This window comes from Canis lupus, chromosome 12 (genome assembly GCF_011100685.1).
Source record: "Canis lupus familiaris isolate Mischka breed German Shepherd chromosome 12, alternate assembly UU_Cfam_GSD_1.0, whole genome shotgun sequence".
In the NCBI taxonomy this organism is placed as follows: Eukaryota; Metazoa; Chordata; class Mammalia; order Carnivora; family Canidae; genus Canis; species Canis lupus.
The window spans coordinates 23,556,356-24,654,106 of NC_049233.1; the positions used below are offsets into that span (position 1 = coordinate 23,556,356).

Here is a 1,097,751-nt window from a genome sequence, read left to right on the forward strand (position 1 = left end):
CTAACAAAATACTCCAGATGTGATGGAATATCATTTCCACAATTAGGTTAGATAAGATTATAACTTTCATCTTGTTAAAAAAAAAAAAAAAAGAAACTTTCACCTTGTTAACAGACTCTCTATATTGCCCTCTTGGCTTGTACACTGTGATGAAGCAAGATACCATGTTGGAGAGATCCACATGGCAAGTTATAGTTAACAGCCAGCTAGGAACTGAGACTTTCAATCTAACAGCTCTTTTAGAAAATAAGTCGTGTCAGTTTTCCCATCTGGATGTAAGTCCTCCCTCACTCAAGCTTTCAGATGAGACCCCAGCCCTGACCAACAACTTGATTGCAGCTTCATGAGAGAGCCTAAAGCAGAGAAGCCAGAGAAGCTATGCCCAGACTCTTCAGTCAAAGAAACTGTTTAAGCCACTAAATTTGTAACAACTTATTACATAGCAAAAGATATAATAAATACTATTATGAGGAAATAATCAATGTACACTAACTCATTCTTTTCTGAGAATGACTTTTGCATACAAGTGTAGGTGCTTGGGCCAAAAGATCAGTCACTATGGCCACTAGGTAATTTCCTATCCTGAACTGGGTCATTTGGAATCTGTCTTCCAAGAATTAAACACTTGGAGAAGAGAGATTAATGGGGTAGAGGTAAGTCATATTACTAATGCCACTCTATAAAAAAGGTTGAAGGCATAATTCAAAAAGCCATATTTATGCCAATGGCAAAATAAGTAGATTTCAAAGAATCTCCTGTAGAATTAGATTTTTAAAAACTAGAATTTTTCTACACAACCTTTTAAGATCATAATGCAGGTGTGAGAAAATAAGTTCAACAATTTATAGTCCTATTGCCATAGCCCTTCATTTTATATTATGGGAAGAACTGAGTTCAATTTGTGAACAATAATTTCTTTTGCCTGTCAACAATTTTCATTGTGGACAATGAAATTCGGGATACAATATGTACATCCCTAATCATGGCACTGTGGTTAAAAAAGTAATCAGTGATAAGGGTTTGAGCTGAAAGTGGAGAATGGTTGAAATTGTTTATAATTCTGAAAGGATAATATGCAAAATACAGAAGTATCTTTTTTCTTTCAGGATATGGAAAATAAGGGAGGGATAAGATGCGATTAAAAAAACCACCACTCTATTCATTATACAGAATGTATCATAACCTCCCTTAAAGTCATAAATTTTTATAAACCTATGAAGAACTCCATATAAGACGGGAAAAAGGGGAGACAATTCCCTTATCTATACTGCTGCCATTCCAACCTCTTCCAGAAGAGGGCAGCGCTAAGGAAGAGATGGAAGACACAACACAGTAAGCCTTTAAGCTATTGGGTCACAGTTACATCGAATATCATAAATAAACCAACTTAAAAGAAAGATATGCTTTGATGCAAGAAAAACTCAGATAAAACATTTATAAATCTGGGGAAGGGGAGTGGTGGCATAACACGAAGGTATAAGCTTTAATTATTATTTACTACAATTGCTAATCCTACATCATCAACACAATTACTAATACACAAATATCACCAACAATCTAATGGGGACTTAAATTAATATCAGTTTCCTTTATAAAAGAAGCAATATTCTTCCTTCATAGGTATAAAATGAGAACTCAAAATGTCAATGTTAATTCAAGGCATCAAGAGGCAGCAGTCACTCTGAATCTAGAAACTATAATCCAATTAGTATGTCATTCCTCATTGGGTGGTGAGTGCATGGAAATTTGAATAGCTACTTTCCTTGTCTTAAATGTGTATGCATGATCACAAGAGATGGAGAAACTGACTTGTAAAGTTTGAATAAGATGCAAGATTGTTTTTCTGTGTGGTCTTTCATCCTGAAGTCTAATTTAAACTATTTACAAAGTCTACCAAAACATAGCAAAGGACATTGGTGGAACTCTGTCTTATTCCAAACCCCTTCTTTTTTCACCCCTCAGGCTGTACACAGACATAACCACTGAGATCTAAATTGTGCCCTTAACTGCAGAGAGGATGCCTTACACAAAGTCTCATGTGTGGATTCATGATAGAATTTGCCCCAATATCCTGTGTTATGCAGATCGTTTTGTCACACTCATTTGGTTCAATAGCCATTGCTTTAACTGTTATTTGTTAGTGTGTCTATTGGTATGTTCTGAAAAAGACTACAATTATGTAAAGCATTTTGAAATAGGAGATATTAAGAATCTATTCAGTTTGGGGACATTTTTCTATTGTGTACAGGTATATGCATATTTTAACCATCAGTATCTCATGTTATAGAAATACATTTTACCTGTAGGTAAATGTTTCAGGATATCCACTTATTTAAAGGATAAATAAATAAATATTGCTAAATAACCCAAGAAGAGAAAAATAGTTGAAGAACAAAATAATTCGAGTGCAATAAAATTGAAGTAATAAAAAGTATGGAGCAGAATTCTGAACTTTATGATTACTACTAAAGGAAAAAATGAAAATGTTTACCAGTGAAATAACTGTGCTTTGGAAAAGTATGAATTGTAGGCTAAATGGATATAACAAAAGCAGTTTAATTTCATGTAAAAATTCATTAGGTATTCTCTAAAATAAAATATCTAAATCACTGGTGTAATAATGAAAATTGCAGCGTAGTAAATATAAAGATACTAGACTAGAATTCAAGAGAAAAGAATTAGACTAGGGCTGGCAAATAATTTCAACTCAAGCTTGGTTGGTACCAATTCCAAATTATAGCACTTGCTTAAAATATTTCGTTGAGGGTGAGTTATGGACCACAGCTGGGTTCAGCAGGAAAAATGCTGATTAGTTTTTAGTACAGGTAGGTACAGAAGGAAGCATGTTTGGGGGTGGAGAGAATGGCAAACTGTGGAATCCCTGTCCTCAGAAATATTGCTGAAATTATGACTCCAATTTAAGCCCCAAACTATTCCTAGAATGGGGCTGAGGGGATGGGTGTGCCTCTATCACTTTGATCTTTTTTTTTTTCCTCCTAGTTCTTTTATCTCTAGTTCTTTTATCTCTAAAAAGAGAAGAGTATGTGGAAATGCCACATTTTTCTTCTTAAAAACTGTCTTATTCAAAAATGGTTTTAATATTCAGAGAGATGACCACAAATATTGAAAGAGAAAATCTGTGCAGAACAAACTAATTTGTAGAACAGCTGGAATTCTGCTTCAGCGAACCATTGCCTTTATTTAAGCATGGACAGGAGTCGGGATTAGTTAGTGTAGAGAATAATTTAGACCCACTGTTACTATGGCAACCTTTCCTTACTTTGAAGAAGATCTTCACAAGTTCTAACAAATACAAAGGAAATCATTTTCTTCTCAATCTTTGTTATGAAAAGACAAGTGAGAACATGTAATGGAAAGGTGAATTCAAAACCAAGCCAAGCAAACAAAAAACATAACAAAACCAAGCCAAGCAGAGCAGAGAAGGCACTTGTGCAGCAGACTGCAAAGTTTCCTCCTGGAGAGGTTTGGTCAATGATGGCAAGAGATCCAATGAAGAGACTTATGAAAGCTCTTAATCCTTTTCCTTTTAAGTTGACTGTTACTCACATGAAGTCCTTAAGCTCACTAAGAACCAGACATGGCATATTCTTTGGAGTTGTTCTCAGATGCAGAAAAATCCCTCTGAGGTAAGATTAAATGGTAACCGATAATATTTGTAGATTTGTGACAGGAGAGAAAACTGCACATAGGCCTTATTAAATTGTATTTTTTGTACCCAGTTTTCCTAAAGGCCCTCTGGAAGAGCCTGCTAGTTTTCATCAAAATACATTCATCCTTTCCTTCACAGCAAGAAAGTTGCAGCTGGGCACATCATTCGGCTGGGAAGTGCCTGCAGCCTGGTCCGACCAGAGACCTCAGTTCTTTCTACCACAAAGTTAGTAGAGGTGACGTGAGCCACTTCCTGGTCTTGGCCTTGTTTTAATCTGGAACATTTGTGATCTTTGCTCCCTTCCTATGAGCTGGCACACTCTCACACCTGTGACCCAGTTTTTACCAGGAAAATGAGGATAATGCTCTAGGGAAAAGATGGAGTAATAGGGCAGAAGGAATTTGAGTCACTGAATGACAATGTGGAGCAGAGCTACTCTCAAAACTTGGATTGTTTCTCTAAAGATTCTTATATGAGAGAGAAATAAATCAGTATTTTTCTTGGAGCTAGACTATTTGGGAAGCTCTGTTGTAGCAGGTTAAGTGAGCACTAAAAGATTTTCTGTAGGGTGATGCCTGGGTGGCTCAGTGGTTGAGCATTGGCCTTTGGCTCAGGTCATGATCCCAGGCTCCCAGGATCAATTCCCACATCGGGATCCCACAAGGAGTCTGCTTTTCCCTCTGTCTATATCTCTGCTTCTCTCTGTGTCTCTCACGAATAAATTCATGAATAAATAAAATCTTAAAGAAAAGATTTTCTGTAGGTATTTTTACACTTATGCAATGTCATATATATATGTACATATGTATATGTATACACACATATATACATAATAAAACAGTGACTATACCTCTCAGTCATGACAAATAAAACATTGTCAGTATGGCTATCATCCTGTGTGCTCCTTACCAATCAAAATTCTTCCTCTCCCCAACCTCTGAAGCAAATATTAGGTAATCTTAAATTTGATGTTTTTTATTCCTCAACCTGTTTTTATATTTTACTAAATATGTATGTTTCCTTAAATATATAGTTTTATCTGCATGTTTTATGAGAAAATGCTCTGCATCTTGCCATCAGGGAAATACAAATCAAAACCACAATGAGATACCACCTCACACCAGTGAGAATGGGGCAAATTAACAAGGCAGGAAACAACAAATGTTGGAGAGGATGCGGAGAAAAGGGAACCCTCTTACACTGTTGGTGGGAATGTGAACTGGTGCAGCCACTCTGGAAAACTGTGTGGAGGTTCCTCAAAGAGTTAAAAATAGACCTGCCCTACGACCCAGCAATTGCACTGTTGGGGATTTACCCCAAAGATACAGATGCAATGAAATGCCGGGACACCTGCACCCCGATGTTTATAGCAGCAATGTCCACAATAGCCAAACTGACATTATATAAACTTGATCTTTAGCGGCTGGGAATCTTAGTTGCAGATACAAAAGAATCTACTTTGGTTAATTTAAACCAAAAAGGATTTTGTTATAGAATATTAAACAGTTCATAGAATCTCCAGGATTTTCAAAAAGGCAGTCTGAAGCTACATAGTCCAACTACATCAAAGAAGTTTCTCTAATGAAAACACCAAGGCTTCTAATCAGCAACTGTGATGCTGTGGGATGTAGAGAAAATAGTTTTGTGTTTCTGTACTGTCTGGGCTTTCTAGATGAATTTTTTGCTGAAAACTTAGGATCCTGGGATAAGATGCTTAGAGAATTCCAGAGAGATTTACCTAATTCTAAAGGTATGTGTTTATATTTCAAAAGAAAATGAAGCCCAGGCCTTCGGAGACATCTGTAGGTCCTAAAAACCCAGAGAGCTACAGGAGGCTTATATGGCTCCTGGAGACATGGATGTATATTCCAAAAGGCTCACGCCAGAACCCAGGATCCTTTCCATTTCATCCCCACAGAGCAGAGGTTTTTCTTCTTCCTTTCAGAGGAGGAGAAGGAAGGCAGCTGTCCTGTGGATAAAGAGAGAATCCATTTCCTCCTTGTCCCCTGTCCCACATCAGTGCAATGTCCAGCTATGTATGTAGGAGCTTTCTCTACCTGGCTTTCTTCACCTCACCTCACCGGTAAGAACTCAGGTGAGAGGGAATCACATGCTTATTAATTATAAAGTAATAAATATATCTGATCCAGATCACCTCATGTTCACATTCAGAATAAAATTAATAAAGATGCATATTAAATCCCAACCAGTACCTGGGATTAGAGGTCAGAAAGTCTAACACACTGCTTCCCCCCAAAAACACTGCACAACACTACTGTACTAACTAGAGGCCTTGGTCAGGGTGTTGGGGAAACGCTCTGAGGCAGAGATTTCTGTGCAGTATATTTATTGGGAGTAGTCTTAGGAACAATGCCTTTAAGAATCAGTGAGGGGGGATCCCTGGGTGGCGCAGCGGTTTAGTGCCTGCCTTTGGCCCAGGGCGCGATCCTGGAGACCCGGGATCGAATCCCACATCAGGCTCCCGGTGCATGGAGCCTGCTTCTCCCTCTGCCTGTGTCTCTGCCTCTCTGTCTCTGTGTGACTATCATAAATAAATAAAAAATTTAAAAAAAAATCAGTGAGGGAAGTAACATGAGGTAGAGGGAGAAATTGAACTATAATAAAATTGTAACAAGGCTTCAGTCAATGCTTTAGAAAGCTCTGACCATTTAGTTGTCCTAAATTTAGATCAAGAGTTTAGGCCTCTAGAACTGACCAGTCATTGCATAAGAGCTCTCTCTGGGGGAAGGGTTACCCTTCAAGAGCAATTCCTGGAAACAGATTCAGCTGACAGCTATCAGTAGCCACATCCTGGCAACTTCAAGATGACTCCTTTAACCTTAAAGAGATCTGAGCAGGGCACTACAGCACTAGATCACTTCTTCTGAATATAACCATCTCTTCATGGTGCTCACTTCTGGATTCAAGGCTTGCATGGATGTATCTGATGGGAGAAAATGTTCAGAGGTATGGTGGTCAGGAAAGACATCCTGATACATCCAAGTGTGTATCCCATTAAGGACAAAGAGCTTCCTGTCCATGATAGAAGGTGTCCATTACACTCAACCTGACATCAGTTGGCTGCCAGTTCTTTATGGTATGCAATTGCATTTTCACAGGGCAGAGGTGGGGGAGCGAGTAAGGGGTGGGGGCAGTTATGTCATGGTTGGGTGTTGCTGCTAGAAACCTAACACTTAGCAATACCAATAGCCTGGTCAGCTTTCATGAAGGGACATACACGTTAAGCTATGAAACCACCATATTAGCAATTATCAATAGTCATTTCAGACAGAAGCACGGCATAGGTATATAAAACAAACATTGAAATAAGGATTACTTATCTTATTCACTTATCTTACTATTGAAAGAAGTTAGTGCAATCAGAAGGTAGCATTCAGAATATTGAAAAGATTAGCAACATTATCCTTTAACAGATTTTCATGAGTTTTCATGTTCTTCTGAAAAAGGGAACAATTGCAGGGGAAAATCTTATTGAAAGTTATATCAGGGATGCTTGAGTGACTCAGGGGTTGAGTGTCTGCCTTCGGCTCTGGTCGTGATCCCCAGGTCCTAGGATGGAGTACTGCATCAGGCTCCCCACAGGGAGCCTCCTTCTCCCTCTGCCTGTGTCTCTGCCTCTCTCCCTGTCTCTCATAAATAAATAAATAAATCTTTAAAACAAAAAAAGAAGAAAGTTTATCAAACTTTCTGGAAGCTCAAATGCCCCCCACCCCTTACAGCCCAATATAATATATTTAAACCTGGAAAAGTTCTTCAGACAGGCTCATCTGGCCTGTGCCAGAGGCAGCATCATATAAGGCTGACCATCAATCTAGGTGTTACACGGTATAAAATATAATAATACAGTTCAAACAGAGGATCCATCATTAAGAGTTCATTTATTACCCCTGGCCCCCCTGGTCTAAGTGCTCCCCTGAAATGAGGGCTAAGAAACTGGAGTAATGATTATATTTGGAAGTCTTGCTAACAGATCCTCCTCCTGTTGACCCTGGACGTGTACTGCCATCCCTACATGGCAAACCCAACTCCTTAAAATCCAGTTATTGAAATGAAGGGGAGGGAGACATATTTTCCAGATCAATAGCTTTGGATCAGGTACCAGAGACTGTATTGATTTTCTCTAGTAAAAAAATACCCTACATTTTCAACAGAGTCATCACTTTATTAAGCTCACATTCATAATCCTTATTCTCCAAAGCCCTGTACAACAGTTATTGTAAGTGAACCTATATACAGATAACCACATCTGTGTCTTTCAAGTTTTTGATTTCTTAGGGATATAGTATTTCTTTGGCAGGGAACTAGTATTCCAATATCTACCATTTAACTCTTCTTCCATGACAGTCTTCATACCATTCTGGAAATTGCTGAGTATGTCTAATCCAATAATATACTTAGAAAATAGGACAAATAATAGGAAAGCTGTGTTTTCACATCTAATAGGCCCACTGGGACAAGGTCTTGAGCCAAAATTCCAAGTATCACCTGACTTCAACTCTCCTCAAGCCCACCATAACTAGTGAACCACAAAAATGTTCTGGGTGGCAGCATCAGTTTTTTCTTGGTGATGTAACAAAATGCCACATATTTAGAGGTTTAAAACAATGCCATTTATTATCTCATGATCAGTAGGTTAGAATTCTAAAGGTCTCACCAGGCTAAAATCAAGATGTTGCCTCAAGGGTCAATCCAGTCGTTGACAGATTTTAGTTCCATATGTTTGCGGACTGAGGTCCCCATTTCTTTACTGGCTTTCATTCAGGGGCCATTCTTAGCTTCTAGTGGCCACCTGTGTGCTTTGGCTCATGACCTCCTTTATCTTCAAACCCAGCAATGGTTGATCATCTCCTTATGCTTTGAATCTCTCTGACTTCCCCTTTGGATACATCTCTGTCTTCCTTTTGTGGTGGCACTCAGTATACTTTCTCAAGGATTCCTCACCTTTTTTCATTCAACATGCTCTGAGTTTGTAATCTATGGGTGAGGAAATTGATAAGATGCCTTATGGGGACAAAAAGAAGCAAGACTATAAGAAAGTGGCTTCATATAAATTTGGTTAAAACAAATCTCTAATCCTAATGAAGTTTTCAAACACCAGTTTTCTGTAATAAAACAATATATCAAATAATGTCTATAATTTGTAGTAATTTAAGTGCACTTCAATTGTCTTAAATGGGTTTGTATGGCATTAAGTAGAGATAAGACTATTTTGTGCATGTGTATATGAAGTGTGTTAATATATAAATACAAGCTATAGGTATGACAATGGACACAGAAAATGTGTTTAGTATCATGCAAAATAAATAATGACCTATATTTACAATATGCACATGGATTATTATACTTCATATAGAAAATATGGTTCACATAAAACAATAATTAGTATTATTTGTATATTGACAAACCAAATACTTTGGTACTTAATTTGATGTTTATTAGATAGAATATAGATTTAGTAGTATATATCAGATTTTTAAACTAAGCTAGAAATTTCTCTTAATAACAGTCTAGTCATGAATGGTCCAGGGTTACTATGGAGAACCTGCTCCACCCAGTCATCTTATCTGAACTCCCTAGGAATCTACCCTTCTCTACATGGTCTGAGAGGACTTGCTACTGTGACCACATTCCAAGAGGCAGGAGAGAGGAAACAAGGGAGTACAGTTTCCCTCCTTTTATAGCACAAACCATAAATAGCCCACATCATTCTGACCACATCCCATGGGGCAGAACTGAGTCACAGGACCACACGGAGCTGCAAGACAGATGTGAAATATAATCAACAGTGAGATATATTACATTTATTAAGCACCTACTTAGTTACCATACTAAGCCTTTGATGTAGAGCTTTGTTTATTCTCAATCTTCACAACTAACATAAGGCCTATATTATATTATAACTGACTTGTCTGAAGTTACAAACTTGGAAAATTAGGACCAGAACTCAAGTTTCACAATCCCTAGTTCTTTTCTCTTTTCACTCCATCATGCATTAGTGACAGCCTGCTGACTTTTGCAGCCTAGGGCAGAAGGGCCATATATATGTAATATGATGTAGTCTTAAATACCAGGAAAGCCAAAAAGAAATCATGTCTTTTCACCAAGGCTTTAGGCAGAACATCATATTAGATGTTTTTAGACTCTTGGAGAAATTAAAATGGGAGGACTTTTTTTTTAAATGTTTCCCACAGAGGTGTAGGTTAACAATTCTGATACCACTGCACACATTTTTTAAAAATATTTTATTTATTTATTTATTTATTTATTTATTCATTCATTCATTCATTCATTCATTCATTCATTCATTCATAGAGATGCATAGAGAGAGAGAGAGAGAGAGAGGCAGAGACACAGGCAGAGGGAGAAGCAGGCTCCATGCAGAGAGCCTGACATGGGACTCGATCCCAGGTCTCCAGGATCACGCCCTGAGCTGCAGGCAGCGCTAAACCTGCTGCGCCACCGGGACTGCCCAAAATGGGAGGACTTTTGATGGGAGGCCATCTATAAATGATTCTCAGTCTGAAAATTTTTGCAATTAAATCCCAGGAGAATGAGCATCTCTAAATTTAATGACCTGATGTAGACATGACGCCAACTGTAATTGTTACTTTTCAGGCTCTGGGGCTTCCTATCCAGCACAAATCCCTGTGGCAAAACAGGTACCATTTACTCCAACAATTTCCCTCCTCAGTGTAAAACAAGCTCCACTTAATTAATCAGCTCCATTTCAGTGGCTGGTTAGTGAAACCTTTAACAACAATAAAATACAGGTATATCATAATATAGAAAGAACTGTAGTACAGAAAGATACATAGTTTATGGGAAGAACAGTATAGTTGAGTTAAAATAGAGATGACAGTTTATAAAAATGATCATAGATTTTAAGTAGAACAAAAATACTGGGTGCCTCAGTGGCTTAGTTGGTTAAGTGTCAGACTCTTGATCTCAGCTCAGGTCTTGATCTTATGGTCATGGGTTCAAGCCCTATGTTGGGCTTCAGGCTGGGCATGGAGTCTGCCTTAAATTTTTTTAAAAAAAAAAACAAACAAAAACACACCTCGAGCAGCAGCAGTTTACCAAGTTTGTTTCTTTTATGATAGGAACAGAAAGTATATCTAAACATCAAAAGCTCACCTGGTAAAATGGAAATGGAAAACTCATGGCTCTGTGTAGGGAGCTAATGTTAGAATTATATTAAAAAGCAAAGCCTCTTGCTAACAGAGCTCTATCATCTTAGATGCCTTTAGCTATAGAAATGATTCCACATTTCTGAGTGGTCCCTTCTCCACTTTTAAAAAGAGAAGACAGAAAGGAATAGCAGACTGCTATGCAAGCTGGGGCAAATTATTTTCTGTTGCCACATGACATATCATTGTACTTTGGTGGTTCTCAACTCTCATGGCAGAAGGAAACATAACTAGAAGCAAAGGCAAAATCTCTCCTAACTCCATTTCATGGGAGCAGTTCCTTCTTTTACAACACCTTACCCTCAAGTAGTAATTATCAAAAGTGGTGAATGGGGTTAAAAATTCATCCGGGGACACAAAACTCTTCTAGAATGAAATAGAAGATGGAACATTTCATGCGCCTGGCTTCTCAGAGTTTATTGGCTTCTTGTGTTAGACACAGAAACAGACTAAAGAGATTTTGTGGTCTCTAAAACAAGGTCCAAAAGTGTTTGTAAGAGAGAAAGAGAAAAATGGATGATTCTGTCATGAGTAGAACATGCTGGAAATCTTAAGATACACAAAAGGCTACTCAAAAGTCTTGCGTATTCTGGTTTTACATTCTGAATTAAAATGTAAGCTCAGAATTCATCTTCAGAGGACTGACATGGTCTTCATCCCCTATATCTTTCCATGCCAAAGGCTCTTTAATGGAGAGCAGCTGTATGAACAAATGGTAAAGTGGTAGAAACCAAGATGCTGTGACATTATCATTATCTCTAGTGACTCCTTCTAAGAAAATAGATCCTGTTTTCTCCATGAACCATCTCCCCTCTAGAGCAAACACAGAAGAGGGAGAAGGGAAATAGGAATGGGGCTTGAGGAGACAGGGAGAGTGCCCAGGGGAACACATCAGTGTAGTCTCTGCAGTTTTGCCCAGGTGGGGACAGAGCTGGGCAATGGGCAGCTAGAGCCAGACAGCCCCTCCTCTTGGCTTGAGGCCACTCCTGGCAGCCTTATAAATTCTTGGTTATTTTGGAGGTAATGCCTATGAAGTTTGTAGTGATGGAAATACTCACTTGAACTGAACTGGGTTGAGAGAACTCCATGGTAGTTTGCACCTCTGTCTCTCACCGCTGAGGTCATCTCGGGCCTGCCAGCCACACCTGTTCTTGTTTCAAGCTCACACAGGCCAATCTCCTGCATCATCTCCTTGCATCCCATGATATAGTGATCACCATATTCCATGTAGGGTGTGGTGAGCAGAGCTAGCCTCTGCAAATCCATCCATCCACCCATCCATTCATCTTTCTAACTTTTTCCTTCCTTCCCCCCTGCCTTTCATTACTGTCTTGGCTGCCCACCACATGAGGTTGGAGCATCTCCAATTAATCTATGCTTTCAGGATCATTTAGATTCATTCCTTCTGGCAAGCCTGAAACACATATTTCTGTATTTAAACTTGAAGCTGCGGTTGTTGAAGCAGCGCCCGAAGGTCCCTTGTTGGCCATTGTTGTTGCCAGAGAGAGAGAGGTGGGGGTCACACACAGGGTAAATCCCACTGGTCATGCACCTATCCCAGCTGCCAAGCATGGACAAAATTTCCTTTGGAAATTCCCACGTGGAAGTTGCTTCCATATGGGCCTCTATCACTGCTGCTGATACTAGAGGTAGAAGATGAGGTATTAGGGCCACTCTAGGGACTGCAGCACCTCACAGTTTCTCTGTGGGGACCAGGCCTCCGTACCATATGGGGTTGACTTGGGTTCCTGGTGCAGGGGTCTGGGCCTGTAGGACTGTGGTAAAGCAGAAGCCCTAGAAACTTCTGACCCTGGCACAGTTAGGTTCTCTTGCTGAGATTGAGGATAAGAAACTTCTTGAGGTTTTAAGACTCTATGGATATGTAAAATGGAAATGGTATTTTCTGTTCACTACTGGCTCTTGCAGTTTCTGCCAATTCCGTCCATCAAAATGCAGAAAACAGTTAACCAGTGTGTATACGGTAACTCCCAAGCAACACATAATTACCAGGGGTGCATCCTACATTTAGCCCTGGAAGAGTTCTGGGGAAGCATACGAGGACTGCCACGGAAAGGGTTCAGCTTCCTGCCAAATTTCGTGCTGCAGACTAAGTCTGCAATCTTGATGTTCATGTCAGCATCCAAGAGCAGGTTTTCTGTCTCTAAGTCTTTATGGACAATAAACTTCCAGTGACAGTACTGCATAGTTAGATGCTAGATGGTGGCATTTGGCTCAGGCTTCTTTCTTTCCTACTCCCTGGGCTACCAGGTACTCAGATACCTCTCATCCACTAGTCCACCCCATGAGAAGATAGGGTATTTCCTCGGTCTCTATCCCTTCAAAAAATTTCACTACGTTGGGTTGATTCAAAGCCTTTGTGATTCCAACTTCATTAAACCATTTCCAGAAGCTGAGTTCTGTTGAGTTTTGTCAGTGATCTTCACAGCTATCTCTTTCTGAGTCAGAATGTTCTGGGTCAGTTTTTCACCTTGGTGAAGTTATCCTTGGTGAGGTAGCCCTTGGTGATGTTCTTGAGAGATCAGGAGCTGCCAACACAGGCTACCTGCTCAGCAGAGGTGACTGAGAGGCACTGCAGTGTGTTGGACTTACTATTGGGGTTGGAGTCAAGGTGTCCCAAGGGCAGCTTAAAATTTGGAAAAGCTGGTGAGAAACTTGGTCAAAATCACTTTAAAAGAAAATCATTTCCAAAGCATATCTGATAACTGATCTTTATAATTAAATCAAAATATAATTGCTAGACCAAAACAAAAATAAACAAAAAAACCCTAACAAGATAAATTTTAAAAATTAAAAAAAAAAGATAAAGGAAAATTGAGAAAAATAACAAAAAGAGAAAAAATTAAAGAGTAAAGAAAAACAAAAATATAATAAATAAAATAGACAAAGGATTCATAATGCCAAAGAGCAATCTATCTTTAATCAAGATTTCTCAGGTTTCTGAAAACCAGCTTCCTGAGCTAGAAGGACCACAGGCCCAGGCCTAACCAAGGACTCAATTGCAGGCTTGGAATTTCAGAACAATGACATAACAATGAGCAAGGAATGGGGATAATCCATAGTGGTTTTCATATCTCCTCTTGTAAAAAATTAGTAAGGCCCCATGGGGCTCCTGACTGGTTCAGTCAGTAGAGCATGTGACTCTTGATCTGAGGGTCATGAGTTCAAGCCCCACATTAGGCCTAGAGCTTACTTTAAAAAAAACAATCAAAAAATTATCAAGGACCCCACAGAGTTTTCTGTTTATGCAGATTATAGCTACCAGTATTTACTTAATTGAGAATTAAAATTTGTAAAATGCTTCAGTAGATTTCCATTTCTAATTCAAAAAGCTGTAATAATTTTTGGCTTTCAAAGAGCCTGTAATGTCTACATTTAAATATTCTTTTTCTGTAAACTCTAATTGGTATTAAAATGATGCCAATACTTGGCATCATGATGCTATATAAAATGTTCTGTTGCATAACACAAAATAAGGAACATTATTACCATCCATAAAGCTGACAAGAAAATATGTCTCATCATATTTTCATTTTTTATTTACAGTTCGGCCCACTTGCTTTGGAACAGATGTCTCCTTTCCAAGAGCAAGAGAACTCACTATGTATGTATGTTTCAGTATCTTTAACTCTAGAGGTTACAGCTGTGGGTTGGGAAAGCAAGTCTTCTACTTTTTTTTTTTTTTTTTAAACCAACAATCCATCATGTCCTATGTCCCTTTTCTTCAGCATGGGTAGTGGAGTCCAAGTACTGGATGTGGCAAGATACTCCTACATGATTAAATTGTTTATTGATGCAAGGGATGCCTAGGTGGCTCAGCGGTTAAGTGTCTGCCTTTGGCTCAGGCCGTGATCCTGGAGTCGGGATCGAGTCCCACATCGGGCTCCCTGCATGGAGCCTGCTTCTCCCTCTGCCTGTGTCTCTGCCTCTCTCTGTGTGTGTCTCTCATGAATACATAAATAAAATCTTTAAAAATAAATAAATAAATAGTTTATTGATGCATTGTCTGGAAGCAGAAAGGTGCATAAATCATCAGTGTACAGGTTGGTGGCTATTCAGAAACTGAACTCCCTGTTAAACTAACATCCAGACCAAGAAGCAGAACATTACCAGCTCCCCAAAATCCACCATCCTCCTTTCCAGGAACTTTTTCCCTAAGAGTAGGCACTGTTCATTACTATTTGTGTGAACCTTACATAAATAGAATCACACAACATTAAGTCTTTTGTGTCTGCATCCTTTGTTCAATATTTTTGTGACATTTATCTATACTGTTTACTTTGTCATTCTAAATGCCATTCAGTATACATTTTGTGAATATAAAACTATTTATCTATTTAACTATGGCTGGGCATTTGGGTAGTTCTGTTCTGGGATATTAAGAACAGTGCTGCAGTAAACATTCTTGTTCAGCTCTTTCAGTGAGCACACATATGCTTTTATTGCTGGAGATGTACCTAGAAATAGAATTGCTAGTCTATAAGGTATATATATTTTCAATTTTAATAGATATTGCAGTTTATACCAATTTAGACACTCAACACCAGCATATTAGTTTTATATCCTCTGTTCTAACACTAATGTATGAGAACGCTCTTTCCTCTCTACTACCTAGTATTCCCTACCTTTTACATTTTTTTTTTTCCTACCTTTTACATTTTAACCTTTCTGTGAGTATGTAGTGGTGTAGCATTGTGGTTTTAATTTGCATTTCTCTGATGCCTAATGAAGTAGAGCACCTTTTCATATTCTTACAGTTCACTTCCTTTCTCTAAAGTGCCTGTTATAGTCTTTTGTATATATATTTTTTTTATTGAATTGCCTTTTTTCTTATTGGCTGGAAGGTATTCTTTATATATTTTGGATATGAACTCTTTGTTGGATCCTGTCCCGCATACCTCTCACCTATCCTGTTAACTGACACCACCTCCTACTATTTTACCCATTATTCATTCCTTTTCAGCCACTGGATTTCTTGTTTCTCATATTCAAATCTTTGCTCTACTGTCACCCTCTTAGTAAGGCCTCCCTGGTCTCCCTAATTGTCTTGGAACACCTCCTACAAATCGTATCTATTACCTTCATTTATCGGTTCCTATTTTTAAAAAAAGCTTTGCATTATGGAAATTTTAAATCTACACAAAATTAGAATAGTATAAAGACTCTCCCTCACATATCTAATATCTACAATCAATAATTATCAGCATTGTTATAATCCATTTTATCCATATACATGTCAGTCTGCATCTTTAAGTAAGTGCTATCTTAAAAACACAGATGTCGCACTGTCATCAAAATTAACAAATTAACAATATCATATAGTACCAATCCATATTCAAATTTCCCAGTTGCCCCAAAGATATTTTGTTTGAGCCCATATGTCTGAACAAAGGTCCAAACAAATTTTGAAAAAGTAATAGATTATTAGTGTTTTACCTTTTATTCTACCCTTTAAGCTCCACTCATAGTATCTTTTTATTTTAAAAACCTAATGAATTATGAGAATTTCAGAGAAATTATGAATGCATGTTCTATGGAAGCAGAAGCTGAAGTAAAATTAGTTCCAAATACGATCTTCTTTCAGTATCATGATTATTCAGACTATTTATTGGAATACAGAAATACAGATGATGTGCCAAGATTCTCATATCTTGAAAATCCAAGTAAAAAAAATAAAATACTTGTAATCCCCAGACTGGAGAGCTTCACAGTTTATACAAATGTGTTACATTATCAAAAAATATGTCAATAAAAGATAATCAAATATGTTCTAATTCTCATTTTAAAAAAATAACATAATGAAGTTCACAATTGAGAAACATGATTATTTCAACAAACCAATTCACATAACAATCCATTAAAATAAATGATTACATTCTTACTTTTCAAATCCAGTGTCTCCAATATGTGCTGCAGGTATTCAAAGGCTATTAAAATGACCATGTTTCTTGACACTACTTCAGCCTCCAACATCTATAAAGATTTAAGCAGGATTTGTTGGTATTGTGCATGAGTACAGAGTGAGGCAGGAAACTTGAGAAGAAAATATAATGCCTGAGGAATTAAGAGAGAAATGTTCTGGTGTATTTTGTGTTTTTAACTAGATTCTTGATATTAGGGAAGCCAATAATTATTTGCCTCCATATTTTTCTCTAAAATGGAACAAAACTACTTGTTCTACTTATTCTATTTAGTTCTTGTGAGCTGTCTTTGTAAACTGAGACTTTTCTAAAGATACCAATAATATTTTCCTCCCAAATATACCATCTTTTTTACAGGCTGCTTTTAAACAAATTAAGTGTCTTATAACTTAACTCCCTTCCTTTCTTTAGTAAAAATTACAGGCAGACACATTTAATTTTGAACTTAAAATAAAACAGTTGTATTCTGAAGCTCATATGGTCAAATTTCTAATACATAATGAGTTTGGTGGCTATAAACATTGAGGGAACCATGGCCTTCTACAATGGACTAAGGTCATTCTTTCCAGTCACAGCCACATCCAAGTGGATTTCACCACTCTCTCCACACACTGATTGAAATACAGTGGTGCAGCGCTTGCAGCAACTTTAGAGACACCCACTGTCCTTGTTTCAAAGTTCAGCCAACTTCTCTGTTCCTTACCGAAGTCCACAAATAGGACGGTACTTAACTTGACTTTTGAAAGTACTTACACATAAATGTTACTCTCTTCCCTTTTACAGTCACCTTTCTTTCCTCTCTTCTCCCTTCCTCTCCCCTCCCTTCCTCTCCCTCCTCTCCACTTATCTCAAAATATCTTTTAAAAAAACGAAACAGCTGCTTCTTCTACAACTCTCTTAGAAGTTGCCCAGAAGGACACTACAGGATGAGATGACAGTATCTGACAATTCCAGTGTCCCTTTACAAATCAAAGTTTCTCCGAAATTTTATTTTAATCATGCACCATCATCTAGGATAATAACTTTTGTACATTTATAACCTGTTAGACAAGGTGGTATTGCATTTGCCTTCATTCAGTTCGAAACCATCTCTTTTCAACATGACCAGATGAGATTTGCTGGAAGTAAATACAAAGGCTATCAGAATATAGCAAGGCTTTAATTTGGGGAAGCTGAACCAGATGCTGGGCTAGAATAAGATGCATATTCAAGGGAAGGAAGGCAATTAAAAATTCAGCTTCCACAGCTGGCTAATTTGGCATGAGGCTATAACTTGCTCATACAACAGATCCAGGGATTCTTTCAAAAGAAAATCCGAGGGGTGCCTGGGTGGCTCAGTCAGTTAGGCATCTGCCTTCAGCTCAGGAAGGACCCTGGGATTAAGACCTCCATTGGGGGCTCCCTGTTTAGCACAGGGCCTGCTTCTCTCTCTCCCTCTGCTGCTCTCCTGGCTTGTGCTCTTTCTCCCTCTCTGTCAAATGAATAAGTAAAATCTTTGAAAGAAAAATTTAAAAAAAGAACATCTGAGAGCTTTCTTCATATTGTTCAAATGAACATATTGTTCAAAATGTCATACACAAAGACTCAACTGAGTCTCTCTGGTAGTTTTGTTTTATTCCTGACTTCCAATTTTACAAATGTGATCACGAGTCTTACTGGGTTTGGTATCATAGTTCTCATTTTGATATGTATAGGTAAAGTTTCCATGAGACTTATAAGATCTATAATTAAATAAGAGAATCTTCTTCCTCATTTCATTAATTTAGGATTGCAACAGCCTTATATTTTGTGGGATCCTCTAGCTCTTACTAATATAATCTATTAGTCATTTAGAGATTTTTTTCATTGTTTTTTCATTGTTGTTTTGTTATGTATAAGATTTTGGGATCAATTATATTTGCTAGGGGATCCCTGGGTAGCTCAGTGGTTTGGCGCCTGCCTTTGGCCCAGGGCGCGATCCTGGAGCCTCGGGGTGGAGTCCCACGTCCGGCTCCCGGCATGGAGCCTGCTTCTCCCTCTGCCTGCTTCTCCCTCTGCCTCTCTCTCTATGTCTATCATGAATAAATAAATAAATCTTTAAAAATATATATATTTGCTAAATATCCAATAACATATTTTCAAATATTCTATAAGTTTGCTGTAGGTTGGGCTTTTTTCCAAATAATTACTTTTTAAGTTTTCTAAAATCAAATAACTATAAAATGAATTTGGCATTTTTTCTTACTTTAAATAAGCCAAGAATATCAATTTTTTAAAAGAGGTAATGCATGGGATCCCTGGGTGGCGCAGCGGTTTGGCGCCTGCCTTTGGCCCAGGGCGCGATCCTGGAGACCCAGGATCGAATCCCACATCAGGCTCCCGGTGCATGGAGCCTGCTTCTCCCTCTGCCTGTGTCTCTGCCTCTCTCTCTCTCTCTCTCTGTGACTATCATAAATAAATAAAAAAAAAAAAAAAAAGAGGTAATGCATATGCAGAACAAATATATTCTTTATGAAGTACAGATGATAAAGAATGTAGGCTTTTCTTTGGCATAACAAAAGAGAAATATAGATAAATACATGTTGTAAAACCTAGAGATACTACTACAATAATAAAAAACATAAGTATTGCCAGTAACTCAATAACGGAGATAATATAGAACATCAAAATATACTACATCCATTAGAAGAATAAAGAAAAATGTAGGGCAGCCCAGGTGGCTCAGCGGTTTAGCATCACCTTCAGCCCAGGGCGTGATCCTGGAGACCCGGGATGGAGTCCCACGTCCGGCTCCCTGCATGGAGCCTGCTTCTCCCTCTGCCTGTGTCTCTGCCTCTCTCTCTCTCTCTCTCTCTCTGTGTGTGTGTGTCTCTCATGAATAAATAAAGTCTTTAAAAAAAAAAAGAAAAAGAAAAATGTAATGAAGAATAGATGGAACAGGCTGAAAACAAATAGAAAGATGGTAACTATACACCCAACCAGATTAATAATTACTTTAAATTGAAATGGTCAAAATCAGGGGTCAGCAAACTAGGGCCTATGTACTAAAATCAGTCTGCTACCTGTTTTTGTAAAAAAGTTTTATTGGAACACAGTGATCCTCATTTATTTATATATTGTCTATGTATTCTTTTGCACTGGAATGATAAAGTTGAGTAGATGTAAGGAGAGACTGTATGACCTGCAAAACTTAAAATATTTACTACCTGGCTCTTTATAAATAAGGTTTGCTGAAGGTGGCTCAGCACCTCAACCTGGGTGGCTCAGTTGGTTAAGCTTTTAGCTTAACTTTGGCTCAGGTCAGGATCTCAGGGTCCGGTACCCAGCCCTGAGTGTCTCAGGCTCCTGACTCATCAGGGAGTCTGCTTTTCCCTCTCCCTCTGCTCATGCTCTCTCTGTCTCTCTTGAATGAATGAGTGAATGAATGAATGAATGAATGAAAGTTTGCTGACCTCTGACCTAAACAATCTAACTGAACACAGACCAATACAAAGCAAGACCAACTATAACTGCCTACAAGAAATCTTTACACTTTTGATGTAAAGATGTAGATAAAAGTCAAAAGATGGAAAAAATATTATTATGTAAATTATTTTCCAAAGAACGCTGAGTGTCTATATTAACATCAAAGCATAGTTCATAACAAGGACTACTACCATGAATAAAGAGGAGAATTTATAACCAAAAAGGAATCAATTCATCAAGAAAACATAACATTCCTAAATGTGTATGCACTATGTAAGAGAGCTACAAAATACATAAGGAAAAAACTAACAGAACTAGAAGGGAAAAAATTCCACAACTTTGTTGGAAATTTCTATACTCCTCTTTTAGCATTGGGAGAACAAGTATACAGAAAATCATTAAGAATAGAGAAAACTTGAACAATGCTATTACCCAATATGATTTAATTTATGGACTATTCCATAAATGGAGTATAGATAGTATATTTCCAGAATAGACCATAATTTGATAAGACCATAAAATAAGTCTTATTAAATTTAAAAGAATTGATACTTTTTTCTGACAATGAAATTCAACTAGAAATCAGTAACAGAAAGAAATCTGAAAAATACCCACATATGTGGAAACTAAATAACACAATTTTAAATACTCTATATATCAAACAAGGAATCACAAGGGGAATTAGAAAATGTTTTGAACTTAATGAAAATGAAAAACAGCAAATCAAAATTTTAGGATGAAGTTAAAGCAATGCTTAGAAAGAAACTGATAGCTTTTAATGCTTATGGTAGAAAATAAGAAAGGTCTAATATTGATTGTCTGCTTTAAGAAACTAGAAAACAAAAAGCAAAATTAGATCAAAGTAAGTCAGGGCAAGAAACAAAGAGCAGAAATTAATGAAGTATAAAAAGGGGGAAATACAAAAATTTATGTAACCTACATCTGTTTTTTTGAAATTCTAACAAATCTAAAAAAAAGCTACTTGAACTAATAATAACAGGTACATTTAGTAAGGTCCCAGAGTAAAAGGTCAATATAAAAAAAAAAAAAACAACAACAACAGTATTTCTACAAACTGTATCAGGAAGGAACAAAGAAAATTGAAGTTTAAAACAATCCAGTTACAAAAGCATTCAAAAACATGAATTACTTAAGGATAAATTTTGCTAAATAACGTATAATGAAAACTACAAAAAAGTACTGAGAGACATAAAATGAAGAAATATACCATGCTCAGGGATGGGAAGATGAACTATTTTTAAATGTCAATTTTCCCCAAAATAGCCAATAGTTCATTGCAATCCCAATCAAATTCCAGCAGGCTGCTTTTGTAGAAGTTAATAAGTTGTTTCAAAAATCTTAATGGAAATGCAAAGCACTTAAAATAGCCAAAACAACTTTGGAAAAGAAAAATAAAGCTAGCTCATACTACCTGATCTCAAGTTCTCTCTCAGGAGTAATAAAGGTAGTGTGGTATTGGCCTAAGGATAAACTTACGTCAATAGAATAGAAACATACCCTATAGCTACAATCAATTGATTTTTGACAAAAGTGCCAAAGTAATTCATTGGGAAAATGACAGTCTTTTCAACAGTGCTTATAGCCTTTTTGGTGAAAAATATATCTTGAACCTTACTTTCCAATTTATACAAAACTTAACTCAAAATAGATTGTAGACCTGCCTGAACACAAAAGCTTTTAAAAATATAAAAATTTCTAGACCTATGTTGGCCAATACAGTAGCCATTAGATACATGTGGCTATTCGAATTTAAGTAAATTCAAATTAAATTGAAAATTCAATTCCTCAGTTGCACTAGGCATGTTTTCAATGCTCAGTTGCCATGTGTGGTTAGTGGCTACAGTTATGAAAAGTTTTCCATCATTGCAGAAATATCTATCAGACAGTGCTATTCTAGCTTGAAAACAAAGAAAAAAGTCTTCATGATCTCAGGATACACAAAGATTTCTTAGAGGAAGCACAAAAATTGGAAACTATAAAAGAAAAATTGTACATCATAAAATTTTAAAGTACTTTTTGAAGGATATGTTAAAATAAAAATGCAAGCCATACACTTGAAGAAAATATGTGCACTAGAGAACAAAGGATTCTATCCAGAAAATACAGTTGCTTACAAAGAATACACTTACAATTCAGTAATGCTATGCCTAACACTCAAGAAAAATGAAAGTGTATCTCCACATAGACTTGCAAATGGGTGTCCATTGCACTGTTAATTCACAGTTGTCTCACACCAGAAATAACTCAACTTTCCATAAACAGATGAATGAATAATTAAAATGAAATATAATCATATAAAGAAATACTATTCAGCAACAAAAAAAGTATAAACTATTGACAGACATAGAAAAGCACAGATGAATCTCAAAGACATGCTGAATGTAAGAAGCCAGAAACCAAGGATTATTTAATGTATGATTCTATTTATACAGATCTCTAGAAAAGAAAATTTTAATCTTATAGTGACAGAAAGCAGATCAAGGACTTCCTAGGACTGGAAGAGAAGTAAATTGTTGGGGGAAAAAACACAAGAAAACTTTTCAGGGATGATAGAAATGTTCTATATTTTAACTGTAGTGATAGTTTCATGAGCATATTCATTTGTCAAAATGTATCAAAATATACACTTAAAAATAGATGCATTATATGATATACAATTTACATTTCCATAGTGTTTTTTAAAAGCCTATTATATTTATTTAATATACATGTTAAAAATCAAATTTTAGATTATATTTTGGGCTTATCTAAGCAAAAAGGAACAAAAGGAGAAAAAAGAAAGGCAGAAGATAGAAAAATAAAATACAGATCAATTTTAGGCAATTTCAAAATTGTAAAAAGAGAAGATGGTAATGGTTACTTGATTTATTTACTTTCATTTGAACTATCTTTTATGTAATCAGCAAACAAAACCATTGCTATTATTTTTGCCCTCAGAATATTCTTTCCCCTGAGTAACATTATGTACAAATTTCATTTCATAGGCGTTTATACAGATTTTCATATAAATAACATTGGGAAAGAATGTTTCCTTGCCAATTTCCAATGTAAAAATTAGATAATTCTAGGCATAAAAAGTTATGTGGTTGAATATTTTTCTTTAATTTCCACCCCAACAGGCCATGATCTCTAATATTCAACAAGCTCTTCTAATTTCATCGGCAGTTAGCCCTGTGGAATGTAGAATTTGGCACCAAAAAAACACATTATTCCACTGGCAATTGGATAATGTGGTCATGTCCTTAGAAAGCACCAATATTAAATTAGTGCAACATTAGAAAAAAATGAAACTGTGAATTATGATTTTCCTTAGCAACATATGTATTTTTTTCCTATTGTCTCTTCTCCCACTTTCCCCCAAACTAATTTTCTATCTAGTGTTCAATAATTTCAAAGCATTAAATTAGACTCAATGCTTAAAATTCTTCAAAGCCTCATTTTCTTATTGCCATATAACAACAAGGGATTTGGGGATGTTAAAAAAGAAAACACAGTGCTTGTTTTTCACATACTTTAAATGGAATGTTTGAGTACATTTTTTGTTATGTAGATACAGTAAAATTCGTTCAAATAATAAAAGTCAGTTTTGCCAGAATCACAGAAGAAAGTAAGTATGTTCATTTACTTCCAAGGAGTTATTTAATGAGTGAATAGATGAAATAGGAGCAATAATTTACAACATATACCTAAATAGGTCCTGAAAATTCACAATTAGTTGCAATTCTCAGCAACAATGAGATCTGATTCCTCAGTATCTTAGGTCAGATGGATTTTTTCAGGGAAATAATGTCATCACATTTCAGGAAGCAGAGGAACTGTGTGCCACTGCCTTTCAGCACTGTCAGTACCAACTAGAGGGGCTGCAATCTGGATGGCAGCCTACCTGTTAAGTTACTGCAAAAAGAGCAGTTCTCTAGCTGAGCTAGAGTTAACGGTGTTACTACCAATGACGATGGAGGGAATTAAGCCAGCAAAGGTGAAAAAATGAATTCTGTTTTACACACTCACAGTTAAGTGATGGTAGGATATTCCAATGAAGGGGCTTCACTAATTCTACTAAATAGGAGATTAGAGAAAGAGTTAGGATCAAAGTCTGAGGTGAGATCTGGTAACTAATTGCATGGGCCAAATTTGTTAGTACATTTTACTGATTAGCCACACACGACAAGGTGGTGCCTAGCCTGAGAAAACCAGCCCCACTAGCCTGAGAAAATCATTAGTAACAGCTCTCCTCCATTGGGTGCCTACTATGTGTCAGGTACTTGTTCTATATTTTAAAATTAATTATCACATTTAAAAACAAACCTCTGAGATGTCATTGCCCTTCTCTTTTCAAAGATGAGAATGCTGGTGCTTATCATAACTAGATTCAAGGCCACACAGCCAGGAAATGACAGCTCTGTCCAAAACCTACACTGCTAAAAAACTTCCTGGTTCCCCTGTGTTCTTGTCATCATTGCAGAGGTTTAAAAGAATATGCCAATCACCAGAAAGTTGTTATGATAACCAGTAGTTATCAAGTACTCTGTCCCAGGTGTTCTTCTGAGAATTTTACTCAACTCACCAACATCCTAGGCTTATAGATACCACCATTACCCTCCCTTATATGATCTTTAAAAAAAAAAAAAAAAAAAAAAAAGATTTTATTTATTTATTTATTTATTTATTCATTCATTCATTCATTCATTCATTCATTCATGAGAGGCAGAAACATAGGCAGAGGGAGAAGTAGGTTCCCTGCGAGAGCCTGATGCAGGACTGCATCCCAAGACTCCATCCCAGGGCCATGACCTGAGCCAAAGGCAGTCAGTCACTCAACCACAGAGAGCCATCCAGGCATCCCTGTATGATCTTGATACTATCAAATATGGTTGAAAAAGAATTTTAAGTCTTGGCAAGAGGTGTACTTGAAAACATATTTTGAAATAATGCAGGAAACTTGCCTTTAACAAGCTCACAGACTCATTTCACAGGAGGAGAGTGATAAAGAAATAATGTAGGAAACTTGCCTTTAACAAGCTCACAGACTCCTTTCACAGGAGGAGAGTGAAAAAGAAAAATAGAAACAAGGCTAAAAACAAAAATGCCGTCATGAACAAATTGCACAGAAAATTAGTAGAACACTTGAGAGAGGTCCCAAAATTGATGTAGGAGAGTCACTCTGAAAGAAACCTGCAAACAACAATCCCAAGGACAGAACAAAAGCAGTGCAACATCTTCCAATTGAACTGGATAAATTGGAAGGCAGTGAAAAACTGTGCCAGACACAGTCATAGAACAATTAGATGGCCTATAGTCGCCAACGAAACACTGTATTGCCACATGGACTATATAGAGAACACATTTTAGTTGTACTTACACTGAAAACGAGCTTTGGAGCCTGGCAGATCTGGATTGAATCTTGGATTCATCACTATCTAGTCATATAAAGCTCAGCGTTTTCATTTATAAACTGAAAATCATATTACCTAGTCCTAAGGAAGCTATAAATACTAAAGGAGGGATTTTTTGAAGTCAATTAATCAATAGTAGCTGTTGTTATTAATGTCTCTCTTTTGGCGTTCTAATGTAACTGTTCTTGACAGAACCCAAGAACTCAACAGATCCATGTTTCTTCCCCCTTTGGCTTCCAAAACTCTAAAACCTGCCTGGGGCCATTAACATTTCATAGAGACAGACAACAGCATTCATCTTTTACTCTCTGGGTGTTATTAGAGACAGTGATCATTTCTTATGTGAGCTAATACCTCTAGAATTTTAACTAGTTTGCCTTAAAAATGAACAATGGAATTATGGTATGATGTGATATAAAACTAATCAGAGCCAACTGTCTTTTTCCCCTCTTTTTTCTTATATGGGTACAAGTTATTCCTATGAAGGCTTAAAAAGATCTACCCCACTTTCCATTTCTTGGTAAGGTGTGGAGTGTCTGTCAGTTAAATGAAAGCCAGTACAGCTGCTGATACTTAAATTTAGAGAAGCTAGAAAGGAAAAATTTTCTTAAATGTAGTTAAATATATTATTATCAAAGAGATCCGTGGGCAGATAGATAAAGAATCTGAGATCTAGTTTCTGAAATTTTAAAGAAGATAAATTCAGAAAATGTCTGCTTGCTTCTTAACATTCTTTCCTTTTATCCTCACAGACACCATCTTTAACCATAGACTTTTTCTTCCACTTCGTTTGCTTAAACAAAGTGCTAATTAGCATTAACATTTTGCATCTAAATATGGTAAGTTAACTCACAAGGTCTATGATCAAAGCAATCCTCCAACATTATACTCTGTTCTTTGCCCTTCTCTATTCACCCTTTTTTTTTTTTTTTTTTAACTAGGCCTTTTGTTTCCCTGGACCCATACAGAAGGGGGAATATTAACTATCTATCTTTCAATCTTTTCACTTAATGTGGCATAAAGGGGAATGAATACATGTGCACCCACTGCTTTGATGAAAACTTAGTCTCCATGGCAAGGCTATCTCAGCCTGAATCACTAACATTCTGCATCCTCACAGTTCCTTTCTGAATAATATTTGAAGTGTATATTTCCTGATTATGGTTGATCCTTGCCCAAGTAACCCAGGAGGATAAGCTCTTTCCATTGAGCTACTTCCTATCCTTTCCATATTGCTCTCAGTTGTATGAGGACCAATCCTTTTTTTTTCCAAAGTCCTAAGCGATCCTCAAAGGTTCAACTGTCCAATAAATCCTTTCTAGTACAAAACTTAATGAGTCTTGAGAAAAGAAAATACATCTCTGACAGCATTTTTGAATTACATCTAATACTCCTGATTTTCTTAGTTTCTATCACTTCTTCATTTGTAATTTAAAATGAGTTATTAAGTTCATTCATTAATCTCTGGATCTGGAAATATTTGTTTGGTTAAATCACCAGAGAAAGAAGTTCCCATTAGGAGCCTTATAGGGTAACCACTGTTAAATTAATCAAACAAAGAGACCATTAGATTGAGGTGGCTCTAATGCCTTCATAGCCTGCATAAGGAAACCAAAACCTAAAAGTGAAATGCCTTAAGATTAAGAAATTGAAACCAATCATAAATAGCCAATCACAAACAGCCAACTAACCTTTCCCAAATAAGGTACCTGTGTAAGCTATAGCCAATCAAATACTTTTCTTGCTTTGCTTCCACCTCTGTCTGTAAGTCTTCCCCCAGCTCCTATCCAGTGGAACAACTTCCAGTTGGGTTCTACTTGATTACAGTCTTTTTTTTTTTTTTTTTAAGATTTTATTCATTTATTCATGAGAGACACACAGAGACAGAAAGAGGCAGAGACACAGGCAGAGGGAGAAGCAAGCTCCATGCAAGAAGCCCAATGTGGGACTTGATCCCGGGACTCCAGGATCATGCCCTGGGCCGAAGACAGGTGCCAAACTGCTGAGCCACCCAGGGATCCCCTGATCACAATCTATTTTTATGCAAGTCTTATACTTTTTATAATGCCTCAGTTTACCTTTTAATATACCAAAACTGGCATGAATTAGGCACCATTTCCCTAGGTCCTCCCTTTTTAATAATTCTTAAGGAAATATAGAGATTTAAGATTTCTGTTACCGTTCAATTCATCATGAGGAGAAATAGGGAAAATCAGTTAAAATTAACAATAAAGTAAAACACATAATTTATGTAGTTTTTAATTCTCACAGGAGTGAGCAATATGCTGGAGCATGGCCTCATCTCTGGGGACAGGATTTAGGTTTGAATCCTTACTGTTCTCCTCAATTCTATGTAACTGTGAAAAATCTGCACCTGAGTTTAATATGTAAATGTATAAAATTCATAGTTCATACAGTTAATTCCAAGATTAGTAAAGGTATTATTCAAGTTTACAGAATTCAAGTTTGTTTCTGGAAAGTCCCTAAGAGAGGTCAAAGATGGAAAAATCAAAAACCAACACGGTTTCAAATTGATTTCCCTCTAAATCCAACCCACATGCTCAGATACTCCTTTTGGTCTCCCCAGCTCCCTTAACCTCACCACTTCAGCCCAAGGCAAGGAAAATCACAGCTAAATTAGATTTTGCTTTCCTCCAGGCAATCATTAACGATTGCTGGGATTTGGCTCTAAAAACTTCTCTTTCCCATTTCTGGTTTCAGGGCTTTTTCTTCTGCAAGGTGTTTTCCTCCTAGAATTCAGGCTGACTGCAGATGACCTGGGGAGACTGGAGTGCATCCTTTCATCTACTCAGCTAGGTTGATTTATGGAGCTTTTCCAGACAAGATGACACCCATTTCATAGACTTTCAGCTCCTCATCAAACAGTCTGCTTGACCTTAGCATCCACATGTTTTGCTTTGGGGTGGCAAATTAAATGCTCAGAGACTGAGTTCATCTTAGCCAGTGATTTATTTAGTACAAGTTCACTGCAGGAATTTCACAACCCAGGGCATATAGGGTAATATCTCTTCAAAAGCCAGTGAAGAAATAACCTACTTCAAACAAATGATAATCACGCAGTTGTTCCAGGCAAGGGGAGGTGAAAAAAATAGAGCCCACATTTAGTTGAGGTGTACTCTTATACGAGTTGTACTTGAGTGAGATGGCTTAGCCAACTGATAGTTTATGTCTGGCTGCCAGTCCAACAATTGCTAGAGCACATTGCTAAGGAAGGAGGACACCACTGTTGATGGGCAAAAGAAGTGCTGCATGGTTTTCTGCACCCCTGTTAAGAGAGTTGTGTTTACTGCAGCAATAGCTAATTGCCCCAAGGTCTTGGGAGAGCTATTTAGATCAGCAGTCACCTTGTCTGGACCAAATACTCTTAGATAGTCCTTACAAACACTCACCTTCTATAATCTACATGTCATTTTGCACCAGTGCATCTTCATGGGTTTCTATTGGTAAGCCACAGCAGGGTCCTTCAGCAACTGCACTCCTGAATGTTTATCAATGACAAAGATGAGATGAGACACTATGGAAAAGCTTACTTCATCAAAACTTTACTTCTAAAATCAATGTTTTTTGGTCTTCGTCATAAACGAGTGGACGTGAAATTATTTCAAACCAATATACACCATGTTATAAAAATAAAAAAGCTTACCCATCATCTACTTACACTTGTGCAGATGACCAATGCCACAGCATTTATATCATTAGATGTTCCTAAAGGGTCACAACATGAGTACAATCACCTTCTCTTAAATCCTGAGGCATCAGACAAAAGAAAAGATACATTTTACTGTTATCAGTGAAAGGCTGGTGTGAATAAGACCTTAAGCGTGGAGACTTGTCACAATCAGAGCCAACATCAGAGACAGGCTGGCATGTTTTGCCCCAGCAGAAGCCAGAAGTTAATACCTTTCCATTCACATCCCAGACCACAGTTCAGTTGATGACCCTGCCAACATTTTCAAGACAGGTCCCTAGAAGATGCAGCCCTGAGCCTTGCAAACATGCTTGTTCTATGTCAACTGCCAGGTGGAAGTCTAAAATGTTTGGTTCATACCCTAACTCATGCTATACCAGCGCAAGCCTTCTCCTTCCTGGTGTCACTAGGGTACATTCTGGAAGTTCTCCACAATTTCAGGAGAATAAATAGATGGCCTTTTATTTTCCCATTCCCTCTGCTTCTATCTTATCCTTTTATCTTCTCCTTTATCTTCAGTGCCCTGGCATTAGCATTTAATTAACTTCTCCACTTCTAATCCTGCCTGGTTTCATCTACTCCCACAGCAGCTAGAGTCATCTATTTGCAATGCAAATCTCTTCCAGCTAGTTCCTTCTTAAAATCCTGCAGGATTCTTTCACATCTTCTCCTTCCCTCCGCCTACCTTTTCCCACTCCCAGGATCTCCACCCTCATCTTTTGCCATCTCCTACCATCAGCTTCCTGAAACCTACAAATACAGAATTCTGCTTCAATTGAGCTGTATTCTCTGGCCCAAAGCCTTTGCACAGAGACTACCTCTGCATGGAAAGCAAACCAATTACACCAGAATCTCTTGGTAGAGCCCAAGCGAGGGAATTTCTTTTAAAGCTCCCTTGGTGGCAGCCCGCGTGGCTCAGCGATTTAGCGCCGCCTTCAGCCCAGGGAGCCATCCTGGAGACCCGGGATCTAGTCCCGCGACGGGCTCCCTGCATGGAGCCTGCTTCTCCCTCTGCCTGTGTCTCTGCCTCTCTCTCTCTCTCTCTCATGAATAAATAAAATCTTTTAAAAAAAATAAAGCTCCCTTGGTGATTGTAATGTACAGCCTAAGTTGAAAAAACACAGTAATTTAAACCCTTTGTTTCGGAGATAAGAAAACAAATTCAGGGAAATTATCAGCTTCATCCAGTATCACACCACAGGACTCTTTTGTCCTTTTTGTTATCGAAATAATTTATTTCAAAATTTCACTTTGAATTTCACTCTGTAAGAGCCATAGACACTTTTACATTTGATTTTTTTAATATGATTTCAGAATGGCAACTGAATTGAGGAGATGATGGAAAAGCACTGTCACTGTGTTTCAGTTCTCTGTTATGCATAATGATACTCCAGTCAGGGATTTCAAAAGGTCATTTTCATCTAGAATGTCAATCTGGGACTTTTAAAATCTATTATCCAAAGTTCCTCTGTGAAAACCGCCTTTTAGAAAGGCACAATCTAGAAATGATTTAGTTAGAAACAGCAATGCTCTTTATTTCAAATACGTTATTTGGAGCAAGATACAATTTTTCTACATACCTTTTAAGATAAAATTTTGTTAGGACAGTCTGGAGAAACATTCACAGTTCAATTTAACTAAATTGTGGGACTATTTTTGGTCTTTTCCCTTAAAATTATGGGCAGACATTTAATTGGAGTTTCCCTCTGTGCTCCCCATCATACCCCACACTCCTTGGGGACTACTCCCGTAGGCTCTTAATGCTTTACCCACAGAACCGCTAACCTCTTGTGCTGACATTTTAAACAATCCTCTGTGCCAGGATTATAGGATATCTGATTTACTCACTTGTAAACTCTAGATAGTGATAAGGGCAGCTTTCTGCCTGCCCTGGGCATAACAAAGCTAAAAAAAAACAAAAAAAAAAACAACAGCCAACTGGCCAGATCTGTAACTGAGGAATACCAGGTCTGAGCTTCAAGCCTCTCCGTTGACAACAGAGTTATCAATCTGAAGATATAATCAAAGCTCCTAGCCAGAGCACTTTAATTAGATGAATGAATCATACAAAGATAAAATAGCCAAGACATCAAAACATAAACAGCTTCATTAACTGTGGTTTAGGTGTCCAACTTACAAAGACGTTACAATTTTTTTTTCTTCTTTGGAATAACATTTTAAGGATATAAATCTGACCATGCTTGAAAACTGAGAAAATTTTTGCATTAAATATGAATAGTGATAGTTTATATGATTACTATAAGGAGAAAAAGATTATCATAGCTTGGTTCTATGTGAGTGGATATATGTATTTTGCTGCCCTCTACTGGGGATCAAAGAGTGATTTTTCAGTTAATCTCAAATGTGTCCAAGGTACAAATAGATTAGGACATAACAATATGCCATGATAAATTACAGAAATATTTCACCTTGAGATACCAATTTTAAAAGTAGGGATACTAAAAGTAATACGGCTTATATTCCACAGGTTTTATTCTCAGAATTCTCCATGCTTTTTCTAGTCCCCCAGGCTTTGCTCATTTTCATTATCTTGACGACTTGGTTATGCTAATGCCTCCTACTCTTTCAAATATGTTTATAATCTTTGCTTTAGATAAGTTTTCCCTATCGTCACATCTGTTCTATAAGCTTGGGCTGCAAATAACAAAATACCACTTTGGCAGTATACACTTATGTGTATACTTACAAAATACACTTATGGCAGTATAAGACTGATGGGCTTAAACAACAGAAATTAGTTTTTGCACAATTCCAGAGGCTAGGCGTTCAAGATCAAGGTAGTCTACCTTCCTGACTTGTTGATAAAGCCCTGTGTGATCACAGGACCTTTCCTCCATGCATGTAGAAAGATTTCTCTCTTCCTTTTCTTTACAAGGTCATCAGTCCTATAGGATTTGTTCCCTATCTTTATGGTCTCATTTAACCTACATTACCACCCATATGCCCTGTCTCAAAATATGGTCACATGGGGGTTAGGGCTTCCACATATGACTTTGGGAGGGACACAATTTAGTCCATAGCATTTTCCCCTTTCTTAGAATGTATTGGAATCACCTGTTTACTTACCTGCACCTCATTACATATACACCTCTATGTTTATTGCAGCATTATTTACAACCATCAAATTATGGAAGTAACTCAAGCATCCACTGATAGATGAATGTATAAACAAGATGTGATGTACATATATACAATGGACTATTACCCAGCCATAAAAAAGAATGAAATCTTGTCATTTGCAACAACAATGGATAGACCTAGAGAATATTATGCTAAGTGAAGTCAGAGAAAGAAAAATACTGTATGATTTCACATATATGTGGAATCTAAAGAAACAAAATGAACAAACAGAAAGCAGAAACATACCCATAGATAGAACAAACAGATAGTTGCCATAGGGGAGATGAATGGTAAGATAGGAAAAATGGGTTAAGGGAAGTAGGAGATACAGGTTTCCAGTTACAGAATGAGTAAATCACAGGGATAAAAGGCACAGCATAAGGAATATAGTCAATGGTATTTTATTTTTAAATATTTTATTATTATTATTATTTATTCATAGAGACAGAGAGAGAGGCAGAGACACAGGCAGAGGGAGAAGCAGACACCATGCAGAGAGCCTGGGACTCGACTCAGGGTCTCCAGGATCATGCCCTAGGCTGCAGGCGGTGCTAAACGGCTGCACCACCGGGGCTACCAGTCAGTGGTATTTTAATAGCATTGTATGTGACAGATAGGAGCTACACTTGTGGTGAGCACAGTATAATATATAGATCTGCTCAAACACTATGCTGTACACCAGAAACTAATATAACACTGTGTGCCAACTACACTTCAATTAAAAAAAGCAAAAACAATAAAAAACAAGCGTTGGGCTGACTCTGCTCTGCTACTGAATGACTTCAGTCCCCTCTAGGGTCCACATCAAAGTTGTAGAATGACATGTCAGTTAAGCTAGAAATTGATCAATAGCCACTCCTGGGCCAGGAAGCAGGTGCTGCACCTATCTATGTGAGTAGCATACTACTGGAATTTCTAAGTTTTTATTTCAGATGGACATGTTTTTAAAGAATAGGGTAAATAATTTAATAAAGTATACCCATTTTATAAATGACCATGTGTTGTGGATATAGTACTCAACAGTTACTATTATGTATAAAAAAGAAACCACTGCAAACAAGCCTGTTGTACAAAACTTTATTGAACTTTGAATAACAAGCATGTAACAAAATTTAGAGCATGATTAGGATGAAATATCTCAAATATGTTCCTTACAAAAGCAGTAAGTACAGTACACAAAGACTGTTCATAATATTTTAAAGTATCTAAAGTGCTAAAAATATCAAGACATACTAGGATCTGTGGAGTTACCTTTCCTTTCAACTAGAGCATTTATTCCCATAAGCTTTGCTACAATAAAAGTTAACATAATAGGAACATACACATATAATAAGTGAAATGGAAAATGAAGGCATACAACAAACATTCCAATTACAAAGCTAATGTGAAGAATGGAGTCTTTTTAGTATTCCTGAACCTGCATTTCCTTTGAACATATTGATGGGGTACAATGAAACTTTCTTCTAACATGTTTTTAATGTTACACAATTATGACCACTCCCAATGTAATCAATACTTTCTTAGCATAATCATTAACCGAATTTGAGAATTTGCTAATGTACTTTAAGAAACACATTCATCTCATTCAGAGGTGATATTCAAAACACTGAACGACCAGCAGTCCACTGTCCCTACCCAATAAGCAGACAATGGAGTAAATGACTGGTATGACAACACTGTCTGTCCCAGCTGAGTATCAACCCTGATGTTATTTCCAACAACACCAGACACATGTTTTGGCTAATGTACAAGCATGTGCTATGAGATATGAAACATGAAATTCACAAAGACATGAAATTGAACTCAAATACTCTGCTGCATGGAGGCTGAATGTGAAATATTTCACAGTGACTGGAATTGACTGGCTAACAGGCAATGGTGGGGTTTTTTTTATATTCAACTTTGATTAAAATAAATGGACTTAGAAGAAACCCTTGAGATTTAGTTAATGCTACTAATCTAAAGGCTCTGAATTACTGCAGAGCCTTTAAAATCAGTATATGTGAACTTTTATATATTTTTCCTTAAGAAAAAAATAATAATAAAAACACCGAGGTACTTTAGTTTCTTTTCAAGGGATTACTGTTGTTATCTTCCTGAGATGCAAAAGACCATAAAAGAAAAGCACCATGCCTAGATTGCTGAATGAGGCATCAGACACTAATAGTTTGGTCCTTTTCTAAATGGATCTCTTCCAACAATTACACTAAAACATAGTGAGGGATCACAGATGCCAGGGGGTCCTGGTTGCCCTTGGATTCCGGGTTTTCCATGATCTCCATCTTTGCCTGGGAGACCTGGATCTCCTGGAGGACCTTCTTTGCTTATTCCAGGAGGGCCCTCTGGACCTAAAATGGGACATGAGCAATATATGAACAGAGGAGTTTGGTTTTTTTTTGATATAGCTGATTCTGTAAGAAACTTAAACTGAAAAAAAATTTTTTTAACATATTTGCACAAATGTGAAAAGAGGAGAGAATCTCTTGCTAATTCTATATACCTTCCACTTGGAAAAAAACTATGCAAAAATAATCCATAATTTTCATAAAGCTGGGCTAAGCTATATCAATACAGCAATCACCATGCTGATGAAGACACTGAGCTAGCATCCTAATATTTTAATTGGTATTGCCTAAATTTCCAGCATATCTTCTGCCAATATTTTTATAAATTAGCAAGTGAATAGATCAGTAAGCTAAAACTCAATTAACATCACTGTTGTGCCATATTTACAGTAAGATGACTATTTTTATTATACACATTTTTAAAGTTTCCACATTTAAATATATAGTCATTACCATGATATAATTGTGATTAATATATACACACAGGTGTTATAGCACTAATTTGTGAACCATTGACTAATTAGTCTAATTAGTTCAATTAGTATGCTCAAAGGAAGGACAGTTAACTTAGGATACTGGTCTTTTAAAGTTGATTAAACAAAATAACAAAATATTCAGGTTTTGAAATGGAGCAGAGCAGTCTGAGGAACTTTCTACTACTAATTATTCCGGTTACTACTACTCAGAAACATTTATTTAACACTTAACTACAACTGTAGATATTGTCTCAAGTATTTTACATAAAAACTGTTGAATTCTTTGATCTACCCAAAAGCTTCATGAGGTAATAACATCTAAAATAATAACAGGGAGTGCCTGAGTGGCTCAGTCAGTTGAGTGTTTCACTTCGGCTCAGGTCATGATCTCAGGGTCCTGGGAGAGAGCCAAAATGGGGCTTCCTGCTTAGTGGGAAGTCTGCTTGTCCCTTTGCCCCCCTCCCCTCATGCTTTCTCTCCCTCTCACATGCTCTTTCTCTCTCTCCCTCAAATAAAATATTTAAAATAAATAAATAATAAATAAAATAATAATAGTACACATTTATTAAAAACATGATTGTTATTTATTCACTGTTCCAAAAGCACTATGTATTAACTCATATCATTTTCTAATAATGTCATGATCCAGGTAATATCTCATCACCATTTCATAACAGAAATGCTGGCATAACCAAGTTAAATAATACAGCTAGCAGGGGGTGACTTAAGAGTCTACCATTACAGTTATTCTGCTTCCTTGAGAATCATAAGACTGAACAGTGATACACGCTAGATAAGCATGGGTCACTAAAACCATTCAATAACTAGTCTACAGAGTAGTCTTCTAAAGCATCTAAATGATAAACAAGAGAAAATCTTGAGTGATTCATGAATATGATAGAGGAAGAAAATTCTAGGAGTTAGAGCTTAATGTGTTGAATGCAACTCATTCAAAAAAGTAAACAAATGTCTTGATTTCAAATTTCTTGACATAGATTTGTGATGATTTTCTTAAAGCCAAATGTGCAGCAACATTTACAAGCATATAGCAAGTCTTACCTGGGGGACCAGGGGGACCCTGTTCTCCGGGGTACCCAAACCCTTGGCTTCCCTTTGCCCCATTTCTTCCTGGTAGGCCTACAGAGTGTCAAAGATGAGAGTAAGCTTACTTTTCCTATAAAATCACTTCCTCCTAGATTGTTTCTTTCAAAGCTGTTAATACACACATTGAAAGAAAAAATAAATCTTTTAAAAATAGCTTGCCATTTATTATTATAATTTTTGAAGCAAAGATTACCAAAATTATCAGTGATCTGGAAATATGTAACAAGATCTAATATTAAAAAGGAAAATGGTTTGGGATTATTAGCCCTTTCTGTTTATTACTTTGAACATCTAAACTGCTCACATAATAGTAAATAAAAAGGAAAGAATTATCAACTGACATTTCACATAAACATTCTAAGAGAAGTAAGTTGTGGGCTATTAGGAAGTTTGGTTGCAAAACATGATTTTTCCTGTAAGAGAAAAAATCTTTCCGATAACACAACACAAGTTACTAAAGTCAAAATAAAGGAAATAGTGTTTGGACTTTCTATTTAAAGACCTTCTTATTAAAGACTCAGGCAAAATCTCCAAGTGCATAGTCAAAATTTCTAACTTATAATTTCACAAGCTTCAAACTTTAACCTTTCTCTACTTTAGAATATTGCTTTAAGAAAATAAAACAATTGCTTTTTAACTAGTTGACAAAGTTTAAAGACTTTGGAAGACAAAAGCTTTTTTTGTCATCATAAAAACAAAGATGAGCTCTTGCCTAATTAAATCAGTTTAGAGTGTAGGTACAAAAAAACTACCCTTTCTTGTTCATTTGCTTATGTATATGAAGTTAAGTACCTTTTAATCCTCTGGCACCTGGACGTCCAGGAGCACCAACTAATCCAGGAACACCATCTCTTCCTGGTAAACCAGGAAATCCTCTAGGACCTTCTGGGCCTATGGGACCAGGTGGCCCAGGTATACCAGGGGAACCATGTTGGGACTGGCAATGATCACAACTTTGAATTCTTCCACTCTGAAGTAAGACTGGTAGCTGAGCTTAAAAACAAATAAGTCCCACCCCTTACGTTTAAATGGTGAATGGGCATTACTAACATTTCTAATCATTTTTCACAATTTACAGAGGCTTATCTGTTGACCAATAATTTCACTTCTAGGAATTTAACTCTGGAAATACTCATTGTTCTGTGTAATCATTTTATTGTAGCAATTGCTTAAAATGGGAGGGAGAGTGAAAGCACCCCCCAAAAAGAAATTGGCAAATTATAGACATCCATATTTATGAATTTAATGACCAGAATTATGTCAGAGAAGAAAATTTAATTCCATGGTGAAATAACGATAAATTGTTTTATTGAAAAGATTATAAAAGAGACATATCATTTCCATCTTCATAAACTACCCATCTAGAGAAAAAACAGATTATAAATGTCCTTTATGTTCTTATCTTAATTATATCTTTTATTATTTCTACCAAGAATCTGTATGATTTTAGTAATTTTAAAAAGTTATAAAATCTGTTTGAGACTTACCTCTTAATACATCGGTGCAAACTTGTCGAATAAACTGTTCCGAAAATTCTCTCCCCTGCATCAAATTATTAGGGGTTATAACATGTACATACTAAGTAAAAAGCAATGAAAACATAAGAACTGAGAAAGAAGCAGAATACGTACGGGCTTCCCATCTAGTCCTGGAGGTCCCTGTGGACCTGCTTCCCCAGGCTGCCCCTGGGGGCCCACAGGCCCCATTAGGCCGTCCACCCCAGACTCTCCTTTTGGTCCAGTGGCACCTCTGACACCAGGCTCCCCCTTCTCACCTCTCTAAAATCAGAATAAATCTTTAAAAGTTCTATTTAAATATTTCAGAAGGTATAATTGCATTGCAAAATTCCTTAAGGATATGAGCATATGAATATATACATGTATATATATAATGTACATTATCCAGGGAACAGCTGCGAAATGCTACTATTGATCAGAAGGGAAATTTCACATCATATTAAACTGTCATTTATTCACCCATCCACCCAACTCCACAAATATCCTCTATTTATTGAGTGTATTGTGTAGGCAATACATTTAATGTGACACAAGCCTGTTCCCAAAGAGCTTAAATTCTAGAGAGACAAATACAGAAACACGATATTCTCTGATGAAATATATGCAGGACAAAGAGGAAAAAACTTAGCTCCTAATCTAGAAGAAGAACCATTAATATTCACAGATATGTAACATTTCATAACTAATTGAATGAATCTACATATTAAGAAAATCACTAAGAAATGAACTTGAAAGGCATTTTCTGTTTGTGATGTCAATAGCTAGATTTATACAGTACTGAAAATGCAAGCAATAAGGACTGAAATAGAGCATAAGACACAAAGAAACATACCTCTCCTTTCATACCATGATGGCCTTGAATTCCCTTAGAAAATTAATAGAAAAAAAAACTACAATCAATGTGCGAGGTACAGTACTAGAAACATGGCATGCACCTTTTACCTGACATTTTATCAAACTTTAGTTTTCAATTTGAAAAGTACTGATAGAATTTTTTTTTAAGATTTTATTTATTTAAAAAAAAAAGATTTTATTTATTTATTCATGATAGTCACAGAGAGAGAGAGAGGCAGAGACATAGGCAGAGGGAGAAGCTGGCCTCCATGCACTGGGAGCCCGACGTGGGATTCGATCCCAGGTCTCCAGGATCGTGCCCTGGGCCAAAGGCAGGCGCCAAACCGCTGCGCCACCCAGGGATCCCTGAAAAGTACTGACAGAATTAGTGAGAGAATTACATGTGATACTGTTTTTGCCTTTTTAAAGGAAACTAATGACAAAGCAATATGCTAACTGGATAATATAAAAATGTTCATTTACATAACTGTTTCATTCCTGAGTACTACTTATAAAAGATGAGTTAAAGCAAAAGATGCCATCAAAAGTGATTAATAGGGAAGAAAATACCTATGTGTCCTATGCCTAAACCACTCATTGCTGATAATTCAGAGGTTAGAAAAGCAGTGTGAGATATGCTCTGGAATTCTTCCCAAGTAATATAGACACTGATGAGCCCACACAGGAAACTCGCTCACTGTTACAAGCACTGAATGCATCTGGATGGCTCTATTAAATTATTTCCTACTCATCTCTCACATATTCATTCATTCATATTCAATGACAAATTACAGAGATAAGGAAGAAATTAAAATTTCAGGAAAGGCATTAAAATTCCCATTTTTGAAATTCATTCACTCAGGCTATAAAGTTACCCAATATCAGTTGAGGGACAAGGGTAGAGCTTGCACATTCACAGATAGGATTTCATTATTCAACTTTATAATTAAAAATTGGTGTTCCTACAATTCAATATAAAATTTAGTGTATAACATTTCACACAATGAATTTTGAGTTTGAATATTTAATTTGCTGCATCTCTAGGTTCCTTGAACATGTTTACCCTGATGAGACCAAAGAGAAGACAAATTAGGTCTGGCAACAGACAGAGGCAGATTCTCAAATTAAAATGAGAGCAAGGGCAGCCCAGGTGGCTCAGCGGTTTAGCACCACCTTCAGCCCAGGGAGTGATCCTGGAGACCTGGGGTCGAGTCCCACGTGGGGTTCCCAGCATGGAGCCTTGCTTCTCCCTCTGCCTGTGTCTCTGCCTCTCTCTCTCTGTCTCTCATGAGTAAATAAATAAAATCTTTAAAAAGTAAAAATATAATAAAATGAAAGCAAAAAAACCCCACTAAGTTTTCATATAAAAATAGTGAGTAAAACCCTGCAAGACTATTCTTTAAATATCGAGGTTTCTGAAAAAAAAAACACAGGGGTTTTCCCTACCAGATGTAACCTTAGAACTGGAGCTCATGTAAGAGAAAAGACAGAAGAGATGAGTTCTCAGGACTAGAAATGAATTAGAGTCATCTGAGAATTCACTAGGATGATTTCATGAGCGAAAAACAAAACAGAGGCCAAGAAAGCACACACTGGCAGCACTTGGTAGGAGGACAGGTAACTAGTACTGATTATTTAAAGAGCCTGGGCCAACTATTCACTTGCTGAAAAGCAATAGTTGCTCTGACTCCCAGGTACTCCAGCAGGGCTCAGAGTTCCTGGTGGTGAGAAATGCACCATCCAACAAATTTAGGGCAGAAGCTTTCAGGGGAACTTGATTCCTGCCGAGGGATCAGACCGCTATTTTTCTTGAAAAGTGAGAGAAAAAAAAAAAAAACATGTTAAGGAAAATGTGGAGAGAGTGTCTTCTGAAAGCCAGGGACCTAGCTAAGTTGTGAGCTCAGACTCCACAGGAAATAGCCTTCTTTTCAGACAGTTATTTTAAGAATTTTTGGTGAAAGGCCTAGATTACAGAGGTTGAATGGAAGAAGAGGTGAAGATTCTCTTTTGAGAACAGCTGTTTATACATATTGTGTGATTAATTTAGGGCAACCAAGGGGATCAGCCTGCATTGCCAATGAGGGGAATGGGGACGTAGATGGTTGTGTCATCAAGAGGATCTGAGTCAAGTGGAGGAGCACTAAAATTAAAAGACACATTTTATTGAACATAGTTGCATGCAGGCAAACTTAGTCCATTCTCCATTTCTCCTCTTAGTTATTTTTGCTCTTGTTAGTTTCTCAATTCTCAACTCTTCTGATTATTAGCACTCACCTTCCATCCTATATTGCAGACAACCTTGTGACCATATGCTTTCAGACCTCTCCCCCATGGTTTCTCAAATTTCTCCAGGTGAGGGACACAGAGACCCCTGTCTTTGAAGACATTACTCAGTTTTATCCTCCTATCTCCAGAACCAGATTAATTAGTGAATCTTTCTGTAATGTCACATTTGAAAGAGGTCTATCCCATGAGGGGACTCATATGTGCAGTTTTCCCTTCCAAGTGTGGCCCAAGTTGGATCTGAACTAAACTACTGGCAGTTCGGCAGCACACAAGCAACATGAAGTACAAATCACTTTTATGTGTCTTTTGGTGCAATTTAAATTGCACTGACTGAACTTGCAGGCCATATGGCAATCTCCCTGAAGCTCTACTTAATGAGGAGAGTTTAGTCAGGGAAGAAGCAAGACAATCTTACTATGTATCTATTCTATAACACAGTCCCTCAAGATAGCATTTTAATACATCTCTAGTGTAGTAAATTATCTCTCTGAGCACACAAGCAGGAAACAAGTACATTTCTCCACTACTTATAGGCTTCAACTACTCACATTGCAAGAAAGAAAATCAAGACTGAACAGTAGCTATATGGAGATACTACCACTGTATGGCAGTATCCATTGTTTCCATTTGCAAGTAACCCTCTCCCAACACCATCCAGTTATGTGATGTCATTTCATTGTCTATCAGAGAAAACAAAAATACCTGTTGCCCTGGAATTCCCTGTCTTCCATTTTCTCCCTTTTGGCCCTTTAAAATGTAATAAAAATTATTTATTAGCTTGCACACATACAATGCAATAACATATAAGACACAACTATGTATTAAACTGTAGTCAAGAAGAAAGGTCACAAAAGCAGTGATGCAAATATGTAAGATGATGTAAGAGACAGAGGTTAGTCTCTCAGAGGAAGGAAAAAGAGTCAAACCTAACATTAACAACATGAAAATAATTTAAAAATCCAATGGCTGTGGACATTTGATTAATTTCTATGACATAATTATATTCAGTGTTGACTATACACATGCAAAGACAAGAAGACATCTTTAAAATAATTTTTAAAAATTAAAAATACACTACAAGAGTGGACTACTACTCATACATTTTAAAAAATGGAATCTTGCCATTTGTGACAACATGGATGAAACTTGAGGGCATAATGCTAAGTGAAATAAGTCAGACAGAGAAAGACAAATATAGTATGATTTCACTTATATGTCAAATCTAACAAAATAAAACCACCAAACCAAACCAAATCACCCAACCTCATAGATACAGAGAACAGAATAATGATTGCCAGAAGGAAGGGGGGAGGTGAAATAGGTGAAGAGGGTGAAAAGATACAAACTTCCTGTTATAAAACAAAGCTGTCCCGGGGATGGGTGTACAGCATGGTTACTACAGTTAATACCACCAAATTGTATATTTGAAAGTTGCTAAAAGAGTAATTCTTAAGAATTCTCATCAAAAGAAAAAAAATTTCTAATTCTGTATGCCAATAGATGGTAACTCGACTACTGTGATGATGTTTCACAGTGTATCCACATTTTGAATCATTATGTTGTACATCTGCAATATAACTGACCCTTGAACAATGCAGAGGTTGAGGACACCAACCTCCCTCAAAGTTAAAAATTTGTGTATAACTTTTGACTCTCCCTAGATTTAACTACTAATAGTCCACAATTGATGAGAACCCTAACAATAGAATCCAATTAACACATATTTTGTATATGTATTATATTCTATATTCTTATAATTAAGTTAGAGAAAAGCAAATGTTAAGAAAAATCATAAAAGAAATACATTTACGATACTGTACTGTATTTATTGAAAAAAACCTGCATATAAGTGGAAATGGGGATTCAAACCCACATTGTTCAAGGGTCAACTATATACTGTTAAATGTCAGTCATACTTCAACAGAAAAAGTATGTAAAAAACATTTTAAATAAAGGTCTTTAAATCAGGACAAATAAGAAAAGAGGAAAATTAATAGAAACATAAACACATTTGTGCATGTAATAAATACATGGATATCCATTATATACAATGCAGGGTCCTAGCCCAGAAAGTACTACATCATCCTTATGTTAGACAAGATAATCAGCAATTTCTAGGAAAACAAGTACCAAGATAATATCCATCAATGATCTAGTGATTTCAATTTAAAACACTCTTGAATCATGATTTATTCATTTATTTACTTAAGTGAATTCCCAATATTTATCGAATGACACCAATTTGCTGGCCCACAGGGACACCAAAACAAAGATACTATTACCTTCAAGATGCTTACTGTGATGGGAAAGATAAGCCAATATTTCAAGAATGATAAAAAGGCATACTTAAACACGTGGGTTGGATACTCCTGGAACACAGAAGGGCCATCTGACAGAAGGGGCTTTCTACAGGGTAGGGGAAACAACTCAACCCTAAGAGGCCAAAAAGAGTTATTAGTCAAGGAGGTAGCACCCTATGGGACAGACTTTATCCTGAAATGTGTGAGGCACCACAGAAGGATTCTTGAGCAGTGGATGTGTAGCTTAGTTACACATGCTGGTCGGAGCACGGGAGGAAGGAAGGCAACTGCACTCCAGGGGTCCAGTGAGGAGGACATCTTACTTAGATGACAGCAGTCATCTAAGACCCATGACAAGAAAGGATTAGGACAGTGTGGATGGGGAGAAGGGGCTGAGTTCCAAGTAGATTTAGATGTGAAACTGCAGGTGAAGAGAGAGGAGTCTGAGTTTTAAGATAACTTTCAAGATTTCTTCCTTCAGACCATTACCTAGTGCTTCCAATTACCAAGACAAAATACAGAGTAAGAGATGTTTTATGGGGAAAGGTGACAGGTTCTGTTTTGGACATAGTCATGTGCTTGTGAGACATCCAAACTCAGTACCAACAGGGAAAATTGGAATGTGTGTCTAGAGCTCACAGACACTTCCTTAAAATTCACCTAACTCCTAATTTCAAAAGTAACTTAAAGAAATCATAGTACTTGAATATCTCCAGTTAAAGATACTGAATCAACAGTTGAATAACAATTGTTGAGAATGTGACCTTAGTAGATTCTAACTCTACTATTACTTTAATTTGTAATTTCCCTTTATGCCTCCAGAAATTCTAGAGACACCCAAATGAAACATCCTTCTAAATCACTAGATCTCCCCAGCCTGATTTAATTTTTTCATATGATTCTCCTTCCATCTGTTAGTTTGAACTAATGTATTTGTGCCATAAGCCATTTCAAATCATTTCTGGAAACATACATACTTTCTGTAAATAAAGATATTAGAAATATGGAATAAAATCTGTATCTGTTCCGTTGAATCATTTGGCTCCCAAGTTTTCTTCAACAGTGAAGTGGAGATGAATCGTAAAATGAAATCTGATGTTGACAAGTTTAGAATACAAGCAGAAAGCTGGGACTGAATGCTTAGATGCTGATGGTGAAACAGGAAGGAGCTGGAAAAGCTACATAAGAACTAAAAAAACAAAGTCCTGCTTTTATTGCCAAGCAAAAATAAAGTCAGCAACATACCTGAATGCCTTTTTCACCTTGACTTCCTTTGTCCCCCTGAAAAAAGGCAGTTTAATGTCTATCATAATCTAGGATTTTCAGCATCCTTTCAAGTAAACATATTTTTTCCACAGGAAAGAAAAATATATGGCTTCACACAAATTCTGAAAGTGCCTTACATGCAGAAGCTGATTCCAAAACAATATTTGGGAAGAGAGTAAAACCCCATTATGTCAAAATGATGCTCTAAATAAACACTGGCTTGTGCTCTTACATTTGGAAGGAAAATTTACTACAATTTCTATTTTACCAGGTATAAGACAACTTTTCTATGTTGATCACCATCTGAGGTTAAACAAACATAAGACAATTCATTTTGACAATTGTTGTTTTATGAAATCAAATGAAAATCTTCATTAGGCCAGTCATAGCCACACATTATAGGACACAATGAAGTAACACATAATGCTGAAATGGTATTTTAGAAAACATAGGCTTCAAAAATGAATTTTGGGGGGAAAATCCATATTCCAGAATAGAAACACTCCTAGGATTTTTCAGCTAGAGGAGGCATTTGAGACCAGTTAGTTCATTGTCCATGTTCTTACAAGGACATGAATAGGAATGTAATGAATCCACATATCAAGAAAGATAAACACTTGCCCTAAGATGTACTTGGGCACTGTTTCCAAATTTCTCTTCTACCTTACCATGCTTTCTAGAGAGTTTTGTGTTTATAGCAAACAAAATATAGGCAATCTTTTAAAACATAAGTTTTGAACAAGAAATTTCTCTAAACATATATTCATAGTAGGTTTACTTAATATTCACTAAGTTTCTAACATTTAATCACTGTCAGGAGGGTCATCCCTGTCTCCGCAAGTATTGCCAGCTGCTCAGTGGAACAAAAAAGTCAAGGATCATACTGGTTCTAATAACCTAGGGGCCAAGTATATAATACATGAAAAACAGAAAAAATGAAATGGAGAAAAACTAAAACAGGAAGGGATATAAAGATGAAGACATAAGTTTGTATCCTTTCCAAAATAAAAGCCAATATATTTACTTTAAGCCTGAAACATCTACATTCGCAGTGGCATTGACTTTTTGACAAATGGGCAGTCAGTGGTGACTTAAAACTCCCAAATATTATGTATACAGATATAGCTTCAGGGTTCCTTTACTTGAGGAGAAAGAGAGAGAGAGACTATGAATCTAAAGTGTTGCTCTCTTATCTCACCAAAACATTTTCTATCAGCATACATGATTTGTAGTTTAAACTCCTTGAATTAATTTTAAGTGAAATTCTATGTAGTGTAATCATTCATAAATAGGAACTTCATGGTCAAACATTAGGGCTGTAATTTTTTTTTAACATTTTTATTTATTTATGATAGTCACAGAGAGAGAGAGAGAGAGAGAGAGGCAGAGACACAGGCAGAGGGAGAAGCAGGCTCCATGCACCGGGAGCCCGACGTGGGATTCGATCCCGGGTCTCCAGGATCGCGCCCTGGGCCAAAGGCAGGCGCTAAACCGCTGCGCCACCCAGGGATCCCTAGGGCTGTGATTTTTATCTTTGTAGACTTTGCCCCAGTTTTGGTAAGAGTAATATTCACATTTTGGTAAGAGCCCCTGACATGGAATACTTGTCCTATAAAATTCTTGACTCACCCGGACAGACTGCAAAACCACCTAAATTTATAGGATATTACTTACGGATATGTTTACATTTTCTGACCTATGCGCTGCATCCAAAGCCTTCATCTAAGAGACAACACCTTTGTAGAGACATGAAAGATGCCCCAGCTATGGTCATAGGGTGGATTATATCATACGTATACCAAATATAAAGGTCAGCTTATCATTAAAAGTATGATCACAAAAGGAAGACTTCTATGTTAAAAGGTGATTAAAGTTAATTATATCTCCTAAATAACACATACCTTTTTTCCTTGAATTCCAGGTAAACCCAGGTATCCTGGTTCTCCTGGGGGACCTACTGCTCCTTGTTCTCCCTAGGTAACAGAAATTACATAAAGATTGCAGACCTACTGCTTATGAAAAACCCTATTGTTTTTATCTCTACATATATCTCAAATGTATAATTGATGGTTACAATTTAGATTTATTTACTACATTTAGAGTTATTACTACAGACATAGTAAAGAATGAAAAGTTGTTTTTTTTTAATTATTTTTTTTTAAAGATTTTATTTATTTATTCATGATAGTTACACAGAGAGAGACAGAGAGGCAGATACACAGGCAGAGGGAGAAGCAGGCTCCATGCAGGGAGCCCGACGTGGGATTCGATCCCAGGCCTCCAGGATCGTGCCCCGAGCCAAAGGCAGGCGCCAAACCGCTGCGCCACCCAGGGATCCCAAGTTGTTTTTTTTTTTAAAGACTTATTTATTCATAAGAGACACAGGGAGAGACAGAAACACAGGGAGAGGGAGAAGCAGGCTTCCTGCAGGGAGCCCAATGTGGGACTTGATCCCAGGATCACGCTGTGAACCAAAGGCAGATGCTCAACCACTGAGCCACCCAGGCGTCCCTGCCACTGTTTTTAAAACGTAATTTTATTTATTTTTATTATTTTTTTTTTTGGAGAGAAATGGGTAGGAAATATCAGAAAGGGAGACGAACATAAGGACTCCTAACTCTGGGAAACGAACTAGGGGTGGTGGAAGGGAGGAGGGGTGGGGGGTGGGGGTGAATGGGTGACGGGCACTGAGGGGAGCACTTGACGGGATGAGCACTGGGTGTTATTCTGTATGTTGGCAAATTGAATACCAATAAAAAATAAATTTATTATTAAAAAAATAAAATAAAATAAAATAAAACGTAATTTTAATTCTTATTTTTTTTTTTTTATGATAGTCTCACAGAGAGAAAGAGAGAGGCAGAGACACAGGCAGAGGGAGAAGCAGGCTCCATGCACCGGGAGCCCGACGTGGGACTCGATTCCGGGTCTCCAGGACCGTGCCCTGGGCCCAAAGGCAGGCGCTAAACCACCACGCCACCCAGGGATCCCTAAAACGTAATTTTAAATTATAAAATAGTACTTACTGTATTGATTTACCATATTTGTTTAATAAAATGCTAATCATTAAACATTAGTTTTCACAATTTTTATTTTCATAAATATTGATGTGAACATCTTTGTAGCTAAATTGTATATATACTTCTTTTTTTAATTCATACATGTGTAATATTATTTTCTTAGAAGTAAATTCTTGAGCTGTTTCTAGTGTAGATAATGTTCCACAACTTAATTCCTCCATTCTTCATCATCTCATAGGGATTATTTCCTTTATGAAATAAAGATTTCTTAAAAGTCTTACATAAGGAAATTTTCTGAAAGTTAGAATGATGATGCATCAGTGACATTTAGGTAATATCTGTAAGATATGGGATGGATCCTGTACTGGCTTCATGGTTTTTTGGTTTGAGTTTTACCAATAGATTTACCAATAATTCTATCACATTGACAAAGCCTACTCTCTCTTTTGTAGAAACAGTTTTGCCGTCTTTACTTACTATGCCCATTCCTGAGCTGCTGAATATTACTGTAGATTGTTTAAGGCTTGAAGAGAATTGAAAATCCTATTGAAATAAACATTAACCCTTTGGTTTGGAGGAAACTGGTATAAAGCGAGGTGAGTCCCCACTCTAAAGTCCCATCAATCAGCAAACAAAGGAATAGCACCACTTGTGGGAGCCAGACACACTTTCTTTCAGTTGTAGATGAAAGTAATATTCTCTGGACCAAAGAGGAAGTTCACATTAGTATATGGCCTTTACCGTTTCTAGAAAAATGAAGCCAAAGGGTATTTTATGTCTTTATTACCCAAACCATGACAAAGTATCCAAAAGACAAATGAAACTTCACATTGGCCATTTTCTTTCACATTTGTTAATTCTGTAATAAAGATAATCCTTCATATAGTGTAACTTTTCTTAAGGGATACAAAATGGTAATCTCATCAAATAATGAAGGGGATTTATAATTCTTTGAATATATTTCCAAAAGCATCAAATGATAATTACCTTTAGTCCAGAAGCCCCAGGCATCCCTTGAAGTCCAGGTTCACCTTTATTTCCCTGTCAATGCATCAAACCATTTGAATTTTTTTAAAATGTAGTCACAATATACCTGATATAGACACTTAAGGGAATATACTTAAAATAATTTTTACATTTTCAATTCTCTAACTGTTTGAAACATAGACTATGTTAAGCCTACTTATTTTTTTTAAGCCTACTTATTAAGAAAATTTCTTTTAGGCAAGGAATGAGTCCCCATATTTATAAAGCTTCTAAAAGCATGTTTTAAAGCTAGCAGCTCCAAGTAGTGGACAAGAGTCAAATCCTTAGTGACCAGTGCTAATTAGCTGGATCTCCATACTCCAGAAGCCAGAGCCATGTATTTTAATAACATCCTATACATTGAGAATCTTCATCTTTTCCCTGTTTCAATTTCTCAGGATGACTCACCTTTCAGTATGCAACTGACAGAATATTAGCTTCAACTGTACAGTGGCTTTTTTGAAAAAATATGAACCAGAAAACATTTGCTTTGTGCTCTTTTTCAGGATTTGAGTGTAGTCCTTTCTAACAGAAGCTCAGAAGGCAAGACCAACTTGACAAGGCAGTGAATATAAAAGTATTAAAAAAGAGGCTGGATATATATATATATAGAGAGAACATGTCTGCTGGTTAAGAAGGAGAGACTGTCAAAGATAGTGCTGGTTTTCAAAAATACTTTGAAAGCTAAAATCTCTACCTTGTCAATGTCTGGCAAAAGCAAAAGCCAAACAGTATACTAATAAGTAAAGGTAACCAACTTCATTTTCAGCTTTTGAAAATTTTCCCAGGTTCCTCAGGTTGAGAAACATATAAACACAATATTTGACTTAATTAAATACATTAATTAAGCCATAGAACATTTCTACCTAAACAACACACAACAGCATTAATTTAGCCATAGAACATTTCTACCTAAACAAGTGATTATGTGGAAATTCACAGAGGTGACAAGACTTGCTGCAAGTTACAGGGTTTGATTGTTAGCATATCCTAATGTCATTTAGATAATAATATTCAAAACTAGAATATAGTATGGTTTAATGGCTTTTAAAAAATAAGATATTATAAACCAAATGAGTTTTCTAAATTTCTACCACAGAGTTTCAGCCTCATCCTTGCCCCATTTAATACAGCTTTTTTTGTGCCACTCTAAAATTCATACTAATTGACACTGAAGGCATAGTCTACAAACATGTTAGTTGACAAAACAAACAGAAATAAACTAACACAGAGGTAAGTCAACTATGGTCCATACGCTAAATCCAGCCCAGTGCATGGTTTTGTAAATCAAGGTTTGCCAGAACACATAGTAAGCCATGGCTGCTTTTGCAGTACAATAGCAGAGCTGAGTAGCTGTAACAGAAGCTATAAGGCCCTGAAAGACTAAAATATTTACCATCTTGCTATTTGCGGAACACCTGAGCTAACATACTACACGAAAAATAGCTGAAGTATCTCACTGAAAAGATTACATTTAAGAGGTATAATTTTAAGACTCTGAATCTCTTTTTAACAAAATAATTGCATAAGTACAAGATGAGAGAGAAAAGACTTTATAGTAATTCATATAAAAATAAACAAACTGATCCTGGAAAGAGCCACCTGCTTTCCCAGCCTTATCAGCAGAATCTACTCAAGTGGTGGATGCCATAGAGTATTGTTCTAAAATCTTTTATTGAAATTCCAGCAGATTTAATTGTTATCCAGCTCAGTGTGTGTTAACAATGTGAAGTGGCTGATAAAAATAAGCTGATGAAATCCTAGGCTGAATTCTTAAGAATTAGAGCATCCAGAACACCCTGGGGAGTCCACTGTACCCCAGTTACTGAAGAGTATATAACTACTCTGTATCTTCTTAGAAAATGACTTTGAGAAATTATGGATAATCTTCACTTGGCAAGGTTTTTATACCAATTCTGTGCACACTACTGCTAGGACACACAATACTCCAAGGATTCATGAGGGTCCACCACTGGTGAAAGGGCAGCTACTTTCCCCTGATCATTGGGGTCCTATGATATTTTATCCTATTGTATTCTCTAAATAGTTTTAAAATTAAAAGTAGACTAGATTAGCTCATCTACTCATCTTGTTTTATATGCCAGGGTCTATTCCCCGGGACAATGTCTAGTTAAAGGTTTAATTCTTCCAAAAAGCAATTCCATCATTTCCTTTTGGAAGGCTGTCCTACGTTCTACTCACTGAATAGTTGAGAATAGTCTGAGTCTAGCCAAATGTACTTGACTTGACCCTTTAATAAACCAAGGGGAAAAAAAAGCTCTCTTAGCACAGGATTCCATATACCTAGAAAATGGTCAAACCATGGTATTCAATTTCAGTTCTATTTTGAGAATAAACCTGACATCCTAAACATATTTGTCAGGTGTGCCTGACATTTTTTATAAAGATGAAAAGTAAAGATAATATACTACCCTACACACGGTCCTGAAGGAGAGAATGCCTAATAAAATGCACAAATCATTTTACAATAAAAATTCCATAAACATTCTACTAAATATAAATATCAAGAAGACAACCTAGAAACTGGTAAAAGGCTATGCTCAATCATAATTTCTAATTGTCTACATTGGTAGGGTTTGGCACCGAATTCCCTGGAACTCCATCTACATAATCCTCACCACCCTTGGGATGACAATAAGAAGAGGAGGAGGTCAAGTGGTGAGAGATTCTGGGCTCTTTCCAGCTTAAACCAGACCTGTTTTACATTAACCTGTTTTAATATGCTTAGTTTTTGTCTAAGATTTCATTTTTACAAATGACTGTTCTAGAATTAAAACCACATTTAAAATAAAATCAGTAAAATTACAAGTTTTAGTGAGTACATAAATGGTCATTTTCCACTAAGTTTTCTGTCTTATTTAGTTTTATTTTATTTACCTTAGATCCTGGTGTTCCAGGCTGACCTGGTGAGCCATCACGTCCCATTAAACCCTATATTTTTAAGTGGAAGATTTGAGAGTAATTTAGGAAACAATATTAAAAAATATTAAATCCATTTCCAAGGTGCACATTCTCATCATATTTAATCTGTTACAATATAATACAATATGGGGAAAATTTCCCCACATATATCCAAATGAAGGATAATAAAAAATCTATACAAGCTAGCATGGAGACCAGCAAAGCCCTCCTACAGCGGTTGCTCAAATAACCTATAAATAGCAAAAATTCCTGGAAAGCTAGTAAAAAAACAAATGTTTATTTTTTTTCCCTACATTCTCACTTTCTTCCTTTTGTCAAGATAGCTAATAATTAGGTTTCTTCATAGATTCATCCTGGTCAATTTTACATTCAATTTCTATTTTCATAAATAATATTTTGAGTTACCATCCAATAAATTCTCTGAATATAACAATCTCTCTTCAAGTTACAAAATGGTCATATTTTAACTAACTATATGATTCAAAATATGACAACAATGATCACTCTAGCAACAAGGAACTAATTTAATTTAGATTCTACTCAAATACCACTACATACATTAAAAATATTTGCTTTCTCTTAAACATAGCCAAGGAAATGTGATGAGCAAAAAACATGCAATTAGTATCATCAGAAAACATAATCTCAATATGATCAAATTGAAAATACCATGTCATCACTACTATGCTTTGCCATCAATTTAGGATATTACTACAACTATAAAATGTAAAATATACTGGTTCATAGCATCGTGTATAAAACATTAGATATGTTATATATACATATTCTCAAAGTTCAGTGAAGTTCTAGCCAATACCTTCACTTTCTGGAAGCTAACTTAGAGACTGGTAAATAACCAAGTTTATTATTTCGATGAACAAATGACTAGGTAGTGATGTTGAAGATAGAGAATTACATTCTAAAGGGAAGAATCTTCTTTTAAACCTCCTAAAAGTTGAATTCACATCTAACACACAGTATTTTTATTTACTCTTATATGCAAAATTCACCAAAGCAATGGACAAAATATCTGTGTTTTTAACTTACATAAAGTCATAAACTGTTAAACACAGAAGAGATCTGTTTTACTTAAACAAAAAGCTATTATAGGCAATTTAATTCATAGGTTAAAATCAACATCGCTTCTTGTAATTTTTATGCAATCCTGCACACGAACAATAGGATTTTCATAATTTCTAATATCAAATGCATATTGCCCTTTCCACTCTCAAAACTGCCAAAATTATTTATTTACTAACTTAGGATATTCCTGTTACCTCTTCTGAACATATTCTCCCTCATTAGTTTAATAAATGTGTAATTTAAAAAAAAATGAAAAGAGAACATTTATTAAGTTTTAGAATTTTCATGGTACTTAGTCTTTTAATGAATAGATAGAATATTTGTTTTCTGGCTTATCTATATTAAGAGTTCTTGATCTTTATTTGGGGGACCAAATTTGAGAATCTGAGAATTTCTAGAAAAATGGACATAATCATTTTCATACAAAGGGATTTGTGGACTCCTAAAATGTCATTGTTACCCCCCACCCAGCCCCCAGTTTTACAAACTCCAAAAAAATAACTCCTGATACATAGTAACTGTATTTCAAACACCCTGATCACAATGACATTAACATACAGGAATCCCCGGAGCTCCTTTTTTTCCTAGTGGTCCTGGAGGCCCAATTTCTCCCTAAAATCAAATACAGATCAAATTTAAAATTGTAAATTATCAAATCATTTCTAGGAATTTCCTACCAAATCATTATGGAATGAAAGTTCAATACCAATCACCCCAATCAGTCTGCTTCCCCTTTCTCTACTGTAAAACAGAAGCTTACATAGGGTAGAAAATCAGGAACATAACACCTTAAAGATTTGGGCCTAAGGTCTGTGGAATCACGAAGTCAAATATTTTTATGAGAAAATCAGGAGGGATGATGTCATTGTCTCAAAGGAAGACCTGAAAGTTCAACAAATAGTTGGTGAGGTAAGATAACGGGAAAAAAAAGCATGTGAAAAACTATCTTTTCTGTTACAGATTAAGAAACATGATACAAATATAAATTAAGAAAATATAGGATACAGAACAATAGCATTTATACTTTAGTTTCTTGGGTTGTGGCTAACTAGATACTCTAAGGGAGTCTTCAAATCATGAACAAGAATAACAACAAAAACCTGGAAAGAACATCCTTTGTGAGAGAGTAGGAATCTTATAAGAAGTTGGAGAGGTCTTCAAAGATACCTTATTTTAATAAAATATATTCTGGGTTGAGACTATGATAATGAGGATTTGGAACTATGCAGAAATCTTGCCAGAGGTGGAGATGCAAAAGTCAAGAGGGCTGGAGGTGTCTAGAGCACATGGGAAACTGAATGGTGGGCTACACCTTGGGAAGAGGGCAGGAATCTTTAATACCTAAGACCACTCAGGACTCTTAAAGGGGGCTGATGTGATATCCATGACTAGCAGCAGGAGGCAGCTCTCCATGCCCCAGTTAAGCTAACATAGCTCGCATCAATTAACATGAAGCAATGAGCTCATATTCATCAAGAAAGAAAAAGGCGGCAGCAAGCCACAAGACTGAGGGTTAACAGAAATAAAAAAACTGCAGATACTGGAATTGTTAGAAACAGAATTTAAAACAATATATTAGATCTTTACAAAATAAAGAATGGAATCATAAAAGACTATTAGGACTGTAAATGGACTATGAGGCTATCAAGAATAAAAAGATGTTATTACAAAGTTGTACTTCTGGAAATGAAAAGTATGATTGTTTTGTTTTAAATCATTGATGGTTTAAACAGCAGAGTAGACACAGTAAAGGGAGAATAAGTACAGTAGGAAATATATCCAAAAAAATTTATCAAAATACAAGAATCAAGGGTATGAAAATAAGAAGCTCTTCAGAAACATGGAGGATGAAATTAGAAGGAATAAAATTCATGTAACTGTAATTCCAAAAAGAGGGAACAAAGATTGGAAGAGATGTCATTTGGAGATCTAATGAGTGATGTCTTCCACAGAGCTAGGAAACAAACTGAATTATCCCTTGGGATGAATAAAAAGAAATGCATATCTAGATAGATTGTAATGAGTTTTAGACCATGAAAGACAAATAAAATATCCTAATGAATCCCAAAGAAAGAGATCACTTACAAAAGAACAATAATTAGAATGAGAGTAGATGTTTCATAGTTAATAATGGAAGCCTGGAGACAACAGAAGAAAATTCTCAATGTGTTAATGCAAAAATAACTGTCAAACTTGAGTCGTATACCCTACAAAATTATTCTTCAAAACCAGGAGTAAAATAAAGATACCTAGATAAAATCTGAAAGCTGGTTCCCAAATATCTGTACTAAAAGAACCGCTAAAGGTATGGTTCAGGAAGTAGTAAAATTATCCTAAAAGGATGGTCTAAGAGCACAAGATATGAAAGTAAACAAAGTAAAATAGACAGCACATGTATAAATCCAAATTATATTTATTATATATATATAATATATATATTATCTGTATAAAACAACAAAAAAGTAGTTAAAAAGACAAAATAACTTCTGAAATTATATCATATTTGAACAATTAACTGCTGCCATGATGGTGGTAAGAATGTATTCTATGTGAAGACATCGCCACTTTACCCTTTTAATAAACAGATCCAGCCCCAAATCGTTCAACTTCCATTAGTGCTCACCTTTTGTCCCATTAATCCTTGGTTTCCAGGAAATCCTGGTATTCCCTAAAAAGTAATAAAGTAGAATTTTATTTTAAAAATGTATAGATTATATCATTAAAGATGAGTAAGTCCTAGTTGGATTTTTAATTTGTAAATAATGCATAATTTTAAACTTATATCATCCACTCACATACAGTAGAACACTGTTATTAATAAAAAATCCAATTTTGGAAAAGAGAACATTTATGAGAGTATTATATGAACATCTACTGATATTTAAAGTTTTAAATAAAGGTTTTCAAAAAGAAAAGCTTAAGAGAATATTAATCTTGGCTCTTCTTTTAGATCAACATAAGTGATAAAGTAAGAAAGATACTTCATTTGAACATATTTCTATATTATTTTAAATGAATAATTCAAGAAAAACCATCCAGTCATAGGAATTCAGATTCAGTAACAACAGTTTTAAAGGCCCCCACTGCCTCACAACCATAATTAAAAACTAGTAAGACTAACCAATATCCTCCAAACTGAGCCATTAAACACCCAGGAACTTAATTCCTTGTATAGAATACACCAATCTTTCTCCTAATGATTCCCTTATTGATAAAATCATGAAGAATATGCAGATCACAGTTTGAGGAGAGACAGAAGCATAGAGAACCTAGATGTAAAAGTTCTCCAACAAGATTCAGAGAAAATTAATGTTTATTGTATAAATTTAAGAATAACATTAGCACATTCATTAATGGGAAAGCCAATTCTCATGGTCAGTCATTCAATGCAGTTACCAAAATAATTTTTCACTAAAGGAAACAGCAATAGTATTAATCAGTTTTTATTTTTTTTTCATTTTTCTTAGCTCCTTTCACAATGACACTTCAGTTAAAATAGGTAACATCTGAAATAAGTAACATAGAGGGTAGAAAAAGGAATTTGAAAGACAAAGAAATTGGGTCCCATCAGTATTTCTTTGAAAGCCCTCTGCATTATCCAGGCTTTCAAAAAAAAAAAAAAAAAAAGGTAAAAAAAAAAAAAATTAGTACTCCTCAGTAAACCAAGGGAGATGGTAGACAGGCCGTTGCCAATGAGATCAAGTTATCTTCTATTACAGAGAGAGAATCAACCGTTATTTTGATTTTCACATCTTGACTTTATTAACACAATATTGGTCAATGTATTAGCCACAATTATAATGCAAGACACATGCATATAGTTCTGGTTTTAAAATCTGAACTTGATAAATAAAAAGTATAAGGAAACAAATAAAATCTGAACTTGAATCATAAATTGGAATCCATGTTGATTTTACTTGATTATCCATTCATTTTGCCAGGGCACTACACCCTTTGCAGAAAACACAAGTTGTATGTGAGCAATGACTATAAACAAAGGGCTTATAGTCTACTTGAAAACACAACCTTTTATAAACATACTAACTAGAAAATAACATAAAGCCATATAAATTTTATAGTAACATTATAAAACATAAGCATACTCTAAAACATAAAACAAAATGAAAATAACTTAGTTCTATGTAGAAAGAACATAGAATAATATTAATTATATCCTTCCAAAGCAGAAAATGCATATTTTAAATGCAATCAATTAAGATCCTATTGTTCCAAATAAAGGCTTCCATTTCAATAGACCACAGTTTGGCATGAAACCATCTGTAATCAACTCCCATTCCAATACACATATGTACAAATTCACTATAGGTTTAGATTAAGTTCTGAATTTAAATAAAACCTATCTGTAAAATCTTATCAGATACAAGACGGCCATATATTGTTCTATGCTGAAGCTGTACAGCTGTGGCCATGCAGTGTCCTTTGGCCCCAAGAATCTCTAACAGGGTCATACAATTGCCCATGATACTATCAGACCTGAGATGCTGAATTTCTTGCTGCACACTGTCCTTTATTGCTCAGAGTTTCATCACTATTCAAGTCTCTATGCCCTCAAACAATCTATGATATTAGTACAAATCAGTTACAGATATGCTGCCTCTACTCCTATTTCTGAAGCCAATTCCAGTGCCAGAAAAGCTACATCCTCACTGTGTGGGCAAATGGAGTTATGCCCAGGCACCCAAATCTCCACTTACCAGAAGCCCTTAGGAGAGCCCTCCTCCCCAACCCCAGTTCATTCCCTGGATCTGATCTGACACTCTATTACCTAAATAATACTGATACTGAGCTTGGTCTCTATTAGGACATAGCCCCAAATCTTGTTATTTCAGCATATCACATAAAGTATTTGGGGGAAGATTCTAGATTTGGGAAAAAAAAATCCTTTCCTATTGCCGTAACATGTTAGTAAAACATTAAAATATATTTCAGAAATATGAAGTCATATATTCTATGTCTAATTATGCCAAAAACTATTGCTTATTTTAAAAATGTCAACCACAAACACATAAAACTACATAATATAAAAAAAAGATGCAAAGCTGATTTATAAAAGTATATCTCGGCAAAACTAATATAATACCATGGGCATGCATGGAATAAAAGACTGTTGATAAAGAAATTAACCAGAACTGAAATCACTGAGAGCTATATTAATTAATAAAATTCTCCTAGATTTTATTTTCCTGGGCTCCCATTTATGAAAGTTTTCATAAACTTTGCTAATTTTACTCTAGCAGAAGTATTATTCAAAACCATTTGAAATTTACCAGTTTGTCAATCCGAAGTATTTAGTGACAATTACTTCATACAGCAAATGTTTTCCAAGCAAACTATTTTATATTTCACTTTTGGTCTGTGTGGTTTTGGATTCAGGCAACTGTGAAAATGTATAAATAAAGACAGTAACAAGCCTTTTATTGGTAAGAGTAAAGGGGTATATTTCCCTCGCTTCTGTGATTTCAGTTTGGATTTGAGAAAGAGCAGAAAGTCAACTGGAAAATCCTGCATAATATTGTGGTGAAAAAAACGTTGACATAAAAAATGTTCTATAATCTTCTCTGTAACCATTAACCATTGATGTGTAACAAAAAGTCATTAAGAATAGAAATACATAATTTAGACTAAAGGGTTTGGCCCCTATTTCCTAAAGACCACGTTGTAATGAAGGAAATGTGTCCAAAGATAAAAAATATCACTTGAAAAAAAAATCACTTGATACTTTCTCACATCCAATGAATTCAGTTATCTCACCCCTGAAATCAGAGCAACTTTGATCCAATCTGCTTGTAATGCAATATTTTCGACATTCTAAAGACAAATCTAACCCATTAATTGTATTTTTATATCAACATTTTTAACATTTCCATACAGTGGTAGAGATATTTAATATGCAGTTATCAAAATATCAGATATCAAATATCAGAAGGTTATGTTTTCTATCATATCAGGAAGTGGTTTGTTTGTTCCTAAAGATTCATGAAGAAAAAGCACTGATATGTTGATAGCACTGTTCTTATTAGCTACAAAAATTAAACTATTATTATAATGATCATTAATAAAAAGCCCAGTGGAAGCAGTTACAAATTTAGACACTGAAGTCAGTCAGCCCATATCCAGTGGCTGATGGACTCCAGGCCTGTTATTTAAACTAGAATCTCAGTATCCCCATTTTACGCATGGCAAAATAATAGAATCTACCTCACAGAGCTGGTACATTATATCAATTAATTCATAAGTGCATAGCTCAGTGCTGGCACTCTAATGAACAACTTTTCATGACTGTCTTTTCACAGCTCCTCCCTGACCTTTGAAAGTTGTGAAATAGATGAAGTCAATTCTCCCCCATGTCTCAAAACTTGTTCTCTTTCTCCATTTTAAGGATATCTTGAAGGGGTGTGGGGGGGGGCAGGGTCTTTTCCACCTTGTCTTTTTCTATCTACCCTTGTTTTCAAAATTTCCCATTGTACCCAAGGGCACTCCAGCAATCCAAGGCTTCCTACTAGGCGGTGCCAAGTTAGCAGTACCCCTCATCTTTTACACCTTTGTCTCTTCATGTTTGGCAAACTTTGACTACAATGACTTTTGCTTTTTAAACATTTAAACGTATTTCATCACAATTCTTTAAGAAAAATATAACCCAAAGTTTCAAATATATTTTCAGTTGAATCCAATGTTTTTCAATCCTTTTTAAAAATTCCACACTAAACTGACAGATCATTATGAATGATGTGTAAAAGATTACTGTGGTAAGAGAACACTAAAGAGAAGTAACTCACAACCATAGCTGCCAAACCTAAAACAAACTAATATATAAGTACTTGCAATAAACCCATAATATGGAAATCACCAGCTTTACTATTCTTTTTAATACTTTAACACAGTTTTACTACTCTCTTTAATCTTTAAGAGGGAAAAAGTAATCTGAGTAACATTGGATGAATTTATTTTCTCTAGCCTACAGATCAGTATCCACATGGCCTGGACCCAAACAAAGTACCAAAAGGTAAGTAATTTCAATAGAAAATGCTTTGGTAAATATTTCTGGACTACTCATGTTTGTACACAACATAAAATATTATGTCAGACATCATAAATTACAGAAAGAGACCAGGAATATCATCAGAAGGAAAAGCTGTCTTGAAGCCCTTACAAATTTGCTTCATGTTACTGGCATTTCTCTTCAGCATCTAAAAGCATTTCAACATTTTTAAAGGCCAAAAGATATTCTAAACAATTTTACCATGGTAAAAGTATTATTTTTCAAGACAAAACAAAAAAAGACAAATGTTTAGCAAATTAAAATAACATACCTGAAAACCCAGAAGAGGAGAGGGGAGGACAAAGTTTAGTGACCCAGGGATGGTCTCTGCACTACCACATGATGGGAAAGTCATGGAATCATCCTGAACCCAGGAATCCAGACAATAATCTGCCCCTTTCCGTTGGCAAGTGACATCATGCTTGTGAAATATATTAGGGAGTTAAAAGGAATGTATGCATATAGTCACATGTAAAACTGAAAACCAACTCCATTTGAAAGAAGTCCTAAAATGACAACCCTAGGGCTACTCTAAAATGAAGTTCTGATCCTCTGAGAACCTAAAAAATACAGACTATACTTTTTGGTGCATAGAATGTCACTGTATAACTCAAAAAAAGCTGTGATGAATTTCTCATGAAAGAGAAAAATGAAAATGAATTTTTCCAAAGACCTTTACAATCAACTGAGTTGATGAGTATAATTTATACACCATTTTCCAGAGAAATCTGAATTACTTTTTAAAAAAATTTTATCTATGATAGAAGTCACCAAAATTTTTTTTTTAAACACCAAATCAAAGGTGAAACCAGTCTGATGAAGAAAGCAATGAATTTCTAACCTTAATTACACTGAAAACTAAACTGATTATTTGAAAATTATACCTAATTTGTTATCTATGTGTCTTTTATTTATAACCTATTTTTTAAACACGTATATACTGTTATATCTAAATCATATTTATTGTGCAACTCAGCCCATTGTGAATTTTTCTGTTTATATAATGTATATCCCCCTTTTCCTATTGAAAACTGATATGATATACTAATAAGCATTCACTAAAAGAAAAAAACTTAAAACCTATGGGGAGCCTGAATGGCTCAGCTGGGTAGGCATCTCTTAATTTTGTCTCAGGTCATGATCTCAGGGTCCTGAGACTGAGCTCCACATCAGGATCCCCCACTCAGTAAGGGGTATGCTTGAGATTCTCTCACTCTGCCCCTACCCCCATTCTCACACACTTGCTCTCTAAAATAAATTTTAAAATCTTTATAAAAATACAAAAAAAAACTAAAACAAAAAGAAGTATACTGCAACCTCACAGCTATGACCTCAAAGGGTAACACATTTGCTTAATTTTCATGCCTTGTAGGTTAATCTCACAGATAATTTTTCACACATTGTTAAAGATATCCTGTTAGATGAAGGCATCAAGTCGTCCCATTAGGGAAGAACAATACTGTGTTTAAGAAGCAATTTCTTTGATAAGAAAAAGCACAGGTAGGGGCACGTGAGTGGCTCAGTAGTTGATCAAAATAGAATATGAAGGTAGTAGACAAAAGTTACCTACTTGAAAACAATTGATTTTAGTGACATTGATAAATGAAAATGGAATTATCATCTTAATAGCTACCTTATTATTCTTTAAGGCTATATGTGCTTTAATATCTTTCTCTGGCTAAATCAACTAACTTCAATATTGCCACGAGTGATAATAAAAGTTATATTTCCAATTAGATTCAATGTTCTTGGTGTTTTAAAATATTTTATTATTTTTTGACAAATTCGGAAGCAAATCTATCCTGGAAAACTAAAGTACATCTACAAACATTTGAACAAGTTGTTTTATGAAGATTGGTAAGTCCTCACTAACATAGGAATTTGAGCACTTAAACTTGTTTTGTTACATCTAAAATGAAATTTTTAGTTTATTGATTTTCCTAGAAATTTCTTTGAAAATGTATGTATATAGTATTTTAAAAAACAATTTTTAGATGTGATGTATTACTGTTTTTATTTTAGAAAACTTATCTTCTATTACTTCCGTTAAGGAAATGGTAAGGTTAATCTCATCAAATGCCAAATTCCTGGAATTTTTTTTAAGATTTTATTTATTGATTCATGACAGAGGGACAGAGACATAGGCAGATGGAGAAGCAGTCTTCCTGCAAGGAGCCTGATGCAGTACTTGATACCAGGTCCTCAGGATCATGCCCTGATCCAAAGGCAGATAGATGCTCAACTATTGAGCCACCCAGGCATCCCAGGAAAATGAATTTTAATAATCATCTCTGGTGATTATGGTTAAGGTACTCTGGATCAGAGTTGAAGAAATACTGCTCTTTATATAGTAAAAACAAAAATTCTTGAACATTACTTATACTGGGGTGCAAAGCTACGAAAGTCATCAAGAAGCTTTTTATTTATGATTATCTACCAATTAAATTTTCATATAATCCATTTTATGTCTCTTTGCTCTAAAACAACTATACATCATTTTCCCACCAATTTTTAACCCTTCATCAAAAGTCTTAATACTCAGGTTTTTATGATTAACTTCACTTTAATGGCATTTGAGAGTCTTGATCTACCACAGGTTTTTTTTATATAAACCTTTGTAGAGTATGTTTATTGAGTAAATTTTCTACTTCTCCTACCTACAGAGAAACTATTGTATATAAAACCACCTGGTACAATATTGTACCTTCTATGATTGCTCAGCAAATATTAGCACCTAAATCCACATCGCAATAAGAATCTGCAACAATCCTAAAGCTCTCTAATGGTGGTTTCTCTTTTGTGATTAGTCATTCCATCTTAAAATACATTGTTCCGAAGTTCTTCATATTTCACCAAACTCCATCGATTAAGTGTACTCTTTTTATGTAGAATGCAGAAGGAAGAAAATTCTACCACAACAAATAAATTATTCATGGTTTTTATAACCAAATCATCATAAAACTCCTTTGCCCTGATTTAATTTTATTATTAGTTCATCAAATCACTTTTTATACTTCACTTGCAAGAAAGAGACTATCACTGAAAATGCCTAGTCCCTATGTCCTAATAAAACTATTAAAGGAAATTTATATTCCAATCTTATTCGATCATTTCCAGTGGATTGAATTCATCATGAACCATTAGAATTACACATGACTTCTAGAATGTATTCATAAATACTAGTCTCTCGATTCATACTCTCTTTCGTTAAAACATACTTGAGTTTTTTTTTCCCCCTATGACCAAGAAATGTGTATCTATGCCAAAAGATTTTCAAAGCCAGAATCTTTTAAAGAACCAAAATTAAAACAGCAAAGCAGCTATGACTTAACTAAGCATATCTGTTTGAAACAATAGAATACTTCAGTATTCAAAATTATGAAAATCATTTTTATAAACCATCTGAAAATATTGGCAATCAGTTACGTACTTATTAGGTGTTTAACTGATTATCAAAAATAAAAATGCACATTGGTATAAACAAATATTTTTGAGCACTCTTTCTCAGATATCTCCCATATGTATTTTAACAACACCCTAACATATTAAGAACATAAACAGTTTTCTGATGTTCTCAGAGGCATGAAACATTTTTCTAGTGTTCAGTGTGGTAACCACACTCAAGTATTTTTAAAATATTTCTCAAAAATATTAAAAAAAAATAAGAGCTCGTTAGAATGAAATAATCTAGTTACCAAAGTGTGCTTTTCCAGATCACATAAAAAATATACTAGTTTCCACACTTGTGAAAATAGAACAAATGGAAAACGTTCTCATTTCATCTGCTAAAAAAATAGCATTTATATGGTGCATGAATCCAGTATTAAAATAAATATGCCTTGTCTTGAATAACACTGTTAATTCTGTATTTTCATGCTTTGCAAATGGAGAATGTATTTGGACTAATTCAAAAGTATCATCTGATACCTTACAACAATGATAAAAAGTACACAAAACAACCCCAGTCCCTGTATGACTAAAGAACATAATTTTAAAGTCAAAGTCTTGGAAGCTTTGAAATCTAGACTAAATATCCTGTATAGATGGTGATGTAAGTTTCCTTTCACCCATTCTCTTCAAAAGAAAGGTGCATGTAATCAATCCCCATGTCAGTGAGAATACTGAGCCTATGTAAGCAACATGAGATTTTATTTACCCACAGATTACGTTACCCATTCTGAGAACTAACCATGCATCATTTCATATGTTGAATTACATTCATCACTCTTGTCATTTCAGAGTTCAATAAAGTCCTTTTTTGAGTTATAAGGACATGAATAAATGAGAAAGACTGAAATAAATGCATTTTAATGCTTATCAATAATTTTACAATGAATATATTCAAGAGATTTCTTCAAAACAACCAGAAAAAAATGATCAGTACCATAGACACAGAGCCTCCAAATATAAAATCTGCAATGTTGTTTTATGAAGTTTTTTGATGGTGGTCTCTTTTACTCTGCCAATGAAATCATTTGTATGGAAAGAATTAAATGGATCCTTTGATAAATCTGGTGGGATTTTATTAACTTATACAGATAATGGGCCAACATTTGCCTTTTATGTTTAAACAAAAAGATATAATAGTTTCATAGTCATTACAAGGCCAAAAGTCATATTTTGGGAAATCAAAATGTTGCAGATATTGCTTACAAATTCAATCATTTCTGCAGACAAATCAGATATGTATATGATTTAATTTAGATAAAACCTATTTCAAAATGCATTCTAAGAGTTACCCTCAACCAAGTTTTAAAACATAACCCTGGAGTTAGCAGGGAATTATTTAAATAATAAATACAAGTGAATTTCTCAAACATTCTAAGTTGTTTTATGTGAGCTGCCTTCACACTAAGAAATGCCAAGTGAAATTCTTAGGAGACATCAGGTTAAGGTTGTTTCACTCAACACATACCAAGGGTGTGCCACTCCTTGTGCCTGAAAGAAGAGTGGGGGAAAAAATGTCACAAATCTGTAGAAAAGATCTCAAAAAGTTTGCCACTCAATTGCAAATCAAAGAGGAACAATGACAGAATTTGGTTTTTTCCCCCTCTTAACCTTTCTTCTCAATGTAAGTAAAAAGTACAGTCAAGTAGGTAAATAAGGTTACTTCCCCATTACTAGTAAAATAAAGTGAATTATTCCACATGGGAAACCACCATAGTCTTTCAACATTAGCTTTCCTCAAGAATTTCATGGATATCTTTGGCATATAAGCATACAAATGACATGTCAAATAATGACGCCAGAGAGATTGATTAAACAATAGACCTACTTGTCTCTTAAGTACATGATGACTTGGACCAGTTCAGCAGCTAACATTATACCATAGACACAAGCAAAACATGTGGTTTAGCAAGAATTTGAAAGACATGAGGAAAGGAAACAAAAGCCTCTATAAGCCAATGTCCTCAAATATAGTACAGTGATCCCCACATCTTCATTCCTACAAAAATGATACCTCAAACATTTCCAGAATACAAAGGCTTAACACATCCTTATTTAAGAACATGTGCTCACCTCCATAGGTCCAGAAAATGTATCATCCTTTCTCTCATCCTCATGGAGCTTCAGGGATCTTGGCTCAAAGAATGGAATCCAGGCTCTGCCTACACTATCTTCACCATGAGCCAGCTGGGGCTGGCTGATCAGGAGAGAACTAGCAACCAAGTGGCTCAGACTGAGCAAAAATGTTACGCTAAATACAGCATGTCATCAGGATTGAGCACCAGGACAAGAATAGCTATGAAGAAGAAGCAGTGGAAACACTGATACTGCAGATAATTTGGCCAGCAATAACTGGCTATGGCAAAATAGCTGGTCAACATGGTAATCTGACCTAAAAGCTCACTTGACCAAATATGCATGCTTCCAGTTTTTATCTTTCAACAAATGGTGAATTTTGGTGTGCTACTGCCCTGTCACCATCCACCTAACTGCTCAAGACAAAATCAGTTATGAGACGTTAGAAAAACATATTTCCAACAACTGAGGATTCCTTGAAGTAATCTGATTGTTCTTTATTCCTTGGCACAAAAACAAAAATATAGTCTGACAAGCTCAAGATCTTTTTTAAAAAAGAAACACTATAAAACAGTCAAATCCACGCCTTAATTTTTTTAAAATGTGTTACAAAAACAATGGCATGCTCAGGGGAGAAAATAAAATACAGATAAGCAAAAATAGAACATAACAGACATCAGAAACCCACCTGGGGATAAAATAAGCAAAGTAACCAAAAGATGATTAAACCATATGTTTACCATGTAGATTATTCCTTTAGATATACACATCCATAAAGTATCACATTTTAAAACAATGTTTAAATATGTACACATTTTATACAGTTTATATACATAATACATTTAGTACAGACATTAAAATTGTTTCAAATTTGCATGATGATGAAGAGTACAGAGAAGACATATGGGCTAGAAGTTACTAAACAGAATGACCCAAAAATGCAGAAAAACGAGAAGTGGAAGAAGTGAGTTTTTAAATACACATGAGAGGATAACAAAATTTATGAATCAGAAAATAGTGGTGGCAGAGGAGCTTGCTTTTAGCCAAATCATCATTTAAACTTATTTACGGGCTTTAATCCCAAATGTTTTTGATCAATACAGGTGCTGCCAAGTGTTTGCTAGGTATCAGTATGTGCTCACATGCCTTTTTACGTGGGTCCATTTCACAAATGATTGTTAAAGGTTATACCAGATGAAAACCCCAGTGTACTAGTTTCCTGTGGCTTCTGTAAAAAATCACCACAAACTTGGTTGTTTAAAAAACCACCATTTTATTATCTTCGCGGTTCTGGAGGCCAGAAGTCTGAGGTCTGGATCTTGATAGGGTTGCACTCCCCCATAGAGGCTCCAAGGGAGAATCCATTCCTTGTCTCTTCCAACTCGTAGCTGCTAGCACTCCTTCACTCGGGGCTGCATCGCTCCAATATTGGCCACCATGTTCTCACCACTGCCTCTGAGTAACTTCAGATCTGTTCTTAGGGCCACCCCTCCGATAACCCAGGATAATTTCCTCATTAAAATACCCTAATTTAATCACATCTGCAAAGACCCTTTATTAAAATAGGATAACATTTACAGGTTTCAGGCATTAGAGTCTGATGATCTTGAAGGGGGGGGGGGGAGTATTTTTCAACCTACTAGCCCTAGTATTCACAAAATTCTCTTAAAATTTCCTTGAATCTGACCCACTATTTCTTATGAGAATTTTATTAGTCTCCATTTTTATGTGTCTATTCTTCACTAATAACCCAAAGCATAGGCCACCTATATAAATGCCTTTGTTATTAGCTAGTTACGTTCCATTTGAAAATATCTTAGGATCACCCCCAGCCTAAACGGATTCTTCTTGCTCTCTTTCCTGCTTATTGCATGGTTTTCCTGTGTCATCATTCACACGATAGGTCTTTGAAAATCAACTTCTTTCATCTTAAGTGCCACATCCAATTAATCCTCAAGTTCTGCTGGTCCCCCTTCAGTTCATTTCAAATCAGTCCTACTCACCACCACCCCCCTCCACCCCCAACTAATGCTCCTGGCCTCATTGTAACTGCAGGGGATAGAGTTCAGCTAGACGCTGCCAGGCTCTGTTCTCTACCTTGGGCTCACCTTTACCCATTCTCTATTCTGCAGTCACAGTGATCTTTGTAAAACTTTCTGAATCTGATCAACTCACTCACCTACTTGAAACCTTTGTAAAGGTCCATTATTCTCAGATTTAAATTTCAGTGGCCCAGACAGGTGAGGCCCTTTTGAATGTGGTGCTACCTACGCCCACAACCTCATCTTATATTTCTATTCCATTTCTTCCGTGTCTCCTAGGCAGCCTGAACTTGTGTCAGCTTTTTCTAAAGTATCATGATTTCTTTTAATTCTACATTTTGGAACATACTACAGGTTCCTGCCTTGCCAGGCCAAACAACCAGCCAACTCCTATTGATACTCCAGAATTTAGCTAAGAGGGCACCTTGTTTAGGAATGTATCCTTACACACTTTAAACAAGTGAACTGTGCAGTATTTGTACTATATCTCAATAATGCTATCATTAAAAAGTAAAGAAGAGGGATGCCAGGGTGGCTCAGCAGTTGAGCGTCTGCCTTAGGTTCAGGGCATGATCCCAGGTCAGGAGATCAAGTCCCACATCAGGCTCCCCACAGGGAGCCTGTTTCTCTTTCTGCCTATGTCTCTGCCTGTGTGTGTGTGTGTGTGTGTGTGTCTTGAATGAATGAATGAATGAATGAATGAATGAAATCTTAAAAAAAAAAAAAAAGGAAAAGAATGAATGGGGCTCAGTGATGGTCCCAAACTCATTTAGTATTATACACATATTCTACAACTTCACCAGATCCCCTGTGCCCACCTCCCTAATACTTCTACTACACGGTAATGTCCTGGCTCATGTGACTGACTGACTGAAGGCAAGACGATGACAAATTCACCTTCACATTCTCCTTGAGTAGTAGCATGTCTGGTGCAGTGCAGACACTCAGTCAAGGTTTGTTGAGTGAATGACAAGATTACATAATCCTTCAACACAGTATTACATGGTTGAAAGCAATTATAGTAAGTCCAGCAAGTGTGGGTTTAAAGTCACCTGGATTGAAGTTAGGTATATATAATTTGAGGCTTAGAAAGTAAATTACTTTTGGGACTAAATTACTATTGGATTGACCAATACTTGCCTTTAAAATTCAAAGTATAGGCACTGGAATACAATTGCACTTTAGACAATATAATCATTTCCCAGTGAAATACAGTGGTTGTCCTCAATTTGAGTTCCAGCAGTTTGTGTTCATATTTATCAATCTGCTTACAGGGATGAATCATCATCCAGCTGTTATAAGCTGTGTTTAGTTAGCTTTAAAGCATTTTTCTAAGAGCTTCTGTCCTTCTAATTTAAGCTCCATTAATTTTTTTGGCTGCCACATTATAGAACAAATAAAGTGAACATGTCCTTTTTAGTGGGGCCAACTCATTCATTATAAATGCTTATAAACAGCATCCACATGCAATGGAAGAGTATTCATTTCTTTGTGTCACTAAATACATAGACTTTCTCTTTTCCTGTTTTCAAAGCTCTTCCACAAATAGTAAAGATCAATCTTCACAGGATGTTACTTCTGACAACCAAGTTTTCACTAATGGCCGAAAGAAGAGAATAATTTGTAATTCTGTTCCTTATTGTAAAAGAATACAGATCAGAAGAACTCTATCCAGATAATGTGGGCCAATTTTAGATGCTCAATCTGTTAAATGCTTTCCTAAGAGAGTATGTCTTCTGGCAGAGGAAACCTGGCTTCCCCTCCAGCGGTTGGCAGGAAAGAGAAACAGGGAGAGAAGAGGCAAGGGTCCCATTCTTGCCTTCCTTGATCTAGTGGGATGGAGTAGGAAAGAGTCTGAAGAGTTTCTCTTGGTAACTCCCAGTTTACTACCTGACTGGTTCAAAAGAGATTATATTCTAAATACCTCCACCATCCCACTACAGTTCTTTGCCCCCCTACCTTGCTTGCCTTTTTTAGAACTCTTGTGATTTAGCTTTTGTTTCTTTATCCTTTTACTGTCTCTCTCCCCGGCGAGGGTTATAAGCCTCCATGGGCAGTCCCTGGTGTTTCTCTCTCATCAAACCCAAAGACTTACACATTCTGGGAATGCAGTGAATGTTGGAAGGGAGCAAAGACAGAAAAGGTTGAAACTGGAAGGGTCACACTGCCTGAGATGGAAATTTATGCTAGAACAAAAGCTCTAGATAGGTCAATCTCGAGTAAAGTGGGAGCAGGAAGAGTAGGAGAAAACACAAATCAGCATCTGCTTCTAGCTGTGGTAAGGAATAGGCAGCCTTAGGAGAGCTAAACAAACCCTGAAGTGGTCCTAATTCACTACTTATTCTATTTGGTTTAATTAACAGGATCGCAAAAATATTATTTTTAAAGTAAATATATGCTGCTCATGTTGCATTATGATGGTTCATGTAGACTTGCTGGTCAGTCTGCCCTTTCTAACATTGTTTCTGTGAGAGAATGAGTCACAAACTCCAAATAACTGACTCACCAAGATTTAGAACATAATCAACTCAAATTATAACCTGGTTTTCATTTCAATTGCCTCTTATTTCCCTCTTCTTTACCTTTTTAACTTCCTCGTTCTCTCACTTCTCCATCTTCCCTCCCTGTCCCTGTGTTCATGTACGTGCACGCACATGTGCTTGCATGCACACACACACCTTATATTCTCTCTGAAGAACATAAACAAACATACCCAGTCTCATATCCAGTAACCAAGTCTTATAATTCTTCCTTAATAATAAAATTTGTGAGTCAGATATACTGAGCTCACACTCCAGTCCAATTCACATCTGAGCTGAGGCCTGATTTGCCCCATCTGTCAAAATAGCCAGCTCATTAGTGTCCTGATTCCAGTCTCTTCTCCTTTCAATCTATCCTGCATATACCAGAAGTTCAAAACTGCCTCTAAAGCACTACTCGGCATCACGTTAATCGTTTTTTTTTTTTTTTTTCTCATATCACTTCCATGGCAAGTGAATAAAGTAATTTCTGAAAAAATTCCTGAATTCACAGTCCAGGATCTCCATCTTCCCAACTTCACTTCCTATCACTGCAGACTCAGGGCCGCATTCTAATCATTTCAATTATTTCTTAGGCATACACTTAACCATCTGAACCTGTGTATCTTCACTCATATTCCTTTTCCGTCTAGTCTTCCTTTCTTTCCCAGTCACTTTTATGATCAAATCTAGCCCCAAGTCCTTGGTAAAAATTTCTCCATCACCTCATGATACAAGATTCCCTTTCTATATTCCTTCAGTACTTAGGATACCTCCATGCATTTGTGCAATATTTTAACAATTGTTTTTCATATATTTCCTATGTAAGCCTCATAACAACATAGTGAAATGGGTATTATAAGTATGTACACTTTAGAGACCAGGAAAAGGTTTCCAGAGATGTAAATACCCCATTTGGCATTTACCATAAATTGGCTCAGGTTCGTAATTATTTCCATCATTTTTCTGCTGTCTTCCAAACTAGATTATAAACTCCGGGAAGGCACTGGCTATGTAGAGAACTTGCCTCAGTGCATTATAATACACAAAATGAGAACTCAATAAACATTTGATTGAACAATTCTAAGAGTATTTCAAGCTATGCACCCCATTTAAGAAGCTTCAGTGCTTTCTCTCCTTCCTCTTCTGTTCAGTATTTAGATTCTGAATACATACCTGAACACTCTGTGATAAGATGCAATATATCCTGGCTATTTTTAAATTTCTTAACCTAGTCATCCCCCAAACTGAAAATTCCCCTAAAAATAAGTTACTTTGATGACTAAAATGGGACTAGCTGGTATTTCAATGTTGACTAATGTTGGCCAATGTTAGCCATGAGTGGTAGGAATAAAAGGTGGAGAACTCTGTAAGTGAAGTTGAGTCATCTGGCACACTTGTTAAAAACACTTATATCCAGGATTCAGATCCAGTGCTTTCTCAATCATGTTTCCTTACTCCAATTTTTATTGAACACATGACCCCAGAGAGCATACTACAAAACAATGAACCAGTGACAAAGTAACACTGACTGTAGGCTCAGCAACTGACCATACTGTCCATATTAACCATTTGTTTGTGTGGCCATGAGTACTCGTGATTGTAATCCATACTGTATATGACTTTTCCTGCTAGTGACATTCTTCCTGCTTTGTCAACAAAAGGATTAAATAAATATCTCATCGTTTTACAATGTTCCATAAAGAACTGTTACAACATCTAAGTCTGGAAGTCACTGAACAAGAACAGGGCACCTGACAGGAGTATTTAAATAGAGGATTCCAGCACAGGAAAAGAACATCATATTTTAGAACTGAATTCAGAAGGTACTCACAGGCTCTCCCCGTGATCCATCCTGACCTGGAGCACCTGGAGGTCCTACTTCTCCCTTTTAAAGGTTAAGAAAAGGGGGGGGAGAGAGAAAGAGTTCCACTTTCAGGCATGCTTATAAAATAATAACATATAACATTAAATACTAAAGCACATTAGATATAAACATTATTTCTAGATTATTAGTAATGATGTTAAACAGTTACAGGTGGAAACTGTACTTGTGAGTACAGCATAACATACAGAATTGTTGAATCACTATGCTGTACACCTGAAATCATCTATAACACTTCAATTAAAAAAATATAACATGTTATGCCAACTATACTTTAATAAAAAATAAATATTAAGTAAATAATAGAAAATAAAATTTTGAGTATCTATGAAAAATTCTAACAAGAGCACAGGATTTTTTTAGGTACAATTATAGATTTCTATTAACCAGTTAGGTTAAAGGCCTAAATAAAAGGAGATCTATATCCTGTTTATGGATAGAAAAACTCAATCATAGTCTTGTAGCTATAAAGTCTTCATAGCACAAAGATGTTAGATGTCACCAAGGTAATCAAAGTTTCAAAAGAAATCCCAAGAAGATTTTTGTTGTTATTTGGCAAAATGATTACAGGATTTAAGTAGAAAAACAAATTACCCAATAGCCAAGATGATCTAAGAGAAAGCCAGGAAGGTGAAATCAATTTGTTCCTAAACACATATGCCTCTGTGAGAGTGAAAGGTGTACACCACCAACCCCGGGGAGAGAGAAAAGATCAGTGGAATATAAAAGGGAACCCAAAATTGCCTTCAATATATTCAGTATCTGGAAATGAGCTGTAACTGCAGCAAATGGTACTTGGACAATTAAATGTCATTTAAAAAAAAAAAAAAAACTAATAATCACACACGTGCATGCATAGAGGAAATGAAGACCAAGGCATGAAAAAGAAAACTTAAAATATTTTAGAAGAAGATATACAAACCATATTTATAATCTGGGAGCAGAGAAAAATTTTTAAAATAAAATGTAATAAAACAAACCATATTTTGGTTATCTGATTACACTAAAAATATAGTGCTTATCAAAAAATACTTTAAAAGTCTAAAGCAGACTGCAGGTTAGAATAATAAACTTGCAGGTGATAACAAAGGGTTAGCAAATTAGTATCTAGAATTTAAAAGCCTTCTAATATTCATAAAAGAAATAAAATATAAAAACAGATTACATTAAATATATATGAAATTTAAAAATTCCTTCTGGATTATTGATTTTAACCCGTCCTGACATCAAGTAACTTATTATAAAATTCATAAAGTGACTATGTCAATATCAAATCTATATATGGCAGCAAATAACTGAGTTAATTCATAAAGTAACTCTGGTACTATGCACTTGGCGGCAGATAACTGAGTTAATTCATAAAGTAACTCTGGTACTATGCACTCACTCTTATGAGAGTAAGACATTACTTATCAACAAAGTAAATGTGACCAAGGTTTATATCAACTCTTTCATATTTATTTTTATTTTCCTTTTTACTTTAAAGTTGATCATTCTGTTGGAATGGAGCCAATAGATTGGATCATTCTTTTGGATCTATTAGAATTGATCATTCTAATTTGACCTTGCCTCCCAACAGTTGCATTTTATTTATTTATTTTTTAAGATTTTACTTTTTTATTTCAGAGAGAGAGAAAGACAGTGAGAGTGAGAGAGAGAGAGAGAGAGATCAGGAGCAGTGGGGAGGGGTAGAAGGAGAAACAGACCCCCTGCTGAGCAGAGAGCCAGCAAGACTCTGGGATCGTGACCTGAGCAAAAGGCAGATGTTTGACTGAGCCACCAAGGTGCCCAAAACAGTTGTATTTTATTTTATCTTATTTTTTTAATATTTTATTTATTTATTTATTCATAGAGACAGAGAGAGAGAGAGAGAGGCAGAGACACAGGCAGAGGGAGAAGTAGGCTCCATGCAGGGAACCCGACGTGGGACTCGATCCAGGGTCTCCAGGATCACACCCCGGGCTGCAGGCAGCGACAAACCGCTGCGCCACCAGGGCTGCCCCAAAATCAAAATAGGGATGCTGGGGTCCTTCAGATCAGGTCGTGATCCTGGAGTCCCAGGATCGAGTCCCAGGTCAGGCTCCCTGCACGGAGCCTGCTTCTCCCTCTGCGTCTCTGCCTCTGTGTCTCTCGTGAATAAATAAATAAAATCTTTTAAAGAATACAATAAAGCTTTCATTAAAAACTGAGTTATTTATGTTATTAAATTATTTGGAATTTTAATTTAGTATCCACCTATTTAAAATAAACACCTAAAGTGCTTATTTTTAGATGGCTATAAAAACTAGCATAGTTTTTAGTTACATGCCTTTCAATTACAATGCTCAAATTATTTAAGCATATTATTTTAAATCCACTCTTAGCATCCTCAAAGCTTTTCTCAAATTGCCAGTGTATATAAAACCATCTGACACTATACTTAATAAATATTAGCTGAATTTATTCCTAAAATATATAATATAGAGTCAACACAGGAGGGCAGGAGGGAGAAGCCTCTTAAGATACACAAATAGGCACATCCTCAGACATTTAGGCTTTTTGAAGCCTAACAGTCATTAGGAGCCATGATTTTGTTTTCTGTTCCGCGAAGTTCATTGCATCACAACAGGTAATGTTCTCTTCAATTATGCCACACTTTGTTTCATACAAGAGAAAACATTTCAGTCTACATGAGAGCAAGAAAGTAAAGCAAAAGCATTTTTCTTGTAAATACTTCAAATGCCTGAGTTGAAATAGGTCTAATGGGTGAAAGAGTCTCAGAATACATATGTACTGATGCATATGCCAACAATGTTTTCCATAGTTTCATATTCTTTTTTTTTTTTTAATTTTTATTTATTTATGATAGTCACACAGAGAGAGAGAGAGAGGCAGAGACATAGGCAGAGGGAGAAGCAGGCTCCATGCACCGGGAGCCCGACGTGGGATTCGATCCAGGGTCTCCCGGATCGCGCCCTGGGCCAAAGGCAGGCGCCAAACCGTGGCGCCACCCAGGGATCCCCATAGTTTCATATTCTAATGAATTTCCCAAAACTGTGGAAAATGAATCACAGAAGTTAGAACCAATACAACCTGCCTAACATAATCAGTATTTAGAAAAAAATTCAGCCATATTACATTATGGAATATGGATATTACATTATGGAAACACGGATTCTCCCATTTTCATGAATTCTTACATTTCATAAGCACAGTGAAATACCAATTCCAGCCAAATAGTTCATCTGTTCCAATTTTATTTACAAACACTAGCTGACAGCTGACAACAGAGGGAGTAAAGAATAACGTTTCTTTAAATTAACCAAATTGGGAAGGGAGGTGCTGCTGGCCTAATGGTTCTACAGAAAAGCTTATGAAAATACCAAAGAGAAACAAAGATATTTTTAGGATCCACTAAGCTTAAAAGCTCTAGGTCAAAAAGTCTGAAAAATTAAAGAAACAGGATATGCTGGGACCTAATAAAGCAAGGAAATACTGCAATGACTATATATATTAACAGTCAGGAGGATTCATCCAAGCCATTGGTTCTCATGTATGGCCCTCACATCAGCCAGCAGAGCTTCACTTCATGTGGGAACTTCAAAGTGCAAAATTCCAGGCTCTCCTGCAAACCTAATCAATCAGAAACTCTGGATGGTGGAGCACAGAAATTAGTTTTAACAGATGATTCTGATGATCTGAGGACCACAGCATATCTAAGTCTTTCGGCCACTTACCTTCCCATACCTCCATGTACTGTCATATGTGACTTGCTAAGCACATGTAGTTTAGCTCTTCTGTATATAAAGGGAAAAGGGCAGTTGTCAAATAGTAAAATCAAATCTGGGATTACATAACTATTTTGGCTGGTAAAAAATTCTCCTTTTACTTCTCCAATGACCCAATCTTTGTTTTTTTTTTTTTTTTTCAATTGGCATGAAGCTTTTTGAAAAGTAACTAATCCTCATCAAGGATTAGCAATAACCAAGTCCCCAAATTATTTGAGGATTTATTTTTATTGCTACTTCTTGTACATAATGATACATAGTTATATGAACAAAGTATCACTTATTCTTTATCATCTACAGCATTGATTCTTATACTAGCTGCATCAAAACTTCCTGGAGAGGGCAGCCTGAGTGGCTCAGCAGTTTGGCACTGCCTTTGGCCCAGGGCATGAATCTGGAGTCCCAGGACTGAGTCCCATGTCGGGCTCCCTGCATGGAGCCTGCTTCTCCCTTTGCCTGTGTCTCTGCGCCTCGCTCTCTCTCTCTCATGAATAAATAAAATCTTAAAAAAAAAAAAACTTCCTGGAGAAATTGTGGACTCCACTCCAGAGTTTCTGATTCAACAGGTGTGGGGCAGATGCCAGGAATTAGCATTTCCAACAGGTTCCCAAAAAGTGCTGATATGGTAGCCTTTGCGACCACTGCTCTAGACCATGTCTCAAGATACTTACATAGCCCTTCTTCTCTTGCAACACCTCTCTACAATGACACTGTATAGTTTTACACCTGGCACTGAGTTTTACAACAGCCAGGCTATTCAACAGGTATCTTGTATATATAGGTGTTTTCTGACTTGCACATTCTTTAAAGGCAAGAAATATATACATGAGTTTTCTTTTATTACCTAGAATGCTTAGAATTGTGCTAAACAGAATGTAAAACTATATATAAGGGTATACGTCCCCTTCTTTAAAAACACTAAAGCATATCAAAGGAGGAGGAACGCGATGTTTATTGTTTAATGCTGAATATCAAGGGGATAAAGGAAATGGGGGAAAATACTTATACAGCATTTGCTGTTGTAAAATCATGCATACCAGTTATCACAAGATAGAGGTGAATAATCTCTACCGAGAAAGTCTCCTTTTGACTGACTGAATGATGTTTCATTGGGAGATGAAGGATGATTTCTTTGGGGCTATTTACCAAAAAATAATTAAATGCAAAATACAACTAACCTGTGAAATTCATTATTGTGACCAGAACCTAATATGATCATTTGATTGCTTTCATAACATGGAGAACCTGGTAAATGTCGATTTGTTTAGCTGGTGGAAAAAGGCATATAGCATGCCCCTAACTCTAATTTACCATTTTTGTAATTTATCCTATTATTAATTTCTTTCTTGATATAAAGGAATTGAAAAAATGTCATGCTAAAACATTATTTCTAAATCCAGTTTCTACAGCTAATGTCAAAGATGATTTATTCCACAAAAAGCAGCTATTTTTAAGAAGGAAATTTAACCAAAAACAGACGTGTAAAACTTGCATTGCATGTGTATTTCCTTTCATGCTATGGTCTCTAGTACTCACCCACAAAAAATTAAAAGAATGGAGAGTAATTTAGGTTGTGGTCATAGCAACCCTCAAAATCAGGTGGCTGACCATTAAAATATAACTTAATTTTGAGGAGTTTCCTTACTTTGTCGTTTAATACTTTATTTTGACTTTGAACTTACTACACAGTTTATTCTTAGTTCGTAAACAAATCTTTAGCATGCCAAGGGATATACAGAAAAATGTAAGACTTAGGGAACCTTTTGCCAGCTTACCAAATAAACAGACAAGAAGTTTGGGAGGAATCATACAGAGAGTGGAATCATACAAACTAGGCCTGGAATTCTAGCTCTGCCATGTAACTGACTGCATTTCTGGGTAAATTAATTCACCTGTCTTAATGTGACCTCACTGTCTAAGTGACATTAATACTCCCAACATGACGGATTTTTTTTTTTTTTAAGAAAATCAACTAAGAGGCTTTGTGAAAATGCCTTGCCATCTCTCTAGGCACAGAAGGGATGATTCATAAAAGTTAACTGCTCCACTGCCACCAAATTTTGGAGTCTAGGGGCACCTGGGTGGCTGAGCCTCTGCCTTCAGCTCAGGGTGTGATCCCAGGGTCCTAGGATGGAGTCCTGAATTGGGCTCCCTGCAGGGAGCCTGCTTCTCCCTTTGCCTATGCCTTTGCCTATGTGTGTGTCTCTCTCTCTGTGTCTCTCATGAATAAATAAATAAAATCTTCAAAAACAAGTTTAGGTCTTAACAATCCTATGTCTTATGATTTGTTTTAGCCTGCATGATTTTCAAATAATATGGCATTTTTATATATCTACTGCTAGGGCTTAGCATTATTATTTTTAAAAATGAGTATCAAAATGTTACTAAACCTATCAGTGAATTTTATTATAGACTCAATCTTTTAAAAGAGAAAAATTTCAGATTTCTTTTAAAAGAAAAGACTAACTCTATGTCTGAGATAAGAGAAACAGCTAAAAATTACTGAAAAAGAAAGCAAACAATAGAAGAATGTGCAAAAGTTTAGCAAGCAAGTAAGAATAATCAAAAAGAAAAAATGCAATTCTGATACATAAAAAGTAGATTTCCAGCTAAAATTATTAGGGGAGACAAAAAAGTGATAGTTGATAATGTCAAAAGCCACAATCCAAAATTAAGATGTAACATTACAAATATCTATGCAACAGATAAAGATTACATTCATGAAACAGATAGAAGAATAGATGAAAATGACTAGAGGACACAAATACCTCACTTTCTGTCCCAAAAAGGTAAAACAAAACAAAAATTAAGTATGCAGAATATTTAAAGAATATATTCAATAAAGAAAATTTTACAAAAGAATATTGAGTTTCACATTCTCAAAATAGAGATTTACCTTCGTATATGACAGGAAACATTTCTGACAATTGACCATTTATAATAAATCCAAGAAAAATTGTAACAAATCCAATTAAGAAGAAATGATACATAACACTGATATAGTACAGTAAAACCAGAAATTGACAACAGAATCAAAATAAAAGGATTTTAAACCTAAAATTTTTTAGACTTTTAAACAATTTCTAAGAGAAAATCAATATTATAGAATTTCTAAAAAATAATGTTAATGAAAACATTGCACATTAAAATAAAGGGAATAGGGATCCCTGGGTGGCTCAGTGGTTTAGCGCCTGCCTTTGGCCCAGGGCCTGATCCTGGAGACCCGGGATCGAGTGCCGCGTCGGGTTCCTGGCAGGAGCCTGCTTCTTCCTCTGCCTGTGTCTCTGCTCCTCTCTCTCTCTCTCTCTCTCTCTCTCTCTCTCTATGTCTATCATGAATGAATGAATGAATAAATAAATAAATAAATAAATAAATAAATCTTTAAAAAAATAAAAAATAAAGGGACTACAGTTGAAGCAATAATCAAAAAATATGTATAATTTAAATACTAAAAGCAAAAATTAGGCAAGAAAATAAATGAATTCAATAATCAATTGTAAAATCTAGAAAAAACATGAGAAAAAAGTAGTATAGACAAAAATAAACACACCAAAAGTGGAAAATTAATGATTAAATTACAGTGTTGGATCTTTCAAAAAAAAAAAAAAAACATAATAGAGAAGCCAAAATTTCATTTATAATCAAGCAAAAAACAAAAACAAAAAAAAAACTAGAATGCAAAAGCATAAATATCCTAAGAAACAACAAAGGGGGATTACTGAAACCAAGAAAACTTCTTAAAAACCAGAAAGGAATTTGCATAATTCTGTACAAGTCATTTGAAAAATCTAGATGAAATGGCTAATTTCCTAAGAGAATGAAAATTTACTATTATGAGAGATAGAGTGCTTAAGCCAATCAATTTCCACGTAAGAAATAAGAGAAAGTTACCAAGAAACTATTCAACATAAAGAGCATAAGGCCCAGATGACAACGGAGAAGATGACGGAAAACTCTGCAGTGCGATGAATTCAATCATAACCACCAGTAATACATGATTATTACAAAATATATAATATCAAGAGTGAAAGAACATTAAAAATTCTACATTAAGAGGACAAGAATATGGCACAAAAATAGGCAAATAGATCAATGTAACAGAACAGAAAGCCCAGAAATAAACCCATGTATATAGGGTCAATTAATCTTTGACAAGGCAGAAAAGAATATCCAATGGGAAAAAGACAGTCTCTTCAACAAATGGTGTTGGGAAAACTGGACAGCTACTAGCAAAGAATGAAACTAGACTGCTGACTTATACCAAACACAAAGATAAATTCAAAATGTGATAACTGAAACTATAAAAATCCTAGAAAAGAGCACAGGCAGTAATTTCTCCAACATCAGCCATAAAAACTATTTTTTAGATATGCCTCCTGAGGCAAGGGAAACAAAAGTAAAATAAACTATTGGGACTACATCAAAGTAAAAGGCTTCTGCACAACGAAAAAAACAATCAACAAAACTAAAAGACAACCTCCAAAATGGGAGAATATATTTGCAAGTAATGTTTCTAACAAAGGGTTAGTATCCAAAAAATGTAAAGAATGTATACAACTCCACAACCAAAAAAACCAAGTAATCGAATTTAAAAATGGGCAGAAGACATGAACAGACATTTTCCCAGGAAGACTTACAGACAGCCAACAGATCCATGAAAAGATGCTCATCATCACTTATCATCAGGGAATGCAAATCAAAACTACAATTAGATATCTTCTCATACCTGTCAGAATGGTTAAAATATAAAACACAAGAAACAAGTGTTGGAGAGGATGTGGATAAAAAGGAATCCTTATGCACTTTTGGTGGGAGCACAAACTGGTACAGCCACGGTGGAAAACAGTATGGAGGTTCCTCAAAAGTTTAAAAATGGAACTATCCTATGATCCATAATTGCATTACTAGGTATTTACCCCAAGAATACAAAAACACTAATTAAAAGGGATACATGTACCCCTTTTTATTGTAACATTATTTACAATAGACAAATTAAGAAAGTAGCCCAAGTATCCATCAATAGATGAATGGATAAAGAAGTGATATACACCCCCTACTCACAAAAAATATTATTCAGCCATAAAAAATAATTAAATTTTGCCATTTTCAACAACATGGATGGAGCTACAAAGTACAATGCTAAGTGAAATAGACAAATACCATGTGATTTTACTCATATGTGTAATTTAACAAAGCAAATGAGCAAAGAGAAATAAAAGGGAGAGAAAAACCAAGAAAAAAGACTCTTAACTATAGAGAACTTATGGTTACCAGAGGGAAGGCCCATGAGGGGATGGATGAAATAGGTGATGAGGATTAAAGAGTACACTTTTCATGATGAACACTGAGTAAAGATAGAATTGTTGAATCACTGTACTGTACACCTGAAACTAATGTAACACTGTATGATAACTACACTGGAATTAAAAATTTGAACATAACAAAATAAATAATTTTAAAAGGACAAGAATATTGCAGTGTTATACATAAAATATGCAAACAAACTGAAAATGAAATGAAATTAACTAATTTCTTGAAAGGTACAAATTACCAAAACTTACTCAAGAAGAGAAACTTAAAAAGCCCAATATTTAGTAAAGGGATTTCATCAGTAATTAGAATCTTCTTTACACTTACAAAGCTCAAATCCAGATGATTTCATTGGGAAATTCTACCAAACAAGGAAACGATGATACCATTTCTACACAAACTCTTTCAGAAAGAAAAGCTAGTATTATCCTGATACCAAAGCCATACAAAAAAATCACAAGAAAACTACTGACCACTATCTCATGAAGACAGACATAAAAGTCCATAATAAAGTATTTCCTAATTGAATCCAGTAGTATATAATAATATAAAATAGCCAATTGGCATTTATCCCACTAATGCAAGATTAGTGTAACAAACAAAAATCAATGTTATACATATTAATGAAAAAAGGGAGAAAAATAATACAAATCAATAAATGCAGAAAAATGTTTTTGACAAAATTCAACACCTAATCATAACTAAAGAGAAAAACTCTTAAAAGACTACAAATAAAAAGGAACTTCCTCAAGCTGGTGAAGGGTTTCTACATAAAACCAACCACTAACAGTTACTGGTAAAAGACTACCTAATGAAAAAAAAAAAAAAAAAGACTACCTAACATCAGAAAAAGGCAAAAATGTCCACGCTCAGTCCTTCAATACTGTATTGGAGGGCCTGTAGAGTGAAATAAAATTACTAAAATAATTTTAAGTCATATAGATTAGAAGAAGAAAACTGTTTTTATTTCTAAACAATATTATCATTTATCTATGTAAAAAAAATCTAAGGAATTTACAAAATAAGTTGCAGGAATCAATGAGTTTAGCAATATATTGTAAGATATATGATCAACATACCCAACTAATTCTATTTTCATATGCTGGCAACAAAAAATAAATAAATCTTGAAAAATCTATTCACAAGAGTATTTTAAAAATAAAATATTGGGGTGCAAATTTAAAAGATACTTAAGATCTGTACACTGAAAACTACAAAACATTGCTGAGATAAATTAAAGAAAAATTATAATTGTAATGACATACCAGTCATGGATTGGAAGACTTACTGTTACAACCATAACTCTCCTCAAATAAGTGTAAAGATATGTATATACTGTCTTCTAAGAGAGCCTTGCTGCCCCATCTTGAGTAGGAGCTGGACTTGGTAACCCAATTCCAAAAAATGAATGTGGAAGGGAAAAAGCAGTATCTTCATAGTGAAGAAACATGACAAATACTACCATAGCCAAATGATCAAAGTTAATATAATCAATGACTAATCATGTGGATAACAATACCCCCTCATATGAAATGGGCACTTAACCTTTGTGTTATCCTTCTCTCCCCACCAAAACAAAATAAAACAAAAACAAAACCTGTAATTCCAGCCTAACATGAGGAAAACATCTGAAATACCCACATTGAGTAACATTGTACAAAATACCTAACCAAAGCTCTTCAAAACTGTCAAAGTCATGAAAAACACAAAACTGAAATTATCATAGATTGGAAGAGACTAAAGAGGCATAACAAAATAATGCTTTATGGTATATCCTCAATTAGATCATGCAACAGACATTAGTGAAAAACTAATAAAATTCAAATAAACTATGGAGTTCAATTTACAGCAATGTGTTGATACTGATTTCTTGGTTTTAACAAATGTGCCATAGTAATGTAAGGTGTTAACATCAGGAGAAACTGGGTAAACTATGTACAGGAACTCTGTGTACTCTATCTGCAACTTTCCTGTAAATCTAAAATTATTTCAAACAAAAAAGTATACTTCATAGAACTCAGAAGACTTTTCTGTAAAATTTTTCAGGCTGACACTTCGGCTTATGTGGAATTTACATACACCTAGTATATTCATTACAATTTTAAAAAGAAAAACAAATTTAGATACCTACACTGTCAGATTTCAAGACTCTAAAGCTATGATAATCAAGACAGCGTGTTGTTGACAAAAGAAGTACAGATTAGTGGAGAGTCCAAAAATAGTTTCACATGCATCAATCAAATCTTATTTGGCAAAAATGCTCATGTAATTCAATGGGAAATGATAGTCTTTTTAACAAATGATCCTGAAAGAAGTGGGTCTACTAATGAAAAAAAAAAAATCAATCTTGACTTTTTCCTCATGTTATACATAGAAATTAAAATCATCAAAATGAATCCTAGGCCTAAATTTAAAGGCTAAGATGATAAAATTTTAGAAAATATAATTTTCTAAGTGTTCAGAAAAATCCAATTCTTTTTCTTTTAGAAGAAAAGAGAAAATCTTGTAACTTTAGGTTAGGTAAATATTCTTAAATATGACACAAAAGGCATGAACCACAAAAAAACAAGAAATTGGACTTCATCCAGATTAAAAACTTTCCCCTATCCAAAGACACAACTAAGAAAGTGAAAAAACAATCCAAAGATGTCAAGGAAGTATTTTCAAACATATATCTGATAAAGGAGTTATATCCAAAATACATAAGGAAGTCTTACAGCTCATTAATAAGAAAATAAAACCCCAAATTTTAATAAATGGTCAAATGTTTATTGAATAGACATCTCACAAAATAAGATCAGACCAACGGGCCAACCAGCCCATAAAAAGATTGCCAGTCATAATGGAAATGTCAACTAAAACTCCACATTCAGAATGGGCTAGTCCACAGATAGAAAGTAGCCAGAATTGATGTTTCAAAAAGATCTAAAATATAGACAAATCCTTAGTTAACTAGACTAAGAAAAAAGAGAGAAGACATTAAAATTGATGCCACAGAAATAAAAAAGATCACATGGGGCTGTTATGAATAACTATATGCCAACAACAGTAAAACAACAGTAAATAAAACATTTTATATTTATTTATTTATTTATTATTAATTTTATTTATTATTTTATACCAATGTCATAATTTTTAAAAATGTCAAAGATCAGCACATTTTTTCCAACATTCACTCACAAGTACAGAAATCTTTCGGTTTTTTTATGTAAATACCTTATAACCAGGGCTACCCATTAATCCATCCTTGCCATGTCTTCCTGGTTCTCCCTAAAAAATAAATACATGAATTTTAATACATTTTTGCACTAATTTTTCTTTCTAAAGGAAGACAGTATAAGGCAATTTTTATTTAAAGTAAAATACTCAAGAACTTTTTCTATCGAACTCACAGCACGTCCAGGGAGGCCAGGAAAACCAGAATTCCCCTTTTCACCTTTTGCACCCTGTATTAAAAACACACACTTAGAAACCAAAAATTTTATGTTTAATTTTTGTTTTTATTACTCAGAGAAGCTTCATTTTTTGTTTGTTTAGCTGACTTTGTGCTTATGCATTCAACACTTCGCACAATGATTTTCTGCTCTTCAATAAAGAAAGCATGTTTGACCTTGGCCTGGCCACATGTAGCACATATGGAACCACCATAGCCCTGCTGACATGTTTTTTCATTTTAGGCAAATTCCTAAGACTTTAGGTCTCACAGCACAAATTCTTTGAAGTTGGCTTGGGCATACATATGCGGATCTTGGTGGTTTCTCAACTTTCTTTGTATAAAGGTAAACAACTCTTTTACCAAGAGTTCTGGACAGCCTAGTTTTGCTTGAGACTGTACTGTAGGTTAGCCTGGGATGGTAGCTGAACTATTCGGAATGCCTCTAGACACCATTTCCCCAGAGGAGGAACAACAGGATTCAAAAAATCCAATACAGGAAAAATGAGAGAGGAAGGCAAACCATGAGAGACTCCTGACTCTGGGAAACAAAGGGCTGCAGAAGGGAAGGTGGGTGGGGGAATGGAGTAACTGGGTGACTGGCATTAAGGAGGGCACCTGATATGATGAGCACTGGGTATTATGCTATATGTTGGCAAATTAATTTAAATTTTTAAAAAATTTTAAAAATAAAAACAAAAATTCCAACTCAAACTTAAGTTAAAAGTAAGTTAACCTCTTTATGTAATGACAGAATTCATAAACTACAGCTTGTGTTAGCTCTACAACTTCTGGCAAAGCATTATTTTACCAGGCCAGTGGACACAACAACATTAAAAATATTGGTGAATTAAAATATATATATATTAGTGAATGCAGGATTATTACAAGCATCTAAACATAGAAACCATATCTTGGCAAAATTAAAAACCAGTGAGTATTTTAAATATAATATACAGAAAATATAATATTCTTTTAATGTGAAGAAATCAGAAGCCCCTAACAGTGATTCTCCATGGACATGCTGTTAAGCAGCTACCATTTACTTCCTCCTAAGGAATCTCTCTCCATAAATTCTTTAAAAACTCAGAATGATCAATAACACAACATAGTCTTATAAAATACCATATACCAGGTATTTTTCTATTTTTTCATTATTTCCAATAAATTTCCTGAGAAAGGTGAACAAAGCTAATTGCTATAATGGTGAGCTGAGACAGGAATACAAGTTTTCTACTTCCATGACATTCCAAAGTTCATTACAGATTCTTTATGTTATAATCCATACTTTCCTTTTTGCCATAAAATCCAGTTGATCCTTTATCTCCTTTGGGGCCCATTTCACCCTAAAAAATAAAATATAAATACTGAATTTTATTTTTATTTAAGTTTTTTATTTTAATTCCAATATTTGTTATGTCTCTCTTTATGTGATTTAACCAGGGGATTTTTTTGTGTGTACTTGAAGAAAATGTGTATTCTATTATTTGTTCTATATATATCTTTTCAAATGATGTATTCTGAAGTATGCTTCAAGTAAAAAATGTTCTTGCTTAAAAAAAAAGTAACTTTAAGGGTACTCGTTTAAAATAAAGCATATCAGAGGAGAGGTGGAGGGTGGGAAAATAGGTGAAGGGGATTAAGAGTAATTAAGAGTAAACTTATGAAGAATACTGAATAATAAGGTATACAGTTGTTGGATCACTCATCACACACATGAAAGTAAGATAACACTGTATGTTTACTAACTGGAATTAAAATACTGAATTTTAGAGAAATATGAAAATGTCTCTTAAAGGATAAAGAAAAAAACATCAATTATAAACAAGGTTTAATATGCCAACATAAAATAAAATAGAAATAAAATAATTTAAGTTTTGTTTACAAAAGCCCTATTTTTGAGGCTTTCTGAAGAAAAACAAGGAAAAATAAGGATGGTTGGTACCATAACAGGGCCTGAAGTACAGGGCTTATAGTTTTTTTTTTTTCTTTCAGGGCTTATAGTTAAAAGAATTTCCATATATTAAAACTTACTCATCAATGTCTAAATACCATAAACTTTGTGACCAGAAATTTTAAAGAAAATTTGTAAAGAGCTTTATGTAAACTATGATAGTAATCCAATCATTTACTTTAATACACCTTATATTTGAGCATTTATCCGTAACACATTTGTAACATAAAATACTTTTAATTTGAAATAAAATGCAATATTGTAGAATATGAGAAGACTAGATTTTTTTCAACCTTTAATCCTGGGATTCCATGAAGCCCTGGAAAACCAGGAAGTCCACGGTCACCCTGAAAATAAAACTAAAATTAATCAAAGGAAATACATTTCAGCCTAAAAAATATCATATACACAACTTCACCCTTGTCAAAATCCACTGGAAAAAAATCTTTGAACAGTTAAACACGTATCTACATCAAAACCCTATCTCTATGAAAAATCAATCCTCATTTATCAGAGTTTCCTTTATAATTAGAAAAGGAAAGTATTTTGAGACTTAGGCGAACTTGTTCCAGTTCTGTGAAAAATGCTGTTGTTTTATATAACATATATATTTTATGGGAGTGTGAGCGGGGGGGAGGGGCTAAAGGAGGTCTGGGAGAGAGAGACAGAGACAGAGACAGAGAGAGAAAGAATCTTAAGCAGGCTCTATGATCAGCCCAATGCAGGGCTCCATCTCATGAGCCTGATCTGAGCCAAAATCAAGATTAGTTACTTAACCAGTTGAGACACCCAGGCATCCCAAATGGTGTTGGTATTCTTATAGGGATTGCACTAAATCTGTAGACTGTTTCAGGTAGTGCGGACATCTTAATTCTTCTAATCCCTGGGTATAAATATCTTTCCATTCTGTCATTTTAAATTTCTTTCATTAGTGTTTTAGTTTTCAGAATAAAGGTCTTTTACCTCCTTGGTTAAATCAAAAAACATGGAGACAAATGAAAATGAAAACACAATGATCCAAAATTTTGGAGATGCAGCAAAAACAAAAACAAAAACAAAAAACTGTTAGTAGTACATGAACACCGTGAAGTTGAAGGATACAAAATTAATACCCAGAAATGAGTAGCATTTCTATGCACTAATAATGAAACAGCAGAAAGAAAAAAAATAAGGAAAGAATCACGTTCACAACTGCATCAAAAAAGAATGAAATACCTAGGGATAAACTTAATCAAGGAAGTAAAAAAAACCTATACTTTGAAAACTTAAATTCAATGTAATCCCTATCACAGCACCATCAGTATTTTTTTCATAACTGGAACAAATAATGTTAAAATTTGTATGGAACCACAAAAGATCTCAAGTAGTCAAAGGAATCTTGAGAAAGAAGAAAAAAGCTGGAGGTATCATACTTCCAGACTTCAAGATACAAAGCTATAGTAATCGAAACTGTATGGTATTTCACAAAGATAAACACAAAGATCAATAAAATAAAATAGAAAGCCCAGAAATAAACCCATGCTTATATGCTCAATTAATCTATAACAGAAAACAAGGACATACAATGGGGAAAAGACAGTTTCTTCAATAAATGGTGCTGGAGAAACTGGACAACTATATGCAAAAAAATGAAACAAACACTTCCTAATACCACACACAAAAATAAGCTCAAGGGGATTAAAGACCTAACTGAGACCTGAAGCCAGAAAAATTCTAGAAGGGAGCACAAGCAAAAATTCTCTGACACTGGCTGTCAAAACATTTTTCTGGATATGTCTGCTAAAGCAAAGGAAACAAAAGCAAAAATAAATTCTTGGGACTGCATACAAATAAAAAGGTTTTGAACAGCAAAGGAATTATCAATAAAACAAAAAGGCAACCTACTGAAGGGGAGAAGATATTTGCAAATGATATATCCAATAAAAGGTTAATATTTTTAAAATATGAAGAACTTATACAACCCAATATTTAAAAATATGATTTTAAAATGAGTAGAGGATGTGAACATACATTTTTCCAAAGACATACTGATAGCCAACATACAATGAAAAGATGCTCAACATCACTCATCATCAGGGAAATTCAAATCAAAACCACAATGAGGTATCACCTCACGCCTGTCAAAATGGCTAAAATCAAAAAGATAAGAAATAACAAGTATTGGCAAGGATATGAAGAAAAAGGAAACTGGTACAGCCACCAGGAAAAACAGTATTGGGTTTCCTCAAAAAATTAAAAATAGAAATATCATATGTTCCAAAATTCCATTACTAGGTATTTGCACAAAGAAAATAAAAATGTTAATTTAAAAAGATATATGAACCCCTACATTTACTGCAGCATTATTTATAATAGCCAAGATAGGGAAACACCCCAAATGTCCATTAATTGATGAACAGATAAAAGAAAATGTGATATGTATACATGTATATATATGATGGAATATTATGCAGCCATAAAAAGAGTATCTTGCCATTACAATAATACAGATAGACCTAGATAGCATTATACTAACTGAAATAAGTCAGACTGAGAAAAACAAATGCCATATGATTTCATTCTTATGTGGAATCTAAAAACAAAACAAATAAACCAAAAGGAGAAGCAGACTTATAAATTACAGAGAAAAAACTGAATGCTGCCAGAAAGAAGAGGAGTGGAAGGATGATCAAAGTGGGTGAAGGGCAGTAGGAGATACAAGCTTCCAGTTATGGAATGAATAAGTCAAAGGTATAAAAGGCACAGCATAGGGAATATAATCAATGATATTGTAGTAACACTATATGGTGACAGATGGGAGCTACACTTGTGGTGACATATAACATAATGTATAGAGACACTAAGTCACTATATTGTACACCTGAAGTTAAAGTAGCATTATGTCAGCTACACTTAAGAAAAATTTTAAACTTAAATCCCTTTTATTTTTTTAAAGATTTATTTATTTATTTATTCATGAGCGACAGACAGAGAGAGGCAGAGACATAGACAGAAAAGCAGGCTCCTCCCACGAGCCTGATATGGGACTCAATTCCCCAGACCTGGGATCATGCCCTGAGCCAAAGGCAGATGCTCAACCACAGAGCCACCCAGGCATCTCACACTTAAATCTTAATTTTTAAAAAAATTATTCACATAAAGAGTGACATAGTTCTTGAAGGGATAAAATTCTCCAAAAGCAGCTTTTTTCATTTTAAGCTTCCATATCTCTATCAGCTCAAATCACCAGACCACACGGTTACACTGCTACTGCATTTTCAGTTTCCAGCATTGTCTACTGACCTCCGACTATGAAAGAGGAGGATCAACTTCTGAAACCACCTAACAACCCTCTCGCCATCTCCACCTCTAGGAAGCACAAATCCCCTTAGCTTTCTATCACAACTTTGATCATCGTTTCTGATATTAAGATTCACAACTAAGCCATAAATATGCTGATTGCTTGCCTCTTCTTGCCCTACAGTTAAAAATTGCCTGTTTTGGTACAGGGCAGGGGGCTGGCTACTTAGTTTCCTAATTAACTTATTACAGAATTGAACTGCAATCTCCAATTGTCAAAACCATTTTAAAATATACTCGTATACATTGAAACTTTGATATCCTTTGTCTTTTCTAGAGCCTTCTCACTTATTTCAGTATATATTTGTTCTCTTCTTTATATGTGTTTATTCCCTTGTTAGGGGAATATATCATCCCATAGTTTCCTGAAGAATTCATGAGAGACAAATTTCTGAAAATATCTTTATTCTATTCACTTACATAATTAATAATTCACATATAGAGATATAATAGTTTAGAATTTTTTTTTCTTTCAGAACTTTGAACACTCTGATCCATTCCCTTCTTGACTTCAGTGTCACCAGTGAGGTGTTTGAAGCCTTTTTGATTCTGATCATTTGTATATGACATATATTTTTTGGTAGTTGTAGGGTTTGTCCCTCTCGGAAAGCTTGTAGGAACTTCTGTTTGCTTATAGAGTCTTACAATGTAAAATTGTACAATAGGCATGGATATGGTCTATAATCATCCATTATGCTAAGCGCTATGGGAGACTTTTCATCTATAATGACCCCATGCTTACTCATGTGCTCTGAGACCACACATCCAAACTCCATCCACATTTCACATAATCAACTTTCCCTTGGCTACATCTAAGCATACTGTATTAGAAGGCACCTAGCAGGACAGAGACAGGAAATAGGCCTGCAGATCCTGGGAATGGAACTGGGGTGTTATATGAAAGGAATGTCAGGATCCAGGATCTGGAATGTGTTCTAAAAGGGAGTCATGTGTTACAAGAGTGCCTCTACACTGGCCCTGAAGACCCATCACTTCCTACCAAGGAACACAGCTGAAGCAGGATCTATCAGGGGTGCTCCCTCCCTAAGGGCACTAATGACAGTTTTTCAAATCTTTTCCTTAGGTCTTTTATCAGTTCTTCTAAGATTTTTTGCTGATCTTTAATTTTCCTAAGATATTCTCTAGTTCCTAATGGTCAGTTTACATGTAAATTGATGATAATCTCTCAGTGAGTACTGTCCATTGACTGAGAATTTCCATCTATGGTGTAGTTGGGACATTTAACTAAACAGCTCTATCGGTGGATTCCCCACAGAAGAATCTTTGCCAACTCCACCTTTTCTTTCCAGTATAGAGATCTTCAGTTTTGTTTCCAGATAATAAATTTATATATCCTGCCAGGGTAGAAGAAGGGAGATTCACTTAACTATACAGAGGTTAGGAAAGGAAAGCAGGATCTCCCTGTTCTTAAAGGAATATTCATGCTTCCATTTTTATCTCTACTTTCAATTCACCTCCATTTTCAGAAATACTTTGTATTATCATTTCCTAAGCTTTTGGGGTATCTGCATGCATGCATACATGTGCACACACACACACACACACACATACGCACAAAAGTGATTTTCTCTCACATGACTATTACTTTTTAATCTTAAGATTGAGCTTCCTTGGGTCTTTTCAGATTCCAAAAATGTAGAGCATCTTCTTTTTTCTGTGTGTCATATTAGGTTTTATTACCATAATTATTATTCCAAGGTTGTTGTTTTACGGGAGTTTAGATCTACCTGTATTATGTTTGGTTACTTTATCTATAAGTGTATCTTATATAAAAAGAATGCTAGGCTCATGGTTATAAACAAAAATCTATTCACCTTTTACTACCACAGAGAAGATTTTTATCTGGGCACACAGCTTCCTAAGTAGAGACTATATTTCCTAGGCTCTTTTGCAGTTAAGCATGGCCACTAACAAAGTTCTTGCTAGCAGAATGTGTAAAGGATATGGCCCACAACTTCCACAGAATTTATTAAAAGGGGAGTTACTGCTATGCTTCTCTTTCCCCTTTCCCATCAGATTAGAATGCAGGTCAGTGAATAATGATGTAGCCTAGTCTATGTAGAGGAGAACAACACTCTTAGGGAGACTAGACCAAGAAGAAGGAAAAACATGAGTCTTTGTAGAATATATAATCAACTGTCTACATGAGAAAAATCTTTCTCAATTACACCACTGTATTTTGGGGTTTGTTTCTGGTCTAAAGAGGAATAGTATTTTTTGGCTTGTAAAGGACGTCCTTCTTGTGAGTAATAGCTTTCCCTTGACTGTCTTAATTTTCCACTAAAGATTAAAAACAATCTGTGTATGAGAGAGAGAGAGTGAGAAAGAGAGGAAGACAGAAGATCCACTAAAAGCCCACACATTCTAGAGCTTATTAATCCTAAAATACAACAATTTAATCAAAGAATAAAAGAAAAAGCTAGGATTTAGGGGGAGACCAAGAGCACAACAAGAAAATTAGATAATATTCTGTCCCCTCCATGCAGACTCCTAATGGGAGAACCAAAACTACTTTCTGATTTTTTTTTTCCTTTTTGCTTGGGGCAGGAAGGAGTGGTAACAATTTCTACACAGAGAAAAGATTAAATTAAGAAGTCTACCTGTGCTAACTCTTCAGAAGCTGCATTGAAGTAACCTGTTGATGGCCAGACTAGACTAAGATACACTCTTGATAAAATGGAATTTAGCTGGACAATAAATACTTGATAAAAATACAGAAGAAAGAGGACAAGCCAGGATTCACTATTCAGGCTGAACAAAGTCCCAACTAAGACTTCCGCTCTCTGACTACAAGTTATAGAAGACATAATCTTCATATTTTTATTTACCAGAGGTAACAAACAAATCTCAGATGAAGTGCAGAGACTAGGAGCATTCACCCACATTGAAAAATAAAAATAAAAATCTGTACAAAGTTACCGTCAGGTGCATAAGCAAGATTTTTAAATAGAATAAAAAGCCACAGCATACATGTTAACATAAAGCAGTTAAGCAGGGCAAGGCAAGGAGAGAAACAGAGGAGAGAAATTTAGTGAGCAAATTGTTGAGGAATATTGAAACAATATCTACAAAATACAGAATACAAGAAACTGTTACCCAAACATATTACAGTAAGCCTTTGAACAATGCAGGGATTGAGGGGCTGACCCCCATACAGTTGAAAATCCACATATAACTTCTGACTCTTCAAAAACTTAACTATAGTCTAATAGTCTACTGTTAATTAGAAAACAAAATGTTGGTATCCATAAATTGACCGGTATTGGCTGTTTACAAAAGGCACCGTAAAAGAAAGAAGCTCAGAAAAGAATCAGCTGACTTGCAAGAAGTAATTAAAAGGAATAGACCAAGTCCAAAAATACTGGAATTGGAAGATACAACTTGTTTCTTATCTCTAACAGGTAAATGATGAAACTGGAGAAGACCTTTAAAAGAATTTCAATTAAAGCAGTCTCTGGAAAGAAGCAAACCAAGGATGTAACCATAAAAATTATTCTTAAATCCTCTGAATCAATGAAGATGGGTCCAATAAATCCTTTCAAGGTGGACAGAATGGCTCAAGAAAAACAACTAGTGTAAAGGATGTCTGATAAATTTAAGTCACTTATCATTGATTCTTAGTAGTTAATAAATTAATGTGGAGGGCCATGATTAAAGGACTGTAGTTTCTGCCATTGGCTGAAATCAAAAGGCAAAGATACAAAATCACAAATATGCATCTGCTGTTGAAAGATTTGTACTATCAAGGAAGCCACAAACAAGAACTAAAAGAGACTAAGTTTGAAACTTAAAAGTCACCCAACATCACCACTATTTTTAATGTTTTTCTAGTCAGTCTTGACTAGCCAATAAATTTAGACAAAATAGAAAAATAAGAGGTTAAAAAGCTAGAAGGAAGCAAATTATTTTATGTATGATCATATATCTAATATACCAATATACCTAATACCCTAAATAACTGAATATGCAATTAATTCCTACTTTAAAAAGGTAATATATGGAGCACCTGGGTGGCTCAGTGGTTGAGTGTCTACTCTTGGCTTAGGTCATGATGTCGGGGTCCTGGGATCAAGTCCTGCATCAGGCTCCCCAGAGGGAGCCTGCTTCTCCCTCTGTCTATGTCTCTGCCTCCCTGTGTTTCTCATGTATAAATAAAAACTTTTTAAAAAATAAAAATACACAAGAAGTTTTTATATATAAAAAATAAGCAATATGAAAATATATTAAAGGTTCCATTTATAATAGGAACAAAGAAGATAAAAATGCCAAGATATAGTCTTCAATAATGTTGGAGACCAATATGAAAAAAATTTCAGGGTTATTTCACTGAGTTTCAAGACTAAAATAAAAAGGTGAATAAATCATAATCTTAAAAGAGAAAACTCAGTATTGAAGTTATGTCAATGATTCTATAATTAATATATAAATTCAAAGGAATCCTGGTTAAAATAAGAATAGGAATTTCTAAGAAATTGAAGAAAAGATACTGAGCTTATCTGGAAAAATAAGCACACAAGAATAGCCAGGAAAATTTTGATTATAAAGAATAATGAGGAAGTACTAGGCCTGCCAAGATTAAATCATATTATGAAGTGACAACAATTAAGAACAATTTGGTGTTGGAGAGAATGTAGACAGATAAATGGAACAGAATGGAAAGCCAAAAGCACAGACCCATATGAAAATGGAAATTTAGCAATAGTGAGCAGTTTTCAAATAAATGGAGAAAAAAGTGATATTCCATAAATATTGTTGTGGCAACTGGCTATCCATTTAGGAAAAAAGAGGGAAAAATATGAATGTTCACCTAACTATAAATACCAAAACTACAAAGATTAAAATATAAAATAACAAAAGTCTAAAGATAATAAGTTATCATCACAATGTTGGAATGTGGAATCCTTCTATATAGAAACAAACAACAGAAAAAAGGAAAAAAATCTACATATATATAAAAATTTTAATTTTATGTATGATTAAAATTCCAAAAGCCAAGTCAAATACACAATATAAACTGGGAAAAAATGTTTTCATACAATCTATGGAATTTCTATAAAAATCAATTTTCAGGGACACCTGTGGCTCAGAGGTTGGGCACCTGCCTTTGGCTCAGGGCATGATCCTGGAGTCCCGGGATCCAGTCCCGCATCGGGCTCCCTGTGAGGAGCCTGCTTTTTCCTCTGCCTATGTCTCTGCCTCTCTCTCTGTGTCTCTCATGAATAAATAAATCTTCAAAAAAATCAATTTTCAAAAAGACCAGCAGCCCAATACAAAGCAAAAAATATAAATATATATGATTAAAAAGCAAATGAAAGAGAATTAACAAAATGCCCAAAAATCATATGACCAGGTACTTTACCTTACTAAGAAATGCAAATCAAACCAATACCATTTTTAACTTGCACTAGTGAAAATTAGAAACTTTAATGAAACTCAGTGCTGATAAGAGTGTGAGGAAAGATATTTTTGCACAGTTGCTGGGTGAATACAAGCTTATTGAAAGTTACATAGGCAATTTGCATCACAGTTTAATTATGCATTGAACTATTTGGCCCTGTAATCAGTTCTAATTCCAGGAAATTTTCCTATGGATATACTCAGAAAAATTTACTGAGAAATACATACACACACAGTGCAAAGCATTAAGAACTACAGCATCCCTAATTTAAAGATTTCTTAAATTGGATAGGGACAGCCCATATAGTATATAGCTGTGATTAACCTGTTTACAGTTTCTATCATGAAGTCTCTGAATTTTCCACTTTCCTATACCGCTTAGAGAATTTTATTCAACTCTCTTTCTTGGCACTTAACAACTGACTTTCTTGACACTTTGTGTTATGTGCTTTATTAGATCCCAACCTCTTGGAGGAAAAACCCATTCTGATTCATTCCAATTTTTCTTTAGTAGATATGACCACCATTTATCAACATCCAGATTCTTGCCACTTGTAAGCATAAGGGAGAATCATACTTTCCTGACTCTTGGAGCTTGGTGTGGTTTTCAAAATTTGCTCTGGCTAATTAAAGATGAACAGAAGTAGAAGTAGTTTAAGAGCCACTCTGATTCTCCACACATCTGCTGCTATAAGTAATTATAATCTAGACAGTGAAACTCCTATCAGCCTAAGTCTCCATGTGAGGGAAAGAGGGACCCCTCACTGCTGCTAATAAATGTGTAGTCTGATGAGCAATAAACTTTTTTTTTAAGCCATTGGCATTTGGGATTTATTTGCTACTGCAGCATATACTACTCTATCCTCAGCTGGTTACTTACTTGTGATTAATGATAATTTGCTGAATATGCAAAATATTTTCATTTTCTAAAATACAGTAAATGCATTTGAGTCTTCCAAAATATTCCAACAGAACAAGTATTTTGAAGAGTCACACTCTTGGTTCCATCTGAGCTTACAAGAGATTAGAACCAAAGGGAATCCAAGATTTAGAGTGAGATGGTTCCATTTCCACAGGATGCCTCCAAAGCTTTCATGACTGATGAGCTTATCCATCCCATTATTTGGTCTAGAATCATAGTCTCTAAAGTAAGGTCAAGTTGGGACACCTGAGTGGATCAGTTTGTTAAGAGACTGACTCTTGGTTTCAGCTCAGGTCATGTTCTCACAGTCATGAGACTGAGCCCCAAGTTGGCCTCCCCACTAAGAAGGGAGTCTGCTTGAAATTCCCCTTCTCCCCCTCCCTTTGCCTCTGCCTGCAACTTACACATGTGCACACACACTCTCTCTCTCTCTCATTAAATCTTTTAAGAAAGAAAAGGGTCAACATTATATATGTGCACAGTAAGAGAATATGAAAACTATTAAAAACTCATTCTTTAAAAATTTCTCAGTGTATGCATGTTTTAAATGCATAAAATGTGTTGTTCAGTAGCACAGGCATATAATTCATACATAAATATGGGACTACATACCTAAAAGTCTTTTACTATAAGATTTTACAATTTAAATTCACCAAACACATCTTGATTGTTCTTTCTCCTCTCAAATAGCAACAAATGTTAAGTCTTTGAGGCTCAGGCAATAATGATTTACTGGGAATTTTTTAAATCTACTAAAACGTTTCCTCTCTTTAACACCAAGATGGGCAATCTCCTTGGGTTTGGAGATCATCGCTGAACTAGTCAGGCCTAGAAAATGCAGATTCCTGAGCTTCCATGATAAGGTTACTCCCATAGATTCTTAATGATCATAGAGAGAGTAACTGAAAGTGAAGATGAGAAACGGGGTTTAGAACCAGTGAAATATGAAGCACTCTGTAAAAATTCAATGAAAGTTTTAAGTTTCTCAGTGATGCCAAGAGAGAAAAAGAAAACAGGCCAGGAAAATGTATAACAGCCAACAAATGAGGCAGGACATGGAATAAATGATTCTTTATAATAAACTGAGATGCCGAATCCATCACTAAGCCTTAAAAGAATTTTAAAGATCAGAAAATGATTAAGACATTGTAAAAGTATTCGCAGAAGTAATAAACACTTGGGCACACATAGGTCAACACCCGATGTACAGAAGAGACACTTAACAATACCTGACTTCAGAGACTATATGTGACTATTTAGGCACATATAGTGCTGCTATGGAAAAAGAGCCTCTGAGAAAAGGGTATGGGAAAGAAGGAAAATGTGGCCACACCCCATCCATAAAAAGTAGAAAGTTCTGAAAATTTCTGGTTTTAACAATTCCGTAGTTTCTTCAGGTTCAGATGAAGCAAGACATTTCATTAGAAAATAGAATGTATATATATGTATGTATATATTTAATATTTTTATTTTATTAACTAACATATTAATATTTTTAAAGATTTATTTATTTGAGAGAGAGCATGTGTGTGCACAAGTATGTGCACAAGCCAGCATAAGGGGAGGGAGGGGCAGAGAGAGAGGATCCCAAGCAGACTCCACGCTGAGCATGAGCCTGACAAGGAGCTAGAAGCAGGGCTCTATCTCAAGACTCTGAGATCATGACCTGAGCTGAAATCAAGAGTCTGATGCTTCACTGACTGAGTCACCCAGGCACTCCTCAATATATTAATATTGATAGTCTTATCAATGATATGTATATTTACATATTCAACATATAAACTTATATTCATTTAAGTTTATATTTTATGATATTTTAATAAAGAGACTCTATTGAGGAAGGAAAAGAAGGGCATACAACTAAACCCTGGACCACTCTGACATTTAGAGAATAGAGAAGATAAGTAAATGGTGAATTCAGAGCCCAGCCAATAACATGTAACTTCATTAAGACTCCTGCCTTGTCCCCCTCAAACCCCAAGCACACCCACACCGGTGTTTGGGCCTTTCAGCTGTGGTGTTATCAAAAACTATACAGGTAGATTACCCTCCCTTTTTGAGAATGAAGAAAAAAGTAATCACTTTACTAAGTCAATTGTAACTATTTCTCCTCATGTCATTCTGGGCTTTAATTTTTTTAAACTTTTTTTTTTTATCTTCAAACACTGCAAGAAGTAAAACCACTAACATACTAAGTTTTAGCATATTCCCTAATAACCTTTTTAGCTTGGTCCTTTATTACTGTTCTCTCAACATATACACTGGAGTTCTCTAATTGTAACTCACTACATAAATCACTGTAATACCACTTAATTTTTTGACTTTGGAAGTAAAATTATGAAAGTAAGGGATTTATTTAAGCAAGGAAGCCTCATTCATCACACCTTACTCTTGTATGGATACTAAGGACAATGGGAAACTGAGGTCTGAAAGGGACAATTTAAATGTTAAATGATCTAATGAGGAAATTAAACAAAATGTATAATTTGCTCCATAATGAGACCTTAGATAATATTTAATATATTTTACTTCTTAACCCCAGAAAAACCAAGTGATGAATTTGTACGAAGTCTGGATAGGTTAAAAAAATAAATTACTGCCTCCATGTGTTCGAAATTGAATTTGCTATAAAAAAAAAGTTTCATGGGCAGCCACCTTCAGTCCAGGGCCTGATCCTGGAGACCTGGGATCAAGTCCCACGTCGGGCTCCCTGCATGGAGCCTGCTTCTCCCTCTGCCTGTGTCTCTGCCTCTCTCCCTCTCTCTGTGTCTCTCATGAATAAATAAATAAAATATTTAAAAAGAAAGTTTCATAATCAACTCAAAAACCCATAAATACATACCAGTTAATCAACAGAAACTACCCTAAGTTTTAACAAAATATATTTCTCTCAATGATTTAAATACGAGTTTCCTTAAAGTTGAAGAAATGTTTGAAGTACTTTTTCTTAAAATCCCAATAGCTTTAAAGCATATTATAAAATGAATTACCAGTTGAAGACCATTTGGTGAATAAGTGCTCCTTTTAATTCTGTAAATTCAGGGAGTGTGGGAAAGAACCCTGCAAAATCTATACACATTTTATTGCCTGATATGTAGGAACAAATGTTGAAGTCAGCAAGAAAGTGCATGTAGTTTTAATTATCTTAAGTGGAAACTCCTACAATGGGAGTTTTCAGAAGAAATCCACAAAATGGAAATGATTCTGGGAAAATATCCTAATGGGAGAACAGTGTCGTGTGGAACAATCTCTGAGAGGCCACTGTGTGATGCCTGGAAAAAATGTCCTGAACAGCCACAAGTCAAAGTCATCTCTGGGGTCTATTTTTCAACCTTCCCATTTCTGAAAATTAAGGAAATATATTCTAGAGGAAGAATTGAGGAGAAGTCTCTTATTCAATTATTACAAATCTAGATAAGGAATGTTCTAAAGACACATAGGATATGAGGAGGAAATTTAGATGGCACAGCACATGGTGATTTCAGGCTCACAGTCACTGTCAAATCAGACTTTATGCCAGACAACAGATTTCAGAAAACAAGCAACTCTGAAATTATTTCTGGACTGAAAACAGAGACCTTCACAGAAACATACATCTTATTTTATTGAGCAAAATGTATGACTTTGTAAATGCATTTCTATTTTGAAGAGAGTAAAATGTCCCCAAACAACAGGGCAGTTAAGGATGTGAGTCATCGAGTTATTGATATTCCTTTATTTTCAAATAGACACTTTACTCCAATTATTTTTAAGATGAATAAAAACCCTCCATCTCTTTTTACATCTGGTCTCTAAAACCCACGTAAAAGGGGAAAATAAATTTATTCATTTATCCATTCATAGATACATTCATTCATATATGCATACTTTTATTAAATCCCTGCCATCCCAAAATCAGGCTGATTGTGAGAAAGTTAAAGAAACAGCACTGATTCTGTAGACTAGTATGTAGGTGAGGCGTCTGACACATGGTCTCCTCAGAACAAATATCTGAACAGATATCCTCATGCTCCCAGTGAAATCCCCAGTTCACCTGGCAGAGGGCAGGCAATCTCTCTCAATGTCCCCACAGCATGAAAATATAAGACCTCTGCCATTTCCTACAAGTATAGCATGCTCCCCATTACCTCTTAAGATATATCTCCATCATTTAAAATAGCCAGAGATTTCTCCATGGCTAAAAAGACCCATTACACAGTAGACAAGAGGAGCTTATACTATTCTTCGAGAATTATATCGACTGGTGCTATTGCTCTACATCCTTTAACTCTCCCCCAGGTTATAAAGCTGCCCTGATTCAGTCATATTTTCTGCCTCTTTTCTGATCACTAAATTTCCAATTTGCTCTGGGGACTGCTTTGACCCATGTCATGCCCATGATATATGCCAGCCCATCCCATGCTACATCCCAACTGCAGCCATGATACTTGAACAAAACAATCACTACTTATTTAAGAGAGATTCTGTACCAGGAACCATACTAAATATTTTTCGTATATTATTTCACTTAATCCTCACAGTAAACTTATGAAGGAATCACACCATTGCGTCAATGAAAAAAAAATAAGACTCAAAGACATTAAGTAAAATGCCCAAGATCAAATAGTTTGAGTGGCAGAAGCATCATTAGATCTGCCAGAGATCCATCCAGAGATGGTATTTTACCAGCTACAATTTTCTGCAACCAACATGAGCAACTATGAAAACATAAAATGGATACAGGTTAGGATCAGAATTTCTCTGATGTGAATGCAGCACACATTTTAAAAAGGTAATATTTTGCAAGGATTGTAGTTAGAAAACTAGTAGAGGCTTTTATCAGAAGCAAATACCAGAATGCCTCCACAGACCTTAAAATACAACCGTGCTTTTAGCTAACAAATCAACATGGGACCTGAGCAAACACAAATGGGCTTCTTGGACATGGACCAGCTACCAGAGCCAGTAGGCCTTGATGGATTCAGATCCATGGGGAGGTACTAACATAGAGAACATACTTAAAGAACAGGTACTTCAATAGGAAGCTTACCAAATCTCAGAGTTGTAAAAAAAAAAAAAAAAAGAGAGTCAGCAGTACAAATGTACTCACTGAAGCCCTAAGGCAGAAGTCCATTAAGACTAAGCCAACAGACCACCTGCCAGATGGGTATCCATTATGGAGAGGGACACGTGAGTATGGGGCTACCTGTGGCTAACACCCATTCCATCCACATAGCTCTCTCCCCTCTAAGAAGATACCGCCCCCCCCCCCCCCGCCATTGCGTAACCACAGGGAGAGAACACAGCATCAGAGCAATGCCAATACCTGTTCCATCTGACAGTGATCATCCAGGGACAACCAATTTTATCTAGTGATAAAAGCACCTTCCATGAACTTTATTAGCCAATGACCACTGACAAATTTCTGAGCCCACAAATCTTGGAATTCACCAAGGTGAACACTATTGAATAAGAGGCATCATAGGTAACATCCTTGGTCTTTGAATGACTAAAGTAACTGGACACATTTTTGTTTATGTGCATTTACCTTTTCACCATCTCTCCCTGGTTCTCCTTTGTAACCTGGTAGTCCTTGAACTCCCTAAATGAAGCACAGAATAAAATTCTGTTAATTATGTTTTTTGATTCACTAGAAATGGTAATTCTACAATGTGTATTTATAAATCACATACTTGTATTCCCGGGGATCCTGGGACACCTGGTGATCCTGCAATTCCCTGATATCCCTAAAGAAAAATAAACACAAAATAATTAGCATTTCATCATACTCAAAAAGAACAGTCCTCCATTTCAAGATTCACTTTTTGAGTGTCTCACACTTAAGACTTCACTTGGTTACTGTTTAAGAAACAAAAATAACAAAGCTTCAAATGCTGAATATGGAATTAATATCCTTCAGTCTTTAGGGAAAAGGTCTTAAATATCTCTAGATTCATAAGAATATCCAGATATTTCAATTAAAAGGGAGGCTTTGGGATGCAAATACAGAGCCAATGTTCACAGCTCCTAAAAAAATGTTTCGCACAAAGAAACATATCCAATATATTCAAAAGAAAAACACCTAAGACTTGGGGATTACACAAATGTAATACATTTTTAAACAACCTGATTAATGGCCTTTTGAGTTAATCTCTGGAATAAATTAAAACTTGATAAATGCTCTTCTTCAGAGTAAGTCTGTAACAGCTTTTGTTTTGCCCATTTTAGAAAGCTGCTGATGTTAACCCCATGACCATGGCTGTGACATGACTCCCCCACCTCCCAAGGCTGAGCTGTCTGCAGAGGAGAGCGTCTCTTTCATGTCCACGGCTTCTTACACATCCTTCTAGATACTGGACCTTTGGTAAAACAGCCCAACTTCTACAGACAAGGCAAACTATTCTTCACATAGCATATGGCAGTTAAACTCCAAAACAAGCTTGCAGGCCCTGAACTTTTGTCTAGGTTTCTCTAGATCAATGTCAAGTTGACTCGGATACCTGGCACCTGAAAATGCATTTCTCCCTCTTATTTAGATTCCATCTCTCTCGCAATCTTACTGTTTGGATACAGCTTTCTGTTTTCAACAGTATTAAAACAGATCTCATTAGTGTTTCCAATTACATCTTCATTGTTAAATCCAAAAGCTTCATTTCCATGTGGCTATTTATGGCTGGTTTTTGTATTCACCACTTACTTGTCAGCACATTTTAGCTGTAATTTTAGAGAGAGCATAACTCCCTGCTTTCCCACTCCCATTTTCAAATATTCCTTTTACTATTATTTGCTAGCTTTAATAATACCAACAATAATAATGGTTGTCTCAGCAACATCACTCCTAGATTATTGTTTTTCCCCTTTTATATGCACTTGTATTTCTTATTCTATAAAATGCTCTGTTAGTCTCCAAATGATAGACTATGTAATTTCTATCACCAACCACGATCATTTCCTTCATACCCCATTCAGCTCTTAAGAGTGTATCACTCCTCCAGGATATCCCACACAAATTCTGCTACTGAGTTCCTGTTGTCCAATCCTTAAACATTTTGCTTCACAGTGAATGAGTATCATAATGAATTGCTCCACAATCCATACACAACAACCTGTTTCTGGGCAGCCAGTTTCTATGTCCTGGGATGATGTGCCTCCTTGATATGAGAAACCCAGTCCAATCCATTTCTGTATTCCATCATTGAACAGAGCATTCGGCAATTTTTTGTTAACTAAACTTTGGAGAAATTAACCTTCAAGTTATCACACCACAAAGTATGAAAAATCTCTTTCCCTAAGGAATATTGTTATGCTTGTGCTGCTACCAGTAGCAAACTGAAGCTTTTAGTAATGCCATGTGGCTCCTGTTCTTAAGACCAGTCAGAAGAAAGAGGAAAGTCAATCTACACAGTCTAAGTCTTGTATCTCTACTACTCTAATTATCCCTGAATCTCTTTCCTTCAACCACTTTGCAGTCAGATAGGTCTGGAATTAGATTTCAACTCTGTTACCACCGGCACATGCCCAAATGGAGTTAAGTTACTTATAACTGCCACCGCTTAGTATGCCTCCAGGTCCTTCAAAACCTTGTATGCACTCTCTGGATGGTCTGAAAGGATATACAAAAAGGCTACTGTAATTGGGAGAAATAGTAACAGCAATGATTTATACAGTATTTTTCATGTTCCAGACTGAGTGCTTCATATATATTAATTCACTTTACCCTCACAACCACCCTTTAACATAGGTTCTACATTATCCCTATCTGCAGATGAGGAAACCAAGACACATAACATTAAGTAACTTGCCCAAAGATAAATATATATATATATAGCTAGTAAGTTGATAAAGCCAGTGGAAATACCCTCTCTCAGAAAATGCTTTATGGTAGAGCAGATCTTATGATTCTAGAATAATTAATCAGATTCAAAAAAGCACATTTTGCCAGGCTACTTTTAAATTCGGAGTGCCCAAAGAAAAGGAATGTTCATATAATTCCTCAAAAGAAAGTTATCATGGAGATTGGCTATTTATCAAAATGGACGGACATCTACAAAGTTTACTATAATGAATTTTTTTTCACATTTTTTCAAAAGTTAAGCCAAATGTTGTATCTGCTTTACTACTTTTTTCACAAAATGAAATATTTTATAGAGCATCAAAAGCTGTTCTCCTCTTCGAAGAAGTTAATATGATCCATTTGTTAGAGGACACATTGCATTTTAATGGATTAAAGCAATGTGGAGATGCCCCAGACTGTGTTCCCAGCTCACCTCTGACTCATAATGTGACCTCAGGCAGAGTGATCAAATCACCAAATCCTGGGAGGCAATTCAATAAAGTGGAAAGACAATGAATTTTGAAATTGGAAGACCTTGGGCTGAATTTTGCTCCTCCCTCTACTTTCTACAGAATTTTAGCTAAGTAATTTTGCTTAGCTAAGCCTCAGTTTCTTACCATAAACCAGGATAACAGTGCCCACTTCACTTCTGAAAAGAAATAAATGGAGTCCTAGGTCAAAATGCCTGGCAGATGGTAGGAACTCAATGTGAGTTCGTTTTTTTTTTTTCCTTTTCAGATTCAGTGACTTCTGTACAGAACCATGGAAACACTTCTGCAAAGTGTTATTCTGTAGCCTTAATGGGCACCATTAGCACATGAAGAATGGCAGATCCAGTCATCATCATTTCGATTTAACCCTTTTTCAACATTCATATAGATCTAATGGTAAACATATGAACAAGGTCTCAGTGTATTTTACAATGGCCATGTTTGTTTTGTCTTTGGAGAACTGCTATACAGAAATAATAAACGTTTACCATATGAGAACAAGTTTGATGTGTTTTTTTTAACTTACAATGAGATGCATTCTTAAAAACTTAGTTTTATCAAGAAATTCAAAGATGATTTTAGAAGCTAGTAATTAGTAACAAAATAAATAAAAACCAAAACCACATCCAAGCTGGGGGATCCCAGGGCAAATCACCAGGAGAAATTGGATGAAATTCAGAAAAATTTTGAACTAAAAATCAGGAAAATAAAGGTTAATAGGGAGGAATATTACAGCACAGAACAACTTCCAAGAGGTACAAAAACTAAACACTAGTTGATTCATAGCAGGATACAGTTAAACAAACAAACAAAAAAATGCACTGAAACTGTTAAAATGATAAGCTTTCCATATAGCTGAGTTTTTATTTTTCTGAATACACAAGCTTTATTCTTCTGAATACACAAGCTGGTAGGAGTGTCATTTTCATATGATCTTTGACCAATACTGACATTAATTTTGCCATTTTGCAATTATTAGCAGGTCCAAATACCCACCCTACCCCCATGTGCAAGATTTCTGACAGTAAAGTCTTTTCCATGTTCACAGAAAGTCTCTTTGTAAATGAGTCACTTTTTAGGAAAAAAATATTCTCACTGCCAAATTGTAGGGTTGAAGAATACAGAATCAATTTAATTTTCTTCCATGATTCATAGTTATAATGCTCCAGGAAAGATGTATAGCACTGAAATGAAAATTAAGGAAATAAAATCATCAAATGCACAAGGGCCACAATCTCTTCTGAGCCCAATTCTAATCAGACCACAAATTATACTGCCAATCTCAATATGCAGTGCTTAAGTAGTGAGGAGGATAAAGTAATAGATTTCCTTTATGTACTCTAAACTCTAAAAATGACAATAAAAACCAGAGAAATCATTTTAGGTATCACTCTTCTTTTTGAAATGTAAGATTCTGATTCAAAGTTTATTCTATTACATAATTTTCTTCAAAGTTTTCCAAAATCCCCACAGATACCCTTCAGTACACAGCCAGGGTAACTAAGTAACCAAAATCAAATGTATATTTTTAATGTCCACTGGGGATTCTTCTTGCCATCGGCACATTATATAGCTCCATACAATTAAATCCCAAAAATATTCATAAATCTCTGTCTTTTCATGTATAGCTAATATAGAAATCAGTTTGTTTGCCACCTAATTCAACTGCTAGTCAAGTAGTTTACATGCCTGAACTGACTACTCAAATTACTTGACTAACAGATCCCATTAATATATGTAAAATTACACCTGAGCTAAGTTCCAAGAATGGGGATCCTATGGGAGGTAAAAAGTAGACAATCAGGGAAGCTTTCTGAAGCAATAAGCTCCAGGGAACACTAAAGGAAGCATAGTGCAGAAGAGGAAGCCCTTCACTGTGCCATGAAGCATAACAGGATGAGCCACATCCACAGAGACAAAAAAAAAAAAAAAAAAAAATAGAGACAGCACAAGGGAAAGCATGCCGTTAAACAAGACTGGAATGGTAGACAACTGGAGACTGTGTGCACAGTTCGTGGGTCTTGTGAAGGATTTTGATCTTTATCCAAACTACTACTACATCAGAGGGCCACACAAGTGACTTGAGAAGCTCACTTGCTACACTGTGGAGATAAATTAGAAGGGGGCAAGAAGAAGCAGGAAGACCATGTGGGAGGTTCCTGCAAAGGATAGATAACGGTAGGTAGAACCCAAATCTGTTCAAGGTGTATTAAATCCAATCTGATGAGTTACAGGATGTGAGGAATCTGAGATAGTAGAACATGCCTGGGTTTCTAGTTGGCAGGTGGTGGCTAACAGATCACTGACAGAGAGGGACTCTAGAAGACAGTATTGTGTATTTGATTGCAAAATATGTAGTAGCACAAAATTTTTTAATGTATTTTTATGGACTAAGATAAACAATTACATTTGACAATGGGAAGCTATATGCTTCTGCAGGGGGATAAACAGAATTCCTACTCAAATTAAAGCCAACTACATTTAATACAAATGAAATTTAATCTAGATCTAATTCTCCCTCCCTAAAGTAAAAGTGGACCAATATCATCTGCTTTCCTATGATAATTCACCTTGAGCCAAGCACATGAAAGAAAACCACTGCTTACCTCTGACAAGCAATCTCTACAGATAGAGCTTGGTTCTCAGACTCACAGAATTAAATTAAATTTAGGTAAATTACTTCATTCCCTGAGTAATGCTGCACTTAAAGTTATACTAAGCTTATTTCAAAAGGAGAATGTACAACTTTTTAAGGTAACCAATAGCATTTCTTACTTTTCAACTTAAATCTCTAGTCATTATGCTTTCTGTTCAATGGAAGTGACCAATACCAGCAAACCTCAATCCCTATATCTCACTGTTCTGCTATATTTTTTTCCACAGTACTTTCATAATCTATTATTATTGTCTCTCCCTAGTGGAGTGAGACCTTCAAAATGGCAGTGTTTGTCTCTTTTATTTATTGCTATATTTCCTTAACCTAGAACAGTGGCAGGAACATGATAAATACCCAATCAATACCCGGTATACAAATGTATGAAAGAATGAATAAATCAGCAAACAAACATTTAAATGTTTATGGAGTTGAACCAATCACCACTACTGAGGGCTCTAAAAACTACAGTAGAAACCACCCTACATTCACTCAGATTACAATCAAAACAAGACACAATATAAGCATAAACTTTAAAATCACACATACTAGATGTGTCACCAATTTCTTGAAGAATTGAATATACAAATAATATTACTCTATGTCTACACACTTATGATTGTATATACTACCCATAAGATATAAAAGTAAGTAATCTATTTAAGAGGCCCATGAGGAAAACAGGGAGAGATCCATACATGAGATTTACATAAAGGGAGCACTGGAGAAACATGAATTAGCTAGCTGACTGAGCTTTGTGTAGGAAAGCATTACAGAAAACTTTTAAATCACATTTTGTTAGAGAAAAGGAAGATAAACTGGCCAAGTAGAAGATGATTCATCTGAGGCAAATGGTCCATATTTTAGTCTACTGGTGAGACTCTCATGAGGGATGCGTGTGTGCATTTGTGTGTGTTTTATGGTACTGGGAGACAGACAATAAACGTTTTTGCTAAAGGAATCCAAACTGAGGTGAAGTGAGAGCTCAGGTAGAAGCTGTTTTCTCTAGACAAATGTTTCATACACTTCATCATTAAGCCATCTCTTATAATTCTCTTTTCCAAGCTAAATAACAGCCATTCTTTTGGCTTATAACCTCATGTACCCCATTTTCCAGGTCTTAATCTTCATGGCACTCAGCCCCGAATTCCCCACAGCTCTTAAACTGTTGAGTCCACAACCAGCACCATATCCAGTTCAGAGTCTGAAGGAGGAAAACATAAAAACTTGTCTCATGGGTCCTATTGCTCTACCATTAATTATTCACCTCCTGTCAAGCTGACTCTGCAAGCCTGCTAGATTTCTTCCCTTTCTTCCTATTCTCCACCATCATTCTCAACCATTTTATAACAGCATCTCTTGTTCAGGATTACACCTGAGGTTCAATCAGTTCTCCCCCACAGACCTTCTTATGAGTTCTTACTCTCTCCCCCATTTCTCTCTTCTAAATGAAATCCAAATCCTACAAATCCCTAAAGTATAGTATGCTAAACCAAATCTAACACTTCAGAAGTGGGACTGTCATCTTTCTTAATATAATTGTTATATATTTACTAACAATGCCAAAAATTGCATCAGCTTTTCAGATAGCGCCATTTACAAATGCTGGTCCCTTTTCACCAAAGTTAAATTTAAATAACATGTCCCAGACAACTATGAGCCATACGCTTTGTTGGATTGAATTTCCCTATTTTAGGATAGCCATTCTCCAAGTTCACTAAATCTTTTTGGATCTCCATGCACCCCAAGTGCCAAAATAAATTCCAACAGTGAAATCAAGAATTAAAAATTCTTAAAAATTATAATAAAGTAAATGAACAGAGTAGTGCTAAAAAAAAAAGAACACTGGAAGAAATAACAAAACATTTAATTGTGAAAAAATTTTACATTGCTAAAAATTAAAAACAAAACTATACACCAAATAAATAACTAGAAGAAACATTTGTAACATATGTGTCAAAAGATTAATTCTCTTAATGCATAGGAAGCTCTTACTAATCATCAACCTGCAAAATACTACCACTCCTAGAGAAAACGCATAAAGGAAAAGAAAGGACACTTTACAAAAAGGGAACTCACTCTGGATGTCGGATTTCTGTATTCAACTATCACTTAAACTTTCTACTTGAACAGGGGCCCCTGACTGGCTCAGTCAGTGAAGTATGTGACCCTTGATCTTGAGGTTGTGGATTCAAGCCCCATATAGGGTGCAGAGATTACTTAAAAATAAAAAGAATCTTTTAAAAAATTCTACTTTTCATCTGACAAAAATTTAACATATATCCTAAAGCAAACTTTTGATTTCCCTTGCCCAAGTTTTTCTTTCCATCCTTTCACATCTCACTAGAGTCTCCTTTGACTTCTCTCCTACAAACTCATGTAGTATATATCATCAAATCCTGTCAGCGATAATTTCAAGATACCCCACCCCCACCCCGAAAGTCAGTAAGCTCTCTTCACCTCACTACTTACCATCCTGATATTAGCTGCCATCATTTTGCTCCTAGGTTATTATTCCAAGAGCCTCCAGACTGATCTTGGTTTTTGCCCTCACTGACCTAAACTCTATTCTAAACTCAGAAGTTAAATTTTTAATTTTTAAAAAAATAAGTTATATCACATTAATCCTTTACTCAAGACCCCTCAGTGGCTCCTGAGTTCACTCCAACTAAAAGCCAAAGTCATCACAATGGCCTAAAGAACTCTACTCAATCTCCCCTCTTTTCTCCCTCCTATCTACACAGCTTCATCTCCTACTAACATGCTCCACCCTCTCTGTTTGTGGTTTGATAAAATCATGTAACTTTGAAATTCCCCATCTGTGCTATCACTTCTGTAAGATTTAACCCTCCTAAGAAGTCTAGGCATGCTCTGGAATCTCTAGACTAGACAGGGGTACACTGAGGAGGGCAGGGACAAAGAGGAGTACTGCATCATGGACTATGGCCCATTGACCAATCTACTCTTCTCTCTATGGGTAGCAGTGTGGTATCAGTCTCCCTAGGTCAACTAAGGCCAATGATACAGAAAACCACCTCCAAAATCTGACAGGTTTAATCTAGCCTATCTTTCTCTTTTAGTAAATACAATAGCTTTCATGGAATCTTAGAAAATTAGCACTGGAGAGAATGTGGGCCTCATCTGGCACCATCTCTCATTTTCCAGACAAAGAAACTGAGACCCACAAAAGCAAAACAACTTTTAAAAGCAATGCTCTGCATGGGCAGAACAACCCCAGTTCTCTCCGACAACCAGCTAGGGTTTTGGTTCCAGTAAAGTACTTTAGTTCATAAAGAGTAATTAAATAATGACAGAAAACAGAAACAAGCACTACAAAAATATAAACTTCTACAAAATCATAAAATAGTCTATTATATGTTTTCATATATGGCCTTCATTTAAAAAAAAAATCAATGTTATAGAGTATGATGCCTTTATTAATAATACTTTTCCAAATTACCTAGTGGGATATATAAAGATTTCCCCTGCTTCTCTTTCTATAATGATAGAATAGTGAAACAGTAATACGCTCAGACAGTGCTGATAGAAATCATTTAGCTGATAGACAAATGAGAAAGGAGAGGAAGAATTTGAAAATAGCTCTTTAATTTTGTTTGAAGGCATTTTCCTTATGAAAATTAGTATTTCTCCAGAGTGGAATAATTTCCTATTTAAAGCTTCAGTTGACTTGGCCTGGTTATAATGTGAAAGAGATTCAAACTGCTTATTGAAGGGGATTGCACAGAACCAAATCCAAACAAAGCAGAATTCCCTTCGAATTGTTCCATCCAAGTTTCCTTGGTCCAGATGGCTTCAATCGCCAGCCAGAGACTCCACCCACACCTTCCCACTCCCGCTGTGCACTGGCCCTGGACACATGCTAATGACCCTCAGCTGTTCTGGCTCCTAGACTCACTTTCTCTTCCTGCCTGGCCACCCAACCTCCTATCTCCTACAGAGAGAAAGAAACAGAGGGAAAGAGAGACATTTAGGAAAAGAGTCATACCTTTGGGTAAATAGGATTTGCATTAGTGAATCAGTTTCTTATTGCTGCTGTAACAAACTATCCCAAACATAATGGCTTACAACAATATATACTTATATTCTGGAGGTCAGAAATCCAACCTGCTTTTAGGGACCTAAATTCATGATGTCAGTGGGGCTGCATTCCTTCTAAAGGTTCTAGAGGAAGATGTGTTCCTTCCACTTCCACCAGCTTCTGGATGCTGATAATATGCCTTGGCTCATGGCCACCTCATCCTGATCTCTGCTTCTGTCATCACGCCTCCTCCTCTGACTTGGACACTCCTGCCTCCCTGCTGTAAGGATCCTTGTGATTATGCTGGGCCACTCAGATAAATTTCTGCCTGCATCTCAAGATTCTTGATTTAATCATATACACAAAGTTCCTAATCTAACATATTCACAGGTCTTAAGATTAGGACGTGGACATTATGATGTTTGTTCTTTCTCTCACATCAGATAGTACCCAATATCATCTAACATCTAATATCAGGTACTACAAAGCTATTCCTATGTCTATACATAAAATCACACACACAAACACATATACATGTACGGAATAGGATGAGATAACAAGTCCATTATAGCTGAAATAAGAGTCATAGAGTAATACCCATGATTACTGTATCAGGCTTATTACAACTAATTTATAGTACTTTGTTCATGGCAAAATATTTAAAAAGAAGGAAAAAAAAAAAAAGCAAACTAGAAATGATGGCCTATGAAGGGCTTGCTCACCACTCACCTCCATATACTGCCCAGGACTTTTCACCACAGAAAAAAACAAAAGCCTAATTTAGTAGTACCATCAGAGGAGCTCTATGTCCTTATGGGGTGCCAGCAGATGACATTTCAGTATATCAAGTGTATCTGCTTTGGAGTAGGACAGTCCCCTAGCTGCCAATAACAGACAAAGCAGGTCTCAGGAAAGAAGTCTTCAGGAAGAGGAGGGTACATGGTTATAAAACTCCTCCCACCCACTGTGATCAGGAGAAAACTTACACAGGGCCTGGGGTAGTGTTCAGTAGGAGGAAGGAGGTGCAGTGAGGGAATGCGACCAAGTCACAAGGCACTTTAAAGTAAGAAAAGGATGGGATGTAAGGAACCACAAGGAAAATGTTGGCATGCAACAGGAGTTAAGGATAATACCAAAGATGTTAGATTTAGAACCTCTTTGCTTCATTCAATTCAAATAGAAGCAGTCTGATAAATTTTTCATCTTTTCTCCCACAAATCACTACCTGGCCACTTCTGTACTTATCGGCTTGGCCTACTCCACATAAAGGTTCAACTGTCCATACTGTACCAATGTCCTCCCATCTACCTAAGGATTTTCTTCCTGCAAATATCCCTTATCTCCCAAATCAGTGATTTTTTTCTCCTTCTGCCTCATTTTCATCATAAAACATGTTGTAACATATCCAATCTTTTAAAAGACCTTTTTATTCCACATCCTAAATATGCAATTGCTCCATTTATCTGATCCTCATTCTACCCTTCTGAAAAAGCTTCTATATTCAGTCATCATTTTATCTCACACTCTCTCTTGAGCCCATTTCAATTCAGCTTTTGTACCCACCCTCCCTAATCCCCATTTATCAAGAGCCTCCCTACCTCCATACAGCAAATCCTATGTTCTAGGCATAGAGCTCACTTTTCTCAACATCTTAGCAACAATGACACAATTGAGCACTCCCTTCTTGAAATGCTTTCTTCACCTGGCTTTCAGGATGCCACTCTCTCCTGGTTTTCCTCCCACTTCACCAGTCTTTCTTTCCCAATTTCCTTGGCTGCATCATTGCCCTTTTTTCCCTCTAAAGACAGCCCAAGGTTTGGTCTACTGCCCCCTTCCTCTCTCCATTTGTCTGTGGTCCACTCTCTAAATGATCTCATCCACTCTGGTGGCTTCGGAAAGATAAATCTACATTGCTAACAAGTCCCAACTGTGTATTTTCATTCTCAAACACATCCCTGAACTCAAGATTCCTCTCTCAGCATCCTAGGAAACAAGACATACTCCCCCCACTGCTGCCTGGCTCAGTGTGCTGTTCACACAAAGATCCTCCAAGTCTTCCCTGATTCACGCCTCACATCTAATTTGACACCAATTCTGACCAGCTTTACATTAAAAAAATAATCCAGAATATGACCACATATCTTCCCTTTTACCATATAGCCCTAGTCCAAGCCATGTTTATTTCTTCTTTAGAACCCTGAAATAGGGATGCCAGGTGGCTCAGTGGTTGAGCATCTGCCTTTGGCTCAGGTCGTGATCCTGGGGTCCTGGGACTGAGTACCACAATGGATTCCCCTCTGCCTGCTTCTCCCTCTAGGTCTCTCATAAATAAATAAAATCTTTAAAAAAAAAAAACCTGAAATAACCTCCCACATGATCTCCTGCTTCCACTTTTGCCCTACATAATCTACTCTCCACTTGGTATTTGTCTTTATCTTTCTAAAATATAACCCAAGTCAAGTCACTTCCTATCTCAAAATTCCCAAATGCATTGCCATGTAGAATGTACATGGAGAATGCAGTCAGGTGGGTCAGTTGAGCAGCACTGCCCCAATCACGCAGCAGCTCCTTAGCTCTCTACAGCTTTGGTCATCATCTTGCAACCTCTGCAGGCTCCCTTCTTTGACAGTCTCTCTCTAGAGAGGTTCATCTGTATATTTAACCCTTTTCCCACACAACACTGGTATAAAAGGCCGCAGCACATCACTACTTCTTCAAAAGTTGGCTGTATTTTCGAATTAAATTTGTCAGCAAACCTCTCTCAGAGACTAACAAGCTCTTGTATTGTGATGGTTGGGGTACTGATGGTTTAACATTGGGCTGTGTTTCCCTCATTCTTTAAACGTTACTGGCTCACAATACAAACCTTCCCATCCTTCACGGCAAGAGATTAATGTCTCATGATAAAGAAAATCTCTTAGAGGCACCTGGGTGATTCAGTCAGTTAAGTGTCCAACTCTTGATTTCAGCTCAGATCATGATCCCAGGATTGTGAGATCAAGCCCTGCGTCTGGCTCCATGCTGGGTATGGAGCTTGCTTAAGATTCTCTCCCTCCGTCAGCACCCCTTCACTTTCCCTCTTAAAAAAGGAGTCTCTTAGAAAATACTTTTTTGGTGACAATTATTTAACATTTAAAGTCAAATTCCTAATGTTTATTTACTTTTATGAACATGTTGAGAACTGAACTACCTGAAAATATCTGCCTAGAATGCTTTAAGTGCATTTGCTTTAAGTTTTCTTAATTCAAAAATGTTCCTAAATTTCTCTTGAAACTTAGAGTATATTATTTTTTTCAGATTATAAGTATATTCTAGTGCATATATATCCTTAAGAAATATCTCTTTTAAAAAGATTTTTAACTTGAAAACTTCCACAGATGTGAAGGGAAAAGATAAAAGATTTCTGAACCTAGCTATTCATTGATACTTACTGGACAACTTTTTAAATGTAACAAAGATGCATGCAATTTTCAAGTATTGCACCTATGAAGTGACTAGAATGCTGATTCTGTTGACCAAGCCAGGCTTAACGTTCCTCTCCGCTTAACTAAACTCCAGGCAGGCTTCTTCCTGATTCTCAGCCCCTGTCTGTCTCCCTTTTCTTATTTACTCTAGATAATTTGTAATTATAAATTCTTTCTCTGACCCTTTGAGTGGCAAACCTTTTTAAAAGCTTCTTATCAGTTTTACAACTAGCATGGAATGTCTTTCTCAAGGACCTAGGAGCCATCTCTTTGAAATATAATCATCTAGAAAGTCAAGTACCCAGATCTTCCAGTCTCTGTGGGATGGCAGTACCCTAACTTTGATGATTGCCAACTAGCAAATACAGATGGCCTACTCACAGAGCAAAACATCTGCCAAAGTCAGGGTAACTCAATTTGCTCCATCCCATTTATCAACTGGCTAAAGTCCTCCAGTACTTTTCCACTAGCTCATCCCAACACTCAAGGGCTCTCCCTTTTGTTACAGTGAGTAGAGTTCAATTTCTCTCCCTATTACAGTAGTCTTAAGTAAAGTCTTCCTTGCCTATTTAACTTTGCCCAGTGCAATTTCTACTTTGACATCATAATCCCAGTACTGGAGATGACTAAGCTTTCAGTACTCACAGGCTTACCATCTTGACCAGATTGTCCAGGGTAGCCAGGGTTCCCAGGCTGTCCAGGTTCACCCTAGAAAGGAAAAGAACTTCTCAATACAAAACCAACCACACTGCAGTTGTCAGAGCCCTTTTAAGTTTCAAGCCAATTCCATTATTTGTAGCTCTTTGTATTTTTTAAAAACAAAACAAAAAACAGACATCCCAAAATAGGGTTAGAAAAATAATTGCATATTTTAAATGCCCACATTACCAAATAAAGGCTTTTTCTTACGTAAAATTTTCAATGATTTATCTCTGTGAGCATACCAGGTATAACAAGTTCTTTTCACCAATGAAAATGTCAGTACAGGATACATTTTTAGAATTCTGAAGAAACTAAAGTGTTACAGCAAATACGGTCTCAGTGATAGCCATCTTTCCTTCATAACTCTATTCTATTTAGATTTAATTCTACTTTAAATGTTAAACTACCAATATCAATGACCTATGATATAATAATTCAATTTTCAATTATCTCTTTAAAAAAAAAAAAAAAGTCCACAGGCTATACGATCTTACACATAGGAGTCAAGTTTAAACCTGCATAATGGTCATTTCTTTTAGTCCAATGTGTCTCTTTGACTATATTTATAACCTTATTTTAATGTTAAAAATCTTAAATCTAAATATTTATATGAGAGAGAGGCCCAAACCAAACAACTTTGCCCAACTTCCATAGTCCTTGAACACATGTAATACCTAAGAAATGAACAAATGACCTTTGCCTCCACAAACCAAGGATATCCAAAGAACGTTATTCCATGACATGACAATGAGCCCAGGCACAATCTATGGAATTCTAGTATGTTGCCCAATGGCCAGTACTGACCATTTGGATGGTTACTACCCATGAAAAAAGCAATGAAAGCAACATTATTTGTGAGGTGAGGGTTTTGTATAATTTAATTATAAAACTACTTCACAATTAATATCATATTAATCTATTGCTGAGTCCACGAGAGCCATATGGGACATCTTGCTTAAAAACCTGAAGTCTCAGTGATCAGTATCAGTAAACTTCTGCACAGAGACCAGGCAACTTATTTCAGCTCAATAATTCATCATTTATATCAAGAAATTATTCACACAGGACCCCAAAAATTGTAAGTTAACTGAACACCAATACTAAGTGTACTTTCACAGAGCCAAATTTGCAGGTCTGAAATACTACCTCAGGCGACTGGCTAGAGAGATTAGTTCCTGAAACATAAAATGGAAAATAGAAAGAACTATGTGAACTCCATTAAGTGGCCAATGAAGGAGGGATGGGCTTTTTACTTAGGAGCTGTCCAAGAGACATAGCATGAGGAAAGGCTGAGAAGAATGGAAATGTCATTTTTAAAAGAGATGAAGAATAACTGTAAATCCAGGGAGAAAAATAATGCTGAAACATGTCATGTCTCGCTGAAGATACGGAATTTATAATCTTAACCTAAGAACTTCCACTGTTAGCCTGGCATTAAGGAGTAACATTCTGGTTCTCAAGGCAGAGTTTTTTTGAGAGGATCACTTTAATCTCTAGCCTCTCTGCCATCCTTTATCCATGTTCAAATTAGACTTGCTATCTTTCAACAAATTCTATCACTTTTTTTTCCTCCTGGCAAGAAGTTTTTCTTCCTTTTCCAATAAAGAATCAATTACTCCTTTTTTCCTGGATGCCTTTTTCTCTTGAAACGCTAGAGCAGCTCCTATCACTGATCTTTTATTAAGTAGAGTTTTCTCAGTTTTGCCTTAATTTATCTTCATTTATCATTTGGACTGAGATTTCCTGAAAACAGGGTCTTTATATTCTCTTTTTTAGGGGATGAGGAAGGCTGACAATGCTGGGTACAAGCAGGGATTCAATAAATATTTGCCAACTGATTTATTTTAAATCAAATTTCCTGCTAGTGACCCCCTTTACTTGCAAAGTATTAATTATCAGCAAAACCTAGGATATCAAAAGGATCTGAGAGGGTTTATCCTCTATTATGATATTATGATTATGAGATGGTTTATCCTCTATTATGCTGGAATTACACCTTTGGTACAAGATACAAGGTTTGTGTTTTAACACTGCATAAAAGTAGGAAATGTTGAGCCGGCGGGATCAGGGGGGATCAGGAGGCACCAACAAAATGGTGGTGGATCCTCCACCTTGTTACCCCCACCTCAGAACTTTCCCACCACCAGCAGACCACCCAAGGACACATCATCAGGGGGAGACAGGACCTATGCTGGAAACCTGAACCACACCTTACCCAGATCCCATATAAGGGCATAAGCAGTTATCACCCCATACAGACACAACCCCTTACCCCTCCCCACTTAAAAAGCTCACAGGTACTCCCTTTGGGGCGACTTCTCTGCCCGACTTCCCACTTTCTCCCTCCCCTGCAGGCCGTAGAACCTCGCCTGAGAGTGAGGGTGCATCCCATTAAAAGCTTGCCTCCACCAATTTTTGCCTGGCCTCTCTATTTCATTTCACTACCAATCAGATTAAACCTGATAGAAAACATATTAACAACATTTTAAATAAATAAAAACTAAGTTTCCAAGACAGAAAAAATCACACACAAGATAAATCCAATGTGACTTCAAAAGGATCGTTACACTGGTGAACAGGCTCAAGAGGGAAAATAATATCTTTTGCAGGTTCTATTATTGCTGGTAGATGTTACTGGTTATTTTGACTATTGTCCTACTAATTTGCAAAAACTCAGGAAGGTTTGATGTTGTTTCCATACAATTGGGAAAATAAAGTAAGACACTAATTTTGGAGAGAAGACCAAACAAAATAAAAATTCAGGGCAGCCCGGGTGGCTCAGCGGGTTAGCGCCGCCTGCAGTCCAGGGCGTGATCCTGGAGACCCGGGATCAAGTCCCACGTCGGGCTCCCTGCATGGAGCCTGCTTCTCCCTCTGCCTGTGTCTCTGCCTCTCTCTCTCTCTCCGTGTCTTTCATGAATAAATAAATTAAAAAAAAAAAAAAAACAAAAAAAAACAAAAAACAAAAAAAAAAAAATAAAATAAAAATTCAATGTGTATTACTGTGATAAAAGCTAATGCTCATGTCCACAATAGCCAAACTGTGGAAGGAGCCTTGGTGTCCATCGAAAGATGAATGGATAAAGAAGATGTGGTCTGTGTATACAATGGAATATTACTCAGCCATTAGAAATGACAAATACCCACCATTTGCTTCAACGTGGATGGAACTGGAGGGTATTATGCTGAGTGAAGTCATTCATTTGGAGAAGAACAAACATTATATGGTCTCATTCGTTTGGGGAATATAAAAAATAGTGAAAGGGAATAAAGGGGAAAGGAGAAAAAATGAGTGGGAAATATCAGAGAGGGCGACAAAACATGAGAGACTCCTAACTCTGGGAAACGAACAAGGGGTGGTGGAAGGGGAGGTGGGCGGGGGGATGGGGTGACTGGGTGACAGGCACTGAGAGGGGCACTTGACGGGATGAGCACTGGGTGTTATATGTTGGCAAATCAAACTCCAATAAAAAATATACAAAAAAATAAAAAATAAAAAAAAGCTAATGCTCAATCTTTATCGTTTATTGTATGCTAAGCACTGCCATAAAAGATTTACATATGCTAAATTACTTAATTCTCATAATAATCCCAGGCAGAATTTTATTATTCCCATTTTTTTATATAGGAAAAATGAGGCCCCTATATAGGAAAACTGGGGCCCAGAAGGTTAGGTCACTTGCTCAAGGTCCCACAGCAGTAGTGGAGATGGCACTTGAACTCAGCCAATTCAGTTCCAGAGTCCACGCTCCTGCACACTACAACCCTACCCACATTAAAATGCATATACTGATTAGAACCAGACCTGGGGACTGTTAGCAAATTTAACAGAGAAAACAATTTCCAAATACATTAAATGAGACATAGGCCCTATTATTGTACAACTGTGACTAAATTCCCAATCCACTTTCTGCTAATTTAGTTGAAACATTTCCATATTTTGAATTTTAAAAAACTATGTGTTCAGCCGAAAAGCAATACTTACTTATGTTGAATTGAACTCATGCCACAGGATTTTTGAGTTGTTGACAGCAGTGGAAATGTCATGGACTAAGCTGAAACATCTCTGAATATGGCCTCTCAAGTAGTGTAAATATGAATAATCAGAGTAAGAAACATTTGTGCTTGCAAGAGCAAGCTAATATCTGCAATTGCTCATCTGAAACAAATGTCTTTGGAACTCTCCAGCTAAGCCCAATTCCCAAGTGTTCAAGCCCTCTTCTCAAAACTCCTTGTGCTTCATGCTACCCTCTGCAGGAGTAACTGACCTAAAACCTATTCTTAGGTCTTGCCTAAACACAACCTCTTCCCTCCCTCAAAATTCAAACACCCACTCTCTCAGGCTAGAAGGAATCCACTTAGTCTGGGAAAATTAACATAAAAATGTGAATGCCCAGGGGCCCCTGAAATTTTCCAAAGGCTTTTGTATTTAACCAGAGGTTACTTTGATAGCCTGAATGAATCTCTAATGGTAGTATCTTGAGGGTGAAGCAAAGGACATCAACAGAGATACAGTTGCAGAGAGAGTGGCATTTCAGAGAAAAGGATTAGTAAGAAATTGTTCCTTCTGGGACGCCTGTGTGGCTCAGTGGTTAAGCATCTGCCTTCAGCTCAAGACGTGATCCTGGAGTCCCAGAATCCAGTCCCACATCAGGCTCCCTGCATGAAGCCTGCTTCTCCCTCTGCCTATGTATCTGCCTGTCTCTCATTGTACCTCTCATGAATAAATAAAATCTTTAAAAAAATAGAAATTGTTTCTTCCTAAAAAAAGAAAAATGCCTTCTTTCCACTTCTGAAATAAAAGATCTAACACCAAGGTTAGAATAAATGTGAGTAGCTTGTTTCCACAAATGTTCCTAGGATGACTAAAGTGGGGGAAGAAGCTGCCATTTGCCAGCAAAGGTCTTTTGAAAGGGGAGTTGGTAAACTGGGGATTGCCTGGATCTTGCATGTCACAACAAAGGCATCCCATATAGGTTAATTGGAAAGAGAGGTGAATCTTATTTTTTCTATGATTTCATGATTCATTAAATAAAAAAACCATTACCATTAAGCACTGTGTCAGACACTGGAAACCCAAAGGAGAACTTAATTTGTATTAACCTTCATTGTGAAGTGCGTGCATATAAAATTACTCCAACAGATTTATTAATTTGATCACTCCCTCTGTTTGACATTAGGGATACAAAATGAATTAACTATTCTTCAAGGAACTCACAATCCAGGAATTAATATTTTTTTTTCTATGCTTATTGTAGAGTTACAATGCCATGTTAAGTCTATGTATAGGATAACATCATTAACTTGACCTCGTTTTCCCATAGGGTTGTCACATCTTTTGGAAACAGAGAATTTTAAACCAATGATTTTATTTTTGAATAAGCTCTGACCCAACCATCCATAGGAATTTCTCCTGTTTCAGTCTGAGGACTTGACTCTCAGCTCCCAGATCTTTATTTCTGGCTAATAGGAAGACTAGATCTGTTCTTCCCAGGTAACTCTTTTTGATGGACATCCGCAAAACTTTCCAGAGAACGTCTAATAAAAATGGCCAATAAATCTCAGTTGGATCTATAGGAAAATTGCTTCATCTGTTTTAGTTTCAGTTCTGTTAATCTAATTAAAACCCTGTTAATTCCCCAAGCCAGAGATTCTCTAAAGGAAATAAAACTCAGAGGGTTGCTAGGGATTCTGTTTTTCACATAAAGGTCCCTGATGTGGGTAAGGAACCACCTCCAGGGGAAAGAGCACTAAAAAGATGGAAGAGTGTGTGTGTGTTCCTGTCCTCTGGCCAGATTTTCTGAAGAAAATGGAAAGCAGATCAAGAAGGCACGCCAATTTGAAGATTGGTGGAAAACTGCAATTTCACTTAAAGTGGTAGGTGGCAATAGCATGAGATTATGACTAAGAAAAGAAAATGAGGAACACATTAAACTTGGAAATACTGGGTATCAGAAGCCTTAATCAGATAAGACAAAGGGTGTGCTTAAAATCTGCTGTAGGAACATACATGAACATACAAGACACCTAACAGACCACTAATAAAGGTTCAGAAAACATCAGAGGTATCTGATGCCTCACAAAAGTGGACAGCCCTTTAGAGACCCTGGGGTGGCCTGAACTTCCTTGGGAGTCAGAAAAGCACTGGGGCCTTTGAGAGATCAGACATTATGCAAATTTGATTTCTGTATTATATCTCTCACAGATTAAATCATTTTATGTATAATATTCCAAGTTGAATAAGCTATATATATATGTGTGTGTGTGTGTGTGTGCATGTGTGTATATGTTTTAAAAAGAAGTCTGCTGGTAGATCATACCAAGTTGTTTTACAAGGTATATTCTCCTAGGAGTATCCTATCCTAAAGGTATTTCTTCTCCTTTATGTAAAAGCACCCAAAATAACATGTAATTACTTTATAAAGAACAAAGAACACCTGGATTAACTTTCCTAAATGCAATCTAAAAATAGTTTATAAGAGTAAATTGATTATAATATACTAAAGTCAAATTCTAAGCCAAATAGATTTACTGCAAATTAAATAGTGAATGTACACTTTTATTTCTTAAATTACATTTCTTTCTTGATTTTGATGCTAAGTCTGAAACAGGCCATGAGCTATCACATAAAAATGGACAGAAGAAACATGAATGAAAGGTAGGAAGAAATAAATTATCTTAGATGAGCAGTTTAAAAGCTAAAATTTTCATAGTGACTGAAACACTAAGGAAATTCCATCTAAATGAACTTTATAACTCATATTTCAAAATTCATGTTAACAAAAATTAATAATTATTGCACCTCAAGCAATAAATGATTATGTAAAATACTCTTTTTGGTTAGGACATCATACCTGCTTCCAAGTTAGACATTATTTTTATTTAAGTGATATTTTAAGGTAGTATTAAATGAATAAGATTTAGGGGCACCCCAGGTGGCTTGGTCGGTTAAGTGAATGACTTGATTTTGGCTCAGGTCATGATCTCAGGGTCATGAGATCAAGTCCTATGATGGGCTGAGTGCTCTAGCATGGAGCCTGCTTAAGATTTTCTCTCTCCCTCTCCCGTTCCCCACCACTATCCTGGCTCATGCGTACTCTCTCTCTCTCTCTCTCTCTCAAATAAATCAGTCTTTTTTTAAAAAATGAACAAGATTCATGTATAGTAGACAAATCACTTAACATCTCAGTATCAGGCTGGATCTAAGTGACTCCACAATAAGTATCAATTTAAAAACAGTCATTCATATTTAATGGCATAGAAACATATTCAGACTATTTCATTATATACCAAGTAACTAGTTATAAAATGGTATGCACACCATGGTTCCAATCATATAAAAATGTATACACAAATATGTAAATGTTTATATACACACACCCACAAAATATATACATACAAATTAATCTATGCAACTGGAACATGTACACATATGAACATGACTAACGAGCATACTCCCCAAAGTAATTATTACATGATTAAGTACAATTAAAAAATATATATGCCTTTATCTTTAGAATTAGACTTCAAAAATAACATTGAAGTCAACTTTAATATTTCTACTTTATTTTTCTATCTGAAAATCATTTTGATAAATTAAGGATTTAGAACATATCTCAACAAACACGGTTTCTTCATCTGTTACAAGGTTGTAAGGAAGTATCTTTCTGGGAATCTGGCAGCAATGTTTGGGGGAAAAAACAGACAAACCAGAAAAGGAACTAATAACACTCTCTCACTTTACTGTGGGCCAGGGGTGTCAGTTCTAGGTTCAAAGGCAAGTACAGAATGGAATACACTTTAAAAAAAAATCACTAAAACTCAGCTTTTAAACTATTCTAAGGCATCATGTAGAAATTTCACAACAGGTCAATGACGACTAGGAATTTTGTGCATTTGTTTGGCTTTTGTGTGTTTTTTAAAAAAGAGCATTAGGCATTACTCACCTTGGGACCCTGCAGTCCTGGTTTTCCCGGAGGACAAACACAGGGAGCTGGAGTTGAGCCAACATCACTGGGACCATTAAGGCACTACAGAGAAATAATGGAAATAAACAACAAACACGGAAAGCCACACAAACATGCATGTGTGCACAGGTACGTGTATGTGTCTGCACATACATGTGAAACGATAAAGATATCTCACATCTACTTTCCGATTTGATTTAGCACAATCCAGTAAGACATTCTGAATCACAAAAAAAGCTATGAAAACTAAATATACTCAAACTACATAAAAATGAGTTCTGTTTGTGTAATGTACTTACCAGTTAATGGAAAGAAGCTAAACAGTCCAACAAGACAAATACTACCTTAAGGAGAATAATAGTTTCCAGGCCTACCTCGCCATTCTGAAAGAAAAACAATGAATGTGTTTTAAAAGATGCTTTAAATTTCTAAATTATCTACCTAATTTATAGATATTTCATTGCCCCGGTTCTAGATACATGAAGTATCAAAACCAGCAAGAGCTAACCATTTATGTGCAATTCTCCTAAAAAAAAAAAAAAACATTGATACACATTATGACAACATTTACTGTAGGATAAAGGACATGAACAATGATGAAGAGAAGAACAAGGAAATGGAAATGCCAAAGCTGCTTGGTATAATGGCCACACAGGAGCAAAAATAACCCACGGTGAGTTTTGTACACTCTCTTGAACTTTCTGGAAATCTTTTAAAAACCAGGAAAAAAAGCCAAAACACATCTAAGAAAGTCACAAATTTCATGCATTAAATTTTCTGCATATTACTTTAGGAGACCTCCTCACTAAACAATTTGCTTCTTACTAAAGACCTGATCTTATATAGGTTAATAATCCAAACAATAACAAATTAGATCATAAAATGAGAACATGGGACTAAAGATGCAAAAGTTAACAAGCTACATGCAGTCACACCTAAGAGTAAGGAAGGAGACATAAAAACACAAAAAAAAGTAATGTGAGAACTCAAACTCTACCATCTAATCCTGTTTTTAGGATGTAGGAGGGTAATGCTCACATAACATCGATGCAGAAATATCAATACATACAGCATACATTAGATGTACATTCTAATACATACAGCATATAAAATGGACTCTCAGAATGTAATAATGTATTAATACTTTTAGGAGTTTAGAGATCTGTATTTCAAGTTATAAGTATCTAAAATAAAAGTTCTAGTGTTTAAACAATTACCTCTCTAAAACACCAAGAATGAATCATCTCTAAAAGGTTCCATGGTTGATATTATTATAGAACCTTTAAATGCATTGCTCTACATCCTCAAGGTTTCAGTACATGTGGATTTGTAGGTTATTCAGTTTGATAGGAAAAAAGATGGTAGTGTGACTTTATAAACTGAAAGAACTATGGCGTGAACTCAAATGTCACTGGGAATTCACACCGCAAAAAGTTTTACGATGTTCTACCCTTTTTGCCTTACGAAAATATACCTTTCTTTTTCTGTCCAAGGGAAAAAGGATCATGATCACACACACACACACCCTGCAAGCACACATATATAATCAGACTCTAACATTTTAGCTTTTAATTTTTTCCTTCTAACATTTTAAGATTCTAACATTTTCCTTCTAACATCTCTAACATTTTAGCTTTTAATTTTATCCTTCTTTGATTAATTAATCAAAATGGCTACATAAATAGAAAGTTTCTTATATCCTAAAAATACAAGAAAATCTTCTTTAGGAAACAAGAACAAAAAGAAACCTATATATTCATAATAGTTTGAGAAAATGTGCTGGTGGACAGGAAAATGAATCATTTCCTGCTCTTTAGAATGGTGCTATGTAGGGTATTCTGTCCACATATTAAATTAAGTAAGTATAGTATTTTACACTCCAGATATTCAAACAAGAATTCTACGTTTCTCTAGAGCAGGTCCAGCCCTGCTTCATTTGAATACAAGAAACATCACACTGAGGTATGAAAACACATTTCCTTGTACTCTTCCATTCACACTTGCACACTGATAACATTATTCTTTTATTTCAATTATGAACCTCAAAATGTCTTAATCATTGTAACTTTATTTGAACTGACAATTAACAAATTAATTCTGCATATCAAATGAAGGCTCACATATTATCTTTTATTTATTGCTCCTAAAGTACTGAAGCAACACTTGAGGAAAAACAATCTATGCTACTCACAAATCCAGGAATCTCGCATGCTGTCTCTCGGTTGTTCTGTTCTGGGTCACAGTAGATTCGCAACTTCTGGACATCAAACTAGGACATAAACCCCATCAAGTTAAAATTGAGGCCCAAGGTAACTGTGTAATAAGAATGACCCAACTACATCAGCAGTCATGTAAGGTTTAAATCATAGCACTTAGCTAAATATTAGCAATACTAAATTTGAATACCTAACATACAGTTTAAAGAGGTGATGCATTCACATAAGGAAATTCATTAGGAAAACCCTAGCACCAAAAACAAACCTCTAATTTCCTTCAGGAACCCATTGGAGCTTTTTTAGCATCTCTGTATCAAGCGCTTAAAGAGCATTTCCTAGAACATTTATAAGCCTTCCCAGGCTTTCTGCATTTATCCTAAATCTCTACATTTCTGATTACAAAAAAAAATTAGTTGCTGGCATGGAGTGTTGTGTGATGAGTAGTCCAAGTACCTATTGCTATTTAAATATTTACTACATTCTGACATGTAACATTAAAATATAGAGACCATGTGTATAATTTGAACATGCAATCTTCCCTTGATAGAAAGTGGTAAAGCACACCTCTTCAAATAACAGATTGTTCAAGAAATGGCTATCTTTTTATAACATATTTCTCAATCCACAGATACTCCAGTTTTTAAAAATATCAAAAAAGTAACAGTTTTAAGAAGTAAATCCTGAAATTCATTAATCTGATTGTAACCTCACAGCTGCAGAGAAATTTTATAGCTCCCAACTCAAAGCTCTAATCACATTCTCTTTTTCAAGTTCATTATTTAATCTATGCTTCTCCTGGGTAATATGAAATTAATGTTTCATAAGAATGTAGAATTCTACCCTGAACCCAGGGGAACATTTTTCTAAGAATTCCTACAAAATCTATTAAGTCTAATTTTGCATTTTCATACACACACTCAAACACACAATTCCACTTATAAACTGACCATTTTTATTATCTTAAAGGAATCAATAATTCAGTTAACTACTTAATTAAATGTGATAAATACTATCACAAAAGACAGCAAAAGCTCACTTTATATAATGAAAAAAGCTAATCATTACTTATCCACCTGAACGGTTTCTTCTTTCCCAGAATACTTTCCAATTTGAGTTTGCCCACTGATGAAGATCCCTAAAACTGGATGTAAGGGCTTGTTTTCAATTTGTTGATCATCAATATACAGAGTTACATCTTGTTCTGTTACTAAGAGACGAATTTGATGCCAGCCTTCATCAAATAATGTCTATAGGAAGAAAGTAGGGAAGATTCATAAAATTCCTAATAATCTTTCATTTTCTTTGTTCCCATTCCTTTGCAGCCAACCATAAATCCACACTACACAGACTGGTTGTGTTATATACTAATTCACCTTGACCCAAGTTGGGTCTCAAATTCTAGCCACCAATTAATTTATGAAGTCTTACTTCGCATTATAGATCCATTATATGTAAGTTTATGTGTCAATTACTGAAGCAATTCTCAAGGTCACAAATAAGTTCTTAACCTCTGAATCTAAATGGCTTTTCCCATTCCTCATCCTATTTACTCCATTGCAACTTTAGATCCTTAACTAGTCCATCTTACTTAGTTTCTTCCTTCAACTCCATGACTCAAACCATCTTGATCATTTCTTCTTCTTCAATTGCTCATTCTCTATTTTTTTGAGGGCTCCTCTTTTTCACCTGCCTTTTTTTTTTTTGTTTTGAAGATTTTTATTTATTTATTCATGAGAGACAGAGAGAGAGAGAGAGAGAGGCAGAGACACAGGCAGAGAGAGAAGCAGGCTCCACTCAGGGAGCCTGATGCAGGACTCAATCCCAGGACTCCAGGATCATGCCCTGGGCAAAAGGCAGGCGCTAAATTGCTGAGCCACCGAGGGATTCCCCTTCACCTGCCTTTTGATGAGGTCATAACTGACAGATCTATCACTGACCTTTTTCAATCTCCCTTTTGATTATGTCAACCATTCCTATAGGTCAATCATTACTTCTATGGAATAACTCTCATATCTACAACAGCCTGGACCTCTTTTCTACATATGGGATCTATAATTTTTAATACTGGCTAGTATAGTTTTACCAGGATATTTCACAGTTAGCCTGAGGGAGAGTATAGCAAAATGAACTTGAACTATCCCCAAAGCTTTCTTCCTCTCAGTTTCCCTGGGAAAATAATATCCTCACTTTCTAAATTGCACCAAGTGTCTTTACCTCTTGCCCTTCCCTCAGCTGAAATAATAACCAGATGCAAAGTTCTACCAAATGTCTCTTAAATATGACTCAAATTCACTTCACTATTCCCATTCTCATTACCATAGTTTATGCTCAAGTATATCTTGCTTTATCTGAATAATTTTAAAACATATCTCTAATTCTTCCCTAAGCCATCCTTAATACATCACTATAATTAATCTCTCTCACTACCATTCTGTCAGAGAAGATGCCACATCTTATTAATCTCTAGATTCCCAGGATCTAGCCCATTTCCAGGACAGAGATGAAAGTATTTTTTATGAAATAAAAAGGAGAAGAGAAGAGAGAGCTGCTTTGACCATGACACACCTATGATTCCAAGACTTTTTGATGGAATCCTATCATCCACTGAACAAAGTCCAAAACCCTTTGTATGATTGCCAGGTTCCCACAAATTGAATTCATACTTTGTTAGCTCTTTCTTTCATGCATCTTATACTTCAAACACAGGGGATATCACTTTCTATTTTTTAAATTAAAACCCTGTATTTTACCACACAGGAGTACTCAATACTGAACCACTGACTTACATGTCCTTAGCTTTCTTCATCAAAATTCTATATGTTCTTCAAGGTCTAGTCCAAAATGCATCTCATTATAAGACTTGCCTGCATTTTGTGTTAGAATATACTTTTCCCTTTACATTTCTCTAATATTTTGTACTTCTAGTAGATATCAGAGGTCTTCAATCTTCTATTATAAATAAGTTAGTTCCTTGAAGGTGTGAAACATGCCTTACTCATTTGTGATTTCTTATAGAACCTAGCATATTGACTTTAATAAAAATGGCAGCCAAATTTTTAAAAAATTTAATTTGCTTACAATGAAGAAATTGAACAGATGGCATAATTTCATATATAACCTTGTATACTTCCTAAATTATACAATATACTGTTAGACTATCATGAGTATCAAAACTTAGCTATTTTTATCATTGTATCTGTATTCTGAACACATCTGACTTGGAAAATACACTTTTTTTGGATTATCAATTTTATTAAATAGAGGTTATTTTGGGGAAACAAAACATTTTTCTAATAAATGTGAATTCTGCACTCATTATCTACCTGTATGTAAGGTTCTAACAAATGTCTTTATCTCAGTACTTTGTAGGGCATGGCAGTGTAAGATGGGACCAACATGAGTCTTAGATAGATGAGACTTAACTTCAGTTTCTGATGTCACCATTTAATAGCTGTATTACTTTGAGATGGAACTTAATACCCTTCAAACTTTTTTTTTGGTCTGTACAATGAGAACAGTAGCTTCTTCCTTGGGTGATTATTACAATTAAATGTTCTTGACATCCATCTAGTAGCAAGTACTCAAAAAATGTGAGTTCTCCCACTCCTTAATTCCACCTAAGAAACAATTTTCCTTCATTTGTTGCTCTTATTCAGTAAAGCAACACTAAACTATGAAGTCAGATTCTTTTCAGCCACATTAAAATTATGGCACTCTTCCTCCAACACACAAATCTGGTGGTGATTCCCCATGAATATCATCATAATCATATCCAAGCATCTTTACCTTAACTTGAGGGTCAACGAAGGTGACCACTTGTGAGCCATTAATCATGCTGGTTGTTGTAAATAGTAAAGTTTTATCCACACCATTTAAAGTAACTGCTATTTGTGGCCTTCCATCAATGGTTAAAATTCTCCATAAATCCCACATTTTCTTGACTTTAAATCTCTGAGTGGAGACAAATACATATGATGGAGGAAGACCTTCTGGGAAAACATTGCTAGAAAAAGAAGAATATGCATAAGCTTTAGGAATTCTCAGCATGTCTAGAGACATAACAACAAAAAGGTGTATCAACACATAATGTATACCTTGTGAATTCTGATAAGTCAACTTTTGATGTTACTTCATATCCTTTTATCTTTGTTGGTGAAAGCAGGATTCTTTTCTTAACCTTTTTCTTTACACCCAAGCCTAAAAGAATATCAAACCCTTTCTCATCGCGAGCTGCCACTGGAATTCGTGTTGGACAGACAGATTCTATAAATCCAGAGCAAAAAGCAGTAAACATTGATTAATCATGGATTTCTTCAATAAGAAAATGAGAAATATTAGAGAAAATAATTATAAAAAATATATATGCACACAAATGGATATAAATGCCTTTTCTGAAAAAATGTGCAGGAGTGTCTCTGGCACTTAAAGTCCCAAATGTCATTTTTCCTCCTAACAGCGGATAAAGTAAAACAGAAAGAAATATATATACTTTATATATATAAACAGACTACTTTAAGAATACTATGCTAACGTCTATAAATCACTGTTTGAATGAAGGGCAACCTAATACCTGAGAGGGGGTAGGAGAACACTGGAATGACATTGACAATTCTAATCTAATAGTTGCTATTAATTAGTCACATGACTTTGCATAACTCCTAAATTTCTTGGATCTAAGAGATGAAATCTAAGATTTCTTTCTTGAATTCCCAGCATTTGAGGGGTAAAAAAAAAATTTCTTATTCTTGATATCCTCTCCAGTTTTAGCAGTTGAAAATTCTACAGTTCAAACATCATTGGTTCTATTTACTCTGGGAAAAAACTGTAGGTCTTTTCTGTTCATGAAAGTTCTCAAAATGGCCCTATTATCTATGATTAATTATATCATATTAATCATATTTTCATATTTATAAATAAAGACTATTTCCTTAAGAAGAATTGTTAAGATTTGTATTATACAGTCATCTATATAAATTCTAAAAATATGGTATGCTTTTAACTTGCTGGGAAACTAATACCTGAAATTATGTGGAAAATTTTATATGGTTGAAATGCTATTAAGCTGTTAAATTGTAGAAATGTTGCGATATTTTCAGATTCTTCCAAGGCCCTCATATAAAATAAACATTGAGCATGACTGCTTATATTTTATAGAGCAGCTAACAAAATAAAAAAAGAACAAACTCCACTAACCTTCTTTAAGATAATCACTCTCTTATACAACATTAAGAAGGAAAAGCATCATATTTATAATTCAATAAAAAGTAATGAGATGGATTTTATTAGCCCAACATGTATAGTCATAATTTATACCACAGAATATTAGAAATAAAATAAAGGTCTGATATAATTAAAATTTTTTCTTCAGGTCTTAAATTTTGAAGTGATCCAATAAATTATGTCCTTCTTCTTCTGGTAAGCTTGTTACTAAATGATGAGGAGATACAGGAATGAGGCAAGTAGATGTTGGTTAGATATGTGATTTAGGGAATTTCATGACACTGCACACCATAAAGAATCCCCTCACACCATTCCAGCAGCAGAAAGCTGACTATTCCCTAACCCACCTTAGAAGCAGGGCCTGCCCACTAAGCTCACATATGTTCGAGAGGAAACCAGAACACACTAGCTCCACAGATACACTGATCCAAGGAGAAGAAAGTTAAAGACTCTTTGATAAACATGACCAACTACTTTTTATCAAACTCATTTATTGAAAATTGATCTTCTCATTCAGTGGTAAGGAACTATAAAAGGTTAGGAAAGAGATCAGAAGAGTTAGCCTTGCTGAAGTTTCTTCACATGAAAATAAGAGAAGCAGGGTGTAAGTGATCCTAATAGCACTATATTACAGTTTAAATCATAAAGCAATTAATAAAACTAAATCTTTTCTGTCGTGACGCAGGGTTTCTTTTTTGACAGAGTGGCAGTGAGTGGAGGTATGCAGAATATATGAAGCCTCAAATCAGATACTTTTGATTTAAAACTGCAAAAAAAAAAATTAGCTGAAAAGAAAACATGTTAAACTTTACATCATAAAAATATTCAGGTTTGAATTGCTGCTTTGATTTGCTTTTTAACTAAGAAGTTATAAGATGTTGGGTGAAGATCTCAGGCTTAAGAAAATTAGGTTTAGACTTAAGCCTCTCAACGTCTCCCAAAATTTTGGATTCTCATCTGTGAAGTGAGAATAATGATCTCCTTCACAGAGTTTGTCTGAAGATCAAATGTGATGATGTATGTGAAAGTGCTTTGTAACTGCAAAACGGCATGCAAGTGCAGGGGACAAAGCAAGTCTTGTGTTCATCCTTTTGCTATAACAGTCTTTTACACCATCTTGTAATACCCAAAATTTTATGGGGAAACAGTATGGCACCACTTGTGAAATCAAGAATGTATAAGATAGCCACATTTTCATTACTACCTAGCACATCTCATGAAGAAGTATGGATTTAAATAATTATGTTTTCTTGAAGGTAATTTTTCTTCCCAATAGCACATGGGAAGTGAAAAAAGTGTAGTTAAAATGTTCAAAAACAGTTTTTATGTTTGTATATACCTAGTTTTAGGAAACAGGTAAAAGAAGTTTCCATACATAAAATGCTACTTTTCAACCAATTTCTATATAAACTTGAGGGGAAACAGAGGTAAATAGTTAATTTACCCACTGCATAGAAAAAATAAATATATGAAATATATGTTTAAGTATACAAACCACATCTAGACAGAAGTATGGAAACTGGAAATAAAAACTGAAACTTGGAAATTATAATTTTAATACTAGGAAAATCAAATGCTAAGAGAGACTCAGTTGGGAGCTTGTTATAACACCTAAAACAGGTAATTAGAGTATCTAAATAAACCAATTTATTTTAAAGGCATGCATTCAGGAGGAAGGGTAAGCAAAACAGAAGACCTAAATTCACAAATGATTATTTCTACACCAACTACACAGTTTTAATTTCATTTTACTCCAGTATGGATAGAGTATTCAGGATAGGAACGCTTCCTGGGATGAGCAAAGATTACTCTATTTTAAACACTGAGGGCCAGTAATATCTGCTTTTCAGTTTGGATGATTTATTTTTGTTTTTATTTCCCTTGCCTTTGGAAACAGATAAGTAATATCTAGAAAAATGTTGCTATGGCTAAAATACCACTGTCTATGTTCTCTTCTAGGATTTTTATGGTTTCAAGTTTCACACTTAGGTCTTTAATCCACTTTGAATTTATTTTAGAATTGAAAAGATATTTGCAAATGATACAAACAGTAAAAGAGCCTAATATCCAAAATATATAAAGAACTTAAAACTCAATACCAAAAAAAAAAAAAAATCCAATTTAAAAGAAGACAGAAAACACGAATAGACATTTCTCCAAAGAAAACATAGACACATGAAAAGACGCTTCAGTATCACTAATCATCAGGGAGAAACAAATCAAAACCACAATGAGATATCACCTTACATCTGTCAGAATGGCTAAAATAAAAAAGACAAGAAAAAACAAGTGTTGCCAAGGTTGTAGAGAAAAATGAACCATTGTGCACTGCCTGTATGAATGTAAATTGGTGCAGCCACTGTGGAAAACAGTATGGAGGTTCCTCAAAAAATTAAAAATAAAAATGCTATATGATCCAATAATTGCACTACTAGTTATCCAAAAAAAACAAATACGTACTTCAAAAAAATATATACACCTCTATTTTTGTTGCAGCATTGTTTATAATAACCAGTATATGGAAGCAACCTAAATGTCCACTGATAAACAGGTATACACATACAGATAAACAGGTATACACATACATAAACGATGGAATTGTGTATGAGATTTAAAAAAAAAAAAAAAAAAGGATGTTATCGGGTGGCCCGAGTGGCTCAGCGGTTTAGTGCCGCCTTCCACCCAGGGCGTGATCCTGGAGCCCCTGGATCGAGTCCCATGTCGGGCTTTCTGCATGGAGCCTGCTTCTCCCTCTGCCTGTGTCTTTGCCCCTCTCTCTCTCTCTCTGTCTCTCATGAATAAATAAATAAAATCTTTAAAAAAAAAAAAAAAAAAGGATGTGATCATGCCATTTGTAACAATATAGACAGACCCAAAAGGTATGTGCTAAGTGAACTAAGTCAGACATAGAAAGATAAATGCCATATTATTTCACTCACATGTGTAATCCGAAAAAAAAAATGAAAAACAAATTAATAAATCTGCAAATTCAAAGGACAAATTGATGATTGCCAGAGGAGAGGGAGGTGAGGAGGTGGGCAATATAAGTGAAGGGGAGAAGAATATAAAGTTAATGATATTTTAATAGTATCATGATGGCAGATGATACATACACTTGTGGTGAACACAGCATAACATACAAACTTGTTGAATTACTATGTTGTGCACCTGAAACTAATGTAACATTGTATGTCAACTATATTCAAGATTTTAAAAAGTTTTTGAGTCATCCATAGAAACCAGAAAAAATATTCATTTTTCTATTAAATCTCAGGGTTTAGTAATACAAGTAATCCAGTATTACCAAAGTCATAAAAGGTGTTTTACTTAAAATTCTGCCATGGACATGGACACAAAAACTGTGTAAATCTTTAGTCTAACTAGACCAACCAAATTAGAAACTACATCTTTCTAGCTCTAAGTTAACATCACAGGAACACTAATGAACACACTATTCCAGAACACATCTACCTACTTTTTAAATGCCTATTTAATCCAATTCCACATTGCCACATTGTTCATAGGTCACTCCTCTCCAGAAGTCACATATTTTATTCACAACAAGGGAATTTTATCAAGGAGATCTGTGGTCAGAAACCAAAAGTAATTTTATTGATCCAGACCTAATAGTCCAATAAAACAGAGTTGTGTAGAGAGGGTCCCTGGTGCAGATCTGTGCAAGCCAACTTCCTCAGACTTTCCCTGGACTGAACTTCATTTTAATGATAAGGCAAACACAAGTGTATGTCCAACTGATATACACCCCTCAATGGTGTTCAGTGGCATTTTAATATATCTGCCTTTCTGAAGTTCTATTATATCATGTAGTTTAATGTAATGTACAAGTTCATCAAAAGAAGGAACAGTCACCCTTGTTTCAATTTAGTACCAAGGTTGTGATTACTTAGACTTCATCATACTGAAAATACAATAATATAGCAAAACCAAAGTAAATTATGGAAACAGAGATCCTCTTACCAAAGATTAAATAACAAGAAGGTAGCCCCAATTTCACCCAATTCCTTTTCTCATTACAGACTGAATAAGCTCATCTTCCTTTACCAGCACTGTCTTGAAATCTAGATTGATTTAGAGTTAACAGTCCTTCATCTGAGGAAGATGTCTGCCAAATGCATGGCTGACAATGGGACCCAGTAAGAGCAGATGTCAATGGGAACAAGAGACTCCTATTACTAATGAGTACAACTTGTCCACAAATCAGAAACATCACAGTCTTTTGCAACATTCAGTTGCCTCACTGATCACAGAATATTTTGTTTTTTTAACAATAAGAAAAAATATAAGAAATAACTATCATCTTTGGCCTAAGGAATAGTTAAGGAAAATATAATTCTAAAGGCTTATATAATCACAAAAATGACTCATCTGGTTTTGCCATTTTTCATTTTAAAAGCATTGATTATGTAATGAATTTTTTTTTGTTATTCCTGCTCAAGTACTACAAATGGAGAAAAGGTAACATGTTTTGCCTTTATACATATGCAGATAATAGCATGTGTGTAATTCCTGTACCTCATTCTTCACCCCTTTTTACATTTTTTATTTCACAGACCTTTTGTCAGGTATTACAGTTGTGTATCATTTTAACATACAAACTATATATTTTCTTTAACCAGATGTCCAAGCATCTTAACATGTTCCTGTCCTTGACGTTACTCCAGCACACTGATATTAACTTTCATAAAATGTGATTTATATCACTAAAGTTGGAGTCAGTCACTTAGCCCAAGATCACACACTTCAAGAAAGTGATGTTGACAAAATCAAGAATCAAACCTGGATCCTGGTCTGACTCCAGAGACTGGGCTGGGCCTCCTTATCATTATGTAGCCTTGGGTTTATTAGGAAAAAGAATCAGGAGATAGTGCTTCACTTTAACAGGTCTTTGCTGAGTCTTTTAAAACATTTTTATGAAGGTACAACCTACCTTCAACAAAATGCCCTAATTTCAAGTGCACATCAACTGGCACATATTTATAGGTTTATAAGTTAGCACCCAGACAAGATAAAGAACACATCTAACACCTCAGAAAGTTACCTCATGATCCTTCCCAGACAATAACCACTACCACCAGAGGCCACCACTGTTATGATTTCTGTTATCACTGATTTGTGTATTCTTAAACTTAATATAAATGAACCATACAGTATGTTCTTTTACTTGACTCTTCTTGCTCAACATAATATCTGGGGTATCATCCATGCTGTTGTAAATAACAGTGGCTTGTTCTTTTCTGTTGCTAGGTACTATTCCACTATTCAAATTATGTTATGACGTATTTGTCCATTTTATGTGAGCAGTCATTGGAGTTGTATGCAGTTTTGACTATTTTTAATAAACTTGCCATAGACAATCTTGCATATGTCTTTTGGTAAACATATGAACTTATTTCTCATGGTCAACTATCTGAGCGTAGAACTGCTGTTTCATAGGGAATCTGTATACTTTGCCCTAGTAGATAGTGCCAAAAATTTTTTCCCAAGAGGTTGTACCAATTTTCACCTCTACTATCATGTCTGTTGCCACTTGAAAAGGAGGGAGGTGTTATGAAAATATGTAATTAGGTGATAGATATTATACACAATATTTCAGAGAAAGAAAAAAGAGGAGGGTTGGGCTACGCATACAAGCTTTAAACATTCTTAACAAAAATTATTCCAAATATTTTGTTTGTTCCTTTCCTAGACATAATTAACTCATACAACTGCATCTAGATTTAATCATAAACACTGACAGCAACATCTATATGCTGTAATTTGTATATTTTCTAAATTATGCCATAATAATTCTATTTTTCCCATGAATACTCATATATTACTTTTCACATAAAATAAAGCATATTGTGTTTGAAGGGAACATAGCTGTAGCCTAATTAGGTGGAAAATTAATATTTTTAGATATACTACAAGTCCCTGACAATATAAATTGCCTTCAATTCAGATTAGATTCAAAACCTTTTAATCTACAGATAGATTATAAAGTGATTGTCCTGAATGTTTGATGACATTTTATAGAATACTCTACTCAATCCAATCCTATCTACCAAACTTTACCATACTTTCATTTCTCATTTCCCTCTGCCCCACCTCAGTGGGGAAATTCATATATACGTGTACCAACAATAAAGGCAAGAATGGAAAAAATAAGCTTTATAGGAGGACAGAAAAGTTAACCACATATATGTTATGAAATCATGGAAGCTAAAACACTGGCCATCTCCAAAAACATCTCAGTTGTCCTGGCCATGATTGCTGATATGTGTACCCCAACCCTTTGTGACTTTAATGAAATACAGATAGAATTATATGAGTAGGTTAGGGTAAAGCACTGGGTCACTATTATGAAGCATAGTAAAGTTTGAATTAGATAACCAAATTATCCAGCCATCTTTAAACAAGAATAGTATACAAAGTATAAGTGGTTTTTTGATGAGAAGAAACTCAGGAAAAGTCCTAAACATCATTCTAAGTTAAAGTGCATCACTGTAGAAAGCATTGAAAGGAAAAAAGCCTCAAAGTTTAATGTAATGAAAGATACCAAAGTTCCACTCAAGCAGCAGTCTCTCTCAGTCTCTCTCTCTCTCTTTCTCTCTCTCTCTCAAATAAGATAAGGCTGAGGATGCATAGCTAATTGCCTTGTGACCTCTAGCCTCTGGCCCCATTTGAGCAAGTCAACATCATATACTATTTTAAAAAACAGATAAATCTCCTGCTTCCTCCAAAAGTCAAGATGGTAGAAAACAGTAAAAATATACAGGCAGTTTTCCAGAGCCTGCTCTTTACCTGCACCTATGCATAAGCAAGCTCAACATACCTGAATTAAAATATGGGTCCTAAAACCCAGTAATTCAAGCCACAGGCTGCTGGAAGCCCTTAAAGACACCTAAGGATGGTAACTTCTAGGGCACAGAGGGAAATTTCTTTCTCTTCCTTTCTCTCCTCTTTGTTGCATCAAGCCCATTCCTGATTTACTCAAAAAAGAAACAGAAGAATAATATCAGCAAGATGGCAGAATAGAAGTCATAGCCCACATTCTCCCACCAAAACACTGATTTAACAATAACATATGGATCAAAATACATTTATGGAAATTCCAGATTTAGGTTAGGAAGTTGAAGTATCCAAGGTGACCACAAAGCCAAGAACAGCATCACTGAAACAAGTAATATTAATAATTTTATTTTACTCACATCATTCCCTCCCCCATGCCTGTAAAGTGCCAAGAGAGAACACCCTAGCTTGTGATAGAGAATGCACTTGAGTGGGAAAAAGAAGAGTGGAGCATGTAACCACAGGGCTGTTCAAGAGACTGGTTTCAGTCCCACCTCATTTAGAGCACTGAAAGAACCGCAATCATTTGGATTCCTAGGAACTGCTGAGAACAAACAGAGTCATGGGGTTAAGGGGAAGGAGCTTGTTGTGGCTCAGCCTGATAAAGAGAAGACACACAACTTGAGCCTTCTCCCTCTGGAGGAAGAGAAAAGAGTGTAGCTTTTATCCAGCATTCTAGCTTTCCCAAGGGCTGTCTGAGGGAATAATATTGATCCTGCCTAAGGATATTAACAGGGAACCAGAATACTTTGGATGCCTAATGCCCACTGAGAACAAGGTGGGGAAGCTTATAGCTATAAAACTAGAGACCTTAAGAAGCTACAGACAGATACTAAAGGGAATAAAAGATTATGAGCTCCTGGGGTTGGGGTGGGGCGGGGAGGGGAAGCAAACCTCTCTAATTAAGAAATTGCTCACTCAGATCCGGAGAAATTATATCCTTCCATAAAAAGGCTTCAAAGCCCCCAAGAATCACTAGATGAACTAGTTAATAAGGGATTTCCCTGTATAAAGCCAATTGGTAAAGAAGGAGAGAGGTAAATTTTTCAAACATGTGGCTCCCAAAACAAAGCTGTAAAATACACAAAGTAACAGGGAAACATGATCCAAAGAACAGAATAACTCTCCAGATACTAACCCTAAGGAAAGGTTTATTATTTGAAAAAAGAATTCAAAACAACCATAATAAAGATGCCCTATGAGCTTAAGAAACAGTGGTATAAACAATATGAGGATACCAATAAAATAGAAAGGAGAACCAAAAAGAAATTTTGGAGCTGAAGAACACAATAACTGAACTGCAAAAAAAAATAAAGGACTGATGGGGTTACAAATCAGACTCAATCAAGCACAATAAAGAATCAGCAAACTTAAAGGTTATTTGAAAATATCTAGGCAGATAAATAAAAATTTAAAAGATGAGAAAGATTGAATAAAACCTAAATGACTTATGAGACACCATGAAGTACACCAATATGCATATCATGGGAGTTTCAGGAGAGAAAAAGACAGAGTTTAGTTAAAGTAATAACTAAAAACTTCTCAAGTCCAGGAAAGGTTATGTACAACCAGATTAAATAATCAAAAGAAATCCACATCAAGAGATTATAATCAAATTGTCAAAAAAAAAAAAAAGAATTTTGAAAGCAGCAAGAGAAAAGCAGCTCATTATTTACTACTGGCACCCACCATATGATTATTGGCAGATTTCTCAGTAGAAACCTTGCAGGCCACAAGAGAATGGGATGATCTACTCAAAGTGCTAGCTGAGAGAAAAAACTGCCATTGATGGGGCACCAGGGTGGCTCAGTTGGTTAAGTGTCTGCCTTAGGCTCAGATCATGATCCCAGGGTCTTGGGATCAAGCTCCACATCAAGCTCCTTCTTCAATAGAGAACCTACTTCTTTTGCTCCCTCTGCTTGCTGCTCCCCCTGCTTGTGCTCTCTCAATCAAATAAATAAATAAGATATTTTGAAAAAAATTTAAAAACTATAACTGGCAGAAATATTCTTCAAAAATGAAAGAGAAAAAAAAAAAAAAAAACACTTTCCCAGATTAAAAAAGGCTGAGGGAGTTCATCATCCTGCCTTATAAGAAATACAGAGGAAGTCCATTAAGTTGAAATTAAAGAACATTAAACAACAACACAAAAGCATTGCAAACTATAAGACACTGTGGTTATGGACACGGGTAACGCAGTCAGTTAGGCATCTGACTTCTGATTTCAACTCAGGTCATGAGCTAAGCGTTTTGAGATGGAGCACTAACTTGGGCTCCATATTAGACATGGAGTCTGCTTAAGATTCTCTCTCCCTCTCCCTCTGCCCCCGCCCCCTGTGTGTGCCTGCTCTCTCACATTCTTAATCTAAGATAAAAAACAAATCTTAAAAAAAAACCTCACCGGTTAAACATACAAATTCAGAATACTATAATATTGTAACAGTGGTATATAAATCACTTTTAATTCTGATATAGAAGTTAAAAAACATATAAACAGTAACTATAACTGTAAAAATATACCAATGAATATTGAACATAAGATGATGTAATTTGTAACATCAATAGTAAAGTGTGAGGGCAGGGAGAAGCAAAAATATAGAGTATTTGTATCTGATGAAAATGAGTTATCAGCTTAAAATAGACTGATATAACTATATGATGCTTTATGAAACCTTTATAGTCACCACAAAGGAAATACCTATACAAAATACACAAAAGAAAATGAGAAAAATATCAAAACATGTCACTACAAAAAAAAAGTGAATGAGGCACAAAGGAAGACAGCAAGAGGGAGTAAAAAAGGCATAAGGCAGGCTGAAAACAAGGAACAAAACAGTGATATTAAAGTCTTCCCTATTGCTATTTAAGATGTAAATGGATTAAACTCCCAAATAAAAAGACACAGAGTGGTTAAATAGACAAAAGAAAAAAAACAAGATCCAACTACATACTGTCTATAAGACATATACTTTAGGATTACAGACACACATAGGCTAAAAGTAAGGAGGTGGAATAAGACACTGTGCAAATGGTAACCAAAACAGAGCAAAGGTGGCAATACTTAGACAAAATAGACTAAGTCAAAACTCAACTATGACAAAGAAGGACATAATATGATGGTAAAGGGGTCAATTCACCAGCAAGACATAATTTTAAATATACATGAACCCAACATCATGGCACTCAAAACCATGAAGCAAACACTGACAGAAGTGAACGGAGAAATAGCAGACACAGAAACAGAAGATACAATAATAAGAGACTTCAATATTCTATTTCCTATAATGAATAGAACATCCAGACAGAAGACCAAAAAGGGAACACAGAACTTGAACAACAGTATGGACCAAATGGAGCTAACAGACAATGCAGAACATTCTACAACACAGCAGAATACACATTCTTCTTAAGTGCAAATGAAACATTCACTAGGATAGATCACATGCTACTTCAAAAAATACATCTTAACAAAGTTAAGAAGACTGAAGTCATACCAAATATATCTTCAAACCATGACATAATGAAACTAGAAATTAAGGGTAGAAGGAAAAGTGGAAAATTCACAAGTATGTGGAAATTAAACAATGTGCTCTTGAACAACCACTGACTCAAAAAAGAAATCAAAAGAGAAATTAGAAAATATCTTGAGACAAAAACTAAAACACAGCATTACAAAATTTATGGAATGTGGCAAAAACAGTACTAAGAAGAAAATTTATAGCAATACAAATCTACATTAAAAAGGAATAAAGATCTCAAACAATCTAACATTATTCATTTAAAAAAGAAAAACTAGAAAAAAAGGAACACCTGGGTGGCTCAATGGGTTAAGCAATTGCCTTCAGCTCAGGTCATGATCTCAGGGTCCTGGGATGGAGCCCCATATTGGGCTCCCTGCTCAGCAGGAAGTCTGCTTCTCCCTCTCTGCTGCTCCCCTGTCTTGTGCTCGCACTCTCTCTCAAATGAATAAATCTTTTAAAAAATTGGGAAAGAATTGAGCCCAAAATTAACAAGAGCAAGAAAAAAATTGAAATTTTAATCATCTTTAAGATATTTAAGATTAGAACAGAAATAAATGAAAGAATAAAACAAAAAAATCAAAGAAAGAGCTGATTTTTTTTAAAGATCAACAAAACTGATATAACTTTAGCTAGATTAACTAAGAAAAAAAAGAAGATTCAAATAAATAAAACTAGGAATGAAAGAGGAGACATTACAACTAATATCTCAGAAATAAAAGGATCTTAAGAGACTATAATATTCATGTAATGACAATTTTCAGAACTTAGAAGAAATGCATAAATTTCTAAACTATACAACCTACTAAAACTGAATCATGAAGAAATAGAAAATCTAAACAGATGTGTAACTGATAAGGATACTGAATCAGTAATTAAAAACTTCCCAAAAAAGAAAAACCCAGGACCAGGTGTATTCACTGGCAAATTCTACCAAACACTTAAAGAATTAATGTCAATCCTCAAATTGTTACAAAAAAACTGAAGAGGAGGGAATACTTCCAAATTCTTTTTATAAGGCCAACACTTCCCTAACAAAAGCCAGAAAAAACACTACAGGAAAAGAAAACTACCATATTCCTGATAAATATAGATGCAAAGGGACGCCTGGGTGGCTCAGCAGTTGAGTGTCTGCCTTTGGCTCAGGGATGTGATCCCAGTCTGGAGATCAAGTCCCACAACTGGCTTCCTGTGAGGAGCCTGCTTCTCCCTCTGCCTGTGTTTCTGCCTCTCTCTCTCTGTGTCTCTCATGAATAAATAAATAAAATATTTTTAAAAAATATAGATGCAAAAATCCTCCACAAAATACTAACAAATTGAATTCAACAGCAATATAAAAAGGATCCAAAAAAAGCATGCATCATGGCGAAGTGGGATTTATCCATGAGATGCAAAGACAGTTTAACCTATAAAATTAATCAATGTGATACATCTCATTAACAGAATAAAGGATAAAAGTCACAGGATCATCTCAATATATGCAGAGAAAAATTTTGACAAAATTTAACATTCTTTCATGATAAAAACACCAAATTAAGAAAAGAAGGAATTTGCCTCAACATAATTAAAGGTTATATATGAATAGCCCACAGTTAACATCACAATCAATAATGAAAAACCAAAAGCTCTTCCTTTAAGATCAGGAACAAGATAAGGATGCCCACTCTTGCCACTTCTATTCAAGATAATATTGGAAGTACTAGCCAGAGCATCAAAAGTAATAAAATACTAAGGAATAAACCAGGGAGGTAAGACTTGAACGCTGAAAACTACAAAAGATTGCTAAAAGAAACTAGAGAAATCACCAAGAAGTAGAAACATCTCATGTTCATGGACTGAAAAACTTAATAATACAAAAATTTGCCTAACACCAAAGTGATTCAATGCAATCTCTATCAAAATCCCAATGGTCAGTCACAGAAGGACAAATACTGCATGATTCCACCCTTATGAAATACCTAAAGTAGTCAAAATTCATAGCAACATAAAGTAGAATGGTGACTGCCAGAATGGGAGGGAGAAGGAAATGGGAAGTAGCTAGTCAATGGGCACAAAGTTTCTGTTATGCAACATGAAGCAGTTCTAGATATCTACAGTACAACACTGTGCTTGTAGTTAGCAATACTGTACTATACACTTAAAATTTTTAGGAAGTTAGATCTCATATGTTCTTTACATTTAAAAAAGAATTGAAAAAAATTAAACTCTCAAAGACATTATTTATCAGATAAAGAAATAATTGTCCATTACAAAAAGATCATTCTAAAATAAGGAACTTGTTGAAGAATACACCTTTAAGGAAATGGTAGATCTATGAAGATGAAATAATCCATGTGAGACCAAAGAAGTAAATAATATTTTCTTCACTGTGGGTCATTCACAGCAAGAGTATAAAAGTGAACAGTATTAGGAAATGGTAATCCTATATAATAAGCACCTCAAGGTAGAACTGAACCATTTGTCAAAAAAAAAAAAATTCGTCAAAAGTGCAGAAACAAATTACGTGATTTGACGCTTCTGCCATACAATAATGCATTAATAATAATCTAATAGTTTTTAAAAAGTTGAGGGAAAAAAGCCCTTATATTCCAAGAACAATTTCAAAAACTATGTTTTAAAAGATGGCTATTGTACAGCATGTTTGTGAACTGAGTAGACACAGACATTACTTACATTCTTTCTTTGAGTGTGCATGAAGAAATATTTGGCAAGATTACAAATTTAATTTTTCTCTTACAGACTGGACATTTTTGCTAAAAGAATATTTTACTCCTTTTAAGCACAGCTACTCTTTCATGTGTAATTAGAATTTTTTATATAGAATGCATTTATCAAAATACATATCTACAGAATGTCTCTACAGCAAGTACTGCCCAGACATACTTAATCAAATTTATATTTTAGGATTTAAAAGAATGGTAAGTAAATATCACCATGAAAAGTCTGCTTTAATAATGAAATATACCTAGCTTCAAACCCAAGAATTCTAACGACAAAACCAAAGAATTCTTACGAAGTATTTAAAAATCTATGTATGTCAATTATTTTTCAATAAAACTGGGAAACAAATATAAATTCCTCTGTTCTGTTCAAATGACAAAGGTCAACACAGTCTTACTGTTAGAGCCATAAAAACATAACTGTGATGACTATTTCTACTTGCTATAGTACCTTTTTAAAAGTTTGATTAAAGAAAATGCTTAATTTCTATCACCTTTTTTTTAATTTTTTTAAATTTCTATCACCTCTTAAATAACCAAAATAATCTTAAATGTTTTTCTGTAGTATAGCCCAAAACAAAGATAAAGAAAATAGAGAAATAAATTTGTTTTCTAGACCACAATCACTTAGAAATGTTTCTATCAAATGTGAATCAACCTATTTTTGAAGCTTTTGGAAAAAAACTTTTTTCCATTTTACATTAATATTACTTTTTAGGTATATTATATATTAAATGCCTATAATATTACAAACAAATTACACTCCCCCAAAATAACATGAACATAAGCATATCCATCTGCTAACAGGATCAGTATATACCAAAAACTGGAGCTTCTCCATACCATGGACTTATAAACACAAAGTTAGATTTCATGGAATGATATAAAAATAATTGACTAGTAAGTATTAGATTTTTGAATGTTCTCTTACTGATGGTAGTAACTTAATCTCTCTCAAGTGCAATTTTTAACAGTTTTCCAGAGCTTTAACAATGTTAGTAATTTGATCTTTCTTTTTGAAGGAAATGAGATATTCCCATTCAGAATTCTATATATGAATATTATTATTTATAGTAGAAAAACTTAGAAATGAACTAAATACTTCCACTGAAGAATGGATAGAGAAGATGTGGGATGTATATATGTGCATATATACATATTTATTACTCAGTCATCAAAAAGAATGAAATCTTACCATTTGCAATAGCATGGATGGAGCTATAGTGTATTATGCTAAGTGAAATAAGTCAGAAAAAGACAAATACCATACGACTTCACTCAAATGTGGAATTTAAGAAACAAAACAGATGAACATAGGGGAAAAAAGAGGCAACCCTTAAAACAGACTCAACTATAGAGACCAAATTGAGGGTTGATGGAGGGAAGATGGGTGGTGGATGGGCTAAATGGGTGATGGATATTAAGAAGGTGCTTGTGATGAGCACTAGATGATATGTGTAAGTGATGAATCACTAAATTCTACTCCTGAAACTAATACTACACTATGTTATCTAACTAGAATATAGGTGAAAATATTTTTTAAAAAGAAGAGCATACAAAAAAAGGAAATTATTAAATTATTGTGGGAGACTGAAGTTGTCTGCTATCACGTTAATAGAGGATGAAATTTTACATAAAATAATAGAATATACAATAGTATGAAATCATTTATATAATCTTATCCTTATTTAGGCACAGGAATAAGCTCTCAGACACACAGAAATTTAAAAAAGACTGGGATGAAGAAGAAAAACTCATTAACAAGAATAATGATATGTGACTTAGATATACTTTTATTTTTTGTGTGCATTTTCTTTTATCTCCACAATTAGACATGCTGTAAATGAAAAGAAAAAGCAACAGTAAAAGTATGGTACTTTCCAACCATAGATTTTTTAAGTAATTATTTCTAAAAGCAAAATTTATCCAGAATAAATTAAACACAAAAATACATGTCCACCTCAATTCTAACATAATAGATAATTTGACATGAAATATAAATGCACTGGTATAAATAAGCAGGTTATAACAATATGTTAGAAATTTTAATTATTAATTTCCAAATTCTATTAAAGCTTACCTTCACAAAGTTTCTGCTTCATCACCTCCCTTATTTTGGATATTGCAATATAGTCTTCCACATAAAACACGTAAGTAGATGAAGGCTTATTGGCAATAGCTCTAAGTTCTGCATCTTCTGTTTCTGAACCAACGCCAATAGCAAATAATGTTATTTTACTATCTCTTGCTGCTTCTGCTGCATCTTTAACTTCATCTTGGGATTTACCATCTGTAAGTACTACTGCTATCTTAGTCAGAAACCGTGAGGACTTGGCAAAAAGGTAATCAAGTGCAAACTGGATGGCCTTTCCAGTCCTTGTGTTTCCGCCCAGGTAATGTATGGATTCCATTGCTGCCACCAAATTCTTTCCTGAATCATGGCTTCCAAGAGGAATCTCCAATACAGGGTAGTCACTATACTGGACCACTCCAACCTGAATAAACTTCGGTCCTATGTCAAAGTTTTTTGTGATATTGACAAGCCACTTTTTCACTATTTCAAAGTTTTCTGGACCAACACTGTAAGAGCCATCTAGGATGAAAACTAAATCTGTTGGAGCAGTACGACAACCTAAGTGAAAAAGAAAACCATCAGAGCATATTTGTTGTATGAAAAGCAAAACATGGGAAGCTTTTAACTGCATGATCTCTAAGTAACCTGATGTGGGGGGATCCTTTCACAACATACATGTGTATCAAATCACCATGAGGTACACATTAAATATAATACAATTTTATATGTCCATTATACCTCAATAAAGCTGAAATTTTAAAAAGAAAAAATAACCAATTCATAGGAGCTTTGTGAAGATTAAATAAGATATATGGCCTAGCTCAAGAAAACTCTAAATGAGAGCTATTATTTGTGTCGACATTTTTAAATCTTTTGTCTTTAAATTTAAAGATTAATGGTTCAGCTTTAAAAGTAGGGGGAAAAAAAACACACACTGTATATAACAGACAGATCTTTGTAGGGGCAGATATTACCATAATGAAACATTTAATTCCATCTCTCCATTGAATAAATGAAAACACAAAAATAAATAAGTATATGATTTTCAGCTATACACTAACAGTATTCTTTTAAGTTATCAAGGAAATATGGTTAGTTTAATGCAAAGCTGAGGTATTTACAAAAATATAAAACTAGTGATGGGAGGAAGAAATTTAAAAACAAAAATTTTTTTTTGCCAACATCTGGATTCAACTAGCTAGTAAAGATACATATTCTTTGATATAGTTGATAAAAGTTTAGTGATCCAAGGTCACCAATGTAATCTACTCTTGCAATACATGCAAGATGAGTGTTTAAAAATCTGATCTCTCTTTAGCCAATAATCTTGTGTGAAGTGAATCTTTGTTATGAGTACAAAGCTATTTCTTTATCCACACATATATAGACTGTTGTTTCAAGATACCAGGAAACACATGTGATCAGCACACCTTAGAGTTCTACTGGAGAACAAAAAACTATCTTTGGTGTAAGTTACACCTAGACAAGTTCTAAGCATTTGTGGAAAGAAAAAAAAAACTTAACTTCCTTTTCCACAGTATTCAGCATGCCTTCAACCCTATTTCATTATATATATAAAATACATATATATATTATATATATATAAAGTATATATATAAAATACATATATATTATATATATATAAAGTATATATATATATATATACACGCTTTAGTGATCAGATGCCCAATATAATGATTTATTTTCTGTAGACATCACAAATAAGATATCTTAATTGCAAAGGAAAGTCCCGGGGAAAAAACAATGTTCAGGGACAACTAGTATTTGTATTTCATTGTATTTCTCCATTTGCTTAGAAGTAAAATCAATCAATCTCTCTCTTTTTCTTTCCCTCTCCTTTCCACTCTTTTCCTCATATTTGTCTACTTCCATATCTGGGATGACAAGGCTCACATGAAGATGCCTCAATTTTAAAGTTAACTCACCTATTACAGTAACCAGCCAAAATAAAACACTATTGTTGAACATGTAGTCCAGAGATTACCAAGAAAAATTTTAACTGCCAAAATATAGGTTTATCTCAAAAATGTAATCATGATTATGATGTCACCCTTAGGGTAGTGGTGCAATCCAAAAAAGCACGAGGGACATTATTCCAACATCCTCTGCCATGGTGAACACTGTCAGAGTTCAGGCCAGGGACAGCAGAAATGGAATTCTGCCCCAGAGGAAAGTTTTCTAACCCAAGGGAATGCAGTTCTTCTGGGGTTTTTTGGAAGCTGGATTGGGATTACAGACATATGCTTTTGTTGGGCTTTTGTGGGAGAGACAAAAGGACAGACAAGTGATGTTTGGAGAGTTCTTCAGGGTTGTTCTTCCTCAATACTATGAGACTCACTGTCTAGACCTGCCAGTGTTTGTATGTCACTTGATTCAGTGTTTATAAACTAGTACAGGGTTATTCTTGGCCCTCCCTATCCCTTTCTAGAGCCATGGACCATATATTTCATAACTGCAAGGTTAGCCAAGAGCATGGGTACAAAAGCAAGCACTTCCATTTATAAAGATTAGACAAAATACCACTCCAAAAGACCTCCTCCTTAGAGAGATGAATCATCAGTGTCAGAAAAAAAAATAGACTGAAGATCAAAAGCATAGTTCAAATACTAGTTACAGCTCTAACCAGCTGTATGGTATTAGGTAGGTTCCTTGAATTTTGTGAATCTCTTTCCCTATTCTAAAAACAGAGAAAAGAATATATACTTGGTTCTGGGTGCATGCTGATCATGTCTTACAACGTATTAATTTCCACCATTGTAGAATACAAATCAAAACCACAATGAGATGCCACCTCACACCAGTGAGAATGGTGGAAAATTAACAAGACAGGAAACAACAAATGGTGGAGAGGATGTGGAGAAAGGGGAACCTTCTTGCACGGTTGGTGGGAATGTGAACTGGTACAGCCACTCTGGAATACTGCGTGGAGGTTCCTCGAAGAGTTAAAAATAGAGCTACCCTATGACCCAGCAATTGCACTACTGGGTATTTACTCCAAAGATACAGATGCAGTGAAAAGCCAAGACACCTGCACCCCAATGTTTATAGCAGCAATGTCCACAATAGTCAAACTGTGGAAGGAGCCTTGTTGTCCATCAAAAGATGAATGGATAAAGAAGATGTGATATGTGTGTGTGTATATATATATACATATATATATACATATATATGTGTGTGTGTGATATGTGTGTGTATACACAAACACACATACACACACACACAATGGATTATTACTCAGCCATTAGAAACGATGAATTTGCTTCGACATGGATGGAACTGGAGGGTATTATGCTGAGTGAAGTAAGTCAATCGGAGAAGGACAATCATTATATGGTTCCACTCATACGGGGAATATAAAAAATAGTGGAAGGGATTAAAGGGGAAAGGAGAGAAAATGAGTGGGAAATATCAGAGAAGGTGACAAAACATGAGAGACTCCTAACTCTGGGAAACAAACAAGGGGTAGTGGAAGGGGAGGTGGGCAGGGGATGGGGTGACTGGGTGATGGGCACTGAGGGGGACACTTACGGGATGAGCACTATATACTATCCGTTGGTAAATTGAACTTCAATTAAAAAAATACAAAAAAAATAAAAGAATATCTACTTTGTATAGGCCTTGAGTGGATTAAACTGTGTTATACAAACATTAAATTTCTTTTTTTTTTTTTAATATTTTTTATTTATTTATGGTAGTCACAGAGAGAGAGAGAGAGAGAGGCAGAGACATAGGCAGAGGGAGAAGCAGGCTCCATGCACTGGGAGCCCGATGTGGGATTCGATCCCGGGTCTCCAGGATCGCGCCCTGGGCCAAAGGCAGGCGCCAAACCGCTGCGCCACCCAGGGATCCCCAAACATTAAATTTCTTATTAATAAATTTTATGCAAGTTGAATCAAGTTGTTAAACCATATATTTTAAGTGCTATAGAATCCATCATTAATTTATAGTAGAATGTTTATGAGTTTTAAAATATGATTATAAACAAACTTGTTTAAAAGAGGCATGATATCTATAAATAATGGCCTGGGTAGCAGAACTGCAATCAATATAACTCTCCTTCTCTAATGTAAGCTCTTCTATAGGCAATTAGAATAACAGTCACCATCTACTGAGATGTCACTGTGCTAAGCCATTAACATACATTATCCTGTTTACATGGATTATCTCATTATCTCTATGAGAGAAGCTCATAGGATGGTCCTAATAAGCCTATGAGGTAGGTACTTTATCTCTATATCACTAAGCCCTAAATGGCTGAGCATAAACTCAATACCAGATCATTTATTCCAAAGTCTGATGGGTAAAAGAGAACAAACAATTACCACAGAATTTTCTCAAAATTACCTTCTGATAAAAGCTTTTATTCTCAGTTAATACATAACGTAGCAATTCATTTCATTTTAGGGAATTCTAGCATTAAAGACAATAAGAGTAAGGCCCTTAAAAGAATTGCTTGATATTCCCTAATTTGATTTCCACAATCAATTTGCTGATAACAAAAATGCTGATAGTTCTTACTTGATCTTATTTCCCCATCTTCAGCTAATACAGAATTCTGAAGAAGCAGGACCAAAACTATCCAAAGAAATGTAATATGGTGAGCCATGTTTCTGTTTTCGTTCTAATATTTTGGTTTTAGGATTCCTAAAGAGAAAAAAAGAAAAGAAGTGAAGTTAAATACATTAGAAAAATAAAAACATATACCTACCCATTATAAGTTTAAATTTTTTCATTGTAATACCCAGTTGGAGTAGTTTTTACTAGCCTTACAATAATTTCTATTGAAAATAGCCATATTTTTAAAAAGAAAGAACAAAAATAGCCATATGATCCTCTTAATTGATGCAGAAAAAGCATTTGACAAAATATATCATCCTTTCTTGATTAAAACTCTCCACTATGTAGGGATAGAGGGAATATACCTCAATATCCTAAAAGCCATATACAAAAAGCCTACAATGAATATCATTCTCAATGCAGAAAAGCTGAGAGCTTTTCCCCTAACATCAGGAACAAGACAGGGATATCCACTCTCACCAGGGTTGTTCAACATAATACTACAAGTCCTACCCTCAGCAATCAGACAACAAAAAAATAATAAAAGACATCCAAATTGGCAAAGGAGGAGTCAAACTCTCTCTCTTCACAGAAGACGATATTTTATGTGGAAAACCCAAAAGACTCCACCCAAAAATTGCTAGATCTCATACAGGAATTCAGCAGTGTGGCAGGATATAAAATCAATGCAAAGAAATCAGCTGCATTTCTATACAATAACACAGACAGAAGGAGGAGAAAATAAGGAGTCAATCCTATTTACAATTGCCCCCAAAACTGTTCCAAAAACTATGGAACACTCATGAAACAAAGAAATGGAAAAACATTCCACACTCATGGATTAGAAGAACAAATATTAATAAAATGTTTATGCTACCCAGAGCAATCTACATTCAATGCAATCCCTAGCAAAATACCATCAAAATTTTTCACAGAGCTGCAACACATAATCCTAAAATTTGTATGGAACCAGAAAAGACCCCAAGTAACCAGAAGAATGTTGAAAAAGAAAACCAAAGCTGGTGGCATCACAATTCCAGACTTCAAGCTCTATTACAAAGCTGTAATCAAAAAACAGTATGGTACTGGCACAAAAACAGATAGGTCAATGGATCAGAAGAGAGAACCCAGAAGAAGATCCTCATATGGTCAACTAATCTTCAACAAAGCAAGAAAGAATAACCAATGGAAAAAAAGAGAGTCTCTTCAACAAATGGGGTTGGGAAAATTGGACAGCCACATGCAGAAGAATGAAACTGGACCACTTTCTTACACCATACACAAAGATAAACTCAAAATGAATGAAAGACCTAAAGGTAAGACAGGAATCCATCAAAATCCTAGAGAAGAACACAGGCAGCAACCTATTCTACCTTGGCTTCAGCAACTTCTTTCTAGACACGTCTCCAAAGGCAAGGAAAACAAAAGCAAAAATGAGCTATTGGGACATCAGGATAAAAAGCTTCTCACAGCAAAGGAAACTATCAACAAAATTAAAAGGCTACCTATGGAATAGGAGAAGATTTTTGCAAATGACATATCAGATAAAAGGCTAGTATCCAAAATCTATAATGAACCTATCAAACTCCACACCCAAAAAACAAATAACCCAGTCAAGAAATGGGCAGAAGACATGAACAGACATTTCTCCAAAGATGACATACAAATGGCCAACAGACACATAAAAAAAAATGCCCCACGTCACTTGGCCTCAGGGAAATACAAATCAAAACCACAACAAGATACCATCTCACATCAGTCAGAATGACTAAAATTAACAAGTCAGGAAATGACAGATGTTGTGAGGATGCAGAGAAAGAAGAACCTTCTTACACTATTGGTGGGAATGCAAGCTGATACACCTACCCTAGAAAACAATATGAAGGTTCCTCAAAAAGTTAAAAATAGAGCTACCCTATGACCCAGCAATTGCACCACTAGGTATCTACCCCAAAGAAACAAATGTAGTGATCCAAAGGGGCACTTGCATCCCAATGTTTATAGCAGCAATATCCACAATAGCCGAACTATGGAAAGAACCCAGATGTCCATTAACAGAGAAATGGATAAACAAAATGTGAGATTATACCACACACAATGCAATATTACTCAGCCATCAGAAAAGATGAAATCTTATAGATTTACATTGCTGTGGATGGAACTGGAAAGTATTATGCTGAGCAAAATAAGTCAATCAGAGAAAGACAATTATGCAGTTTCACTCATATGTGGAATTTAAGAAAACAGGATCAATGGGGAAAGGAGGGAAAAATAAAACAAAATCAGAGAGGGAGACAAACTGTAAGAGACTTAACTATATGAAACAGACTGAGGGTTGCTGAGGAGAAGGGGTGGGGGTAACTGGGTGATGGGCATTAAAGAGAGCACATGATGTAATGAACACTGGATATTATATGCAACTGATGAATTACTGAACTCTACATCTGACACTATGTTAATTTAAATAAAACAAATTTTTTAAAAATTAAAATTATCCTTTATAAGAGAGAAGAGGTTCTGGGATGATTTCATCTGTGGCAGAAAGGGAATCCTCCACAAGAGGAGTAGGAATCTGCCACAGCATGGGAGAAACCAGCCAAAGTTGGTATGCAGACTGGAGTCCTGCAGAGTCCTTGCCACAGAGTGAGTATGCTCCCACCCAGTAATTCTTCCCCATGAGCCTTAACAGAGTACACAGAACACACAAGTAATACAAAGAAAATTGAGAGCAAAACAGAACAGCAAGAGAGAGCTTCCACTTTCTTCCACCTGTTGAGGTACCCAGGGAATTACACAATACAAATCTATGGCTTGCTAAAGTCTGGCGGAGAAGCAACAGAACTGAGAGTAAGTCCCTCCAAGGCCCTCTAGTCCTTCACTACAGTGGAGAGAGAGAGATCTCAAAAAGCAGAAAGCCAAAGGAAGTACAAGAGAGAAAAATAAAATTTGGAAATACAAAAAGGTGGAAAACATACTGTCAAGATAAAAGAAATCTCCCAAGGATCTCCCAAGATATGAGAAGAAGCAAGAGAAATCTGATGTCTCATTAGGATTAAAATATTCAGTTTAAGCAGATCTACAAATGACCTAAATATGAGAAATATCAAATAGGAACTGTAAAATTGTTATAAATATGTTAAAGAATCTAATGGACAACAATGAGCAAATAATATGAGAAATTTCAGATGAGAGATGGAAACCTTAAAAAAATGACACAAGCTGAAACGCTTGCCATGAAAAACATATCAAAAAATAACTCATACAATGGGCTTACCTACATATATCTGAGGAAAAGATTAGTAAACTTGAAGAGGTCAACAGAAATTATCTAAAATGAAACCCAAAAGGGGGCTAGGAGAGAATGATAAAAGGAATGAGCATCTGAAATCTATGGAACAATATCAAGTGGTCTTGATTTAGCATACAAGCAATCAGCTTTTCAGATGGAAAGGAGAAAGTGAGTGTTTGAAATATTTGAAAATACAATAGCCAAAAGTTTTCTAAATTGACAAAGGTACCAACAATCAGAGAAAAAAAGTTAAACCCCAAGCAAGATAAAAAGTGAGTCACACCTAAGCACGTCACACTAAATTAGTATCAAAATAAAAGAGAAAATTCTGAAAACCAGCCAGAGGAAAAAGGACATTGCATACAGAGGGACAACAGTTTGAATTTTAGATGGAAATTTCATAGTCACAGAATGGGCAGATCAGAAAGACATAAAAATTCTAAATGTGTAGATATCTAACAATAAAGCTTCAAAATACATGGAACAAAAAAATGGGGAAAAAAACAAAAAATTTCAAATCAAAATGTTTCATTTTAACACCCACTTTTCAATAAGATTGAATTAGACAAAAAAAATTTCTAATGGCATAGGTTTGAAAAACATCAATCAACTTCACCTCATTGACATTTACAGAACACTTCACCTAACAGTAGCCAGAATATATATTCTTTTGTAATGGAAAATGCAATAGTCATATATAGGCTATATGCTGGAGAAAAAAAATAAGCCTCAAATTCCAAACAAATTAAATTACATCAATTATATTTCTTTGACCAAATGGTATTATATTAAAAAAGGAAAATAAAAGGAAAAAGAAGAAAATCCCAAAAGTCTTCGAAATTTAGCAACATATTTCTGTTTAATTCATAAGTAAAAGAGATCAGAAGGGAAATTTTAAAATATTTCAAATCAATTAATAACTTTTTTAAAAAAATCAAAATTTTGTGATGCAGCTAAAGCACTGCTTAGGGGGAAAGTTTAGCTTAAAAGGTATATATTAGAGAAGAATAATTCAAAATATTTAAACTTCCATTTTAAGAGGCTGGGGAATGTAGGGGTTCCTGGCTGGCTCAGTCAGAGGAGAATGCTTAATCTCGGGGTTGTGAGTTCAAGTCCCACACGGAGTGTAGAGATTACTTAAAAATAAATAAAAACTTAAAAATATATATTTTAAAGAATTTAGAGAAAAAAACAAATTAAAGCCAAAAGTAAAAGAACTGATGAAATAGAAAATTGAAAAATAAAAGTTAATTATTTGAACAAATGAAAATTCTTGGAAATCCTAGCAAGGATAACCAAGATATAAAACAGAAAACATAAATTATATGAGTCAATATTGAAATACGGGATGCCACTACAGAGCATACAAACATAAAAAAATAATAGACAGATAAAATAAAAAAAATTCCAGAACACACTACCTATAAAAGGTATTCTAAATTGAAATTCTCTATTAGAGAAATTGAATGTTGAAACAAAAATTTTCCCAACAACACAAAAAAGCAAAACAAAGTAAAAAACTCTCCAGATCTAGTTTCACCAGTAATTTCTACAAACGTTTAAGGAAAAAAAAATAGTAATCAAATTATTTTATGAAATGAAATGAAAATAGAGGCAAAATTAACTCTCCCCAACTTTTTGTATCAGACCAACATAACCCTAATAGAAAATGAGACAAAGATATTACAAGTTATGAAAGCTATAATCCATTATCCCTCGTGAACAAAGATGTAAAAAAATCCATAAAATATTAGCATATCAAATCTAGCAATATATAAAAAAGATCATGACCAAGTAAAGGTTATCCCAGTTATGCAAGATTGGTTTAAGTTTCGAAATTCAACTGATGTGATTTAAGAGACTAAAAAAGAAAAATCACATGAACATCTCAATTTATACAGTAAAGGCATTTAACAAAATTAACACCCATTCATGATAAAATTCTCAGCCAACTAAAAATAGAAGGGAACTTCTTCAACATGATAAATGCCATGTATGAAAAATCATCAGCTAGCATCATAATCAAATGGTGAAAGCTGAACAATTTCTCCCCCAAATCAGTAAGAAGTTAGACATATTCTCACATCACTTCTATTCAAAGATGTACAGTCTCAGCCAATACCATATTCAAAATGAAAAATAAAAGATATAAAGCCTATAAAGAAATAAAATTATAATTATTTATAGACAACATGATTTTCTACATAGAAAACTTTTTGACATCTACCAAAATGTTAGTAAAACTAATATATCAATTTAGCAAGGTCACAAGACACAAGGATAATAGGGTTTTATTTTTTAAAAGCATATCTACATACTAGCAACAAAACTGGGCAGTGAGGGAGAATGTAATACTATATTTAATAGTATCAAAAGCATCATAAACCTAATGAAAAATGTGCAAGACCTCTCTACTAAAACATATAATACATTGTTGAGAGCAATTAAAGAAAGCACTAAATAAAGATCTACATTAATAAATTAAAATACTCAGTAGGGGCACCTGGATAGCTCATTTAAGCAACTAAATCTTAATTTCAGCTCTAGCCATGATCTCAGGATCATGAGATCAAGCCCCAGTTCAGGCTCTGCACTCACCATCAAATCTACTTGGGAGTCTCTCTCTCCACCCCCACTCCCACCCCCACCCAGACCCTCCCCCAGCTTGTGCTCTCTAAATGAATAACCTTAAAAATAAAAAGACTCTGTATTGGTTACATGTCCACTTTTCTTAAATTGATATATAAATTCAACACAACCCAATCAAAATCCTAGCATATTTTAAAAAGAAAGTGATGAACTTATTCTAAAATTATATAAAATGCAAATGATTTTCAATTAGAAAAGCAATCTTAAATGAAAAACAATCTTCAATAACGAACAATCTTGATTAAGAAAAACTAAACTGGAGAATTTACACTACCTGATTCTGGATTATAAAGCTCTAATAATCAAGAAACTATGTCATTGGCATAGGGATAAACACAGAATGGAACACAAGAGAGTTCAGAAATTGACCCACACTTACACAGTCAATAGATTTTCAATACAAGTGTCAAGGTAACTGAACAGGAAAGTCTTTCCAATAATGGTGCTGGACCAACTAGATAAACACAATAAAATGATCCTTGACACCCCATCTCATTCCACATACAAAAAATAGATAAAGTATAGATACAAATGTAAAAGCTAAAACTATAAAGTTTCTAAAAGAAAATTTAGGAGAGTATCTTCATGGCCCTGGGATTAAGCAAATTTTCTTAGGACACAAAAACTACTAGCAATTTTAAACATGGATACATTAGATTTCACCAAAATTAAACATTTGTTCCTCAAAAAAACCATTAAGAATACAAGCCAATATTCACAATACTTACAAAAAAAATGACCCATTCCTAGAATATATAAATTTTTTAAAGTTTTACAATATTACTCAGCCATAAAAAGTAAAATAAAATCTTGCCATTTGTAATGACATGGATGGACCTAGAGGGTTGATAATTGTATAATTTGTTGTATATAATTCAGACCTCAATGAAAAACAGTCAATGCAGTACCATCACAGTCATTTTCCAATTAGGCTATCCCCTCTAGACACAGAGCTATAAAAGGCAAAAATGTCAATGAGAGGCATTTTTGGTGAGTCATTACCAGGATGTGCTGTTTTATGACAACAATATGTGCTAATAAATATTGAGTAACTTCCTCCCCAAAAGCCTCAAAGTTGAGTTATTCTGCTCCTCTACCAAAATCATCTTCATTATTTCTATGTAGTATCTAATTCCTTCAGAATTCTTGGGATAAAGTTAATTGTCTGATTTTATTAAATTCTAGACTGACGACCATTAAAGTAGATGATATGAAAAGAGCATTAAATTAAATATATGTTACTGTCATGTTATTTAACCTTGGAAACATAACTGGTATGTTTTATAAATATATTTTATAACTAGCTCATTTTACATATGCTTAAGGGCAATGTATATAAACTGAAGCATATCAAATTTTAACTCTTACTTCAATCACCTGGGGAGTTTGTTAAACATATGGATGCCATAGTCCTAACCAGTAGCTTCAGATTGTAGAGGAAGGGACCAAACATTTAAAAATAAAAAGCTTCTCATATCCATATGCTAATGTATACCAAAGTTCTAGAAATTTGGTATAAGGTAATCCAAAAATGATAATAAGGAAAAAAGTTTTACAACTCCTATGGTTCCTATTATTCTGGTACAGAAATAAGTTAGCAACCCCAAATAGGAAAGCATTACTCAGAGACTCTCTACAAGCAAAAATGTGTAAAGATTTGCTACTCAAAGAGTGGCTCACATGTCATCTTTAATTAAGATGTTTAATTAAAAGCATATAAATAGCAATAATGCTATATAAATAATTCTTAATGGATAATGAGAAAAGAGGGAATTACTTTTAACAGAATGTTGGAATTTAAACTGTGCTCCTGGGACGCCTGGGTGTCTCAGTGGTTGAGTGTCTGCCTTCAGCCCAGGGTGTGATCCCAGAGTTCCAGGACCGACTCCCACATCGGGCTGCCTGCATGGAGCCTGCTTCTCCCTCTACCTATGTCTCTACCTCTGTGTGTGTGTGTCTCATGAATAAATAAAATCTTTTTTTAGATTTTATTTATTTATTTATTCATGAGAGACATAGAGAAAGAGAAAGAGAGGCAGAGGGAGAAGCAGGTTCCATGCAGGGAGCCTGATGTGGGACTCGATCCCGGGATTCGGGATCAGGCCCTGGGCTGAAGGCAGATGCTCAACCACTGAGCCACCCAAGCATCCCTAAATAAAATCTTTTTAAAAAAATAAATTTATACTCCTCTGTTCATGTAGATACAGCTAAATGCACACCAAGCAATCCAGCTTATAGATTTAACACTATAACTTAGTATCTATTGTCTAATGTTCTCCCCCCAAAAATGAAACTGATGATCTATAATCTTCCTTTCAACTTAGAAATAATGACCCATATTCTCTGACTTCACATTATTGTGATAACGAAAATACAGAGTTGACAATGCTTGAGACAACACTTTGTTTAATCTTGGGAAGTGTTGAAGAAAACAAGACTTGCTTAGGTAACATGGCTTGCCTGTCGCGTGTGCTCCAATAAGCAGCAAACCCAAAGGTTCTGGGAATTCAGAAGTAACCAAAGTAGATAAGGAATCTGTTTTCATGTAGTTCCTGTTCCAGAGACTAAATGAGTAAGATAATTTCATATAATGTTAAGTACTATGAAGAAATACAAACAGTAATGTATGACTTGGGGCCAGGAGAGGAGTGGCTCCTTTAGATTGAGGAGTCAACCTATTCCTCTAAAATGATATATTTGAGCTGACAGTTCAGTAATGTGAAGAAGCCATCCTTGCTCAGAAGTAAGGACAAACTTTCCCTTCTGTGGATGGAGTAAGTTTGGCTAGTTCTGTGAACAGAAGGTCAGTGAAGAGCAAGAGAAAAAAATGGCAGGAGCTAAAATGAAGTACCAAGAACTACATGTAGTATGTCAACTTTCGAACTGTCTTCCCTAAATGCAAAGTGAATCCAATGGAGGGTTTTAAGCATCATGTTCAGACTTTTCACATTTAGTATATCATCCCACTCCCCAAATCAAAGAGCTCTACAAATTTTAATAGTTGATTCTTCAGAGAAAACAAGAGAGAAATCAATTCTTCAATTATTATCCTTTTTTACTTTTCATAACTCTTCCATTTATTCATCCTTTGTGTTGTGATACAGTCTCTGATATTTTATTAAAATCAAAATAACCAGCGGAAAGCCTGGGTGGCTCAGTTGATTAAGCATCTGATTCTCAGTTTCGGCTCAGGTCATGATCTCTGGGTCATGAGATTGAGGCTATGTTGGGCACCACACTGGGTGTGGGGCCACCTGAAGATTCTCTCTCTCCCTCTCACCCTCCCCCCCTAAAAATAAAACAATAAATCAAAATAACTACTTGTAGTGAATTTCTGAGAGCAGCAGATACAAATGAAAGCAAATTCCTTGTCTCCCGTCTCCTTGCAATTAATGTCTTTTGCAGTGGGTCAGTGGTTAAGGCATGGGAATAAGCATGAGGAAGCCATCAGGAATGTAATAAGGACTTTCAAAATAAGGGACTGTCAGGAAAGATGCCATCTCAAAATTTGGTTGCTATGCTTGGCTATAAAACCTTCAAATAAAATTAAAAACTAAAAATAGTGCCCTCCTGAGACACTAACACTCATGCTTATTTATAGGCTCTTTTAACTAAATTGTAAGACAGGAAAAGGTGGAGAAACAAACTCTGGTCCTTGCACTTTCATGCACACAAACAAACACACATCTATTATGTTCTGTATTTCTGACATTATGATAGAAGGAAGCACTAAATGAGACACAAAATTTAGAAGGGCAAAATGCTGGCAAACCAGAAAAAGAATTAAGAAATAATTCCCGTATATGTGTATTAATGTACAGTTGAGTTTTAAGTTAACATTACAACAGCAGAACTAGTTATAACTTTTGGAATTTCCACAGGTCCATTCAAGCCCCTCAAAATATATAATTAATCATTGCCACCTTGATTGTGTGTAACAATTTGTGGATATCTAAACAACTGACATTTATTTATTTCTAGAGAAATTTATTATATTTCTCTAAACGACAACCTGGTGTGGTAGGGCAGACAGGATAATTATAAATCCCATCTTATAGACAGGCTAACAGATTCAAAGATGCTATTATTTTATACATTATAAAGTTTATTTTCACACTGCAGAGAGGGTGATTTCTTTTTTGATTCACCTGTAGAGGACATCACAGAGTATTCATTAAAGCCTCACATCACAGAGTATTCATTAAAGCCTCACAAGACAAAGTGAAGGGCAGTAACTTGGTTGTCAGTAGTTTGGTGGAGTGGTTTAAAACCCCATCTGGGGCAGCCCTGGTGGCTCACCACCTTCAGCCCAGGGCATGCATGATCCTGGAGACCTGGAATTAAGTTCCGCATCGGGCTCCCTGCATGGAGCCTGCTTCTCCCTCTGTGTCTCTGCCTCTCTCTCTCTCTCTCTCTCTCAAGAATAAATTAAAAAAAAAAAAATCTGGCCATAGCAACTTTCTGAATACAGAAGCAACAAAGTATATAGGTTTGTGTAATCATCCAAAATGAGATCAGTAGGGATCCCTGGGTGGTGCAGTGGTTTAGCGCCTGCCTTTGGCCCAGGGCGCGATCCTGGAGACCCGGGATCAAATCCCACGTCGGGCTCCCGGTGCATGGAGCCTGCTTCTCCCTCTGCCTGTGTCTCTGCCTCTCTCTCTCTCTCTCTCTCTCTCTGTGTGTGTGACTATCATAAATAAATAAAAATTAAAAAAAAAAAAAAAAAAAAAACAAAAATGAGATAAAAGATAAGATAAAAGATACCAAGATATCCTTGGTAAAAGATAGCCAAGGAACATGGAGGACAGTGTATTTTATTTGCCCCTGGCAGCAAACCCACTGAAATCAGGCTATGAGATTCTGTCAGTAATTTAAGCTGTGCTTAGAAATGTAGCCCTTTGTTTTTACCCTTAAATTCCTCTTATATTAACATATATTAGCCTAATTTTCACTTTTTCTTAATTCACCTCTAATTTTTAAAACAAAGTATTAGGAAAGTAAAAACAACAACTCCCAAAGATTTAGCTAATATTTTAACATCTAACTCAGGTCAAATTGTTCTCCAGCCACTTGATCTTCCTATTCAACCATAATACACCCAAGAGTGGTATATAACAATTCATGAGGTGTGAGTTCCAGTCCTGGATGTCCCATTTGCCTACTTAGAAAATAAAACAAGAGCACATGCAAAGTTAAATAGCCATACAGGGTAATAAATACAAAATAAATGGCATAGACAAAAAGAGGAGCCAGGGTATAGGAAATGGATGGAAATGAGAATTTCATGTTCATCCCAATTGTGGTTTCCAAATACCATTTTGCACTAAAAGAAACCAGGGTTCTTTGGAAATACAGCTGATTCCAAATCTGGCATATCTGAAACTTGAGACAGAAATCTTGTCATTTAAAACAAGGAAGAGTCTCAAAAACTACTAGGATTAGATCAAAAGGACAGGAGAGCTAAACTGAGGGATTCTCTTTGGGTAACAATGAAACCATATGATCACTAAAAATAATAATAACTACAATGGACTGAACAATTTGCTAAACCGAGGAATTCATAACGATATATACAAAAAACACCATGGGTCACCTTTGGAGGTTGCTAGTATGCAAATGAATCAGGTAATTTCTTACTTTTCCTACATGTATGATATTTCATGGTAATACAACAGTTGATAAAGCAACATTAATAAATGCCAGAAGAATAACAGAATTAGAAAATCACATTTTGCAACTCCTATTGAAATTATGGATCTAGGCAAGGATCACCAGGGCTGCTTTTATTATTAGGTGAAAGGTCAGAGAGGAAATTAGGACAGAAGCATGAGGCTTGACTATACCTGAACCCATCCACCTTGGCATCATTACAGAATTAGACATGTTCCTTCCAACATAACAGGAGAAGTACATTTTCATTTGTAAATTATTTATTGGCCAATAAAAAGTAAAAACTGAATCTACTCAACTCTATATACCTCAATTCTAAGAAATATGGGAATATGTTAAATGACATCAACAGGATGGAATCAGCTGTACAATCAAGAAATAAATGATATGAAAATAAAAGTAAGGGGACTTAACAAATACATCAATTAAATGCAGTTGCAGAATTTGCTGGAATCCTGATACAAACAACAAGCTGTATGTAGATATTTTTGATACAGAAAAAATTGAACATGAACTGAATATTAGATGATATTCACCATTTTTAAAAATTCATTGGGTGTGATATTAGCATAGTGGTTACATTTGCTTTATCTTCTAAAATATTCAAAGAAAAAGTATATGTAAAATAAAAGTACAAGCCATGCAGTTGGAAAAAACATTTTTAACACATATAATCAACAAAAAATTTGTATCCAGAACACACATTTAACTAATTTAAAGCTGCCTAGTTAATAAAATACTTCAATCCATGCTTTTATCAAAATCTAATGAAATATTTATGCCTACATCAGCAATTCCAAGTATGATGTTATGAATAGTTTTATGATTTTTCTAACCAAGTTTGAAGTGTTTCAAAGATGACGAAACTGTCAATTGAGCACTGTAAAAAAAAAAAAAAAATGGCACCAATTCAAATTTCCTGGAGATTTTAAGAGACTTGATCAAACCTGAATAATTACTCCTAAATCAGTATCGATCCTAAGAGAGCAAATAAAATTAGCACTAAGCATTTAATTAACATTTCCTTCATTCAAACTATAGCTATGATATACTAGAGGGTTTCCTAGAAATGCTTTATGATACCCTGGAGCCTCATATAATTGATATGTACTGTATACTTAGGTTCATTTCTAAATGTCTGGATCATTACTTTTTTATTTTGAATTATCACTGAAATAATTATCTCTGATTGCTGTTGAGAGGTAACCACTGATACATTATCTAATGTTAATTGCTAGTCAGGAATACAGTCCCTCCCCAAATAATATTATTCCTACAGTTAATATGAACTTAAGTGATTTTAGCATAGTTTTGCTAAAAATAACTGTTCCTACTCCAAGACATTTTAGGTTTATAGATAAAATTCTAGATTTATTAGACTAATGACACATTGATAAAAATATTTAAGTGAAAGAATGATAATCACTTTCTGAAAGTGTAACTTTTCCCTTTCAAGGAGAACTAATCACACAAAATAAAACTGCATGGTGCTTACATGGAACCCAAGGGAAAACCTAGAGAAATAGTAAAATTTGGAGTCATTGACAAAAAAAAACAAAATATCATCAAGGAAAAGGCACCAAAAAACAGGCAAAGGATAGATGCAAAACATCATCAGATGATAACTGAAGATGATACTTAAAGTTCTCATTGATCTCTAAGAATATTTTGTGCAAAGATGTGAAATGCCTGATTTCCACAGTAAGATGTTTCTATCATAGCTTAGTGAAGCATTAAAAAATTACATATATTCAAAATTATTAGAATTATTTTTATCCATTAATGATGTGTACCTATCTGCTAAAAATCAATGAGTGCAAGCATTATGTGGCTTAGAAAATATTAGACTGGGTTTTGCAAGATTGTATGTCGCCTGATTCTGCTATCATATGAAATTTAAGCAAAAGAAAAAGAAACAAACAGCTGGGACTTAGTTTTCTTTTCCATAAAAAGAAAAGGGTTGACCAGTCAGCCAGTCTGTGAATCTATGATAATCAGCAAAATCAATTTACATGGTCTTCTTTAAAAATAAAAAAAATAAATAAATAAAAATAAAAATAAAAAATATATATATATATAATTACACCTTTGTGTAGCCTGTTGTTAAAAAAAAACAAATCATAGACATTTAAGAAACAAATAACCAAGATATTTTATTTCACTGGATAAAAAAACAAACGTGTAGGGATGACTGGGTAGCTCAGCGTTTGAGTGTCTGCCTTCGACTCAGAGCATAATCCCAAGATTCCGGGATCAACTATAAAAGTGCCTGCTTCTCCTTCTCCCTATGTCTCTGCCTTTCTCTGTGTGTCTCTCATGAATAAATAAATCTTTAAAAAAAAAGATATAGTGTTGGTTAGATTTACTGTATAGCATTCATCATTTAGTAAATGGCACTTTCATTTACATTATTGCTCTCATCCACATAATTTGTCTGAACTCAAAACCAAAAACATCTACTTCACTACTATTTATGTATAGAAGAATCATCTTCCCAACTATTGAGTGTACTTGTCCACGCAGGACCTGTATTCAAACCTTGATCACGTATCATTAGCCTGGGCAAATTCTCAAACATTGCTGAGCCATAGTTTTTAAGTGAAAAATCAGTATAGTACCACAGTCCTTCTAGGACTATTATGAAGATTAAACAAGAGAGCAAAAGTCTGGCTTATGTGAGATTAAGTAGCAGCAAGCACTTACATTTCACCCTTTACCCCTGCTAGATCCCAAATCACAAACAGGAAAGTAACATGTCTTTTGCATTCCACAGACACTTAATGATGCTAAACCCACAGAAGGCAATGCAATACCGGTGCTATCACTGACTCAATAAACATTTATCAAGACCAGTTTGTATCACACTTTGAGGTAGGCATAGGGAGAAAATAAAAATGAAGAATATCACAGCTCTTTCACTGGAGATTTCTAAATCAGCTTGACATTCAATAATAAGGATGAAGTAATTTTAACATAACTTAGAATAATTGTGACTGGAGGTTGACCAAAGTATTTAAAAATACAAAACAAATAATAAAAATGCATAGTCATTGTCATTGTCTAAACAAGACTTTAGTCTATGGACATTGTTTATTTCTGTAACTGAAAATGTCCCTTGAGGTTAAACTTTAATGGGCAAATATGAATATTTGTCTAATTGGAAACCTGTTTTCTTTTTCTTGGAGCAGGAATCACAGGAAAAACATTGCAGAGATTCAAGTTCCATGATAAAGAAGAAAAAACAAAAATGGGTTTTCATAGATGGGATGAAATCATGTTTCCATGGAAACCTTGAACTGGTTTGTTGCAACCCAACTTAAGTTGGCAATTTTGGCTAATTTCAACTATAAAAATAAATCTGGCAACTTGAAAAATTTACCCATACTATCATAAAGTGATTTTCAAATGATAGCTAAATACATGGAAAGTATCTCACTGGATTAAAGGCGTATTTTTTAATTTGTTTAATCATTACCAACTTCACCTGGCAAAGATATCATTTAAAATGGAAATAAGTCCAATGAACTAAGTTGTGCCAGAATAAACAGAATCTAGAATATGGTTGTCTTTTGATTCTAATGCTGGAGCAAGAACAGGGACAAGTACTTCCTCTATTACAGACTAGCAGAGTCTGTGGGTTTAATAGATTTTACTGAATCATGATAACCAAAATAGACCCAACATCCGATCCCAAACTTGCAGGCAAGGCTACTTTTTCTGCATTTAGATTATCTTATTTTCCAAATTAGAGATCCAGTTGATCATTGGCACATGTTGTCAGGCCAGATAAAACATCAAAGTGCTTATATTTTATCATCATAATCTTTAAAATATTTTTGTACTATGCATTACATTTAATAAAAATTTCATCCTTTTTTAAAGACCTCATTGTTATATGGGGATTAGCTCCAGCCTTTGAATTTGTTTCATATGAATTTCTTTTGCATGATCCCGAGCCTTTGGACACAACAATAAAAGCCAAAAGGCAGGCAAACATAAACCTGATCAACTTTGAATTAGAACTGTCCTTTCGTAAAACCTTGATCTCTGCTTCTCCATATCCAGTAACTATCTCTCAATCAAATTGAAGTAAAGTTTAACCTCCTTTGCCTCATCCATATGACAGTTCCAACACTGGGAAACTTACAACTAATTCTTAATGGATCATTCTTCTCTTGATTCATCTACTTGCATGTTCTTTTTTCTTCTTCCTTTCATTGCCAGGCTTCATAAGAGAGAGATTTCATTTTTTCCCCTCCAATCTCTCACTTCCTGCTGAAGCTTCCTCCCACTGTAATTTTATGTCTGACTTGCAGTCCTGTTAAAGGCACCAGTGATTTCCTAATTGCCAAATTAATTCTTTTTATTTTATTTTTAAGATTTTATTTATTTATTCATGAAAGACAGAGAGAGAAAGGCAGAGACATAGGCAGAGGGAGAAGCAGGCTCCAGGCAGAGAGTCCAATGTGGGACTAGATCCTGAGACCAGGGATCACACCTGGGCCAGGGGCAGGTGCTCAACCGCTGAGCCATCCAGGCATCCCTCAACTCTTTTTAATCATCTTGCTTAACCTCCATGCATTTGGCTCATATACACAGCTTTATTTTTTTCATTATAACTTTTTCCCTAAGTCTTCCTTGACATCACATTCCCCAGGAGTGATTTATTTTCAGACTTTTCTTAGAGTCCCTCCTATACTATCCTTTATGTGTTTAGGTTCCTGGGATTTAAACAGAGCCTATACTTTGCTAATTCTTCAAACTCTCACTTCATCCTCCCTTACAGCTTTAACTACCATTTTGATATCACTGAATCACAGATTTTTATCTCCAGGGCATACTTAACTTTTGCATTCAAGAGTCCATTTTTAAATAATTATATTCAAAAGTCTGCTGAACATCAACTTTAAGCAACCAAAATACATCATTTCAACAAATCTTGAAGTAAGCTCAAAACCTACTCCTAAAAAATTGCTAGTCTCTTTCTATTCCCTATTCAAGTAATGATTCTACCACTTACCCAGATATTCTAAATCATCATTATGGGTGTTTTTCAAAAGCTATTTTCTGTTGATCCTCTCTCATAACTAACAAGAAAATCCTCAAGATTCTATTTGCTCTATATCCACTGCCATAGTCAAAAGCTGGGGCTTTATAATTTCACATCCATCCATCCATACTATTGAGATACATGCAGAAGAAACATTTGATAATCTCAACATTCATTCATTATTTTGAAATACACAACAACCAGGCAGCCCGGTGGCTCAGCAGTTTAGCGCTGCCTGCAGCCCAGGGCGTGATCCTGGAGACCTAGGATCGAGTCCCACGTAGGGCTCCCTGCATGGAGCCTGCTTCCCCCTCTGCCTGTTGTCTCTGCCTCTCTGTGTGTCTCATGAATAAATAAAATCTTAAAAAAAAAAAAAAAGAAATACACAACAACCATTTACTACTTCAAAGTAAAATGACATGTTTTTTACATGATAAAAACAAAAACCTTTAGTAAACATAAAAAGTAATGGTGAAATATTAGAATTCTCATTGAATAAAGCCAGAAATAAGAATTCTCATTGAATAAAGCCAGAAATAATACCAGGATGCCTACAATAACTTCTATTTAGCACTGTAAGATACACTATCCAAGAAGACAACAAAAACACGTATAAGATTGAGAAAGGAATAAAATTATAAATATTCTTAGGGAAAATATCTAAACCTAAAAATCTACATAAAAAATAATAACAGATTTCAGCGAAGTTGCTGCATACAAAACTATGCTTTTAAAAAAATCAAATATTATTCCTTTACTTTAACAGCAAGAAATTTTAAAAATGAGTTTCCGAGCTATTTGGGTGGCTCAGTTGGTTATACCCCTAACTCTTGATCTCAGCCCAGATCATGATCTCAGGGTTATAAGATGGAGCCCTACATTGGCTCTATGCTCAGTGCAGTCCACTTATCCCTCTCCCTCTACTCCTCTACACACTTGCACATTCTCTAATAAATAAATAAAATCTTTTAAAAATGAGTTTCTGACTATCATTCACAATGGCAGTAAAAATAATGGCATGTCTAGGATGACTAGAACAAAATTATAATTAAAGGACAAACGTTTCTAAATATATGGAAAATGTGTTCATATGACAGGACATAATATCATCAAGGTAATAGATTTTTTTCCCACAAATTAATCTGTACATTAACGCAATTCTCATCAAAACCCAGGTGCTGGGGCTCCCTGGGTGACTCAGCAGTTTAGCACCTGCCTTCAGCTCAGGTCATGATCCTGGAGACCCGGGATGGAGTTCTGCATCGGGCTCCCTGCATGGAGCCTGCTTCTCCCTCTGCCTGTCTCTCTGCCCCCCTCTCTGTCTCTCATGAATAAATAAATAATATCTTTAAAAAAAAGAAAAAAAACAGGTGCTTTGTATTTGAGTTTAGCTATAGAACTTGACAAGCTGATAAAAACTCAAATGAAACAGGTGAAAATTAGCCAAATTTGAGAAAGAAAAATGAAGAGGAGTAGATTTGTACTACCAAATATCAAATCTCATTTTTCAACTACAGTAGTATTAGGAGCACCTGGGTGGTTCAGTTAGGCGTCCAACTCTTGATTGCAGCTCAGGTCATGAGATCAAGCCCCACATCAGGCTCCATACTCAGCGGGGAGTCTGCTTGAGTTTCTCTCTTTCCCTCTCCCTCTGCTCCTCCCTGCTGCACTCCCCCCCTTCTCTCTCTTTCTGTCTCTCTCAAATAAATAAATCTTTAAAACTATGGTAATTATAAAGATTCAGTATTAACAAAGGTTTAATCTGGAACAGTGGGTCTCAATAAAGATCCTAGAAACAAATCCACCTACATAAGTGGAAATTGTCATCAGGAGTGGCATTACAAATGGGTTTTGAAGAGATGGCTATTGAATAAATGTCCTATGATAACTGGTAACCATAGAGGGAGGAGAATTATAGATATATCTTTATTCACACCATATACCAGAGCCAAGTGCTGATGGATTAAAGACTTAAGTGTATAAGGCAAAACTTCAAGACTCTTAGGAGAATATAAAGGATATCTTTTTAACAATGGATAAGGAAGAAATTTATAGTTTCATAACAAAAGACATCATAAATTTAAAAAGACAAACCTAACCTGGAATAAAATATCTGCCATGAGCATTTCTAATAAAGTCTGATTAGATATATAAAGAAGGCCTACATTTGGCAAGAAAAATAGAAATAATACATTTAGACAATAGGTAAAGATTATGAAAAGAAATTCAAATAAGAGGAATCTTAGAGGTCCATTTTGGATATATGAGCAATCTTCATAATAGGAAAAAAAACTAGACCAAAATACTATTGACACCCACGAAAATATATTAACAACAAAAGTTAAAGATGATTTAGGAAAAAAGGAATTCATGCTCCTAAAAATGAGAATACACTGATATAGCACTTTGAAGAGCAATTTACAATGTTTAGTAAAGTTGAAAAAAGCATATGCTATAATCTCATGATCCTATTTCAAGGATTACCCTCTGAAAAATATACCTTTGTACAAAAGGAGACATCAAGGAGATATATCTATCCCTGTAGCATTATGTATAACCAGAAAAAAAAAAAGGAAGCAGCCTATCAATAAGAAGGTGAATACCTATTTCAAGACAGTAAAAATGGATGTTCTAGAGTTATGTGAACCAAGCAGAAGTCAAAACAATAAGTTCCACAAGGAACTACAATATAATGCCATCTACATAAATTCTAAAAGTTAGGAAACAATCATATGTTGTTTGGGGGTACATATGCATATAGTAAAAATACAAATGTTTACGTTGGAAGAACCCACAGCAAACTTCAAACAGCAATTATTTCTGGGTTTAAATGGATCAAAGTCATGAAGACATCTCTAGCTATTTACCTGCAATTTTGTTACTTGAAAAAAGACAGAACTATCTGAAATAAAGATGGGTGATGAGTTCATTGGTGTTTTGACTTTTTTTTTTTAAGATTTATTTATGATAGACACAGAGAGAGAGAAAGGCAGAGACATAGGAGGAGAGAGAAGCAGGCCCCATGCTGGGAGCCTGACGCGGGACTCGATCCCGGGACTCCAGAATAGCACCCTGGGCCAAAGGCAGGCGCCAAACCACCGAGCCACCCAGGAATCCCTCATTGGTGTTTTGTATTATTTTTCTATGTTTAAAATATTCTCTAATTTCTATTAATTAAAATCCTTTCATGGCTTCTATTGCTTTCAAGATACAGCTCTAGCCCTCTTCAAAAAAGCCCTCTTAGGATGTGGTCTCCACCTAACATTCAAGAATTATTCACTCCTGCTAGACATCACAATCCGCATGGTACCTTCCACGGTGGTATCTTTCCCAACCTCAGACTTAGGATTTTGTCTCACACTGACACTTCAGAGAAACTTTGATGTAACAACAGCTTGTATACATGCTCATCTTCCTCCACCAAAACATAAATTACTTGAGGACAAGGATATCTGAACTTTCTCTCCCTCCTCTGTGTTTCATAGTGCATTCATATACTAGAAACTCAATAAATGGGAGATGGATAGATTGATATACATAGACATCCATTAGGTCAGCCTTGTTTCCTACCAGCTCTCAGCTCTTAGATGTTCCTTGCCAGTAAAGAACTGGTCATAAACACTTGTCCAACATTAAGTGACTCTAAGAGTTTGGGTGGCCTCTAACTCTGCCTACATGCTCACTTACCCCAGATTTGTAGTTTTCTGTCCTCTCTTTGGTTCCCCCATTCCTGACCCACACTCTCTAGCTGCAGAAGTGTCCACCATCCTTACCTGGCAGTGCAATTACTTACAGATCAAGATGGTATTGTTTTTGAAAATTTGCCCATATCTAGGCACTTCTCTATTTTCCTTCCCATACTGCACAGGGCATAGTTCAAAGACCAGAGGCTTTCAATTAAAACATATTTAAATCCTTAAACTATGATTTACTTATGCCCACTGTGTGACTTAATCTCCCTGAATCTTACTTTCCTCTTCTTTAAAAAGAGGAACAAGCTTCTCCTATCTAACTTGAAGCATTACTGTGAATGTTAAGGAAATGGCATAAAAGCACCTTGTAAAGTCTCTCAGCCATTATAAGAACTCGATAATTTTTTTCATTCTTTCTCCTTAAATTTTTTAACACCACGATTTGAAGAAAAAAAAAATATATATATATGAGTGAAAAAACAACTGATTGCACTAGTTGAAGAATTCTCCCTCCTTTCCTGAACACTACAGTGTACTATATGCAAATTTTAAGCAGACATCCATCACTTTCCATAAGGTGATACACAATCATGTGCATGTGCATGTCTCCTAGTTGTCTGACTACTGAGTTCCCAGAAGGCAGAGTTTAAAACCACTAATGCTTTCCACATTACAATCAGTTAGCTATTTTAATGGCTCACCTACCACTGGTAAGATATTTAGTTTTACTTTTTCACAATGGTGATAGGTTTATGCTACTTCATCTTCATTTTCTGAGATAACTTCTTTTTGGGGGGGGGGGTGTCTCACATAGGTGGAATGACTGGCTAGGACAAAGCGTATAGAAGGCTGCTGTAGAACACTGCAATTCAAGTGGCACACAGGACCTACTGCTGCACTAGTGTGTTCCAACCAACCAACTAAGCAAACCAGTTCAGCTACCATCCAACCCCACACAGAAGACCAATATTATTATTTTTGGAGAAGTGTTTATTTGTAGAAAATTCATATTTTAGCTTTGAAATTGTGAACCAAGTAGAGCCAAAAGACAATACAACCAAATATAAAAACAACAAAAACATATCCATCATCCCCTATTCACACACAACATGAATTTCTTTTTGGCTGAGGATGTCTTTTAAAGCCCAGTCCACACAAGGATGACTCAAAGACATGCTGAGAACCCCATCCTCTTACATTCTATTTTGTTATCCAAATAATACCCATTGGAATTATCAACAGACCTCTTGACTACAGTCAACCTCACAGATGTGAGAGGCTCTGTAGTTGTATCTAGCCAATGCTATGTCACCATTATTCAATGCCTCTGGCTCTGGGAAGATTCAAGTTGAATTCCTGTCCCTAACCACCTGTAGAGTCTTAGAGTTATATTTTCTTAACATGTGATGTGTCTTTTTACCCAGGCTAAAATTTAACATGAGGGCTCAGCTGCATTTTTCTGCACATTTACATTTTCTAAAAAGTAAAAAATTTGAGGTCCTCTACCTCAACATCTTTCCTATTTTTTTTAAGATTTTATTTATTTATTCATGAGGCAAATAGGGAGAGAGAGAGGCAGAGGCATAGTCAGAGGGAGAAGCACCCCCCATGCAGAGAGCCCGATGTGGGACTCTATCCTGAGACCGTGAGATCATGCTGTGAGCCAAAGGCAGACGCCCAACTGCCGAGCCACCCAGGTGTCCCAACATCTTTCCTATTTTTAAAGTGACAAGATAATTAGTCATTTCTTTCTGAAAATTAAGTACATGAGATAGAAAGTGAGTCCTAATTACATTTTTCAAAGCAACTTACAAGTATTTCCCGTATTAAACGTATCAAAGTCACTGATACACATATTCTTCAAATGTGTTCTTACAAAATGACCAGTTCTTATTTTTAAGACACTTTTGAAGGTGTAGAGTTTAGTGCTAATTATAAAATGTATTAAGTTTCAAAATAAGAAATAGCGTTTGAGAGTAATACTCTCAAAAGTGATGAAAGTATGATGTTAGCTTTTCAATCAAAATAAGATTTCTATGAAAGCACATTTTATGAGTTTCACTGAATGGTGTCCTCTGTCTGAATAATTGAGCCAGTATATGGAGAGGATTTCATTTGGTAGAGTCCTACTCCTGGGTCATCTAAAGCTAAAATAATATTAGTTAAGTCAAGGATTTTTCTGTTAATTCAATCACCAGATTAGAACAAAAATCCAGCCCAACTGTGGGCTGCACAGCAGTGACAACTAAGGATTGACTTTTCTCTGAGACTCAAAATAGTGTGCATTAAATACATTTAATGAAAACGAAATTCCCAGTAAGAGAATAATAAATGGAATGGCCCTTAAGAGAAATAAACCAAATGATTGAAAAGTACCAGAAAATCCTTCCAACCCAGTTTCATTGTTCAGCAGATAAGAAGCTGGAGATCAATGAGGTTAAATATTCTAACCAACATCAAATGCAGTAACAGCACCAATATCAGAACCAAGGTCCGTTGTTTCCCAAAACAGTGTTCCCCCAATCTACCATACTGCCTCCCTTACCTGGGAAAAGGTTTAATGGTTTAATGGTCTAAGAAGTAACCTGCAGATGTCAGCCCATGGCTTAAATACAAAGAAGGCTTTATCCACAGGCAGCATCCCAGGAACCTCAAAACAACTCCACCTGCTCTTCAGCACTTAGCAAAACAATATTCCTCCAGTCCAAGCTCTGCAAAACAACAGATGCATGATTCTCCTCGTCATTGGGCCCCTCTGAGAGCTAGAGGCTGCAATACGTACACAGATGAGAAGCCAATTTTATTCCATCTGTCAGGAGAACTAAATATGATAAGAAAAGCTCAAGAATTTCACAAACTGTGACATACAATACAAAGTATTAAAAATTCTATGTTCCCCCCGCAAAATATTCTATGTCCTCAAATGAGAAGCTAACCTATTCCCTGACCTTTGCTACAGAACTATCTGAATATGGGGGTATAGCTCAGTGGTAGAGCATTTGACTGCAGAACTATCTGAATACAATTTACTACTTCTTTCTTTAAAGAGGAATGCATTAAAAATATTTATACAACACTAGCTTTATAAAAAATATTAGGAAAATTCTCAAATTTTTCTAAGGTATCTTTGCTTTCAAAGTAGAGAAAACATACTTGATGAATATGAATATTCAGTAGTCTTATATTCCTATCTGTTCCCTAATATTACTTACGCATAAAGGAGTTCACATTGTAAGAAGAAACTAAGAAAAACATCTTGAGTAACTTTATGAAAGTTGTTAATTATACCATTATTTTGTCTTCAGTATACTTCCCAACACTTCTTAAAATCAAAGGTTTTTCCTTTACTTTGTAATAAAATCACCACTTGGGTTGTCACTGCAGTAGATCTATAGGCAACAGCTCCCTCTTAGATGGAAATAAAACACATCCTTCATTCATCTCAATGATGAGACAATAGCTACACTACTGTATAGTTCCCATCACACGAGCACCACTTTAAAATAGTACCTGTTTTCTTTGTGCATGATGAGGGCCTGTTGCACAACTTCTTGAAATGTCTTTTAATTCCTGAAGTTTTAGGTCTCCTCTCTTTATATTGAATATATTATAAAATACTGAATACATCTGTTTGAGGTTTTTTGTTTAAAGATTTTATTTATTTATTCATGAGAGACACAGACAGAAACAGGCAGAGACACAGGCAGAGAGAGAAGCAGGATCCATGCAGGGAGCCCGATGTGGGACTCCAGGATCACGTCCTGGGCCAAAGGGAGGCGCTCAACCGCTGAGCCATCTGGACATCCCTGTTTGAGGTTTTTTGAACTAGTCTTTATTATTTCACACTTTTATATCTTAGGATCATTTTATTTTCAGGAGTAAAATTAAAGGGTGCTATCTCTGTCTCAGATGTAATTTTAGTATTTCTACCTGCCCACAGAAAGCAGGAAGAAAAAAAATTAAACTGGTTAGTATCTATTTTAAGTACTCCAAGTGGCTAAATCAGCTATTAGGTTAATGCCAGGAACAAAAAACTGACACTTGTGGAGAAAAATTATTGTAGAGGAAGGAGGTTGTCTCCATTATAATTCTGCATTGAAAAACCAATTTACATGAGATGAGTAAAGCAAACCCAAAGTACTGAAATCTATTACAAATTCAAATTATTTAAAATAAATAAACCTGATTTGGTTTACAGAAATGTAATTAGCAAAAATTACATCTCTTATAGCTATTGCTTTAGTGAAGTATACCTATATTTTTGGTATCATCAAGATAAATTCCATTTCATTACGTAGTTATGATAGCATTTTGTCACACAGCTGACTTCTGCTACAATGAATATTTTGCTGCTCTATCCACTGAATGTGATCCACTAAAATACTGTCTTTTTAAGCATTTATTAAGACCTTGATTTATTGGATGCCTAATATTTATTCAATGCCTGATAAGCACTGTGGTATTATGAAGATGTAGTAATCATCAAAGCACTTAAGTGTGTAGAAGCAGTTTATTATAAATGCATCTTGTTTCTTCTACAAAACTAAGAGCTTTTACAGGGTAGGTAATTATTGTATTTTTAATAATAACAATATAACTACATAATACATAGTAGAATCATAGTAGAATAGAAGTAATATTGCTTTTATGGTTAATATATTTGTTCATTTATTCATTCAATGAATATTACCTACCTGTCAAATGACATAATACATGCACAGTATACTGCATGGCACCTGGCATATAGGAGGTGCTTAATAAATATCATGTTAGATGGAGAGATAAACAGCTAGCCAGCCATGAATTATATCAGGTAATGGCCACACAACAGACATACAAAGAATTTTGATGCTACAGAAATCCAGAAAATAGCCTAGGGGAATCCAAGCAATTAGCTAATACTGGTTAGCAGAGAGAACTAAAGGAACATAATGCAAGAAAGAGAAGAAAGAAAGGAAAGAAAGTAAAGAAAAAGAAAAAGAAAAAGAAAAAGAAAAAGAAAAAGAAAAAGAAAAAGAAAAAGAAAAAGAAAAAGAAAAAGAAAAAGAAAAAGAAAGAAAAGAAAAAGCAATGTCTCGGGGATCCCTGGGTGGCTAAGAGGTTTGGCGCCTGCCTTTGGCCCAGGGTGCGATCCTGGAGTCCCGGGATCAAGGACCACGTCGGGCTCCTGGCATGGAGCCTGCTTCTCTCTCCTCCTGTGTCTCTGCCTCTCTCTATGTCTATCATAAACAAATAAATAAATCTTTAAAAAAAAAAGAAAGCAATGTCTCAATATCAAAATTACAAAGAAAGTTTAATATCACTGAAAGATATCAGCACTACCCATCTTTACCTGATGTCAGCCTTATCTAAAATTTCTTAGTCACTAAAGACTCAAGGAAAACCATCACTCATTTTATGTTTTAGGAATTTTTTTATAACTAAGGATGATAGAACACCATTTAAACACTTATTATAGAGTCAGAAGAAAACCAAGATGTCCACACTCTGCTTGAACTCATCAAAGAAAAGGAAATTTGCTACCTAAACACTACAAGGTTCATGCTGATAATACTCTGAATAACAGCTAATTTTTATTGAGATCCTGTATGAATTAGGCAATGGATTAAACAATTACATAACATTATTTCATGTAAGCCTGTGAGCCCGTAAAGTAGCAACTTTATGATTGATTCTACTTTATAATAGCATGGTGAGGTTCAGAGAGATTTAAAGGAAGTTAGTCACACAAAGGCAGAGCCAGAAATCTTTATGAAGTCCCTCTGAGGCCATGTGACCTCTGACTTCTACTACAACTCAATGCTAATCTTGAGGCAAAAATCTATCTCTTATTAAAATTCTGTAGTTCTAGTTCTTTTGCATTAAACAAAAAACTAAATACTACTGTGCATTAAGTGCAGTTTCTCAACTTAGGTTGACATTTGAGACCAGATAAGTCTTCATCTTGGGGTCTATTCTGTGCATTTTAGGATGTTTCCAGTATCCCTGACCCCTATACCACTAGATGTCATTAGTACCCCCTTCCAGCTGTAACAATCAAAAATGTTCCCAGACTTGACTGGGAAACCAAATCAACCCCACTGAAAATCAACCAGTTAGTCAATGAAAGCTTGCCTCAAGGACTAGCAATTAGAAGACTTACTAAAACTGTATTTGAACTTTGTTAAGTCTTAGGTTTCTTTTCCTTTTTTTTTTTAATTATTTATTTATTTATCCACGAGAGACACACACACACACAGAGAGAGAGAGAGAGAGAGAGGCAGAGACACAGGCAGAGGGAGAAGCAGGCTCCATGCAGGGAGCCCGACGTGGGACTCGATCCCGGGTCTCCAGGATCACGACCTGGGTTGAAGGCAGCGCTAAACCGCTGAGCCACCCGGGCTGCCTTAAGTCTTAGGTTTCATAGTAGAAATCAACCATCATGTTTATAGTCCTTCACCCAAAGAATAAGGCATTACAGTAAAAAAGTATCGGTTTGTTCAAAATATTAAAAAGACTTGAATTTGTTGGTTGGCCTTTCTGTTCTGGACCTAACATAAGCTCTATTCTCTTACTATCAGTGTTTCTGTGATTTTGCTTCTATTTCAGAATCAAATATTCTTATAATAGAAGATCAGATATTTCCTCAAAAAAAAATTCAGGCAAATAAAGAAACTTACCACACACAATTCATACTTTGCATTTTCTTTTTACTTTTTTTTAAGTAACCTCTACCCTCAACATGGGGAGCAAACTCAGACTCTCATGACAGAGTTGCAGGCTCTACCAACTGAGCCAGCCAGGTGCCCCTGCTTCTTACTTTGGCCATGAATAAAATCCTTTAAAACTGGAAGTGGTTTTTTTTTCTATTTCATTCTGGGTTCACAGACAACTAATTATAAAATACTATAATAAAGATTCTCATGGGCAACATTATTAAACTCTACTCACATGATATAGCAGTTATATTTTTCATGTTTTTCAATCCATACAACTGCAAAGCTCTAAAATTTCATATCTATAATGAAACTGTTATATAATCTGAGTCTTCAATGCATTCAAAGAATATAATACAAAAGAAATACCACTTCTCTAGGGAGTAAAGTTTAAGGTATGTAATCCATCTCTATGATGAAATGCAGATTTCCTACTAGAAGACAAATCATTCATTTAAACCAGTTGAATAGAATAGTACAAAAAGAAAATTCATCTGGTTACATTTAAGGATCAGAAAAAAAAACATGTACAAAAAGATTCTTTGGCTTTCAGCCTAGTGGATTTTCATGTGATTGTCAATTGGATATATTTTCATTCAGTTTAAGCTCATATTCCTCAAAAACAGGGACTCCCCAGGAGGTGTTAAGAGAATTTCAAAGTAGATCACACAGATCAGAACTCCCAGATTCTAAAAAACTATGCCTCCTTGATGACCTTGGCAAAGTTAGGCAAGTGGGCCAATTCTATGTGCTTTATTTTTCCCATCCTTTACATTCTTGCTCACACCAAAGAAATTTCACGAGTGGTTCACATATTTATTATTAAATGCTGAGAAGGTACATTTTGGGAAGAGGAAAAAAAAAAAAAACTTGGTCTATTCATAATTTTAAAAATTGCAATCCTTGGCTAAACTAAATCACTGGCCTCTCACTTCTGAGATAAAAGGTAGTCCTCCCAATATTACTTTCCATGATCATCAGGCCGTGAATTAGTTGCGTTCATTTGAAGAAAGGCTATAGTGACTGACAGTAGTATCAGTCAAATAGAGTACAGGAATATGTTTTTCCCTATATTCTTTGTTTAATTATTGTCTAGATTTTATCTTTTCATTTTCACTGAATAGTAAAAGTGTCCTTCAGGAAGGTACTATGAAGGAAAAGGTCTGTACTCTCTTATCTCACATTTCTAGTCATGCTTCATTTGGATGCCTAAGCAGTATTTTTCATTCCATAACATGCCTTGCAGAAGCACTAATTTATTTGCTTTTCCAGATAACTAAGTCATGAAATTTTAAAAATAAAAAATATATGAAATTCTTCTAAAAATGTAGCTACTAGGTTTATGTCATTTTCCATATATGGTGAAAAAATACACTAAAATTTCCTGGAGACCAGTAGTAAATAAATGGTTTCTGATAAGTTATTACATTGGTCTTTCACTGTGAAGGAATAATTCTAAGTTCAAAAACTATATACAAATTCTAATCGGTATAAAACTATATTTGCACAATGCATTCATGGTAAACTACCCTTAAATCAAAGATGGTCAGGAATGTGGTATCATTAGCTATTGCCAGAGTATCAAAATACACTATAGGTCCTCTTAACAATCACCAAAAACATTTCCACCCGATAAGAACTAAATTAACTGATACGCAAAAAAATATTAAAATTTTGCATTTTAATTGATTTTTTCCATTTTAAAGTGCTGGAAGACAATTCTGCATGGTATTTCTGCACCTCTTGAATTATCTTTTGTTACGGACTATTTCCAAGGATGGTGAGAGAGATCCCAAACAGCCTTGGGAGAGAGAGTGATAGTGTCTCCATCCTGGGATGAGGCCAGAATTGGTTTCCTGTCTAGTATAATAAGAATTATTTCCCCTCCAGTACAAATGTTGGACAATTTTGCTAGAACCCTTTTTATAACAGGGATTTCTTAAGCTCAGAATTCCTCTGCTGTGACATAAACCACTGTGCCTGCTAGTAACCACCTGAGTCCCCTCCACCCTGCTCTTGTGGGACTTGAGGGGCAAGACGAACCAATGAAGATATGAAGCCCGTGCTGTCTGCTGTAAGTAATAAAGTCCTTTATCTGAACCAAGAGTCTCCTCTCTGTCAACTTAAAACTGTGGCCAACTAAATTAAGACTGTAATTACAGTAAAATGTCAGGCCCTTCACAGTTCTTGACATAAACATAGTAGATGCACAATAATTGTAAATGTTGAATGAAGAGGCCAAATCACGATGTTTAACTGTACTCCATAATTTAGTATGTAGATTTAAAATTTTCTTCAGCAAAAGTGTATATTGCAGTCTATACTCTTCTGTGTTAGACACAATTAATACTGATTATTTTAATATTTCCCATTCTGATACCTATACCTCATTTTAATAGATGACTGTTTCTTAACAAGTCCCAACCTCTTTGGGACATGGTGGACATAAACAAAAAAATCATATTTATATATCAAAAAAATAGTATTGTTTCCAAGAATCAACAGATTTGACCAAATCGGAATACAAAAACAATGACACTACAGGGCTCTTGTTTTCCTGACATTTTATCCCGACTGGAAAAAACACATCAATATGAGCCATTTGATGAAAATAATGACAGATTTCATTTGGACAGCCAGGCTGAAATATTATGGTTGGAGAGTATCCCATTTTATGTTACTCCATTATATAAATGTATTTAACCAAAAGTACTGCTTTAACTATCACAACCAGTGAACCAAATCATACTAACCACTTTTCCTGCCTTTCTCAAAACTGATGATGATGAAGAACAGCGAGGCTCTTGAGTAAGATACCCATGCAAAGTAAATTGCAACATAAAAACACACTTAATAAGCAGGGAAAGAAAGACAAAATTCCAACCCTCCAGGAAAAAAAACAGGAAGAGATTTCCCTTTTCTAAAATTCTAAAAATAAAGTCACTCTAACCACTAAATTAGTCTAAACACCACTGACTCCTTCAAAGCCACAATTTAAATTTCCCCCCATAAAACCCTTAAAATATTCCATTTTCCTTTAACATTATGCAAGTTACAAAAAGGCTTCTATTAAAGCAAACAACTTCCTTTGTATAAAGTGGCCATTTCTTTAAATCTTTAAATTTTGAGACCTTGAGCTCCTGGCAAAACTAAGCACTAGACCAACTGATCATCATTGGTTCAGAACACCTGCTACTGAGTGAGGCAATGACTCAACACTTCTAAAACACTTTACAGAGCTTTACTTAGTGGTTGCCACTGTTTCATAGTAAGGAACCTTGAACATTTTAAGTAGCTAAGTTCTCTGCTCAAGTAAGAGGGAAGCTACAATAATTGGTGCAATGACAGCAACCAAAATCTACCCTGACTGCAGTAACCTGGCATTTGGCTGCCTAGAAGTTGCCACTTGAGTGAATTTTCAGCTTGTTCTTGGCCAAAGGAAGTGGCGTTTTTAGAGATGCAATAAAAAGAAACTATATCATAAAAGAATCTGGTCAGGACCTTGACCCTTGACACAAAAAGATCATTTCAAAGAAAAGGACTCAAAAAAAAAAAAAAAAGAGAGAGAGAGAGAGAGAGAAAGAGCAAAAAGGACTTCAAATGGCAAGGATGTGTCACTGATAATGAATCACAGGCAAAATTTTGAAGTTTCTAAATATATTATGATCTCTACTTTTTCAATTTAATCATTAATAGAGGATTTTATCTTCTTTCATTTTAAATCTCTAAAACATATTTCTAGAAGTTATATTAAGTATTATGCCTATTTTGTGATCTTTTTTCAGCTTATTTTAAAGAGTTTTCCCAAGAATCAACAAAGCACAAATACCAAACAGAACTGCTTATAGAATACAAATACTAAATGGAATTGTTTAAAGAATCATAGGTCTTGAATTTTACCTTTCAAACCCTCCATCAGAAATGTTACCAATGGTTAATTCATTCATGAAACTATCAGGCATAGGGGATACCCTAACCTAGTAGCTTTTATAGTCAAGAATGTGCCAAGATAAGTCACTTTGATTTCCTCAGTTAGAATAACAGGAATTTAATATTTCTTTCTAGGAAATAGTAAAAGGTAACTTTTTACCAAATTCCCCCTTATATAGTTTTTCAATTATATTAATATTTTCAAGCTTTTCAAAACAGAATTAATTCAGGATGTTGACCAAATAAATACACCAAAATGTCAGATTTTCTGTCTAACTAGCAAACTTGCTAACTAGCTGGTCTGGTTTGAGTCACATTATATTCAGGAAACCCCATTTTCCTAACTTAATTTAACTTGAATGGTTTTTGTGATGGTGTTCTTTGGTTTGCTTTGCTTTTATGGGACAATATATGCTTAGTAACTGCATTATTGCAGTTTATATGAAAATCAGATGTTCTTCACTTCCACAAAGAACAGAACAAGGTGGCAAAACTAAATTAGGCAAGATTTAAATTAGTTTGAGAATGAAACTTTTGATGAGACTTATCAGGCATGAAAATAGGTCACTGAGAAAAAATGGGGAATGCTTTGTGTAGAGATTTCTTTTTTTTAAGTACACAAGATTCTCAACCCTGTGGGATGACTTCTGTAGGGGGAGCCCACCAACAGTTGAATGGACTTAGAATCACCCAAGTGCTTTTCCAAGCTTTTAATAGTGACATGGAGGGTCTTCAAAGAAACTGAGAGAGTAACTCTTTCTCAATAATTAAAAGAAGAATGCAGTTCCAGACCACCAAAACTCTGCAGTGCTGGTTTGTGACCTTGACTCAGAGTCACTCAGATGCACTAGGAAACCACAATCCTTGGCAGATGCACATTTTATGTGCAAAGGCTTACCAGATGTGAAGTTTGTATGATCTATGCTGTGCAATAGAAACAAAAATGAATTTGCTATGTAATCTGGCATGCCAATTCATTCTGTGAACCAGCAGGTAACAGGTCTGGTCTCTTGTTTAAGCAAAGCCTATGGATTCGAATTTAAGCAGAGAAAACTTTTTAAGCCCTGCACCCTCTCCACCACCACCCCCTCCAACTAAAACCAATCCCATATGCTTGTTAAACCTGAAATCCCCACCAAAACTTTTCTTTAGATTAAGAATTCCATCCCTCTTAAAAGGGAAATTCCCTAGGGAGACACAAACTGTTATTAGTTATTTATACTTCAGTGTAAATGAATTTCAAATCCTATCTTGACAGCTGGTTTTGATAAAAAGAATACATGAAGTTTGGTTGTTTAGACTTTCAGATTCTGGTGAGATCTTGTTCTATAGGTGGGCACCATCTTGCTGGCTATATCTTCACTAGGCCTCTTCTTTGGGGGGGGGGGGGTGAGTTCTCTGGTGTCTCTTCTTATAAGAACACTAGTCCTATCATATCAGGTCCACCCTTAAGACACAATTCAGTCCATAGCAGTAGGAGAGGGAATAAATGACCATGATGGCGAGGGTATTCAGGAAACAAATCGTAAAGGGCCTTTTATATCAAGTAAAGAAGGATCAATTTTGTCTGTTAAGCTCATTCTAGGATTCCCAAGGGATTTTAAGCAGGAAGTGACATATTCCGGTTCACATTTTAGAAAGCTCACTATGGCAGCAAAAGGGAGGATTATGCATTGGAAATCAGAAGGGCCACAGAGTGGCAGTAAGGGCCTAATGCACAATAGAAGGAGAGAGAATAGAGGTGAGAGATATCCAGGCATAAAAACAGTCCAAGTTTGATTGATTATATCAGTGTGGAGAGGAGAAATTAGAATGACCCCAGTCTCTAGTTTATGCATCTAGTAGATTGCAATGTTCTTTCCTGAAAGAACTCAAGAGGAAAACCAAATTTGTTTGCTGGAGGGATATAGGAGAGAAAATTTAAAACTTCTTAGTTTGTTAAAAAAAAATTAAGTATAAGCTTCATACATGGTATGTACATATGGAATTGTTAACTTGGCAGCTGAGTACATGAACTCACCATGTCTCAGGAGTGTAGTAATAGAAGATACAACTAATGCTAGGGACGCCTGGGTGGCTCAGCGGTTGAGCGACTGCCTTTTGCTCAGGGCATGATCCCAGAGTTGGGGATCAAGTCCTGCATCGGGCTCCTTGCAGGGAGCCAGCTTATCCCTCTGCCTATGTCTCTGCCTCTGTGTGTGTCTCTCTCATAAATAAATAAAATCTTAAAAAAAAAAAAAGAGATACAACTGATGCTAAGCAGAGTGAATGGATATGGACCCACTCTAGCTTACTATTTGCTTATAAGTGCAAAGGGCTGAGATCTTTGTCCATTAAAACTCTTTGTGTTGAACAAAACTTAAACATGTAACAGTGCAAGAGTAATTTAAAAAATATTGGCTCATCTGTATGACAGAGCATGACAGAGGCATGAAATTCATTTGTTCCAAGAATTTTGAATGACATAAAAAAGAGAAAAAGCAAAATATAAAACTATATATAGTAAGCTGTATAAAACTACTTTTTACATAGAAATGTCAAAAATTGATACCTCCAGATAGTGGCATTACAAATATGTGATTTTTTCATTGTTTTCCCAATTTTTCTAAAAAGAACATATGTTTTAAAATCAGAAACAACTCACTTTTAACTTGTAGTGTTTCTAGCTAAAGCTAATATTTTTTAAAAGAGGCTCTCTGCCACCACCAGCAGACACATAATTACCCTCTACCAAGCAGGAGAGGTTAGGCTATGTTAAATAGCAAATATTTCCAAAACACTGTAATGCCTTGTAACAATGAAGGTTTATTTTTTGCTCAACATATATGTCCTATGACATATGGGCTGGCTCGGGGCTCTGCTCCACATTCCTCATTTTAGGATCTATTCTGAGCAACATGGTCACTTGCCATGGCAGAGGTAAAGAGCCCTAGAATGTCTCAAACCAGCAATTATATGTCCAGTCCAGAAACACATGTCATTCCACAGAACTCATTTGCCAGAATGAACATGGGGTCAGGAGATATAAACCTACCATGCACTTGAAATACGTATGGCAAACAGAGCTAATAATGATCACATATAATCATAAATTCATCAGCCCCCCCACCCAGAAAAAATTGTGGAGCGATTTTTAGAGTAGTGTTGTTCAAAACTGCAAATCATGACACCCCCCCCAAGTAGATTGTGAAATCAATTTAGTAGTCATGAGTAGTGTTTTTTAATAGAATGGAATTTGGGGTCCCTGGGTGGCGCAGCAGTTTAGCGCCTGCCTTTGGCCCAGGGTGCGATCCTGGAGACCCGGAATCCAATCCCACGTTGGGCTCCCGGTGCATGGAGCCTGCTTCTCCCTCTGCCTATGTCTCTCTGTGTGTGTGTGTGTGTGTGTGTGTGTGTGTGTGACTATAATAAATAAATAAATAAATAAATACATTTAATAGAATGGAATTTATGGAGAAATGTCAGAATATAATGTGTGTAGAAAGGGTATTGACCATGAAACAATATTTTATACACCTCAAATAAATACAGATGTGCCACAATATAAAGTATCTTCCTGTTGGTTTTGTGAAAAAAAAATATTGAAAATCATCATTCTGTGGGTGCCCCCAACTCAGCCAGATAGAGATAAACATAATAATTTCCATGCTGAGTGAAAGACTAGGAAAATCTGTTCTTCCACCATGGCATTGGTCTCAAAGAACTAAGTCTAATAATGTTCCCTCAGTAATAAATCAATCAGGAGTCTAATAATGTTCCCTCAGTAATAAATCAATCAGGAATTATCATAGAGTAACATATTGCTAGCACCTTCTGAGTATTAGTTTCATTATTTTTTTATTTCTTCTAAAATAAAAAATTTCAAGCTTCAAAACATTTCCGTTAACTATACAGATCCTCACTTTATTGGTTAGGAATACACACAATTTTTATATCAATTTATATCGCATGGCATCCTTGACCAAGATGAATGGTAATAAAAATGTTTTTACTTGGTATTGCTATTAACTTATAAAACATTGTCATGAATGATTTTATCAGGTCTACTTATAAGAATGCACATTTCAAAACTACAAAATACCTATTGTATCTAACTCTTGTCAGATTTAATACTCCCAATTTTCAATATCCCACTTTTTTATCTTCAACTAGAAAACACAAATTCAAAATATGCATGCACACTCTATATCTCTATATTTTTATGGGTAAAGTGCAATGTTTACCAATTTAATTTCATAGTTCTCATTTGCAAAATGAATTGTTCTCTTTCTGTCATCCATGTGAAATGTTTATAAGTGCTTACTTAAATCCAAGAGTTTCAACCATTTTCAGTATTTTCAACCTTTCCCCCAAATACCCTCCCATACTTTTTCCTATCTACCCTTCATAGCACTGTGATTTCAAAAGCCAGCCTTTGTTTATACAGGGAAAATACTTATTAAACTGCCAAGAATAACACAATGCCTCATGTGGTACAATCTTCTTTTACCTCCCAGATGGCTCCACTGCCACTTACTAGATATGCCAGAGAGATTTCCTGAGGAAAAAAGGAGTCAATGTGAACTAATACGATCTACCATCCTGACATTCAAGAGTACCAAATAAAACATGACTAAGTGCATTTAAAAGAATGGAAAATGAAAAGACTGTCCTCAAAAATAAACTAGTGTGCAATTTTTTAGCATATAAAAGGAAGTTCTGGTATGGAAAAATGATGAACATCCTGCATTTGTGAATTAAGGAAGCATCATATTCAGTTTAGTAACAGTAATTAGTTTAAAAGTGATGAATCACAATATTCTGTTCCTTCCTGGTCTTATTCAGCTAGGTATGGGGAAAAGAGGACTGTACTGGCAGCTGGACCATGTGTATTCCAACAAGACCTCTAAGACACTGCAAGAATCGGAAAAAGAAAACAAGAATTTCAGTATCTCCTCTAAAACAAACAAGGGGTGAGGAGAGGAGTTGGAGGATTTCTTCGATTTCAAATTTGCTGCAGTTCCATTTTCTTAAATAATTTACCTGATTATTTATTCCATTAAATACAATGTTAACAATTAGCTTCTCTAAACAAACCAAAAAAAAGATCATTTCTTTTCATTATTCTGGATCTACTATTATGGATTTTCTATAAATCAACATCTTGTGAACAAAATTATCACACCTATAACATTTCTGTCACATTCAAAGAGCTCCAAAGATATGCACAGTACCATTTTGGTCATTCTCTTTTCATGGGAGTTTCTCTTTTTATTGCTATCAGACAATAACAATTCCTTCAAAATCTTCCTCCTTGGGATGCCTGGGTGGCTCAGTGGTGGAGCGTCTACCTTCAGCTCAAGGCGTGATCCTGGGATCCAGGACAAGTCCCACATCGGGCTCCTTGCATGGAGCCTGCTTCTCTCTCCACCTGTGTCTCTGCCCCCCCCCCCCTTCTCTGTCTCTCATGAATAAATAAATTTTTTTTAAAAATCTTCCTCCTTTTAAACAAATGAAAAGCACTATATAAAACTAACTAAATGCTGATGGTATGGTTTTGAGTCCTAAAATGTGGAATTTATTAAACTATTTTACATTATTCTCCTCAACACACACACACACACACACACACACACACACACAGTCAGCAAAAAAAAATATCAGTCAAATCTGGATTATCTGCCAACTGGATGGCCAGAAATAACTAGCATGGATATTCTTAAATGGTGGAGAGTTGGGGGAAATATACAGTTGGGCACTGGAATGTGTTTTATTCTTCTACTTGAATAAAACAATGCCTGGCATTCTGGAAATTGGCAATAATATACTTCAAACTGAGTAAATAATGAAACTTTCCTAGGGAAAAAAATCAACTCGAGAACTAGAAAACATTTCAGTTTATAAATATTTTGGTTCATACCTTGGCAAATGAGAACAGCATGCTTTGTTTAAAACATTATTTTTAAATCCCTGCTATATAAGACTAGTGTGAAAAAGAGAATTAATTATAGGAGGTGACAATGTCATTAAATATTTATAAAAATTCTTACAGAAAAGAGCCCCCAAAAGAATCACAATACACAAACTCAAGATTGTATTATTATTACCAAATTTGCCATCTACAATGCAAGAAATTCATGAGGTAGGAAACTCTCATAACTCACTGCTCACTCCAAAATTCATTGATTCCATTCTTTTATACAGATTTTCAAATTCAATGGTCTAAAGCAGAAACAGCTGCACTGGACTTAGTTCATGCTGGAAAACTGACATCTCTCTAGCAAGTGCCAACTGTAGTCTCAGAATTACAATATGTCAGACTTTATCCAAAAGGAGATGCTCTTATTTTCCTACATCATCCAAACGCTGCACAGAAGAAATTGCAAACAAGATCCCTAAAGCCATATTACCCAGTGACCCAAAGGAACAATTATGGCTTGGTCCAAAATGTTCATTTCATAGCAGAATAAAGCAAGCACCAAAATGACTTCTGCTCCTTTCAACAATTACAGGTGTTTTAGAATATTGTCAGATTAACACTCAACATGATGCCTTCAAAACTCCATGCCCTCTATTTCTGGGAAGGTCAGATAAACCATAATGCTCAGAGCTAGACGAAAAAGTATTCTCAGAGCATGAGTAGGAAAAGCTCTCAGACAGTGGTAAAGTCAGAAGTGGTCTACACAAATAAGGAAGAACAAATGGCCTCTTGGACATAATGCAACTCTTTTCCGTTTGCATCTACAGGAAGCCATGAGTATGGGCTCTTAGACTGGATTGGCAAAGCAGGTTTCAGGCAGGTTTGCCACTGGTAAAACCCAAGAGAAACAGGAAATATCCATGTCCAGAAGACATTAGTACATTGCCCAACTCCATAATCATAATGGGCAAGTTATGGGAAACAGGAAAAAAAAATCCATTTGGCAGTAAGCATGAAATTGCAAAAAAGGTGTGAATATTCAATAACAACTATCATCATGGAGGAAGACAAAAATAGCAAATAAGTAACATCCATAGAAACAGAGTTAATACAGTAAAAAGATATCAAGCTTAAATGTACTTAATATATTCAGAGATATATGTGAGAATATTTGAATATGTATATTAACATATTGAGAAATATGTGAAAATAATTGAAGAGGGAAGTAGTGAGATGGAAAATCAGGTTGAAGAGTTCTACCAGATTACAATGCAAAAGGACACCTACTTTACAAAATATTTTTTTAAATTTCAAAAGGAAAACAACTTAAGACATATGAAGAAATAATGGAAGAAAAGCTTTCAGACCTTAATAAAGATTTTTTTAAGATATTTATTTATTTATTTATTTATTTATTCATTCATGAGAGACATTGGGGGGGTGGGGGGGGGCAGAGACACAGAGGGAGAAACAGGCTCCATGCAGGGAGCCTGACATGGGACTTGATCCCAGGTCTCCAGGATCACACCCTGGGCTTAAGGTGGCGCTAAACCTCTGAGCTACAGGGGCTGCCCCTTAATAAAGATCTTAATCTTTAGACTGAAAATGTCTCATACGTTACAAACTGCTTGAATGTGGGGGGAAAGAAAGACCTCTTTTAGACACATATTGGCAAAAAATCATAATTAAAAGGATAATTTAAAAATCCTAAGTATTTCATGGGGGTAGGGAGAAAGATAAAATAGAAAGGATACCAATTTACTCCGTCCAAAAAGAATTACTGTAAGATTAACAAAACTAAGAGCTAGTTGTGGCATAGAGTTTTTTTTAATTAACAAAATCTTCCACCTATCCCTAACATTCCTCCAACATAAGCTTTTGTCTAAAATTGTTACTGGAGGGTAGCCTGGGTGGCTCCGTGGTTTAGTGCCACCTTCAGCCCACAGTGTGATCCTGGAGACCCAGGATGGAGTCCCACATCAGGCTCCCTGCATGGAGCCTGCTTCTCTCTCTGCCTGTGTCTCTGCCTCTCTCTCTGGGTCTCTCATGAATAAGTAAATAAAATCTTTAAAAAAATAAAATAAAATTGTTGCTGCAAAAAAATAACATTCTAGAAAGAAAATAGAAGCTCTCGGGGATCCCTGGGTGGCTCAGCGGTCTAGCGTCTGCCTTTGGCCCAGGGCATGATCCTGGAGTCCTGGGATCGAGTTCCACCTCAGGCTCCCGGCATGGGCCTGCTTCTCCCTCCTCCTGTGTCTCTGCCTCTCTCTCTCTCTATCATAAATAAATAAATCTCTAAAAAAAAAAAAAAAGAAAAAGAAAATAGAAGCTCTCAAACTGGTAGCTGATGGGGAGTGAGAGATGAAGGGTGGTAAGGGTAACGAAATTCATGTAAATAGGACAAATTATCTTGGGAAGGGTAATAGATACCAACTCTAGCTATTAGTAGGAAACTAGGTTTTTAATTTATATATAGAAATATGATGATTATTATTATGTAAACAGGAATATAATTTCCAGGGATAACTGGTGGGAGGAAAAAAGGAAACAAACTTAATACCAAACAAATAGAAAAATGAATATTAATAATGAACAAGAAAGCATGGTAAAAACAAAGTAAAATGCAAAGAGTCCAAATATATTAGCAATCATAATAAAGTTTAATGGGTTAAATTTGGTATTTAGAATTCAGAAATTGCAAATTTCAAAATGAAGATTATTTATTATTTATTTATTTATTTAGAATGTGTGTGTGCAAGCAGCGGGAGGTGCAGAGAGAGAGGGAATCTCAAGCAGACTCCAAGCTGAGTGGAGAGCCTGAAGTGGGGCTTGATCCCATGACCCCAAGACCATGACCTGAGAAGAAACCAAGAGTCTCATACTCAACTGACTGAGCCACCCAGGTGCCCCAGCGTGTAATTTTTTTTTCAGTCCACCTGTATGCTGCTTACATGAAACCTACCTAAAACACTTGTTAAGTACCAAGGACAAATCATGTCAAAATGACCTGGACTTCTCTGATGGAGTATTAAGGTGACATCAGATGAATACTCTGCTCAAGAGACTTCAAATGAGAACAGACAAAATGTCACCTTAATATAAAACTAAATGGCTCCCCAATAGAGCGTAACAACTGAGGCCAACATAGTAGGAAGGGTCTAGTGATGGTTTCTTAGATTTCTGCCACTTGCCCTGTCCAGTTAATTGGTTACTTATAATTTGCATAAGGGCAATGATGACCTGCAAATTATAACTCCACACAAAGCAAAGCTAAGAATGATCTCTAACTGAATGAAAGACTTTATTAAAAGATCACCTGGATAAATTATGGGCCAATTGCCACAAGCCAAAATTCAAAAGAAACGCACAAATGGGGCTGCCCCGATGGCTCAGCGGTTTAGCACCACCTTCAGCCCAGGTTGTGATCCTGGAGACCTGGGATCGAGTCCCACGTCAGGCTCCCTGCATGGAGCCTGCTTCTCCATCTGCCTGTGTCTCTGCCTCTCTCCCTCTCTCTCTCTCTGTGTCTCTCATGAATAAATAAATAAAATCTTAAAAAAAAAAAAAAAGAAAAAAGAAACACACAAATGTCCTCAGAGCCAAAATCTGGTTGTAGAATGCTCAATACAAATCTGTTGGCTTCACAGCTGGTCTGAACAGACTAAAAGGTCTTAGCTAATGGTAAACTGAAGTCATTATTGTAAACTGGCTGCCAACAATTAGTTCACTCTTGGGCTACACCCTCTCTATTCAGCAACCAATGATCAGAAAGAATCGAACCTCAGTGGGTCTAGAGAAGGTTATCAGACTGGAGATGTAACTGGAAACCACTGCAAAAAAAGAAGTTTTAGAATATGATGTTCCACTTGTCTTCAAATACTGGCAAGACTGCCACGTGGAAGAGAAATTAAACTTCTCCCTGTCACTCCCAGAGTACAAAACTCCAGGAAGGAAGTTTTAATTTTAAAAAGCTTTTAATAAATGGGCATGTCCCTCAAACTGAAAGGTTCCCAACACAGGAGGTGTCTGGAATAGGACAGTATGCTATAGGGATAAGCATTATTGATACCAACAATATTTATACTGTAAGCAACTATTTCTAATATAATTTCCAGCCCTATGATTTATGTTGACTAGAGTGTGTGTCTAAACCAATCATTTGTCCAAACTGAATCATGCTTCAAGAAGCAGGATTAAGCTCCACCTTCTCTACAAAGCACATCATGACAAAAACAGACCACACCTTCCACAGTGCCTACTTTCAGTATTAGACCATTTAGAGCTCCATGACAGTCTTATTTTGTCTTTTTAAAATAATATTTAAAATAGTTCATCTCTCAACAGTATCATAAACAACCTGGGGTCATGACCAACATTAATCTATCAAGCATCTTGGTAGGTACTGAAATTAAACTTGCTAACTCCATTTCTCATTTTTGTTTTTTTCATATAGCACATAGTCAATGTTTTTATAATCACCAACATCTCCTTGTTGTAAATATAATAAAATACAAAGCAATGCCTTCCTTGAGAGTTTCTATATCCCACATTCTGCTTGATATACCAAAATTCCTGCATTTTTTCCATCTAAAACTTCCCAACTCCCTACAGAGAATGTTAGACTGAAACACATTTTTGCAGATTTTGAAGATAATAAAATATGCCTTCATCCTTTCCCCTTTTACCTTAGAATATATCAATAGATGGCTCTGAGAAAACGCGAAATCTCAGGAGAAAATTTTGAAGAAAAAAAGTCAAAATAGGAAATTCTGTAAAGTAATAAAGATTAGAAAAGTCTTACTTCTCTAGAAAAGCGAGGCTGCATACATGTCCTCTTTACTGCAGCTTTGAAATACTGTAGCTCTGTATAAGTGGATTCCTTGAGGATACTGGTTTGGGTGAAATAGACTAGCCTTGTCTAAGGATTAGCAATAATAAGACAATGAAAGAAAGGAATAGGAAAAAATTTCTTCTGCAGCTCACTTTATGATATATGCTCATCTTTGAGGAATAAACCAGAAGAGAGGATAAAGTAGAACAGATACACTTATTTTTAAATTTAAATTAGTATTCAAGTTTGAAAATGTGAAATTATTATTGCTTCTCTAGGCTTACTTATGCTGCTTTAGGCTTAAAATTCAAAAAGATGGCAGGTTACTAAAAGGGAAATTTCAAATTCAACTTGGCAGCCATATTCAAGATGATGTAGAAACATTTAAAATGCACAAACTCATTGCATTACTCAAACTTAGCATTTAATAATGTAATAAGCCTGGCCAAAAATTGTCCAATGTGAAATTACACTACCCATCTAGAAATTAAAAATATTTAGAGGCATAGTTAAGGAAAAACAGATGCACGAATGGCTCTAACTATCCTATATCGGTAATTGGCCATTCATTTAATTTAGAATGAATCAGAGATCAAAAACATTCACATTTTTTACCAGGGTCTGACATGTGTAGTCTAAAAGTAATAGATTCTGATTTCAGTGCCTCCAAATTTTCCCTCTGTCAAGCCTCAGTCAGTTGAATTCAATTTATATGGGTTTTTTTGTTTGGTTTAGTCTTTTATTTGATAGACTATGTACTAAATCTGAATACTCTGTAGAAACTTACTTATGTACATTATATAAGTGGAAATTACCAGTTTTGAGAAAACAGATCCAACCACAGATGCTAATAATAAACTCTCAGATAGTGAATGTGGGGCAATTAACATGATTACAAACAACAACCTCTTTAAAGCATCCTACCATAAGCAGCGTAAAACCATCTTAGGAGCTTTGTGGTATGACAACTAACCCTGACATCCAGAGCATCCATGCAGAAGTTTGCTAAGAGATTATGAGTCCTTGAGGACAGGGCTCATATCTTATTTATCGTTGCATCGCCAGGATCTAGTTTAAATTACAAAGAATGAAAAAAATATTTGCTGAATGGATAGACAAATGCATATCCTATACAAATGCACCAAAGTCTGGGCTGCAACAGCACAAGGAAACCTAGCTGACAAAGCAAATGAATACTGAAACCCCAGACTGCATCTGCCTATTGACATGGCTATCTTCTAATTTTCACAAGGCTGTGATAATGGGCTATCTGTGTCCCTGACCAAAGAGATCTCTGCAATTGCTAAATCCAGGAACTGGTGACATACCACCTGTAGTTGCAAACAAGACTTGAAGATACCTTCAGTCCCAACAAACCACCACAGTGACCTTCTGGGACTGTGCCAAATGGCAAAGGATGACAGTCTTGCAGACTCCAGATCAACATAAGTATTCCTTGCAAAGGCCACTGTTACTGCCACCTAGTGTACTGTCAGCTTCAGGAGACACCATCCCCTACGTCCATACTTTCCTCTCCTTCAGCCCAACGTAGACAATGGCAAAATTCTGGATATGCCTCTTCAAGACCCAATATACAGAGGATATTCACATCCAAAGTAATAACACAGGGCACCTGGGTGACTCGGTCAGGTAAGCATCTGACTCTTGATTTCAGCTCAGGTCATGATCTCAGGGTTTTGAGATGATGCCCCACATGGGGTTCTACACTCAGCACAGAGTCTGCTTAAGACTCTCTCGCTCCTCCCTCTGCCCCATCCCTGCTCAAACATGTGCACTCTCTCTCTCCCTCTACATAAAATAAATCTAAAAAATAAAGTAGTAATGCATTTTCCAAAAGATAGATATCCCAGTCTCAAGTGTGAAAAAGCTTAAAAGTAGGTAGAATATTATACTTATGATAATAACAAATTTGAGCACTTTTTATCTGCCAGGCACTATGCTGAGATGTTTATTTGAATTATTACAATTAACCTTCCTAACCATACAAGAAGTTGGTCCTATGGTCCTCACTTGACAGATGGACAAATTAAGCTTTAAAAAGTTAAATAAGGGCAGCCTGGGTGGCTCAGCGGTTTAGCGCTGCCTTTAGCCCAGGGTGTGATCCTGGAGACCCGGGATCGAGTCCCAGGTTGGGCTTCCTCCATGGAGCCTGTTTCTCCCTCTGCCTGTGTCTCGGCCTCTCTCTCTCTCTCTCATGAATAAATAATAAAATATTTTTTAAAAAGTTAAATAATATGCACAAATTCACACAGGTGCTAAGTGTCAAGCCCATGCTATACAACACCCATGATCTGAGCTATTATCCTACATGGCCTCAATGTCTTAAGAGTACAGAATATTCTTTTGGCATTCACAAGGAGTAATAAACTGATTTTCTGCTTTTACAAAAATATTTGTGTCACTTTAGCTGTATTTTACTATCTGTAATTAGTATCTAGTATTTAAAAGCACATCTGGCACAATATGTACTTTATGAATTACAAGAACATAAATTAATCACACTATAACATCATTTTCTCTCATTTGTATGAGAATTCAAAATTATAATTTCAAATGTTTCCATCTACATAGCATCTAGTTAGGCATTCATTTTTGCATTATAAAAGTAATATATGTATATTTAAAAACAGACAAAAGGAAAGCAGAAAGAAAATATCTATCATTCTACAAACCAAAGACAACTGTTAACATTTTAAGAAACATGCAATTCAGAGCTCAAAAATATAATTTGATTACTCATATAAACCTCATTTCCCCCACAAAACCCATAACTCAGAATCAGAAATTTTTTTTCAAGCATTGAAAAGAGCAATGATCATTTTTTATATAATTCCCCACATGGAGGCCAGAGAAAATTTTGTTTAGCCATCATGAAAAGATATGTACGATTTTCTTGAAATAAAAAGATGTTCTTTCATTATTCTGCACTCACTATTATCTATCTTTTCAAAAAGCATGTTAATAGGAGTGTGTTCTACATTTCTCAGTAGGGTAATTTCCTAAACTACTCTACTCCACATTGACTTAAACTCTGTATATAGATGCTCTGGGCCGCAATTCTTTACATGTCCCATGATGGCTTCAAACAGTGCTTGCAACCAAGGAAAAGAAAAACAATAGCTAAATGAAAGAAGACCTTCCAATCACACCTGCCTGGCTGTCCCTTCCTGCAGGATTTTCAAAGCTACTAGTTTTCAGTAAGTTGGTGGCAGCTGAGGTTAGAATCCAAGTTTCTCATTTCGTGGTTCAGAGCCTTCTTGGAAACAATGAAAGCATCTATTTATTTATTAAGTATATTACATATAAATATTATTATTACTATTAAAGTGGTATACAGAAATGACATGTAGACAGAAGGTACCTACTTGGTCACACCACATACTTTAGTGGCTTGCTGTCCCTAAATATATACAGAGCTTGAATCAGGCTCCATGTACCTCCACTTCCTGGCAAGAGTATGAACCCTTCTTTTTTCATTCCCACCCCCCTCCTCATTCCAAAGGAACCCAAGTGAGAACTCCACTTAACCCATTCTAGTGAAGACAGTTACCATGTCATTCCTGCTCCCCACAGTTTTTATTTCTCTCTCTCATTTCAAACCTTAGTCTGGAGGTGCTAGCTCACAAGTGATTCGAAGAAGAGAAGTGTAAAAGGAGCTGTAAAATGATGAAAAGGCAGACTGCCCAAAGCAAATAAAGTTTCTCCAGGGAAGTGGTGGAGTTGCCTATCTTGGGCATTTACCTTCTCCACAGTGCTTCTCTCTGGGATAAACTCTCCATTTCTCACCAAGATATGCCTTCAAATCATGCTCAACCCATTCTAAAAACTGATCCATGGTAGTATGTCAAATGAGAGTCAAAAATGGATGGAGAAGGGGCACCTGGGTGGCTCAGTGGTTGAGCGTCTGCCTTTGGCTCAGGTTGTGATCCCGCATCAGGCTTCCCGCAAGGAGCCTGCTTCTCCCTCTGCCTATGTCTCTGCCCCTCTCTCTCTCTCATAAATAAATAAATAAAATCTTTTTTAAAAAATGGATGGAGAAGAAACTAAGTGACATATCAGGCTTTGTTGATTTTTCTAAATTTAAATCAGAACAATTTTTGCCTTATACATTTTTTTAACAAAGATATTTACAGAATGTTATTTTCACATAATAAATTGAAGGGTGTTTTCCATTTAAAAAAAGAAAAAGGAAAGAAAACTGCCAAATGGCTATTAATAGACTTACTAAACTGAATTTAGCAACTTCTTTGAATCCCCCTAGGACAGCCAAGCACGTGGTAGGCACTAAACACTATTTAATGAATGGATGAACATTACAAAGAATATTCTTGTCTTATCTTTAATATTCTACCTAATTCTGGGTACTATTGGAAAACACAGGCCTAGACTCATTCTGTGAGGTACAAATTCTCTCTCCCTAATAAAGCAGCAAAATACATATATAGCAAGGTTTAGAATTTTTGAAAATATGTATTTCAAAAAGTTGTTTCAACCACTGAATCACCTATGGATTTGAAAATAACCATAAACATGCAATACCTATGTTCTGAGTGTCCCTATAACATTTTAAAACTAAATTTCCAAAGAATATTTTTAAAAGAACAAAATTTCTATAAATCTCAAACTTCACTGCGATTTCTTTTTCCTTTGAATGTTAAAAGAAAATTTTGTTGAGCGTTTCTCTTTTCTTCTTGATATCATTAATTGTAAAAACAAATAGTTAACAAATAGCATAACATTGCAATCATGGCTAAATTGACCTAGATCAAAACAACACAACTCAAAATAAAAACTAAACACTGAATAGAACACAAGCAACTGGCAGGCTTCCCAGAAGGTCACTAAACTTGGACATGAAAAAACTGTCCACGTTTCCCTGAAATTTTCAAAGATATCTCTTTAAGTTTTTTCATTAGTAAAAACCAAAATGCCAAAGAAACAACAAAGCAAAAAACTAAACTGAATCCTTATAAAAGACAAACCTAATAGAAAAAAATATCCCTTTTACAACTGACAGCTATAAATTTATTTTTTTGGCACGATGGGCATGTTGTTTTCAGTGGTTTTTCATTAAGGAAGTCTTCTGAACAGGTAACTCTGAAAGCAAACTGGGTTGAGTGGGTAGATCTGTAGCATCCCAATAACACTCTATCTTGGATTATGTTCCTCTGTCACATTATCTGATTTTTCAGAAGGTAAAGTAGTTGAAAGAAAAATGTACTGAGTAGAACACAGGAACCCTGATTTGTTACCCAGTGCTACAACTAGCTCTCCATAAGCCTTTAGTCAAGAATGATGCCTCTGAGCTTCTGTCTCCTCATTTATACTAAATCAATCATAATATTCCTTAGCACTGAATACATGGGAATCCCACAGATACCAATGTATAATGTTACAGGGCCTCTCTTTATAAAGGACATGATTACCTTACTGCTTTTCACAACAAATTAACCAAACTGGTTAATTTTTCCATCAGCTTGAGTATTAACAGTCTAAAGAACTGTGCTCAGGTGATAGTGATGTTCAGTCAACTTTGGCAACCAGTGGGTTAAAGCAGTGATTCTCAAAGTGTGATCTCTGGCCAGCAGCAGCATCTGGGAACTTTTAGAAAAGTTATTCAAAATGTTGTATTATTTTCTGAGAAACTTGAAGTACTTCACTTATTCTGATACAAATTCTCTCACTATCTAAAACTATCTAAACCATCAAATGAACATAACCTACTTTTTTTTTTTTTAGGATTCAATTTTGAGAGGTGAAAACAGAAAAGAGAGCTTCAGCTTAAACCATGAAGTCCAAGGTAAAATAAGAGCAAATTCTTATTAAGCATTTACTCTGAGTCAGGCACTGTTAAAAGAACCTTGTGGATGTTAACGAATTTACTCCATACAACCACCCTGCTGAGGTAGGTTCTGTTACTCCAATTTTACTACTGAGCAAACAAACAAAAAACATATGCGACTTGCCCAAGTTCAAACAACTAATAAGTGGCAGAGTCAAATACAAGGCTAGGCAGGCTGGCTGAAGAGTGTCCTCAACCGTAAGATGGAGAAGAAAGTTAGGGAACTTGGTCTCCATGACTGTTTTGGCGTGAGACTGGACTAAATGCCACAAATAAACATTTCTACTTTGTTTTTCACAAGAATGATAATGAATCTAGCTAAAGAATTACTATTGCATGCTAAGAAATATGATCCAAAGACAATAAATACAAAATAAAAACATGTATCCGTTTCTACTGATGTGTTTTACTTACAGGACTTCCAAAGATTGGCCTTAATGGTAAAACCATCCACATTGGAACAAAATAGGCGCTCAAAATGAACTAAGTAAATGCCAGGTAACTCTCATCAAAACCTTTCTAAATCAGCCAGGTTATGTAAATCAAGTGCAATTAAGCTAGCTTCTCTAACACCATCTCTGCTCCGGTCCTTATGTGTACAAGTGGAGAATCATAAAATCACTGTGGGGCATTGCAGTATTGATCATTCCTAATTGACCACTCACTGCAAGCAGTGGTGCCACATCCTTTCACTGCAAATTGCAACATCGCGGACTCTCTTAGCTCTTCAGATAAATTATCCAGAACATATACTTTGATTACTGAGAGTTTGCTTCCACATGCCTTCATTTTTCCCATCAAGATATGTATCTCTAATTTTTCCTTTTCACCCCCACAGCTACTCATTTCATGCCTAGTGAGTTAAGCAGAAAACCCATTAAATTGTAATGATAATTTAATAACATTAAATTTTAATTATATTCAATTTAACATTCAATTGTAATGTCAAAAGTATCCTAATAAAGACCTGATTGCCTGAATGAAAGAGTTACTAAGATGCTTATATGCTGGAACCTGTATTACCTTTAGTCTCCAGGAAGTAACAGAAGATTAATAATAGGCTAGCATAACCTCTCGAATTCAAAGATGCAAGATGAGTTATAAAAAGATGCTATAAGTTATAAATCTAATATTCAACTTATCACTAAAATCAAAGGATAATTAAGACTAATTTCAAAGTGCAGAATAATTTGGCATCCTTTTTGGAATTGATACCATATTTTTTCACCAGAACTATTTGGTCCTAAGAGGATCATTCAGATCAGTTCCAGTCCAACAATGTGCAAAGAATTGCTTTTTGTGTATGTGGTTTGAAGCATTTTGAAATTATTGCAGTTAAGGAGAAAAAGGATTCTTAAATTACCTCACCTACCCTTTTTTGCCAGTTTAGGCCTGTCCTTGTTCTGTGTCCTCATTTTGCTTTCTCTTATATTCTCTTGAACAAACCTTCATGTAACTAGATAAGGTTTCATTCTATGCTCACTCTCAAGAACCTAAGAAATACTTCTCAAGTATTCTTGGTACTTCTCAAGTGGTTCTCTTGGCTGCCACAGCATGCCACTTTTAGATGCTCTCTTACCATCTGAATTTTCTTTGATAAGGAAAGATATTGTGGAGAGCCAGATTTTTAGGCTATTTAAATGTGAATGCTAATAGATTATAAAATCTACCAGGTAGTGAATGAAATCCTTCACCACAGAGAGTGAATAAAGCCTAGATGATTTGAAGCTAATCAAGTTGAAAAATAAAATTCTAGAAGGTTCCATATAAAACACGCAATAAAATTATGAAGAGAATTTGAAAATATTCATATGTTCACATTCTGGTAAAAAGCAAAACTGTAGATACTAAGGGTTAGGTTGGCATTTAAATACAAAATCTGACCATGTAACCAACATATTTTTCATTTCAAGGTGTTTAGGGATTAGGTTTTTTTGTTCTTAGTATGAGAGTGGTGTATGTCTATTTCACACTAACAAATATTTAATTTACTACTTTAAACACATTGGAAACATTATTTCACTTAACTCTGACAAAAATGTGAGAATTATGAAGGATGCGTTGTACTACTACAGTCCCCATTTTATAGATGGGAAAAGTGAGGCTGAAAGAAGTTACACAACCCTCCCAGAGCACAGGAAAGCAGAAGAGCACCTTTTGAACCTGAGTCTTGAGCCTCAGACAAAGGCTCCCATTCCTAACCACTACCTGTGTTTTCCCCAATTCTCTAAACATAAGCTTAGTACCTGTCCCTTAATAACTCTGTATACCACAATCACAAATTGGCACAGAAAATACCAGCTTGGAAAATTAATGTTCTCTGTACAGAAAGTCTTGCTACGGTTACCACTGTGTTCACCACAGCACACATGTGCTGGGACTGGAGTCATGCCTATTCTAGCTTTTTATCCAACATCAGATTTTCTAACCCATTTAAGCCTGTTTGCAAAGTCATTCTATTTCTGTACTAATGACTTAGAAAGAGCTGGCATTTTTTTTTTTTTTTTTTTTTTAGCCAAAATTTTGAAATCTCAAATCTCTAAGAAAAAAAGAAGTCACTTTGGGTAATCCAGAGACCTACAATGCTGAATTCCCTTTCACTATGGAGAACTGGCATGAATCCCTTAAACCTCCAACTGCTTAAAAGGGAGTGGGGGGGCGGTCCTAGTAATGTACACTGATGACAGGGATGATCTGTAATCATCTCACTGGGATCCAGAGATTCATGTTATTACAGCTACAAGACTCCTATGTACATTTCTTCTTTGGCTTCATTTCAGCTCTAAAACAATAAAATTTCTATTCTCTCCTAAAGTATGCAAATTCTACTATGTAATAACTGCTCAAGATGATAGCTAAGTCTCTACTCTTTACAAGATCCTCCAAAGTTCCCAGTGTGTGTGTGGTTTTTTTTTGTTGTTGTTGTTGTTTTTAATATGTGTCAAACCCTACTGATGCATACCTAGGATTTTCTGAAAAGTGTTCCTTTTTCTCCTCCGCGCGGTGAAGGGGAATTTGCAGGTGCTTGCCTTTACCTTAACTGAGATCCAACCCAACACTTCTCAAAGGTGAGTAAACACTAGCATCACCTGGAGGGCTCATGAAAACTCAAGCCTTCCTCCCAGAGTTTCAGCCTGGGCTCCAGATTGTCCCTACAAGTTCCCAGGTGATGCTCATGCTCCTGACCAGAGACCACACTTTGAGAACCACTGCTCTAACCCACGGGTTCCCAAACCATTCCACACGGAAATCACCTGAGAAGAGTGGTTTTTAAATGTGCACGTCCCACTCCTACAAATTCTGATTTAATTAGCCTAGGGGTGCTGCTCAAGCGCTAAGTTTTGTGAAGTTTCCCCAAGCGCGGGCACCGCGCCGCAATCCTAGGGACCCTCTGGGCCGCACGCCCGCCCACTGCCCTGCGCGCTCGCCCACGCTCCCGGCGCGCCACGTGTGGACGCCGCCGCCCCTTCCAAGGGGACGATGGGCTCAGGGGTGTACATCACAGCACCATGTTTATTTTCGGGACCAAACACCCCGAAGCAGAAAAAAAAAAAAAAAAACCCAGCACCCCAGCGAACCTCCCAAGAGTCAGTAACACCCAGTAACTTTGCAAGACAAACCGTGCCATCCCAGCCTGCAGCCTGGGCGCGGGGTTGATCTCCCGGTGCACTAACCGCTTCAGCGCGGGAGAGGCTGGAGCCCCAGGACAACCAGGATGTCCAACTGCAGCCCCGAGGGGGACAGCCCTAAGCCCCCTGTCTGTCATTTCTGGCAGGGTGAAGGGAGAAGGCGCTGCCCCCTTACCTGGCGCGGCGTCGGGGTCAGGGTGGCGGTCGCAGCCAGCTGCGGGATGCACCAGGGCTTCGGGGGCGTCCCAGCAGCGGGCAGCCCCAACCCGGCCGAGCGCGCGCCGAGCCCCGTCTCCCGCGGCACTGGCTCTGGAGCTCGCTCTCAGCCCCCTGGAGGCGGAGCCCGGGAGATAAGGTCCGCACTCCCCACCCGCCCCCTTTCCGCTGGGCCAGGCCGGAGGGTGGGTTTTGGATCGCGATCCCAAGTGCGAACTGCTAATTAACCCTGGTGGAGACACGCTCGGTTCCAATCCCGGCGGGACCCGAGAGTGCGCGACGGGAGGGGCGGACGGAGCAGCTACCCGGGAAGCGGGAAAGATCGAGGCACCGCGGAGGATGAAAGGGCGAGCGCCAGGGGCGGCGAGGGCCCGGGGCGGGGGGGGGGGCTGCACGGATCAGAGGTGCCTGCCCCCCCAGGCCCGTGAGAACGGCTCCCAGGGGCGCCCCGGGCAGCTACCCCGGGCCGCCCCGCAGCTGACTAGTAGTACCTGCCTTTGATCTAAGGAAACAGTTGCCAGAAAACACGAGTTCACTTTCAAATAGGTAGGCAGTTACCTTTGAGGACCTATAAATTACAGGAAGTTCTGGAACAAGGCGACTGCCTTTATGACAATAAAGGAATAATCTGTTGCTCTGTCCATTACTCGCAGAGCCCCAGAAAGTTGTGATTAGAACTCCAGTGTGTCCTGAGCCCCCTTGCCCCCTCACCTGTCACTCTCCCCACTTCTCACTCTGCTTGACCCCCACCCCCGCCATTGTGGCCTGTTTGCCCTTCTTCATACATATCAGTGTGTTCTCTCCCTACTTTATCTACCTCCAAAGTTCTATCCCAGACCCTATCATAGTTGCCTGCTTCTAATCATTCAGGTCTTAAATGCCCCTTCCAGAGAGCCCTTCCTGCACACTCCATCCAAATGGAACTCCCACAATGATTCACATCCCCTAATTCCACTTTATTCCACTCAACAGATTACTTATTACTCTTTGAAATTGTATTAATTGATCCTTTGCTTTGCATCCGTCTCAAGAGAAGCTCCATGAGGACAGAGAATAGGCCTTGTGCCTAGCCTTACCTTCAGCACCTAGAACAATACCTGGAACATTAGTAGGTGCTCAATAAATATGGGCTGAGTGAATATCTGAATCAATTTCTCTCCAGGGGAGAACCTTCACAAAGAAATGCCTGACTTCCTTCCTTCAATAACTGAATCCTACTAAGTTCAGGTCAGACACAGTGATCTTGGGATGATTATCATGTTCTGAATTTCCCCATTCATTTATATATTCATGTTATAGTCCATTCATATACATATATATTTCTTACTAGGTCATATCAATGAAAATATGACAACTTCCCAATATGGAAACATAGATAGCAGCCCCATATATATACAGTAATTTTCTGGGGAGAGGTTCTATGGTTTTTTAGATTCTCAATTCATGACCCTCTGCTTTTCATGTATTAAAAGGTTAAAAGCCTCTCATTTCAGGTATTCCCATGTCTACATCTCCAACCCAAGTCTCTTTCTCTGTAAGCCAGTATCCACTGGGACAGTATCCCAGTGTCCCCCAATGGGACACAGTATCCCAAGTGTCCACTGGACATCTTCACTTATATGAATAACAAGCACTCAAATAAAATGTGGTCAAGACTGAGTTTATCTTTCTGTTCCCCTTTTAAAAAGCCTGCTCCTCCTCACTGTATTCCCCACCTTTCTCAGTCACTACCATTCAAGCAATTGCTCAAGATGGGACTTTGCCTCACTATTTACTCTGAAGTAAATATGACCCTCTCCTGATTAAAACACTAACATGGTTTTCCATTGCTCTTAAAATAAGCTCTGAATTCCTTAAAACATCTCCAAGTCTGTTTCTTCTCCACCCTCAGGAATTGCTACTTCCTCTCCACCTCCTTGCCCCCTTAGTCTCTAAACACTAGCCATACCTCAAATTCTGCTGCCTCAGACCCGCCTCCCCCCCCCCATGCTCAGGCTTCCACCCTGAGCAGCTGAGACATAATTTATTTGTGTCATTTTTAACCTGCTAAGTTTTGGAGAATTTGTTATGCAACAATAGAAGACTAACGCAGAGTCTGTAAGCCCAGATATTCTAGCAAAGTCTGAATTCCCTGGGCTATTTTCTCTAATATCTTCTTAATGTCCAATTAATATTATGTAATTATTATATTCTTCAATAAATACTTTATTAATTATTTAATTTTTATTTAATATTTATTATATTTTTTATTTAAGACTTGCACATAAAACTTTAAATTTAAAGATTAGAAAAGAGAATATGCTTGCCAAGTAAAATTTCCCTACTTTTTTTTTAGAACATTATTGCATTCAAATCTCCCTCCTCAGTAACAGAAATCTAAGTCATAGACCACAAAATCAGAGCAGAAGAGACCAAAAGAATCTTTCATTTCCTTTAGAGTATCTTCTGTCTCTTCTCAGCCCCCACCCAAACCCTGGCTCTGGATATAGAAAGAGCTGTGTTACAAAATGATTGCCTTTAATTGATACACTGCTCCCTTAGAAATGCCTTCTGCCCTGACTATTCAGGGCTCACTCCTGCTCAAGGTAATAATTCTTTCTATTCTCCAGCAGAATCAGTCTATACTATTGTTCTATTATTGCATTTTAAGTCTCAAATTCTCAACAATGAAAGCCAATTTAATCAATCTACCACAGCCAAGCCATACAACTACAGCTGAAACTCAGTATCTTGGGAAACAAATGTCATCTCTGTATTACCCACCATTATATTCCCATGTGAACAATAAATATTTATTGAATGAACAAATTCACTAATGTGACAGACCAAGGGAGAATAGCCTCAGTGTATATGTACTGAATGCACTGATGTGGTTCCGGGCATCAAGCTAGGCCTCTGGGACAGAACTGTAAACAAAACAAGCCCCTTTCCACCCCATCACAAGTAGCTAAAATCACTTTCAAATAATGCCCTATTCGCAAAGCAGGCAGATCTCAAATGCTTTCTCTAGGATTGCAGGCAGGATCATCCCAAGCCAATCTTATTATGCCCTCACACTTTAAATCAAGGGTGAGGAGGAAGTGAGAAGTTTCAAAAGTGCAAAAGGCAGCCTGGGAAAGGAAAGGGTAAATTACCTGGTGGTCTTGAGGCTGCAAATCATAGAAACCAACTCTGGATAAGTCCCATAGCAAAGGAATGTATTAGGAAGTAGTGGCAACAGAAATGATAGGAAGGCTGGAGAACCATGCTTGGACAAAGACTGGGTAGGGCCAGAGTCTGCTCAGCAATTACTGTTCAATAGTCTTGTAAAGGCAATGCAGCTTAAGAAAAAGACTGTATTTTTCCTGTCCTTGCAGCACTCTGCCCAAGACCCAAAGTCCAGAGACAGAGACTCCAATTAGCCTGGTTTGGGTTACATGACTACTCCCTTAGCTAGGGGTCTGATGGACCCAGAGTCGGTGGTCAGGAACATCTAACCCTAGTACACCACCTGACAACCTGGAACTAAGTATTATCTGATCAATCTGACCATAAAATCAGCTCTGCCCCAGTAGTACTCTTTCAAATACCAAGTGGATGTAAGTAGTTCCCAAAGTCACATGGAAATTGCTTGACTAGGGAGCCAACCTTGAAGCAGTTCCCATGTGAGAAATATCCAAGGTGTTGATTGGAGAGGCTTGGATCACATGCTCGCTCCATGGAGCCAGAAGTGGAGCCCCACCCGGAGCCCACAGACTGGCATTTCTTCAGATAGAATCAGGGCTCTTTAACTAAAAAAAGAGGAAACAAACCTGAGAGAAGAGAATACTAAAAAGCAACACAAATATCCACCACATTTACACCTTTTGCTGTCCAGTCTCCAAATACAATTTTTCCCCAAGTGAAGATAGTCCAAACCTCATCATATTACTACATTCAGTGCCAAATCCAAGATGTACAATTTTCTTGGTCAGATTTAGATGGTCCAGCATCCATGACTAAATGATGATCAAATTAACCAATATCATTATTGGAGAGAAAACAAGTAACTACAGTAAAGAGCCCCCATTTGGTAAGGGAGAGAAAAATATATCTCATCCCACCACCATTGTCAATATATCCTGTGAAACAGCAATAGCCAAGACTGTTCCATGGAAGAGAAGCGAGTGTCCTGGTCAGCCCACTGGTAGCCGCTAATTCTGCCCTCTAGAAGGATCTCCTTTGATCACTGATCATAGGACATTGTTGTCAAAGTTGAGGTCTACCTGAGAAGACAACTTCCTTTAAACTCTAGGAGAAGCTTCTGGTCAATTCCAGAAGCTAGAAACTAAAGGTCAGTAACTTGACTAGTCTATGTCCTGAATCTAAACATTTACTGAGGATTCTGGTTCCTGGGCAGTTGCTTCAGTGTTCTGATCATCTCCCTAGCCTCCACCTAAAGCAATTATAAACTGGGAAGTGGGATGGAGAGACTTACCATTATGACCTTTGACTCCAAACTGTAGCCCAACCTCATTTTTATGGTAAATGTCATTATCACCTCTGACAATCAGACACCTCATAACAAGAAGTGCATGCAAGGATCCTCGAGAGTCAGCTTCTCATTTCCTTCTGTAGTTCCTATCTTCATCCTATTGATTATACTAACTTTATCATTAGGCAGAGAACTTGGCTTTTCCAACTATCCAAGGCTCTGGAGCACCAGGCTTTACACCACTTCATTTTGTGGCTGCAATCAGTGTCTATAAAAAGGGTTTCCACCCCCAACTTTTCCTGTTTTTAAAATGGGTTTTAGCTTAAGTGTAAATTTATTCTAGTATACTACTAAATTGTAGCCAAAAGATGTCAATACTTTCACATTTTCCTTCTGTGCTTCTGAAAGATTCAAATGGTCTGAGTCCCAAGTTACTACAGGCTACAGCTTGACAAGCTTTCCCCCTATTGCTTAATAATGGTGCCAACTTCCTAGCCCTGGATAGCATCTATTCTGCCCTCCATCCTCCCTTGCCTACATAATTTGACATGTTAAGCTCTGTGACTTGTAGCACCCAATTTCTATATCACTTAGGATTCCCTGGCTGCAAGCACTGAAACTCTTTCCAATCTACACAGAAAAATGAATTCTTTGGAAATATATGAGTAGCTCACAGAAGGACTGGAAAGCTACATTTGCAAAAAGAAGATTCAGATAAAGCTGCAGAGGTAACAGAAACTATTTGGTATTTTTAAAAGGATACCACCAGTGGTAGAAATGAGCTCCAATTTTTCCTATTCATATATAAATCTATGCAATGTATAACAATAGTGAGTTTCATTAGCCTTGCTTGGGTCTTCAACCAACCCCTTAGGTTAGGGGAGAACTAGGCATCTAATTGTACTGGTCTACTAAAACTGCCTACCATGGGGAAGAAGAAATTCTCAAAAGAAATCAGGATGCTAGTTCCACAAAAAGACAAAATGAATGCTGGGTGGAACAAAATAAAATAGCTACTTAGGAGAAAGGGAAGTTATGCCATTTCCTTAGGACTTCTTCAGAACCCACTATTGAGGTTATTTCCTGTTCCCTTCAACACCTACACTCTTGGATTGTAGACACACTGCCAGTTTGATGGTTAGATCCAAAGGGCTAATTTACACTAACTGTTTTCTATCTAAGAAGATATGGCATATAATAGTCCTACTGTGGGTGGGGGGGAAAAAAGGAAAATACTTCACAGCCCAGAGGTCCATGATTTTTCAGTAGTCATTCTAGTGGTCCCTTGTTTGGGCTCCCATGATAACATCCCCGGACCACTCACTCCCCAGAAGGAATCACCCACACGGATTGGTTTAGGGATGGACAAATGACCCAAATTGGGCAATTAGAGATCGGTCTGGAACTTTGGAAGGGAGGGGAAAAGGAGTTTTTGTTGTTGTTTTTTCTCGAATTTTGAATCCTAGGAACCATGTAAGTCTAAATCTTCCTCAAAGAATCTCACTGAGAATGAAGCCAACACAGAGAATGGTAGAACTACAAAAAAAATAAATAAATAAATAAATAAATAAATAAATAAATAAATAAACAAACAAACAGAAAACAATCAACAGACAACAGCTGAATATCTATATCTATATATCCAGCCATTACTGAAACTAGGCCTTTGTTTGGATGTCTTTCCCCTGAGTAAATAAATGCCTTTCTTGTTTAAGCTAATTCGAATTCAAAAGCTAATTCAATAAAAAGAATCCTAAATTGAACACGCAAAAGCAATTTCAAAGACAGAAGAGTCTTAAGAAAGCATAATGTCAATATAAAATCATTTTGTGTCTTAAATCCTTCTTAAATTTATAGCTTGAAATGCTGAATAGCAAATCATTGCTTAATATCAGAGCTTTACATCAATAATGAATATTTTTTTATAAGTCCCCTTAAAAGTCCAAAAGCCCAAGAAAAGGTGACTCATATTCTAATTTGGTTGGATGATCGGCAGTTCTTATTTCTTTTTTTTTTTATTATTTTTCATTTTTGACAGAGAAAGAGAGAGAGAGAGCACAAACATAGGGAGTAGGAGAGGGAGAAGCAGTCTCCCCATGGAGCAGGGAGCCCAACATGGGACTCAATCCCAAGACCCCGGAATCATGACCTGAGCCAAAAGCAGCCACTTAACCAACTAAGCCACCCAGGCACCCCTGCAGGTCTTATTTCTGAAGGCATGTCTTTAGACCCAAATGTGAGACACCCAAATTAGCAGGTGAAGATGCAAGAAAATACAAATATACACCCAAAAGTGCAGTCAGAAAGAGTTTGGAGATAATTCATCCATTTCACAGCTTTGCTTTTCCTCAGTATCAGAATCCAAGTTCTTCTGGCCAAGAGAATACTAATGAATTCATATTCCCCAAGGTTGGGGTCACATTTCTTACATTTTTTTCTTAGGCCTGAAAGGCAAATTCAACTTTCCTAGTTTTGAACTATAATATAGAAATGAGGAACTACCCTATTTCTAACCAGCTGTGGCAATTTCTTGTTGGACTCCTTCCTACAGAAACTCTTCAAAAGATGCTTCATTAAAAAAAAAAAAAAGATGCTTCATTATGGTTGCTACAGTGAAGAGGGAAGAGGCAATTGGCCTTTGGGTTGAAGTCATTTCTATACAGGCATCATCAAAAGTAAAAGGAAGTTAAATTCTTTGTTAACTAATTCATTTATGATAGAAATGTTATAAATAAAGTGAAAGCGCATATTCATACTCATTTCCTCTGAGTTACAGTTAAAAATTGGAAATAGAGCCCTAGCAGCAAAGATTCTCTAAGTCCCTGAATTCCTTATAGACATGATTAGTAACGGGCTGGGATAGATTCAAAAAAAAAAAAAAAAAAGTCCAACTCTCATTAGCTTTGAAGTTAACATTGATATATAACAAACTAATTGCTTCAAGTTCCAACGGATATATGTGTATGCAAATGCATATGCATATGCATGTAGGGAAAGAAGGAGAATGAGGAATATTTGAAGATATCAAAGTTATTTAATATAGTCTCCTAAAAACTATAACAATCCCAGTTCCTTAACTTTCTTTAAAAGTCATATTTCATTCCTCTGAGAGTTTTCTTAGCACTCCTCTGAGGTAAGAGCAGCATAGATCCCTGGGTAATTGTTCATACAGGAAATTATCAGTGATGATTATGGAAAAAGACATTCCATAGTGGGCTGCTTGTGTTAAAAAGGAAAAACAGGGACACCTGGGTGGCTCAGCAGTTAAGCGCCTGCCTTCAGCTCAGCACATGATCCTGGAATTCCAGGATCAAGTCCTGGGATCAAGTCCCACATCGGGCTCCTTGCACGGAGCCTGCTTCTCCCTCTCTCTCTCTTTCTCTCTCTCTCTCTCTCTCTCTCTCTCCCTCTCTCCCTCCGTCTCTCTGTGTCTCTCATGAATAAATAAATAAATAAAATCTTTTAAAAAAACAAAAAGGAAAGACAATCCTGTATTTTTGGCTTCCCAATTTACGTTAGTAATCCTAGGTTTTGTCTGTTATAATAAGTCATTTATTATACAAGCTGCATGTTTTCCCCAAGTAAATGATTGAGCACTCATTCCCTTACATTGCAATTTTTTATATAAATTTATTTTTTATTGGTATTCAATTTGCCAACATATAGAATAACACCCAGTGCTCATCCCATCAAGTGCCCCGCTCAGTGCCCGTCACCCAGTCACCCCCACCCCCTGCCCTCCTCCCCTTCTACCACCCCTAGTTCGTTTCCCAGAGTTACCAGTCTCTCATGTTCTGTCTCCCTTTCCAATATTTCCCACTCATTTTTTCTCCTTTCCCCTTTATTCCCTTTCACTATTTTTTATATTCCCCAAATGAATGAGACCATATAATGTTTGTCCTTCTCCGATTGACTTACTTCACTCAGCATAATACCCTCCAGTTCCATCCATGTCGAAGCAAATGGTGGGTATTTGTCGTTTCTAATGGCTGAGTAATATTCCATTGATTCCACACAAATCTTAAAATAATTTGTTCCAACTCTCTGAAGAAAGTCCATGGTATTTTGATAGGGATTGCATTAAACATGTAAATTGTCCTGGGTAACATTGACATTTTCACAATATTAATTCTGCCAATCCATGAGCATGGAATATTTTTCCATCTCTTTGTGTCATCCTCAATTTCTTTCAGAAGTGTTCTGTAGTTTTTAGGGTATAGATCCTTTACCTCTTTGGTTAGGTTTATTCCTACGTATCTTATGCTTTTGGGTGCAATTGTAAATGGGATTGACTCCTTAATTTCTCTTTCTTCAGTCTCATTGTTAGTGTATAGAAATGCCACTGACTTCTGGGCATTGATTTTGTATCCTGCCACACTGCCAAATTGCTGTATGAGTTCTAGCTATCTTGGGGTGGAGTCTTTTGGGTTTTCTATGTAGAGTATCATGTCTCTATGTAGAGTATCATGTCTACATTGCAATTTTGTTTAATTCCCAAAAGTTTGTTCTTATAAAAGTCACTTTGACCAGATTTAAGAGATATTTAATCATATGTCATATGAAAAATTAGGATGGTGACTAAAATAATGTCCATGATTCTTTTCTAGATCTAAAGTGTTTGAACCTCTGTGAGACAGGAAAGCCATAGTTAATATCATTATAACCTGTATTTTGTTTTCTTACTTCTTACTTTCTGTAAATCATAGCTAATTGAATAAGGTGCACTCTAGATTCTTCACCTTCTTTTTCGATTCTGGGTATAAAATCTTTATTTCCTAACATTCTAGATTGATCATTGTTCTTAAATAGGAGAGAGTGTGTGTGTGTACTTAGTGTTTCCTATGGATTTTCCTCTAGTCTAACTGCACAGAGCCCTGTAAAACTAACCTTTTCTTAAGGAATATGTGCCTCTTTTTATTAGATGCTATCTCTAAAGCTTGCCATCATAAATTAGGCCACCTGCCTACATGACATCTTGTTGTAAGGAAGAGAAAGAGAAACATCCCCCTCACTCTGCCAAGGTTTTTCCCTGGCCAAAAGCATACTCGGGAAGCCTCAGTGAAGCAGCACAGGGTGGGGATGAATGCCTTGGCTGGCTGCATGCCAACCTTGCAGAGATGCCAAGTTATTCAAAAGAGCAGTCCCTCTGCTGTAGCAGAATCATCTGCTAGAATCTGTGCACAGGAGAGATGTGGCTTTCCTCTCGGCCCTTTTGGGAACTCACATTTGATAAAGCTTTCAAGCCTGAATTCAAGAACCCCACAATGTACCAGTTTTTTTTAAAAAAAGCATACTAACCCACCTCTCACCATAGCTAGTCTCTGAGAGGAGTACAATCACAGGAAAATCACTGTACACTTCCAAATGTGAACAGTGACAAATCTGGGAGGTCTGCTTGGCTCAGCTGAAAAATCTTCTCCCAAGGTTCTCTTCTAGTGATTGATGAATTCTAAGGATACAAGGATTATAGGGTCTCCCTATTATCTTTTCTGATTTTTTTCCTAAGGAAAAATTAAGACTCTAGAGTATTTTTAGACTTTTTCTTTATTAATTTTATTTTTTAAAGATTTTATTTTTATTTATTTATTCATAGAGATGCAGCGAGAGAGAGAGAGAGAGAGAGAGAGAGAGAGGCAGAGACACAGGCAGAGGGAGAAGCAGGCTCCGTGCAGAGAGCCCAAGTGGGACTCGATCCAGGGTCTCCAGGATCATGCCCCAGGCTGCAGGCGGCGCTAAGCCGCTGCGCCACCGGGGCTGCCCTCTTTTTTAATTTTAGAGACAAAAAGAGCACAAGCAGGGGGAGGGGGGCAAAGAGAGAAAGGAACAAGCAGACTCCACACTGAGCATAGAGCCCCACATGTCGCTTGATCCCATAACCCTGAGATCAATTGTCAGAGGCTTAACTGACTGAACCACCCAGACACCCCTAGAGTATTTTTAGGAAGGACTTCAACCCATTAAATAGTTGCTAAATAAAATCATGAAGTTCTCTAGACACCTAGTAGCCTAAGACCAGGCTAAAATTAAAGCTAATTCAATGGTCTCGTATCACTTTTCTGTCCCAATCACTCTTACTCTGTTCTTCTTCAGGGATCTGGAAAGCTTAGTCTAAGGATGACTTACAAGGCTTCAGATCTAGCCCCTTTATTTTTGGTGGTTACTGGAACATGGACAGAGGTGGGAAGTACTCATAAGCAACTATTGTATTTTCTCTTCAAATCCTAATAGAATGAATCTTACTTCCTGCACTTTCATGTTTAGTGTCAGTAAAAATTTTTCACTTAAAAATATATATATTTTCCCTACAGATAGAAAAAAGAAAAAAAAGATTTAGTGTCAGATTAGATCTCTGAACACTTAAAAAGCCAATAATTAGAATCAGAATCAGAACCAAGACATCGCTTTTGTGCAGCGTCAGAAGTAAAGCTTCAAACAGGAAGAGATTCAAAACTATATCCTCTATAACATAAATTAGCTTCATATTAAAGAAGAGTAAAATCTGGACTTAAGATTTTGAAACCCTAAATGCCTATTTTCCCATTCCACCACCTGAATAACATATTTTAATATTATTTTAGAGGGTTTCAAGGTCTTTTTCAAGGGCAAAGCTATATCCTTTTTAGTCTGACATGGGAGTGAAACCAACAATGCTTCAGCATTCAGGAGGTAAATACATTGATCAGTTGATGGAGAAATGAGTGTGAGCACGTTCAATTAGAATCAGTAATGTTAAGTCTAAAACCAGACATTCAGAATAAAAGTAAATTCATTTAGATGGGCAAAGAAGCCCCAATCTAGGATTTATACAGAATCAAGTACGAACTCTGATGAATCTTATATTTCCCATATTATAGGGAGGTATTTCTTCATTGCCTACTCCTATTTACAATGACTGAGGAGTAAGCAAGTTCTATGAGGTCCCATGAAAGGTTGTATCAAGAACATAAGGGGCAAGAAGCAAGGCCATATTGAAAGGAGAGGTAAAAATTATAGAGCACATGAAACTTAACTCCCCCAGCAAATCCTCACTACTAGCAAGGTTGGACTTGATTAACACTGTTTTATTATTAAATTTAAAATAGTTAAGGCAAGGAAGTATAGAGATTGTATTGCCGAAAAGAAAATCTCTTATATGCTTCTGGTGGAAGTGGAACTCAGTTTGAGCTTTCTGGAAAGAAATTTGGCATTATGTGTCAGAGGCCTTAAAACATTCATACCCTTTGACACCATGATTTTGTTTTTAGGAAAATACCCAAATAGAATAATCCAAAATGTAGACAAAGATTTATAACCAAAGACATCAGTTTAAACATTATTTATAATGGGCAAAAAATAAAAAACAGAAATGTCCCAAAATTGTGTATTGGTTAAATCAGAGGTCAGCAAACATTTTATGTAAAAACTCAAATAGTAAATATTTTAGGCTTTGTAGACCATGCTGTCTCTGTCACAACTATTAATCTGCATTGTTGATATGAAACCAGCATAGAAAATAGTAAGTGGTTGTGGCTGGGTTCCAATAAAACTTTATTAATGGACATTGAAATTTGAATTCATATAATTTTCAAATGTCATGAAATATTGTTTTGATTCTTTTCAAATATTTTAAAATGTAAAAACCACTCTTAGTTCATGAGTTTTACAAAAACAGGTGACAGATTTTTCAATCCCTGATTTAATTATAGCATCCTCATTAAAATTTTATGTTCAGTATTTACTACCAAAATTACAAAATTTGGAAAAAAATTACACATTTTGGGAAGGGAAGAAGAGAGGAAGGAAGAAGAAAAAGAAGGGGAGACTGGAAGATAATATGCTAAAAGATTTAGAGTAGCTACTTCTAGACTGAGAGATTATGGGCAATACGGATGATTTTTGTTTCATTATTTTGGGATTTTTTTTTTATTTTTCACAATAAGTATATGTTATTCCAGGATTAAAATGATATTTTAAGAACAACTTTTTTGGTGAAAGGATTCATTTCTTTCTCATTCTTTAAACATTACTCAAAAACTTTGGACTTTCTGAAATTTTTGACAAAGCTCATACTGGCTTTCAGCAATAATATTTAAACAGCACCATTTTTGTAAACAGAAGCTCTCAATTCATTTATTAAGAGCATATAGTTTTTCAAATTAAATACTTAGATCTTAGCCTGAAAGTCAGAGTCTGTCTCCCTTACTTTTTCATCCCCCTCCCATCTGCGTGTACCCCTGCCCTCGCTATATTTAGCAAGTGCATGCTGCCCCAGCTTCCCATACTGGTGTGGTAACACTTCCAACCACTTCCTTTTCCCTGCATCTCAAATACACCTCTTCTAACCTCAGAGGCTCACCATTCAAAGTCCACACATATGGACTCCATTCCCTCATCTCTTGCTCACCTGCTATTGGTTCATGGTCAGCTAACAAACAACCAGTCACCTGCTGTCAGTGCTGCAATATATATATACTAGGTAATGGCTCACTCTGTAGGATCTCCAAAAATATCTTTATATCTATTTTTAAAAGGAGGTTAGTATCTTAATATCTCAACTCAATTGAATAATCAGCTGATGGACAAATTTCAGGCATCCCAGCCAGGATTTCCCAGGCGGATTTCACAAACACTTGCCTTTTGAGATATTGCAAGGGGAAAAATAAGATCTGTGTTTGAATCATTTTGAGAGATGCTGCTTTCCATTTATGAGACTCTCAATTCATATTAGCATATATATAAAAGGCTTTGTGAAGTCTAAAAGTAAAGGTAACCCATTTAACTTGTTTAATTCATTGTATCCAAAATTTATCTGCAGCTTCCCTCTCTAGCACCCTCTCCCTTGTCTCTGCACTTTGTTTTAAAGAAACCTATAAATATCAAAAACATTCAGCAGAAGCAATGTTCCCAAGGAACATTTTGGGGATTCCCTGACCTGGCCGATGGAAGAGCTGATTGGAAAAGCGGGAGCAGTGAGAACAATACACTCTACAAATTATTCTGCATTGGATGCTGATGGTCTCAGATTCTGAATCTGGCCCATTCTGGCCTAGGTTCCACCATATTCTCCCAGCTGCAGTAGCACTGCTACCACGTGCACTTCTACTCAGACTTCTGAGTACCTTCGACTCCCTCCTTCTCTACTTGCTGCTTCTCTATCAATCTCTCTGACTCCACACTACATGCTATCCCTCTGGTGCATTCCCACCATTGCTAAGTGCTCACTCACTCACTGTGTATTTAAATTTAAATTAAAAGCACCGTAGCTTTCCTTGGCTGCTGCCAAAAATTAGCATATGTTTTCAGTATCTATGAAACACACACAGCTGACATTTTTAGAAAATTACATTCCATTTGCAAAAAACATATGTATCCAACTGTGATGAGATTAGATGTTCCCACATTTATTTTTCTAAGAATTGAGCACATTCAATATACAATCTTCTCTGAATTCATCTCATTGTTTCTCTTTTGGCAATATCTTTCAAGTATCCAATCACCAGGGACAGTTATGCATTAACCTTTAGTTCATTTAATAGCTTCTTAGAAAAACATGTACTTTTTCCAAAAGCAAATTTCTATAGCCAGTCTATAAAGGATATAGAATGGAATATTGCTGCTGGTTAGGACAACTTCTATGAAACCTATTTTTTCAGATTGTAGGTATGTGCCCCTTATAACTAGAGCTTAAAGAAATACTTGGCCAGTTCAGCATTTATTGGTTTCCAAGCTATGTTGTGGTATTCTGGATTTGTTCTGGCCATTTTCAGATAAGTCTCTTTATCAATGACGAAAAGCATAACATTCCTTCTCATATTAACATTTGGATTGTAACCCACAGGAGGAGTTACACGCTGCCACTCCACCACACACAGGCACATAGCATGTTTCAAATTCAACACTATGAAGACAGAACCAAATGATGAAGGGCACCTGGATGGCTCAGCAGTTGAGCAGCTGCCTTCAGCTCACGGCATGATCCCAGAGTTCCGGGAGTGAGTCCCACAGTGGGATCTCTGCAAGGAGCCTGCTTCTCCCTCTGCCTATGTCTCTGCCTCTCTCTCTCTCTCTCTCTCTCTCTCTCTCTCTGAGTCTCTCATGAATAAACAAATAAAATCTTAAGAAAAAAATTAAGAATCAAATGAGTCAGGTTTAACAGGAGAATATTATTCAGAAATCTAGGCTTAAGCTGAATTATTTTTTATCCTTCCTCAAGAAATGACTCTAAACCTAATATAGTGGTTCTTCAGTAACCATAGATTTAACTCAAAAGAAAGGCAAGGGTGGCAGGGGAGCTCCTGAGTAGCTCACTCCCTTAAAGCATCTGCTTTTGGCTCCCCACTCGGAGGGAAGTCTGCTTGTTCCTCTCCTTCTGCCCCTCCTTCTGCTTGAGCTCATTTACTCTCTTAAATAAATAAATGAAATTGGGCAGTCCCAGTGGTGCAGCAGTTTAGCACCGCCTGCAGCCCAGGGCGTGATCCTGGAGACTCAGGATCGAGTCCCACGTCGGGCTCCTTGCATGGAGCCTGCTTCTCCCTCTGCCTGTGTCTCTCATGAATAAATAAATAAAATCTTTAAGAAAAGAAAATATTAAAAAAGAAAAAAGAAAAGTACTACTCTCTGAGAAGTCCATCCCATCTCCAAAAAGACTAGAAGCAGCCATTCTGTAGGCACTGGGTCTGTTGTAGTTTGTTTTGTTTTGTTTTGTTTTTTGTTTTGTTTTGAATAATAGCTGCAGCCTGGATTCATGCCCAAGAGAAAACATCAAGCTGTTATAAGGACTACTACAGGTAGAAAGCAAAGTAAAGACATGGGTCTGGGGTGGTCTACACCCCAAGCCAAAAACATTTGGTCCAGGTAGTTATGTTTCATTTCTAGCTTTTAGTCAGAGCAATTAATGCACAGAAACATAATGATTAAACAAGATTACACAGCTAGAAAGTAATATATCCAGGATGCAAACCCAAGAAACTGACCCCAGAATATGTGGTCTCAACCACTACACTGCTACAAGAATGCAAACTCCATAAAAGCAAGAAATGCTTTATCCTCAGCACCTATCACAAATACGGAATCTGACACATAATGGACACTCAATAAATATTTATTGAATGAATAAGTTTAGTTTTAAATAGTGGTATTTCAGGAAAAGCTAGTAAATCTGAAGAAAAAGAGATTATATTTTCTTGGGGTGCTGTGGAAGGTTCCATGGCAGACGTGACATCTGAGCTAGATTTTTTAAAAGATTTAGAAAAAATCTGACCCTCTAGCACAACCATATTTGGAGACTGTAGTTTTACTGAAATGGAGTGTCGAAATCAAGTGGAAATAAGGCTTAGAAAGTACATTGGTACCAAATTGTGGAAGCTTCACCATATTCAATCACAAGATGCATAAATCAGAGAGAAATTGAAAACTGTACATTCCAAAAGGCATTTCCACGTGTCACAATGCCCACAGCCAAGGAAGCCAAGACCATGCCCCAGAATATCTCCAGATCATGGTTCACTTAAGCCAGTCTTAGTCTGACTCCAAGAACCTACCATTGTTCATTCTGTTCTAGGCAAAAGTTCCATTTTGTTGTTAACCACATCTCAATGGCTAAAGATGAAGCTGTGTTCTTGTTTTCTATCATGAGAAATGGAAAACAGCTGTCTAACATTCTCTTTATAATATGCCTCAAACAATTCAGGCAGTTATTTAAACATTTTCCTGATATTCGAGCATTAACCCAGTGTATAGCATAAGAGATACTAGAAGAAACCTTAGAAGAAAGAACAGATGATAACATTGGCTATAGAAAGAGAACCACTTGTACACATACACACATACATACTTTTTAAAAACCTATAAGGAATAAAATTATATTCCTCTATGAGAAACTCTTTAGTTTGTAATGTTTTCCTTGTGATACATAAAGCATTGTCTTTATGATAAATGAAGTCTCTCTGGAACTGATTATAACACACATGGGAAGCAAATTGCTGAAATAAATTTTTATTTAGCAACATGAACACCCCAAATAAATCTACAAGAGTTTCATAATGTCTCCATTTGCATTTCCATTTGGTTAATGTCTTTATGCATCAGTAGGAGCAACATAAATAGAATAACCCACAAGTCACCCCTCTGCCACTCACTCCTTTTCTCATCACTTCCCTTTGACTTAAGCATCTTGTGCATTTTGGAAACCATGTCCTGGTTTTCCTTCTACTTCTATGGTTTCTTCTTTTCAGTCTCCTTGGAATGCTTATTCCCATCTACCCAACCATTAAACATTAGAGTTACTCAAAGAGCAACCCTAGACATTTTCTTCTTTTCATCCTCTACCATCTCCTTTGAAGATTTTATTCATAAGATTCACAAATTTATACCTGCTTCATGATCTGTCTGCTAAAGTACAGATGACCCTTGAAACAATGTGGGGGCTTGGGATGCCAACCCCCCCACACAATTGAAAATTTGTTTATAACTCTGCTCCCCAGAAACTTAACTACTTATAGCCTCCTGTTGACCAGAAGCCTTGACAATAATATAGTCACTTAGCATATATCATGTATATGTATTATATACTATATGCTTACAATAAAGTAAACTAGAGGAAAGAAAATCATAAGAAAGAGAAAATACATTTACAGTACTGTATTTACTGGAAAAAAATCCACATATAAGTGGACCCACATAGTTCAAACCCATGTTGTTCAAGGGTCCACTGTACATGTAACTAATTCCCCATGTGACATTGACATCTGAACACCAGCATAGCCCTTAGAACTCATCCAAAACTGAATTTGTGATACATGAACTCCCAATCTAATCCTATTGTTTTCCTCTCTCATCCTCTTCTCCTTTAATCCTTATATCTAATGGACGATAATCAAATCACCAAGTCCTGTAAGTATTTTCTCCTCAATATTTCTAATCTCTCCACTTTTATCCTTCACCATCACCATTTGCTTAGTACAAGATACTGAAACAGGATGTAGAGTTTTTGAGGGACTTTCTTGCTGCCAGGAGCCATCAGTGGTTTTTGATGGAGTCTTTTCTCTTCTCTACACACAGGGAAGGAGAGGTACCTTTCACAATCCAATGAAGGAGAAACTCTAGAAGAATTGCTCAGAGGACTGAGGTGTCTAAACAAAGGGGAGGCTGGTGTCTCAGTCCATAGTGAATATCTGCTTACACAGAGGTCTTGTGGATTTACCCATTGTGCTTATTTGTGCAAGTGAAGAGCACAGTTGGAGTTAGATGTCACAGCTGAGACAGGGCTGGCAGTGAAGCAGTCCATACACTACTTGGAAAAAACAGGAATGTGTGAGTTTGCCATGCATCACATGGATGTCTCACAGCTCTTGATGGGGATCCCAGTCACAAAAGGCTCTGGAGGGCACTGCCAGGGCAGATGCTAAGTGGAAAGTTGAAAGAGATAATAGAATGCATGCAAGTTCTTCATGAAGAGCCAGAATCTGGATGCCTTTCTCATATGTGTCGCCAAAGGTTAGTCAGTGTTAGTCTGTCACAACAAAAAATAGCAGAAACTAGCAGTTCAAGGACTGTAACAGAGCCAAACAAGAAAGAGACACTGTCCTTTTCCCTTCTTCCCTCCCTACCCCACCTACCAGAAGAGCCTGATCCAAGGAAAACAATTATACTCCCCACCCCCAGGGCAAAGGGAGTCTACATTCTACTTCAAAAACACTTGTTACATAAACAAATGCAGGAGGTATCATCACTCCAAAGCCCTGTACTTAAAAAAGACTCTATACTCATGGTTCCCACATATGACACATTACATCTTAATTTAGTGAACGGGAGGCCTGTTTCCATCCGTATCACTTATTTGGGTCTCTTTATTGTGCTTCTCCCAGGCACACAAGGTTGTTTATATTTGCCTTCTACTTGTTGATGACATTTTAGGAAATAATCCTCTCCTAGATAGTTTGAAAACGTTAAAGAAAGTTATGTATGCTAGTCAGGGTCTCATAGTGCAAAGCTTTTGAGGTATAAAAATTAAATTCCATCTACCACTGTGAAGAAAAATCAAGCAAATACACAGAACTAACCTTTCATTAATGATGAAAGCCTTATGAATTCTTTCTTAGCCATCGCTGAAGCCTTTCTCCAAGTGCTTTTAATAAAACAATTTTACTCTGGGTAGCCAATAGCTTTTATAGGCCTGCTCTCTAACAAAATATGCCAACTCAACTATGATTTATCGCTTCATTAATGCTGATGACAAAAGACATAGTGAATTAGTCAATGCTATCTTAGGTCATGGTTATTCTTCTCATCAAAAATCAAACTGAAAGTAAAATTTCTAACTCTGTAGAGAGAAATCAGCTTTATAAATATCACAAACATCTAATATAAAATTAGAAAATGTACCCTTTTTAGAAAGTACTGAACATTCTAGACCAGGAGTCAGAAAAATAGAGGCCATGGACCAAATCCAGACTTCTGCCTATGTTTGTAAACGAAGTTTTATTGAGGACAAGGCCAATGATTTCTTTACATACTGTCAAGGGGCCTCCCCACGGAAAAAGCACAGTTGAGTAGTTGTGACAGAGACTGTATGGCATACAAAGGCTAAAATATTTACTACCTGGCATTTTACAGAAAACATTTGCTAACTCCTGCTCTAGCTGCAATGCATTATGTCTAGTTATGCTAGAATGGCTGCTCTCCTTTGAAAGAAAAGTACCTGAAAAAAAAAGAAAGAAAAGTACCTGAGTACTTGAACCTTATCTGGTAGAGGGAAGGAGGGAGGGAGGGAGGGAGGGAGGGAGAGAGAGAGAGAGAGAGAGAGAGAGAGAGAGAGAGAGAGATAGAAGAAAGATAAAGATCCACAAGCAAGACAAGAAGAAAAGAAAAACGAACAAAAACGAACAAAGAAAGCACCAAAGAAAAGAAAGAAAGAAAAAAGAAAAAGAAAAGAAAAGAAAAGAAAAGAAGCAATAGATAGATGGATAGGGAAGTTTCTACTTATATGTAATATTTTCATCTATAGCTTCTAAAGGAAATGAAAAAAAAAAGGACATTGAAAGTGCTTTATTGACCTTATTTTAGGAATCATTTTTCTCTTTAGAGAATGTTTGACAAAGATTATCTACCTCAAACTATATTAAAGAAAAAGAAATAATTTTGCCATTCTTTTCCTTTGTTCAGTTAACTATTAATAGCACTTACTCACCCAGTCACATCTATATATTTTCCAGAGCATACCGCTCAGGCTGAATGTACATAGTTACTTAAAATCCAGTTAATTTAAGCTTGACCTTAGTCTGAGGAACTGAGGATTATAAACATCTTCTTCAATTCCTCTTCTAAATAGGAGTCTAGATTACTAATCTTGAGTCTCGTACAACATGCATTAGCAAAAATAAATAAATAACCTTTCATATCACCTAAAATACAAAGGGGTTATAAGAGCTGTACATTGACTTTCGATATGAGAATATTAATAGCCAATGCTCATAGGGAGCTAACAATGTGCGAGTGTAGCAGAGATTGTCTAGTTCTTCATCAAACGTGCTTCCTCCTCTTCTAGGGACATGATCCGAGGTCTAACTATTGCATGATTCCTGGTCCCTAGAGTTCTTCTGTGCATGGTCCTCCATGCTCTTTCCCTTTCCATTGATTTGAAGGAGATGAGCCCAGCAATTGAAAAATGACTGTTAAAGAGGGGAGAGCCCTAAAACAGAAGAAACATAGGTCCCCAACTGTAGTTCGGAGGAAAGCCTGCTGTCAATCAAGATTCCTTGTTTTGAACTTTGTCTGAATGAGAAATTAGCCTCTATAATCTTTGCTCCATTATACACTTGGAGACTTGTTTGTTACCACAGCTAGCATGATTCTAACAGGCATTGTCATTTAATCAAAAGGTATTTTTATTATCACTACTATGTATGTATAACACCTACCATATGCACTGTATTTTAAGATCAGCACATTAACTCATAAAAATATGCCAAACTATGTAGATATTTTACAAATGCATAGCAGATTCTAAAAATGTCCTGAAACGCCTTGATCTTAGAATTCCACATACAATTTCTTACCACCTTTTAGGTAAGTCATTTTCGATATTAAACATTCTTCTTAAAACCAGAGAATACTGGAGGCACCTGGGTGGTGCAGTCTGTTAAGCACCAAACTCTTGGCTTCAGCTCGGGTCATGATCTCAGGGTCATGAGATTAAGCCCTGAGCTGGGCTCAGTGCCCAGCATGGAGTCTGCTTAAGATTCTCTCTCCCCCTCTGCCCCTCCCACTCATGTGCACATGCTCTCTCTCTGTCTCTAATAAATAAATATCTAAAAAATAAATAAATGAAAACCAGAGAACACTGAATAAGTTACAGATAAGCATGTGGACTATAACAATGAAAATAACGATTTGTGAATTCAGATGAGATATGAAGTGGTTAATAAGGCACAGACTTATATTTATAGTCCTGAAAAAGAAGTGATATTTGCACTAATTATACAAAGGCAATAGACATCCTACTCAAATTATTATTTGTTAATTTCCATAAGTTTTTAAAAATTCTGGTCAAAATTAAAGACCTCTGAGCATCTTTTATTTTTTGGTGCATAAAATAATGGTAATGTTCAAAGTGGCACATCATGTCCTTCAAATCTGGACTTTATTTCAAAACAATTTTGGATATTGTGCGCCACTTACATTGCAATTTTCTTTTGTATATTTTCTACTTGGCAAGCACGGAATTAAACAAGCACCAGAAACTTTCATCTTCCCTTCCCCAATTCCTACCTCCACTATCCTCTCCCTTGAGCATTAGATTGGCCTTATTCAGTTTATGTGAGCAGGCTAAAACAACGGTGGGATGTTTGAAAAACTGTAAAATGACTGCCTGGGGTTTATGCTTAATGATCTCAAAAAGCATTCCTGCTGACACATCCCTACATAAAAGCCAAAAAGGAGCAGGAGGTTTGATAGCAGGGGGTTGGAGATGAAGAGGAAATGCAGCTCATTTTTATAAGAACATCATTCTTTGTCCTCTCATTCTCTCAATATGTGTTGCCTTTGGGGGAGTCCATAATCACTGCACTCCCACCATTCCCCACAATGATCCAAACTCCTGATAATGGCCTGAGAGGCTTTTCTTTCCCCCATTCCCTTTTCCCCTCCCTTCAGATATGCACAATATAAACTACACATTTGTGCATGCATAGAGCATTGTATGTTTTACAAAGCCTGCTCAAATCTGTTTTAGGACTATAAGATCCTCTTTGCTGTGGCCAAATAGGCATGGTCATAATCCAAATGAAGAAACTGAGGCCCAGGAATGGCAGCAATTACATGTCACACCAATGCCTGCTGACTAACAGAACCTGTACTAGAACCTCCCAGACCTCCTTAAACACCTCCCTAAACACCTTCTCTGTCTTTTCTCTTTTTTTCCTTTTGAAATAGTAATAAAATACTTTAATCTCCTAGTTCTTAAATAAATGATGCTCAGGCATGAGAATGAAGTTGCCTGACCCTGAGCTAGAAATTAGTGGCAATAGAATGAGGCTGACATGGATTCAGTAACTTGTTTGTAGACTTGGTGGCTGCTGCCTCATTGCCTGGGCCTTGCTGCAGTTCTTGGAATCTCTGATCACTACAGTAGGGGCCAGCAGGGCCTTTCTCATGGCAATAAAACAGAGGCCAGGGGGATCCCTGGGTGGCTCAGCAGTTCAGTGCCTGCCTTCGGCCTGGGGCATGATCCTGGAGTCCCGGGATCGAGTTCCACTTCGGACTCCTTGCATGGAGCCTGCTTCTCCCTCTGCCTGTGTCTCTGCCTCTCTCTCTCTCTCTCTCTCTCTATCATGAATAAATAAATAAAATTAAAAAAAAAAAAAAAACCAGAGGCCACTCCTTTCTGATGTAGCCCTCCTGAGAACCATCCTGTTTCTATTGCCAGATTTGATAACTCTAGGGTTGTGCAGGAAAAATTCTGGAAATACTTAAAGGTGATTCACACACCTCAGGTGCAAAATAAAGCTGTGTTCATTTAATCACTTAAAAAAATCAAAGGAGGTTCTTTTATGAGTTTGTTATCAACTAACATTGACAAAGTTAACAGTTTACAAAGTCATTTATCATTTAATGCACACATGGTAAGTACTATGGGAGTATACTAAGAAACAGGATTTTTTATGTAAATAGTGTGGTATGAGAGTAAGAAAGCAACTTCACTCCCAACCACCACAGTCAGCATCATCAACCTAAAAAAGCACTCATTATGTGAGCTCTAGACTTCAAGAATATTTCCAGAATTTTATAAAAATAAAATGTTCTATTCTGCTAATATTCTTCTTCATCATGGGCCAAGAGAATGTTTTACCATTGCTCTATTAACTTACCTGTCTCCTTATTTATCCCTGTTAACTTCATGCTGCCAGTCTGGAGAAGCACCTCCAGGGCCTGTGAATTGACTGGTTGCCTCCAGCACACAGATTGAAAATTAAGAATTAAAAGTGATATCCAACCCCTATATTAACTGATCATGAACATGTGGGAGACTGAGCACCAATGTGAATTAGATGGCACCTAGACTTAACAGATAAAGCCTATAATTAAATAACTCCAATACTACAAGAAAAAGTCAATTGTCACAAGAAGGATATGGTAAAAAAATAATAATAATAACAACAATCTGGACGTTCGAAAGGGAGAAATATTGAATTCTAGAAACTCTTAGAAAATCTTTAAAACTGAATAACTTCACTGTTGTTTTGGAAGATGACGTGAGTGGTTTTTTAGAATTGCTGTTTTCTAAGTGGTAAGTTTCCATTCTAAGTATTTTCAGAGGAATTCTAAAAGCCCTGGTGCCTTCAAATTACAGTTCCAGGCGTGCCAAATAAGCAACTGTTGATTGGGGTCACACACACAAAGTCTGTGTTCCCAGATTAGAGAAGCATCTCAGAAAGCCTTAGTATTGGTTACCATCAAAACTGTATTACAATTATAGGTATCAATGAAGATTTTGATGGAACCCTGAAGGAAAGAAAAAAATTTAGAAAATTTTAAGCTGGAAAGGGTAAACAAGCTTAGTTCCTATTGGGAGTTGGTGGTAAATTTCATTTTAAAATAAGATTTTATTGTTTCTTACACACATGGTTTTCCCATAATAAAAGAAAATAATTTTAGAGCAAATATTCCCAGAGAAAAAAAGAAAATTACAAGCAAAGGTACAAAGACTAGAGCCATATTTCTACTGTTCTACTATTATGAAACATGTGCAGAGAGAAGGGCCCTGGATGCCAGATACATGATCTAAATGGTTCAAAGTGTGTCCAGCACAAACTTACGGTGGGAAAGATCCTCTGTGGTCAGACCAGCATGCAGAACATTGCACAGCATGAAGCCTTCTTCCAGATGCATTGATTGTGTGTTGAATTAAATAAACCAATTCCAGAGACTTGTTAACCTCACACAATTTTCAGCATAGAAGGGCTTCCCAAGAAATAAATTGATTTTAATTATTGTGCAAAAGAGGTTATTGTCTGTGCACAGGTTACCGGGATGATATTGTTCCTCCAGCAAAAATGATCGTTCCTTACTCAGTAAATAAGATTCCTTTGCCACCCAAAAACATGTTGCAAACCTACTCTGGGGCCACTGAGTTAATGAACTCAGGTTCTTAAAAATCATTTGTGTCAATGATCCCCTTCATTACTATAAAAAATAAGAATATGCTATATCCACTTAGCAGGCTACATAATAGCCTATTCATGTAAATGTTCTTCTCATGGCCTCCTCGGCAAAGATGTAATTATTTGGATTAATCCTTCTTATTTATAAAATTTTCCATGTAGGTCAGGAGAAACTTCTATTTCAATCAACTATAAAGTTAAATAATGCATTTTAACACTCAATGAAATGTGCTCAAAATTTTTGAAAAATAATTTAGCAATCTGCATAAAAGATCTTCAAAGATAAAAGACATAAACCTAGTAAAATCCCCCTTTTAAGTATTTGTCCCAGGGAGGTCAGAATGAGCATAAAGATTTTGGGGTGAGGGTCTCAGTACTGCATTTTTTATAAAAGTGAAACAAACAAAGTCCATCAAAGGACCACAGTAAAAAGATCATTGTGAACCCATTTGTTGGAACAATACACAGTCATCAGAATGTTTTTTAACTAATATTCAATCATGAGAATAAATTCTCATAATCCAAGGTTACAAGAAAAAAAAATTAAGAGGGAAAATAAAAACCCACTGGCAAGCCATCCCCTAACTTCACAAATAAGTAAGTATAGGCATGAACCAAATGCATACTTGAAATATACCACGATGCTAACAGCGTAAGAGTTTTATTATGAATAATTCTTGTTTTCTTCTTCGGCTTTCCTACATTGTACAGGTATTTACAATGAACACGTACCAAAGACATAGACCAAAATCATTTCTGTCATTGTTGCTCAGTGATAGAAAAACAGGCATGATTGTTGGTGATGTGTGAGGGGACCACAAATAAGGAAAGAAGGCCAGTCTCCAAAAGACGAATGAAAACCATACAGAAATGTGAGTAGCTATCTGTAGCAGGAACCAATGTTTTAAATAAAGAAGCCTTGCTGAAAAATGTGCCATAACGCAAAAATTCCAATAAAAGAGATCTAGTCTCAGGAAGACAGAGCAGGGATACACACACACAAACACACACACACTACCTCCTCAGCTAGGGGCAGAGTGAGAGAAAAAGAGAAAGAGGGCGATATCAAACAGTAAAAACAAGAGTGGCCATAATTCCTTAGCTTTCAATGGCTCATTACTATGGCAGCCCAGGTCTTTCAGGAACTGAACTCCACCAACCTGTTTATATTCTGTCCAGCGGTTTCATCTTCTGGCTAAGATAAGAAGATGAAACTACACTTATCCTTTTCCATAATATGCCTTGCTTTTCCAAGTTCTGGGGTCCATGGACACAATTTTCCCTCCTCCCCTTTCCCTTGCCTTCAAAGCATGTCAGACTCACTTAGAGTGGCATCTGGCTTTCAGAATTTTTTTAAGGTCCCAGGCAATCTGAATGTGCAGCCAAATGTTGAGAACCACTTATCTCATCTCTGTTCATTTCTATTTTAGTGCCTCTGCCCCTAGCACCACCCCTCACCCTCTCCAACAAATTGAATCAATAAATACCAGGGAGTCATCCATTCATTCATTCCTTCATCCAATAGATATTTACTAAGTGTCTTTTTGTGCCAGGTATTATTAACTTTTTATCTGCCCTCCTTCATCTCCTTCTTCCTGCCCACTCAGCACCCAGCATATAGCCTGGCACAGGATAAAAACTCAATAAAATTGTGTTCTAGTTCACTGAAATCATCACAAGGGTTTTCCAGCTCTTAATCATGATCTTAAATAGCTTCTTCTTCAAGAGTGTTAATTAACTAAGGTGTCAGGCTTTTAACCTCTTTTTAACATTATACTAACTTTGTATATTTTAGATCTGCAAAGGATCTTAAAATCCTATTGTCTTTAAGATAGAACTCTGAGGATGGAGTTTGTTCTGAACAGTCTACCTCACAACACAAGGAATTCTTAGTTTTAAAATATAAGTACAATTCCTTTACAGAATAATATGTGTGTGTGTGTTTGTATTAAAGGAGAGGTAGAATCTCCTCATTTTTTGTTAGGGCAACAAGAAGGAAACACATGCCCAGAAAATGACATCTATTAAACTAGTGTAAAACCTTCTGAAGTATTCATGTCATGTGGTATGTAACTGAAAACTCCTAAGGCTTCCTGTTCCCTATTGAGCAAATCCAAGTGCTCTTCCCACTCTCTAAACCCTTCCTCCAGGGCCATGCTCCCCACTGACTCCACTCTCATTCTTAGCCCACCTTCTCCCAAAGGCACTATTTGCAATAAAGTTTGCTAATCTCTCAAACACAGTTTCCTAACTCTTTTCTTCCTTTCATACACATTATTCCCTTCTTGACTCTCACATGAAAAGAAAAGAGCAATGCTGATTTTTTTTTTTTTTTGCCTTTCCCTAAGGCTTTTATATTGACAGTTAATTAAATCTGGATTTCCACTAGGTCAATCTGTTTCAGGAAACAGAAAAGTCAAAAAGAGCAAAGAACTTAAAGTCTCCCTTGATAAGTCCTAATTAGCTGGCCAATCACAAATCATCCTAGTGTTTAAGCTAATAACTAAGCCAAGGTATGATTTCATGCAAAGTTTTAACAGGACATATTCAAAATAAGACAGAGAAGAGGATATCCATAAAGATGAATTGAGGAAAGGTCAGCTTGATTCAAAGGTGCATCCATTTGAGCACTCCACTACCACTAAAGCTCAGTTACACATACACATGCACACACACTAGCATGTGCACACACAAAAACATGTGCACACATGCATACACATGCCCAAACACCTGGAAGCACAGACACATACTTGCAAAGGCACATACACAGGTATAATACTGATATCTAACTGCACATGCCCATATAAACACACATGACATGCACACACATGCACATGGATGCACACTTCCATCTTACCTCCCAAACAAAATTCTAAGTTTCATAAGGCTAGTACGTGGTCCTCTACTTGTGAATTTCCCCAACACTTGGCACTGGGCTAAGCCCACATTAAGTACTCAACAAAAACAAGTTAACTCAAAATGTTTACATAATTTTCTACATTGGTATGTCTAAATTTACTAACCATTTGACCTTCTTTATACAACTTAATATCTTGTTTTTCCCAAATGAAAACTGAATGACCCCTACTTTTCTCATAGAGTTACAGCAGTGGTCAAAGCTGATGATCCTTGAGCTCATGCACTTTTCTAAAGGGAAATGCAAGCTTGACAAATGTTCACAACCTCATAAAATGCTATATATAATAAGACTGGAGACAAAAAGAATGTTCATCAAGAGAGGTGGAACAATCTCTGAAGCAGGAAGTGTAGATTTTCTTTTCTGAAAAGAGTAGGTTCACTTTGTTTCCTTTTTGGCTTTTATGTGTTTAAAGATAATGCTGATTTGACTTTACTATTCCATGTTACAGTATCATACTAATTGCTCTTAAGGAAAGAATAAATAGAAAGTGGCACAGTTATTGCAGACATTTCAAACCTATGAATGGATTTCCATGTTAATAGAAAGCAAAAACAATCCTCAAATTGAGGCTTAAAGACACATGAGACATGACATTAAGCCTGATCCACTAGTACATCTAAGCACTTCAAGGCTACTTGATATATTTGAAGCAGAATGTTTTATCATAAAGCTGTATTTTTCATACTCTTATACATTATGGCCCTGTAGTAGGAAGAATAATGCTCCCCACCAAAATGTCTATACTCTAATAATCAGACCTTGAATACATGAGGCTAAATTCAGGACCCAAAAAAGTAACAAACAAAACATGCATCTTTATCCAACAAGCACATTATAGGACTGTCTTCTCTCTCCTAAGGTTCTCTTAATATTCCCTCTGAGAACATGTGGCTCCCAATTTTTTTTTGTAGTCTTCAACACTGAGATAAGCTCATAGTAGATGCTCAATAAATATATTTACTGAATGAATAAGCAAACAGATAAAGAGATGAACTGGGCTGACCTTGTCACATCTTTTAGATCATGATTTTTTTTACCTCAGCACTATTGATATCTTGGGTGGAATAATCCTTTGTTGTAGAGGACTATTTGTGCATTATAGGATGCTTAGTAGCATCCTTGGCTTCTCCTCCCCAGATCCCAGTAGCACCCACCACCAATTGTGAAAATAAAAAAAATATATCCTAATGGGGGAGGGGTGTGTGTACAAAATTGTCTCTGGTTAAGAACCACCACTCTAGAACAAAGGTCCCCAACTCTGGTTGCACATTAGAGTAATCTAGAAAGACTTTTAAAAACTCAATAGTTAGGCCACACCTCAAGTTAACTAAGTCAGACTCACTCAGGGTGGCATCCAGTCACTGGTAGTTTCCAAAAGCTCTCAGGTGACTTGACTATGCAGCTAAATGTTGCAAATCATTTCTCTAGCTATTCACTATTAAAACTGTGGACTATGGACCAGCAAGTGGGCATTACCTTGAAGCTTATCAGAAATGCAGAATCTTACACTCTATCCCAGACCTACAGCACTGGTCAGAGTCCATGTAGGAGACAGAAACCATATCATATATTTAAACACTGAGAATTTCATGTAAAGATTTGTTACCTAGAGATAAGATGAGGATGGCAGAGTGAGAAGATCCTCACCTCCTCCCACAAACAAACCAGAACTTCAGCTACATATAAAACAATTATCTCTGAAAATTTGAGATTAACAGAAAGGATTTCACACAACTAAAGATATAAAGAAAACACACACTGAAGACCCATACCCCTGGTGTAGCAACCTACAAATGAAAGGGATATCACAATATTGTGATTGTGACAAATAAGGGGTCTGAGCCCAGCATTGGGTTCTCCAGCCCAGGGGAGCTGCACCAGGAAGATGAGACCCCATAATGTATGTCTTTGAAAACTAGCAGGGCTTATGTCCAGGAGAGCCAGAGAACAGTCAGAAACCAAGACTCTGCTCTTCAAGGGCACATGCACAACTTCACTTACTCCAAGACCCAGTGCAGAGGCAGCAGTCTGAAAAGTACCTGGGTTACACATGAAGGAGAATCACTGACAAATTTTAGGGCACATGCCAAAGGGGCAGGGACCTGTTATAACATTCTCTGGGGATGGAAGGTCTGGCAGGCACTTTTTTTTTTTTTTTACATTCCCCTTCCACCCACTTGGCCTGGCACTGGTACACTGGTAGGAGCTGTTTCTGACACTCTTCATGTACTGTACTAGCAGCACTGGCTCAGCCCCAGAGTTCCCCAGCAGACTCACCTGCTCCAGCCCACCTGCTCCAGCCAGAGCCCTTCTCCAGTAGCTCCCTGCCCTATCACACCTAGAAGAAATAAATGAAATAAAGACTACATAAGTAAATAAAAATATAAAGGAAACTAAGAGTTCATTCTTTGAAAAGATAAGCAAAATTTATAAACCTTTAGCCCGATGCATTAAGGAAAAAAAAGGGGCCCAAATAAACAAAATCAGAAATGAAAGAAAACTTACAACTGATACCACAGAAATACAAAGAATCACAAGAGACCACCACATACTTACATACCAACAAATAAGGCACCCCAAAAGAAATGGAAAAATTCCCAGAAACATACAATCTGCTAAGATTGAATCAGGAATAGAAAATCTAAAAAAAAAAAAAAATTTTTAAAGGAATAGAAAATCTAAATAGATCGATCACTATTAGTAAAATTGAATCAGTAATCAAAAACTCCCAACAAAACTGATTAGCACCAGATGGCTTCACAGGTGAATTCTATCAAACATTTAAATAGTTAATATCTATCCTTTGCAAACCATTCCAAAAAAGTGAAAAGGAAGAAATGCTTCCAAAATCATTCTATGAGGCCAGCATTATTCTGTTATCAAAACCAGACAAAAACACCACAAAAAAAAGAAAATTACAGGCTAATATTCCTGATGAACACAGATGCAAAAATCCTCAACAAAATTTTAGCAAACCAAATTCAACAATACATTAAAAGGATCATACATCACAGTAGAGAGGGGTTTATTCCAGGAACTCAAGGATGGTTCAATATCTGCAAATCAATCAACGTGATGTACCACATTAACAAAAAGAAGGGTGAAAATCATAAATTACATAATCATCTCAGTAGATGCAGAAAAAGTATTTGATAAAATTCAATATTTATGATAAGCACTCATAAATGTCATATATGACAAACCCACAGCTAATATCCTACTCAACTATGAAAAGCTTTCAGCTTTTCCTCTAAAATCTGGAACAGAATAAGGTGTTCGCTGTTAGGGCTGCAGAGGAGAGGTTGTGTACTATGGGAACAGCACCCGGAGAAGCCAAGTTCAGTGGCTGATGCAAAACACCACCTAATGCCTTTGCCAATGGTTGGGTTGAGCTCAGTGTGAACTACCACCACAGTGTGAACCACAGGAGTCCCCAGCAACCACCTGAAACTGGCTGACAGAAACCATGGAAGGAACATGGACATGATGTTAGAGGTGGCATAGCTACTATATAGTGACAAGGATGAAGGCCACACACAAAGTACAAAAGAGCAGAAAGCTAGAAGGATCTGGTCCCTGAGGGCATCATGCGGCTGCATTACCAGCCTTGGACTGCTGACCTCCAGACTTTTTAATGTGAGAAAAATAAAACCAGTCATTTGTTGTTTAAAAAAAAAAAAAAAAAAGTCCACTCTCACCACTTTTATTTAACATAATGTTGGAAGTCCAAGCCAAGCAAGTGGATAAGATGAAAAAACAGGCAACCAAATTGGAAAAAAAGAAGTAAAACTGTCACTAGTTGCAGATGACATGATACTGTATATAGAAAAATCCCCACCAAAAAACTACCTGAATAAATGAATTCAGTAAAATCATAGGATTATAGATACCTCTGGCATTTCTATATACTGATAATTAACTACCAGAAAGAGAAATTAAGAAAATAATCCCATTTACAATCTATTAAAAAATAAAATATCTGAAAATAAATTTAACCGAGGAAGTGAAAGACTTATACTCTAAAAACTACAGTATATTAGTGAAAAAAAATTAAAGACAACACAAATCAATGGAAAGATACACTGTGCTCATGGTTTGGAAGAATTAATATTGTTAAAATGTCCATAAAGCAATCTACAAAATCAATGAAACCCCTATCAAAATACCAGTGGCATGTTTGAGGGCACGTGGCACAATCAGTTAAGTGTCCAACTCTTGGTTTTGGCTCAGGTCATGATCTCAGGGTCATGAGATCAAACCCTGTGTCTGGCTCTGTGTTCAGCATGGAGTCTGCTTAAAACTCTCCCTTTTCCTCTACTCCTCCCCCCTGCACTCCCTCTCTCTCCAAAATAAATAAATAAATCTTAAAAAAAAAAAAATACCAGTGGTGTTTTTCACAAAACTAGACCAAATAGTCTAAAAATTTGTATGGAACAAAAAAAAATTTGAATAGCCAAAACAGTCTTGAGAAAGAAGAACAAAAGCTGGAGGTATCACATTCTCTGATCTTAAACTATATTACAAAGCTATAGTAATCAAAACAGCATGGTACTGACTCAAAAACAGACACATAGATCAACAGAATTGAACTGAGAGCACAGAAAGAAACCCATGCTTATATGGTCACCTAATTTTTGACAAAGGAGAGAATATACAATGGGGAAAATAGTCTCTTTAGTAAATGATGCTGGGAAATCTGGACAAATACTTGCAAAACAATGAAACTGAACCATTCTCTTACACCAAATGAATTTTGAGTTTATTTTTGTATATGACGTAAGAACAAAATGAAAACACTAATCTGAAAAAGATATTTGCACCTCTATGTTCATCACAGCATTATTTACAATAGCCAAGATATGGAAGCAACTTAAGTACCCACGATAGATGAGTGGATAAAGAAATGACAGCATATATATGAGTGGATAAATATATACATATATATAAATATATACAGCATATATATATATGCTGTCATTTCTTTATCCACTTTACACACATATACATATATGTGTATATATATACACTATATATACATACACACATATGTATAATGAAATATCACTCAGCCATAAAAAAGAATAAAATCTTGCAATTTGTACCAAATGGATGGATCTAGAGGGTATTATGTTAAGTGAAATAAATTAGACAGGAAAAAAATAACATTTGATTTCAGTGAAATGCAGAATCTAAAAAAACAAATGAACAAACAAAGCAAAATAGAAACGACTCATAGATACAAAGAACAATTTAGAGACGGTAGGGGACTATGGGGATGGGCAAAATGGACAAAAAGGAGATTAAAAAGTACAAACTTCCAGTTAGAAAATAATGAAGTCACAGGGATGCAATGTACAGCAGAGGGGATATACTTTTAGTATTGCAGCAACTTTGTATGAGGACAGGCAATAGCTAGATTTAGTGGCGCTCACTTCACAATGTATATAGATGTTGAAGCCCTATCTCGTGTACCGGAAACTAATATAATAGTGTATGTCAACTACACTTTACTTTTTAAAATATATTTTTAATTAGTAACTAAATAAAATCATTAAAGTTATCAACTAGGTAATTGAAAGAGCAGAAATAGGGCTCTAGTATATTGGGGTGATAAGGAACTGGGGAAAGCAGCTACTGCCTTTAGGGTCAGGGAAATAAAGGAAAGAGGTGGAAATCCCTGATGGGGGGGGCGGGTTGCTTGGCCCACGCTGGGGGTCCCTCAAGGGCATGATGAAGTTCACCTCGAGAGTTGCTGCCACAGGAAGGAAGTGGTGCTGACAGATCAGATGGCATCAGCATCTCTAAGGTGATGCCCACGGGGGCAGCAAGCAGCCCCCATTCCTTCTCCCTCTGGCTTTGCAGTCTCCCCCTAGTGACCCAGCTGAAAAAGCCTGGCGTGGAGCCAGCTGGCAATGCACAAGTGTGATGGCAGAGTCCAGCCCCTGCTATGCAAGGCGGAGCTTGAAAGTGTGGGGTTGGAGTGCAGAGCCAGGACTTTACCAGCAGGCCTGGCATATCGACTTAATTCAGAATCTGCATTTTAGCAAGATTCCCAGGGGATTCCCATGCACGTTGTAGTGTAGGAAGTCCTGCTTCAGAGTCTGTCACTTCTTTCATGGGTCTTGACCTCTAGGCAAGCCACCTCAAGTCAAGTCAGGAGCTTGGCAGCAGCGCCTACTTTACCAGAATCACAATGCCACTCCCTAATGCCAATGATACAAACCATTAACTTTCCAGTGGTTTCTCATCGGATAGGTCAAGGGAGAAAGACATGAATTCAGTCTCTGGGTTCTCTTAAAAGTTAAATATTTCCTTGCCTGTTCTTCCCCTTCCATTTCAAAGCATTACAAACAAAAGCAAATTGGCATTCTTTTTGTTCCTTAATCCTCCCTTAAACGGCTATGTAAAAACCCAAAAACTGTGCAATTAAATAGCAACAAAAGCAGGACCCCTCGAGGAGATTCTGGGCCCTGTCACTCACCAGGGGACCAGTAATTCTAAGAACTGAGTATTTCTTTCGGGCACAGCCGCCTCAGCTTCTCTCCGGGAAAGCCCCAGTAGCCGGAGGCTGGAGCGTCTCCCTTGGCCGGGCATCTGGCGAGCGTGCCCTGGTCACCACCAGGGATCCCAGGTGGGGGAGCACGGCTCGGGGCGCCCGGACACAGCCCCAGTAAACAGCTGGTGGGCAACGGGCCGCCGTCAGAGCATCCGCCGGTCTCCTCGCCAGCATCCCCTGGCCCAGGCCGCTCCCTCCCGGGGCTGGGCGCGGGGAGGGCCCGGGGGGGCGGGGCGGGGCACGTTCCCGGTGCGCTTCTGCCCCCCAGTGGATGTCCCCAAGCCTTATGCTTAGACTAGGATTGTGAAGTCGGCCACTGTGAATTTATTCAAAGCTTAAGTATAATTATTCCTAAAAACTGCCAATTCTTTTTAATAAATGTATTAGAAACCCATTTAAAATGGAATATATTCACACATGAGTGTGAACTACATAGGTGTACACATTCGATTTTACATAAATGGAAATTTGCTGTATGCTTTGAGGAGACTACAGCCCATATGATGGTGTGAACGAAAACAAAATGACCTTTTTTTCAAATGTGGCAAGATTCTTTACAGTTTAAAAATATGCTGAGGGGATCGCCATTCCATATATAGGTATATGTTCAGTTTTTAGTTCCAAACATTGTAAATTCTCTTTCGAGAATTTCATATGAAAAAAAAAATCAAGTAACACAAAAAGTGCCAATTATCTTGATTTAAAGGTTTACATTTGTGTTACAGGATTGCCAAAACAATTTTATTTTACAAGGCTGCTTTGTTCATGTATAGGGTGATTTTTCTCACAAGCTTTATCAACCATAGATCCTAAGATATTTTAAGTTCTTTGAAACAACCCATGACATTTAGGAATTATTCTATTTAAGTGTGGATGAGTAAATTGATGGGTAAATATGTTGTTAAAAAGATTATGTGACATTCTTCAAAGAACAAAAAGGTATAATTCTTAATAATTATATATATACTATGTAGAAACTAGAAGACCAGTTGTCCTATATTAAAAGGGAAAAAAATCCCAGTGTTCAATCATCTTATGAATGTATTATTTTTACAATTAATGAAATAAAACATGATATCATAAAGACTCTTCTGAAAATCTCATTTCCTTAGGCAGCTCTGACTCAATTGCTAGCAAACAAAGAAATCCTGCTCTTGATTCAAAACTATCACAGAAATCTAAGAATCATTAAGAAAAGTTTAAGAAGACAGAGAAGACACATGAAAGCTAACTAGACGGATTTTAAAATTTCATTAAAATAAATGAGGAGTTACATGACAATTCCCAAACAGTTGGCTAATTATACAAAATCATTCAGGCATTAGAAACTATTATGAAAAAAAAAGAAACTATTCTGAAAAGGTGGAAAGGTTTTCATCGTGTTACGTTTCAACTGAACTTGAGTTGTAACAGCTGAGATGCACCAGCTCCTTTTGGAATTTGTCCTGGTTCATTGCAAAGTGCATATGGCAAAAACTGCATGTGGTGAGTCAAACTCAATTAAAATATGACCAGAAAATTGATTTGAAATGGCAATTTAGTTGAACCAGAACTGGACCCAAATTGCTTGGTTACTCTACCAATCAAAATCATTCCAAACTCCTATCTTCACTTTACTAAACAAGGCTATCATTACAATTGCATTTTGATGTTGAATCATACAAAAAGGCATGATTGAATTAAGTAGCAATTCTCTGCTACCTTTGTGAGTTCACTGAAATGTGTGAGGGCTTAACTTTTTTTTTTTTTTTTGTCATTTCAGTCAAAATGAAAAATCAATCAATAATACACAGAACAAGATTTTGTAAAGGGTCGAGAAACAATGCATATCTGATATATGGTTTGCAAATATTTCTTCCCATTCCATAGGTTCCATTTGGGTTTGTTTTGTTTTGTTTTGTTTTTGCTGTGGAGTTGTATGAATTTCTTATATATTTTGGACATTAAAAGGAATATTGTTAAAAAATAATAAGGGGGAATTGTTCAATGATATAAAGTTTTAGTTACACTAAATGAATAAGTTCCAACAAACTGCTGTACACCATAGTGCCTACAATAGTTAACAATATGGTATTATGCACTTCAAAATGTATTAAGAAGGTAGATGTTCTTACTGTACACAAAAATTTAGGACACAAGGAAGCTTTGGGGATGTTGGATAGGTCTTTTACCTTGACTGTGGTGATGGTATCATGGGTTTTTGATATGTCCAAACTCATCAAATTATACACCTTAAGCATTGTATATCAATTGTACCTCAATAAAGTTGTTCTTTTAAAAAAATACATAATATTCAAAATTTACATAAGGCATCTTCAAATAAAAAGTAATTTCACACTCTCGCTTTTTTGGTTTATAGGAAATTGAGCAGTAAGTAGAGTCTCCCGTTATTAACATCTTCTATTAGTGTGCTACATTTGTTACAATTGATGCTTTATTCATACATCATTGCTAACTAAAGTCCAAAGTTTGCATTAGCATTCACTCTTTGTGTTGTATGTTCTATGGGTTTGGAAAAATGTTTAATGAATAGCATGTACCCACCAATACAGTATCATACAGATAAGTTCCACTGCCCTAAAAATCCTCTGTACTCTCCGTATTTATCCTTCCCTCCCTCTCCTTGAAACCCTAAAATAACATGATACCTGTTCTGTCTCTGAAGCTTTTCCAGAATGTCATACCTCTTCATCATATAGGATGCAACATTTTTAGAATTTTTTTTCTTAGCCATATGCATTTTTGTGTCTTTTTTGTAGCTTGATAGCTCATTTCTTTCTATCACTAAATAATATTCTATTGTCTGAACATACCACAGTTTATATATTCACCCACTAAAGGACACCTTAGTGCTTTTAAGTCTTGGCAACTATGTAAAAAGTTGCTATAAGTATTCATGTGCAGGGATCCCTGGGTGGCGCAGCAGTTTAGCACCTGCCTTTGGCTCAGGGCGTGATCCTGGAGACCCGGGATCGAATCCCACATCGGGCTCCCGGTGCATGGAGCCTGCTTCTCCCTCTGCCTATGTCTCTGCCTCTCTCTCTCTCTCTCTCTGTGTGTGTGTGTGTGTGTGACTATCATAAATGAATAAAAAATTTTTAAAAAAAGTATTCATGTGCAGGTTTATATGTAGACATAAATTTTCAACTCCTTTGTGTAAATACTGAGCAGCACAATTGCTAAATTGTATGATAAGACTATGTGTAGTTTTCTAAGGAACTGCTAAACTATCTTCCAGGGAGGCTGTATCATTTTGCATTCCCATCACCTATTGCTCCACATACTCACCAGCATTTGATGTTAAGTATTTTGGGTTTCAGCCATTCTGATAGGTATATACTGGTATCTTATTGTTTTGATTTACAATTCCCTACATGATGTCAGTCATATCTCCCTGTTTATCTCTTTGGTAATGCTAATGCAAATGGTACTGTGTTTTCAATTTCAAATTCCAATTGCTCATTGCTGGTGTATAGTATATAGTATTTGCCTTTTGTATATTAACCTTGTATCTTGTAACCTTGCTAAAATTGCTAATTCGTTCTGGGAATTTTTTGTTGTTGTTGTTATCCCTTGAGATTTTCTACATAAACAATCCTGTCATCTGTCAACAAAGACAGTTTTGTTCTTCCTTCCTAAATGGTATACTTTAGATGTCCTTTTTAAATTTTTTTTTATTTTTTATTTTTCTGTTTTATGGGACTAGCAAGGACTTATAGCACAATGTTGAATAGGAGTAGTGAGAAGGACACTTCTGCCTTGCTCCTGAGCTTAGTGGGAAAGCATCTAATTTCTCACCACCAAATATGATGCTAGCTGTAAATTTTTTAATCAAGTTGAAGATATTCTCTTTTAGTCCCAGTTTGCTGAGATCTTGATTTGTTTTAGTAAATATGAGTATGCTTCAGGATTAAACTAAGTAAAATCCGTCTTAAAGCCTAGTGGGTAATATGTCATCCTTTCTTTTCTAACCTAAAACTTCTAAAATAAGAGTGTATCCAACATAATCACAGTTTTAAATGAAGAAAACAATCAATCCAAATAACTTCCAATGAATGTAGGTAAGTAGCAATGGCATTTTCCAGTCTTGAATGAAAACTATATTTAAGCAAAATAACCCATCCAATCCTCTTGGCCAAATCACTTCTTTAAACCATTATGAAAGAAAGAGAGAGAAAAAGAAAATAAACCATTATGTATAGTAATGACTTTACAATTCTGTCTATGACACTTAGCTATGTCTCCAATTACCTCAACACATGTAATGATATTTTAAAACTACTATTATGTTCCCTCTAATTTTCTTGATACAATCATAGGTGCCATATGTAATAAACATCCAAAGGCAATTTTGTAATTTGCTTCATTGGCTCTTGATTGTTTACAGATACACTGTATATCATGCCAAATTTCTCCTTGAGACAATATCTGGACTGTTTCTGTTATGGTAAACCAACATTTGGGAAAGAATATACCAACACATTGATGGCCAGATAGAAAACTTCATGTGAAATTCCCACAATACTAACCACCAAGATGAACTCTCTAAAACAATAAACTACTTTTACATTTTAACCTCACAAAAGTATTCATAAGTATCCATAGAACACTTGAGAAATGCCTTACCACAGGCACTAAATATATGAAACAAATTATAGGAATGGAAATATGGCACATTTTATCAAATTGTGCCAAAATTACTATCAATAATTAGTATTACTATTACTACGAGGTTCTCGGTTACTGACATGTCTAGAAATCTGAAGAAAGCTCAGTGTAGGCTATTACCATCCATGAGATACCTGAGACCCTTTTGACCATGTACTCACTTCTTGAATTTTCACAGTCAACAGAGCTCTTATTGCAGCTTTGTAATATAAACTACTGCTATGTTAAATTGGTAATCTCCCATAGAGATCCAATATGGAGCCCAGGTATTTTCTAATTTCTAAAAAGAAGGGGGCATTAAAAACAAGCCAAAATGATGATACACATTGATAGACAAATGACTGCATATGGATCAAGTTACAATGAACCTGAATCATGCAGAATAAATAAAACCTTGGACAAGTGAAAACTAGTTTCTATCATTCCCTTCAAAGTCATCTGAGTAAATTCCCCCCAAAACCTTCATATCTCAGAATTTCCTTCTACTTATTCATTGTTTTTGTTTATTCTCTTCAGCTTAAATCAAATGAAACTTGAGATTACTTTTCACTGATCTTAAAAATGTGATCAGTAGCCATCTGGGCTTACAAAGATGGGCAGGGCCCTGTATGTGAGCCAACATACATATTTTTACTTTGCTTAATATTCTATCATATTGTGAAATAATTCTAATCTTGGGAAAGAATAGTTAAGATATTTACTGCACTCTTTCATTGACTGTAATTTCTTTTTACTTGACTTCACGGGCAACTGGTTGTTATAACCCCAAAGAATAACTTAGTTTTTTATTTATGGTAACCTGAAAATTAAATTCCTCAAAAAATGAACATGATTTATAATGATAATAAAATTAGATATTGGAAAGTAGGAGCAAGTTACACACAATGAAGTTATGGTTCTCAAAAGGTCACAATGCTGTAGACTGGTGGCCTCTAAATGCCATTATTATGACTCAGAATGTGTCCTTAGAACAGCTGAACATTATGTTACAGTTAGGGTTTAATACCTGAGAGCCTTCTATTATTTTACACTTGCAGAGGCCTCAATTCTGCACCACGTGTTCCTCAGATGTGCACACATCTCCAGACCTGCAGAAGGGGCAACTGGAAGTTAGTGAGACCCTAATAAGGACCCAGAATACCTGGCTCTAATGCTCAAGAGTTGTGTTAATGTGAGCCAATCTTTCCTAAGGTTCAGTTTCTATTATGGAGGCAATATGAATGCTAAAAGAAAAAATTACCTTGCACATTGTTGTTATCAAGCACAAACAGACTGGAAGGGGCCAAGTCTAATGGTAAGGGAGGCTGTTGCCACAATTCATGAAAGAGATGATGGTGAGTAGAACTAATGCCAGTCAACAGGTTTGGAGAACAGCAAATACTAGACTGGAGATGTATTTAACCAGTAGTTATGGACAGAAATTGACTTTTAACTGGGTGAGTTATGGAGGGGTCAAATGTTCCCAGGTGTCCATCTTGGGCAGTTGCAAACTTAGGGTGTCTTTTTGTGGGACAGTGAGCATGGAGCATGGAGTAGATTTGACAATGGGGTGATGGAGGAATGGGAGTTAAAAGCAGTTGGTTTTGATATGCCTATTGAAACCCTATGTGCAATCAGGAAGAAGGAGAAGGAGAAATAATCTGAAAACAGTAATAAGGAGTGAGAAGGACATCACTACTCCCTCAGCCCTGAGTCTAGGGGGTTGGTGGGTAGGTGATGTAATTCAAAGTAGAACCAAGTTTTAATCAAGGAAAGGAGGTAAAGGAAGTCTTCAGAGAAGAAGTTGTGGATGTGGGGAGGTTACTGTCATTAGAACTCTTTTGCTTCAGCACAGCTATGAATATAATGTCATCTTCACTAATAACAACAGATACAGAAGCAGTTGCCTAACTCTTTCTTCCTTGCATTTATATTTGTTCTTTTGGAAAATTTTGGCATGGTTTCATAACATTAGTTTATACAAAAATATACTATTCAATTTAAAGAATGCAAACCAGGGCTTCTTCTTAGAAATTCATCACTGCAGAGCTTGAAGAAACCTCAAAAATCACATAACTCCTTGAAAAAACTTGTATTCAATGTCATATCATTAAAGTCCCAGATTTCTGAGATGCTTGGCAGCTCAGCATATGAGCATCTGCCTTCAGTTGATACCTGGGTGGCTCAGTGGTTGAGTGTCTACCTTTTGTTCAGGGCGTGATCCGAGGTCCAGGGATCAAGTCCCACATCTGCCTCCCTGCAAGAAGCCTGCTTTCTCTCTTTATGTCTCTTCCTCTCTGTGTGTGTCTCTCATAAATAAAGAAATAAAATTCTTAAAAATAAAGTACATATTTCTATACCATCATAAGTAAAAGAATCAAATAATTTTCTTCATTTGTCACCAGAGATTAAAAAAGAAAACCTCATCTTTTGTAATAGCTGTGAGGGCGCCACCAATGTGGGAGATAACAAAGTTGTTTTCTTATCTCTGTACAGGCACTTTTTTTTTAAGGTAACACTTCACAAATTTGTGTCTCATCCTTGTGCAGAAGCCATGCCAGTCTCCTTGTACAGTTCCAATTTCACTATTTGTGCTGAAGTGAGTGCCGAACTGGCACATTTTAGTTGTGTGACCTTTAGCAATTCATTTGATCCACAGACCTCCAGCTCCAAACATGGAACTGAATTAAATCATTTCATAGATTCTATTCAGCTAAAAATAGAACAGGAACACTGAAACTTTCTGCTTTGGAACAGGGGAATAGGGAATTTCAACTTGATAAATTTTAGAATGGTAAATTTGGATTTGAAAAATTAGATATTGATTTTATTTATTCCTCCAAATATTTAATTGATATATTTATGAATAAAGTACTGTGACTCATGTCCATTGAATGAATAAATTAGCTCTGGTTCTTAGTAAAGACAAAGAAAAGGCAGAAAGAAATATATAAATATAGAGGCAACTGTTAATGACATATGACTTTAAAACAATAAAATTCTCGTCCTCCTCCAAGCCAGCCAACACTGACAATGTGTATTTTTGTTAATAAATATAATATATTGAGGAAGGCCACTTAAAATGACTATATACAGACATATATGAAAAGATAGTATATTAGTTCCCAAAATAAACATTTCATAGTTTTATAAAACCATATTTTATATGGTTTAGTATTTTCTGATCAGACTTTCATCTTCAACAATATCTTATTTCTCAGTTCTAGTTTGGGCTACACCTAATTATTCCTATGAAAAATATTCCTTCAGAATCTTTTTCCAGAATCCTGGACACTCTCTAAGCTCCTCTCAAACCATGTTATATATGTCTTACCTTAACATCATTTAATATGTCCCTAAAATAATAGGAGTAGAGCTTGGAGGTTTTTAACTCATATTTCCCCTGTGGTTAAGAGCTCCCCTTTATCTCTCTAAAAAAAATGCAAATAGTTTTAATTTTGCTCGCAATCTTATATATTTCCACTTTGTAAGCTACTTTCTAAAATATGAATTGAAGTAATAGGAAAATTAAACAAGTCTGGCAAGCTTAGCATTTTCCATATTTAGTTGTTATATTTTGTCCTTCAGAACAAAATTCCACATAAGGTAAGGAAAAGACAGTAAATGTCAGAAAGATTATGGAGCCCCCAAAGCGTGCAGGAAGCCAACATGAATATGAGGAAATTCATTAACAAACCTGCCCAAGTGTGTTTATAAATGATTAAATTTATGGATAAAATGATATGATTCTAGAAGTTGCTTGAAAATAATCAGCGTTGAGGGTGGAGGTGAGGATAGGGAGCGGGTAATAGAGTACAGATTAAAACAATACTACAGGTCAAGGGATGATGTTTAAGCTGGGTGATGAGTACATGGAGTCTGCTATATGATCCTTTCTACTTTTGTGTATGTTTAAATTTTGTAGAATAACATACTATTCTGTTGTACTAAATGCTTAATTTAAAAATAATTAAACGACATTTTCTATCCTGGAATGGCTTTAAAAAAAAAAAAAACTAGAGTAAATTATTCACTCATCAGATACAAATGCTTGATAAAATAATCATAGATTTTCATATACTACTTCCTTTATCAAACAATGTCTTAGTCGTAAAATATTCCGCTAATGTTTTAGAATGCATTTACCAGACATAAGCCAATAATTGTCATTTTACCTTTTTTTCATTATTTCCTAGAGAATCATGCAAACAGGCTTTGGCTTCCCATTGCTTTCTCATTAGCCCAAAACACATTGAGCCAAGATGAACAGACCAGGGCACAATTATCCAATCTATATTTGATTGGTGCTTGGTAAGTCCTGCTCCAAAATCTATTCGATGGATTGATGGATTAGTGAAAGTTTGATCCATGCAGATGCTCAAAATTAATTTGCTGCATTAGGACTCCCCGTGATGCTTTATTCCCTCAGTCAGCATGTATCAAGTAGTCTCCCTTCTTTTTTTAACCTTAATGATTTTTCCAACAAATATATTTTGAGCACATATAGTGTGAAAGTCAGTTTTAACCTGGTGCTTAAAATTACTGAGACTCATTTGCTGCTCATTGAAAAGCACATGGGAAGCTATAAGACAAGGCAGAGTGAGTACAATAGTAGAATGGTGAATAATGGCTCCCCCCCAAATGCTCACATCTTGATTCCCAGAACATCTTAATAAGTCAACTTACACAATAAAAGGTACTTTGAAGGTGAGATTAAATTAAGGATTTTGAGATAAGGAGATTATCTGGTTCATGCAGGTTAACCCGTTGTAATATAAAAAGTTCATTATAAGTGAAAGAGTGATACAGGAACATCAGAGTCAGAGATTTGAGATGCTATGCTGCTGGCTTTGAGATGGAAAGAGCCACAAGCCAAGGAATGAAGATGACTTTTGGAAGCTGGCAAAGGCAAGAAAACAGATTCATTCCTAGAGCCTCCAGAAGGAATACAGCCTTGCCAAGGCTTTGGTTTTAGCCTGGTACAACCCATTTTGGACTCCTGACCTCCAGAAACTTGAGACCTCCAGAACTTAATTTGTGTTTGTTTAAGTCACTTTGTGTTTTAAACCACTAAGTTTGGGGTTATTTGTCACAACAGCAATAGGAAACATACAGATAGGAACAAGATTAACATCAGGAACAGTTTTCTGGGGGAGATTAAATGGAAATATGACAGAGGTCTCACTTCTGCATCCTTTTGATCTATACTGTCTAGTACAGTAACCACTAAACACATGTGACTAAATTTCAACTAGAACTAAAACCAAAATTTTATATTCAGTTTCTCATTTGCACTACCCACATGTCAAGTGCTCAATAGCCACATGTGGCTAGTGGGTACTCTCTTTGACGGGTAGATATAGAACATTACCCTCATTACAGAGAATTCTATTAGGCAGCCTGGGTTTAGATCCTTAAGAATGGCACTAATTTCTGTCGTTCCCCTGGGGTGATATGCTTTTGATTTTTTATCTTGGCCAGGGTGGAGAACAGAGGGATGGGGCAAATGTAGAGGCTTCCATCTAACCTTCAGTCGGTTATTAATCATGCTTAGTCTTTTATTATCAGTCCTAGCTGCACAATGGAATGCACTGGGGAGCTTTTAAAAATACTAGTTTCCAATCTCATCCAAATCAATTGAGCTAGCATCTCTAGGAGAGTTTGAGGATCAGTACTTTTAATGTTTCCCAGATAACTGTTTAATAGAACTATTACTGAGCAATAACTTTACTTAAATGTAAGCACTGGTATTGCAAAGATCTTTCTTTTTATTCTCATATAAGTTACTTGGAGGCCATTTACAATACATAATTGCTGCCAAAATAACTTGTCTAACTAGTTAAGTAAGTCTTACAACAAAACACTTACCATCTAATGCCAAGGGGAATGTCCCTGAACAAATGCAGAAATGTGTATTAATTAATATATTAATATATTTAAGATTACTAATATTTATTATATTCTAGAATATTTACAATATACTATATAAACAGATTTACATTATATATGCGTTAATTTTGTTTCCTTTCACCAGAAATCTACTTGACTATTTGGTCCATGAGCATACTTTAGGAATAGACATTTAAAGATTTTATTTATTTGTTTGACAGAGCGAGAGAGAGCACAAGCAGGGGGAGCAGCAGGCAGATGGAGAGGGAAAAGTAGGCTCCCTGCTGAGCAAGGAGCCCAATGCATGGCTCAATCCCAGGACCCAGGGATCATGTTCTGAGCTGAAGGCAGATGCTTAACCAATTGAGCCACCCAGGCACCCCAAGGAATAGGCATTTAAAACATGGGTTCTAATATCTGGCACAGATGTTGCAAATTAACTGAGATTTAACTCACAAAAGCCAGGAATAATAAACAACCATCACTTATTTTTTTAATTATAATGTCTTTTAATTCACTGATTAAAAAAAAAAAAAAATACCACACTCCAAAGCAATATTAGATTGATCACACTACTGTTCCAGGCAAGAGGAGATGAAAGGAATCAAATCCAAATTTAGCTGTTGTGTACCTTTACTAGACTTGGTATTTAGGAGAGAGATCTTAGCCAAATGAGAACTAATGTCCCGTTGCCAGTGTAAAAGTCAAAGGCTCACATTGCTAGACTATATTGCTAGAGAACAAGGGTGCTGGTGATGAACGCAAAAGGTTATTTTTCGAGCATGGCTTTAACCACCAGCCAGCTATCAGTTTTTGAAAGATACAGTGTGGTTTAACAACAACATGCCAATGCATTCTTTTATTTACTGAGATATAACTGACCATAATATTATATTAGCCTCAGGTGTACAATGTTTCAATTCAATATTTGTATACATTGTGAAATGGTCACCACAGTAAGTCTAATTACTGCCTGTTACCCCACATGCTTAATACAGAGGTGTGTCAGTGGCTCAGCCAGTTAAATGTCCTAATTTCAGATCAGATCATGACCTCAGGGCTGTGAGATGGAAACCAGAGTCTGGCTCCATGCCGGATGTGGAATCTGCTTAAGATTTTTCTCTCTCCCTCTGCCCCTATACCCATGTAAAAAAAATAAAACTTAATACAATATTATTGATTATATTTCCAACCAATATATTTTAAAATTAAAAGCACCATTTCCATAAGGGGAAAATTTCCAAAACTCTTAGTGCTAGCTCATCAAACACAAGTTCTACAGAATACAATGCCTCTTTTCCTGGCCAACACAAATGTACAAAGATCCTGAGTAAAAAGAATAAAACAGAGAATACAATTCTTGGATTAGTGAGCAGAGACCAGTTCCAGGATATGAGTTGTTACATTAGAACATTTGTTTGGAAACGTGTGTTCCTGGTATAATGATGGGAGCGGTCCAGATCAGAGCCCCTTAGCAGGGAGTCATTTGAGCCCCTATAGTGCCACCCTATTTATTTTAATGCCTTCTCTAGTACCTTATCAGATAAACAATGAAAAGGAGAAAGAACATCGAGAAGAATGCTGCTAGAATCCTTCATAGTCAGGGCTAAGAACAATCCTATTCTCATGAGAGAGAGCTCAACAAAGTAATTCTCCTTCAACTGCATCTGCAGTATAGCCATAGAAATTTCTAAGAGAGTTTTACCCTACTTTTGAAGATAAAAGTTAACTAACATGGTTATAGTTATGTAACTACACACATTATACATATATGCATACATATGTATGCATATATGTATGTATTTAGTCATATTATATAATTGATAATTATAATTAAAATACTACATACATGTGTTTATATATATATGCCTGAAAAATAGTGAACCACAACATATTGAAACTGAAGGCTCTGATTGAAAAAAAAAATATATTTCCCTTAAAAAACTTCAGTTTAAGAAACACTTGTGAGGACTCATTAAACACTGGGCTGACTCCTGACTCCACTCCCACTAACGAGCAAATAAGGAAGACAGACATGTAACTACAGTGGTAGATCCAACAGCAGAGGAATGTTAAGGACTCTATGTGAGCACAGAGAAAAATCAACTAGCCTGATGTGATATCAGGAAGGCTTCTTGGTGGGAGTGACCACTCAACTGTGTCTTGAAACAATGAGTCATGATAGGTATTATTCTTGCTGAATGAGGATAAGGGCTAAGAGGTGGGATGAGTAATGGGTTATGGACAGAGGAAAGAACATAATGAACCAACAGTAAAATTATGTGAAGAGGGAACTATAAAAAATTTAGCAAACCTGGAGTATGACATATGCAGTAAAGGTGGTGGCAGATGAGGCTGGAAGGAAAGGCAGCATTTAGATTATGAGAGCCATATACACCCCATTTTTGAGAAAACTTTCTCTTTTGCAACTGGCCATATTTGCATTTTAGATTATTCAGTCTCGCCATTGTATGAAAGATTTAAGAGGGTAAATAATAGAAACAGAAAAATGAGTTATAAGGTTAATGCAAGCGAGCAATGAACCCTTATGAACTAGCATAATGGCAGTAGGGAAAGAGAGAAGACATGGAGTCCGTGATTATTTCGGTGATAAAATATAGATTTGGTGATTGAGTGGATACAGAAGGGGTAGAAGAAAGAATTCTTGCTTGGTTGACTGGGAAGATGTTGGTATTTGTTAAGGAATAACGAGTTTGAGTAAGTTTTCAATGAATGAAAACTTCTAAGTTCAGATGTATAATTTGTTTTGAAGTATCTATCAGAGATTCAGATAGGAATATCCAGCAGATACTTGATACATGGAACTGAAGTTCAGGAGAGACTTCAGGACCAAAAAGAAAGAAAGAGAAGGTTACTTGGAAGGCCAAAGAATATGAGTAATAGTAAGAAATAAAACAATACATAGGACATGAGATTGCCTCAAAAAACAGTACCATTTGGGGGATCCCTGGGTGGCGCAGCGGTTTGGCGCCTGCCTTTGGCCCAGGGCGCGATCCTGGAGACCCGGGATCGAATCCCACATCAGGCTCCCAGTGCATGGAGCCTGCTTCTCCCTCTGCCTATGTCTCTGCCTCTCTATCTCTCTCTCTCTCTGTGACTATCATAAATAAATAAAAATTAAAAAAAAAACAGTACCATTTGGGACACATCAATGCCACTAAGGTACATAAGGAGACGAAAGAGTGCCCTTGAGGGACGAAGAAGGAAGAGTTAGATAGGAAAAACAATAGCCAATATAAATTGGTATCAAAGAAACCAAGGGAGGAGAGGTTTACAAGGAAGATATGGTCCACAGTGGCAAAAACATCAGAGGAGTCAGTAAGGATGTTGAATTCACAGTCTCCCATACTAGGAAGACAGGCCACATAGCACATGTCTTTAACTGTTGTGACTACTGAGCCATGTTTGGTAAACCCCATAGATTTCTCAGGATCACTGCAGGTGAGGTGGAAGAGCAGGATGCAGCTTGAAGGCAGCTGGTAAGGCACTAACATGGCCAAAGTGTAGTGGGCTGCAATGATTTGGGGTTTCAGAATTACACAAAACTTGATTTGATTTGTTATTCCACCACTTTAAAAAAATGGTGAGTTACCCTCTGAACCAAATATTTTCCAAAATTTGCAGAATTAAAATTAAATAATAATAGCAAGGTGCCTAGCATGGTCAGGTACTAGTGAGAACTCTTCTGGGATTGTAGATAGCATAATTTGGGTGTGTCCTCACATGATGGAAAGACAGATCCCCCTCTCTATCTCTGTCTCTCCCTCTCTCTTTCTCTGTTCATATAAAAAGAGAGTCCTATCAGATTAGAGACCCACTCTGTAATCTCACTTAACCTTGATTACCTCCTTATAGGCCCTATCTCCAAGAGTTAGAGCTTCAAATGTGTGAATTTGGTGGGAGACACAATTCAGTCCATAAGCATAGCCACTCAGATCACTGTCAGCCAAGACACCCACATACCCCTTCTTCAAATAAGAATGAGCACTCGAGGTCAGAAACATGGGTAGAGGCATTCCTGTATACCCTCTCCCACTTGCCTCTGCCTTATCCAGCCTATTTTCTCTTCTTTCCTGCTTTGCACAAAAATAATGCTATGGAATTAGTAAAAAGAATAAAGTTTTAAAATCGTATTCTTTTCCTAAAAGAGAAAGAAGATATATCCCCACTTCAAATAACTCATGCATTGATTTTCCTTTTTAAGATATCACACCCTTTTGGAGGTGCCTGGATCTTGGGCCCTCTCCCCATTGAATAAATGTAACTGTCATATGTGAGTTGTCTAAAAGAAAGATTGCCTGCCTGGGAGGCAGGAAACTTGGATTCCAGGCTCAGTTCTACGGTAAATTATCAGCAGCAACTTGGCTAATATATTTAAATCTTGAAGCTTGTTTTCTTAAAAGTAAAATGACTGGGTTGTATTTAATGGTCTTAAACTTTATTCCATTCCCAACATTACACAATTCTAACAATATCAAATGTCTCTAAGGTTCAAAACAGCTTCCATAACCTCCAACTCAAGATCTTCTATTAGAGTTTCATGATCCTAGTTTGTGATTTCGCATGGTAAGAAATAGATACTTCAATAGTATGGCTTGCACTCAATGCATTCTCTAAATGGAACAGAAGCAAAGAGTTTCCCTTATAACTTTAAATTAGTGCACAAGGTTACTTTCTACATATGGCAGTACAGTAACTGTAAACCCAAGAGCATTCCACTAGAGGGCAATACAGTAACATAGATTCTTTAGTACCTTGGCATTTTATTCTATAGTGGATCACCTGTAAACAGGATGTAATTCAATCTCTGAGCGCTGCCAGTATTATGGAATATCACTGCAAGTACAGAATACAAACTAAAAAAATTAAAATAAATAAATTCAATGCAACTGGGAACTATTTAATGCCAACATGATAAATGTAGACATTTTGACTGATTATAAACAAGGCAAATGCATGAAGATAAACTCAAACAATGGACTCTTTCCTTTTTTATCCAGATACCAGACTCTACAATACAGGACAACTATATTCTGTTCCTTTTAAAGGATATTGCCTCATAAAGTGGCTGTGACCTATTCCTTGAGCGGGATGCCTGCATCCTCCACCAGTGCCAGCCCTCCCCACTCCCAGGCCTACCTTCCTCCGCTTGACTGGATCCCACAAAAGCCTGACAAGCCAACTATGAGGTAGCTTAATACAAAAAGTTCTACACATATGTGGCCAGGGCTAACTGGTTGCACCAACAATATTCTCTCATTCTGAAATGTAAATGTACACCCATGGAGAGAATTGACTGCAGGAATGTATATGAGAAGAAACTAAAGAGAATTACCTTGGAGGCCTGCTGCTTGGGGCGGGGGTGGGGAGTGGGGAGTAGGCGGCATTGGAAAGGCCTATCTTTAAATCTTAGTCTAATCCTGAATCTTTCCAATTTCCAAACTACAGTTCCAATTTTTTAGAGACTATTCCTAATTTGTTTGAAATTTTTCTCTCCTTTTTTCTCCCTCCCTCTTCTCTCCTCCTCCCTGCTAACCAATTTCCTTTTTGCACCTGGTACTTAAAGCGTTACTATTTTGCAACTGCGTGAGCATACCCTTGAACTACAGAGGAGTCTTAAATTTGTTACTTGCTTGCTAAGAAAAACTTCAATTAAAAATACACATTTTCAAACAGATTATTCTTATTTTAAAGAAAGAATTGCAGTTTTATACAAATACTGAGAGATTGGACAGTAAAAATTTGGAGCAGCACACTGTGTTGCTGGGTATCCAAATTGAAAGCCATTGGGTATCCAAATTCTAGTCATTGAGGCACAAGATTTCTCCAGAAGGGTCATGTGGGATTTGAAGACTGCAGCCCCCTGGAGTTTCTCAGTGTCATGCTAGTCCACACTCACCCTCCAGCAATTCATCAAAATTATCATCCAAGTGCTTCTACCTACCTGTTCATGGCTCTAGTGGCTTCTGTTCCAGTTAAGCCAATCTCAGCTGTGACTGTCTGAATCCACCACTCTCCACATCTCAGGGTGGCAGTTTGCCCCACAAGCCCAGTTCTCTGATGAATCAAGAAAAGTCATTGATCTTCAGTTCGTTCAGCTTTTTCTTCTTGTAAGGATGGGAATGATGACTTCCAAGCTCTTTCTGCGTCAGAACTAAAACTAAAGTTCAAAGACGATTTACCAAGCTTCACCATGACCCTGACACCATGCAAACTCTTTTATAAGCATCTAATTCTCCCAATAACACTATGGCTTTCTGCTACAACCCCTACAATGCCTCCTTGTTGCAACCAGCTGCAAACCCCTGGGTGAGTCCTCCTCATTGTGTGATGATTTTAATTCCTTGTACCTCCATTTCTCCTGTCATAACTTCTAGAAATTTCAAAATCCATGTAGATGACTCTTCCAATATTCCAGACTCTCAATTCCTCAACCTCCCTTCTCTCCTTGGTTGACCATGCCCTCCATGCCATCCCAGTTCCCTACCTCTATGGTCATATCAATGGCATATTTGCCATCACAGATAGGAATCTCTCCATGACCTGAATTTCAAAGTTCCATCTTTGGACCACTGTCTCTTATCTCTCCAGCTCAATCGCTCTAGTTCTTCTGCCCCCATAAAACACTTCAATGACAACAGATATATACTCCCTTAATTCCACTTTTCACTGTTCCTTGCTGCTTTCAACACCTACTTTCTTCTATATCCGTGGTCCATCATGATAATTACACCTTTGTGTAGAACCTCAAGTCTAATGCCCTCTTCATCATACTCTCTTTATACAACTGTCACTGTGGTTAAATCTAGCTCCGCCTAATCCTAACCCCGTACTTCTGAAGCTAAATGAGACTAAAGACAAATATTAACCACCCTGACTGGTCTTAAGTTAAATGTCCACAAGTACTTAATAATACCTGGAAATCCAAATATACTTGCTAGTACATTTTCCTTCCCATTCCCCTAAATGTTTGGTGCTCATACCTTCAACATTTTCACCTGCCTCCTTATTCTCAGCTGATGACCATACTCACAATTTCTATTTCAGGGGAAAAAAGAAACTGTCAGGAGAAAACTTCCATGCTCTCTCACAACTACTGCCACCCACTTATCCTGAACCTGTGCCCACAATCTTTACCTTCATTCCTGATACAATCAATCTTGTATCAAATTAAGGCCAACCTTTCCATGTGAACACCAGATCCTTTCATTCTTTCTCGACCATTCTTTTCCTGACATCATTGATTTTTCCTTCTCTAATGGATTAGAGAAGATAAGCATAAACAAGCTGTAAATGATCCTATCTTTAAAAAGTATATATTTAGTATTGACCCCAATAGTAACTATCACATTTCTTGGGTCTATTTTTCATTTTTTTAAAGATTTTATTTATTCATGAGAAACACAGAAAGAGAGAGAGAGGCAGAGACAGAGAGAGAAGACAGAGACAGACAGAGGCAGAGAGAAGTAGGCTCCCTGAGAGGAGCCTGATGTGGGACTCGATCCCAGAACCCTGGGATCACAGCCTGAGCCAAAGACAGATACTCAAATGCTGAGCCACCCAGGTATCCTTCTTGGGTCAATTTTTCAATAAAACTTCTTGAAATTGTCTGTACTTGTCTGAAGTTACACACACACACACACACACACACACACACACAACTACTCTCTAACACTATTGCTGCTTCTTCCTCTCTCCCCCTCCACTCTAGCCACACGGCCTTTTTTGCTATTTCTACACCTCGCCAGTAAGGACCCATCTCAGGATCTCCTTTACCTGGAAATCTCTTTCCTTTAATATTCACATGTCCTATACCTTCACTCCTTCTAGACTTCTGTTCAATTGTCACTTATCAGAAAAGCCTAATAAACTTTTCTTAAATAGTAATGCACTCTCTCCCATCACTCTACCCAGGATTCTTTTTCTTCCTTCTCTGCTTTGTTTTATTATTTTCCCAGAGTATTAGCATCTTCTGAATTTTTAAAATTATTACTCTACACCAGATAAGGTAAACTTCTTAGAAGAGGAACTTTCATCTGCTTTATTTACTGATTTCTTCCATGTATCTAGAACAGTCCCTGAACATAGAGAGCATTCAACATATTAGCTGAATGAATACTAAATTTTGCAGACAAGGAAACCAAATTTTACAGACAGTATGTTAAATGGCTCATCCACTAGAGGTACAGAAATTATATAAATTGCAAAAATTCTAATTAAACATGATTTTCAGGGTACCTGGTTGGCTTAGTCAGTGGAGCATGAAACTCTTGATCTCAGGGTTGCGGGTTTGAATCCCATGTTTGGTATCAAGATTACTTTTAAAACAAAATCTTAAGAAAACATACACACTCAGAGAAAAATACCATCTTCATTACATTATAGTTAGGAATCAATTCTCCATGGGTCTCTCATGTTTCTGCTCATCTTACAAGCAATGGCACTGCCTAACTTTGCTCCAGACTATATTTTCATAGATATTTATATACTGATCAGTTCCAGAAATTAGACATGGTACCACCCTCAAGAACAAAAGGCAAGCATGCTTGCTGCCCATTTTTCAAAAATTAGATTCCCTAAATTCAGGGTTTTTCTCCTATAATGAAACCTACCACATGTATAGTCACCACTCTGGACCCAACACATTGGCCCAGGGGAATTTGGGGCAGAGAGAACTAACACAAACATGCTTTGAGTAATAAAGTCCTTTCTGTCTCTCTTACCTGTAAGTGCCTTCTGCCATCATCAAATCTGTGGCAGGCTAACTTGTGAGCTTGAAGGAGATAAGATCTCAGAACCTTCATAGTTCTTCACATACACTCTACTACTGTTCCCAAGTGCACCAAGTGAATTCTGGTAGTATCTTTTTTTAAAAAAGATTTTATTTATTTATTCATGAGAGACACACAGAGAGAGGCAGAGACACAGGCAGAGGGAGAAGCAGGCTCTCTGTGGAGAGCCTGATGCAGGATTTGATCTCAGGGCCCTGGGGATCATACCTGAGCCAAAGGCAGATGCTCAACAACTGAGCCACCCAGGTGTCCCAATTCTAGCAGTTTCTATCTCTGATTCTTAGAATCCCTAAATTTACTGGAGATATTCTATTTAGTTATTCCTTAATCCTCTGTACAACTTAAGTAGTTGGCAACCGATGAAAGACTTAATCCTTTGATCATGTTTATATTCAACCCAAGGTGCCAGGTAAATCTCAATGTGTTGAGGCACGGGTAAGTGCAATTCCTACTGGACAAACCAAGGCAATACTCAGGCTGCTCACTGATCTATAGTGAAGAGGATAACTAGGCACTGATTTAATGCTTGTGCTTGTAGTGGCTAAAGACCTCTTGTCCTCACTCTTCTCCGGTCTAGGTGGCTTCTCCCCTCTACTAGCCTGTGATCTATTTTATGAGGTCTAGGGACAGGAAAAGCTTACTTTGCCAGTTTGAAGCTGAGTCCCTCTACCATATGATGCTTAGAACTCAAGAAGTTACCACCTTTGTTTGCTGTTTTACACTTTCCTCAAACCAGTGTGGACTGAACATTAGACTGGGTTGAAGAGAAACCGTCGGAGATCAAATAATCCTGGACTTAGGGCTGTCTCCGTTAGTCCAAACAGCGTCCATTTCCTAGGGCTAACACATCACTTAGTACTCCCCTAGGAGGACAATCTCTCCATTACTGGCCCTGAACATAACATGGCCCTAGACACCTGGACAGGAAAATGACAGAAAATGGAAGACAGATCTACCCTTACACTTGATCAGAGGAACATGAGACAGAATCAGATGTCCTACCACATCTGGACAGCCATGGAACTGTACCCCACCCACTTCTATCATATTAATATGATAATTGAGATATTCTATATGACTGTGTCATTCTCTCAACAAATGTTTAATTAATATTCGTTGTGATAACTAAGAATTTTAACACAAGGCAAGGGGAAATCCAGGGAAACACATGCTTATATTTTAATGTCATATTTGGTTAGATGTGTTATTTTTTATTGTCAAAGTTCTTCACACATTTTAATTAAGTGCATATATATATAAATGAAAAGATAATTAAGTTTGGAAACTCTTTTGGTCTTTCTGAAAGTAATCAATGGCAGTATTTTACATAACTAGTTCTTCAGATAGCTTAACCTTATTACATTAAAAATATAATTTATAATTCATATATATTAATTCAAACCTGGGAAATTATAAAAATGTAAAGAGTCAGAAGCAACAGGATAATCATAATTCCTTATCTCAGGAAGTAGCTGTAACACGGGCTCTAGCATACCAAATGTTTTTCCCCTACATAAAAATACCTTCTTCCTCATTTCACTAGGCTCTCAAATCTTGCCAGAGGAAAGACTGTAAAAACTAATCTAACTACAATTTAGTGATATTAGATCACAAAGCAAAATGACAACACTGTCTTTCTCTCTGGTTGACCAACTTACATTTTGATCAGTTGAAACAAGTCTTCAAAACATGAATTGGTTAGCAAAGTACAATTTTGATTAAGTTAGGCAGGAAATTCTGAAAAATCTTTCATAAAATATTAATGTAATTCATCTGAGGCATCTGGGTGGCTCAGTAAGTTAAGCATCTGCCTTTGGCTCAGGTCATGATCTCAGAGTCTTGAGATCAAGTCCCACAGGGGCATTGGCATTGGGTTCCCCACTGAGCAGGGAGCCTGCTTCTTCCTTCTCCCTCTGCTGCTCCCTCTGCTCCCTTTGTGATTTCTCTCTGTCTCTCAAGTAAATAAAATCTTTTTTTAAAAATGCAACTCATCCATTCAGTTAAAAACACGTGTTTCTCTATTGACTTGATCAAGAATAGTGGTAATCAATACAGGAGTGATTTAGTTTTAACTGAGATTAGTAGGCACATCTAAAACAATCCCCAAAAGTTACCTCCACTGGACACTTGGGCTTGATAGAGGAAAATCTTAACAGAAAATGGGAAATTCCTCCATTCTAATTACGTATTTAGGAAATGGTTTGTAGACACACATGTGTCTTCAGAATGGACTTTTTTTTCTTTTTGTATAAACCAATATGATCAAGTTAAACATTCTAATTTGTAATAGATGCTACAAAACTTCATTACTTTGATTTTATTTTTGTGAACCTCTTAATATTACATATTTTCTTCAAAAGTTCTAAAACTCTATACATGTTTTAAAACTCCAACAACTTTAGATGACCTCTGGATTTCAGAAATTTGGGTGTACATATGAGGAAGAATAAAAAATTATCATCTCATTTTATTAAAAGTACTTTAAAAAAGTAGGTAAAAATGTGAATCTCATGCAATATGCTCTGCAGTGAATTTCAACAACAGAATAAAACAGTTTGGCTTAAGAATGGAACTAGAGTAATGGATTCAAAAACAAGGAAAGCTTACCCATGGTGAAGAAAAACTATCAGGCAACAGGTCAGCAGCTAAAGCCCCCACATACAGGAGTCCTAGGCAAGACAGGGGTGGTCTGAGGTCAATGAGGCACTTGGAAAATAATGGTTGAGGGTGTGAACTCAACAACAGGCCCACACTCAGATCCTAGCTTCACTAGTTAGTAACTAGATACTCTTGGGTCAGTTACTGTCCTAAGAACATCAGTTTCTTCAAAATGGAAATGGAAATGATGACAGTACTTATCTCATAGGGCCTTTGTGAGGAACAATGAGCAACCATCCATATAATACACTTAGCACAAGGTCTGGCCACCAGTCTAGCAGCTGAGTTGTGTTGAAAAGAGGGAAGTTAATAATCAGGAACCAACTTGCTATCTTATGGAATATAAAGAAGACAGAGAACAAACCCATATATGTGGGGTCAGGCTGCCTACTGAGCAGTTGGGAATTGGGTCATTTGCTACCTGCATTCAAATTAAAAAACACATTTTCCTATTTTATAGGCAAAAGTGACTTGGAAATGCAACCCAGTGGTTGTTACAATATGTAAATATGTCCAACCCATTTTCTGTTTATATTCACACCACTACTTCAATAATTCATTTTCTATGACCATCACATGGTTTCTAGAAAATGAGTGAAGAATTAATGAGTCATCTTTTTTAACAGCCCTAACTATATAATGTCTTTAAATCCTGCTTTGTCTAAGTTAAGCAAACTTGCTTTCCAAAGGTCACAACCTCTTTCTTTGCCAAAGGCCTGAATATTTTCTCATTACATCCTTAATTCTCTGTGAACTGCCCAACATGACCACAAGGTTTAGTAATTTCTCATCTCGAAAGACAACTGAATGCCTTTCTCAACACAGATTCAGTTCAGCTGAGTATTGCACTTTGCAAAACGCTCCTCTTTATCTTCTACCAGTGAAAACTACCCTTTACTCTCTTATCCTCCTACTTTCAACATCAATATGGAAAATAATTAATTGAGTTAATTAGCTGCAGACACTTGACATTCTGATGAGAAGTGTAGCTCATGTTTCCCCTTTAGGAATATTTTTAATGTTTGTCTTTTAAGAGGCTCCCATTTTACTCCCTCCTCGCCCCCACATTCTTTAATTATTTTTCAGATCTTTAATTATTTGAGTCAAAATAAATTGATAGTTATATAAACTAAGTATATAAACTAGTTTTCACAGTGACAGTTTCAAATACTTTTAAGGTCAACTATTTTTAAGATACAAGTTCTTTTCAGTTAAAAACTTAAATATTTTAAAATCTATCCCACTTCAAATTTGATATCATACTATGCATACTGAATTCTAGGTACAACACAGAATAGCTTTTGTACTACGAAAGCCAGTATATAATTGTCTCTTCATTTGTCGTTAATTTTAAGACATATTCTCAATCTCCAAAGTGATAATTGCCCTGGAAAAAAAATCAAGTAGAGACTCTACTTGTCATGTTTTCCACAAAATCCCCAAAGCTCAGGAAATGTTGTTGAATTAATAAGTCACTAGTGCAGCTCTAATGTGAGTCACAGAAAGACCAAACCTCTTTCAATTTGATGAAAGCTACACATTTGCAATGTCAAAGGCAGAAACACTTTAGATCCTATCTAAGAAAATCACCTTGCAGAACTGATAACCATAAAGGTTTAGAATTATTTCCTAAAAATTCTCTAATTCTTTTAAGAACTTCTCTGTAATTCTTTGTAAATATTGAACTCTACCATTCCCGTAGAGTTTTTCCCACCTACTATTTTACAATATATAACTGAAAAGCATACCATCAAATGGTAAATAGAAAAGTACCAACCAGCAAACTGTTAACTGAGCTCACAGTCTGCTACTCAGTGATTACCTGACCAGATGAATCCAAATCCTCCACCAGCAGCAAGACTCCTGCTTTATGGACACAGTTCTGAAAAGGAAAGGCCATTATAGTTCAGAGTCTGTGTTTAAGACCAGAATGAACCTGGGTTCAAATCCCAGCTTGGGCACCTACTAGCTATATGACCTAGAACAAGTGATGTAACCTCCCTAATCTTAGCTGTCTCATCTTTAAAATGACAAAAGCAATATCTATTTACAAATTTCTTATAATAGCATGAGACACTACTAAAGGCTCAAAAAAATAGCTATTGTCATGACATTTATTACATGACATGTATCAACTGCCATTTCAAGTTTAAGGATTCTTTGACCGTACGGACTAAATTCTTAATAGAGTATATCATATACACACACACTCACACATCTGATAATTATGAGCACCATCCTTCCCAGTTCCCTGATTCTGTGAGGTCTACCGGAGTTGTAAAGCTGTAGGGGAGGAGACAGGGGAATGAAGGAAGTCAGCGTGGAGGAAGTCAGGAAATGTCCTTCACATTAGAAACTAGTCAAAAGCCAAATCTGTATAACACATTGGACCATTTCCTATCTTGATTTTTATATTACTGCCTGAATAATATAGGGCAGTAGATTTTTTTTCTCTATCTTTACAACAGTTTAGTTCAGAGGTGAGAGGAAATGAAAAGGGTTGTTTGTCAGGAAATAAGTTCTCTTTACGCAGCTGAGAACATGAACCCAACAAAAGTTGTGCCTAACTAGTTCCACAAACTTAAGTCACAGGTATAGGCAATGCTGTTATAAACTCGGAACACATGAAACACTTGAATGAATCTCAAATACTCTCCTTCTGTCTTATCACAGATGCAGCAGGTGGTCCCAGATTCCTGAGCTAAGTTTAATAAAAGTTGCACATATTGGCCAGTGATTCTTTCTTTGTTTTTAAGATTTTTATTATTTATTTTGGAGAGAGAGTACAAGCGAGATGAGGGTCAGAGTGGGAAGCAGACTCACTGCTGAGCAGTGAGCCCAAAGCGAGGCTCGATCCTGGATCTCTGGGATCATGACCTGAACCAAAGGCACTTAAGCAACTGAGCCACCCAGGTGCCCCTTGCCCACTGATTCTTAGGAGAGTCAGACCACTGTCATTTCAGCATGGCATAGACACCACAAAGTTAGTTTTCTTCAAGAATAGAACCTTTAAAGATCTTATTCATGAAGCTTTTCTATAGGTCATTTGAACATCGAACACCACAGAGCAAAATAATTTCATAAAAATAAAAATTATGATCTGTCTTTTTAAAAGTTTTCTCTTCAATACAACCTATTATGTCTTAAAAACCAGTAGAAGTCAATAAGGATATTTGATTTGCTATATTGTAAAAAGAAAGTGAATTCTCTGAATATAAGCATATATTGATATCAAAATATACTATTCATATTTAAGAAAATATAACTCACTGATTTAAATTTAAAATGTAAACATTAAAACTTAAAATTATTTGGAAATAACTTGGAATTATTTGAAATTATTCCAAGTAAATTTGGAAATTATTAAGCTAGATTTTTTAATCAAATTAACTGCTACATTGTGGAAATAAAACTATTTGCAAATGGACACAGAGAAAATACAGTATTAACATTTCTAAAACACTAAAAAAGCATCAGTTAATAGTAAATATATTCTTTATCTAACTATGTAAAATCCTCAAGAAAAATAACATTTGGATAGCAATTGTTCCTTAAGTTTTAGAATACAAGCTCTTAGCTGAGAAGAGCTATCTCAGACAATCAACAATGTGGTAGGATATTCAGAAGAATGTTCAAAACATCATTTAGTTATTGAACCTAGCTGTGAATTGGGTAAAATATTTTTTCTCTATTGGGATACAGGAATATCCCTCTATTGGGATATATTTCTTTGGATATATTACTAGTGTGGAATTTTTAGTGCAAAAGATCGGGGCTTCTAATACCTGCCACCAAACTGCCCTCCAAAGGCCTGCCTGTTTGCCCTGCCATTAGTGTGACTGTGTGAGTTGTCTTTTTCTCTATCACCATTCTCATCAGTTTTTAAAAGTTTCATGTTAATTTACTATGTAGAGAGTGACATCATCACCCTGCTCAATTTTAATTTACACTTATGGGATTAGTAAAACATTTCTAGATGTTTCTTAACCAATTGCATTTCTCCTTTTATAAATTGCTTATTCATATCCTTTGCTCATTAATTGATATTTTCTCAGTTCTTTAATATCTCTGTAAAAATTATCTATACTTTAAAAATTTTAAGAACATATGTCTGGACATATTGGCCAATATTTTAGCAATTTGTCATTTGACCTTTAATTTCTTTTCTGTCATATTTTCCCTAGTGGGTTTTAAATTTTCATGTATAGAAGCCTTTTAAACTTTTCTTCATCTTATGGTATTTTTCTTTTTGCACTCATGTTTAAGAAGGTATTCCTGCTCTGAGATCAGAAATTGTCATTTTTTTTCCTCTAATGGTTTCATTTTTTAAATTTTTCAAGAGTTTTACGGAGGCATAATTGACATATGATCAGCTGTACGTTTCAAGTGTGCAATTTAATAAATTTTGATAAACACATAAGCCTATGAAGCCATCACCCCATCAAGATAATGAACTTATCACAGAGACAGTGATTGGCTGAGTTGGTTAAGCATCTCAGCTTAGGTCTTGATCTCAGGTCATGTGTTGGACTCCATGCTGGGTGTGGAGCCTACTTACAAAAAAAAAAAAAAAAAAAAAATGGAACGTATCTATCACCCACTCTATTGTGGCATTGCAATTTGCTTGGTCTTTTACCCCATTTGGCACAGAGCTCGTAAAATCCTTGGAATTTCCCAAGTGATAAGAGAGCTATAGATGTCTTTTGTTACATTAATAAGATAGCTTTTGGAAAGCACCTAAGGAGGGAACTGGTTGCCAGGAGAACCAACCACATGATTATAGGGTTGGAACTTTCAATTCCACTCCTCTGAGTTTCAGGGAATACAAAGGGGCTGGAGATTGAATCAATTGCCAATGGCCAATGATTTAATCAACCATGCCTATGTAATAAGGCCTCCATAAAAACTCAGAATGAGGATGTTTGAAGAGCTTTCAGGATGATGAACATATGGAGATTCTTGGGAGCAGTGAGTTCAGAAGGGACATGAGAGTCTGTGCTCCTTCCCCTTACCTCATCCTATGCATCTCTTCCATCTGGCTGTTCCTGAGTTACATCCTTTTTTTAATAAACCAGTGGTCTAGTAAGTAAAATATTTCTCTGAGTTCTGTGAGCTGTTTTAGCACATAAATAGAACCCAAGGAGGGAGTCTTGATTTGTTAATATGCCAAGAGCCAACACTAACTAGGCTCCCAAGTAACTGATGTAGAAGTAAATCAGTGTGTGAGTTGTAGTAAAGATTTTAAGTGCCACATGTGTTGGATCTCTAGTCAATGCAGTCAGAACTTCCTCTCCCTGTAGATTATCCTTGTGCTATGAGAGAGTGAATGTAAAAATAGACAATAGCCAGACTACATACAAAAATTGAACTTTGACCTACAACATGCAGTAATCTACCCAGGAAACGGATCTCCTTATCTGTAATAAACAACCCAGGAAGCCAGACTGCTATAAGTCAAATGTGCAGGAAGCCAGATTGCTATCTCTGGTCACAATCCAGGAAGCTGAACAATAACTATAACAATCAGCCCCAAACAATCAGGACTTGATTAATAACTAATAGCTTCAAACTTAGGACCAACCAGAGCCAAAAACGCACCCTCACCAATTACCCAGAATGCCTCACTTCTACTTCACTTGCCTACAGCTTTCCCCCACCAAGGGCCTCCAATCAGGGCATACCTGAAGCCTTTCTTTTTTTTTCCTTTTTGCCTTGGAGTCTGCCAATACACAAGTGGTGGTTGACTCACTTGCTATACCAAGGTCAGAATAAACAGACTTTGTTTTTCTCATCTGATTGATCTTGGTTTATTTCCATAGCTATATGGGTAAGCCAGGCTGAGCTTCCCACAGGGAGACCTACCATAGATACTGGTTTAGTTTCTTCCTGGGTAATTGCTCAGAAATGCTGAAAACACCTCCATTTTTGTAAATTTTATTATTTTACCTGGGAGAGTTTGGCGACTACCTTGCTCTAGACTCTATCATAGGACTATCATCTATTTGATAATAATGGTAATGAGGACAATGATGGTGATGAGGACAAGAAGACAAAAGGAATAATAGCAACTATCATTTATTGAATACTTGCATTGTTCCAGGTCCTTTGATGAGCACTTTAATTACAAAATTAACTCCTGGAATACCCTCAGAGTTCTTAGAGTACATCAGCCTTACCTGAGGACTTCTAGAACTGCAAATTCTCTGTCCCTTCCCCCCCTCTGCTGACTCACCCTCTGGGTGATTCTGATGCCACTAAAGTTTGAGAGCCCCTGGAATATCCATGAATTCATTTTAATTCATATCATTTTAAGATAAGAACATCGAGGCACAGGACAGCTAAGTAGCTTGGGTTCAAATCTGGGCAGTCTGATTCTCTGCACTGCATCCCTAGTTATGAGGGAAGATGTGAAAAGTTTCCAAAGGAGTACCTGTGCAGTGCAGTTGGTTAAGTACAAACCAAAACTCTTGGTTTTGGCCCAGGTCGTGCCCTCAGGGTTCTGGGATCAGGGTTCTGGGATCAAGTCTTACATTGGGCTCTGTGCTCAGCATGGAGCCTGACTGAGATTCTCTTCTCCCTTTGCCCCTCCCCACTATGCTCTCTCTCTCTCTCTTTAAAATAAGTAAATAAAATCTTTAAAAAAAAGTTTTTTGGGATGCCTGAGTGGCTTGGTGGTTGAGCCTCTGCCTTAGGCTCAGGGCATGATCCCGGAGTCCCAGGATTGTGTCCCACATTGGGCTCCCTGCAAGGAGCCTGTTTCTCCCTCTGCCTGTGTCTCTGTGTGTGTCTCTCATGAATAAATAAAATCTTTTAAAAAAAAAGTTTTCCAACTTTCATTATCTAATTAGTCTATGTAGACACTATTCCCTTTGTGAAATTTTAAGTAACTAAAATGGCACAAGGACAAACAGATGAGAAGAAAATATTCTGATATTAAAGATTTTCCCCTCAGAGCCTGAAGAAAGGCCAGACTTAGGGACTGAATAAATTTCCAAGACCAACTATTTTTCCCAGTAACCACTTTCTCCTTAAGGCTATATAACAGTGAATTACCAAAAACACACAAACAGATCAATCTCAAACAAATGAGATCACTTATGTGAAAATACTTTTTAAAGAATTATACGAATTTATTATTCTTAGCTAAAATCAATAACAGTATCTGTAAAGTGATCTCCCCTGGCACTTCTCCCTGCTCTGTGATTTAAGTTGTGACTACTCAATGCCAAAATTTTGGTCACTGTAGTGGGTGAAAGATATCTATCAAACCAGTTATTTGGTTCTGTCTAGTCCAAAACAATGGGTAGATCATTTTCCATCCAGCTATTTTGGCAAAACCAGTACAGCCTTAGCTGCTTTGTTTTGACTAAGTAAATACTTTCTTTGCCTTTTTCCACATTTAAGTCTCCATGAATCCTCCTTTGCCACCCTTGTTTCATGGAATTGTTCTTAGCTAGACCTTAGCTTACTCTTCCAAATTATGTCTCATTTCTTTCTCTCTTTCAAACATGCTCTGCAAACTCACTTTTCCTGGATGTTTTTCTCTATCTACCAAGATAACAACCATGAGTGGACGTGACAATATTGTATGACCTGAGTTTTAAAAATTCCCTGCACAATGAACCTCTTTGTTATTTACAACAGGTTTCTCAAGGGCTACACTACATAACAATAAAAATAACAATATCAATAACAACTACTACTTTTAATGAAGGTCTGTGATGGCCCTCACTTCCATCCTCACTTCAGATGAAAGGATTTTTCCTCTGATAATAAATAATTTCTGGAAGGGGTCCTGCCCATAAACAGCTCTTGGCTTATGTGAAAGTGTTACACCACACTAAAAACCTTTACCTTTGTGATTCTTAATTCTTGCCTTCAACTATCAATCCAGGTTTCTGAGTAAGGCCTCAGGAGAATCACACATTCCAATCCCTACCATGTAACCTTAAGCCTCTTGGGCTTCAGCTTTAATGTCTGTGAAATGTGGTGAGGATAAATGCACGTGTAACCAGCTTATTGATGTGTCTAAACTCAGTGGAATATAAACATCAAAGGGTTTTCCTTTTCTCCATGTGCTGCCTTCATAATGTGTTACAGCAAACCTCTTTAACTTCATTTTGGAGCTATCCTATTGTCCCATCTAAAAAGATATTTGCGGGCAGCCCCGGTGGTGCAGCGGTTTAGCGCCGCCTGCAGCCCAGGGTGTGATCCTGGGGACCTGGGATCAAGTCCCGCATCGGGCTCCTTGCATGGAGCCTGCTTCTCCCTCTGCCTGTGTCTCTGCCTCTCTCTTTCTCTGTGTGTGTGTGTGTGTGTGTGTTTCTCATGAATAAATAAATAAATATTTTAAAAAAATAAAAAATAAAAAGATATTTGCAAATGACATATCCAGTAAAGGATCAGTATTCAAAATACATAAAGAACTTCTATAATTCAAAACCAAAAAACCCACAAATAATCCAATTAAAAATGGGCAGAAGACATGAACAGACATTTCTCCAAAGAAGACATATAGATGGTCAACAGACATACAGAAAGATGCTTACATCACTAACAATCAGGGAAATGCAAATCAAAACCACAATGAGACATCACCTCACACGTGTCAGAATGTCTAAAATCAAAAACATAAGAAACAAGTGTTGTTCTCCACGATATGAAGAAAAAGAAACCCTCATACACAGGCTGGGGAATACAAACTGGCACAGTCACTGTGGAAAACAATATGGAGGTTCCTCAAAAAAAAAAAAAAATAGAATGACCAGGATCCGTGGGTGGCTCAGCAGTTTAGCGCTTGCCTTCAGCCGAGGGCATGATCCTGGGGACCCAGGATCGAGTTCCACGTCGGGCTCCCTGCATGTAGTCTGCTTCTCTCTTTGCCTGAGTCTCTGCCTCTCTCCCTCTCTGTGTCTCTCATGAATAAATAAATAAAATCTTTAAAAAAAAATAGAATGACCATATGATTCAGTAGTTCCACTACTGAATGTTTCCTCAAATAATACAAAAATACAAATTTGAAAAGATATATGCACCCCTACATTTATTGCAGCATTATTTACAATAGCCAAATTATGGAAGCAATCTGAGTATCCACCAACAAATGAATGAATAAAGAAAATGTGGTGTATATATATATATATATATATACACACACACACACACAATGGAATGTTATTCAGCTATAAAAATGAATGAAATCTTGCCATTTGTAATAACATGTATGGATCCATAGGGAATAATGCTAAATAAAATAAGTAAGAGAAAGACAAATACCATATGATTTCATTCCTATGTAGAACTTAGGAAACAAAACAAAGAAAGAAAAAGTGACAAACAAAAGAACAGATTCTTAAGTATAGAACAAACTGAAGGTTACCAGAGGGGAGGAGAGGAGAGGAGATGAGTGAAATAGGTGAAGGGGATTAAAAGCACACTTGTGATGAACATTGAAATGAATAGAATTCTTGAATTACTATATCGTATGCCTGAAACTAATGTAATGCTGTATGTTAATTACAATGGAATTTTTAAAATTCTATCTAGTCCAGACTAATATAAAATTAGGGGGTGCCTAGGTGGCTCAATCAGTTAAGCATCTGCCTTCAGTTCGGGTCATGATCTGGGGATCCTGGAATCAAGCCCTGCAACAAGCTCCCTACTCACCAGAGAGCCTGCTTCTTCCTCTCCCTCTGCTACTCTCCCTAATTGCACTCTCTCTCTCTACCAAATAAATAAATCTAAATAAATAAATAAAATTAGCTTTATATTCACTTTAATGCTCATTTCTTCCCCTGAAGTGTCATTAACAGTCACTCACTTTTAAAATGGTTTTATATGGGATGCCTGGGTGGCTCAGTGTTGCGCATCTATCTTTGGCTCACATCATGATCCCAGGGTCCTGAGATTGAGTTCCGCATTAGGCTCCCTGTAGGGAGCCTGCTTCTCCCTCTGCCTATGTCTCTGCCTCTCTCTGTGTCTCTCGTGAATAAATAAATAAAATCGTTAAAAAATAAAAAATAAAATAAAATGGTCATTTTTCCTTTCCTGTTCCAAATACTACAGGATTGAGTTCCAAACACTAAATGATTACGCATATTTAATGTTAAACAAGGTTAGGCTGGACTCTGGTTTAGAAGTTCTGCATGTACATTGTAATCTATGGTTCTAGTTTTTGAAAATAAGGAAAGGAGTAACAGTTTTTGCTGTACCTTGGGGGAGGAGAGAATAAGTTAGGAGTGGGCAAACTTTAGGAAAAATAAATATTTGATTCCAGACATTCATATACAGAGTTTGTGTTAGAAAACTATGCCATAAACATCCTAGATTTATTATTAGGGCATAATTGAATTCCATCTAGATCACCCAAGCCTTCATTATTTTACTTCAGCTCATTCTCACATCCATATTATAGCTTCTTGCCCAAATCCTATTGACCCAGCAGGAAATTCAGTCATCTGCACAATGGCTAACTCCAGCTCCACAGGAGTGAGCTACGGAATTCCCTAGGAAGAAGGCAGCTGACCTGTGCTGACCGCCTAGATGTTACATTGACAACACAAAATCAACATGTGCACCTTGCTTTATACTATGTAACATGCTGTCACATGTGGTAGAATTTTGCCATCAGGCTTATATGTCATTTCTACTTCCATTTTACAGATGGGAAAACACTCAAATGTATTCTACCCATGGTGGCTTGGCTTTGGGTACATAGTGGAACTGGAAAACGGAAATTTAAAATTAACATTTTCTCCTTTTAATGGAAAGAGAAATGGAGACACAGAAACTGTAAAACTCAAGTCACTGGGCAAATTAACAAGACTAGTAGAAGCAAAATCTGAACCTCCTTTCTTGCACATGCATACTTTTGCCAACATACCATCCTCAAGTTTTGTGCTGATGGGGTCTTCCGTTTTCAGTTATCAGTGCTTTGAGGGTAGGAATCCTACAGAACCGTGTCTAATCATAACTTCCCCGGAGCCCCAGTGGAAGAGACTCCCCTTTAGCTCAGCACTGTCAGACCCACGGCTAACAACCCAAAGCTGATAGAGTCAAATGAAATTTTAAGGTGGAAATTACTAACAGAGGGACTCCATTACCTGTATATGAAGCGGAACTTTGGGATGTTTCCCAAGATAGTCCCAGGAAATTGATATTTCCAAATTCCTATGGACCCATCCATGAAACATCCCCAAAGCTGAAAGGAAGGATTTCCTTTAAAAGTAATCACCACTGGAGCCACCCGAGAAACAAGGCAGTCCTTCTGATAAGCAATTAAATGTCTGTGATGGGGGATCCCTGGGTGGCGCAGCGGTTTGGCGCCTGCCTTTGGCCCAGGGCGCGATCCTGGAGACCCGGGATCGAATCCCACATCGGGCTCCCGGTGCATGGAGCCTGCTTCTCCCTCTGCCTGTGTCTCTGCCTCTCTCTCTCTCACTGTGTGCCTATCATAAATAAAAAAAATAAAAAATAAAATAAATAAATGTCTGTGATGTTTGAGAAGATCCACAGTATATTTTGCTTTCTGCCTTAAGGAGCAGCTAGCTGTCCACCAGCCCAAGTTAAGACTTGCCACTCTAGTCTCATTTTTTCCTGAGGAGTTACCCCCCTACCTTCCTAGCCTGTCATTATAATAACCTCCAGAACCTCTAAACATAATTCATGCCAAGCTTTTTAAAATGCATTTTTTCTTGCATATGGAAGTGAAAACTGTCAGCTTCTATCATGACTTAAATACTGAAACTTAACTCTACTTTTGACATGTTGTTTTCTGATTAGGGGAGCATTGTTTATCTGCTTCTGCCCATAGCTCCTTACACATTTGCTGGAATGGAGGCGGGGGTTACTTCAGCCTGTCTCAGATACCTCCCTCTTTTTTAGGAGCAAAGTCACCTTCACAGTAACAACTAATAGTAAACCGGTGGAAAGTTGAGAGAATGGTGGATAATGATATTTGACTGTTGATTTCAGCTAGTTTTTATTGTGAAGAGCAACTCTAATTTCAGAGTCAAATTTACCTTCAAAGTTCTCCTCCATTCTAGTTTTGTGGCTAGTTCTTCAAATAAAATACATTTCTCAATACCATAGAGATCCAAGGAAAAATATTTTTCCTATGGCCATTGACAGATACGGAGCAACTGAATTCATTACCTTATGTATTTCACCAAGGACATTTTCCCAATGTGCCTGCCATCATACAATCATTTAAAATTTATTATTATAATCAAAATACAAAACTTGATTTCCAGAATTAATGTTTCCAATAGAATACAATTTCCCTATTATTTCTCTATTTCCCTTCATGATGATATACAAATAAAAAGAAAAGAGATGTTTCAGAAGAAAATACATATAAACTAATTTTATAAAACTAAATTTTTCAGATATTTAAGTAAAAATTTAAGTAACACTCATCTAACTACAAAATGATCTTTCCTGAACATTAATGATTAATAATGTCTTATCATATATATATTTATGTAACAGACTAAGTTCCTGCACAGTTGTTTATAATAAGTTGTACTAGAGATCAATTATTTTTTTAAGATTTATTTATTTTAGAGAGAGAGAAAGAGCATGCAGGGGATGTGACGGACAAAAGAAGAGGGAGAGGATCTCAAGCCCCATCTGACACCCACTAAGCATGAAGCCCAACACAAGGCTCAATCTCAAGACCCTGAGATCATGACCTGAGCTGAAATTAAGAGTCCATGCTTAACCCACTGAGCCACCTAGGTGCCCTAAGAGGTCAATTATTAAACAGATTTCAAACTCATATATTTATCCTAATATACAAAAATGTTTATTTTGGGGGCATCAATCATATGGCACTATTCTGACTCAGGATATAGCTGTGAACAAGTAGAAAAAAATTCTCCTTCAGGAAGCTTACTCCATTGGTGAGTATTTTCTAATGTTATCCTTTGCTTTTCAAATTTCTAGTCCCCTTATTCTAAGCCAAAACTCTCTCCAAAGCTGGCCTTCTAAAGGATCCTCCAGTGGGCTGCTTTCCTGCATAACTCAAGAATGCACACATACTCAAATGCCAACAAAAACTCCATATCTGCACAACATAGCAGTCCTGTGAGTGGAGTCAAATGTAGTACAACCCAGTCAAATGTTGTCCTGCAAGAAGCATATGGAATCTGGCACTAATCTCTAGTGCCACAATGTGGTTTCTACTTCCAAAGTGGCTCCAGTAATCCTCACCTCATGGTATTTGTGACCTTGCTTCGTCTGCTTTCACAGTGAATCAGGGTAGGTTTGTGTGACCAACAGAATATGACAGAAGTCGCATTGTATGACTTCCAAGGCTGAGTCACAAAGGCATTGCAAAGTTGGTCTTCTACATGGTCTCTTGAATTACACACTCCAGGTAGTCAGTGGCCATGCTGTAAGGACATTAAGCATCCCTGAGAGAGGCCCACATGGAGAAGAACTGAGGTCTCCCACCAACATCCACGACTAACTTGACAGCCATGAGCATCTTGAAGTAGAACCTTCAGCCCCAGTCACGCCTTCAAATGACTGTAGCTCCATCTGACACCTATGTATAATTTCATGGGGAACTTCAAGTCAGAATCACTCAGCCAACCTGCTCATAAATTCTTGACTCTCATATCTGTGAAAGATAATAAATGATTTCTTGTTGTGTTAAGCCACTGAATATTGAGGAGATTTTTACACAGCAATAGATAACTGATACACAGGGTTAGTATCAGCCAAACTCTTGAAAGTGCCGAGAACTTCTCATCCCATAAAGTTCTTATTATAATATCCTCTTCCTAACCTCAGGAAATGCTCTCTGGAGTTCATAAGCAGTAGATATGATAAACTGATAGAGGTTAATGTGTAAAACAATGCAAATATGTCAATAGTATATATTTTCTCTGCTAAAACTTTTATATTTTTAACATGTCCTTCAGGTCAACAAATATTAGATGTTTTCCTATATAAATAATTGTGTTGGCTCCTCTGTGATGTACACCAATGAAGAGAGAAGAGACTCTTCCTTTAAGCACCTTATAAGGTAACAAAAGAGACAACAAGCAGAATATGAATTGAGACATATAACATTTGAGTTGAAGTTAGGAAGAGGAAGAGAATTCAAAAAGAATACAAGTGTGTGAACTAAGGTCCATGACTGATGAGGATGATGTCAGGGTAGGTGACTTTTGGCAATTCTATTATAACAATAATCATGAGTACTCATTTGTTGAGAGCCTATCTTATGCCAAGCACCGATACATGATCGAATTTAATCTTCATAGCACAATCTGTGAAGGAGCTATATTTTCTCCTTTTTACAGGTGAAGAAACAAAGATTCTCAAAGATCAAGCCACTTTCCCAAGATCATCCAAATGTAAAATGATGAAGTTGAGTGCTGACCTCACTTCTTTTTCATGTCAAAACCAACACAAAGTCTCCCCATTACACCACAATGATAACAAGCAACCTTCGTAAAGACTCAACATTCGCATGCATGATTCCTGTGTCTTCCAGGACCACTTACACCACCAGTCTTCCCTCCAAAAAAATGCCATGAGGATGTGTTGACAGCCTAGTTTTGAATATAAAGAAGCCAGTGTGTCTTTAAACAAATCAATTCCAGAAGGAGAGTTTTGGAAAAATGCTGTGGTAATATAATGCATCTAAAAATTTCCAAGAGAGAGAAAGAAGCTGTCAGAGGCAGCCCAGGGGATTTTTGGTGAAAACACATTTTCCTCCTTGCTCATGTCTAAACCTTCTGTCTTCTCTCTACTCTTCCAGGAGCCTGACTGAGTCAACCTCTGGCAAATTTAAGCACCACATATATTTTTATATGGCACCATTCACTTTTCAACACTTGGCTTTGTATTCTGACAACTTAGCTCAAGTATTTGGATGAAAAATGAGTAGAACTTTTTTCTTCATTCACCCCCTACCTTTTTTAGTACTTGTTAATTTATAATTTACATACAATAAAATACACAACTCTCATGTGGACAACTCAAAGGCATTTTACATATGTATACATATATAAGTCTAACACCCAGATCAAAATGTAGAACAAACCCATCCCCAAAAGTTACCACATGCCCTTCAAGTCAGTAACCACTATTACCACTACTCTGACTTTTATCACCATTAATTGTGTTTCCCATTCCTCGAATTCGTATTAATGGATTGATATGTACTGTTTTGGGTCTGGCTCCTTTTGTTCACCTTTTTTGCATTTCATTCATATTGCTGCATGTATCAGCAGTTTCTTTGTTATTGCTATTCCATTATACTTTATTTGAAGTAGTGCTGAGAAATTATTAGATCTACTTGATCAATATCTGAGTTCATCCCTTATATTTTTTGTGTCATCTCAAAAATGTAGATACAACCCAGACATACAAGATACATAATGTTATTATCCATAACCATTCTTATCTTGCTCTGCCATTCCTACTTTCTCTGGTAGCAGAAGAAAGTAGGAACACACATATGATAATTAAAAATAACTTAATATCTTCTGGCTTAATACAATGTATATTGGTCTAAATTTACTTGGAGTGAATATTAATTCAACTCAAAGTTCGAACCCCCCAATGAGGTCTATTTCTGTCTTCCCAGAGTCATGGCTGGAGGAAGGGAAGATATTTCTACCTTCAGGGCAACAGGAGGTGGAGTTTCAGACAAGAACCACCCTCAAGGACTTTGCTAGTCTATTGCACACTGAGAATCTAATCCCTTGGGTATTAGGATGCCACTCAGTGTAGCACACACTGGTCCCCACCAGAACCTCTTGCAGGAAGTTCCTAAACTCAGCAATATCCCCCACCTCAATCAGTTCTGTCAACCAGTTGTCACCACATCTGCATCACCCTTTGGGTCCCCAAAATTTTCAGCTGCCTTTGCCTCAGCAAACTGGAGGATGATAGGCTCTAGAAGACTTCCTTCTGACCCACCAACTTAGATTCCTCAGATATTCCTAAAATATTACCTGAGCAGTCCCACACTCAGCACCATGATTAACACAAGACCTATCTCATGGCTTAGGATTCTCCTGTGAAACATTTGAAAAGCTATGACTAAGTCCCATACCACGCATTTCCCAACCTTTCTGTGTGTTCTGTTCCCTGCTATGCCTTACTCACCCCCATGCCAGGGTTTGGCCCTCAGAAGGAAGCCAAATCATTCCTGTCTAAACTCTTTGCCCCATTCTCCTACTCTCTCTCTTTTGTGATGGAGTCTTGTCATAGTCCTTCCATCTGCCTTCAAATACTATGGTTTACAGAAGTGTTCTCAACTAGAGCTGCACATTAGAATCACTAGGAAATATTTTTTAAAAACAGTAGTACCTGACTTTATCTTAGACCAAATAATTGAATCAGAGTCCCAGGAATAGGGCTTAGGCATTAGTATTTTTTTAAGGCTCCCCAAGTGATACTGATAAGTCTCCAGAAATAGGGCTTAGGCATTAGTATTTTTTAAGGCTCCCCAAGTGATACTGATAAGAACCCACTCATTACAATAAACCTCTGATTTGAGTCAGGCAGGCTTAACTCTTGATAGGTAAAGTTTTGGGATTTAGAAAATCTCTTTTTGATAAGACAGTGTACTGCTAAAGACTCAAGAATGTCAGCTCTGAGAACCAAAACCAACAAATGACTTCTTGGCTCTGGATTTAGAGTACCTATTATTTCCCTTAAATAACAAAACCCGTCAATCCCATGTATGGAGAAATGAGGGATGCTATCAATTCAGGGAATTTTTTTAAATTAGCTTAATATTTTTAAAAATCACCCCCATATTCTTTTCATTTTTTTTAATTTATCCATTCATTCACTTACTACGGCCCACATCAGTTCATAAAGGAGTGGTCGTGACCAGCACTGTAGCACTCTAGAGAGAAGGAATAAACAGTCACTTGCATGTCAAGACCAGAGTAGCAAGAGAGGATTCTCTTCATTTATTGAGCAAATATTTACTGAGTACTTACTTGAGGTCATTAGCATATAAGAAGGGTAGATGGAGAAACCTGCTCTCTTCTTGAGTCCAGAAAAGAAGGCAGTCGTATTGAACCAGGGACCTAGGACACATAACTGTGAGGGACAAGGTGAAGAAGGACACTCTGCGAGAGTTCTAAGATGAGAAGTGTGGTCCAGGTCAGGGCACACTCCGCCTTCTGTCTCCCTCATTAATATTTCACTTTCCCCAATACCCCCACTCCTGCCCCCACAAACACTTTTTACATGACCATGAATGGGAGCTGTTGCCTCAGTCATGGGATATTCTTCCAGTCAAAGAAAGATCTGAGGAAGAAGAAGAATGAAGATAAGGAGGGAAAGGTTAGTTTGTAGTCTGGGCAGGTGAGCTGGGTGGAACCCCGGGGTAGTAAGAGAGGCCAGTAAGGAAGGACAAGTTGCTAGGAGACCAGAAAGAATTGAGCATTGAAAATGGGATGAGCACTGGGTGTTATACTATATGTTGGCAAATCAAACTCCAATAAAAAAATACCAAAAAAAGGGATCCCTGGGTGGCGCAGCGGTTTGGCGCCTGCCTTTGGCCCAGGGCGTGATCCCGGAGACCCGGGATCGAATCCCACATCGGACTCCCGGTGCATGGAGCCTGCTTCTCCCTCTGACTGTGTCTCTGCCTCCCTCTCTCTCTCTCTCTGTAACTATCATAAATAAATAAAAAAAATAAAAAAAAATTAAAAAAAAATACCAAAAAAAAAAAAAGCATAAAAGAAAGAAAAGACAATAGCCAAGAATCTCAGTCAGAAAAGTGAGGGAGGGGGCAACCAGTTGGCTCAGTTGGTTAAGCGTCTGCCTTCGGCTCAGGTCACAATCCTGGGCTCAAGTCCTACGAGTCCAATGATGGGCTCCCTGCTCAGTGGAGAGTCTGCTTCTCCATCTCCTTCTGCCTCTCCCCCTGCTTGTGCACTCACTCTCAATCTCTCTCAAATAAAATAAATATAATCTTTTTAAAAGGGGAAAGAAAGAAAGAAGAAAGAAAGAAAGAAAGAAAGAAAGAAAGAAAGAAAGAAAGAAAGAAAGAAAGAAAAAAGAAAGAAAGAAGAAAAAGAAAGAAAGAAGAAAGAAAGAAAGAAAGAAAGAAAGAAAGAAAGAAAGAAGAGAGAGAAAGAGAGGGAGGCAGAGAAAACCTATTTGTTCTTTTAAATTCAGATGGGGCCAGCCTACCTACACACACAGACTTTGAGATTAGAAAACAGGGAAATCGCTGTCCTTTGGGAAGATGGGGGAGTGATCCTTTACAGTCCTGTATTTTCTCCTGTTATGGATTCTTCTGTTGTTGTCATTGTCGTTGATGATGATGATGATGATGATGATGATGATGTGGACTTTTCTTACTAGAATTTACTACAAAAATTCTCACATCATCTATGAAATTCAGAAAGACAAAAGGGTTGGGTGTTTTGATTTAACTTGCAGTAGCTAGAATAAAGTGAGGAATAAAAATTCAATGTGAAAGTTTAAACTGGCTAAGTCAGAAGGTAAAGATGGTACATATGTCCCCCACTTAAAGAGGAAAGGAAAATGGACTTCCCCTTTACAGAATGTCCCCTTGGGGGTGGGGGGGGAAATGAGAGAAAAAAGTGGAGAATCAATTCTGATAAGGAAAAATTTAAAAGCCCACTTTTAATCCTCACTAAGAGAGTGAGCCTTGAAAATAATCCACTACACTGATAATTACCAGTTAAACGAGGACATGCTTTCTTGTCTGGCCCCTTCATACCAAACCCCTAAGAGAGAGCTAAATGGATTGAAGTAAGAACCGAAACTCGAGTTCCTTAAATTTCACGCTACTTGCAGGCAGAGTTTGGGAATCCATGAAGGCCCCTTCCCCATCCCAAAAAAGTTAACCACACAGACTGAAGGGTTGAGTCACCATAAATCAAAATAACCTTGAGAAAACAAACTCAACAAAGCCATAATTATCTCAAGTTGCATCCTTGCCAACAAGTGGTTTTTGACCAAAGAAACTGGAGATGCTAAGGCTATCACTGAAGTGATAAACTTCTAAAAATCATCAATCAGAAATAAAATAATTCAAAATTTCAGGGCACTGATTTAAACTTTTATTCTTAGACATGTGGCACAGGGAGTATAGCAATAGTTTTGAGAAGATATGAAACAATATATCCATCTTTTGAATTAACCAGCCAGAAGTATTTGCTATTTCTTCTTTTCCCTTATTGTTTGCTATTTAGCTTGTGTTTCATTTTGTTGTTTTTTTTTTTAATTCTAATCAAAAAATATGTTGTTAAAAGAAAACCATCCAGAGATCCACTCCAGTTGATACTAAAAGGAGTTTTATCCTAAGAAATCTGGCATCTTCTGGAATCCAAGGGCAGAAATACAGCTGGTCTGCAGGGGAGCCAGGAATACCATTTAAAACCAAGTAGGATCCTGTCTCCATGTCTTTCAGGCACCGATATGGATTCATTGGTCAGAACCTCTCTATGCTCCCCTTTTCCTTCAATGGCGTAGATCAATATACTTCCTTACTGTTTGGTCACATGGCCCAAAAGTTTGCTCAAAATGACAGTTTCCATCTGATTCCACATCAGCACATAAGCCTAGCCAATTCAAAACTTGGTCCCAATTCAAAATTACCAGGAGAAGGAATCTAACTGGCCAGCTAAGATCAAGTATGCACTTTGGGGCTGCTCCAAACTGGGAGTGTGGAGTGTATACTGAGGATCACATGACCTGCCACCAGCTCATCAGGGACAAGACTGCCTGAGATGAAAGCCTGGGCAGGAAGAAAGAACAATCTGAAGGAGAGGCAGGGATGACCCAGGAAGGGTTAGCCACCTCTCAGAGCACTTGTGCTACAACCAGGGTTTAGATGTTTTATACTCCAGGAGAATGTTACCTGTTAGGGAGAGGAGAGACAGAGTAATGCCTTTTTAGCTTTTGATTGATTGATTGATTGATTGAGATTGAGTGTGAGTGTGAGGCGGGGGGTGGGGGGGGTGGGGGGGTGGTAGAGGGAGAGGGAAGATCTTTAGCAGTCTCCACCCTAAGTCAAGCCTAAGATTGACTTTGGGCTCCATCTCAGGACCCTGAGATCACCACCTGAGCAGAAATCAAGAATCCAAGGCTGAATCAACTGAGCCACCCAGGCACCTTTTTAGGTTTTTAAATAAGCGCTTCCTTTTATCCCTCAAATGGTGTTATATGTTGTCTCTCAGAGGAGTAGTCATTAAGCAATGGATAATGAATAAACAAAAGGGAAGCTAAAATACATGTCAGGGAAATATTATCCAAGAATATCAGTGATTTTTCAGTTTAGTTTTGGTTTTCCAATCTGCATCAAAGGGCTTGAGGTTCTAATAGCTCTCCTCAAGATGACTTAATTTAACTAGTAATTGAGAAGTGGAGGATCTAAATATTGCTAGGTATATACCAGAACTGTATTCTAGGACTCATGACCAGTTGGGTTTGCTTTCTACGAGTTAGTAACCTAGGGCTAAAGACTAGAGAGGGACACTGCAGAGCCCAGATGGGAGTTCTTGCTGAATCCCCACACCCAGGGACCCACCCTGGCCTCAGCTCAATCTGGTCCTTTAGCAGTCTAGCCACAGAGATCCTAGCCTTCTGTCTTTGACCATAGAGACATTTTCCTAATGTGATTGGCTCATTCATTATTTTAAAACTTTGGAAATATAATTTTCTGTAGTCAAACTTCAAATGGTTATGATGAAGTCTGTCACAGGAACATTTAATCAGTATTTATTTAATAACTACTCTGCACCCAGCCCTGTGCCATGTGTTAAGAGACACAGTCGTGCCAGGCGTGAAGCTTACAAGCTAGCAGGGACAGGAAGTATGGATTTTTACACAGTAGAACCTATAACGTATGCTCTATATGACTTTGGTAGCTCTGCTAAATTCCCTTTGGGTTCTTTATTATATTCCCTGGAGGCCACTGTAGAAGAAAGTGGTAGACATAAGTATTTTTGCCACACATTGGTTGATACTAAGAAAGATAAAGGGAAAGGGGTCCTTATTATGAAAAGAGAATGGGAGAAATGCATATTATTTTTCCCTTTCTCTTGTCTCTTGCAGGTTCTTCTGAGGGCAGACTCATTCACCTGTACCTGCACAATCCACAGGAGGCTAAAACTCAAAGGAAACCTCATCTTTCTGTACAGAGGAACCAGTAACCAAGACCTGGAGCTGGGGAGTATGGTCGAAATCTCAGAAAGGGGTCCCTTCATTCTGTTTAGGAGCTGACATAGGTCCTGAGATCTCCCTCAAGCTGCACATGTATTTGCTACACCCAAGGAGCAGAGCAAAGGCCTTGAGAACTGAGCTATGACAATAGGCCATGACCCAGTCCCAGACAAACCCTGGGCGGCCAGGCAAGGACCCCACAGCATGGGAAAGCCTTCGAAGTCTGCACCACTGAAAGAAGGTGAGACAGAACTGGCAGTCTGAACCTCATGGGCTGATGCCTGGTAAAACAGAATAAAGAAGAAAACATCAACATTCTCCAGATGGTTTTTACAGGACATATAGTCTTGCCACAGAATATTCTGAAAGGGATGAGTGGGACTAAGATGAGGCAAATGAAACATTTGCTTTGGCTGCAAAATTTAAAGGAGAGGGGGACCAAAAGTCTCAGTAATCAAAATAAGTGATATTTTAACACAGTGTCTTAAAGAGTCAGAATTGATGCAAAAATTCCATGATGAACAAAATATCAAAATTATAAACTGGCTTTCCCCAGCAAGAGACCAGAACTTCTAGAGAACTTGAATTTAAAAAATGAGGCTAAGGAAAATAATAAAATAATAGAGAACTTGAATTTAAAAAATGAGGCTAAGGAAAATAAAAAATGAAGGAGTGTGTTAAATGAAAATCTGCACACGGAACCAGGGACATTCTCACCAGCAAACTGCAACCTCCTTTCTTTCTGCACCCTGGTCTAAGAATAAGACAGAGAGGCTTATCCACTACTAACATATCTCCCATCCTTACCAGTAGACTAGATAACTCATCTTGGGAAGAACCCAAGAATCCTAAAGAAAAGACCTGCAGATATTAACTGTAGTGATTGTAAAATATGTCTACAAATTATTTAACATTTATCCCATCAAGAAGTGGAATCTAATTGCCCTCCCTGTGACTGTAGACTACCTTAGTGGCTTACTCACAGTAACTATAATGCTACAGGAGTGACACTGCATGATTTCCCAGGATGGGTCAGAAGAGGCCACTCCTACAGCTTTCATCTCACTCTATATCTTGAGATACGTGCCTTTGGAACCCCAAGATGCCATGTAAAATGTCAGCTATTGTGGTCTCGACTGGAGAGACCACAGTAAAATAGAGAAATGTCCGAAGAGCCCCAGGAGTTCCAGCCTCCAGGTGTTTGTCTTCCTGGTCCAGGAGCCAGATATGTGAGTGCAGAAGCTTCCAGATGATCCCAACTCCACAAGTGCTGCAGAAACCTTATGAAAGCCCCTGGATGAGAACCACCTATTTGAGTCCTCTCAACACCCAGAATCATGAGAGACAATATAATACATGTTGCTGTTTTTTGCCACTAAGTTTGGAATGGTTTGTTATGAAGCAATTAAGTCATCAGAACCCGGACATTTGGAGTTCTCCCAAATAAAACATAGACTTCCATCTAGTTAACCCACATTTGATTCCAAATGGCACAGAAGCTGAAGAAGAGAAAGGGTGCATGGGGTTCTGCGAAATGGTCCATCTCCCTCCTCTCCTGACCTATTAGTACCAGGAGCCATTATCTTGAAAAAGTATGTCAGAGCCAAAGCTATTGGCAATTAAAAGTGTGAGACTAAGTATTTACTAACTAAAATGTCTACAATTTTATTGTTATTATTCATATTTAGTAAACAGTCTTCATTTTTATGTTAATAAGTAATAGACTCAGATTTATTAGGTTTCCTTTTCCAAAGTCATGTGAATAAAAAGCAATAGAGCACTGCAGTGAACTGTGATAGTTGTATCTTTGTTTTTCTATCATGGCTTCTAGCACCTTTAAGAAACTCCTCCTTGACTCCATGTGGCTACTGGTGGGCTGTCATTCTACAAACTCAGTCTATATTATACGTGTGGTCATGAGATGCAGATTCACCAGTCAGATGTCCCCATGCACCTAACCATAAGAATTGACCAATATTGAGCCTAAACTCCAATAGAATCTTTTCAGATATTGGAATCTTTTCAGATATTGACATATGAGAAAATTCTCTTATTCATGGCTAAACAGAGTCTAGGGCTTCCTGTGGCCCTCTTTTCCAAAATATGGAGAGAATCTACACACAGAATTAGGCTAAGCAAAGAGAGAAGATAGATTGAGATCCTGAATCTCATCATGCCTATAACTTGATCTATCCCTAGACTTCAGAGTTGCATGAGGCAAAATGTTTCTGGTATGGGTAAGCTAATGGAAGTCAGGTTTTAGGCATTTGGTAGCAAAGAACACCAACTAAGCAACCATGCCACCTCTTATCAGAAATTTCATTTCCTATCAAGATTAGAGGTCCCTGGAGGTTATTCTAAGCAGATTGGTACATGTTATATTCCTCTGTGCTTTTTAATTGTCAATCACTGAACAAATAATCACTGAGTACTACCATGTTCCAGTGTAGTAGATACCTATGTTTTGTCTGCCCAACAGTCCTCCTTTTCTAGAAACTGCTCCTGCTCTTGGTTTGATCCATGATTGAATAGTTCGGGGTGGATAACTGACCCAAGGTAGCCAATGAAGGAAACCTAGAAAATTCCTCAGGTTTTTTCAACTAGGAATCCAAAAAGATAGCCCTATTCCTCTTTAAGGAAGACAGCCATAAGACTAAAAACTCAGTAACTGGGGCACCTGGGTGGCTCAGTGGTTGAGCATCTGCCTTTGGCTCAGGTCATGATCTTGGGGTTCTTGGGGTCCTGTGATTGAGTCCCACATTAGGCTCCCCACACGGAGTCTGCTTCTCCCTGTGCCTATGTCTCTGCCTCTCTCTGTGTGTCTCCTCATGAATAAAAAATTTAAAAAATAAATAAAAACTCAGTATCTATCCATGGCCACGTTTCCCCATGTGGGGAACTAAAGATCACATAGGGAGTGGAACAGAGACCAGAGACAGGGTGAGAGCCTTGCCAACTTTTGTTGTTTCTGAACTCCACCCATGTCACTGACCTTGCTAAAGTTGGGTTTTTCAACTTTTCTTGCAGTCTTTATTTTGTGTAACATAGCTCTGATTGATATCTGTCATTCATTTGTAACAATTTAATATATTCATGCATAATGCCATTGTCTAAGGACATGACATAACCAAACCACAGTCCCCACCCTCAAGGAGCTTAAAGTATAATGTGAAGACAGGTACAAAAATGTAGCTGATTTCAGAATAGAGTGATAAGCTCTGTAAAGGTAGTGAGCACGGGGCACTGTGCAGCCCATGGAAGAGGCACCCAGAAAAGCTTCCCAGAAGACCTGCTACTTGTGGGAACTGAAGGACTATGAGAGGCTAGACCAGGGCATCTCAACCTCAGCACTGTTGACATTTGTGGGCTGATAATTCTTGGGGGTAGAGGGGGGTGGGGAACTGCCTTGTGACTTGTAGGATATTTAGCAGCATCCCTGGCTTCTACCCACTAGATGCCAGTTGCACTACCACCACTACCACCAGTCATGCAAGTCAAAAATGTCCACAGGGATCCCTGGGTGGCGCAGCGGTTTGGCGCCTGCCTTTGGCCCAGGGCGTGATCCTGGAGAACCGGGATCGAATCCCACATCAGGCTCCCGGTGCATGGAGCCTGCTTCTCCCTCTGCCTATGTCTCTGCCTCTCTATCTCTCTCTCTCTCTCTGTGACTATCATAAATAAATAAAAATTAAAAAAAAAAAAATGTCCACAGACACTGCCAATGTCCCCCGGGGGGGCAAGAAATGATCACGTCTACCCAAAGTCTTCATAACAACAATACGGTGGTGTGCTGCCTGAAATGCAGCCAACATAAAATAATGACTGCCTTATGAAATAACAATGTGATTTCCTCATAAAAGGTATCCTTCATGGCCAAATGTTGACAGCTTGCTAGCAACTTAAATACCTCAAGCAGTGCCTGGAGTCCGCCTTGGGAGATATGTTGACACATTCTTGTTTCAGTAGGATGAATCCCTTGGCCACCAAGTCCCTCTGTGAACCACTTCCTTCTGAACAGGCTTTTGTGTCTTCACTGTAGATGATTAAAATATCTCCACGGAGGAGTCTTGCTGCCCATTTACAAAAATAATGTCAACAGCCCAATTTTCATGATCCTGAAGTAATCATGGCAGCGTTCATGATTTGGTTTGGGATATGGTGCAAAAATATTATGGAATGCCTCTTTATTTATTTCTCAGAAGTCACAAGCAAAGGCCACTTACTACAAATTCTGCAGTATGCTATGAAACCTTTTCTGGGTTCTCTGAACACACCATACATAATAAATTTGTTTCACAAATACAGCACCTGAAACAATACATCTGAGACTATATAATGTATTATGTGTTGGCTAATAAAATTTAAATTTCTAAAAATGACCCAAAAAAGAAGAAAAAAAAAATAGGATACCTGATGCCAGATAATGTGAGCTGCTATAATCACTTTTCATTTCTTCCAGTTGTTTATGAAAGGACTAACCATACTTCTCATGAAGTCCATTTTCTGTATTCTTGAATCTTTCTTCAGTGCTATAGTTCCACTAAATGATCTGTAAATCAAAGAAAACAAACCTCCCTCATCCAGTAATGATAAAGATTAAAGGGTAACATACCATACCTCTCTGATTTGAAAAAGCACGGTTCCCCCACATCTGAGCATCTGCAAAATGGGTATATATCTTGCAATCTTCGGCATCTGAACCCTCCACCAGCAAGGGATCAGTCCAGTCCTGCTGCCATGGCCTGTCCACTCACTAACCTGCTGTTGACCCTGGAGGCATGACTGGCGACTCCTCCTTAACTTTCAGTGAACAGACCATTTCAGAACATTTGAGGAAGGAGCGTGGGTCTGGGCGATTGTCTAAAAGCCTTCTGCTGACACTCCAAAAAAGAAATCACCTTGCAGATTAGGTATCAGCAGTGTGGAAAGAAATCCCAAACGTCACAAGGGAGCACCTTCAAAGAAATGCTGACTCACCTCCAGTCTCATAGGTAAAGAAGAAAATGTTGAGTAGAGAAACAAGAACCCCAAAAACCCTGAGTCAAAAAATGATTCAAAAGAGTGAATGCAAAACAAACAAAAGACAAACAACAGCAACAAAAAATCTTTCAGGAATTCCTTAGCCCATTGAATTTGCTTGTATTTCTCTTTCTATATGCACAAGAGTGATATATGGTGAAAAAACTCAACATTTAGCTATATCCAAAACAGCCCTTTCAATAAATATACAACAAAAAATCCTATGATTAAGTACACATTTTTTCTTCCTTAGTGATACATAAAGTGATGGCATTCATTTGTTTTAAATTTGAGGGAATATAATACAATACAGAGAAGGCTGATACCCTGGTTCTTACCTAGCTGGTTATCAACAAACTGCAGATGTTGTTGCTAGGACTTCATAGTTGTCAAATCTGGCCCAATCAAGAGGCAATATCTGAGGAGAAACCACAAATTTATTCTGTAAAAAAAACAAAAACAAAAACAAAAAAACCCAAATCAGGTGTATACAGATGATGCTATACAATAGCTTAAAAATCGAAGTCCTCTCTAAGCTATCAATTTCATTGGTAAATTTACATCCTCAAATAATAACTGCAAAGTATAATTTCAATCCTATTCTCCCTTATACTCTTTCCTTAGTTATCTTGTCTGTGTGGCAGAGAATCCAACAGCATCAGGAGGCAGGAAAACTAGAAATTAAAGCCATGCTTACCTGATGGCTTGCACCCTATAGCAATTCTGTACCTTGTTAAGCTTCTAGTTCTTTTGATTAAATTTCATGGGAATTTAAAGGAATTAAAGAAAGGAATAGCTTCGGAGTATGGAATTCCCCCAAACATGGCCCCAGGAAAGATACTCAAAGAATATAAATTAAGAAAAGATCTAAAATCTCCAAATAGTCTGGGAAAATAAGTCACATTTGTTAATATTTTTAGTTGTATGAAAATACCTGTTATGGGCAAATGGATAAACAAAGGTAGAGAGATGTATGCGGAAGCTTTGTTTTATACAAACAGTAAAATGTGAAATATTTTCCCTTCCAAATGACAAGACTTCCATTTAATAGATGTCTACCTAAAGCAAAGCACAATTTCATTAAGTTTTCTACCTATAATACACTAAATAATTTTTCTTAAAACTTTCATAGAATTTAATTAGAATTTTGATTATTGGGACACCTGAGTGGCTTAGTGGTTGAGCGTCTGCCTTCTGTTCTGGTGGTGATCCCAAGGTCCTGGGATCCAGCCCCACATCAGGTTCTCCACAGGGAGCCTACTTCTCCCTCTGCCTATGTTTCTGCCTCTCAGTCTCTGTGTCTTTCATGAATAAATAAATAAAACCTTAAAAAAAAAAGAATTTTGATGATTAATTCAAACCCAGAATGTAACTTCCCGTCAAGAGTTATAGAATATACCACCTCATTCTGCATCAAAATTATTCTGTAGAAGAATTTTTCTGGTAATAGGTATTTTCCAAAAACTCGTTCAAATGCATGAATATATATATATGTAAAAATAATACCATGCCATTTAACAATGTGTTATTACAATATATGTATAAAAACATCCAGTAACCTTAACACAAATGCTTCTAAATGGTCACCTGCGGGATTTCGTTCCCTGTAGTCTGGAGTACAGGACCCCACAGGCTCAGTTTCCTGTCCTATAAAGCTTGCGGATTGGCCTCTTCAAAACGAATCTTGATGGGATGAGCACTGGGTGTTATGCTATATGTTGGCAAATTGAACTCCAATTAAAAAAAAAAAAAAAAAAAAAAGAATCTGAGCCATGACTGCGTTGTTGAGATGGTTAACCACCGGAGGGCAGCAAAGCACCTCATAATACCTTTTTTTTTTTTTTTTTTCCAGTTTTTAGTTCACCAAGTCGGATCATGGAATTAGGGTGTTGAATTTTCTATCTTGTAAGTCTTTCATTATATTAATTAATGAAGCTCATTTTTAAAACCTGAAAGCAAGAGCTATTAGGACATTTGTCATTGATTTTCCTAAAAGATATGTCTGGGCAGCCACCCCCCAAATTTCTCCTTATGAATAATATTCCCATTTTTTTAGTAGTGCTTAGGATTGACATATTAATGCAAGATGAAAGATGAAGACTTCCAGTCTTAACCAAGTAGCATATTAAATTAAACTGAGTGATTTTGGCAGAAGGATTCTTTGCAAGATTGATGGTCTATTATGTGAGTCTGAAAAGCAAGACAAAGGAGAATTGCTGGCGCCTCTGAAGTCTCATCCGAGTCTTACATCAAAGGAAATGAAATGTATTCCTTAATCTAATTTGTGACTCTCTTTAAGTATAAAGTCACTGCAAACTGAGGAACAATAAAGTAGCCGAAATATGATGTGTCCGGAACACCGCTGAATAATGATTTTATTTGCACTGCAAATAAATAACCACAAAATAAAGAATGCCTATTGATTATCCTAAAAAGAATGACAGACAGTGGTATTGTAGCACTGATTCTTTTTCATAGGGTTTTAAATCATTCTCCTGGAATTAGAAGTCCCTCTAAATACAATGGTGATGAGAAAGCAGACGGCAGAGACTAATAAAAGCGACACGGGAGAGCTAGGAAGGGTGTGTGTTACATGCACAAAAAAAGAATGAAGCCGGTTGCATTGTGCCGCAGCATCTGTTTGGGCTTCACACTGGTGTGGTGATGAGGATCACTTTGAAGGTCACAATAGCAGAATTTAAAATTGCAACGCCAGGAAGAAACAGACGCTGCAGACTAGAGATGTGCATAAGATTATAGCAAACCTGATGAAAGACAGGACAAGGTCCTTTTATTTAAAAAAAAAAATGATAATAAATCTCTGCCACAGTAAGAGTTTGTGAACTAGTGGAGGTGATGTGGAGGCAAGAGTTCACAGAAATCGAAACTAAAATAGCAGATGAAATCACACAATAGCAACAGGTAAAGATGGCTTGGCAAAAAGTTGACAGCATGAACTTAAAAGGCATTGAAAATGTTTAAAATAAAAATGGTGTCAGTAGAAGAGAGCAAATACCCATGGTACCTTTATCAGGGCACCATTCCTGGGAGTAAATGGAAATACATTTGGATAACAAAAACATACTTCTAGAAGCTTCAGGTAGGTAGAATGCTGGAATTATTAGCAGCAACCCCCACCTTTTTCTTTGCGTATTTAATTTTTAGTTCTAAGAATATGAATTTAGGGGAGCCTGGTGGCTCAGTGGATTGAGCGTCTGCCTTCAGCTCAGGTCAGGATCTTAGGGTTCTGGGATTGAGCCCAGTGTCTGCTTCTCCCTCTCCCTCTGGCCCCCCAGCCCCTACTCATGGTCTCTCTCAAATAAATAAATAAAATATTTAAAAGAAAGAAACAATGAAAGAAACAAAGAAAGCAGCAAAGAAAATGAACTTAAATCTTAGCTAGATAAAAGATACAAGACAAGGCTAAACCTGTAGTTTCTATTATTTGCCTGTCCTGTGATTGAGACAGGTAGTTTGGCTTTGCTGAATCACAGTTCCCACGGTGTTAGACTACACTTCATCCTTCAAAAACAGAAGGCGGATGTCCACTTCATGCTCTGTCTCCTATATGAATAACCAGAGCATTGATTAGTCATGATTCTGATTGCAGGGTGCACAATTATTTGCTCAAGCTTTATTTTTAATATGACAAACGTTATGTGAAAACAAGTCTAAAGTTGGAAATTAGGCTAACTGCTCCTTGATAGGATATTATTTTTCATTATTTATGATATATCCATGGACTGTGAGGTATCCATTTGGAATGATGTAGATCATCCAGCGGCTTGGGGGAAATGCTCAGACTAGTTTATCTTGGGGAGATAAAGGAAGCTGCAAAACAGACTGATCACAGTTAAAAAAAAAGAAAGTGACACCTGAGTGTTGACAATGTTCATCTCTGACTGGCAGTATTCCTTTACATTAAGAACAGAAGACTAAAATGCAAAAAAAAAAAAAAAAAAAAAATCTGACAGCAGTTGCAGATTTGTAGAATTGAGATTTTTATGACGTGTGTGTATGTGTATATATGTTTTCTACAACAGAAACAACACAAAGATAACCGATATCTTTCTGAAGACTCCAAAAGTCCTAGTTCTACTGAAGCCCATGCAAGGAAGCAAAGCTCAGAGCACCCTCGGGTCATTTACAAGGATATTGGGCATTGTTTTCAAGCAGACGTAACCTTTTCCTTTGGCTCACTGGCCATTTGGCCTCCCAGCAAGAACAACCACCTTCCTTGTCACTGAGAGGATATGAATCAGGTCTCCAGGTTAATGGAATACAATGGCTCCTTGCCCCTGGAAACCCTGGCCAACCTGTCCCCCTGACCTGTCCACCACCTCACACACCACAGAGGCCCCATCTGATTTTACCAGATGAGGAAACAGGGACAAGTAGCAAATTCAGCAAAACTAGAAAAAAGCTGGTCTTACAAGTGAATAAAGTATAAAATGTGTGATCTCAGTTTTTTATTTTTAAAAAACTACAACAGTAATAACACATGAAGGAAATTCACCAAAATGTTAATCAGGATTATCTCTGTGTGGTGAGGCTACAAGTGTCTGAAGTTTTCTTATTTTGCTGATCACTGTTTCCTAAATATTTTATAATAAGTTAGTATTATTTTGCAATTTTAAATAAAACGATTAAGTTATTTTGTCAGGGCAGCCAGAGTGGCTCAATGGTTTAGCACCTGCCTTCAGCCCAGGGCCGTGCTCCTGGAGACCCAGGATCGAGTCCCACATCATGCTCCCTGCATGGAGCCTGCTTCTCCCTCTGCCTGTGTCTCTGCCTCTCTCTCTCCGTGTCTCTCATGAATAAATAAATAAAATCTTAAATAAAATCTTTAAAAAAGAAAAAAGTTATTTTGTCAATTTAATCAAGCCAATAATTTGGGATCCCATAGCTATAAATAAACTCATATCAGAAGTCATATTTTTAAGTATTTATAAACAAGCATAAATGTATATTTATATTTATGAAATATAAGTAATAGCTTTCTAAAGAATTTCAAAGGATTGAATGGTAAAAAAATATTTGGAATTTTTGCTGAATTTACTCAAGTGGTCCGGTGAGGTTTTTTCCTTTCTTTTTTAGAAAGAGCGACTGTGAGAGAGTACACTCACTAGCAGGGGTGGAAGGGGCAGAGGGAGAGAGAGACTCTCAAGCAGGTTCCACACCGACTCAGGGCTCATTCCCACAACCAGGAGATCATGACCTGAGCCAAAACCAAGAGTTAGATGCTTAACCAACTGAGCCACCCAGGTACCCTCGAGTGGCCTGTGTTTAATGGTGGTCAGGTTTGGTGCTCACTCCCCTGGCATCCCATCTAGGGTCTTTCCTTGAAGGAATGTTCTTCCTCCCAGCACCTGCTACCAAGACACTTTCCTCTACTTCCCATTTGGGGCCCTGCCTCTTGCATTCCTGCTGACTTTGATAAGCAAGGATGCACCCTCACCGTATCTTCTCCTCAGCTCCCCCAGCTTCCTAGCCCCTCTATGAAAGATGCAGGAGCCTTCCCTGATTTCTGTGCAAGTCTCCAGGGGTTTCTATGTTTGCACAAAGCTCCCAGATCAGTGCCTCCTTTATGATTTTTCCACAAGACAGAATAGGCTTGAACCTCACCCTGCCCTGTATCGCCCCTTGAGTCCCAAGGGCTCATTGCAGCTATGCCTTTCTCTCAACTTCTTTGAAATGTTTCTACTCTGAATCTCCATCAAGGCCAGGGCTGGCCAAGGGCAAAATGAGACTAGGAGTGGCTCAGTAACTTCCTTGAGACATTCTTTCATGAAATATGAATGGCTGACACCTATTAAACATTCCCCTGAATGGAAAAACAAATCATCATCCCTAAACCAATAAATGAGTGCATGCTGTAGGGGACCCTTTCTTGACCTTCTGGGAACAAGGCATAAGCTTCTTTTTCCTAAGTCAGTGTCCCAGACAGCAGGAGCACCAGACCACAGAGACACAATAGATACCTTGTGATCACGCACTCACCATCTATTTTAATGCTCATAGCTGTGCGATGTAGGTTTTTAGACCTTCATTTTACTGATATAGAAACTGAGGCTTGCAGAAGTTAAGATATTCAGCACCAGTCACATCACTGGCAAACGTTAGAGAGAAACTTAAATACAAGTCATTTGACTCTGTACCAGATAGTTTCTTCTGCATGATAGTTCACTATGGGAGTCACTTTGAGTGTGGTCACCTGTGGCATTACCAGCTTGTTGTGTGTTTCAGGAGATTTGTTGCAGATGGAAATAAGTGAATCCTAGGAGAATCCAACCTGGGTCTGAGAGGTAGATATCAGGCAGTATTTCTCAATTTTTACTCACCTTGCACATTTTGGGTGTGGCAGTCCTGTATGTTTCAGAGTGTTTAGCATTCTTGATTCCTGCCCACTAAAATCTGATTGAGATGATCCAAAATGCCTCCACACATTGTCAAACACTCCTGGATAGACTCTACCTTCCCAGAATGAGAACTATTGCAGGAGTCTGAGAACCTCTAATTTAAAAGCAGTGCCTATATTGCTAATTGGTGACAACTGGGGACAATAATTACATCAAAAGGGAAATAATTACTAGACAGAGCAGATAATGGGAACTTTGCTGACCTGGACTAAGTCGGAATTTGTACTGAACATCAGATTTGATGGCTGATGTAATCAACAAGCACTTAATAGGTTGGCTGCCAAGATAAATGCATTATGAGAATAATGAGTGTTGTGTGATTGCATTAGAATGGAAAAAAAAAAACAAATATCTACATCTTTGACAGAGTACGTGTCTCTCAGTCATTCCTTGAATTGGTGATGATGAGTTCTTTAGTGTCCCAGACCCTCATTAATGTTAAATTCTTTCTAATTGGTGAAGGGAGCCATCGAGACAGTACTAATGGACCCTGGCAGAAGTAGCAGTGTCAGGTGCTGTAAATGAGAAAATCTAAGCAGCGACCTTTAAGAAAAGAGGCAGAGAAGAATTAAAAGCTTCAGTGATTCCCCCACCTCCATGGAAACAAGTAGTTTCTTTTACTAACACACAATGCTTTTACACAGATACCATCTTCAAGGGCCATTTTCTCCTGGATGTTGTTAACAGATGAATGAGCCTTCCTGTTTGACTAGGAGAGGAGATTGTGTGCTAGACCCTTTGGAGAGACCCCTCCCATAAATCCAACTTATCTCCACCCATAGCGAACCATCTGAATCACACAAGCAGCTGGTGAAAAGGGCTTTGTGCAGCGCTGTTTTTCCCATCACAAGCCTTGCCTGGTTCTCAGATGGCTGAAGTAGGTGCATTTCATTTTCTCTTGGATGGCTTTAGGGCTACAATTTGCTTTGCCCTGAGTAAAGATTACATGGCAAAAGCAGCTCTGATCTTATTCTACCCAATTTGCTAGATGCTATCTCACTCTTTAAAGAGCCCAGAAAAAAAAGATTCAGAAATTCAAGCAGTCTGCTCTCTCTCACAGAGGGCACAATCATTTACCATAGCTATGACTGGGCACTTTCAGGCTTATAGTATACAGGTTTCAAAAAAGTATTTTGAAAAAAAAAAAAAAAAGTATTTTGGTTCAAAAAGTTTCTGAGTCACTGGAGAATTGAATTCTCTAAAAGCCCTGTGGTATTGTGTAAAATTTTTTGCCCAAGAGAGGATGCTCATATTATCTCTCTAGAACCTTGTTTAATAGGTAATGATTCTAGAAAACATATTATTGAGGTACCTAAGATAGATTCATCTATTTCCTTTAAATCTCAGGAATCTTAGATAGTCAAGAGTCAAATTTATCAGGAAAAAAAAATTACAGCTCATCAAAACCTTTCCCCAACCCTCTCAAATCTCTAATAATTATAAATAGGGATCCCTGGGTGACTCAGCAGTTTAGCACCTGCCTTCAGCCTAGGGTGTGATCCTGGTGTCCCGGGATCAAGTCCTGCATTGGGCTCCCTGCATGGAACCTGCTTCTCCCTCTGCCTGTGTCTCTGCCTCTCATGAATAAATAAATAAAATATTTAAAAATAATAATTATTATTATTATAAATAGTTGTCTAACCTGACCAAAATGACTCACCAGTAATAAATCATCTAATCTTCTTTATTGATCAATGTTCCCCATATAAAAACCTACATGATAGTTTCCTTCCTGAGTTGAGGGCTAGGACTTTTTTTCTCTCTTACTGGATGGCCAAGGAAGATACTGAGACCTGGTACCCCTCAACTGTCTCTTGAGTCTAAGGTCAGTGCTAACTTTTATGCTCCAAAGAACAGTTTAATATTAAAATAAATATATTAATATTAAAACCACTCTTGCCTTTTAACTTCTTGGTTCTTGAATCTTTTTTTTCCTCTTGTTTTAATAATTTTACTAGTTTATTGCTTGAGATGTGTTTATGTAAGCTGCCTCTCTGCCTTTTTTTTTTTTTTTTGGTACAATATATACATAATGTCTGAGATTTTCTAAAATATTCCTGATCTCATGTTTGTTCCCAATAGTCTATCTAGTTCACTGAAGCCAGAAAATCACCTGAGGTCATAAAACCAGGAGTTTCAATGTGATAGTAAAATGTTCTCACAATCCTCATATGCCAAAGCCTCATAGATGGAGAGGGTAGTGAGCTGCTTAGCAAATTGAACAGTTCACTCATCTGATGAATTTGACTCTGAAATTCTACATCCTCTGGAACAATTATTTCTTTTGAGGTCTCTTTTCATTTCACTACATTCTTCTCTTAAAGTAGGAAGCCGCCCCAGTACATGAGTGGATTTTAAAATTCCTAGGAAGAATTCCAGCGGCCCCTCCCAAAACAGAAAACTGGAATAGAAGAGAACTTTTCTTACTGGCTTTTATTGGAGACTGAAATGTCACAATTAGAGATGCATCCTTTGACTCAGAGATTTGTCTTACTTGAAAATTCAAGGAAAAGATGAATGCAAATGCGTTTTTATCCTTATGGCATTTACCTTTGTATATTATTGAACTTTTTGGATTCTTCTTCTGAGATCATATTTTGATAGAAGAAAAGGATTTTTAAAAAGGGTGCAGATACAAAAGCTGCAGCAAGAGGGAACATGGACGTGCAAACAAGACTCAAAGGTGAGAGATGGTATGAGACAAAACCTTGGTGATGGCATAGCCTTGCCAAGGATGAGCCTGTGCAGTGCTCACACTCCTCCTGTGACATATCTCTCTGCAAATCAGGGAGACCACTGGACCTGTATGGGGGCAGGCTTTTAGCTTTGATGGCCAAATCTTACAACAGGAAAATCTTACGAGTGTCTGGTTGAGATCATGTCAATTCTCAGAAGCTGAGTATCAGGAATGGGAATGGGCTGCTCTCATTTGAAAAGAAGTATTTTATTTTTAAATGCAGCAATATCCAAATGTATAACCAAGCAGTGCCAAAAAAGCAACTAACCAGGAGGAGGATGTCATGTAAAGTCATATTTCTTTATTTTCTTGCAAGCAATATATTTTGTGGAACTCTGCCCCTCTGTCAGGTTGTGGACAAAGGGAGAATTCTTTACTCCTGAGGCCGTATGGCAGGAGCAATTAGGTTGATGGGATTTGGTTTGAACTCTAGGCCAACACCTCTCAAAAGGACAAATGCAGGTTTCTTCCAGATGAGTGTTCTCACAGTACCACAAGTGGAAAATTGTTTTATGGCAAGAAAAAGCACAGTGATTTTAGCAACTGATGAAGCAATAGCTTGTAAGAGATTCAATACCCACTGGGCCAATTTGTGTTTAGAGGAAGAACTGGTCAACCATGGAAGACAAATGGCATGTGTAAGGTTTTGAGGTATTCTTTTTCCTACTAAGAACACACCTGTATACACTACACCTTCATTTACTTGACAAAAATATAATCTCCTCAATTACATCTAGATCAGAAGTTTAAAATTTCAAGAATATACAAAAGTCTTTGTGAGATTACAAATAAATACAAAGTTTAATGGTATGTCACAAATACCTAAATTTAGTAGCTTTTCCCTTTTAGTTGAATTAATATTAAAATATTTGGAACAGATTAAAAAGCCATTATTCAAAGATTATATGTATGATAGATGGGAATATCAGTTTCTAATATGCCTCCTTCTTTCTTCTTGCTGATAGAATCCCAATTTTGTTTGTTTGTTCATCCCTTCCCCACATGACTTAGAGTGTAAATCTGATCAGTCTAAACTCACAATGGTCATTTCATTTATCTTGCAGTGTTTAGTTTACGAGTAGGCATGTGGTCCAGATCTGGCCAATGAAATGTGAAGGGAAGTCTTCTGAAGACTTCTAAAAAAAAAAGGTCCTCCCTCAAAAAAGAAAGAAAGAAAGAAAGAAAGAAAGAAAGAAAGAAAGAAAGAAAGAAAGAAAGAAAGAAAGAAAGAAAGAAAGAAAGAAAGAAAGAAAGAAAGAAAGAAAGAGGGCAGCCCAGGTGGCTCAGTGGTTTGGCGCCACCTTCAGCCCAGGATGTGATCCTGGAGTCCCAGGATGGAGTCTCGCGTTGGGCTCCCTGCATGGAGCCTGCTTCTCCCTCCGCCTGTGTCTCTGCCTCTCTCTCTGTGTCTCTCATGAATAAATACAAATAAAGTCTTAAAAAAAAAAGAGAGAGAGAGAGAGGGAAAGAAATTGGTCAAATTTTCCACAGGATAATTTGTGGAATGGAAATGATTCTTTGAGATAAGGAGGGGAGGCAGTCTCTCACAATACCCTGAGAATAATAGAGCAGAAAGAAAAAATCTAGATAATGGAACCAATGAATTAGCCTACTCTAGAGCATCTACTTCCGCACTTCCTATTATATGAAATAATAAATATTGTTTAAGCCCATTTATCGTGCTATTACTTGGAAGTGAAATTATTTTTTAAAATTCATCATAAATACTCATAAGTGTTTGAGTACAATTGCTTTCATTAAAAAACTATGCAATGAAATCAAGTATTTCAGATTTATACTAATATCAACACGCTACTTAGGAATTATTCAGCAATCTCTCCTCTGACTCAATAAGGCGGGAACCAGGAATGGTATTTGCAGTGTATTTGTATTTCTATACTATACAAATGATTCTAAAAGTTAAGATAAATAAATCATTCTAGAAGAACCTTGCCTTTTTCAATTATTCCCTCACTTGTTGATCTATGATCTATGATTCATGGAGTAGACAAAAATAAAATTTTAAAGCTCTCTATCTCTAGACTTTAAAGGTATATGGATTAATCATGAAGTGATAAAATGACATTTTTTTTCATAGTGATTTTAGATGAATGAGGACATACACAATCTGACTCTTTGCTGTGGAAAAAAATGAAATATTGAATGGTTTGATTTCTCTGTCACTGAAAGGAAGCTTGGTGAATAATGCAAAAGTGGACAGGCAGGGCAGTGAACATTTTGTGGCTTGATGCACATTCCGGTTCATCATAGTTGGAAACTGATCCTCACTCCACACTCTCTTCTTCTCCCTCCCATTAAAATTCATTTACACTTCCCTTGTTTCAGAATTATCTGCTTTCAGCTGCCAGGGAAAGTCTGTTTATATTTCTGGGGAGCAAAGCTTCAAGGTCATTTCCTACCATTAATTCCCTGTCAGCAAGTGTCACTTGGGTCATTTCCTGTTCCTATTCTCCATAGTGCTGAGGAAGAGATATTCTCATAGTCATATAGTTTTCAAATATGTATCAGTATACCATTCATTTCATTTAACCATGGACTATTTTGGTAGAAAAATGTCAACATGATTTCTCTAGTATGAATCTAGTATGCTCCTTGTTGAAACTGTTTGTAGAATGGGCAGCATGGTATTTTCTTATATCTTTGGAAACAATCTAGGAGTACAGATTGCTTAGAAGTCATTGCAAATATGTACTAGGTATGAATCCAGAATATGTACCTTTAGCTGAATATCGAAATACAGCTGCTCTGGTCATCTTTATTAACTAAAATCAATAGACCCTTGGTTCAACTGAAAACATTCAATTAAGTAAAAAAGTCTTTTTAATCATCAATGACTTTGTAAAGAAGGAATTATCAGTTAATAGAATAATTATTTTCACTTTCTGATTAGATATGCAAGATCACAAAGTAAAAATTTATTGAAATTTTTCAGTGAAGACAAATTACAGAATGCTTGGGGCACCTGGGTGGCTCAGTAAGTTGAGTGTCTTCCTTTGGCTCTGGTCATGATCCCGGAGTCTTGGGATCGAGCCCTGCGTCAGGTTCCCTGCTCAGTGGGAAGTCTGCTTTTTTCTCTCCCTCTGTCCCTCCCCACTGCTCTTTCTCTCACACAAATAAATAAATCATAAAAAAATTATGGAATGCTTTAAGTAGCTGATCTTATTGAACATATTTTACAAAGGGAAAAATCTTTTAAAACTTCTGAGTTGATATTAATCAGATGTTAAAAAATAATTCTTCTACAAGTGCTCAGAATATCTCAAAATGTATGAGTGGCCTGCTGAACAGGAAATTATCAGTGTGTTTTGTTTTCATCCAAAGTTGATTTTTTTTAAACACTAAATTGATTTTTTCCCACAGACTACCTGTGTCAAGACTCAGATGAGGAAAATGACAAAATATCAAGGAAAAATATAAAAGGCTATTTAAGTAAATGGAGAGAAATGTTACACTCTCGAACGGGAACATTTTCCAAAGGTAATTTGACAAAATAATTCTAAGATTTATCAAAAAAAAAAAAAGTAAAAAACTAAACTGGCACAAATAGCTAAGCAAATTCTGAAGCAATAGTGAAAAAGAAGGAAGTCTTGCCCTCACATCTGAAGTTATATGATGAAGTTACAATAGTTGAATCACTATGGTAATGGTATGAGGAGAGACAAATGAATTTAAAACAGAAAAGACAATTCAACAAATGCAAACACCATCAAAAATCATCCTGCAAAAAAAAAAAAAGAAAGAAAGAAACAGAAAAACAAAACAAAAGAAACCATCCTGCACATCACACAGCAAAAGAAATTCCAGTCATAAGAGGGAGTTAAATGAAAAATTTCATCCATGAAAGAACTGGAAGGAAACATGGGTGAAAAGTATTTGATCTTGGGGCCCAGAGGCTTTTCGTATATAAATCTTTCCATTAAAAAAAAAATCCAGAACAAAGTAAGAAGGCAAACAACTGAAAGCTTTTTGCAATGTTTAATAAAAGGAGTTACAGGGGGTATTCCAAGATCCCCACTGGATGTCTGAATCCATGGATAGTACTAAAATGTTTACATCCTACACCTTTTCCTATACATCCATACCTGTGATAACGTTTAATTATAAATTGGAAAGAGATTAACAACAATAACTGATAATAAAAAAGAAGTATAACAATATAGTGCAATAAGAGTTATGTGAACGGGGTCTCTCTCAAAATATTTTACAGTGTGGCGCTCACTTACCCCTCTGGTGATGATGTAAGAGAATAACACGCCCCCGTGGAGTGAATCACATGGGCCTTGGGATATGGCAGGTAGTTGGAACCATGGAAAGTGAAGCTTCAGAGAAGAGGGGCAGGAAAGCCCTCAAATATATATGCTTATGTGTAAATAGATGCATAGAAAATGACTTGAAGGCTCACAGGATTTTACCCGTAAGTTAAGGGGTCCTAGGTTATTTTAAATTTCTCTTTCTGCTTTTCTGTATTTGTCTTTTACTTTTTACTTAAAAAAAAAAAAAGATTTTATTTATTTATTCATGAGAGACACAGAGAGAGGCAGAGACACAGGCAGAGGGAGAAGCAGGCTCCTCACAGGGAGCCCGACGCAGGACTCGATCCCAAGACCCCGCGATCAGGACCTGAGCCAAGGCAGACACTCAACCACTGAGCCACTCAGGCGTCCCTGTCTTTTACTTTATTAATTGAAAGCCCGAAACCACAAATGCCTCCCATTTCCCCCGTGGAGTCTGATTTCACTCTCAGGAGCGGCCACTTGAGGATACTTCTGCTCAGAACTGCCTGATTGAGACCCAGATCTGGAAAAAAAAAAAAAAAAAGAAAGAAAATGTCTTGTTCCCAGCCTCCCTTACAGGGTTCCAGTTCCCCTGGCTTTAGGGCCCTCCCTGAGCACATACTAGGTCCCTCCCTGAGCACATACAGTGAGAACTAATCAGAGCCTTGGGGTAAGATGTGAGATTTGTCAAATCTATGAAAACTAAGCGGTAAGATTTGACACAGCAGCTAAATATAGGGAGTGCTAACATCCAGTTTAAAATAGCTTTGGTCCCTAGGACGAGGGCACTGCACATGATTAACACAGGACTTTACCCGATGGCTGATGTTATTCCTACATTTTTCAGATGCTTTTACTTGGACCTTTTCAAAATAACCCGTAGATTTGGGCTTTATGTGCTTATATGGCAAGGTCGCTCCCTGTGATACCGTCACAAGGCTCAAGCATAAAATCAAGTTAAGAGTTCTTGCCAAAACATGAATCAGTTCAGCAGAATATTCTGAGCTCTGTCTTCTTTTTTTCCATTCTCTAATATTTCTTCACATCGTAGCCCAAACAATCGCTCATAATTAAACTGAGTGAAGGAGCAGCCCTGGCAGGAAATGTACTTGGCGAGGATCCCACAGCTCCTCATTGTCTTCCACACAGAACAATTACATCAGTTCCTTCCATTTCCAGAGGAAGAATGGATTTTGCAGAGCAATAGATGAAAATAAGAGGAAGGAGGTGGCTTATTTACATATTCCAAATCAGGTTAATGTATAATTTTTTTATGGGAAAAGGAAATGCCTGAAATAATTAAATAGTAATTTTTTAAAAACCTGCTTTCACTTCCTTCGGCATCTCTACGGCCTGCTGACCACAACCTCTGCTCACCAGTTACTCATGTCTGCCGAAAACCCCCAGGTTCAAAGGGAAATCCAGCCAACAAGTATGATATATTCCAGGGTCTGGAAACTTCAAGAGAAGTTAAATGCCAACTGTGTTTGAAAAGTTAAAAATGTCTCACCATCGAGTTCTTCAGCATCTGCTATTTACTCAGTAGATTCACTGTAAATCCTAATGCAGAAGAGGATTTAGAGTCCAAATGTGCACTCCAAGATGGTGTAACGTGAGGGATGTCTTAAGAGTTGTTTGGCATCAGCTCAGGTGGATGACAAGGCATTGTGGTCAACCTGCTGCCTCCTGGGGATGAATGCCTTCTCTGCTCACAGGCACATCAGGGGCCAGGCGCTCCATCCATTTAGGGAACTACGGGGTGAAGAGATCAGCTTTGACTTAGACCTACCTACCCACCCTGATCATTCTTTCCTCTCCTACTTTTCTGCTCCTCACCCCCATCCCCACCCCTGGCAGCCTGGAATCCTTCATGGTTCACTAGGAAAGGACAGATGGGTTGAGGGGCCAGTTCTCACAAAACCCAGAAGTGCTGGAGACACACAAAATCTACAGTTCAGCCTCCCAGTAAGGTCAGCTGAGAGAACCACACTCTCCAAAGGAATGTCCCAGCCATTTAAAAGCAATGAGCACCTTTTTGGATGCCAAGAAGACATCAAATTTCCCTTTTTTCCATTTCTTAGTTCCTGACCTCTCACTTATTTCTGCTGGGTGAAGGCCCAGAAGGTTTCAGCCCCCTGCACAATCAGAGAAGGAGAGATAGCAGGCAGGCAGGAAAGAGTGTCCGGCACCCATCCCTAAGCCCCTGCTCTGTGAAGCTGAGGTGAGTCCCCTCATGGTCAGGTTGAGGCCACGAAATAGGAAAGCCAGAGAGTGAAGGGGGGTAAGGCTACAGGTGTTCTGTTCTGAGGACTGAAGGGAGAGCCCCAGACCATTCATTCCCCTGCAGGATAAATCCTACATAGAAAACAAATTCCATGGGGCCCCAGAATTGCCAGTTTCTGGAAGGGAAAGATTCAACCCTTGATCATGTGCTTACACATAGATCCCTGTACAAAGCCACAAATCATAGAGAGCTTCAAAGTAGACACCTGGACCCTACTATTGGACACTGGCTCTTACAGTCTCTCCAGCTGCAGACAATTTTTTTTTTAGTATAGAAGACTGACGTAAAATTAGAAAAAAGCTGGGGAATTAGAAAAAAAAAGATCTTATTTGTTTGAGAAAGAGAGAGAGTGTGAGTGGAGGGAGGGGCTGAGGGAGAAGCAGACTCCCCACTGAGCAGGTACCCCCCCCCTCCTCCCCCCACCACCACCACCGACAGACAAAGGGCTTGATCCCAGGACCCTGAGATCATGGCAGGCACTTAACGGACTGAGCCACCCATGTGCCCCTAAGCTTGGGAATTTTATCTGAGGTTGCATATAGACAGAAGAAGGCCATCTATAAGGTTGGCTGGCAGGCATGGTGGTTCTGCCTGTCCTCACCCCAGTTTGTCCATGTGCCAATGCGCCAAGAGTATTCAGAGAGTACTGGCAGAGGAAACTCAGTAAGAAAAAAAAAAGCCCCAATAAAGAAACAAGAATATGGTTTCAACATTAATAATGAAAGCAGCACCATAAAAGGCAGAAGTCTCTTGTTTACAAGTGACAGATGCTCAACTAAAAGGGAGTTTGCAACCTGAGCCAAAAAGGAGAATTTATCAGCTTACATAAATACACCAGCGTCGCTTTTCCCCCCCCCCCCCCCTTTTAAAGGCTCAGGCACATCTACATTCAGAGGCCTCAATATTCATCTGGGTTTTGTCTGTTTCTTCATTTCTTGGCTCTTCTTCCTTCTCCACCTTGGCTTACTCCTGCAGACCTGTTCTCCCATGACTAGCAAAGGTGGTTATTGTAATGGTGTTGGTCATTCTTCTGTTCCACAGCATCTGGAACGCTTCTCCCTGCTTAGGGAACTTCCCACCTCATAAATCTTGGTGGGGCACGTGCTCTCCCACTGCGGAAGCTACAAATGTCAAATGCTTGTCTTCCCAAACTGCTTTGCAGCTGGAGTTCAGGCGTGTAACCCAGACGACAACAATCAAACACAGCTATCTTAAATTTGGAACTAGACACAGATAAAGCAAAGAAAGAGCAAAGGGAAAAAAGAAAAGGGAGAGAGAGCAAAAACTATAAGGCCTCCCTGACAATCTCGTGTTCCTGGGACAGTGGTGGCCACACTGTGGTGGTTTCCAGGGTCCTGTCCTGACAATGTCAGCTCCAGAGCCTGGAGGGTATTGCATTCAGCTGTGATGGCAAAGCCATCCTCACTGGACTCATCCTGAGGCATGGTTTAGGGCCCTGTTTGCGGTTGTTGAACATAGTACCTGATTCTCTAGCCATCCCAAGGATTCCTTCTGCTACCCAGGACCTATATTTATTTAAATCAGCCAGAATTGGTTTGTATTGCTTGCATATAAGAACTGGACTCCAAACAGCTGCCCCAAATTCTCACCGCCTCAGTTTAACAACTTCAGTTGAAAAGGATCTTCTCTTTGTGTGTATATCAATCCAGGCAGGGATTCCTATCAATCTTATGCGAAGCACATACCCACCTCTACCCCAATCATGTTGCTAGAGAAATGGGATTCTATGACTGGCCAAACCTGTGTCAAATGTCCATTTCTGTGGCCAAGGACTATATGGCCACATATTGAAAGACAATCTCACAAGGATCTTACAGAATGGAAAAGGTGACATTCTCCAAAAAAAGGTAGATGTCCATGATAAACACTTTCCTATTATGTAGAATTTTCTCTATTTGTTCATCAGTCTTTTATTTTTTTTTATTTTTATTTATTTATGATAGTCAGAGAGAGAGAGAGAAAGAGAGAGGCGCAGAGACACAGGCAGAGGGAGAAGCAGGCTCCATGCACCAGGAGCCCGATATGGGATTCGATCCCGGGTCTCCAGGATCGCGCCCTGGGCCAAAGGCAGGCGCTAAACCACTGCGCCACCCAGGGATCCCTGTTCATCAGTCTTTTAAAACTCACAAATACAGGGGGGCATTTGAGTGGCTCAGTAGGTTAACCGGCAAACTTCGGTTTTGGCCCAGGTCACAATCTCAGGGTTGTGAGATGGAGCCCCACATCAGGCTCCATGCTGAGTGTGAAGCCTGCTTAAGATTCTTTCTCTCCCTCTGCTCTTCTCTCCATCTCTAAAACAAACAAACTCGAAAATTCCAAACTACAAAGAATTAAGAGAGCAATTCTGAGAATTACCTCCTCAGAAGAATAAAGTGGACTATCTTAAAGTAAAAAAGCCAAGGAATAAAATAAGTAGGAAGGATCTTGTGGTGGATTTTCTCAAGATATACTATGTTTTCTTCTCTCCAAACCTTAGAAAATTCTTAGAAAAGATTTTCAGTAACATCTAAACAATATTAGGAAATTACTTCTCCTAAACAAAATTCCCATCCCACCCTCTTTGAATTATCCACCCCATTTCTGATCACCTGGAACATGGTGAGATTCTTCAGTCTATGGGAAGATGATTTTCCTGGTGGCAGTTTGCCAGGAAACCAGTCTTTGGTGAGGGAAAAAAAAAAAAAAAAACAGTTTCAATCATTACATAGTGTCACTGCACCCCAGAGAGCAGCAACCCCACCACATGCTGAGTAGAGTATTACATATTGCCAAAACTCTTGGGAAGTAGGGCTCAGCCGGAGGCAGAATGCCAGTGTAGAAGAAAAGTGAGAAAAAAGTAGTGCCAGAAGGAACAGGATAGAAAGAATGTTAGGGAATGAAAGGGAGAACATGTATGAAATTGCATCAAGGTCAGCAAAACCCTAGTATAAATAGTAACAGCTGTATGCTGAGTCCTTGCAGAAAGAGTCTGTGTGGGATATTTTCCATTTGGCTTTCCAGATCCACTCGCCATGCTTCTCCTCTTTGCTCACTGACTGAGAAGGCTGAGCTGTGTGTAGTGTATCTATGGCTCTCTGTCTGCTTGCTTCCTGTTGGGTTCAGCCAGTAGGAGGCACCAGCAGAAGATAGAGAAGTAGGAAGAAAGTGAGGTCTGAAATTTTACTTTCCTGTTTCTCTCCCTGCAGGACCACAGCCTGCATCAAGCAGTCTTCTCTATATGGCCACTCACCCCTACCCCAGGCCCTCTCAGGTATCCAGATGGGAAGTACTCTCTTCTGTTCTACCCCAGTGCACTGTTCCATCCCTTGTATCCCTTGTTGGTTTCCCTAAACCAACCCCCACATTGTAAATGGTCCCTTTACACAGTGGTTTTCACACCTCTTAGTCACATCTGATGAGTATGCCATCGGTTTCCTGATGAGACTATGCCCAATGCAAAATCGAAACATTCTTTGAAAGACCACAGCAGTCTGGGGTAGGTGGTAGGGAGAGAAGATAGGTAAATTCAAAGGCAGGAAGAGTACAAGAAGAATGAGGGTAGTATTGTGTTGCTTTTAGTTCAAACATGTTCCTACACTGCACCCAAGTGAAGGTGTCAAATATGTGAATAAGGGTGGAGGATTCATTTTTGGAGACCTAGGTTTAAGAATTATTCACATGTAGGTGGTTGATAAAGTTATGAAAGTGCATGAAGTGGTTCAGAAAACAACAGGGTAAGAGATGATTGTCACTTTAAAAAATTAATGGAAGTCCCGAAGAGCTAAATTTCAAATGGAGAAGTAGAAAACCCTACCTTTCCTTTATCAACTTTTATAACTGAAATCCCTGTAAATATTATGTACTGTTTCTTTGAACCAAGGAAATGCTTTGTCAGACTTCTGTTCCACTTACATATGTGTCAGCATATATTTCTACACAGATGGCATCATTGCTGACAACAAAGTGGCAAAATGGCCCACAGATAAAAGTGACCTCTGGAGGAAAAGTCTACATTCTTGACTAGAAGCAATTTCCTTTGGAAAAGAAATCATTAAGAACTCAAAACTTTGGGGCACCTGAGTGATTCAGGGCTTGAGCATCTGTCTGCCTTTGGCTCAGGTCATGATCCCGGGATCCTGGGATCGAGTCCTGCATCAGGCTCCCACAGGGAGCCTGCTTCTCCCTCTGCCTGTGTCTCAGGCCTCTCCCTGTGTGTCTCTCGTGGATAAATAAATAAAATCCTTAAAAAAAACCCTAAAAACTTTAAAAAACTCTAAATAAGTCCACTTACATATACATGTCCTTTATAAACTTTCTATCATATATTGGTTTTTTTGTAATGTATAAAGAAACGCTATATCCATGTAGCATATAAATGACAAAACAATGAAATTTAGGTCAAGGACATGAAACAATTAGCAGGTGGCACTAAGAACAAATTTGTTGCAAAAACATCAAAATACGGTTTGGAAAACATGAATGGAGGAACAAAATATGATCTATCCACACAACAAAGTAGTTCACTGCAATAAAAAGAAACCAACTACTGATACACTCAAAAACATTATGAATCAAAACATTATGCTGAGTGAAAGTAACCAGAAACAAAAGAGCTCATAGTGTATGATGCTATTTATATAAAATTCTAGAAATGGCAAACTAATCTGTAGTGACAAAACAAAGATTTCATTGGTTGCTGGAGTCAGGAATCAGATGAAGGAATAGACAAAAAGGGAAACTTTGGGTACGATGCAATTATTCTGCATCTGCATTGTAGTAGTGGATTCATGAGTGTATATATTTGTCAAAATTCATTGAATTGGGTGCTTTAAGAGGACATTACTTACTGTACAAAACTTATACCTCCACAAAGATGATTAAGGGGAAAAAATGATGAGAAATGCTATGGACAGCTGATGCATTCCCCAGCACTTAAGTGTTTAATGGATAAGAGGGAGAACAGTGGTCGGACACACCGTTCCAGTCAGGAAGGGGGAATAAGCCAGCAGAGTGATGTCACTCAAGTATGGGAGTAGTGCTTTTAAGAGAAAATTGCTGATGGGTTATCGGTGAGATTCTAAGACCTGCAGGATGATGACTGAAACACATATCCTTTGGCTGCAACATTTGAGGAGTCTGTTATCAGCTTTGTCAGAGCGATTTCCAGAGTGGGACTGTGGACACCAGCTGCCTGGGAATCCACCGTGAAGAGGAAAAAGAGGACATGGTGGCAGAGCATAGAGACTTGTGTTCAGGGACCTTGGATGAGAAAAGAAAGTAGAGTAAGATATGACAGTAACCAGAGAGGAAAAAGGGTGAGGGAGAATTTTTTTTTTTAATGAGAGAAACATGAGAATCTTTATCTGTAGTGGGAAATAAATCAGGAAAGAGGGAGGGTTTCACCCGACAAGGCGCCAAGGAGAGGCAGCTGAACTTGAATACGAGGGCCTTCATCTCTCATGTAGAACTGATAGGATGAGGGGATGTGTAGATAAATCCCTTAGAGAGGGAGAACAAGTTGAGACATTTTATGCTTTATGGCCTCAGTTTTCCCAATAAGTTAAAAGGCATAGAAATTTGATGTGAGACACTGAAAGAAGGTAGGGGTCTTAGGAGATTTTGCATTGTCAGAGACACAAAATGAAGGGGTCCACAGAAATGCTCTGAGGCCAGAGAGGGGATGATGTATCACCTAAATTTTTTATAATTAAAGACCTGTGGGAGGAGTGTGTGATGTCCACCAGCAGGAAGAAAATTAAATATAGATAAGATATAGATGAAGTTAGATAATATATAGATAAGTAGGCTAAGGCAAGATAATGTGTACTCATCAGTCTCCTACCTTCTCCCCACCTACTTTCCTCCCTAGAAATTTATATTCATTAAAAAACTATTAACTTTAGGGGAAGAGGGGATGGAGGCAAAAGTACTCCAGTATCCTCAAGTACCCAGATGTGATCAAATAACATTATATACGATGATCTTGGCTAAAATAAAATAAACTGGAAGTTAGAAGAAAGCTAAACTTTGAATGCCATTTGGATGGTAGAAACACACACACACACAGTGGTAAATGTACTATATACCTTTTTAATTCAATTTATCTCACTGAGCTGTCTCATTCCTTTTTTTTTTTTAAGATTTTATTCATTTATTCACAAGACACACACACACACAGAGGCAGAGACACAGGCAGAGGGAGAAGCAGGCTCCCTGGGGGAGCCCAATGTGGGACTCATTCCCAGGACCTCAGGATCATCCTGAGCCAAAGGCAGACGCTCAACCACTGAGCCACCCAGGTGTCCTAAGCTCATTCTTTTGTAAAGTTGTATAATATTTCATGGTCTTCATGTATCATTATTTCTTTAACCAGAGAGTTATAATGGACACTAAGCTTCTTATCAAGACTCATGCATTTATAAACAATGCTGCAGTAAACAACATTGTACGAAGGTCATTTTGCATAGAGATGGATATATCTATAGAATGAATTTCTGGAAGTGGAGTTGTTAAGTGAAAGGGCATGTGACAGTATTTAATATCATTTCATGTTACATCCCCACAGGCAAAATAAGAGTGTCTATTTCCTCAGAACCTCACCAACACAGCACTTTAACAAAATTTTCTATCTTCACTAATCTGATAGGTTTTAAAATGACATTTCAATATAATTTTTAATTAATTTGCATTTCTCTTAATATAAGAGAGACTGAGCATCTTTGTACACATTCGGGAGTCATTTTTGTTTCCTGTTCTGAGATCTATGCCTTTGAGCATTCATTTTTCACCAGGGAAGTTGTCCTTTTCCTACTGATTTTAATAAACTCTTTTTACATATATACATTAGACTTCCATAATTCATGAATTCCATATTTGAAAATTCACCCATTTACTAAAATTTATTTGTAATCCCCAAATCAATACTCACAGCGCTTTCATGGTCATTCACAGGTAAGCAGAGAGGCAAAAATTTTGAGTCGTCGAACATGCGTGTTCCCAGCATAGGTCAAATAAGGTTGTGCTCTGCCGCCTTCTTTCAGCTCCTATTCTGTAAACAAGTGTCTTTTTCATGGTCTACTTCATGCCACATTTTTCACATTCTTGAGTTTTTATTGGTCATTTACTTTCTTTTTTTTTTAAGTTTTTAAAAATTTACTTAAGTGATCACTAGACCCATCATGGGGCTAAAACTCACCACCCGGAGATCACAACCTACTAAGCCAGCCAGGCACCCGTATTTGGCTACTTTAAACAACCCCCAGCTAAAGTGCTACATAGTATTCCTAAGAGCAAGAAGGCTGGAATGTGCTTTATTGAGAAAATTTGTGTTTGATAAGCTTTGTTCAGTCCTATTATGGTGCTGCTGGTTGTATTATGTAAGGTGTCTTTAAACAGAAACATGCATAAAATATCCTTATGAATGGATTGGTAGGAAAAATGTTGTGACCAAAGTTAAGAGGAAACTACTCCTGTATTTCCCCTAGAAGCAAGGGTTCTGTATATGCTAATGCAGTGTTCACAATGAATTTATAGAACATAACTAATGCAAATAATGACAACTGTTTGGGAAATTAACCTGTTTGTGATGCAAGTTGCCATTATGGTGCCCAGCCTGTACTTGTCTTTTCATTTTCATTTTTTATCAAGGATATATTATTTTTAAATTTTTTATGTAGTCGTATTTATGAAGTGATGTTTACTATACATCTCTGGTTATTGTGATTTAGTTAGAAAGGAGGGGAAAAAATGAATGGAATAAACACCTAAATCCAAGTGTTGACCTGCCATCTGGTCTGTGGAGCTCTGCTCAAGCAGAAACAAGCTATCTCTCCATCCACTCAAATAATGCCTACCTGATAGGAAAAGAGAGATCATGTCTGTTCCTTCAAAGAGAAGCAATTAGATTCCCAGGGGTGCTTATTTCATGGTATCCTTGAAATATTTATTTGGGGATGGCATGAGCCCATGGCTTCAGTTACAAAGAAATGCATGAGAATGGTCACTTGCATTTCTACAAAACTTGCAGTAAGAATATTATTATACTCCTGGTGTCACATTAACCTTCACCCAACAGAAGCTGTAAAAGTTGCTTTGGGCAATTATAATAAAACTTTCCCTTTTAATCAATTTTGACTGAGATCATCTCCATAAGAATCGAGACCTACCTTTTAGCAAATTGAGGAATATTTGGTCAATTATCAGCTAAGAGAGTCCTCAAGTTGTATTTAAATGGAGCTGAAAGTGACAAACTGATTCCAAATTGGAAGCCACACTTCTAGCACCTCAGCTTGTCAAATCTCAGGTGATGGCTGATTTTCAGACTCTGATAGCAACACTCTTCCACAACGGCAACATGCAAAAGCTTCTTCTTGCCTACAGCCCTCTTTGCCAGTAATTTGGCTTCAGCCACAGATATGAATCTATGACCTACATGCATATTATTCCTGGTGACATGCATACAGAACTGCGAAAAGGAGACTAGCAAAGTCATCTGATTTGATAAATGGTCAAGTTTACCATCACTAGGGCAGTAAGCTGACCATACCGATCAGAGTTGGTGAGCTTTATCATGCATGACCTGCACAGTAGCACCATTAAATTTTTAATATGTTGGTGATTAATCCTGCATGTGTAATTTTAGTGCCCTGGAACTGTATTGGGAATGCTCAAGTCTTCTCTTCCAATTAACCATTCTTTATTCCAAAGTACACTTGTCTTTCATGCAAAACAAACAAAAAAACTGTATTGTCTCCACAGCCCCATAATTCTATAGAAAAATCAAGTGAATTTTGTTGTTTTCTCTTAAAGAAGACCACTTTATGAAGAAGCAGGCATCACCAGAAATGAAGCAGAAGAGTTTTCTCTCTGCTCCCCCACCCCCTCTCTCTCTTTCTGCAATAGAATGAACTGTCTACTTTTCCTTTCCACCTGACACAAAATCCACATATTGAGGCCCTAACCCCCAGTGTGACTATATTTAGACATAAGGCTTTCAGGAGGTAATTAAGGGTAAATAAGGTCATAAGGATGGGGTCCTAATCCAATAGGATTGGTGGCCTTATAAGAAGAGAAAAAGTTCTTTCACTTTGGCTCTCTCAACTTACACACGCTTCAAAAAGGCCACATATTCCACATGGAGATGGTGGCCATCCACAAGCCAGGAGAAGTCTCACCAGAACCTGACCATACTGGCACCCTGATCTTGGACTTCCTTCCTCCAGAACTATGAGAATATAAATGTCTGTTGTTTAAATCTGAGATATTTTGTTATGCCAGCCCAAGCTAAGACACTCCCTGTCTTTGACTTGAGGCCTGCTGCTTCCATGTTGGTTCTGAACAGCCTGTGTACAGCTACACATTTCCCCACATTGTCCTCCACCCCCACCTAATGGCACCCACGTTCCTAACCTTTCCAGCATTTTCCTCCTGCTCCCAGTTAAAACCTTGCCTCTGACTTCTGTTCCCTTGGAACCCTGTCTTTGTAAGTAACTGGATGATCCAATAAACTATTGCATGCTATAGTGTCAATGTCCGATAATGATTTGATGTCACATTCATTTCTCCCTTAGGTTCCTAGAGGCAGAGCATGTTTGCTGAAACCTGTCCACATCTCCCTCACAGATTTTGATAAGGGTAGAACAAACTTGACAATCCTGAGCTTAACCTGGATCTGAACAGAAAAAGGGGGCCAAAAAAGCATCCTCCCCAATGGTTAACATTGAAGGCAATCTGCCTCCTTAATAATCTCAGCCGGTACTCTCCAGAAACAGCCTCAGTCTTTGGCTTCCTTATTACAGAATCTTTCCAACATAACCCTGTTGCTCCACCCATAACTTTGACAATAAGAATTTTTTAAAAGCTAAAATGTGATCATTACAGCCACTGAAGCAGTTTGCCAGAAGAGGTTTTAGAGTGTAAGGGAATCTTTTAGACTACTTCCCTGTAGCTTGGCACATTATTCCATTTATCCAGTTTCAAATGAGTATGAATGTAAGAAATACCCACTTTAAAATATTTTTCCTTTTATTAAACTAAATACAACACCTAGCTCCTTCCCTGCTAATCTGTGTGGCATCCATCTCTCCAAAGCTCCTTCTCAGCTGCACTCACACCAGAATCCAAAAGGCTAAGTAGTGCTTGGAGATAGGAGGAAAGTTCCCTAATTGTCAGCTTCCCCCGGGGGTGCCTGGATGTCTTCAAGGTTGGGTCCACACTCTCTCCCAGAACAGGGATCTCTGCTTCTGCACCATGAGCTTGTAGTGCCACTTGTATCCCACTTCTCTTTTTTGACCTTTTGACTTGATCTAAGAGCTAAAAAAAAAAAAACCTCTCCTCCTCTAATTGTCCTTAAAAGAGTTTAGCGTAAACTTGTCAGAGCTAAGGCTTTAGGAAAACAAAAGCCAGGAAGAGAACTATCTCACTGACATCCTCTGCTTCCGGCCCAGTAACAAAAACTTTCTCTAAGCCAAAAGAACATCAAAAAGCTAGGTTACACTTGCGGAAATGGGAAAGGGAAAAGAGAAAAAGTAATATTTGGCTAAATTATCCTGGTCCCCAAACAACAGGTCCTGAAATAGAAGTATCAGGTGCAATTACAGACAAGTTCTCCTTTGCTGAATATTATCAGGCAGCTCCTAACAGCACCAGCCTGGGAAAAAGACTTACTCCCTACTCTTGTTAATAATTTCCTTTAAGCCACTTCACCTCTCTGGAAATAATTTTGGGCATTTATGCATTCCACTAACTTTTATAGGCCTACTCTCTGCAGGAATTTGGGGACAGTGTGGTATAAGTCTTGGGGCTTAAAAATATGCCTTGAACTCGGGTTGCATATAGCACATAAGCCAAAAAAAAAAAAAAAAAAAGCAATTGCAAGGACAGGGATGTGCCCGAGATGCGAGGGGAACACCCAGAAAGGGAACCTGCCATGGCCTGGAGGGGAGCAGTCTGAGCTGAGTCCAGCAGGAGTAGATGATATGCATGCTGAGGGTGCCTAAAGGACCGCACTAAAGAGATAGGAATGAGGTGTGAGGATCATGGAAAAGTTGACAGGAATCAAATCCCAGTGCCCACTGTGGTTTGTATTATCTCCTAATAGCCATGAAGTATCCTGGGAAGATTTTGGGGCAGAGGTTGAATGCTAGGGTTTGGTTGTGTTTTTGTTTTTTTGTTTTTTTTTTAAGCAACTTAGCATAAATTTATTGCCTTACAGTTCTACAGGTCAGAGACACAGGTCTTACTGGGCTAAATTCAAGGCGTGGGCAGGCATGAGTTCTCTCTGGAAGCTCTGGAGGAGAATCCATTTCCTTGCCTTCTTCTGCTTCTAGAAGCTGGAAAAATTCTCTAGTTTATGACCTCCATCCTCCATCTTCAAAGCTAGCAAAAGCAAGCCGAGCCTAGCTCCTGGCAGCCACTCATCTACTTTCTATGTCTATAGATTTACCTATTCTGGATATTTCATACAAATGGAATTGTAAGATATGTGACCCTGTGTTCTTTCACTCAGCAGGTTTTCCAGGCAGGTTCATCCATGCTGTGGCATATATCAGTATTTATTCCTTTTTATGGCCCAATAAAATTCCATTATATGAATAAGCCACATTTCTGTCTAGCCATTCACCCTTTGGTGAACATTTGGGTGGTTGACATTTTTAGCTAATATGAATAGTGCTGCTACCAACATTTGTGTTACAGGCATTTGTTTGAGGCCTGTTTTCATTTCTTTTGCATACGTAGTTAGGAGTGGAACTGCCGGGTCACTTGGTAACCCTAGGCTTAACTTTTAAGAAACCACCACCTGTTTTCCACAGTAGCTTCACCATGTCATTCCCACCAACAACATATGAGGGTTCCCATCTCTCCACATCCTTGCCAACGCTTGTGATTTTCTGTTTCTGTTGTTTGTGTGTATTGCCCCCACACATATAGCTAACCTAGCAGGGAGGTGAGGTGGTGTTATTATGCTTTTGATTTGCATTTCCTTAATGGCTGCTAATGCTTAGTATCTTTTCAAGATTTGCTTTTCAAATAACAGAATTGGGAAGTTACGTGAAAGGCAGATTTAAAAGAAAGTGAAAAGAAGTTAGGAAAATCAGTTTTCCAGATTAAATCTGGTGAGGCTAGGAATTAAAAAAATAAGAGTAAGGAAGGGAAAGAAAAATAAGTTGGAGAAATATTTAGAAAGTACAATTGTCCGAGTTTAGGGACCAGTTAAGTGGAGATTCAAGGGCAGGAAGAAGTCAAAGTGCCCCATCATCCTTATCCATAAAATGAAAGGGTGGGCCATATGACCCAAGGTGCTTGCCAGCACAAGCATTCTTTCTCAGAGTGACTTTACTTTGCAAATATCAAAGAGGCTTATAAGGTAAAATTTATTCAGGGCTTCTAAAAATTGATGTTGCACACATATATCAACTGCTTATAAAAATAAGCCCTTCTCCATTGCAGGGACAGATGAGAAAGGATAAAATTTAAATGGAAACAATTTAATTATTTTAAAATCATTCATTAATTAGAGTATCTAAACCAATGTAGCCTATAAATATCGGTCAATGTGTTTAACATTAGATCCCACAAGTGCCAAGGGCTTGTTACTCTGATTAAGGCTCTTGTCCTGTCAAAGGGGACTATGGATTCTAATGAAAATAATTTTTTAAGATCTACACAATGGAAATAAGTCAATGCTCCAGGCCCCAATTAAAGGCATAAAACTTTTACTTTAAAATAGAATAATTCCCTGATAAGAAGGGCAGGTTACATTATGATTAACTGATTTTATAATTTACAATTCTCTTAATTTGGGATCTGGCTTTCTCTGTTCTTACAGAAAAATACCAAAGTTGGCACATTTTAAAATTTAGACCTGATTTGAGTAAATCCAAAACAGTTTTATTAAGAAGACTTCTTCAAAGCTATGAAGAAATCAAAAGAAAATTTTTCATTATATAAGTCTTCTCTTAAAAATTTAGGAATGCATCTAATTCATAAATAAATTTAAGTGGTATAATCCCAAGAAGCAAGAATTGTATCCACTTGTAAAAGATAAAAGTAATAATTTTATCACCTGTGTTAATACTAAACAAAAACAATTTGTGCTATGATGGCCACGTGAAATAACTTGCTATAACCCACCCAATCACTGTAAAACTGTCTTTTTTAAAAGATGGATGAATCCTTGGCTTTTATTATCACTAGGTCATTAAAATAGCAAAAGAATGGAAGAATTTTGCCCTTCATAAGCTATATTAAAACATCTTTCATTTTCTCAAGTGCTTTTCTCCCATTTGTTCACAATTATTCATCATTTCTTTCTCTTAGCTTAGTCACCTTCGAGGCACACATTTCATTCAACCATTAAATTGAATTACCATCCTACCAAATAATTTATATTCTCTCAGTCTTACTCCTAATAGGGTATAAAATGTACATTTTTCTAGGACTCAACTTGATTGTTAAATCATTTCCACTGAGGGTTCGTAGAGAGGCCATGACCAAAGTTAAAGGCTAAACTGTGAGGTTTGTGAGGAAAGGAATTAGAGAAAATGTCTTCTTGGCCTGATCTCATCTTGCACAGCTCATATACCTGGAACTTTTTTACCCTAATGGGCCCCATTCACATTAAGACCCACCACTGCTCCCAAACTTATCCTACAGGGATAAGCAAGCATTATAACTTCTGATCCTCCTTTTCTTCCCATCCACCAGTTCCTCTTTGCAGGATATTGGGAAATTATAAAATGTTCCTCTTTAGCAATATTTTTCATCTTCAAGTTTATTTTGTCTTATCTTAATATAGATACTCCAATTCTCTTATGGTTGCTGTTTGCATGGAATATATTTTTCCATCTGTGGTGTAATAAAATATAACTATTTCCTTTGGGCCCCAGGTCCCTGACATTGGAGCTCCTAAAACCCTTGGAATTTACTGTCTTTTGTATGTTAACGAGATGATGATTCAGGTGGGAAGGGGGGCATAATAGCTTCAGAATGAGGCCTATTTGCCAGAAAAATCACCATTGATTAGAATGTTGAGGGATCCCTGGGTGGCGCAGCGGTTTGGCGCCTGCCTTTGGCCCAGGGCGCGATCCTGGAGACCCAGGATTGAATCCCACATCGGGCTCCCGGTGCATGGAGCCTGCCTCTCCCTCTGCCTGTGTCTCTGCCTCTCTCTCTCTCTCTCTCTCTCTCTCTCTCTGTGACTATCATAAATAAATAAAAAAATTTAAAAATAAAATAAAATAAAATAAAATAAAATAGAATGTTGAAAATTTCAAGCCCTAACCCCCAACTTCTGGGGAGGACAGAGGAGCTGGAAACTGAGTTCAGTTATCTGACAACCTTATTTAATCTGATTAAGCTGATTTAATCAGCTGTGCCTATATAATGAAATCTCCATTAAAAACCCCTTAATGATGGTGTTTGGAGAGGTTCTGAGTTGGTATGGACATCCATGTGCCAGCACAGTGGCACACTCTGCCTGATGGGGGACAGAGGCTCCTGTGCTTGGGACTTTTCCAGACCCTACTACATACCTTTTCATCCAGCAGTTCACTTGTATCCTTTATAATAAACTTACCGTAAGTAGAGCTGCTTCTTGTGGGATGCCCGGATGGCTCAGCTGTTGTCTGCCTTTGGCTCAGGGCATGATCCCGGGTCCCTGCACAGAGCCTGCTTCTCCCTCTGCCTGAGTCTCTGCCTCTCTCTCTCTCTCTCTCTCTCTCTCTCTCATGAATAAAATCTTTAAAAAAAACAAAAAAACAAAAACGAAAACAAAAAACTCTTTCATTCTTGAGTTGTTTTAGTGAATTGGCAAAACTGAGAGTGTGCTGGTCATGGAACCCCCAAATTTGTTGTCATCTGGGAAGAAGTGTGGGTTGCCTGGGAATCCCACTTGCAGTTGGCGTAGAGGTGGAGATAGCCTTGTGGAACTAAGTCCTTTAAATCGTTAGGTCTGATGTGAACACCAGTAGATAGTGTCAGAATTGGATTGAATTATTGTACACCCAGTTGATGTGAGAGGACTGGTATGGTGTGGGAAAACAACACAGATTTTGTGTCCAAAAGATGCACACCACTTTTTTATTTCAACCTAGTTAGATCTTTGACACTAAAGTATGACTCTGGTAGATGGCAGATAGTTGGATCTTTTTTTTTTTTTTAAGATTTTATTTATTTATTCATGAGAGAGAGAGACACAGAGACATAGGCAGAGGGAGAAGCACTGCCCGATGTAGGACTCGATCCCAGGTCTCCAGGATTGTGCCCTGGGCCAAAGGCAGACGCTAAACCGCTGAGCCACCCAGGGATCCCCTGGATCTTATTCTGTATGGGTCTGACAGTCACTACCTTTTTTTTTTTTTAATTGGAGTTCAATTTGCCAACATATAGCATAATACCCAGTGCTTATCCTGCCAAGTGCCCCCCCTCAATGCCCATCACCCAATCACCCCAATCCCCTGCCCACCTCCCTTTCCACTACCCCTTGTTCATTTCCCAGAGTTAGGTGTCTCTCATGTTTTGTCACCCTCACTGATATTTTCACTCCTTTCCCCTTTATTCCCTTTCACTAATTTTTATATTCCCCAAATGAATGAGACCATATAATGTTTGTCCTTCTCCGATTGACTTATTTCACTCAGCATAATACCCTCCAGTTCCATCCACAGCAAAGCAAATGGTAGGTATTTGTCATTTCTAATGGCTCAGTAATATTCCATTGTATACATATACCACATCTAGTCACTTCCTTTTAATTGGATTATTTTATCCCTTCACATTTAATATTATTATTATTGATATTGTTTAATTTATGTCTCATTTTACTTTATAGTTTCTATATGTCTGTCATTTTTGGATTATTTTTGAATTATTTTATTAGTGTTTACTCTAGGGTCAGTAATAACTTATTAGAATCTGCTTCAGATTTATATAACTTAATTCCTATAAGATAAAAAAAACTTTGCTTTACTATAGCCCCATTCCCATCCCCTATTTTTTGTGTTACTATAGTCAGGTATACTAAAGCTATATATATTACAAACCCAAAGAATACAGTGCTATAATTATTACTTTATATAATTTTATGTCTAAGAGATAGAAGGGGAAAAATCTATCTATAGGGTTTTTATATTAATTGTCTGTTTTACGATTTCTGATTCCTTTATGACTTCCTGGGTATTTGAGTTACCATCAGATTTCATTTTCTTACTCTAGTGCAGTGTCATTTTCCCTCATGCTCTTTTGTACTGTTCTTGTCAAATATGTTACACCTATATGTTATAGGTCCACCAGTATAATTTCATAGATATCATTCTATGTAGTTTTTAAATCAGTTAAACAATATGTAATTATACTTTCTTTTGTAGCTGCCTGCATAATTACCTTTACCAGCACACCTTGTTTTTCTATATGAATACAAATTACTTTCTGGTTTTAATTTCTTTTCAGCCTCAAGAACTTGCATTAGTATTTCTTTTTTTTTTTTTTAATTTTATTTATTTATTAGAGAAAGAGAGAGAGAGGCAGAGACTCAGGCACAGGGAGAAGCAGGCTCCATGCAGGGAGCCTGACGTGGGACTCGATCCCAGGTCTCCAGGATCACGTCTTGGGCTGAAGGCGGCACTAAACCGCTAAGCCACTGGGGATGCCCGCTTTAGTATTACTTATAAGCTAAGTCTGCTAGCAATGAATTATTGCAATCTTTGTTTATCTGGAAATTCTTTATTTTGCCTTCAGTTTTTAAAGATAGTATCCCTGGTTATAGGCCTCTTGACTAAAATTTTTTTTCTTTCAGTACATTAACATGTTATCCCACTGTCTTCTGGACTCCACTGTTTCTGCAAAAGATTAGCTGTTAACATTACTGGGATTCACTTGTACATATAGCATGATTTTTCTCTTGCTGCTTTCAAAATTTTCTTTCTCTTTGACTATGATTTATCGGAGTGTGGTTATCTTTGCATTTAACTTTCTTGAAGTTCACTGAGCTTTTTGAAGAATTAAGCTAATTCTTTGTTTTATTTTGCTTTATCAAATTTGGGACATTTCAGCCATTATTTCTTTCAATGTTTTACCTGCCTCTTCTCACTTCTTTCCTTCTAGTATCCCCATTACATTAATCCCATAATTAAGCATTAATTATGCAACTAATGCTATCTCACTTTTTCTGACTTTTCATTTTTCATCATTTCTTTCTGTTCTTCAGATTGCATAATCTCTATTGATCTAGATTCAAGTCTGCTGATTTATTCTCCTACCAGCAAAAAATATACTGTTGAATCCCTCTAGTGGATTTCTATAAGAATAGTTCTTAAACCAATTCCTGCTCCTGCTATCTTCTTTTCCTAAATCCAGTAATTCAGTTCTGCCTTTCAGAGGTGACCCAAAACCTGAGTCCCAATTACTTCATCCTGAGAGATTTCTGGACTTTGTCTCTACCAACATTCATGGAAGTTTAGTGAGCATCCTTGGATTCATGCTACAACTGTCTACTATCTGTAAGGCAAATGCCCTTATTCCTGTTTTAAATAAACAAGATAACTTAAAGCCAGAATTGAGCAGTAATTTATCTAGAAAATGAAGGACTAGAAGGCAGTTCTTCAGAATCTTAACCAAACCAGTTATTGAGTCTGCATAAGAGTCACCTAGCGTTTTTTTTTTTTGTTTGTTTGTTTGTTTTAATTCAGATTCCTGGCTCCAGTCATTCTGATTTGAAAAAATTGAGGTAAAACTCAAGAATTTGAATTGTTAACAGCACTTCAGATGATTCTAGTATATGGAATCTGAGAATGGTAATATAATAGACAACCAATATCATGTTCAAAAGCAGTAGGGAGAGAACAACCACCTAGTCAGGCAAATTTAAGCATGGGAAAGAGAAAGCATCCTAATTTTCTAATAGATTATCTTCGTCTGAAATTAAGAGCAATGACTCCAAGCTGGGACTTAGTGGCCAAATAGTTTTTATCCTTAATAAGAACAAGGAAGAACATTATCTTAGTAAAAACATTAATCTCAATATGACTAACTTTCCCAACTCCAAATAATTTTAAAGAATATTCTAACATTTCCAATATTTTAAGCCTTTAGAAGAAATGAGAGTTTCAAAGCAGTATCTACAGATCACATCTGGAGTTGGATGATTTCCCAGATTATTAGCTTTTTAAAATATTATACCCCCTCTTATTCCAATAAGGTTTGAGATTATTTCTGTAATTTATTTTGATACATAAATTTACTCAGTGTCTATTATAACAGGCTTTTTTATATAAGTAAATAGAACAAGGCCCTGCCCTCAATGACTCAAACAGAAAGATGAATACATTGATTCAGACATAATCTGTGGAATATTAGGCAGCCTTCTGTCTATGTCTCAGCTATTTTCCTTAATAAGGTAATTATCTGGGATCCCTGGGTGGCTCAGTGGTTTAGCACCTGCCTTTGGCCGAGGGCGTGATCCTGGAGACCCAGGATCGAGTCCCACATCGGGCTCCCTGCATGGAGCCTGCTTCTCCCTCTGCCTGTGTCTCTGCCTCTCTCTCTCTCTGTGTATCCCTCATGAATAAATACATAAAATCTTAAAAAAAAAAAAAAGGTAATTATCTTGGACTGATTATTTGATTTCCTCCCTTCTCAGGTTCTTTGTATAACAGAGAAAATAACATTGTCTACTTCATTGGATGCTGTGGGAGTTAAACAGTATAATTCTCAAAACATTAAAGACATAACTATCCTCCAAACTTATAGCGAACCTTAGAGAAAGAGTTATGTAACTCATTAATGAGCAAGTCAGAATGACAAAACTGATTCAGAGGAGTATGGGAGAAGCTGGTACACATAATAAAATGGAACAAAGTTTTGGAAATAGCTTTGTTAAATTATTTATAAAACTTTTAACATCTTATAGTATCTTAAGTGATCTTTTCCATAGAAATTAATTGCGTCTCTAACATTTAAAAATTATTTGCAATGTAACAATCTGTTAGAAATTATCATCTAATTCCATCTGGGCCCGAATCAAGAGTAAACAGAAAGTCAAACAAAGATGTATTCCTAGACAATTAGATAATGCTTGAATTGTCCTGTCAAATAATATTCCAGCATGGTAAGACATGCAGTCATCATTTTGCCTTATTTCCAAGTTTTGGATAATTTTTCTTAATACACATAAAGGGTTTAGCACAGAGCCTGCTACATAATTAGTACTGAAAATCTGATAGCATATTTATTATTTCTATCTTTATAATCCCAGCTCTGCTGTATACTAGCTGACTGATCTTGGGCAGTGTTCTCTTTCCTTTAGTTTTGTCAACAACAAAATGAGAATAATACCTCACAGGACTATCACAAGGATTAAGTAAGGATTTAATAGGTGCGAAACACTTAGTGTCTGGCACATACTAATCACTAAATAAGTGAAAGTGAATGCTTTTATTCCCCAAGGCATTTGATGTCACACTATACCCAACATTTTCACAATATAAGGAAATAAAAGGGGGAAAAAACATTGCAGTGATGTCAAGAGGGTAGGCACAGCTGGTCAGAGGATGCCCAAAGACCTTTTGCAGCTTGAACTTGGACTAAAGAGCAAGCTATTTATAGCTGGCCTGGGAAACCAGCTCACCCTTACCTCAAACATTATTAAAATGAACACATTCCAGAGTTCTGAAAGCAAAGATAAGTTTTATACTCTTGTCTAGTTTTTGCTCTCATCCTGACACAGTAATAAGACACAACACACTGTCACAGGTTACTATATGAACTAACTGATGTTTAGACTAAACGTAGGCCTACGTGTCCATGGTATCTTTCCCTGGGGATAAAATGTTAGTTATTTTTTACAAAAAGCAGCTTCTCCAACATGTTTGACAGTCGCATTTGATGTGGTAATAGAAAGCAAATGTCATCACCCATCAAACAACACAATCACAGCCTGAAGAACAGTTCTCTTATTTTCCCCTCTATGCAAGGAACATCTGAAATTTGTATAAGGAAGACTAATTATTATCTTCCCAGCAATCTTCTCCTGCCATTGGTACATTGAGGAACACACATTCGACCAATGATCAGCTTATGCTGGTGTAAATATGACATGAATCTGAGCTTTGTGGCCTTCTTCTCCATGAGTTGCTACATGAAGGATATACCCAGAAAACCAGAGACATTTGACCAAGAATGAAAATAGGACTGATGGTACAAATCACTGGGTAGCCACCTGAAGTTGTGTCTCTCTCATCCCTGGTCATATTTCCTAAGTTGTGAATGCAGCATCTATGAAGCCAGATGGCCCAGCACAGAGACTGTCACAAAGGATGTGCATTTTATTTTATTTTTTTTAAAGATTAATTTTTTTTAAATTTTTATTTATTTATGATAGTCACAGAAAGAGAGAGAGAGGCAGAGAGAGAAGCAGGCTCCATGCACTGGGAGCCCGACGTGGGATTCGATCCCGGGTCTCCAGGATCACGCCATGGGCCAAAGGCAGGCGCTAAACCTCTGCGAGACCCAGGGATCCCAAAGATGTGCATTTTAATAAGCATGTAACAAGAATGAGATAGGATATGAAGTGTCATCCTATAGCCAATGATTTGTTTTAAAAAAAAAAAGTTGTCATGGCCTTTCCAGAAGCAATTTGTTCTTCCCTACATATTTATTTAACTATTCATTTATTGATTTACTCTCTAATGATAGAGGTAATAACTATGTTACCAATTTCAGATAATCTGCATACTATAGGAGAGAACAAAGGAATAACCAAAAGCTCAGTATAATTTCACCACCTGAATATTATCCTACCAACATGTTTTTGGTTTATGTACCTCTGGGTATCTTTTCATGAGGGAGGGAGAGAAAAACCAAACCTGTGGATATTTGTACATCCACCTGGAACTTGGCTGGCAGATAAGGCTTTGTTCCAGTATTCTAAGTCTGCATAGCAAACCACCACTCAACTTAGTGGCTATAAAAACAGCAACATTGGGATGCCTGGGTGGATCAGTGGTTGAGCATCTGCCTTTGGCTCAGGGTGTGATCCCAGGGTCCTGGGATCGAGTCCCACATCGGGCTCCCTGCATGGAGCCTGTTTCTCCCTCTGCCTATGTCTCTGCCTCTCTCTGTGTGTTTCTCATGAATAAATAAATAAAATCTTAAAAAAAAAAAAAAAACAGCAACGTTTATTTTGCTCACAAATCTGCCAGGTCACAATTTGTGCAGGGCTCAGTGGATAATTGACTTTGCTCTACTCTGCATCAGCCAGGCAGCTAGAAGGCTGGGGCTGGCATCATCTGAAGGTTCTGTCAGTTGTGTGCCTGGCGCCCAGCCTGGAAGAGCTGAGCCCGACAGCTGGGTGTCCTTAGGCATCTCTTGTTTTCTATGTGTCCTGTCTGTGTGGTGTCTCCATCATGGCAGCTTTGGGCAAGATGGACTTCTTACACATCAACTTAGGCTTCCCAATGCTCATGCACAGCTAGGGGTGGAGGAGAGAGGGGGAGAATATAACCTTTTACAACTCCATCTTGGAAGCATGCAGCATCACTTCTGCCACATACTATATCTTTAAAACAAGTCACTAGAGCCAGCCCATATTCATGGAGAGCACAACCTGGAATCTACCTTCTTGGAGGAAGTATCTAAGAGGTTCTGAACATGTTTTAAACCCCCTGGGAAACTTAGCACTTAAATGGATAGTTGAATAAATAAATAGGGAAGGGTGAACCACTTCTGAGAAAGGTTGTAAAAATCTTTTAACACTAATCATCTGTTTCCTCTCTGTGACATTATAGCTCATCTCATTCTCAGAATATACCAATTAAAGAAAATGCAAACTTTCTGTGGCAATAAACATTTATTGGCTGAATGAATTTGTCACATCATAAGTATTTTCCTTTATCAATGAATATTTTTACAGTATAATTTTAAAGGTTGTACTGTGGGTGTATCATAATTTATGTAACCAATTTCTAGTTAATTAATAAGTATTAGGCTATCTTGTTGTATAGATGGCTCTATGATTAAATCTCTACCTGGTTTTGATAACTTCATGAACATAGAATTTCTGGAGATGTATATATTTAAGGTTTTGAATAGCTACTATAATATGTCCTAGGTTTTTTAAGTAGGTTTTAGAAAAGTTTTAGCTTCACAACAAAATTTAGCAGAAGGTACAAAAATTTCCTGTACAAAAATTTTAGAAGAGTTTTCAGAAGAAATTTAACTATTTTAAGTAGGTTTTAGAAGAGTTTTAGCTTCACAACAAAATTTAGCAGAAGGTACAAAAATTTCCTGTACAAAAATTTTCCCAGTCCCTACAGATGCATAGCCTCCACCATGATCAGCATCCCCTACAAGAGTGGTACCTTTGTTACAATCCATGTACCTATACTGACACATCATTATCAGGGTCCATAGTTTACATTAAAGTTCACTCTTGGTGTTGTAAAATCTATAGGTTTAGATGAATGTATAATAATATATATCATTGTAATAACATACAGAGTATTTTCAGAGTAAAATGACATATATCCACAATTATACTATCAGGAACAATAGCTTTCCTAGCTTAAAAGTCATCTGTACTCTGCTTATTCTCCTTCCCTCCCTGGCGGCCCCTGGCAAACACTGATCTTTTTACTATCTCCATAGGTTGACTTCTTCCAGAATGTTGTATAGTTGGAATCGAACAGTATATAGCTTTTTCAGATGGGCTTCTTTCAGTTAGCAATATGTATCGAAATTTCTTCCACATCTTTTTACGGCCTGATAGCTCATTTCTTTGAAGCATTGAATAACAAACATTCCATTGTCTTGATGTACTATAGTTGATTTATCCATCACCCACTGAAAGACAGCTCTGTTGCTTCCAAGTTTTGGCAATGAATAAAGCTGCCTAAATATCTGTGTGCAGGTTTTTGTGTGAACATTAATTCTCATTTTCTTTGGCTAGACACAAAGGAGCATGACTGCTATATAAAAGGTTGATGTTTAATATTGTAAAACAAAACAAAACAAAACAAAAAAAACCACCAAAGTGTCTTTTAAAGTGGTTGTATTATCTTGCATTTCCACTAGCAATGAATAAGAGTTCCTGTTGCTCCACATCCTCTTAAACATTTGGTGTTGGCAGTGTCTGGATTTAGGCCATTCTAATAGGTATGTTGTGGTATCTCCTTGCTTTAATTTGCATATCCCTGATGATATATGATGTGGGGGGATTTTTTTTTAAGATTTTATTTATTTATTCATGAAAGACATACACAGAGAGAGAGAGAGAAAGGGAGAGAGAGGCAGAGACACAGGCAGAGGGAGAAGCAGGCTCCGTGCAGGGAGCCCGACATGGGACTCGATCCTGGGACTCCAGGATCATGCCCTGGGCCAAAGGCAGGCACTAAACCACTGAGCTACCCAGGGATCATGGGGGGATCTTTTCATATATTTTTCTGCCTTCTGCATAAACTCCTTTGTTGAGGTCTTTGGCCCATTTTTTAATCAGTTTCTTTGGTCTTTTACCATTGGGTTTTAAGAGTTCTTTGCACATTTGGGGTTAACAATCCTTTGTCAAATACGTCTTTTGCAAATATTTTGTCCCAGTCTGTGACTTGTCTTTTCATTTATTTGACAGTGTCTTTTCCAAGTCAGAAATTTGCAATTTCAATGAAATCCAGTGTATTGGTTATTTCTTTCATGGATCATACCTAAAGAGTCTTCACCAAGATCATCCTGATTTTGTTATCTTCTAAAAGTTTTATAGTTTTGCATTTTACATTTAGGTCTGCCACCCATTTTGAGTTAATATTGGTGAAGGATGTATCTTTGGTGTCTAGATTAATGTGACTTCCAGTTGTTTCAGCTCCATTTTCTGAGAAGACTGTTTTTTCTCCATAATATTCCCATTGCTCCTTTGCCCAAGATCAGTTGGCTATATTTATGTTGGTCTATTTCTGAGCTTTCTATTCTTTTTCCTATTCTTTTTTTTAAAGTGGGGATTGAACTCATGACTCTGAGATCAAGAGTAGACACTTAGCCAACTGAACCACCCAAGCACCCCACTGAGCTTTCTATTTTATTTCATTTATCTGTTTATTCTTTCACCAATACCATACTGTCTTAACTACTGTAACTTTCTACTCAATTTTGAAATCAGTAGTGTCAGTCCTCCAACTTGGTTCCTGTCCCTCAATATTGTGTTGGCTACTCTGAGTCCTTTGCCTGTCCATATGAATTTTAGAATAAATTTATTGATCTCTGCATATGAATCTATAGATCAAGTTGGAAAGAATGGACACCTTGACAATACTGAGACTTCCTATCCATGAACATGGAAAATATCTCCATTTATTTAGTTCTTCTGATTTCTCTCATCAGAGTTTTGTAGTTTTCCTCATATAAGTCTTATATATATTTTGATAGTTTATACTGAATTATTTTATATTTTGGATTGCTAATATAAATAGTACTGTGTTTTTTATTTCAAATTGCACTTGTTCATTGCTGGTATATAGGAAAGTAATTGACTTTTGAATATTAATATTAACCTTATAAACATGCTATAATCACTTATTAGCTTCAGGATTTTTGTTGTCAATTCTTTCAGATTTTCTCCACTGTCTCCACAATGCCATCTGAAAACAGTTTCATTTCCTCTTCCTAGTCTTTAATTTCCTTTCCTTGTCTTATTGTATTAGCTAGCACTTCCAGTGTGCTATTGGAAAGGAGTGGTAAGAACGGACATCCTTAACCTTATTTCCTTTCTTTTTTTTTTTAAGATTTTATTTATTTATTCACAAAAGACATAGAGAGAAAGGCAGAGGGAGAAGCAGGCTCCAGACAGGGAGCCTGACGTGGGACTCGATCCTGAACTCCCAGGATCATGCCTTGAGCCAAAGGCAGACCTTCAACCATGAGCCACCCAGGCGTCCCCCTTATTTCCTTTCTTAAAGGTGAGAAATTCAAAGCTTTCTCCTGAAGTGTGACAGTAGCTATAGGTTTTTTGTAGATATTCTTTATCAAGTTGACAAAACTCCCCACTATTCCCAGTTAACTGTGTATTTTTATCAAGAATGAGTGTTGAATTTTGTCATATGCTTTTTCTGAATCTATTGACATGAGCATGTAATTTTTCTTAGCCTGTTGATGTGTTGGAATACATTAATTGTTTTTTGAATGTTGAGCCTTGCATACCTGGGATAAATCCCACTTGGTTTTGGCATACATATCTTTATATATATTGCTGTGTTTGATTTACTAATATTTTACTGAGGATATTTGCATCTATGTTCATGAGAGATATTGGTCTGTAGACTGCTTTTCTTGTAATTCCTTTGTCTGGTTTTGATATTAGAGTAATGTTGGCCTCATGGAATGAGTTAAGAAATATGCCCTCTGCTTTTTTCTTCTGAAAGAAATTGTAGAGAATTGGTATAATTTCTTCCTTCAATGTTTGGTAGAATTCACCAGCTAATCCACCTAAGACTAATGCTTTTTGCTTTAGATGATTAATTATTGATTCAATTTCTTTAGTAAATATAGGCTTATTCAAATAGTCTGAAAAAATGTGACTTTTGGCAGCTTCTGTTGTTTAAAGAATTGGTTCATTTAGGTTATCAAAAATGTGGACTTAGTTATTTATAGCATTCCTTTATTATCCTTTTAATGTGCATAGGGTCTGTAGTTATGTCCCTCCTTCATTTCTGATATTAGTAATTTGTGTTGTCTGTCTCTTTTTCTTGGTTGTCTTGACCAGAGGTATATCAGTTTTACCGGTCTTCTCAAAGAACCAGCTTCTGGTTTCATTGTCACTATTATTTGGGGGAAAAAAAATCTGTTATCAGGATGCATAGGTGGCTCAGTGGTTTTCCCCCTGCCTATGTCTTTGTCTCACTCTCTGTGTCTCTCATGAATAAATAAATAAAATCTTTTTTTAAACTGTTATCTGTTAGATCATTTCAGAATAAGAAAAATAAATTTTTAGTTTACATTCACTTGTTCCTTCTTTGAATCTCTTCCTTATTTTATGTAGATCCAAACTTTTGAAATATATTGTTTTTCTTCTCTCTGAAGAATTTTTAACATTTCATGCAAAGCAGGTCAATGGGCAATAAATTCCCTCAATTTTTGTTTGTCTAAGGAAGTCTTTATTTCTCTTCTGAAAGGATAATTTCACAGGGTACAGAATTCTAGGTTGGTGGGGGTGGGTTTCTGTCAGTGATTTAAATATTTCACTCCAGTCTCTTCTTATGTGTATCATTTCTGAGAAGTCGTGTAATTTTTATCTTTGCTGGTCTATAGATAAAATATACCCCCTCCATGGCTTCTTTCAGGATTTTTCCTTAATCTTTGATTTTCTGTAATTCAAAAATAATATGTCTAGTTATGGTTGGGGGGTATTTGTTTGTGGCTTCTTGTTTGTTTGTTTTGTATTTATCCTGCTTGATGTTCCCTAAGTTTCCTACATCTGTGGTTTGGTGTCTGACAATTCGGGCAAATTCTCAGTCATTACTGTTTCAAATATTTCTTTTGTTTATTTCTCTCTTCTGGCATTACCCTTATGCACATGTTATACCCACTGTAGTTGTTCCAGAGTTCCTGGATGTGCTGTTCTCTTTTTCTGTCTTTGTTCTCTTTGCTTTTTGGTTTTTAGGATTCTATTGATATATCCTCAAGCTTCAAGATTCTTTCCTCAGCTATGCCTAGTCTAGTAATAAGCCTTTATATGTACTCTTTGTTTCTATTATAGTGTTTTTATCACTATCATTTCTTTTTGGTTCTTTCTTAGAATGTCCATATTTTGAGGTGCCTGGGTGGCTCAATTGGTTAAGTGTCTGACTCTTGATTTTAGATCAGGTCATGATCTCAGGGTCATGGGACTGAGCTCAGTATCAGACTCCATGCTCAGTACAGAGTCTGCTTGATATTCTCTTTCACTTTCTGCCCCTCACCTTGGCTTTGTGTGTGCATACACACATGCTTTCTTTTTCTCTCTAATAGATAAATAAGTAAAATCTTTAATAATAAAAAAGAATTTCCATATCTCTGCTCATATTGCCTCTGATCTTACATGCTCTCTACTTTACTCAGTAGAATTCTCTGCATATTAATCACAGTTTTTAAAAATTCTCAGTGTAATCATTCCAACATCTTCGCCATATCTGAGTCTGGTTCTGATGCTTGTTCTGTCTCCTTAAACTTTATTTTGCTTTTCGGTAAGTCTTAAAATATTTTCTTTTGCCATAGCATGACTTACTGGATAAAAAGAACTGTTGTAAATAGGTCTTTAGTAATGTATAGGGGAAGTGTTCTATAGTGCTACAATCAAGTCTCAGTGTTATGTTTGCTTGGATTATGATTCTAAGCTGATATCAAATGCAAAAATGAAAAAAGTAATTAAAAAATAACTTAGGATCACAGATCCACATCAAAATAATATTTATTGTAATAGTATTTTATTTATTTTTTTTAAAGATTTTATTTTTTTATTTATTATTTATGATAGTCACACACAGAGAGAGAGAGAGAGGGAGGCAGAGACACAGGCAGAGAGAGAAGCAGGCTCCATGCACCGGGAGCCCGACGTGGGATTCGATCCCAGGTCTCCAGGATCGCGCCCTGGGCCAAAGGCAGGCACTAAACCGCTGCGCCACCCAGGGATCCCCTGTAATAGTATTTTATATCAGTTGTACTTCTCAGTCTAGCATTTTTTCATTCCTTTCCCTATTAACTGCTTTGCTATGGACAATTTTTTAAATGTGTATAATAATTTCTCTTACTTACATTTGAGTAACTACCAAATATATAGGACTTTATCCTGTGTCTCTCAATCTGCTTCCATTCTTTGGAATGGATTCCTTCCTGTTGATCTATTTCTGATATTGTTTAAAATTATGGCCTATTTTTTATATGCAGTGTAAATGGCTTTTGTTGGAACTGGAAATTGTGCTTCCCAACCCCAGCTTTCCTCTAGCTCTGCTTTCAATTAAAGTTTAATTTCACTCCATTGTTGGCCATATTATGAGATGCATTATATAAAATCTAATTTGCATATACTGAAACATTAGAGGCACACCAGAGGCACTTTTTACTTATTTAAATTCTAAAATTATTCTTTTATCCCACATCTGGTGGAATTATGTAATGTTCACTTTTTTCTTAACCTCTGATGTTCCCCTATGAGCTATTAGCATTAGATGAAATCATCCTCAAAGGCTTTGAAATGAACTTTTTCAAAGAGTCATACCTCTAGCATCATGCTTTCTTGTTTTATTCACACATAAAAAGTCCATATTCATGCAAACAACTTAGTTTTACCTATATCTATAAGCACAATGGCATTATATTTAAGAAAATGAGAAGAATCATAATTTCTTTTGATTCCCCTCCTTCTCTCTCTCTGTCTCTCTCTCTCTCTCTCTCACACACACACACACACACACACACACACATACACACACCACATCCAAGACCTTGTAAATATTCTACTATGGTTACGATTTCTGTAGTTGTGCAAAGCAGGAACCCAACACAAGCTACTTTAAACCTAGGGGCTGGGCAGCCGAGGTGACTCAGTGGTTTAGCACTGCCTTCAGCCCAGGGCGTGATCCTGGAGACATGGGATCGAGTCCCGCGTCGGGCTCCCTGCATGGAGCCTGCTTCTCCCTCTGCCTGTGTCTCTACCTCTCTCTCTCTCTCTCTCTCTCTCTCTCTCATGAATAAATAAATTAGAAAAAAAAAAAAACCTAGGGGCTCTAGCAATAAACAACATCATTAGTCTTCAGTCTCAGTCTCCTCTCCTTTCCTTCATTTTGTACAGGCTTAGATGGGGGAAGAATGACCAGTAGCACTTTTGGCCTTAAAGCCTGCCAGCTCAATGACCATAGTGAGAAAAGCCATTGCTTCCTGAAGAGTTTCAGTGAAATTTATAAATTGTACCACACTAGCCTGATTGGAATCAGGTGATCACTCTGAACCAACCACTATGGCCAGAGAGTATACCCATTGAACAAGCCAGGTTGTGTGTATCTCCCAGATCCAGGCCCAACCAAATATTTAGACAGTTGGGGAGGGATACTTCCCAGTGAAAAAGTCAAATCAATTGCCAGAAAGTGGTGGTGTATAATGGATACACAAAATAAATACCCATTACACTCTTGAGGTAGTCTGAAGAATCAAGCATGCTCCCAAACTGGATCTGACTCTTAATCTTACTCATCTACTGTACTCAAATAAACCAAATGATTCAGTCAGCAAATCAGGTCAGTGGAAAACATTTGAAAACTTGCCTTGTATTGAAATACAGACTCCAAACATTTCTTTCCAAACAGTACCCTGTCATCATTGTCATTATATATCCAAAGCGGTATCTCATTATAGTCATCAGAATGATAAGACTGGCGCCAATGAAACAGAAGCGTTAATAATTCCAGTTAATAGTATTTTTATCTCATCTTCCAAAGTTTACAAAAGTTACAGTAAAAAAACATTTTTAAGCATAAACTCACTAGTACAAAGAGAATCATAGAAGAGATGACAACAATAAGATTTGGAAGCTGGAGGGATCCCTGGGTGGCACAGCGGTTTGGCGCCTGCCTTTGGCCCAGGGCGCGATCCTGGAGACCGGGGATCAAATCCCACGTCGGGCTCCCGGTGCATGGAGCCTGCTTCTCCCTCTGCCTGTGTCTCTGTGCCTCTCTCTCTCTCTCTGTGACTATCATAAATAAATAAAAATTAAAAAAAAAAAAGATTTGGAAGCTGGAAAGCAGACCAACAAGATTTTTGAAAGGTGAAAACTGGGCCACCAGTGGATGTGGGACCCAAAAGCAAGTCAGATCAAAGCAGAATGAATGAGAGGTTAGGGGCCCCCAGTAGAGTTCAGGTGGGGTTGAAAGCAGAAGTATTTGATAAAAGTTTGGCAGAAGAGTAGATAGATGGCCAGACCTGCCTGCCAAGTCAGAGTAACCTAGAGACTAACCTTCCAGGAGGACTCAGGTAGAAGACTGGAGGTATAGTCACCAGAGAAGTGGAAGGAAGGAGACTGAATATGGGGATCCCAGGCATGGCTGAGTGTAGAGATACAGTTCTGAAAACATGTGGGCCTTAGTAGAGATCTATACTCAAAGGAGAATCCCTGGCTCCCTTTTCCCAAAGATTTCTAAATTTGATTTTTTTAAAAATTCAGATACAGTTGACATATAACATTGTGTGAGCTTAAAGTATATGAGATGTTGATTTGATACATTTATAAAATATAATATGATTACCAACATAAATTTGATCCTGGATTTCCAGGTTATTATGAAGGTCTAGTTATTGAGGTAGAAAAATTGAGCATATTTTTTGACATTTTGTTAGCTGTACTTACAATTTTTATGTTTGCAGAGATTTTAAAAAATATTTTATTTATTTATTCATGAAAGACACAGAGAGAGAGAGAGGCAGAGTCATAGGTAGAGGGAGAAGCAGGCTTCCTGCAAGGAGCCCGATGTGGGACTTGATCCTGGACCCAGGGATCATGCCCTGAGCTGAGCAGGTGCTCAACTGCTGAGCCACCCAGGCACCCCAGTTTACAGAGTTATATTATGTGGGTCTCCATTTGTATTCTTGCCTCAGGTCCAACAAACAGAAGTCAAAACAAACAGGAAAAAGTAATCTTAAGGAACAGACAGTGTAGGGAACAGTTAAAAACAAACAACAAAAAGCCACACTATAAATGATATTCACTGAGGAAAAAGAGATAGGAGGAGATACTGTCTAGAGATATAACAGAGCTCTATCCCCTGCCAGTGACTCTGCCTTACTCCTGACCTACACAGCACCACTGGCTTGAGTGAACAGGGCTCCCTCACCGTTTCTTGTGTTCCCTGTAAGAACATTCCCTTCTCAAGAGATCACACATGTTCCATTCCACCACTTTCCATACCTGCCATAGGTGGGTTCCACAAAGTTCTGTGTGTTCATAGCAGAAAATGCCCACCTCCCACATTCTACCATTAGGCCTGAGACTGTGTGTCCCTTTGTAACTGAGAAAAACAAGACCAGAATCTTCACTCAATGGTTCTGTATTCCCTTAAACTGGTCCACCTGCACTCTCCCCAAGCCCTAAGTGTCTTCTGTGACCTCTAGAATATAGAATTAAATATACAATAAATAGCAAAACCCCTCCACTCTCAACTTCTTTTCTGAAAATTCCCATCACTTTCTGGTCCTCAAAAAGCAGTCTTCTCCTAAAACTTCCTATGTTCCCAATGCAAGTAGTGGCTGTTTGTCTCCCACACCCCACACATTAAAGAACCTGGAGGACATAAGGGTCACTCCTCTGCTTCTCATCACCATTTCCATTTCTATTCCTCCTCCTAACACCCCTCAGTTCCTCTTATGCTCAGTTATACACACTCTATTATCCACCATCTTTTTTAGATTTCTCTACATTTGCAGGTCACTTCTTACTCCATGAAGATTTTGGCAGCTAGCTTGTAGTCACTTAGTCTACACTACTTCAGTTATAACTCTTGGCAATATCAACATGCAGATGATCAATCCAATACCCTGGCTGCTCAGTTCCTTGAACTGCCCTGCCTCCAATGATCTTCTCTCAACCTCCCTGCTTCCAGAGTCCTTCATTACTACTTTGCATACATGATCAGCCCTTCCATTTTGACAAACCCTCCTGGCCAAGCCTAATCCCCCCCCCCCCATTCCATAAATGTACCTTTGAGGTTGAACATAACTGGAAAAAAAAAATCAAGCAATCATGCTAAACTGACCTTAATTTAAATTTGTGACCAATAACCCCACATGGGCTTTCAGTGCTGATCTGTAGCACCAAAACATTTTCTTCTTCCTTTTTCCTCCTACCTTCCTATATTAATATTCTATATCTTCTCCTTTCTCCTCAAACTTTCAGCATCTCCATCACCATTCTTACCCTCAGTCGATGTCCTTGCTTCTTATTTCATCAAATAAATAGACACAGTCAGAAGAGAACTTCCACATGCTACTACCACTCAATCCCCTAGTCTACCCTACATCTATACCCTTACACTCTGCCTTTACTTTCATTAGAAATGGATAAGTGGTTGTAGCTCTAATTCAAGCCTTTATTGGTTACTAGATTCCACCACAGCCTCCACCTACTCAAGAAGAGATGGGATACAATTGCCCTCTCTATATAAAACATCAATTTTTCTTCTTAAGTGATTCATGCCCATTGATACTGCAATTAAGGAAGAGAAGGACAAAGAGACAACATACTTGAACTCCTGTCTACCTCTAGCTATCACTGCATCATTCTGCCACCCTTTCAGTGAAACGCACAAAAGGTCATCTGTACTAGCTGTATCCAGTTCCTCTGCTTCATTCCCCCTTAAATCCACTGCAATCAGATCTTGGCCCTTATCACTTAGTGAGAGTGAATTTTTCTGTCATTGCAATGGTTAATTCTCAATCTTTGTTTTACTCAATCTTGCAGCAGCATTTGACAAGTTAATTCCCCCTTCTCTCCAGAAACACACTCTCTCTCTGTTTTCCTCTTGCCTGGCCAATCAAACATCACCAGCCCTCTGTGGTGGTTTCTCCTGACCTCCTCAATCTTTGAATGTTGGAGTAGACCAAGACTCAATCCTTGGAGATCTTTTCTTCCCTTCTCTTTACATTCTACAGGACATTGCACTACTAATTTATATCTCCAGCCCAGACTTTCCTTTTGAAATCTAGACTCATATATCCAAATGCCTCTTGATAAATGAACTTGGATCTCTAATTTGTATCTCAAACCGAACATGATTAAAGCTGAACTTTTAAATTTCCCTCTCAACCTGGCTCTTCTTATATCATCTCATCAACATAAATGGCAACAACATTCTTTCTGTACTTGGTCCTAAAATATTGGATTCAATCTTAAACCCTCAGTTCTGAACTTTTGTTCAGAACCTGGCTACTTCTTCCTCTATTTCTGAGGTCTGAGTCACCATTACCTCTCACCTGTATTATTGCAACAGTCTTCTACCTATTCCTTCTACTATGCCCTCCTGTTGTCCATTCTCCACAAGGTAGCCAGAGTGCTATTTTAAAAGTAAGTCAGATCATAAATTCCCTCTGGTCAAAATCCTCTGCGATCTCCACCCCTGCTCTCTCTCTGACTTCATCTCTGGTCCCTCTCCCCCTTGCTCCAGATACACTAGTCTCCTTGGTGTTCCTTAAACTTTCCATATCCCTGCTTCAAGACCTTTGTTCTTTCAGTTTCCTCTGTTTAAAAAGTTCTTCCCCATGTCACATCTTACTCTCTCACTTTTTTCTAGTCTGTTCACAAATATCACCTCATTATTAAAGCCTTTCCTGACTCCCCGACATAACACCACAGCCTCACTTCTAGGCACCCTTCCTTGCCTTTGATTTTTTTTTTTTCATGGACTCCTTGCTTCCTATGTGACACATTGAATATGTTTCTGGGTGTGAGCTCCTTGAGGACAGAGATTTTATCTATTTATTCACTGTGAATTATGCAGAGTCTAGAAAAAATACCTGGTATATAATAATTAGTGCTCAATATCTGTTGAATGCATGATTGAGTGAAAATAAGTTGAAAAAGAAGAACAGAAGTCTATAAAGGAGAGGAGTTAGGAAACAACCAAAATGCTCTTGAAAATTAAAATATGACAGCTAGAATTAGAAACTTTAGACAAGTTTGAAGATAAAGTAGAAAAAATTCTCCCAGAAAATATAAAGGAAAGCCAAAGAGATAGAAAATAGGTGACAAAATATAACAAAATTGAAGAATTAGAATAAAAGGGAAAATACCCCAATTCTGGGAATTCTAGAAAGTAAGATAAGAGAAAAGAAATAATCAAAAAAGAATTCAATAAATTTTCTAGAACTAAAGAATATGGGTTTCCAGATTAATGTTTGCAAGGGAATCCAAAATTACACAATACTCATGTAAAGATATTGCGCTATATCATATGATATATATATATATATATATATAGACATTTACCATTAGACCAAGCAGTCCCACTCTAGGACTCTATCCAAAGGAGACACTTGCAAATATGCCAAATGACATATGCACAACGATATTTATTATAGAGTTATTTGTAATTACAAAATACTGAAAACAATCCAAATGTCTACCAATAAAAGAATGATTGAATAAACTATGTTATCCAGTTATAAGTAACATTTTTGAGCAATGGAAGAAATATGACTGAATGGAAAATTAGATAATATAAGGCATCATTTATTTTTAGAGGTAATAATGACATCATAAGTATGTTTAAAAAACTTATCTTTTAGAGATGTGTATTCAAAGATTTATGGGTGAAATAATATTAGATGCCTTTTATTATCTTTAAAATATTCTAGCAACAAAATTAAAAAGGAAGAGATGGATGAAGTAAGGCTGGAAAATGTCTATAATTGTTTAATCTATATGATTAAACATGATTGTATGCAAGTATTCATTACAGTATTCTCTTTACTTTTTATTATATTTGGAAATTAACTATAATAAAATATTTATTCAAAACACAATGGACTTTTTATTACTATCATTAATGTACAATATCCAGAAATTCATATATACTATAGACAAAATGAGAGTCCTAAAAACTGAGAGAGAGAGAAGGAGAAAGAGAGAATAGGTCATATAAAAAGGACCAAGAATTCTAATGGCGCTGGAGCACTCAATAGCAAACCTGGCCTCAGATAATGAAAAAGTACCTTCAAGATTCTGTGGAAACAACTCAAAAAAATGGGAGAAAGTATCTGCAATCATATAACTAATAAGAGACATCTTTCGAAAATATTAAATGAACTTTTACAATTCAACAATAAAAAGCTAAATGACCCGATTAAAATATCAGCCAAAAAAGGTGAATAGGCATGTCTCAAAAAAGAAAAAAAACCCACACAAATTGCCAATAAACTCATGCAAAGATGCCCAATATCATTTGTCACTAAGGAATACAAATCAAAACAACACTGAGATACCACTTCACATCCATCAGGATGGCTATAATAAAAAAGACAGACAAAAACAGCTGTTTGCAAGGCTGTGGAGAAGACACAACCCTATACATCGATTGGCAGGATTGTAAAATGGTGCAGCCCCTCTGGAAAACAGTTTGGCAGTTCTTCAAACTGTTAAACATAGAGTTACCATATGACCCACAATTCTACTCCTAGGTCTATACTCAAGAGAACTGAAGACATATCCACATAAAAATGTATGTGTAAATGTCCATAGCAGCATTATTTGTAATAGCTAAAAAGTGGAAATGATCCAAATGTTCATTAACTGATAAATGAATAAGCAAGCTTGTTATACCCTTATAATGTAATATTATTTAGCTATAAAAAGGAAAGAAGTATTGATACGTATAACATGAATGAATCTTTAAAACACTATGCTTAAGTGAAAGAAGCTGGTCATTTACATGAAAAGAAGCCATTCCATTTACATGAGATGCCCAGAATAGGCAAATACACACAAACATAAAGATGATAAGTTGTTGCTAAGGACTCAGAGGAATGGGAGATGACTACAATGGTTCAAGATTTCTTTTTCTTTGCTTTTTTTTTTTATGATTTTACCTATTTGGGCAGCCTGGGTGGCTCAGTGGTTTAGCGCCAGCCTTCAGCTCAGGGCGTGATCCTGGAGACCCAGGATCAAGTCCCACGGTAGGCTCCCTGCGTGAGCCTGCTCTCCCTCTGCCTGTGTCTCTGCCTCTCTCTCTCTCTCTCTCTCTCTCTGTCTGTCTCTCATGAATAAATAAATAAAATTTAAAAATTTACGTATTTATTTATTTGAGAGAGACAAAGAGACAGTGCAAGTGAGGGGAGGAGCAGAGGGAGAAGGACAAGCAGACTCCACATTTGCTGCAGGGCTCAATCTCATGACCCTGAGATCCTGACCCGAGCTGAAATCAAGATTCAGACACTTAACCAACTGAGCTACCCAGGCACCTCCAAGGTTTCTTTTGAGGGTAATGAAAATATTCAGGAATTAGATAGTGGTCATGATTGTGCAACTCTGTGAATTTCCTAAAAACCACTTGACTGTATACTTTAAATGGATTAATTTTATGGTGTATGAATTATGCCTCAATAAAGTTGTTATTTAAAATACTGTGAAGCTGTTACCACAGAACATGATGCTGGCTGTGGTCTGTGACTCTATCAGTTGACATCTATTCTTTGTCTTGTTTGCTGATTGACCAAATGTCATTAAAGATGTTCAAGCAGCCTGCTCAATTTACTAACCCAGAAATTTTTGGCTATTTTGTATTGGCAAATCTTCCTAATTGAATCCAGTGAAAATGCTTTCTGAGTTTATGGTAATGACAGAAAATCCACATTCATAGACAGCTATTTTTGACTGACCTATGTAAAATTATTTTGAGTTGGAAAACAGAGAGAATTGAAAAAACTGTCCAAATTGATGCTCTAAGGGTTAAGATTAAAGAGAGAGGGTCAAACTGTGATTTACAGCAGTTGTTACACCCAAGACATGGTGAGGAATCAACCAGATTTTGTTTTGGTATCTCTTACATTCATCAGTGTCCATTTGAATGATCTCTAAATGATAAAAGTGGTTTGAATAAGTGGTCATACCACAGAAAACACAGTGCAATGTTGTTTTTACTCTACTTTTTGAGCATGAACTTGAATCCTTAAGCCGCTAAGTTTACAAAGATAATACACATTAAGGTGAATTATTGTACTTGTCATTGCAAAAGCTAACAATCTCACTTGGATGAAACGACAGCAAAGGAAGAAATAGAATATTAAGGAAATTGAAAAATGCAACATCAAACTTTGTCACTGTTCATAAAAATTTATAACTTCCCTGAATCAGAATCAGATGAAGTTGAAGAGTTTAAAGATCAGACTATGCTCTCTAACATCTAGGATTCCAGTTTTTGTGGGTAGGATCCATTTGATTAACAGAATCCATTGATTAATCTAATGGCAAGGCATTAGATTTCATCTCTTTCCATGGGGCTTTGTAGGCATGAAGATTCTGGAACAAAATGACTGGGGTTGAGGGCAGCACCATCACTCACCTGTGGATCTTGAGGGGTAACCCTGGACTTCCACTATAAAAATGTTCACTTAGAAACAACAAAAAAGTGAAAAGTAAAGATGTGAATAAAGACCTCACCTGGGGGCACCTTGTGTGGCTCAGTGGTTGAGCATATGCTTTTGGCTCAGGTTGTGATCCCAAAGTCCTGGGATTGAATCCCACATAAAGCTCCCAGCAGGGAGCCTGCCTCTCTCTGTGTCTCTCATGAATAAATAAATAAAATCTTTTAAAAAAATAGACTAAAATGGTGCTGAGAAGAAAAAAAAAAAAAAAAAAGACTACACCTGGCTGGAAATGCTTGTCACATGCAAGAGATGAATACATATGAACTACATGCATGCAAGCATGGATGCAGATGCAGGACAGACATGGCAGTGGCAGCATCTGTGAGTGCATGCATTAAGAAAACACGCCGGAGCAGGAATTTGGTTGTCTGTTTTTCTGAGATTGTTGGAAAAATTCCCATTCTAACTTTTTATGGAATGTTATTTTGGTTTTATCTTTAGATGTGTCATCACTTTTCCTAAAAAGTACTTCAACATTATTTGTCATTGTTGTGGCTTTTACTTGTGCTGTGAATTGCTTATTTTCATTTTCCTTTCTTTTTAACCATGAACATTGGAATCAGTTTTCAATGACTGCTCAGCAAGTATCATTAATAATAAATTTCTTTGAGATCAACAGGCCTTATTAGTTCATCATTGATTAGGACTACTGATCTATATCAACGAAAAATTCATTTTTACCAAAGATGCTTTATAGCAGTAGTACTCCTATCAGAAATGAGGAGCTGATGGAGCCAACAATGAGTACATTACTCAGTATACAGTCCTACTTCAAGTCTCCTACTTCTTAAAAAAAAAAAAAAAAAATTTATTTGAGAGAGAGAAAGATCAGGAGCGGGGGTAGAGGGAGAGAGGAGCTGACTTCCTAGTGAACAGGGAGCCCTATAGGGGACTCAGTCCTAAGGCCCTGGGATCATGACCTTAGCCAAAGGCAGACGCTTAAATGATCGAGCCACCTAGGCCCTCAGGTCTCTTTCCTCTTTGATCTTATTGTATACATCTGAGCACAACACCTAAAACCAGTTTACTGCTACCATTCAATACAGATAACTTACCTATATATTTATCTCCTTATAAGTAAAATACTGGAAAGCAGTATAGGAAATACATGGTCATACTTAAAAAAAGCTTTTAGGAAAAAAAAACAAAAGAGACTTCCAGGGTAATTTTTTAAAGTCCTCTAGATTCTGATGCCAGATAACTAAAAGTTAAACTAATTGCAGTAAACTCGTGATAAGCCACTTTTATTTGTAGTCTTCTAAAATGTTTATCCCTAGAAAGTTAATCTTGGTTATACTGTATATATAGCCTGTAAGCTCCAGCTGTTGGATTTTAAGTTAGAATTCTTACCTACACAATAAGAGTAAAATTGGTTTTTTTACTAACTAAATTTGAAAATAATGTTCTCTCTTTTTAAAGGCAATTTTAAAAGCCTTAATTGGACCTGTTCAGAAGCCATTTTAAAGACCAGCTTTCAGGAGCCTAGGTGCCTCAATCAGTTAAGTGTCCACTCTTGATTTCAGCTCAGGTCATGATGTCATGGTCTATTTTACCAAGATATTACTAATTTCTACCTATAAAAATGTACAATGGAAACATTTGTTTTACACAATAATCTTATATCCATCAAACTAATCTTTTTTTCAATAAGACACTATTGTTTAGACATTTTCAAAAGTTCTGAAAGAAATTAATTTCCAACCTGGAATTCTATAATAAGCCAAACTATCAATCAATTATGAGGGTAGGATTAAAATGTTTTAGAACATGAAAGCTCTCAAAACTTTTATTATTCATGCAAGCTTTCTTGGGAAGTTATCAAAGAATATGGTCTAAGAAAGTAAGGGAGGAAACCAAGAAAAAGGAAATCCATTAAGCAGGTGATCCAACCTGAAGAGAGATGAAAGAGTCCAAGGTGATGCTGAAAGCAAACCCAAGTGTGACAGGCCCAGAGAACAGCCACAGGGATGAAAGATTCCAGTAGCTATCCCCCAAGAAATGGTGATAGCGACAGACAGCCTGATAAGTAAGGATATTTTAAGAGATCTATGCTTCTGGAGGAGAGTCTGTGAATAAATAAGAAAAAGCACAGCAAAAAAAAAAAAAAAATACATTTTTGGACTGTTTTTCAGGAACACTAGAAAAATACTCTAAATATTATTATGTGGAACCCAAAAACAAAACAAAAAACAACCCTTAAATACAAAGAACAAACTGGTGGTTGCCAGAGGGGAGGGGCAAAATAGATAAAGTGATTAAGAAGTACAAACTTCCAGTTATAAAATAAATGAGTCACGGAAATGAACAGTACAGCCTAGGGAATATAGCCGATACTACTACAATAATGTATGGTGATAGATGGTTGGCTATACTTATTGTGGTGAGCACTTAGTAGTATACAGAAATGTTGAATCTCTATTTTGTACACCTGAAACCAATATAATACTCTATTAACGTATCATACTTCGATTTTAAAAAATTATCAGCTCCAAGAGAAACCAAAGTTATACAAAATAAGAAATGTAATCAAGGCACATTATGTGACTTAGTTGTCAATAAATTTTACGTGAGAATAGTCATATAAGCGATGAGAACTGAACTATGATTATATAAATATATGGGAGGAATGGAGGGGAAGTTGTATGAATGCGTATATTACTTGCATGTGTAATACCTGCAATATCATAGGCCTATTTGAGAGGGAACTATGAAGGCTACATCCTCTTATGTAAACAAGAAGTCAATAGCAAATAGCTAACTCTTCAAAAACCAAAACTCTCCATGTAGTTACATTCTTTAGAAATAGGGAGGCAAACTCCAAAAGAAATAGCTAAGAAAGTTGAAAATGGTTGCCTATGTGAAGCAGAAATCAGGTGAAGTGTGCTATATTTTTATAATAAATATTGTAGAACCATTTGACTCTGAAAATGTATAAAATTTAGATTAAAATATAAAAATTTTTATAAGAGAAACATGCAGGTATACACACACAGTCAGAATTCACTTAATTCTAGCTTCTATTCAGTATTCAACTCTACATAAGGAAAGAGAAATCTTAAAACACAGGCTCAAAATATCTTGAGTATAAGTCTTTAAGAAGTGTAAATTAACTTTTGAGGATGATTTGTGACTCCTTTCAGAATCTAATGCAAATTAAGCTCTTTCTACCAAGAAAAGCGAACTCAAAATTCCAGAGAGTTCACAGACTTCCTGAAGCTAATTCATAGATCTTCTGGATATCTACATATCACAATTTAAGAATGCTTATTTTGGAGAAAACAATAAATTTGCAGATAGAATGTCAAAGAATTGAAATGGGCCACACGAAAAGGTGGTGGTGTTTTTTTCTTAATTCATCTAAGAGGCATTCACAAAAGTGGCCATGATCACAGGCAGAGTGAAAGATTACATCTTCCATATAGGTCTACTGTTCCAAGTAGATTTCAAATAACTCCAGACTTTAAGCCTCTCAAATTATTTACTGTTCTCTGTGGTTTTAAGACTAGAGGGCAGTGTTTCTCTCCTGTATTAAATAGATTTCTTTGTTTCAAAACTAAAAGAAAGCATACTTTGGAGATTTGATTGCACAGGATCTCCACACATTTCCTATCTATTAGCAATGCTTTGTTTAGTTGGAAAGTGTAGGTCCACAGTTTCATCTTCTGGGCTCAATTTGGCCGTATAAGATTAAAGAAACCAAAAACAGATTCTTTTCACATTAAAAATGATGAAGGCCCCATGGAATTTGGAAAATGAATGTTTGCACTTAGCATAGAAAGTCTTCAAAACACTACTGAGGCAAAACAGAATTGGCCACGGAAGCATATTTTCCAGATTTTGAGTCATTTGGAGGGGTCCATTTTAGGGTTTTTGAGACATTATAGAAGACATGCACAGAGAAAAAAAAGAAGAAGAAAAGCCAAACATCTAAATGAAGAATCCTTAGGTTAAGTTCTAGTTTGCAACGGCTTTGAATCAGTGAGTTTTCACAAGTTGTACAATGACTATCTGTGGAGTAAGACTTAAACCAATCACTCCCTTCATAATCTGTGATTCACATGCAGCCTGCTGCCAAATTACAAGGATGCCAAATAACATTTCTTATAAAATGCAGAAGAAAATTTAAGTTGCTTTTTTTTTCTTCGTGTTGGCAGGCCTCCCTACCTGAAAGAAATTAGTAAGATTTTGCCAGATGCTCACACAAAAGAACAGACTATTTATTTTTCAGCCTTTTTAGAACTGGTCAATTGCAAAGCTATCCTCTCTTCCCCAATTTTTTTTTTTTTTAAATTATAAAAAGCTACTTTGGAGAGTCCTGGTTCTCCATATTTGGGCCTTTGTTCAATTGAATTTCACCAAAGCCCTCTCAGTTTCTTTGCTCTTTCCAAAAAAGGCCCTTATGAATAGGACAATTTAATACAATTATTTTTCACTATCATTTATGAGGTCTGCCTTGTATGTTTCCCACATTAAAGGAAAATAAAGAATCTAAAGGAATTTTTTAATGAGAATTAATGGGGGACACCTAGATGGCTTAGTTGGTTAAGCATCTGCCTTTGGCTCAGGTCACAAACCTGGAATCTAAGGATCGAAGCCCACATGGGACTCCCCACTCAGCAGGGAGTCTGCTTCTCCTCCTGATGCTCCCCACTCTCATACTGTCTCTCTTTCTCAAATAAAATCTTTAAAAAAATAAAACAAGAATTAAGAATAACATTTGAAAAAGTATATATTAATCATATACAATGAATTATAGGGATATGATAACGACATATCAAGTAGTTCAGCACTTATGAGGAGATTTCTCTAATGGCAGTTTAAAGAAGGGGACTTTAAGAGGCCCCATTACCTGTAACCACCTTGACCTTCAGAATTACAGGTCAGTCCCCAAACATGCCATCTCACTAGCCCACCTCACTAGCCTACTTGGCCTTAGTTAGGCAAACTGGAAGTGCCTTTTTTATTCTATCAGGTTTTTTTTACTGACCTACCTCACTATCTAGAACAGGACAATTTGCAAGGGGATATTTAACAATACTTTTTATTTTCTATTTATTTTATTTATTATTTATTTATTCCTGACAGACAGACAGAGAGAGGCAAAGACACAGGCAGAGGGAGAGGGAGAGGAGCAGGCTCCATGCAGGGAGCCTGACATGGGACCTGATCCCGGATCTCCAGGATCACACCCCAGGCCAAAGGCGGTGCCAAAACGCTGGACCACCGGGGCCTGCCCTAGCAATACTGTTTAAATAGTGAGGAATGGCAATTAGAAAAGTAGATGAAATGTTTCATGGACTCAGAAACTCTATTTGCACGAATGTCATTAACACTCCCGAACCACCAAAGTTTTCCCTTACTTGTCTCATTTATTAGTCCACTAACTGGAAGATGGATGGGCCATAACTTCAGAGTTAGAAAGTTTGGATGGCATGACCAAGTATATAAATCTACTTCAGCTCTATAATCCCAGTGCCTTGGAGTCTTGCCTATTTCCTCTTCAAATATTTAGAGACCTGCTTTGTGCCTTTTGGACCCATACACATACATCTAGAACGAGTTAAGAACCTTGTTTTACATTTCCTGTCTTTCAGGAGTCTTTCCTTGATGGTCCTCCAAGGGCACAGCTGAAGCTCTTGGTTGCCTACACTAAACCCTGATTATATCTGAATAACTTGCTTCCTCCAAAAAGCCAAAGGCAGGGGCACCAAGGTGGCTCAGTCAGTTAAGCATCTCCCTTCGGCTCAGGTCATGATCTCAGGGTCTGGGGTCCAAGCCTCTTCCTCTGCTCCTCCTCCCACCCCCCACCCTGCCCATGCTCTCTTTCAAATACTTAAAAAAAAAAAAAAGCCAAAGGCTTCACCAACCTTCTACTGCAATCAATCTCCCTTTCTATCAACTGACTTAAAACTAGTCCTATGATGCGATTTGACTCACTCACCAAGAGAAGTCCACTGGGAGTCACATGGGAAAGATGCCCTTAAAAAGACATGCAGAAAGGAAAAAAAAAAAAAAAAGACCCATACTTTCTCTGGGAAGATTGTCATGCCTGGAGGTGATATTGAGGATTGTTGTTGCTTCTCATTACCAATCTTCTGTGGGTAGCAGGGCCAAGGGGGTCACACAGAAGCAAAGACAGAGTACAACAGATTATGCCTGAAACCTGTCTTCCTTCAAGATGTCCTGTGATTAATGAAGCCCTTACTGTTCAAGAGAGATTCGAGTTTTCTGATCCTTTCAGCACACAGCAGCCTAACATATTCAGAGTGTAAATCGGGAGGACCTTCACCCATTGAGTATTCCTTTTGGTCTTTACTCTTTTCTTTGCTAATATTCTCACAATTTCCATTCTTAGGCTATAATAGTTAAATCAAAAGTAGAAACATCCTTAGGCCAGAACACTCATAAAATTTCCCTTAATATCATCTGAAAAAGGCCAGGTTTCCTGAAAAGATCTCAAGATACATCTTTAGGAAAAGTTTGGAAACTAAGTTATAATAGTGACTGATGATATAGACTAGCACCCCGACAGAGTGAACTTGTGAGCAGTAACCCAAAAATTATCTTATGTTTGGGGATTTAAAGACAAAAATGACAACTAATTCTTAAACAATGAACTATTCAGAAGTTATAGAAATAAGGATAAAGTAGGGAAGTATAAATTAGGGGGAGCAGAAGCAAATGTAAAACAAGAATATAGTTCTCTTCAGCTAAGAGAATTTAATATACTTTGTTTGAAATACTTCCCTTCTAAATAAATCATATTTTAAAGTTACCAATGGACATGGGCAAAAAACAACTTCATCATCAGTTGTATAATATCAGCATTAAAATCTCCAATTCAAATTTGTATAAATAGGCTACTGACCACTGGAGAGGTATCTGCAGAGAGCTAGATCTCCTCAACTTACACTGATAATAAGGTTTTATTACATGAACTAGAAACAGGGAGTAGAGGCCCAACAGTCAGCAGTTAGCTAGTTGCTAGGATAACACTCAACACATCAAGTTAGGAATAGAGGGCAGTGAATCAACTAGCTCCCTGCACTACCCTGGAACATCTGGGTAAATGTCATTCTGTTTTGTTGTTTTTTTTTTTTTCAAACAGGCCGAATTGACTCTTCAGATGGAATTGATAGAAAGTGAAAGACTGAGTCTAATGTGGTAAGAAGCTGTTAAAAGATTAGTATTGGCTTTTGGTGGAAAAACAATTATGCTGAATTACATACACATCTGCCACACACTCAGCAAACTATCAGAGAAGCCAGATTTTCCTCACATTTTACTTCTTGGAAACTTTTCAATTTTCAAATAGAATACAGTGCTCTAGTTATTGCTTACATGCATTTTCCTTAAATAAACTTTGACCAAACTTAGAAAGCCTGATATTGTTTCCTAAAGAAACACTTTTTCCCAGCAGCAAGTAAAAGCATACCCTCTACTTCTGAAAACTGCTTTACAGTTTTCAAAATTATTTAATGGGTATTCATTTGATAAAGAGTATTCATTCATTCATTTGCATGATTTCATTTGGTTAAAAAAAAAGGAAGCTTCTTACAGCTTTGCTGAGTGCAAATCTTCTACAAAGATAAAAGGGTATGCATTTATATTTGCTGTCCCATTCATTCATTCGCTTATTCATTCAATAAGTATTCATTGTCTACAATGTGCCAGGCACTGTTGTAAACACTGGGATACAACAATGGGAAAAGAAACGGACAAAATCCCTGTCCTAGTGGTATTTACATCCTCAGAAATACAATATAGCTGTTTTACATATTTCCATGGAGTTATGGACCTATCAATGTGAATAGCTTAGTTTTTCTGTGTTGCTTTAGGGAAAGAGATTTAAATAATTATTCAAAGGAACAAGACCCCAAATCTAATACACCAAGATAGGTTACTGCTTAACAGTGTGGGGAAAGTTTATTAATTCATGAAGGAAAATAATCAGGCTCCTTTGATGTATTTCTCAAGTGAGAGAGTGGATTTTCTATTTACCATAAATCCAGCAAAGAACAATGAACATCACAGTACTTCTTATAATCATTTATCACACACAGATTCACTATGTGCAGGGCATATTCCATTTGTTTTCCCTTGAATACTTATACCAACTCTTTAAGTTATTAAAATTATCTATATTTTCCATATTAAAACACACACACACACAACTTGAAGAAATAAAGCAATGAGCCTGAAGCTAAATCTGTTGTGAGGTTTTAGTAAGTGAATAGATATGACATGCTTACAACATTGCCTGACAAATAATGTCAGATAAATATTACATATTACTATTATTTCACCAGATTCAAGATGAGACAACTGAGGTTTAGAGAAGTAACTGGTCCAAGGGGCAAAGTTGGTTAGTAATCCCAACTCCTTCCCCAGAGTGACTGAAGAGGGACCTGGACCTAATTTCCCCCACAGCGGTCTGTCATGTCCAGTCCATCCTACACACCATAACATTAGAGAGCCACCATTATTAGAGAGCCACTGTTAGAGTGCTATTTCTACCTCGTGTTAGAATACATCTGACTTGGGTAACAAAAGTCAAGTGGGTAATCCAACACCCACTAATCATAATCCTAACTACCTGCTACTTTAGAAATGGGCAAACAGGGGCACATGGGTGGCTCAGCGGTTGAGCATCTGCCTTTGGCTTAGGTCGTGATCCCAGAGTCCTGGGATCAAGTTCTGCATCAGGCTCCCCACACAGAGCCTGCTTCTCCCCTCTGTCTGTGTCTTTGCCTCTCCCTCTCTGTCTCTCATGAATGAATAAATAAAATCTTTTAAAAAAAAAAAAAGAAAAAATGGGAAAATAGCATTCTGGACATAGGATACTTCTTTTGGGAGGAGGGACAAGGTTGCAATGACAATAGTCCTGGCTAGAGTGAAGTTCTCCCTCTGGGGAGCCAGGACAAGGCTAAGAGCACCCAGAGGCTGGGAAACACCAAAGACCAATATGCCTGCTCTGTCATTGGCCTGGGGTTTTCGCTTCTCTTTAACTTACCACATATATTTCCTGGGCAGGAGGTAAGGATGAGAAGAAAACCTCACAGCTACATAACTCCTGATGGTTCTAGTCCCGCTTGGTGCACACATGCCTGAACCCTATATACGGAAGGATCAGTGGTGATGGGACACAGCTGAGGCAGATGGAGAAATGAAGAGAAGTGGGAGTCCTCTCTTCAGGAGAAAAACCTGTCCTTGTCTGGGTCAAATAAGTAATCTGTTGTTTTTTTTTTTTAAGATTTTATTTATTTATTTGAGGGACAGGATAAGGAAGCATGAGCAGTGGGAAGGGGCACCGGGAGAAGCAGACTCCCTGCTGAGCAGGGAGCCTGACAGGAGGCTCGATCTTAGGACCCCAGGATCATGACCTGAGCCCAAGGCAGATGCTGAACCTGATGGAGCCACCCAGGTGCCCTCAAATAAGTAATCTAAAAAACTTTACTTTAGTACTCTTCCCACCCCTTATATGTCACCACACTACAAAAGTTTTGTCCAGATTGCTGATCCTGTGTGAGTTCCATTCTCCCAGGTTCTCTTTAGTTACTAAAACATTTCCCCAGTGTAAGGAGTCACAGCTAGTTAGCATTATTCCTTCTTTGGACTGACTCTGCTAGGTAATATAAGGAGCTTTTGTGGGGAAGCATTGTAGTCTAAAGGTATCTCTTTGCAGGCTTGGTGAGATGCTTTTCACAGGATGCTCCAAGAGCAGAGCATGTCTATGTTTGCAGAAGCCTCTGCTGTAACTGTCCCTCCCATAAGGCCTTGTAGGAGAACGCTCTTCCTTCTCTGGAGCTTTGGTGGTTACAGACGGAAATGATGGTAAACTGAACGCAGTCCTGCTCCCTCCACAGGACTAATCAAAACCTTTCTGCACCAGAGAGGACATTAGGGCTGTGGGCCTGCCTCCTGGAGGTCACTACAGATCTGTTTGTCAAAGTTCCACCTTTATATGTATCTGACCACTGTCCCTTTGCATGGTGGGTCTCTCGTCCTCACGCTGCAGATTCAGACCCTCTCCTACTTCTGGTGCCTGTGAGCCTTTTTAGATTTCCCCTACAAGCTGCGTGCTAGAGAAGCTCCAGCTTTAGTTACAAACCCCTAAGGGCCCTGGAGAGCCAAGGATGTGTGTCAAACAGCTCTGACCGGCAGTATTATTCATCCCGGACCTGCTTACAACTGCAACTGCAATCCTTACAGTTTTAGAAAGGAATCTCAGTAAGAGGCCAGAGAGAATCATCTGGTTTCACATGGGAGAGATTTATTGGTTAAAAAAAGGCTAACGATGAGAGAATTATTAAACCTGCTTAGCCTGTTATTTATTTACTTATTTTTAAGAGATTTTATTTATTCATGAGAAACAGAGAGAGAAGCAGAGACACAGGCAGAGGGAGAAGCAGGCTCCCTGCGGGGAGCCTGATGTGGGACTTGATCCTCAGACCCAGGATCACACCCTGAGCCAAAGGCAGATGCTCAACCGCTGAGCCACCCAGGTGCCCCTTAGCCTGTTATTTAAAAACTGCAAAAGTATTGGGTATCCTTCAAATTGCAAAAAGTGTATATAACACCCCAAAAGACTCCATTACCCTCTGCCTTGTAAATGCACCATGAGTCCAGGGAAGCTTGTGAACTCTGTGTCTGGCTAAAAATCCTCTGGGGATGTGAGGTGACAGATGCAAGGAGACCTGCTCAAGAACCATTTTCCTCCAATAGCCAGGAGTCACAGAATCACAGAGCTGTGCAAGGTGACCTTGGCAAAGATACACAAGGCATGCTGGTCGTTGAGTTCAAGAGGAGGGCAAGAGCCATGTGGCACACACCACCCAATTATAGTCTATTTGTGGAAAGCCTAATGTGTGTTTTCGTTAAAGGACGACTATATGCTGAGGAGAATCGAGTTGGCAGTCTTGGATCCGTATCATCCACAAAGAACATGCAGAGGGAAAACGTTATGAGTATTTGACTCAAAGGGAGATGGGCTGAGATGACAAATGAAAGTGAACTCTGTGTAGCACTTACTTAGGTCTGAGTGCCTGAGGTGACAGGAAAGTCACACAGCTTCCGCAAATGGACAAGCCCTGAAAAACAAGCTCCTGCTCAAGCAATTCATTTACTTTCCAGCGGACCACAAACTTACCCAGTAAGCCATGAAATTGTGTCTGGAGGCAAACTGCAGCCAGGCCCAGGAAGACAATTTATCACTTTCTGGAAAGGCTCTGAAAAATTAAAAATAGGAAAGACACGCTGTAAAACTGGATACTTCATTGTGTGAGGATTCTCATTAGACTAAGAAAATAGCACCACTTAAGTTTCTATTTATAGGACAAGAGTGGAAATGAGGATTATCTGAAGGGACCTCCACAAAATTAATTGCGAGATTCTTCTCCCTGATGTTTTTAGATTCCAGCTTTGTGCAGCAAGGGGCTTGTTGGGTAAGTGATCAAATCATTGAACAGTTGCTTCTGTGCCTTCTAGATGGGAATTATACCTAATCATAGGATTACCTCCACTTCCTGACAGTATCTAATCCAGAATAAAACCCTGTTTCATTGAACCCTCACCAAAATCACCTAACACAAGCCCAAATCCAATAATAAATCCTTTCTAACACCTCCTCACTGAGATAACCCACAATTCTCTGAGGAGCGAGGTTGCCCTCACTGGAACAAACTGGAAAGCCCAAACTTTCTTCTGTTACAGGTGGATTCCTGATAGTCTCTGACAGGAAGGCATTGTCAATGAAACAATAGACCAAAGCACCAGTATGATCTTCTAGTTCAAACTGAGGCAGGCAGCTCCCTTGCACTGTGTACATACATCACAAAAAAAACTAGTTAATGTGGGAAATTCAAATTCCTCTCTTTTGAGATTCACTCCTACTCATTCTTTAAAACAGAATAAAAAGCCATGACTATCTCTAAGGAGGATTCTAGGCCATTCTTTTCCAAGTAGGAAAGATGCCGACTGGCTTGAGCTCTGGGCTGTTGATTGCACAGAGAGAGCCAATAGCAATCGAAAGATTCGTAGAAGGTGAAATCAACCTATGTGATAGTTAAACAGGGGTAGATGAGGGAGGAAAAAGAGAGTTTACATCAAATGGGTTTAGAGGGGCCAATTCTGGAGATGAGTCTGGAGTAAGAAAAGAGAAGATGTTGAAGCAGCTGCAGTAGTAAAGAACTTGGATGTGAACAAGATGAAGAAAATGAAGTTTCAAGAAGTTCTCCTCTGCTTTATGAAAGTGTCCCAAATGCCTCAACCCTCATTCTCCTGTTTGCTTTCTTAAAACAAAACCAAAATGACTTAATCTTTTAGGAGAGATTGTAGGAAAGATTTCAATTTCTTTTAATTATGTGTTGTTGTTGCCAGTCTGTTTTTTAATGTCCCCACCCCCCCACCCTAGTGACTGTGCCAGTGAAGCATTATACAAGTTATATTCAAAAGTCAGCTCACATCCCAGCCCTTCCCTTGCCCCACCTCTGCTACTTGTGTCTCTATCCACCACGGCATTCTCACGGAGAGGCAGAATGGCCTATAGCATCAGAATGCCGCCATTTTTTAATCGTCTGGTCTCCCCCTACTGAAATGTGGTTGCCTCAAGGACAGTGGTTGGACACTACTTACTTTATCCCTGTATGCAGGGCTGCCCAGCAGAGGGAAGTCTCTCAGCATACTTTGTTTTACCAAGTAAGTGTCATCCTAGCCTTGTGTTCTAGCCGTTACCACCTGGCTCTGTCACTGAAGAAGTTTGTGAAGAACCCATTGCAAGCCAACCAGCACTGTCTCCTCCTGCACACTTCTGGCATTTCCCTCTTCCTTTTCTTTTCCAATTCCTTTCAGAACAATAGTAATTAATGCTGCTTACAGGCACTGTACTAAGCCCTTCGTATTTATTACTTACACTAATTCTCACAACAGTTCTGTGAGGTAGGCATTATTTTTCCCATTTTGAGGTTAGAATCTGAGGCTCGAAGATGTTTGTTTCATGACATGCCTACAACATAGCTAAGAAGTAATGAAAGTGGGACCTGAACCCCAGGTCCCCTTGAGTTTCCAGACTTCTCACAGTTGCGCCAACAGGAGCAGACTGAATCTCATACTAAGCCATTTAGGTAGGCCTTATCCCTTGTTACCAGAATTACTTCCCACCAGCTCCCCAAACGCCAGCTTAACAACACCACCAGGAGTCCCTTCACATTCACATGTCCCACAGTTTTGTCCTGCTATTGCCTCCTACTGAAGGCCCCTCTTGCTTGATACTCTTTTTGCTCATTTTTGAAGACCCAGCTCAACTGTCTCCTCTGTCATGAAGCCATCTCTGTCTTCTCCACCCTCCACTAGATGTAGACTCCCTTCTCTCTCACAGTTAATTGTTTTTTTTTAAGATGTTATTTACTTATTCATGAGAGACACAGAGAGAGAGAGAGAGAGAGAGAGAGAAAGAGAGAGGCAGAGACACAGGCAGAGGGAGAAGCAGGCTCCATGCAGGGAGCCTGAAGTGGGACCCAATCCCAGGTTTCCAGGATCACACCCTGGGCTGAAGGCAGTGCTAATCTGCTGAGCCACCTGGGCTGCCCTCTCACAGTTAGTTTGAACCTCTGTTATGGCACATACTATAATCTGTCCCAAGTTAGAGCAATTCTAATGCATGTGTTGTACTTTATACTTTTTTACCTTTCCAGTGAAGCATAATAATAGTAAACACATAAAATTTACTAGGTGTCTGGGAATAGTCTAAGCACTTCACATATATTGAGTAGCTGAACCCTCATAATAACTCTATATGGTATGCGCTATAGCACAGAGAGATCGGTAAACTTGCCTGGGGTCACAAAACCAACAAGAAGCAGTGACAGGGCTTGACACAGGCAATCCAGCACCAGAGTCCATGCCATGAACCATGGTCCGAGCCGCCCGCATACACATAGCACGATCGCAGTGTCTGCTAAGTCAAAAAATGAACAAATATACAACTGCATGAATGCAAGGTAACCAATTTAGTGTAAAATTAAACAAGCCAGTCACAGCATTTGACTTATTTGACATCCAGTTGCCTCAAATTCATAGCATTAAAAAGAACGTTTATGGAGGGACGCCTAGGTGGCTCAGGGGTTGAGTGTCTCAGGTCATAATCCCGGGGTCCTGGGATCGAGTCCCACATCGGGCTCCCTGAGGAACCCACTTCTCCCTCTGCCTATGTCTCTACCTCTCTCTGTGTGTCTCTCATGAATAAAAAAAAATGAAAATAAAAATAAAAATCTTTTTTAAAAAAAAACTAACTTTTATGGAGTCATCATTGATTTTTTTCATTTATCCAGCAAAATTTTTCTATAGATTATGTTTCAGCCGCAGGGCCAGAAGCTAGAGTCTGTATCTTGAGAACTCACAACAAGTCAGTGAGAGGAGCTTACAGGTGCCCACTGAGACATGCAATATCTGGAACTCTGTAACTAACTGTACTTGGCTTTCTTACTGTTGTAACCAGTGGACTGAAGCAGTGGTTCAGTCTAGCTGATTCTTCTCTCTCCATCTGGCACTGTCCAGAGACATTTTTGGTGTCATAATTGATGTGGATGGTACCAGCATCAGGTGAGTAGAATCCAGGGATGCTCCTAAACATCCTAACATGCACAGGACAGGACAGTCCCAACAACACAGAGCTATATTGCCCAAAATATTGATAGCACTGAGGCTAAGAAGCTCTGTATCAAAAATGTAAAGAATAACCCTGTACCAAAAACTCAAAGAGGCAACTAGCAGATAAGTCTTAGAAACCTATTTACACAGTACACTGATTATAGACAACAGAACTGTACTATAAACACTTTTTATTTATTTGACAGAGAGAGAGAGAGAGAGAGCACAAGCAGGGGGAGCAGCAGTCAGAGGGAGAGGGAGAAGCAGGCTCCCCACTGAGTAGGGAGCCTGATGTGGGGCTCGATCCCCAGACCCTGGGATCATGACCTGAGCTGAAGGCAGACACTCAACTGACTGAGCCACTCAGGTGCCCCTGTACTATAAACATTTGACTTGCTAAGAGACTAAATCTTAATTTTTCTCAACACTAGAAGAAATGATCATTACATGACGTGATAGACATGTTAGGTAATGCTACATTGGCAGTCATATCGCAACATAAATGTATCAGATCTACAGATCTTACACAACATTGTATGTCAAATATAATCCAATTTTTCAAAAATCAGAGATGAATACAAAGCTCTCATTTGGGGGTATCTCTCAAACTTTTTAAGGAAAAGACCTGTGTAGAATTGGAAAAAAATAAACCACAGCACTGATAAGAAAATAAAGTACACACACCAAAATAAAATCAAGTTTAAAATACTCCTTTAATCTGCAGTGCTGGCAAATTAATCTGATTACCAGGAATTTTGCATATGCTGTCGGTGGTGCTGGTGTGCTGGAAGGAAGAAGATTGAATTTCCAGCCTCCCCCAGAAATTCTCTTCGGAAAATTTGTTAGTTAGCCCTCCTTACATGCTACAGAGCTGAGGTTCTAGAATGAGAAACTGCTTCATCTAGGATAAAACATGACTTCTAAACCTGAGGCAGACAGGATTTGGGAATACTCATTCTATTTTAGAGATCAAATATGGACCTAGAGACCGCCTCCTACAGACCAGGCTTCCAGAGGAGTGAGATGGTGACCCCTTTCCTGGCTGCCCCGCCCATGGTGTGGGCTGCTATTGGGATTTTAAGGACCCAAAGAGGGGCCCATTACCCAAAATACTACTCAACCCTAAATGGGAGGAAGCATTCACTCTCCTATAGGACAAAGAGAGTAAAATACATGGAATAGCACTAGAATGCCTGTGTTCAAATCGAGCTCTCCCCTTTATTAGCTGTGTGACCTTGGATAAATTACTTAACCTCTCCGTGCCTCAGTTTTGTCACCTGTTAAATGAGGGGCAGCCTACTTCATTAGGTTCTGGGGGGAATGAACTAAATTAATTTGCAGGTAAAGCACTCAGAATAAATCCTCACACATACAAGAGCTATATAAACAAACCTTAGTTATTCTTATTAGAGTATGAGCCTACTGGAGAAAGAAGTTGCATCACATTTTTTGGATTCCCCTGGGCCTAGTATACTAGTATAGAGCCTGTATTATTCCTAGAATATGTGACAGTGATTACACCCCCAAGTGGCTTTGCTTTGGTTTGATGTCAATATTGTGCTCAGGCAGCTCCCTCATCAGTGTTAATACAATTTGCGCTTTTGCTGAGTCACTAGATTATCTGAGAACTTTTTTTGAGTTTATTTAGAGTTAAAATTGAAGGGCAGTCTAACAGAAACTTAGATTTAGTACTTTAAATGCTTTTTTCAATTGATTTTTAAGAGAGAACACGTGTGCACACAGTCATGTGAGTGGGAAGAGGGGCAGAGGGAAAGGGAGGGGGAAAGCCCTTAAGCAGGTTCCACACTCAGCCCAGAGCCGGAGGCAGGGCTCAAACTCATGACCCTGAGATAATGACCTGAGCTGAAATCAAGAGTGGGATGCTCAACTGACTGAGCCACCCAGGCGCACCAGTACCTTAAATACTTTTTAGAAGTGTTTTGGTCAATATGAAGAAAAGGGACTGAAAAAGGTTCACCTGGGGTTGGTGTACAGGAGTGGAAGGTAGGAAAGGAAGAACAAGTATCAAAATGTTTTCTCATTTCCATCAGGATTTCTTTTTTGATGCATTTATTAATTTTATTTCTACTTTTTCTTGTATAAAGCACCCTAATCCAAGGGTACAGCACAATGCACTTTACATATGCATAACTGTTCATAACCACCAGATTCAGAGCTGGAAGGAAGATTTCTAGTATCCCAGAGGGTCCCCTTGCTCCCTCCTAATCCCACTCTCCAATTTCCATCACTCTCAAGTAGTTTTGTGAGTTCTTGCACTTGGTAAAAAGATGCCTTTCTACGGGTTTTAAATTTTTTTTTCCTGAGAGCTTTATTGTTTTACTTTTCACGTTTAAGTCTATGATCCATTTCAAATACATTTTTGTGTGTGTGTATGGAATGAACTTTTTTTTCTGTACATATATCCAATTGCTTCATTTCTTTTTTAAATTTTTTTTAAAATTTATTTATGATAGTCACAGAGAGAGAGAGAGAGTGACAGAGACACAGGCAGAGGGAGAAGCAGGCTCCATGCACCGGGAGCCCGACGTGGGATTCAATCTCTGGTCTCCAGGATCGCGCCCTGGGCCAAAGGCAGGCGCTAAACCGCTGCGCCACCCAGGGATCCCCAATTGCTTCATTTCTATTAACTGAAGAGACTGTCATTTCCCCACTGAGTTGCAGAGGTATCTTCATTATAAACCAGTTGACCTGTACATGAGGGTCTGTTTCTGGACTTTCTAATAGTCTCTCTGTGTTCCTTTGGTATATTTGATTATCCTTTATTAGTATCATACTGAGTTAATTATGATAGGTCTATGGCTTCATACGTTTTAAAATTCGGTAGTGCACAAGCCCTCCAATTCTGTTCTTCAAATTGTCTTAGGACTCTAGGTCTTTTGCATTTCCATATGAATTTTAAATTTAACTTGCACATTTCTACCAAAAGAAAAAAAAAAACCTTTGTTGGGATTTTTAATACAATTGCACTAAATCTATAGATCTGTTGAGGAGAAGCAACATAATAGCCATGTTTACCTTGTTGTATGAGCATGGTATTTCTCTCTATTTACATACCACTTTCTTTAATTTTTCTCAGTGATGTTTGGTGTGGAGATCTTGCACATCTTTCACTAGGGTTATTCCTAAGTAGTTAATGTTTTTTGATGAGACTGTAAAAGATACTTTTATTTAATATTTCGTTTTCCTTTAATTAGTTTCTACTATATAGAAATGCAAAGCAACAAACATGCTAAATTTGTTGATTAAATCTAACAATGTGTACACTCTAAGTTGCTTTCCAATTTTTACCTTTTGCTTCCTTATCTCATCTTTTTTCCTGTATAAAACCTAATGAAGAATGTTGAATGGCAGTGGAAATAGAGGTCATCTCTTGTGCTTAACTTCTAGAGGAAAGCATTCACTATTTCACCATTAAATAAGATAGTTGCTGTTGCGTTCTTGTAGACATATAAGTGCCAGTTTTTATTCCAGGCTTGCTAAGAATCTTTAATGCAAACAGGTATTGAATTCTATCATATGATTTTTCTACATTTATTAAGATGTTCATTCATTTTTTTCTCCTTTTAGTTGTTAATGCAGTAGATTATATTGATTCATACTTTTGAAAAGTAAAACAGCCTCTCTCTCTTCTAGAATATTACTTAGAATGCATATTACTTAGTCATAATGCATTATCAGGGGTTCCATTTGCTAATATTCTGTTTGATTTTTTTTCTCTATGTTTCTGAACTATATGTATCTATAATTTTCTTTTATTTCATTTCTTTTGTTAGCTTTTGGTCTCATTATTACACTGTCCTCATATGGTAAGTTGGAAGGTGTTCCCTCTTCCTCTATTTTCTAAAAAATTATGCTTAAGATTGGTATTATTTCTTTATTAAATGTTCTTGAAGACATCATCACCAAAACATCTAGGCCTGGAGTTTTCTTTGTGGGAATATTTTAAATTACAGATTTAACTACTTTAATATATGTAGGATTATTCAGATTGGCCATTTCTTTGGGGGCAGTTTTGGTAAACTGTGTTTCCTTCCTTCCCTCTTTTTTTCCTTCCTTCCTTTCTCTTTTTTCCTTGATCAGTTATGCATCAGTGTTCATCAATTTTATCAATCTTTTCAGAGAAATAACTTTTAATTTTGTTGATTTTCTGTTTATAATTGCTTTCCATTTTACTGACTCTACTTTTATCTTTATGATTGTGTTACTTTTACTTGCTTGGGGCTTAATTTGTTGTTCTTTATCAAATATTTTTTATAAACAGAAGCTTAGATTGTTCATTTTCAACCTTTCTTTTTTTCTATTATTTTATTTAAAGCTATAAATCTGGGCAGGCTGGGTGGCTCAGTGGTTTAGCGCTGCCTTCGACCCAGGATGTGATCCTGGAGACCCGGGATCAAGTCCCACATCGGGCTCCCTCCATGGAGCCTGCTTCTCCCTCTGTCTGTGTCTCTGCCTCTCTCTCTGTGTCTCTCATGAATAGATAAATAAAATCTTAAAAAAAAAAAAACTATAAATCTAAGCACCATTTTAGCTGCATCTGGCATGTTTGGGTATGCCATATTTTTGCTATCATTCACTTCACAATATTTTCTAATTTTTACTGTGATTTCTTTTTAAATTCATGAGCTAATTAGAAATATGTTGCTTAATTTCCAAACAATTATAGGTTTTCATTCTGCTGAAATCTATCTTTCTGTTTTTGAGGAAAGAATCTGTATTCCTGTTTTGGCTTTTAGTTCAATTCCACTCCTGGCAGAGAATATACTGTGTATTATTTCAATCCTTTAATTGATTGGAACTTGGTTTTTGTTTCAGCATATGTTCTATTTTGGTAACATGTAGCAGACAGTTTGGGAATACTGACTTTTTTTGTCTTCTTATTTTATCAGCTACTGAGAGAGGTATTTTTTTTATTATTATTATTATTTTAAAGATTTTATTTATTTATTCATGAGAGACAGAGAGAGAGAGAGAGAGAGAGAGAGAGAGGCAAAGACATAGGCAGAGGAAGAAGCAGACTCCATGCAGGGGTTCTGATGTGAGACTTGATCCTGGGATTCCAGGATCATGCCCTGAGCGGAAGGCAGATGCTTAACTGCTCAGCCACCCAGGTGTCCCTGAGAGAGGTATTTTTAAATCTACATCTATTGTTTTGGATCTATATGTTATTTTTGCTTTATATATTTTCAGTATATATTAGAAAACATACACATTTAGAATTATGTTTTCCTGTTGAATTAACTCTTGGATGATTTTGAAATATCCCTCTTCCAATCCCTAGTTCCCTTGTCTTAAATTGTACTTGGATAGCCACAGCTGTATCAGCTTTCCCTTTATTATTGTTAGCATGGTGTATCATAGTAAACATCCTTTTACTTCCATTTTATCTGTGTCTTTATATTTAGTGTCCAAATTACAAACAGGAAATATTTGGGATAATTTTTAAACTCCAGTCTGGCAATTTTGGTCTCTTAATCACAGGATTTAGTCCATTAATGTTTAATGCAATTACTAACATATTTGAATATAAGTCTGTCTTTCTTTTTATTTCTATTTAATCTTCTGGTTTTTTGTTCCTTTGCTCCTGCTTTCTAAACTTCCATTTTAAGTACTCCAGTATTTTTCAGTATTCCATTTTGTCTTTTGTGTCAGCTTTTAAAAAAAGATTTTATTTATTTGAGAGAGAGAGTTAGCAAGAGAGAGCATGAATGGGGCAGAGGGAGAGCAGGCTCCCCGTTGAAGCAGGCTCCCCACTGATCAGGGAGCCCAACGTAGGGCTCAATCCCAAGACTCTATCATGATCTGGCCCAAAGGCAGATGCTTAACCAATTGAGTCACCCAGGTGCCCCTCTGTCAGCTTTTAATTATTTTCATTTTATTCTTTTAGTGGGTACTCTAAAGACTGTAATATGCATCTGATTATTAACTAAGTACAATCTACCTTAAATTAGTTCTTTCACCACTTCATCAGTAATGCAAAACAGTTTAATTCCATTTACCCTCCTCCTGCTTTTGTGTTATTGCTTTTGAAGATTTTTCTCTCTGAAAATGTTATAAACCCCGTAAGACATTACTATCGTTGTTGCTTTAAGTTGCAAATATTTTTCCATATTTATCCCCAGTTACCCTTCCTCGGAATCTCCTGTCTTTCCTGCAGATTCTTGAGATCATTTTCTTTTCCCTTGAAGAATTTTTAAAGGATTTCTTCTATATAAGTTCTGCTAGTTACAATTCTGTTCAACTTTTAGTTGTCTTAAAACGCCTTTAATTTGCCCTAATTTTTGAAAGATTTTCTTTTCAGAACACAGAATTCTAGATCAGCAAGGTTCTTTTCTTCCTTCAGCATTTAAAAAATAAGTATCATTCCACTGACTCCTACTTGCATAATTTTTGTTGAAAAGTTAACTATTTGTCTTACTATTGCTCTTTGAAGAAGATCTAGTCAGAAGCATATGTTTCTTAATTGTCTATATTTTCCATATCCCTTCATCACATAGTATGATATGATGGCAAGGACCATTTCTGACTTGTTCATTCTCAGCCTCTAGAATTGCACCTGGTGGCTCTATATTTAATGCATAATTTTTAAAAGAATTTGTAAATGAATGATTGAATTACTTAACTAGGGCAATGCCAAAAAAAAAAGTAGTGACTTAACAGAGTGAATGAATGAAGTCATTGTCTCTTGACAAAATCCATACTCTTATTTCTAAGAGCCATTCAGACTGTTTCACAGACCTCCTGCTTAAACTAAATTTCACCACTGCATAAACATTGTCTTATCTACATTAATAGCTTTGATAAATTCTACTTGCATAACATATGTCTGGATAATAACATCTGAAAATAAGATATTATAGAGGAGAGATTCTTTATAGGTTATTTATTATATTTAAAGATGAGCAAAACCAAAATCTGTTCTTTTGCAATTAGTTTTTAGATAAATTGATTTCATAATGTAATTTCTAAAAGATGGAGATTTATTAGACACAAAGATAAAAGGAGGTTACAGTGATTTTAAGTAAATAACGATGATGCTCATTCTCAGCATCAGACTTAATAACCAGCAGAGCCAGACTTACAAATAGATGAAACTTCTAATCCTTGCCAAGATAAAGGAAACAAATTTAAAACAAATAGGTTTTGCATATTACTCTCAACTATTTTTTTGTAAACAAGAATATTCAGCTTTCTTGTCTGTTAACAAATGTTACAAAATCAACATAAGTTTCACTTAAGTGACCGCTTAAAGACTTCTAGGTTTCCTTTATGTTGCTTTACCACACAGTAGGCAAGGCTCTGTAGCTCAGATATTCATCCATCCTCTAGTTCTTTAATGGAAAGATAAAACAGGCTTTGCATTAATCAGAGCAAACAATTGCTGTGCCATATCCAGTAGCAGTATGGAAAAGAGTGGGGAAATGAAGAATTAACCATTTGTCTCTGAGCCACCCTACATGATCTTTGGATAACTTACACCAGGAACTTCTCTAACAATGGGAAGAGTTGAGACCTGGCTATCTATATTTTGAAACACTCATCTGGGACCAAGCTTTCTTGCAATCAGGAATAGCAGTGGATATGCTATTTGTTTGTTCAACAAATTTTTTTGTACACCTATTATGTGCTTTGGTGAGTTGGAGTTTTTTTGTGAAAAAAATATAGTCAAAATCATGATGGTCAAGGAGCTCACATTCAGTAGGAGAGCCTGAGAAGAGTGACAGAGGCAAGAGAGTGAGAGAGTGCTATGATCAGGAAAGAGCAGGTTGCAAGGCTGTTGAGAGTAGGATGCACAAGAGCTGGCTGGATGATGGGGCAGAGATAGTGGGGTGGAAATGAGGAACTCAGAGCATTCATAATGAGTCAAGAGATTTTCTAGAAACTAGGAACATGGAGATATCAGAACTTTCTGACCGTGAACACATTTCCCAGCGTAATGGATGCTATGTGAGGTTGACAAGCAATAAGAACTGTTCTAGCAAAGGCTTTGAGAAAATACCCTTAGGGCTACTGTGAGTGATAATTATTTCTTATTAGTACCTATTAATGTGATAACAGCCGCAACTCTTTGTGGCATGCTTGCTCTATACCAGGCTTTACACTGAGGCTGTGGAGGCTGCCTCACGTTACCCTCTACTAACTTAACGGTGTGGGCACATTTTAATCCTTATTACAGACATGGCCACAAAGACTTAGAGAGGATAATTTGCTCAAGTTTGCAGAACTAACAATTTGTGCAACCACAGTATTAATGTGAGTCTACCAGATGGCAGAACTATTGTGCTTGGTAAGGTCAGGATATGAGTATCTGACTGAGTATCCGGAATTATTTAACAAATACTTATCAAGTATCTGCCACGGGTCAGAACTGTACCAAAATTATAGAATGGAGGGGGCTTCCATATGTCTAATCCCCTCATTTCTGGCATGAGAAAACGGAGGCTTATAGAAGTTGAGGGAATTTATAATAAAGTGACATCCTATCTTTGTCACCCATGACTGGGAAACAAGAGCTGAAAACAACAGAAAGAAATGATAGCTGTATGGATTTTTAAGACATTTAGGTGGCGACATCACCATAATGGTGTAGTAGAAGACCTCAGCCTGTGGCCCCCCACAAAGACCAAACCTTACACAGCCATCCAGAAACCAGACTCACTCAGGGGGAGCTCAAGAGTCCAGTTAAGCAACTTCAGCAACACAGTAGAACACTGAGAACAACTGCATGGAAATGGAAGGAAGACCAGCTTCATTTTGCCTCCATCATTTCACCCTGCAGACAGCGCTGTTCTAGGCCAAGAGGGAAGGCGCCAGCTAGAGAAAGTTCTCTTGCTGAGAAAGGGAAAGCACCCGCTCAACCAGCTTCTGAAGCCTTTCCAGATAGTCGCTTCCATTTCACTCCACCTAAGGACCAGCAAAGCTGAGATGTAGAGAGATACTCAGGGACGAGGAAGAAGAGCGGGGGCTACCAGTATGAGCCATGTGGCAGGAAGCTCTCTGTAGAGGAGCCCAGAAGCTTTTGCCCCTGAAAAAAAGCAATGGCAAGCAACTCATCACATAGCCCATGCAGATTTTACTGGATTTTTACCCCATGGGCATTTGCCAGCCACCTGAGTCCCTCTGGGCTCCCTAGCCTGCTCCACCCCCACCAGCGCCCAGGATCTCCTGGCAACAGGCAAGCCTCTGAAGCTGCAGAAGTACAAAATGCAAGGCCATGGTCCCTGTGGTGACTCTCACTCACAAGTACATGCTTGAGGCTAGCCACTCCAGCTGTGCACCTGCACACCCTTGCCTGATTCCCAGCACCAGCCTCCATTTCTGTACACATGCCCATGGGGAAATCCGTAGCCACAGGGGTGTCTACAAAGAGCCGAAAGCCCCTATGGCTGCTCCTGGGACTGGATTTAGCCCTGATCTGTCACTGGCCTCCATTCCGGGTCTACTTGAAACTAGCAGTGCATCTGCACTCTGCCCATCAAGTCCGCTCACCAGCCTATACTGTAACATGTATACCTGTGCCTAGAACCAGAGGCTGTGGCTACAGCTTTCAGTGTGCCTGAAGCAGAATACAAAAGGAAGAAGGAAAATTGTTTGCTAATGACATAAAAAAATACCAATAATTCCAATAAAAACTGTTAGAATAAACCAACTCAGTAAAGTTTCAAAATATAATCAGTTGCATTTCTATGTACTAACAATAAACCCTCTGAAAAAGAAATAAAGAAAACAATCTAATTTATAACAACATCAAAAACAATGCAATATTTAGGAATAAGTTTAACCAAGGAACTGTGAGACCAAAACTATAAGACATTACTGAAAGAAATTAAAGAAGACACAAATAAGTGGAAGGCTATCTCTTGTTCATGGATCAGAGAATTAATATTGTTAAAACAGCCATACTATCAAAAGTGATCTACAGATTCAATGTAATCCCTATGGAAATTCCAAAGGTAGTTTTCACAGAAATAGAATTAATGATCCTGAAGTCCATATGGAACTACCAAAGATGCCAAGTAGTCAAAGCAATCCTAAGAAAGAAGAACGAAGCTGGAGGCATCACACTTCCTGACTTCAAACTGTACTATAAAGCTATAGTAATCAAAATCATATGGTACTGGCATAAAAACAGATGGATCTGAAAAAAAAAACAAACAAACAAAAACAAAAACCAGAACTGAGAGCCCAAAATAAACCCTTGCATATATGGTCAACTAATACTTGACAAGGGAAGCAAGACTAAATGATGGAAAAAGGCTAGTTTCTTCAGTAAATGGTGCTGGAAAAACTAGGTGTTCATATGCAAAACAATGCAAGTGCACCCCTCTCACAACTCATGGAAAAGTAACTCATGGAAAGTAAACATAAGACCTTAAACTGTAGCACTTAGAAGAAAACAGGAAAAAAGCTCCCTGACATTGGTTTTGGCAATAATTATTTTGAGATGACACCAAAAGCACAAGCAATGAAAGCAAAACCAAGCTAAAAAAGTGTCCATACAGCCAAAAGAAATAATAAAATGAAAAAACAACCACAGAGGGTCAGGAAAAGGGCAGAAAACATTTGTCAATCATATATCTAATAAGGGGTTAATTTTTTTTTTTTATAGATAGAGTCTATTTTTTTTAATTTATTTTTTATTTATGATAGGCACACAGTGAGAGAGAGAGAGGCAGAGACACAGGCAGAGGGAGAAGCAGGATCCATGCACCGGGAGCCCGACGTGGGATTCAATCCCGGGTCTCCAGGATCGCGCCCTGGGCCAAAGGCAGGCGCTAAACCTCTGCGCCACCCAGGGATCCCTAATAAGGGGTTAATTTTCAAAATATATAAGGAACTCAAAAGACTTAAAAGCAAAAAAAAAAAAAATGCAAAAAATGAAAAAACAATTGAAAAATGGCCAAACCCCCAGTCACAGAGCCTCAGCCCGCAGAGGACTGGGCAGTCTTCCCCTTGAGCCTCCGGCTGCCTGACGCTCCAACCCAAGGCCCACCTTCTCCCACCACCTTCCTCTGTTCCCACGGAGGAACAGGAATCCTAGAATACGTCCCATATCCAGAAATTCCACTCTTGCGATCTCTTTGTAGATGCAAGTAAGGGTGATGCTCTGCTTCCTGCTGGCACTGAGGTTCTATCCATGTAAGAACCCAACAGAGAAATGGCAGGAAGACCCTTTCTACTGTCTAAAAAATTGCTGATGATTACGACAAAGAGAAGCTAGTGAAGGCGTTTCAGAAGAAATCTGCCTGCAATGTGCTGTCTTCCAGAATATGGAGAATCCAGGTACCGGGCAACCAACAGGAGAACACCTGCCAGTTCCCCCCTCCTGGAGAATGGACTGGCCAGGCACGACCAGCCAAGGTTCGCGGGTTTGAAGTACTTTGGGCTCACCGAGGCTTACGTGAGCATTTCCTTCCCATGAATAGAATTCTCCTTCTGTCCTTTGTTACAAGTTTAAAAACCTCACAGCTTGTGTAGTGTAAGCATTTGGGGTCTGCTTTGGACTCGGGCTAGTCTTTCTCCCTCGGGCAGTAAAGCGGAGAGAGCCGGGCTGTCTCGTGCCGAAGTCCGCAGAGGTCACGCCTGAACCCAAGCAGTCACGGGCTGTGCGGGTCCAGCCCGGAGCCCCAGGATCACAACCAGCTGTGCCAGGGCAGAAGCCCCTCAGCTCTCGCTCTTCCGAGTTCCCTGCCCAGAGAGAATGTCCACACCTGAAGAGCCTGCGGTGAAGCCAAGAGGACCGGGTGGGCTGAGACAGCACCAGAGGGAGTCGTTGGCAGCGAAAGCAAGATCCCTGGTGTCTCCCACCTGGCCGGACGGGCAGAGCTCAGAGCGGCCACCCTGCCCCTAGTGAGGTGTGTTGGGACATCTGTTGCCACCGCAGTCTTTTGGGCCTGACAATCCCTAGCTCACTGACGCCCAAGCACCAGAATGCGAGGCCCACCTTCCATCAGAGTTAAACTTGACGGAGGAATAAACCTCACACTGACGGGTCAGTCCCGAAGCTGGCTGCCGAGCTCGCCGCTTAGGAACAGAGGCCCAGTGGCACTTGCAGTAACAGCCTGGTTTGGGTTTATTTTTTCCTCTCGGTTTTAACATTACAAAATGCCTTCGAGCCTTTATTTAAATAAAACTGGTGTTGGGGCGCCTGAGGGGCTCAGTCTGTTAAGTGCCTGCCTATGGCTCAGGTCATGATCCCAGGGCCCTGGATCGCCCCCCACCCCCTCACCGTGGGCTCCTTGCCCAGGGGGGAGTCTGCTTCTGCCGTCCCCCCTGCTTATTATATGTGTTCTCTCTCTGTGTCAAATAAATAAATAAAATCTTTTAAAAAATACAAACTTGTTTTCAGAAACAAAAATAAAAAAATGGTCAGAGAAATTGGGTGTGGAGAAAGGGGAACACTGGTGTACTGTTGGTAGGAATGTAAATGGGTGCAGCCGCTATGGAAAACAATATCAAAACACTAAAAATAGAACTACCTAATGTGATCCAGCAAACCCATTTCTAGGTATATATCCAAAGGAAATGAAACCACTATCCCAAAGAGAAATTCGCACTCCCGTGTTTATTACAGCATTATTCATGGTGGCCAAGATAAGGGCATAACCTAAGTGTTCATCAACTTAGATAGCTGGGTGAATCGATAAAGACTGTGTGAGACACAGATATAGATGTCTAGACATACACACAATTGCATATGATTCAGCCATGAGAAAGAAGGAAATCCTGCCATTTGTGACTACATGGATGAACCCTGAGGGCATTATGCTAAGTGACATAAGGCAGAGAAAGGCAAATACCGGACGATCCCCCTTACATGAATCTAAAAACACTGAACTCATAAAACACAGTAGGATGGTAGTTGTCAAGGGCCAAGGGCTTGGGGAAATGCGGAGATATTGGCCAAAGTCAACAAATTTCTAGTTAAGACGCATAAAGTTCAGGGATCTAAGGTAGAGCATGGTCACTGCAGTTCATAATATTGTATTGTGTACTTGCAAGTTGCTATGACAGTTGAATCTCAATGTTCTCACCCTAACAACAAAATGGTGATATGTGCGGTGATAGATGTGCTAACAAAACTTACCGTGGAAAACATCTTGGAATATATGTGTTTCAAATCATTCCACTAAACACTTTAAGCATCTGCAATTTTATATGTCAGTGAATAAATTCTGGAAATCTAATGTACAGCATGATGATTATAGTTAACCATACTGTAATTTTTACTGAAAGTTGTTAAGAGAATCTTAAATGTTCTCACCACACACACACACACACACACACACACACACACATTATGTGAGGTGATAGAGATGTTAATGTACCCCATTGTGGCAATTATCTTGCAATATATAAGTGTATCAGATCAACCTGCTGTATACTTTAAACTTATACAATGTTATCCTGTAAATAACATCTCAATAAAGCTGGGGGAAAAAACACTGAGGAGATCAGACAGGTAAACATTCCTTATAAGTTCCTGCTCTTCTGTTCAGTGAGTCACTGAGAATGATTGAATCAAGAAAAAGTTAAGGGGGGGCAGCCTGGGTGACCCAGCAATTTAGTGCCGCCTTCGGCCGAGGGCATGATCCTGAAGACCCGGGATCAAGTCCCATGTCAGGCTCCCTGCATGGAGCCTCCTTCTCCGTCTGCCTGTGTCTCTGCCTCTCTCTCTCTCTCTCTCTGTGTGTGTGTGCGTCTCTCATGAATAAATAAATAAAATCTTAAAAAAAAAAAAAAGAAAAAGTTAAGGAGCCTTACTTTTTCCTCCCCACCGAAAACTGCTTTCAGTGTGAAGGTTGTAGCTTATGTGCCTTTTTTGTCTGTGCATTTTCGCGTTATATGCTGTTAGGTACCTTTCCTGGAATTATCCTCCAATGTGTTTATAATGACTGTTCATAAACTGTTTGGAGACAGGGCTAATTAAATATGGCAACTGAAAGAAGTATGGCCTCCCCAACAAAGGACATGTGGCTTTTAACTGGAGTCAGGATGACTGTAACCGTTCTCCACTTTGGCCCACCAAAAACTTGGAATTTGCCATTACAATGGCACCACATGAGATGTAGTCACTGAATTAACATCTGGGCATGGTTATCAGTTGGTTTTCATCTGGAATATTCATTTTTAAAGTTTGGCCCATGCTGCCCATTTATTTTTCAGAAGGTGTATTAGGTTCCAAATACTTTAAGCACCCTGTGGTAGGCGTCAACCTGGCTCAATTCTTGGAAAGAATGGACAACAGAGAAACCCCTAGGAGCTAAGTCATACTCACATAACTGGGGCAGATTGTAGTGGGGAGGGACATCAGGTTGATACTAATTACTTAGCAGGAGGTTCTTTAGAGAACCCACAAAAGAAAACTTTAATCCAGTTCCAGGAATTCTCCTTGATTCCTGTCATGTAGCCTGACTAACAAGCCCTGATTTATGGGAGGGTTGTGGCCACGATGATTATCTTCAGCCAATGAGACATGTTCGCTCTCAGGAGAATGGGGCACCATTTTCAAAGTATATTCCGCAGAACACTGATCAGAAATCAATATGGAAAAAATAACTTAAAAAAAAAAAAAGTCTCTCAGGCAAAGAGGTTTGGCAAATGCCAAGTGAAATTTAAGGTAAATGAGTTTGTCCATGACAATATTTTAGAATGTTCAATGGTCTGGTGTGCCTCTCCAAACTTACGTGAAGCTAGTTGTTTGTTTGTTTGTTTGTTTGTTTGGCAGAGTATCCTGGTTTCATCTTTTCCTTGCAGCGTGCCCCCTTGTTTTAGGGCCAGTCACCAGTCACAGCTTTCTAACAGCTTTCTCATTTTCAAAATAGAGTAACACCTATTTTTATGGGTTCAATACAGGGATTGAGTAAAAGTTTATATACATATGTACTGCCTTGTAAAAGATAAAGTATTCAAGTGGCTCCTTTCAGGCATAGGCATGACTGGTGATAAAGACTATACTATACATGTCTCTTCACACCTTTTGTTCTTTTGAAACACATCTATAGCCCCCTCACAGCTTTAAGCCTGAACATTTTCTCTTTCTTGGGCAATCTCATCTCTGGTTACGCTATTTTGACCTCTGTTTCTTGCAATTCTATCCAGGGCCTCATTATTGCATCTGTCCCACCCCATGCTAATCTAATACATACCTATTCACAGCATTCTCCAAGATGTGAAATTGGGGGGAAACACAAGATTAAACAATGTTCAACAGATGTTACACATTTCACTTCAGCGGGACATCTCAGAGCCGTAGTTATGTATGGCATTATGCCCCTCCAAGAGGGAACTATAACTTAGAGCATGTTTTCCAAATTTATTTTACAATGGAACTCCACTCTTCTTGACGTGTCTATGGGTCCCAGTGGTCTACAGAATGCACATTTGGAAATGCTACCGTATAGGCTTGGTGGAAGTGAAATGGCCCCACTGCTAAAGTCAAGGAGAATCTCTGAGACTATATCTCCAGTAACCTCATGCTGTCTTGGTACTGATCAAAGGTTAAGAATGATATGTACCTATAGCATCCAGCTTAATTACATTATCATAAAAAACATTTTGATAATGTCACAGCTAAAAAACTTCACAGACAGCAAAATCTTGAGTAGCTTAAATTTCCCAGGGTACAAAGTACCTGAATATATTGTGTTTTCTGGTTAATTTTGGCTAAAAATATTTATAAAATCGATAGGTATACTTTTTGGACTTTGTCAATCAACAAGTAAACATAATTAAACATGTCTTGATGATTTGAGTTCTTTATTTGTGGTATTAGGAGATGGGGCCTTTGGGAGGTAATTAGGTCATGAGAGGCATGCAACCTGACTATAGGGATTAGTGCCCTTCTTAGAACAGGCACGAGAGAGGTTGCTTCTCTGCTCTCCACCAGGCAAAGACACAGGGACACTGCTGTTTGTAAACTAGAAACAGGCCCTCATCAAGAACCCTTCCTGGCCTTCAGAATTGTGAGAAAGAAGCATCTGCTGTTTAAGACACCAAGTCTATGGTAACTTGGTACTGCAGCCCAAGCGGCCTATGACAAGGGTCTTACAAAGGCATGGCAGATATTGTCAATGACACAATCCTTTATCCCTTCTAGGGACAGGAAGGGCCCCAGTTAGCACATTAGTTGCATCCTGTTTGATTGCAGATTTTTGCTGAACACATTGACCTCTGACTCCTGAGAGAGGACTGGCCCAATGACTCATTGCCTGAAGGCTTGTCTATCATGACACCTTCTGTCCTCGTAGGGCTCAAATGACATGAAAACAGTGCTGCTGTGGGGAATTAAAGCAAGGACAACTTCCATAAAGCAGCTCACTTGACTGCAGAGGAGAAGGCATTGAAGTAAAGGTCTTCCCCCTGACTCTTACCAATATGCAGGTGACACACGCTCTAATATCAAGGAAAACTGAGTAATGTGCTTACTTCTTCATAGTAGAATACCTGGATGACTTTCAATGACACCTTGACTTTAAGGAATGAATGTTACAGCAGTCACAGATTCTAGAGGTGATACATCTTGAAAGTAATCACATGACCTAAGAACAACAACAAAAAAAATCCTGAAGTTTCCAAAGAGAGGTAAGCTGACTTAATTTCAAAGCATTCAGATTCCCAGTCTTGTATTATTTCTACCATTTTCCTGTTAGACTCAGAAGTTTCTTGCTTTTGTATCTTGTTCTTGCCTTGCATATGTATCTCTACCACAGCAGATGCCAGGTAGATATAGTCAGAAATAAGTAGCTTTTAGGAGAATTCTAGAATCATAGAAATCAGGCTCCCAAGGTTTTCCAACAAGTCTTAAACCTAATACTTGCTACTGGTGTCTTCCTGTCTGTAACAGGGGTTCCTGGGTGGGGTAGAGAAGGGAATTTCTTTTAATCTGTTCCTGACAGGCTAGAGAGATACAAGAAGTTAGAAAGAGGTATACTCCTTTCACGAGTGGATTTAGGAAAGAGAGCCTGTGATTAGGTCATAGAGGAAGCCTGGGATGCAAAAGATAATTAACAGAGGATAAAACCTCAGAGAGCTAACCATGACAATATGCTCAGGGAGAGCCTAATCCAGGATACTACCAAGAGACAGAGAGCTATTAAGCCTTATTAATAATGTTCATTAATAAGATTAATTAACTTTTTATAAAATTTAGGTCAGTGGTTCTCAACCTGGACTCTGCACATCAGCATCCCAATACCCAGGCTGCAACTGAGCCAGTTAAGTAGAAGCCTCTGGGGGTGGCAGCCAGGCATCAGTTGTTTGAAAATCTCTCCAGCTGATTCCAATGTGCTGCCAAAACTGAAAACCACTGATTCAGGCCGATCTGAGAGAGAAAGATGAAGAATATCAGCACATATTATTTCAAACGTTATTAGGTGAGATTCCTATTTGAGAGTTGGGGAAGATGGAAATACTGATTATCTCCAAGCAAATGGGCCAGGTACAGGTGAGACCTGGCAGGCAGGAAGCAGCAGAAAAACAAGAGGTCTGGGCCTCAGGAGCAAAAAAATCTCTGCAGTCCACAGGGTTTGTTCAAACAACAGAGATTTTCAGCAAACCCCAAATTTGTTGATTTCATCTCTCCTTCTATGCAGGAGAGATGCTCCTTCTATGCTCACATCATGCAGAATCTGGAGGAGTGTGTCTAATGGAATGCAAAGAGTTAAAGCAATGAAGACACTGTGATTGAGCAGTGTCATTATAACTAGGGCAAGAACTAACCTCAGAAGCAGATGAAGATTTTTATTTATTTACTTTGAAAGAGAGAGCCACAAGGGAGGGGGAGAAGGAGAAGCATACTCCCTATTGAGAAGGGAGCCTGATGTGTGGCTTGATCCCAGGATCCCAGGATCATGAACTGAGCTGAAAACAGATGCTTAACTGACTGAGCCACGCAGGGGCCCCCGAGATGAAGATTTTAAACATTCAGCTGAAAGGAGTAGGGAAATGAAACATTATGTGACATCCCACTACTACAGAGAAAGTTGAGGCTCAGAGAAGGAGACCTCAATGTTTCTGATGCTATTAAAGCTGGTAAGTATTCAAGATCTAGAATAGTCAAAAGCTGAGACAAAATGGCCAACAAGCACCTGAAAAGACGCTGAAGGTCACTAATCACTAGGGAAATGCAAATCAAAATTATAATGAGATACCACTTCTCACCCATTAGGATAGTTACTATCACAAACAAAACAAAACAAAAAAGAAAAGTGTTGGTAAAGATGTAGAGAAATCATAACTCTTGTGCACTGTAGGCGGGAATGCAAAAGGCACAGCTGGTATGGAGAACAGTATGGAAGTCTCTCAAAAAAGTAAAACTAGAACTACTGTATGATCCAGCAATTCCACTTCTGGCTATATATTTTTTAAAAAACTGAAAGCAGGGTCTTGGAGAGATATTTGTACATCCATGTTCATAGCAGCGTTATTTAAAACAACCCAAAGGTGGAAGCAATCTAGATATCCATTGATGGCTGAATGATAAACAAAATGTGGTCCATACATGCAGTAGAATATTGTTCAGCCATAAAAACAAAGGAAATTCTGACACAAATGACAGCATGGGTGATCCCTGAGGACCTTATGCTAGGGAAATAACCTAGTCATATAAAGATAACTCTTATATGATGCCACTTACATGGTTAGAATGGTAAATTTTATGTTACATGTATTTTGCCACAATTAAAAACTATAGGGGCACCTGGGTGGCTCAGTGGTTGAGTGTCTGCTTTTGGCTCAGGGCGTGATCCTGGGGTCCTGGGATCGAGTCCCATATCAGGCTCTTTGCAGGGAGCCTGCTTCTCCCTCTGCCTATGTCACTGCCTCTCTCTGTGTGTTTCTCATGAATAAATGGATAAAATATTTTTAAAAATAAGTAAATAAAAAATAAGTAAATAATAAAAATTATATATAACCAGATATTTTTAGATTAGAAAAAAACAAGGTATAGTAGAGTTTCTATAATATGCAAATATTTTTGGCTAAGGAAGAATAAAACTTAGTATAATCTCTTATTTCTTGCTTTATGTGTGTGTACACATTTTTGTATGTGTGTATGTATGTGTGCTCATGTGTATATGTATTTTACACACACGTATATTTAGACCAAGAACCAGTAGAAGAATAAGTAGGAAACTAATAAAATATGGGGTGGAGGGAAGTGGGACCCAGACCTCTGGTGACACCTTTTTAATAGTTTTGACTTTTGAATCAAGTAAATGTATTGCCTATTAAAAATTAAATTGTTCAAGTAATAAATCTAAAGACGGACAAAGCTGAGGAGAGAAGAGGCAGCGGAGTGAGGGTTGATCCCCTGCGGGCCTCTTGGAGCCTAGTATTTAATAGACACATCAACAGTGGCTTTATTCCAAGTGTCTGCGGTACCCATTTGTCTTGGGCTAAGACAAATGTGAGATTAAAGGGAAACTCTCCTCGGAAACAGACAGCAAAAGCCTAAGAATTCCAGAGCGAGAGGCAGGGGAGTCCCACCCTGCCCGGCAATGCATGAGGCCCAGCATCTTGCTGAGGATGGGGGAATCCAGGGAATTGGGAACCTGGAAATGCTCCCAGAGAGCTGTACATTACATATGAAGGGAACCACAGTCCCAGGAAGGAGGGAAGGCCCTGTCACCCTGGAGGAATAAGGAATGTAGGGCCCAAAGGGGAAAGAGCAAAAACTAAGCTCTGTATATTGAGCTGGATCCAAAGGGAAAGAATCCTGGAGTGTCTCAAATGCCACTCGTTTCGAGGGGAGTTAGTATACATTTGGGTCCTCTCTCCCCATAGAGAAAGGTAGCATCCCCAGTTAACCCCTTGGTGCATCAGCTCTCTCTGTGGTGACTCAGTTTACAAACTGTACACTCACTCCGGAGCCCAGCTCAGCTTGACCAGCATCCTGGCAGGCTTGAAACCAAGGATATCTTCTCTCTGTTTCCCTCCCCTTCCTCTTCCAGGCAAAGCTAATTCACCACTTGGGTCTTTGGCGGCAAAGCAAAGTAGGTTTGGTTAGTATTTTTCCTGGAAAATTTCTCATGTAGCACACATTCTTGTTGGATACATTTCCAGAACTGGTCTCGAAGTGTACGTGCATTTAAGGCTCTGACACACATTGCCAAATTGTCTCCTAAAGAGGCCATTCAATTTCTACTCTCTCGGCAGTCCACCACGTTCTCGCCAACACTGTGCACAATCAGACTTTTCTGTATTTGCCAGACTACTAGGGAGAAGTGATCTCATAACTCTTAAATTTGAGTAGAGTTGGACATTTATATTCTTCTAATGGGAATTGTATTTTCACGTCTGTTAAGAAAATTTTAGGTGCGCCTGACTGCCTCCGTCGGTTAAGTGCCACTCTTGATTTTGGCTCAGGTCATGATCTCAGGGTCCTGGGATCGAGCCCCAAGTCACATGGGGTTCCAAGCTCAGTGGGAAGTCAGCTTGTCCCTCCATCCCTCCCCCATTTGTGCTCTCTCTCTGTCTCTCTCTCTTTCTCTCAAATAAGTACAATCTTTAAAAAAAAAAAGAGAGAGAGAGAGAGAGAGAGAGAGAGAGAGAGAGAAGTTTATCCTTTGCCATAATATTTTCCCCAGTTTGTCTTTTGACTTTGTGGTAGTTTTTTGATGGGTGGGCATTTATTCACCTTTCCTTTCATGACTCCTATATTTTGTGTTTTGCTTAGAAAGGCTTTCCCCACTCTGAAATTATATTTTTTTAAAAAGTTCTCTCTTGGGGATCCCTGGGTGGCGCAGCGGTTTGGCGCCTGCCTTTGGCCCAGGGCGCGATCCTGGAGACCCAGGATCGAATACCACATCGGGCTCCCGGTGCATGGAGCCTGCTTCTCCCTCTGCCTGTGTCTCTGCCTCTCTCTCTCTCTCTCTCTCTCTCTCTGTGACTATCATAAATAAATAAAAAATTAAAAAAAAATAAAATAAAAAGTTCTCTCTTGTGTTGTCAGCCTTTTTTCAGTTTTAGTTTTGGTAGGGTACCTTAACAGAAACTTATTTTGAGGTAAGGCAGGTTTCCACCAGTCAAAATAAAGAAAGCATTTCATAAAACTGGACATTTTTCTTGTATATATGTTCCCCCCAAGACATTATGGCTCTGGTTTCTGCCTCCCTAGGACTGTTTTCAAGTAGTTCTCATAAGTATAACCTAAAAATACATCTATAGAAATTTTGCTACCATCGAGCAATGCACAAGCAAGTTTCCGTGCCGTGGGCAGCCTGCATTCTGTTCTGGCAGCCACACAGACATTGTTTTTATAGTCTTAACAACAGTTTCCAGTAAACAGATTACACCGCGTGGGAGAACTAACTTTGAAAGGGGCCTCAGTTGAACTTTCATTATTTGTCAATTATCAGCATGAAGCTACTTATAGATTTCATGTGACCGGTTGTTAATAACATGGGCGAGAAGATGTCCAGTAAGGAAGATTCTAAAGGGTTTCATTCAAAACATCAAGAAATATTTCCAAAGCAATGGTTTCATCAACTTCAAGACAGGGTCAACTTTTAACTTATCTTCTTATGTGATCTGAAAAGTCTGCCAGCAATTATTTATTCTAATCCCCATCTCTAGGAAGAATATTCCCAGTGCTTATTCTTTGCTGGGACAAAACAACAAATATACTGGATATACTGCATGTTGGGTGATGAAAATTCTAGAATTCTTGGTAGGAACACAACCCCCCATCTAAATATATTTCCAAGGATCTCCACCACCAATACAGTTCAAGCAATATTAATATGGAGCAAAATGCTGTTCTCTTTTGCATTCTCCATAGTCCCCTGTACCTACCATTAGCTGGATGGCAGTGAGATGATCCTTCCTGCCAAATCAATAAGAAACAGAGAAAATGGAAAGACAATAAAAAGCCATTATTTCTAGGGGCATGTTGGCGGTGCAGTCAGTTAAGTAGTTGACTCTTGGTTTTGGCTCAGGTCTGATCTCAGGGTCATGAGAGAGAGCCCCATGCTGGGTTTCAATCTCAGCACTGGTCTGCTTCAGATTCTCTTTCCCTCCCCCCTTCCTGCTTGTGCTAAGTAAATAAATAACCTCAAAAAAAAAAAAAAAAAACAAACAAACAAAAAAACCAATGCTATCATCCCTCAAAGCCATGAACTGTAGAGTCCTTTGGTTCCTCCCCAGCCCCTAGCCCATGAAGGTGATGAAATCTGGATTCCACTCTCCATACCACCCCACCTCTGCACCTTCTGACCTTCAGGTACTCAATACCGCATCTGCAATGTGATTGAAAGTGTTTTTAATCACCAGCACCTGGAAATACAAACTTTCCCAAGGAGGGAAGCCAGATTCAGCTAAGAAGAATATGGGATGCCCGGTTAAATTTGAATTTCAGATAAACAATGAATAATATTCAATAAAAGAATATCCTATGCCATGTTTGGGACTTTGACTAACAATTTTCATCATTATCTGAAATTCAAATTTAGGGGCACCTGGGTGGCTCAGTCGGTTAAGCATCTACCTTTGGCTCAAGTTATGATCCCAGGGTTCTGGGATGGAGCCTGCTTCTCCCTCTCCTTCTGCCCCTCCCCCTGCTTGTGCTCTCTCTCTCTCTCAAATAAATCTTTAAACAATAAATAACATAAATGCAAATTTAGCTGATGTCCTATATTTCACATGACAACTCTATTCTCAAGGCAGCTACCTTAGAACAGCTATAATGAATAAAAACTCTTTCTCATAATGAAATAAAAATCTGTCTCCTACCCTATTGGTGGTCCTTCAGATATTTAAAGCAAGCTATAGAAGCACTAAAGTCAGACAGACTTGGGTTTAGTTTTGTTACTTTGTGCCCTTGGCAGTTTCTTTAACCTGTCTGTTTTCTCATCTCCAAAACGAGAGATTATTATCTGCCTTACAGGGAAACCATTATTATTATAGCTCTTAGAAGCCCCAAATAATGTTGTTCAGCCTAGTTAGAGTCGTGGTTATAATCAGCCACAATTCTAAGTAGTGTTAACAAAAATTGAGAGGTGACTGTTTTCACTAAAATTGTTGTTACCCTTTTCCTGGGAGATGAAAGGGAATATCAGTTAGAGAATGTTTAGAGTGGTCAGAGAAGGCTTGGCCCCTGATTACTGCACACATCATCTATAGCTAGTCATGAAGATGGGCTCCTGAGCCTGTTGTCTCAAAAGTCCAAAGAGCATTTCTAAGGTATTCACAGGTTTTAGTAGTTATTTCTCAACTACAGTAACTGTAATCTTGAGAGAGATTATGTTCATTATAGAGAATGTTAGTTGTTGGAAAATAATTGTTAGTCCATTTAATAGTCTAAGTGAATTTTTTCATCAAAGCTGTGATAAGGTACCTATTAACTATGATTTCACTGGTCTGTTATAATTAAAGTAAGGCGTGCTAGGGCGGATCAGTTGGTTAAGCACCTGCCTTGGGCTCAAGTCATGATCCTGGGATCGAGTCCTACATCGGGCTCCTACTCAGTGGGGAGCCTGCTTCTCCCTCTCCCTCTGCCCCTCCTCCCTCCCTGCTAGTGTTCATCTTTCTCTCTCTCAAATAAATAAATGAATAAAATCTTTTAAAAAATAATTAAAGTAAGCAGTATATAAACTGTGCAGATTCTCTTATAAAAATAAATTTCATTGGAATAAAAAACTGTAGGCATTTATATTAAACATACAACATGAAATCTTGTTCTTTCATATTATTATATCCATTTCCAATATAGTTCTGAGCTGCATCTTGGCCTCTCACCTGTAGAAATCAGCCAGTTGCCCTCATCTTATGATGAGGTATCACGGTGGAACAGGATTTTCTCTTCCCTTGTGCTGGGCATTATATTTCTAGTAATAAAGCTCAAGATCCTTTGACACATCACAACTGACTTCCACTGAGCTGTCAACTACAATCACTTTTTGTTCTTAGATATGCTGTGGATAAATTTCTTGTATTTTGCATTTGGTTTCCTCATTCCCAAATTTATAAAATTTGTTAAAATTCAGCTTTTATTTGTATATTGCAAATCTAATATACCCAGATTGTTTTTGTACTCATCTAAATCTTTACCATTTACTTGTTTTTGTTGTTGTTGTTGTTGTTGGTAGTGGTCACAGGCAACATTATTTTTTTAAACCATATATTTAAAAAATATTTCTTGATTTAGAAACTCAAGATTTGAGACAGGATGACTGAAGAATCTTATGTTTAAAAACTAAAAGAGACTCCCTCTGTGTAGCATTGTATGAGAAGGAAGAGGTTTTTCTTACCATCAAGAAAATGCTTGGTAACCATTGTTCAGGTCAGTTAACATGGGTGACCGGATGGCTAATCACTCTAAAGTATCTATCTAAGAGGAAGATCATGAAAGGAAAGCAATTAACAAAAATAAAAGCAGGTCTTTGCAATATTTTGAGCTCAGCAGAAAGTAGATAAGCTTTATTTTGCGTTTTCAAACATGTGTTCTAGAACCAGGTGATCAGGGCACCTGGGTGGCTGGGTTGAGCATCCAGCTCTTGATTTGGGCTCAGGTCTTGATCTCAGGGTCCTTTTGGCTCCATGAAGAGCCCACTGGAAAGAAAAGAATCAGGTGATTATATTTCCTTTATTTTCCCACAAACCTGTTGGTAGGTACACATTGCATAATGTAGTTCTGGCATTTATAGTTCTATGTCTAGCTTTGGAACAGCTTTCTATGTGGCAGTGGGGAAGAAATGGCACTTCTCTGCAAAGGCCATCCTTGATCTTAAGAGACATAAGCACCACATACGAGAGATAAGAAGCAACTAACTACAAGCCAAGATCACTGATTCTTGGCAAGAAAGATGGACTCCTCCTTCCAGTTGGAGCCATAAATCAGCTTAATCCTAAACAATGTTTACATATTATCCTTTAAAGCTAAGGATTTCCTTGCAAAACATCACAAACCAATTGGGCATTTTGAATATATGTCACAATGTAAAAGAATCACATTTCTGTTGCTTTCCAATTGTCATTTTAAACCCATCTGCCTATCTCTTTCTAATCTTTTCCCACACTTAGCTCTCAGGTAAGTAATGTCTGTAGAAACGAAGCGAATTCTATTTTTTAAAATATGTGCTTTATTTCACCTATTTTTGGCAAGAGAAGCAGGATGGGGAAGGATATATTTTTATGTTTTTTTTTTTGTTTTAAGTTGCTAAAGCACTCAAATTAGGAACAGATAAGCAAGAAACTGATTAATAAAATGTGGGCCAGGACACAAAAAAATAACTCTGAAAAATAACAGCTCACAAATAGCATAGAAAGACAATAGGCTTTGGGTTGAGCAAGAACTAGCTAGTAAATATGGGTTCCTCTACTTATTAACTAGGTGATTTTTAAGCATGCAATTCTCAGAGATTCAGCTTCATCAAATACCTTACCAGCAATTTAGGATAACTATTTCTTTATCTTTTTAAGATTTTTATTTATTTATTTGCCAGAGAGAGAGCAAGAGCATGCACAAACGGGGAGCAGAGAGGGAGCTACAGAAGGAGAGGGGGAAGCAGGCTCCCACCCTGAGCAGAGAGCCTGATATGGGATTCCATCCCAAGACCCTGGGATCATGACCTGAGCCAAAATCAAGAGTTAGATGCTTACTGGAGCCACCCAGGTGCCCCAGGACAATTGCAATTTCAACAGTTGGGTAAAAATTAAGAAAACATGATTCCTAGCACAGAGACCTGTAAGAATCACTCCCCATTCCTTTCATCCTATCACTGTCTGCCAACATATAGTGAAGGTAGGAGGAGTCAAACCTCAAAATGGCTCAGTATTCTTTTAGCTTTTCTCTAGCAGTAATAAAAACTGGAGAACTTCCCTGTCCCCTGAAAACTGTTCTATGTATATGGTATGAAAAGTGCTATCTATCTTGATTGTTTCTGGGTTGTTTTAACAGTAACTCAGAGGCAAGCTAGCTCATGCCGACTGCAAATAAACTTTAAATAGTTTTGCTTCCTTATATATAATATTTTTTAGATAAACTTTCCTTTGAGGTTCACAAAACAGTTCCTGCTCATGAGGTGTTTTGTGTACTTTGGTTTTCTAGAGAATGCTATGAAGCCATTCCTTTGACTATGAAAGTGATCTTACTGGCACCAACCAAATGTCAAACCACACTGAGAGGTGTGTACAAGGAGGGAGGGCCCATAAAAACATGTTTCATCTATTGCCAAACTTTTTTCCCCCTGCTTCACAAAAGAGTACAGGCCTTTTAAAATTCATGCACTGCTAATGTGAGATCCCTTGGGAAAAATTTTGAATGATATACTAACTCTGACCAGCTAGGTTAATTCCTTGGAGCTACCAGTCCAGCAGAGGAGCCTTTTGGGTGCCAGTGACAAGTACATATTCCCAGCCATGAATATTAGGTGTTCTCCAATAGAGAGCATCTAATGTTTCCATATAATAGCACCCTTGAGCCTCTAGGGTTACAGAGGAAGTGGAGTTAAGAAGAAGGAAGTTGAGGCAAGGCAATATTTAACTAAGAAGGAGTGAGGTAGGTTCTAGTGAATTCCCAGCCTAGAGTCTTCATCTATTCAATAGTCTCATCCTATTTGAAAAATGCCCATTAACTTCCCTGTGGCTCTATTGTCCTTGTTAGGGAGCCACTGATGCTCATTGTACTGTTTTTGTTGTTGTTGCAAATGTCAGACGACACTCCTGTGGCCTGGAATAGACAATCTTTGCTTGGTTGGCTGTGTTGTTCACTTCCCAATATTACAAATAGCTTTTTAGCAAAGTGAAGTTTTGAAGAAACATTCCCTTTCTAATCTTGATTATGCTGAACCAATAATTGGATTTTGATGTGTCATTCCATTCATGTGTGATAAAAAGGATTTTGAGATATTTCAGAGCTTTTAAAAAACTTTCCTCATTACGTAAAGAAGTTAAAGGATTAAAATATGGCTTTTATGATTTAATATTGTGGTAGGTAGCCTTCAAAGATGGCCTTCAGTGCTCTCTGCCTCCTAGTGGTCATGCCCTTGAATGTGGGCTAGACCTAGTGATTTGCTTCTAATAGAAGATGGCAAAAGTGATAGGATGTCATTTCTGTGTTTAGGTTTTGAAGACTGTGACTTCACCTTGTTGGACTGTATTGTCTTTTTAGCTTGCGTACTTTGGTGAAGCAAGCTGTTATATTGGAAGGGCCCATGTGGCAAAGAATTGAGGGTGGTCGCTAGCCAACAGCTAGCAAGGAAGTGAGGCCCTTAGTCCAAAGCCCATGAGGGATGGAAACTTGACAACCAACCAACGAGTGAACTTGAAAGCGGATCATACCCCAAACGAACTGTGACACAGATTATTGAGACCTCCGTGGAAACTTTGATTGCAGTCTTGTAAGAGATCCTGAAGCAGCAGACCCAGCTAAGGTTTGCCCAAATTCTTTTCTTTTTTTTTTTTTTCCAAATTCTTGGTCACAGAAACTCTGAGATAAGTTGTTTGAAATCACCAAGTTTTAGGGCAACTGTTGTTCAGAAATGGAAAGCAATACAGGTATCATTCTCTTCTTAGTTTTAAAGACTAAAATAACTACAGATAAACAACTTACAGTGTCTTTGGTCTTTTTTGTTTCATAACTGGGCATACCAACAAGGAAGTATAGCATGGCTTCAAAATTTAAAACAAAGTAACAATCACTCACAATATTTACCAGTGATTTATTCTAAGTAGTGGGCTGGTGAGTGATTTTATTTTCCTCTTGGTGCTTTTATGCATTTACTAAATTTTCTACAGTTACCAAGTGTAGTTTTATGATAGAAAATGATAATGAAATGTATCACTGAATGTGTAAGAATCCTACTTCCAAAATGCAGTCAGTCAATGGACTATATCAATGGACTATACTAAATAAAAATTCTTCACTGAATTAACTACCTTTTAAACATGGTCTGACAAAAGGAGAAGATTCTGACACTGATATACTAAACTGACATTTAAAAGATACGTTTTTCAGGGGTGCCTCAGTGGCTCAGTCGGTTAATCATTGACTCTTGGTTTCAGCTCAGGTCATGATCTCAGTGTTGTGAGATTGAGCCCCATGTAGGGCTCAGTGTGGAGTCTGCTCAGGGTTTTCTCCCTCTCTCCCCTTTTGTGCCTCTCCCTGCTTGCACTTTCTCTAAAATCAAAAAATAAAAAAATCTTAAAAAAATAAAAATGAGAAATGTTTTTTCAGAGTAGTGTGAGAGTAAGAGTGAGCAAGAGGACATGTGCATGAAAGTACGAACATGATTTGAAATATATTTGAGTGATAGAATTAGGATAAATGCCTAGGACCACTTTGTGAAGTACTACAGTCAAACTAAGCAAAAATGAAGCAGGAAAATCTGAATGTACGTCATTCCTTACATATCTCTCTTAGATATTTTTTTGTTTAGGTCAAATTATATAGATCTTTATACAGATCTCTACACCCAAAAAAAATTTTTGAAAAAGGCTTGATTTGAAAATATTATATACCATGACAGGTCAGTGAAGAGTTCCAACATTTATCCACACACATTGTCAATGAACTCAAGCAAAAGGCAGAATATTTAAGTTTAATTCAAGTAAGTCATTTAGGATACTTTTGTTAGCAAGAGGAATCAGGACTCTGGTAGCTAAGTGATGAGTCAACTTTACAGGGGAACTCGTTACGCATCTTGTAATGGTTGGAGGGGAAAAAGATGTTAAATATTAGCTGTCTCAAATCACACCATCTTACTCAGCAAACCAATTTTAAAAGGTTGCTACTATTTTGGAACTTGATAATTTGATGAGACATGAAACAATGGAAAATTAGTCTAGTTATGGGACACAAGACATTCCCAATACTCCAATTATCTCAAGATGAAATTTGCTGCTCTGGAAAACCCAGATGTGGTGCGGCTTCCTAAGAGAGGTCAGGATCATGTCTTCCTTATGAAAGCAGCATCTTTAGAAAAGAATGTGTAGGCCCTGATGTCACGGTGATGTGTAGTGGAATTACTACTGGTCTCAGCATGAAAAGATTGATCTACTCAGTCGTTTTCTAGCTGTGTGAGCTTGGACAAACAACCACCCCTCTAGTTTCATTTAAATTATTCATTAAGTGAAAAAAAATATTCATTAAGTGCACTATTATTCACTATTTCAGTGACTGGTTGGCAACCTCCGTAAGATACACTTTTGTGTTAAAAACTTTATAAACCCAAATTGACACACAAATGTTAAGACTAAAGCATCAATATGGGTATAATTGGGTATCTAAAGAAGCAAAAGTTTTCCCAGGAGAAACAACTCCAAATTAATCCATGATCAGATGTTATATACGTTACATCTGAAGACATTGCTTCAAACCTGTTTTATTTCCCTGAATTCACTGGTCAATTCCCAAGTAGGTATACTGTGACTAACCTGTTGACCAGAACATATTTCCACAACTGCTTGTTTTTGAACAAACTTTTGTTTGCTAGTAATTAGAAACATAACCATGTTATATCTTTCTACCCTGGTTTGTCCTCCTTTCAAAAATATAGTCTTCGTGGCAACCTATTTTTAACTCTTGCCCACAGCCAGATCTAATAAGTATCTATCAACATACTATACTCCAGAGGCCTGAGACTTCTGCCTTGAAAAGCCAGAGCTAAACACACACAACCCCTAGCCTACTTGGGACTTTGAAGCACAGCCTATCCCAGCTGAAAGGCAGGAACTTCCACCCATTCCTCGAATCCAGGAGGTGACTATTATTGCTTTCTCCATGCAGATTCTGCTACAAGCACAATAAAAATCAATGAAGATGTGGGATAGCTGAGAGTAATTAACAAAATGCTGAGACCATCAAAATTCACATTCTTGCAACCCTTAGACAATGCCCCAAATATAAGTCACTCTTGGACATACATCTGCTCCTGTGTGTTCATTCATACTGCTCTAGCATTCTACTGCCCTGATCCAAACTCCACTCACAGCCTGCTTTCTTCTGGGGAGCCTAAAACCTGATTCTCAGGTAAAACCCATCCTTTGCCCTCTGCTTCCTTCCATTGCTCCAACCGTTTGCTCTTCCTGTTCAAACCTGACTGGATCAATTAACTTTCTGTCCCGTCTGTTCCTACATTAGGTCACACCCTGGAGATCAGGGTAACTATAAATCCATGGTCTCGCCTACTTCAAACCTTCTCTGCTCAACTCCAAAACCTTAACCTATAACCTATTCCTTAACCCCAGGCAGGACACTGTATCTTCTAATTTGCTGAGAGGAGTGTCAATGCAGGGTAACTCCCTTAACTTCTCTTGTCCCATCTGAATCATTCTTTACCTCAGAAAGGCATGTCCTTCCCCATGAGCCCAATTCCTCTGACATGATGATGTCAGAAAACATGGGAAGTAAGGAGATAAACAGGTGGTGATTGTAGCAGGATAGGTGAGAGGTAACAAGGGCCAGAAGTCAACTGTGGCTTTGGGAATATTGATATGTTCCCCCACCCCCACCCCCCCAACCTTGAATTTTTGAATAGCTAACATAGGCTATAATCACTATAACCACTAGCAAAGGTGTGCAACCTTGCATAACTAGGAGCAGAGGGGAAAGGAACTTTAAAGCATCCTTCTATCCTGTGGAAAAGATGGCTGGGTAGTAGCAGAATAAAATAGTGTAGAACAGTGATCTCCAAAGTAGAATGTATGCAAGGTGACTGCATAGGATGTGGGAAAATAAGATGTCTATTTATAATTACATTTTGTCTAAAAGAAGAAGAGGAAATTAACCTTTAAGAACATTTACTACAGACTGGCACTGGTGCCTGCCTTCCAGTGACATTCAATGTCCTCTTATGATCCCTATCTGAGGTGACCTGAGGACAGAGTGGGAGTCTCAACAGCTCCCAAACTCCTCAGTTTGCTTTCAGCATGTACAGCAGACTGTGGTTTATCTAGGTCAAGCTGGGTAAATTTACAGATTTTATGTCTTTTAATAAAATAATGTACAAAATGGATCCCTACAAAGAAACCATGAATTTAAGACACTTACCGTGCAACAAACAAGAAAGTGACAGAGATGACGCTTCCAAAACAAGCCCTTCATCAGCCACATCATGAGTTACACTATCAAATCTCCTCAGATTTGATAAAAATGTGGTCAAAAAACTGTCAAGACTAATTAAAATATGTACATATACCCACACTTACGTTGCTAAAGGTCAATCTCAAACATTATATTGAGCCTTGAAAATTTAGCTAATGATAAAATACAAGAAAAAATACCTTAGGAGAAATTGATAGGCATACATTGAAAATATTTGCTCAAAAAACTTTTATTGGTGGAAATATACTTCTGAAGAGGTCTGGAGACCACTGGCATAGAAGTTAGACTGTAAGGCTATGGGAACTAAATACCCTAGTCTTTGCTCTGCGGTAAAAGTAGTTATACCTTAAGATTAGTAACATTATAAAAGAATGGTTTGTTTTATCTGAGGATAACTTTTGAAAGCTTCTTAATCTCCAGTTTATTTTTTTTTAAGATTTTTAATTTATTTATTCATGAGAGACACAGAGAGAGAGGCAGAGACAGAGGCAAAAGGAGAAGCAGGCTCCCTATGGGGAGCCCGATGCAGGGACTCGATCCCAGGACTCCAGGATCATGCCCTGGGCTGAAAGCAGATGCTCAACCTTTGAGCCACCCAGGCGTCCCTCCAGTTTATTCTCATATCTTATGCAGTCTTTAATTTAAAATAATGGAGTATAACAGAAGTGTGTGTAAACTAATATAAAATTCCTTTGAACATATTTTGCTTTGCATATATTCTTAGCACATTAGAGGCAGAGTGAAAGATTCCGTATTTTTGTTGTCCTTCACCCAGATATGTAACATATCCATAGACTCTGAAATTATCTAAAATCAACCAAAGTTGTACAATTCAGTAGGTTAAGTCAGATTTTAAATAGTCATATGAACTATTGCACAAACAAGTCACCCAGGACTCCATTCTCTTCCCAGTGGATTTTGGTACATCAAGTCAATCCCTATGACAACTGAAGGGCACTTAGTAAAATACCAAAAGACAAAGTATCTGTCCTTGCCTTGCCTCCTTTGTGGGACCCCAAAGGCAAGTTCACAGCTAAGTGGCAGTGTTACTAGCTAGACACACACACACACACACACACACACACACACACACGCATGCATATACTGTTGGGTGGTTATCAGATCACTTACCTGACAATAAAGCACATGAACTTCAAAGCACCTTGTCAGAAAAGGAGTAAATCACCACACCTCATTAGTTCTGCTTCTTGTAAACATTTAAAGCAAATTTTGAAATGATTGAAAAAAAAAAAAGGGAACAAGATCCTTTCCCAGTTTCTCATCCTTTCATCTTTTACAGGTGACTCCCTGGGGGCCATCAAGGCCCCATCCAAAGCCCTTCCACCAGCATTTCTCGCAGAAAGAACCAGATCTGAGATTTGGCCAGGCCCATGCCCTGACATCAAAGAGGATGTTTCATTATTTCAAAAGAAGGTAGCAAACATTACATGACTGATAGTTTTGATTTTTAAGACAAAAAAATCTACTCCATGATTCCCTAATGCTTCAGAACTATTATATTAGCTAAACAAGGAGGCCATTTGACTGAAGTGACTCTAAAGCCTTGGTGGCCTACCTTAGCAAACCAAAACCTAAGCCGGTAAATTCCTCAATGTTAAAAATCAAAATACCGAGTTCCCCCAGCGCCGGCCGCTTCCTGGTCCCCGTCGCAACCATGGCTGAAGAAGCACCTCAGGTTGAACTGTTCGTGACGGCCGGCAGTGATGGGGCCAAGATTGGGAACTGCCCCTTCTCCCAGAGACTGTTCATGGTACTCTGGCTCAAAGGAGTCACCTTCAACGTAACCACTGTTGACACCAAGAGGCGGACCGAGACGGTACAGAAGCTGTGCCCAGGAGGGCAGCTCCCTTTCCTTCCCTACCGCACTGAAGTGCACACAGACACCAACAACATTGAGGAGGTTCTGGAGGCAGTGCTGTGCCCTCCCAGGTACCCCAAGCTGGCAGCTCTGAACCCTGAATCCAACACGGCTGGGCTGGACATATTTGCCAAATTTTCTGCTTACATCAAGAATTCAAACCCGGCACTCAAGGATAATCTGGAGAAGGGGCTCCTGAAAGTCTTGAAAGTTTTAGACAATTAACTGACATCCCCCCTCCCAGAAGAAGGGGATGAGACCAGTGCTGAGAATGAGGGCATCTCGCAGAGGAAGTTTCTGGATGGCAATGAGCTCACTCTGGCTGACTGCAACCTCTTGCCAAAACTCCACATAGTACAGGTGGTGTGTAAGAAATACAGGGGATTCTCCATCCCAGAGGTGTTCCGCGGGGTGCATCGGTACTTGCATAATGCCTATGCTCGGGAAGAGTTTGCCTCCACCTGTCCAGATGATGAGGAGATCGAGCTGGCTTATGAGCAAGTGGCCAAGGCCCTCACGTAAGTCCCTCCTGAGGCTCCGTCTCTCCTCTCCATTTTCTCCACAAAGGCACCAGCTGGTTTTCACGTGGCTACCCAAAGGACACACTTCAAAATGGCCTGTGGGCAGAGTCCTGAAGCGCTTGTACAGGGCTGGCTGGGGGGCTGGAGGGGATGATGGGGAATCTAGGTTAAGATTTTTATTGTGGGGTGGTGCAGGTAGACAGTGTATTTCAGTAATAACATACAGATTGGAAATTAAAAAAAAAATCAAAATACCAAGGACAACCAATCACCAATAGCCAACTAGGCCTTAAGCAATAGCCAAACAATAATTTTCTTACATTGCTTCTGCTTACTCTCTGAGTGTCTTCCCCTGAGCTCCTCCTGTCAGTGGAGCACATACCCAACCACTCCCGGTTTTGGTGCTGCCTGATTCCTATAGATTTTTGTTCAAATAAACTCCTAACATTTTTAATAAAAATTCGTTTATCTTTTAACAGAACCAAACTTTAAGGTTTTTAGAGTTGAGATTCATTTCAATGCCCTATTTTTTAAAGAAAAAGAAAGAAGAAAACAAAAGAAAAGGAAAAGGACGGAGTGTGGGTTGGGGAAGAGGGTTGTCTGCTGCATGCCCTCAAGCTTATGTGGGAGGACTCTTTAGAAATCAGCCTGAGGCTCAAGGATTAGTTGGAGAGCAAACAAGTATCCGGCATCAAAGTCTGAAAAGCTCCCTTCGAGGGCAACTACTGATAACTAGGAGTAGTTCCTTAAGAATTCTCTGAAATATCTTAAATCACTTATCTTTTTCTTCAAAAGCTTATTAAACTACTAAAAAAAAAAAAAAAAAAAAAAAAAAAGCAAAATCCCAAGGTCTCTACTCTAACAGGGGTGGCATTCAAAGAGGCTGAGATAAAATCATTCCCTTAAATTTCCTTGAAGTGGAAATGTGATCATCTCAAAGCACCAAAGGAATAACCATTTCAACTACTTTCTCAGATGGTATGTTAATAATCAAATGCATGAATTATAACATATGATCTATTAGGTAGAATTACCCTTTCCATCAAGGGCTCTCACCTGAGACCCATGCTTTCAAAAAAAAAAAAAAAAAGGAATTACTATCACCTAAAAGTGGCACCACCTAAGTTCTGTCCATGTATGGGCAGCCCGGGTGGCTCAGGGGTTTAGCGCCGCCTTCAGCCCAGGGTGTAATCCTGGAGACCCGGGATAGAATCCCATGTCAGGCTCCCTGCATGGAGCCTGCTTCTCCCTCTGCCTGTGTCTGCCTCTCTCTCCTCTGTTTCTCATGAATAAATAAAATCTTTAAAATAATAATAATTTCTGTCCATGTAGTCTCCAGGCTCTTCATTATTGGCCTTCATGAAAAAAGGCCAAGCAGGGAAAACATAATACTATTCCCTTGAGCCTGAACACCACCACTGCCTTTTGTTGAAACAAATTTACAGTTATGGGAAAAGTCATGACCCGTCATGTCCAAAATAACAATCTGCTGTTCTTCTAATTATCTATGTATTTTAGAGGTTTATATTAGAGAGAGTGCACATGAGCGGGGGGAAGGTAGAGGTAGAGGGAGAGAAAGAAGCTGACTCCCAGCTAAGTGTGGAGCCTGACACAGGGGTTCGATCCCAGGACCCTAAAATCTGACCTGAGCCAAAATCGAGTGTTGCCCACTTAACTGAGCCACCTAGGCATCCTACATATTTTTTTAATAAAGATTTATTTATTTATTCATGATAGAGAGAGAGAGAGAGAGAGAGAGGGGCAGAGACACAGGCAGAGGGAGAAGCAGGCTCCATGTGGGAGCCTGACGTGGGACCCTGACGTGGGACCCGATTCCGGGACTCCAGGATCGCACTCTGGGCCAAAGGTAGGCGCTAAACTGCTGAGCCACCCAGCGATCCCCGGCGTCCCACTTCTAATTATATTTGATGCCATTTTTCTATTTAGGGAAATTTGATCATTTGATTTTTAAATGCACATAGGTCACAAGAAGATCATTGTTATTACCTTAATGATAGAAGTAGCCACCGTGTCAAATATCTCCTGGTTTTAGTTCATGGTTTTTTTTTTTTTTTTTAGTGATTTGCTCATTTGTTTATTAATTTATTAACTGTTTCCCCTTGTATATAAGATGGCAAGGAACCTACACCCTCCGGGTAATACACTGGCTGGTACACAGTTGTTACTAAAAATATTTGTAGAATATTAGGTATTTGTTGATGTCATTTTTATTACATATTTATGATCTATCCCTGCATTTTGATGTTTCCCAAACTTATTGTCATGCTATTAGTAAAAATACATCAGACATACAACCTTTATTAAAAACAAATGATAGAAAAAGTTCTTTAAATAATCAGGTATTCCATATGTTCAAGTGAATATGTTTTATTAAATGCATACTAATATCTTTCTATAGTATGTGAGTATACATAATAAATTAAAATGTATATATTTATTAAATATAGATATAATACCAGAACATGATTATTTCAGATGAGAAATCAAAATAAACCCATTTTTTAAGTATCTTTTGGTCACTCCAAATTGATATTGCTCATAAAAAAATACACGGATTTTCCCTGGGGAAAAAATTAATTCCATAGCAATGTAGTTAAGGGACGTGTTTTATTTCATAGCTTTCTGCAAGCAAAATTGCTTTGATACAAAATGAGTTCAATGATACAGGTGCTACTGTCCACTCAAGCAAAAGAAAACCTCACATTTATATGAATGCACTTTATAATTATATTCTTACAGTATAATAGGTCTAATGTCCAGGATGCCTCTGGCCTCATGTGAAGCCATGGCACAGAAATGCTGCAAGGTTCTTGAATATCATGGCACTGGCAAGTGCTTAGAGTACCTTCCTGTGAGTTCTTGGTCAGACACTGCGTAAAGAACTGTGTGGACGTGCAGTCTGCTGTCTTTTAGTTTACATTTAAATCACCTCAAAATATATCCCATATGTGTGTCTTTTGGCTTTTCAGAGTTTCTACAAAAGCAAGAAGATGTCATGAGGTATCCATCACATTAGCTGCGGCTGTAGTGTGTGGCTGTCAGTGAGGAGGTGGACTTACCTGTAGGTACAGTCATGGATTTGAGTGTGTGCCCCCCCACGTTACAGTGCAGAAATGTTAGTGCATGTTAAACTCTCTTCCCCTCACGTATCATGTGACTTTCACCCCAGAATATCTGACAAAAAAATTATACAGATAAAATAAAAAGACAAATACACAAATAAGGCCATCTGCAGAATTTTAAACTCACTTCTTGCAATTATTTCACAATAATTTCTACATCATATTTTACATCTTTCAAACTTAAATAATAAATGCTCAAGGAAGGGCCGTGCTGGAACCAATTGCACTATCTCTTTGAGGACTTGTCCAATTTGCTGGCCGGTGATTTCCTCTGGGGCGTGGGGATTTTGGAAGGCTTGGCTGTGGATGGCCGAGAACCTGCTCGGGGTGTAGGCCTGTGTGTCGGGGGGACAGTCTCCACGTCTGAGCACACAGACTGGATTTCTGAAATGTCAAAGTCTGATGCATCGCTACCTCGGCGGCTGCTGGCCCTGCTGCCAGCTTTGCTTCCGGCTCGGCTTCCTGGTCGGCTGGGAGTCTTCTTGGGATCTGAGGAGAGAAGACAGAGTCGAAGCGCCCTTTATTATTACCGGGTCCATTTGTGACACATTCTTGAAACCTAACGCCACGTTTAATCTCAACAATCTTTCCTGTCACCTAGTAGCACTCAGCGGACACCTGTGGATGCGTGGCCTTTCTCCATCCTGCTAGGGTAGGCAGCCTCACTCTAAGTAGATGTCATAAACAAAAAGCTAGGTTTACAAACTAAAGGTACGTTTGGACTTAGTCGCTGAAAACAGGATTCCACTGACTACAGACAGATATGAGGAATATACCTATATAAGATTATGCTTTCCAAAGTCTAACATGTGTACCCAGGGATGTGTGCAGCACCCATATGGAGACAACTCTTAGGTGATAAGTAATTCAAAGCACATAGGAATTTAAAAGTAAGACTTGAAACTTGAAAGATACTTCAGGCTTGCTGAGTCCAGAACCCCAGGGACTGGGTTCACTCTTCTGTGAAGAAATAGGAGAAGCACAGGTGTAAGGCCCAGGATGGTTGAGTTTTTCCAACCACCTGAGGTAGAGCCTAAGGCAAGTTCTAAGCAGGCAGGAGAGCCAAGACCTTCCAGCATGAAAGGACAGGACACTGCTGTGGTTTTTCTCATGTTCATCTTTCTTCGGTACTTTCCAGAAAGGACATTCCTGTCCCTTGTCCTCATGACTCATTTATCCCCTACCTTAGCTGGAAGACTGGGCTAGGTGTCATTTCAAAAGAATATAGCATCATCGATTTGTTATTTCAGCCCCAATGAAGAACAGCAGGGAACTTTAGCCTTCAGATCACACTGCAAAAAGCCATTAAAGAAAGACCCCATTCCACACTCACCAGCAAACTGTGTTCGGACTCTGGCGGCTGCGGTAGTTATCAAGCCACTGTCATCCCCAGAGTGGAAGCCTTTCCCTGATAAATAGCCTGGGAGTCGAAGCTTGCTTCCTTGGATTGGTGTACCCTGTATTTAATCAGAAAAGGACACATCAAGAAATTGCTCCTGTTGGATGATCTGCCACTGACACCACATTACAGATGGGTGGAAACCCTCCACTGGCCCTCTTCAGGAGGGGGAGCAGGCGGGAGGGGGGGGGCAGCTTTTTGATTAAGTGGTATGGGATCTTACTGATTGCTTTCCTCATTTCTTTTTCTTTCCCTGAATTCAAAAGGAATTCATGTTGTAGAGAACACACAAAAATAGAGATCCCCAAATGACAGCAAGAGGAGAAAAAAAAAAGGCAAATTAAACCATGAGCATATTAGTATCTTCCAGGCTGTCTGCGAGTATTACAGAGTTAGGACAGTACTGCCAGATAAATGGGGACTGCATGGTATAGAGAGCAGGGGACTCTGAAAAGTTGTGCTTGGATATTCTGTTGCCTCCAAAGCTTTTAGGGAACCAGGCAGAAACGAGCAGAGAGAATTAGAACAATAAGCAAATAATGCCTAAGCAGTCATCATTAAACAAACTTAACTCCAAAAAACACATAGTGACATTTTATAACTTGGTACCATGCCACTGTACCTACTTCTAATACCTTCTACGGTCTTTCCACATGAGACATAGAGATGATGATTAGGGAAAACCCTTTAAAAATTCACATAGAAGCTCACTGATAATGCCTAAAGTAATCACAACTATGAGATTTTATTATAAGTCTAAAATGACTGCATTTTTTCCAGATCACTACAACATTCTGAAAATTCTCCCAAAGTTAAAAAAATAAGACTCCCAAGAAGTACAAGGGATATGAATTTTGCTTCAATGAACTCATAGGGAACTGTTTGGAGGAAATGAATCGGTGCATATTATGTGTGTGTGTGTATGTGTTTTATTTTATTTTATTTATTTATGATAGGCACACAGTGAGAGAGAGAGAGGCAGAGACACAGGCAGAGGGAGAAGCAGGCTCCATGCAGGGAGCCCGACGTGGGATTCGATCCCGAGTCTCCAGGATCGTGCCCTGGGCCAAAGGCAGGCGCTAAACCGCTGCGCCACCCCGGGATCCCTGTGTGTGTTTTAAATTAGTTTTTTTCTCTTATAAGTTGTAAATGTCTAATAAAGCATACGTAAGACCTTTTGATACATCAGAGTTGCAATTTAATATACATGTAATATCTGAAATTCATTTACATATGTACTCTATACATACAATTTAAGGACGGAATTTATATGTGATTTGTATAACTATAAAATTTTCACACAGGTAAGGATAATCTTTATTTTTTTTAAGATTTATGTATTCATAAGAGACACAGAGGGAGAAAGAGAGAGGGGGAGACACAGGCAGAGGGAGAAGCAGGCTCTTTGCAGGGAGCCCGACGTGGGACTTGATCCCGGGTCCCCAGGATCATGCCCTGGGCCGAAGGCGGCACTAAACCACTGAGCCACAAGGGCTGCCCAATCTTTACACTCACCTACCTAATCACAACTTTTTTCCATATGTGAAAGATGAGGACCTGAGGAGGACAGTGAATTGCCCAAGATCTGGCCGCTCTGATTTAGTTAAATTCCTAACTTTGGAAGAATCTTAACAATTCAAGAAAACAGTGAGGACCCTCAAATTATGAAATATATCATTTAAGGTGTTAGAATTCATTGCCATATAAGAACCAAATCATTCTTCTCATAAAGCCCTGATTGTTCTTATTTTATTGTCACAAACCCTACCTAGTTCTCTTACAGAGCCCTCCATAGAAGTATACTATTGTTTTCTCTGTTTGGCTTTTTTGTCTGATGAGGCTATTTGAAATAAACATAAATTTTATAGTAGTTAAAATAACATAATTTAGCTCTAATCTGGGAGAGACTATGCTTTTTAAAAATCTGAACTAACATAGCAGCACAGTCCCCAAAATTTAAAACACATATGTTGCTTGAGGCTCCTTAAACTATTCTTGGTTTTCATTAGGGGAAGGGAAGGAAAAATAAAACAAGACAAAATCAGAGAGGGAGGCAAATCATAAAAGATGCTTAAACATAGGAAACAAACTGAGGGTCACTGGAAGGGAGGTGGGCAGGGGTAGAATTCTACCTCTGAAACTAATAATACAGTATGTGTTAATTAAACTGAATTTCAATTAAAAATAAAAAAAAAACTTCTCAGTTTTCTACAACAGATCCATCCTTAGTTGACAGATCTCTAGATAACCTATGATACTAGCCCTTCCCACCTGCGGGAGGGGGTGGACATGAGGGGTCAGGGAAGGAGGAAGGAGGAAGAACTGAGGGGGTTGTTTCTGCCTTGATTCTATCACCGCCAGCAACGATATTTGCATCATTTCCATCTGAGTCATGAAAGTAATGAAACATTCTGTTTACTTATTATTCATGTGAGGATTAAATAATAGATTAGAAAGTGTTTTTGAAAAGCATAAAGGGCTTTTTAAAGGTACTATAGCACCTTCATAAAAGGGTCCTGGCCTTCAACCTGAAATCCTTCATTTCAAGACAAGTTGTTTAGGGACATTTCCCCCTCCTCCTTATTGTGATTCTAATCAAACATATGATTATTTGATACCTATGCGTGTCATTTTAGAGAACTTTCTTTCAAATATATTTGGTTGACTTTCAGTTACTGTAGATGATCTGTATCTACTGTAGATGAAATAACTTGGCAAATTTTATATGACCTATCTTATCCCCATAAACTATGCCATGTTAAAAAGCTGGAGCATACTTAAATAGTAATCATGAAAGTCTAATAGACACATACCTATTGAAAAAGCCAGGTAACTTTTTGCATACCTCCGCCTCCAAACCACAGCACTGATAACCAAAAGGCTTATGTCTTACCCACCCAGTGTTCTTGGGCAGAAATAAAAGTAACAAACATTCGGAAGGTCTGTGCTCATGACGGGCACTTTATAAACATTCTTTTAATGTAAGTGATTCTCTTGCAAATGACAGTGTCTTTCACTCTCCCTTAAATGGGGGATTGTTGCATTTCTTGCTCACATTATGTCTAGAAGCATGAGCATAACCAGGAGCTTTAAAAGAAACTTTACTTAGGTCTGAATATAATCTCCTTATGTATAATTTTACTTTTCTCACAAGAGGAAAAAGTAAAATTAAGTATGAGTAAGAGAACAGAAAGAAAAAGGAGATACACAGGCCCTGCAAGTGTGACTATGTTGGACTATGTTCAGCTGACACCATTCAAAGAGCTACAAACTGTCTTTTCTACATGAACCCCTCACTCATGTCTTTCCAGAAATGCTGAGTTGATACTTATCTTACAGAAGTCTATAAAAAGACACAGCATTAATCAAAAGTATGTGTATTAAGAGAGGGTTGAAGCAATGTTAGTGCGTGACAGTGTCAATTAAAGAAGACTGTTAGACTAGAATCTGGGGCCTTACGATACCTCTGCAGATGGCACGGAAAAGTCTGAGCACTCTGCTGGTTTACAAGGAGTTGACATTTTGCTGTTTGTCAACCATGGTTTACCATAATTGCGTGTTAAAGGATGGAGAATCTGTATGAAACAATGGCAAATCAAATATAAAGGACAGTAGATAAAAAACAAACCACAGAAAGAGATATTCACAGCAAAGAGTAACATTTCACAGTAAGAATGATAATAATTAAAAATAAATGGAAAGATTTGATGGCAAATCATATACACCAAAAAACAAATAAATAAAACTTTATTTAAAGAGAAAAAAAAGACATACTCTGAAAGGTAACTAAAGTGCCTATATAGATACTCTCCATATGGGCCACAAGTCTCCAAATGGGCCTCCACATATAATATGCACACACATGTATGCAAATCCTTCATTTGTCTTACTGAGAGAAGAGATACAAATGGAGAAGACTGGCCCCATAATTTCTAGGGTCCTAAAACATTCAAAAGTATACTAAAGACAGTGACTGCACGGGAGAAGGACAACACTTCCTATGTGAGTCCTACCTTGGGTGTGCTGGTGGCAGGGACCTGTGGAGAGGCTGCCTGGCCAGCCTGACTGGATACAGAAGTTGATCGGTTGGGTGAAGCTCCTCGTGATGACGGCCGTGATCTTCGGCCCCGGGGTCGGAAGGCAGCCATCCCTTGACTGGCACCATCTGCTAGAATGAACTTCTCCCGGAGTTCCATATTTGTCCTTCCTTTAGCTGGATTATGTGATGCGCACACACACAAAAGAGGAGGGGAAGAAAGAGGTGCTCTGTCATTCATAGGAAAAACCACCACCTGGCACCACAGATCATGTTGAGGATTTCAAGAACATCTTTTTGCCATGCCAACTCCAACGCAGCATAACAAAAAGTTAAATGCATTCTTTTGCAATGCATTCCTTTTGGATACAAGTGAGTTTGGGAAAGAAAAAAAAAAGTGTGTTTATTCTAACACTAGACACCAGCAAGAATAACCACTATTAAAGAAGGAGTCAGCATGAAAATGGCAAGCTCATGCTAAAATACTGTTAATCCACCAGCTACTGATGCCCACATGGTCCATCACCCCTTCCCCACACTGAGAAGACAAGCCAGTAAGGCAGGGACTGTGGCTTTTGCATGTACTACTGAGGTAAGGAGAAGGCCAGTATTTATTTAAACACTGGAGTTAATTAAATAATAGGATTACACAGAACGAGAGATGGCTTGTTAATCATGATGACAACATATAAAACCCTCAGGTTTTTCACTTAAATGAGGCAACCAGTAATTTTATTTTATGCCTTGAAAAACTCGGTTTAACCAACATGCAACAACGAACACCAGACTCAAGGATATGAGCTAATCGGTGATGCGACGCTCATACGAACACATATGCACATGGAGGACGCTCCACGAGAACCCGATGAGCAACGTGTTAGCATGTGCTTGATCACTTATAGAACACCTACGTTTATGACACACCGCAAGTGTGCCAACGTTTCAGAATTTAAATTTGGAAGCACCAGCTCAGTTGGATATGAGTTAAGCCATACGCGATGGATGAAGCGTGTTATCTTAAAACAAATGATTAAAGCAAGAATGTCAAAGTAGGAAAGAGAAAAGGCAAGAGAGGAGAGGCAAAGAGAGGGGTTGCCAACCTATAGTAGGCTGAGTAGTAGTAATTGAAGAGTTTGATTCCGAACGTAACATTTTACTCCCATGATGATGAACTAGAAAAAATGACACAGGATACCAATCACATTAAAGAATACTGTTAGCAAGAGAAGAAACAAAGTACAGTAGTTGAATATGCAAGGGGTGCTCAGATCCGGCTTTTAGCACACATTTTAGAAGAAAAGTTGCATCAGGAAAAGAAGCACTCAAAGATTTGACTCAGTAAGAAAAATGTATTTGGAAGATTTGGCCACGGTCACGCTAACTTTTCTAAGCAACTCAACAGGACACTACACATTCTAATTGCTGTTTCGTGAGAGGAACTACATTACTTGAGGCTGCATTATTTTCAAAATATTAATAAAAGGAGTTTTTGTGATTTTATCCCTTCCATGGATGCATCAATGACTTGCAGAGAGCAGAGCTACTGAGTAGGTCTTATGACAATCCAGGGTGCCCTTAGCAGAGTGGCCTGCTCACTGCACAGGAAAACTCACTCAGATGTACCTGTGCTCAGATGCCAGGACTACAGTAACAAAGAGGCCTCACAGGAGGAACCCCAGCTGCCAACTTGGTAGCCAAAAACAGTTATCAGCACAGATATTTGCTATTGTTTGTTTAAGAGGAACGAAATGAGTTCACAGGTTAAAGAAAATCACAAAAATGTTGTTTGCTTTTTCTTTTTTTTGAAGAAAAATGGGCCTATTAAAAGTAAATGGGACCTAACCAGCAACTGCAATCAAATGACCACTTGTGAGGTCAATCAGTAAAGAATTCCACAATCGACTTTAGGATCTGAAAAATGAAGATTACAAGATAATCAAGGACTCTTTGGCTGGTGGATATAAAGTGAGCTATAGTATCATATGTGTACATTTTTAATATGCTAATCTATAGCTTTGAAATAAGAGTCAAGTTTGCAGTTGATCACTTTCAAAATTTTTAGGTATTATTTTCTGTGCTACCTCCTGCCAATTTGAAAAACTTTCACTTTTAAACTTCTACTGTCCAGCATGTTCAGTCTCCTTCACCTCACTCTCCTTTCACTGTACTTTGCTATGTAATGACAGATGAAATCCTTTCCGTAGTTGGTGTAATTACTCATTCTGAAAATTGTTGATGGAAGCATTTCCTTAAAAAAAAAAATTGATTCTAGTATTTCCTGCCTATCAGTCTCATATTTATCTAGAAGATGTAAGGAAAAAAAATGAGAAGAACATGGTTTACATGACTGCCACAAGTTCTCTAGGAACTCCAGGCTGACAGGGACCAATGTGAAACATTCATTATTGTAGATAAATGACCAAAATTATACCCAGCATGTTTTTGATGCTGGAAAATAATACAAAATGGATATACTTTAATGGTGTTATTATCTTGACATAGCATCTCCTTACCCCTGCAAGGATCATTTTTCACTAAGAACTCATCAAGTGCCATCCATCCACCTCCAACACGAACCATTACAGTGCTTCGTAGGATCCGAACAAGTCGCAGTTGCTGAGAGTCTCCAAACTGTGAAGACGAAGGAAGAAAGAACCTCTAATCGTCAACAGCAAGTCTATGTGAAAGGGCGATGTGCAATCTGCAGTAGCTTAAGCAACCAACTTAAATTTCTTGCTTTAGTTCACAGCGATTAGTAAAATCTCAGAAAAGGGGATTTGAGATGATCTGCGTTAGACTGCTGCATGCTGATTTAGCTCAAAGGAAACAGTTTGAAAAAAGCTAACAAAGGTTATCAAGTATAATACTGAAGCTTTGTTCAAGAAATGATTTTTCTTTATGATAGAAACAACATTAGTAAGGCAGTAACTGAAAAATGTTTCTAGAAATGAAACACAGACGTGAAAATAAGCATTGGCCCACTAGCCCAGGGCTTACACAAAATAAGATTCTAAAGAAAATTTAATAAACTCTGATTCTTCTTCATTAAAACTTCTTCTAAAAACTAAAATTGCTTTCCACTGAAATCTGTGAGAGAAATCTCCATAAATTCATTTCATTTTCTCTAAGAGCAGTTTTGACTTAAAAGAGATAAGGTAGTATATATGAACATGACCAATAAAAAATTTCACAGTCAACTAAAATTTCTGCAACACTAATGGTCTGGTAAACCAATTTGTTAGAGGCTGGATTAATGTGTCATTTCGGATTACTGTGATATTAGAACAGCCAGTGACACATTATTAATGATACAGCTTTCAAATCTAAAAGGCTTAAAGCTGTTTGTACCATAATTACTGACACTAACAAGCTGTTTTTACTCGTTCAATGGATCTCCAAATTACTTGGATATGCTACAAATTCTCCAAGTCCTGAATAAATGTGTAGACTACATAGTTTCTAACCATAAGATTTTGAAAGCCCATGAGAAATAATTTTATACTTTTAAATCATTTCTAATAGGCTTGTGTTCAGCTTGTAAAAATCACCATACCAAATTTCATGGTTGCCAACCCAGCAGATACCACAGCACAGTGAAGAGTCCAGTAAACATAAATAGCTTCTTTTAAAGGCAGGTGAGATACAATTGTGACTTTGACTATTGTCTGGGTTCATCTGGATAAGCAGAAAGCTTTATTTTAAGGAGAAACAATATGCCATTTTTCAATATGCTTTAACACTGAGTTTCAGGAAAAGAACCCTAAAGCAAAGCCAACCATTCCAGACCCTGAAACTCAAAAGGACCTGGAAAGCATGTTAAATGGACCGGCGGGAACTCATGTGTTTTACAGCATCTTTTTTATATTGCTATTTCTAAGTCCATTTTCAAGCCTTGAGATTTAAACTTTCCTATGATTGACCTGGTTCCTGAAATATAAATTAAAATTTTAAAATCAAAATATATATTTATTTTGTTAGAAAAAATTTGGTGCTGCTAATAAGCAAAGGAAAAGGAGGGGATTTAAAGAAAATTACCCTTAAGAAACCAGATAATTAGACCAGATACTTGCAGTCCAAGATTATGTTTATTTTTATTTTTATTTTTTTTAAGATTATGTTTAAAGCAAAAGTTTTAAGGAAATGATGTTAGTATTTTGTAGAGATATTTCAATTCTAACAAATATGATTTAAATTTTGATTTTGAGAGGGTATTCTCTAGATAACTAACATCGCCTTAGGAATTTCCCTAGTTTTCCTAACAGCCAAATTGTGAGACAAGAAATCACAGAATCATTGATTTAGGACAAATGGACAATCCCTCTTTGGAGAGAGCACATTACTTGTGGCTGAGAGCCAGGGAGAGTTCTCACTACTCTGTCTTCCCATGTCACTGCCCAATCCTGATCCTTCTCCAGCTACTTGTAGACCCTATGATCTCAATGTTTTGTTTTGTTTTTTTTACCTAAATGGTTAAACACACCATAGAGATGTATGCAGAATCAAATCTGTGTTCCAGTAAGTATTTGCATTAAATATACGCTAACAGTATTATTATAAACTGGAACTAAAAATTGCATTTGTAACACTGTGACCAGTCAAGCTACAATTTATTATCTGGTTTGCTTAAAAGTAATGTCCTCATCTGAGACACACGGCAAAAAGGAATCCTGGATCAAGGACCCTTACAGCGTTTACAGAAACACCACGCCAACCAACAATGTAGTAGCTAGGGCAACAGCATGGGAAAGATTGGCCATGGCAAGCTTTAATGACTATGAATTAAAGTTAAAAAAAAAAATCATTGGGAACTTGAGAATACATTCCACTGGTTTATACCTGATTTCCCAGGAAGAACTGATAAAACAAAATAAAAAATGGAAGAAAGACACAATTAGTTCAATAGGAAACTTTCTATATGACTCTAGAACACACACATACAATCTGTCACACTCTGGACTCCTGGATATAGTATCTAGGTTAGAGATGTGCAGGTACCCACCTGTCCAAACTTCAAGCCATATAATCAGAAAATTTTCCATAAAAGTTTTTTTTTTTAAATCTTTGGGTTTCAAATTTAGGTCAGAAATTCAAATATGTCGATGAATATTTTTCAATATAGAAATTAAAAAAATCAAAGTTAAAAAAATTTGACTTGTAAGTAACATACTGTATTAGGGAAACTCAGCACATTTCCTATCTAGCTACTACATGTAAGAGATATTCCAAAAAAGAGAAAAAGAAGAAGAGTGACAAAGTCCCACTGGTTGTTCAAATAACTATTTTGAAGAAGGGGAACTGAGCTTTTGAGATTTTGAATAAAAGGAAAAACAACTGCATGAGTGGAAAACACTGCCTCTTTTTTGTATTTCTAAAAATGATTCAACATTTTTAACTTCGTGCTTCTGTTTTGGAATAGCTTTTTTATCAAAAATATGAAAACTTACCTCTAATCATAATAAAATGTATCATAAGACACAGGAAGCAACCTGAGTATGTGAGATGTGCTTTTCTCTTCCAAGTAATGCACGTGTCAAAGACATGTCCTAATTTACAAAATGCAGGCTATCTCTACATAATTTAAAAAGACAAAAGTTGGAATTTCATAGAACATTCTATTGTGATGTGAGGTAAAAAATAAATAATTAGCATTCCTGGAAAGCAATGCAGATCAAATTGTATACAAATTTCCATTTTTATCCTTCAAGAGAACTAAACAGTTAATCTTGAAAACTCACTCTGTATTTGTTATCTCCGATCTGTTCAACTTGAAATCGTTTTGCACATTTACACTTCGCCACCTGCCTTGTCACCTGCCAAAAAACAATGATGAAATGTCACTTTCCTGTTAACATTACATCACTCAGTCCATAAAAACCTGGACACAACAACTCAAGGTGGAAGTAAATAAAATGGCTGCATGAGTTTGAGCACGGTATCTTGGCAGCGCACACTGCTGCTGCTGCAGGCAGCGGGGGATAAGGAGTACCTCATCTTCGATTTTGTCCGCATCTGTGACGGGTTTATATGCATCTTTATTAGGGTGGAGGGCTGCTACAAACTCATAGTAGTCAATATATCCATCGCCGTCTCGGTCAAAGATGTCGGCAACTGCGCTCATTTCCAGGCGGCTGGTTGGAAACTCTAAAATTTTCAAAGTAATGGTTAAGTTTTCAGAATAATGCTAAGTGGCATTACTTAGGTATAACTGATAAATAAAACTGTCAGATGCTGAGAGGTATACATTGTGATGATCAGATCCTTGTACGTGTTGTGAAAGGAGTCCTCCCATCAAGTTAATTAGCACATCACCACCTCACATATTTATCTTCTTTTTTTTTCAACATTTAAGTTCTACTCAGAAAATGTCAATTACACAATACAGTGCTATCAACTACAGCCACCATGTTATACTCTAGATCCTCAGACCTTACTCATTGTGCAGCTTAAAGTTTGTACCCCTCTATGGGGCTCTCTGTGTTTCCTACTTCCCAGCCCCCAGCAACCACTCTTCTACTCTAAGTCTAACTCTGTATTTAGATTCCACAAATAAATGATAATTAAGATACTCTCAGCATAAGCCATATTATCTTCCCAGTGAAAGTTTTTAAGACCTGCTATTTACAATAACATTTTATAAAAAGATTTAATCTTAAAGAAAAGTAAATGGTTATAATTTGCTAATTGTATGATTTTTTATCTTAAGGTAGCCAGTTAAATTATCAGGGTCATCAAATATATTAAAATCCTTTCAAGAGCTGATTTATATCCTAACAAATGAAACCACTATATATGGGACCTATCTTTAATTACTGCCTGGGTGGATCATTTGAAATTGCTTTTTTTTTTTTTGGTTGAAATTGTTTAAAATTAGCAAATTTCATATGGTTCAACTACCACTTTACTTAAGGAATATATGAATTTTATATATGTGAATTCATACATACATTCGTACGATTATATTAAATTTACTTTAAGACTTACTTCCAGTAACCTCTGCCAGAGAAATCCTGTCCATGTGACTAACTCGGTGACACATTTTTATAGGGTTTTGATTTCCCACTAATGATAATGATCAGATGTTAATTAGAACAAAAAAGGAAGAGACTGACTTGAATTTATTGATTTCCCATTATATGTCGGACAAAACAATCTAAGAATCACATATTATTAACTTTATTATACTAATGAGGATGCAGCTGCAGTGTAGCAAGGAATATACTAGCTGTGGCTATACAAGGATGAAGTATGCCTGACCCCAAAACCATGAATTCCACCAAGGACACACTTCATTGACGGCAGTGACCTCTTCACAGCCAAGTTTAAAGGAAATGCTTTATCAGTAACATAAGTTTAAACTGTGATTTTCTTTAAAAATGGCATCATTTGTTGTCACCTCTCCTGGGACTTACTTGAGGAAAGAATTCCATCAATAAATTCTTGTCGGGTTATTTTCCCATCCTGATCTTTATCAATTCTCCTGAAGAAGTCCATCACTCGAGATTTCTTATGATTCATCCATCTCATGTATTTTTTGCGCCAGATATCAAAATCAAAGTTAGCAAATTCCCTTAGCTGGAAAGGACAAAAGGTATTTTGGTTAATACAGTGCTCTGATGATATCTTATACTTTATACAAAAAAACGTTATTTTTAATGACCTTCCAGAAAATTCACAGATCTTTCCCACTTTAAAAAAAAAAAGTTCTGATCTTGCAAAGGGAAACAGTAACATTTTCCCTGTGATTTCACTACTGTCACTGGTTTTTCTTTTCAAATAAAAGAAACAAATGAAGCTCCTCAAAAAGTCAAACTGAAAATTTCTGACAGTGCCAATGTAACAAAGGTGGACTGCCCCAAAGGCACACTCCTGGTGAGTTCTATGCCCAGCAGACAGCAGGCCCAGTGGCACAAGCACGTATCTCTGCTTTCTCTCTGCTATTTGCCATTCTACCCTCTCTAGACTTCTAAAAATCTTCCAGTTTCAGAATCTGAAACTCTAAATCTCAGATCACAGAATATATATAATGAAAATACCTGAATTATCAATGGTTCTATTTCCCAGGTCATACCAAGCAAACTCATGTCCAGCTGGATCTTTTCTTAAGGAGTCGGCTTCTGATGATGTTAAAACTTACTATAGTTGACTCTTCAACAACATGAGTTTGGACTGTTTGAGTCTACTTACATGCAGGTTTTTTATGAAACAAAAAAAGATATATTGTCTCTTCCTGTGATTTTCTTAGTAATATTTCCTTTCCTCTAGCTTACTTTATTATAAGAATACAGTATACAACACATATACAAAATTTGTGTTAACTGCTCATTATTGGTAAGATGGTAAGGTTTCTGGCAACTGTAGGTTATTAAGTGGTTAAGTTTTGGGGGAGTCAAAAGTTATATGTGGATTTTTGGCTTTGTGGTGTGTGTGTAGTGGGGAGGATGTTGGCATCCCTAACCCCTACATTGTGAAGGGGTCAACTGTAGTTTTTTCTTTATTGATTCCCTAAACCCATATCCCATATATCAAGGGTGCTGAATTTATGAGTTTTCTAACCTCTTCCAGTCTGTCCAAGGCGTCATTAAGCTTCCTCCTCCTTTCCAATGCAAGGAGCCAAACTTGCTGCCATTTGCTCACCAATAAGTTGACCCTGGGATTCTTGGTTTCGATTTGTGTCTGTGATCCAGAAGGATATAAGCTTGATGCTGGAAAGCGTTTTCCTGTTAAAATACAACTTTAGTTAGGAGAGCAGTTTCCAGGGCTCTGAAATATGTTAAGGTTTGGCCTTTATTATTCCTAGCTAAGACTGAACCAACTTAATTATTTAGATATATCTTATTTAGCTGATACATAATGTCCAAGTCTGTTTTACCTTCCAAGCATCACATACTCTTCATATAAAATAGAGAAACATATCCTGTTGAGGCATTTAAATACTGGAAAGCTCTCTTTATAAAATTATGTTTAAAACATTTTCTAGCTTAAAATCCATGCCATTTCAATGACAATGAAGTACTTTGTAATCCTCTCTTTTGTTAAGGCATGATAAGAGAAATCTCCCCAGGCAGTGAGACTTATCTTAGGATCAGCTCCACAAACCCAACTGCCCTTCTTAGAAAAGAAGGCTGGAAGAAGGGCAGGTGAGGGCAGGAGACATGGGCCATTTATTAGAGTCACAGCAAAATACTTCACAAATTCTGATTAAACACAGACGTATGTGTATGAACCCAGCTTTCACCCATTTTTCATAGATTGCATGTTTCCTGTGCATAGTATCATACCCCAATTTACTGCCTTACTAACGTTTTCTCCTTCTTTTCTATTTTTCACAAGTTTCTATAACGTCACAGAACAATCATCTCAGTGCATTTTCCTTGTCTAAACAAATGATTAAATGAGGCCTAGAAAAACTACTGGCCTACAGTCATATAGGAAGTGAGTGTCCAAGCTGGGATTTGCCCAGAGCTCCTCACTCCTATGAGGGTTTACAAAAATACCAAGAGCTAATCTTTACTGAGCATTTACCTGCCCGCCAGGAAGTACGCTAAGCACTTCATACACATTAGCTCATTTAATCCTCACCAGAATCCAATGAAGTTATAATTATCCCCTTTACAGATGTGTAAATTGAGGCCCAGAGAGAGTTTAAGTAACTTGTCTCAGTTGTATTTCCCAGTTGGTAAGCAGTGATGATAGCCAAGAAGTCTGTCTCCAGAGTTCTTAACCACTTTGTTACCTTTGCCCCCCCAGTGCAATACAGCAACTACAAAAGATCTGAAATCATTCTTTTAAATCAGAAAAAAAATTTATTCAGAAATACATCAAAGTACCACTATTCAGATATAAATTTTGCTTCTTTTAAGTCTTTTCCAAGCCAGCTATTACTGTTTTTAATGTCACAAAGTCAAGGTAGCCCGAGAAGTAAATAGAGCCTGAAATTATATGAACATGGGCACAATCTATCAGAGTCACATTGGTCCCTAATGAACAGTTAGTTAGGTCATGAACTTTAACCAGGTCATGGTCCTTTCTGTTACATTCCACTGTAAGGTTATTTATATAATAGAAGCAAAAGGGAAGTAACAGTTTCTGTTCTTGTTGCAAATTTTTTCCAATTTCTTCTAGCTAATCTAAAAGCTACCCTTCCAGCAAATCAAATTACATAGAGAGACCTGGATATATCTTTTTCTTTATTTTTAAATAAGCTGCTACAATATTTGAGCCTATATATTCTTTCAAGGAAACCTTCTATGATAGAGAGCACTCAGAGAATCATCACTTGCTCTGAAATTTCAAACAACAACTCAAAACTAACTTCTTTGATTTAATCATGTTCGTTTGAAAGAAACTGGCACTGCTTACTTCCTGCTCGTCCCTTATCCAGGACCGGAATATGGGACTGTAATGAGGAAGGATCAGCTGCTCTCCTCTTATAGGTCTTGGTAACTTTGTCCACATCAGGTTGTTTTCTGGTCATTTCCTCCATGAAGGTCTGAAAGTCAATGTTAATTAAATATAAGTACACTGGAGAAAACTACCTTTAGGGATGAACTAAAAACAAAAGATAAAAGGACCATGCTATTATTTCTGAATTCATTCTGGAAAAAAGGCATAAACCAACATGTTATATATTTATGGGGGGTGGGGGAGTAAGCAAGGCACCATAGCATAACATTTATTCACATCTGAAGAATATAAAATGTTATACCTGGCAAGTAATTAGAGACTGTAAAAGTAATTTGTTTCAGTTTGAAGACCATACATGGGAGCAGCTGTATAAGTAATATAACCTGTCAGTGTATCAACCAGGATCTTAGAGAGCCTCTAAGCTCTTCCTGAAGAATCTTAAAGTGAGCATTTGTCTACAAGGCAACTAGTTAACTGGGCTGGTCCTTGAGACTTCTCTGCAGCACATTTCACTTACATATTTGAAATATTTAAGACGGCTTTGATATACAGTGACATACAGCATCCATATTAAGTATGGATATATTTTAAATATTCCTAATGTTACAAATACTATGCCAAGGAAGACAAAAGTTATTCAAGTTAAAGTTTCCATTTAAGAGGTTTGACTATCTTGACATTTCTTTCTTTTTTTTTTTTAAGATTTTATTTTTTTTATTCATGAGAGACACAGAGAGAAAGGTAGAGACATAGTCAGAGGGAGAAAGAGGCTCTTTGCAGGAAGCCCGATGCAGGACTCGATCCCCATACTGGGATCACTCCCTGAGCTGAAGGCAGATGCTCAACCCCTGAGCCACCTAGGTGTCCCATATCTTGCCATTCCTTAGGTTTATTACTATGGTTGACTTCGATATCCCTATATCTGGAATATGTGACAAAAACAAGGACTGTGGTGAAAAGGGATGGAGAAAAGAGGAGTGGGATAAGTGGGATAAAAGTGAAAAGTGGAGTGACACATTTCTGGAATATCTGTCACACTGGAGAACATGGTGTGAAATACTCCAGGGCTATTAGAGACATCTCCAATCTTTTGAGAAGTATGGCAGTGAAATTATAACAGTGTCTGAGAAGATAGGGGTTAGGATGATATTTATTTTACCTGGTGTTCTGCAATGAGGGCTTTCACCTCTTCAATTTCCTGGGGGATGACTTCTTTGTCCTTATCGCTAAGTGTAGTTTCAGCCCACTGCAACCAAGCCAGCAAAGCTTCCAACAATTCCTGTTTCGCAATGAGCCCAGCCAGAGCACTTGCTAATCTCTGTTGATGCTGCTTCGCCCAGGCCAACACCTGTTGGGGAAACACATGTCTCTGAATTTCATACATCTTAGTTAATAATTTAAGTGATGTAAAAATATACAACATTTAAATGCAGATTCAGATCATCCTGGGCCTGGGATCATAACACTTCCAGTCTTTCTAGAACCCATCAATGGTACCAAGACCCAGCTTGCGGGGGGAAAAAGAGCCCTCTCTGAATGATTGCCTCCTTACTTAGAGATGGATGGTAAACACCCAGGCTTCCTTTAGATTGCTAAGTTGAGTTCAAATATGCATTCTCTGAAAGCTCAACGTATGTTTACTCCAAGTAGCACTGAGTGGAAATAAAAATAGGTAAAATCTTAAAATATCAGAATTCAGTTCATGTATGCAATCCATTCCTCAAGCTTATACTCTACTCCTCTGAATTACAATTTGGGTGCTGTATCATCCAACAGAGACAATGTGGAAGTGGGACAAAAAGTCATCCAGGGAACCAAATATTTGCCTTTTCATGTTTCAGGGACATAGCTGCAAAAGTGCTTTAACTTTTTAAATAAAAGCAGGCTGCAGAGGCAGGTAATGCACACAGGATGGTATGTTAAAGAGTATTTTTCTTTGCAGAGGCCTCCTGTTCCCACGGTCATAAATGTATCTCAGTTGCTGAAGTTTCTATGCCCCCAATTCTCAAAGCTATTGCTGTTCTAATGATGACCTGAGACACACTAACCTCCTCAAACCTGGCCCGGATGATGGTTATCCAGTGCTTAATGGTGGTGATGGAGTCAGGGTGGCAGATGGCCAAGACAGCATCTCCCATACTGGTAGCTTTATTCAGTGCGGCTCGCTTTTCTTCCAGTTTCTTCATGAATTCCTACAGCAGAAACAAAGGCTTTGATTAGCTGGCAGTGGCTGAAAGCAACACTTCAGTGACGTGTGTGTGACCATCAGAGTAAAACAAATAAACAAGTACTTTAATCGGTTTATTCACAGTTGGAAATAATTCACTAATTGGGGAATTACGAGAGGAGAGGGGACAAAAAACGGGAAATGAAGTACTTTCTAACAAGTATTTCACAGCACCAGTATCGGATAACATCTTATGCTTTACAAAACACAGTATACAAAAAACACACTTTTCTAAATCTGGATATATTAGAAGTATATTAATGGAAAATTGGACCAGAGGAGGCAGAAATGATTAAAAAAAATCTTCTAACAAATAAGAGTAGGAGGTTGTATATGTAGCATGAACTGTGCCAAGAATGATAAGCATATGTACCCAGAAAGTGCCAAGGAAGAGAGAAGGCTTTGCAAGGAACTATACATGTTTAGGGTAAGGGAGAGAGGGTCCAAGTGTCCAGCAGGAAAGAGTCAGGGAGAGCCTGAAGGGGATGATCCTGACAGTTGCCATGAGAAGCATCCCTTCCAAAGGCCAGTAACAGTCATTCCTTGCTCTGGTGGGCTGAAGAAGTCTTAATAGGCTTCAAAATGCTTTCGAATCAACCTTTTTGCAAATGTCTCACACACGTAACTGTACTTTCTACTATCAGAACCGCGTCCATAGATACATGAGTCCCAGAACTCTGAAAGTGTAGTTATAAATGAGGACCTCTGCCTTAAGAGGTCTCTTGCTTCCAAAACCTCATAATGAGTTTCAAGCACCCACCAGCACCCCACTCTGGACCCCAGCACTAAGAGGGACTCCTTAGTTATAGCGACAGGGCTGCAGAGGCTGCAGACAAGCTCACACTACACACTACTTATGCCATCTGATCAGGGTGATCATGTGGGACCAAAAGTGTCTCCTGTTTTGTCTAGTGGCCTTTTGTTTTCTGGCTCTGTGAAGCAGCTCTGTCATATACCTCATATTCTGGCATTTTGCTATGTTAAAATAATCCGTTTACATATATCTCTACTGGACACTTAGGTCCACAAGATTGGAAGACCATGTCTTATTCAATTTTGTGTCTTTGTGATTGAATAAATGCCTTTTAACTTTTATTTACACATTTTTACTGTTGTCACGTCAAGGTTTGGTAAACAATAGGTTCCACTAACGTGATCTACATTTTATTTTTTTATTTTTTATTGTTTTTTAAGATTTTATTCATTTATTCCTGAGAGACAGAGAGAGAGAGAGAGGCAGAGACACAGGCAGAGGGAGAAGCAGGCTCCACGCAAGGAGCCCGATGTGGGACTCGATCCCGAGACTCTAGGATCACACCCCCGGCTGAAGGCAGACGCTTAACCGCTGAGCCAACTGGGCATCCCTGATCTACATTTTAAATATCATCTACTTTTTTTTTTAAGATTTTATTTATTTACTCATGAGAGACACACACACACACAGAGGCAGAGACTCAGGCAGAGGGAGAAGCAGGCTCCCTGCAGGGAGCCCAACATGGGACTTGATCCTGGGTCTCCAGGATCACACTGAAGGTGTGGCGCTAAACCACTGAGTGACTTGGGCTGCCCAATATCATCTACTTTTAAAAGTATTTTAATTTCCCCCAATATAGATCTACTTACTGGAAGGAAAAAAAAAAAAAAAAAAGCTTTACTAGGAAGAGAAAACCAGAGATCAATAACAGCTGTGCTTTCTCCAAGGACAGGAGATCTGACCATGTACTTTTGATCATTCCTAACATAGGAGTGCCAGAGTCCTGCCCAGAATGTTGTGGACTGGGCCATCAACCCCCTGCTTGCATTCTGGGCTCTTCCAACTTTGTCTGAGTGCTAAATGGTTTGTGCTCACCTGGGGAAGCTTCCCATTTTTAGAAAGTGGACTATACTAAGAAGTCTCTGGTCCTGGGGATAAGAAATTAAACATTCTGTTTTACTTTTATTTGGTCAATGTGTGAAGGAAGTTGAGGAAATTAGGAAGAATGGATGGTGTTGCTACAAATCATTATATGACTAAACAGCTTTTTATAAAATTACATGTAATTTTACATTATCTAAAAATATTTAAGGATAATTTGTCGTAAAAACAAAAACAACTCCCAAAACCTGGATACCTGCCTCCTGATGTTTCTTGGTGTTTCCTGCTCCTGCTGTAAGGGGGTGATGCCACAAGTGGGCTCCTTACTGTAAGGTGTTAGATATACAGCCCAGGCTTCAAGAAGCTACTCTAAGACCCAGTATATCAGTGGAACTTGACTCTGGCTGATAGGTCAGCCAACTGTAATATGATAGATCTTCAAAACATTGAACTGAATCAAACATTTACAATGAATTTGATGTGATTTTCCTACTCTTACATTCTAGCTTCAACTTTAAATGGTTTATGGAGCAGTTCATTCATCCAGATAATGTTAGACAAGCTCATACCACTTTTATTAATGACAAAGCAATATTTCATTGCTATGGATTAGGGAACCCATCATTGAGAGAGCACAGTAATCACAAATCAGAAGTCTCCATAGATGACGTAATCCATGCTACATGGTAACAAATGACATACTTCCAACCTGACTCTGAAACATGAGCTAATTCAGTGGAATTGAGCAGATCTTTTATTTATTTTTTTTTTTGAGCAGATCTTTTAAATGGAAATGTTGACATCAATACTGTATTCAGTGTTAGCATTGCAAATTTCTAATTTTTTAAAGTCAAAGGTTAAAAAAATAATGTGTTAAGAAGTAGTTAGACCACTCTACTAAGAGTAAGTGCTAGTAGTTCTATGCACTTACAAAATAGATGTTGACCTGAAAACTGGGGGCCAGATTTTTATTTGGTTAATTATTCAATATTATATACTTACAGAATTCATTTTTAATTTTTAATTTATACAGTGGGCTACTTCTCAAAAGAATTTTAGGTGGATCTCCATTAAAACCAAAACTGGCAGCGATTGAAAAAATCTGAAGACTAGTTATTAGTTACTTGCTTACTAAGGTCAAAATTATTAATTTACAATTCTAATGGTATAATTTTATAAATCCCAAATGCTCATTAAGGAAGTTTCATCTTTGAAATACACATGCAAGTGCAAATAAAATCGACCAGTTTTGGTCAGAAGCCAAATAATCCCCTAGAAAAATCAATGTACTTCCAAGAGATAGGGAAACAGGGACTAATTTTAGAATAACCACTTCATAAAGAAAGCATAAAAAGATAGCTATACTTAACTAGGTGCATAGGGGCACATCTATGTAAGCAGATAAATTCTCAAATATGCCAGATCTTTAATTAATTCTCAGGAAGGGAAATATTCATGCAGTGATACCTACAATCATAGTCTATTTGATTTTTTCATTTAGTTTTATTTAGCATTTATATAACTCACTTTATGCTGATCAATGAGAGTCCGAAGAGCATCTTCATCATCTGGGAGAGCTCCATGGAAACGAAGGGTTTGTTCCGCCTCAGCCAGCCACTCCAGGAGGGCATGCACCACAGAGTGAAATTCCTCTGCCTAACAGTTCACAAACACACACACACACACACACCCCAAAGAAGATCCCCAAATATGCTTGTTAGTACAGATTCTTCCTCTCAGTGAAAAGTCTTAAATTTACATTGACTAATGATATGGATTATTCCCACTAAAAAGATAAAGATACATGGAACTACATTTTAAAATGTAAGGCCTCTAATAGATCAAAATGGCCTATATAAAGACTAATTTGCCATTTTAACAATCTGATTTTAGATACATGGCATTTAGATGTGTTCAAGCTGAAGAATCACTAAAGTAGCACTTTTATGTGAGGATGAGAAAATTTCCCCATGTAAGTATTTCAGTTCTTGGGGGGAGGACTAAAGCAAGGATGCTCTAAGAACCTGCTTCTCGATCACCATCCCAGTTCTCCACAAGAGCAGTTCCTGCTGAGGCTTTGGTACCTTTCTCACTACACCCAACTGCAATTTACAGGACTTTTACCTGACGCAAGGCTGCTTCCAATCGTGTCTGCTTTGATATGGAAAGTGCACACACGGTTTCCCAGCGTGTGCTTAATTCCTGCATCTGGACCTTGACCCAGGAGGAGTCATCTCGGCTGCCCTCTATGAGCTCTCGTGCTGAGCGCTTCAGGGCCTGCACGCTGCTGGTCCTCTTCCCCAATTCTTTTTGGAAAACCTAAAAAGACCATATTTTTATAAAAAAAATAACTTTTAATTACAAAAGCAAATCAGTAAAGCAGAGTTCAGAATATATGTGTACATGACCTCAAGTACCATTCTCTAAGATCTACAGTTTAATGACCCATACTTTTCACAGAATCTTCAGTGAATCTAAGTCATTGACACACTGCTCCTATCAGAGTGCTGTTAAGAACACGGTGTTGTATAAATGTGCTCAATCTTCTAGCATTCTCCCAAGAGAACCTTAATTTTTATTTTTTTTATTTTATATTTTTATTTTTTTGAGAACCTTAATTTTTAAATGATACATTGCATTAAATAATAGTAGCCACTCTTCTTTATCTCGATTCCACAAAAGAAAATATCAAATTCTTTTTTTTCTATAAATCCTTAATATGGCGCCCTAATTCCTCTCAAATCCTTAGTAAGTGCCAAGAATGCGCTAGCTACCTCATTATTCTTAATTAATAAACATACCTCACAGACTAACAAATAACTAAGCAACCCTGGGATACCACATAGGGGTATTACAGGGAATGGCAGGGAGGCTCAAAAGGAATTAGTATGTAGTGTTTTTCTCTGTAACATGGTTTCAGCTTTCATAGTATCCTGAGAACTAACTTACAATGTCAAATTTTAGAGGCTTAAATCCTTATCTATCATTCTGGAGGAAAAGCTTTTTTCCCCTCCTTTTGCCTAATTCTGATAAACTTTGATGTACCAGGAGTTAGACTGGCTTCTTTTGGCCACAGACTTACCCAAAAAAATGAGCCCAGGGTACTTCATTTCTGATCTAAGAGTCTGCATATTCAACTAGATCTTTCAAATTAATCAACCTTACATATAGAATAAAATTAGCTTATTTTTCTACTAAAAGATGATCACAAATGAATACTAATTTAATAAATAAATATTAAATTAATATTTTATTTTATTTTATTATTTTGGCTATATCCATGAGTTTCTGTTCTGATAATCAGATCGTTCATAAAAGTGAGCCCATCAAAAATAGTGCAAACATAGTGTAATGAGTTCTTTTCCTGATTTCACTCTAAAAGTGTTAAAGGAGACATGCCTGCAGACAGACAGGCACAATCAGAGACACACACATATACATAGGAATGGAAAATACAGTGTCTATATAATCTCTTTGTGATAGGACTAGCTCAGTATTTCTGAGGAGGCTTTCCAGTGAACTTAAACTTACTTCTTCCTGGGCCTTCCAATTGTATTACTAATGCTGAATGATTAACTCATTCTTGATGACCTTTAATATATAAAAAACCTGGCAAGTGCAGAAGGCAGTAAATATTTAGACAGTGAGTTTATACAAATGGCATTTATGTAAAAAGTAACATTACACTATTCATTATTCATTGAATGAATGCCAAGGAGTAAAAAAGTCTATATTAATCATGCACAAAACATTTGTTTCAATAGAGCCAAAGCAACAAAACTCAAAATTTTACATTTTTGTAGGCCCGATCACTGTCCTTCATTTATTCTTTGATTTTTTGGATAATATTCAAATGTAACAAACTCTCTTTTATAGGTGTAATCAGAAAGCAGAACCAGAGAAGGGGAAACAAATATGCAAAAAGGCCAACTATTTAAAAAGGAACAGGTAAGGTCAAAATAGCATAACTAGGGACATTTTAAAATGAAATAAATTTTCTGAATTCAAAAATAACAGGAGAAATAAAATATGAATTCAAGTCCAGTGCTGTAAGATATTTGCATATAAAGACTACTCTGATACAACCACCCTCATTATTCTGTGCCTCAGGTTGTCTTCAAGGTTCTTTAAGTTATAATACCACATTTTACCATAATTTGGGACCTTGAGCTCAACATCAGCTAGATATCTTGAATATTTCCTTCGATTGGCACAAAAATTTTAAATACTGCAAGGAAAACACTCTTTTAAAGTAATAATCAAATCCCTCAAATCCTTGCTGATAATCTTATAAATTGCTATAGTTCTAGGGGCAAGGTTGAAACAGTTTTTAAAAATAGAGAAGCAGCTTTATCTTGACCCCCATAGATCATGTCACAAATCCATACACTTAGGCAGTGACAAAGTTCCAGATCACTGACTGAGTAGTTTTAAATTATATTACATACTTATTTACACAAATAACAAAAGACCATAAAACATTATTCAAACATGTTTTAAAGCTCCAGCGAATGAAATCACCCTCTAAGTTCTAACAAGTTTTAGATCTGGAAATCAAAAAACAAACAGTATCTCATTGATAACTAAAGTAATTTTCCTGTATCACTTTTAAAGCTGGCTTCCGGATTCTGCTCAAACGTACACAAATATTGATATTAAAGACGGTTATGTAGTATGATATATAGCCTCTAGATTTTAAAAGGCTAAGGGGTTATAGTTTTCTCTAAATTCAACATAATCAAATGAGATCAATAAAATGTCCCAGAAAATAATACCTTGTGATTATCGATCAGGTTCATCACTAAATCAATATCTCCATGGACAGGTTGGTCTTCTGCCAGCTGAGGTTCAACTCTATACAGCCAATCAATGAGGGCCTGCAAGGCATCTGTGAATTGTCCAGAAAATAACAGGGCTTCCTCCAATTTGTTTTGTCTGGGGGGAAGAGGTGGAAAAATCAATTTGAGCAACAAAAAAGCCACCCTATATATCCCAACATCTAAAATCCACTTATGGAGCTTGAGCAGTACTCCAAGAAAAAAAAAAAAAAAAAAAACCCACAATATATTGGTATCCAGTGCTGTTTCTTCGCTTTCCTTAGAAAATAACACAACTTTTCTCAAATTTTCTTTTTCATTCCTTAAATCACATCTGCTCTTGGAAAATTCCCTGTCATTACCTCCAGAATTCAGTGACCTTTCAATTTCTTCATAAAAAAATGTCTTAAAATTTTTTTATATTATCATAAGTAAGCTTGACTTTTTTGAGTGTACAGTTCTATGAACTGTAACACATGTATAGATTCATGTAACCTTCATCATAATCAAGAAACAGAACAGTTCCATCATCCCCCAAATCTCCCATATTTTGTTTGTAGTCACATCCTGCCCCATCTCCAACCCATCTCTGGCATTCACATGTCTGTTTGCCATGCAGTCATTTATAGGACAATGTAAAAAGCAAATAACCTTTTAAAATGGAAGGTTTTAAGGATTTTTAAGAACACCAAAATTTCTATATTCTTTCTGTATATTCTATAGATAATACTCTAATTTTCTATTGATTTTATTATTAGAATAAAATATTCTATTTAATCTTAATACTGACAAAAGTAATCAGACCAAGGATCTATGAATTATTTGAAAACATTTCTAAGATATTTGAACTCTTCTACTAGGATTGTACTTTCTAAATACTTAAAAGATTCTGGGGTAGCCTGGGTGGCTCAGCGGTTTAAGCGCCTGCCTTTGGCCCAGGGCATGATCCTGGGGTCCCGGAATCGAGTCCCATGTCAGGCTCCCTGCATGGAGCCTGTTTCTCCCTGTACCTGTGTCTCTGCCTCTCTCTCTCTCTCTCTATCATGAATAAATAAATAAAATCTTTAAAAATAAATAAATACTTAAAGATTTTGAAATTCGTTTTCGGCCTTCATGGTTCTTATAATGAGAAAGAAGACTGGAAAGGAGTGGATGGAAGTTGGAAGGGAATACCGGGCCAGACTGGTAGGACCTTGCCACACCATACCATGTTAAGGAGCCTGTGTTTTGGTTCACACTCAATATTAACTTCTTGATAGGTATGAGGCAGGGCAATGACAATATCCCATTCATATTTTAAAAAGATCGCCCTCCTGGTTATGTGGAAGTTGGATTAAGGAAGACAGGAGCAGACCTGGGGAGACCTGTGAGAAGTCAGGTATGAGATGACTGGCTTGGAGAACAATATCACTTTTGAGTGAATCAAGTAATTAAAAATAAATAATAATGAACAACAAAGACTTCTCAGTGCAGGCACTATGTAAGGAGGATATTACAGATGACCAGAAGTTCCCAGGCAAAGGAGGTATTTAAGGTTCCTAGAATGTTCCTACAAAGCATCACTACTGTACACTCGAAAGAAGTCTACAAAGTAATGAGACTGCCTTAAAGAACGTCTTACCTTTCCACAGACTTGCCACAGATAGTATCCCATTTGTCTCTGAGTTCACTCAGCATGTCATCCAGTTTCAGGTTGTCATCAGCCAGAGAGGTTTTCTCCTTCAGAGAACGTCCAGTTCTGTTGGTGGTGTCATAGACAGAATGCTTGGCTCCAAGTGATTTCTGAAACTCCTATATAATTTAACAAGAAAATAGTGTGGATTTCTACTTAGGACTAATAAACAGGTAAGAGACATTACAAGAGGCATCCCTAATAAATGGAGTCTTAATAGAGGAAGACATCAGCAAATAATCAAGTCAGATAGTGTAGTACTGTACTCTATACAGGAATGCACCAGGGTGGAAAAGAATCTATTTTTCAAACTGAGGAATTAATTTTTCTCAGAAGCCAGGTGTCTTTGAGGGTACTTATTGTTATAAAGACAATAATTTCAAAGCAAAACAAAATCTTGAATATTTTGTAGCTATTAACCACAAAGAGTATACTAGTTATAATAAAATGAAATTGCTATTGAAAGCCCCAAGAGTTTGGAGAGGAAACTCAATGAGTAACTAAAGGTCCTATGTGGACACAGAGTAACTCATAATCTGCAATTTACTACAATTTTGCTTATTGGTCAAACAGATCTGTTGTCACACATCTGAGATGCTCACAATGCTGTTACTATAATTTTATCCGCAAGCCAGGATGAGGGACAAAGGTGAGCCATATTTCGAGATTCCTATGTTCTGACCTATTGCTCAGTCTGTTTATACCCCTTGGCAAGCCTATCACCCTCCCCTCCTCCTCACCTCTAAGATGCCTTATAAAAGTCTCATAAGATTTGCAGATTACTTTTCAAGTATCAAACAGCCATATTGCTAATGTGACATCTATACTTTGCCATTTTTACATTGTTAATTTGCATGCTTGTGCATGTAAATTTGTAAGTGTGGGAGGGCTGGATTATATTCTATCTACACAACTCAGCCACAAGCTTTTATAGAGCAGAGGCATTGTCTTTTCATGCCTCTCATGATCATCTTACATTTTGCATGTGTTTGTAAGTATGTAATAGCAAGAATGAGACAGCTGCTCCTGAATATACAATCTCAGGGATGGGAAGGAAGGAAAGTCAACCAAATGGGTATCTTACAAGCTCATAATATATGACAGAAAAACTAACACAGTGATTCTAAATCCTAGTAGCCCATTTGAATCACCCTAGACAATAAAATGCTATTCAAATATATAATTTTCCAAAATAACTTCGGTTATAATTACCTAATGATCTCTTACTGCCTTTAAAAGCTGGACGCTTTAAGTGTCTTAATATGACTAAGATATTTATTTTGTCTTATAATAGGAAGCCACTTCATCTGGGAATTTCTTTTTTAATCTGGGAATTTTTTTAACAATAAACACCATTACAGGAGCACATGACCTCTATAGTTTGTTTTCTGTAATTATTTTTTCTTGTTATTCAATAACAGAATGTTAGTTTTACAACCATCATCTTGACAGATTTTCTTCAAAAGAGCAGATACATAAAAAATGTTATAGCTGAATACGGACAGATTAAAACCTTTTAAAAACAGAAAAATACCCAAAAGATGAACAGAAAAGACTTAAAATTGGCTTAATGTAACTTGTATCCTTATCTCAGACAAATGGTGACTTTTGCAACAAGTCTCACTAGGAAAAATAGAGAATCTACCAGGGTTCTTCACATATTTTTATTTCTAAGGTTCTCCAACTTAAATACACAATATACTTTCATAAGACTACATGACATGATATCTATGTTCAAGTGCAAATAAGCATTCTATTTTGAGAAGGAGGCTCTCATTTTTCCATCAGAGGTGAGGGAAGGAAGGTGCTGCTCACTGTCACTGTACTGTTAGTACTGAATGTGGCAGCCCATGGGCAGAGGGTGCCAGCAGACAAGCCACTCACAAGTTTTCCTCTAGTCAAAAAAACAGGTGCACAGTGTTTCTTTTGGCCACTTGAGGATCATGACTTCCTGAGGTTAGTCTGAACTACCCATGGAAGCAATCAACTTGTACGAAGATGATGGCTAGAATTTTCTGATGATGATAAACCCTACATCACTCTAATTTTTTCCAGCTTTTATAAAATTATCATGTTTCAAGCAATAATATATATATAGATGCTTACAACAATAAAACTGTTTCTGCAGGACCTTTTACCCATATACTCACTCTGAGGGCTCATGATCACTTTATAACCAGAATGACAGACCCAAATCCAAAAGGCTGAGGAGAATGAGGGGATTGTTCTTTGAATGTCATGTGGTATGAATATAAAAGGTAAAAAATATAAAATAATATGTTTCTACACCTTCCAGTCTACATAAGGAAGCCACCATGTGTCTTTGAGGGTAAGGATGGAATTCCATATACCACACATAGACAATAAAATACCAGTTTGTGTAGAAGCAACCAATTGTCTCCACTAAACGTTTGTATGGCAAAATTTGCATTACTTTTTGTTATAAAGTTAGCTTCTCCATAGCATTTGGTCTATGAAAGAAATTACAAGACAAGACAGTGAAAAACTGAAATGCCAACTCTGAACTCCTATAAATCTTTTATGTTATAAATTATAGAATACTTCCAGTTTTAATTTCGTATTTTTTCTTTTAACAATTAGCCCTAGAATCGTAGTGGAATGGTCAGCAGAGAGTAAAGATACTACTGCCACCAATGCAAAGGGCAATCAGTTTTAAATTTAATGGAGGTCCATTTTTTCTAGTGATGAATCAATATAGCACCAAGTAAGAATTTAAAAGTGAATTTTGAGATACAGAATGACCTATATACTTTTCTTGTTGACCCACCTTATGCTGTGCAAGTTGTGTTTTTATCTTGTCTGGATCGTTGGCGATTTCCAGTTCAGAGTCCAAAGATTTTTCTGATTCCTCTAGCCATTCCATAAGTTTACTCCAAGCTTCATGGAACTGTAAAAGAAATGCACATCTCTGTCTAGAAAATTTTCTGGTGTGTTCGCTATATTTTAAGTCTAGCATATTTTTAATAGAAATTTATGTTAATGAAAATGTTTAAAATTATTAATTTAAATTTCTCCTAAAAAAGAAAAATGTAGTAAGTAGTAGCTCCATAGGATCACAAATGTCTTCGTAACCCCTGGCTTCTGTGGTCATGCCCCCACAGTCACTTTGTAGTTAACTCATTCAAACACATAAACTTTAACAGAAACAGAAATGAACCTAGAAACAGGGAACACCAGAGAAAAATTCCTTCCCTTTCCTTTTGCTGAGTTACTAATGTAAACTGTCAAGAGAATTTTATTTGCTGTCATTGACAGATCTGAGTTTATTTCTAAAGTGTTTCATTTCCATGTTAAGGAAAAGAACAAAAAGGGAGAGATGAAGGATAAAATTTATAAACTGGTCTTAAAAAGTAACAAGAACAACAACAAAAAAGGCCATAGCATTCCTATTTAATACAAAGGGAGTTCAATATCTTTATTGCTGCTATCAAAATCCTCAAATTAATGCCTGTGCCTCACTTACTGGTTCTATATGTAAGAGCGCCCATGGGATGTGATTTCTAAAAAAGTATAATTCTCTTTGGCATCTATGACCTTGTGATATTCTGGTGCTATGTATACTTGATTTCAGCCACAGTCTCTTTTCTGTTTATCACAGAGAACTAACAGGTACTATTTTTGGATACCAAATTGTGAAATTGGTTATAAATTATTTCTCATAATAAACTTAAGTGAACAGATACATAACAAAAAACTGAAGTAATCAAAATAAAATCTGTTTTATATCAAAGCACATGAATAATGAAATAACAAAAAGACACTTAGCAGTAAGCACAAGAGCACGGGATCACAAAGCTGGCAGGGCCCGATGAGATCATCTCATCGCAAACCTGTTCTCTGGATACATCCTTCCCACAAGTCCAATTAATCTAAATATGAAAATACAGAGGCCAGAAGAGGCATAGAAACTGCCAAAGTGAGAGAACTATGATCCACATTTGAACCCTAAACTAAGATAGTACAATGATAAGAAATAAAGAAATAGTCACAGTGTTTGGTAGTCCTACTATAAATACTGTAGGCTATACAACAGATGGCAAGTTTAATGACACAAATGCATAGGTTCTAAGACTCGTCCTGCTTTAAAAACTATTTTTAAGTCACATAAATAAAAGAAATGCTATATTTTTGCACCACAAAGCAGTAGAAAATCCTTACATATTAAACAAAATGAAAAAATAAAAATACACAACATGGAGAAATACTTTTATAAATTAAATGCTCATAACCCAAGCAATGCCCACACTACAGAGGACACTGCTACATTGGTAGAGAGAAGAATGTCAGGCTTATTGTTAATATTGTCTTAAAAAAACATTAAGAGACTGATTATATTCACACTCACTGATAACACTGAACACATCATACATCCCACTCAAAAAGAAAGAATACAGCATGTAATCCTACAACAATGCAATTTGTCATTTCTAAAGCTTTTAACAAATTTATGCTGAGAACTTTGAACAATGAAACATGTGACTCCCATGACATCTTTTAGCCTGGCTCCCCAAAAGAATGGAGCCCAAAGCCAGTTATAGAAAAATGCAACTAAATGGGGCAAAAAGAATCATTAGAAAATTCAGCCACAACATTGCACTGAGTTTCCAGTAAGATTCTAAGATACATGCCAACCAAGGCGGGTGTATCTCTCTCTTCCCTGGAGTACAGAGACACGTAACTTTACTTCTCCTCTGTGTTTAGTCTAAGAATGGAATAGGAATAATAGGTGAAGAGAGTAGGGGGCGTTCCTTGTGAGATTCGTGACATTCTATAATTGAAAGGACAAGGAAAAAAACAGCCCTAAAAGGTTCAAACAATTAATTTAAAAGCAGGGTGGAAAAAATAAAAATAAAAAAAATAAAAGCAGGGTGGAGCTGTATCAAAACACTAGAGAAGAAAGCAGAGCCTGTCAACAAGTGCAGATTCAGAGAGGTGAGGAGTACCCAGCAACTCAGACACAGAATCAGCTCTTTCAAGAAGCTGCCTAGAGGGTCAAGTGTCTGCCTCTCACCCCTGAGAGTCTGTGGACCAAACCTGGCTTAGGAACTAAACACAAGATAGCGATATAATAAAGAACGATGACTTACTCTGGCTATGAGAGTAGAGGTTGCAAGGGCAAAGGGAAAAATAAACAAATGTATTAACAAAAAATCTGAGTCTCTTTCTGGACCTTAATGATAACAGTTACTCCACAAAGCCAAGCTATAATCAGACTTTTCAAGATTAGTCCCCAGGACTGGAAGGTGCTGCCAGGGCAAAAAGTGAAGTCACCATAGAATCTTAGGCCACAGCCCATTTAGGAAATAAATACCTTGACCTTGTGCCATGATTGTTACAGCTAATTCAGCCTGTAATAAAAGTACTTTAACAGCATAATGTATATTGCAACACCTAGAAATGATTTTTTGCCAAGTTCAGAGAGTTTTATAAAGGTTTACCTGCTTGGCTCTCTTCCTTGCATCATCCAAAGATCTTCCTCTTTCTACTAACCGTTGAACTACCTTTTCCCATCGACTCTGTACACTGATCAACAGATTCTTAATTAGGACAACATCTTGTTTCTGACTGAAATATTTCAGGTGGGTTCCAGTTTTGTCCAGCTCTATTATCTGCTCACGGTGAGAATTTACTTCATTTGCAAAGACCTTTCCCAAAGAAAAAAAAGGGGTGGGATTAGAAACAAATGAAAAACTGTTCTATCTTAAAAATGCTTCTAGTGCCATAAGCTGAAACCATTTTAAAGGACAAAACAAAGTTTTCAAACTACCAAATTCATGCTTCTGACATTAACACAGTCTGTTGTCTAAAAAGGTCTGAAATGAGAATGCTAATCCATCTGAGTTACAACATACCTTGTGTTCATCAATTTGAAACAAAACTGTGTCCAAGATAAGACTTGGCCGAGAAGCTACATTGAGGGTCTGTTCAGCCTGGGTTAACCAATTGATGAAGTCTTGGAGAGAATTGTGGAACTCCATTGCCAAGTTGAGGGCCTCTTCCAATTTAGTCTGAGAAGACAGATTATTTAGTATCTGATGATATTTAATTTCCCTCCCTCCCTCCGTGCCTCCCACCCCAGTTTAACCACACTCTGGCAGATTTCCTTCCCATCCACACTTTATTTATACCTAATCTGTATTTCTATATTACCTAAACAGTTGATGAATGTAATGAGCCTTCACTAAAATACTGGCAAACCAAACTTCTTTAAGTATAGTGAAAAGATCTCACTGCAGCTAAAAAGAAAAATCTAATATAAACTAAAATTGTGATTTTGGGGCATTTAACGACAGAACACAATTACTAAACAGAAATCTGTAGAAAGAAAACTTGACATTCACATGATTAATTTTGGGGGTCAAAATACTATGAAATATATATACATTATGTTCTGTCAGTGAGGGCACACAATCTAGTATTCCTAGCCTATCATTTTTCTTATAGCATTAAACAGTGATAATTTTAATTCCTTTTCATGGACTTTTGTTATGGAAGTGCTTATTATATACACAATCATCTCACTCTCTTGACCTCCCTCTTTCCCTCCCTACTACACACATAAATAACTGTGATTAGAATTATTTAACAATCCAGAATCCGAGTGGTTCACAAATTTAAAGATATACCTAGTAACACTAGATCTATGATCTGTTTGAATAAACTGCTTTCACTCTTTTCTCCTGTGTTAAAAGAGAATACTATTTTCAACCAACCCCCTGAAATCTCCAAATGTATACAGAGAAAATTTAAACACAGATCATTAAAAGTTCCACTGATAATTCTACTCAGAGATAAAGTAAATCCCATGAAATAAAACAATGAAAGTGTTCATTCTATGACATTTTAATTAAAGCATATACCTTCCTTTCATTGAGTTTGGTTTCCACCGATTCCCATTTTTCTTTCAAGTTGTTTAAGTCTTGGTCAATTGTCTCTGCAGATTTGGGGCATCTTGCAAGCATCTGCTGGCCTTTCTGCATCAGACTTTTATATATTTCTTCTTTAACATCAAAGGCAGCACAGATTTCCTAAATTGAGATACCCCCCAAGTTATATCATTTTAAATAAGAGAATAAAATCCAAGAGGTTCTTTTCCAGGTCATCAATCCCAAGCCTCTGATCATATATTCACCTGTATCCAACATACAGAATAGCCCTGACACATTCACATTTTTCACTCTATTGAAACAACACCTAAACTTATAGACATACTCTGTTCTGCCAGAAATTTCAGGAATGGTGCTATCATTATTAGTCCTTTCCAGCATGCTAAAGTTTGCGAAGTAATATTTTAAATGTTATCAAGAAAGTTATTCACTGTACTGTAACCAATCAGGTCTGTGACTCTGAGCAAGTAATTTAACTTCTCTGGGCCTCAGTTTCCTTCTCTGTAAAATGGGTTTTCTAAGTCTCTCCTCAAATTGTGAAACAATGGCTGTGGTAATTTTTGGTATGATTCATCCCTATGCTCAGAAGACAAATAATGAATAGAAACTAAAGACTAAATTGTTAGACACTTGAAGCTGATTATTCAGATTTTGGAATCACAAAAAACAAACTTGTGGTACTACAAATATTACTCTCCTTTATAACATTTTTAAAGCTTTCAATTGGAATGCAGTATGTTTCTTCTACAGAAAATATTTAAAAATTATGAAGACAAATTAAAGATTTAATATCAATTAAAAAAGGTACATTCATGCAAAAACTTAAGACCAGCTCTATTTCATTGGTTCAACTATAATATGGGTCAAATTACAGATCCCACTGAAAACTATATTCTGTGTCTAACATCTGTAGTAACACATTTCAATAGTTTTTAAAACTGAGGAATAATTCATAAAGTTCACCATTTTAAAATGTACAATTTAGTGTTTTTTAGTGTATTCACAAAGATATGCAACCATTAGTATAAACTCCAGAACATTTTATGCTCTCAAAACTTTGTAATTTCTTTAACCCTAAAAAAAAAAAACAAAAAACAAAAAACTTTCTAAACATTGTTATAAGATCATCCACCAAAAGCCTTTAATCCTAAAGTAAAACTTTTAAATATAGCTAAATCTTAGGAAACTGTAATATTCCAAGTTTTCTAGCTTCCTTCATTTCTTTTTTTTTTTTTTAGCTTCCTTCATTTCTAACACAACCAAATCAAAAGAGCACTACTGGGCAGCCCAGGTGGCGCAGCGGGGCCTGGGGTGTGATCCTGGAGACCAGGGATTGAGTCCCACATCGGGCTCCCTGCATGGAGCCTGCTTCTCCCTCTGCCTGTGTCTCTGCCTCTCTCTCTATGAATAAATAAATAAAATCTTTAAAAAAAAGAGTACCACTAAAATGATATTAACAAGTACCAATAACTGTTTAGAATTCCTTAAATCACGAATTTACAATTATATTGTGTTAAAGCAAATTCATTTTAAATACCTCACCCAAACCAAGTGGATATGTATAGCAATATTTTTCCAAAAGTAAAGTATTTCTAAGATAAGCTCTTTGCTTTCTACCTTTTTGTTTTATTCTTCTAAGTCAACATTTAAAAAATATTTGTAATAATCCCAAGCATGTTTGTGTAAGAAATCATTAAGCTTATACTTAATGGACACTGTAATAACTATGTAGGTAATTCCAGGAAAGTAAGAAGTATCTGGAAGTCAGGTTTTATGGAAAAGACTGCCAAATTATTACTTAGTCAATTATTTTTTTAAGTAAAACAAATGGGTCCCCTATGGCACCAAAAAAAATGACAGTAACAACAAAACTACCACGTACACAGTAATTTTCTAAAACAATGAATATACATTAAAGGTTTCTAGGAGATTCTATACTGGATTGTTAGAATTGATTTTAATTGCTCACAGCAACTATAAAATTAATCAGATGCTACCTCTGTTGTGTTTCTTCTCAACCCCTATAAGACACTTCCTATTCGAAGCACCAAATTTAAAATTATGTACAACTAAGTGCTGTTTCAAATAAGCTCTTACAACAACACTGGACATCTAATAAAGAAGACAGGCTTTAATGCATAATGGCCCATTTCTTTTGCCTAATCTCTAAGTACTTCTCCTTTAATTTCCCAAGTTAGTAATTATCAGTATTTGAATATTAAACATTCTTCTGATGAAAATTCACAAGTATAAAAGAGGATGCGTTTCCAAAATCTGAAACAGACGGTTTTCTCTTAGAACTTCTAAAGCTGAGTTACAATGTAAATGAATAGGAATTGTCAATAAATCGAAGTCTAAATTTAATTCGTCAGTCCACATTTCTGTGAAAGAAAGCCAGAGTCTCAAGTTTCATTATATATTTCTCCTTATGTTTAGGAGTTGACAGTGCCACAGAATCGGGGTGGGAATGGCCCAAGGGCACAATACTCCCAAATGGACAATTAAACAGAAGCCTCCTCTTGTCCACAGCTGGTATAGGTGTGAAGTTTATGATACAGCCCCATCACCACTACAACAAACAAACAAGTAACTCTTGAACAGAACAAGAACATATTTTCCATCCTTCTAGGAAACTAGGTGGGGATATCATGCTTACAGCAATAATTTTTAAGTCAATTCTGATTACTTTAGGGATTTTTCTTTTCACTCAATTGTATGACAGTTTATAATTTATACTATGTTGTATTACTATCCATATAAGCTCATCATTTTATGGGGATAAGTTTGCTTTTAAAAGTCTTTAGAAGTCCAGACTTCTAAAACCTTTTTTCAGATACTGACACACTAATCTTTGAAATAAAGAGTAGGTTCTGACTTGAAAATTTTAATCGATAAATGGCGTTTCTAGCACTTACACATAAATATTTCTACTGTAAAACCGTATATCCTTTAAACCTTCTCCCACAATTTATTTATCACCAGGGCCCACACAAAATGGTCAGTGTCTTAATCGGAGGCTAGAGCTGTTGGAAATAATATACTTACCATGTGGGCATTAAGCTGCTCCCTGGCTGTTTCCGGTAAACCTCCCAAAGGTTTGGATGCTAAGAGATGACGCTCTGTGTCAGTTAGCCACTGATGCAAATCCTCAATCTCACCATGGAACCCTTTGGCCTGGAGTGATAGAGAGTTTTAAGTTTGGGCCATAAACACATTGTCACTTTCGAGAAGAAAACAAGGTTTAAACAATCCCCGCCTGCTAAGCTTCTCTATGCATTCTTAAGAACAGGCAGGTGCAAATGGATTTGCCTGCCTTTCCTCATCATGAGAGCTCTGGCAGATAAGACTATTACACTAAGAACCAGAGGGCTGCCTTCTCATCTGCTCTGTTCTTTATCCCACTTATTTTTACTCTCTCCTTGAGGTATAAAAATTAAATAAGGGTCTGCAAACCAATGAAAGGATTCCATGCTAATTTTTTTTTAATTTACTTCTTTTAGAGAGAGAGATACAGAGAGAGAGACAGACAGAGAGAAAGAGCACAGGGGTGTGGGAGGGGCAAAGACAGAGGGAGAAAGAATCTCAAGCAGACTCCCAACTGAATGCGAAGCCTGATAACTGGCCTCAATCCGATGACCCTGAGATCATGACCTGAGCAGAAACCAAGAGTTGGGCGCTTAACCAACTGAGCCACCCAGGCACCCCAGAATTCCATGCTATTTTGGTCTCACAGGCCAACGAAAGTTTGAGAATTTATTTTCTTATTCACCTGGCGCAAGGCACCATCCAGCTGCTGCTTCCTTTGTTCTGTTTTTTCCAAAACATTTTGCCAGCGTTGATTTAAAACCTCTAGCTTGTTCTGAAGGTTGCTTGCTTCTTCTCCTGCACTTGATTCAATTAGATCATTTCCTGCTTTATTAACGGCTTCCACTGTAGACTGATGAGCTAATACATCATTTTGAAGCACCTGAAAGTATTAAGATAACACTGTGTTTACTAGCTCATAACCTGTTAACATCACTTTTAACACATCTTTTATTCGCTGAGTATAAGACTTCCTTTTTTTTTTTTTTTTTTTTAATTTTTATTTATTTATGATAGTTACAGAGAGAGAGAGAGGCAGAGACACAGACAGAGGGAGAAGCAGGCTCCATGCACCGGGAGCCCGATGTGGGATTCGATCCTGGGTCTCCAGGATCGCGCCCTGGGCCAAAGGCAGGCGCCAAACCGCTGCGCCACCCAGGGATCCCGAGTATAAGACTTCCTGAAGCAAAAACATCATATGCATAGAATTTTAGTACAAGAATGTGTTAAAATGTTGGACTTCTTTTCTCTTAACTTTGCAGCTTTCCTGGATATACCTTTAGTCTACCAACAGCCCCTGAAATGATTATATAAGAACATTTTGTTAGTTCTTCCCATTAGAATAATCTTGAAATTAAAGACATTAAATATCTGGGGATTATAATTAAAAGGTTCCAAAAGTTTTCATTTGATTCAAACTCATTTTAATGGAATTTAATTTTCATGTCTTCAGTAAACAATTTTTTTTTTTTAGAAAACAATTTTTAAAAAGGAGTGATCTTTATAAAAAGCATGTACTTTGACAGGTTAACAGTACTATTAATCACTTTCCAAGATAAGAGTTAAATCTTCTTGTGGTCAAAATATAAAGGTAATTCCATAAAATTCATTCTTCTAAATGGTTTAAGTCCTACCACATAAGGCAGAGCCTAAGAACCAGAGGAGAAAATAGGAGAGGGATAGAAACATTCCTCCCTTCTTCCAGTAACTATGCTGGTGATTTTAAGCCCTTTAACTTCTGACCTTTAAGAAATGGAAGGAGAAAGGAGGAGGAGATTTCTAACTGCTCAAAGATAGATAAACAGAAATAAAAGATCCCTAACTCATGCCCTGCCTAAATAACTGGATCAGAGTGTGTCATGTTCTCACCCTTACTGTATTCTATAAAATTCCTATCATTGACATATGTTGCTTTTAAGGATAACTGCTAAGTTTATGAAAATGTAAACACTATATAAACTTACACTACAAGAATAAATATTTTTTTATGCAGAGTCAGTCTGACTAGTCATTATTGCTCTTACAGAGGTGTAAGACAGACATTAAATAATAAAAAATACTAAATAAGCCCTAATTGCCTCATCAGGTATCATTAGGCAATGACTATATAGGCAGAACCAGGTAAAAAAGGGAGAGAAAAATTTTTAAAAAGACCTTTTTAATAAAGAAAGACAGAGAGCGAGTGAGCGTGCACACTTGTGTGAGCAAGGGGAGGAGCAGAGTGACAAACAGACTCCCCAGACGACCCTGAGATTGTGACCTGAGCCGAAACCAAGAGTCGACACTTAACTGAGTGAGCCCCCCAGGCACTCCAAGTGGGAGAGAAATTGAAAGTACAGTACAATTACTATAGGGAAAAGTATGAAAGAAGAGAAACTAAAGCAAGAATACTAAAAAACTTTATCATGATAGTAAAGTACCAAGAACCTACCTTTCATTTTAATATGATAATAAATATGTAAAATTATCAAACATTTTCTAGAACCTAACCTTAGATAAGATGCCGCTATTAATGTGAATGCTAAAAGTTCTATGAAAGACAGTTGACTGTCAGGATAAACTCTACTGAGTGTAACTTATTATTCATTAACCCCATTGACTTATGAAATAGAGAATTTTCTTTTCATTTTTTTTCTCTGTGAAAAATTTATTTATCTCATTTTTCCTGGCCAAGTCAATGGCTTCATTCATTTGCACAAAGATTCTAACAAATGGGTTTCAGGATTTATTCTTCTAGGCAAATGAACTTTATCGTAATAAGCTAGGGCTCTGCTCTCAACCCCTGTGAGGTCTGCTCTGATGACCTAGGTATCATCTAAACCCAGAAGATGCCTCCCCCTGGCAGTTTGGGGCCTGCTGTGATCAGCTCCATGCTTTCCTCCTCCCTAAACTCTTCAAGCTGTACAGAGATAGGGAATTTTCTATTAGGAACTGTCAACCAAACGTCACAAAGATGACAACAATATAAAGTTGTTTTGCATGTATCTCAAGATCAAAATTTTTCATTTTAAGCTTTAAATCAAGTTCAGGACATATTAAAACCCTTTTAAACATAGTAAATACTGTTAAAGACTAACTCAGAAAGAAAAGGACTAAGAAACAGAAAGCCAGTGAGAAATAAGAGACACAGAGACTGAAGAACAAACGCCCACATAGCAAGAGATATCTAGGAAAAATAAAGATGTTAGATATGCCAGACAAGCAGCAGGTGAGACACACAGAGATAAGGGTAACTAGAGAAAAAACATACACACTGCCCACAGTGGAATATTTTGAGCCACCGACTTGTTGGCTTTCCCCAGCAATTTTTAAAACTAGGCTATGTCAATCCAGTGACAGGGATAATCAGGGATTTAAACCAATGTTTGCCATGCAACCTTAAAACTTAGCCAGAAGTTTCCCATCCTTGCTGTTTTTAACAACTGCCTTGAATAGTGAGAAAAAATTGTGATTGCAGTCGTTTAAAAAGTGTGTGTTAAGTAGTTCAGCTGTCAGTTACAAACGTGAAATGTGAACCTGTGCTAAAATCATAAACTTGAAAAACACATAAAGAGGAAATGTACCAGAAAACAATCTGATGACACTAAGAATGCATAGAGAAACAGCACACAAGGAGAGCTACATACATGATGTTTGGCTAGTTCAATTTCAATGGCCTTCGGGTCTCCTCCCACAGGTTTCTGCTCACTTAGCAGGCCCTCTGTGTGTGTCAGCCACGTGAGCAGCTCATCCAGGGCATGCTGGAACTGGCCCAGTGCTAACAGAGCACCTTCCAGCTTATGCTGCAAAAAAGTGGAGAGGAAGAAAATCCATATGAAGTCAATATTATTTATAAAAATAACAAAGGCAAAAAAAAAAATCAATTGTTGCATGCTGTGTAATTCCATGAGCATATCCAATAACCATACCCTACATTTTAAGTTTGAGATTCCTTGTGATTAAAAATGGCATGTGAGAGGCAGGAAGAATTCTAATAAAATAAGAATTTAGGGGCGTCAAAAGTTTATGTACCTAATTGCCTAATTCTATCTTTTAGTGATGATTTTACCTTAATATAGGAAATTGAACTTCTCTAACTTCTTAACAAAAGTATCAGTGTTTACCTGTCTGTTGATAATTCTTTCATCCAGACTATCCCATATCAGTTTTAGCTCCATTAGTGGGTCTTGAACGGTGTGTTTGTCACTTTCTTCTGTCACTTTCTTCAGCAAAAGCTCTGCTTGATGGTTCAATCTCTCCATTTCAATCTGTTGTTGGTAGGCCTCTGACTTAAATTGCTTTTTAAAGAAAAAAAAAAGATATACAAGGAAAATTTGTTATAAATCAAAATTTTAAAACAAAAAAATTCTATGGATTCAATATTTATACTAATTCATACTTCTTATAGCCAGGGAGGTGAAGAGGAATAAAAATCTAATACAAAAGAATTATAAATAAAAAGAGATGAAGGAAGTCTTTTTTCTTTACTCATTGTTTTATGATGGGAAGATATTTCTATTTATAATTTTGATATTTCACCCTTTTGTTCTCTACAGTAAAAAACTAAGAAATTTCAAGGCTAACCTTATTCCACTGTCTATATATATTCAATATGTGAGCTTTGAAATTATAGAAAATAAAATAAAAAAAAACTGAAATATATGAAACCTCCCAAAAATAACGCTAAGAAACTCAGATTAACGTGGCCTGCTCAAAAACATACATACATCTTGCATCCATTGAACATTTTATGTTTTCTGTAGCTGTGCTCTGTTCATTTATATTTAGTTATTCCTATGCCTCACCCATTGCTGACTCAGAATAACACTATTTTTTTCCCCAGCACTCACTAAACATGTATTTAATAATCTTGGCTTTGCCAACCAACACAGGTGAGCAAATGGTTGCTTGTAGTAGGAAACTGTCCTTTCATAAAATTTAGTTTTAATCTGTAATAGTAAATCATTAAATAGTAAGTCATTAGTGGCTAAACAGTCCCTTAACTTTTTTCAAACATAAAAGCAATAATAAAAAATAATAACTAAGGTATCATGAATACTTAGTTTCCAACAAGCTTACAAAGAAAATAATTTTATATATAATTTTATTCTCAATTTAAGCTAAACTTATGAAAGTGAGACCAGTTAGATAACTGTCCCAAGATTGTTTGGCTAAGAAAGTAGATGCACTGGGATATAATCTCAGACAACCTGATTTCAGAGAAAGCACTCCTAGGCACCCTGCTGTATGAAAACTACCAAGATATATGCAAATATCCAAAACTATACACCTGTGAATGTACATAAAGTATTATCAGGTGTTTACCACAAAGCCACATAAAGTTAAGGGGAAAAAAATTGTAATCTAATGATGATAATAATTTCTCAGTGAAATATTCTAGATCACACTTAGAGATGAAGATACTACAATCTTAAAGCCAGGTAACAATTGTATATAAAAATCTCATAGAGTTCATTGAAAACGGTGTGATGTCTCTGTGGATGGAAACTTGAAATTAGGAAGGAAACAGCTAATCCCACTTGGGATGAATCAGCAGCAGCACAGAGGAATTCAAAGAGGAAACCAGTCCAGCCATTTTAACAGCTGGAGATCAAGAACCACAAAAGCAAAAATTACAGAGGAAAGAAGATGGAAAATAACAAACATTTTTACAAAACAAACATTTTGGGAAACACTATTATACCAGGGATGTTTCTTTAGCCTGTTAGACTATGTGGATTACTCTGATCCACTGAAGAAAACAAAAATATTGCTTTATGTGTACTGAGGGCAATGAAACACTACTGAATCTGAAATTAGAAAAACCCTTTAGTATGAGCTACATATATATAAAACACATCCCCACACCCCCATAAATCTCTTCCCCTCCTCACTGTGTTCCCAACATGAGGATATCTAAAAGGCTATAAATCAAATCTTAAGAGTAGTTGCCTCTAGGTACATAACATTTTGGGCGGCTTTAAAAAAAAAAAAGCCACCTTTTATGCTTATTGGGATTTTCTGACTTCTCTATAATGAATAGGTATTGTTAATAAGAAGAAAACTAGTATTCTTTATCATTTAATGAGCACTTACATGCTGCTCATTATGGAGAAGCATCATGTTAAACCAGTTTCATGATCAAAATGTTAATACTTCAATTATGTAAAATAAATTTGTGTAAAGAATCCCATGAATAAAAAACATAAAAATGCAGTCTTTGAAATTAATGAACCCCATGCATACCTTTAGCTCTTCAATCTGCTGCTTGACAGTTTCAAGATCTGTTCCAATTGGTGACATTGAAGCTAATTTACCACCTGCAATATCTACCCAGTCAAATATTGCCTGAAAAACACATTAGTCCGTGAGTCATTAGTACATCTGAAATCATGCTGTAACATCAAGTGTTACAGAAAAGTACAATCATAAATCTATACAGGTATTATGGAATGAGACTATTTTTCAAAGATGGTTCACCTAGATAAAAGCAACAATATATTGAAAAAGTTGTCCCAAATATGCAAAGATGTAACCTCCAATTCTGCATCCAAGTTTGCAAAGGAAATTCTTTTTTTTTTTTTTTTTGCAAAGGAAATTCTTTTCTGAAAACTTTTTAGAAAACTAATCAGGACTTTTAAAAACGTGCGTTTGAAAAAAAAAGTGTTATAATTTAATCATATGAAAGATATTTCTTCATGCTTTCTTATATCTAAGAGGCAGATTATATAAATATATTGAAAGAAAAAGATTCAAATCCATCTGCTTATTCAAATAGGCAAGAAGTTTATTGTTTAGCACTTGAGCAAAATCTTTGGCCCAGCTAAAGCCTTACATATTATTTAGATAAGCATTAAAATCTTGCACCTACAAAGATTAATATTATGACCATTATTCTGAATTACAACACAGACTACAGAATCTATTTTTCCTCCTCTTTTTAGGTAATATAAACATTTTAGAAAGGCACAATTCACATTTCTTTCCGATACCGAGTACAGAAAATTATAATGGACTTTAATGAAGTTCCCAGACTATATAGGAAAAATAATAATCTTGGAAACTATTTGGTATTTTTGGTTATCAATAATAAACCCAAGAACTTAATTAAGCAGCAACCTGGGAAATAAAATTTATTTTACTTTACAGTCAAACCCTGAAATGTCGAGAGCTTCTGGACCTTTTAACATCTAGCTCTAAAAAAAGAAAAGAAAAAAAAGAAAAAAACCCCACAAAAACAAAAAACAAAAAACACCACATCTAGCTCTAGCTAGCCCCAGCTATTTAATAAATGAAGTGGCCCTTCATTCCCACAGGTGATGCTACTTACCTATTAGTGGGCCTCGTTTTTCTAGCAGGGGTAAAAAGAGACCATAAGTCCTGATTGCCTAGCTAGTGACCTCTATGGCTAATGGCTCCTGAGGTCAAAAGGCTGCAAACTGTGGCAGTGCCATCTCTAGCCATGGAGAAGGCACAACTCATCATTTACCAATAGAATGGGAAAATCATGACCTGGTCTCACAAACTGGAGGCTGGAGCCCAATTACTTAATGGCCATTGAAACCTAACAAATAAATTATCTCTTTGGCTAAAAAGTAAGGGGAGGAGGAGAGTTATATAAGATATTATTTGTAGTGAATTTTTTCATATATTTCCAAAGTTCAAAACACTTTCAGCTGGCATAAAGCCTGGCTTGTGATATTTATTTTTACAAATATAGAAATGGAATGGCATAATAAAAAGGAAAAGATGTTCTCATCTGAGCTTTAAAAATATTCACTTGGTGTTATGGAAATACTCAGAAGGGCTTTTTCCATACGGTAGGAGGGTTGACAGAGTCAACGCTGGCCAGCCTGTTAGGAAATGGAATACTGTTGAAGAAGGTAGGGAGAGAAATGTCCCTAAGCTGGCTTCCTGTGACGATTTTTCATAAAACAGGAAGAAACTTAAAACACGGTTAATAAACCGAATGAGAGCCCTTAAGGGACGTGCAAAACAACTGCGAGAAGGAATTATGTATATGGAAAGGAAGAAAAGCATTTTACAAAACAGATTATGACCTAATAAAACAGAAATCTATTTTAGTCCACAGGGAATCCTGGCTTCACATCAAATCTCTTTACTTCTGACTTTCGTTAAACTCAGTGGTATTTTTAGATGGTGTTTACTCCTTTCATCTTACTCCACTCAACTCTAGAAGAGAACTTCAATTCGGTTCCATCTCACTGTCTGGTGCTGAACCATTGCAATGTTTTAAACATTAGTATTTTTCTCTTCAATGTAAATTTCACTATGTGTATCACAATGTACTTAAATGCCTTTAGAGATCTACACACATATCAAGAAATAACCTTCTATAAGGGAAAAAGCCAACTAAAGTAGCCGAGGCAACTGCATGCGCGCTTGCAGCCCCTGGGCGATGCCCACGTGAGAGTCCATAGACCTCAGTCAGGGATTCTTCCCCCAGCAGACCGGCCATGGCCCTCTTACCTGCAGTCCATCTTGGTACTGGACAGCAGCCTGCATCGCCTCCTCAAGTTTGTCCACCCGGTCTTTCCAAGCCTTATTTAGAGACTCCCATGCTGAATTTAACTATGACATAAATATTAGAACTCTTTTAGGGTCACCGGTTAAGTTTTCAACTTCTTCTATCAAATGTACTTTAGTTATATAAGATCTCTTTACAAATGCATTATAGGGAGAGAAGGAAATATGCTAGCTGTACCTCATCTATACTCTTCTTGACAATGGGCTTATCAGGTTCCCCACATGCAGCAATGAGTTCAGAACCCAGGTTAATAACCATATCCAGCTCTTCCTGTAGTCCATCTATTTCTTCCTTTATGGCCTACAATATGAAATAAGAGCCTTTAAGCAAAAACACACTGGAACTAAAAAGATGCACACAAAGATACTAATTGGAGCTATTTTTAGGAGGTGGGATTATGATCAATTTACTGCTTTCTCTTTTCCAAGCTTCTGCAACAAATTTTTTCAATAAGAAGAAATATATTAAAGAAAAAACAGTGTCCTTTGTAACAGACATCAAATGTTTATTATCAAAACAATATTTAAAGAATTAATTCTATGTAACAAATACCAGAACAACTTCCTTTAAATATTAGTAACAATGCAAAGTGTAGAAATATATCTTGTTTTTCAAACAAAACAGTTTGGCAATATTCACTTAAAATAGAGGTTAATTAAAAAAAATAATAAAATAGAGGTTAATCTAAAAAAAAAAAATCTAAAAACCCCTACTCCCTCCCCACACAAGAAAACCAAGTTTACAGATACAGAGAACAGATTGGTGGTTGCCAGAGTCAGGGAGTGGGGGAAGAAGAAATGGATGAAGGGGGTCAAAAATACAAACTTACAGTTATTAAAAAAGAAGTCATGGGATTATAAGTGCAGCAAGGTGACTGTAGTTGTTAATACTACTGTATTGTATATCTGAAAGCTGCTAAGAGTAGATCTTAAAAGAATAAAATAGAACAAAATAGGCACAAGTAAAATATGAGTTTGAAAACTTCAGACAACTTAATGTACTTGTTAGTACTTGTTAGTAGATTAAGGATAATCTAGCTCTGGATTTATATTTTATGTCATTTCCCTAGGACTTGTAAACTACCAAAAAAGAAAAAATGCAGTGTTCTATTTTGCTTTCATCTTCTTCATTAAATACATTTATTTAGTAGAGAAACACCTAACACAAACCAAGCCTTGAATTAGGTGTTGGGGGTACAAATAAAAATAGGGCCATTCCACTCAAGGAAACGAATGTACACAGATAACAGAGACTAGAAGGAGCACACAGCAGTGCTAGGGGAAGCCACTTTCTAATAAAGGAGTAGCAGAACAAAATGGCTTTGGAAACACAGGCTGGACTATGCTAGGATGTGAAAGGCCAGTATGCTGCTGTAGGGACTTTGGATTTTATTCAGTAGGCAGTGGATGTCTCAGAGGGGCTTTTAACCAGTTAAGAGCGGATCTAGAGAGAGAACTCATGCATGGCAAAGCTTGAAGCCTGGCAAGGAAAGAGACTCTGCAGGTAGGGCTACCACTTTGGATGACTTCAGAAGCCAAAAACAGAGCTAACAATGTCCTGAAATAAGGCGGAAGCAGTGGGGATGAAAAGGAACTTTTAAAATCCATACTCTCTAAGTGAAATTTGTGGGTATAATCTCCTACTACATCACTAAGCATTCCACTTTGAGAGTGAGATACAAATTTTAACAGCAATTCTGAATATTTATCAACAGAATACAGGTTTCATTATACTGCAACTATTTTTTTTAGCTTTAAAGGAGATTTTCTGCTTACCTCTGCTGCTTCTTGCTGCTGTTTTACTACTGAGGGATCAATTCCAGGATCCTCTAGATCCCGGATGAAATCTTGTGTATCTTTAGTAGTTACTACCAATGACATGTGATCACACCAGAACTTTTCGGCTAATTCCATTACATCCAGTAGTTTGGCTTCCCTTTCTTCCACCAGTGTGTGTATGTTCTCCCAAATGAAAACCATTTGGTCAAGCTTATCTTGAACAGCTATGACACAAAATAGTATCAAAAAGGCAATCTGTTAGCACCATTTAAGCAATAAAGCAGAATGTTTTAGTTCAGACAGCAACATTTATTCAATTTGCCAAGTATCTAACACTGGATCCAATTTTGGTTGACCCCAGTCTATAGGGTATCACCAGGCCCAACACAGCATATTCCAGAAAAATGCAAGATCTCAGGGTATCCCACCATTCTTCAGGAACCAAGGCTCTTTCTCACGAAAGTACATGCTCAAAGGCAAGTGAGCTCAGAGTAGACCTAAGCTTATCAAGTTTCAAATTCACCAAGGCTGACCTTCGTTCCAAAGAAAATGAAATAACCACCTAAGCTCTCCAAATCAAGAATAACAATGTCTGTTCCGTCCTAGGAATATAACAATGTAGGATATGTATTTTGGGCTTGTTTCTAGAGTACCCTTATCATAAACTTCCACTAATCTATGTGTGTGTTTTTACTTTTGACCGCCCAGCTTCCTATCTTTAGGACAGCTGGCTAAGGTCATGGTTGCCATTTCTGTGGCTATGGGAATACCCATTCTGTGGTACCCATTATATAAAGTAGTGTGTAATCAGTAAGAGGAAATCCCAAAACCCTAGGTTTGGTGTTATTAGCATCGTCCTTTAAACAAGTAGTTTAAAAGTCCCAGAGAACATATGGCTTTTGCATAATGGTACATTGTGTATGTAACTGATTCTACAAACACAGGAAAACATTAATGAGGGATTTAAGCACACAGCCTTTCAATCTCACTGGTAATACCTTTTCTAAAATCTGGTATTTTGTTATGCAACTGGACTGTCAGTAAACAGCATGAAAGTCTAGAATTACTTTAAAAATAAAGCTCAATTGTTTCCTTATTCTGAAATTATTACCTTTGGCAGATATGTCTTTGTCAGTACCCTCAGATCTTGCAATCATTTCCTCTCCCCGCTTTTTAAGAGTTTCATACAATGGCTGTAGCTTCTCCATATCTACTGACACATTCTTATTCTCACTGATTTGCTCCTTAATCTTTTCCACCTCAGCTGAGATCGAAGGCGGCTGCCTCAAACGCTCCACGATGCGTTCCAGGCTCTCAAGTATTTGGTCTATCTTGTCGTGGAACTAGAAGTAAATCAAAGGGATCATTTATGGGGGAAAGACCTGTGACATCACAAGGGAAATTTAAATGAAAAAAAAAAAAAAACCCGTCTATTCTCACAATTGAGAATTAAATCTTTGCTTCTTTGTTGACATATCTACTCAATTGAGTGTATTAACTGAACTACCTGATATCAGCGTCTTACCCATTGCTTCGTTTTATCATAATTCAAATGAATTTTAAAAATTAAGTCCAATAAACTATCTTTCTATCAAAATTGTTTTGTTCATTTTTACTCATTACTTTGACATCCTAAAAAGTTTTATTATTAAATGTAAGATTCATGAACATTTTTGATGAGAATAAAGGTATTTAAGTTAAAAATTTTCTGAATTGAAAAATATTAAAAAATGAGACAAAACAAAAGCCTCTCTGACATTGTAAGAGAAGTTAGAATTTCATTCATGGTCAAACACATGATCAGATTCATGAAAGCATTTTAAAGTTTTGTCTGCAAAAGTATCACAGATAATAAAGCAAAGTTAAAAAACACGCTCAGGCACAGGTCCAAAAAATGGACCATTCTAATGTCAGTGTATCTAATGATTAAAGCCCAGCTCTGAATATGGAAAATCTGTAGATAATTTCAAATTCAACTTCTTGAAAAAAAGTATTTTTGAAAAATAAAAATCTCAATTTCCAACTTCATATTTTTTCTTTCTTACTCATTCTACAGCCTTTCTTCTTATTGCTTTCTTGGGAGTGTCTCATTAATAACTGACAATAACACTTTCTTATATCTCTCCCAAAGGTAAATATTCCTTTCTATCTGGATGAGCACTTGCTTAAATATTTGGACAATGATGACAATTGTATGTTTCTTAAGTCACTGAAAATTATTTTGTATTGTATCTATAATGAGACAGAGAAATATAAGGATGGGACCAAGCAAATACCACCTCTGTGAGGCCAAAACATCAATACTCAGATTTAATGGAGTGAAATAATTTTGGTTGAAATTTAATCAAGAGATTCAAGAAAATGCTTTTCCATGCTCTGCTGTTCAGAAGAGCTCAATCATACTTCTAGTGTAAACGATTACCTGAGTAGATTGAGAAATAGCTTCATCCAATGCCACGGCTCGCTTTTTGACATCCTCTTTAATTTGACTGTAAAGGGTGTCAGCTGCCACGTACTTCTCTTGGATAGAAAAGCCTTCACCTGGGCTCAATTCCAGTAACTGTGGCCCAGTTTTGTTCATCTTATCTATATGAGGCTTGTGTTCGGCTATCAACTCTCGCAGTTGCTATAACAAACCAAACAGCTTCTCAGTATCTTAGGGTCACGCCTCCATATTACAGCTGTCTACAGGCCCAATGCATCCAGCTGGCAAGAGACTCCAAACACCCTCCCCATCACAAGGCATTTAACACAGGATGGCTCATACTGCTCTTTGCCAGCAAGAGATGCCCCTGACAGAAGGAATAAACAACAGTCTGGTCATGTCAAAGTCTCTTTAAGGATAACATACAAAAATGCTGGTTGAGTGAAATAACGAATCCCAGTTAATCATGCATTTCCCATCAAGAGCAGTACACTTTGACAAAGGTCATATTACATAAAAGAATTAGGAATACACTATGTCCCCTATCTATAGACCAAGTCATAACTCTTGGTGTCCCTTTCTGTACACTCATGATATATGCAAAAATTATTTAAAATGAAGGAAGGAAGAAAGAAAAGGAAGGAAAAGTAAAGAAGCTCAGCAGAGGGTAGACGTACTGCTGAGAGAAAAAAAAAACCATACATAAAGCTAAATTAAGAGGATATAAGCCCACAAGGCATTGTAGTTATATATATAATGATATTTATACTAATGAGTGTGTAAGACAGGAATCTCCCATTCCTTCTAAGGAGACCAATGAACCCTAAGTATCTATACTCCGTAGAACTTAGGGCCTCCACTGGGCCTAAGAACTTAGGCCTCCCTAAGTTTTTGATGGGCCAAATCGAAAGCCACATCCATCCTTGCTTCCAGGTTTCTCTGAGGCTAGCCCCCCTGTAGCACTCAGGAGCATCACATTAGTGCTAGGTTTTTTAACCAGAAGTTCCTTGTCCTCAGCAGAAGGTATATCTCCAAACTATTTTGCAACCTGGCCCCTAACAAAAATTTCTCTGAAAAATTATATTCAGGGAAGATGGTCTAGAGAAAAGCTACCAATCTTCCCCTGCAAATGGTTTCATTTTTATCATTCATCAAGAAGAATTACCAATACGGCCACATAACTCTAGATTTTTTTTTGAAGTGCTCTAAAATCAGCAATACAAATTCTTTTGAAAACCACTAAGGAAATTGGTACATTACATTATCAACAATCCCCAATACTATTCTTGAAGTTTTTCTGAAAGTAGTTTCAAAAGTCTTGAAAAAGAGCTAACTAAGCATAAATTCAATTTAAAAAGAGAACAGGAGTGGTCCAAATCTAACCTCTGGACATAAGAACATGGGAGAGTCATGTTTGCAATCTAGCTCCTGTGTGGTCCAGGCTGAGATTTTCTTATTTTCGTTTTGTTTTATTTTATTAGATCATACATTCATGCTGCCTTACAGAATGGAGGTAGTAATGCTGATATCAGCTAACAGACAATCTCACAAAAAAGGAATGTGTTACACATGTTCTGGTTTCAATACACTACAAGGCATGGCTATAAAATCAGCTTACACTTTGAGTTTTTAAGAGACTCTCTGGTAAAATGACGAATCTCTGCTGATATTTCCTAAGTTGCCTAGCATCTAGGTAGATCTCATTTGTGTAGCACCACCACTGGACACCTCAGTTGGGAAGTACTGAGCCGAACCTTTCTTAGACCATTCCTTTTTTGGATGTCTAGTAGTACTAGATATCTCCTTGGGTGGATGTGTGGAGAAAAGGGCCCAACAGGAGATGTCTTTTGCCTCCTATGTAACAAAATGATTTTTGGCAACATACTGCCAGAAGAGTGTCCCGTCACGCTAAAGGTACTTAGTGTGACCTCAGAATATGTACCATATAGAAACTAGCTCTTGGGAGTCATTTTTCATTTTTGGTTAGAATGAACTAGATATTCTCAAATAGAGCTGAAGTTAATGAAGCAGTGGAGCTGCAGAAAAAAATGCTGTTCTGGAAGGCTGTAAATATGAATAACTTCGTTGAATAATTTGAAGACTTAGCTACAAAGTTTGGTAGTTCCTTTATATATTAAACTGTAAATTTGAGAGCTGAAAGATTATGCTAAAAAGGGAAAACTAACTCTGTTTTGAAATTCAATAATCATTCAATAATAACCCTTTCATTATTTGATATTATGCAAGAAACTTAGCTACTCAAATCTCACCTCAGAATAGAAGAAATCCATAGAACATTTTATATTAGAACTTATTCAGTGGATAGCCATCAGGATTTCTGCCACAAATAAACCTTTATACTAAAATTAAATTCAATTCTGCATAATTTTTAAGTATTTCTCCTGCTGATGATGTAGACAGAACTCAATAAAATTTCCATTTTGCATTTAAGTGTTGACTAAAGCTCTTCTAAAGAAATACTTAGAGATATTCTTCAGTGCCAATACATTAACAAAGTAAACAAGCAAAATTAATAAGTATGTCACATTCTTCAAACAATGATGTAATATACTAAGTTTTTATGCATGCATACACACATGTACACACATGCACACATGAATAGCCTCCTCAGAGTACAAATTGTACAGATCTGGGAGACAGCAACTATGTTCATAAGTCCATAAATGACAAGAACTCCAGATTTTTTCTGATAGTCTTGAACCCTCTCTCAGTCGAACCATGGCAAAATTTTAAGCTATGTTGATATTTAAGTAACTACTGAAATGAGGGCTTCATAATGCTATTTTATTAATGTTTAAAATACAGTAAATTTGTAGATGTAAATATACTCTCTGGTTTACTCATACAGACTTAAAGGAGCAAACACCATCGAAAGAGGTCGAAGGTGAAAAAAAAAGGAGAAACAATTTGTCTTTGTACTTCAGCACATGTACTAAAAACACCATAACAATCATGTCTCTCTTTTAATGAGGAATACAACATCCTCTTTAACATCAATCTTACCCGATGTTCTTCCTGCTGTTGTCTTAGTGTCTCATATTCAAGGGCTGGGGCAGGAAGCTGAGAGATGACTCTCTGTATTTCTGTCAGCCATGGCCAAAGCTCTTCATAAGTTTCCCAGAACTGGTTAACTAGGGACTGTGCCCGTTCTAGCTGTAGATACCTCTCTGAGTTTATCTGGCAGATAGCATCATAGTTCTTCAGTACCTTATCCAGTTTTTTCTAGAAAATAAGATAATGAAATGTGTTTAGCTGGCCAAGCAGGCCCAAAGAGCACATGTACCCCAGAAATGTTTTCTCTAGCACTATATGCCTCGTGCAAAGGAGGCACTCAACAAATCAGTATGTTTAATGACTAAATCATTAAAAACCCATTTAGATTGTAACTATTTCTATGTATAAAAGATCACATTAAAGATTTTATTTATTTAAGAGACAGAGAGACAGTGAGGGACAGAGAGAGAGCACGAACACGGGGATGGGCCGATGAAGAAGCAGACTCCCTGCTGAGCAGGGAGCCCAAGGCAGGGCTCATCCCAGGACCCTGGGATCATGACCTGGGCCGAAGGCAGATGCTTAACCAACTGTACCATTCAGGTGCCCCTTTAATAAAATTTCATTAAAATTTAAAAAGACACTTTAAGGGGCACCTGGCTGGCTTAGTCAGCATAGTCTGTGCCTCTTGATCTCGGGGTTACAAGTTTGAGTCCCATGTTGAGTGTGTAGATATTACTTAAAAAAAAAATCCTTCAGGTTCATCTATTGCCTTCCTTCTTAAGGCTGAATAATATTCTGCTATATGCTAATGTTGTATTCTTACCACAATAAAAAAAAAGAACATTTTCCCATATATATGTAAAAAATAGCAAAAATGTGGAAAACATCTTAAAAATACAACAATTAGAGACTAAGCTAATAAATAATGATGTAGTCACATAATGGATTTTATGCCATCATCAAAAATCACAGGATTTAATGACAATCTCTCCCCTCCAAATATTAGGTGACAAAACCCCAAATATAAACAAATAAATAAATATCCTCAAGTTTTTATGAATAAGACACTGAGCTTTCCAAATATAATAAGCAAAATTCTTCAACTACGTTTCTAGGTCTTGCAGATCTTCTAGATTTGAAAACAAGGCTCATAAGAGTCTAGCAACATTAACATTACTTTCTAGCCAAAAAGAAGGACTACCTTTCACAAATGAAATCGTAAGAGGAACTACTAGTCAACAAAATTAATTACATATATTAGAATCAGAGTAGAACATTATACTATACACTATATTTTGGGAGCTGGTCACAGTGATCTAGATTATGGTATAAATTCACATCATAAACTAACAGAAGAAGATAGAGTACAAAAGTAATCTAATAAGCCGCAGAATGACAGAGAAATTATTTTATGATGATCTCTATTTTTCATGGTAAAATCTTTGTAAAAATAATAAATGTTCAATTACAAATAAGTGAATTGCCAGAATAAATAATAAAGGAAGTATCACTATAGTTACATAGTTATATAGTTACATTCTATTACTTTGTCTCTGGTATACCTTAAAAGCAATGCATACTCTAAAATGTGATCTTAGGCATAGACATTTGTATAACTTTTTTGCTGTGGAATATTTTCCTATCAGAAGCATTAATATACATTAATTTCTTTAGTCTGCTCAGATGTCTATGAACTGAACTAAACGGTCTTACTTGTGGCTGGTTTTCCATCAATTTAAAGGATCATTTAAAATACATAAACTAGATGCTTCCTTAATTATTCAGCTGTTTTTCCTATACAACTTACCAAAATGTTACACACAATGGATTTCAGCATTAGAGAGAACCACATATTTTGAAGCATGTAAACAACAGTTGACAGACACATCTAGTAACAATTTATACTGATAATAATGTCAGTTATCCAGCAAACATTAATTGAATGTTTAAAGTGTGCCAATTATTCAAGGACACAAACCTTAATAGCTTTAGCATCTATTAAAAAAAGAAATTGTCCCCAGGGTGATTCCCTTAAGGAATATTCCTTTTACTGTCACTCTGTAAGCCTGAAAAATGCCTTATTTAAAACTAATGATTTAGCTGTCTAAATGGCAGCTGTGAATAAAGGAAATGTGCTTCTCTAGGATTGAGAGCTCAACGCAGTCCATTTATTCAAGAGTCTCATCACCAGTCACACAGACTAGATTATATACCTTCATTGATTGCTTTTCCTCTTCACTGCATGTGGCCATGATTTTATGTCCAGATTTAACAAGTTCATCAATAATATCCTTGTGTCTCAAAATCTCCATGGTGAATGTCTGTGATTTACCAAAATAAAGATTAAAAAAAGAGAGAGTGTATGACTAAAATGAAAACAATCAGGCAAAGTAGTTAAAGATACCAAGTTACACTAGAGGGGTCTTGCAAAATAAATCATGCACACACTGTCTAGACTTGGGGCACACTAACAAATAATTGTGATATAATTGGAAATGCACTTCTTCACCTTTTGAAGCTGCAGCTGAGCAGACGTCTGGTCTTGCTCAAGCCTGATGTCACCCAGAGACATCAATTTCTTTTCGGTTTCAGTAATCCAGGATAACTCGGCATCAGCTGCTTGGTCAAACTAAACAAAAGATAAATAATTAGGTCAGTAAGTTCCTATAACTGGTGCCAGAAAAATACCTATCTACATTTTTTAAAAAATCCAAATTATACAAGTAGAAATTTTGAGATTATCTCTTCATGGATCCTGAAATAGTTTATGATGATGACTAAAGTAATAAGAAAGGAGAACTTCCCACAGAGTAATTAAACACAAGATCTTAAAATGCGTTAAGTATATAACACAGCATAATGATTTTTGGACAGCTAACTCTGTTGTCTTCTTTTTGGTAATTATAAGGATTTTCTCTTTTAAGAGTACTGTCCAAACTGAACAGCTCAAAAAGTCAATAGCTGGATACCATCTTTCAATCATTACACTCATCACTGTAATCCATATGCTATGCAGGCAGCATTCTGTTATCTACATATAAGACTCCTAGCAAAACTCATGAAATATTCACATTTATTTACCAGACTATGTGTGGATAATCGCATGTGCAAAGTATGTTTCTGTATGTAGAATATATCCCCAAGCATCTCAAGTATAATTTTTTACATCTCATTTAATAGCAAAAAACACGTCCAAGAGTATTCTTAAAATATTTTAAGAGGTTTTATTTTCCTGATCTTAACAATAATTCATGGTAGAAATTCATAAAGTACAGAAAAATATACAGAAGAAAATTAAAACCTGGAGTTAATACTGTTGGTATTTTAGTGAATTTTATTCCAGAAGTTGAAAAAGATTTATAAAAGTCTGGGATAATATTGTATGAACAGTTTCATATCCTGCTCTTTCATTTAGAACATTTCCATGTCATATTCTTTAAATGTTAATTTTAAATAACATCATTGTATTCTAGCATACCTGGATATTTTTATTTAGGCTCACCACATTTTTTGCTATTTTATAAACAAACCTGTAATAAATAGAAATCTCTAATGGCATCTCCAATTAGCTCTTTAGGGTAGATTCCTACAAGGAACTGACTACCAAGTCAAAGAGCATAAACATTTTTGATACCTTGCATCAGACAGAAGCCAATGCCTCCCAGGGCCAAGCAGTTATCGTAAATGAGCAAAGTGGGCAAGTGCCCCCTGAGCACCAGTGGTATAAATGGTAACTACAAGGCCTCAGTTAGAAGATTGAATGGGAAACAGACATTGTGAGCATTCAAGTCCCGTACCGCCAGAACTGGACTAAAGAAAGATAATCAATGGACACCAGGACCCAGATGACAGAAATGTTAGCACTGACAAAAATTTTAAAGCACCCATGATAAAAATGCTTTATTGAGCAATTTCAAACACAGTTGAAATGAATGAAAAATTAGAAGACCTTAGCAACAAAATAGTCTCAGCAAAGAAAGAGGCTATAGAAAGAACCAAACAGGGCAGCCCGGGTGGCTCAGAAGTTTAGTGCCACCTTTGGCCTAGGGTATGATCCTGGAGACCCAGGACTGAGTCCCAGGTTGGGCTCCCAGCATGGAGCCTGCTTTCTCCTTCTGCCTGTGTCTCTGCCTCTCTGTCTCTGTGTCTCTTATGAATAAATAAATAAAATCTTAAAAAAAAAAGAACCAAACAGATATTAAATATATAATAACAAGCTCAGTGGATGAGGTCAATGAAGGGCACAGAGAAAAGAGTCAGTAAAGTAGAAGACAGTACAAAAATTATCCAATCTAAATAACAGAAAATAGACTGGAGAAAAAAAAAAATCAACAGAACCTCAGGGATCTGTGAAACTGTAACAAAAGATCTAACATCCATGTCATTGGAGTCCCAGAAAGAGAAGAGAGAGAGGCTGTAGTTAAGAATAAGGTTTAATACTCGAACATTCTAGAAATGATAAAATTACAGAAATGCAGAAAAAATTTGTGGTTGCCAGGAGTTAAAGAGAGGGTAGAGGTGGGAGGCTATAAAAGGGCAAAATGAGGTAATCTTGTGGTGATGAGATGTTCTGCATCTTGACTGCATCAATGTCAACATCCTGCTTGTGATACTGTACTATAATTTTGCAAAATGTTACCACTGGGGAAAACAGGTAAAGGGTACAATGAGATCATCTATTATTTCTTATAATTGCATGTGAATCTACAATTATCTTAAAAAAAAAAAGTTAACTAAAAGCAACAACAACAAAGTTCTGAGTGGATAACTCTCATGTGAGTTCCATTCGCACTTTCTCTTTTAGAGATATACTACACCAAACTGTCCTTCAGAGAGGATGTGCTAATTTATGCACCCACAAGCAGAGTTTTGCTGTACCCTCAATCACCATGGGGTATAATTTATTTTTTAATAATATTTTCCAAGCTTATCACTGGGCTTCCCTTTATTATAAGGAAATAACCTGTCAGCCATAACCTGGCACAAATATGAATAGCATTGAGTAAAGAGTACCATTATGCTTTCAATCGCCTAAGAAAAAAATAACAAACTATACAAAAGTGAAAAATACACAATGACATTATAAATTATTACCCTTTTTTTCCTATATATTATGAACCCATTTGCTCTCACCTTTGCAACACAAGTTAAACAAGTAAATACTGAAGCTATTTGCAGGTCAATTTCTTTTAGTCAACAGTTCAGGATAGAAAAAATTTTAGATAACCATTTAAATAATGGGCCTGAGCCAGAAATATAATAGAGGTAAAAATAATAGTCTTACATTTACCTTTAAAAATTCAATTGCATAAGTACATGAAAGGGGAATAGGGCTTAAAAGACCTTTCTCTAACAACCTCCAGAACTGCTACTTGAAGAAAATCTGAATATAAACCAACATCTACCAAAAAATGATGCAAAGTCTTAAAGACTAAAATGGTGTCTGGGCAGCAGTCACACTATCCTATATGCTGATGAGAACCCTCTTTTATGCATCACACGTTTACGAGGACCACTGCCCTGCTAAAGTTGTTCCAGATAGAAATTCAGAACTTTAGTCCTCAGGGTTGGGGAGCTCCCTTATAAGGGCAGTACTTCTCAAATGACTGCATACATTTATATATTCAAACAGAATTATTAATTTTTCCTCTATTTCCCATAATATTATACATTCTTTTTTAGGGAAGCCACATTTTTCATAAAACTTATTGAAGGGGTTCATAGTAGTGTTAATAAATGTTTTTTTTCCATTGATTCATTACTTTTTCTGCTACCAGGACAAATCAGAACAGTATGGATTCCAGAAACAATCTTGAAAAACCACATGAAAATTTATATCTTGGGGCACTTGGGTTACTCAGTTGGTTACGAGACTCTTGATTTCGGCTCAGGTCATGATCTCGGGGGCGCTGGGCATGGAGCCTGCTTAACATTTTCTCTCTCTCTCCTTCTGTCCCTCCCCACCTCTCCCTTTTAAGAAAATTCTATCTTAATCTGGCTCAATAATTTTTACGTTAGTTTCAAATGGAACTACTCATTAATTAGCAATAATTTATCAATGTGAAAAAGAAAAAAGAAAGCATTTTGGGGCACCTGGCTGGCTCAGTTGGCGAAACAATTCAATTCTTGATCTCAGGGTTGTGAGTTCAAGCCCTACGCTGAGGGTAGAGATTACTTAAAAATAAAATCTTTAAAAAAAAAAATTCAACTAATTCAGGAACTTCAGATGTAGAAAAAGAAATCCTCATGAAAAACAAGTAGAAGAGTCTTCTATGCATGGATTATTAGTTTTCAGGCCATATACAATGAAAGTTCATTCGTGATTCCCTTAAAGAGTACAAAACTGGGGCACCTGGGTGGCTCAGTGGTTGAGCGTCTGCCTTTGGCTTGGGTTGTGATCCCAGGGTCCTGGGATCAAGTCCTGCATCAGGCTCCCTGCAGGGAGCTTGCTTCTCCTTCTGCCTGTGTCTCTGCCTCTCTCTGTGTGTCTCTCATGAATAAATAAATAAAATTTAAAAAAAAGGAGTACAAAACTGAGCAAAACAGTCCAGGCCTTTGTACCTGAGTGCAAGTGCTGCACGATAATCTGAATAAAATTTAACAGTAATGACTTTCCTCCTCTATTGGTTCCTAAAAAAATAAAATGACACACCACCCCACTTGTTTGTGATCAGGCTATTTTTAGCATTTATATGACAGTCCTAATAAATAAAGTCAGGCTGTTAGTGTTAATATTAGTTTAAATCTATTTCTCTCTTTTTTTTTTTTTTAAAAAAAAAAGGATCCAGTGAAAAACAGTATGATGATACATTCTAAGTTGCCAAAATGGAAAGCTGAAACTCAAACACAGTTTCTTCAACCAAGGCAAATATTTGCTCTGCTAAAAGAAAACAAGACTTCAAGCAGAAATGTCCCTCCTGTCTTTTGAGAATTTTTTTTTTATTAAATTAGCAAATATTTATTGTTCAGCAACAAACAGAACAGCCACAAGGCCTTTATTAAGCAATATACAGTAAAGCAAGGCATTTTATTTAGGCCTATGAATCTTTCAAATGACTCTATGTGTGCATTTGGAATAGACCATGAAAACTGTTTATTTTACAATGTGAGCAATATGGAGAGCAAGTTTACTGGACCAAATTTTCATACTACTATTTGTTTACTGCTCACTCAAATAGCAGAATTTGACTTCAAATACATTGTAGATCATCTCAGTATCCGTAATTGCATTCTGGGAAATATTTTACTAGGTATTGTCAGTGAAGTCTAACCACCGACTTACTCTAACTTCTATTACAGTAGAACTAGTATTTCAGGAACTTCTAATAAGATAGTGAAAGACATTTTTTTTCTTAAGATTTTAAAAAAAGTAATCTCTGCATCCAACGTGGGGCTTAAAGTCACTACCCCAAGATGAAGAGCTGTGAGCTCCACTAACTGAGCTGGCCAGGTGCCCTGAGAGTGAAAGACATTTTTTTATTTATTTATTTATTTATTTATTTATTTATTTATTTATTTAGTAAATATATTTTTCTATTGTTGTTTGATTTGCCAACGTAGAGTATAACACCCAGTGCTCATCCCGTTAAGTGCTCCCCTCAGTGCCCATCATTTTAATTGTCCATTTCTAAGTATCCTGAAAAACACTCTAAAACAGTAATGGCCAGCATTTTACTGAGCACACTACATGCTTCCCACACAGTATCTTCTTAAATCCTAACAACAATTGCATGATCTGGATATTAACATTAACCCCATTTACAGCCAAGAAAATGGAGACAGAGAGAAGTTACCTGACTTACCAGAGGTTGCCCAGCTAATGTTGCATCTGAGACTCAAACCAAGGTGGCCTGACCCCAGGGACTGCATTGTAGTTGCCATATTAGATCATTTGTGCTTTGTATGCAGTTCAGGTTTCATGAACTCAAAACAGTCATGTGATTTCACCCAAAATGGCTCAAATACCATGACAGTCAATAAATAGTAGGTCTTAACTTCTTAAACATTTCTCCAATCTCTGACAAACTGCTTTTGTATTTACCTAGGGTTTCTCTTAAGTGGAAATAGAGATTTAAGAAAGGCAAAATGATAAGTGAATCTTAACTCTAAGGACATCCTTTTACTCCCTTCTCTTGGCTGAGGATCTTGTTACTTTCTTTTGATTAGCATTTCCTTCCATTTTGCTCTGCATTATCCATAACACAACCCATATTTTCCCACCCCCAACACCTGGTGGGTCTCAACAAATCTCAGTTCCGTGGGGGAAGTTTCCTTCTAATTCTTTAAAATAAAGAAACAGGTGTTATCTTTCTCCAAGACTGATTCCTAACGACCTGATGGCCTGCTTATTTTAATTGCACCCAAATCATCAGCCTGTGTGCCTTTAATACAAAGGGGTCATTGCAGTGACTAAAATAAGTCAAGCAATTGGAACTGCAGAAGAGTGCCTGGGATTCCCAGCATGGTGGGAATTTAGCGAAACACATTTAGTGACTTTGGACAATCGTGCATATTTTAACTGCTCTGAGGTTTAAACAATCACAAGGGTCTGACTTCAGGCTACTAGTCTGTGCATTTTTTTTACCTGAAAGTGCCTTTCCCCATTTTCACATTGCTTGTTTGGCTCAATTTGCAGTTAGAGAAAGAAAGCCACTAAAACAGGCTACTTTGAGCAGGTTTATCATGCAAAAAAAAAAAATACGTACAGTTGCTAACTTAGATGACTGCATGTGTTGTGAGAGGGAGGTGGATGTTTTGCTTTGTTTATAAAGCTCACCATCACTATTTATTAAGCTGCCCTGTTCTTCTCAGACTTATATTAAAAGCAATGAATGGGCCAAATTCTTATTAAAAAAAGAATATTCTTGGGGTGCCTGGTGGCTCCTTTGGTTGGCTGATTCCTGGTTTCAGCTCAGGTCGTGATATCAGGGTCCTGAGATCAAGCCTCATGTTGGGCTCCTCGCTCAGCAGAGTCTGCTTATCCCTCTCCATCTGCTCCTCACCCACCCCTCGTGCTCTCCCTCTTTCTCAAATAAATAAATAAATAAAATATTCTAAAAAATGAATATTCTCTTGAGATCAATGTCTGCCAATACAGTTGCATACAGTCCTCACACATTTGTCTGTAATTGAGGCAGTTTGATTATTTCTCAACCAGCAATAAATACCACTCAAATTTACATAGGGTTCTATCATAGGATAGGGCTCTATGATTTCAAAACTCAGCGACACGTATTTTCAAAACTGTCACTATGATATAGGATTAAAAGAAATCTAACCACATCAAATCAGAGCTTTACTCAAAACTATTTATAAAGGGTGGTTACAAAGTCATGCTAATTAGCAGTATCTGTGTGCTCCCTTTCTTTTTCAAAGTAATAAAGCATATTGTCACTATTTACTAAGCTGCCTTTTCCATGTTTTCCTATACTTCTTTCTTGTTGATGTTTGAAAGCCACTCTACTGTGGGGTAGTAGCCAGACACTTCACAGTCCCCTATGCTTTTAATGTATTCCAAAAAGCAGGCTATAGCATTATAAAGGAGGTAGATCTGTATATAAACAACTTTAACACCTGGCAAAAAGTGAAACAATTTAATAGAAATTTGCTTGGAAACAAAAACATTCAGTTATTTAAAATCTAGCTTAATTTAGCCAGGTTATTAAGAAACAAAGCACTAAATCTATACATTTAAAAATTACCACATCATGTTTAAAACACATATCCTTTCCCTATTAACTTGTGGGTGTAGATATGTTGAGGTTAGGGGCCTGGAAAGGAGTAGCTGTTAATAAAACATAACTATGGGTATGTCTAAAAAGATGGACGGGGGTCAGATCATGTCCATTGTTTCAGAGGAAGAAGAGACTCAGGACAGTACATGATTTGTTTATACACCATAAAATGGTACAAAATATGTGGCTAACATCCAAGTCTCAAGATGTTTTTGCATCATCTCTTCTATTGCATGGATGTATTATCATTGTGTAAACAGAAAACAAATATTTTAGTATCAACTGTACTCTGGTCCTAATTCCAAACATTTATAAGCAGGCAAAGTTACAAAATAACTTCAGTGATGTATCAGCTCCTTTATAAACTTGGAAATTCTAAGTTTAGAAACTGTCCTTTCGGGTACAAAATTAAATCTCTGCCAAACCAGGAAAACAGGTACCAATTTAATTTGTTTTTAAATTCTTCCAGAGAATGGTATTTCATAATCTTGTCAGCACTGTACTCTCCTGGCTCATGGTCCTTGTAGTTGGAGATGCTCTCATTACATACTTCCATTTTGCTGTAATAATGGCACCCTTCTTCAGATTACCGGAGGAAGTTAGAAAAATTAGGTCACCCTCAGGATTTTTCCTCTCTACATAATTTGTAAGGAGGCATAATAGTGAGGTAGAATGAGATCTGGATCAAATCTGGATCCAACTCCACTACATACTAGTTTTGGGGAGCACAGGCAAGCCCCTTCACTGTACATGTTCTTCCCACTCAAAAACTGTATGTTTTAAGCCTAGCTGGAAGATCTTTTTCTTTCTTTCTTTCTTCTTTCTTTCTTTCTTTCTTTCTTTCTTTCTTTCTTTCTTTCTTTCTTTCTTTCTTTGTCTTAAGTACATTTTACTGATTTTCTTGATTGCTGGAGGTACTTCATTGGAAAGACTTATAGGCATTTCAAAGGAAGGCACATATGAATACAGAATAAATACATGTGAATAACCAGAAAATATTAATGGCATTAATATTAGCTGTAAGACCTACTGGTGGTAGTAAGACATTGCTACTACACAAATTCTCTGTCTCTTTCTCAGAAGAATGACTAGAAGAAGTCCATGAGTTTGTATGTATTCTTTCAGAAAATCTTAAAATTTTCTATAATGAATGATTTTTATCAGAAAAGGCACGAGTAACTGTTACTTTCCTAAAGGATATATGTTTGGGATATATTGACCTGGTTCCTTTTTTTTTTTAAACTTCAGAAAATATTTGCTAAGCTCAAAAAGAACCGAACTATGGTTAATGACACTGGCACATATCTGAAATTATTAACCAAGACAAGCTCCACCTGCCATCTTGCCCTCATCACTGACTTACTTCACCAAACTGACCACCCATAGTCAACTCCTCAAGAAATATCAGACTCTAAAAGTACAGAATATTTGTCTTGCTAATTTAGGAAATCTTCAGTGCTAATTCTGAAATGTTGGTATCAGTTTTGGTGAAAAAAATCCAGCATTTTCCTATAGTTGAATAAACTTCACAAATAAAATGCGTTTATTTTCCTGTAATAAGGAGGCACAGAAATTGTGCCAAACTTGGAAAACAGAAGTCATGCAAATACATTCCTCAGGCATGAATGCTCTTCCCTCGCAAAAATTTCTTAGGCAGGCCTTTTGCTGTCATTGGTTTTCATCAGCTTTTGTGATTCCAGAGCACTGACATGAGGAGTGAAGCATTGTGCGGTGTAAATCATAATATTTAACAATAAATAAATTACACTTCTACAGCAACCTTTGAAAATTAATTTTGGATGGTCCCACACAATCCGCTTGATTTGTGTTTCTTGCTTTTGGCACATATTAGTACAAGCTTAGTTATGTACCTTCCATAGCTCTGCTCTAAAATACACTGCAATAGCGCATTAGCCCTGTCACAGAGAGTCTGCAGTAAGAGTCTGATGACTTAATGTAAATAGTCCAAAATAGTCAATAAAAGTTCATCAAAGTATGTCATATAAACTTCTGTTTCCAGAACCCCACTCATTGCCCACAGCTTTCTGAGGGAGCTGTGGTGAGGGCTGGGTGCCTATAAAACTCTCTGGAACTATAAACTCTGCGTGAGTCGCAGACAGGTCAGAAACTATCGTTTTTTTCCCTTGAGTCATCTCCAGAAAAAAACACAGTATCACCAACACCACTGCTTCCTTTTTAGAAAGAATATAGCTCTCTCTTTGCCATAGCAGTATGTAAATGAGCAGTTAATGCTGACTTACACGATAACTCAAAATATTTACTCACATACAGATTAGACTTAGCCAAGGCATAAAATTAGTATTAGCAATTCACATACATGGAGGCAAAAAAAGCACTTTGTTTGGAAAGCCGGGCTGATCTTCCCAGGGACTGATTTGGTAAGGATAAGTCTGGGCTACAGGGAGGCAGATGGCTGTTAACAATGTACAGATTAGCCTTGCCTGGTCTGGCACTCAGATGTCGAAGGAACCTGAATTCTTTTCAAATCCCTCCTTTTGCTTCTGAAGCATAACAAATGAATGGAAACACTATTAGCAGAAATCTTTGTTCAGGTAAAGACTCGGAGAACAACTGGGGAAAATGTATTGCCCAGACAACAAACCGCATGCCCCTACCTGCTGGGATCTCAGAATGGCGGCATCAATCTCCTCCACCTTTTGAGTGATGGTGTCGCTCACCAGTCGGTAGCGGTCATTGTCCTCGGCCACCATTTTTTCAAGCCCCTCCCTTGCCCTCCATGGGACCAGCTCCAGTAAAGCACTGCTCACTTCATTAAGGGAGTCTAATAAGGCTTTGCTGTTCTTAGCTTCCTTTTTCAGTTCCTGAGAGCAGAATTAAGAAAACATACAAATCTGGGGGTAATGCTTAAGAGTTTGAACAGGCTTTTCCTTTTACTGTCCTTGGCACTAAAGTCCTCTGCAGGAGAATAATGCCAGGCATTGGCCCCTGTGTTTCAGTTAAGTTTAGGAACCTTTGTTCCTTAAAGCTATTTTGTAAAAAGGGAAGTGTTTCCTGAGGAGTTCCAAAGAACAAGTCATTGGTCAACATAGCAAAGATTCTATCTTTGAACTTTAATACAAATGTTTAAAATTTGGGAAATAAAACCAAGCAAGTTAACGTGTATTATTCTTTGCTTTCTGATAACCTCTAAGTAAGCAGGTATCAGAAAAGTGAAATAAAGAGTGAAGTCCAAGAGTAAAGTCCAAGCTAGAACTGAAGTGACCCTCAAAATGAGAACATATTGGCTTTAAATCATCCCAGTTGAATCATTACAGGCTCTGTGAACCTGACCTCCCCAACTCCTTTTCATCCACATGTGATCATACTTCAGGGCTGATAAAAACAGAGGCTATCTCTGAAAAGAAGAAGAATCATCATGATAGAATAACACTTTTGCAATATAATTAGAAAGGCTACCTCATGCTATGCATCTATCTTAGAGAGATATTGTTAATTCTAAGCAAATGCTGTATCCCTCTAAAACAATCATTTTCCTTTTTTAAATTTTCCTCCTTTCCATTTTCATCATTCTGTCTCTTGTGCTATAAACTATACTCTCAACCAGAAGACTCTGGAAACAAATTACAATATGCTATTTTCATCTTTGGACTCCTTAAAGTTTTAAGCAATTGATCTGCAGCCAATTTCTGTTGGGTCCCCACCCATCAAGGCATCCTTCAGTGTATTAGTAACAACATGAGACCATCTCTCTAAGAGATAACAAATAGATTCAAAATGCATAAATCCGAGCATACTTTCTGTCTCGCTTGAGCTTGGCTTGCTGCTTCTCCTGTCAGAACCTGAGTCTCATAGGAAAGTAATTCCACCTCCACTTTGTCCAGCCAGGTGCAGAGCTCTTCGCGTGTGGCGTGCAGCCGCCTTGCAAGCTGCAGTGCCTGCTCCAGAGTTTTGGCAACATCCGTGCTCAATTTTGTGATATCTTTGTACCTTGCTTTAATGGCCTCCAACTTATCTTGAATTATTAAAACTTCATCACCTAAAATGTCAAAGGCATGTTATATCTCAAGAAAGGAAAGAAAAGGCAAAGGGAGGATAGAGTTTCTTTAGATATTATTGTATACTGATGAGATTTTTCTATGGTAAGAAAAAAAAAAAAAAAGAGCATTTTCCCAAAGATGATCTGACCCAAGAGAAGCCTTTTTCCCAATTTTAATCTTTTCCCCCAGGATTTCTGGCAAATCTCAACAGCTCTGAAAATACAAATATAAAATTGGAAAGGGCTACAGTGCCTTCAGTTATGTGAAAGCATCATCTTTGCATCTAACTATATGGTGCTTTCAGTTTTTCAAGCATAGGGGCTAAACACCACTCAGGTTCAAATATTGACTTTGTGGCTTGTTACCATGTATAAAATAACCTCTCTGGGCCCTTGTTTACTCAACTTTACATAGGGATAAGAACAGAATCCACCTCATCAGGTTATGATAAAAATTCAATGAGCTTATTTGCGAAGTGTTTAGAACAATGCCTGGCATACGTGTATGTATGGATGGACACGTGTGTACGTGGTACATATGTGTGTTGTGTGCATGTGTATACATATTAAAAATAACACACTCATCTGTACTATTTCAACAGATCCTCAGTCGCCTCTACCTCATTTGCAGACACACAGAGAAACTGTGTCCTAGGCTTCAGACTCCTAGTCCGAGGTTCTAGATACTACGTCAAATTCCTCCAATTCATAGTGAACATTACTCGCCCATACCACAATATGGTGCTGAACTGGACACAGGTATAGTGAAAACAAGTTAGTCTGTATCTGTTTTCTTAGTGAGTTTAAGCATGGAAAAATGAAGCCTGGGGGTGGGTAGGCATGGAGTGTGTGTTTCGAAATGCCAACAACCTTAAAATTTTAAAAATCTGTTTACAACCTATGCACGCATGTAGAACAACTGCCTCCCTCAGTGGAAAACCAACGTAACTCTGCTGTGGGCTTCTCTGAGCATCTCCTATGCCACAGTGCTTTGTGTTATGAGTAATACACGCCACTTCCATTAAGAACCCCAGTGAGATCATGAGAAAAAAAGTGAGATCATATTCCAAAACGCTCTTGGATCAGTCTTCAAAGCATTCTGCAGAATGAAGTCTTGGAGTGGCCCCAAAATTATAAAATATTTTGTTTTTCCCCTCTCCCTAAAATATTTAGAAAGCAATGCAAAATGCTAACAGTAATGATGAGTTGATTTGAAAGATTCTCACCTGTTGTTTGTTTCAGTAGTTCTAAACCATTTAGTAATGCCTGATCGACATTTTGTTTTCTGAGTAGGATGTCCTCTTGCAGAACCTAAAACACAGGTACCATTTTTATATGTGTGTGTGTGTGTGGAAATTTAAATAACAATTAGCTTTGGTTAACCTTAGAGAACTCTGTGTTTCATAGAGATTTGAGTAAACACCTCCCATTTTCAACTAGCCATTCCTGTTGCCTTGCTTACCCCTCTTCTTTACACTATCATGGCCCATGTCTCATGTTCAGCTATCCTAACCCATACATTCTCCTTTTCAGAAAATGGCCTATGAAGTCCAGTGAAGATACTGGACTACTGGTTAATTAGAGGTCTTTGTAAACAATCATAAAGTAACAAAGAAAAAGTGAAGAGTCTGGCTACTGGACAAATTTAATCTGTATACACAGGCTAAGTCTTTTTTGAATATAGCAATTCACCTAAATCGCAAGAACATAAATAATATAAAAATAAGGAAGACAAAGAAAATAATGACAACTGAAATGAAAAAAAAAAAAAAAAAGAAAGAAATAAAAATACCCGAAGTTCAGACTGCTGCTTCCAAAGCCCCTCAGTGCTGTAATCCTGGACTGAGAGCTTGCTCAGTTTGTCATGTACTTCGTTCAGCCAATTCATCAGCTCAACTTCATCTTCCCCAAAAATCTTAGCATTACATAAGGCCTGCTGGAGGAGCTCAGACCTGCTGTGACTTTTCTCTTGCATCTCAATGTACCACACTTGAGAGGAGTCTAATTTATTTTGCACCATATCTTTATCCTCCCTGGAGCTCAAAACCTTTAAGGATTGGCCAATGCTAACAGCCTGGTGTAAATGTTTATTGTGATGGATGATGTCATCTTCTAAAGCCTAAAATAAAGTTTAAAAAAAAGAGAAACAGAAAGGATGGACAAATAAAAATGAAAACATAAACAGAACGAAAGAATGACATTTGAAATGGGCTTAGTTTGCAATCATGCATAACACAATAGTGCATAACTCAAATTTATGACATAAAACCATGGAGGAGACGGAAAACTGAATCTTACTAATGTGCAAAGGGTGTCTTACTTTGTGCTGTGTAATTTGTTCTTCAAGTTTAGATGCTTGGGTTCCTATGGGCTCACAATTCGCCAGCTTCTTTTCTATGGTTGTAAGCCACTCATTCAATGGTTCTAGGGTTTCATGAAATTGCTGTGCTACCACCGAGATACCTTCCAACTGACGATTCCTATACATGTGCCAAGATAAAGGTCATTTAGGGATGAAGAATGTGTGAAATATTCAACAAGAATCTTTACTCATGCTCCTGCATATGAGACATTTTTTTTGTGAAAAACATCTAAGGTTAGAGTTAAGATGTTCCACGTTTCAAGGACATGCTAAAGTAATTTTCCCATTAAATAAAATTAAAAGTGAACCAGAGACCAACCCCAAGTACCTAAATCTTATGAAACTCTTAAGAAATCTGGTTATAATACTTAAAAAATAATAGCTGTTTAATAATAATAGCAATGTTATAAAAACAATAGCAGAAATAATGACAATAAAAGTAACAATTATGGAACACATATTCTGCACTAAGCCCTGTTCAAAGTGTTAAATAAATACATTCATTAACTTCAATAAGAGCACCAGTTGCTGCGACTGCCTTAATCAACTCATCAAAACTGGATTACCCACCCTCCATGGAATGAACAGGGATTCCTAAGTAGTGCATCAAGTATATCCTCCCCCGTCCCAAGTACAGTGTCAGATATATTTCCCAATAGCAACAGTTAGTATTTATGGATTAAAATATCACAAAAGAAGAAAAATATGCTCCAGGTCTCTAACCCTTCATAAACGTTATATGTCTAAACATCTTAGCCTTCCATCTACTTTGTTTCTTGGCTAACTCCTACTCCTTTAAGACACAGCTTAGCTGTCATTTCCTTGCCCCCAGACTAGGTTCTTTCTATCATATGCTTCCACAACACCCTATGTTTTTGCTCTGAAACATCACTTTGTCATTACTTTTCAAAGGCTATCAAGCTCTACTAGACCATGCCCTGAGGGCAGAGATGATCTGTCCAGTTCACCTCTGTAACCCAAGGTCTCGCTCTGTGCCTGATTCACGGCAGGCAAGCAGTTACTGTGTAATAAATAGATGAATTACTCCTGGAGAACTATTTTTCTTAAAATAAAGAGTTGAAATTTGGTGACTACAAGACCTTACCATTGGAGGAATGAACAGTGAGGCACCACAGCCCTTGCTGCCTGTTTACATACATGGTAAACATAGGAAAATGACAATTTGGAGAAAAGCATTACCAAAATGCAAACTATTAGCATGAAAGCCTTTGCTACTCTTTCAGAAGACCGGAAGTATTTAAGTTACCTCGTTTCAGCTTTATTAAGTAATGCCTCCCATCTACTATCCAAGAGACTCAGCTGTTTCAAAATCTTCACTTTATCCGCAGGTTCTGCTGTTGCAGCAATTTTTTCTCCTTCTCGTTTGATTACCTCCACAGTAGATTTGCGGTCATCTAACAATCTTTGGAGAAGCTTGAGACAGAACATTAAACACCAAAATTAAAAGGGGGGCAGGGAGGGCAAAAGAAACTGTTAACATCATGGAAAACACAGTCTAAGTACTTTTGATATGCGACAAGAATACATATTTTGTATAGATTCACGTAAAAAAGATTTTAAAAATAACCCGTTTTGTTTAGTGATTCATTGCTATCATGTCAGACATTGTGACTGGGGCTTTTCAAGCTAATATCGGTAAGGCCATAAGCCATTCATTATTAATTTTTTTATATAAAATAATGAGAAGGTGCTGCTCAAGGATAACTCTACTCCACTTGAAGTACAAGATCCCCGCTACTGTAATGAAATGGGAATACCCTAAACATTCAACAGTCACCTGTCCTACTAAGACAAGTAAGATTACTATAAATCACTAATGTTTTCCAAACTTTTCCCATGTTAAACAAACCATTAGAGACAGGGAGACTGAGACTCAGATCAAGTTCACAAACTGATGAGGCTAAAACTAGAGGCTCCTGCCTCTCTGTAGGTGGAACTAGCTCCTAAAATCCTTCATGAGGCTGAAAAAAGAGCCTCTAAATACCATTTCCAAAAGGAACAGAGGATGGAACAAGTCAGAAATCCTTGAAGCTGGCTAAATAAGACCAGTATTTCAGGATTTAGCAGCAGCAAAAAAAAAAAAAAAAAAAAAAAAAAAAAAAAAAAAATCCAATTTAATTCTAAGCAAACATCTCAAAAAAGCCAGGAATGGAATGTTTGACAGAAGTAGCCAGAACTCAGGATTACCTTGCTCTAACCTAATCAGAATGATTATTTCATGAGCAAGTGCTAAGTACAGGCACTGTGTTAATAGCAGTGAGGAAATCACAGGTATATGAAATGCTAAATACTTCTTCACTGCCTCCTTAATCTGATCCTGACTGATAGTTAAGGATTAGAGAAATCTACAGCTACCCTGAGGCAACAAGCTAAAAGAGTATCCTCTCACTTTCATTTTGGGACCACCAAGTCAGATGGTAAGAGGAACATGTTTACAAAGAAAGGGAAGAAATGCAAACTCTCTTGTTATAGGTTACAGTCATTATAAAATCAAGGCACAACAGGTGGTTTAGGCAGTAAAGAGAACTAATTAAATGGATTACTTCTGATAAACTTGAATTGCAAAGGCTCTAGCAATTAAGAAAATCAAAGTCAACAAATACATTTTGTTGGCCAACATAGTTCATTGACTTAAGGGAGAATGACAAAGGTTTAAATTACATTACATACTGAATGGTAGCAGTACATTATAATATATTATACTTATTAAACACACATTACTTTGTTACATATTATATATTACACATATATTATTTAAAAATCATGCAAATGCAATGTGTTTCCTATTTTGTTTCTGTAATCCTTATCTCTAAATCTATTTCTAAAAGGTTAATTTTCAGTATACTAGAATCTTCAAAGAATTTTTAGAGATGGTACTGAATGTCGAAACTAAATTAAACCTCTTAATCCTTTCCCTTCTTTTTAAATTTCCACATAGGAAAAATCTTACCAATGTGCTGTGTGCTGGGCCCCTCCCACATGCCATTTCAAGTCATGGCTGAGAAATTAGTACTGAAAATATCACTAAATGCTTCTTAATTGACCAACACCATCAGGAGCACAGAATTTTTTAAAATATGTTATTATCCCTTTAACAGATGTGTCTTTCTTTCCAACTTGGTCCCATATTAGTTGTGTCAAAAGACACAATAGCATACACCTTAGTATGTAAGAATCAAATATTTGGAGGGGGGGGCGCCTGGGTGACTCAGTGGTTGAGCATCTGCCTTCGGCTCAGGTTGTAATCCCAGGGTCCTGGGATCAAGTCCCACATCAGGCTTCCCACAAGGAGCCTGCTTCTCCCCCTGCCTAGGTCTCTGCTTCTCTTTCTGTGTCTCTCATGAATAAACAAATAAAATCTTTTAAAAAAAATCAAATTTTTGCTTCTTTAGCATAGGCCGAGTCACAAAACACTGCCTGTATTTAATCTATAAATAAGGAATGAGAAATACAAGCTTCTAGTTATGGAATGAATAAGTCACAGGGATGAAAGGCACAGCATACGGAATACAGTTAATGGTACTGTAATAGCATTAAGGCAATTTCATATAAACTGGTTTAATATATAAGGGAATAAGGATACTAAAAAAAAAAAGGATATTTCTGCCAAAATCACCTTTTTAGTGAGTGAAGTTTTCCTTGACTACCCTATTTCAAACTGCACACATATACAACCCCAACTCCACTCCAGCACTTCCTGTCCTCCATCCTTGCTCTGTTACTTCCTAATTCTTATCTCCCACCTCTGCTTTATTTTTCACTTGCAAACTTATCACAGCTTAGTTTACTGTCTCTTCCTCTTCCTCCCTGTCCACAAAACCTTAAACTCAAAGAGGAACTTTCATCTTTTCTAGTCAGTGATTATCTCCAGCACCTGAAAGTGTCGGACCCATGGCAGATGTTCAGTAAATATTTGTTGCATGACTAAAAAATAATTTCTAGAGCATCAGTGGCCAGTCAACTAGAATATCCTGTTAATTCAAAGAGAGTTGCAAGGTAAATTTCTACTGTCATTATAGTGATTTAACATGAAACACAACACAAAAGTATCACTGACTTACCTTTTGCTCTTGTATCTGGGCCTTCACCACTTTGAACTCAGCCGACGGAGGCTTCTGATTGGCTACAAGCTCCTCAGTGTCCACCATCCAGCTGAGCAGGGACTCCAGGGCATCCTGGAATCGCCCACAGTGCAGCAGGGCCTCCTGCAGCTGGGCTGCACGCTGAGCCACCTGCAAAGTTTCAGTTGCGCCAACTTATTTACTTGTTCCATGACAAATGAAATTTGCCCACCAGCCACCACTTTTCATGCTCATCTTCCCATCTGGTCACAAATTTTTCTTTTCCTTTTCACTTAAAATCTGCCCAAAGCATTGACATGACTGTGGTAGAAGGGAGTCAAAGTGTATCAAATGAGCCAAGCAGAAAAGGTATCCATCCCAAACAGTAGTGTAAAAGGTGAAATCTTTGAGATTTTGGAAATACCAAATACATTTGTGATTGGAACGAATAATTCAAATATTTTAAGGTTACTGAAAGAAACAATGCCTAATTCATTTTTATCAATATCCTTTTGATTCATTTTTTTATTTCCTACTGATGACTATTTTAAAAGACTACGTTTAGAAAAAACCTATTAGAGTAGAGAGAAACAGATTTATATTTTGCTAGGCAAAATACCTGTAAAGTATCTGATTAAATTCAGCTAGCTCCAAGTCCTGGAGTCCTTTCTGACAAACCAGGGGCCTTTGTATTCTAGTAAATGGAGTCTCTGTGTCCTACATAGAGATATCCTATTGCCCTTCTCACAGATCTTTTCCTTTAGGATTGAAAAAGTAGTTGGTGAGATATTTTAAGCACTATGGAATATATTTACACCTGACACTACATTTCAGTGGTGTTTGAAGAGCACTCCAATATGAATCAGACTTTATAGAATGATAAATGTACTTTTGAGATCTGGCAACAATTGCTTAAGATTTCAAAGCAGAGAAAACTACAAGAACAAAAACCACCACCACTAGATAAGCACTGCCATCCTATACAATGTTCTGATAATTTATGTCATGTGAAGGGCTGCCATTATGTTTCAGCATTATCCCCGTAAGGTATCAGGAGCATTATTTTCCAGTGTTTTCTCCCATGGACATTTAGAAAAAGGTGGAATCTACATCTCATAAGTAAAATAATATTTAGAGTTAATAGCCTATGGCGAGGGTGGTAAACCCTCAGTCCAAGGCCGACAGAGACATAGTCGTATTCACCTGCACAGCGTGACCTATTATACAGTGTGAAATGAGTTACCAACATTTGAAAATTATGTTTCACAGAAAAAGTGAGATTTCCAAGTCCCTTTGAAAGTAAGTAAACAATTTGACAACATTGAATCTAGATCCCTACGTGGGATGATGTGCCAGAGCTAAGTACCGATTGATTGTACCTTTAAAGGTTTGTGAGCTCCCTCAACACAAGGTCATGGATCATGGGCCGCCTGCCATCACACCGGCACAACTGTGTCTCTATCAAAGTCAAGATAGTGATAGAGAGAGGTTCTATTTCACTCAACTCACTTTTCTCATTTATGTTGCCTACTGACCTCCTGTGGGCATCTGAGTTTTGGCCATCTAATTTATAGCAATATAAAAAAAGTAAGCATGTTCAGGGAAGTTTAGCTACTATAAATATGATTAGTTGTCACAACAAATGTTAGAGAAGAATAATCAACAGATATGATAACAAAGGAAAAAAAAAAAAACAAAGGAGATGGAAAAATTACCTTCTTATTGAGAGTCTTCCAGCGTGCATTGACATCATCCAGGTCATGCTCTAAACCCTGTGTGCTGGTGCCTTTAGCAGCACTCTGAATAAGGCCTTGACCTAACCAGTTTACATCTTGCTGTTTAACCTGCAAAGGTTCAATCTCTTCTTTTTGGAATGCCTGCAATTAGAAGAGAAATAATTTATATAAATTATCTATCTTAATACAAATGTTGTGTAATTATCAGCTATCCATTATTACAGGTAAAAATAATTTCTGTTATCTATTCATATGTCACAGCCACCTTATGAATAACAGTAAGAAACTAAACTAAATGCAAATTCATAATATTATCAAAACCACTCAGGAATTTGAAAGAATGATATTCTAAGTACCTTTAATCAGATTACCTATAAAACCAAAAAAAAAGAGTTTATCTGTCCTCTCCCTATTGCTTCATTAGCATAACACTATTTTCCATCATTCCAATTTAACTCTAGTAAAAAAAAAAAAAAAAGGTATGGAAAATGCAAAGGAGCAAAATGATAAGATGGGCCCAAGAGCTTTACTGGGCAAGGAGCCTTATCAGCTCCTCTATGGACACCTGCTGCTAGCTGGCAACTGTTGAAGTTTGAGACCCAAATTGGAAATGAAGATCAATAACAAGATGTTGAGGTGAGCCAAGAGGCCAATCTATAGTTTGCCAGTTGGGCCAAAATACAGAGAGAGGAAATGAGAAAAGATGTAGGCAGACACTGTAATAGTATGGATCCCTACCCATCCAGCCCCCTAAAAGCCTTGCAAGTGCACAGACCTCATCCCATGGATTTGCTCACACATGTCACCCAGCACAGCAACTCTGGTTACTCTGGTCGCTGCTTGAACCGCCAGCCATTTGCTAGAGCTCTCCTTCCTCTTCTCAGCTCCGTCCAACTTACAGTCCTCAAATGCCTGTCACTGGCAAAAAATCTCATGTGCTGGAGTAAAATCCAAGTTCCATGAAAGCAGAAATTTCTGTTTTCCTTATAGTGGTTCTATGTCCTGGACCTACCATGGTACCTAGCAATAATTATTTGTCAAATGAGTTTCAGTAGAGAAAAACTATATTTACATTTTGGTGTGGATGACATTAACCCCACAAAGGGATAGTACTGATGATACATCAACTCTCATAGAGATACAAATGTTTTATATAGAGAGCCTAAAGGATGCCATAAAGAAAATAAATTAATTTAACCAAGGAAGGAAAGTTTCAGCTAGATATTAAGACAAGACAAGGTTTTGGAGTTTGAGTCATTATACTATAGGGCACAATAGATCAATAGTACAAGTAAATGGACAGTTAACAGAACATACGAAAACATTAAAAAGGCAAATAACAAAATAGTACTTAAAAAATTATAGCCATAGTATGGAAAGTAATTTTTAAAGATGTAGAGGCTACAGCAGAAACTCTCCAGACTCTGGCCTAAGGCATGGCATGCAAGATAGCCCTGTGTTATTGCATAAATGAGTAAATTAGGAATAGCAAACAAATAAATGATCATTTCCCTTAGAAGTCTCCTCTCAGCTAAAAGTCCAAGTTTCTTCTTCTATATAAAATCCTTACAGACAATTTCCACACTGGCTAATTGTTTCTATATAACAGTACTAAATATAAACAGTCAATTACACATGACCCAAGAAATAAGAACTCAAATCATTGAGGAAAAAAAAAGTAAGCTTTTATAATTTTAAAAAAGGTATTAAAAGTTACCTAATAAGTCAATACAAAGTTGCAGCAAGGCGGTGAAAATAGAATTTGGCACTACCATTCTACTTCTTTTCTATACCACTTCTAGGAACTAATAGCTATGGATATGTTTTACTACTTACAGAAAAAAAGTTGGGAACGGTAGAAAACTGCTACATTCTTAATTCCAGGAATTTGCCAGGGAAAAATTCTACTCTCTCTCTCTCAGATATGTTCAGGACAAAAAAACCTGATATAAGGTTCTAGTAAATTGCTTTAACCTCTGATCTTGGTTTTAAAGAAACTAATTTTAGGGTTGCACATCAGAGTAGCTCTGGGTGAGTTTGTGGTAATTATCTAAAGTGCTACAAAGAATATACTGTGGGTTAAAAAAAAGAGAACTACTGAGGAATCTGTATATTCCTAAGAGCTTAACTGCTTTATACAAAAGAAACTGCTAAATCCTTTACACAAAGAAAGTACTTTTAAGCTTTTAACCTAGTATGCCATTTAACACATGCATCAGAAAAGGGTAACACTGACTGGAGTGATTAGTTCATAGGCTGGGAAGAGGACCTGTTCTGATACTGTCCAAATTCCTTATCTCTCAGTGGTAACAAATACTTAGGAAGAGAGACTTTTCCCCTAATCTAACCCATAAGCACACCAACACAAAGCTTAAAATAAAATAAAATTACCTCTGAGGCAAAGTTTACCAGAAGAGCTTAGTAAAAATACCAAAATAGCTGAACTTCAATCTGAGTGGGAAGAAAATAATCACAGGCTTGACAAACAACCTCTACTTATGACAAGGCTGTACCCTTTACTTTCTTACCTCATTCACCACTCACAAAAAGTTAGGAGCTATAATGACTACAAAATACAGCACAACTTCTCTACTTCCACATTCAGAGCTTGTGAGAGCAGATTTTCAGCACGTTTTAAATGTCCTTAATTTGAGCAGACTACTTTGCAGACCACAGCAATATAAATACTGTGTGCTTGTACCTTCATGACAAGGCATGTTCAACCTTAATAAATCCACAAAAACTACCCTTAAGTGGTAGTGTCTTAAACCACAATTTGTGTAAAAGCCTAATGTTAACATAAATTCACAGAGGGGGCAGTCTAAACGCAGGGAAACAGCCACTGCCTGCCCAGTTAACAGGACTCTTAAACAGCTGGGAATAATCATTCTTCTAAAAGGCACCTGGGTGGCTCAGTGGTTAGATGTCTGCCTTTGGCTCAGGTTGTGATCCTGGGGTCCTGGGATCGAGTCCTGCCACTCAGGTGAACTGGAGAAGCAGGAGAAGCTTGCTTCTCCCTCTGCCTATGTCTCTGCCTCTCTCTCTGTGTCTCTCATGAATAAATAAGTAAAAAATTTTTTAAAGGTGCCTAAATTAATTTGTTGTAATGATCAACTTATCAATACCTGGCATCTTGCAAGGTACCAGCAAATCCCCAAAACAGAAGACAGAATTTGAGCATTATTCGAGACACTAGTGACCACTTTAAAACAGAAACACAAACTACTGGCATTACAGAGTTTCACGTTCCCGTTAATTACCTGAACTAACTGAAAGCCATTACAGACTGGGCCCAACATTCCAGCCTGGGCCCTTGCTTTTCTGGGAGCTGCTTGCTTTCTTACTGGTATGAATTTCGGGGAACACTTCATATGGACCACGTCCATCTCCTGGGCAGAAAGGGGTGCCTCCACTTCCTCTTTAGATGCTAGGTTGGATTCTTCTGGATCATATGGTGTCAACAGTGTCACATTTTTTACTAAACTTGTGCTACCGCAATCTGCATCATTTCCCTCCAGACCTGTGAGAGAGAGGTGTAAAACCTCAGAAGAAACTTCCATCAGTTCCCCACTTGGTGCTGTGACTTGCGATCCTCCTGGTCCATATGTTTTTCCTCCTCCAGTGTTAGAAATACACTGGCTTTCTCCATCTCCCAGTGTATTTAATGGATCACACTTAATGGTGCTCTCTTTCAAATCATTCTGCAGGCAATTTTCACTACGGCTTTCCCCTTGACCATTTACACATTTTATTTCCTCTAGAGGAGGAACATCATGTAAAATCATTTTGAAATTTTCATCAGGGTGGGCACTCCTACATGAAAGCAAAGGGATTTTCTGTTCACTAATGGAATAAACGGAAAAAAACGGTCTGTATTGCTCTGCTATATGAATATCTTCAGCAGAAGACAAGCTTCTAATTCTTGACTGGTCTCCAATTAAAATGCCCTGTTTTTCTTCCCTCTCTGCTGGAGGGCTACATAAACCAGAGTCATCCTCCTCCGACGTTAGAGAATTAGTACCCCATCTGCACTTGCTGGCCTTGGTAACAGCATCTGACATATCAGTAGGTTCAACAAAAGAGCTTTCACTTTTGTTTGCATAATCCATAAAATTGGCTGGGACAAACATTCGCCATGACCGTCTATGTTCTTTCTTTTCTGCATGGGATTTGGCTTTGGGTAATCCTGTGGTTCGAATGATATCACTGTTTAGCTTGAGTGCATCAAAGATCATCTTTTCATCTAGTTTGTTAGCTTCACGACCTCTCAGCTCAAATACACTGGAAGAAGCAAGGGCACCGTTAGAGCATAAAGAGCTAACATCCAGTGTTCTGTGACTGTAGGGTAAAGTCCGATCTGTAAAATGCCTGGAAGACAGGCTGCCCTTTGAACCAGAGTCTATCTGTTCGTTTAGTCTAACAGTATCATAGATTGACCGCTGTGGGACATAACAGTCTTCGATATTTAGGTCCTCTTCTTCTTCACCTTTCCCCACACATGGGGGATTCTGACGTAAACAGTCCGGTCTGCTGAGTGGCTTCCCCATTTTCTAAATAGTTAAAACAAATATTGCAGCTCTTGACACAGAAAATAAGAAATAAGGTAAAGCATACTTTCGAAAAAGTATACTTCTGATCAGAGCTATGAAGTGTCCTCAGCATAAAGACATATGCTCAAATAATACAGGTCGTGATAGATGAGGTGTTTAAGGTATCATCATCAGTGTGTCACTCTAAATGCAACTAGCCTTTTACCTGGTTTTTAAAATGAGTCTAAAAAATAAAGTGCATCAAGAACACAGAACAGAATCTCCTTCCTCCTGCCCTTCCCCCCCACTCCCTCAAGGTCCCTATCACACACTCCAAAACACAGAAAAGGAAAAAACAAAAACAACCAAACCAAAACAAACACACACTTAACAGTGGCTCAAACAGTCAAAACATTCCGTTGTCAGTCCATTTCCCTTTTTAGTCTAATTTTGCATCTGAGATTTCCAGGTTAACATTTCCAAATGAGCAAGCATTTTTAACAGGCTGAACGTTAGTATCGGCAGAACTCTTGTTTAACTGTAATCCACTTAACGATGGCTTGCACAACTCCATCTCCTTTATAAATAAACCATGCTTCAGAAACTTAAAAGACAAACACAGTGACCACGTATTGTTCAGATCAAGGCACAAAATAAATCTTCAGAGCAAAATAAGTTGTCTAATGCTGTTAAGAAAGTTAGTATCTTCTTTTACTTTTTTTGGGTGCAGCTATAAATAATCTTGATTCGAAAGGCAGTTTTTCTTCCCATATTAAGCTTCTTTGAGGCTACCCAAAGGGGGGGAAAAAAACACTTTTGGACAGCCAAGCCAGGATAATCCAGCAACCGTTTAAGGTAAACAGAAATCACGGTGTACTATAAACTCCCCTTAAAAAAAAAAAAAAAAAAAAAAAGCCATTTCCAGAGTCTTATCTGATCTTCCTTAAGGCTTATTCCACCTGAGGAAACTGCAGCAGAGAAGAGCTCCGGGTTTCCTCTAAGGCACAAGCAGCGCAATTCACATTCAGCTGAAAACCGAGACTACGCTAGCCTTTGAGACTGACCCACTGTGGCCGCGGGGTGGCTTTCATTTCAGCTATAGCTGGAGAGAGGCAGAGGTGGCCGGTGGGGGGGGGGGGGGGGGGGGGGCGGGGACCCTGCGCTGTCCCCAGCTCCTCGGGGCAGTGCGGTCCCCGCAGGCATCCTCCCGCGCCCGCGCCCGCGCCCGCGCCCCCCAGCGCCGCCCTCTCTCCCCGGGCGACCCGGCTCCGCTCCCGCGCCGCCCGCCCGCCCGCCCGCCCGAGCAGCGCTACCGCTCGGCTGCTTCGCCCGCCCGCGACTTCACTTCGCCGTCATCCTTTCTTGGACTCCCGGCCCCTCGCGGGAGCAGGCGAGCGGCTTCAGGGGGAGGTACCGAGAGGCCGGGAGGCTGCCGCGCAACAGCTTGGCGGTGACATCAGCGCGCATCAGACCCAGCGCTGGGACGGGGAGGGGACGGGCGGCTCGGCTTCAGAGGTCCCCCGAAATCCCACCAACTACGTGGTTCAAAATGGGGAGGGATCCGAAGGGCTTGCGGCGGCGGAACTTGACACCAAGCGATCGCTGAAGCAATCCTTTGGCCGACGCCCCGCCACCGTGCTCATTTGAATATTAAATGGGGGGGTGGGGGGGAAACCACACAGGTCCCTATCCTTCAGCTGAAACCACACCCTCACAGGCTGCAGTTGCAGACTCCGCTTCAGTAGCATTTGCGATGCAAAGTGCGGATCACTTTGAGTCCAGTGTTGAGTCCTTCCTTTTTAAAAACCCAAGTTCAAGTCTAACTGTTCTCCAGAGTAAATTATTCCTGTGGGCCCAGCCCTGAGCACTGCTGACATGAGTATCAGTAGTTACTAACACACAAGTCCCCCGGAGCTTAATGCAAGGCCCAGGCAAAAATAAGTGCAGCCAGGCACTCTGGATATTTAATAAACAAAATCACATCCGCAGATTGTTATCTCCTGGACGCTCTTTCAAAACACTGTTTGAAAATACATTCAGCAAGACAAACCTTAACCATTGTGAGAAAAATTAAGTTTTATTTAAATAAATAAAATCCATCCATTCTTTATTTTACAAAATAAGCAACACTACCATTGTAGCAGATAGAGTTATAAGTAAAGGCAGATTATTTTTCTCAATCTCGCAAAATAATAATCATTTGAACAGAAATAAGACTGTGCTGACCTGAGTTGAAGGCAGTTCTAGTAAAAAAAAAAAAAAAATTAACAACCTTACATACTTTCTCTGATAATTTTGCAGAAAAGATGTGGCAGGGAACTTTTGCACTTTTAATGAGAAAATATTATTCCAAAATTATTTTTATAGACAAGAACTGAATTAAAAAAAAAACTATCTCCAACCAGAACTCTATAGGTAATAACACACCCATTCAACAATTATTTGATGCAATTCAGTATATTAAGTAGGGAAAAGAAAAATACATATATATAGCTATCTATAAAGAAAAATATTTGTAAAAAAATACCTATCATAGGCAGGAAGTAAAATATTTCAACAAGCACTTGATCCTATGGTACTGAGCAGAGTGTCTGCTCTAAGGTGCTAATAATAAGGAAAAAGTGCACACAGTTACTATGTTTGAACAGTAGACTGGGCACTAGGCTGAGGATCGTGAGGGACCAAGGGTTTTACTCACAACTGCCCCTATCCTGATATGTAAGACTGGAAAGCTACTTATTCATGGCAATATTAATATTCAAGTTTCCATGAAATGTGGATGAGTACCTTTGATCCTCATAGAACTTTTCATAAGAATGGCCCAAATTCACCTTAGACTGTAACTTTGAATCATCATCACAAAATTGTTTTGGCTTTATGTAAAGCTAAGAAAAACAATGTGTAATCTTCACATTTGAGGTGGATAGTCTATTTTTAGACTTTAGACTTTAAACTACATATATAATTCATTCATAAATTCAAGCATTCATCAAAAACTGCTCACTATCTACCAAACACCATAGTAAGCACTGGTAAAACACTGGTGCACAGAGATTCAGCACCACTGTCCTTATATAACTTACAGTACAGTAGAGAATATGGATGAAGAAAGGGCACAATATATAGCTTGAAAGTAAGGAGTGCTATGGAAAAGTGCCCTTTGGTGGTTATGTTTGAATATAACCCGTTTATTCAATAATGGAATACCTATTTTTTTAAACTAATTTCAACTACTTCTACAAATTATAATCCTAATAATTTGATTCAAGTTAAATGTGAACTATTAATATTATACTGGTATTTATGACAACTATATACATACACATATTTGTGTATGCATATCTATCTATCATCTATCTATCTATCTATCTATCTATCTATCTATCTATCTATCTATATCTTTGTTACTTAAAATCACTTTCGGTGTCTCAGTCGGTTAAGCACCCCACTCTTTGATTTCAGCTCAGGTCACGGTCTCAGGGTTGTGAGATCAAGCCCAGCGTGGAGCCTGCTTAAGATTCTCTGTCCCTCTGCCACTCCCCACCCCCCAATCACACTCCAAAGGTGTATCTACATTTAGAGCAGAATTAGACTGGTTTATCTTTCCCTCCCAAATTTGACTTATACAGCTACTTTAAATATTATAGTCTCTAACGTTAATAAAATTAAGATACCTTAAACTGTTAAATATTATCATATATAGACCTCTTACATTTTCATAATACACAATAAAATGAGCAAAGTTTTTCTGAAAAATAGTCAACACTATTATTTCATATCTACAGAAATCGTAATGTTAAATGTTCCCAAAATGTAACTTTAGGTTCCCTACTAGATGTTCTTTAGCTAAAGTATTTTCTAAAGGCAGATGATTTTGGAAAAGTACACAAATTCTAACTGTATAATAAACAAAAATAGTACCATTTTTCATTTTTATATTTCTAAAGTGAAATTAAATATTTGAAAAGTAAAGTTCCTGAAAAATCTTACCACTAAGTGCAACAATCCATTTCATAGAAAAGCTAAAGACTGATTTTATCAACTGAAACATGGAGTTTTTAGGGCTGAAAGATTGGTAATATTAAGAAATTCAATGTGCAATAAGTAGCAAATGTGTGAGTAAATATAATCTTATCCATGAAAACTGACAAAAGTATTTTCCTGGCCCAACAGCTAGCTACTGAAATCTGGATCAGAAGCCAGACAAGAGATACATGGTTTGTTGGCCTTTTTTTTTTTGGCTGTGATACAAAAATAAGCCTTAGGAACAACAATTTCTGTTCTTTCTAAAACAGATATACCATTAGATAATGAAAAATTTAAGAATCTCATGTTTTTAAGTTTGCAAACTAATAAACATCTTCACATAAATAACTAGAGAATTTTCAAAGATATTTATCAGATGAATATGCAATAGCTATTTGTTTTAATAAAAATAGCTTATATTTAAAAGAAAGTAGAATATGAGGCCCCACCACAAAAGCAAACAACTTCAGAAACACTTAACAGACTTACTGTCTCATCTTGATGGGAATTTATCTTGATGTGAATGTTAATAGTTTTAATAGGCCCTTGCTATTTTTCCTGTAAGTTACTACAATACTATTTTTTCCTCTATTTTCAATACAGTTTTCAGATGGCAGTGGATAAAAAAATACTCTATGTAACAGAAAATGATTCTATATATAATATTGCTAATTTAAATATATGCCCACGTGCATATGCAATTTCTAAAAGTTAACTTTTTTTCCCAAAGAAGCCATCCAGCAAGCAAAAACCAATGCACCTGTTAATGATCCCACTCAATTTCCTTCAGAAAACCAAAAACCGAACAAAACCTGAAAACATTTTTCATTCTAAAACACTACTAAAAGAAATTAACTATTCTTTAGATTAAGGCAATTAAAGTTAAGTGAGCAACATAGTATGTGAGCAGACATTTTCTCAGGGTATGCTGGTTCCTGGACGGCTCCAAAAGCTTTTCAGCTAACTTTACCTCTCTGAGACAATACTTAATGAAGACTACAGACCTAGGCAACTATTTAAAAAACATTTAGAGGTCAAATTTTCTTATCAAGAAGCCAATGTATAATTTCGTAACCACAAAACAAATTCTCTCACACACACAGACACACCCACACCTTTAAGCAACTTTCCACATTAATAAATTATGTAGATCACCTTTTACCTAAGGGAGGACTATGATAATGACAGTAGATGCTATAGTTCGGCACTTCTGGGAGATCTCTTTAAAACAGTGATATAGTTTTATCCCATTAACAACAAAGCAACCAAACAAACAAACAAACCTCCTTGTATAAAATCATAAAATCTCTGGTTAAAACTGCCCTCAGAACAACTTACTTTAATTCCCAAACTTAAAGCAATAGAAGAAAGGACCATGCAGCATAAAGACTGAAAGTATTAGTTAGCAAAAGCAGAAAGGGAACCCACATTGCCAAGTTCCCTTTAGATGGCCCTTTCAGAGTAGTATATCCTTGTGTTTTATGTGGGAAAGATGGCACCTATGTATTCTGCTAGTTTTTGTGAGTGATCAGCTCCAGCATTTTGTACCATAGTGTGGTGGTCTCTGCTTGGGTGGAACTTCTTTACTGACCATCATGTATGATAGTCTTTCTTCTTAAAATCTTAAATGTCACATTGATGTACCTGATTAAATGATGTGACCTTCCTGTAAGGCCCATGCATTGAGTCATGGTTTCTATAGTGAAAATATATTCGTTAAAAAAAAAAAAAAAGAGGAAGATACCATACAACTGCCTTACTAATATAGTCACAATAACAGAAATCTAGTCAAGTAAGATTTTTTCCCCTAAGAAAAATCTCTTGGACAACAGCTTTACTTAATCTCTTCTTGTTCCCAACAAAAATGTGTAATAATTCACCATGGACATCCATATAACAATATGGGCACACTTAAAATCCACTATGTTAAAGCATTCATTGAACAAATTAATTTTATCCATAAAAAATATGATGACATCATAGACATCATTGTTTTAGGATCCTTTCACAAATATCTTAGGAAGGTATTTGGACAGTGATTGATTTCAGCCATACTATTTACAAATAGGGCTCCCATTGCCTAGTTTGTGTAGCCTCATGATAGCTCACTTATTATTCAGATGAAGATTCCTGGGTTAAACAATGCCTTCACCTGGACCAGAGAACATGCTTTGATAAGACATGAGGTAGGTGTTCTGGTCTTTGTCTATGGTTTTGACTTGGCTTAAAAATTCTCTGCTTCATATAATGCTGTTTCAATTTTGAAAATAAAAAGAAATCAGTTTAGAGAGACTTTATACTGGCGATATGTTCATTTGTGGGGACAAACTGAATTACAATTTGAGGCAGCAACAGAATAGCCAGAAATAAACAGTAAGCAGGTTCTGAGGTAAGACTTTTTATGATGGCCTAGATAGAGGTGCGAAGGACATATATTCAGCTAGGATGTGACTGTATATGTTCGTTAAAACATCAAATGTCTTTGATCTTCACTGAAATTAAATCAATTCAATATGGTGACAATGATTACTTCGTGATGATCAGAAGATCTGACTGGCTGTTGATGACATCACAGGAACTGCTGGGACATGTTCCTTGTATATAGTTGGTTACATGTGTCTTTGATAAATAAAAATGTGGAAATATTAATATTACTTAATAATGTAGTTTAGATTTGAAGATAATCTTAAGATAGTAATCTTTAACAGGAGGTAGGGTTAGAGGGAACACCAAAGGCAATTTTTTTCTTTTCTGCCTAGGAATTTATGACAATGTGCATAGAATTTAACATAATATAGACAAGTATAAGTAGAAAAATGATACTTTAAGTTATCAACAGTAATAGAAAACACCTCATGCTTCATACATTTTAGCCTAGTGACTGATATCTAGAAGTCAGAAAACATATGGTAAACAGAACTCACACAATCAAAATACTTTAAAAACTTTAAGCTAACACAGAAGGTAATACTAAATCTATTTTCAAAAACTTGGAATAGCTTTCATGGACAGTGAATTAGGACATTTGGTTCAGAATAGCATTTGTTTTTAATCATTATGTTTGGGTTGGTATTTTAAGTATGAATTAATTTTGAACTTTCAAGGATATTAACTGCTATTTCTTAAGTTAATTTTTAGAAAAAAATGGAAGCAGAAAAATGTCTTACCTAATTCAAATAATCCATTATACTCCCTGAGCATATAAGGTACCCCCTACTGAGTGGGTAATAGCTACTAAGTTTCAGTCCTACTCTAAATTTTGTTTCATGAAAAATTAAGATTTCATCTGTCATATTAGGTTAAACTAAAGCTACCAGATAAGAGTCATGTCAAACTGGATTACATTTTGAAGTCTATAATAAAAATAGATCCAGTACTCCAGTGCTCCTTCTTTTTTATTTTTAGGAACTATAAAAATAACTATTTTTAGCAGACTATTAGTTTTTCACTCAATATAGATTATTCTACTTTAAATTCTTTAAAATCCTCCTAAAATTCTGTGTTCAAAATAATGTTCAACAAAAACCAAACTGAGATCTGACTTGCACACAAATTGATTTACCACTTGAATCAAGAAAGATCGAATGACTTAGACAATGAAATGGTTAGTTCTATGTCAGCAGCAGAGGTGGTGGTAGTGAGCACCATCACTATCAGCATTACAGCATCTACACACCAGTTTCTAGGGAAATTCCACACACATTTATGTCATTTTTCTCAGAGCAGCCAGTTTTATAGAACACTTTCATTAAGTGGGTATTGCTAATGTTTTGGATTGAAATGAACAATTTAGCTACTTAGGCCACCCAAATTTGGCTACGGCAAAGAGGTTTTAAAATTTCTCAGACAAAATATTAGTGCATCACGATGAATCAAGTTGACACGAAACACTGTATTATTTCTGCCAAAACATGCAAGCTGTGACACTTACTACCTGTGTAACTTTGGGCAAGTCACCAGAGGAAGAACCTCTGGCTCTCAGCTTCTTTATACTAAGATAAGGGTAATAACAGCAACCCTGTCTCTGGACTGTTAACAGGATTACAGACAGAGTTTAGAGAAACGCTTGACACATACTAAGCCCTCGATAAATATTAGTTGTTATAACTGCTTTTTTTTTTGGACATACACACACACAAATAAATAGAATTAGTGACTGTGTATGCTGCCATCTTTATTTATCATAATTACATTCTTGTTATTTTTTTCCCTCTGTCCTGAAATACATTAAATGCAGATGATTTGTCCACTTGGAAATTTTTATTTTAGTCACTGGGTCTCAAGACACTGAAGTTGTGTCAAGATGTTCTTTATTACTAAATTTCATTAAAATCAATCAACTCCTTGCAAAGTAATCAGAAAAGAGACAACACAGCATGCTAAGTGGTTTATTTTAGAAAAAATGACCACTTTATTTCTCTTCACAATCAAATAAAACAATCACTGTAACCATTAATGGTAATGATGCTTTAGTGCTTTTGGGTTGCAAAACACTTTCAATGCAATGGTGAAAGAGCTCCTCCTACCTTGCTTTTTCTTACTTTCAAAAGAACTCTCCATATAGAGAGACACATTTTTCTTTTTTTTTTCTTTTTTTTTTTTTTTTTTGATAACTATATTTTTCATGCCTGGAACACAAAGAGGGAAGCACCTACAAGCAGCAGCACTAATATTATTACTTTTGCCCATTTTTCTTACAAGTGGTTCAAGTAGGAGAAATGAAGTCCTTCTCTTTTTCTTCTACACAAATTCACAGAAAATCCAGAGAAATGATCATGTTTCACAAAAGCACTGAACATGCTTCAATTTCACCAGGAAGAAGGCCACCTGATTACTGTCATTTAGGCATTCAAATTTTGCCAGGGTTCTACAGAAAACTCCAGAGACTCATTCATCAAGCTCTCCCAAATCTCTCCCAAATCTCAGTTCCCCTGCCATGGAACTTTGTTTTTCTAATAGTGAATTCTCTCATGTGAAATCTCAATTTTGCAAACTGGCAACAGGAAAGTTTGATAGGCTAATCAAGGAAGTAAAGTCTACAATATGGTAGCTTTCATGAAAACTAATGAAGGGAAACTTCCCTAAACTGGGGGTGGGAAGTTCAAGAGGGGGAGCTCTCAAAATCTCACAGGTGGAGGCTATCTATTTTACTGCTGTGCAGACAAGAGGAAGACAGGCCTACCTTTTCCTCCGTAACCCCTCCAGCAGTCCAGTTGATGAGAGGCTGTCACAACTCAGCCAGTGAGAAGCCACCATCCTTTCAAATTCCAGTTTACTCTGATGGACATTTTGTTTCTAATAGCCTTCTCAACTTCTAGCTTTCCTCCACAAAAGAATGTTTTTCTCCTTTATTTTCCAGACTTGCCTATGGTTTTGCCCTAGCTTGCTTGTCCCATGCTGCAATTCTCTGCTAGTCTCAAATAAACCTATCCTTTGCTGGTAAAACAACTGGCAGTTTTACTTTTTTTTTTTAATGATAGTCACACACAGAGAGAGAGAGAGAGAGAGAGGCAGAGACATAGGCAGAGGGAGAAGCAGGCTCCATGCACCGGGAGCCCGACGTGGGATTCAATCCCGGGTCTCCAGGATCGCGCCCTGGGCCAAAGGCAGGCGCTAAACCACTGCGCCACCCAGGGATCCCCAGTTTAATTCTTAAGGTGGGTGAACAGTTCTTTCACCTTCAAAAATCACTATCTATACAGAATCACAGGTTTTTGAGCCCTGAAAGAACTGGGCCTTAAAGGTATTTTATAAACAGCAAATAATCATAATCATAATAAGAAAAAGAAGTGATTTTTCAAAATTTAGTCACCTTAATAATATTATTAAAGAGGTCAAATCCAGTGACACTGAACGTGGCCCACCATTCTTATTTAATGTTCCATTTATTAAGCAACACTCAATGCTATCAAGTGACAGGCATTTCTTGGCACTGAGGAGCTTGTAGTCCAATCAAAAATAATATATTCCTAATCCTCTGGAGCATGAGCCCAAGATCTTTGCTTTATAAAACCAGGATTACAACACTGAACTCCTCTCTGCCTTTAAAAATATGAACTTTTGGAAGAAAAAGTTTACAAAAGAAATTAAATTAAAAATGATAAGAAAACTAGAAAAAATAAAAGAGCAGGAAAAGACTATAATTCACCACTTAAACAAAATGCTGGGAGACAAATATGAAGAGAACAAGCTTTTTGTTATAGATTGGCCTCTGCAGCAAAGTTCAAAACATGGCTCTGCTCACTCCAGATGTCAGTTGTGAATGACATCAGGAACAGACCCTACAATGTTAGTTTCAGGCTCATCTAAACTTTTCTAGCACCCTTTGAGTCTTGATATTATCTCAGGTCTTATCCCACCAGGGTCCAAATCCTCAGGAGGCTTGGAAATCCCCACATGCATGGATATTACCCCCATATATGCTCATTTCAGCTCAAACACTGTATGACAGCCCTACTAGAAGGTTCTACAAAATAGGCAATCTTCTTTCTGTACCAATTATAAATTTCTTTTAATAAAAAATTAAAAAAATTATTCTCCTAATAGAAATAAAAATACAAAATAAAAATTTTCTTAAAAAAAACAGTAAAAATAAAGAATTCCCTACCTTGAACACATTAAGCTGTTGGTTAATTGTCTCTGTTTCCATACCAACAGGGCCTTGAGACTCTTCATGTTCTTCAGCCTTCTGAAGCAGAGTAGAAAATTCCTTCAGTTTGCTGTAGAATTCTTCAAGACGTTCAATTGTCCCTTCCACCTGCTCTTCTCGGGCTTGTGCTCGGTCCAGTAACTTGTTGCACTGTTTGCTTAAAGCTTCTAAGTCCCTTTTGATTCCAATGAGATCTGGTGAGGTCTCTTCCATGGCCAGCATCATCTTGCAGGTTTTATTAGCATTGTCATTGCTTGCTATTAGGGCTTCCAGTTTCTTCAGAAAGGCTTTAATAGCCTCCTTCTGCTTTTGCAATGTTTCTACATCTCTCCCCACTGGGGCCATGCTATCTAGTTCATCATCAAACTCTGCAAACTGAGAAAACATTTCTCGGATGGTATTCTGGAAATGCCCAATGCCCTGCAGTTTGGTTTCCAAGAATGAACACCTTTCATCAACCTGCTGACTCAGTGCACTATGTTCCTGAACTAAGGATTCTGATTGTAATAAAACATCAGAGGTTCCCTTTGAGTCTGAGGCTTCTACCACAAGGTCCTGGGCAAGTCCTTTGACCAAATCTACCTGATGCTTCAAAGTCTGAAGTCCCTTCTGCTGGGTCTGCAACACGCTCAGGTACTTGTTACTATAGGCCTGGGGTCCTAAGGAGTCATGGACATCCAGCTGTTCCTTTGTACACTGAAGCTGCCTTTTAGCTTCTTTAGAAACTTCTTGAAATTCTTTAAACTTCTGGGCCATGTTCTCCAGAGAGAATTTCTTACTGTGAAGTTGTTCAGTGACCATGTCTATCTTCTGGATCAGTGATTTATTCTCATCTGTAATCACCTCTTTATCTACCTCACAGACACTGAGCAAGCTATTGGCTGCATTATTAAGCAGTTCTACCATTCCCAAGTGTTGGTTCATTTCCTTCTGCAGAGACTTTAACCTGGCAGTAGAATTCTCTGTTTCAGTGGGATCCAAGCAAAATTTTATTTCCTCCAGGTTATTTTGACATTTGTCTATCCATGGCCGGAGGGTCTCTACATGTTCTTTATACTTGAGGGCTTTTTCCAGTGAATCTTTTACTTTGTCTTCTCGTTCTTTCACCTGCTTATTAAATCCATCCCAACTGGTTTTAATTGTGTTAAGTTGTGACTGTAAGGCTGCCTTCTCAGACCCTTGTGTTTTTAATAAGAGATTTTCACCTTCCGCAATGGTTTTTTCATAGATACTAGACTGAGCAGACAACATTTTACTGAAGTCCTTCTGGTCTTTAAGCAATGACTCCAAGACATCAAGTTTGGCTGATATTGGCGGAGAACTATTTTGCTCTTCTTTCTTTGTATCCAGCCAAACCTGAAAATCTCGGGACATTTGCTGAAATTGGTGAGAGCTCGCACAGGCTGATTGGAGGTGCTGAACATGATTCTCTAAAAATGAAATCACAGACATGTTTATTTTACATCAAAATGTAGTCCAGTCTATGAAAAGCCAAGAGAAGAACCACCAAATAAATGTACGGAATGGTCTAAAAGGAAGATGCCTCTTCTGCTTGTGTGGTTTTTCCATATCACAAAGGCACCATGTGGCACACGGGAACTGCATGGGTTAGGGTTCTGGTTCAGCCTCTCGAGAGCTATTAGACCCTGGACAAATGATGAAACCTCTAAGTCTCATCTCCCCAACTCTAAGTTGGCAAAATTGATAGAAGCTGTTCTGGCAATTAAATGATAGAATATGTAAGGTTCTTAGCTCAATGCCTGGCACATAAAAGTGGTCATAACAAGTAATCATCATCATTATCATAAAGAGCTAATATTATCAATATCCCGTCAAAATAAAGGGGTAGGACCGAAATGGTTAGTGCTATGATCAATAAATAAACCCAATCAATTAGTAAAATATAAACTATTTGCTAATTGCAAGGCACTTAAGGTTACTTTTCAAACAGAACAAATGTAGCAGCCAAATGTGCTCTTCTTTGGCAGGCCCGTCTAATAGGCTCACTACTCACTACTGCCACCTCTGACACCTACTGGGACGTCTGTGCCAGAATCAGGGCCACAGCAGGTGAGAGAAGAACACAGTGCCAAGTGCTTCTCTTTCACACATTTCTCTAGAAAAGCTTTCTGTGACAGAATGAAACAAAGTAACTACAGATGAGTAATGGGCAGCCTTTTTAATAACCGTATTCACCTGTTTTTCTGGTGCAATGAAACTGTCACATGGCAAGAACATAAATTTACATCTTTTAAAAACCAGCTTGAAATACCTGAAATTTCAATGGGCCTTGGTTTTGCCAACTATTTGTGCAGCACTGCCCTACTGCTGCATCTACACATGGACACAGAACTACTCTCTGTGCTCAGGAGAGTGGCCCCTCCTTCATCTACACTTTCAAGGAGCACAGATTCTCTTCAGGATCCTAGATTCCTGGCAGAGGCCTGGAAAGAGGTACTACATGATCTCCATTTCCAGGAAATACATGCATTAAAAGAGGACAGACAAACCTGCTTTTTGTTCAATATCCTTAAATGATTTCAAGATGCCTTCTAGTTGCCTACTAAGTTCTGCTTTCAAGTAATCTTCCTTAACCAGTGCTGACAAATCCTCACAGAGGGCCTGGGCCACTTTTATCTGCTTCATTTCCTGCTCTAGTTCCTGCTTCAGTTTTTGGGCTGCTTCCAACTGCTGGTTCATAGCATCAGGGTGTGTGCTCACAGCCACACTAATGCTGACTTTATTATCCAAGTCACTCAGTTTATCAGAAAGGCTTCTCAGCAGGCTTTGATACTGTGTGCTTTTAACAATGGCTTGGTCAATCCAGTCACATCTGTCACTCAATTGTCCTGTTAGGCTGTCCCACTTTTGGGTCACAGCTGCCAATTGCTCTTTCACAATCCCATGGAAAGAAGGGTGTTCACCAGGTTTGCTCAAAATGCCCTGACCAGCTGCTGTTAGCTGTTCATACTGAGTTTTCCGAGTATCAAATTCTTGCAGCAGAATCTAAGGCAAAGAGATAACGAGGGTAAATAAACACACAAGTTATTGGATAATTAATTCTTTAAAACAGAGCTCTAAGTTTCTAAACAGACAGAAATGGTATTTATCTATCTAGTTTTTATTTTTGTTTTTAAGTTCCTGTTTTCCTAGTTTTTATTTCAAAGGCAGGGCAACAATCTTAAATTAATCTTAAGAGCGATGGTGCTTCGAAGAGATAAGATTTTGTCTAAAATCACATCCCTTAAGGGGGAAAAAAGAGGAAAGTAAATATGGAAGTCTGGGCAGAATGAACAACTGATGTACACAACGGGAAGCACTACTGCTGGACAAGTTCATACCACACAAACATCAAATTTTTATTTTTCCACTTGTAGTTTTCTCTTTGTAGACTATTTTAAATGTTCTATATTTTATACGAAAGGAAATGTGCAGCACTAACAGTGTTAGAATACATTAACTGATGGTGCATTATTTTTACAATTTTTAGATATAAGGTTTATTGACATTTATAGTCGCTAATAAATCATGTTGCTCAGAATGTGCAGGCTCAACATTTATCTCATCATACAATGAATAATCCAGAAAAGTCCCTTTTTTTTTTTTTTAGTATATTTTACCTATCTCAGAGGAGACTACCAAGGCTAGGGACAATTATTTCTTCCTAAATATTTATTTATATCTTTTGTTTTTGTTCTCTTCAGATTAAGAACATACATGAGCTAGGACATGTTGACTCTCAATGACCAAGACTGGTTTGTATTTTCAAAATATAGAATTAGCCGAACTGCTCTAATACTATACTTAGATGTAAGGAAATTCAACAGAGCTTTTGATACTACATCTAACTTATATTTCAGGGACTTTTTTTCTCCTTGAGATTCATCTGCTTTATAATTAGACTAGTCTAACCCACTGTGTTTCAAGGTTTACTCTCTGTTTCTCTTATTCTTTCTCCTCTTTTTATTCTGTCTCTCCACCCCTCAGGGGTGTATTGCATGAGTTTTACAAGTTTCATTATCTTCTACCACAATCAAAATGAATAAAACCTCAAAGGAGTAATTTCTAAACAATAAAAACCACATAGAAGCTTCTCATAAAAATGTTATTACTTACACAATCACATTAATATTTCAAAGAAGGCCCTTTTAACAGGGTCTGCATAAACCACAATATGACTGAAATGATCAAGGGACTTGACCCACTCATGGGCTCAGGAGACTGTTCTGGGATGCCTCCTGGTTTTGGTTCTCTGGGGGGTCTCCCACTAATCTCAAGATAGTATCTTATGGCCATCTGAAACATTACAAATACACTTCAAGGCAGTTTAAGCACATACTGTTCAAAGCTAATGTGTTTATAATGAAAACATTTATCTTGTTAAGTCACATGACACTCACCTGCACCTGCTGCCTTTGTGTATTTAGCATATTTGGGTCAATTGACAAGGGCCCAAGAACACTGACCATCAGTTCTTTTTCCACAAGCCACTGTTTTAACTGAGCTTCTACAGTCTGGAATTGGGTTAGGTTATTAGAGGATTCTTCCAGTTTTTGTTGTCTATCAACTGTTAATTGATTGAGTTCTTGCCACTTAGAATCTAAAAGAAAAAGATAAAAGATGAAAGTGGTGTTTGGTCTTTATCCATTTAACATCACTGTATGTGTGAAGACCTCAGGGTATGACTCAAAATGATACAGAATGGCTATCATTCTATCTTTGCAACTCTTCTTACGCAGTTGATTAAAGCCTAATCTAAGAGTTAATTGCATTTAATGATATAGATTTTATGGTCCTGGAGCTGTGTGTCAACTGAAGTTTATGAAGATAAACTGGAATCTGACTTTAGAAGGTAATGTAGAAAATGGAATGAATATTCCTTAAGGCAGACAGGATCCAGAGAGACCTCACTTCTTCTAGAAGTCTACAGTCTGTTTATTCAACTATAACTGATTAACTAGAACAAGGAACATTAATCCTTTCTTTTAATAGCAAATCTTCAATGATCAGTGCTGGACAAATGATTCTCACATTTGTGTATCTATGCCCATTCTCTTTTATTCAAATCACACACAATGACAACCAACTGCTTGAAAGTTACAAGTTTAGGAAATCTCACTAACCCTCTAAACATTAAACACACACACACACACACACACAACTTTTTATTCCTTTTTATTTTTTTTTAATTTTTATTTATTTATGATAGTCCTCACAGAGGGAGAGAGAGAGGCAGAGACACAGGCAGAGGGAGAAGCAGGCTCCATGCGCCGGGAGCCCGACATGGGATTCGATCCCGGGTCTCCAGGATCGCGCCCTGGGCCAAAGGCAGGTGCCAAACCGCTGCGCCCCCCAGGGATCCCCACAACTTTTTATTCCTATCAAAAGTGATTATTTTTCTGACTTCTAGATTTCTTTGAAAGATTATTCTCTCTTCCATGTCACTAAAGTGCAATAATTCAGAATGTTCTTTCATGATTCTCTTAACTCTTATCTCCTTGGTTATAAAATCTTCAGTATATCCTTTACATTCCTAGTGCCCTAACTCCATTTTGGTCTTCATCATGTTTTGCCTACACTAGTGTTTCTCAAATTTCACCTGCATTACAATCACCCAGAGGGATTAACACAGGTTGCTGGGCCCCATCCCCCAAATTTCTGATTATAGGTCTGAAGTGGAATCTGAAAGTTTGCATTTCTAGAAAGTTCTCAGGTGATACTGATGCTGTTGATCCCAGGAGCACATCTTAGAGAACTAGAGTCCTAGACTATTCTTCTCACTCCCTGTAATTAGTATTTCTCAGCTGCAGCCCATTGGGTTCTAAAATAATTTCCTTAAAACAATCATTTAAGTATGTTGTTTCTGGGCTCATACTGTTTAATAACTAACTTCTCACCACCTACATGATAAAATATGAAGACTTATGCCTCACATTCAAGGGATCCCACAAACTGGCCCTAGTCTAGTAATATTAGAGGGTCTGCACCCTGAGATGAAACCTCTAATCTGGTCCTGTTTACCCTACCGCTATCATCCAAACAGGCTTCTGCTTACACAAGCCCCATACCTAACACACTCTACTTCTTCTCTGTACATCCCTGCTCTAATCTTCCATCACAATTCCACCTGACTTTATGTCTCTGCTAGAAAGCCTTTCCTGCTCTTTCCACCCTTAAGACAGTATGCTCCCTGAGGCCAAGAGTTCTTGAGCAGCAGTTTAACATATTAGTCACTCAATAAACAGTCACTGATGGGTGTGATTAGTTGACCTGACAGATTTTTTTCATCTAGCACAATACAATAAATGGCCAGTTCTAATAGAACATAACCCCTGAAACCTTACCTAATGACATCATTCTATATGGCATGTTCTAGTCAAACAAAATCTGATGATAAAATAATTCAATTCAAATAATGAATTGAAAGAGAGAAAAATAAAAATTTTTAGGAAGCTCATTCCTCACTCTACCCCTATTCTAAAATGTCTTGATAATACTGCCCCAAGTAATTCTGATTATCCCAGGTGAGAGCCACTGAATTAGGAACAAATTAATTATAATACAACAGGAAAGGAGTCTATAGTTGGATTAGGTATACCTTTGAACATTAAGGTCCCTCACAATAATCTTTTTTCAAACTAAAACATACTTACAGATTTCTAACATATCTGACCCTATTGGAATCACAATATTTAGCTCAACATAATGGAACAATTGAAAGTAAAATAACTCTTATTATAATTGTAGTAAACACAGAGCACTTCCTATGTGCCAGGTACAGTCTGTCTGACCTATACACACATGAATTCACTGAATTCTCCAAACAATACTATGAAGTAGGGAAAATTAGTACCATTGTCTTACACATATTTTCCAGAGCATTATATTAATGGGAAGGGGTGATATGATAAGACTTGTGAAGAAAATTCTGTTTATGAGAAATAGTTTATATAGGGACCAGATGGAGATGGGAGGATAACTCTGGGTAAAGAATGAAAACCACCAGACTTCTGTGGGGAGTTACTTTTTAAACTTGACTGGGGAAGAAAAGAATAAAGTAGGGGCTAAATAAGTCTCAGAGGGAACTCCAGGAAGGAGAAGGGAGCCTACCTTTTCCAGACAAGAAAAGTTATATAAAAGGAATATTTAAACTAAAATGTAATAAAGCATAAAAAATAGAAACACCAAATATCAAGTAAAAAATAATAAAAACATGGTACTTGATGTACAACATTTTATTCACTAGTATCTACCCTCTTCATAAAAATAAATTTGGTTACGGTGTTTAGCAAGAAAAATACAAGAGATGTCCAGTCTCAGCACAATATAATTTGAAATGACACTTTTAATTATACAGCATCTTAAACATGAAATATTAAAGCAAATTCAAATATAACTTAGGCTGGTGGATACATTTTGTTCTGATAAAGACTGTGATTAAAAAACAATTGTACTTCTTTCTATTCATGGACTCTGGGTAAGTGACATAACATACCAATTTCTGTCAACATCTGTTTCCATTTGGGGGCCTCAGGAGTGTCTGGGTTCTCCTCCAACAGTTCTGTCAATTTGTCTTTCAACTCCTGCACTTTGTTTACATTTTGCTTCAGTTCTGCCTCAAATGACTAAACAAGGGGAAAAAAAACTATGTTACACTCTGTCAACATCAAAAAACAAAAACACAATTATAGTAGATAAAAATATACACTGTTGAGTGGTGAAGTGGGTGAGGGACTGAAATTCAGCAGTTATTCTCCTTTCCTATTAAACAGTCTTCAACCATTCCTGATAAAGGAATCCCAAAGAGAAACACTACACTATGGAGAAAATGACTCTAGTCTCCAGTAGCTAGGAAGAATTTCCCATTATTCTCAATCATATCCCTTTGGAAAAAAGGAAAATGACATCAATAATACTGTAACATAAGAAAATCAGTCTTGATAAAGGCTGCCAGGTTTGAGAATCCATTAATGAATCAACACTTTTCTGGATAAGAATTGTAGAATTCAAATATAGACAGACATTTTTGCCATCATTGTCACAAGGTAAAATCATTTCCCCAACCTTGTCAGTTGAAGAAAGAAAGGCCATATATTAAAGAAAGGGAAAGTGTGAGCTACTCTATTTTTTTTTAAGATTTTATTTATTTATTCATGACACACACACACACACACACACACACACACACACACACACAGAGGCAGAGACACAGGCAGAGGGAGAAGCAGGCTCCATGCAGGGAGCCTGATGTGGGACTCGATCCTGGGTCTCCAGAATCAGGCCCTGGGCTGAAGGTGGCGCTAAACCACTGAGCCACCTGGGCTGCCAGAGCTACCCTATTGTATGTTGGACAGAAAAAATCCCTAATACACTGAACTAAATCTTTTCCATAGGTGTTAAAATCCCACACTTAACCTGATTTAAAGGTGGCAAAGCTGGGGTGCCCAGCTGGCTCAGTCAGTAGGAGCATGAGAGTTGTGGGTTCAAGCCCCACATTGGGTATAAGGATTACTTAAGAATAAAATCTTTTAAAAAATAAAGGTGGCAAAGTTGCTTACACCTAACAGATTATTCGTCATTATAATGCGCATGTAAAATAGGTGATGACTGTTATCTTTTTACAGAAAAGGCACATTAAAGAAAACTGGCACATTATTTGCTGAAGGTCATAAAGGTGGAAATCAGAACATGGTCCTGACCGCCAGGTCTGGGATCTGGATGCCAGCCCATTCTCTTGCAGATCTTCAGTAAAAGTATTCACAGAATATACCTTATTCTGCTCAACTTGAGTCTTTACAGCTTCAGTATCTGTAGGTGTAGGTGCCTGGTGCCACTTTGCCGCAGTCTTGTTCATCTTCTGTAGCCACTGCATCATTGAGCTTGATTCTTCCTGGGCCTTTTGCAATTTGGATAGTTTAGTATTCAGTTCAGCTATTTTGTCCTTAAGTAAAAGGCCAAGATCTTCATAACCGTGGCTTATGTCAGTCATATCCTTTTTAATGGATGTTAATCCTAAAAGTAAAAAAAAAAAAAAATCAGATGGATACATTTTCAAGACATTTAGAGTAGGGTTCTAGAAACAAAAGTTTCTTCATAGGATATTCCCTTCTATTTTGTCCATTTTAAGCCTACTATGGTAAAGTCATATAATTTTTTTTAAAGATTTATTTATTCATGATAGACAGAGAGAGAGAGAGAGAGAGAGAGATTAAGAGAGAGAGGCAGAGACACAGGCAGAGGGAGAAGCAGGCTCCATGCACTGGGAGCCCGATGTGGGACTCGATCCTGGGACTCCAGGATCACACCCTGGGCCAAAGGCAGGCACTGAACCACCAAGCCACCCAGGGATCCCCAAAGTCATAGAATTTTTAGAACTATCTCATAATAATGCCATTTAATAACAAACTATTTAGGTACATTGCATAATACAAGTAAAATGAAAAAGAGATTTTCAATGGAATGGAAAATGAAACCATGAAATGCTATGTATTAATTCCTTAGGAACCAAACTCAAGAAAATAACTCAACGTTATTCTAAGTGACAAAATATCTTAAATTATTTAATCAAACAGAAGGAAACATAATCAAATACCAAACCAAACTACCAGATTTCACTAACTTCGGATGAACAAAACTGCGTGGAATGTTATATAAATATGATATTTATGGAGAAATGACTATGATATTAAATAGTATCATTTTAGGGGCACCTGGGTGGCTCAGTCAGTTAAGAGTCTGACTCTTAATTTCAGCTCAGATCACAATCTTGGGGTATGGAGTCGAACCCTGTGACAAGCTCCATGCTGGGTACAGAGTCTGCCTGAGATTCTTTCACTTTCCCTCTGCCCCTCATCTCAAGGTTGAAATTTCAATATAACGGTCTCAAGAAAGATTTTCTCTCATAAAAGAAAAAAAAAGTGACTATAATCAGTAAGTGCTTAAGGTTACTATTCACCTTTATTTGCCAAAATTTCTTGAGTATCTGTGGCTGTTCCTTCACCATTTAATATTACTCCACCTGCAAAAATATTAACACTGAAGTCATCATAAATTTCTACACTATTTCTACACATTAATAGTAGATGGCATTAAATCAAACCCCGTAGACAGTAATCATTTATAAATGTTATTAGTACTGGAAAATATAAAATACTGATTCAATTTCTAAATCGAATGAAGGTCCAAACTTTACAGTCCTTTCTGGTACATAAAATTCACTCTTAAAGTAGTAACATGATCACTTTAAACATTAGAGTTTAATAAGTTTAAATTATATATGTTAATCATTAAGTATTAATTATAAAACAATTTTTGTGATAAAATTGCTTTATTGTTATTTTTAGTAATAAAGTCTTTAAAACTCATGACTGACAGGCAACCCCTTCCTTACTTAAAAGATTTGAAAATTGTCTAGTACAGTTACATAGCATTATTATGGGTTTAATGGAAGCAGAATGAGGTAGAAAGACATGAAAAGTTAAAAGTAAAACAAACAAACCCTATTGCTAAAACCCACATTGTGTCAACACAGAGAGAGAAGAGCACAGTGGTTAGGAGTGCCTGGGCTTTGGTGTATGACTCACCTGAAATTAAATCCCAGCCCCACTAAATTCTAGCTGATGACTGGACAAATTAATCACCACCCCACCAAAGTGGGGGGGGGAGGGATAATAATACCTAACTTGCAAGGCCATAGTGGGTATTAAAGACAGTTAACTGATTGCCTAGCAAATAAGAACTACTCAGTAAGTAGTAATTAGCACTCCTCTTTAATTATATAAACATCTAACCTTACTTCCTTTTTCATAAGCAGAACATTAAAAAATTCAATTAGACTTTCTCAGGCAAACATGCATTGGTTACCCATCTAAAACACAGAGACATTTTCCAAAACTAGCCACACGAGAAATATTTAAATATCTGAATCTTAATCTAAGTTTTGTCTCTTTTAAAAAAAATCACATACATTGGCATTTCAGTCAAAAATGAAAATATCCTGATTCAGGAATAATTCCTACTGTGCTTGGGAGCTATCAAGAGTAGGAAAAAAAAAATCCCACAACTTTTTACTCACTGCAAATCTAAAGTGGACCTAACGAACTAAAAACACAATAGAATTCCTTTAAAAAAAAAAAAAAACTTGACATTTCAGGAAATCTGATTAGAAGAGAAAGGAGAGATCATCACGCCATATATAATATGAGTATGCTCTGAAATGGGGTTAATAGAGTGGAATAAATGGTTGCAAGAGGCCCAGCTGGAACATCAGTCTCACAATAGGGCCAGCTGGGGGCTGGGCAGGGCACAGAAACCACAGAGGGTACTCAGAGACTCTCAGAATAAAGATATGAGATCTGCCTTTATCTGTTCCTGGATTTAAAAAAAACCTACCCTGATATTAACAATATAAATATGTTTTAAACCTAAAACTATACCCACAACTTAATTTTAGAATCATCACTTATACATGACTCTCCACTTCTGTTGAGTGGCTCAATCATGATTATGGTTTAGAGATGCTAGCTAACACGTTATACAATTGTTTTCCTTCAGAATAGTATATAAAATGAGGTAGACAGGGATTTTTAAAAATAGAGAGCTCCACTCCACAGAAAAGAGCTGTTCCCTTCCTTCCCTCACCTCTCCTTTCCCAAGAGACTAGGCTCATTTACCAAACATTTCAAGTAGAATTTGAGTTATTTCCATTAAAGTAAAAACCAAACTGGAATCTGATCTTTTCTTTTCCCCAATATAATGCTCCTTATTCTGACCTAATTATATGGCTACATTTTAACTGTAGTCTCTAAGAAAATGAACCATAAAAGGGATTTGAAATTTGACTAATACAGATACTCTTCCATCCGTGGAACATACTTTTAGGCCATGTATAGATGCCAACTTTCTTGTTACCCCCTCCCTTTGTATTTCTGAGGTTATTTTGCACATTAATTTAAAGACTAGGGGAGATGGACATAACATGGGTAGACCCAGTTCTTTGGGAGATCTGCCATGGATGTAAACAAAGCACATACCTGATTTCACTGCTGCTATTGCCTTTGCGGGGGTAGTCACAGCGCTGATTAGGTTACATAGTGAGATTCCACTGTTGTTTACTTTCTGAATCTCTGGTGTTTTTAAACTCCACTTTTCTTGTAATTTCTTGAGATATAAAAACACATTATTTTTCAGTCTTCATAATATTTTCAAAGTCACACATTATAATTCAATTTCTTAAACATATCTTAAAGCATTGATGACTGTGGATCTTGATTCATGGGGGAGTGGATAGAAAAAAAGGCACCATGCCTAGGTGTTCCAACAGCCCAGGTGACTGTTAACACTGTTAGCGGTGAGAAGTAGGGTATAGTCCATCCTGCATTCTGGTCCTAGCCACAGTAGAAGTCAGGCTATTTCTAGCTGTCATGGGTTCCAAAGTAACTGTCAACTGTCAGTCTGAAAACTGCACTTGGTGTCAGTCACGTTATATGAAGAAATGTACTAGAAATGACTTTTTAAAAATGGGAGTTCAGAATTCTATGTAATAGTGAGTTTTAATCATCAAAATTTCAATGAATTTTTAAAAATATGTATCTCCACAAAGATGGAGTGGGGAAATTACCATAACTGCTCATAAGTTTTATGATTTGAACCAGATGACAAAAGATGTGTACACTATTTGTACTAGGGATTCAAATAACTTCTATCTTCAAATACTAGTTCCAGTGATATATCTGAGCTAGAGTTAAATGCTGAGTTGAAAAACAGGATCTTTTACATAATGTTATGAGAAATGGTATAAAAAAATCACAAACTAGAGATTTGTTGGAGAAGAAAATTTGGGTACTAGGACAGTCAGCCACTCACTATAAGTACATTTCTTTTAAAAAGCAAATTAACTCAAAGTTTGGGCTCTTCCTCAAAAGGATTAGAGCTATGTCATAATTTCTAAATATCACCAAAATATACTGAAGATAAATGGGGATGTAACTTATGTGATATTAGATAAAAGGAAACCACTAATAGCCTTTTAACCTCTCATTCCTCACAAGGGCAAAGAAGAAACTAGTAACAGATAATGATTCACCTTAGTTTTTTCCAGAGATTTTCCTAAATCCTCTGCACCAAAAGAAGGCTGCACAATGGGAACTCTTTCTGTTGTTTCTTTTATCCATGACTTCAATGACTTAACAAGGACTTGGAAAGCATCCATCTGTTCTTGACAAGAAGACACAGCTTCTTTTCTAGATAACAAAAATTATTGAAGAATTTGAGCCACAGAAAGAAAATACTCCATAGGAATAATTACTAATAAATAAATAATTATTCCTGTATCAGGCTTACAATTAAGAAAAAAAAAAAACTCTTCCCCATACACATTCTAACCATTGATAAAGGGAGGAAAGGACTCATAGGTGTGAAGTGAAATTAACTAAATAACTACTTTATTCCTTAGGCATACTCCATAGACAAAGACAAAAGCAGTTAAGAAATCTGTAGTCCATATGGTAATGGAACTCTATACTGCTACGTAAACCCTAAGGCTATATAAACAGTTTTAACATTATTTAGATTCAGCAAGCTTTGATCTGTCCACTTTATATGGTGCTTAATGCCAGCAGGCATAGAACCAGCAGGGAAACATTTACAAATCACTGATTTGAGAAAAACATCCCGCCACCTAGTGGTTACTACACAGCACTACAGTCACTTTAGTGGATGGATAAACCAGGTACTTCAGAGGATACAGATTTAACTCTCCAAACATGACTGGGGTCCCAATAACTAAAGAATATTAATGATGACTGCCTCCCCCACAGATACTCAGAAAGCTCCACAGTGAACTAGATGGATCTTGCTGTAAACTAAGCACCATGGAGTGAGGGCACATGCCCAGCACATGAATTATGAGGACAGTTCCATTTGTTATGTGGATGGCATGTGGATGGCATGTGCACGTGTGGAATACTGGCACAGAAGAGTTCACTGCAGCTGGACTAATTACTGGTGACTATATGGTTTTAAAACTGAACCCTTCTGAAAATAAAAACAACCTAGGGTTTACCTAGGAAAATCAGGTATATCATTTCCATGCAATGTGAGTTAAATATTACGTGATAAAATGGAAAATGTAGCTCTGGAAGTAGTATATCTAGCACTCAAAAGTTTTAGGTAGAGAATTCTGAAGAAATGAAGAACAGGTAAAAGATAATTATTTTCTATTTTTGTAGAGTCTTTAGTAAAACTAGATGTATATTCTAAACTAACATGATATCAGAAATATAAAAGTCTAATCACAAGGTTTATCTCTATACAGCTTTTTAGCTCAACTCAGGTGCATTCTCTTGTTTTTTCACGGAGTCATTTCTTATCCACAACTCTTTAAAAAGTAAACTATTTTACAAAAAAAAAAAAGGGTCATGAAAAACTATACTGAAATTATGCATTGTTTTTGAATTGAGCCCCAAAAGCAATGAACCATGAGTTATCTTTCAAGGTTATTTCTGCTTTTGCAAATAAAAATGTGGTCTTTGCCAAAGGCTTCAGAGACCATAATGATTTAGATTATTTTAGATTATATACACTACTACCACTATTTTTCTACATAATGATTTCTACTTTTGGTAAGAAGTATAAAATTCCTTTCCTAAATATTCTATCAAAAATGCACTTAATTTTAATAGAAAAAAATGTATCAATATAAAAGCATTTACAAAAAGTAGCCCCATGCTTATTCCTGAGTTTTGTCTCAGGTATCTACATAAGCAAATACAAATAATTCATTCTTTAATTATCAAGTAGACTAAAATCCACTAAATTCTTAAGTGGTGCTTACTTTTCTTTGATGGTAGTCTCCATTTCCTTGAACTTCTTTGACAAATTATTTGTTTTTTCAAAAACCAGAGCCTTATCACCTGGCAAGCCATGGCTGGATATCTCCTTCAGAAGGCTGTGTAAAACTTCAAGATCTTTCTTGTGTTCTAAGAATTCAGAAGTTGATTCCTACAAAGCATTTAGATATTTAATCAATCTAAGAGGTTGTTAGATCTTCAGATGGCATTCTATCAAGAGGTATGTATGGGACCAGAATGGCTTTACTTAGAATTTCACAGAAGAATGATCCTGCCTATGGCAGGTACTCTAAATAAACATGCAGTTAGGCTGTCTGAAAGAGAACACAGTAAATTAATTTAAAAATGCATTCTTTATAGTCTAACTCTTTGTGGGTGTAGCAGATGATACTTATCTTTAATATGTGGAAAGTGCACAAGGGAGAAATGGTTTCATTCCTAATCAGTGAGCTAAAGCTTTAAGAAGATGTATTTGGGATTTCTGAAGGAGATAAGCATAGATCTTTACTAATCCATCAGCAATTAAAATAATGATTGCTAATTGTAACTCTAATACATGTCAAAGCTGGTCTGAAGTGTTCATATACTTGACCAACCTCATGAATATTAAGGAATACATACCTGCATATATTGAGACAATTCAGTAACATCTTTTCCTGGCACATCTGTCTCAGTGAGAGCCTGAGTTTTTGTTTCTAAAAATGTTTGGAGCTTTTCTGAGAGGTTCTCAAAGAGTTCTACTTTGGTTTTGAGCTCCTCCATTTTGGCAAGTTTTTCTTTGTGTTTACGACTTGCTTCTGAAAACCGAACAGACAAGTCCTTCATCTTGGCTTGCAGTGAGGATGCAGTGGATGGATCTGTTGTTTCCATAAATTTCTTCACTTTTTCATTCATGGCATTTATACTGCTCTGACGACCTGTAATATCCTGTTCCAACATCTGAAATGAACCAAAAATTGCGTATGTTTTATAATGATGTTTACAAAGAATGTCACAGAGTGTTAAAAAATGACCATCCATAACAACATAATCTTGAACAACCTGTGACTAAGGGAAGTTAACTGCTGGGGCTGACTGACAAGTCTGATTTGTCCCTTGAGGAATACCATCTCAAATCTCTTCAAGACACAGTGAAGAACAGCTGGCAAGTTGCCAGAGCAAGGCAGGAGGCGGCTGCTACTCAGGAACCCCTGGGATCTAATGGAGCCTAGGGATTATCCATGGTCCTAATTTTTAAAAGGCTAGACAACGACAAGATTGATCTGATTAACCTCATGTGCAGCTGGCTGAAGCTATGATAAACAAGATAGGACTTCTGTATGTGTAAGCCCTCTATAATGAATTACATTCATGAAAAAGTATACAAAGCTCTATCTACACTTCTTCAGGGAAAAACTGTTTTACACACATGTCTTGGTGCAAGCACTACTTTCAACAGTTACACTCAAGAAACCTCTCTTTATCAAGCTTATCGTAAATTTACCCATTCTTGGAATTTTTTAACGTTTTTGCCCCCAACTAAAAGTGTCTTTTTTTTTTTTTCCCTTTTAAATGTCACTTACAATGTTTTTACTGATCACATCCTGAAGAGCAGCAGAGTTTAAGGGCACTTGACCTTGCTCTTTCAGAGAACTTTCCACACTTCCCATCCAGTCCAGCATTTCATCCAGGCCATCCTGCACACTCAGCGAGCGGGTCAAGGTTATCTGAAGTTTTTCATTTCGTTCATTAACAGACTTGGACAGATCGTCATATCTCCCAACAATGTCATCTAGTCCAAAAAGATCAGGAAATGTTAACCACCAAGCTCTCTTTGCCCTATTCCTTTTCAAAAATTAACGAAGGCGAGTCATAAAATTTCCACACCAAAAATGGAAAAAGAAGTAAGTTTAACTGATAAATTCAAAATGCATAATCAGAGCACCATCTTAAACCTTAACAAAAGAAGAAAAAGATCACAGTGGAATATAAAATATTGAAATTTTTGTTGAAGATTTTATTTATTTTTACACAGAGAGAGCACATGCCTACACAAGCAGGGGTAGCAGCATTCAGAGTGTGAGGGAGAAGCAGGCTCCCTATTGAGCAGGAGCTCGACATGGGGCTTGATTCCAGGACCCTAGGATCATGACCTGAGCCGAAGGCAGATGCTTTACTAACTAGGCCACCCAAGCACCCCAAAATTGAAATATTAAAAAAAAATAGTTGATATACATGCCATCTGCCTTTGAAAATAGATTTTTGGATGCATAAACATCTGAATTACCCTAGAGAAATGTAATTGGTCTAAACAGCCAATCCTTAGAGTAAATGCTGGATTTACTGACATTTCAAAATAGCCAACTTGATAACTCCATGGAAAAAAAGAAAAAGGTGACAGTCATACACAACTATTCTCAAGGATAACACACAAGCATAAAAAGATTTATCAAGAATTAACTTTTACATATAAAAATTATCTCTCCCTTATATGCAACATGCCTTCTCTCTCCCCTCCTCCCTCTCTCTCACACACACAAACATATACTTAAGCCTTCATCATCCTTCACATTCTAAGCAAACCACTCAAATGCACAGAAACTGACAGATGCACACTTCATGAGAAAACATAAATATAATGTGAAAATAGATAATGAAAGTTCACTTAAAATTAGGAAGGTTGAGATTATACTTCTAAAATAAAAATAGATTTTATTTGAAAAGTTTAATAGCAGACCAAAGGGAAAATAAATAAGGTTAACAGAATAATCTATCTCAGAAGAGATTAATCTTTCTTTAAATTCTGAAGATTTAAGATGCTAAAAAAAAAACACAAACCCCAGATTGTTCTAGCCTAGTTTTCAGTCAACTCTACAGTTCTGTATTTACATCCTACATTCTGTACTGCAGACCTACAAGAAGTTCAAAGAACAATGATTTTTAATGGATTAATCTCTCTCTTTCTCTCTCTCTGGAATAATCACCAATTTATCACTTACTGTCCAATAATTTGAAAAGTATTTTAATTATTTCTGAATGGTTAGTTGGATCTACTGTATGTTCAGTTAGCAGAAAACTCTGACCGCAAATCCCCTCTCTTCAAGTGAAACATTTTACATGCTAAACAGATTGCTCATGTTACCCTGCTGATGCAGAGTTGCCCGTTTGAGAAGCAGCTCACGTGCTAATTTGGCCCCTGGAACACAATCTCTATATATTTTTTTGGAACACAATTATATAAGCAATATTTCTCTCTGATTGTTCTAATGTATCATGAGAAAACAGTTTGACAAATTTTCACTACATGAAGAGGTTTAGATAATTTTATGAGACAGTCATGTTCCTGTCACAGAACAGAATGAAGCCCTGAGAGTACAGACTGTGGGGGGGAGGGAGGGGGAGGTGTGCAGACAGGCAGGGGAATGCATTGAGTATGCACCAAGATGCTATCAGCAGACAAAACAAGCACCAAGGTCAAATATAAGCCCTTCTTTGAAAGTCACAGGAAAAGACACTCTCAATTGCAGGTAGCGATTGATTAGCTGGTGGCTACTTCTCAAACAGGTGACTCTGTGCAGGATAACATGAGCAATGTGTTTAGCCTTAATAAGTGATTTCTCAAGCAAAGACAGCTACTGTAATAAAATTAACACATTTTGAGTGTTACTAGTTTTGTATTTCTTAGTGATAAAATATTGTCATTGAAGTGAATTCTTGCTTTTGCTAAGTAAATATTATTTTAGAAGAAAAAGATACAGAATGAAATCTACTCTAAGACTCTTATTTTTATTTTAAGTGGTTTGTTTTCTTAGAGGTCAGATCTTAGAGAAATTCTTCTACATCTTAAATATATTTTCATATATTCCTGGAAACTTATGCCAGATAGAAGTTTTAAAGTCTTAAAATAATGTATAACACATGAATTTTTAAGCTAATAAAAACAAAACTTTGTACACTTAACAATAGGAAAAATGTCAATTGCCTCCACAAATAACAGAAACACACATAATACAGTCTTTTTTTCTCCTCCAAATCTCTATGTTTCAGTACTAATAGCAGTGGTTGCCAATGTGGGATGTCAAGATGGTACATTGGGATATAGGAACAAAATATTAGAACTTCTACTCTTATTTTTATCTCACACTTCAAAATTTTATGTTTTTTTATTTTATAATATACATAATATGATAAAATAGTAAAATGTATATACAACTTAAAAATATACATGCACATATGAAGGTATATGCTGAAAATTATTTGACAGGGGTACATGACCAAAAAAGTTTAGACATCTAAGAATGAAAAAAAGTTTTCCTTTTGGAAAAGTGATTTTAGAAAAGCAAAGTTTCATCCTTCTCTTCATCTAAAATTTCTGCTCAGTTTTTAACTCACACTTTCTTTGGCGTGAAACATAGGTCTAATCATCTTACAAAACATTACGTTTTTTATTTCACACATAGAAATATATAATAACCTCAAACCATACGTTAAATACTATGAAAAGCAGTAAAGTCAAGGGGCAAAAAATACAGTAAGACAGCAAACCTTTATTGATACCCCACTGTGCATTTAAAATAAACTAAATACAATGAGTGGATACAAAGAATAACATGCAATAAAGCTCTTTTCTCAAGAGATGACTCTAATGCAAGAGGGCACAGAAGCACCACTGTAATTGGATACAAGTTTCTAGTATCACCAGAGAAAATTGGGGTAATCAGAGCCCTGTGAGACCACTCAAAGGCATCTAGAAAATGGAGAGATGGAAACACTGTTTTTAAAGCACATCTCTTAACACCATACTCCTGCTTTCGACAAAGACCCCTCAGTGAATCTCTGTTGGCCATAAGTTTAGAGTCTAGCTCTGCCCTTGTCATCAGCCAAAAGAATCTTAAGTTCTACTTTCCGTGGTAAACATTACATAAAGAGTTTTTGTTACATTTTCTAAAGATAAAAGTAAACTTTAAATATACTCTTTCCAAAATACACAACCCCTGCTCCCAATATAAGTGCCTCCTCCCAGGTTGGGAAGCAGCACCCTTTCACAGTGAAAGGACATAAGCAACATAATATATACCAGTGAACTTGTTCTCCGAGCTAGAATAATTTCAGTCAGAACAGGGTAAACCTTGAGAAAGCAAACAAGGAAATAAACACTTACCCAGTGTTTTCTGAATATCATTCTTCGCTGGAAGTAGAGATCCCCTGGCATCTAAAAGCACTTCAGCCGTTTTTTTCAGTTTCTCTACAGCAACCTGCTGATTTGATATCTGTCCTTGCAGAGCCTGAAGGATTGAATGCTTCAATTAAACTCAGGACAAAATGACACATTTCCAATATTTAAAAAACTATTTACCGAATGATAATATTGGACATAATAATCTTTTCATAACTATAAATTTATACTAGAATCCTTACAATAAGACCAGTCATAAAGTAGTGTTAGCAAAGGCATCTGCCAGTCAGGATAATACAAATTTGGTCTTGAAATCAACTGTCAAGCATATATTCATGATACTTGACCTGATTCTTGATCTTGCAACCCTCTACTAGCCTGAGATCTCCCTTCATCCCTACTTCAAGGTCTCTGATGATGATTACAATACCCTCAACTAACCACCAGAAAACAAAAACCAAAATCAACCTAACACCAAAAAAACCCTTTGGGACTATTTGTGACTACAAGTAAGGAAATGATTAAGGGTTTCCATTTCAATACAAAGTCATATTTATTTCTGTTTATTCAACAAAAGTTACTTAACATCTAACAAATTAAAAAAAAAAAAAACAACTTGCTGTGTCTGTAGTAATACAAAACTAAACAGACACAAAGCTCACCCACAGGGATCTTATGATCTACATCAGGAACTGATATGTGCTACTGGAAGCTGAGAGGAGGGCTAACTGGACAGGGAAATGATGGTGGTCCTGGGCTGGGTCCTGAAGAATGTGTGGACAAAGGCAGGTAGAAGTGGGGAAGGAGAACACTTCCCTGCAGAGTGAACAAAGATGCAGACAAAAGCATTACAGGAGAAGGGAGGGTCCCAATCAGTTGGAGAATGTGTATGGGTTAATCAACAGCAAGAGGACTGTCCAGCAAAAGAGTTTACATTCTATCTTGAAGAGTTGTTCAAGGATTCTGAGTATAGGTTGACATACTCAAAAGCTGTCCTAAGAAAAGGCTTTAAAAAAAAAAAAAGAGAGAGAAGGCTAAACTTGTAGCACTGTATGGGATAAATGACTTGGCTAAGAAATAAGCAGAGATACCAGTTAGGGGCAATATCAGCAGTAACAAAGGAGAGAGGCCCTTCTGGGCTGGGAAGGCCAAATTGGTTACAGAGTTGGGGAGGGTCTCTTGATAAGTCAACTAAAGTTGTGCCATGAGATATGGTAGCCACTAACTACATGGAGCTTTTATAATTAAAAATTAATTGAAATCAAATAAAATGAAAAATTCAATTCCTAAGTTGTACTAGCCATATTTCAATTCCTAAGTTGCCAAGGGTGACTAGTGGTTGCCATACTGGAAAAATTATAGAGCACTTCCATTGTTACAGAATGTTTTGTGGGATATCACTGCTTTAAAGGGCAGGAACAAGGGAAACGAAGAGGCAAAAGAAGTATCCAATGTTTTTGAGCCTAGGTAATTAATGGAATTCGTAAGCAAAAGTGAAAGCAAGTTTAGGAGCAAAGGAGAGTCTGTTTGGGAATTTATGACCTGAAAGAACACTTAGGACTGTCCTATAGAAAAAAAAAACAAAACAGTAAAGTTGGAAATGGAGGTGACTCTGAACACAGGCTGGGACTAGACATAAAGCTCTGGTAGCTAAGACCCATGGTGAGACCTCTAAGGAAGCAAGCACAGAAACACCAGAGGAGGAGGCCATGAGAAATCACAAAGAGTACTTATACTTAAGTGATGAGAAGGGAAAGAAGAACAGATGTAGCTTTTTTTTTTTTTTTCCACAATGGGTTTGCCGCCAGAACAAAGGTGTCGTGAAAACCACCGCTAAACCTAAACCAAAATGGGAAAGGAAAAGACTCACATCAACATCGTCGTCATTGGACACGTAGATTCGGGCAAGTCTACCACGACTGGCCATCTGACCTACAAATGTGGTGAGATCGACAAAAGAACTATCGAAAAATTTGAGAAGGAGGCTGCTGAGATGGAAAAAGGCTCCTTCAAGTATGCTTGGGTCTTGAATAAACAGAAAGCTGAACGTGAACGTGGTATCACCACTGATCTCCCTGTGGAAATTCGAGACCAGCACGTATTATATGACCATCACTGATGCCCCAGGACACAGAGATGTTATCAAAAACATGATTACAGGCACATCTCAGGCTGACTGTGCTGTCCTGAGTGTTGCTGCTGGCGTTGGTGAATTTGAAGCAGGGTCTCCAAGAATGGGCAGACCCGTGAGCGTGCCCTTCTGGCTTACACACTGGGTGTAAAACAACTAATTGTTGGTGTTAACAAAATGGATTCCACTGAACCACCCTACAGCCAGACGAGATACGAGGAAATCGTTAGGAAGTCAGCGCCTACATTAAGAAAATTGGCTACAACCCCGAACACAGTAGCATTTGTGTCAATTTCTGGCTGGAATGGTGACAACATGCTGGAGCCAAGTGCTAACATGCCTTGGTTCAAGGGATGGAAAGTCACCTGTAAAGATGGGAATGCCAGCGGGACCACACTGCTTGAAGCCCTGGATTGCATTCTGCCACCAACTTGTCCAACTGATAAGCCCTTGTGTCTGCCTCTCTAGGAAGTCTACAAAATTGGTGGTATTGGTACTGTCCCAGTGGGCCGAGGGGAGACTGGTGTTCTTAAGCCTGGCATGGGGGTCACCTTTGCTCCAGTCAATGTTACAACTGAAGTAAAGTCTGTTGAAATGCACCATGAAGCTTTGAGTGAGGCTCTTCCTGGGGACAATGTGGGCTTCAATGTCAAGAACGTATCTCAAAGATGTTCATCTTGGCAATGTGGCTGGTGACAGCAAAAATGACCCACCAATGGAAGCAGCTGGCTTCACGGCTCAGGTGATTATCCTGAACCATCCAGGCCAAATCAGTGCTGGATATGCCTCTGTGCTGGATTGTCACACAGCTCACATTGCTTGCAAGTTTGCTGAGCTGAAGGAAAAGATAGATTGTTGTTCTGGAAAAAAGCTGGAGGATGGTCCCAAGTTCTTGAAATCTGGGGATGCTGCCATTGTTGATATGGTTCCTGGCAAACCCATGTGTGTTGAGAGCTTCTCTGACTATCCTCCTCTGGGCCGTTTTGCTGTCCGTGACATGAGACAGAAGGTTGCTGTGGGCATCATCAAAGCAGTGGACAAGAAGACAGCTGGAGCTGGCAAAGTCACCAAGTCTGCCCAAAAAGCTCAGAAGGCTAAATGAGTATTATCCCTAATACCTGCCACCCCAGTCTTAGTCAGTGGTGGAAGAACGGTCCCAGAATTGTGTCAATTGGCCATTTAAGTTTAATAGTAAAAGACTAGTTAATGATAACAATGCATCGTAAAACCTTCAGAAAGAAAGGAGAATGTTTTGTGGACCATTTGGGTTTTTTTGTGCGTGTGTGGCAGTTTTAAGTTATTAGTTTTTAAAATCAGTACTTTTTAACGGAAACAACTTGACCAAAAATCTGTCACAGAATTTTGAGACCCATTAAAACAAAAGTTTAATGAGAAAAAAAAAAAGAACAGATGTAATTAGGGAGATGGAAATGCGCCCGGAATAATTCTCTCCCCAAAGGTTATAGGAAGAGAGAAAATGGTAAAGGTTAACAACATAATTTGCTTCAGAAAGGATCCTGTAATCCTAAATTTGCCGAACAGAAGCCCCCATTTCTCTAAGTACATGCAGCTAAACAGTTAAAATGAATCGAGAAGAGGTAGACCCAAGAACCACAGACAAGTCTTCCAGAAGTCTGGCCCTGCATCTCTAACACCTCTGACATATCTTTGTCCAAATGGGCTGACTGTCCACACAGGCCCCATGCTTGGCTTTTACTTCCCTGAAGCTACTTGAGCTCCTCTTCCAGTCTCACATTTGGATTTCAAATTCAAATTCCCATATGTCCAACTATAGATGAACTCATCCCTGGCCATGGGCCCAGGTTTCCAACTGCCTCTTGATCATTTCCATCTGGGTATAAACCATCACCTCAAATTCAAAACACTGAATCTGAACTCATTATGTCATTCCTTACACCTGCACTCCTCCTGTTGTTGTATCTCATGACCCAAGTAGTAACTCTGAGGTTCCTTCTAAACCATTCCTCAACCCTCCTTTCCCCATGCAAATCCACCATCGGGCCCTGACAATTTTACTCGCTTGTTGTGTTCTTAAAAGCAGACTTCTGCCCTGTATACTGGATTACTGCACTCAACTGAAAAAAGCATCCTGAGCTCCCCACCTCCCCTAATATAGTCCCCAAATGTGTTCTATCTAAACCTGACTATATGATTGCTCCCCTCTTTAAAGTCTTTCAGTAGCTTCCTATTGCCTTTATAAAAACAACAGACTTGAGCATAAAGGTCTGATGACATCTATTCCTAATTGCATCTTCTATCTTATCCTCTACCTAGTTCCAGAAATGTCCAAAAACACAGCTGTTTCTTAGCTATTTGCTCATATCTCCATATACTAACCTTCTCACATAGCCTATTCCCCATCATCTTGAGCCTGGCTTTTGTTCATCCTTTATTTTTTTAAAGATTTTATTTATTCATGAAAGACACACAGAGAGGCAGAGACATAGGCAGAGGGAGGAGCAGATTCTCTGCGGGGAGCCCGATGTGGGACTGGATCCCAGGACCCCGGGATCATGACCTGAGCTCAAGACAGACACTGAACCACTGAGCCACCCAGGAGTCCCTCTTGTTCACCCTTTAACAGTCGGCTGGGAAAACTTTCTCCTCACCCCTACTTTGTAAGTACTCCTTGCAGGGGCTCCCATCAATACCCTGTGAATATTACTGGATTTGTCTCTTAAAACTAACCTCTTTGAGAACAAAGATTTCATTCTATTTAGCTTTCTTTTATCACCACCCAGCAGAGTGCTTGGCACATAGTAGGCCCCAAGAAAAGTTTCTAGAAGTAGTATATGAATGAAAAGTAAATAAATTAAAATATCAGGTAGAAGTTCCAAAAAGATCATCTTCTGTTTCAGCTTTCATTTCAGACTAAAACAAATGCTTACAGCCAATGGAAAAAATTTCTTCAACTAATTTTCATATTCAAGTAATTTAAATGACATAAGGACAGCACATATATGTCAAAAGGCCCACCAACCTATGGCCAACAATGGATTTGTGATCTGTATACCAGACCCTAAAATTGTCCCAAGAGGCCAAAGCATCTGTATCAGAGAAGATCTGTCTAGGAAATTCTTTCACAGGTTTACTTACAGAAAGTACAAAAAATTCCTCAAGATAGAAACTTTACGTAGAACCAGACAGAAGTCCAAGCCACAGAAACAGTTTGCTTGTATTGCATACTTATTTAAGAGATGGAATAAGGTTATGAATACCTCCAAAAATTTTTTTTTAAATGTGAGTTCTCCAAGGGTTGAGAAGGCATGGTTTTAACATCTTTGTGTCTTCACAAAACCTAAGAATGGGGCTAGCACAGAAACGTCTACCTAATAAATATACGTAAAAGTTAGCATGGTTCTACAAAAATATCCCATACCGAAGATGGCCCTACCTAGCATCCTAAAACTTAGAAATGGATTACAAAAGAAGCATTTTTTCTTCATCTCTTTTTTTCAAAACAGCCCATACTTTTTTTCTCCATAATTAGGTTAAAGAAAGTCAATAGCTTTTAGTTCCTAGTATATATCAGGTTATAATTTAACTAGAACAGTGCTTTTATAATACTTTAGAATAAAACTACAAATTAAAATACTCAAAGGGGATACCGTATATAGCTTTAATGGGTTTTTATGAAATCAAAACATAATAAGGCATTTATAACAGGGAATACTGAATGATTATGACCTTGGTCTCCTTGCCTAGACCAGAAAAGTGTGAAATTTATAAAAGGCACCATGGAAGACTCCTGACTTAACAATATTCCTGAGCTTAGTGAAAGCCCAGAAGGTCGACACTGTCAGTCAACATGATCTAGCTCCATGCCTAGTGCCAAACCCAGGCGTCTAAACTGGTCCTCAAGTCCTGTATTTCAGTGCCTCACATAGTACTAAAATTTCTTTTGTCCACTGATTTTCCTGGAAGCAGAGCTTGAGGAGTGCCTTTAAAGTTCAGTGGTTAACAGAGTGTTGACAACACAGCTACCAGTCCTTTGAATAATAATGCTAACAACAATGTGCTACTGGACAGAAATGTTTCAAATGAACTGACTTAGGTACCCCCCAAGTTACATTTATTATCCAAAAGAATATGCTAGTAATGGAAATGTAGAGAAAAGTGATTTTTCTGTGGTAGTCTTATGTGTTTATATTGCTGTTAAAGAAAAATAATTTTTAAATGTTAATAAAAATGAAAGGAATGGAAACTACCTAATCCTCCTAAAAACATATCCTTGCCACATGCTGAGATCATCTGTGAGGAAAATAAGAACATATGCCAAGAGCAACTTTAATTGCACATTTAATTTTTAAAATTATGCTGTGGCTTAATTAGAATTTATGCTCCTTTGTGACACAGCTCTCCTATAACATTTCTTTGGTTCCCTTAAACGACTAGAAGAGTCTTCTTCTGCAGTTTTCCTTTGTTTTAAAACTAATCAAGGTATCCATTTAACTTAAAAACCACAGCATTCTTTTGGGTTCTTCTTTTTCTTTTAGCTCTAGTTACATAAAAATTACTTTCATATAGGATGTAATCAGTTTTCTGATAGAGACCTCACTTAAAATGTGTTTTTATACACTCTCCTAGACTAATAATACCTAACTTCTTAACCAAATGTTATGTTGGCAATCTTAATAATTATTTTAAGCTTTTGGCAATCTTTACCAAAATAATGGCCTTCATGTTGCGGCCTCCTGTCCTCTGCCCCTACCATATACTGTCCTTGGACATGTAATCAAGTGGGACCTGAAAACTTAATTAAGACAGATTTGTTCTTGTGCTTGTGGGAAAGAGTAAACACAAACAAAAAGGCCCAGGACTGATAACACACATCAGTAACTAGCAGATGCAACTGAATTCTGGAAGGCAGTTGTTTAACTGGCAATACTGTGTGGACTTTCTAGCTATAGCAGTAATGACTGCTACCTACCTGCTCAAAGGAGAGACAGAACTGATTTATGAGATGAAACTTTCAAACCCAAAATTATTGGTCATATGGAATAGGAGTAAAGGACTTCAAAAATTATCTTCCCTTACATTAAGATTTTAAAGTATGCTTTAAATTTAAGATGGCTCTGCCATCGTGGGTGTACTGAGACTTTTGCAGTTATTCAAGTCTGACATCAAGCCTGCGCTTCTTAAGGAGCAGGTAAACTTTCTGAGAACTGCGCTAGGCAGTAAGTCTCTAAGAGTCATCATGGGGACACTCATTAGGAACATCAGTCCTAGTCCTAAGACCCAAAATAGGAGAGTGACATCCCTTCTTCCTTTCCATCTGTTCATTCTTGAACACTTATTGAGTACCTACTTTGGGCCACATACTCTCGTAGGTGCTGCAGAGATAGTACCGAACAAAATAGAGAAAAACACCTGCATTCATGGAATTTACTTCTAATGGAGGAGAAAGACAATGAACAAAAATAAATAAGTATAAAGATAAATAAGTGGCCAGGGCAATATTAGTTTTTCTTTAAGGGAGGAGGGAGCGGTGGGATGCAAGCCATAATTACAATGCCAGACCAGTTAAACAGCAATGGAAATAACAATCTCATTAGAAAGAGAAATGAATAGACCATGAATCAGAGTCCCAACTCCCTCCAGAAAGAGAAGTCCATTCCCATCCTTTGTTCCCCTTTACAAGGTGAAATGATCACCAAAGCAGAGGGAAGTGGATAGCTTTTAGTAAGACTACTGAAAGGTTGGATCTCTCACTTTTCTCTCTCTGTCTTCCCTTATCTGTTTCTTTCTCTTACCTTGGTCTCTTCTAATTGCCTTTGTAGATTTTTAGGGTCCACAGCGATGGGTTCAGATAAGTGTTTGCTTGCTGTCACCTCACAAGCCTGAAGCCCAGAAAGAAGGGCACATGAAGCATCTTCATAGTGTTGATATTTATCTACCAAGTCTTTAAGATTATTCCCAAGGACATTGCACTAAAAAAAAAATAAAATAAAAATAAAAAATCAGAAGAGAATAAGGGTGGGAGGCTAAAATCCCACCATATACGTGTTAAAAATCTTAGGACCTATGAGTTATGTAACTTGAAAAACACCAGAGTTCAACCAAAGTTAGTGAAAACTTTAGGACTAAGATATTTTCCTTCATGTGGAGAAGCATCTTCAAAAAGTAACCATAAAAATGAAGAGATAGTCCTAGATTTATACCAGTTCGAAATATGTTTACAAGGAAGAATTCAGATATCAATCACCAGAGGAGGCTAATCAACCAGGACACACTCCCACTGAGTTATACTCCATGTGTATAGCTATGTATTTGATGGAAAGGTTTTCAAAGCGCTTAATAAATCACTTATATGTCACGTAAGACTGAAGTTGAACAAGAAGGGAAAATAATCTAGATCAGAATGAAGCAAAGGCCAATAATCAATGATGCTCTTCAAACCATTTGTGTGACTTGGTTAGTCTGTTCAGCTTATACTGTAAAGAGGGAAATGTTTTCTTAGTCCTGCATTTTTTTAAACACAACTCTTTTGCACTTCCGCAAAAGGGAAGCTGAAACAGTCTGTTAGCCAGTATTACAATAATGCACTGATCAACTCTATCTGCAAAACAAACAAGTGTAATATTGGTGAAGGGAAAATTAATCTGATGTGAAAGTTTGGTCCCAAGCCTGAGAGGCTGCAAATGAGCTAGCCCTGCTTTCCGTCTAGAACCAAAACATAACCGCCGCCTGGTGGTCAGATCAGATACTGGCATTTTAGACTTAAGGCTGCTGGGCAATCACTCACCCAAAAATTGAATTGATAACTTGAGGCTCCTAACCTTTCAACACATTTGCAGAAGTAAAGCAGATGAATAAGAAAGAGGGAATGAGGATGAAACCACCTTATGTCCTCTGCTTCAGTTCTTAGATTGCTCCCTTCTCATTCCAAAACAAAAGTTAAGAAGACAGAGTGAAAACTATAGTCACAGGCTGACTCCCTTTAAAAATAAAATTACCTTAGAGTAGAGAGACCTGAACCGATCACTGGCATGATCCAGTTTGCCCTGGACTTCTCTGTAGGTTGCAGAAGTATCGATATGATCCTGGGCCGCCTTGCTGCCGCCGCTCCTCCTGCTACAAGACTTAGCTGCTTCTAACACTCTGTTGCCGGAAATTGTGATGTACCTCAAGTCCCCTTTGTGAGAAATGACGTCTTCTGAGAAACTCTTCTGCCGCTTCAGTTTGGTCATCAGACCGCTGAGGTCGTCTGCGCCTGCTTCCAGGTTTTCCAGCTCTTGCTCCGACTGCTGCAGCCAGTGCTGGAACTCGCTGTAATCAGCATCAAACTTCTCTAACTCCTCCTGCAGAGAATGTGTTAGCTTCATCTTCTTCTCTGCTGTGGCCAGAGCGGTTTCGTAGTGCTCTTTCAGCTCCTTCATGTTCTTTTGCAGTTTCTCCTTCTCCTCGGGAGACAAGTAGTGGCCCTGTTTGTCAAGCAAGGTTTGTGCAGACTGAGTGGCCATGAGGACTGCTTGGTGCTGAGAGACGATCTTCTCATGTTGGGCCTGCATGGAAAACAGGTCAGCCATCAGGTCGGAGCAGTGGCCAGCTTACATTTTTTTTCACATTTTATTGATCTTTATTCAAAATTACAAAAATAGATATAAATAAAAATAGCAGAATATAATTACTAAATATTCAGTGTACACGAGTGGTCCTCACCTCACCCAGTGAGGATTGGATAAACTCAGCTGAAAGGTCAGAAGGGATAACTGGCCATTTTTACATCTATGTAAAAATGAAACTGAAAATTTAGTGCTGGTCACAGGAGGCTCCTAACCTTTTAACATTCATAGGCATCATCACATGAGAGGCCCAAGAGGCCCTAGGAGTGACCTCTCCAGACCATTTTATGTGACATCAAAGTACACTCAGTTTAGGGAAATATCTAGACTTACAGTCAAACTCAGGAACACTAGCTGTTACACACAAGGCTGTCAGGAGGCCCCTGTCACCTTAACACCAACACAGTTAAATGAACCACAGGTGATGACTTGCTTCTCATTAAGCTTATCAAGGCACAAGGGATTTCCCTCACATTGGTGCGTTTCAGGAGAGCAAGTTTTGATCACTCTAATTTTATTTTTATAGAGATTTTCTAATCTTCTTTAGAAAAAGATAGTCACAGAGGAAAAGTACTGATTTTGAGAAGTTTGAAAAAAAATGATGAATTTCTCTTCCAATCCTAAAATGAGTATCTACAGTATTGATCTCATTTTACTCCCTGCTTCTTCACAACTACCCTGAAGGGACTGCTGATGTCTTTAGCTAATTATCGAGCAAAGAAATACAATATTCTGATTAAGAAATGACACTGAGAAGACATTTAAATAGGAAAAAGAGAATCTGTTGATTTTAAGGCTATACCACCAGGATGATTATGAAGCAAGAATAACATACATTCAGAGAAGCCCAATGAAAGAGGAACATACATAATCAAAGAGAATACTGGAACTATTCAGCTTCACTGGGCCTTGGCCTCCTACATGGGGAAAATGGAGACAATTATCCCTATATATCACAGGTTTGCTGAAAGGAGTACATGAGATCACATATATGCAGAATACTTCCTGGCAAGTTTGGCACATGCCAGGGATTCAAATCCACTCTAAAGGCAGAGATGAGATCTTCTAGCAGGTGCCAAAAGGTCACAGATGTGCTTCTTTGGTCTTCAGGACAGCTGGGTGGTGCTCAGGTAGCTGGAGTCCCTCCCTTTCTTTCCAGCCAGAGCACCTTCCATTTACCCCAATATCCATACAAATACGGCAGAAAGGGTAAGAATCTTCCTGGGTAATTTTCCACATTTCTCACGATGGTTTACAGGGAGCCAAATGACCTGATAACATTACCTTAGAGCTCTTTTACCATTTGGTCCACCTCCCACCTCCATTCCAGGAACTCCAGTCTGTTAAACCACTACCTCCACCCCACCTCATTAGGCACATTTGGGACTATTTTCCTCAGTCGTTCTTGTCTGGTAACAGAGCTTTCCTCAGGTATCTCTCCCACACATCCCCTCTAAGTCTTTGCACAAATCTCACCCTCTCAGTCCTATTCAAATGATCCTATTTAATGCTGTAAGTGGCTCCCAACCCCATACCTACCCCCTCTACTCAACTCTTCTTTTAGCAAAAGATCGCCATCTTCTAATACTTCATATTGCATAAAATTTAGTTATTTATTAATAACTATCATCCTGACTTCTCATCCTCACTATTCTCATACGTAAACACCATGACAGGGAATTTATTTCACTCACTGGGGAATCCCAAGCACCTAGAACAAGGTGGGCAACAAAGGCTAATAAGAATAACTATGTTATAAAGTAAATAGGACTGAGAAGCACTGTCGTAGGGCAACTATTCCCTGATCCCCATTAGTCAGCTGAGAACATACTCATTAATATTTGTATTCTATCTATAACAATGCTTGCCACAGCATGGGCACATGATAAATATTTTTGTCTGAAGAACTTTCTTTCCACAGACTGTGTCTTTGAGATTTGAACTATAATCACAGACTACTCTCTACAGTGGGTCTTCTGCACAGAGTAGATTAGACAGACATATATAACACCTTATAAATCATCTGATCCAACCTCTTCCTTTTATAAATGAGGAAATATAGTCTGAAGAAAGAAACTGTGTGGCCTAGGACATGTGGCACAACTAGGAAGTGCTAGAAACAGAACCCCTGGCCAGTACCTTAGGCTATCTCTCCACTCTGCCAGGACATTAGAACTCTCTAAAGCACTTTCAGAGTCCTACATTCTTAGAAACAAAAAGATCAGAAGGCAAACATCATGAAATTGGCTAAAAACAAGGACTTTCCCGTAAGGCATCTTTATGTTAAATCTACCCACTGGTATTTGCACTCCTTGGGTCAAGTTACTAACCTTTCCTGACTTCTTTGTAACACACTCATCAGACATTCCTAAAGAAATTCATTAGATTTTTTCATTTTAAGTGATACTTATGGTAATGTTCAAGAATAGTCCCCTGAAAACTACAAATACAATAAATAGTTCCACTCCTCTTCTGGTTTAATTTATATTTCCTTTAAGCTAAAAACCTCTCAGAGAGCATTCTATTCCAAAGACAAAGACATGGAGGAAAACACACAAAACTGCAAGAGCACATCAAGTCTGGTCATCTGACTACAAATGCCAAATGCTGGAATAAAGTGATCAATTTTGGGACACTTTGAAAAAGGTTTTCAAAAGTCGCCTCTGCTCCTGTACTAGATGTATACACTTGGGCCAGCTACTTCACTTTTGTATGTTACAGTTTCCTCACCTTTGAAACAAGAGTATAGTGTCAGAGGGAGCAGGGGTGGGAAACTCAGTGTGTTCAGTTGGGAGGAGGTGAGAAGAGTGCCTGGCCCACTGAATCTGCTCTGAGTATCAACTATCATTATTTCTATTACTTCCTTATAAATCTGCTTTGCTTAGAAGAATGCCATATCTAATGATTCGTTTCTGACTTGCTTAGAATTCTCACAGTAACTTCTATCTGACATAATGACAACCCTAGAAAATAGGACTTTATGCTAGGTGGTCGTTAAGGCTTTGAGACAGAACTCACGTGCCCCTCTCTTTACAGACCTGAGAGACAAAGTTTGACAGTATCGCTCTGTTTAAAACAACACACCTTAACTTTCTGGTACTGCTGGTTCAGATTATCCTCAGTGGGTCCAACTGGACCATCCACATCAGTTTCCAACAGGTTACCGTTAACATCGTCCTCCTCTCCCATCGCCGACATGCCGTCGCCCTCTGGAAAATGGGTCCCATTCTGTTCAATAGCCTGTCTCTGTTTCATCCCTGCCCTGTCAGAGTCTTTGTCTATGCTGGACAGCCAGTCCAAAAGGTTTTCTATCTTGGTTTTGCTCTCTTCCAGCTGCTTTGCAGCCGCGACCTGGATAAAGAAAGTTCATGGGAGGTACTGTGAATGCTGGATGAGGCACCGGTTTCAAGATATTTCAAAAGGAAATATTTAAGATGATTTAAAATTAGAGTGGGGATACTAAAAACTGACACACGCAGAAGACTGAACACAATTAAATTAAACCTCAGAGCCACAGGCAGGTTACTGGGATGTTTCCACTGTCCTCAAAAATACATTCTGAAATTTTAACTACAGTTGATGAGTCTTCATGCATTTCCCAAGTAGAAAGTCTGACAATCCCCCTTAAATTATTTTTTTTAAGTTTTTAAATAAGTTCTTTAAAAGTATTTTTAAAAAGCTAAACAAAGCCAATTCTTCAAGCTTTCTGTGATATTTGGTCAATTATGTAAAAATATATACATATATATATATAAAATTTGGTCAATTATATGACTATAAACACAAAAATCTAGTCTCTAGTCCTAAGCATCATTTATTGGCACCTGATAGCACTTAAAAATTCAAGGAGATGTTAGGCTAATCATCAACAAAGCAATGGTATACCACGTATTTGAATAAGGACCTTTTCTGTTTCTTCTTTGATTGCTGTTGTCACAACTTTATCCAGCTCCTTTTTTGACTGTTCTGCCTTTAGATTAAGCTGTTCACACTTTAACTTGGCTTCATTAAGTTTCTGCTCGATCAAAGCTTTATCTTCTCGAGACAGCTTTTCGCCATTCTCTTTTAAGAAGTTCTCTGTATTTTTCACTATTTCTGCCAAAGCCTGTGCACTTCCTTGCATATCTTTCTGTAATTCCTTATAACACAAAAGAAAAAAAAAACTTCTCATTAAATTATTACCTATTTAATTCCTCTAGAGTTGTAATTCTAAAAGAGGGAGTGAGCAGAGAAGAATCTAGCATGTACAGGATAAAAAAGCATAGTCAGTTTGAGTTGATTTACTTAAATCACAATATTTAATGTGAAACCTCAAACATCATTAAAGAAAGGTATGAGGTTTTCATGTTTCACAAAGGGATATGGTTTGTAAAACCCTGAATTTAAGGAGTGCCTGGGTAGTTCAGTTGGTTAAGTGGCTGACTCTGGTTTTACCTCCCGTCATGATCTTAGGGTCCTGGGATCAAGCCCCGCATCACAAGGAGTCTGCTAGAGGATTTCTTTCTCTCTCCCTCTGCCCCTCCTCCCACTCATGCACGCTCTCTCTCTCTCTCTAAAATAAATTTTAAAATCTTAAAAAAGGAAATAATGAATTTGATAATATATTCTATACAAATGTGCACACACCATATATTTTTCGTTCTGTAAGCTTATCTGTAAGAACTTTTAAAGACATGGTACTATTATGTATTCATTTTTTAAACATCTATTTTTTAATACATAACTATTACTCAGGATAAAAATAAAGTAGTTCTCCCAGTGAAGTAAAATAACCTCTTCTAAACCCCAGAGCTCTCAATATGCAATATTTGCTTCTTTGCCCCAGCCATTAGGAAGCTCAAAATTAAGATCTCTCCTCAGCAGTTATAGCTTCTGTCTAGATTTCTCTATTTAATTTCTCTTCTCCTCCTCCTTTACTTTGCATTTTCATTCTCCATATTATACTGTGTTTGAACCTTCATATTATTTTCCCATATTTTTTTAAATCTTTTTTTAAAATTTTTATTTACTTATGATAGTCACACAGAGAGAGAGGCAGAGACACAGGCAGAGGGAGAAGCAGGCTCCATGCACCGGGAGCCCGACGTGGGATTCGATCCCAGGTCTCCAGGATTGCACCCTGGGCCAAAGGCAGGCGTCAAACCGCTGCGCCACTCAGGGATCCCTATTTTCCCATATTTTTAATTTAAGCCTCATCAAATTATCCTAAGAATTATTTGAGTGGAAACTGATACTACTTATTGAGCCACTACTATGTCACATTAATTGTGCTAGTCACTTAATTTACACGCAGTATTTCCTTAACTCTTACAATCAGTGAACTATGATTGATGAAGAAACTGAGGCTCGAAGAGATTCAGTTATATAGCTAACAATGTGGAGAATCTGAGAGGTGAACCAAGAGCCGTCTAGTTACAATGAGAATGTTCTTTCTCCAGACACCAAAATAAAGATATCTTTATCCATCATTATCGTTGGTTCATTCAATGAAAAGGGACAAATTATAGAGAAAGAGGGCAGGAATAGGAGGTTAAGAAAAAGAAAGAACCCAAACGAATGGTTATTTCACCTGATGTGCAAGGGAGTGAGCTGGCCGTAAACGGATGCAAGTTTTAACTCCTCACACAAAGCATTCCTGTTAGCAACCTCCTTTATATGGTCTTCCCTCAATGTCTTACCAAAACCAGTCAAGAAAATTACTGGCCTTGAAATTGGAAATGTAACTCTTAGTATATAAAGCTCACACCTAAGCATACTGTAGCTCAGAAAAGCTAAAACAATTTGGTAATAATAGTAATAAAACTTCATATCAACAGAGACCTGCTGATGCAAAACCAAATTTTACCTCCTGCTTGGACTGATACTTCTTCAATTCAACTGTGCCATCTCCAATCACAAAGGCTTCTTGGTGACCAATCAGGCGATTTTCAGTTTGGGTGAGGAGATCACATATCCCTTGGAGTTTCTCTTTGTATTCCTGCTGACGCTCTGCCACAATCTAAAGCGGGGCAAAATTAAAGCATCTTAAATGTGTGGTCCATAAACTCACTACTGTGATTACCCCTAATTAGAACACATTTTGCAAGTTTTTTCACATTTTACAAGTTCTAACTGCAAAATTAGAACATATCTTGCAAGCTTTCAGAGTATGCTGTAAACATGATAGCAGTGGGGTACATATTGAGCAAGGTGACACAGAAAGAGCATGTCCCATATACGAAGAAGGAGATCACGTTTGGATGAAACTGCTCAATAGAATACTGGCCATGCATATGTGTAAAGGATGGAACTTCTGACCGAGAGGAAGAAACATTCCATTTTCTTAAGCTCTTGAAACCTGCGACACACATAATTAATTCTGCAAAGGGATATCAAAACAGAAGTTAGTTGTGATTTGTCTGTTAACAAGTTTGCTATGTGTATATAGGTTATCATGCTAGAGATAATGCCTAGGTGCTTCCAGAAATAATAAAAGGAGTGCTGCATGCAATATTTCTACTTTGTCACTATGCCTAATTCCATTCCCACCCCTTTGCTCATTGTTATTAGACGTAACACCCTAATATAATTCACTAAATTAAGAGATTAATCTACTAAATCACTACTAATGCTCGTATCTTTCATTTTCCCATTATTTATATACTAGCTATGCATCCTGTAGCCATTGATCATGTTTCCTAGGAGCCTAACACACGCCAGGTAAGTAAAGTACTATTTTACATTCATCCTTTTACCATTGTTCACAATACTACAGGGTAAGCACTGCTACTATTTCCAATTTAGCACTGAGAAAACCATGGTGGAGTGACGTGCCATGTATCACATGTGACTGAGTGTAGCCAGGAAGTAACCACAGGCAGTCCACACCCCATGTCCTGCACTCCTATGCCATACTACCTCCCAGAGGAAAAATATACTTAACTTTCTCTACCCATATGTTTACCAAGTTATCGAAAGTTTTGAGTATATCTGGATTTTTTACTCCTTAGGAAAAAAATCAAGACTCCCATTTGAGAATGGTGGTTTCAGGGAGTCATAAAAATCAAAATAAACCAACTATACTATTCTTATGGAAAACAATACTGTCACATATTCCAGCATCTCTATGTTATACTCCGTCTACTGTCTTTCAGATCCCATATTACAAGTTTCACATGGAAGAACTAAAACCAAAGAATTCCCACTCCACAAAGAAAGGCAAACCTTCTGATCATCAAGATCCTGTTCTAGCTGTAACTGAGTCTCTAAGCATTCCACCCGGGCAGTTACTGATTCCTGTACATCAAGAAAACACTTCTGAGTTGTGTTTAGGAGCCTCAGTAGTTGTTTGCTTTGGTTGGGAGATAGGTCTTGTGCACATTCAGAAATGAAGAACTGCACATCAAGGGCGGTGGCCTCCAGCTGCACTTTGGTGTGTCCAAGGTCTTTTAGCACATTCTGTGAACAAAATAGTACAAGTTACAAAATGGGAGGTAAGCCATAATATAAAGTTTACATCAACAATATTTTAAAAATGTGTTTCATGTATCAGGGACTCAAGGGTTTATTGACCTTTTTCATGATTCCTTTAGTTAAAAATCTCTTCATCACCCAACAGCAGATGGTAATGATGAAATTATTTAAATACTATGACAATATTACATGGAAAAACAATTCCTTTAAGAATTTTTTAAAATTTATTTTATTTATTTTTTAGAGAGAGAGAACCTTAAGCAGACTGCTACTGAGTGCAGAGCCCAATGCAGGGCTTGATTTCACAATCCTGAGATCGTGACCTGTGCTGAAATCAAGACTGGGAGGCTTAACTAACTGAGCCACCCAGGCACTCCTCCTTAAAGAGTATTTTAATCTTGCCTGCCATGTCACATATAAAATGTAACTTCAGGGGATCCCTGGGTGGCTCAGTGGTTTAGCGCTTGCCTTTGGCCCAGGGCGTGATCCTGGAGTTGCGTGATCCTGGAGTCCCGGGATCAAGTCCTGTGTCAGGCTCCCCACATGGAGCCTGCTTCTGCCTCTCTCCCTCTCCCTCTCTCTCTCTCTCTCTCTCATGAATAAATAAATAAAATATTTTATAAAAATAAATAAAAAATTAAATGTAACTTCAACAGAAGATAAAAACCCAATTCAATGAGCTAGAATTTGAATTTTCTGACTCACGGGGCCAGAAGCCTCAACATCCTTCATGAGGCATGCTATTCAAATTAAGAACTCTGATGTATTTTTAGGAATAATTTAACTATTATGTATTTATGTGACTAATACACAAATAAATACAAATCTCAAGATGTCAGTGGTGGTAAGAGATTGATAAGGCAGGAAGGATAGCATGAGAATGATATCCATAAAGTTGTGATTATTTTATGGTTGTGTCAATTATGGACAAACATCTCTTAGAGGCAAAGAAAGGAAAGAATCCTTTTAGATTTAGCAGTTACTTTTTTAAAGATTTTATTTATTTGAGAAAGAGAAAGAAAGAGAGAGAGAGAGACAGAAAGAGCACGAGCAGTGGGAAGGGCAGAGGAAGAGGGAGAAGTAGACTTCTCGCTGAGCAGGGAGCCTGATGTGGGACTTTGATCCCAGGAGCCCAGGATCATGACCTGAGCCGAAGATAGATGCTTAACTGACTCAGCCACCCAGGCGCCCCACCAACCATGGACTTTTTGGTAAACATTTGTTGTATTAAATCTGGAGGGTTTTAAATGTACTTTATCTCATTTATTTTGATACTTGCCTTGAGAAACTCCAAACTTTTCTTCATATGTTCAGTATCTTGTACATTCACAATCTCAATATCCTTCACAGATTTGCTCTTCTCTGATATCCAATGTGAGAATGATTCAAGTTTCTGAAGAAATTCTTCATGGGAAACTGCTAGCTTAGACTGGAAAATAAATTTGTGTGTTCATTTCTGTCAATCCCCAAATTTCAAATTCTTACAAAAAATTGTTCTGCTTCAAAGCCCTAGCAGTCTGAAAATAAAAGACTCATGACTAAATTTTCAAATAATCAATTTTTCTTCAAAACTCAAATTCTGGCTCAGCGCCAAATGTTTTGATGCCTACCATTTCAGAGTCCATGGTGAGCATGACGTGTTTCATTCTTTCTGAAGACACACTGCTGAGGGAAGTGAAAGCAGTCTGCAAACTTTGGTGGCTTGTCCTCAATTCCTCAAGCTGTCCTCTGGGGAAGTCACTGGGAAGAGACTTTAAAAACTCTTCTGCCAACTTCATGTCTTTTCTTAAAATGACAGCAATTGGAGCCAATCCCAATTCAAATGTCTGCAAAAAATATATATCCCAGAACTGTTCAGTGCGAACCCACTACAATCATTCTAAATGTAATAGTATCCCCCCCTAAAATCAATAAAAACCGCTCAACACCTCGACATTTAATAGTGAAGCTTGCAAATTCCAAAGATAAAGAGAAGATTCTTAAAGCAGCAAGAGACAAGAAATCCCTGACTTTTATGGGGAGAAAAATTAGATTAACAGCAGACTTCTCCACAGAGACCTGACAGGCCAGAAAGGGCTGGCAGGATATATTCAGGGTTCTAAACGAGAAGAACATGCAACCAAGAATACTTTATCCAGCAAGGCTCTCATTCAGAATAGAAGGAAAGATAAAGAGCTTCCAAGATAGGCAGGAACTGAAAGAATATGTGACCTCCAAACCAGCTCTGCAAGAAATTTTAAGGGGGACTCTTAAAATTCCTCTTTAAGAGGAAGTCCAATGGAACAATCCACAAAAACAGGGACTGAATAGGTATCATGATGACACTAAACTCGTATCTTTCAATAGTAACTCTGAATGTGAATGGGCTTAATGACCCCATCAAAAGGCGCAGGGTTTCAGACTGGATTAAAAGCAGGACCCATCTATTTGCTGTCTACAAGAGACCCATTTTAGACCTAAGGACACCTACAGCCTGAAAATAAAAGGTTGGAGAACCATTTAGCATTCAAATGGTCCTCAAAAGAAAGCAGGGGTAGCCATCCTTGTATCAGATAAACTAAAGTTTATCCCGAAGACTGTAGTGAGAGATGAAGAGGGACACTATCTCATACTTAAAGGATCTATCCAAAAAGAGGACCTAACAATCATCAATATATATGCCCTGAATGTGGGAGCTGCCAAATATTATCAATTAATAACCAAAGTTAAGACATACTTAATAATACACTTATACTTGGTGACTTCAATGTAGCGCTTTTTTTTTTTTAATTTTTTTTTTTATTTATGATAGTCACAGAGAGAGAGAGAGAGAGGCGCAGAGACACAGGCAGAGGGAGAAGCAGGCTCCATGCACCGGGAGCCCGACATGGGACTCGATCCCGGGTCTCCAGGATCGCGCCCTGGGCCAAAGGCAGGCGCCAAACTGCTGCGCCACCCAGGGATCCCAGTGTAGCGCTTTCTAAATGTAATAATAAAGCACAATGCTTGTTTTTCCAAATTAACACCAGCTGACTACCATTTATAATAGGCAGCAGACAGTTCTTACCTCTAACTGTTTAAGTTGGTTCCTTAAAGCTTCCAGATTATTATCCAGAGACTCTTGGTTGTCCAAAGGGGGCTTCATCTCTTGAAGTAAAGCCAAATACTCATGCATTTTTGATGTGTGCTGTAAACACTGCTGTAATTCAGTGGAAAACTAAACACAAATTTGGACATTTTAATTCGATAGCCTTTATGTAGTTTTTAAAAAACACATAAAATGTATGGGATTATTCCCAAATGTTGCATGCAGGTACTGCCATATAAAATGTAAAATCAACTTACTTGTTCCATTGACCTATCTCCAGGAGTCATTCCTTTTGACCCTGAAATACTTTCCAAATGGTCTGGGATATCACAGCATAGCTCCCCCAGCTTCTCATTGCTTGGCAATGCCGATGCACACATAGTTGAGTTTTCTAGTTCAGTATCTTTTATGTTTTGTAAATTAAGGGAACAGTGGTTTCCTTCTTTGCTTTTAAGGTCATCAAGAATGTGTGAATTTTCATCCACCATCTCAGAAGTAGAGAATGCTTTTTGATTCAAGTCTCTGACCTGTTCTACTTTCTCGGAGTATGTGTCAGCAAGCAGCTTATAGAAAATATTTTCAAGTTGCACTGGAGATACTTTAGGTGTAAGACCTCTTTTCTCTAGCTCATACTCCATCTGGGTTAATTCTTTCATCAATTCAAATGCTCCAGTAATTTTCTGGCTATACTGATTTTGCTTAAGTATATCAAGGAGAAGCTCAGACTTAAGATGTGCAATATGGAATGGATCATCTCTACTCTCTGCTTTTAGTTCTGTTGAGTTATTCATGGGGTAAACTCCAGAACAGTCACCAATTTTAAAGTCACTGGGCACACTAGATGCTTCATTTGCCAACTGTGATGTGGTAACTCTTTTAATTAAGTTTTGAATCAAAATTTTAGTGTCTGCACAGACTAAAGATTCTCCAACCTCTTCAGGACTCATAGGACCTCCTTCCAATCTTCTTTTTAAGAAATCTTTTACATTCTCAAAAAATACCTGAGATACCTCAGGAATCTGAACTTCCTTTTCTTGGAATCCTAGAGATAAGGATTGTTCTTTTTGCTGCTGTTGCTCAATTATTTCCATCTTATTGTTAATTTCTGAGAATGAGTAGTCCATATTTAAAGGGTTACTGGAGTTATCGTTTTTTATTCCATTTGTGCAGAGCTCTGGTGGCACAAAATCATTATTTTCCCCAAGGTCTTCTACATTTCTAAGAGGTAAGATTGACAGTGTGCTTTCATCCCTTTCTGGTGTGAGGTCAGCAACTCCTGTTCCCGCTTCCAAGGCACTTTCTTTAGTATGAATATCATTCTGTTGGGCCATCTCATTTAGAGGTGAGACTTCCTGGGTAGGAGCTGTCTTCTCCTTTGTATCATTAACTCCAAATTGTATATGTTCCTTCACAGCAGGGGAAGCTATCAGAATGCAGCTTGGGATACCTTCATTTAGTTTCAATGCATCTTTTGCTTTTACATCTTTAGAACAGTGTTTTAAATAAGTGAACAGGTCAGAGTCTTTCTCAGGGCTGTCAGTGAATGAATCTTTCTCAGTACTTGTATCCCCTTCAGACAAGAGAATCATATCAGCACTGATCACTTTGGAAACTGAGGAGTCAAATATTTCTTCAAGATTCTCAAAATGAACGGGACTTTCGCTAACCACTGTCTGTAGATTCTTTGGTTCATCTTTAAGAGTTACAGTTACTTTTTTCAGGCTTCCTTTCTGATTATGTTCTTCATTGTCTGTGATTCGTGAAAATGGAAACTGATCATTATCTAAATCAAGACTCTCCCTTGTACTTTCACTAGGCAAAAGTCTGAGATGCTTATTATCTTCTTCTTGACCTTTTTCTAGCACCTTTCCTTTACCTGAGCACATTTTATGAACTGATGTTTCATCTTCTGTTAGTATACTAATTTGGTCACCTTTCTTTTTAATTAGACCTCTTTCATTTCCTTGATGATCTCCGACAGTTACAGAGGCTACAGAAGACAAATGGCTTTCCTCAGCAGGCTTTCCTATTAAATCAGGCTCAGAACAAATGATTTTATCAAAAGATGAGTGGACTTGAAGTGTCACATTCTCAAAATATGGATCTCTACCTTTCAAAGAATCTGTGGATTCTGGCCCTTGGATCAACTTAATGTTCATTAAATCATTATCTACTTCAGAAGTTGAACAGATGTTATTAGTATTATGTAAAATATCTACAGAGCCAAAAGTGTCTTCTGATTCAGTGTCTTTAGTGATCGGCAGCAATATATCCTTAAGGGCCAGCTCATGATTCAACAGATCTTGACTTTTTCCAACAACCTCAGTTGTATATTCTTGAAGGTTGCTTCTTTCAGTAACTAAGCTATATTTACCAGTTGATTTTGGCTGTAAAACATTTACATTTTGCTGGTTTTCTAAAGACCTGTAACTGTGCACTTTATCTGGGAGAATTCTTTTGACACTTTGACTGTCCTGACCATTTTCCTTTTCACTTACTGCAGTGGCACACAACTGGTTATCCATATCCGCAGCCTCATCCTGGCACCAGGGTTCTTTACCGTCACCTTCCACTCCTCCTTCATCATCACCACCACCATCATCATAATAATAATCGTCATCAATATCCTGATCATTACTGTCACATACATAATCCTTGTAACTTTCTTCACTTTGCATAGAATCTAAATGTTCAGTATCAGATTTAAATTCTTGTCCAGTTATGTGTTCTTCTTCTCTCCCTCCCCAATACCCAATGTCATCAAATGTTAACAAAGCACTGAAGCTCTCTTTTCTTTCTATGATTTTATAATCAATCGATGAGTCAGACTCATCACTCTCAAGGATATTCGAGCTTTCCCTTTCTGAGATGGTTTCCAGAAACTGTCCATTGCTCTTGTGTGAGCCAACTGAATCTGAATGGATTCTTTCATCAGAATCGAATCCAGCTTTCTCAGTAGCAATGAGAACATCCCGAAGAGACTCTCTGTTTCCCCTCACACTTAAGCTGTCAACCAGTGCCCCCTGGAGTTCCACAGAATTTTCATTCTCTCTTGAAACATCATAAAAAACATCACCAAGAGAAGCAGTCACATCAGTTTCCTCTTGTAGTGTGGCATAGTCCTCAGGTTGTAGACAATCACGATCATCACCTTCCAGAAGCAGAGAATCATGGTCATCATCTTCAAACAGGGGAGTATCATAAAAATCACCTTCACTGTCAGTATCTGTTTCTGTCACACTTCGCTGATCATCCACAAGTGACGTTTCATAGTCACCAGCACTGATGGTTTCTTCAAGCAGCGGTGTGGCACAGACAGGAGATGTGCCGGCATCACTGGTGTTATCCTGTGGGGTCACGGCACAGGGGTACTCTTCCATTTTGGACTCAGTTTGCTTGTTTTCAGGTTTCTGCTGAGAAGTGGCATGTAACTTTCCATCTTCACCGTAAGTTTCTGTAATATATTTATCATTGTGATTTTGGACCTGAGGAGCAATGTCACCTATATTTAAAGGTTTCTGTGGAGACGTTACTCCCTGTAAACTGATATTGATAGCTGCAATTCCCAGAAACTGCTCTTGAAATGTCTCTCCCATTCTTTGACCTGATAATATGGTTTGGTCGCTGAGTGGCAATGTGGGATCTTCACATTTATTTCCATTGCTCTCTGTGGTATGTACATTAAGACTATCCTGATCATTCCTCAATTTATCATGACTTAGCAAGGCACTCAGCCTGGGAGAATAGTCAAAGATTGTCAAATCCCTGTTTATGTTATCTTCATTCTCTTTCTCATTCTCATTCAAGTCACAGATTCTACTGGTTTTTGATTTCATAATAGAATTTGTTATCAAATCACTTGCGAAGTTTTGAATATTTTTAGAATGACTACATTCACCTGCATGTTCATTCGTTCTAACTTGACTTTGATTTTCACAGTTTTTAAGTATGTTTTCAGAGTCTTGTCTAAGCATGTCACCTGCCACAAGTCCAGGCTGTGATAAATAGGATGAATTCTGGACTTTATGATCAGCTACTTTTATATTTGCCAGGTTTTCTGACTGATAAAATTCACTACTAAAAAAATTATTTCCCATTTCATTACACTCTTTATCTATGGTATGCTTTCTATCTTCAGGAGCTTCTTTATGCTTAGGTTCTCTGTGATGACATTTATCAAAACTATTTGGTGAAACTATACTGTTTTCCTTTCCTTCATTAGGAGCATTACTTGGAAATAAAACAGGGAGTCTTAAGGCATCAAGACATTTTTTGATGGGTGTGTCCTTAAATTCTGCACTACAGCCTTCTAGTAGCATATCAACAGCCTCATTCAAGTCTCCATCATACAGCAAAAGCCTCTGGCCTGTGTTTGCATCCATATAGCTATTTATCATCAAATAAGATAGAAATAACTTTTTAGTTTGTTCTGAGCTCTGAGTTGCTAATGGTTCTTCTCCATCAAAAACATCATCTTCTTGCCTGTAATCATGGACTGTGGATGGTTGGAATTTACAAAAAGATAGCCATCTTCTGGCATTTTTACAAGCTTCTAAATCTCCCAAATCTGGCATTTTATCAGGCAGTATTATACTTTTCAAAATCGATGCTGTGTTATTATCTATAATTCCCAGCTGCTTAGCAACATCCAAACCAATGACTTGAGAAGTTTCTGGAATATAAAGAGCAGCTATTTTCTGCCTGCCATTCAGTATTTTGTATGCCAATTCATTTGTAATCAATTCTTGCTGCAAGGAAGAAGATGTAGGAAATATTTCACCAGAGTGAGGCCAGATGAGTCCAACATAGCTTCGCTGAGCCTCTAGCACCAAAAGAGCACTGGTTGAAGTTATTAGATCACATTGGACTGCTTCATCCACGGTAAAACGTTTAGCAGGGTTTGAGTGGATGATTCCACCTGTTTGAACCTGATATGTGAGAATACTGTTAGCTGTGTCTCTGTCAATTACCCCTTCTGCCATAGCTTCTTCAACAGTCATTCTTCGACCAGAGTTGCAATTGATTAGACCTCCAGAAAGAAGCTGTGCACCTAATAACCTGAACATGGTTTCACGGTCTATGAGACCTTCATGAGCCGCCCTTAAAATGCTTATATTTCTTCCACATTTTAATGTTATTCTACCTCCTTCTTGTGGTCTCACAGGTAGAAGCCGTATCCCAGTGTTTTCCTGTAAAATACTTCTTTGCAAAATATCCACTAAAGTCACCTTCTCAGCGGTGCAGGGGTCAATAAGATCTTTACACGTGTTTTGCCTTTCCAGGACTTTAGAAAATAATGCTGAGGAAACAAAGTTCTGTTGGAAAGCCTTCTGTAGAGTCAATTTTTCTCCCGTGGCTGGAATAACTAAAAAGTCTGTGGAAAGTAGTATGTCAAGAACTCTGATGGCCATGGATTCTGATATCATGCCTTGAGCCAGAGCTTCCAGCACTGGAATTGTGGTAGATGACACAGTAGAAATAATCTCCTTTGCTTGATTTAGTTCTTGGAGTTGGCATACAACTTGTTCATCAATTAGGCCACGACTTTTGGCATCTTGAAGATCAAAACATTTTCTTGATTCCGGTGAAATTAGACCAGAAATCATTAGCTGTGTCTCAAGCAACCTGATTCCTGTGTCATAGTCAATAAGGCCTCTTAAAACTGCCTGAAATATGGAAAGGACTTCTCCAGTTGTCTGATCAATGGTGCCTGCAATCACTTTATCCAGCTGAAAAGAAAATACAAAAATTCTCAGGTCAGTCTGTGACCCCAGGGTGGGCAGAATTTCATGAAACATAGTTTGCATTTTTTTTTTAAGAAATAAACACTTCAACATAAAAATCCTCTACTTACCAAGGCGCAGCAAATGCTGTGAATGTTAGGCAGCTCAAATGCACAAGTGATCTATGTCAGTGATCTATTCAACAGCACAGGATGTGATAAAAGCTTTGAAAATAACATGCATCTGTGAATTGAAAACTTAATATTGTGTACATTAACAAGGTTAGTGAGGACACAACAGAGTAAATGATGATAGTGAGAAAACAGAACACATACCTAAGAAGGCAAATCATGCTCTCTGCAACTGGGTGAGATTAGTCAACTGACATGAAAAAGAGTATCAAACCCCATGCTATTGATGTTTACAGCATACAGACTTCTTCGCAGACAGTAAAAATCTAATGAACCAGAAAAACTGTTACATACCCCCAAAATGTGACAAATAGTGTGTAAAGTATTCCAGGGAATAAGGGAATTGAATATAAAGATAACTTTTCAATACTGAATATTATGTTGAATACTGTAAATATATATTGTCAAGTTTCAAAAGTTTAAAGACAGGCCAAATTTTAAGTGGTTCCTGTTATATTTTAAGAAGATGCTAGGGCATCCTCACTATAACGAATGGCCCAGTATTATTACTCCATTAAATCTCATGGTTATCTCTGAAAATCAAATCAGTTCGTAACACTCTAATGTCATCTTTAAAGATGAGTCAAGGCCATTTTATAACATCATATTTATATAGTAAAATACCTAATATGGCAGCAGAAGAATGGCTTTTAAAGAGGAGAGTTAGAAAAATGAATGATTCTTTTCTTTTACCATGCAAGGCAGAGATTAAGATGTCACAGAAACTGATGACAGCAAGTGTAAGATTGCATTTAATAAACAACACTGAAATCTCTAAATATTCAGATAAACTCCATTCACATTTCTTCCATGTACACAAATTCAAGGTCATTTCTTTATCATTTATATATTACTTCTACAACCATGCGAGAAAACTAAGAATCTTGAAAGCGCTTTATGTTTTAAATAAATTATATTACCTTCTCCTCTACCTTTTTATCTCCTAAGCTTTGTGATTCTTGTAGTTGTTTCAGAGATTCACTAAAGAATGTATTATAACTTTCTTGAAGAGATTTCACTTGTTTTTCCAATTCATTTCTTTCTTCATCTGTCATTCTATAATAACCAGAAAGTATGAAAAGAGGAATGCAAGTCGTTAAGTGTAAAGATGACATATTAGGCTCAATGATTTTGTAACGTAAAATCCTTTTCTAAATAATCACATGGCCATAAAATAAAACTTCATGTACAGATTGCTCAAATCTCAGAATGACTGTATAGGAAAATTAAGGATGGCCTTTACTCATCTAAGAATCCTTCCCTTGCCTGAGAGACTGGAGAGAAGAACATAAACAAATACATCAACACTTTTCTAGCACGTATACATTTCTAAAATAACAGTGCTGTTATATGACAGAGGGAAAGATCCTATTATTAGTTCCAACATGGAAACGGGACAGAAAGATACCATTACTCAAGATAAAACTTATTCAAAGCATGAATAAAGATGAAATTTACAGGAAATTAACCTGATTCTCTAAGGTGCAGTACAAAGTCATTGTGGCATAGTTCCTGGGGACAGTTTCACAAAGAGTTTAAGAAAAGGGTAGATTTTTTTCCTGCCTGTGACACTAGCTGAAATATATGAAGTGCCTTATTGGAAAAAGTAAGACCAAAATATGAAAAAAACAGGTTATTACAAGTCTCAGCAAAGAAAATAAAGAACATACATATTTTACAAAAAGTAAAGTCATAGAGAGCACTAATTAGAATTAATTCATACATATTTTCCAAAAAGTAAAGTCATAGAGAGTACTAATTAGAATTAAGACTTGGCTTGGAATCTTTATCACTCACTAGCTACCCATCCTAAGGTCTCTGAGCCAGTTTTCTGTAAGTGACTACAAGTGACAGCTAAATTGCTAAATTTATAGTTGTATACTACATTAAGTAAATTCCTGAGTTCTATTTTTAAAACCTCAATTAAAATTTACCAGCTTTTGGGACACCTGGGTGGCTCAGTGGTTGAGCGTCTGCCTTTAGCTCAGGGTTTGATCCTGGGATCCAGGATTGAGTCCCACATCGGGCTCGCTGCATGGAGCCTGCTTCTCCCTCTGCCTATGTCTCTGCTTCTCTCCTCTGTGTCTCTCATGAAAAAATAAAATCTTAAAAAAAAAATTACCAACTTTTGCTTTAACGTTAAGACCAATTCTCTACTTTGAACAAAAGAGCTAATGAAAACCAACATACTTGTCTCCATGTTTTGCCAAAAACAACTGCATGGTTTGAAGTGTTTCAGATAATTGCTCCTTCTTGGTTGATATTTCTTCACTAGAAATCTGCAAGGTTTAGAAAACATATTGAAACTCTCCCCTAATAAAGATGAGAAAATAGTAATTTTTAAAAACTAACCAAGTTTTAATTAAGATCCAAATGATGGGTGGCCCAAGTCAATATACTTATCAGTTATTATCAGTGTACAAGCCTGGATAAGAAGAGTACTTTATCTAGAATGCAGATTAAGACTCTTTTTCTAACCATAATGCCCTCATTTTCATGAGGAAATAATATGGCATTATGTGGTTCTCACATTTGTTGCAGTCCAACAGTGAATGAAGGTTGTCTCAACTATCGCAGGTGGCCAGAGGTTCTTCACTGACCCGGTGTTACCCTTGTGTGGTGCAGCACTCAAAAAGATATATGAATGTGGGACACTACTCTAGAAGAATATCTTCCCTCCCCCAAGTTCCTGTATGCCCTGCCCTTTTTAAAAAAATTAATGTGAAAACAGTAATCTGTAAGATCTGCAGACCAAGATTAAATAATTTCTAAAATTTGCAAAATTCATCTATGATAGGGGAATAAAATTGATCTGTTTAAGGAAAAGCAAGAGGTTGTAACATTTTTTCCTACTCTCTCAACATATCACTTCTGAATACTCTATTTTGGAAATTGGATGCCATTCTTTTAAAAGGAACAGAAATGAGAAGAAATGATGGGCAAATGAAAAGGTATATTCTCCCCCAATGTACTCTATTCAGAATACAGCCAAAGTCTATTTTTCATGGTTGCGTATAATCATGAGGCCACACTGATTTTTAACACACACATTTATTATGCTATCAAATTACCTTAAATTTCACTTAACAGAAAGACCATCAAGTACTTATAGAGACTTGTAATTTAGGCACTATGATCTGCATTTAAAAAGTATCTGTCTACTTTCATGTCTAGTAGGTCTAAAATGGATTTAGTAACGTTTTAAGGAATTTAAAACCGCAGAATAAGAAAATACCAAGCTTTGTAATCTTCATGTCTCAAAAGAAACTTGTTCTCCTAAGAAATCTTTGCTAAAGTTTATGTCCCTATTTAAGTTCTTTCCTACCTGATTGGGAGAACAAAGAGGGAGAAGATACTTTAAACTAAATATTCACATAAAGTTACATTGAAGGTTTGGAGTTTAAAATACCAAATATAATTACTTTCCAAGTTCTGATTGCCTCCACACAAATATGAAATACAGTATGTAAGACTATGGGCTAATATGGCTTTATTTCAACTGAATACTAATTCAAGTATATACTCTGGTCTGTAAACTTCTCCAATGGGGAACCCCAGATACATTACATCTGCCTCATATCATAGCCAAAATTAGACAAGACATTGAAGCTTCCCTTTATTTAGTTATATCAACAATGTCTGTTTCAACTGATGACAAGTGAACACTGATGCAGAGGTAGAAGAGGAAGCTAATGATTGCAGGAAGGCAAGTAGGAAAAGTATTTGAGGAAAAATGCTGATTAACTTAGTGGAATTTTTTTTTTTTTTTTTAATACAGCTTCAATTCCAGGGCTATCACCAGCAAGCATCAACACTGGATCTTAGATCATCAACACCCTAAGAGCTTCAAGCAGTATCATCCAACAGACATCACAGGGCACTAATAGCTCATGAGCTGTGCTACTCAACCACTGCCAAGAAGTTGAGGAACAGAAGATAGCCCTCTGCACAAAAGAATTCATGAAGGTAAGGGAAAGAATTTGGAATTTCCAGTGACTGACTAGAGAACACTTCTTTGTAAAATACTAAGATCCAGGGAAGCACAACTAAATGAAATCCTCAAAAATGTTAATACCTGAGTTTGTAGTTCTGTTGTTTTTGAACCGTTTCGTTCACCTTTGTAAGAATGAGACCATATATCTTTACAATAAGGAGTATGTGGATTTACTCTGAACACAAAACATGATGACTGTTCTTTAGCAACTCTCTTCACTATAATCAAGAAGCAGATATAACCACTAGGAGAAGCAGTAATATATACAGGTCAGGTTTTGGAATCAGAGACACTTCCTTCTCCTCCATACTTTGATTCCTTGATCAACTTACTTAACCTCTCTGATCCTCATTATAATTGCTTATAAAAATGGGGAAAATTAAGGTAAAGAATTTAAGTGGTTTTTTTTCCAGTTGACCATGTCAATTCAGTAAGTTCTACCCACTATTATTATTAAACCAGAGCCTCAATGAATACCTTTTGCTTAGAAAAGGGAGATTTTCCAGCCTTCTCGCCATCTTTTAATGTCTTGCTGATATTTGATACCCATTTCTGTAATTCTTTGGCTTTTTCAACATGCTCTTTCTTTTCTTCTTCCAGTGACTTCTGACAAATGTGAGTAATTAGGAAAAAAAGACATATTCCAGTAAATGCTTAAGCTGTTAAACTGACCTCTCCACAGAAAACAATGTAGAAATATTTTGTCATCACACACCAGTTACTGAGTATTTTATTCATTCACTTAACCATGTTTTTCAAGTCACATGGCAGATGTAGTTCCAAAATGTTTATGGTAGCAAAGAAAGCTGTGACTCTCTGGAATGATCAGTCCAACCTCCCAGCTGGTCTATCAATATGACAAATAAAAAAACTCAATTTTATTCATGAAGCACCAGAAGACCTTTGAAGTGCTGCCTTTGCATTAGCATTACAATCACAAATGTCTAGACAGAAAAGTATCAAACAATGGAAATCTGAAAGAACAGTGAATGTGTACACACATATGAAAGATACACAAAATGAAGAAAAATCTCTCCCCATCTTCCAACACACAGTAATGCTACTTTTAATTAAGACTCTACCTGGAAATGGGAAATTGTGGTAAACATTTAATATGTAAAGAAGGTTACAATGTACAGAAAAAAAATTTTTTTCACTATAGCCTCAGGGATGTGGGAACAAATTTATATCTCTTTGAATCCATGGTGCTTTTTGAAGTGCTCTTTCAGGGAACGTAATAGATCATTTAATAACTGGGAAACCTAATGTCCAGCTGGATCCTTCCAGTGATGAAGAATTCTGAAGAAAGGATGCTATGAACTTGCTGGAGTTCATCAAGCTTACTCCATATTACAGTGAAGGCAAGATCAAAAAAATACAAAACCTTAACTTAAAAGCTAAAGGAAACCATTTTGAATAACAGTAAATATTTTTTTACTTCCAATTTTAAAAATTATTCTCTCTTCTGAACAGTCAGCTATATTCAGCCCTCAAGAAATAAATGGTGCTTGGAGCATGAGACACGATTGCTAGACTGTGTGTTTGATACCATCATGCTCTCAACAGATCATATGAAGTGGATAGCATCACCTTTGTGCAAGGTTATTTAAACGTGTCCTATTAGGAAGAATAGTAGAGGCTAGAAATTCCTGTCATCAAAGGTTCAGATACTTCTAAGAGTTTAAGTCCTGTGTGGAAGTCAAAATCAGCTTTTTCTAAAGCTTCTTTGTATGTCAACTTCCTTTTCGTTTGAGGACACATTATATTTCTGACATAGGACTTTTGATCTTTGAGTTTTGTAGCAATGAAAACATCTATAATACCTACTTGGAGAGCCTCTTCTATTGACAACCGGGAATGAATCTGTGGCTCGATCAACCCCCCTGTCAAGTACTGAAATTCCAAACATCTGATTCCCATTTCCTTACTTATGATATTTGCATTCACAGCCTCCACCACTGACATGACTTTGTTAGTGACGGGATGGCCAATCCCTGTGATTACTAATTCACACTGTCGAAGCTGCTGGGCAAACCCCTCATCAACAAGACCTCTATGCAAAGCTTCTGCTACTCGGTACTTTTTGCCAGTGAGAGGATCAATTATCCCCCCTGTACTGACTTGGGCTTCAAGGCATCTGAGGGCAGTAATCCGGTCAACCAAATTTCTGCGGGAGGCCTTCAAGACAGAGATCCTTTCCCCGCTAGTGGTCAGCCAGTACCCTGCAATAGGACTGTGTGAATCCTTCTTGGGAACCAGCTGGCTCAGCAAGGAATCAGCAAGTTCTGTAAGTGTGATGAGTCCTTCCTGATACTTTCTGACCCAGGCTTTGTCAAGTGTTCCCTGCTCAATAGCTTCATTAATATTAAACTGTAATCCTGTTTTAGTATCAGTCAGCATACGAGAAGGATGCCCGTAGGATTCATAAAACGTGGCTTCCTTCCACTGATACTGTTGCCCTGAAAGCTCAAGATAGGTACTTTTTTCAATTAGGTTTCTCTGGAAAGCCTCATATGCAGTCAGTTCTGCTCCTGTTTTAATATCTACTACAGAAATCCTATGGGTTTTCCCTACATTGAGATTGGAAATGTTCCTCTCCCCAAATGGAAACAGAAAGCACTGGCAGTCTACATCAAATACACACATTCGCAGTAATTCTGAGTAATAGAGAGCTTGCTTGTTATTGGGATTAGGGAAAACTCTTGTGTTGCTGGATGGCTCATGTAAAAATTGTAGGATGGCATTATTTAACAAGCCCTGTTGCAGAGCAACCTCTGGAGGAATGCGGATGCCTCTCACAGGGTCAATGACTCCCCCGGTGGCAATCTGGGCCTCCAACATATGTTTACCTCTCTGTCTGTCAAGCATTCTATTTTCCATAGCCTGGAATACCGACAATGTCTTAGAAGAATATGAGTATCCCAGGGCTGCCTTCTCTGCCTCAAGAAGCCTAATCTTGAATTCAGCGTCAATAACTCCATTAAGGATTGCATCTTCAACAGAGTATGTGTGACCTGAAATGGGATCGATTATGAAACCTGTTGCGGCCTGAGCTTCTAAAAATGCTAAAGCTATCATTTTGTCTATTATGATTTTTTTGGCTGCTGAGGCAAATGAAATCTTTTCTTTTGTGGATTCTAGATACAGTCCCGCAATTGAGGTGGCTTTCGTCAAAAACTTGCTCAGGGTTTTCTGAACTTCATCAATAGTCTTGAGACCAAGTCGCAGCTGCTCAACTGTTTTCATGTCCAGAAGCTTAGCTTCAACCAACTGCCTGCCAGTCACTGTGCACCGGAGCCCCTGGAATTTAAATTCATCATCCCTAACTGAACATATGTGATCACCATCCAAGTTCTGGAAGCTCTCTGGTTCTGAGCCTTTCTTAAGAAAATCTCTCTTGAGTCCACTGGATGCTCTGCTCCCTTCAAGCATCCATTCTTCAGCACTGGGACTTGAGTTCTTTTCTTGTTTTAGTGTGGTGACTTCTGTGTGCATATCATACTGCTTGTTCTTAGCTATCTGTAACAGGAATTTAGGAGACATTAAAAGTCATCTAAAAAACATTGTCACTTTACTCATCCTCAATCCAAATATGATTCCTACAATAACGAAGGTAAGTAAAGAGAAGAAAATTTTCAAACCAAAGAGGGCTCAGGGACAAGTAGTAGTATTTCGACAGACTGAAGTTTACTTTAAATGACAACTAAGGTATTAAAATGGTATGTTTAGGAGCACCTTGCTGGCTCAGTCAGTAAAGCATGTGATGACTTGATCTTGGAGTTGTAAGTTCAAGCCCCACTTTGGGTATAGAGATTACTTAAAAAGACAATCTTAAAAAAAAAAAGGCAGGCTTAAAAAAGATTTGAGGTGAAATCTCTACAAAGAAACTATAGAAATTAAAGTGAACTAGCTTGGTTTTACTAGCTTCTAAAAAAAAACATTCTTCAGAATATAATACCATAGATCTAACCATTACATCTGTGTATTTAATCTCAAACATTTAAAAATTAAAGAATGATAATTTATAGTAAAGATTCAAGCCAATCTCTAGATATCTATGGCATAATTTTCCGCCAGAACTACAAAGAGCCAATCTCACTCAACATTGTTAAAAAAATTTAGTCTAGCAGAGAAAGGAAACAAGAGAGGAAACATGGTATGAGGTAGCTAATAAGGTCTCAGAATCCAGAGTATACCTCCAACGGGGCCAAAAGCTTCGCCAGGTCCATTTCACATTTGTCATCTTGATACCTAACCAGGGGCCTGGAATTGTACAGAGCCTGATCTCTTATCTTCTCGATTTCGGATAGTTTTGTAATAGGGTTTGTCTCATCGAAAGTTATCTGTAATTCGGTGCTTGTCTGAGAATAATACTCAGAGTAACATTGCTGGCTTTTCTCTTTCTCAGGTGGACCCCCTGATGGCCAGAACTGGACTTCCTTTGGTATTTGTTCAACAACCCGATGTTGCCATTTTTCTTCTGACTGCTGTGGGTCTTGATTCCACCTCAACAGAGGAGACCTGGCCATTGGGTGAAGCTGCCCTGTGTTCCTAGAGGGCAGGTCTCCAGAGCGCGGACACTCATTTACTGCCATCTCAAACTCTGGTTTGAAGGTACAGTCTTTGGTCGGGTTCTTTTTTTGGATTTCACTCTGGAGCAAAACTAATTGATGTTCATGTTCCTTTATCTGTTGATCCATCTTTTGCTTTAGGCATTCAACTTCACGTTTCTGGGCTACCAGCTCATCTTCAAGTTTCCGACATTTCTGGTAATGATTTGCTTCCACATTCTGTCCTTGCTGCATTTGCTCACGGTATTGCTGAAGCTGTCTTTCAAGTTCTCGGATATTTGTCTCACAGAGCTTGGCATTCTCTTGAGCTCTGCAGTTTTCTCGCTGAAGAGACACGAAGTCAAGCTTGATGCCTGAAATGTCATTTTCAGTGATAACTTTAGAGTCCATTAACTTTTCCATCTTTTTCCGAAACTCCTCTGCTGAGCGTTTGAACTTGTCAGATTCCTCCTGAAACAGAACCATCTTTCTGTGGGTCATCTGCTCCTCTATGGTCTTTAAGTACAGTTCATCTTGTACTTTTTTCAACTTGTTATTTAACTCTTGCACCTGAGCTTGCTGTAGCTGTACCCTCTGCTCCCCTAGTCGCTTCTCCTCTTTGGAAGCATTCAGCTCTGCGCTCAGATTTCTAACTTCTTTCTCAGTGTTCTGGATGATAATGTTCTGCTGGTCACACTTTTGCTTAAATTCACTTACTAAATTTTGACTTTTGGCCAGGTCTTCCTCCAGGCATTTAATTTTTCTATGGAAATCCTGTTCTGTTTTTGTCTGTTTATGCAAGTGTTCATTTGTGTTGCGTAGCTGATCTTTAAAACCATCTGCCTGAATTTTCAGGGCTTCACATCTTTGTTGAATAGCTTGTTTCTCTAAAACCACATTTGCCGATTCTGTCTGAATTCTCTGCATCATTAACTTGGTTTCATTATTCTGCCTAGTAAGCTCATCTACTTTTTGTTTTAGCATTTCTGCACAGTCATTACTTTTCTTCAATTCTTCATTAAGCTTCTGGATTTTATCATTATTTTCTTTCTCAGCTTTAATATTTTGAAGCAACTGTGCATGGCTTTTCTCAAATTGCTCTTTTAGATGCTCTGATTTTCTCTGGCAGAACCGTATTCTTTCATTAGAGGATTCTTTCTCAGCCTGGAAAGAATTAACTTGTGAATTTAAGTGCTGAATATTCCTCTCAGCTATAGCATGGGTCTTAGTGATCCTGTCGACTTCTCTTTGCAGTTTCCCTTTTTCCTGCTGAAGAGATTCTAATTCTACTTCATAATTGTGCTTTATTTTCCTAAGGTCATTAGCTTCTTTCATGACTTCTTCAGCTTTATCTGTGGTTTGGTTCAGCTGTCTCCCCAGTTCTCTGAGCTGCTGGGAATACCCTTCCTCCACCTGATCCTTCCTTTCCAGCTCTAACTTCAGGCACCGCAGTGTATTATTTGTTTCTTCTAGTTTTTCTTTTAGCAAACGAGCCTTTTCCTCAGATGAGGTTTTTTCAAGCTGAAGGGCATTAAGTTCATACTTCAGTTCTCTCATGTCTTTCTCAGCCTTCCTATTGGCGACCGTTAGCTCGTCTACCTGCTGTTTGAGTTCTTCTGTCTTTTGTCTGTCCTGCTCTTCCTGAAGACCTGCTACTCCTCTGTATGAGGTAGGCTGTGGAACCACACAGGCTGGCAATGGCTTTTCTCTACATGAAAGCTGAATGTCCGCTATTCTTCTTCTTGCTTCCAATTCAATCTTCTGCTTTTCTTTCAACCGGTCCTCTGCTATCTGTTTTTGAAATGTCAGGTCTTTTTCCATATGCTTTATCAGCTTTAAGAGCTCCTCCTCGTTGTCTCTCTTTCTTTTTAATTCCTCCATTAACTTATTTTTTTGTTGCTCCAAGTCATTGAGACTGGAATCTTTTCTTTTAAGATGATCTTCCAGGGTTCTTCTTGTAAAGGTGTTCTCCTCTAACTGGTTCTGGAAACTCAGGAGGTTTTCTTCTACCGCTGCTCTTTTGGCCTCGGCCTCCAGCGTGAGCTTTCTTACCCGCTCCAGCTCCCGTTCTGCAGCCTCCTTCTCCCTCACGATGGCTTCTAGCTCCCTGCGGTACTGCTTGGCTTCGCTCTCAGCCCTGATTTTCTGCAGAGCAATGTCTTCTACGTTTCTCTGTTGCTTTCTCAATTCATTTTCCGCAGCCTCCTTGACCTTGGGAAGTTCTTCCTCTACGCGGGACTTTTGTTTCTTCAGTTCTGCTACCATTTTCTCCAGTTCACTTATTTTCCCCGTAAGTTTGCTATTCTCAATCATTGTTGCCTTCTGACGCTGAAGCAGATCTGAATATGCCCCATGTTCAGAAGTCTCCTTACACCTTTTAATCTACAAGAGACGTTTACAAGTGTCAAACCTGTTCTATTAAATTTATCTTAACAAATCTGAAGTGATGCTCATAAAAGTGCTTATAAGAACAAGTGAAACCAAAGGCAGGACAAGCACTATCACCTCCACCATCACCACTGCCACCACCACCTTCCTCAGAGCATAAGCTTCAGAAAGTCAGCAATGGGACAAGACAAAAAAACCCTTTGTGTCAGGTTTGCTAAACCGAATAATCGTTTGTGTGTGTGTGTGTCTCAGGAATAATTTTGTTTTAAAAATTAGCTAGCTCAAGATTTTATAGTAAGAAAGGAGGGACCTTATAAAACATACAGCATGCCCCCAATCTTGTATACATGAGGAAACCGAGGTGCAGAGAGGTCAAACAGTTTTGAAAACTCACACAGTGGGTAAGCGACAAAGTGGGAAATAAAACTCACAGTAGCACCCTTTCTGCTTTCACACACAACTCAGTCTGACAAGCTAAAAGCATAAAGGAACTGAATGACACTTAAAAATTTATTTTTCAATACCTAGCCCAATGAAAATTTAAAATAATATTTATCTCTCTCTCTAAGATAAATAAATAAATCTTTTAAAAAGGTGGGAGGGGGCATCTGGGTGACACAGTTGGTTAAGTGTCCAACTCTTGGTTTCAGCTCAGGTCATGATCTCAGGGTGGTGGGATCAACCCCCAGTGTTGGGATCCATGCTGAGCGGGGAGTATGCTGGAGATTCTTACTCCCTCGCCCTCTGGTTTTCCCACTCATGTTCTCTTTATCTATAAAATAAATAAATCTTTTAAAAAATATATGAAAATAAAATATTTACATCTCCCTATTTTATGATTAAAGAAACAAAACACAGAATTTTGATACTACTTTGAAGAGTCAAATCAAGAAATAACACAAGGAAGAAAGAAAATTATATAAAAACACATAATTTCTAAAGTTGAATTCCTTATTTGTTTCTACTTGCCATATTATGACAATTATAATAATCAGCTGCTAATGCAAAGACAGCTATAGTCTCTGGGGGCTTTACAAAAGATGTGCTTCATATACTCACAGATTTTGTTGTTGTCGTTAATGACATGCCTCATATGAATCCACCTTGACAAGTACCTTTAGATACTTCATAAATATAAAGATATTTGTTAAGTATAAATGTTTTTAAAAATACACTTAGGGAGTCAACTCCAACATACAGAATAAAATATAAGAAAACTTTTTTTCAATTGATAGAAGAATCAATCTCAGCTGGGAGGAGTACATTCTGTACTGACTATAGGACTGCATGATCAGGGCTAATATAGAATTCCAATTTAATCTCTCTTTATTAATACCATAAGACTATTAGATTCATATCACCAACTCAAAATCCTCATAATTAGAAACCATTTAAATAGAGCAGAGAAATATCCTAGATAGCAGATTTTTTTTTCATTGAGAGGCTTTGGTAAATTTCAAGAATTTAATTTACATTATAGACACTATATCATAATTTGCTTCTTCTAATTTTTTGATCCCCAATAATTTTGATAAGAATTTCTGTTGTTTCCTTTGCTAACCCAATTTTCATAATAAGAATTCATATAAAAACATACTTTGAAGCACAACCTGCTATAATTAGTGCTCTATTTTATTTTGTTATCAGGGTCAACTCCTGGTGACATTGAAGCATTTTATCTGCTTAAATATTACATTTTCAATATTTTTTGAGATAATTTCTCACTGGGTCTTCCTCAGTTGTTTATCAAAACTCCTTTAAAACTTAGTTGTCACTAAAAGATTTTGAGCCCTCTCTTTTCTCTGTCATGTGCTGAGGTTAGAAAAATGAAAATTCTCTCAGAAAAAAAATCTTTGTTATTAAACCCTCAGTACCTTAATTACAGTCATTTTAGTAACTATTAATAATCTCACATTGTCTAGATAATTCTGAATTTCTTGGCAAATACTACAGAAATTACTAGAAGAAATTTAATCCTATTTGATTTGCTTTCTCTTAGTGCTCAAATTTATTCATAAAAATAAATTCCTCAAGTTTTCTTTAAAGGAAAACATCCTGTCCTTTAATCTCATCAACTAACATTTGATGTACTTTTCTCTCAACATAGATTAGAAAATCTCTTTATCTAACATCCATTACAGATACTCTAAAATTTCTCTATTTTGGTTTCCTCTTCTGAAATTAACTTGTAACCCTCTTTGTTTTTATGTTTATTATAAAAAATTCTGCTCTCAGACCCAGATTTCCAATGTAAGTCTTCACAGATTCAGTTTCAGAAATATCACTCTTGAGTCTGAAAACTGAGCTATATATCTTTTTTATGAGACAATCCATTAATATGATATTTTAGTGTCAATTTTTAATCAGCAAATCTTTTTTTATCTACTTTAAGTTACAGTCTCTTCATGGTCTTCTGTAAACTATAATGTTATGACTTCCTAATTGAGTATGAATCTTTTATGTTTCAAAAGATGATGAGCATAATCTGTACATCTATCAGGCTTTTTAAAAAATCTCTTGGTTCTGTCAACTTCAATTATACTTCATCACATAAACTGAGCAAAATGGCTCATATATGTGTAATCAGATATATACTATAGGAAAGGGAAAGGACTGATATTTAACTAAATATACAATCTGAAAGATCTACATATCATTTTCAGTGGGATCATATCTCTCAAAAACTGAAAATGTAAAAAAAAATTATAGATGTTCTTGTAGAGATGAGATGTATACCAACTATTGGAATGGTTACAGATATTCTGGTTTTCCTTTCTAAGCATATAGGAATCTAGTTGTAAAGACTTGCAATTAGCTATGTTAGTGATTTAGTTGCAGAAATCTATTAACTCTGAACAGACTAAAATAGTTTGCAAAAGTAGAAAATAAGAAAGTAACATCTATTAGACATCCACTACCATTTCAGTTCTTTCATTATACGAAGTTACACTAAGTAAGTATAATCATCTTCAGAAGTTCAACAGTCTAATTTAAATGGCTAATGCCTCACAATTTACTTATTTTATCATTCTACTATTTTTGTCTGTTCTGAGGGTAGGAATAGAAAGCATATCAAGATAATAGAGCATAGTATAATCCCTTCAAAATTAGATACAATAGCCTTGTGACAATATATTTTCATAAGTAACTCCTTACTCTATTTCTGAATATATTTTTTAAATGTAGAATCAAAGCAGAGAAATCCTCCAAATTAGAATGGTACTGAAATAGTCTTTTACTATATACCGTATCTTTTGGGGAACAATAAAAACAAAACAAAAAACTCCACAATCCTTAAAAAGTAGTATCATTTTTGTAGAAAAACTTGCTTCTTCTAAACTAATGGCTTTTATGTTTTAAATCCTTAAAGATGTAAATTATTTTAAAATGTATAAAATACACTTTAAGTAGTATTTCTGTAGACATCTTAACAGTAGTAACTATACTTCAAAGAAGTATATTTCTCAAATTTGAGAAAACTGAAAAAAATTCTGCCAAGCTGCCAACATTTCATAGAGCCATTTAAGACATTAACTCTAATAATATTAGCATCTTAGAGTGAAAATAAATGCTTTCCTGTTGGAGAGAATCAAAAACAAACCAAAAAATCGCAGGCCTCTACTCTTTTTCATTGTAACCATCTAATTAAATAATTTATCAACCATGTAAATTTGTCATGAAAACTTTTTTTGTTTTCCCAAACATATCGTAGTTGCTTTTTAGTTGGCTGTTCAGAGTTAGTGGTTACCTCCTCTTCTTCCAGCCTCTTTAATGAATCACCAGCAAATTTAATATATTGCGTCATGAGTGTCACCAGAGCAGTGTATCGGGTCCTTAGGTCCATGAACTGCAAAAAATGAAATAAACAATAAAAGCATAATCTCCAGTTGCTCTAAATGAGTTTAATGAACACTGACTAACAGTTATAACATTAACTAGCCTTTGTGATGGTAAAATACACAATTGCCCAATAATTGTAAGTAGGTAGGGATAGGCTTATTACTGTTGTGCAAAACATACTAAATGACAATTCTTCTCTAAATTTAATTGCAAAGTGTATTTGTTATTCTCTGCAATTAATAATTAATCTTGAATAAAGCTTTTCCAAGAATTTCTGTTGTTGTTTTTACAACCCTTAGGAAAAGCACTGTTTAGGTAGAGAGTTTCTTTTTTGGAATGAGGGAAAAAGTTCTGGAAATGGACAGTAGTCAGCATTTGCACAACAGTGTGAATGTACTGAGCGCCAATGAATTGGACACTTAAAAATGGTTAAAATGGCATGTTTTCTATTATGTGTATACAAATACAAATACATAATTTCTATTATGTGTATACAACTATAATTTCTATGTGTATACAAATATATAAATACAATTTTTAAAGTATTGTTTCTCTCTTTTAGATCGCCTCACTTCTCTCTTGTACTTTTACTACCTCTTGAATAATGAGATCTGCTGAGCTCTGCATTCTTCGGCGTTTCACAGGAGATTTTTGCTGTGAATCTACCATGGCCCGGTAGGTCATTGTTTGTAATTCATAGTCCTGTACAAGAGTTATAAGATTCAATTAATTAAAGCAAAACATTAATGCTCCATTCTACAGTGACTCAATGCACAGAAATTGAACCTAGCTTCTTTCACTGAATAACATTTAAAAATTACTGCAAAACTACATTTTTAGGAATCTATCTAATCCTGGGATGTTTCCAAGGTGGTAATAAAAATTGGAAACATTTGGGTGGTCATAAAAGTTTCCCAAGTCTCTTTAGAAGCTCATGGAATCATTTAGTTATAATATGCTAGTTATATTCAGCTTTCCTTTCCCCTGGCTAGGCAACAGAACTGTAGATCTGGATGGCTAAATAGGCCCAGACATTGGCAACTTCAACCATGGGAACTGTCTCCTAAGAAAGTCACATTCTTTCAGGGAATATTCTAGCAATGTTAAAGAAGAGAGAGAAAAAACAAACACAAGCATGCACAAATCAATAAGAAACCAATTTCAGAGCTATACATCTATTCTGGTGTGTGTATGTATGCTGTTGTGCACGTGTGTGAGAGAGGATGAATGAAGCAGAGGCTGACATGTGACTCACATGTCCAACAGAGAATTATTAGCTAAGTGTCACAAATTAAGAGTCTCTGTTTTCACTATTTAACAGAGTGAAGTGATTTGCAGAGACTCTTTCTTAAAGTATATTGTTGAATCATATAGCTGAAAATTAAATTTGATGCAAGTAACTGTATCTTCTTACCTTCACTGTAGTTGAGTACTGTTCCGCATATTTTTGACACTCATCCATTTTGCTCTGTTTCATTTCTATTTCGGACACCAGCATCTACAAACACATAGAGTTTAGAAGGAAAAGAACAAGGAACTCTATACTATTCAACCAAGATGATCAGGAACTAAGAAATAACCATATCTTTTAATAATAAAGCTTCTTAGCCCTTTGCACTTAATATGTAATTAGGCAAATGACAAACTTCTACATTAAGCCACATAAATGACCCACTCAGGGAGGGCTTCCAAAACAGAAATCACTAAACTCTGCAGAAATCATCCAAAGATAGACTTGAAGGCCTTGAACCCACCTACTCCTGATCAAAGCAAAACTAGACACTACTGTCCTGCAAGACAGAATAAAAATCTTAAAGAATTTAATTCTCTGTCAAGTGTGGTATTTAATTTTCTACCACTAGCCATTTTTGGGATCCCAACTATTGCAGCAAGCAGAGTACTAATAAAGAGATTTCCATACTGATGATTAAATGACCATTAGAAATTTGAACACTGTCCCAGCATGCTCTTTTCTTATTCCTTATACTTTCGAAAATGACTTCCAAAAAATCAAAGTACATGATGTATGTAGGTTTGGATTACAGGATTTTAGTATTTATGATTTACTCCTTATCTTCCTCCAAATACTTGCTGACTTTTTCTTTTAATGAGGTAAAGAAAGATAATGGTCATGAATGACCAAATGCAGACAAAACCTTCATATAAGAAACTGTTTTTACATACCTTCTGCTGATTCAACTGTGTGGCTAGAGTTTTACTATTTTCAGGCTGATTTTCCTGAATCTTTCTCTGGGTAGTTTCAACTTGCTGGATCCAATCATCTAACGGGTGATAAGTATCTCTGTAGTACTTCAGTGATTTGCCAATGCCTTCTAAGTCCCGTAACCTAAGAGAATAAAAACAAAGTAGTCACTGTTTCCAACAGTATCCATTAAGACGGTGGAAGATACAGAGAGGAGAGATGAAATTACTGTACCACAGTGCACTATGTACAACAATAGGGGTGTGTGTAAAGATTTCAAGGCTACAGCACCTTGAGGACTATCTCCAAGGGCACACCATACTGGCATAGGTCGAATATAGATATTTTGGTCCTGGAGTTGTACAACTTAGTGATACTGTTTACTCCGGGTTCAAGCCTAACTGACTAAAGCTAAAAATCAGGGAAACTGGAAACGTAATCATAATTGTTATCAATCGGTATGTCTGAAGGACCCAAAGTTTGCATAAATGGCAGTTTACTTCTGAAATAATGATAAAGTAGTTCAAAAGACAGTTCAATGTGGACTCAAGAAAGTACTTCCTAGAACTGTGATTAAATAAAAATACCTCAGTTCCTGTGATTTTAAAACCACTATATTAAACCCATATAACATGTATTTTACAGAGATTCAATAATATATATTTGAATAGAATTTTAATTCTCAAGAATGGTACTATGCTATACAGGCATTTTATATGCATTTATATAAACATTAAAATGAATGAGAAAGGACACTATTCCATTTCTTTTAAGATGAGTCCTAAAAACATTCCATTTCCTTTCACTTTTTTATTTTAGTCACTGGGTGAATGATCTCAACTGTCTTATATCCTCAATTAAAATGAACACCGAGTCATTTCAATTGCTTTACACTTCTTAGGTCTAGTACAGATTCCTTCATACAGCCCCCTCAAACACATGGTAAGAACACGTTCTTACTAAATCTTGGTTATTTGAATATTGTAAGTTAGTAATAATTTCCTTTAGAAAAGGCAAGTAGATTTACTATACAGATGTCAGAGTATATCAACAGTTTTAACAACATAGAGTTGAAAAATATTTATTTTGAAGTTAATTGTCTTGCTGATTCCACCATATCAGAAAGAAATAAAATCAGGTGGAGCTCTTGCAATTAACAAAATTAACTATATATGGAAGGTAACTATATGAAATTAACTGTATATGGAAGTTTTTTTTTAGAAACCTAGAAGTTTAGATTTTACCTAGAATACAGGATAAAAATTAAATCTGTGCTGAAACTGAACAAAAAAGGATACTAACCTGTTGTCAATCTGAACATGAATATTTTGCCACCTTTCAACCAACTGATCTGCTTTTTCCTTGTGCCAGTCAAAATCAAGGTCCCGTTCTTTATATGTTTTAAACATTTCATCACTGATGGCTTTAGCTTTCTGCAACTCATCCTCTAATGCATGGAACACCTCTCTCTTTTCATCTACTTCAGATCTCCATTGCTAAAATGCATTAATTGGTGAAAGTTATAAAAATTGTCAACCACCCACTATGTAAACACATTATTTACCTAACTTTACAATTTATTTACAAATGACTGATATAAAATCAGATCAAGAAAAGACTACATTTCATATATAAAAATGATATATTAGGCTGAACCATATGGAATTGTCAATCTCTGATGGCACTTTGACCTAAAAAGAACCCCAATTTTATAAAGTTCAAGCTAATAGAATTTGCACATCAATAAAAAAAATATATTCCATGAGTAAGTTTGCTACTTCTGTAAGTCTTTCGAACTGCCTATTTCTTAAACATCTACTAATCTCGTTTAAAAATGAATACATGCATTAAAAAAATTAATGAGATAATTTTTCACAACTACTTTGCAATGATTTCATACTCAATACTTTACATACAGAAATATCAATACAGATGAGTACAGTTACCAGTCTTTTTCCTTTCCTGAATTAACTCCTCTACTTACTTCCCTGATGTCTTAAAATAACTACCTCTTTCAGCAAGAGAATCTATTAGAAATAATTTAATTTTTTGCTTCAATTGCTTTTGCTGACCCAAATTAATTATAAAAAGCTATTATTGCAAAAAGACACAAATTTCAAATGAGAAGAACTCTCCTCAAATGAAAAATGACTTATTTACACTAAGGTACGGTTATGTAGAGATATGAAATGAAATTAATATAAATGTATTCAAATTAAGATATTTACTAGTTGATATTTGAAGATCTAGGTACTAGAGAAATTTTTAGAGTGTGATCTTAGCAAATAGCCATAAATGAGGTGCATTACCTTTAAAGTACTTATTAGATTCTCAATGTTATTCTTGTCAGCTATAACTGCTTCTTCTTCACACAGTTTAGTTTCATAGAGTTTAACAAGAGCTTCTGCTGCTTGTGTGTTTTTTAACACCAAATTAACAGTTTTCAGTCTAAAAAAGAGAATGCAACAATAGCCTCTTATTAGTAAACATTTATTTTCCAATAATGCAGTCCTGAAGAACCATTTATGATGCAAGATATAGCATGTTCTTCATCTTGGAATATGAAACACACTGACTACAAGATTAACATTCAGCTAACTCTCTTCTTAATGGAGGGCATGTGCTCCAATCCATGCCCTGCCCTGCAGATGGTATATTTTGTAAGAGATTCCAGGGTAAGGTGGTCTTCTTTCAAACCTTATTCAGAACAAGCTTGAGAGGAAAGTTCTATAAGCTACAACAGCTGAGGGACTAAACCCATAGGCAAAAATGTGGGAAAAGCATACACATGCCCTATTCCCTCAGGCATATTTCTTTTCAACAGAAAGCATAATAAATCCAGAGAAACATTTAATAGATATTATTAAGACAAAAAAGGGATTATTTACATTCATAAAAATGAATGTTTTTAAATGAACAGCATATATATATGTTTATATATATACACATAACTATGGGAGTTAAATGAAGCAAATTTATATTAAAACAGAGGTTACATACTTATCTATGTAAGTAGAAGACATAGAATAGACTTGGTTCATGTTCTGAATGACCACACCGAGCTCAGATCGTAAGGTGGGAACTGATGCAGAGGTTGCTGCTTGACTGAAAAATTCTTCACATTTATTCGTGATTGTTCCCAAATCATCTTTAAGTCGCTCCAGTTCTTTCTTTAGTTTCTATAGAAGAGAGAATAAACACGGGTATTAGGCTAGGACTCCACCTGGGGCATCTTTTCTAAAACAGCTTGAAAACACACAATTTACATTATAATCACTGACTTAAAAAACTACGTTATGTATTCTTTACTTTTTCTTTATCAAGGAAACTAAGCCTGGGCCTTCAAGTTTTATCATCAGTAATTCCTTTACTGCCCATCTCCTCGGGCACAAACATGTAACTTAGTGCTTCTGCATCCAGCAGCTGATCAATAAGCATTCACAACTGTCACTATAAGAAACCCCGAGACACTCTATCATAATGGGTGAAAGGGTACACGTTTCTGCATTTACCTAAGTCAAAGGCAAAACTGAATTAGAAAATTCTCATTCACGATAAGCAATAGATACATAATCAGAACTCACGTGGTGACCAGTGGGCAAAGCTGAGCCCATGAGAAGTCACCGGAGTCAACAACGAATGTCATTGTGACAGTAATTTACCTTGAGTCCATTATGTCCCAAGATAGTTACAAATCTCACCTCCTGCTCTGTGATTCTGAACACACTTTCATGCAAATCATCTCTTTCCAATGGAGTGCGGATCTGTCTAATCAACCGATCCTCACAACTCTCTAACCGAAGTCTAATGTTTCGAACTTCAGAGATGTAGAGGTTATACACAGACTCCTCTTGCTCCTCTGTGAAAATAAATATAATGTTTGGAAAACACTTTGTTCTCTGTCTTCTGGATGTTGCTGTTAACATTTTAACTTGGCAGTTTTACTACCACTGGACATAGCTGGTCAGACTAAGGTCACCCACCAGTCATTACCACAATCCCACCCTAAGGATATAAACCTTCAAATAATAGACCTTATAATTTATGAACAATTAATAAAATTTTCCTAATGCTATCTAAGTCCCAATTTCTGATTTATGATATCCAAGGAAAGTAATATATTACGCTGTTATATGTTCACAAAAATCTGAATTACATTAGCTACAGGTTAATTTTTAAAATTTAAAAAAATTCCTTAAAAATGAAAGGTAGATAAAGAATTTGTTAATGTTTAAAAATATTTTAAATAGATTACTAATAAAGTTTTTTGTCTCTAAGTGATATTAAAAGAATTAATAAAATATATATTTAACAAAACTTAACTAGACAAAAATCTTCTCCTTTAATCTCTGTATAAAATCCAAGTTTTGTTATGGGATATCTCTGTACCTTCCTCTCAATTTTGCTAAGACTCTTAAACTGCTCTAAAAAAAATCAAGTGTTTTTTTTTTATCCAGGTGTGATACATGGAAAAATAACTGAATCTTTTCAAAAACTAGATCATTCTGAACATTACAAAATAGTGACAATGTTGAAAAGTAGATGTATTAAGAATTCACTGCTTGTCCCATTATTTGGTTGGCATCTTTTTATTAATTGATCACTTAAAAATAAATGAACCCCCCCCCCTTGCATCTCCCTACTACAACTGTGCTTTTAATGTTCCAGCACCTGTGTCCACCTATTATAGGCTGAGTAATATAACACACCGAAGATCAAGATACCCACTGAGAGTAAAAAATAGCCTGGACTAATCACCCTGAGAGGAAAAAAAAAAAAAAAAGATAAGGATTCCCATGCTTTACCTCTTTCTGCTGATTTAAGAAGTTCTTGATAATATTGCTTACAAACATTAACCTCCTTCTCCAGTTGTGTTATATCTGAGCCCGAAAATATTTGGGATTCCTGGCTATCTTCCAGAAAATCTTCAAAACGAGATTGTAGGTTACTCAGAACTTGCTGATGTTCACCAGGTAACATTGTCTTTATCTAAAGAAGACCAATGATCCATATGATCAAATGATTATAGTACTAACAGCTAAATTTAAATGGGATAGATCTTAGGTTAGGGTCTTCTGGTGTAGGTCAGTTCATATTAATAGTCATAAATAGAAGAGTGATTTGAAATTAATGTTATTTTTATTAACAATTTCAAGTTTTAATAGATTAGGAAAAACAAGAGTATAAAATATCAAAAAATGAGATCAAACTATATCCATCCCTGTAAGTCCAAACAGCATATCTTCTCTTCCCAAAATGTAATAAACAGTGAATGAAATATGTGATCTCCAGATATCCACCATTCTTAGAAAGTGCCATGTACATAGCAAGTATGTAACAAAATATTTATTAAATGGATGAATATTAACATGGATCTGCTGGACTCCATCCTATTCGCGAACAAATACACACTCCACCCCTCATAATAATGTGCCCCACATTTTTGGACATATTAGGCCAATATGTAGACTCATACTTACTGAAGCCACATTGCTAGCTCGAATTCTGTCAATTTCATTGATGAGATAATGCCAGGACACTACACTCTTCATGTTTATGTGAGACTCATGCCAAAGAGTCAGGACATTCTGATACTGTTGCTCAATTCTGAAATACATGAGAAATACAGACAAACTAAACACTGATTAAGCCTTTCCACTCCCTCTGGAAACACGTATAATTTTTCTTTCTGTTGTAAACTATCCCATCTTTACTAGTTCAAGATCTTTCTGATCCTATGGGTCTTGACAAAGTATTGATTGTTTTGTTAACCTTCAGAGAGCCTCCAAACACAGTTCTGTGTGTTTAGTAAATGCATACAAACCTGTTTGCAAAGTCAACTGCTTCTTTGTTTGGTGGAGGAACTGTAAAGCACACAGATGGGACCATAGCCTCATTCCCAGTAGGGCTAATGACTTTCCATTTAGCACGATGAGAATTGTTGGCCAAAACACATTCATCATCTTTGTAAATGGTTATCTGGTTTCAAATGAAGAAAAGAATAACCAAATGAGGTCACTGTTGACTAATCCTTTACTAATCCCAATCTTGGGACTTTTTGTTTTTTTGAGGTAGAAAACTTTACCACTGGTCAGCAATATGACCTCATTTTTAAAAGGTAAGAATAATGCCAAAAATTGGTCTATTTCTAGAATACCTCAATTTGTCTGTAGTCACAGATAGCTTTGATCGGAATAGAAGTTTTGAGTGTACAGTCAGGATTCCTTGGCTTCAGCTGAATTATTGTTTTTGCTCTCCCCATCAGGCTTGCTATTGTGCTTTTATACTGCAAAAGTTCTTCTTTCTCTTCCTAAGTAATAAATAAGACAGATTTTTAAAAATTAAAAGACTTGTACTCTTTCTTCTTTTAGGGCTTTACACAAGTAAAATTTCATCATAAAAGTTTTCCCTGACCACTTGGTCTAAATATTCAATCCCTCTCTGCCCCTCTTACATCTCTCTTTCCTTGTTTTGTTTGGTTGGTTTTTCCTCTTTAGCATTTATCACTATACCACATACTTTACTTTTTTATCACGTTTATTGTCTGCTCCCCCTCTAGCAGGTAAGCACCAGGAGGGTAGGGATTCTTCTCTGTTTTTTTCACTGCTCTATCTCCAGTACTTAAAACAGTGTCTAGGCTCTAAGAAGTGCTTAGTTATTTGTGAAGTGAATGACTAAACACAGACACACATGCACATACACACACACAGAATACTCTCAAAACAATTATTTAAAATATCAAGGCAATCACATAAAAAACTCATCTGTTGTACTTGTTATCAAAAAATACTAAAGCTGAATGCTTGATCGAATGAGGTGGAAATACCAAGAGTATCAATAAAACATAAAGTTCTGCACACATAAAAATACGATGAAATACTAATCTAATCCGGATTATCCAGGATTGGACTGATGAAATGCATAGGTTTTTGTATGAGTACCATTGACTCCTGAACAAGGTCTTCCAGTTTGTGAATACTGCTTGATCTATCACAGCTGTACTTGCGCTGAATGGCGTCCTTCAGATTCCTTAAGTAATCAGTTGCTTCTTTGGCATCATTGAAAAACTATAAAAAGATGAAAACTGGCAGTTAAGAGTATATTAAATGCTAGTAAACCTAGAGTTGTCAGATCCGAGTACCAGAGCCCCGTGGATCCCTCATGAGGGAGAAGAGAGTAAAATCATAAGACCACTTAATAGTCACATCACTCCTTTACCCAAACAACTCTTGAGTTTGGAGAATTATCAGGAAACCGAAGTGTCTAAAGTATATCTGTATTGCATTTTGGCCCTATATTATTTTGGCTAAAGTTCGGTTTTCCTTGAGGGTCCAAATGATTTTTAAGTAGGAATGATATTCTAAAGAACATTTTAAAACTTAAAAATTAAAAAAAAAAATAAAAGCTCTCTGTAATTATTCCCTTGTGAAAGATATTTATAAGATATTTTCTGACATTTTTAAAGGTTTTAAAGGATTTCCTCCTTAATGGATTGCTTCAATCTATCCTATAGGACCATATGTCCCATATATCCTACAAATAAAATATTTATTTTATTTCCTCTGCACATTAAATACATGTCCCTAATTAACATGAAGATACTTTTTGTAAAAAGGCCAAAATCATAGTACTATCAACTGACATTGTGGTTCGATTCGTATACCTCAAAATATGCAGTGTTTTCCTTTATGTGCTGCTCCACACATTGGCACAGCTGTAATATCCAGCTCCACTGCGTCTGCATTGCTGCTCGGTAGGCCTTAGAGATGAAACACAGCCATTATAACTGGCTGAAGAGTAATGACATACATAATATAACAAAGCTTTTAAAGGTGTAAAAACTCTGCTATCCAAATAGATGATGAGATTGTTTTAACAGAGTAAGACTTGAAAATTAGGGTAGTGAAATGACCCTCTAATATAAGAGTCCGTACTTGCACAAAGTCAGTCCTAAGCATTTACATATTAAATTTAAAATAAAAATGTAAAAATACACACAGAAATAGATTGTTCTGTAGTTTTCTTTGTCTTTGTTTCTAAAACTTGAAACAAAACTAGAAGTTCTTTGGTGGGAAGAGGGGTGACTTAGGTGTTTGTTTTTGCCAGGGAAAAGTTTGGGGAGAGTAAAGAAGAGTGTAATCTCTTATCGCTGTAATTCTGGAACTATAATTATTATAACACTAAGAATTTTTATTTAAAATATTTTTGAATTTTTAATATGAAGTGAATCTCTCATGAAGCAAAAGATAACTGAGAGAACATCTACTTCATAAAGAAAACATAAAACACTTTTTTATATTTAAGATGCCATTCACTGATGTCCAGCAGAGGGCGATCTAGATGCTTTAATGAAAAGGTCTCTTAAGCTTGTTCTTCCCCTTTGGGAAAAACTGCTGAGCTATGCTCAGGCAGGCTTTCTGAATGAAATATACAGTGTAGCACTGGAAATCTGGCAACATAGAGCGGTCATATTACCTGTGCCCTCAAATTAAGCCACTATGAGCAAATTGGCTATAAAAGACATCATTGTGAGTTGTTAGATTATTAGTTTCTTTTCTCATATAACATTTGAAATAGTGTTGATAATTAAGTAAATATTATCTGTGTACCCACAAGATGCTGAACAGGCCAATGGAATTGTAAAGATGACTCAGGCTTAATTTTATCCCTCAAGAAACTTTTAGTTAATTAGATTAACATCTCTACATAAAAGTAATCAGGTTCACATTCACATTATCCAATCCCATTAAAATTCTTGGCCTGTAATCATAATCCCTAACAGTTTTCATCTCTACCTTGAAGAATACTCTATTTTTAGTTTATCATCATACAAAAGTATATCCAGACCCTTCATTATTCTAATTTGCTTTCCCTAGTGTTTCCCCTACTCTTCGATGTCTTTAACTTCCTATATGGTATTACATGCACTTGAATGACTATATTATTATATGAAGAATGTCAAATATAACATTCCCAAAACTTCTACTGGGGCCTAAAATTTTACTAATCTTTTGTATCGTGGAAATTTCAGTGAACAAAGACTATCAGATGCCTCTCCTCAACTGCGAAAGTTTGAAGCATCTCACATTTTAAGCAGAGCTCCATTTGTTTCTTCTGCCAATATACCATGTTTCCCCATCTTTGATGCTCCTCTCATTCTTATATAACCCCCTTTACATTTAGAAAGTCACTAACTCTAACTAGTATATGTTAGGACTAAAGAGTAAATACCACTACCACATGGGAAACCTGATAAATCCTACACCAATTTTCCACTTCTGGATATGAAATGTGTGCACTATACCATAAGGCTTTGCCGGGTTGTTGTTCCAATACACCTCACAAAACCAGACCATGAATAAAATTATTAAGTAATAATAACAAATACTTCCTGAGAAATATGTACCAAGAACCGCACTAAGTAAGAGTATGTCATTTGTCTCATTTTTACCACAGCTCTATGGGTTAGAAGGATCACCCCCATTTTACACAGGTGAGGGGGGCTAAGTAGGTTATATCACTTGCACAATATCACAGTCAGGAAGAAATAAAAAAATAAAAGTTTGTGAAGTCAAGATCCTTCATATTTATTGTAATACATCTCTTTAGCCATGGAAGTTGACAAAGGTACCTTTATTCTAAGTGATGAGTGGGTGACACACTTAGAAAAAGCAAGAGTTAAAGGTAAGAATCACTATGAATATGTCAGAAACATTATTTTTGAGCCACACTGTAATAAAAGTTTGATAGTTTGTATTTTTTAATTTATCAGCAATAAAAGGTTCTGAAGAGTAATCATCAACTGTTAATATTCAACTACGACTGTTACACTTCCTGACTTACCTCAATCGTTAATCGGGCTGGGTGATTTTCCAAAAGTAGTTGCTCTGCTATCTCCTGAACAGATTTAATATTTTCTTCTTTTTGGTCAAGTTCTCTCATTAATTCCTAATGTAAGAAAGAATAAAGAAGCAAGGTTAGAAAAAAGACCTATACCTGAGATACAACTTAGCCATTCAATGACAAAGGCTGTACGTACAGCATGGTAATCTTTTTTCCGAGCTATGTTGGTATTTCTTTCACTCCAATCATAAGCAACTTCCTCCTCTTCTTTTTCATTCAACCAAATAAGTTCATTAGTTGCACGAGTTACAAAATTATGGAGTGTATCAAGGTGCCGTTCCTGATTCCGGGATGTATTCTTTATTTAAAAAAATCAATTTTAAGAATCATGTCTTGGCCAAATAGAGATAAGGAAAATTCTTATTAAAAGTTGTAAAAAAAAAAAAAAAAAAAAACACTTACCAAGAGTTTTGCATACTGATTCTCTAATCGGTGTAACTTTTCGGTGTAAGTTAGTTTCAGAGGTGCTGTCATTTGGATCTATAATATGGGATAAAAAGACATTGAGGTTTTAGGGATATTTCTGACTCATACTCACTACATCTATTATTTTGTTACAGGATTTTATTTAAAAAGAGCAAAACAACAGCAAGCTAAAATGAAATACATACAGATTTTAAATTCATATACCTCACTGATTTTAGCTTCTTTAAGGCTAGATTCAAATTCTTCAATAGCTCGGTGAACATTTTTATGATTTTCTAAATGGCTTTCAACACTTGGCAAATCTGAACCCCACTCAGTGCGGTCCAGCTGCACCTTTAAACAGAAAGATACTAGAGTTAAAAGAGAAAGAGACAACAATAAAGACTGCAACTTTCAGGTAAACATTCTTTTACCTGCATTTCATCAACCCAATTCAAAAGATCCTGAACAAATTTCATGTTGATTTCCTCTTCTGTCAAATTCTGATCCAGCAAAGAAGACTTCAGAAGGGGCTTTCGGATCTGCATTAACTTTAGAGTTTGCAATGAATTGGTCTCTACTCCTGAACTGAAACTTGGAACTAATCCCCCTGATGGGAAACCAGGTGTATAAGCCGGAGTGACAGATGGAGTCAGGCGGGAAGTCAGACCTGATGAGAGGCCTGATGTCACACTAGAAGGGGTCAGGGAAGGCGTTAAACCCTGTGTCAGTCCTGTATTCAGACTGGGGTTTAAGGTCTGTGCAAATCCTGAGTTTAAACTTTGAGTAATTCCTGATATCATGAGCTTTGTTTGTTCCGTTGTCAGCATGCGTCCTTTGCTGTACACGGAGGAACATTCATTCCTTAAGGCCATAATTTCATCACGAAGTTTTGCAACCCTGAAAAGAAAATCAAAAGGGATAAATTATAAAAGGCATTGTTCACAAAGAGTGAACCCTAATGCCAACCGTGGTCTAAATTAGTTAGTTAACTGTAATATATTGATATTGGCTCATCAATTGAAACAGTTGGATCATACTAATTCAAGATGTTAATAATTGAGGAAGGGGCATATGAAGAGGATATGGGAACTCTATACTTTTCAATCCATTTTTCTGTAGACCTGAACTGTTCAAAAAATAGCCTACTAAAAAAAGTCTATGTAATCATATTGATAAAATTTTGCATCACAATTTTTTTCACTGAACTTCACGCTATAAGCACTTTCCATATTATCACATAGTCACTGCACTATACTGTGATCATTCTCCTATTGTTTGACATGTAGGATATTTCCAAATTTTGTTATTATAAAATATCTCTGACATGAACAAACAGCTTTTTTCTATATTTATTTATATATTCTCTATATTTAAAATTATTATAAATTCTTAAAAGTGAAATTACTATTATAAATTCTTAAAAGTGAAACTACCATTTATAATTTTTGCTTTACATATATCTTACATATATATTCGTAATATATACAGTCTACAACCTGAAAAGGTTCCATCCCTACCCCCAAACCCACTTCTCAGAGATACAGAATTTTACATAAGTTTTTTCCCAACATTTTGTTATAAACACTTCCACGAAAGGATAAATAGAAAAAGTTAAAAATTGAGTTAAAAGGCTCCTTTCCTTATATTTTCCCTTTTTCAAATGTCATACAAATATTTTACCTGTAAGTTAGTTACTACAGTATTGTAGGCACTATAAAGTATTTTTCCTATTACTTATCTTTGAAGAAAAAATACCTACTTAACATATCAAAATATATCAGGATTAAGGTGACACACATTTTCAACTGAAAAGAGCATAAGAAATAAATTTCATAAAACTGTCATAACTCTACAACTCTCATCACAAGTGTCCATGAAGCAATTACACAAAGCACAGAGTATGAATAAGTAGGAATCTTACCTCTGTACCAACTGATCTGCCTGGTAGTATTTTCCATCAATAAGAATCTGTACATCAATTACATGCTGGCGTAAAAGGTTCTCACATTCAAGTATATATCCGGCAATTTCTGCTTCATTCTGAAACTGCACTCCTGATTCTAATCTTTTAGAATCCTGTATTTTAAAAGAACTCAACATTAATTCTTTGAAACAAGTTTCAAAACTAGCCTCAAATATAAAACCCAAAATATTGGCATGAAAAGCTACTTGGGTCTTCTGTTTTCCCTTTTGGTTCAAATATACATTCTCTTTTTGCTCACTGTTCCTCAAAACAGGAAACAGTGATCACAATCATTAACAAGCTTTAATTTTTCAGTAGAGGACAATACCAAGAATCAACCAAATGTTATACGAAAGTTTTAGTTCAAACAAAATATAGACCCCCTCCACCACAGTCCCAATGGCTCCTAAAATTAACTTACGGACTGGAGAGCATTTCGGGCAAGGATCAGTTTGTCTTCGCAGATGACACTGTCCCTTTGAACTCGGTTGGCAATCTGCTGCAACATTTCCAACCTAAAAGAAGAGACAAAATAAATTAAAGCCTCTCCCTTTGAAGTCAGAGTTTACCATCCCTGAAAAATGCCTCCCTGCCAAAAGTAAAACAATCCTATGACAAGGATTCAATACCTGCGTCCATCAAAGGATTCATTGCCGAAGCTAATGCAGGAGTTGATCAGTGTTGGACCACAATTAACCGAGAGAAAGTTTTCATTTGAATCCAAACTGGTTCGAGTGCTAGTAGTGTTACTAAACACAGAATCACTGCTTCGGTAGCTGTAACTACTACTGTGCATTTTTATTCCTGAAATGATGTCCCTTCTTTGACTATTCCAAGTAGACTAAAAAGTAGAAGGTCTGCTAAGAGCTCTACTTCTTACGGTGAAAAGCACCAACTAATTGTCACAGCCGTAATGTCTCCTTAAATATGCTCCAACCTGCATATTAAACACGCAGCAAATAATACACTGATAGCTATTCAAAAGAATCTCGCCTAAAGCCATGCGTTTGCTAGCTGAGGTTTGCCTTTTGTAGCCTGCATTAAAACTCTACAAGTATGGACAAGGCAGGCTGATCAGGGCGTCACTGGAAAAGATTTGCCAAATATTTTCATCAAGAGTCATCCCACTGCAGCCACCCTAAAAAACAACTCAGACACCTCCCTGAAGCCCAGGTACAATTAGTAAAGGTTGTTTGGGCAAAACCAATCATCAGCTCACAAACACAAATATTCAATAACAATCTGACTTTTGCACCAGGTCTGTCCTAAGAAACATAAGGCTAAAAACTGGTACTTATAAGTACCCGTAAACAAATGAGTTTGATAAGAAACGAAGTACATTTCCATTTTAATTGCCATGTCATCTGTTTATCAGGTTAAATTAACTGTAAAAGTATCCATTGTCCTTTCTTTGTATGATATGCTCTCAGGAATGTTATCTCTAATCTTACAACAGTCACTTTATATTTTTAAAACCAGAGTGCTAAGTAGAATATCAATGCAATGCTTGCAAATTCAACTTGTCTGTGCCTGTTTTTTTCCTTTCAATAGGTTACTACATGGCAAAAGAACACTGGTTCTTTCTCATTTATCTTTTACACATTCCCATGCCACATAGGTATTATTTGCAATTAATAGTCCATGCCAAAAAACTTGTTGCATCAAGAAAAATGAAGGCATTTATCCAACCAAGCTCGTAGAACATTTTCATAATCCCAACAATACGAAGCCAGAACTGTTGCTTCTGCACTCTAAAGGTAGATATTTTTCTTTTCAGATGGCAAGAAAGGGGAAATTTGAGAGTGCCATGTCAAATATAGTTAGTTAACAGAAAAGCTTGAAATAGTGACAGCATCACTAGCATTTATTAAGCAATTATTATGTGCTAGGTAATTAACTAATAATTTTACATGCATGACCTCATCTCATACTCAACCACCATATGTGGTAGGTACTATTAGAGCCTGTTTACAAATGAGGAAACTGAGGCTTACAGAGGTTAATGAACTTGTCTAAAATTACATGACCTGCAAATTGAGCTAAAAATCTAATCCACAACTTACTAGCTTGCGGACCTTGAACTTTTGACCATCGCATTAAAATCCAGCTACTATTATGACAACTAAAAATCTATTCCATATCCTTTCTCAGACATACTTTTCCATTATTTCTAATGATTAGCTTAGTGTATAATTTTAATCATCCAGAATTATCTCCTCCATAAAAGGTCCATCTTAGGTATTTCAAGCTTATTTTGGATCTGGATCCAGTTATGCAGACAGAATATTACACTCTAACAGGAATGTAACTGGTAATTTAATAAATGACTGATAAGTTAGACTTGCTTTCATATCTTCAGTGCATTATTTCCTATTTCAACAATGTGGAAGTCGTGTGTGGGGCACAAAGAACTAAGTGCCTCTCTGTGTCCCAGACACTGCATTAGCATTGGCAACAAGGAAGGCAGCAAAAACAAGTCTGTCTCCACATTCTTAGAGCTCCTAATTGTCAACAGGCAGCCCTTAATCAAACAATCACAGTAATAAATATAAAATTACAACTGAGATATGAAGGAACAATACATGTAAATATGAGAATTATAACCAAGATATCTAAACCAGCCTGAGAGACCAAGGAAGTTAACTGAGGAAGTAACACTGGAGCTGGGATCTGAGAGTGAAGAATGATGGGGAGGATAAAGGAGACTTTCCCATCAAAGGAAAAGATGGTGCATAGATCCTGTTTGGAGGAGGGCGGGACCTTGGTACATCAGGGCTCCTAAGAGACAGTGTGGCTACACTCCAGAGAGCAAGAAGGGTGTTAAGTGAGGTGGGCAGAGAGGCATATCTGACCACACATAATGGCCTTATACTGGGACGCCCAGCTCCTCGGGAGCTTGCATCTCACAAGGAACAGAGATCACAATTCCCTTCCCAAGTGCCACAAGTCAGGTTGTGAGGTAAGTACTATAGTGGAGACAAAACCCACTCAATAGATGTCTCCTAACCACTAAGCAGTGCTTTCCTGGGCAACTGGTGTAGTGGGAAAGACAGAATGATAGTCAATGATGATTTCATGGAATAAATGCACTTGCAGAAGTAGGAATTTGAACCAGAATCTCCTGAGTGTTTTCTAGATGCCACTTCACTGCGCTTTAAATGAAGACAGACTAGACTCTTGTTTCCATTGCCCCATTGAAAGAAGGCCGTAGCAAAAACACAGCAAGAAACAAAATACATTAATTGTTGATCTACATATCAGCTTCTGGATCCAGGTCCTGATAACTTAAAAGCCAGTATTGAAAATTCTCACAGGTAATTTAGATTATTAGATGAGACTTCACATACCAACCCAGCCTATCAGGTCCTATTTAAACATTCCTTCCCTGATTTATTCCTCAAATCTCCTAGAAGAGTTTCTGGATAAGAAAATGAAGAAATAGACTAAGTGACTTATCCAGGGTCACACAGCCAAGGAAATGAAAAATATAAATGTTGTTCCTAGGTCTGCCTGTCTCCAAAATTTAATTTCTTTCCACGAGAACAAAGAGTTATCTCCCCACACCCAGCCTGATACGCATGACAGAAAACACCTCCAGCCTACCTTTCTACTTCTGGACGAAGTGCCTTCTCCCTCTCGAGCATGGCAATAATGAGTTTCCCCCATTCTTTCTCTATGTCATTTGGATGATAACCTTGTAGTAGTTTGATACGTCCAAATTCTATCCAAATCTTGAGAAAACAAAAAAAAAATTTAATATGAAGCAAGGATGTAAAAAAAAATAAAGATTATGCTTGACAATACAAAGGAAATTTCTACTTACCTCTAATAACTTATATAGGCGTTTGATTTTTGATTTTTCTGTCTCCTTTGGTGGAATTTCTGTTTCTTTAAACTGTAAATACTGATTATAAAGTGCCTAAAATGAAAGGCAAAATAAATGAAGGTCCAAACTTCAAAGACCTATTTTCATTACTGCATAATGTTACCACTTCAAATGCTACTTACTGTGTCCTATGCATTAAATGGAATTCCTTTATAAAACTGACATTCAAGGATAATACCAATTCCCAGCTAGTCAGTGACTAGGTTACAGTATGCAAGATTTGACAAGGGTGTAATTACTGATGTGAGCCATGATTCAACATGTGCCATGCAGGGATCTTGATAATAATAAACCATGGCAGTGTTTAGGTGGTTCTACTAAAAATCTCTCATCATACAAATAAACAAAAAACACATGTCCTTTAAAAGTTGCACTTTCCAAATGTTGCACTTTAGCTTTTAATTTTTGGAAAAATAATTTGATGCAATTCCTATAAAGGAAAAAAGGTTCTCTTCTGAATCATGGATCTATCCTTGAAAATGGAATTCTACTACACAGAACTCTGACTATATAGCTAAACCTTGCTTTCAACGTTCCATTGGCCAAGTTAAACAGATCTTTTAATAAACATAGATGTTATTGGTTGCTATCATTACAGAAGTTTCAACCATATAATTAAATGATCTAGTTTGTACATACTAATTTGAAAATCTCTTAAATATAACTTATTAAAAAGGACCTTCATAAAAATTATGTAGATGAAACCTATCCACATTTAATAAGTATACACTAATTATTTCATTTGAATTCATGCTGGTTTTTTTTTTAATCCCCTATAAATCCTCAGGCAGTCACATTTCTGAAGGGTTCCATTCGATGTTTGGCTGGCTAATGAAATACTGGCACTCCCCATGTTTTCTCCTGTGTATTATGTTCTATCCTAGGCATCAGCAAGTAATCTGTGTAGTCCTCAAACTTCTTTCAAAACTTTAAGAATAAGCATTAATCAGAAGTCAGTACAAATTTACCCAAGTGTTTGGACAATAAGAATCCATTTGGAAATAAGTTGAACTTGAAGCCTGAAAATTGCTTTGAACTCAAAATGCAATGCTTCAGAATGTCCATTACAAAATAAGCTCATAATGCCATTATGTGCTAAACACCATGCCTGACAGATGTGGTGAAAGAAGGGGAAAATCTTTCTGGCCCTGGAAAGGTTTGCATCCACATAGGGAGACATCACACAAACAACTTTAGAACACTTAAAAAGCATCAAATCAACACATGCAAAGGAACTTTGTGCCAAGGACAAGCTCCCCATGGCAATGTGAATAAAAACTGTTTCACAGATGTTCTGTACAGATACATGAACACAATTAATGACTTTAACAGGATCCACCCTGGGTTATTACAGTTTTTACAATTCCAGTTTGATCAAAAACATAAAGCCTAGAATTCAAGGAATTAGACTTTGTTCTTAATATTCACATTATCAGTTTCTTGAAATGAAGCAGATTACTTTGTTATTGCAAATCCAAATATACAAAATCAGATGTTATTCTTCAATAAGTATACATATCTATAATTCTTTGATATTTCCATAATGTCTTTGCCTCAAAGAGTTGGACCTGTTTTTAGGTAGTAGCAAATGTTTTACTAAATGAATTAATTTATACTGGAAGTCAGGTATGCATTTTTGATTCCAAGGTGAGATAGAGTATGTACCTCTTGCTATACAAAAAGAAGCTTCTGAAGCCGTTTTAACAGGGTTCAACCACAGGCACATTCCCAACCACTGTTAAACTTGTCCCAGCTTCCCAGGGACCCTGCTGCATCAGCCATCTATCTGGTGGGTTCCAAGCATTCCCCAGGCACCAAAAATAATTTGGCAATGTCAGTTCCAGGGTCTCTCAAACTACATCTTATTATTCTCAACAATTCAAAGCTAAGACACTATAAATCTCATTAAGATGTTGTTACTGTTACATTTTCATAATTAACATTTACCTCCATTTTCTCTGAATAATAGGAGATGAACAATTTTAAAATTGCCTATTTATTAGTGGCTTGCCAAGGGTAATTTTTCTTGAACTTCTAGAATTATTGAATTATTATAACATGATTTAGAAGCATAATAATTAGGGCACCTGAGTGGCTCAGGTGATTAGGCATCCAACTCTTGATTTTGAATCAGGTCATGGTCTCAGCATCGTGGGATTGAGTCTGCTTAAGGTTCTCTCCCTCCCTCTGCCTTCTCTCCCACTCATATGCTCTCTTAAATAAAGTAAAAAAATTTTTTAATTTTTTTAAGTTTAATAATCCAAAAGATAAAAATTTTAAATGTTTAATAATCAACTCAATCCTTTGTAACTTCTACAGTGACACAAACCTTTAGTTCCACAGGATTATTAGGAAATGTTCTCTCAGACATTGTGGTCACATGGTGTCTAATCCACTGAATGAGGTAGTTCACCATATTCTGGTATTCAATCCATTTGACTTCAACATCCTGAAACAAGAAAATGACAGAAAAGATCTACATCTGCAGATAACAACATTCATATCTAACACAACTTAGTCAGAGGTCATTCTGTGAATTTACAGGTCTTTAAGCTGTAGACTAAAGCCTATAGTGAGAACCAGTACAATTATCTTCTCACTTTTTACCCAGTCCCACATAAATAGCTTTAAAAACATGCTAGCAACATTTGACAACAAAGTAGCCCAATGAGTGCTACTTCTGATCCAGAGATAGTGGCTGGCTGGGGTACTATGTTAAGAAGGCTTCTGAGGCTGCATCCAAATGCAGCAAGAAAAAACACTATGGTCATTTTGGGATCTTTTTCAGGCACCCAAGAAGAGGGACTAATAGTGTGTACAAGCCAGGATAGCTGGCATTGTCCTCCAACCTTTCTAGATCTAAATCAACTGTCTATCTGAAACTCAAAGATCTACATAAAATGTAGGATAGTATGTAGGAATGAAAACTATAGGAAATGTATATGATAGGATTACTCATTAAGCAGACTTCAAAAATGGAGGAAACTGGAAGGCTGTCACCTGCTATGTTCAATTAAGTATCTGATGAGTGCTTATTATGTTCAAAGCATTGTGTTAAAATGTTGCAATAAGAATTTAATACTTTAAGACAATACCTTTTATCAAAGAGTTTACTGTCTAGATGGAGAGGAAAGAGAGTCACAATATAAACAGTTAAGCAAAATGAAAAGCAGTATTTAATTAGGTGTTGAAATACCTGAGACAGGTAGTAATACTAACGGTTGAGGTAATAATCAGGTAAGCACAAATATGCCTCAAAAGGTCACCAAAGGGTTCTGGGAAAGGTAGTCCCTGAGCAGTTCTGCAACAATCAGTAAGTGATTCTTTGGTGGAGTCAGGGGAGAGAGAAAAGATAGGGAGTCCCAAGTGAGTCAGGCCCCTGAACTAGAAATGCCCTAGCTACCAGCAAACAGTCTGTAAAAAAAAGTAAATAAGCAAAATTAATATATGCAGAACTCTGAATGTCAGAATATCTAGACTGGATTTCACCTTACAAACCATACAAGTAATCACTGAAAGTTTTCAATCTAAAGACATCAGGTTTTAGGAAGATTGGTGACAAGTACAGTATTGATGGGAAGAAAAATACAATGGAGATGGAAAAGTATGAAAAAGCTTTCATCCTAGTTTTACTGTGAAGGGGTAAGAGTCAGGAACAGGGTGAAGGCAGTGAGAAGGTAAGGCAAGGAATGGTCACAAGAAACATTCTCAAGCAATGCTCGATACTGCATTGTTGGTAGACATCACAGCTGGGGATGAACATGAGAGCAAGTTACTCAAGGAACAGGAGAGGATAAATCTCTGAGAGAAAGAACAAGACAAAGAGAATGGAAATAAATCTAGAAACAAGAGTGCACAGAGATGAAAAAGAGACCAGAAAAGAGAGTTCATCAAGATGTGCTCCAAAATCTTCAAAATAAAATAGAATAAAAAAAAAAAAAAAAAAAAGAAAAGGAATCTGCAAGGAGAAGGAGAGAAGCCCAGTTGTTAGTTTGGCAAAATCAAATGCCCTTCCTCTAAATATCACCTTTAAATCGGAAAAAAAAAAAGTCCCTAGCCAACTGATTTCATGAGATTAGGAGAGTTAATAACTTTGAAAGTGATTTCAGAAGTGAGATATTCTACATATACAGAAGGATATCAAACATAGTAAATGTAACAGCAGTGGGTTAAAAATGAATCACCCCAAAATTCAGTGGTTTAGAGCTTTTATTTACAAAATGATATGTAACTCTAAATAGGCTACTTTATTTATTTATTTATTTATTTATTTATTTATTTATTTATTTATTTATTTTTTAGGCTACTTTATTTATGACACAGAACAAATTTTTTTTTTTAATTTTTTTGAGTTATACTTTAATTTTAATGGTGGAATAATATCATGAAAATGCAAATAGGGCTGATTTGTTAAACAGCATCGTAACTCAAGTTCTTTAAAGAATATTTCATAAATACTGTAAAAAGCTTTATTAAAGAATTCAGTCAACTGGTTATTACTGAGTCAGAAGCTTCTAGTATGGAAAAATCAATACTCACATTTGCACCAATACCTTCGCCACCTTCAGGGACTTTGGGAAATGCATCATAGAGAGATGACACATAAGTTATTACTGATTTTTCATCAGGTGAGGAGACATCAACATCTATAAGCAGCAATATAAATTATTTCAAAATGTTGATAAATTACTTTCAATCGGACTTTCATGCTGGTCTACATCTAGTCAGAACAACTTACCTTCCGGATCCAGAAGTCTTATGACACCAATTTTTTCTGCTACATAAAAAGCGTGCTCTAAATTTGCAAGGTTGCTTTGAACAGCAACAGTATTCATGTCTATCAGGTCCGGCCTAGGAATAAAATTTGCTGCAATTAATTAAATTTTCTCATATGCCAATTCAACATTACACTTAACGTTGACCTATTTATGTTAACATTTCTGCAAAAACCAATACTAAGCCTATGCTGAAATACAGAGATTTTCATCGAATATTAAACATTACTTAATTCTCTCACAAATCTGTGGGTGCCAAAACCAAGTGCAGTGAGGAAATCATAAAAATTTGAATGTATATAATTTTCAACAAAGTCTACAAATTCCTCATAATCAGAATATACATGAGTATCTGTCCCATTCAACCTATTTAGCTCTACTATTCCAACAGCATCCTTCCAGTCCAACTAGCATCCTCTTAATGTTTCTTCCCAAACACTAAGGTTTATGCTTGGTTCAACGCTGCATCCATGGCATCTACCACCCAATGGACAGAATGCCATTTCCTGTCATTGTTGTCTTCTCACTATTCACTTATCTTTGCAAGCAGAGATCAAGCCCCAACTCCTTTGTGGAGCCCTCACTAATCTTCCCAACCCTGTTTTTTCTCTCTGTTCCATGAATTCCTTATACTTTGAGCCTGTGCTGGTCAATCCGACATTTAGAATAATCACATACTTCCCTGCCCTATCAATTCACTTTTTAATGTGCATGTACATCCTGCTTCTCACAACTGGCCAACTCTAAGTCAGAAAGAACCATGTATTAATAAACTTTTGTATTTTCTCCTTCTGCAGAGACAGAGTGGCATAGAATTAGTGGACACTCAATACATACCTATAGGTAAGTTGGTAAGCAGGCTGGTTAATCAGTAATTTGAATCATAAATGAAAGACTAAATAAGCACTAGTTTATATCTTCACAAGCATGCATATGAGCATGCCTATGTACAGACATACATGCACACACAGATGTGTTTGCTTTAAAGCTAGCTTTGATATTTTAAAGCTAGTTCTGTCTATATACAAGACAGGAAAAGATGTCCTGAATACTCTTTGTAGAGAAAGTGGCAAAATAGGTTCATTGAAGACTTAACACAAGGCCAAAAGCCAGACAGGAAATGTTCATCATAGAAACAAAGCATTAAAAGAATGCAAAAACAAACGTGGAAACTGTAAAACTCAAAAAGTGTGGGCCCCGCCTCCAAAATGACTGAGTAAGCACCTGCTCATCAAGTTCTAAGGAAGGCTCTCAACAAAGTCCAGAGACATTCTGGTTTGCTCAAAATAATCATTTGGGAACTGCACAAAGAGTGGGAGGGCTCAGAGGTTGTGGGGGAGGGCTGAAATGCAAATTATTTTGAATACTACTTGGAAAGCTGTTCACATGAAAAACTCTAGAAATGCATTATTTCCCAGGAAATTATTAGAAAATTCATTAATGTTTTTCATATGCACCAATATCACCACTTAAAAGTGTTCATAAATTTATGATAGGACCAATAAATCTACTGACAATAGAGGTAAATGGCATACCTCTAAAAACAACATTTTTTATTCACATAGAAGCATTCTGAAGGATATGCCACTTCAAGATTACTAAACAGGTGAATATAAGTCTAGACAAAAACAAATATCTGAAGTTCAAAAAACTGTTTTGCATCCATAAAGTTCACACATTTTAAAGAAATAAAAACCAGCCTTTCAGAGTTTACCAAACCTCCTGACGAGAAAGGGCATGTTGTTATCCAAACCCTGCCATTAGCAAGAAAGTAAACACTGAGTAATCCCAGAGGGAATGAATAAAGTCATTGAAGAGTCAAGTTTTTGACTAAGAGAATAAAACATAAAACTTCCTTCAAAATGACATAGTCATTTCAGCACAAAGGCAGCTGTATAATACATAGAGTTTGGATAAGTCACTTCTTTTATCATGACATTTAACACTTTAATGAATAAAACTCAAAGTGATGTTCCTCTGTGAAAAGACTGCAGTAGACAAAATTCAGCAAAAAGTAAAAAAGAAAAAACCTGCAAAACCACTATGAAAAACTAGCAGTCTGAAAGTTTTCAAAATTCCATCCCTCCTTGAGCTCATCTCCTAGGCATTCAGTCATTTTTTGTCTTGCAATCCGCCCTTCCTCTCTGTGTCTGGAGCTTCCAAGAGAGGCTTGTGCTGTGACCTGTCCACTTTCCTTCTTCCTTACAGTCTCCCTGGGGTCATATAACCTTTAAAAACTTCAGCTTTTTTTTTTTTTTTTTTTTTACCTACAGAAGGTTTGTATTTTCATTTGAAAGGTTTTATTTGTTTAAGAACTTTTCATGGAATTTTAACAGGAAATTTCATTCCCATTTTAGGTCTGACTAACCAAAGACTACTATACTGCAAACATGTACAAGGCAGCAGCCAGGTTCTTGTAATGCATTAATCATTCTAATTTCCCTATTTTCTGCAATAGAAAACCTTTCATAACTATATATCATTAACACTGCCACTGAAAATAATATATATTAGTCTTTTATGGGAAAAGGGCCATCCTAACTCTTAACTTGTGTTAGTATTCTTTGATCATATAATCTTTTCTGAATTACTCAATCTTTATAAATAACAATTTTTTAAAACATGTATCTGTATCCTTTTTTCCATAAATGATTACAAATAGCTGACAAAGAAAAACACAAGAAGATAACATAAATTCTATACTGGAAGTATAAAACTAGGATAAGGCCATAAGATGAAACTAAAAGTAAGGCCAAAAGGTGAAAACTACTTAAATGCATGCTTACCACCCTTAATTTATTTCAAAAATATAAGACCAAAAGGTATTAAAGTGGCCATTGTCATAATACTAAATAATTTTGGATAAGAGTAATGTTTCTCTTTCACAAAACACCCGCATTAAGCGTACTCTTTCTAGACAAAAAAAATATACAAAAGACCAAACACACATACACACAAAACCACATACATATACACAACACATGTATATGGCCATTTATGTATATATAAGTACATATGTGGATATATTCCTTATTTATTAATTATATTTATTAATTTATTTACTAATATATTTTATATACATTACCATCCACACTAACAGCCAAACTAACAGAACGTGAAAACTGTAAGTTTTTTGGGGGCACAGACACCTCAGAGTAACATTCCAGTCCCCAAATACTTTATTAATATATTAGCTCGCATGAGAATTAGATTGGATTCTGAGAGAAAATTTAACTTACACGTTATAAATGGCTGAAGATTAGCACAAGAAACTATCTAAGGCTTCCACATGACATCATGCCAAACACTGAAATGTTCAACTACAAAGAACATGAAACAAAGTCAAAAGGCCTGGAAAGAAAGTACTCAGAAATGGCCATTGGAACATACTTGAGGGAACACCGATAAAAGTTTGCTAAGAGAAGAAGAGTGCATTAGTGAAGATACAAGATTAATAAATTCTGAACCAAAAATGTGATCATGGCTGAAAGGACAGATCTAATATCAATAGTTAAAATCCAAATCAGGATGTTTCTTCAAAGTATGTAAAATTTACTTAAATTCATAGAGTTTATTTGGTTGTGTTGGCTTTCAATGAACACTAAATAATTATTAATTGTGTGGATACAAACCTAAGTTTGGGCTACCCAGGATCTGAACCCTCTTTCTATGTTTGGGAAATCTTCCCTTTTAGGAATCATGACAGAGAGAAGAGCAGAGTCCCTTTCTCAAAACAAAGCAAAACAAATCACATCAGGTTTTTCTTTTTGTCTATTTCCTTTGCTCAAGAAATGTGCACTGTATACTTCACCACCATATATGGCACTAGCTGATCAACTCATACTCTCTATTTCCAAATGCTGTCTACTATCTCTGTGTATTTGCCACAATTTGTTATAACTATGTACTTGTCTGCCTCTCACAGTGGACAGTGGGCTGCCTGAAGGCAGAGCCTGTGCTTTATCTGTCTTTGTCTTTACAGCTTTAATAGCTAGAATAATAGCACATGAATGTTTAAGAAGTTAATAAGTAACAAAGAAATGAAGGAGCTCTAAGGACTGCTCTAAGGACTGGAAGGCACCATTTGGTACCATCGATTCAAATTCCCGGACACCTTTTCCATCCCAGGTTTATTCCTTTTCTTTCCTTTTCTTTTCATTAATTTCTACAGCCAAAGCTACAATCTATAGCTTCCAATCAGGATTCCAAATCCTTATGAAAACCCACACAGAATAAGACACGGTGTCACAGCTTCTCCATGAACTACATATATACACATCCTTCTGAGGTTTCCTAAAGGCTTTTCTCTGCTGAAAACCAATCTGGAAAACAGGCGTGCAAAGAAAACAACCGCAAGGGATAGATTTTAGTTTCCCAAAAAAGCATACATCACTGCTTCTGGGTATGAGTCCTCCCTTCCTATGCTATCATGTGCTCCTAACTGCAGCTACTGATAAAGCTGCCGGTTGGAAGGTCTTACAAAATAACTAAAAACAACTAAACAGCAGGAATTAATATATAGTGATAACTATATCACTGGCAGGCCACGCAGTGCAGGTTTCAAAGGCATTATCTCACTCAGGGTCCTCAAGAACCCTAAGCAGTAGGCTATGTTATCACCCTGAATTACAGATGAAAAAACCTAAGGAGATGACACAACTTGACCAAGAACATCACCTGACAAGGGGCAGCACGATCTGAACCCAGGGGAGTCTCAATACAAAGCCTGAGCTATTTGTTGCACGATGCTGACCTTAGAAACTGAAAACACCCAATATGAAGCTGAAAAATCAAGATAAAGAAAAACACAGAAGAATTTATGCTTCTGATGATGGTAATACAAGAAACACAAGGGAGTGTGTGTATGCGCGTGTGTGTGTTCATGTGTATAACAGCAAACTCAGGAAGATAAATTGTATGAAGATGTAGTTCCAGACTGTCACCAAAACAGTACTCCTCAATATATACAAAACCAATGTTCTCCACACTTGGAATGGCTTTAGGGCCTTAGTGCACTCTGAAAGAATATAGAGAAAGGCCTGGTCATCCATATCTTAACAAGGTGTTCCCCTCTCCCAGGTGATTCTTATTAGGCAGGTCTGGGAACTAAATCATCTTAAAATTCTTCTTGTCTCTTTTTTTTTTTTTTTTTTTTTTTTTTTAAATTTTTTTTTTTTTAAATTTTTTATTTATTTATGATAGTCACAGAGAGAGAGAGAGAGAGAGAGAGGCAGAGACACAGGCAGAGGGAGAAGCAGGCTCCATGCACCGGGAGCCCGATGTGGGATTCGATCCCGGGTCTCCAGGATCGCGCCCTGGGCCAAAGGCAGGCACCAAACCGCTGCGCCACCCAGGGATCCCATTCTTCTTGTCTCTAATAGAACTTTCATTTTCTTTTAAAATTATCCATATTCTGCCCTGGCAAAAAAAAAAAAAAAAGAAAAGAAATAAAGAAAACCACACACCATACTATCAGATAATTATGTAAGAAGACAAACACAAAGCAGACACAAACACAAACATGCCTACTGCCTTAGACTCTCCATAAATAGCAAACCTCTTCCCTCTTTTCCAGTACTGATTTTTATTGCTTAAACCTAGAGAAAAAGAAAAAAATTAGGATTGGAGGGTTTGAGACAAATCTCTTATTGGCCTAACTCTGGAATACACCATAAAATGATGAAGTCTGGAAAAGACAGCATTTGGGGACAGATTTTTTAATCAAAATCAAAACCAGTTTATGTAAACTTTGTGATTTGAGATATCTATCATTTGAAAGGATACTGAGCAACAAATTTCTTTCTCAATTAAGAAAAAAAATAGAAAGTAGAATGGTGGTTGCCAGCAGTTGGGGTAAGGGGTAAGAGTTCTGGAGATGGACAGTGGTGGTGGTGGTTTAACAATGTATTAACATACCAAATGGTAAATGTTATGTTATAAATTATTTTACCACAGTTTTTAAAACTTTAAAAAAGTTTTATAAGACAGTGTTTACATAATTGACAGAAAAGGCTTTATTGAGGTGGAAATAAGTGACAGGGTTGTGATTCAGGTGTCTGGTGATTTAGACCTAACTTGCTCTCTGTGAACACATATACAGAAACCTGTGCCTCAGTTCCCTTCTACAAAAAATGAAAATCAAGAATTAGAGAAAATCAGGAACTACAAGAATCATCTAGAATTCCAGCTATCCTTAGAGTGTTTTGAGATGTGTGCGGGAATGGAAGGAAGACATTTTGGGCTGCTATAGCCATAACGTCTTAAGAACCCAACTGATTTGCCCAAGGTCTCAAGTGAGGATTTATGTGAAAATACTTGTGAAATTAAGTATTAAGAGCAATATACATAGGTTATTAAAAAGCATTCACTGGCATGTGAATCACAATGTAATGAAAAAGTTAGAGATGGCCTAACTTGGTGGTTTTGTATGCTAATTATAAGAAGCATCTACTATGCACTGGGCAGTGAGGCATTAAGAATATATGCACTGTGTATATGGAAAGCTCAGAGTTCTAAAGGGAGTTCAGAAGTAAACCGGGAGAATACCTGGTTGGTGAAGGGCGCCCAGGCAGAGGGAAAAGCCTGCATGTGCTCATGCTTAGAGGGCATGAGAAAAAAGGAGACCACTGCCTGGGAGGAGAGCCAACAGGAGGGGGATACATGGCAAGAGATGGCTGGATGGATGCAGGGGCCAAGATGATACAGACTCTCATGAACTTCTTAAAGGATTCTGAATGTTTTTCTAAGAACTATGGAAAACCAGTAAAATGCATTAAGGAGGATTACAGGAGACTAAATGATCAGATCTGAGGTTAGATGCAAGAAATCTCAAGTGGTAAAAGTATTCTCACAGAATCCAGGCAGGGAACCAGAATGACTTGCAAAAGAATGTGGCATGGTGCAGAGAAGTAGACTGTCACCAGGCGATATCTACAAGGTCAAATCCACAGAAGTCAGGGGCATGGGCATGGATGAGAGTCAACATAGAGAAAAAATAAAGTCAACAAACAGCCCTAAAAAACTCCAACCTGTATTGGCCTTGTGACTAAGTCTGCAAATGGAGCAGTAATAGCTCATAAAACAGGAGGGATATCAGGCCACTGTAGTGCCATAAAAGCTGAAGAAAAAAAGAATAGTATTTCAAGAAGAAAAGAATGGACAGTAGGGCCAAACACTGAGAAGAGAAATGCAGCCTGAAAAATATCCACTGGATTTAGCCACATGGAAGTCATTCATGACCTCAGAAGAATTCTGGTGGATTACAAGGCCAAAGGCCACATTACAATGGGGGTGAGGAATAAATATGGAGTGAAGTATGAAAGTAGAGGGTACAGACAACTCTTTCCAGAAGTCTGGCCTATAAGGAAAGGAATGATGTAAGACAGTAGATGGAAAAAAGCACAGAGTTAAGAGAGAAGTTTTGTTTGCTGTTTTATTAGCAGAGGCTTTGGCATGCTTGAAATCTAAAGGGAAAGATCCGTGGAGAGAGAAAAGTTTAATGTAATAAGAAAGAAGGTATCTGAGGCAATGGCAGAGATGGGATCCAGAGCACAGGAAGTGGGGTACAGGCCTCAGGTGGAGAGAGGATTCCTCTATGAAATAGGAGCAAAGATGGGCTCAGGTGGATGCAAACTAAGGCAGCTTTGTGTCTTAGGTAGCAAAAAGAAAAGACATTTCACTTGCTAGCTTTTTAATACTGTCTGAGAGCAGGAGTACAGATCATCAGTTGACAGTGAGGGAAGAAAAGGCAGTGTGAGGGAAAAAAGGGGTGAATTAACACAGGCAGAAAAAGACTACTGGTTGGAACCATTTGAATCTGGTAGTCATGAAGTCATAGTGAAACCAGTCTGCTCTGAAGTAGGACCTTTTCTGGTGTGCTTCCCTACTTGAGTACATGCACAGACAAAGCAGACATCTGGCACATACAGGGTCAGGCTTTGCTGGAAAACTGGTACATAGTAGCACACAAGGAACTGAAAGGGATTCTGTGGAAATTAAAAAAACAAACACTCCATTTACTTGGAAATCAGTCTTAGAACAACCTCTGTATTGGCCTTGTGCACTGTGCACTAATCACACATAGATGCAGAAAGCCACATGTGTTACTCAATACTTGTTCTTCGATAGATCACACAATAACAATATGCATTAAATATGCCTCATTTATCCTATGACCGTAGAGCAGTTACCATAACAAATTCCTGTAGACGACTGTTTGGATTCAATCATGTTCAGGCTTAGCACAGTCTTACAGTTCTTACTGGTGCAAAAAGCATCTCACCTTGGCCCCCCTCCCCTCGGCAGGAAAAAAAACTCCAAATCTGTAATATGGTTTTCACTTCTCCCCAGCAAATAAATGTGAACATACAAGAGATCCACCCACAGCTTTGTAAGTGGGTGTAGATATTCCTTTATGCTCATATTTGGGCACATATTGTTGAAAGAAACAAAGGCATGGAAGTAATTTATCCTTTTCTCAAAACCAGATACCTCAATTTATTTCAAGTTTTCTTCCTATTTTTTCTACAAAATGACTCTCTAACAGCAAGACAGAAAGCAAAGAATGAAAAACATTATGATTTACAGAGAGCTTTGTTAGTACTTGAAGACTGGAATCTAACGTTGGAAATTAAAAGATACCTAATGAATTACAAGTCTCAATTCATAAAGAACAATTAACTCCATAACAGCCTCATACACTTTAACAAATACAGAGAATAGTATTGACATGGATAGAGAAGTAATTCTTTCAATACCTATATTTTAGTGAACTTAAGTAAACTTTAGTCACCAGAGGATAAATACCCACCCCCCAAAGGGAGATAAATCAACTGATTTTTTTCCCCTCGGGCAAAAAAAATAGAATATTAAACCACTTCATATCACAAAATAACAAAGAATATGAATATGAATCTGAAAATGAGTCCCAAAAAACGTGGTATTACAACAAAACAAATGGACCTTTCTAAGAAAAATAAATGGACAGAACACTGTCATCTGCTCCCACAACATAAGGGAAACCTTAGTGTTAGAGAAGGATATGAGAATGCTGAAGGGAGTCAGGAAGCATATATCAAATTTCCAAGCAAGGGGAGTCTTCCATCAAAGTTGTTTCTCTTGTGCTTTACAGCCACGTGCCCTATAATGAGTGGGTCAGCAGCAGTACATAAGTAGGGAAGGAATGTGACATTTATTACATACTTCCTAAATCTATGGCATTGTGATAGGCATTCTCTCATATGTTATCTCCAGAAAGCTCCCACTGCTGGCATTCTAACTTCTTAACTAAACTCATCACTCTGAAATTTGCCAAGTTACTTGATCATATTCCCCCTAAACTCTTAACACATACATGTTTAAATGAATAGCTTGCACACATAACAGAGGGAAACATAAGCCTGTAAGTTCAGCTCTGGCACATAGCTTAAAAGCTAAAAAACAAAAACACAAAAAACCTGTATGAATAAAATGATAAATGTTAAAAAAGATAGAAAAAAATGAATGGAGTTTAGATCTGCTAGAATGCAATTAACAAGTCAAGGAAGGGAATGTTTCTTAAAGGCATCATGGAAGGGAAACAGCCCAGAAGGAGTATTTCAATGCAATTCTTCTAGCAGACAATTCAGATATAGGTCTAAAATTTTAAATGTATTACCCTTTGACCTAGAAATCCTACTTCTAGGACCTTATCAAACCAACACATTCCCACATCTGCTCAAAGATACATATAGAGTCCAACACTTTTTAATAGCAAAAACCACAATGTCCATCAACACGATGCTATTAAATAACGTTACATCCATACATTAATTAGAACACTGTGCAGCATTTTAAAATAATAAGGTAAACCTATTTCTGCTGATATGGAAAGACATCCAAAATAAGGAGAAATAAAAATATGAAATAACCTATATGCCTTTCTCTCAACTGTGTTTTAGAATAGATTATAATAATGTTCAAGATTCAGTGCTTATGTAAATTATACCTCAACAAAGCTGACCCTTCCCCCCTCCTCAAAAAAAGTGTTTGTACATGCACAGAAAATTTCTGGAAGAAATGAACAGTTGTCTCTAGGAAATGGGACTGGGAATTTGAGGAAAGAAATCACATTTCAATGTATACTTTTTTATTCTATTTGAATGTTGTATTATGTTAATGTATTACATTTTCTTTCTTTCTTTCTTTCTTTTTTTAATCCCATATACAACAAAAGTAGGGCTGTGGCAAGGAATACCTACCGCAGAAACTGCTATAAAATGTACCAGCTTTTCACGGTGAGCTCTGAGAATTCAACTGTTTTGAGTTTATTTGATTAGGTAAATAAGCAATTTGATTTTGAGTCACAAACTGAAGTACTTGTGACTTCTCAAAAAATTAATAAGCTTCAGGGCTCTGTGTTTAAGCCTAGCCTATGGCCACACACAAAGTAGAGCCCATACTTGTGTGTACGCACACACACATACACACCCTCATACCTCTGGGTTCTGCAGCCTAAGGGCAGGCCTGGTTCTGAAGGAAAGAAAAAATCACCTCATCAACACTAATGCAACTTCCTTTGGGAACATTTCAAGCCCTAAAGGGCCTCCTCCCAGTGTTAAACCAGTCCAATCCAGTTTAGCTTGTAAGGTGTGACAGAATCCAAGCCTGTGGCTGAATCACAGGCCCCCAGGTCAGACTATTAAACAAGACTCGGACTATAGCCTTATAGCCTAATCTTCCCAATTACAGCATCTTTAAACATTTAATATAATGAAATAGGAGGTGCCATTAAACTCTAATTCAAAATGCAAACAACGAACAAATTAATTGCTTTCCAACTACACTCAGACACGTGAACAACTCCTGGCTGCCTAATTAGAAAATATTTAAATGGCATGCTCCTGAATACCATTTATTTCAAAAAAGTGGAGTCTTACCTGAGTAATATATAAATGACATGCTTGTGAAAAGAAGTCCAGGGGCTCACAGGTAAATTTAAATGAATGAACGGCGGCATAAATTAAAAATAAGACTAGAACTAACAGATACTGGTAAGCAGAAATAATCTCTTTGCAAAACATCCCCCCCCCGCCCCCGCCCAACACACACACGTTAGTCTTGACATCCTTAGCATCTTTCTATCCCACCACCTTAGCTTTGCCCAGCTCTAAGGCACATTCTGCACTGTTCTTCTGGCCTGTGGGCACACATTCGTGTTTAAGCCTGCTCAGGTATACATGTTTTCACAGTGAGTGCTGCTGTTCTGGAACTTGGCTTTCATCAATGTTCTAGGGCAGCTATCTACGTGTAGTGACTGATAAATTAAGACAAGTCAGGGGTTGAATTTCCAGCTAGAAGTCAGAGCTTTCTTTCTTTCAAAAAGAAAAAAAAAATCATTTTCACTGTGATACCTGAGCACACTCTTAAATAACAACACAGAAAAAAATCAGTTGAATTCTCTGTTTGGAACACCTACTATGAAGAATGTGTGCTACTGATGGGAATTTTAGTCCTCTATATCCAAACTCTACCAGAGTGATTAATCCTAGAGTTTAGAATCCCATAGCTGCTGATTCTCAGTTAATTCTACTTCTCTAGCTTTTGAGCTACTTACTCATCAAATGCTTTTGTGATATCCTTTTGATCCAAGTCCATCAAATCCAGTCTTCCTTGTTTTTCTTTTCTTTTTTTTTTTGTTTTGTTTTTTGTTTTGTTTTGTTTTTTGCTTTTTTTTCCCCCTCATTATTCTTTTCAGTGAACATTAAGGTTAGGGTTAAGAGTGAGGCTTATTTACCTGAGATCTTTCACTAGTTGTGGTTTTCAGTGAAAAGATTTTAATATGCCTTAAAGAAAACTTAAAAACTATACAAACAAAACAAGTAGAAACTAGTACAGATATATGGCTATTTCATTATTTTAATTCTTTCCATTAAAAATTGAACATAACAAAGAGACATTCCTTGAAGGAATTAGCAACAGTTTTCTAAGACAGAAGTTCCCTAAGTTTCCTAAGACAGAATTAATAGAAAAAACATAGTGTTTGTATTATTAACCTATTTATTTTTAATTAAAGTATAGTTGACAATGTTATATTAGTTATATTAGTTTCAAGTGTATAACATAGTGATTCTACAGTTCTATACATTATACTATGCTCACGATAAGCATAGTTATCATCTGAATCACTGACCTACTTAAATAGGTCCTATAGGGGGACCTGGGTGGCTCAGTCGGTTAACTGTCCTACTCTTCATTTTTGGCTCAGGTCATATTAGGGTCATGAGATCAAGCCCAGAGTTGGGCTCCTCGCTAGGTGTGGAGCCTACTTATGATTCTCTCTCTCCCTCTCCCTTTGCCCTTCTCCCTGCCTGCACACACTTGCTTCTTCTCTCTCTTAAAAAACAACAAAAAAAAAATCCTATAGAACTATCCTTTGTAAACTCTTCCACTAAATCATACTTACTACTTTATCATTCTTATGACCCATTGTGTAATCTAGGCTCTTCACTTCTTTAGGATAATATGACATACCAAAACTATATAATAGTTCATCTGTGCTTTTCCTCTTACTTATGCTAAGTATTTTAATGCTCCTTTAATACCCACAATGTTCCTCTCACTATGTTACGAGTTGTTGCAATGCTATTTTCGTTGAATGCTAATTCTGTTATGCAGTTAACGTTGTTCCTCATTAATTTCCTACAAGGGACAAAGATCTTTAGTTGGCATTCATAAGTGTACTATTCATTTAGTCAATGCTTTTTTTTTTAAGATTGATTGATTGATTGATTGATTGATTGATTTATTTATTCATGAGAGACACACAAACACACACACACACACAGAGGCAGAGACACAGGCAGAGGGAGAAGCAGGCTCCATGCAGGGAGCCTGATGTGGGACTCGATCCCAAGACTCCAGGATCACGTCCTGGGCTGAAGGCAGGCTCTAAACCGCTGAGATACCCAGGCATCCCTCATTTCTTAAATTCATCAAGAATTTTAATAAATCTTTGCTAAATATCATTAGTTTTCAACACTGCACTATCCAGTTGCTCAGGTCAACAGTTCCATTTCTTGATACCTACTTTGCCTGCAGGGGATTATAATAAGTAGTTATAGAAGCCTCTGAGGACTGAGACCCCAGAGCAGTCACCTCCATCATTTAAAAGGTAGGTCACGTTGAGCACATTAGTTTCCTTTTTGAACCCCAGTTTCTTCAATAATTTGATCATTTAATACAAAGATAAAAATGGAAACAATGTCATCTCTTTCATAGGACTGTGATCATTTAAAAAGCTATCATATATAAAAACAGCTAATACAGAAACTGATACATCATCAACAGTCTGCACATATTTCTTGGGTGCCTTCTATGTGACAATTTCTTTTTGACTTTAGGGATCATCTATAAATTAGTGTTATGATAAAAATTTCTCTTCATTTTTACTTCATGTTAGTATAGTACTGCTTACTAGTAGTATAAACAAACATTAACTTTAAAAGTCATAGTCTATATTAGAGCACTAATAAAAATATATACTGGACAATCCAAATCAATGTACTTGATTAACTTTTGATAGTATTTACAGTAATACAAAATCTGAAGGATGCTATTACTCTGTTCCCAGTTTATATTAGTATTTCTAAATCTTTACAAGATATGTATACAAAAATCTGACAAGATCAGTTACTACAAATAATATTGGTTTACTTTTAAGTGACAAACAGTATCCATTTTCCTTCTAATCTCCAGAGAAATCTTTCATATTCTCTCTAGAGCATGCAAATTTGCTTCCAAGGAGCACCACATCCCTCCTTCTAGCCACAGGAGCAATCTGAAGGCTCTTTCCTGATAAACCTCCACTCCCTCTTAAGATCCTTATCAACCAAGTATCCCATACAGTTAGAGTTGGTTTTTGAGTAAAAACCACCCATGAGTCACCTCAGATCATTTTTATTACATAAATCAAATTAAACTCATATAAAAAAAAAAAAACTTTTGGGATCTCTGGGTGGCGCAGCGGTTTGGCGCCTGCCTTTGGCCCAGGGTGCGATCCTAGAGACCGGGGATTGAATCCCACGTCGGGCTCCCGGTACATGGAGCCTGCTTCTCCCTCTGCCTATGTCTCTGCCTCTCTCTCTCTCTCTCTCTCTCTCTATCATAAATATAAATATAAATAAATAAATAAATAAATAAATAAATAAATAAATAAATTTTTATCTAAAAAATACATCCCAAGCCCAAGTAAGTGGATACGTTTCTACAGCAAATTCAAATACACAGCAAAATTTATGGGAATAATTATTAAGTAAAAACAACTATAAATTAGACATTACTCTCTAAATATGATTATTACTGTCCAATAACCAAAAATCTGCTTATAGTGATTGTTTATAACTTTCTCATTTCCCTTTAGAGTATGTTACTACATTCAACACTGAGAACTACCTGTAATTCAACCCTATCCATTTAATTCTTAAAATGCTAGAAGAAAAGTACTTGATGTTTTAAGTAAAAAGCCTGCAGATCTTAGCTAAGAATACTGTTCTACACATGAAAGTTATCTTCTAGTGAAAAAGGCTACTATAATATTTTATGAGGTACAGGGTAACTTAACAAACTTCAGCAACAAACAAATCTTGTGAGCACTTAAACCTGATACTCAGATTTTTTTACCATGAATTCTAACAAGGAAAAACAAAGCCAACTGGGAAACTGAACTTCAAAGTTAAAGCTTAACAATTTTTTTAAATGATCTCTCTGCCAAATTAAAAATTCAAAGCAAGTAACATTCACAAAATCCAAATTCTTTCCTAAAACTATATGAGCTCTATAACATTAAACTCCCCTAGGAAATTTCACCATCTCTGATATAGTGACTTATTAAAGTACTTAGAAGAAAAACGTACAGCATGCATATACTAATTTGTTCTTCTACTCCTTCACAAGTAATGAAGAGACAATGTCTGGAAACCATTGTTTTTAAAAGTCAATTATTTCAGCTGGCTTCTAAACGCTTTGCTTCTACTTAAAATACTTCAAAGAGAAAAGAACACACCCTCAAAGATGCATCATGACATAAATCTTTCAGGTACAACAATCCAAATATTTTTATTCAAAGGGCAAAAAGATCTTATAATGCCAGGTATAAAATGTGCCCAACTACGCAGCCTTCTGATAGCCTCATGTTTTAAGTCACATGAGAAGTGCATTGTGATAATTGAAATTTCTGTAACCACTAAACCCTCTTGGCACTCTGTTACTCAAGGAGATCTGGTACTTTATCTTCAACATGTGTAGGCAAGTTGATTATGGTTTTTCTTTTTAATCAGGCCAACTCTACCTACCTCTACTGAAATGTTGTTCCAGGAAGCCGACCACCACAGTGTCTTAAAGGGGCACTGGGTGTGGATGTGTGGGAGATTCATTACAGTGTTACGTATGTTGAAATTTCCAAAATAAAAACAACAGAAGGAGAAGAAGGGGAGAGAAAAAGGGGATGAAGGAAAAAAAAAAAGAAAGCGAAAGGAAACTGACTTGAAGAATGTGATTTTAAATCAAGTAGACCGGGATTAAAATTTTAGCTCTGTAATACATTAATTAGCAGCATGACCTTGGCAAACCCAAGGTTCCTTGCCTATAAAAGTGGGATTATAACAGTCCCCATTTTGTGGGACTGTTGGGAGATCTGAATGGGATAATATATGGAAAGCACTGAACAGAATGCCTCACATATAGAAAGATAACCAAATATTAAGTATTCTATATAATAATTATTTTTATCAAATAAGCGTGTGAGTCTAATGGGTTATAGCTTCAGCCTAGTCTATTTAGGAAGACAGTTCTTGGAGAACATGATGTAATTTTTGTAAAACTAAGAAAAGTAACTGAGATCAAGAAATACATTGCTTCCAGTAAACATTTTCTGGGGATCTAGCTCCTTATAAGACAATAAAAACCTGGAGTCAAAATCCAGAGGTCCTGGCTCTGAATCTCAAAGTTGTCTCTTGCTAGCTGTGTAAACGTAAGCAAGTTTTAGTCTATGCCTCATTTTTTTGTCTTTTAACTGAAGATAATATTCCTGTAGGGATGCTGTGAGAAGTAAATAAATTAATATACATAAATGCTGCTCAGGATAGTGGCTGGCGCTTAGTAAGTTCTAGGTCAGTGTTACCTGGGATTGAGTTTTTAGTAATTCCTACTAGATGGGGCAAATGGCTGGCTAAATTGGAAGAGTATCAACTCTTGATCTCATGGTTGTGAGTTCGAGCTCCACATTGGGTATAGTGATTAATAAAATAAACTTTAAAAATTAATAATAATAATTCTTACCAGAAAACTGTTGACCACCCCAAAGCTGGCCACTTTTGAACCCAGCTACTCACTAGGATAACAAGCCTAGCAGAACTGTAATTTGGACAAGTGTGAGCTCTAAATCTGAACTAAACTCTTGCCCTTCCACTCATCAGTTCTCTGTATGTATGACTGTGCTCATCCACCTGAAGATTCTGTATTATTAGAGCTTACCGTCGCCAAGTTACCAGCAAAACCCAAAGACATATTATAGCTTGGTATGTCTGCATGTATGCACGAAGCTTAGAGTGATGATCTGGGAGCAACAAGAATGTGATTATTTCTACTTGTGCCTGGTCTGTATTTTCTAACTTTCTGCCATGTACATGTATTGCTTCTGTGACAATAAAAGGTTATTTCAAAATTTGGAAATGGAAGAAACACTTTTCATATCTGTCTAAGGAAAAAGACCCCATAAATTCCATACCTGTATTTATGAATGATGGCATTAAATAGTTTTCCATCTCTCCAGCAGGTAGTGAAATTTTCACACCGTATTCCAGCGTAACCCTCTGTTGCCTGCTGTGTCCACAGTAGCAATCTCTCCTTAGCAGACATATCCTCCGACTCTCCAGTAACATGGATATCAGATATCTAAACATAATAGAAAGTGTTAAAACATTAGGAAAAAAAGCTAGCTCCGACTGAGAACCTACTATGTGCCAAGAACTTCACAAGTGTTTATTTTACTTAATCATCATAATTCTCACTGGAAAGCTAAGTGTAGTTTTCCCATTTTACATATAGGGAAACTGAGTTTCAAGGAGGTTCACAGATTAAAAAAAAAGTAGGATTTAACCCAAGCATCTAGTTTTTTTATTATGCCAAAATGTCAAGCACTGAAAATTCTAATTTTCAATGAGATTCTCCTTTACTAATCAGATCTGCTAAAACAACTCAACCAAATGTTCTTCCAAGTTCAAATGGATCAAAGTAAAACTTACAAATTAATCTATATTACCACTTGCAGAGGAGGATTTGATACAACAGGTGTTCCATGTAAAGAACAAAGAAGGTCCCCAATTTACATTATATAATATTTTTAAAAAGATTTTATTCATTTATTCATGAGAACAGAGAGAGAGAGAGAGAGGCAGAGCCACAGGCAGTGGGAGAAGCAGGCTCCATGCAGGGAGCCCAATGCGGGACTCAATCCCAGGTCTCCAGGATCACGCCCTGGGCTGAAGGCAGCGCTTAAACCGCTGAGCTACCCAGGCTGCCCCATTATATAACAATTTGACCTAAAGTCTCTTTCTCATGAGTCCTTGCTCAGCTTACTCAACATGAAATCTGTATTAATTGACTTTTCCCTTTTCCCTACACTTTGTTTTCATTAAATTTTCTAAAGGTCTCCTTCCACTAAATAAAACAGGTCACCAGTTCACGTGATTTACATTTCCTCAAGATCCTCTCTAATAAGAGTCCTACTTAATCTGCTGATAATGACATTAAGGCACAAAGTGACTTTACCAGGGGTCACACAGTGATTCTAAAGCTGGGATTAACACCAACAAACAACTGTTCTCTCAATCAGGGCAGGATGCGAAGCCAAGGGATCAAGAAGACAGGCGGGAAGCCAGGATCAGGATAAGTAAATAAGGAATTGGAAGCAATACAGAGGGAGTCACAAATCATTTTATAACAGGAAAAAAATCACTAAAGTCATGAGATTGGCTTCTAGTCCTGGCCACTAGATCCATAGCTTTGAATAGTTCATTTTATGTCTGTGAGTCAACTTCCTCATCTATAAAATGAGGAGGTAGGAGGTAGAAGCAGGTCATGTTTAAGACTCTTTCCAGTCTAACGTCCTACTGTAAAAACAACACAGAAGTCAGAGGTCAAAACAGGCAGAGTCAAGCAAGTCAAAGTAGAAAAATTTAAAAACCCAAACTGAAGAAAGCCTTTCCCATGCAGCAGTGCTAGGCTCAAACAGGAAACCCTTTATTCCTCCCAGCTGCCACAAGAGCCGGAGGCATGGCCAACTGGGGGCCTGGTGCAGGCTGCAGCTTAAAGCCCACACCAGGCCTGGCAGCCCCACACAACACCACATGGACAAGGGGGCCACACACGCCCTTAGCCCACTATTCAGCACAAATGCCATGCCCTGCACAGCTTGCTCTCCGTCACACTCTGAGATATGCTCCTTGACAGATCATTTTATTTTTTAAAAAAGATTTTATTTATTTATTCACAAGAGAGACACAATGAGAGGCGGAGACATAGGCAGAGGGAGAAGTAGGCTCCCTGCAAGGAGCCTGATCCCAGGACCCCAGATCATGACCTGAGCCAAAGCAGATGTTCGACCACTGAGCCACCCAAGGTGCCCTCGACAGATCATTTTAAGGTACAGTGTCCCAAAAATTTTTTTTAAGATTTTTATTTGAGAGAGTGAAGCATGGGGTGGGGGGACGGGGGAGAGAGAGAGAAGCAGACTCCTCACTGAGCAGAAGTGGGATGTGGGGCTCAATCCCAGGACCTAGAGATCATAACCTGAGCTGAAGGTAGATGCTTAATCGACTGACGTGCCCCCACAGTGTCTCAATTTAATCTTCTTTCCTAAGAATCTGTGCTGGTCTCTATGACATGAAAAGAACTATGTGCATACATGAACACATTACACAGAATATACAGGAAAAATTCCTTTTTTCTTTTTTAATGTGGAAAAAAGAGGAGAAAAATCAGTATTCTTCTAACTTCCAACTGCTACTCTAATCCAAAATTATACTAGAGAGGAGCACCTGGATGGCTCAGGTCAGTTAAGCTCCCAACTCTTTTTTTTTTTTTTTTAAGATTTTATTTATTTATTCACGGGAGACACAGAGAGAGAGAGAGGCAGAGACACAGAGGGAGAAGCAGGCTCCATGCAGGGAACCTGACACAGGATTCAATCCCAGGACTCCAGGATCATGCTCTGAGCCGAAGGCAGACACTTAACCACTGAACCACTCAAGCATCCCTCTAGCTCCCAATTCTTGATTTCATTCAGTTCAGGTCATAATCTCACAGTCCTGAGATGGAGACCCACCTCAGCTCTGTATTCAGCGTGGAGTCTGATTGGAATTCTCGCTCTCCTTCTGCCCTTCCCCTCCCAATGCACTCAATAAATAGATAGATAGATAGATAGATAAATAGGATCTTTGGAGATAAATAAATAAAATTATGCTAGAGAGTTTTCTGGCACATTCCAGGAGTTTAAATCCCATCTCCACCATTTATATTCCAGTTACTCAACTGTTTTAAGTTCATTCTCTGGCTTGCAGAATAATGATGGTAAGTGTAACCATGCCGTGCTGTGAAAATTCAACAACACAAGCACAGCATAATGTCTGCAATTTTATCATTGTGGGTTTTATTATTTGTTTTGATAAAGGGGGAGGCAAAACTCTCCCAATTCTCCTGCTGTAAAGAGAAGTAAGAAATAAAGTTTTTAAATTTGTTGCCTCAAATAAAAATCTGTAAAAACAAGGGTTCATAGAAACAAATCTAGGAAATGGTGAAGGAGAAAATTGAGCCTACAGGTAAAATCTGACAACAGGTTCCTCTTACTTAGCCTTTAAGAATTTTAAGATCCACTGCTTCTGGCAACCCAACCCTTATCACCACTACATGGGTGATAATGACAACCATATAAAGCAAAGGGAGGTAGCTGGAGAGAGGGAGGTACTCTTTTCTGCAGGTCAAGAATATTCCATGCCAGACCCTTCACAGAATCACCTACTCATGAGGGAAGTCAGTAAATATGAACTACAAGGTAAATTTAATAGGCACAGCATTTCACCTGAGAAAGGATATTAAAGGAAGGGGAGTTTAGAGGTTGCAAACCAGTCTAAATATCAACCAGGAGAAAGTAATACAGTCTAATTAAATAAGTTTCCAAAGGATGAATTCCAGATTGTTACTTCCACACACATTATTTCAGACTGTTACAAATGCATACACTATTTTAAAAAGCTGTGATTTTCAAACGTTATGAAGCAAACTTTAACGTACCAAAGACTACTAACACACTGACTCATTTTCAGCTTTTCCTGCTATTTCCAATTACTTGAGTATTATTCCCACAGGGAAACTCAAGGTATTTTTAAAAATGTCCTATTGCCGTTAACCACTACCTCTCTTAGCATATTAAACTTTTCATGATACTGTGCAACTGAAACCAAATGAAAAATAAATTGAACTCTGAAAATTACATCTGCAGTTGTCACTGATGACTCCTGATTTAAAATCTGCGCATTCAGCAAATCAGCCTGAATCCTCGGTCAGTGACAAGTCAGGTCTGATTCCAGGAAGTAATGGAGCTTCCTCCCTTCAAATCCTGGAGGCAATGCAGAGATCAGAGGTGTGCATTCATGCCACCTGGGTTCAGATTCTAACTCTGATAGTTAACAGGATTATGACCCAGAGCCATCCATTTCATCTCTCTAAAATTCATTTTCTTCATTTTAAAAACTTAAATGATGACATCATCTTTACCTCCTTCAATGGTTCTACAAATTCCATAAAATAAATGCACATCAAATGCTTCACACAGTGCCTGGCATGTAGAAACCTCTATAAATGTTAGCTTCTCCCACCACAATTTTGTTAGTCGTACTTGCTGCTTGAAGTTCCTCACCAACAATCTGTCAGCTAGCACCAAAAACAAACAAAATCCTTTCTAGCCAAGTTCCTTTGGGAAACTCGAAGCCCTCATGCCTCACATCCAGGTCATTAATGGCTCCTACCCAAATTCAAGCTCTTCCTGTCACTGAGCCTCCCGTGCCTGTATTTCATCCCTGCCTCATCTCTCCTGACCCGGTTTGACACCATTCTCCAGCTTTCCAGAAATGTCTATTCTGTGGTAAACAAAGTCTCCTACTTCTTAAGGACCTCACACCACTTGTACCATTTTACTGAACTGGGTCTACCCCTCTTGCCTCAAGTCAAGTCCCACCCACCACCAGGCCTGCAGGCAGGGCAAGTGAATTCCAACTCCCCCAGTGATGCCCAATCAAGTTTTCCAGCCATGACCCACAGGTACTAAGACCTCATTTTTACACCACAGGCCACTCTTGCACTACCACCTTCTTCTTCTCCTTAAAAATGATCCCTGAACCCACCCTCACAAATATCCAACACCACTGAAGATAGCATGTACTTGTCTCCATCCTGCACTGCACCCTCATGCTCTCCATACCTACTGCTACATCCTGGAACTCATCATCTTATGCCAGAACTAGCCCACCTCAGACATTTAACTTCCAATAGTGAGTTCCTTTTCTTCTACTACTTTCATGCCCTAATGCCAGCTAAACCACTTATCTGGCTTCATCAACATCTCAGACTCCCTGACTTGTCTGATTCCATCCCACTCTAAGAGCCTTCTTCTGTCTTCACCTCCTTCTCTGTCTGGCCTGCACTACATGATCCACCACTTCAAATAATTTTCTCAAATCCCTCACCAGTTTCTCCTTGCCCTGAAACCCCCTGGCCACACCCCAATCCTGATCAAGTCAGCTGTATGTCTCTTATACTCTTGCCCTATGCTATAAGCTCCACTACAAAACCATAGTACCCTGTGGGCTGCTGCCACAAACTCCAGGTCTGCAATTCAGCTAAGCATCTCTAAGAAACCTGCACTTCTTGGTGTCCTGACTGGCCACTTTTTCCATCCCTCACAATATCACTTTCAATATTCTTTACCATTTGCAAGAAACTCCCTAACCTACTACTTCCTTATGTTTAGCAATCACTTTTTTATCTCCTTCTTTATAAAGAAAATAGCAACCCCACTAGCAATCCCTCCCTTCCCCACTCTGCTACCTACAAACTTGGCTTCCATATAACCTCCTTTTCTCCTGTGCTCAGAATCCTTCTACCTGCTGCCTCTTGGGAGTCTCACTCCATCAATCATTCCCTCCTTATCTGGGGCTTTGCTCTCAGTACTTAAAATACTCAAATCTCTTCCATCCTAAAATAAATAAAAATAAACAAGCTTCATAAATTCAGTTCCCTCTTTACTTATCATTGCCTCTCTCTCTTCCCAGTAAAGCAAGTGGGAAAAGAAAAAAAAAAATCTCTGTATTTTTTAAATAGATTTTATTTTTGTATTTTTTAATCTTTATTATCTTTACTCCTCAATCTGTTGTGAGTTGGCTTCCATCCCAATCACTCCACTAAAACTAAGTAGCAGTGACCAAAGTGAGGGAGGTTCCTGCTCATGACTCGATTTTCCCAATTAAAAAAGGAAATCAGAGAGTGAAATGTAACAGAGGATGTGATGGTCACAAAAGGAGGGAGGTCATGCAGCGCCTGAAGAGATATTGAAGATATTGTGAGCAATACCTCCTCTTCTCTAGTCTCACTTATTCAATAAGCACTCATAAATGTTTGTTCGTAACACTACTGGGCACTTGGTCATACAACCACCCTCATGAAGCCTTCAGTCCAATGACAGAGAAACATCATGAAGAAGAGCTCAAGGGTTGCTTTCCAATCTATCCATTTTCTAATCCTGATCTCTCTGAGGCATTGGTCACTGGCAGGCTCTCCTCCCTGACTTCCCTGATATCAGTCTTTCTTGGTTTTCCTCCTGCCTCTCTGGCCTTTCCTTCTCAGTTTTCTGCCACCCTTCCTTTAGTGCTGTTCCTCAGGCTCGGTCTTCAGCCCCCCTCTCTTCTCCCTCTCACTGGGTCATCTCATCTTCTACAATGGTTCAAGTGTCCCCCCTCCCATACTGATGACTCCCAAACCTCACCCCTGAACTCAAGACCTATGAATTCAATGAACATGTCTCAAAATAGTCAAACTAACCACATGTGGAGGGAGCACTTCAATGAGCCAGACAGTGTGCTTACGCACTTCCCAAATATTATCTCATGATCACAACATACATGATAATGAAGCACAAAGTGGTTATGTGACTTGCTCAAGTGCACACAAACTAGAAGTAAAATATGAACTTGAATCTATCTGGCTCCACTGTGCTTTGTCTCACAGCCTCTTCAAACTCACTGTAGAAAAGATGGAATTTCTCTTTCTCCATACTGCTCTTCCTCTGTATTCATAGCTCAGAGGATGGCCCCATCATTTACCCAGTTGCCCCCAAACCAAAAACCCTCAAGTCCTTCTTGATGCCTTTTTCTGTCTGTACCTACCTTCAATTGGTCACACAGTCCTATGCAGCCTCATCTCTCCCCACATCCCTTCAACACACCCAAAAAAACTCCACATGCTCCAGCCACACTGAACCACTTCTTGCTCCCTCAGTAAGAATACATTTCCACAGAACACTCCACATTTATTCATGCTACTGCTTACCTATAGAACACCCTCACCAGCTGCCACCCCTCTCCAGCCCTTCCCTCCTCTGTTCCTCTGAGGAAGCCCCAGCTGATTCCACCTCCTGGGTCTACAAGAGACATCCCACCAACCCCTGTGCTTCCACAGCAGCCCACGCGTACTGCTATAACAATACATGGTGTGTATCATTACTCTCTGTTGATATATCTTCTCTCCCTCTAATACATGAGCAAATACACGCAAAATAACAGTATCTTATTCATCTTAGTATTATAGTGTCTAACTCAGTCACTGTCTGTTACGTAATAGACAATAAATGCCCATGAGCATATGTGTTTGTGATTTGAGTTTGGCACCTAGGGAATCTTTGAAATATTTCATTCAGGCAACCAGGATATCCTTGCTCACTTCTGCTTTATTGTAAACTTCAAGATTCCATATAGGAAGAAAAGGCTTTTTCCCTACAGTGTATGGGCAAGCTCCAACCAATAAAACTGATGTGCCCATAAAAATGTCATTGGACCAAATAGGTGTTTTCTGCTTACTATTTACACAATAGAAATGACACATTTGCCAACATTTTTCAAAACATTTATTTTGGCACTGTATAAAAACCATCTAAATCTAGTATTCTCCAAGTTCAAGGAGAGTATAAAAGGAGTTCAAAATGTTTGAATTCAAATGTCTTTATATCCCAAGTCCAAGTGAACACCAATGTTAATCTCACAATATCTTTTAAGACAATCATCATAGGTCTAGAACGGTACTGGGCTCAGCAAAGCTTCCACCTTCTTCTAGAACTGAGACTCACCACTGAGAATCTGAAGTTCATATGAACTGTCCTGTCTTGGTCTGCCTCTGAGGAGCTTCCCATTTTATTAACAGTTGAAATAATTCTTTGGCCTTACTTTCTTTAATTTTTCAACTAAGCAACTTCACTGACCTTTTTTCCTGGCCTGATTTAAATGTGATATTTCAGTAAGTAGTTTATCACAGATTCTGGTTAAATTTACTTTTAGTTTTATCAGATATTATTAGTTCAATTCCCACATGAAATGGTACTGAACTAGTTGAAACAAGTTAATAGAAAAATACCCAATTTTCACATACTTTTTGCTAACTATACATACATTCAATTGGCCAAATCTTTATTTCACTTGAATTACAGAGGAAATGTTATTTCTTTCCCATAAAGTCCAGAAGGTGCTGATGTCACTACATAGCTAGAGCAAGAAAGGGTAATTTGCCTTTTACTGTCATTCTATTTATGTGTACTCGTCTTCCAAGATAGTCCAAACCTAAATTAAAAAGAAGACTCTATAAGATTTTTATGTGAAGTGCAAGTATTTTCCAGAGCCCTGACAAAAGCTGGTTTACAGAAAAATAGTTCCAGGCTTTAAAAATACTCAACACAAGGCATTCTCAAAAACTGCATGGTCATGTAATTAGAAAATGGGTTCTCCAATAGGGATTCTAAAAGTATTGCTCCTACTGGAAATAGAACAAATGCTCAGAAAAATCTAATCATTTACATATGAAGTCCTCAAACCCATTTGAATTAGAAATATGGCTCCTGGCTATCTATTTTAGCCAAATTATTTTGAGCCATTTAGGGAAATTTAAAAAAGAATCCAGATACCAAATATATGAAATCATAGTTCAGGATCCTGAGCCTTAAGAATAAAGACATCACCATCTCTGTTTTATCTTTTCACTCCATATAAGCAAGATCAAAAGTGAAAGTAAAAAATCAAAAACCTCAGCCTAAAAAAAAATTACTACCAACAAAGCAGTGGTCTCATACTCTTTCCTACATTCACATCTTTTTCCCACATTACCTCTACCTTTACGCGTAACACTGATACTTTACTACATAATTTCCCTTCTCCCTCTCAGCAGAGCTAAGACAACACACAATGATTGAAATAATAATAACTGGAACTAAAAGAAGGTACAAGGCGCTGTAGGAGAGTGGGAGGGGTCAGGGATGAGGTACAGATAAAATTCAAATACAAGAAAGAAAGAGATACAGACAGAATTCAAACACAAGAAAGAAAGCCTAACCCAAATTCACATAGTTCTAACTGTGGTATAACCAGGTATGTGCCTACTCAGGGATGAACTTTGTTTCATAGTGCCCATCTGACCAAGTGCCTCCTAGAACACCGTCAGGCAATATGAACCACAGTCTCAACAAACAGCTCAAAGACACAATCAATATCTGAAAACAAATGGACTGTTTTGCTTCTGCAATCTGGAAGCCAAAGAAACCAGTGCTAGAACTCTCAAAAAATAAAAGCATGAGTTGCTCAAACCTCGTCATGTGTACTGACTCATCCTGCCTCTCATGCTATCATCTGCTAGTCTCCTACATTCTTAGGGAGGAGATGAGCACCTAATAACATGGATATATTAGCTGTCCCAAGACTGTTTTTAAGGAACAAGAGGGTCTTATATTCCTTGTTTTCTCTCTTTTCCCACTACCAACTATTGAGTTGAGGTAACAACTATCCTTGGTTTGGAATATCACCTCTCGTCTCCAATGTCAATACCAATGTCATCTTTTAAGACACAGTCATGAGAGACCTGGAATAATATTGGGCTCAAAAGAGCTTGCACCTTCTTCTGGAGCTAAGCCTCAGTGTCTGGATTAGTAATTGTCTCCAAACTAGTCTCATGGCACCAAGTCTTGGCCTACTCTCCAATGCCAGTTCAGGTTGTTCTTGATTCTGCAGCCACAGGGTTAAGGCTTACTCTTGGCTGATCTCTCTAGACTCAAGTCATTCCCTTTCTATTCTATGATCAAACCACATGAAGTTCAAGCCATGTGAACCACATGTTCCCCCTCTCCCAAGGTCCTCTATTCAAGCTATTTCTCCCCTTGAAACATTTTCCTCATACTCTGCCCAACATGTCACAGATTAGGTGCTCATTATCTGCTGAATAGAAAGGGGGAAAGAAAGGAAGGAAGGAAGGAAGGAAGGAAGGAAGGAAGGAAGGAAGGAAGGAAGGAAGGAAGGAAGGAAGGAAGGAAGGGAGGGAGGGAAGGAGGGAGGGGGGAAAAAGGAGGAAAGATCAGAAATATGGTCCATGTTTTCATTTGATATGAATGAATTTTAACCTATCATGTCATGTAAAACTTGTCATTTTAGAAAAGTAAATGGTTTCCAATTAGTCTCACTTTCAATAATAATAGAACCCTGGACCACTGCACAAAAGTACCTAGCAACAAGCACAAGCCCAGAGACTACTCAGTGAGAACCTGACATTAAATAGTGAAACTTAGCTTCATCTGCATCATTTCTCTTAAAAATTTTCATGAACTTGACACAACAGAGAATCTCTAAATGTCCCTCCAATGAAAGGAAACAAGCCAACCTATCCCATCTCATAGCACCCTCTGATTTCATTCACAGTATACTGCTAGATGACCCACTTACTGCTAAATGAATTGCAACTGCCTCACTGTGTTGGTCAGCTGAGGCTGTAAATATAAAAAGTCCTCTGAGCAAAGTCAATGCCACCAGACAACTGGGCGGCAGGAACACCCTATTTTTACAGATGTTGTCATGGTTCTGGCATGCACTGTGAACACAAGAACAACCAACTTGCAAAGTTGAGTCAAATATTTCCTAAAAGATTCACTTAAAAAAAAAAGAATGCTTGCATTTTATTCTTCTACACAAGGCAAATAATGTAGCTTTAATATTTTTATTTTTAAAATAATTACAATTTGCTGAAAAGACTAAAAAGTTTAATCAAATTTACTATTTATATAATTTATGTGTAACATTGGAAAAGACAACATCTCTGAAGTTAAGAGAACTAAGATAGGCAGCCTGGGTGGCTCAGAGGTTTGGCGCCGCCTTCAGCCCAGGGCGTGATCCTGGAGATGGGGGATGGAATCCCACATCGGGTTCCCTGCGTGGAGCCTGCTTCTCCCTCTGCCTGTGTCTCTGCCCCGCCCCCTCTCTGTGTCTTTCATGAATAAATAAAATCTTTAAAAAAATAAAAAATAAATAAAAAAAGAGAACTAAGATAATTAGCTTACAGAAAGCTATAAATATACTTCAGGATTAAGGAATCAGGGGAACTCAAACTGAAGATATGCAAAGCCATTTGAAGGACCCCCTCATTTCACTGGTGAGCAAACTAAAGCAACAAGAAGTGAAACAACTCATCCAGGATCTCACAGTATGCTACTAGGAGGCCTACGGTGTGGACTTAAGTCTCCTAAATTCCAGTCCAACATCTGCAAGAAGTTTCTCCTTCATACTTAAAAAAGAAATCTAGAGACACCTGGGTGGCTCAATGGTAGAGCATCTGCCTTCAGCTCAGGGCATGATCCTGGGGTCCTGGCCTCGAGTCCCACATCAGGCCCCTCGCAGGGAGCCTGCTGCTCTCTCTGTCTGTATCTCTCATGAATAAATAAATGAAATCTTTAAGAAAGAAGGGAAAGAAGAAAAAAGAAAAGAAAAGAAGAAGGAAAGGGAAAGGAAGCAAAGGAAAGAAAAGAACAGGAAAGGACCGGACATGACAGGACGAAAGCCCCTCCCCCCCCCCCAAAACCCTCCCCCTACCGCCCCCCTCCCTCCAGCCACCCCTCCCTCCCTCCCCCCCCCTCCCGCACCCTACCCGCACCTCCAACAGACAACTCCACACGCACTCCCGCCCCCTCACCGACCCGCAAACAGCTACCACGAACAAAAACTCTATACTTAAAACTCAAACTAATTTTTCCTCTAGGTCAGTAGCCACAGTGGGTGCCTCCTATCAGTGTACCACATGTTGCAAAAAATTACTATACACACACACATCATGAAAGGGCACCCCCCACCTTTGCCTTAACCCCTGAAGTCCAGCCCTTTTCACTTTTCAGTCTCCATACTGGCCAAGCAGCTGGTACATAGAACTCTACACGTTTTCAGAGGAAGATACACCCCATGGATCTCTCACATAAACTGAAGGTCAGGGGTCACAGAAATATTCCTCAGTAGACTAAACACAACACCTCAACTGACAACCTTTCTACTACAGAGCAGCCAATCTGCTTCCAGGACTACGTTCTCTTCTTCTCTCATACCAAAACAACTATCAATAATGTCTCAGAAATGTACTTGTACTAAGGTGTAAATAACCAATACAAGCTCCAAGAATTGATTATTCCCAGGGGTTGTTTCTGATCTAAAATGCTGACAAAATTTTAAGCTAATTAGGCAGTTACAGGAATATACTGACAGATAATAGGATTCAGTAAATATTTGCTGAAGATATAGTGAGAGGATGAGTGGAGTTGGGGAAACACAAGGGGCAGAGTACTCTGCTTAGGCAGAATGCTGTATGTCCAAAGGAAAAAAACAAATGCTGTTTACAAATTTTGAAAACACATAGCTTTTCTACTCAGCAGATGGTTACAAAGTATTTCCTCTTTTCTACAGCAGCAGAAGACAGTTATAAGATAGAAGTTATCAAGCACTTACAGTCTAATAGGTCCTTTTCACATATATTACCTCATTTAGTGCTCACAACATACCATTCTGCTTCACACATGTAGAAAGTAAGACCTGGGTTAAATTTTAGTCTTCTGATGTAAAATCTCTTAAGTTCTCTTTCTCTTGCTATATCAAATGTATAATTACTCCCTAAAACATTCCAGAAAGAGCTTGACTTATCAGTGAACTATCTCATTTTATAGAAGCAAAAACTGATTTTTTAAGAAGATTTATTTATTTTAGAGAGGGGGGTGCAGAGGGACAGAAAGAGAGAATCTCAAATAGACTCCCAGCTGAGCATGGAGCCCAACGTGAGCTGGATCATAGATCACCACCTGAGCTGAAACCAAGGGTTGGACACTTAACCAACCGAGCTAACCAGGCACTCCGAAGCAAAAACTGATTTAAGGGACACACAGTAAATATAGAAATGATACCTAGTCAAACATTCTTCCTTGCAGAACACAAAATAACTATTGGTTCAGAGGCTTGGACATAAAAATGATATCAAAAGAAATTCAATTCTTTCACATGTTTTTGTTAAATAAAAGAAAAAAGAGAGTTTATATACTCTAAGAGAGTTCAGGTATGAACAAGAATGAAAGCTGCAGGCTAGAAAAGGTGAATCTCAAAATTCTTCTACCTTTGGAGTCTCTTAACGGTTGCACGAGTATAACATTGGAAGGAAGAGCTGTGGAAGGTGGTTATCTATGTTCAATTCCTGATCCCACCACATCCTCACCCTGTGACCTTTCTGGGCCTTAGTTTCCTCTCATGTAAAGTACTTCCTCACAGAGATGTTGAGAGACTGAAATGACACGTGCTTGGGGTTCAGAACAGCACCTGCCCCAGAATGAGCAGAAAAAACTGTATACCATGGTAAGGATGATTGCTTAAACTCTTTTATTCACACTACTTGACACTGTAGTCAGGCAAAAGCAAATTCCATATTGAGTTTGTCAACATAGGCAAATATTTCCAAGCTAAGATGTTTGCTTCCAAGGACAACCTCTTCAAAGATGTTTTAACTATTTTGGCAGAAACAAATGTAATCAACACATTTTTAGTGAGAGCTTCCAAGTTTCAAAAATGTGTGAAAATGCTCCACAGAATATTTTTAACAGCAAAGATGACACAAATATTTTGAATTTCTATCTGGATAAAATTGCCTCCCTAAAAGGAAGAGTTAAATAGAGGATAAAAGCAAAAAGTTGATAAAGTTCAAGTGCTAATGCTCTAAATTAATAGCTACCTTTAGCAAATGCTCATTTATTTGCTATTCAAATATGGGGGAAAATATAAATGTAACTATTTTTCTTGTCCAGCAAAGGTTTTAAACTTTTGCATGTCCTTCATTCAACTGAAAAGATCAGGCATTAATAGAGACCCAAATTCTATGCAACTATTTCATAAGTACATTTTCACAGACTGGTTATAAAAAAAAACAAAAAACAAAACAAAACAAAAAAAAACCTAGCAATGGTAAAATTTTAAAAAATTAATAAGTATTTTTATTTAAAAAGATGAAATGGTTCAGAAAGAACTGAATTAGCCAACTGTAAACCAAATGGCCTTTGTTTTCAAAATCTATAGATCAAAGCTATCATATAAAAGGAAAAACATTCAGGTTTTTCCTAGTGCTTGAATTCTAAGTAAGTGTTTTATGGTCTAAGATTCATAAAAGACTCGTTCAAAGAAAAAAATATCAATTATATTTCAGTGAGTTTGAATATTAATGTATTCTTCCAACATTTTGAGATGTTCTCAAATTTTTAAAGTTTTTATAATATAAAAGTCAATTAAAAACTAATCTCTTCATTACATAGAGATTGATAAAATAATCTGTATAATATCCAAACTCCTTATCTCTCATCCCTCTCTCCTTGGCTTCTTTCCCTGGTTCTTCTTCTTTCCCTGCACTAGACATTGGCTATTCACCAGAGGATTAAAAGGAACACAAGAATAGTTCAGTTTTCATGAGTTAATATGGCTACATAGTATGGTGGGAAGTTAAAGTTATTCATGACTATTATCCCAGAGGTCTAACTTTCAGGTGATTAAGTTTATAGTCATGATCCCTGTTGTTTATTCTAAATAAACAATGGGATATACTGCATGCAGAAAAGAGCTATATTTTATTTCTTTCAGAGTGACTTGTTTTGGTTCAATATATAACAAGGTACATCATAAGTGCTTGATAGAGAAATAAAAGAAGGGAGAAATGGAGGAAGGAGTGAAAACACTAAACAAAATGGTATCCAGTTATATACATGAATTGATAGAAATTTAAAAGTGAAAAAGATGTATATGGGAAAAGGTGGGTAATTGTAACAGGTAAGAAGAGTTCAGCTTGGTAGATACCTGGGTGATATCCAAGCTCTTCCACTTACTGGCTGAGTGACTTAACCAAGTTATTTAACTTTCCTGAGGCTCAGTATCCTCCTCTGTAAAATGGAGCCAAAAATAAAACCATTTCATAGGCTGGCTCCAAAGATCAGATATAATGGTGAAGTGGTTGGCACAGAGTAGGAATCAACAAAAACCATTATTAACAGTAGCATTGTGATCTAGTCCAATGTTCTTCTTTTGAGAATGAAAGGGAGACTTAAAGAAATGAAAAAAGCTGTTGAAGTCATAGCTTTCTGGGGCAAAGCCTGACTAGAACTCAGATCTCCTGCCTTCTGGGCCTATAATCCACACTACTTATCAAAGAAGCTACATTGAGAAGAAAACAAGATACAAATGCTAAGCTAGGATGACGCTGGTTCCCAAAATTTAGTGTTTTTTTTTTTTCTCAAAATTTAGTGTTTTTAAGAAACACATGAGATGGGATGCCTGGGTAACTCAGTGGTTGGGCATCTGCCTTTGGCTCAGAGTGTGATCCCGGAGTCCTGGGATGGAGTCCTGCATTGGGCTCCCTGCAGGGAGCCTGCTTTTCCCACTGCCTGTGTCTCTGCCTCTCTCTGTCTCTCATGAATAAATAAATAAAATCTTAAACAAAAACAAAAAAACACGTGAGAGGGTGCCTGAAACATATGCCATGTTCTCTTAGGCCCAACCAGAAGATACTCTGATCAAGTTAAATCAGGGATAAAGCGTTTCCAGTAAGCATTCCAGATAATTCTACTGTAGAGATTCTGTAGTCACTTGGAAAAGCACTGCTATAGAATAAGAGTAACAAGGGCTCTGTCCCTAGTCTTGGCCATTAGAATCATCTGTGGAGCTCCTTCCTTATCTATTGCATTAGCATCACTGGGTGACATCTAAGAACCTGCATTTTGTAAAAGCTCTTCAGGTGATACCTACATGTGGTCGGTTAGAGAACCAAAGGCCTATAAACAGAAAACAACCAGCTTTGCTGAAGTCAATATAAATCGGCTAGAAAGAGGTGGGATTTGGAATGCCTGGGTAGCTCAGCGGCTGAGCATCTGCCTCCGGTAGAGGGCGTGATCCCGGAGTCCAGGCATCGAGTCCCGCATTGGGCTTCTCCAACTCTGTGCTTCTGCCTGTCTCTCTTTCTCTCTCTCTCCCCCCTCTCTGTCTCATTGTGAATGAATAAATAAAATCTTTAAAAAAAAAGAGAGAGAGAGAGAGAGAGAGGTGGAATTTGTGAAACTAGAGAAGAATGCTTGTGGGAAAAGCTCAAGAGCAAAGGTAGGAGAACTTGTCACAAGGTACAGGAAGCATGTGAGTCTTAGACAAATAAGAAATGTGTCAAGAAGGTGACTGCAATGAGCTCATTACTCCCTGTCCCCAAACACGGCTGCCTTTGTCACCTCTTTTTTTTAACACTCATCCTTCATAGATAAACTTCAACTCCTATAAACATCAAGCCCTGCTCTGACCTCACAGCAATATCCCTTAGAACTTTGACAGTTATTCAAAGCAGGTTGCTGAGTACTTCAACTCGGCTACTGACATTTATTGTTACCTTAAGAACATGATTTAACCTGATTTTTAACTTCTTCATTCTTTAAAAGAAGAACTATTTTGCCTATTTATACAGTTGTGAAGATAAAAGACACACTGGATCTGAAAATCCTTTTTCCAATTCCAAACCAATACACAACTCTAAGATAGTCTTTTTTTTTTTTTAGTTTACAACTCCTGATCCCAGTCAAGATTAACATGATGATGAGATTTTATTCAGTAGGCATTCAAGGAGACCCTGGCTGAATGACCTCCACAGAACCCCTGCATGTAGAAGAGCACGTGAGGTCAGCACAGGAATTCAAGGATTTAAAGAGGAGGATCTGGTCACTCATACTGAAAATGATAAATTTCACAGGACCAGGGAAGTTTAAGTCAGAGGCCTGAACTAATTTAAAGATTAAGAAAAACTCAGAGAGCTGTACATTCTTCAGGTTAACTCAAAGTCATCAATCCCAAATCTGCAGACAAGGGACCAGGAGAAAGAATGGATCAACACGGAAGATGTGAAAAAGGTCTCGAAGGAACAAATAAAAGGAATGCTGGCTAACCAGTCATTTCTGAGATGCAATGCTAATAAAGGGACTGAGTGCTCTCATTTGCATTTAATTCTCCCATTAAAAAAAGTAGAATCCAAAGCTAAAGAATTCTGCACAGGTAATTAAGCAAACAGAACCAAACACTTCCAACGTAACAAGAAGAATGTCCTACAGGGAGTACCCAAGCTATGGGTTCTGACCCTCTGTAAGCTCCAGAATGAAGAGTCTTTATTTGGATTGCAGGGAACTAAAACGTCAAACTCCTATGATAAATAATGACTATCCCATTTGGCTTTGACTCTAGAAGATATGAGGCTTTGTGAAGTACTGCTGTATCACAATTATCTAACAAATCTAATTGGCAGGTTTATGCCTTTTTTTCATGTATACTTTACACTGAAGTTTCAGAAATCTACACCAACTAGGAGGGTAAAAATCCTTGACAGGAGAATAAAACAAGGAAGAAAAAAGGCTTATGAACCACTTAGGAAATGGATTTTAAGAATTTCCATTATCGAAAAAATGTAAGGCTTTCAAGAAGCCACATTATATACAAAAAACAGCTGGAACATGGAGCAAAGCAACTGGTTTCATTCCTAAACACAGAACAGCTAAGTAGTTTCCTTTTGCACTGACAGACTCTTTGCTTTCTTTTCAAAATGTAACCACTGAAAAATGTAAATAAAAAGGCTGCCATAATATTGGCGAGCATAGTAGTATACGTAACAGGAACACCTTCCCAGGGCTCCACAGCTGAGGCCCATGATGATCATCACATTGACCCTAATAATACCTCATTTTATCGCTGTGCAAATGATCTCTGCTGACCTTGCCAAGACTGTTTAACATCACAGACCCCATTTATGTCCAGAGTTTTTGTTAAAAGACAAAGTTAGAGCTTAAACAAAAAGCCATCCACTCTACCCAGTAGTAACATGTAGAGGCTGTTTGGGTAATGCCTGTCTCAAGCAAGTAAATAAATATTCACTTATATCTTAAAGATAAGTGAAAAACCCCGAGAAGTAACTTATCTAAAGCTATCAGCGTTAGGACTAAAGATCTAAACTTCCTGGCAGTTGGTGTCATACAGAAATTCCTAGGACATATTACCCAAATGATTTCTGATGTGGGGGGGGGGGGAACTACAGAATAACTCGTAACAAAGAGACAAAAGAGATTTGGGAGATTTTGTTTGTGATACACACACAAGTACAAAATTAAAAGCAATTATGTGAGTGTTCCTGTGTATGAAAACTGGTAGAAAACTGGAACTAGCTTTCCAAAATTATGGATCAGCCAGTCAGGACTGACTGGTAATAGTATTGTATTCTCCCAACATCTGTCACAGAGCTATTATCTTCTCATGACTGCTTTCTGATGCAGCTTTTGCCGATACTGCAGCAAAGTGTCCAAAGTCTCTTCCATAAGAAAAGTCAAGGAATGTGAAGTAGAGAACTTCAAAAGATGTATGTTCTCTTAAAGTAATGTTTTTCTAAGTTTCTTAAAGTGATGTTTTCTAAGTTTCCCAACTATAACAAAAATGTACTGAGGTTTAAACTGTGATCAAAGAATGTGGATATTACAGAAAATAAAAATCATAATAATCGAACCTAAGATTACAAATAACAAAATGCACCAATATCTCTCCAACTTTCACATAAATTAATACAAAAACAACTATTAAAATAGGCAATACAAAACCTCAGACAGATACGAGCACCTGAGTCCTTCTTTGCATCTTAAAGTCAGATTCTATGTTTCACTTACCTCATTTCCAACTGTGTCCTTGGAAGCAGAGGACACAGTGGTACAGAAGGAATGACATCTCTTTTTTTCAAAGTGAAAATGGCATATTTCATGGGGGCAAAATCTCTCCGTGTTTTGCTTTCCTTGAACACTGCTATAATTTTTGGATGGGTCTTCAGAAAACCCACTTTTTCCAAATAATCTCTCTGTACCACAGTGAATGGAACTTAAGCTGCCTGCCTTTCGTAAAGTAAAAACACTAGTTTTTCTTTGGAATGTTATTTCTCTCTTGCTGACATCATCTAAATGTTCCTTCTTCTCTGCACAATGTGGAGTGCTGTCCTTTTCTGAAATCCTTTCCTCCAGATCACTAACTTTTACTTCTGTGTCACTGTTGTTAGCAGGAGAAGTGTCCACATGGTGAGACAGACTGCTTGCAGCACTCGGCACAAGTTTCTGTTTAACATCATCAACTACAACTTGTGTCTTCTGAGGAATACCACCTCCCAGTGTGGGGTCCAGGGTAGCAGATTCCTCCCGTACCAGTCCCCGGAGGAAAAGAGCTGGCTGTTCTTTTGAGAGCTGAATGCCACTCTTCTTCTTGCCTTCATTTTCCTCATCTGGCTCTGCTGACTTTGTATCACCTACAGTTGTCTTGATTGGCTTTCTCCTGAAATATTTTCTTCCTGGAGAGTGTTTTTTAGGGCTCAAAGGAGTTTTGGCAAGATCTAAATACCGTTCTTCTTTCTCAGCTCTTACACATCCACAGACATTCCCCATTTGATTTGCAGGAAATCACAGTTCCACAGATTCACTCATTTCAAAATCCAGGGCTTACTTCGATCTTCTAGATCAGTCTGAAAATTCCATTCTGACCTCTAATTCCTCAGACTTTGTGACCATCCTCTTCAACATGAGGCCATTTTGCTTATGAGAAAAGCACATGCAAGAAATGCCATGGCATCTTGCCCAGCTGGGTCCCTGTGTCTCATTAGACACTGTGGCTTATTTCTGGCCACCAATCCTCTTAGACAAACACTACTGCTCACTGCAAAATTATAACGCTGATAGGCTTTCGAAGTAAACGCTCCGATTTATTGTACGAGAACTCTGACCCTTTGCTTTAACTTTGTTTTCTGAAATGCAGTTACACTACCAAAGTCTGCATTAACCTTTGAAACTATTGGTGACTCAACAAATCTGAGAGCAAACAGAAGGCAAATACCCAATCAAGAGTCCTTTAAGCAAAATGTCTTTCAAATGTAGGTTTCAGAAAGTCTCTAACATATAATTTTTTTCTTAAAAAACACCAACTAATTTTGGTACTTGCAAAAACAAACAAACAAAAAAAGCTCAAAAGTCTCTGTAAATTATACTAAGACTTTTCCAAAACAACAGCCATTAAAAAACAAAAACAGAATGATTCGATAGCTGAAGGAAAGATAATAAATGCTGAATTCCTAAAATACTCGATAAAAATTACCTCTAAAATCAATCTTTTGATTGATTTTATATTATAATATTTTTCATAATTTTTATAATATTTATAAATTATAATATTTTTCATATTACATACTGCATTTTTCATATTTCATATTAAATTTTCATATGAATAAATTTCCAAGCCATTTTCCTTATGTGATCATTAGGATTTTCACATAAGCAAATTGATCAATTTTATGATTTGAAGCATGACATGCTCAGCCAGAAGAAACACATAAATGTGTTTCTTATACATGAATGAAGGCAGTTTAACTTCATAGGTAAACTCATATAATCGTCCCTAGTTAAATATTACGTAATTTTACTAGGACCTTGCTGTAAAAGTAGTAAATCAGTATGGGGCCTGATTATCCAAGGTATGCATATTTCTAATACTGAGTCACAGATATGGTAATAAGAAATTAGTATGGCATGACTGGACTTACGTGTAAGCAGGTATCATCTGACTAAGTAGAAAAACATGATGATTCCCATTCTCTAGGTAGTCTTTAGACTGATCACAAGATGGAACTCATTATATTTTTCTAAATAAGAATATTCAATTAAGCAGGCAAGTTAGCAATGTTGCTGATACTTGTCAATGATAGGCCTGCATGATAATTAATCATTCAAGAGAATATTAAACAATCTCCAATGGCAAAATTTAATATTCTAGAAGACAAGCTGGCAAAAATAAAGCCTTATATTTGGTTTATTTTTAATTTTATTTCAATGTCTTCATTGGCAATGGAACATTATCCACAAAAATGTAAAAGCATAATGGCTGGTATTTGTACTGGCAAGATAAAGGCACAACCACTGAAGTGCATCCCATCCACCCCTTCTTCCAGCCATGCCAAACTCACCAACTGTCCATTTCCAGGCCATCGCACACTGTTCCCTCTCCCAGAAAAAGGACCAAACTTTAGTCTCTGCCTGGTAGCTGGCATTCATTCTGCAAAGTCTATCTCTAGTATCAATGAAAATTTCCTCTATTCTTTACCACTTCCTGATCCTACCACAATACTCCCTCCCCTATATCTCTTGCTTATGTTGTGACAGATTCATCATCAGATTATATTTACGAACATTCTCTCAATAGATATAACATACTTCATTATCCTGGCATCTCTGGATCTAGTATATGGTAGTTACTGACAGAGGACTACTGTGTTGATGCTTACGCACAGACAGCCTGATTGGAAAAGAGATTCAATTTGGGATGCTCATTACAAATACTTTTTAAATAATAAATTGATCTTCTGAAATTACTTCCCTTATTTATATAAAGTATAAAGAAAAAAATAAAAAAGGCCCAGTCACTTGGAGTGAGGATGATCATCACTACTATAAAAAGACTTATATTCTTGGCATGACCAGTAAAATCATCCTAATCCTAAATTATCATAGTACTAAGAAAAGTTATTTCATTTAAATAAGAGGAACAACAACAAATAAATAAATAAATAAATAAATAAATAAATAAATAAATAAATAAGAGGAACACTTTTATTTTACCAAAGCATTGTGCTGTTTCACTTTAAACAGATCTGGATCTAATTTTTAAATACTGGTGATAAATTAATTCATAGTATCTTGTCATGTGGGTCCTAAAATACACAGATTCCATAATACGTGCCATAGGATCATTAGGATTATATTACAAATATTTCCGTGGCTGGTCTTCCTTTTTCCTCCAGAACTGAAATGCAAAGAGTTTCTTGACATATAATTCTTTTTGAATGAACTTTTGCTTTAAATTTCTTCAAACTTAGGATCTAATTCCTAACCATTTACTCACATTTTGGTCTGTCATTTCCTGGTTTCTGTTCCCAGTGGCCTGGGAGTGTTTCCTCCAATGTCTCCAAGGTCCTCCTTCTAGGTAAAACTAGTACTCAGTCTTCACTTTCTCTTGCTCTTTAGCACCATTTTGTACTGCTCACCATTCTTTTCTACTTGATATTCTCTTCCTCCCAATTCAGTAACACTACTTTTTCTTGTTGTTCCATTCATCTCCCCAAATGTTTCTTTTTCTGTTTCCCAAGATGGATCTTCTTCCTCCTGCATCCCAAATCATGGGCTTTCCCCAGATTTCTGTCCTTAGCTCTCAGCTCTTCTCCACACATGCTCTTCTCTTGAATCCTCTAAAGAATTCTTCCCTCCAATGGATTCAGTGACCATTTTTATACTGATAACTCTAAGTGTATTACCTGTAGCTGACTTCCCAGCTCTGCTCACGTATCTCCAAGTGCTCAGCACACAGATACACAGGATGTCCACCAGGCCATCAAACTCACTGGGACAGTCATTTTTGTTCTTTCTCCCCTGACCAGCACCCTGTTTCTCTTGGTCATCTACTCGTTTGTTGTTTGTTTTATATCTCAGGCTGAACAGTTCAGAGTCATCTTTAACCTCTCTCCTTCACCGTCTGTGTCCTGTTGCCAAGTCCATTCCTTTCCCTCTTCAAAATGTCATCCATTGGATACAGATTTTTTTATCCCCATCTGAGTCCTGGCCTTTATCACTCCACTCAGAGAATACCACTTCAGCTTCTTAGCTTTATCTCCCTAACTACAGATCCTGCTCATTTCAATTTACTTTACATAAAATTGATAAGATTCAGTGTTCTAAAACATCATTTTTCAAGTTCAGAATGGTTAAGTGATGTACCCAATGTCATCAACTGCCATAAGTAAAGAGTCAATAGTGTCACTTAGCTCTGCCTCCCACCACAGCCTGGGTGCTTTCCTACTGCCCCACAGTGCTCTTATTCTGATATTCAAATTCAGCCTGTCTCAGCCTGTCTCACAATTCTGTCGGTAATCATGGGATTGGCTCCCTGTTCCGACTGGCCTTTAATCCTTCCATGTGGGGTTTCTGCAGTTTCAAACCTGCTAGAAGTTCTGGTACCTGATCCACTGAGGACTAATTAAAGGATCCCTGAGAATACTGCTGAGGATCTCCACATGAAATCTGCTTTTAAGCCAGTTTTATTTAGTCTTAAACCAATTCTAGAAACAAAGTCTGGCCCCATGCCCAAATCCCTACCTTGCTTTAGTGCTCAATCCCCTAGTTCCCTAAGGAAGGGGTGCTCTAGTAATGGGGGCCCTCAGATCTTTGGGGTCCTGCCTCCAGGTCCTGTTACTGGATCTCCCTGACAGCAAAAGCCCAGCTGAGGGAATGTTTACCTACATTAGCTACCCTGTAGTCTGGCTGGTGACAACCTGCTTGCCTGGGTCTCTTCCAATATCCTACTGCTGCAATTTTGTTCAGCTGCCTGTTCAAGTCCTGGAAACAACCTAGACTATAATTCCTACAGCTTTCCATACCTGTCAAATTTATCCTGTTCCCAAATGATCTCCAGGTAGATTATTTTCCACCATTTCCTTACAAACCTTAAATCCCAGAAAATTTTTACAAATTAAGAAATAAGTCTTACTCCTCTCATGATTTGGTTCAAAACCTCACGGGGCATCTGGGTGACTCAGTTGCTTAAGTGTCTGCCTTCAGCTCAGGTCACGATCTCAGGGTCCTGAGATCCAGCCCTACATCATGCTCTCTGCTCAGCAAAGAACCTACTTCTCCCTCTCCCTCTGCCTGCTGCTCACCCTGCTTGTGCGCACACTCTCTCTCAAATAAATAAAAGCTTTAAAAATTTTTTTTCAAAACCTCAGCTCCTTTCTAAAGCTAGCAAACTACTACTCTTCCTCTTCCATGGGCCAACTGAACAGTAGTCAATCAGTATGATTTGCTGCATGGCTACTTGGGTCAGGCTCTGAGCTGCACACAGAACACCGCATAAGCAGGAAAAAGGTTAATAAACTAAAGCATGTTCCAGAGTTAGGATTCACCTTAAATCAAATAAAGATGATATTTTTCAAAATGTTATCATTTTACAAAAAAGTAAAAATCCAAATCAGCCCTCAATGAGTATAGAGGTATAGATAAATCAGTTAATAAATCTGCATTTACTAGGGACACATGGGTGACTGAGTCAGTTAAGCCTCAGACTCTCGGTATCTGATCTCACAGTGGCGGCAGGATCAAGCTAGGGACTCCAGGTAGCCTTCAGATTTTTTCTCCCTCCCCTTCTGCCCCTCACAACTTGCATTCTCTCTCTCTCAAATAAAAAAAAAATTAAATCTTAAAAAAAAAAAATCCGCATTTACTCTCCTCTGATGTAGTTTGAGAAAGCACAGCCCTATACAAGATATGGCTACTTCTAATTCAGGAGCTCCCTTTATGATAATTATACTGCCATCTAGTGTCTACCAACAGGAAAAAAGTAGTTCTCACAGATGAGAAACTAGACTACTGATAACAACCATTCTAGGAATGAATCATAAAATGTTCAAGTATCTAAATCAAGGAATACTGTCCAATAAGCAAAAGAAATGTGTCTGCATTCTGTAAGAAGAAATCCTGGTCTTCCAACACTGAGACTGACTCTGTAAAAGCATGAAGTGGAATAAAACTCAAAATGGTGGCATGAATGCTTCAGCAAGACTCCATTTCAAACTAAGTAACCTTTTTATTCTCTTCCACAAAACTTCCCTCCTCCTCCCTTCTTAGCTTTCTGTTTCAGGAACCAGGAGCCACCATGAAAACATGATGAATGTGGCTGACTGCATATACACAATTCCTGTCCAAACCAGCTAGATCCTGTATTTCCCTATAAAACCAGGGAACCCTTTCTCCAAGGTGGCCCTGAAATTTGGAAGGACTTAGCCTGCTGCAGCCTCCTTTGCCTAGCAAAGCAATAAAGCCATCGTTCCTCTTTATAACCAAACTCTTGTATTCACATTACATATTTTGGCTCCCCTCACTGAGGTCAGTTTTTGAGAAGATTACAAGCTCATCAACACTAGGAAACAGGACACCAGGTTCACGGGCAGTATACTACTTGAAAGGAAAAATTCAACTACATCGTTTAAGAAAAGAAGCCTGAAATTTATTTTCTTCGATAGGACATAAATGTACAATTCATGCTTCATATTAACCACTTGAAAATCAGCAATGAGAGGCTAAAAGAAATGACAATTAAGAAAAATTAACCTTAACCTAAAAAAAAAATAAAGAAAAGAAAAAAAAAAGAAAAATTAAGCTTACCTGAAAGTGCAAAATTATTGTCCATATTAATCCCAAAGTCAACTTGGGATTTCCATCTGTTATGTCATCATTTCTAATATTCACTAATTTCACCTGTGTTATAATGGGAAAAAGAGATTAAGCTAACTTTTTCAAACCAGCATACAAGTTATCTTTACTTACATAAAAGCAATTCTAAATTACACAAAGAAGAAAACTAAGTGATCTGAATACCAGTAATCCTCAAAATACTATCTTACTCCTATCTCCACTCATTTTAGATTGTAAATTATAGCGTAACCAACAAGGAAAAAATAAGTGTTACTCTGGTTTTTCTTCTAGAATAAGGATTAAAAGTACTCACTTCTCAAAAGGAAAATACAACTCAAGTTGAGAATTCTTAAATACTTGAGATTTTCAAATTAAATATAATTTTGTCACTGAAAATGAGCTTTATTTTACTCTTCCATTAAGTAAAAAACTGTTCCAAACCATAAAATAGTTTAATACCTTTATCATACTTCTGTCATAAAGTGAGGGGGGGGGCTAGCATCATTTTTCTACTTAACTACCATAAATTGTTACCAAGATAAGTAAACATATACCGCTAGATATTTGGAAGGCTCAGATATAAAAATAATACTCAGACTTAAAGCTTATTAACTATCAAATTATGTATTTTCAGGTAAACACAGGCAGTAATGATACCTATCATTTACATCCTGTATATAAATAATTAAATATCATGAATTAAATACAATAATAACTAACATCTTACTTCCTGGACAAAACACTGCCAAAAACATTTCAGAAAAAGAAACATAATTAACCATCAGTCCTTCTGGAAACTTCTACTAGAATTAAGAATAATAAGGTAAATAAAAATAAGATTGAACCAATTTAAGTACTGTTTATTAGAGTTTAAAAAATAAAAGCATTTTAATGTTCATAATAAACTAAATAAATGAATAATAAAAAATAATGTTTACCTCTCCCCATTTCCCTCCCTTCCTTTTTTCCTTACTCCGTTACTAAGCAAAATGTTGCCACCTCTGATTGCTCATTGTTTTCAGTAACTTTCCATTCTCCTGATGTTTTTTCCTTTTTTCTACTAATCGAAAAAGTACCAACACTTTGGCTTATACCACTACAAGTACTACAATGCCACCAAATCAAGATTGTATCCAATATGGTGCACATTCTTTAACATTTCTTCTAAAACCTCAAGGAATTGGAGACTATTGTCAGACATACTGTTTTATTTTTAATGACTTCTGATTACCCAATATTGTCTACTTATAAAAAATAAAATATCGCCTTACCACTACTAAGGATTAAAAATGCTTACACTAAAATTCTTTTTAAGTATTACATAAGCTATTTTTTATAAAAATAACTTTGTACACTAAGTATAAATAATGAAGTATTGCCCCACTACTAAGAACTGTTCATAGGCATTCTTAACATTCTGTTGCTACTAAAATGTCATTAACTTCCTAAGCAAAGCATTCCAATTCTAACCAAAGGAAATCAGTAGCTCTTATTCAGATGGAAATGTAGCCACTTATAATTCCTCTGCACTTATACTTACTATTAACTTCTTTTTTTCTATGGAGCAAATGTTTGAAAATATTTTTAAATGTTTATCTCACAAAAGCACAAATTTCATCATTATAATTCACAAATTTAACCTTTTCATCCCCTGACATGTTTCTATATAGATTTACTCAGTCACATATGTTTATATGATTATAGTAATTGAAAAACATCGTACCTGGCGTCTTTTCAAATAATCAAGTGCAATTTGTACATTCTGTAGTCTGTGAAAACGCATCCGACCTTTTTCTCTGGGCTAAGAACAGAAAAATGCAGGGTATAAAAAAACTTACAGTTTCTGGTACTATTGACCATGCTAAATACACTTATGATAATTATAGCCTATATATATATTTTATGCTCATCTTAACATGTCAAAACAGTATTTATTATTCAGATAAGCCCATTAGATTTTTTAAAGATACTTTTAATTATTTTGTATTATCTAAAATTGAATTTAAACAGCTAAGGGATTTCTCCGAATATGTTTTATTTAAACATATGCTTTGTTTTATTTAAACAAAAGGAAAAGAAAAAATACCACAGAATATATAGACTTTTTATAGTCACTATACTACAATTCTAGCCTACAGTTTATTAACTTTGGATGCACAGAATTAAATACCATTCCCCATTTTGCCTTCTTAATAAACTCTATTGTCAAGTGGGTTTTAATAATTATATATGTATGGCATGTTAATGAAAATGAAGTAAAGTAGCATGCAGTTAGTATAAAAGTTGCCAAGAGGGAAGAGAGAGTTTTACTTAGCCACGATAGAGGAAGAGAGAAAAGTAATTAAAGTCACTTAGTATATTTCCTCTTTATTTTATTTTAGCTTTTTCACAAAATCAGTTGGACTCTTAATAGTTTTACAATGCATGGGGATGGACATGATTATTTACTGTCTCAGGAAAACTAGCAACCCATAATTCTTTTCCTTCGTGCAGTTTTCCTTGAGAAGTATTACAAGTTTGCAGAAGAAAAACATAAGGAGATAGAGCTGAGAAGATGCTTAACAAAAATACAAAGAATGGAGTTGAAATTTACCACATAAAATCTTCCAAAAGGAAGAAAAGGGGAAAAAATGACAGCTTAGCTTCTCAAATATGAATAGGTTATTGAAGCCAAAGGCACCATAATGAAACAGACAGCACACTACAGAATGGAAAAATAGGTTCTATATAACAGGTAGAAATACTGTTGATGAATTTATCCACTGGATCCAAATAAAAGCATAATTTCCAATGAAATCAGGGGCACTTGGGATGTAGATGACAAAAGAAGCATATCTATCTTGCAAAGGTGGGCTGAAGTCAACTAAGTGTCTGCAAAGGAGGGCTGAAGTCAACTAAGTGTCATGAAGATGAAACAGCTTTGAAGGTTCTACCAGGACTCCAAATTTTAAAACCTTCCCCACTTATAAATAAAACAAGACATAGAAAATCAAATGTCCATCAAATACCTATTGCCAATATGACTTAAAGCATAAATTTAAATAGTAAATAAATTTCGCTAAGTCCTTTCAAATAAAGCAACAGCTGCCACATTTGAAATATAAATTCCAGGAGTGGAACAAATCTGCATAAAAATTAGCAGGCTAGTTGTCAAGATTTCCGTATTAACATAAAAGGTATATATAATTCTTTAGCTAAAATGCCATCATATAATTTAAGCACATATATTTAATTACCATGCACTGCACAGTAATACATAAATAAATTTAAAGAGAAAATATTTCTTTTGTCCAATTTTTTGGTACACACACATCCACCTCATTGTGGGTTTTGGTCCTTTCTAGAATTTCTTTAAAAGGAGCCCGAACCCATGGGTTACTTCTCTATACGTTAGCGCTCACCACACTGTAATGGCTAGGTTAGTAGAGTTATGGGGGCCGACACCTACCCCCTTATCCTCATCCTCCACATCCTCATGCTGTTCATATTCGCATGCTTCTGTTGCACTCACCAATCGTAAGGTCTTCAAAAAATCCCGCTCCCTTGGCTAATGAATATAACAGACAGAAGATAGGACAGCAAAGACACAAGACAGACCAGAAATGAAAAGAAGAGCATGAACAGAACATAATGAAGGAGAACAGGTAACCAAGAAGAGGAAGTAATGTTCACAAAAAAGGAAATGACACTTGTGGAATGGGTTAGACCATTTTTCAGAAAGCAATGTTTATTTTCTTAGCTATTTGTGAGTCTTTTAATATGTGGTTATATTATGCATCCAACCTCTACTAAGCAAAAAAAAAAAAAAAAAAAAAAAAACCTGAAGGTAAAAAAGAAGCAAGAACAAAAATAATAGTTTAAGTATAGAACTGATTATATAAGCAAAGTAATCAAAGTGTTTCCATCTCCCAAATTCACACCATTTGAAGTCTGAAAATGATTAGGAATCTAACCAGAACTCTTTTCTTCAGGCAGAATTCAGAGCTCAAAAGATTAATGTAGCAAAAATCTGAACAGTGTCTACTGACAACACACTGGTCCCACCCATGTGGATGGGATTACATGTTCTTCAAACTAAATTAAGAAATGTAAAACTTACCAAGGTATCTCCAGAAAGAACTTCTAAAAGAGAGATTAAATTGTGTCCATCCCTTAAGTCTTCATAGAGATCATTCACATGTTTTCGAACCTACATAGAGAAAAACAATTTAAGTTTTGGTTCTGAACCTAGCACCATCTTTAACACTCAGACAAGAACAGAGACAAGTAAAAAACATTCCTCATCTGGTGTTCATTCTTGCAGTGATGTTTTCACTAATTCTCTCATTACTTAAAAACCAAATTTAAATTTAAAAAACAAAAACTAAAAAAATAAAAGTAAGCTGCAAATTAATAACTCCTAAATACAAACAGAATTGTTCTATTCTTAACATACTAAAATTAGTATAGGTTTGGGCAACTACATGGAGTTACAATTTTTTAAATACAGGCAATGGCAATGACCTTCATGATTCCTGGTATAACAACACTCAGGGCCACTTTAGCAGGAGGACCAATTTTTACCCCTCCCCTCTACCTGAGTTGTTTTTCCTATTCTTTGTGCCACAAGATCCAGGATGCCAGAGATATACACACTCCATACTTCCAAAATCCAGAAATATAAACTAGGTGAAGGGTCCATAAGACTCCATATACTTACTATTGAAACTTCCTATGAATCTACACTTATTTTAAATAAAAAGTTTTTAAAAATTCGTATGAATCAAGTTAGAAGACCTCTGCCCAAACCTTCCTCTGTACAACATAAATCTTATGACAGAGGGTTTTTATAACTATGTTAACACCAGCACAAAGTTAACACTTAAGCTATAATAGCTTCTTCCTCCATTCCACAGGCCTGAGTTAAGCTTGTGATTTCAGAGCACAAACCGTCAAAGATTTCCCAAAAGCTTTGTTCAGTCTGCCAACTAGGGATATCTCCTGTAAATATCTGGCCTACTGTAAAGTTTGTGCTAGAGAGACAAATGTCAAAGCAGGCTATTAAGATGGCTATTCCACAGTGGGTTGGCATGTTTTCATTTTCTCACCTTTTAGTGATTCCAGGTTATATTACTTTGTGCTGCTCTCATGAAAGTAGCCAAGGAAGTGGTCTAGAGGCAGAGACCAGAATCTCATCTACATCACACACAGGGCACATGCCCTATATGCTTGCCAGTTGGTGTAGTAAACTCTTACTCTTAAAGGTTTTGTACACATGAATCAAACCTCTTTGCACTTCCAAAATGTCAAGTGAATATACAGTACAAAATAATAAAAAGATCTAAAATATGATCAAATCTATCTGCATACATAACAAGCAAGACAAGGCCTAATGTAAACCAGAAACAAACTTTTAATGGTTGAGCTTTTCATCCTAAAAAATTTTAAATGTCATTAAATTCTATTATCTTAAATTGACTATATACATGTTTTGTAGTTTCTTTTATTAATGCCAGAAAATATTTTTTAATAAGGATTTTATTTATTTATTCATGACAGACAGAGAGAGAGAGAAAAAGAGACACAGGCAGAGGGAGAAGCAGGCTCCATGCAGGGAGCCCAATGTGGGACTTGATCTGGGAACTCCAGGATCACACCTTGAGCTGAAGGCAGACACCCAACCGCTGAGCCACCCAGGCATCCCAATGCCAGAAAATATTTTTGATTAATGAATAAAAATTTCCTTAAGAGTTCCTATGTGTTTTTGCCCAAATCATAGAACTTTCAATATTCAATTAACTACTTATGCATCATTAACTATAAATAGTATAAGTATTAAACAGGCTCAATAGCTCTAAATAACTGCTAATATCAATAGCACCTATTAAATGGTAACACTGAAAGTGAGTCAAATTATTAAAACAAGTGTCCTATCTCCACAGAGTGACATTTTATTTCGATTTCCTAATTCCCAAGAAACATTAATTGAATCATTGGTATCACAAGATAATGATACAACAGTAAAATAAAGTTTAAAAAATACTTTATTTTCCCTTAAAAAAGAAAAAAATACTTTATTTCCCTTAAAAAGAAGAAAAAGAAAATAGCATAATACATTTTAGGTAGTCCTAATTTAGAAAGCTTATAAATATTTTTTTAAAGTTATAAAGTGATTATCCTATCCATTAGAATATTTACTTTGGGATATCATTAAATGATAATCCTCTCAAGTCCTTAATTATATTTCAGAGACAAATACATTTTCAAGGATCTTCACAGGAACACATCTTCATGCATGACATATATGCATACAGATAAGCAACTTAGTGAAGTGAGTACTAACCCTTTTCTACTCACATGTTAGAGCACTATAAGAATTCTCTTAGTCCCATTCCAAAGCATGAGTTTAATTTATAAGGCTAAAGACCTACTTAAAAAAAGGCAGAGGAGCAATTCTTATAAATTTCTGTACATCAGTACATCTAAACCTATGTACTTCTTTGTGTTATCTCCAGTGTAACTGGAAAGCAGCCTAACTGTGAAAGAGCCTGAACTTAGATCACGTTTATATAAACAATATTATATAGTTCCTGATCCTGAATTAATCTCTCAAAATAAATTACCGTATGGTATAGGTCTGACATCCTCAGCACACTATCAGGATAAGGCCTCTGATGACAGTAACTAACATGCAGTGCTGAGAAGTCTGTGCTCTCCGGTCCACTGTACCCGCCCACGCCCTGCCAAAGCCACACTTCAATCCACATCCACTTCCTATGTCATTCTCACTCCCAGACAGTTAAAGATGAAGTGTGATTCTGAACACTTATTTCATAGGAAGGCAATTTCACAACTTGCCTTGCCAGACAGAACTAAACTTTCTTTCTAACATGAGGGAAACATTCCAAAACCAGGTGTAATTTTTCATCATATTTATGCAACAGTAAAGAAAAATGAAATTAGGCATGTGTAGAGAAGGATAATAATATTATTATGTCATGCAAAACTAAGTTAGGTTAAAAAAAAATGTAATAAGGGAAAAATAACGAGGAGGCCTGCGTTTTAGTATTGCTTCTACCACCGGTCTCAACTAGCACCAGCAGCCTCAACTCTCTGGGAGTCCATTTTCTCATCTGCAAAATAAAACTTTAAACACAAGGCCTCTAGTTCAAACTGGAGAAGAAAAATTCTATTATCTTAAAATAAAATTATCATTTTTAAGAAGCAGTGTAGCAACTAAAAATATGTAGAATGGAAAGCTATTTTTTTAGTCTTATGCCTTAATTTCTTAAGAATTTTAGGAGAGGGGCACCTGGGTGGCACAGACAGTTGAGCATCCAACTCTTGGTTTCAGCTCAGGTTGTTTTCTTGGGGTTGTGGAATCAAGCCCTGCATTGGGCTCCATGCTCAGTGTGGAGATGGCTTGGGACCTTACCTGCCCCTCCCCCAAAATATGTAAATAATTTTTTTTTTAAAGAACTTTAGGAGGAAATATAGGAATAGACTAATTTAACTTCTGTAATGCCTGAAAAAATCCTGAGGCTTTGCTTATCATGTAACAATACCTACTCTTCCTGTCTCAAGTGATTATTCTAAGGGTTCACAGAAATACTATAATTGAAAAATGCTACCCAACTGCAAGATTCCATTATCATTCTCTTTATCATCCTATGTGAAACAAATGTTACCATTCTGAACAGTAATAAACACAACAGTGCCTGGCTGGCATGTCAGAAGAGCGTGCAGCTCTTGATCTCAGGGTTGTGGGTTCAAGCCCTGTGCTGGGTGTGGAGATTATGTAAAAATAAAACCTTAAGGGGAAAAAAACAAGTTACAAAACAAACAACAATAAATACAAATACATACACAATGAACTATTACTAAGTATCTGACCCTGTCTGTGTGCAAGTGCTTTATAAATATGGTCTCATTTTCCTCACTACAAAAAAATGGGATGAAAAGAATGTTAATTAACAATTAAAAATCAGCAAATCAGCATTATGGGGAATAAGTGCTAGTGGATGAAATGAGTGGAAGTAATTGAGATTCTATAGAAATATCTGATCAAGTGACCAATTTATGAAGAAAACAAAAAAGAATTAAATACTTAAACTGACACAGAAAAGCTTTTTATTTTGTCCTAAGTCTGAGTCATAGACACTTGACCTGGTAACTTTCCTTCACAGATGACTATACTAACTGCGAGCAGTCTTAACCTTCCGCTTCAATTTTTAATAAAACACTCTTTCTTCTCATTTTGGAAATTTTCTCCCTGTGGGACAAAAGTCTGTCTGAATAAATAGTGCTGGGGGAAGTGATGAGCAAAGTGAAAGCATTCTGAGATACTCTGGGATTAAATTATATAACTTGAATTACATAATAAGGATGAAGCATCATTTTCTGTATTTCATACAATTCTCACAGAATTTTGCAGAGCTTTATAAAATATGTGCACTGCACTGCATCTGTATTTCACCCCTAGAGGGCACTAATCTTTTGCTTAAGAAGGGTCTCCTAAGGAAGGAGACTTCCTAAGGAAGGAAGATAAAGTACAAAATAGGGGGGGAGGGCACACGGGAGAGATATTCTATACTAGATGCTGGTGATGATGATACAGGCAATTTACAATTCATTTTTGAGAGAGAATAGATTATGCCAGGTCCATATCATCTAAATGGTTTAACTGATCAAAAAAACTACTGTAAAAATTGTATTTTGTCAACTTATAATTGTTTGGCTTTTCATTAACTAAATCAAATTTAACCCTGAAAATAAGATCATATACCTGCTTATTTAAGTAAATATTTTTAAGACTGCCTTTCTCAAAAGTCTGATTTTGTACTGATTGATGTGAACCAGACAAATTCCACAAAAATTTTACTTCCCATATTTAAACTTATAGTTACCATGTTGTTGCTGTTTAGTTCAGGTCACTAAATATTTCCTGAGCATCCATTTATGTTGGGGTATCATTTAACTTCTAAGAGTACAAAGATGAAAAATAAGAGAGTGCCGTGCCACTTCTTGAAGCCTGCAGAATGGGCTGACAACCATACAGAAATGAGCTTAATGTTCCAAGGGGAGGGAAGAGCAAGAACGAAGAAAAACATGCAAGCTGGCATGCAACTAACTGTACATGAGTTCCAAGGAAGGAAAACAGCCCTGAAATCAGTGAAATGTGAGGCAGAAGGTGAGGCAGGAAAAGGTGATCTGGGAGACCCAGTAGCTTTACATACCACTTTAGGAAGCTCAAATCTTTTTCTAAGCAAAGAGAACCACCAAAGGCTTTTAAGCAGAACAAGGACCCAGTATCTCGGACCAATATAAAAGCTTCTTTGTAAAGTATTATCTTAAACAAAAAGAAATAAAGTATTATCTTGCACAAACCTAAATCACAGATAAAGCTGCTGAGGGTCAATCTATACACAATAATGGAGGAAAGTTCTCTCAGAAAAAAGCAGAGAGGGCATTCCATCCCTAAATCTTGGGTAAGATGCACACATGCTAGCACTGCAAAGAGCAAAATACCAGCCAGAAGCAGCATTCACAGCCCTCTTTTAAAGCAGTCCTACATCGATCTAAAAGATGCAGTATTCTGGAAAACAACTAGCTATCTTTAGAAAGGAACATAAATAATAAAAGAAGGCTTGTCCCAAATAGAATCGCCTCACAGACTACTAATTGGGTGAAGAGAAGGGGGACAGTTAGCTTCTCAGTGAAAACTAGGAATTAGAATGTTTTACAATGCATTTTTTATTTACTTCAAACAAATACATTCATGAAAAATAAGCTACCACATTCTCCTGGGAAAGCTCCTTAGATATTCTAGTTCAAAAAAATAATAATAACAATCTATATAGTACCTTCTCAATTACTGATGAGTAACTGATGCTTTTACAATACACAGAAATGCTTAAAAACAATGGATTCTCTTGAATAGTTATGAGACAGGGAAACCAACCAAAGGATCTCATTAAAGAAAAAGCTGTTTTTTTCCTTTGTTTCTTTTCCTGCTTCTATTATTGCTAATAAGACATGCATGCCCCTCTTACAAATACTTTAAAGTATGTCTTCCTTATTTATAAAGGTCAAGGAGTTAATCATTTCTCTTTGGAGTCTTCTAGCCCAAGTCCCCTGGGGCTCCAGGGCATATAAGTGACTTGTGGAAGACACTTGAGCACTCAACCTTGTTCAACCAGTTCCTGGATGTCTGCTAGAACATGTAAGCCAGACCACCCAACTCAATAAGAATTCCAGGACTCACCCACCTTCCCATTTCCATCTCTCCCACCCCTGCCAACACCAGGAGCCTGGCTGGCTCAGTCAATGGAGTCTGCCACTCTTGATGTCAGGGTTGTAGGTTTGAGTCCCGTGTTGGCTACAGAGATTACTTAAAAATAAAATCTTTAAAAACAAAAAATTCTAGGGACGCCTGGGTGGCTGGCTCAGCGGTTGAGCATCTGCCTTCGGCACAGGGTGTGATCTCGCGGTCCCAGGATCGAGTCCCACATCAGGCTCCCTGCATGGAGCTTGCTTTTCCCTCTGCTTCTATCTGCCTGCCTCTCTCTGTATGTGTCTCATGAATAAATAAATAAAATCTATAAAAAACAAAAAAACAAAACAAAAAACAAAAATACTCCAGACCCCTCACAAAGATAAGACTCCTGGTTCCTTTTCCTTTCAGAGTCTCCCAGACACTCTTGTCTGTAGCTGCTCTATATGTCCTCAATAAACTCTGCTCTTACTTCCCCTTGGTTCCTGTCTGACTTCCATTCTGAGAGAAGTCAAAGACTCTCTTAGCTGGTCCTGCAGGAATCCCCGCCCGCCCCCCGCCCAGTCCTCAGACCAGCCTGACTGCATCAGTAGTCGCTTTATCTGAACAGTGTTGTTTACTTCAGCATTATTTCTTCAAGAGTTGTGAAAGAATAAAGCTACAGCTTAGAGTCTACCGAAATTATTATAAATTCCAAATTGGTGCCAGTAAGTATAATGGGGTGGTTGTGCTTTTTTGTAGAGAATAGGTTAGGTCATCATCAAGGTCGCACAAATTCATCTCCTTTACTGTTTTATAAAACTTAAAATAAAGATAGTTGTCATACATTTTAAGGTATTAATGAAAACAATAAGGAAGAGCTTAAAATAAATCACTATTGGTTCTGGGCAGTACAAACAATCTGTTCTTTGACAAAGTTCTTTGTCAAAGATTTCTCTTCTAATCTCAAGGTAGAACATTAGGTGGTTAAATAATATAAAAGCATTTTATTTTACTAATAAATGTTTCAAGATTTGGAACAGTTTAGTCTTCACTTATGTATTTTTTATAGTCTCTTTTGTACAGTTTAACTATTGTCATAGGAATCTTTTTTAAAGGCTCTTTCAATATTTAAAATTTTAAAAGCATGTAATAACTATTTTCTGTAACAATCTGTTCTGGCTTTGGGACAGCTGATTCTGGTTTGGGTTAGTTTGGGTTTGACTCCTCTACATTTCCTTCCATTCTTCCCTTTAAGGGAAGACAGAAAAAAAAAAATCTGTATTTGTGTGTTTTTCTCCATTAGCCTTCAGATCTTTGATCACCTGCAGATCTTAGATCAGATTGTTTGCAGAGCTATATAGCTCTTGTGCTGAGCAATTACAAATATTATCACTGAAAGAGAAAAATGAATTCAAAAATCAATTACTCTGCATATTTTTTGCATCTGTCCACTGTTTTTTGTAGTTAATTTTTATTAAAGACATGTTCTAGATAACCTCCATACTACAATGTCAGATAAATAAGCACTGATTTGTAAAGACATCAGCATTATCTATTTCATGTAGTCTTTGGAGGAAGGGTTCGTTTTTGCATTATTTTAACTGAGACGAAAGGATGTTCCTGTCCAGCATCTGTCACCAAGTAAAATCCAGTGGTGTTTGACAGGAGGATATAGACGTTACCTTTTAGAAGTTTTCAAATATCCTCATTAATTATATATTTCTTTAAACCATTTATGACTTAAAAAAATCATGGTAAGAGCTATTCTATCAAGAGCAGCTTTCAATAATAACATAAGGAAAAGAGAAGGAACCAATCATTGGCATTTTTCTTTAAAACTCTATGCCCTCCCCCCCAATAAAAACAAAACTCTACGCCCAACATGGGGCTTGAACTCACAATGCTGAAATCAAGAGCTGTATGGCCTACCTCCTGAGCCAGCAAGGAAGGCATCGCTAATCAATGGCATTTTATAATCACCTCTTTCCCATTTACCTTCTCACAATTTGAGCAAAAGAAAGAAAAAGCTGAGAAAACTGGGAGAGAGGATCATAATTGTTTAATACTTCTAATGAATAATTAATAAGCTAGTTAATGAGACTGCATTTTTTTTCATTAGAAACTAAATTTTGATGTAAATGTTAATATGTAACTATAATAATAATAATAATAATAATGTATTAAGACAAATAATGACAGCTAAGTACATTACTATAGTAGCTGTGTGCTACATGTGTTCATATGTGCCAAGTCCTAGAAAACATAATTAGACATAAAATAAGCCTGTTTAACCTAGGTAGTCTGTAACTACAGCAGCAAAGTTCTGTTCTTTACCACCAACATTTCGAACAGATTCCACCATATTTTCAAATCTGGGCTTCTACTGAAAAAGCCTTGAAACAGAATTGCGCATATTTTTCAGTAAAAACCTGTAAACTTATTTTTAAAAATTTGTAACTAGGGGCACCTGGGTGGCTTAGTTGGTTAAGTCTGTCTTTGGTTAAGTCAGGATCCCAGGGCCCTAGGATAGAACCCCACATCAGGCTCTCTCCTCAGCAGGGAACCTACTTCTCCCTCTCCCTCAGCCAGCTGCTCCCCCTTGATTGTGGCACTCTCTCTCTGTGTCAAATAAATAAATAAAATCTTTTTAAAAATAAAATAAAAATTTGTAATTAGTTTTATTTAAATTACAATCATGATCAAAATTTACAATTTATTGGGACACCTGGGTGGCTCAGTGGTTGAGCTTCTGCCTTCAGTTCAGGGCATTGTTCCCAAGGTCCTGGGATGCAGTATATCCCCCCATCCCCTCATCCCGTCCCCTCCCCACCCCCCACAGCGCTCCCTACAGGCAGTCTGCCTCTCCCTCTGCCTATGTTTCTGCTTCTCTCTGTGTGTCTCTCATGAATAAACAAAATCTTTTTTAAAAAATTTATAACTTGGGCAGCCCTGGTGGCTCAGCGGTTTAGCACCGCCTTCAGCCCGGGGCCTGATCCTGGAGTCCTGGGATCGAGTCCCGCATCGGGCTTCCTGCATGGAGCCTGCTTCTCCCTCTGCCTGTGTCTCTGCCTCTCTCTGTGTTTCTCATGAATGAATAAATAAAATCTTTAAAAAAAAAAAAATTTATAACTTACTCAAAAAAATCTGTATTTCCTCAATAAATCCCCACTTAATGACTTTGGTAACATTACACCAATGTCCTAAGTCAGGTTCAGAATAATTACAAGAAATTGGTGATGCATACAGGTAATACATTAAGTTCCCATATGAAAATAAAGACAGCTCCTGGGATACAGAAACATATCAGTCATTTGCCCCTTAATGCCAAGTCACTTCATCTGACTGATCTTCTTTCTTTTTTTTTTTTTTTTTTTTTTTTTAATGATAGTCACAGAGAGAGAGAGAGAGAGAGAGAGAGAGGCAGAGACATAGGCAGAGGGAGAAGCAGACTCCATGCACCGGGAGCCCGACGTGGGATTCGATCCCGGGTCTCCATGATCCCGCCCTGGGCCAAAGGCAGGCGCCAAACCGCTGCGCCACCCAGGGATCCCTGATCTTCTTATTCTTAACACCTAATATCAATTTCAAAGAAACTTTAATCACAGTTGGTAAATAGACAGAATCACTTGGGGGGTTGGGGGAATGGGAAGGAGGGTGTCTGAAGGAAGCACTGCAGTGTGGGGGAATGGTAGGATTCCAAAGTAAGAGCTTTTAACACTGAGAAGGCAGCAGGAGAACTTTGGGCAGCTGATAAGTGGGGAGAGGAGTTCAGGAAAGATACAGGGAAATGACAAAAATGTCAACTACTTCACAATTCTGATTAAAGTGCTGGTTGTGGCACCTGCTTACTGAATACTTTTGAGTTGAATCATCTCTTTTGGGGCATTTGTCAAATGCCCCATAGGGTGTCAATGGCTGACTTCTTATATAGTATTTCAACAATTAAGTAGATACTTGCCCCCAAAAAGAGTTGTCCTCTCTCCTGTGGAACCATTTAAAATACCTTTTACTAGACCATATTCTAGACCATATTCTTACACCATGCACAAAAATAAATTCAAAAATGATTAAGAACTTAGATGTGAGAGCTTGAAACCATAAAAATCCTAGAAGAGAGCACAGACAGTAATTTCTTTGACATCAGTTATAGCAACATTTTTCTAGATATGTCTTCATTGGGCAAGGTTAAAAAAAAAGGAAAAATAAGCTATGAGGACTACATCAAAATAAAAAGCTTCTGCACAGCAAAGAAAACATCAACAAAGCTAATAGGCAACCTACTGAATGGGAGAAGACATCTGCAAATAGCATAGCTGATAAACAGTTAGTATCCAAAACATATAAAGATATTATACAACTCAATGCCAAAAAAAACAAAGTCAATTAAAAATGAGCAGAAGACATGAACAGACATTTTTCTAAAGACATACAGGTGGCCAACAAACCTATGAAAAGATGCTCAACATCACTTATCATCAGGGAAATGCAAGTCAAAACCACAATGAGATATCACTGCATATTTTCAGAATAGCTAAAATAAAATACACAAGAAATAACAAGTGTTGGTGAGGATCTGGAAAAAAAGGAACCCTCATGCACTGTTGGTGGGGATGCAAACTGATGCAGCCACTGTAGAAAAGATTATGGAAGTTCCTCAAAAAATTAACAATAGAAATACCATATGATCCAGCAATTCCATTACTGGGTATTTACCCAAAGAATACGAAAACATTAATTCAAAAAGATATATGCACTCCTATTTACTGTAGCTTTATTTGCAATAGCCAAATTATGAAAGCAGCCCAAATGTACACACACACACACACACACACACACACACACAAATGGAATACAGCTCAGCCATAGCAAAAAAAAATGAAATCTTGCTGTTTGCAACAGCATGGAAGAAGCTAGAGAACAAAATGCTAAGTGGAATCTAAGAAACAAATTTAAAAAAGGGATAAACCAAAAAACAGACTCTTAACTACAGAGAACAAAGATATGGTTACCAGAGGGGAGTAGATGGGAGGATGGGTGAAATAGGTAATGGGGATTAAAGAGCATACTTTCCATGATCAACAGAGTAATGTACAGAATTGTTGAATCACTCTATTGTATATCTGAAACTAATGTAATACTTACTGTATGTATGTTAACTATACTGGAATTTAAAGACTAATAGAAAAAATTTAAAAATACTTTTTACAACACAGCTATTTCTATAAAATAAGTACTACCTCAGCACACACACACAAAAAATCAGAGAACCAACTGATCCTTCAAAACGTAACTTCATCTACTTCCTAAATGATGTCTAGCATGGTTCTGCCAATCCTCAACCAAATAGTGAGCCACTTGCTGGAATGCTTGTCATATGAGTCAGGCTCTAGGCTGGGGAAGAAGCAAGGCCCTCACAGAGAAGGCTGAGTGCTAGGCGAGTAATAAAATCCACCTCTGTGGATAAGGATCCATGGGGGGTGGAGCTGGCAAGTGCAAATATCTCCTGGTCACAGCATCATGTATACTTCCTGGTGTCCCTTTCAGAGCTCTGAGAGAGAGATACCAAGGAAGGAATGACACAAGTGGTTGCTTCATCTCTTTTTAAGTATCATGGGCTGGAAAATCTATGGGGTCTCTCAGTAGCATATTTTATAGTTTTAAGGCCTTTACAATACTCATACTTTGTATATAAATTAATTCATTCTTTAAACATAAGCCCATTTCCTCAAGTCCTTACAAACAAACCACTGAGAACAACTGGCTGTATCCTCTTCATTAAACCTTTGAAATAACCCCGAATTGCGATTAAGACAACTGTCACAGGGAGATGAACACTGAAACTATTTTTAAAGACACCCCCAGGATAAGATTCCATCCCTTTGCTACAAATCCATGCTAATGCTTAACACCTCTTCCCTGTTTAAAAAAAAAAAAAAAAGTTTCCTTAAATCCAGATGAAACTCTTACTCCCCAGTATAATGATGTACATTTTCCAAAATAAAACCACTGTAAAAAAAAAAAAAAAAAACACTGTAAAACTATTTATGAAACTGGTAAGTTTGGATAGAGTCGAAAACACAGGTTTATTCTATTAATTCCCTAGTTAAAAAAAAACTGACAGATGTTTTATCGACTGTTGTTAAAATCAAGCTCTGCAACAGATCTGTATCTTCTGTAGGAAGATTAAACCTTTCAAAGATAAATCCTTAATTTCTTCAAATTGATCACAATTTTGCCAAATTTCTAGAGTCCATTTACTCACCCAAGGCCTGTGGACCACAAATACTCAACAACTAGTCCTCCCAGATGTTCAGGACCCTAAGAGAGGCTGCACTGCTGCATTTCTGTCTCATAGTGAAGCCTAAAATATAAGTGTTGGCGATTTTCTCCTCCCTCCTCAGTTCTGAGCGCTCAAGCCCTCCCTCTCTGTCTCTCTTTCTCTCTCTCTTTTTTCTGAGTACACACACTCTCTCTCTCCCCCATTGGAGCCTGATGCAAGGCTTGAATTCATGATCCTGAGATCAAGACCTGTGCTGAGATCGCGTCAGATGCTTATTAACCAACTAAGCCACCCAGAAGCCCCAGCACCCTCTTAAATTAACAAGTTTCAGCAAGAGTAGGCTTGAGCCAAGTAAGATTTAGCAAATCAGAGGCCACATTTCTAAAGGTGAACTATGGGACACAGCTGCGGGTGTACTGCAAGACACAGGTCTCAGTGCCTGAACAGCTGTGGGTGTACTGCAAGACATATAGGTCTCAGTGCCTTAGAGCTTCACTTCTAATCCCAAGGCTAAGAGAATTTGAAAAGAAGTCAGTGGAATGCTTGAGATTGCATTCTCATTACTACCACTGTCATATCTATCTGCTTGTACTCATGGTATTCCCTCTATCCCAAAATGCTACTTTATTCCCACTCCTCGTCTGGCTATTGGAATCTTACTTTTCCTTCAAGGTCAAGCTTTAATGCCACCTAGACTGAGAAAGCCTGCACTCATATATTCCTTGGCACTCATTTATTCCTTGGCTGATTCTAGAACACCAATCATCATTTTCCTTACAGAATAGTTTTAAGTACATGATATACTTAAAGATAAGCCCCTTAAAAGGACAGGGCTCTGTCTTAGGTCCTCATTGTAAATGTGTCATCCTTTGCACAGTACTTGCCATATAGTAAATATTCAAAGAAGGTTTGTTCAATAAATAAAAGATTAGTCATTTGCACTTGCCTGTGAACACAGTCATGCCCTCAGCTGTGGGCCCTTGAATGCCTGTACAGTTACAGGAAGAAAAGAAAACCTCAGAAAACAGATTCATGAACTCCATCAAGCCACTTCCTAGCAGGGGATCTGTCTCTGCCCCGAGGGCCTATCATGGCATCTATGAGAGTTCATACCTGGCATCATGTCCTATCATACAGTTGGAGCTAAAATGCTGCTGAATGACTAACACAGAGAGGAGAAATGTCCATCTTGGCACAGCAAGCTTCTGTTTTTAAACATCCATACCTAGAGGATCCTCCTGTTTTACATCACTTGGTATAGCTTCGGCAGTACCATAAGCAATATCGCCCCACCTAACGAGTTATTTTCCCATGCCCATCTAAATTAGTCTGGTTATTTAAAAAAATAAATCGGATTTATTCAGATAAATCAAATTTCAAGACTGAATAAATAATCTTATAACAAAATGTTTTTAATAAAAATAGACATATACATCACTGAAACATAATAGAAAGTCTTGAAAAAGAATCACATATTTATGGTTTTTGACAAAAGAACAAAAGCAATTCAGTGTTGAATCTTTTCAAACTGATACTGGGAAATTCAATATCCACATGCAAAAGAAAAAAAGAAAACCCAATAATAAAAGGGCATACAACCCAATTTAAACATAGGCAAAGATCTGATAGAAATTTTACCAAAGATACACAAATGTGCATTAGGTATATGAAAAGAGGTTCAACATCATTAGAGAAACACAAACCACTATCAGATGACAAAGCATTTCATACCCATTAGGATAGCTAAAATCAAAAAGAAAAGACAGTAAGTGCTAGAAAAGATTTAGAGAAATTAGAACCCTCCACATGGCTAGGGGAAATATAAAATGGTGCATCGAGGGCAACCCGGGTGGCTCAGCGGTTTAGCACTGCCTTCGGCACAGGGCGTAATCCTGAAGACCTGGGATTGAGTCCTGCGTTGTACTCCCTGTGTGGAGCCTGCTTCTCCCTCTACCTGTGTGTTTCTGCCTCTCTCTCTCTGTGTCTCTCATGAATAAATAAATAAAATCTTAAAAAAAAAAAATGGTGCAACGACTCTGGAACAGTTTGGCATTCCCTAAAATGTTAAACTGGATTTATCATATGACTCAGTAATCCCATTCCTAAATAAATATCCAAAAGAAATGAAAATATATATCCATACAAAGACTTGTATATTCATGTTTACAGCAGCATTATTCATAATAGCCAAAATGTGGAAATAATCCAAATGCCACTTAACTGTTAGATGGATAAACAAAATGTGACACAACCACAGGATGGAAACACAACTTGCCAATAAAAAGGAATGAAGACATATGTTACAACATGGATGAGCCTCAAGCACATTGTGCTAAGTGGAAGAAGCCAAACAAAAGAACACACGCTATATGATTCTATTTTTGTGAAATATCCAGAAAACATGAATCTTATTAATACAGAAAATATATCAGTGGCTACCTAGGGCTGGCGAGGGGGTTAAGGAGAGCACAGGGCAAATGGGCACAGGCTTATTTTTTGGGTGATGGAAATGTTCTAAAATTTTGATTGTGGTAATAGCTGCATAATTCTGTAAATTTACTAAAAGCCATTCAATTATACAATTAAAATCAATGAATTTTGGGGCACCTGGGTGGCTCAGCAGTTGAGCGTCTGTCTTTGGCTCAGGTTGTGATCCGGGGGTACCAGGATCCAGTCTCGCATCAGGCTCCCCACAGGGAGCCTGCTTCTCCCTCTGCCTATATGTCTCTGCCTCTCTCTGTCTCTCATGAATAAATAAATAAAATCTTTAAAAAGGAAAACAAAAACAATTTTGTGCATAAATTTTATGTCAAGAAAATCTGTTCTGAAAAATATCTTAATCACACTCCCTTTGAGTTATCAAATGGCAGCAATGTTTAGACAATAAGAAATGTTTATACGTATCACGATTCTACAAGAATTAATGATAATGCCCAGAATATAGGGCAGGATGTTAGATGGTTCTAACATGTCAATACATACAACTGAGATACAGTTTAAAAAGATGCACGATTTGTACTTACTGAAAAACAGTTCTAAATATAATCAATTGATAATTAAACAAAAGGATTGATAATATTAATAAAAGTGGGAAAGTGGCAATGCCAAGGACTATAAAACCTTTAATCTAAACCAAAAAGGAAGGAAACAAATAAATAAATAAACAAACAAACAAACCAAAAAGGAAGTATATATTAAGAGAGCAAAAAGCAAAGGAATAGTCATAAAGGATTACCTAGTAATCTAGTTTGGGAACGTCTGAGTGATAGAAGAAACATTTCATTCACTTTATTTTTTATTCTTCTTTTTTTTTTTTTAAGTAGACTCCATGCCCAACAAGGGGCTTAAACTCACAACCTTGAGACTTAGAGTTGTGTGCTCTACCTACTGAGCCAGCCAGGTGCCCCATCATCTACTTTATATCAGTATTACTCCCTGAATTTTTACTTGAAGTGGCATTTGCATTGGGTTTATCTTTCACTACTATCTTGACTCAAAGGGAATTATCACAGAAATAAAATTTTGCCCTAGTAAAGTAATATACTGAGCTGGCCTATTCGAAAACATTTTGGTAAATCAAAGCGAGAAGCTCATTCAGAAAAGCAGCTGTGGTATAAAATTACATTGATAGAACCACAGCTGGCCTTAGATATAGGAAAGGAAACTACCCTCATAAATGGGTTCACGGGATGCACAAGTGACCATACTGTAAGAGGTCACTTTCAGGCAAACAGGCCATACTTCCTCATCTTCCCCCTTTAAAAACAGCCCTCACCCACTACCTCCTTGCAGACAAGCCTCTCCTCTACTGTCCAGGCCAACATTCCCACAAGGTATCAATAGACTTTGACCTCCTTTGTTCTGCCACAGGTGAATTCTTTTACCTTCTACATCTGCTTCTACCAGATTTTGGACCACTACCTGGGGGCCCCCATCCAATCAAGAGATACCCCATTTAGAGACTATACATATCACACCACTAAAATGAATATATACAAAACTTTACCCAAAAAATATATATAAAACCTTAGCATTACAGAGAATCAAGAAACTTTTTCTACAAAAAACAGACAGTAAATATTTTTTTGGTTTCTAGGGTCTTTGATGTGACAACACATAAGTGAATAGAGCAGCTGGATTCAAAACAATTTTATTTACAAATACCAAATTCTGAATTTCATATAATTTTCATGTGTCCTAAAATATTATTCTTCTTTTTATTTGTTTTCAATTCTTTAAAGATGTAAAAAGAATTCTTACTTCATTAGCTGTACCAAAAAAGACACTGTGGTCAGATCTGACCCAGGCAGCAGAGTTTGCAGATCTCTATGCCCTTCCCCACCCGGAGTTCCTGGTTGAGATGCAAATGTCTTTAGGACTAGCAGTCCATTAATCATTATCAGTCCTTTACTCTTGGAAAGGAGATGAATTATACAGCTGCCCTCTCTTTTTATAGCAAATTAAGAGTGGAATAAACAGTTTTTACAAAATAACATTATCTTCGTCTTTTCTAATAAAAGCAATATGTGTCTTTGTAGAAAAACTGGAAAAACAGTTAAGACTAAAGAAGCCATCTTACAATGGAGAAGAAAAAAAAGGAAAGGTAAGTAAATAGGCAAACAGCTCAATATGTAAGGGGAGGTGAAAGGGGGGTAGGCAATAAAAACAAAGTTGAGCTCTGTGGATAACAGTAGCCCATGCTCTTACTGTGTAACTGATTACCTGGGAGAATTAATTCAACTCATTTTCTGCCTTCAATTCAAGAGTCTTAAAATGTTCAAATGGAAAAACTAAAAGAAAATATGCTAGAAAAAGAAATGTATGACATAAAAAAATGGCATCACATAAAAACGAAATAAAGGGAATAGAAGTATTTGACAAGAAAAGTTTTTTTAAAAAGAGACAAGAGTTTCTTCAGATATTTCAGAACTGCCATATACAGTTTTTGTCATTCTGGGGGTGGCTGGGCCAAAACAAGTAGGTGGGAGTTACAGTGAGCAAATTTTAGACAATGAAAGAAACAGCACAGTTATAATTCAAGTGGACCAAAAGTATAAATTGTCTATAAATTAGAAAATCAGTGACCCAAAAGAAAGGCTGTGAGAAAATATTCTTGCAATGACAAGCAAATTAACTAGATCCTGTCCAAATCAGGGATTCTAATTAATACAAAATTAATTACATTTGCTTTAAAGCAGTCACTTTAAAACTCTCCTGCAGGATTTCCCAAAGGGATGTTAATAGATACTCTGATAAAAAGAATCCATGACCAAGTGAATCTGTGAAACACTGAATTAAAAGGGTTCTTTACCACAGAAGTTCTGTCTTTAATATGCTAATATATACTATAAATCTCTTCAACCAGAGAGTGCTGCTTCCAAACTCTACTAGAAATGGAAACTTTTTTTTCCAACTAGGACATCTCACAATACCATCACACTGGTTTTCCTGGGGGGATGTGAAATATGCTGCTCCTCTGCAAAAAGGTATGTTTTTTAGTTGATCTTGTCAAATCAGGACAACTAATTTTTAAAATCCACTAAGAAAAGTACTAACCAGAAATTAGGTTTACAAGACAAAAGTTGGGAATTTAATAACATGGATTAAACATTAAAATTGCTCTATTAGAGGTGCCTGAGTAGCTCAGTCAGTTAAAAGTGTTTGCCTTCGCTCACCTTGTGATCTTGGGGTCCTGGAATCAAGCCCCACGTTGGGCTCCCTGCACAGTGGGAAGTCTGCTTCTCCAAACTTGCGCTCTCTCTCACTCACTCTCTCTCTCTCTCACTAATAAGTAGATAAATTCTTTTTTTTTTTTAAGATTTATTTATTTATTCATTCAGAGAGAGCGAGAGAGAGGCAAAGACACAGGCAGAGGGAGAAGCAGGCCCCATGCAGGAAGCCCGATGCGGGACTCAATCCCAGGTCTCCAGGATCACACCCCAGGCTGCAGGCGGCACTAAACCGCTGCGCCACCGGGGCTGCCCTAGATAAATTCTTTTTTTAAAAAATTGCTCTACTAAATACAATACTCAGTTTTAAAAGGAAAACCACAGGCCCAAGATGGAATGAATCACTTATGCCAGGCCAAGTCACATAACAGAAGCTTTAATTTTTAATTGCAGTTTCAGGCTCCCTGCGCAGTAGGAAGTCTGTTTCTCCAAACTTGTGCTCTGTCTCACTCACAAATAAGTAAATAATTTTTTTAAATTGCTTTACTAAATACAATGCTCAGTTTTAAAAGGAAAACCACAGGCCCAAGATGGAGTCACTTATGCCAGGCCAAATCACATAACTGAAGCTTCAATTTTTTTTTAAGATTTTTTATTTATTTATTCATGAGAGAGAGAGAGAGAGAGAGAGAGAAGCAGAGACACAGGCAGAGGGAGAAGCAGGCTCCATGCAGGGAGCCCAAAGTGGGACTCAGTCCCGGGACCCCAGGATCACGCCCTGGGCCGAAGGCAGGCGCCAAACCACTGAGCCACCCAAGGACCCCTGAAGCTTCAATTTTTTTTTCTTTTTTTAATAATAAATTTATTTTTTATTGGTGTTCAATTTGCCAACATACAGAATACACCCAGTGCTCATCCCGTCAAGTGCCCCCCTCAGTGCCTGTCACCCATTCACCCCCACCCCCCACCCTCCTCCCCTTCCACCACCCCTAGTTCATTTCCCAGAGTTAGGAGTCTTCACGTTCTGTCTCCCTTTCTGATATTTCCTACCCATTTCTTCTCCCTTCCCTTCTATTCCCTTTCACTATTATTTATATTCCCCAAATGAATGAGACCATATAATGTTTGTCCTTCTCCGATTGACTTATTTCACTCAGCATAATACCCTCCAGTTCCATCCACGTTGAAGCAAATGGTGGGTATTTGTCATTTCTAATGGCTGAGGAATATTCCATTGTATACATAAACCACATCTTCTTTATCCATTCATCTTTCGATGGACACTGAGGCTCCTTCCACAGTTTGGCTATTGTGGACATTGCTGCTAGAAACATCGGGGTGCAGGTGTCCCGGCATTTCACTGCATCTGTATCTTTGGGGTAAATCCCCAGCAGTGCAATTGCTGGGTCGTAGGGCAGGTCTATTTTTAACTCTTTGAGGAACCTCCACACAGTTTTCCAGAGTAGCTGCACCAGTTCACATTCCCACCAACAGTGTAAGAGGGTTCCCTTTTCTCCGCATCCTCTCCAACATTTGTGGTTTCCTGCCTTGTTAATGTTCCCCATTCTCACTGGTGTGAGGTCGTATCTCATTGTGGTTTTGATTTTTATTTCCCTGATGGCAAGTGATGCAGAGCATTTTCTCATGTGCATGTTGGCCATTAAGCTTCAATTTTTAATTGCAGTTTCAACTCTGTACCCTCACCCTGCAATGAAATCTTAACTGGTCAGGCATTTTTTGGTTAGCACCAATAAGGTAATCTATCACAAGGCCCTCTCTATCCCCCAAAAGTAGATGGGGGTAATCTACCTTATAATAAGACCCCAATGTTCCCCCTAAGGGAAAGTGACCTTGCCTGCAACAATCTTTTCTTTTGCTAATAACTTCCTTTTCCCACTCTTCTTCCTATAAAAACTTTCCATTGTATACATCACCTCAGAACTCCCCTCTACTTGCTACACAGGATGCTGCCAATTCATGAACTGCTTAATAAAGCCAATGAGATCCTCAAATTTAATCAGTTGAATTTTCTTCCTTAACATCAGTAAAATCAAAGTGTCTGCAAACATGGTTTCTTAAGTTTAAGTTTATACAAAATAAAACTCAAATGTTTAAAACATATAGGATTGTGAAAATTAATATAAGGAAACCTCACTAATATGAAATTGAGAGACCAGAAAGGGGCGCTTTCACACACTACCATAATACTCAGCATCAACTGCAGACCCGATAGGAAAAATCACATTTCACAAGTCAATACTAGTTTAGCTACTGCTTTACTAACCCTGCCTGAGGAAGGAAAGGTTTCCTCTTCCCCCAGCAACAAGCAACAGCCCAGCCAATGAGAAACTGTCACAATTCAGCCAATGAAAAGCCACCATACTCTGAACTTTCAGTTTACTCCAAGGGACTTTGTGTTTGTGATAGCACAGCCAACTCTCTCCTTTCTAGTATAAAACCCTCCTTTCCAGTATAAAATAGTGTCCCTCTCCTTTGCTCTCTGGACTTGCCCATGGCTTTTCCTATGGCTTTTTTATGTAGCTTACTTACACCATACTTCAAGTCTTCCTCAATAAACCCATTTTTGCTGGCAAAATAACTGGCAGTTTTATTTTTTTTTAAGATTAAGAAAATAGTAACAAATTGTGAAATAAAAGGATACGACCAAAATTTATGAATTCAGCACAATTCTACTTTTAGAACTCGTCAGGGCAACTATATCTTTCTGGTATAACTGTAAGTACATCTAAGAAATGAGATTTATATACTGTTCTCCAAGAATTCTGTAAGTAGTACTGCTTTCTGGAGATTTTAATGTCCTGAGGCTTTTTTTGTTCAAGAACTACCAGAAAGCTGCTAATGCCCTTACGGAAGACTTAAGTGCCAAATTCTTTGCTCAAGCAAACACAAGCTGTGTTGTGTTTATGGCTCTAATGAGCTGTTGCTCAGTAGAAGTAAAGTACTTTATCTAGGCAAACTCAATCGGTGACGTGATGGCTCACAAATCATACAGTTAGCTGCCAAACACTTGCAGCATCTCACCTCAAACTGTCATGCCCTTGGAGGGAACAAAAAAAAAAAAGGTGTTAGTGTGGGCCCTGGCTAGACCATGGAAAACACATTCCTTTATTTAGAATTCACCATTTAATTGGCATCCATTACTATAACATTACTATGGAACCACTACAGTGGTACTCTTTGGACAGTGTCTGCAATATGTAGGCAACATTAGGATTCAATCCCATAAAAATGCAAACATCAGGACCACATCTGTCACTGCTATGGAAGACAGGCCAAATGAGAAGTTTTTTGATTATCTTAATGGTCTAGTTATAAAGAGGGCACTATTCTCTATTTTACAGATAAGGCCAACAAAGAATTAGAGAAAGTCAAGGTCACATCTCTAGTAAATAGTCAAGGGTAGATGGGAGTCCAAGCAGCTCAGCCCAAACCCTGTGCTCTCAATCGCCACACTATACCCTGGGTTCTAAGGGACAATGGTGAAATATAGCTCAAAAAGTAGGAATAGGTTAAGAAAAGCTACACACACCAAGGCAGACTCCAGGCATGACCAACTTGTTTCCACCTTGGCTTTCCTACCCACAACTGACTTTTTTCTTGAATGTGTCTGAAATTCCACCAGAGATCTCTCTTCCAGCAGTATGGCCAGAATACTCTATTATCTATGGGTGGCAGTGAATCAAGTTCCTATCAGTCCTTCCCCCTCACCCTAGCTAAGACCTACTGACCTTGGAGTCCAAGATGGAACATGAAAACTCTGGAAGACAGTGCCTTAGGAGGATACATACATGCACTGGGCCCTTGAATAAAAAAGACGGTAATTCTAAGGGATGAAAAAAGATTTAGAGTGAGGTTTAAACTTAAGCCTATTAAACTCTTTCTTCTCTAGTATACTGTTTCCTTGATATCAGGACTTGAGCTCTTAACAGGTATAAAATAGAGTATTCGGTACATAAGATCTAGTGGGCTAGGGCAGCCCGAGTGGCCCAGCGGTTTAGCAGCGCCTTCAGCCCAGGGCGTGATCCCGCAGTCGTTGGGCTCCCTGCATGGGGCCTGCTTCTCTCTCTGCCTGTGTCTTTGCCTCTCTGCCTCTCTCTCTCTCTCTCTCTCTCTCTGTCTCTCATGAATAAATAAATAAAATCTTTAAAAAAAAAAAAAGATCTAGTGGTCTAGCATGAGAACAAGACCAGCATTACAACATATTTCAGCTATACAGGAAAATGCAGATCTCTAAAAATGACTTCTAAAAGTCCCCATTCATATGTTAAGGACTCTACAGATACAGCATCCAAAACTGATCTTACAATGAATGCTGTGGTCTCCCTAAATTTTAGTGGAAAACCAGTAGTGTATTTCCATGAGAGAGTTTTATTAAAGGACAAAGAAGAGTACCCGAACAATTTTGATAAGAAATTCTTGAAGCAAACATCAGCGTCAGAATATATTAGCATTGTAAATGAACAGTTCAGTGCCATCAGGCATTTACTGCAGCATTTTTAGAAGTATGCAATAGTTTTCCCAGCTCTAACAATTTCCCTCTGAATCATCCCTGTTTCCCATTTTCACAAAACAGAAATTTCTTTTATATTATACCAAGATCAAATGACTCTAATTTATGGAATAGTTCCAAACCCCTAGGCAAGTCCACCTTGACCCACTGCTACCTTTGATGTCCCAACCACTTTCATTATCAAGGTCTCTCAAATTCTCATCCCTCCCTGATTACTGGCTTCTATCTCTTTTGCCACTTATATCTTGCTCTGTCAGCCCTTTTAAAGTAAGATTCTGAATTCTCCCTCAGACTTGCAGTTACAGCAAACCCTAATTAGGGCCTGAAAACAGGGTTTTCCTATTGATTCTATGGAAAGGAATATCTCAGGCCTATAGAGAAACCTAACTCCATCTGCTTGATGGGTTCAGGACATACAGGCCAAAATATGACATCTTGGTATACTGAATATTTTAACCTGAAGGGATTTGAAAAACAGCAAGTGCTGGAAGGCTCTCTGACTCTCCATACCTTCTTCTCCTCTGAAGGAGGTCATAAGACCTTCATGTGAGAGGTGACTTCCCTGTACCTGGAGGAAAAGAACATCCTTATCTCTAAAGACAAAGGGACACTGAAAAAATTGAATAAGCCTTGCTAAATTTCCCTTCAGTTTATTACTCCTTAGCTCATACCCTCTTGTTCTATCACATTACTCTATGACTTTCTACTTTTCACCAAATCTCATATAAAAACACTCAGGTTTAACCATTTCTTCTGGTCTTCATTTCCTTATGAAGGCTTCTGTGTCCCAAAACTTTTCTTAAATACAATTGCATGCTTTTCTCTTGTTAATCTGTTTTTTGTTATACAGTCCAATGAAGAATCTAGAAGGATAGAAAGAAAAGGCTTTTTTTTTCCTCCCCTACATGCAATAAGACCAGAAAATGTACTAATTTTATTAGAGAATTTCCAACATATCTAGCTCTAGCCAATATTCTTCTAAATTCCGAACTAATGAAAATAATAGAGAAGTAGAGCAAAGATAACTAGCAATAAATTAATCTCATCTCTGAATATGAATAAACTTCCTACCTAGCCACAAATAGAAAAACTGAATTACACAGGAGAAATAACATGAAAAGGGGTCAGAACATGGAAAGTCTGGCCCTTCTAATCATGACCTGAGTGGGACCTCAATTTTTATACCTATAATGAAATAGATCTTTTTAAGCCTTAAAAGGAAGCTAAGAGGAAGGAAGTCATTATAAATTTACTTTTCTTCCAGGTAACTTTTATCTCATTCTTACCAAAGCAATCCTTTCACTTCCCCCACCATAGTAGTTACAAATTTATATTATAAACAGGGGTGGGATGGTGGGGAAGGGTTTAATTTTGCTTTACATTCATTCATTAAACAACAAACTCCTCAGTATGGTCTGAGGAAAACAGTGGTGTATTAGACAAGCTAGGTTCGAGGGATGCACTATTTAATAAGACAGACACAGCTCTGTGCTCATGCAGCTTAGAGTCTAAGTATCAAATAACAAACCCAGTCTTCGATGCTTTTAATCTACCTACCACAGAATGCATATACTTCTTCTGATGTCAAGGCCTATACAATATGGTTTAAAATGTTAACACCACTGATCAGGGTGCAATTCTTCTTCAAAAATGCCTTAATCGATGCCCTTCCTCTAGCTAAAACCACCACCTTCAGGAATGCTGCTTGGCTTCTTTGTATGCGTTTATCTATATCTCTAAATTCTTGTAAGGTATATTGATTAGAGAAGAATGCAAATAAAAATTTATGGTCATATAAAGAGGCCAAGGCATAACAGCAAAGACTTAAAGTATGTGTAAGGAAATGGCTGAGAGAAATCAGAGCCAAGTACAGTGGAAATGTAACTCAACATATTGCTTTTTTTGCCCTATTTCTCAGTCTTTATTTCTTGTTAATCATTCCTTAATTCTGTGTCTTTCTCTTGTGGCATAATGCGGTGGTATATCATTTTTCTGCAGAGCCAGAAGGACTCTGGGCTAAAAAACTCAGTTCTGACACATTCTAGCTACTTCATGCTGGGCAGAAAACTTAGCCTCCCTAAGTCTCCATTTCCTCAATGGTAAAAACAAGGATTAAATCATATCATATATGTTATATATACAGTCCAGGATCCAGCACATGGTAAGTATTCAATAAAAGGTAGTGATAGAGATGGAATAATGATAATAATGAATAAAGAAATCAAAAAGAAGAAAAATTACAATTGATCACAAGATAGAATTAAAATCAAAATTAAAATCACCTGATAAAATTACAGTGAAATTTTGGTGTTCTTAATTTGAAAAGGTAGTTCACTATATTCTCAACAAACAGTAAAATCATATGTAATTGCTTAAATGACTTTCATGGGAGGAAACAAGTTTTTCTTCTTATCAGAAAATAACTTTAAGCTCAAAAGGCATTTTGCTATTAATTTATCTTCCATTCTATCCAACAAACCCCTGTTTTGTATTCTCAAAAATCTTAATGTCATTAAAGTCTATAAAATGGCTGTAAAACTATTCTCAGAGCAGATTAAAGAAACATGACGACTAAATGCAATACCTAACCACAAACTGGATCCTGCCCTGGAGAGAAAATAGTATAAAAGATCAACCAACAAAACTGGAATACAAACAATAGATTACAGTATCATTCCAATATAAATTTATGAAGTTAATAACTATGAAAGAGAATATTCCCATTCTTAGACAATACATACTACAGGATTTAGGGGTAAAAGGCCATGATATATATAGAACTTACCCTCAAATGGTTCAGATTTTAAAAGTACAGATATACATTTACATACATACATACATACATATATACACACACACAGTATGGGAGGCATGATATAGCACAGAGAGCAAATGTTAGTAGGAGGTTAGTCTGGGTAAAGAGCATACAGTGTTCTTTGTCCTATTTTTATTTGTGTAACTTTTAAAAGCTTAAAATTATTTACAAACAGTTTAAAAATATAAACATAACTCTCTGGTCTATCCCTATCAAATGGTACTTCACACAATCTGTTACCTAAGTCATTTGAATACATAATCTTGGTCTTAGGAAGTATCTTAGACACCACCTAGTTCACCCTCCAACCAAACCACTAATCATTTCTAATCTATCTCTGATAGACTCTAACTAAATCCCCATGAGATTCTGGTGGACATTTATTAATGGTTGAGGAGTGGCTGTTCCATGAAGCCATGGATGACTGCATACCAGAGAGTCAGAGTTGTCCATATATGCATTAGGCTGAATGGTGGCCCCTAAATACCTGGTCCTAATCCCTGGAAACTGTGAATGTTGTCTTAAATGGAGATGAGCCTTTGCAAATGTGTTAAGAATTTTGTGATAAGGAGATGATCCTGGATTATCCCAGTGGGCCCTAAATCTAACTACAATTGTCCTTAAAAGAGAGGCAGAGGTGTGCCTGGCTGACTCAGTCAGTAGAGCATGTGACTCTTGATTTCAGGGTTGTGAGTTTGAGCCCTATATTGGGTGTAGAGATTGCTTAAAAATAAAATCTTGAAGAATGAATGAATGAATGAATGAATGAGAGGCAAAGGGAAACATACACAGAACAGGAGGAGGCCACGTAACCACTGACACAGACTAAATGGTATGACCACAAGACAGGGAATGCCAGCAACCAGGAGAAGCTGAAAGAAACAAGAAACAGATTCTCTCCTACAGCCTCTGGAGGGAGCACAGCTTTGTTAGTGCCTTGATTTCACCCAACAAAACAGATTTCAGGCTTCTAACCTCCAGAACTGTGAGAAAACAGATTACATTGGTACAAATCACCAAGTTTGTATAATTTGTTATAGCAGTCATAGGAAACTATAGTTATACACCTTTAGATCAAAACACTTTAGTGTTTATGTACTAGGCATTAAGGCTTTTAGACCTAGTTTAAATCTTCAAACCTGAAATTATCCAGCAATCCGCTCTTTAGATTAAATAAACCCAAAACTGCACTCTTTATAATATGACTGTCCTACCAATATCTGAAAACACCCATCACATTTCTCCTTAATCCTCTCCTCTCAAAGCCAACTTTCCTACTTGTTTTATCATTCCTCATCCAGGAAATGGTTTCCAGGCCCTGACCATCATGATTGCCTCCTTCTTCTAGACACTTTCCCTTCGTCCCTTGAAATGAACTGCTGTGAACTAAACAAAGTACCCAGGATACGACCTAACCAGCAAACAGTAGAAAAGAGCTATATACTATGTACTCTAAGAGCTCTATTAAGGCTGCCCAAGACCTTCAGGTGCACCACTGTTACAAAGCTGAGGTCAACAAACCCCTAGGTCTTATCACATGAATTTCTTCTATACCAGACTTTCCGAATCCTACAGGTAGACATTTCAATCCTTGAAATACAGACCTTTACATCTCTCACTGTCAAATTTTGTCTTTTTGATGAGACTAGAGGTCCAGCTTTCTTGATCTATTTCACTGGTATTATTCCTCCCATCTGTAGATTGAACAGTGGGCCTTCTTTGACTTCATCCAACTGTATGCTACAAAGCAGATTTATTAAATTAAGAGTCCCCTGGGGTAAGCCAGTCATCATCTCTTTGTTGGCTCACTACAACATGGGGCTATCACGTGAAGACACAGTCATGTCATAGAATTCATAATATAGACACATTTAGTTCCTTAATGCCTGGTATAAAATGCAAAACTCTTCCTAAAATGCCAGTTATATTATGTCACTCTTGTCCTCAAAAGCTTTTAAAACATCGTTGGCTAACCAATCACATCTGTTTCTTACCTGGCTTCATTTTCTATCCATTTTCTATCCAACCTGATCTCCCCCTTCCAGCAAACTATCAATCCAGCACATCAGATTCACTGTCTCTCTCTCCCCTGCACCATCCCCTCTTCCTCTGTACCAAGCTTAAGACAACTTCCCTACCCTGGCACAGTCCCTGTCTATTCAGAGCACCCCCAAAGGCTCCCAAATAGGATCTCTTAAAATCCTTATTGTTTGGCACTCTTGGCACTTTATCCCAGACTGTCCTAATGTTAATGGTTTAAATGTTTAATTGTTTTACATATATGTACTTAGTATCTCCAACAAAATAGCTGCATAGAGAGGTGCCTGGCTGGCTCAGTTGGTAGAGCATGTGACTCTTGACTTTAGGGTCTTGAGTCCAAGCCTCACATTGGATAGAGAGCTTACTTAAAAGAACAACAACAATACAGCTGTATGAAAACAGAGTAGCTTCTAAACCATATTTCAGATACAGCTCTGATTATACTAAAATTTAATACAGCATTGTTGAAAGTAAACAGTGTTATCCTGGACTTTTTTTCTTGATGAGGAATTTATCACCAAGGTATCATTATTCTTCATGATGAGAAGACATTCAAAATCTCTCAATACCAAGCTACTATTCATCTACACGGAACCATTTCATACTCTTCCATGTATCCCTTACTATCTTGAAATCAACTATTTCTTCATATTTTTAAATCCTGATTTGCTTCTAAATTCTACACAACAGGCCTTTAACTAGACATTTCAACCCTTCCTCTACTACATATGCTGTTATCTCTTATACCATAACAGAAATAACTTAAATGTCAAGTCATATTTGTAGAGAAATCAGACCTACGTTCAAATGTCAAGCTCAGCTTCTTCCCCTTCAGCTTTAATCACTCAACTCTAAATTCACCCTTAAGAATTATGTGTAGTTGAGACAGCAAAAGATCTGAGTGAGGCAAACTGGGATGCTTTTTTCACTTCCTCCTTAGATTCCTTTTCCAACCTATGGAAAATTACATAATCTCTCAGCCTTATTTTCCACATGGTCCTAAAAATTACTAGGTATATAACATTGGGAAATTATGGAACCTCTGTGTCCATCAAATTTTATCACCTGTAACACTGGGATAAAATAGTCAGAACCGGTCCATAAAGAGAATTGTGAAAATTAAATAAACTAAGACATGTGGGGCACCTGGGTGGCTTAGCTGGTTAAGTGTCTGCCTTCGGCTCAGTTCTTTTTTTTTTTTTAAAGATTTTATTTATTCATAAGAGACACAGAGAGGCAGAAACATAGACAGAGGGAGAAGCAGGAGCCCTTTGGGGAGCCCGATGCAGGACTCGATCACAGAACCTAAGGGTCACAACCAGAGCCAAAGGCAGATGCTCACCCATCAAGTCACCCAGATACTCCTAGCTCAGGTCTTAATCCTGGGGTCCTGGAATCAAGCCCCGCATCAAGCCCCACGAGTCCCACACTGGGCTTCCTGCTGAGCAGGGAGTCTGCTTCTCCCTCTGACCTTCCCCCGCTGCCTGTGCATGGCCTCAAATGAATTAAAAAAAAATAAAAAAATAAAAAACTTTAAAAAAATAAAAAATAAAAAATAAATTTTAAATAAATTTAAAAAATAAACTAAGCCATGAGAGTGACAGATTCTAGCACATGGTTACCTCTCATGTACTATTAGCAGCTGTTATTAATATTAGTATTAATATTGTAAAGGACCTAGCATAAGAGTTCAATAAAATATGGCTATTATTTTCTAAACCATATTAAAATATTTGTTGGTTGTATCAAATGAAACCGATGGCTACTTGTAATATTTATCCATTTATCTATGACAGGAGTTCTCAAACTGTGGTCTCAGCTTAGCAACATCAGCATTTTGTTAGAAATGCAAATTCCTGGAAATTGATAGAAATAGAAATTTTCAGGCCTCATCTCTGATCTAGTGAATCAGAAGCTCTTGAGGTAAGGCCCATAATCTATTTTAACAAGCCCTATAAGTGAGTCTGATGCAGCTAAACTTTAAGAATCACGCTTATAAACCTAAGGTCTTCAAAAAATATGCAGTATTTGCAGATTTTAAGAACCAAAATGATGCCTTACACTTTCAGAAGATGTATTTTTCAATAGCCCTTTATGAAGTCAATGTTGCATATATTGCCCCATCACTTCTGTGCCCACAGATGTGAAATCACTCCAAAGTAAGCAATGGTCAGGAACACAGCAAATTAGAGCTTTTTCTCTACTCTCTAAAAGCTATCACTCTGTTCTCAGCTTGGGGATACACGTTTTCCTCCAACCACCAAATCAGAAAATAAAGAATAGTGTGATTGATTCAGTGGAACCATGAAATCATTGAGTTTAGAATGTAAGCAAAGGATATCTATTCTATGAGTAAATGAAGCTTTCCAAAGACAAGATGGAACAGAGATAAAAATCTAATAGTCAGTTGGGTGTCTCCTGTGTGGTAACCAAGCAGGTAACTACCTACCAAATAGGGTGAGGTACAATACTGGAAATCCAGGGCCTCTTCCTCTCCAAACGCATTCATGCATCAACAAATTAAAATTCAGACCAAATATCCTATTATATAATGTTAAGGAATAAATTTACAGTATGGCTAACCAGTACAGAGGAATTTATCTCCACTATAAGTTGTCAGTTGGATGGATCTAAGGCAAGGAAAGCCCATTATATAGACTTCTTCAGACTCCAATGTGTTCTCCTAAAAATTGTTCATCCCCTTAAATCATTCCTCTTAAATAAAGCCTCTCAGTCATTATTCAAGTTATAATTCTGGGATTACGTAAACAATTTAAAGGAATTTTCTAATATTTGGTAACTGTTAAAGTACTTCAGAAAAGAAAGGGCTTCTTTCTTTTGTGTTTTCCCCAGAGTAAGGGAAAAGCTAAATCATAGGTACTTAAATCTTAGGTGCCATTTCTTATACTACTATCATGTTGATTTCTAAATAGTAAGACAGAATAACATGTGATCAGTGACAACAAAAACTAAATAATGATATAAGACTCTCTGGTTTATAAAGTTCCATAGGTAAAATAGACTTTTAAAAAATACTGTAATTAATAAAAAGACTGTCACCAATTTTATGTTTTAGAACAATTCTCTGAGTAAAATTTACCTAACCGAAGTCACATTGTTGATAATAACCAGCTCATGTTTTTTAATACTATAATTAAAATTATGCTAAAGAATACATAAACATTACCAACACCAATAGTTTACCTAAATATCCAATTTGCAGGGTACACAATCCAGTCTACCCGGTGTGTGAGACTTGCAGAGGGAACAGGTATGAATGCATCAACTGGACTTTATTACTGAAAGTATTCTGGGGACACCTGGGTGGCTCAGCGGTTGAGCATCTGCCTTCAGCTCGGGGAGTGATCCCAGGGTACCGGGATCAAGTCCCACTTTGGGCTCCTCGCAGGGAGCCTGCTTCTCCCTTTGCCTGTGTCTGCCTCTCTCTGTGTGTCTCTCAAGAATAAATAAAATCTAAAATAAATAAATAAATAAATAAATAAATAAATAAATAAATAAATAAATAAATAAATAAATAAACGTACGTATGTATGTACGTGCGTGTTCTGAAGACTGATGAATCAAAAGGAAAACACCCTTGCCAAAACAATCAGTTTAAGGACAGGCTAATAAGTCCTACAGCCAAAATACTAGAACACTAAAATTTAAATACATTTAGAAAAATTCCATAGGCATCTCCTCACCAGCAAATATAAGTTTTAATTAAGCTATCTATTTACTTTAAAGAAATGTCATTTTAGCACTGGTGAATATAAAATAAGGCTATATTATGTTTTTAATACAGTTTTTCTCCCCCCAAAAAAATTCTATCAAGATATTGTAAGGAAAAAATGTTTATACATATGGATGTAATAGTAGCGTAAGCAATCATTTAAAAACTCCACAATGTTTACTTTTCTCAGTCATATAAACTTTTAAAAACTGACCATGCCAAAATCATCCCCTAAGCACTGAATATATGCTATTTTGCAGCTGCATAAACTATAACTTCCTAAATTACGGGGAGTAATTAGTGAATAGTTAAAATTATAGGTAGAGAAAAGTAAACACAGCCTCATAGCCAAGGGGAACCTGCTGGCAGATCTGCAACAGATCATAGTGCACAAGGAAATCATACACTGGACATAGCCAGTTACTCTAATTTGTATTCTCATCTCATCCACTTCTACCAGTAAGCCAATAGGAGGATATGGAAGATGCCCTCCCACTGTGAAGCTAAGTGAAATTACAAATGAGGAATAAACATTGCCAGCCTTTCAGAAGTCTGGTGTGTTTTTACTGATTCCCTTTCTGTAAGAAGAATATGTAGGAGAAAAGGAAAAGAGGAATAAAAAAGACCTTTGGGCCCTAAAGTCAATCCACTGGGGAGCAGTTTATAGAGAGGAAATGAGGGTATGGCTAACAGGATTACCTCAAATAATTCTTCAGTGTCCCACTGGGATTCTAAGGCAAGAAGGCAACAGGCCAATCTATCACCCCCACGGATTCTGAACCTAAACCCCAGCTTTTTCTAAAATGGATACACTAAAAGGGAAAGTAGTTGAGATAAGAAAAGGGATTGGATGAGGGAGATAGAAGGGTTCCATATGCAATTTACACAATGTGCCAATTATCATGTTTTATGCTTAAAAGAATGATCTCCTTTAAATCCTCACACTAACTTATCATTGCCACCATTTTAGAGATGAGAGCCTAAGAAGGTTAAGGTTACCCAAGGAACAGACTGTAAAGCCCGGACACAACCTGCTGTTGTCTCCTATCTTTGGCTCATATGCCACAGATGAATAATTTTGAAGGAGACATTCTTCTTTCAAAGATAATTTGCTCTAACTTAGCAAAATCTATCATTTATAAAATGAAGAGAAAAAGTCGGTACAGTCAAATCTGTTCTGGGACTAAACCTCTCAATTGCCTCACTGCCCAGAGCAGCAGAACTATGAAGAACAGTTCTCTCTGGAGACAAAACTGTGCTAGAGAGAACAGGGTAAAATAATTATGTAAAATTAAAATAAATAAGGCAAAATTTGTCAAGAATTCTTTCAGAAGATGGGAACACATTCCCTAGCTTGGGTCAGCACACACAGGCAGCTGAGCCAAAGACAGAGTCTCCAGACTGTAGGTCGCACGGGGCCATCCCAATGTCTAACTCTGGCTGCAAGAGAACACCCTGAGTATACGAGACAGCCATTCTTCCGCCTTTCACCCCTTTTAACCTCTTCCCTCATCTCTTCTTCTCTCTTTTCTCCTAGAATTCCCCTTCATCCCCATGGTTTAAGGATTGTGACTACAGTTAAAACTGATGAAACAAAGAGAGTACACATAGAATTATCCAATTATCTAAATGATTTCATTCTCAATTTTTTCTCTCCTTATCCATTTTCATTTTATTGACTCATGCCAGTAGTCATCCTTTCCTATGATCCCATTTTATTTAAAACTCTTCAAATAACATACCTCTCATTCATTGAAAAGGAATATGGTGAGGGCAAAAAAAAGATACGGGACCTGCCTCTCTCCTTTCCCTATTTCTTCACTGAAGATGTCCAAAATTTCAAGTTAAAATATAAGAAAATCAACACAGAAAATATATTTCTTTCTAATATTAAAATTTTTTACTTAAAATTCACACTCATTTTGTATTTCCCACTAATTGGGTTACAACCAAATGGCCACCAAGAGCAAAAGAGTCCAGCATTTTTTCTTAGTGAAACAAAAGAGACTGACTACATAGTGCAACATTCCTTTTACTGTTGCTTGAGTGAAACATGGAAAAGATTGCATGAAGGCTGCCCTTTCTCTGGTTAACTAATAACAACACAAACCTTAACAGCCTGGTGCCTCTAAATGTTTTAGCATATTTATTTTTCTTCACTGGATGTTAAAGCTATAACTTCTAGACGTAAAAGAATGAAAGACTAAAAAATTATGTTCTCACATATTTGAGTTTTATGCCAGAAATTTCAGGGCACAATTCTTAAGATTATAAGGAAAGACTACTTTAAGCTGATACTAGAGCAAAACAGAACAAGAATGTAAACAACTGACAGTGGGAGTTAGCCAAGACTGTACTGTCTAGCCTTCCCCCACTCCCTAAAATGACTCCTCATTTAATATGAGTTAACTTTGGGGCACCTGGGTGGCTGAGTTAGTTAAGTAGCTGCTTTTGGGTCAGGTCATGATCTCAGGGTCCTGGGATCATTGAGCCCCACATTAGGCTTCCCTCCTCAGTGGGGAATCTGCTTCTCCCTCTGCCCCTCTGGCTCATGCTCGCTCTCTTGCTCTCTCTCTCTCTCTCTCTCTCAAAAAATAAATAAAATATTTTTTTAAAAAAGAGTTACCTTTAAATTCTGACCCTATAACATACTTCAATAAACAAATAGACCAATTCAGTTACAACCCTAAACAGTTGGACTGGTATCTATCTAAGAGTTGCTGTGCATAAAATAACATTTTCCCAATTCTTACTGTGTTGCAGAAGCCTTAAATCTTGAGATTTGTTATTTTATCAAAAAAAGAGAGCAGCCCGGGTGGCTCAGCGGTTTAGCGCTGTCATCAGCCCAGGGCGTGATCTTGGAGACCCGGGATCAAGTTCCATGTCAGGCTCCCTGTGTGGAGCCTGCTTCTCCCTCTGCCTGTGTCTCTGCCTCTCTCTCTCTCTCTGGGTCTCTCATGAATACATAAATAAAATCTTTAAAAAAAAAAAAAAAAAGAGGTCACACATCCCAGGTAAATCAGGCTTTGAACCCCTGCTGTCTGACTCTGAAAGCCTTATGTTATAATCACTAAATTAAACCACATTGGGTAGCTGCAAGAAGAATTAAATGATTTGATGTATGCAATGTATATTACACACAGTGAGAATACTCTTGCATGGCACTGTGATGGGCCTTAGAAATAAATAATATAGCCTTTGTCCTCAAGCAACTCAAACAGTGTTTTGATATTTTTAGCAAAAGAAGTCTCCTTCTATTCAACCATTTAATTTATGAACTACTCATAAGATGAGTGGCCCAGTCCAACATGCCTGCCACACAGTGGGTCCCCAATAAATAGCAAGTGCTATGATTCTTATGGGGGTCATCTGCGTTTCTACTTCTCTCTGGTGTCTACTCCAGCAGTTGTAATTTGATTACCAACCTGGAACCATAGCAGTTATGCTCCAGAAGATGTGGAGCAACCCTCTGTGCCCACCAACATGCCCACCTCCAGAGAGCCACAGCTACAAAGATCGCTAGGGTTATCAGGCACGAAAGGAGAATGTCTTCATCAAAAACTCTGCTTCCCTTGGATTCACCTCAGAAATGGGAAACTCCTGTCAGAGCCTTCAGTTCCAAAGCTCCATACCACAACCTTCACATCAGCCCATCTCTGCCCTATCCTATTAAGGAAGAGTCCCACTCACACTATGTGCATGAGGAGACAAAAGCGGAAGGAAGGAAGAAGGGTAGTCAAACAGCTGATATCATTCATTAGTATTCACAATATATTTCCTCACAAAATCATCATAAAGCAGAGTGTCTCAACCTTTCATCTCTTGCCAACACACCAAAGGATTCAGCTCCCAGCAGTAACAGAAGCTTCCTACAGAAATGATTCTCAATTGGAGACTGGGTGACATGGCCTGCCTGGAGGATATATCGAAATTTGGGAAACAGGTAGTGAGAGAGAGATGACTAACATATCCCTCAGGTAACTTTGATATGCCCCTTGAAATAACAATCACTTTTATAGAATCTGCCTATTAGATGCTATTACATTATTGTACTACTTTGCCACATGATGGTTTAGATAGGATTTATGAGTAGCTTAAGAATATAACCAAATAACCACATTTAAAATAATTTTTGTGAGAAAATTCTTTTTTTAAGTCCCAAACAACAGACTTAAAACCTTACCTGTTTCCAACTTTCGTACTGTCTATAAGAGGGGAGGAAGGGTGACTAATAGTTCATTGTGAAGTCATACAGGTGCTTTAGCTGAGATTTATAGAAGGGCTTCGGTGAGATCCAATAGCTTCATGAAATTATATGCAAATTTTATGTGCAAATTTTGTGTAATTTTCTAGAGAGCTTATATCAGATCCTCAAAGTATTCCATAGCACACAAATATTAATTTGAGAACCACAACTATTTACTACACAGAGAAATGTAGACAGAAGCACCAATATCTGGATCATAACAAATACAAGAAGTTCAAGAACTCCAGACTTCTGTCTCTACAATCCATCTTTATTTTCATGTAACTCCCTGCCACCCACATATACCTGATGCCAGAACCTGGTTTGAATCTTGAGAGAGAAAAAATCTTAGTGAGAATTGAAGTTTTTCCATGCCCTAGAATGTAAATATTTATGTACTTCTTAAATTGCTGAGATTTTTTTTAAGAGTCCAATAATAACAGGTTTTACTAATGTCACAGAATAAACTATAATCACTGGGTACTTCTCACCTTCATCATTACCTACAGGCCACACACCAGATAATTACAGATAACTAAAATGCATGTGAAATGCTCTAGAATTTAAACTTTCAATTTGATATTAAAAAGCTATGTTTCAGAGCTATACCATCAATTACTGCACAATAAATTAAAGCACATTAAACAAGTCCAAGATGTGAAAATAATATTAACTGACCTTCATGAGATGCTGATTTATCCATTTTGTAAACGTTTTCTTTTGAACTTTGTCCCGTTCATCTGGAAGGGGAAAAAAAGATATAAAATTAAGTTGGTAAAATCTATGAAGGGGAGACTTTAACTGTGATTATACATATAAATAAAAATAAGGTATTCAAAAAATATCGTTTAGTACATTTGAATTTTCTTGTTAAATTTTGGCAACTTGCGGCTATCTGTAAAGAAGTTAGAGGGCCATCTGTCAAACTTGTCTCTTCCCAGTGTTTTATTTGCCAACATTACTTGATTAAACCAACCCCTCTGTGAATTCTGTTGTATAAACTCAGTCACAAATACCATTACAAGGAAGTAGTCTGACGAAACACTTCACTAGCTTCAAGTAATTTGCACTAAATTTCCCAAATCACTTGACCACATATTACAACCTATCTGGTCTTCCAACTAAAAGAGGGACATTAGGTAGCATCATTCTCATCTTACAGAAGAAGAAACCAAGGCTTAGGTTAAAACATTTGTCCACCACTATTCAGCAAAACATTGAGAACTGTGATAAAAGGCAGGAGTTACATTCAAGTCCTTTGGCTGAAGTAAATTATGGTTTAATGACTAACCATGCTGCTTCTTTTCTAGACTCCTGGTTTTGAATTGTTTGGTAAAAGGAAACATCCCAGCTAGATCCTCACTAGAGAGAGTGATACTGCCCTGGTTACCACAGATATGGTACACAGAAAAGTGAAGGAAGGCTTCTTATGATTTAAGGAGAAAGAGTACTAGAATGTTGTTGTTGAAAAGAAAATCATAACCTTCCAACATCTAGAAATGACATTCAAAACTATACTACCTTCTTCCTCCCTGGTTCAAGGTAGCAATTCCCTACTTTCTTTTTTCCCTTCTTCCTCCTTTCTGCATCTAGGATAGTGCTTTCTTCTTCCTTGATGGTCTTCTTTCCTTCCCTACCACAGTTTGAAATTCTCCAATCTTGTAGGCTATGTCTCACTCTCTTCCTCCTCATTCTTCATCCATGAGTGCTCTTAAACTATTTTAATGGAAATGAAGACCCTTTGAAAATGTATGTTCTACTTATTAAAAGTATTTCTGGACATTATTAAGGGCATTGGAGTCAAATAGCTGCATAGCAATATCCTGAACTCCTCTTCTACAGATACACCAAATCTACAGCCACATGTGGATGAATTCCCTTTGATGAAGGCCTGAAAAGTGACTAAACATCTTCCCAACAACAAAGACAAAAAAAAAAAAAACATACTGAGACAGGTAGAAGAGGCAGAGACATGGTCTCACCACAAACCCTACCCCCAGTGCAGTGACTCCCAGTTGGCAGAGATCTCACAAATGCAGACCATCTCCTGGAGGACCAAGAGATTTATGCTTCACATCAGGAAGCAGAAGACTTGGACCTGCACCAGAGTGATCGGGCCCCAAAATATCTTTGAAAACTTTGAAAACAACAGGGCTTACATTCAAGAGACCCAAAAGGCTCTGTGGGAAACAGAAAATATCCACTCTTAAAGGGCTCACACAGATTCACTCACCCAGGAGCCAGCACAAAAGCAGCAGCTTAAAAAGCATCTAGACCACATGAGAAGGCGATTCATTTGTTAATATTAAAGCTTCTACTGGAGCTTCAAGGGCATACTGGGAATTTCTCTGAGCATGAAGGTACTAATAAGTGCCATTTTTGCACTCTCTCACCACTTTGCTAGAACACATCATTTTTGTGCTCCCCCTATCTTGCTCATCCCACTGGGTTTGTCCCACCCCCACACAACCTCTCTCTACTACCTACCACTGCCCCCTGCTCCCACAGTCCCACTTCAGCCTGCAGGTAGCCTTGTACAGCCCTGGGTTGCCCCCAGAGAATCACTGAACTTGGTGGGCTTGCCCCAGCCCTAGGCTCCACTTGGGTTCTAATGAAGCCATTGGGCACATGTGGTCAACACAGGAGTGTTGTTAAGCTCTTGTTGTTAAGAGTTGTTGTTAAGCTCTCATCTCTGGTGGTCAGGGTGGATTGTGTTGCTGGGCTCCATGAAACTAAAACAATAGAAAAGATAGTTCTTGGCAAGCTACCGGACTCAGGTCAAACATTAGACTGAAATATACCCCAGCGTTCCTGTGGAAAAGGCCTATTTATTTGTCTTGGAGCATTAGCCAGAGGGGCAGTCTGTAGGTTTACCATGCATCTAGAAACCATGGAGGGGCTCTCAGAAAACACAGGGCAGCAAGCCACCTTTGTACTCTCCCTCAGCCTCTCTACAGCTTGTAGGTACTTCCCAGGAAGAGCCTATACATTCATCTGGAGCCCAGATTTTTACAAGTGTTACCAAGAGGATATCTCTAAATCACTTGGTCTGCAGGCCCAGGAGAGATTACGACTATGTTCCCACAGGACTATGTAAATCTGCATACTTTACAAGGTGCTGCCTGAGGTCTGGTTTCCAATCAGCCAGAAAATAAATGCTGACTGAGATCCCTCCCTCTGGAACACTGTTAGGGCTTGGCACAGGCTTGGACCTGTCAAGGATAAAGCGGACTGCTTTAACAATCACAAAAGTTTGAGAGAAAACCAAGAGCTAGGGCAAGGTTGAATGATAAGGTCCGTCACCTACCCAAAACCACTCCTTTAAGACAAGGGGAGGTAGGTGATTTGCCCAATACACAGAAATGAACACAGAGAGACAAGCAAAGTGAAGGAACCCAGGAATATGTTCCAAGCAAAAGAACAAGATAAGACCCCAGGAAAAATGCCTTAATGAAATGGAGATCAGTAACTTACCTGATAAAGAGTTCAAGTAATGGTCATTAAGATATTCACAGAACTGGAGAGAAGAATGGATAACTTCAACAAAGATAGAAAATATTAAGAAAGTACTAAACAGAAGTCACAGAGCTGATGAATATATAACTGAACCAAAAAATACATCAGTGATTCAACATCAAATTAGAAGAAGCAGAAGAAGAGATCAGCATCCTGGAAGACAGGGTAGTGGAAATCACCTAAATACAGCAGCAAAAAGAAAATAAGAATTTTAAAAACTGGAGACAGCTTAAGAGACCTATAAAACATCAAGCAGAATAACATTTACATTATAGGAATCCCTGAAGGAGAAGAAAAAAAGTTTTGAAGAAATAATGGCTGAACATTTCCCTAACCTAAGAAAGGAAGAAGACATCCAGGTCCAGGAAGAATAGAAAGTTCCAAATAAGATGAACCCAAAGAGATCCATACCAAAAGACACTGTAATTAAAATGTCAACAGTTAAAGAAAAAAGAGAGAATCTTAAAAGTAGCAAGAGGAAAACCACTTGCTACATACAAGAGAAACTGTGTAATATTTTAAGCTGATTTTTTCAGAAGAAACTGCAAAACAGAAGAAAGTGGCATGATACATTTAAAGTACTGAAAGGAAAACTTCCAACCAAGAATACTCTACCTAGCAAGTTTATCATTCAGAATTGAAAGAGAGAGAAAATTTTTCCAGACAAGCAAAAGCTAAAGGTATTCATCACCACTAAACTGGCCTTCTAAGAAATGCTACAGAAATTTCTTCAAACTGTAAAGAAAAGGCACTAATAACAAGAAAACATATGAAAGCAAAAAAAAAATGCAAAAAAAATAAATAAAATAAAATAAAAATGCACTGGGAAAGCAAATATATTTAACCACTTATAAATCTAGTGTAAAAGTTAAAAGACCAAAGTAGTAAAATTAACTATAACTACAATAGTAAGTTAAGGGATAAACAAAATAAAAATATGTATAACATGATATCAAAAACACAAAACGTGCATGTGGAGGCAAAGTAAAAGGTACAGTTTTTAGGATGTGCTCAAACTCAACTTACTATCAACTTAAAATAGACTTATATACAAAGAATAAAACAGATTAACCTCACAGTAACCACAAAGCAAAAAACTTACAGTAGATACACAAAAGATAATGAGAAAGGAAGTGAAACATAACACTAAAAAAATCAAATTACAATGGAAGAAAACAAAAGAAGAAGAAACAGAGAAGAACTACAAAAATAACCAGAAAGCAATTAACAAAATGACATTAAGTACAGACCTATAATAATTGCTTTATTTTTTTTAAGATTTTATTTTTAAGTAATCTCTATTCCCAACATCAGGTTCAAACTCACAACCAAAATATCAAGAGTTGTGTGCTTTACCAACTGAGCTAGCCAGGTGCCCCAATAATTGCTTTAAATGTAAATGGACTAAATTCTTCAATCAAAAGATAAAGATTGACTGAATGGATTTTAAAAACAAGACTTATTTTCTTAAAAAGACATCTATATATTGTAAGACTCACTTCAGATCTAAGGACACACAGACACTGAAAGTGAAAGGACAGAAAACATACTGTATGCAAATGGAAATTAAAAGAAAGCTGCTATAGCTATACTTATATCAGACAAACTAGACTTTAAAACTAAACTTTGTGTAAGAGACAAAGAAGGACATTACATGATGATAAAAAGGTCAACCCAACAAGAGGACTTAATACTTGTAAATACTTATGCACTATAAATATATGAAGTAAATTTTAATAAGATCTAAAGGGAGAAACTGACAGCAATACAATAATAATATGGGATTTTAACAACCCACTTATATCAGTGGATAAATCATCCAGACAAAAAACTAATAAGGAAACATTGGCCTAAATGATATATTGGACCAGATGAACTTGATACATATATACAGAATATTCTATCCAAAAGCAGCAGAATACACATTCTTCTCAAGTACACATGGAATATTCTCCAGAAGAGATCAAATGTTAGACAAAAAAACAAGTCTCGGGATCCCTGGGTGGCGCAGCGGTTTGGCGCCTGCCTTTGGCCCAGGGCGTGATCCTGGAGACCCGGGATCGAATCCCACGTCGGGCTCCCAGTGCATGGAGCCTGCTTCTCCCTCTGCCTATGTCTCTGCCTCTCTCTCTCTCTCTCTCTCTCTGTGACTATCATAAATAAACAAAAATTAAAAAAAAAAAGAGTAGGGGCTCAACATAGCTAAGGCATCCGTTAAACCCTTTAAAAAAAAAAAAACAAGTCTCAACAAACTTAAGAAAATTAAAATCATATCAAGCATCTTCTTTGAGCACAATGGTATGAAACTGAATTACAAGAACAAAAGTGAAAAAAAAAATCACAAATACATGGAAATTAAACAACATGTTACTGAACAACCAATTGGTCAACAAAATAACCAAAGGGGTAATTAAACAATATTCTGGAACAAATGAAAATTGAAATACAACATTCCAAAATCTATGGGATAGAGCAAAAGTAATTCTAAGAAGAAAGTTCACAGCACTATAGCCTACTTCAAGAAATAAGGAAAATTTCAATAAACAATCTAACTTTACACCTAAAGGAACTAGACAATAAGCAAACAAAGCCCAAAGTTAGTAAAAGGAAGGAAATAATAAAGATCAGAATGGAAAATACTTCCTCAACTTATAATGGGGTTATGTCCCAATAACCCTACTGAATGTATATCACTTTCACAGTATAGTAAGTCAAAAAATCTAACTTGAGCCACCATAAGTTAGGGACCATCTGTAAATGAAATAGAGACTAAAAAATAAATAAATAAATAAATAAATAAATAAATAAATAAATAAAAGAGATCAATGAAGCTAATAGCCGGTTCTTTGAAAAGATAAAATTGACAAGCTCTTACTTAGACTCACCAAGAAAAAGAGAACTCAAAAAATAAAGTGGAAATGAAAGAGAAGTTATAACTGATACCAAAAGAAATACAAAGGATCATTAAGAGACTACTATGAACAGATTATACACCAACAAATTAAACCTAGAATGGATAAATTCCCAGAAACTGTACACAATTCTCCAAATCATGAAGAAATAGAAAAACAACAACAAAGGACAAAAAAAAAAAAAAAAAAAAAAAACATACTGAGACAGGTAGAAGAGGCAGAGACATGAAGAAATAGAAAATAGATTACTAGTAAGGAGACTGTATCAGTAATCAAAAAACTCCCAAAGAACAAAAAGTCCAAGAGCACAAAGTTTTTCACTATTGAGTATGATGTTAGCTGTGGGTTTGGTATATATGGCCTTTATTATGCTGAACTATGTTCCCTTTACACCCACTTTACTGAGTTTTATCATAATAGATGCTGAAATTTGTCAAGTGGTTTTTTTTTTTCATCTATTGAGATAACATAATTTTTATCTTTCATTTTGTTAATGTTGTGTATCATTCTGATTGATTTGTGAACACTGAATCATCCAGAATAAATCCCACTTGATTATGATGTATGATCCTTTAAATTTATTGTTGAATTTGGTTTGCTAATATTTTGTTGAAGATTTTTGCATCTACGTTCATCAAGGATATTGGCCTATAATTTTTTTGTGGTGTCCTGGTTTGGTTTTGCTATCAAGGTAATGCTGGTCTTGTAAAATGAGTTTGGAAATGTTCCCTTCTCTACAATTTTTTTTTAAACAATTTGAGGATAGCTATTAAATCTTTGAATGTTTGGTAGAACTCACAGATGGCCAAAAGCACATGTACAGATGTTCAACATCACTAATTATCTGGGAAATGCAAAACAAAACCACAAAGAGATATCCTGCTTAAATGGCTGTTATCAAAAAGTCAAGAAATAACAAGTGCTAGAGGAAACATGAATAAATGGGAACCCTTGTACCCTGCTGGTAGAAATATAAATTGGTATAGCCACTATGGAAAACAGTATGGATGTTCCTCAAAAAATTAAAAATAGAACTACCATAGGGTAGTTGATCCAGCTATTCGACTTCTGGATATTTGTTTAAGGTTTATTATTATTATTATTATTATTATTATTATTATTATTATTCATGAGAGACACAGAGGGACAGGCAGAGACACAGGCAGAGGGAGAAGCAGGCTCCCTCTGGGGAGCCCAATGCAGAACTCAATCCCAGGACACCAAGATCACACCCTGAGCCAAAGGCAGATGTTCAACCACTGAGCCATCCACGCACCCCAACTTCTGGGTTTTTATCCAGAAAAAACAAAAACACTAATTCCCAATGTAAAATCTCTAAGCACAATTCTCCCTAAGAACAATGATATCAAATAATTGTTATCCAAAATTATCATCCAAAAAATGTGTATTAATTCTTCTGTTGGCCTCTTTAGGGTATCATCTATAACTTACTCACTTCTGTGCACGCCACAGAAGATGTCATAGTGCTTTTATGCACTTAACAAATAAAAGCCCTATAGTGTAAACTAATTAAGCTGCAAAAAGGACAATTGAACTCTATAGCAGTATGTACACTACTATCTCTCTTAAAACAATAATGGCATCTTAAATGTCTCTGAATTTTGCCATTCCTAAAGAGTTCAGAATGAACCAAAATTACTAATACATAAGGCAAGAAAAAAGAATAAGAAGCAACCTGCTAGTCCTACTTACTGATAAAATTAGATTCTCTATATCCCTCATTTATTCATTCATTCCAACATCTACCAGGCCATATGATGAATTCATGCCACAGGGGTACTGGGACCACCTGTTGACAGAAAGAGCACTGGCCCTTGTTAAGCCTCCAGCAAAAAGAAAACAGAGGAGGGGAATAAAAAAAAAGACTACTTCTTAGGCAATATCCACAATAACCCCATCCAATTAATGCCATAGGACCCTAAAGTTAAATCATCCAAAAAAAAAAAACATTAAAATGTATTAATTACAAATCTTCATAATTCAAGGATAGACAGCTTTCATACCATGTTACATAATATGAGATTAGGGCACTGCTGTAACTACCCTCCAAAATTTTATTAATTTATTGGATTATCGGGATCCCTGGGTGGCACAGCAGTTTAGCGCCTGCCTTTGGCCCAGGGCACCATCCTGGAGACCCAGGATCGAATCCCATGTCAGGCTCCCGGTGCATGGAGCCTGCTTCTCTCCCTCTGCCTATGTCTCTGCCTCTCTCTCTCTCTCTGTGTGACTATCATAAATAATAAAAATAAATAAATAAATAAATAAATAAATAAATAAATAAATAAATATTAAAAAATTTATTGGATTATCATGTAGTAATAGAAGCTCTAACAAATTTACTCTACCTCATTAAATTTATGTATATGTTATATACAACACACAATTACATACATAATTATGTATGTTATATAAACTCCTCCTCCTGGCACATAGTGATTAATAAAATATATTTCTTACTTTCTAAATTAATAAAAAGTCACCTTCTTTTTATATTCTTAAGGAATATAAAGAAATAGAACATATGTTCAAAAAAATCATTTATTAACTTCTTACCCACAGGTTATATAAAGAATGGTGATCTAGGGGTGTCTGGGTGGCTCATTCAGTTAAGGATCTGCCTTGGGCTCAGGTCATGATCCCAGGGTCCTATGATGGAGCCCCACATCAGCCTCCTTGCTCAGCAGGGAGTCTGCTTCACCCTCCCCTCTGCTCTTGCACTCTTGCTCGCCCTCGCTCTCTCTCTCCCTCTCAAATAAATAAAATATTTAAAAAAAAAAAAAAAAGAATGGTGATCTTATCAAATAATTTGCCTCCCAGAACAGATGATGCACTTAAATAATACAATTCTAAAAAGGTTATTTTGATCACTGAGGTCTGGTTGTGGTGGTTTTTGCTAGAGACTCAAAAGCACTGCTGAAATATAAGATGGGAGCTATTTGGCAGGTAATGCTAAGGTAATACATCCAGGAATTATGTTGCACGGCTTAAGTACATGAGTAAGGTACCAAGAGGAAGGCAAACTAAATAAGACACACAACCATAAATTCTAAATTTTTTAAATTTTTTTAAAAATTTTATTTATGATAGTCACACAGAGAGAGAGAGAGAGAGAGAGAGGCAGAGACACAGGCAGAGGAAGAAGCAGGCTCCATGCACCGGGAGCCCGACGTGGGATTCGATCCCAGGTCTCCAGGATCGCGCCCTGGGCCAAAGGCAGGCGCCAAACCGCTGCGCCACCCAGGGATCCCAAAACCATAAATTCTGATACTGTTTTCTAACAGTAACACCTAAACTTTTTCTTTTAAACCCTGACCAACCTAGTACACTTCCATTCAAGTACACCAAGGTAGGTTCTCTAACACCAGAAGCCTCCCACCGTGCTACAATAATGAGCAAAGAGGTAATGTGGACCTTAAGGGCCTCAACTTCCTTCAGAAAACCCACTTACAATCAGGGAATAATTTATGTCTGGGGAGACTGATTTGCCACTTTCCATCAGAATTATTTCAAAAGGGAGTTATTTCAAAAGGGAGTATTCCAGATTACACCCTCTAATTTTCCAGTTACAAGTCTCACAATGGTTCTTTATTTCATTTTAGTAAGGAATGCCCAAAAGCGAAATTTATATTTAGAGCAATGTTGCTATGACAACAAAAAGGGAAAACCATTCCTGAGATTTTAACCAATTTTTCCTGGTTTTACAGACTATGCAATTTTTTTTTCAATTATTTTTCTGAATGAAGCTCTAGAACATTCCTCTATTGGAAAATTATTTCAGAGGCACCTGGTTGAGCATCTGCCTTTGGCTCAGGTTGTGATCCCAGGGTCCTGGGATCAAGTCCCACCTCAGACTCCTTGCAGGGAAACTGCTTCTCCCTCTTCCTATGTTTCTGCCTCTCTCTCTCTCATGGATAAATAAATAAAATCTTTAAAAACAATTATTACATTTATAGAGTAACGTAAAAATATACATCTATAATCACCTTATAAAGTACAATCTGGCTGAAAATATGTAATGACAGAATAAAAAGAATAATAGAATTTGGAAAAAACAAATGTACAAAAAGAGCACTAATTATTACTACAACCTATGCTGACTGGTTTTCAATAAAATCCAATCAAAATTAAATCTACTTAGTATCACACATAAAAGAAATATGAGGATTATTTAAACACATATCCTATGTACAACAAGAGGGTGAAAGTTCTCCTCAGGTAAGCTCAGAAGTTATTATGTGAGCCTGGCCAGATTTCTGAAGGGTGCCCCACAGTCTGCTGAACTCCTGCCACACAAACCAACACAGGTAAGGCAACTTTCCTTTCTCAGTTCTGAAACATGAAAGTAATATTACAGGTGAAATTACTAACCCATACAGCACATCAGCCCCACCAGCTTTGCGTTCCAGTCTTGATCATTCCTCATGAGCTGCCTCATCATTCTGCGAGAAATCTGTCCAACAGTTCCCTAAACTTTCCGTACAAACTCTGATGTGTCAGAGTCCTGTTAACTTTCTGTGTAGAAAGGAAAACACTGACTAGACACACCCACTTGCAAGCAGAAAACTAGTCAACTCCCCCTTTTAAACAAACATGAGCAAAGCTAACCTCCTGCACTATTTTGTATGGGATACATACAAATATTACTATACAAACAAACAAAAAAAAAACCTAAACTGTTTCTCCTTTTATTTTTAAGCTGTTCATAGGAAGTCCCTTTTTGATTTCCTAACTTTTTTTGCAACAAGGCAAACAGGACGTTACATTTCACTGCTGAACTAGCTCATCACATTCTCTAACACCCCAAGCAGAGCTCCCCTGGAATAAAACACAACACCCAGCCTAACATGTCAAACCCATCCCCGATATGCAAGCTATGAAGCTGATTTAGAAAGCTCAACTTTATATGCTAGACACATATCCTTCAGGGGGAATTTCATCATCAAGTATTTATGTGCACTTCATGAATATTTTCACTTCAATCACAATTCTTTGAGCTGGATAGTATCTCTTCATTTTAAAGATATAAAAAACAAGACTTGGGGATATTAAGAAACCAGCCTAAGATTCCACAGCCCAAGCCAAATCTTTACTCTGATTCCAAAACCCAAATTTTCTATGTCATCAAACAAGAGAACCCCTATTCTAATGATGCAGGAAAAACAAGGGGTCTCCAATTTGCGAGATCTTTGCTCCTGAGCATGAATGAAAAAAATGCCAAGAAATGAGAACCCCTGGGGTGCCTGATGGTCCTGAGTTCAAGCCTCACATTGGGTGTAGAAATTGCTAAAACAAATAAATAAATAAGATTTAAAAAGGAAGATAAAGAAGGAAGGAAGAGAGGGAGGGAGAGAAGGAGGCAGGGAAGAAAGGGAAGCCCTGTTCTAAAGAAGCAACAGACCAAGCACCTTCAGTATTCCTGTTTTTCCTGAAACATGAGACAAACATATCTGCCAAAATAGAAACTGTACGAACTCTAACTTCAAAATGACAACAACAAAAATATCACTAGTCATTTTCAGCTACAGGGAACCAACAAATTCAACCACGCCAAGGGAAAAGACCCTGCTAGATTAATAGTTGCCAATATGCTTTGAAATAACCACGTATGATCTTTAAATCTATTCTAAATATACTATAAGAGAAAAAATATATATATATATATCTCAACTTCTGCAGAGAAGTTTAAAGTATCTTCTCAGTAAGAATCTTTTGCTTCCTTTCTGTCCCTTTCTAATTGTCTTTGCTTTATTAGCGCCCCTGCCTCCACCACAAAATAGCCTGAGCTTAACCCCTTTCACTGAAAGAATGATTGTAATAGTAGTAAACACGTGAGAGTGCTTACTATTTGCCAGGGATTGTTCTCAGCAACATACATAAAACAAACATACACTGCATATTATCCTCACAGCAGTCTTGTGAGATTATGCCCATTTATAAAAGAAGACACAGGATCCCTGGGTGGCTCAGTGGTTTAGCGCCTGCCTTTGGCCCGGGGTGCGATCCTGGAGTCCCGGGATCAAGTCCCGTGTCAGGCTTCCAGCATGGAGCCTGCTTCTCCCTCTGCCTGTGTCTCTGCCTCTCTCTCTCTCTCCATGTCTATCATGAATGAATGAATGAATAAATAAATAAATAAATAAATAAATTTTAAAAAATAAAAAATAAAAAAAATAAAAGAAGACACAGAGGCACTTAAAGGTCAAACAATTTGCCCAGGATTATACAGCTACCAAGGCGTGGTAGGGGGGTGTAAGGAGAGGATGCAGTTTGTAAAAGCTTATTCAATATTACAAATTTCATACTTGGAAAGCAAAATGCTAACTTATTAATAAGTTAACAACAAAAAGTAAAAAGTGAGGTTTGAACAAATCTTCAGTGATGAGGATACACAAAAGATGGAATTCATCTTCTGTAGAGAACACAGGAAGGCTAATTGCAATGCTTTACCAAGAGGTCACATCAGAATTTAGGGCAAGGATGAGATTTGTTTTATTAGGTTCAGATGTACATTTCAAAAAATTGGACAATACTTTGCAATAGGCTCCACCTTTAAAAAAGAGAAAGAAAGAAAAGATGAAGTGTTGGAGTTGTGTGAAAAAAAGATAGGGGTGGAAGAGAATGAGGGGATGGAATTCCCCAACTGCCCAAAAATAACTCTGTAGTATAATACAGTAAAAACAGCAAGGGAGGGATCCCTGGGTGGCGCAGTGGTTTAGCGCCTGCCTTTGGACCAGGACGCAATCCTGGAGACCCAGGATCGAATCCCACGTCAGGCTCCCGGCATGGAGCCTGCTTCTCCCTCTGCCTATGTCTCTGCCTCTCTCTCTCTCTCTCTCTGTGTGACTATCATAAATAAATTAAAAAAAAAAAAAACAGCAAGGGAAAAGCTCTATGACTTCTATCATTATAAAAGGAAAAAATAGTTAGGGATTAGTGAAAAGACCAGTTCCGGAAACTGATGACAATGTACAGTTGATGACCAGGGAGCTGGGTAAGAATGGATCAGACCTGATGCATATCACCACTCTTCCCTGGCCAGTCCCACCTCTGGCCACCTAGGAACTGGTAGCTGCGACCCAATCACCACCTAGGGGCTCTCTGCCCTTCATCCTAGTAACAACCCCCTTGCCCACCTGATATGACTCTCATCTACAGTGGCCCTAGCCAACATTATCTGTGACTGGAGGTTGTAGGTGAAATGGTAAGAGGGAGTTGCTGCTCCCATTTTATTTGAAAAATCCTACCAAATATTCCCATAGAAATATCATTAAGGTTTATTTCTATAATCATAAAGCTACAGCTAATCCAACTTTCCGCCACTGATCCATGTGATGCAACTCTGTGGGACTACAGACCTAGAGGAAGATACTTAGCATCTCTGAGCCTTCGCCACAGCATCTACCCCATACCCTAAAAGCAGGATTCTTATTATTAGGTAAGTTCCACCAAAATCATCAATAAATTATTCATCACAAAAAAAAAAAAAAAAAACACGTACAACACAGTTTAGGATGCCATGGGTGAAAGTATACCAATGTTACTTCCTTAGCTTAGACACTACTGCAAATCCTATATGCTTCAAGCCTATACCTGATCTCCCAGTCAGAGGTATTGTTCTGCCTCTGTCATAATTACTTTTAGTAACAAAAGATTCTCATGCTGTTGCAGGATTAAAAAAAATACTTAAAGACATGGTTGAGAGAGTCTCTCTTCTTTCATTTTCAAGATTCAATTCCTTATAGCCTGGAAGGAATTCTTCCTCCTTTAGAAGAAAAGATAGGACAAAAAAAATTCTAGGGTTGTCCCTTTCTGGCTTTATCAATTTCAATTCCCAATGTTGATGAATTTCTCAGCTTTTGTTTTTATAACAATTATTAGTTAAGATCTGAATCTAAATGAAATTGACATTACTTTCTGTTGTAGTCCCTCCTTGCTGAGAGCATAGCCAGTCTATTGCTTCTGTGTTAGATAGTAAAAATGGTTAAAGACCACATTTTAAAAAGCATTATTGGCATATCTTCATAAAGAAGCTCTTTACATTTTCAAAAATCCTTAATCCTTCTGCCAAGAAAAGGAACATAGCTTAAAAAGGATCTATTTCAAGATAAGCATGGAACTGACAACACATCTCAAACATATAGCTATAATAAAATTTTAGACTTATATTATCTGGCAGTACATGAAGAAATTATACAATACTAGAAATGAAAATTAGAAAAAAAATTAAGATTTTATTTTTAAGCAATACGGGCTCGAATTTACAGCCCCGAGATCAAGAGTCACATGCTTTACTAACTGAGCAAGCCAGGCACCCAGATAATGAGAGAATCTTTTAAACAAATAAAACCATTAGAAGAAAATACAGAAAATTGTGTTTTAAAAATAGTTGGGTAGGAAGAGTGTTTCAAAAAAAGTTACAAACCCCCCTTCAAAAAATGAACATATAAAGCAGATAATTTGGGGCACCTGGGTGGCTCAGTTGGTAAAGCAATTAAGCATCTGACTCTTCATTCCAGCTCAGGTCATGATCTCAGGGTTGTGGGATTGAGCCTTGTGTCAGGCTCCACACTAAGCATAGAGCCTACTTGGGACTCTCCCTCTCCTTCTCCTTTTGCCCCTCTCCCTCCCCACCCCATGCTCACATTCTTTCTCTTTCTCTATCTTCCTCTCTCAAATAAGTAAATGAAGGCAGATAAATTTGACAGAGTACTGATGTAACAGTGACACTATAAATGAAGTTAAAAATAAAGTGTAACTAATTGTAAGAAAATATATGCTACATATACAAGAACACACCAAGAACATCCAAAATATAACTCCTATTAATCAATAGGAAAAAAGACAGCCACTTCCCAATTACAAATGATTTGAACATACAAGTTTGTAAGTCAAAAATAAGGAATGCAAACGGCCAACAAAGACATGGGGAAATGCTTACCCATCCTACAGAATATCAATGGAAATCTTGCACACAATGACATGAAAAGGATTCCAAGATAAATAGTTAATTGGAAGAAAAGCAAAATAATATACATAAAAAATGCACGTCAAACTGGAAAAAGCAGTTTCATCAGAAGCTGAAAGGAATGGGGATCAGTGTGATATAACGCATATTTCATTCTTCATATTTCTATATTCAGTATTTGACCCTTTTTTTAAAGATTTTTATTTATTCATGAGAGACAGATGGCGGGGGGCAGAGACACAGACAGAGGGAGAAGCAGGCTCCATGCAGGGAGCCCAACGTGGGACTCGATTCCGAGTCTCCAGGATCACACCCTGGGCTGAAGGCGGCACTAAACCACTGAGCCACCCAGGCTGCCCAGTATTTGACGCTTTTACAAGAAAGATGCCTTTGGGTACTATATGAGTAATAACTATGAGGGAAAAAAAGGTGTTTCAAGTTATTTTATTCATTTATGTATTCAATATCCTGACAGACTCTATACAAGACATAGACAAAAGACTAAGACTCAGGCCAGAGCACCGCCATTCAGATCTGAAGATAGAGCTAAACACTTCAGGTGTGGTAAGGTTGTTCCTTGGGCTGTTGGCTGCAGAAGGAAAGGAAGAGCAGGGGAGGGAGGGGGAAAGAGTAAGAGGGTGGGAGAAGTGGAGACTCAGCTGGTGACTGCCCAGGCTGGGATACAAAATGATGAGGCTGTAGAAAGTCTCTGAAAGGAGAATTAATAACAGAGAATATATTCAGAAATTATCCTGCTCGGAGGGCACCCCTGTTTGAAGTTTAATTGCCACAGGACAAAATACAGAAATACAGTAATGGTTCTGCTCTCCTTTGTCAGAAATCCAGAAGCAGGATAAGACTAGAATGTGCTAAGTAAGCTGAGGCATAGACGATGTAGGACAATAGAGGCCGTAAATCTCTCCACACAAATGGTTTTTTGTTTATCTCCTCCCTGGCTGCCACCACTCCCCACAATCAATGATCAGATCTGGTACTTTCCTGCCAGTGGCTGTGTGGCTGAGGTTCCACAGTATAGGCAGCTGGGGACAAAGAAGTACTGGCTTCTTCTCTGAGGAATTTACTTGTATCTGTCTTACAACTGGCCAAAAACTGGAATATAAAAGCCTAAGTCTGATTTTTTTTTTTTAATCCCCTCCCCCCCCTAAGTCTGATTTTAACATGTTCTCCTACCTGAGCACACTAAAAACATCTGAACATAAAGAATCCTCTGGGCACCTGGGTGGCTCAGTGGTTGAGCATCTGCCTTTGGCTCAGGTGTGATCCTGGGGTCCTGGGATAGAGTCTTGCATCAGGCTCCCTGCAGGGAGCCTGCTTCTCCCTCTGCCTATGTCTCTGCCTCTCTCTGTGTCTCTCATGAATGAATGAATGAATGAATGAATGAATGAATGAATTTAAAAAAAAAAAGAATCTTCTAATTACAGTGACACTGCTAGAACATTTAAGAATTGTTTATGATCCAACTGCTGTCCTTGAGTCACTGTTAAGGGTAGAAAGTTTCTGCAATTCTTTATCTGTGCTAAGGTCTTACAGAGTTTTCAATCTTTGCCTCTCCTGCAGATTCAGAGGTCTGGTTAAGAATATATTCCAAAGTGCATAGTTACTATATAAGTTGACAAAAACAAAGTAAATGAACATCACTTCCACATTTATATATGAGATAAATGCACCAAAATTATGAGTACCTGGGCAGCCCTGGTGGCTCAGCGGTTTAGTGCCGCCTTCAGCCCAGGGCCTGATCCTGGAGACCCAGGATCCAGTCCCACGTCAGGCTCCCTACATGGAGCCTGCTTCTCCCTCTGCCTGTGTCTCTCATGAATAAATAAACAAAATCTTTAAATATATATATATTAAAAGATTAGGAGTACCTGAGATCATGTGGGGTTTTAAAACTTTTACAATTATAGCAATTTCTCCTTAAGATATTTTCTGTCCCAACCAATACCTTAATTAGATAACACACATCTATGTAAGTTTAAGTAATCAGGCATCTACAGACTCTAAAACATAAAAAATATAAAAGGAATTTCCCTCTATATAGTTCACTATGTGTTCCATTCAGTAGGCTATGAAGGTAGCTGTGGGAAGGACAGAGAACATACTCAGGAGTTAGGGCCAAGTGTAAGGGACCTACACAAACACGACTCCAGATCCTGTCATCAATGCCAGCGAACAATTTCAGCCTTGGCAAATGATTTAACTTCTTGTTAACTCAAGTATCCTCATCTGTAAAATCGAGTGACCACCATCAGGTACCTTACTAGATACCTAATACATAGTATTAATATAAGCATAAGTAAGATGATAATAGTACAAATATGATACAGTAGACCTCAACAAATACTACTGGCCTCTTAATCATTTTAATTCAGCTAGCAAATATGTACTAAGTACCTACAACAAATGTTAAATGTCAAACTCATGTCAAAGTTACAATGCCATGTGCTACAGGATTTTACATCATCTCACAAATACTACTGTACTTATGTATCATGACCTTCATTTTACCCATTAAAAATAAACTTCAAAGAATTTAATCTAGTCCAAGGTTTCTCTCAGTAAAAGAGCAGAGCTGGGATTTGACCCAGAATTTCTAATGCTCTTTCTCCTTTCTACTACTAGAAATAAGACACATGGTGACTTAAATCCATATACTCTCCAGAATCACAGAACCATAAGGGACATAAGATAAAGAAGTGCTTTATTTTCTTATCATACCAATTCCAGAAAAAGAAAAACCAAAATAAAATGTCCTCGGCTATTGAGGAAACCATCCCTTCAGTAAATAAACTGCATAGAATTTCTCTATATGGTGAACTAGAAAGAGAGAAAAATCCTTAATTCTTCTCAAGGTGATAGAGTAAACCAATCTAAGGGACAAAAATAAGAACTTGGGAGTTCCTGTCTCTGGTAATAGACTGTGTTATTGTACAACAGAACATTCTTATTTTGTTTACATTGAATATAATCAATCTTTCTTGATTATATATTGACTGGTACCATGAATTTGTCACAGTGGCCCAAGAAACAAAAGTCATGTTTTTGACTTAAAACAAAACTTAATACGTGATCTAATATTTATCTAACAAATTTCATTCCTCCTGAACGAGTGACCTAGAATTTTTTTTAAACAGGTGTAATTGACATCTAGAAGCCTTTGTAACTTCTTTTATACAGTTGTGATCTCTTTTACTTTGACCAAGGATTTGAGTATTTTTTTAGGTTGTGAGGCTACATTTCTCAAGTCAAAGGAAAGTATAGGGTGATTCACAAACACAGTACTTTTCACTCCTTTAATACGAGGCCAGTCACAGAGTGAGTCAACAGCAGGGATAAAGGGTAGGGAACACCCAAGACAACTACTCTGAACCACTGGGGGAAAAAATTTCAGCCTGGGCTTGTTTTATAATTACCTCCCACCCAAAGCTCTGTATTTAAATGCAGTTTACAGCCTATGAGGCAACTGCTTCAGTTAACAGCATCATCATCCATGCCCTAGTGCGCTTTAGAAGCTACACGCCAGGTGACCTAAATTCATCCCAGAAAGGGCTCTGGCAGCACCACCATGGCACCCTCTTCCCATCACCGCACCCATAGGTGCTGATGAGCAAAAGGAAAGACACACATTGTAATAAGTGTCTGGAGTGCCAGGACTTCTCCTTGAGGCTTAATTCTTCATAGGGGAAAAAGATCTTTAAACTTGTTTTACCCAGAGAGGCACTCTCCCAACCAAAGCTTACCCAGAACATGATGGGTAACACAGATAGTCAAAAGGGCTCTGACTTGGGCACCTGGGTGGCTCAGTGGTTGAACGTCTGCCTTTGGCTCAGGTCGTGATCCCAGGGTTCTGGGATCGAGTCCCGCATCAGGCTCCCTGCAGGGAGTCTGCTTCTCTCTGCCTGTGTCTCTGCCTCTATGTGTCTCTCATGAATAAATAAATAAAATATTTTTTTTAAAAGGGCTCTGACTTAAGTGAAAGGGGAAAAGAGCTTCTCTCTCATTTATCCCCTAGAGAATACTGCCTTTCCTTGCCTCCACGTTCTACAGATTTCTGGCCTTGTCCACCTGCTTTTTTCCCCTTGAGCACAAAAGGAAATTTTGAAGAACTGGATACTCTTCTCAGATATCCTTGCGGGCATTTTTAAAATACTTTACACACCTTTATTTTCTCCTATTATGACAGTGGTCTTAAACTTTCAAATTCCATGACCCTCCTATCTATCTTTGTAAGAAAGTAACATGTCACACTCTAGACCCCTAAAAACAAAAGAAGAAAAAAAGAAGATATATGCAAGACAAGAAGAGTCAATGCAGTTTGTTTGTTGTCTCCACACTTTTATTAGTGAGTAGATAAATGACATAACAAAAATCAGGGCTGGAAGAACCAAGAGGAGAGAGTAAATAAGGATGCACCAATAATAACACATGTACATGAGGAAGTTTTGCTAATAGCTGATTCTGTGTGGTAAAAATCAGCACCCTGAGGTAGTACTCATGGGAAACTCCAGTGGGAATTTGGCAATACTGATAAAGAACCTTTTATAATATTCATATGTCCTACTTAAATCAACTTTGTAAACTAAAATTTATTTCAATAATGAAGTACTTGCAAGGTCGCTAAGGCCAGTGGTGTGACTCAGGGATCTGCCCCAGTTCAAACTTATTCCAAAAGACAAAGTGGAAGGAGAGAACATTGAGAAATTAGATTAAACATCAGGGACACCTGGGTGGCTCAGCTGGTTGCATGTCTGACTCTTGATTTCGGCCCCAGTCATGATCTCTGGGTCCTAGGATTGAGCCTGGAGTCTGGTTCTGTGCTCAGTGCTGTCTGCTTATCCCTCTCCCTCTGTTCCTCCCCTTGCTCGAACTCTCCCTCAAATAAATCAACAAATCTTTTAAAAAAAAAATAAAATAAACTTCAGACATCACCTGTCATCTAATGACTAAAGACTCAAACCACTAAAAATATACAAATTTGGTCTCCATTTTTTTAAATATACAAATCTCTGTAACTAAATTAGTAACGGCTTGAATTACATCCCCTAAAAAGCTTAGACTTACATGCCCATAAGTATTAAACATCTCAGTGGGGCCCCTACTATTTCCAAACCCTATCTTTTTTTTTTTTTTTTTTAATGAACCAGGCTTTTTCCCAAGGTAGCAGTACATTAATTCAACAACCATCTCTTGAGAACCAACAAAGTACCAGGCAAGTGCAAGATATGGGTAATACAAAATGGAATGAGTCATACAACTTGCCTCAATCCAGCAGGAAAGAGACTGGGAAGCCAAACTGCAAAACTGCATGATAAGCTATGACAGAACTTTGCGAAGGGCGCTTAGCAGATTTTTTTTTTTAATTGAGGTTTAACAAAATAAAACAAGTAAATGCTAACTGTTCAGTTCAAAGAGTTCAGTTCAAAGAGTTTTGATGGTTGTTTGCACCCTATAACTAGCACCCAAAACAAGTTATATAACATTTCCATCCCCTTTGTGGAGCTATGCAATCCATCCTCACATCCCCCCACCCAAGCAATCTAATTTCTATCACCACAGATGAGTTTAGCTAATTCTAAAATTTCACATAAATAGATTCTATTTCAGTCTAGCTTCTTTCACTCAGCATAATATTTTTTAGATTCCTCCATGTTGTGACATAGATTAATGATCTTTTCCCTGTGATTACTAAAGAGGTATTGCATTAAATGGAGGTCATTCACCTGCTAATTGATGTTGGACACTTTACAATATAATAGCAATTTATGCTACTATGAATAAAGCTGAGTTTAATCTATTTTGTTTCATCTCTTTGATTTATATTTGTGTGTGTTTCTCATGTAGAGGGCAGGGAAGGTGGAGAGTGTAAGTAAAGAATGAATAGGGTATGTAAAGAAAACAGATAAGGGAGAGAAGGCAAAACTAGGGAGAGAATTAAAGGTGACGAGGCATGAACAAAGCATGTGATACAAAGAATCACCCAATGGTCAGGCCAGAATAAAAGGTCTGTAAAGACAGACCATGCTAAGGAATGGGAGACTATCAGCAAAGCAACAGAGAAGAGGAAACAGAACTTTAAAATGGCTACACCGAAGTGTTTAGCTTACAACCACACTGAGGTAGTTTAGAGCACACCAAATCTGAAGACAGAAAGACCTGGCCTCAAATTCTCACTGTGCTACTAACTCTATGGGCAGGAGCAAGTTAATCAAACTTCTTAAAATTTATTTTCTTCATCTATTAAAAAAAAAAGTCTTCATTTCAAAGACTTGTAGAGAGGCTGGAAAAAAAATAATGAGTTACGTAAGGAAGAGAATGCTCAGCATAAAATGATAGCTCCTCTTAATGCTGTTTGATGGATTTATATGCACTTATCTCAAACATTTACTGGAATCTAAGTGATGGCAACATCAGAAGCATCCTTGATGGCTTCTGCTCATCTCACACACTACTTCAGTGACTGTGGATGTTTCAGTGAGATGTCCGGTAACTCTCTTTTTGTTATTGTTTCTAAAGATTTATTTATTTATTTGTAGAGAGAGAGACCATGAGCGAGAGAGGCAAGAGGGAGAGGGTGAGAATCATAAGCAGATTGTGCACTGAGCCCAGGGCCCAATCTCACAACCCTGAGAACATGACTTGAGCTGAAACCAAGAGTCAGATATTCCATCAACTGCACCACCCAGGTGTCCCTTCCAGTAACCCATTTTTGAATTAATTTAACCAATTTTCTCAGGAGAAGATTTGTAAGAAAGATATGAAAAGAGTGAACACAAGCTAACAAAATGAGGTTTGGAAGTAACAGAACACAAATCATGGCCACACATTCAACTAGATACTTGCTCATAGGTTACTGCACTCTTAAAAAAATAAAAATAAAAAATAAAAGGCTGATTATCCAGATACAGTAATGATGCAACAGCACAGCCAGTTAAATGCCCATAAGCTCCAAAATATGCCCTGGGGCAGAGAGGATAGTAATGCTTCTTAAAACAGAACTTTCTGTTTACACAAACCATTTCAGAAATCCACTTTCCTGATAATGAAATTTTCAGTTATAAAAGAAAGACTTGCTATTTCTTTTAGCAATGGGGATGAGAAAGAAACTGAAGTATTGGGCACCTGGGTGGCTCAGTCAGTTAAGCTTCTGCCTTCTGCTAGAGTCATTAGTTTAGCATCTGCCTTATGCTAGGGTCATGGTGGAGCCCTGCACCGGGCTCCCTGCTCAACAGGGAGCCTGCTTCTCCCTCTACCCCTGCTTGTGCACACTCGTGCTCTCTCTCTCTCTCTCTCTCTCTCTCTCTCTTTCTTTCTCCCTCTCTCTGTCAAATAAATAGTCTTTAAAAAAAAATTAAGTATTATATAGTGATATATACCACTGCAGTTGACCTCTGGAAGAAGCATAACAACCTTCATGAAGCGAAACTTTTTAAAGGAAATTAATTTAGCAGAAGAAATATGTAACTTTTTTGCAGATGATGACCTTTTACAAAGTATAAGCAAACTACAATGACATTCATACTAAAGGTAAACTTTTATCTGACTTTGCACAATTTTTTTTAAATTCTATTTCTACAGATGGGGTCTGCAAAACAAATTCTTTTTAGAGTCTGTGCTTTAACTCAGAGATCCAAACTTAATTCACTTGAGCATGTTGTCTACCACAGTGCCTTGAGAGTAAATGTGCTTAGTGGATTTTTTTTAAAGATTTTATTTATTAATTCATGAGAGATACAGAGACAAAGACATAGGCAGAGGGAGAAGCAGGCCCCCTGTGGGGAGACCAATGCAGGAGTCAATCCCAGGGCCCCAGGATCACACTCTGAGCCAAAGGCAAGCAGACAAACACTGAGCCACCCAGGCGTCCCTGCTCAGTGGATTCTGAATACAGACCATCTCCTTTATCACTGGTTTCACTCTCCTGACAGCCTTATAAATATTTATTAGCTAACTATATGTGAAATCTGAGATGACTTAATTATAGTAACTGAAGATACAGCCCTTGAGAAGATCCAAGAGCTATCTATGTGAACATGATCACCAAAATCAAAATGTCACATATATTAGTTCTGGATCCAAACAAACTGAGACATGAATATATTAGTATAATAAAAGAAATGACATCATAGTTCCAAGAAAAATTTCTAAGACTTAAAAATATTTTCTGGGTTTTTTTTTAAGGTTATATTTATTTATTTGACTGAGAGAGAGAGAGTATGAGTGAGGGGAGAGGCAGATGGAGAGGGAGAAGCAGGCTCCCTGCTGAGAGGGAGCCCAAAGCTGAGCTTGATCCCAGGACCCCAGGATTGTGACCTGAGCCGAAGGCAGATGCTAAACTGATTAAGCCACCCAGGCACCCCTAAAAATATTTTCTAACAGTGAAACTACACATGGTTAAAGTATTTAAATTAAAACCTATGTTCTTTATTTCATACGTCCTGGATACTGTCAGCATAATTAGAACTTATTCAGAGTTTAGGTACTTTCCAGAATCAGAAATGTATCAGGCAGGAAATAGGATTATAAAGTAAATATAATTGGATTATATTTTCTATTTCACTGGTTTATTGTAATGCCAACCAATGCCTATTATTTTCAGCTCCAAAGTGTGCCCCAGGGCTATAGAAAATACCCAAAAGAGCATAAAATACATAAGAAGTGGAAAGAACTGCTAAAAGGAACACATGACATGGGGAATTATTGGATATGATAGAAGTATGTAAAATTTAGCTTCTGCCATCAAAACATTTCAAATCTGGGGCACCTGGGTGGCCCAGTCAGCTGGGTGTCCAACTCCTGGTTTTATCTCAGCTGGTGATCTCAGGGTTGTGAGACCAAGCCCCACATCAGGCTCCATTCTGAGTGCAAAGCCTGCTTGAGATTCTCTCTCCCCTCTCTCCCTCTGCCTCTCCCGCTTGTGCTCTCATTCTCTCTCTAAAATAAATGGGTTAGGACAGCCCGGGTGGCTCAGCGGTTTAGCGCCACCTTCGGTCCAGGGAGTGATCTTGTAGTCCCAGGATCAAGTTCTATGTCAGGCTCCCTGCATGGAGCCTGCTTCTCCCTCTGCCTGTGTCTCTGCCTCAATCTCTCTCTCTCTCATGAATAAGTAAATAAAAATCTTAAAAATAAAATAAAAAATAAAATAAATGGGTTCATGTTTTAAAAAAAGCATTTCAAATTTAACAGAGGAAATAAAACAAAAAGTAGATATTTGACACAATGTGGGAAGCTTACTGACCACAAGTAGAATGAATGGGAACTGAGAGCAGTAGGACCAGTGTAATCTTGAGTACTCATGACACACTTGTAGACATGTAGGAGGAACAGTACACACTTGGTAGGAGAACAACAGCAGAAGTATACAAATGGGAATGGGAATAATGTGAGATGACGAAACTAGTATTCATAAAATCACACTCCACTCCAGAATCTGCAGAGTGGTTCACATAATCATCCCACTTTAATTTACATATATTTGTGAAGTAGATATTATTCAGATTTAAAGATTAAAAAACTAAGGCACTAATAGATGAGAGTGATTTATCCAACATCACTTAGCTGATAACTAGGACTTGAACACAGGTCTTTGGATTACAAAGTCCCACATTCCTACTGAACACTACAGCAGAGACTGATTTCCATGATGTCAAATTTAAGAAGACTAAAATTTTCACACACCTTAAAAGCAAGTATAGTAGGATAACATTTCAAAAAATACTCAAAGTCCTCTTTTGCCTTTTAACATTAGTGTTCACCAGCCTAAAAAGATTACAGAAATGCAACAAAAAAATGAATAATCACTTCTGACTTGCAAAATAGGATCATTCAGGAACACTATACAACTTTGCTAGCCATGCTAGAGATTTAGCTAAAGAGAGTTTGACAAATGGCTTTATTCCTTTCCTCTGTCCCTAGCTCCTTTTAATCAGGGGCCTCCTAGAGCTCACAGAATTCTCCAGCATGGAAAAGATACCCTTTCCAGCTGTAACTGCAGAGCCACAGGACTAGCCGAAAGAAACATATGATGCAGGGATATGTGGGATATGAAACAGGCATATCATGAGAGACAAGATAAAGTCAAGAGGCTAGAACAATTTTTACCACCCAGGCTTTGCCCCTGAGAAAGAGATACATTCAATAAGAAGTAATGTAGAAGACAGAGGGGGCTCTTGGCCCAACTCTGTACTGGGTACCCTGTGAAGGGGGCCATCCTTGATTCTGCCCGGAAAATACCAGACACAGAAGTCCCTGTGAGTCTGGATTGGTCACTGGCCAGAGAGATCATCCTAGCAAAGAGAAGGGGCTCTGTTGCAAGGGCTGGAGGGCAGATCATGTGAGCCAGGAACAACTGAGCATCCCAGCCAGACTTCAGACAGTTTTGTAGCACTAGCAGAATGAAGGTGAAATCAAGTAAATGATGGGCATGGCCCATGTCACAAGAATGGGCCCCAAATGCACTGGTTGCTGACTTGGGGATCAGTGGTACCAGGCATCAGGCAGAAAAGGCATTCACCTAGGAGGCAGAGGTACTAAAAAGGCAAATGAAGACTCTAGTGAGTGTGAGTATCTTGTTTCCCCAGAAAAGTAAGGTCGCAGAAGCCACATCTCTACTTCTAGATGCCCAGAGGAAAAAAGAAGGTAGGGAGGCTACCTGCCAGCACTAAGTATTTTTATCCAGGACAGTCAGAACAGAGAGACTGTTCAAATTACCATATCAGACAAAACTTTAAAACAGATTCAACTCTAGTAATTTTTCTTGAGTAATCAGAAAAGGTAGAACTCACAAAGACAGCAAAGCAGTTATAAAATTAAAGAAAAGATTTTCTTTACATTTCCAAGTTTAATTATGAATTAAATCTTTCAACCTTACCATAACAGGGCAGAAAAGTTGCTTTAAACAGAGCACAAAGAGTTATAATTTTTTCGAGAGAGGTATTAAGACAAAAGCCCTATAAGCAGCTAACTGTGGTACAGGGATAAATTTTTGTCTTACACCTAGTTCAGTCTTGCTCAAGAAATGGCTAAAATATTCATTCAGACTATTCCAATTCTATAACAAAAGGGGGGGGAATCCCTCGGTCAGGGGGAAACTACACCTTTAGAAAGTGGAACTTCAAACAATGTGATTTTGGACTACTGAGAAATGGTGACAGACAGCCCTATTATGTCTACACTAGAAATGAGACTGTTCTTTTTCAGGAAATGCTTTGAGAATTTAAGCTAAAACAGTGACCGTGTGTACAGGCCGTGTGTAGTCTGCTAATAAGCATCAGATATCCCTACAAACCAAGTGTTTATAATAATAAGGAAGGAATGGCTGAAAGTTATATGTGAACACAGATGTCAACCAGGACATTCTTAAACTTACTGGGCATTTTCCAAACATTTTCTATGTGGCAACATACAATGTGACCCAAGTTCCAGCAAACCAAACTGTTCTTTCAAATTAACAGTGTGTAGCAGAGGCTGTTGATGTCTCTCACCATAATCTCTAGTAAGAGAAATCCTGATTTTGATGGGGTCACATGGTTACCTAGAATAAAAACTACACCTTTCCAGCTTTACTTTCAACAAGCGTGGCCAAATGACAAAATTCGGGTCAATGAAGTCAAAGCAGAAATATCATATGGCAACTTCTAGGAATTTTCTATGAAAGACACCTGGTGAACCCCTTATCCCTTCTTCCCTCTTTCTTCCTTTCTACTGGCTGGGAAGCCAATCTGACGGATAAAGTTTATGCAGTCGTCTTGCACCACCACAAGGTAGCCCCCTAAGGCTCTTCCAGTAACAAGGTAAAAGGAGTGTATGCTGCTGGCTGGCGATGAAGGTATTCATGAGCATTTATATTAATGAGCATTTATGAGATAGAGCTTAGCCAGGTAGCCAGGACTACCTCCTGCTGTACTTCTTTACATGACAGAGAAATAAATTTCATTCTAGCCAGTGTTGTTTTAATTTGCAAAATGGGATTATTATTATTAAACTGATTCTAATCCTAACCAACCTAATCTAACCTGTTTTCCCGCAAACTTGCTAATGAGAGTTCTTTAAAAGAGAAAATTTTCTAGGAGAATGAGATAGCATTTGTAAAATACAAAGAATTAATCTAATCTGGTATACCATGTATTCTTCTCTCTTAAACAAACAGATCCCCTCATTTTTAGCTAGATGCATGGTCAGCAGGAATAAATACATTTCCCAGTGTTCCTTGAGTTAGATGTGGCCATGCTCTGGCTAAGTTCTGGCTGATGAGCTGTGAGCAGGAGTGACTGTACTACTTCTGGGGAGTACCCAAAGGCAGTGCCTTTCTCTGTATTTTCTCAGTCTAGATGGCTGGAATGCAGACATGATAGCCAAATATCTCAGAACCCTAGGAGGGTAACAATCTAGGATGGCAAAGTAATTTAACCAAAGGAACCTTGTTCCAGTTACTATGGCTGTGTAACAATCCACTCTAAAACTTAGCTAGGCATAATAGCCATTTCATTATGCTCATGAATTCTATAGATGAGAAATTCAAACTGAGAGTACATGGGGACATCTTGTCTCTGTTCTACCATGTCTGAGCCTCGGTTGGTAAAACTCAACAGATGAAAGGGCTGACAGCAGGGAGGCTAGAATCATTTGGCAGCATCTTCATGCTCAGTGCTTGATGCTAGCTATAAGGGACCTCATTTGGGGCAGCCAGCCAGGTGACTCAAAGGTAACCTGTATACTGGTCTCACAGAATAGTGACCTCAGGATAATCATTCTGCCTTTGTAGTAATTCAGGGTTCCAACAGCACATGTCCCAGAAGACAAACCAGAAACTGGTCACCTTTCCTGACCAATTTTGGGAAGTGATGTAGCATCACTAAACCCACATTCCACTGGCTCTAAGTGTCCAACCAGATTCAAGAGGAAAAGACAAAGATTCCACAACCTTTAGACAGGAAAAGCAGCAAAGAAACAAAACACACTTTAAAACTACCACTGTTGGGGATCCCTGGGTGGCTCAATGGTTTAGCGCCTGCCTTCGGCTCAGGGCACGAACCTGGAGTCCAGGGATCGAGTCCCACATCAGGCCCCCTGCAGGGAGCCTGCTTCTCTCTCTCTGCCTGTGTCTCTGCCTCTCTCTCTCTGTCTCTCATGAATGAATAAAATCTAATAAATAAATACATACATACATACTACCACTGTCTGTGACCCTGAGTGTCAGACTAAGTCCTGGTCAAACTTACAGGGCTGAGCTGCATTCCATCCTGGACTCTCCACCTCTACACTGCTACTTAAATGGAAATAAAACTGATCATATTTAAGCCACTGTTACTATGGATCTCTGCAGCAAATTTTTAAAAGAAACTATGCACCTCAATACTAGAAATAGATCGTCAAACACAAGTAGCAAAAATGTTAACCTCAAAAACTAATTTTATAAACACTAAAATGACCTTCTAGCTATAATTTATTTTATATTATCAGCTGTTGGCATATTTTCTTCAGTCAGTACTATTAATGAATATTAGAAACCCCTAATACACCACAATCCTTTTGTCATTTGCATGCTGCCAATTTCCCTTCCTGGCTGGGTGCATTGTGGGATTTCTGAGTCCCGATAATAAAGACGCTGACATAGCCAAGAAACTGCAGCCTAAAAGACAATGAGTTCCAGATGCACTGTGAAAATGTGACTGAATGGGCCCTAAAGCCTCTTATATCACAGCTACTCCCCAAAGACCCTATTCTAGGCTAAGTAAAGCACTCATTCCACCTGCCCTTGTTGTCATGCATTTATAACTAAGCAAAGAGAATCCTTAGAAATCTAACAGTTTTACAGGATCATTTCATATTCTAACCATTTATTATATACTGGATATAGAATTATCTTATTTTTTAATTAACAAAAAATAGGATTTCCACCTCCTCAAATCCACTCAAAATAAAGCATGTAAAAGGACGAACCGGTTCCTTCATTCCCTCAAAACAAAAAAGGAAATAAATTTTGGGAGCATACTAATTAATAAAAAACTGTGCAAGTCTTATCATTCCAAAATACATCTAAAACCAAATATTACTTTGAAACATATATATCTAGAGGAAAAGTATTTTAGTATCAAAATCTATGAATGCAGAATTCAGAAAAATAAAGGCTTTTAAAAAAGATTAACGTAAAGTCCTACAACTTACCAGCTGTGTGACCTGAGGGAAGTTACTTGCCCTCCCTGACCCTCAGTCACACAGTTGTATAAAATGGAGCCAACTGCTAAGAAATGTCACAAGGATTAAACACAGTGCCTGACACCAAGTAGATATTCAGTGTGTGTTAGATCTGCTTTGATTCAAGAACCACTATCTCACTAAATAACCATGCATACCACCTAGTTGTCTCCACAGCTTCCTTTCCAGATCACAAAATACTCTATCTCATTTCTAAAAGGTAGTATAGGGCTGTGCTAGGGTTTCAGTAAACAGAGAATATAGACAACATTTATTTGAACAGAAAAAAACACAGGTTTCCTTTGATAGAATGGCACTATGACTAGACCATTTCATGCGCTGCTGTTGCTGGATGACATATACTACACCCCCAAGAGAAGGATGACAGATTTGTATTCTCTATACAGTCTTTGTCTGTCAATCACAGGCAGGACCAACAGAATGCTGTTTCATCTACAGACTGGCATGGTCCCTGATGGGTCCATGTCAGGCCTGTCTCCTGGAGCAGACCGGTGATGGCATGGCAGCCAGGCAATGCCAGCAGTATTTTTTCCAACAGGGCTTGGGGTTCATCTTTCTCACAGGTTTCCACCTATATTTAGCAAGTGATATTAAGAGTTGCGTTTGTGGTTTATGAAACATAAGTCTATTACGTATTTAAAGGAGACCTCACCTGCAACATGGATCCCTGTATATTTAGCTGCTCAGGAAAGGTCTGAACATCACTTTTTAAAAGAAGTTTGTATTACAGAAAAATTCTAAAAACTGTATTGAGGAAAGTATAATAAACTGCCATATATTCATCACAGAACTTAACAATTATGAACTCACAGACAGCCCTGGTCTGTCCATATCCATCTGCATATCTATAACCCACTCTTTCCTGCCATGAATTATTTTGAAATTACTCTCAGACAGTATATCATGTCATCCATGAATATTTCAGCATGTGCCTCCAAACAGTACAATCTTCCTTAATATCATGAAATCAAGAGTTCAGATTTCCCCAAGAATCTGTTAATTCAGTTTCATGATTTCCTTGTTTGAAGAAGGATCTCGATGAGTTAAATACACTGCAGCTGCCAGGGGCTTGGTGACTCAGTTGGTTAAGCAGCTGACTCTTGGTTTTGGCTCAGATCATGAGCTCAGGGTCCTGCGATAGAGCCCCAAGATGGGCTCCCCACACAGCAGGGAGTCTTCTTGAGGGTTCTCCCTCTGCCCCTCCCTCTGCTCCCATGTGTGCCTGCTCTCTAACAAAAATAAATAAATCTTTAAAAAAATACATTGCAGCTGACAGGTCTCCTTACTCTCTTTCAATCTAAAGGTTCCCCCTCCTCTTCCTCTTTATTTCCCTACAATTTATTTGTTGAAGTAATAACCAGGTCATTTGTCCTGTAGCTTCCCAGTTTGAATTTTGGTGATCACACCCTCAATGTACCAGTTAGCACATTCCTAATATTTGTTGTGAATTAGAAGTTAGATCTAGCTGGGGCATCCAGGTGGCTCAGTCAGTTAAGTGTCTACCTTCCACTCAGATTGTGATCCTGGGGTCCTGGGACCAAGCCTGATGTCACGCTCCTTGCTTGGCAAGGAGCCTACTTCTCCCCTTCCCTCTCATTTTGCATTTGCAAATTTCTAGATTTTGATAAGCCATGTTTTGAGTTAGAGAAAATGCAAGAAAAGTTTGATAGGGAAGACGATGCTCTGTTCTGAACATAGCAAGTTAAACAGTTGGCTATACTAGTCTAAGTTTATCTTATATTTTAGCTTTTTGGTTCTGGCATAAATTCTTCAGTTTGGAGACACCTGGGTGGCTCAGTGGTTGAGCATCTGCCTTTGGTTCAGGGCATGATCCCAGGGTCCTGGAATCGAGTCCCGCATTGGGCTCCCTGCATGGAGCCTGTTTCTCCCTCTGCCTGTGTCTCTGCCTCTGTGTGTGTGTGTGTGTCTCTCATGAATAAAGAAATAAAATCTTTTTTTTTTTTAAGAGCCCGACATGGGACTCGATCCCAGGATTCCAGGATCATGCCCTGGGCCAAAGGCAGGCGCTTAAACCGCTGAGCCACCCAAGCTGCCCCGAAATAAAATCTTTAAAAAAAATTTTTTTTGGTTTATAGTTAGTAAATCTTTCTGCCATGTGCTTATTGCTAGTGGAAAACTTGACAAAACTTGGGGAAAAAAAATGAAAAGATTTTTTGCTTTTTAGGAAATAATGTGTTGGCTTTTCCTTTCCCTTAAGCATGGTAAATTTTTTTAAAAAATTACTCTGTAGAAAGAGTATGATCTTACCTCAAAAAATAATAAATATGTATATGGAAATGGAAAACCTAAAAATGTGAATATATGGTTTCATGTTTTATGAGGAAGGTGGAAAGAATGTACAATAAACTACTAACACTAGTTATTGCAGGAAAGGCAGAAGAGGGAGAAAGGGAAACAATTTTGTATTGGTCTGTTTATTGCAATGTATTTGTGTTGCTTTACTTTTCTAAAAGAAAATATTATTTATTTATTTATTCATGAGAGACACAGGCAGAGAGAGAAGCAGGCTCCATACAGGAAGCCTAACTGGGACTTGATCTCCGGACTCGATCCCAGGATCACGCCCCAAGCCAAAGGCAGACACTCAACTGCTGAGCCACCCAGGCATCCCTTGTGTTGCTTTCCTAAGTTGGAAGCTGAATGTTGATAGCTACAATATATAAGTTAAACAATTTTCAGAATCCAAGAATAGGAAATTCCTTTACTCCTAGATGCTGAAAGACCATTTATAACATGATAAGCCAGCCATGAAGAGACAAAGGAGGATTAGAGTGCTTTGTGAGCACTGCTGACAGACTGGTTACTGAAAAGTGACAAAAAGATTACAAAATCACTTCATAAGCCAGCAGGGGCAGAAGAGAGGAGAATCAATAAGCCTACACCTTTTATTTTGCACAAGGGAAGATCTTCAAAGGAAGAACTTTTTTTTTTTTTTTTTTAAGATTTATTTATTTGAGAGAGAGGAGAAAAAAAAAAAAAAACAGGAGAAGGGGCAGAGGGAGAGGGAAAGAATCTCAAACAGATTCCCGGCTGAGTAAGGAGCCAGATCCAGGGCTTGATCTCAGGAGTCTGAGATTATGACCTGAGTAGAAACACCAAGAGTCAGGTGCTTAACCAACTGCAGCACCGAGGTGCCCAAAACTGCCTCTTTTTAGGACAAGGGACCCTATTTAAATATCTTAAATTACTAAATTGTTTGGTATTTAAGTAAGGGGTTTTTTTTTTAATTTTTTAGAAATAAAGCATTTCATGGCTATTTATCTAAGTGGCTCATTTAGAAAGCTACCATTACTGGTTTTGACTCTCTGAAGTAGTTAAGAGATGATTAAGGAAAAGATGATAATTAGGAAACCAGAAGCCACACTGCAAGAGAGGTCACACTAGCCCCCAAGCCATCCTCCTGGCTCAATATCTAGAAGGAAGCAGAAAATGACTAAAGACTGTAACTTTGAATATTTCTTTCAGTTGTGATAGAATGGATTCAAAAAGAACCTTATTCTAACAGAAAAACTCAAGTGAATAGTAATTCAGAAACTTTAAACATAAAAACTTTAAATGAAAATGAAGTGTAAACAATTCAAATGCAAATACAGCCAGCAGAAATAGAATTCAAATATAGATTAATCAAACTATTTTTAGTATGTTATTTATTTATTCATGAGAGACACAGAGAGAGGCAAAGACATAAGCAGAGGGAGAAGCAGGCTCCCTGTGGGGAGCCCGCTGTGGGACTCAATCCTGGGACTCCAGGATCACACCCTGGGCCAAAGGCAGGCGCTAAACAGCTGAGCCACCCAGGCGTCCCTGAAAATCTATCTACTAGGTAAATAAACACCAGTATAATACAAACTACAGCTACTTTTTTAAATAAAAAATAATCAATTATAATGATTTCAAGATGACTAATGAAAACACAAGATGGTTCTCCTACAAACAGGGAGCATCACATTAGATGCTATCAGTCAATCAGGCCTTTCCTGGATCCCTAGTCTTTCAATCACATCAAGTTTTTCATTGAAGGATCAATCTATATAGAAAACAGTGATAATAGCTAGGTCTTGAGAACCAATCTGCTGCCTTTCCTGAAGAAAACAAAGGTAGTAATAAAGACAGAAGCCAGTTACACAAGATCACATAATGTAGGATTCCATTTATTTGAAATGTCCAGAAAAGGCAAATCTGTAAGAACAGAAAATATATTAATGGTTGCCTGAGGCTGGGGGCAGATAGGGAAGATAGGGAGTGACTGCTAAAGGGTACAGGATTTCTTTTCAGGGTGATAAAAATATTCTAAATTTGATTACAGGAATGGTTGCACAATTCTGTGAATATTCTAAAGACCACTTTAAATGAGTGAATTGCATGGTATGTGAATTATACCTCAATAAAGCTTTTAAAAAATAGGAAGTAGTTAATCCTCTATAAACATGCTCCTTATAGAAAATTAAGATATAGAATACTCATAGTCAAAATGAGATTTTTGATTTTAGAACAGTGACACTTCCAAACAAGACTGCAGAAAAAGGATGTACTGACAAGTTCGGTACATAGAGGAAAGCCAACTCTGTCCTAATTTCTTATATAGAAAAAGTGGCAGACTCTCATTTTTAAAACTTAAGGACAGGGGTGCTTGGATGGCTCAGTCAGTTGAGCATCTGACTCTTGATTTCAGCTCAGGTCACAATCTTGAGTCAGGGGAATGAGCCCCATATTGGACTCCACTCAGCACGGAGTCTGCTTGGGTCACTCTCTCTCTCTCCCTCTCTGCCCCTCCCCTGCTCAGGCTCTAAATAAATAAAGAAGTAAAATTTTCTTTTAAAAATCAAACACAAGGACAGTATCATTCCCTAAATTCAAGTAAAATCCATCATAATCCATGAAGATGTACAATCACTATATATTACAAACCTAATTATAGATACTATATTTGCATTTAAAGATTTTGTTTTGAAAAAAATTCACTTTTACAAAAAAGTTACAAAAATAATACAAAAAATTCTTATATTCTTTCATTCACATTCTCCAAATCTTAAGATCTTTCTCCATCATAACACTAGCAACACACTCTTCCTGCCTAAAATGATGTAACAGAGAAGCAAAAATTTCTAAAAGACATACTCTGGGTGGCTCTGTTGGCTGAGTGGCTGACTTTTGATTTTGGCTCAAGTCATGATCTCTGGGTCATGGGATCAAGCCCTGAGTCAGGCTCTTCACTGAGAACAGAGTCAGACTAGGATATTCTCTCTCCCTCTGTCCCTCCTCCCCACTTGCTCACTCTTAAAAATAAAATAAAAACAACATCTTAAAAATAAAATAAAAAAGAAATACTCCATTTCCATAAATTACAATCTTTCCTGGAAGCAGGGAAAGATAAAGATATTGACATAATCCTTAATGGCAACAAACTTTCAATGGCTTTTCTCTGGCCAATTACTAAATGGGAATTCCAAATGCACAGGTACATCTAATGTAGCAGTCAGATATTGATCAGAAACTGCCTTAGAAGTAGATATTGCAACCTAGGGAATTAAATCTCACTGTACCCTTATAAGCAGGAGTCTAGGGCAAATAAAATACTTTTTTGTATTCATAATCACCCTGGCACCAAATGCCTTTAACCATGCAATATATAAGTATATAAAATCAACATGCTGTACTCCTTAGACTTACAAAATGTCATATGCCAATATTATCTCAATAAAACTAGGAAAAGGGTCATTCTGCCATTTTTTTTTTTTTAAATACAGATGCCTGGGCTTCTTCCTCAAAGATTCATATATGCCTGGGTTGGGGTCCTGACCTGTTAACTCCAGGTTTAAAAAAAATCTATTAAAAAAAATAACCGACTACATGGCTCAGTGGGTTAAGCATCTATGTTTGGCTCAGGTCATGATTTCAGGATCCTGGGATTGAGCCCCACATCAGGCTCTCTGCCGAGGAGGGAGCCTGTTTCTCCCTCTCCCTCTGCCTGCCACTCCCCTTCCTTGTGCTCTCTCCCTAATAATTAAATAAAATCTTTTTTTAAAAAATATAAGCTTGAACCCTTACAACTGTGCTTAAATTTCTTCTGACAATTCAGAAAAGGATTAATCAGGTTTTCACTCAATGACACATCAAATCAAGCTAGATCTTCCACCAAAATTATCTTTTACTCAATAATTATCCTGACTTATGAATATGAACATGGCTTTTGCCTTCAGTACTCCTATTATTTACTTAATGCACCTTATAGCTGAGCATCCAAAACCACAAAAATAACTTCTATTAGTTAGGCAGTATTCTTTCTGCCTACTCATGGCACAGATGTCAACCTTAAGCAATAGCGTAGAGATTCTAAAACAGACTCATGTAACTTGAAAGTGAGAAGGGGCTTTGAAAGCCATATTGTGTGGCCTGCCTACATTTTCCTCGCCCGAGCAGAGATGGGTTTTAAAATCTGCTCCTCCAGATTCTAGCACCAGAGCTGCTACCTGCAAACCCTGAATATACTTATATAACTCCACTCAGAGTTCACACCGCATCTCTTAAAACTGTACATCTGGACACTCCCATCTCCCTCTCTCGATTATACTTCTTTAAAGACAGGAATAAAAAATAAAAAAAAAAAGACAGGAATCCTGCCTTAACTCCTTTGTTCCTCCTCCTTCAGAGTCATTCACAGATTCATTTAAGAGAAAAGCAATGATAATAATAATAATGGTCATGCAATAAATGTCTGCTTAACTAAACACTGTAAAATAGGGGTGGCCTGGGTGACTCAGTCGGTTAAGCATCTGACTCTTGATTTCAGCTCCAGTCATGGTCAGGGTCGTGAGACCAAGCTCCTGTTAGGTTCCTCACTGGGTATAGAACCTGCTTAAGATTCTCTTTCTCGGGCAGCCCGGTGGCTCAGCGGGTTAGTGCTGCCTTCAGCCCAGGGCATGATCCTGGAGACTCAGGATCAAGTCCCACGTCAGTCTCCCTGCATGGAGCCTGCTTCTCCCTCTGCCTGTGTCTCTGCCTCTTTCTCTCTCTCTGTGTCTCATGAATAAGTAAAATCTTAAAAAAAAAAAGATTCTATTTCTCTCTCTCTCTCTCTCCCTCCCTCCTTTCCCTCCCTCCCTCCTCTACCACCATTCATGCATGTGCATGCACACATGCTCTCTTTCTCTCTCAAAAACAATAATTTTTTTAAACCACTGTAAAAAAAACCCACCTGGGTGGCCAGATGGTTAAGCCTCTGACTCCTGATTTCTGCTCAGGACATGATCCCAGGGTCATGAGATCCAGCCCCTCATCGGGCTCTGCACTCAGCATGTAGTCTGCTTAAGACCCTCTCTCCCTCTACCTCTGCCACTCCCCCTAGCATGTGCACATGTGCTCTCTCTTTCCAATAAATATTCTTTAAAATAATTTTTAAAAATTTAAAAAACTGTAAAATAGTTGTACAACTATTTTCTCCTTCCCTTTACCTTACCTTAACTTTACATATTTTAGGCCAAAACTAAAAGAAAAAAAGTTGATTTTTCTTGATTAGTTTATTGTATTCATTTAATAGACACTTATTTTAACACCTCCTATGTACTGTATCATAACTAAAACAAATTAATGAAATAACATGCTTAAAAGACATAGTTCTTCCTTGTTTATCCTTAGAGATTTGGCATCTATGGCCATATGTTCTAATTTTCTCCTTACATACATACACCAGGAGTATTCACATAAGCATTAATTCATGCCTCATCTTTGTGATCATTTGTCTAATATGTGAAAGCACTTCTCTCTGCCTGGATCAAGGCAACATGTCTTAGCTTTTCTTGATGATCAATTAATTGAGAAAGAGAGAACAAAAGGGGGAGAGAGAGACACAGAAAGTAAAGGGTTCATCTTGTAAACCACCATATACCTTCAGAAATACTGGTCCAATCTAACAAGGAACTCCAGTGCTTTATCACCTATATTTTTTCACCTTCAAGAATGTAGTCAGATTACAAAGTTAACTGAAGGTTTAGAAATATTTTTGTTATCTAGCATGGAAGTTCCCCTCTTATATAGCTGAAAAGCACAAATACATAGGTTAATAATAATCCAACCTAACAGTAATTACAGTTGAATAAGAAGTCTCCAGCCAAAATCTAACTACCCATTCCTGAGCCCCCTCTTAATAACCAAAACCATTTGCCAGCGTGCATGCATGCATGCATGTGTATGTGTCACACACACAGTCCCAGATGCTTTGAGAAAGATACCTGTGAGGTTGGTCCCCTTCTACCTGGGCAGGAGCCTCTGTGAACATCGCTGCCCAGCTTTCCTGCGCTCTCCAGTGGCTAAACTGAAAAATGCAAGTCATCAACAAGCAAAACAAGGAGCACAGTTTGCAAAACCATTTTTGGACAAACTACTTTAACAGCAAATAACATTTGCTGTTTTGGCTGGCTAGCAGCCTTTTTCTTCTACCTCCTTAGGTCACTGTCAATATTCTGTAACTTCTAGTGCTCCACTCACATGCTGCTTGGCCTTGGATGTTGCATCTGCACTAGTGGCCTGACTCCCCCTAGCTGCACGAGTTCAGCTACCTCACTCCTCATGGTACCACATGGGAGCAATGATCATGTTTCATTTACTTTTATGTTTCCAGAAATGAACACACTGCCTAGCACAGAGAAGATATTCAAATATTTATGTAAAGAACGAAGAAGGTTAGGAAAGGAAGAAGTCAGGAAAGGTGTGAAAGGAGGTAGCAAAGGACGAAGCAAAAGACACTAAATTCAGACCCAGCAAATCTGCATATTATTGCCTGCCACTAGCCGGCTAGATAAACATGGACTCCGTATTCACTGAGCCCAGTTTCATCACCTGTAAGATTACTGGACTACAGTCTATGACCACTAAGACTCTGCGACCTGTACGTTCTACTATTTTATTGTCTTATACAACTGCTCATTGTGCTAGTGAAGGTCACCACATGAAATACCTATTTTCAATGAGATTTTTTTTAAAGATTTTATTTCTTTACTCATGAGAGACACAGAGAGAGAGTCAGAGACATGGGCAGAGGGAGAAGCAGGCTTCCTGTGGGGAGCCCAATGCAGGAATCAATCCCAGGACTCCAGAATCATACCCTGAGCTGGAGGTAGATGGGTCAACCACTGAGCCACCAAGGCATCCCTTCAATGAGATTTTTAAAAGCAAAGCTTCTACCTCCTATACTACTGTCAGATCTCTATAAATGTCAATTTCCTCCTAACTTTATGTTTCAAAATATTTTTAGTTTCACAATAAGTGTGGACACAGAAATCAATAATTTAGAACTTGTATTATCTTCAAATTATGATTTTTTTTAGAATTACGATAGATTATTTGTGGAATTAGGGTAAGAAGACACTGCAGGAAGGTGTTAGGTAGGAACTAGAACTACCAACAAAAGGAATGAATTCAGACCAACCATTTATTTGGTCAAAATAACACAGGAAACAGATGCGCACCAGGACATCATAAAGCGGAAGGTTACAGAATAAAGGTACATGCAGAAGTCAAGACAGGCAAGACTGATTTGGGGTCTGAGCCTTGAGACACAGGTAATGAGAGGCAGCAGAAACCTGCTGCTTAGAGAGTGGGGATGTGAGGATGGTAGAGAAGTATGAATTACATCTGATAGAGAGCTTGAGGCCCACTAGGCAGACACAAGTTAAAGAATTACTAGTGTCGGGGCAATTGGGTGGCTCAGTCAGCTAAGCATCTGCCTTCAGCTCAAGTCTGATCCCAGGGTCCCACATCGGGGTCCATGCTGAGTGGGCAGGCTGCTTCTCCCTTTCCCTCGGCCTCTTTCCCTGCTCGTGTTCATGCTCTCTCCTTCTCTCAAATAAATAAATAAAATCTTTCAAAAGAAAAGAATTACTAGTATCCGGTAGAAGCCTCTAAGGATTTGAATGAGACTTCAATTCTTGGTCCCTGACAACTACTAGTAGCAAACTTTCCAGGAGTGGAGTCATGATAGCCTCCTCTTTAACCCTCTTAGACAAGAAAAAACTCATCATTTCCTTCAAGAAACACCTACACTCTAAACATTCTAAAAACACCTGAACAACATTTCCTCTCAAGATTTGGCAAGTCTGATTTGAGATTCCCTGTGTTTATATGAACTGTATGTGGGCAAAGAAAATCTGAGCAAAACTACCTAATTCAGCTGTGCACATGCACAAATCAGCATTCTTGCACCACAGTTTCATGTGACCAAAAACCCCATCCATCTATGCTATCAAAGTTGAATCTCGTTTCCCAAGGATATGCTAACTGAAATATGGCTGCACGTTTTGCTAAAACCTCCTTGCCTGAATCTTTAAGTCAAAAACAATACAATTTCTATGATAAAGTATGAAAAGCATTTTCTTATAAAACAAAAGTTCATGGCTATCATTACCCGTGTGTTCTATGATATTTTCACATCACAAATGTCACTTGTTCACTGACAATCTCTCTTACAACCATTCTTTCAACACTTACTGAGCACCTAGTATGTGTCAGATACCAACCAGGCTGGGTACTAGGATAGAGAGGTGGGTAAAAGACATCTGGCTTTGAAATTCTGGCTATCATTGTTGTTTAGGAATACAACACTGCCAGGTTTCCAAGGTTTGCAGTCTCTCATCTCAGACACAGAATGCCTTTCCCTGCAATTGTTGTGGTACCTTTAATAGACCAGATTCTACAGGGAAGACCCAATTCTCTTAATCAAGAAACACAAGTGGACTGTTTGTGTTTTGGAAATCAGTGGTTTTTCTTCTATTCTGACTTGATGCCCTTAAGCTACTCATAAATATCAAAGGAAGGAAAACCTATTATTTTTTTTAGATTTTATTTACTTATTCATAGACACAGAGAGAGAGGCAGAGACAGACAGAGGGAGAAGCAGGCTCCATGCAGGAAGCCCGATGTGGAACTCGATCCCGGGTCTCCAGGATCACACCCCAGGCTGCAGGCTGCGCCAAACCGCTGCGCCACCAGGGCTGCCCAGGAAAACCTATTATTACCACTACAAGCAACTGCAACTTGTCAGAAGTCAGTAAATTTTCTCAAACACTATCTTGGTTTGATTTGAATTTTGACTTCATCATATAAATTCCCAGGTTTAAGGATCAGGTAAAATCAAATGAATGGGCACCTGGAATCTTTTCACACCACTAATGCCTTACCAGTCACCAAATCATTCTTTCATTCGTTCACTGTTGAAAATGAATATTTACTAAAGACTTGCTGTATGTTAGGAGCTGTAGACACAAAGAGCCCTCCCATTTGGAACTAAATTCTAGCAGAAAAAGAGAGAGAATGAGCAATGACAAGAAATATAACAAATAAGTGAGTATATCAGAAGTGATGATGGCTATGGAAACAAGTAGAGCAGGTCAAGAGAGATTAAGAGTGTACAGGGTCAGAGGGAAAAGGGAAGTTAAGTTTAAGTTCAAATAAAATGATCTGAGAGTCATCACTGGGAAGATGACATTTAAGTAAGATGTAAAGGAGATGGAGTCAGCCAGACAGATATCTGGGAGAATGACATTCAAGGCAGAGGCAAGAACCATGAAGTATCAAGTAAGGATGTGTCTGGTGTATTCAAGATCAAGGAGGCCACTGTATCTAGAAGGAAGAGATGGAAGAGGGAGACCATAAGAGATGAGGTGAGAGGTTAACAAAAGACCTGGGTACTGAAGGACCATGTAAGTCATTTCAAGGACCCTCAATTTGACTCCTACTGAAATGAGAAGTGCCTAGAGGGATTTTGATAGAAGAGTAACAGATCCGATTTACAGTTTTAAAAGGTCCCTGTAGCTTTTATACTGGGGGGAGAAAAGATTCCCAAGACAGAATATGCCAAACGCTTATTCTTGAGGTATAAAAAAAATTAATCCCATCCAGAATAGCCAACACAGTACTCAAGAACACCAAAGTCGGGATCCCTGGGTGGCTCAGCAGTTTGGCACCTGCCTTTGGCCCAGGGCGTGATCCTGGGGTCCCGGGATCGAGTCCCACATTGGGCCCCCTGCATGGAGCCTGCTTCTCCCTCTGCCTGTGTCTCTGCTGTGTGTGTGTGTGTGTCTCTCTCATTAATAAATAAAATCTTTAAAAAAAAAAAAAAAGAACACCAAAGTCTGAGGACTGATATTACTCAATTTACTACAAAGCTACAGTAATCAAGACAGTATGATATTGGCAAAAGAACAGACAAAGAGATCAATGAAAAAGAACACAGAACCCAGAAATAGACCAATGCAAATAGAGCCAAATGATCTTTGACAAAGAAGCAAAGGCTATTCAACAGAGAAAGGATAATCTTCTCAACAAATGGTGCTTGAACAACTGGGCATTCACATGTAAAACAAAATGAATCTAGGCACAGACCTTTCACAGAAATTAACTCAAAATGGATCATAGACCAAAATGTAAAATAAACAACTATAAAATTTCTACAAGATAACACAGAAAAAAGTCTAGGTGACCTTGCATTTGACAATGACTTTTTAAATAGCAATGACAATCCTTCAAAGAAAAGTGATAAATTGGACTTCATTAAAATTAAAAACTTCTGCTCTGCAATAGACACTGCTCAGGAAATGAAAACACCAGCCAGAGGTCAAGAAAAAATACCTGCTGAACACATACCTGAACAAGGACTATTATCCAAACTGTACAAAGAACACTTAAGAACTAACAACAAGAAAACAACAATCTAACTAATAAGTGGGCAAAAGATCTGAACAGATACCTCATCAAAGAAGATATACAAATGGTAACTAAGCATATGAAAAGATGTTCCACCATTATATGTCATTAGGGAACTGCACATTGAGAACAATAACACCTAAAATAACCGACAACATCAAATGCTGACAAGGATGTGGAGCAACAGAAACTCTCATTCATTGCTAACAGAAACGCAAAATAGTACAGCCACTCTGGAAGTCAATTCAGCAGATTTCTCTTACAAAGCTAAACATAGGCTTAACATAGAATCCATTAACACCCTCATAAATATTTACTCAAATGAACTGAAAACTTATGTCTGCACAACAATCTGCAAATGGATGTTTATAACAGCTTTTATTCATATTTTACAAAAACTGGAAGCAATTTAGATTCCTTTAATAGATGAGTGAATAAACTATGGTACATTCATACAATGGAATATTCAGCAATAATAAAAAATGGGTTGAGGGTACAGATTTATTTTTAAATGTTTTAAATGTTAACAAAAAAAAATAAAGAAAACCAAAATATGAGCTATTAAGCCACAAAAAGACATAAGGGAACCTTAACAGCATATTGCTAAGCAAAAAAAGCTAGTCTGAGAAGGCTATATGCTGTATGATTCCAAGTATTAGACATTTTGGAAAAGACAAAACTGCAGTGATAGAAAAAGACCAGTGGTTTCCAAGAGCATACGGAAGAGAGGAAGAAAGGGATAAACAAGTGGATCAGAGTATTTTGAGGACAGTGAAATTCATCTGTATAATACTGTAAAGGTAGTTATTAAGCATTACGCATTTGTCAAAAACCACAGAACTGTACAACACCCTACATTTTAACTAAACTATAGATTTTAGTTATCAATTCAATTATAATCAATGTACCACATTAATGCAAAATGTTACTTTAACAAAAAGGGAAACTGAGGGAGAAGGAGTATATGGGAACACTGTACTTTATGCCCAATATACTGTAAAGTTAAAACTCTCTAGAAGTCTATTACTAAAAATAATTTTCCTATCCTCAAAATTGTTATTCTCATTACACACACACACACACACACACACACACATATATCCCTGACCACTTCCAAAATAGTTAAGATGACACGTGGAAAAAGGATAGTATAAGTAGAAATAAAATAACAAAACCTATGTATAAGGAAACCAATAGAACTATAAAAAAACTTAAGCTAGAGTTACTTTTCAAAATATTCTTTTGTTTACTTCCATCCATCAAATTCCATTATATTCTCCACAAATCTGCCCTTTGTAGCACCTACTCCAATTATAATTTTGCAGATATAATTTCATTAATATTTGCTCTCATGTTAGATTTCTCAAAAGCAGATAAAGAAGGTTAGTAATGCAACAGTAACCAGGCAGCTAAAAATCTGATAAGGAAACTGAGGTTCAGAGAAGTTAAATAATGAAAGGTCCCAGCTTAAAAATGGCATAGTCAGGATTTCAAAAACTGACTGTCTGATTTCAAGGCCTCATGATCTTGGCATTACACAATTAAGTATGATATAATTTTTTGTAGTGTATGTTATCTTCAGGCTGTCAAGTGTAGTGATTCAATAAACATAACTCAGTAGTTCAGTTGGAAATCTGCCTAACTTACTCAAAAAGATCACAACTGCTCCTAATTGCAAACCTTGTTTATAGATTAAAACGCAGAGTGAGATCCCTATTTCACTCTATACATCTGCCCAGAGCTAGGGGCTTTAGGTCCACTGCTGATAGAACATAACTCTGCCATGCTCACTTTGAGTCCTACAAAGTAATAAGGGTTTCAAAAGATGAACTAGAATCTTCCCCAGACTTGTCTTTGCTACACCCTTAACATGTGACTCACAGTAAAACCTGCTGCCTTTCAAAATGTAAACAAATAACCAGCCAGGAAACTAAATTATCAAGGGGTAAGGTAGGAGTTGGAGAAAGGGAAAGCTCTATTTATAAAAGTATCTCTTCTGGACAATTTATACCAAAGGTCTTAGAGCTGCCACATCCCAAAATAGCTTATCATTTAAAATGACTCTGTACAATTATCAGACGATATCTTAACTACATTCCTGTTAGATAATAGAGTCCCTTCAAAAGGGAAGAGAATTATAAACATTACCTAAGAAAACTGGGATTATTTTAGAAGTTCATAAATTCTTTTACACAGGGCCCCCAATTTAGGCTAATGCTAATCCTCACACTGGTATGTGACTAAAATTGTCTGCAAAGAGCAGTTGTCCGACTGACATTCTGGCTCTGTCTGTAATGTAATAGTTAAAGAATGTGGTGTCATTTAAGGAGACACTATAATTTTCTGTATTGAATTAGAGTACTAAAATGTTGGTAAACCACTAAACAATAAAAATTATTTCTAACAATTCTAAATGTACAAATAATCATGAAACAAGTATAAAAACCTGGATCAAAACAGTCAGGTATATGTTTTGGTTTTGAGTACTTATAGGCAAAATGCTAAGATTCCATTTTCCTATCCAAAAAATTAGGAATATCTGTATACTGTTTGCCATAACAAACTGCACACACTAATAACACCTACAGGACAATACTGCAACAAGTAAATAGGAGTCATTAATAGTTTTTGGATCATAGGTCCCTTTAAGAACATGATAACACCTATGGAATTTCTTCCAAATGCACACAGTACATATATATAAAGGTGAAATTTTGCCTACAAATGTAAGGAGTACCTGACATTTAACCTCAGTTTAAAAACTTCTAACCTTGGGACGCCTGGGTGGCTCAGCAGTTAAGCATCTGCCTTCAGCTCAGCGCGTGATCCTGGGGTCCCAGGATCAAGCCCACGTCGGGCTTCCTTCATGGAGTCTGCTTCTCCCTCTGTCTGTGTCTCTGCCTCTTTTTCTGTGTCTCTCATGAATAAATAAAATCTTTTTTAAAATTTTTTAAAAATTAAAAAATAAAAACTAACCTGGAGAAAAACCCCATTTGCAAGATTGCGAGACTTAAACTCTGACTTGTCAGACACTGGGATAGTGACTTCTATGTAAAGTGTTAATACTGCAACTGCGAAATAAAAGATTAATAGTGTTACTAACAAAATTCACTCTGAAAGAGAAACTACAATGGAAATAGTGAAGAGTTACAAACTACCACCTGGGATCCAGACTATTTTAAATATTAAAACTGAGTAATGTGAAGAAAGCTAACCTACCAAAATCCCAACTTTTAAAGTAGGTATAATTTTAGACTTGCTAAAACCAATTTCTGTTATATAAGCACTTATCATTTGGTAAAAGCAAATGTCAACGTTATGCATTAAAAAATACAGAGCAGGGGCACTGGGGTGATTCAGTTGGCTAAGCCTCCAACTCTTAACTTTGGCTGAGGTCATGATTCCAGGGTTCTGAGATCAAGCCCTGTGTCAGGCTCCACATTCAGTGGAGACTCTGCTGGAGATTTTCTCTCTCCCTTCTCCCTGCATGTGCTCCCTCCCTCTCTCTCTAAATAAATAAATCTTCAAAAAAAATACAGAACAAATTTTCTATAGAAATTTGAATTATTTCATGTGATAGAAAATAAAAATTAAAAATACAGAAGCTATTTATTAGCTGAACCAGGAGAATAAGTTTCTTAAACTTGACATTTTTATTGCAATGAAACTGTCTACTAGGGGATCCCAGGGTGGCTCAGCGATTTAGCGCCTGCCTTTGGCCCAGGGCATGATCCTGAAGTCCCAGGATTGAGTCCCGCATGGGGCTCCCTACATGGAACCTGCTTCTCCCTCTGCCTGTGTCTTTGCCTCTGTGTGTGTGTGTGTGTGTGTGTGTGTGTGTGTGTGTGTGTGTCTCATGAATAAATAAATAAAATCTTTAAAAAAAAAAAAAAAGAAAGAAAGAAAAAAAAGAAAACTGTCTACTAAAAGAGCACAGGGCAGGAGCCTGAGTGGCAGAAACTGCACTCCACTATGAGTCAAACATCTTCAATCTATTCCTGAACTGCAATGGATTAGCCATGTGACTCTGATCAAGTCATTACCTTTCAGCATCTCAATTCTGAAAAAACTATAAAATTAAGGGAATGAACTATATGATCTTTAACAATCATAATTAAATTTACTTTAAATTTATGAGTATATCCAAAGTAAACAATGAGAGTCAGGGCCAATTAGAACAGAACAGTTAAAATTACAGGCTGCCCTAAAATAACATTTTATGTACAAAGCAGTCCCTCAGAAAGCCTGGCCCACAAATAGATAAGTCTCTCAGAGTCACCATGATAACCAGCCTCTAGGATGACCCCCAATAATCCACACCTTCTGTTATTCACAGCCTTGGGTATCTCATCTCACATTGTACCAAGGTTGTCTGTGTGACCAACTGCATATGGCAGAAATGATACGTCACTTCCAAGATTGGTCATAAACAGAGGAGTCTTCCTTTTGGGTGCCCACTCTCTCTCCCTTGCTCTTGGATCTCTGGCTCTGAGGAAAACAAGCTGCCGTGTTGTGAGCCTGTTGTGGCTTCTGGTTAACAGCAAACAAAGAACTGAGGCTGGCCAAAGAGCATGTGAGACAGCCTAGAAGCAGATTCTCTCTGGCCCCCACTGAGCCTTGAGATAACTACAACAGCTTGTCTGCCACCTACTGGGAGACCCTGGGCCAGAAACACCCAGCAAAGGCATTCCTAGATTCCTGACCCTCAGAAATTTTATGATAGTAACATTTGTTGTTTTAAACTGCTAGGTTTTGGGGTAATTTGCTATACATCGATAGATAACTACTATAGCATTCTTTTATTTTTTGATCCTTCCAGCCCTTATATGTAATGGGTCATGAGATTTATTTCTTTTTTCACTCTTTTATATTATCAACTCCATACATGTATTTTTTCATTTCCTCTACAACCACCCAGATGTGGACCCCTTTTATTTTACTATGACAAATACCATACCATAAAAGCCTATACACCTATACACTAAAGCCTACAGTCTATACACACCTCTAAATCAGGGATCCCAAATTTGAATATATACAGGAGATAGTCAGACAATGTCAGTGATAGAGTGGACCAAGTATAAGGTAACAGGGATGGGGGAAATACTGGTCAATATTAGGATGTGTGAGCCTTCTTAAGGGGGCAGTCTTCCACTCAGCTCCATCTGCTGCCAGTTGAGGATGACGGTCCAGTGTTACAAGACAGCCTCTTTTCCAAGAGGAACCTAAACTCTTGGTTTTTTAAGTAAAATTCCCCAGTTCTGAAATACTGATTTTAAAACTTTACTATGGGGATCCCTGGGTGGCGCAGCGGTTTGGCGCCTGCCTTTGGCCCAGGGCGTGATCCTGGAGACCCGGGATCGAATCCCACATCAGGCTCCCGGTGCATGGAGCCTGCTTCTCCCTCTGCCTGTGTCTCTGCCTCTCTCTCTCTCTCTCTCTGTGACTATCATAAATAAATAAAAATTAAAAAAAAAATAAAAAAAAAATAAAACTTTACTATGGTTCGTGGGACAAAACATACCTATAATCTGTATTCAGCCTGTGAACCACCAATTTCCAACCTCTAGGTTTACCTTTCTAAAATTTCTCTTTGATCTTGATTTCCTGCTCAAAACCTCCAGTGGATACCCATGCCTATTTAATTGAGAGCAAACAATTTAACCTGGCATTCACATAACTCTTCAATAAGACTGCCACTTACCTTTCCAGCCTTTTGGCTCTATTGAAATATTCTATTTCAACAGACTAGCCTACCCAACACCCTCAGGAAAAGTTGTATTTTCCAGTCATTTGCCCCATCCACACCTTACTCATCCTAAAACCAAACCAACGTCATTTCCTCTAGTGAAGCTGCTTACTATTATGCCATGCTCTGAAGTCCTCCAACAAGGAACTCTCAAGATATCTATCCCTTTACTTATTAGTCACTATCAATTCAGTGACTCTTTTACTACCATTAAGAACATTTATTTGAATGTGATACATTTATTTAGTTTTTCAAACATTTATATTGTTCACTAACTCTTCCCTAATGCTCCATCTATGACACACTGAATTCAGTTCACTTAAAAACTCTAACACCAAGAAGACATCATTTACTGTATTCTGTGCTCAAGGCCATACAAAGATGAGATATAATCCCGGACTTCAAGGAGCTTACAGATTCTTGGGAAAGCAAGATGCAAATGGTTTCCATTGTACAGTCTGTGACAAGCAATGAGCAAAAGAAGAGGCAATGATAGCTTCGCTGTTCCACAAAGGAGAGAAAGAACTACAGGGAATAGGTTACAACTGAGCTGGACTAGGAAGAATAAGTGGTTCACCAAAGTAAAGAACTTCCCTCAACCCTCTTCAGCCAAATTACTCTGGTAGTCACTGTCAACTGTGCATAACTGCATTCAGTGCCAGCATAACCCAAAGTAATAAATATCCACAAGTCCATACTGATATAAATGACTGAGAAATAAAAAGATAAATGGGGGAGAAGAGACAAATTTCCCTCACAGAAGAACACCAAATAATTTATGTAGATATTTCCAAATAATTTATGTAGATATTCCCCTCTCCCCTCTCGATATTCGCCTCGCATAATTTATGTAGATATTATGTGAAGTTTAACTCCTCATCCCTTGAGTACGGGCTGACTTAGTAACTTAGTTTCATAGAAGACAGTATGTAAAGATAAGGGAAGGAAGAAACCTGGCAAACACAACCTCAGTGACATAATCAAGGTAACACCACAGTAAGTCATGCTGAAAGTGTGTGCCCTTGGTATGATGGGTTAAGAATGGCACTTCACCTCTGTGGTCCTTCTTGCAAAAACCTGTAATTCTGATCTAACTGTGAGAAAGACATCGGACAAACCCAAACTGAAGGACATTCTACAAAATACCCAAACAGTACCCTTCATACTATCAAGGTCATCAAAAAACATGTAAAGACCAGAAGGAAACTAAAGAAACAGAACAACTAAATGTAATGTGGTATCCTGGATGGGATCATGAAATAGAAAAACTATTTTAAGGGAAAACTCACTAAATCCAAGTCAAATATGGAGTTTAATTAAAGGTTTTATGTGCCAATGTCAATTAATTGTGACAAAGAAAACTGGGGATAGGATACTCAGGAACTATGTGTACTATCTTGCAACTTTTCTACAAATTAAAAACTTTTAAAAAGATCATTTAAGTTTCTTAAAAATTTCGAAGGGGTTACATATTTTGAAAAAGTGTTTTTAACAAAAACAAAATGACTCTGGACCTAAGCTTCAAACTATAAATATTTTTTTAAATAAATACTACACCTGGGGCACCTGGATGGCTCAGTGATTGAACATCTACCTTTGGCTCAGGTTGTGATCCCAGGGTCCTGGGATGGAGTCCCACATCGGGCTCCCTGCAGGAAGCCTCCTTCTCCATCCACCTGTGTCTCTGCCTTTTTCTGTGTCTCTCATGAATAAATAAATAAAATCTTTTAAAAAAAATGGATACTACATCTAAATTATTCATTTTTACTTGTTTTTGAAGATTTTCTTTATTTGATTTTCTTTATTTGAGAGGCTGAGCAGGGAGCCTGATGTGACGTTTGATCCCAGGACCCTGGGATCATGACCTGGGCCAAAGGCAGATGCTTAATCGACTGAGCCATCCAGATGCCCCTCATTCTTATTTTTTAAATCTTTTTAAAAAAATTCTTGCTCACCAAACCTCCCTTAACACATTTAGGGATTTTATTGTGTATAGCATTAGAAAACAAATTGTGTACTTAAAAACCACAGCCAAATCAAGACTTGATGGTCTTCTACATACCAAGGAGAAAGTGAGTTTTGAGGAGACAGACACCGTGACAGCTTGATTTGAAATTTTAATAATCACAGAAGTGGAGTGTATATACAAATATGGTTTGGGCACTTTAGCAGAGCTCATTATGCATTACAAATTAATTTACTAGAAATTAAGAATGAATGTTGCTCATCTCCATGCCACCATAAAAATGTCTGTCTTTATTGCTGATTGTTTTTTATTTGGTAGTGGTTCATAATACTTTACTTGAATTAACCCTGGTTTTTCTATGCAAATAATCAATGGCATATAATTAAACTGAGAAATGCAAGGAAGTACAAATAAAGAAATAGAAGACATTTATGTCTTAAGGAGATCCAACAAATCAAAAGCCCTGCACTTCCTGCCCAAATCTGAGCCCAATGAGAAATGAGATAAAATGGATAAATAAGTTTTAAAAGAAAGATTGATGGATAAAAAAGCAAATAAAAGACTTTTCTTACCAATAAAACCAAAACTAGAGAATATAACTTACTACAGACAAGGTGGTAACATCCAAATACTGAGCCCCATAACTGAACGGACTTGCTCTCCCAGTCACAGGGAGTATGGTACCCTGGAGACTGGGCAGTGTGTCCCTATAAAACTTACAGCATGGTGGAATAGGCTAAGCAATAAGCAGCTTGTTCATAAGAGACAGAGGAAGAAGTAGTGGGCCATACACACTCACTTTCTCATTTCAAACTCACCAATCAGATTAAACCACCTCTACTCCCCTGAAGGTGCAGGAAGGCATAAGTGCCACACTAATGGAATCTCCATCACAAGAATGGGAAATAAGCATTCCCCCTTCCACAAGAAAAGAGTGAAACACCAACATTTATACTAAAAAATGCAAAAGAAAGCTTAACAAAATTTCAACATGCATATATTCCTTGGCTTCATTATTTCATTGTTGCAAATTTATTCTATGTATGTACAAGCACAAAGCTTGAAGTGAATCTAAGAAGTACTTGGATTTCAATGAAGTGGATTCTAAGGAACTGGGAGATTTTCATTTATCTCTGTCTCCCTTAAGCAACACCATGAACTTTGAACCCAAAAATAAAACAAAGTTGTCCAGAGGAGTATCCACTGTGCAGAGAACTGAGGCAGGAATATAACAAAAGGATTAAAGATCTGAGAGCCTGTTGGAGCCCAAAGTCTTCCTTATTATTTTGTTCTTTTTTTAAAAAGATTATATTTATTGATTCATGAGAGATACAGACAGAGAGAGAGAGAGAGGCAGAGACACAGGCAGAGGGAGAAGCAGGCTCCATGCAGGGAGCCCGATGTGGGACTGGATCCCAGGACTCCAGGATCATGCCCTGGCCCAAAGGCAGGCGCTAAACCACTGAGCCACCCAGGGATCCCCCTTTATTCTGTTCTTAACTTAGTTTCCTACACTTGAAAGAAGCCAAGCAGCTATGGACCCCTTCATCTATCTACATTCACATATCAACATTATCATTCTATAACTCTATCACTATATTACAGCAAACTCTCTGAGAAATCACCTTCTCATCCTTGGCACCCATCTCAGTACCTGTCATACATGAATTAAAGTAAGTGTGTGTGTGTGTGTGTGTGTGTGTGTGTGTGTATAAATTAATTTTGTAAAAACAAAACTAAACAATAATCTGCTTCCAGGACATGACCGATTTTCCCACCTCCAAGACTTAGATTGTGACAAAACATAGTAGCCCCTGTAACTCTCATGTTCACCCCATTTTTTAAGGATCCCTTGCATTCCACAAAAGTGTGCTTGTTCTACTAGCAGATAGGAAACCTCACTTTTTCAGAATTTAACACTAATCTTGTCTGATCTTGTCCTAGTGTTTAAGTTCCTGATCCATACATAACAAGAGTGAAAGACATACTTGCTGATTTCTCGGTTTCTCACCAAGCCCCATAGTTCCTGATTATCCCCCCACCTTGAAATCAAGCTCTTAGCATTCCAGTCCCATACATTTTTAACCCAAGATGTACATAAGAATAATGGAGTGTCCTATGAATTGATAGCAAAAGTCCATCAATAATGATACAGAAAATCCTTCATCGCTTGAATGTGGGCCATGTGCTAGCCTTTTTAAAACTCATACATTAAAAAATCAGACAGCAAAAAAAAAAAAAAAGAAAAGTCAGACAGCAATTGCCATAACCACAGATGACTGAGAAAATGGATTCAGAAACATTTTTATGGATATCAGAATATTTGTGAGAAAATAGCCTAAATTCTCAATGCCAAGGTCAGAGAGAAATCTGATTATTAGGTATTTTGTACTTCTTATGATCTTAGTCTACTACAATGGGAAATTAGTTCCCTGGAAAAGCAGAATCTAAATCGATCACTAGGCAGAGTGTAATTTCCCTAAAACCATGATTTGCTGCATAGTAAAAAAAAAAACAAAACAAAAAAAAACACCAATTTGCAGTTTATTGAAACACTGAGTTTTGAATTAGAAAATGCCATCACAGATTCTGAACAAAGACAGTAACAGTGACACTTATAACTTTGTTACCTACCATGTGCCAAGCAGTATTCCAAGCAATCTACATGGAATAAGTAATTTCATCTCACAGTAGCTCTATGAAATAGGTACAATTACTCCTCCCATCTTATAAATGAGGGACGTGAGGCACCAGGATGTTTAAGCTACCAGAGTTTGAGATGGTACAACAGACTCTGCATCTGGCATTATAGTAAAACTTGCCTAAGGTAAATGCACCTGGAATGAACAATATTCTGTTGACAAAAATTAAGTATGTGCCTTCTTATTATCATTTTTGCTTTTACTTTGGATGAGTAAATTGATGCTCAGAGAGATAGAGTAACTTAAACCAAGACTTGACTTGGAAGTACAAGATCTCTAAAACAAACTAGACTAAATATTTTGCATTCCTAGACACTAGAGAAATGACACAAAATAGCATGAGGTATTTTATGAACTGAAGTACTTCATTATCTAAGACAGGCTGCAATTCTCACCAGGGTTAGCATGGAAAAATATGAAACACTGTAACACATACCACACAAGATAACATTAGACATTTTGGAATTAATATTAAAGCTTACAGAGAAGAATACTAATTATTCATTGATGTTTTATCATATTTGGGGATTATTAATAATTCAGTAAATGCCAGACTTTGTTTAGAAAAATAAAAAAAGGAAACGTGGCTATTAAAAGATTCTAATTTAGAATGGTTTAATAATTTTCTCTGTACTAGTGAGTGCTGTAATGTTAACTTGATGAGTATCAAGAAAGAAAAACACAACTTTATGAAATTCACACTCTTAAAAATCAGACTCTAAATACCTAAATTTCATTATGACAGTTACAAAGAAAAATGCTCTATTAAGTTCTTCCTCATCAAATATTTTGAGAAGCAAAAGCATATGAAATAACTGTATAAAATACACTATTATTTAGTATCTGGCTTTTGAAAAAAGGATTGAGATTATTTTCACAATTAAGAGAAGCCCTCTATTACAGTAATAATGGAAAAATATGCAGAGGTAAGAAATCTGAGTTCTGTCATTTATACATGGAATCTATTTTTTTTTTTTTAGTATTAACAGAGTCAAGGTATTTTTCAGTGTCAAGGTATATTTCTGTAAAATTTTGTTTCAATGAAATTATGGATCCATCATAATCTATTTAACCAATTTCCCAATATTAAAACAATTATAATTGCTTCCAACTTTTTATCATTATTATAACTAGTGCTATAAACAAACCCTTGTTAGTTTGTGTATACTTATTTTCCCTTATAATAAATTCCTAAAAGTGAAATTTCAGTCAACATGAATACATACACTGTCCTGCAAAAAGGTTGTATCATTTTTTTTAGGTTGTATCATTTTTAGTATTAGCAAAAATACTGTTTGAAATACCACAATATGAAATACATTTAAATCTAATTTTTAAGTATTTGTATTTTATATCCATACATATATAGAGACGTATATATCTGTGTGTATATGTATACATATATACATATACATAGCACACACATACATCTCTATTATATAAACAGTATTTGTTAAAATACTGTGCTTATTTTATTTTATTTACTATGGTAAAAAAAAACTATGAGCGTAAAATTTACCATCTTAACCATTTTTAAGTATAAGTTCATTAGTATCAAGCATATTCCCATTTTTGCACAACCAACCTCCAGAACCTTTTCATCTTGCAAAACTGAAATTCTGTACCCATTAAAACACTCTTCTGTTCCTGCCCCCACCCCTACCTCCACTTGCCATCCCTGGAGACCACCATTCTACTTTCTGTTTCTATGAATTTGACTAACCTAGATACCATGTATAAGTGTAAATCATATGGTATTTGTCTTTTTGTGACCGGCTTATTTCACTTAAAATAATGTCCTCAATATCCACCCATGTTGTAGCATGTGTCAGAATTTCCTACCTTTTTAAGGCTGAATAATATTCTTCTGCATGTATAGACCACATTTTGTGTATCCATTCACTCATCAATGGACATCTGGGGTCGTTTCTACTTCTTGGCTATTATGACTAGTGCTGCTATGTAAAATACTGTGCTTATCTACAAATATTCATAAACACAGTAAAACCCTGTGTTAGGAATCCTTGGCACAAAGAATTCCAATTATTTCATTAAGAAGAGAAGATAATTCCACTTTATATGGTTTACAACATCACTCTATAGGGGCGGAGGATGCGGGAGGGTGTTAAGACAGGAAAGTCTCAACCTTCCACCTCTCAGCCCCCAGAGCTCTCTATTTGAGCATGGAATCACTGAGTCACCACCGGGAACAGGAACTCTTCCTTGCCTGAACTCCAAAGGTATCAGGCTCCAGCCTCTACCAGATAGAGTTCTAGCAGTCCACCTCCAGCTGGAGATACTCCCTCATTTTTCTGTATGCACAAGCTGCTCTGTGGGTGTTCAGATCACACTTCTTAGAGGCTGTCCTCTGTTACTCTTCCTGGCCATGCTTTCACTTACTAACATTGGGACTCCGTTATTTCTCCAGAGCTGGTATTTCTGACTTGCCAGAAAGTTAAAAAAAAAAAAAATTTTTTTTTGGTTCAATCCTCTGTGATTTCTCACTTGTAGTTACTACCTAATATGGTAAATACTAGGTGCTTTGAAGCCCATTTTACAAAAGAGAAAACTGAGGCTCAAAATGCATTAGTCATTTACCCAATGTCACAAAATCTGAATGAGCCATGCTAAATTTGAGACTTAAGTAAGTCTATAACATTTAAAGCTTATAGTCTCTTCACTATTTTATGCTGTATTTGACAAATTCTTTTGGTAATTCTATCACTAACCCCTATTGCAGATAAAAACTATTATTTTTCTCAGAACATCAAGTTTATACACTTTGGGGACTTTCTCATTCAGAAATCTACAGAGAACACATGCCTTTTTCCTCCTTTTGGGCTCCCCCTAAGAATACATCATCAGTAACTAAATATATCTGCCCTATGTTCTGACTTTCATTTGTTCAGAAAGAAACTACAGTGTGCTATCTGGAAAGCTGGGGAAAAAAAAGTTTCATTACCTTACTTGTTAAATTACTCATGAGCTTAAAACATAGCATTAACCACACTTCTGGGCAAGGAATTTGTAAATCCATTAAAAAATAAAAATAAAAATAGGTCTGTACTAGTCCAGGAAACCTAAAAGTACCCAATGATTACAAAAGATCAAACAAAAGAAAGTAGCCAGATGCCTTCAACAAAATAAATGTCCATTTCCCTGCCTTTGGCCAACAATACCAAAGGTACTTTGATCAGAAGCTGCCCAACAGGAATGCTACTTATTAGAGAGTAAATAATCAACCTAAAAAATTCTTCCACACTTAGTAAAGTTGAAGGTGAGAGATGAGAAGCAGAGACACCTGGAATGAAAAAGAAAAACCAATCAAAGCCTAGAGAGCAAGTGGACTTAAGCAGCAAATGCCAAAAGCTGCCTTAGATCCAAGGCCACAATGTATCCTTCTACTAAATCCTTTATCCTTTTATCCTTTTCCAGTAGCCTGAGTGAAATCTCTGTACCCTGAAACCAAGTAAGACTGGTAAGAATAAGTAGCAGTAACTGACACTGTTTTGTATAACACTGTACAGCAATTGGGGAACCATGAAAGTTGCTGGGAACCACGGAGACAGAATGGGAGAAGGCAGAGAGTCCCATGGTAGCCAATTTGAATAGTGAATATCAGGAAGAAAGTTATGCTAGATATCAATTTCCTAGTTAGTTCTATTAAAGAACTTAGAGGGGTGCCTGGGTGGTAGCTCAGTCGGTTAAGTGTCTGCTCAGGTCATGATCCCAGGGTCCCAGTATTGCATCTGGCTCCTTGCTCAGTGGGGAGTCTGCTTTTCCCTCTGCACCTCCAACAGGCTGTGAACACACTTGCACTCTCACTCACTCTGTCTCTCTCTCAAATAAAGAAATCTTTAAAAAAAAAAAAAAAAAACTAGAAACAATGATATCCAGGTAGCAATAAGCACATCTAGTGTCTAGACCTTGATTCTGAAATACAAAGCCCTGCTAAAATAAACTAAGACTCCTTAGAGAAAAACTTGATTCCAGATCTGAGACAGGGAAAGCACAAAGTGAGCTTGAAACATCTTGTTATTCCAGAAAGCAAAGAAATGCTTAAAGATTAATAAGAGCATAGTAAAAAGACACAGAAGCCAGCTGCAAGGAGCTGCCACTAGCCAAACTTTGGACAAGTTAAGCATTAAATAAGCAATAGCAATGGATTCTACCACACTGAATAAAAAAAGAATCCGTGAATCAACAGTGAAGTTTGAAAAAAAAAAAAAAAAAAACAACAGGGAGTCCAGGGGCAAGGGGATGAAGGAAGGCTATTCTTTACAGAAGAATGCCAGCTAATACATGAGAAAGAAATGATCACCAGTTTTACTATTAAGTAACTGAATCAGGCAAGGACCAAGGATCCTAAACACTGGGTAAAAAGCTTTTGGGGAAGAGGATATGAATTATTCACAGATAATGCATTAATAACAAGTGAGGGGATCCCTAGGTGGCTCAGCGGTTTAGTGCCACCTTCAGCCCAGAGCAGGATCCTGGAGTCCCAGGATCAAGTCCTGCATCGGGCTCCCTGCATGGAGCCTGCTTCTCCCTCTGCCTATGTCTCTGCCTCTCTCTCTCTCTCTCTGTATATGTGTGTGTGTGTGTGTGTGTCTCATGAATAAATAAATAAAATCTTAAAAAAAAAAAAAATGTGAGAAAAAGTACCCTAGAAAGGTACTTCTACAATGGAGAGATCTAGCAGATACCACCTTCATTGATAAGATTTAACACCACCATTAATGGGATACACTAAAATGTGCCTCCTGACTTAATGCAATAAGAAATACATGCTAACACCTTTGTAACATTTTTTGCCAAAAATGTTTAACCTGAATCCAATCATGAAGAAGTGATACAAAAAAAATCCAGACTGTGGGACATCCTCTAAGACAACTGGTAAGGAGGGGGCTTTTCTAGAATAAATGAGACTAAAGGTACATACTAACCAATGCAACATATGATCCTTATTTGCACCTTGGCAGTCCTAGGGAGTGGAAGAGAATGGGGGACTAAAAGTTGGAGAAACTCAGGGAATAACATTATAGACAAGTTTCTTAGAGATGAAAATGCTATCACAATTAAGTAAGAGAATGTCCTTATTCTGAGGGCATACATAGTTACATAGTCATTTGGGTACAAAGTATCATGATGTGCAAACTTAATTTTCAATGGTTCAGTAAAAATTAAAAATAAAGAGACCGAGCACCAAAATTTTAGTGATCAGTGAATCTAGGTGAAGGGTATAGACCATATATGTTCTTTCAATTTTTCTATAAATGTCTTTCAAAATAAAACAATGGAGGGAAAGTAACCCACCCCAAAAAATTCTAGCAACCAAAAGAGGTTCTGAGATAGAACACTGTGCTTTAAGAGGAGAAAAATATTTACAAAAAGAAAAAGAACATTGATGGTTAAATGTAAACATTAAAAATCTGGCTTATTATAATTTCAGCAAATACATCCTAATTTCATATTAGCTTTCTAAATTTAAATGAATATGCAATGAAGAATGTACACATTGCCCCTAACATATAATAACAAGTAATATTAGGTAAAATTTTAAAAACCCAGTATTTTTATTAATAGTTCCTTAAGATACTGTTACCAATTCCCTAAAGATAAAGGTCTTAAAATGAAACATCACATTATAGAGTTTCTATTTTAAATGCACAATGAAAAAATCAGTATGAGTTGTAATTTCCAAGTTTTCCTTTTGACATCTAGTTGAGGTACACATGATACTAAGAAAAGAGAATGCTTAAATGCTAATATAATCAATTACTGATTTAAGGATAAAATTCAAGCTCTTTCAGTTGTAACCAACACAACTGTTTTTAAGGTTTCTAAACTAAACACTGTATTTTAATACAGGCTGTCAACCTGCATTGCAGCAGAAGACTTTAAATAACTTTTCCAAATTTAACTTTCCATCCAACTAATTACAGCATGATCCACCACCAAAGAACACCAAACACGACTACTGCCAGATTTCTGCAGACATTACATATACCAAATAATCTGACTGAAATTCAGAGTTGACATCCAAGGTGGAATCATGACAGTGGGAGGCCTTTTACTCTCTTTTTATATTTCTTATAGTCACATTACTTGGTCCTGATTAAATAGATCAAATTGAACAACTTACCTCTACTCTCTCCTGAAAACACATTACATTAACAGTAATTGGATTTGGTTTTAGGATACACCCCAAAAACAAGGAGAAAGGAAAAGAAGTTGTTAAAAAACAACATTTTTGAGCTAGAAAGCAAAAGAACTTGTGGTGCCTGACACAACAGAGAGCTGGATCCTACACCAGCTGTTAGGAAAGCTGAGAAGCAACCAGATTCACATCTTGAAACTCCCACAAACCACACAAGAAATTCATGGTATCAGGCAACTCTGTAAATGAGGGTGGAGGTGGGCCTTGAAAGGCAAGGTCTAAGAAGATTTCCCACCCTCAGATGATTTCCCAATCCCCAAAAGGTGAGGGATTTATTATCTGGAGAGAGTAAAAGAGACAAAAGGTCTCTAATCTGCATGACAAGAGACACAGATAAGACGAGAGATAAGGGATTCCCTGGGTGGCACAGCGGTTTGGCGCCTGCCTTTGGCCCAGGGCGCGATCCTGGAGACCCAGGATCGAATCCCACATCGGGCTCCCGGTGTATGGAGCCTGCTTCTCCCTCTGCCTGTGTCTCTGCGCCTCTCTCTCTCTCTCTCTGTGACTATCATAAATAAATAAAAATTTAAAAAAAAAAAGACGAGAGATAAGTATGAGTTCAAAAAAAAAAATAGTTCATATACTAAAAATGAACATCTTCCAACCATCTTGTGCCCAATTCCCTCAACTAGAGCTAGAAACATTATTCTCTAAGGAATCTGACCAGCCCGAGAAAAAGGACCTTGAGACCCTGTTAGCAAGGTTCCCTCCAATGTAATGGCCCAGGTGGGTCATCCTGCAGTAAAGATGAAAACTGACAAGTCTACTCTACAGAGTTTCCACAGTCAGCTTTTAACCATGAGAAGTAGGCAGCCTTCTGAGGAAAGTCTTGAATATAAAAGGAAAGCGCTAAAAAAAATAACAAATTTTTTTAAATTAACTTAGAGGAAACAGGGCTGGGAAGAGAGATAAAACTTAAAAAGAAAGTGTTAATATCCTTACAGAAAAAGGAAGATACTGTATCCATAAAATAAGAATAAGAGGTTACGTCAGGGGCACCTGGGTGGCTCAGTAGGTTGAGCATCTGACTCTTGATTTGGGCTTAGGTCATGATCTCACAGTGGAGGGATTAAGCCCCATGTCAGGTTCTGCACTCAGCATAGAATCTGCTTTAGATTCTCTCTTCCTCTCCCTCCCACTTACATACTCTCTCACCCAAATAAATAAATAAAATCTAAAAAAAAAAGGCCATGTCAACAGGTATGTGCAAAGGTGCTCCGTATCACTGATCATCAGGGAAATGAGAATCAAAACCACAATCAGATAGCATTTCACACCCATTAGGATGGCTATCATCAAAAAGACAAAAGATAGGGGCACCTGGCAGGCTCAGTCAGCAGCACATGGAACTCTTGATCTCAGGATTGTTGAGTTTGAAGCCCATGCTGGGTACAGACATTACTTAAAAACAAAACCTTAAAAAAAAAAAAGACAAGAAGTTAAGTCTTGGCCTGGCTGGAAAGAAATGGAACCCTTGCACACTATTGAGCGGAATGCAAACTAATAACAGCTACTGTGGAAAGAAGTACTGAAGCTCCTCAAAAAATTAAAAATAGAACTACCATATATGATCTAGCAATCTCACTTCTGAGTATATATCTTAAAGAGATAAGATCATTATCTTAAAGAGATATCTGCACTCCCATGTTCAGTGCAGCATTATTCACAATAGCCAAGACATGGAAACAATCTAAATGTCCATCAACAGATGAATGGATAAAGAAAATGTGGTACGTATTTATAGAATGGAATATTATTCTGCCATAAAAAGGAAGGAAATGTCATTTGCAACAACATATAAGAACCCTGAGAGCATGATGGCAAGTAAAATAAGACAGAGAAAGACAAATACTGTGTGATCTTACTTATATGTAGATTCTAAAATAACCTAACTCACAGAAACAGAGAGTAAACAGATGGTTGCTGAGGCTGAGGGGATGGGGAGATATTGCTAAGAGAATAGTTTTTTTAAAGAGTAAATTTTAAATGTCACCATTAAAAAAGAAAAGGCTAACTATGTGAACTGATGGATGTGTTAACTAACCTTATTGTAGTAATCACTTCACAATATACACATATATCAAATCATCACGTTGTATACTTTAAACTTATACAAGGAGATATGTCAATTTTATCTCAATAAAGATGGGGGAGAAATGAATTCCTGGAAAATAAAAATAGAAAAGAAAAATTCAGTGGAAGGACTAAATGGTCAAACTGAGGAAATCACTTAGAAACCAAAATAAAAAATTATAGAAAACAGAAGAGACAAGCAGAGGGCCAGTACAGAAAAGAACAGAAGAACCTGAGGACAGGAAATCAAAAACTTCCCAAAATTCTTTTTGCCTCATTGCATCCAAGAGAGCAAGATGGGTCACACCTCAGCTCCACTGGTGCCATCCAAGAAATCTAACCTGGGTTCTTACTCTTGTCGTGTCTACTCAAACTGGCATGGTCTGATCCAGAAACACGGCTTCAATATGTGCCGCCAGTGTTCTCACTGATACATGAAGGATAGAGGCTTTAAGTAAGGTGGATTAAGTGAACTTCCTCGAATGGGTCATCCAAAAGACCCATCTTAACTGCAGATATCCAAGAAACCCATCTTAATGCTAACTCACTGTACGTAAAATAAAAATACTTCCATTCTAAGTGTCTTAATGTGGAAAAAAAAACTTCCAAAAATTAAAGGACATAAATCTCCATATTAATAGGACAATCAGGTGCCTAGCTCCATGGATGAAGAGGCCCACATCACAGCATTTCATCAAGAAATTTAAGCATTTTGGGCACAAAGATCTTGAAACAGCAGTTCTCAACCTTGGCTGCATATTTGAACTACCTAGGGAGCTTTTCAGAATACCATGTTTGGCTCCTCTCCAGACCAACTATTTCAAAATCTCTCATACTAAGATTTGGTCAAGTTCCCAGATGATTCTAAAGTTCACCCACATTAAGAATCATTGTCCTAAATTTGCCCAGAAACTAAGGAGAAGAGAAGGCAGGAGAAGGATTTTGAGATTTCTTACCAGCAATAGTGAAAGCCCAAAAGACAACAAATCAGCACTTTCAAAATTCTGAAGGAAAATTTATTCTCAGTCTAGAGATTAGCAATTAAGTGTAAGTACATACTAAAAACTTTTCAGAACACTGAGGTCTCACAGACTGTGTTCCCTATACCTTTCCTCAGGGTACAACTTGAGAAGGTAGTTTGGCAAAACAAGACTATAAATCAAGAAAGTAGAAGGCATGGGATCCAGCAAACAAGGAACTAAAACAGGGAACAGGCAAATGGTATCCCCAGAATGACAGTTAAGTGCCCCAGAGGTAGAGGGCAACCAATCCGGAACAGATTCCCACACTTCTGTGGGAATAATATCCAAAAAGATAAAATAGCTCATGTATTTGAATATATGGAGAGAAAATTTTAACAACTGGGGACAATCTGGGGATGGATTTGTGCTAAGTACTTAGAAAACTAATAAGCAAAGAAGATAATTATTAACTCCAGAGAATACAAAAAGTTGTACAAGAAAGTAAAAGTCATCATATTTCATCCCATGTCTCAGTGTGAATAGCATTTACTTAAACACAATAACATAGAACACTGATCTATATAAATGCATGACATAATCAAAGTGTAGGGGTGGGGGGCATGACAGAGACTATGACACATCTGCTGGTAGAAGGTTAAGGGGGCTAAATGCTTACCTTCCACATAAAGAATCCAACAGACAATGCATAAAACATAGAATCAGTAAGTCAATCTAAAATTATGTTATTTAATGATATAATTCAAATACCAAAACAGACCAAAGTCTAAAGTACTTGTCTCTGGGTGTAAACAATAGTTGGAGTGGTGGGCATAAATGGCATGGAAGGGATTGCTGGTTTTTGCAGTAAGTGTTATGGAACTGTTTCACTTTTAAATCATGTGAATGATCCATTTAAAAATGTATTCAATAAAAATAAAAATAAACTATAAAAATTACTTATATTTTTAAAAATAACAATAAAAACATTTTATCTAGAGACATGTAAGTAACCACCAGTAAAAAATAAAGCATGATTCCAAATAGCATTTAAGGACAAGGTAAGAAAGGAGAAGAGCTTTGAATCTGAAATTATTTATTTTCATTACAAATCCTTCTGATTCATTACAAATCTTGTTTGATTTTGTAACCATGTGCATGTATTACAATGTTTAAATAAAGACTGTGTTTAATTCCAAGGGAACCCTGGGTGGCGCAGCGGTTTGGCGCCTGCCTTTGGCCCAGGCGCGATCCTGGAGACCCAGGATCGAATCCCACGTCGGGCTCCCGGTGCATGGAGCCTGCTTCTCCCTCTGCCTATGTCTCTGCCTCTCTCTCTCTCTCTCTCTGTGACTATCATAAATAAATAAAAAAAATTTTTTAATTTAAAAATAAAATAAAATAAAATAAAAAATACTTATTCCAAAAAGTATTTTTTTATTTGATAGGATGCTATATTTACTCACATTAACTTTAAAAGTTAACTCTGTTGATACAATTCTAGTTCATTTTTCTAACTGATATGTAGTCTCACTGCCCAATTACACAATCACTTATTTATCCATTATAATATTGACAGACACTTAGATTATTTCCAGTCTATTAAAAGCAATAGTAGGATCTAAAAAAAATCTTGTATGCAAGATTTTCAACTACTCAATTATCCTCAGACATTTTGTCTGTGTTCCCCAAAGAATTTTTAACTCCTTATACATTTTCTAAAAAACTAAACTCCAGACTTTATTTGGATTTCACCAGTTTTTCCAATAGCGTCCCTTTTTTGTTCCAGGATCATATTCAGAGTACAAGAAGGCATTTATTTAGTTGTCACATCTCCCCATCTCAAGGGCTATTTTTCAGTTATACTTGGGAGAAAGCTTGTTTAAGGAATATTAACTGCTAAACTTAAGCAAATCATTTTACTCTCTGAGCCTTAATTTCCTTTGCTGTAAAGTGAGATAATATCATTATTTGAGAATATCTAATAAGATAATGATATAAAAGAGACCTAGAAACTTTTTTCCTACACTGGAAGTATGTATTTGCTTAATATATTATTATCCATAAGCTAAACAAGGATCAGAAATGTTCTCCTCTTACAAAATGTTCAAATAAAAAAATTAAATTAAAACCCTCCTTTTCCCCCAGAACATACACCTTTATCTTTACAATTACATGGAGAAACCAAAGACTCTTGACATTTTCATTAGGACTTGCACATATAAAATTTTTGAGAAACACGTGGGAAAAAGAATAATAATGGTAAGTCAAAAGAAATTACATAAAACTTACTAAATGTTCTAATCTTAATGGTACGTCACATAATAAATCTTAAGGGAGAAACTAAAGCTGATTTCTAATCTTTTTTTAAAGATTTTATTTATCTATTTGAGAGAGATAGCACGAGCTGGGATGCAGGGTGTAGGAACAGAGAGAGGAGAGGATGAGAGAGCAGCAGACTTCCCTCTGAGGAGGGAGCCCAAAGCACGGCTCAATCTCAGAACCCTGGGATCAGACCTGAGTTGAAAGCAGACACTTAACCAACTGAGCCACCAGGTACCCCGATTTCTAATTTCTTAACACTACTCTCATTTTTATTTATTTTTTCATTAATCTACTTATATTTTATATTTAAGGAATAATCAGAAGACAGGCTTGAAAACCGAGCATTCTAGGTACAATGAATCATGGCATAAATGACATAATGAGAAATATATTTAAATTTCAGAATTCTATAACTAATATTACATTTTCTGATTTCCATGAACAATGAGCAAAAAGGTTCTTAACTTTATGGATTCAAGCACCACTTGTCTTAAAACTCCAGGAAAAAAAAATATTTAAATCAGTCTTTTATTTGGTAAGAAGAATAAACTTAGCAAATATCACTTTAACATAGTACAGGCATGTAAGATTTTAATAAATATTTTTCAATAAATATTTTTGTTTGGACTTCATTACCACTAGTTTTTTGGCAAACTCATAACATCCTAGTAACATTCTACCACTGAGAAATATACCAAATATTGACTCTTCACTGCTAGCTAGACTCTAAGGACCTTAAGACAAAGACCTCTTTTAGGACAAACATGAGCTCATAAGAACATACTAACTTATCTCATATAGCACATTGCTCTACTTTTTAGGAGCAAGACCTTTCCCTTGCTCTACATACATAACACTCATTGATATCCATGGGAGCCTGATGCAGGGAAGGAGCACCATGTGGCCTCTTCTAAAGGGAAAAATTTATGTCCACTTTTGAATGTTATTTGCCACCTGGCCCCCAGCCAAGCCAATATAAACACCACCATTCATGGAGTATTGGATAATTCCTTGTCTTCAGTGAATTCCAGACTTTTGTAAAGGTCAAAATTCAATTTGAAAAGAGGAAAATCATTATACTTAAGAAAGTCCAAGGCATAGAAAGAATATCATACAGTACAATACTGACAAATGATCCAAAATACCATGGCTGACATGAAAATCTATGCATGTTAACAGCTGTTATTTGGGGGTGTTCACTATATGCTAAGCACTAAGCTACATGCTTTATATGTGTCCTCCCATTTCATCCCCCAGAAATCCTGTAAGTGGATATTATCCATATTTTGCAGTAAGGAAAGTAAAACTTAGGTAAACTGGCAGAGCCAGTATCATAAAACCCCTGGGCTCCTAAAATCCAATGACATACTTACCATTAACTCTAGAACACAGGCAAAGATATTAACTATTTGGAAATAGCCCTATTCCTTTGGAAGTCACTTTTAAAATTCATTCCACGACCTTAATTGATACTTTGTTTTGCTTTCCAAAGGAGACACCTTTTTTTAAAGATTTTATTTATTTCAGACAGAGAGAGAGAGCACAAGCAGGGAGGAGGATTAGAGGGTGAGGGAGAAGCAGACTCCCCGCTGAGCAGGGAGCATGACATAGGGCTCAATCCCAGAACCCTGAGATCATGACCTAAGCTGAAGGCAGACACTTAACTGACTGAGCCACTCAGGTGCCTCTCCAAAGGAGGCTTTTTAAAAATTTCTTTAATCTCTATAATTAGTGACACTACTGTTTAAATTTACCTTCAGTCTCTTAAGTGGTCAGGAGATTGCAAAATATAATAAAGAATGTCTAGGATAGTCTTAGACTGAATCTGAGTGCTAGTATCTTTTATTTCAATTCACTACTGCTATTTTCTTTTGATATAATTATTGAGTGTCTACCAATCATTTTCCTGACTACCAGAGGCAGAACTCCCTTTCAACAAAGAAGCTCTAAGAAGGGATCCATCTCCTACAACCCCTAATAGGAATCTTACAAGCAGACCAGCTGGCCAGCAAATCAACACTCATTCTAACAGAGCAAGAGCTCTGTATTTTAACGGTATTCCAAGATGTCATCTTCCAAAAGGAACTTTTAAGACAACTATCTAACACGCAGTGCCACAGGAATTCTGTGGTTCATGGGGAATGTGGACAGCATAGATATGATTTCTTTGTAACCCATTCTCCTAAAACGGGAATCATGGTGCAGGAAACAAAGGCAGGTTTTCTCATCACACAAATGCAAGGAACAGAGGCCAAGGTCCATGACCCCACTTCACTGAATCTCCTAAAAGTCTTGAATATCAGACACATGACCAAATTCAGTCTTCAAATTATTAAAATTAAGTTGTTTTCTTCAAGTATGAATTAGAACACATTTTAATAGATTTCATTTATGAAATCAAGCTATCAAGATACAGGCTACGGGATCCCTGGGTGGCGCAGAGGTTTAGTGCCTGCCTTTGGCCCAGGGTGCGATCCTGGAGACCCAGGATCAAATCCCACGTTGGGCTCCCAGTGCATGGAGCCTGCTTCTCCCTCTGCCTGTGTCTCTGCCTCTCTCTCTCTCTCTCTCTCTCTGTGACTATCATAAATAAATAAAAATTAAAAAAATATATTTAAAAAGATACAGGCTACACTAATGTATACATAGTGGGTAATTAGGTAGTATAATAAAATATGCCAAGGGCTATAACTACAATTATTGTTTATCTTAAAGATTAAATGGATGGTAATCAGATATAGATCATCTATGACTCTGCAATCTGAAAGATTTAGACAATTTCCAAATTCTCAACACCAAGATATTGCAATTTTCTTTTAAGAGAAAGGCAGAGTGCCCAAGCAAGTGCATGCAGGGGAAAGGAGGGGCAGAGGGAGAGGGAGAGAATCCCAAGCAGGCTCCATGCCCAGCACGGAGCCAAACACAGGGCTTGATCTCATGACCTGACATCATGACCTGAGCCAAAATCAAGAGTTGGACACCTGACCTTCTGAGCCACCCAGGTACCCATCTATCGTAATTACTTTTAAATCCAGTTCTGGGAAAATGTGTCATTGAAACAAGATGAAAAGTGTTTAAAAAATAATTAAGGTAATTATGACCCTAGTTACACAAAGATGAATGTTTTGGCATCAGTGAAATTTCTCATTTATATACCAATTTAAAGACAAGACACATGAAATGTTATATTGCTTATTCCAAAAAAAATTCTCAATATCCCAGGGCTTCAAAATATATATCAGTCTCTTTTGACAATTAAAATTTGAAAAGGTAAAATTCTGATTTTCCTAAAATTCTACTGCTATAGTACATTTCTCAAGAAACATAACACAGAAGACATAGTGCCCAAATGACCACACTGAAGTAGCTGCATTAAATACATTTTCGCAAGGGAGATGATCATAACTATATTAAACCAAACTCAGATCCTCCACAGATCTTGTTAGAGCAAGCTTTTTAATCTCATGATAATTATCAGTAATCCCTTACAGATAAAAATACTTCTTCCCCATGGCTGATCCATAAGTAGTAGAATCAGCAACTTTTGCTACTACATTTTTGCATGTGAAAATTAAATTTTGGTTTCTACCTTAATGTGCTCTATACTCCTTTTTTACTTTTTCTTCGTGCAGTATTTTTTCCCAGCAATATTTAATGTTGTTAACTTTCCTCCAAGTGCTATGGTCCTGAAAATTTTTATGATCTTGGGTTAGACAAGGACTTTTTAAATATGACATCAAAAGCATTAAACACACACACCCCCAAAAAAACAAAACCAGATAAATGACCTTACCAAGATAAAAAATTTTTGCTCTTCAAAATGTTTTATGTTATTCCTACTTCCATACATACCATGGTATCTCCTACAGCTTTTTTGGTGGGGAGAATGCAGTAGTCCTCCATCCAACACAAATATCCAATCCACTTGGCAAATGCATTCTTTACACTGGATGTTAACAAATGAATGTTCTGGTTTATACATCAGTGTCCTGAGAGTTCATTTATCTGGGACAAGTCAATCTTTCTGAGTGGAGAGAAGACTTTAGTCTCTACACCTTCAAAACTAAAATCCAAACCCTGGGCTACAGTGACTTCACCCAAGTAACATCCCACTGACTACTGGGCCATTCACCCAACTCCAGTAAAGTCTCTTATCTATTTTTTATCTATAACAAACAGTACTTTTGAAAACCAGTACTCTGTTTAAGAAATCAACTTAAATTTCCCACATTTTTCCCCCAAAGATACAAAAAATTTACTTCAGCCAATCGGAAAAGTTAACTTTTTTTTTTAATTACTTCATATTTACAGAAAAGTTGCAAAAATACTAAAAGAATTTTTGTATACTCTTATATTCCGCTAAGTGGTAACATTTTACCATATTTGCTTTGTCTCCTTCTATCTATATCTACATCTATCTACCTAATCATTATATATTGCATATGTATGTATAACTTTTAAATCATTTGCAAGGAAGCTGCACACATGATTCCCCTTTACTCTTAAATACTTCAGTATTGAAATCCTAAGAACAAAGACATGTACTAGTTAACTTCTGATACTAAATGCTCCAGAAGGTCTGAGAACAAAAAGAACAAAGAGAAATGAATGGTTTGAAATGATGACGAAGAAAACTATTGTCATGAATTAATATAATTTGGAGGAAAAAAACCCTTAAAATGAATGTTTGCCACTATTATAGAGAAAAAAATAAAAATAAGGAAGGGGGGGGAAATGGTCTACCATTTACCTAATATCTTCTGATCATTTCTTAAACAATGAAAGTTTACACAACTGCATCTAACCAACATTTTTTAATGAAGAAAACAATGAACTATGGTTACTAGAATTAGCATGAAACATACTATTTACTAACTGCTACTCAAATTAAGCTGATATCACAATAACTAGTAAGAAATATTCTTTTTTTTAAAGATTTTATTTATTCATTCATGAGAGACACAGAGAGAGACAGAGAGAGAGGCAGAGACACAGGAAGAGGGAGAAGCAGGCCCCACACAGGGAGCCCGACGAGTGTGACTCGATTCTGGGACCCCAGGATCACGCCCTGGGGCCAAAGGCAGGCACCAAACCCGCTGAGCCACTCAGGGATCCCAATAAGAAATATTCTACAGTACGTTTTCCCTTCATATGTTTCATTTGAGAGGTCAAAAAAAATGAACCACTGATATTTTTATAATTAGCAGATGGTGCACAATCTAATAATAGAAACTGGACATTTTCTACCACCTGCTGATAGTCTGTGTTTATTTGTCAGTGATAAAGATTTCAATAACTTCTGAATAATGGTTAGTTGGCAAATTAATTGCATGAGGCCTAACATGATGGCAGATGCCAGACTGTCATGTGGATCCCATGGGGGTGCATAGCCTTCTCTATCACCCACCGCCCTCTGTGGCTGCCTGCAATGTCAAATCACTCAGCATATGATGGCAAAGGGAACAGCTGGGAGGCAGGATTGTGTGAGGACTACCCACTCTATTGGCTCATTCTTCCCAAATCTCCCCACCCTCTCTTGAAAGGCACTAATCCCTCTTTTGCCCCCAGATTTGTTCCTTTATGCTGTCCCTTAAGCTCCATGATACAACCCCACCCCAAATTCCTTCAATCTCTCCCCCTCTAAGTCAGTATCATCAGTCACAAGTATTCGTGGAATGGGGCTGGCCTCAGGGAACAAACCTCAACTGCCCCTCCCTGAATGAAGCATAACTTCTGGATGGCTCCTAGCATCTTTAACCACTGAGGTATGAGGGTGCTATCTGAAAGGAGTATGCATACTTTCAATTCTATATTAAACAAGCCTGTTATACAACCTAGCCATTTGGGTGGCAGCATAAATTAAATTTTAAAATATCACCTCCTTAGGGTGCCTAGGAGGCTCAGTCAGTTACACATCCGACTTTTGCTTTTGGCTCAGGTGGTGATCTCAGGGTTGTGAGATGGAGCTCTGTGTTGGGCTCCACACCCTGTGAGGAGTCTGCTTGAGATTCTCTCCCTCTTCCTCTGCCCCTCTCCACACTTGTGTGCTCTCTCTCTCAAGTAAGTAAATCTTTAAAAATATGTATTTTCCCCCTTATAATTATGTAATAAAATATCAAAAACCCAACAAATTAGAGCCCCCAGTATACTATCCTTGATAGTTCTACTTGAAAAAATATTCAAACAATTAAGATATATATTGATTGTTGGTTGATGTCAGCACACAGTTACTGTAACCTCCCATCTTCCACTTGGACAGCTGGTAAAATCATAGTAAATGTTCCCACTGATGACTCACTCTGTGGCAACATACTTAAAGCTTCATTTGTGTCTACCACCCTGAACTAAGATTGCAAAAGAGACAGATTTTAGATAGACTTTCAACCACAAAAGAGACAGATTTTAGATAGACTTTCAACCATAACTTCGAAAAACCTTTTTCTGGCTTCCTTTGCATACAACAAACTCCACAAACCATTAAATTTTGCAAAGTTTTAGGAATTTTAAATATGGCATTTTTATTTATCAATATTGCTTTACTTTCTTGTATATATGTCTCCCAGAAGCACTTAATGTTAGTTTGCAGAAAATAAAAGAATGACAACCTGTATATTCAGTAAACAGCTAAAATGTGTGTATCTGCTAAAAACAGATATAATGTTAACATCATACTTCTATATAACATGTTGAAGCCTTACCAAACACCTTGGTATCTCATTAGCAGAGCAGTAGACTGAGATTATGATGTTAGTTATTCCTTAATATATGCAACTCTAAACATTCTAATTTGTGTTTAATGATGGCTAAGAGTTTGTGGTGGTAAAAAATCCTATTTTGCTATCTTTTAAGGACCTAATCATCTGTAATCCCCATTTGGAAATAAATAATTGCATATTATGTTAAAGTAGAAAAGAACATTATGAGTAACCTAATACAACACTCTCACTAGATATACTAAACTATCACCTACAACCAACAACAACAAAAAAGTTAAGTGATTTACCAAAGATCTCATTGTGAAGAAATAGCCATAGCAGGCTAATTCCAAGCATCCTGACTCCACATGTTTCATCCCTCCTGCTACATCATGTTGTCTTTGTTAAACAGAAAAGTAGGCTGCCCAACCCCTTCAGGCTGGAAAACCTCAGGTTTACAAGGGACCCTGCCCAGACTTCCCCTGCAGCTGCTGGGGTGGCAGGGCAGAGCTGCCATCCTGGGAAAGCAGGATAGAGGGTGCATTCTTAGGCCAACCTGAGAAACCCAAAGGGATCATTAAGCCCCTTGTGGGGTATAAAACAGGAAGCCAAGAGTCTCAGCTGACACCAGGGAGAGATCCAGAGAAAAGCCAGCTCTTCTCCCCCATGCTACTCGATGGAAATGGGTTGGCTGAGGTGAAAGAAGAGTCATGTATCCCAATATTTCATTTTTCTGAAGGGAACTAGGGGATAAAGTCTTCCATAGAAACCACAGGATGTTGTAGCACCAATATGACACCTTGGCTTCCTAACACAGCAGTTAAGGAAACATGCTATGAGGTACTGAAATCCAATTTAAAAAGAAACTTCAAAAGAAATCTGTTAATTAGATACTGATATGTCCTTTTAGATTTTTGTTTTAGAGAGAGAGAGACAGAGAGAATGCATTGCAAGTGGGGGGGTAGGGACAAAGGGAGAGAGAGAGAGAGAATCTCAAGTAGATTCCACATTGAGCATGGACCTGTTGCAGGGCTCCATCTCAGACTGAGATCATGATCCGAGCGAAACCAAGAGGCAGATGCTTAATGGACTGAACCACCCAGGTGCCCTTGTTGTTCTTTTTAAAATGGAGTGCGAAGTTGGGAGGGTGATGTGATCTACAAGCTAATGATGAAACTGTGTGTCAACTTCATTTTCCTGTTTGCCAGGTAAACACAGTGACCTGTCAAAGGTCTTCCTCATCTTCAGCAAGCAAGAATCTGCTGTATCAATGTCAAGGCTGTGTTGAAAATAGAAAATAGCACTCACTTGTCTACTAATGGATGTAATAAGGAATATGAACTCCTTGGCAAGCAAACAACAAACATGCTGCATTTCTTAATGATTATAGTAACATAGAAGTCTAACAAAAATTCTCAGCAGATGTGGGAGGCATATCTTTTTATCAGTTTACTTAATTTTTTTTTAAGATTTCTTTATTTATTCATCAGAGACACAGAGAGAGAAGCAGAGACATAGACAGAGGGAGAGGCAGGCTTCATGCAGGGAGCCCAATGTGGGAACCAATCCCAGGACCCCAGGATCAGGATGGGAGCCGAAGGCAGATGTTCAACTCCTGAGCCACCCAGATGTCCCAGTTTACTTAATTTTAAATTAGACTTTTCAAAAGCTTGTTTCAAACTATTATTACTCATTTAAAAAATTACTGTTACCTGCTTAAGATAAAGTGCATCATAACTAATTCTAATTATGATGAGACTTTACTAGTAAGTCTAAATTAATTTTTTTCAGAAAAAAAGTCTATAAGTAGAATACAAACCTGAAATATAAATTATATTCCTAAATAAATAAATAAATAAATAAATAAATAATAAATAAATAAATAAAATTCCACAAAAGGAGAAAATATCCTGAGGTAAGTCCCATAACAGGTGAAAATTTTCGAAGGGCAGATCTAAATATATATACATGCCAAAAAACAACTTTTAATATTCTACAACATATATGTTAAATAAGATGGATTAATGATGTTTCAAATATGACACATCGAAAACTTCAAATTCTGCTATAAACAGTGGAATGGAAGATTGCATGTTTATCTTCAAACCTCAGTATAATAGACATTTACACAATCTTTGATGCAACTATACTCACTTCATTTAAGCTATTCATTTATAAAGCAAATATTATTAAAATTCTATTTTAATATATTTCTTATGCTACTTAACATATTTGCCTAAATGAACTACAAATAGTAAAAATATTCCAGTTCTTTTATCCTCCATCAATCTTTTACCAGATTACAAGTAGAAGAGATGAAATCTGTATCTTTCATTTTTAAAAATTACTGAGCCTAAATATGCTTTTTGTATCATTTACTCAAAGTAAGTTGATTCCCAAAGAGAAAACTATTAAGAAATGAATGCAATAATATGGTGCCAACATACAAATGAAATTACTCATTATTATTTATTATTACATTTGTTATACAAATAGGTTTATACAGGTAAAGTATGCTTCTAACTTAATTTTTAAAGTATAAAATTCAAGTATGTGAAAAATGAGCAAAGAAAATTATCTATTTTACTGTGCTAAATTTTTACTATTACACAAGGTATTTCTACATGAAATATGATGCTGTGTCTCACAAAAAAAATATGAAACAAAAAGTACTCTTTGATCAAAATCTTTCCACAAATGGAAGGATTGAGAGAATGACAGAATGCTTCTATTTGGGGATGTCAATGCATTAAAAATTAGAGACCATCCTGGTGACAGAAACTGCACCTGCCACTAACAGTCCTTCAGAACAGGATTTGACCTCCTATTAAGTCTGTGACACACCAAAGAAAACACTTAATTGAAGCCTATTCTCCTCAACCCTGTTCGCAATAAAGCAGTTTCCTCCAACAGCATTTGTCACAATAGTTACAGCTGTGCCTCTAGAGAAAGAAAACCTAATTGCACCGCACAATAGAACTATCAAAATCAAATCCTGAAAAACAGAAAACAAATTCTCTATTCTTAAGCATTTGCCAGACTATGAGAAGACTCCAAAGCTGATTCTAGAAATATATTTTAGTCCAAGGATCTCATGAAATCTTGGGAGTTTAATTGCTCAATCAAAATATTATTGAACAAAAATAGAAGCAAAGCATATGCTGAGGGGTTTTATCTGTCTGTTCATTGGTACATCCACTGTGTTCCAAAGATGATCTGAAGTTACTTATGCAATTAGAAATGGGACTATGGTAAAGACAGTATTGTGTAGGTGGGAGGTAAGGGAGTACAGATGCCTCAGCCTAACAGCCTGCACTGGAATCATAGCTCTGCTACTCACTAGAATCCCTGTGTCAAGTCACTTATACTTTCTGCGCACCCATCTCATCTGTAAAATGAGGATGATGACACTATCTCCTGGGGTTGTTACGCAAATTAACTTAACACATATAAAGAATTTACAACAGTGCCTGGCAAGTAGGAATTTTTGTAGAAATGCCGGCCTAAAAGGGAAAGACGAGAGGGAAATAAGATAGGAATAGAAAATGGGATCCATAAATAAGGCCAATGCACATAGCCCCTTATACCATATATGACTTGTTTTTATCTTAGCCATAGTTACCCATTACACCAAGGTATGAAAATTCAAAGTTAAAATTTGGGCATTTATACGTATTACATTTTTACAGGACAAGACAGCTTTAATACATGGTGTCTACACTGGCCAAATTAATTAAGCACTGTATTTATCTGGCATGAGTTCACCACATATTTCCAAAAAGGAGTTTGACTGCTTCAGGAAATTTTTATAGCACAGTGGAAGTGTTCCGCTTTTAGAACTTAGGTCTGTGCATAGGCCTTTAAGAGATATCTCTGAAGCCCAAATCCCAGCACCTCTGCTCTCCCAAGTTTGGGGCTTGAGGCTATTTCAGAAGACAGCAGGAGTGCAAATGAGGTTAAACTGAACAGCTAACCCTGAAAGTAAATTATAAGGTATTGTAAACATCTGATTGCCCACCTTTTTAAATTTAAGTATTTTAGCCAATGGTAATCCAAACAATATTATCAATCATATTTAAATAAAAAGTTCTGCCAAATTATAAAACATGTATTATAATCTACTATTAACAAACATCTGCTAACATCTAAATAGATACAGATATTTAGGACATAATGATTATTCCATATAGTTTAGATATTTGATAATAAAATGATGAAAGTTTATGGCCATAAGCCGTAGCTCTGAAAAAAGTTAAGACTGGGTAATTTATTAATTACCCAGTTAATTTATTTAACTTCTCTTTTTTCCCCCTGTTTTCCATGAGAGCTGACAGTTCTAAATAATAAAATGTCTATACGGGGGATCCCTGATTTTTTTTACCAAAGGGCAACTTTAGGATAGAAAAACAAATACTCCAAAAGGAGTACTCTTGCAATCTCATTAATGTCATAGTCCTACTCCTTTCTCCCTAAAACTGCCTGCTGACCTAACTCCAATTTCATATCCCCATTTAATGAATTTAACTCTATAACCTGAGGTGAACCTTAAGTCATAGGGTGTGAAGTGTTAATAAACTGATGAAAATTTACAAACCTTGAGAAGCTGCTTAATATTTTTCAGCTTCCTCTAAAAATCAAACTAATGCAAAAAGTCATTTGATACACCTCAGGAGAACAGTGAGACCTATGTTTCTATAGCCCCTTTTTATACACATATCCCCCTTTGCAAGGAGAGGAAGCTGCAACCCTGTTATAGGCAAGTACTCTGAGTTAGCATAGCACCCAAGAGCTGTGGCATGTGTAAGGACAGTTATCTCTGTCCCCAAAGTATTATTATAGGCCTATGGTTCAACTGCATAGCAACAGCACTCTATTTTAATTGCTCTGCTTGCTCATTATAGGCATCCTGGAAGTTTATTAACAGGCCTTATCTATGAAAAAACAGTATGAAAGGAATCACCTATTCTCTTGCTGAGCTAGGATGGTGGTAGTGAGCAGAAAATACTCAACATGCCTCAAAGGTTCAACTCTGATCAATCTATGCCTCCCTTGATTTCAATTTTCATATATTTTAGGTAGAAAGATAACTTTTAAATATACAGGGTTTTTTGGGGTTTTGTGGTGTTAGTTTTTTTTTGGTTTTTTTTTGCTTTTTATCACTTTCCAGGGTCTCTCCACCATATATAAAGTATGGCTTGTTAGCAATTACATCCATAGTTAAGTTCTCTCCTACCAAGATCTTTGTGGTCTTTGCTCAATTCTAATTCCACAGTGTTCTAAAAACCAAGTACAAATGTAGCCTTGTGAGATCCTACACAGAGACTCATCACCAAGCAATTGCCCAGACTCCTGACCCATGGAAATTGAGGTAATAAATGGTTATTGTTTTAGGCCACTTAAAAAAAAAAAAAGATAAGGAATTTAAATAGACATGGGGGGGGCGAAGAGAGATGCCATTGAAACAAGAAAATTTCAATGAGGACTATTACTTTCCACTTTGGCATCTCCCTTTCTAAAGATACTTCTCTTAGGTAACCTTACTGATCTAATTATCTCCTTGAATGAAGAATTTATTTTAAAAGGCAACTTCACAGTTTAAAGTCAACTGAGAAAATAGCCTTTCTAAGAAAATCTAAGAGCCATTTGATTTTATTTTCCTTTCCAGATGAAGACAAATGACAGTTTATATATGCAGGTTGGAATATTTGAAAAGCTACTTGAGAAAATAAGACTTTTGAGGGGTACTGTGAGATAAATATTTATTTTTCAATAGAGATAGTATTTTATCACTAAACCCTATAACAAGAAATAAAGTATTTCCTTTGACTATGTTCCCCCATTTTTACTCAAAACACAGTAATACAAATTACTCGTCATACTTTTATTAAATCATATTTATGGGGCGGCCTGGGCGGCTCAGCAGTTTAGCACCACCTTCAGCCCAGGGCCTAATCCTGGAGACCCAGGATCGAGTCCCACGTCAGGCTCCCTGCATGGAGCCTGCTTCTCCCTCTGCCTGTGTCTCTGCCTCTGTGTGTGTGTGTGTCTCTCATTAATAAATAAGTAAAATCTTTTTTAAAAAATCATATTTATGTGGGGACACCTGGGTGGCTCAGTAATTGAGCATCTGCCTTAGGCTCAGGTGGTGGTCCTGGGATTCAGTCCTGCATCAGGCTCCCCAGAGGGAGCCTGCTTCTCCTTCTGCCTATGTCTCTGCCCTTCTCTTTCTCATGAAGAAATAAATAAAATCTTAAAATAAAATAAAAATAAATCATATTTATGTATTAAAAGAAATCATGATGGGGGTACCTGGATGGCTTAGTTAAGTGACTGACTCTTGCTTTTGGCTCAGGTCATAATCTCACAGGTCATGGGTCAGCCTTGTTCAGCAGGGAATCTGAAGATTCTCTCCCTTTGCCCCTCCCCCTACTTGCATACACTCTCTTCTCACATAAATAAATCAATCTTTTAAAAAAAGGAAATCATAATGATTTTTCTAAAGGTCAGTGGACATCACGTCTGGTCTCCATTATGATCAACTAATACAAGAAAAGTTGTGCTACCTGGTATTTTACCAGAAAGTTCTAAAAGTTTCTGTGGCAGGCAGAATAAAAGTCCCCCAATAATAACCACATCCTAATCTTGCAGAACCTGTAAATACATTACCTTATATGGTAAAAGGGACTGTGCCACTGTCATTAAGTTAAGGATCCTGAGGTGAGACAATCCTGGATCATCCAGGTGGGTCTTATGTAATCACAAGCATCCTCATGATAAGGAAGCAGGAGGGGGGGAAAAAAGGCAGCAAAGCAGGAGGATCAGAGTGAGAGAAGATGTGGCAAAGCAGCAGAAGCGGAAGTGATATGCCAGAGGAATGAGGCCATAAACCAAGGAATGAGGGCAGTTTCTAGGAGCCAGAAAAGGCAAGGAAACAAGACTCTCTCCCCTACAATTCTAGAAGGACGAGTTTTTGGTGACACTCTTTAGCCCCTAAGGCCCATTTTAGATTTCTGATCTCCAAAACAGTAAGATACTAAATCCGTATTTTTTAAGCTACTATGCTTGTGGTGATATAGAGCAGTAGGAAACTCATACAACTTCCTTTTGGGGAAAACTGTCCATTTTTTTTTAATAATGAGTACCATGCTATTCTGAAAGTAAGGGCCAGAGGGAGGAGAGAATGGGAAGGAAAGGTTTCTACCTCCTAAAGGTGCAGCAAAGGATACACTTACATGAGTTGTTCGGTCTTTTAACAGATCTAAATGTGGCACCAAAAGAAGTCATAAACAAGCCAAATGGGCCAATGGTCATTAACCTTTTCTTTTCTTTGTAAAAGTTTTATTTATTTATTCATGAGAGACACAGAGAGGGAGAAGCAGGCTCCCTACAGGGAGCCGGATGTGGGACTCCTCAATCTGGGATCCCGGGATCACGCCCTAAGCGATCACGCCCTAAGCAGAAAGCAGACACTCAGCCACCCAGGAGTCTCGGTCATTAACCTTTTCAATATTAAACATCACTTTACTCCACCTTTCATGGGTCCCATGATCTGAAGAGTGTGTCATCTCCCAAATGAACTACATTTAATAAATAATAATTTTCCTTTTTATTTGGACATACTGTACAGTCAAGCAGATTGGATAATCCATATAAAATTCAGAATAATATAACTTCTGCCAAAAACAAAGGAACTTGATCATCTGGCCAACCTTATTTGCGATGTTTTTGGAATACCAGAGAAGGGTCCTAATCCCAAAATTAGGGATTAGGTTCTCTGATATATAACCACTGACACAGAGCACTATCACCACCATTTAATGAATTGCATTATTTTCTAAAGGAATCCGTTCCCTACCACCTCCCTAACCTCTTTTTCCCAACTGCCATATAAGAAAGTTTTTACTTTAATGATAATATGTGTGTACACACTTAGCACTGGATCTGACCCTGGAGCATCATTCAATTAATGTATGTCTCTTTTCCTCCTCTATTTCCCCCTTACTGCCTTTTCCATCTACAGCAAATCCTACATGACAAGTGCATCAACATAACAAAAACATTTCTTTCAAACCAATTCACAAATCTCAAATTCCTAATCTCCAGAACTCAGATGTTAGCACCAAAAACATCATTCTGATAGGTTTTGTCATTCCTCAAAATAATTCACAACATTCACCAAAAGCATAAAGTGAGCTCTAAAACAGCCAAAACAAATTGACCAGAGAGAAGAAAGAGATGGAAAACTGGGGAACACCACAAAGTGAAGCATAGGTCACTAAACAGTCCAAGGGACACTGTACATTTCTCAAAGAGGTTTTCAGAAAAAGAGCTCAATGAATTAAAATACTACTACTTGTAACTTAAAGGTTCTTGAAATCACATAGCAATTTTTCATAATTCTATCAGGTCTCATAAATTAAGGAATACCAGTTTTACTTACCAAAATTATATAAAACAGTATACATTGATTCTTAATTATAATTAAGAAAAAAATATTTATTAGGCCTCTTCATCCTTATTTGGACTTAGGGTTTTTTAAGAATGTCCCTAACAATACAATCAGAAATGCCTTTTTAAAAAATGTCAGTTCTTTAAGACAACATTGGGAAATAGTTTTCCACAAGCAAAAGGTCAAGAAATCTTTATATATGCTTAAGACATGTAAAAAAAAAAAACTAACAGGTGCTACAATAGTATTTATTGAGCCCCACTGTGCTGTCAGGCACTCTTCATATTGTTCTGTCTTTTAATGGATCTAAATGTGGCAACAAAAAAATGGGAGACTGTTCTTGCCTTCAATGTTTACAAGCCATTGGTAGTCTTTATGAACTGCCCACTGAAGTCCATGGTCTGTTTTTCTGCTAAAGTATCTTTTCTTGTTGATTTATATAAACATTTCATAGAGTAAGAATAGTAACACTTCGTCATAAATAAAAATTCAAATAAAATCTAAACAATTATTTAAACAAGTCATAAAATAATTCTGAAGCAGGAGTAATTTACTTAAAATCTATCATACCTACTACTGCCTCACAATCAAGAATATCTTTAACCTCAAGAGACATTTCGCAAGACAGCTAAGAGCACAGGCTTTTTTCTTTTTTTAAGACTTTATTCATGAGAGACACAGAAAAAGAGGCAGAGACCTAGGCAGAGGGAGAAGCAGGCTCCCTGTGGGGAGGCCCATTCAGGAATGGATGCCAGCGTCCAGGATCACACCCTGAGCAAAAGGCAGACGCTCAACTGCTGAGCCACCCAGGAGCATCCCAAGAGCACAGGCTTTTGAGACAGGTGGCCTGGTTTTGAATCCCAGCTCTGCCACTTTTGCCAACTTCCATTCAGGCATGTTATTTAACCTTTATCTGCCTCAACTTTATTCACGCAAAATGGAGATAATTTAAGGACCCTGATTCATATGGTTACTTTGAGGATGATGTAATAATGCACACAAAACACTTAAGCTATGCCTAGCAGATACTATATGCTCAGTAAGTGTTACGTGTTATTTTCAGTGGTATGTCCGTGCAGCTAATAATAGCTTGAGTGAGAGCTGACTGTTGAATTTTCAGGATTTTGGTTGCCAATTTTTAAATACAGATATCATTAAAAATTAAATTACATAAAACTACAATTATATAAATGACATTAAAAAAAGAATATCCAAAACTCATCACTAATTACTCTTATCTGTGATCATGAATTTATTTGCATCTATTGTACATAAGTAATAGTGTGCTATTGCAGAGCTCTTTCCAATCCGCAATCAATGATGTCAAGTTGATAGCCTGAAATTGACCAAGGTGAAGGTATTTACATCATAAAAAAAGCAAATGCTATAAATCAAGACGTTTTTTTTTTTTGACTGGGTGAAATATTTGTCAACACACCACTGCCTGTTAATTTGAGCAATTATTATAGTAAGTCATCCTTAATTTCTTTTTCACAAGGCAAAAAAACAAAGGGTGGCAAATCAAAATGTTAGTTATCTCTAGTCTACTTCTTATCCCTGTACTACATATGCAAACTTGACTATGAAGCTCAGGTTCCTTTCCAAAACTGTGTCCCTAAAGAACCACATACATTTGTCTGTAACTGCAGCAGACAGGAGCCTTGCCTTTTCTGTACTGCTAAAGCCAGAGAGATTCAGTATTCTTTAAAAATAACAAGGCTAATCTGACATGGTTAACTATGAAGGCCACCTTAAGGAGATAAATGCTAAATGCCAAACTGTCATCAGATATAGTCCACACAACTCTTAAAATTGTTTTGACCTTCTGACATTACTTAGCAACTCAAGTCAATATCAAACAGGCCCACAGTCAGTCTAACTGAAACAAGAATATTAACTTCCAAAACAACAGTCAAGTACTCAACTGCCTTCCAACTGCTCATTGCATGTTACATGTAGGGACCTAATGCAATACATATATAAATAATGTGTTCAAAGGGACCACTAAACGTTTCAATTTATGTTAAGAATGTGGTAATGTTTACACTGCACAGAATGAAGCTTGCCAAGGAAACTGGTTGGCTGGGCCCTTGAGGCTTACCCTACTTGGTCAGGACCGAGGAGCAAGGGGAAATACAGCACATGCATCTATCTGGGTGCTTAAGTAGCACAAGGACTGTCCTAGGGCAGCATGAGTAAGTAGAAAAAGCATTAACTAGAATCAGTATCTGGGCTCCAGTTCCAATTCTGGTGCTAACTAGTCCTGTGAGCTTGATACTTCTGAGCTTAATTCTCAGACATAAAATGCAGGAGCTAAATTATACAATCTTGGTTCTATGATTTTGCTCTATTATTATTCTGAATAAATGTGCTGTCACTATAAAAAGAATATTTCCTCTCTGCCTAGCCCACTATGGTAACATAGTTGTTTTTTTTTTATTAAGCCAACTCAAATTTATGTATCACATAAATAGAAACATTTACATTTCATATGAAAATATAGAAATCTTATATATTATGTCTTACCTCTCCAGCCACACAACAACTTTTACATTTGGGGGTTATAGCAATACAAAGGCAAATGAATGAACAGGAACCATGCTTTTTTCCTTTCTATACCCTTCATCAAGCTGAGTCCAGAACTTCTGTCAAACAGAAGGAACTTCATAAACATGTGGAGAAACTGTCTATTAAGGACTTTGAGGATTTAAGTCTAAAACATTTCTATAGTGTATCAAATTATAATTTAAAAAATTAATGCAACATTTATATTTTCATATGACCCTTAGAGAAAAAAGGAGGGCCTTCTACCTCTGGGCATGATAAATTAACAGGGGCTGGATTTGCCCTTTCACTTTACAGAACTATTTTTGTCTTTAAAAAGAGAGACAAAATTTATGAACCACAGTTTTTGAACATTAGACAATGGACAGAGGAGATGAGAATGATCTCTGAGAAAAGAAAAACAAACAAGGTAAGTCCTACTGTCCCCCCAGCATACTGCCCGCCATGACTTTCCAGTCTATGGTGTGTGCACGTGTGTGTGTGTGCATTGTCTGTGCCTGTGGAGGGGAGGCGGATGCAGCTAGGGTTGGGAAAAGTGATGGGAGAAGGCCAGCAGTCTCTTTCAGTTAAGGAGACAGTTTTAATCTGAGGAGGTTAACACAACCAGAATTTGAAGGGCAGAGAACCAGAATAAACTGCACAAGAGCAGAGCAAACTCTAGACATATATAAGAGGTTGCATCTTTATTTAAGTAATGTATACACTGTGCATACGGAAACTAACAGAAGTCAGGGAAAGAACCATCAGAAAGCTATAGGCAGAGCACAAAAGAGTGTTGCTTCTGTAGTGGGGAAAATCAGCCATATACTAAAGCCTGCTCTAGTCCTAAAAAAAACTTTTTAAAAACAACCCTTGACAAGATCAATCTATTCTAAGTATTTAACTATATCATAAAACAAAATTCAGAAACATTTAAAACAACCCATTGAAAAATTTCAGCACCCAACTAAAAAAATTAACAATTTATTAAATGTTCATCTATTTAAAAAATTTCCAGACATGTAGTGAAGCTGGGAAATAAAACCTTTAATGAGGAGGAAAAATAATCAAAAGAACAGACCCAGAATAACAAATACCAGAAGTAGTAGGCAAAGATATTAAAATGGCTAGTACTAATATACCCCATACATTAAAAAAGATAGAGGATAGATGTTAAAGAAAAGATGTAAAAGATAGATGTTAAAGAAAGACATAGAAGACAGAAAAGAAATCTTAAAAGATCCAAACTAGATGGAAAATACATTAGGCTAGATTAACAGATTAGACATTATTTAAAAAAAAAAAAAAACAGATTAGTGAACCTGAAGACAGTAACTCTACTTAGGTAGGTTAAGAAACTGAATTCAGAAAATCTTAAAGCTCAACATCCTCAGAAATTCATTCATCCAAAAACTTAAAAAAAAAAAAATAATAATTAGGGGCACCTGGGTGGTTCAGTCAGTCCAGTATCTGACTCTTGGTTTTGGCTCAGGTTGTGATCTCAGGGTCATGAGATCGAGCCCCATGTCAGATCCCATGCTTAGTGGGGACTATGCTTGAGGCTCTCTCCTCTCCCTCTGTCTCTTCCCCCATTCACATGCTCTCTCTCTAATAAATAAATAAATCTTTTTTAAAAATTAGTGTCTACAATATGCCGAATATGGTAAACACTGGGAAGATTTAAAACACTTGAATTAAAAAATGTTTTCTACAGTTTCCCAACTTAGTTTTGCAAATCTGAAAAATATTCAATATTCCCTTATTTGATCTTATAAACAAATATGCAGTTTGTTTTCATTAATCTCCCCAAGGTATTTCCATAACATCTTTTACTATCAGGTACTAAAGTAAGTATACTGTAAGTAGGGGGTTAATTTATACTCTAATCCAATGAAAAAGAATGTGTACTGTAATGGGGCTCTACCATAATTTCTTTATCCCTACTTATTAGAGAAATAAGTTTGTACAAAACAAACTAAGGGACACAGGGCACACTGGCCTTACCAGGCAACGGGTATAAAAAAGTTACTTGTAAGATTCTTTATTCAGGGGATCCCTGGGTGGCTCAGCGGTTTAGCGCCTGCCTTTGGCCCAGGGCGTGATCCTGGAGTCCCGGGATTGAGTCCCACATCAGGTTCCGGGCATGGAGCCTGCTTCTCCCTCCTCCTGTGTCTCTGCCTCTCTCTATGTCTCTCATAAATAAATAAATAAGTTTAAAAAAAAAAAAAAGATTCTTTATTCATACTGAATGTAATGCACCTTATGTTCCAGAACTCATCTTGCTGGCTTTCCCTTAAAGACTGAGATCTCCTAAAGGAAAGCAACATCATCTTTTTCATCTTTGTGTATATCATGGGCACCCAAATTTTTACATAATTTATTAAATAAATGAATTAAAAAATTAAGTCAGATAAGAAACAAAACAAACAGCAACTCTGGCTAAGGATGGCACATCTTAGAGACCATTATTACATTCCTCCGCCCTATTCCAGTCAGTGCCTCCTCGCCCCAGTGGATTTTGCCTAAGAGACAGCCTGCAAATGTGCAATCAAATCAGATACTGAAAATGATAGCTGAGGTCATAATGAACCACCTCAGCCATAAATGATCATTCAAACCGAGGGTCTGTAAATTGTTTATGAAAGTGGCAGATGGTCTGTTAAGGCAATGTCACTTAATAACCACAATGCTGCTTATAAATTATACCTGTCAGAATCACGTGGAGGAAGCTTTTCTAAAAAGCAGCACTGTTTCATCATATACAAGCAAATATGTAAGAAATATCTTCTTTTAAACTTCTGACTTTATTTGTGGTGAAGTAATATATTTATTCTATATTTATTACAGAAGTAATAGATATTTTTAAAAGCTGTTAATTAATTCAGACTGAAAAAGAAAATCTCACCCCCTAGAGTTGACCAATATTAACAGTTTTGTCTCTTTCATATTTCTATGTTTTAATAGATCTTTTAAATAAAAAAATGCCACACATATTAGTCTTCTGTCTTTTATTTTTCCTTAACATTATGTCACAGAAATGTTGTAGGTAAATACTTAAGAGATCTCACTCATATTCTTTATTTGTTTAACATGGAAAAATCAAATTTTACTCAACTATCCCCTACTGAGTGAGACTCATTCAGGTTGTTTCCAGTATTTTACTATTATAAACAATGTCACAAAAATATCTTGAATTCTACTTACTGCCAAATTCTAAAATTTTGGTGGGTCAGAGAGTAAATGTGCCTTCAGCAGCAACCTCCCTTCCCCAAAGATGGTAACAAATCACATGTCATAGGCAGTATAGGAGAGTAGTGTTTCCCTACATTCTTGCCTGTACTAGATGTTATATTTAATGCTTTTGAAAGATGATGATAAGAGTACAAGTGGAGATTAACTTTTAAAAATATATACTATTTCTAGCTTTTTGCTAAAATCCTTTAAATTTCTCCACAGACTTGCCCACTGTCAAAAATTTGCCAGTTATCTTCAATTAACCAATGAGCCATGCTTATAGAAATGTACTTATAATTTCCAAACAACCAACACATTTTCTCTTACAAATGCTGTTTAAATAATTATGTAATCTAGGCTAATACAAAGCTGTATTTTTAATTTAAAAATGGTAAAAAAAAATGTACAATATACACTGACATTTTGTAGTTAATCTAGAATATTTAAAATACCTAATTTCGGATCTATTTTTTAAGTTTAATAAATATATACAACAGGAGTGTTCCTATTAGAAATACACTTTCTGAATCACATCCCTCCAACCATATACGTACCTACTATTATCATAAAAGGAGCTGAGGACACTGGGACACCCAGAAGAAATACATATGATCAGGGAAGGGACTAGAAAAAGGTAAAATGGAAGGAAACCCAAAATAGAGCCAGGCCACCATTAAACTAAAAACCTCTATCTCCCAATTTCCCAGTGATATCAAGAGAAAAGCTCCCTCTCCTTTTTTCTCAACTCTTTCTTTCTCTACAGCCCCACCTCACACACATACCATATGCCCATTTGAGGTGTGAGCAAACTTTCCATCCCTTCCACTGTCACTCCTACCTACTCTTTAAATTTATTAGAAATGAGGTCACATAGTATCATATTCTCCTCTTTTCAGCCCCGATTCTCAGATTCCAACCAATCCTCAGATTGCAGGTTATGGGGAAGGGGTAAAGTATGGGGGTGCTCAATGGCCCAGATCCACCTTCCTGCAGCCTGCATTTGGTAGTTAACCAGGAAACAGTCAAATGTCCACATGCTGATAAAAAGCTGCAGCCAAACTGGTACTGAATCTTTTAAGATGGAGGTATATTTTAATTGTATATTATAATTCTAATTTATAATAAGCACAATCTATTTCTTAAAGCCCCAGAACACTGATGAGTCTGTTGCATGCAATTTATCATCACTGGCCTAACACTGGTCCCTCAAATATATAAACATCAAGAGTGTCTGCCTGGCTCAGTAAAAAGAACATGTGACTCTTGATCTTAGGATCATGAGTTCCAGCCCCTCACTGGGTGTAGAGTTTACTTAAATAAATAAAAATTAAAAAAAAAAAATTAAATCCAACACTGAAAATCCAGCATTGTTCCACATGTCTAGAATGCCATTAAGACTTCTGTTACTGCTTCGTTTTCTCCACTCATTTCTTCTGTATTATTTTCCTTACTAATTGTCTAGCAATTCCATTATGTGACCTAAATACACCCAATGAAAGCATCCCTTTCATCCACCAGCAAGCAAAAAAGGATACCAAGCAATGCAAAGAACCAGAAAGCAGGAGACTTCAGTTTTGATCTTGTTTTTCCCTTTGCTGGTCCCACTTCTCTGGACTTCAGTTTTCTTGAGGATTAAATGAAAGGACATAAAAGTTGCACACTCAATGTTTCTATCTTTTCCATTCTGATTCTCAAAGGTGGGCAAGGAGGAAAGCAGAATCAGGGTTAGATGCAGAAGTATCCAATAGCTCTGTTATCTTAGGAGGCAGGAAGAACAAAGGAACAGAAAAACAAATCTAAGTGGCTTAAGCAATCCCCTAGAATGAAGATGCTTCAAAACTGAACACCACAATCCTTAGTCCTGAGGCTACAACTCAGACTCAAAAAAAATGGCCAACCAGGAACTGTTTGTTCACATTCATTACTAAGTGAAGAATTAAAAGTACCATGAAAGAAATCTTCCATTTAACGAAAGATGGAAGGAGGAAGCTTCAAGGATACAGCAGTTAGGCCTTTCCTCAAAATTATATATTGAGGGGGGAGGGGCAGTGGCTCAGTCAGTTAAGCATCGGCCTTCAGCTCAGGTCATGATCCTAGGGACCTGGGATCCAGATTTGCACAGGGCTCCCTGCTCCGTGGGGAGTCTGCTTCTCCCTCTCCCCCTCCCCATGTTCATGCTTCCTCTCCCTCTCTCCCTCTCTCAAATAAATAGAATCTCTTTTAAAAATTACATGTGGTTATCTTTTAACTAAACACAAAAGAAACACAAACCCAGTCATTCAAGAAGAACACACAGTGACAGGGCAGATGACAATTTAAAAACTTCTAAAAATAGCTCATTTGTACACACTTGAAGGCACCAAGTCTACATATCATTAATGCATGTGATGAGAACGACAAAAAAATTTTAATGTGAATTTCTTCCAAAGTTCTACTTCAATCAACATTACAGATAAACCTAATCCTCCAAAGTACTGCTTAATTCAGTACCATTAATAAACAGTAGTCTTAAAGATTAGCACAAGCAATGAAATACAAATGCAATCAATGATTTCAACCTATATCAAAAGCCCTGAAGACATTTAAAAAAGGTTTTCAGGGATGCCTCACTAGCTCAGTCAATAGAACATGTGACTCTTAATCTCAGAGTTGTGAGTTTAAGCCCTGTGTTGGGCTTGGAGCCTACTTAAAAAAAAAAAAAAAAAAAAAAGGTTTCAAAAGGAATCAATAATCATTTTTGAAAACAAAAACCAAAACCATGAATATGGTAAGCATTTCAAAAATTAAATATGAGATAAATGCCATAAACAATAAATGGTAAATATGTCAGAAAGTGATGTCAAGAATAAAAATACCATATCAGTATAAAATAATACATTCCAACCTAAAAATAACATAGAAGACCACAAACTTTCCTGTATCTATTACCATAAGGATCTAACATACTTGCTAGCATACAAAAGCACTCATTAAATATTTTCTAAATGAATAAATGATGACTTAATTCATTAAAGTGAGCATTATAGGAAGATAAGAAACCTTGGCAATCATTCATTTTAATTTATAAACCCATCCAAGTCTAGTTAGTTAGCATAAGAGTCAAGAATGGAAATCAGGTTCCTGATTATGAGTCCTTGCTTCCTTTATTGTTGAATTTCTAAAATTCAAAGTGATTAGAATTATTAAGTTAGGTATATATATAACTCAAGAATCCACTCAACCATGAATTAGGCAGTACCTCAGAAACAGTTAAGTGGCTTATATAATACATGACTTCTTTCTTATCTTGAAAATTTTTTATTTCTGAAGTTTGCAATTAGGTCAAAAGATATCAATGTAATAACATTAACCAAAACCCACGATGATACAAAACTGCTTAAAAGGTTTCATGACATCGTTTATCACAATACATAATGGAATATATGCATCAGTCATTAAAAATGTTAATGGCATTAGAACATGCCATGATATATTAAATGAATAAGCAGGATACAGAACTTTACAGTGATCCCATGAATTTTTAAATGTTCTATATTAAGGAAAAAAAGAGGAAATGGAAAAGGGAAATATGTCTGAACATATAATGGAACTACATATTATTCATATTTTGTACATTTCTTTATTTCCCAGAAATGTTAATCAGTTTGTATCAGTTATTTCTCTCACATTTCCCCAAGTACTTACACAGTTCTTCCTTTTCCATTGAGTAATACAAAAATTACACCTTTGGTCAATAGGATAGTTCTTCTGTCGAAATGTTAAACCCTGTAATTTTATAAGCCGCTTCTAGTAACAACGGAAATAAAGGAAAATGGAATTTTTCCCTCAAGTAACTAAATCCTCAAAAGCTAGCAATAGAATTTCTTGCTAAAGTTTATGGATTATGGACAGCCCAAAACCATGTTAAACAAAAAGTTTATGGATTATAGATAGCCCAAACCTACATTAAATAAACAATAAATCAAAATATGGACATCTGCCCATCCTAGAACATATTCAGTGGCTATTTACTTCAACAGAGAATATTTACTTCTCATTAGATATATTACTTATAATCTATACTATTAATGATAACTTTGTATATTAAGATGGGCTACAATTATCTATAGTGGAGTGCTCTCCCAACCAGCTGTCAGAGGACCAAGATTCTAATCTCCAGTCAGCCACTGCATCTATGCAATCATAGGAGCCTTGGTTTCCTTGGCTATGATATAAGGGTACTGGCTCTTATGTTACTTGTCTGAGAGAGCTGTTATACGAATCATATCATATATGTAAAGATATGACAAACACATAAGATGTTGTACCTATTATGATTATCAACTTAATCCAGAGTTTCCTACACCATGTTAAGAGTGTCTCATCCAATCTTTACATTTGCTGAATCACACCTTTAAGTTTTCACTGGGACGCCTGGGTGGCTCAGGGGTTGAGTGTCTGCCTTTGGCTCAGGGTGTGATCCCGGAGTCCTGGGATCAAGTCCCACATCGGGCTTCCTGCATGGAGCCTGCTTCTCCCTCTGCCTATGTCTCTGCCTCTGTGTGTGTGTGTGTGTGTGTGTGTGTGTGTCTCATGAATAAATAAAATCTTAAAAGAAAAAAAAAGCTTTAAAAAGAAAAGTTATTTTTCACTACTAAATCCTCAGATTTGATCATTTATATGTGGTATTAGCAGAGTTCTTAAAAATAGATGATAAAATTCTTAACACTGATACCTAAAAATGAAATTTGTCTACTTTAAAGTATTGATTAAATCATTATGATAATAATTTTTCTACAATGCAGAGTGAATGAAACATGAGGTCATACTGTCCAGATGAAATGGTAAGGTCGAGAAAACTCTGATACCATCCAGCCCTCTACAAACACAAAATCTTCTCCCTACTGAAATTCTGCTTTCCTTAAAATAGCCATCCAACCCTTGGATGCTCAGATTCCTTTTCTTTTGTGGCACTCACTTATAATGAGTAGAGCCGGTCCACCTTCCCCAACAAACTGCTCTTTGGGAGGCTAGAGTCTTATAACCCTAAGTGCCTCTTCCTTCTGCAGGCCGTAGTTCCTTATTATTGATCATATTTTTTAAGCATATGATCAATAAATATTTAGAATTAAACTACATATTCAATTCAGTGAAGATCAATTTCTTCTGGCCTCAAGTGCTTTGTCCCTTCTCAGTTTTTCTAGGTATATACTCAGTACAAAATGTAATGAAGCTGGGGGAAAATGTATGTTAAAGGTGATTTGTTCACTTGAAGCATGGAATCAATTTCTGACTAGAAATATGAAGCTGGAAACAAGGCAGCATGAATGTTTTCAAAGAAATGCTAATAACAAAAGTATTTCAATTCTATTTTATTATACTAATTCTACTAAAGCACAAATTTAAATTTCTATATAGTATTCTATATGGAAAAGGATGGAAACTAAGTGTATTTCTGTTTTTTCACAAGAACAGTATCCCTGAATTTTGCTTTCTGTAACTTAGAATTCCTCAATCCTTCTTTTCTTCCAAAATATATCAAAGAAAAAATATAAGGATGACAAATTATATGAAGTAGCTATACTGTTATTGCTTCTGAGATTGCTTTGAGGATAAAATCACATTGCAAAGACCTTCATAACCATAAACCCTCCGTTACTGGGATTATAAAATCCATACTATATGCAAAATCAAACTCTGAATTTCAACCACTCAGTTTTTTTAACTACTAAGTATTTCAATATTTTCTAATTATTAGTATGTAGATAAAATTATAAAGATCACGAAATTATAAAGATCATTCACCTTTCCTCCCCTAGCAAAGGTAGTCATTGATGTTCCAGCATTCATAAATGCTCACAGTTTGTGGCTTTTCTAAAATATGCTAAAGGAAAAAAATCAGATAATTTTGTTCTACCTCTTAACTCAAGTGGTTTTAAAACTCAATTATGATCACTTTTGGTAAAAGCACTGTCTTTGGTCTAAAAAACAAATGCAAACCTTTGTGTTCTTAGATATTATATACATAAATTAATACACTCAGGCTATAATCAAATTGCTAAACTTGCCAAAAAAATTAAAACCAACAACCATCTATTTAAACTACTTCTGGTTACATTTTAAGTAAGTAATCCAATATTCTAGGAGTTTAACTTTCAAATGTTTTGCAGGACATGGACTACTAATTTCAGTTTATCCCTAAAATAGAACAGTTCAACTAATTTTAGACTCAAGTGCTATAAAGCATCATAGCTGCCAACCAGCTGGATACCTGAATCGCAGCAGCAGCATATGCTGATATACTAAGCAAACTGTCAGCTGAACTCTGAGCCACCGCATGCAATCCTATGAAGTAGCTACAATAGTCAATGCATATACCCAAAACAAAATAGCACTTAAAACCAGTATGACTGGGGCACCTGAGTGGCTCAATGAAGCATCTGCCTTCAGCTCGGGTCACAATCCCAGGATCTATCCCAGGATCCTGGGATAGAGCCCTGAGTCAAGCTCCCTGCTCAAAAGGGAGCCTGCATATCCTTCTGTCTGCCACTTCCCCTGCTTGTGCACTCTCTGTCAAATAAATAAATAAAATCTTTAAAAATATATATATAGGACTATGTGAAAGGAAATAATCAGTACCTTATTTAAATAGTATATAATATGCAATGGTTTAAAAGTGTCAAAAAAATAAAAAATAAAAGTGTCAAAAGGAGGTAACAGTATAAAAAATTATAAACCATTTGCAAAACACATATCTGATAAAAGACTATTATCTAAAACATACAAAGAATTCTTAAAACCCAACAATAAGAAATCAAACAATCCGGTTAAAAAGTGGGCAATGGAATGCCTAGGTGGCTCAGTCTGACTCTTGACTTCAGCTCAGGTCATGATCTCAGGGTCATGGGACCCAGCCCCATGTTAGATTCTGTGCTCAGTGGACAGTCTGCTTGAGATTCTCTCCCTCTCCCTCTGCCCTCTTTCAGTCTATCTCAAATAAATAAATAAATCTTAAAAAAAAAAAAGTGGGCAAAAGATCTGAATAGACACCTCACCAAAAGAGATAGACAGATGGCAAATAAGCATATGAAAAAATGTTCCACATCATTAGGGAATAATGCAATGCCACTACACACCTATAAAAATGATTAAAATCCAAAACACTGATGACATCCACCGCTGGTGAGGATGTAGAACAACAGGAACTCTCATTCAATGCTAGTGGAAATGCAAAATGGTGTAGCTACTTTGGAAGACAGATTAGTAGTTTATTATAACGTAAACAAAGTCTTACCATATGATCCAAGAGTTTTACTCCTAGGAATTTACCCAAATGAGTTGGAAACTTATGCCCATATAAAACCCTGCACGCAAAAATTTATTGCAGTTTTATTCATAATTGACAAAATTGAAAGGAAGCAAGATGTCCCTCAATAGATGAGTAGATAATAAACAAACTGTGGTACATCCGAACAATGGAATATTATTCAGCATAAATAGAAATGAGCTATCAAGCCATGAAAGGGCCTGGAGGAACCTTAAATGCCTACTACCAAGTTAAAGAATCCAGTGTGAAAAGGCTACAACCTATATGATTCCAACTATGTAACATTCTGGAAAAGGTAAAACTATGGAGACAGTAAAAAAAGCAGTGGTCACCAGAGGTTCAGGGGTTGGAAATGATGCATGGGCAGAATGCCAAGGATTTGGGGGCAGTGAAACAATTCTGCAGGACGTTATAATGGTTGACCTATGACACTTGCATTGGTCAAATCTCACAGAACTGTACAACACCGTGAACCCTAATGTAAACTATGGATCTTCGTCAATAATAAAATATCAATAGTGGTTTATCAATTATAATAAATGCACATCAATGCAAGGTATCAAGAGGGGAAACTCTGGAGGGAAGGGAAGGGACAGATTACATGGAAACTCTGTACATTCTGCCCAATTTTTCTATGAACCTAAAACTGCCCTCAAAAGTAGTCTATTCACTCAAAAAAAAAAAAAAAATTAAAAAGGCCACTGGCCTAAGAGGAGCCAAAGGACTTTCGTTCTTGGGTCTACCTCATTCACTATATAATCTCTCCAGTTCAAAATACTTCATATGCACTACTTTATCCCACAATCATGAACCCAGTTGAGGTAGACCTGATGCATCATACCTCTCTGGTTAATAAAGGTAGTATAAAATAAGCCACCAAGTAGTAGTATTTCATACCAAGAATCAAGAATACAAATTGTCACACTGGCATGGCCAGATAGAGAACTCTAACACTGAAAATAAGGGCATGTTTTAATTCACTGGGACAATAGTATCTTTGTTTAATGCCTTTAATACCAGGATTCACTGAGAAATATTTTCACCCACTAGAGAAAAATCAGGACTTTGTCAATTCCCTTTCACGATTCTTTCCAGGAAACATTTCAGGCATTTATCAAAGCAGCCACATTCACTGATGACATTTACAAAACTTAATTCGTTTCAAAATCTCCTCAACCAAAATACACATCAAAAATGTTCACATTAAAATTTTATTTTCCTTTCATGGATATCTAATAATTAGAATTTATAATCCATCTAAGATATAATAGTTCAAGCTCCAAAGTCTATTTAACATTTGAATTGAAATAAATCTCTATAAATTTTAAACTATTAATTTTGATTTCATGTATCCATTTAACACATCTCAAGCAATCTTAGCATTAATCAAAATTATAATCCTAATAAAAAATCTTCATAAAAACAATTTCTGCAACATTTACCAGTCAATGCAATGAAATTCAAAATACATAGTTTATGTCGAATATACACTTTATGTTCAAATGCCACAAGCATCACTTATAGCTGTATGATCTCAGGAAAATTAACTGCTCTAAGATTCAAGTTCCATATTAGTAAAATGGCAGTAGTTGTAGCCTAGATAAAGAGTTATAAGAATTAGAAACCATACATACATAATTCATTCACAATACCCAGCACTGTCTGGCATATAAGTAGGTGTATAAATGGCAACTATTATCTTTAACTATTTTCAGTTAAAAATTAAAAGCTGAATCCATAAACTTAAGGATAACTTAGAACTTACATGATCACATAACCACTGAACTTCTCATATACCAAACAAAACTGACTCTACAAATCTCAAGTTTATGCAGGAAAAAAAAAAAAAGGCTTTTTTGAAATAAAACTAAATGAAAAAATTATTGAAGTATATTGCAAGATTTGGTTTTTAATCACTTACAGTTACCTCTACAAAGGATTTTTTTTTAAGATTTTATTTATTGGGCAGCCCAGGTGGCTCAGTGGTTTAGCACCTGCTGTCAGCCCAAGGGCCTGATCCTGGAGACCCGGGATCATCCAGTCCCTCATTGGGCTCCCTGCATGGAGCCTGCTTCTTCCTCTTCCTCCATATTCGCCCATTTCCATCTTCCTACAACGTCTATGACTCCCCTCTCTAAAACTTACTGTGCACTTTAGCCAAACATTCAAAATGGACTCTCTGGTTATGCTAATGAAATGGAACGGTCACACCAGTCTTTCCTCTTGAGCTTTCCTCCCTGGTACCTTCACTTTCCTCACAGGGTAAAATCCCATTTGACCTCAAGTACAAAACTTTCCCCAACACCCAATCCAAGCAGAATTATTTGCTTCCTCTTCTGAAAGAGGTAAGAGTAGGTTGAAAAATAATGGCAAATAAAATTGCATCAAAGAAATAAACCAATAAATAAATAAAAGCCTCATTTGATCTCTTACAGAAATAGTGACATACGTCAGCAGATAGCTGCCTGAAACTCCTCTTTGGAAATAGGTAGCGTGTGTAATCGCTAACTTATCAAGAGCTGAGAAGTAGACACTAAAGTCTTTATTTTGCAAAAGCCATTACAGACAGAAATGTCCCATGTAACAGAAGTATCTGAGATTCTTTTCAATTAATAAAAAATACTAAACAGTCTAATGTTCAGTACAAATCTTCTCACTGAATTCATTCATCAGACATAGATAATCTTACAAGTTTTTGTACTCAGTTGTGGAACTAAAACAGAAAGGGACACATGACAGCCTAGATACTCCATCTTCTTGTCACCTCCACAGCTTCAGATGTTTTTATAGTCTCCAATGTCATGAAGAAGACACTTTGAGCAAACAGTCCAGCTCCCCAAAGAGCTAAGCTCCTGGGCACACATGACCCAAACACAGAATTTTCTTTGCCTGGCTACAGAGTAACCATAAAACAATACGTTGTTCCCACTGCCTCTCTTTAGATGTCATTTATTGCCTACAATCTTCACTGAGCCAGATAATAAGGCACTTCCAAACTGCTTAAATAAAAAATTTTCAAAAGCATAAAGCTTTTTTAAAGTCCCTAAGCAAATAAATGTTGAGGATAACTACAAAAGTCTAAATCAGAACAAAAGAAACTAAAGAAGCATCAGTCTGCTATTTTTGGTTCAAAGTTAAATTCACTAACAATATCTAATAACTGCTTACATTCCTGGAATGATATGTGTTCCTTATGGTATGAAGCAATGAATAAATCCTCTGGCCAATTTAAATCCTTATTATTTGGTAAGAAATCACTTTCAAACCCATGTTGTAACATTATAAAACATTCAACTGTGTCATTTTGAAAATCCTTAGAGACTTCAATAGAGCTTTCAGATATTCTCTTAAACTTTAGCAAAGTCAAATATATTGTGTTAAGGTTGTTAACACGTGTCCAAACTTTAAGCTTCTGCTTTTAGGGCAAACACTTTAGCCTCTGTGTGCTAAAGGGTTGCAACCCTATATCCATTTTTGCCTTACACTTTAACCAACAGAACTTCAACTACAATCAAATGGGTACTTTCCTAGTCTGGTGGAGTAGGCCTGTGAGACAGGCCTGGCCCTGTAACCGTTCTGGCCAGTGAGACACGAGTGAGAGTTACTAAACGGGCTTCTAAAAAGACTCTTTAAAAGGAAACTGACTCAACTAGTTTGCAGTTTCTGTCCTTTGTCTTTGCAATTTTCTTCCTTTTTAAAAATATTTATTTATTTGAGGAGGGGAGGAACAGAGGGAGAAAGACAAGCAGACTCTGTGCTGAGTGTGGAGCACCATGCAGGGCTTGATCCCCCATCCCTGAGATCAGGACCTGAGCCAAAATCTAAATAGTCAGATGTTTAACTGACTCAGCCACCCAAGTGCCCCTGCAAACCTTCTTCTTCCATATGGAAGTAAGACACAAGGACTAGAAGAACAGCCATCTTGTGAAGACAGAATTCTTAACAGCCACTGAGAACTGGCAAAGCAACAATATAGAAGTTCAAGTCCCTTTGGTAAATAGAGGCCCCCTACAACGCCGGTCTGCCTACCTGCCTACCACAGCTTTTCAGTACCCGAGACGAAGAAACACTATCATCTGTTTTCTTTTACAAAAAAACAAATACAACCTTAACTAACACTCATTACCAGATTATACCCATTTCATTTGTTAAAAGAAAAGAAAAAGCCCTAACGCTGTTGTAACTAGCTATCATACTATCATGATGCAGCACAGTTAAAGTTCACTTATTACACAACAGACTATTACATTAAGCCATGAGCAGAGCATGAGCAGATGAAATTTGAAATCAAGTTTTTCAAAATCCTGGAAGCCAAGTGAAAAACCACTGATCAAAATCATCCAAGGCTATACAGTATGAAGGGGGGAAATCTTCCCAGAAAGCTTTACACTCCAAATGGCATCAGAGTTGGTTTACACAGTAAAATGACAGGACTTTTCCCAACCACACATCTATGCAGGCCATAAATTCAGAACTGAAAATGGAAACTACAGGTGCTACAGGTGTATACTCAGTATACACCTCAGTATACTCAGTGCCTTTGGTCACCAAGCACATAGGCAAAATTGCATAGCCCTGAGAGAAGGGACTAAAGCAATTATTCAGTTTTCATGGGGGAAAAAATGCCTTTCTTTCTAAATAATCAAAAGAATTTTTTAGTGATGTTCTAGACAAGTAACAAATCTTCTACTTAGCTTTCACAGAGAATAACATTGATATACTTTTTACAATTGTCTGGGGATAATTGATTCATTTCCAGATCAATGGGAAAAACATCCATTTTGTGGGATCAAAATAATATACCTTCTTTTTAAATTAAATCTAAAATGTATAATATAAAATTTATTGGGTTCACATTAATGATGTCATTTTCACATTTAACATCCTTTTCAAAAAGGACCAATGTGTTGAGAAAATTAAATCTTCCAATGACAGAAAAGCAGAATTTCATAAAGTGCCAGCTAACTAATATTAATAATACAAAACATACAATTAATTAAAATAACAGTATACAGGTTAGGTGCCTTGCACTGACCAAAACAAAACTAACAAAAACCCAAGAGGGATAATTCTGTCCTTTTGTGCTAAGCTACTAATAAACACGTTCTGTATTACACGGTAAATACACTGGATAATCTAATACATAAAAGAAAGTCATTGACATGAGCAATTTCTAGCATAAACAATAAGTAAACATGTCTCATTTGTAAAGAAATGCTTTACTCACCCTGACTGTGCTATCAGCTGCGGTAATGTGATTTTTTTTAATAAGATACCCTGAATATTCTGGCTATGAATATGTCTTATAAGAGGACTAGAATATGAATTAGAGTACTCCACTCTTCTCTGCAGCAGCAAATAGTTCTGTGTTTTTCTAATTCAGCAAATAGTTGCCTATTTTCACTCAGAAGTAACAAGGCAAAGCAAGACACGAGACCACACCATCCTGTAATTAGGGCTCACTCACTTGCCACTACTGTTTTCTACAAAGAGCTAGGATGGAAGTCCTTGCAAGGCCATCTGAGGACTAAGCTTAACAACAAAACTCTCAACTTCTAAATCTAATACTCATAACTGCTGACAGTATAGATTATTATAATTCTACATTTTGACAACAGACAAATTTTGAATTTGTCCCAGCTGACTCTACCACTTACACTATTCAACAGCTGGGGCATATGATAACTTGGCAACCTGATAATACTCTAACTGAATGCAAACTCATTCTGTAACCAAGGAACTTTGTCAGAAATAAAAATTCAAATAACCTCTCTTAAGTTCAAATGGGAATGTGAAATGTTTGAACAATGCATGATTTCAGAAAATGAGCAACTGTACTTTGAAAGTTTAGTGAACTGACACTCCCTATTCAAAGCCTACAATTCTTTCCTGATTAGATCAGCCCCCATAGCAAGTCATCAGGATAATAAGCATTATAGTGAAGTCATCGTATTGGATACTGATGGGAAATCATAACTGGCTTCAAAACACATTGGGAAACAATGAGTTTCCCAGGTCCCCAGGTTTACATATAACACACAGGCCAATATTCTTTCCTTTCCAAAACAAAATAAAACATAGAACATCTATAAAGCCAAGTACAAACTGATGACCTAAGCATTTAAAACCACAAAGAAAACGGAGGTAACAATACTCACTTTTTCAGTGAAATTTTGGACTGTATGTTGGAAAAGTGTATGTTTAAGTGTTATGATGGCCATATCATTAAAATGAAGGGTAGTGAGAACCACAATTGCCCTCAGATCTTTAATTTTCTTTTATTTCAAAAGGCAATAGAAACAAGCTTTTAAAGAATGTCTACCTCCTCAAGACAAGTCAAAGCAGCACTTCAGTTATTGTTTTCCAAGTCACCTGATATCACTCACATATCACTGAGGTAAAACTTGATGAGACAAAAATTCATACAGCTACATTTTTTTTCAAAAGTACAAAATGTATATACTTCAGAACTTCCAGACTTTTTGCTTTTGGATTTTAAAGAGTATAGGTGTGTGTCTTCAGTAAGGTTTACTAATCTGTATTGCAATATTTTTCATTTTTAATGTTCTGGAGACAATTAAGAACCTTATTTTAAAATGTAAAAACAAACATAAACATGAGTATATTACACACACACACATAAATGCTACCGATGTGCTTTAGTCTAAAATACCATTGCACTTGCTCAGTGGCAGTATTATACACAATAGAGTCTTGGCACAAAGGAATTCTGATTGTGCTGTTTACAAAATTCTACGTGGATTAAAAGAATGTCAATAATAAACATGTCCTAGAAAGATAAAACATATTTCTGGGTGGATTTTAAGCAGTTTGGAGATTTGGAATTGTTCAATTCAGAATTTTATATTTCTACTTTCTGCAAACAGAAAACTAATGCATGTCATTTTTAACCATATAATCCCCATTCAATTTACAGAAGTAGAGTTTCTTAAGGCCAAAGCAAATATTCAGTAGATGCAAAACCATCAGAATTCAAATACGAATTAGGCCACTATTAATATATTAAGGCTCTGTGAGCTAGCCGTGGGTGTGGAGTGTTTTGGTCTCCTTACTGTGTCTCTTGTCTATACACACTGAAAAATGATTTCCAGAGACAAAAAGACACTTTAAAATGAGATGGTCCACTTTGTCTAACATTATATTTAACTATACAGTCAAAGTAAACAATAAAAAATTTATGATGTTGGTATAGAATTTCCCGAACATGAAAAATCGGCAGAAAAGCATCTCAAAATAGAATGCTTTACAATTAAATTTACAACAGACGCTGACTTAAGGCTTTCATCGTTCACACAATCGAATAATTTTTATGAATCATAAGGACAGGTATATAGTCACAAACCACAAACATTTTTCCAAATAAAATCATTCTAAAAAAAGAAATGATTTGGCGATGCTTTCGGTGGTGAAACAGTCCATTTATTTAAGAACCCAAGCACCTTATTTTACAGTCAACCAGTATCCCATGCAAAGCAAGAGCAGCAAACAGCAATGCCTTAGTAATCCCATGGAGAATTAATCGGCAGCCACCCTCCCAGGAAGAATTATGATTATGCATGGTACTTAAGAGCTTCTACAAGGGAGAGAAAATGCCATGTATTTGAAACCCAAACCTCTTCCCCCCACGCCACAGCCTATCCAAGGGCGTCTCCAGACCATCGCCCAACCCACCACCCTCTCGGAGTTGGGGTCACTAAATCTCATTCTAAAAGACCTGGTCCATTGCCAAGACTGGTCCAGACACCTGTTTACCTGTGCCCAAGCAGCAGTGGCTCCGGTTAAGCAAAGATAACGGTTACCCTGCTGGTGCGTGCCAAGCCCCGCAGCCGGGGCACGGAGGGCCACGTACCTTTGTACCTCTCCAGGACATCCTCGTAGGCCTGGAGGTACTCCTGCTCCTCCACGTACAGGTAAGCAGCGGGCGAGAGGTACCCCGCCATGCCGAAGCTGACCTAAGCGATGACTGGCCAATTCCCCTTTCCCCCTCCTAACCCGGGGGAGCAGGGCAGTCAGCAAGACGCAGCCTAGGGAACTGGAAAAGCGGAAGGAGCGCAGGCTGGGGGAGAGCGCCGACGCCGGGGGCGCCGGGGGGCGGGGGGCGCCGGGGGGCGCCGCGGGGCGGGGGGCGCCGGGCAGGCAGAGGAAACGCCCCGGGCCCGGCGGGCAGAGTCTCTCCCAGGTTTCAGCAGCGGCAAATCTCGGCGAGCCCGGAGGCGGCGACGAGCAGCGCCACGCCACGCCACGCGGAGGAGCCCGGAGCACACTGGGGACGGGCGCAGGGCGGCAGGCGCCGGGACCCTCCGCGGCCAAGGCGGGCCGCCCCCCTGGCCCTGCGCTGCGCGCCTGCTGCGGGCCGGGCCGGGGCCGGGGCCGAGGCCGAGGCCGCGGCGGCGGCGGTGCGGGAGGACCGGCGCGCTGCCTCCGCCCGGGATGCTGCGCCGCGCATCTGCGGCATTTCCTGGCCGCCGCGCCGCAGACACTCGCCCGCGCCCCCGGAGAGGCGGGGAGGGGAGGGGGGGAGGGCGGAAGGGAGGGGGCAAGCGCGGCGGTCAGCGCCCGGGCTGGCTCCGCTCCTCCCTCCCGGGCAGGGCCCGGCGCCCCGGGGCCCCCTCCGCGGCCCGCCCACCCGGGGAGGTCTCGCGGCCAAGCACGCCCACCCCCGGACACTGGCCGGCCAGCCCGGATCCCCAAGGCTGAGGTTTCTATTTGGGACCCACAACAGGTGCCTGGGAAACAAAGCCGCAGATCGCGGTCGCCGAGGAGCGCAGCCCCCACCCCGGCCTACCCCCACCCCCACCCCACGGGCCGAGCGGTCCGCCGCTCTCCCCAGGGAAGGGGTGACGGGAAGGGTGGAAAATACTCTGCTACGGCGCTTGTGGCACGGAAGGACGCCGGTCACTCAGCGGCTGCACGGGGCGGGGGAGGGACCGGGTCCTTGCCCCGGGCACATCGCGGGGACTGGGCGGCGCGGCCTCTGCAGGTGGCCCCGCGCGTCAGGGCCTGACAGCCTGGAAGCTAGTGCGCCTGCGCGCCCGGCGGCCCAGCCCTCGGCCCCTCCCTTCCGCCCCCCAGAGCCCGCCTGCGCCTCTGCCGCTGCGCTCCCGGGAGCCGGCCGCAGCCCCGCGGGTCTCCGAGCCCCGGCTTACTGTGTCCCCACCCCCGCCCCTTCTCTTTACCCGGTATTCATTACACACAGTACTGGTAGCCACTGAATTTGCGAAGAACGGATGCAATTCCCTGAACTTTGGAATGTCGTACACTGATGTGAGTTTTAAGGGTACTCAGACACATAAATGGATGTGTTTAAGAATACTACTGAAGTCAGGATACCTGGATGGCATCTTGCCTCCTTACTAACCGCGTCACATGGCCAAGTTTCTTACCCTCTCTGAGCCTCTCTTCATCAGTAAAATGGGGATAATAGTGCCTACCTACCTTATAAATTTGTGGCTTAGCTATTATTATTAATAAATAAATCAATGCATTGTTGACCATCTGACTTGACAGCTTCATCTTTTGCCCACATCTTCCCTATTTCTTCCTTTCATATGTGCTGACTTTTTGTCCTTGATTTTTTTCCCCCTTCAGTGTTGTAAATCTGGATCATTCTCCATTAACTCTTTAATGGGGCTGAGTACTCCTTTTAAGATTTATTTTTTTTTATTCATGAGAGACAGAGAGAGAGAGAGAGAGAGAGGCAGAGACACAGGCAGAGGGAGAAGCAGGCTCCATGCAGGGAGCCCGACATGGGACTTGATCCCAGGACTCCAGGATCACACCCTGGGCAGAAGGCAGGCGCTAAACCACTGAGTCACCCAGGGAACCCCCGGGCTGAGTACTCCTAAAAAAAAAAAAAAAAAAAAATTGTACACTCTTCAGGAGAAAAAAAAAAAACTTACTTGCTTGAGTTAGAATTGGAAATCTTTACTTCTCCTGAGCAATTGGCCTACTTTTGTTATTCCAAACAAAATAAGGCTGTATCTCTCTTTTTTATCCTAACCACTAGTTTATAATCTGAATTTGAGCCCATGTCCCACCAAGCCCTTAGGATCACTAATTTTCTTGCAACTTGGTATGCATTTATGTACACATTAGTTCATGAAGTAACAAGCAGGCATCATTTGTGACACCTTCTTGAAATAAAAGAATTAGCAATTAGATCACTAAAAGGTCACTCCACTTATAGACCACTCACATATATGAATCTTTCTCAAAGCTGTTTTGTCTCCTTCACAATGAGTAGGGTCATTGAGGGCATAGTCTGAGGCTCCATCAGAGACTGAAACCCAGTAGTATCCAGTTTTGTAAACATGATCAGTGCACTCTTAACTGATTTTAACTCTCCTTTTAAAGGAGAGTCAAAATGAACAGCAGCAGCATTGGAAGTTTTCTGTAAAAACAGCCTTTGCCCATGCATTCTTGGAATGGTAATATTGGGTCAATCTGCTGATAATAATAGACTATTCCATGGCAAAGCAGCAGTTAAGCATAGCAGTTAAGAGGCTGGCCTCTGGAGTTAAGAATACATGAATTCAAATTAGAAACCCACTACTTCCTAGTTGTATGACCTTGGGAAGAATCTCTCCCTTTCTCAGCCAATTTCTGGACTGAAAAATGGAGAAAAAAAAAAGAAAAATGGAGAAAATAATTATACCTACTTCATAAGGTCGTTGGGAGACTAAATGAGATAATGTAGTAAGTGCTTATAAGAGCATCTAACCATGGTGTGCCTGGTAGCTCAGGGGTTAAGCAACTAACTTGGTTTCAGCTTGGGTCATGATCTCAGGGTCTTAAGATCAAGCCCCACGTTGGGCTCCATGCTTAGAGTGAAATCTGCTTGAGATTCTCTCTCTCCCTCTGCCCCTCCCCCCTGCTCATGATGTCCCTCTCACTCTCATTCAAATAAACAAATAATTTTAAAAAATAAATAGGAGCATCTGACCATCAGCAAACTATCATGTATACAGCATTTAACCACATGCCAAAGAATTTGCAAAACATTTTGCACTCACTACTTTATTTACTCACCACAGCCATGACCCTTTAATAGAGAAAGCAAAGCTGAGAAAAATTCAAAAATTGCTGAAGAAAATACAACTGGCTAGTGATAGAGGGAGAATTAAAATCCAAGTTTGCCTGAGTCCAAAGTCTGACTCTGCTAAGATCCTTCAATTCCAACTTTAAAGAATTTACACAGGACAAAAATTCATATTTTACAATAGCACCAATCACCAGCAAACCGTGTATCTTTACAGGCACTTCAAGACTAAAAAAACCCAATCTACTATATCCAGTAACTAAGAACAGCAGATCTATAGCTCTTATGTAAAAGTCATTTATACAATGGGTATTACAAAGCCCCATCCCTTACACCTTGTCATCTTTTCCTCACACTGACCCTACAAGATAGGAAAGGTGTATAGTCTCTGATTTTAAAATGAGAACACCACTGTAAGTGCAAAAGCACTTTTAAAATTGTCAAGTGTCAGACATATGACACCATCACCAATAAGACTCTCTGAAATGTAAACCTGATTATATCACTGCACTGCTGAGAAATCTTTCGGTAATTCCCCAAATGGTCCAATAATTCCCCAAATGGTCCAATCTCCTCAGTATGGCACACAGGCACCTTTACAATTTCTGCTGTTCTCTACCAAATCCCATGCTCTACTATGCATATTACTTGAAATTTCCATTTAGACACATTCCCTATCTTTGTTCTCCAGTTCCATCCCTCCAAAGTGGCATTCCTTTTCCCCCTACTCCCATCAAGCTCTTCAAATCTCACCTCACTTGACACTTCCCCTGAGAAGCCTCTCAGGAACCTCCCATGCCTCTCTTCCCTGTCCACGTTAGACTTTCCTCTGGGATCTTTTCATGTTAGGTACTTATATAGCCATAACAACGAATCTCTCCCACCGCATTATAAATGTCTAACAATACATCCAGTTATTATATTGGACTGTAACTTCTTTATTTTTTTTAATTTTTATTTATTTATGATAGTCACACACACAGAGAGAGAGAGAGGCAGAGACACAGGCAGAGGGAGAAGCAGGCTCCATGCACCGGGAGCCCGACGTGGGATTCGATCCCGGGTCTCCAGGATCACGCCCTGGGCCAAAGGCAGGCGCCAAACCGCTGCGCCACCCAGGGATCCCTGTAACTTCTTTAAAAGCAAAACTATGTGCTTTTCTTCCATTTATCCCAGGGGCTCAATCAATATTTATTAAATGTGAATGAATTAAGGTATCTCACAGACCATATGGTTTTTTTGACTCTAGGCATTTTCATGTTCAATTCTATTTTTATGACCTTAAAAACAAATAAAATAGTGGACTTCCAACTCCTTTGTTACTAAACAGTGAACACTATGGACATCCTCATACCATTTCTGAACCTCATCCCACCTCTTCCTAGGGATGAATTTTTAAGATGGGGTGAGTTTCAGGCAGAGTGTGAAAATGTCTAATAAAGTTAAAAGTCAGAATCTTTTAATGGTATATTTTCAGGGCACCTGGGTGGCTCAGTGGTTGAGCGTCTGCCTTCAGCTCAGGTAATGATCTCAGGGTCCTGGGATGGAGTCCTACATCCCTCTGCCTATGTCTCCCTCTGCCTCTGTCTCTGCCCTCTCTCTCTCTCTCTGTCTCATGAAAAAATAAATCTTTTTTAAAAATGGCATATCTTCAAACTATCCACAGCATCAAAATCCCTCAGAAGCCCTGTTCCCTTATCTTCACACCAGGTGATGTGATGAACTTATTGAAACATAATATATCTGAATTTCATATTTTAGCCACATTATTATTAAACAGATATTTGAAGACCGACCTCCAAGTCTCTGCTCCCAAGATATTATTATGGTCTGTATAGAAAACAGCCAACATATCAATATTTATTTTAAATACAGAACACATTTCCATATTAGGGCTGCTTATTCTGTTTGTAGTTTTGTTTTGTTTTTTATTAATTTCTTAAAAGTATGTAACTTTGAGGCCTCAAGTGCATTAACAACCACTAACTTCATAGCAATCTACACAAATAACTCAATGCACATTTTATAACAAATGAGACCTGGCCCCTGCCCTCAAAGAGTCCACAGTCTATCCATGTCAGCATCCCCCTGTCCACTGCATCCCATCAGATGGATTCCTCCATTTCTTCCTCACCTACAGTGTGCACTGATGATTAGTTCCCCCAACTTCTCCCGACTTCCTGCCTGGTTGTTTTCCCTAATTTATATAATCTCATTCCTCCTGACAAACACCTGACCGGTCCTTCTCTCATAACCCCTTCCTGCACTACCAAAAGCAAAATATCCACTTCTGCCATCATTACCAAATCCCTCGGGTCAGAAACACCTTCTTCTTTGCACAAAAAAAAAATGAACGGAACACAAGCATCATGTTCTGATGGGCCAAAGCTCCAAGTTCTCTCAATACCCTCCCTTCACCTGTCTTCCCTTCCTGCTGAGCCAAAGATGGGGTGCAGGTACTGTCTCGGTGCTTCAGACCTGCTCATGGAGGGGCAGGGTGGGGGTAGTGGAGTCAGGACAGGTGTCTCAACAGGACAAGGAGTCAGGTCTCAGTGACTAAACACTTTTTAGTACTTGAGGAGGGTGGTGAGAGCTAGGTCTGTCTCAGCTGCCCTGGGCCCGCCCTGCTTGCTCTCACTTGGCTCCCAAACAGTCTGTCTCCTGGATCTTCCCTCCTCCCACCCTTTCCCCCATTCCACCCCTCCCCTTGAGGCCTGGAAGAGACCAGCCAGCATCTCACAACAGAAGCCAGAAGAAGCTCAAGGCTGTTGCCCCAGAAACCCAGACTAGAGAATGGCTGGCTGGGCGCTGTTTGTTTTTCCCGTAATCAGAAAATCCCACTGTGGGGACTGTAGGGGGAGTCTCTGCTGCTGTAGTGACTGGAATCTGGACTAGTCCCCACCAGCCCCCTCAGAGAAGAGAAAGTACCAACTTTGCATTGTAGTGGGAGGCAAAAGAAACTGAGTGGGCACACACCCACCACCCCAGAGTGAGAGTGGGTAAGTGGAAAGGAAAGGAGGCCAGATCCAGTGGCTGCAGAAACCAGCTCTGGAAAAAAAACTGACCTTTGGCCTTTGCAAGAGCCCCAAAAGGCTTAGTACATCCTGCCCATTACCATTCTGAGAGAGAGAAAATTATTGAGGGAACTGAAAAACAATCACCCCAGGAAGCAAGTCTCATGCCCAGAACACATATGAAGAAACCACACAGGCACTGCAAGGTTGGAGGATTGTTTTCCTCAGTGTTCTTAGCTTACAGCTGGGTAAAACAAGCCAGCCCTTCTAGTTCTCTTTTACAGCCAGCGCAAAGGAACACCAGTAACAGAACAGAAACATTGGCACCTCCCCTATATTAATTAATCAGGAATGCATAATGGCTAAGCCCTCAAAAGCACCAGAGACAGAAAGCTGCTATGGACACATGACATTAATAAAGATGCTACATGAAAAAAAAAAAAATGGCATCCAAATTGTTGAGATTCCCTTTGCAATTCTGGGTACCAAACATCAGGAATCTACCCCAGTTAAATCTGTAGAGCTCAGTGTCCCTGGGCAAAAAATGGAAATGAAGACAGCTTTCTCAAGGCTTCTAGCAAATACACTAGGAGTCACTGAGGTTAATACTTTCATAATGTCACAGTAGCTATGGCATGTAAATAGGAAAGTTTAATGCAGATGTCTGTAAATATCCCCTTGCATTTCAAAGGTATCAATCCATCCAACCAGAAGACAGGGCCAAACAGCTTAGTCACCAGCAGGCTGGGCAAACTGCTTTCTCAGATAGAAATCGGGCATAAAGTAAACATGGTCATCCTCCTCCCCCACCTTGAACACAAATCTCTGCCCCGGGCATCAGCTCCCAGCTACGGGGCCCCTGCGGGGGCGCAGATGGGTGAATTTCCTTAACTCCCGTCCGGGCTTCATCCCCTCCCCGGATGCGCTTACCTGCTATCCTAAGCACTGCCCTCTCAGCGGGGTCCAGCACCGAGCCCCCGTGAATCTTTCTTTTTGATCTCTCATGTTTAGGCAAATTCCAGGGTAAGGTGTCTCCCGGAGCTGGAGATGCAGAGCCAGATTTCTGGCTGAAATCATCCTCATCGGAAAAATCCGCAGAGGAAGACATAGAGCAGCGATAGGACGCGTTCCCGGAACTCTACAGAGGATGACACAGAAAAAAGCGTTAACAGCAAAACACTCACATATGCTCATCGATTTCAACAGCCCCCTCCCTGCCCCCGAACTGAGTCTGGCATCCTGCACCATCCTCAATGCCGAGGGGATACACAAACAAGAAATGAAACCCAGGGCTCACCATCTTTTCTTGGCCGCGTCTCCGACAGCAGAAACAAAACCCAGGCAGTCCCAATACATGGAAGATTTGCGCAGAAGTGTGTGGCCTGCGGTCCGGCCACCAGCTCACAAATGACTGGCCCAACAATGAAGCCAGAATCAACAGCCTTCCTGTTACAAATCTATAGTATTTGGCTCCCCCACCAGGACAGGAGAAACATTTTCCATTACTAGGCTGCTGGTTAATTCATTAATGCAACTAGCTCGAAGTTTCAAAAACAAAGCACAAATGCAGGATGTCGAGTCCCAGTTCCTTTCCGTTTCAGGTTGCCTCACCACTGGAGTCTCCCTTCTGACGAGTTTTAAACCCCTTCTCCTCTTTATTTAATTTGCTTCATGAGATTGAAGCAGGTTCCCAGAAAAGAGCAAGGAGGGAGGAATGGCAGATTCTGAGAATCTTGAGAAAACAAAAGACTGTTTTCAGAAGCCTAAGACAGCTCCAATAAACAAACATCTGAACTCAGTTGAGAGTTCTTCAGATAATTTAAACTTCTAGCAAAGTAACAGCTGCCAATAATGTAAATGAGGATGATGCAGTGCAGTGACAGGAAACAGAGCCCTTCTCAGCCCCTGGTCATTACACGGTGAAATGAGAAACAGGATGCTTCCACCAAAGCACTTTGCCTGAAGGTTAGTCCTCCCTTCATCCAGTAAGAACAAATCTGCGAGATCATATCTCGCATAAAAGGGTTCTATCTTTCATACAGGGAAAAGGCACCAGATACTATTCCTGCCTTCTTTATGGAGTTGGGTTTGTGATTATGTAGAGGGCCACCACCTTATTGTGGAAATAGGATATGATCTGCGCTGTGAACATAGTTAAATAAAGTACCAAAGAGAAATCTTCACTTTCCCATTTAGAATTCCACTTTGCTAAGTAAGATGCATTGTAAAGATGGCAAAACTGGTACAATTCAAATTCCTGCAATGTATCTTGCAGTCACAGATTCCTAAGAAGCAAGTTGCAGACAGGAATCAGTGAGGCATACTCCAATTTGAGCAAAAACACTGGGCTGCTCACAAAAGCAGTGGCTACTGCAGCAAAACAGGCTGTGTGAGCAACATCCCAAAGCACTCACCACAGCCTGTGAAACAAACTATAAGTGAATCAGGACTATTAATCTTGCCTCTGTCTATTCAGGCATGTTGTTACACATGGTCAACATCACAATATTAAGATGCATAATATTCCCCACAAAGTTAAGCGTCTTAAGATTTACCTTTAGCTCTATTCTTTCCTCCAAAAAGTGGTCTTCCATTTTGTTTTACCTGAAATTTCATCACCTTGGCTAATTTATTTATTCAGATTTTGTGTGTTCGCCTCATGGCAATAATGTATGAGGCAGGCATGAAGTAAATAAATAAAATTGATTTTCTGTATTGTAGCTAGAGTCCACTGAGAATTGTGAGTGGTATTAAGTCAGTCACAGAAAGCTATTATCAACCTAATTTATTTTCCACGCTTTTTGGAAAATTCATCTTGAGCTCTCTGAGGTTGTTGTTTTGTTGGCTGGATCCATGAAAAAGGTGACATTCTTGAAGACTTTCGAAAGGGTATTGGGTTTCTTTGGTTGCCTTGTCTTCCTTGAAATGGCTTCCTACCTGTCCTTACTTAAGGTCATCCTTTATCTGTGAGATTATATTTCTTGTTGTTGCCTGCACAATTTCAGCAACTATAGTAATCAGATTGTTTATCTTTACAGATAGACTTAGAGAAGAACTGTTAAAGAACTGCTCCTTCCAAAAACCACCGGTTATTGATTTTTATAGATAGAGTAATTTTTTTTAATGGCCTGAGTCTCAGCTGATTGAACAGCAAGATGTGATTTATGCCATGACATAAACACCATTAATCACACGTAGCCAGATGGGAACAGTTACTACTCCTGGACCCAAGGGTGTTGACTGGGGCAGCCTCTAATCTGGTAGTGTCACTGGTAAACAGATAAGAAAGGAAAGAAGGAAAAGACAATCAGCAACACCTCTTTCAGCAATATATCATATGAAAATATAAAGGCAGACACACAGACCGACAGAAATCATACATATTTATATCTGGTAAAGTCTCCAAGGCTACATGATTCAAGCACTTTAAGGAAGTATTAGTGGTTTTTTTCCCCATAATAATTTTCATAAACACTTTTAAAAATGTATGGAAATTATACACAATTAGGCCCATTTGAATCTTGAAAATTGAGAATGGATTTGAAAGAAGTGGCTTTAAAGGCGATCAATCCTATAAAACTGTTATATGCTTTATTGATTTGAAATGACTTGCCAATTCATGTCACTATCTTAGGGGCTGGAGTTTAAGAGTATGGTCTCTCTCTCTTTTTGGAAAAAGCAAACATGTTCTCTGGTCCAAAATCCAGAGCCTCACCTTTGATATAGTGGGGCTTGCAAGGATAAGACGAAGGAAGAGGGCTCTTGTGACCAGCAAAAGCCCCAAGATTTCTCTTGTTGCCTAAGGCTCGATTCCTATTAAAATATAAATATCTATGTCCATGAATAGGAGATTGGATAATTACAGTATATCCATATAATGAACTACATGCAGCACAGAACTACAATGAACTACAATTAAACAGAAGTGTTATCAATCTACACTTAGCAAAATATAAAGAGTTCATATAGAATGATTCCTTTAAAAAATAATTGTGTGTGTGTGTGTGTGTGTGCGCGCGCGTCTGTGTGTGTAGCTGGATAGATAGATGATTGATAAATAGGTAGACAGATGATAGGTAGATAGATAACTATTTACCAGTATGTAAACAATGGTTATCTCTGGGTGTTGACTAATATTATAAATGGATTTCATTTTATCCCTTGTAATTTTTTAATCCAAAACAAATACACAAAAAGACTAATAAAAAGAAAGATACTATGCCAAGAGTCAGAGAAAATAGCAAAGGCCCTAGGAATAAGTAACTATTTAACCAGTGCTTTTAAACCACTTGGGGCTCACAGGCACCCTGAAAAATTGAAGAAATCTATGGGAATGTCTTTCTAGAACAGAATACATGGGCAAATATAAACAAACTTTGCATATGATTTTATGGGGTTCAATGACCCACTGACCCCAGGTTAAGGACTCCTACACCATCATCTGTCATCACCATTTGGCATTCACATTGAGAACAAGAGAAATAAGAAAGCACTGTGGAGTATGCAGAAAAAGAAGTAAGGGTAATTAGGAGAATAAAGACAAAGTTGGCCCAGGTCATAATATTAACATTTGGCCTTTTTTTTTTTTTTTTTTAATAAAGGGCAATGAACCATCTCTGGATTGATGCTGAGTCTCTAGAACCAAAAACACCAGGTTGTGAGGAACCTAAACACCCTGTATTTGTGTCTCATTATAACCTAATGATTAAAGCAGTTTTAACAAGTGAATTAGATCACCAAAACTTTAAAATGACTTTCCTAATAGCCAGTGCATTCACATGGTGTAAAAACAACCCAAATTTCTTAAAGCCAAGATAATTACAGAATGTAACATTTTTAGAAGGGGAACTAAACAATAACTTCCCTAATTGAAACTCCAGTGGGGATCTGAGATAAGTACAATGGAACTGCTTAAATTGGAAACCGCCCAGTCTTAGCACCCTGATCTGCAGGAAAGTGCCAGGAAATTGTCTCTGCACTAGGCATTCTCTAAATGCAATGGAGAAACAAGTGCAGAGATAAGGGTTTGTAAAAGAGCCAGACTTTGAGGATCCCTGAAACTGAAAAGGTAATTTCCACAAACCCACATACCTATATTTTATGCATATTTATACGTAAATATATCTCCAAAAATTTACCAAAAGATTAAAAACTAAAAAGCATGTAAAGAAACAATTAGACAGGGGTGCCTGAGTGGCTCAGTCGGTTAAGCATCTGACTCTGGGTTTAGGCTCAGGTTATAATCTCAAGGTCATGATCTCAAACTCACAAGATAGAGCCAAATTAAGGGCTTCACCTAGTGTGGAGACTTCTTGAGATTCTTTCCCCCTCTGCTTCTGCTCCTCCCCCACTCACACACACTATCTCTTAAATAAATAAATAAAATATTTAAAATAATGGGGCGCCTGAGTGGCTCAGTCAGTTAAGTTTCTGTCTGCCTTCTGCTCAGGTCATGATCTCAAGGTCCTGGGATGGAGCCTTCCTGCTCAGCGGGGAGTCTGCTTCTCCCTCTCCTCCTGCTCATGCTCTCTCTCTCACTACCTCTATCTCTGTCTCTCAACTAAATAAATAAAATCTTTAAAAATAAAATAAAAAAAGAAACAACTAGACAAATATGGATTGTGGGGCATTCAACAAAATAACTATCCTGCACTCTTCACAAAGATCAATGTCAAGAAATAAATGTGCCCCCAAAAACAGGGCATGTTCTAAATTTAAAAGAGAAATGAAACGTAACAACAAACTCATGAAACTTGATGAGATTCTATGCTTTTTTTTAAGTTAAAAAAGACATGTTAGAGACAAATAGGAGCATCTGAACATGGATCATGGATTGTTTATCAGATATTACTGGAACTACTCTTAATTTTCTAACGTGTGATAATGATATTGTGGTTGTATACGAAAGAGTCCTTATCCAGGAACACTTTATTCTTATCTTCCAGGCTGAAGAAAGTCATGATGTCTGTACTTATTTTCAATTGTTTTAATAAAAACAGAACTGATAAATATAGCAATAGCTTAACAGTAAGTATTTACTATATGACTCTTTCAACTTTTCTATACATTTGAATATTATCAAAATGAGGAGTCAGGAGGAAACACATAAACAAGACCTTTCTCAGTTTCTCTAAGTGTTGCTTAGGCCTGACTCCACAACATCAAAATCCCAGGTTGCAAGTACACAGTGAGATTGTCCATCTGAGTAATTTCTCCTAGTAGTTCTTGACATACAATTAGAGAAGCGGCAAGAAAAAGGTGATGTGCTTGCCTCAGTCCTAAGCATAGCTTTAGATGAAAGGAAAAAAAAAAGGAGGCACCACTGTTATTCATTTAATATACAATCCAATAAACATAAAGTTGGCTCAATACCACTTTTTTATATTTTACATAAACAAAAAGAAAGATATCAGAACTTTAAAAACATTAAAATCCATTTTTGCTTAAAATCCCATTGATGAGGTAAATACAAATACTAGCTTCTTACATATTATGTAAAAATACACAGCATGGCCAAAAAAAACTTATATACTAGTTTTTTATTGGGAAATAAGTCAAAAACGCAAGGGTTTTTTGATATTGCAGATCCTAGAGAAAACAATCTCTACCACAAATAAACAGATGCTGGAGAAAACAGTTAAAAAAATTTAAGAAAGTGTGTTTTACCCCCTTGACGACAAAATAAGTTATTGTAACTGTGGGGACTTTGTGCTTGTTTTAAATGTTTTTCAAAACCAGGTGAATACTTCAAGTACTCTCTCATCAAATAAATAATTCTTAATTAGCCTCCCAACTGGAAACTACCTTTAAACAGTAAGAGAGAGGAGGCTTCTGGTTTGGTGAGACATCAACTGTCTCTCACTCTCTCCTTTTCAGAAGATTTGCAAGAGCCCTTAAATGAGAGAGGAAGAAGAGCCTAGGTGGAGTTAGGGGGAAAGAGTGGTCAGAGGGAAGGGAAGCTGGAAGGTTGGAAGGTTCTTGGATCTCACTCCAGGGAGGAGGCTTTGGGCAAAGAATTAAGGAAGTCAAAAGTTTCTTTCTAGATGGAGAGGCCCAGTTTATCAGCCTATGAAAGCAGACCACTGGAATTCAGGACACAAACTCTTCCTAGAGTAGAAGGATTATGTAGTAGTTAAGAGTGTTCTTTGGTCTTATGTTTCTGGGGAAACTAAGCTCACACAGCATAATTTTCCTCTACCTGTAAAGAAGTTCTACAAGATAAGCATCAAAAACCCATTTCTGGGAGGAGCAGGGCTTCAGATTCTAGGCAGTCTTGGCTTAGCACTAAACCATTTTGCCAGACTTCCTTCCTTTTAGTCTAACCAGCATGTTCTAACTATACACATCATTTACTGAATTACTGTACTAAGCATTTTCATTCACTAAAGATAGTGAATTTAATACTCACTGCAACCCAAGAAAGATGTTTGGAGAGGTTAAATAATTTGTCCATGGTCATTCTATCCATTCAAAGTAGAGCCAGAATTTCCATCTGACCCCAAAGCATGTGCTCTCAATCACATGTTATTAAGTGCCCTAAAATGAGATCACTGGGAGAACATCTTAACATACAGCCCTCAAAGATATTACCATGTATTTGGGGAACCCAAAAGGAGTAGACTTGTTCTGTGCTCAGTACTAGGCGCCCCCCCAAAAAAAAAGTACCAGGCCCAAAGGATGGAAATGATCAGAGATAGCTGTCAGTTCACAATAAAGAAAAACCATATAAAAATATAAAACCACTTGGGATGTCTGAGTGGCTCAGTAGTTGAGAGTCTACTTTGGCTCAGGTCATGATCCCAGGGTCCTAGGATCAAGTCCTGGATCAGGCTTCCCGAAAGGAGCGGCTTCTTCCTCTGCCTATGTCTCTGCCTCTTTCTCCATGTGTCTCATGAATAAATAAACAAAATCTAAAGATAGATAGATAGATAGATAGATAGATAGATAGATAGATAGATGATAGATAGATGGATGCTGGGTGCTCAACAGCAAGTGTTGTACTCTAATCTCTAATGATCCCCCTGGATTATCTTTTGGTTTAACTCAAGCCTAAGGCTGGTGAACAGTAGCTACACGCCCACATTGTGTGTTCTGTGAATGCTAGCTCTCTTGAATTTGGATACTGCTTATTTTTTATAGAGTGTAAACCAAGTTTTATATTCTACAAGGCAAACAGGTACCTATCTGTTTCTAAATAAAACTGTTTACATTCATAAAAATATATATGGTCATATATCAAATCCTATGTCAGCAAGCTAGTTACTCCTCCCCTTCCCCCCCACTGTCTGCCAGAAGATCGTTTTAATTAGTGTATAAATCCCCAGTGACTATGGGGTTGTCAACGCAATCTGGAGTGTGTAATGCATAATTATGGTTGAACTTGAACTCCCAACATCCAGTCCCCTCCTTGTAACTAACTTCATCTCCAATGACCGTTTCTTTCCTTTGGAATCAGCCCTTGCCCCCATGGTTCTAAATTGCCATCCCAGGGAATGCACTCAGTTTGCAGCAAAGCCGAAGCCGTGCTTCTCCTGGGCTACTCCCAGCCCTTTACGGACCTGCAGTGTGGGTATTTGACCCGGCCCCTTTGTGGGATGTGCTGGACTCCTCCAATGAGCAGTGTTGCTGTGGGGACTCCTCAGCAGCTGGCTGAAACTTTCTTAGAATTGTGCTGCATGTAGTCTAAGGCTCTCCTTGCTCAACCCGCACCACCCCCCTTCCTTTCCTAGTTGTCAGACTTGCATTATGGTATGAAGGCCTCCCCGTCCCTCTCCCTGTTTCTTTGTTTTTCCTTCACAGATGTTCCCTTAATAAAACTCTTGCAAGTTGAAAAAAAAATATATATATATATATGACCACTTAACAGTGGAAATAACTGCTTTGTATGCTAGTGACCATCTTCCTTCTCCAAGGGACCAAGGCTTCGCTGAGTAGAATGTTGAATTTAGTTTTCTCTCCCAACTTTTAATATTCTTTGGCCTACATGTTCTAACGCCTCCATAAATCTTCTCCCCAAAAAGATTACAAATAAAAGAAAAATTATACTAGGTAACAAAATGCCAAATTTTGTAAAATTTTAAAAATCTTTTACAAATAGACTTTCTTTTTTTGCAAGTTCAGGTTCAATCATATTAAAATTATAAAAATAGAGACATCCAGAACTAGTCTGCATTTGAGGACCTGCAGATAGTCTTTCCAAACTGAGGAAAAACATTTCAAATAATTTGCCCAAAAGAAGAGCAAACACATGGGACACCTGGGTGGCTCAGCAGCTGGGCGTCTGGCTTTGGCAGGGGGCGTGATCCCAGGGTTCCGGGATTGAGTCCCATATCAAGCTCCCTGCACGGAGCCTGCTTCTCCCTCTGCCTGTGTCTCTGCCTCTCTCTCTCTCTGTGTGTGTCTCTCATGAATAAATAAATAAAAATCTAAAAAAAAAGAAAAAAGAAGAGCAAACACACACTAAAAATAGCCCCACAAAACAGAAACACATTAGTAAGACAAACTGAAATACCAATAACATCTCTCTAACTACAGAATATTTCATCTTATATTTTAAATGGATGTTTATGTATATCAATCAATTAAAAATATGTAGTAGGCGCAAAGAGGCTTCTGCTTGGAGGAGCTTAAAATCCAATCAGAAGAGCAGAGGTGATAAAATAGCCAACTTATATTTAAATATTAATATCTTAATGTGTTAGGTTGAAAAAAATCTCTTCCAGTATGAGAACGTATGTACATAAAGATGTGATTAATAATATAAAGCCAATTAGTAGAGAAACACTGACTCAGAAAAGAGACTAGATGATCTATAGTCCCTTTAGAAGCCAGGATGAAGATTCAAGCGTTCCCCACCCCTCACTCCTCTGACAGTATCATATCCAAAACTGTCAACTGCTGATGGAGCCATCCTACAGATGAGCTGTGATTGGCCTACTCATTTTTAAAAACTAATTAATGACAAATATTTAAAAATTAGGAATTTAGCATGAAAATACAGATTTGGAAGACTGAGCCTAGTAGTATTTTCCCTTTTTAGAAAGGACATGTGCTTTCCATTCTGATATGGTCCCTTCCTGACCTACTTCATTTATTTACAACACCTGGCCCGTGAGTTTGTGGCTCCTGGCATAAATTAAGGCATAAGGGATGAATAACACTGTTGCATTCAGAAAGTGAAGGAACCATAGTAGTAATCAACAGGATGATGATAGTAATCATAGTAGTAATCAATAAGAAGAAAACTGGAGAGGAGTATACAGAACAAAAGGAGAGGGCTATCAAAATACCCCAGCTAAATTGGTGTCAAACTGAAAGAGGAGACTCCATGTTCCTGCTGACATCCAAGTGCTGATCTCATTATGCTCCATTCCCAAGAAGCCTGGTTCACATTTTGAACATCTAGGAAATGGAACAAAACTCTATGTCTCTGTAAATGCTGGCTCATGATCTCTGTGAATCTAGCGGGCCCACCCACTCATCACACTACCGCTGCTGACCCCCCACTGTTGTTTGCTCTTGCCCCTACCATGGTCAAATCTGCTACCAAATGTTTCTCCTACCTTTGTGTAGGTCATGGAGGGTGTTTTGATACCAAACACTATCAACAGCCAGGATATAGCTCTGACTTCCGTTAAAAAGAAGATGTGGACTATGATCACACATGTGGGGCTCTAAGATATAGGACATTTACAAAGACCAAACCCCAACTACTATCCATACTGTCGAATCATAAAGTTAAAGATAAGTGCATTTCATACTGTGCCAAAGACTGGATGTCGGGAAATAGCTGTATGACCTTGGGAAAGCTGGCCTCTCTGGGCTTTGGTTTTCTCATCTGAGAAATGGGAAACATAACAGTACATAAGATATAAGGCTGTAGCAGAATAAGTAATACATGAAAAGTGCTTACTGCTATGCCCAATATGGAGAAAGAATCAAATAAATTTTAGCAATAAGTGATGGTACCTATTCACATTGGCATGATCCATGGGGTAGATGACTTACTCCAGTTGAGCCAATATGACTGTCATTCCAGGGAATTTGAAGCAACAAATAGAGACACAGGGACTGTGTTATTGGAACTAGTTATTGGAATTAGGTCACATTAATAACAGCTCCCAGCAGACAAGGCCCATGTAGTTTCTTCTATCTATCCTTCTTAAGCTTTTTTGTTGAACATTTCAATTCTATGGGACATCTTTGTACCTTTCCAATAAATTCTTCTGTTTCTTTTAAATCCATTGCCTCCATTATTGGAAACAACAACAAAAACTTAGATAAGCACGTTAGTATTTTTAAAAAAGCAATTATAGGTATTCAATTCTTCCCTGTAGGAATATAAACAGAGTTATGTCTTTATACCTTCATTTTCATTACCTGTCTTCATTAATGAGACTTTAGAAAATTGCTTTTGATAATAGCTCTTACATAATTATTCTCTCACTTCAAACAGCTACTGCTTAAATTAAGTGGAAAAATTACTTTTCCATTTTAAAAAGTGCCTTATTATTTTTTTAAAGATTTTATTTAAAAGAGTGCCTTATTATTGCACTGAAGCCAAGTACATAAAATTTGAAGTGCCTGGTACTTCCACTGTCTGAGGAAAACGGGGCTTGTTCCAAGTGTGTTAAGTGAAAATAACCATAAGCCACACCTGACTGGAAGCATGAATCACTACCTGAACATAAGGAAGCCCACTGCCCCTGAACTGACTTGATGGAAAACTGCCCAGTTGGGATGCTTCCTACTGGATTGTGCCCTGTCCATTCACAGCCTCTCCTCTAGGGAATAAATGCTAAGTACATTCCAAATGCCCTTAACTAATATTTGGGTTTTCCTGAAGAAATGCTATTTCTCCCACTCTTAGAACACCTGAGATCCACCTGGAACAACTATGTGGCTCAAAGATCCTGCATATACACTAAGGGCTCCCTCATATTTCATTTTTTTCTTGTAATAGATCTCTCTTCCAGAAGGTAATCCAGCTCTATCCCTTCCTTGCTTTATCCCTAAGGAAAGCTATGTGTCAAGGCAAGAAGCACAAACAGCCTACAAGTACTCTTGGCTTCTGTTTTCCACAAACCTAAATCTGTTGAGAGTAGGGTTGCAGAAAGGGGCAGAAGGTTCTGGAAAAAAGGACCTTCCCTGGCCTAAAAAGAGGCCCTCTTGGGCTAGGGAACATCTGTGGATCCTGGAGGAGGGGACTTCTCAAATCCCAAAAGATGACCCATAAAGCAATGGCTACCTGGCATATCTAGGGGGACCAATCCCTGGACATACAGGTTCCCCTGTATGGTAAACCTTTTGAATGATCCCTGTGTCCTGAGACTAACCCAGATATAGCCTAAAGGGCCCAATGTGGCCCAATGGGGCAGTCACAGAAGGTGTATCAGCATAACCCAGAGGATCACAAATATTCCCTCCTATTCATTGACCCTTTGGCATGTTATAAAAACCCAAACTATTAATACAACTGCAAGATGGAGGAAGCAAGGAACATCCAACCCAGCATAATGGGAGACTGGGAGTCAGAACCTAAGTTGACATGAAAGGAGAGAGAGAGAGAAAGTGATAGATCTTACACCAGAGTTTATAGCCTGAGATTCAAACTCACCTTGTAGGCAGTGACTGTGTCATATTTTTTTTAGACTCCCAATTTCTTGAGAACGGGCTCCTCATGACTATCTATTGAATGAATCCACTGCCTTGCAGCTTGGCTTCAGCAAGTGGGTCCCATATGAGTAGGGATTCAAAGAGGAAGTTCTGCCAACTAGGGCTACAAATGTCCTGTGTTTGTCCGTCTGTCTCTCTCTCTCTCTCTCTCTCTCTCACACATACACACACACACAGAGCCCACCAACAAGATCACCACAGCAGCTATCTCCTCCTACATCTCCTTCTTCCTCCAGCATCATTTTTCTTTTTAAGGCTACTTTGAATTACTCTAGAACCAGAGTAGAAGGAAATATACTTGCTTGCTTACTTGCTTACTTCCGCCTTGTTCCAAAGTGGGTATTAAGGTAACTAATAAAATAGTGGGAAAGAGGGAAAATATGTTTACACCTATAAGTTATCTAACCAATACCCCAGAATGAGACATAGGCAAAGCATAAGGTGCTTTGGAAAGCTCAAGGTGGAAGTGACAGCAGATGAGCCTTGGGGACACAGGTGGTAAATGGAGATCCTAGAGGGCCTTATAAGCAGTACCAGAACCTAGACTTGACCTTGCAGGAGCCAGACTGTTGCTTAAGGGTTATAAGGAGTTGCCCTCCTGGATGGATGACTCTGACAGCCATGGAGAGAATGGACTGACTAGGGGTCAACACCAGATGAGACTAGTTGGCAACTATTGTTACAGCCAAGCAAATGATGTCAGCCTGAGCTAAATCACTAATGTAAGCAAGGGAAGGAGGGTAAATTTGAGAAATATTTAGAGACTATGAAAAGAGAAGTTGAAAGGAAGGCTGGGATGTGGCTTATAGGGTAAGAAGTCAAGGTAGTTTACCTGGAAGGAGTTGACAAGTCAGACAGAAGTGTAACAGTGGGGAGCCAGAGAAGAGTATAGAAAAATGAGCAGGTCCCAGGTAAGTCATACAAGGAGGCTCAAGATGTGGGGTCTCTGATAAGCCCCCAAGTTCATGGTAACGCGGGTGGGTTTCAAGTAAAAGTCTAGCTAGTATCTGCAAGAGGCCCACATTTCCCTCCAGCCATAGCCCTGCCCCAACACACCCCACCCCCACCCCCAGGGCACCACAGCAAGTGATAATGGAAACCTGCCCCTTAGAGAAGCTGCAGCTGGTCAGTGTCATGCAAGGGTTTGCTGAGAGGGTAGCATGTCAGTACCAAAGCATTACTGAATCATTCATGCCTTCATTTGTCCTTTTGCTCTTGCACACAGAGAATAAGAGTGTATGTATAAACAATCTTGTTCATTGTCGCCTTTTACACAGGAATTTAAAAGGAGAATATAGTAAACATATTGCTTCCACATATTTCTTGTAACATTTTAGGAACAATGATACTATGCTACTTAAAACATAAAAACAGAAATACCCATATTTTTCTGACTTTCAATTGTCTATAACAAGCAAATTGGTAAACTGTTCCCATGGTGCTTATAAAGCAAATTCATCCATTCTTTTACAGTGCCTGCTGCATGGCTCTCTTACCAGTTATAATCGTGTGCTCTGGCTTTGCCACCACCCCTCTCCTCCTTAATCATACCACACACTTATGATTTGTGTGCATTCCAATCCCCTGACCTTCCTCCTCCCTCCATGTTGTATACTCCTCCCCTTTCTCAACTGGGGCTTGAGACCCAGACACAGTCCAATAGCTTCCTCCAAAAATAACTTAAAACCTAAAGAGTTTTTTAAAATGTATATCCAGGGTATCCTTGGGTGGCTCAGCAGTTTAGCACCTGCCTTTGGCCCAGGGCATGATCCTGGAGACCCGGGATTGAGTCCCACGTCGGGCTCCCTGCATGGAGCCTGCTTCTCCCTCTGCCTGTGTCTCTGCCTCTCTCTCTCTCTCTCACTCTCTCTCTGTGCCTCTCATGAATAAATAAATAAATAAAATCTTTTTTAAAAAGTGTATATCCATGTCCAGAAAACAATGTGATGAATTCCATTAGAAACACATGCACACAGGGGCTCCTGGATGGCTCAGTCAGTTAAGTGTCTGCCTTTGGCTCAGGTCATGATCCCAGAGTCCCAGGATCAAGCCCCGTACCAGGCTCACTGGGGAGTCTGTTTCTCCCTCTGCTCCAACCCCTGCTCCTGCTCTCACTCGCTCTCTCTCCTCTCTCTCAAATAAATAAATTAAATATTTTTAAAAAGAAAAGGAAAGAAACACATGCACACTATGGAATAAACAAAGACCTGTTCCTTTGTGCCCTACTTTATTTCATCCTGAACTGGTTCTGTGTCTGTCTCCACAGCATAGGAACCAGCTGGAAAGTTAGCAAGTGAAGAATCCAGGTACCTTTAAAAATCTATTCTGTGAAAATCAATGTTTATTGGTGTGATGGTTAATTTTATGCATCAACTTGACTAGACCATGGGTGTGAACTGGCCTCCGCCAACCAGCTGAAGGTCTTAAGGAGCAAAGACTAAGGTTTCCTATAAATGAAGGAATTTTTTTTACTCAAAATTACAACACAGGAAACTTGCCTGAGTTGCCAGCGTGTAATATCACCCCTTTTTTTTAACTTATTTTTTTAGAAGGGAGCAGTGGAAAGGGGGAGAAGGAGAGGGAGAGAAAGAATCTTAAGCAGTCTCCATGCCCAGCATGGAGCTCAATGCAGGGCTCTATCTCACGACCCTGAGATCCCAACCTGAGCCGAAATCAAGCATCAGACACTAAACCGACTGAGCCACCCAGGTGCCCCTGTAACAGTAACTCTTATCTGAACTTCCGTCCTGCCAACATGCCGTACAGGTTTTGGATCTGAAGCCCTACAATCACATGAGCCAATTCCTTAAACCTCTGTGTGTGTATCCACCCTATTAGTTTTGTTTCTCTTAACCCTAACTAATTAGAACCCTAAATAATATAATTGGCTTCAATATTACTTTATAAGACTTTTATAAATCACCTTTATTGCATTTCAGGGAACTAGAAACACATGCTATAATTCACATTTTACACTTTAATGTAAAGAAAGACTATATAGAACTTTTACCAGGCCACTTTAGGAGGCCAGAGTGGTTTGTCTAGCTTCATTATTCACCACTCATACTACCATAAGAAAGTTATTTAACCTCTCCAACTTTCTCGTCTTCTAAGTGTAGATGATCACACCTTCTTTACCAATGTTAGTATAAAATGAGAAAATATATGTAAAATATCTAATATGAAGCCCACCTAGTGCATAACAGTCGATATATTTTATAGCATTTCATTTCAAGATGAAAAATAAAATGAAAACCAGGTAAAAAGTACTTAGAATAGCAAGGATTACAGTTACATTACCAAAAAGTATATCATTTTGAGGACTTGAAAATTTTTTTCCTGCTTTATTGAGAAGAAATGACATACATTACTGTATATGTTTAAGACGTACAACATGATGTATTGATTATCATATAGTGTGAAATGACTACCACAATAGGTTCAGTTAACATTCATCTTCTCTTACAGATAACAATAAAAAGAAAAAAAGAATAAAGGGGGAAAATTTGCCTCCTTCGATGAGAACTCTTAGGATTTACTCTCCCAGCAACTTTTCTACAAACCATTCAGCAGGGTTAGCTACAGTCATCATGTTGTACATCCTTAGTACTTATTTATCTTACAACTAAAACTTGTAACTCTTGACCACCTTCCTCCAATTCTCCCTCCCTCCACCCACTCCCCCTGGTAACCATAAGCCTGATCTATTTTTTTGAGTTTGGGTTTTCTGGTGTGTGTATTTGTCTAGACTCCACATATAAGTGAGATCAGACAGTACTTGTTTTTCTCCAGCTTATTTCACTTAACATAATGCCTTCCAGGTCCATCCATATTGTCACAAATGGCAAGATTTCCTCGTTTTTATGGCTGAATAATATCCCATTGTATGTACATACCATCAATTCCTTATCCATCAGTAGACACTTAGTCTGTTTCCATGACTTGACTATTATAATTAGCACTGCTATGAACATATAGGTACAGATACCTTTTTGTTGAGTTAGTGTTTTCATTACTTTTGGATATATTCCCAGAGGTGAAATTGCTGGATCAATTAGTAGTTCTATTTTTAATTTTTTGAGGATCTCCCATATTGTTTTCCATAATGGCTACACCAATTTAAAATCCCACCAACAGTGTACAAGCATTCCCCTTTCTCCACATCCACACTAGCATTTATCATCTCTTATCTTTTTGATGAAGGCCATTCTAACAGTACTAGGTGACATCTCATTGTGGTTTTAATTAGCATTTCCCTAGCACTAGCGATATTGAGCATGTTTTCACATATCTGTTGGCCTTTTGTATATCTTCTTTGGAGAAATGTTTATTCAGGTCCCTTGCCCATTTCTTAGTTGAATTATATAAGGAAGGAGTTTGGTTTGGTTTGGTTTTTTTCGTGTTGTTTTTTTATTATTATTATTATTATTATTATTATTATTATTATTATTTGGGGGGTGGCTTGGGTTTTTTTGTTTTTGTTGTTGGGGGGTTGTTTGTTTTTGCTACAGAGTAGTTCTTAATTACTACTTTATGATAATTACTCTTTATGAAATATATGGTTTGCAAATAGTTTTTCCCCAATCCGTAGGTTTTCACTTTTTTGATGGTTTCTTTTGCTGTGCAGAAGCTTTCTAGTTCAATATAGTCCCATTTGTTTACTTTTTATTTTGCTGCTTGTGCTTTGGTGTCATATCCAAAAAAAGCATTACCAAGACCCATGTCAAGGAGCTTTCTTCTAGGAGTTTCATTGCTTCAGGCCTTACATTTAAGTATTTAATTTATTGTGAGTTAAGTTTTGTGAGTGGTGTAAGATATGCGTCCAGTTTCATTCTTCTATATATAAATATCCAATTATTTCAGCATAGTTTATTAAAGAGACTGTTCTTCCTCCACTGAGGATTCTTCACTCTCTTATAAAATATTAGTTGACTGTATATGCTTGGGTTTACTTATGAGCTCTCAGTGATGTCCTGTTTGTCTATTTATTTGTTTTTGTGCCAGTACCATACTCTTTTGGTGTCTGTAGTTCAATAGTATAACTTGAAATCAGGCAGTGTGATACATCCTACTTTGTTCTTCTTTCTCAAAATTTCTTTGGCCATGTGGGGTCTTTTGTGGTTCCACATAAATTTTAGAAGTATTCTTTCTACTTCTGTAAAAATAGTATTGACATTTTAACAATATTAATTCTTCCAAACCATGAACACAGGCTATCTTTCCATTTATTTGTGTCTTCTTTGATTTCTTTCATCAATGTCTTATGGTTTTTAATGTAGAGGTCTTTCAACTCCTTAAATTTATTCCTATCCTATTGTTTTTGATGCTATTGTAAATGGGGTCAATTCTTCACTTCGTTTTCAGAAATTTTGTTGTTAGTATATAGAAATGCCACTGATTTCTGTACATTAACTTTGCATCCTGCAACTTTAATGAATTCACTGATTAGATCTAATGTTTTTTTGGCTAAGTCTTTAGGATTTTCTATATATAAAATTACATAGTCTGCCAATAAAGACAATTTTAATATTTCCTTTCTAATTCTGATACCTTTTTCTTTTCTTGAGGAATTGCTCTAGGGAGTATTTCCAGCATTATGTTGAATGGGGATGGTGAGAGTGGTGCTTGCTTGTTCCTGATCTTAAAGGAAAAGCTTTCATCCTTTCACCAGTGAGTATGCTAGGTATGGGCTTATCATATGTGACTTTTATTATGTTGAAATATGTTCCTTCTATGCCTAATTTGTTTAGCTTTTTACCATGAACAGATGTTGAATTTTGTCAAATACTTTTTCTGCATCCATTGAGATAATTATATAATTCTTTTCTTTCATCCAATCAATGTGGTTTATCACATTAATTAATCTGTGTATGTTGAACCATCCTTGAATCCCAGGAATAAATCCCACTTGTCCATGGTGAGTGATCCTTGTAATATTCTATATTCGGTTTGCTACTATTTTATTGAGAACTTTTGCAGTTATATTCATCAGGGATATTGGCTTGTAGTTCTCTTTTCTAGTAGTGTCTTTTTCTGGTATTGGTATCAGGATAATGCAGACCTTATAAAATGAATTTAGGAATGGTCTCCACCTCCCTCCTTCAATTTTTTGGAAGAACTTAAGATAGATTTATGTTAATTTTCTTTTAAATGTCTGGTGAAATTCAGCACTGAAGGAATCTGGTACTGACCTTTCCTTCATTGGGAGATTTTTTTAAATTACTGATTTCATCTCTTAGTACTAGTACTTGGTCCATTCATAGTTTCTACTTCTTCCTGATTCAGTCTTGGTAAGTTGTATGTTTCTAAGAATTTTCCACTTATTATATGTCGTCCAGTTTACTGCAGATAGTTGTTCATAGTACCATCTGATAAATCTTTGAATTTCTGAGGTGTCACTTAAAATGTCTACCTTTTCACTTACAATTTTTTTATTTAGGTCCTCTTTTTTCTTCAATAAGTCAAGCTATAGATTTGTCACTTGTTTACCTTTTCAAAGACCCAGCCTTTAATTTAGATAACTTTTTCTGTCCTCTATTTCATTTATTTTTGCTCTACTCCTTATTATTTCCTTTCTTCTGCTAATTTTGCGATGTTTGTTCTTTTACTAGCCTAAGAGGTAAAGTTAGAATGTTTATGTAGGAGCTTTCCTGCTTCTTAATGCAGGCTTTTATTGCTAGGAACCTTTATCTTAGAATTGTTTTTGTTGCATCCCATAAGTTCTGATATGTTGTATTTCCATTTTTGTTAGTCTTAAGAAACTTTTTTGTGGTAAACAGAAAGAGGTTTTTTATAAATGTTTAGGTGATGACAAAAAACTAAGAAAAAAATTGATGCAGCTGCACCTGAAGAACAAGGGTCAGAGCATTACACTCTCCCCAAAACCTGGTTCCCCTACCTGCACCACTTCCTCCAGACATCCACTTGCACCTAGAAATTGCACTGCCTGGCAGAAACCCCAGGCTCAGGAGGACCCTAAGCCACAGGGGAAGTCTGGAAAACGCTTTCAGCTTTAGGAAAGCACTAGAGGCACTAGAACAGATGCTAGATGAGTCAGGTTCAGCATCTGCCACATCAGGTTAAGAAGTTTTTCCTCTTCCTCATTTATTGAGAGTCCTGCTGCCCAGCCCCTTGCTCTGGCTGTGATCTGGTGACTCAGCCCAGGGGTGGGGCTCCCAGTCTTAGTCTCAGCCCATTGGCTCGAACTTAGTGCCATCAGGCATGTTGAAGAGTGCAGTTACAAGCTGGTGAGACTGCTGGTCTAGGCTGGGAGTTTTGTGGCCTAAAGGGAGGCAGGGAGGCCTGTCCTCTTAAGTGGAGTGTGTCAGCTTTGCCCAGCTTTGTCTTGCTGGTCCTCTCTATTGATCCTTGGGATTCTGTTTCTTCATTTCTGCTCTTTATTATTTCCTTCCTTCCGCTTCCTTTCGACTTGCTTTATTTCTCTTTCTTGGGCTGAGAACTTAAGTCATTTTATTTTACATCTCTTTTGTTTTTAAATACATCAGGGGCAAGTAAGTTCTCTCTAGTCAGGGAGGTAGGCCAAATATTTAACGAGTGGTGCAAGTGGAATACCAGCCAGAGTGGCTCCCGGCAGAGGGAGACGGTTCTATTGTTTACCCGCTGGTTTGGAAATGCAGCAGCCTTGCAGCAACAGCACTGTCCCTGTGTGTCTGTCACACCTCCCACTGGCCTCCCAGCAGCCCTCTCACTGCCTCCGACGGGTGGGCGTGGGGCTGTTCATGTCTAAATATTTCACAAACAGCACTGGATTGTCTCGCTAACCCATGAGTCAGTTAGGGTGCACCCTCCATTCTCCATCACCTGAGGGACATTTGCTGTCTTTTTAGTGTTGATTTCGAATGCATCCACCCTGTGTTCGGAGAACAAGGGCTGTGCCACACTGATTCTGTTACATTTGCTGCCATTTCCCTTAACACTGAACATGTGGTCAATGTCATGGAGGTTCCAGGATAGAAAGACTGGGTGGTGAGCACATGTGCTCAGTCTTCAAGAAACTTTTTAATTCCTCTTTAATTTCTTCTTTGATCCACTGTTCAGAGAAGAGTGTTGTTTCATTTCCATGTGTTAGTGAGTTTTCCAGTTTTCCTTTAGTTACGGACTTCTTGATATTGAAATCTATAGATTTCATGCCATTTAGGTCAGACAAGATATTCAGTATGATTTCAGTCTTCTCAAATTTGTTAAGACTTGTTTTGTAGCCTAACATATGGTCTATCCTAGAAAATGTTCTATGTGTGATCCAAATGAATGGGTATTCTGGTGTCATTGGATAAAATGTTCTGTAAATGTCTGTTAGGTCCATTTGGTTTGTAGGATTGTTGTTGTTTTTTTTAATTATTTATTTATTTATGATAGTCACACAGAGAGAGAGAGAGGCAGAGACACAGGCAGAGGGAGAAGCAGGCTCCATGCACCGGGAGCCCGACGTGGGATTTGATCCCGGGTCTCCAGGATCGCGCCCTGGGCCAAAGGCAGGCGCTAAACCGCTGCGCCACCCAGGGATCCCCGGTTTGTAGGACTGTTTAAATCTGTTGTTTCTTTATTAGTTCTCTGTCTGGATGATCTATCCATTGTTAAGGATGGAGTATTAAAGTCCCCAACTATTACTATATGACTGTTTATTTCTCCTTTTAGCTCCATTAGTTTTTGCTTTATATATTTACATGCTTTGATGTTAGACACATGAATATTTACAATTGTTCTATCTTAATATATTGACCCCCTTTATCATTAGTAAATGATCTCTTTTTACCACTTTTAGTTTAAAGTGTATTTTGTCTGATATCCTTTTAGCTACCCTGCTTTTTTTTTTTTTTTTTTTTTTTTGGTTACCATTTGCTTGAAATGATTTTCCATATCCTCACTCTTTGTCTATGTGTGTTTTTAGAGCTAAAGTGATTCTCTTATGGGCAGCTTATTATTGAATCTTGTTTTATTTATTCATTCAGCCACTTTGTCTTTTGATTAAAGAACTTAATCCACTTACATTTAAGGTAATTACTGACAGGCAAGAATTTTTTTTTTTTTTTTAAAGATTTTATTTATTTATTCATGATAGTCACAGAGAGAGAGAGAGAGAGAGAGAGGCAGAGACACAGGCAGAGGGAGAAGCGGGCTCCATGCAGGGAGCCCGATGTGGGATTCGATCCCGGGTCCCCAGGATCGCGCCCTGGGCCAAAGGCAGGCGCCAAACCGCTGCGCCACCCAGGGATCCCGCAAGAATTTATTATTGTCATTTTATTAACTGTTTTCTGGTTGTTTTATAGATCCATTGCTCCTTGTTTCTTATTCTGCTGTCTTGTTTGTGTTTTGATGTCTTTAAAACCAGTATGCTTTGACTTTATCATAATATTTTGTATAATGAGTATAAATTTTCCCTTGTAATTACCATAAAATATCTTACATAAAATATCTTAAATTTGTAACACCCTATTTTAAACTAATAGCAACTTAATTTCAATAGAGTTCATATACTTAACACTTTTAGTTATTCTCTCCCTCATATTTTAAGTTATTGCTTTTACAATTGCCCTTTATTATATCATGTAACTAATAAATTATTGTATTTATAGATACTTTTGCTATATTCATTTTTCTTACTTTTAATATAAAGTTGTAAGTTATGCACCATTACCATATTGCAGAATCTGACTATATATTTACCATTATAGTGAAATTTACACTATCTTTTAGTGTTTTATGTTACTTAGTCTTCTTTTACTTCCACTCAAAGGGCTATCTTTACCATTTCTTGTAATGTAGTTCTAGCAGCCACTAACTTCTTCAGCTTTTATATATTTAGCAAAGTCTTTTTCACTTCTTTCTTTCTGAAGGACAGCTTCACCAAGGATAGAATTCTTGGTTGACAGTTATTGTCTTTCAATATTTTAAATATGTCATCCCATTCTTTCCTGGCCTGAAAAGTTTCTGTTGAGAAATATACCAATTATCTTATGGCTGGGCCCTTGTATATAACTTCTCTCTTTTCTCTTGTTGCTCATAAAATTCTTCCTTTGTCTTTGACTTTTGACAATTTAATTATGATGTATCTTAATGTAGCCCTATTCAGGTTCAATCTATTTAGGGGTCTTTTGGGTCTCTTAGATCTGGATATCCATTGCTCTCCCCAGATTTGGGAAGGTTCAGCCATTATTGTTTTAAATAATATATTTTCTGTCTTTCTCATCTTGTGGAATTCCCATAATGGAAATTGTTTCTTTTCACTGTGTCCTGTAATTCTAATAGGATTTCTTCACTTTTTTCTTGTTGTTCCTCTGACTGGGTAATTTCCAATGTTCTATCCTCCAAGTCACTATTTCTTTTTTCTGCATGGTCTGTGTCTACTTTTGAAATTCTACTGAATTCTTCTGTTCATTTTTTATATTTTTCAACTTTAAGATTATGTTTGGTTTTTTGCTTTTTATTTTGATAGCTATTTCCACCTACTTATTTTGTTCAAACATTGTTTTCCTTATTTCATAAACTTACCTAACTCTGTTTTTTTCTACCTCATTAAACTTCCTTAAGAGGATTATTCTGAGTTCTTTGTCTGATATTTCATAAATCTCCGTTTTTAAAAAATTTTTATTTATTTACTTTTTAAGTAAGATTTACACCTAATATGGGGCTTGAACTCACAACTCTGAGATCAAGGGTCATATGCTATACTGACTGAGCCAGCCAGAACCTCATAAACCTTCATTTCTGTAGGATCAGTTATTGGAGCTTTTTTAGTTTCTAATGAGGTGTCATACTTACTTGATTTTTGAGGATCCATCTTACATTGGCATCTGTGCATTTTAATAATGGGGCTCTGTCTGAGTCTCTATCAGACTCTACAGATCTGCTTTGGGAGAGACAATTCTTCACCAGTCAGCTCAGTTTGGGTTTCTGGATGTGTCTGCTAGTAATTTCTTTGGACAAAAGAGACCTACCATTATGGTCTATTTCCAGACAAGTCAATTGTTCAACCTCTGAGGATGGGAATGGGAGAGTGTGCCACTGGATGAGAACAGTCAAATAGGACTGCTGGCTTGGTTCCTACCCAAGTGAGACTGTAGGATGGGCTCCACAGTTGCCTGAATCCTCTGGTGAGGCTTGCTAGATCATCAGAACTGGAGACTACATTCAGTAATAGATGAAACTATGAATTGATTTCCTTGCTCTAGCAAGGAAGCAAGACAGAACCCATGTCTGTGCCACTTGTTGTTTGGAGGCCTAAATCAGGCCTGGGTGGGTGAATTCTGTGATCAGGTGAGGCTACTGGTTTCACTCTGCGGACAACAGAAGCCATGGGCTATGCTCTCTGTCACTCTATATGGGACTGCTGAATGGGCTTCACAGCTTCTCCAGTACTCTGGTTAGGTTCCTTGATTGCACAGGCTGAATGAAGGCTGTATTCAACACTGAATGGTACTATGAATTAGATTCCCTGCCCAGGCACTGCAGGGGAAGCTTCTGGAAAACTAGTAAAGCTCTTTGTTGTCTTAACTCAAGCTGACCTGCACCCCAAGTTCCCTGGCTGAACAGGGCCACTGGCTTTGCTCTGCAAACTACTGGCTCTATATGCCTTCTTCTCGGCTCAAGTGCCACTGGGCCACCAAGTTTCCAGGAACTGTCTCCAGCCCTTCTGGTCAGATGAGGCAGGAAGATACTCTCAAGTGGGTGAAGCTGTGACTCAGCACCTTGCCCGGGTGTGTGCAAATTGGGCTCTAGGGCCAACAGAATGTTTCATTTGAGAATCTGAATCAGGCAGATCTGGTGCCATGTCTCAGCTCCCTTGCCTAGGCAGGAGGGGACAGGGCTGCTATAGGCTACTCTCAATTTCCCAAATAAGCTCTTCAGTTGGGAGGGGCTGTGGACTATCCTCATTCTTAGATATGAATCAATTCCTCTAACCTGTGCAGAAGCAAAAAAAGGTCCCACAACTAGTACTGGCTTTGCTCTGGGGATGATCTGCTCTGCTTGCCCACCTCTTGGCTTTAGTACCACTAGGTTACATAGTTTCCAAGAATCGTTGCTTGTCCTTCTGGTCAAATAGAGCTGGAAGGCACTCTCCACAGGAAGGAGAGTGGCTCAGCTCCTTGCCTGGCCATGTGCAAACCGAGCTCTAGGACTAGCAAAACTCCTTGTTTGAGAATCTCAATCAGGCAGCTCTACACTCTGTCAGATTTCCTGGTCAGAGCGCACATCCAGCCTGGTTCTGCAGAGGAACAAAACTGCTGACTGGGATTACTACTTGGGTAATTGGGCACTACAGGTATTGTCAGTCTCCTAAAATCTGCATGGGGAATGAGGCAAGCCCTTCCCCCTTCTCTATCAGTCAGGTTCTCCATGGCTGCAGATTCCCGGCAGTCCCATGGTGAGAGATCACAGTAGGCACTCCCACAAAACAACCCGCAGTGCTAAGAGAGGCTAGTTGTACCCTCTGGGTTCTCTTTTCCCACTGGAGAAACAAGAGGCTCAGGGCACACCTCTCCGTGCAGAGTTTCACTGACCTGGGGGAGGGACAATGCAGTCAACAAGAACCCACTATGTCTCTGTCTCTGAGCTGGGGACTTCAACTTCACCCCTATGTTCTAGGGTTCTCTCAGAGATGTCTTATTCTAGAATAGATGTTAATCGTTCTTCTTGTGATGGGGAGCAAAGTCAGGAATGACTTATGTCACCATCTTGGTGACATCTCCCTGAAAAAAATTTTCACCTCCCTTTATATCATCTGTACACTGATGCCTAAAATTCTAGTAATAATGATTCATTCTTTGGGTTTAAAGCTTTTTATTTCTAATCAAGCTTCTCATAGATAGAAAACAGTAAGTGATATCAGTCATTTATACTTTAGTGTGAATAAAGACATCAGACTACATCCTGAAGAAATATTTTGATAAAGAGGAGGGAACATTGGTGCTTTTAGAGGTAAAGCAAGTTAATAAGCTTTACCTACTTCACAATCTTTCCTAAAGCTAGTTCTGACTATCACAGGACAGAAATGCAAGAAGCCAAATGAGTCTCTGTACTAACAGACACAGAGCCTGGCCCTAATTCAGAATACTACTCAAGAGAAATACTGCCTGGAGTACATGCTTTTAATTTAAACACAACAATCCACTCCTCTGTTTCCCTAGTTCAGAGTACAGGCTCATCATCACCAATCTGCTGAGTCACAGAGACAGATGATGGCCTTATCTTCTCACCTGCCTTCCTGATTCTCCAGGGAGATTTCATGTGACCTAATGGAGTCAGAAGATCTACCAAAAACTGGTGCCATAATGTCTGAAATCCTCCCACTGGAGATTCACTCTTCAGTGTTCCTTTCCCTGTGACAGGCTTGTGAACTACACATACTGATGGAAGGGAAAACAAAGAACTGAGGTCTGGAGTCTGACAGAGCAATGTGCCTCCTGGTCCAGCTTCACCACTTTTAGCTATGTAACTGTGGACAAGCTTTTAACCTTTTTCAACTTCGGTTCTCTAATGTATAAATAAAATCTACTTCCTAGGGTTGTTTGGATAGAGTGAGCTATTGCCCATTGCCTAGCACAGTGGCTCACAGGAAGTGCTTAAGGAAGGCTAGCCATCATTACTGTCATTAATTAGCAACAATAAAAATGCTGTCGTCATAAAATGTTTGTGCTTTTACAACTTCTTTTCTAGTACAGTTTCACTTGTGTATGGTTATCTCTGGAACTACAGAGCTGATGATGCTTCCAAACAGTTTTTAATAGGATTTAAAAACAGGAAGCAATGGTAGTCATTTGTTTATAAAAAGCAGTGTTCTTATTTCAGAAGAAGTTATTTTTTTCTTCCTTAGTATCCTGAAATGTCTGCATCTCAGACTTCCTGATTCTTTTGCTCTAATAAACAGACAAGTTTGCCTGGAGTCATGGCAATTACACGTACTCTAGAAATAAGCTAAAGAAATCTGTGATGCCTGCTTAATACTCCCATAAATTCCAAAGACTGGGTTTTTTAAATGTAAAATGTCTAGGTTTCCTAAATTAATTTTAAACATGGGGAGGGAGTCGGTTCATCTTATAAAACATATATTTTTTTAATTTATAGAAATAAACTCAAAAGCTTAGCTAAACATGGCATATAAAGAGGGAAAAATAGAAGAAATATTCAACTAGGAGGTCCTCTTTCCAGATGTGACTCTGAAGGTTTCAGGACATATGATGTGGGGCATCTTGGGTCATTGTACTGGGCCTTGCTTCCTCAAAGTGATAACCAAACCTGGATAACTTGATTCTAAATTGTCTGTGAGTTCATCATCTCTGAAGTCTTTTTAATGCCCAAATTCCAGTATCTTTAAAATTTGGCCTTCAAACTTATACAGAACCTGTTTATATAATAAATTTAACCTGAACTAAGTTTAAAATCTAATAGATTAGAGATAGCATGTACTGAGTATCATGTATAAGAAAGAAAACAAAAACTAACCTCTTCTACTCCTGTAACTTATCCTTCCCTCTAAAAAAGTGTATTTTTGGATTATAACATTTTCTTAGAAAGTTATTACCAAAACAATAAACAAAAGTAATAAATAAAATAACCTGACAACCACAATTTCTATTTCATAATTTATCTGGATTTTTTTGTCATAAAAAATTACACCAATATTTTCTCTATTTGATATTTTATGTTCAATTATAACAAAATATTATACAGTTAAAGAGTTGATTTGGCTTAGGACGCCTGGGTGGCTCAGTTGGTTGAGTGTCTGCTTTGGCTAGGGCGTGATCCTGGGGTTCCAGGGTCAAGTCCAGCATAGGGCTCCCCACAGGGAGCCTGTTTCTTCCTCTGCCTATGTCTCTGCTTCCCTCTGTGTGTATCTTGTGAATTAATAAATAAAATCTAAAAAAAAAAAAAAAAGTTGACTTGGCTTATTATGTACTGAAATTTGACACTTGAAAATAAGTGAGTCACTAGAGTATTTCTCAATACCCTAAGTGAGCATGAATTCTACTGTCTGCGGGAAATGAAGGTGCTGTGTCATTGGCTTTAAGAAATGAAAAGCAGTTGGCTCTGTGTACTGCACAGCCCTATGTAGAAACGAAATTATACCAGAAATGTTAAAAGTCATGTCTTGACCCCCTAGCTGGACCAGGGGAGAATATATTGATCAGACTTTTTAACTTTCAATGGCTCTATGGATGGAAGCTAGAACTTTGAGGTACATATGGCTCTGACCTGAGAGAACCCACTTGGGGGGGACCTCTTTAGTGACAAAAATAAGACAAGGGCTTCTGAGATATATTGTAAACTTGACATCCTAATATGCCTTCCTCCTATACAACACATAAAAACACTCGATGAAATAACAACACATATTTTTAATGCATTAGTGAGGTGGCAAGAAAGTTAAGGAAATTCTCGGAAGCCAGATAGCTGAAGAAGCAAAAACACAATACAGAAATGATAGGCTGATGGCTAACTAACAGTGCACTTTGATGGCCAAGCAGCTGGGTAGGACAGAAGATAAAGATGAAGAAGTCTGATTGGAACATTCACAAATAAAGCCAGGGAAAGAATGAATCAGAAAAACAAAAAATACTCTAGAGAACAAAAACACTTGCCTGTCTGAGGCTTGAGGCTGGACCTAGTAGGAAAAACATTTTCATCACAATAAACTGATTCTCATGTGTGTTTTGTGGCCAATTACACTATCTATGCAATATGAAAAGCTCTGAGACTGGGAATTTATTTTTAGATTTCCCACAGTTAATAAAGCCAGCAAAAATAAAAGAAGATCCTCTATGGAGAAATGTACCTTCAATCCATGCCTCAAAAACTTCCACAAAATTCCAGCTAAGGAAACTTCATGATAAAAAGTTCCAAAACAAGAATGGGAGAGGGATCGTGTGAAAATAGGTGAACAGTCAAAAGGTACAAACTTCCAGTTATAAGTTAAGCCAATGGTGATGTTGTATACAACTTGGCAACTATATAGTTAATAATACTGTATCCTATATTTGAAGGTTGCTAAGAAAAATCCTTAAAAGTTCTCATCACACACACAAAAAATTATGTAACTATGTATAGGTAGGTGGTAGATAATTAGACTTACTCTGGTGATCATGTTGCAATATATACAAACATTGACTCGTTATGTTGTACAACTAAAACTAACATTATGTTGTATGTCAATTATTTTTTTAAAGGTCATTTGTTTAAAGATTTTATCCATTCATTCATGATAGACAGAGAGAGAGAGACAGAGACAGAGACACAGGCAGAGGGAGAAGCAGGCTCCACACCCGGAGCCCGAGGCGGGATAGGATCCTGGGACCCCAGGATCATGCCCTAAGCCAAAGGCAGGCACCAAACCACTGAGCCACCCAGGGATCCCCTGTTGTATGTCAATTATACCTAAATTTTTTTAAGAAATTGCAAAACATAGTGAGACAAGGCCCCACTAGGTGGGACTACAAAAACAACACACAGACACAAACCCAAAGACAAAAACCTCAAGTATATTATCAGATCCTAGATATAAAAGAAATGTGTATGTATAAAATTGGAGTTAGATGAGATTATCAAAAATAACAAAGCAATGAAAACTATAATAATTTAAATTAAAACCCAGAGAACATAAGTATAAAAAGAATTCCCACAAATCAATAAGCACTAACAACCAAATAACCAAGGAGAGAGGCAAATGAAATGGACATTTTGCAGAAGAGAAAATACATAAGGCTAATAAACACATGAAAAGATATTGGCGGTGGGGGGGCAAGCAGGCGGAGGAGCAGGGGCCTCCCTCACCCGCCGCACCACCTCACTAGGTAACTTCCAAACCATCCTGCACACCTATGGTTCGACCTGAGATTTAGGAGAGAACAGCCAGAAAACTACAGAGATAAGGGTTTTTGCTTCTAACAAGGTAGGAAGGTGGAAACAAATCTAATAAAAATCCAGGGCGGGAGGAGCCCCCGCGAGGAGCCGGCTAAGGCCCTGGCGGGAGCCCCCGAGACAGGAGAGCCCGCCCCGGGAAGCGGGAACTTTAACAATCCGCACCGGACTCTTCCCGGAGGGAAAGGCTCAGCGGGGAACCCGGGCAGGACCGCAGGAGGGCGGTGGGGCCCCCAGCCTCCCGGGGTCACTAACAGAGGAGGTGCCCCGGGGACAGTGCCCCACACCCCGTGGCCGAGCGCGGTAAAGGGCTGGAGCGCCCGGCGGGGCCTCGGGGAGAAGCCGGGGGTCGGGGGGGCTCCGGGCGGAGGGGGCTGCGCCCTGCTGCCTTCGGGAGCCTCGGCCCCGGGAGCAATGCAGTGGCGCAGGCCCCGGACCCAGGGTGCTAGGGACACAGCGGGGATCCTGCGCTCCCCCCGGGGCAGGCAGAAGTGGGGAGGGCCCAGGACAGCGGGGAGGCTCCTGCCACCGGCGCCCCCGAGCTGTGCAGATTGGCGTCCCCGCCCCGGAGCATCCAGGCCCCTGCGGACTGGGAGCTGCGGTGGTTACTGCGGGAGCTGACTCCAGGGCTGGGGAGCTGGCCTCCACCAGTGGGGTTGCTCCTCCTGGTGTCACCCTGTGCCTCGGAGAGGCGGGGTGCCAGGGGACACGGGCCTCATGGGGTAAACAGCTCCCACTGAGCCCCGAACCCGGCAGGGGGGAGGAGCAGCTCCCCCAGGTGCACACACCTGAGTCAGCACAGCAGCTCCTCCCCCAGAAGACCAGCTGCAAGGACAGGGGAAGAGCAAGTTCTTGACCAAGCAGTGCGGGAAAGCTCCAGGGGAAGTCAAGGGATTTACAGAACATAGAACCAGAGGATACCCCCAACTTTTTTTTCCCCCTTTTTCCAGTACAACTCGTTTTTATATCAGACTCAAAATTTCCAGTATTTTTTCCCTTTTCCCACTTTAACTACAATATTTTACCACCTCTTCATTTTTAAGTCTCTTCCTTTTTGACTTTCATATTTCTACAATTACATGTCTTAGATGTATTTTCCACTTCTAGATTCCCTTCAACATACTCAACTTAATTTTGGCAGATATACAAGATATGTTTTTTTATTTTGTGTTTTTTATTTTCTCTGCCTCATTTTGTTCGACAATGGTGGAAGTTGATACCTTCTAAAACATGACCAGCATGCACCCAGAACCAAGTGGTATATCATGCTGGTTCATTCTGTGAGATTATATTCTCCCTTCATCCCCATTCTGCCCCCCTTTTATCTCGTTTATGTTATGGTGGCCAATGTTGGGGCTTTCTTCAAGTATTGCTGGTTTATATAAATTTGGGACTCAGCATCTTCTAACATACAGAACTTAATACACTCAGAAGCAAGAGGATCACCCTCTAGGACCCCTCAGTTAGACTACTACATTCTCCCTCCACTATAACTTGTTCACCACCACCATTTCCCAGTCCCCCCCTTTTTTCTACTTTTTTTCTTTTTTTTCCTCTTTACTTTTGCTTTTTTCTCTTCTTTTGTTCTCTTTTTTTTTCTTCTTCTTCTTTGGGATTCTTGGGCTTTTCTTTTTTACTACTTTGTTTTAAAATTTGTTTTTCACTTTAGTGGTCCTTTTGTTTTATTTCACTCTGATCTTTGTTTTCATTTTCTAGTCTCTAACCCCGTCAGAATCACCTAGGGTAAAATTTACTTAGGTTGTGGTTGATATTCTTGATTTAGCCCACTCATACAGCCACTCCGCACTGAGCAAAATGACTAGAATGAGAATTCACCAAAAAAGAAAGAAGTAGAAACAGTACTCTCTGCCTCAGAGTTACAGAATATGGATTACAATTTGATATCAGAAAGCCAATTCAGAAGCAAAATTATAAAGCTACTGGTGGCTCTAGAAAAAAAACATACAGGAGTCTAGAGATTTCGTTACTGCAAAATCTAGATCTAATCAGGCCAAAATTAAAAATCAATTAAATGAGATGATCAATCCAATCAATCAATCAAACTGGTTGTCCTAACGATGAGGGTTAATGAGGTGGAAGAAAGACTGAGCAACATAGAAGGCAAGTTGATGGCAAGAAAGGAAGCTGAGGAAAAAAAAAAGAAACACAATTAAAAGACCATGAGGAAAGGTTAAGGGAAATAAATGATAGCTCAGAAGGAAAAATCTACATTTAATTGGGGTTCCAGAAAACGCCGAGAGGGACAGAGGGCCAGAAAGCACACTTGAACAAATCATAGCTGAGAACTTCCCTAATTTGGGGAGGGAAACAGGCATTCAGATCCAGGAGATAGAGAGGTGCCCCCTGCAAAATCAATAAAAACCGTTCAACACATCGACATTTAATAGTGAAACTTGCAAATTCCAAAGATAACGAGAAAATCCTTAAAGCAGCAAAAGACAAGAGATTCTTAACTTATATGGGGAGAAATATTAGATTAACAGCAGATCTCGTGACAGAGACATAGCAGGCCAGAAAGGGCTGGCATGATATATTCAGGGTACTAAAAAAAACATGCAGCCAAAAATACTTTATCCAGCAAGGCTCTCATTCAGAATAGAAGGAGAGATAAAGAGCTTCCAAGATAGGCAGAAACTGAAAGAATATGTGACCACCAAACCACCTCTGCAAGAAATATTAAGGGAGACTCTGTAAAAGAGGAAGCCCAAAGAAACAATCCACAAAAACAGGGACTGAATAGGTATTACAATGAGACTAAATTCATATCTTTCAATAGTTACTCTGAATGTGAATGGGTTAAATGATCCCATCAAAAGATGCAGGGTTTCAGATAGGATAAAAAAGCAAGACCCATCTATTTGCTGTCTACAAGAAACTCATTTTAGACTTAAGGATACCTCCAGCCTGAAAATGAAAGGGTGGAGAACCATTTACCATGCAAATGGTCCTCAAAAGAAAGCTGGGGTAGCAAGCCTCATATCAGAAAAATTAAAGTTTATCTCAAACACTGTAGTAAAAGATGAAGAGGGACACTATATCATACTTAAACTAGTCTATCCAACAAGAAGACCTAACAATCATGAATATTTATGCCCTGAATGTGGGAGCTGCCAAGTATATCAATCAATTAATAATCAAAGTAAAGACTTAGATAATAATACACTAATAGTAAGAGACTTCAGCATGGCACTTTCTGCAAATGGCAGATATTCTAAGCACAACATCACCAAAGAAACAAGAGCTTTAAATGATACACTGGACCAGATGGATTACACAGATATACACAGAACTTTCCATCCGAACACAACTGAATGCACATTCTTCTCAAGTGCACATGGGCCTTTCTCCAGAATAGACCACATACTGGGTCACAAATCAGGTCTCAACCAATACCAAAAGATTGGGATTGTCCCCTGCATATTTTCAGAACACAATGCTTTGAAACTAGAACTCAATCACAGAAGAAATTTGGAAGAAACTTAAACATGTGGAGGTTAAAGAGCATCCTACTAAAAGATGAATGGGTCTACCAGGAAATTAGAGAAGAATTAAAAAGGTTCATGGAAACTAATGAAAATTAAGATACAACCATTCAAAATTTTTGGGATACAGCAAAAGCGGTACTAAGAGGGAAATACAGTGCAATACAAGCCTTCCTCAGAAAATTGGAAAAAACTCAAATACACAACATAACCTTGCACCTAAGGGAACTGGAGAAAGAACAGCAAGTAAAACTTACACCGAGCAGAAGAAGATAGATAATAAATATTCAAGCAAAAATCAATGAAATAGAAACCAGAAGGACTGTGGAACTGATCAACAAAACCAGGAGTTAGTTCTTTGAAAGAATTATTTTTTTTAACATTTTATTTATTTATTCATGAGAGATACAGAGGGAAAAGCAGAGACACAGGCAGAGGGAGAAGCAGGCTCCATGCAGATAGCCCAATGTGGGACTTGATCCTGGGACCCCAGGATCATGGCCTGGACCAAAGGGAAGCGCTAAGCCGCTGAGCCACCCAGGTGTCCCTGAAAGAATTAATAAAATAGATAAACCTATAGCCAGGCTTATTAAAAAGAAAAAAGACTCAAATTAATAAAATCATGAATGAAAGAGGAGATACCAAGAAAATACAAACGATTTTTTTTTGTTATACAAACGATTTTAAGAACATATTATGAGCAGATATACACCAATAAATTAGGCAATTTAGAAGAAATGTATGCATTTCTGGAAAACCACTAACTACCAAAACTGGAACAGGAAGAAATAGAAAACCTGAACAGGCCAATAACCAGGGAGGAAATTGAAGCAGTCATCAAAAACCGCCCAAGACACAAAAGTCCAGGGTCAGATGGATTCCCAGGGGGAATTCTATCAAACATTTAAAGAAGAAACAATACCTATTCTACTAAAGCTGTTCCAAAGGATAGAAAGGGGTGAAATACTTCCAAACTCATTTTATGAGGCCACTATCAGCTTAATTCCAAAACCAAAGACCCCACCAAAAAGGAGAATATAGACCAATATCCCTGATGAACACAGATACAAAATTCTCAGCAAGATACTAGCCAATAGGATCCAAAGGTACATTAAGAAGATTATTCACCATGACCAAGTGGGATTTATCCCTGGGATGCAAGGTTGGTTCAACACTCATAAAACAATCAGTGTAATAGATCACATCAACAAGAGAAAAAACAAGAACCATATGATATATGCATCTCAATAGATGCAGAGAAAGCATTTGACAAAATACAGCATCCATTCCTGATCAAAACTCTTCATAGTGTAGAGAAAGAGGGAACATTCCTCAGCATCTTAAAAGCCATCTATGAAAAGCCCACAGCAAGTATCATTCTCAATGGGGAAAAACTGAGAGCCTTTCCCCTATGATCAGGAACATGACATGGATGTCCACTCTCAACAGTGCTATTCAACATAATAGTAGAAGTCCTACCCACACCAATCAGACAACAAAAAGAAATAAAAGGCATCCAAATTGGCAAGAAGAAGTCAAACTCTCCCTCTTCGCAGATGACATGATACTATACATAGAAAGCCCAAAAGACTCTCCCCTAAAATGCTAGAACTTATACAGCAATTCGGCAGTGTGGCAGGATACAAAATCAATGCCCAGAAATCAGTGGCATTTCTATACACTAACAATGAGACTGAAAGAAAAAGAAATTAAGGAGTCAATCCCATTTATAATTGTACCCAAAAGCAGAAGATAACTAGGAAGAAACCTAACCAAGGAGGTAAAGGATCTCTATCTACCCTAAAAACTACAGAACACTTCTGAAAGAAATTGAGGAAGACACAAAGAGATGGAAATATATTCCATGCTCATGGATTGGAAGAATTAATATTGTGAAAATGTCTATGCTACTCAGGGCAATTTACACATTTAATGCAATCCCTATCAAAATACCATGGACTTTCTTCAGAGAGTTAGAACAAATAATCTTAAGATTTGTATGGAATCAGAAAAGACCTCGAATAGCCAGGGGAATATTGAAAAAGAAAACCAGGCCGCAGGCGCCCACCGGAAGCCATGGCCGCCACACCAAAGCCCGGCAAGCCCACCAAGGGGAAGCCCTTTAAGCTCCTAGGAATTTGAGATGTTGAAAACATTCCCTGTGTACGGGATTCGGTATTGTATGGTTCGTTAGGATTGCTTGTGGCTGGCCTTGGACATTTTTTGCTAACTAGTAGGATTAGAAGATCATGTGACATTGGAGTAGGAGGATTTATCTTGGTGACTTTAAGATGCTGGTTCCACTGTAGGTATAATTATGCAAAGCTAAGAATCCAGGAAAGAATTGCCAGAGATGGAATTAAAAATAAGATTTTGTACGAAAGTACCCACCTTGATCCTGAAAGAAAACCAACCACTGACAAGAGCAGCAGTTGAGCAGTCTCAAGCATCGGAATACAACTCTGGAGTCAGAATAAAGTGGAGGGCAACTCTATTAAGCCTCGTATGTACCATTACTTTCAATCAAGTAAATAAAGGATGTGTTGGTTGTAAAAGAAAGAAAGAAAGAAAGAAAGAAGAAAGAAAGAAAGAAAGAAAGAAAGAAAGAAAGAAAGAAAGAAAGAAAAGAAAAGAAAAGAAAAGAAAAGAAAAGAAAAGAAAAGAAAAGAAAAGAAAAGAAAAGAAAAGAAAAGAAAAGAAAAGAAAAGAGAAAAGAAAGAGAGAAAGAATACTCACCATTTGGTTCCACGTGTATGGAACTGGAGGGTATTATGCTGAGTGAAGGAAGTCAATTGGAGAAGGACAATCATTATATGGTTTCACTCATACAGGGAATATAAAAAATAGTGAAAGGGGTTATAGGGAAAAGGAGAGAAAATGAGTGGGAAAAATCAGAGAGGGTGACAAAACATGAGAGACTCCTAACTCTGGGAAATGAACAAGTGGAAGTGGAAGGGGAGGTGGCGGGTGGATGGGATAACTGGGTGACAGGCACTGAGGGGGGCACTTGACAGGATGAGCACTGTGGCAAATGTAATATGTTATATTGTTGGCAAATATGTTGGGCAAATCGAAGTCCAATAAAAAAATACACCAAAAAAAGGTAAAAAAAAATAAAAAATAGGTAGGAGAAGACAAGATAAATAAGTTATGATGCAGGTTCAAGTAATAGTAAAATAATTGTGAATGTATTTTCCAAACAAGGAGATGATATATTTGAGATTTTGTATAGTATCATTCATATAGTAGTATATAAATATTGTTTAATGTGATGATATAGGACATTTCCTCTATTGCTATGTTTTAAAATATCGACTTTGAACTTTAAACAAAATTTTTTTTGCATTCACTTATGTCACTTGGCTCTTTTAAGCAGTTACATATTCTGTTGTTAAATGGAATGCAAGTTTTAAGTAGGTGAAATAATTTTTATTTTATGAGAAGGTATTATTTGAAATAATTTTTTAAAATCTTATATAATAATGATGGCAAACACAGTATTGTAAAAATGGGATACATAATATTTTAAATCCCTTAGAAGCAGTAAAAGACTATGAGTCACATGCATAAAACAACTATACAACTTAGGAAAGTGATGCCATGAAGGTGTGATGCTAATTTGGTAATGAAGCAGAAGCTACCAGGAGAGCCATCAAACAGTGTTCCCCAATCAACTTTTTTTTCGAATGGAAATAAAAATGTTTACACTTGAGATTTAAAAAAAAAAATATATATATATATATATATATAGAGAGAGAGAGAGAGAGAGAGAGAGAGAGAGGAACATATATATATGTTGGTGTCATTAGTCATCAGAATAAAACAAATCAAAACCCACAATGAGATAACATATTACATGAATTCAATTAACAAAAATGTTTAAACTCTAATATCACTATGGGCAGAAAAGAACATGGCTCCACATGCTTGTTTATCCATGCAGATGGAAGCATAAGTGGTGTAAGTCTTTGAAAAACCACTTGGCATTTTCTAGTTTAACTCTCATGTATACCCTATGATGTAGTAATTCTGCTAAGCATGTAGCCAAGAAGAACTTACACATGCAGTGTAAATGGCATATGCAAGAAAACTTGGAGTAGCACTGAAATGAATAAAGCCTGGAAACAAATGCCCATCTACAAGTGCCTGAATAAATGAACAAACTGGTACATTCACACAAGTTGGATGAATACACTACAGTTTGAATATTAGCAATGCAATATTAAGTGAAAGTATGTTCCAAATAATTACATAAGGTATGATAGTCTTTCTTATTAAGTTAAAAACAACTAAAAATTTAAAATGTGAACTTTTTAAGAATACAAAGAGATGCAATAAACTCTGTGAAAAGGTAAACAAGATAATGATATAAATGTTCAGAATAATGGTTACCTTGAGTATTGAGCATTCAGGTGGCTGGAGAGTTCATATGATTGGACAGAGATGAAATCCTAGCCAATCCTAGCTTTTGTTTGGAATGGTGGGTTATAGGAGATAGATAGATAGATAGATAGATAGATAGATAGATAGATAGATAGATAGATAGACAGACCGACCAAATGACCAGGCCAGGCATGCAGCCAATGAGAGTGTCAGGTATCAACTATCTTACTTTCTTTTCATCATTCTTTATCACCATCATGCCACCCAAAATCTCTGTCCATCATAACCACCCATATGGGGCATTTATAGTTCCCAAAACCCTGTCAAAATATTATTTTGTTGGGGCAGCCCCAGTGGCGCAGCGGTTTAGCGCCAACTGCAGCCCAGGGCGTGATCCTGGAGACCCTGGATCAAGTCCCACGTCAGGCTTTCTGCACAGTGCCTGCTTCTCTCTCTGCCTATGTCTCTGCCTCTGTGTGTGTGTGTGTCTCTATGAATAAATAAATAAAGTCTCTTAAAAAATATATTATCTTGTTGAATCTGCAAGAATCCTATGAGGTATATATTGCTATTATTCTCATTCTACATCAAAAAAAAGCTATAGCTCAAAGAGATGAAGTAATTGCTGTAGTGTAAATCGAGGTCTTAAAACTCTCAGACTGTATCCTCGTACATAAGTCTGAAGAATACCTGTCCTTTCTTCTTTTTTTTCAAAGATTTTATTTATTTATTCATAAGAGACAGAGAGAGAGAGAGGCAAAGGGAAAAGTAGACTCCATGTAGGGAGCCCATGTGGGACTCGATCCTGGGTCTCCAGGATCATGCCCTGGGCCAAAGGCAGACAGACGCTCAACCACTGAGCCAGCCAGGCATCCCAAGAATACTTGTCCTTTCAAATGCTTCTCAACCCCCACTACAAATCATATGATGTTTAAAAGATTTTGAAGAAATAATGAAATTAAGCCTCCAAATCACAAAAGGCAGATTCCAAAGCTGACACCCTTGAGAGAGATGATTCCACAGAACAGTCCCCTCCCAACCACCTGAAGAAGGTCGTATGAACGGTCTGGTTATCTTCACTAACATCTTCTGCATAACTCCTTGCTGAGCTCATATTTGGAACTCAAGCCAGAAGATGTTTTGAGATATTCAAAAGGTCCTAGGCCTGTTTTACATGTTCTGCCCGTATCACATCAGGCTTACAATCAGATACATTTTTTCATTGAATGTTTGAAAGAGCTTTATTATGTCAATAAATTTTTTAAAACAACTTTCTGAATTGATTTTAAATTTCACTTATGTATAATTATATAAAAGTTGAATTACAACCACCCAGTTTAAATACATTTTATAGGCATTTACTTAAAGTTCGTTTAAGTTTGGGGCACCTGGGTGCCTGGGTGGCTCAGTCAACTAAGCTTCTGCCTTCAGCTCAGGCCAGGATCCCAGGGTCCTAGGATTGAGCCCCGCATCACATTGGGCTCCCTGCTCCATAGGGAGCCTGCTTCTCTCTCTCTCTGGCCCTCTCCCTCCCCCTGCTCGTGTTCTCTCTTGCTCTGCTCTCAATCTCTCTCAAATAAATAAATAAAATCTTTAAAAAATAATAATAATAAACATTGTTTAAGTTCAAGTTCCAAACTTTTTATTTTAGAATCAATAATATATTTAGGTCTGTCATTCCAAAAGCCTTTAAGGAGCGCACACTCTACGAACAGACTAGAGTCTAAGGGAAACACCACCTAGCCTTCTGGTCTGCACCTAAGGCTACAGACTTCTGGTGTGGATGGCAGAAGGCTGCCTCTGATTCCTCTGAAGTCTGTCCCTAAAGCTGCTGAGATCTCTGCACAGGCGAACTCACCCACCCCTGCCATCCTCGGCTACTGCCCCAAATTCAAGCCCCACGGGCAACTCTCCTCTCAAAGACTATCACCCTGCTGTCTATATCTCCTCCACCACTACCCTCCCTGCCAACTTTTTCTAGGTGCCCTTTGGAACCTCCATTTCACAGTCAATAAGCTCTACCTTCTCACAGAAAGTAGCAACTCCACTGCTTGTCTTACCTTAATCATTTATTAAGTGCCCACTCTCCAAACCCCTGCATTCCTCTACCAGAGGCTGCTCCTTCTCCCACATGTCTCCCATCAAAAGCCTGCCTCTGTTACATCTCTGCCATCATTCAAGGCCACTTTTGTCTCCTTTCTGAATTGTCTGACCCTTGGCGACACCACTACCTCATTAACTGAGGACTTTGGCATCTGACTCCCTGCTTCTTCTCCACATTGAGTGTCATCATCAACTGGGAAGATTTCCACATCATTTGGATGAGCCATCTAACACTTCAACACAAAAGTTCCTAGCCTTCTGAACTCAAATAATCTTCACCTTCTCTCCTCTTCTGGACCATGGCCCCAACACCACCTGGAACTGAACCAACTCCAAAACTTCTCATTCTAACCCAACAAGATGATCTCAGATTTCTGGCTAATTCTCTCACCCCTTTTCAAGTTAACCAGACCTCCAACCCTCTTTATTTGTCATCAGATGCAATCCTGCCCTTGTGGTTTCCTGTTCTCCCTCCACTGGTCTCACAATGTGTTATTTCAAGCATTCTCTTGTCATCAATATATCAGCCACCCTCTCGAGAGCTATCAATTCTACCCTCCATATTGAATCAGCCAAAATATTCACCTTAACTCCTGATCCTATATTGCTAAAACCTGCTTTGAAAACATCACTCAACCAGTCAGTTTATTTCCCCCAACAAATGTAAAAACATCTAACATCAATTGGCCCTGCAGCACTATTCCTATTTAACAAACTCCATCAATTCTAAAATGTACCTATTTCTGCTCTTACCCCTAGCTTTATTCTGTGCAGGCCCAAGGAAAGCCTCCCTTTCTTCTCACCAAAGCATCTCAAAATTCTCCCATCTTTTTTTTTTTTATAAAATTCTCCCATCTTAAGAAAGACATTTCTGGGTGCACCTGGGTGGCTTAGTCAGTTGGCCATCCTACTCTTGATTTCAGCTCAAGTCACAATCACAGGGTCATGAAATCAAATCCCACGTTGAGCTCCGTGCTGGGCATGCAGCCTGCTTAGGATTTTCTCTCTCCCTCTCCCTCTGCCCCTCACCCCACCTCTTAAAAATAAAAAAAGACCTTTCTGAATCCTACATCCTCCCTAGCTTACTGCCTAATTTCCTCATTCCCTTCTTAGGTAATCTACAATCTCTCTCCATGTCCTCATCTCCCATTCATTTTGCCCCCTTCATTTTTAAATTTGCTTCTATTTTTTATCAAAGACAGGCTCTCATAAGCTAAGAAGCTAATAATGCTAAAAAGTATTTGACCTAAAAGCCTTTTTTATGCAGATGCATGGTGCTGTCACTGATATAGATCTCTGATGAAATGTTACTTTATCAAAACACATTCTCTGAGTATGCAATATAAAACTGCAGCCCACCCTTCTACCCCCACCTTTCTTTCCCTCTTACCTCAAGCATTTTTTTCATACCACTTATCATTTCCTAACATAGTATATATTTAGCTATTCGTTTATTATGTTTCTCCCCTTTTCAGAATACATGCTCTATTTTTTTAGAATCTGTGTCATAGAGCAGACATGTAATAAATATATTTAGTGGAATTAAGATATAACTATAATAGGATATTAAACTAGAACTTTTTTTGGTCTATTTTAGCTTGATGCCCCAGGAATGATACATAAATTCTCACCATCTCTCAATCCTAAAGAGATCCTAAAGGAAAATGCTGAAACAGCACAACTAAAAATATGCCCATAGAATTATGCCAGTCTGAGAACTGTTTTACTAGTCTGCTGCAAGGTAAATATGGAAATCAAGAGTATTTAGCAACTTTCTGAATAATTTGACATTGCTCTGGAAAAGCAAATAGTCAGCAGACTTGCCTTATTGAACAGACCATTTCAGGCACTACTGAACTCATATGGCAAGTCACCCGTGATATGAGCTGAAGAGATCAGTCATGCATTAAATGACCATATGTAGATCTTCAATGCATCAAAAATTTTTTAAAAAATGTTCTCCACAAATGTGTGAAAAGTATTGTGCTAGAGCATCTATGAAAACCAATTAGAGTAACAAGAGTCCATCATCCACTCAGAGAGACAGACAAAGCCAGAAACCAAGAGAGATTGCTTTGGAGAAATCTACTGATGCTTTGAACATTGCCTCTTAGAAGAAGAGTCAGTGTTCTTACCCTGTATCTTATAACAAGAAATAGAGTACAAGGAGACCTCCTGAGGGGTTAAGCATGTCTCCCTGGTGTTAGAGAACATGACTAGAATATAACTCTCACCAAGAAAATTTAAAGGTGAAGACTGTGTCTGGAATAAAAAGCTCCCCAGGATTGAGCTAACCATCCTGATAGGCAAAAGCACAAGCTTTTGGGGAGCTTCACGTGGGTCCCAAGAGAGAGGGGCTGGGCTAATTTAGACTCCTATCCAAGGGGATTCTATCCAAAAGAACTTTGTAGATAGAAGAAGGGACCAAATAGAGGGGGTGAATCATCAGAAGCTCAGGGGGCCAATGCAGAATACACAAGCAAGGGAAAGATTCTTCCCACGTGAAGGAAAGTACAACACATGGAGAGGGTACCAAGCCAGATCTTAACTACATGGAGCTGTGAAAGCTAGTCTTTTGTCCCTTAATCCCCTCTTCTCATTGGGCCAATCCTAAAGCAACAACTGGACCACATGGGAGAAAACAAAGAAGACAAAGAAACCAACAATGACCTTTGCCGCTTCCCCTGACTCTGACTCAGGCTCAGGGAAAAGAGGAATATTAACTTCAAATATGGAGTTGTGATAATACACAACACCTGCCTGGGGTTATGCTATTACTAGACTGTGCTAAAATCTTTAATGCTTGAAAGAAACCCCAGGACTTTCCATTTTTGCAGAAAAGTTGTGAAACCTGTCTTGTATTTTCTCTTAGAAGCAGAGAGTGATTTATGTGGAGATTGGCAAGAAGGAGTAAGTTGGATTTCTCTTTGCATCCTAATCAATAAACAGATTATACACAAAAATAGTGCATCTCCTCCTGGATGCAACCACTTTCAACTCCTTGGTTTACTTTTATGGTTGTACATAATATGCAAATAGTATATTTCTAGATTCATTAATTTAGACATTATTTATTGAGTTTCTATGGTGGTAGACAAAGATTATACCTTTCTTACATAAATTTTGCTTAAATCCACTGAATGTGGATTTAAGCAAATCCACATTCAGTGATTTCATGATTAATTCTATGTCAATATTATTCCCTGTTTAATCAAGTGCATATCAGGATTAAATTTCCTTGCTATTCAAACTTCCAGTTAATGACTGCCTCATTTCTTTGTATTTTCTTTATTTTAATATCTATGTTTCTGATTTGTTTGAAAGATTCACCCCCAAGACCCCAGCTCCATGGAGCTGGCGTACATAGGCCAGCTGAGGAGGGAAGGATCCAGCCCAACCAGACCCCAGGCGGCTCAGGGGGACTACTGAGATCTGATGAGAATATAAGAGCAGACCCACTCCATCTGTGCTAGGAGGATGGTGCCCAGAGGGAACTTGGGGATTCGCTTGGCCCAGATGAACCCAATTCCTCTGCCATTCAGGAAAGCAGTGGCTGTGCTGATGAAGGAGATCCAGCAGTGCCTTATTTTAGCATTTCTCCTCTGGAGCTTCACTGACTTCAGAGGCTGTGCCAGGTCTCCACCTGGGCTGCCATCCTCAACACTCATCCCAGGAAAACCAAGTTCACCTGCCACTCTGGCTATGCTTTGACACCTACCGAGAGCTCTGTACAACTCCTTTCAATGTAAATTTTCCATATGGCCATATTTGTTCCTTTTTTATTCCTGTAGAAATCTCTTCATGAGCCTTCCCATCCTCCCATCTCTGCCAGCTGCCACCTAGCTCTGCTGCACAGATAGGAGTTTGGGACCATCTTCTTTTGTATCATCCTACAGATTCTCTTCACTTCTTTTCCTGTGTTAATCCTGTTTCCTGGATCTCATGTCTTTTTCTTTCCTGTTATATTCCATCATTTGAAATAAAACATCTTGGGATCCCTGGGTGGCGCAGTGGTTTAGCGCCTGCTTTTGGCCCAGGGCGCGATCCTGGAGACCCGGGATCGAATCCCACATCGGGCTCCCGGTGCATGGAGCCTGCTTCTCCCTCTGCCTGTGTCTCTGCCTCTCTCTCTCTCTCTGTGTGTGACTATCATAAATAAATAAAAATAAAAAAAAATAAAATCTTTAAAAAAAAAAAAAAACATCTTCTTTCAGTCAAGTAAGAAAAGGTTCACCTGATAGAAATCTTGTGAATCCCTGCAAGTGTGACAATGTCATTTATCCTCATACTTTATTGACAGCTTGGGCTAAACATTCTGGATTGGAAGTCATTTTCCCTCAGAATTTCAAGAGCAATTCTTCATTATGTTAAAGCTTCTGATATTTTTCCAAAGTCCAATTCAACTCTATTTCCTCATTCTTTTTTTTTTTTTCTTTCTTTTTTAAAAGTAGGCTCCACACCTAGTGCAGAGCACAATGCGGGGCTTGAACTCACAATCCTGAGATCAAGACCTAAGCTGAGATCAAGAGTCAGATCCTCAATCAACTGAGCCACCCAGGTGCCCTTTATTTTCTCATTCTTTGTCTTTTTTTAAAATCACTTCTACTGAGGAATAGTTTACATACAATAAATATAACCATTTTAACTCATGTTGATGTCTTCTTCTCTTTCACCTTCTCTCTACTCTTCCCTCCTTTCTCCTTACCCATGCTCTCCTCCACTCCTCCATCTCCCTCTCTCTCAGCTTATAGGATCATCTTATTACCCCTAGTGTCCTGCATCATATACTAATATGTCTTAACATATGTCTTTTATTTAATCATCATGTTAGGCACTCAGTAGATCTGAGTAACCAACACAGGGTTGGTTACTTAATAAACTATACACAACACAGGGTTCCAACTCATGTCCCTAAGATCAACAGTCACATGGTTTTCCAACAGAGCCAGCCAGGCGCCCCTACTAGGTCTTTTTAATCTAAAGACTCACATTCTTCAGTTTTGAGACCTTTTGTTGTTTTATTTCTTTGACAATTTTCACCATTTTTCTCTTCCCTTTGAGGATTATCTAATTCAATAGAGATGGGTAACTCTGAGTTTCTATTGACTGCATCCAAAAAAAAAAATTTTTTTTAAATATAAAACAGAAACTAAGGGGTGCCTAACTGGCTCAGTTCATAGAGCATGTGACTCTCGATTCCTGGGGTCATAAGTTTGAGCCCACATTGGGCATAGAGCCTACTTAATAAAAAAATTAAAATTAAAAAAAAACAGACAACTAAATCAGTGGCTGTGCCACTTCATAATTCATCTATCAGTAGCAGTTGGAGGGCTTGCTAAAACACAGACTTCTGGACTCGGCTTCCAGAATTTTTTTTAAAGATTTTATTTATTTATTCATGAGAGACAGAGAGAGAGAGAGAGAGAGGCAGAAACACAGGCAGAGGGAGAAGCAGGCTCCATGCAGGGAGCCCGACGTGGGACTCAATCCTAGGTCTCCAGGATCCTGCCCTGGGCTGAAGGCAACACTAAACCGCTGAGCCACCAGGGCTGCCCAACTTCTAGAATGTTTTATTCAGTTAATCAGAACAAGCTTCCAGGTGATTCTGATCCTGCTAGACTAGGAACCATCTTTGAGAACCATTAGACCATGCTGTTTATAACCCTGTAAGAGTAAAGGTAACCTGTAATAAAACAAATGATTCTTATCCATAACAATGCAAATGAATTTTGTCTAGTGATCCAACTGATTTCCACCCAGCAAAAATGGCAACTCCAATATCACATATTATTCACCCACAAGATATTAATCTGTTTTGCATCTATTAGCAAATTCGCTTCTACATTCTTGACTAATTATATATCTCCTTCAGACTCTCCTTTGAATTGATCTTGTTACCTGGCAGGCTCCCCCATTAATTAATGAGTTGAATAAAATCTTTAAATAGCCTTAGCTTATATTTATGAAGGGTCATGTTTTTTAAATTTCTTTAATTATATTTAAATATATTATATCTTCTCTTACCCTTTTGAGGATATTAAGAATTTTCTTCATCTCCCTATACTGTCACTATGTCCTCTGAATTCATCTTTTTACCCCCTTTGTTAGTTTGGAGTTTTTGTTTTCTCTCCTTTATGTTGGAGGCTTTCTTCAATATCTTGTGATGGTTAGCCATCTATTCACATTCAGGACGGAGATACTAAAAAGCTCACTGGAACCTTTGGGAATTTGATTTAGGTTTGTCCAACTACTGGGCTTTGCCAAAGCATAACGGATGAAGTGTGTCAACTGGTGGGACCCATTATCAAGAAATAGGTAGAAGTTTACTTTTTTATAGGATACCCACTAAAATCTGTCTTCCTCAGGATAGTTCAATTTCTTCAGAGTAGAGTCTTCCACTGACCTGTCTGAGAGGTATAAGCCTGGATGCTGGCATTCTGGAGCTGGGAGTATGGTAGTGGGGTGAGGGTGCTGAAGTGTAGAAGTCTTATCAGATTTACTTCCACACTGCACTCCAACCTTCTTCAATGCCTGTTATTCCTAAATCCATAGTCTCTCTGATTTAACTTTTTCAGAAATTATACTTTTTGTTTAAGATTTTATCGTTAAGTAATCTTTCCACCCAGCGTGGGGCTCTAATTTACAATCCCAAGATCAAGAGTTGCATGCTGTAGTCAGCCAGGTGCCCTAGAAATTTAAATTTTCTTCTCCTGTAGGGGTGAGGAGGAAGATTCAGATGGTTTTCCTGTCTAAATAGTAACAAAGGTGCCTGGTCAAATGCCCTTTATAGAGACTTTCAAACAATTCCTACTTGCAATCCTCATCTAATTTCTGCCTGCACCAAAACAAGGTGATTCCTATTCCTCTCTATGTCTAGGATGCTGGGAAAGGGGTAGTGGTGAGATTCTCCATACACTTTTTCTCTTCTTGGCTAAATCATTTACCTTTCTCCATTTGCTTTCATCTCCATGTACTGTTGTTCAAGATTACAAATGCCTCTCACTTTCATCACAGATTGACTTTATCTTTCAGTTTCTTGTTCTCCTTGTTGTTTTGGAGTGATTTTACAAAAAGAATCAGAGACTGAAAGTAACCTACTTGCTACCTTGAAATCAAAAGTCCCAGGTACTCTTTAATACACTGAAATCTGGTTTCTGCTCAACATCATACATCTAAAATGTCCTCCCTCCAAAGCACTTATGTCCTCTTTGTTGCTGCTTAAAGTTCAGAGCACAAATTCAGTCTTCACCTTTCTTGACTTCTTGGCAATATTTTATATCCTTACCACTCCTTTCTTGGAATTCAGACTTCTCTTGGCTTCTGTGACACCACTCCTGATTTCCCTCTCTGGTTATATCTTCCATTTGTTTCATCATGGTGGTTTTCTCTACCACTCTTTAGCTCTCATGTACCACACATACTAAATCCAACATATCTTCCTGCTCCACTACATTACACCCTATTCCTTTCATCTTGCTTTATTCCCATTTTAGTTAAATGCCACAATCTACCCATTTGATAAAGCTAGAAACCAACTATATATGTATCTCTAAAATTGTGGAATATATATAATATATATATATATAATTTTCCTTACCATACATATTTTTGTTACCAAGTTATATTTATTCTCATTTTTATGGCTCTCAAATTAATTCCTCTTTTCACCTACATTATTACTATCTTAATTCAAGCCCTAATCATTTCCTACCTGGACCAAAGCATTAGTCTTCTCAACTCTAGCCCTATACCTTTCCAATCCAACTGGTAAACCAGCACTAGACTAATCTTTCTCAGCTGGAATTCTCATCCCAATCCTCCCTTACTCACTGTCCTCGGGGGCTCCCAATACCAAAAGATAAAGATCCAAATTTTTTAGCATGGCCAACAGGGCCCTTTGTGACCTTACCCATTCCGAGCCTTAAACTCTCTACCAGCTTCACTGGGAACTATCTCTACTTCCCCAGAAGGAACAGAGTTTTCTCAAACTGTTCCTTTAGGACATACTGCTCCCCCTGCTTGGAAGGCTCTTCCCTATTTCTTCAACATCCTTCAATACTCAGCTCAGCACTGCACTTCCTCCAAGAAGCCTTCTCTGAACTTCATATTTTGAGATAAATGACTCTCTAATATTATCTTAGAACCCCTCTATCACACTACATTGTAACCATCTGTTTGTCCCCTTCCACAAGACTGTAATATCCTTAAAGTCAGAGACCTTATGTTATTCACCTCCATATCTTCAATACATCTAGAACCCTGAACCATGCCTAGGTTGTATATCAGTAATAGTAGTAAACAGAGAAAGCATTCACTATATGCCAAGTGCTGTTTTCAGCACATTAAAAAGATGAATCTGCACAACAACATAATGTACTTATGACCCGCATTCTACAGTTGAGGAATCTGAGCCACAGAAAAGCTGAATAACTTACAGGACCCAGAGGCACTGAAGTAATATGTGTTAGAGCCAGAAATTTATTCTTGCATAAGCTATGTGGTTCCAAAATACAACCTCTTAGCCACTCCATCATACTGTTTATTATATTTGTGGAAAGGTTAAGTCTTAGCTCAAGCAAAACTAAACTGGGCCCATTAATAAACCAGGTGCTCTGGTAGCATGTGACATAGAGAGTTCATTCCTCCTATGATTTCCTCTTCCTCAGTCTGATTTCTCACCTTACAATGTTCTCCTAGTCTATGATGGCTAAACAATAGCTATTCAGGAAAAAAAAAGTATACCAGAGATTCATTATTAAAAATTTATTGAAATACCACAATACTCCAGAGCTAACTGAACACAAAGCATAGTCTCTTTCTCCTCAGGGGACATAGTTCTTCTCATTATTAAAGCCAGAACACAAGACAGAACTATTATGAAGAAATGACTTCGGAAAAATAATTTTAGTCCATTTCTAAGAAAGCAGTGCTATTCTAATTTTCAACTTCTCTGGCTCCACAATTAGAGATATTTTAAAACATCAACTAATGAAATACTTCTACAGTGCCTTAAATATAAAACACTTTCTTACTCAAAGTTATATATACCTAGGGAAATAAAAAGAACCAGTGAAAATAACAGAATATATGGCAAATGCTAAGTAACTGCCATACATAGCAGACAATTCCTGATATCCAATTGACTCACCTTTCCACCCCACCCTAAGAGTTTAGGAGCAGGCCACGAGCCACAGAATTCTAAAACTCTCCTACCATACTCAGTATTTTACTACTGAAAATAGACAATAACACAACTGAAAAGCAGATCAACAATCAGATATGTCATTCAAGTTGTTTTCTTTATTGGTGAAAATCACAAATTTCTCTAATTTGTCATCAGTGGTAGACATCAAGTCTGACCATAGTTCACACTTTGTTAAATGGGAGTCTAGTTTTGTTTCACAGAGACCAAACAACAACAACAACAACAACAACAACAACAACAACAACTAAAGGATAGAACAAGGTGCCAAGAATCTTGGCTAATGACTTTTTGACACCTCTTTAAACTCCAAAGAGCTGAATGAACACATGGCACTCCACTGTGAAGTCAATGTGCAGCCTGAATGTATAATTTTTGCCCTTCTGAACTCTTGAGACAAAGAATCATACGAAATAATGTTTAACCTTCTTGGAATGCAGAAGGAGAAGAAAAGGCTGAAACTGATATGTCACAACTGATTATAATCACAGTTCAAGGGACTTGGTTACCCTTATAGCTAAGAAAAAGGGAGCTCATTTTCAACACTTATGCTGGCTATTTAAAAATAATTTTTCCGCAGCTGCAAGTTATAAAAATTAATAGCATGAAAGCACATGTCCTGTAAGGACCCCATTGCTTCTGAAAGATCTATGCCAAGGTAACCAGTTTTTACAAAAGTGAACAGAGTTTTGGTGGGTTTTTGTGGTTTTTTGTTTTTCACATTTGGCAAAGCAGCTAAAAATATAATCCATTCTCAATTATCCATGCCTATTTTTTTAAAGATTTATTTATTTACTTATTGAGAGAGAGAGAAAGAACAATTGTGGGGGAAGGGCAGAAGGAGAGGGAGAGAATCTCAAGCAGACTCCTCACTGAGTGCAGAGTCCAAAATGGGACTTAATCTCAAAACCCTGATATCATGACCTGAGCCAAAACCAAGAGTCAGATGTTCAACCAACTTAGCGACCCAGATGCCCCTGCCCACTGCCAATTTATAATAGGGTTAATATATAAGTAATAGTCACAGATAATTCTAAAGCACCCTAATAATAGTTTCAAACTTTCTTAAGTAAGCTTTAAACAGAGCTAGAAATGTGTAAACCATCAGCTCATCTCTCTATTTAAGCAACAAAAAAATAGAAGTATGAGCAGCAAAATGAAAGCAAAGAATCTACTTCATAAAAACCATCTCCTGAATAGAGAGTCACATAATGGAACGTGATGTCAATATTAAAGATTAACTAAAATCAATTAGGCAGTTCAATAGCTTTCATTTCCACCATCATCAAAATTTCATGAGCTCTGTAAGAAGATATAAGTATAATCTGCTGGAATAAATTTATAACTGTAATGGAAGAATTCTATTTACCATGAAAAAAGTTTTTAAAACTAGGTATCACTTGAGTTTCAGCAAGACAAAATCAAGCAGTGTGACAGCATGTTGCCTTTTGGGTCAGTTTTGTTTTAATAATGGTTCTATTTTCATATCAATAAATCTACCAAGAACAAAAACAGCAATCTCAGAGAAAATCAGTTTTCAGATATTTAAATGGAAGAATATGCCTATATAATTCTTCACCTATTTTACATTGTTAAATTTTAAATAATAGCACACTTTTACAGCATTCACTAACATGCTATTATAAAATGTTCTCAGTAAAACGCTGACAAATAAACAATAGTCTTGTTAAAAGAAATAAAAGCATTAAAAGATAGCCATGGGAACATTGCCCCCTTCTGTCTTTCTAAAAACCTCCTTAATAGTAAATACCTAAAATCTGGAAATGTTATTAAAATAATTTAGTTCACTCTATGAAAAACAAAAGCCACAAGAGGAACTTAATAAAGCAAAGTGTTGATGATATAAATTTCACATAAATACGTGTTTCACTTTTTTTAATGTCTTAAACCTTTCATTACGGGACATTTCAGGCTTATATAATAACAAAGTATAAGGAACTCTCATTTACACATTGCCCACCTTTAGCAATTACTAAGTCCTGGTCAGTGTTGTTAGGACTAAATTCTACCCACATTTCCTCCTCCACCCCACTGGATTCCCAGTGGATCCCAGGGATCTTAATATTTCATTACTAAATACTTCACTCCATCTCTCTAAAAGATATGGCCTGCTTTTAACAAAATCACAATACCATTACCAATCTCAAACATTAGTATCAATTTCCTAATATCAAATATCTGGTTAGTCCCCAATTTTCTCAAGAATTCTCCTTTTACATTCAGTCTGTTCATTCAAACAAGGCCTACACATTACATCTAATTGATAAGCCTCTTTAAACTCTTTTATTCTACAGATTACCCCTCCTGCTTTTTGTTTCTTGTAATGTTTGTTGAAGAAATTACTGTTTGTCCTAAGGTTTTCCACAGTAAAATCTGGATTTTACTAACCGTATCTTCAGTAAATCATTCAACATATTCCTCTGTCCTGTTTTGTGTAAATCTGTAATTAGAACTAGTGGTTTGATCTGATGTAGGTTCAGTGTTTTTTGCAAGAATATTTCTTAAGTGTTATACAAGGCACACAATGTGTGGCTGCCTCTCTTGTGGGGTAAAAAGTCACTGATGATCACTGGCTTGGTTCATTCTTTCATTAGGGTTTGCAAAATGGTGACATTCAAATTTCATCATGCTTTTATCCCTCAACAATTATTTGATTACCATATAAAATAATTCTTATAGCAAAGACAAGACAATGCTTGATTCCTTTCCCTTTACCACTTTTCAGAAAAGTGACTTGGTTCATTTAGCATTTTCCAAAGATCACTCTAATCAGGTGAGTTTTTTTTAAAATATCATAAATTCATGGATTCTAAATATATTGATGTGTGCCAATCCACTGTGATCATTATTCTTACTGATCAGGCAGTAGGAACCTCTCCTAGTTGACCCTTGGTCCTTCTGACAAGACCTCAGTAATCTTTGATGCTTCCTTGCTTTCTGGTTTGACAGGATGCTCCACGTTCATTCTACATTTCTTGTTCCAGATCTGGATCAGCCATCTCTCCTAGGAGTCTGTGATGGCTGCTGAGGATGCTTCGACTTGATCCCCTCCACGCAGCCAGTACACTCCCAGCTGCTGCTAATATTGACTACTAACGGCTCATATCTGCCCCTTTTTCAAGGAACTCCCCTGGGCTACACCCAGATTCCTCACACCCCCATCCCGGCAGCCCATGGCCAGTGACTAACTGAACTGAGGAACTAAAGGGTCACTTCAAGTTGAGACTAACTCTAGGGGGTAATTCATGCACTAGAGCCCAATGTAAGTCCAGGCTGAAATTAGTCTCCAGCCAAGCCTTTGTCCATGCTTATTAGCTTTTGCCCCTCGCCCTATCCTGCTTCCCTTATTCTCCTCCTGAGAGCTCTCCTTCAATAAATCACTTTCATAAGACTGTCCCCTCTCCTCAGGTTCTCATTGAAAAACCCCTACCAAAGACAGAGCATTAGTTTGTTTCCCTAAGAAATGATATTAGGATACTGTGATAAGGGCATTACTACTGGATTGGTCATTGTTTCTAGACCTGTTCAGTGGAAACAGAACAAGGAAATAATTCTTTTAATGAGAACATCCATTATGAGGTCAAACTGATATTTCCAACTCAATTTTAGGATAACAGGAATTTAGCTCTGATTTTATACCTGCAACTCTTCTCTCTCCCCCTGAAAATCCCGGCTACTAATAATATCAACATATCTATCTGCTAAATAAAGTTTCTAATGTTTTTTGATACAGAATAGAAATTGATCATGAAATAATACAATCTTTCAAATTAATATCAAGTTGACATTGTTTTAGAACAATACTGTTCATTCCATGTTTTAATTCATATGCAAATGATCATACAATAGCCTTTAAAACCTCAAATAATAATTTATACTCTAAGTAGTTTCCATTTTTAAGAGTAATGATACCAACTTTCACTTATATGAAATATGTCTTGCCATCTGATATTCAATCTATCATCATGCCCATACCGTGCACACAAGAATATGTGTGCAGTTAGCAATTAGCAATTCAGTCCTTTTCTTGGCATTTACTACTTGTAATTATCTCTTCTGTACCTTGTGCTGTTCATACTTCATGATAATTTTATTTAAAATAAGCTAAATGGGGGCGCCTGTGTGGCTTAGTTGGTTAAGCAACTGACTCTTGGTTTTGGCTCAGGTCATGATCTCAGGGTCGCAAGATCGAGCCCTGTGTCTGGCTCTGTCCTCTGAGAGACAGTCTGTGCTTGAGATTCTCTCTCACTCTCCTTTCTCCTTCTGCCCCTTCCCCCACTCACTCACTCTCTCTCTCTCTCTCTCTCAAATAAATAAAAAAAATCTTTAAAAAAATAAATCAAATTAAATAAGCTAAGTGTAAATCCCCTCTGATGTTATCATTGGAGCCCTTATTCTATTAACCATTATTCTTATTCTTCTGCCTCCTTGCCTGCAGTTGTTGTTTAAACTCAATTTCTCCTTAATTGCAGTAAAATACACAAAACACAAAATTTATCATCTTAACCTTTTCTTAGTGTACAGTTCAGTAGTTTTAAGTATATTCATGCTGTTGTGCAACCATCACTACCATCCACTTCAGAACTCTCTTCATCTTGCAAAACTAATAAAAACTGTTCCAGTTAAACAACTCCCCATTCTCTCTTCCCATCAGTCCCTGGCAACCACCACTTTACTTTCTGTCACTATGATTTTGCTATTCTAAGTATTTCACAGAAGTATAATCATACAGTATGGATTCTTTATTTGTGACTAGCTTTTTTCACTTAATATAATGCCCACGAGGTTCACCTATATTGTGGTATGTGTCAGAATTTCCTTACTTTTTAAGGCTGAGTAATATTCCATTGCATATTTAAGTCCTAACAACACAAGAGTGAGGAGCACCAACTTCCCACACATTCAAAATCCACATATAACTCTGACTCCCCCAAAACTTTACTAATAGCCTGATGTTGACTGGAAGCCTTACCTATAAGAAATAGTTGATCAGCATATGTTTTGTGCATCTATTATATACTGTATTCTTACAATAATCCCTAACTTTTCTTAATTTTTTCAGTATTACTAAGCCATGAGTTTATCTACGAGTTTTTTCAAATTGTTGCATATCTCCAAAAAAATTCTCCAATGTATCCATATAAAAAAAAATCCCCACATATAAGTGGACCTGTGCAGTTCAAACCTGCATTGTCCAACGTTGCTTCTACGTTTTGACTAGTATAAGTAATGTTACCATAAACATGGGTGTACACATATCTCTTTGAGTCTCTGCTCTCAATTCTCTTGATTATATATTAAGAAGTGGGATGGCTAGATCCTATGGTAATTTTATTTTAAGTTTTTTGAGGAACTGTCATACTATTTTCCATAGCAGCTGCACCATTTTACATTTCCAGTTATAATGCACAAGAATATTTCAACTTAATTTTAACACCAGATTAAATTAAGTATCTAATTTTCATTTATCTTAGTGTTGCTGAGCTATACATAGTGGGAATCAATGCTGATAAGTCAGTGATATTCCCCAGCAACAGAGTCAATTGCCTACTTTACCATTTGATAGGTGAGCAAGATGTATGAAGGCTGTGGCATGAACTAGGTAGTATTAGACCAAAGCAGACTTGCCAATACATTGATACCTTAGGGTGGCCAGTACAGACAATGCATAGGGTGAGCAGGCTCTCAAAAATATATAACTAATACTCCCTGGGAATGAATCAGGTTGAGAAAATGAGTAATTCCTACAGCCTACTGGAATCTATATTTTTGTCCCTTAATATCTGACCAAACTCCCCAGGTATTATCTGAGTCAGAGCTCACCCAAACAGATTACGGGGATAAGTGATGTCTGTCTTTATCTGGACTGATAACTTTGGGTCAGTCCCTTACTCGCTGAGACTCAGTTCTGCCAGACTGGGTTAACAGTGTATGCCCAGGGTACCTGAGTGGCTCAGTGGTTGAGTGTCTGCCTTTCGCTCAGGTCATGATCCTGGAGTCTGAGGATCGAGGATCGAGTCTCACATCGGGCTCCCTGTGGGAAGCCTGCTTCTCCCTCTGCCTATGTCTCTGCCTCTCTCTGTGTGTCTCTCATGAATAAACAAATAAAAAGTCTTAAGAAAAAATGTGTGTCCTACCCAATGCACAAGTTGGTTGTGCAGATTAAATAACATAATGAATATGAACATGCTTTAAAAAAAAAATAGGAAGTTCTATTTAACTACAAAGTGCCACTACTGCAAAGCAATAATTTTCCTGAAACATTACTGTCATTTTAAGAACTGACCTCCCTTTGCCCAAGGAACAAACTAAGCTCTCTTTGGATATATTCAATTTCCATAGTTTGATTTTCTTGAACCATAATCATCAGCTGAGGGGGTGGCGGGAAGGTGGTGGAAGAGGGTGGGACGACAGGGAGAAACCAGACAGAACCTTGCCACTCACCAGGAGGTGGTTTAAAGGAGTGTACCAAAGGTACTATGTAGAAAGGTTGAGAGATACATCTAGGACAAAAGGTCTATGGAAATAGAACTATGAATCTAGAAAACAAATAACTTTTTTACTCCAAGTACAACTAACTTGCTACTTTAGAGCTATCTAACAATGGGTGATCTTACCACTGGAATGAAGTAAATCTTGCATTAGGGGAAGCTCTGAATCAGATAAGCTCTAAGACCCCATCAAACTTTAACATTTTGATTCCCAAGGACTGACAGTAACATAGTAGCAGATAGGCCAAGCTGCTCCTTCTTCACAGAGGATACAAGGAAGGGTTTTCTATTATAACCCAGGGGATTGAGGACAAAGATCAAGCAGTAACCACAGGCAAAGAGCTGTTAAATGCCAAACAGAATTCCAAAGGAAGCTACAAGGGTGTTCTTTAAAATAAAGGAATTTATACCCACCCACATTTCCCAACACCATTTAAAGACCATCTTTGAAAGGGCTTTCTTTTCAGTCCTTTGATCTACAGTTGTTCAGGAAAATTTTGGAGGTATAAGTGGCTACCTAACAGTCTAATACTTGAGTTTTCTTCAAGCTTCCTTTGCTCGGAGCTGAAAGAATTAAAAGTTTTTTTTTTTTTTTATGATAGTCACACAGAGAGAGAGAGAGAGAGAGAGAGAGAGAGGCAGAGACATAGGCAGAGGGAGAAGCAGGCTCCATGCACCGGGAGCCCGACGTGGGATTCGATCCCGGGTCTCCAGGATCGCGCCCCGGGCCAAAGGCAGGCGCTAAACCGCTGTGCCACCCAGGGATCCCGAATTAAAAGTTTTTAAGACAATAGGTAACCCAGCAGATGAGAAAGATTTAAAAGGAATAGTAACAGGCCTTGCTGTAGTCGAAATGCTGACCTGGGAAAGAATCACAAGTTAGAAAGATATGTTTATTTTTCTCCAAGCAAAGCACATGAATCCCTTCACCAAGTTAATCCTGGTTTCATGATGTTTGAGAAATTAAATTCTATCTGTATTAGCACTGTTCATTTAACAATCCACCTACCTTGCATGCTTCTGTACATCCATTATTCTTATACCTATTGTTAACAAATTTATAGTAAATGAAATCTTTTGTAAGATTATGTAAGGGGAAAAAAAAAAGATTATGTAAGGGAGGCATAGCAAATCACAGCAGACTCAGTAAGTTGCTGGGGTGTAATTCAGTAAATCCTTTTGAGGCAGTTAGCAAAAGAAATTTGACTTTATTAGTTTAATTCACTCTCTAGGGACGCCTGGGTGGCTCAGCGGTTGAGCGTCTCCCTTTGGCTCAGGGCGTGATCTCAGGGTCCCAGGATCAAGTCCCACATTGGGCTTCCTGCATGGAGCCTGCTTCTCCCTCTAACTGTGTCCCTGCCTCTCTCTCTGTCTCTTGTGAATAAATAAATAAAATCTTTAAAAAAAATAACTCACTCTCTAGAATTCCAAAGAGAAAAGGAAACAAACATTTCCTTTGGAAGCTTTGTATTTGCCAATTAATTAAGCCAAAGTAAGGTATGAGCTGTACAGTCAAGCTTTCCACTGAAAGGGAAGTGTCCTAAGGTTATGCAAATAAAGCTGGGCTCCTGGTCCTACATATTTGAAAAGGAAGGGGAAGACCATTTAATAATCTAAGCAGGAAAGGAACAGAGAAACATCCTGCTATATTTTTAATGAGCTCAAGGATGTGTAGTTAGCTTTTCCACACTGTAGCAAGTTCCCAACTACAAAGATGACCTGAAATCCTGTTAATACTAATTTTTAAAAAATTAAAACTATGCAGTGTTCCAAAATACCTTGCAGCTTTACAATGAGTGCACAAGCAAGTGGAGATAGGGGCAGAGGGAGAAAATCTTCAAGCCGACTCCCATCTGAGCAAGGAGCCTGATATAGGGCTTGATCTTGAGACCCATGAGATCACAGCGCATGAGATCACAACCTGAGCCGAAACCAAGAGTTGGAGGCTTAACCAACTGAGCCACCCAGGTGCCCCTCCAACAGAGATTTATAACCTGAACATATCCAAATTGGAAATTTGATTTTGACTCAGCAGCTCAAACCTTCTTCTTCTTCTTCAGTGTTTACCATTTCAGAAAGCAGAACCACTAGTTATCTGTGTTAAGCCTACCTGTCCTCTAATTCCTGAGTCAAAATTATCAGGCTTAATAATCCAGTTACTTGTGGTGGGAGCCTCATGGGCCAAAGTTTTGCCAGCAGGGGGAGCAAGCTACAGCTTGGGCTATGACCTGGGAGCACAAGCAATCTTTAATCAGATATTCTTGCACCTCCGTGAGAAAGTCTCAGAAATTCTAAGTCACAAGGAAATGCACTGTATGAAAAACTGGAATTAATGAGATGTAACAGGAATGGACTCTGTCCCTGATTATTTGCAAGTGCTCTAAAATTTTAATTTCCCCTCATCCCACCCCCAACACAAACACCTAAATACTTCTTAAGGCTAAGGGTTGTTATATATTAACAGGTGCGCATGAGAGACCAAGAGATAGAAAGACTCTTGTTATTCCCTACAACAAAAAGAGAGGATCAATAAAATGCATGGCAAAGGGCACCTGGGCGGCTCAGTGGTTGAGCGTCTGCCTTTGACTCAGGTCGTGATCCCAGGGCCCTGGGATCGAGTCCCACATCAGGCTCCCTGCATAGCTCCTCTTTCATGGCCTCAGCAATTCTTACCAGGACCCAGTAAGACCAGTGCCATCTGCTGCCTATTTGGGCTAGGAATGGTAGACAGGCAGGCTTCTCTTGAAGGTTAGCAGAGTACCTGAGCCCTGCCCACACCTTTACAAATAGTCCTTTCATTAAACTCTCTTCAGTTAAATTCTCTTAGCATGCTACCTGTGTCTTTCCAGTTACACAGAGCAGAACTTGAACCCATGTCCATTTTCCTACAGGGCCTGATTTTTTTCACTTGAATAATTGCTATGTAGGAGATCTGTACAAAGTACTGGGGATCAAAACAAAAAGTATCTCACTATGATAGAAAGGATCAGAAAAGACTTTCTTGAACAAATTGCTTGGTTATGAGTCAATCTTAAGGGGCGAACTGTAATTCACCAGGCAAACAGAGAAGATAGGCATTCAAGGACAAAGTGGATACCAATTTCAAAGTCACAGAGGATTACATCTTATTACCCAAGGCAATTACATACAGTGCTCATGAGACAATAATGGTGGTTGAGGGTTTCTAAAGTGTGACAATAATCACTTATAAAACCTGAGCCTCATGGGAAGATTAGAAGCTGCAAGGAATTAGCTAGATTCTGAGCAAGAGAACCAATGTGCCTTTTGTTTACCTTCAACAGATCCCAATCACAGAAGATAAATTCAACTATTTAGCATAATATATAATACCTTAGGATCTAGCCCTGCCTGACTCAACCAGTCTCATCTACCAGCACCACCTCCAGCTGTTCCTTGAGAATGCCATACCTTTTCATACCTCTGTGCTTTTGTACAAGGATCTTCTCATCAGAGATACCTACCTCCACTTTCCACCTGATAAATCCATTTTTCAGGACTAATCTCAGGCATCTGCTTCCCTCTAAATATTTCTGACCATTCACAGTGCTTCCATAGTCCCTGTTCATAACTGCACAATAGCATTTTCATAACACAGACATGCATCAGATTTCCTTGTTTGCATGTCAGTCCACTGACTCAGCTGTGAGTTCCTAGAGCCCATGTAGAAGAAGGTGACAGGTTGGAGAGCTAAGTGCTTGGGTTCTAGAACAGGCTGCTTAAATCCAAATCTTAGACTCTATCACAAACAGCTAGTTAAACCTGGGCCTATTATTTATAATCTCTGAGCCTCAGTGTCATCTTCCATAAAATGGTAATAATAACAACACCTACTTCACAGGGTCATTAAGTGAGTCCTATTATACAGTGAATCCTCAAGAACTGTCAGTTATTAATATATACCTATGTATCCCTCATTTCCTATATAAAAAAGCTCATGTTTATTAAATGAATAATTTTTCCTACCACTTCATATTAAATATCACATAGATACCAAATTCTACACAGTTTGTTTCATTAAACCATTGAAAAGAAGACTCTCATCTCTAAATATAAGCTTATTTTACCATTGGTCCAAGATACACAGGACCTTTCCTATAAAGGAATTTAGCTTCTTGCCATTGTCACTGGCCTGTTCACTGAGTCAGACATTCTCCTGGCCTTCTAGCAACCTCCACTTTGCCGGCAGCACAGTTTCCCCCACAGAAGGGCAGTTCTGTCATAATAATTTACAAAAACCTATTATCAAGTCAAATCTTGGTGGTTCCCCTAGGTTAGCATGAGAGATCACAAAAACAGGCTCCCCACAACATAGGAGTGAACCACAGGGAAAAGTCTTTTTAATGCTAAAGCAATGTAAAATTATTTCAGTTATGAAATATTTTTTGGAAAATTTTACAGTGGCATTTTCTAACCCCCAAATCTGTAACCATCACAACCTGGGAAAAAAGTCCATGTGTGAGAACCCGAACCAAGAAGAAATATCAGAGCACACAGAAGAATGTGGTCTCTCTGGAGACCAGCTCCTGTGTGAGCCCACATTTCCAGGTAAGGTAGCTGCAGCCAACAGAGACACAGAGCATTTGGTTAGAAAAGGACAATGCTGCTTGCTGCCTTGGACCAAAACAAAGGCCAAATCTGAGAAGGCTAGCACACTTACTGTCGCCCTGGCTGGCTACAGAGGCCAGTACCAGCCTTATGGGCCAAAGAGACACCTCCCGTTGGAGCTCAGCTACCGCCCCAGATTCCAGCCTTACCTTTCTGTCCTCTACTTCTCTTATGCTGATACTGGCTTCTTGTTGCCCCTCTTCATCAGCTCGGATCTCATCATTATTGTATCTCAGCTTACTGACTCTATGGCCCCTGCTCTCATTCTCGACCCTCGCTCTAATATAGCTTAGAATTCACCAGTTTTTAAATCACCCCATCTGCAGTGGCCAGCTCTGGCTTCTTTGACAACTCTCTGGTCCAGCACTTTCTGTGAAATCACACTCCTTCCTGGAATTCATATTGGGTTCAGAGCACTTACTGAGGGAAACAACAATAGAGTAACCTGATGATTTAATCTGACAATGTTTTAAAACTAAAAGAACTGTCATACCATGGATTTAATATCCTTATAAAAGTTCTCTACTTACAGGTCTTCTGGTTGAAGCACCTTGAATGGAGTGATAGAATTCTGGTTGGACTCGGCTATTTTTCTTGATTCTTCGTTTCCTCACAGAAATCTCTTGCTCACTTTGATGGTGAACTTCCACCACAGGCTTGGCTTCTTCCAGGCGAGCAGCCGCAGCCGCTGCTGCTCGTCTTCTAAGATGCCGAGGGCTTGCTCTGAATCCCTGTAGTGGAACACAAACCCAAACAAGTCCAGATTTGTATTGAGTTATTTTCTGGTCAGTCTATAGGGCTACTTATACAAAGAGCTTCAAAAGTCACCAAGCTCAATGAGATCCTTTTACATTTCTGATGGGAGCATGTATGTAGAAGGAGGCTCAAACCACAAGCTTATGTATTCTGTGAAGCACCTCAGTGTCTCAGAGCCCAGAGTGACCCTACAATAAAACATGCTTTTAATTCAGTAAAGCCAGGGGCCCCTGGGTGGCTCAGCCAGTTAAGCATCTGACTCTTGGTTTCAGCTCAGGTCATGATCTCAGGGTCCTGGGATGGAGCCTGGCATCTGACTCTGTATTCAGCAGAGAGTCTGCTTGAGATTCTCTCTCTACCTCTGCCTCTCTCTTTACCCCTTCCCCACCTCATGCACACATGCACACCCTCTCTCTCTCTCAAATAAATACATAAATCTTTTAAAATAATAATAATTCAGTAAAGCCAGTTTAAAAAAAAAACAGCAGGTAAGAACATTGCTTTACTTATGTGTATTTACATCAGACTACGTGTAAAGGAGGGCTATTTCCACTTGGGCATGAAGGCTCATAAAGGAGCAGGGCTGCATATTGTTACATGGCAAAGTGTCACCCTGCATTCCTGAGAGCAGACTCTGAAGGCAGGAAAGCAGGAAGGTAAAGCATCATCACAAAACACCAAAAAGTGAAAATTCTACACTAAGTGGAGGCAATGCAATAAAGGAATGAGTACAAGCTCAGTTAAACCACATTAAGCATTTGAGAATGCATGAGTTTGGAAAATATCAAAGAATTACATAAAATGATCTCTGTCCTCATATAGCTTACAATTTCCCAAAGAGCAGAAATTCATATATATTCTGGCACGTGTAATTAAGAGTTAAAATGGGCAGTTGAGGACACAGTGCTGGCAGATCTCAGAGGAGCAATCAATGAATGAAACCGAAAATAGTCTATATTTGACTTAGTTGTGTGGGTGGCATTTGAAGAATGAACAGAATTTATATTCCAGGCAAGGGAAACAACACAAGGAATGAATGAATAAGTAAAGTGATAGATGGGTGGGTAACATATTTATGCAGCAATAGGAAACATTATATCACAACACAAGGATGAGCATATGAGCTATGCACGAAGTATGGTGGGAAATTAGAGGGTAGGGGAGTGTTAAATGCTCCACGGTGGGCTTCGGTGAGGTTGTGGGTCCTTCTAATGTTTTTTTTTTTTTAAGATTTATTTATTCATGATAGACACAGAGAGAGAGAGGCAGAGACACAGGCAGAGGGAGAAGCAGGCTCCATGCAGGGAGCCCGACAAGGGACTCGATCCTGGGACTACAGGATCGCGCCCTGGGCCAAAGGCAGGCGCTAAACCGCTGAGCCACTCAGGGATCCCCTCGAATGTTTTTTTAAAGTATACTCCACACTGGGCGTGGAGCCTAACATGGGACTTGAACTCATGATGCTGAGATCAAGACCTTAGCTGAAAGAGTCAGATGCTTAATCCTCTGAGCCACCTAGGCACCCCAACGGTCTTAGGACTTTTAAAAGGTGTATAATAAAGGGCACTTGGGTGGCTTAGTGGTTAATGCCTTGGGCTCAGGGCATGATTCCAGGACCTGGGATCAGGGAGCCTGCTTCTCCCTCTGCCTATGTCTCTGCTTCTCTGTGTGTGTGTGTGTGTGTGTCTCTCATGAGTAAATAAAATTTTTAAATAAATAAAACTTAAAGACTGCAGTAAAAGCATTTAAAAAATGGAGGTTAAGAATTTCAAGGGGAGAAGCAGAAAGATGAGTGTGCACAGGGGGATTCCCACCAACAGACACTGGAGAAGGTCTGATTATGGAGACTCTGAATACCAGGCTGAAGGACAGGAAGAAGGAGAAAAAGGACAAACGTTGGGTGTGACCCACAAAGTCAAAAGTAGCACTGAGGTCAACAGAAATCAATAAGAAAGAAAGAAATGCAAATGGACTTAACAAAACTGAGGTCACTTGTTTGGGTGCTTTTCTCTCATCCCCAAATATATTGATCTATTCCCATCCCTTCTCTGTGTGCAAGCTCAGCTGGATCCTCTTCAACCCAAAATAGTCCCAGAAGATCCCCACAATTTCCACATAATCCAGAGACACTACAGCAGCTGTCAGAGAAAAGGATTAAGAAGAGGGAGCTGGGCCAATCCCTAAAATGCCTTCTGGAGCAGTTAGGACCAAACCATCAGAACCAACCACCACATGGGGCTGCCTTTTAAACATGCAGGTTCTTGGACATCCTTCCCAAACACACACGTGCACGCGTGCCCATGCTCTCTCTCCCCTTTCCTCTGCTCCCTTCTGAATTAGACTCTCTAGGAGTGAGGCCAAAAATGTCAGTTTTTGGCTTGGGTTTGGAGATTTTTTTTGGGGGGGGGGGTGTCATTCTCCTTTTCCCTTTATTTATTTAATTACTTACTTAAAGATTTACTTTAGAGAGAAAGAGAGAGCATGAGTGGAGGGGCAGAGGAAGAGGGAGAGAGAGGCTCTCAAGCAGGCTCCACATTCAGTGCAGCCCCATACAGGGCTTCATCTCACAACCCTGAGATTATGACCCGAGCAGAAACCAAGAGTCAGATGTTCAACCAGCTGTGCCACCCATGCACCTCTCTTTTATTTTTTATTTTTATTGAAGTATAATTGACACACAATGTTACATTAGTTTCAAGTGTGTAAAGAACCTCTTTTTAACCAGCTCCTCTGGTATTTTTTCTGTACTTTGAAGACAGAACCTCTAGGAAGCAGAGCTCAGTCTTACCACTAGGTGGCACCAACTTCCACATCCCCTGCATTCTTGCTAGTTCAGAAATGTGTGCACTGGTGGAACTGACAAGTATTTGCTAATATACTGGTTTCTGTCACAGTGGTATGAGGTCAGTGTATTTCTTTGGTAAGAATGTAGATCCTTCTTCTCTTGTGTTCCTATGAATAATAAGCAACCGAATTTTGTTTAACTTGTATGATCACTAATACTTCTTCTGGCCTACAAATTCTAAAAACACTTGGGGGAAAAAAACCCATAAAGCTCCCTTAATGTGACAGCCTCAAAAAAAGATTAAGATCGGGGTGCCTAGGTGGCTCAGTGGTTGAGCATCTGCCTTCGGCTCAGGTCGTGATCCTGATGTCCTGGGATCAAGTCCTGCATCGGGATCCCTGCAGGGAGCCTGTTTCTCCCTCTGCCTATGTCTCTGCCTCTCTCTGTGTGTCTCTCATGAATAAATAAATAAAATCTTTTTTAAAAAATTTTTTTAAAGATTAAGATTAAACCATGTTGGTGTGGTCCTTCTGGACAGCAGTAGCTCAGTAAACACTGCATCCCTGTATGTACTCTGGAGAAATTCTACCAAGTGGGAAGGTGTTTAAGGTACCACATTACTTGTGATAATAAACATCAGAAACAGTTTAAACCATCCTTCCCTTAACTTCGTCATTTTCTTTACACTTCCAGATTTTTTTGAAGATCTGAGCACCACCATGTAGGCCTGCGTGATTTCTATCATAGCCAAATACACTGCACTATTTTTAAATAACTTTGTATAAGCACTACACTATATTGTACAGGGACTACAGCTAGCAGTCTCTGTCACTTACTACCTCTGTCACTTCCTAGTTGTGTGATCTTGGATAGTTACTTAACCATTTCTTCATCTGTAAAATGGTGATTAAAACAAGAACTTACTTCATAGGGCTGTTGAGATGAATAAATGAATTAATGTACGTCCTCAGAAGCACATCTGGTGTGTAGTGATACATAAGTGTTGGATATGATTATTACATATTTCACTTGTGTGAATAAAAGATTTTTTTAAAGATTTTATTTATTTATTTATTTGAGACAGAGAGAGTACAAGCAGGGGGAGGGGCAGGGGGAGAAGGAGAGAGAATCTCAAGCAGACTCCCAGCTAAGCAGGGAGGCTGATACGGGGGCTCAATCCCAGGACCCCAAAATCATGACATGAGCTGAAGTCAGATGCCTTTTTTTTAATAAATTTTTATTTATTTATGATAGTCACACAGAGAGAGAGAGGCAGAGACACAGGCAGAGGGAGAAGTAGGCTCCATGCACCGGGAGCCCGACGTGGGATTTGATCCCGGGTCTCCAGGATCGCGCCCTGGGCCAAAGGCAGGCGCCAAACCGCTGCGCCACCAGGGATCCCCTGAAGTCAGATGCTTAACTGATTGAGCCACCCAGATGCCCAATAAATATATTCTTGTTTTTGCTTTTGTTTTTTTTTCAATAAATATATTCTTAAAGACAAAATCATGTTATCAATCAGATATAAAAGGAAAATTAATCACATGATTGGTGCATCTTGCTGACAGACACACATGAAGTACCAACTACCCATGATCATCAGGAGAGAGAGTTCTTTGCTCCAGAGAATCCAGAGCACTTACTCTGTACAAGCTCTGTCATGGAGTAGGTAGGCAAATTACTTCTCTGTGCCTCAGTCTCTTCATCTGTCATATAATAATGCCTCTCTCAAGAAGTTATCATGGTGTTTAAATGAGATAATCCACATTAGGTACTCACAACAGTAAAAATGTAACAAAAGGTAGTCCATAAGTTATCATCATTATCACTACTATTTCATTTCCTAGATGTTGCAGCAGCAATTCACCCATCAGCAGGTCGCAGTTATAAACACAGACATGATAGAGAGTCATCACTGGGCAGTCACCCTGCTCATTTCTCTAAACTACTGCAAAGAATTATAGGTCCTAGTTTTAGTAGAATTGCTTACCTAAATATTATAAAAGTAAGCCACAACATCTAACAGAATAAAAATTTATTTTAAACAGTAGGTTCGGGATCCCTGGGTGGCACAGCGGTTTGGCGCCTGCCTTTGGCCCAGGGCGCGATCCTGGAGACCCGGGATCGAATCCCACGTCCGGCTCCCGGTGCTTGGAGCCTGCTTCTCCCTCTGCCTGTGTCTCTGCCTCTCTCTCTCTCTCTCTCTCTGTGACTATCATAAATAAATAAAAATTAAAAAAAAAAAAAAGAACAAAAAAAAAAATAAACAGTAGGTTCTTACAGATGTTAATAGGGCTTGATGGTGTTGGTATCAAGTCCATTTCTCTATTCACTTGATCTTGCCTGAACACCCTTTAACCAGTACATAATAAACACTTCGAAGTCTCTCAGCAGTGAATTTCTGCCATTTTTAGGCCACCTCATTTTATCAGCACCTTTTGGGTAATAACTTCTCAAGATATGCAGTCTTGATACAAAGTGCTCCACAGCCCACTCCAGATCTTGCTCCTTATGACCTGTATAGTTAATCGATAGACACATGGCCAAGGCTCAACCCATTGAAGTTTTTCTGCTTGGACACTGAATATTAAATGGAAGGATATAAAGACTGAAAAAAAAAAGTTAGTAGGAAATCATCAGTCTAGTAGCTACACCAAAGACCTTCTGAATCTGCCTAGTTTTGTCTGTTCTAACCAGACAGTCAGTCTTGATTGTGAGCTTTATCAAGTATTTCTAATAAATTTTCTTTTGGTTTATGTCAGACTCTTGCCTGCAAACAAAAAATTCCAATGTATACTCTTCTGTTATGCTTTTAGATGACTAGCTATTTCCTCAAAGGGTTGAGTACTTAACTTAACCAGTTTGGTTGTGTAGATTGGCATAAAAAAGGAGGAGACATTAACAGCAACAATTTACTAAGGACTACTTAGGTGCTAAGCCTATTATATCCACTTCCTAAGCAAGCAAACTGAGACTTATCAGGGCTAAGTAATCTACCTAAGGCAATCTGCAATTAGAAAAGCCCAGATCAGAACTCAGGTCTTTCTGATGCCAAGCCAACACCCATGCCCGTAAGGGCACTCTGCTGTGAGGTATACAGGGCAGAAATATAGTCAGAGATACTGATGTACATATATTTGCAGAACTGGGCACCAAGGAAGTGCAGAGAAATATATGCAGGTTGTTTAAAACAAGAATAAAAGGGCAGCCCTGGTGGTGCAGCAGTTTAGTGCCACCTGCAGCCTGGGGTGTGATTCTGGAGACCCAGGATTGAGTCCCACATCAGGCTTCCTGTATGGAGCCTGCTTCTCCCTCTGCCTGTGTCTCTGCCTCTCTCTCTGTGTCTCTATGAATAAATAAACAAAATCTTAAAAAAAAAAAAAAAAAAAAAAGAAAAAGAAAAAAGAAAAAGGGGGTGCCTGGGTGGCTCAGTTAAACATCTGCCTTTGGCTCAGATCATGATCGTGAGGTCCTGGGATGGAGCCCTAAATGGGACTCCCTACTCAGCAGGGAGTCTGCTTCTCCCTCTCCCTCTGCCCCTCCTCTGACTTTGCTGGTTCTCACTCTCTTGCTCAAATAAATATTTTTTAAAAAATAAAACAAGAAAAAGTCTATAAACAATTTAGATAAATGAAGAAGAAATTGAAAAAGTTATCATTTTTAGATAAGAGTTATTGTTAGATAAGATCAAATTACCGTCTAGTTTACTGATGAAGTTTCTGAACAAATGAAACTTACATCGAATCATTGAGCACTCAAACAGGATTGCTTTCGTGTTATTGCTATACATGAGAACACCAAGGTTGAAAGGTACACAAAATATAAATTTACCATATACAAGTATTATGATACTAAATAAGCTGATATTTTCATAAAGTATATAATAATACCTCATAAAACCTCAATGAGTCTCTTCATTCAAGGCTAGAAATAAAGTATATAGCAAAAGTTCTTGGATCCATGAATAAAATTCAAGGCAGATGAAGAAGACAGCCAATTAACATGGATGAGGAAAAATTATGTCTTTATTATCACTGATCTCTACACTAATCTAACATATCACTCAATTACGAAAGTAGGCTATAAACTTGATATTATTAATAGTATCAGTGACTTTTGCCACCAACAGGAATCAAATATATTTACATATTTAATTAGTGGCTGTAGCTATCTTGAAATACCAATTTATAATCATCACTACTTCACAATCATAGTAGTTAACAAATCTGCCGCTAGAACTTATTATTTAATTCATTAATAAAGAAGCCATATATTGCTCTGCCCAAAATGTGTTTAATAATTTATAATGATTTTTCAATATAATTGACTTCCTTTATAATTATATATATACACACACATAATTTTATGCATTTATAAACATTCTAAAAAATAAAATAAAATAAAATAAAATAAAATAAAATAAATAAATAAAAAAAAATAAAAACATTCTACAACTGAATCCATGGACTTTACTAGACTGCCAAAGAGGTTTATGGTAAAATAGATCCCGAATACAGAAAATCTCAGAAATGAGTTTATGACCAGACTATTAGCTGCTCACTAAAACCCATGCTTGCCTCTTTTTCTTGGGGACAAGCTAGGCTAGACATTTCCCAGGACCCTTTGCACTTAGGTAGAGACATTAGATAGAACTGAGCTCTAGCCAGTGGAATATGTAATAAGAAATGTATGCCATTTCTAGATCTAGCCCATGAATACTTCCCATAGCCACTTCTCCATGTGCCTTTCTTTTAGCTGGAATGACCTTCAGAAAAGACTTGGAAGTCACATATTGAAGATGGTAGTAGCCTTATCAGCCTGGATCCCTGAATAACTGCATGGAGGAAGCCACTCTGTGAACCTATTCACCCACGATATCCTTAAATGAGTAACAAATTTCTATTTTGTTTGAGTCATTAAAGTGTATGTTTGCTACAGAAGTTTGCATTACCCTAATTCAGTGGTTCTCTAACTTTATCAAGAATCAGAGCTACCAGGAAGGCTGATTAAAAAAATACAGACTGCTGGGCCCGACCCTCAGAGCTTCTAATTCAGTAAACCTGGGACAGGAGCTGAGAATCCGCATTTCTACAAGTCCTCAGCTAATCCTGCCATCCCATAACTACATTGAGAATTCCCACTCTAGTACCAGCTCCTGCCCCTTGCTGTGTCATTAGTGAGTGATTCTAGTCAGAATAACACTAGTCCCTATTGCAGTATGTACAGAGGGACCTCCAAGATTAAAACAACTTTGTCATTTGTGATTTTAATGATCCTATATTAGAAGAATGATCAAGGAAGTCACTCTATCTTGACAGTCTGATAGAGAAATACCAAGAGCCCGGGCTATCTAGCACAGAAGCTAAAACTGGAAAAAGAAAAAAAAAAGAAAAGAAAAGAAAACAAAAGAAAAGAAAACAAAAGAAAAGAAAACAAAAGAAAAGAAAACAAAAGAGAAGAGAAGAGAAAAGAAAAGAAAAGAAAAAAGAAAAGAAGAAAGGAAAGGAAAAGGAAAGGAAAGAAAGAAAGGAAAGAAAAGGAAAGGAAAGAAGAAAGGAAAGGAAAGAAGGAAAGAAAGTAAAAAAATGAATAAGAAAAGAAAAAACATAAATAAAATAAAACATAAAATAAAAAAAGAAAATAAAAAACCTAACCTACAAATAAATCAAAGAAATCAAGAAAAGAAAAAGAAAACAAGCAAAGAAAAGAAAAAGAAAAAAGAAATTCTATAGACCAGTGTTTCTCAAACTTTAATATGTATATCTATAGCCTAGGATTCTAATTAAAATGCAGATTGTAGGACCTGAGATTCAGAATTTCTAACAAGCTCCCAGGCTTCCAATGCTCTGATGTGCAGATCAATCTTTGGGTAACAAGGATGTAGAAGGCCTGATGGAAGCTCTGTGGCTCTTGTATAGGCTAACAGTTATAAGGTACAGAAACCATGGTGAGGACAAAAAAAAATCAGTTGATAGCAGAAGGAAAAGCAGCAGCCAGTGGGGTAGTTCCAAGTCATACCTCTGGCATTTCACTATATACAGTGAGGAGGGAGGCCCTGAATCCACAACCAACTCTCCACTCATCTCTGTGAGGTCGGCCCCTACTATGGGTCTCTTTCTTAAATTCCGTTAAATGGCACATATAACATATCCTAAATGGCAGTAGGTCTCTGATTCTGCATCTAAATGAACCTAAGACACAAAACACAGCCTCTACAATTGGGGCAGGGAAAAGAATAAAAGGAGACTTTGGGGTTGAAACTATTGGAGATACATCTCCTTTAAGGAGCTTAAAATGCTTTTTAATTTTAACTGTTAGATTAACCTAAGCAGGGATCACAGGGTAACACTCAGAAAACAACTATAGTCTCTCTTCCTGCTGTCCCTCAAACCCACGATGAGGAGTTACCTTTCTCCCAGTGCTACACAAAATTTGAGTGGACTCTACAATATCTTTGGTCATTCTCAGATAATTAAAAAGTCTTCTAGCCACTTCTAGTCACAAAACCAGTGCCACTTTAATGAGGCCCTATCATTCTTCCTGGTTTCCTCTTATACAGGGTTTAAAGCGACTCCAGGCACTTTCTCCCAAGAGATCTATAAGAAATACTCATGTGTCCTTCGCCCTGACACACTCTGGGAAAGCAGGTTGTTTCCGATGCAGCCAACTCTGCTCACTCCTCTGCTAGAGCAGCAGGCCTGCTATGGTCTCTGGTCCTTTGAAATTCTCTCACATGGTCTGGCACCCACCTTGGCACACAGGCTCTGAGGATACAAGTCAAGCTTTCCCAGTAGTCTCTCTAAAATCACTCTCACTAGTCTTAATGGGCTTCAGATGAGACTCAGGTACACTGCTAAGGCAATTTCCAGACTGTCATCCTCTGCTCTATCCAATAGGATAGCTACTAGCCACATGCAGCTGTTTACATTTAAATTTTAACTAAACTTAAACTACAAACTCAGGTCCTCAGGTGTACAAACCACATTCCAATTGTTCGGTATCACATGTGGCAAGAGGTATTAGATGATGCAGATAGAACTTTTCCATTTTCACAGAAGGTTCTATTAATAGCACGGCTCTAATCTCTCATAACTTGATCCTCAGCCTTTATCCATTTAGCCTAAAATTGGTGATGGATGGTTATAAATGCAATGCACTCTGCTGAGGCAAGCAACACCAAAATCTCAGTACATCAACAAAATAAAAGTTTATGTCTTGCTATCAGCAAGGAGGATAGGTACTCTGCTCCACAGAATCATTTAGGGGGCAAGGCACCATCCATCTTGTCCCTCTAGATCCACAACATCCTCTCCACTCTACTAGTTTATGGAGAAAAAGCCAGGAATGTGTGGGAGAATTTCAAAAGGCCAGGCCTATAAATGGCATACATCATTTCTCCTTACACTTCATTAACTAGAATTCAGTTATATGGGCATTACCTAACTGCAAGGGAAAGTCAAAAATGTATTTAGGTTAGGTGCCCAAAAAAAGAGAGCACAGATATTGGTGAGCAACAGCAAATTGCCACAGAACTCTTGGCAAAACCAATTTTACAGCCACGTCCTTTGCAAGTCCTGCAAAGGGGTCTAGCTCTTCTCTCTGAAACATGATCCTTAGCAACTACAACTCTTGAGGGCCTCAGGCCAGACTCAGAAAAAAAAGAGTTCCATTTACACATCTTATCACATAGCTAAACATAATTTGAGCCCCATTTAATATTTTCCCAACACTGTTCAGCTGTTAACTTCATCCAATTTTAATTCTTTACAGTTGCATAAATCATAGTCATTCCTGGTTATCCAACACTACCTATGTGTCAAACACTGTGTATGCAATGATTTCATTATTTCTTATTATATGTCTAGAAGGTAAATACTGTTTGATGCCCACTTTACAGATAAGAAAATGGACACTTAGTAGTATCTACCCTACGGTTGAAATTCAGGCAACCTGACCCATGCTATCAAAGGTCAGCAACTACGGCCAAACCTGACTCACTATTTTTGCAGATTTCACTACTGGAATACGGCCATGCCCACTTATGTACATATAGTCTATGGCTACTTCCGTGCTACACAAGCAGAAGTGAATAGTTGCAAAAGAGTTCATACGGCCTCAAAGCCAAAAATTGTTATTTTGGGGGCTTTTACAGAAAAAGCCCTGCCTACTCCTGCTCTATAGTATCCTATAGGTCCTTGAGCACTCGACTTCTAGCATAGATTAAAAAGTAACTTTGACTCAGTGTTTTGGTCTGCTCATCTACGCTCTCCGTCAACAACCTAGTCTGTGAAATATAAGGTCAGTCTGATTTCCCTCCGGCAGCCTGGTCTACCCCATCTGCTTGTGGCTTCATATGCAGATTAAACAACATCTGTTCTGTTGTTTCATCAACCACATAAACGATACTACCAAAGGATGCACTTGCATTATTTTTCTAATAAAGATTATACCTATTCTATGATATTTTTTATATTCGGACTATAACTACCAGATAAAAGGTCTGCACAAATTTATCAAATTGCTTTTGGTACAACAGGTTTCAATCTACCATTCCTTCATCCTGCTTTAGTTTTTAGAGATAAAGCCATCAGCACAGAGTAACAGTGAATTTCGTGGGCAGTGGCTGTCCAGTAAGGCAAGGCTTATTCTATTGAAACTGACCTACACTCATTTTTCTCTTAGACAGGATTTATCAACATCATGTTTTTTACCAAAATAAACCATAAAAAGAAAATAAATATCTTAATTTTTAAGAGACTCTCAGAGTATGGAACTCACATTGCATTGGTATTAAAATCAAGTTAAAAGTAGGGTAGAAAGTGCATCCACCATAGCAGAACTAGAACAGGAACATGTTAGTAGCTGCTGGTGGGGCACCACCCAAACCTTGCATTTGTGAGCCAGGTACTTATTTCCCCAGCTGCTAGGAGTAATGGCAGCTCCTGACTCTTAGCAGAAGCCTTTCTGGGAATTGCCCTCAGCTTGAGAGCAAGCCACTTAGCTTACAGTCAACGCCCTCCTCCAGGGCCAATGTTGGTCAATGAAAGGGTGAGTGCTTGCCTCAATTAGGGACATTTCTGAAGGGCCCTCTCATTTTCCAGAACTTGTGAGATCAGCTGAGGTCTCTGTTGCACATACACAATTCCACTTCTCCATCTGACGGTCCTATTTGTTTCCATCCCAAGGGTGCTCCCCCCATTCAATCCCCTGCACATAATCTCTACCTCCAAGTCTTTCCCTAATAAGCTGACATGCAACAAACATGAGTCTGATTTCCTAAACAGTGCCATCAATCACTTGTGAACCATATTTAACATTCACCGACAAGAGAGAATCAGCAATAAAGAGCTTCCAGAAAAGACAGCGAATCTATCCTTAGAAAAAATGAGAGTAACAGCAAAACATCAGGCAGGGTATACATCAAAAACAGGTAGCAAGAGGATGCAGAAGCAGCAACCTTGGGAAGAAGAGTGGTGAGCAGAGTCCTAGAAGGAAGCTGAAGCTCCACTCAAAGCTAAGGAGGCCAAGAGAGGAAGGCTGCCTGGGAAACAGGAGCGCTCAGTGCAATCTGCTCTCAATGCAGCCTGAGCTCAGCTCAGCGCCTCTTGGCAACCAGGCCCCAGCCCTGGGCACGGACGGTCATGCGCAATGACAGGCTCTATAAATAGCAGAGCAACCAGCAAATCAGAACCCAGCCTTCATAATTGCGGATCAAGGGGTCCTATAGATGATGATTCCTTAAATGTGAGCACAATCTGTTTGCATGCAGCTCTTTTCTGAGCTACCCACTCACAGACCTTATCACCAACAGCCCTGTCTACAAAATAGAAAGAGTCACAGTTTAAAACATGAATGTGTCACAGACAATGTCCTTTTCAAGATAAGAAGCAAAGAAATATAAAGCAAGGAATCATGTTTTATGAGGTGTTTACAATTTCCCAGTGGTAAATGCTAAGAAGCCAAATAGCACCCAAACAGCAAGATTTCTGAAGTTGTAAACTAGTCACACTATGCAAAGACCATTAGTCACAGTACACAAAAGCCACAAGGCTGGTCATAAGAAAGAAAGCAGCATAAAGAGGCATGAGGAAGGAAAAGGAGCCATAGGAAAAGCACAGAATGAAAGGCAAGGGAGATTGGTGAGGGGTGCCTGGGTGGCTCGGTCAATTAAGCGTCTGCCTTGGCTCTGGTCCTGATCCTACCGTCCTAGGATCAGGCCCTGTATGGGGCTCCCTGCTCAGCAAGAAATCTGCTTCCCATCTCCTCCCCACTCAGTGCTCTATCTCTCTTTCTGTCTCTCTCAAATAAATAAATAAAATCTATTTTTAAAGGGGGAGAGGGTTGGTGAGGCTATGCAGCCCACTAATTGTGCAGGAGAAAATGTGGGAGTGGGAAAGGGTAAAGACAGTTAAAGAAAGAAAAGGAGAGAAAAATATGGGGGGAAATGTGCTAATTTGCAACAGGTCATAGCGAAGTGCTAACGTGGCCACTATGTCTTCAAAGGCATCCTGAATACCATTACAAAATCAAAGCCTTTTAGAGTATCAAGTCAATTCCTCAGACAGTGCATTGGAAACAACTCAAGACACAAGAGAGGACAAAATAAAGCCTAACCATATATATAAATTGAACAGCTAACACTATATACCAAGGAAGAATGGGTGCTTAAACCAACTTCTATCAATAGCACCCCCAACCAGCTATTTGCAAGTAATAGGTTAGTCTTAAAGTCCAACAACAATCCCAATAAAGTATTGTTTGTATGAGAAATTCCTAAATTGAGGATGATTCACGACTCAGGCCAATTCTGCCACAAGACGGATTGGGGGCTCACTAGTTCCAGTGGTAGACAGATAATGGAGGCAAGTAGCAAGTGAGGCCCAGTGAGGGTCATGAATATGTAACAGGCAAGAGCCAGTGGGTCACCCCATGAAAGCTTCAGGCATCCAATACTCAAAGCCAGACAGGCACTAGGTGACTGGTTCAGGCACAACAGGACCTGGGCAGCCATAGGGGATAAAGGTCCTAAGACCCGTAAGTGTCCTCACTGTTGCCCGCCTCCCTTCCAATATGAATTCTTGACCTTCCCCAAGATCTACCAAACAAAAGATATCAGCTCATCAGCTGTCAAATGTTCTGATTACTCAGTGACCACTTACTACAGGTTGTTAAATATTAAGAATTTTAAGAATTTTGAATACCAGCCCCACCAATGTATAAAGCCACCAAAAGCTATTCAGGCTTTTGGGCTGCAGTTTAGGGCAGAATTTTCAGTCCCAAAGGTGAGCTATGACTAAAACAGTAAAATGGAGTAGTCATTTACTGAGCCTCAGGCCAGGAGCCCCTAGATGGATGCTTGCCAAGCTCACCATCAAGTCTCAGGCACAATGCCTGTGAAGCAAGCCTAAAAACACCAAAGGCAGAAGCTTCCAGCACATACTGCTCTGATCAGAAATGTCTCCAAAACACTGACAGCCCCCACTGAGGATGCACAGAGCAAAAAGGACTGACCATTTCTGCCCACAGTCTGAAAGCTGACCCTTTGCCCTGATGAGACTGATTGAATGTGTTATTTGGTCTGTGTTCAAATCTTAAATGCTTTTCTGGCAGCACATGTCCTCTAAAATCTGCTTACTCTCAAGATATACTTATCAGCAAGAAGAAAAAAAAAATGTTTTCATGACCTAAAATCTTATGATAATTCATACCAAATAAAGAGAAAGAGAAAAAGGAACAGAGAGAGCTAATAGGACCAAGGTACAAATAAAGACAATCAGAGGACTGAGGGAAATGTTGATGGCTAGTCCATCCTGAGGGTAGTGATGACATCTTTTACTGCTCATTTCTGCTCTGTCTCTGACATATATCATGTGGACGTCAGCAAAATCTCTGCTTTAAGCAGTCACCTTGTACTGACTCTTTCCCAAGGTGATGTAGTAGCTAAAAGCTTTAAAGAGATTGTGTTACTCTCTCTCTTCAGTTATTTGGGCAAGAGCTATGAACTTTTTAACCTAGATCATATGATCCTGTTGACTTTTCCCAGTTGATTGATTTAAGTGGTATTTATTTCAATGTGGCTTTTTCACAGTATTTATCACAGTTTGACTTATCTAAAATGCACTCCTGGATATGAAGGCAGCCACATGCTTCATTTCTCTTTCTATCCTACTTTGTTCCTACTTATATATGGCACAAGTGGATTCTCAGTGTGTTTTGGTTTTTCTTTTTTAAAGATTTGCCTAAAAATTCAGAAAACAACAAATTAGAGACTTAAACCCACCAAAAAGAGTATCTACCACATTTTCCTGAACTATATAAATAAATGAATGTGCCCGTTTTATACATCTCTCCAGGGTAATAACTGTGAAGTTAGCATCCTGATTCTTTGCCTATGCTTGTACAGATATCCATACATATATAAATATTTATATATAAAATAAAAATTTTTAACAAAAATAGGATCTTGCTATATATATAGTTTTGTATATATATAAACTATATATATATATAGTTTTGTATTTTGCTCTTTTCAATTAACAATAATATAGAAATAGATTTAAAATTATATAGGTAGTACATTCCTTTTAACAACTGATTGATTTTCTAGTATCTAGGTGTGTCATACTTTAGTCAACTATTCTCTTACAGATTAAAATTTGGGATATTTATATTTGTTTCTATTGTAAACAGTGCAATAAACAAAACACATATGTATCTTTAACTAAATCTCTATTTACAAATGAAATTGCCAGGCCACAGAAAAATCACATTGCAAAGATACTTCCAGATTTGTCTCTAAAAATGTAGAACCAAACTACATTTCTAGCAACACTAGGAAAGTGTCTAATCCTATTCCTATCATTCCTGGATAGCATCGACCTTTTTATTTATTGCCAGTCTGATGGGCAAAAATCTAGCCATAATTTGCATTTTTAATAGGTTGGAAATTCAAATTTTTATAAGCCATTTTTTTGTTGTTTTCTTTGAATTATCTGTTCACATCTTTTGCTAATTTGTCTATAAATTACATGTATTTGTCATACTGATTTTGTGGAAGCTTTTTATAGAACAGGAATATGACTATATGCAGCAAGTATGTTTGTCTGGTTTGAAACCTGTCTTTTAATCTTATTATACAGAAGTATACAATTCCTTTATTCACTACTGACAATCTTTTCCTTTATAACTTCTAAATTTTGTTTTTTCCTAGCAAGTTTCTCCCAATTGCTATATTATAAAATGTTCTCCCAAATCTTCCTCTATTCCTTAAGTCTTCTTCCTCTATTCCTTAAGTCTTTTAAGTGTACATTTATAATCTTTCTAGAATATCATATTTTTAATCCATCTGAAATTAACTTTTGACCCTACTGTGAGGTATAAACTAATTTTATTTCTTCCCAAGGGGTAATATCCACTGAACTATTCTTTCTACAAAGAGTTTATTTTATTCATTTTTATTTTTTTAAATGTGTTTATTTCTTATTATAGAAAATGTCAAAATATGAAAAAGGTAAAAGAGTGTAAAGAACTCTAAGTACCCATCATCCAGCTTCAAGAACTATCAATCCACTTCTATTGATTTAAAGTATCATTTTTATCATTCACTAAATACCTACCTTATTTGGATATGTATCTGAACATTCTGCTGTACTTTAATCAGTGTGATTATTTTTATAACAATAAAAACACAAAATTTTTTATAAGAACAATAGAAATATAATCTATACTGCATTATAGTGAAATGAAAAGTATAGTAACATAGAGGCAACTACATAATAAATAAATCCAAAAATACGTTGACTTGAACAAGATAGACATTCATTTTCCCCGTGGCTAGTTCTCAACTGATAGGTCGCTCTGATCCATGAAGTCATCCAAGGAGCCAGCATCCTACTCTATCTCTGCTCTGCCTTCCCCTCAGGTATTCCTTGTACACACATTTGGAACTGGCTTGCCAATACTACAATTCCTTTCCAGCTATGGGAAGAAAGAAAAGGACTGTGGGAGACAAGCAGCTCTGTTTTAAAGACTTGACCTAAATGTGCATACATCACTTCGACATACATCCAATTGGCCAGAATTTAACAGAACTGCAAGAGAGGCTGAAAAATGGAGGCTCTAGCTGTTTTGCCATATGCCCACTCATAAGTATAGAGTATCTGTATTACAAAAATAGGGGAAGATTGAATTTTGAGGAAAAATTCATACATACGTCTTTACTATAAAAGTGAGTATAAAAAATTTTTGTACAACAGAGTTCAATTATCTCCAAGATTTTACTTATTTACTCATTTTAGAGAGAGAGAGAGAGAGAGAGCAGGGTGAGGGGCATAGGGGGAGAGAGAATCTCAAGTGCATTCTGTACTGAGTACAGAGCCCAATGCGGGGACTCTGTCTCACAACCCTGAAATCAGGCCGGAGCCAAAATCGAGAGTCAGACCACCTCACTGACTGAACCACCCAGGCGCCCCCCAGAGTTTGATTATCTTTAAAGGCACTTAAAGAGTCATCAAATTTAGATATAAATTATGCTGTTTTAGAATACAGAAAGACAAGAATTCCAAAATTGTTAACTTCCAACAATGACAAGAAGCCATCAGAAGCAGATATTTTCAAACAAATCAAACAAAGGTGATGTTTGATTAACGAATAGGAAAGTAACTGTTCTTTTTAACTGCAGTATAAAAAGGGTATTTTGAAAATGGGTATTTGAATATATTTCTATTAACATATGATTGTTTCCCTTAAAAAAGTAAATTTATTATCTAGAAAAGCTCTAATTTTATAGACTTTTAAATTTGAAAATACAATTCTTTAGTCATTTAAAAACCACCCAAATGGAATATAAAAAATAGTGAAAGGAATTAAAGGGGAAAGGAGAGAAAATGAGTGGGAAATATCAGAGAGGGTGATAGAACACTAGAGACTCCTAACTTTGGGAAACAAACAAGGGGTAGTGGAAGGAGAGGTGGGCGGGGGGATGGGGTGACTGGGTGACGGGCACTGAGGCCCGGGGCACTTGACGGGATGAGCACTGGGTGTTATACTATATGTTGGCAAATCGAACTCCAATATAAAAATATACAAAGAAAAAAAAAGAAGAAAGAAAAAATCCCTTATATGTAAAGGGATATCTATGTGTATATGTATTTATTTAAGGAAATTATTATAATATTATAAATATCCCTTTAGAAATATACATATAAGCTCCTATTGGCATTAACAATTAAAATTTCTGTGTTTCCCATATGCTATATGCCAGCACGGATATCAGACAATAAATATACTCCAAGCTAATAAATACAAGTTGCCTTTACCAAAAAGCTGTTAGAGACAGAGCGCATTTTGTTGTATATTAAGCATATGCTGCAATATGTAATGATTTCTCCACTCTAGCCTGTCTTTAATTAGAGTTTTGGCTAAAATTTTTGACCCACAATTACTGACAAAAAAAAGCATGCCAGTGATAGTTCTAGACCTTTATGCCAAAGAGAAACAAAGGAAACAGGGTGCCCTGAGTCACAAAATATAAGTTTTGCAATGGCTCAAGACAACCTTAAAGAAACCATTAAAGACACATGAGGACAAAGATTTGAAACTAACTGCAGCTTAATGGGTATCGTTGGTGGAAGGACTGACTAACAGCTTGATGGATAGCTAGAAGAATGGCTAAGAGAAATACTTCACTCCACAAAACCTAAAGAGAACAAGAGAATGATTGCCAACTTACACTGGCAGGAAACACATCTCAGCAACACTAATTCAGTTAACACTCTCATTTCCAGGATCTGGAAAGGGTTATGCATGTATCATCAAGTTCTATCTAAGCTTTTAACAGATAATTATCATTCAAAGTATTCCAAGAAACATAAAAAGATGAACATGTCTTAATTCATTTTAAGGTGCTAACACAGCCTAAAAATAAACCTTGATAAATGCAAGAGAAGCAACTATAGACAAATTTAACATATGAAAACAAATAAAAAGTTCCCAAATAAAAGTCTACCAAAACTTTAGCTTTGAGTTAAAATACTAAATAAATTTTATTCCAATAATTAGAGGCTGACTCAACAACAGGAAACCCATGTCCCCTGGACTAAGTCCGAACTATGAGTCATAGTGAAAAATTACCCAAAATAACTGAGGATCCCCATAGATTTGCTAAGGCATTTGATATAGTCAGTCAAAATTAACAACCAGGTTTCTCAGATGTCTACCAGCTAATTCATGTGCTCACTGGTGAAGGTCAAGCCCAGCCATTGGATGAAAAAAGCTGGGATGATCCTGAAAAATCTCTAGAATTGCATATAGGAACCCAATCCCCTGCCTTGTTATATGATCAGGCTCAGGCAATCATTAAGTAACTTCACCTAGCAATCCCTAGTGTTTTCTCAAAACCTGTTTATGGGAATAAGAATCAATGAGCCCTTGCATTATTATTATTATTATTATTACTACTACTACTACTACTACTATTGTTTTTAAGGAAATTGTTTTCAAGAACTATTGTTTTTAAGGAAATTGTTTTCAAGAAAAATTCTGGCCTTCCCGTGGATGTCAAATCCACTCAGGTAGCCTTAAATTCTATTCATATACATGCTGAACCAGGTCCTTCCCCTTCTAGTTAAAAGGACCAAGATGGAATAGTAAACCATGTTCACTCTAGTTTTAGTTAATTTAGCAAATCAGCTGACCCACACCCTAGATGATTCAACTAAAAAGAAGACGACTAAAATCCTTAACTTTCAGCTCTAACATCTAGGGGCCCCTAAATAAAACCAAACCCCTCCTGGTCTTTGTCATTACTGCAAAAAGCCAAGACACTAGAAAAAGGATTGCTACAAAACTCAACCACACCAGGTGTCTTCAGCCATCTACCCAGCCTTTCCAATGCTCTTCCAATGACAGGACCCTGAGCAACTACAGGGGCTTTTCCCAATCCTTCCTCTTACCCGGCTTGGAGAAACAACTCTCCAGATTGAGAATGACCTATTTTAATATTTTATTTTATTTATGTTTATTAAGTAATCTCTACACCCAATGTGGGGCTTGAACTCACAACCCCAAGATCAAGAGTCACACACTCCTCCAACTGAGCCAGCCAGGTACCCCCAGATTGGGAATGAATCTTATTGATGCCAGAGCTACACTCTAGGTGCTCAAACTCACTGTTATTAAATAGCCCCCGACTCCAAGTACTAAAACGGTCCTTAGCTCCTCTGCCCCTGTTCACTTACTGGACCAAAATTTCTTAGAAAAATATCATGCCACAATTTCTTCCTCCTGAAAAGGGTAAAAAAATTCTAGAACTTGATAGCAACCAAAATAACCAAGCAGTGAATCAAATGACCCTCTAATATCTTTTGTTTGTTCCATCCCTGACAACACTAGACCTAATTTTAAAGATACTAACCATTTGCCCCTAATGGATCAGCCATAAGGCATCAAGCCCACAATAAACTATAAGGCACTATTAGGCCTTTATTAGTGCCCCCTGCACTAATACCCACTGTAACCCTGTTGTTCCAAATCCCCATACTTTGTTAGTCTCCATCCCCAGTGAGAGCAAATTTTTCACTGTGATTAATTTCATGTAGCACCTCCTTTATCCATCCACATGGATAAGGCCAGCCAGTATCTCTTTGCCTTTATTTGGGGTGGAGAGGGGAGTTCTTCCTATTTCTCCCAAATTTAAAGGCTGACATAGATGTTCACACCTGTTCACAGGAAGATAGCATCCGCCTGTTAAAACTTTTAACCTTTTTTTTTAGATTTTTTTAAAAATTAATTTATTTATTCATGAGAGACACACAGAGAGAGGCAGAGACACAGGCAGAAGCAGAGGGAGAAGCAGGCTCCATGCAGGGAGCCTGATGTGGAACTCAATCCTAGGGCTCCAGGATCCCGCCCTGGGCTGAAGGCAGACTCTTAACCGCTGAGCCACCCAGGCATCCCTACAACTTTTAACCTTCAAGAGACACAAAGTCTCCGAGGAAAAACTGCGGTTTGTTCAAACTCTGGTTTGATATTTGTGGCACATGATCTTGGAACAAGGGCTACATTTCAATCATGAACCTCCCAAAACCCAAAATGAAGAAAAACCAAACCTGATCCTATTATTTGGGAAAATCAGGATGACTTAGCCCTTAAAGCCCTAAAGGAAAGCATGATAAATCCCTCTGCCTTTGGACATCAAACTTTCTTCTTTTCCCTCCTGAAAACCCTGCCACCCTTTCTTCCCTCTTTTGCAGATAAGACTCCTCATGAATGCCTGACTCTATGATAGATCACTTCCTGATAATGCTGACTTTTCATCGCTTACCAAAAGTTCTTATTTTAAAGATGAAAATGGTAAATATTATGCTAGGTATACTACTGCAATTCCCTTTGAGGTAGGTATGCCTTTGGAGTAGCTCATGACTTTGGAATACTATAGAAACATTGAGGCTCCCTCACTTCCAGTGGGGACAAAATTCAAAATGGCCTTTATGTCCAGAAATTATTAGCTATTATCAAGGTCCCTGAGCATTCCAAACTTGATTCTCTGGAGGCTAAAGGAAACCTCACAGATATTTCCACAAAGAACACTGCTCTCAAAGCAATCAATGACCAAATCTCTGTCATGGTCCAAAGGGATGCTCTCCTAAATGATAATCTAGAAGAAGTGACTAGAGATGTCCAAAAAATCAGCCCAGAGATGGAAAAACTACATTGGATATCTAATAACTCTTGGTTTGATAAAAAAAAAAAAAACTCTGGCTTTGACCAAATAATAATCCAGGCCCACCAGAGACTCTAAAATGTCCATTACTGACTACTGAACATGCACTGAATCATTGGTGTACTGATAAAATGATAGCCTTTATGAACTAATACCAGTGGGAAAATATTAAGGCCACAAAGAGGGCCTACTTTGTTTGCCCCATGTGCCCAAAATACAATTCAAGAAAACCTCTCTTCACTGCTCCTGCACACTTTAAATTGCCCAATAAACCATCTGAGGTTTGGCAAATGGATTGTATACAGCCTCCCCTATCTCACAGATATAAATATTTCTTGGCAATGGTTTGTGTATTTTGAAATATCATTCCTACCTGGGGAGTGCCCCTCAAACTTCATAACTAGGGAACTCACTTCACCAGTCAAGTGCTTTGACAGGCCTGTGCTATATGGCCAGTCTTACCTTCACCTACAATCCTCAGGGTTAGTAGAACACACTATAGCATTATTAAGACTTAACTGGCAAAATCTGTATGCTAGCCAAAAGCACTGTCATTACTCCTTCTGAATCTCAGGTCTACCCTTTTTGGAACCCATGAACTCTTACTCTCAGATAACAACAGGATACCCAATGCACTTGAGTCATGCTTCTTCTGATCCATAGCTGGTTAAGAGGGATATACTTCAATATCGTAAAGGCCTATTTGTTTCTATGGAGAACAACACTACTTCCCTAGAACAATTTCTCTAAAGCAAGTTCCCAAGAGACAAAGACCTTAAACATCACAGACGGCAGCCTGGAGATCTCATCTATCAGAAAAGATATCTCCACAAAGACTCTTTTCAACCACATTGGAAAGGAACCAACTCTTTGCCGCCAAACCCCAAGGAAGACTCTTGGATCCCTGTGTCACATCTAAAGAAAGCATCAAACCCTGACTGGACCTGCACACCAACTGGTGACCTAAAAATAAAGATTTCCAGGAATTGAAGCAGATGACAGCTGAAGGAGATGAGACCACTTTCCCAAGACGATTGGACCAAGCCTATATACTTTTTACTCACTATTCACTATTCTCTATTTCTCACTATTCTCATCTTTCTGTATTTTTTCCCTCTCTTTCTCAGCACAATCTATCACAAAAGGGGGAAACCTTTCTGACTGTTGGATCTGCTACCAGGAACTCTGATCTGTTCATGATGTCGGAGATCCCTTGGTCTTCAATCTATTCCCCTGCATCCAAGGCAAATGTAAACAAGCTACCTCCTCTTTACAAGGCTTTCAGAAAAGACTCCTCTAAGCTGGGATGGTTCCCTGCAAAATGTCTGCTCCTCATCATGTTCTGTATTATCATTTTTAAGCTTTATACCTGTTGCCTGTCAAGCTTTTGTAGAAATGACATGTCCAACAGGGTGATGTTAGCTTAACATTTCAAGATCATCTTCAATGCTTAAGATACAAACCTTAGAGAGAAAATGCCTGAGATTTTCCCTTCTACCCTTCCTTGCTACTCATTTGAACCTCAATAGTTTCAACCTACACACTTTTAATTTAACCATCAGCTACTTCCATAGTACATTTCACCTTATGTACCCTAAAATGTTCCTTAATAACTTCTCATTCATGGTAAAAAAAATTTCTTTATTTTTAAAGATGTTATTTATTTATTCATGAGAGACACACAGAGAGAGGCAGATACATAGGCAGAGGGAGAAGCAGGCTCCCTGTGGGGAGCCTGATGTGGGACTCGATCCCAGGACCCCAGGATCACAACTGAGCGGAAGGCATATGCTCAACCACTGAGCTACCCAGATGTCCCTAAAAAATTTCTTTAATAAAAATAAAGGTAAGCTAACATGAGAGTCTGAGTTCTTGCACGATGGAAAGAGACTTGATTCTGCTTACCCCTTTTGTGGTGAGAACACCTCCAACCAAAGGAGTGAAAACTGCATTTCCACAAGCATTGTAGAAAACATGCAAAGAAGCTAACAAGTTCTATTTGTAGTCATTTAAGTTTTAAAAAGATCCCAAAGTACAAATGCTTACTTTTAAAAGAAGAACTGTTTATTTAATTTTATGAGGTAGGAGAAAGTATGGATTACGACATTTCATTTCAGGCCAAACTTTGACTGAATTGACCAACATATTTGTCTCTGATTTTTTTTTCCATAGGAATTAAGGAGCATTGATTTGGGCACCTTAATGCATGGCTAATTTAAAAAAGCTGTCTTAGCATAGTAATCCTGGGCCAACAGGTCACAAAAAATATATAGCCAAAATAGCATTTAATAGGAAAAGTGTTACTTTCTCATCTAGACCCTGAAGAGATTGGCAAAGCCAACAAAGTTCACCCTTACCTTTCTCAGAGATGGCAGAAAAGGAGAAAGCACTGACCTTCACAGGATGTTTATTGGTGGGGGGTGGGAAAGAGTGGGGTGCAAAGTAAAACAAGAGGAGTAAATTTCTTGGCTCAGGATGTATAGAGACCAAGAAAAAAAAGAAGAAGAGTTAATGAATAAAAGAGATAGAAAGGCCTGGGCCAAGAGGTCTGGCCTCATCCTTGACAGAGCCCTGGTTCTCCCCCACACCACTGCTCAGACTATTGGGCCTTCATCTAAATCCTACACTGCTAGAACTTTTACTGGGCTCCAGTGTGCATTTATTTCAAGGAAAGGCGGAGCAATGGCTTCCACATTGTGCACCTTTTGGAAAGAGGCACATCTTCCTGGGAAGGACACTCCAGCTGGAGAAACCATCAGATCTATTCGCTTTAGGTTCCTATCCTCCACCCACATTCCCTATTCTCTAAAGGGAGACAGAAACAAACTCTGATGGATAGGAATAAAGACACTTGTACTGATTTACAGATAAGAATCAGCCTTTTTATACCATAATTAATAAAACCAAATAGTCTGGGCAGCCCGGGTGCCTCGGCGGTTTAGCACCACCTTCAGCCCAGGGCGTGGTCCTGGAGACCTGGGATTGAGTCCCACATCAGGCTCCCTGCATGGAGCCTGCTTCTCCCTCTGCCTGTGTCTCTGCCTCTGTGTGTGTGTGTGTGTATTCTCATGAATAAATAAATAAAATCTTAAAAAAAAATAGTCTTAAAAAAAATAGTCTTACCAAAAGAAATAACACTTCTGAAGTAAGATTATAAAATCAGCAATTTTATACTGTCGTGGTCAAACAATTTTTCTCTATTTTGGGGTAATGCCAAACTCTTTAAAATGATTAATTTTAACTATTAATGCAATTCAATAATAAGCATATACATGTAAATTTTCTCCAAAACTGTCCCACTATCCTTACACAATTCAACAAAACTAAACGTAATTTAATACACTGAGAAGAAAGAGAAAAACTAAAACTTACTCTCTACCTAGAGAGTACAGAATAAAGAGTACATAAATACATAAATGTATTAAGGTATACTTCAGGCAGGTATCATCAGTGGAGCAGCAAGATAAGGATAACAATGTTTATATGTTCCTGAATAATTTTTGTGGCTAAAGTGGGTCCAAAGAATTCTAAATCCTCCCATTGTCATCCAAACACAGATTGCCAATTAAAATTTTTCTAGCAGCTCAAGATGGGAAAACATTCAAGCTAAACATAATTCCATGCTCTATATTTATACTTTCCAGGTGGAGGCACCATGGAAAGAGCTTTAATTTCCCTCAAACCTCTCAACTTAATCCTCTGCTTTCAGGTCATTTCATCTCCCCACGGGCCTATTTTTAGCATCTCTTATTATTCCCATTCATTCTCTTATCTCTACTATCATCATTTCCTGAAGCAGGACAAAATTTCCTGATGCAAGAAAAACTAACACAAGCTCCCAGATACAAAAGGCGGATTATTACAAAGCTACCAGAGAATTTTAGATTTTCATAGCCTTGAAAGCTGTCTTTTCTGATTTATTCTGATATACATCTTCCGAGCAAGCAGATTTAGAAAGGTGTGTTGCCAGAAAAGCATCTGCACTGGAAACATAAATCAAATATAAATTAAATTCACTCTGAATGAAAACATGATGTTTACTTTCACACTGTGTAAGTGGATTATTCAGAACCCACCTTTAGCATCTGGTACCTAGTACTGAAGTCCCTTTAGAGTCCACTTAGCCACTTGTCATTCATCTTTCTTTTTTTCCACTCTTACTTAGGCTTTATTTATTCAATAATTCAACCAATATTTTTTGAGGCCTCTTATGTGTGCAGCACTGTACTCAGCACTGAAAAATAAAAATGAAGACACAATGCACCCTCAGGAACAACCAGTCCAGAGGAGAACACAGACTTAAAAGCAAGCGATGCAATGAAGGGAACATGAAGTATGTTCAGGAGACATCATGGAGGACGCACTTTGTTCATGGGCGGTGGGGGGGTCCACTGTGTAAGAAAATCCAGGATCAAAGCTTAAAAAATGAGTGAGGGCTCAACAAGGTCAAGAGCAAGAAAAGGTCCACTGAAAGTAATTCATGAGCCAGGAAGCTAAAGATGAGATTAGAAATTTGACCCATGCATTCTTCTAGTTTTCCTTTGCTTTCTCCAAGGTAGCTGGTCACCCTAATGTTTTAGGGAGGGTTTTAAAAGAAGGCTGGAGACCTCCTAAGGGTCCTGAGTGAAAAGCTTATTAAACCTGTTTGAGTTGGTGGAAGGACCCACTCTCCTCGACCTAGAACAGTTATGCCTCACCTCAGACGTTTAAGTGTACTTGCATAACATAAAACAGAAGACACAGGGGACACAGAACATTAAGTACCAGGACTCAAGATCCTGTCATGACCATATTCATGATTCCATTATTAAAATGCAAATATGTGATATGTGCAGGGTCACATATCAAAAACTGTAGCAGTTCAAAGTAGGTAATCTCAGCAGGGACTGGCATCAGAATAGGATGGAAAAGAGGAGCAGGTAAGAGGCAGAATTACTTTTTAAAGACCTAAGTACAATAATTAATGGGATTAAAGGGCACCAGAGACACACCGCCTATTTCAGTTCAGTTTGGACCAGCTTTTCTCAACTAGCCCAGCTAATACAGCATCAAACATTTTTTTGAGTCATTCTGGATTCATTTAATAAAATAATCTCCCACTAACATGACACCAAACTAGCACCAGACCCAGAAAATCTCCTAAAGGGATGCCACCAGACTTCAAAAAACCAAAAAAAAAAAAAAAAAAAAAAGAAACAAAAACCAGATAAAACAACAACAGAAACCTGGAAAGGCTAATGTAAAATGTTCTTTGAACTGTTCCAGAGTTTAGAAAAAACATGGAAAAAAAAAAAAGAAAAAACGTGGGAAACCCAAACATTTTATGAAGCAAATACAGCATTGAAATAGAACCCTGACAGATTACCCCAAAAAACAAAACTTCACACCAATCTCACATATAAAGATTTTAAAAATCATAATGAAAATATCTGCAAGTAGAATCAGCAGCCCATTAAAAGAACTCATGATGGGCGATCCCTGGGTGGCTCAGCGGTTTAGCGCCTGCCTTTGGCCCGGGCCGTGGTCCTGGGGTCCCGGGATCGAGTCCTGCGTCGGGCTCCTGGCATGGAGCCTGCTTCTCCCTCCTCCTGTGCCTCTGCCTCTCTCTCTCTCTCTCTATGTCTATCATAAATAAATAAAAAATAAATCTTTAAAAAAAAAAGAACTCATGATGAAGGGGGATTTATTACAGAAATCCAAATAGAGTCCAATGTTAGAAAAATCCATTATTATCGTTCATAGGTCTAAAAAGAAAACCCACACAATCATCCCCACTGGCACAGAAAAAAGCATTGGGGAAAAAAAATTTCAGGGAACAATCTGGATCAAAACATTCAATAAAATAAGAATAGATAAGTTATTGACTGAGTCTTTTCAGGAAAGCAGAAAGCTAATCAGCTCATGAGAAAAGCTCAACAGAAGGGATTTAATAAAGGGAACTGGTGAAACAGGTGTCGGAGGGCTGGCACAGCAAAAAGAGGACACCAAGGTAATCTAGAGATAATAACTGCAGCTACCACCTGTGGGGTGGGGTTTGGGGAAGGGACAGGAAGCTGTTAGTTTACAAGAACATGGGAGCTCAAAGGAGAGGACCCACAAGGCACACCTACTCAGGTGCTGTTAGTTCCTCAGGAGCTCCGGGAAGGAAAGTGACTCTGAGTTGGGGCTCATCCCTCTGGGGAGGAACCACTGTCTGGCTTTTGCTGGTACCTATAAGCAGAAGTGATGAGGCTGGTTAAGGCTATCTAGAGAAAATGCTGGAGGCTGAGGTGAGATACTTTACTAGGCTACTTAGGACAGGAGCAGTCAGAGACAGGAAGTGCTTCTCCCTCCTCCCACTTTCCAGGCCCCCTCTAGTGCCCTCTATTGACAGCAACAGGAAGCAGCTGTCAAAGACATCTGAGAAATGAAGTCTGAAGAGTGCTGGCCCCAACTCCAGAGGCTATCATACATATATATATAAGGGCAAGGTGATGCTGAGAGAACAGAAAACAAACAAATAAATAACCAACACAGATGGAGAGCCCTGAAACATAATAAAATGTATCTATTTCAGGACATCCAGGTGGCTCAGTGATTGAACATATGTCTTCAGCTCAGGGCATGATCCCAGGATCGCAGGATCCAGGCCCGCATCAAGCTCCTTGAAGTGAGCCTGTTTCTCTCTCAACCTATGTCTCTGTGTGTCTCTCATGAATAAATAAATAAAATCTTTTTTAAAATGTATTTATTTCAACCTAAGACCCAGCTTCTGCTTACCAGGGAAATACCAAAGACATTTTTCAGTAGTCACCAGAAAAGGATACCTACTCTTCTTACTATTATTTTATATTCTGCTGGATATCCCAGCCAATACGAACACACAGTGAAATAATAAATGCACAGTAGGAACAGAAGATGTACAATAATCTCTATTTGCAGATGATAGGTTCATGGTTTTGTTTGTTTGTTCTAAGATTTTATTTTTGAGTAATCTCTACACCCAACACATGGCTTCAACTTACAGATCCAAGATAAAGAGTCATTTGCTCTACCAACTGAGCCAGCCAGATGCCCCAGATGATATGTCTGTATATTTAGAACACCCAAGAGATTCCACTGAAAAGTACTACAAATATTAAAATAAATAAGCTAGCACATTACAAGGTTAAGATAATGAAACCAATAGTTTTCTCTTTTTTTTAAGATTTTATTTATTCATGAGAGAGACAGAGAGATAGGCAGAGACAGAGGCAGAGGGAGAGGCAGGCTCCATGCAGGGAGCCCCATATGGGACTCGATCCTGGGACTCCAGGATCACGCCCTGAGCCAAAGGCAGCTCAATTGCTGAGCCACCCAGGCATCCCGAAAACAATAGTTTTCATATGTAGAAACTACAAACAGAAGATACAATGAGAAAAACACCCACTCCTAATCACAACCAAAAAAATAAAATACTAGAAATAACGTCTGTTAACAAGAGATGTGGAAGAAATACATGAAAAGAGTTTAGGGGGCACCTGGCTTGGTCATTCAGTTAAGCATCTGCCTTCAGCTCCAATGTGATCCCAGGTCGTGGGATTAAGCCCCACACTGGACTCCCTGCTGAGCAGGGAGTCTGTTTCTCCGTCTCCAGCTTCCCCTGCTTGTGCTCTCTCCCTCCCTCCCTCTCTCTCTCTAAATAAAATCTTAAAAAAAAAAAAAAGTTTAGAATAGAAAAGCATACCAATTATTAGATAGGAAAACTCAAAATCATAGAACTGAATCAAGATTCAGTTCTCCTTTAATAAAATTCACATTTAACATGGTCACAGTAAAATACTAATTTTTAAATTAGAATTAAAATGATTAATATGATTCTAATATTCACATAAGAGAGAAAAATAATAATAATAGCCATGCAAAAGAGCATCCCAATAAGAGAGGACATATTTTGAAGCTTAGTAATTAAAATAGACCATCACAGAGGCCCACATGATACTATTTATCAAAATTGAAATACATAAACCTCTGACCCCATAATTCTCCTTCTGGGAGTTCATCTTACAGATAACATTTGCACACAGGTGAAATGACTATGGTTTAACATTTAAGCATTGTTTGTAATAAAAAATTAGAAAATTCTCAAATGTCATCAACAGCAGTATAGTTAACTAAATTATGGTTTGTATCCAATGGGATACTAGGCACTTATAAAATAGAGTATACTCTATAGAAAGTTCTCCAAGATATATTAAGTGAATAAAACAAGATGCAGAACAGTGTATATAGTATGTTACTATGCATATCAGAAAAAGAAATACAAAATATATTTTTGTTTCCTTGTAAAAAGAAAAATAATAATGAAAGGATTCATAAGAAACTAAGAACAGTGATTATGTTATCTAGGATTTCCTGAAATATAAGGCATAAGAATGTCATAAAGAATTCTCACTGATATATGTATATATACCTGTATATGTTTTAATTTCTGAATCATGTGAATGTTTAACCTATGCAAAAACGCAACTAAAATTAAAATAAATAGCCCAACTGCCTAACTAAATCTTTAATTTCTACAGAGATACCAACATACAAAAAGTCTTTCCTGTTACCTGGTTCTACTCCCCCAAACCCATTACTAAAATCTCATGTGTAGAGCCCCAAAAACAAACAAACAAACAAACAATAACAAACCCAATTTACCCTTTGATTCTATGCACAAGTATAGTGACTCTCAGGAAAATGCGGGAATAGCCAAAGAAGAGAAAAAAGGAAACATCAACACTAACTTCAATGAATGATCAATTTCTTCTGGGGTCATACAATCACTGTAAGATAAAGGGAAGAGAGTTCCACAAAGGTAAGGGTAGGTCTTATTCAACTTGATTTTATTCCATTTAGGCCTCAAACAGAAGGGTCTCTCTCAGTCAGTTGGGTTCACTCTTCTAGTAAGACCAAGCCCTTCAGAATCACTGGCCAGAGTAAGCTGCCCTCCAGGCTCTGGTGATTTCTGCATGGATGAAGGAAGTAAGTAAGGAAAGCGGTGATGGTTTGCAGAACTTCTGACTTCATCTTACAAATCTCAATATCTAGCCCAGGGGCCTTTGCCCTATCCTGGTTTTGCAGGGCCTTAACTGTGGGATCCACTAAAGTGAATTGCAGCAAACATATTAGATTCCAGCTGCTAGAAGGATTTAAAGCAAGAGTTAACAACAATGAAGGGGCAGCCTGAAGGAAACCCAGGCATGTCTTCCTGGACTTTTACAGATGGCCCCTCATCTGTACCAAACGTTTTCATGAAAGCACAAAAGAAATAACATGTGCAGAAGCCATATGAGAGACTTAGGTTTTGGGCCTAGGAACCAAAATATAAGATAAAAAAGTCCTTGTTATAAAAAAAATAAATTTTAAAAATCCATAATTATAGCTCCCTTTTTGTATACAGCCTCAAAGGACAGAGTTCCAGGTTTGCATACATGTTTCTTGCTTTTGCTTTTTTTTCCATATGTAATAAAAGACTATGGATGAGCTTAAAATCAGTGAGCATCCATTTGAGGCTAAGAATTGACTCTTGCTTCATGTGATTTTTATATCTTTGCCTGAAGTTCATTAGCTGTATGAGACCTAATTTCCTTATCATCATCATTAGTAGTCATTGTTCCAATGTTCCTTCCTTTATGCAAAAAGATACAAAAAAGCAATAAAATATACAAATAATTGCACAAATGCTGCCAAACAAAGACAGTAATGTTGCTGAAACTGGTTACAAGCAGGCAGCTCTCGAAATATTCCTTTGTCCTGATTGAATGACATAATCCAAAATCCTGGCACGAAAACCTGTTTAGAGATGGCATTAATATACTGTATGAAAGGGAAGGTGATACACTCAGTCAGAAATCTGAACAGGCAAAGTAAGCCCTTCTATTGTGGAATTTAAATTTCAGACACTCCCTGCTGCCTCCTTGTCAGTCTTTTAAAACCTGGAATGGATTAAGGTGAAGTGATTATCCTCTAATGATATCTAGCTGCATTCTTCAGTAATGGAAGACATCCTGATGGGAGATAGTATAGAAGTTTGGAAGAAAGGCAAAAGGGATTTCAGAAGCTGAGGGGAATTTAAGGGTAAGGCAAGCCCTGGTAACACCCTGAAGAAAGTGTTCTGGAAAGCCAAGAAACAGGCATGAGTGCAGTGGGCATCTTGAGGAGATGAATGAGAAAGAAGGAGAAAACAGCAGAACCAAATTTCAGCTATTCTGTGTTTTCTCAAATATGCCCTACTGACCCACTTAAGCCCATTCATCCACTCATCAAATATTTACCAAACATCAAATATTCAGCAAATATTAAGTACCTATTCTGTGTCACATGCCACACAAGGCTATGGAGAAAAGATAGAAACTACAATTGAACCTTGAACCACATGGGTTTGAAATGCATAAGTCCACTTACACAAAAAAATTTTTTAAGATTTTTATTTATTTCAAAAAAAAAGATTTTTATTTATTTGAGAGAGAGAGAGAGAACATGAGCAGAGGGAGGGGTAGAGGGAGAGGAGAGAAGTAGACTCTCCACTGAACAGGGAGCCAGACTTAGGCTGATTCCAGGACCCCAGGATCATGACTCCAGCTGAAGGTAAACAACTGACTGAGGCACCCAGGTGCCTCACAAAGATTTTTTTTTAAAGTTCTTATTTAAATTATAATTAGTTAACATACAGCGTTATGCTAGTTTCAGGTGTACAAAACAGTGATTCAACACTTCCATACAACACCCAGTGCTCATCACAAGTGCACTCTTCAAACTCCATCACCTATTTCACCCATCCCCCACCCACTTTCCCTCTGGTAACCAACAGTTTGTTCTCTAGAGTTAAGCCTGGTGGGTTGTAGGGGGTTTTTTGGAAGGGGGATTTGGTTGTTTGTTTTTAGGGAGGGTGAAGGGGCAGAGGAAGAGAGATAATATTAACACAGGGCTCAATCTCATGACCTCAATCTCAGGATCAAGACCTGATCCCAAAACAAGAGTTGGACACTTAACCCAATGAGCCACCCAGGTGCCTCAACAGTTTGTTTCTTGATCTGCCTCCCTATCCCTCTTTTTCACCTTTGCTTGTTTTGTTTTGTTTCTTAAATTTCACATATGAGTGAAATCATATGGTATTTGACTTTCTCTGACTGACCTACTTTGCTTAGCATAAACTCTCTAGCTCCATCTATGTTGTTGTAAATAGCAAGATTTCATTCTTTTTTTTTAAGTTTTTTTTTATTTTTTTTATTTATGATAGTCACACACACAGAGAGAGAGAGAGAGAGAGAGAGAGAGAGAGAGAGATAGGCAGAGGGAGAAGCAGGCTCCATGCACCGGGAGCCCGACGTGGGATTCGATCCCGGGTCTCCAGGATCGCGTCCTGGGCCAAAGGCAGGCGCTAAACTGCTGCGCCACCCAGGGATCCTGATTTCATTCTTTTTTATAGCTAAGTAATATTCCATTCCATTGATGGACACGTGGGCTCTTTCCATAATTTGGCTATTGTAAATAATGCTGCTATAAACATCAGGGTGCATGTATCCCTTCAACTTAGGATTTTTGTATTCTTTGGTAAATATCTAATAGTGCAACTGCTGCATCGTGGGGTAGTCCTATTTTTAACTTTTTGAGGAATCTCCATACTGTTTTTCACAGTGTACCAATCTGCATTCCCACCAACTTTGTAAGAGGGTCCCTCCACCTTTCTCCACATCCCCAACAACCCCTGTTGTTTCTTGTGTTGTTGATTTTAGCCATTCTGACAGGTCACACAGATTTTTTAAAATAAATACAGTTCATTAAATATATTTTCTCTTCCTTGAATTTTTTTCCTTTTATTTTCTTTAACTAGGCAAGAAAACTTTATCAACCTTGTTTCAACTTTATTCCCAGATTTCTTCAGTTTAATTAGCTGCAAAGAATAAACTGTGTATAAGCAAAAACTGAAAAGAGCTACCGTGTCCCAGGGCCTTGGGCGTAAAGATGTTAGAGACCTAGATTTCATCAACTCCATGAACAAAATTTTTTTTTTAAGATTTTATTTATTTATTCATGAGAGACACAGAGAGAGAGGCAGAGACATAGGCAGAGGGAAGAGAAGCACACTCCATGCAAAGAGCCCGATGCAGGACTCGATCCTGGGACTCCGGGATCACGCTCTGAATAGAAGGCAGACGCTCAACCACTGAGCCACCCAGGTGTCTCTTAAAAGCAGTCATAATATAAAATAACAGATCCCAGTAACTTCAAGTTTTGTCTTCTCCAGAAGTTGACTTAATTCAGTTTACTTCATCCTTGAAAGCTTCATCAAAATTCTCCACAAGATCTGGAGCTTCATCATCCTCCTCTCTGGCAGCAAGTGTTGCTTTTCTCTCCGCAGACTGTCTGGACAGAAGTTCAGCCTGTCTCCTTAAACTAGTCAGACTGTCTGCACCAACTTGGTTTAAGATACTGGGTAACATTTCTGCCGGCTGCTTTGTCTCAGCCTGGCCTATCATGGTGAAAATGTTCACTACCGGGGATGCCTAAACCTTAGGTTTGTTAAAATGGATCACAGTTTCTTGGTTTGTGAATATATTCACTTCTTCAATATCGGAGATATTGCTTACCCTAACTCCTTTAAGGAGAACTCACATTTTTTATCATCTGCTTTAGCTGTTCTATGAACCACCTTTTTTCAGGGAGCAGTTCCTTTCCCAACGATTCGCACTTGTGCTTGCGGTCTGGTGAGTTTTTCCTGGTTCATTATAGTTTCTTTCATCTTGTTGGAGTAGAAATGGGACCAAGCGGGGGGATTAGGCTTGACATTCAGGGGGTCTTAAGCAGACCAGCTGAAATGAAGTGCACACATGCGTGGACACAAGATTGTAGCTAGGACGGAGACCAGAAATTCTTCCTTGAATTTTCTTAATAATATTTTCTTTTCTGTAGCTAATGTTAAGGTAAGGATATAGTATATAATATATATAACATACAAAATATTGTTAATCCATTATTTATGTCATCAGTAAGGTTTCCAGTCAACAATAGGCTATTAGTAGTTAAGTTTGGGGGGAAGTCAAAAATAATACATGGATTTTCAACTTCGGGGTAGGGAGTCAGGGTCCCTAACCCCTGCATTATTCAAGCAAGGGTCAATGGTACATAGTACCTGCCTTGGGAAGACAGATGTATAAATCCCTATATCTGGTGCCCTCATCCAATCCCAGAGAGGAGAATGTTTGAGAGGATTAAGGGAGGACTGTGAGATAAAGGAAGGAAAGAGGAAATGTTTAATCTTCATTTTTAAGTATTCGTAGGAGTTTCACACACACACACACACACACACACACACACACACACACAAAGCATCGAGGAATTCTAACACTGGCAATAGAAGGAAAACACAGAGGGGGACAGTGAACATCGAACAACTAGGCCTTGTTTGAGCTTAGGTAATTCATGCATTAGAGGTAGGGTGGAACTGAGATTGAGAAAGGATAGAGTAATTCTGTAAGCACTGGGAAGCCCTCATACAAAAGGAGTGGAAGATGGGATCTGATTCTAGATAGCTACCCCTGCCAACGTTACAATAAAGGGTAAAATGCAAGCCAGAGCCAAGGAGACTGGATAACAGACTATATTAAGAGCCAGTTCCTATATTGTCTCTGGCTTATGAGCTTTGTATTTGTCACCATTACATTTTATTTCATTAGATGCAGCTCTTCTTTTCTGCTATTGCCCATATCAAGTGACTACATAATTTATCCCCCAAACAGGTACATTTTTAAGAGTGAATGGGAGCACTAATCAGAAAGGATGTTAAAACAGTAGGCATAAACTCAAACTCTCCCTGGTAAAGAGGCTGATAAGATCTCTCCATCACTGGGGATTATTAGCATAACACATTTTGATCCTAGAAAAATGACAACTCTTGACTTCTTAGTTTTTTTTTTGTTTTTTTTTTTTGTTTTTTTTTTTAGTTTTTGTTTTTTAAATTACTTTTTGGTATGCTCTGAGTTTACAAATTCTAGCATGTTGGCTGTAAATCTGGTTCATCTCAGCGGGGGGCCAGTTTACTAATTTGTTCATCAACTGCCCACCAGTGCTTTTCACTGTGTTATGTATATAGTTTCCATTATCAAAATGAAAAGATCATCCTTTTTTTGACTGCCCCAGATTCGTTAGCCTCTGCAACTGGGATGCCTCCTGGCTGGTCCTTCCAAATTCAGTTAACGTGGACTCAGGAAACATAAATTATTTTGAATATTAATCTTAAAAAGCATAATCAGGAAATTGTATTTCCTTACAGAGAAAATATTATATTCCAAAGCCAAATATTGACATCCACTGAAAGACTTTCCTACTGTTTCTTTGAACGATATAGATAACAAAGAGTTATCTAAATATATCTAGAAAGAATTGTTTTTTTTAGTTTTCTGGATTACTCCCATACACTCTCCCTATCAGTTGGCAGTATCTCTCCGTTTTTCTAAGCTACACACACCAGTTCAGCTTTAATTACAAGGCCCGTTGCCATAGTTTCTCAGAGAACAGCTCAAGGCATGCTTGAGTCCATTATTTTCTTGAGGGTTCCAGAGAAATTATAATGTAGCAGTAGCCAGCCAAAATTCCCTCATTTTACCTCCCATGCAGTACAGCGTTTGATTCAGACATATAGCTAGATATTCTAAATATTTTAAGGGAATCTAGACAACTAGGAATGTTATTTAAAAGTCAGTCTTTGGTCTTTTCTGTTCTGCCACATGAGTAATGTGACCAGCAGGCTGCAGCTTCATCAAAGAGCAGACCAAGGGGGAATTCGGCCCCTCAGTCTGCATCTCATCACATCTGTGGAAAACACCAGCAAATTTTTCTTTCTAATAATAGTGGAGAAAGTGCACTGTCTTGACAAGTTATAGTAATCATGTCGTTTCCTTTTTAATAACTAAGAAACATAAATTCCAATATGCTTGAAAAATTCACTTCTTTAAGAATTTCAAAAATTAAAAAATGGAGCTCAGAGATCTTTCCTTCTTAAAGTTAAAACTTGATTCCATCTGATTCCCACCTGCTTTCCAATGGGAGTTCTAACTCTAAGTCCTAGAGAGCAAGCTCAAAGGTTATTCTGAGCTTTCAAGGTTAAAGCATGTGAATTAACATTGATCCCTATGAACCTTTGAAAAGGCAAAAGCCACTTCAGCTTGTTCTGATTCAGCCCCACTTTTCTGCTGCTACCTGGCTATAAGCATGGACTGTTTGGGTAAAGGGACCACGGTTGAAATTTCAGCTCTGGGAACAATCTCTGTGTGACCTTGGGCAAGTGATGATTAAATGAGATAGGGCATACGTAAAGACAGGAAAGCTCTCAAAAAATGGCAGCTATTATCATTTCCTCATAACTAGGTCATCTCTGGGTCAGGATATGGGGCAGGATGAGATCTCACTACTTACAGAAGAGCCTAAAATCACCCTGCTTCTTTTGACTATCAACTTAAGAGCTCATATAAACTACCTAATTACTGATTTTTTTTCAAATTAATTATTACACAAATCATTTTACTTCCTCATTCTCTATCACTAACCTTCCTTTTATTCTCTTTTTTTCTATACAAGACAAACAGACTCTAAAAAGTATTTGAGAGATAATAGAGCCATATATCTAACCAGGAGAATAGAGAAATCAAAGATTCCCTATGCATGTTAGATTTATAGATATTTACTAACAAAAAAAATGGATGGTGAATGAATGAAGTCTCCATTCTATCATAGCTAAGTGTCCCTTTATCTTTCAATCATATACTATTTTCACTGATTCTCAGAACATCTTGCAAAAAAAGATAGAAGAGGTATTGCTATTTCTGGTTTATCAAAGGAGAAAGTAAGCCCCATCAATATTGAGTGACTTACCCAAGTTAAGCTAAAGAACAGGACTTGACCTCAGGTCTTTTAACAACTAAGTCAGGATTATTTCCACTATGTCACTTGACTTCTTATGCAGCCCTATCACTGCAGCAAGGTAAAGGCAAGCTGAGAAAGATCGTCCTAAAAAAGTTTTTGTAGCCCAACATATTCCCTAAAGATGTACTTTTTCACTGTTAAACAAATTTAGAGCACATCAGCCTCTACACTGCAGAAAAAGATTTCAGCTAGAATCTCCAGTTGTAGACTATGGATTGGGAAACAATTTGAGGAATTACTATTTCTCCAAGTATTACCAGTAATATACAAAAAGTTATCTACAATGTCTCACACCTGAACCATAGTGAGGAACTAAAGCTCAACTCACCCTGTCGAAGGCATTACCCAGGACAAATTTCCACTGGTAGAAAGTTTCCAAAACGATGTGAATCCTAACTAGACAAGGATATCTGGTCATCATACTGCAAGATTTCTTATCTGAGGTCTATCTCTGCCCTAGGAACCTACATATGAGCATTAAAAGGGCCTCCACAGGCACTTGAAAATATATGCAAACGTATGTATACATGTACCCCTAATACTTCTAGAGATATAGACCATAGATTTCATCAGATTTTCAAAATGTCCCCCAAAGGTTGAGATCCCACAGGAGGACTTCAAAACAGTTGAAACAGACCTGTTATAAATTTTTTTTAAACTAAGTTTCTATTTGTATTACAAATTTCTGTTACACTGCATCACTTTTAAAAAGCTAGACAATTTTATCAAATCTTCCCAAATATATTTGAGATTCCTTTGGGATGCCCCATGGCAACTTTTAAAAGAAGAGACAGTCACACTCTACATCAGTCTGAAATGCTTGGAAATGCCTGCTTCCTCCTCCATGCAGCTCACTGCAGAGTGGGTAGTGGCAGGAATTTACTTATTTAAGGTTTGTTAATGATTCTCCAGAGTTGTTCAGTTAGTTATTTAAAGCTTGTTAATAGTCTACTGCCTAATTCTTGGAGTTAGGAAGAAAAGAGTTCTTTTCTCTTTGTAAATAACATCAATAACAGGATAAAATATATACTGTTTTTTTCCAAAATCAGCAGGTAGTTCTTTAATCCTAATCTATTTAGTTTTCAGAAATTAGAAGGAAATCCAGAATATCCATCAATCTGGAAAATGATGAGATTGATCAGAAAAGAAAAGGAAAGATAAGAAGCTTTCCAAATGAAAACATATTAAAGTTAGGTTACTATAAGCATAAGTATTATGATGATATAAATGGAATCTTCAATGTTACATGAGCTATATGTAGCAATACACATCTCCACCAGTATCATCTTAGATGGCATAATGCTACAAGATTTTCAAAAAAATAAATTAAAAAAAGAGACAAAAGCAATGAGCTTAATAAGGTGGAGGGAGGATAGACTACTTGAAAATAGATCATGGTGGGCCACCTGTGTGGCTCAGCTGATTGACCATCCGACTCTTGGTTTAGGGTCACATAACGATCTCATGGGTTGTGGGATAGCCCCCAGCTGGACTCTGCACTCAGCAGGGAATCTGCTTGAAGATTCTTTCCCTCTACCCCTCCCCCTACCGCGCTCTCTCTCTCTCTCTCTCCCAAATAAATAAAATCTTAAAGAAAAATCATGGTTCTGGGTACAGTAAAGTAGAATAAGCATATGTCTCCCACTGAACACAACTATACAACTGAACAGAATCCACTGAGCAACTAGCTATCTGAAGACTTTGAGAAGCCACTAGTAGCAGGGGGCTTGAAGTAAAACGTCCAGAATTTGAAGTACCACCAAGTAATTCGTGAGTTTCCCATTTTTGGTCTCCAGTATTCCCTAGACTGAATGCAATGCAGCATCACAGCCTGAAACCCAGAGCTGGGTACTGAGGCTCAGAAAGAGAGAACTCCAAGAGAAGGCTCCTTATTCAGACTTGAGGAGTGAGAAAAGGAGTGCAGAAATCCTCTACTTTTTCTTCTGAGTGCTCCTGAGCCCCAGCCCTCAAGCAATCCCACAGGCAGTAACATCAGAAGTCCCAAGAGTATAGGAACCAAACCTCTTAGGAAGGAAAGCTTTCTCTCTGATCCCAAGAGGGTGGGGTCAACTGTCACCACTATAATATATTCTCTCTGTCTTCCTGCCACTTAGCCCTCGATGCAAGCATAGTCACATAAGTGTGCAACAGAACAAGATCATGAAAGACCCAACCTTCTGCCTAGACATAAGCAAAAAGAAATCTGAAAGTACTATACTATTAAGCCAACAAATTAAACAATTTAGATGAACAAATTCCTAGAAAGACACAAATGATCGAAATAACTCAGGAAGAAATAGAAAATCCAAATAGGCATATAAAAAGTAAAAAATTGAATGCTTAAATTTTAAATTGGTAACTTAAGATAGTCCCACAAAGAAAACATCAGGTTTGTATTAAATGGCTCCACTGATGAACTCTATTAATATTTAAAAGTATACCAAGAATGCATAACACACATAAAATAAAGAAAAACTCTATATGATCATAGATAACATGTAAGAACCAGAACTATAAAATTTCTAGGAAAAAAATCAGAAAATTGTCATGGCCCTGAGTGAGGTAGAGGTCTTAGATATGATAACCATAAAAGAAAACAAATGATAAATTACACTTAATGAAAAAGTTTAAAAAGACACCAAGACAAACCACAGACGTAAGTAAACATTCACAAATCCTATGTCTGTTAAAGGACTTGTATCCAGAATACATAAAGAGAAAAAAAAAAAAAAAAAAAAAGAATACATAAAGAACTCTCTCACAAGAAGACACAAAATCCAGTTTAAAAATAGGCAAAGATCAGTCCTGGTAGGAGTCCATCCCTCATGGCTATTCTCTAGAATAGCAGTCATTTATCTGTGTCCACCTTCTCTCCCACCTACGTGTACCACCACCCCATGGAAGATTCAGTGAACATGGACATAAGACCCATGAAGCCCCGGAACTATCTTTTCAGATGTAAACCCAAAGCCAACAAAGATTGTCATTTTCAGGTGAATAATGATGAAAATGAACACCAGTTATCTTTAAGAAGAGTCAGTTTAGGGACTAGTGCAAAAGATGAATTGTACAACCAATATCTGATAAGGACTTAAAATCCAAAATATATGAAGAACTCAGAACAACTCAAGAGGAAAAAAGAAAAAAGACAATTAAAAAATGGGCAGATCTGGAGCACCTGGCTGGCTCAGCTGGTGGATCAGGCAGCTCTTGGGTCTCAGGGTTGTGAACTTGAACCCAAGGTTGGGTGTAGAGATTGCTTAAAAACAAAATCTTTAAAAAAGAAAAATAGGCAAATCTGAATACACAGTTTTCTTTTCTGGTGCCTATGATCTCACTTATATGTGGAATCTATAAAACAAAACAAAAAAACTGAATCATATATACAGATTGTGATTACCAGAGGAGGAGGAGTGGAGGATAAGCAAAAGGGATGAAGGGGTTAAAAGAAACAAACTTAGAGTTACAAAATAAGTCTAGGAGATGTAATATACAACATGGTGACTATAGTTAAGAATACTGTATTGTATATTTGAAAGTTGCTCTGAGAATAAGCCTTTTTTTTAAAAGATTTTATTTATTTATTTATTTGACAGAGAGAAAGAGAGAGCACAAGTAGGCAAAGTGGCAGACAGAGGTAGAGGGAGAAGCAGGCTCCCTGCCGAGCAGGGAGTCCAACGTGGGGCTCCATCCCAGGACTCCAGCACCATGACCTGAACTGAAGGCAGACGCTTAACCGACTGAGACACCCAGGTGTCCCAACTCTGAGAATAAATCTTAATCATAAGAAAAAAAATCGAACTATGTGTGGTAATGGATGTTAATTAGACTTATTATGGTGATCATTTCTCAATATATATAAATATTGACTCATTATGTTGCACACTTAAAACTAATATACTATATGTCAATTATCTCCCAATTTAAAAAAATCAAATGAAGTCATTAATCTGTTCTATACAATTTATTTGAGAATGCTATATAAATGTTTGATTTTCATATATAAGACATAACCCAGTGTTCATTATTTTTATTAAATTCCATAGCCTTTTACCTTTTTATTGGTATGTTTGCTTCTTTTATATGCATATAATAATAAATATATTGGATCTTCTTTCTAAAAAAAAGGTGAATCGGGGATCCCTGGGTGGCGCGGCGGTTTGGCGCCTGCCTTTGGCCCAGGGCATGATCCTGGAGACCCGGGATCGAATCCCACATCAGGCTCCCGGTGCATGGAGCCTGCTTCTCCCTCTGCCTATGTCTCTGCCTCCCTCTCTCTCTCTCTCTCTCTGTGACTATCATAAATAAATAAAAATTTTAAAAAAAAAGGTGAATCGTACAGTGTTGAAGTAGAGGCAATGAATTATGAAAGCAGCCAATTAAAGTAACACTGGCAACTTTGAAAATGTACAGCCAATGATTTAGGGGCTTTATTTATTTTTATTTTTTTATTTATCTTTTTTTTTTTCCTCCGAGACTTTCAAATACCACCACCTGTGGTCTTATGATTGAAGTGTGATTCAGGGCTGTGCATATTAATGGATAGCATTTGGTAGCTATGTAGGAAGTTGCAGAGTCAGAAGATGAAGAGGAGTAGGATGTGAAACTCCTAAAAAGTTTATCTGAAAGTGATCTGCTCCTGGAAGTAGATTATTACTGGAAGTAGTAATGAAGTACCACAGGAAAAAGTAAAACATGTTGCTGATGAAGATGATGATAGGATAATGATGATAACAATTCTGATGATGGGAGAGCTAAAGGGAAAACCCCAATAAAGAAATCTATATGAGATATTCCAGCCAAAAATACACAAAAACCAAACCAGAATGCTAAAGACTCAAGACCATTAACACCAAGATCGAAAGGCCAAGAATTCATCAAAATCCAAAGAAAAAAAACTTAAAACACAGAAAGGACCTAGTTCCACAGAATACATTAAAGCAAAATGCAAACAAATAGAGAAAAAGGTGGTTTTCTTCCCAAGTGAAAGCCAAGGTCATCAATTATGTGAAGAATTGTTCTGGATGACTGACCAGGTGGCTTATTCAAGATGTCTGACAGTGAAGTCTCTGTAAAAAACTAAACAATTTGTTAAAATTCTCCCATCTTATTTTACTGCTGTAAAAGTTTCTATCTGGCTGTCCTTTTTTATAATGCAGAGTGAAAACTTTCCTACCGTGTCTGAAAAATGTAGTCCAGGTTCCATTGCCAGGACTGTGTGGTTCAAAATGCCTCTTTAGTTTTTAAAGATGGAACTCCACCTTTGCTTGGTTGTAAGTATGTATGGAATGTTACAATAGGTTGTAGTTAGTAGTGGTGGTCAGACAAATGGCAATGGTGGGAGACAAAAATACACATGTGAAAAAAACTCAGTATTTTAATAAAATAATAAAAATAAAAACGGCCAAAGATTTGAACTATTTGAACATGAAAAGATCCTCAAAATCATTAGGCATTAGAGAAATGCAAATTAAAATTACAGAATACCACTTCAGACACACTAAAATGGCTATAATTAAAAAGTGCTGCCAAAGATGTGAAGGAACTGGAATCCTCATACATTGTTGGTGAGAATATTAAATTGTACAGCCACTTTGGAAAATAGTTTGACAATTTCTTCAAAAATTAAACATAAACTGGGACGCCTAGGTGGCTCAGCGGTCAAGCATCTGTCTTTGGCTCAGGGCATGATCCCAGGATTTCAGGATTGAGCCCCACATCAGGCTCCCTGTGAGGAGCCTGCTTCTCCCTCTGCCTATGCCTCTGCCTCTCTCTCTCTGTCTCTCATGAATAAGTAAATAAAATCTTTTAAAAAATTAAACATAAACTTATCACAAAAGCAAGCAATTCTATTCCTAGGTATCTACCCAAGATAAATAAAAACATAAACCCACACAAAGATTTTAAGCAAATATTCATAGCATCATTATTTATAACAGCTAAAAACTAGGGGGGGGATCCAATGTCCATTATCTGGTGATTGGAGAGGCAAAGTGTGATATATTCACAGAATGGAATGCTAGTCAGCAATAAAAATGAACAAACTACTGATACATGCTACAATATGGATAAATTGCAAAAATATCAAGCTACATGAAAGAAGCCAGATGCAAAAAGACTACATACTATACAATTTTGCTTACATTCAATGTCCAGAAAAGGCAAATCTAGAGATATTGAAAGTAGATTAGTGGTTTTGGGAGGTAAGGGATGGGAATAGGAATTAAATGCAAAAAGGCAAGAGAAATCTTTCTGGGGTGATAGAAAATATTCTAAAACTGGAAATTATACCTCGAAAAAAAACATTGAAAAATTAAATCAGGGCTAGAAACTTCTGGTGGGAAATAATTTCCATATATATGAAATCTGAAGTATTGGGAAAGACTGTTCAGGGAAAACAATAGAAAAGGCTTAAAATGAGTGCTTTGAGGAGAATAGTACATCAGCACACCAGAGATAAATCAAAAGATTATCTACGGTAGATTGCAAATGTGGCCACAATACTTTTCACTTCCTCCCATCAGGACTCCTCCTATTTTCCCTACTCCTATGACATGCCAATGCCCCAAACATGTAAGCAATGGCATTATACTTGTAAGTTCAGGACCTAGATCTCTGAAGGCCTTGCTTATTGCACTTTTGATGCTTTTGGAACCCAAATCTATCAAGACCTATAGAGGAAAAACTGAGTTTGTCTGAGGCTGATAAAAGACACATGAGTGAATTCCAGCTGTGATGAGCCAAGCCTGTCTCAGACCAGAACAACTGCCCAGTTGGGCACAGCCCAAATTGCCAACCCTGGGAATCATGACCTAGATAGTTAATGTTTCAAGTACTTTGTTACAAAGCAGAAGCTAACTGATATACTAAAAAAATAAAGCAGACATGACTACTAGATTACATAATGAATCAAATGACTGGGTTTTATGAAAATGTCCAATAAGGACAGGCCTCCTAGGCATAGAAATAGAAAAACAGTCCATGAAACTGACTCAGGTCTGGGAACTGTCAAAGTCACTGGTGGCAGAGCAAGTGACTGCATGAGCAAAGAGAGGATAACAGTAAAAGTTGCTCTATACAGTTGATTAAGGGTCTCACTGAGCAGAAAGGCAAGTGAAGTAGTCAGAAAGTGCTGATAAGACTGAAAGCTAGGTAAGATTTAGGACCAGAGGTACTGATAAAGGCAGAAACTCAATAGGACCGCAAGATGAGGGGCACCTGGCTGGCTCAGTCAGGAGAGCATGTGGCTCTTGATCTTGGAGTTGTAAGTTCCAACCCCATGTGTGGAGTAGAGTTTACTTAAAAAAAATTTTTTTTTACGTTTTTTTTAAGTGCATGATGAGGTGCAGAGACAGGAGGTTGTGTATAGAGAGGTATTTCAAAATTCAAGATTTGAGAGTCAGAGAAGTTCTAAGAAATGATGAAATATGCACAGGATGGATAATTGAAGGGCTATAAATAAATACTTGTCCATTTCATCTTAGTTGTCAAGTCTTTTGGCATAAAATTGTAGAGAATATTCTCTCATTCTTTTAATGGCTGTGGGTTCTATAGTTACAAGTTCTCCTCCCTGTATCATGACAGTGTTTCTTTCTTGGTCAGTCTACCTAGACATTTAAACATTTTGTTGGTATTTTCAAAGAACCAATATTGGGTTTGTTAATTTTCTCTATTGTATGTGTTTTCTCTTCATCGATGTCTGCTTTTTATTATTTTCTTCCTTCTACTTACTTTGTGTTTACTTCACCCTACTTATCCCCTAGCTTCTTAAAGTTGAAAATTTGTTGGATTTAGATATTTCTTTTTTTCTATTATAAACAATTAAAGCTATATATTGTCCACTAAACACTGCTTTGGCTGCATCCCACTATTCTGATTTAAGATTTTGGTTTTTTTAAGTAATCTCCACAACCAACATAGAGCTTGAACTTACAACCAAGATCAAGAGTCACATGATCTACCAACTGAGCCAGCCAGGCACCCTTATTCCTTCCTTTAATTTCAATAATTTTTACTCCATGCATTTTAAGGCTCTGTAATTAGATATGTACACATTTATGGTTATGTCTCCTAGAACAATTAGCCCTTTTATCATAATGGAACATCCCTCTTTATATCTGTCTTCATATCTATTTCATCTGATATTAATATGGCCACTCTAATCTTCTTTTGATTATCATATGCATCACTTATCTTTTCCATCCATTCACTCTCAATCTAACCGGGTCTTTAAGTATACCTCTTATAAATAGCATACAGTCAAGTCTCACTATGTATCCATTCTGATAATCTGTCTCTTAATCAGAGTGTTTAATACATTAATATTTAATGCAATTATAATATGGATTGAGGTCTACCGGTTTAGATTTTATTTTCCACCTCTCCTCTCTGATTTTCATTCCTTTGTTCCTTCATATCTTCCTTCTCTGGATCATTTGGGTATCTTTTAGAATTCAATTTGGGTTTATATATTGGCTTTGCATTATTTTTTATTAGTTACTCTGGGGATTAAAATGTGCATCTTTAACTTTTCATTCTACTTAGAGTTAATATACCACTTCATATAAAATATAAAAACGTTGCAATCATATATAGTGAGTCCACTTACTTCCTTGTACTTATCTACACTATAGTTGTATATATATATACACATCATACATCCCAGAAGACTATGTCATAATTTGTGCTCTAAACAATTATATGTATTTTCAAGAAATTAAAAGGAAGGAAATAGTATTATATATTTACCTCAACATATGATATTTCTGATGTTCTTTATTCAAATTTACCACCACGTTTCTCAAAACTAGTTGAACAGAGATTACCAAACCACATTTGGTTCTCACCTGGCATAATGCATAAACTACACGTTAAAACTGCCCTCATCTTTTCTCTTAAGATCGTGATGGTTAGGGACCCCTGGGTGGCTCAGTAGTAGGGCATCTGCTTCCGGCTCAGGGCATGATCCCAGAGTCCCGGGATCGAGTTCCACATTGGGCTTCCTGTATGAGCCTGCCTCTCCTCCCTCTGCCTATGTCTCTGCCTCTCTCTGTGTCTCTCATGAATGAATAAATAAAATCTTTTAAAATGAAAAAAAAAAAAAAGAAAGGAAGGAAGAATAAGCGTGCCTGGGAGCCTCAGTCTGTTAAGCTTCTGCCTTCACCTCAGGTCATGATCCTGGGGCCCTGGGATCTACCCCCACATTAGTCTTTCTGCTCAGCGGCAAGTCTGCTTCTCCCTCTCTCTCTCTCCCTCTGCGATCTCTCTCACTCTTGCTGTCTGTCAAATAAATAAATAAATAAATAATCTTTTTTAAAAATTAACTTAATAAATTTTTTAAAATAAAACATCAAATATTCATTCATTTATCAAACATTTAACTGAGCTTTATTCTGTGCAAGACAGTGAGCTAAGAACTAGGGATTTGGACTACTTTCAAGATACAATCTTATACAAGAGATGAACAAAAAACTTAATTATCATCACGAAGAGAGAACTAAGAAAGTTTCCTGGAAGAAATGACCTGTGAACTAGGTTTTGAAGGAACGTCAGGAGTTAGCATTTTGTGCCTCAATATTTTTTGTTCCTGCTGGCAGTGGGTTGGCAATGAAAGGAATGGAAGAGAAAGAGAGGCCTTTTCAGTTGGAAATAACATGGACAAAAAAATAATAATCCTAAAAGGTCATGATCTTTCTGGAGTATTAAAAACGTGTTCAAATTGTCATACTAGAACTATCACTAGGACATCAGGATAGGGATCATTCTGATGTCATATCGTGAAAGTTAAACTTGGGGCACCTGGCTGGCTCAGGTGGTGGAGTGTGCACTCTTTTTTTTTTTAAGATTTTACTTATTTATTCATCAGAGAAAGAGAGAGAGGCAGAGACACAGGCAGAGGGAGAAGCAGGCTCCATGGAGAGAGCCTGACATAGGACTCGATCCCAGGTCTTCAGGATCATACCCTGAGCCGAAGGTGGCGCTAAACCGCTGAGCCACCCGGGCTGCCCTGGAGTGTGCACTCTTGATCTCAGGGTTGTAAGTTCAAGCCCCTCGTTGGGTGCAGAGATTACTTAAAAATAAAAATAAAACAAAGTTGATCTTGGAGGAAGTGGGAAGCCACTGAAGGATTTTAAGTAGGAGAGGAATACGGCTTACCCAACCCTTTCTCCCTTGACTACTTCTTCTACAGAAGCTATGAAAAATAAAAGCTCATATCCCAAGCTGCCCTTGCAGATGGCCTGCAACACAGTTCTGACCAGTGAAGTATAACAAGAAACCCAACTGGAAAGGCTACTGGCAAAAAGTTTGATTTCCTTTATTTTCCTTAAAGATTTTATTTATTTATTCATGAGAGACACAGAAAGGCAGAGACATAGGCAGAGGGAGAAGCGGGCTCCCTGTGGTGAGCCCAATGTGGGAGCTGATTCCCGGACTGTGGGATCATGACCTGAGCCAAAGGCAAATGCTCAACCACTGAGCCACCCAGGTGCCCCAAAATTTTGATTTCCTGATGAATATCCTTCCTTGGCTAGCTCTATCCCTTCCTCTGCTTCCTTCCTTGAATTTAAGCATGTCTGGAGCTGTGCCAGCCGTCCTACAGCCAAGAAGCTCAAGCAGAGCCTGCAGCATCTCTAGACTTCTTGCTATGAGAGAATATAAATCCCTGTTTATTAATAATCCATTTTTATGTTGGGGTTACTTGAATCTGAATGTCTCCTTCACCAATAAAAATGTTATGGGGCACTTTGGTGGCTCAGTTCATTGGGTGGCCAACTCTCAGCTCAGGTCTCGATCTTGGGGTTGTGAGTTCAAGCCCCATGCTGGGCTCCACGTCTGGCACAGAGACGACTTAAAAAAAAAGAATTGAGATCTTGGAATGATTCTTATTAAGTTAGTGTGTATGGATTGGAGATGAGGAAGCAGGCAGACTGCTCTGGAGGCTTATTAAAGGGTCTATACCAAGGTAACCATAATGGGTGTAGTATGGAAGACAGACTCCAGAGACATTTAAAAGGGGACAGGATGGACAGGAAGGGATCTGTCCTATCTTCCAGATTCCTAGTTTGAGCAGCTGCAGAGGGTGGGGGTGAGGGTAGTGACACTCTCCAAACAGTGGCAGATAGAGTTTAGGACTGACAAGTTCAGTGTTCAGTCTGAGATGCCCTATGGTACCTCCATGTGAAAATGAGGGAAAAGCACTTGACTATCTGTATCTTGAGGTCAAGAGTGAAGTCTGAATTTGATATACAGATTTCTGAGTAATCATTATATGTGGGTAAATTAAAACACTAAGTATGGTTAGATCCTGCAAGTAGAGTTTAAATAGGGTGGGCAAAAATGAAGCCCCATACATCTTTTAAGAGAAAAAGTAGGTTAGTGGTTGCTTAGGGTTGGGGATGGAGAATGGAAGTGGGAGGGGGGAAGGAGGAGTGACTATTTACAGGTATGGTGTTCTTTTTGAGGGTAATAAAAATGTTCTAAAATTAAATTGTGTGATGGTTGCACAACCTTGCAGATATACTAAAACTGACTGAATTGTATATTTTAAATAGGTGAGCTGTACAGCATGTGAATTACAGCTCAATAAAGTTGTTTAAAAATATTAGGCCTAAGGCAGAACCATGGGAATATCAACATTTAGGTAGAAGGATCCAGTGCAGGAACAGAAGAAACCACGGCCATAAAATGGAGCAAAATTAAGAGTATTGTCCAAAAACTTGTCAGAAAAGTTTCAAAGAGGGATCAGCAGCCAACAGTGTCAATCAAATACAAGATATGTTGATTAAGTTAAAGACTGAAATACTTTATTTCACAATTTGGAAATCATTACTGATTAGTGATTTCTTTTTAAAGATTTTATTTATTTTTGTATGTGAGAAAGAGAACGAACATGAGCCAGGGAGAGGGGCAGAAGGAGAAGCAGACTCCCCTCTGAGCAGGGAGTCCAATGTGGAGCTCAATCCTAGGACCCCAAGAAGGGCAAAGGTAGACGCTTAACCGACTAAGCCACCCAGGTGCCCAAGAGTGAGTGATTTTAAGTAGCAGTGGCAGAAGCCAGATTACACAAAGCTGAGGGAAAAAATGAGAGGTAAGGAACAGAACATGACAAAGAATCGTTCTCAGGAAACTTTCCCTGCCAGAAGAGCTAGTGGTATAGGGAGGTTTGTATTGTTTTGTTTTAAGATTTTAAAAGCTTATTTACTTATGAGAGACACAGAGAGGCAGAGACACAGGCAGAGGGAGAAGCAGGCTCCTTGCAGGGAGCCCAATGCGGGACTCAATCCCAGGACCCCAGGATCACACCCTGAGCTAAAAGCAGATGCTCAACCGCTGAGCCACCCAGGCATCCCTGTATTGTTTGCAAAAGACAGCACATAGCAACCATTCTGGAAAACAGTATGGAGGTTCTTCAAAAAGATGAAAATAGAGCTACCCTACAACCCAGCAATTGTACTACTAGGTATTTATCCAAAGGATACAAACATAGTAATTTGAAGGGGCCCAATGTTTATAGCAGCAGTGCCTATAATTGCCAAACTGTGGAAAAGGTCAAATATCCACTGAGGGATGAATGGATAAAGAAGATGTGGTATATACATACAATGGAATATTACTTAGCCATCCATCAAAAAGAATGAAATCTTGCCATTTGCAACAGCATGGATGGAACTAAAAGGTGTAATTCTAAGTGAAGTAAGTCCATCAAAGACTAATATCATATGATTTCACTCCTATGTGGAATTTAAGAAACAAACAGATGAACATAGGGTAAGGGAAGGAAAAATAAAATAAGAGGGAAACCGAAAGGGAGGCAAACCAGAGACTCTTAATTCTAGGGAATAAGCTGAGGGTTGCTGGAGGGGAGGTAAGTGGAGGGATGGGGTAACTGGGTAATGGGCATTAAGGAGGGCATTGGATGTCATGAGCACTGGGTATTGTATGCAACTGATGAATCACTGAATTCTACCTCTGAAACTAATAATATAGTATATGTTAATTAAATCAAGTTTAAATTTTTAAAAAAGATAACACATATGATGCTTATGTATTAGAGACAGGAGCCTGCAATGAGGGAGCAATAGACAATAAAAGAGGAAAGGATGATTCATGGAACAACATCTCCAAGAGTTGGTAAGAAGAGGAATTCACAACATAAGCATGAAATATTAGAATGGAGGACAGATGTGTTTTCTATTGCACTGAGAGGTAAGTTTGAAATACATTTAGTTTGTAGGGACAAAAAAGTTTAAACTGCTATTGCTTCATGGCACTGATGTTCTCTGTGAGTTAGGAGTGGCCAAGGGTGAGAGAGTAGGTTTGAGGATTTGAGGACACAAACACCTAGAATAACTTTCACGGGAGACAGATTTACAAGGAAGAAGTTTAAAAGCAGAGATATATTTTGATTACCTTAAAAAACTAATATGTTTCAAAGCTGATAAAAAAAAAACCATCTTGTTCATAACAAATTACCTGCAAATTTATTCTACTTTGCATTAGGATTTGTAATGACCACACTGAACACATGAGCAGGATGTCACAAATCCCTGGACATATGGGGTCTGAAGTCAAAATACAGCCCAATTATCCTTGAGCATTGGACCTGAAAAACATTGTATCCATGGTATTCTGAAAAACAAGCTATCGTGCAAATGCACAGCTTCAGGGCAACCAGAAAGGCCCAGATCCAGTCATTCTCCCACATCTCACCCTCTGCAGCAGTGGACATGACTCCCCATTCTTCTTAAGAATGAAAAAAGAGTTATCAGGCTGTTTCATTGTAGGTGCCAGAAAAGAAACCAAAAAATGATTTTTTTTTTTTTTTTTTGCTTCTCCTGAGAGGGATCATAGCAGTGACCTCCTAAAGTTTTCAAATGAAATAATGTTATGTCAAAGGCCTTTGCCAACTCTCAAGTAGTATACAAAATATATTTTTATTGTAGCTAGTACTCACTTATCCTTACCCTTTTTTCTACTCAATGTTGATATATCCTGAGCTCGGAAAACAATCATCTGCTTCCTAAATCTTTGCCTGTCTCATGTGTTCTGCTGGGGGGTTGGTCTCATTCCTTCTCTGTCTAGACAGATACTACCCAACATGCATGCTTCAGCATAAATATCACTGCCTCTTGGAAGGCTTTTCTGATCACCTCAGCTAGAAGCAGTCATTTCTTCACAACTATTCGAACCATTCCTTTTCTATACATAATTTGTTACTTGGTATTTTTATTAATTATATCCTCATCTTTACCTGCCTTAATCTCTCAGAAGGCAGGAATCATGTTTTACATGATGTCTTTTTAGCATGATACTTTGCCCATAGGACAAACATGGCTATTACTTCTGGAAGGTGCTTCAGTGATCATCTTCACGTTAGCAGTGAACACCAACTCTAAGTCTCAGAGACACAAGAGACTCGACCAAGATCTCACAGTTAGTGGCACAGCTGGAACCCAAAATCAGGATTCTGAACCTTATTCTTATAAACCTTTCATTAAACCAAGACCTATAATTAGCCTGGTTCTATTTTATAATCCAAATCTCAAAAAGAGTCATTCTTGAGACTTAAGAATACAAAGATTCAAACTCCTCTGGAAAAGCTCTTATTTCAACTTTCATCTAGATTGCATTTAATTGGCTTGGATTGCTTGGGGGGGAAGTGGGTTTCTATTCTTCCTTGTTTTTTTATTTTCTTTTAGCATTCTGTTTTGTTGCCATGTATCTAAAGTAAAGATAAATTATATGGTAGTGGTAACTCTGGCATATTAAAGCTCTGTGAACAGGGTGAATTTATCTTTTATACAAATGTTATTAGCTGTACTTGTATATCTTGGCCTTTGATGCTCTTGCCACACTTGTGATTCATAGTTGGAAACAGGACAGCAGTTCAGTTACCATAACAGAAGAAACCAGCAACTATAACATTTCAGCACTGATACTGGAAATAACCTAGAAGTAATCGTCAAGGGCAGGGGCTATACCTCAGACCTTTTGTTAGCCCTACTATCTAACATCAGACTTTGTATGGAACAAAAAAGTAAATTCGTTTATTTTGAAAATAATTGAATGAAGCTAAATGAATACTGTATCATGGGTAGAGTTCAATTTATGACTGATTTAATTAATATAAATTAATTTAGACCTAGAATTTAACTCTAAGCAAAGAATTTATTTATAAAGATAACACAACTATAAAAGAGAGCTAAATAATAAACTATCATTTTCTCTAATCCATTAAACTGGGTAATTCTCAATGAAATATACAGATTTAATAAGAAGCTATGAAATATAGTTATTTTGCTGACTATTCTTGCATGGTTTGGTAAAGGGACTCTCTGGGAATATAATGAGGCCAAGAGAGTTTGTGTGAAACATCCTTTCATCTAGGATAACTTGGATAATCACTGGAAAAGCCTAAAGGATTAATCTTTTCTAAGAGAAATGTCCACTAAAAATTCACTCGACTTAGCTCATCTCTTTCATTGAGAATGTTGGACATATTATTCTCTGAGCTATGAGTGACACAATTAAATACCACCAGGCAGACAAAATGTAGCCAGGGCATTCTTGTCTTAGCCCTTATCTTGCTATGTGACTCTTTGGGAACTGCTTAACCTGAGTTAACTCTTTTGGCTCCTTTACCTGAAACGGGAAGTGAAGATACTTACTCAAATCCTGATAGACATACAACACACTCTTCCCCCTGCTTATGTGAAACAAGGCTTCCCTTATTCCACTGAGCTGATGAATAGGGATCATTTAGCACTGTTCACTCGGGGGTATTCTCAAAGGGCATGATAATTGTCTTCACTGAAGTACTCCTAAGACTCTTTCTTGAAATCTAATGGTGCCTCAATTACCTATATCACTTTCTGAAATTCCCTTAAAATCAGGATTGTCACTGCCTGATTTTCACCACAGGAATCCAGGGTAACAGTCAACCATTGTGTAAAGTCACAGCATAAAACATAAATCCTCAGGAAAAGCACCCTTCTTAGATACCCAGATTGAACACCTGCTGTCTAAACTGGGTCCTACTTCAGTGTGAAGTCATTTCTCTTCATTAGCTATTTATGACAAAGAACAAAAAAACTATACAAGTTCTTTAAATTCATACACAAAACACATATTTCTATCTATCTAATTGGGTCCTTATAACTGGCAATGAATTGGGAGTTACAGTGTTCAGCCCTTGCTGGCTGGGTTACTATTTTCACATTCTCACATGCTCTTATTAAATTTTAGAGGACTATTAAAGCCAGTAAAGATGAATTTACAAGTATGTCAAAGTCAAAAGCATTGGTAGGCAGTTACAGTTACAAAATATCTTGTAAACAGCTATAGTATTTAGTTTTAGCTTCATGAGGAAGAAATTGCTGCATGTTGAAGAACTGTGTTTGTTATATACGTAGTGAAGAAAAACAAAGCTGGAGCTTCTCAGATGGAGAGATGTGACTTTCTTCACAAAGCAGAGTGGGTTCTGATGCCATGGTTCACCTCCCTGGACAAGTATCTCTCTAACTACCTGGAAAGGAACATCCTGAATTTTCCTGTCCAGTTGGACTCCTTCCTGGGTGTGTAGATAGCAGATGCAATATCCTCTGCCAATGAAAGCATCACAGGGCTAACAAACTCCTTCACATGTTCAAGGGCTTTCCCAAAGCTCTTTTACATTTCAAAATGAGTCAGCATATCCTAAACTCATTTTCCTCATTTGGCCACTATGGAAATGCTGAAAGTGAATTATCTACTTACTGAGATCAGAATGAGGAAGGCACTAGCTTCTTAGATCAATATGATTATGACTTGCCTAAAAATCAAAACATTTTCTTTGAGAAATATTTTGCAGCAGCTACTACTAAGAAACAACAAGAACATCCATTATGCTACTCAAATTCTAATTTTTTAAAACGCTAGAATCCAAAAAATTCGGAGATATTTCTCCAGGAGAAAATTCTTCAAGAAATAGCATTTTGATCAAAAGAGACGAAAAAGTAATTCCCAACGTTTTCCTCAAGGGAAGACATAAAAATATTTTACCACAAATAAAACAGTGAAGAAAATAGTGAAGAAATGTGACATCTTCATACAACACAGTCTCAGGATTTTCACTTACAAGATAAGTGAGTAGTTTATTCAAAGAAATTTGGTACAAAAAGGAACACAGGTAACTCATCAAAAAATTAAGCTAATATTGTATTTAATTTCCCGAGAAAAAAATTTTTTTTTCCTTTTTTTTTTAAGTAGCTCTGCACCCAATGTGGGGCCCGGAACTCACAATCCTGAGATCGAGACCAGCATGCTCCACCGAGTGAGTCAGCGAGGCACACCAAAAAAAAAAAAATCTAACCAAATCCATTTTGTTACACTTAGTGACTTAATTTCTAACACAAACTCCAGGGCAATTTTTAAAAGCTAGAGATTCAGTAAATGTTGAATTCCAAGCAAAGTCCTGAGAATGTGCATTTTTCTTTGCTGCCCAACTCTGAGTTCTACTGAGCCAATTCTGGGAACTGGCACACACTGAGAAATTTTTCACTCATTCAATAAGTATTAATTAAGAACCCACTATATACCAGACAGTGGGGAGACAGCCCTAAACAAGAGAGACATGTTTCATGTCCTCAAGGAGCTCATAGGCTAGCAGATGAGACAAACACGAAGTATAGACAAGATGTCAAACTAGACTAGGAATTTTATGAAATGAGCCAAAGCTTTAAACAACTGCTTCTAGCTTTCCTAACCAAATGCAAGCTCAAGACAAATGCTTCACTCACAGATAACTACACAAGATAGTCCTACCTCATTTTTTTGGTTTGTGTATCGGCTGAAATGCCTAATGGCTGATATGATAATCCATAAAAGGATTATTCTGATTCTATCACTTAACTGTATGGAGTTGGTAATCTCTTTTTAAAATCAAAGTCCTAAATTTTGATGTTTGCACTCTGACCATTATTTATTTTTTGTCACATCTAAATGGGTTTATTCTATTAATCAGATATCCAAAAATGTTTCATACCAGGCATGGTTCATGTTGTTTCCCATAAATCTCAATTAATTAGTTAAGACTTCAAATTGCACAAAGATTTTTATTTCCCAATTTTTTAATTCAATTTTTAAAATCAATTTTACAAGATGCAATGATAACTAGCTCCCCAGTACTAAATATTCTCTCTGAACTTAGTGTGGTTTTTTACATAGTTACTTGTAAATTCCCCTCCCACTATAGCCCTGCAGGGTACTACTGCTTCTATTTTTCAGATAGGGAAACTGGGGTGCTGAGAAGTTAACGTTTCCCAAAACCACACAACTAGGTAGTGTAAAGACAGGAAAGGAACCTCTTGATTATCTGACTAGTTATTCTCGTAAGTATCTTATATTGAGAACAGAGTTCTCACCCTTCAGAGTTCTACATGCAGGAGAATTACTCACTGTGCAACACTATAATGACGCTATAATAATGCAGTTAATGCTTTTAAGCCACCAGAGTCCATTAAAACATCTGATTAACTAGTGAAACAAAATGTGAAATAACTTCTCAGGTAAACGGCAAGGAAATGAAGGGTGTCTAACTATGAAGTCTTTGCTAAAATGAGGAAACCACATCAAGTATTGTTACCAGTAACCTCCAAGCCTGGCTGTGTGAAACTCTCCTAAAAAGAGAGAAAAATTATCTCACATTAAGTGGGGGGTTGGCCTGGAAACTCATAAAGGAATGCTGGGCCAGAGACAACCTGTGATTTTTGTTTTGTTCTACCTCCAGTGGGGCTCAGTCCAAGAGCAAGCGGCCCTAATCACTGCACCCACATCATCTGCTCACAGAGGCATGGTCCACACGCAGAGAGCAAAGACCAGCACACACCATCGGATAAAGCCAGATAACCACCATCACCTTGCAAAAATCATCGGATGGCCCCCAAAAAAACACGGACAGCTTTATGAGTTAACAGGAATGTAACCTTGAAAGACCATACGATGAAATGCATATGGATCAAGTCGCTGGGCACTAACTTCCTAAGACCTCTTTCTCCTCTTGTCTTCGGCTCTCCAAGGGAACAACCCCAGGCAGCTGACAGCACCGGGAGAGCTTCCCCGGGCAAACCCCAGACCGTAAAGGAAGCTGAGATCCACCCGGTGGCTAAGTTTCCTAAGGTCTGTAGCGCCTTTGGGGGCCGGGCCGTCTCTACCCCCTCTGGTCCAGCGGCTCCGCTACACCAGAGATTCGCCCACACCGTTCATTTGCTGGGCACCCGTGTTGGGGAATCGCTTAAAAATAAGCGTTCCTTTCGGCTTGGGGGCAGCATGCTCGCCCTTCAATGCCCTACTGGTTTCTTAACACGCATATGGTTAATATGGGTACTCAGGAAAGAGAACTTCTTCTGACCTTGAGCGTGCGCGCTAAATAAATTACCTCAGAACGAAAGTGGTGGGATCTCATAACAGCATCTAGGGAGAAAAGAGAAAAACGAGACTTCATTTAACTCCTTGTTCTTCGAGTTACTAATGACTTACGTGAGGGACAAGGGTCGGGAAGGCACGTCCCGGACTCCTTGAACGCGGCGGGGACACACCGTGGGGCGGGGAGGCTACTAGGCCACCGGTCCCTCGGGGGAGTTCTCCGCGAGAAGTTTCAGGGAAAGTTCTGGGAGAGTGCGGGAGCCCCGGCTCTCCCTGCCTTACTTTCTCACCCCTAAGCTCCAGCGATGGGTGGGCGAAGGGAGGATGCCGCAGCCCCGGATTCCGCTCCAGGGACCCTTGGGGCTCTAGCAAACTGACCCTCGGAATCTGCGTCGGTGCCTCCCCTCCGGGCCCCTGGGCATCCCCGCGGTCGTCGCGGCCGTGCAGCCCGGGGGTCACGGTAAGGAGGCGAGGGCAAACAGGGGCAGAGGGGCGTTGCACGCAGAAGCGCCCCAGGCTGGCGGAGCGGGCAGTGATGGGGGCAGGGGACCGCCGCGCGGACGGGAGCGAGCCGCGCTTCGCTCTCCGAATTGGCTTAGACGTCCCTCCCAGCCCGAAGCACCCCGCCGCGGCGTGGCTCACCTCGGCTCCTGGAGCGACCCGAAAAGACCGATTTCATCGGATGCCTCCCCTTCTGGAGCCTGCGGTGCCAGCAGCAAAAGAAGACGATGGTGGCGATGGTGCCCAGCAGAAGCAACAAGAGGAAGAGGGCGCATTGGATGCTGTAGGGTCTCAGCAAGACGAGGAAAGCCGCGGCGATCATGGTGCGGGCGCGGCGGGGGCGGCTCGGCGGCGGGGCTGGAGGGCGGCGGCGCAGGCAGCCGCGCCGGGCGCTCCACGGAGCGGCGGGCACGGGCGAGCGCGGCTCGGCGCGTCAGGCCCGGCGCTCGCGGCCCCGCGCCCGGCCCAATGGCTGCGCAGCCCGCGCCGGCCGCGCTATGCGAGCGCTCCGGGGCTGCGGGGAGCGCTTGCCATGACTCAGCAGACGGCGACGAGGCAGCGACTGGGCGGCGGGGAGCCTCCCCCCTCCCTCCCCGGGCGCCCCCGCCCCCGTCCGCGCGCAGCCCCCGGGCGCAGCCCCGCCAGGGACGCGGCCGGCTGGGAGGAGGAGCAGCGCTGCCGCCGCGGCCACCCGGCTCCCGCGCATCGTCCCGCGGCCGCCGCCGGCCTCGGCATCCCAGAAGCGGGCGCACGTGCGTCGGGGCGGGGACGCGGCGCCCGGGCTGCAGCGGCGGAGGCCCGCGGGGGGCGGGAACGGGGCGCCGCGGCGGGGGCTCGCCTGATGACATCACGGCCGGGCTGCGGCAACGCGGGCGCGCGGACATGGCTGCGGCGGCTTCGGCGGCGGCGGCGGCGGCGGGCTGCGCCCGGGCCTGAGCGCCCAGCGCCCTCCCGCGGGGCCGCCCGCCAGTCCGCGCGGTCGGCGGGTGCCGGGACCCGCGCCTCTCCGCTCCCCGACGCCCGGGGGCCGCCACCTCTCCAGCCTCCCTGCGCCGATTGCGGGGGAGCCCGGCGACAGGGGGCGCCAAGGAGCCAGGGGGGAAACCGTGAGGCGCCGGCGGGAGAGCCTGCAGGCGGTGCTCCCCCCACCTCCACCTCCACCTCCCCGCGCCCCGCCCCGAGGTTGGGGCTTTGGAGGATGCAGCCGGGTGAGCTATTGCTTGCGGGGGGGTTCCTCGCACGCCGAAGCGTGAACGCCGGGAAGGGCCTTCCCTGGGGATTGGGGTTCTCCAGGACACGGGAGGCCCAACCTCTCCAAGCCCCTCTACGGCGGGGGCGCTCCCCAGCGGGACGCCCCGTCTGCAGAGCTAAGCTGTTAACACCCCCACACGAGGTGCCAGTTTCTCGGCGGAGAAACGGGCACGTTAGACCCGCCTGCATCCACGCGTGTACCGTCAAACCTTGACTCATCGAAGTGCGTTCGAAGAGAGGCAATTTCAGGTTTGGGAACTGGCAGATGAAGGAAGTTGGAGATTGTCTTGTAAATATTTTGAGGGGAAATATTTTAGGGAGTGTGAGAAAATACGGCTCTGTCGCACTCAAAACGCACACATTCGCTCCTGCCCCCCTCCTCTTTCTTCATAACCAGCAAAAAAAAAAAAAAAAAAGTATATTGTTGGTGGCCAGGAGATCTTACAGTGGCCTCTGGTGCGGTGCCAACGCAGAAGGTGTGGCGGGAGCGCTGCAGTGTGCCTTTCTGCGGACAGCCACTGCCACCTGGCCCGGAAGCCGCTGCGGCTGCAGTCTGCGGCATGTGTTGGCCTTGGCCGGCCGGGTACTGTACCGCGTTATGCTGCTCCCGAGGCAATGCAGGCATTCCCCGGGGAGGGGGGGGGGCGGGGAGAAGAGCTGGGTTTTGCTTGTTTCGTTTTATTTACCGGCATAAGGCAACTGCCATTATAGTGACCTAAAGTTGCACATTGTTGCATTTGTGGCTTCTAATAACTACGAGGTGGACTCTTGCTTTGGAATATTTAAGATACTGAAGAAATTGTCATAAGAAAAAGTAATCTGTAAAATTCTGAAAAGCATTTAAAGAATAGATGGCAATACTTAAGTTGGGTTTGCTTGTAGGATCTCAAAATCAGTATTGTTTTCTAACTATACAAAATCAACCGTACGACTCTGCATAAAAGCTTAACCACTGACGTTTTCAAGGCCTTGAATTATATTGCCATGTGTGACCGTTAAAGGAAACTCAAAAAGGCATTGCCTGCTGTGTTTCCTAAAGGCCAGATTCATAAATGTGGGAAGCCATGGATGAAATTTTCTTATGTACAAGGTTGTTTCCTAAAGCAAAATAAACATTCAAGTTGTTGACATGTTGCATCATATTCCGTTGTTTCGGTCTGAAGATGCAAGGACCTTGCTTGCAGATACTGTATATGGTGAGAATGTTGAAAGTCAAAGAATAGGCTGCACTACAAGTCAGGATGGACTTCATAGGTCCCTGGCGCCCAGGGTCAGCCAGGTAGCACTGCATCATGTTCACATTGCTCAAAGGTCTCCTACTACTGCAGCCCACTGCAGTGAGAGACTGTATTCCTGTGCATTGTTCAGGAGTATTGAAGAGAATCCTGAGAGTTGGCAATGTGTGGCACATCAAGAAAGGAAGAATTATTTACTGCATTGACTCCCAGTGGCCTGGGAGAATAATTTAAAACAACAACAAAACTGAACTAACCTTCTACAAACATTGGCAGAAATAACTAATAGAATTTAGGAAGGTCATTTTTACTGTATACTTTCCCACTAACTAAAATTTGTGAGTGAGCTAAAATGGCCAAAATATCCTTGAAATGTGTCTAAGACCACAAACACGGCATAGTATCCAATTTGTTCCAAACTCTGCATTTTTAACAACAAAAAGCAACTAAATAGCAATTATAGTTTTCTGAGCTCTTACTTTAGCACAGTTGCTACCATCCTGTGTCTTGCTGCAGCCATTTATAAGTTTCAAGTACACGCAAGAACATCATTTATCTCCCTTGGCAGGCAAATGCCTTAACTGCTGTGCAGTAGAATTGTAGATTTTTTTTTTTTAGATGCATTAACGCCTATTCTTTACATCAGTTATCTCAAGGATACTAATAATAAGGAAACCAAATAATTGAAAGAATTTTTAGTATTTAGGTTCCATTGCTATTTTCTGATTTGTTACTAATTTATCATTTCCATATCCAAATAATGGCAGGTTTTTAATTGCTTCTTTCTGTGTGTTTATGTGATGCTAATGCATTATGGAATTTAATAAATATTAAATCAACCAATCAATCCTTTTTGGAAGTTAATTTAGTAGAATTCCTATATTTTTCTTTCTGCTAAGTTTTTATTACAAAGAATAATTGACATTGTATCAAAGTCACAAAAAAGTTGAAGCTTGGCAGTAGGGATGGAGAAGGAAGGTCCTTGGTCAGATGTTTTATATGGGGCAGCCCCAGTGGCTCAGCGGTTTAGCACCGCCTTCAGGCATGGGTGTGACCCTGGAGACTGATGGTCGAGTCCCACGCCCAGCTCCCTGCATGGAGCCAGCTTCTCCCTCTGCCTGTGTCTCTGCCTCTTTCTCTCTCATGAATAAGTAAATAAAATCTTTTTTAAAAGGCAAATGTTTCATATGAAAAACAATAAAGATGGAAAAGGATAGATTAGTTTTTGACTTTTTATGACAGTGAGTTAGCATTATCATCCAAGGGAAGACAAATGAGTTTATAAAAATGGTGAAGAGTGTTTGGTATCAGGCATGTAGAAAATGATCCATCATGCAGCCCTTATTCCCTTTGGCTTCTCAACCAAATTGAGAATATACCTGAGGAACCAAAATGAGATTGAAATATTAACTTTTAAATAAATAAATAAATAAATAAATAAATAAATAAATAAATAAATAAAAAACTTTATTCAGGGTAAATTCAGATTGAAGAACATGAGTTAGATTCAAGGTCAAAATGGGACATCTTATTGCTTTTCCCCTAAATCTGTGTACCACCCAGTCACAGCTGAAGAACTACAGGCAGTCCCAGCACCAGCGCACCAGGATACTACTTCTTTGCTGGAGACCAGAGGTTGTAAAGAGCCTGACACTCTCCCACCCACAGGGCTTGCAGCAGGATGGAGCAAGAGACAGGACCATATGTGAGAAGGGGACCTTTCATACATCAGCCCTACCCAATAGTGGCTGGAAGGCCCTCCCTGAATCCCCCATCACTGAGTTATTCACCTCCCAAAGTAAGAGTGAGTAAGGGGCTTTTACTACAAAGAAGCTGCAGTATTTCTCTAGAGATTGGAAGTTGTGGCACAAATTCCTAATTTATGGGTTGGAAAGAAAAGAAGGCTCCACCCTAATCCATGTAGTGACCAACTGAGAAAAAGAGAGGAAATGAAGATGACTCAAGCCTTGAGCTGGAATGGAAGGACAGTCCTGAAGGAAAATATGACAAGCTAAGTCTAATACCCATGGAGACAGAGGTGTTGGAAGGATATCTATATGTGAGATTACCCAGCAAGCCCATGGAAACATGGGTGGAGAGGTCAGAACCAGATATAGACTGGGTGTCACCAACATGAATTATTATTGAGGTCATGGAAATGGACAAAATGACTAAGGAAGAGAAACTACACGGAGAATTGGGGGCAGCCCCGGTGACTCAGCGGTTTAGCACCGCCTGCAGCCCAGGGTGTGTGATCCTGGAGACCCTGGATCGAGTCCCACGTCAGGCTTCCTGCATGAAACCTGCTTCTCCCTCTGCCTGTGTCTCTGCCTCTCTCTCTCTCCTCTGTGTATTCTCATGAATAAATAAATAAAATCTTAAAAAATAATAATAAAAAAAAAGAAACTACATGGAGAATTGGAATTGGAACTTTGGAGATGACTTCCATTTGTGGACTAGAGAAGGCCAGCAGAAAACAAGCCTATGGAAGCCCAAGTGGGAAGTGTTCCAGTGTAGTGGCTTACTAGAACAGAGGCACAAATGTAAGATTAAGGTGTGCAAGGACTGAGGACCCGTGACTAGGAGACCTCTGGAAACCTTCCAGAAAGCTGATTCATCCTAGTGGGGAGGCTAAAACCAGACATTAACAGGTTGAAGAGAGAGTAGGAGGTGAAAACAGGAGAGAGCCTCTGTCCACAATCTTTGGAGAAATTTAACTCTAAAAGTTAAGTTCTAACTCTAAAAGCTAATTCATCTAAAAGAGATGAGTAGAGCTGTGCTTAAAGCCTAAGTAATGGCTTTTCTGTTTTTTTTTTTTTTTTTTTTTTTAATCAAGATAGGGTTACTTTAAGTTCCAGGGAGCTTGATAAAACCAGCAGTGGGAGAGAAATTAAGAGTTAAAGAGAGGAGAGAAGAGGGCATTCTTCTAGGCATTTATAGTTTAGCACTTTGTTTTTTAAGATTTTATTTATTCATGTGAGACACAGAGAACGAGGCAGAGACATAGGCAGAGGAAGAAGCAGGCTCCCCTGGGGGAGCCCAATGTGGGACTCGATCCCAGGACCCCGGGATCAGGCCCTGAGCTGAAGGCAGACGCTCAACCACTGAGCCACCCAGATACCCAGCTGTTTGTTTTAACATACCTGCAGTCCCCCAGATGGGTTCTTTCTGCTCTCCAGGGGCTTTTCATTATGCAGTTAACACTAACCCTGAGTAGTTAGGATGGCTTTCTGCCCATGGTCTCCTCCCCACCAACCCTGGCTACTAACCCTCAGACAGAATGATTTTTAGGGAAAGATAAGGAATACCTTGGAATATAGCCCAAATTATCTGTAAGCTTTTATTATAAACCTAAATGGAAATGAGTATATTTTCAAACTGGTAATTATACAATGACATTACATTGAAATATTATCCCCTTAAAAACAAAAAGTTTAGGTAAGAATGGTTTTAGCAATAATTTTTTTAAGATTTTATTTATTTATTCATGAGAGACACGGAGAGAGAGAGAGAGAGGCAGAGACATAGGCAGAGGAAGAAGCAGGCTCCATACAGGGAGCCCGATGTGGGACTTGACCCCAGAACTCCAGGATCATGCCCTGAGCCAAAGGCAGATGCTCAACTGCTGTGCCACCCAGGCATCCCAGCAATAAGTTTTTAGAAATAAATCCTACTGAGTTTCGGCTGGTAACCTTGGATGGATCACAATTGTCTTTTTAAATTTTGTTTTTTTTTTTCAAGGAAAAATAATTATTATTTGCAAATATTATTTTCAGCAAATATTCCCTGTGAAAGGACTTTATATTCATTTTACCACAATAAAAACTTTTAAAACAACTTAAAGGCATATTTGTAAAAGAAAATACTTCAACTGAATTATTCCAAATCGTTCTTGTAACATTTTAGAAATTTTAGAGCTTAATTAGAATTTGTTGTGCTATGGGTTGTAGGATCCAGAATAATGCTGTTAAGGGTGGGGGGAAATGTTCTTTTTTATGAACATTACAGGCTTCTCAAAAATGTCTACTGAGTCTGAGAGTTTAAAAAAAAAAAGTCAATGTAATTGAATTCATCTACTCTATAATGCTTTACAGACAGTTTTTGGAAAGTAATCATTTATTATTCACTAGCAAATAGAATTCATTTATGTTGTTTCTAACAGAGTGTGAGATTAGTCATCCAGCAACAAACTGAGTCATTTGGCCAGAAAATTTACTCATAGTTGTATGAACTGCCAATGGAAAAATTGAGCTGTTCATAAATCAAATTATAAAGCTCTTAGAGTTATAAATCACTGAGCAGCATTGTTCATTATTATTCAGATAGTGGAAAATATTTCCACCATTTCTAAGTGGGGCAATTTACAAAGCAAGTTTGAAAGCTAAAGTTAGGGGATCCCTGGGTGGCGCAGCGGTTTGGCGCCTGCCTTTGGCCCAGGGCGCGATCCTGGAGACCCGGGATCGAATCCCACGTCGGACTCCCGGTGCATGGAGCCTGCTTCTCCCTCTATGTCTCTGCCTCTCTCTCTTTCTGTGTGACTATCATAAATAAATAAAAATTAAAAAAAAAAAAAGAAAGCTAAAGTTAGTGCCTTCTAGTTCCAAGGTAAGGGTTACAAGCATTTATACATTCACAAATAAAAACGGGGGGAATAAGGTAGGAGGCTCATAGTTGCATAGTAAATATGAAATGAATAAAATCTTGACTAATGTCTATGAATGAAATTCCAAATTATCTTAATTTTTGAAATGACAGCAACATATTTTTCAAAGATTTTGTGATTTGTTTGAGAGAGAGAGAGAAATAGAGAGCACAAATGGGGAGGAGAGGGAGAAGCAGGGAGCCCTGTGTGGGGCTCGATCCCAGAACCCCAAGATCACCACCAGAGCCAAAAGCAGCTGCTTAACCAGCTGAACCACCCAGGTGCCCCAACAGCAACATTTAATAGCTAAATTATGTGCATTTCTTTTGTAGCACTTTTGCATTAAATATTTTGTGTCAATAGATTTATATGCTAATACATTAGCATGCTGAGAGCCTGAAAGAATAATGTCACCAAGGCAGCAGAGGTAGCAAGTATCCCAAGAACAGAGAACTTCAACAAGTAACTTATGATTAGCAAAGAATGTTTCAATAATTCCAAAGGTTACTGAATTCCAGAGGTTACTGAAATTATCCCAATGTAATGACATCCTATGGATCTATTATAGAAGAAAAGTACATCATAAAATGTCTTTGTTAACCCCCAAACACTTTTTGGAGTAAAAAAAGGGAAACAAACAGCAAACACACTAAATTAGAATATAGTGGAGTTTGTATTTCAATGAAGAAAGCCAAAAACCTAAAGCCTATTCTTGCTGTCCTATCTGTTGCTAGAGTTTTTAACCTGGAATTCATGAATGGAATTGTAGGGTCCAGAAATTATATATAAAAATATGGGTCTCTTTTGGGGAACAGAGTCCATAATTTCATTAGGTTCTTAAAGAGTTATTAAGAGAAAGAGAGAAGAAGGAAGGAAGAAAAAGGAGGAAGGAAAGGAAAGGGAAAGGAAAGGGAAAGGGAAAAGAAAGGAAAGGAAAGGAAAGAGAGGGAGAGAGAGAATTATCAGAAACCATACAGATTTATACAGATACCAAGGCTTCTGCAGTATCAAATGATTTTCTCAATCCATCAACATTAGCAGCACCTAGGTACCTCCCCTGAGATTGAGAGAAGTGTCCCAGGATGAGCAGAGGAAACTCTCAACTCTAACCTATAAAAGTTCAAGGACATCTCCCAAACGCAGGTGAAAGCTGCGCATGCTGAGACTAATGAGAGGATGTACTGTGAGTTCTCTGTCCTCCCTCAACTTTGAACAGATTAGGAAAGAGACCAGCGAGTTCCCTAAGGTAACTTTCATTGAGATGTCAGTTCTAACCCTGAAAAGGAAGACTATGCTAACTATCTAGGACCACTTCCACAGACTTTTGTCATGGGAAGAAGCCCTTCTTCTTGGGCTTCTTCCCATGACAGATTCCTGACATGATTCCTGAGCTACCTTCAGGCCAGTTAAGTATCCCAATTTTACATCTATATATTTGAATGGATAAATCCATTCTGAGCTAAAAACACTGGTACTAAAATTTGATCTTGAGCCCAGAGTCTGCAAGGATCTCCATCGTCTTAAGACTTAAAAGAAAGGCAGAAGGACTTAATATCATGTTCCCCAAAACTACTCCTAGACATTCTGGTGAATGTAGCAATTACTCTTCCTAAATCTCACCTCAAACCACAGTCTATGAAGCTTTCCAACATTCATGCCTCTATGGAGACTGAAAACTGAGGTCCTCAGTCCCACCAGGATAATTCCTTTATCTGGTTTGGAGGACTGCCTGTCCATACCAAGTACTCAGCTCCATCCACCTGTATCTCTAATTTCCCATACTTGCCATACTTAAGAACCTTGACTCTACCCACCACCATATTTTCAGAACCCTAGGTCCCAGTGTCTTATCACTGTCATCCCATTCTGCCACACGATGAGGCTTATTTCACCATGTGACTTTCTCATTGCAGTAGGCAACCCAGTTTCCAGGGGTGTTCTGATCTCTCAGTTTGGCTGGTTCTATTTTCTCCAAATTCCCTTCTGACCGTCTAGGCTGTGAAGGGTTTAGTGGCACAAGATTCAAGCACCATGTTGGGTGTGGAGGCTACTTTAAAAAAAAAAATGAATAGCCCTAATAATTTGTCTTTATATTTTTAAGTAAGATTGTGGTTTGTCTAATATAGCATCATAGGCATCCAAGTTAAGTAACTATGTTTCTTTTTTTTAATTAACTATGTTTCTTAATGCCTCCCTGACCAAGGCAGTTTGTAAACACCCCCCAACACACACACACACATATACACATACTACCTGTTCCATCTCAGCTTGTATGAGAGGGATATGGGTCTTTTTCCTTTAGTTACTGATAAAAATACTATTAATAAACTAAATAAATAAAATAAATAGTAACTATGCTATTAATATACCTAACATATCAACTCATGTTGGAGGTACTGTTATTATTCACGGATGGGGAAACAGGTTCGGAAGTGTTACATAGTAAGTATTAGATCTGTGGTTAGGGATCCAGACAGCTTGACTGATTCTACGTCCTGTGTTTGTGTTTTGTTTGTTTTTTTTTTTTAAGATTATTTATTTATTTATTTATGATAGACACAGAGAGAGAGAGAGGCAGAGACACAGGCAGAGGGAGAAGCAGGCTCCACGCCGGGAGCCCGATGCGGGACTCGATCCCAGGACTCCAGGATCGCGCCCTGGACCAAAGGCAGGCACCAAACCGCTGAGCCACCCAGGGATCCCTAGGTTCCTGTGTTTGTAACCACTTAGGTGACCCAGCTTTATCACCTAATATATTACAAAAGATTCAGACCAGAAGACTCTCTTGAATAACCTACATAACAAAACAAACAAACCAAAAAACGGAATTCACTAAGCTTTCAGTCTTTTCCTAGGAGGACAATTTTAGTCTTCCCCCTCTTTCTGTGAACAAGGGATACACCTGCCTGAGGTTCTGCTTCCCCATGGCTGTTAGAGCAATTTCTCTACTATGGGATCATGAATTCACAACATTGTCCCAAAATACCCCACCACTGAGCCCTCTGTTCTGCTCAGTCTTTGACACTCCTAAACCTTGAAGTTGGCTTCCACACTTTGAACTCACTGTTCTCATCTATCTTTCCTTGCTTTTATGTAGCTTTCTAGACTGCAGCTGGATTAAGTAGATCCATTTCATTTCCTTGGGCTTCCTTCTTTGATCAATACTTGCTTTCACCACCCTTAACTAACTTCCTAGTCTTGACTTGCCCTGTGGCTGCCCACACCAGGCTTGGCAATACAGGAAGCAGAGAGGAGATGGTCCCTTAAGTTTCCTTCCATTTTTATTATTCTATGAATTTATTGAAGAAAAATACTGTCACTCAAAAAGACACAGGAATATATTTTTCTAACTACCTACACATAGGACGTAGAGAAATAACAGTAAAAATGTGAAATGTAGCTGATCATTTTTTTTTATTTGAATGTTACTTTAACATAGTATGAAAGAATATTAGAGTGAGAAAATTGGTAGTAGATGAGGGGGCAAACCACTTAAGGTGATTTATTAAGTAAATTATCTGAAATACGTAACTCAGCACATTAATTATGTTTAGACCTCAACTTTTGAGATTATAAAAGTACTAAAATAATAGAGACTAAATGATAACCAGTTATTTCATTAATACATGGTATTACTATAGGGTAAAATGGGGCAGATATTTCAAAGAGAAATTGGTTTCTCCTTTCATGTTATAATTGATATGATAAATTAATATTTGAAAGCTGGATCACTCTTGATTTTTATGCAAAGGCTTTGATTCTTGCATCAGTACTATTACATTTTGTGAATTTTAGAAATTGGTCTAAAACTTAATGTTCTAGAATATGATTACTTAAAGCAAAAAGCATAATGATCTCATCTTGCCCTCAACTTTCAAGATGAATAGAATGTTCTGCATTAATCGAAAAAATGTGAAATGGAAGATGATTTACATGACTTAGAGCTATTCTAAATTAGAACTTTTAATTGATTCTTACTTTTCCTTATGCATAACTTGGCATCCATGTTTCTGATAAATGGGGAAAACTCACATAAATACTGAGGGTTGGTGGGGGTACAGGGAAGATAGTAACAGAAAACTATGCATATTATTTCTTAGAAAAGATTTTGGAGGCCCTAGAACCACAGGAAAACTTGCCCAGAGTCTCTTTAAGTCTTGCATATGCTTTCTTGTGCAAGCTTTCAGACAATTCCCCAAATGGCTACAGGCTTTTCATAGACAATTGGTGGGGATAAGTGACATTGTGTAGCAGGTAAAGATTGTCTTCCACCATTCCCAACTTCTGATTTCTGTGCTAATACCTCTTTGCTGTAGAAGTCTTCTTCCTGAATATATCAAGATGAAAGTAAGCCTGTCACTCTGTCTGACTACAGAGAAGATAAAAACCGGGTCGTTTAGCACCTGACTCCTTTGCCAGGTCAGGAGCAACAGAGAAATTCTGGTACAGATGAAAAAGCTAATGTGGGTGGCTCGTGTCTTAAGTCCATTCAGGCCGCTATAGCAAAATACCAGAGACTGTGTAACTTATAGACAATGGAAATTTATTTCTTCATAGTTCTGGAGGCTAGAAGTCTAAGATCAGAGTGCCAGCATGGTCAGGTTCTGGTAAAGGCCGTCTTTCAAGCTGCAGACTGCTGACCTTCTCACTTGGGAGAAGGAGTAAGGATCTCTCTGAAGGCATTTTTATGAGGGCATTAATTCCATTCATGAGGGATCTCCCATTATAACCTAATCACTTCCCAAAGGCCCCACCACCTGATACCATCACCTAAGAGGAATAAGATTTCAAAACACAAATTCTGGGGCAGGGAGGGCACCCATTCAGACCATAGCAGCTGGGTATAGGGAAACCAGGAGGAATAGTGTTTACCTCAGGGCTAGTCACAACAGAAATGTTCCCAGCAGTAGGCTCAAAGGGAGAGGGAGGGAAATAGTTATTGCAAACTGAAAGGAGAAGATCATATAGACAAGTCTACTATAAAAGTCTGAGGTGACCCCCCAGGAAAGGAGGCGAGAGGATAAATTCTGCTTAACTTACTGTCCTCCCTCCTTCTGATCTCCTGCTTGGACACCCCATTGGCTGAATCCAACTGGGAAGAGGGTAAGGGAGCCCAAACAGGTCAGCCTTCTAACTTAGGCAGCAAAACAGAGATGGCTGGAGAACAGAGCTGCAGGACTAAAGAGAGGAGCTCCAGCACTTGTGTCTGAGCAGCACTACAGTCCTGAGAAGCAAGTCAAGGCTTCAGTCTCGAGGCAGACTACGAGGCAGAAACTTAAGCAAGGAGGGCCCTATGAGGGACTTAGTCAAGCGAAGAAAATAAAAACCTAGTCACTGGAGTTAACAGATTCTGTTGCAAAGGTGACTTGATGATTAGTTTCTAAGTTCCACACTAGAGACCTTCTTTAACCTGCTAATGAGTTAGCGATCAGAAATGGTTGCCAAGGTCCACTAGAAACCCCAGTTCCTTCATCTGTCAAGTGTGAATAATAACTGTGCCTACCCTAGAGAGCTACTATGAGAATTAAACAAGGTAGTAGAGGTAAAGCGCTTAAAACAGTACCATATATATAGTAAGCACTCAGTAAATGTTAGCTATATTTTTGTTGTTATTAAGTGAAGGGGACACAATTGGAAAGATCTGAGGATATCATATAGGGCACTATGGGGAGCGAAATTGACTCCTTTCCTAGATAATGGTTAAGCCATTGCATGATATCATTGCTTATCAGTTCAATTAACTTTAGTAAAAGTATATCCATAAACCATGGGCCAATAAGGATGTTTTTCTTTCTTTTCCCATCATGGAAAGTTAAAAATGACTCACATCTATAGTCCCTCAAACATACTTAAAGTCTCCGAGCCTCACACATAGTCTCCAGTCTAATCTTAAGTAATGTGATTACAGTTTGACAGTGTTGCTGAATCATCCTAAAGTATATTGGTCATCTTTTTAATAAGGATATTCCTGGAATAACTTGGAAATTGAAAATGTGTTACGGGCACCTGGGTGGCTCGGTTGGATAAGTATCATAAGTATTGGACTCTTGGTTTCCGTTCGGTCGTGATCTCGGGGTTGCAGAATTGAGCTCCAAGTGCGGTTCCATACTAGGCACAGAGTCTACTTATCTCTCTCTTTCCCACTCTTCTGCTCCTCCCCCTCCCTTGCACATATTTGAGTGCTCTCTCTCACTCTCTCTCTCAAATTAATAAAATCTTTTTAAAAAAGAAAAGAAAGAAAATATGTTAGATGGAGGAACTGAAAAGAATTGAAGTGTTCCCTAATGGACATTGGTAAAACCTAGTAATTTCTAACCAGAAAGCAAGAGCACTTTGATGAGAAAGCTATCCAAGCACTTGTTCTGCTCCATAGAGTGCTGTGGGTATTGCAGGAGAAGACACCCAATGATTTTAAACCATTCTGATCTTGGTTACTCTTCATCCAACATATATATAATTTTCTAAAAATAATATGATCTCCCTCCCCCACGTCCCACCTCACTAGGGGCTGAGTTGAAACTAGTAGCCCATTTCACAGAAAACATTAAACTGACCACTGAATATTTAGAATTATGTTGGCACCATTTTCTTGGCATATAGGAACTCATTTGGAGTGAAGTCTTCAAGTCCGTATTCTGACCTCAATATTGCAAAGTACCTTTATGTCTATACATTACAAAACTAATATGTATAGAAAACAATCCAAAACTTCTGAAAATTATGTAAGGACATTTAAGCATTATTGTCGTGCTGTACTTGCCTTTACCAATTTATTTAGTTTACATTAGAGAATTTATATTTAGATGTAAAGGCTGATAAGACATCTGAATTATATTTTAATATTAATTTAGTTTCCTTAAATTTGGTGACTTTTGATTAACACAGTTTCAGAGGTAGATTTTGCATTTTGAATTCCTGCATTAATTGTATTGGCTTATTAAAAGTAAACCTAAATGCATTAAGAGTTTATATTTTTATTAACTTCATTTGCTTTCTTTAGTTACAAAGCTCCCCTTTCTCTGTCTTATTTCTTAGATATTATGTTTTTCATAATTTGGATGTTGCTTGGAACAACATTCATACTATGGGCTATAACCCATTAGTGAGTTGTGAAATCAATTTATGTGCTATAATCAGCACTTTTAAAAGTGAAACAATACAGTAGATAGAATAGAAACTGAGAGAGTGCATCACATGCAGTAAGGGTAAGAATATTTCATGAAATTTTGTTGTAGTTTTGTGTGTGTTTCCTGGATCAAAATGTTAACTGTATTTTTTACTGTGAGCCACCAAAAATGGTTGAAAGCCACTGATTTATATTACCCAGTTAGCCACATATCATGGGTGTTCTCATGACTTGTGTTTATGTTTCATTTCACATCCTACAAGTACTATCCAGGGAATTAATGAAATGCTTTCTGCTAGCAAAAAATAAAGAGGGGAAGATAACTCCGTGGTGAATTTCCTACTATCAAGAATTAAGAGGAGAATTTAATATATAACCAAATTCACAATATCCTTTCTGAATTTGTTAATTGTCAGGTACTATAAACATTGAATCATCTGTCCCTAGATGTTAGAATACTGGCCTGAAGTCTACTGAAAAGTTGTCGTTCTAAAAGAGGTTCGATATGTCCCTTCTGGTTAGTCTTGAAAGAATTGTGTGTTTTTGAAGAAACTTGAGATTTGCTCCTTAACTAAATCATATTAGTAGTAAAAGATTTTAGTACAGGTAGGGATATTACAAAAACAATGTTTTTATAAACTAATTTTCCCCAATATTCTTATTATTCTTAACATAAAATTTACCATCTTAACCATTTTAAGGCATGTCATTTAGAGGCATTAAGTATATTCACATTGTTGTGTGACCATGACCACCAGCCATCTTCACAACCCTTTCATCTTGCAAAACTGAAATTCTATACCCAATTCAACAATAATCTCCTTTCCATTCCCTCCACCCTAGAGTTATACTCAACCCCAATGACCTAGGAACCTGGCATCTCTCACCATCACTAAATGATACTTAATAGGTCCGTATCAGTTAACCTGGCAAAATTTAATTTTATCAAATAATAATTTGCTGTGGGATCTTACATGCTGTGTATTATGTCTCTTGGGTACTGTTCTTAATTTATTAGTAATGTTCAGTGAAGTAAGGCACTGGGGAAAAAGACGTTAAAGCAGCTGTCTTGATCTGCAGGAAAAGAAATGAAGATGAAAGAAAAGAAAGCAGATGATATAGTTTAAACTCCATTTAAGTATGATAACTGAGCCCCCATGGGGTTCAGCAAACTACTGCTCATCTGCCTGCCACCTGTTTTTGTACAGCCTGTAAGCTAAGAATGTTCTTTACATTTTTAAATAGTTGAAAAAATCAATATAAGAAGACCATACCATGATATGTGAAAATTATGTAAAACTAAAGTTGCAGTGTCCATAAATAGTTTTATTACAACATATGCACACTTATGTTTTTACATATTGTTATGGTTGCTTTCATGCAATGAGGGCAGAGTTGAGTATTTGTGACAGAAACCGTATGAGGCAATCTCAGCACTTTATACTGCTGTTCAGTGCCCCACAAATCACAGTAATGCAGTTATAATAACTTCACGGTATTTTAGTATCATGCATATTGTCACACTGTGGCATCTTCTTTTATTTTTTTATTACTAGGGCATGCCAATCATGTCAAAAAACAAAGAAAGAGAAAACTCCACTCTTTAAAGCAGAGTGGAGTTTGGATTATTTTGTTATCAAATTAAGTGACAAAGCATTGTGTTCATGATACAGTGACACTGTAGGTGTACTAAAAGAACATGATATATGTCAACATTACCAAACTAAGCACTCATGACAATATTTCCAATTCACAGAACAGCAATAGCCAAAATGATTAGAAAATGTAAAGTGAAAAAAATAAATAAATAAAAAAAAAAAAAAGGAAAATGTAAAGTGAAGTATCTCATCCCTGAGATACTTCTTCACAAATTAATTTCTTCACAAAAATAAGAAATGGTGGTGCCTGGCTGGCTCAGTCAGTGGAGAATGCGACTCTTGGTCTTGGGGTCATAAATTCAGACCCCATGTTGGATGCAGAGCTTACTGAACAAACAAAGAAAATTAAATGAAAGTGAGTCTGTATCCAAAATAAGTTTCTGAGTGCTTCATTTGGTAGCCAAACAAGGAAAATCATTAACAGGTAGTGAGTTAATTAAACCATACTTCATTGCAGTAGCTAAAGACATGTGCCCAGAAAAAAAATTAACTTACTTAAGATCATTAGATTCTCAGCAAAAACAGTTGCTCAAAGAACTGAGAACATCAGGAAGAATATAATAATCAATTAAAACGCACAGCAAATGACTTTGAGTTTTTCTTGGTGTTTGGTGGGTCAATAGATGCCACTGATACTGCTCAGTTCTTGTTTATTTGGGAGTAATTGCTGAGTATAGAGTGACAGACAAATTAACGTCTGTAAACAGTCTTTGTGAAACAACTATGGAAGAGAATATTTTCAAAGAAGTTGAGAAAACAATGATTCAGCACAACCTGAAGCAGAATCTACTAAGATGTGTTACAACTGATGGGGTAAAAATGTGTGTGAAGCAGAAAAAGGTTTAGTAAGACAAATTTACAAAACTTTGAAAATATAAGGTGTTTAAAGCCTACTGTTGGGCAGCCCTCGTGGCGCAGCGGTTTAGCGCCGCCTGCAGCCCAGGATGTGATCCTGGAGACCCTGGATCGAGTCCCACATCGGGCTTCCTGCATGGGGCCTGCTTCTCCCTCTGCCTGTGTCTCTGCCTCTCTCTCGCTCTCTCTGAATGAATAAATAAATAAATCTTTTAAAAATAAAAATAAAAAAATAAAGCCTACTGTTACTCATTTTATTATTTATCAGTAGGTACTTTGCAGAAGACATTCAAACTTATGACTTGTTTTTTAAATAGCTTTATTGAAGTGTTATTCACATGCCACGCAATTCACCCATTTGAAGTATACAATTCAATATTTTTTTTTTGTATATTCACAGAGTTGTGCAATCACCACCGCAACCCAAGTTTAAAAAACATTTTTGTTCTCTCTGAATGAAAGGACATTCTTTTTTTTTCAAACATGGAATACATAAAATTTCATTGCAGGTCAGCATTAACAAGTAAATACTTGCAAATGATTTTGATGAAAGGGAAAACTTTAAACCCCAATTAAACAAGATGTCATTTTTTTTAGTTCTATTCTCATTAGTTGAACTGTCTTACAAAAAGTTCTATCCAATTATTAGTAGTATATTTTCAGTTATATAAATAAAATTTTGTGAAAATTTGTTTTCTCTTTTGCTATATAAGAATTGCATAGTATCCTTGATTTTGCCTCTTGACCTGCAAAGCCTAAAATATTTAATATGTGACCCTTTACAGAAAATGTTTGTTGACCTTGCTCTGGGTAAATTGATTAACAATATTTGCTAGGAGTGGAGATTTTATCTATGGAATGCTCTTAATTGATATACCTGATTTAGGATTGTTTATGGCTGACATTTCTAGAATGTATGGGTTTATAACTTCCTAGAAAAGGTCATGCAAGCTATTCAACTCTGAGGTATAAAATGGAGATATAAAATGGAAATGTGTGACAACTTAAACTCTCCACTATGCAAGGTGACCCTCAAACCTCATTTAGAGACCTCACTTATCCTAGTCAAGAGAATACCAACCTGATCTGAGAAGGAACACAACCTACAAAGCCAGCAGGATGCCCTAGACCTCTCCCTACTTGACCTGTGCCTCTTGATTTCTTATATCATTGAAATTATTAATAAAGTTTGATGTTAGGTAAAATCCCTGATATTTGTGAGTCAGATGTGACAGTCCAGTCCCATGTGTGAGTTCAAATATTATTCATATATATTTAAAAACCTAAAGTAAGTTTTCCGAAAGTCACAACAAGCAATTTTTGCTAGACAATCCCAAATATTAATTTATGCTTAAAGAATGATGAATTTCTCTTAAAGTAGGTAAAAGTACCATATTTCCTAAAAGAATTATTTAGTATAATTTGATAAGGAGCACATGTTACCTTCTGTTACCTTTAAGTTCAGCCCCTTCTGTATTTAAAGTGTTATTATTTATAATTAAATATCTTTTCACAGAAAAAATCAATATACGCAAGTAATAAGGATGCTAAGACCAAATGCACATCATCTGTGCATAGCAAAAATTAAATTTGATCATTTCAACCCTGCTACTACCTAAGAATTGTCATCTGCTTTTCAGGTTTTGAAAAATGATTAACCCTTAAATTTTTTTGTGAAATACATCTTTGCTTTTGAGACATATTTTTCTTCCATTCTTTATGGTAAATTCTTAAATTTACACCAAGTAAAATCTTCCACCTCAAAAGTAGAGAGTTTTCAGAAAAAAAACAAAACAAACTTCTAAACAATTCTTATTGATCTGCCTTGGAATATGTTGATCCTGGTGAGATCTACTATTAATGCCCTTTATAACTTCAGTCCTGTGAAATACTGTTTGCATAAATCTATTATGTTTCTATGTTGGTTTTTAGACTCCTTATAACTGACAGACAAGAAAAAAACTTGTGAAGATGGAAAATTTTTTTACACTATTTCATTTTATAAGTGACAACTCGCTGCATATTACTCACATAATGGAAATGTGACATCCCCATGATGATGATGAAATTGAAAGATTTTGAATCAAATGAAAATGTGTACAAAATTGGTCAACAGGAGATAGGAAGCATTTAGTAAAAGTACTTTACTTGAGTGGCTAATGCCGTTATGAAACATACAGTGGTAAATACATTATGTATCCTTTTTTGTTTTTGTTTTTAAGGAAAAGCGTTAATTTGGGGGCTACATCCAGAATAGCATCATCTACATGAGTATTCCCTCTTCCTACAATTTCAGAAAATCTTTGATAACTACTTGAGAAAATGCAGAAGATCTTGCAAACAGATGACATTACCAATACCCAAGCTCTTAGGAAAGGAAAGAGGAAAAGGACAGAGACAATGGACTCAGAGAATGCAAATAGTGACATGGATAAAGGACAGGTTGGTGTTGTTACCTTGATAGAATTTTATTATCTAGCTCCAGCATAATTCCATATCCTTTTCATAACTTATTACTTTAGTACTTTCTCTTCTTCTATTAACTTATTATTCCCTTTAATTCTTTATTCAAGCAAGGGAATAAAATTTCATGTTCTCTTTGTAATGTTGAATAAGTTGAGTTAGAAATATACTCAACAGACATTTTTACCTGCTTCTATTTAAATATGGCCAATTATGCCAGTGTTCAAACTTTCCCTCATATTCTGGGAAATGAAAGTGCAGCAAACTGTCAGAAACTATTTTTCCTCTCAAAAAGTACTAAAGAAATGGAAATACCTCTTCTTTAAGATTTACTATTTCTTTTCTTTTTTAACTCTTGGGCCCATATTCATCACTGGTTTGGTCTGGGCTCCTTTCTAATTTTTATTTATCTATTCCTTTTTAATCTGAATTCCCCACTCCCATTGTTCTCTTATGCTTTGGACAACCCAACAATGTGTTTATACAGTTTCATTTTATTTGTGTGCCTTTGCAATACATATATTTGTATAAGTCTTTTATTTTTTTTTTGTATAAGTCTTTTAATACATGTAGTATATACATAGTGTATTCTTAATTTTTTAAATACATACTATACATTCTCATTGTTTAAAATATTTTTCAGTCTTCTGGGGGCAGTGTCTAGAGGCATTCAGGATGTTCCAGCATGTGATGCACTATCATAGAGTATTATACAATACAGCCTCTAGCAAAACTAGGCTGTCCCCAATGCTGGTAATGGAATTGTTTACCTTTATACCAAGAATATTGGGAAACCAGCAAAATTTGCATGTGGAGTGTACTCAGTCCATTTTTAAGGAACTTGTGCTGTGAGACTTTAAGTTCTTAGGAGGTTCTAGGGGCGCCTGGGTGGCTCCGTTGGTTAAATGTCTGACTCTTGATTCTCAGCTCAGGTCATGATCTCAGAGTTCCTGAGATCCAGCTGGGTAGGGCTCCTCCCTCAGCCAGGAGTCTGCTTGAGATTCTCGCTCTCCCTCTCCTTCTTCCTCTCCCCCTGCTCACGTGAGTGTGCACGCTCTGTCTCAAATAAATAAATAAAATTTTAAAGTTCTTACGAAGTTCTCTAAAATGAAAAACATGGCAGTGAGGCCCATGGTAGTTCCACATGCGCTAGATGTGTGCATGACAGGATCAAGTGCAGTTTCTTTATATAAGGAGCAGAAAATCATTGTGAAAGTGTTGAAGGCACAAGAACACAGTCAGAAAGCTAAATAAAAAATAAGGCTTTTCTGAGTTAAAAAGAAGTTTAAATACATATTTTATACATATATAAATACAAATATATATATTTATATATATAATATATTTTTTTAAGGTAAACAGTGAAAATTCTCCCTCACATCCCTATCTCCATCCACCCTGTTCCCACCTCCTACCCACCCACTACATGTAACCACATTTATTGCTCTCTTATCTATCTTTCCAGTATTTCTTTGTTTAAATAAAGGAAATATAAATACAGATATTTTTGTTCTCTCTTTTGCACAAAAAAGTAACTTACCAGATACACTGCTTTGTACTTTGCCTTTTTACATAATATTTTTTGAAGATCTTTCCACGGGAATATAGAGAACTTTCTCTTTTTTACAGCTCCATATTATTCCACTATGTCTATGTACTAGTCTTTATTTAGCCAATCCCACATGATGGACTTGGCTTATTTCTAATTCTTTCCGTCTTAAAAATCACACTGCATTGTACAACTTTATGGATACATCATTGAGTAGTACGCTGATATCATAATATATGCTTCAATCTGTTTCTGATTTTTCAATCAGCACTGTTTTTAACATCTACCTATATTACTATTATACATTAGATCTGTGTGTCTATTCACTGCATAGCACCAGATTTTACTTAAGCTTTTCTGCAGTAATGAAAACCTAAATTTCCTGCAACATCTTGGTACTATAAACAATGAAAAAATAAATCACCTCATACCTGTTCTTTTAAGAAACAAATATACAAGTATATATTTCTGTGCATAGATTTCATTATTACATGTATGTGTGTATATGTCATATATAACATATATAAAGGTAATGAAAATTACTATTATCATATATAGGCAAGTAGTTAATGTACTCACATTAGCTCTATAAATCCTAAACAAAAATTGATGGATTTGGTTAAATAAAAATGAAAGATGTTTTTGAAAAGTGAAGGATGCCACACTTCTATGAAGAGAAATTAGAAGAAATTAGAATGTATGATCTAGTTCTTGCCATTTTTAGCAAGTTCCTACAAGAAAGAAGTGAAGTCAAACAAAAGCTAATCTATTTGCAAGCAGCAATGAAAGATATAAAGTTAATAGACAAATATCAGATTGGGAAAAGATATTTGTAAAAACTAAAACCACAAGAGACTAACTTTCTTCAATAGATAAGGCATCTGCACAAATCAGTAATAATAGAACAGGAAACTATCTAGAATAGACTAAAAAACCCAACAGAAAAGATAAGAGCCCAGTAGAAAAGTAGATAGTGACAGAGACTGCTACTTCTCTCCAGCTGTGTGTTCTTCCATTCTTCTTACAGTGATAGGTTTTTAGATGGGCAGGTAGCTGTCAGCTAAAGATTACATTTCCCAGGCTCTTATGCATCTCAGTGTGGCTATGTTGACTAAATGTCCATTAATAAGGTAGGAGTAGAAGCAATGTGTACCACTACTGGATCATGACCTTAAAAGGAATGGCCATGTCTTCTGCTTGTACTCTTCTGTTGGCAGAGACAAAGGCATGATGCTGGAGCTGGAATAGTCACTTAAGACCCAGGCATAGAGGCTGCGTGTTGGGTAAGGTAGACCAGCAAGATAAGAGACATCCTCAACATTGTGGAGCTGCCATAGTAAACTCTCATTTCCCTTGCTCTTACGTGAAAGGGAAGTAATGTTCCATCATTGTAAGCCATTGTTATATTTGGGTCATTGTTACAGCCTTTGAAACACATCCCAACTAATGCAGATTTTGGTATCTAGAAGCAAGATATCCAAATCTGACATATGTTTGAATTACTTAGAGATCATCAGATTGTGGTCCAAAAAAGTTGAGATTTAACATGTTGAAAAGCTGTTAACTCATTGGACCTTTGTAACATATTTGATAAAACTGTTACCTGGAATACCTTGGGAGGCAGACCATGTGCTTACTGAGCCTGGGAAAAGAAGGAACTTTGATGTGCATCCATGACTTCTTGTCAGTGCTAGTCAGTTTGCAGAGATGAAGGTTTTCTCCTTCAACCTACACTTAGAATGCAGTCTACAATCTAAATTTACTGGTAATCAGTAATGTTAAATCATCAAGCTTTGGAAAAAGCCAATTATTTTTATGTCTAAATAGCAAGAGGTAAGACTGTGACCTCAAGGCTTTCTCAAGAGCTTCTCTTGATATCCATTGAGATCCATCCCAACAGTAAGCATCAACTTCCATGTGTTACCTTCAGCCTTATTGTTTCACATGGCCACTAGGTAACATCCATAACTTGGAGAGAAAAGACGCTGAGTGTAGATGCAGCTCTACAATGTTGAGGATGTCTCTTATCTTGCTGGTCTACCTTACCCAACACGCAGCCTCTATGCCTGGATCTTAAGTGACTATTCCAGCTCCAGCATCATGCCTTTGTCTCTGCCAACAGAAGAGTACAAGCAGAAGACATGGCCATTCCTTTTAAGGTCATGATCCAGTAGTGGTACACATTGCTTCTACTCCTACCTTATTAATGGACATTTAGTCAACATAGCCACACTGAGATGCATAAGAGCCTGGGAAATGTAATCTTTAGCTGACAGCTACCTGCCCATCTAAAAACCTATCACTGTAAGAAGAATGGAAGAACACACAGCTGGAGAGAAGTAGCAGTCTCTGTCACTATCTACTTTTCTACTGGGCTCTTATCTTTTCTGTTGGGTTTTTTAGTCTATTCTAGATAGTTTCCTGTTCTATTATTACTGATTTGTGCAGATGCCTTATCTATTGAAGAAAGTTAGTCTCTTGTGGTTTTAGTTTTTACAAATATCTTTTCCCAATCTGATATTTGTCTATTAACTTTATATCTTTCATTGCTGCTTGCAAATAGATTAGCTTTTGTTTGACTTCACTTCTTTCTTGTAGGAACTTGCTAAAAATGGCAAGAACTAGATCATACATTCTAATTTCTTCTAATTTCTCTCCATAGAAGTGTGGCATCCTTCACTTTTCAAAAACATCTTTCATTTTTATTTAACCAAATCCATCAATTTTTGTTTAGGATTTATAGAGCTAATGTGAGTACATTAACTACTTGCCTATATATGATAATAGTAATTTTCATTACCTTTATATAAGTTATATATGACATATACACACATACATGTAATAATGAAATCTATGCACAGAAATATATACCTGTATATTTATAAAATAATGTGACTGAGTGTATACATTATAAACCATACAATAATGTAATTGTATTTTTTATAACTTTTCTAATCAAGCTTTCATTTCTCCATCCTTGCTTAATAAGAAAGAAAAAACTTAAACTTATTTATTCACAGTGAATTACAATTAGAATGTTTCAGTTTTTATAAGTCCCTTTGAACCGTTAGTATATTTTAGTCATTTAAAGATTTAAGCCTTTATGGATTCTAAGTCTTATCTTCCACCATTTTATTATTTTTTTTCCTAGAAAGTGACCCAAATTTTCAGGTCTTACTTATCATCCTAGCAACTGAGGGAGGATAACTGGTCTTCTGCTGAGGTTCTAACTTTCCTGCTTGACTCCTAACCGTTAAGTAGTATTACTGTTGAGGTACAGCCAAGCCTTCCAGATCCTTTGGGGTTTCTGTTGGCACAGCATCCTGAAGTTTGCCACTCACTGCCATCTTCTTGTTTATTTTTTTCATAATGATAAGTATATGCTTTAATCCCCATCACCTATTTCCCCCATCTCCATTCCCATCTTCCCTCTAGTAACCATCAGTTTGTTCTCTATAATTACGTCTGTTTTTTGGTTTTTATCTTTCTCTTTTTCTTCTTTGCCTATTTGTTTTCTTTCTTAAATTCCACATATTAGTGAAATCATATAGTATTTGTCTTTCTCTGAATGACTTATTTTTCTTAGTATTATGCTTTCTAGCTCCATCCATGTCATTACAAATAGCAAGATTTCATTTTTTATGGCTGAGTAATGTTCCATTATTTTTATCCATTCATCTGTTGATGGACACTTGGGCTGCTTCCATAGTTTGGCTATTGTAAAGAATATTGTAATAAATGGTGGTACATGTATCCCTTTGAATTAGTGTTTTTGTATTCTTTGGGTAAATACCCAGTAGTATGATTCCTGGATTGTAGGGTGGCTCTATTTTTTTTTTTTTTTTTGAGGAAACTGCATACTGATTCTACAGTGGCTGTACTAGTTTACATTCCCACCAATAGTGCAAGAGGGTTCCTTTTTCTCCACATCTTCACCAACACTTCTTGTTCCTTGTGTTTTTTATTCTACCATTCTGACAGGTGTGAGATGATATTTCATTGTGGTTTTGATTTGCATTTCCCTGTTGATGAGTGATGTTGAGCATCTTTTCATGTGTCTGTTGGCCGTTTGGATGTCTTTGTTGGAGAAATGTCTGTTCATGTCTTCGGCTCATTTTTTAATTGGATTGTTTATTTTTGGGGTGTTGAGTTATATAAGTTCTTTATATATTTTGATACTAATTCTTTATTGGGTATGTCATTTGCAAATATCTTGTTTCATTCCATGGGTTGCCTTTTAGTTTTGTTGATTATTTCCTTTACTGTGCAGAAACACGGTGGTATAGTTATTTATTTTGTATTTGTTTGTAAATTATGTATTTATTTTAATGTAGCCCCAATAGTTTATTTTTGCTTTTATTTCCCTTGTTACTGGAGACATATCTAGAAAAATATTGCTATAACCAATGTCAGAGAAACTACTGTCTATACTCTCTTCAAGGAGTTTTATGGATTTAGGTCTTTAATCTATTTTGAGTTTATTTTTGTGTATGGTGAAAATAAGTGGTCTAGTCTAATTCCTTTGCATGTGGCTATCCAGTTTTCCCAGCACTATTTGTTGAAAAGACTGTCTTTTACCCATTGGATATTCTTTTCTACTTGTCGAAGATTAATTGACCATATAATTGTGGGTTTATTTCTGGGTTTTCTCTTCTATTCCATTTATCTATATGTCTATTTTTATGCTGGTACCATAATGTTTTAATTACTAACACTTTGTAATATAACTTGAAGTCTGGAATTATGGTACCTCCAGTTTTATTTTTCTTTTTCAAGATTGCTTTGGCCATTCAAGGTCATTTGTGGTTTCCATACAAATTTTAGGATTGTTTATACTCACTGTGTAAAAAATGCTGTTAGTATTTTGATAAGGATTGCATTAAATCTGTAGATTGCTTTGACTAGTATGGACATTTTCACAATATTTGTTTTTCCAACCCATGAGTATGGAATGTCTTTCCATTTCTCTGTATCCACTTGAATTTCTTTCATCAATGTTTAATGGTTTTCAGAGTGCGGGTTTTTCACCTTTTTGGATGAGTTTATAACTAGATATTTATTGTGTTTGGCACAATTGTAAATGGGATAATTTTCTTCATTTCACTTTCTGCTACTTCATTATTAGTGTGTAAGAATGCAACAGATTTCTGTACATTGATATTGTATCCTGCGACTTCACTGAATTCATTTATCAGTTCTAGTAGTTTTTTGGTGAAGTCTTTAGAGTTTTCTATAAATAGTATTATGTCATCTGCAAATGATGAGAATTTTACTTCTTCCTTACCAGTTTGGTTGCCTTTTCTTTATGTTGTATAATTGCTGTGGCTAGGCTTCCAGTACTATATTGAATAAAAGTGGTGAGAGTGGACCTCCTTATATTTTTCCTAACCTTAAGGGAAAGCTTTCAGTTGTTCATCTTTTAAGTATGATTTTGACTGGGTTTTTCATTTAAGGCATTTATTACATTGAGGTTATATTCCCTCTAGAACTACATTGCAGAGGGTTTTTATCATGAATGGATATTGTACTTTCTCAAATGCTTTTTCTGCATCTATTGGAATGATCATGTGGTTTTTATCCTTTCTCTCATTGATGTGTGATATATCATGTTGATTGTTTTGTAAATATCGAACCACCTCTGCATCCTGGGAATAAACTCCACTTGTTTGTAGTGAATGATTTTTTTTTTTTATGTGTTGCTGGATTTGGTTTTGCTAATATTTGGTTGAGGACTTTTGTACCATAGTCATGACATATACTGGCCTGTAGTTCTCTTTTTCTGTGGTGTCTTTATATGGCTTTGGTGTCAGAGTGATGTCAGAGTGATACTGGCCTCATAGAATGAATTTCAAGTTTTCTTTCCTCTTCATGTTTTATAATAGTTTGAGAAGAACAGATAATTAACTCTTTTTTAAATGTTTGGTAGAATTCACCTGTGTGGCTGTCTATTCCTGGATTTTTGTTTTTGAGGAGTTTTTAAATTACTAATTCAATTTCACTTCTGGTAATTGGCCTGAATAGGCCAATTCTTGCTTTAGTTTTGGTAGGTGATATATTTCTAGGAATGTACTTATTTCTTCAAAGTTGTCTAATTTGTTAGCATATAGGTTTTCATAATCTGTTACAATTGTTTGTATCTCTGTGGTGGTGTTTGAAATTTCTCCTCTTTCATTAATGATTTTGTTTATTTGGATCCTCTTTATCTTTTTTTTTTAAGATTTTATTTATTTATTCATGATACACATAGAGAGAGAAAGAGAGAGAGAGAAAAAGAGAGAGAGAGAGGCAGAGACACAGGCAGGGGAAGAAGCAGGCTCCACGCAGGGAGCCTGACGTGGGACTCGATCCTGGGACTCCAGGACTGCACCCTGGACCAAAGGCAGGTGCCAAACCGCTGAGCCACCCAGGGATCCCCTCTTTATCTTTTTTTTTATGAGTCTGGTTAGAGGTTTATTGATTTTGTTGATCTTTTCAAAGAACCACTTCCTGGTTTCATTAATCTGTTCTATTGTTTTTTCAGTTTCTATATCACTTACTTCTCTTCTAATCTTTATTATGTCCTTCCTTTTGCTGGGCTAGTGTTTTGTTTGTTTGTTTTTTTTCTAGTTCCTTTAGGTGTAAAGTTAGGTTGTTTATTTGAGATTTTTCTTACTTCTTGTGGTAGACCTGTAGTGCTATAAACTTCCCTCTCAACACTACTTTTGCTGCATCCCAAAGATTTTGGACCATTATGTTTTCATTTTCATTTATTTCCATGTAATTTTTAAATTTATTATTTGATTTCTTGTTTGTTCCATTCATTGTTTAATAGCATGTTATTTAACCTCTATGTATTTTTGCTCTTCCCAGATTTTTTTCCTGTGGTTGATTCTAGTTTCATAGTGTTGTGGTCAGAACAGATGTATGACATGACTTTGATTTTTTTTAACTTGTTGAGACCTGTTTTGTGGCCTAATTAATATGTGATTTGTTTGGGAGAATATTCCATATGCACTTGAAAAGAATATATATTCTGCTATTTTAAAATGGAATATTCTGAATATGTCTGTTACGTACATCTAGTCCAGTGTGTCATTCAAAGCCACTGTTTCTTTGTTGATATTCTGTTTGGATAGTTTGTCCATCAGTGCAGGTGCGGTGTTAAAGTCCCCTACTATTATATTACCACTGATTATATCCTTTAGTTCTGTTATTAACTGTTTTATGTACTTGGGTGTTCCAATGTTGGGTATATAAATATTTACAATTGTTGTATCCTCTTGTTGGATTGTTTCCATTATTATTGTATAGTGTCCTTCTTTGTCTCTTTTTACAGTTTTTATTTTAAAGTCTATTTTGTCAAGTATAAGGATTGCTACCTGGCTTTCCTTTGACATCTGTTTGCATGATAAATGTTTCTCCATCCCCTCAGTTTCAATCTGCAGCTGTCTTTGGTCTGAAATGAGTCTTTTGCAGGTGGAAAATAGATGGGTCCTATTTTTTTTATCCATTCTGTCACCCCATGTCTTTTGACTGGAATGTTAAATCCCTTTACATTCAAAGTAATTATTTTTAGATATATATTTATTGCCATTTTATTATTTGTTTTGTGTTTTTTTCCCTAGATTTTCTCTGATCCTTTCTTTTCTTGCTCTCTTTCATGATTTGTTGGCCTCTTTTAGTGATACATTTGGATTCTTTTCTCTTTACTCTTTACATATCTTCCTGGTTTTTTATTTGTGGTTACCATTATGTTTGTATATAACATCTTCTGCATAGAAAACCCTATATTAGGTTGATGATTGCTTAATTTTGAAACCATTCTTTACTCTTCTCCCCTCATTTTAGGTATATGGTGTCATATTATCCTTTCATTTTGTGAATACCCTTCACTGGTTTTTACAAAAATACTTACTTACACTGCTTTGTATTTTTTACTTTTCATACTCTCATTTATGGTCTTTCCTTTCCATTTAAAGAGTCTTCTTTAATATTTCTTCTAGGGCAGGTTTAGTGGTCATGAACCTCTTTATTTTTTGTTTGTCTGAGAAACTCTTTATCTCTCCTTCTATTCTGAATAATAGCCTTGCTGAATAGAATATTATTGGCTTCAGATTTTTCCTTTCAGCCCTTTGAATATATCATACCACTCCCAAATGGCCTGCAAAGTTTCTGCTGAAAAATCCACTGATAGCCTTATGGAGTTTCCTTTGTACGTGACTGTCTTCTTTTCTCTTGCTGCTTTGAAATATTTTTTCTTTATCATTACTTTTTGCCTCTTTAATTACTACATGTCTTGGTATGGACCTCCTTGGGTTGGATTTTTGCAGGGATCTCTGTACCTCCCAGATCAGAATATCCATTTCCTTCCCCAAATTAGGGAAGTTTTCAGCTATTATTTCTTCAAATAAATTTTTCTTTTTTATTGGGGGGGTAAGTTGTAATTTTTTATTGGAAAACAAATATACAACTTGGAATGGATTTGAGGCAAATTATGCCATAAGCAGATTTTCTTTAAGTGGCTAAAACAAAGCTTAAAAAGCAAGTAACAATAAAAGAAAATGTTTCTGGTACAGGACAAGCAGTACAAAAAAAATTGCGTATGAGTACCTGGATAATACACCCGTTTTGCAATAGTGCAACTTTTAAGTACATATTGTTGACTGTCCATAGTCCACGCAGTTACAACTCCACACTTCAAAAACAACATGCTGACAGTTCCTAAAGAAAACTACTTAAGAAAAAGGCATAACCCAGATATTCCCTCATTTGACCAACTCCATTTAAGTTTAGATGTGCAGAAGGGCTTAGATCTATCCAGAGTAAGCCACATGCAACATGCTACTTGATCAATTTTCTAAAATAAGGTTTCAGGACAATGATAGTAAGATAAGGGAAGAAAACATGGAGTAATGAAATCCTAATTACTATACATGCATATTTTTTGACAGCAGGGGGAAACCTTTTACAGATAAGTTACAAAGAAAAGGCAAATAAACAATTTTGTACAAGAAATTTAACACATTCTGTACAATGTCTTCACTTTGCTGTCATCATTTGTACAAACTCTTCATAGTTTACTTGACCATCACCATGAATATCTGCTTCCCTGATCATTTCATCAACCTCTTCATCTGTTAACTTCTCTCCCAGGTTTGTCATCACATGGCAAAGCTCTGCTGCACTAATATAGCCATTGCCATCCTTATCAAACACATGGAATGCTTCTCTAATTTCTTCTTCACTGTCTGTGTCTTTCATTTTTCTTGCCATCATTGTCAGAAATTCCGGGAAGTCAATTGTGCCATTACCATCAGCATCTACTCCATTAATCATGTCCTGTAACTCTGCTTCTGTGGGATTCTGCCCAAGAAACCTCATTACAGTTCCCAATTCCTTTGTTGTTATAGTTCCATCACCATCCTTGTCAAATAGTGAAAAAGCTTCTTTGAATTCTGCAGTCTGCTCCTCAATTGATCAGCCATCCTGCAAGCGCTACCAGTCTCCAAGAAGTGACCACACAACCACTTAGCTCGCTCGCCCCACTCGGATTCCAGATAAATTTTTCTGCCCGTTTTCTTTCTCTTCTTCTGAGATCCCTCTAATGAAAATTTTATTATGCTTGATAGAGTCGCTGATTTCCCAGAGACTGTTCTCAATTTGCATAATTTTCTTTCTTCTCCTTAGCTCAGCTTGGTTACTTTCCATTACTCGGTCTTCCAGGTCATTAATTCATTCCTCTTCTTCATCTAGTCTGTTATTTATTCCATCAAGTGTATTTTTTAAAAGATTTTTTATTTATTTGGGAGAGAGAGAGCACATAAGCAGAGGGAAGGGCAGAGAGAGCAGGAAAAGTAGACTCCCCACTCAGCAGGAAGCCTGATGTGGGTCTTGATCCCAGGACCCTGGGATCATGACCTGAGCTGAGAGATGCTTAACTGATTGAGCCACCCAGGTGCCCCAACCATCAAGTGTATTTTTAATTTCATTTGCTATATTCTTGATCTCTGATTGATTCTTTTCTATCTCTGTGTTAAAGGTCTCACTGATGTCCTCCACTCTTTTCTCAAGTCCAGTGAGTATCTTTATGGTAATTACTTTAAAATCTCTATCAGGAAAACAAAACAAAACAAAACAAATAAAATAAAATAAAATAAAATCTCTTCCAGGCATATTACTTATATCCATTTTGCTTAGGTCTCTTGCTATGGTTTGGTCCTGTTCTTTCATTTGGGACATAGTCCTCTGTCTCTTCATTTTGTCTAACTCTCTGTGTCTGTGTCTCTGTGTTTGGAAAGTCAGCTATTTCTCTTGCTGTTAACAATAATAGTCTTATGAAGAAGAGGTCCTGTAGTGTCCTGCTGTGAAGCATACTCTGTTCCCCAGGACCTAGCACTTCAGAGTATCTCTTATGTGTGTTGAATGTGCTCTATAGTTGAGTGTTGGCCTCTTCTTCCTTCAGTTCATTTGTCCACAGAGGCTCCCTTTGCCAGCAGGGGTGAGGCCCACTGCCATCTTCTATAAGGTTCTGGCATTGTGTGACTTCTCTGTCTACACACTAAACTATTTCTGTTTAACCAGTTTCCTCAGCACCTATCTGTCTCCTGACCAGGACACAAGGACTATTTGGAGTCTTTACTTGCTTTGAAAAAACTCTGGAAAGTCTGGTTGCTTTCTCTTGTCCAGCTGTCTAGATACTAATTTTGGACATTTCTGATTTATAACTCAGAGAGGCACCATGTTGCCCTGATGTAATGCTGGACATGGGGCCTCTTTAGGGAGTTTTTAATGCACTGAGAAGCAAGGAGCCAACCCTGTTGTTCTAGGATTGCTCCTCGTTTATATGAATGTTTCTATCATATATCCTTACCCCTGTGATGCATCTCCCTTCCCTGGAAACAATGGGATCATGAAGAGCAAAGACACTTGAATTTGACTTCCTGCCATTCCAGATCCTTATTCTCCAGGCTTTTACTGACACCAGAATGTCTCTTCCCTTCCTGTGCAACAGAAACTTTCTTTATGTCATATCTTCATCTCTTCCACTCTGAAGTTTATTTTTAAGAATTTATAATCCAGGGCCACCTGGATGGCTCAGTTGTTAAGGATCTGCCTTCAGCTTGGGTAATGATCTTGGGGGTTCTGGAATCAAGCCCCATATTGGGCTCCCTGCTTAGCTGGGAATCTGCTTCTCCCTCTCCTTCTCCCTCCGCCCACCCACCCCCCACCTAACTCATGCTCTCCCTCTTTCACCTGGATAAATAAAATCTTTTTTAAAAAAATAAGTAAAATAAAAATGAAAAATAAAAACTTTATACTCCAGCTTTTTAGATCTCTTCATATATATATATATATATATATATATATATATATATATGCAAACAAGCTTGGTAATTTGAGGAAATCATTTTCTGTCTCAATACAGCCTGGGTTTTACAACTCAAATGCATATATTTTCAGACTATTGTCTTGCTATTGACCTTAAAGCATGAATGCTTTGTTCTAGGTGAATCTTCTCTCTCTTTTCTCTGATGCAATAAACCCCAAAATTTCTCAGTCTTAATAGAAAGGCTGTGAATAAAAAGTTAGGGGGGATATGGAGGGTGAGATGAGTTACAAAAATTTGAATGGCAGGTTGATTCTTCTCTGTTAAACTATTTTCCTACTTTATATTCTTCACTGAAGTTAGACAGAATCCTGATTTCTGCTATGTGACAGATGTGTGCACGAAACTTTGATGCCTTTCCTTTTTCTGAGCTCCCCTGGAGATGGGAAGACAAAGCTGAGGGTAGTTCAGTAGATAGGGCAACTCTTCATCTGGAGCAGTAAAGGCCTGGGAGATGAGGGATTTGTAGGTCTGATTAAGTCCCTTCAGCATGCAGAACATAGGATAAACCATTAAAGTCACTTTGAAGCTTCTTTTGTTGTACCTGCCTTGTATTTTAGAGAGACCCATTTTCAGGAAATGCCTTTCTGCCTGGTGAGAGCTCCAGTGAGGATGAAGAGCCTTTAGCAGACTTGTCAAAGGAGGAATTGTGCACGAAAATAAAAAGCCTGAAACAAAAATTAACAAACACCCGGAAAGAAAACAGCCGACTTCGACAGTCTTTGGTCATGCTTCAAGGTAAACTTTGAGAAAAATTGACATTTTTAAATAATAGGAAAAATATGTAATGAGTGGAAATTATTGTAAATCAGCTGTCAAGAATGAAAAAGCAAATCAATATGTTAGAGGAGGGGATCCCTAGGTGGCTCAGCAGTTTAGCACCTGCCTTTGATCCATGGTGTGATCCTGGAGTCCTGGGATCAAGTCCTACATCGGGCTCCCTGCATGGAGCCTGCTTCTCCCTCTGCCTGTGTCTCTGCCCCCCACCTTTGTCTCTCATGAATAAATAAATAAAACCTTTAAAAAAATGATGTCTTGCCTTAAAGAAAATATGTTAAAGTAAAAAAATCAAAAATCACATTTTAAGAAAATCTCTTATTACATAATTTAATACAGAAGCACTATTCTTGAAGCCTTTAGTTTATATCTTAGAGAATATTAGATTATTTCCACAAAATACCTAATGTCATATTCATTTAATAACATTCAGTGGATATTTATTGAGCATTTAATAGAGGCTACTCACTATGTTAGGCCCCAGAGAAAAAAGATTAGTAAGACGGAGCAAATATATTAACATATTCATGATATGCTTACTTCATTCCCCTCTGCTAGTGAAAGCACTAGAATATGGGGCTTCTTATGATCCATTATAGTACCATTGAAATTAAAGATCCTGTATATTGAACTGTAGATTTGGAGTTGGGAAGAGTAGTCTGGGAAAATAATCACATTCCATCAAAGACTGATAAAGGAGAAAGAGCAGTTAAAAACCACTTGGTGTGGGCAGCCCGGGTGGCTCTGTGGTTTACTGCCACCTCTGGCCCAGGGTGTGATCCTGGAGACCCAGGATTGAGTCCCACGGCAGGCTCCCTGCATGGAGCCTGCTTCTCCCTCTGCCTGTGCCTCTGCCTCTCTCTCTGTGTATCTCTCATGATTAAATAAATAAAATCTTAAAAAAAAACACAAAACACTTGGTGTAATGCCTTTTGTAGGATCCTATATTGCATTTAAGTGTTTATTTTTCAAAAATTACATTTTCCTTTGCAATGAAGCATCTTGCAGTATTTTGTGCTGCTGAATATTTAGCAATCATGTCCTGTGTTGGGCAGCGTTCTGTTGTAAAAACAGTCAATACACAGACCATTTTGAAAAGAAATCCCTCTGGGAATGCCTGGATGTCTCAGTGGCTCAGATCATGATCTAGGATCCTAGGATCAAGTCCTACATCAGGCTTCCCAGGGGGAAGCCTGCTTCTCCCTCTGCCTCTCTCTGTGTGTCTCTCATGAATAAATAAATAAAATATTTAAAAAAAAAAGAAAGAAAGAAAAGGAAAGAAATCCCTCTGGCTGGTGTGTACAAAATGAGTACAAATGACACAAGAAAGAAAGCAGGGAAGGGCCACTCTTGAACAGTATTGCAGTCATCCAGGCTAACACGATGGCAACCTAGCCCAGGGCAATGGCTATGGAAGTAAAGACGACAGTTCCACATAATGTTGGAGACAGAAATGATAGGAGACAAGTAGAACATGGGGATAAGCTAGATTAACAGAGTAATGGCTCACATGCTTTCCATTGAAGACCTCATAATTTTAAGTAGAAGCAGTTACAGCTAAAATGTTTACTCCATCACCAAGCCATTATCTCTTTATATTTTTCAACTTTAAATATTGAACTTTTGTTACCAATGGGTTTTTTTTCTGGTGAGGTTTTTGTGATTTCAAAGAACAGATCATTCTCATTTTTATATAATCTGTCCCAGGACTTAGAATAAGACGAGAGGCTAGTTTATAAAGTTAGCATAAATTGCTGGTTAAAAGTATTGATTTTGGGGTTACAGGCCTTGATTTGAATCCCAGCTTTCCTTACTGGCTCTACAGCTGTGGCCATATCACTTTACTGGGCCCTCAATCCCAGCTTCAATCTTCTCACCTACAGATGAGGGTGGGGGGGGCGTTGGGGCGGTGGCAATCCATCATGTCTTGGTGCCGTGAAGATGAAAAGATCATTTGGAAGAAATGCTTTACCCAAACAAAGCACAATATGGTACTCAATAGTGGTGTTATTGTGTCTGCTTTTTTTTTTTTTAAGATTTTATTTATTTATTTATGAGAGACACACACAGAGAGAGAGAGAGGCAGAGACACAGGCAGAAGGAGAAGCAGGCTCCATGCAGGGATCCCGATGTGGGACTTGATCCCGGGTCTCCAGGATTATGCCTTGGGCTGAAGGCGGCGCTAAACTGCTGAGCCACCTGGGCTGCCCTGTGTCTGCTTTTATCAACACCAGAATCTGACACAAAAAAAGTGCCCAATTATATGATATTAAAATCCATCAATGGATCCCTGGGTGGCGCAGCGGTTTGGCGCCTGCCTTTGGCCCAGGGCGCGATCCTGGAGACCCGGGATCGAATCCCACGTCGGGCTCCCTGTGCATGGAGCCTGCTTCTCCCTCTGCCTGTGTCTCTGCCTCTCTCTCTCTCTCTCTGTATGACTATCATAAATAAATAAAAAAAAATCCATCAATAAGTTATGATTCTCTAGCCTGGACTTCTCCCTTTAATGCCAGACTCGTTGTGCAACTGCGTATGTGACATTACTGATAGGTATCTCAAACTAACATGTCTAAAACCATACTCCTGACCTTATCCTTCAACCTGTTTTTTTCTTTCTTCCTCATCTTGGTTGATGCTAACTTCATTGTTCAAGTTTCTCAAACCAAAAAACAATTTCTATATTTCTTTTACATCATACACTCAGTCCATTGGCAAATTCTACTGACTTTACCTTTGGAACATTTCTGGGATACAATCCTTTTTACCACCCCTACTACTACCACTCTAGTCCAAGCCACCATTATCTTACACATAGATTATTATGGTGGATTCCTAGCTGGTGTCACTATTTTTGCTCTTGCTTTTCTCTAATCTATTCTCAGCAAAGTTGCAAGAATAATCCTGTTAAATATAAGTCAGTTCATGTCACTTTTCACCTCAAACCCTTACATGCATTTCCACCTCACTCAGGGGAAAATAAGTCATTTTTATGACCGTTAGTCCTTACATGATCTGGCCATTTCTCTTCTACTTACCTCTCTTGGCCTTATTTTCTGCTACTCTTCCCTCCTCTGTGATCCAGCCACATTGAACTACCTGTTTTTCCTTTGAAGACATCAGACATAATCTTACTTCAGTGTCTTTGTACTGGTCATTTCCTCAGGCTGGAATGTTTTTCCTCCAGATACCCACTTGCTTACTTCAAGTAAGTACACTCACTCCATCCAACACCTTACTCTAAATTCATCTTTTCCCTAAACTCCTTCCTCAGTCTAAAATTTCAACCACTCTCCCTGAAACATTATTTATCCCCCTTCCCCTGCTTCATTTCCTCTTTGGCACTTACAACTGTCTATATAATCTATTGTATATTTAATATTGTATATACAATATTGTACACACACACACACACACACACACAAGTGTACCTCCAGAAACCAAGTCATAGAGTTGTAAAGTCCTGTTATAAATTAGGCACTGTTCTAAGTACCTAGGAAAATCCAGAAAATAAAACAAAGATCCTTGCTCTCATGGAGCCTACTTCTAGTGGGTCAAGACAGTCAAAAAACCACAACAAATAATGAGTAAATTATATGTTAGCTGATAGTAGTATAGGAAAAATAAGGAAGGTAAAGGACGATTGGGATTTGAGGGGGATCATAAAAACAGTCTTTTTAAAAAATATTTTATTTATTTACTCATGAGAGACACACAGAGAGAAGCAGAGACATATAGGCAAAGGGCAAAGCAGGCTCCCTGGAGCCTGGGATCACGACCTGAGCCAAAGGCAGATGCTCAACCACTGAGCCACCCAGGTGCTTCCATAAAAACACAATCTTAAATATTATCCTAAATAACATGATCATAGTAGGCCTTTATGAAGCTATGGTTGGGAATTAGGAAGATATAGGAAGTTGAAATTTTATTTGTAATCCAAATAAAAAAGGGTCTAAGAGAAGACTGCAGAATGGTTATTTATCTTTTGCCCACTTGTGCTCTTAATAATCCTTTGAACTAAGAATCAGGGTTCTTCTTTCAGTTTATAAAGTCTACTAACAGAAAAACAGCAGAATGTATATGCCATTTTAGACATTCAGAATGGCAAATGTGTGTATGCTACACGTGCATGTATTATGTATTTGAAACATGTTTTGTGGGCATCCCTGGGTGGCGCAGTGGTTTAGCGCCTGCCTTTGGCCCAGGGCGCGATCCTGGAGACCCGAGATCGAGTCCCACATCGGGCTCCTGGTGCATGGAGCCTGCTTCTCCCTCTGCCTATGTCTCCGTCTCTCTCTCTCTCTCTCTCTCAATGTGTGTGTGACTATCATAAATAAATAAAAAATTAAAAAAATAAATAAAAGATAAAATAGAAGATGAAACATGTCTTGTGGACCACAACTGACCAACACTGTAAGATATAAAATGAAAAAAGATGATATATCTTTTGTATAGAAGATATTAAATTGTAATTATTTTTTTAAGATTTTATTTATTCATTCACGAGAGACACACACAGAGAGAGAGAGAGAGAGAGAGAAGCAGAGACCCAGGCAGAGGGAGAAGCAGGCCCCACGCAGGGAGCCCGATGTGGGACTCGATCCCCGGTCTCCAGGATCACGCCCTGGGCTGAAGGTGGCCCTAAACCGCGGAGCCACCAGGGCTGCCCAATTGTAATTATTTTTAAAGAATGAATACATACCTAGGAAAAAGAAAGCATCAACTAAAAATTCTTATAACAAATGAAATTTCAGTAAAGAATCAAAAATCAGTTAAGTTTTGCCCAAGTTTCTTTAAGTATGATATAAAGCTTAAGTGAAATATGTGGGAGTCTCCCTTCTTTCTTGAAACCCTACTAGAGGGATCCCTGGGTGGCGCAGCGGTTTGGCGCCTGCCTTTGGCCCAGGGCGCGATCCTGGAGACCCGGGATCAAATCCCACGTCGGGCTCCCGGTGCATGGAGCCTGCTTCTCCCTCTGCCTGTGTCTCTGCCTCTCTCTCTCTCTGTGTGACTATCATAAATAAATAAAAATTTAAAAAAAAAAGAAAGAAAGAAACCCTACTAGATATAAATTTGAAATGCATAAAAACAAAAGTACCAAGAAAACTCGAAAGGACATCACAGCAGATAAGAGATGCCAATAAAATTTTAGAAACTGAAAAGCAAATGGATGAACAGTAACTGACTAACTGTAGGAACCTGAAAGTTCAGTGTCTGGGATAGGGATAAGGAGGGGATAGAGGTAGATAAATTAAAAAGAAAGAAGCCAAATCACACCACAGAACTATAAATGGTTTAGGATTTGTACCTGTGAAAGGAATTATGATAGTGCTGGTAGTGTGAAAACTGGAGTCATTGAAAGACCTACATAAAGATCTTTTGGGACCATAAAGTCACACATTTTTCCTATGTAGCCTGCAACTGCCACTCCTCACCACAGCAGAAGATGCAGGTTTTCTTCCAGAAGAGATTGAATCAGAGCTATGAACTCAGGGACACTGGGTAGAGCTATGGGAAGGTAATTACTTGAGAAAATCCTCTAATGTGGAAAACAGATCAAAATGAACAAAGAGAAAAATAAGGCCAAAGGAAACAGACACAATTCAGGGAGCAGAAGAAATCTGCATGGGACAAGAACAGAGTAATTTAAGTGAGGAACAGCCAAAGAATAAGGGGATATTGAAATCTATAAATTTTACTGACACCTAGAAATTCAATAAAATGCCTGGAGGTTAAAGTTAGGAAAATCTTGTAGATATTAGAGTAAGAAACTAAGGAAAGGAGAATAGAAAAGATTAAGAAAAATAAAGAATTAGTCCCAGAGGTTGAATGTCCAAAGACAAGAGGTCCTAAAAGATTCAAAAGTGAAGAGGAAGAAGTTATTTAAAAATTAATATCATAAATTTCTATAACTGAAGAACACAAATGTTTACATTAATAGATAATACCAAAAGCAAAAAGACTTGTCCAAGTCATAACATTGTGAAATTTCACCAGAAATAAAGGGAAGATCCAAAGAGAATAAGCATGTCCCATGCTAAAGATTGGGAATCAGAATGGCATTGGACTTTTCACTAGCAACACTGGAAATTCCAAGATAATTAAGCAATGTCTTCCAAATTCTCAATGGAAATGATGTAAATCTAGACTTTTATACCTGAGCAAAATTATCAATCAAGTGTGAGGGTTGGTAATACTTTCCATACAACGTCTCACTAATGTACTTCCTATGATTTCTTTTCCAAAGGCTAATATATGAGGGTATAACCTGTCAATATTAAATCTCATAAATTTCCAATGATTAAAAATGACTTGCTAGTGCAAAATCAGCACATCAATGGAACAGAAAGCATATCCTTCAAATAGAACCTCATATATGATAAAGAACTATCCTAGAGGCACTATGGCATAGAGGTAAAGAGTATGGATTTAAAGGGGCCAAACCACTTGGCCTCAAACCCTGGCTCTGCACCTATTATCTGTCTAACCATGTGCAAGTTGTTTAACCACCCTGTGCCTCAGTTTCCTCATCTCAAAAGAGGAAATAATAAAAGTACTTACCTGGGTGACATGTAAAGCATTCAGAACAGAACCTGGCAATAGCAAGTGCCATGTAAGTTCTTTGCTATTACACTGTTCAGGATCACAAGTCGTCAGGACCAGCTTCATGGATGTGTGCCGTATGTAGTCACTCAGAGCTCTGATCTTAGAAGGGCCCCACGTACTGGTTAAAGGCTCTGCCATCACCATATAAAAATTTTTAAGAAGCTTTGAACAAGAAGTGCTGCATTTTCACATTTGCAATGAGCCTGGAAATTCATGTAGCAAGTCTTGCAAGTTAATCAGGAAAAGGATAAATTATTCAGCAAACGGCTCTGGAAAACTGATATTCCAGTGTGTGCTGGGAGTAGGGGATGCAAGTTCAAGTTAGATTCTCATTTCATTCCATGTGGCACACTAAAAACATAACTATACAGTTTAAATAAAATCCCCATGTTCTGAATTGAGTGGGAAATACTGCTTTAAATACATAATGAAATGTATATCTTTAAAAATTAATAACATGTATTTTCTAATACTGTTCACTGAATAGGCTTAAAAACAAAAACCCAATAGCAAAGAACATTCCCAGCCCCGGACTTGGCTGTATAATAATACTTCCCACTAAAAAGAGCTAGGGTTCCTTGGAGAAATGGGTGATTCCAGAATTTGCACAGGAAGTGTATCAAGATAAGCCATGTTGGGAGCCTAACACAAAAAATCCAGATGAAAATCCTGTCATATCAGAAAACAAGGCAGTTAACAAAGACTATGTGGACATGCCAGTTAAAGAAGTTCCCAGTGGCCAAAGATGGGACAATTTGAGTATTAATAATAAAGATAACTGCAACAGGTTATCATATATATTTAAGTGCATGAGTTCATAATAGTATTCAAAAAAGAAAAAAAAACCTGAGATCAAAAAAACCCTAATGATCAAATTCGTCATAATGGCAAGCACAGATAAAAAAACAACCATTTATCCTGTCATTATTATAGGAAATGAACCTAAGTGTAAACAAATAGTTGATGGGAGGAAGTTTCCCTTTGTACAAAAATTCTAGCTAATAAATGAAGAAGAAAAATATTAGAATATCACCGTTTTGCAACTCCTTATGATATAATGAATCTAAGTGTGGTCATCAGTGATGACTAATATCACAAAAAAACTAACCATGCATTCAATGCTACCTGATAAAATTTTAAAATACTACTTAAATCTAATCAAGCCTCTAGATCTAATTATCAATTTAAGAGTGAATTTACGAAAGAAAAAAAAAGAGTGAATTTAGGGAACAGCACCATATGTTAAACACTCATGTTTGTTATGGATAACTCATGTTATGTTATGGATACACTCAGCAAAATCCCACTGTGGGAAATCTTGTAAAACAAACAACCGGGCAGCCCCGGTGGCGCAGCGGTTTAGCGCTGCCTGCAGCCTGGGGTGTGATCCTGGAGACCGGGATCGAGTCCCACATCGGGCTTCCCGTATGGAGCCTGCTTCTCCCTCTGCCTGCGTCTCTGCCCCTATCTCTCTGTCTCTGTGAATAAATAAAAACAATCTTAAAGAAAAAAAAAAACAGTTTCTTCAATTAATAAATTCCAAGGAAAAAACTAAGAAAACTTATAATTTCTAGTTTATAACAGACACAGCCAACTACTTGTAACATGTGGACCTTATGTGGATCCTGATTCAGATAAAGTAAAAACAACAATGAGAAAATCAGAGAAATTTGGACATTTACTAGTTTTTTTTAATGACATTGAAGAAAAACTGATAAGTATTTCTAGCTATCACATGTTTTTATGTTTATATTTTTTAAATTTCTTACCTTTAGAAATACTTGTAGAAATATTTACAGATAAATTGAGATGCTGCCTGTGATTTGCTTGAAGTATTCTTGGGGTTGGGGAGAAAATGGACAGGAGTATAAATGGAACAAGACTGGCTGTGAGCTGAAACTGGGGGATGGATATATGGGAGTTTACAATTTTTGTGTTTAAAATTATCCATTAGAAGCTTAAAACTTATATCCAGGCAGAAAAAAACTCACTTATAAAAAGATATTTGAACTATACAAAATATATGACTATTTTACTGATCTGAATGGTGAATGACTTTCTTTTTTTATTTATTTATTCATGAGACACACAGAGAGAGAGAGAGAAAGAGAGAGAGAGACAGGCAGAGGGAGAAGCAGGCTCCATGCAGGGAGCCCGACGTGGGACTGGATCCTGGGACTCCAGGATCACACCTGGGCAGAAGGCAGGCGCTAAACCGCTGAGCCAACCAGGGATCCCTGGTGAATGACTTTCTAAGCATTAAATAGATTAATAATACACTAAAGAAAAGACTGCTGCTTTAAAATAAAAACTAAAAAATATGTGTATGCTTTCAAAATATCATGAAATTAAAAGAAAAACCCTAAGAAAAATACTTGCAACTTATGACAAATGAAAGGTTAAAATATTTAATATAGAAGGGAGTAAATAACAATAACACAGTGTGCTTATAATACACTAGGTACTCTTATAATCACTTTACAAAAACTATCTAAGTTATTAAAAAGTAGAAAAAATACTAGGGGCAGCTGGCTGGCAGTTGGCAGACCATGTAACTCTTGATCTCAGGACTGTGAGTCCAAGCCCCACATTGGGTGTAGAGATTACATAGAAGAAAAAAAAAAACCTACCAATATTCTGTGGTCTAATATATAATTCATAGAAGCTTGGATAACCAATAAATAAGTACATATTTAACTTCATAATCATAAAATAATTGCAATTTAAATTTTACTAAAATTTCAACCTATCAAAATAGTGAAGATTATTATTAATGATTAACACCTGTTTTTGATGATGTAGCGAAAACACTGACTTCTTACATTGCTGGTAACCAGATAAGTTGGAAGAATCTTTCTGGAGAGCAATTCAGCAGTATTAGTTGAGGTCAGAAAACATTTATACCTTTGACCCCATTATTATGCTTTCAGGAATTTGTAGCATTGTTGTGATCAAAAATACAAATGAAGATGTATGTGCTACACAGTTCATAAGAGCTTTGTTTGTAAAAAATAAAAAGAGTTTTGTTTGTAATAAAGAAAAATTGGAAGTGGGGCACCAGGGTGGCACAGTCAGCTAAGCAACCCACTCTTGGTTTCGGCTCAGGTCATGATCTCAGTGTTGATGGATGGAGCCCTGAGTCAGGCTCTGTGCTCAGCACAGACTCTGCTTAAAATTCTCTCTTATTCTTTCTCTGCACACCCCCTACCCAAACGCGTTCTCTCCCTCTTTCTTTTGTATGTGTGTATGTATGTGTATTTAAGATTTTATTTATTTATTCATGAGAGAGACACAGAGAGAGAGAGGCAGAGACATAGGCAGAGGGAGAAGCAGGCTCCCTCTTGAGGAGTCTGATGTGGGACTCGATCCAAGGACCCCAGGATCACAACCTGAACCAAAGGCAGATGCTCAACCACTGAGCCACCCAGGTGACCCTCTCCCTCTCTCTTAAACAAACAAGAAAAGTTGGAAGCAACCAAAATTTGAAAAAAAAAAAAAAAAAAGAACATTTAAATAAATTATAAAACATCAATACCTTAGAATATTAGGGAATCATTAAGGTCATATTTTCAATTGGAAAATAACCCATCAACCCATCATCAAAGTAACCCATCAACCCAGGTGAATGAAAACTTTAATTATGGAGTGTCCATAAAATGCAGTATTAGTCAATAACAAAAAGGAATGATTAACAGATACATATGACAACATGAATGAATCTCAAAACATTATGCAGAACAAAAAAAAGTCAGACCAAAATTTAAAATATATATATGTACAGAATATACCATTTGAACCTATTTGTATGTAATTCTAGAACAGGTAAAACTTATCTCTGGCTAAAGAAGTCAGTTTAGTGGTTGCCTCTAAGGCAAATCCAAGGATTGACTTGGAAGGAACATGAGGCAACTTTCGGGGAGGATGGAGATATTCTGTCTTGTTGGGTGTGCATTAACTGAGTATATCATTTTGTCAAACTCATCTCACTTTACCTACTTAATTTCTGCTCAGACTTTGTGTGAGATCTTGCTTTTGATTCTATGTAAATAAGATCTCAAAATACCATATTTTCCAAGAAGATTTTTTTTTAATTTTTATTTATTTATGATAGTCACACACAGAGAGAGAGAGAAGCAGAGACATAGGCAGAGGGAGAAGCAGGCTCCATGCACTGAGAGCCCGACGTGGGATTCGATCCTGGGTCTCCAAGATCGCGCCCTGGGCCAAAGGCAGGCGCCAAACCGCTGCGCCACCCGGGGATCCCTATTTTCCAAGAAGATTTAACAAAATAGGCAAATATTCAACTTACACTCTTAATTGGAAAAAAAGAACCATGATACAACACTATGTATAGTAGTACAGTCTAGCTACATAAAAGAAAATACATGAATATGAGTAGAGATACACAGAAATGACAAGGATACATTCCAATGAACAAGTCCAACTTCCATTATTAGAAAAAGTCACTAAATATTCTTTACACCTCATTTTATACCAAATTCCTTTTTTCTCTTTACATTCTAGCTGCCTTCTTGCAGTTCCTCAAATACAGAACTTGCATTTCCTTTGCCTCTGATGACTTTCTCATTTCCTCCAACTATTTAATTCCTACTCAGCCTTCAGCTTTCAAATCAATCCTGACCCCCTCAGAAAAGCCCTCCATAGCCCTCCCCTCCCCAAACTGGGTCAAGCACATTATGCCTCTCCCTTGTGGCACTTAACAATTGCAATTTTTCATTTCTTTGCAGGTACCTTGAGTTGGCCAAATTGCAAAGTTAATGGCACTGTTCTCTAGACTGCCCCATTTGCCTAAGACTTCTGATGCTAACTATAAACTCAGATGTTTTCAAAAAGCACCCTCAGGTCCGATAATTGACTAAATAAACTCCCAACTCACTGAAACCTATTATACTCGTAGTTGCATTTATTACAGGGAAAGAATACAAATTAGATCCAGCCAAAGTTGGAAAATACACAGAGGGCAGACTCTGGGTGATTTCCAAATGTAAGCTCCTGTTGCCTTTAGGATGCACTATCCTCCTAGCATTTATATATTACAATATGCATGGAGTATTGTCCATCCAGGAAGTTCACCTGAGCTCCAGTGTCCAAAGTTTTTATTGAGAGTTCATTACATGGGCATGACTAATTGATTGCCTATGTTGAACTCAGACTAATCTTTCTAGCTTTCTGGCTGTGGTCAGGTTCCATGATAAGACTATTGAGTGTGATTGTTCACACCCTGAAATATATCTTAGCATGAGCTATCAGGTGTGGCTCACCTTGAATAACAAAGACACTCCTCTGTCATTCAGAAAATTCCAAGGATTTAGAGCTTGCTTGCTTTCTTTCTTTCTTTCTTTCTTTCTTTCTTTCTTTCTTTCTTTCTTTCTTTTTTCCTTTTAAATATATTTTTTTAATTTATTCATGGGAGACACAAAGAGAGAGGCAGAGATATAGACAGAGGGAGATGCAGGCTCCTCACAGGGAGCCTGATGTGAGACTCTATCCCCAGACCTGGGGTCACGCCCTGAGCCAAAGGCAGATGCTCAAACACTGACCTACCCAGACATCCCTAGAGGTTACTTTCCAAGAACAAGGGAGGCCAGACCTCTCTTTAAGCAGGCCAAATTCTTACTCACGCCATGGTTGCATAACCCACCTCCCGCCGCCCCCACCCAGTCCAAAAGTCCAGGATCACATCTGGTGTGCTCCCAGTCTCTCCTCTAGCACTTAATAGAGTGGCTGGCAAATGTCAAAAATCTACATAACACAGTAGTTTATAGCATCGAATTGGCTAAGTCTGAATTTGAATCTTTGCTCTTCTTCTCACTAATTGTTTTGACCCTGGATGGGTTTTTTAGCCTCTCTCACTGCCTAATTTTCCTCCTCTATAAACTGGGGGTGATGATGATATCTAGTTCAGAGAGCAGTGAGTATTAAATGAATGAACATCAGTAAAGCCCTCAGAATAGTGCCTGGCACAGAATAAAAGCTAGATAAATGTTTCATATTATTAAATGCTCAATGAGTAATTGCTTCTTGAGTTAGCAAATGGGACACTAGAGGTGCTTAGTTAAATATTAATTGAAAGAATATAAAGGAAGATTTTAATAGATTTTACTGTTTTTTCTATTAATATAGTAGTAGATGTATTGATTTGGATGTGTCATCAATATGCCTGATTTTCAGCTCTCAAATCAAATATTAATCCAGATGTTGGCTTAATAATATGATTAAGAAAAGTCTAAAAAATTTTCAGTCTTTTTACTTCTTCAGCAGCCAAAGCCCTCAAACAGTGTGAGTTGTATCAGAGTGGGTTCATAGTGTCTTCCAACTCCATCAAAATGTTATTTGTTCTTAGGAAACAAACTAGATATAACCATAACTAGAGAAGACCATTTTACATGGACACATGAACCTTTGAATGTGTAAGTTTCCATCAAAAAAGGAACAAAGAGAATATTCAGCTGATTACCAAAATTCATCCTTAACATGTAAAAACAGTTTTGAATCATGGCAACAAATTTTTTGTGTGTGTGTATATTTTTTTATTGGAGTTCGATTTGCCAACATATAGCATAACACCCAGTGCTCATCCCATCAAGTGCCGCACTCAGTGCCCATCTTTTAACACAAGTATAAGATTGAAAGTCTGCTTTCTCTTATTCAAAGGCTTTCTTAAATTGTTGATATGCTCTTGAAAAGATAATGTAAATAGTTGTTTTCTCTTCGCTGTCCCAGAAAAACCAGTTTCTATATTTTGCCTTTATCAGGTCTTTAACATCCCTATTCCTATTTAGGCATGCAATTAAAAACTTTCTAGGGTTTAAAATATTTCCCGAGATTTAAAGTGTGAATGAAGTCTCTTTGATTCATTAGGCCTTATTTTTTATATTGGAGTTCAATTTGCCAACATATAGCATAACACCCAGTGCTCATCCCATCAAGTGCCTCCTTCAGTGCCCCTCACCCAGTTACTCTCCCCACCCACCCACCTCCCTTTCCACCACCCCTAGTTCGTTTCCCAGAGTTAGGAGTCTCTCATGTTCTGTCTCCCTATGGCAACAAATTTTTATTAATTTGATGAAATTTGACTCCCTGGAAAACCACACACAAAGGTCACTGAAAATTTATTTTAATAAATTTGAATATAAATGGTTTATTTAATGGTCATTTAAATTGGCCTGATGTATCTGGAAGGCGATTGATGATTAATGTCTCCAAATGAGATTAAAACCCTTCAAATAATACTCTTAGCAATTAGAAAAAAGAATCAACTCTTTAAACCATTCATTTTAGGGACGACTGGGTGGCTCAGCGGTTGAGCATCCGCCTTCGTCTCAAGGTGTGGTCCCCAGGTCTGTAGAATGAGTCCCAGTCCCTGCATCAGGCTCTCTGAGGGGAGCCTGCTTCTCCCTCTTCCTGTGTCTCTCCCTCTCTCTGTGTCTCTCATGAATAAATAAATAAATCTGTTAAAATTAAATAAATAAATAAATAAATAAATAAACCATCCATTTTAGTTCTGAAGTAATGCATATACATTTAAATATAACTAGATGTTTTAAAATTGATTTATTATTAAGCCATTATTAAATCAAAAAATAAAAAGTAAGTACATCCCAACCACTCTTCTTACCACGTTTATTTTCCAAAAGTAGTAAATGGGGCAGCCCCCGTGGCTCAGCGGTTTAGCGCCGCCCTCAGCCCAGGGTGACCAGGAGACCTGGTATCGAGTTCCACCTTGGCTCCCTGCATGGAGCCTGCTTTTCTCCCTCTGCCTGTGTCTCTGCATCTCTCTCTCTCTCTCTCTCTCCCTCTCATGAATAAATAAAATCTAAAAAAAAAAAAGTAGTAAATGTTAACAGTTTGTTCTACCTATTTCTATACATGCTATGTAATATGTATATATGCACAATTTAAAAATAGGAATATATGCCCCTGTTATTAAAAGTATTTATAAAGGGTTACTTTTTCTTGCCATCAGTGTTACCACAGGCGGTCACGCAGTTTGAAGAATTAGTTGGAATGGCAGAGGCCCTGCTTAAGGGTGGAGGAACCATGTCCACATCTGCATCCACCCTCTGGAGGGCAACAAACAACTCCTCACCAGACTCATTTGCCTCAACGTGCAGTAATTCTAACTCTAATTCCAGTTCACCTATTTCCTTGAAAGCTGAAGAAGAGCATCATACTGATGAAAAACAGGTCAGTTGGAATACCTGCTCTAACTTTCTCTGGGATACAGTAAATGAAAAAATTGAAATAATACTACGAAATAATGGGGCACCTGACTGGCTTGGTTGGTAGAGCATGCTACTTTTGACCTAAGGGCTGTGAGTTTGAGCCCCACGTTGGGTGTAGAGATTACTTAAAAATAAGATTTTTTTTTAAGAAAAGGCTACAAAATGATCATTGTTTTATCAGATAACATTAGGTAACTTTAGGTCATGACCCTAACATTGAAATTACATAAAACAATTTTTTGACGATAAATCAAAACAATATTTGTTTCACAAATATCCAATTTAGAAAACTACAGTCAAATTGTGGTCAAGGATGAGGTCATTAAACTAGAAAATTCTTAAATCAGTGAGGGATAACTATGCATTGAGGGTTACAAAATTATATCATTGATAGAAGGTAAATTTCAGCCTCTGCATGTTGGAAGAATATAATCTTTTCCTACTTCTCCAATTTCTCTTCAAGGAACAGAAGCTAAAAGGACCAGAGTTTCATTAGAATCCAATATCAGTTTTGGAAAATATGCCTTCCAGAGCAATAATTAAATACTAACATCCAACATTTAGGATATTTGAATATTGGTATATCCGTTTCCTTTTGCTATGTCACAGATGGCCACAAACTTGGTGATTTATAATAACACAAATGTATTATCTCAGAGTGCTGAAGGTCAGAAGTGTGGTAAAATCTAGGAGGCAGCAGGTACATTCCTTTCTGGAGGCTCTATGGAAGAATCTGTTTCCTGCCCCTCTAGGTTATTGTAGAATTCAGTTTCTTGTGGTTGTGGAATTGAGTTCCCCATTTTCTTGCTGACGGGAAACTGAAGGCCATTCCCACTTCTTGAGGTAACCACATTCCCTGGTTTATGGCCCATTCTACCACCTTCAAAACCAGCCATGAAGGCAAAGCCCCTCTCACTTCCAATGTGTCCTCTTCCTTCCGGTCTTGTTTCTGACCCACTCTTCTGCCCCACTCTTCTGCCTCCCTCTTCTGCATTTAAGGGCTCATGTGATAAAATTGGGCCCTGAATAATCCAGGATAATTTCCCCATTTCAATGTCCTTAACTTTAATCACACCCCATATAAGGTCATATATTCACAGGTTCTAGGGTCATGGATAGCTTCAGTGGGTCATTATTCTGCCTACCACACCTAATAGGAGGTGCTGAGGATGGGACTCATCCTTAAACTATCCAATTCCAGATTACATGACAAGAGTTTGTATAAACTCTGAAACAAATACCTCATAAAATTGGGAATTATATCAAAGATAACCCCTGAAATGTAAAATATGTATTAAAAGTAAAATACATCACCTTAAAGAATGTTGATTTTGTTTCTGGTGTGTCTTAACTCGATTAGTAATATATTTATCCAGATACTACTTTCCTTTTCTTTTTCTAATTTCAGTTATTACTTTGTATTTTCTAGTTCAAGATTGAAAAATGGCAGATTTCCCGTTGTAACAAGAGCAAGCCTCAGAAGTTTATTAATGATTTAATGCAAGTACTTTACACAAATGAATACATGGCCACACACAGCCTGACAGGAGCAAAGTCCTCTACTTCGAGGGACAAAGCCGTAAAACCAGCTATGAATCAGAATGAAGTTCAAGAAATTATAGGTAAAATATGATTGTATTACATTGTCACATGAATTTGAAATTATTTTACCATTCAAGGTTAAGTCGTTCTTTCATGTTCTTTTTGTTATTTTTCTATCAAAGAAAAATCTCAAGATAGCCTAAACCTCTTATTAAATATGGTAAATTTTATAGAAAAAAATGTACAGTAAAGTAGTTATTAAAATGAAACTAAATTTTATTTCACTTATATGTTTGAATTCATAAAATTCATAACTTCAGAAAAATCTATTTCAAAATCCTTTCAAACAAAATTTCAGTAACAGTTTATGTCTTATTTTCTTTCTTATCGTGGTTCTAGATCCTTTATCTTTTATTCTAGAAAAGTAGGAGCTAATTTCCTACTTATAGTTTATTTTATTTTATTTTATTTTATTTTATTTTATTTTATTTAAATGCAACTAATTAATATATAGTGTACTATCAGTTTCAGAGGTAGAGTTCAGTGATTCATCAGTTGTATATAACACCCAGTGCTCATTACATCACATGCCCTCCTTCATCCTACTTACAGTTTTTAGGTTAATGCATCTCCTCAAATATAATAATCTAGATTATCAAATAACTTTTTTACAAATATCAAACAAATTTAGGGAATCACTGAATCTAAGTTCTCTATATTTTAATATGCCATTTCTTAGTTGGAAAACAGTCAAAAGAATTTAGTTGTTTCAGCTGATGCTGAGAATGGATAAAAATAAACTAACATTTTGGAGCAAGGGGATCTAGAGTTCAGAGAAGTAGCAAGATTAAAGCTGCAGTACCATAGGAATACAATATGTATGCTCTCAGTCTCTAACATAGACCTTCAGTATCTCTTAGTTTGCTTTGCAGACCCTGCCTATATATTCATGTATTTAAATATCTCATGGGTGTTTAGACTACTTCTGCAAAATGGAGACAAAATTACATTGTGGATTGCCTGATGTCTTATCTTAGTTCACATCTTAAGATGCAAAGGCCTCAAAAAGGATTTTTGTGTGTCATTGTTGTTGTCTTTTACAGGAGTCACAAAACAGTTATTTCCCAACACAGATGATGTTTCAATTAGGAGAATGATAGGGCAAAAGCTAAACAACTGTACCAAGAAGCCAAATTTAAGCAAAAATCTGAACTCTCAGGATATTAAGTAGATCCCTTTGGTAAGTCCTCTCAATCTTCACAATCCTTTCCATGTGGCAAGAAGATGTAATACTTTTATCCCAGGAATATCCCTGGAATTTTTATGAACACTCTGCTAGAAACTCTACTAGGACTCTACTAGGTCCAAGAAATGCTAATAGGTATTTGTAAAGGTGGAGGTGAGGATGGGGAAGGGGATTTAAACTTGGGGAATGCTAAATTCAGATAGAGATTTTCCTTTTCCAGAATCTTTCAGAGTACTTTTATACTCTTTAATACGCCCAAGTGCACCAGAAATCTTTAAATAGGTGATAGAGTATGTAATGTTTTCCAAATGGTTTTTACTAAGGAATTTTTATTTTTCCTTACGGAATGTGTTTAACTTGTGGGTGGGTGTAGAAAGGGGCCAAAGGTGGGACACTTGATAATTTAGGGAATGTTTCTCTAGAACAGGGGAGATACCCTAGGGAAATCTCGAAGGTATGACGATGAGACTAAATTTACAACTCCAAACAGTGGTTTGTTTGAGGGCCCTCCACTGGCTGGAAGTACTGAGGGGTCTCCTCTGCCATTCTCCCTCCTACTTCTCACTGTCTTTAAATCTTTAAATCAGTTGTTAAAGGGGTGCCTGGGTGGCTCAGTTGGTTAGGTTTCTGCCTTTATCCTGGGATGGAGCCCCGTCCCCTCCTTGGGCTCTTTCTTGGCTCAGTGGAGAGTCTGTTTCTCCCTCTCCCTCTGCCTGTGTTCCCCCTGTGGTCTGTCTCTGTGTCAAATAAATAAATAAATAAATAAATAAATAAATAAATAAATAAATTCTTAAAAATAATCAATTGTTATAGTTTGTATCAGTTTGATAAGGATTTTTACCAAGATGTTTCTAATAGACTAAGAAAAAGAATTGCTTCTAGTGAGTTTTGAAGGAAAGAGACTTTATAGTCAGGCCCTACCCTTAGGCAAACCTGTTTAGTAGAATTTTGTGTTTGCTTTAACACCTCAGTGTGCTGGTTGGTTCACTTGTGCTCATCCTTCCTCTCTATTATTTTGATGGAAAATATGTGAAAAAATATATATAAATGTGTTTTTTAAATACTTTTTATTAATAGAGGTATATGGTGACTATATGAGGGCAGGATTTTCCTTCAATTTCCTTGACTTTTACCTTTGACTTTCAATTTAGTTGTTCTCTGCCTAACTCTAGCCACCTTTTTTTTTTCTAGCCACCTTTGAGACCATTTTATTTATCTTTATGTTCTCACTGTGTTTTAAATAGGATTGGAACTGCAAGTAATGCAATAATTCCCCCCACTTGCCTTCCACCCATTGCTGACTACCATCCCCAGCACTCTTGAGGGTAGCTTACTATTTTGCTGTATAAATAAGCCTAGTTCTGATAAGAGTCAAGAGTAAAACAAACAAACAAACAAAAAACATGTTTAGGGCAGCCCTAAACCCCTGGGCCACATTGGGCCCAGGGCGTGATCCTGGGGACCCGGAATCGAGTCCCACGTCGGGCTCCCTGCATGGAGCCTGCTTCTCCCTGTGCCTGTGTTTCTGCCTCTCTCTCAGTCTCTCTCTCTCTCTCTCTCTCTCTCTCTTTCTCTCTCATAAATAAATAAAATCTCTTAAAAAAAAAAAAACACGTTTATCAACTGCGGGAAGTAGGGGTTGGTGGAGTTGGGGGGGACTTTCCCTTCGCTCATCCATACTAATAGACTGACATATTTATAAAACATAGGATATTTTTGTCCTTTTTCTCCCAAGTCATTAAAGATTTTAGTAGATTGTAAATCTCACAAATTCCCAGTTAGGAGATAATTGCTTAAATGAACTCTTAGACCTGCTCATTTTGACATTATCTGAATGCATAATAGCTAAGTTCTCTGCAAATTACCATAAAACCAGACTTCTGGGGGGATCCCTGGGTGGCTCAGCGGTTTGGCACCTGCCTTTGGCCCAGGGCGCGATCCTGGAGTCCCGGGATCGAGTCCCGCGTTGGGCTCCCGGCATGGAGCCTGCTTCTCCCTCCTCCTGAATCTCTGCCTCTCTTTCTCTCTATGTCTATCATAAATAAATAAATAAATCTTTAAAAAAAAAAAAAAAAAAAACAGACTTCCAAAGGTCTGCTATATAGGTGTACCCTTTGGAGCACATTTTTGTATTTCAGAGCTCTGCAAAGTATTTTAATATCCCAGCTTCTGCCTTTTTAATACCTCAGACTGCCAAGGGTAGGCACAAAAGTCATCTCTGACTATCAGTCAACAGAGCATTGAAGAAATTCAAGTTAAAATGTTTTTATATCAATAAAAATTTTTAAAATAAAATGTTTTTATACCAGTTTTGCATGCACCTAAAGCCCAGTAATAGTGCTATTAATCACCAGCCCGGGTGGCTCAGCGGTTTAGCGCTGCCTTCAGCCCAGGGCATGATCCTGGAGACCTGGGATCGAGTCCCACATCAGGCTCCCTGCATGGAGCCTGCTTCTCCCTCTGCCTGTGTCTCTGCCCCTCTCTCTCTCTGTCTCTCATGAATAAATAAATAAAATCTTTTTTTAAAAAAATCACCTGACTACAGCATTAATTAAAATAGAAAAAAATAACAAATCTTTTGCTAAGAACACAATATATTCTGGTGCCTTCTGGGCCTGAGCCTCACTTTGTTGACAAGTTGCTTGGAAAAGAAATATGTGTATTTAGAATCAAAAGTGGAGATTAACACTAGAATGGGAATTTTTTTTTTAATTGGCAGGTATCTTTCATTTGAAGTATAGCTAAATCCAAATTATTTCAAAAGGACTGAGAAAATATGCTGGGAAAGATAGGATCCCATCCAACCTAATTTAGCCATGCTTCTTGAATTAGTTTGATATAGCACCATCTAGTGGAATGCTGCTATGTTTTTCTCTTTTTGGTTATTTAACTAACAAGAGTCTGAAGATAACTACACTTACTCAGACAAACCATACTCCCTCCTTACTCCACCCCAAAAAGTATTCTTTGGATAAATAACTTTTTTTGCATCACTATTAGCAAGACAATATGCACTGCAGAATCATGTAGACATTGACAAGTTCCCATGCATGCAAGAAGCCTAGCCTACCCTGTGGTAAACTGTGCCCTCCACCAGTACTGAGCACAAGGTTGCCACTGGTGGTTTGGATTTGAAACAACAATCATTTTCCAGCTAAGATTCATTTCTGAGAGGATAAGCACTATATTCCATCCTTCTCCCCTTTTTATCTATTCTCTCATTCCTGTGACTGTCTTCAAGTTGCCTGTGGCTCACATTGCCAAGAGCTTTATGTTGCCAATCTTTCTGACCTTTCTCCATTTTTTTGCTTCTTTCTTATAGGAACTAAAGAAAACTTTATTTATAAGAATTACAAAATATTAAAATAACCTTTATAACATCCCACTATATGGTCAGACAGTCTTCTCCTGAAGGTTCCAAAGCTGCCTCAGCCTATATAATTTCTACAAAAATATTACCTATGCATATGTTATAACTTAAAGATGATCTAATACAGCAGCGCTCAAATAGGATGGGAGAAACATTTTCCCCCTGTCCTCAATTAGGGGATATTTAAAAATGTCTGGAGATATATATGGTTGCCACAACTGGATCATACTACTGGCATTTAGTGGTTGGAGCCATTGATGCTGCTAAACGTCCTACAAGACATAGAACAGTTCCCCTACAACAAAGTATTACTTAACCCAAAATGTCAGTTGTGCCAAGATTAAGAATTCTTGTTCTAAAATTATTTCCTGGGACACCTGGGTGGCTCAGCGGTTGAGCGTCTGCCTTCGGCTCACAGCATGATCCTGGAGTCCTGGGATAGAGTCCTTCATCAGGCTCCCTGCGTGGAGCCTGCTTCTCCCTCTGCATATGTCTCTGTCTCTCTCTCTCTCTGTGTCTCTCATGAAAAAATAAATAAAATCTTTAAAAAAATAAAATGATTTCCTTACTTTGGAGATAATGAGACTAAAGCCTAAAGAGGATAAATGAATTGCCAAGATTATATGATTTGTAACAGAGAGCCAACACTAGCATATAGTTCTTTGTATTATTTTTGAAGAATTTTTTTATTAGTTTTTTTATTTGCGTGTACTTGACACAAAATGTTGCGTTAGTTTCAGACATACAATATAGTATAGTGATTCATCAAGTTTATATATTATGCTATGCTCACCCCAAGTGTAGCTACCATCTGTCACCATACAGCCCTATTATAATATCACTGACTATATCCCCTATGCTGTGCCTTTTAGTTCCATGACTTACTCATTCCGTAACTGGAACCCTGTATCTCCCGAGCCCATTTATCAATTTTGCCCATCCCACACCCCAACCCCTCTGGCAACTATCAATTTGTTCTCAGTATTTACAGGTATAATTATGCTTTTGTTTATTCATTTTTTTAAGATTCCACATATGAGAAAAATCATATGGTATTTGTCCTTCTCAGCCTGATTTATTTCACTCAGTATAATATTCTCTAGATCCATCCATGTTGCCACAAATGGTATGATCTTGTCCTTTTATGGCTGCATAATATTCTTCTGTGTGTGTGTGTGTGTGTGTACATACACACACTACATCTTCCTTATCCATTCATCTATTGTTAGACTCTTACATTGCTTCCATATCTTGGCTATTGCAAATAACACTTTATTAAGCATAGGGGTGCATATATATTTTCATATATGTTTTTGTTTTCTTCAGGTAAATATCCAATAGTGGGATTATTGGATCATATGGTATTTCTATTTTTCATTTTTTGAGGAAACTCCATACTATTTTCCACAGTAACTGTACCAATTTACATCCCCACCAAGTGTTTTAGGGTTCTCTATTCTCTAATCTTAGTTAACATTTCTTTTTCTTGGGATGCCTGGGTAGCTCAGAGGTTGAACATCTGCCTCCAGCTCAGAGCATGGTCCTGGAGTCCCAGGATTGAGTCCTGCACCAGGCTCCCCTCAAGGAGCCTGCTTCTCCCTCTGCCTATGTCTCTTCCTCTGTGTGTTTGTGTGCCTCTCATGAATAAATAAGCAAAATCTTTTTTTTTTAATTTGTTTTAAATTTCTTTTTCTTGTGATTTTTATTTTAACCATCATGACATGTGTAAGGTGATGTCTCACTGTGGCTTTGATTTGCATTTCCCTGATGATTAGTGATGTTGAGTATCTTTTCATGTGCCTATTGGCCATCTGGATGTCTTCTTTGCAAAAATGTCTATGCAGGTCTTCTACCCATTTTTTGAATTGGATTGTTTGGGAGGCTTTTTGGTGTTGAGTTGTATAAGTTCTTTAAATACTTTGGATATTAACCCTTTATCAGATATCATCTGCAAATATCTTCTTTCATTCAGTAGGTTGCCTTTTTTGTTTTGTTGATGGTTTCCTTCACTGTGCCAAAGCTTTTTATTTTGATGTAGTCCCAGAGTTCTTTGTACTTCTTATTGCACATCATGGGTCTCCAGAGAAACAGAACCAGTGGGATTTATATAAAGAGACATTTGAAGAAATTGGCACCCACAATTGTAAGGACTGGGAGTCCAAAATCTGCAAGACAGGCTAGCAGGCTGGAGCCCCTGGGAAGAGGTGATTTTGCAGTCTTGAGCTCAAAGGTGATGTGAGGGCAGAAACATCCTTACTCAAAGGACCTCAGTCTTTTCTTTTACGGCCTTCAACTGCTTGGGTGAGATCCACCCATATCACGCAAGGGAATGTGCTTTACTGAAAATCTACTGCTTAAATATTAATCTCATCTAAAAAAAACCTTCACGGCAACATCTGGACTAGTGTTTGACCAAACAACGTGGTATCATAGCCTAGCCGACTTGACATATAAAATTATATGTTTTAGGGTCAGAAAGTCTTTAAGCAGATTTTAAAGCCTCCTCTACTACCTCTTGATAAATGACCTCTCTGAATTCTAATTTAAACAGGGATAAATAATACTACCTACCTTGGGGATAGATCCGGGAATTGTGGAACCTAAAGCTTAATAATATTTGGAGAACTCACTTTAAGAAAAGAAACACAAAATTATGAATATACAGTCAGTTCAACTCTGCATAGGTTCCATGCCCAATGTAGGGCTTGAAGTCAAGAGTAGTGTGCTCTACCAACTGAAGCAGCCAGAAGCCCCAAAATGACATAATGTTTAAAAGTTAACAAATTTTTCAAATATCACATAATGTAAGGGAAATTACATATTTTACTTACAGCTCTGTAATACTTTTACCTTACTTTTTAGGGGTTGCATACAAGTTGATTACCTCTTCATTTGACAATTTTGCAATAGAAAGAATAAACAAATAATTTGGACTATCCTCTAGCATAGATGAAAAAAATTTTTTTTACACTTTACAGAGTTTTCCTTCAAATTCTTAACTCTTCAGCAGCAATGTAATTTTTAGGATTGTTGTCAACTTTGGAGAAACCTCTATTAAGTTGCTCTGATATCTAAACTATAACATTTCAAGGCATTTCAAGTTTTCTATGGAATGAGTCCTCTTAAATATTCTTTGAAATGACCATATATATTTATATATTTTTTTAAGATTTTATTTATTTATTCATGAGAGACACAGAGAGAGAGGCAGAGACACAGGCAGAGGGAGAAGCAGGCTCTATGTAGGGAGCCTGATGTGGGACTCGATCACGGGACTCCAAGATCATGCCCTGGGCCGAAGGGAGGCGCTTAACTGCTGAGCCACCCAGGCGTCCCTACCATATTTATATTTTTGCTAGAAAACACTCCAAACTGGAATGACCACCATTAATATAACTATATATAGAAGAGATGGCAAAGCACAAAAATATATCCCTTCACAAAATCCTTAACAAAATCTCAGAAATGCCCACTGCCACCCGATAGTTATAATCAGAGAAAATATGACTAAGGAACAGTTGAATTGGGAAGATAATAGTCTTATGATTATGGTTGAAATATTTAACTTTTGCAAATTTAACAGAAATATATACACATGTGAACATGTTGGAAGGTACTCATGCAAACAAACTTTATTAGCTTTATAGTGATCTGCCTCTAACCTAGTTCATTTGGGTTTCGTGAATTTTGAAAGAGGTGAAACAGGGGAAACTGCCTGCTATTTAAACAATCAACAAACGTCACTGAAGAATGATAAACAGAATTGTTGATAATCTTTTAGGATGGTTGATGGGTATGTGGGGATGTTCATTTTACTTTGTGGGCTTGAAATTTTATCTAATACAAAATCGTTTTTTAAGTCATTTGAGATGAAAATATATGTAAAATATTTTAACTGTTGTCTAAGCTGGAATTCCTCTGAATAGATCATAAAATAATTTCTAAGTCACCTCAATAATAATAGTTCATACTAAAAACGTGTATTCTTACACAAAAATTTGTAGTAGACACAGAAATAACTCATATAACTATCAAAAGTACTATAAGAACTCTAACAAAATTTGCTGTTTTTCTGAAATTTTCTTTTTTGTAGGTGTTGTAGGTATCTGAAATAAAACACTTCAGTTCTGAATTTGACATTGGATTTTGTTGGAGACTCTGCAGTGAGCACAGACACACATAGTGACAAGCTGTGAGACATCCGTAATAACGCTGACTCTTGATGGAGCAACAAGCTTGCTGAAGAAGCTGCATGTAGATTCCAGCTTAAATATCAGTGATGCATCAAACCGGAGAATTTCTAACAGTCAAATAAGCATGCAATATGCTTTCTTAGAAATATGCATTTTCCTGTCCCCAAATGCTTCTCTGTACAGCTAACTTAACACAATAGAGCTTTTATCATAGCAACAAAAACTTCAGCTCCTAAGATTTGTCATTGTCCTGGATCAATCACTGTACATTTATTATCACCAATGACTCCCCATTTTAGTTTTTGGATCTTCAGCATAAACACATATTTGGGAAAGTAAGTAGTGAAATAATCAATGTTCATGAATGTGAGGGCGGCAAAATTGGCCTAAAATCTGATAATCATACCTAACCAAGTAATGGTGTCTTCACAATGAAATTACAGAATTATTCTGTTACCTAAAAATAATCCAAAAGAAGTGAAAGCAGAATGACCTGTTTATTTTTTTTTTGACCTGTTTATTTTAATGTGAAGCTATTCCACTGCACTCTTGCAAAAGAAATAAACCCAAGGTTTTGTGAGTGTTAAAACAGTGCATCATCGATTTGAAAATTTTTTCTGTGTGTTTACATGCTTTTAACTTTTTATTGCCTAATGTATAATTTTATACATTAAATATATATGTGTAACATAAAACATAAATGTCATCTAAAATATCCTATGTAAGATATAACATCCTCTGTATTTGGTTAGTTTTATTGCTATACTGCTTAGTTTTAACTGGTTTGATTTCATAATATCAGAAGAAAAAAGTATTGAAAACAAAATCACATGGGTTGGATAATCACACAAAAAGAAAAATACCATTTTGTAAAAAAAAAGAAAAAGAAAAAAACATTTTGTGAATGAATGAAAGATAAAGCATTCTTCATCAAGAGACTTCTCCTTTGATGTCAGCTTGCCACACATGACAACTTTGCAATAACAAGCCATGCTTCTTCAGTGTACAGGTTATGTTTAAACTTGGGAAAGAGGTCGCATATAATAGTTGGAAAGTTCAGAACTGCAGACCCAGAGAACATTCCATAATGCTGCTCAATAACAATGTGGTCATACAAAATAAATACGATTAAGGAAATAACTTCTGTTAACATTTGCTACTTTTACTTAAATATAAATAAATCCCATTGAAAACATAAGAAGTATTTGCTCATTTCTTATTAATGTATAAAATCTAGGGGGGGAAAATCCTTTCCTGGGCTGATTGCTTCTCTACTGACACGCATTAAGGCATTACTATTATAATTGCTTATGTGGCTCTTAACTTTTTTGTTTTCTAAAGAGCCACACTATGTATGATAGAGACAATAACCAGATTAAACATGCATGCTATGTAGGATATATACACACTATCCAGGAACATTAACATTTTTATTGAATGATTTTACTGGGATACATGTTATTTCCTTTAAAAAAAAAACTTCGTAGTATGTTTTCCCTACTAAATGTAAAATGCCTTTGCAAAACATAACTATTATTCAATTAGAATTCTATAGTCCTTCCTTAAAGTATTTTTAGATGTGTTAATATTCTTATGGATAATAGAATATAAATATTGTTTCTAATTTAGCTTCACATATTGATTCTAAATGAGTTACAAATAAGAAAACTAATGAGACTGAATAGTGCCCAGAAAGCAATTGATATATATGCATGTGTGTATATATATGCATGTATTATATATTCACATACATGTAAATTTGGAATATGATTAAAGTAGAACCTCTCATAAGTAGGGAAAGGAAGGTTTATTCAATAAATGATCCTGAAGTAAATGGTGAATGTAAAATAATTATGTTCCTACTTCAAACTATATTCCATAAAGAATGCAAGATTAATAAAATGTAAAAATTGGACCGAACGTATAAAAGACACAAATATTTTTTATGTTATCTGAAAGAGAAGGACTTTCTAAATCTGCAATTAACAAAAGTGTCAAAGAAAAACTTACTAATGTATAAGTTCTTACATGTATGTCCGCAGTCTTCCTATATGGAGATGATAGTTTCATTAAGATTTTTACCTAGTAGATGGAACTCTTAAAAAAAAAAAATCTTTTTTTTAACCTTGTAATGAAATATGTGGTCAGTATTTTTATCTGTTCTATGACATCACTTTTATTTTTCTCATTAGTATTATTCATGCGATCGTCCTTATAGCTCTTTTCACATTTTTTCTTATAAAATCTTTGTGCTGATGTTGTGCCATAGCCTTTCTTCAACATTTATTTTATAATGACATGGTTTTTCTGGTCCAGCTTTTGCAGTTGCATTCATGGATGGTGGGAGGGGCCAGGGTTCCCTGCCAGGCTTCAGACCTTTCAAAGGCCCTCTCTTTGCTGTCATAGAGACCACTGATTCCAGCCAGGATGGCTCCTCTGAGAAGTATTTTGTGGAGCCCTGGTTGTTCCCTGTGGTCCTCTGACCCAAGCTGAGTCTGGAAGGATTTCTGTCACCAGCCCTGCATTCCCAGACCCTTCAGCAGCAGCAGCAAACAATACAGAGCCCTTGCACTTACCAAGGAGCCCATGATCTTTATGGAGTAAGATTCTGCTGGGTTGTTCTGAGATCCACTGCCAGGAGCCCTCTTAGATAGATCTTCTCTGTGCATTGTCTCTGCATCCCAACCTCATGACTTCTGCTGAAGCTCACCTTACCTTACCCTTCAGTTGTTAAATTTATGGGTTATAGAGTTTGCATTTTTGGATGAGTTTTTCCTTTTCAGGAAGTGTACTTTTACTGGTACTTTCTGAGATCTGCCACCCATGAGGGGCCTTGACATTTTCCTTGCAATTTCTGTACAATTAATTTCTTTCTTTTTTTTTAAGTTTTATTTATTTATTTTTAATTTATGATAGTCAGAGAGAGAGAGACAGAGACAGAGACAGAGACACAGGCAGAGGGAGTAGCAGGCTCCATGCACCGGGAGCCCAACGTGGGATTCGATCCCTGGTCTCCAGGATTGCGCCCTGGGCCAAAGGCAGGCGCTAAACCGCTGCGCCACCCAGGGATCCCTGTATAATTAATTTCTAACGTAACTTTTAAAAGTCCTTGGTTTCTGCAGGTATTATCTGTTGCCTATTTTACTAAATATGGCAGGGCAGGGCATTCTGCTGTTGCCTTTTGTTTTTCTCCTTGTTGCTTTATTTGATTTCTTAGAGTAAGGGAAAGGCAAATAATGCTTACCTGGATGTTCTCATCAGAGTTACACCCATTGTTGGTACTGTAGATTTGCTCACTCAGTTTAATATGATTCAGATGATCAACCAATTTTTTAGTATATCCTTTGCAATATTTGGGATATAATTAAACTAAATAATTACTTATTCATCTTAAATTCAAATTTATTTACATGTCCTATATTTTTATTGCCAAATCTGACAACCCTAGGCTTTAGGAGCATAATGAAATCCTAATTCTCATTCTTTTATTCAGAAAATGCTTTCCCATCCTCCTTGGGAGTTTCTTTTGATCATCTCTTTCCCTGATACCTTAAAATCGGGGAAATGAAAATATGCTTTGTTGTGCATCTCTTTTTATTCATTGTGTAGGGAAACATTATTGTCCTTTTCAATCTGGATACTTAGAGCTTTTAATTCTAGAAAATATATATGGGATATATTACATATAAAATATATATTTATAAATTATATATAATTTATATAAAGTGTATAATTATAAAATATATATAACCATATAATATATCTTATATAATATCTGTATTATATGTATTATATTAAATACTATTATGTAAACTCACAGTGACCCAGATAGTCCTGGTTATAATAATTCCTTTGATGATGGTGGAGATAATACATATCTCTTCCTTCTTCCACCCAAACTCTTCTTTGCATTGCTGTCCTTTAGGATTTATTAATTTTTAAAATATTTTTTAGCAAAGAATCAGGAGAAAAGTGAAATATCATTCAGTATTCTTTTTCACAAAATTCCTGATTATTTTTGTCATAATTACAAATGTATTCCTCTAAATGGATTTTTATTATTTATTTATTTATTTTTAAAGTAGGCCCCATGCTCAGTGTGGAGCCCAATACAGGGCTTGAACTCACAACCCTTATATCAAGACCTGGGCTCTGCCTGGAGCCCTAGAGCATTTCGATGCTCAATGTGGAGTCCAGTTGACTTGGGTTTCTCCTTCCTTCTCCCTCTGCCCTTCCTTCTGCTCTCTCTCTCAAATAAATAAGTAAGTCTTAAAAGAAAAAAAAAACTAAAAGGGATCATAGAATCTATTGCCTCATTTTACAGATGTGGAAGTTAATGCAGGAGAAGTTAAGAGTCCAGGTATTGTTGTGTTTCAGATACATAAGTTTAGCAGATTCATTACCTCTATGTAAGTGTGGTCTGCCTACAGAGGAAAACCCAAAGTAAGGGAAAAGGTAAATTAGGAGAATGAGAAATGAGTTTCTAGGCCCCCTGTAACATCTTAATTCATAAAACACTACAACAGACCCAGATCTCAAAGTAAAGCCTCAGGATACATTCCCCTCCCCGCAACAGTCAAAAAAGAAAACTTGCTTTGAGCCCTAAACCAATCAGCAAACAACATCCCCTTTTTCCAACCTTCCTATTATAATCAGTTCCCTACTTCACAAAACACCCACGAAGAGCACTTGATCAAAGTATTAATACTGTCTTTCTTTTTATTTATTTTGTCATAGGAGAAAAGACACTTATTCTGACCCATAAACACCTAACACTTATTTTAAAAGTTCTCCCTCAGGGCACCTGGGTGACTCAGTTGGTTAAGCATCATTTCTTGATTTTGGATCAGATCATATCTCAGAATTGTGAGATTGAGCCCCACTTTGGGCTCTGCACTGGGCGTGAAGCCTGCTTAAGATTCGCTCCCTCCCTCTGCTTTCCTCCCCAACTCTCCCTCCCTCTCTCCAAAATAAACCTGTACACCTGGGTGGCTCAGTCAGTTGGGTGGCTGCCTTCAGCTCAGGTCATGATCTCAGGGGTCCTGGGATGGAGCCCTGCAGTGGGCTCGGCTCGTTCCTCAGTAGGGAATCTGCTTCTCCCTCTTGCCTCTTCCCCTCCCCAGCTTATGCTCAAGTTCTCTCACTCTCTCAAACAAACGAATAAAATCTTTAAAAAAAAAAAAAAAAAAAAGGAAAGGAAAGAAAAAGAAAGAAAATGGAAAGATAAGCTACAGACTAGAAGAAAATATTTGCAAATCACATATTTGAATATGTGAATTTGAATATATTCAAAGAATTTGAATCCAGAATAAACAACTCTTAAAATTCAATAATAAGAAAACAATGTAAATAATGGGCAGAAGACTTTAACAGGCATGACCAAGAAGATATATGGATGGCAAATATATACATAAAAAGGGGATCCCTGGGTGGCGCAGCAGTTTAGCGCCTGCCTTTGGCCCAGGGCGCGATCCTGGAGACCCGGGATCAAATCCCACGTCGGGCTCCCCGTGCATGGAGCCTGCTTCTCCCTCTTCCTGTGTCTCTGCCTCTCTCTCTCTCTCTCTCACTCTCTCTCTCTGTGACTATCATAAATAAATAAAAATTAAAAAAAAATATATATATACATAAAAAGATTTTCAACATCTTTAGTAATTAAGTTAATACAAATTAAAATCACAATGTGACATTGCTACACACCTATTAGAATACCTAAAATGAAAAAGACTCTCCCAGGGGCACCTAGATGGCTCAGTCAGTTAAGAGTCTGATTTTGTTTGGCTCAGGTCATATGTCAGGGTCTTGGGATGGAGCCCTGCAGCAGTTTCCTTGCTCAGCTCGGAGTCTACTTGTCCTTCTTCCTCTGTTCCTCCCCCCAATGTGTGATCATGCTCGTTCTCTCTCTCTCTCTCTAATAAATAAATAAAATATTAAAGAAAAAGAAAAAAGACTATCCCTGCAACAATTTTTGAATTGAAAGACATGAACGTATTTGGGCTACAGCCACATATTTATTGTTTGTTTTCCAAGAGTTTAACTGAATGAGTCTCACCTGCAACATTTCACAGTAGTGTTCCACTGAGCTCTCACCAGCATGTTAAAAAATTGTTCAAATGCAAATCTCTCCTAGACATCTACGAAGTTTTAAAATGGTTAATTTACATGCAGCTTTTGGGTCTACCATCTTAGCAGATGTTTCTTTTTCTCAACTTTTATCTGCAAGTCCCAAATTTATTTGGTGCAGATGCACCTGCAGTTGTAGTGCACTTTGTGGAACATAAGCAATCAAATGCCATGTTCTCATTTAAACCAGCAAAAACAGGCCTCCAAAAGAGAAAGTAAATATCTGCTGCACTCAAGTAACAGAGATAAAGTCAGCTGAAAAATTAACAGACAATATTTCTCCCAAAGAAATACCGCACTTGTAGAGGCAAGGTGACCTTGGTGACTACTGCTTTCTTATTTACACAATGAGAAAATTTGTTCTCTAAAATCATAGAGTAACAGCTTTGTTGTTTGAAAATCTATTGGTAAGAATGAAATATCCCTCCTTTGGCTGGTCATTGTGACACAGAGAACCAGCCTCATACCAAACTAAGTGCAGGGCTACAGATAGGGGGATTCTGTGTCAACAATTAGTATCTATGTTAATTCTGTAGTTTCCAAGTTAACAGGACTCTGGATCTACTTTGTAGCCCAGATGTGACATGAACTCTTTGCACACAGACCTAACTGCCTTTGTACCTCAAAATACTGTTTCACCTCCCTCCCTTTCTTAAAATTTTCAAATAACTCTATTCCTTTGTCTTGTGATGTGCCTCATAGTTCCTCTGTTGCATGATCTCACTCATTGGAGGCCATAGCAAAATCAAAATTACAAAGGAAATTTGTGGGACTACAGATTTGTTAGGTGATCTTGGGCTCATAGGGCTAGGGGGAAAAGCTTTAAATAATATCCTCAGAGGGCACCTGGGTGGCTTAGCAAGATAAGCATCTGCCTTTGGCTCAGGTCATGATCCTAGGGCCCTGGGATGGAGCCCCACCTAGGGTAGTCTGATCTCCTCTCCCACGTCCCTTGTGCTCTCTCGCTCTCTCTCAAATAAATAAAATCTTTAAAAAGTATATTATCAGTGGGGGATCCCTGGGTGGCTCAGCAGTTTAGCACCGCCTTCAGCCCAGGGTTGATCCTGGAGACTCAGGATTGAGTCCCGCGTCCGGCTCCCTGCATGGAGCCTGCTTCTCCCTCTGCCTGTGTCTCTGTGTCTCTGTGTCTCTCATGAATAAATAAAATCTTTTTTAAAAAATTATTATCAGTAAACCTTTGTTTTCATAAACTGTACCTGTTCACAATCATTCGTGTGTAAATATTGAAGAGAAAAAAGTGGGCCACTATTTTGGTAAGAAAGTGTCTGAGCACAGTTTAGCGCCTGCCTTTGGCCCAGGGCGCGATCCTGGAGCCCTGGATCGAGTCCCACGTGGGGCTCCCGGTGCATGGAGCCTGCTTCTCCCTCCTCCTGTGTCTCTGCTCTCATTCTCTCTCTCTATCATAAATAAATAAATAAATCTTAAAAAAAAAAGAAAGAGCATTTTAACACCACTAATCTACATCATCTAGATCAGTATTTGTACAAAAGGAAAAAAGTAGAGAAAAGGTAGGGAGAGGGAAACGCTGATTGAGAGAGAAACGTCATCTATTATACTAGGCTAGTACAGTAACAGCTTAGAGGAACACAAGAGCCACCATTCAGAGCCCCTCCCCACTCTTCAAATATGCGGGTGAGTCTCAGGAGCGACGAGAACTACAACTCCCAGCTTCCCGCGCGGCGCGAGGGAGGCGGGCCCAGACTGCGCGACAGAGGCTCGGGGGTGGAGCGGGCCACAGCAGGTCGCTCCGCCTTTTGACGCGGTTTCGCACCTCTTTCCGCCCGCGGCCTCGGCGGCGTCGGCGGCGTCGGCGCTCACGCAGGGGCGGGTCACGGCGGCGCGAAGCGGTGCTGGGCGGGAAGGCAAGTCGTGGCGGCGGCGGCGGCGGCGGCGGGCGCAGCAGCGACGGCGGCGGCGGCGGGGCCCGCAGGAGCGGCGGTGCTGTCAGTTAGGCCGTCGGAGAAATGGGAGACCCGGGGTCGGAGGTGAGTGGTCGGGCGTCGGGCCGCGGCATGGCATGGCGAGCCGAGCCGAGCCGAGCCGGGAAGGGAAGGGAAGGGCTTTGTGTTTGGCGGAGCGTGAGGCCTGGTGCGCGGCGGCAGCCCCGCGGCGGGGCGAGAGGCTCGGCGGCTCGGGCCGAGCCCAGCGGGCGGGCCCGGTGCGGGTGTGAAGGAGGACCCGGCGGCAACAATGGCCGCCCGGCGGCCCCCGGCTCCCTGCGCCGGCCCCGGAGCTCCCCGTGGCAGCTGCCCCGGCCGCGAGAGCGACATTTTGAGACAGGCTCGCCCCTGGGCGGGGAGCGTGCATCCCTCCTCCTCGAGGAGACGGGGGGATGCGCGGGGGCCGGTGAGAGGTTCCCGGCGGCGTCCGCTGCCTGTGGCTCCACGTCTGCAGAGGCATCCCCCGCCTCCATCGGCTCTGCGTGCGCTCGGCTCCACTCGCTTTCCTCGAGAGCTTGCTGCTAGAGCGCTCCCCGTTTTCGTTCCTTCGGGGACAGTCTCTTCCTCCGAGGCTGTGGCTGCATAGCTAAGCGTGTCCTGGCTTGTTTTTATAGATGATAGAATCTGTCCCTCCAGCTGGGCCCGAGGCGTCTGAGGCAACGACGGATGAAAACGAAGATGACATTCAGTTTGTTAGCGTAAGTAGCAACGATATTCGGGTTTTCCTCGGAATCCCGAGACCATGCGTTTAGGTAAGCCCGTTATGTGAGGATACCTCACCTGCGCGTTCTCCATTGAGCCGCCGTGTATGAAGGTCTGGTAGGTGCACCAGACACTTGGGGGCTTGGCGTAGGGTTAGGAAATTGACCAGAGGAGGTCTCTGAGCACCTGCACTGGACACCGCAAAGACTGTTCGAAAAAACATGCCTCACATTTAATCATGCTTCCTGTGCCTTCTTAGCGCCATTTTATGCTTAACCTACGCAAAGTTCCGGTCTCTCAAGAGTGTCCTCTAAGAGATGACCTGCAGGTTCGAGGGAAGGGGCCGCTAACAGATGAGGAAGGAGGTAGAAAACAAGAAGGGTTGCAGGAACTCAAAATCTGAGCGTTCTCTAGTTTCATGACATGAAGGCAAATAGCTTGAAGACTTCACCCACCTCTGACATCATCATGTTACAGCATAGTGCAAGTACAACATCTACTGAATCAGAATTTGAAGGCGGAACCCAGGAATCTCTACCAAGGGACATATGGCTCTCTGAACCATGCTTTTGTATTGGTTTAGGGGAAAAGGGGTCCTGATGTATTTTGGGATGGTCTTCACCCAAAACTAAAGTTTTACAAAGACACTGTTTAACGTGGTATCTTAGTAGCTAAAAACTTTTCCAAAGCAGTAATTAGTTGAAGTTTGCTATTAAAGATGTATAATTTTTCTTTAAATGAGTGCCTGTTTAATGTTTGTTAATTACTCTCTAGGTTTAGGGCAACTTGATAAAAACAGTTTTCTTTTTCAAATATCAGTTGTTCTCTAAATCAAATAAAATCCCATCTTTAAACATTGTGGTAGTAACACATGGTTTTTTGTCCTAGTAGTGTGGTAGAGAAATTCTTTGCAAGAACATTTCCTTGACATTTTTCCCCGTTAACAGTACATATAGTAACCCCCCCTCTTTTTTTTTTTTTTTTTGATACCCAAGACCTTATAAATAAAGGGGTACCAAGAGAAGTTGTATGTTGATTCTGCCTTCCCTGTGTTGTGGATTAAGTGATGTAGCTATGGAAATTGAAGAGCCACAGTGTCTGTTTTTTGTACTGAAAAGTATTTGGAAGGAATATTTCATGGGTCTTCGGGAAAAATAATTTTGGTTCTTCCTGAGTATAGTATAAAAAAGAAATGACAGGACGCCTGGGTGGTTCAGTGGTTGAGCATCTGCCTTTGGCTCCCGTCATGATCCCAAGGTCTTAGGCTCCACATCAGGCTCCTCACAGGGAGCCTGCTTCTCCCTCTGCCTGTGTCTCTGTCTGTCTCTCTCATGAATAAATCTAAAAAAAAAAAAAAAAAAAAAGAATGAGACATTATAATCTTGATGCTATTTTGTGCAAGTAGAACTAGGAGTGACATAGGTGTTATGACACATTCCTTTGAGAAAAGGAATCTACAAAATTAAGATTGGAAACATAATTGGGTGTAAGTTTATATACTCTGGAATAAATTATCACAAATTTTTACTGAGTTAACGCATCAGCTTTCTTTCAGTTGAGGCTTAAAAATCTCTAAATTTAACTTAAAGTATAATCTTTTGTATATTTGCATCCAGAGTTTTGTACATCCAACTTGATAGAACTTATTAGTTTTCTTTCCAAAAAGGATCCAATATTGGACAGCTCCATAAGGAGAAGCAAATTACACAGGCATACCATGTTTTATTGCCCTTGATTTTATTGTGCTTTGCAAATACTGTATTTTTTACAAATTGAAGGTTTGTGGCAATCCTGTGTCAAGCAAGTTGGTTGGCACCATTATTCCAACAGCATCTCCTCACTTTGTGTCTTTCTCACATTTCAGCAATTCATACAGTTTTTTTTTTTTTTTTTTTAATATTTTATATAATCATGAGAGACTTTCTGCCCCTGGACACTGCCGAGTAAGCATCGTTAAAGTCTCCCCTCTCACCGCTGTCATGTCTAAGTCAGAGTCTCCTAAAGAGCCTGAGCAACTGCAGAAGCTCTTCATTGAAGGTTTGAGCTTCAAAACCACTGATAAGAGTTTGAGGAGCCATTTTGAGCAATGGGGGACGCTTACAGACTGTGTGGTAATGAGATACCCCAACACCAAGCGCTCCAGAGGCTTTGGGTTCATCACGTATGCCACTGTGGAGGAGGTGGACGCAGCCATGAATGCTCAGCCGCACAAGGTAGACGGAAGAGTCGTGGAACCAAAGAGGACTGTCTCCTGAGAAAATTCTCAAAGACCTGGTGCCCACTTAACTGTGAAAAAATATTTTTGTTGGTGGCATTAAGACACTGAAGAACATCATCTAAGAGATTATTTTGAATAGTATGGGAAAATTGAAGTGATTGAGATCATGACTGACCGAGGCAGTGGCAAAAAAAGAGGTTTTGCTTTTGTGACATATGACAACCATGACTGTAGACAAGATTGTCATTCAAAAACACCATACTGTGAATGGCTACAACTGTGAAGTAAGGAAAGCCCTATCGAAGCAAGAGATGGCTAGTGCTTCGTCCAGCCAAAGAGGCCGAAGTGGTTCTGGAAACTTTGGTGGTGGTTGTGGAGGTGGTTTTGGTGGGAATGACAACTTTGGTTGTGGAGGGTACTTCAGTGGTTGAGGTGGCTTCCGGGGCAGTCGAGGTGGTAGTGGATATGGTGGCAATGGGGATGGCTAGAATGGGTTTGGTAATGATGGAAGCAACTTTGGAAGTGGTGGAAGCTATAACGATTTTGGCAGTACAACAATCAAACCTCAAATTTTGGATCCATGAAAGGAGGAAATTTTGGAGGCAGAAGCTCTGGTCCCTGTGGTTAATTACTGCCAGGAAACAAAGCTTAGCAGGAGAGGAGAGCCAGAGAAGTGACAGGGAAGCTACAGGTTACAACAGATTTGTGAACTCAGCCAAGTACAGTGGTGGCAGGGCCTAGCTGCTACAAAGACATGTTTTAGACAATACTCATGTGTATAGGCAAAAAACTCGAGGACTGTATTTGTGACTAATTATATAACAAATTATTTTAGTTTCTGTTCTGTGGAAAGTGTAAAGCATTCCAACAAAGGGTTTTAATGTAGTGGTTTTCTTGTTTGTTTTTTTTTTGCACCCATGCTGTTGATTGCTAAATGTAAGTCTGATCTTGATGCTGAATAATTGTGTCTTTAAAAAAAAAAAAAAAATCATGAGAGAGAAAGAAGCAGAGACACAGGCAGAGGGAGACGCAAGCTCCAAGCAGGCAGCCCGATGTGAGACTCGATCCCGGGACTCCAGGATCACGCCTCAGGCCAAAGGCAGGCACTAAACCACTGAGCCACCCAGGGATCCCTCACAATATTTCTAACTTTTTCATTATTATATTTGTTTTAGTGATCTATGATCAGTGATGATAACTCACTGAAAATGATGGTTAGCATTTTTTAGCAACAAAGTATTTTTTAATAAAGCTGTGTACCTTTTTTAGACATAACACTATTACATACTTAATAGACTACAGTATAGTATAAACATAACTTTTATATGCACTGGAAAACCAAAAAATTCATTTGATTCACTTTATTGTGATACTTTATCATTGTGGTCTGTAGTATTTCAGAGGTATGCTTGTATGCTCTAAGTAGAATTGAAGTATCAGAAGAGAGTAAAAAATATTCCTACTACCTTTATTTAATTTTCTGTTGTGTTTTGGGTTTTTTTTTTTAAGATTTTATTGTTGGAGCACCTGGGGTGGTTCAGTCGGTTAAGCTTCTGCCTTCAGCTTGGGTCCTGGTCCCAGAGTCCTGGGATCGAGCCCCACCTTGGGCTCCCTGCTCAGCAAGGAGTCTGCTTCTCCTTCTCCCTCTGACTCTCTCCCCTGCTCATGTTCTCTCTCTCTCGATTACCCTCTTTCAAATAAATAAAATCTTAAAAAAAAAAAAAAAAAAAAAGATTTTATTGTTAACTAATTGACACATCCAACATGGAGCTCAAACCTACACCGTGGGTCAAGAGTCACATGCTTCTACTGAGCCAGCCAGGCACCTCTCTATTGCCACACACACACAAAAAACAGTGGTAATTTTTTTTTTTTTTTTAAACAGTGGTAATTTAATTCTACTTTAAAATCACTCAGAGAGGGACGCCTGGGTGGCTCAGCGTTTAGCGCCTGCCTTTGGCCCAGGGCATGATCCTGGGGTCCAGGGATCAAGTCCCGCATCAGGCTCCAGCTTGTGTCTCTCCTCTCTCTCTTGTGTCTCTCATGAATAAATACATAAAGTCTTTTTAAAAATAAATAAAAATAAAATAAAATCACTCAGAGACAGAATTTACTTCTCTTTGTGACTCCATCGTATGCTGGGATCCACCAGGATATACCTATTTCTCTGCTTTTTTACAGTACCACCCAATAAAGATGAAATGCTGTTGGGTACAGTTCTCTGAGTGAGGGTTCTTCAGATGCAAAAAGTTACTACTTAATGTATCTATAATTATGGATTCCTTAGTCTCCATATAAATCTCTTTCCAGCCTTCAGTCTACGTGATAGCATAGCATCCTCTTTGTGTTCTACCATACCATCTATATGTTGATGCAGCTAAATAAACACAATATGCTGAAAGGAATGATAAAAATTTGTAGATAAAAAGAGCTCTTACCTTTGATATAAATTTTATTGTAATATACATACAGAATAGCGTACTTCCTGATTGTTGGTCTTGCCTTCACCCTATTTTAGTACTACATACCTATTTATTTGGATTATCTTGTTACTAGTCTTCCCACACTAAATACTTTGCTGATCTTGAAACCCAGCTCTAATGTTCCTGATCTAGGTTTCTGACCCAGGTATTTAGGGCCAGTGTGTGTTGCAGGTAGTATGTATGTAAAGAAAGAATTGAGAAACTCAGGGGTTGATGTTTGTTTGTATAAGGCTATGAAGAATAAAGCAGAGCTATTTAAGAATTCTGATTTTTGGGACACCTGGTGGCTCAGCGGTTGAGTGTCTGCCTTCGGCCTGGGGTGTGATCCTGGAGTCCCAGGATCTAGTCCCACATCGGGCTCCCTGCATGGAGCCTGCTTCTCCCTCTGCCTCTGTGTATGCATCTCTCTCTCTCTGCCTCTCATGAATAAATAAGTAAAATATTAAAAAAAAAAAACAACTGATTTTTGAGCTTAGATATCTAAAAGATTATTGGTAGTCATCTAGTTAAAAAAAAAAAAATAGTACCGTGATAAAAGTCTTTTTAATGCTCTCCCTATACTATTTCCCATTTCCTAAGGAATCCACATGGCTTTATTCCTCTATGTAGATTTAGTTTCTCTTTGGGTCTTGTTATCATTACTTATTCATCTACTCTGAGTCTTTTTCTGTGCTGGTTTTGTTTCTGATTATTTTGTGCCACCTGTAAGACTTTTTCTAAGGAACAACAACAAAAACCTACTGATTATAGATGCAAGTTTGGTTTGAATGGTTTTCATGACTTGTAAATTTAATCAATTCTTTTTTAGGAAGGACCATCAAAATGTGTTCTTGAATACAATTATCTAGTCTGTAGTGATAATGAAAAGCCTAGCACCTGTCATAATGATGTAAGTATGTTATATTTGTGGTTTTTCAGTTCCGTAAGTGCAAAGTGTGTTGGAAGTGGCTTGAACTGGCTTGCAAGAACTGATTGTTAGATTTTTCAGTTTTGTGAGCTAATTTTGTAAACCATTATTAAAATTAAAGTATATTAAAAAGATTAAAGTATATAAACTTACAAGGAAATAAATTGTTATATTTAAGGTAGAAAATACTCAAAACTCATCATATCTTAATTTGAGGTTACTTATACCTATTGTATCTGAATGGTAAAAAAAAACTATATAACAGCACACTCCTGCAACATAATTAGAATACTTACACCAAGGGAAATGTCAAACTACAATTTGGGGCTTGATGTATTATTTATTGATTATGTAAACTTTAAAAAGTGATGGATAAAATGTTTATGCAGATTAAGCCCAAAAATTTGATACACCTCTAAATTGCTAGACTGTATGCTATATGAAAAATTGAGGAAACCTTGCAGTACTTGAAAATTCTTTTTTAATTTAACAAAGATATTGATATTGATGAGTGGGTAGTGTTCTGGTATACATCTTCATTTTTTCACTTTTCGTCTTATTAAGGAAAAATATTAACCACTTTTCACATTAGAACTATACTCATTTGGGGATCCCTGGGTGGTGCAGCGGTTTAGCGCCTGCCTTTGGCCCAGGGCACGATCCTGGAGACCCGGGATCGAATCCCACGTCGGGCTCTCGGTGCATGGAGCCTGCTTCTCCCTCTGCCTATGTCTCTGCCTCACTCTCTCTCTCTCTTTCTCTCTATCATAAATAAATTTAAAAAAAAAAAAGAACTATACTCATTTGTAAATCATATGAGCAACTTCTTCGTCCAATTGGATGATAATCAGACATAGTCTGATTTTGTAACATTATTGATTATAAAATTTTAAAAACGGGTGCCTTGGCTGGCTCAGTCAGGAGGATCATATAATTATTGATCTCAGGGTCGTGAGTTGGAGCCCCACATTGGGTGTAGAGATTGCTAAAAAAGTAAACGAACTTAAAAAAAAATGATAGTGAATTTTTTAAGAAATAGCAAGTCATATTGAAGTTATAGGTACAAACCAAAAATCAAGGTAAGTATTTTAATTCAAAATTTATTTCTAAAATTATTTAAAATCACTAGCAGAAGTTTTTACATTAACCCTTAAAGTGTTGTCAAGAGCTTTACTTATATATGTAAAATTATTTTTCAGATTCTGTTCCCTAAAATGCCAAAACGGCAGGGAGATTTTTTGCGTTTTTTAAATGTGAAGAAGGTGAAAACAGACACAGAAAGTAGTAATAACAAAAGTCAATGTGAATTGTCTAAGTCAAAGGAACCGAATTTCAAATACGTTGAACAGCCAATCACTGAAGAAAATCCATCATGTTCATCAAAGGAAGAAACAGATAATCTTGTGCTTCCAGATTGTTGGAATGAAAAACAAGCATTGATGTTTACAGAACAATACAAATGGCTTGAAATAAAAGAAGGTAAATTAGGATGTAAAGATTGTTCAGCAGTTCGGCATTTGGGATCGAAAGCAGAAAAGCATGTCCATGTGTCCAAGGAATGGATTGCATATTTAGTAACTCCAAATGGCAGTAATAAAACTACTAGACAAGCTTCTCTGCGGAAGAAAATTAGGGAACATGATGTTTCTAAAGCCCATGGTAAAATCCAGGATTTGTTAAAGGAATCAATTAATGACTCAATTTCTAATTTAGTGCATAAACAAAATAATAAAAATATTGATGCTACTGTAAAAGTTTTCAATACTGTTTACAGTTTAGTAAAACATAATAGACCTTTATCTGATATTGAGGGGGCAGTAGAATTACAAGAGAAAAATGGAGAGGTCAACTGTTTAAATACGCGATACAGTGCAACAAGAATAGCAGAACACATCGCAAAAGAAATGAAAATGAAGATATTTAAGAATATTATAGAAGAAAATGCCAAAATCTGCATCATAATTGATGAGGCATCTACAGTTTCAAAGAAAAGCATTCTAGTGATTTATCTCCAGTGCACAGTTCATTCGGCTCCCACACCAGTTATGTTGTTTGTTGCTTTAAAAGAATTGATGTCAACCACAGCAGAGTATATTTTCAATACAGTATTGAGTACTTTAAATGATTGTGGCTTTACTGATGAATATTTGAAAGCAAACTTAATTGCATTTTGTTCTGATGGTGCTAATACAGTGTTGGGAAAAAAGTCTAGAGTAGCTACAAAGTTGTTAGAAAATTTTCCTAAAATCATTATTTGGAACTGTTTAAACTATCGATTGCATTTGTCACTTGATGATTCAATATCTGAAATAAAACAAGTTAATCATTTTAAACTATTTCTTGATAAAATTTATTCCATTTATCACCAGTCTAATAAAAATCAAAACAAGCTTTTAGAAACTGTAGCTAAAGATCTTGAAATTGAAATTATTAAAATTGGCCGGGTAATGGGACCAAGATGGGCGGCATGTAGTTTACAAGCGGCTACTGCTGTATGGCATGCATATCCTGTATTATATATGCATTTTTCTAATTCTCACTCTGGTTTGGCAAAGAGATTAGCTAACATTAATTTTTTGCAAGACCTGGCTTTAATGATTGACATTCTTGAAGAATTTTCACTACTTTCAACTGCATTACAGTCAAGATCAACTAATATTCAAAAAGCACAAAAATTAATCAAACGCACCATAAGAGCTTTGGAAAATTTAAAAATTGGTACTGGAAAGCATGAGTCTCAAATTGAAGGTTTGATTAAGTCAGATAAGTTTAAAGATATTCCATTTAATAAAAATAATAAATTTAATGCTCTTCCTAGAAGTATGTTACTAGAAAATATAATTGAACACATGCACTTACGCCTTGTATCTGACAGAAACCACAATGAAAGTATTTTTGATTATTTTGACTTGCTAGAACCTTCTGCATGGCCTTATGAAGAAGTAACTTCACCATGGATAGCTGGTGAAAAAAAATTATTTCATCTATGTGAAATTTTAAAATATGAAATTGATTTGAGTGATTTTCGGGAATTTGTAAATAATAATATAAAATCAAACAATGTTTCCATTCCAACAACTATACAGAAAGCTAAAAAGATAGTTAACACTATTGCAATCAATAATGCTGAAGCTGAAAGAGGATTCAATTTAATGAATATAATTTGTACAAGGGTGAGAAATAGTTTAACAATAGATCACATATCAGATTTAATGACAATAAATTTATTGGGGAAAGAGTTAACAGATTGGGATGCAACACCATTTGTAAAGTCCTGGTCAAATTGTAATCATAGGTTGGCTACAGATACAAGAGTTAGGCAAAAATCAACAAAAACCTATGAGAATCAGCTGGCTATATGGAACTTACAATAAAGGATATTGTATATGTTTTTACCATTTGTAATTGTGTGCTACACATCTTTTATATATTAAAAAATTTTTTGAAAGCCAATTGTTAAACTTTTATTAACACATTGTTTAAAAGGCATTCTCCAAAGAGATGAACTTGATTGTTGTTTTTAGGAGCTTTATAATTTTTTTTAGAGATTGAAACAGTGGACCATGATGTATATTCCAAGGAGTCCTATACAGAGTATCCAACCATTTCCATTTCTGCTGTCTTACTTTTAGTAAGGTTGCAAAAGAATTACAATCCAGTAAGTTCTAAGCCCTGGAAATTATATAAAATAAATGAGAAATGGAATAAAAACTGCAAGCCTTTTGGCTTTTACTCATTTCTGTATCTGTGCTAATACAGTAATCTATAGGTATGTGTGGCCATTAAGCACTTGAAATGAGCTCAGTAGGACTAAGTGAATTTTTTTATTTAATTAAATATAAAAAAGCAATGAAGGGAGGCAGCCCGGGTGGCTCAGCGGATTAGCGCCACTTGCAGCCCAGGGTGTGATCCTGGAGACCCCGGATCAAGTCCCGCATTGGGCTCCCTGCATGGAGCCTGCTTCTCCCTCTGCCTGTGTCTCTGCCTCTCTCTCTCTCTCTCTCTCTCTCTCAATAAATAAAAGAAAATCTTAAAAAAAAAAAAAAAAAAAAAACTGAAGGGACACACCTGGATGGCTCAGTGGTTGAGCATCTGCCTTTGGCTCAGGTTGTTATCCTGGGGCCCTGGGACTGAGTTCCACATCAGGCTCCCTATGGGGAGCCTGCTTCTCCCTCTGCTGATGTCTCGGCCTCTCTGTGACTCTCACATGAATAAATAAAATCTTAAAAAACAAAAGCAATTAAAATATTTTCAATTCAATTTTTTTCAAAATATAGTTACCTTGCTTGTGATTATTGTAGTATGCCTGTCAAACTCCTGTGTCGTGTAATACTACATAAAAACATCACTGAATTGATGTCAACAGATGGGATTTAGTGCACATTTTTTTCTATGAATCAATGTAACATAGAATCTTTACCTGAGCATTTCATACAGATAACAGGAATTACAGTGATACTTCTATAAATCATAATTGATCATTAAAATACTTATTTTTCTAGTTCAGACATGAATACTCTTTTTTTTTTTTTTTTTATGATAGTCACACAGAGAGAGAGAGAGAGAGGCAGAGACATAGGCAGAAGGAGAAGCAGGCTCCATGCACTGGGAGCCTGACGTGGGATTCGATCCCGGGTCTCCAGGATCGCGCCCTGGGCCAAAGGCAGGTGCCAAACCGCTGCGCCACCCAGGGATCCCGAATACTCATTTTTTAATTTAAAATGAAGGCATACTGAAAAAGAAGTAGAGATGCAGAAGCTAGTACTACAACTGGAACAATTAACTGGAATTAAGTTACAGATTTCATGATGAATGGTAATTACAGTTGGCTGTCGCAGATATTTAACACAGAGGAAAATACTGAGTTTCAGCGAATGCATAATGAATGAAATCTTTGAAAGTCAAGTTGAAAATTAGTCACTTGAAATCAAAATTAAAGGTTCAATAAAAATTTTTGTAATTTTTAAAGTGTTGAGCTCGCAAAAGTTTGGTCAGCAATAAAACAGCTTGGGTTTTCACATGAAAAAACTGGTTTTGGATAGAAAATAAAATATTTCAGTAATAGAAATTGTTAGAAAATTATGAATTAAAGCCTAAAATATGTTTTGTTAGGAAGGTACAAAGTGGGACGCCTGGGTGGCTCAGCGCTTGAGCGCCTGCCTTTGGCCCAGGGCGCGATCCTGGAGTCCCAGGATCGAGTCCCACGTCTGGCTCCTGCATGGAGCCTGCCTCTTTCTGCCTGTGTCTCTGCGCTCGCGCTCTCTCTCCTTGTCTCTCATAAATAAATAAAAATTAAAAAAAAAAAAAAGGAAGGTACAAAGTCCTTCGTTAAGTAAACAAACATTGTAGAATACAGGATCTTTCCTACAAAGTAATTGATTAAAAATCTGAAAAATAAGTATATTTCTTTGGATGAGTTATGTAATATAAGAGCTGCAGTTCAAAACTAGAAGTATGTTTTGTCTCCTAGGACTTAAACAATTATGAAGAAATAATTTTAATTCATGCCCTAAAAATCAAATGTGTATAGCTTTTTTTTTTTTTTTTTTTTTTTTTTTTTTTTTTTTTTTATGTCCACAGCCTGGCTTGAATTCATGACCCCAAGAATGAAGAGTTCTTTCCTCTACCGACTGAGCAAGCCAGGTGCCACCATGTAGCTTTTTTTTTTTTTTAAGATTTTATTTATTTATTCATGATAGTCACAGAGAGAGAGAGAGAGAGAGGCAGAGACACAGGCAGAGGGAGAAGCAGGCTCCACGCAGGGAGCCCGACGTGGGACTCCATCCCGGGTCTCCAGGATCCCGCCCTGGGCCAAAGGCAGGCGCCAAACCGCTGCACCACCCAGGGATCCCTATTTTTAAAAATCTTCTACATTTGTTAGAATTTCAGCTAGATGAGAAAATTATTTGTCACAGTAAGTGGTATTCCAGCTAGGTTAGGTAAAATGTCAGATTTTATTGAAAAAAAATTTTTTTCAAAATTTATTCATGAGAGACACAGAGACCCAGGCAGAGGGAGAAGCCAGCTCCATGCAGGGAGCCCGACGTGGGACTCCATCCCGGGTCTCCAGGATCACACCCTGGGCTGCCGGCAGCGCTAAACCGCTAAGCCACCGGGGCTGCCCTATTGAAATTTTTAAATGAGACATTCTCCTTACTCATTCTACCTGTATGATACATTTTAAAATAGTTGCAGTCAATTTTCTGAAATGGTCTCTATGACAGGTGTCATGGGTACAGTTATATGTTCATTATTTGAGTGCAAATTCTATGAATCAACATCAGCTAATAGGATTGCTGAAAGAATTAAAAGAATTTAGTGATCTCATGTACTTTGCTAGTTGGTTGAACTGTGGAGGAATTCTAAAAAACTTACTGGGGCAGCCCAGGTGGCTCAGCAGCTTAGAGCCACCTTCAGCCCAGGGTGTGATCCTGGAGACCGAGGATCGAGTCCCACGTCAGGCTCCCTGCATGGAGCTGGCTTCTCCCTCTGCCTGTGTTTCTGCCTCTCTCTATGTCTCTCATGAATAAATAAATAATTAAAAAAAATGTATGTTCTAACTTTTAGAACAACTTTTAAAAAGAATTCAAAGAGTTACAACTAAAAAACAGATCAATGGACTTTTGTTAAATGTTCAAATGTTCCAAAACAAAAACAAAAACAAATGTTCCCAAAAAAGGGACAGGAAAAGGTAAAGAACAAAAAACAGGACAAACAAAATACAACTGTAGATTTAAATATGGCCATGACAATGATTACATTAAATACAAATGTCCTAAACACACCAATAAATAAAGCAGACTAAATAAATAGCAATACCCAACTCTGTCCACAAGAACTGGACTTTAGATATAAAATCACAGCTTGAAAGTACTTGGTTGGAGAAATGTACTTTGTCCTGTTCCTCCTGCCACATTCAGTTAAAAATCTTGGATATATATGAACACCAGGGGCACCTGGGTGGCTCAGTCCATTGATTGTCCAACTCTTGGTTTCTGCTTTGGCTGTGATCTTGGGGGTCCTGGGATCTGGCCACTTTGGGCTCCACGCTCAATGGGGAGTCTGCTTGTCCCTCTCTCATCTGCTCCTCCCCCACTTGTACCCTCTCAAATAAAATCTTAAAAAAACAACAAAACAAAAAAAAATGCATATGAAGACTGAAAGATGGAGAAAAGGCAGACCAGGTAGGGGCCTTAGAACACAGAACAGTGGTGAATTCCCCAAGTTTTCTATTTGCCTCATTTATCTCAGACTTGGACCTGGAGAAACTAGCAACCTGGAATTACCAATGGATGCAGACAGAAAAATAAATGCTGCCCTCCCACAGCCAAAGATCAAGAAAGGGCAGGCCAGCGAGACAAAACATACTATTTTACACAATAATGTCTTTACTTCAGGCAAATACTATGGAAAAACAGTGACCCACCCCAGTCAAGGCAGCCAAGGCCAAGTGGGCAACCTGGACTTCTATCCTTGCCAACTGAAAATGAATTACCCCTGACTATGAAACCCACTCCACTAACATGGTATATCAGAGGAGGCCTAATGGACAGGACTTTTACCTTTGCCCAGCATTAAGAAACCCTTGCCTCACCACCTGAAGTGTTCACAGAAGCTAACTACAGAGCCTGGACTTCACTACCTGGGAGTAAAAAGGCAGCAACATCCTCCTCCTGCTCCTAAAGTGATGTCTAAGAACAACTGAAGTAGAAAGTTTACTGTCTAGAGTCTCATAATAATAACCAATATGTCTAGGTTTCAGTAAAGATCACATGTCATCCTAAGAACCAGGAACACAAATTTTTAAAAAATCAATAGTTGGAATGCTAGGGGAACCTGGGTGACTCAGCTGGTAAAGCATCTGACTTCTGCTTGGGTCATGATCTCAGGGTCCTGGGATTGAACCCCACATTGGGCTCCACGTTCCTCTGCTTCTTCCTCTCTCTCTGCCTCTCCTCCTGCTCATATTCTCTCTCTCTCTCTCTCTCTCTCTCTCTCTCTCTCTCTCTCATATAAATAAAATCTTTGGGTGGCTCAGGGTTTAGCCCCTGCCTTCGGCCCAGGGTGTGATCCTGGAGTCCGGGGATTGAGTCTCACATCAGGCTCCCTGCATGGAGCCTGCTTCTCCCTCTGCCTGTGTCTCTGCCTCTCTCTCTTTCTGTCTCTCATTAACAAATAAATCATAAATAAATAAATAAAATCTTTTTTAAAAAAAGTTGGCAACACTAAGTTGAGAGAGATGTTAGAAATAACTGACAAAGATTTTAAAGCATCCATCATTAAATGCTTCAGCAATTAAGAACAAGCTTAAAACAAATGAAAACACAGAACATCTCAGCATAGAAACAGTAAGTCTCAACAAAGAAATAGAAGCGGGCGGCCCTGGGTGGCTCAGTGGTTTAGCGCTGCCTTCAGCCCAGGGCCTGATCCTGGAGACCAGGGATCAAGTCCCACGTCAGGCTCCCTGTATGGAGCCTGCTTCTCCCTCTGCCTGTGTCTCTGCCTCTCTCTCTCTCTCTCTTTCTCTCTCTCTCATAAATAAATAAAATCTTTAAAAAAAAGAAACTATATAGAAGCAAATGGAGATTGTAAAACTGAAACATACAATAACCTGAATTAAAAAACTAAATGAATTAACAGAACAATGGACTGAAGAGGAAAGAATCCATGAACTTGAAGGTTGAACAAAAATTACCCATCTGAACAACAGAAAACAGACTGGAAAAAAGAAAAATGAACCCAGCCATAGACTGGGTGAGCAACTCAAACCCCAGCCCCTGTGATAGATTGGGCCCTGCACCCAGTACTGAGTTCAAGGTAGATGCCATTGACCTAGTTTTCAAGGGGCAATTTAAAGATGATCTAATAGGGGGTGCCTGGGTGGCTCAGTCAGTTTAAGTGTCTGCCTTAGGTTCAGGTCATGATCCCAGGGTCCTAGGATCGAGTCCTGAGCCCTCTATAGGGCTCCTTGCTCAGTGGAAAGTGGGCTTCTCCTTCTCCCTCTGCCCTCCTCCCCACCACTTGTGTGCCCACTTGTGTGCTCACTCCCTCTTGCGCACTCCCTTTCTCAAAATCTATTAAAAAAATTTTAAAGATGATCTAATGGAATCTCCCTCCCTCCCTCTTTTTTTGTACATAGTGAAACTGAAGTTTCTATTTTTGTTTGTTTTTTAAAGATTTTATTTATTTATTCATAGAGACACACAGAGAGAAAGAGGCAGAGACATAGGCAGAGGGAGAAGCAGGCTCCATGCAGAGCCCGACGTGGGACTCTATCCAGGGTCTCCAGGATCACGCCCTGGGCTGCAGGCGGCGCTAAACCGCTGCGCCACGGGGGCTGCCCGAAACTGAAGTTTCAAGAGGTTAACAAAATCGCCATGGCCACATTGTTTGTTATGGATAGATAATCAACACTATCTTAATGGCTCTTTGTATTTACTATCCAATATTTTTGGGAATGAAAATGTGATTGTATATCATATTTCATCTTTTAATATTTACATGACTTTGGAGATGGGTATCATCTTTTTAAAGATTATTTACTTTAGAGAGTGAGTGGGAGCAGGGGTAGGGGCAAAGGGAGAGGGAGAGAAATCCTAAGCAGACTTCCTGCTGAGCACAGAGCAAACATGGGGTAATCCCGGGACCCTGAGATCATGACCTGAGACTAAACCAAGAGCTGGCCACTCAACAGACTGAGCCACTCAAGTGTCCCTTGACTGATATCTCTTAACTTTAATTTATTCACCTTTCAATAAAAATAATGACTTCAAGGATGCCTAGGTGGCTCAGTGGTTGAGCATCCACCTTTGGCTCAGGGTATGATCCCGAGGTACTGGAATCGAGTCCCACATCAGGCTCCCTGCATGGAACCTGCTTCTACCTCTGCCTATCTCTGCGTCTCTCTCTGTGTCTCTCATGAATAAATAAAATCTTTAAAAAAACAATAACTTCAGGAATGGTTCTAGGTTTTATAGAGCCCACTGTATACTAAATTTGGCAAGCTCTAAGAAAAAACCCCACAACATTTTGATTACCCTATTACATACAATTTGAAGTATTTCTTTACTTTTGACAGAGAGGTTTCTTTCAAATTCTCAAGTCTTAGTAAAGCAGTGTAATGTTTAGGATTGTTGTCAAATTTGGGGAAACCTCTATTGAGTTTCTTCTTCTTTTTTTTTTTTTTTAAGATTTTATTTATTTACTCATGAGAGACACAAAGAGAGAGAGACAGAGACAGAGACACAGGCAGAGGGAGAAGCAGCCTCCATGCAGGGAGCCCGACGTGGGACTCAATCCCTGGTCCCCAGGATCACACTCCAGGCCAAAGGTGGTGCTAAACCGCTGAGCCACCTGGACTACCCCTCTATTGAGTTTCTTTGATATCTGAGGTATAAGATTTCAAATTTTCTATAGAGTGCTCTTAAGCATTTTTTTAATTGACCACATTCAGAGTATTCCTAGAAGATTCAGAAACTGAGATGGCCAGCAATAATGTAATTCTACATGGAAGAGATTGCAAAACACAAAAATATTTCCCAGTTGATGCCTAACAAAAACTCAGAAATGCCTACTGCCACCCCGTGGTTAAAACAAGAGGGAAAAATGCAAACAAGGGGCAGCTGAAATGGAAAGAAATAGTGGTCTTAACTATGGCAGAAATAGACATTTTTGCAAATTTTACAAAAACGTATAAACATGAAGATATTGCTAGGGCCCCTTTTTTGTAAGATATCCATGAAGGAAACTTAGCTTTTTACTAAGTCTGCCACTGACCTAGTTCATTGGGTTTTTTGAGTTTTGAGTGAGGTAAGGCAGGCTTGGGAGGTTTCTAAACACTTAACCAGTCAATAAATGTTACCTGAATAGGGGATCCCTGGGTGGCTCAGCGGTTTAGTGCCTGCCTTTGGCCCAGGACATGATCCTGGAGACCTGGGATCAAGTCCCAAATTGGGCTCCCTGCATGGAGCCTGCTTCTCCCTCTGCCTCTGCACCTCTCATGAATAAATAAGTAAAATCTTTTTTTTTTTTTAATGTTACCTGAAGAATGACAGAATTGTTGATAATTTTTTTTAAATGTTGAGTATATAGGTGGGGGTAGGGAAGGGTTCATTTTCTTTTGTGTTTTTGTTTTTAAAGACTATTTATTTTGAGAGAGCGAGAGAGAGCACTCCCAGGAGCAAGAAGGAGGGGCAGAAGGAGAGGGAGAAGCAGGATCCCAGCTGAGCAGGGAGTGCCATGTGGGGCTCTGTCCCAGGACCCGGGATCATGACCTGAGCCGAGGGCAGCTGTCCAACCTACTGAGCCACCCAGCCACCCGTGCCTTTGTGTTTTTAAACTTCTTTAATGAAATTTTTATTCAGGTCACAAGATAAAAATAAATGTAAAATATTTTAACTGTTTTCTGTGCTAGAATTCTAATAAATTCTATAATTCCTAACTTACCTCATGAATGATTACTAACAATTTGTATTTTTAAGCAAAAAAACTTTTTTTTATGGTTGAGGAATTTTTTTTTTTATATAATAAATTTATTTTTATTGGTGTTCAATTTGCCAACATACAGAATAACACCCAGTGCTCATCCCGTCAAGTGCCCCCCTCAGTGCCCATCACCCATTCACCCCCACCCCCCGCCCTCCTCCCCTTCCACCACCCCTAGTTCGTTTCCCAGAGTTAGGAGTCTTTATGTTCTGTCTCCCTTTCTGATATTTCCCACACATTTCTTTTCTCTTCCCTTATATTCCCTTTCACTATTATTTATATTCCCCAAATGAATGAGAACATATGTTTGTCCTTCTCTGATTGACTTACTTCACTCAGCATAATACCCTCCAGTTCCATCCACCTCGAAGCAAATGGTGGGTATTTGTCGTTTCTAATGGCTGAGGAATGTTCCATTGTATACATAGACCACATCTTCTTTATCCATTCATCTTTCGATGGACACCGAGGCTCCTTCCACAGTTTGGCTATTGTGGACATTTTAAGCAAAAAAACTTATAGAAAAAAACATACAGCTATTGAAAGTAAAACAATGCCATAAATTTGCCCTATTTAAAAAAATTTACTCCTTATAGGTATTATAGGTACCTGAAAAAACATTTTCAGTTCTAACATTGAATTTTGTTGGAGAATCTGCAACCTCCCTGGCTGTGAGCACAGAGAGACATTTGTAACATCACTGGTTCCCTTGATGGAGCAAAAAGCTTGCTGAGGAAGCTACATGTAGATTCCATCCTAATTATCAGTGATGTATCAAATCAGAGAATTTTGGGTACTGGCAACTACCAAGTAAGCATGAAGTATGTTTACTTTGGAAAGATACATTTCCCCATCCCAAAATAAAATAGGTCTATGAAAAAAATTTAAGTTCTATTCCTACCTCAAACCAGATACCAGAAAAAAATAAATAAATAAAGATGGAGTTAAGAGTTAAACGTGAAGCTATAAAAGAAAAAGAAACATTGATGAATATTTTTATGTTCTTTAAAGGGAAAAGGCATTCTCAATATAAAAGTATTGCAGCAAAAGTGTCAAACAAACAAACAAAAAACTAATGTGTGAGGTCCTGCCTGTATATTTTGTGGACTTCCAACATGGAGATGATAGTTTCATTAAGATTTTTACTTTGTGGTGGAAAATGTGGTCAGTATTTTTATCTGTTCTATGACATCATTTTTTTCGTTAGTTTGTTCATGCGATTGTCCTTATAGCTCTTTTCACATTTTTTCTTATAAAATCTTTGTGCTGATGTTGTGCCATAGCCTTTCTTCAACATTTATTTTATAATGACATGGTTTTTCTGGTCCAGCTTTTGCAGTTGCATTCATGGATGGTGGGAGGGGCCAGGGTTCCCTGCCAGGCTTCAGACCTTTCAAAGGCCCTCTCTTTGCTGTCATAGAGACCACTGATTCCAGCCAGGATGGCTCCTCTGAGAAGTATTTTGTGGAGCCCTGGTTGTTCCCTGTGGTCCTCTGACCCAAGCTGAGTCTGGAAGGATTTCTGTCACCAGCCCTGCATTCCCAGACCCTTCAGCAGCAGCAGCAAACAATACAGAGCCCTTGCACTTACCAAGGAGCCCATGATCTTTATGGAGTAAGATTCTGCTGAGATCCACTGCCAGGAGCCCTCTTAGATCTTCTCTGTGCATTGTCTCTGCATCCCAACTTCACGACTTCTGCTGAAACTCACCTTACCTTACCCTTCAGTTGTTAGATTTATGGGTTATAGAGTTTGCATTTCTGGATGAGTTTTTCCTTTTCAGGAAATGTACTTTTACTGGTACTTTCTGAGATCTGCCATTCATGGAGCCTCTTGATGTTCTCTTTGCATTTTTTGTTTAATTTTAATTGGTTTTTCTTCTTTTCTTTTTTACATTTTTTAAAACTTTAAATTCAATTTGCCAACATATAGTATAACACCCAGTGTTCATCCCACCAAGTGCCCTCCTCCCTCAGTGCAGGGTCACCTAGTTACCCCAATCTCCCCATTCACCTCCCCTTCTGCAACCCTTTGTTTGTTTCCCAGAGTTAGGAGTCTCTCATGGTTTGTCTTAATTGGTTTTTCTTTAGGGTTCTACAGATTTTGTCTGACACCTATTTGCTAAAAAATGGGGCAATATTTTTTTTTTAATCTTTAAATTTTTAAAAATCTTTAAATTTTTAAATTTCTTTTTGTTGTTTCTTTTTCTTGTTGCTTTGATTTCTCAGAGGCAGATAAAGATAATAAAGTTACTAATGTGTTCATACCAGAGAATTCTACCCAGTGTTGCTATTTCAAAGCCTAATGCAACTCTGATTCTCATTCTTTTTTTTTTTTTTTTTTTTTTTTATTTATGATAGTCACAGAGAGAGAGAGAGAGAGAGGCAGAGACACAGGCAGAGGGAGAAGCAGGCTCCATGCACTGGGAGCCCGATGTGGGATTCGATCCCGGGTCTCCAGGATAGAGCCCTAGGCCGAAGGCAGGCGCCAAACCGCTGCACCACCTAGGGATCCCTGATTCTCATTCTTTTATTTGGAACCTGTCTCCTAATAGTCCTTGAGGCTCTTTTTATCTTCTCTGATAAACTAGAATTGGATGAAAATGTGCCTGTTATATATCTTTTCTTCATTGTTTGGGGTACATGATGGACCCTTTCAATCTGGATACTTGCATCCTTCAATTCTGGGAAAATTTATTTTATTACTTTTCATCTAATTTTAAATAATTTTCTCCTCCCCATTTTTCATTTTGTCTCTTTCTGGAATTCCAATTACCCTGGAAGTTCAATTATTATGGACTGAGTCTCTAGGTCTTCTAACATTTCTCTACAATTTTTTCTTAAGGTTCGGCTTCTTTTTTCTGTTTCTGGGATGTTTCTTTGGCTATATAATTTCCAGACATCTATTGAATTTTTAATTTCAACTGTAAAAATTCTAATTTGCAAGACCTGTTTCTTGTTCTCTGTTGTTTCTTTTTTTAATTATTATTAAAATGCTATACTTATTTCTGGATTCCTTTATTCCTACTGAAAAAAAATTTTAATATTATTTTCTAGGCATTATTTGTTTCACTCAAGATCCCTCTTTCTTATTACCTTAAATTTACTTTTCCCTAGGACCTTTCTATTTGATTCCTGGATGTTCTTTCATATTTATTTATTTTATTTATTTTTTTAAATTTTTATTTATTTATGATAGTCACAGAGAGAGAAAGAGAGAGAGGCAGAGACATAGGCAGAGGGAGAAGCAGGCTCCATGCACCGGGAGCCTGATGTGGGACTCGATCCCGGGTCTTCAGGATCACGCCCTGGGCCAAAGGCAGGCTCCAAACCGTTGCGCCACCCAGGGATCTCTGTTCTTTCATATTTAATCTATTACCAGGGCAGCTTCACTTATGAGTCACTGGGTAGAAATCCATCTGTTTGGGGGGGGGGGGGGAGGGTATCCTTCATATCAGTCTGATACTGAGTCTTGTGCTTAGGGCTGAATTGCTCTCCAGACCTTTTGGTTCTCCTGGCTGATAATATTTTGCATACAAGACCTGGAAAAGGGACTGAAAGTGACAATGTATCTAAAACACTTTCATTGAATTCCCTTTTCAGCTCCCACTCATGCCCACAACTATACCTTGTGCTCTGGGCCCTGGAGTATTGACTAAATACAAAGAATGTCTTGTGAGTAAATACATGGAGATGTTTAGGTGGAGGTATCATTGGTTCCTGTACGTACTCTTTCAACCTTTCTTTGTTATATGGAAACTTAACCTCCACCATCCCATTGTATTTGGTGTTAATTCAGAGCCCCTCTGGGGTTTTCTAGGGCAAAAGGGTTTGCTTCCTCTTCACTGTGAAATCAGTTACTACTCTGTTTTCTGTCTCCCAAAGTTTTCTCAACTACCTAATGGAAACAATATCAGATCATATCTCATAAGGTGGCTGTATGAGTCAAATGAAGTTTTATGTATGTAATATGCACAACATAGCACTTAGCCTGAAATAATCATTCTACAAATGGTAGTTAGTGGTATTATATAACCTTTCAAAATCCCAATCTTATTCATATTAATTCTCTAGATGATGATGCCACCCAAAAATCCCTGTTGCTGTCTTTGTGGATTTATTAATTTCCTTATATTCATTTTAGGAAAAAATTGGGAGAGAAATGAAATAAATTCATGCTTTAATCCTGCCATTTCGATGTCTTCATTACTAGATATTCATAAATTAAAGTGTCTGATAGTTACAACTCAGTTGTTTTTTAAAAAGATTTATTTATTTATTTGAGAGAGCGAGCGTGGGGGTAGGAGCAGAAGGAAAGGGAACAGACTCCCCCTCCCCCCCCTTTTTTTTAACAGACTCCCTTTTGAGCGTATAGCCCGATTTAGATGGGTCCGAGGACCCTGAGATCACTACCCCTGCTGAAATCAAGAGTTGGCTGCTTAACTGAGCCACCCAGATGCCCCTATAACTCAATATTCTTTAAGAATATTATTACTATTTTCATAAATTTATTAATCCAAAAGAGTTTTGTAATTATTTGATTGGTCTCCCTCCACCGCTTTTCCCCTCAAAATGCCCTTGAAATTTATATTGGAATTATAATTAAGTAATTTTCAAATCTGGGAAGAAGTTATATCTTTACAAAACTGATTCTTTCAATTCAAAGTCAACTTACAGTGTTTTCTTTTCCTCAGTAAATACTTGCATTTTTAAAATACAGATCCTATATACTTAGAATTTAATTCCTATGCATTTCATATGTTTATATTTTATATTTTATATGTGCTACTCCAAATGGAACATTACTTTTATAGTTGGTCATTGCTATATAGAAAAACAGTGATATTTATATGTTTTCCTTTTAAGTCTTCACATTATTAATTTGATTCAAATCCGTTTTCTAAGCAGAGGAAAAAGGTTTCTTCTTCAAATAATGGTCATTTTGGGATCCCTGGGTGGCGCAGCGGTTTGGCACCTGCCTTTGGCCCGGGGCGCGATCCTGGAGACCCGGGATCGAGTCCCAGGTCGGGCTCCCGGTGCATGGAGCCTGCTTCTCCCTCTGCCTTGTCTTTGCCTCTCTCTCTCTGTGTGTGTGACTATCATAAATAAATTTTTAAAAAAATTTTTAAAAAAACAACAAATAATGGTCATTTTACCTCCCCTTTCTAATATTTTTTGCTCAATTCTTTTTCTTATCGTACAGCATTGCTTATAACTTCTAGACATAAGAATAGCAGTAACAGGTAAATTTATTTTCTCCCTCACTTAAATAGGAATGGCTTTAGTGTTGTTATGTCTGATTACTTGCTTTGATTAGAGATAACTTGGTTACTTGGTTACTTGGTTTGATTGGAGATAAGACATTCTTTTTTTTTTTTTTTTTTTAAGATTTCATTTATTTACTCATGAGAGACACAGAGAGAGGCAGAGACACAGGCAGAGGGAGAAGCAGGCTCCATACAGGAACCCGATGCGGCACTCAATCCCAGAACTCTGGGATCACGTCCTAAGCCGAAGGCAGATGCTCAACCACTGAGCCACCCAGGCGTCCAAAGATAAGACATTCTTTAACAAATGTCCAACTGATTTGTATTTTGCTTTTGCTGCTTTAAGAAAAAAAAAAAAAAAGGTATATATATCCACACATGCACAATCTCATGCAATCTCATAAAAAAATTATTATTTGCGATTCTAATATCTGGGACTTTTGTGGCAGATAATTAAGCTCTATCCCTAGAGGAAACAAATAGGCCATTTTATATTTGATAGTGGCAGGACAAGAGGTAAAAAAGAGGGAAAAGGAAAAGAAAAGGGGTCTGCCTAGCTCCTTGGAGTTACCTGCCACACAATCCTGGTACCACGTCTAGGGTCATTTGGTTCCCGCGTAATTCTATTTTATGATCATACTACAATTTTGTGAAGACCATGCCTCATGATTTTTAAAGTAATCTATTTGGCATTATTTTATTCTATCATGAATTGAAAGTTGAATATGTGAACAGCAATTGCTATGTCATAAGTTCAGAAGTTATTGAATAGGTAGGGCCATTTGTTCCTTAACCAAATGATTCTGGTTGTTTTACTCCTGTGAGTTATTTCACCTACATTTTTAAAATTTTTTGTCTATTATGCAGTTTCTAGCTGTTCTCTTTACTTGTTACTTTCAGTATGCTTACCTTTAGTAAGTCCCTCTGTCTCTGGTAATTTGCTGCTTATGATCATCTTGGACTCAAGAATGCACTAAACTGGGTGCCTGGGTGGCTCAGCTGGTTGAGCATCCACCACTTGGTTTTGGTTCAGGTCATAATCTCAGGGTCGTGAGATAGAGCCCTGCATTGATTGGGCTCTGCACTCTGTGTAGAGTTCTGCTTGTCCCTCTCCCTCTGCTCCTCTCCTGCTCGTGCTCTCTCTCTCTTTCAAACGAATAAATAAAATCTTAAAAAAAAGAAAAAGCACTAAATCCACTTAATGTAATTAAAGGATAAATAGGCTATATAAGACTTAGGGTCTGAGGATACCATATATAATTAGTAGAAAATTTTTATGTAATCATGATTTATTTTGGGTTCTAGAGAACTAACAACACTTATTTAAATTAATAAATTATATTAATTTGGAATGAGTAATACATGCACATAGTATTTATTTTAAAGATCCAAATGCTTACATAATGAAAAATGTCTTACAGCAAACACATGGCCCAGAGGCAACCACTCCTACCACTTTTCTATCTACTTTTCCAAATCTATGAACAACTATGCACCTATATTTTTGACAAATGTAGAATTTTATATATACTATTCTTATCTTTGAATTTTTTTAAAGATTTTATTTATTTATTCATGAGAGACACAGAGAGAGAGGCAGAGACACAGGCAGAGGGACAAGCAGGCTCCATGCAGGAAGCCCGATGTAGGACTCGATCTTGCTACTCAAGGATCACGCCCTGGGCCAAAGGCAGATGCACTTAACCGCTGAGCCACCCAGGCATCCCTGATTTTATTTTATTTTTTTATAGTTAACAATGTATCTTTTTTAAAAGATTTTATTTATTTATTTATTTGACAGAAAGAGCAAGAGAGCACAAGCTGGGGGAGCAGCAGGAGAGGGAGAAGCAGGCTTCCCCCTGAGTAAAGAGCTTAATGTAGGACTGGATCCCAGGACCCTGGGATCATGACCCTAGCCGAGGACAGATGCTCAACTGACTGAGACACCCAGGCACCCCAGTTAACAATGTATCTTAAAGATAATTGCAGATAAGTACATAAAACTGCTGTATTCATTTAAATTTTTCTTGAAGTATAACATATATGTAAAACAATGAGTGAGTTTTAAGTGTACAGTGTGATCTTACACAAATTGAACATACCTATGTAACCGGAACCCAGATCAGAGCAGTTAACATTACCAGCATCCCAGAAGATCATTTTGTGCCCCTTACAGCATTATTCAATCATTATTTCCCAAACATAACCACTATCCTAATTTCTAATATTTTTTAAGTAATCTCTACGGCCAACCTGGGGCTAGAACTCATGACCCCAAAATTAAATGTCACATGCTCTACTGATTGAGCCAGCCAGGAACCCCAGTTCTAATTTCTAATAGCCAATTTTCTATGGTTGCAAATGTTCCCACTGTATGGATATATCCTACTTTTTTTGAAATCACTTTAAGATGGACATTAAGGTTGTTTCTGATTTTTTATTGTTAAAAACAATGCTGCTAGGAATATCCCTGTGCATGTGACATTTCAAATATTTGTGAGTACATCTGAAGGATAAATTTCTAGGAAAGAGTTTAATACATTTTGATATTACCGAATTGCATTTCATTAATGTACAAATTTATAATTCTAGCAATTCTTTAAGATGTTTCCTTTCCCACATATTTGCTTGTACACCATATTATAAACTTTCTTATATTACAATAAGTATAGGTGAAAATAGTACCTCCTTATACTTTTAGTTTACATTTCTCTATTTATAGATAAGTGTATGTTTAGGAGGTATTTTATTATTTTTCTTGTGAGCAGTCTGTTGGTATCCTTTACTTTTTATTTTTATTTTTTTTTAAAGATTTTATTTATTTATGATAGTCAGAGAGAGAGAGAGAGAGAGAGAGAGAGAGAGAGAGAGGCAGAGACACAGGCAGAGGGAGAAGCAGGCTCCATGCACCGGGAGCCTGACGTGGGATTCGATCCCGCGTCTCCAGGATCGCGCCCTGGGCCAAAGGCAGGCGCCAAACCGCTGCGCCACCCAGGGATCCCGATATCCTTTACTTTTTAAAACCTTAAGTAAGTTACAAACATCCCACGATGTTAAGAGTAGAAAAGAATCCATGTCCTTATTTTTTTTTAAAGATTTTATTTTGAGGGGATCCCTGGCTGGCTCAGTGGTTTCGCGCCTGCCTTTGGCCTGGGGCGCGATCCTCTAGTCACGGGATCGAGTCCCGCGTCGGGCTCCCGGCATGGAGCCTGCTTCTCTCTCTGCCTCTCTCTCTCTCTCTCTCTCTCTCTATGTCTATCATAAATAAATAAAAATAAATCTTTTAAAAAAAAATATTTTATTTTGGGGCTCCCTGAGTGGCTCAGCGGTTTAGTGCCTGCCTTTGGCCCAGGGCGTGAACCTGGAGTCCTGGGATGGAGTCCTGCATCGGGCTCCCTGCATGGAGCCTGCTTCTCCCTCTGCCTGTGTCTCTGCCAATCTCTCTCTCTCTCTCTCTTTTTCTCTCTCTCTCCCTCTCTCTGTCTTTCATGAATAAATAAATAAAATCTTTAAAAAAATAAAATAAAATATTTTATTTTTAAGTAGTCTCTCTACCCAATGTGGGACTCGAGTCCACAACCGTGAGATCAAGAGTTGCATACTCTACCAACTGAACCAGCCAGACACCCCTCCATGCCTTTATTTTTAAAATGTAGAAACTATTCAAAGCAAAGTTATGGCTCAATATTACTGTATTTCAGATATTAACATTTACCAGAATCATTACCTCTAGGTAAATGATATGTACCTATACATGAAAACTCAAAATGAGGCAAAAGTTATATTAGAGGATTTGAGAAATAAGCTGATGTATGTACCCAGTGAAGATCTCCACTCATAAATTACAATAACAGATCCAAGGCCCAAGTGTTTCCTCAAAGTTCTTAACTCAAACCACAATAATAGACCCAAGGTCTAAGTAAAGCTGTAAGAAACATATCCCTCCAGTTAAAAAATCTTGCTTTGGAGCACCTGGCTGGCTCAGTCAGCATGTGGCTCTTGATATCAGGGTTATGGGTATAGAGATTTTTTTTTTAATATTTTATTTATTTATTCATGAGAGATTCAGAGACACAGGCAGGAGAAACAGGCTCCATGCAGGGAGCCCAATGTGGGACTCTTCATGGGGACTCAAGGATCATGAGTGGAAGGCAGGCGCTAAACCACTGAGCCATCCAGGGATTCCTGGTGTAGAGATTACTTTTAAAATTATCTCTGGGCAGCCCGGGTGGCTCAGCGGTTTAGGGCTGCCTTCAGCCCAGGGTGTGATCCTGGAGACCCGGGATTGAGTCCCTCATCGAGCTCCCTGCATGGAGCCTGCTTCTCCCTCTGCCTGTGTCTCTGCCTCTCTCTCTGTCTCTCATGAATTAATAAATAAAATCTTTAAAAAATATCTTTAAGAACTTAATTTTAAAAATCAATAATCGAGGGATCCCTGGGTGGCGCAGTGGGATCCCTGGGTGGCGCAGTGGTTTAGCACCTGCCTTTGGCCCAGGGCGCGATCCTGGAGACCTGGGATCGAATCCCACTTCGGGCTCCCGGTGCATGGAGCCTGCTTCTCCCTCTGCCTATGTCTCTGCCTCTCTCTCTCTCTCTGTGACTGTCATAAATAAATAAAAATAAAAGAAGATCAATAATCGAAAATCTTGTTTTGACTGTGATGAGCACCAGGTGTCCTATGAAAGTGGTGAATCGCTACATTGTATACTTGAAACTAATATTACAGTGTATGTAACTAACGGATTTATTTATTTACTTCATATATTTTTTATTGGCTAATTGGGATTTAAATAAAAACTTCAAAAAAATTAAAGTATTCCAACACAGGAAAAGAAAAGTCTTGCTTTGAACCTGAACCAATCAGTAAATAATCTCACTTCTCCAACCCTATCTATTCCAGTCAGTTACCCACATTACAGGACCTATATTAAAACCACTCAACAGAAATACTAATACCCATTCAAAAGCCCTTCCTAACCTCCTTAGATTATGATTCGCCTAAGCTTTGCCCTGGTGTGTGTGTGATGTGTGTCGGGGAGAAGGAGGCAGGGATCATCCCTTGATGTAGCAAGCTAAATATACTTGGCTTATTGTGACTTAGGCATGTCACTGTTGATCTTCCATTGGTGGGCTTTGGCAATTTACAAGTCCCACAGAGATTCTGTTGAGATCCCCATTACTGTGAACCAAGATCCTCAACATGGTAACTATGTGAATATCTAAGACAGCTTAAGTCTACCTTGCCATAATGATGTGATTCATTCATAACTGAACCTAAGCTTTAAACTTCCATGGTGCCTTTTGACATAAGTTTTTTTTTTCTCCTAGGATTAAGAATAAAACTTTTGATTCTGATTAACCTGTATTATTTTGTCTTTTAGTTAAATTTGGCTTTAATTATCATTTCCTGTTCTTTTTTACCTTTCATTTTGATGTCTTCTGTGTTGTATTCCTATAAAATCTTTGAGGAGAGGGCAGGCATAGGGCTGGTGAACCTAACATTTGAGTTAGCCCTGAAGAATAACAAACAGAGAATCTTGTTAGAATGTCATCCTTTCGGGACACCTGGGTGGCCCAGGGGTTGAGTGTCTGCCTTTGGCTCAGGGCGTGATCCCAGGATCCTGGAATCAAGTCCTCCATTGGGCTCCCCACAGGGAGCCTGCTTCTCTCTCTGCCTATGTTCTGCCTCTCTATACAGTCATCCATTAGTATACAAAGACAAAAGATACAAAAACAACACTATCTGTTTCAGTTTTCATGGGTTAGTCTACCCTCCACTGGGATGGACAATTACCTCTTATACATTTTCTCATTACTATCCTAACTAATGCTCTTGTCTTTTCAAGTGACACAGTTTTACCAAGGATAATTGAGAACTCCAGTGGGCACTTTGGGGAACTTTTTTTTTTTTTTTAAGATGTATTTATTTATTTGAGAGAGAATGAGTGAGGAAGAGAACTCGAGCAGGGGGGAGGACCAGAGAGAGAAGCCGACTCCCAGATGAGCAAGGAGCCTGACACAGGGCTCGATCCTGGTACTCCAGGATCATGATCTAAGCTGAAGGCAGACACTTAACCAACTGAGCCACCCAGGCACCCCATGGGGAACTTTAATTGCGAGTAAAATTGCACATTTTAGAGGGGCCATATCAGAGATACATTTGATGATAAATTTTGGATTAATCTATAGAATATAAATCTTGGCTTCCCTGAATTATACCAAATAGCATTTTTATTAGTATGTCCCTAAGGAATTAAGGGTTTGTTAGAAAAGATGCACATAGGAAAGCCAAAAAAGGATCTAAATATTTCTGAGGTCCAAAGAACTCAATCCAAACATCCATGCCATCAAAGGCTGACTGGGAAGTCTAGATTTCCACTCTAATCAGCCTGTAAGGAGTTATGCTCATCTCCATCGCTCCCCCACTGGCTAAAAAAGAAAAGTCACATTGTATTATAAATTGACACAGAAAAAGCATTTAACAAAATTCGGCGCTAATTTGTGATTAAAAAAATACTTTCAAAATACCACAAATACCCTATGGTTAACATTATACTTACTGGTGTAAGAGTAAATGTTTTCCCCCTGAGATCAGGAACAAGAGGAGGATGACTATTCTTTCTATTCTTCTTCAACACAGCACTGGACATTCTAGCCAGTACATGGAGGCAAGAAAAATAAATAAAATGCATACAGATTGTAAAGGAAGAAATCAAAACTGTCCCTATTTGCAGATAACTGACTATATAATCTCAAGGAGTCTCAAAATAAAAAAAAAATTTTAAAAAAACCTTGCTAAAACCAAATAACTGAGTTCAGCAAGGTCACAGATACTAGATCAGTATACAAAACTCAACTATATCTCTGCATGTTTGCAATGATCATATAAACACTAAAGTTAAAAATACAACACTACTTACCATCACTCCAAAAAACCAAACCAAAACGAAACAAAAACTCTTAGGTATAGGAGTATATTGCTAAAAACTACATAATGCTAATGAAAGAAATCCTTGAAAACCAAAACAGATGGAGAAATGTGCTGTGTTCATGGATTGGAGTACTCAATATAATAAAAATGTCAATTCTAACCAAACTGATATGTAGCTTTAATGCAATTCCAATAAAAATCCCAGCAAGATTTTTGTAGACAGAGACAAGATTATTCTAAAATTGATATGGAAAGGCAAAGGAATTAGAATAGCTAAGACAATTTTGGAAAAGAAGAATAAAGTAGGAGTAATCAGTCTACTAGACTTTGGGACTTATATAGTTACAATAATAAAAATTGCATGATGTTGGTAGAGGGATAGACATAGCTCGATGGAACAGAATGGAAAACTTAGCAATAGACCACACAAACTAATTTTTGATAAAGGTGTGAAAAGAATAGAGGTAATACAGCTTTTCAATAAATTGCTGAAGCAAATGGATATGCATAGTCCAAAAAAAATAAACTTCAACCTAAACTTCACAGCTTACAAAAAATTAGCTCAAATGGATCATGAGCTAAAATGTAAAATGTGAAACTATAAATCTTTTAGAAAAAACAGGACAAAATCTTTCGGATCTAAAGTTTGACAAAGCATTGTTGGAGTTAACACCAAAAGCATGATATATAAAAGGAAAAATTGATAAAATGGGCTTCATCACAATTTACTCTGTGTAATACACTGTCAAGAGGATGAAAGACGGGGAGCGTCTGGGTAGCTCAGTTGGTTGGTTAAGTGTCTGCCTTCAGCTTGGGTCCTATGATTGAGCCCTGCATCTCCCTCTCCTCCCTGCTTGTATTATTTGGGTCACTATCTCTGTCTTTCTCCCTCAAATAAATAAAATCTTTTTAAAAAAGAGGATAAAAGACAAGCTACAGAGTGTGAGAAAATACTTAGAGACCACATATATGAAAGACTAGTATCTAAAATATATAAAGAGGTCCCAAACACAATAGTAAAAAAAAAAAAAAATCCAATTAGAAAATGGGCAAAAGACATGAAGAGACATTTTGACACACAGAATATACAGATGGCAAGCACATGAAAAGATGATCAATATAATTTACCATTTGTAAAATACATTAAAGCTATAATGTGACAGCACTACACACTTAGAATGGCTGAAATAAGAAATAGTGACAACACCAAATACCAGCAAGAATATGGAGAAACTTATCACTTATATATTGCTGGTGGAGATGTAAAATGTTACAGCAATTCTGGAAAAACAGTTTGGCAGTTTCTCTTTAAAAAAAAGAAAAAAGTAAACATGCTAAACCTTATGACTCAGTAGTTGCACTTTTGGGCATTGATCCCAGAGAAATGAAAACTTATGTTCACATAAAAACCTTCACAGAAATGTTCATAGCTGCTTTATTTGTGACAGCCAAAATCTGGAAACTACCCAGATGTCTTTCAACATGTGAATGGTTAAACTGTGTTCCATCCATACCATGGAATACTACTCAGCAATTAATAGGAACAAAGTATTGCTATGTGAATTCTGGAAGAATCTCCAGAAAATTATTCTGAGTGAAAAAAAAAAAAAGCCAATTCCAAAGGTTATATACTATGTGATTCCACTTGTATAGCATATCTTGAAATCATACAATTATAGATGTAGAGAAGAAATTAGTGGTTTCCAGGGGTTAAGGAGGAGCTGGATTGGGGAGGAAAAGGCAAAAAAGGCTAGAAAGAGGCAACAGGAGGAATCCCTGTAGTAATAGCCATATTTTGTATCTTGGCTGTATCACTGCCAACATACTGATTTGATACTGTACTTTAGTTTTTCTGTTTGTCTTTTAAAGCTTTTATTTTTGGGATCCCTGGGTGGCGCAGCGGTTCGGCGCCTGCCTTTGGCCCAGGGCGCAATCCTGGAGACCCAGGATCGAATCCCACGTCAGGCTCCCGGTGCATGGAGTCTGCTTCTCCCTCTGCCTATGTCTCTGCCTCTCTCTCTCTCTCTCTCTGTGTGTGTGTGACTATCATAAATAAATACAAATTAAAAAAATAAAAAATAAAAATAAAGCTTTTATTTTTAAGTAATATCTACACCCGAGGTGGGGTTGGAACTCACAACACTAAGATCAAGAATTACATGCTCCACTGAGTGAGCCAACCAGATGCCCCTGTCCTATAGCTGTGAATAATGAATAATGTTACCATTCAGGGGAAACTGGGAGAAGGGTACATAGTATCTCTCTATATTATTTTTTTCTCCTTTTAAACAGCTTTACTGAGATATAATTTACATACAAAACGACTCATCTATTTAAAGTATACAATGTTTTTTAATATATCCACAGACAGGTACACTATCACTACAATTTTATTTGAGAGAGAATGAGAAAGAGAAAAAGAAGAAGAAAAGAAGAAGAAGAAGAAGAAGAAGAAGAAGAAGAAGAAGAAGAAGAAGAAGAAGAAGAAGAAGAAGAAGAAGAGGAGGAAGAAGAAGTAGTAGTAGTAGTAGTAGTAGTAGTAGTAGTAATAGTAGTAGTACTGGGGAGGGGAAGAGGGAGAAGGAGAAGCAGAATTCCCACTGAGCAGAGAGGCCAATGCAGGGCTCAGTCCCAGGACCCTGGGATCATGACCTGAGCCAAAGGCAGACGTTTAACCAACTGAGGCACCCAGGCGCCCCTGTTGCTACAATTTTAGACTGTAAAATTTTATCCATATATCTCCCTTTTCAGCCCTAAAGAACCACTAATTTATTTCTCTGTAGATTTCCCTGGTATGGACACTTAATATGAACAGAATCATAATATGTGGTATTTATTTCATGATGGTCTTCCACTTAGCCTAATGTTTTTAAGGTTCATCCAAGATATATGTATCAGTAATTTATTCTTATTACAGGTGAATAATATTTCGCTGTGCATGAATACACTACATTTTATTTAGTATAAAAAATACTCAACTGTTGAATATTTGGGTTGCTTCTACCTCTTGGTTATTTTGAATAGTGCTGCTCTAAACATTCTTGGACAAGTTTTCGCATGGACATACGTTTCACTTCTCCTGGGTATACTCTAGGAGTAGCATCCCCAGCCTATAGGCTAACTCTTATGTTTAATCATTTGAGAAACTGCCATACTACTTTCTAATGTGGATGCAAAATTTTACATTCCCACTAGCAGTGTATGAATGTTACTATTTCTCTACATCTTTGTCAACTCTTGTTATTATCTGACTTTTAATTTTAGCCATCCTAGTTTGTGTGAAGTAGTATTTCATCATGGTTTTGATTTGCACTTTCCTGACGACTAGTGATGTCAAGCATATTTTCATGTGCTTACTGGTCATTGTATATCTTTATATATCTTTGTATATCTATATTCTTGATATTCTTATCACATAAATGATTTACAAATGTTTTCTCCCATTTGTTGGGTTGTCTTTTTACTTTATTGATGGTTTCCTTTGAAGCACAAAGGTTTTGAATTTTGATGAAGTCTAATTTATCTAGTGAGTTTTTATTTTTATTTTATTTTTTTTTAAATTTTTTTTCTAGTGAGTTTTTAAAATTTCTGTTATTATACTTTCCAACTCTAGAATTTCCATTGGGTTTTTTTCTTATAATTTCTATCTTGTTATTGGTATTCTGTATTTGATATGAGATTGTCATATCTTCTTTTGCTTCTTAATCATGTTTTCCTGTAGTTTTGTGAATGTGTATATAATGGCTAATTTGAAGTCTTACAAATCTGGTCTCATAGGAAATTTCTGTTGCCTGTTTTTTTTTTTTTTTTTACAGCATATGGATTATACTTGCTTGTTTCTTTGCTTGCCTTTTAATTTTTTGTTGGAAACTGGACATTTTAGATAATATATTATAGCGGCTCTGTGTACTGGTGTCCCCTCCCGCTGAGACTTGTTATTCTTATTTGCTCATTTGTTTAGTGACTGGCTGTATTATTTCAGTGAAGTCTAGGTCCACCACCCAAGGTACAGCTTCTAAGTTGCTTCTCAGCAAGGTGCAACATCCCAGAGTCACCAAGAGATGACACTCGTTTTGCTAGGGCTTTCTCACTCTTTTCCTAATCATACCCAACAGTTAAAATAGATTAATTCCTGCTGGTTGTTCTACAGTTTTCAACAATGCCCTGGAACATAAATTGCTCTACAAAGTAATCCAAATTCTGTCTCCTTTGAAGGAACAGTTTCTGAGATCACAGTTTGATATTTATTTTGTTCTCTTAGGTATCTTATTCTATGGTTCTCATGAAAACCAGGCAGCCTACAGTTTATTCTGTATCTTGAATGTCCTCCCAATTGCCTTTCACCACAATTTCCACTCTTCAAAGTATCTATAGGGTTGAACTTCACCACCACCTGTTCCAAATGAAGTCAGCTCTTTTGTGAGGAGATTAGGAGCTGTCTGTTTCATAGCCTGCTTCTCTTCCAAGGCAAAATTTCTAAACTAGGGCTCTGGACAATGGCAAGCTTCTCTTTTAGTGACATCCCATTCTAGGAGCTGACCATTGGTAGAGGAGTGGAGGCATCAGCCTGAGGTTCTCTGGACTTCCCTCTCCTGGCATAGAACATTTCTCCTTTTTTTTTTTTCTTTTTAAAGTGTTGTGCCCAAGATTGCGACTCCAAGAAAACCACCAAGGAGCCGACACTGATGCAAGTACATGAGGGTTTATTAACAAGCTTGAGCTTGGGTCCAAGTAATACCCGACACAGTGGAGCAGGGCCTTGGACCTCAAGGGGGGTTACAGATGGGTTTTTATGGGCTGGTCTAGGGGATTTTCAGAAGGGGTGGAGGAATTTCTTAAGCTATGTTTTTATCCTAATATGGGACTTTCTGTTCTCTGTCTAGGGTGTTCTGCGGTTTTTCCTGTAAAGTTCAGCTCTTATTCACAGGGGTCTGAGATGGCTATACTTGTGGTAACGCTAAACTTGAGATAGAATGGCATTCATTTTCTTGGCCTCCACAAAGGCTTTATTTATTTATTCATGAGAGACAGAGAGAGACAGAGAGACAGAGACACAGGCAGAGGGAGAAGCAGGCTCCATGCAGGGAGCCCGACGTGGGACTTGATCCTGGGTCTCCAGGATCACACCCTGGGCTGAAGGCGGCGCTAAACCGCTGAGCCACTGGGACTGCCCTTCCACAGGCTTTAAATGGTTTTTTAGATATAATCTTTACCAGTTGCACTTGGGAACAGGTCAGCATAGCTCCTCACACTATCATACCAGAAATACTATGAATTATTATTTTTTATGAATTATTTTTTATAAGTGAGTGTGAATGTAAACTTACCTCAAAAGAAGATAATCACAACATAATAGAGCATGGCTAAACTACATCTAGAACAAGTGTTATGTCTCATGGTAGAAAAAGTAGGTCCATAAGAAAAGCAGTTAATTATCTCTGATATTCTAACCTCTAATATCTACAAAGTGATTACCAGGTAATATGCAAAAAGGCTCTTGACATGATTCTGAGTATCTGTATTCTCTGTATAAACATCAAGAAATCATGTAATGAATGGTATTTTCAAAAAGGAAAAAAAAAAAGGAAATCAATGAGTTCATAATTAAAATTTTTAAAAAGAGATGAGGCAAGACTCTACCTTATACAAAAATGCCAACTAAAAAAAGTTGAGACATAGTAGAGTTGGAATATTACCATTTTGTAACTATCATAGTAAAGATTAGTATCAGAATATGTTCTCTATAAAGGAATAAGTTTCATGAAGAGCATAATGTTTGCATGTTCTGAAAGTATACTACCACAGATTACTTATTAGTTGTAAGGAGGGAAACTACATAGTGGTGATACTAGATAACACCTGGAGCAGATGATTGAAATTAATATCCTTAATGATGGGCAGTTAATCACCATGTGCTTCTAGATGCAAATAATCTAAAACACTTCATCAACATAACTTACAGTATTTTGTCTGGTAGTGCAAAACTTGAATCTAACTGTGAGGAAACCTCTGACAAACCAAAATTGAAGAACATTTTATAAAATAATTGGTCTTTGTACTTCAAAAACATATCATAAAAGACAAAGGCTGAAAAACTGCTCCAAATTAAAGAAAACTAGAGATATAACAACTCAACGCACTATGTGATCCTGGACTAGCCACCTGATAAAATGTGATAAGGACTGTAGATTAATGGGGCGGGGGTAAGTATCATATAAATGTTAAATTTCCAGATTTTAATAATATTACTTCTCTGGACTGCATTTTTTGCATTCCCCAAATTCCTATGTTGAAACCCTGATTCCCAATGGGATGGTACTTGGAAATACAACCTTTGGGAGGTTCGTGAGGGTGGAGCCCTCGTGATGGGATTTGTGTCCTTATAAGAAAGACACAAAGAAAGCCTGCTTTTCTTTCTGCTCTCCATCATGTGAAGATACAAGAAGACTACAAACCAGGAAGAGTGCCCTCACTGAGAACCAATTCTGCTGGCCTCCAGATTGAGAGTAATAAATGTTTGTTGTTTCAGCCACATAGTAAATTGTTATAGCATCCCAAGCAGACAAAAACAAGTACTATGGTTATGTCAAAGAAAATCCTGATTCTTAGGAAACACGCATTGAAACATTAAGATGTAAGGAGATATGGTACATGCAACCTAGTCTCTGATAATTTAGAAAAATAGTTATGTACACATATGTCTCTGTTAGTATAGAGAATATAAAACAAATGTTTTTCTTGCAATTTTTCTTTAAGCGTAAAATCATACAGAGATGTCTTGCTTCTACTTAGGATTTCTCATCCTCCTTCACACCTTGTATGAGGAAACAAACATTAAAAATACCTTGGAACACCTGGGTGGTTCAGTTGGTTGAGCATCTGCTTTTGGGTGGGGTCATGATCTCAGGATTCTGGGATCCTGGGATTAAGCCCCACATTGAGCTCCCTGCTCAGTGGGGAGTCTGCTTTTCCCTCTTCCTCTGCTGCTCCCCCTGCTTGTTCTATCAAATAAATAAATAAATAATTTTAAAAAATAAGCCTTATATTCCCCCACTGTTGATATTCAGTAAATAGACTTTGATAACTATTCTAACATGTATATTATCATGGAAGAAGTTGGAGAGATCTTAATACTTATGACTGGCCAACAAGATTGTTACAATTATTTTTTTCTTAAGATTTTATTTATTTATTCATGAGAGAGAGAGAGAGGCAGAGACACAGGCAGAGGGAGAAGCAGGCTCCATGCAAGGAGCCCGACGTGGGACTGGATCCCGGGACTTGATCCCGGGACTCCAGGATCACGCCCTGAGCCGAAGGCAAGCGCCAAACCGCTGAGCCACCCAGGAATCCTCAGATTGTTACAATTATATCTAAACTTATACTATTGCAACAAGACCAATTTCTTTAATGAATATAAAGCAATTTTAATACTTTTGGTTGTCTATGGTGTTTTCAAAACTCTTGTGACCCACCACAAGTAGAATCTCAAAAGTTTTGTTCAGTGGCTTTTCATGGAGGAATAATGTTACTATGATACAAATACAATGAATGATGATCCTCCAAGTATTTCCAGAAAGGGGGTAGGAAGTTTTGCAAATTACTCAAAATGTGTGATAATGGCACCAAAAACTACTCTCTCCAGTTTGCTTATACAGGCAAATACATCATTGCCTGAAGGGGAAGATGTCCATATTCTAAAGAAGTAATTATTACAGCTTGCTCTGATGAGAAAAGTGGCTTGTGCTTCTGAACTAACCATAGAAATGAACCACCGTCTTTTGTCTTGTTGGAACAGGCTTCTTTTCCATATATGCAACACTTGTACATAATTGCAGACCTGAGAGGAACAAAGAGATTGCATTCGTAGACCTAGTCTTTTATGGGCTAGTCTTTTTTTTTTTTTTTAATTTATTTATTTACGATAGTCACACTCAGAGAGAGAGAGAGAGAGAGGCAGAGACACAGGCAGAGAGAGAAGCAGGCTCCATGCACCAGGAGCCTGACGTGGGATTCGATCCCGGGTCTCCAGGATCGCGCCCTGAGCCAAAGGCAGGCACCAAACCGCTGCGCCACCCAGGGATCCCGGGCTAGTCTTTTATACTCTTTCAGAACCAAATGCTTTTGATTCTGTAACTCCCAGAAAATGATTATGTCAACAGTTCCATATTATCCTCAGAGCCAACTTCTTCTCTGGAGAATATTTTGTTTTGGAATAAATACCTAAAAATCCATTTCTTACTTCATTAGAAATTGTTGAAGAGGCCATTCCAGCTACCAGGTCTTAAAGCCAGAGCATTTAATCCAAACCAAATATGGTTCTTCATAACAGAATTGCATTGGAAATATTTGTGCTTTTACTAAAGCATATTAAGATTTGGTGCTGAGTGTAAATGAATCTTTTTGCTCAAGTTGAATGCTCCTTAAGTAGGTTATAGGTTCATGCTACTTTCTCTTTTATTCAGATTTATGAAAATATTGTATGATAATTCTCACTGAGAGTTTGAGCCTTTCTGATGCATTTAAGTTGCCTCCTGGTGGCATTCCTTTAATCAAGAACCAGGTCTCCAGAATCTTAAATGCTTCTGTGCAGCCAATGTTCAGACAGATAGTTTCATAAATAATCATTCAACAACAACAAAAAAAGCAAGTCAATAGAAAACTCATGAGAACAAAACTAAAGCTGAAGCCCATACTTCTTTGTTACATGGTGAGTTGAAAGAATAGTATCAACATGTCACTGATGTAGATCTAGAAATCTATTATGATGTTGGTTAGGACACAATCTAAGAGAACTAAATTAGAGGAGTTATCAAGGCCAATGATGGGCTCTCTTCAAAATCTTAACTTATGGGATGCCTGGGTGGCTCAGGGCTTGATCCTGGGGTCCTGGGATTGGGTCCCACTTCAGGCTCTCTGAGGGGAGCGTGCTTCTCCCACTGCCTGTGACTGCCTCTGTGTGTCTCTCATGAATAAATAAATTTAAAAAAATTTAAAATCTTACCTCATAAAGCAAAATAATGGATTCATGGCCCAAGTAAAACAACAACAACAAAAAATTTCCTCAGTCATTCAAAAAAGAATTTCCCCATTGTTTTGAACCCTGAACCAACAGGCGAACAACTCTGCTTCTTCCAAATCTAACCAGTTTCCAACTTCACACAGTGGCCTTAATATCACCCTCCCCAGTATCTTCTTAATTTCCTCAGTTTGAGAGACTCCTAAGCTTTTTCTATGTTTTTTTGCTACACCAAGCTAAATAAACCTAGCTTTGTGTTAACGATAGGCACGTGTCTAATATTGTGAGTTTCAAAGGATTTTCTTATAAACATCTACCCAGAGAAAATTACTATTAATGTATAAGTAGTTTTTCTATTTCAGACATGGTTGGCTTGGTGGTTTGACATGGTTCTGATCATATTATATGTCTTGCATTTTTGAAAAATAGTATTTTAGAAATTTTAGCTAAACATTTTCATTGGAGATAAAAACACTCCATAGTATTATATTGGTAGGATACATGCCAAAGCTTAACCATTTCATTTCCTGATCACTAGCCATTTAAATGCTTTCCAATTTTTCTATTACAAACATCTGTTGTAAATAATATTTTGCATAAAGAATTTCCTACGGATTAAAGTATTTCCTCAGGATAAATGTAATGACAACTGAATTGTAGAGTATGAGCATTTGGGGGCTCTTGCCACATAAAGCTTGTTTTTCAAGAGTTTTATCCATGAACTCATACCTGTCACTGGTCTCTCATTCTGTTTGCTTCTAGAATTATCAAACTTCGATAGAAAAGCAAATGAAGTCATAAAACACTTGCTGGAAATGCAGGAAATACCAAATATTAAGAATAATTACCATAGACACAAATACTCAGATGGTAGATTTTGCATATAGACAGGCAAAAACAGGCATCTAAGATTTAAAAGGATTTTCTGCCTGAAAAGGTACTTTTAAAAATTGTCGATGTGGAAAAAAAAGCCGTTTTTTTTTTTTTTTTTGTAAGACACCAAAGTGGGAAGAACCACACAAGTGAACATGAATGAACTATTTCATAGACCACTTTTTGAGTATGAACACTGAAAAAAGGTAAGCTGTTTTTGTAAGGTAATATCCGAGACTATCCTTAAACAGCACGTTATTACCGTGGTCTAGAGCTTGGGGACAGTTAGGTAGGCCTCGGGCCCCGTCCGCTCTGGCCCCGGACTCCCTTGCTTCGTCAGTGTTCTTCAGGCCAACCTGGAAACCGGAGCTGTGGCTCAGAGAACGAAGCTAGGTGAGTAATGCAAGGACACTTTGGATTTCTTTATCCCAAAATTCAACTAAGCCTCCACATTCTGGGCCCACTGCAAAAAAGTTTGAAAAGGATGATCAGAATTTAGTCCCCATCATCCACCTTTGCGACTAAAACTGATAACCGTGAGCTTTGCTTCGACACCCACACATCATCGAATTCCAAAACCTCCTCCACCCACACCCTCGTTCCTGCCCTTCCCTATAAAACAGAACCTAACCCGCCCACAGCTCTGCAAAGCTGCAGCTGACGTCAGCGTGGCAAGACGCATGCGCCATACTTCGGAGTCCTTTTCCGCTCTTTTCCACCGAAGCCGAGACAGTCTCAGGAGCGACGAGAACTACAACTCCCAGCTTCCCGCGCGGCGCGAGGGAGGCGGGCCCAGACTGCGCGACAGAGGCTCGGGGGTGGAGCGGGCCACAGCAGGTCGCTCCGCCTTTTGACGCGGTTTCGCACCTCTTTCCGCCCGCGGCCTCGGCGGCGTCGGCGGCGTCGGCGCTCACGCAGGGGCGGGTCACGGCGGCGCGAAGCGGTGCTGGGCGGGAAGGCAAGTCGTGGCGGCGGCGGCGGCGGCGGCGGGCGCAGCAGCGACGGCGGCGGCGGCGGGGCCCGCAGGAGCGGCGGTGCTGTCAGTTAGGCCGTCGGAGAAATGGGAGACCCGGGGTCGGAGGTGAGTGGTCGGGCGTCGGGCCGCGGCATGGCATGGCGAGCCGAGCCGAGCCGAGCCGGGAAGGGAAGGGAAGGGCTTTGTGTTTGGCGGAGCGTGAGGCCTGGTGCGCGGCGGCAGCCCCGCGGCGGGGCGAGAGGCTCGGCGGCTCGGGCCGAGCCCAGCGGGCGGGCCCGGTGCGGGTGTGAAGGAGGACCCGGCGGCAACAATGGCCGCCCGGCGGCCCCCGGCTCCCTGCGCCGGCCCCGGAGCTCCCCGTGGCAGCTGCCCCGGCCGCGAGAGCGACATTTTGAGACAGGCTCGCCCCTGGGCGGGGAGCGTGCATCCCTCCTCCTCGAGGAGACGGGGGGATGCGCGGGGGCCGGTGAGAGGTTCCCGGCGGCGTCCGCTGCCTGTGGCTCCACGTCTGCAGAGGCATCCCCCGCCTCCATCGGCTCTGCGTGCGCTCGGCTCCACTCGCTTTCCTCGAGAGCTTGCTGCTAGAGCGCTCCCCGTTTTCGTTCCTTCGGGGACAGTCTCTTCCTCCGAGGCTGTGGCTGCATAGCTAAGCGTGTCCTGGCTTGTTTTTATAGATGATAGAATCTGTCCCTCCAGCTGGGCCCGAGGCGTCTGAGGCAACGACGGATGAAAACGAAGATGACATTCAGTTTGTTAGCGTAAGTAGCAACGATATTCGGGTTTTCCTCGGAATCCCGAGACCATGCGTTTAGGTAAGCCCGTTATGTGAGGATACCTCACCTGCGCGTTCTCCATTGAGCCGCCGTGTATGAAGGTCTGGTAGGTGCACCAGACACTTGGGGGCTTGGCGTAGGGTTAGGAAATTGACCAGAGGAGGTCTCTGAGCACCTGCACTGGACACCGCAAAGACTGTTCGAAAAAACATGCCTCACATTTAATCATGCTTCCTGTGCCTTCTTAGCGCCATTTTATGCTTAACCTACGCAAAGTTCCGGTCTCTCAAGAGTGTCCTCTAAGAGATGACCTGCAGGTTCGAGGGAAGGGGCCGCTAACAGATGAGGAAGGAGGTAGAAAACAAGAAGGGTTGCAGGAACTCAAAATCTGAGCGTTCTCTAGTTTCATGACATGAAGGCAAATAGCTTGAAGACTTCACCCACCTCTGACATCATCATGTTACATCATAGTGCAAGAGTAGATATTCATAATGAAGATCCCTGCATTACCAGGAACACACGGTTTTCATAGTTTCTTCCTTTTGGAACAGTGGTCTATAAGCATTGTAAGTGTAAATGTGCAGGTTCCTGGGGTTCACTCCACACCTGTGGAATCAGAATTTGAAGGCAGGACCCAGGAATCTTCACTTTGAAACAAATAAAAGGACACATGACTCTCTGAACCATGCTTTTGTAAAGCCTTGATTTGGGGGAAATGGGGCCCTGATGTATTTTGGGATGGTCTTCACCCCAAACTGTAAAATTTTGCGAAGACTCTATTTAAAGTGGTATCTTAGTTAGCTAAAAACTTCTCCAAAGCAGTGATTAGTTGAAGTTTGCTGTTAAACGTGTATAATTTTTCTTTAATAGATTGTCAGATGTGTATTTGTTTTTATTGATTTGGGGCATTTTGTAAAGCTGGTTATTAGATGATATCCTCTACATACCCCAGTATTAGGGCTACTGTGGTGATCCATTGTTACGTTGTGTTTAATGGGTTTATTTAGGAGTCTTTAACAGATTTTTTTTTTTTTTGTCCTCACCATTGCCAGTGCATATTATGCTTTGTCCTTTTATTTAATTCCAATATAGTTAATGTACACTGTTAAATTAGCTTCAGGTGTTCTCTGTCCTCATTTTAAACTTAACAAGGGTTTTGGGGATGGGAATGAATTGAATTGTGTCCTGCCCCTTCATGTGAACTAAAGTATGTTGGTAATGGATTTCCATGCTCCTTAGGACAAATATTTCAGGTTGTTTCTGAATATTGATATATTTGGAGAATATTTATCTTGATATTTTGTTCAAATAAAGGGGTGACATACTTTATAGACTATGGGCCTTGCTTTGAGAATCACAAATGGAATTATTAAAAAGATTTTAAAACATTTTTTTTGGTACTTGTGGAATGAAAAATTGTATAACTTACGATTAACAAGCTTAAGGTATTAAGTTGAAGTTGAAAATATTCAATAATTTTTAAATCTTAATTTAAATTTTAAATGTAGAGAATATATCTTTGCATGAAGAATAAAAATATGCAATCAATCTATTGTATATTCATTCACTTTGATTCAATATCTTATACTTATCCCTAGGGGTTGATGAATAAAGGTTCAAAGTTCTGATAGTGCCAAATGGAGAATTATATGTAATAAGTGCAATTACAATACGAAAAGAAACCTATTAAAAACATTTCTTCTGTATTTTTAGTGATAACACTTAAATGATAATAAATGATACCTTTATTCTATTTTAAAATAAATTCCGAGACAGAGCCTTCTACTTCTCTTTGTAAACTAATCGTATATTTGATTCCTTCAGGTAATGCTTATCCAGTAAAAATAACAAATTGTTCTCTGCTTAAGATTTCTTCAGATACAAAAACGGCATTATGGTGTCACTTCTTGATTTACTCTGAATTTCTTAGTTCACTCTCATTAATCTAATTTTCTCAACTTTAATCCACATGGTGGCATAGCAGTCTTTCTGTGGTTTGCAAATTAAAGAGTCTAGAACCAAACAATGCTGAAGGAAAGGAATGATAAGGATGTGGAGGTGCAAAAATTAGTTCTTTCGTTTAAATTTTGTTGATGGGCAGCCCTGGTGGTGGTGCAGCGGTTTAGCGTGGCCTGCAGCCTAGGGTGTGATCCTGGAGACCCGTGATTGAGTCCCGCTTTGGGCTTCCTGTATGGAGCCTGCTTCTCCTGCCTGTGTCTCTGCCCCTCTCTCCCTTTCTCTATGAATAAATAAAATCTTAAAAAAAAATTTTTTTTGTTGAAATGTACATACAGAGAACTGGACTATTTATAAGTGTACTGTTTGATTTTGCAAAGTCAATGCCTTTATGATCTCAAATGACAGTATTGCCATAAAAACTTTTTAAAGATTTTGCTCTCATTTTTTGTTTAGTTTAGAAATAGAAGTGTGACTTCACCTGCCCCCCCACCCCACAATTGGAAAGGAAAAACCTTTGAAACCTATCAAAACTTTCATAAGCTAAGATGGCAGAAAGTGAAAAGCAATTAATTTATATTGCTTTTATAATTTATATTATAAAAATTCAGATTTATGTATTATTTTTTAAAATTTATATTATTAAAGCAATTAATTTTTTAGCATTTCCAAACCAAAAAAAATATTAATAGAAGTGTATTAAAAGGGGGCTTTTTTTATACCTTAGGACACATCTTCATAATAGATGAATAAAATAAAGTAAGGTACAGATGCTTTCAGACAATTCAAAGCTATAGCAGTGAGATGATGAGTTTAAATTCCCAGGGAAAGATCTTGGCAGTGCTATTGTTGCTACTTTGGGTGCATGCTGCTTCTATAATGGCTTGCAGCAAAAGAAACACTGTACAGTAGCTTGGCTTTTTATATCTTTTTTTTAATAAGCAAAAATTCTTTTCAGATTTCCTCCAGTTAGTGAAAATGAGTACTAATGTAGGTCTTTTGTTAAAGTAGTGTTAACACAAGCTTTCAAAGAGTGAGAATACCATGATGCCTTATTCGGCCACCATCTTTCTGTCTGTCTTTGAAACTGCAGATATTTTAATTTACCTCCAGAAAACTAGTTTAGCTAAGAACTGATGACATTTTCGCAATGCTACTTTAGATATAAAGATATAAAAACTGCTGACGTAACCTACTGCAATTTTGGTAATAGCACATGAGACAGAGACTTCAGCCAAGATTTTGGTACAATGTGAAATCACTGAACGTGTAGAAATAGTGAAGAAGATCAAGGTGTAATTTTCTAAGTAACTTCCAAAGCACTTAGGTCAAGTGATAATACTTTAACTATAGTAGAAAGGGGTCATGGGCAAAAATATCAGGTTATCTTTTGGCTGCATGACTTTGGCCTATAATTAGATGAGTAAATAAATACAAATTATGTTGGAGTTCGTGATATGCAAAGTCATTAAGTAAATACTCTGGAACTACAAAGATTAACTGGAAATATGTCCTACCTGTAAGTATCTGTATTTTAGTATGGAAGATAAGATGGGTGATGAGAACTGTGTAAATAGTTTTAGTGGAAAGTAGTTGTTTTATAAAAAGTACATGGTGCTATTAAAAGAAAGCAGACTTTTTTGCATAGGTAACTTTTAGTATTTGTATTTAAAAGAGAATTATGAGGGGTACCTGGGTGGTTCAGTGGTTGAGCAATCTGCCTTTGACTGAGATTGTGATCCCGGGGTCCTGGGATTGAGTCCCGCATCAGGGTCCTTGCAAGTAGCCTGCTTCTCCCTTTGCCTATGTCTCTGCCTCTCTCTGTGTGTCTCTCATGAATAAATAAAATCTTTTAAAAAAAGAAATGAAAGAATTTTGAAAAAAAAAAAAAAAAGGGCATCAAAGGGCGCCTTGGTGGCTCAGTTGGTTAAGTGTCTGCCATTGGGTCAGGTCATGATCCCAGGGTCTTGGGATCCAGCCTGCTTCTCCCTTTCCTTCTGCCTTCCTCTCACCCTACTTGTGTTCACTCTCTCTGTCAAATAAATATAAAAATCCTAAAAAAAAAAAAAAAAGGCATCAAAATGGGAAAGCAGAGAGGATTATATGTAGTTCTGGAGGATAAAAATTTTTAGGTAGGAGGGGAAACGATGGGTCAGATAGTGTAGATTTTGAATTATGCACTAAATTTAGACTTAAAGTAGGCATTTGGGAACTATTTGAAATTTTTGCTGGACAGGAATGCAGAAATAAACTATATCCCTAACTTCTCTATATGGAAATGTATCCCCAAAGCACATGCATCATTTAAAGTTTTAGATTAGATTTGTGCATCTATGCTCAAATCCATATTCGTTTTAGACTGGTGTAAGCTACATTTCTTTTAGACCATAACTTATTATTTTCCACTTAAACTTGACCCTTGAGCAACACGAGTTTGAACTGTTGTGTCCACTTGTATACAGATACTGTAAATATTTTCGTTATGATTTCCATAGTATTTTGTTTAGCTTTATTATAAGAATACAGTATACAATACATCCAATGTACAAAATAGTGTTGCCTATTAATGTTATTGGTAAGTCTTCTAGTTAATAGTAGGCTTTTAGTAGTTCCATTTTTGGGGAGTCAAAAGTTATATGTAGATTTTCAGTTCTGTGTGGTGGGTGGGAAGGTCAGCACCCATAATCCTCATGTTCTTCAAAGGTCAACAGAAGTAGGTAATTGGTATCTGGCTTTGTATGAGAATAATTTTTCTGATAACCAGAATGAAAGCTTTTTGTGTCATTAAAAAAATTTTTTTTAAACTTAGACTATTAATTCAGCTGTGTTCCTTTTTTTTTTTTTTTTTAAGATTTTATTTATTCATAAGAGATATACAGAGAGAGAGGCCAAGACACAGGTAGAGGGAGAAGCAGGCTCCATGAAGAGAGCCTGACGTGGGACTTGATCCCCGGTCTCCAGGATCATGCCCTGGTCCTAAGGCAGGTGCTAAACCCCTGAGCCACCCAGGCGTCCCTCAGCTGTGTTCCTACACTATTTTGCTTTTATCAGTACTCCTGGCTCTAATTGTGTGGCCTTGGGGAGTAGAATCCTTTGATTTTGTTATGTACAAAAGGGATGTGAATGATGATTTACTGATTGGTGGATGGAGCAAATTCAAATAAAATACCTTTGATTGGAGGACTACATTGATTTATACCTGTTAAGAACATAAGCAGTCATTATAAACATTTTAAGAAATCATGTTTCTTGGGATGCCTGGGTAGCTCACTGGTTGAGCATATGCCTTTGGCTCAGGGTGTGATCCCGGGGTCCCAGAATCGAGTCCCATATCAGGTTCCTTGCGTGGAGCCTGCTTCTCCTGTCTCTCTTTCTGCCTCTCTCTGTGTCTCTCATGAAAAAGTAAATAAAATCTTAAAAAAAATTATGTTTCTTGATATTTATATAATACGCATTTTGGGATTTTTTTTTTTTTGGTTAGTGGTATGAGTTTTTCAGAGTTGGCGAACAATAGCAGGAAGTCTTTTTTTTCTCTTATTGAAGGAATACAAAGTATCTTAAAAACGTAGGCAATAAAGCATTGACTTAAAAATAGTGTGTAAGGGGGCACGTGAGTGGCTCAGTAGGTTGTGTCTGCCTTTGGCTCAGGTCATGAACCCTGGGGTCCTGACATCTAGCCCTGTGTTGGACTCCCTGCTTAGTGGAGAGTCTGCGTCTCTCTCTTCCTCTGCTGCTCTCCCTGCTCTTTCTCTCTCTCTAATAAATCAATAAAATCTTTAAAAAATAAAACCAATAGTGTATAAGAGTGCCTGGCTGGTTCAGTCAGTAGAGCATGCAACTCTTGATCTTGGGGTTGTGAATTTGAGCCCCACAGTGGATGTAGGGATTACTTAAAAATAAAATCCTAAAAAAATAGTAGTATGTATGCTTTGAACGTAACCTCAGAATTACAATGACGACACAGGCAGTTACATATTTAGAGAACCAGGTGTACTTTATTTAGTTTTGTCATTTGTTAAATAATAATTCACTATTTTGAACCCTGGGTGGCGCAGCGGTTTAGCGCCTGCCTTTGACCCAGGGCGCGATCCTGGAGACCCAGGATCGAGTTCCACGTCGGGCTCCCGGTGCGTGGAGCCTGCTTCTCCCTCTGCCTGTGTCTCTGCCTCTCTCTCTCTCTGTGACTATCATAAATTAAAAAAAACAACAACCAAAAACTATTTAAAAAAAATAATTCACTATTTTACCTTGTAAAGTAATTGAGGATTAAATGAAATAATGCATATGAAGTCTTCAGCACAGTGCCTGTGTAGGCTCAATGACCTACGTTACTGGTTAGTAGTAAAATAAATGGAATACTAAAATGTTTTGATTCTTTAAGTTCATTATGGTGGAATTTTTTTCAATATCCAGTGTGAAAATTAGCTAAAGTGTAGAGTGTTTGCTTATAAATATTTTCCTTTGGGATACTTATCATTTTTTTTTTTTTTTAATTCAGCCTCTGCCTCTTTGGTGGTCTCAAATAGGTATCATCTTCTACCACTCTCACTTAAAACCTCACAATTATTTGTGGAGTGATTGAATAAGTACTTTCAAGGACTTGCTTTTTCTCATTTTTGGATTTTTTTTTTATTCCTTTGATTAGTGTGAATCATATGAAGTTACTGTCCTTTGGCAGTTCAGAAACGGTTAGATATTAATCTAATGGTTCGCCTCAGTAGTAAATTTCTTTCTTTTCTCTTTCTCTCTCTTCCTTCCTTCCTTCCTTCCTTCCTTCCTTCCTTCCTTCCTTCCTTCCTTCCTTCCTTCCTTCCAAGATTTGTTTATTCATTCAGAGAGAGAGAGAGAGGCAGAGACACAGGCAGAGGGAGAAGCAGGCTCCATGCAGGAAGCCGGACGTGAGACTCGATCCCCGGTCTCGAGGATCACACCCTCGGCTGCAGGCGGGCTAAACTGCTGCGCCACTAGGGCTGCCCTCAGTAGTAAATTTCTAATAATCATCTCTCATCATTCCCTTCTCCTGTCCTTTCTATTTCTGCAACTATTTTTAAATCCCATCTGTGACCATTTTCCTTATTCTGATTTTTTGGTTTTGAAGTGTCTTGTTTTTTTTTTTTTTCCTCCATTCTTTTTGTTTTGTACTGTTACCCTCTTTCTTTTTTGTTACCCTCTTTCATCTCCCTTTTTTTCCTACCTGTTTATGGAAGCTCTGTCCACCCCTACTACCTCTATATTTCTGATTACCCGGAGACTTTCTTGGTGTGCTGTTTCTGTGGACATGTAATAACAATAATGTACATTTCTTCAAGAGATGAAACTTACGGTGATTATATGAACAGGAGAAGCTATCATATTTTTATTTCTTCTTTTTTGGGTTGCACGATTGATACTGACATAGCAGTGGTAGATTTTAGTCTTAAGGTAGAAGATTCATCTCTGTGGACCGTAATTGGAGAATATTCTGTCCCTCTTTTCCTCTTTTTTAAACTTCCATTTTTACAGCTCCAGCAAAAATCTTAATTATTACATGATCTCCACCCAGAAGTTCTGCTCTCAGGTTTTATCTTAGTGGCTAGATAAAACCTATTTGAAAGGATAGCAGTTTACTGCCTGGGGAGAAGTTGTAGCCTAAGGGAGAGGAAACAAGTTACTTTGAGACTGGATGCCTCTTCTCAGGAAGAGGATCTTTAACTAGATCTTAGCTTCTGTCTCCCCGACTTTAGTCTTTTTCTTTTTTTTAAGTCTCCCGACTTTAGTCTTTCCAACTGATCATATCACTGGTTTGCCAGCAGTCAGCTTTCTGCACCCTAAGAAATCTTTCCCTCAGCTGAATTCGCCTCCAGTGTCTCTTATTCTTGTACTCAACATACTAGATTTTTAAAAATAATACTCTTCACTCATGGCCTTTACTGCCTTTTTCTTTTCAAGATTTTATTTTTAGGTAATCTCTACGCACAATGTGGAGCCTGAACTTACAACACCAAGATAAAGTTGCATGCTCTGCCAATTCAGGCAGCCAGGTGCCCCTACTGCTTCATTTTCTACTTAATATTTTAGAGCCTGGCTTCTTTATGCTCACTGCTTTCTTGAAGTAGCTCTCAGGCATTTAAAAAATCTTGTCAAATTCAGTGACAGTTTTTTTGGTTGTCAGCATTTTGGGCCACATTTAGCATTGACAACCTTTTTTTTTTTTTTTTTAAGATTTTATTTATTTGAGAGGGAGAGAGCAGAGTAAGAGAGAACACGAGCAGAAGGGGCAGAGAGAGAGAGAGAAGCAAGCTCCCCGCCCAGCAGGGAGCCCAACCTGGGGCTCAGTCCCAGGACCCCAGGATAATGATCTGAGCTGAAGGCAAATGCTTAACCGACTGAGCCACCCAGGTACTCCTAGCATTGACAACTTTTTGTTGAGGTTTTCTCTAACTTCTTTGAATTTATGCATTCCTGACTCTTCTTCCTTAGCCCCTGATTACCTACTTAGCTGTTCTTTCTGAGTCCTAAAATTCCAGCATTTCCTTGAGAACCTCCTTAAATCTCCTTTCTCCTCTTTGCTTTCTTTGTTGGCTCTATCACAGTTTCAGTCTGTCTTTTAGGGGAGCAACTCCCAAATCTGTATGTCTTAACTGTGTTCATATATCCAGATTATAGCCCTACATCTCCAGCTGTCTACCAGTTACCTTTGTGTACCACTGGTACATCAACCTGTTATATCTAAAAGAATGTTAGCTTCCTGTTTCTGTATTCCAGATTTATACTAATGGCATTAGTATCCTTCTAGATGCCCAAGCTTGAAACTTTAAGGATTTTTTTGATTCCTTGTTATTGTTGGGGTTTTGTTTTGTTTGGGGGGGACTTTTTTTATAGCCAATCTTTTTTTTTTTTTTTTTTTTTTTTTTCATTATACCCATGTATTCTCTTGTAGGTGTACCACAATATTCTCTTTACCTTTATTTTAGTTTTGCATTATTGGAGTGATTAATTATCCTGCCTTCCCCACTTTCCATACTTGTCTGTATGATTAGTCTATTTAAAGCACAGCTCTCATGTTTTTCCTATCTTTGTGTTTATTGATTCCCTTTTGCCTATCAAATAAAATCTAGGCATTTAGGCCTAACATTCAAGGCCTGGTCTGTGATGCAGTCAGTATGGTTGGAAACAGGATGAAGAATCAGATTTGATATTTGACTATAGGAGTGGGACATAAAGCTGAGCTGTTAGTCAAAGAACTGCATATTTTTGAGGTTGGTTATCAGATAATTAATACTCATCCCACCTAAAATTCTTGGAGCACTCTTTATTAATACTCATTTCCTCAAAGAATCAATATTGCCCTAATAACTCTACCGAGGTATTGTTTTTTGTTTTTTGTTTTTTTTTTAAGATTTTATTTATTTGAGGGAGAGAGAGCATAAGCAGGGAAGAAGAGCAGAGTGCAAGGCAGACTCCCCGCTGAGCAGGGAGCCCAATGCAGGACTTGATCCGAGGACTCTGGGATCAAGACCTGAGTCAAAGGCAGATGCTTAACTGACTGAGCCATCTAGGTGCCCTCTACTAAGGTTTAAACTCTTTCTTTTAGACTTTATCATTCTTATTCATGTACTCTGAATATTTTTCCCTATGTTTGTTCTGATTATTTTCTGTCACCCCAGAGGCTTCCTCTTTAGAGGAATTGGTGCCAGTCCAAACCAAAAAAAAAAAAAAAAAGATCGTTTTAAATGACTAGCTTAGTTTGAATAACTGTACATGATTTGTTAATTTGTTCAATTGTTTCATAGGAAGGACCATTAAGACCTGTTCTTGAATACATTGATCTGGTCAGCAGTGATGATGAAGAGCCTAGCACATCTCGTAGTGATGTAAGTACATTATATTTGATTTTCATTTCTTTCACTTCTGTCATGTAAAAGGCATTGCCTAAAGAGAGTTGTCAAGTCAGTGGTGGCTGTATTAGGAGCTGTAGTACTTTAGAGAATGGCTCATTTCTGTAGAATGAGCCACAAAAGGTGTCCCATGAGTCCTTGGCCCAGAATATCCTACTCCCAATTTTGTTTCTTTACTTTCAGTGAGGATGTGAAAGGATAACATGACACAGGAAAATTCTAAACCTTGAAGATGGTATCTGATAGAAGAAAAATGGAATAAAAACTGCAAGCTTTTTGGCTCCTTGTGCCCTTCTCCTTTCCTGTCTGTCCTCAGGTGCCATGTATAACTGAATCCTTTTCTTCCAGAACCATGTGGCCACAGAATGTTTATCTTGGAAGAAAGGATATGTGAAGATCCTTTAGGAAATGGAATGTGGAAAAGGGTTATATGTGGCATAGTACTTCAGTCATCACTCCTTTTAACCTCGTCTATCCCTCACATAGAGTTTTTTTTCCTCTTAACTGGCTTGGTTGTGGCTTTGACCCTTAAGCTGATATTTCCCTTATTCTGAAAATCAAACTAGCTGAGCCCTTTGTAGCAGTCTTGTCTTTGATTTGTCTTAGCCCAAATGTCTATTACTGGGCTGTTTTCTTGATGGGTTAGATAACTCTTGGCTCTTGTTCAAGGTGGCCAGAACACTTCTTTCTCCTTGACACAGGGGATTGAGACTTGGACTTGGAATAAGTATGCCTAGGTTTTAGTCTGAACTTTCACTCCTTAATAATTCTGTGACTTTGAATAAATTAAGCAGCTTTTAACTTTAGTTTATCAAATAAGAGTAATACCTACCTCACAGGGTTGTTGTGAGGACAAAATGAGTTAACAAATACATATGTAAGCTCCTTGGAAACTACAAACCATAAAGTAGGTCTATGCAACTGGGAAGTTTTGTTATTCATGGAGAGTGAATAGGAGAGCATTTTTAAAGGGGCTTAAAAATGACCCTGTAATAGGGACTTTTAGAAATATTTTTTGTTCTCAGTGGAACTTTCCCCGAAGTTCTCTGTGCCATTTTTTAACTTCTACTTGTTGACTTACATAAATTGAATGGGATTTTTTAAAAAAGATTGTTAATCACTGGTAGTCTCACCACCTCTTCTTATCCTAGCATGAGACCAAGCAGCAGGCCAGGATGGCACCCCTTGAGCTGGGCTTGTTTTCACTCTTTTTTTCATAAACAGAGTGCCACATTAATGGCCATAGTTGGTGTTGGGTTTTTGGGGTAGTGAAGCTTATGGATTTGACTTCTGTGATCCCCTTGCTCATCTGTAGTGGATTGCATCTTTCATTGTTATTATAATAATTTTAAAAATTGAGTTCTACTTACTGGACATGCATCTCTGCACTTGAAAGTTAACATATTAAAAGCATTTTTTTTTCTTCCTTGGTTTTCTTGTTCATGTGGATAACCCAGAGAATGCCTGAGTCTAAGGTGCCATCCTCTGAGAATCATCGCCCAGAAATGTGCTCTAGCTGCAGTGTTCCTCTTCCCATTGGAGACAGCAGCTCCTCCTCTGGGAGTTGCACCAGCAGTCCACAGAGGATAGTTTCTCAACCTTCTTCTGTTGAGAACCCATTGGAGAACCAGAAAAATGATCAAAATAATTCAGATATTAAGATCTCTGAGACAGAGACCCTTAAACCATCACAAAATTATCAGACTTTGCCTTCATCTCCAGTTCTGGTCCCCCAAGAATCCTTGGCCTCTTCAGAGGTCAAGGAGGATTTACCTATAGAGTCTTCTTCAGCTTCACAGCACGGACAGGATGCCATCCTTTATCTTCAGACACAAGTGGCTGAGATGTCCCGAGTGATACGTGATCTGCAGTCTAGGAGCTGTTTTAGATTTCATCATTCTAGGCCAAGTGAGAACTCCTCAGTGCCGTGGGACATCTCCACCTCCAAGGATGAAAATTTATCCACAGTTGATGAAGAAGCTGACTGCAAATCTCCCTCAGCTGATGACAAAGGGCAGCCAACTGACCCCAGTCAGTCTAGTTTCACAGGTCTTTTGAAAAGAATGGAACAGAGAGGTGTTATAAAGAGAGTAACATTACAGTCTGAAGCAGAATCGTGTGAAGGAAAACCTGATTATGTGACCTCTAAGAAACGTTTGGTTCCTCCATTGCATCCGCTTCTGAGAATTGCCACTACTGAGGTTTTTAAAGACCCTGCTGATTGCCATCCTTCCTCCTTCATGGGGCACAGGGTATATCCTGTAGCCAAGGATACCTCTCCTTTCCAACCAAATCCACCAGCTGAGGGCCCTATTGTAGAAGCATTAGAGCACAGCAAAAGAGGAAGCACAACATCTCCTCTAGATTCTACCTCAAAAGAAATGGAGGTCATGGGTTGTAGATTTTACCATGCCGCTTCCATTGCAGCCCGAGCTGCTAGCTACATGGCCTATATGACTCAATATCAGCGTAAACTCTGGGAAGATATGGAGGATCTGGTTCATGACCCAGAGTTTGATCGTGGAAAAGCAAGATGTATAATATCTGATGGTATGGATGCAGGCCTTTGGCAGCTTTGTACTACTAGGGATATAATGGATTCCGTAGTGAGAGTTATGGCAATGGCAATAGACTACAGAAGACAAGCCTGGCTCCGACTTACATCTCTCACTAAGAAAACCCAGGAAAAGATCTCACATTTGCCCTTTGATGGTACTTCCCTTTTTGGGCAAGATGTGAATGCTGTTGTTGCAGAAGAAAACAGTATTAAAGAAAATGACTATAGAGACCACAACAAATACTATAACCAACATCGATACTTTTACAGTCATGATCAGAAAGCACATTATCACAATAGAGGATATTCCAAAGGAGATTGGTACAAACCTCGAAATCATCCCTATAGATACAGAAAAAAGGGAGAATCTCCAGAACGCCACGGGTACAAGAATTAATAACCTGTTTGCGTTCACCAGTATAGTCCTCCAAGAGCCTAACTATTTTACTTGCTACTTCCACTCAAAACAGGATCTGCAGGTAGGAGGTCACCTCAGAAACTGATGCATGTCTGGAATTATCACAACTAACATTTAAATTCTAGACTTTTCAAAGAAGTTATAATAAAGAGACTCGTGTTTTATTGGCCATGTGAGCAATAGAGACTTTCATCTAAGTAGGTTTGGACAAAGGTTTACCCATTATTTCTGGTTCGAAATAAGTTCAGAGGATGGTACTCAGGAATCTGAATCCTCTTGTGATTAAAGAAAAATATAAAGATTTATTCCTCAGGAAAATCTTACTGGTAAACTGAGGACTAGTAGATTTGGGGTCTGGAAATAACCTACTATTAGATCTTTGTTTACTAATACCAGAGGCAGATCCTTCGTTTTTAGGTCATCAGTGCTTCCTTGTTCAGGCTTCAGCTTGTCAGATCTTCACAAAATGACAAGTCTGTTGTACTCTGTTTATGTCAGGATGATCAACTCAGCAAGAGTCCATACTACTCTCAAGCTCTCTGAGACTTCAGAATCAACCATGAGCTGTGTGCCAAGAACTGGAATACAAATCAAATTTTGCTAAAACCAGTTTGCTTCCAGTGGGATGGCTAGATGTTATAGGTCTACTGTGGAGATACCAACTGGAAGAAGACTTTCCTACCTATAACATCTCTAGAAATTTTCACAATAACTATCTTTATCAAGCCTGATGACTACCTTGTCATTATCACTCAGAGTTACATGTGAGAGAATTCTTTGTTATCATCACATCTAAGTCTTTTTCTTATCAAGCTCTCATAATAAGAAGCTGTGAGACCCAGTCATGGTGTTCTTTCAGGATATTCTGGGCCTTTTATCAAGATGACCTTCTTAAACAAACCTACCTTCTAAACAGTTAACTTTTTTGAGCTTGATAATGCATCACTCTAAACACAAAAAAGATATGTACATTAATGCCCTGGATATAAAAGATGTTATACCATCCAGGCATGCAAATCTGAACTCTTAGAAGAGAATTCCAAACATGCCTGACAATCTGGTCCTCATAAAATAAAGAAAGAGGAGTGCCATCAAACTAGATGATACTGAGAATCTTTAAGTGTTAAACTGTGAATGTCATAAAGAGAACATCTCACACAGCTCTGTTTCAGGATATCTTTAAATGATATCCACTAGAAATTTCTTTAAAAAGTCTGAAATCAAGACTTCAATGACATGTTCTTGGTTTATTGGTCCCTTAATCTAGTCAGACTCTTTCACGAGAGACAATTTACCTTTTTGCTCCCAGTTGGTTCCATTAATAGTTCTTCACAATTCTGGAACTGGCAGCAGATACCTCAATTGTATATCCCACAGTATCTTTTTAATCTCAAGGCAGTGGCTGTACAGTATACCAGCCCTTAGATCCTCGTTTTTGTAGTGTGACTTCAGAAATGGAGAAGGTGTCAAGTTTGAGAGGTCTGAATACATCATGTAGTATTTGCTTGGCAGCCAAAAAAAAATTTTTTTTTATCAACAGACTTAAAATTTTGTAACTTGGTTTGTCAACATCTGCGTTTTTTTCATCTGCTTGATCAAAATATTTTGGTCTACTGTTAGTGGAATATAACACACTGTTTTAGAATTCATGTGGTTTCTATCTCTTGCCATAGTTCTTGTACAGTGGTAATTGACGTTTTCCCTAGTCCCCTACTTTTTGATAGCTGAAACTCTTCTCCATCCATTGTAACTATATTTAGCACCCTTTTTACTACTTTTCTTCCTGTTTGTGCTAGAAATTGAGACGCAAAGACCCCTACTTAGAAGAAGCTATTTTATTTTGTCAGATAATTTCAGAGTACTGCAGTGGTCCTATGTGTAGATTAAAGCATAAACAACAGTCCTGATAGAGGAAATCATCTTGCAAATTTGGTCAAGTTATATCTAGAGTTAATACTTACCTTTTATTTTTGTATATTTCCACAGTGTTATACTTCTGCTTTTTTTTAGGTCCATGCCAGTGCTGTAGAAACTCTTTCAAATTGAACTCTAGAAGAGCATTAATGAACTACCTGAAAAGAAACAAGGGCCTAAAAATATTATAGAAGGATTTTTATAGTTTACAATACATATCACATCAGTCAAGCAGTCTCATGTGCCCTTGATGTGGCACTGTAGTTACTTTTAGGAAAGGACTAGTCACAGGTGAACTTAATTGGAGAGGGACCTTGGAATTCTTCTATATGGCTGCACAAAGCCGTTACTAGTTAGCTAAGGCTACTTTAGACTGCTCCCACTTTTCCATTTCTTCCCTTTCCTTCCCGGATTAGATACTGGGTTACAAATGTGAGATTTTTGAGGTACTCTTATTTTCCAAAATTCAAACCAAAATAAATGATGCTTGAAGATGTAATTCTCTGAAACTGCTTTGGCACTTCCACTTAACAGCTCCTCCTTTTAAACTTTTTATTTTTAGTTGTCAGGAAAATGAAAACATAAAGTTCACCACCTTAACTATTTTTAAGTGTACAGTTCACTAGTGTTTTTTATATTTACATTGTGTAATTCCTCTAAAATATTTATAAAACAATGTTTGCTATTCCCTTCATCTTGTGTTATTTATGTTGCTCAGTAATAAATATTGCTTTACCACTCTAATTGATAAGCTCAAGCATCTCCAGAGAATTTTCTAAAAGTGGAAAGATACTGAATTATCAAATTGTTGATCGAGTAGTAGGTAACTTCTGAAAGGAACCTGGCAGTTGAGTGGGGACTGTCAGAATGTAGTAGAATGGGAACAGCTTTTAGCTGTAGCCAGTGTCTTGATCGCAGAGGAAGCAGTATCCTTACTTAACCTGTTTGTTGATTTTAAAATCTTTCTCTGGCATACTTGAATGATGATAGTGTTATAAAACTAAAAATAGGGATTTGATCTAGGGGGTTGATCTACTGCAACCCCAGTAGCATATGGAGCTCACAATTAGATAATAAGTTTTCATATTGTACCTGCCATAGAATTCTCCATGGGTGAACCTTGGATGTTTAAATCTCTAGATTTTCCTAGGAAGTTTTGGTATAATTGCAAATTTAATGATTTGGTATTCTCAATGGGGATGCATCTAATCCTTTTTCTTCAAAATGTTATTTCTTGACTAGACGTAAAATGTATATGAAGATAATATGATTTCTTGCATTTACTGTGTACAGAGAAACTGTTTCCATTGTTATATGAAGTGCCTTTTTAAATTTCACCCTATTGTTTAAAACTTAACATTTTGATGTCTTGCATATGTTGCTGGTGATATTTATGTGAGTTCTGTACAGTGAGTTTTTTAAATCTTGTAGTTTATTCATCATCTGTACAATTGCACTATCTAAATGTACTCTCCTTCTGAATGTTAATTTGTTTTCTTTATAGCACTGTTAATCCATTTCAGAAGGTTCTAGAGTATGCCCTTCCCCTTTATTTAAATAACTTCACAGTAGTTCTTTTTAGTTACTAGTGATTGGCTCAGTTTCCTGGGCATTAAGGCAGCTTTGTTTTCTGTCTGCACATTCTGGGTTTTCTGATTGAGTCATTTGTCTCCTATCTAACCTTGTTCTAAGCCATGATAACACAGCTTCTATTGATAAGTGGATGTGTTTACTTGGTGAGAAGAAACAAGGACATTAAGAAAAGTAAATTTGCTGACACTTTATTTTTTTTAGACAGTGTAACAGCTTCCTTATCGCTGTGTAATTGCATTTAAATTTTTTTTAACTGTGTGGCAGCTTCTTTAGAATTCCATTTATTTACTTAGCCCTCAAAATGATATTTTGAGGGGAACATAAACTGTTTCAGGATACTTGGATACTATTTAGTATATTACATTAGTACTATGCTAATAATTTACTGAATGATACCTAAGTGACCTGATTGATAATGTCCTTAAGGGCCCAATACATCAGGATAACCTCTCAGGTACTAAAAATGAGGAGGTTGGAATAGACACATTCCAGAATCCCTTCTAGTGATAAAATTGGATACAGAGTTAAATGACATGGATGAACAGAGTTAAATGCCACATTCACTATTCTTGAGGATATAATTTACTGGGATTCTGATGAAGGTTAGAAATTATGGACTAGATCTTTGTAGAAATAGTTTAAAGATTGCAATAACTAAAAAGTTTTGTTTTTAACATGAGGCATATTTTGCCCCAGACTTGCACTGTTTTAAGTTTCCTTGTCTTTTGAAATTTACCATTCTTAATGTTAGTGGCTAGTCCAATAATTGGTCGTGATATCTGTGTGCATCTTATGCATGTCATTCAGTTGACCAGGTTCATTCTATATAGTTGTCATTTGTGGATATAGAAACCAATCAATTCCTCTGTCTTTTGCTTAAGAAAATATACAGGTGGAAGTTACTATTTGACTGATGATGATCACTATTGAATGCAAATCTTTTAGTTATTTTTCCAGAAGTAACAAGTTTTGTAAGCCATCAAAATATTCTTTTATGGAATTTCCCTTCCTGGATGAATGATGAGAATATTGTTTTATTAAATCTTTTTTTCTCTTATTGATTACTGGGATAATATTTTTGTACTACTTTGTCTTTTCTTTTGTTTGCCTTTATAGTAATGAAAACTTTTTATATTAGTGTTTGGTACCATTGAGATACCTTATTACTGGAAATTATGTTGGCTTCCAGTGGGGTATATCTGGAAGTGATCAGTCCAACTATGTCCTTTTGATGTTATCATATTAATTTCATTCTTTATATTGATCTTTTCTTCCCTTTTATGTAACACCTCTTTCTAGGATGTCTGATCTTCCCTTAATCTCTTTGATGTAGATTATATTTTTTATTCAACCAGTAAATACTAGCCAGGATTTTGATGTGGCTTTGTGTTTGTGTACTTAAATACAATGCCTTCAGCATTATTATAAGAGATTTTTCTAGTTTTCTCCTTTGTCCTTTTTTAAAAAAGTAGCCAGTCCAGTCTCTGGAACTATTATTTACTGACTTTTGAAATTCAATCAATTTTTAATGCCTTCTTATTTAATGGCAGTATTATTTTCTCATTTTGCATAGTTTTCACACAAATATATTATTACATATAGTTTATGGTTAATTGCATCTTATAAAAATTATAAGCCCATCACCATGAAGTTATAAAAAGCTCTGACATATACTCTATCTTAAAATTACCCAGTTTTCTCTAGGTCTTAAGGGCTTTACCTATTTTATTGAGATGTCTATTTCACGTGATCTCTTGGATTTTCTGATGCCTTGTCAAGAATTCAGTAAGAATTCTCAGGTTGTCTGTACTTGGTCATAGGACTTTGGAGATCTTTCAAGTTGTATTAAGTATATTCCTTGGTAGAAGTGAAAGTAATGCTTTGTATTTAGTCTTATTTTAAACTCTGCTTTGATCTTAAATGCTTCATATGTTATTGTGAGTTCTGTTAAGAAGTTATAAGACCTATTTTCATATGCTTCCCCGCCCCCCCCCCCGCCCCCCCGTCAGCTGCCTATCATATGCCTTCTCTTTTCTGTCCTTGCCCATAGGAGTAGCTGTATCTCATCACTCAGTTTTAAGGGCTACAATTAGACCTCTTGATAATTCCTACTTTTATCTCTGATAGCTGTGTTTCACACTACTTAGTGTGCATTTAACACTAATGTCCTGTAATAACTATCATGTTTGTGGTCCCTTTACCTATACCACGTTAATTACTGGGGCAACAATGATATGAGTGATTAGGGGGAAGCATTTTCCAAGTCACAAATTTCAGTTCCATTTTTTTGAACATACTTAATTGTATTAAACATTCTGCGGTTAGGTGTGCAGTGCTTCCTTTTTTTGCCTTGGTTTGAGTATAGTCAGTGTTTAATTAGCCTTATTTAGATTCTTAGCAACAGTTGCATGCATGTTAGCCTTTGTCTAATGGCTTATAACAACTCCTGTTTACTTTCAGCAAAAATATATTTTGAGATTTTGAAAGCACCTTGATAGCCTTAGGTCTAACAGTTGTTTTCCTGCATGGGAAGCAAGTATAGGAGAAAATTTTCATTTATAGAGCTCACATTTAGTACACTGTTAGAAATTACAAGGCGTTCTTGAAGAAATTCACCCTTATTTTGCATATGAGAAAATGAAACATCATTAAGCACATTGCTCAAGTGATGGAACCTAGCTTTGAATATTGACTATTCCTCCAAAGTCTCAATTCAGCATTGTACTAGGCTGCCTCTTTGTGTTTTTCAAGGCTCAACTCAAGTTATAACTTCTCTGAAAAGCTAATTTGACATATACTAATCTTTTTCTTCCCTTAATTTTGTGTTTATGGCTGTACTCTCATCCCTTAGTACTTGGATGTCTTATATTAACTAATTCCTGGTCATTTCACTTGTCAGATCAGAAACCCTAACCTCTTAGTTTTTCCATTGAGATTTCACTGTGTGGTACTAAAATTGTTCATGATGAATGGTCATTGGTTTGTTTCACATAATCCATTTGTTTTCAGCACTTATCATTTTAGTCAAGGGTCTTTTTTTGCTTTTATTTTTTTTTCTGCCTTTTGTGTTACAACTGTTTTGTTACAGATACTTAAGTTTGGTGTGTATGTGGGGTGGTTTTTTTTTTTTTTTTTTGGCTGGCATCTTTAGGATATTGGCTAGGAAGGAAGGTGGAATGGTGCAAAGCACAGGTATGTAAATTCTAAGACTTTGATCTGAGTATTAGCAAGTCACTTGTTTCCTGAGCCTCAGTTTTCCTACTCTCAAATGAGGTAATGCCTGGAAGTACTTTGAAAATTCAAAAGCCCAGTATAGATTTCTTTTTTTTCATAGGTGTGCTGTTTCTACGTAGATATAACTGTGGGATGGTATTGGATATAAATACTGATACATTTTATGATGTATATTTAATAGCATGTAATAGTTCATGTCATCAGATCATGTTCCCCTTGTTTACAGTTTTTTAAGGCTTAACCATTAAGCTGTATTACAAGTTCATCAATGCACTAGATCATTGAAAGGCATATTTAAAGTAAAATAGTCTCTTAAGTGCAGGCTAAGAAATGCTCATGATAAACAATAAGAAAAAATAAAAGAATGTAGAATGAAGAGCTAGGATATGTAGGTATGTGTATGATTTTTGATGGATGCTGTTTTGTCACTTTGTGTCTATGTTGGCAACAATCTTCTATCATAGTTTTTAATAACTGTATGCAGGCAGGCACTGAGGAGGGTCTGGGGGAACTGAGAGTTAATAAGAGATGGTATATTCTCTTAAGAAAAAGAAATACCAATATGATGTAATTGTCCTGTTTGGAGGAATGCCTGCGATGAAGTTGGAATGGAAGAGAGGGCCATCTAGAGGGATCAAGGAAGCTTTTCTTACTTAGCAAATAATTTGAGCTGGGGTTTGCATCATGATTAGAGAAGAGATAGTTGGACCAGTGGAGAATCAAAAGCCAGGCATTGAGATGAATCAGTGTATACAAAGGCATGTGGAACATTGTGTCTGGTTTCAGAACCTTATGGAACAGCCTTTATGCGGGACAGTTGGTGGAGATTAAGCTGAAGAAAGGATAAATTACTCATGGAAATGTATTGGTTCCCACCTATTTGAAGTGTACCAAGTTTGTGTGGCCATTATTTGTGAGGTTATAGAAGTAGTCTGTCTAGAGTTTGCTTTGTACCATAGTCCCCTGTGGACATCTAGAGCAATTCTTTTTCCTTCCTGAACTGAGCCAAAGGAGGGCTTTCAGTTAGTGCACCTCTAGTCCCAGGCACAGCTTAAGCAGTGAAAAAGAACAGACACTGGTAGAGAACAACTTTGAAGATGAACAAGATGATGACACTAAAGTGGAGTGTGACAGACCATTATGGGGACACAGTTGCATATTTCAGGACCTCCTATTGGCATTGTGTCCTCAGTGTAGCTAAATGTGGCTGATTTCCCTATACCTTGGCTTACAGATAATTTGAGGGTAGACTTGGGGAAAATGAAGTTATTTATAAAAATGTTGCTTCATTGGAATTTGGAAGTGGTGTATTGAAGAACAACCTCTAAACCTTGTGCCAGTGGTATCTCCAGCAGCACCCAAAACACATTTTGTCAACTTCCTGTTTGTTTTTTCTGTGATTTGAGTTTCCTTTCTTGCTTTTGTTGCCACTTTCATTCACCGTTTCTCTTTTCTCTTCCTAATTCATCTTTTTCTTCCTGTGCCAGAGGTATAGCAGTGGCACTCAGGGTTAAAGTTATAATCCTCCCCTTGCAACTTCAGAGATATCTAAAAATTCTCAAGTTCCAAATATGTTTTTGTTTTGTTTACATTTGGGTTTTTTGTTTTTATTTTGTTTTAGGTTTTGGGGGGGGGGTGCTTTGTTTTGTTTTTTTGTGTGGTCCTGTACTGAAATAGAATCAAAGTCATTCTTCCTAGGAGGGGATTTTTATAATTATAGATATTGGCAATTGACCCAAAAGACATTACAGGAGGAAGAATCTTACTTAACAGGTTTGGTGGTACTTGCCTTCTTAACCGAGTAAAGTACTTTACAGAATGGGGTATATCTGTACGTTTTTAAGTTTGCCACATAAAGCAGATGTTCTGTGTACCTAGTATTTGTAAACAGTAACCAGTTGTGGGTTGGGAAGATGATTGCTTTGTACAAAAGGGTTGTTTCCTGGTTCCAAAGCTTTGCTGCTGGAGATGGTAAATAAATATTGTACTGCTTTGCTGTGTTTATCCCTTCTGCTCTCTCTGTATTTGAATATAAAATTATTGAGAAAAACTATTGCTTTTCAAAAAGTTATTTTGGGGTGTGGTTTGAGCCATAAGTTGGGTAGAAGGGCTTCTGTTAAGCAGAACTTCTGGGAGTGCAAACTTCAGACCAAACTCTGGACTGCAGCTTTAGGATGGGCAATAATAAGCAGGCTTTGAAATTTGAGTTTGTGTGAAATAATGCAGTTCGGAATTCTATTCTAACCAAGTGTACCGGTCAGATGGATAGTTATAATAATTTACGAAGTTAATTCATTCCACTTTCACAGTTGCCCCTTTGAGCTTTCTTTTAAACTTGGGATCCCTTCTTTAAATAGAACATAAGGATAATGGCTAGAATAATTATTCTCCATCTGATGCACCTCTGACTAGTTTGTGCCTGCTGACATTCAGGGAGATATTATAAGAACAACAAATAAACATTTGCCTTGGATTATTCTCTATATTCCCTCTCCCTATTCCTCTCCCTTACCTCCTGCAAATTTCATCTTCCCTTATTACTGGCTTTTCTATAGCCAAAAAAGTGCTCTTGGTGAGTCAGGGAACTGGGTTGTTGTGATCAGTTCTCTGGATTACTCATTTTACAGAGTGTTTTCTCCTAGCTTATCTCACCCTGTACAGAAATGAAATCCATTTCATAGAGAAAGATCCATTTACTATATTCATATTTCCATTTAAAAAGTAATTTTGTATAAAGCCAAATTTGATAGTTACTCAAGAACTAAAGTGCTTTTTAGAGATTAGTGGTGATTTTAAAATATATCAGATGCTCATTATAAAAAAGGCTCAAAATAATATAATGCAACCAACTATTATAAAATGACAATTTCTTCTGTGAAGCTCTGCTTTTTTCAGTATTTCTAGAAATTGCTTTACAAAAGCAGTACTATTCCTTTAATTCTGTATTTCCTTTGACTTGATCTTGGCAAATATTTTTAGAAAACTGATTTAGCTAGTTAAAGCAGTAAGAAAGGACTTAGAAGTTCAACTTGAGTAAAGTGAAAGATCTGCCTGTATTTAATATTTGAATCTATTCATAAAACCTTAGAAAAGTTTTACGAAGCAGATTATAGTCCATTTCCTATGCATTCAGTACCAAACCCAGTTCTTAACTACCAGAAGGGAGCTGGCAGTGTATGGCACATAGCTTCTTAAACCATAATGCACTGCAGGGTTGAGAGTGAATAGTTCAAGGAACAGGCCTTTATTTGTAGATGAATTCTAAAAGAAAGCCTACCTCTAAAACTCAAGCTCTAGTAAAAATTACTTTGGGGACATTATTAGTTTCCATGTGAATAAATATATTAGACATTGAGAAATTACCTTGGTTATTGGAAAAGTTGAGAGTCTTGCTTTCTATTTTTATATCCCAAACAGGAAAAGAGGAAGGTCAGGTATAGTTGAATAAGCTAATATTTTAAGTTTCAATTTTTAATTTGCCTAATTATATTTTTAATAATTTAAGTACATTTAAAAATACAAATGAGTATATGTACATTGCAGTTTGTCTTAAGCATATATGTATTTAAAGAACAATACAAAATTTCAAGTATGTTTTAGCTAAATGCTTTTTTTTTTTTTTAATGCTTTTTGCTTTAAAATAGTAATGGTGTTTGACATCAAAGCTCTGTAAAATATATTTTCCTGATAGTCATTAAAGCTGTGAACTGAATATGACCTACCTTAGTTATAATTGATATCTTTTCCTGTTAGGTTTGAAAAATAATGTAGCCTAAACATTGGATTTCTAGAGAGAAAAATCTGGAGGGAAAAAAGTTAAATACAATTTACTAACAGATGATGTTCCTTTTCGATACAAAATTTCCATCTACCTTTATGAAAGATAAATGTTAAACTTACATTTTTATAAGGGATTAATTCAAATCAAATCCATTATTCCCAAACAAAAGAGTGAGATCCTCAATACTTGTTGTCATACCATCTTGTTGGTTAAAAATTGAAATTTTGTTAATTTTATTATATGTGCTGATTGTAGAAATACTAGAAAAAGATTTTTAAAAATTCTCCAGCTAAACAAGTACTGTAGACATTTTGATTTCTAGCCTTCTAGATTTTACTTAACATATTTTAACAAAAGATGAGATTATTTTCACTTAAATATAAGTGAGGGGAAGAAGACATTGAAATCTATAGAGTTTATAGCTTCATTGGTGGTGTTTTGTGCCATTTTGTCATTAATTTACCTATTTAATGGTCCTGTATGATTTATTTTATAGTTCACATAGTAAGTAGATCAGTTTCACATTAATGTGAGAAACTTTAATAGTTTCCAGAAATCTTTGTTAGCTCATTAAACTTGATTAGTAAGTAAAAGTATTAATCACTGTGGTGAAAATTTTGTCTAAAGTGTGGAATTCACATTGAATGTAACTCCTGATTATCTTTTATGATCAGACTTTTGAGTTCGTGGTCAGAACCAATTTTAAGTTCAGCTGAACTGATTTCAAGTGTGAGGTGGTTATTGGTCTCTAGCAAAAAGAAAAATCAGGGTAGTGTAGCTAGTTTTTCATAAAGCTAAATTTGTTTAGTATGAGACTACTAGGGGAAATTTTAAAATATTAGCTTGAGATTTTTGTCTTTACTCTTTAGAAATGATGGTGACCATTGATAATTAGTTTCTTTTAAAATGTCCCTGACAAGGGAATCCTGTGCCAGGTTTTCCTTTTCCTCTTGCCCCCAGTTAGGTTGACCCATTGAATCCCATCATTACAGATTAGATCTCCTAAGAAAGCCCTCTTCTTTTCCAAGTTATACCTTACTCCTAGACTTGGAATTTTTGCTCTAACTCTTCCACACTACATTAAAACTTAAAAAATAAATAAAAATAAGTAAAATCAAACATTTTATCCTCAAGAACAAAAGAATTCTTGGTTACTTTCACCTGTATAGGCATACCTTAGAGATACTGCGGGTTTGGTTCCAGACCATCACAATAACACAAATATTAAGTGTGCAGTAGTATTGTGTATAAAAAAAAATACATGCCTTAATTTAAAAATACCTTATTGCTAAAAAATTCTAACCATCATGAGTTTTCAGTGAGTCCTAACTTTTTTCCTAGTGGAGGGTATTGCCTCGATGTTGATGGCTTCTGACTGACCAGGTTGGTGATTTGCTGAAAGTTGGGGTGGCTGTGGCAATTTTTAAATATAAAACAGTAGTGAAGTTGGCCACATTGATTAACTCTGCTTTTTAGGAATGATTTCTCTAGCATAGTAATATTCTAAGTCCTTTGTTGTCACTTCAACAATCTTTACAGCATCCTCACAAGGAGTAGGTTCTGTCTCAAGAAACCTCTTTGCTCATCCATAAGAAGCAATTCCTTATCATTTATCATTAGCTTGCAGCAATTCAGTCTTATCTCAGGCTCTACTTCTAATTCCAGTTCTCTTGCTGTTTCTACCACATCTAGTCCATGAAAGTCTTGATTGAACCCCTCAAAGTCATCCATGAGGGTTGGAATCAACATCTTCCAAGCTATTAATGTTGATACTTTAAACTCTTCCCATGAATCATGAATATCCTTACTGGCATCTAGAATGGTAGATCCTTTCCAGGGGGTTTTCAGTTTTCTTTGCCCAGATCTGAAATATCACTATCTATGGCAGCTGTAACCTTACAGACTGTATCTCTTAAATAATAAGACTTGAGAGTTGAAGTTGTTCCTTGATCCGTGGGCCGCAGAATGGATGTTGTGTTAGCAGACATGAAAACAACATTCTCGTTGTACATCTCCATCAGAGCTCTTGGGTGACCAGCGCATTGTCAGTGAGCAGTAAAATTCTGAAGGAATTTTTGTTCTGAGCAGTAGGTCTCAACAGTGGGCTTAAAATATTCAGTAAACCATCATGTAAATAGATATGCTTTCATTCCAGCCTTACTCCATTTACAAAGCACAGGCGGAGTAGACAGCATAATTCTTAAGGGCCTTAGGATTTTCAGAATGGTTAATGAGCACTGGTTCCAACTTAAAAAGGCACCAGCTGTGTTGGCCCCTAACAAGAGAGTCAGCCTGTCCTTGGAAGCTTTGAAGCCAGGCATTGACCTCTCTAAGCTATGAAAGTCCTAGATAGCATCTCCTTTCCAATAGAAGGCTGTTTCATCCATACTGAAGCTCTGTGGTTTAGTGCAGCAACCTTCATTAATTATCTTAGCTAGCTCTCTAGCTCTGAATAACCTGCTGTAGTTTCGACATCACCTGCTGCTTCACCTTGTACTTTGATGTTATGAATCAGCTTTTCCTAAGCCTCATGAATCAACCTCTGCTAGCTTCAAACTGCTCTTTTTCCTTACCTCTCTCAGCCTTCACAAAATTGAAGAGTTAGGGCTTTGTTCTGGACTGGGCTTTGGCTTAAGGGAATGTTGTAGCTGGTTTGATCTATTCAAAACGCTAAAACTTTTTTTTTTTTTTTTTTTTAAGATTTATTTACTTATTTATTTGACAGAGAAAAGAGTACAGTTGGGGAGAAGCAGAGAGCCCAATGCAGGGCTGTGGGGCTCCATCCCAGGACCCTGGGATCATGACCTGAGCCAAAGGCAGACACTTAACTGACTGAACCACCCAGGCACCCCTAAAACTGTCTTCATATCAGCAATAAGGCTGTTCTGCGTTATCATTCATGTGTTCCTTACAGTAGCACTTGTAATTTCCTTCAAAAACTTTCTCTTTGCAGTAAGTTGGCAGTTTAGTGCAAGGGGCCAAGCTTCCAGCCTGTCATGGTTTTCATTATGCTTTTCCCACTAAGTTAAATCATTTCTAGCTTTTAAAATGATAAATGTGCAACTCTTCCTTTCACCTGAACACTGAGAGGTCATTGTCAGATTATTGATTGGCATCATTTCAATATTTATGTCTCAGGAAATAGGCCTAAGGAAGGGGAGCGAGACAAGGGAATGGCCAGTTGGTGGAGCCATCAGAACACACACATTTATTACAGAAACAATTGTAATACTAATATCAAAGATCACAGATCACTACAAAAAATATAACAATAAAAATTTTTGAAATATCTCAATTACCTAAAAATGACACAGGCATGGAGTGAGCAAGTGCTGTTGGAGAAATCATGCCAGTAGACTTGCTGGATGCAGGGTTGCCACAAGCCTTCAATTTGTAAAACAAACAAACAAGAAGTATCTGCAAAGTGCAGTAAAATGAGATATGCCTATACAGACTTAGCTTTCTTGGATATGTGTACTCAGATTTAACCAGTATTCTTAATCTGGCGGCCATTTCTAGGACACAGCCCAGATTCAGTTTGTACAACCCAAGTTTTACATTTAAGAAAATGTAAAGAATAGGGGCAGCCGGGTGGTTCAGTCGATGAGGCATCTGCCTTCAGCTCAGGTCATGATCTCAGGGTTCTGGGATCGAATCCAGGTTGGGGCCCTGCTCAATGGGGTGTCTGCCTGTGCTCTCCGTCTCTCTCTCAGATAAATAAATAAAACCTTTTTAAATAGTGTAGAGAATATACTAGAGAGGGTGCCTGGGTGGCTCAGTCGGTTAAGCATCTGCCTTTGACTTGGGTCATGATCCCAGGGTCCTGGGACGAAGCCCCACATCGGGCGCTCACGCAGGAGCCTGCTTCTCCTTTCCCTCTGCCTGCTGCTTCTCCTGCTTGTGTGTTCTCTCTCTGTTTAGATAGATAAGATAGAATCTTTAAAAAAAAAAAAAAAGTATATTGGAGGATATAAGAAGTTCATAATGTCCAGGGTGAGCACAGGATCATAGAGGGAGAGGCCATATTAGCCTGGCTTCTGAGGTTCTGGAAAGCTTTTCGTCTGTACGGGGTGTAACCCTCACTTTGTAACCTTCCAACTCCTGATCATCCACAGATTTTTTTGTGTGTCAGACTGTCATTTTAGCCATATTATTTTTAAAAACAGTTTATTTTAAAAGTTTTATTTAAAAATTTTTTTCATAGTCATTGAATTAGAATTTGCCTTTTAATGTTTTCTGACTTTACAATTTTTTCTTAAATTCTATGAAGACCCCACACACTTCCCCAGTGGGAGTGGAAGAGGTTATGGAAGAAAAACTGATGCAGGGAATGATCTATTAAAATAGAGAGAAACCACTCTCCCCTCCCTACTTAAGACTTTCCTGGGACACCTGGGTAGCTCAGTGGTTGAACATCTGCCTTCTGATCAGGGCATGATCCCCGAGTCCTGGGATCGAGTCCTGAATCGGGCTCCCTGCATGGAGCCTGGTTCTCCCTCTGCCTGTGTTTCTGCTTTTCTCTCTGTGTCTCTCTTGAATAAATAAATAAAATGTTAAAAAAAATTATTAAAAAAAAAAGACTTTCCTATCCTTCTCCCCAAAAATAGCTGAGTGGATAGCATTTTCTTGTAGATCATTTCCTATCCCTGTGGACTCAATAGTATTTTTAAGTCATATCTAACATGGAAATTTTAATTTTTTTAAATTTTTATTTATTTATGATAGTCACAGAGAGAAAGAGAGAGAGAAGCAGAGACATAGGCAGAGGGAGAAGCAGGCTCCATGCACTGGGAGCCCGACGTGGGATTCAATCCCGGGTCTCCAGGATTGCGCCCTGGGCCAAAGGCAGGCGCTAAACCGCTGCGCCACCCAGGGATCCCCTAACATGGAAATTAATCCAGGGTGACCACAGCATTGTGCTTCAAGAAGAATGAAAATGCTATAGCTTGTGAACATTTTAATCTTACCATTCTTATATTGAGAGCCAATTCCTTCTAGCTTGAAAATTTACATAACTGAAAGTGACCATAGAAAAGCTCTAAGGACCTAAATGCTTATTAATACCATAGGCTTTGGGCAGCCCCAGTGGTGCAGCGGTTTAGCACCGCCTGCAGCCTGGGGTGTGATCCTGGAGACCTGGTATCGAGTCCCATGTCAGGCTTCATGTATGGAGCCTGCTTCTCCCTCTGCCTGTGTCTCTGCCTTTATGAATAAAATCTTTAAAAAAATACCATAGACTTTGGGGAAGATTGGCATAACTAACCTAAGAACAGTCCTAGAATTTTGTGATTTCACATAAAATTACAGTTCAGCATTTTGGCACTAAAGGAGTAGTGGAAAACTCCCAAACTTAAGACTATAGTGTCCCTTTTTCATCTTAATTTTACAAAAGACATTTAAGATACTTTCATCTAGCCTGAAATAAGATCAGTTTCTGCCCATGTTCCTGACAAATAATACCATAGCTTTGGTTCTGTGGTTGAATCGGTAACAAGGTGGTGGCCTACAGTAAGCTTTTTCTCCCTTGCCTTCTGGTAAGTTAAAGTTTGTTTCTGAACATACTGATTCTTTGACTTCCCTATTATATTCTATGTAAAATAGGGCCTTCTGTGATCTAATGGGTAAAATCCCAATGTATTTTAATATCCATATCCATGATCTTGTTTTCCTTTTTTTTTTTTTTTAAAGATTTTATTTATTCATAGAGACAGAGAGAGAGAGGCAGAGACACAGGCAGAGGAAGAAGCAGGCATCATACAGAGAGCCTGACGTGGGACTCAATCCAGGGTCTCCAGGATCACGCCCTGGGCTGCAGGCAGTGCTAAACTGCTGCGCCACCGGGGCTGCCCTGATCTTCTTTTTCTAGTGTATATGTGTTCTCTCAGAACCACAGAAGTATTTAATTTTGTAAAATCAATAGGCTAGCCCTTGTCTTGGATCACTAACAATGGAAATCCAAGGGATTTGGCTTTTCTGGAAAGAGTGAGTGTTCATACATAACCCATTACTCGTGCCTGGCTTTAACCAGTAACCTTGATCCCAAAACCTAATTGTGATAGAAAAATATCATATGACTCTCATCCCCTGCTCTGTATAATTAATTTTTCACCATTTTAGGAGAAAACATTCTTATTTTAAATATTTCATTTTTCTCATACGTGGTAGAGGTTTCAAAGTTGAAGCTCATTCTTTCTCTAGCTCTACCATTCATTCTTTTATATCTACTCCTGACAGATTGTCTACTTATGTGCTTTTGATATATGTAGCTAGAGAGATTGATTTTATCTTTGTTTTTTTTTTTGTTTTGTTTTTTTCTTTTTAAATATTTTTTTTCTTTATTATGATAGTCACACACACAGAGAGAGAGAGAGGCAGAGACACAGGCAGAGGGAGAAGCAGGCTCCACGCACCGGGAGCCCGACGCGGGACTCGATCCCGGGTCCCCAGGATCGCGCCCCGGGCCAAAGGCAGGCGCCAAACCGCTGCGCCACCCAGGGATCCCTTGTTTTTGTTTTTAAGAAGAAAATAGAAACTTTCCCCTTCAAGGAAAAAGAGAAGGAAACTAAAGTCAGTTTTAAATGTTTTTTGTTGTCAGTATTGGAGTTGTTAGGTCTTTTGAGCCTTTCCAAATCATGAAAGATAATAAATAGATTAGAATTAGTTGGGAATCACAGAAGTAGTCTTTTTTTTATTAACATAACCAGATAGTGGGGATCCCTGGGTGGCTCAGCGGTTTAGTGCCTGCCTTTGGCCCAGGGCACGATCCTGGAGTCCCAGGATCGAATACCGCGTCGGGCTCCTGGCATGGAGCCTGCTTCTCCCTCTGCCTGTGTCTCTGCCTCTCTCTCTGTCTATCATGCATAAATAAATAAATCTTTAAAAAAAATAACCAGATAGTTAATTAAAAGATAACATAGGGGTATCCCTGGGTGGCTCAGCAGTTCAGTGCCTACCTTTGGCCCAAGGTGTGATCCTGGAGTCCCAGGATTGAGTTCCCATATCAGGGTCCCGGCATGAAGCCTGTTTCTCTCTGCACGCCTGCCTCTCTCTCTCTCTCTCTCTCTCTCTCTTTCTCTTTCTGTGTCTATCATGAATAAATAAATAAAATCTTAAAAAAAATAAAAGATAACATAGGCTACTGATAGCTAAATATGAGGAAAATAAATTTTAGCAAATTGTCAATACTAATAGTTTTTACTTAATTGACTGCCAAAGAGTAATGTTCTAGGGCTAGAGATTAATTTTAGAATGAAGTTGAAGAAATGTAAACAAATGTTTAAATGTTGATTAAAGGACCAAATAATTTATCTTCCAAGTCTATGAATATAGCTGCAGAGAGTAAAGTTCATACTTAAATTTTGCGGCAAGTGGAATACTAAAGATCTTTCCCAATGAATATATAATCTCTGTGTTTTATTTTTTTTTTTATTTTTTATTTTTTTTAATCTCTGTGTTTTAGACTTTAGTCTTCATTTAGTTTTGTGCCCAGAGTATATTTAGAGTTTATAACGTAAAGCAGAGAATCATTACTTGTGCTTTAAAGGAAACTTTAAGAATAAATATTATTAAAGTCTTCCTGAATGAGTATAACTTCAGTATTTCAGAATGATTATTTTGTGGTGGCCTAGGAGAAAGTAAAATGATTCTGGAACCATAAATTGAAGGGTAGCTCTTCTAGATTAGGATTACTTTAGTTAATCCAAACCATGGTCACCTTTCTGTCCCCAGAATATTCACATTATTATGATCCAACAACATATTTTTATAGGTAAATCCTAATTTATACCTTGTCTTCCTTGTGTGTTATTATGACGTTGGTTTTCTTTGCCTCCAAGCATGACTTTTCTAGAGTTTAAGACCTAAATAAATAAATGTATCTGTGTCAGGAAAACTAACCTACTATAGGCCCATGTTTGTTTGTTTGTTAAAGAATGTATTTTATGTATTTATTCATGAAAGACATGGAGAGAGAGAGGCAGAGACACAGGCAGAGGCAGAAGCAGGCTCCATGCAGGGAGCCTGATGTGGGACTCGATCCTGGACTCCAGGATCACGCCCTGGGTCAAAGGCAGATGCTCAACCATTGAGCCACCCAGGAGTCCCTAGGCCCATGTTTAAATATTATTAACTTCCTTAAATTAAAAAATTCTTTTAGGATCTACTCTAAATTTCCTTCTCGGGATCCCTGGGTGGCGCAGCGGTTTAGCGCCTGCCTTTGGCCTAGGGCGTGATCCTGGAGACCCGGGATCAAATCCCATGTCGGGCTCCCGGTGCATGGAGCCTGCTTCTCCCTCTGCCTGTGTCTCTGCCTCTCTCTCTCTCTGTGTGACTATCATAAATAAATAAAAAATTTAATAAATAAATAATAAAATAAATTTCCTTCTCAAGGTAGCACCTACATTTGAAATAATATTTTTGTCTTCCCAGAGGACGTTTACTTTTAATACAGATAAATATGCCTTTACTAAAGGATTGGAGCTCAAATAAATAGCTTTTTGTGAATTATTTCTGGTAAGATGCATTGTCCTGTGACTTGTAAAAGAATATTTTGAAGTTAGGAAAATGTCATCTATTACCTGGTACAAGAGTGTAGGCTTGGTCAGAAAGTGAGCATTCCTTATTGCAAAGGTGTGGCCTCATACTGAAAATACCATTTTGGCCTCATCTATACTCACTTCAGTGTAACTTTTGTGCACTTGGAAAATCACATCTGATGTTTGACATGGTTGATGTAATTCTGTCCCACTGTAGATAAAATTTGGGTTGTACATACATGACTGACTTGTCTAAAGAGTGGTATTTAGTTAGTAACCTAGTCTTTCTAGTAGAAAAAAAATTTTAATAGACTTTTTAAGAGAAGTTTTAGGTTTACAGCAAAACCGTGAGGAAAGTACAGAGGTTCGGGTATACCTCCTGCCCCTAGACGTTCATAGCTTCCCTCATTATCAGAATCCCCCAACATACTAGTATGTTTGTTATGATCCGTGAACCTACAGTGATGCATCATTATCACCCTAAGTTCATGGTTTCCATTAGGGTTCACTACTGATGTACATTCTGTGGGTTTCGACAAATTTATGGTGACAGGTGTCTACCTTTATAGTTGGACATACATCATACAGAGTGATTTTACTGCTCTGTAGACCTCTACTCTGCCAGCTCATCACTCCCTTCCCCCAGCCCTGGGCAACCACTGATCTTTTTATTGTCACATTGTTTTGCCTTTTCTAGACTGTCATATAGTTGGAATCATGCAGTATGCAGACTTAAAATCAGCCTCTTTTTTTTTTAAATATTTTATTTATTTATTTATGAGAGACACAGAGAGGCAGAGACACAGGCAGAGGGAGAAGCAAGCTCCCTGCAGAGAACCCGACGTGGGACTTGATCCTAGGGCCCCAGGATCATGACCTGAGTCAAAGACACCCAACTGCTGAGCCACCCAGGTGTACCTAAATGAGCCTCTTTCATTTAGTAATATGTATTTTAGTTTCCTCCATATCTTTTCATAGCTTGATGGCTCATTGTTTGAGGGGAATGGGAGAAAAGGCAGAGGGAGAAAGAATCTTAAGCAGCCTTCGTGCCCAGTGCAAAGCCATGGTAGGCTCGATCTCAGAACTCTGAGATTGTGATCTGAGCCAAAATCAGTAGTTGGACGCTTAACCAGCTGAGCCACCCAGTTGCTGTTTGGCGGCACATTTCTTTTCAGCACTGAATAATGTTCCATCATCTGGATGTACCACAGTTTTAACCATTTATCTGCAAAAAAACATCTTTGTTGCTTCCATGTTTTGGCCATTATGAATAAAGCTCCTATCAATATCTAATTACACAGGTTACTTCACTCCTAACTACTGTTTACTTTGCATGCTGTTTTCTTAGAAAGATCATGAAATCTGTGAACAAAGAGGGTTTTACTTCTTCCTTGATTTCTGTGTTGGTGTCTGACATTGATTGGGAGAAATTCTCAGCCATTATTGCTTCAAATATTCTGTTCCTTTCTTTCTTCTGGTATTTTCATTATGCATATGTAACATCATTTGTAATAGTTCTAGGTATTCCATTTTGTGATTTTTTTTTTTTTTTTAGGCTTTTGTTTTGTTTTTCAGTTTTGGAAGTTTCTGTTGACATATCCTTAAGGACAGATTCTTTTTTCAGTGATGAGCAGTCTACTAATGGAGCTGTCAAAGGCATTGTTCATTTCTGTAATAGTGTTTTTGATCTCTAACATCTCTTTTTGGTTCTTTCTTAGGATTTCCAACTCTCTTACTTATATTACACATCTGTTCTTTCATGTTGTCTACTTTTTCCATCAGAGCCCTTAGCATGTTAATCAGTTGTTTTGAATTCCTGGTCTGATCATTGCAATATCCCTTCCATGCCTGCCTTCTGTGCTTGCTCTGACTCTTCAAACTGTGCTCTTTGCCTTTTAGTATTCCTTGTAAGTTTTAGTTGAAAGGTAGAAATGATATATTAGGTAAAAGAGGCTTTGGTAAATGGGCCTTAATGTAGTGATAAGGTATGGAGGAGTGGTAGCACTGTGTAGTCCTGTGATCTAGTCTCAGTCTTGTTGAGTTTATGGCCCTGGACTGTGACCTTCAGCAGTGCTCCTCAATCCCCTCTATTTTAAGTGGGAAGGATTGCTAGAGTGGCTTGGAATTGTGTATTTGCATTCTCCCAGGTTGATTAGACTCTGGTAAAATTCCTACAGGTTAAGTGCTGGTAAAATAGTTTTTGTTGAGGGCAGGCCTTCTTAAGAGGAACAGAATGCTCTGGCATATTTCAAAATGCTTACTTCTCTCCCCCTGCTGTAAGCATGAGGGGATTTTTCTCTAGTCTTTACTGTAAGAACTTGATAGAACTTTTGGAGATAAAAAAGTCTGACAGTTCTCCATGACTGGGTCATCTTGTGGTTTTTAACTCTTGGACTTGTCTGACTGCGTGTCTAGCAATTCATCAATTATAGTTTAGATTTTTTACTCAATACTGGTTCCTGCTGAGGTTTCCCCTCATGGATTTCTGCTCTATTAGTTTGTGATTCTCTGTATTTGCCCCTCTGTTTCTCTTTTTTGGAGCACTGGTTTACACTGTAACCTCACTTCTCTGGTAGATCTAAGAAGAGTTGTTGACTTTTTGGTTTGTTCAGCTTTTATCTTGTCAGGATGGAGTGGCAACTTATAAGCTCCTTACATGTTGGACCAGAAACTGAGAGGTAGATCTATTTTTTAAAAATAATTTTCTCTTAAATAAATATTGTTCTGGGGATCCCTGGGTGGCGCAGCGGTTTGGCGCCTGCCTTTGGCCCAGGGCGCGATCCTGGAGACCCGGGATCGAATCCCACGTCGGGCTCCTGGTGCATGGAGCCTGCTTCTCCCTCTGCCTGTGTCTCTGCCTCTCTCTCTCTCTCTCTCTCTCTCTCTCTCTGTGTGACTATCATAAATAAATAAAATTTAAAAAAAAAAAAAATAAATATTGTTCTGGCACTGCTGAAAAACCAGAACCAGGAACGTTTGTACTATTAGACCTTTTAGGGGGAGACTAATGGCTTAATGGCGTTACCTTATAGACTCAGAGCTAAGCATCACCAAACTGTTCAGTATCCCGATAATTGTAAAGTAAAGAAGGATGATAAATTGTCCTAGCAGTTAGTTTACCTAACTTCTTGAAAACCGCAGATGCTGATAGATAACTGGCTGACTTACAGAACACCACATAAAGTGTAAAATACATAAGATAACCTCTTAGAAATTTGGTGATGATAAAATTAAATGGTTCTTGGGGCGCCTGGCTGGTTCAGTTGGGAGAGCATGTGACTCTTAATATCAGGGTCATGATTTTGAGCCTCATGTTGGGAATAGTGGTTACTTAAGTAAATAAATAAACTAAAAAAAAGTAAACGATTGTTTAGTACAATAACTCTTTGGTAAATGAATTCATTATCCCAAAGCTAATATTGTTATTTAAAAGAAATGGAAATTGTTTTTTCAATTATAGGATAATGTTAAGCACAAAGACTATATTGACCATCAGAAGGATAAAGTTGCTTTAACTCTGGCCCGTCTAGCCCGCCATGTTGAAGTGGAGAAACAACAGAAGGAAGAGAAGAATAGAGCATTCAGGGTATGTGGCTAATTAAATTGGTACTTTATCAAATCATGGAATTATTTATAATAAAATTGTAACAAATTTGCCATTAAAAAATGTATAATTGAATCCAAGTTCAGCATGGACTCTAGATAATAGCTCATCATTTTAGTGTAGTACCTCGTGATAGCTTTTTATATTTCTATCTTTAGTTAGATTCTGATCATATATGTATACAGGAGGAAAAAAATAATTGAGTGGACTTTATTTTGGGGAATTAACAGTCACCAGATTTCTTATAGCAGGTGAATAATTAAGAGTTTCTGGTTTCTACATCATAAGAGTGAAAAAGAGTTTATTGGTGCTTTTGTAGACATAAGCTGTTAAAAGGTTATTTTCTACTAAATAGAATCAAACCACTTTCTCAAACTTCAGCCTGCGGAAAAAAAACCTTCAGCCTGCCCCTTCAGACTAAATATATTACTAAAAAAAAAATAGAAATTTCAATCAGGTTTGTACAAGAGATGCTATGTGTAAAATGAAGCCTAATATAGAATCTTCTGATGATATAAATCTTTTTCTTCACTTGCATTAGAAGGCCCCAGATGAATCACTTAAAGAATCTCTAAATACTGGGACACCTGGATGGCTCAGTCAGTGGAGCATGTGACTCTTGACCTAGGGATCTTGAGTTTGAGCTCCATGTTGGGGGTAGAGTTAACTTAAAAAAAAAATTTTTTTTTTTAAATAAAAATAGGGACGCCTGGGTGGCTCAACAGTTAAGCCTCTCCCTTTGGCTCAGGGCATGATCCTGGGGTCCCAGGATCGAGTCCCACATTGGGCTCCCTGCGTGGAGCCTGCTTCTCCCTCTGCCTGTGTCTCTGCATCTCTCTCTCTGTGTCTCTCATGAATAAATAAATAAAATCTTTTGAAAAAAATAAATGAAATAAAATAAAAATAAAAGAATCCCTCAATACTGACAAGAATCTGTTAGAAGTAAAAAGTTGATGAGTTGGGTAAATAAAGCTCTTCATCCTGGGAGTTTTTTTTGTTTCTTTTTGGTTTTTTTAAGATTTAATTTGTTCATTTGACATAGAGCACACAAGCAGGGGGAGTGGCAGGCAGAGGGAAAGGGAGAAACAGGCTCTCCACTGAGCAGAGAACCTGACATGGGGCTCCATCCCTGAACCTTGGGATTATGACCTGAGCCAAAGGCAGGTGCTGAACCGATTGAGCCACCCATGTGCCCCCATCCTAAGAGTTTAAAAATGGAAATTGAGTGCTGCCTGGCTGGCTTAGTCAGTAAAGCATGCCACTCTTGATCTCAGGGTTGTGAGTTCAAGAGTCCTACATTGCGTGTAAAACTTATTTTTAAAAAAATAGAAATAAAATCATGGCTCTTCCAGCAGCTGTTTGGATTTCACTTAGCTTTGATAGACTTTGGGCTTTAATCTATAAAGGGACAGAGTTGGAGATGATCTCCCGGATTAAGATAAGCACTATGATTTTATATATTTTTTAAAGATTTTGCTTATTCATGAGAGAGACACAGAGAGAGGCAGAGACATAGACAGAGGGAGAAGCAAGCTTCCGGTGGGGAACCTGATGTGTGACTCGATCCCAGGACCACAGGGTCAGGACCTGAGCCAAAGGCAGACGCTCAATAACTGAGCCACCCAGGCATCCCTGTGATTTTATAATTTTAACATCTTATTTTAATTCTTGTCCATTGGTTATCATGGAGGAATTCATATATTTCTATAGCCTTTGTTTTAGTATCTCCTAATCTGGTATAGAATAAATTAATATTCTTTACATTTAGAAGTAGATTTGTTTGGGAACTTTATAATATAATACCAATTAAATTAGAGCATAGTATTGTAATTGTATGTTTAAAATGCTTAATGCAAGGACGTCTGGATGCCTCAGCTCAATTGGTTAAGCGTCTGCCTTCGGCTCAGGTCATGATCCCGGAATCCCCGGATTGAGCCCCACATCAGGCTCTCTGCTCAGTGAGGAGTCTGCTTCTGCCCCTGCCCCTCACCTTGCACATGCTTGCTAGCTTTCTCTCAAATAAATAAAATCTTAAAAATAAATAAATAGAATGCTTAATGCATAGAGATATTAAAAAAACAGGATTCTTTCCTGGCTTTAAGGAAGATTCTTTCCCAAAACTATGTTAATTATATCTTTTTAATGGGGAAAGTCTCTATTTGCATGATTTGCAAGCTATCCTTTCCCACAAATTTCCTGAATGGTTCTAGCTTCTCTTCCCAGGCAGTGTTCTGACATAGATAGTAAAATATCTGTAATGGGTTCAGAATTTTACAGGCACTGTGGTAACCAGGGCTTTTCTCAAGGGTGGTTTCAGCTTCCACCCATGTAAATATTCATTCATTCTACTAAAGACTTGACCTCAGCATTGAAGAAAGTTTTTTGAGATTCTGAAATTTTTGTTTAACCAATTGTAAAGAATAAAAACATATCTAGATTTTTATTTTCTAAAAGAAAAACTGACAGGTATCTTAGTTCATTTCTTGCTATCCATTCATGATTTTTAAAAATTTGGTTTCCTGTATATTTAACTTACTTACTTACTTACTTACTTATTTACTTATTCACGAGAGATGGAAAGAGAGGCAGAGACACAGGCAGAGGAAAGAGGAAGAAGCAGGCTCTCTGCAGGAGCCTGATGTGGGACTTGATCCCCAACCCTGGGATCAGGCCCTGAGTCAAAGGCAGATGCTTAACCACTAAGCCATCCAGGCATCCCTTTAACTTATTTTTTAAAACTAGATGACAGAAAACAAATGAAACAAACTACTCAGGAAGATAATGAAACTAAAATAAAAATGATTGTTGAGGAATTCTAGTGGCTGATAACTCTAACTAAAACTAGATAATAGAAAATACCTTTCAACTATTCTTAGGCCTTGGTGAATTATTGATGTCTTATTAAGGTGAATTTTTAAAATCTTTTGTGGTGGAACGGTTTTAAAGAAAGAAAGAAAAAAAAAAAACACGTTAAAATCTTCACTGGATATGGGGCACCTGACTGGCCCAGTAGAGTGTGCAACTCTTGATCTCAGGGTCATGAGTTCGAGCCCCATGTTATGTATGGAGCCTACAGAAAATTAAAAAAAAAAAAAAAAAAAGGCACAACAACTTTTCACTGGATGAATCACTTCCAGAGAGAATGTTGTGTTAACTACTTGATCATCTACCAGCTTTGCTTATTCACACTCTAGGAGTTAAGGTGACTTGCAAGAAGGGATATAACACTCAAATTTGGGGAAGAAGCTTTTGTAACGGGAAAAGGATGGCTTATTTGAGGATGACTTCAACCATTAAATGTTTTCTGAGCATTGGCTATGGCCACAGAGTTCAAATTCTATTTTAAAAAATGCCAGAGGGGGATCCCTGGGTGGCGCAGCGGTTTGGCGCCTGCCATTGGCCCAGGGCGCGATCCTGGAGACCTGGGATCGAATCCCACATCGGGCTCCCGGTGCATGGAGCCTGCTTCTCCCTCTGACTATGTCTCTGCCTCTCTCTCTCTCTCTGTGACTATCATAAATAAATAAAAATTTTAAAAAAAATGCCAGAGGGATCCCTGGGTGGCGCAGCGGTTTAGCACCTGCCTTTGGCCCAGGGCGGGATCCTGGAGACCAGGGATCGAATCCCACATCGGGCTCCTGGTGCATGGAGCCTGCTTCTCCCTCTGCCTCTGTCTCTGCCTCTCCCTCTCTCTCTGTGTGCCTATCATAAATAAATAAAAAATTTTAAAAAATAAAAAATAAAAAATAAAAAATAAAAAATGCCAGAGAACATTTTAAAAAACCTATTTATTTTTAGTTTTTGGTAGTTCTTTAAAATAAGTAGGCTGTTAACTGGCATGTGGTAGTACTGGTAGTATTTGATTTTATTAAGTTTTTATTGTGATAGATTTTGTAAGGAACTTTGGTAAGAGTGCATTAGAAAATGTCTTTAGAGTCTACCAGAAGCTTGCCTTATTGCTTTCTCTGGATAAACTAGCTCTGTTCTCCATGATGTGTTATTCAGAACACTAATGCTATAGGATGCACTTTGAAAAAAAAGTATTTAATGATTTGTTGAGATACTGCATATTCCCAGTGTGGAAAATTATATGCACGTTAACGCTTCAGGGCTTTGGAAGTCCTGTGCTAAAGGAACTGTTTAAATTTTGCATTAAAATGAGTGTTTATATACTTAATTTGGTTATAGAGAATTATTTTTAATGAATATAATGCTTGTTAACATCTTTGAGAATTAGTATTTTATGGTATACTTTAACAATATTGTGTAGATTTTTTTCAGATTGAAATCTTGAATCTCCCTGTTTCACTACTTAAACCATTTCTGATAGAAGATCCTGTTGCATTGTTAATTAGACCTTTCATTATTCTGGCCTATATCTTGCAAATCTAGCATTTGTGACTTTGTGATTTCTTTTTAAGAACAAAACCTTATGGAGATGCGATATGGTATACTGGTTAAGTGCATGAATTCTAGAATCATTATAAGATTCTGAATCCTGGCGTTGTTATTTATCCTTAGGCAATTTATTTGACCTTTCTGTAACTCGGGTTTCCCATTCTACAATACAAGCAATAATAGTATCTTTCTCACAGAGTTATTGTGAGAATGAAATTTAAAATGCTTTTAGAATCATAACTAGCATGTGGTAAGTGGTTTTAGTAAGTGTTAGCATAATTAGGGAGTAAGCAAATAGATTAATAGATTTAAAATAATATATGGAAAGACTTAGAGACTTTAACTGTCTGAAGCTTAAGTCTAGTTTCATGGTTGACAGTGGCTTGCTGCCTCTTTGTAAATAAAATTTTATCGGAACATAGCAATGCTCATTTGTTTACGTATTCTCTGTGGCTGCTTTCATGGCAGAGTTGAGGAGTTGCAGTAGAGTTGAGCTGCAAAACCTAAAATATTTACTTTCTGGCCTTTATATAGAAAAAGTTTGCCAACCCTAGATCTAGGTGGTGATAAATGCTTTATATTGGTACATTCTAAGTACTAATGAAATCTACTCTTACTAATACTATTCACTGAAAAAATATTTAATAGGCTTCTGTATACTTCAGACTGTATGTGGAAACTTTGAATAGAATATATAAAAATTTAGGGGGCACTTGGGTGTGGCTCAGATGGTTTAGTGTCTGCCTTTGGCTTGGGTCATGATCCTGGAGTCCTGGGATTGAGCCCTGCATTGGGCTCCCTGTTCAGCAGAGAGTCAGCTTCTCCCTCTCCCTCTATTCCTTGCACTGCTAATGTTCTTTCTCTTAGTATCTCCCTGTCTCAAATGAATAAATAAAATCTTTTTTTAAAAATGGTATAAAACTTTAAAAATGAAAATATTTGTATTTCTATTCCCAGAGATAGTCGTTGACATTTTATATATTTTCAGCCTCTGTTCCCCCTCTGCAGATAGAGATTTATAGACCTTGAAAAATTAATCTTTATTTATATTTGACCTCATTTGGTGACCTACTTGATATAAAAAATATATTCCTACTTCATCAAAAGTTTGGTTTGTGTTTCTAATTGACTTTCATGAAATGGATATACCATAATTAAACTACTCTATTGTTGGAGATGTAGGTTATGGCAAAATTTTGTGCAAATACAAATGATATTGGGATCAGCATGTCAGAGCATAAACCTTTGTTTTGACTTACCTCTTTGGGATAGATGTCTAGAATGTAGAGTTATAGGGATAAAGGATAATCAGTATTTTCTCATCACTGATATATTAACATCCTTTTCTCAAGAAAACCAAGTTAGTAATCATAGGTTAACTGATTTTCTTCTTAATACCTTTAGGAAAAAATCGATTTTCAGCACGCTCATGGGTTACAAGAATTGGAATTTATTCGAGGACATTCTGATACAGAAGCAGCAAGACTGTGTGTGGACCAGTGGCTAAAAATGCCAGGTACTCTTTAGAGATCAGAGTGGAACACTGAGGTTACTGAGCTTCCCTAAAGCTTTATGGGGTTATAGCTGTATTATTCAGTTGCTAGTACATACATAAAGTATTGAAATTTAGTTTCAGTGATACTTAATGGCCTACTTCACCAATTGTCTTCCTACATTGACAAAAGTATATTTTGAATATAATAGGTCATCCTTGACCTCATTAGATATTGCTCATTTATTTACTTGTGTTATTTCAGTTATTACATGAAATAGTTCATGTGTCTGTGGGAGAGATTTTAATAGATTTGAGGTCAAGAAAGCTTTCTCTAATGAAATGGAATTTAAGCTGAGATCTAAAGGATTAGTGTTTTCTTATTTATTCATCAGTGCAGTCTGTGTAGATATTTTATAAGAACATGTCCACATGAGAGACATCTAAAGCATTGGGTAGCCTCTTAACTAACTCTACAGACCTAAGGTTCCCAAAAGAGTCACTATGGAACATTTTCCCCAACCAGATAATTAGGTTTTATTTTTTTTTTACTTTTTTTTATTTTTTGGTGGAATTTTTAAGATCCAGTAGGACACTCTCACTATGACCGCTTTTCTAGCCTGTGTTGTAGAAGTAACACTGAGCCTTTAAAAGGCTTGGGATATCCACAGAAACCTTAGCTGTGGATTTAATCCAGTAGAATGTTTAATTGCAGAAAGTCATTAGAAATGCAATGCTCAACTTGAACCTGATATCTTGTTCTACAGTTTTCAGGGGCATCTGGGTGGCACAGTTGGTCATAGTGTCCAAATCTTGATTTTGACTCAGGTCACTGTCTTGGGGTCCAGGGATTGGGCTTGGCGTTCAGTGGGAAGTCTACTCTGAGATTCTCTTTCCCTCTGTCCCCTCCACCCCCCAGGTCACATTCTCTCTCCCTCTCTTTCTCTCAAATGAATAAATCTTTAAAAATAAATAAATATAGTTTTCAGAAGGCTTTTCTTTGAATCAAATTATCACTGATAAGGTAATTCCAAAGTTTTTACCCTGTTATGTTCATTAATAAGTTTGTATGTCTGTCTCTTCTTTCAGACTACATACTCTGTAGTATGGGGAGACAGAGACCAAGGTTTTATTAGTCCTTTTTTGCTCAACTTAGAGATACTCAGTAAATGTTTGAATATTATCCAATGTAAGCTATAAACATTTGCATATGAACACAGAAAGAAGCCTAGAATTTAGGATCCAAATGTGACTGTCATTCAAGTAAACAAAAGAATTGTTTAGTATTCCAGACCTATTTTATCAAAAAATACTATGATACCTGGTTATGCCTCTTGAGGTGTTCTAGTTAAAGCTCATATTTAAAAAAGAAAACATCCCCCTAGATGCATTCTGTTCTCAGTAGAAATTAATGACTTAATTCAGTGGTTTTACTTTAGCTACTTTAGAATCGCCTGGGAACTTTTAAGTATATACCTGTGCCTCATCTCCAGAGATGATTCTAGGGCATCTGTAGTTTTGGGAAAAGATTTGTAGGTAATTTTGATAGGAAAATGGAGTAGAACTATAAGGCTTTATCATTTCCAAGATATCTTCTAAAAATATTTTATATCATGCAAATCTAACATCTTTTAAGTCCTGTCTAGACTCTTTAGATCTGATGCCGTACCTCCAGATTGACAGAATATTTGAATTCACTGTAAAATGTATTCATGGGCATATGTTTATGTATTTGTCTGAGCAGGTCAGTGGTAACAAATGACTCATTTTAACTGTATCTTTATGATTCATGGCGAAACTTGGTATTTTACATATCTTCAGGTCACACCTGATTCATTGGTAGCTGATAAGCTTGAGCCTGGAGTTAAGGGCTTTAGTTATATTTGTTTTATGTGATTGTTTTATTTTTTTGCTTGCTCCCTTGCAACAACACTATAGAACTGAAGTTTAGGATCTATTGCTAGAACAGCTGCTTTAACATTGGGCTATATTGGTATGGTGCTATTCCATAAGTTAGCTTTGGAGAGTGCTGAAATGTTTGAATAGGTTATAGCTGGGAATACAGAGGTGAGTCATTGTTCTCTTTAATTATAAAAAATGAGGTTCTACTTCTAAATAGCATTAAGGGACTTGTTCAATCTATTCCAAAGTATCTAGCTATTGTAATTCATCCCTTTCATTAGAAGTAGTTTAAGTACTTTATTTATATTTACTCTACTGAAATTCATCTTTTATAGACCTTTATAGTTAGGCTAGTTTGCATACATTTAAATACTTAGTAACTTAAAAACAATACTTTAAGGAAAATACTTAAATTTCTCTATTTTGCCTTTCCATGGGTAAATCTTATTTTCTCTGAATTGATTTTTTTCTCTAATTTTATTTTTATCCAGAACTTTTACTGGCTAAATAAAGATCTTAATGGGCAACTTCTAGAATGTGGATAGACAGTAATTAAAAATTGTCATAATTCTGACTACATTAAAAAAATAAAGATAAGAAGGTGTATTGTCTTTAATGCGTCTTTAAGATTAAAATATGATTAATGCTATACTATGCTGTTCATTGTTTGTTGGCAGAACATATTTATAAGCATTTTGGCAGTTTTTAATGGAGCCTCCCCCCTCCCCCCAAGGACTAAAACAGCAGAAAAGCAGTTGAAACCTTAAATTATTATATAAGCCATTTGGAGATCTTAAAACTAGATGATGTTAAAAGAATAATAATCTATCCTATTTAAATCCTTAGGGGCTTTGTAGAAACTACCATAAAGATAATACCCAGTTTTCTGTTCTATGAGACATTCAAGGCATTTAAACAGTCTAAAGGGAGTCAATAATCTAACCATCTGTGTATAACCATCTGACATACAGTCAGAATCCTGCTTGCAGTTTTACATTTCATGGTTTGTGTAATGTAACTCTAGATTTTCCATCCTACAGCATGCATGGGATAAATTTTGTTCCAGGGGTATTAGTCTACAAGAGTTGTAAGATGAATACTTAAAGGATGAAAAATGAGCCAGGATAAAGGGAGATTAATTCAGAGAGACTAGTGAAAGGGCTGCCTGGCTGGCTCATTCCATAGAGCATATGACTCTGGATCTTAGGGTCATACAGCCCTATAATGGGTGTAGGGTTTACTTTTTTAAAAAAGAGAGGAAAAAGAAATAGTGATGGGCAAACTTTGAAAGGAGAAAAGAAAGGGATAAAATAAAAGAAAGGAGAAAGATAGTAAGTAAATCTCTGCTTTGTGTTCTGTAAATTTATTTCTGAGAACTGCATTACTTAATATCCAGATTGGAACTAACTGATCAGTGGCTGGTTTCCTAAGAAAGTACCACTTTTATTCTTCTTGCATCCCTGAACTCTCCACTCCTCCCCACTCTCCTAGTTACATTTTTAACATAATTTTCAGAGAACTCAGATCCTTTATAATATAGGTAAACCTTCTAATGTGTTTAAGATAGTTAATAGAGGAAAAAAGAATTAGAAGATCTTTTCCAGTTTATATAAATGAAAATGTAAGTAGTGGCTTTATAGAGCAACTGATTTTCTAATCAGTGTTTGATCTTTGACATTTCTTGGCTATTGAACTTAAAGAAACAGATTTTTTTTTCCCCTCAAGAGAATGTTACTTAAAGATGTTAACAGCTTCCAGGACACCTGGCTGGCTTGGTCAGTAGAGCATGCAACTCTTGATCTCAGGGTTTTAGTAACCTCTACATTGGGTATAGAGATTACTAAAAAAAAGAAAAATTAAATGAATAAATTTAATCTCCATCACATACTAAAAAAAGAAAGGAAGGAAGGCTCCTGGCCGGCTCAGTCAGTAGAGCAATGTGACCCTTGATCTTGGGGTTGTGAGTTTGAGCCCCATGTTGGGTGTAGAGATTACTTTAAAAATAACATCATTTATGGGATCCCTGGGTGGCGCAGTGGTTTAGCGCCTGCCTTTGGCCCAGGGCGCGATCCTGAAGACCTGGGATCGAATCCCATGTCGGGCTCCCGGTGCATGGAGCCTGCTTCTCCCTCTGCCTATGTCTCTGCCTCTCTCTCTCTCTCTCTCTCTCTCTCTCTCTGTGACTATCATAAATAAATAAAAATTTAAAAAAAATAACATCATTTAGATTATCATTTAATATCATTTAATTATCATTTATATAGGCACCTTGGGTGACTCAGTAGGTTAACCATCTGACTTTTGATTTCGGTTCAGGTCCTGATCTCATGGTGTGAGATCAAGCCCCACATCAGGCTCCACTCTGGACATGGAGTCGGCTTAAGATTCTCTCCGCCCCCCTACCTTCCCCTGCTCCCCAACCGACTCACTTAGCTCTCTCCCTCTCTCTCAAAAAAAAAAAAGAAAAAGAAAAAGAAAAAAAATGTTAACAACTTTACTTGTCCGAGGGGTCACCTGTGTAGCTCAGTGGGTGAGCATCTTCCTTTAGCTCAGGTCGTGATCCTGGGATTGAATCCCACATTGGGGATTGAATCCCCTGCAGGGAACCTACTTCTCTCCCTCTGCCTATGTCTGCCTCTGTCTCTCTCTGTCTCTCATGAATAAATAAATAAAAATCTTAAAATAAAAAAAAGCTTTATTTGTCTCAGGTAGCTATTTTTAAGTGATCATATTTTTTTATAAGAAAGCCAATAAACATTTAATAACAATTAGCATCACCCAGATGCTGTTGTATCATAATTTATATTGTTTTGTCATAATTTTGATTACCAATTCAAAGGACAAGTATCTGAAGTAGGAACTTAAGAATTTGTATTCCAATGATACAGGACTCAAAGCAGGAACAATTAATTCTGGAACAAGAAGTTCATTCCGAAGAGGAGGCCAAATGCGGGTGTCTGGAAAACCAATTTTATGTCCCATAATGCACTGTAACAAGGAATTTGATAATGGGCACCTTCTCTTAGGACATTTGAAAAGGTGAGTATGATACTCAATAGTGGATGCTGAAAAGCAAATGAGTTTTACAAAGTGATTTCATAAAATGAAAGCATGATACATCTGTGTCATTGTAATCATAACTTTATATTGCAAACTCGAATTGTTTTGTGCTCTTACGATAGTTGCTTTAAATTTACATTTCTTAGGTTTCCTAGAAGGCTTAAACTCAGATATTTTTTCTAGTGATACTCTCTTTAAAGGCATGTAGCCTTTAAGTATGTATTTATTCTTAATATGTATCATAAAATTCGGAACAGAATTTTTACACTTATAAGTAGTTGAATCATTTTTAGAGAAATCCAGCCCATAAATACAAATTTCAAAAGACACAGAGCACTTAGAGATATTTGGTCTAGACTAAAGAAAGCTAATATGGTATTACAAAGCAAATGTTAAAGGCAAACCAAATGTAGCAAAATTCATAATATTCTATTTATGAAACCTACCTTATTAATTTACTGAATTTTTGAATAGTAGAGCTTGAGAAAGTAAATATCAAGGGAAGGCAATATTAAAGGCATTAAACATTCTTACCTTCATATTCTCTCCTAATAGTTTAAATATATGAATTGAGAGTTTGGGGGCTCTCAGCCATTATCATTTCCAGATGCATCAACCTACTTATGAATTAACCTACCTGTAAAGGCTCCTAGAACGAGCTTCAGCATTCTACAAATAACTGGGTACCATACTGTATCTAAAGTATTTTTAAATCTCCAACTTTAAAATGGCACAAACTTAAAATGATTAAACTGAACATTAAAGGGATTAAAAACATTTTTAGGAAACAAGTGTGTGCCAGAAATCTTGACATGAGATTATTATTAAATTGGTTCATTTACAACTATTTGTGAATTTTCTGGTAAATAAGGCAAAAAGGAAAAGATGATGACTCTATAATCTTCAAACTGGAATCTCATCAGTTTGGCAAGACATACTTAAGTCCATTTTAATGGATCTTGCGGTACTTTTACAAAATCTTGAGCTCACTATTGGTCACTGTTTGAAGGGATTGCATGGCATTTCGGAGCCATTTGATATTTCTTTAAGTTGAAGAACATATTTCAGTAAAGTAAAAATTTCTTAGTGTGTATGTGTGTTTGTGTGTAAACAAATAAACAAGTGCTTAACAAATGAAACAGTACAGTGTGGATCCTAAAATGCGGACTTCTCTAACGTTACCTCTCTTGCTGAGTAGGTTTGATCACTCTCCATGTGATCCAACAATTACACTACATGGACCATTCACCAATTCCTTTGCTTGTGTAGTGTGTTACAAAAATTTTGTTACTCAACAGCAATATAGGGATCACCTTTTTGCTAAGGTAAGAGCATGTCCTAAGTTAAGAATAGGTATTTTTTCCTAGAGAACCATGGAATTCGGTATAGGTGTTTTCTTGCTGCTCTGAATTACCTATAATCAGATAATCACCAGTGATACACATAAGGATCAAAACTATGGTTATTTATGGAGAATAAAATGATTTGGAACATTAATTTTCTGTGGGCTGATAAACTTAATTACTGAAAGCCGGCAGTCCCAGAGATTATCATAGAAACCCTTTCTTTGATGGAGTTGCTCTGCCGAATTAACCTTGTTCAGATGCTTATAATGAGAACTAGAACCTTGGTGTTAAGTCCACTGCATTTCACTGCCTTTTGAAATGTTGGAACCATGTAGTAAATAATTCCTTTTTAATGCTAGTATTAAGAAATCTAAAAGGCTGTTTTATGTAACTCTCATTAAACATTAAATCTCAAGGGATATAAGTTGATTCATGGCATATGCAAATCTGTGTAATATATAGTTCTGTATTACCATATTTGAAATTATGTATCTTTAATGATTTATTCACATTACAGAATGTTAGTTGTGTAATATGTTCACTGGGAAAAAATTTTTTAAGCTTTTATTTTATTTTTTAAGACACATTTATTCAGCATCATGATCAGACTATTACATTTAGCAATCAACAGCATGGGTGCAAAAAAAAAAATCTACATTAAAACCCTTTGTTGGAATGCTTTACACTTTCCACAGAACAGAAACTAAAATAACCTGTTATACAATTAGTCACAAATACAGTCCTCGAGTTTTTTGCCCATACACATGAGTATTGTCTAAAACATGTCTTTGTAGCAGCTAGGCCCTGCCACCACTGTGCTTGGCTGAGTTCACAAATCTGTTGTAACCTGTAGCTTCCCTGTCACTTCTCTGGCTCTCCTCTCCTGCTAAGCTTTATTTCCTGGCAGTAATTAAAACCTTCTGCCACTGCCATAGCTGCTGCTGCTGCTGCTGCTGGAACCACCATAGCCACCTCGGTTTTGTGGTCTGGCAAAATATTGGCCTCCACCACCATGGGGGCCAGAGCTTCTGCCTCCAAAATTTCCTCCTTTCATGGATCCAAAATTTGGGAATAGATTGTTGTAATTGCCAAAATCGTTATAGCTTCCGCCACCTCCAAAGTTGCTTCCTTCATTACCAAACCCATTCTAGCCATCCCCACTGCCACCATATCCACTACCACCTCGACCACTGAAGTACCCTCCACGACCAAAGTTGTCATTCCCACCAAAACCACCTCCACGACCACCACCAAAGTTTCCAGAACCACTTCGGCCTCTTTGGCTGGACGAAGCACTAGCCATCTCTTGCTTCGATAGGGCTTTCCTTACTTCACAGTTGTGACCATTCACAATGTGGTATTTTTGAATGATAATCTTGTCTACAGAGTCATGGTCATCAAATGTCACAAAAGCAAAACCTCTCTTTTTGCCACTGCCTCGGTCAGTCATGATCTCAATCACTTCAATTTTCCCATACTATTCAAAATAATCTCTTAGATGATGTTCTTCAGTGTCTTCTTCAATGCCACCAACAAAAATCTTTTTCACAGTTAAGCGGGCACCAGGTCTTTGAGAATTTTCTCAGGAGACAGTCCTCTTTGGTTTCACAACTCTTCCATCCACCTTGTATGGCCTTGCGTTCATGGCTGTGTCCACCTCCTCCACGGCGTACGTGACAAACCCAAAGCCTCTAGAGCGCTTGGTGTTGGGGTCTCTCATTACCACACAGTCTGTAAGCATCCCCCATTGCTCAGAATGGCTCCTCAGACTCTCATCAGTTGTTTCAAAGCTCAAACCTCCAATGAAGAGCTTCTGCAGCTGCTCAGGCTCTTTAGGAGACTCTGACTTAGACATGATGGCGGTGAGAGGGGAGACTTTAACGATGCTAACTCGGCGGCGTCCGGGGCAGAAAGCTAAGTTTTTATTTTAATCACTTGATGCTCATGATGACAAATGTCCTCTTCAATCCCCATCACCTATTTTACCCATCCCCCCATTCGCTTCCCTTCTAGTAACCATCAATTTATTCTCTTCAGGTAAGAGCCTGTTTCTTGGTTTCTCTCTCTCTTTTTCCCTTTGCTCATTTGTTTTGTTTCTTAAATTCCACATACGAGTGAAATTATATGGTATTTGTCTTTTCTCTGACTTTGCTTAGCATTACACACTCTAGCTCTAGCCACGTCATTGCAAATGGCAAGATTTCATCCTTTTTGATGGCTGAATAATATTCCATGCGGGTGTGTGTGTGTGTGTGTGTGTGTGTGTGCCGCATCTTCTTTATCCATTCACTAATTGGTGGATACTTGCAGTATTATAAATCATGCTGCTATAAATATGGGGGTGTAGTATCCATTTGAATTAGTGTTTTTGTATTTTTTGGATAAATACCCAGCAGTGCAGTTACTAGGTCATAGGGTAGTTCTATTTTTAGCTTTTTGAGGAACCTTAATGCTGTTTTCCACAGTGGCTGCACTTGCAGTTTGCATTTCCACCAAAAATGCACACGGGTTCATTTTTCTCCACATCCTTTCCAATGCTTGTTTCTTTTGTTGATTTTAGCCATTGTGACAGGTATAAGGTGGTATCTCATAGTAGTTTTGATTTGCATTTCCCTGATGACGAGTGAGGTTGAGCATCATTTCATGTATCTCTTAGCTATCTGGATATCTTCTTTGGAGAAATGTCTGTTCATGTTTTCTGCCCATTTTTTAATTGGACCATGTGTTTTGGCTTTTGAGTTTAAATTATTTGTGTATTTTGGATACTAACCCTTTATCAGATATGTCATTTGCAAATGTTTTCTCCCATTTAGTAGGTTGCCTTTTTTAATTCTGTTGATTGTTCCCTTCACTGTGCAGAAACTTTCTATTTTGATGAAGTCCCACTAGTTTATTTCTGCTTTTATTTCCTTGCCTCAGGAGACACATCTAGAAAATGTTGCTATGGCCAGTGTCAGAGAGATTACTGTCTGTGCTGTCTTCAAGGGTTTTTATGGTTTCAGGTCTTACATTTAGGTCTTCAATCCATTTTAAATTTTATATATGGTGAAAGAAAGTGGTCGTTTCATTCTTTTGCATGTAACTGACCAGTTTTCCCAATACCATTTGTTGAAGAAACTGTCTTTCCCACTGGATTTTCATTTCTCCTTTTTCTTTCTTTTTTTAAAAGATTTTATTTATTTATTCATGAGAGACACAGAGAGAGAGAGAGATTGAGAGAGAGGCAGAGACACCGGCAGAGGGAGAAGCAGGCTCCATGCAGGGAGCCTGACGTGGGACTCCATCCTGGGTCTCCAGGATCAGGCCCTTGGCTGAAGGCGGTGCTAAACCACTGAGCCACCCAGGCTGCCCTCATTTCTCCTTTTTCAAAGACCATATAATTGTGGGTTTATTTCTGGATTTTCTGCTGTGATCCATTGATCTATGTGTCAGGTTTTATGCTAGTACCGTGCTGTTTTGATTACTATACTTTTGTAATATAACTTGAAGTCTGGAATTGTGATACCTCTAGTTTAGCTTTTCTTTTTCAAGATTGCTTTGATTGTTCACAGTTATTTGTGGTTCCATGTAAATTTTAGGATTTTTTTTTGTTCTGTGAAAAATGCTATTGTTATTTTGATGGAGATTGCATTAAATTTGTAGATTGCTTTGGGTAGTATAGACATTTTAACAATATTTGTCCTTCCAGTCCATGATCATGAAATGTCTTTCCATATTTTTACACCATATTGATTTCTTTCATCAGTGTTCTATAGTTTTCAGAGTACAGGTTTTTTAACTCTTGGTTAAGTTTCATTTCTAGATATTTTATTGTTTTTGATGTGACTGATTTAATATTTGCAAAACAGTCAGTGTGATATGTCATTAAGAGAAAGTATAAAAAAACATCATTTCAGTAGATACAGAAAAAGCATTTAATAGTACAGCATCCATTCATGATAAAAATCCTCAATGCTAGAGGTTCTAGAGTAGCATAACCTCAACATAATAAAGGTCATGTATGAGAAACTCACAGCTAACATTCTCATTGGTGAAAAACTGAGATCTTTTCCTCTAAGGTCAGGAACAAGACAAGAATGTCTATTCTTAGCACTTTTATTTTATATAAGATAAAGTGTCTGAATTGTATAATTAAGAAAAACAGTGTATTGTAAACGTGAATACTTAAATATTTGTTGAATCAGTGCATACATTTTAGATCAATGAACAACATTCTATATGAATATATTATATAGTTCATTTAATTTTGTTCGATGTATTGCTTCAATTTTTCTATTAAAAACAATACCACTTTAAATATCTTGGTAGCTAAAACCCTATAATAAATCACAGCTGTGATTACAACTATATGCAAAGTGCTGTGAGTCCTAGCAAACCATCAAACCTGGGAATGATCTTGGGGACTCCCAACACAAGTGGTAACCTTGATATTGCCAAGAGGTTACTGTTATAGGACAGTAATATGATGAAAATAATGCTTATACCTTTAGAACTAGAAGGACTCTTAATTTTAGAACCCAAATTCTTCCCTTCTTTAGAGACACCAAAGAGATTAAGTGTATTAGAATGGTACCAGTGTTCAGGGTGGATTCATAGGTATAGAAAGGAGATGAGTTTAGGTGACCTTTGTAGTAATTTAACTTTGAGATGAATAAAGGCTTTGCCTAAGTAATGGCATTTAGAATAAAGACCTTAAAGTGAAGCCAAAAGAAATGACAGGGCTTTCTGTTGTTGTGACAAGGGTTTGAGGGGAGAAAAGAAAAAGGATACAAGAGGACTGCATTATGTAATTTTTTTGGTGTTTTCAGAGGGACTAATATTGTACCTTTTTTAAAATTAGAGTCCTTTCAGGGCACGTTTTCCTATTCCAGACTGTCTATGTTAACATATTTATCTTTTTTCTTTAGTAAATCTGAATGGATATTTTAACTTAAAATTAATAACTCTCATTTATGTTTTTCCAAATTTCATTGACTTTCTTTTTTTCTGGGAATCACTCATGTCATGCTGTTTTACCTTGCTTCCAGGAAGTAAATTTATGATGTTCAGCCTTTTGGGTAGCATTATGGTAAAATAGAACAAATGCTTTGGTGTCACACAGACCTGGGTTCTACTGTCATTTTTATTAGCTGTATGTACTCAGAAGTTACTGAACATCTGTGATCCTTATTCTTTGTATCTAAAATGAATTGTTACACTTACATGCAAAAGTTACTGAACATCTGTGATCCTTATTCTTTGTATCTAAAATGAATTGTTACACTTACATGCAAGATTGATAAGAGAAGGTATACTACTGTATAAAGCACCTAGGGCCTAACTTAGATAGCTCTCATTAAATGCTCTTTATTACTTATTCTTTGGAGAGTCCTTCACAAGAACTCTGAAGGAAACTGGTATGCATTAGACTGTAATTGCCTATCTTAAATCAGCCAGAAGAGGTCACTGAAGATTGTATACCTATGAATTCTATTTTGTAAGGATGGCATTCTTCAAAGAAAGAGGGTGAAATGACCACAACTTGTATTTTTGCCTTGCTTCCCCTTTCTTTCCCTTTCATCTCCAATTTCTTCTGTCTGAGCCAGTGCTGCTTAAACTTTACACACCAATCACTTGGGAATCTTACTAAAATGTAAGTTCTTATAGTAAATCCAAGACTGGGCCTTAGATTCAAGATTCCTAACAAGTTTGTAGTTGAAGGTCACACTTTGAAGGTTACAGGTGTGAATTACTAGTTGGTTTTGACAGTAAAACTATTCAATAAATATATCACTAGATAGCTTCCTGCTTTTCTCCTTTTCTGGTGGTGGTGGAGGTACGGGAAGACATATTGTAAACTCTAATGGGCCTCGATGTCACTTTTGAGTCAATAGGTACAACCCCTCTTTCTCATTTTGTTCCTAGAGCCATTCTGTCATTAAGAGTGATTTTTCCTTCTTGTTAGCCCATCCTCCCTAGCCCTAGGCAATCTGTAAACTGCTTTCTGTCTATAGTTTTGCCTTTCCTGGACATTTCATATAAGTGGAATCTTATAATACGTGGCCTTTTGTGATAAGATTCTCTAGTTTACCATAATGTTGTCAAGGTTCATCCATGTTGCAGCATATATCAGTACTTCATTCTTTTTTTGTTCCATTGTATGGAAATATGCCATTTTTTGTTTATCAATTCATCAGTTGGTAGATACTTGGGTTATTTTACTTTTGGGCTATTGTGAATAATGCTGCTAAAAATAAATGTACAAGCCTTCATGTGGACATATGTCTTTATTTCTTGACAGTTAATTTTGGGGGTCGTGTGGTAATTCTGTTTAGTTGTTTGAAGAACTACCAAACTGTTATACAACACACTGTACCATTTTCTTTTCTTTCTTTCTTTTTTTTTTAAGATTTTATTTATTTATTCATGAGACACAGATTGAGAGAGAAGCAGAGACACAGGCAGAGGGAGAAGCAGGCTCCATGCAGGGAGCCCGATGTGGGACTCGATCCCAGGACTCGAGGATCATGCTCTGGGCTGAAGGCAGGCGCTTAACCGCTGAGCCACCCAGGTGTCCCCTATTTTATTTTCTTACCAGCAGTATATGCAGGTTCCAATTTCTCTACATTCTTAACAACACTTATTGTGTGCCTTTTAAAACAACCATTCTAGAGGTTATGAAATAATATCTTTACTGTAGTTTAACTTTTTTTATATATTCAAATGTGTATAGTGTATTTTATTTTAATGTAATTAGATGTATAATGGTTAGAAAGAAAGTGAGTGCTTTAATTTATGAAACATCCTATTTCCCACTCTTTCCACTAGTTTGTTCAAGGAAATATGTTATACTTTTACAATAGGTATATATATCTTTTTTTTACAATAGGTATATTTTAACAACATTTTATGTAGAATCACATTCTTGTTCTGTTGAGCAAACTTTAACCAAGCTTTATATTGAATCCATTTCTGACTCACAGTTGAACTAAAAATTATTTTGTTAGCATTTTTCAAGTAGAGGACCTTTGTATAAGTTTGTGTTTAGGAAAATGCCTTTAGTGCTCTCATTTTGAACCTTCTCATTGGAAGGCATAGTATCTTCTTGGATGTTATCTTCTGCGTGTCACTCACAACATTAAAACAGGTTGAAGAGTAGTGGAAAGAATAGAATTTATAACCAAAGATGTAAAGCTGTGTTTGAATGGTAGTTTTATCTCTTCCCAGGGTGCTACTTGATTGGACAGAAACTAAATTTTAGTTTTTTCATTTGTAAATAATGAAAATAGTACTTCATGGGATTATTAGATTTTGTACCAAAATATGATGCTTCCCACGTGCTCAATATAAATGTAAATTTCTTATTCCTCCTTCTGTGACATCTCATAAGTACTGCATAAGCTATTTCTATATCCCTAATATTAATGATAGTAAATTTAAGAAGACACAATACAACTTTCAAGGCTAAAAGATGTTAAATTACATTTATTTACCAGCACACTTACATATACACCTATATACATATATACTTTAAAATATTTCCAGTTTGGGGGCAGCTGGTTGGCTCAGTAGATAGAGCACATGACTCTTAATCTTGAGGTCATGCGTTTGAGCCCCACATTAGGGATAGAGTTTACTTTTTTAAAAAGAAAGTTTTTTAGTTTTGAGATAGAGGAGCCTCTTAACCAAGTTTCAATACCTAGATGCTAGAAAAAACATACCTGTTTGACTACATCAAAATTTTCAAGTGACCACATGTGAAATTAATAGATGTTTGAAAAATATTTGCAAAATGGAGCATGGCACAGTTAGTTTTGATAATGAAGAAAAGATACAGGTTAACCAGAGGAAGAGAAAACAGAAACAATTGAAATATCAGGCAGGGGTGCCTGGGTGGCTCAGTTGGTTAAGCATCTGCCTTTGGCTCAAGTCATGATGCCAGGGTCCTGGGATCAAACCCCACATCTGGCTCCTTGCTCAGTGGTGAGCCTGCTTCTCCTTCTCCCCCTGCTTGTGCTCTCTCTCTCAAATAAATCTTTAAAAATAAATTAATAAAAAACAGGCAAAAGGATATGAATATCCAATACACAGAATATGGAAAATCCACAGAATTGTATGAATTAGGTACTAAAACTCACTAGTAGGAAGTAAAAATTGAAGTAACAATGAGTTTCACAATACCTGTCAGACTGCAAAGATAAAAACACGATCTATAGTAGCTATTGTGCCAGGTTCACTCAGTGCCAGGAATATGTAAATTGGTAAAGCCTTTTTGAAAGATAATCATACAGTATCCTTTAATATTCAGTACTAAACCTTTTAACCCAGTAGGGCCACTGCGAATAATGAAAAACATGCACCTGTAAATAGGATACGTATACAAGGATGGTTATATTTATTTATTCATGGGCGGGGGGGGGGGGGGGGGCAGAGACACAGGCAGAAAGAGAAGCAGCCTCCATGCAGGGAGCCTGATGTGGGACTCGATCCTGGGTCTCCAGGATCACAACCTGGGCTGAAGGCGGCACCAAACCACTGGGCCATCCAGGCTGCTCAAGATTTGTTTTTAAGAAAAAAAAATTTTAATTCACATATGGAACCTCATTTATGATTAAAATTCTGTGGTTCACACTTAGGGAAGAAAAGTTTTCATATTAAAAACTGATATAGAATATTCCAAATGATTAAGAAATTTTGAAAGTTGATTTTAAAAAAACTGATTATTGTGTGGGAAATATCAGAAAGGGAGACAGAACGTAAAGACTGCTAACTCTGGGAAACGAACTAGGGGTGGTAGAAGGGGAGGAGGGCGGGGGGTGGGAGTGAATGGGTGACGGGCACTGGGTGTTATTCTGTATGTTAGTAAATTGAACACCAATAAAAAAAAAAATAAAAAAAAATAAAAAATAAAAAAACTGATTATTGATTTTAGTTGTGTATGATACAACTTTGCTTTGTATTTTAGGAAGCTGCAGGTGATGGACATAAAAACAACCTTCTTCCTCAGATTATTCAGTGTTTTGCATGTCCAAATTGCTTCCTTCTTTTTAGCAGCAAGGATGAGTGTTTGAAACATATGTCTGGAAAGAATCATTTCCATCAGAATTTTAAACTGGGTGGTATGTTAATACTCTTTTCTGTTAAAGCTTATTGAACTACTTTAATCTCTTTACCATATTTCTTATATAATTCTTGACATAACTTATCCTGATATTAGATTGAAAACATGAAAGTGAAAAGATTGTCTTTATTTTTCAAAAAAGATTCTCAGTAGAGCTCCGCACTTAACAGTAAGGTTTACTTTGAGGAATGAAGAGAAACTTGGAAAGAAAACATTTATTTAGGATGATGTTTTTATGTATACATAATATCTGGGAAGTTGGGAAGAAATGAACTCTGCATTTAAGACTCAAATTTTGAGCATGAGTTCTGCATCTTTTGTACTTAAGGCTAGAAAATGACTTCCCTAGATTTTTATCACATATATATCAATCTTTTACTTATTCTACCCAATGTTGAGAAAATGAAGGGGAGGAAGGTTGGGTTGCTTTCTCCTCCAATCTTTGCAAATTAAGTTTATTTTGTTTTTCAGATGACCAGGGAATAGCACATCCAATATCATTTCCATCTTTTGCAAAGAAACTTCTGATTTCTCTGTGCAAAGATGTCCCATTTCAAGTTAAGTGTGTGGCCTGCCACCAGACACTACGTTCCCACATGGAGCTCACTGCCCATTTCAGGTTTGTACAAGTTTAGTCGGGCTGTAAAGGAATCCTGCTCTTTACCAGAGGAAAGATTAAACAAATACTTTTCTATTCCATGTTTCTCTGCTTTTAGAATGAGAATGTACATTAATCTGGAAATTAATCAAATTTAGCATAATGAGAGAAGTTAAAGATATGAAAAAAGTAGATTTGATATTGCTGTGAATGTAAAATGAACTAACAGTTCTATGTGTTTTTTTCTCTGTGTGTTATGTGAGTAGTGTGTATATAGGAGAGAAGCAGGTTAAAATAGAACATTGGCTTTACATCAGCCAGAATGGAAAGTATCATATCATATGAAAGATTAAATTGCAGTGAAAGGCCAAATTTATTAAATAATCATGGCTTTATAATGGAAGTTATCAAGCAATGTACAACCCACAGTGTACCTTTCACCCAACTTCAGTAATTAGCAAAACATGACTATCGTGTTTCATTTATATTGTCACCCCTTGCAAGTTGTTATTTCAGAGTTAAATCATGTCATCCTATCTGTAAATACTTCAATACTTCAATATGTAACTATAAATAAATAGTAAAGACTCTTCTTTTTTTTAATCCTATAATACTATTACCACACCTTAGAAATTGATACTAATCAATTTAATAGCATCGACTACTTAGTTATCAAATTTCCCCGATTATCTGAAGAAATTTTTTATTACACATTTGGGATGTTGGAATCATGATCCAAACAAAGTCTGTACATATTTTCTCCTTACTACTGTGTCTTTTCAGTCTGTTTTCCTGTTATACTATTAAAATGTATTAAAAGTTTGTATCTACTAAATGACAATTGCAATTATTTTCACAAACCTTCAAGAAAAATAGGTTCTCAATAAACTTGAGGCAGTAGAATATAATTACTTTGTATATACTCAGTGTAACTACTAAGTTTAATAGTCCTGGTTCTAACTTATATTCTAACTTGTATTTCATGAGTTGAAATCCTGGTTCTGCCTGCTATTTTTATTCTTAATTTTTTATTATGTAAAATTTCAACTGTATGAAGTCAACAGAATAGTATAATGAACTTCCATTTTACCCATTACCCCAGCTTTAATAATAATCAATGCTGCTTATATACTCCTTATTCCCCTTATTTTTAAAAGTTCTGTTTTTGAGATACAAATTAAATTCATTACAGTGTATACATCGTAACTTTTATGATTTTGCCATAATGGGTACATCTGTTAACCTATACTTTTATCATAATTTATCACCCTTCTGCGGAAAGTTCCATGTGTCCCTTCCCAGTCATTTCCCACCTTCTCACCCCTGCAGTCTCCATTGTGGTATTTTCCTGTACATTGTGGTATTTTCAGTACATTGTTCCTTTTTATTGGTAAGTAGAATTTTATTATATGAACTTAGCACAATTTGTTTATTCATTCTCATGTTGATGGACATTTGGATTATTTAGGATTTTTAGCTATTATGAATAAAGCTGTATATATTTTATACAAGTCTTCTTACGGACATATGTTTTCATTCATCTTGGATTAAATATCTAGGAGTGGACTTGCTGCAATCAAAGAGTAGATGTATATTTAATTTGATAAGGAACTACTAAATATTTTCCCAAAGTGTTTGTACCAACAAGGTATGAGAGTTCTAGTTACTCTGCATCCTTGCCAAGGTTTCGTATTGTCTTCTTCATTATAGCTGTTCTTTTGAGTGTCTCTTTGTGGTTTTAATCTGCATTTCCCTGATGAACAATGATGTTGGGTACTTTTTCATGTGTTTATGTCTTTTCATGAGCAGAAGCTTTTAATCTCAAGTATAACTTAGTGGTTTTCTTTTTATTGTTATTTTCTCTATCCTGAGAATCCTTTGCTTATTCTTGCTTCAGGAATATATTTTGTTTACTTCATTTTTTATGAAATTCAGTTTTTTTTAGCTTTTTTTTTAGCTTTTATATTTATTTCTGTAATCTATCACAAACAAATATTTGCTGATCTTTAAAACAACCAGAATTTTTTACTGATGATTCTCTGTTGTTTGTCCATTTTTTTTTTACTTTGTTCATTTCTGCTCTCTTTAAACTTTGGGCTTCATTTGCTTATCCATTTCTAGGTTCTTAAGGTAGCAGCTTATATTGACTTTAGACCTTTTTCTATATAAACATTTAAAGTTATAAATTTTCTTCTAAGCATTGCTTTACCCTCTGATTTTGATAAGCTGTTTTCATTTTCATTCATTTAAAAATATATTTTTTAAGATTTTATTTATTCATGAGAGACAGAGAGGCAGAGATGTAGGCAGAGGGATAAGCAGGCTCCATGCAGGGAGCCCAATGTAAGACTCCATTCTGGGACCCCAGGATCATGCCTTGAGCCGAAGGCAGACCCTTAACCACTGAGCCACCCAGGTGTCCCCATTTAAAAATATTACCTTTTCCCCTTTTTTCTGTGACCCTTAGATTTATTGAAAATTTTTTGTTTAACTTCTAAAGAGTTAAGGATTCATTTTCCAAATATTTATATGAATTTTTTAATCTTTTGATTCTAGTTTTACTATTCTAATATATGGAGTAGAAACAGACAATATAGGTAATACTCAGGTATTGTGAGTTGAAATTATTCTGTTATCTGCATTTTTATTGAAAAATATCTTTTAGTGCTTTCTGTATGCATTGTTTATAATTCCTGTTAAAAAGCAGAGGTACTGTATTTAGAAAGTACTTACGAAAGAGTTTATTTTTTTATCCAATTTAGAGTTCGTTGTCGAAATGCTGGTCCTGTAGCTGTAGCTGAGAAGAGCATTGCCCAAGTTGCAGAAAAATTCATAGTAAGAGGATATTGTCCAAATTGCAACCAAATCTTTATGGATGAAAACAGTACCCGAAATCACAAGCAGAATTCAGGGCACAAAATCCGAGTCATTACCTCAATGGAAGAATCAGTCTTACTTTATTGCCACATCAGTGAAGATAACAAACCTTCTTCTGACTTGCATCTATTGCTAGATCAGTCAAAATTTTCATCACTTAAGAGAACTCTGTCTGTTCAAGAATCGAGCTCACCAGATTGTACCACTGTTCCAAAAAAGATGAACTTAGAAGGTAGAAGCCATGAAAGTATGGTTTGTATTCAGAAAGAAAAGTCACTTGTAAAAACTTGGTTTTGTGAATGCCATCAACGATTCCCAAGTGAAGATGCAGTAGAAAAGCATGTATTCTTAGCAAACACAATGTGTTATAAGTGTGTGGTCTGTGGAAAGGTGAGTGAAGATTCAGGAGTTATCCGTTTACATATGAGCCGGATTCATGGAGGGGCACATTTAAATAACTTTCTTTTCTGGTGTCGGACATGCAAAAAGGAGTTGACAAGAAAAGAGACTATCATGGCACATGTGACTGAATTTCATAATGGACACAGATATTTTTATGAGATGAATGAGGTAGAAGGTGAAACTATGCCATCCTCTTCTACAACATTGGTGAATAATGTGACTGCTAAGAATCCTTCTTCAACTATTACTATTATTGATCATTCTCCAGCAAACAGTCCTCCCAGGGGTAAATGGCAATGCCGAATTTGTGAAGATATGTTTGATTCCCAAGAATGTGTAAAACAGCATTGCATGTCTTTAGCAAGTCATCAATTTCATAGATATAGCTGTGCCCACTGCAAAAAGACTTTTCACAAGGTAGAAACACTATACCGCCATTGCCAAGATGAGCATAACAATGAAATAAAGATTAAGTACTTCTGTGGGCTTTGTGATCTTATCTTTAATGTGGAAGAAGCATTTTTAAGTCATTATAAGGATCACCACAGCATAGATTATGTGTTTGTGTCTGAAAAAACTGAAACTTCAATTAAAACTGAAAATGATTTTCCGGTGATAGAGACCAGTAACCTGTTAACCTGTGGTTGCCGTGAGAGTTACATCTGTAAAGTCAACAGAAAGGAAGATTATAGTAGATGTCTCCAAATCATGCTGGATAAAGGTAAACTGTGGTTTCGATGCACCTTGTGTTCAGCAACAGCACAGAGCATGAGTGACATCAATACTCATATCCATCAAGTGCACAGAGAAGAAATCAGTGAGGAGGAAGAGGAGCAGCAGTATGTAATCAAGTGTGGCACCTGTACTAAAGCATTTCATGATCCTGAGAGTGCTCAGCAGCACTTCCATAGGAAACATTGCTTTTTACAGAAACCCAGTGTGGCTCATTTTGGATCTGAGAAAACAAGCCTGTACAAATTTGCTGCCAGTGCCTCACGTACAGAGAGAAAACCGAAACAGACAGTAAGCCATCCAAAAAATTTGGACGTGGAGAAAGGAGCTGAGAATGACCTAAGCTGTCAGAATATAGGTACGGCTTTACAACTCTAATGTCTGTGCAAATTTCACATGCTAATAGAGAAATATACACCTATTGTAGCCATCAGATTTGAGAAAGCTAATAATGATTTGATTTTGAAGAAACGGATGATTAATTACTGTAGTGTAACTTTTTAGGGATGTATATTCCTAAACACTAATAAATATTAATATCTAAATATTCAACTATTCTAAACTTTAGGGAACAAAGAACATATATATTAGCTTTAAACAATATGTTTAAGGTAACATTTTCTTTTACAGAAAGCATGGGGATTTTGAGAGATGATGGAAATTGATAGTCTTTCTGAAAGTCAGATTTGTTTTTTTTTTTTTTAAAGATTTATTTATTCATTTATGACAGACATAGAGAGAGAGAGAGGCAGAGACACAGTAGGAAGGAGAAGCAGGCTCCATGCTGGGAGCCCAACGCGGGACTCGATCCTGGGACCCCAGGACCGCGCCCTGGGCCAAAGGCAGGCGCCAAACCGCTGAGCCACCCAGGGATCCCCTGAAAGTCATGTATGAAAGTTATCCTGAACATTCAGATTCTTACCATTCAGATTTAGGTGCATTAAAAAAATTAGCCAAGTGAATTCTTTGTTGCTATTTTGACTTTTCTCTTCCTGTTGTTGGCTAATTATTTTTTTATTAAAAATATTTTTTTATTCCACTGTAACTAACATAGTAGTTTCAGGTGTACAATATAGTGATTCAACAATTGTATATAGTACTCCGTGCTCATTATGATCAAATGTACTTTTTTTTTTTTTTGATCAAATGTACTCTTAAGCCCTTTAACCTGTTTCATCCATTCTCCCCTCCTCTGATAATCATCAGTCTCTGTATTTAAGAATCTGTTCCCCCCCACCCCCAAAAAATAATGTTTTTTTTGTTTGTCTTTTTTCTTTGTTTTGTTTCTTAAATTCCACATGAATGAAGTCCTATGGTATTTGTTTTTCTAGCATTATACTTTCTAGATCCATCCATGTTGTTGAAAATGGCAAGATTTCATTCCTTTTTTATGGCTAATATTCAGTTTATAGATTATACACATACACCACATCTTCTTTATCCATTCATCTATCAGTGGACACTTGGCTATTGTAAATAATGCTGCAATTAACAAAGGGGTGCATATATCTTCTTAAATTAATATTTTTGTATTCTTTGGGTAACTAATCCCTAATAGAATTACTAGGTTATATGGCAATTGTATTTTTGATTTCAAGGAACCTCCTCTATATTGTTTTCCACAGTGGCTGTACCAGTTTTGCATTCCCACCAACAGTGTACAAGGGTTCTTTTTTTCCCCACATCCTCATATTTTGGTCTTATTCTATAAGTATGAGAAATCTTAAAGATCAGAATTCATATATTTTTGTTATGATTTTCTTGGAAGCAAAACTTTTACTTAAAGTTAAAATAGCAATTAGAATTAGAGTTACAAGTGGTAGCAAGAAACCAAGGAGAAAATTGAGGTATAGATAGATCTCTTTGTACTTATTCTAGACTTCTTTCTTGCACCATGGGATAAGATTAAGTGTGGAAGAGTGCAGTGTTTTTATTTTATTTAGAAGTATAATTTTAAGTGTAAATTCTTTTAAATATCTATCAGCTCTTGATAAATTATACAATGTATAGTGAGGACAATGAGGATATATGAAAATTTTGAATAGAATTATTTTTAAAGATTTATTTATTTGAGATAGAGAATGTGCGTGCACATGAGTGGGAGGGGCAGAGGGAGAGGGAGAAAGACAATCTCAAGCAGATTCAGTGCTGAGCACAGAGCCCAGCTCAGGGCTTGATCTCACGACCCTGAGATCACAACCTAAGCTGAAACCAAGAATCAGACACTTAACCAACTGTCACCTAGAGTAGAGTAAAACCTAGTCATTTTGGAAATAATTTAAGATATTAAGGTTTGTATTGCTACCACTAGAAACTTCAAGGCCTTATCAAGATAGAAAAGTATGAAAGAATTGAAAGGGGTAAAAAACAAGAGTTGGAGAATGGTGGAAGAGGAAAGAACCTAAGAGAACCAAGAAAGATATGTTTATGGTGGGAGGTGCTGGTGTGCTACCATTACCTCTTATGCACCACTTTATGGTAGCAGGGTTGTAGGTTATTTCATTTCTCCTCTAGGATTTTTAATCACATAGCTAGCAGGTTACTAATAAGTCTAGATTGGGAAAAGGACAAAACTGGTAGAAGGAGAAGTTCTTAACAGGCAACCTTGAAATTTTATTTTGATGGACAGTGCAAGGTTTTGGTTATTTGCCTCAAAACTTGGCCTTCTAGTTCTTCCAGTATATTATTATTTTAAAAATTGCTTATATAAATTATTTTTAAAGAAAGTCTTAGCTATAAGGATTTGGTAGTGGTGGGAGCAGTTTTGGAGGTAGTAGCAGCTATCATGATTTTGGCAATTACAACAATCAGTCTTGAAATTTTGGACCCATGAAAGACGAAAATTTTGGAGGCAGAAGCTCTGGCTGGCCTCTGTGGTGGTGGAGGCCAATATTATGCCAAACCACAAAACTAAGGTGGCTATGGCAGTTCCACAGCAGCAGTAGCTATGACAGTGGCAGAAGGTTTACTTACTGCCATGAAATAAAGCTTATTAGCAGGAGAAGAGCCAGAGAAGTGACAGGGAAGCTACAGGTTACAACAGATTTGTGAACTCAGCCAAGCACAGTGATGGCAGGGCCTTGCTGCTATGAAGAGACATGTTCTAGACAATACTCATGTGTATGGGCACAAAACTTGAGGACTGTATTTGTGACTAATTATATAACAGGTTATTTTAGTTTCTGCTCTATGGAAAGTGTAAAGCATTCCAACAAAGGATTTTAGTGTAAATTTTTTTTTTTTTAACACCCATGCTGTTGATTGCTAAATGTAACCATGACACTGAATAAATATGTATTTTTTTTAAAAAATCAGAAAAAGAAAGGCAGGCTTAGGGTCAATAGCATTTATATATAGAATAAAATTTTTTGAAAAATGTTCAGAATATTTTTTATCTGGTGTACCTATACTGTATTGTACAAGTTTGGGCTTCATGAAAAGGTTTAGAAATTAATATTTTGTATATTCTCTAGTATCTTTTAAACTTGACCAATTAAAATGTTTTTAGCTAATTCTTACCAAATTCAGGTTAATATTTCTCTCTTCTCAGATGAAGAAGTTGTTGAACTTCCAGATTTGGATTATCTGCGAACCATGACTCATATAGTCTTTGTAGACTTTGATAACTGGTCAAACTTTTTTGGTCATCTACCAGGACATCTTAACCAAGGAACATTTATTTGGGGTTTTCAAGGTATGGTTGATAAGGAAAACATTTGAGATGATACCCTCTTCTTTTTTCCATTAGAATATGTTTCATGTTAAAAGGACTGCTCTTGAACCTTCCTGATTAGAACATACAAACTTAATTAGAATATGGTCATTTTGCATTATAGCTACTCTGCTAGAATATGTTTCTCTTTACATTTCTCTGTAATAAATATTAACTCTATTTGGTAACCTAAAGTTTGTGGATCACTAGATACATATTTCAAAAGCTTTTATTCAGTATCTACAATATGCTAGGTACTGTGCTTGGCATTAACCTGTGCTTACTGATTATTATGTTTATCTCCTTTTTAATTTTTTTATTTTTTTAAGATTTTATTTATTTATTTTTATTCATGAGAGACACAGAAAGAGAGAGAGAGAGAGGCAGAGACCTAGGCAGAGGGAGAAGCAGGCTCCCTGCAAGGAGCCCGATGTGGGACTCGATCCCGGATCCCGAGATCACACCTTGAGACAAAGGGAAACGCTCAACCACTGAGCCACTCAGGTGTCCCGATCTCTTTTTTTTCAAATATAAGGAAGTATTGTGAGAAGTTTATTTTTTTCAGAGTATAAAACTAATAAATAGTACTGTTCTTTTGAACTCCGTTAGTTGGGCCTCATGGCTACAGAACTAGTATGATTTTCAGCATTCCATAACTGCCCCTACAGTTCATCCTTATTGTTCATAAATGTGCAGCTTCATTTAAGTATCTCTCTACAAACCACTGACCAAATGGAGAGAGACTTCTTTGGTTTATAGAAGTTTACTATAGTGAACATCCAGAAAATTTCATGTTTGATAGGAAACAACATATAAAGAGAAGGATTGGATTTAAGATACAAATATACTGACCTGGTTAAGTTATCCAGTATAGTCTTTTAGTAAATTTAGCTTTGCTGATTGCCCATAATTTCTATCCACTGAGTAGCCTTGATGTACTTTTTTTTAAGATTTCATTTATTTATTCATAAGAGACACACAGAGAGAGGCAGAGACATAGGCAGAGGGAGAATCAGGCTCCGTGCAGGGATCCCAATGTAGGACTCCAGGATCACACTCCTAGCTGAAGGCAGACGCTCAGCCGCTGAGCCACCCAGGTGTCCCAGCCTTGAAGTATTTGTGAAAAAATCACTAATACGGTTTTATAGAATTATACCATTCATAGACTTTCCACACATACTACTTTTGTTTCTTACTAACATACCTATATGTTTCCAGATGAATAGGCAGATTCAGCAAGTCGACCTCTTTTGCCAAGATTGTAAAGCAACAAAATTGTGATACCAGTACTAGAACTGAGTTCTGCATTCTAATCTAGTGCATACCCTCTAGAAAAACTTTTCTCTTGTGTTTTTTTTTTTTTTTGATTAAGCTTTCAGTTGTATCTAGTGTTCTGTTCTTATTTTCTGTTTGACAATCATATATGCCTTTTCTAAAAATCATAGGAGGAAACACCAATTGGAAGCCTCCCCTCAACTGTAAGATCTACAATTACCTGAATAGGATTGGGTGCTTCTTCCTTCATCCTCGTTGTAGTAAAAGAAAAGATGCTGCTGATTTTGCTATCTGTATGCACGTGAGTGATTGTTTTATTCAAAATCTAATGTCAGTCTAGGACCTACTTAGAATTTCTTTTCCACTTGGATCATAATGACACCACAGAACATTCTTCAATTCTGTATTTTTGTATAATACTTTCTGTATCAGGTTCTACTTATGACTAATGAGGGCGAGGGCCCATATCATATTTACTGCTTTTCTTCAATTCCTAGCAGACTGTCACCTACTCATTGTAGAACCTTAATTATTTATAGAATAATGATCAAGAGATGACATTGTACTTGAGGTATGCTAAGATACTTTCACAATTTGACATCTCTGAAATTGGAAGGCACCTTAACAATCACCGTTGACCTAGATGGGATTTTCATTTGCTTTTGTGTCTGCCAGTCACCTAGAGAAACTACCAACCTGAGACCCATTTTAAATTCAGTTCTCTGCTTAAGGATTTACATGTCACACTAATAACATGAATTTACTCTGCAAGTTTGTTTTTTGGGTTTTTGTGTGTGTGTGTCTGTTTTAAAGCTTTTTATATATGTATGTATGTATGTATTTTGAGAGTGAAGAGGGACAGGGAGAGAGAGAGAGAGAATCTTAAGCTCCACAAAGGGCTCCGTCTCACAACCATGATGTCATGACCTGAGCCGAAATCAAGAGTCAGACTCTGAACCAAATGAACCACTTTGGGACCCCTTGAGTCTTTTTATTTATTTAAGTAATCTCTTCACCCAACATGGGGCTTGAACTCATGACTCCAAGACCAAGAGTCTCATGATCTGCGGTCTAAGCCAGCCAGGCACCCTGTCTGCAAACTTGTTGGCTGCTGCTTACAGTTTAAACCACAAGATGGGGCACCTGGGTGGCTCAGCAGTTGAGCATCTGCCTTTGGTTCAGGTTGTGATCCCGGGGTCCCTGGATCAAGTTCTGCATCAGGCTCCCTGTGGGGAGCCTGCTTCTCATTCTGCCTGTGTCTCTGCCTCTCTATGTCTCTCATGAAAAAATAAATAAAATCTTAAAAAAAAAAAAAACCACAAGACCTTTTCTTTTCCATTTATTCAGTGTACCAAGATTAAATTATGCAAATTACTTTGCTTTTTTCTCTCTATGGCAGATTTATTTCTTATTTACCCTTTAAATTAAGTGTGTAGCCCTTATAACATTCCAGCTTTATGTGAGGACATCCTGTTTAACTTCTTTTAACTTACTTGTTTTTCTTTTTTGAGTGGCACATAAAAGATTTGATAATTGATAGCATTTTACGTTTGATTAAATGTGGCATATTTTATTTATGAAGGAGAGCTTTATATCATACTTTGTAGGAGCTAAAAAACCAGCTAAATATAGCTTTCTAGGTGTGCTTGGCTGGCTCATTCAGGGGAGTATGTGACTCTTGATCTCAGGATTGATTTTGAACCCCATATTGGGTGTAGAGATTAATTTTAAAAATAATAAAATCTTAAATAAATGAGTGTATCTTTCTAGGCATGTGTTCATTCTGAAATAGATGTAACTTAATTTAAACCTCAAGTGCTGATTTTTATCAACATATGCATTTTGTTCCAACTTAGGCTGGCCGTCTAGATGAACAACTACCCAAGCAAATTCCTTTCACCATCCTCTCAGGAGATCAAGGTTTTCTGGAGCTAGAGAATCAATTTAAGAAGACTCAGAGGCCAGCACATATACTAAACCCTCACCATTTAGAGGGAGATATGATGTGTGCCTTGTTAAATAGCATATCTGATACCACCAAAGGTACGCAGCTGCAGTCACAGTGCAAACCACCCAAGAGGAGGAGACTTCACTGCTGAGAGAAACCAATAAACTGCTGTCCACTAGTGGAACTACTGGCTGCTTTCTAAAGCATCATGCTCTCATATCTATTTTTTCCTTTTCTCTCATTCTTTAGTGTTTTAGAAGAAGGATGATTTCATAATTTTCTGGAGCCTTTTCTGATCTAATAGATAAAATCTGTATTCATGTATATAAAATACATATTTGTGATTTGAAATATGTCAGTAGAGTTTTGCAAAGCTCAATCCAAATTTTCAGTTTTTAAGATGCAAATTTAACTTCACTTTTTCAGAAAACTAATTGCTTATAGGATAAACAAGAAAGCAATAAATAATAATATGCCAAAAATAGAAACAATTTTAAGAGATTGGCAGGAACAAAAATGAAGTCCTGAGAAGATCTTTAATTCCTTAAAAGGGGTAGACCTCCTATCCTATTCCCAGGATTTACACACTCTTCTCTAACTTTTTGCTATTGTTGAGTGAAAATACGTGCTGATGGTCAGTTTCACTAACACGTATTTAAGAAAAGTTGCAATTCTAAGAATTCAGATGAGTTTTTTCATAAGTTCTGAAATAAATGTGGATAGAAGAATAAATTTTTAAATATACTAATGGTTTGCAGCCATGAATAAGATTTGAAGATTTTGATGAATTACCTCAATGAAAAACTATTTTTGGCATTTTTACTCTATGCTCTAAGTTTTCCAACTCTCCTCCTAGCTATTTTTTTCTTTCAGCATTTTTGGAGCCACATTTCAATTGAAAAACCCGCCCTGAAGAATTTTACTCTCATCACTGAATTACAGTGGATCAATTTACTTCTGCACAGTTAGGAATCATTAGTCTACTAGCCCAACTCTTCTTTAAAGGAAAATCAACTCTGTTTTGCATATTTGTGTCACAGCTTAGTACTGAATTTTTTATCTTCCTATTCTGTAATTTTTGTTTTCATCTCTTTGCTTATCTTTGGTTGATGCCTTTTTTTTTTTTAATGATGTACTGGTTACTTTTATGCTTATTCTTTTCTTTCTTTTTGTTTTTTATTTTCTTTTTATTGGAGTTCAATTTGCCAACATAACATAGCACCCAGTGCTCATCCCATCAAGTGCCCCCCCGCCTTTTTTTTTTTTTTTTTATCTTTTTCTTTTACTCTTACCATCCGTTCCCTAGTCCCTAACATCTACTTAATATCCTGTAAAATCCTTAAATTTTAATATTTGCCACCCAAGGCCAACCCTTTTTTCCTTCTATGCTACTGCTTTGGGGAGCATTTCTTTTGTAATTGTCACTGTGAAACCTGCTAGGATTTGCTTTTCTTACCAACTTTATTTGGAATGAGAGCTGCATATAAGTAGGTCTGCATGGGTATTTTAGGGTTAGAGGTAAGGTATAGGTTATTGTTACAAGCTGATTGTTTCCCTATGAGTACCCCTTATGTGCTATTTTTTTTAATCGTTCATTCATATTCAGTGCTCTTTTAAATTTAGTGCTGTTTGGGGGGCACCTGTGTATTTTATTCTGAATTTTTGTGAAATACAGATATTGTACAGTGCATAAAGAAGGGCATGGGCTTTGTTTTGGTTTGAATGCTAACTTTGCTGCTTCCTTGCTGTGTGATTTCAGGCAAGTTACTCAACTTCTTCTGACCCTCACTTTTTATATCCAAAAAATCATAAGAATTAGTGATATGTATAAAGTGTCTAGCACAGCATATAAAGTATTATAGGTGCTCAATAAATAGCTATTTTTATTATTACTGTCATAGGAAGAAAGTATGATTCCTAGCCACTATTTTTATTTCCAGTAGTTCTTACTGTGGTAAAATATACAGAACATAAGACTTACCATCTTAACCATTCTGAAGAGTTACTTCAGTGGTGTTACCTGCTTTTACAGTTTGTGCAGCCATCACCATTTTCAGAGCTCTTTTCATCTTGCAAAACTGAAACTTTATACCCATTAAACAGTAACTCCCCAGCAAACCCCACTCTACAGCAACCCCCAGCAAACACCATTCTATAGTATTTTGACTAAGTAGTTCATATGAGTGAGATCATACAGCATTTGTCTTTTCATGGGTAGCCTATTTCACTTAGCATAAAGTTCTCAGGTTTCATCTGTGTTACAGCAAATGTCAGAATTTCCTTCCTTTTTAAGGCTGAATAATACTGTTTTATGTATAGACTTTATTTTGCTTTTCCACTTATCCATCAATGGATACTTGCATTGTACCCATGTTTTTAGCTATTGTAAATAATGCTGCTGTCAACATAGGTATACAAATAATCTCTTGAAGACCCTGCCTTTATTTCTTTTGAGTATATACCAAGAAGTGGAATAGCTGGATCATATGCTAGTTCTATTTTTAATTTTTTGAGAAATTACCATACTGTTTTCCATAATGACTATATTATTTTACTTCCCTACCAAGAGTGTACAAAAGTTCCAGTTTTTCTACATCTTTGCTAACACTTGTTATTTTCTAGGTTTTGTTTGGTTTTGATGATAGCCATCCTAATGGGTGTGAAGTGGTATCTCATTGTGGTTTTGGTTCCCATTTCCCTAATGATTAGTGATGTTGAGCGTCTTTTCATGTGCTATAGCCACTACATTTTAAAAGTAATGAAAATTACTAAGTGGCCAATGATGTATATAGTCCTTAAATCATGTTTCATTTAGACCTAGATTTGAAGATGCTTTTGTAACTAACTCTAAAATTCAAAAATGTAAGTTATACTGAATCACAGTATGTTCAGATTCCGTTTAAGACATATTTTTTTCTTTATGGGAGACTTAAAGATATCAAATTGCTTAGTAATGAACCTTATAATGAGAAAATCAAAGAACAGTCCTTGGATAACTATTCCATCATCTTTCCTAACAAATGGCTTTGTAAATACTAGAATAATATTTGTTTAAAAATGATATTTGACATATATTGGGACTTACAAATTTTTCCCAATGTCTACAAATACTCTAATTCTTCTTGGACCATTAGGCACTTTTGGTTACTGCAAGAATGCCAGGATAACTCCTTTCTTCTAGCCTGTTAGCACAGTGTTCCTTTCTTCAGATTTGACAACCAGTTTCTTAAGGCAGTGTGGTTTAGGGTGGAAATTAGTAGACCTTTTCAAGAATCTGACAAAGAGCTTTCTATGTTTCTTTCCTCAAAAATGAACATTTATATACAATATCACATACAATTTCAGGGGATCTGTGGTCTCAAGGCTCCTAGTTACCAACCAACTCACAAAACTCTCTTTAGGATCCTAATGACAAAAATTCATACTGTAAATAAAATAGAGTGAATACTTCTCTCATATTAATCATTGATTTAGAGACAGTCTGCTGAGTTTTCAGTTTTTTAAAAATCTACCATAGCACAGATGAATGATAGCAGTTTTGAACTTCTTAGTTCTTTAACTTTTCAGAAATTTTCCATTATTAAATGGACCAGAAAGTGATAGTATACTGGAGCTTCCTATATAAACAAGGAAGATTCTGTTGAATAGTATCATGAAAATCATGATTATGTAGTGTCTTACTTTTAGTCTTTGCCAGTTTTTCAGTTATTTGAAGGTTTTTTTTTTTTTTCAGGAGGTATTTATCTCAGTAAAAATATAGATAGATATTCAGAGTGGCTGGTTCCATATAAGAACGTCCAGTCAGTTTGCCATAAGGTTTTGCTTTTTTGCTTGGTATGGAAGGAACAGCTAAATAGCTTTATTATGGGTGCTTTTTATTTTTTTTTATTTTTTATTTATTTATTTATTTTTTTCAATATTTTTTTTAATTGTTATTTATTTATGATAGTCACAGAGAGAGAGAGAGAGGCGCAGAGACACAGGCAGAGGGAGAAGCAGGCTCCATGCACCGGGAGCCCGACGTGGGATTCGATCCCGGGTCTCCAGGATCGCGCCCTGGGCCAAAGGCAGGCGCCAAACCGCTGCGCCACCCAGGGATCCCTTATGGGTGCTTTTTAGATCTCTGACTTAGGCTGAATCAGTTACTCTTGGCAGCAAGGTTAGCTTTAAACTAAGTTTGAGATTTGAATGTGTCGTGGCTTTTTTCCTATAAATTCTCTCCTTAGGATTTCAGCCCTAGGTAGCATTTTAATTACAACTATAATAAACGTATATAAATCCCTGTAGAGATATTTTTAAACCACTATTAATTTGTCCTTAATTGACACCTTTGGCCCCCTTATCCTTTATCAGTTCTGTTTCCTATTGTACTCACAGTTTTAGAACTTGCCAAGATACATAGATCCTTTCTAGTAATTCTAATTAGAGGAGCCAGGTAGACTTTCTCTTTATTTAGATCTTTTACATTTTATTCACAGTATATGTTCATTCTAATTCAAGACTCACATTCCAAAGATATGGATATAATTTGTCACTTAAATGTTTTAAAGAAGAGGGGCACCTGAGTAACTCGGTTGAGCTACCGACTCTTGGTTTTGGCCAAGGTCATGATCTTGGGGTCATGGGATCCAGCCCCAAGTTGGTTCATTGCTGAGTGCGGAGTTCTTGCTTATCCTCTGCTCCTTTCCCTTTCTCCCTGCCCATGCCCTTTTTTTGCTCTCGCTCTTAAATAAAGTATTCGAATGTATTTTTTTAATTTTTTGTTTAAGGATTTTGAGAGAGAGCACAAGCAAGGGGGAGAGGCTTAGGGAGAAGAAGAAATAGACTTCCCTTTGAGCAGGGAGCCCGATGTTGGCTCCATCTCAGGGCCCTGGATCTTGACCTGACCCAAAGGCAGATGCTCAACCAAGTCACCCAGGCACTCCTTTAAATGTTTTTAAGAAGAGAAAGAGGGTGTGCCTGGGTGGTTCATTTGGTTAAGCATCTGACTTGATTTCAGCTCAGGTTTAGATCTCAGGGCCATGATTTCAGGCCCAGGTTGGGCTCCATTCACACCCAGTGTGGAGCCTACTTAAAAACTCTTTTTCTTTTAATAAAAAAAAAAAAAATAGAACAAAATTTCTTATTTAAGAGAGGCACGGGAGAGGGCCAGAAGGAGAGAGAGAGCATCTTAAGTAGACCACACCCAGCAGTGAGCCGAAAGCGAGGTGGAACTCCCCATCTCACAACTCTGAGGTTATGACCTGAGCTAAAATCAAGAGTCAGATGCTTAACCAACTGAGCCACCCACTCTCCCCAAAAGGGAACTAATCTTTATTGAGGGCCTACAATGTGTCACTGTGCTAGCTCCTTTTTATGTTTGTAATGTTTAAAGATGTTTAAAAACATGTTTAAAGAATAATTTCTGGGACGCCTGGGTGGCTCAGAGGTTGAGTGTCTCTGCCTTTGGCTCAGGGCATGATCCTGGAGTCTGGGATCCAGTCCCACATCAGGCTCCCTGCATGGAGTCTGCTTCTTCCTCTGCCTATATCTCTGCCTCTCTCTGTTTCTCTCTGTGTCTCTCATGAATAAATAAATAAAATCTTTAAAAAAATTTTTTTTTAAAGAATAACTTCCACATGTTATTCTCTTTGCAACGCTTTGAGATAGGATGTGTTAGATTTTCGCATTTCATAGGTGAGGGAGTAGAGGTCCAGAAAGGTTCAAATGAACTACCTATGGCCAGCCACACAAGTATTTTTCTCTTTATCAGTACTTTATCAGTACTCTTTATCAGTTCTTGTTTTGTTTTGTTTTTTGTTTTTTTAATTTTTATTTATTTATGATAATCACACACACAGAGAGAGAGGCAAAGACACAGGAAGAGGGAGAAGCAGGCTCCATGCACCGGGAGCCCGACGTGGGATTCGATCCCAGGTCTCCAGGATCGCACCCTGGGCCAAAGGCAGGCGCCAAACCGCTGCGCCACCCAGGGATCCCTGTTTATCAGTTCTTTATCAGTACTTTATCAGTTCTCTTTATCAGTATCAGTATCTCCTACTAAGGCCGAGGCTTTAACTGACAAAAATACCTGGTTTTATAATGTAGAGAATTTAGTGTAGATTATTGACTCTAATCATTTCCTTGAAAAATAAAGGTAATGAGTCATTTTGCTGCAGTGTTTGTATAAAGGTACCAAATATAAGAATTTTAAAAAATATAACATTTAGACAGATGCATAGCGGGGGGAGGCAGAAAATAAAAGGTTTGATTGTGGTTTCTGGTATTGCTGATTATATATTAAACATAGCCAAGGAAAGTGATCACTGTAAGTTCCCTTTTATCTCATAATTAAACAAAGGAACCCTATTTCAGCCCTACTTTTCAGTGTCTGAATTTCTGCATTACCATTCTTTACTATTTCATTGGTGACGATTGCTTATATAAAAAATTTTGGGGATCCCTGGGTGGCGCAGCGGTTTGGCGCCTGCCTTTGGCCCAGGGCGCAATCCTGGAGAACCGGGATCGAATCCCACGTCGGGCTCCCGGTGCATGGAGCCTGCTTCTCCCTCTGCCTGTGTCTCTGCCTCTCTCTCTCTCTCTCTCTCTGTGACTATCATAAATAAATAAAAATTAAAAAAAAAATAAAAAAAAAATAAAAAATTTTGTGGGCTCTTAAGTATCACAGAACTTGGCCATATCTTGTAGCTTAGTTGAAGAATATTGATTTATGTAAAATTTTCTTTTTAAAAACACAGTTTTGTGTGTTCAGTTAGTTATAGTTCTTTAGTAATTAAACATCTTGAAGTTTTATGTAAAGTATTAACTGACTTGGAGTTTTTTTTCTTAGGTATTACAAGGATGAGCTTGAACATAGGCTTGTTATGAATTAGTGAATTCAGACTGAAAACGGGTTTTACAATGCTTTGAAATAATTTTTGTTGAATTTGAATGCCACAGTACCTAGGACTTTGTCGTGTCTGTTTGCTTTATTTCTTCATTTTGGAATGAATGGGTGGAAGAAAGTATTAAGTATGGTTGGTATCTGTAGAGTCATACCAATTACACAAATTTGTAAAGTCATATTAGATATTGAACATAAAAGTTCACCCATGCTGTGAAAATGCAGCTAGCATCATACTCTATCCAGGAGACGTTATATGAAAGAATTGTTGAATTTAATTTAAAAAGTCTGTCTGCCTTGTATATAATAGATTGTTTAAACAAATAGTATTTTTGCTGGAATGGGCAAAAGATGACTTAAAACAAATTTTTGCAGCAAAGAAATTAAGTGGAAATATAGTGGTTTTTTTAGAAATACTTTAAAAATCTTTATTTTTTTACATATTTTCCACAGAATCAAATATGTCCATATGACTTATATTGTTATTTAAACCCTGATTCAGTCACTATGACATATATATTGATTAAAATGTAGTTAAAGTGATAAATCCAATATTTGGTCACTGGACCAAATTTTAGGTGACTTTTGCAATACCTGATCAGTCATGTCCTTTTTATAGACCTAGGCCTTTTATGAAAGTATAAAAAATGTCAGGTAAGTGAGCTTGTGCCATGAAAGAGGCATTGCTAATTTAAACCTATGGTTTCTATAGCAATGAATGCAAGATTTTCAAAGTAAGAGTTATCTCACCATTTTTAAAAACTTTAAGATTTCATGAACTTTGGCATTTATTTGCTAGATTTAAACAAGCATACTAGCTTTTCTTAATTTCCAGGTTTTTTTTAATAATAGAATTTTATATTTCATCAACAGTTGTGCTCAAAGAAATTTTCAGATAAGGTGTATATAGAGATAAAATTTGAATTGACTATTTCATTAGATTCTTTTTCCCCCTTTGATTTAAGTAGTATTTGGTAAGCATTTTAAAAAAGCAAACCTACAAGGAAAGTAGTCTAATAGTAAGCTTGGGCAGGAAGAAGTTATTGAAAATAATATTGTTCGAGAGTACATAATTTGTGGCACAATAACTTTCAGAAATACATTTGCATTTATTGATTCTGCCTTACAGAGTGTGACAGTGATGATAACCTGGGTATAAAAAATACTTCAATAGAAGAATTGAGATCCACAGAAGGTAATTTAATGAAGTTAATCCTTTTCCTGCTTGACTATATCTCTGTTTTTTTAATTGCTTCCTCTCTTGCCTCTTCACCGATTCTTCACCTTCACCTATTCCCTTCTACCCCTGATTTCAAAAACATTGTTTCCTTATTTAAAAGAGAGTTTGCATTTTCTCATGTGGGATGACTTGGGACAAAAGCCTAAAATACTTTCTGACCCTTTGCAGAAAATGTTTGCTAAATTAAGAATATTAAAAGTTAAGCGGTAGAATTATGAAAACAAGCACTTATATCTGAACATAATAGACTGTTTCTATAAATTAATTTTTTAAAAGATTTTATTTATGGGGGAGGGGGGCAGAGACACAGGCAGAGGGAGAAGCAGGCTCCATGCAGGGAGCCTGATGTGGGACTTAATCCCGGGTCTCCAGGATCAGGCCCTGGACTGAAGGTGGCGCTAAACCATCCAGGCTGCCCTTTTTCCTCCTCCTTAAAGGAGAAAGCTATTTTCTTCCATAGGTTAAAAAGAACTTTTTAATATTAACCTCATATCAAGTAATTTCCTGGCTGTACCACTATTTGGTTATGTCATATGCACCTTTATTTACTTTGGTTTTTACATAACAGACTGTGTTTTATAATAACCATGGGGAAAAACATAATAGTGATTTTAGAGAATAGTTTAAACTTTACTGAAGAATTGGAGCCATTATACAGGCATCTCTAACAATAAAGGACAACAGTAAAAGCCTTAATATACATTAGGAAAGTATTTGTTGTTGGAGTTTTGAGAGTGGAAATGTGGAGGCTAGAAAGTAGGGAGGAAAATTGGCTAAGCAAGCACAGACAGAATGGCGCAGATGATTTGTTTTCTGTATATTTGCTTGATCTCTCACGTAATGCAATTAGTTTAATTAAGAGCCTACTAGAGGGGCAGCTTCTCTCTCTCTGTCTCTAAATAAATAAAATATTTTTTAAAAAAAAGCCTACTAGAGCTTTGTGCTATTAGGAGTTTGGGAATTTGAATCTAGCACTGAAATTTATGCATCCATTCAATGAAGTAGAAAACTCTAATCTTTCTTATAGCCAAATTCAGTGGTTAAACAAAGTTGGCAGTAAATCTGCAGCCTAATTAGAAACAATTTTGGCCAATTTGTTTTCCCAACATGGTTTTTCAAGGTCTGGCTCACTGCTTAGTAGCAACATGATCATGGGTTAAACAAATGAAAGAATTTTTGTGAGTTAGAAAAACACCTGCCACCTAAGTTGTTTATCAAGGCCACTAAAAGATAAACACCATTGAGCATCTAAGTAATTCAGACTTGGCACCCTTTATTAGCCACTTATGACTAATCCATGGAAGATTGTACACAAAATGATAATTTTTAAATAACTACTTTTGGGAAGTCTTCACAGTTTTTATGGTTCCTAGCAAACCTAGGAAATCTGAGATATGTATAACGCAATGTGTACCAGAGTTTCTAACATTTTGTTATCCATGTTATTCTATGATTAGAGTTTTTACATTTTTGTGATTCTTTAGTTTGGCAAAAGGATTACTTTTATTAAAGAATTCAAGAAAAGATACTTTAAATTTTTAACTAGTTGTCATATGAAGTAGGAAAAACCAACTTGAAAAATCAAAGTGTTATATGTGTGCTCTATTTTCTGATGTTTTATATAAATAAGAGAGACACAATGTTCTATATAAGTTAAGGAATATGGTCTCCTCCACAGTTTCCTCTGGTACCATTCTTTTACCCTTTTTCCCAACAAGAACTAGCTCAAATATCCTCATTTCGGTTGAACCATAAAGAATTGACATTTTGTAGATATTTTTGTATAGTCAGTACTTGTAGATTTATCATCTTTAGGGAAAGTTAATTACTGCCTTCTCTTGATTCCTTCTGTATATATACCAAGTAGATTTAAAATTATTGTCTTGTCCCATTTAGAAGTAGGATCATGTTTGTTGTTGTTTTTATTTCAGTAGCACCTAGTATTTGGCACTAAATAATTGTTTGTTGAAGAATAAACTTGTAACAAACTCAGAACACATTAAAGCTACCAGGACTTGTCTCTTTATAGTTGTTAGATAAGGAACAGAGGCCATTTGGCTAGGAGAAGAGTTGGTGATTTTGTTGACCCTACACCATGTAAGCAAAGTTATATTTTAGTCCAGATCTAGTAGCAAAACTCAAAAAGGTTTAAATAACTTCTCAAGCCTCTTTTCATTCTTTCCCTTCCCAGCACAACACTGTAAATGCCCAGTAGTAGCAAGAGGCAGTATAAATCTGCTTGTGATTTTTTTTGCCAAGAGAAATGGTAGTTCCCCTATCTGCCGTCCATTCCCACCACCATAATTTGTTTCATTCTTTGTTCTCTGTAGACCAATGTCTGACTACCTGTGCCAATCATAAAGATCCTCTATAATCTATTTTGTATATCAGAGGAAATAGGGACCACATAGTGTGGTGGTGTAGAGTGCAGACTTTGGATTCAGGACTGCTCTGCTGTCATATAATATTGGGCAAGTCATTCCTAATTTTTAAAAAAGTTAATACTAATATACCTACCTTACTAGAATAATCTGGTACATGGTAAACAGTGCATGTATTAGTTGCCACTGCTGTTACTGTGATTTTGATCATCATTATTACCATTATTCACTGTTACTTGCATCTAAGGCCTGCTTTGGAGAATGGCTACTTAGAGATATCTTCACTCAAACCACTAGAAAAAAAAAAAACAAAACAGCTTTATGTAGATGGTTGCCAGTACAAAACCATCTTTCTGTAAATGTCAGTGATTTGCCTTAGAGTTTCTTAAATTTATGGCAGTCATCATATAATTAATCTTATAAATAGTAAAACATATCGACAGGATAAGAGAGAAAAGTCTAATCATAACAACTCTTCTTTTTTTTTTTTATTTTTATTTATTTATGATAGTCACAGAGAGAGAGAGAGAGAGAGAGGCAGAGACACAGGCAGAGGGAGAAGCAGGCTCCATGCACCGGGAACCCGATGTGGGATTCGATCCCGGGTCTCCGGGATCGCGCCCTGGGCCAAAGGCAGGCGCCAAACCACTGCGCCACCCAGGGATCCCCATAACAACTCTTCTAAACATTAAGTAATTTGCCTTCAGAATCACAATCTCAAAATGAAGAGGCATGATTCACGTGTAACCTGAGGCAGACACATACTTTCCACAAATGTTCCTTATTTCTTCATAGAGCTTTCAGTTACTTTCAGTTATTGTCTAATGTTCTTTCATTTCAACCTGAAGGATTCCTTTTAGTATGTCTTGTAAGGCTGGTTTGCTAGTAACAGACTTCCTTAGCTTTTGCTTGTGTGGGGAAGTCTTCATTTCTCCATTCTTGAAGACTGGCTTTGCCGGATGTAGAATTCTTGATTTACACGGTTTTTTTTCCCCTACTACTTGAAATATGTCATCTCATTGCCTGCTGGCCTGTGTGGTTTGATGAGAAATAAGCTATTAATCTTTCTGAGAATTTGTCATACATGATGAGTTGCTTCTCTCTTGCTGTTTTTGTCATTTTTGGCTTTTGGCAGTTTGACTATAATGTGTCTCAGTGTGGTTCTCTTTCAGTTTCTTGGAGTTTGTTGAGCTTCATGGATGTGTAGATTTGTATCTAACATCAAACTTGAGACATTTATTTTCATTACTTCTTCAGATATTCTTTCTGCCCCTTTCTTCTCCTTCTGGGACTCCCATAATATATCTTATTGCATTTGATGGTACTCCACCAGTACCTCTGCTTGCTTTTTTCCATTTTTCATTCTATCTTCAAACCATATAAATTGTCCTGTCTTCAAGTTTGCTGATTCTTTTTTCTGTGTGCTTAAATTTGTTAAACTTCTGTCATGAATTTTTCATTGTAGTTGTACTTTTCAGCTCCAGAATTTCAATTTGATGGGTTTTCGTAATTTCCATCTCTTTATTGATATTCCCATTTTGTTCATACATTGTTTTCCTGATTTCTTTTAGTTCTTTGTCCATGGTTTACTTTCGCTCTTAGAACATACTTAATATAGTTGGTATAAAGTCTTTGTCAAGTCCAATGTATAGGCTTTCTCAGGGACAGTTTAACCCAATTTTTTTCTTTTTTTTTTTTTTTGTCCCTTTAAATGGGCCATACTTTCCTGTTTCTTTGTGGGTTTTTTGTTGTTGAAAACTGGGTATGCAGATACTATAGTACCTCTATAAATCATATTCTATCTCTTCCCCAGAGTGCTATAACTGTTGAAGGCTGCAGTTGTCCCTTTTTTTACTTACTTTTCCAAACTACAGTTGACCTTTAAACAACATAGGGTTGGGTCACTGACACCCCTCCCACATACAGTCAGAAATTTATTTATGATTTTTAATTTCCCCAAAACATAATTACTACTAGCCCACTTTTGACTGGAAGCCTCACCAATAACAAACTGTTGATTAACACTTACCTTGTAGGGGTGCCTGTCTGGCTCATTTGGTTCAGCATCTAACTCTTGATTTTGGCTCAAATCATGATCTCAGGGTCCTGGGATTGAGCCCTGAGATAGTCACCATGGTTAGCAAAGAGTCTGTTTGAGTTTCTCTCTCTCTGCCCCTCCTCTTAGTTGCTCATGCACGCACACATTCTTTCTCTCTCTCTCTCTCAAAATAAATAAATCTTTTTAAAAAATAGTCAATACAGGGGTGCCTGGGTGTCTGCCTGCAGTCAGGTCATTATCCCAGAATCCTGGCATCAAGCCCCTCATCAGTCTCTCTTTATTTAAAACAAAACAAAACAATCTGCATATAATTGGACCTACACCGTTCAAACCCATGTTGTTCCAGGGTCAAATATATTTTTGCAAAAAACTATTCCTTGTCATGTCTGATCGCCAAAGTATCCAAGCATCTATTCTACTCTCTTCTTTTCTTCTCTATTTTTTATTTTTTTGGTAATCTCTACACCCAACATGGGGCTTGAACTCACAACCCTGAGATCAAGAGTCACATGCTCTTCTGACTGAGCCAGCCAGATGCCCCTAGTCTCTATTCTTTTCTTTTTAAATATTTTATTTATTTATTTATTTGAAAGAGACAGAGATAGCAACCAAGATAGCACAAGCTGGGGTAGCAATAGAGGGAGGGGGAGAAGCAGACTCCCCACTCTGCAAGGAGCTCGATGTGGTGGTTAATCCCAGGACCCCATGATCATGACCTAAGCCAAAGGTAGATGCTTAACTAAATTAGCCACTGAGGTGCCCCCCATGAAATCTTTTTTATCTGTTATTAATATAGCCACTCAAGTTTCCTTATGCTTAATGTTTACATTGCATATGTTTTTCCATCTTTTTACATTCAATTTATTTGTGTCTTTTTAATGAAGGTACATCTCTTATAGACACCATGAAGTTCAATCTTACTTTTTTATTTATTGTAATAACAATCTCTGTTTTTAAATAATGGATTATTTAGTCTATTAACATTTAATGTAATTTCTTACATGATTGAATTGTCTGCCATTTTGCTTTCTCTTTGTCCCCTCTTTTACCTTGTAGTTCCTCCTTCCTTTTGGATTATTATAATACTTCTATTTTACTGTATTATATGTATTTAGTTTTTACTATTTTATTTTATTTTTTTTTATTTTTTTTAATTTTTTTTTTTTAAAGATTTATTTATTTATTCATGATAGACATAGAGAGAGAGAAAGAGGCAGAGACACAGGAGGAGGGAGAAGCAGGCTCCATGCACCGGGAGCCCGACGTGGGATTCGATCCCGGGTCTCCAGGATCGCGCCCTGGGCCAAAGGCAGGCGCCAAACCGCTGCGCCACCCAGGGATCCCCAGTTTTTACTATTTTAATAGATCTATTGGCTTTTTAACCCTTTGTATTAATTTTTTATGGTTGCTCTAAAGATTACAATGTATACTTTTTATTTTTTATAGTGTATTGAATGCCACTATACTTTATCTAAAATGTAGGAACCTTCTAATTTTATAGGTTAGTTTATGTCCTGCCCCCAAGTCTCTATGCTGTAGTTGCTATCTGTATTACATCTGCATGTATTTTAAGTTCTACCAGAAAATGTTATTTTTTTGCTTTTAACTGTGCTGTGAATTTTAAAGAAAGAAAAGAAAAAATACATAGCCTTTTATTTTTATTCAGTTACCATTTTTAGTGACCTTCATTCTTTCTAATAGAGTTTACCTCTAGTGTCATCTTTCTTCCCAAGTTTTTGAATTTTTTGTTATAGGCAGTTTTGCTAGTGAATACTCATTTTTGTTTATAGAAAAATATCTTTATTTTTTGTTTGAATTTTGAAGAGAAAGTTCTATCCATTATTTATTCATAATTTTCTGCCCCATTTTCTCTCTTCTTTTGAACTCCAGTTATACATATGTTAAGTGGCTTAAACTTACCACAGGTTTGTTCATTTTCTTCCAATCTTTTTTCTCTCCGTTGGATTTTTTTTTTTAAGATATATTTATTTGAAAAAAAAAAAGATATATTTATTTGAGAGAGTGAAGAAGAGAGCACAAATAGGACAGGTGCAGATGGACAAGCAGACTCCTCACTGAGCATGGAGCCTAATTCAGAGATCAATCCCAGAGCCCTGAGATCAGGACCTGAGCCAAAGTCAGATGCTTAACCGACTGAGCCACCAACAGGCACCTTTGTTAGATAATTTTTCTTGTTCAACTTTCATGTTTATTAATACTTTTTTCTACCTTCTTCAATGTTAAGCTCACCTGGTGAATTTTCCATTTCAAATATTATGTTTCTCAGTTCTGGAATTTCCATTTAGTTGTTTTTTAAAAAAACACATTCATTTCTCTGTTGAGATTTCTTACCCATTTATCCTTAAATCCTTGAAAATATAACTTTTTAAAAATTACTTTCTGCTAATTCCAATAGGTTGGTTATCTTGGGGGTTAGTTTCAATTGGCTACTCTTTCTCTTGACTGTTGGGTTATATTTTTTTCCTTTGCAAATAAATTGATTTTTGATGTATATGGATGTTGTGGATATATATATTACAGATTCTTTGGATTCTGTTATTTTTATCTGAGGAATGTTTTTTGTTTGTTTTTTGGTGTTCTTGTTTTGTTGTTGTTTTACCTTTGAAGGCAATTACCTTGCTAGACCTAAACTCCAACCTCTGCCTCCTCCAAGCAGGCAACAGCTAAAATTGCTTACTTCTTTTACTTCCCAACTGTTGTTTTTCACTAAGAATTTTAGCTCCTCTCCTTTGTATGCTCACTTCACAAGTCAACTAAGAGTTTGTAGATTTGGAGGATTCTCATTCTGTTGCTTTCTTGTTTCTTCTAGGATACCTTTCTTTCTTTCAGAACCTCCCTTCCCTGCAGCTTCACTTGCTATGCTTCTGTGACTGACCAAACTATATATATATTGGGGTGTGTGTGTGTGTGTATGTATGTATAATGCCTTAAGCCACAGAGCTTGACTTTCTCATATAAATTCTGTTACTTGGTTCCACAAGGATTGACAAATGCCCTGAGGCAACAAAACCATAAAGCTGCACATTGAACCCGGTGCAGTTGGCTTCTTTTGGTGATCAGCTTCTGTCCTGTTTCTACCTGATTTTCATTGCTCTCCAGTGCCTCAAAATAGTTGGTAATTGTTGTCTGTGGGATGGTTAATCCAATATGAGCTACACCACTATTAGAAATGGAGCTATTGGGATCCCTGGGTTGCTCAGCGGTTTGGCGCCTGCCTTTGGCCCAGGGCGCGATCCTGGAGACCCCGGATCGAGTCCCACATCGGGCCCCCGGCATGGAGCCTGCTTCTCTCTCTACCTGTGTCTCTGCCTCTCTCTCTCTCTCTCTCTCTCTCTCTCTCTGTCTATCGTAAATAAATAAATTTAAATAAATAAATAAACAAACAATCTAAAGAAATGGAGCTATTGAATTGGTTTTTGTTTTTGTCATCTTTTAACTGCCAAATATTCATATAACTTCAGTGTAGACAATATTTTTGTATTTATATCTATTTTATTTTTAGTTTTTTCTTATTACTGATTTGTAAGTTATATACTTAGTTTCTAGATTTGTGGTTATATTGGCATTTTGCCACATGTTTAATATATAACTTAAAGACTAAAATATACCTACATGCTATCTGCTTTTATACAACAATAAAAAGACTCTAGAACACTTGAATTCTGATCCTCTCCCCCAACTTATATGCTGGTATTCTCCAGTGTTTGGTTCTGTGTGTGTATATGTGTATTGTATAATGCACACAAAAATTATACGAAGCATCTCACAAAGCTGATAACCATCCCTTAGGTCAAAAAAATAGAACATTACCAACGCATTAATTTGCTAGGGCTGCCATAACTACATACTACAAACTGGATGGCTTAAAACAATAAATTTATTATCCCACAGTTTTAGAGGTTAGAAAACTAAAGTCAGGTTGTCTGTAGGACCGTTTTCCTTCTCGTAACTTTTAGTTATTAATAGGAAATTGTAAGCACTTCTTGGCTTTATAGATGCATCACTGCAATGTGCCTTCATCATCATGTGGCCATCTTCTACCTGTGTGTCTGTCTTCCCGTGGCATTATCTTTGTTCTATAAGGTCACCCATTGCATTGGATTAGGACTCAACCTAGTGACTTCATCTTTATTACACCTGCAAAGACCTTATTTTCAAATTAGGTTACATTCATAGGTACCAGGAATTTGGACATATGTTTTGGGGGGAACATAATTCAACCATGATGGGCACCTGGGTGGCTCAGTGATTGAGCGTCTGCCTTTGGCTCAGGTCGTGATCCTGGAGTCCTGGGACTGAGTCCTGCATTGGGCTCCCCACAGGGAGCCTGCTTCTCCTTCTGCATATGTCTCTGCCTCTTTCTGTGTGTCTCTCATGAATAAATAAATAAAATCTTTAAGAAAAAATTCAACCATAACAACCAGTACCTTAGAAGTATCCCTCTCATTCTCTCTTCTAGTTACTTCCCCTGTGTTCCTTCCCAAAGGATAGAGGCCGCTATTACGTCTTAAAATACTAGTGTAGTAGCACTTGATTTTGAACTTTATCTAAATAGGATCATACAGACCATCACTGTCCAATAGAATTTTTTGTAATGATGAAAGTATTCTATATCTGCACGTGTATGGTTGCTAATGGTTAATATGTGGCTGTTAAGCACTTGAAATGTGACTTAACTGAGGAACTGAATCTTGAATCTTATTTAATTTTAATTGATTTAAATATAAATAGCCACATAGAGTCAGTATCCATCATATTGGACAGCATGAGCATGGTCTATTCTTTTATGTCTGGATGGCTTCTCTTATTTTTTTAAGATTTATTTTTTATTTGAGAGAGACAGAGCGTCGGGGAGCAGAGGGAGAGGGAAAAGACAGTCCCAGGCTGATTCCGACCCAAGTGTAGGGCTTGATCTCATGGTGCTGAGATCACAACATGAACTGAAACCAAGAATCAGACACTTAACCAACTGCACCACCCAGGCACCTCTGGGTGCCTTCTAATCAGCATTGTTTTATAGATGTTAGATGTTAACATGTAGCTTTAGTTTCTTCATTTTTTTTAAATTTTTTAAAAGTTTTATTTATTCATGAGAGACACAGAGAGAGGCAGAGACACATGCAGAGGGAGAAGCAGGCTCCATGCAAGGAGCCCAACATGGGACTCAATCCTGAGTGTCCAGGATCACGCCCTGGATTGAAGATGGCACTAAACCATTGAGCCACTCAGGCTGCCCAGTTTCTTCATTTCTAAATAATATCTGTATAATATTCTATTTTATGTATATATCGCAATTCACATATTCTTTATAGACATTTGCTTTGTACTTTTTGGCTATTGCAGGTAATGCTACTGTGAACATTCTCATACATCTCTCTTAATGCACATACATGCACATTTCTGGGAATATAAGAAGTTGCATTGCTTATGTTCAAGTTTAGTAGATAATGCCAAATTATTTTTTCAAAATGGTTGTGCCAGGTTTTTTTGGTCCCAGTAGTATATGTGAGTTCACATTGATCTACATTTTCACCAATCATTTAAATTATTTATCTTTTAATTTTAGCTAGTGCTGGGTATATACTCTTACTTCTTTGTGGTTTTAATTTACATTTTTCTGATGAATAAGGTTTATTGATCATTTTGACATAATCTTTGGTCTGTGTCTTTTCAAATTTCTTAACAGTTTTCTTTGGATTTTTTTAACTGATTTTTTGAGGTTGAAAATTTTTTAGTTCTTTTTGGGTACAAGTTCCGTGTATTGCAAATATTTTCTCCCCCTTTATGTCTTGCCTTTTTACTCATTTAATGGTTTCTTTTAATGGATAAAAATAATTTTAATACATTCCAGATTACCATAGTTGTTTTTTTTTTTTTTTAAGATTTTATTGATTTATTCATGACAGATACAGAGAGAGAGAGGCAGAGACACAGGCAGAGGGAGAAGCAGGCTCCATGCAGGGAGCCTGACGCGGGACTCGATCCCGGATCTCCAGGATCAGGCCCCGGGCTAAAGGTGGCGCTAAACTGCTGAGCCACCAGGGCTGCCCAATTACCATAGTTGTCCGTAATATTTTAAAAATTCTGTTTACTATTTCCATACACTACGTACTTCTGTTATCTTCTAGAAACTGGTACCACACTCTTAATTATTGTAACTTTAAAATAAGTGTTCATGTTTTTTACAAGTCTTCTTTTATTTTTATTTTTTTATTTTTTATTTTTTTTAAGATTTTATTTATTCTTTAGAAACAGAGAGAGGCAGAGACATAGGCAAAGGGAGAAGCAGGTTCCATGTGGGGAGCCCGATGTGGGATTGGATCCCTGGTCTCCAGAATCACACCCTGGTCCAAAGGCAGGTGCTCAACTGCTGAGCCACCCAGGCATCCCTGTTTTATGCAAGTCTTGTCACTTTTTCTTTGCTAAGAGCATCCTGGCTTTTCTTTGTAATTTCTCATCCCTTTAAATTCATCTTAGGGCAACTCCTCTGACCTAGGTTCTAGCTTTAACTTAACATACAGTGTACACTAGCTTGTATTTTAAATTACAGAAAACATAATGTATCAGTGTCCTAGCTGAGAGGAAGGTGTAGCTGCATCTTAGAGGGATCACTGGCACCTTTGAACCAAGTTCTCAGAGACTGGACTTTGGACTGGATAGGATGAAATAAATCTTGTGTGAGAAGCTGGTGAAAGCCAAGAAATTGACCTCTAATTCCACCTCCCTGGGTTTTAGCGTCATTCTTAGGGAAGAAATGGAGAAACACTTGTTTGTATACCCAAGAATGTCTTTCTTGTTCACTATTGTATTCTTATGCCTGGTATACAATGGGCATTCAATAAATATTTGTTAAATGAGTGCACATATATAATATATGCTTCTCAAAAGACTTACATAGCCATGAGTTTCATTCTTTGCCTGAGGTGCTAGAAAGCTTAAAACTAAATTTTTAATGCCTTTGAGATTTTGGCATTTTATGGTTTTGCTATTCTATTTCTATTTTAAGTCTTATATGTGTTGCCTCGAGTGATTTTAGAAGTTTGTTGACTGTCTGTGTCCATAAAGGAAATAACTTGTAAGTTCCACAGTAAGCTCATATTATAATTCAATCTGAGATTATATCCAGATTCTCATTATTTTGAAATACTCAAATTTTATGAAGGAACTGCCAAGTCATCCTGATTTTCTCAACTTTATTTCCTTTTCTTCTTGAAAAGGTTGAGGTAGGGGCACCTGGTGGCTCAGTGATTGAGCGTTTGCCTTTGGTTCAGGGCATGATCCTGGGATCCTGGGGTGGAGTCCTGTGTCAGGCTCCCCACAGGGGGCCTGCTTCTCTGCTTCTCCCTCTGCCTATGTCTCATAGGAATAAATAAATAAAACCTTAAAAAAAAAAGACAGATGTAGTTGATGAGATTTCCATAAACACGTTTATTCGTTTTCTGCCCTAAATATTAAAATTATGGTTTTTTTAATGCAGATGTGGAATTAGAAGAAGCTATTAGAAGAAGTCTTGAGGAAATGTAAAGATATTACCACACAACATCAAGTGGCCTTGAAGAGACTCAGGAAAATGAATTCTTGAGTTTGTTTTCTAAAGGAGACCAGAAATCTGTTAGTACAAATGTATTTGGAAACATGATTTTTTTGCTTTTGCATCTGATACTTGCTTTGTATTTTTGTGCTATTTTGCAAAAATGTACAGAGGAATAGAATACATGTTAATGCAAATATAAATCATGTATTCTGATACAGTTATCACAGTTTTCCAGCTAACTTCGAATTTATGTATTTAGGTTAAAAGAACTAAAAAGTAGAGAAGCTCTTGACTATTGTTTATATGTTTCCCAAATAGCATTAGTTGTTTAATTTTATTTGTACTGTACAGATGATTGTAGTTTATTTTTTTAGGAGTTAAAATGAATATAAATAAAGCTGTCATAGCTCAGTTTTTCTGTAAATTCTATTTCTCATGTGGCACTAATATAGAATACCTTTGAGATCTTTGTTTATGATTATTAGAAGATAGTAATGGAAACTGATCATGGAAACAGATTAAAATTTTACTGGCAATGTTTGTTGTGGGTATCACTCAGATGTTAAGTCTTTAATTGGAGCAGCATGTTGCTGGAATTAAACAAAAACAAAAACAAAATCCTAATTTCTTTGAACTTATTTTAAAAAAACTTTCCATTCCTTTTACCTGCTTAGACTTTCATGTGATTTGTTTTATCTGTTGTTTAAAGGGAATGATGTCAGAATGTTTGCATAGAATTAAATGTATTTTTAATAAGTCTTTTATATATATATATGTTTGTGTAAACATAATATTCTTCCAAAAAATAATGTTGAAGGTCTACTCAGGATAATCTTCCTTAACTCTTTAAAATTTTTATTTCATTAGAAGTATCTTCATTTTAATTATTCATTAAATCATCATTTTCCTACATTTGGTGTTACACATTTAATTTTTAATTGGTCAGGCTCTATTGTGAATAATAATAAACATTACATGATTAGAAGATTAAAAAGGGTTTGTTATGCTATCTTCATGCATATGCTTCATGACCAGAAATGTCTTCACTAAATATTTTGAGTAGTAATTACATACCAAACTTAAAATTTTCTATAAATACAAATTTTTCTTTAAGACAAAAACAATCATGACTAGAATTTTCTTCTTTCTCTGTAATTTGATGTTTTAGTATAAAATAGCATAACTGGGTTTTTTTTTTTTTTTATTGCTATAACCTTTCCAATCCACATTGGAAGCCAATTTGTGTTTTTATTTCTTAAGATGTCAGTTATGTCTTACCTGCTTGCATTTTTTTTTAACTAGACATGCAAGTTAAGAATTTACCATTTTTCCAAAATGACCACATTGTACTTATAATTTGTACGTTAAAGTCGTCAAACACGGTTTTAGGAGGTAGTCATGAGCTAGACCTTAAAGACATCTTCAGGAGCTTGCCTCAATAGTGAGGAGCAGAAAAGATGATCCAGAAAGAAGAGTGGTGAAGCAGATGTGGGGAAGAGAAATCAACACCTCTTTGCCAGAGGTGCCACACATGTACGTTCTGTTAAGCTTTCGTGGCATGTATGGTAGAGAGTAAATGAAGTTTTTTATATGACAGTAAAGGGATATTTCATCATGACCCTTAAAAAAAGATAGTTGGGTTGCTTAATGTTTTAATTAATAATTGTCACTGATTGTATTTCTACTTAAGCAATTAAAAATCATTTTAAAATTACTTCATAATTTGAACTTAATTTAGACACAAAGAAGTAATCGGTGGGTATTACACAAAGTTATATGAATTATTATCAAAAGTAAATGTTTCCAAATTTGACAGATGCTTATCTTTTCATTACATCATTCATTCACTCCCTCACAAAGTATTTATTGAACACTTATCATGTGCCAATGATTGTTCTAACCACTTGGGATATATCAGTGAGCAAAGCAAAGCCCACACTCCTTTATGGAGCACGTAATAGGGGGAAAGAGGGTTGGATAGAGTATTCTCCATTATCATAAGTAAATGTGTCCAGTGGTGGTAACTAATGAAGGAAAATTAGAGAAGGGAAAGATTGTGTTTCTGAGAATAAGTGGTGTGATCTGGCTTATTTGGAAGTATTACTGTAGTTACTGTATTGAGAACACACACAGCAGAGGCAAGAGTAGAAGCGGGAAGACCAGACAGGAAGGTGTTGTAGAAATGCAGGTGAAAATTGATGGTGGTTGGGACCAGAGTGGTAGCAGTGGAACTGGGGAGAAGAATCCTAGTATATTCTAAAAGTAGAGCTGAGGGGATTTACTTAGGGATTGGATCTGTAGGATAAGAGAGAAAAAGAATCCAAGATAATTCTAAAAGTACATGATAGACTTTCAAACCATTCCCAGCATATCTTTGGATTCCAAGTCTGTGTCCTGATAATGACAAAATATATTTAATGAAGTCAAATAATACCTTACACAAATAGTTTATTAGTATGTAGATTGAATTCAGAGGGAACTGGGATCCAGGCTGAAGGCCCTGTCTCCGTTCAAGTAGTTAAATGGCTTTGATCTCAGATAAAAAGGTTGTGATTCAGCTTTAAAGTGTTATTATCATTTTATGCGCGCAGTTCATTCTCATCCTTGCAATATAAGGCGTACAGCTATAACGACATGAGAGCAAAGCGCAAGTTTTTAAGTACATAAACCTGTGCTCCCAGTCCTGCTCTTACTGACCTTTATAGTATATGCCCCAGTAACGTGCCACGTTTTTTTAAATTACAGGAGATTTAAATAAGTTGGGTGTCAAAGAAAGATGGGATAGCTTTTTCTTTTTTCCCCTGTAAGCCTCAGTAGTGGTGTCCAGGCTTTCATTATTTCCACCTCAGAAAAGGGACTGGTAACAAGCTGAGGCAAGCCCAGACTGCCTGGGAGCTGTACTTAAGTGCTATCCTTTTCTTCCCATATCAAAGGATTTTTAATGGTTTGGGTTCTGACACGAATGATGGGCGCTGGGAGAAAGTGAGCGAAGCCGGCCCCGGTCATTACCCACAGCCTACCGTCAGGTACCTCCGTGGGGGGGGAGGTGGTTACGTTCAGGCCGCACGGAGTCCCGGTTCCCGGGGGCGGGGAGGGGGCTGTTCCGTGGGTCTCCGCTGGGCTTTCGGTCGTTCTAGGGTCGGGACAGAGGGGGAGAGAGAGAGAGAGAGAGATCCGGCGGTCACGTGAGGCCCCCTGCCCGCGCCCGCCCCTCCAGGTGCCTCGGAGGCCGCGGGGCGCGTCTCCTCTGGCCTCGGCCCGGGCGGCCCACCCTCGAGGCCCCGAGGCCAGCGCCCTCCCGCGGGCACCGCAGCCCCCAGCCCGGCGGGCGGCGCGCTTGTCCTTGTTTGGCCACGCGGCAGCGGCGGTGTCGGCGCGTCCTCCCGGGCCGCCCCCCAGCGGGCGTCAGAGGGGGGCGGGCGCCCCGCGCGGTGACGGCGACGCCTGCGGCCGCCGGACTCTCCACTCAACGTCGCCCGAGAGGCCGGTGACCTCTTGGCCGCCCCCGCCTCGGAGGCTCAGATGGCTCAGGCCAAGATCAACGCGAAAGCCAACGAGGGGCGCTTCTGCCGCTCCTCCTCCATGGCGGACCGCTCCAGCCGCCTGCTGGAGAGCCTGGACCAGCTGGAGCTCAGGTGAGCGGCGCGGGCGGGCGGGCGGGCGGGCGGCAGGGCGGGGGGCGCGTGCGCGGCGGGCGGGCCGCGGCCGGAGAAGTTGCTCGCCTGAGATTTGTTCCCCGCGGGGACCGTGCGCTGCCGCCCGGCTCGGGGGGCCGCCGCCTCCGCGCCAGAGAAAGCGCGTTCGACCCAAGCGAGAGCCTGTGAGCGCGGGAAGGGTGGCCGCATTCTCCTGAACAGACCTGGGCTGTGGGGAACTGAGAGGATCACAGAAGGTAAGAGTTACGGTGGCGTTCTCTGAGGTTAGAGACCGTGACACCCCGTGACACCCCGGGTCTACTGAAGGTCTAGAATTTTCTGAGTGCCGCTATGTGGTTCCCCCCAGATGTCTCTAACTTCTCTTTTTCTACTACGCATCTGTAGGAAAGGCGATAGTTCAGGGGTTCCCCCCACCCCATGTGACTGATAAGTTTCTTTGCTCCAAAACACAGAGAGAGAGAAAAAAACAGTAAAAATCTAGAAATCTGTCTGAGAGCAAGAAGAGGGAGGAGTAGGACAGATGAGGGGCCGCGGGGTGAACGGCGGCTGGGCACTTGGTGGAGGAAGACCCTGCGGCTTCCATTTCCCCCCTAACCCCGCAAACTGAATTCAGAAATTCTGTTAGTTTCTCGCTATTTATTGTGTACCTCCTTCCTTAGAAGACACCTTCTCGAAAGTGCTAGTCATTGGCCTGAAAGCATAAGATAGGTTTTTTTTTTTTTTTTTACTCTTCCCCCTCCCCCCCTTAACTTAGGCTTGTATACAATTTCTAAATAACGAACAGCAAATTTTGGAAATTATTGTTTCCCTTAACAGCGTCTGAAAAAACTTTCACGTACTTCCTCTAAGAGTTTGTCACCAAAGTTACTGTGTAAATGGTGTGCAGGTGTAGATAAGTCAAAATCTTACTAAGACTCCACAAACCCCTGAGGCCATACCGATTCTTCCCCCCTCCTCCCCCCCCCCCCCCCGTAGTTTTCATCGGGTTCTGGGTGAGCAAGGAAGCACGTCAGCCAAAAATTTTAAGAAGCAGCGCGTGCATGTCTATCTCCCTCAATTTATATACCAAAGCAAGAAGAGGGGTTTATTTGCCAGGACAGTGCATTAATAACCACAATATATCTCAGCAGTTGAGGCATTTATGATTATTATTATTACCCTGAGAGAAGAGTCGGAAAATGAGAAATTCTCCATCCACAACGATTTTGTGGATGACAACAGATAGAGAAACCGCAGTCCAAAACCACCTTCTAGGGTTCTGCCCAGAATGACACATATGGAACCAGAGAAAAAGTAATGCTTCCCCTGGGTTGAGCTTGATGCATTTACTCCCCAGAGAAAGTGGAACAAAACTAGAGATCGGTGGCTTCAGCTACTTAATGTCGCCCCAAAGAATAATATTTCTTTTGGTGTAGCAGCACATTACAAGTAACTTACACATCTCCCCAGGTGTTTAGAACTTTGATGTGTTCCGAAGCATTTCAGGGCTCTCTTGGCACTATCAGAAAAGATTTTTTTCTGAAAGGAATGAGGAACGTTGCCCCTCCCTTCTTCAAGCTGAGTCATTCCCCTCAAACTTGAATGAACATCTCGTGTCTGATAGACACAAAAGCAGTCAGGTACTCATCTTTAAAAGAAGGCCTCTGGTTTTGAGTATTCGTATATTCTAATGTTTGATTAATGTAAAGTGAACTGATTATTATACCAGTGATTAGATTATGACTTGCTTAATTAACCCTTGAGCTGAGGAGGAAAGACTAAAATGTGCTAATTGCTCATTTTAAGGACTTCTTTAGTAGTTTTAAGACTTTTGTAAGCTTTGTTTCTTCCTTTAAAAAAAAAAAAAAAAAATGTAGGGCAGCCCAGGTGGCTCAGCGGTTTAGCGCCACCTTCAGCCCAGGGCCTGATCCTGGAGCCTCCGGATCAAGTCCCATGTCTGGTTCCCTGCTTGGAGCCTGCTTCTCCCTCTGCCTGTGTCTCTGCCTCTCCCTTTCTCTGTGTGTTTCTCATGAATACATAAATAAAATCTTTAAAAAATAAAATAAAAAAGTGAAATTGAGTTTTTAAAAAATAATTAAAATTTGTAAAAAGTAATTGTGATCTAAGGAAGTGTTTTAAAAGGTAGTAAAAATAGTAAAAATAAAGAAAAATACTAATGATCCGTTAAAGTTCCTTTGAAACTACATGGGCAGTGTCACAGAACCCCACATTGTTAAAAACTAGCATCATGCCTAGAAGCTTTGTAAAAGAAACAAATAGGTAATTTTGCTCTAATAGTTCAATTTCATATTAAGGATGACTCATAAAGCATTGTTTTAGGTAGAATAAAACACTGTAGTTTGATACTTAAAGTTTGCATATAGTTCCCCAACTGATTTTATCACTTGTGGTAGACCTTCTTCCATATGAGACTAAAGACAGAATTATGCTAAATGCTTTATGCCTAATGGTGGGCATGATTTTTTAATCACGTATGGCAGCATTCTATATTGTTGAAGGAATTCCATTTGTTTCTAATACTTTACCATGACACTAGCCTCTTTCTTGACTCCACCTCTTTTCATTTTTTGCTTCCTCTTAAAAAAGTGATTCCTTTCTCTCTCTTTTTTTTTTTTTTTAAGATTAAATTTTTATTTGAGAGTGAGCGGATGGGGGGGAGGAGGTGGGAAGAGCACAGGAGGAGGGAGAGGGAGGGAGAAAGAATCTCAAGTAGACTCAGTGCTGAGCCCCATATAGGGCTCCACCTCACAACCCGGAGATCACCACCTGAGCCGAAACCAGTCTTAACAGACTGAGCCACCCAGGCACCCCTCTCTCCCAGTTTTTGGACCAGTTCTAAATGGTGTCTGAGTTTTGCATTCTTTAGTGGCTCAGTGCACCCTAATTTATAAATAATACATGCTAACATTGATTCATTAAACGAGCACTGACTCTATACCAGGCCCCATTCCTTTGTGGAAGTTACTTTCACCTCCATTCTCCAAATGGGAAATTGAAGCTTAGGAAGTTAAATGAGTTGTCTAAGGTTCCCCAGCTAGAACACAGGAAGACTGGCTGTAGAGCTTAATAATTCATCCCTGAATTTTCTTAAAATTAGATGTGTCTTATTGTTACCAGGATTTGCCTCTTGGCAGGTATCAAGCCAAAAGACATAACCAAACAAAGAATAGGAAAAGAATAGGAAAAGGAAGGGTTTTACTTGCAACAAATAAAGGGGAGAACATGGGGGATCTTTCCCAAAGAAGTGACTCCTGAAACACCAAAATTGGGGAAGTTTTAAGCTAAGGGTGCATACATATTCATGAAGAGGCTTGCACACTGGGGCATACAGAATGGAATTGGGGTGACTAAGTCCAAGTCAAAGTCACGTGGGCCATCAAGGGTTGAGCATCGTCAGTTCTCTGGCTCCAGTTGGTTTGGCTATCTGAGTGCTCACAGGTTTAAATCCTACATAGATACTCAAGAGTGTGCATTAGGTCAGTCTTCACTTCTGAATATGATGAGGCTATCTCCTGGCGTCATGGTGACTCTTCTCACATTCTTTCACAAGATGGCTGGGGGCCTAACATGACTCTTCTTATGTCAAGAAAGCTGTATCTGTCTTTCTTCACCCAGGCAGAGATCCCTAACTCTTTCTGCTTAAAGTATTTCAAAATGTAGAAATAGTATATGGATGAATATATGATTTTACTGAAAGAGGTGAAAATTCCATTTGTTTTTCTATTTATTTTTTAAAGATTTTATTTGTAACTAATCTCTACACCCAACATGGAGCTTAAACGTATAACCCAAGAGTCACATGCTGCCACCAACTGAGCCAGCCAGGCACCCCAATAATTCCATTTAAATTGGTTGTCAAATTCAGTAAATATCGAACACCTAGTGAGTGCCAAGTACTGAGTGGCTCCTAGAAGGTTCTGAACGGTAATGAAGATGTTTGGGGTATGGGTTTTGGAAGGTGGCAGAGAGGAAGATGTTAGGCCTGGGAGATTGATTGTTCACGAATTTCCCCAAACTGGGGAAATTCCCCAAACTGTCTTAGCTCCTTCTGCCTCCTGTCAGCCATCTGCAGTGACTTTCCTCAGCAGCCAGGGAATGAATCTTGGGGGCCTGGAGTGATACGGATCATTTGGTCAGAAGTTTCCTGTTGCTGAAAGTTTCTTAGGGTGTCTCCCAGAAGTTGCAAAACAAGTGGCATCATAGTTAATACTGAACAACAGCCTATAATTTAAAAGAGCATTTCATATGTACATTGTTATTTGAACCTTACAAAATCCTTTGAAGTAGAGAAGGACACATGTATGTTAATCTCTCTTAGAAATAAGAGAACTGAGGTCCAGGGGGATTGAGTGGTTTGCTTAAGGCCACAGTACTGATGAGTAGCTCCTAACAGTAGTCCCGTTAAACACCAGTTTCATTTTTACACTAAAGGGTCTCAGTGGTGAATGTATTTTATTTTATTTTATTTTTAATTTTTTTATTTATTTATGATAGTCACACAGAGAGAGAGAGAGAGAGGCAGAGACACAGGTAGAGGGAGAAGCAGGCTCCATGCACCAGGAGCCTGATGTGGGATTCAATCCCGGGTCTCCGGGATCATGCCCTGGGCCAAAGGCAGGCACTAAACCGCTGCGCCACCCAGGGATCCCGAATGTATTTTAATATTTTGGTGGTGATTAGGAAAACTTAGCAAAATCTTACGTTGCCAAGAATATAAGTGATCTTTGTAGCATTCTTTAGATACAAGAATTTTTTTTAAAGGTTCATTTATGAGAAAGAAAGAGAGAGCAGGGAGAGGGGTAGAGGGAGAAGGAGAGAATCCTAAAGTGGACTCCCCACTGAGCACAGCCCAATATGGGGCTCAATCCCAGGACCCTGAGTTCATGACCTGAGCCAAAATCGAATCAGGCACTCAGCTGACTGAGCCACCTAAGCACCCCACAAGAGTATTTTTTTATTATAACTTTTAATTTAATTTAATTTTTTTTTAATTTTTATTTATTTATGATAGTCACACACAGAGAGAGAGAGAGAGAGATAGAGGGGCAGAGACACAGGCAGAGGGAGAAGCAGGCTCCATGCACCTAGAGCCCGACGTGGGATTCGATCCCGGGTCTCCAGGATCGTGCCCTGGGCCAAAGGCAGGCGCCAAACCACTGCGCCACCCAGGGATCCCTAACTTTTAATTTTAATTCCAGTGTAGTTAACATACAGTGTTATATTAGTTTCGGGTGCACAATTTAGTGATTCAACAATTCTTACATCACTCAGTGCTCCTCCAGATAAGTGTACTCTTAGTGTGCCTGGCTGGCTCAGTCAGAGCATGTGACTCATGATCTCAGGGTTGTAAGTTCAAGCCCCATGTTGGGTATAGTGATTACTTTAAATAAAATCTTAAAGAAAAAGAGAGAGAGACATGTGTACTCTCAATCCTCTTCAATCCCCTTCACCTATTTCACCCTGCCTCCCCCTGGTAACTGGCCATTTGTTTTCTATAATAGGAGTCTATTTTTTTGGTATGTCTCTTTTTTTCTCCCCCTTTTTCATTTGTTTCTTAAGTGCCATACATGAGTGAAATCATACCTAATTTGTCTTTCTCTGACCGACTTGCTTTGCTTATCCTTATACTCTGTAGCTCCATCCATGTTGTTGCAAATGGCAAGATTTCATTCTTGCTGAATAATATTCTCTGTTTATTTAACACATCTGGGGCATCCTGCGTGGCTCAGCGGTTTACCGCTGCGTTCAGTCCAGGGTGTGATCCTGGAGACCCAGGATCGAGTGCCATGTCAGGCTCCCTGAGTGGAGCCTGCTTCTCCCTCTGCCTGTCTCTCTCTCTCTTTCTCTCTCTCTCTGTCTCTCATGAATAAATAAATAAAATCTTAAAAAAAAACCACACATCTTTATCCATTCATTTATTGATGGACACTTGGGCTACTTCCATAATGAGGCTATTGTAAATAATTCTGCAATAAACATAAAAGTACACATATCCCTTCTAATTTGTGTTTTCATATCTTTTGGATATTACCCAGTAGCGTGATTACTGGATCATAAGGTAGTTCAATTTTCAAAAAATTTTTAAAGATTTTATTTTTTTTAAAAGATTTCATTTATTTATTCATGAGAGACATAGAGAGAGAGGCAGAGACACAGGCAGAGGGAGAAGTAGCCTCCATGCAGGAAACCATTTGTGGGACTTGATCCCGGAATTCCGGGATCACGCCCTGAGCCAAAGGCAGACACTCAACCACTGAGCCACCAGGCATCCATAAAGATTTTATTTTTAAATAATCTCTGCACCCAACATGGGGCTCAAACCCACAACCCTGAGATCAGGAGTTGCATACTTCACCCACTGGATGGATCCGCAATAACCTCAGTCTGGTGAAGTCACTGTCTGGCCTATAAATCTCTCAACAACGTGTCCTTTTGATAGCTAGGCTGCAGAGATTGGTGAGGTGTGGGAGACCCGAAGACTAGCCAAGGATGGCTGCACTTCAGTTTTGCCCTCATAAGAATTTTGTGACTAAAATTTCTTTCTTTCATAGCCGGCTTCATTGTAATTTCATGCAGAGAGTTTTCCAGGAGTACAACCCAGGCCAGCCTTGGTATGAGGAGAAGTTCTTCCCAATTTTGGAAATGTAGCTCTTCTAGGATCTGTTAGTAAAAACAGAACCACCCTTCCCCGCCAAGAGAAGTATTGTCAAATGATGTGTTAAAGAACATGAAGGATAAAGTGAAATGGCTCAACACTTGTCTAACCAGAGTTCCAGAAGAAAATAATATAATGGAAAACGGAATATTTGAAGATATATAGCCATATAGCATCTAACGATTTTCTAGAACGAAATGAAAAGGTTGTAGACAGAAGGATTTATATGTGAGATGAATTTAAGGATCTCAGTAGCTGAGAAACAGTACAAATATTATTTAAATAAACTAAGTAGAAATTTAGGTTCAGCTAGAGAGAATAGCAAATGTCAGTGGTGCCAAAAAACAAAACAAAATAAAATCCCTTAAAATTCTTTTTTTTTTTCCCTTAAAATTCTTTACATTCTGAAGAATGGTGTGTTACCTTTACTATGAAATGAAAAAGGTAAATACAAAAACATATATAAGAAGGTCCACACAAGATGAAATCTGTTTTTCGCAGAGAAAACACCCTGGCAATTTCTAGCATTAGGGGAAAACCAAAAAACCACAAGACTTCAACATTCCATCTATTGTCTGCTGTATTTGGTCTCATTTAACGACAAAATATCTACCTTATATGATACTTATGTTTTTTTCTAGAGTGTGTCCTTTTAAACCATTTTCTTGTTAACAACCCCCTGAATTTAACTCTTGTAACATGTTGTAAATGAAGCCTTCCTTTTTTGAATAGCATTAAATTCTCTATCATTGTACATTTGAGTACAAATTCAAGAGTCTTGAAAAATTCATTTCTTCTTTCAGCATCTTCTCATTTACCAATTACATGATTCATCTTTGTCATTTAAACACTGGAGTCATGGTTTGTGTTTTTAGCATGAATATTTCATATTAGCGCCAACTCAATCTCTCTCAAATATACTGGGCCCTAGTTTATCTGTCTGAGAGTTTGCCAACATAAAATGTGTACATAATGATACTGAAGTGGGCCTGCTGTTGTATTCTATTTTATAGAATATTGTTTTTTATTGTATTTTCCAGCCACATTTGTCACATAAGATTCTTACCAGCTCTTTGGTTTTCCCAGCTCTTATAAATACAAAGTTCAGCATATATTTAGTATCTTGATGAACAAAGAGAACCTGTGACTTTGTGACCTATCAGTGCTATTTTGGGGTATAACAGGTGGATGGCTGTTGGGGAAAAGGCAAATGTGGGGTTGGGGTGGGTAGGGGAGGGCTTAAATGGAATGGACATGTGCTCAAACATTAGTGAAGTTGTTCCTTCTGTGCCCACTTATGGCAGCAATCAGGATTAGATCTTCCATGATCTCATATTTCTAAGGCTATCTGAATACTAAGGGTAAGTCTGTCAGTGTTCATTTAGGAAAAGTTGGCAACTTATTTATGGGATAACATATAACAAGAAGTGCCCTGAAAACAAAGCACTTTAAATATACAGGATTTTCCTTTCTCTTGCTTTCATGATTCCACAATTTTGTTCTTTAGTGACTGTGTTCATGTGTATGTGTAGTTAAGTTCATGTGTGTTTATACTTGAGGGAGTTAGGGAAAGTAGTGCTTCTGTAGTTTGATACGGGCTTTAGACCAAAAACCTACACAGGCATTTCCTTTAAATTCAGGAAAAGACAAAGACGCCCTCTCTCATCACCACTGTGTAATAAAGTAACAGAGGACTTTAGTCAATACTATAAAGAGATATAAGCTAGTAAGATTTAAAAGGAAGAGATTAAATCTGTCATTTTGTGTAGATTATATGATCATCAATCTAGAAGAATCAAAAGACAAATCATTGGACAGCCCGGGTGGCTCAGCAATTTAGCGCTGCCTTCAGCCCAGGGCCTGATCCTGGAGACCCGGGATCAAGTCCCACGTCAGGCTCCCTGCATGGAGCCTGCTTCTCCCTCTGCCTGTGTCTCTGCCTCTCTCTCTCTCTCTCTCTCTCTCTCTCTCTCTCTGTCTTCCCTGAATAAATAAATAAAATATTTTTAAAAAGACAAATTAAAATTAATAAATCTGTTACCAATTACAAGATGAACCTTACAAAAAACAGCATTTTCTGTTTTCCTAACCAGCAATAACAAGTGAGAAATTATAATTTAAAATAGGGCAGCTGGTTTGCTCAGTCTGAAGAGCATGCAACTTTTGATCTTGGAGTCATGAGCTTGAGTCCCACATTGGGTGTAGAGATTACTTTTCAAAAAACTTTAAAAAAATAAAAACATTAAAGATAATTATAATAAATAAAATGTATTATTTACAATAACAGTATCCACAAAGGATCAAAGCTCTCAAAAGCGTCCACAAAGACTATTAAGAAAACTTCAGGGCACCTGAGTGGCTCAGTCAGTTAAGCATCTGCCCAGCTCAAGTCATGATCCCAGGGTCCTGAAATGGAACCCCATGTCAGGCTCCATGCTCAGGGGGGAGTCTGCTTCTCCCTTTCTTGCTCCCCCCTTGCTTGTGTGCTGCCTCTCTGTCTCTCTCAAAATAAATACATAAAATCTTAAAAAAAAAAAGACTACTTCAAAATTCTAATAAAGAATATGGAAGATGATCTGAATATATAGATGGGTGAAATGACAATATTCTATCTTTTTTGTAAAGATTCTATTTATTTATTCATGAGAGACACAGAGAGAGAGGAGACACAGGCAGAGGGAGAAGCAGGCTCCATGCAGGGAGCCCGATGTGGGTCTGGATCCCAGGGCCTCAAGATCACACCCTGAGCCAAAGGCAGATGCCCAACCACTGAGCCACCCAGGCATCCCGAAATGACAATATGCTAAAGACGCCATATTTACCCCAGTTCTTTGAGAAACCTAAGAAACTTACTCGAAAGTTAATATGGAATACTAAAACTCTAAATAACTATCTTTAAAGAAGATTAGAGGGCTGGTTCTACCAAATATTAAGGCATATTACAAGGCTATTGGTATTTTTTTAAAATGGATATTGGTGTAAGAACAGTTAGATACACTACTAGATGGAACAGAGATTTCAGAGTAGACAATGTATAAGTCAGAGGAAAGATGGATTTTTGGTGGATATAATGTTGGAAATGGTTCACTATTTGGAGAAAAATAAAACAAAAAATCCTTACCTAAACACATATAGGTGGATTCTAGATGGACTAAGCCATAAATATGAGAAAAGTAAAACAATGAAGTTAATAGAAAGAAATGTAGGAAAATACCTTATGACCTCAGATGTAAAGACCCTTCAGAAGCATAAGCCACAAGGCAAACAAAACCAAGAAAATATTAATTTGATCACTTCAAAGTAAGGATATCTATTCAGTGAAGAATATCCCAGGCAAAATTCATCGATGATAGGATCGAAGAAGATTATTACAATGTCTGTAACTAACATGGGACTAATTCTTTGAGTATGCAAATCAGCAAGAGGACAGTAACCCCCATTTAAAAAAGAAAAAACAAAATAGGCAAAGGCTGTGAACAGGCTAACAAGAATACAAAGAGATGTCCAAAATTATTAGTAATGAAAGACATGCAGATTAATTATGAATATATCACTGTATACTTAGTAGACTGGCAACAAATAGGAAATTGGAAGATGCTGAGTGTTGGTAGGGGTGTGGGAACACAGGGATTCCAATGCTTTACTGCTGGGAATATTGTGAAGGGGTTCAGGACAGGGCCCCCCAGAATGTGCCACTTTGGCATGTGGGTTCTTTTGAGCTGAAGGCACTTGAGAGCCTGCAGGCTCAGGAGAAACTTCTGCCCCTCCCTTAACCACACAGAAGAATCTAAATTAGGGGTCTTTCCCAGAATAAAGGTTATAAGCAGAGATAAATTTTATCTGAGTGGCCCATCTGTATGGCAGGGCAAACATCTAATTACCAAACATCTGCTCTTCTTATCACCCTGCGTTCCTTTTCTTTGAAGTCCCAGACCATTAACCCCCTTCTCCTTCTTTCAGAATAATAGGTATACCTCATTTTGCCTAATTGTCTTTGGAATTTCCATGTGTATGTGGATTCCCCTATGTACACTATTAAATTGGATTTTCTCCTGTAAATTGTCTCATGTCAATTTGATTCTTAGTCCAGTTAGAAGAACCTTTGAGGGGACAAGAATACTTGCTTCCCAACAGTGGTCTAGTGTGGCCATTCTGGAGAACAGTGGTAGTACCGAATTAAATGGTGGGTGCACATACCCTGTGTCTCAGCAGTTCTGCCCTGAGATAAATCCTAAGAAGGTTCTCATTCAAGTCCATAGGGGACCTGTATTCATTGAAGTGCTTTTTTGTGCTGATGACAAGTAAGGGGACATGGTAAGCATTTTCACTGGGAGAGAGGAGGTGAAATCAGGTGAATATACATGGAGTATCATGCAGCAATCAGAAGCTACTGATTAGATATTCACATAGGAATCTGGATGGTTCTTAATAAAATGCTGAGTGAAAAAAGAAACAGTGAAATATAAATTGAAAATAGATGAAAACACAAATACAGATTTTGTTATGAACGAATACAAAATAGATAAACACTAAATAGAATGCCATACACGCGAGGAGGAAAAGGAGACTGGGGTGGGTGGATTTAAAACAATAGAAAAAATTTTTAAATATATATTTTTTTGACAGGCAGCAAAGCAGAGTTTATTGAGCGATAGTAAAGTGATGGTACAAAGCTCCCGAAGAGGGAGGGCCCCAAGAGGGTTGCCCGAAAAATTTTAAAGTTTTTAAAAAAGAATAAAGAACTTTTCAAAAGTGTTCCTAAGGATCTTTAAACTTGAGATGGAGCAAATAATAGAGATGAGGAAAAGGAAACTTCCCTGTGGTAACTTTTGTTTTCCCAATTTATATAGGGTGGAAGCCTTGAGAGAAGCCGCAACTGCTGTTGAGCAAGAGAAAGAAATCCTCCTGGAAATGATCCACAGCATCCAGAATAGCCAGGATATGAGGCAGATCAGCGATGGTGAGAGCATTTCCACAGAAGGGAGCTCATCTTTTCCACTCTTTCATGGGATTTAGGATAAGTGTGGGTCCATTTTCACTTGACTTGAGGAATGAGTACACTTGGCTTCAGCATTTCCCATGAGTAGCGGACAACAGCTGTCAATTTATTATTACAAGAACCATTTACAAAAAAAAAAAAAAAAAAAAAAAAAAGAACCATTTACCCAGAGGTCACCCTTCTGGCCTGCTGCCTACCTCAGGGGCATGGTTAGAAATGTTAAAAAAAAAAAAAAAAAAAAAAAAAAAAGGCCTCCAAGCTCCAGAAGAGGTGGTCCCAAGCAGTAAGGTGATGCCTTTGACCTCAGGTTTACAGTCCTGACTTCAATTCCTCAGAAGTTACTGGATGGCAGAGAGGACAAACGAGAGGGGTTGAGGTATTGAGATAAAATCCAGGGGAAAGAAATAATGGACCCAATAAAACCCCATTAATGTAAAAATGTGCTATCATTTCTATATGAAAAGCATGAGTTTCCGTGGAGGAATAGGGCACTTGTATTTCCTTTCACTGGCGGTGATCTTTCTAATTTGGTTGCTCCGGGGCCTCCCTAGACAAGCTCATGGTCCAACAGCTGGTGCCATGAGTGTACAGTCTAACTCCAGGCCCTGCACGGTTAGACACACATGGCAGGATCAAGATCTGGCCGGTCTTTTCATCATCCTGGCCAAAGATTGATGAATTAAGAAGGGGGTTACAGGGAAAAAAAAAAAAAAAAAAAAAAGGGAGTTACAGAACAGGACAAAGAGGAGATTACTGACTTTTTCATGTAAATAATGAAATGTGGATCCTTTTTCCCACCATTGCCTCTCTGTGCTGGCCAAGACTTAGAAACCACTGGCCTGCTTAAATTTCCCTGGAAAGGATGAGTCACTGCCGAATTTCGAGGCCAGCTTTTTCTCCACCATCATGGTTATGTTTTTTTCAGCCAAAATTGGAGCATTGTATTCTGATATCCATGCAAAATATACCATCTCAAATTTTGCCTCTTTGGCATAAGAATTATTTCAAGCTGATTATTTTTGAGAAACTGCAGACACAGGAGAAGCTCTGAAAACAGAATAGAAGTTACTTGTTTGTAAGGGATGTTTACATTTATAAGGGATATTTCCATTTGTAAGGGTGCCTGCCTCCGTGTACCAGGAAGGATAACTGTGAATCACAAGAAACCCTTATATACGCCAAAGGCAAAGCAACCCTTCCCTGGTTTATCCTGCTTTTACTGGTAACCTCACTAAAGAGGGGAAGGCCTCCCTCAACATCTTACTCCTCAGCTGAAGATGGTTTTTAAGGTGGTGGCTTGGGCTCTCCATCTGAGAGGGAGGCCATCTCAGTGTCCCTAAAATTCTGCTATGTATATGTGAAGTATACATGTTAATAAGCTTCTGCTTTTTTTCTTGTTAATCTGTCTTTTATTACAGGGTTTCTCAGCCAAGAACTCAGAAAGGTACAGGGAAAATTATTTTTCCTCCCCTACATGCACATCCTTATCAAGAGATCCACTGCATCTGATCTCTTGTAACCAGCACAAAACCCTGGTTATGCACGCCATTTGCTCTAGGTTAAGACTTGATCTCCATCCGAGTTAGAAATGCATACCTGCCCACACTTTTTCAAACGTGCCCACTTGGAAAAGTCATCTGGTATCCCATGTATAAAAGTTGTCAGAGGGGATCCCTGGGTGGCGCAGTGGTTTGGCGCCTGCCTTTGGCCCACGGCACGATCCTGGAGACCCGGGATCGAATCCCACGTCAGGCTCCCGGTGCATGGAGCCTGCTTCTCCCTCTGCCTATGTCTCTGCCTCTCTCTCTCTCTCTGTGACTATCATAAATAAAAAATTAAAAAGTAAAAAAATTAAAAATAAATAAATAAAAGTTGTCAGATAATGGTGCCTGGGTGGCTCAGTCCATTAAGCACTCCAACTCTTGATTTTGGCTCAGGTCATGATCTCACGGTTGTGAGATCAATCCCCACATCAGGCTCATACGCTACACGTGAAGCCTGCTTGAGATGGTCTGTCTCCCTCTCCTTCTGCCCCTTTCCCACCTGCACACATATGTGCTCACTCTCCCTCTCTCTCAAAAAATGAAATAATAAAAAAAAGGAAATAATAAAAAATAGACTTTCAGGGAAAGGTATTCTGCAACCTCTCTCCGTAATATAATATAGTTTATTAGTTAATCTTATGTGCTATAATTTTGACTTTTACATTTAAAAATTTTGTAGCCAAGGTGCTTACAGAAAATAACTTTAGCCACAAATGAATGCCTAAATGTTTTCAATATAGGTAAGTTTATGTCTCGTATTGATTGATATTTCAAACTTTCCATGTTTAGGAGAAAGAGAAGAATTAAATCTGACAGCAAACCGTTTGATGGGACGAACCCTCACCGTTGAAGTTTCAGTAGAAACAATCAGAAACCCCCAGCAGCAAGAATCCCTAAAGCATGCCACCAGGATTATTGACGAGGTGGTCAGTAAGTTTCTGGATGATTTGGGAAATGCCAGGAGTCACTTGATGTCCCTGTACAGTGCATGTTCATCTGAGGTGCCACCCGGGCCTGTTGACCAGAAGTTTCAGTCCATAGTAATTGGCTGTGCTCTTGAAGACCAGAAGAAAATTAAGAGAAGATTAGAGACCCTGCTTAGAAATATTGAAAACTCTGACAAGGCCATCAAGCTGTTAGAGCATTCTAAAGGAGCTGGTTCCAAAACTCTGCAACAAAATGCTGAAGGCAAATTTAATTAGTTTTGAAACATAAGAGCATTTAAAAATAATGGCATAAAAATGATTAAACACTAGTTCTTTGTGTTAGGTATAACCTTTGATATTGATTGTTGTTTCAGATGAGGAAAATATTCCAGTGTCATCAGTTTTGTGAATGATACAATTAAAACTAGAAATATTTTAATTATCTTTCTAGAAGTTTTTAGAATGGATTCTTGTCTTGTGTTAGGCTCTAGCACCTAATATATATATATTTTTTACTATTCTGTGGATGAATACTTAGTATATAGAAGAGAGTAACTGCTCAGCCTGGGCACAAAGCATTATTCTGTTCTGGGCTTTGTCTGGCATGGAGATACTCGGGCACATGGGGCATTAAGTTGACTAGAAATTCTTGACCTTAGGCAGCACACAAACTTACCACCACACATCTACTGTTAACTATGTGGTGTGCTTAAAAGGACAAAAGAAATCACAAAGTAAGAAACTTTCCCTACATTATCTTTTTCAGAAAGCACTTTTTTTGGACATCTATCAAATTATTTTGAATTTAAGATTTATGCATCTGATAATATGAATATAAGTCTTGAATTATATAAAAACTTGGCATAAAGTGTGAGAGAATTCAACTCTAATATTATCACTGTGAACAACTATATGTCCACCTCATCTTTTTCCAAGTGCATAATTTCTCTAAATTTTTAATCATTACAAAAAATACAGTGTTGTACCTTGCCTTTGAAAAAAAATGCTATAAAGTCTAATTGTCAACTTTAAAACCTCTATTCTGTATGGTTGTATAATTTACTTACCTATTCCCCTTACTAGACTTTTAGATTGTTCTAATTTGTTGCTTATTCCTGCAACATATTTATATACAGAAACTTTTTTCCTTCTTTGTTTTTGATTTTCTTTATGTAAATTCCCAGTAGTGGTACTTATTGGGTCAAAGGTATATATACATTTTCAAACGTTACATCAATTTATACTGTCTTCAGTAATTAAAGTGTAGCTGTTTCACTAGAAGTTTTCCAGAATTGAGTGTTATTTTTTCCTAACAATAGATAAGAAACACCTTAATTTAGTTTGCGTTTGTTTACTAACAAGGCTAACCAATGTATTGATTATTCAATTACTGTGATAAATGAAGCAACTTTAGAACACTTCTGTTTGAAGTAACTAATGCTATTGATACACAAAAACCTTAACTCCCCCTCAAATACTTCTTCAAAATGAATACATCAGACTCCCGTTTTCATGGGAACGTAGGTATTCTTTCACATTGGGGGGTGGGGTGGGGGAGTCAACATCCAGATTGGCTTTATATATTTAGATCTCTCAATGCAAACAACATTGAGCTTCATTTTTTGGCCAAAAATGTCAAATTAGTCTCTCTTCATAAGAAGCAATTACAATCTCAGAACATTATGTTTTTGATTGCCATTGCTAAGCCTGCCTCATTTAAATCTTTCCATTTCATAGGAAACATTCATTCTCCTTGATAACTGTGGCAAAGCTTCTTGATTTGTCAGTTGACTCTCATTTGCTATCATCAGGTTCACAGTCAGATAAAGGTTTTCTTTCTGTGCCATCTTTATCAGTTTTTTGAAAATGAAGAACCAACAATCAAGTTTTCTTCCAAGTTCTCTAGGACTGTCAGCATCTTTAAATCCCTTCTACCCTGGGAAATACTCCCCCTTCCCATTCACTCATTCACTCCATGTCAACATAGGACATTCTCTACCACAGAGTATTCAGGCTCTTCCTCCTTAACCTTTGTGCTCTTCACACTGTTCCTTTACCATGTTTTGCAACGGAGTTTTATTAGAGGCCATTCCTTATCACTGACTTGAAGAGCTGTGACCTCTCATCTCCAAGCCACCTCAGTCCTTAGACTTCAGCATTTCCAGCTTTGTACTTCCAGCTTGGGACAAATTCAAGGGGCAGGGACCTCAATGTGTTAATTCTTAACATTTTTACTTATTATAAGAATGGATGTGGGTGCTCAGTTGGTTAAGCATCTGCCTTCAGCTCAGGTTGTGATCTTGAGATTGAGCCCTGGTGTTGGGCTCCCTGCTCAGCAGGAAATTTGCTTCTCCCTCACTCTCTGCTGCTCCCCCTGCTTGTGCTCTCTCTTTCCCTCTCTTGCTCTGTCAAATAAATAAAATCTTTAAAACAAACAAACAGAATGGACGTATTAGGTGCCTGGATGGCTCAGTCAGTGAGCATCTGACTATGGTTTCGGTTCAGGTCATGATCTCATGGGTGGAGAGATCAAGCCCCAAGTTGGGCCCCACGTTCAGCACAGTCTGCTGAGGACTCTCTCCCCCTCTCCCTCTGCGCCTTCCCCTGCTCACATGCACTCTCTCACTCACTGTCTCTCAAATAAATAAATCTTTAAGAAATAAAAAAGAATGGAAGTGTAACTTCTTTTTAAATGATGAAACTACCAAGAATCACGTTTTACCTTTATCTGTCATTTTTTAGATAAATAATAGTTTGGGACTATAATGGAATTCAGAGTATATTGTCTTTTATTCATATGTTCCCTAATAGCCCCATTCCAATTTCATACCATTTCTAGAATGTAGCATACAGTTTTAGGAGAGCCATGCTGCCATCCCTCATAAGCACTGCTTCCCAGTAGAGTCCCCATTCATACGCTGGCTCTTCTAATAGGTAGCTAGCAGGACCTGCAGAGGAGTTCACAGAAGAGCACTCAGTGTGCATCAGCTGAGGACAAAGTAACAATGCTGTCCAATCTGACAAGTGTGCAGTTGGCCCTCCTGCTATTTTAACATCGGAACCCTTGACGTTAAAAAAAGAAGGAAAAAATCCTGAAAGCTTTCAGAGGGATAGGAAGAAAGGAAGAGAGCGAAACGGTAATGAGTGTAAACTGGGCCTTGCTTCCCTCCCAGTACCAATATTGTGTCCTCTAGGGGGCGCCCTTCACACTGTCTTCCACTGGAATGATGTCCTTCAGGAATACATTGGCCAAGTGAGGTATTCTGCTGAGGGACACAATAATGAGTGCAGACAGGGTCCTCTCTATTGATGCAGCTCAAGCTACCTCAAAATGCTTGGAATTCACCCTACAGAGATGATCGACTAGAGAATTCTGCTTCAACGTTTTAAAATTGGAAAGCATGAAATAATTTTAACAACCCCTGAAAGTAACAGAATGAGGATCTGGCAAATAAGTACATGCAATGATTTTTAAGTAGGAAATATCCATGCATGTATCCCTTTGAGATGACTGTGACAAATGCTGATACATTTGGAGTGCACATATGTGATAATGCTATTTTTGGAGGCTGAATTTTGCAGTTATTCAAAGACAAAAATGAAAGTAAAAGCTGAGAATTTTGGAAAAGAAAAGGCAACAAGGGCAGTGAGATTGAACTTGTTTGTGTGTGTCTATTCAGAACAAGCAAGTAAAATGAAATGGACCTATGTTTAGGGACATGTTAAGTTTTTCAGTCATAACCAAAGAGTAAACGACCTGAACTGGGCCACACCAGTCTTCAGTTATCCACCTCAAACCACTAAATATTGGGGATGCCTGGCTGACTCCATCAATAAAGCATACTACTATTGATCTCAGGTTTACGAAGTCAAGCCCCACATTGGGTGTAGAGCTTACTTAACAACCAACAAATTTTAAAAACCTAAATCTTGTAGCAAACATATTTCACTTGCATACAGTTGGCATTCAAATCACGATGGCATTCGCTCACAGCTGTTGGGTGAGGGCCAATTTTAGTATCTAGTCCTGCTTTAATCTGCAACTAAGTTGGGCACAATTTGTGCAGAAATTCAACAAAACCTGTCAGAAAAGACTGAGAAACTTGGCATTGGAAAATTGACCCAGAATTCTAGTCCAGGGAGTATTATAAACACATCTCCAAATGTAATCGTCAGACCTCAGGTCTAAAGAGGGTACGGCCCTGGGTACGTATGTAGTGGCCTTAAGCTTTGCTGCAGAGAGCTGGCAAGCTCCCAGCCCCAGCTCTTATCAGCAGAGGGCCCCACCAACGTCCCTGACTGTCCCAACTGTAAAGTCAGGATGATAATGGGCCTGTGAGTTACGAACTTTAAATGAGATGCAGTATGCACAGTGCTTAGCATGGTGGCTCACACAGGAAATGCTTGTTAAATAAATTTGAACAAGGGGGTCTGGCTGGCTCAGTTGGTGGAGCATCCAACTCTTGATCATAGGGTTGTACATTTGAGCCCCACCCTGTGTGGAAAGATTTCTTTACCAAAAAATTTTTTTAATTCTACAGTTATGGGGATCCCTGGATGGCTCTTCGGTTTAGCGCCTCCGTTTGGCCCAGGGCGCGATCCTGGAGTCCTGGGATCAAGTCCCGCGTCGGGCTTCCGGCATGGAGCCTGCTTCTCCCTCTGCCTATGTCTCTGCCTCTCTCTCTCTATACCTATCATAAATGAATAAGTGAATAAATCTTTTTTAAAAATCTACAATTATTTTGTACAGGGCAAAGTAAATTTATTATTTGGGGGTGGGACATGAAAACCTCAAAATGGAACGACTTTTCTTTAAAATAGACTGATAGGTGTCTGGATGATTCCATTGGTTAAATATCCAACTCCTGGTCTCAGCTCTGGTCTTGAGCTCAGGGTTGTGAGTTCAAGCCTCTAACTGAGGTCCACCCTGCTGTGGAGCCTACATACAAAAATACGGAAAGATAGAATTAAAAAAGAAACTTCATTTCTTAGACAAAATTATTTAAAGCATGGTGCTACTAAATATCCACCATCAAAACCAGTATGCTAAATATTGGCATAGTATCTAAAACATGCTATATTTTTTATAAAGATTTTATTTATTTGAGTGAGCAAGTGAGAGAACACAAGCAAGGGGGAAGGGCAGAGGGGGAGGGAGTAGCGGATCGACCCTAGGATTCAATCCAGAGGCAGAGGCTTAACCAACTGAGCCAACCAGGCACCCCATGAAACATAAAATATTTTTAGGATGTTTCAAATTTTAAAGAAGTTACATTATACCTTTTACTACTTTGTTCTGCATTGCTGATACATGTCACAAAATTCTAGTTTTTAAATACATTTATTTTTTGATTATTGAAATTCATCTTTTTAAAAAATATTTTATTTTATTTATTCAGGAAAAATAGAGAGAGAGAGAGGCAGAGGCAGAGGGAGAAGCAGGCTCCATGCAGGAAGCCTGATGTAGGATTTGATCCCGGGACTGCAGGATCACGCCCTGAGCCACAGGCAGATGCTCAACTGCTAAGCCACCCAGGCGTCCCAGAAATTCGTCTTTAATGAACTTTTTATTAAGTAGAATATTTTAAATTAAGCTTGAGGGCATAATTGCAACCCAATAGGAATACATACAGGTGGTTTTCCATTCAGTTAGTAGTAGAACAAAATTTAGTAGTAACAAAAATACAGAAGGAGTTCAGTTTTCCTTTTAATCCAAAGGGTTTTTTTTATATATATATATTTTGCTTTTTTTTAGAGAGAGAGTGTGCATGCACACACACAAGGGGAGGCAAAGAGACAGAGAATCTCACTCAAGATGACTCAGTGCTGAGCCTGGCGTGAGGCTCAATCTCACAACCCTGAGATCATGACCCAAGTGAAACCAATTGAGCCACCCATGTGCCCCCCCCTAGAGTTTTTTTTATTTTTAAAGGACCATTTACCAACATCCTATCATAGATATTTCAAGGGACAGAAGAAAAGAGTATCAAATAGTAATTATTACAGTCGAATCATACAATTACCTAGGAGTTAGGTGATTAGACACTTCAGAGTCCACTGTGGTTTTAAATTTTTTTTTTTTTTAAAACTTCTTCACTTTTTTTTTTAAATTTTTTTTTATTTATTTATGATAGTCACAGAGAGAGAGAGAGGCAGAGAGACAGGCAGAGGGAGAAGCAGGCTCCATGCACTGGGAGCCCGACGTGGGATTCGATCCCGGGTCTCCAGGATCGCGCCCTGGGCCAAAGGCAGGCGCTAAACCACTGCGCCACCCAGGGATCCCTATAGTAGGACTTCTTTTCTTTTTTTTTTTTTAATATTTATTTTATTTTATATTTAAATATTTATTTTAAATATTTTTTATTACCAAATAAATTCACTTGTACAATAGACTTATGTATTTTAGGGTGAAAACCTAAAGTGTTACAATAGTACACATTTGTAACAGTTAAGACTGAATAAATCGAGATGCCTGGGTGGCTCAGCGGTTGGGCATCTGCCTTCAGTTCTCAGCGGTTGGGCATCTGCCTTCAGTTCGGGGTGTCATCCTGGGCTGGAGTCCTGGGATCGAGTCCCATGTCGGGCTCCCTGCATGGAGCCTGCTTCTCCCTCTGCCTGTGTCTCTGCCTCTCTCTCTCTCTCTCTCTCTCTCTCTATTATAAATAAATAAATTTTAAAATTTTTTTTAAAAGTTTGGAAAAAGATGCTGACAGTTAATAATATTTTATGTTAAAGTCATATTTGCTTTAAGTTAAACATTAGGTCCTGAGACCAATTCTTCATTCTAAGGTCTTCAGAAAAGATCCCAGTCCTTGAAAGTCATAGGCACAGTGGAGTACATTATTGGGAGTTCTTTCTAAGCTTTGCATTCTGTGACCTGAATCTTTGGGTATATCAATCCCCACCACCACCACCACCCCACTATTCTTTCCTTTTATTAACCACACCCTTAACTACACTGTCAGGACAAAATGTCTTGGATCTGCTCTGGAGATATGACACACACCTATTCCTAATATTGTTCTCCTGGATGGTCGTCCTGGGTCCCCAGCTGGTCCCCCAGCATATACTCCTCAGCCCCTAGACTATATAAACATGTCCTACAGGAGGTGGGGTTGCAGAGATCTACTTGTCTTGCTGCCACCAAAGATGCGCTTCTCTCCTCAAGTCTCCTTAATAAACCATTTCTTGTCAAGCTAGACTTGTCAGTCTTTTTTCTTCAGTCTTATGGCTCCTTTTGCTTTTAGAATGTTTTGCGTAAACCTCCCATTCATGGAACACATTGCCTAACTTCATTCCACGATGAAGAAAAATGTTCACCCTCTTTCTAGTAGTGTTTTACTTTATTTTGAAAAGTACATATGTGCTATCAATATTGGGCAAATAAAGGGAAATCATTTAGCCTGATTTTACTTAACTACAGTTGAGCCTGGGTCAACCTGGTGTAACTGGATGCAGGAGTGAAGGAGCACCTGGCTCCTGGCTTCCAAACAGACCACGTTCAGCCACCACTGACAAAATCCAAAGGTAGAGAGACGAATGGTGGTGAAACAAGAGAGGGATTGATTTCAGTGAGACAACACTGGGAAGACAGAGGACTAGTGTTCCAAGAACTGTCTTCAAAGTTCTGAAAATATTTCTATTTTTATATAAGGAAAATGTGGGACAAAGATCAATGAGTACATACAGGTGGGCAGTAAAGGTCAGGTTGACCATTGTCTTGGGGTCAATCATGAGGGGTCTTGCTGGCATCAGGGCAGTACTTAATACTCAAGGGATTGCTTGGTTCCCATCACAGTATGCTTCACCTCTTGGGTCTTTTGCCTGAGTTAAAGTATAAGCCAGAGGGGTGCCTGGCTGGCTCAGTGAGAAGAGCATGTAGCTCTTGCTCTCAAGTCCTAGAGTTCAAACCCCATGTTGGGTATAGAGAAAGAGAAAAAAGAAAGAAAGAAAGAAAGAAAGAAAGAAAGAAAGAAAGAAAGAAAGAAAGAAAGAAAGAAAGAAAGAAAGAAAGAAAGAGAAAAAGAAGGAATGAAGAAGAAAGAAAGACAGGAAGAAGAAAGAAGAAAGAAAGAATAAGAACGAACGCCTTTCCTCCGTCTCCTCAATCCCTCCATACCTAACTCCCTCCCTCCCCCCCCTCCTCCCGTCCGCCCTCCCTCCTACCCTCCTCCTCCCTCCATCCCCTCCTCCCTCCATTCCATCTCCCTACCTCCACGCCGCCCTCCCCCTCCCTCCCTTCCCTCCTCCCTCCCTCCTCCCTCCCCTCCCTCCCGCCATCACTCTCCCTCCTCCCCCCACTCCTCCCTCAACGCCCCTTTCTTCCTTTCCTCTTCTTTCCTTCCTAATTCCCTTCCCGCGCCATCCCTCCTTCCCTCTCCCCTCGCCCCTCCTCTCTTCCTTCCTTTCCTTCCTTCCTTCCCTCTCCCTCCTCCGTCCCTCCCTCCCTCCCTCCTCTCCCTCCCTCCCTCCCTCACTCCCTCCCGCCCTCTCCCCCTAAAGAAAGAAAGAAAAGAAAGAAAGGACACTTGGGTGGCTCAGTGGTTGAGCATCTGCCTTCGGCTCAGGGAGTGGACCCAGAGTCCCAGATGGAGTCCCACATCGGGCTCTCTACAGGGAGCCTGCCCCTCCCTCTGCCTATGTCTCTGCCTCCCTCTCTCTGTGTCTCTCATGAATAAATAAATAAAATATTTAAAAATAAATAAATGTAAAAAAATAAGTCAGAATGAAGCACTTAATCAGAATGTACAGACTAAGGTCAAAATGGGGTCAGTTAAAGTGACAACTGGTCCTCTTTCATGGGGGTTAGCCATGCTGGGCCCTGTGCAGCTGAAAATCCACATATAACCTTTGACTCCCCAGAAATTTAACTGCTAATAACCTACCATTGACCAGAAGCCTTCTTGATAACATAAGCAGTTGATAAGCATACATTTTGTATGATATATGTGTCATATACTTTATTATTACAATAAAGTAAGTCAAAGAAAATGCTATTAAGAAAATCATAAGAGGTACGCCTGTGTGGCTCAGTAGTTGAGCATCTGCCTTTGGGTCACAGCATGATCCCGGAGTCTGGGGGTCGAATCCCGCATCAGGCTCCTTACATGGAGCCCGCTTTTCCTTACCTCTGCCTGTGTCTCTTGCCTCTCTCTCTCTGTGTCTCATGAATGAATAAATAAAATCTTTAAAAAAAATAAAAGAAAATCATAAGAGAAACTACATTTACAGTACTGTATTTATCAAAAAATATATATAAATACAAGTGGACCCATGGCCCATGCAGGTCAGGGTCAACTGTGTATCTGTGCCTATATTTCGCTTTCACTGGAAAGAGAAAGAGTGTTCTGATTATTGACTCATGGTCCAGCGTTTTAAAAAGAAATTCCTATAAAATATGGAAGATCAATTCACAGATTGTCTTCAGTTTGCTAGAAATTCCTTCCAAATCATCTAGTTCTATTTGCTTTAATTTTGTGCTTATTGAGCAGCCTTCTGACTTGCAAATTGATCTTCTAAGTACATAGCCACAAGAAAGAAAAAAATCAGGAAAGAAAAATGAGAAAGGTGTGGGTGGGGATAAGATGGAGGCTTCCTCTATTTCTAAACAAGAGATGGTGTTTTGTAAAGAAAGCTTCAGGTCTGATTATCATCCTTGGTATATATAGCCTACTGTGAGTTATGAAACTAGCATTCTACTTTATGTATATAAGCCTCTTGGAAGATGGATAGTTTCCCAGTCCCTATCATCGCTTGAGTGAACTGGTAAACTTTAATTCTCAAACATACAAATCTGAGGAGTAGAATCTGGACCCAGCATGTTTCCCTGAAACAACCTAAAACCACCTGGACATGTCTCTGTAATCATTATCAATTCATCATCAGTGCAACAAAACTTGTTTAGTCCCGCATTCTTTCTGTCTCATTTGAATAATGTCTCATGAAAGAAAAATATTTTAGAGGGAAATTCAAGACAGACTATCATTTTTTAATAGCAGAAGTTCTGAGTCTCTAAAGGCCTGATAATGCCAAAGTTTAGCCTTTAGAAGGAACCAACTGTAACTTGGGATAGAGAGAAAAACATATAATACTTTGCTTGGGCCACAGACTCTATATCCATTTGACCTTAAAATCTGGGATAATTGAGCTCATTGTACCTGTAATACTAAGAACTAATATACAGATTAATTACAGAATATAGTGTAAATGAAATTTTTACACCGGGAAATACAAGTTTGCCATTTTGATATATTTTGCCAGATTGTTTTCTAATAGTACTGATTTCATTTCTCTTCCAACAATATATCAGGCTTCCCCCCCTCCTGTAAGTAGAGCAGTCCAATGAAACTTTCTTAAGCAAAAATGGCATAAAGCAAAGAAGCAATTACCATTAATTTATTATTTTTTAATTTTTTTATTACCATTAATTTATATGGGAAAAACTTTTTATCATTCCCAGACCCCCTCCCCCAAAATAACTTCTTGTAGTCTTTTCTGATATTTCAGAACACATCTTGCCGACAGATGCACAAAATAAATTGAGGCAGAGCACAGATGCTTACAGACACAGCTCATGCCTATGGCAGGTTACTGAGATGCTGGGTGTGGTTCTCAAGGAAAGAGTGTGGTGGAGCCATTCTCATTGCTCCCTGTGTATGCTCTCTGAACTATAATGGCCCACTGCAAAACAAATGCTAAACACTATTTTTGCTTTTTGCCTTTTGTGTGTGTGTGTGAAAGTGAAAATCTTCTTTGGATTTTCTTTGGTTAGTGAAAACATGTACTAATGTAGGTCTTCTGTATAAGCAAGGTGGCATAATGAGAACTTGTGAAAAGCAGGGGATAACTATATATCTGTTCACTCATAGCTTTATTCACATTAAGTAGTATTAACCTGTTAAACTTTGTTAATGGGAAGATGTTGATCAAGGGTACAACTTTCAGTTCTAAGATGAATAAGTTCTGGGGATCTAGTATGTCGTATGGTAATTATAATTAATAATACTGCATTACTTATTTGAAAGTTGCTAAGATGGTAAATCTTAAATGTTCTTACCACAAAAAAGAAATGGTAATTATGTGATATGATAGAACTGTTATTTGACTCTATGATGGTAATAATTTTATGCAGTATGTAAGTATATCAAATCAACAAAAACAAAAACAAAAACAAAAAAACAAATCAATACCTTGTATGTCTACATTTACTCAATGTTATATGTTCATTATATCTCAGGAAAGCTAAAATTTTAAAAAAATATAAATAAATCTTAAAAAATCAAATAAAGAGGAGCAAAGTATAAAAGGATCTGGGACACTTGACTGGTTCAGTTGGAGGAGCATGCAACCCTTGATCTCGAGGTTGTGAATTCCAGCCCCACAATTCATGTAGAGATTACCTAAATAAAAATAAAACTTAAAAATAAATAAAAGGACCTAAAAGGTACATTTAAGCCTCTGAATTGGGAAATAAATAATCTTTAATTTAACTTTATTTTTTTAAGTAAGCTCTATGCCCAGTGTGGGGCTTGAACTCACAACCCTGAGATCAAGAGTCACATGCTCTACTGAACCAGCCAGGTGCCCCAGGAAATAAAGAATCTTTTAAAGTTAAAAAAAAAAAAAGTAATATATTTCTCCTCCCTCTACATAAAAGGAAACCTGACACAGTATTTATGTGTCTGAGCTCCTTACACCTAGTAATATAGAATGAATGTTTGTGATTCCCTCTCTCCAATTAATATGTAAAAGCCCTGACCACCCACACCCCCCCACCCCACCCCACCCACCCTCCAGTGTGATGGTATTTGGAAGTGGGGATTTAGTGAGGTAATTAGATTTGGATGAGGTCATGACAATTAGTCTCCCATGATAGTATTAATGTCCCTATAAGAAAAAGAAAAGGGCGGGGGGGGGAAGGAATGGAAAGAAAAAAAGAAGAGAGACCAGAACACAGTGAGGTGACTATCTGCAAGCCAGGCAGAGGGCTCTTAAGAGGAACCAAATCAGCTAGAATCTTAGTGTTGGACTTCCAACCTCCAGAACTGTGAGAAATAAATTCCTGTTTTTAAGTGAGCTCTACACCCAATGTGGCACTTGAGCTCAAGACCCCGAGATCAAGAGTTGCGTAAAAAAAAAAAAAAAAAAAAAAAGAGTTGCGTGTTTTACCAACTCAGCCAGCCAGCCAGCCAGGTGCCCTGAAGCAAACAAAAATTTACATTTAGTTCCTTCAAAGGGGACTAAACTAAATCATCCCAGAGATGAACAGAATAGACAGTGCTTTCCAAAGAGAAGTCAAGTGGCATTTTGGTGCAAGCTTTCTCTGGTATTCCTGGTTTCTAGGCACTAAATAACAATAGCATCCTCAAGTCATTAAGATAACCACATTTTCAAATGTCTTCACCATTTTCACCAAGAGCTGGGTCCTTAGATTGAAAAGGCTTATGGAAATAGTAGGTTCCCAAAATTGCAGTGATCTGTGCCCAGATTTACAAGGAGATATATAAAAGAAGTAGGACTTCTTTTTTTTTTTTTTTTAAGATTTTATTTATTTATTCACGAGACACAGAGAGGAAGAGACATAGGCAGAGGGAGAAGCAAGCTCCATGCAGGGAGCCCGATGCAGGATTCGATCCTGGGACTCCAGGATCATGCCCTGGGCAGAAGGCAGGCATTAAACCACTAAGCCACCCAGGGATCCCTATAGTAGGACTTCTTTTTTTTTTTTTTTTTTTTTTAAAGATTTTATTTATTTATTCATGAGAGACACAGACTGAGAGAGAGGCAGAGGCGCAGGCAGAGGGAGAAGCAGGCTCCATGCAGGGAGCCCGATGCGGGACTCGATCCCAGGACTCCAGGATCACGCCCCGGGCCGAAGGCAGGCGCCAAACCGCTGAGCCACCCAGGGATCCCTATAGTAGGACTTCTGATGGTGCTTTAGTTTATGGTCACTAGAGAAAAGAGAACTAACTCATATAGCTCTGGGTGTTGAAAAAGTAAAAGATACTTAATGACCAAATCTGGCATAAAGGATGTGAATTTATTCAACAAGATTTAATGGTCTTAGGTAATGTACAGGTCACTGATGATTTTTTTTTAAGATTTTATTTATTTATTCATGATAGAGAGAGAGAGAGAGAGAGAGAGAGAGAATGGCAGAGACACAGGCAGAGAGAGAAGCAGGCTCCACGCCAGGAGCCCGACACAGAAATTGATCCCGGGACTCCAGATTCGGGCCCTGGGCCAAAGGCAGGCACTAAACCGCTGAGCCACCCAGGGATCCCCCAGGTCACTGATGATTATGATTGACCTAGTACCAGCGGTCTTTCCCCAAGTTTTCCCAACTGTGCAAGCATCTGGCAGCTCTTATGCAATTGTAGAAGTGCAAATGTAGTAGGCAACTCCTACTTAAAGACTCATGTTGGGGGGTGTCCAGCTGGCTCCGTCAGAAGAGCATCTAACTGTTGATCTCAGGGTTGTGAGTGTAAGCCCCACATTGAGTGTAGAGATTACTGAAAAATAAAATCTTTTAAAAGAAGTAAATTAATATAAAATGTTAAAAACCTCACACTGGGCATCTTATAACCCTAGCAAATGAGGGCTCAAACCAGAATTACTTTGATATAGAAAATCAAATAGGGCTACCTTGGTGGCTCAGTGGATTAAGCATCTGCTTTCAGCTCAGGTTGTGATGCCAGGATCCTGGGATGGCGGCTCAAGTGGGCTCTCTGCTCAGCACTTGCCCCTGCTCATGTGCGCACACTCTCTCTCTCTCTGTCAAATAAATAAAATCTTAAAAAAAAAACCATAGTAAAATAAAATGAAACTTCTTGTTCTGTACTAAAGTTAACTGAGTTGATATTAATTCTCCTGCTATCTATCTATCTATCTATCTATCTATCTATCTATCTATCTAGAGAGAAAGAGACTTGATAAGCACAGGTAAGTATATATAGTTGGATAAACTATAACAACAGCAAAAATAAATGAACAAGGTGGTGCCTGGGTGACTCAGTCAGTCAAGTGTCTGCCTTCAGCTCAGATCATGATCCAGGGTCCTGGGATCGAGCTCTGTGTCTGGCTCCCTGCTCAGCTGGGGGTGCTGCTTCTCCTTCTCCTCGCTCCTACTCTCACTAGTCTGTCTCTCCCAAATAAATAAAATCTTAAAAAAACACACAAACAAAACCCAAAAAACCCATAGTGTAAATCAAAAGAAAGAATTCCCAGCACCCTTGACAATCTAGGAAAGTGCTACATGTGAGGCTCAGAACAGAGGCTGTAATGCCTCCAAGGAACCAAACATATGTCGTAGTCTAGAGGAAAGAGGGAGCTGAAAATGAGATGTTCACATAAAGAAAGACAAGACAGAGAAACCACCAAATCTGTGAGAAGGGAGCTAGAAGAATTCTTTCCAGTAGAACAGAGAGAAGTAGCAAGGAAGCCTATCCCCAATGGTTCTCTCGATTTTTGTTGTTTTTAAGCCTTTATTTATTTATTTGTTTATTTATTTGAGAGAGAGAGCATGAGAGAGAAAGAGATCATAAGCAGGGAAGAGGGGCAGAGGGAGAAGCAGACTCCCAGCTGAGCAGGGAGCCTGATGTGGAACTTGATCGTAGCACCCTGGATCATTACCTGAGTCGAAGGCAGATGCTTAACTGACTGAGCCATCCAGGCACCCTCCCCTATGGCTCTCAATGAAGAAAACGTTTCTGGGAAGAATCAAACCTCCAAACCTAAACTATGAGTAGGTATGGTTTCTGAATGTATACTATCTATGTGATGTGGGAATTACAAGCTGAAACTATAATAGAATATCCACTTCATTCGCTTCTAAAAATAGAGTTAACCATATATTTCCCTTCTTATTTTAAGAATTTAAATCAAAGGGTCTCCTGAGTGGCTCAGTCAACTAAGCATCTGCTTTCGGCTCAGGTCATGATCCAGAGTCCTGGGATCGAGCCCTGCATCAGGCTCCATGCTCAGCAGGGAGTCGGCTTCTCCCTCTCCCTCTGCCTGCGGCCCCCCCTGCTTTGTGCTCTCTGATTCTTTCTCTGTCAAATAAAACCTTTACAAAACAACAAACGAACAAACAAGAATTTAAATCAAAGAGTGGATAACAAAATGCTGATTGTGAATAAGCTCTTAGAAACACACTGCCAGATCATTGAAAGGATGTCTACACAAATGATCCAATAGATGTACTAGGAAGAGTATCACACAGATACACCATGTACCATCAGTGAGGTCCTCAAAAATTGGAAAGTTGCCCAGATAGTACAGCGCTTTCAGAGAGGACATCTCTTGGCACACTATTTCAACAAAAGCAAATTTATACATGAGAATGACCTGGCAGTGAAGGAAAAAAAAAAGATTGTTTTATGTTCTAATGATTGATAAGCACCCTAAACCCAGAAATGTATGTGATGGTAAATACCAGTCTGTGTGAGACAAGAATAATTGATGACAAACCAAAAAAGGAAATCTAGAAAGAACTGACCTATTCCCAGACTCCCACTGGTTAGGGATTATTAGTAGTACCATAGTGACCACTATTAGCAAGGTGATGTGATATTGCGATTTATTTATTTATTTATTTATTTATTTATTTATTTATTTATTTATTTATATTTAAAGATTTCATTTATTTATTCATGAGAGACACAGAGAGAGAGAGAGAGGCAGAGAAGAAGGCAGGCAGAGGGAGAAGCAGGCTCCATGCAGGGAGCCCGACGTGGGACTCGATCCCGGGTCTCCAGGATCACACCCTGTGCTGAAGGCATACGCTAAACCGCTGAACCACCCGGACTGCCTCGATATTGTGATTTATAATAAGTATGTTTGATCCTTGTCCCTGTTCCTGGCATGGAACTCCTAAAACCCAAGAAATTTCCTAAATGTTGAAAGCAGCAGAATCAGGATTTTGCTAGCCACCTAAGGGGTGGGGGGTGCTCCCTATCAGGAGAACCAACCATGTGATCAGAAGGTTGGAATTTCAAGTCTCACCTGCTCCCCAAGAACTCCCATCATCCCCTGAGGGAACGCAGAGAGCCTGGAGGTTGACTCAGTCACCAATGGTCAATAGTTTAACCAATCATGCCTATGTAATGAAGCCTCCATAAAAACCCAAGAGGACTGGGCCAGAGAGCTTTTGGGTAGATGAACCAATGACGATGTGGGAAGAATAGACACCTGGAGAGGGCATGAAGCTCCATGCTCTTTCCCTATGCATCTCTTCCATCTGGCTGTTCCTGAGTTATATTCTTTCATAATAAACTGGTAATCTACTAAGTAAAATGTTTCTTAGTTCTGTGAGCCAGTGTAGCAAATTAATCAAAACCAAGGAAGAGGTCACTGGAGCCTCCAATCTATAAGGAATTGGTCAGACGCACAGGTGATAACCTGAGCTTCTAAAATGTGTGTGTGGGTTGAAGGTGGAAGACAGTCTTGGAGGATTGAATCCTTAGCCTGAGGAAACTTATGCTATCTCTAGATGGTAAGTGTCAAAATTGAGTTAAATTGTAGACACCCAGCTGGTGTCCGAGAATTGCTTGGTGGTGGTGGTGGGGAACCCCCACACATTGGAATTAGGTGTCAGAATCTCAGGTGGTCATTCAAAAAACCTGTGAATCATTCCTGACATTCCCTCTTGTTCCTGTTTCATAGCCAAGTCCTATGGATTCTACCTCCAAAACTAAAAACAAATCCAGGGGATCCCTGGGTGGCTCAGCGGTTC

General features: G+C 37.5%; 6 protein-coding genes, 4 long non-coding RNA genes, 1 other non-coding gene and 6 pseudogenes across 63 annotated transcripts; 10 read left to right on the forward strand and 7 right to left on the reverse strand.

Moving 5' to 3' along the window:
* The first annotated feature begins 533 nt into the window (after positions 1-533).
* LOC111098162 lies at positions 534-28,925 on the forward strand. Of its 3 annotated transcripts, XR_005367418.1 has the most exons (5): positions 534-653; positions 14,443-14,500; positions 26,428-26,514; positions 27,947-27,996; positions 28,397-28,925. It is a non-coding gene; the product is annotated as an uncharacterized LOC111098162 (long non-coding RNA). The 3 variants fall into 3 exon arrangements; XR_005367417.1 differs by lacking the exon at positions 534-653 and having other exon boundaries at positions 13,952-14,500; XR_005367419.1 differs by lacking the exons at positions 534-653; positions 27,947-27,996 and having other exon boundaries at positions 13,952-14,500.
* A 4,663-nt stretch (positions 28,926-33,588) lies between these two features.
* On the reverse strand, positions 33,589-274,551 carry COL21A1 (collagen type XXI alpha 1 chain). 13 transcript variants are annotated; one of them, XM_038554368.1, is made up of 37 exons: positions 274,164-274,551; positions 259,013-259,072; positions 257,140-257,201; positions 252,878-252,995; positions 252,724-252,778; positions 251,685-251,900; positions 240,858-240,939; positions 230,905-230,965; positions 150,166-150,291; positions 145,633-146,184; positions 129,337-129,505; positions 129,029-129,245; positions 126,316-126,489; positions 125,218-125,295; positions 123,401-123,409; positions 123,006-123,089; positions 115,003-115,065; positions 101,570-101,623; positions 101,425-101,478; positions 86,512-86,565; positions 85,557-85,610; positions 84,224-84,277; positions 84,048-84,101; positions 71,704-71,757; positions 55,349-55,393; positions 53,284-53,337; positions 51,598-51,651; positions 48,661-48,714; positions 46,555-46,626; positions 44,633-44,668; positions 41,790-41,834; positions 38,800-38,832; positions 38,082-38,228; positions 37,938-37,992; positions 37,243-37,443; positions 36,406-36,483; positions 33,589-34,873 (listed from the first exon to the last, which is right to left on the reverse strand). In XM_038554368.1, the coding sequence occupies exons 9-37, from the start codon at positions 150,251-150,253 to the stop codon at positions 34,686-34,688; spliced, it is 2,874 nt and encodes a 957-aa protein (XP_038410296.1). In that variant the 5' UTR covers positions 150,254-150,291; positions 230,905-230,965; positions 240,858-240,939; positions 251,685-251,900; positions 252,724-252,778; positions 252,878-252,995; positions 257,140-257,201; positions 259,013-259,072; positions 274,164-274,551; the 3' UTR covers positions 33,589-34,685. The 13 variants fall into 13 exon arrangements, with proteins under 13 accessions (XP_038410296.1, XP_038410292.1, XP_038410298.1 ...); XM_038554364.1 differs by lacking the exons at positions 252,724-252,778; positions 252,878-252,995 and adding an exon at positions 274,015-274,066; XM_038554370.1 differs by lacking the exons at positions 252,724-252,778; positions 252,878-252,995 and having other exon boundaries at positions 251,685-251,797.
* LOC119874337 lies at positions 242,335-242,437 on the reverse strand. The gene has a single exon (XR_005368208.1). It is a non-coding gene; the product is annotated as a U6 spliceosomal RNA (small nuclear RNA).
* Positions 274,552-295,611: 21,060 nt separating the features above from the next.
* LOC111098163 lies at positions 295,612-306,226 on the reverse strand. The gene is made up of 4 exons (XR_005367420.1): positions 306,053-306,226; positions 301,734-301,804; positions 298,351-298,592; positions 295,612-297,363 (listed from the first exon to the last, which is right to left on the reverse strand). It is a non-coding gene; the product is annotated as an uncharacterized LOC111098163 (long non-coding RNA).
* Positions 383,595-384,563, forward strand: LOC474947 (chloride intracellular channel 1 pseudogene; annotated as a pseudogene).
* Positions 386,737-867,325, reverse strand: DST (dystonin). Of its 27 annotated transcripts, none has more exons than XM_038554376.1 (104): positions 867,116-867,325; positions 866,460-866,521; positions 809,414-809,614; positions 749,938-750,145; positions 643,028-643,089; positions 606,901-606,990; positions 606,250-606,348; positions 604,525-604,602; positions 602,772-602,864; positions 577,620-577,786; positions 560,821-560,933; positions 560,622-560,728; positions 558,412-558,531; positions 556,020-556,115; positions 555,800-555,927; positions 552,618-552,711; positions 552,155-552,309; positions 550,665-551,130; positions 550,456-550,584; positions 550,228-550,305; positions 549,962-550,123; positions 549,766-549,870; positions 547,586-547,681; positions 546,864-546,989; positions 546,080-546,232; positions 545,747-545,901; positions 545,403-545,529; positions 544,728-544,911; positions 543,624-543,781; positions 542,923-543,101; positions 542,232-542,370; positions 541,225-541,418; positions 539,904-540,066; positions 539,134-539,217; positions 538,314-538,421; positions 537,628-537,726; positions 527,419-527,547; positions 525,138-525,226; positions 523,868-524,003; positions 517,291-522,762; positions 517,013-517,162; positions 515,577-515,792; positions 515,246-515,395; positions 513,718-513,951; positions 512,360-512,512; positions 510,419-510,652; positions 509,599-509,865; positions 505,906-506,454; positions 504,703-504,879; positions 496,783-496,906; positions 493,205-493,413; positions 492,264-492,581; positions 491,627-491,793; positions 489,878-490,034; positions 488,826-488,952; positions 486,749-486,811; positions 485,564-485,805; positions 484,289-484,418; positions 481,194-481,393; positions 479,304-479,799; positions 476,752-478,223; positions 461,569-461,730; positions 459,854-460,024; positions 457,039-457,205; positions 455,730-455,889; positions 455,202-455,528; positions 454,636-454,720; positions 453,168-453,409; positions 452,028-452,234; positions 442,167-442,286; positions 441,871-441,978; positions 439,664-439,882; positions 436,637-436,840; positions 435,326-435,557; positions 434,212-434,438; positions 432,614-432,736; positions 432,379-432,480; positions 430,135-430,236; positions 428,013-428,186; positions 427,536-427,691; positions 424,595-424,792; positions 423,871-423,999; positions 420,799-420,966; positions 419,791-419,946; positions 419,377-419,583; positions 416,706-416,825; positions 413,867-414,036; positions 412,204-412,363; positions 409,553-409,747; positions 408,956-409,084; positions 405,395-405,538; positions 404,506-404,694; positions 403,302-403,431; positions 401,496-401,659; positions 400,352-400,514; positions 398,929-399,083; positions 398,678-398,752; positions 397,779-397,796; positions 395,456-395,573; positions 394,043-394,114; positions 392,920-393,119; positions 392,371-392,481; positions 388,841-388,964; positions 386,737-387,996 (listed from the first exon to the last, which is right to left on the reverse strand). In XM_038554376.1, exons 1-104 carry the CDS (start codon positions 867,294-867,296, stop codon positions 387,734-387,736), a joined length of 23,466 nt encoding a protein of 7,821 aa, XP_038410304.1. In that variant the 5' UTR covers positions 867,297-867,325; the 3' UTR covers positions 386,737-387,733. The 27 variants fall into 27 exon arrangements, with proteins under 27 accessions (XP_038410304.1, XP_038410317.1, XP_038410306.1 ...); XM_038554381.1 differs by having other exon boundaries at positions 387,734-387,996; positions 606,313-606,348; XM_038554377.1 differs by having other exon boundaries at positions 387,734-387,996; positions 523,880-524,003.
* Positions 489,211-538,449, forward strand: LOC111098294. Of its 5 annotated transcripts, none has more exons than XR_005367874.1 (9): positions 489,211-489,337; positions 490,611-490,868; positions 491,695-491,862; positions 512,331-512,450; positions 513,161-513,213; positions 513,648-513,986; positions 526,726-526,913; positions 531,350-531,555; positions 538,282-538,449. It is a non-coding gene; the product is annotated as an uncharacterized LOC111098294 (long non-coding RNA). The 5 variants fall into 5 exon arrangements; XR_005367873.1 differs by having other exon boundaries at positions 490,611-490,797; XR_005367875.1 differs by lacking the exon at positions 489,211-489,337 and adding an exon at positions 489,345-490,522 and having other exon boundaries at positions 490,611-490,797.
* LOC119874187 lies at positions 623,852-637,799 on the forward strand. The gene is made up of 3 exons (XR_005367878.1): positions 623,852-623,918; positions 624,733-624,801; positions 637,594-637,799. It is a non-coding gene; the product is annotated as an uncharacterized LOC119874187 (long non-coding RNA).
* Positions 784,134-784,323, forward strand: LOC100688131 (annotated as a pseudogene).
* On the reverse strand, positions 843,370-844,086 carry LOC100688207 (annotated as a pseudogene).
* LOC119876856 lies at positions 849,970-852,100 on the forward strand (annotated as a pseudogene).
* On the forward strand, positions 867,080-926,293 carry BEND6 (BEN domain containing 6). Of its 5 annotated transcripts, none has more exons than XM_038554405.1 (8): positions 867,080-867,297; positions 885,964-886,183; positions 897,772-897,807; positions 899,679-899,856; positions 914,486-914,706; positions 916,174-916,366; positions 917,390-917,526; positions 924,996-926,293. In XM_038554405.1, the coding sequence occupies exons 2-7, from the start codon at positions 886,064-886,066 to the stop codon at positions 917,515-917,517; spliced, it is 876 nt and encodes a 291-aa protein (XP_038410333.1). In that variant the 5' UTR covers positions 867,080-867,297; positions 885,964-886,063; the 3' UTR covers positions 917,518-917,526; positions 924,996-926,293. The 5 variants fall into 5 exon arrangements, with proteins under 5 accessions (XP_038410333.1, XP_038410336.1, XP_038410332.1 ...); XM_038554404.1 differs by lacking the exon at positions 867,080-867,297 and adding an exon at positions 867,982-868,182; XM_038554406.1 differs by lacking the exon at positions 867,080-867,297 and adding an exon at positions 867,982-868,182 and having other exon boundaries at positions 886,038-886,183.
* Positions 896,164-897,309, reverse strand: LOC102151141 (annotated as a pseudogene).
* Positions 926,294-933,085: 6,792 nt separating the features above from the next.
* KIAA1586 (KIAA1586 ortholog) lies at positions 933,086-942,942 on the forward strand. 2 transcript variants are annotated; one of them, XM_038554409.1, is made up of 4 exons: positions 933,086-933,224; positions 933,794-933,877; positions 939,391-939,471; positions 940,689-942,942. In XM_038554409.1, exons 1-4 carry the CDS (start codon positions 933,204-933,206, stop codon positions 942,861-942,863), a joined length of 2,361 nt encoding a protein of 786 aa, XP_038410337.1. In that variant the 5' UTR covers positions 933,086-933,203; the 3' UTR covers positions 942,864-942,942. The 2 variants fall into 2 exon arrangements, with proteins under 2 accessions (XP_038410337.1, XP_038410338.1); XM_038554410.1 differs by lacking the exon at positions 939,391-939,471.
* Positions 942,943-974,004: 31,062 nt separating this feature from the next.
* Positions 974,005-1,064,151, forward strand: ZNF451 (zinc finger protein 451). Of its 4 annotated transcripts, XM_038554411.1 has the most exons (15): positions 974,005-974,143; positions 974,713-974,796; positions 984,540-984,620; positions 1,010,136-1,010,261; positions 1,016,082-1,016,193; positions 1,020,960-1,021,110; positions 1,022,330-1,022,456; positions 1,031,422-1,031,575; positions 1,032,049-1,032,196; positions 1,034,938-1,036,544; positions 1,039,737-1,039,880; positions 1,041,344-1,041,474; positions 1,043,030-1,043,216; positions 1,051,134-1,051,199; positions 1,063,183-1,064,151. In XM_038554411.1, exons 1-15 carry the CDS (start codon positions 974,123-974,125, stop codon positions 1,063,227-1,063,229), a joined length of 3,186 nt encoding a protein of 1,061 aa, XP_038410339.1. In that variant the 5' UTR covers positions 974,005-974,122; the 3' UTR covers positions 1,063,230-1,064,151. The 4 variants fall into 4 exon arrangements, with proteins under 4 accessions (XP_038410339.1, XP_038410341.1, XP_038410342.1 ...); XM_038554413.1 differs by lacking the exon at positions 1,043,030-1,043,216; XM_038554412.1 differs by lacking the exons at positions 974,005-974,143; positions 974,713-974,796 and adding an exon at positions 975,288-975,377.
* Positions 1,023,388-1,024,332, reverse strand: LOC475044 (annotated as a pseudogene).
* A 2,495-nt stretch (positions 1,064,152-1,066,646) lies between the features above and the next one.
* On the forward strand, positions 1,066,647-1,082,300 carry BAG2 (BAG cochaperone 2). Its single transcript, XM_038554415.1, has 3 exons — positions 1,066,647-1,066,874; positions 1,078,401-1,078,510; positions 1,080,883-1,082,300. Exons 1-3 carry the CDS (start codon positions 1,066,762-1,066,764, stop codon positions 1,081,293-1,081,295), a joined length of 636 nt encoding a protein of 211 aa, XP_038410343.1. The 5' UTR covers positions 1,066,647-1,066,761; the 3' UTR covers positions 1,081,296-1,082,300.
* Positions 1,082,301-1,097,751: the final 15,451 nt, after the last annotated feature.

Excerpts from the sequence above, each read along its gene's own strand:
- COL21A1 (XM_038554370.1), bottom strand. The coding sequence starts at position 150,253 with ATGGCTCACCATATTACATTTCTTTGGATAGTTTTGGTCCTGCTTCTT. Across the intron at positions 126,490-129,028 it reads TCGTTGACCCTCAAGTTAAG|ACATTATTTGATGAAGGCTG; the intron begins GTAAAGATGCTT and ends TTCTTCCTATAG. Across the intron at positions 53,338-55,348 it reads AAGGATTAATGGGACAAAAG|GGAGAAATTGGGCCTCCAGG; the intron begins GTGAGCACTAAT and ends ATTTGATTTTAG.
- DST (XM_038554376.1), bottom strand. The coding sequence starts at position 867,296 with ATGATCGCCGCGGCTTTCCTCGTCTTGCTGAGACCCTACAGCATCCAA. Across the intron at positions 441,979-442,166 it reads CTCAGCTGCAGCTTCAAAAG|ACATTCACCATGGAGATTTT; the intron begins GTGAAGAAGTGC and ends GGTAAATCACAG. Across the intron at positions 398,753-398,928 it reads CGGACAAAATCGAAGATGAG|GTGACAAGGCAGGTGGCGAA; the intron begins GTACTCCTTATC and ends GTTTTTTGGCAG.
- BEND6 (XM_038554405.1), top strand. The coding sequence starts at position 886,064 with ATGCAGAAGATCTTGCAAACAGATGACATTACCAATACCCAAGCTCTT. Across the intron at positions 897,808-899,678 it reads CCACTCTTTTCTCAAGTCCA|AGAGACCCATTTTCAGGAAA; the intron begins GTGAGTATCTTT and ends CTTGTATTTTAG. Across the intron at positions 914,707-916,173 it reads ATCATACTGATGAAAAACAG|TTCAAGATTGAAAAATGGCA; the intron begins GTCAGTTGGAAT and ends TGTATTTTCTAG.
- KIAA1586 (XM_038554409.1), top strand. The coding sequence starts at position 933,204 with ATGGGAGACCCGGGGTCGGAG. Across the intron at positions 933,878-939,390 it reads ATGACATTCAGTTTGTTAGC|GAAGGACCATCAAAATGTGT; the intron begins GTAAGTAGCAAC and ends ATTCTTTTTTAG. Across the intron at positions 939,472-940,688 it reads CTAGCACCTGTCATAATGAT|ATTCTGTTCCCTAAAATGCC; the intron begins GTAAGTATGTTA and ends ATTATTTTTCAG.
- ZNF451 (XM_038554411.1), top strand. The coding sequence starts at position 974,123 with ATGGGAGACCCGGGGTCGGAG. Across the intron at positions 984,621-1,010,135 it reads CTAGCACATCTCGTAGTGAT|GATAATGTTAAGCACAAAGA; the intron begins GTAAGTACATTA and ends TTTCAATTATAG. Across the intron at positions 1,051,200-1,063,182 it reads AGAATTGAGATCCACAGAAG|ATGTGGAATTAGAAGAAGCT; the intron begins GTAATTTAATGA and ends TTTTTAATGCAG.
- BAG2 (XM_038554415.1), top strand. The coding sequence starts at position 1,066,762 with ATGGCTCAGGCCAAGATCAACGCGAAAGCCAACGAGGGGCGCTTCTGC. Across the intron at positions 1,066,875-1,078,400 it reads CTGGACCAGCTGGAGCTCAG|GGTGGAAGCCTTGAGAGAAG; the intron begins GTGAGCGGCGCG and ends CAATTTATATAG. Across the intron at positions 1,078,511-1,080,882 it reads TATGAGGCAGATCAGCGATG|GAGAAAGAGAAGAATTAAAT; the intron begins GTGAGAGCATTT and ends TTCCATGTTTAG.